This window comes from Engystomops pustulosus, chromosome 8 (assembly GCF_040894005.1).
Source record: "Engystomops pustulosus chromosome 8, aEngPut4.maternal, whole genome shotgun sequence".
Taxonomy (NCBI): domain Eukaryota; kingdom Metazoa; phylum Chordata; class Amphibia; order Anura; family Leptodactylidae; genus Engystomops; species Engystomops pustulosus.
In genome coordinates this window covers 76527295-77680727 of record NC_092418.1, presented here as the reverse complement: position 1 = coordinate 77680727, position 1153433 = coordinate 76527295, and the positions used below count along the sequence as shown (strand labels likewise).

The 1153433-nt window shown below is 40.7% G+C and overlaps 4 protein-coding genes and 4 long non-coding RNA genes across 17 annotated transcripts; 3 read left to right on the top strand and 5 right to left on the bottom strand.

The window, feature by feature from the left end:
* Window positions 1-64978: 64978 nt before the first annotated feature.
* IKZF2 (IKAROS family zinc finger 2) lies at window positions 64979-122888 on the top strand. 8 transcript variants are annotated; one of them, XM_072121357.1, is made up of 8 exons: window positions 64979-65317; window positions 71866-71914; window positions 76242-76346; window positions 100935-101201; window positions 110134-110301; window positions 113573-113710; window positions 115422-115565; window positions 117790-122888. In XM_072121357.1, the coding sequence occupies exons 2-8, from the start codon at window positions 71881-71883 to the stop codon at window positions 118512-118514; spliced, it is 1581 nt and encodes a 526-aa protein (XP_071977458.1). In that variant the 5' UTR covers window positions 64979-65317; window positions 71866-71880; the 3' UTR covers window positions 118515-122888. The 8 variants fall into 8 exon arrangements, with proteins under 8 accessions (XP_071977458.1, XP_071977460.1, XP_071977461.1 ...); XM_072121359.1 differs by lacking the exon at window positions 64979-65317 and adding an exon at window positions 68617-69130; XM_072121360.1 differs by lacking the exon at window positions 64979-65317 and adding an exon at window positions 70820-70976.
* A 149874-nt stretch (window positions 122889-272762) lies between these two features.
* ERBB4 (erb-b2 receptor tyrosine kinase 4) lies at window positions 272763-915195 on the top strand. Of its 3 annotated transcripts, none has more exons than XM_072121351.1 (28): window positions 272763-273099; window positions 576778-576929; window positions 647390-647576; window positions 727293-727418; window positions 739522-739587; window positions 742214-742332; window positions 745675-745816; window positions 747707-747820; window positions 748168-748294; window positions 757954-758027; window positions 758206-758296; window positions 762596-762795; window positions 764305-764437; window positions 766080-766173; window positions 766933-767087; window positions 780077-780121; window positions 788406-788538; window positions 798242-798364; window positions 802934-803032; window positions 830308-830493; window positions 857583-857738; window positions 860205-860280; window positions 860574-860720; window positions 867794-867891; window positions 874557-874727; window positions 889096-889143; window positions 904403-904700; window positions 905746-915195. In XM_072121351.1, exons 1-28 carry the CDS (start codon window positions 272994-272996, stop codon window positions 906189-906191), a joined length of 3912 nt encoding a protein of 1303 aa, XP_071977452.1. In that variant the 5' UTR covers window positions 272763-272993; the 3' UTR covers window positions 906192-915195. The 3 variants fall into 3 exon arrangements, with proteins under 3 accessions (XP_071977452.1, XP_071977453.1, XP_071977454.1); XM_072121353.1 differs by lacking the exon at window positions 272763-273099 and adding an exon at window positions 442310-442373; XM_072121352.1 differs by lacking the exon at window positions 889096-889143.
* Window positions 502561-533593, bottom strand: LOC140074652 (uncharacterized). The gene is made up of 2 exons (XR_011849235.1): window positions 532746-533593; window positions 502561-503569 (listed from the first exon to the last, which is right to left on the bottom strand). It is a non-coding gene; the product is annotated as an uncharacterized lncRNA (long non-coding RNA).
* LOC140074651 (uncharacterized) lies at window positions 533671-535574 on the bottom strand. The gene is made up of 3 exons (XR_011849234.1): window positions 535377-535574; window positions 534429-534574; window positions 533671-534138 (listed from the first exon to the last, which is right to left on the bottom strand). It is a non-coding gene; the product is annotated as an uncharacterized lncRNA (long non-coding RNA).
* Window positions 615235-616552, top strand: LOC140075440 (uncharacterized). Its single transcript, XR_011849421.1, has 2 exons — window positions 615235-615393; window positions 616333-616552. It is a non-coding gene; the product is annotated as an uncharacterized lncRNA (long non-coding RNA).
* Window positions 794624-798733, bottom strand: LOC140075438 (uncharacterized). Its single transcript, XR_011849420.1, has 3 exons — window positions 798692-798733; window positions 797169-797401; window positions 794624-794758 (listed from the first exon to the last, which is right to left on the bottom strand). It is a non-coding gene; the product is annotated as an uncharacterized lncRNA (long non-coding RNA).
* Window positions 915196-943568: 28373 nt separating the features above from the next.
* Window positions 943569-1071417, bottom strand: LOC140075436 (uncharacterized). The gene is made up of 15 exons (XM_072121350.1): window positions 1071314-1071417; window positions 1039589-1039666; window positions 1037219-1037240; window positions 1035370-1035438; window positions 1033482-1033612; window positions 1031464-1031566; window positions 980114-980229; window positions 976019-976097; window positions 974037-974183; window positions 966306-966348; window positions 963761-963825; window positions 951430-951540; window positions 950442-950529; window positions 948514-948595; window positions 943569-946432 (listed from the first exon to the last, which is right to left on the bottom strand). Exons 2-15 carry the CDS (start codon window positions 1039651-1039653, stop codon window positions 946276-946278), a joined length of 1278 nt encoding a protein of 425 aa, XP_071977451.1. The 5' UTR covers window positions 1039654-1039666; window positions 1071314-1071417; the 3' UTR covers window positions 943569-946275.
* Window positions 1071418-1095722: 24305 nt separating this feature from the next.
* On the bottom strand, window positions 1095723-1149984 carry CPS1 (carbamoyl-phosphate synthase 1). Its single transcript, XM_072121349.1, has 38 exons — window positions 1149780-1149984; window positions 1145573-1145682; window positions 1145157-1145301; window positions 1144824-1144913; window positions 1143490-1143546; window positions 1142692-1142784; window positions 1140151-1140240; window positions 1139520-1139648; window positions 1139334-1139440; window positions 1138999-1139140; window positions 1138842-1138919; window positions 1138408-1138506; window positions 1138064-1138159; window positions 1137651-1137840; window positions 1137111-1137268; window positions 1135380-1135508; window positions 1134521-1134665; window positions 1133525-1133735; window positions 1133239-1133437; window positions 1132597-1132773; window positions 1132386-1132504; window positions 1125736-1125877; window positions 1121001-1121066; window positions 1119513-1119576; window positions 1116036-1116217; window positions 1114291-1114485; window positions 1114115-1114182; window positions 1113956-1114031; window positions 1112117-1112194; window positions 1111386-1111493; window positions 1108194-1108283; window positions 1103526-1103696; window positions 1103373-1103447; window positions 1102401-1102499; window positions 1100919-1100978; window positions 1098987-1099096; window positions 1097950-1098079; window positions 1095723-1096194 (listed from the first exon to the last, which is right to left on the bottom strand). Exons 1-38 carry the CDS (start codon window positions 1149888-1149890, stop codon window positions 1096096-1096098), a joined length of 4488 nt encoding a protein of 1495 aa, XP_071977450.1. The 5' UTR covers window positions 1149891-1149984; the 3' UTR covers window positions 1095723-1096095.
* Window positions 1149985-1153433: the final 3449 nt, after the last annotated feature.

The window sequence follows — 1153433 nt, the reverse complement described above, 5'->3', positions numbered from 1 at the left end:
TTCCGTTCCTGACTATGCTCCTACGCTGCCTGCCTTGACCTATTGCTACGTCCCCGACTCTGATCCTGTGCTGCCTGTCTCTGACCACGAGTTTGGCTGACAATGTTTTACCTGTGGAACGACCTGGTGGTTATGATCAGTACAGAATGTCAGTACATACTGCTATGAGGAACCACAAACACTTCCCCTCATCATGGTCTGGGGGTTTTATGTTCTCTGTAGAGATCAACACTTTAATTTTTCTATGTTTATATGGCGATGGATTCATCAATTTGTATCATACTTTTTGTATACACAGGGTGCATGCCTCCTGATTTAAAGTGGTTGTCCAGTCACAACAAGTTAGCCCCTATGCACAGAATAGGGTCTAACTTGCTGATCAGTAAGGGTCTCAGTGATCGGACCCCCATGGGTCAGGAGACCAGGGGACCATTGTACCCCAAAAGAATGGAGTGGCCTGTCGCAACTGGTTTGCTCTTGCTCCATTCACTGTACATGGAACTGATTGAGATAGCTGATTGCAGCAAATCGAGCAGCTGGGCTCATGCATGACATCTTCTTTGTTCATCTTTTGTACAACCGACCCCTATTCTCATGATCCGGGGGGATCCCATCACTGAGGCCTCCACTGATCACCAAGTTATGCATCCCCACCTAAAAGACAATGCAAAATGTCCAGCTAAGTTCGATGCATCATGCCACGTAAACGGAAATACTTTGTCAAATGCATTCTCTCCAAATACAGCTATACAGAAAAGTACATCCTTTTCCTTAAATTCTATACTTTTTCCATGCTTGGCTGAGAGGGCATATCCTTTAATAAAAGTAATAATATCTAAGAATACATAAATATGTTTAGTGAAGCATTTAAAAAGTGTGTTGTTTTAGAATGGCTTTTAAACTTATTTTGCAGGAGAGTGCGGTGTCCATCAGTAAGAAAATTGCTGAATTTATTGTACTTTAGAAGTTATTTTTACTGCAGTAAAAATTGCAGTCACTACCCCATAAATAAAATTATATGTTTCCCACATGTGCTTTTTTTGTGGCTATTGTGCTGACGCATTAAAATGCTTCAGCAGTTTGGTCTTAACAATTGCTATGTGTCGCTCAACACTTTGCACCGTTTCAGATATACTTTTATTGGATTTTTAAGAGTTTTAAGAAAAAATAAAAGAAACTATACTTGTGGTACTTATGAAAATGACAATAGCACCATCTGCTGCTTTCTAATGAGACTGCAATCACAGTGGAAACTAAAGTATTTAAGCAGAGGGGGAAATTTATCAATTGATTTTTGGTGTGAATGCTGCATTGTTTTTCAGCAATATGGGTAATTTTGGGATTTGCTGGGGTTTTTTGTATACTTTTGATTCATGCTATAAAGTCAACAACCACACATTCGCTAGTCTAAGTTTAATTCATGTAGGTATTGGTTGGTGTAACATACGATAGATAGGATGTTACGATAGATGTATTGGATGTGATTATACAATTTTGAGCAAATATTTGCCCAAAGCCACTCCAGCCAGCAGGAATAAGTATTGCATGGTTGTCTTCTGCTCCAGGTGACTTTTTAAAGAAGAAAGTTCAGCGTGGTGCAGGGAGAAAAAGAGTGGTAAGAGTTGACTATTTTATTTATAAAACTTTTTGTCTGCTCTAAAGGCTCCATTATTACCTGCTACCAGGCTCCCATTATTATACTCTGCTCTGTAGGTCGCCATTATTATTGACTTATCTGGGTTCTTCATTATTATTATTCTCTGCTCTGAAGGCTCCATTATTGTCTGCTGCGGCTCCATTATTGTCTGCTGCGAAGCTTCTATTATTACAGTATCTTCTGCTCTGGGGGAGGGGGGTCTCCATTATTATTATTGTCTGCTTTTGGGGTCTACATTATTATTATTTGCCCTGTGGAGTTTACATTATTTTCTGATCTGGTGTCTTAATAATAGAGACCCTGAGGCAGACAATAATAATATTTAAGACCCCATTGAAAATGATAATGAAAACCTCACAGAGCAGATAATAATAATGGAGACCTAGACCTAAAGTAGACAAATAATAATAGAGACCCTAGAGCAGACAATAATAATATTTATTTGTCCACTCTAGGTTGAGGTCTGCATTACTATTATTATTTCCTCTGAGGTAATAGTTGTGGTTTCTATGGTGCTTGTCACTAGTGCGTCCCCCTGTAGTTGAGCGGTATGACAATGCCAATTGACATTGAAACCCAATAGTATGTAGCAATTTTATATGCTAACCAGGGGAATCTCAATGCACCTGCACTGTTCCCATTTTGTATAGAAGGGAACCATATATCACATACAGAGGCATAACAAAAGCAGTAGCAGCCATAGCAGCTACTATGGGGCCAGCAGTGTCAGGTAGCCCCGGCATCCAACTTGACACACTAAAGAGTGGATGATGTGCAGCATTATATACATATTGGGGCTTATTTACTAAGGGTCCTGTGGACGCATTTCCCTCAAATCGGACGGGCCTAGGACGATCCGACCTTCGGACAAACCGTGGGATTTAACTTCAAAATTGTGTCACAAGCCAAGCACTTACATGCACCAGGAAGAAGATGGTGTACTCCGGCGGATCTGAGCGGGGAAGCGACACATGCAGAAAATTGGGCGCACAATCTTAGTGAATCGCGACACCTGTGCATTCTAGTCTGGGAATGCACCTCGGGAAATGCACATGGATGGGTAAGTAAATGTGCCCCATTTTGCTGCACATTGTACAGCATAATATATATATATATATAACAGGAACTCAGATAGAACTAGGAATCTCTGATTTCAATCCTCCTGGGGTCTACTTCCCCGATGTGGTCTGCATTTTCTGGGAAAGGTATGTACCCTCAGCCTCCATGGGATAAAGATGACTCCCTGATGAAGGGGAAGGGGGTCCCATTCAGAAGTTTGCTATGGGGCTTCGCCTCTTCTAGTTACGCCCCTGGTCACATGTATCCAGCAAGCTACCTATATTAGCAGCTGCTGAATGGAGTAATGCAGTTTAGCTGAGAACTTCACAAAGAATGGAGCTGTTTCCTTTCTGTTCTATTCTCTACCTGTGGGGGTGATAAGTGTTATACCCCCCTTCCCCATTCTAATGTTAAGGACTTGAACCATGAATACATTATGAATATTTTAGTCCAATGATCCTGGACAACATTATATCCATTTTTCATTTTACAGAGATAAAATAGGTAAAATAAAAAATTTCACAAAAAATGTCTTGTTTTAAAATCTGCTAACACTCTGTGGGGGTAATTTATCATTGTAGTTGCAAAGGTTTTCTGGTGTTTTTGGCTGATTTTCACCCTGGTTGAGTCTATTGAGTCTCATAAATTCCATGGTGGAAAAGCAATATTATAATCTATTGACAAAATAACTTTTAGCAGGTGACTGCATTAATACCATGTGAGGGAACTCGCCACTGGGAGTTGCATTCCGGCTAAAAGTTTGCCCTATAATATTGAATATTTCAGACTCCAGTTCATACAGTAATGTGATCATCTAACCTTTGTGTGATTATAATAATTAGGATCATTGATACAAATTTCCATCTGATCATTTTCCTTGGGTCATGTATGTCATCTCAGTATGTGACATGGACCTGACAGCACTTTTTATGTATCTATCTCCTACTGAGGACACTTGAAGTTACATTCCAGACAGTAGTGCTGCCTTTGATCAGTTTCAAAGAGTATTTTGTTCTATCTTCTTTTCTGTTTTTAACTCTTTTATGGAGCTTCTCTCAGGTTGAGCCTTGTACTTAAGGCAAATATCTGTGCTGGAAGGAAAATGTTGTTCTTGTGTAGCCAGATGGACAAGAATTTCAGGAAGCCGGGGCTTTTGTGTGTGGTTAAATATAATGCACCTGTTGCGGGACATCTTGCAGATTAGCTGCCGGCAATGATAGCCCTTCCCTATACCGCACCACACAGGATTTAAGTACATGGCCCTTAACCCATTCACTGCAGAGCTAGCAATGACTTATGTGACAATTTTGTTTATAATGTTGAAAGTGTACACTATACTATGAAACTATCTGAATATAATCATTTCAATATCATACCAATATCAATAACTTAAAATGACTTCATAATATACAGTAGTATCTGTTACAAGTGACATCACTGGAACCCACTGAGGCCACTGATATTTTTAGCTCTACTGTTGGGGAACTGAGGATCTATGAGCCCTCTGTATCCAACTCAATGCCCCCCATTTACTAGGGTGCTTGCACCAGTTTTCTGTCTGACTTTGCACACTCTTTTCAGTGCAAACTAAGAACTGTCTGAGACACATTTCTGATGCTCCACATTTATCATGCAAAGTTCGACAGAAGTGTGTCGCAAACCCTTTTTTAAAGGGGTTTTCCCACGAACAGAAGTTAGGCCCTATCCACGGGTTAGGGCCTAACTTGCTGATCAGTGGGGGTCTCAGTGCTGTGAGCAAGAAAGATGTGTCATTACAACCATAAAGGTACAATAGATAAGCAAACTTTATTATTACAAATACATAAACAATTTTTGACAAAGACTAGACAATAATATTTAAAAACACTTAAAAAAGTGTAACAAAGTACACAACCAAAGACTCAATGAGATGAATGGAATAAATTAATCTCTAAACCACCCTGGCTGCAAAACGGTAAATACAGTGTTTGTTAGTTACACAAGAATAATAATACAAAAATGTAATATCCAAGGTTCATACCATCAAAGTAACACTAAAATACCCTGTACATGCCAGTACCAATCAAAACATCAAAGGGATGTGTAGAACCTATATAGAGATGGAATCATGATTGTTTACCAAAAACAAAACACCCAAGGCAGCCAGGGAGTTAATGTGCCCCACATGTTCCATCACTCACGGTGACTTCATCAGGGGTAGGGAGTAAATAGAGTCTGTGTGGCAACTTATATAGCAGCGATGAGGGTCCCCTCACCTGTATGAGTTTAGTCGGAGCTAGAAGTGAAAGCGAAGAAAACTGGTAATGCGCATGCACCAACACTTATGTTCAGATTCCAGGATTCCCTCCGAGAAAATATCTCCTCCACATCGCATGCATCGATGCCGTGATTACAGATACATCTCTGTGAGTATTCTATTTAGTCTTATGATGCGATGCTTACAAATTATAGTGAGTAGAAGAATAAAATATTTAATAAATGTTCTATTTAGTGACAGTCTTATGATACGACACTTACAAGATATAGGGAGTAGAAAACAATTTTATTTTATAATAACAAGATATCAAGGATGAATTCCTGAGAAGACATACCGTTCTACCCTAGATTATTAAGTTGATTACAACCTTACGATTCGGCGCAAATTCAAGAACAGAAAAAGTGCCAGGATATGGCACAGGTATGAAATATAAATATCTACATAAGGGTATAATTCAGTTGACTGTAATACTACACAGGAATAAAGTTAAATATTCCTATCTGCGACAGAGAAAGAATTTCTTCTATACGGCGCATGTCACAGATACAAGGTATAGTATTCCTATCTCAGGTAAAGAGAGGATTTCTACTATTCGGTGCATATACAAGTAATGTCTATTGCTATAACCAACAATCATACAATTTAATGTGGGTATAAAGTAATCACCTATCCAATCAGCAACTACAAGAAGATGTATGAACATGTATGTATCATATAATGAATTTGTCTTTATTCTTTATACGAAGATTCCATGGTTCCCAGATTTTGATTATAGTTATTGTATTTGTGGGCTGTTTTCCACCTTTGCCCCTTTAGTTTTTTTTATATTCTCATAGGTATAGACCTTATATTATCACAAAGTCCTCCTGGCAAAGGCCTCAAGCACATGACTATAGGTATCACAGCCCCCATAGAGGTCTATGGCACTATGCAAAGAGCACACAGTAGGGCACATTTACTAAGGGTCCACGAAGTCGGGTTTTCCCGAATATTTCCGTTTTGCGCCGGATTGCCCCGGGTTTTTGGCACACACACGATCGGATTGTGGCGCATCAGCGCCGGCTTGCATGAGACAGAAATCAGGGGGCGTGGCTGTAGGACAACCCGACGGATTCGGAAAAAACGCAGAATTTTAAAAAATGAAATGTGTCGCAAGATCAAGCACTTGCATGCACCAGGAAGAAGAAGTTGAACTCCGACGGACCTCGACGCGGAAGCGACACCTGCAGGAAATTGGACGCACGACCTTAGTGAATCCGAATCCTCGTCGGACAACGCACCGCGGGATCGCGATTGGACCTGGTAAGTAAATGTTCCCCAGTGTCTCACCACACCGAGACAGATGGCCTCCTTGCAACATATAGGACAAGTCCTACATTATGTCAAAATATGGTCGGAGCTGCTCGGCTTTCTATGGAGAGGGGAGGGGTGAAGAGCACTAAACCCTCCTCCCTCCCCCTCCTAGCTGTGTGCATGAGCTCTAACATTAACAGTTTCTTGACCACTTTGCATCTTGGCTTCCTCATTTTCTATCATGTAAGGTTCCAGTTTCCAGTATGGGAGGCTTTCACATCTGTACCCCCATGTCCTTTCTACCTCTCAGCTTCTATCACTAACTACCTCCTTAGGAATTTCACTACTTTCTGATTCTCCTTCTCACAAGGAGTGAAACATCCTCAACTTAGTCTTCTTCCAACTTTCTACAATATCTAATTTTACTAATTCCTCCTTACCATTTTCAGACCATAACATTCTCTTTTACTGTTAATAGTGTTTTTTTCATCTCAGAATATGCCCATCTAACACACATTCCAGAACCCACATGCCATCTCACCATATCACAGAAACCTTGAGGCCATAATTTTCCTACATCTTCATTCAGCTTTCTTAACATGGCTACTAACTATTATAATCAGGCTCTCAAATATACACTGGTGGATATGGCACTTCTCCCCATCTGAAGTTTTTAATACTAATGGTGGAAAACGATGTGCAGTGTCATCTTCATCCTGATGATATCTATTGATGTACTTCTTTATGAAACATCACTAGACATTTGGGCACATTTACTTACCCCACCCCTGGAGTTCACTGAAAGTGCATTGTCCAACTCCAATGCGCAGTGGCACGATTTACATAGATCTTGCGCCCAATACCCTGCATGTGTCGCTTCCCCGCTCATGTCTGATGGATTTCACCATCTTTTTAGTGGTGCATGTTAGTGCTAGGGCTTGCGACACAATTTGAAAGTTAAATCCGGTGCTCAGTCCAAAGCAGTCGAGTCATCCGATGTTGCGCTCCCTAAATTGTGCTACATGGCAGCCAGCGCAGCTGCGCCACAAAAGGGTCACGTTCACCACAATTCTTAAATACCTGTGCAAGCCGTGTAATCCACAAATAAGGCACACAGTCTAATGAAAATGAGCAGCGCGGCCCTTAATACATTAGCCCCATTGGCTGCTGTCTCTAACATCATTTCCTTCCTCTCCTTGAAGCTTAATTTTTAGTTATGCTTTATGAAGTGTACATTAAGAAGTTTAGGTTACATTCCGCTCAGAACTAATCTTGTTTTTACAGTCAAAAAATGACTTTTTTTAGTCAGAGCTCTGCCTTAACTGGCGAAGCAGAATATTAATACTAAGGTAATACAGATCTTATTTTTGTTTAGTTACTGATTGCTTTCCAATTTTTAGACATCTGGGTATATGAATGACAGACTGTAGCAACAAAATTAGTTAGATTAGTTAACAAATTCTTTGTTCTGGGCTCTCTAAACCAGGGCATGTGCTCTAAATGTGCTCTAGAGATGGGCCAATTTTTCAAAATTTGAGAGTACGCTGAATTTTCTGAAAAAAATAGATTCTACCCGAATCGAATCATGTCGAATCACATTAAAAAACAGGTATTTCCTGGCTGCAGAGAGCCTGTAGGGTATTGTAGAACGCTGTGCCATGCTCAAATATGCATAGGGAGCATGGTTTGGTCTTCAAACAATGTTGCGTTTTAGTATGACATGCACATCACAGCTGCCGCTCTTAGAATCGCTTCACTCTTCACTTCCATGTGCACTTCCATAGGCCAACTTCCCCAAATAAGCGAAGCGGGAACACAGCCTGACAAGATAACGTCTGTGCCAACTCGAAAGGACTGAGCTGAAGGCCAAGATCCCACTACAACATCAAAGAGTGCACTCTTTTTACACTGACATCAGATGATTCCATAGATTATTACAGAACCTGTTCTGTTAAATGCGGATACATGTACAAACCCCGCAAAAGAGTGGAGAGGGTGTCGGCAGTAATTTTGCATTAACTTTACTTTGCACTTCTTTTCATCCGTCAGTGTCCGCTTTCAACCGGTCAATAATCCATCAGTATTGCTAAAGCCAAAAACAAACAGGAGTTGATCCAAAACAGAGATGACCAGTAAATGGGATATTTGCATGTCCTCTGTGTTCTGTATTCACTCCTGCTTTTGGCTATCAATCCTGAGACTTTTCATTCCTTCTAACAGATGAAATGAAGGGGGAAAACACACATAGTGGCAACGTCATAGAGTGATGGAGGGTGAAAACAGCATTATGGAAATCACAGGGTGTTCCAGGGAGACAGCGGTCAGTTGGCAGCAGCAGCAGGTCAGAGAGTGACACAATGATAAATTCTGGAGGTGGCAGCAACAAGGTAGGCCACAGAGTGGCACAATGACAGAGTGTAGAAGTGCCGGCAGCAGCAGCACCAGGTCAAAAAGTGGCACAATGACAGAGTGTGTAGGCGTCAGCAGCAGGAGGTCAGAAAGTGGCACAATGACAGAGTGTGGAAGTGGGTGACAATTCCAGTCCCTGGTAAAGATGGGAGGCAGATTGAGCAACTGGCAGCAGATGTGTGGCTTCGAGAGGGTGGCAGCATCAGAATAGTGGCTGAGGCAGGTAGTTAGAATCCAGACTCATTTCTCAACATTTGGGGGAGGCGTCATGGCTGATCTTATCTGATGCATAAGGCATTGGTGTGTTGAAATCCTGGCCCATCCACGCCTGATTCATCATGACAAAGGTCAGTCTCTCCACATTACGTGGACAAATGGGTTCTCCTTGGGGTAACTATGGCCCCTGCTGCACTGAACACCCGCTCTGATGCCACACTACTGGCAGTGCAGGACAGCTTCTCTACTGCAAACTCCACAAGTTGCGGTAGTCCAGGGAATCCCCTACCTGGGGTGTCCAAGTAGGCCACCACCTGCTGGTGCAGGGTCTGTTCCATGTCCTGCTGCTGCTGCTGGTGGCAGCTAGCCTCCTCACTAGGTCGGTGAAGGAAGCTGCTCATTGAGGACTCCAGACTTGGGGAATTGAATCATTTAATCAGTTAATCATGTTGATTTCAGCACAGGAATTAAAAAAACTATGGGAAAACCAAAGACCCTTCATCTCACTGTAGCTAAAGGGGCTGTTTATTTTAATTTTAAGTTTGAAATTAATTTAAAGTTTGAAATTCACTGTAAACTTCAAATTCGTGAGGAATCAAAGTTTTCCTGAAATCGGAACGAATTCCGATTCGCTTGAATCGATTTGCCCATCTCTATATATAACCCTTTGTCACCTGAACACGACACAGTTACTCTTTTGGACCTGTGATATTTCCTTTTTACTAGAAATATTTGGTCCATATTGATAAATTCTTCTGTCACATGCTTAGGGATTCTGTATATATCACTGTGACGGTGCTCTCTGAAGGCTTTGTGTCAAAGAAACCTGATTTCTCATTGACAGCAGACGCCACCATAGGAGATTCATGTAGCTACCCATAATGCTGGAAACGTGTGGTCTTCAAAGACATCTGCAAGGAGAAGTAAACAATATAAAAGTCTATTATACAGGTCTGCACTTACATTCAGGTCATTGTTTCACTATGTATGAACACTTCTAGAAAAAAAATTCAATAATACATTATTGGGATATTTTCAAGGACAAAGGAACAAATGGATCCACTGAATACTTTGAAAAAGTATTTTATGTAATTGTTTATAATTTATTAGCATTTCTATACATTGTTACTGTAAAATGTGCACAGTAATGTGAAGAATTTACATTGTGTTTATCTTATTTGCCATTGTTTTAGATATTTGATCATTTCCTTTATAATAATAATTCCTTTATTTATACAGCACACACAGATTACGCACCGCTGCACAGAGCTTGCCAAATCGGTCCCTGTCCCCAATGGGGCTCATAATCTATTCAACCGATGTTTTGGAGTGTGGGAGGAAACCTTTGGGCCTGGAGGAAACCCACACAAACACGGAGAGAACATACAAACTCTTTGCAGATGTTGACCTGGATGGGAATTGAATCCAGGACCCCAGCGCACATTTAATATTTATGTTTTACTTTAGAACTATTTGTTTTTATACCTTCACAATATTCAATTAGCATCAATTTGTATACCTTGTATATTCTGTGTAATATTGGTTTGCTATAATTTATTCTAGCAATGACTTGCTTATAACGGTTGATACCTGGAAATCTTTAAAGTTCCCTTGACTTTTATTGGGTCTGTGAAAATGGATTACACTAGGACATGCTCAACAGAATTGGTTATGCTCAATGGTCTTGTGCTGTCTATTAAAAAAAAACAAAAAAAAAACTAAAGAACATGGCCACTAAGCACAAAACGTGTTGTACTTCAAAGTGTTGAATTGAAATATACATAATTTAAAGTAGATAAAAAGAAAGCATCATGAAGAAAGGTCAACTGTAAAAAAATGTTCTCAGAATATTGCAACAATTTGGCGTACTGGAATAATTTTTTATGGTCCATATAGATTATGTGCGGCTTGCTCAGACTCCAATAGCCTCTGCTTGTGCAAAGGGAGACGGACATCGGCCAGGGAAGTGGTGCTCCCCCATTGATGTCCACAGGCCGTTTTGCACACACGTTCATGTGCATGAGGTCTAAAGCTGTGTTATCATTAGTTTAGTTAGATTGTGTTTGCCTATAATTGTAAATTATAAACATTTATTAATGCAGATATTAACTGCTTCCCAACCGACTACTGTAGATTTATAACGGGTGGTCCAGATTCCTAAAGCCTGCACCATAGAATATTTACAGCTAGGTCCAGGACAGCTGGAACAGTGTCACTTGTTATTGTCTACCTTTTAACCTGTAACTCAGTTGTTGTGCAAAAAAGTAAAGAATAAAAAAAAAAATTTAAATATAAATCCCATAAGTCGATTCTGAGCTTTGAGGGATAGAAAGTAAAAATTAAATATAATTTAAAACTAAAGAAATCAAAAAGAAAAACGTTGTAAAAAGAATACCCCAAATAATGTCCAGTTAATAACCCAGTTAATAATGTCACCCTATACAACACCAAGTTACCCTAAAACCCACATATTATTTATTAAAATTTGTGGAATAAAAAGTCCAAACGATTAAAATGTCTGTTTTAGTGTATTGTTTTGTTAGAAAATAAAATGCAAAATAAAAACATTTATAATATTAATATTTTGTCATTTTTTGATTATAATTTTCTATCAAATTAAAGTTACAGACCAAAATAAATTATAAATAAGAATCGCATATTCTTGTTAAGTAGAGTCAAAAATGGCAAACTTCAGTATTCCCTTCTTCTGCAAGTTCTATCTATATACACAGGGTATATAAAGGTTGAGATGGTGGAAAATACACATCGGATTGAAAAACTGAAAATATATGTATCAAATATTTTTAAACATCTATTTAATGATACCAAACTCCCTGGGAGTGGGGCGGGAAGGGCAACTAAAGAATTCTTAAGGGGATATATAAGATCCAAAATCTGAAAATAGATGTATTTAATATTTTGCTAAAAGTTATCCAGTGTTATCAAATTTGAGTAAATGGGTTTTCCCATGATAGAAAATTCTCAAATTTCAATACCCTGGTAATGCTAACACAATAAAGGTAATTTTTAACCCATTTTTTACTGCACAGTTTTACTCAGTATTATTGCCGATTTAGCCCCGATCACTCCCTAGGCTGCTCAGTGTGAAATTCCAGGGTGGGGGTGGGGGGGGGGTTGGAATTTTTAAGCAGACACATTATTAGCCATCTAGTTCTGTGAGCTAAGTGTGGTCAGGGTACCGGTTTATATACACTTTCATCTGGCTTCTGAACATTGTACTAACATACTTAGAAAGAGAGATGAGATGATGAGATCCATGAGATGCCTATTACACACTATCAAACCTGCTACATCTTTGCTATTGCACAACATGCTAAATCTGCTGTGCTTTCCTGCTGTGCCTCCCCAGATAAACAACTTATCTTTCTGTAGCTTTTAGTTCCCCCCATGCTTCTGCTGCCTCAGGAACTGATTGTCTCTGTCTCAGTGTGCATCAGTGAGTGAGCTCCTAGACTGCAGGGGGGCGGGGCTAAAGTGCAGGGAGCAGGGAGAGAGAAACTCAGCAGCACAGAGAAATCCAAATCCAAAAGTGGATACGTCCAGTTCTGTTGAGCATCCATACACATATATCATATATATCACATCATATATATCAAACAGGGGAAACTCTCCTGTTTAATATGTCACCAGAATTTAGTTTCTAGGTGCAATGGTTTAGGAGATATAGGCGTTTGAAGTGTGCCCCCCTCCAGAAGGTCAGCAGAATATAGAAGAAGCTGCAGGAAACACTTTCACTTAACAGAATTGCAGAAGTACCTTCACCCTCTGCATCTGTAGCTGAACCTGGGAAAGGGTGATGGAACAATGCTGTTCATATTTATAACAGTTTGGTAAAAGTTAATACTTTTTAATAAACACTTTCATTGGAAAAATGACTAAAAATCTTATTTTTTCACATTTGTAGTCAATTATTGGCAAATGTTAAATATATAATTATTAAAACTATTATATCAAGATAAAGTCTCACATGTCTTGGAAAAACAAAGTTCAATTTGTTATGATATGTAAAGCTTTTCCAGAGATAATATCATTTAAAGAAGTGCATAGCAGAACGTCAAAAATGGACCTGGTCTTTCTGGCACCAATGACCATTGGTACTGAAGGGGTTAATGTAGAGCATTCAATATTTTAAAGTTGCCCCCTTCCCCCAACCTCCGGGAAATCGGGGTGGGGGACTGAGTTGGTATCATTGGAATGATTTTTAAAAAGTATTTAAATACATTTTTAGTTATTCAATCCATTGTGTATTTTGCAAGATATTCCACGATTCCAACACCCTGTAGATAAATACACATACGTTTTTAGTATTTCAGGTGATATTAAAATCCACGGTGCTTAAGTACATGAAAGCTTCAGACATGTTACATATACCGTATATAATCGCGTATAAGCTGACCCGAGTATAAGCCGAGACCCCTAATTTTAACACAAAAAACCTGGAAAACCTATTGACTCGAGTATAAGCCGAGGGTGGGAAATGCATTGGTCACAGCCTTCCCAGTATATAGCCAGCAAGCCCTCTGTACTATATAGCCAGCCTTCTCCCTGTAGTATATAGCCTGCCAGCCCCTCTAGTACATAGCCAGTAAGCCCCCTGTACTATATAGCCAGCCATCCCCCTGTAGTATATAGCCTGCCAGCCCCTTGTAGTATATATAGCCTGCCAGCCCTTGGAGTATATAGCTTGCCAGGCCCTGGAGTATACAGCCTGCCACCCCATGGAATATATAGCCTGCCAGCCCCTGCAGTATATAGCCTGCCAGCCCCTGGAGCATATAGCCTGCCACCCCATGGAATATATAGCCTGCCAGCCCCTGGAGTATAAAGCCTGCCAGCCCCTGTAGTATGTAGCCTGCAAAAAAACCCAAAAAACATCTCCCCCTTCCCCCCGGCCGGTCCTCTTCAATCGATCGATGCTCCGGTATATTCTCCGTGTTGTGGTGGAGACGTTAGCCGCTTGCCGACATCATACTGTGTGCCAATACCGGCACACATAGTAGAACGTCACGATCCCTGGGACAGATGGTGCGGGGACACAGAGAAGGTGAGTACACATTTTTTAAGCTGAAAAACTGGACTCATACTCAAGTATATACGGTAGATTTAATTTGATACTCCTACATTTATGTTATACAAAATATGCAATTTACTTGAACCATTTAAAGAATGTTACTTAGGCATTGGAAAAAAACGCAGAGCTTTACATTTCCCAACTCTAACAGGTTCCATTTGTTACTGCTTTATAATTGAAAAATAATCTGTTTCCTCTAGAAAATGGAAACATCTGTACATGATTACATTATAATTAGAAAATAACTACTGTGTGATTACATAGGTACAGTAGGCAGTCATTATTTTCATGTCGTTTCTGTATTCAAGTGTAATTGATTTTTGATATATAATTGAGTGAAAATAATTTTGCTGCTATGTGAGACTGGTATTCTAATTAACTGGCAGGGATAAGTATACACTTGTATTTATTAATTTGATTCATCAGGAGCATATCAAATATATGAAATATGTCCAAAATTTGGTACACAACGAGAAACGGTTCTCTAGGATTTAAATAACATGGCTGCTTTCATCCAAGAAATGCGTCTACTCCTATTCAAGTCAATTGAGGTGACTTTCAATATCGGGGTCAAAAAATAAAACTTCTCCTTACTGAGACTTTGCCAATTAGATCCGCCTTGAAGGCATGTGGAGATTTACAGACACTGATGCTGCTCTAGGGGTTTCTGGGAAAAATGCAAATATGTTTCCAGCATGGGATAAGAAAAACATTGCCAACCTTGTAAGGCAGGCCCTTAAAATAAGCATGACATTCAGGAAGTCTAATGACAAGATGTGGGATTAAAGCCAAACCACTATATCTATTCCAAAAGAAACAGATTCCCAGCTGTAGACAGCACAGTTTCTCTGTGGTTGCATCTCTTTAGTACAGTGTAGGGAACTGGTTAAGCTTATATAACTGATGCCTGGAGTCTTGTTTCCAGCACTATGGTCGGCACCTGAAATCCAGCCAGAACACATTGGGATAGATATTTTTACAAAATGGCATTGTTTGCACTAGTTTCATTTGCCCTTGAATCGACACATTGGCCAACATTTATTAATAGTGAGCAGAGTGCTTCAGATTAATGATGACCGGCTCACGGAGCTGCCAAAATAAATGTGGTGCATGGTGTGAATACGCACCGGAAAGCCGCTTTAGGTTCAGGGTTTTGTGTTATAGTACAGCCCCGACACAAAACTGGTTCAAACACTACGTAAATACATGTGCATATATTTATGTGCAATCTACGCCAGTATTCTGGCATATATATGTTGCAAAATTTTCACTTACGCCGAACTGAACTTAATTGGTCATTTTCTGAGACATTTTTTAACTCCGCTTTTCACTTATGCATGTTTACGCCAGATTTCTTAAGTGAATCCAGTGCAAGTCAGATTATGATGTAATACTTTTTAAAAAGCTGCCAACTTTAGCGCAAATCCACTTCAGTCCCTGTGGTGGTGTAGGAATTCGCTTAGAGCTATTTGTGCTAAAATCTGCCATACAAAAACACTGCACACATTAACAACTCATATGCCAAATTTATTAAGCACCCAGAGCTGCTATGAAAAATATGATGAGAAATATGATGACAGTATAAAAATGTCTGCCTAACAGATAATAATGACACTCTACGAGAATAGCTGGGTTGCAGGTAGGATGAATACTCCATTGTGATTCACTAACCTTTTACTTCCTCTATCCATTTCAGTGTGCACACAGACATGGGATACAGGTGATAGTTAGGCTACTTTAGGGCGACCCACACATGGGTCATAATGTGCATAGGAAGACACCACTTTAAACTTATTTCCTCCTACATATAAAGTCCAGTGGAAAGTCATCACCCTCATCCGTTATTCTAAAATAGAAGCCTGAGCCTCGTATCATGTAAACCCAACCCCATCACACAAAACACCCACTTAGACTGAGCTTCTGTGGTTTGATTGCCTGCAACCCACACAGCCCTGAAAAGATGTGTCTCCACCACTCTAAGCTTCTATCTTATTCTGATGATTTTTGGGGTAACATTTTTCCAGATGATTTTCAGATGGAAAGAATAGATGTATTTTATCTTTTGAAAGCATCTATCCCCAGTCTAATACAAAGCTCAATGATACATAAAAACTGTTAATATTTCTGTTCTGTTTCCAAAATTTGGTTTATAGAATTTTGAGTAAATTAAAAATTAATGTAAACATAAAAAATCTAACCGAAAAAAAGAGCATAATTTTTTTGTCATTCCTGTATTCCTCTATATTTGCTATAAAACTTTATGGCTATTTCCTTATCTTCCAGTCATACCAGTAAAAACAGTGGAAAGGGGCCACACATGTAAACAGGATTGATGAGCATTCTCTTAATTTGTCTACACGTCTAGATAATTAATTTCTCTGTAGCATTTTTTTCATCTCAAGACATTTTTAACCTTACACTTAATATTATGTATGTATGTATACTGTTAATTTCGACTACAGTTCATAGTAGAAGCAGTGGTCTTCCTCGCAGCATACAGATTTTATATTGATATGATTGTCAGCATTTTTGTTGTTATGATACTTTTCAGGTATAGTTCATGAGAAGTCCAATAAGTCAGGCACTGGAGGCATCTTAAAGGGAACCTGTCCCCAGGAGACCCAATTTTAGCACTCCCCCAGTCCCCATAGAGCATAGTACATACAATGCCAAAGAAAAAAAGATATGTTATATAGTACTTTTCAATGCCATCAACTCTGTGAAAGGGTATTTGTCATCTGGGAGTGGCTATAGAGGAGCAGTTTCCCCCCCCCCACCCTTTGAAAACCGCTCCTCCATGTATCCTTTTCAAATATATGAATAACTTCCATCACTCGTTATTGGCTATAGAGGAGCAAGGGGCGTTGCTAAGCCAAATGATGGGCGTTTTCATGTATTTGAAAAGGACATATGGCGTTGCGGTTTCCCAACAGTGGGGGGGGGGGTTGCTCCTCTATAGCCACAATGGTTTACTCCAGGCAGGGGTGTCCCCTTTCACCACTCCTGTTCGCAATTGCCACGGCGCCCCTAACCATCAGTATTCACCTTAATGTCGCTCTTCAGCGGGTACAAGTGGGGGCACGGGCAAACAGAATTAGCCTTCATGCCGATGATGTAGCGATGTATATGGCTAACCCTGTTGTCACCCTTCCCAGGGCCAACTTAATTATAAATAGGTTTTGGTGACTTCTCGGGCCTCCTCATTAATTGGGATAAGTCGTTTGTTATGCCACTACGTAGGGAGGGCTATGGTTGGGGCCCTGAGTTCTGTGGCCTTCAAATAGTGGAAGGATTTCAATACCTAGGTGTACATAGTGTATGGGACATCTCCCGCTCCTTTTCCCTTAATATGGCCCCTTTGGTGACTTATCTCAAAGATAAGGTAAATGCTTGGAAGCTCCTTCCTGTATTTTTCGCTAGACACATAAATTTACTTAAAATGATTGCACTGCATAAACTGTTATACACTTTAGAGCATGCAGATATCTCAGTGCCCAGGCGTTTTTTGCTCAGCTGGACTCTTTGCTCACCTCTTTCATCTGAAGGGGTGGGCTTGCAAAACTCCATCTGTCCACTTTGCGCCGTCCACTTTGCTGGATCCCTTCTTGTATTAGCTGGCGGGTCAGCTTTGCTATTTCTGTAGTTGGGTGTCACCTGGACAGATGCTGAATTCCACCATGCCCAGTTCCTTCGCCTTCCCTGTGGCCTGTATTGCAGCCTGTTGATTATAAGCCTAACCACCTTCTCCATTTGAATAGGCTGGCCAGACAGGTTTGGTCTCATGCTAAAAAGCTGTCAGATGCACCGGGAACCCTTGTTCATATTCTCCTCTGGTCCCACCCAGGGTTGCTTCATTTTACAGATTTTCAGGATGGTTCATACTGGACTGCCAAGGGCCTAGTGAACATTTCTCAACTTCTAGGGGAGAATGTAGAGGCTCTCTCTATGGAGGCAATTAGATCCACTTTTGATGTTCCAGATTGGGAAGTCTATTAGTGCCTACAGCTAAGACATGTTTTTTTGGCTCAGTTCCCTCCACCAGAGACTGGTTTCTCCTCATTCCCACTTATTGGAATTCTACGCTCACAGGGTCCTAGAGGTCTGGTGTCTGTTATCTATACCCACCTCCTTTTTGAGCTGTTGGAGGGTCCCCCTCTGCCAGTCAGAGCCCAATGGGAGGCTCACATTCCCTCACTATCGGATGAAGATTGGGGGGCGGCCCAGGAGTCTCCCATCTTGGTATCACCGGCAGCCAATAATAAATTAATTCAGTTGTTCATCATCCATCAATGCTATATAACACCAGTCAAATTGTTCCATATGCATAGATTGCCGAACTCTAGATTTCACAGATGTCAAGTGGACTGGGCAGATTTCATCCACCTAACATGGACTTGCGATTACATAGTGGTATTCTGGAGATAAATAGTTTCTCTGCTGTCTGATATTCTGAATAAACTGGTTCCTGCTTTGCCGACCCTATGTTTATTGGGAATTACCTGGGAGGATGATTGGTCCCATTATGAAACTATTTTTCTTAAGGAAGCACTGTATTTGGCCTGTAAGGCCAATGTTATATGCTGGATGGCTGATCTCTCTGCTACTGTCTCTTAGTGGAAGAAATTAGTTAATCTGACTTTACCTTTATCTTTACAAACACCGCGGCTGCACAGATAAGTTCCAAAGAGTGTGGGGCTTCCCCAGATACCCTTTTTAATGGTCGCAGCCTGAGAGTGTCTTGTGTCCCTTTAGAATGTGTCATCAAGGAGCAGCGATCGACAGGAGGGATTCCTTAATCTCCAGATGTAGGGTGGCAGGTTACCTCGTTGCCTAGCCATTGTTACTACTTTTTCTTTAACTTTATTGCTCTCTTGACACCACTCAACCAGGCTGGTTACTGTTCTTTGCATATGTTGGGGAGGGGTTTACTAGATCGCTGCTTTTCTGCAGAAGTTATTACACATGATGAATAATTGCATAAAGTTGTATGTTGTTATCTCGGATGTACCTAAGCTAATGCTCCTTGTTTTGTGATGCTGTACCATTTCATTTCTGTACCAATAAAGCGATTTAAAAACAAACAAACATGTAAATACATTTGAATTGCTCTCTTACTGCACTTTTTTCTTTGTCTAAATATTGTTGGGGCCAAAAACAAAGCAATAGAGACATCTGTATCTTTGGGTAATAAAAAACCTAGTATGCTATATCTGTGTACTATGTAATGTGGCATGTTTGAAATTTACTTTCAGAAAGAGTTTTTGCAACATTTGTTATATTTACACCATACAAAAATGATATCAAAAATTGATGGCCTAACAGCCAATTAGTCAAACCGACGCCCCTTGTTACTAGGCATGGCTATGATTGGAGGGGGCTGAACCTGAATGCAAATATTGGGTCCGTTCATCCCTAGTCACAACTTTTTTTTAGGCCTGCCAAAGTGGCCGTCAAAGAAAATATCTAAAATGTTTTTTTTTTTTCCTGACCTGTGTTTATTGCCAGTCACCTAGCCAAACTAGTTGCCTACACTGTGCTGATCAACATAATTGAAACATTGCTGACTATAGTTGGGAATATATTACCTTGGAAATTGTTTTATAAATATATGCTGTAGTGGTCATGCCATGTCCTAAAACTGGCCTCAGCCGAACACCACTTTTTAACAGATTTGTAACCGAGGGTCATTGATACCTGAGTGAATGTCTGGGTCATATTCTGCAGTTCTGTTCTGATCTTCTTTATATTACATTATCTTTGGAACCGCTTTATATATTATAACAATTTTTACTTTAACAATTTTTTCTCATGTGAAAATTTAATTTGATAGATTAATTTTAATAATAACTTTGCTAGAGAATTGCTGACAAATAACTAAAAATATTAATAAATATGCCTTTTTGTCATTTTTCCCATTATTATTTTTTAATAGGCGATAAAATTGTATAAACCTTTAAAATATTTTATAAATATGTAGTATCAATCGATCACCATTTTCCAGGTTCAATAACAGAGGCAGAGGGTGCATGTACTTTAACAAAGTCTCTTTTGCAGCACCTTCTGCTTTCTGCCTTCAGCTGAGCACTTGAAATGGTCATATCTCCTGAAACAGAATTCTGTTGATCTATTAAAGAAAAGAATATCTCATTTAACACTTGGGAATTGAGGTCTGTATTTAAAAATCAATTTTTTTACTAGGTGCCACAGTTCAGGAGATACAACTGGTTAAAGATGCATTCTGTCTTGATGTGTATATATGCGTGCTATATGTGGGAAACATGTGCAAACAATGTATATAACCATATGGCAGCCATGAAGGGGTTTTTATAGTTTTATTGAAGGTGTCACCAGAATATGTTGCATTCAAAATTAATCACCATTTAAAAAAAAATTGTGACTCATCTGTGCTGCTCACTCCACAGCTCTCAGCCCCCACCTTTGTGCTCCTGTACAACTCCTCCCTCCCCCACTGATATCAGCTCACCAGACTGTGACCTCTGTTCCTGTGTGAATGAAAAAGCAGGAGGGAGGAGTTGTACAGGAGCAGAGCCCTCTCCATAGCTGGTAAGTTTTTGCTGCATATTGTTAGCACAGATCACAAGTGTTATCCTGTCCATCACTGGCAAAGCTGCTAGCGGCTTCATGGGCGCTGCCATCTTGGTGAAGATCTTCGCTTCCCCTGTCATCGAGGAGCAGCGATCGGTTCCCTTACCAGCATTGGGTTATTGGAAGACCCTATTCATTATATGAGCGATTTGCACATTATAATAAATGAGGAGGAAAATCCCCATATACTGCCATAATGTAGTATGGTAGTTTATTGTAGGATCAATCAGACAACCTAGGGTTAAAGTACCCTAGGGGGGTCTAAAAAAATAGTAAAAATAAAAAAAAATAAAAAAGTTTAAAAAAAAACTGTATTAAAAAAACCCGAAAAATTTAAATCAACCCCCCCACTTTCCCTAGAAGTCATATTAATATAAATAAACAGTAAAAATCATAAACACATTCAGTATCACAGCATCCGAAAATTTTTCCCGTAGTAGCATCCGAAAATAGCGCCCGAAGTAGAAAATTGGCACTTTTTTGCCAGTGACCAGTAGATTGTACGGTCCTAAAATCAGAAGCATTGAAAACATCAAAAGTTGCAAAAAAATTACACCATCCATAGCTCTGTACACATAAGTATGAAAAAGTTATTAGCAGCAGAAGATGGCAAAATCAAAAAGAATTTTTTTGTAAAGGAGGTTTTAATTTCTGTAAATGTATGAAAACATTATAAAACTTGTACAAATTTGTTATCCCAAATAATAAAGTAGATATGTAATTTGGGGCGCACAGTGAAAGCTGTAAAAATCCAAGCCCACAAGAAAATGGCGCAAATAAGTTTTTTTCACCAATTTCACTGCATTTGGAATTTTTTTTCCCGCTTCCCAGTACACGGCATAAAATATTCAATACTGTCTCTATGAAGTGCAATTTGTTACACAGAAAACAAGCTTTCACAGAGCTCTTTACGTGTAAAAATAAAAAAGTTATGGATTTTTGATGATGGGGAGTGAAAAATGGAAATGAAAAAACAAAAAAGGGCTAGGTCGTTAAGGCTGAAGGCTATTTTTATTCAAGACATGGCAAATATAACGTTACATTTTGGCATAAACAGCCTTTGCCAAACATGTTTTTTCGGCACAGACAGCCTTTGCTATCCCAGGTGCTGCTCCACTCTTCCAATGCCAAACTACAGCTCTTCATCTATATTCCTCCCACAGCTCTGTTTGACGAAGGCTGTCTGTGCCGAAACATCACGTTAGTTTTGCAGTGCCCCTTGAATAAAAATAACCTTAAAGGAAATCTACCATCAGGATCATGGATTATAAACCAAATACACTAACATGTTTGTGTGTGCCCCCTTTATCAGGATGTGCTCTTTTTTTAACTTTTTATGCCCTCGATTTTTAAGAAAATATGCTTTAAAAGCTATGTCAATGAGCCTGAGGGGCTCCAGGTTCCATTAACTTCAACGGAGCCTGGAGCCTCATAGGCTCATTTTGAAGGCTTAAAAAGATAAAGAAGATCGGATCCTGACAAAGGGGGCACACACCAGCATGTAAGTGTAGTTGGTTTATAATCCATAATACAGATGGTAGATGTCCTTTAAGTATCTACTTAAAGGAGTGCTTCCATTTTTTTTTGTATTTCTCTATTATCAGGGTAGGATCCCTAATGGTGAGCAACCGCAACTGTCGGAGTGCGGCCGTATAACTACATGTTTTGTCTCTTATGAGGGACACATAAGGTGGAGGAAAGATTAAGGCTACATTCACACTGCCGTATGGAGGACGTATATACGGCCGACGTATATACGGCCGATATACGCCCTCCATAGACGGCAATGGGCGCACGGCGCCCAACGGGAGCGGCACGGTGCAGCACACATGCGGCACCGTACCGCTCCGTACCTGGAAAAAGATAGGACCTGTCCTATGTTTTATCGTAATTACTTCCTATGGAGAGGGGCGAGGGTGAGCTGCGCTCACCTCCTCCTCCTCTCCCCGTACACTGCCGTTGCCCGCTACGGTACGGGCGGGCAACGGCAGTGTGAATATAGCCTATGAGTTCCATTTTGTCCAGGAACAGGAAGAGAAGAATGAGGATATGGTCAATAGACACTCTGGAATTCTGGCTAGATGAGAACCTTGAGGGAAACTAACAGAGAGGGGGGTAGGGTGAAGAGGTTGTATGAGAGTCATAGACACTGAACATCTGGTTAGAGAGGTATGAGGAGATCCAGAAGAGGGCAATGACAGTCATGCCAAGAGCTACAATAGTGTCAAAGGCAAAGGACAAATCAAGAAGGAGGTCATTAGAAACTTTGCTTAGGGCAGTCATAGTGAAGTGGATAGAGTGAGTGGATTGGAAAGTAGTTTGACAAAGTGCAAGTTGAAGGTAAGGCAGGAGGATGGGGATGATCTACTAAAATGTAATAATTACTTATGACCCCTGTACAGGTAACTCAAAGAGTAAGGATATTGTTGAAAGTTTTGAAAATATCATAGTGGGCAAAATTGTATTTGAAGATCCCAAACTTCTCACTGTATGTCATGTAGAAATGGCACGGTTGTCTTATACGCTCAGCTCAGACCACGTCCACTTATTCTCAAGCTTGTGGCAATTTAAATCTTACAAACTACTAAGTTTCCAGCTATAAACTGCACTAATTCTTTGCAAGTACCAAATTGTAACTTAACACACAAGGTGCTCCAAACTCTGATACATTATATTACGTAGCACATACTATTGAAAATGTCAATTTAACCACTTCCTGGGTAACCTAATTTTATTTGGTCTGTTCTTTCTCACAACATATAGGGCTGTGTAAGGAAATAAGAAATCATACACTGTCCCGAGAAAAAGAAAGGGCAGCCCTTTAAAAATTATATGATTTTACCTAAAATGAGGACATAATTAAATAAAAAATGATCTGATCAATAGAAATAAATAACATTAGGTATATAGAACCTGATGGACAACACACAACATATGTTATTTATTTCCCAAAAATAAAATTAAAAATTACAAGTCATAAAAACACCCATGAATCAATAGCTTGTAACCCCCCTTTAGCATGATGCTGAAGGATAGATTGCTCTTATTTCATTTTTTTACTTTCTTTTAGATAGGTTCTGGAAACTTTTTCTTAAAGAGAACCTGACATGCAAATTAAATATTTCATTAAAAACTATGATTAAAACTATGATTAAAAAGCATTGCCCTTTTCCCTAAATGGTTCATCTCCATGGCTGCAATATTAAAAATCATCAATGTAAACTAATATGCAACTCACCTGATGTGAGTCCAATGACACTAAGTGAGTCCTGCATATTAAATTTAACTTGCATAGCCCCGCCTCCTTGTTCCTGATTGACAAGTATCTGCTAGAACAGTCTGCTATGTGGAACATTGAAAAAGAGCGCTGTTACATCATTGGGCACTTCATGCCATGTGACCGGGACCTGTTACATTTGAAACGTCTACCTCATGTAAATATCTGATCACATGAAATCACAGATACATACATTGAGTAGATGTTTTAAATTTAAAACCCTGGTCAAATCACATGCTGAGAAGAGGCATGGAACATGAGGAGGAGTAGATGGGAGGGATCATCTAAGCAGGACATGTCCGTTTTAATGTCAGGAAATGTAAGATAAAGCTGATTTTTGAGAATGTGAGGGAAACAATTTGTTGTTAAAAGAAGGGTGTCAGTTAATTAATAGGACTCTACGGGAACCTGTCACTAGCTGTTTTTGTGAAAATATGGTGACAGGTTCCCTTTAATTTGAATTTTAATGTAAGTTGGAACCGGTATTGGCATAACAGAGAAATGGGGTGCAGGCACTAAACTGTGATACAAAATTGATCTCTAAAATGACAGCACCCAGCTTTCTCAGGCAAAAGACTCTGCAAGGTAGTTGTTAATCAAGGATTTCAGCAAACAGCCCTGGATGTAGCTTAAATGCAGATTACTGCAGCAAGATTCAGAGAGTTCTGACAGGAATACTTTACCTCTGTGACAATTGGATTTTCCAAGTTTTGGGTTCTCATGGGAACAAAGATTAACAATAAAGCTTCTTTGCAGATACCTTATAACTGTTCATGGCAGCCTAGGGCTAATGTTAGTAAATTACTAGCATCCAGAGACCTTCACCACAGGTCACAGTGGCCAGAGAGGTCTGTTTGTAACTAGGAGTCATCTGTGTTCTGAAATTGGGGACAGTCCGCAGTGTTTCTTCTGGTAACGCTATCACATCCATGTTTCATCTTTTTTTAGTCTTCTAATTGTACTGTCATGAACTAGAAAATGTAACATGGTAATTGAGGACTAGAGTGTAAGCTGGGATGTCCATGCATTGAATCTACCACATGGATGCAGTGCGTCTAAACCAAGCACACATGCATACAGGCATGTGCCTTCTGAAACAGGATCTATTCATTGTTTTTTTTCCTATAATATGTTAGTTCATTCTTTAATGATGCAAATGAGCCCCAGGGATTCCTGGCTATGTCATAGAAGCCATGTCTCCATTTGTCTTTTCGACCCACCTGTCAGAGAGCTAAGGGAGATTTGAATAGTCTGCAGCTAAAATGACCACCAGATAAGTGATGGTAGACTGTCCTAATTAACATGTCTATTACCACTAGGGGATGCTGGCAGTGTTAGTGATAGGTCTTCCCAATTCCAAAGAAAATAACTCTATAAAAACATGTAAATGAGTCGGAGGCGCTCAGGCTGATGTCACCTAAGCATCTCATAGTTCCATCGAAGACTTATTATGCACACCCCAAGCAATCGCAGCCGGCTGCCTGCAAATCTCAGGCATGCGCAAGAACATCATTCCTTGCATAGCCGCACTGTATGCTGTAGGCAGTGCAAGAAATGATGTTCTTGTGCATGCGCGAGATTTGCAGACAGCTGGCTGATGTCATGTGCTGTCTGTAAAGAGCAGATGGGGCATGCATAATAAGTCAGCGGTGGAGCCATAAGGCACTCAGGTGATGTCAGCCTGAGCATTTCAGTCTCATTTACATATATATATATATATATATATATATATATATATTATACAAGGTTATTTTCTTCTAATAAAAAGAAACACTGCCAGCATCTCCTAGAGTTAATGGGCATGCTAATTAAGACAGTCTACCATTACTAATCTGTTGGTAGATGTCCTTAAAAGCCATTTTAGCCGCAGACAGAGACCATTTCCACATTAATCCCAATGGATTTGCAAGAGGATATTATAAAAGATCCTGTAGGCGCAATGTGTGAGTGTCCTAATATTTTTCTTAAATGTAGAGTTGGAGCAGATCCCCTGAAAAAGTATAGTCTATGGCAAGTCAGCTAGTTAATCAGTGTGCTTAATGTATTAAGTGTAAAGTTGAATTCATCAGACTTAAACATACATTTCTTAAATTGAATATTATTCAAAAAACTATACCAGTGTAAAGATAATTTTCCATAAATGTAGTTACCTGGTCCCTAAGAAACAAGATTATTGTCCTTGGAAACGACCACCACTGCTGCAGTAGTTGCACAAACAAATAATTTTTGCATCTGAAATGGTCTGAAATTGCTACTGCATGCCCCACAACTGTCCTGTGGTAATGAAAGCTGCATCCAGGTGGACAATGTAAAGAAAAAACTCACAGCTCACATTTGAGATGCCATCCACGAAACTTCAGTGAGAGTCAGATTCAGTAAGGTAAATTCATTTGTTTGAATTCCACTACGATTAAGATTTGTTTAGAATCTAAACGTGTCAGCTTTTCACTTCCCTCATGGTACCATTTACTAAGGGTCGTGGATTGCACTTTCGTCAGACTGTTCGCTGGTTTTGGGATTTGCGCAACTTTGACAGGTATTTAACAGCTGGCTTCCATGCAACAGATATCGGGGGCGGGCCATCGGACGATCTGATGGATTCGGACTGAGCCCGGTATTTAACTTTCAAATAATGTCACAAGACATGCACTTACATGCAGCAGGAAGAAGAAGGTGAACTCCGGCGGACCTGAGTGGGGAAGCGACACATGGAGGATATTGGGCACACGATCTTAGTGAATCATGGCAGAGTGCATGAACGTTGGACAATGCACTTTCGTGAACTCCGCGGGAGCTGGTAAGTAATTGTGCCCCAATTATGCAATTGAAGAAATGTTTATATAAGGCAGATAAATTAAATGGGAATGCCCAGATGTAAACGGACATTTTTAACCCTTGAATGCATAGTGCAGATATTACCCCTTTCGTTATGATTGCATTAAAGAAATTCAGTTGTGGGCACTTTGTGTCATGTCAGGCAAATGGAAATTGAAAAACTGGAGAAGAAAGGCACAGACTATTACAGAACTGTTTTTCCAAATGATCAAATACCACAACAGGAAGACTGATAGCACCATGAAATATCATATAAAGCAGCAGTGTGAGTTTCAGAATGTGTAATCTGTAAATATTTTGGCAGGACATATCTTTGATAGACGTGTTCTGCTTAACCAGCGTGTTTTGTTTTGGAACAAAATGTTCATTAAAATTTATATTTTTAATCTAGTTTTATTGAAGGTGTCACCAGTAAATGATGTAAAACAAGTTTTTATGTTAAATATATTTTAAGGAATTTTCTATGTGATGTAATGTGATGTAGCAGCAGTCACCTGATCTACAGTACATCATCCACAGGATTACAATAGAAGACAACTCCTTTAAAGAAAACACCAGTATGGCCTTAACCATTGATGAGATGCAGGCTGTGTGAGAAGAAAAGAGACACTGGGGCACATTTACTTACCCGTCCCGTTGACGGCGCCGATCAGGAATGTCCGACGAGGATTCGGAGCTGCCGTGATTCACGAAGATCGTGCGTCCAATTTCCTGCATGTGTCGCTTCCCCGCTGAGGTCCGCCAGAGATCACCTTCTTCTTCCCGGTGCATGTGAGTGCTGATCTTGCAACACTATTTGAATTTTAAATTCGTTGGTTTTAACTGCCACATCCCCTGATTTGTCACATGAAAGCCGGCGCCGATGCGCCACAATCCGTGTGTGCCAAGAACCCTGGGCAATTCAGTGCAAAATGAAAAATTCAGGAAACCTGACAGAAATGTGTCCGACAGACGCTTAGTAAGGTGGCCCACTGGGCGGAGGCCGGCATCAGATTTTCTAAACATAGAGGATCCCTGTTGACCATATAGGGGATCTTGGTTCCTTTTTCTTGCTGCCTATATAGATAATTCCTCCTTCCACTTTCTCAGAGGCACAAGGCACAATCCAGCAGGGGTCACAGGAAGTGGGACTATTTAATAGGTTAGTGCCTGGCCAGCGCCAATTAACGGCGCAATGGCCCTTTAAATTTTACAGAGAGGCAAATAAGGATGTGGCTGGCACGGAGCGGCATACAGAGGCACACGGTGCGACTGCGTCCCGAGACATAGGTCACAGGGGCACCCGTGACACACATGAATGGTTCTGGTGCTGTATGTATTGTACAAGCATTGTTCTGGTGATGTATTTAAGCTATTATTTATATTTTTGTATAGAGGGTCAGTTTTATAGTAAGGATATTGCTGTACATGGGACAAAATCATAGTAAATAGAGGAAAAGTCTAGTTAATAGAGTATTAACTATAGTATTATAGTAATTATAAACTTGTGCATACAAGTCAGTATTATAGTTATATTCCACTAACAGCTTGCTAACTTCTCCTACTTGGTAGGAAGGTTTGAAATCCACAAGCATCCGATTCTGAAGGAATTATGTTAATGTATCAGATCAGTGATTGACTACATCAGTCAAATAATGATGAACCTGAAGTCATCATCTCCGATGCAACAAGAATCCTAGATGACAGGGCACATTTTAGTTTATATTATTTCTTTATATTTAGTTTAATTATTAAATAAATAAATTGAAAAGCCCCTTTCATTTTCCTTCATTTTAGCACATAATGAAAAGATATTTAAAATCTAAAAAATTTAACTGTGTAAATTGTGGTGAGAGAAAAGTATGCAAGAAAACCTGCTATAGAGAATGAATGTCACAAAACCAGACATATAAAATTATGAGATTGACATTTTCATACTAGCGTGTGTTGACTAATCACTATAACCATCTATGTACATTTTCCGTTACACTGAGCAGAATATTTTATGTTTACTCTTAGGAAAAAGTGATAATATTCATCATATTGTGACAACATTGTACGTAATTCTACTTTATCAAGGAAAGTACAAATATACAAATGTATGGTAAAGTTATTGCACACGAGGGCAAAGTTGTGACATTCAATAAAGAAAGCATACAATGCTGCACTCCACACTGATAGATCATTCCTACTGCAAGTGAAGACGAAAAATGTAGACTCACAAATCCGATTCATAACCACCCTACATGACAAATGGGGGGAAATGAATTGGATTATGAATGGTCACTGGGGAATTCTGACACTGGATCCAGATTTGGCCCAAATTATAGGCAACAGAGTCTTGTGTGGTTATAGAAAGGGTTCCTCGATAGGGAACATGCTGGTACAGAGACATTTTTGCAAAAGGAAGAAAGACCGGTGCAAATATGCAGGCTTTCATCCATGCGGATTATGCATGGCATGCCAAGTCCTAGTCAGAATGGCATCCTTTACAGACAAGGATGGCCAGAAATATGATATCAAGGAACATATTGCTTGTTCTTCACCTGGAGTGATCTATGTTCTTCAATGTCCCTGCAAACTAACATATGTAGGAAGGACTATTCGTTAAATGAGAATCAGGATCAGTAAATATATTTATTCAATCAAGAATTATGATAAAATGCAGGCAGAAGCCTTGAAGCAAAATAAACCGTTTCAGCCCACACCGATCATTGCTGAGCATTTAAAAAATTTCACACCACTTTTGCCTGTTGGCACTGTATGCATGCATGACAGCAATGATTACATTTGGGATACGAGTACTATGAACACTATTGAGTTCAGAAGAAATACCTTCAAATTAATGTGACATTGGTGGGCAATAAACCCCACTAAATACAATGAATACAGTGACTATACAGTTACCATTTTCAAAAAGATTATAATATAGACAATTACATTTGGGCTCAATAATCATAATCATATTTTATACCAAAAAGAATAAAATTCCATATGTCTTCCAACTAAATTTATTATTTATTTACCTAAAAAAAGAAAGAACTATAGAATTTCATACTCCACACTGAAACATGATATGCTTTCCATGTTGCAGTAAGTAGAAAGTAGCATTATCATGTTTATCTGACTGGCCATATCGTTACATTTTAGAATGATGGAGGATAAGATTACGTTTTTATTACTAACACAATAACTATGTAATAATTTCAACTGTTAACCATAACAGATACACTCTTGGCATTGTGATGCACTGAAACCATAGTGAAATATTATTGGTGAATCAAAATGTCAATCTTACATTTGCCTATAAAGGGTGCCTGAACCAGGCGGCCCCCGTCCCTAGAAGAAGCCAGGGAGACCCGGCGAAACATGAGTCGGGACATACTCTCTATATCCATAGCCACAGTTCAGGGAAAGAATAAAAGAGGGACAGTATTCATACCTTAGTCTGAAGCAAGGTGTTACATAGTGTGAGATAATGCCGCTAGTCTATATCGCGTGGACGCACCAGTTCAGAGACATAAGTACGCGGCACGCATTCAATCTAGCCACAATCCTCGCTCTCAGTAACAGTAAACACAGCTACAGTGCCGTGCGGCAGGGCAAGGCAGCGACGCTGATCTCCTTTGCGATCAGCTAACTTAGAGATCGTTACATCACAAATCTGTCCCTCGGACTCCTACAGTAAATTATTAATGGGATTCCGTTATCCCAGGAGCGATATAAGGGGACCCCTACCTGTGTCCGTATCCCCAGTTGTTACTCCACAACTGATGTGGCTAGGATAAAGTATGGCAATATAAATTATGCCACACTAGTCTTTTTCACTTATCGGAGATCATACTCCGATTTTAATGATATATTAAATCTCACAACTTTTTTCTTTTCCCAATCTTCTCCCTTCCTTTGTAACAAATAAGTTTCTTTAGGTGGTGCGCACCGTGAGTGCGTTGTAAATTCAATGCACAATCTTCTCTAAAAATAACTAATACATGAACTGGCCCTAATTAATACTTCTCTTTCATGGTTTTGGATAAGATGGGTTTGACAACAATGGCATATTGCAGATAAACCAGGCCTTGAGGCCGTCTCTGACATACTGTATAGCAATAGTACTTTTTGTCTTTTGCCTGAATAAAAGACTGGATTAGTAACATGTGCATTTTTCCCACTTTTTTAAGTAAATTCATTTCCAGACAAGTTAAATAATAAATCACCTTGAACAATTGAGACTCCTGGTACGTATAGTTTAATGGTGAGCTTGTCTTCACAGCTATTAAATAATGAATTCCCTTTCTGATCTTGTGACTACATTGTCACTTCACAGAACTTCTCTCATTCCTCTGGAACTGTGTGAGCTCCTCTTATTTCTTTTCACTGGAATGTTGACCCAAACCTTTCTTCTGTATCTTCCTTTTGTTATAAAGAGATGATGGAAACATCTATAAAATCTTAAATTGCTCTGCAGTTATAATATGTCAGTATTATGTATAAGTATCTAGATGTTATTCACTCACTGGCATTGTCAACCTTTTTCTATGTGGTGCTGAAAATTCAACGTAAGGACAGGAACAACTTTAGTGTATAATTTATGCTCAACTCTCTGCTACATACTATTATGTGGCTGTGGCTTTAAGACAACCTGTCACTTCTTCTGACATGTCTGTCAATTCTGGAGTAGAACTCCATTCCTCTGTTATTCCTCCTAAAGATGCATTGATAGTTGAATTGTGCCCCTCCACAGACACATTCCCCATAGGTCACACAGTTGACAATTTATTCTATTACTATGAGAAATGCCCGAAACTACATGACATAAAGCTATAAAAAAAGATGATGACTCTCAATGTTGTTTAATTTTACCATATATACTGAATATGTATAAGCTGAGTTTTTCAGCACAGAAAATGTGTTTATAGTTATAGAGAATACCACTGGGAACAACCATTTCAATGTTTTGATAGATCGGGACTATTGTGATGCGATGATACTTAACATGATTATGATTTTTTTGTTTATTTTTTATATCAGTTCTAGCAAAAGGGGGGTGATTTGAAGTTTTACGTTTTTTTTTTAACTTTTCTTTTTACTGTCATTGCAGACCCCCTATAATACTTTTCTAATATATTCAAAAATCCAGCTGTATTTCAGTGTATTGTTTTTTGTTGATGATCTGTTACAATATGCCACTGACACATTGTCACAGATATTAACAAAAGACACAGTCTATCACTAGGCGCCTCCTTTGGACAGTTCTATGTCTGTCTTTGGAGCTTTGCTGCTCTTCAGATTCGTTAAAGTGGATTTGCCCCTTTAATAAATGTTCTCATGCTCTGCTTGTGTCTCAGATTTTTCTTTGCAAAAGGCGCAAATAATATGCTGCCGCTGATTTTGCTAGCAACATTTAACAGGTTAACACCAGCAATAGGTTTCTGCATAATGCATAACACCCGGTATGTTTTTTTTTTTTTTAAGTGCTCAGCCCGTGAGACTTATTCAAGCATCCTTAACGGCATTGTGATATACTAGTACATCATGAGTTGTTGAGGTGTTAAAATAAATCACTTAGGAGATACAACTCTCTTTTTACTTTAATGTTTAAAAAGTGGGATACTACAATGTTCATCATGATACATCATTTATAGAGAACACCATAAATCATACTTCATGTATTTGACTACAGCACCACCATGACACTGATTATTGACAAGTTTGCTTTGCCATAGATCTTGTTGCTAGTACGTGAACTCCATCTGTCATTTTATGTGTCAGTTGGGTTTTGCAGATATTGGAATCCTCTCCTAATAACATTTTGGCTAACTTTAAATAAAAAGTTTTACCAGAAAATCTTATTTGTTTTTGTAAAACATTAAAAATAAGATTCAATAGAAGAAAACGTTTCTATAGAAAACACCATTGCATCTATAACTACAATAAATGATGCCACAGGTTACCGACTCCCCCTCCCTGCACATTGACCTCTATATGTCACACTGCCAACCCATTACTGACAATAGATGATGCCACAGCTTATCTCCTCCCCCTCCCTTCACAATGACCTCTGTATACAGTAGATAACACTACTGACCCATCATTACATCACTACTGACAATAGATAATGTCACAGCTTATCCCCTCCCCCGCCCTGTACAATGGCCTCTATATAGATAACACTGACCCATCATTACATCACTACTGACAATAGATGATGTCACAGCTTATCTCCTCCCCTTCTCTGTACAATGGTCTCTATATAGATAACACTGACCCATCATTACATCACTACTGACAATAGAGGGTGTCACAGCTTATCTCCTCCCCCTCCCTGTACAATGGCCTCTATATAGATAACACTGACCCATCATTACATCACTACTGACAATAGATGATGTCACAGCTTATCTCCTACCCTTCTCTGTACAATGGCCTCTATATAGATAACACTGACCCATCAGTACATCACTACTAACAATAGATGATGTCACAGCTTATCTAACCCCCTCCATGACCTCTTTATAGATAGCACTGACTCCTCATTACATCACTACTGACAATAGATGATGTTATCACAGCTTATCTCCTCCCCCGCCCTGTACAATTATCTCTATATAGATAACACTGACCCATCTTTACATCACTACTGACAATAGATGATGTCACAGCTTATCCCCTCCCTCTCATGTACAATGTCCTCTATATAGATAACACTGACCCATCATTACATCACTACTGACAATAGATGATGTCACAGCTTATCTCCTCCTCCTCCCTGTAGAATGATCTCTATATAGATAACACTGACCCATCATTACATCACTACTGACAATAGATGATGTCACAGCTTATCCCCTCCCTGTCATGTACAATGTACTCTATATAGATAACACTGACCCATCCTTACATCACTACTGACAATAGATGATGTCACAGCTTAACGCCTCCTCCTCCCTATACAATGTACTCTATATAGATAACACTGACCCATCATTACATCACTACTGACAATAGATGATGTCACAGCTTATCCCCTCCCTGTCATGTACAATGTACTCTATATTGATAACACTGACCCATCCTTACATCACTACTGACAATAGATGATGTCACAGCTTAACGCCTCCTCCTCCCTATACAATGTACTCTATATAGATAACACTGACACATCATTACACCACTACTGACAATAGATGATGTCACAGCTTATCCCCTCCCTCTCCCTGTACAATGACCTCTATATTGATAACACTGACCCATCATTACATCACTACTGACAATAGATGATGTCACAGCTTATCTAACCCCCTCCATGACCTCTACATAGATAACACTGGCCCATTATTACAGCATTACTGACAACAGATTATAGAGATATGTAATATGATTTCAAAACTCCTTTATTATTTGCGCCTTTTGTACCCTATACACAAAAGTACACACTGTTTGGGGCACACAAAAGGACAGTTTTTTAATTTTATTCAGGTAATTCAGTACAAATATTTCCCATATCATGTCATTATGACTGTACTCCCCTCTCCACCTACTATAAATGTCTTGTCTTTCACCCATATTCCTTCACCCCAACTGCCCTTGCTGACACACACTAACCCCTTCATTGCTGAAATACTTTGATTTTAAACATGGCCTGGTATAGGGGTAAAGGCATGTACAGTTGGGGAGCATTATTAAACGGTTAGAAAAGGTACAAAAAAGTGCTTCATGCAGTTGAGCCATGTGCCTTGTTGGCTCTTTTGCATTAAAGGGAACCTGTCACCAGGGATATTATTTTCACTATAGACAGGTTACAGAAGCCCATTACAGCTGAATTTCAATTATGCCTTTCTGCCTTCTCTAAGCATTTGCATTGCAATATAATTGTTTGTTATAACTTACCTTGCAACCTGACAGAATCCTGTCCCAGGGGTTGGCTTTGGTTTGGATGTAGGTTGTTGTAACTGAGGCAAGCGCTTTTACTGGTGGCTATTCCAACTGGATGTAGGCACTGTGACTAGTGGCCACTATAACTGCGGGGGGGGGGGGGGGCAGGCGCTGAGACTGGTGGTTATTGTAACTGTGGACAGGCACTGTTTCTAAAGGCTACTGTAACTTGGGTCAGGCACGCTGATTGGTATGACAGGCACTGTGACTGGTGGTTACTCAAACTGAGGTCATGTGGTTACTAAACAAGTGGCAGGCAATGTGACTTGTGGCTACTATAATTGGGGACAGCTATGTGACTGGTGGTTACTGTAGCTGGGGCAGGCACTGTGACAAAGGGCTACTATAACTAGAGAAAGGCAATGTGACTAGTGCCTAATGAAACTGAGGGCCTGTACTGTGACTTTTGACTACAAGGGGGCACTATGAATATTGGCTACAAGGGGGCACTGTGACTTTTGGCTACAAGGGGGCACTGTGGCTATGTGACTTTTGACTACAAGGGGGCACTATGACTATTGGCTACAAGGGGGCACTATGACTATTGGCTACAAGGTGGCACTGTGACTTTTGGCTTCAAGGGGGCACTGTGGCTTTGTGGCTATTGACTAAAAGGGTAGCACTGACTAGTGGCTACTGTAACTGAGGACAAGCACTGTGACTTGTGGCAAAAAGGGGGGCACTGTCACTGGTGGCTACTGAGGACAGTCAATGTGACTAGGGGCTAAAAAGAGGGCACTGTGGATATTGATGTAAAGGGGGCACTGTAACAATTGGCTACTGTGGGGCACTGTGGCTATTGGTTACTGTGGGGCACTGTGACTCTAGGATACTGTGGGAGCACTGTGACTCTTGGCTTCTGCGGGGGCACTGTTTTTTATATTTATGGGGCGTTAAGTGGCAGCATATGGTATGTGAACAATTATTCATAGGTAGCCATTTTTTTTACTTTCAATTGTAGGCCAGAAGTAAAATGTAAATGAAACGGCCTTTAGATATGAGAAAATTAATTAATAATAATAATCTTTATTTATATAGCCCCATCAAATTACATAGTTATTTACAAATCAAGATATTATATTAATATAATATCTCAATTATATTACACTATTATATTAAAATTACTTATAAGGTGTATTTTAAATATTGCAATTCTTCATTAGAGTATATTTTTTCACATGACAGACTACATGACAGACTTCTCGCTCCCAAAGTAGGGAGCCTATTGTTAAAATTGAATCCCTTCCGTGCGTTTGATCGAAGTCACTGAGCATATATCTACAACATGCTGCCAGCAAATTATAACACTTGTTTGTGGTGGTAGACTTCCTTTAAAGACATTAATGTATTACTATTTTTAATGTTACTATGCTATACATGCATTGACAGCTACATGTGCAGATCAGCTAATTTTTACTTTTTTTAGGTGACCTAATTTTCATCTAGAAAATGCAACCACAGCATTTATCACTTGTCAAAAAAATAAAATATACATACTTAATAAAGTTAACCTCCAAAAAAAGTAATCCATAAAGCTAAAATGTTTTATACTGGTGAACTATGAACTATGGTGAGTTATGAATTCCAAGCCTCAATTAAAGGGATTTTTTTCAGAAACAACCCTACCCCAGCTTCTAATTGAACTCCCCTTGAACTCCCCTTGGACAGTGTGATGCTGTCTTTGTCTTTAATCTCATACATGTCTTTTAAATATTTGCCCCAAAGGACAAAGGTTCTCAAAGTTTAAGTGAGGGGAAAGGCCTGCAGTGTGGCCTTTACGGCTAAAATCCTTTAAATCTGTAAAGAAACTTTTCTAGTTTCTCTTATGATTGCATGTCAGCTGTGACCGTGCAATATGACATAGGTATAATACCATTGTACTACTAATTCCCCTTTCCAAGAAGAGCCAGGATCACTGTTGAAGTCATATCTGCTTAACCCTTTCAGGACTCAGCAATTTATTGTTTTTATGTTTCTGCTTTTTACTCCCCTCATTCAAAAAGCTATAACTTTTTTTATTTTTTTCATTTACAGAGATGTGTGAAGGCTTGTTATCTGTAGGACAAATTGTACTTTGTAATTGCGCCATGTAATGGAAAGCTGGAAATACGATTCCAAGTGCAGTGAAATTCCAGTGTGGACTATCACAATGCTACCAAATCTATGTAGCATATATATTTGAGTATAGGCCGACACAAGTATAAGCCAAGGCACCTAATCTTACCACGAAAAACTGGGAGGTCTCATTTCTTTGCAGTACTTGCTGGCATTTAATTTATATCACTTCAGGACCTATATGACCACTTGATCATTTTTTATTTCCGTCAAATGGAAAAAGGGCAAAAATGTGGCGATTCAGACATTTGGGGGCTATTTTTTGTTACGGTGTTCATAGCTGGGAATAACTTTTTTTATATTTTGATAGAATGAGCTCTCTCCATACACCCCCCGCAGCACCATAATGTTATAGTACACTGTGGTGTGCAAAGGGGTTAAAAGTTATGTATAGCTTTACAATCATATACTGGGGGCTGCTGGCTGTATACTAGGTACAGTTTGCTGCTGGCTGTATACTAGGGACAGTTTGCTGCTGGCTGTATACTGGGGACAGGGGGCTGCTGGCTGTATACAAGGGACAGGGGGCCTGCAGGCTGTATACGGGGGCAAGGGCTGCAGATTGTATATTCAGGGGGCAGCAGCTGCAGGCTGTATACTGGGGGGCATCCACTGGCTAGCTGTATACAGGGGGCAGGCTGGGACCAATGCATTTCCTACCCTTGACTTATACTTGAGTCAATAGTTTTTTTCAGTTTTTTGTGTTAAAATTAGGTACCTCGGTTTACACTCAGCTCGGCTTATACTCGAGTATATACAGTATTTTACTCATGGTAGGATATATTCACATAGGACTACGTAATGACCTTGACATTTAGGAAATTGTGTGTTGTTCTTTAATGTTACTCTCCAGTGTATGTACACTATAGTATCATACTCTAACATGCAACAAACTCTGTATTCGGATACTGTAGCCATACTTCTTGCTATAACTACAGATTTTACAGTAGGAGGAAGAAAGGAAGATAAGTAGTATGAAGACCAAAATATATTGCAGATTAAGTGTGAATGTCCAGATGGGACCCTATCGCTAAGGGACCATGTGGCTACATTTATAGGCAATTATCTTCATTCAGGTAAATTTTTTTAATACCATCCAAACCATGTACAGTATATATGGCAGAAATAAAAAAATTGTGAATGCCCAGGTGAGAATACAAGTTTAATATCCCAATTTGTAATACAAATAGCATATAACTCTTTAATAAAGTTTTCAGTCCTGGTACTGCCTTTGATAAAAATATTTTCCATACTTGCAATTTTTAAAAAGGGACCTCACTGAGAATTCAGTTCGTAGCCAGAACAGAAGCATTATATAGAAAGCATCATAAACCCAAGGGGGAGACAGGTACGGTATATGATGCTATTGCGATCAGACTTTTGTAGACAAAGGTGTAAGCCCCCAAAGCAGGTCGAAATGTAAATTAATAAAAGACGTGGGGAGACAGACGTAGGGTGGAATTTTGGGTGGTAATACGGGCCTTTTTGCTAAACTATAAATTATTTGAATAAATATTGGTTTTACAGAGTCTGCATTGTTTTTTTAATAAAATCCCACCATGGTGGAGTCATGGAGAAGAAACAAATGTGCGATTACTTGCTACGTCTAGAAAGCTATCCTACTTGTTGCTGTCTTCCAAGAAGCTTTCAATGATTGAAGAACTCCAGATACGATGGAATAAGGAGCTTTCATCTCCACGACACCTCTAACAACAATTGAAGGCACAGAGGAATAAGTTCATGAAAATGTATGAGCCTCTTAACCATCTCAATAGTAATTGAAACTCCTGCTCCTAATATTTATTACTTGCGTCCCATTTTTGTGATAAGTCATACATTTTTGTACAATGGTTTGAGTCCAGAGTCAAATTTAAACTGTCTTTTCTATTTTCCCATGTTTTTTATTTTCTTACTATAATTAAAGGTTGCAACACGTTTAGAGAGTCGTTTGTTTACATCGATGGCTGAAATATGCAAATTGAGGCTGGGTAATGATTTATGAGTCTGCTTATATATGGATTTACAGGTTTCTAGCAGTCACAATTGATTAATAATATACTGTGAAATATGTCGGAGTGTTACAACTCAGCAAGCATCCCAGAGGTGTGCAAATCAGAAACATGAAGTGTACAGAATACCAATATAACTTACCCTTATAATCTGTGTTTTTAAAAGTAAGTTATGTAAAAGAATAATATAGGATAATCTTTTTATCCTGGAGTGGTGTTTGCTGAAGGAAAAGGGAGGTTAAAATTGACTCTTATTATTCGTAAAACATGACAAGCCTCCTCAAGTTAAAGTGGTTTGCCCATGAAAGAAAGTTCTCAAATCTGAATCCCCCAGTGATGGTTACACAATAAAGATAATTTTTTAACCCACATACTTTACAATGTTACTCAGTTTAATTGCTATTTTAACTACAATTACTCAATGATGGTCAGTGCAAAATTCCAGAGTGTGGGCGGGAACTCTTTAAGCAGACACTTCATGATCCCTCTAGTGCGTTGAGATGCTGTGTGCTGACAATGTGTTTAGATTATCAGATGAGAGATAATGAGATCCATGAGATGGATATAAAACACAATGACACCCTCAGCTTTGCTAACTCACCTATAACACACACAGAGTCAGCACTGCTATATGTCAGCCTCCCGGATAAAGACCCTACCTGTCTGTAGCTTGTAGAGTAAGTCTCTGGGCACTGCTGCTTGATGGCAGGAAGTGCCTGTGTCTGAGCAGGTCTTGTAATGCGGGGAGGGGGGGGGCAAGAAGCAGAGAGCTCTGCAGACAAGAGAAGCTTTTTACTAGTCAGAAGATTTATAGTCAGAGCCAGGGGCAACCAAAATTGTAAACACAAGGACTGCTAGAGACAGGTTAGAATTATATCTGTGAAATGCTTTATAACAGTGAATTAGAGAATGTGTTATTTTGTTATGCTAAGTATATTTAAGAATCTTGGTGGAGATTTATCAGAAGTGTCTGAGGGCAGAACTGTTCTAGTTGCTCATGACAACCAATCAGAGCTCTGCTTTCATTTTCCCACAGTAGTTTATAAAATGAAAGCTGAACTCTGATTGGTTGCCATGGGCAACTAGACCAGTCCTGCTCTCCCACGCCTATGATAAATCTCACCCTTTGTCTTTATGGGAATACCTCTTTAACCCCTTAAGGACGCAGCCATTTTACAGCTTAAGGCTCAGCCCGATTTTTTGGATTCGGACTTGCTTCGCTTTATATGGTTATAACTTTTGAACACTGTTACTTATCAAAACGATTCTGAGATTGTTTTTTCCCCACATGTTGTACTTCATTTTAGTGGTAAATTTTGGCAGATAAGTTTTGCGTTTATTTACAAAAAAAAGAAAATATGATAAATTTTTTGAAAAATTTGCCATTTTCGAAATTCTAAATCATTGCGTTTTCAGGCAGATAGATTTACCAGCTAAATAAGTTGCTGAATAACATTTCCCATTTGTCTACTTTACATTTTCATAATTTCTGAAATATCTGGATAATTTATTTTGACGTCACGCGGCTTACAAATAGAATATCGCTTTTCCGGATTTTCAGAATTGACTATTTTGGGGATAAATACAGTTTTGAATGAAATTTTACATATTTAGCATCAAAACCCCCTATATAATCTACCCATTTTCAAATCTGCACCCCTCAAGCTATCAGAAACAGCTTTTACGAAGATTGTTAACCCCTTGAGATCTTCATAGTAATTGAATCAAAATGGAGGTGAAATTTAGAATGGTCATATTGTTCCCTTATACGTTCATTTAGCACCAAAATTTACACATTTCCAAAATATAAAAAGAGAAAACCCACCATACAATTTGTTCTGCAATTTCTCCTGAGTACAAAGACCCCCCACATGTGGCCGTTACTTGTTTTATGGGGGCACAGCGAGGCGCAGAAGGGAAGGAGGGCGCTGCAGCTGCCAGGATTTTAGTTTCCTCATTGGCCCCTTTTGAAGGCTATAAAATTTTCGCTTTTTCGTTATTGGGGCCATGTGACGGCATTTTTTTTGCGGGATGAGATGCTTTTTCCATTGTTACCATTTTGGGGTTGGTATCACCTATTGTTGAAAATTTAGGAACTTTTTTTGAGGGCAGGAGTAGAAAAGCATCAATTCTGTACTGGATTTTTGACTTTTTTTTTTTTGGTGTTCACCGTATAGACTAATAGTCATGTTATCTTTATTCTATGGGTTGATACGATTACGGGGATACCAGACATGAATATATTTTCTTACGTTTTACTAAATTTGTCAAACAAAACCCTAATGTGGGGAAAAATCTATAATTTTTGTATTGCCGTCTTCCAAGTGGCATAACTTTGTTACGTTTTTGGCTACGGAGCTGGTTGATGGCTTGTTTTTTGCGGGACATGTTGTACTTTGCACCAGTATCATGTCTGAGTACATATGGTTTTTTGGTCGCATTTTATATCATTTTTTGTGGGATTGAAAAGGTAAAAATCATAATTTTTGGAGGGTTTATAACAGTTTTTTTTTACGGCGTTTATCGTGGGGGTTCAATAATGATTTACTTTTATTCTACGGGTTGTTACGGACGCGGTGATACTATATATGTGGGGTTTGTGTTATGATTTAGACTTTTTTTTTGAGTTATATGTCTCTTTATATGTTTTGGGGGTTTGGGGCATTTTTAGTGATTTATGACTTTATTTTTTTATTGAATAACTTTTTTTTTTACTTTTTCACTTTTATACCATGGGACATGAAGAAGCAATCTTCTGATTGCTTCTTCATGATAATATTCTGCAATACTCATGTATTGCAGAGTATTATCAGTGTCAGCCTATGCACTTGCATAGGCTGGCACTGTGCCAGTAAGATGACGTCACAGACGCCATCTTACTGGCAATTCTTGCTAGTAACTCTGGGGTCCAGATCGGACCCCAGAGTTACTATAGCAACGATCGGCGCCCCCCGAAAACGGTTCGGGGGGGCCGATCGTGGGGGAAAGACCCCCCAGATACTTGTTAGATGCCGCGGTCGCGCTGACCGCGGCATCTAACGGGTTAAGCACCCGCGATCGGAGACAACTCCGATCGCGGGTGTTACACTGGGGTGCCGGCTATTAGTTACAGCCGGCACCCCGTGTTTCCCGATGCCGGTTCGGCTCTGATCCAGAGCCGAGCCGGCATAAGCGCCGTGGCGGATATATCCGCCACTGAGCGCTAAGTCACTGCGCTCCGTGGCGGATATATCCGCCGCGGAGCGTGAAGGGGTTAAGGGGGTGCCTGAAGATGAAAGGGTCCTATAAATGGTTTCACAGTTCTGACAATCTATTCTGAGATCACATGGCACAAATACACTCCTGAATTTTCATCATAGAAATCCAGAATCATGTTTTCCTAAAAGCCGGTGTATATATATATATATACTGTGAGAAAGTGAGAGGTGTTGTGTGGGAAAACCGCTATCTGTCTTACAGGCAGATGAAATGCAGGTGGTAAAAGCCCTGGGTTTGTCTGCAGTAACCCAAGGGTTAATGCAGACATATAGTAAGCAGGAATAGTCTGTTTTGTCTGTGTTGGCCTAACTAACACAGACACATTTGTAATGTCCGTACTGGGCCTGCTTATTATGGAGTAGGGGTAGGCTGGTAGTGGGACTCCTACTCCACCCGGGCTTCGGTCCTGGGCTTTTGTATAGCCCACAGGTGCGGGTCACAGGTCTCGTTAGGGCCTGGTTTTGTCTGCAGGCCAGAAGCAGTAGGAGAGCCCCTACCTGGAGAGCTGAAAGCGAGATTGCATTCTCACAGCAAAGGTAACTGAGGGTCTTGCTGCTGGCCAAGAGCGTGTGCCAGGCAGCCTGGTACCCGGATAGCTAGGGCCCATCAAATGTATTAGACAGCGCCTAGCCGGGCAGGAATTACTTTTGTAACTTTTTTGCATGTGCCTAAGCCAAGGCTGAATTTGTGTTCTGGTTTGCAAGTGTGAATAAAACCCTTAAGTTGGACTTTAAACCGGCATGTGTCCCTGCTTCCTGCACTGCTACCAGTCAACTACCAGAGCAATTCCCCACAATACATACATATATATATATATATATATATATATATATATATATATGCAACATCCCCCACCGGGGCCTAGCCCTTGAGGTGAGGCCTGGAGACAGCCGGGGCCCGCGGTACCGGAGTGGCTGGCGGTTGCGGCCTAAGCACGCTATTGTCACGGTGCTTGGTACGGGGGAACCGGAGGGCTGTCCTACAGCCTGGCAGGTCTCCAGCAGGGTGGTGTTGGCAAGAAAAGATGAGGGAGAGGCTGCTATAGCGGATCTCCCTGGGGCAACCCCTTAATGTCCCAAGTGTGAGTCTCTGGGTGATGGACAGGGTGCCGGTGATGAAGGCAGCCGTATTAGCAGGGACCAGACGGAGACAGAAGTTGAAGAAAACAACTTACAGTTCTTTATTTGAACCGCAGGAACCGCAGCAAACGTGCCTTTAACAGGTAGGTAGGATGCCGAGATGTGAGTTGGAGGGAGCCTCAGGAGATAGTTCACCAGCCTGGATGTAGAGGGCAGGCTGGGAGGCAGCTGTGTCCTGGTAGGAAGCTTCAGCTTGTCCTGTAGGGCTTCAGGTATCACCTTCAAAGGTAAGATGATACCCCTTTTCCTCACTACACTAACTCTAGTCTAATGCTCCACTCTTCAGAGGCAGGGGCTAGGCTCTTCCTGCTCTGGTATGGGCTAGACAGAGATTTCTCACTCACTCACTGATTCTCCTAGGATTCCACACTAGAATAATCATCTAATGTTCTGATCTGAGCTGAGCTCAGACTAAACTGTTCTCCAGAACATTCCTGGCCAGAGGTTTAATTACCTCCCCTTGGTCAGGTGGTGGCTGCTCCTCCAATCACATCTCAGCTTACAGAGCACAGGATGTAACACAGACATTGGCTGACAGCATCTGGCATTATACAAAATACTTAACCTCTGCCTTGCCAGGCAGGATTCACCACTGCAATACCGCTATGTCCTATAAGGACCATGTAGTGTAATGGGATTACATGCAAGTGGGACGTATTCGCAAACCCTACCTCACCATTGCATCGGCGAGGGTGTTGCATACCCCGGGGGCAATTGAAAGAGCCGCCCTCGGCTCGACTATAGATGGTTTGGGGCACAGAGGGGGCTAAGGGCACTTCTAGGAAGTGCAGGCTATGTGAGGTGTAGGGACAAACCGCCCATGGTCCTGGAGACAGGCACCTGGGTTGGTGTCGGACTAAGACAAAAATATGTAGCTGCATGACAGTTGGTCGCTGACGCCATTAAACCGAACTGTACAGTAGGAAAGGTGTGGTGTCATGTCCTGTAATCCACTCCTTGCACCAAGGCCTGTATATTTGTTTAATCAACGCTTCTTCCCTGGCGGCAATTATATAGTGTATATCTGCATTGCGTTAGCATATGCGACACAAGTACCTCCTGACTGGTATCCTTACCCATGTATGGGTGGCATCCAGGTGCTAACTCTGTAACACCCCCGGTCCCCTAAAGACCCGTAGTTTACGGACTACCCCCATGTGCAAACCTCAGTTTGAGGGATCAGGTAGCGGTCAGTGTTTTACATAGAAAGACGGTCCGACACAGCCACACTACAACCTGAAAAGCCTATGAAAGGGTTAATGCAGACTACTGGCATATCTTCTGACAGTGTGCAAACAGGTTAAGATCACATTGGCTTAGGAGCCCAATGGGTACACATCTTGAACGTTACAAACGTTACAGAGGTAGGTAGGCTACTCAGGGTAGCACGGTAGTAAATGTCTCTTTTCCTGCAAAGAAAAGGCATAAAAAGTGCAAGCAGAATGTCCATACCTAAAAGGAAGGCATTAAGTGCAAAATAATAATTTACATGGCAACTTTTCCTGGTAGTATCTGGCGAAAGTCTCTCAGAAGGTCTCTAGTGACAAAGTCCATCTTCTGGGTACAGCCCTTGATGTGGGGAAAAGTGCACTGAGAAGCAAAGGGTCTCCTCTTTGTGTAGAGGGACAGAGTCCTTTGAAGAAATTCTCTGCTGTGGCAGAGGAAGGATGCTATCATAGCACATGACAATAATCAGTTCAAGGTATGTCTCTTGACTGAGATAAATAAGGGTGAGAGTCTCAGGAAAGTCTCTGGCTCTTTGGGGTAAGGACAGAAATATACACCATATGTACATAGTACAGTACCTGAAGCGGGCTACAGCCCTTCAGGGGTTACTCTGCATCTTCCTCGGTGGTAAGTACTTCGGTGTCAGAAAAACGTACCTGCCTCCTGCTCCTGCGGGTCACCAGCTGGTACTCCTGCAGGTACGCAGGAGCTTTACCTTTTGTCTCCCTTTGAGACCTTCGAAGTTCCGGCCTGGAGAAGATAACAATCTCCTCATCGTCGTCCTCTGATTCAGGCGCTGGAGTCGGAGTCTCAGCTGGCTCTGATGTTTCAGGGGTTGCAGACAGTGGAGCCGGATCATCCTCCACAGGCAGCAGTATTGGAGACTGCGGTGGGGATGATGGTCTCTGCGAGGTACCTCTTACTGGAGTGGAAACAAAACAGAATTGAGGCACAGTCACAAGTTCCAAGAAACTGGGGGTAGGCGAACACAAGGAGGTCTGTAAATCGGGGGTCGAAGTGAGAGGTGTAGACATAGGGGCAAAAGGACGAAGACATCTCTTCAGCCGGTTCCTATGTACCCGGAGTGGTGGACGGTCTCCTCTTGAAATCTCGTAGACTTCAGGGGAGAGACTGTCCCTAACTAGGTATGGCTCACGCTCCCAACGCCCATCTAGCTTACTGGTAGGATGGTTGTTGCGCAGCCACACTCGATCTCCTGGGGCAAAAGGCTCAGCACAGGCATTACGATCAAAGTCCCTTTTTTGTTTCTCTCGGGCCTCTTCCAACCGCAGATCCACAACTTCTCTGGCATCCGCCAGGCGCCTCTGATGTTCGTGAACCCAGTCAGTCTGGGGGAGTAAAGACTGGGAATCAGGGGACTCCATGTCCCAGGTCATATCCGCAGGGAGATGTCCGTGTCTCCCGAACATCAGATAGTACGGGGTGTACCCTGTGGAGCAATGATTGGTATTGTTGTACAGGTACACCAATTCGGGCAACAGCTTTGGCCAGTCAGCCCTTTTTGCAGGGGTCAGAGTCCTCAGCATATTGATTAGAGTCTGGTTCATCTTTTCACACAGCCCGTTGCCTTGGGGATGATAGGCTGTGGTCCTCAGCTTCTTGCAGCCATATAGAGTGCACAGCTCCTGGAAGACTTGGGACTCAAATGCTGTTCCTTGGTCTGTAAGGATCTGGTCCGGACAGCCATAGGGGAGGATGAAGCTCTTCCACAGGGCCGCTGCGGTGGTCCTTGCAGACAGATCTCTGACAGGTACTGCAACCACAAATTTGGTATAGTGGTCGATGATCGTAAGGGCATAACTGTGACCGGATCTGCTGGGCTCCAACTTCACGTGGTCCAATGCCAGGATCTCCAAGGGCCGTTGGCTCACAATGGGACGGAGAGGGGCCCTTTGATTGTGTCGCTCTCCTCGAGCGATGGCGCAGGCTGGGCATTCTCGACACCAGGCTTCAATGTCGGACTTCATGTTGACCCAGAAGAATCGCCTTCGGAGGGTGGCTTCAGTCTTCTGAGCGCCAAAGTGTCCGGACTGGTCATGGTACATTTCCAGTACTATCTTGGCGTCCCTCCTGGGAATCACAATCTGGTATAGCCGGTCATAAGTGATAGGGTCCAGAAGTCTTCTCTTTAGCAGCCCCTGGTGCATGCTCAGAGTCTTTCTCTGGCGCCACAATTGAGACAGTTCTCCATCAGCTCTTCTGCGCCGGATTCTTTCAGGCACTCGCCCACTAGAGAGATAGTCCATTACTTCTCCTATGGCATGGCTATCAGCCTGAAGACTCATCCAGAGGTCCTTTTCCGCAGGGGGCTCTGACTCTTCTTGAGGAGTAGCTGGCGCTGCCTCTGTCGGTAGGGAGTAAACTCTCTGGGCATCTTGACGCACAAACCGGGCATAGAACGCTGGCATCTCGACATCTTCCCACTGAGCATACGTGGAGGGTCCCTCCCACTGGTCAGGGAGACGGGACAGAGCGTCGGCGTTGTCATTGGTCTTACCAGCCCGGTACTTGATGGTAAAGCTGAAATTGGCAAGTCTGGAGGCCCACCGTTGTTCCAGTGCTCCAAGACGTGCGGTGTTCAGATGCGCCAAAGGATTATTGTCTGTGAAGACAGTGAAAGATGATGCAGCTAGGTAGTCCTTGAACTTTTCGGTCACAGCCCAGACTAACGCCAGAAACTCCAACTTGAAGGAACTGTAGTTCTGGTCGTTTTGCTCCGGTTCTCGGAGGGAACGGCTGGCGTAGGCTATGACCCTTTCAGTTCCGTTTTGGAGCTGGGATAATACCGCCCCTAGACCTTGCTTGCTGGCATCAGTGTATAGGGTGAAAGGCAGACTATAGTCTGGATATCCCAACACCGGAGGTTCAGTCAGCCGTTGCTTGAGCATCTGGAAGGCAGCTTCTCGTTCGGCCGTCCACTCAATGGATACTCGGGAACGTTGGCTCTCTTTTGGCAGGCCCCTTAGGAGCTCTTGCAGGGGAGCCGCCAGCTGGGCAAACTTCGGGATGAAACGCCTGTAATAACTGGCAAATCCCAGGAAGCTTTTGATGTCCCGTACGGTTGATGGGGTAGGCCAGTCGTAGACAGCTGCAATCTTCTCTGGATCTGGCTCAATTCCATGAGCGCTCACCACATGTCCCAGGTACTTGACGCTAGGCTGTAGCAGGTGGCACTTGGATGGCTTGACCTTCAACCCATGTTGGGTCAGGATTTGGAAGACTTCAGCCAGATGGTGGAGGTGGTCTTCATAAGTCTTGGAGTAGATGATGATGTCGTCCAAATATAGCAGGACGGTCTCGAAGTTGCGATGACCCAAACATCTCTCCATCAGCCGTTGAAATGTGCCTGGGGCGTTGCAAAGCCCAAACGGCATGTTGTTGAACTCGAACAAGCCCATTGGGGTGGTGAAAGCCGTCTTCTCTCTGTCTTCCGGCGCCATGGCCACTTGCCAGTAGCCACTGGTCAGGTCCAGGGTAGAGAAGTAGGCAGCTGACCCTAGGGCTGCGAGGGATTCCTCGATTCGAGGCAGAGGATAGGCGTCCTTATGGGTGATATTGTTGATCTTCCTATAGTCAACACAGAATCGAAGGGTTCCATCCTTCTTCTTCACAAGGACCAGCGGGGCAGCCCATGGGCTGTGACTCTCCCGGATAACGTTGGCCGTCTTCATCTCTTGTACCAGCTTTTTCACCTCTTGGTAGCGGGCTGGAGGTATGGGCCGGTATCGTTCCTTGATAGGAGGATGAGAGCCAGTAGGGATGGTATGTTGGATCAGAGTAGTCTGCCCAAAATCCAGTGGGTGTTTGCTGAAGGCCTGGTGGTGCTTCATAACGACATCCAGGACACCTTGTACTTGGTCTGCAGGAGTAAAATCGTCGTCTCCAATATTGAGCTCAAGCCACCAGGATTGCTCGGCAGGCTCACCTTCAGCACTTGGCTTCACTTCCAACTGTTGGGAGGCAGACAGAGCGGTTTCCACCAAGTCTTCAGGATGGACACTGAAGAGAGTGGCTACGGCTTGGTACTTTCTCAGATCCACTGGGGAGTCTCCCACATTTAGTAATCGAATGGGTACTTGTCCTCGGGATACGGTGACTAGGCTCCTGGCGGCTAGAATGGGCAGGTCTTCATCAGCTGGTAGAGGTTCTACTATCGCCTGGTAGTCTTGACCTTGGACGCCCATGCAGGCTCGACACCATACTAACGTCTCAGTCCCAGGTTGAAGGCGGACAGGTTGGGGATCCTTGATCCGGGCTCTGCAGATTTCTCCATTAGGGCCAGCAAACTTCTGTTGCGCCGCTAGAACCTGCATAGTCTCCTGAATTACCTTCCGGGAACCGTTGGGCACTGTTGGCAGGGAGTCGTGGAGAGCCTTCAGCACTTCAGGGTAGCAATTGCGGAGGACATTGGTACCCAGTACCAGGGAGAAGTTACCGTTTTCGGGCACACGTGTCACCACTACGCCCTGTCTGGTTAACTCAGTGTCTCCAATGGTTAGCGTGGGCTCCCAGTAGCCGCGGATGGGTACGGGTTTTCCGTTCGTAGCAATAATGTTCAAGTAAGCCTTGGGAGGCTGGATTAAGGATGCTTTTCCTCGGCATTTCTCGAAGGCAGCACTCCGGAGGGTGGTCACTTGAGAGCCGGTATCAATTAAGGCCGGTAGGGTAACTCCATTGATGGTTACATGAACCATGGGGCGAATCCCCACGAACCTGGGCATCCAGTTAGCATCTCGGGGACTTACAAGTTCTTCCCTTGGAGGTCGTCCCTTAGCTCCAAGGGTTTGTCGTTTAACTGACGACAGTCATTCTCTTCATGCCCATATTTATGGCAGTAGCTGCACCGCTGACGGGGTTTCTTCTGACTCCAGGTGCTTAACGACTTCGCTTCTTTTGGGCGCTGTTTAGTCGGAGATTCACGAGGAGTAGCTGACCGTACCGGGTTCTCTGGAGGTTTCCTCCTCATAGCGGAGACAGTTACTTCCAATTGGGTCAACCGATCGAGAATTTGATGCAGGGTGTCCGCCAGATTAGGGACCGGTCCTGTTATGCCAGTAACTTCCATAGCCGCAGGAGTAGGTGATGCTGACTGCGTGGGATGGCAAGCGAGAGCAGATTCTTCCATTTCCATGGATTCAGGCTCTTTCTGCGGTCCAGTCGGTGGTCGGTCTCCTAATATGTCAATGGCAATTTCCTTAAACTCAAGGAAAGAGGCCTGGGCATGTTGAGAAGAGATGATCTTTAGTTGACACCTTTGATTTCTATCAACAAGTCCATTAATAAATTGTTCCCTTAAGGTTTGATCAGAGGTTTCAGCGTCTTTGGGTTCAAGGCAGGTGATGGCCTTCCATGTCTCCTGTAGGGAGAGGGCAAAGTCTCGGAGGGACTCTTGGGGCTTCTGTCTTTTCCCGAAGAATTTCTGCTTCAACTCGGAGACAGTACATTTGTCAAAGGTGTTACGTAGCCTATCAAGAATCTGGACCACATTCTGACACTGTTCTCGGGGCCAAGACTTGACTTCCCGGAGAGCGGGTCCTTTCAACTGCCCGATGAGGATGCCCACTTTCTGTTCCTCTGTGAATGGGAGCAAGGCGAAGGTGGCTAACAACTTGTCCCTGAATTCAGGGAGAGTATGTGATTCTCCCTCGTAGTAGGGTAACCAGGGGGCCCCCAGATAGTAGGGCATAGTCAGAGGCATCATGGTGGGAGTCCCAGGGACACTAGCTGTAGCAGGGCTGAAGGGACTCTCTGGAGGACTTAACATGCTCCGGTACCCTGAGGAGGGACCAGGGGACGGGACTTGCGCCAGTCCCGTATCTTCGTCCTGGGCGGACATGACTGGCCTAGCTGAGGGAAGCCTGTAGGGTTACACAATGTCCGTTGCTATGGGCGATGGCTAGAATGGGACGTGGGCACTTTAAGACACAGTCACTATTCCCTGGGAGGTGAGCCAATAACCTAGCATCGGAAACAATCTCTACCCCCCTTTAACTTCCCCAGCGGTACTCACTCAGGATCAGCCGCGGTGACAGGACAGCTCCGGTACACGAAGGTCTCCGTTCCCGATGTCCGGCAGGCAGCAGGGTTCAGTGATGCTCCGCGGTGTTCTCCAGTCGCAGGACACGTGCGCCGGAACTCCGGATGAGGCGCACACTGCTGGCAGGCTTCAGGCGCGGCCTGCGCCGAAATCCAAGATGGCCGATTAACCCTCTTCGTTGCTGGCCGCACACGCTCCAGCTCCTCCTCCACGGTGCTTCGCGCCACTCGCGCAGGGGGCGGGGCCTAATGACGCCTCTGGAGTTCCCGCCAGTGAAGATTTGGCGGGCTTGAAATACTTGCTGCGCCACACGCCTCTGAGGTAAATGCTTCAGGCGCAGCAGCGCCGGATGTAGCAGAGCTGACACAGTTCTTGCAGGAATTAACCTCTTGAGTGCTGGAGCGGCGCTCGACAGCACGTGGCAGCAGTATAAAGTTCAATGTAGAAACACACAAATACTTGGGCCTAAACCCGGATGGCAGCAGGGTTAGGCAGCACAGTCTTTTTCTTAATAAAGTACAGTCTTTAGTGCCAGGATAAGGCACAGAAGTAAATATCCTGTGATTCGTGACGCCACTTGCAACATCCCCCACCGGGGCCTAGCCCTTGAGGTGAGGCCTGGAGACAGCCGGGGCCCGCGGTACCGGAGTGGCTGGCGGTTGCGGCCTAAGCACGCTATTGTCACGGTGCTTGGTACGGGGGAACCGGAGGGCTGTCCTACAGCCTGGCAGGTCTCCAGCAGGGTGGTGTTGGCAAGAAAAGATGAGGGAGAGGCTGCTATAGCGGATCTCCCTGGGGCAACCCCTTAATGTCCCAAGTGTGAGTCTCTGGGTGATGGACAGGGTGCCGGTGATGAAGGCAGCCGTATTAGCAGGGACCAGACGGAGACAGAAGTTGAAGAAAACAACTTACAGTTCTTTATTTGAACCGCAGGAACCGCAGCAAACGTGCCTTTAACAGGTAGGTAGGATGCCGAGATGTGAGTTGGAGGGAGCCTCAGGAGATAGTTCACCAGCCTGGATGTAGAGGGCAGGCTGGGAGGCAGCTGTGTCCTGGTAGGAAGCTTCAGCTTGTCCTGTAGGGCTTCAGGTATCACCTTCAAAGGTAAGATGATACCCCTTTTCCTCACTACACTAACTCTAGTCTAATGCTCCACTCTTCAGAGGCAGGGGCTAGGCTCTTCCTGCTCTGGTATGGGCTAGACAGAGATTTCTCACTCACTCACTGATTCTCCTAGGATTCCACACTAGAATAATCATCTAATGTTCTGATCTGAGCTGAGCTCAGACTAAACTGTTCTCCAGAACATTCCTGGCCAGAGGTTTAATTACCTCCCCTTGGTCAGGTGGTGGCTGCTCCTCCAATCACATCTCAGCTTACAGAGCACAGGATGTAACACAGACATTGGCTGACAGCATCTGGCATTATACAAAATACTTAACCTCTGCCTTGCCAGGCAGGATTCACCACTGCAATACCGCTATGTCCTATAAGGACCATGTAGTGTAATGGGATTACATGCAAGTGGGACGTATTCGCAAACCCTACCTCGCCATTGCATCGGCAAGGGTGTTGCATATATATATATATTTTAGCTATATAATTAGATATATATATATATATATATATATATATATATATATATATAGCTAATTATATTGTAAGGGTTCCGCTCACTGGTGAGAGCAAAGAGAATTCACAGAGACACAGGGGCAGACTTGTAGATTCAAACTAGTGCGTCTTCCAGTCTTTATTAGAAGATTAATTAAAGAACCTGGTCCAGCTACAGGATAACAAGCTACACTAAGGCTGCCCCAGAATCTGGATTTATCATCAATGGCTAACCCATTGATGAACTTTCCAGCCACTGCCTTACATACCCCCCCCCCCAGGGCCACATCTGCCATGCTGGCAGCCCGTACTGCCACGATTAGTATCACTATCCTCCATGTCTGTAATACACAAAGGCAAGCGGTGCAGAGCTGAAGGAGGAGGGAGGGGCAGACTGGCAATGTTTTGTATGGGGAAGGTTCCTGATGGATTGAACAGACAACCTAGGGTCAAAGTACCCTAGGGAGTCTGAAAAACAGTAAAAATAAAAAAAAAGGATTAAAAAAATATATAATTAAAAAAAACCTAAAAACTCAAATCACCCCCCTTTCCCTAAAACTGATATAAATAAACAGTAAAAATCATAAACACATTAGGTATCGACACGTCCGAAAATGCCCAATCTATCAAAATATTTTTTGATGTTTTATCACTACGTTTAACCCCCTAACGGAAAATTGCACCCAAAGTAGAAAATGACACATTGTAAACGACATCAAAAGCCGCAAAAAACGACACCTCCCAAAGCTCCGTATACCAACGGATAAAGAAGTTATTAGCGCCAGAAGATGTCAAAATTCCCAAAAAGATTTTTGTACAGAGGGTTTTCATTTTTGTAAATATATGAAAACATTATAAAACCTATACAAATTTGGTATCCCTGTAATCATAATGACCTACAGAATAAAGTAGACATGTCATTTGGAGCAAACAGTGAAATCCATAAAATCCAAGCCCACAAGAATTGGCGCTAATGTGTTTTTTCACCATTTTCACTGCATTTGGAATTTTTTTCCTGCTTCCCAGTACAGGGCATGGAATATTCAATACCATGGGGTTCTCCAAATGCCTCCTGACACATTGAAAGGATTTTTGTAAAATCTAGCTTCTAAAAGGCCAACGCCCCTCTTTCCCTTCTGAGCCCTACTGTGTTACAGTGATACATGTTAGATTTAAAAAAAGGACAGTGTCAGGAAGTTGCAAAATGGCCAAGTTGTTAAGGGTTTAATTGTCATATCACACTGAATATTTTCCCAGAAATCTATAAATCATGCTCCCAACTGTAAAATGTTGCCTGTAGATCTCACAGTATTTCTATGGTCTATGGTGAATACCATAAAAGTCAACATTCTTAAGTGTTTGCATGGGTTTCCTCCGGGTCTTCCGGTTTCCTCCCACACTCCAAAAAACATATTTGTAGGTTGATTAGATTGTGAGCACCATTGGCGCCAGGGAGTGATTTGGCAAGCTCTGAGCAGCGCTGCGTAATCTGTAGGCGCTATATAAATAAAGGAATTATTATTATTATTTTACATGGCTCAACTATCTCTTTCATACCCAGAGACTGAATGGACGGACAGGGTTCATACGTGTCTACCCCTGGACTGTTCATTTTAAGCTTTTATTTTAGTATTACGTATGGTTCCAAGATGGTTGCATTCTTGTGTAGGTGAGGGATGTCTGTTAAAGTAACCATTTAAAAGGGAAAATCTATAGAAGGGGTAGTTTCCTTTACATTTGGGTTACTTAGAGCAGTACTATTTGTAACCTAATATGAAAGTAAACAAATAGCAATCTGTTACTGATGTATGTGAAATAATGTTTTCTGTAAAATGGTAGCATTTAAATATAGTAAAATTTAGAAGTTAGACAAAGTTATCTTTTGAAAATAAAATCTTAGTAAACTAAGTTATTTATTGAAGAAATGCCCCCCCCCCCCACCACAGTGTAACAGTTTTCACTTATATGACCCACAGTATCTAACAACTTGAAGCCGTTGGAAATGTGTAAGACGAGTCATATCTTTGTTAAATGAAATGTATTTGGAAACATCCAAAAAAATAAATCAGCAAGAAAGATCTTTTCTGTTCCTTTCCATTATTGACAATGCCCTACTTCTTTGTCAAGATCTCAACCGAGATACTCACATAGCCCCCAACATCCCTCATCAGGAAGTGGTTACATTTAGAATGTCACAAGAATTGTCAAATTATCAACTTATCACCCAACAGCAATTTCTGATCTTTCTCTCTTGATTTTCTAATAGTTTTATTTTTAATAGTGTAGTATAAGAACAATTTATGACCTTTTAGAACTGAATGGGATATCATATTTATGACTTAAAAGAGTTAGACAGTTTTACATCAATGAAGCCTCTAATACTCAAGAACTTTTGCACTTGTGTTTTTGTGTTCTTTTTACCTTCCAAAGGCCTTAACTTTTTATTTTTCCAGTTACGGATTCAGTTTTTTCCGTTTTAGTGTGAAGACCATGTGACGTCTTCATTGATACCATTCTGGGTACAGTATGACCTTTTGATGACTTTTAATTCAACCTTTTAAAGGTGGTGAACTGGTGAAAAAGTGGTGATTTGGACATTTTTCCATTTTGGGTTCACCACATATCTGTTTATTTTTTATTTGTGTTCTATGTAAATGGGTTGAATATTTTTCGTTATTATTTAAAAATCTCAGGATTTCTATAGGTTCTCTATGAGGCTTGAATCTAATTGCTCATACAATAAACTGTAATACAACTCTATTGCCAATGTAGTGGATCTACGACAGCTGTTGGGAGCTTTGGAGACTGTCATAGAAACAATGCCACCCATAAATGAGGTCATGGTTGAGTGGAGTGGGTGACAATCAATGCAACATGGTGGTGTGGAGTGGGTTAAGTCTGTGTGACCTTTCGATACAACCAAAACCATGCTTCAAAACTATTATGTAGGTTAAGGACTAAAGGGGATATCAGAGACTTTTATACTATATTCCTATAGTAGAATCAATATCAGATGAGTCGGTGTCTGACTCTTGACAACGCAGCCAGTCAGCAGAAAGAAAATGCAGAGCCATTCGGACCAGCTCTGTGGCCTCTTCTTAGGGTATGTGCATACAATGGATTTTGTAGCAGGAAAAAATATGTTTTTTTTCCCCCATCTACACAGAGTCTAAAACAAAGCCTGTAAAACTATAGAAACGGAATTGGCTGTAATTTTTTGTTAAAATTGAAGTATTTCTGCAACTGGGGAGAAACAGTATTTTCCTAAAGGAACTAAGTAAAAATTGTATAATGGGTCCTGTGGAGCTCTCTTTTTTATGCATGCACATATTCCGTTATAGTTCCCAACCTTAGCCTTCTACAGTAGAAAGAATATAAGGACATCCTAGGAGATGTCAGCAGTTGAACTACCACTTTACATCATTTTACATCCATCAAGTGGATAACAGATACAATGTAAAAGTTGGAAAGCCAATTTTCGGGGCATTTAAAGGAGTCTAGGAACTGTTGGAGAAGTCTCTATATGATCCTCTATAATAGCTCCATAATCTGTAGAAGCAAGTCTTGCACAAAGCTAAAAACACAAAATAATTTTGATACCCTTCTGCTGACATTGGATTCCATGCAGCAAGTGCAGACTGTGACGCTCATTATATTGACCCCTTAACGACTTGGCCATTTTGCACATTCCTGACACGGCCCTTTCTTTGAAATCTGACATGTTTCACTATAAGTGGTCATAACTTTGGAATGCTTTAACATATTCCGGTGATTTTGAGATACTTTTTTGTGACACAATGGGGCTCATTTACTAAGGGTCGCGATCAGACTTTTTGTTGGACTGTTGTCTTTTTCGGGGATTGCACGGCTGTGACAGATATTTAACAGGTGTCTGCGCTGGGATTGTGTCATACATTGGATTTTGGCGTTGTTGGCTTCCGTTTTTAAGGATGTTAAGAGGCTTATAACTTTGGGTGCGATTCTTCCGATTTTCATGAAAATCATTAATTATTTAGTTAGAAGTGACTTTATAAGGCCTATATGACAGAAAACCCCCACAATTGCTACCATTTTAGAAACTGCACCCCTCAAAATATTCAAAACAAACTTTGTAAAGCTTTTTGTAAAGTGTTTCATGAGGGTGAAAAATAATCTAAAAAAAATCTAACAATCTAAAAATTCATTCGTTGAACACTAAAACTTGCACCTCCACAATGGGTTAAAAAGGAAAATGCATTTTACAATGTTTAGTGCAATACCTATTGTGAAATTGTACACTGCTGTACGGACACAGAGGGGCACTTAGAAGGAAAAAGCGTTGTTTCGTTTTGGGAGTTTTAATATGGCTGAAAAAGTTTTCATGTGTCAGGATGCATTTAGAGTTGCCTAGTGGTACCAAAACAGAGGAAAGCCCAAACAATAGACATAATGTTGGAAAGTACACCCCATGCAGAATTTATTTGCCCCCCAGCTGTTAGGCCCCAAAAAACATACCTTGAGAATGATGCAGTGATGCAGAATCATAACTTGGTTAATCCCTGAGTTGAGTGGTTTTGCTGAAAAAACAATTATAACATTCAGGACCTTGGTAAAGCTGGGTCAGGCTGGCTGCCTACATAAACACATTACACGTAGAGCTTGTCATTACATGTGGATCTTAGTCATGAATTAGTCAAGACATGACTAATCAACCTGAGCTGGATCACTCATGCACAGGAGCTGGGGGATAGTGTAGCAATTGATTATTCTGCCTTCAGGCACAACCCAGTGATTACATCATCCTGTCGTGCAGTGAATAACTAATGTGCTAGGAGAAACTCTGAACCAGCCATAAAATGGAAACAGCTTCATTCTACCAATTTTATAATAACAATTTTACAATTTGTATAACAATTATAACAATTTTATAATTGTTTTATCAGCAAAACCACTCACCACACGGATTAACTAAGATATGATTCAGCATCAGTGTAGCTACAGCATTCTCAGGGTATGTTTGCTTCATAATGTATCAAATCAAATGGTATGTTCCTTTAATGTACATAAATCCATCACGTTGACAGAAAACCTTGTTAAAAGACCCTTTGCAGTTCAATAGTGATAGGCTGCAGTTAAATGTTGCGTTTGCATTGTTGGCAATGCAAACACAATGGGGGTCATTTACTAAGGGCCCGATTCGTGGTTTCCTGGCGTGTTACCCGAATATTTACGATTTGCGCCGATTTTCCCTGTATTGCCCCGGGTTTTTGGCGCACGCGATCGGATTGTGGTGCAACGGCGCCGGCATGTACGAACGATGGGGGCGTGGCCGAACGAAAACCCGACGGATTCGGAGAAACTGGCGCATTTAAAAATAAAAAAGTGTCGAGGGACACGCACTTGCCTTCACCAAGTATAGGATCGTGCACTCCGGCGGGCTCGGCGGACTTCAGCGCAGCAGCGACACCTGGTGGGGGCGTGGCCGAACGATAACCCAACGGATTCGGAGAAACCGCCGCATTTAAAAAAAAAAGTGTTGCGGGACACGCACTTACCTTCAACAAGTATAGGATCGTGCACTCCGGCGGGCCTTGGCGGACTTCAGCGCAGCAGTGACACCTGGTGGACGTCGGAGGAACTGCCTTAGTGAATCGCCGGAAGACCCTAATCCACCGCAGAGAACGCGCCGCTGGATCGCGAATGGGCCGGGTAAGTAAATCTGCCCCAATGTGTGAATTCGGCCATAATGTGTGGATCAGTTCTCAGTCACATAAAAGGAATCATAGCCCTCAAAGAAATTATCCATATTAGGTAATGGTGGGAGATATACAGTGCAGACCAAAAGTTTGGACACACCTTCTTATGTAAAGAGTTTTCTGTATTTTCATGATTATAAAAATTGCAGATTCACACTGAAGGCATCAAAACTATGAATTAACATATGTGGAATTATATGCTTAAAGGTAATTTGATTTCATGCATTATGAGCCAAACATACCGTTAGAATTCTGTAGCTACATTGATGCAGGCACATATCTTGTTTAATCCCTTAGCTGAGTAGTTTTGCTGAAAAAACAATTATAACATTCAAGAAAGGTGGATTGCTTCAGCCTGCCATTGATAAACATATAACACTGAGTTTTCTGAACTGTCCTGAGAGGACTAATCAACCTGTGCGAGATCACTCATACACAGGAGCTGGGTGATGGTGTAGCAATTGATTATTCCTGCCTGACAGGTGAAACACAGTGATCACATCATTCTCCGGAGCAGTGCATACTTAATGTGAGGGGAGAAGCACTGGAGCCAGTCACAAAAGTGACAGAGTTTCATTATCATAGTTTTATAATCGTTTTTTTTTTTTTTGCAAAACCATTCAGGACAAGGATTAAACAAGATATGTGCCTGCATCAGTGTAGCTACAGCATTCTCAAGGTATATTTGGTTCATAATGCATGAAATCAAATGGTAGGTTTCCTTTCCTTTGCTGGTGACACTGTTAGGGATTTTTTCAAAATTGAAGCTATACTGAACCAGCATAGTTACCACAGAATCTTGCAGCGGCTGCTATTCCATCCGGTTTTCTTTTAGTTGGACCATCATTTATTTTTCAACAGGGCAACGACCCCAAACACACCTCCAGGCTGTGCAAGGGCTATTTGACCATGAAGGAGAGTGATGGGGTGCAACTGCAGTCACCACAGTCACCAGACCTGAACCCAAACGAGATGGTTTGGGGTGGACCACAGAGTGAAGGCAAAAGGGCCAACAAGTGCTTAAGCATCTCTGGGAACTCCTTCAAGACTGTTGGAAGACCATTTCAGGTGACTACCTCTTGATGCCCATCAAGAGAATGCCAAGAGTGTGCAAAGCAGTAGTCAAAGCAAAAGGTGGCTATTTTGAAGAACCTAGAATATAAGACATATTTTCAGGTGTTTCACACTTTTTTGTTAAGTATAAAATTCCACATGTGTTAATTCATAGTTTTGGTGCCTTCAGTGTAAATATCCAATTTTTATAGTCAGGAAAATACAGAAAATTCTTTGAATGAGAAGGTGTGTGCAAACTTTTGGTCTGTACTGTATATATTTAATTTTTAAATACTTACTGAACAATCCATAAACTATGTAGGATAGAGCCATATGCATGTCTATAACATAATGGTCTTCACGGGTTATCTCCCTTTAAGCTTTATTGTGACTCTTGAAAATGCTACAATTTGAGAATGTGGCAGGTTTAGGGTGTACCTGAGTAAATAACCATAAAATGGAAGATGTTTTTCAATGAGCATCTATCTAATTATCATTTATCACAATAATAATAACAACTTATCATACTGTATGCTTTGGCCTCATGTTTGCATCTAGCTATATTGTAATATTGAGACTAGCACTGCTATGTTTACACCCATGAGGCTACATGCAAAGGGAATACAGATTGTGCTCCCAAGTGGAAGAAAAGCTGCTGGAATCCTAAACATTACATATCGCCAAACCTTGTTGTCATTACAAAAAGGTCTGACTTAGATATAAGGTAATTTAGATGCTACAAAGGAGGTTTGACCATACAAACCTGCAGACAGTGTTATGTATTATGTGTAACCATACCTTTGTGTGTGTTATTATTTAGAGCAGAATGATTCATATTCCAGGATAGTAGCTGGACTTTGTGCATTGGTGGAGTGTCCTCAAGCTGCTGTGATATCAGACCTTGAAGTCTGGAGAAGAAGGGGAAGACAGTGATGTGTTATTGCTAGGGGTTAAGCAACTTTTACTAATTTCATATTGGCCAAAGTTTTGCTGAATTCTGTTTGCAGAACCCAAAAGGATTGCATTCACTAATGTGAACTTCTATAGACCGTGAAGAACGAAGGGTAGTAAAGTGACAGAGAAGCAGAGGATAAAGCAACCCATACACATTAGAGAACAAATTGGCCACATTTGCTAATTTTAGTGTTGTTGGCCAACCATCTAGTATATGGAACTTCACAGTACTTCCCTTATCACAAAAATCAGGAAAGATAAGGACTGGGTAAGTTCAGCTGACCAATCTTTTTGTTCAGTGGAGATAAGCCAAACTGCAAAAGAGCTGCTTTTTCCATTCCTTGCACATTCACTTATGGCTGAGTTTATTTTAAAGCATCCTATTCATTCAATATTGGCAAAAGTCATGTGGGTCCAAGTAGAGAAACTTACAGTATGGCTGTTGCACCTAAAACATGAGAGGATGTGTTACTATCACAAACTGATGGAGAAAAGTAGAGCTACAAAAACATAATGGCATAATGAAAGACTGGTTCTGAGACTGGCAAATGGAGTCTAGAACATCTTATGTGACCAGAGAGCCCAATATGACTATAACACTACAAGAATTACAACAAGCGTATTAAAGACTGCACTGCATCATTTGCCGGGTGACAAGGTACCACCGGGATAAACAATGCTGCCTTGCACTGACGGTCGCATACAGACAGGTCAATTGCCTTCTTGTGAAATCGAGCCCGAATAAAGCTTTTTTGGCTTGACAAAAAACATCAGGGCTGATTTATGAAAAGTGTCGTGAGGTAGGACTAGACAGTCTTATTCTGCACCAGATTCATATAAGTGTCTGGTGCTCGATGATAAATCTAGTGCAGTATAAGACTGTCTGGTTGTACTCTGCACCTCCTATTAGTTGGCTTACTTTACCACCAAAAACTAGGACAAAATTCTGTCAATCAGCATTATTTTTGGTGCAAGGGCTTTTTTTAGTGTGAAGAGGCCACACATAGACCACACCTGTTTTCATAGACCACGCCCCTGTTGTCCAACTAATCATAGGAGTGCCAGAAAACTCTCTTAAACCCTTTATAAATGTAATGTAGACAGTTTTTTAGTCCAAATTACAACATAAATTTGTTGTAGACAGTTTAATCAATCTCCCGCATTGTGCATTTTTTGGGTGTTGTTTTTGTACACATATTTTCATTTCAACCCTACTTACAAATTATTTAATTGTTTTACTTTTAAAAATAGATACAATTAGGGCTGAACCTCACAACAAAGGTGAACATGTGTGCAAATCATTTATTAACATATTACATTGCCCTGCAGTAACCATTTCACTACTGCAAATGTACAACCTATCAAGAACATAAAAGATCAAAATAACATATCTATTTGTTGAAACCTCCTGGGTCATGGTTTCCCCAAAAAAGTGTCTTTGCTCTGCCCTGTAGCCTTCACCTGGTGATGCTAGATCATAGTAGCCCACTACAGGAAACCTCTTTCATTGTATATTTAGTCCCAGTATAGATTAGGAAAGGTTGTTAAGATTGACATATAGTTTAGCGGGAGAAGTTTTTTCGGTTAATCATTTTTGCCATGTCTTTTCAAGGCTATTTTTCAATTTACAGAAGTCAGAGATGCGAGAAAAAACCTACAGCTAGAGTAAGATGCGTTTTGGAAAAGAAAAAAGTAAAAATAATATTAGCTTTTTGCCTTCTAGCTAACACCTGGCTGCATTGTAGTAAATTAAAACATAGACAAAAAACACTAGGGAATGAGCTGCACAAAAAAAGTTAAAAAAAAACCCTTTACATCATAGAACTTTTTGCTTCATGTACAGAGACACAAGCACTAGAAATTGACACAAGTATAAGGTGACACAGAGATGCAAAATGAATGTGACAATGTGTGATTCTCCCGATTCTGCATTTCTGTCCCGGTACTGTAGCCACTAATAATATGCATACTGTATATGGGAAATCATATCTAATACCTCAAATTCACACAATACAGAAGTACTGCACACCACGCAGAATACAAATGCCTGAATGGTCAGTATTAATGTTCATTAGAGAGCTCATGTTCATGAGTTTGACACAAATTCCAGGGCTGCTAGCATATTGAATGCAGTATTAAATCTTTTCAATTTTTTTCCTTTTTTTTTTTTCAACAGGACTGTAAATTGGGGTAAAAAAAAGGTAGAGAGGACCAAAGAATGTGAAAGGGGGTATTGTCCCCTGTTGAGGTACATTACAGTGGATTTAATATTCACTTGTACTATTGATTTATGCAATTTTTGAAAAGTTATTGACTATTTAAAGGGGGTTTCAATGTGAATGAAAGCCTATTCCCAGTCCTCTACACACCACCAAATTAAGGAAGTGTTGGAGTTTGGGCTGCTGTCTATTATTACTAATTTTATTTGATTGCATTCACTTCATCCCCATCATAGCACAGAAAGTTGCAGTTTTCTCCAAGCCCTTAAAGGGAACCTGTCACCACACTAACCCTCCCCCCAAGCCCACAAACAGTACCCTCTTCTTTAATAGACTAAGTCAATAGGTCATTTTAGCATATTTCTAGTATGCAGAAATTAATTTGTATGATGCAGTCAGGTAACCCCTCCTCCTGCAGTCAGTTGGCTCTGCCCAATCCATGCAACTGGAGTCACAACATCTGGGACGTTATTCTCCGGCTATCTAGAAATTTCTTGCAACTCCCAGCATTTCATGCAAAGTCGTGCATGGGTGGTGTGCCTGTGAAGCCGTCACGGTACAAGCAGTGCTGGCTCTCAGATTACAGGGGCACTGCACATGGGAGTCCAGATATGCCAGAGAATGAAGTCACAATTAGGAGGCAAGGCTGGGACACCCGGTCCATTGAGTGGGCAGAGCAAAGCGGCTGCAGGAGGCGGGGGTTTCCTCACTGCTTCCTACAAAATAATAATAGATCATTTTTCATTCATGCTGCAAACTAACAATATGTTAGAAACACCTCCAGGGGATTTACATATTACAGAAGAGGGTACAGTTTGCTGACTTGGGGTTATTGTGGTGACAGGTTCCCTTTAAGGCTCCACGCACACAAATTTCGATGTGTACAAGCTACTGTTTCATCAGCTAGCACACGTTCCAATATTTCTCTATGGGCTCAAACATGTCGCTATAGTTTTTATAGCGTCAGGTGACTGATTAGGCTGCAAATTATGAGGCAGGTCCTATTCCTGCCATACTTAGTGGCTCGGCAAGTCTTTTTTTCAACTGCACGGGAGCAGAGCTCACCCACTGATGACACACGGACTACAAACCGCTGTTTGCGGCCAGTGAAAAGAATGCACTTGTATGTGGGTAGGCTTAGGATCCGGCCACACGCAGTGCTTGCAATGCATTTATATATATGATGCAAAGAATCCCGTCCCCAGCAGTTTGGTCACAGGACACAGATAAAGCACTGGGTAAAACAGCCCTGAGAGCTGATTCACACATCTATTTCTTTTCTCACAAATCTATAATTTTTTTTTCCGATGGATCCATAGTCCATTGAACATAAATTTAGAACCTGTCCTATTTTTTCATGGACGACTATACTGTAGAAGTCTATTGTCATGTATCTTTATTTTGACTTATTTTTTCTTTTCTTTTTATGACTTTTTGGGTGTGCATTTTTTGCACCTACACCAGGGTGTTAAGAAGTTCGTCTGTTTGTGTTTTCCTTATGTATATTTGCAAGACAGATGTTTTGTTTGGTTTGCGAAGTACCACTGACCCTTACTTACTTCCATACATGCACCTAAAACAATCTCAAAAAAATCACAAAACCCACAAATCAAAGACAAAAAAAGACAAGCATGGCAAATTATAAAATATAGATAGCACTGTTAAAGTATGCCAACTTTAGGCAACTGTAAAACGAGGCAAAAGAAAACAAATTATACATTCCCCCCCCCCTGTGTTCACAAAAATAAAATAATGCATAGTTTTTTTCACTGATGATGCTGGGGAACCAGGTGTTTTGCCTTCTAACTAATGTTAGGCTGCATTACACTCAACACACATATGGCACCGTACCGATCCATAAAATATCTTTCACCGTGTACACTGCTGTGTCTCTTTGGATCACCCATCCTCCTCTCCGGTGCGCTGGATGTGTGCCACCCGGCTTAGGGTGCAGTCACACGCGGTATGCATGTGACCCCTTCTCCCTCCAGAGAAAACAGTGGCACACAGCCACACACCAGGGAAAAGATAGACACGTGTGGCACTGTATCACCGCCGTGCCCCTATTGCCGTCTATGGGGACACATTGCCGACACATATGGGGGGGACACAAATTGTACATCCCCACAGACGACCGTGTGAATGAACCCTTAAACCGTAATTTTCATTTTTTGAGCATGCAACGGCTGCATACCGACATCAAAAAACCATATGTGGGTACAACTAGAAAGGAAATGGTAACAAAACAGATCAGGTTTTTGAGGGACGCACATGGTAGCTGGTTCTGCTGTCACATGACAAGTGGTTACAGTTGTGTCTAGTTGGAGCGACATTCTAGAAGCACAATCTAATGTATGTCAGTCTAGGGAGTTCAGTGCTTGGTCTGTGACCCCACATAATGCCAGAAATCAGGTTTCAAAGGCTCTCTCCCTTCTTTAGGTCTTTGCGCTGTGGATGGGAACACCTGCAAGGACACCCTGTCGCATTTTCGGAATGTTTCCAGCTAAAACCCGTTAGTAGGGGTCAGATTATGCTGCAGATTTCGTGGTTTTGTAGCCATTGCGGTGAATCCCCATGACTATGTCATATATGTATGCTCATTTCTATGGACTGTTCACACACACACCCCAGAAACCACCTCAGGTTTATTTTTAATGGATTCTAAGAAATTTGTCACGTGTGAACTTAATCTTATGGCACAGACCCTAGCATTGCAGCCTGGAGTTTGTCACCCAGCTTTACTGGAGTACTGAGTGGGAACCAGAGTGTCACCCAGCTTTTCCTCTATCCGATTTCTGTTAGAAATAGAACAGAATATTGTTCCAGGGAGAGGTTCTCAGTGTTATCAGTCTGGGAGGCAGTAAAGGGTTAAGCCCCGTCACAGCGGGTGTCATGTACTTTGTATGAGTGGGAATAGCCGGGCGGCAGCACCCACACAGCCCGGGCAGCGCGCACATCCCGGGGATACTGTGTCCTGGATCCACCCCTGGCGGCGGCTGAGATCACTGGAGACATCCAGAGCCGCGGATCAAGTGCACTGTCCTGTAATCGATTGCCGAGCGCCTGGAGCTGCCAGCCTGGATTTATTGGCCGTGTGTCTGGGGAGGCTGCTGCTGCTGCTGCTTGATCCGTTTCTCTGGGTTTGACCAGCTGTCCCGGGCTAACCCCTGCCTGGCTCTGTGCTCATCATGGAGGAAGTAGGAGCTGGATTACCCCCAGCCACAGCACAAGTGCACTAGTGTCCAGAGCAGCTGCAGAGCACAGGGAGGCAGCCACCTACCTGCCCGCCGGGGATGGAAGTGTGGCCCCGCGTGCCCTGCTAAGGTAATGGCAGCCGTGTGCCCTGTGCTGCAGGAGGAGGAGGGGGCACAAACTTGTTATTGTCTGCCACCTTGTCACTGCTGCCGACTTGTTGATAGCAGGAAGAGGGGAGGGAGCTGTCACCTGCCTGTCATGTCACCTACCTAGCCCCCGCCTCTCACCCACCTGGTCCTGTGCCTGCCTGTCACCCACCTGCTCCTGTGCCTGCCTGTCACCCACCTGCTCCTGTGCCTGCCTGTCACCCACCTGGTCCTGTGCCTGCCTGTCACCCACCTGCTCCTGTGCCTGCCTGTCACCCACCTGCTCCTGTGCCTGCCTGTCACCCACCTGCTCCTGTGCCTGCCTGTCACCCACCTGCTCCTGTGCCTGCCTGTCACCCACCTGCTCCTGTGCCTGCCTGTCACCCACCTGCTCCTGTGCCTGCCTGTCACCCACCTGCTCCTGTGCCTGCCTGTCACCCACCTGCTCCTGTGCCTGCCTGTCACCCACCTGCTCCTGTGCCTGCCTGCTGACTACCTGCATGTCACCCACCTGGTGATTTTTCTGCCTGTCACCCTACTATGTAGCTGCTTATCAACACCTGATCCTGTGTCTACCTGTCACCCTGTTGTCTTCCTGCCTCTCACCTGCATGGTCCCGTGTCTGCCTGTCACCTACCTGTACTTATGTCTGCCTGTCACTCTGATGCCTACCTGTCTGTCACCCACCTTATCTTATGTCTTCCTGTCACTCTGATGCCTACCTGCCTCTCACCCACCTGTTCTTATGTCTGCCTGTCACTCTGATGCCTACCTGCCTGTCACTCACCTGTTCTTATGTCTGCCTGTCACTCTGATGCCTACCTGTCTGTCACCCACCTTATCTTATGTCTTCCTGTCACTCTGATGCCTACCTGCCTCTCACCCACCTGTTCTTATGTCTGCCTGTCACTCTGATGCCTACCTGCCTGTCACCCACCTGTTCTTATGTCTGCCTGTCACTCTGATGCCTACCTGCCTGTCACTCACCTGTTCTTATGTCTGCCTGTCACTATGATGCCTACCTGCCTGTCACCCACCTGTTCGTATGTCTGCCTGTCACTCTGATGCCTACCTGCATGTCACCCACCTGATCTTATGTCTGCCCATCACTCTGCCTACCTGCATGTCACCCACCTGATCTTATGTCTGCCCATCACTCTGCCTACCTGCATGTCACCCACCTGATCTAATGTCTGCCCATCACTCTGTCTACCTGCATGTCACCCACCTGATCTAATGTCTGCCTGTCACTCTGATGCCTGCCTGGCCTTCTTTTCTTGCTTATTGTAGACCTACTTTTCAGTCTGTCACAGTCCCTGACTGCCATTTACTCCTGGCTACCTGTCACCTTTGCCTGCCAGTCTCTCCTGCATCACCCCTGTCTGGCTGTATTCTGTTACTTCTGCCTGCTTGTCACCCCACCCTGCCCTGTCTGCCTGTCACCTGTGTCTGGTATTCCTGCCTGCTTGTCAGCCTTGCTTACCACTTCTGCCTGTCTCCCCTTCCTCCTCTGCCTATCCTGTCTGCCTGGTACTCTGCCTACTTGTCACCCACTCCCCACACTGTCTGCCATTTCTGACACTGCTGTGTAAAATGTATCATTTTAGGCTTGTAAGTGTTAAAGTGTTTCAGTACAACATGGAGACCTAACAATGGGGGTGGTCACTGCTTGAAGTGTTGGGTGGTTTTGTAATTGCTCTTATAGTCTTTTGTAAACATTCAGTGTATTGTTACTTTTTTGTTTATTGCTTTGTATAACTCCAGGAGGCAGAGTGATGTAAACCTAGTGCAGCCTTATAGTGTGTGCCATGGCCTCTAAGTTCTATGGGTGAAGAACTGGAAATAATTGTAATTGAGGTCTCTGTATAATCTGCTATATAATACTGTCAGCAGGTTGATACTTTTCTATGGAATTTCATGTCACATATTGGGGGTGTAATCCTAGGCTAAAGGAGCACCGCAACTCCAGCCACTCTATACTGGTCATACGTTATGCCAATGCTGCACAATTCCCTGAATTCACACTGTACTAATAAATGTGATCTAGTGTGACCTTATTCATATCCTGCAGATTCTTTGTGCACCTGCTTTGTGATTTGATGGCATTTAAGGAATTGTGCAATTAAAATTGATTCCCTGGATTGTGTGGATGTGACAATGGGAAAGGTGACACAATCTTTATAATTGGAAGCTGTAACGCTGGAGGTGAAAGATGTGACTCAGGATGTTGTGATGGCCCTGGTGACCCTGATGTGTAACAATTGGACAACTCTTGTTGTAGAAGGATGCATTAAGGAAGAATGTGGGATCTATGGGAACCATTGTGGATTATAACCATAACAATGTGTTCTGGTAAACTGTGGATCCAGATAGTTACAGTCACTGCCAATGTGTCATGCTGGAAAATAATTTGACTATTTTATAGGTAATGTTGTTGTCAAGGTCCCTGGTGACACATGAAAGAAGCTATAAAGTCTAGAAATTTCCTTGTTTTAGATTTATCTACTCAACTTTCCCAGACTGTTTGGGTGTATTCACTGATAGTGTACATTCCGCCTAGGGAAAGTTTTGCAGCCTAAGCATTAGGGGTTCACGTAGGGTGGAATTGAGGCAGCATTTATTTACTCCAAAAATTCCCCTTATTCCCCTAATCTGCCTCTCATTTTCCATTGAAAGTGAAGGCTAAGAAAAGAAGTGTAATGACCTATGTCTTCACAGTTTCTGTAGCAGAATCACCGTGGAAGAACACCTAAAAATTGATTCTTCTTTTTAAGCAAAGTGGATAAGATTTATAAACATTGACCAGATATTCACAGCAGGTCTGTTTATTCTGCAGATGTTCACTTTTCAATGTGTAGAGGGAATATTCTGCTGTAAATCTGCATGTTGTAGATTTAAAGGAAAATTCACTATAGGAAATGTATATATTGTGTAAGTACCCTTGCACGGAAGCAATGTAGTATCCTGGCAGACCCTTTCCTGACAGACCGTAGGTGTTGCTTGGCGGACCCTTTCCTGTCGGGCAGTGGGTGTCAAATGAAATAGGGAACACAGAAATGTATACTTCTATAGAATATATGCAGCACAGCAATTCCCTGATGGGCCATAGGTGTCACCTGGAGGACTATTCTCTACAGGCCATACAATAGGTGTTACCTGGCTGAACATTTCTGGACAGGCCATAGGTGTCACCTTGCAGACCATTACATGGCAGGCCATAGGTGTCACCTGGCGGACCATTACATGATAGATGTAATTACAGGCCATAGATGTCAACTGGTGGTGTTATGATTGTAGTTGTCAGACAGCAGATGGCACCAGCTGAGGACCTTCTAAGGATCTCCTATTGATGTGAGGGCATTGATCCTGGTGCCTCATCCCACCCACCTTGTCCTGTCTCTGGAGCTGTTCTCCTGTCCCTGTTTCCTCCCTACTCTTCTCTTCTCACCCCTCTACCTCCTCCCCTTTCCTCCCCTTTTCTTCTCCTAGTTTCTTTCTCAGCTGCTTCAGAAATAACCGGTGGATCCAGTTTTGTTTCTTGTTAATCTCATTGCTGGTGCGATGACCTCCTTCTCCTTCTTGCTTTCCTGAAAGTACGTGACATTCCTAACTTTCTTCACTAGTCTACCCCTAGAGCTCTGCACCTCACCACACTTATCCTCCCTGAGCTGTCCTCTATACATCCCCGGACTCATCATCACTACCACAATCATCTCAGGATCTCCTCCGCACACCCGTCACCCAGGACTGCCCTGTACTCTTCACCTGAAATCAATGGGCCAGCCCCTCACATGAGGTAGTGACATCTTTACTGTCTCCTCTTATCTCCGACACATACATTCTTTGTGCATTGGGTTATTCTATTATATGTATAGATCAATCAAATAGGGTGCTGAGATATAGATGTAGCAGTGCTAATTTTGTTTTTACATTTTGATAACAAAACTAGAAGTGGCACCTGTGTCACTGACTGAAGTGTAGAGGAGTTTGTGTACAGGTTTGCTACAATCCTAACCCATCATGTCACAACCTCCTTTGCTGAATGACAAATCTGCATCTAATAAGTTTGACTTTGCTACATCTGTATATATTGTTTAATACATTGAAACAGACACCACTATTTCCGAAGTGACACATGTTGTCTACATGTTGTGCTGGCACTTCTGATGTGTCAGTCATTGCGGGATAAACGCAGCACAATAAGAATGGGCTGTGAATGAGATCCATGAAATATCTCATGAGAAGTTTTGTTGCATCCATCCTTCTCGGTTTTACAGGTTTAACTGTTTCACCTCTCCATAAAACACCTCTGTATATGTTTGTGCTATCAAGTAACGATTACACCTCTATTATAGCGCTTATGGCATTTTACAATCTAAACTATCCAGTTATTCCTATTCTTCCTTGGAAACCTGTTATGTGTTTGTCGTCTCTACTTTGGGACAGTCGGAGAGCTTGGTGACAGTGCCATGCCCCTCTCCTTATCTCCGTTGCCCCAATTCAGAGTCAGTTCCTGATTTTTATCACTGCCTGGGCTTCTGTGTGACAGGTGGGTCCTGATCTACTAAAAGCTCCAACTTGTTGAATTTCGTGAAGTGAGACTTACTCCAGACATTTGTCTCCTTTGTCCTGGTGGGTTTGTAGCATGTTGAAACAACCGTGTTATCTGCTTCTTGTGACAGCAATTTGATCTGTCTGACAAGGGAAAAGAGACCAGAAATCGGGGGGAGTGTTCCTGTAATAATACATGCAGCAGTTAGAGTTATAGACCTTTTTTTTTTTTTTTACTTTTTTGGGAAGTGATTTGGAGACAAGACTTGAAGCTGCCCACTTTCCAGTAAGTAATGCAGAAATTCCAGGAGCAGGAGCTAAATATACTTGGTGGATCAATACTGAAATGGCTGGTTGTGAATAATTTAACTGGCAGTGCTGGAACGATTTGGAAGCTAAGAGCAAACGGGGAAGAGGTGACAAGAAAATTCCTCTTCATTCCCTGTGATATGAGGTCTTACTGCCAGCTAGCTTGTTTGCTTGACTTATTTATTTTGATGTACTGTTTTAAAAATTGTATTTTGTTTATTGTTTTGTTATCAATATTATTTTACTGTTTGTCACTTTTGTGACGTTACTCGCCAGTTCTGCCTTTGATTTGGTTGTAGAAGTAGATTGACAGCTCTCGAGGACATCTATAGGTCTGTAATGATTAAAGTTCTCACTTCGGTGGGTAATTTATGCTTTGGTAGTGGACTTCCATTATGACTTTTAGGTTGTAGTAGACAGTTCCTCATCTTATTTGTTGAGAAGAAATACTTTCTGAAAGACTACAGATTTTTATTTCTTCTTTTATCGAGACATCTCATACTGACCTCTCATTAATCTTGTTTTTAAAAGTTAAGATGGCAAGTGCCGTCCCACAGACATCATGTTTAATGTAATGTTCCAGAGATCAGAACCAGCCCAGGAAGTAATCACAGACTGACCACATAGCCATTCTCTTCTATAGATTGTACACTGCTTTGTACCGTAGCCCATATATTATTTAATCCTCCACTGTGCCATGTCTATAGCATAGACTGTGGAGGAGACCGGCTGATATTCCATGTACTTGAGATACAATATAACATGTGCTTTTATGCGAGGAGGTAAGATCAATTCATTGCTAGAAGGTATGCGTCCTACAAGAAACGTAGACCTCACAAATCTACATTAGACGGCTTTTAATAGGCTTTAGTTTTATATCTTTGACTATTTATTGGCTTGTTTTGATATTGGAGTCTATGCCGAGGACCTGACAGCGATTCCAGTAAACTGACAAGGACTTGGCAAGAGCAGCGTACTGAAATGAAGAACTTTATTTTATTCATTAAGGCAAACGGACGCTTGGAGTTTTCCTTGAAATCAATGTATATTAAACGTTAAACCGACTCGTAATGACATGATGTCATTCGTCCTTTGATAACGTCGTAACCTATGGCGAGCCGCATGGAGTGCTAACTTTTTGCTGGCTTCAAAGGGGTTAAGTCACTTAACACAGGAAGATACTAGCGTGTGACAGCACCCGGCTGACGGAGTACATGGGTACATTTATACAGTGTCTTACAGGGGCTCTCACATTATTGTTTCTCTTTAGATTGTGATTGTGCTACTTTTTACAATATTTACAAAGTTAAAAATCAGTTACTTCCATTGGACTGGAAACCTGAGTTTTTTTCTGCTCTTTTTCTGAGCTTTTATATACTTCATATCGGAAAATGTTCTCCTATGTATGATACAAATAATAATAATAGTGCTGCAGTACATGGAGGACACCAGCAGGGCTTCTATGACTGAGGGGCAGTTTCCAAAAACCTTAAAGCAGGTAGACTACTTAGGAGTCACACATCACAAGAACATGAAGTACTGGATCTCTGCTGGTGGCCCTGGTCCATATACAGTCCGAAAGTCACATGTAATGAGTTTGTTGTGTATATAAAGTTTATTATTTGTAGAAAACGAATTTTGTTAAGATGTTCTATTTTTTTCATGTTTCAGCACTGCTCTTTGACTATGGAAACAGAGAGACCCGATGGATACGTAACTAGTAAGTGATCTTTTTATTATATGTGACCCTAGTCTGCTCTACTGTTCATACTACACATCTGTTTGCTATGGGACAGACCACGGTGTCATCTTTTATCGTATAGTATCTTGTGAAGTCTTTAGGCACAGAAACGCCAATGTGTGGTAGAAGTTTTAGGGTTAAAAGCGGTCTTCGTACAAGTCCTATACAAAGGTATCTATTCTATATACACCTGTTACTAGCTTGTTATCTTGATGTGTGATACCTTTAATGGGATAGATATGGTCTAAGGTTCTGCTACCCGAATCCTACAGCAGCTCTATCATTTCCTAAGTTTCCCAGAACTTTATTTTCTTGTAAAGTTTTTCTGTAAGACACTGACTATTTATCACTAGTGCATAGCGCTGCTTTATTTCTCTATGAAAGGGAAGAATATAAGAGCTGCAGGCTGTAAAAATTAAATAAGATTGCAATAATGACATCTTATTTAGTAGGACAAGTAAAACCCTGACATTTACAGGTGGTATTTTATCATCATTGCTGTTTTATTATTAAGCCGTTGTTTACAGATGGGAATCTTTGGCGCAGGAGAACAAAACAATGTAATGTTTGCTTCCCATCATGTATGTAGTGTATGTTACATGGTGACATTGATTACCTAGTACTTGGCACAGGGACATTACCTGGCAATGTGCCCTCAGACTTATGTTTGTTTCACCTCCATTGTTTTAGAAGATTTGACTTCACTGAAATTTCCAGATGATCTGTCGACGACTAGTTGTCATAACATGAAGTTACTACTAGTAGTAGTTGCCTGGAATTAAATATTGTGCCTAGGGCCTTATGTTTTATCTATAGTCTATTTTTTTTAAACAGGATTTTCATAAAATGTATATATGTTATAATGTATTTGTTCTTTTAGGGGATGTGTTGATCAAAACTACTGGTGATACGCAGTCCCAAGGAAGGGTCTAACTCAATCACGTTAAATTTTACTTTTTACATGGTCTCCAGAAAGATGTCCAGTGGTATATATGTTCCAGAACTTTGGGTGTTTAGTATTGGGTAAAGTTTATAATGTATTGGGTTATAGACAAACTTTTGGGTTGGACATCTGTTGTATCTATTAGGATCTTATAAATCATAAGGGTCATCAAAATAACTATAAGCTTTCAAGTAATAAATGGGCAGCACGGTGGCTCAGTGGTTAGCATTACAGCCTTGCAGCACTGGGGTCCTGGGTTCAAGTTCCATCCAGGTCAACATCTGCAAAGAGTTTGTATGTTCTCTCCGTGTTTGCTGGTCCTCCGGTTTCCTCCCACACTCCAAAACATACTGGTAGGTTGATTAGATTTTGAACCCCATGGGGACAGGGACTGATTTTTTTGGCAAGCTCAGTGTGTGCTATATAAATAAAGAAATTATTATTATTAAGGGCAAGCAGTCAGGCTCAGTTCACATTACTGGTAAACTGTCTCTTAAATCTCCAGCTGCTGGTGGCTGTTGTGCTTTTTGTAGCTTTTTAAATAGGACAAATTGCATATGTGATGTATAAAATGTATGAGTTATGTAATGGAAAGTGGAGCTTAGTCTCTCTTTATCATAAAGTGATGATGCTGTTCAAGATGACTGGTAACATCCACACTTTCCTTACAGACGTGAACGTCCTAATTCCTTTACCGTACTATATGTTCCGTAGACGGCAGTAGCCACCTACATGGCCACATAATTTCCAAAAGGAATCATCTTAGTAACTTGTGCCCACTGGTTACAACCTAGTTACAACCTAGACAGCTGTATGAGGCCCTCTTGCTATGAGACTACTTGTCATCCCTTCAAGGATTCTACACCTTCTATACTAACAACGTAGAACTGTACCGCTGAGCAAGACAAGTTAAGCTTGTGTTTAAGGTGTTTTAGTAACCCATCTTCTGTCTCATTTTTACCATATGTATCGGGGACGCTTCTGGAGCATACGTCAAACAGTCACAAGAACCATCTAATAGTAACAGAGGCCAACATTGTGTCCGTTCTTATACTGGATGTAACGGGACTCCTATCGTCGATTGCTACTCACACCACCATCTGCATGATATATTACAAAGAATTTTAGTTTTAGTCTTAAAATAAATTAATACAGGCGGTCCCCTACTTAAGGACACCCGACTTACAGACGACTCATAGTTAAAGACGGACCCCTCTGCCCACTGTGACCTCTGGGGAAGCTCTCTGGATGCTTTAGTATAGTCCCAGGCTGCAATAATCAGCTGTAACGTGTTTGTAATGAAGCTTTATTAATAATCCTTGGTCCAATTACAGCAAAAAATTTTGAAACTCCAATTGTCACTGGTGCAAAAAAATTTACAGTTTCAACTTACAAACAAATTCAACTTAAGTACAAACCTACGGACCCTATCTTGTATGTAACCCGGGAACTGCCTGTAATCACAAGCAGAAGTGTATTCTGGATGGATCCCCTGTCTTCTCCCTTCCTGGGTCAGCTTGACAGTTTTCTCCCCCTTTGTGAAGATGCCAACTGAAGCCAAATAGGAGCCACCCAGTAGACTTTTCTCTCTATGTTTTCACTGAAGTACTGCAGAACTAAACCACATATCTGATAAAATCATCAATTGCCGAACCTTAGAGTTGCTTTAACTTGCTGATATACTCTATGATATTGGGAGCTATAGGTACAGTACGGTTTGTTGATAAAGCCTTGTCTGTAGACCTTGTATATGTCTATATATAGTGACCTCTGTGATCCTTCCAGATTATGTTTTTGGTATTCCCTACCTTGTACTAGTCTGCTCATTGCTCTCTAGATCTCTAGTTATATATATTTTTTGCTATAATTTCTTTTTGGAAATCTTGTGAACTAACCACTGCACCAATAAATTTGTTACTGACGTCTACATTTTTTGATTTGTTTTTTTTCCGTCTAAAAACGTCGGGTCCAAACAAATAGTCCCATTACGGAATCGGCTTAGGTTTTAAGTATTTTGTTCAGATAATTTTGAGGTGTTTTTTACATTGCTTAAATAGATTATGAGTGAATCAGCATCAACATTAATGAGACACTGTTGTTACTTGAATATTTTTTTTTTTTTTTTAGTTTTTTTTATATATTTTCTTTTAAAGGTTCATACTGGTAATAATTCTTTACTTGTAAGTCATAAAATCCCTAAGCAATGGAATGCCCTTCTAGCTGGGAATTGCATCCACAGGAAAGAACATGTTAGGACTCTGGAAGAAAACATTCTGTATAGAAAAGGATCCTGTTGCAGATGTGATTCCCCAGGAGTTAGTTGTTTTTTTGGATGGACACTGGTTTCTGCACTTAGCAGATCTTGAGATTCAGATTCTGGTTTATCCTAGTATCCTAGTTTATACGGTTGAAAAAAGACACTTGTCCATCAAGTTCAACCAAGGAAGTGAAGGGATTTCATGAGGAAGGGTTTTGGGGGTTTATTGCAAAACACTTGTGAAATGTAATGGTAGATGATAACAGAATAACGAAATCCCTGATGTAGAACACAAAAAATAGCGGAAAACCTACAAATTAAATTTACCATTAGTAGCCTAACATTATAAATATAGTGTCCGCCTAGGAGTTAGAGGATCAAACCTAAATACAAAAATTGGTGTAAAAAGGTAAAATATATCATGTTTTAAAACCGTATAATTAAGGGAAATATAGAAATGGCATCTACTATTACTTTGAACAAGTTTGATGCTATGTAACAGAGAATCGAAAGGTGAATTTATCAAAACTAATGTAAAAATGTGCACCATGTTGCCACATAATAAAGGAAAGTAACAACCCTATGTATAAGGGACACCTTCCTTGATGTGTGTTTCATTGGGGGGACGGGGGTTGGCTGTGATGAAGTGACCAGCAGCTGTGTATAGTGCCTTGTAATGTCTGTACCAATTACTGACTTATTGCAATCTGCATTCTGGTGTATCACTGCGTACACCACTTAAATCGGACGTCAATTCACAGCTTGATCACATTAATGCTGTTAAACACTTTGCTCATCCCCATGTGGTCTCCGTGTGCCGGCTGCCCAATAGCTGCATAGATGTATCAGAGATGAATTTGTTGTTTCACCCTTTTGTCTAAAATGTCTTTATCGCACTATGATAATTTGTTGCGTATAATCGTAGCCACTCGCAATATCGCATCTAAAAAGTTTTATGGAATATCCCATTAACCCCGGAGTTCAGAGAGCGCAGGCAGCAGTCATTCTAGTCTCTTGGCTGTTACATTCCTGACGTTTGTCAGGCTCTTGCCCCACAGGCAGATTTCTAACAGGTCTTTCTATTTTTCTTCTTTTTCCTCAACCAGGTGATAATGAGCTTGTGCCCGAGAGGGACCACTCCAATATGGCTATAGATCTGACCTCCTGCACACCCAATGGACAACATTCCTCCCCCAACCACTTGGCAAGCAGTAAGTCAATTATATCTGCTGTAACAGCAAAAACTCTTTAAGAAATGTCAGAATTCCTCTGCTACTTTGTTGGATGACAGAACATTAGACACATCTAATAATCACTCTTGTTTTCTGAATATAGACTTCATTAGAAAACAAACTTTTAATTAATGTTATAAAGTTATCGCTTAAACTAAAATTTAACAGTTCATGAAATAAATTCCATTTAATCTTGGTTGCAGCAATTTTCTAATTTAATCCTTATTCCAGACTTCTGCATTAACATAGGTTTTCTATTTTGGGATATTCTTTAATAGGTCTATTAACGTCCTACAAGTTTTTGTTATACAATCTTTCACATGACAAAAATTCTCTGTATTGTTCGCATAATGCTGACTTGTGTTAGTGTATGTTCATAATCACTAAAAGTCCTTTCTTACACTGTCAACTGATGAAGGTTATTTCTGCAGCAATCTGAATGGACTTTTACAAACCTTCTAAGAATGAACATATCACTTTTCTGTGCTGTTCTTCTTAGGCACCCTAAAAATCTAAAAGTGGCCCAGAGCTGCGTATTTAAAGAGAAAAAAATTGCTCTGTTTTTTGTTGTTAGAGTTTGGAATCAATTTATACATCACTTTTCGTCAAGATCAAAAACTTCATTGAGCGGCTTGTGAAGGGAATGTCATGAATTCTACATATTTTTGAATTCCCCAATGGTTTGATGGTCCTGCAAGGCTTTGTCCTACACAGTTAGCATGCCCCTTGTGCATGTGACCAGAACAGCCAACCACTGGCCTTTCTGGTCTTACAATAAAGGCAAAACTATTGAGGCCAGTGATTGCATGCAGCAGTCACCAGTATATGTATAGCGCAGTATAACTGCAGGACCAATAGAAATATGATGGATGCACTAGAGTAATGGAGGTATTATTATTTTGAAAACCATACATTTTTAACTTGTGACCACCCCTTAAATTGTTCAGAACTTTTGTTTAAACCTGGTTGTAAACATAGAATTGTTCTATGAAACTACAGTGAAGTTATTGTATCCCCTGACACATATGTATCTGTATCCCCTTAATAATTTGATTACCATAATATCTGATTATTAGTAGTAATTTTCTATCACGTTAAGGGTGGTTTCTTATATACACTGTAGTGGGTTTATAGAAAATATTTCCTTTTTTTAGTGTTTTGGAAAAAGTTTAAGCTGATTTTAACTTTAAAGCTAAATATTAAAATATCACACACTACAAACAATGCTTTTTGATAATTTGGATCAGAGGCACTCTTCAATTTTTTTAATTAACAAACGAGAAAGTCACAAAGAAAAAGAAAAAAGGAAGTTTTATCTCCAGCGTATAGTGACAAACTATAGGACTTTCCAGTTTACTGTCCTGTTACTCATTGGACACTTCCCAGAAACCAGGTAACACATTCACTTAGCGACTTCTTCCTATTCCCTTAGTGTCTATGAACATTTTACGGACCATCAAAAAGTCCCAGTAATTGTCTCCCAGCCTGAACCCCTGCCTGTATAGAAGGCTGACATACAAAGAGATGTATGACATTATGCCTGCAGATTAATATATAAAGATATTGTGATGTATCTCCTGCAGTTACATTCTTGGATAGATTTAATCTTTTGTGTTTAAGTGTTTTTAGTTCTATTTTTTGCTGCATTTCTCCCAGTGACTTGAGCATATGTCCTAGCATTACATTAAATAATAATGAATTCAGATTTAGTGTAAAATATCATTTAAATATTCATCGCTCCATTAGGTTTTGGTCAAGTAATTATTTCCATGTGCCTTAAATGCTTAAATTGAAAGCGTGCTGCATAATTATTTTTACTGCGGCGAAACCGTTTCTATTGATAGCTCTTCTTTGCTGGAAGCATTAAGTTTTACAGTTTTACACTTTTTCATTTTCTGAAATTCTAATGAGGCCTCCAGAGCTTCAAATGTTCCAGGGCCGTCCGATAAAACCCACCACAGTCTTGAGTAACCGTCTAAGTGTGGTCAGTCTAATAGTCGAACGAGAAAGTGTGCTGTAATTTGCTATGGCACAGCTCATTTTCCTTCCTCTGTGGCCAATGTCTCAAGGACTTTGTCTGTTTTGGAAGGCCGTTCCACAGAAGCGTCACTTGAATACAGCCGGCGGTGCTTCTGCTATAGCAAACATGACCAATTATACGCCAGTCTCTAGAGAACTGAACACCTCATCTCCTGGAACAGCGGTGTTAGGTTCTCCTGGGATCCCAGCATTAGATAACACAAGCAGGTGATTCCTTCACAGGTGCTGCTCAGTGTCGCTTGTGTGCTGGTAGCTCTAGGTAGAAGACTTGTCTAATTCACACCTTATCCTCCTAATGAACATTTTGTTGAGGGCTTGCAGTTTACAAGCCATGTTGTAAACTTTTTCTTGTTGGAGTGGAACCCACACCACTCATTTTTCCAGGGATTACAGTAATGAAGGTTCATAACATTAGTGACTTATTTCATCAGCTTAAGCTCAGGTTTACATACAGACTTATGTGGCCGAGCAGCTGTATTAGCAGAAGTCACGAGACAGTTGCAGTCTATAGGGATACACATGATGGTATCTTTAATATGAGGTCGAGGCACAACTTTTTCTTTTCTTCTATATCAGATTTATTTGTCATTTAAACATTTTTTCCAGATTTTGCATTAGTTTTTTGTACATAAAATTTATGCAAATATTACATTTGGTAAATTATTAACAAAAGAACTGATTTTGGAGGAGTGAGTCAAATAGGGTATAGAAAAAGGTTACATCATTTAAATTGCGATGTCACTAGCTAAGAGTACTTCTGGAGTCTGTGGTCAAAGTGGGTCCTGGCTCCAAATTCGTGTTAGCTCCTTCAATTATTGCAGCAGAAAATATAATTTGGCATGTGAGATTATATTTGTTTTGCATTTGAAGTCTGTGTCAGACTGGCTCTTCATACTTCGAGAGTATCCTCCGGTGGGCCCAGGCTCTAACCTTATATGGACCCCATAAATACAGCAGAAAACAACGTATTTTGGAGGCTGTTAGGGTAAATGTCCAAGAATAAGTTTTTCTGCTGGTCCCAAGGAATCTCCGCTTTACACTGCTCAGACGAATAATATGTGTGAATGACTATGGTATGGACTAATAACAAGAGCTGAGTTTTCAACTGAAGCCAAAAAGTGTCTTACTCCAATGAGCTTCTATGTATGGCATAGATTATAGTATAAGCAGATAGTAAAATTATATGCTCCGTACAATGAGTGGTATAACCTCAATCATACCTCTGGACTGTACAAAACTCCCAGAGCCTTGGTACTTCTACGTTGTTTTCTTTGTATGCTCTATCTTGCCATTGTCGACAGTTTGAGCATTCATAGTACCCAAGGAGAGATGAGATCAAAGGAGGGTTGAAGTCTGTGCTAATCTATTACAAGCCCCAAGTTCCTTGTAAATTGCTGGAATTAAAGGGATACTATATTACCCTAATTCTTAAAGGGTTTCTACAATTATGTTTCTTTCCACAACTTCTGGCCAAGTACCATCTAAAGATTCAAATGGTCAGCTGGCATATATACCTCCTCCCCACACTTCTTTTTAGTCCACCTGATTCTTATATATGTTCGGGCAGAACTTGGAACCCTTGGGCGTCTTTCACGTGCAAGTTCTGCGCATGCTGTTGAGATTCCAAACTGGCAGTGCACTCTGTCCCATTGTTTTCAATAGGCTTGTTTCTAATTGCATTTTTCACACCCCATTCATGTCTATGGAGACGCATCAAAAACGCATTGCACTTGCTAGGATTGCAAGTGCAATACGAGTGCCATGCGTTTTAAATTAATGGGTTGCTAAGCGATGTGAAAAAAGGCAGGAAGTGGCATGTGGGTACCAATTAAAGAATTATGTGATCTGAAACATGTGCATGAATGCTAATGAATCCTAGCAAAAACTGACCAAAAACGTCAGTTTTTCACACATTGCACTCTCACCTGATCTGCAACGCAAGTGTGAAAGGAAACCTGCTCTTGGTTATATTACATTTTGTTATCAAGTTCTTAATATATCTACTTGGGGGGGAGCAGCGACAGCTCTGACTCTTGGGATACATGTTAGGAGGTGGTGGTGCTGCTGTCGTGTAGATTTCTTCAATGTTACCTGAGACAGCAATTCATAAAACATTCTGACCAGAGGTGACCTTGCTCCTTCCACTACATAAGACTCCTGGTAGTTTTGCCGGTTATTGTGGAGGAAGTCTGCCTTCAACTCCACGCTATCGGTGTCTGTTTGTGGTATCCAGGTCCTTTTTTTTTTCTTTCCTGTAGACATCATTCTTTGACAAATCCATACACAATAGGCAAGCAGACTGGATCCTGTCTATTCTATAGAAAGAACCCTACCTAGCTGGATTTTCTCAAAGTCATTGGGGACTTGAAAAACAAGTTGTTAAATAAGACAACTGAAAAGATGATGTAGCATTGCATATTTTATGTAAGACAAATACTGCATAAAAAGAGTTGTTTCCAACACAAACTAAGGCATCATGTACACGTCCGTTGTTTGGGGCCGAGTGCTAGCCTTTGTTTCAGAGGATGACACACATCCCCATTTACTTCCATGACCCTGTGCGTGAGCCGACTGCTAAGGCCACAAATTATACAGCTATTCTTGCCTGAGTTTGCTTCCAGGGTAGATTTCTATCTTCTTTGGCTTATGAGTGGTGGTCACATACTGGTGAGAGAGAGAGGAGCTGCTTTTGGAAGAAAGTCCAGAAAATATATGTTTAAGTGAGATCTAATTTGGTTGTATAAGGTCAAGCGGCCATCAAGGAATTTAGCACTGAAGTAAATTTCTCCCCATCTAAGAACGTCCCTTTCAACAGTAATTGACACCCTCACATCCAGGGACATCATTAACTGGGTTTCCAGAAGCTCTTAACTGGCTCTAGATGATTTTAATCACAGCAGAGGGGCTGTTCTGTGGTGGGGAGAGCTTGACTTCAGAACTCTCCTCCATTAGTTTGCAGTTACTGCCAATCAACATTTCACTTCAAATTAAATTTTCTCGATGTTGCCACCACATTGGGCTATTAACGCAAAATCATACTGGTAGTGGTTTATCAGGTCAATTTCCGACAAAAGGTTCCCTTTAAAGGAAATGTACCATCAAAATCAAGCATGCTTAACCAGGGATACTTACTCATAGATCCAGGCACTGTGACTGTGGTAATCTTCTTATTTGTTATCAGAATCCTCCTTCCTTCTAAAATCAACTTTTAGAATCATGTTAATGAGTAAAAAGACTCTTGGGGCATTACCATAGCCCCTTCTAAGCAGGGGCTCTAGTTTTGCCCCCAGAGCCCATTTGGCTTACACGCATAATTTTAAAATTGCCTTTCACATACACTTGTCTTGAGTGAAACAAAATCTGTATAAAGCTCAAAATTAAAAGTTTAGTGACTTTTTTTTTAAATCCATTTTTCTTACTTTGATATTTCAAATTTGATGTCTACAAAACAGATTGTATTGCAAATTCCTACAAGTGGATCTGTGATCTTTATCATTTGTACATTAAGTTTTATTGCTGACATTGAAAGTGGAGACTTTGTTTTCACTTGTCTAATATTTACAGGACCATACATGCATAGTCACAAACAGTAAATATGGACCCACCTTAAAGGGATTTTATGGGCACCTAATACTAATGATCTATCCAGCCTTGTTGCATCTTTATCAATCACTTTTGAATTACTTCTCTTATGGATAGGTCATAAGGGATCATATGCTCCACAATCGTATCAGTTGTGTATTTTCATCCTGTGATTTTTAGGAGTATAAACCAATATGAGTTTAAAGAACCTGCCACTTTTTGAAAAAATGTATGTTCAGCTTTCATTTAGGTCTGACTTAGAACCTTGTGACCCCCAATTATGACAATGAGGAGCCAATAGGAACTGGTGTGGAACCGACCACTGGTCCTCTCAGCAGATGCTTAGATAGGGGATTATGCGGATTAATACAGAGGCTGAAATAGGGTAAAAACTTTTCAGTAGCTTTTGTTTATTTAGATGTATGCAGCATCACAATTCTAAATTGTGTGTTTGGGGGGGGGCGTAAAATTTTCTGTAGCTTGGTGTTCCTGTTTTGGATCCTGCTCAACAGCTTGGGTCACAACATTCAGACCAACCATAAATGTTCGGAAACCTAGTGAATTATCATCTTTAGCACTGAATATCAAATCACTGGGGAATTCTGGAATAAGAAAAATGTAGAGGGAAAAAGTCACAGCAGACATTGTATATGTCACCTGAAGAAGTAAAGTAACTTGTAGGTATTCTCCGATAAGTGGCTAAACCCGTGATCCCCATTCTGCGCATACAGGGATCACTTTAACCCCTGTACTTTTTAATATTTGACAATTATTCTATAGACTTGTATAGAACAGAAACTGTAAAAGGCTTATATCTATGTTGGTTGAGACACATTTGATGGCAGCTCTTTGTAGTCAAAATGAAATTACCTTTCCGGATTGTAATGATCAATTGAGATCCTCCATATGATAGACAGATTTTTATGAACTTTTTCTATTACATCTGCAGCCTGTCTCATGTAATAGGTAAGAAACAATAATGTGCAATCCTTCATGTCTTCAGCTCCAGTAACATTGTGGAACTGGGCTTTGCCTGGAATATTGCACCCAACCATGTATTTTCATATACACGTGATCCCCTAGTTAAGAACACCGGCCTTACAAACGACCCCTAGTTTCAAACGGATCTCTGGATGTTGGTAATTTACTATACTTTACTATACTGTAGCCTTGGGCTACAATAAACTGCTATAATAGTCATCAAAGGTGACAAAAATTTTGGCTGGGGTTACAACTATAAAATAAGAAGTTCCAACTTGCATACAAATTAAACTTGAGAACAAACCTACAGAACCTGTGTTGTACGTAACCCAGGGACTGCCAGTACAACTCAGATACAGCATTGTTTATATATTAACTAGAGAACTGTATGATTTATCCACCTTAATCATTTCATGACTCTGCACTGGTCTCTACTCCAGTAACCTGAAATAACATACAAATATCCTCGGCCAAGTTATTTTCTCTGTTTGATTGTGTGTAGCCCTATTCTGTCATTTAAATGACATCCCTTCCAGCCTCCAGTATTGTCTTTTCTCCATGTTACAGTACAGGCAGTTGTCTTTTCCCTGGAGTACAAGCTAGATGAAGGGCAGTGAGGCTCACAATTGAGATGGTGCTGTGAACTGGTCACAGATGTAGTTTTTTTGGGATGGCAAAAAACAGGTTTTTGGATTTTGTGTCAAAATTAGGAAGCGGGTGTTTTTCTACTTCTATCAACTCTAACTCTTTGCCTGTCCTATAAGGTACCATTGCACTGATTCAAAACCAGTCAGAATTAATGGAACAATCCTTATTTAAGACTGAAAAGAGGTCTTAATACTCCTTAATAGTGCCTCCTCTATACAAATATAAGAAAATGTATGTGTTTCCAATGGGGAGAGAGTGAATGTAGCCACTTCCAGACTTTTGTTGTGGAAGCTTATTTGAAAGAAGTATGGAATAATAATAATAATAATAATAATAATAATAATAATAATAATAATAATAATTATTATATGGAATAAAAAGGTTCAACTTTTCCAAAGTTTTTTTTTTTCTTTTTTTTTGAGTCATGTGATCACTTTTCACATATTAGATAATAATCCTGCTTAAATCTGTGGGTTTAGATGACTAGAATATGTATGGAGGTCCTCCCATCATAAGGTACCCTTAATATTGCTTTGGTATTGTATTGGATCACTATGAGGCCAAATGTATCTTCCAAGCCTTGAGAGAGTAGTCCCTGTGTTATTTTCTAGATATTTTCCAGATCATACAATATTGGATTGTAGGAAATTCTTTAAAATACTTTCAAAGTACTACATGTACAATGAATGCATTGGCTTCTGAGAATGGGCATTTTAGCTGGTTACATGAAACTGTTTACTAGATTGGGAAAAGTTCTGGGTTTCAGAAAAGGAAAGCCAGAAGATCCAGTTCTGATTTATTGTCTACACAACCCTTGTCAAATTCCACCTTCTTAGAGATATTTTTCACTCTCCCTCAAGCAATGCAGTCATTATGGGTGAAGTTCAGAGTTCTGTTTTTCAATCATAAGTGCTCCCTGAAAACAATCTGTCTGTCTGGCCTTGTCCATATGTCTTTCTGTATAATTGACTATAGAAAAGTATGCACTTATGTCTTTGATGTAGAGCGTCATGAGCAGAAGAATGTTGAAAGACGTTGTAGGCGTCTTGACCGAAAAGTTATGGGAAAGTTTTAAATAATGTCCAATGTTTTCCGTGTCTTCACACCTTTGCAATCTGTTGCCTTCTCCTAACCTGCTGTAGTTGGCAGCATATTCTGGGTGTATAAGGACCTAGTGTCCACCTTTCACAAATATGTTTCACAGAAGTTTTAGATATGTTGTGTTGTTGCCAGAGATGCAATGCGATACAGCATGGACACCCCAACAACATAATTAGACTTGTCATCTTCTGCTGTAGTGTAAATATGGCCTTTATGGCTAGGGACATCTTTTGGAAAAAAAATATTTGTTAAAGGTATCTTGCATGTATTGTACTACATGGAAATCTGCAACATATTGTTCACAGTTAAATCCATCAGACCTGCTCCAGATGCTTAGTCTCCAGCTCCTCTTGAGTAATCCTCTAAGAAGGCCCCTGTACACGCTAGATAGCTGCCGGCAGCTGTCTTTCCCAAATTCCTTATGCATATGTATATGCATTATTGCCTCGGCAGGTGTAATAAATGTCGAAATCCCCAAGTCTTTTGGCAGCAGCTACTTATCTCCCCAAAACAAAAGAATCTGGAAATTATAGGGGTTGTCCACTTTCAGCAGATACTTGGCACGGTTTGTGTAAGGAAAAGTTATACAATTTTCCCATCTACTTTCTGCATCAATTCCTGACCGATTTCTAGATCTCTTCTTCCTGTCTATGTTTTCTTCCGGGGGATAGAAATCTGTCCACGGTCATGTGATGGACACACAGGTGCATGGCTCATTGTAACCCACAGCTCTGATTACTCTGTGTGATAACAGTTTGTGCACTTGTTTGTCCATCACATGAACATGTACAGATTTCTATCCACTGAAAGTAAACGGAGAAGTTGTACATGGCAGGGCAGCAAGCAGAGATCTAGAAAACCATGAGGAATTGATACAGAAAATATATTGGAAAATTGTATAACTTTTCATTACACAATCCATATAAATTATTTGCTTCGAGTAGACAACCCCGTTAAATTTCCAATTGGTCGATCTGTATCTGTCATCAGAACAGAGTCTTGACTCTCCATATACACTAGATTTGTCAGTCAAGCCTGATGATTTTTGTGTGGGTGGCCTTAAACTATAAAAGAATGCAGAAGGTGTAAAGGGCTAAATGGTCAAAGATCTTGTCTAATAGTGACATTCTGCAGCTTGCTATGTAGTGTAATAGAAGTAAACTGCAGAATCCAACTAATCTAATTTTTAGCCAGAACTGCATGCATTAAAACAAAAATGTGCTTTAAAGGTATATGAAGCCCTTAAATCTTTATTATATGTGAGCTATGTGTTATGCTGTTCTCCCATGCTTTTCAGAAGGGTAGAAGAGAACCGGGTAGAGATTCCATGCCCACGCTGCCATGTACCCTCAGGTAACTGAAGTGTCAACCCTATCAGATTTCTGACTTTACACTTCTTCTCTCCTGAATTGTGGTTAACCATCTCTCTAATTGACATTGGGTGGGGTAGGAGGGGTTGATCTAGGGTGGCCAAAGGGAGTAACAGAGCCTCTGAGGAGAAGAAAACTGACACTCTTGCTCGGAGTCTGGGAAATGTAATTTCTCCAACTCCCTTAAAGCATTCTACATATTGATGGACAGCTTAGCTGAGATCTGACTGAGATAAAGACTTTCACCTTAGAAAAAGGTACAGCAAGACTAGAGTTTGTAGGGACATTTTCTCCAGAACAAGTGCCTTTCTTTTTACTTCTCTGAACAGAAGTTAAATTGCTATGGAATGATCGCCCACTTTGTACAGTGTTGTACCCTGCTATTATGTTGCACTTCAGATATATATAATAATAGCATCTTAAATACTTGCAAAGCTATATTGTCATGGATCTTTTTTTTGGTTATGAAGTCCCACAAATTGAGGAACTAAGCGAAACGCTCATCGGAGATAGTGGAATCCGTAGCAGAAATTGGATTGAGTTTATTCTTGGATCTGCATGTAGGTTAACCTTATATGATAATCTAAGTCTCACAGTTTCTGAAGGATTTTGGGTACTAAAATCCATCTAGCGTCCACTTTTTATTACATGTGGCAAGATACTTCCATACTACCATAATCATCAGAATATAAATAAGCTTCTCATTCCTGGCATTGTCCTCCTTCCTGAACCAATTTCTAAAAAAAAGTTCGGGCTTCCACAGGGTATTGCACATCTTTTGTAAAGATCTGAATGGCAAAACTCACATGTACGCTGGGAGCAGAAGGTACATCACAGAATAAGGCAGATTTCGGCATTAGAAATGTGGGTGACTTTCTAAGGAATAGATTTGATCATTATCAATTTCCGCAGAACCAGAGTCATGGAAGGAATTTCACAATTATCCGGCCAAAAACATATGGGTGGATAAAGTTGTAGAACGTATTGTAAAGCTGTTAAAATTGCTTTAACATATGAAGTTGTTGTTGGCTTTTTACTCTGTAATAAGGCAAGGGTTAATAAAATTGCATGTGTTTGTGTAACAGTTGAAATTACATGACCCATCCCATCCACCCCATTCCTTAACAAACCTTTCGCCAGTCCCCTCCGCACCTTCCTAGATACTCCCGGTTATTCTGGCCTCTGGCCAAAACCTGTCAAATAAAAAGTTATTTTTTTTCTCTCACTTTTTTTTTTTACAGAAATTCCCTCCCACCTGTATTTTCTTCCAACAGAACAGGTTTCTGGTCTTTCCACATTTTCTCTTAAACAATTCCAAGGTTATATCCGGGTGGATTCAAGCACTGGGCTTTTTACTGTAGACAAAGGACTTGTTCTTATCAGCTTCAGTCTACTGTGGGTAAATAGAGCTGTGGAATATATGGCTTTCAATTATGTAAGATGTCATATTATTATGAACTAAACACCTTTGACTATGGATTTACAACCTTTTCTACTTCAAGGGTCACAATTTCAGACCTTACAATCTGGAGGGCCATAACAATTTAAAGTATCTACCATGAACACCTGACAGCTGCCAGTTCAACTTCTTCTGCTCCCACCCACTTTACTCCTGCTTTACAGAACTAAGGGGGAGGTTTAGTGTCTGAGGTAAAACTGTTCTAGTTGCCCATTGGAACCAATCAGAGCTCAGCTTAAATTTTAGAAATGCTGTGGGAAAAAATGTGAGCTCAGATTGGTTGCTATGAGAGATTAGAATACTTCTGATAAATCTCCCCCTAGGAGTCCATGCATGTATACAGCAGTTTTTAATGTAAATTATTATTATTACTAGTTATAACTACAAAGAAGATAGCTGGAGGTATGTATAGTCACTATGTGCCATTATTACTTTCCACAATGGAACAGTCAAGCACATCTCCCCATAGGAATGGAATCTCGGGCTACTAGTCGTGCACCCCTGTTTTAGATGGCGTTGGATTTTTTACTTCCTGTAAGGTCCCATTATTTAAAGATATTTCCATAAATTTGTGAAGTGGCCCTTAATGTAAAACACCTATATATTTGTTTGTGGCTTTAGTGATCTGACTATAAATGTTTTAGCTGGCCCTTTGACCCTGATCAGTCGTTCACTGGTGGCCAAAACCGTTTCAGACATTCACAACCAAGCACATGTGGGAAAAAACTAACACCGGATACTGTAGTTTAAGGAGTCAGTAGATCATCACTTACTGACCAGATTTGATTCAGTTTTATAATGTTTGAATCTATTCCAGCTTTTAGCTTCCAGTAAAGACCTTGCTTTTTTCTGATGACACAATACAGTAGATAAGTGGGTATTTATGTTTTGCATAGATATTTTGGTTTCCCTTCTCCGTTACTTCAAGATCTTCCTTGGAGTTTCATATCTCCCAAGGGTTACTATACCCTGAAGGACACGAGCAGAAGGGTGACATGTGTGCAATTGTTTACTGATCTGCAGCTGAGCATCGCTTAGACACATCACAACCAACTGAGCAACATCTTATTTAAAGTCTTGCGCTTCTTCCATACGCTACAAGGGTTTTTGGGGGATTTATATTCTTGTAACAGAAACTGTTGTGTACTCATAATGGTACAGGAGAAAATTTCTAGCTAATGTGTTACTTTCCTTACTATGTGTAAAGGCAGAAGGTGCTGCTTCTCAATGGAATCGGTACTGCCCAGCCCATGAACATTTAGGCAGAGGCTACCAAACGTAGAGCAATGGCCGGTTTTACAAAAAGTGAGCACATAACTAAAAGTGGTGCCCCAAAATAAGAGGTTCCTTTAGCCCTGCACAATAATAACACTATGTAGTTTGCCTTACCATACTATTGTTTGTAATCTGTATTATGGGGCTGTAGGAGAATTTTATTGGAGATAGACGGATGATAGGTAGATTGATGATGAAAGATAAATATGAAAAATTATAGGTTTATTTGTAGGTTATATACAGGTTTGGTAGAAGAGAGGAAAAAGGGATTGATAGATGGATAGCTGGATAATAGATAGGAGATAGATAGGTAAATGGTTAGACATATCTATAGATATGAAATGGGCCAATTATAGGAAATGGATAACTAGACATATAGATTATAGTTATATAGGTAGGAGATAGATGATGAGCATCTTCACTTGCGCAATCAACCAGAGCTTATTAAAGGAGCAATACATCCTCTGCCCATAAAAGTCCACATGCAGAGGGGCCCTGGGCAAATGCCTAGTTTGCCGCCCCCTGACACCGACCCTGCATAGAGGGCATTGATGGTGTTAAGAGCCTATAAGGTGTTAGTTTCCCAAATGGTAAGACCAGTTTTATAAATAAAACATTATGGGAAGCGGCATATGGATCCAGCAACCGAAGGTTACATGCCTGGGCACAGGCGTATATACTGAATCCTATGTGTTTGGGCTCTTAAAGGCGCCATTGAAATTATTAGTATTACTTGCAATTAACACCCTGTCACTTTATAAACACTGCTCCCTATCAGTAATTGGCTCCCTACAATTGCTTTGGGATAGCCTTATCTGGTGGGAACTCCAGCAGAGTTTGGGATGCCCAGTCCCATTTATGGGCCACATTGTAGGGTCATGCAATTTTGCATTAATTACATCCTTGCTATGGAACTTTTATTAATCTGTGTTCTATATAAAATAGTTGATAACTGGTGGACCCCTGGGTGGAGATTTTTCTACTCTGCTTAGACTCTCCTAAGTCTCCCTTCATCATGATCCTCCCATACATTACTGAATAGCTGTCAAGTATTGCACTACTTTTTCATATTATATAGTTTATCTTTTGTGTCAAAAACAGTCAATTTTATTAAAGATAGCAACTTATATTTGGATATAATACCCAAAAAGGGATCTGTAAACCATGACCACATTTTCCCTATGTAGTTCCTTATTGATTTAACTGCTTTATGACGAGAGGGTTTCCCCATTCAATTCTTTTTATAACCTTACTGACGCCGTGGGATTTTCGTTTACAATTTTTCCTGTAGGTGAATAGTTGTGAACAATTATTTCCATGAGAATTTCTTCGGCATGTTCACAATATGTGTCCCCCTATCTTACACTGTTGTAGCTCACAAATGTTGCAGTTCTCTTGCAGTTTCCATCAAAAGCTATAAAGTAAGAACTTCTGATACACCTTGAGACAAGTCCGTGGAAAAAGGACTTGCAGGAAACTCCTTTGTTGAGTAACACTTAGATAGGTCACCCACGGGGTGAATCTATTAAGTGCAGCTTCTTTCTAAGGAAAATGTTATGGAACCGGTTTCATGGCTGTGAGCTAGTATTGGTGCCGCCAGAGCATGTGTGGGATAGGGTGTGACCATGTAGGGATCCTATATACATATATTTTTATCCCACAATTTCATTCTATAATTATTTCCTCGAAAGGCCGGGTCTTCATAAACCTTATTATTACTTTATTCAGACATTTCCGGGATTATGGTTGTTATTTGCAGTACTAGAATATATGTAATATATGGACCATTGTATATTACAGAGGCTTGCGTATTAAAAAACTACTTTTACAGTGACAAGCATTACGTGAAGTGTGATTATTGTGATGCTAAAAAGGAGTCAGGGCTTTGCAAGATGCATGGAGTGGGCAGAGCAGGAGGCGGAGTTGCCTGACTGCATGGTACAAAAAAAAATAAAAGATACATTTTTATTCATGCTACAACCTAGAAATATGCTAAAAAGACCTCCCAGGGGATTTACATCTTACACTAGAAGATACTGTTTGTTAGCTTTGTTAGCTTGGGGGGGGGGGGGTTAGTGTGGTGACAGGTTTCATATTAAGCACTCTTATAACATACAAAATTATTAGAAATGTATGTCAATGAATGGCCTCATGGTCTCCTTTTGAAACCTGTGTATTTGTCAGCCTCTAACGTATCATATTGAAAAGTTCTCAAACTAAATAATGGTGCACATTTACTTACCCGTCCGTGGAGTTCACCGAAAGTGCATTGTCTGACTATAATGCACTGTGCCGCGATTCACTAAGATTGTAGGCCCGATATACTGCGTGTGTCGCTTCCCCACTCATGTCCGACGGAGTTCACCATCTTTAAGTGGTGCATGTAAGTGCATTGTCTTGCGACACAATTTGAAAGTTAAATCTCACGCTCAGTCGGATTGTCCGACGTCACGGCCCGCAATCTGTGTTGCATGTAAGCCAGCGCAGCTGTGCCAAAAACCGATTGTGTGTGACACAATGCCAGCACAGACCCCTGCTAAATACCTGTCACAGCCGTACAAATCCCTAAAATGGCGCACAGTCCGACGACTATAAGATGACCAATAACTACTTGGTAACTCGTATATAAGAGTGGTATAGGTGTATATTAGAAATGTTGTTATGGTAATATTTCTATAAACTTGGCAAGGGCTAAGATGGGAAAAGTCAGGTACTTGGAAAGTCATTAGAAGTCTTACTTATAGTCTAGAAATTGACCTAGCTACAGATTGCTGGCTGCGGATTCTGACGATATGTTGGGCTGAGAATCAGAAGGCAGAAGGACTTTGACCAGGTGTTTGTAATGCTGCCTCTTTATTGTCTTTTTTTCACCTTTTTATTATTAGGACAGTGTGCAAAAGCCATTCTTTCATTTCAAGGAATGGATAGAGAAGCTGGTACTAAGAAAATACTGGCCCATAAAAAATGTTCACTCACAGATTTAAACAGATTGGGTAGTTAAGGTATGAAAAAAGTCTATTTTTACTCACCAAATACATACATTGGGGCTTATTTACTAGGGGTCCACGGATTACACTTTTGTCAGATTTTCAGGATTTGCTCCGCTGTGACAGGTATTTAACTGTGGATTGTGTCGCGCGTGATCGGTTTGTGGTTTTTATTCCCAAGTTTGCAGTGGGGCTAATAATTCTTTTTGTGTTATAATAATAGACATATATATTTATTAGTAGTTTTGGTACAATTAGTAAGAAAGTGGCAGTGAATGGATAGTTTACTAATGTAATACAAATCCCTCTACTGTTAATATCAGAATGTTAAATAGGAAAAGTTTTTTGCATCAAATAAATTATTATAACAAGATTATTTTTTCATATTTTTATGTGTACCCTTTGGACTTACCAGACCTCCTAATTCCGTAAAATCTTTTGGCTGAGGGGACCTCTACAGTATATGAACATACATGTCCTGTTAATGCATGACAGTCTGGGACTAACCGGCCCATCTGAAATCTGCCCAGATGAATAAATTATTGCTTACAGTGGTATACACCTCTGCTCGGACAACCTGTGCTGACCTGGCACGCCCACCAGCCCTCTGTCCCAGCGCCTGACACAGTGCTGGGAGAGTGGATGAGTGGGCGTGCCAGGCAGGTGGAAGTTTTTGGGAGAAGAAAGGTACAGTTCTTTTTGTTATTTTCCTACCTTAAGAAACCCTCTAACAAGCAGATATTACACTCAGTTGGTTTTGTTTAGTTAATGATGTCCTAACGTGCCTCTAGTTCCTTATCTCATATGTGGCTTGTGTTCCAACTGATCCACTTGGCTTTTGTCCTGCTGTGAATATTTCTTGCCTTGAAACTCTGTAAGGCCCAGATTTCTTGTCTTCTGGGTATCAAATAAGTAATGAGACCTTGGGGACTTTCCTGATGTGACTGTTGGGATGAGATGGGAGACTGCGTTCTAGTTGTCAGTGAAGACTTCAACACAACTCTGCGACGCTGTTGGCAAAACAGGCCAATGATTAGTGACTTGTATCATATATTGTCGTTGTTTTGGAATATTGCAATTGGTATTTACAAAGAGAAGTGGTATGACATGCCCGTCAATAAGTGCCTGGCAGGTGGTAAGTACCTTTCTTATGTAAATACATATGTGGTGTTTTTTGTGCACCATGCTATAGATAAAGCTGATTATTCCTGTTTTTTTTTTTTTTTTGTTAAGGGCATCTATTGACTCCCAAGTCACATATAAACTAAACATGCAGTATGGCCTTGTGGGTGAAGTGTCTTTTGTCAGAATAATTCATCTCATGAGAAAATTGGGTCTGAATCCAGAGATGGATATATATCTATAAGTTTTTGGTGCCACATGGGTGCACATTCCTTTTTTGGTTTACATGACCTGCACTTTATTCGCTTCTTTGAGACTTCAATGTCTACTTGGCTCCCCTTTATATAGGCTTTTTTGTCTTTTATCTTGATGAAATGTATACAAAAATGAATCAACATCCAGAAACTCTTTAATGAAACTTTTTGTTTTTTTTCTTTAGTAAAAGTTTTTGTGCAGTTTTTGAGTTTGAACTCCCCAGGATAAATTTTGTATTTCACTTTTCATTTATTATAACTATTAGGCTACTACTGTCCTTAACTCGATTGCATGCAACTCTAATCATGTAATAGCAAATGGATCAACATATCTGCACTGCACTGTAGTGCTACGGGTCAAAACGATTTGTAAAACAAAAGTCTCTTGGTACCACTGGCCTTTGGCATACTCGATAGACCACTGTGCCCAGTATTAAATGTTTTGCAAACCAATAACATTTGTGCATAGGATCCACTAATATTATCATTAAACTAATTTGTTGTCACAAAATAATGCAGCAGTGAAGACTTTGACCTCTTAACAACTTGTCATGTATTAGCACATCACAAGTCTGTGAAGGGAATATGGAGAAGGCATATCGGAGGAAACACACGTGGTCAACGATGGCACTGATCGCAGGTGTCAACCCTTTGACTGCCTCTGGCGGCTTTCAGTACGGGCCCTCCCATTGTCAAAGATCGTCGCCCCCTGTGATGTCATTAGGGAGTGACGATCATTTGCCATGACAGCCTTGACTCTTTAGAAGACTCCAGAACCTGTCATGGCGCACTTTTACAGATCTATAGCAAATTCTCCATTTTATATACTGCAGTACAGTACAGTAAGAACAGTCAGACTCCCTAGGTTTAGAGTACACTAGGGGGTCTAAAAAATGGTAAGCAAAAATAATTGCTGCATTCCAAAAGTCCTATTTGTTAAAATATAAAAATTGTTATTCCTGGTGCTGAACTTCTTAACAGAAAATAGGGCCAGAGTGTTTGAAACTCCACTTTTCTGCACTTTAGTCCCATTTTGCAACACATACATTTTTTAAAAAAAAGTGATCAAAAGGGTTTGGAGTCTTCGCAATGAAAATATCAGCTCGTCTCCCAAAAAATAACAGCTACATACATACAGAAGATTTAAAAATGTTTAAATGTATTAAAACACTATAAACACTATATATTTGGTATTCATCACTGGTCCTTGGTTTCCAAGCATCTATTGCCTGCATTGCTGCAGTGTTTAGTGAGAAAAAACAAGTATCCCTCCTCATAGCTGTAGTATTCTCAAATGGCAGTAGCCTTTATCCGTAGGATAGTACTCCCTGCTACAATGCAAACAAATATTCAGGAATGGTTTGAGGAATTTTATGTACCGTACTTGGCTTTCAAATTTTTCCAGAGATATATATATATATATATTAATATATGTATTCATCAGTCATTGCGAGTCCGAACCAGCATTGGTCAGATGCAGATCTTTTCATGTTGTGTCATCTTCAGAGCTGGTTTTAGTGAGCTTTTTGCCTTTGCAGCTCAGAAATCTACAGTCTGCAATAGGTGGACCCAATATTATGACTTATCTGTATGGTTTTGTAGCACCTACAATCTTAATTCACATACTACATCTATAGGAGCTGCTGTATTTGGTAAAATAATTGGGCAAATGTATCATGCTTTTGTACACCAGTTTTGTTTTGTTTTTGTGTTTTGCCTTGCAAGCCACCATTTTAAAAAGAGTGGTCCAAGCACATGTGGGCTGGGCCAAATATACTATAACCTCAGCAGGAATACTGGCATAGGTTATAACTGAAATCCATGCAAGGTCTCACCCCAATGTGTACATGCAGGGTGCCCACCAGGGGAGGATTAGGATGCTCATGGGCCTTGGGCTATATGAAAATTCTGGGCCAAGTTGTTGTAATGGTTTGAAATTTACTTCCTTGGTATGGTACCAGAATCAAGGTACCGTATATGCCGGCGTATAAGACGACTGGGCGTATAAGACGACCCCCAACTTCTGCCCTAAAAATATAGAATTTGGTATATACTCACTGTATAAGACTACCCCTCTCCCAAATGAAAAAAAGTCTGCTTAAAACTTTGCAAAACAAACAAGAGAGCAAGTGCCTGGTGATCATAACTGTAAGCTGCGATATTAATGAAGATCCGACATGCTTCTGTAAGTGCCGCCTGTGACCCCCAGCTCTGTGACCCCGACCGGTGTGACAGGGTGGCTGCATTAGCATACAACGCGCCGCCCCGTCAGCGCGTACTAAGCCTCTTCTAATGACTGTGAGAGGCGGACTGCCGGGCATGTCCCAGGAAGCGGCTCTCTGCGCGCTGACGGGGAAAAAAAACACCTCACACAGTGCGGCCCCCGTATATCCGGCGTATAAGACGACCCCCCACTGTAGCCATTATTTAAAGGGGTTAAAAAGTAGTCTTATACGCCAGTATATACAGTATTTCATAGTTTTAGTTCTACAAGTTGGGAATACCTTCGGAGGAGAACAGGAACACATTTCTGAGGAAATGCCTGGAGCTCTTAATATATCTAATGGGCAGTATTAATTTTTTTTAATTACTTTAGATGGCTGTGATTTCCCCCCCCCCTCCCTCCCTCTCACAAGAAACCTACAGCTATGAGCTGCTGCCAAAGCTTCTCATATTGTAATCCTATCCTGGTGTTCACCTCCACTCTATGATAAGCCATACAAAGTATTGTGAGGCAAATCTACAGTATGGAAAATATCTAGTTTGTTTTGTTGTGGTAGTCTCAATTTTTCATCATTTTGCCCCATTTTAGCTTTTAAGGCGATTGGTTAAAAAATGGCCATGGACATTTTTAGTGGTACACAGGAATAAGCCAAAATAAGCCTGTATAATGTTCCTGGCATAATAAAATAGCTGAATTCAAAGAAAATTAGAACTCATACAGTTTTTTTTTTCTACATCTTATTTCTAAGATGTTTTCTTTTGATAATTTGAGATCATCCGCTACATGAGGCAACCTCTTTTTGTCATGTGAATGCAGGAAGAGGCAGTTACTGAGAATGTTGCTCAAACAGCACAAGGAAAGAAAGATAGTGGAGACTTTCATGACGATGAGATGGTTGTCACATTCCCTTATCAAAGGCTGAAAACAACAGGTTGTGAAACTAGAAATGACATTAAAGGTGTCTGCATGTTCCACTGATAAAAGTATACCGCAGGTCTGTTCGCAACTAATAATGTAGAGTACCACCCAAATACCTGAACAGGGTGCATATATTGGTGTGTGAATAGAATGCAAGAAATAGAGTGAAAACTGACACTACCAAGGACAAATTATCAAAAGAGGGAAACTCTGTAATTATAGATTGTATATGGTATGTTACAATGAGTGCTACATCAGACTCCGGATCTATGAAGGAGAGATAATGGACTTTCTTGTTTCTCTTAAAGTATTGCACCTAGCGACAGAAAAGGCTCGCAGGCAAAAGATAGGTCACCTGATCACAGGTTTTGAAGCACCCTCTAGTCAAATATTCACTAGGCAACAAAATCCCCAACACTTTGTCAAGAGGCACTAAATTAAATCCAAATCACAAAGTACAAAATATAGTTATTCGTATGTTAAGACATATTGCTGTAATCTTTCAGAGATCAGCATCAAGGTAGTATAATCTCTGATATCTGACTCGCAGCCTACAACATTCTCAGTTCCGTTTACTACCATCTTGTCTGAAGAATTTTCCCAGATGTAATATATTCCTTGTAACTTCCCCTGTTCCAGGACCACACTGCTCTTCGAGTTTGGCTTATAATTCTTGCAAGACCCTGTGACTTGAGAGTTCACCTCTTACAACAATCTCTCACCTCTCCTGAAGAAATGAAAAAGCTTGCTTCCCATGTAAAAGAGCATCTTTAAAGGGGTTTGCCCATGAAAGAAAGTTCTCAAATTTGAATCCCCTAGTGGTGTTTATACAATGAAAAAAATCAAAAATTTAGCATTGTGGGTGGGCACTAGCTGAGCAGACACTTCATGATTCCTCTGTGCTATGAATTGCTGTGTGCTGACAATGTGTTTAGGTTATCATGATACAGGGTTTAGCTACACTATTATATTTAGCTTCTGAACAGTCTACTAGTATCTGACTCTTAGATCAGCGTCATGAGATGGATATAATACACACAATGACACACAATCCAATAGACAGTCAGCACTGTATGCTCTCCTCCCCTCAGATCAAGAGATCATCTTGACTGTAGTGCTGCTGCTGTCTCCTCTGCTCACTGCTGCTGGATAGTGCCTCTCTAGTGCTCTCTGCATCCTGCCCCTCCCCCTGCAGTGCTAGAGGAATCTGCCTGACCATAGTCAGGAGTTTATGGTCATATCCAGGGACAACCAAATGTAAACATCAGGACTGATACAGACAGGTTGGAATTATATCTGTGAAATTATGTATTCTTGTTAATAGAATAGAATTTAATGTGTTAATTTATTATCCTGAGTATATTTAATAATTTTGTCTTTGTGTGAATACCCCATTAAAGAGAACCTGTTCTGAAAATTAACCCACCCAAAATAAAAGCTTCATTAAAAACTGTGATTAAAAAGCATTGCCATTATCCCTAAATGGTTTATTTCCATGTCTGCAATGTTACAAAAATCAGTTTGTAAACTTATTGAGTCATGTATATTAAAATTTACTCGCATTGTCCTCTCTCCTCGTTCCTGATTGACAAACTATGATCACATGAAGAGCTCTGTTACATCATTGGGCTCTTGAATTCATGGGACCAGGATGGCATCATCAGAAATCATGTTACATCTGCAGTGTCCAACCCATGTATGTTTCTGATCACATGAAATCACAGCATGACTCTATAGGGTAAGGGGAGAATAGCAGGCTGCTGTAATTTCATGTGGTCAGATGTATGCATGGTGTACAGTTTTCTAATGTTAGATTAGGAGGCTAAAGGACCTGTGCTGAGAAGAGACATAGGAGGAGTAGTTTGGGGGGGGGGAGTGGTGTGGCCAAGAAAAACAAGCCTTTTCTGATGTCAGGGAATATAATATAAAGTTGATTTATGTGGATGAGAGGGAAACCATTTTTAGCTAAAAGAAGGGTGTCAGTTAGGGCTCTATACCTGTCACTAGCTTACCTTTAATAACTATAAGTGCAGTTTCTTTGTTAATTCTGCCAAAAATATATGAATTGCAAACTGGGTATAGCCATTCCCCATGTTCAAGGGGTGTGTCCCTACAGTCATTGACAATGATTGGACAGTGTCGGAGAGTGCAGGGATATAGCCCCCCCCCCCCCCAAATGGTAACCCCTAGTTAATTAATTTTATAGATTTTGTGTAGGGATATCAGGAGAACAGTAAACAGTTGAATTAAAAATGCTCAAGAGTGATTACAGTATAGAAAAAGCTAATTCCAATATTTAGAACCTGTGAAGGCTATTTTGGGACACGGCCCTAGTGGAAAAGTTCTTTTGTGGCTATAATAATCACAAGAAACCTTTTATGTAGTGGCAACATATTCTGCAACGCTTTACAGATCATGTGGTACATGTACAGGTAAAATAAGATATGACAGATTAAGACCCTTTTATACTAGCGTTTTTCGCGTTCAAGTTCTGTGACTACTTTTGATGTGCAGAACTCGCATTGCACTCTGACCCATTGTATTTAATGGGTTTTGTCAGGCTTGCATTTTTTTTTCATGAACGCACACATTTTTTAATCAGTTGCCATGGAAAAGAAAGACCTGGCATAAGAGAAAAGGGGTGTCCTGCTCCGCCACCCCCTCCCAATGTCCCATGCCTCTTCCCAGCAGGGAACCAGGGTGATGTTATCTAAGGTCCTTTAACCAGTTACATTTGCAATAATAATAATTTGTATTTATATAGCGCCATCATACTCTGTAGCGCTATACAAATAAAATAATACATTACGGAGCACAAACAGTCATAAGGAACAATTGGAGTGAGGGTCCTGCTCTCAAGAGCTTACAATCTATAAGGTATCTGATCACATGGCATGATCACAGTATACCTCCATGGACTTGTTCCCCTCTGTCTCTGTCTCTATCTCTCTGTTCTGTAGCAGTGAAACCTGTAAGGATAAGGAGACGAGGCAGTGAAAGTAACCACTGAATATGCAGGCACTCACTTAGTGTGATGAACTTATGAGGTGAACTGCATATGAGGTTACAAACTATTAATTTGAACATTGCAGCCATAGAAAGGAACCATTTTGAAATAGTTTTAAATTACCATGGTAAGTATTTTATTTTGGTTGGATTCATTTCAATGGCATGTTCACTTTTAACCTGTATGGCCTTTTTAAGGACAGGCTCCTCCAAAGCTTAGAAAGTCTGTGAAATAAAAACAATGTGATATGTTGGGTCATTATTATCCCATATTTCTGTAGTTCTATTGATCTGCCAGACATGTGCTTGTCTTATTATTGTACAAGTACAGTAAATTCTGTATAGCAGTGAGGAGATCCCTCTTGCAGCATTTATCCTCTATGGAGACCTGCTCTTCGCCGTTCCATCCCAGTGGGAGAGGATACAGGCACACAACAAGCACTGACGGCAGGATCTATAAGTGGAAGGATGGAGATGTGCTAAGCAGGAGACTGGGGCTGCGTGAGGTCAGGCTCCTCTCCTGCCTGCACTGCCAGGGACCCTGCACCTTAACTTGTGGGCTCAGACAGGCACACCGCAAGGAGGGGGCAAACGGGCTGCAGCAAACACCTGGCAGATGTTCTGTCCTACTGGAGAGAAGCCAAAAAGCAGCAATATGAGAGCGCATGGTGAGAAATTGGGAGGTGGTAGCAGTTGCCTCTGTCAGCTCGAGTAATCTTGATGCTTCGTTTCTTGTTTTCTCTTCTGGTCTGATGTTACATCAGTGTATTTTATACGGGTCGTGGGTATCGCTTGTCATATTCATGATATTACTTTATTGTAATATCATTTATTTTTGTTTGATTACAAAGTAGTATAAGTCCATTTTTTATGTCTTGTATGCTCCTGCTGTTGAGGATTGTCTTTAAACCTACTCATCTAAGTACTTTACAGAAGTTCCTTGTCAAGGAGGTCCTTGTCTATCTTGATCCTATGTATCACTTAATGCAGCAGATTCCTTGCCCAAAACAAAAAAGACATTAAAAGTGATGTTAAGTAACAAACTTTCTGTACAAAGGAAATTTCCCAAGGAATAGAAGCTGTCAATTCTATATCCTTGTATATAATTATAGGGTCCATTGTTCTGTATGCAAATTGTTCGTTTGGACTAAGACTCTGTGTTACGTGTGTTGTACTTTAACACAATATTTGTATTGCTATGTTGTTGCATCTCTGAGATGGACTAATAAAGGTGTTAGAGTCAATCAGATCACAGTTATAACCACTGATTAGCAAGAAGACCTCCCTTAGTGCTGGATATTTTCTGGAAAACCCCCTTTTACTTGATATTTTATGATTTCCATACAAACTGTGATGCAGGGTTATTTTAAATACCAAAGCCAGATGATGCATTAAATGTCTATTAGATGGTGGAAATTTTTTCAACAAACTTTGCATTATTCAGTTTTACAAATGGGTACAAATCTTATCTTGGCAGAAAAGTTCTTCTTTTTCCTTTTTATATCGTCTTTTATTTCTTCTCTTCTCCCTAAATTGTCATACACAGAATTCTGTGACTTAAATGTTATATATATATATATATTTTTTTTTTCTGTTTCAGCAAATTCTGTAAAGCTGGAGATGAATAGCGATGAAGAAGGAGACCGAAAGACGCTACGTCGAGACACCCCTCTACAGTCACAGGACGATGAAAGCGGTCTTGAAGAGTCAGTGGCTGAGACCAATGGGATCTCTGACAGTCGCATGAGCCAGGATATGTCTCTGGATGGTGGAATACGGCTTCCGAATGGTAAACTGAAATGTGACGTCTGTGGCATGATTTGCATTGGCCCCAATGTGCTAATGGTCCATAAAAGGAGTCATACGGGTAAGCAGCTAGAAGCTAAACTGCCTGTAGAATCTGATATTAATATTACCTGATACTATTGCCTGTCATTGCTTATCTGAAAAGCATGTTCAACCCTTTGCTCCATACTCCATAATGTTAAAAAATATCAATGAGTGGAGGAGATCGTAGTAGTTTCTTCACTTGTTTGCCTGTTTATCGAGTTTTAACCACACATACAGTTCTTTTATTTTACCACCTACCCCACCAAAGAGATCAGACTGGATGGAATATTTATATCTTACAATGTAGCAAACTTTAACTTGACCATTTTTGGATTTCTGTAGTGTTTTAACTCAACGCTTTGCAACTTTGTATGAAAATAATTAAGATAAACTTTGTAGCGGTGACCATTTTTAGTGTTGGGCAAGTTTTAGGAGGATGTCAATGCAGGAGGCAATCATTGACTTCACCAGTGACCTCAGTACAAAGGGCATATCACTGATATACATCAGAGGTCATCACTGAGAGCACTGGTTGGTTCCTCAGTCACCTGCTCAGAGCGACACCACAGGGAAGCAGAAGAACAGGATATTCCATAACCGGTCTAGACCGCTGGTTCTGGAATGGAATAAGTAGGTGAGTTGTTTAAATTATTCCAATATGAAGCTGTGTTCAAGCAGCCGCCTATTTCTAACAAATCAAAAGACTTTGAAAACTTCAGTATGAAGTTTCTTTTAGCTGTTTAGTTGCTTTTCTGTGTCAAGTTAAAGTTTGCCACATTTGTAAGTTGTGTGTGTTTTGATTTTGCAGGAAAGTGCCTATTACGGTTCTCACAGCCTACTATATTCACCAAATTCATAATTTCCGCAGAGGTTAATAACATTCTGTATTTCGGGCTTTAAAGATGTAAATTGTCATTATGTAGTGTATACGTAGCCTCCTCATGGGAAATATTCGCCATAGTAAAGAGATACATACTGTTTTCATAAAGTGTAATCTCTCTAGAAATCCATCGTTTGTGGGGACCACCCCTTTTCGAAACCAAATCTCCGCAATCTTCCTCAACCAGAGCACTCATCCAGATGAACACTTTTTCTATGTAGTTTTAGGTAGTCATCTGAATGGAGTTTTTACGGTTTCTAAGGGCCCCCATACACCTACTACTGCTTTAGCAGACTGTGAAAATGTGCATGTATTCATATTCGGATCAGAGGAATAAGCTTCTGCCAGACATATGTTATGTTGACATGTTGTGGCTTATTTTTGTGAGCGTGAAGGATTGGGCATGCTGAAATTTAAGGTGCTGAATTCTTCAGTGATCAACATCATTCATGAAGCCAGAGAAATATACCTTAGTATCACTTCGTCGGCCTCAGGATGCTTTCTTGCATTGGCCTTGGGCACATATGCAGTGAAACTGAGGTGTACTGCCCTGCATTTAGTGTTTCTTCAGTGGCCTTGAAGGCTAGGCTTCTATGTTTTATTATAAGGCCCCATGCACACAACCATATACTCGAGCTGTACCTGGGCATTGCATACGGCTGGGTTTAGGGAGGGGTGAGCGCTCATCATCCCTCACCTCTCACCACACTGATTGGGTGTCAAATACCTCCATGGGAGCCGGTAATACAGCAGCACAATTTGTGCCTGTACCTCCGCCCCCACCCCCAAGCGGCCGTGTGAATGGGGCCTCTATTGAAGGCCCTTTAACACTCCGGTAACTACTGCATATCAACTCCCTAGGAACTTTAGTAGGTACACCTTTTCAAAAGTGTACAATTGGCATTTACTCCTTTTTGGTACCCTGCCCCAAAATATTTTCGCCCAAGGTAGCATGACGGTATATTCTCATTTCTCTAAATTTGTTAACTAATCTTCCATGTTGACCCTTTTTTGGGTTAGATCTGGTGACTTCATTGGAATACAAAAAATTTTGTTGGAATGTGCAGGCCTAAAGTAGATGCTGTGCGCAGCATAGCATGACTTTATATCCGATCAGGGGTAGCCTTCATAGAACTGGTAGACCTTCATTCTGGACCCACAACTAAAGGCAGGATAGATAGTTTGGTTTTGACAGGCCTGTGCCATCTGAAGACTTCCTTTCTTGTTTGTTATTGACAGTAGTGGAACCTGGTGTGGCCTTCTTCTGTTGTCGTCTTTTTGCCTCCAGGCGATATTGTACGCAGAGATGTTCTTGTGCATACCACTGTAATAACGCATAGATTTTTTATTTTTTTTATTTACTGTCGCCTGTCACTTTGAATTAATCTGGCAATTTTCTTCTGATCTCTCATTAACAGGGCGTCTTTTCTCATAGATTGATTTGTTTTGCCATTCTCTATATAGACTGTTAAGCTGCTGTTGGGTCTAAACAGACTGACGCTTCTGACCATGTTTGCTATTGTGCATTGTGGTGCTGCCAGGGGATTGGCTAATAAAATGCACTAGGAATAATCAGGTGTAGCTAATAAAGTGTCCACAGATTACGAAGTGGGGATTAAGACCCATGTTGCCCCTAGTGTATTTACTCCCTATATTTCAGGGTGTCTTTCCAGGTTTTCTGATGGAGAAATAGATCATAATGTTGTAGAAGATGGTCTTTTTTTCTTTCAATCAACTCCTGCTTTTGGCTTCATAAAGAGAGCCCAAAAATGCAAATCATCTACAGCAAACCTTAAAGGGGGTTTCCCACGAAAGAAAATGCTCATATTTCTATCCCCTAGTGATGTTAACACAATAAAGATCATTTTAACCCTTTACTTTACAATTTTACTCAGTTTTATTCCTGTTTTAGCTCCTATCTCTCCTCCGGATGCTCAGTGTAAGATTCCAGGGTGGGTGGGGCCTCTCTAAGCGGACACATTATCCATATAGTTTTGTGGAGTGACAATGTGGATAGATTATCAAGGTACAAGGTGTATATACACTTTCATCTGTCTTCTGAAAATTTACTAACACACTGAAACATAGAAAGAGAGATGAGACTGATCAGAGATACATGAGATGATTACACAGAGGCTGACAGACTTTTTACACTGTAACACTATCAGCTCTGCTACATCTCACAGATATGTGCAGCCCTTCCCAGGCTCACTTATCTCCTTGTAGCTTGTAGTTTGCAGCCTCTCTCTCTGCTCACATGTGCTGACAGGATGTGAATAAGTGAGTGTCTCTGAGCTTCGTGCAGGGGGCGTGGCTACAGGCACACAGCAGAGACGGACAGAAACTCAGAAGCACAAGCTCATCCAAGATGGCATCCGACCCCAAGTCAGAAGTTACTGGGTACTGTTTAGGGGCCACTCAAATTGTGTACAGCAGAGACAGACAGAAACTCAGAAGCACAATCTCATCCAAGATGGCGCCCGACCCTAATTTAGAAGCTACTGGATTGTGTCTAGGGCCAACTCAAATTGTGTACAGCAGTTTCTACAGTTTGGTGCAGGTGCTTCAACTTTTTCCTGGCATCACTGCCCAACAAAAATCCTTTGTCTTTTTTCATACGAACATATGAAAACGGCCGTATGCTACCCGTAGCAAACAGTTTTCAAATGGGTATCATATGGCTACATTAATTTAAATAGGCAATATGGCCATCAATTTAAATTGATATTTGTATTGTCCACTGTTCCGCAAGCGAGATGTAAAAAAATATAGAGCATGTCCTATTTTCTCCAGTATTTCTATTTCATATGCCCCATTGAAGTCCATGGGAACATTTAAGGTACGTGTTGCATACGGTTGTGCACCATGTGCTGTTGTATATACATGCAGTATCCAGGGAAACCACACCAGTGGGAGGTACATTCTGTCAGCCAGCAAATAGTCAGCCATTATTTGCCAGCCCACCTTATTTTTTGGGGATACAGTGATACATGTTTATATGGATGAAAAACATCACGTATATTCAGATCTAGGCTTCATTCCCCTTGGCGAGCACACATTGATGTGTTGGAGAGGAGAAGGGCAGAGCAGTGCTCATACCTCTCGATAAGAAATTGCACCGCACGGCTGTTCTTGTGGCCAAAAATAGAGCAAGCTCTATTTTTTTTTGTGGGCACAGCACGTTGCGTTTACCATACTGAGCCCATGCACCATAGCCGTCTATGGGGGCGTTTATCCAGCTGCAAATTTGCAGCCAGATAAAATGTGCAGCCAGGTGCCTCAGGCCTCTTTCACATGAATGTATGTATGAAAACGGACGTATGCTACCCCTACCGTTTTCATACGGGTGTCATACGGCCATGTTCATTTCAATGGGCAATACAGCCATCCATTTGAATTGCTGTATTTCCGTTCCATACGCCCCATAGAACTCTATGGGAATGTTTAAAATAAGTGTTGCGTACGTGCTCACTGCGCTGTGACCTGGAGCCATTGAAGTCTATGAAGGCCGTGTGAATGTACCCTTAAGCTGTGATTGACATGGGCTGTATTTGTGTCTGTCGGTAAATAGTCTGCCCCTGGTGCATTTGCATTCTGGTTATTTCTATATTCTGACTATTTAAAGTCTCCTATATTGCTGATTCTAGAAGGATGTTGCAGCTTGAAGTAAATAAAATACAATAATCTTGTTCCCATAAAAGTAAATTTCAATTTGCTCACCTTCTCACCACCTTCTCCACTATAAAACTCTTTATGGTGACTGGTTCCCTTTAAGCAGGCACTTGGTAATTTCATCAGAAGACTTCCACAGAAATGACCCCCTGTACATAAAGAAAGAAGAGGTAGTTATATGGGGAAGTCGTCGCTGAAAGCAAAGTTGGCAAATTCCAAATTAATGATAGACCTCTTTCTTAACATTTTCCTCTGCGTAGAAAAGTTGGGGTGAAACTCATTACACCTGCTGTTCTCATTACCAGAAGTAATTCGGCTCAGTCAGGAGTGCTATATGACATGTCGTAATGGCAGTTAACTTTTTGGTTATTTATTATGTAATTAGATTATTTGTCAGGTGAAAGAAATTACTTTTACACTGACAGAGCCCTTGAGAGATGCTCTAAAAAATAAGTATCATCCAGTGATGTGAACTACTGGCGGCACAGGCACTGCACTCCGGCTAGCTGAACATCATGGAAGACGTGGTGCACAGGGAGCTGGGGTGTGATTTGGTTATTACCTGTCATTTAAAGTCAAGTCTGGTAAAATTGTTATGCTAATCATGTGTATGCTTGCAATAGCTCAGGTAATATTACAATCTGATCCTTCAGGCATTCTTCAGTGGAGCAGCCAACCCAAAATCAATCCTCCAAAAACCTCCATCAAAGTAACTAACACCAGCTAAATCAACAGCCTCTCTTATCTTACAGACACTTCAAGGGCAAGAAAAGTTTACTTGATAATGAATTTTTATCATCCGACGCAATCCTCAGTATAACAAGATTTTTGTTCTAGGATGACTCCCTATGGATTACAGTCTGCATGCAGTCTCCTTCACATACATTAATGGCACTAAACACTGAAGCCACATTAGCAGGGGTATAACTTGAGGGGGTTCAGCAGCTGTCGGCTCTGTTTTGTTGTCAGAAGTAATTGTAAAAATTGCCTGTATGTTATTTAATCTTTGCCTTCACTCTGCTCCCATCTCCTACTCCTCAGACCACTATGGACAGTTAATAAATCTCACACAAATGCAGCAGAGTGCTCCAAGTCCAGCTAAAATTTTATAAAATTTTCACAACCTTGCTGCTACTAGCAACACACACAATGGGGCAGATTTACTTACCCGGTCCATTCGCGATCCAGCGGCGCGTTCTCTGCGCTGGATTCGGGTCTGGCCGGGATTTAATAAGGTAGTTCCACCAGGTGGCTGCTGCGCTGAAAAGCATCTGAACGCGCCGGAATTCACCGAGGCCGGCTGAGTGAAGGTAAGCGCGCCCCGAGCGACACATTTTCCGTTTTTAAATGTGGCGGTTTTTCCGAATACGTCGGGTTTTCGTTCGACCACGCCCCCCCCCAATTTCCGTCGCGCGCATGCCGGCGCCGATGCGCCACAATCCGATCGTGTGCGCCAAAATCCCGGGGCAATTCAGGTACAATCGGCGCAAATCGGAAATATTCGGGTAACACGTCGGGAAAACGCGAATTGGGCCCTTAGTAAATGACCCCCAATGGCGTGGCAAAACAGATCTGTAGGACTGCTACCCAACACTGTCTATAACTTTGTATGGTCAAAACTGCTGGTAGACTCTTTATAGAAAACTCCATTTGTACACTACATATAAACCAGTAATGTCCCATCCTGTACCTTATTATTCTCTTCTATACCTTTCCTCCCAGCTTATGCATTGTACACAGAGTTGGATCTTACTATATTCAGTTGTTCTCTGGGCCTCACAGATTATGTACTGATTATTATCTACAGCCCAGAGGAGCTCTGGTAAGGCCCCAGATCCCTTCTGGCATAATTTTAAAAGTTTAATTTAGAAGAAAGAAAGCCATGGATAACAAATGTAAGATAACCACAGTGTCACAGTGCCTGGATCTATGAGTAACGGTACCTGCATTATCATCATGGATTTTGATAGTAGATTTCCTTTAAAGGAAATCAACCAGTTCTTGGGGGAAAAAAACTACAAATCCTCACCTCTACTCCTCTTGATGTTGATACTGGGACTGCCCTCCACTAGTCTTGACATCCTGGGATCACGTAGAAAAGAAACATATAATTTCCAGCACAGAGTGTGGGGACCAGATGTCCAGTGCTCCAGGCACGCCCATGCCACCATGCATGAATTCCTTTCGCTCTCCCATTCTCCCAGCATGAGAGAGGATGGTGGCGAGGGTGTGCATAATTAGCAGCCCAAAGCTGGACATCTTGCTCCGTGCAGGTTATTATAACTTTCCTTTCTAGGTGATCCCGACGGAGGTGAGTATTTGTAGGATTTTTTGTTTTTTGATCTGGTTGATTTCCTTTAAGGTGACAATCTGCTTCTGTGAGCTTCCTCTGCGTTCCCCTAAAGGTGAAAAAAACTAAAGGTGAATCTACTTACCTTCCGGTGTCTTTCGGTGTCCCACTCTGCTGTCGCTCCGGTCCAGGCACCATGTAAACCAACATGGCCGCCACAGCAGCACTGGATTCAGCTTCCGGGCGGCCGTGGCCGGTCACGCCTATCCGTCCCTATTCACAGCATTGTGTATGGGGGCCGGAAGGTTGTCGGGTCCGGCCGGAAGCTGAATCCAGCACTGCTCTGGCGGCCATGTTTGTTTACGTGGTGCCCAGAGCGACAGCAGCGCGGGGCACCGGAAGGTAAGTAGATCTTTATTTTTTTAAGCAGCCCCTGGCGCAGGTTATAGTTCATACACCATGCCTGGAAGTCCCCACCTTGGTCCACACTGTGCGCTTCCCTGCCCACTTGGCATAAAGGTGACATACAACCCATGATAAATGCCCCACAATGTTTTTACCCAAGTCTAGAGCTACAGAGCAATGTGTCAAGTGATAGAAAATCTGACAGGTCCTACAACCTAAAAACAACTAAAGTTCACGCTGCTATTTTAGTGCTGTAGTTTTTACTGCCGTACCCAATTTATTTATGACAACCAGAATTACGTGGCAGTCTGTAGTCTGTGAATGACGTCACAATCTTTACCATGACTCTGCAGTGAGATATCTACTCTCATACAACAATAGCCATTGAAAGCGGTGAAACAAGGCTTTGCTACATCTGCACTGTAGATATAATAGCAGGCTCTTTCAGATATCTCAAAGGTGGAAGATTTTTTTTTAATGTTAAACTCAACAGTAAGAAAAACCTTTTGTGCAGGGTGTTCTGTAAAAGTCAGATTACTGGGCATCCTTCCCAATTTGGAAAGCATGGGTACCCCTACCAAATAAAATGTCATTAGTTTGGAAACCCCTTTAAAAGCTCTCTTAGGAACATGCCTGCTCAGGAGATTAATCTGATTGGTCCCAGGGCTCAGGTCTTATGATAACATTATTAGGTAACTGCTTTTAATTTCTTCTTACTGTATATCAGGAGCAGTGTGGCTTTGAGCTTCACCAAAAGATACAATCCATAAAAATACCTAGTTTAGAAGCTAAGGGGGCAGCACATACGTGACCATCCAAGGCATTAAGCTAAATTAACACTGATTGAAGAGTATTTTATAGTTTAGAAATAAAGTCTTGCATGCATTGAGGATAGTTGTGTAGATTACTGTCAAGGTAGTTGGTTGTGTGACTGTGACTTGTTATACTCCTAGAAGTGGACGGCCCCTTCTACCATGTATGGTGACAAAAAACGGTAAATATAACTATATTTATATCTATTCCATGTCTTCTAACTTTATACTTATTAATATATTGCACCAAGTATTAAAATATAGACTTACAGAATATTATGGGCCAGATGCGTGATTATTGGGTGCACCAAGTATAAATAGTGTTCCTTGGCTTATATTTAGTTTCCATGTACATATTAGGACAGTATTTTACTGTAAACTTATCAATCTCTAACTTCTTACAATCCAAGTCGTCATTCGCAAACTGGAAGGGGCCTAGCAGCGCCCTGTAGCACCCTCAAGGTGAAATCAAGCATTACATACAGATTTGAATGGGCAGTCAACAAATGTACATAGACCAGCCACTTTTCTAAAGCACACCTAAACATTCATTAGCTGGTGGTAGTCACTTTTTGGAGGAATAAATATATTTATGTGTGACTAGTATGTGGAGTTTTCCAATGCCAAACTGTTGTATGTCAAAATCTTTCCTGTTCACATTGTTAACTGAAGTCTGGTTCCTACCTGTATCCATTATATATTGTTGGAGCTTAGAGTGTATGAAAAAGTTTTGGATATCTGAAAAGTGCCATCTAATTTCTCCTACACTTTAATGAAGAGCTGGGTGGATTGGATTATACGTTATACATGTTATCATCCAGATATGTTGTTTAGGAGTAGCATTGTCTTGACCATCAGACATGGACCTCTTTTGGTATATTACAATAGCATTGATTTTGTCTCTGTCTAGGGGAGCGCCCATTTCACTGCAACCAATGTGGAGCATCATTTACTCAAAAGGGCAACCTATTGCGCCACATTAAGCTGCACTCTGGGGAAAAACCTTTTAAGTGTCCATTTTGCAGTTACGCCTGCAGACGGAGAGATGCACTCACGGGCCACCTTAGGACGCACTCGGGTAAGCTTTTGTTTCTGTTTCTAAAGGGCTACTTACCTATGTGACCTATTAATGTTTAAGCTGCTGCTATTTATTCCCCTTGAATGTTTAAAAAAAAATATGTATATATATTTTTTAAATAATTTGCAAAAGTTTGTGTAAAACAAGCGGTTTTGTTGTTTTTATTGTACTTCCAAGGCTACAACTGTAGTTTTGTTCTGAGACTCTTGCTGTGTCACACTCCCCACCTTTGCCACCACAATTTATTTTTCTGGAGGTCACACTTTGCTAGAAGGTGGGGGTGTGGTGCTGAAGCAAGTTATTTTGACTGGATTTTCCAGTGTACTGTGGTGTAACCACCTTCCATGCTTATTACTCATCAAGGAAGCTCGGGAGCAAAATTAAAGTCCTTCGTTAAAACGTGCTCATTTGAAGCTTTGTCATGAAAATGAGTGGATCAAATATTGTGTAAGACATTTGGATTAACCTGAGCGTCGGAGTTACAGGTAGAAAAAAAAATAAGTGGGAGTAGGATTTGGCAGTGCATACAGTATACTGTAAGTTCTATTACAACATGATACCTGATGTTCACCTTAGTTTTTACCTTGTTAATCGTGTATTTGCTGCATTTAAAGGGGTTGCCGATAGGTTTAAACGTATGGCTGTCTTCTGCCTTCTACCATTTTTGGAAGAAAGCCATGTTTTTCAACAACCCCTGGAGAACCCATTTAAAGAGGACCATTTTCCACTTCCTTCAACCGCTAACTAATTCCAGTGAAGTTGGAATTTTTCATTAACCACCATGTAATCCGTAATATAACTTTCAGCATCCAGTGTGCAAATTCTAATGTTAGGAGGGCAGCCTCAAGCGTTCTGCTACAGTCCAGGCCAACCCAAATGACAAGAGCATATCAGATGTTGAAGTCAACAACGTTTACTTCCCACTGTGTGGTGGGAAATTACATCAGGCAGAGGGAGAGGGAAGTGCTGAGGGAGCAGAGGGGGTAGATAGTGTAACAGCTCCCAAGAGCCCTTCAGGTTAATTAGCATAATTTTAGAGGAAGATTACCACAGTCAGTGTCTGGATCTTTTGAAAAAATGCCCCTGGTTTATAATGCTTTATTTTGAGGGAAGTTTTTATTTTAAGTCTCAGTTCATACACAATATTTAGGAATGTCAAAAAAGTGTATTTCTCAATCCATAAGAAAATGGCAGTGTAGCTCAGTTGTCTATTAGTCTGTTTATTTGTCCGGATACAGCCGGTCCTGTTGTGTAATTCTTGTATATACTGTAGATGTCACGCAGCAACCGATTTTTCGCTATTTAAACAATACATAAGACTCGAGGAGGGAAACCTTATAAAACACACTCATTTACATACTGACGTTGTACAGTCCTTTCACCCAGAGAAAAGAAGCAAAAAGCTGTATTTGAGCAACATCCCTGAGGGATTAAAACCCAACGGAGAGTAAAAAAAAATCCTGTTTGAGAGGGAGTGTTTGTCCAGCAGCATTCCTGGAGTGATCTGGGGATTCCACACCCTGCAATCTGACTACAGATTTCTCCACTGTTCTCTTGTAACCTGCCCCCTCATCCAGATCTGTAAGAAAACAATAAGGGGCCACGTATACCCCAAATTCTGACAGCAAGTTATTGTATCTGGACAAGTGTATACACCATATGAAGCTCACTGCTAATATGAAGTGCACTGTGAAGGCAGAAGTATGCTGCTAGTAGAGGGAAGTTCATTTAGCCCTTCCTAATAATAATTCTTTATTTATATAGCACGTACAGATTACACAGCGCTGCACAGAACTTGCCAAATCAGTCCCTGTCCCCACAGGGCTCACAATCTAATCAAGTTATCAGTATGTTTTGGAGTGTGGGAGGGAACTGGAGGACCCGGAGGAAACCCACGCAAACTTAGAGAAAACATAAAAAATCTTTGCAGATGTTGACCGTGGGACTCTAACCCAAGTTCCCAGCGCTGCAAGGCTGTAATGCTAAGCACTAAGCCACCGTGCTGCCCATATTAATTTCGCCATTCTGGCTCAAAATACTAATCCAACTTGGTGCTTTGTGACTTTTTGAAATATTTGACATTCTGATACTTAACTTTTTGAAAAGATACAAAAGAAACTTGTGTCCTTTTTAGTTTTGAAAGTTGATTTCTACTCCGGAGGTCTTAATTACTGTACGTCGTGGTGGTCAGTTTTTTCCTACATGCTGATGTACAGCGACTTCATGGTACAGGCACAGGCTCTTATCGCAGGAGAAGGAGTCTTTGCTATTAGGGAAAGTGCTGTCATCAGCCCCTGACTGCTGTGAGTAATGGGTGCCAAGGCATTGCTACCATTACATCCAGTGGGGCAGTGAAAGTTCGGAGGCATTCCATAGATAACCCATGGCTAACCGATATGTTACATTGGCGTGCAGGGCATTAGATTTGCAATTGTGTAATTGCAGCTTCTATTCCTATAAATCCCCCACTTTCTAATTGAGGAATTATATGTATTACGTTAGAAGAATAAATACCAAATATGTTATGGCTGGTAAATGATCCCCACATTCTTAATGAAAAAAAACACTCCACGAGGAAAAATTTCATATAAAGTTATCAAAAAGTCACACATACCCTAGAATGATACAAATGAAAATTACAGCTCATCCCACAAAATAGAAGCCCTAAAAAATATGATGATGGAGATGCAAAAAATGTATAGTCATACAATAAAACCAAATCATATCAAAACATAAAATTATATAAACATTTTTTATCACCAATAAATAATAGTAGCATGATGCAAAGTTATGGTTTTTAAAATAAGATATCAGAATTCATGGGGTTTTTCTTTGCGCCCCCCCCCCTGCCCCCGGAAATGGTTGATAACATTTTGTAAATGAGTTATAGGTACCCCAAATGGATACAATTAAAAAGAACATCTCATCCTCAACCATTGACGAAAATTTTGTTTAAAAAAAGTTACGGCTTTCAGGACTGAAGAATTTGCTGCATCCTGAAGCCCAAAGTTGACCCTGTAGGGGTGAAGAAAAAAAACCCACTTGATTTGCTGTTTTCTGTATTTGTTTGAAACTTAGAAAAATGGTCTTTCATCACAAAGCTTTTGAGAGAACACGGTGTAAGAATATTTTTATGTAACATTACTCAAAACTGACTTGCTATATGCTTTTATATCAAAATTATGTTTTATATCTTTTTGTTTCTGCAAAAAAAAAAAAATTCCTTTTGCTTAACCTGGAATTTATTAACCTTATTTCCCTCACTTTGCAGTAGGCAAACCACACAAGTGCAACTACTGTGGACGGAGCTATAAGCAGCGCAGCTCTTTGGAAGAACATAAAGAACGATGTCACAATTACCTACAAAATGTGGGGATGGAAAGAGGCCAAGGAACTGGCTCTCATGGGGGTAAGTAGCCAGACATCCACATGTGGTTATTTGTGGCTGGTATCTGTGCTCTACTGTGTATTGTAGGACCCAAAGTGATGGTTAGAAAGAAGGACCTGAAATAGCGTCACTCCTGTCCTTAGGCTGTGTCTGGTACTTCAGCTCGGTACCTTTTAGGTTGCAAAGTAATGAATTTTGCATTTCATCAATTCCATTTTTCCACTTTAACCCCCTCTAACAAGGTACTGATTTACCGTATTTGTATACTCATGTAAAACTATATGATTGCGTTATGATTGGTCCTGAAGCAGAGTCATTGGGTACTGTGACTGCTTCGAAAATGACCTTATGAATGTTAACAAAATCCACATAGTCAGGATTCCTTTTGCTTGTGGGTTATGGTGACATGTAATATACATTTCCATGAGTATATAATGAACAAACTACAGAAGTGTTTGCCATATAATAACCATTCATCTGGTGACTTGTTCTTTCCTAAAGCAACATGTCATCACAAAGACAAGAAGTGACCCTTTTTTGGAGAATAAGCTGTACATTTAAATGAGCTATCCAGTCTTTATGACGCTGCTTATTCTTGGTAAAGATCATTAGTATTTGTTCTAAATAGCCTTAGGAAAAGTATTGTGTTACATCGAAGCAGCCAACCTTCAACCTGATTTGAGCTCAGAATAAGCTTTTCATGTTCCATGGTCTCATCAAGTTGCCAATAGTTGGACCTCGACCTGGATCTAATATTTATGTCCTTCCCTAAGAATAAATCGCCAGTTCTAAAAGGCTTGATAACCCCTCTTAATTCTTGAGTAGTTTCCAGAAATAAGATTTTCAAAATATCCAAAATGGTTGATAGATCACCCATAAAACAACCATGTCTTATTTAATTTTCTTAATGTCTTATTGGCAACTATGATAGTCAGAGGTGTTCAAACCAACAACCTATATCCAACACCAAGAGTGATCACAAGAATCGGGATACTTGGGCTCCATGTTTAATGGGAGCGGTAGTTGTTGTCTACCAATCTACTCACTTCAATGACAAAGAAAGTGTCTGGTTAATGTCACAGTTGTGAATGGATTGGCAGACACACACACTTACTTTACACACACACACACACACACACACACACACTTCCTTTACACACACTTTACACAAAGGGGGGTTGAGTTTCCCTATCCTTGTGATCAGTGGTGACCCTCTATGGTGGTGCATGCACACTACTGCTGCATTCAGCCATGGGGCAATGGACCCCTGATTCAGTTAAAACTGTCTTGTGGATAGACAATAGATGTTAACAGAAGGTAAAACCTGCTAATGGTCCATATCCAGATCTGGTGGTATATTACAGCTTACTTACATTGTTGCTTGTTTGTATCATTGCAATACAAAAGAATTAAGTGAATGTTAAAGTATATTATGAAGTACATGCTTGATATTTTTCTTTTATAACTTTTTTTGTAGTTCTGTTTAGATAGTAAAACGTGAAAAAGTATTTTACTGCTATTTTGAAGGGTGTTGATAGTCCGGACTTGCACACTCCATCAGCTCCTATACGCAGAGTTCTAGTAGCCAGAAGGATTGGCCGGTCTATTGTATTTAATCGTTATGGAAGGTCTCTTTTTAAATAGATAGTAGCTTCCTTGAACATAAGTGGTGTCTTGCTTGGATGTGGCATGTTGGGTAGTGATTCTGATGTGACATTTTGGTTCCATGTAGCATCTCCTATGGAGGAGTGTAAGAATCCAGAGATCCTGATGGAAAGCAACATGTCTCTGATGTCCTTTGAAAGACCAGCTGTTATAGAGAGACTTGCCAGCAACATGGGGAAGCGTAAGAGCTCCACCCCACAGAAGTTTGTGGGTAAGCATCTGCTTTCTTTTACTTAGTCTGTAATGTGCATAGTATGTGCAGCTGCAACGTTCCTAGCTTTTTCCTATGTGACTTCAGGTCAGGTCACTTTTGCTGCTCATGACATCAACCAGTTGCATCATCCTTGCCATAAAAATTGTCATATTGCCATATTGGTTGTCACTTTTGAATTACCGCCTAAAACTAATTGTAAATGGTAAAGCCGTCTCTTTTTTTATGTTTTTTTGCTTCAGAAGTGACAACCAATTGCCCTCAACAATAAATTAAATTATTATTTCTAGGCATTTTGGGTGTTATGTCTCTTTAGATGGGTTTACACACACACACACACACTTTCCATGAATTTTGATAGATGGCTTAATCTCATAACACTGAACCCCACACCCATTTGACCATTGCATCAACACAGGGCATAGAGTCATAAGCAGGTTGACTGCTGTTTCCACCTTTTACAATTCACCTTTAGTGATTCCAGCCCTCGAGGGCCCAAGCATTGCAGAACATTTTTGGAAAGCTGTATATCTCATTCTGCATTACTTGTTACATAAGACCATCTTCCTAGAGTACATGCCTGCCATATGCCAAATTGCCTTCCCTTTTATAGACTTGTACAAGCTGTGTCAGTCAGCTTTATTCATTATAAATCATGCTTAATTGTAATTATTTTTAAGACTTAACGTGGTTGTTCTGAGGTTTAAAAAGATGGCTGCTTTCTTCTAAAAACAGTGCAACACCTGATCATGCTTTGTGCTCCGTTAATCTCTATGCAGCCGATTTGCATTACCAGCACAAACCATGGTCTGATCTGGTGCAGTTTTTGTCAACCTCTGGACAATGACTTTAACATTTTCTTTTTCCACTATTAAAGTTAAAAATAAAGTTTTTTTTTTTTGTGTCAGTATTGTTTCCCCCTAAAGAACTCTAGAATGAGAATGATCTGTGTTACTAAACCACTGTTTCCTATGAAAGGAAATGACATCCATTTTAAACATGTCCAAAACTTAAAAAATAGCGTGTTTCCTTTCATATGATGGGAAAGTCCCTATGTACAGAATTTACATGATTCCTTTGCATCTTAGTATTATGCAGATTAAATTTTGTTTTATGAAATCATTACACTTTTTTCCTCCGATCCATAGTTTTGTGTAATTTGTTATAAATTGAGAAGTGTCATTGTTAAGTGTATTTTCCAGGATTAGGAAAAAAAATACACCTTTATTTCAAGGAACAAAATTTCACCTGGCCAGTATTTCTGCAGTACCACATACCACATGATCTTGCACAAGTGTGATGCTGTTTGTGATGGAAATCTCCAATTTTTTTCTTAATCCTAGATGTCCGTCCTTAAGCCCTCATGCACATAGTTTGGGGATGTGTACTAGTTATGTCAACATGTCCCCATATATTTCAATGGGCTCATAGGCCCAGACCGCAATGCAGAGAGCAGTATTCTTGACATAGATTGCTGATTGGTCGATGTTGAAATTACTGGCTGCAAAACATGGACCATAGGTTGTGTTGAGGTCCCTGATATGGATACATTTGTATGCATGGGGCCGTTCATGAGGACACACATGGAGTTTGTGGCTCATTTCCTGGCTACATGGCTTTCCTTTTATCTATTTCACTAATAAAAACATGTTGGCACAGATTTATCAAAAGTTTTTCAGAGTTAGGCCTCTTACACACAAACGTGTTTCATGTGGACGGCAAACAATGGACCGTGTTCCATTGTTTTAGACCCAGTCAACTGTACCACTCGTCCTGCCCATGTCAACAGAAAGACATTATCCCCGCCCCACCACAGACCTGAATAGGACCTGCGCTATAATTTGTGATGCAGTCAGCGATTTGTCTTTAGCATACAGTAGGCTTAACGTTTATAAAGTTTAGAACTACCCTATACATTGTATATAAATACAGCTCTTCCTTATTGCCTCCAGAATACAGGAAGTTGTCCGTTTTTAGACCAGGGCATGCTGCTTGAACTCTGCGTGTGGGAGTATTAATTTTGACAGATGTTTAAGGCTTTGTTAGCCAAAGTTTCACTGGCAGTATGAATGCGGTCTATACTATCGCCCATCAAGACCTAAATAGCAGTAGAATCGTTTTGGCTGCTTTGGGTGTATATAACAGTTGTACTGTACTGTAAATCTTGAATTTGGTTGGATAACCTGTTTCCAGTATGATTCTAAATGCATGTTTTTGTTTGTAGGTGAAAAGCTCATGAGGTTTGGTTATCCAGATTTGCCCTTCGATATGAATATGGCATATGAGAAGGAAGCAGAATTAATGCAGTCCCAGATGATGGACCAGGCCATTAACAACGCCATTACCTACTTGGGTGCAGATGCACTGCGACCACTGATTCATCACTCAACTGGTACCATGGCTGAGGTAGCTCCTGTTATAAGCTCAGTTTACTCTCAGGTCTACCATCCAAGTAGGGTGGAGAGGCCTATTAGCAGGGAAACCACAGACAGCACTGATAATAATATGGACGGCCCAATCTCCCTTATAAGACCAAAGAGTCACCTTCAAGAGAGAGAAGCATCTCCTAACAACAGTTGCCTGGACACCACTGATTCTGAAAGTAGCCATGATGATCGACATTCATACCAAGGGAATCATGCCTTAAACTCGAAGAGAAAGCAGAGTCCAGTATATTCCAAGGAAGATGGCAAAGCTTTAGATGCCACCAAGGCAGGATTGGGCACTTCCAAAGATGTCTATAAAGTATATAATAGTGAAGGGGAACAAATCAAAGCCTTCAAATGTGAGCACTGTCGTGTGCTTTTTCTTGATCATGTCATGTATACGATCCACATGGGCTGTCATGGTTATCGGGACCCTCTTGAATGTAACATTTGTGGTCACAGGAGTCAGGACCGCTATGAATTCTCCTCACACATAGTACGTGGAGAGCACCCGTTCCAATAGCCCAAAACTGAAGAAGGTGCTTCTTTGAAGTAGAACTGCACATGAAGAATACTGCACTTACTCACCCACTTTCCTCCAGATTTTAGTTGGCTTCAAACAGTTTTAAGTTAGATGTATTTTTAAGCATATGTTATGTCATAGCCTTTCTCCGTAAAACGTTACTGTCCCCAAGTGAAATAATATAAGAAGTAACTACCAATGTATTGGTATTACCTATGGGACTTCTGAGGTTTATTGAAATAGATAATGTACTACTGAATACTCAAAACTGATTTCCTGGTTGAGGTCAGACATCTTAACACATATCAATAGATGAGATGTAGCTTATACACAGCTATCCTTTACACAATGGATGGTGGTTCATAGGTTGGAAAGGAACCATTGCTTTCTGTGCTCATTCGGAGAGGCATCAACTGGTATTTTAACATTATTTTATTTTATCTTCATCTGAATGAAGCAGTTGAGCCATCCTTGGACCAGTGTTTTAACATTTGATATGTTTGGATCATGTGACTACAGCGGCGACTTTTCATCTGATCTTGTACAGATATGTTGTCTGTAAAATTTATATATATACTTTTTTACATTAACTTCATTGTATACATTTCTCATCCACATTAGTAGCATTTGATAGGTCAATGTGTCCCATGAACTGAAAGAGCCCATACACATCAGCCTAAAGTTTTATGAAGATGAACGAGAGATCGTCCTAGTTGACCAATGGCAGGTGATCGTAAGCTGGTGATATCATTGTTGGCTTAGTTGTTCAACCATCAGTCTAAGTCTGTCTAATTTTAAAAATACTTTCGGAGCGTTGATAATTTGTATTGGTTATATATAATAATTTTATTTTTTAAAGAAATTTAAGTGATCAGCAGCTGAAGGTCTACAAATATAATGCAGTGTGATATTTCAGTTGACCTGTAAAACTAAATGTAAAATTCCTAAAATCTTTCATGTCTAATATGAAACTATTAGTAATGGGGGAGATTTATCATTGGTTTTGGTGGGCTTTTTTGCCGTATAAAAGTTGCAAAAAAGTCGCATCTAAGTTTTTAGCGACTTTTCATTGCTAAATAGTCACACAGGACTATTCCCACCACTTCACTATACTGGCGTAAACCTAGAACTACTGCTAGTGGAACGCCATGCAAAGCCAGATTCATTACTTGCGACTTTTTAAAGTGGCAAAATCACTCCAGCCCTCCTGCGGGTGTATGTGCTGTGACTTTGGGTGCATTTTGCTCCTTTTTGAAAGAAAATCCCAGACATATAGAGCATAAGAACATTTATTAAAGGGCCAAAGCCACTTTATTGAATCTGATGAGCAGCAGAGCTCCATAGACAGACATAGAACTGCCCCAAGGAGCCGCCTAATGATAAATCTCCCCCTATAAGTTGTTGACAAACAGCTTTGCCTCCATTTCTTAAACTGGCCATGATGTAAATGTTGAGCTATTTAAGGGGATATTGCCAATACAGGCGGTCCCCTACTTAAGAACACTCGACTTACATACGACCCCTAGTTACAAACGGACCTCTGGATATTGGTAATTTATTGTACTTTAGTCCTAGACTACAATAAACAACTGTAACAGTTATCAAAGGTTTCTGCAATGAAGCTTTATTGTTAATCTTGATTCTTATGACAACCCAACATTTTTAAAATCCAATTGTCACAGAGACCAAAAAAGTTCTGGCTGGGATTACAATGATAAAATATACAGTTCCGACTTACATACAAATTCAACTTAAGAACAAACCTACAGACCCTATCTTGTATGTAACCCATGGACTGCCTGTATTTCTTTCATATACACATTGAATACCATACATGTGTACCAGATGTGTCACTTTTGGATCCACACTTGTGTGGAGAGTGCGGGTCCTTTTATTTTTAGGTGAAATGGTCGCATATCAAGGTAGAAAGTTGGCTTTGCATGCGTTTAGTTCTCTGCTTTTAACGTTATGTGAGTTATGGGAAAATTGACATGCTGGCTTGGCTGATAAAAATACTGCACCTCTTTATAGGTAGTCTTCCATATTCACTTTATAGGATCCAAACTCCATTGAGGCATGTCATCGAATTTGCCAATAGATTGATTAGGTCGACTGTATTTTGCTAATTCTATATTGACTTCAAATTTATAAGAATTAATATTTTTTGTGAGCCTTCAGTTGTTGAACTTCTAGCAAATCCCTGTGAATTCCAGCTATTCCCATGTGGCATAGCATTTTTATTTCCTTTGAGCGATTATGTTTTAGTGTTTACATTTGGTGTTCTTGCCATTCAACAACATTTACAAGCATTGCAAACAGTTTTTTCTAGTTTTAACATGAGCCTAGTGTAGGTGGGGTATTGTAACCTTAAGGGGACTGTTCAAGAGTCACATTTCTTTTTCCTCTTAAAGTAGACAACCCACTTTCCTCTATTGAGACACTAGGAAGTGTGGCTCCGCCCTTTTCCAAGAAAATGTACATCATCATGGGATTTGTTACAGCTAAAGCAAGTAGACTCTCTTGGCTGATTTTACAGATGACTATCTGGGTTTTCCAGAGCTATGTGGCATTAGTGGTTGTAATATTATTTGTTTGATAGATGACTAAATCCAGAGTCTGTATGTTACAAACCCAGCATCTTGCCTTTAGGAGCCAGAATTAACTGTAAATATACAAATCATCTCAATATGCCGGCTGTTGCGGTAACCAGGCTTACCATGGGGGTAAGTTTATTCTATGGCCTGTGGGGCTTGACTGTGGGTGCACTTTAAATATAAAGCCTATAAGAAACAAATGTGGATACTATGTAGCTACTAGTCCTAACATTCTGTAAATACATCATGAACTAAGTTATATTAGATAAATATACATCTGTTCTTTATATATCCACTTCAATCCACTCACAATCTTCAGACATTTGGTACTAGTGCTTACTCACATTGCTTCGGGTCTAATAAAGATTCTATAGTCATATGACTGTTTATCAAACCTTTCCTTTAGGCTGGTCCTTTAGAGAAAGGGGTAAAGAACACAAGTCTCTTGACACTGGAGTTTTGATTTTGTTTAGCAACAAATCTTGAGGGACTCCATTGTGTTATTTTGGGTCCATTAGATTTGACCTCAACACTTCTTTTTCTTCCTGGTATGGTGGTGCAGAAGTCTACTGCCTGCCTAAAGAGCTTTTCCCATAATCTATATGTATCTCCTATTTACAGGTAATACATGTTTGTGAGGAAAATCCCTTTAAGCACTTAGCAGCAACTAGGAACACTTGATGGAACAAGTCTCCATTTTAAGTCTTGGTTTTGTCACAAAAAATGGTTTTCCCTGTTTTAAATTTATTTTAAACTTCTGTTCCCAGTAATGATTGGTTGTCAAATAACCTATAACAAATAATATTTAACAATATTTTGTCCCAAACCAATAATCAAAATGAAAATTCTATTTTGATCTTTGAAGTACTTCTCATGATCAAAAATTATTTGTGTTTGCTTAAAGAACCCTGCTCACAATATTTTTATCCTTCGGCCTATTTGTAGCTGCCAGGCAGGTAATCTTCTTATCTGTGCCTTTTATTTTTGGTTTCTCCACTCTGTTTCATTCATGTGCTGTACCATGTGACCGACCATTAACAGTGGACAGTAAGACCGTTTTTTCAACACAGCTCCAACCCCCTACCCCCCCATAGGAAGCCGAGTGGCCACTCTGCAGATTCAGAAATAAAGCCTGCTCTAATTTGTGGTTTGTATGCCCCTCTCTTTCGCCTTGTGGTGAAACTGTGGGCTTAAAGCACCAAGACTGGGGGCCATGATCTGGCCTAAATTTGTGCGGCTTGATCACTGCCGCCAATATGGTCTGTGCGAGTCTTTGAAGAATGAAAGACTACAGATGCTAACACATGAATAAAAGTTGTGAAACGGAAGAGAAGAATGGAGCAGAAAAGTCACAAATTAAATTACAGATAAGTTCACATCGGCATTCTTTAGGTTTCTTTCACCTTTCCATTATTAACTGAAGGCAACAGAAGCTCAATTGAAGTCTATGGGGATGGTCTTCTGTTCACCTTCTATTTTTAGTTTCCGTTCTGGTCTTCTAAAAAGTAGAATATATGGAAAGACCCAACACAGCCAGGTGAACGGGGCCTGAGATCGCCTGCACTACTATCTCTATCTCTCTTATATGCCAGGGGGTAAAAAAAATTCATGTAGTCCTTCTTTATGACAAAATTTTACATGTCATTGTGTTACATTGTGGATAAAACTCTTGGTCAACCACTAAAAAAAAAGTTTGCTATTAAAGGCAGAAACCTCCAGGATCACATTATTTGCTGCATGCTAAGTACGTTTAAAAAAAAAAAAAAAAATTGTAGGAGGGTGTGATCACAATACAATCTCTCTGGTACTTTTTATATATAGGTTTTTTTTTTTGTTATATTTAACAAGCGCTTTTACATGTTGCGAATAAATGGATTCTTCACATTTTTAAAGGAAATCTACCATCAGGATAATGGATAATAAACCAAGTACACTTACATGTTGATGAATGCCCTCTTTATCAGGATCTGCTCTTCTTTTAACTTCTTATGCCCTTGATGTTTAAGAAAATATGCTTTAAAATTATGCAAATGAGCCTGAGGGACTCCAGGCTCCATTATCTTCTATGGGGCTCGGAGCCTCTCGGGCTCATTGGTAAAATTGTTCATAAAGGATTTTTTTCGTAAAAACAAAGGCAAACAAAGCTAAGAGAAGAGTGGATCCTGACAGACTGGGCACATACCAGCATTTAAGTGTACTTGATTTATATTACCTGATTCTGAAGGTAGATTTCCTTTAAGCTCCATGGAATACATGGAATTGTGAACCATTGGTGTTAAACATCTCTGGTCGCCTCATTTATGTTGATGGAGGGTAATATTCTTGTCTCTTGTAACCTACCGTTTCCTCCTCCTTTGCATTATGTGATCTGTGATAGCTGCGGGGACAAACTTTTCGATTTTTTGTAATGCACTTTTTATGGAATTTTTGAATCCCCAAATATACCTCAAGTGACACTTAAGTGTCTGAAGAGGATACTTCACTTTGTCCCTTTTGCTATGCACTTAACCAGTGCCCGTAACACTGGCATCATACTCTGCACAACTCAACAAAGCATGGACTTTGTATCTTCTTATACTGTGATCAACAATAGAGCTCAAGGTCATCACTGCTGGGACTATGACAACTTTTGTAACTCCTGGTTCATGTACAAACATTTCTCGAGATGTACAGTATATTATTTGTTGTGTACCAGAACATAAGTGCTTTTTTTATTGCTTGTGTTATTTGAGCTACTTGTCCATGTTATGTGACCTTATATCTTTCGCCTGACCTACTTCAAGTGCATCGATTTAACATCCTCCAGCCTAAAAATGGTTTTCAACTGGGCAATTTTATTAATTGAGCTCATTTTTATTTTATTTTTTTTAAATAGCCTTATAGACAACATTGCTGATGTGTTCCCGTAGTTTCGTCCATGGGCAGATAAATCGGCAGTGACATAAAATCGGATTTATTTATTACAACGTCTTTCTTTTTAACCTATCATGCAAAACAAACATCCATTGCAAGGTGAAAGTCTTGGAGATCCTGTCTTCAAGGATGGAGAGTATTTACTAACTACTGCTTAAAACCGGGTTAGTAGATTTGTATTTGGGACATTTTCGTTATACACTCCTTTCATTCAAAAAGTCTACCCTCCCAACGATTGGGTTGTACGAAATGTTTGTAAAGGTCATTTATTACCATCACTGATTGGTCTTCATATTTTTCTGTTTGGGTCATTGCTTGTACAGTATGTTTACATATTTTTGTAATGAAATGTAGTTTTGTATTTAAAGCGAAGAAAAGGACCAGAAAAGAAAAAAAAATAACGTGTAGATGTTTTGCAAAGTAAATGTACGATACACTTTTTTTGTAATACTAGATAATCTGGTAATGATCTTATTGTACAACTCGTTTAATTGCCTTTCTGTTCTTTTTGTTTTGAATTCTAGTTGTAAATTTTATTTTGTTCTGTTCTTAAATGTATATCTGGAAACTTTTAATTCTTATGTTTAGGGAAAAAATGTAAAGTTGTTATATGGTATTTTTTCTTGGGAAATATGCTTTAAATATAAATACATATATAAATGGTCACATTCCAGCAGTTGATTGGAAATCTCTCAATGTATGTTTTATTACACAGTTATTTTGTTTGTTTTTTTTGTTATTTTTTAAATCAAATATTTGCCTCTTTAAGATGGGAACAAAAAATAAATATAACATTTCTTGATTTTCTTTTTCAGAATAGAAATTTTTGTTACTATTTTAAAGATTTAAAACTTTTTTAATTTATTGAAGCAGTTAACTTATTGTAGCGCTTAAAAATTGTGCAAACAATACATATTCTAAATCCATAGATGTTTTCGTGTTCACAAATAGAATTTTTAGCACAGCAAGCTGAGGCTTTAGAAGAGCTAAAGGTGTTTCCCAGAGAACAAAGAACTTCCCGAAGAACTCGTACAAAACAACATTAAAGACTTCTACCACCAGTATCAAGGATTGTAAACCAAACACACTGACATACTGATGTGTGCCCCCTCTGGCATGATTCACTCTTCTTTAAGCTTCTTATTCTCTTGTTTTAAAGAAAAAAATGCTTTAAAATATGTAAAAGAGCCTGGAGCTTGGAGCCCCTTAGGCACAAGCCTTGTTTTGTAAAAACCCAGGGCATAAGAAGCTAAAAGAAGAGGGGGCACATACCAGTATGTCAGTGTGCTTGGTTTACAACCCTTTATCCTGGTGGTAGATGTCCTTTAAGGCTAGATGGTCATAACCATGAAAATCGCCCATGTGTTATTAGAATGGACGGCTGTAATGAATCCAGTGCTTTTTTAAAGGATAGGTGCTGATGGTCCTTACTTGAACAGACTGTGCCCCTGATCCACTAAAGAGTAGAGCATGTCTTCGTCAGAACCATTTTCTCAGATCAGTTTATGTGGATCATGGCTAACAAACTGATGCAAAACCTTCTTTTATGGCTGCGTATCATGAAGGAAGCCTGAGATTTGTATGGTTGGTTACCTAAGAAAAGGCCATTTCTGCACATTGATATCATTTGCAAGGATGTACACCATTAATTGAAGCGGTGCTAAACTTATTTATTATTATTATTTAGCACTACCCTCTTATGAACATCTTACATATTGCCTCCAATTAATTGGAGCCACAAATGAGTTCTTTTACACTCAAAGTCTATATTTTATGTAATCAAGGTTTTTTTTATTTCTTGTTCCCAGCTAGGCAAATGTTGAGGTACACAGCCCTGCTTGCCCTCAATCCATGCACTTTTGGGGTACTGAACTGGAAAGTTGATACTGTAATGTGATTTTCTATGTGCATGTATACCACTGTAGGAAGGGCTGGTGCCCAGCCTCAGGTGGCAATGTTCATATTTTTATTATGCCCAGTTATTTTACAATTGCTGCCCTTCTGAGTGAATGTGCTTGTGTATGCATGGGGGAGATATTGAACCCTTTTGTTTTAATATTTGAAGTTATGGGATCTTTGTAACAAATTGAGAGTTGTAATAATTTGACTGCACAACTACTGGAATAAACTTTTCTAGGGAATCTCAGGAACAAATGTAATTGTTGTGTCTTTTTTTTATATTGATTATTTTGATTTTGGTTGTAACATTTAATTATCAGACTTTTAAAAATATTGTTGTTGGATCCAAATAGGTCATCACCATCAAGCCTGATGCCCAAGAATAAGTTTGTACTGAAATGTGAAATATACCTGAAAAAAAATCACTGAACTGAGTCCACATGTGCTTTCAGTTCCAGGTTCGGTGCAATAAATCCACCACAAATGGATAAGTGGTTTTGTTCAAATTCTCTCTGTGCATGTGGAGGATTTCTATCAGGCATTGGGCAACTCCCAATGTTTAGCTTAAAGGAGATGCAGCAGTTGGAAATATAGTGTATGGAGTCCGAAGCAAATTGCACAGGTGGCAAACTCTTTGTGCTGACTTTTAGTAACCCATCTCGATCCACTACAAATTTAAAGCATAACTAAACTTTTAACAAAAAGCATAATTAGAAAGAGCAAATGATCATTGTAAACTTTGTAACATAGAGGAGATATGTTCCTGTGTCTTTTTCCCCCTCTGCCCTTTACCCTTATTTAAACAGTTTGTGTCCTGTATCCACTGACAGATAAAGGAACCTGATAATGTTCCTAATTAATCTACTATTTAGATGGCCACTACATTGTCTAATCTCCTCAGAGAGCTAGGTCTTCAAGGGAAATATTCTCTAGGCATAGAAAGATCCTTTCGTTATCGAAGTGGAGCGACCTCATAAGCCTTTCAGATACACTGCTTTTCCCTGCTTCTTTCTCCTGCAGTGAGCAGTGAAGCTGCATTGATTAATAGTAAACTCTTCAATTCATTTCTGAAACAAGTAAAAATTGCTTCAAAGGTTTAGTTTTAGGTTTTACAGAATAGTAGCATGGGCTTTCTTCCTCATTTTGTCTACACTTTTACAGAATATTAATATGGGCTTCCCTCCTCATCTTGTCTGAAAATAATACTCTTGGTCCAAGTAGGTACAAAAATAATAAAGATCTTATACTAACGGCAGTTCTTGCCTCCGGTCCAGCATGGCACCTCCGGTCACTTATGACGTTTTTTGTTGTTTTTTTTTTTTTTTTTTTGTTATACAGTGAATCAGGATTGACCCTTCCGTGTGGCCTGTTTTAGGCTGTACCAGGTCCATGTTGTCCACATTATGTCATCATTGAGCCTCTGTATACTAACACAGGCTGAAGGAGACAGGAGGCATAGATGAGCAATGTTCTTATATTCTTTTTACACCCTCTGGTGCTGATGATAAAAAAAAAAAAAAAAAATGTTCTGGATAACTCCTTCTGAAAACACCCTTAAACTACTTCCAACCATTCCAACTCTTTGCATCCTTTGATAGGATTCTAGTTCAGTTATTTTTTTTTTCTTTAGCCCACTCTGTTCTTGGGAACTCTGTGCCTATATGCTAATTAGACTGTCTACTGTCAGATGAGCAGTCTCAAGTCATCCTCTGGAGAACATCCCATCTTAGAGTGCACAATTTTTTTTAAATTTAAACATATTTTATTACCGTTTTCAAAATATATAACATAGACATTGATACAACAAATCAAAAATATCAATTTCTTTAATAACATATTATTTTTTTCCTCATATTTCTTATATCAATCGCCTTAATAAATTCATACCCCCGCCCCTCCCCCTCGTCCGAGAATAAAAAAAAAAGGAAATCCTTAGCCATATTATTTTGTACCACTCCTCTTCCCCCTTTCCCCCTCCCATCTCCCTTTCCCCCCAGTTACAGCTTCTGAAACCGTATATGGCCTACCTCCCATGCTCTAGCCCACTTTCTCAATGTATTCTTTCTCACAGCCGAGATTCTTTCAAATCTTTTAACTCTACTCGCCAATTTAAGCCATTCTGAACATTTCGGCATCTCACTACTACAGGCAGTCCCCGAGTTACATGCAAGATAGGTTCTGTAGGTTTGTTCTTAAGTTGAATTTGTATGTAAGTCGGAACTGTATACTTTATCATTGGAACCCCAGCCAAATTCTTTTGGTGTCTGTAACAATTGGATTTTAAAAATGTTGGATTCTCATAAGAACCAAGATTAACAATAAAGCTTCATTGCAGACATCTTTGATAACTGTTATAGCTTTTTATTGTAAAGCAGAGTAAATTGGCAACATTCAGAGGTCCGTTTGTAACTAGGGGTTGTCTGTAAGTCAGGTGTTTTTAAGTAGGGGACCGCCTGTACCCCATTTCATAGCAATTTCAAGTCTTGCCAAAAATAATATATTTTTCTAATAGCGGCCTCTTACATACTTCCGCATCATTCAACCTAATCAGACCCAAAATGGGCACCTTAATATTCCTGTCCAGGATCACTGCCAGAGATTCTTCAATGAAAATAAAAATAGTCTCCCAATATTCTTTAATTCTGTCACATCCCCAGATGATGTGTATGAAGTCTGCATCTTCATTGAGGCATCTATTACACCTTGAATCTATCCTGAACTTCATTCTATGGAGTAATACCGAAGTGTAATATAGTTGGTAAATAATATTAAATTGAACCCTTCTGTGGTTCCAAGATATTGATGATGAACTGATTCCCTTGCAATATTTTTTCAATTTCTCCAGGTTCCAATCTTCCACCACTTCATTCCATTTCTGTGGAGCACTGGGTATTCCTTTTGACTCAATGCCTCGACCAAGTATTTATAAATTCTTTAAAATATTTTTATTAACAGTGCCCGAAAACCTAATAAATTCTTTACACTTTAGCACAAAACGCGTGATAAATCAGAAAAAATCTAAATACCCCGGACTCCGGAATCCTATATATCCTTCTTACCTCCTCAAATTCAATTAATTGGCCATTTCTACATATTTTACAGTACTTAACACCCCTATTCCCCCAATATTTATTATCGGGAATAGACCTGAAATCTTCAAAATTCTAATTATTCCAAATCGGTGTACAAGAAAAAATTCCCAAAATCTGTCTCAGTGATTGCCAGCAATTATTCAACAGTGTAGCTATCGGTAACGTGCAATACTTCCCTTTAATCAATTCCCTTCTTTCTAATAACTCACCCATAGTATCCCTCTCCCCTACACTAAATTTCAACAACCTAATAAAGGCACTACAGTTCCTCCGGGACGCTAAAAATGCTGCCTGGGATGCGACAAAATACCAAAACATCCAAGGAATATTTAAGCCCCCTTTTTCCAGCAGACAGTACCAGGGCCGGTTCATAGGTGGGGTGCACGGGGCGTGAGCCCCGGGGCCCCCACCACTTTGCTCTTAAAGGGGCCTCCACCAAATGTGGGCGATTCGAGCAGTCGCATTTGGGTTCAGGCTTACTACCGCACTACCGGGGCATACTAACGCTTAATGCTATGGCAGCGCCAGGGAACAATAAGTTCCCTGCTCTGCCATTTGATGATCCGTGTAAAACCAAGATGGCGGCGCCCTGTGTTCACGGCCCCGATGCCGTGTGTGACGTCACGGACCCGGCACCATGTGTGACGTCACTGCGCCAGCTGCTAGCAGGGTGCCGCCATCTTGGCACACCTCCGAAGGGGTATATAGTTATTATAGAGTGGTGTGTATAGTTATTATAAGGGGTATATAGTTATTATAGGGAGTAGATAGTTATTTTAGGAGGTATTGTGTATAAAGTTATAATAGGGGAACTGTATATAGTTAGTTATTATAGAGTGGTGTATATAGTTATTATAGGAGGTGTTGTGTATAGAGTTATTATAGGGGATATATAGTTAGTATAGGGTGGTGTATATAGTTATTATGGGGGTATATTGTTATAGGAGGTGTTTGTGTATATAGTTATAATAGAGGAACTGTATATAGTTAGTTATTATAGGGGGTGCATATAGTTATTATGGGGGGTATATAGTTATAATAGGGAACTGTATATAGTTATTATAGGAGGTGTTTATAGTTATTATAGGAGGTGTTTATAGTTATTATGGGGTCTGTATATAGTTGTTATAGGGGGTTGTATATAGTGATTGCTGGGGGAGCTGTATATAGTGATTGTTAGGGGGTTGTATATAGTGGTTGCTGAGGGAGCTGTATACAGTGATTGCCGGGAGATGTATATAGTGGTTGCTGGGGGAGCTGTATGCAGTGATTGCTGGGGGAGCGGTTTATAGTGGTTGCTAGGGGAGATGTATACAGTGATTGCTGGGGGAGCTGTATATAGTGATTACTGGGGGGCTGTATATAGTGATTACTGGGAGATATATATAGTAATAGGGGGCTGTATATAGTTATTGCGGGGGCCTTTGTATAGCGATTTCTGTTCCCTTTATGGACTACATTTAATGGGGGGCCCCCGCCAACCTTAATCCGGCCCTGGACAGTACAACCGTGTCACCCTGGCATTGTTTTTACCCCAGATCCAATCTCTCATCATGGCCTCTATTTTATCAAACCATTTCTTATGAATCCACACTGATGCAGACAAAACAAAAAGTAACTGGGGGAGGATGACCATTTTCAGTAAAGCAATTCTATCTGCCCTGGAAAAAGGCATCTTCAGCTAATTCTGTATTTTTGACCTGATTTTCTCTAACAGAGGAAGTAAGTTTAGGTCTAGTTTTGCCACGCGTCTGCTGATACCACAACTCCTAAATACCTAAATACCGCATTCTTTTCTAGGACCATAAGAGAGTTTATATTAATACTGCACTAATTACTTCCCAAGTGTGACAGAATCGAAGAAGTGCACCTATTTAAGGATGCAAAGAGTTGGGGGTTAGTGGAGCTAGTAAAAGGTCCAAACTACAGACATAGAGGGGAGATTTCTCATGGCTTTTACGCTAGTATTGCATTTTTTTCTACCCTCACTCTACCCTTGGGTGGCACACTGGCTATAACCTGAGCCTGTTTTGGCAAAGGTTATACCGCAATTCCAGCTGCCTGCTGGATACCTCGGCCTATGATAAATCCCCCCCCCCCCCCCCACTGTATCGATCATATGTTTTACAGTAAATCTTCCTATAAACCCCTTTTATTGTTCAAAGCAGCACATTCTGTCTGATAGGTTACTTGTAAGTTACAGCAGTTTGTCTTTGTGCAGAGCCCTGAGCTATAGAACAACTATTACATAAACTTTTCATAGCAGACTGCAGCAACAAACAAACATGAGTGATGACCTATTCCACGTTGCTCCTGCACTTTTGTACAGCATTAAAGTACACTTGTAACAAGAATAGAGAAAAGAGATGAATGCCTTCATAGCGGTGTTCGTAGAATGAAAAGCCGCATTGGATTACTACACTAATGAAAGCAAATGCATATAATGGATGAGATGAACATATATGAGAACGGGAACCGACAACCTGTAATACATTGAACCTCCTCGGTTTTACAATTTGTTGTATAGTTTGAGCAAGCGCTACACAGCACATACCACATTGTCCAGTGCAATGCCTTTTCATCATGCACTGTCCATTCTGATTATATCTCTGTGGAAACAAAAAACGGAATTTCTTATTTGAGATAATATATTGTCTAACTGCCTGGCTGCTTATCTGAGATGTTACACTTGTCTCCCAGGGTTTGCACACTTCTCATTTTTACAGTGCACCTTCATGTGACTTAATCTGCTTATTTGTCACTTGAAGCATTCTTTGCATAATAGAAGAATGTAAAACATAAATACACTGAGTGAATGGCTATGTATAAACTATAAAGCATGTAGCAGTAGTAAAAGGCTATGGGCACGGTATTGTAGAATCCTATAACAGTATAGCCTTTAATAATTATTCTAATGAGCCAAAAGGGCTCTGGTTGGTGTTTCCAGAGTAGCTGTAGCTTCACATAATTTTACAATGAGCAGAGCAGGTCTCCTCTCCCACTGCATTTCCTGCTGCTGCAAGATTACACATGCAGAGAGAGCGAGCAGGGGGATGGTGAGTCATGTTCATTGTAACAGCCTGTGAATCTGCAGCACAAAGGGTCTGTGGTAATGCCTCAGAGCCTTTCAGACTCATTAGCAAAATTTTAAAAGTTGTTTTTAGAAGAAAGGAGGCCATGGATAACAAATATAAGAAGATTATCATAGTCACCGTGCCTGAATCTATGAGTAAGTGTTCATGGTAGATGTATTTTTTAAGCTGATGTAGAACTTTGTCAACCAATTTAGCTGGAAAACATAATGGGGCAGATTTACTAACCCGGTCCATTCGCGATCCAGCGGCGCGTTCTCTGCGCCTGATTCAGATCCGGCCGGGATTTATTAAGGTAGTTCCTCCGCCAGGTGGCGCTGCTGAGCTGAAAAGCATCGGAACGCGCTGGAGTTCACCGAGCCGGGCTGAGTGAAGGTAAGTGCAAGCTCCGCGACAGATTTTTTGTTTTTTTTAAATGTGGCGGTTTTTCCGAATCCGTCGGGTTTTCGTTCGGCCACGACCCCCGATTTACGTTGCGTGCATGCCAGCGCTGATGCGCCACAATCCGATCGCGTGCGCTAAAATCCCGGGGCAATTCAGGGGAAATCGGCACAAATCCGAAATATTTGGGTAACACGTCGGGAAACCGCGAATCGGGCCCTTAGTAAATGACCCCCAATGATTCACAATAATTACGCCATTATAATTAGGTGTATGTGGAAGTTGCAGGGTATACTTGGAAGAAAATATAACATGCCCAGGCCTCTGTTATTGGCTAAAAGAGGATACTTTATGGTGGAAGCAAGGTAGAACTAAAACTCCAGGCATACTTTTACCCTATAGTAGATACAAAACTGAATTCTTTATCTCTACTCCATACCTCCTCACAGGTCCATTAGCCTTTAGTTCTTCGTTCCACCACCAAGATTTGCTTCGCATGCAAAGAAAAACCAGTATCTCAGTGCTGGGTGTGTATTGGCCAATAAGTTTGGAGTCGGAAGGTGCTCCGATGACACCCTCAAAGCACTTGTGTTTATCACTATACACCGTTTTAGAGAAAGGAAAATTAGGGAGGAATTTATCATGACTTGGCGCATCATGTGACTCTTGGTACATGGGGAACCCAATGAAATATATACATGAGGACCTCACATTGCATACCAAGAACTCTCAGAACTGTCTAAAACATTGTCAAATGTAAAATACATTTTAGACTTTCTTTGCCCCAAATTTTGCTTGTTAACTATTGCTACTTTGATATTTCTAACACTGTGGCTCACATTTACAAAGGGCTGTGCGCCAGTTTTCTGTCGCGTTCTTTTAGGTGCAAACTTCTTGCACATGTATTTAAGAAGTGTCTGCGCCACATTTGTGTCACACGTAACTGTTTTGTGACGCGGCTGCACTATTCTTCACACAACACAAATTTCTGTGCTGAAATTTGGGCCTTTGTTCATTTCAAAGAGCTACAAAGTAGAGGGACACAGTCCAGGACAACGCAGGTGGGACAAAGAATTGGCAGCAAATGCAGTTAACCTAAAAGTGCCTTTATGTGCAGAAATTTGCAAAAGCACTTGATATATTAGTGCTTTATAAAGTTATTTAAATTGTTCTTGGTTTAGTTTACTAGAAATGTTTGGTTAGCAACAGCTAAAAATGTGTAAATTTTGAAAAAAAAAAAAATCTTATTTGCAGTAGATTGCCTACTTACAATTGCAATTGTATATCCTATGGCAGTGATGGTAGTGCTGGTACCAGCAGTGGGCAAGTGCCAGGACCCAGAGCTGCTGGGGGGCCCACATAAGGCTGTACATAAGGAATTCTATGGGGTGAAGGGGGCTGTATCTAATGAATCCATTGGCGGTGAGGGGGGCTGTATATAAAATAGCCATGAGAAGGCTGTTTGAGATGGTAAACAAGGGAATATTTTAGTGAACAGGAGACAGTTTTTGTTTCTGAATTTTTAATGCTGCCACGTAATTTCACTGCAAATGGGCCCTTTTAAGCTTTGTCTCCCAGGGGCCTACTGCAACCTGGAGCCAACTTTGAGTGATGGAAAACCTATGGCACTGGTGCCACCTCTGTGGGCATATAGGCCATGCCGTCACCCCAGCACAGAATTCACCAGACAGGACACAAGTTCTCCACCTCCCCGGCCACCCAGGATATACCACGCTCAGTGCCATTTTAAAGCATCTCATCCTGAACTACCTGGGATTACAGGTGGTGTGAACAGAGCTGGATTATCATTGGAGATTATGCTCCAGACCCAGCAATTCTTTCTGTTCAGGGGACCCTGGAGGGAAGCTACAATGGTAATCTGAATTTATCATCCTTTCTACTGCATAAGGGTCCTCAGGACACCAATAGAATTTAAAACTGTGACAAGGCAGGTGGCAATTAATTACTACTTAAATTGCAATATTGGCAGTTTGTAATAAAGTGGATATTTTTGGCACTCTGTCTCCAAAAGGTTCACCATGAATAGTATTGATTAACCTGGTACAATGGCCGTCGCCAATTGGTAATATTCTATACAGAATTAATCACTTTATATGATGGAAACAGGAAAGTGCCCAAACATAATATATATATATAACTTTAGGATGGCTTCTCAGTCGGAACTTTATAAAAAATGTCCGGTCTGGTTGCATGTTTCCAGTATGCAGTGATATAAGAGGTAATCATAGATGTCAATATACATTTGCTGTGCCACTGTGCATTTTTGTTGTATCAACAGACTTTTAAGTCTCCATGATATCTTTACAAGATGTGCTTGTTTATGACACACATTCCCCCGTGTCTGATGCTCCAGATATAGTCTCCTCAGAACTGAAAGATATATGTTCCCGATAAGCTGGGAACCTCAGAGCCTTCTTTATTTTTATTTTTTTTGGGTTTTTCATACCCTAAATCGTGTTTTAGGAGGCAGTTCAGATGTTAAGTGATTGGGACAGTAGCCCACGAGGTGAGGAGGGCAAGGACTGATATTGTAACCTCATTCAGAGATAAGATCTGGAGTCTGTTCCTCTTTCAGTTGACTGATGGAACAGTTGTGTCTGTGGTTTCTGTTCTTTTCTCATTTGACATTTTAGGCAGAAATAGGGCAAGCACTTATCTAAGGAAAGACGCTGCAGTTTGTTATCATTGTGTTTGGAAGCATCAGCAAAGAAGAATAATCTCACTATGATAATGTGAACTTTTTTACTTCTACATAATTTGTAAACTTGTCCCTCTTGACAAATGGATGAACCATTTATGAAAAGAATCAATTCATGGACTCATTCTCATAGTAGTCCTGTATATCCCAAATAATGTAGCCCAAATTTACAAAAAAAATGTAATCAAAATCTATAGGAAAATATTATATAAACATTTTGAAGCCGATTTGCCATCGTGTTTGCTCCTAGAATATGGCATAGAATATGTCTGAAATATAAAAGAATGCCACATCTTGTTTGAATCCATTGTTCTTGTTTTAAGCCATTGACATATGAAAGAATGTCACATCTTGTTTAAAGCCACTGTTTTGGCTGCTTTTTAACATCCTCTAATAGTATACCATTCCAATATACCATAACACTTACATTGTAAAAGGGATTGTATGAAATCGGAAAAAAGTAGCACCCGCTACAGCCTAATACAGTTCCCATACTGAATAAATGTATGAACCTGGACAACCTCACTTCTTAGACACTATAGGGGGAATTCATTAAAACCATTGTTTTAATCACCAGTCTTAAAACTTCTCCCACTAGCGGTCCTGCGATTGTATTCACCAAGAGGCTGCATGGTTGCAAACTCCTCCAGCTCCGATTTGTAGACAAGATTTGAACTCGCTGAGTTTTTTGCTGTAGTCTCCTTGGTTTTCTGGTAGAGACTATATTAAATGTGGTGGGTCGGGTATATCTATGCCCCAGCCCACCTTCCGCCTGCTCTTCACCCAAAGTGGCATGCAGGTCAGAGAATGCCAAAAACTGGTGGGGACGGGGAGATTCATGTGTTTTTCCCTCAGAAAACAGAGAAGGCATAATGAATCCACCCCCTATCTATATGAACACTGGTTGAGATTCATTGTTGTACTGTTGATAAAGGGAATGCAGGAATGAGATGTGTCTCCAATAGTCTGGTCCTCAGGGAAGTTTTATAAAGAAAAATCTATTTCCATCTGTTCAATGTGTTCCCTACCTGTCTTGGATAAAGCTTTAACCCAAGAGAGAGAGAGAGAGAGAGAGAGAGAATATCCCCTGCTATATTGGTGCTAGGACCCCACAATGAGGTCATGGCATGGCAAACCCCTCACAATAAAATGCAGTAAATGGTGATGCAATGAAAGAACAACTGGTGCAGAATCAGCAAATTTCACAACTGCCCATGTACTGCGCTTTATCCGATGCTGAATAATGCCATCTAGATTCCCTATTTAAGCCTATTTGACTGGATCTGCAGTTTTGGATATAACACATATGTGAACGTAGTCTAAATTAGACCAAATTGCAGGGTGTTGTGTACAAACGTATATCTTCTTTGAGATCAGGGAAGGAAGCAAGTCGTTTTGTAAGGATTAGAGATGAGCGAACATACTCGTCCGAGCTTGATGCTCGTTCGAGCATTAGCGTACTCGAAACTGCTAGTTGCTCGGACGAATACTTCGCCCGCTCGAGAAAATGGCAGCTCCCGCCGTTTTGCTTTTTGGCGGCCAGAAACAGAGCCAATCACAAGCCAGGAGACTCTGCACTCCACCCAGCATGACGTGGTACCCTTACACGTAGATAGCAGTGGTTGGCTGGCCAGATCAGGTGACCCTGGGATAGACTAACCGCTGCCCGCGCTGCTCGGATCATTCTGTGTCTGGATGCCACTAGGGAGAGAGCTGCTGCTGGTCAGGGAAAGCGTTAGGGTGTTCTATTAGAATAGTGTTAGGCAGGAGTGATTCTACAAGAACCCAACAGCCCTTCTTAGGGCTACAATAACGTTATACTTTTTTTTTTTATTATTTGCAGCTAGTACCATATTGTGAGGAATTTGCAGGGGGACTTGCTACCGTTGTGTTTAGCTCTTAGTGACACACATATCCACCTCAAACACCAAAGTGGGAAAATTTATTAGGGGTTGGATTTCAATTAGGCACAGTCTGGCAGTTTCTTTTTATTTTACGTTTATTTTTTCATAACTCAGCGTCATCTCATCAGTATGCTTTCCTACTTGGCTAGAAAATAGCCAAAGGAGAATCCAAACGGCTTACTTACGCCTACAATAGCGTTATATATATTTTATTTCTGGTTGATCTGCTGGTGGCTGTCCTTGCTGCAGTGCATATACTAGCCAATTGTGAGGAATTTGGAGTGAGACTTGCGACCGCTGTGTTTAGCGCTTAGTGACGCACATATCCATCGCAAAGACCGAAGTGGGAAAATTTATTAGGGGTTGGATTTCAATTAGGCACAGTCTGCCATTTCCTTTTTATTTTACGTTTATTTTTTCATAACTCAGCGTCATCTCATCTGGCATAGCAGTGTGCTTTCATACTTGGCTAGCCATAGCAATAGGATAGCATCGTTTGGTTTTAAAAACTAAAAAACACAAAAAAAAACTAAAAAACACAAAAAAACACTAAAAAAAGTTAAAAAAAAATTAAAGTTATAACTTTCATTTTCAAAATGTTTAACCCGAGGGCTAGGGGTAGAGGACGAGGGCGGGGACGTGGGCGTCCAACTACTGCAGGGGTCAGAGGCCATGGTCCTGGGCGGGGTGAGACACCACCTGCTGATGAGGGAGCAGGGGAACGCCGCAGAGCTACACTCCCTAGGTTCATGTCTGAAGTTACTGGGACTCGTGGTAGAGCACTGTTGAGGCCAGAACAGTGCGAACAGGTGATGTCGTGGATTGCCGACAATGCTTCGAGCAATTTGTCCACCAGTCAGTCTTCCACGCAGTCCACCCATGTCACCGAAATCGGCACTCCTCCAGCTCCTGCACCTCAGCCTCCTCCCCCCCAGTTTGCCCCCTCCCATGAAAATTTGGCATTTGAACCGGCATACTCTGAGGAACTTTTTTCTGGACCCTTCCCACAGTCATAGTATCATAGTATCATAGTATATAAGGCTGGAAGGAGACGCAAGTCCATCAAGTCCAACCTTCAAGAATTAAATAAATGTTTTATCCCCATAACCTGTGATATTTTTTCTCTCCAGAAAGTCATCCAGGCCTCTCTTGAACATGTACATAGAGTCGGCCATAACAACCTCCTGCGGCAGAGAGTTCCATAGTCTCACTGCTCTTACAGTAAAGAACCTTTGTCTATGGTGATGGTAGAATCGCCTCTCCTCTAGGCGTAGAGGATGCCCCCTTGTCCTGGTCACAGGCCTAGGTATAAAAAGATCTTTGGAGAGATCCTTGTACTGTCCGTTCAGGTATTTGTACATTGTAATGAGGTCTCCCCTCAGTCGTCTTTTTTCTAAACTGAATAATCCCAAATTTTGTAATCTGTCAGTGTATTCTAGTCCCCCCATTCCCCTAATAATCCTGGTTGCTCTCCTCTGCACCCGTTCCAGCTCTACTATATCCTTTTTATATACTGGTGCCCAAAACTGTACACAATATTCCATGTGTGGTCTGACCAGGGATTTGTATAAGGGCAGAACTATGTCTTTATCATGAGAATCTATTCCTCTCTTGATACATCCCATTATTTTATTTGCTTTAGCAGCAGCCGCCTGTCTCTGGTCACTAAAATTAAGTTTACCATCCACCAATACCCCCAAGTCCTTTTCAGCTTCAGTTTTACTAAGTAATTGACCGTTTAGAACATAATTATACTTTTTGTTTCCATGGCCCAAGTGCATAACTTTACATTTATCTACATTAAACCTCATCAACCATTTCTCTGCCCATCCCTCAAGCTTCCACAAATCCCTCTGTAATGCTAAACTATCGACCTCAGTATTTATTACTTTACACAGCTTAGTATCATCTGCAAATATTGAAACTTGACTGTGTAAACCCACTACAAGGTCATTAATAAAAATATTAAAAAGAAGTGGCCCCAATACTGACCCCTGTGGCACTCCACTGGTAACATCAACCCAATCTGAGAATGTGCCATTAATGACCACCCTCTGTTTTCTATCACTAAGCCAATTACTTACCCAGATACACAGATTTTCTCCTATTCCCAGCAGTCTCATTTTATATACCAACCTTTCATGTGGCACGGTGTCAAATGCCTTTGAAAAGTCCAGATATACAACATCCACAGCATCCCCCAGATCCAGTCTTGAACTTACCTCCTCGTAGAAACCAATCAGATTAGTCTGACAGGACCGATCTCTCATAAACCCATGCTGACGCTGGGTTATAAGGTTGTGCACAGTGAGATACTCCAGGATAGCATCTCTAATAAACCCCTCAAATATTTTCCCCACCACAGCAGTTAGACTTACGGGTCTGTAGTTTCCAGGATCGCTATTTGATCCTTTTTTGTATATTGGTACCACATTTGCTATGCGCCATTCCTGTGGAACATAACCAGTCCTCAGTGAATCTTCAAATATTAAAAATAACGGTTTGTCTATCACCGCACATAATTCATGCAGAACCCGGGGGTGTATGCCATCTAGCCCAGGTGATTTATCTATCTTAGTGGTTGCGAGGCAGCGCCGTACCTCTTCCTGGGTTAAACTGTTGACATTATAAAAAGAATTAACATTATTCCTCATTGTGTCTTCCACCAGGGGATTTTCCTGGGTAAAGACAGTTGAGAAGACGACATTCAGTAGATTGGCCCTTTCCTCATCTCCTTCCACCATGACCCCCATGTTATTTCTAAGGGGACCCACGCTCTCTGTTTTTAGTTTCTTATCATTTATATACTTGAAAAATAATTTGGGATTATTTTTGCTCTCCCTGGCAATATTTCTTTCAGTCTCTATTTTTGCGGCCTTTATCTGTTTTTTACAGGATTTATTTTTCTCTCTATAATCCTGTAATGCCTCATCGCTACCTTCACGTTTTAGCACCTTAAACGCCTTATCTTTCTCCCTTATTGCTTTCCTTACAAGACTAGTTAGCCACATAGGCTTTTTCTTGTTCCTTTTATGCTTTTTCCCATAAGGTATGTGTTTCTCACAGGACTTTTTCAGAATATATGAGAAAAAGTCCCATTTTTGGGGGGGACTTTTGTCTTTGAGAGCATTATCCCAGTCTATGCCTTTAAGGTCTTCCCTTAGTTGATGAAAATTTGCCCTCCTGAAGTTTAGAGTGTTGGTTGCCCCTTCACTAACGTGCTTAGTAAAGCGTAATACAAAATCAATGATATTATGATCACTATTCCCCAGGTTCCCCCCAACCTGTAGTTTTGATACCCTATCAGGTCTGTAGGATAAGGTCCAGCAGTGCCCCCCCTCTTGTTGGCTCCAGGACTAGTTGCGACAGGTAATTGTCTTTTGTTGTTGACAAGAACCTGCTACCTTTGAAGGACCTGCAGGTTTCTGCCCCCCAGTCAATATCTGGGTAATTGAAGTCCCCCATGATAAGTACTTCACCATGCTTTGAAGCCGCATCCATTTCACTTATCAGCATTTCCTCTGCTGCCTCCATTATATTTGGAGCCTTATAACAAACCCCTAGTAATATTTTATTTTTATTTTTCCCTCCTCTTATCTCCACCCATAGGGACTCCACATTTGCGTTACTGATGTCATCTCGCAAGACGGGCTTGAGGCAAGAGTTCACATATAAACAAACCCCTCCCCCTTTTTTATTTATACGATCCTTTCTAAAAAGACTATAACCATCTATAGTAACAGCCCAGTCGTAGCTACTGTCCAGCCATGTCTCGCTGATACCCACTATATCATATTTCCGTTCCAACATCAAGAGTTCCAGTTCCTCCATTTTGTTTGTGAGGCTTCTGGCATTTGTGTACATACACTTTATATGGTTTTCCCTGTCCGTATTCCTTTTGTCCTTATTCCCCAATCTCATTCCAGCCCCCCTTCCTCCCCCATGGACTATGGCTCTTCCCAGCTCTCTATGTACACCGTCTATTTGCCCTGCACAAGTGTAGTTGCCCTCCCCCCAGGTCTCTAGTTTAAACACTCCTCCAACCTTCTGGCCATTTTTTCCCCTAAAACAGCAGCCCCCTCCCCATTGAGGTGAAGCCCATCCCTACTGTAGAGCCTGTAGCCCACAGAAAAGTCAGCCCAGTTCTCCATGAACCCAAACCCCTCCTTCCTACACCAACTTTTGAGCCACTTATTTACCTCCTTGATCTCCCGCTGCCTTTCTGGTGTGGCACGTGGTACAGGCAGTATTTCGGAGAAAATTACCTTTGAGGTCCTTGCCCTGAGCTTATGGCCTAAATCTCTGAAATCATTTTTAAGGACCTTCCACCTACCTGTTACTTTGTCATTAGTGCCAATGTGGACCATGACCGCTGGTTCCTCACCAACCCCTCCCAGTAATCCATCAACCCGATCCGCAACATGCCGAACCCGAGCACCCGGCAAACAACACACTGTTCGGTATGCACGGTCTTTGTGACAGATTGCCCTGTGTGTTCCCCTAATAATCGAATCTCCCACTACCAGCACCTGTCTGACATTGCCTGTGCTCCCATTACCCTTCTTACTGGAGCAGACATTCCCCTGGTTGCTAGCGGCCACATCTTTCTGCAGCATTGCTACCCCAGAGCTGATATCCCCCTCATCCGCCAGCCTGGCAAACTTATTGGGGTGCACCAGATCAGGACTAGACTCTCTACAACTCTTCCCTCTACCCCGCCTTCTACATGTTACCCAACTAGCTGCCCCCTCACTCTGCACCTCCATACTTCCCTCCCCACAACCATCTTCCCCAGAGAGTTTGTGCTCCAGGAGCAGCAAACTTCGTTCCATATTATCAATTGCCCGTAGCCTTGAAACCTGCTCATTTAGATCCAGAATCTGGGCTTCCAGATGAGCAATTTTCACACACCCCACACAGCAGTATTCCCCCTCGAACGGCTGTTCAAGGAAAGCATACATGGCACAGGATGTACACCGTGTAGCAATTCCACTTATGGAGTCCATTATTCACAAACCACTTGTCCGGTTGCTGCTGAGCAATTGCTGCTGAGCAATTTTCCGATGCCCAGGTTTTCCACCAGTCGCAGTCTGTGGGTGATGATGACCTTCTTGACGTAGTGGAAGAAGTGTGTAAAGAGGTGTCCGACGATGAGGAGACACGGTTGTCAGACAGTGGTGAAGTTGTTGTCAGGGCAGGAAGTCCGAGGGGGGAGCAGACTGAGGGATCGGAGGATGATGAGGTGACAGACCCAAGCTGGGTTGAGAGGCCGGGTGAACACAGTGCTTCTGAGACGGAGGAGAGTCCTCGACCAGAACAGGTTGGAAGAGGCAGTGGTGGGGCCAGACGGAGAGGCAGGGCCAGAGCAGGTGCATCAGCGCCAAATGTGTCACGTAGTGAAGCTCCCGTGGCGAGGGCTCCCGCGGCGAGGGCTAGATTTTCAGAAGTCTGGAGGTTCTTTAAAGAAACACCGGATGACCGACGGACTGTGGTGTGCAACCTTTGCCAAACCAGGATCAGCAGGGGTTCCACCACTACTAGCTTAACTACCACCAGTATGCGCAGGCATATGAATGCTAAACACCCCACTCAGTGGCACCAAGCCCGTTCACCTCCGGCCGTGCACACCACTGCTCCTTCCCCTGTGTCAGCTGATAGTCAGCCCCCTGCCCAGGACCCTGGCACAAAAACCCCATCGTCGCCTCCACGATCCTCCACAGCATCCACCAGCGTTCAGCTCTCCATACCCCAGACGCTGGAGCGGAAACGTAAATATAGTGCAACCCACCCGCACGCCCAAGCCCTTAATGTCCACATCTCCAGATTGCTTAGCCTGGAGATGCTGCCCTATAGGCTAGTAGAGACCGAGGCCTTTCGCAACCTCATGGCGGCGGCCGCCCCTCGGTATTCGGTCCCCAGCCGCCACTACTTTTCCCGATGTGCCGTCGCAGCCCTGCACCAGCACGTGTCAGACAACATCATCCGTGCCCTGACCAACGCCGTTTCTGACAAGGTCCACCTGACCACGGACACGTGGACGAGTGCTGCCGGGCAGGGCCACTATATATCGCTGACGGCACATTGGGTTAACTTGGTGGAGGCTGGGACCGAGTCTGACCCTGCGGCTGGTCATATACTGCCGACGCCGAGGATTGCGGGGCCTACCTCGGTCCAGGTCTCAAAGGCCTACTATGCCTCCTCCTCCTCCCACCCCTCCTCCACCTCCTCCTCTGAACTACCATCCGTGGGCATGGCGCCATCAGTCGGTAGCTCTAGGCACAGCAGCAGTGCCGTCGCTAAGCGACAGCAGGCGGTGCTCAAACTGCTGAGCCTAGGCGATAAAAGGCACACCGCCCAAGAGCTATTACAGGGCATCACGGCGCAGACTGATCTGTGGCTGGCACCGCTGAACCTGAAGCCAGGCATGGTTGTGTGTGACAACGGCCGTAACCTGGTGGCGGCTCTGCAACTCGGCAGACTGACACATGTGCCATGCCTGGCCCATGTGTTAAATCTGATAGTTCAGCGTTTCCACAAGACATACCCCAATCTGTCTGATTTGCTCACGAAGGTGCGCCGCATCTGTGCGCATTTCAGGAAGTCCAGCACAGATGCTGCCACTCTCAGGGCAGCGCAGCGCCGCCTCCAACTGCCCGCTCACCGACTGTTGTGCGACGTGCCCATGAGGTGGAATTCAACATTAACCATGTTATCCAGAGTTTACCAGCAGCGCAGAGCGATTGTAGACTGCCAGATGTCAACTTCCACCAGAACTGGTAGTCAGATCAGTCAGCTTCCTCAAGTCTACAATGAGGAGTGGACGTGGATGTCTGATATCTGTCAGGTGCTCAGTAACTTTGAGGAGTCAACACAGATGGTCAGTGGCGATGCCGCCATCATCAGCCTCACCATCCCGCTGCTTGGCCTGTTGAAAAACTCTCTGATCAGCATGAAGTCGGAAGCTTTGCGCTCGTCACAAGAGACGGGGGAAGAAGATTCCCTTGTTGATAGCCAAAGCACCCTTAGGTCTGTTTATCAGCGCATATCGGAGGAGGTGGAGGTGGAGGAGGATGAGGAGGAAGAGGAGGAGAATGTTGGCGAGACACAAGAGGGGACCATTGTTGAGTCCTTCACTGTTCAGCGTGTATGGGCAGAAGAAGAGGAGTTGGAGGAGGAGGAAATGGACAGTCAGGCCAGTGAGGGGAGTGAATTCTTACGCGTTGGTACTCTGGCGCATATGTCAGATTTCATGCTAGGCTGCCTATCCCGTGACCCTCGCGTTCAAAGAATTTATTCCAGCACCGATTACTGGGTATTCACTCTCCTGGACCCTCGGTACAAGCAAAATCTTTCCACTCTCATCCCTGGAGAGGAAAGGAGTGTGAGAATGCATGAATACCAGCAGGCCCTGGTGCACAAGCTGAAACACTATTTCCCTTCTGACAGCGCTAGCGGCAGAGTGCATAGTTCTGCGGGACAAGTAGCGAGGGAGAGTAGGCGAGCAGGCAGCTTGTCCAGCACTGGCAAGGGTACGCTTTACAAGGCTTTTGCCAGCTTTATGTCACCCCAGCAAGACACTGTCACCTGTCCCCAGTCTCGGCAGAGTAGGGCTGATCTTTACAGAAAGATGGTGAGGGAGTACGTAGCTGACCATACCATCGTCCTAAATGATCACACAGCTCCCTACAACTACTGGGTTTCAAAGCTGGACATGTGGCACGAAGTGGCGCTGTACGCCTTGGAGGTTCTTGCCTGCCCTGCCGCTAGCGTGTTGTCCGAGCGGGTTTTCAGTGCAGCTGGTGGCATCATCACCGATAAGCGTACACGCCTGTCGACTGACAGCACTGACAGGCTGACGCTTATTAAGATGAATAAAGCCTGGATTTCTCATAATTTCCAATCTCCACCAGGTGAAGGAAGCTCAACCTGAATAATTTATCCACTCCTCCTCCTCCTCATTTTCCTCCTTCTCCTCCTCTTTGTACACTAAAGCAGAGGAAACTGGCTATTTTTTGATAGGGCCCACTGGCTCTAGCTATAGTACTTTATGCATTAAATTTTTCTGGAGGGCCACCTACCCGGTCCTCTGTTTTAAACAATTTTTGGGAGTGCCACATACAGGCACTCAATCTATTTCATTTTTCTGGAGGGCCACCTACCTGCTCCTCTGGTTTGAAAACTTTTTTGGACTGCCACATACAGGCACTCAATCTATTTCATTTTTCTGGAGGGCCACCTACCTGCTCCTCTGGTTTGAAAACTTTTTTGGACTGCCACATACAGGCACTCAATCTATTTCATTTTTCTGGAGGGCCACCTACCTGCTCCTCTGGTTTGAAAACTTTTTTGGACTGCCACATACAGGCACTCAATCTATTTCATTTTTCTGGAGGGCCACCTACCTGCTCCTCTGGTTTGAAAACTTTTTTGGACTGCCACATACAGGCACTCAATCTATTTCATTTTTCTGGAGGGCCACCTACCTGCTCCTCTGGTTTGAAAACTTTTTTGGACTGCCACATACAGGCACTCAATCTATTTCATTTTTCTGGAGGGCCACCTACCTGCTCCTCTGGTTTGAAAACTTTTTTGGACTGCCACATACAGGCACTCAATCTATTTCATTTTTCTGGAGGGCCACATACCTGCTCCTCTGGTTTGAAAACTTTTTTGGACTGCCACATACAGGCACTATCCAAATTAAATGGTCTCCATAGCAGCCTCCACACGTTGTCTCCATTGCTACCTCCAAAAGTCGTCCATATAGCTGCCTCCATACATCGTCCCCTTATCAAACGAGGTGTGTCAGGCAGAAATTTGGGTTGTTTTCATGGATTCCACATCAAAGTTGTTAACTTTGTCGCCACCCTGCTGTGTTATCCACAAAATATACTGGCAAACTTTTACCATTTACGGATATTATTTCAGCGCTTCTTGCGCATCTGTTTACATTCCCCTCACCCGCCATATCCCAAACTTATAAGAACGCTACTACACTTAACTTGGTGCAGGCTGGGACCGAGTCTGACCCTGCGGCTGGTCATATACTGCCGACGCAGAGGATTGCGGGGCCTACCTCGGTCCAGGTCTCAAAGGCCTACTATACCTCCTCCTCCTCCCACCCCTCCTCCACCTCCTCCTCCTCCGAATTACCATCCGTGGCCATGGCTCCATCAGTCGCTAGCTCTAGGCACAGCAGCAGTGCCGTCGCTAAGCGACAGCAGGCGGTGCTCAAACTGCTGAGCCTAGGCGATAAAAGGCACACCGCCCAAGAGCTATTACAGGCCATTCCACATCAAACTTGTTAACTTTGTCGCCACCCTGCTGTGTAATCCACAAAATATACTGGCAAACTTTTATCATTTACCGATATTATTTCAGCGCTTCTTGCGCATCTGTTTACATTCCCCTCACCCGCCATATCCTAAACTTATAAGAATGCTACTACACTTGATCTTATACAAAAGGTTCTTAGAAGTGCTGTTTGGGGAGTAGCCTAGAGACAGGGGCTTGGATTGGCGAAAGCTCGCCTGGCAGCGGAGCGCCAGCTCCATGCCAAGATCCAACTAACATACTTTTAACTGCAGCACCTTTAATCTACTACTAGTTCACTGCCTCCATACATGTTGTCCCCTTATCAAACGAGCTGTGTCAGGCAGAATTTTGGGTTGTTTTCATGGCTTCCATGTTAACTTTGTCGCCACCCTGCTGTGTAATCCACAAAATATACTGGCAAACTTTTATCATGTACCGATATTATTTGAGCGCTTCTTGCTCACCTCCTTTGGTTCCTCTCTGCCACCCATTGGTTTGAAGCCTGAGTCCATTTAGGGTATGTCGCCATGCCACTCTCTAGCCTGCCGCTGCTGCCGCTGCCTCTGCATGCCGTCCCCTATAGTGTCAGGGTCAATTATTGGATGTTTTAGATGCTATCTAGCTTCATTCTGTCACTCTGTCATGGCCATGCTGTTGCCCATAATTTTGGCATAATGGTGCGATTAAGCAGCCTCCGAGGCATCCATGCATGCTGCCCCTGCTGTTTCCTGTCCATTTCCGTGGTGTTTCCATCCTTTTCTGAGGTTCCCAGGTGTTTGGCCAAGCTTCCCTGTGCACAGCCTTGGTCCCCTTGAAAAATGCTCGAGTCTCCCATTGACTTCAATGGGGCTAGTTATTCGAGACGAGCACTCGAGCATCGGGAAAAGTTCGTCTCGAATAACGAGTACCCGAGCATTTTAGTGCTCGCTCATCTCTAGTAAGGATCCTTCAGAAATAATGACTTTTTATTGTTGAAGGTTCATGTGCAGTTCATTAATATCCTCACATTGCCTTATTAAAACAACAAGAGGATAAGGGTAACATAAGCTAACCCCCTGCCTCATGCCCGCCTTAAAAGGGTTGCCCACTTTAAGCAAGTTAGGGCCTATTCTGTGGATAGGACCTAAATTGCTGATTGGTGAGGGTCTCAGTGTTGGTACTCCCACGAATGGGGTTTCCGATGACAAGATGACTGGAGCAGCCCCTTTCATCTCTATGGAGCTAACTGAGATAGCCGAGCGCCGTAATTTTATATGTGAAGGTTTCTTTAAAATAATATAAAATTTGCAGTTCTACATGGTCAGAAAAACTGCTGTCAACTATTAAAAGTAACACTATAATGCCACAAAAAAATTGCACAATTTTGGGTTACATATGTTTAACTGATGCATTTTATTAATCTTTCTGCACAGTATACTTAAAGAATACAAATATGACGTTTTTTATATGACGTTTTAATATAGTTTTTTAAAATTTATTGTGGAACCTAAATAAAAGAAAAAAGAATTCTCTGGTTCAATAGGTAAACAGCAATAACAAGATCCATCAAAGAATGCTCTCTTTGCTGCAATTACAGCATTGCAGACCTTACATTAGCATTCTAGCTGTTAATTTGCTGATGTAAATCCCCAAGTTGGATTTACTTTTTGCGTACCATACAGTCAAGCTGCTCCCGCAACAGCTCAATTGGGTTGAGATCTGGTGACTGGGCTGGCCACTCCATTACAGATAGACTATCTGCTTCTTTCCTAAATAGTTCATGCATAATTTGGAGGTGTGGTTTGGGTCATTGGGCAAAATTGGCTCCAATCAAGAGATGTCCCCTTGGAATGGTGTTGCAAAAAGGATCGATAGCCTTTCTTATTCGAAATCCCTTTGACCTTGTACAAATCTCCCACTTTACCAGCACCAAAGCAACCCCAGACCATCACATTACCTCCACCATACTTGACAGATAGTGTCATCACACTAGTGATTGGCGGGTACTATTTAATGCAGCTGCCAGTTGAGGGCCTGTGAGGCATCGGTTTCTCATACTTGTCTTATTGCTTAGTTGTGCAGCAGGGCCTCCCACTCTCCACTTTCAAAAATCCATAACTTTTTCATTTTTACGTGTACAGACCTGTATGAGGGCATATTTCGTATGTAACAAATTTTACTTTCCCATAATGTTATTTATTTTAACATGCCGTGTACTGCGAAGCTGAAAAAAAATTCCAAATGTGGAAAAATTGAAAAAAAACCCACACGTGGTCACGTTCTTGTGGGCTCAGTTTTTACGACTTTGACTGTGCACTCAAAATAACATCTCAGCTTTATTCTTTGGTTCAGTGCGATCGCGGTGATACCAAATTTATATATGTTTTATTGTGTTTTAATACATTTTCAAAAATTAAACGAATGTGTACAAAAAAGAAAAAGATTTTTTGCCATCTTCTGAAGCTAATAACTTTTTCATACTTTGGCGCACAGAGCTGTGTTAGGTGTCATTTTTTGTGAAATGAGCCGACGTTTGCTATGCTACCATTTTGAGGTCTGTGCGACATTTTGATAATTTTTTATTCCATTTTTTTATGTGATGTAAAAATGTGTAAAAGTTGCATTTCAGACATTTGGGCGCCATTTCCCGTCTCGGAGGTCACCGACGGCCGTAATCGTTTTTATATTTTGATAGATTGGGCATTTTGGGACACGGCGATACGTAATGTGTATGTGATTTTTACTGTTTATTATGTTTTATTTCAGTTTTAGGGAAAGGGGGGTGATTTGAATTTTTTATATTTTATTATTTATTTATTTTTTTTAAACTTTTTTAATTTTTTTATTTTTTCAATAATTCTTAGACCATCTAGGGTACATTAATGCTAGATGGTCAGATTGTTCCTACCATATATTGCAATACTTCTGTATTGCAATATATGGCATTTTTGCAGGTCATTCATTACAATGAGCCACTGGCTCATTGTAACGAATCTGCAGAAGCCTGATAGCCTCGGGTCAAACGAAGACCCGAGCCTACCATGGCAACCGATCGCCGCCCCCTGATGACGTTTGGGGGCGCAGCGATCGGAATAAAGATGGCTGCGTCCACGCGCCGCTGTCTTTTAAATGCCGCCAGCGACTTTGCCGGCGGCAATGAAAGGGTTAATAGCCACGATTGGTGCTGCAATATGCAACAACCCCCACCCTTGTATGAAGAGGACTCAGCCCGTGAGCCCTTAACCACTTAACAGGGGTTTGCACTGGGATTGTGTCACACAATCAGATTTTGGTGCAGCTGCACTGGCTTTAATGTGACAGAAATTGGGGGGCGTGCTGTCGGACAATGCAATTGATTCGGACTGAGCCTGGGATTTAACTTTAAAATGCACACATTGACAATGTAAAGAGTGTATTTATGTTTTATTTCATATTAACTTCATTTAAATAAAATGTATACATTAAGGACCTGGGGAAACCGAGAGACAATTCTGGCTCATGTATGTATTGTCAAGATTCACGGGTAGTGGACCCACTGAAACAATGCGGACGATTATGTAAGCCGACACCTGGGAGCGGAGGCCCAGTTTTCACCAGGGCCATCCGCAAAGGAGGTTGGATTTGCTGTGGAGAGGTGCAGAATCCTGAGGCAGAGACAGAGTCAGGGACAGGCAGGAGGTCAGTTCAGGCAGCACGGGATCAGAGTCATGGATGTAGCGGAAGGTCAGGACAGGCAGCACAGGAGCGAAATCAGGAATGGAATCAAGGTCACAACGGGAAATCACTATAAATGCACAGGACATATTGAACAAGCTTTTTCTAAGGCACAAGCCTTAAAGATCCGGCAGGGGACACCGGAAGGGGCTGGCAATTTATCATCTTACAGAACCAGCACGTGTGGACACTAGGAGGCGGGAAAGGGAAGGTAAATGTGGCTGCAGACACTATCCAGGGCCATAGGGAGGCACACGGGTTTCCCCGCGACCTGGGGGGAGTACCCGTGACAATACAGCCCCTTCGGCCTCCTCCTCTTCTCTGGTCTCTGCATGAGAGTACGGTCAAAGATGTTATCTCAGCCTCCGATGATCTCTCCTCAGGCCCGAACCCTTTCCAGGCAACAAGGAAGAACTGCTTCCCTCTAACCATCTTCATAACCAGGACCTCCTTAACCTCTAAGACATTAGTGGATTCAGCCACAGGAGCTGGAGGAAGCACTTGCCGGGAGAAGCAGTTCAGGATGACTGGGTTCATAAGAAAGTCATGGACACACCTGGAGGACAACCACACTTTATCACCTGGAGAGTAGATCAGAGAAGGACTGGGTTAGTTCGAGCAGACGCCTGTAGTACGGAGAGTAGAGTCTGTTCCTAGATAGACTTAAGATCTTGGACCAACTCTTCCTCGGCAGGAACATCCCAAGGCACAGAAAGAGGTAGAGAAGGGTATGGGTGCTATCCGTAGAAAATGAAGAGGGGAGCGGAGCCAGCAGTTTCAGAGTCCAAGGAATTATAGGAAATAACAGCCCAAAGTCTGGTTAACTCTTTCTACTTAACCATTGGACAGCGGATGGCACACAGAGGAGAAATCCAACTTTACTTGTAATTGACTACCATCATCCAACTTTACTTGGAGCTGATTTACCATCTGTCAAAACTCTGTAGATGTCCTTTAAATCACATTAAAACATATATGCAATAAAAATCATGCCATGATCCATGATAAGATCTGCCGTGCCGTACAGGTGCAACAACCCTGCCAATCTCCACATCCGAAGCTTTTAGGGAGGCTGATCACCTGTAGGAAGTTTCTAGAACTTGAAGTATTGTGTATTTGCAGCTGTAGCCTCTGCCTGGCAAGGCAACAGTTAATTAAAATGTGTAATTATCCAATGATGCTTCTGTTACACAGGCTGGAAGGTGATTTGAGAGGTGCTACCACCTGACCAGGGAAGTTTCCCAGTTTTAAGGTTTAAACCTAGTTTAGGCTTCTATAGGGGTTGTCCTTAGTTTATAATTTATCTCCTATCCACAAGTTATGGAATAAAGAGGTGATTGGTAAGGGTCTAACTGCTGATCTTGAAAACAGGCCCCATGCGGTCTGAAGATTGGTAGGCAGTGCATGCGTCTAACGGACATGGGCCCTGGATCTTTTGACCTAGTGGCGTCCTTGCTGTCACGGGTGACCCCGCGATCCATGTCTCGGATCACGGAGGCACCCGTGTCCTGCTGTGCCATACAGCCCCCTGCCTGGTTCTTGTCACGGGTGTCCCCGCGATCCATGTTGCAGATCGCGGGTGCACCCGTGCTCCGCTGTCCTGCCCTGCTCCCCCTCCTCTTCACTCACCTCTCCAGGCTCCTAGCACCGCTCTGGTCCCGGCGTGTGGTCCGTGCGCCTCCTTCCTTCCCGGCCGTGTGCTCCCTCTGCTAGGGCGCGCGCGAGAGCAACTCTTCAAGAATTTAAAGGGCCAGCGTCCTCCTTATTGGCGCTGGCATTCCCGGCTCGGCTATATAGCCTGGCTACTCCCAGCATCCCCTGCCAGATCTTCAGCTCATTCTTCTGAAAGCCTTCCTGAGTGTTTCCAGATGCCTCTGAGTTCCCGTGTTCCGTGGTGTTCCCGTGTTCCTGGTTTCCTGTGTTCCCTTGTTCCGTGGTATCCTATAGTGGTCCTGTTATCCTGTGGCGGTCCTGTTATCCTGTGGTGGTCCTCGTATCCTGTGGCGGTCCTGGTATCCTGTGGCGGTCCTGGTATCCTGTGGCGGTCCTGGTATCCTATGGCGCTCCGGTAATCCAGCAGCCATCCGAGGTCCTGCCAGCCATCCAAGGTCCTGCCAGCCATCCGAGGTCCTGCCAGCCATCCGTGGTCCTGCCAGCCATCCGTGGTCCTGCCAGCCTTCCGTGGTCCTACCTGCCTTCCGTGGTCCTGCCTGCCATCTGTGGTCCTGCCTGCCATCCATGGTCCTGCCTGCCATCTGTGGTCCCCATGTCCCTACCTTGGCCGCCTGCCACCGTGGGCCTAGTCGCACCCGCGGAGCGACCTGGTTACTCCCGCCGCAGCAAGACCATCCCGCTTTGCAGCGGGCTCTGGCGAAGACCAGGAGATCACTTAGTCTCTGCTCCCGGGTGCGGCTAAGGTTGTTATCTCCCGTGGTGGTCCAGGGAGTCCACTGTCTATTCCCCCAAGATCGTGACACTTGCCCTCACCGAACACCCTGTTATGCCACATCCGGTGGATGGAGGATAACTTATAAACTTGGGACAACTGTTTTATGCCTTTTCTCTGTGTACTCCGGTTTTGACTTACAAATACTGATGCAAAGTATTGATTACATCCTGATTCTGTGTAGATCCCCTAACTTTTCATTTTTCGGTGAATAAAGCCATACAATGTATATGATGTATTTAAGAAGTACTATTCCTGTCATTTTTGGGGAGAAGTAAAAACAAAGCAAAATATTACAATGCACTATTAGATTTGGGGAATTGTTTCACCATGTGATATATAAATATAAATGATTTTGCAGGTTCTTTTGACACATTTATATTGTTATTTCTCATCCATCATAGATACACGCAAGCAGAAAAATTCTGAGGAATCTACATAATACTGACTCTAATTCTTGGTGTTTTATTAATATACTCTGATTTCTTCATAATTTTACAATTTGTGTTCAATTCTTAGTATATGACACATCAGACCATCTCAGTGTTTTGTGAAGGGTCTGTAATCTACTTTCAATCAAATGTAATTATGTAGCTGAAGTCTTTCTGTGCCTTTATGATATGATATTGTATGATAGAAATTACTAATTGTGAAGCAAATATTAGTCAAAGGGAAAAAGAAAATTTGGGTTGATTTTTACTGTTCAGCTTATTAATACACAGCTGAATTCAGGGACTAAAAAAGCCCCAAATATAGGCCCACATTTATTAAAGCCCCTGCGCCAGTTTTATGTCTGACTTTTTACACATTGCTTTCAGTGCAAACTGCCTGCGCATGTATTTATAAAGTGTCAGCAGCGTTCCGGAGCACAGTCGCACCATGTGACCAATTTACCAAGCAGAATCCGACAGCATGAGCATGAATCGGGGCGCCCCCTGCACACTACACTGGCAAACTGCACACAGTGCAGTTTGCACTGTTTTTGAAAAATGTGGGCCAATGTGTAACAGTAAGGCTACTTTCACACTGCTGTATGGCGGATGTATATGCGACTGACATATATACGGCGTCTATACGTCCCCCATAGACGGCAATGAGCGCACGGCGCCGTAAGGAGCGGTATGGTGCAGCAAACGTGTGGCATGGTACTTTTCCGTGGCTGGGAGAAAGATAGGACATGTCCTATCATTCCCCGGAATAAGGCAGCGTGCCCCATTTTTCTCTATGGAGAGGGGCGGGGGTGAGCGGCACTTATCCCATCCTCCTCTCCCCGGCACCGACGTGTGCCCGCCATGCTACAGTACAGCGGGTACACGTTAGTATGAATTTAGCCAAATGCAGGGTTGTGGAATTTCAGAACTATTGCTCGATAAAGTATTGTAGATTGTCCTAGTGTACATTTATTACATAAGAGGGCCATTGTGAAGACACATGAGTCTGCATGGTATCAAGGAGCTAGGCCGTTTTATTTTTTTTACATCAAAAAAATGTGTGCAAATACTGTATTGTTTTATTTGTGATGCAAAGGGCCAACATACAAATAAACCTAAATATTGTAAAGGAAACTTGTCACCAGATATTACACCTCTAAGGTAACAGTAGTACAGTATCATTAGATAGGGTATGAAAAAATTAGAAAAGTCATATGCAAATGAGCTGAAAAAGAGGGACATTTTTTCTAGAGGTGAGTCATTTTGAGAGGTTTGTTCTGGTATTGTATTAAAGATGAGAGTCAGTCTTCTGTGCCACAGAACCAGAGATACCGGCACTTAAAGGGAACCTTTCAGCAGAACTTGATCCAATAAACTACTACTAGTATGTTTCAAGCAAATTAACAAGATCCAGATAATGTTTCTTTCATTGCCCAGTGTGGTGTCATAATCCCCAAATTTTACCTTGAAATGAGATGTAAATTGGTTTTATAAAGTCATGGAGGGGAAGAGTTTAGCACTTTAGTCAAGGTCTCTCCACCTCAGAAGATCCCCATTGTTATGAATGATTGTGCACCCGACATCAGGAGATGTCGTTACATTTATGTCTAGATACAATGCATCAAGTACAGTGAAGGGGATGTGGGGAGAACTTGACTTCCTCGGTAAACTCTCAGCCTCTTTGACAATATTAAAACATTTTACATCTCACTTTAAAGTTGATTATTACTTATTTATTGATTATTAGTATTGAAATCTATAAGATTGGTACTTCATAGACTATAGGCAGATTATCACAATGGTATAGAGGATGCAAATACAACACTTGCAGTTACAGTTTACAGCAAATTTTCCACTAAGCTTGTAAATAAAAATAAAATAAAATATTCAGGAAAAACCTGTTGTGCAACATCATAAATATGTTGGTAGCAAGGAATGAAACGGTTGCTTTAGCTAACGGGAAGAATGTTAAAATAACTTGACTCTTTCAATAGCCTTGTGAATCCTTCTACGGCACTGCCTTCTCCACGTTGACGTCAACGCACAGGATTTAAAGGTTGAGTTTGTGTATAAAGAGCAAATCACTCCTTAGCTGTCAATAGTACAATTGCCTCTGGACGTAACTTACACTGTATTGGTTCTGCCATGATATTACAATGTCTTAGGCATGCTCTTCATGAACACGTTAGGTCTACCACTAGGTACCTAGTGCCATATGTAACTCTCGCTCATAGCACATAGCTGCCTCTGTCTAAGTACAGGTGCAATGTAAATGGGTACTAGTACTTGGGCAATTTGTTGCCAATGTTAGAAGTGCCAGGAGTAGTACACTGTAACAAGGACATAAATGAGATGAGTTGTAATAGTGCTTTAAATATCACCACTATTTTCTATATATATGGTATTGAAGTGTATTCCCTCTTAAAGATGGCAGGATGACTCTAAAAAAGGCAAGAAGCTTGGCAGTTACAGAGCCCCCAAATAAGGCATCTGGCATGGAAGTTTCTCAACAGTTATGCAGGAAGTCACCATAGACTTTCCTGATAATTCAACACAGTGTTGGTACTGTATACGGCACTTCAGCACCACCTCAACCCATTCACTATTAAAGTGAGTTATGATTTATTATATTAACAGCTGCGGCTCTTTCTTATTCCCTCTGTCTGGATTGACTCCACTTGGTAGCAATAACCTAGCAAAAGCAAATCAGGACTCCCCCCCCCCCCACTTCTTCTCTATTCTGATTACTCTCAGGCTGTCTGTCATATATAATCTATTTCCCAATCATCTCTTCTGTGACAATCCTCTTCATACTGAGACATTTATTCCCAGACTCTCATGTTGCAATGCTCCTCTCAATCGATGGACTTATTTCTGCTGATGGCAGATTAGTCTCCACCGCCAAAGGCTTCTACGACTTCAGCTTGGGCATGAACTTTAGAGTTTCTCAGGACTGATAGGGCATTTTCAAACTGTATAAAGACCTAGCCATCCAGGTACACAAGAGTGAAACCTAGGGAGCAGGGGCGTAAGTACAGTAGTAGCAGCCATATGGGGCCCGCAGTGTCAAGGGGCCCCATCATCTGACTTGACACACTAAAGAGTGGAGGATGCGCACAATTATATACATACTGTACAGCATAATATGTATATAACATATATGTGATGTATAGATGCTGTATCTGTCATGTGTTATTTGCTGTATGTGTATATAGTATATGTGTGTGTATAGATGCTATATGTTTGTATATGGCACTGTATTTTTGTGTATATTCTCTATATGTGTGTGCTTGAGTGTTTAAAGTGTAATTGTAACTTTCAGGTGTTAGTATCCAAATATGTATATTTGTTAAGTGGGGCCCCATGGAGAAGCCTGCTGTGGGGCCTCGCTTTTCCTAGTTACGCCACTGCTAGGGAGGTGACTTAGACAACACATGTTGGAGAAACCAGCTTAGTGACAAAGTTACAAATGGGTAAAAAGATAATAAATGAGAATAATTACCAGTTTTTCCTTTAGAAATTAATAAAGCCGCCTGTGTGATTTCAGCTTAAGGCATGTGACCCCCTGACTGCATACTTTTTCTAAGAACTCAATTACTACACCTATTGTTACAATATTATTGCTGGATGTTATTAAAAAAATGTACCTGTGTGAAGATAATTTCCCATAAATGTAGCCATGTTGTCCCTTAGAAACATGACCTTGGGATACAACCCCCACTGTGCTCTGCCAGCAGTGGCCAGGCCTTCCCTATGGAGCCGTGTCTGATCATACCTGGATTCAGTGTTTGTTACCACAGGATGACTGTGAGACATGAAGTAACTCTCGCCCATTTCATGTAGAAAGATAATTTGTTTCTTTGTGTAATCACTTTAGAAGAGGTGGTTGTATCCAAGGACAGCTGTCCCAAGATTCTAAGGGACAACATTGCTTCATTTATGGGAAATTATCTTCACACAGGTACATTTTTTATATAACCAATATCCGATGGAAGAAATGTATATATATATGGCAGATGTATTAAATTAAATGTGAATGCCTGGATGGAAATACCCCTTAAAGTTTGCAATGAGCTGGATTTCAGCAAGAACATGTAAGAAAATAAAAATCATAATAACTGTAAAATCCTTTATTTTTCACACTTTTACAACACAAAATACAATCTTAAAAGCAAAAATATATTGCATCAACCAGTTTTCGTGGGAGATCAATCTGTCTACACAAGACTACTGGAGCAACTTGCACCTGAAATGTTGTGCATCACTTTTATGGAGGGGTTTAAACCATTTTTAGAAAGTTTTCAGATTTGTCAAAAAGAGCGAGTGGTCTTGGCATTAGGGACAAGACCATACCAGAAACACATGTTCCCCATTAGTTTTATGACAGTCCATATAGCCAAGTCTTATAGGCACATCAGTCTTATAGAATTTCATGTGGTGAAATCCATGATGTGACTTTAGAATATCTTATACTGGTATAACAGATTCTATATATGGCAGCATGACACAAATGACCATTGATAGAATGACTATTTCTTCTTTGTGGGTGCTTTTGATTTCCTATTACCTGCCAGGACACGTGTAGTATAAGGATAACTTTTATCAATAGAAAAAGACTTATTGTCAGGGGAGCTCCCGTTCCCCTCGGTGTTCGCTGGCATGGTGCTTCCTACCCGCCCCTGTTCCCAGTCCTCTGGCTGTGTCATTCGTCTCCGTCTTCTAGGGCATACGTGTGCCGGCTTCAGAAAATTGAATGGGCTAGCGCATTGTTAATTGGCGCTGGCCATTTCCCAGAATTCTATATAAACCTGCCTCTCCCTGCACAGCCTGCCGGATCTTCATGCCTTGTGCCTTAGAGAAAGCTTTGTTTCCATGCTCTGTGCTGTTTTTGTGATTTCCTGTTGTGACTCCGGTCCCATTCCTGACTTTGCTCCTCTGCTGCCTGCTTTGACCTATTGCTGCATCCCCAACTCTTATCCCTGTCTGTCCTGACCTCCTGCCTGTCCCCGACTACGATTCTGCTCAATGTCTGTGTACCTCATCTTGGCTGCCACCACGGACAAAGTCGCACTTGTGGAATAACCTGGTGGTACTACGACGTAGCAAGTCCAACTCGCTTTGTGGTGAGCTCTGGTTAAAACCGGGTGCCATTTAGATTTCGGTCCCAGGTGTCGGCTTACGTCATTGTCCACTGTGATCCAGTGGGTCCACTACCCCTGATGCCTGACATTTATCAAGTGAAAATTGATATCAAGACATCATTCTGTAGGAAATACATTCCTGCTGTCGCCCTTATCATTGTATGTGTCCTTCCTTATTTTCTCTCTTGTCTCATCATATCCCGAGATACGTAGCTTGAGATAAGCTTTTTAGAAAAATATGATTTTGTGATGAGCATGCTCTGTAAGGCCACCTAGCTTATGTGGCCTTAATTGCAGCCACCAGGCCTGATTTATTGAGAAATTGATAGGTTAATACAAGTTAACACAAGCAAAGTTTGGTTATCAGCAAACATTTTCTCCTCACCGGGCATTATGGTTGCCATGGATGTTACAGGATATATTTTTCCTTTAGTATTTGTTCATATAACTCCTTACAATTTTCACCCTGTCTTGTGAATTAGGTGACATTTGGATAATTACAGGGTAGGGTGACAGGTGAATGGGACGTTGGGATTACCATAGGTTTCAATAGGATTCAAATCCAATGACTGGCAAGGGTGATGATTCAGGTTTTGTTCTAATCTTTAGTTCTGGGAGGAATTGAGGTGAAGGGAAAGATTGTATGGAGCTTGGCTTATCCAAAATTACCATGGTGAGATGCAGAGCAACAGATAAACCTGCACAGCTACTTTAAGCTAATCCCCACCAGGCACACCTTAACTCCATAGCTTCAATGCACCTGTCCCACCCTCACACGGCTTCTTGTTCAATAGACTATTTCCTTGTTTGTCTCTCGAAATTGTGCTTTATTTACAGTCAAGTGCAATGAAGCCTTTCCTTGAAGCATTGCTGTATGGCAGGAATATCGCTGCTGGAGGAATTAACCCTATCCGCATGTTTTATGAAATATCAAGTTACGTGATAACAGGATCTCGACATTTAAAAAAAACATGAATGGTCATGTTATATATTTAATAAAAGTTCTTGGTGGATTTCTACTAAACTCATATATGGTAATCAGAAGGAAAATCTTTGCTGTGTTTTACGTGACACTGAGTCTGTTACCGTTCAGCACGGAAGGACATTGGAGGTTTAAGAGGAACTATCTAGTTGCCCTTGGGACCATTGAATTCTAAAAGTATTTCTGGACAGGATCACCAGCCTCCGGACACTTCTGTGGGTCTTTGAACAAGCCGGAGCACGCCTGTACAATGGCTGTGGGTGTCAGCGGTGACCCCTCTCCTTGTTTACTATAATTAAAACGGGAGCAGTAAATGTACACCTCCTCGGTGCCTGCGGTCACAGCAGAGAGAGAAGAAAATCCCTTTGTCCTACCTAGTAGCAACAATGAGGAAGCTGATTAACCATCTCAGAACCATAAAGATATACTTTCCAATTATTTCCTCTGTACATGAATGCTGGACCATTGAATGGTTTTTTCAAGCCCCTGATAAATATGAAGGTGCTTATAGGCTTTTCTGCACCTGCTCTCCTATCCCCATTGTACTCTATGTGCATTTTTTGGGGAACCTGCACATTCCTATTGTCAATAGGTAAAATGGCTGAAATAGTCGGCAGATACTGTAGCACAAAATGTAAGGACCCTTGTTAGTTTGTCATGTTTATATGCAATGTCATTAACATCAGTGGACACCATGGAAGGTACTAAATAATTTTTATAACAAGCATGGGGAATATTGTGTAGGCATAAGATGTAGATAATGGAGCACATTTACTTACCTGTCCCGTGCCTGACGAGGATTCGGAGCTGCCGCGATTCACTAAGATTGTGCGTCCAATTTCCTGCATCTGTCGCTTCCCCCGCTAAGGTCCGCCGGAGTTCACCTTCTTCTTCCCGGTGCATGTGTGTGCTGATCTTGCAACACTATTTGCTTTTTAAATTCTGCGGTTTGTCCGAATCAGTCGGGTTGTCTGATGTCCACGGCCCCCGATTTGTGTCGCTGGATCGCGTGTGCCAAAAACCTGGGGCAATTCAGGGCCAAACGGAAAAGAATCGCGAAACCAGACGAAAATGCAGCGTTCGGACCCTTAGTTAATGTGCCCCGATGTGATGTGTGTAATATAAGTCTGTATTTAGCATCTAGAGACTGGATAAAACCCATTCCTTCTAATGCAATTTGACACCTCCATATACAGAAAATAGTTTGCAGGTCCTTTTTCATTTGTCTAGAGAAAACATACATTATTTTATTATATGACTGCTATGTTCAATCAAGCTCAATGTGCAACAAACAAAACTGGTGTATGCCATGCATTATATTCACTGTATGTATGTAGACACTTATGAAATGGGATTTTGGCTTAGAAGAGGCTTAAAGGTGTTATGCGGCATTGGAGAATTTTTATTGTAAAGATAACAAACAACTTATACTCACCTTGGCGCTTACCTCTGGTCCAGTTGGTTTACAGAGATTGATGGCGACAGTACAGACCTGCAAGGGTAGCAGCCATAGCAGTTGCTGTGGGGCCCATAGTGTCAGGGGACCCCAGCAACTGGGGTATTTCATGTGAATATGCTGCATGTGTGTATTTTTGAGTAGTATGTGTAGTATATGCTGTAAACATATATGCATATATGATGTGTATATGCTGTATATCTGTGCATATGGTGTGTATACACTGTATGTATAATTTTTAAGGGGTAAGTGGGGCCCCATTCAGAAGTCCACTATGGGGCCCTGTCTCTCCAAGTTATGCCGCTATGTGGTCTGATACAGATTGCATAAGGTGTCCCCGTGGGGCCTCATGGATGGGAGGTGCCACACTGGACCAGAGATAAGGACCAAGGGAAGTATAAGTTCACTGTTGTTTTTACACATCTTGGGGCCCATAAAAAAATCACACCTAGACAACTTCTTTAAATGTGCCAAATTGTGCCAAAGTTTAGGTGTACAATATAAGTCCTATGTAAGAAAATCAAGGGTTGTAAAAGACAAAGAAACGGTCTAGCGAGTGGTCACTCTGTCACAACGTGAGTAGCTTTGCAGATTTTGGTGCACGTGGAGTAGTTTTATGCTGACTAAACTTCAAAGAATAATAAGAAATCTCCCCAGTTTTCTCTTTTGGTACAAAATAGACAATTTTTAATATGCATTGTTAATAAAAGATGTAAAGGGGTCATTACACAATGTGATCTTCTCAATGTGTCTTTCGCTCCCCTCCCCTACTGTTTTTACGGTTTTCTCCACCCTACGTGCCGTTGACTTTTCCCCTGTTTCAGTCCACACTTGAGCAGGTTTATAAGCCGGCCAGCCACTTACAGATTCCTGCAGTACACCTGTCATACAGGATTCCAGCTTTCCATGGTAACTCCCAGACCAAGCCCTCCTCCTACTCCACACAAACCAGCCTAATCCTCCCTCAGTTCCTCCTCACTCACCCTGACACAGCTCCGGCCTTGTTGTCTTAAAAACTCCTTCTTAAACAAATATGAGCCGGTTTCTGTTTTCTTACATGGGAGTGAGTACACAAAGGATCTGAGCTCCCTCTATTCCTGGTTTCAGGGGTGCTGAAGGACATGGTAAATCAGGGGTGAGAAACTCAAGTGTTATAGTCAGGGTGATACGAAGTCCACTTGACAGTGAGTCTTAGGTGACTTATTGCTCTGTAATATTGCCTGCCTTTTGTGTGTTACTGTATATACAGGTAATAAAAGGTGGAACGTAATTTTGTCTGATCATTAATGTGTAAAAGACACTTATCTTCATATAGAAATATATATCTATCCTATGGGCCCACACTTCGGCACATGTATTAAAATACACTGTTAAAGCTGTAAAACTTTACATTGAATTCAGAATTGTAAATTTCATATGTTATTCAAGGAGTCTGATCCATAAACATGGAAACTGTAATGTAAATCACGTTCATTACATACTTCTGCTACTAAGGCCCCTTCCACACTAGCGAGTGTGATGCGATGAACTCGCATCACACTCGCAACGCAAGCTGCCGGGAACGCATGGCCCGAACGCTGCACAGCGGGAGTGAACTGACATGCTGAGTTCACTCCCGCGGTGCAGCGTTCGGGCCGTGCGTTCCCGGCAGCTTGCGTTGCGAGTGTGATGCGAGTTCATCGCATCACACTCGCTAGTGTGGAAGGGGCCTAAGGCTCCTTGAAAGACGTGAAGCCAATGAGCTAGACTGCTGAGCAACATTATCCACCTGATGGTACCATCTGTGACTGGAACTGATACCAAAGAAGAATCAAGGGAATTGTGGTGGCATTTATACCAAAAATAGTTCACATGTCTTTGACGACATTTATTGTTTTAGACACTTAGGCTACATTCAGACGATGTACCGTAGTACAATGGGCATACATCGGCGCTGCGGAGAGGAGCAGGGGATGAGCGCAGCTCACCCCCGCCCCTCTCCATAGGACTATACAGCACACGGCGCCGTATGATGTAGAAAGATAGGACATGTCCTATCTTTCTACGGGCTATGGAGCGGTACGGTGCCACACATGTGCTGCACCGTACCGCTTACGTACGGTGCCGTGAGCCCATCGGCCGTATATACGTCGGCTGTACATACGTCCCCCATACATGTGTGTGAATGTAGCCTTAGTCTGATAAAGTACAGGTTTTAGTTAGGTAGGGGAGCTACTTAATATAGATTTCCGTGCTTAAAACTTTTCTTGTTTAAACTTTTTCTTAAAATTTCAATATAACTTTGTAAAAATGCTAAATGTACCCAATGTGCCTTCTGCACCATAATGGTATCATGGTATTATTATATTTGTTATCCATAGCTTGCTTCCTGCCATTATCAACTTTTAAAATTATGCTAATGAAACAGGGCTCTGGGGGCATGGCACAAGTCCCTCCATGCTCTAGCTTTAATGTTGTTACACTATGCAGGAACACTCCCTGCATAGTAGAAGGGGGAAGTGTTCCTGTACAGTGTAACAGCCTTTAAAGCTTCAGCAAAGAGGGGCTCTGGTAACGATCATAATGTTAAAAGTGGATTTTAGAAGGAAGAAGGCCATCAATAACAAATATAAGAAGATTAAGTCAAAGTGCCTTGATCTATGAGTAAGTGCCCCTTGTTTATCAAGCCTGATTTTCATGATAGATTGTCTTTAAGGATTTGTTCTTCCAATTTGGTTTGCACAAATCCCATCTTGCAATCACTAACAACCATAGCCCTGATCCTATATGCAGTGGAGCCCTAAAGCCACCATTGTCTATATTTATATTATAGGTAAATAATTATTAGATTATCCGCAATGGCCTGGGGCAGCAATGAAATTATAAAATACCTGTTAATAATACTGGTAACTACTATTGCTCACCAATACCCTCTTCACCCACTGTCCAACCAGTTCCTCCTCTCTCCAACATCCGCCAACTGCCTCTTGTGTCGGATGAGCCATTTTCAATAATTTCCGCCTGGTGTGTACCAGTTTACTTGACAATTAGGCTGCCCCCCCCAAAAAAATCTGTTCCTAAATTGTTGGTTTGAATCAAGTTGGGGCCTTTTCTGTTGTGACATCTAAAAGTCTGCTCCAGTGTGTTCATTTTTCTTTAGAATTTTCCAAGAGAAACCAAGTTACATTGTCACTCTGGCATCACGTTTTTGCTATCTAACAATGTTTCTTGTAGACTGCCTAATGCTATCTAAGTATTTTCATTGTTGTTCTTAGAAGGTTTATCCTTTTGCGTAGATTTGTTCCTATCTTTGTCTTTGTTCCTAGAAGGTTTATCCTTTTATGTATATTTATAGGAGACACAAAGCCGCCTCAAATTTTTCAGAATACAAAGATCAACATACAATGACATTACCAACAATAGTGAAATGACTCAATTACTAATCACAATTTTGCATCTCTGTCCCTATCTGACTTTATTTATCATTGTTAATATTAATTCCTTTACATATTCTATGGGGGTTATTTATCATACGTCGATGCTCGTACCCCGACGCTGCTTTGACGCAGCCCTGATAAATATTCCCCATGCACGAGATACATATAGGATTGCACATATTCAGATTGTCATTGCTAAGTTATTTTAAATAAAAGTCTAAGATACTGAAATGATGAAATTAGTCCAAAGGATATGGGCAGGTCAGTGGCAACCAGACTGGTGCCTTGTCTTGTTAACCCCCATTATTCTTCTCCATCTTCTTCTACAAAGTGTAAGGATGCTTTCATTGTTTCGTAGAATAAACATCATTGATATAATTTAATATATTAGTATAAAAGAATGTAAGCAGATCAATAGTAACATCAGAAGTTGTAGAGACACAAGACCTAGGAGGTTAGAAAAGAGGTCAAGGGCAGGACAGCAAAAGTTCAATCTGCACTTAGACGCAAAAAGGTAACAATGTTTCAAGCTTTTGACTTTCTGGCCCCATATCTCACCATACACTTCAGCTTTGAATGTGAGATTACCATATTTTTTAGATAATCATCTTGGCTATCTCTTACATAAATTGACTTGCGACTATATAGCATATGTTGCTCCTAAAAATCTAATATTTTTTTACATCCACCTTTGCTGTTCAAAGGTGCTTGTTTCCTCTAGATATGCTCTTGACCAAAGTCAAGTGTCTCTTAACTGAAATCGTGTCTCTTCCACACCTTTTCAATCTTTTCTTCTTTTGCAACTCTTTGTGGCGCATGTGCACTTTTGCACCTTTTTTTGCATCTAAGGCAACCTCCCTCCAAAGTTCCCCATGGTCAACTTTTTGCAGTGTTCCCTTAGTTGTCACCCAATTACAAATTACTTTAAAAAAAAAATCACATAATGTTCACAAATTTGATGCAGATCCAAACCTACTTTTGGCAGTTGTAAGAAACTGATCAGAGCTGATTGCAACATTTTAGGAACTTTTTTGCGACTTTTGTTCCAAAAACTTGCAACTTCACTAAAGACCTTAAGCAGAAGAAAAACCGTTTTGCGCAAAAGTCAAGCTTAACATACAAGTGCCCTTCTTATGATGGTATTGAAGTTGAAGCTTCTTCACCTTTTTTTGGACCACCACTATAGACATTTGTGATATGCATCTCACAGTGCTTGCGAAGCACATGAGTTACATCCACTGCTGCATTTGTGTCATCACAATTCATAGACCTTGTGATGAGGCAACTGGTTGATATTTTGCCTGGACTTCCAGAATTCCTGTGGCATTGATGGACATTATTTCAAATTCTTCCAACAGTAATGGAACTCACATGATGAAGATGACCAATTTTGTTTGCCAAGAGACCACTATAAATAAGCTGGATGTTAAGGTTTTTTTTTACTTTTCTTGGGAAATCCCCATGGCTGCACCTCAATTCAATTCAACCAGTGATATTTGGCTTTGGAATCAAGAATCAGCATAATGTAGCATAGATTGAATAGTTGCAAAGCAAATTTATTTACAAAACTCTTAAAGGGAACCTACCACCACGATTCTACCTATAAAGGTAGATCGGGTGGTAGGTGGATGTAAGGGACGTGAGGATAGCTCTTTTTAGAGCTAATCCTCACGTCCCCGCTAACTTTTGGTACACTTTATTGAACTAATATGTAAATTTCGTTATGCGGCTACTGGGGCGTGGAGTAGCCGGGCACAAGGCTACACAGCACGGCTACTCCACGCCCCAGTAGCCACATTACTCCTCCTACCCTGTTGCGTGCGGCGCGCAGCTCCTCGTAGCTGCGCGCCCTCGTCCGTCATGATGGCGTTCTGCGCATGCGCAGAACGCAGGCCGGCGGCTGAACAGCCCCAGCTCCGAGGCCGGAGCTACTGCGCATGCACAGTAGCCGGCTTGTCATTTGAGGGCGCCGCACGCAACAGGGTAGGAGGAGTAATGTGGCTACTGGGGCATGGAGTAGCCGCGCTGTGTAGCCTCGTGCCCGTCTACTCCACGCCCCAGTAGCCGCATAACGAAATTTACATATTAGTTCAATAAAGTGTACCAAAAGTTAGCGGGGACGTGAGGATTAGCTCTAAAAAGGGCTATCCTATCGTCCCTTACATCCACCTACCACCCGATCTACCTTTATAGGTAGAATCGTGGTGGTAGGTTCTCTTTAAGGTTGTCTATAAAATGAGGGTAGCATTAATGGTTAGTTCCTATCAGTCCCATAGAATTAAAAGGAGAGACAGAATGGAACATGCTTGACTACTACTCTGTTTGAACCTTATCTAATGTTCTTGTAGCTAGTGGCGAGGGGGGAGCAGGGACTACCAGTGGAAGTTACAGCATTTGAACTGTGGTCTATAAAGCTAACATTAATTGGTTTGTCACATAAAAATAAAACCTTGTACAGACGACTTTGACATTTTATGTACTGGTCCTCTAGGCCTAAACAAAAGTTACAGCAGATCCTGTTCTGGCAGACTTGGGGTGTTGTGTATAACAATATGGTAAATCCTGGCTACATGGCCGCCATATAATGCTCTAATTTCTCTGCAGTAGCCACCACATATGTAATGCCTGGGTAGCCACATCAACACTTGGTAAAATAAATGACTAAGGCTTGTGGAAGCTAGAACTATGAGGATGACTTGATCTCAACAATGGTTATAGACTGAATAGTAGACAGGTAGACTTGAGCACTAATATTTTGACTCAATAAAATAGTGAACATGTTCTTGTTAGACAATACAGTACACCTGCAATGTTTGTATTGCTCAGTTTTTCTGGAATGAGCTCGATTCCAGCTGTGGTGTCTACCAAAGTTGGCACCAAGGCTTTCTGAAGAAAACCACAGGGGATTTCAGTAAAGTAACACCTGTGTTCTCCTTTAAGATCAATAGCACCTGGCAACCCCTACTTGTGATATATAACATAAGCTGTAACTGTGGTACAATATGATTATATAGTTTCCTGTTGACTATGTGTCATATTTCAGGTTTATCTCTTTACTATGAAATCAACAGATATATTACTAGTATTTCAAATGACTTTTCGAAATAATGTTAAATATGTTAAAGGGGCTATCTAAGCATTTCTGGGCTATCTAAGGCAACCCAGGTCTGACCAATGAGAGTCCACCTCTCAATCATTCAATCAAAGAAAGAACAATTAAAGAACACGTGTCAGGCCAGTTTAGGACCTTATGGACTGGTGGTTTAGGGTCCCAAATCAACCATTTTGAAGTCTTTAGATGTTTAAAAATTAAAAAAATAAACTACTTACCTACATGTGAATCAGAGGATTCACATCTTCAGATCCCTCCTGACGCCTCCCCTCACAATGTGGGAAGTGAGGCCGTGATTACAGCGCTTGCATAGTGACGCCGGAGTGTAATACACCAGCTGAGGGAAGATGCGCTGAGGGAACAAGGAGACAAAGTGAGCATTAAACCCCTGTTAAATGCAGCGCAACACGGAAATCGTCCGGAAACCTGACGAAAATGCGGTCCACCCCCCCCTATTGTGAAAGGAAATAATAAATTATTATTTCATCACAGTTGTCTCTGTACCTCTTTATTTTATATATATTATATATTATCAACATAAACACCTCAAATTATCCATAAATGTTTCTCCAGTTTGGAAAAAAGAACTGTTTTTTTAGAAAAAAAAGTCAGATTTAGGGAATAAATCATGCAAATAGTACAGTAAATATCCAAGATACTGCATATTGTCCTACTATACATAAGTAAATACGATCTGTTGATACTGTAGTTGTTACCAATATTCCAAATTGTCATGGAGTTTATAGAGTCATAATTATTTCAGCATTATAGCCATATACTTCCTCAGGCAGAATCCAAATTACAGTTTCTCATCTAACAGGAATCTTGTTCCAGTGCATTGTTGGCCAAGGAGTGTCTGCAGAATCTTTGATAGCTATATGTATGTAGATATGTGTATTCATAGGTTCTGGTAATAGTTGCATGGAATTGGTAGCACCAAAAACATTTGGGCAGATTTATTCATAATGTTTAGAAGTAAAACAACATAAATAGAGATGAGCGAACATGCTCGTCCGAGCTTGATGCTCGTTCGAGCATTAAGGTACTCGAGACGGCTCGTTGCTCGGACGAGTATTTCCCCTGCTCGAGATCGAGCATTTAATTAAAAAAACACAGTGAAGAACAATGAAGAATAGAATTAAAACAGTGACCACAGTGAACACAGGATCATTTAAGTGAAAAACACAGTAAAGAACACAGTGCAGAATAGATTACAGATGTTCGGCACATCTGCTTACTTGTCGGAAGATACGCGCGGAACCGTGCGAACAAAATAGTATGTGAAGAACAATATATATGTGTGAAGAAGACATTGCAGAACACGGTGAGCAGGACAGAGACAACGAGGAGCAGCACAGAGACACCGGGGAGCAGCACAGAGACACCGGGGAGCAGCACGAAGACATGGGGCAGCGGCAGCACGGAGACATCAGGCAGCGGCACGGAGCAGCACGGAGACATCGGGGCACGGAGACATCGGGGCACGGAGACAGCGGGGCACAGAGACAGCGGGGCACAGAGACAGCGGGGCACGGAGACAGCGGGGCACGGAGACATCGGGGCACGGAGACAGCGGGGCACGGAGAGAGCGGGGCACGGAGAGAGCGGGGCACGGAAACAGCTGGGCACGGAGACAGCGGGGCACGGAGACAGCGGGGCACGGAGACAGCGGGGCACGGAGAGAGCGGGGCACGGAGAGAGCGGGGCACGGAGAGAGCGGGGCACGGAGAGAGCTGGGCACGGAAACAGCTGGGCACGGAGACAGCGGGGCACGGAAACAGCTGGGCACGGAGACAGCGGGGCACAGAGACCGCGGGGCACGGAGAGAGCGGGGCACGGAGACAGCGGGGCACGGAGACAGCGTATCTCCCGACAAGTAAGCAGATGTGCCGAACATCTGCAATCTATTCTTCACTGTGTTTTTCACTTAAATGATCCTGTGTTCACTGTTTTTATTCTATTCCTCACTGTTCTTCACATCTGCTAACTTGTCGGGAGATAATATACGCGCGGAACAGTGAAGAATAGATTGCAGATGTTTGCATACATCTGCTAACTTATCAGAAGACATTCTTTTTAAATTAATTAACACATTTTATTCCCGAACCATGGTCCCTTTGAAAAATGCTCGGGTCTCCCATTGACTTCAATGGGGCTCGTTACTCGAAACGAGCACTCGAACATCTGGAAATGTTCGGCTCGAGTAACGAGCACCCGAGCATTTTAGTGCTCGCTCATCTCTAAACATAAACTTCGGTTAGACCGTCTCAAAATTTACCAGAGCCCTTCTGGTTCATTATTGTAATTAAATAAGTTGATTTTAGAAGGAATGGGACCATTGATAACAAATATAAGAAGATTATTAGAGTAATAGTACCCGGATCTATGGGTAAGTTTCCATGGTTTATCATCCTTGAATTTGATGGTAGATTTCCTTTAAAGAAGTTTCCAGTAAAACAAGTAAACTATACTTACCCTACCACAGTTCTGATGGTGAGGACCCTCAGGCTCATTGTATACATCAGTTGATGGTGGTGTCAGCCACTGCCACACGTGTAGGCAAAATCCTTGCTGTGTCCACTAAGGCACCGAGTCAGCAGCCAAAAATGGAAACAGTGAACCTGAAATCTATGTTGTGGGAATCAGGAAACAGAGAAATGTCACAACATTTTTTTATTTGTTCACTCCACTTCTGCTACGGGCTCACAGGGCTTTAAGAAGAAAGATGGATACTTCTTGAACCCAGCTGTCTATTTTTAATAATAATATTAATAATTCCTTTATTTATATAGTGTACACAGACTACACAGAGTTTGCTAGATCAGTCCCTGTCCCCAATGGGGCTCACAATCTAATCAACCTACCAGTATGTTTTGTAGTATGGGAGGAAACCGAGGAAACTCGTGATGTTGACCCTAGGACTTGAACCCACGTCCCCAGCGCTGCAAGGTTGTAATGCTAACCTCTAAGTCATCATTAGTTACTTCAACTATATCTCAGTTTTGTTCAAAATTTGATTTAATTCTATTATCTTTTGTTTGTGTGTTTTAAAATGTATTCATCTATAATAATGATTCTACTAATGATGGAATAATCATAACTGTATTACTGACAGAGTAGGCTATATTGGATTTAGGATTAGTTTTTTGTTATAGATTTTACATCAATAGGGCATCAATATGTTTATCTTCAAATTTCAAGATTGATGTGGGTGCCTTAAGCCCCTTCTACACTGGGGTTTTTGACGCGCGAGTTCTGCGCGTGCATTTGACGCGCAGAACTTGCAGTGCACTCTGTCCCATTGTATTCAATGGGTCTTTCTTCATTAGCGTTGGTTTTCACGCGCGTGCTTGCGTTCGTTTGCACACGCGTCAAAATCGCAGCATGCTCTATTTTTGCGAGTCACGCGCGTTTTTCACGCCCCATTCAATCATTGCAAGTGCAATGCAAGTGCAATGCGTTTTAAACGTAAGGGTAGCTAGGTGACCAGAATAACAGTATTTCCCCTGCTCGCGAACGATCATTTAATTAAAAAAACACAATGAAGAACAGTGAAGAATAGAATAAAAACAGTGAACACAGTGAACACAGGATCATTTAAGATAAAAACACAGTGCAGAACACAGTGCAGAATAGATTACAGATGTTCGGCACATCTGCTTACTTGTCGGGAGATACGCGCGGAACGGTGCGAACAAAATAGCATGTGAAGAACAATATATATGTGTGAAGAACACATTGCAGATGTATTTAAACATCTGCAATGTGTTCTTCACACACATATATATTGTTCTTCACATGCTTTTTTGGGCGCACCGTTCCGCGCGTATCTCCCGACAAGTAAGCAGATGTGCCGAACATCTGTAATCTATTCTGCACTGTGTTCTGCACTGTGTTTTTCTCTTAAATGATCCTGTGTTCACTGTGTTCACTGTTTTTATTCTATTCTTCACTGTTCTTCACATCTGCTAACTTGTCGGGAGATAATATACACGGGGAACAGTGAAGAATAGATCGCAGATGTTTGCAACTTATCAGAAGACATTATTTTTCAATTAAATAACCCATTTTAATCCCAAACCATGGTCCCTTTGAAAAATGCTCAATTCTCCCATTGACGCGCGCATGAAAAATGCGCCGAAAACGCAAAAAAAAACGCTAACAACACGCGCGTGAAAAACGCAAAAACGCTAATTACTCCAAGGAAAAATGGAACAAAAACGCAGCCAAAAACGTCAGTTTTTCACGCATTGCACCCTGACGTGAAACGCAACGCTAGTGTGGAAGAGGCCTTAAGTTGGATCTAAACAATCTGATATTGACTACTTACACAGTATCAAGGCCATTATAATTTGAATTCCCTCATAAAGCTAGCCCACACAAATGTGATTGATGCGTTAAACACAGATTATGTGGTGGCAACATTTCACAGACAAAACACTGCCCCAAAGTTGGGAGTCCAAGCTTCATACATGTCTTTGATCAAGGGTTTCCTTGCAGCCCTGCCATACTGTGTTTTAGTAGGTTGTATCATCATATCCTTGTATCATATACAACTATGATGCATGGACACCCATTCCAAACAGTCTGTCCACCAACACGTTCTGTGTCTCGCGGAATAGTGCCTGGGAAAGATGTAGGTCATCTTCTAGTTATTCAAGATTTTCCAGGTGATAAAACCTGGCTTATTTATTGATATCTCTGATATACTCTTTGATTATCCACTGTTACTGGATCATAATTATACTGTTTCCATCTTCATCGCCTTATGCCCAGAAAAATACTTGGTCTACTGAAATATTAAAATATAAGTTGATGCTCACCTCAAATTGTAGTCATAATTGGAATGTGTCTAAATTTCAATGTATTTTATGGGAAAAAATTAGTATAATAACTATATAACTATATCATTTTACATAATTAATTATACAAGGTTGTCTTTGGGAACAAACATATCATTTAAAAAAAAAAAACGTAAACCACATATTCCATAAATCTCTCAATCTGCTCCTGGGTAGGACAAACATGAACTAGTTATACTTCATTCCAGGTCTTCATCCGGCTGGATCTCTCCTTTGTACCTCAGCGACATTGTGCGTCTTCACGAAGGGCCCCAGGTGACATTCTTATTGTTTATAGATATGAGTGGCTCCAGCCAGTCCCTACATAAAAGCCACAAGTAATGAAAGACAGGAAATAGAGGGTCATTGGCTTCTGTACAGTTAGCAGGCACGGCCCTAACCGGTGACCAAGCGGAAAAATACTGTTTTGTAACATTTATCATAAATAGTAATAAAGAAAATGAATTTGTAGTCCAGTCTACTATTCTTGCCTTTGCATAGCAGTTTGTTAGGATAAATTAAGAGGTGTGTATGTATCTGTTTGCATTGACTTATTCTCCATTGAAAGAATAAATTGTGACAGATTTTCAACTGTGGAGAGATGTCAGCCCATAAGGGTTGTCTGTATTCCATTTCCGTATAAGCTTAAAAACATACAGATCCTACAGAAGTCTGCTGGACTATATTGCACCCTAGTATGCCTCTCATTTGAATTGGGGGTCTATACTCTCCCCAAAATTACTGAATCATACTAAATTGAGTTCCATTGTTAAAGTCACACTTATTACATCTGCTTCTTATAATTATTTATTCCATTCATTATGCATTTCTAAAGACAAACATAAACAGTAAAATAGATCTTTCTTTAGAGCTGTGTGAGCTCAGTCACAAGGAGACTGTATTTCAAGCATCTGGTGTGTCTAGTTCCCATAACTTACTAAACGTTTTATGCAATGGGTTTCAATAGGATAAACAGCTGCCCCCAATGCCTAGCGTCTCATAGATAAATTTGAAAGTGAATATAATTGAAACTGATAGACATGTGCTAAAAGGTATATAATCATCTGGGTACTGGCATTTAATTTAATCTGCCATTTAATTTAATCTGCCATACATATACATATATTTTATCAATTGTAAGAAGATAATTTCCCATAAATGCTGTTCCTATGAAATGAGATTGGTGTCCTTGGATACGACCACCGCTGCAGAAGTTATTGCAGAAAAGCAAACAGATTGCAGTTGCATATGAAATGTGCAAGAGTTGCTGCATGTCCCACAGCCATCCTGTGGTAATGATCACTCGATCCAGGTGGTCAAGCAGGACTCAATAGCACAGATCTGGCCACCGCTGCCAGGGAGCTTGGGTGGATGTTTCAAAGAACAGCTAACTTGTTACTAAGGAACAACATAATGACATTTATGGGAAATTATCTTCACACTGGTACACAGGCTTTTTAAAGCATGTAATTGAAGAAATGTATATAATGTATTTGGTAGATAATTAAATATGAATGCTTAGATAGGAATACCCCTTTAAGACAGCTTCCATTGCTACTAAAATGTAATCTCTGCTGCCTAATCCAAATAGCTGTGGTTTGGCTAGGGTTACCACATTACCTGTTGTCTCCTGGTATGACCAGTATTTTTATGTGAACCCTAGTTTTGGCAATGCCTGTGACATGCATGCTGCTGTACACATGTTGTTTGCATTCTTTCCTATGACAGATGCCCATATGATTCCTACTAATGCACATACCGCTCCTTTATTCACATTGGACTTCTACCATTCTAATATTAGTGGCTTATGATAATCAGAAAACCCTTTTCATGCACATGGACAGATTCAATCCTGCATAAAATCTTTAACATCCTGGTTAAAATTTGGATAGAATTTTCATCTTATGCTGGGTGTGACAGAATGTACTGACTGTGAAGAGTAAGAAAACTTAAAGAAAATGTTTTATGCAGGGTCAAGGAACATACAAACAAAGACAATCCCTGAGACTAAACACCCTTCTAAGCTATCCCTTCCTACTTGCCCTACCTACCCTAAGCGGAAAAAAACTGATCAATGTAACCTTCAAGTGCCAAAGTTCAAACATGGAGACAAAGACAACACAATACAAACAGGGAGCCGCCAAATACTGGTCAGAACCAAAAGAACAGTGCAGTACAAAATCATTAGACAGATAGTCAGAAAATGAGGCAAAAAGGTCAAGGATAGGAGAATACAGAAGACAGCATGAACACTACCTTGCTCAGTACAAAAAATGTAGGGATTTGTATGGCACCACTATGATATCGGCTCAGATGCTGGCTCCAGTAATCTTGAAAACCAGTTTCTTTCTTTTGTTGTTATAAAAAAATGACAATCGGAAGATGTGTTTTGAACAGAAAAATAGATCTTCCACAAAATACACTCACCGGCCACTTTATTAGGTAGGTACACCTGTCCAACTGCTCGTTAACACTTAATTTCTAATCAGCCAATCACATGGCGGCAACTCAGTGCATTTAGGCATGTAGACATGGTCAAGACAATCTCATGCACTTCAAACCGAGCATCAGTATGGGGAAGAAAGGTGATTTGAGTGCCTTTGAACGTGGCATGGTTGTTGGTGCCAGAAGGGCTGGTCTGAGTATTTCAGAAACTGCTGATCTACTGGGATTTTCATGCACAACCATCTCTAGGGTTTACAGAGAATGGTCCGAAAAAAGAAAAAACATTCAGTGAGCGGCAGTTCTGTGGGCGGAAATGCCTTGTTGATGCCAGAGGTCAGAGGAGAATGGGCAGACTGGTTCAAGCTGATAGAAAGGCAACAGTGACTCAAATCGCCACCCATTACAACCAAGGTAGGCAGAAGAGCATCTCTGAACGCACAGTACGTCGAACTTTGAGGCAGATGGGCTACAGCAGCAGAAGACCACACCGGGTGCCACTCCTTTCAGCTAAGAACATGAAACTGAGGCTACGATTTGCACAAGCTCATTGAAATTGGACAGTAGAAGATTGGAAAAACGTTGCCTGGTCTGATGAGTCTCGATTTCTGCTGCGACATTCGGATGGTAGGGTCAGAATTTGGCGTCAACAACATGAAAGCATGGATCCATCCTGCCTTGTATCAACGGTTCAGGCTGGTGGTGGTGGTGTCATGGTGTGGGGAATATTTTCTTGGCACTCTTTGGGCCCCTTGGTACCAATTGAGCATCGTTGCAACGCCACAGCCTACCTGAGTATTGTTGCTGACCATGTCCATCCCTTTATGACCACAATGTACCCAATATCTGATGGCTACTTTCAGCAGGATAATGCGCCATGTCATAAAGCTGGAATCATCTCAGACTGGTTTCTTGAACATGACAATGAGTTCACTGTACTCAAATGGCCTCCACAGTCACCAGATCTCAATCCAATAGAGCATCTTTGGGATGTGGTGGAACAGGAGATTCGCATCATGGATGTGCAGCCGACAAATCTACGGCAACTGTGTGATGCCATCATGTCAATATGGACCAAAATCTCTGAGGAATGCTTTCAGCACCTTGTTGAATCTATGCCACGAAGAATTGAGGCAGTTCTGAGGCAAAAGGGGGTCCAACCCGTTACTAGCATGGTGTACCTAATAAAGTGGCCGGTGAGTGTATATTTTATTGCTATTGTTCTGATACTCTCTGGGTTCTCAAGCTTCCCTCCTTTTTTGATCCTTTTTCACAGTCAGCCAAGGATATCAATGAAAATCCAATAAGCAAAGACTGGCAGGAAACCTTTGGCTGGACACTGTACAATGGTGAAGTCAGTGGGTCATGTAATGACGACATCATCACAGGTCCATCACAGGTCATCATTACATGACCCACTGGCTTCTCCATTGAAAAGTGGCTAGCCAAAGATGTTCTGCCAGCCTTTACTTCTTTGTTTTTTCACAGATATCCTTGGCTGAGTGCTCAAATCCTGTGTGTCAAGTGGGACCAAAATTGCAAAATTCCTACATGCCAAACTCCTGTCCTACTCCAAGGAGATTATAGAGGAACCTCAGAACCATCAGTGGCTACCTAACACTAAAAATACAAATACTTTCTCATGTTGTGCTGAATTAGCATTGAAAGTAGATTTTAATACCGTAGTACCTAATATGTATATAACAGATTTACACATTGGCGCTCTATTTGTCTCTTTCTCACTTTCCTATCACCTGTAGAACAAATCTATAACAGGAAAAGAGCAAAAGTCCACAAAAACTTATATGAGATGCCAGAGCCCTAGTCAAGAAGTTGACTGGATCAAATTTCTGACATCAAGCATGAGAGTGGGTAGAGATTCTGTCAATCAAAGCAGGTTGACTATTAGTAAACCAGATCATAGTTCACAGGAGACAGATGGGTGTGGTGGACATAATTGAACAATGACACTTCTTGATGCTTCCTTAGCCATACTTTATGGACATGAAGATGCAAGCACTGATGTAACATATTCTCTAAAGTTAGTTAAGTTAGTAAATGCTTCGGGGAAAATTGAAGACCAATGACTCCTCATACATTACCAACAAACACTGGGGTAACCTTTATTCATATTTTCTATACACATTTCATTACATGGTTATATGGTTCAGTAACATTTTTCACATTTGTATATGAAATATTGATGTATTCAACGTAACTAGCAGCAACATGTTTAGTTTTTACAATAAGCGTCTCTGAGAGATCAATAACAAGAGCAAAGAAATGTAACAACAGAATTTTACATTTCTACCAAACACTACAATTTACCACCAGAGATACAATCGGGGCTGTCCCTAGTCAGCAAAGGTTGAAACTGCAAAGCTGAAATATAGGTAGAAGATATTCATCTATCGGTTTCATATGGGAGTTTTAATTTCAGAGTCAGATTTTTCTTTGTGATATCTTCTTCTTAGAGTAGTTTCAGTTAAGTCCAGTGATGTTTATCTTTGCCTTAAAGGGATTCTATAAGTGCCACCTTACTATTGTTCCCATTACATGGGCAAAACAAGATGATCAATGATTTAACGGTAGATACTGTACATACGACTGTGGTTGGTCCATGAATCATGGACCGTTCACTGTCCAACGATGGGAATCGTAGGGATGTTGTCCCACACGGGGGTGTGGGAGAGTCTCTTGAGGCTAAAGTCTGTGGACTCCCTGGACCACCCCGGGAGATGATGGTACTAGCCGCAACCCGGGACAGGAATCTAAGTGGCCTCTGGCCCTCGTGAGAGCCCGTCGGAAAGCGGGATGGTCTTGCTGCGACGGGAAGCCACCAGGTTGTCCCACGGGTGCGATTAGGCCTGTGGTGGAAGCCAAGGTAGGGACACAGGGAAGGCAGGACCTCGGGAAGGCAGGACCTCGGGATGGCTGGACCTCAGGATGACAGGCCCTCTGGATGGCCACCGGGATACAGGACCGCCACAGGAGTACAGGACAGCCACAGGAGTACAAGACCGCCACAGGAACACAGGACTGACACAGGAATACAGGACCACCACAGGAACACCAGAGGAATGCCACAGGAACGCCACAGGAACACAGAAAGCCACAGGAACACAGGAAACATGGAGGCGTCTGGAAACGCACAGGAAACACGGAGGCATCTGGAAACGCTCAGGGGGCTTTCACTTCAGTAGAATGACTTGAAGATCCGGCAGCGGATGCTGGGAGCCATCGGACTACGTAGCAGAGCCGGGAATGCCAGCGCCAATCAGGAGGATGCTGGAGAGTCGGCCTTGGCAAACAGGTTGTAGAAGCCCATTACAGCTGCATTGCAAATATACCTTTCTTCTTTCTCTAAGAATTGTCATTACAATATCATTGTGTGTTTTAACTTATCTGGCTTCCTAACAAAATTCTCTGTTTAGTCCCAGGAGTTGTCTTTGGTTTGGAGGCATTTCAAAAACAACATGTGACTTTTGTGTGCTGCTCACTCCTCAGCTCTCAGCCCCCACCTTTGTGCTCCTGTACAGCTCCTCCCTCCCCCACTGATGTTAGCATACCACGCTATGAGCTCTGTTCCTGTGAAGGAGCACAAAGGTGGGGGCTGAGAGCTGAGGAGTGAGCAGCACAGACAAGTCACGTGTTGTTTTTTTCCCTTTATTTGTTGATTTTCTAGTTTACAATGCGAATATGAATACAATATTGAGCATTCATGGTTTAACAGTTCAGCCATATATTACAAGAGTATTTTGCTCCAGAGGTTTAAGAGGGAAGGGATAACAGGATGTCGTTCATCAATATTTATTTAAGCACTTATTATATTTTCCAACTTTTTAGTGAAGAACAAAAGAACTAAAGAAGAGAAGAACAGTTTTGAAAACCAAAGTCAACCTCTCGGACTAGACAGATGATTCTGCCAGGGTGCAAGATAAGTTAAAGCACACAATTATATTGTAATTTGGATGCGTAGAGAAAGCAGAAAGGCATATTTGGAATCCAGCTGTGGGGTCCTGTAATCTGTCTCTAGTGAATATTTGGTCCCTGGTGACGGGTCCCCTTTAAAAATTATGTGTACATGTAAAATAAAAGTAAATAGAAAAACCAATGTAAGACAAAACCACAATAATACTGCCACCAAAAATGGCAATTCATATTTAACCTGCAGCAGGTGTGTCAGAGTCCTCTTCATACATCCTTTACCGTCCCTGATAGGGATAAAGTGATAGATTGTTGAGGGTGATCGATGGCTGGCACACATCAGTGAGTGGAGCTTCACTTACTTCTGTAGAGCTAACTTCTATGGGGCCACTGGACACACACAACTTGATTGGCATACTGGGATTTTGTGAATGGATCACTGGCATTTCCCTTACAGGGGAATATTTCGTCTGATTGCTGAGGGTCAGATCAGTTAGACCCCATTAATCTATAAGTTATCCCTTATCTTTTAGGACACTATGGCCTATGACATGACATACATGTAGATGGACCAATGTAAATGATGAGAAAGCCACAGAGTTGATCCCCCTACCCGATCTGTTATTGATTGCCATGGATAGAAATCCAGGTTCTATTCATTATGGTTTATAATCTCAGTGCTTTTACCGTTTTTTATAAATCTTTATATCTTTTTAAAGGTGACTCAGATCTCCCCCAGACGCCCACACTTTGTAGTTCAAGTCAGGTACTCTCTTGGTTTTTTATGACTAGTAGTAGAATTACTGGTTATGCTGAGATGAATAAGCAGTCATATATGAAACGCCATAACTCCATGATGACATTATTTACTGCTGAATCAGAATATTAATCAAAGTCATTCCAAAGCAGTGCTTCACTGTTATGGACCCATCACTTGACCAGTTACACTTTATGCTATTCCCAATGTGTTATCTACAGCCTTTTGCCACTCTCATCAAATGCTTGCTGGAACATCTGCCCCAGTAACTGGAACTGAAATCAGCATGTCAGTTCCGATCCGAATGCTGAGCGTTTGGGCTGGGCACCTCAGGAAGCACACAATACGAGTTTGATGCGAGTTGGACACATGAAACTTGCTCATGGGCAATAGGCAGGGGCATAACTACAGTGGTAGCATCCTAGCAGCTGCTATGGGGTCCGCTGTGTCAGGGGGCCCCGGCACCCACCCTGTCACACTGCAGAATGGAGGATGTGGACTATTATGTGCATCTTATGCAGCACATTGTACAGTATAATATGTATATAACAGTGCACATCCGGCAGCTCAGATAAGAAATGTTGGGGGAGACGGAAGGGGCAGCTGAACAAAAGGACATCTATATTTCCTGCCATTTACTTCTCTCACATCTTCAGCAGCTACTGGGACATATTTGTGTAAGTGTACAAATGTTTACAGTGTACAGTGCATAAATGTTTGCACATAAGTGTATAGTGTGAAAGAGTGTATAAAGGCATGAGTATACAAAAATGTATTTTTTCTGAGAGTGTAGGGGCCCCATTCCGAAGTCTTCTAAGGGGCTCTGTCTCTCCTAGTTACACCCCTGACAATAAGCCTTAGTGCTCCTGTCATAAGGACATATCGCTATCTCTTGGAGTAGTCCTGCTGTAGGTGGCATCAGGCTCAGGCGGGTCAGAGAATAGGTTTGTGAAGCACCAGGAGTCAGACAGACATAGGCAGAGCGAGTCCTGTCCTTCCTAATATTATATACGGTAGTTTCCATTCATACTGTCAAAATAACTTTGACCCATCACAGCATGGACTCCACAAAACCTCTGGAGGAGTCTCAAGGTATCTTATTCTTGATTGAATTAAGATCTTCATCTCCACTGTATACTGCCACGGTGCTTCTGGGTCATCTGCCTCATCTTCACCTCCTTCGGATGCTCCTGCTCATCCTCTCCTGTCACTTGAGTAGAAAACCAACTAATTTCACCAGACTCTGCTTGTGCTCCAATATCCTCCTCCAGTTCAGCCACCACCGGACACATGTGGCCACTTCTCCAGTGCCCTGACTAGACAGATTTTGCAGCATCAGTTCCAGGACATGAAGCAGTGGAATGACGTTATTCATCCCACAGTCCTGGCGACTGAAAAATAACGTAGCCTCTTCTAAGGGCCTGAGCAAACGGCAGGTGTCATGCATGAGCTGCCAGTGGCTGACATCAAAGTTACACAGGGGAGTACTCCTGTCCGCTTGCATTATCAAAAAATCATTAATGGCTTTTCTCTGTTCATACAGGCGGTCTAACGTAGGGGGGCAGATTTACTTACCCCGCTGCAACTCGAGGAGGATGTGCTTGGCTTTGTAAGAATGGCTGAAGTGCATGCACAGTTTCCTGGCCATTTTTAGAATGTCTTTCAGATGGGTGGAAGACTTCAGGAACCTGTTGACAACCAGATTAAACACATGCGCCATGCGGGGCTCATGGACCATCCCACCTCAGTGCAGCACAGACACCTTGGGGCAGATTTACTTACCCGGTCCGTTTGCGATCCAGCGGCGCGTTCTCTACGGTGGATTCGGGTCCGGCCGGGATTCATCAAGGCAGTTCCTCCGACGTCCACCAGGTGGCGCTGCTGCGCTGAAGTTCCCTGAAATGCACTGAAGTTCACGATCCTATCCTGGATGAAGGTGAGTGCAAGCTCAGCGACACAATTTCCTTTTTTAAATGCAGCGTTTTTTTCCGAATCCGTCGGGTTTTCGTTCGGCCACACCCCCCGATTTCCATTGTGTGCATGCCGGTGCCGATGCGCCACAATCCGATCGCGTGCGCCAAAATCCCGGGTAACACGTTGGGAAAACGCGAATCGGGCCCTTAGTAAATGACCCCCCCATGTTCCTCCCATTGCCTGTCACCATGGTTTCCGATTTGTCGCAGAGAAAGCCACAGATTGATTTCTTCTTGCATGACACGGAGAAGTTCCTCCCCTGAGTGACTTCGTTTACCCAGGCAAACCAGGTGTGAAACTGCGTGACACCGCTGTGCCCTGCACATGTGGTGTGATGGAGTAGCACTTAAACTTCTGGAGGCTGAGGTGGTGGTGGAGAAGGAGGAGGAGGCGTACATTAGCGCAGGAGCAGCTGTTTGACAACGTGGAGAAAAATGTGACATCTCCTGTTCAAATTGTTGGTGTGGCTGGGTGGAAAGCACATTCACCCAGTGTGCCATAAAGGACATGTACTGGCCCTGACCCTAGTTTCATCTCCACAGATTAGCACTGTCATGCACCTTGGAAGAAACCGATAAGCTCAAGGACTGGCCCGCCTTCTGTTCTACATATTTGTGAAGGGCTGGCACTGCCTTTTTGGAAAATAAATTTCGGCTTGGAACTCTCCACCTCGTTTCGGCACAAGCCATTAGTTCTCTGAAGGGTGCAGAGTCCACGACTTGGAAAGAGAGGGACTGCAGTACCAACAACCTGGACAGGAGCACGGACAGCTGCTGCACTTTACTATGGCTGGACGCTTACAGTTGTCTCTTTGTAATCGCCTCCTTCATCGACTGCTGGCGCCATGTGTAGCAATGGAGCAGGAGCATCTGGACAGGGAGATGATGACAAACAGCTCCCTTCGGCAGAGGTGATGGAGCCCCGACTGGCTGAAATGGCATGTGTGCCACTAGGTGCTGCTGCAGGATGGACCACGTTTCTCCCAGGCCATTGGGTAGTGATGCTGCATGTGTTGACGCAGGGCCATGGTGCCAATGCTAGCTCCCTGGCCACGCTTCACTTTCTGCCCACAGATTCTACATATGCACACGCTCGGCTCCTCTGGTGACTTAACGAAAAACTGCCACATTGCCGAGATGGTGATTTTACCGCCAACACTCTTCCTTGAGTGACTACTAACGCCACTGCCTCGCTGAGCCCATGTACCCCGCGGCTGTTTGGCTTCTGTCCTGGCACTGCTGCCACCCTGCCGACTCCCGGCCACAGTAGCGACTTGCTGTCTGATGCGCAAGCTGACACCCTCTTCTCCTGTCGATGATTTCCCTGTCAATGTGTTTCCCTGTCACTGCTATTCTCCTTAGCGGTCTCAGTATGCACAGCCTGACTACTTACAAGTTTAACATAACCTCCCTTGCCACTATCCACATCTCCACGCTACAGACAGCACATGCAGTATGCAATGACAAGATTGGAAATGACTGTTTTTATGGGGCTGTGTGACATCACATAAGCCTGACGGTCACTGATTGGCTTACAGGTCTGCACATGTCGTCGAAGGTGTTCCTTTCTTCTTCCCAGAGTTCTTTGCCTCAGGTAACACGTTGTGCTTGCGCCCATTTTGCTTATAAATGGGGAAAAAAACTTAATTTCCACGAATCACCGTAAACTTCAGATTTGCCACAAATCAACATTTTCCTGAAATTCGGAACATATTCCACTTTGTTCAAATCGATTCGCCCATCTCTAGTCCCTACACTATAGGGTATGGCGCTGCAACACAGCACCAGCAGGGACCAAGACCCAGCAATCCCCCAGCCCCCATACTGGCAGTCTTAGACCCCATGGCTGTGGGCTTCAGTACGAGCACCAGCACTCATCCCCATTTGATCTAGGTGTTTTAAATTTTCAGGAGACTGCATATAGTTGCTACCTACTTGCTTTCAGTTAGTTTCTGAGAACACATGGAATAGTGAGTATTCAAGACCTGTTCACATGGTGTCTGCTGTTTCTGTGGTGCTGGTGGGGACTCAGGGAACAGAGCCACGGAGGCTTGACCTGCCGGAATGGGTGCTGGGGGGATGCTGGGTTATGGACCCTGCTGTTGCTGTTTTTTACCAACTGTGGGCACCACTTGATGCCCCACTTAGTAGTGTGAAGTGGTTAGTGGCTTATGCAGTGAGCCTAGCGGTCACAGATCATTGTGTGATGTGTGTCGTTTTTATTGCTACCATTTTGGGGACTGTATATTCTTTTGATCACTTCTTATTCCAATTTTAATGAGTTGCAAATGTCAAAAAAGTGAGAATTATTTGAGACATTTGGGCTTTCCGTTCACTGCCAAGGATAATCAGTTTGATATTTTGATATATCGGCACTTTTGGAACCTATGATTTGTTTTGTATATTTTCATCTCAGTTCTAGGGAAAGTAGGGTTATTTTTTACACCTTCTAGCCCCCTAGTGTACTTGAACCATAGGGGGTCTAATCCCTTCTGCCATATACTGCAGTACTACTCCATAAATCCATCCCGATGCTGCACCGTAGTAGTATGGCGCATGTCGGGAAGTGGTTAATAATAACTCCTTCTTTATTCTGCATGTCTGATTTTGGGCTTCATAAACCTCATTATATACGAGCAGCCTCCTGTTTGATCGAAATGAATCCCAAAACAGATAACAGACGATCTAAGATCTCCAAATGGATGTTCTGTACAGTATATTACCTGCAATTCCATCAAACTAAGAATAAAAGCATTCCAGCTCCTAAAAGCAGAACATAGTCATAAATAAAATGCAGAGGATTCATATTTCTATAACCTGCTACAACGATAAATTGTACTTACCAAAAAAAACCCAAAATGTATATAACCACATTGACATCACCGAAGCAGATTTTGGAACGCTGCTGAAAATAACTTGGCATAATAGCCACTATGGGGCGCTGTGTAGACTGCATTGGTTAACAGCCTTGTAAAAGGCAGTTTATGTTTCACATATTACTTTATCACCGGTTATAGGATGTGAATGCAACGTTATATTTTTCTCTCATATCCTTTTGTATTTAAGATCTCTGTTGTTAGTGAATTTGAACATTGTTAGAGGCAAAAGAACACTAAACTGAACACTTGACAAATGTGTTATCTGAGACAAATCTGAGGCAAATGTGACAAATCTGAGACTTTCCTAAATTTTCTACATTTGTATCCAGATCTTTCCAGCTTTGATAAAATATAGCTGGCTAGATATATTGGGGCACATTTACTTACCCGTCCTGTCGCGATCCCCGCTGTGCGTTGTCCGACGAGGATTCGGGTCTGCCGTGAATCACTAAGATTGTGCGTCCAATTTCCTGCATGTGTTGCTGCCCCGCTGAGGTCCGCAGGAGCTCACCTTCTTCTTCCCCGTGCATATGAGTGCTCATCCTGCGACACAATTTGCTTTTTAAATTCTGTGGTTTGTCCGCCGGCCACGCCCCCCGATTTGTGTCACATGCAAGCCGGCGCTGATGTGCCTCAATCTGATCGCGTGTGCCAAAAACCTGGGGCTATTCAGCGCAAACCAGGAAAAAACCGCGAAACCCGACAAAAAAGCACTCAGTAAATGTGCCCCATTGTATTTGCTACAAACAGAAAAAAAAACAACAAATCCTATATAGCTGGAGGAGCTTGGGCAGACACCATTTCATAAGGGACATGTCTGCAGAAATCTGTCAGAAATCTTCAAATCTGTTGAATTAATTTAATGAAAATGGAAGTCTCAGAAACTTCTGCAACAAATCGGCCACATATGACTATACTGTAAGGATTTTTGCATTCATTGACAAAAACTATATTTCAAAACCGCCACAAACTTTTGCGTATTTTATTGATATACTATGTGATAGAATGTAACAAAGTGACAAGTATTTGCGCAGTGTGAAGTATATGAAGCATGAATTTCTGTCAATTAAACAGCTGAAAAGTGTAGCATGCATATGATATATAGCCCCCATGAGTTATTGTTTCAAGCTCAATTGTCTGGAGAACATTTATAAACAGCAATTTTCAAGTCAGGCCGCAGATTTGTAATGGGATCTAAGTCTGGACTTTGACTAGTGAGCTATTTTCACACATGAAAATTCTATATTTAACCCATAACTTTGGCAGTATGTTTAGGTTCATTGTCCAGTTGTGAACCTGTACCCCAGTCTCAAGTCTTCCTACAGGATTGCCCTGAGGCCCCTTCCACACTTGCGTTGCAGATCACGTCAGAGTTTGATCAGGGTGTGATCAGGGTTTGGTCAGTGAAAAACGCGCATTTTGCATCAGAGTGCAATCAGTTTTCAGTCAGAGTTTGTTCAGTGTCTCAGTTTTTCACGCGCGTTTTTGATGCAATATCAATGCAATTTCAATGCGTTTTTCACGCGCAGAAAATGCGCGTGAAATGGACTCAGGGCTGAGCTCTATCTTTTCTATGGCAATTGATGCGTGAAAAACGCATAGCACTTGCATTGCACTTATTTGCAAGTGTTTCAGAGTGCGATGCGTTTTTGATGCGTCTCCATAGTCTTGTATGGTGCGTTTTTCACGCGCATTACTTGCAAAAGTAGAGCATGTCGAGATTTAAACGCGCGTTAAAAAAAACGCGTGTGTGTGTGTGAAAAAAAATGCAAGTCTGAAAAGACCCATTGATTACAATGGGTCAGAGTGCAATGCAAGTTCTGCACGCCAAAGAAAACATGCATGAAAAACGCAAGTGTGGAAGGGGCCTGAGGGTGCATTCACACGTGGCGTTAATGCATCACAGCAGATGAGAAGAGATTTGCCTGATTACATAGCTGTTAACATTGCTTTTACAAAACGCATGCGTTTCCTGCCACATGTGAACGCATCCTGAATCTTGCTCAGTCCATCTTCCAATCAACGGAGGAGTTTCCAAGTCCCCGATGAAGCAAAGTATCTCCACAGTATGATGTCACCACCACCAAGCTTCACGGTGGGGATGGTGTGTCCAGAGTGATGTGCAGTGTTGGATTTTCTCCACACAAAGCATTTGGCATTGAGGCCAAAACAGTAAAATGTGGTCTCATATGACCAAAGCACCTTTTGCTTTATGTGTCATGTCATGGTAGGATAACAGCTGTGTCATACTTCTTCCATTAATAGTTGACAGATTGAAAAGTGCTCTGAGAGAGGTTCAGAGCTTTGGCTTTCTAAAAGCTTAACCCTGCAATACATTTTTCTAGAAAATTTCCCTGAGCTGTTTTAATGCATATCTCGGGTTTTCATGATGTTTGTTATTCACTAATGTTCTGTAACAAACCCCTGAGGCCTTCAGAAAACGGCTGTAGTTATACTGTTATTTATACAGAGTGTAACAAAAAGGTTGGGATGGTGGAATATCTTGCCGAATACACATTGGATCGAAAAACTACAAATATAAGTGTCAAATATTTTTCAAAAATGTATCCAATGATAACAAACTCGAACCCTAATCACCACCCCCCGGGGCCGGGGCGGGGGCAACTTTAAAATCTTAAATGGGAACCCCAAGGGTGGGGGTAGGGGTCTGAGTTGGTATAGTTGGATAGATTTTTAAAAAATATTTGTGTACATGTACATGTATATATTTGATCAAATTGGGGTGCAGTTTTTTAACCCAGACACTTTTCCTGCACTTCTAGTTACCATACACTTTTTTGGTGCATTTTTGGCACAAAATAAGACAAAACGCAAATGCAAGGCAAAATGCTACCAACCTATAACCCCTCAAATACATTAAGGTTGTGTGCCGCAGTATAGCGTCACATTGCAAATCACTGCAAAAATCTGGTACCAAAAAACAACAACTACTGCCCAAAATGATCAATGCCTCCCATTGGATTTTATTTTCGGTATCAGAGTACTGGGGGGGGGATGCATGAATCAGTTAATTTTTTAACTGTTAATTAGCAAAAATATTCAAGATCACATAACATTTTCTTCACACTTAACAAATACCTGATACTTTGTGTTGCTCAATCACATAAAATATTGGTAAAATACATTTAAGTTTGTGGCTGTAACCTTTTAAAATGAGGTTAAGTTCAAAGGGTATGAATACTTTTGCAACCCACTCTATAGGAAGGGGAGTAATTAACGTACCATGGCCCCCAGGCTGTTCAGAAACCTAGTGTTCTCTCTAACCATATCTATAACCAGCAACACTACTTTTTTTCCTTTTTTAACATTTAAAGAGCTCATTTACACAATTTAGTAAAATTGCAGTCTTTTGCCACTATTTTGACAAACTTTTGAAAAATGTATTTTTTATTGTTGCTACATTATGTCAAAGTTTGAGTTTTAGTTTCAAGGTGAGGACTGCAGTAAACCACAGCACATACAAATACAATTTCAAAATAAGGTTTAGAAGCTGGTCCACTAAGCTTTGCAATGTCTAGACAGACATGTTATACTCCTACATAGTTTTATTTGGTGTTTTATATGTAACTGTGCAATTGGCTACCAACACCATATTGAGCTCACAGGTGAGCCTCTCAACCATTTTAGCCACTACTTAAACTTACCACCAGGAATGAATATTTTCAGCTGGTGAGAGATTCAAATAACCTATGCTATGATGATTTTAAAGAGTAACCCTCATTTCAAAAAACTTTTGCAATGTTGTAGGGCAAGTAATTTTAAGCCCTTTTGCAATTGGATTAGTTACCTAAATCTTGCTCCTTCCTCTTGTATTCTGCAGACTTCCCCTTGATGTCAGTGATCTCTCATATGGCTATTGCTAGGCACATCCATTCTTTACTGAGGAGCTGACTACAGAGGGAGACACACTCTCTCTCTCTCCTTGCTCTCAGTTGATTCTCCTCGTGGTTCAGTGCCCCAGTACTCATGTGCTGCCAGGAGCTCTAACTAATGTAGTAACCAAACACCTACACACTTCTCTCCCTCAGCTTTCCCTACACTTGTATATAAACAAATAATTCCTACAGACACAAGATGCAGCTCTACCCTCCCCCATTCCCTCACACTCCACAGCAGGAAATGGCAGGAGAGACTCTCCAAATCTTCAAGCTGTCCCCTCATGTGCTGTGCTGGAGTTTTACTTAGATGGGTAGATAGAAAGATGGATAGATATGAGATTGATAGGATATACATAAATAGATAGATGATAGATATGATATAGATAGGGTATACTTAGAGAAAAAAGAGGCATTCAATTGTTTTCTGAGACCATATCTTTTGGACTTTTGCTTTGACTTCTTTACAGTCTACCAAGCACAGCACCTTACATTGCATAGTGGCATTGCTTTGTATTGCAGCAAAGAACCTTTTACTTGCAACGTACCAAATGATAAACAAGCCAAGTGACCAACTGATGTGACTTCCTTGCTTATCATTTGGATGTCAGATGTCCGATTCTGACATTGATGACTTATCCCAAGGATAGGTATTCACCAATACAAAGTCTTGGAATACCTATTCAGTGTTGTTCAATACTGTGTGGCCGGGCCTATAACTTCACATACAGCCATTGTTTCTAAACTAAGCAGCTTACAGAAACCAGAAAGTACAGTAGGACCTCTGCTTTGTAAGTATTCACCATCATTGATTATAGTTAGTATCTGGCGTCGCTCAAAGCTTGGAAGCTACATGCAATAAACTTGGGAGCCCAATTCAAACTTTTTACAGGACTTCCATACAATGGAAGTACAGAAGAGTCCTCACACAAACTGAGGATACCACTATTTCCAGTCTCGGACTGGGATGCCTAGGGCTCATCTGTAAAATTCATTATGTTGGCCCACTATTAAGTCGATAAATGGAAATATTACCAGATGCCCATTAAAGGAAATCTACCATTTGCTTTTATGCAAACATACCTTGAGAATGCTGTAGCTCCACCGATGCAGTCACATATCTTGTTTAATCCCTGAATTTAGGTTTTTTGCAGAAAAACTATTATAAAATCATGACTTCTGTGACTGGCTCAGGTGTTTCTCCACTTACCCTAATTATGCACGACTACAGAGAATGATGTAATCACTGTGTTGTCCGTGACAGGCAATAATCAATCGCTGCACCATCCCACCAGTTGTGTATAAGTCATCCAGCTCAGGTTGATTAGTCCTGTCTGGACAATTGAGGAAGCTCAGTGTAATGTGTGAAAGGATGCAACCCAGCTTTCCCAAGTTCCTGAATTTTATAATTTTGTTTTTTTTAGCAAAACCATTCGAATCAGGGATTAAAAAAAAGATATGTTGCACACAACAGTGTAGTTACAGCATTCTCAAGGTATGTTTGGTTCACAAAACATTAGAACAAATAGTAGATTTCCTTTAAAAAAAATTCTTAAAATGTTACCAACACTAATTCTTTCATTAGCAGTTTGCTTCCCAATCTTGCCTTGGACTGATCTCTGGAGGTTGACAGTATCTTGCTGACAATCCGTTGCCTTGAACTTATGCCTTTGAGAGACAGAAATACATGCCCATTCAGTACACCTAGCCCTGAGTACCAGCACTGGTACCTCGTGTTCACCTGTGGCCTATTAGTACTCTATATGATTGTATTTAGCTGCACCTGTAACCCTATGTAGGGTAATTAAATTATAGCACAGCTTAATGTTCTGGAATTCCCTATGTATGGCACCTTTGCCAAAAGGGCACTCCCCATTCCTTCAGGAGTGCAGAAAATCTTGTTTTGGGTGAGTCCTTTTTATTATGTGTATTGCGTTGGTGTAAGGTTTGCTAGACTTGTCTAGCCCTGGGGCAGGAGGATGTTCTACTTGTTATGTTAAGGCACAATAAGTCTAAATTACATGATGACTTTCATTTGAACTTTTTATGACACCTACTGTGTGTAATTCTTGTTTTCATCCAAGAATCACGATGTAGACACACAGTAGCTTCCATGCATGATGGGAACCAAAGAGGTGATAGAAATAAGAGAAATAAGTTGTCATGAAAGAGGATACAGAAATTGTACTTTTATAAGAATAGTTGAAAAACAAGTTACTTAGTACTTAAAGGCAACCTGTCATCATTTCCTGTGTGTGTGTGTGTGTGGGGGGGGGCAGTTTAAATGGCCCTAGTCCCCATCTGCTTGATGCCTAGTCCCCTCCTCCGCACTCACTGCCCTCCCCTTTCTATAGCTTGTGCTGTAAGTGGGGAGGGCAGGAGAGATACTGAGGGAGAGGGAGGAAGGGGGATGAGTGAGGAGGAAGAGATCTAGTGATGTCCCACATGGCGCTTCTGGCTTCTTTTCATAATTTAAAAGTTGATTTTAGAAGGATAATACATTTAACAAGGATAATAAATAAACAAGTGGTACAGTGGTTGTTCATGATGGTTTTTCATGATAGATTTCTAGTGTTGCTGCATAACCTTAAAGGGGTAAAAGGAGTTTTCACTCAGTTGGTTTCCACTAATGTTTTTTGTGCCTTTCAAAGACACCCAGGAATTGAGAAGGAACCTGGATTATCAATAAGGGGGTCCTGGTCTAGCAATATGTAAGGCTTACTGAGGACCATTGTTTGCAGCCTGTGTGTCATCAGTGGTTGTGCACAAAACCCATTGAAATGAATGGGGTCTTGTGTTAGCTGCAGTTAAAATGCACATTAAGGCACATTCCCATTTCCTAGTGACAAAAAGAAACATTATTATTTTACTGCCCCCTTCCCCCAAAACCTTTTGATTTCACTTGACAATCCCTTTAAAGATTCTTCCTGTTGATTGAACCCCATATGCTAAAGATTGCGGATCATCTTTAGTAACACTTTTTCACATAAGTTTTAAATTTAGGAACTTTCCATGTGACCGCATCAATATGTGAGACAGGTGTAAGGAATTTTATTTGGAGTCTAATCACGTCAGAAATGACACATTAACTGACACACCTTCTATTGTGTTTATTATTATTGGTAGTATCGTCTTTGTGTATTTCATAGCACACATCAATGTACCTTTGTGATTTAGACTGAAAGGATGAATAAGAATGGTAAACTAAATTCGGCAAACTTTCTGGATGGGATTCTGTAATTTCGGTCAAAATACCTACAGCTTTCAACCTTTTCTAAATACTAACTGCAGTAGTGGTGATATAGTAGATTATTATAGACTTACTATAAAACTTCTTAATGCTCTGGATCACAGATTTTAAATCAGATAAATCAGTTTTAGTAAATTATAGCAAAATGACCCTTCTCTGTTACGTCTAAGAGCAAAAAAACCCCACAACTGTTTTTTTTTTTTTCAGAAATAGTGCCGTGCTATTGAAGTAATGGAACTATAATCCACTTAGCACCACAAGTTCCAGCTCACTTACGGGGCTGGATTATAGGGAAGGCTCCACGGTTGCATGCCCCAGGGCCCCCACCACTTTATTCATAAGGGGGCCATCACCAGCAATGTCTGTGAGGTGACTGTCTCTGGGAGTGATGCGCGGTGGACACTGGCTCTGTCAGGGAGAGCTTGCCTGCCCAGTCCACTGTTACTCAGTCGCATTTTGCATGCAGCATGTTTTTGAGGACCTGCGCTGAGACAGCCAATTCCTAGCCAATCAGTGTTAAGTTTAATGCCTCACAGATCACCTGGCCCGATTTGTAAGCGGAGGAGAGGGAAGTCTCAGGGAAGCAGTGGTCAGTGGGACTGTTGTGCTGACTAGGACTAGTAGTCAGTACTAATGCCACTGCCACTAAGTATCAGAAACTTTAGAATATTAATGATAATTTAGAATAGTAACCTACATTCAATGGGGGCACCAAGCAGATTTTGCGGCCACCTCCACCTGCCTTAATCCAGGCCTGCTCACCCGTATAACCACATCTTGGATGACAACCATGGACCACACTCCCCAGCACAACTTCAATCCAAGTACAGAGAAATATAAGGATCCCGCTTTAGTGGCAAACCAGGAATGCTTCTTTATTGAATCCACAGAATTTACATGTGACACATCAATACAAGACAGGCAACACGTTTTCTGTGCATATAGCATGACTAAGTAAGGGTGAATAAGTGGGTTTGAATGTCTTGTTCTGATGTGTCACGTGTAAATTCTGTGATTCTAATAAAGAAGCAGTGCTGGATTAACACTAAAGCTGAATGCAAATTTTAATTGCATTGCCCACTCTCTTTGTTCATGATTGACAGTCTATGTTATTCTGCTGAATAGAGAGCTATGTTACCTCATTGGGCACTTAAAGTCATATGACGAGGAGGACATAATCGCAGGTAGTGAATCCGGCCGGGATTCACTAAGGCAGTTCCTCCGACGTCCACCAGGTGTCGCTGCTGTGCTGAAGACCATCAGAACGCACTGAAGTTCACCGTCCTATCGTGGGTGAAGGTAAGTGCGTGTCGAGCGACACTTTAAAAAATGCAGCGATTTTTCTGAATTCATAGTTTTTTTTTTTACGGCCATACCCTCCGATTTCCGTTGCGTGCATGCCGGCGCCGATGCGCCACAATCCGATCCCATGTGCCAAAATCCGAGGGCAATTCAGGAAAAATCAGCGTAACACAGAAATATTCTGGTAACACGTCGGGAAAACGCGAATCGGGCCCTTAGTAAATGACCCCCAATGGGTCACATTTTCTTACCCGGTCCTGTCGCGATCCCCGAACCAGACTGTCCAACAAAGATAAAGTCTGGTGCGATTCACCGAGATCGTGTGCCCAATATCCTGCATTTGTCACTTCCCCGCTGATGTCCGCCGGAGTTCACCTTCTTCTTCCCGGTGTATGTGAGTGCATGGCTTGCGACACAATTTGAATTTTAAATCCTGCGCTTAGTCCAGATCAGTCGGTTGTCAAATCCAATCACAGGAAACCCCTGTTAAATGCGGCGCAAATCGGAAATAGTCGGGAAACCTGATGGAAATGCGGTGTGTGGACCCTTTTAAACAATGTGCCACATTGAGTGCCAGAGCAGCTGACATAAACTGCCCACTTGTTGCTGGTGCCATCTTTAATGAAGCTTGTTGGGAGCACATCCCCTCACTTAAACAGTATGAGTGATCATTCCAATAACCATTTATTCCCATAGTGGCAAAGAAATCTGCCCCTTTCAAAAGTCCCTGACAGCTAATTCACAGGAGATGATGAATGGAGGAAGGAAGTATTTTTTGATTATTGCCTATATGTTGGTCACAATTACAAGAATGAGGAATATTTACAAATGTCTATAACTCATCGTCCTGTTTGCAATGTGTCATCTGCTCCCAACAAACAATTACCTTTAAGTTAACAATGTACTTTGTCACCACTGATACACAAAAAACTGTTAAAAATTAAGTTTAAAAAGTAAAATTGTATATAATCTAAAAATAAAAAAGATAGGCAGGTATTCTTTACTGCAAGAGCAATGAAGCTGTGGAACTCTTTGTAACTAGTTTCTGTTGATCTAGTGAGTTATTCCAACTGTCATAAAATGAGTTTGGGAATTCTTCTCTACTTTGGGCCAGTTGACATCAGCTTTGTGGAAAAAGGAAAAAAAGTTTTTTTCAGCTCAACCATTCCTTGTTGACTATGATTAAGAACAGCATTTAGTTCGAAACACGTCAGTTTTTCTGCTACTATGGTACCTTTGTAACCTATTTTTAAAGGATGAAATAAATTTAAGTTTTATACTTATGTTTTGCAATGTTTTCTGCCTGGTTGCTGGATTCACCTGTTTCTCCTTGTGATCAACACTGTATATTTTAACATTCATAGCTTGGACTTGATGGACCCATGTCTTTTAACAACCTTATCTACTATGATGGTATAAAAAAGGAAACCAACTATCTATTACGATTGCCATATTTATCGTAATGATTGTGGTCATGTTCCTCATCTGTTGTGCTTTGTCTCCGTTGTGTCTCTGTGTCCGCAAAAATAAAGTGAAGGTTTAACATTGCTTTGAAAACATCGCACCTGGTTTTTCAGCCTCATTAGTGAAAAAAACGGTATGTAGATAGAGGTGGATGTATTAATCAATTAATATTCTATTAATGACCTATCCTATAGTCATTAAGAAAACCAAGAAACACCCTTAATACTGTTATAAAGCCAGAGTCATTGTGCAGGCCAGGTCTAATGTATGGCACTTCAGCAATACCCACTCCTATACATAACGCCTTCACATTTGGTTGTGCCAATAACAACTTTACTGAGGGCATTTAAAGCTACAGAAGCCACAGGAGAAATCCCTACTTGTTACATCCAGTGACGTGTCCAGTAATGTCACCCACACATCCCCCCCAGTAATGTCCCTCACACGTTGTGGAGCCCCGGATCTTTTGACCTAGCGCTGCCCCTGCTCTGAGGCTACATTTACACTAATGTGTGCTATTAACAGGCCAAAAATAAGGGTCACATGGACTGTTTGTGGCCCATATGTCATTGGTGTGTGAGGTCCATAGGTAGGGTGAGGTGGTGTCTACAACCCTCAGAAATTGCCCTGGTAGTGCAGCTCATCCAGGATGGCACATCAATGTGAGCTGTGGCAAGCAGGTTAGCAGTGTCTGTCATCACAGGGTCCAGAGCATGAAGGAGATGGCAGGAGAAAGGGCATTACCTCAGGATTAGTGGAGGGGGGTGTAGGAGGGCAAAAACCCAGAAACCGGACTCCAAGGTGAAAAAGGAGTTACAGTGCCAGAGCTCTGCAAAACGACCTCCAGGAGGACACTGATACCGATGTGTCTGCTCATACTGTCTGAAACAAACTCCATTAAGGCGGTATGATGGCCTGACTTCCACAAGTTGGTTTTAAGCCCAACAACATGAGGACAATTGCAAGATAGGCAAAGATTGGTGGCCTGTGATCACAAACCAGGGTCACACTGAGGAAATGTGACAGACGCCCTGGAGAATGTTCTGCTGTCTAGCAGAATACAGCCACTACTCTTTAACCGGTTAAGGACCGGGCCCTTTCCTGTTTTTTCATGTCGATTTTTCACTCCCCACCTTCAAAAATCTATAACTTTTTATTTTTACACGTAAAGAGCTGTGTAACGGCTTGTTTTCTGCGTAACAAATTGCACTTCATAGTGATGGCATTAAATATTCCATGCCATGTACTTGGAAGCGGGAAAAAAATTACAAATGCAGAGAAAATGGTGAAAAAACACATTTGCGCCATTTTCTTGTGGGCTTGGATATTACGTCTTTCACTGAGCACCCCAAATGACATGTCTACTTTATTCTTTGGGTCGGTACGATTAAGGGGATACCAAATTTGTATAGGTTTTATAATGTTTTCATACATTTACAAAAATTAAAACCTCCTGTACAAAAATTATTTTTTTGATTTTGCCAACTTCTGGCGCTAATAACTTTTTTATACTTTGGTGTACGGAGCTGTGGGGGGTGTCGTTTTTTGTGAAATTTGATAATATTTTCAACGATATCATTTTTAGGACTGTATGACCTTTTGATCACTTTTTATAGATTTTTTTTATATTTTTCAAAATGTCAAAAAAGTGGCATTTTCGACTTTGGGCGCTATTTTCCGTTACAGGGTTAAACGCATTGAAAAACCGTTATCATATTTTGATAGATCGGGCATTTTCAGACGCGTTGATACCTGATGTGTTGATTTTTACTGTTTATTTATATTTATGTCAGTTCTAGGGAAACAGGGGTGATTTGAAATTTTATATTTTTTTATTATAATTTTTTTTAAACTTTTTTTATTTTTATTTTTACTATTTTTCAGACTCCCTAGGGTACTTTAACCCTAGGTTGTCTGATCGATCCTATCATATATGGGGATTTTCCTCCTCATTCATTACAAAGTGCTATCAGCACATTGTAATGAAGGGGTTAAAACGAAATAGCCTCGGGTCTTCGGAAGACCCGAGGCTACCGTGGAGCGGCGCCCATGCACCGCTATCTTTTTGAGGCTGCCTGCAGCTTTGCCGGCAGCCATCGCTGTGAAAACACCCGAAATTGGTGCTAGCACCGATCGCGGGTGTTACCGGTAAGCCTTTGCTGCAATATGCAACAAAGACTTACCAGCTATGGAGTCCTCTCCATGCAGCGCGACCCGACCGCCGCTGTAAATACACGGCGGGCGGTCGCGAACTGGTTAATAACATTTCCAGCAGCAGAGTCCCCAAGTCCAGCCAAGCCCACCTTTATGGTAGAATGTCCAGCTGAGCCACCCTTAATAATTAAATATCCAGCTGAGCCCCCTTATTAATAGAATGTCCCCCTTAGAATGGTAGAAAGTCGCCACTCAAAAATATTAACCTTAGTACTTCCCTCCCCACCTGATGAGAAGATGAGCCACATAGAGAAGAGAACGCCAGGGGTAAATACTGGAGGTAAGTACTACATTTTTCTTTTTTATACTTGAGTATTAGCTGAGTGAGGCTTTTCAATCACAATTGTGCTGCAAAAACTTGGCTTGTACTCGAGTATATATGGTACCAGAAAATGAACACAGTCATACAAATAAACATCTCGGATTACAGATTTAAGAGGATAATTTGGCCCCGTCCCATATAATTGATGCCATAATTGAGATGTACACACAGGCATGAACATGGCCAACAGAAGTCATACAAAGTTCAATTAGTAATAAACAATTAGTTGGTAATTATAATTACAAGCCTGTACAGTAACAGGTTCTATTAACCTCTGCTGCTCCAGGCAAGGGCCGCGGTGCCAGGATCACATAGGGCCACCCACCTACAAGTCTGATCTGCTGCCTACAATGTCTCAGAGCCGCCTAATGTATCATAATGAAAGAATCATGTCGGAACAGTAAGTGGAACATTGCTCCTATTTAATTTCTGGGTTTCTGCTTATGTTTTATAGATTGTGGATCTTTATAATGAGATTGCAGGAGAAATCTGTAGCGTGCGGTGTTGACAATGGAACTGCCTGAGGTGGTCATTATACTCAAGGACACCAATCATAAAATAGATTATAAGTCTGAAAATTTGTTTGGGAGTTTTTCACATTGAGGTCATTGCCATTGATATCCAAGAAGAATTGTTTATGGGTTTTACTACACAATTTCGATGTGTCAGCATTGAGGTTACGAAATATGTCGCTGCAAGGAGACAAAATATTTAACCCTTAACAACTGTGGAATTGTTGTGTAAAGGAAACCTACCATATTTAACCTGGTGTCTGATCTAGAGCAGCATGCCAAATAGCAGGAGGAACTGGGCATGTTCTGCATAGTGTTATACCTGCAGAAGAATGTTATAGAGCAGGAGGAGCTGAGCAGATTGTACATTGTGTCCTATCTGCGTGCAGCATGTTGTAGAGCAGGAGGAGATGAGCAGGATTGTACATAGTATCATATATGCAAGCAAAATAATATAGGGTAGCAGGATCTGAACCTAGTGTACATAGTGTCCTATCTGAATGCAGTGTGTTATAGAGCAGGAATAGAAGAGCAGATTGCACATGGTCTACTATCTGTAGCAATATGTTATAAATCAGAAGGAGCTGTGCTGATTGTACATAGCATCCTATCTGTCGTAAGCATCTTATAGAGCTGGAGGAGCTAAGCATATGGTACGCATTATATCTGTAGTAAGCATGTTATAGAGCAGGAGAAGCTAAGCAGATGTTACACATTATATCTGTAGGAAGCATATTATAGAGTAAGAGGAGCTAAGCAGATTATACATAGTATGTATGTAGGAAACATATTATAGAGCAGGAGGAGCTAGGCAGATTTTACATAGTATGTATGTAGGAAACATATTATAGAGCAGGAGGAGCTAGGAAGATTTTACATAGTATGTATGTAGGAAGCATGTTGTAGAGCATTAGATGGTTAACAGATTGTATACCATATCCTATACATAGTATCCTATATGTGGACATCTAGAACTAAAACTTATTCACCTAAAAAGAAGTTTCATGTTCTGGAAGTGGTATTCCCTTTTCAGCAAATTAATGTTTTTATTTTTTGCATTATATAATGTTATACAATTTTCCAATATAATTTCTGTATCAATTTCTCACTGTTTTCTGGATCTCTGCTTGCTGTCATTTTATAGAAAGCTTCTATGTTTACTACCAGTAGACACAATCTGACCATGGTCACACAGGTGCACGTCTCGTTATATCAAAGAGAGTAATCAGAGCTGTGAGTTATAACAAACCGTGCATCTGTGTGACCAAATTTATATCTACTGGGTGTAAACATAGAAGCTTTCGATAGATGAACAGCAAGCAGAGATCTAGAAAACCGTAAGGAATTGATACAGAAAGCATATTGGAAATTTATATAACTTTTTATAATACAAACAATTATATTAATTTGCCGAACTGGGAACACCCCTTTAAGTGTCATACGGACAGCAAGGTTTACCTTGATGGAATAACACATACTACAAATGGTACTTTTATTTACACATACAATGCATTCTAAAAATATTTTTTTCATGTTTTGATGCTATTATTAAATAGAATATTCTAAGTATTCAAATAACCAACATTCTACATGTAAAATCTTATGATGACAAAGTGAAAGCAGAAAAGGCTGCTGCCACGTGCACCATCTTATACATAATGGGGCACATTTACTTACCTGTCCCGTTGACGCCGCCGATCTGGAATGCCCGATGAGGATCGAAGCTGCCGCGATTCACTAAGATTGTGCGTCCATTTTCTTGCATGTATCGCTTCCCCCGCCGAGATCCGGCTGAGTTCACCTTCACAATTTGGTTTTTAAATTTTGCGGTTTGTCTGAATCAGTCGGGTTGTCAGACGTCCAGGCCCCCCCCCCCCGATTTGTTTCGCATGCAAGCCGTCGCCGATGCGCCACACTCCGATCACATGCGCCAAAAACGCGAGGCAATTCAGGGCAAATTGTAAATAATTGCAAAACCCGACGGAAATGCATCCGACGGACCCTTAGTAAACGTGCCCCATTGTGTTGTATTTGTGGCCACTGACACTCCCTGTAATATGAAGGCTGACTGACAGTGAGTATAAACACTTGAGTATATGTTATATATGGGTATGTGTGTATCTGCTGTATGTCTTTATGTAGTGTGAATATACTATATATTTGTATATGCTGTATATGTGTGTGTATATGTTGTATGTGCGTGCATGGTGTATATATACTGAATGTGTATATATGCTGTGTTTGTGTATCTGCTGTGTATATACTGTATGCGTTTATATATGTTGTATGTGTGTATGGTGTGTATATATATATATATATATATATATCATAAGTGTGTATATGCTGTTTTTATACTGTATATATGTGTATATTTGATGTGTATATATACTATATGTAAGTATTTGATGTATATATATACTATATATCATGATTTATATATACTGTATGAGTGTATAAATGTATATATGAGTGCATAATTGTGTGTATAACTGTAAAAGTGTATAGATGTGTGTGTGTGTATAAGTAAACGGTAAATGTGTATAGATGTGTGTGTGTATAAGTATATAAATGTATCTGCTGTGTATATACTGTATGCGTTTATATATGTTGTATGTGTGTATGGTGTGTATATATATATATATATCATAAGTGTGTATATGCTGTTTTTATACTGTATATATGTGTATATTTGCTGTGTATATATACTATATGTAAGTATTTGATGTATATATATACTATATATCATGATTTATATATACTGTATGAGTGTATAAATGTATATATGAGTGCATAATTGTGTGTATAACTGTAAAAGTGTATAGATGTGTGTGTGTGTGTATAAGTAAACGGTAAACGTGTATAGATGTGTGTGTGTATAAGTGTATAAATGTGTGTGTATATATGAGTGTATAATTGTGTGTGAATGTGTAAACATTCAAATTATGTATATATTTTTTAAGGGGAACGGGTGGGGAAAGCAGAATTCTGCTACGGGGCCCAGCATCTCTTAGTTATGCCCCTGGCACAAATATTAAAGAAGACCTATCACCAGAATTTTACTTCTCACACCAGTAATACCTGCTGGTAAAGGGTTAAAAGGTCTCCCCAAATCACCTAAAATTGTCTGCCGCTGAGGCACTGTACCTTAATTACAGTACATTACAAGTAAATGAGTATAGATGAGCCAGAGAAGAGTCATGTTTTCTCCAGACTGCCAGTAATCCATGCCTCCCTCTTTTTATTGACCCTATTTTGGGGGCCTGCGGCCATGAACGGAGCCAACATTGACATAGTCAGAAAAAGTTTGGGGAGCGATTTAACTGGTGGGTGGAGTCAGATTTATGCTGGGACACCTGTGCTGCACTTTTCAACAATGGTACTGTATGGGGCTTAGTAAGCTTTATTGTCTGTTCTTGATGACGAGTTACCTCTTAGACCTTTTACTATTATGATGCTTGTTAAGAAGCTATATGGCCTACCATTTCAGAACCATTCCATTGCTCAACATGTGAATATCATCTTTTCCTTGTTATTTTTTCCATATATGTACAATCTGATCAAGTCTGTTGCGTGTTGTTTCCGTTTTTCTTCTGGTTTTTGTCTGCATGTTTATTATAACGTTCGTTTTGCTTCCGTTGCTCCTTTTATTTTTATGTTGCTAAAAAAACTCTAAAAGTTTAACATTGGTTAGAAAACATAAGACCTGGTTCCCCAGCCTCATCAGGATAAAAAAGAGACCTATTATCAACTTTTTTGGGCACCCATAGACTTCTATTGCCTTTCATTAACTGCAAACGTGCAAAAGAATAGGACATGTTTTAAATGGATTAGTCAATAAAGAATGAGAAAATACCCAAAGAAATGAATGGTTCAGTAAAGTTTCTGTGGCAATCACTGCCTCATGCCTGAGAAGAACAAGGTTAATGTGAAAGAGCCCTAACATACTGCATGCACATCAGCTCCCCTGCACTATAACATGCTTTTTGCAGAAAGGACACTATGTACAATCTGCTTAGCTCCTCTTACAGAGCCTTCGTCAGGGCCGCCCCGACGCGTGTTTCAGCTCATATAGAGCCTTCGTCTGAGCCCCCAGACGAAGGGTTAATACAAGCCGAAACACACCTTAACTGCCTTAATAATAATCCCTGAATGCTCATCAATTGATTCATCATCTCTGATACTTACTTTGGTGCTGTTTGTAAACTCTCTGTGGATCTTTGTTTACATGTCTGCGCACTGATAAATAGGAGGGTCCTGCAGCAGGAGATTATGACTCTTCCTGCTGCCCCTCCCCTCCTGTTTGTCGGTGAGAAAAAAAAAAGATACAGTGGTGCTCGAAGTGAGAAACAGGAAGTTGTGTATATACGCAGAGGGCAGCATGGGGAGAACAGGGAAATTCTGATGTGCATATACATGCAGAGATATGTCTAATGGAAGAGATTTATTCAAAAGTTGGCAACCTCTTTAATATTTTTTTAAGAGTGTCGTTATGTAAAAACAAGAAAGTAGCTACACTAACCTCTCTCCAGCACTCCATTCCAGTGGTGTGCCTCATACCAGCGCCATTCTCTATATGTATACAGATGCCCAGCGGTGACTTCACTTCCCTAGCCGGCACCAGCTCCAGATTCTGCTCTTCCACATTGGCATTGGTTCTCAGCTTCAGTTGCGCATCTGTTGTGTTTTGTGTCCATTGTGTCTTTGTTTTTCTTCTGTTTTTTCTCCATGATGGATCAGTTTTGTTTCCGTGTCCACAAAAAAAAAAAAGAACGTTTAACATTGCTTTGAAAATATCATACCTGGTTTTTCAGCCTCATAAAATATATATATATATATATATATATATATATATATATATATATATATCTTATCGGTTTTCTTTGCAGTCCCCCAGACTTCTATTGCATACCTCCCAACTTTTGGGTGTGAAAAAGAGAGAAAAAAGCCCCTCCCCTTTTTTAAACCACACCCATTGCCCTACTTGCAAGCATAGTGTGATATCAACCTTAATGGTCCCCACACAGTAAAACACCACCTTACTGTGGTCAACCCCTTTAAGGACCCATATAATACCCCCTAAGCAACTCTGCAACATATAAACCCCTCTTTAATTTTGAAGCCATGAATAAGGTCTTGTACCGAAACACGTAGGCTTGTAGTCTTCATGTTCTTTTTCCATCCTATGTGCTGTGCTGTGCTTACCGTTTTTAAATGGATTAAATAAATTTCTTCTTGATTTCTGCTTCGTGTGCATGTGTGGCCGAGGTTGTCCGTGGAGCTATTGGAGCCGAGGGAACGAGGATTGTCTGGACTACATGGTGAGCTGATCTTATGAAAGTATTTTACTTCGTGCCTGTTGATTTCCTCTTTAATTTTATGCTTCCTTTATGCTCCCTCCTGTTCTCCTCCCTCCTCTTCCTGTGGCCCCCTATGGGTATTAAACAACAAAAACCCTCTGTTTCTTAACTTGTCCACCGCTTGTTCCACTGCTGCAGTCACTTCTTCTCTGGGCTCAGACTGACTCGGAGGAGGGGGTGGGGCCATCCTCAGGGCAGAGCTACCTCCTCACATGCAGTATGGTCAAGGAGAAACATGTGAGGAGGTATCAGGGGCCTCCTCTTCCCAATGCTTTAGCAGCTCTAATGTAGGGGACAAGGAGGAGGCGGAACAAACCGGGGAGATGGGGGACAGTGTGGGACATTCTCCCAATGGCTCAGCACGGCAGGACAGCCAAAAATGGTTGGGAGGTATGCTATTGCCTTCCGTAATACGCATCAATGAAATAAATAGGACATGTTTTATAATTTCTTCCATGGACAACGGATAAGTGAAAAATACAAGACAAAGTGAAAACGCCCAGAGAAATCAATGGCTTTGTGAGGCATCTGTGGAAATCATTGAACCATGGACGTGAAAAACAACGCCAATGTGAAAGAGCCCTTACCAATCAATGGTTGGAAGCAGGGTCGGATTAAGTCTACCATGGGCGCTGGGCTGTATGAATATTATAGCCCCTACAAGTCTGGAATTCACTTCCTACATATGGTACTAAAATCAACCTTCTTGGGGAATGGAGGATGTGTCTCTTCTGCCTGCATCAAACTGTGGTTTCAGGACCACTGGAGGACCTTCGACCTTCAAAATTACCAATAAGCATTAAAATTCCGCCTACATGTTGTGTGCAAACATTTCATGCTTTGCGACAGCTTATAACAGGTAGTTACAAGGTCATTTATTTTATTGTGAAGCTGCTCAGTCCCATTTTCCTCCAGTCTGAAGATTCCATAATCCGTAATTTTCAGTCATGCACACGCTGATCATCAAGGGATGTCAATCAATTTTAATTAATTTCAAATGGAGCGAAATTCCAAAACCTGCTGTCATCCCAATTAGATGCCATTAAGACATTATTGTGCAAGAACATTTCTCAGGGACCTCCCTGAGTAAATATTAAAGATTAAGCGAAAAAAAATCACACCTTTATCCACCTAAGAAGTTTCTGCTAAGACAGTTGGGATAAAATTAGCTTGGGAGCCAAACCAGTTAGGTTACCCTGCAGGAAAAGCAGGTGTTTGTCAGGCTCCAACCCTGCCCCAGAGTTGTTGGAATGTGAAAACCGTGAGGGGAAGGCGGGAGATGAGAATAGACGACACATATTTCGATATTCTGGAGAAGCCTCGCCCCACAATCCTCACTTTTCTGCTTTCATGCCTGAGGAGTGGTTTGAAGTAATTGCACTTTCTGCCCAGCCCCGAATATTTACAGAATCAGGAGACTGAAGGTGTAACTGCTGATGAGAAAATACTGAAGCTCAAGGCCATGTGTCATGACTGGTCACGGAATACAGATCAAGTGAAAAGTTCCTGGGGGCAGGAATTTAGTCCTTGTCATTTGTACTGTAGAGCTGGTCTATCAAACAGACTGCAAATACTATGTACAAATAAAGTGGAACCAAAAGCTTAAAAGTGTTGGTGTTGTGTTGAATTTGACCTTTAGAAGAATATTTTAGGGTAACTCCATGTAATTTGATGTTTTTCTATGATTAGTGGAGTTGCTGTCATCTGACAGCCACCTCGTCCTTCTGTTATAGTGAGGGTTAATGTTGAGTGTTCTAGATTATGGCGATTAAGGGTTACATGACAATGCACTCCCGCAGTATTTTAGACCTTGTTCATTGTTCAGCTTTGAAGATAATAACCTTTTTTTAAGAGTATGGCTTCAGGGATAAACATTGCCTTAAAGGGGTTTTCCAGGAATTCTGTAAAACTCTATGGGGGCTAGTCATGTGTAAAGAAAACAATAAAGTGGACTTACTCTGCTCTTTATCTTCATCATATCTGCCGTCTCTTCACCAATATTTCAGGCTGGTACTGAAGTGTTGGTAGTCACAGGACCAGCTGGGCCATTGCCCTCAATGGGGTCTGTTGATGAACTGGTGACATAAGCAACATTGCAGCTGGGAAATTGAGCAGGGAGAGTTCCTGTTTGACCCGGTGTTATTCATGGAATTTTATTACTTAAAGGGCTTCTACCATGGATTGTAAATCAAGCAACATATCTGCTCTTCTTGTAGCTTCTACTGCCCTGCTTGTTTAAAAAATCAGGCTTTTAAAATTATGCAGATGGGAGTGAGGGGTCCAAAGGTGTTAACAGAACCTGGAGCACCACAAGCTCATTTGCATAATGTTTGTAACTTTTTTTTTCATGTAAAGATGTAGAAAGACTTAAGAAGCTAAACGAAAAGCAGATTCTGACAGAGGGGGCACACACCAGCATGTAAGTGTACTTGGCTTACAATCCTCCATCCTGTAACCAGATTTTGCCCCTTTAATCTACTTGCACCTGAGATGACTTGAGTTTAGAGGCTGTAGGTTTAGAGCCCTGACACCACTCTCTTTGGCTATATAGTACCTAAAGACATGCATTTAGTGTCATAATAAAGATAAGAATCTCTTCTGTCAGATTGCACCAGCTTCTTGTGTGAGCTACAGAACCGGAGGATGAAAACAAAAGGAAAAAAGAATGTGGGAATTGGATTCTTAACTCCAGCTCACATTTTCAACAGTCAATATAATGGTGTAAATGTAAAAATATCTCTCTTTATATATAATATAAGGCATTAAAACACAGGATTAGGAACAGGACATTTTGCCCTCAGACTGAGCCTTATGTATCCATCTATCTACTCTGTATTACCACTAAATGCTTATATCACTTCAATATAAATGAATAATCATCTCATTGCAAACAGGAAGTTACAAATGTACTAAGTAACAAATATTTGTCATCCCTTTGAGATTTTTGTCACTAGATACTTTTGGACACTAGATGGCAGTGCTACATAGATTTTTCAAAAGTAAAACATTTTGTACAGTCCTTTTGTAAATTCCTTATGCTCTTAATATGTGAAATAAAGTAGCCATCTTAACCCTTTCAGGACCTGGCCCCTTTTTGTTTTTTCATTTTCATTTTTCACTCCCCATGATCAAAAATCCATAACTTTTTTATTTTTCCATGTACAGAGCTGTGTGACAACTTGTTTTCTGCGTAACAAATTACACTTCATAGAGATGGTATTTATTATTCCATGCCGTGTACTGGGAAGCGGGAAAAAAATTCCAAATGCAGTGAAATTGGTAAAAAAAAACGCATTTGTGCCGCATTCTTGTGGGCTTGGATCTTACGGATTTCACTGTGCACCACAAATGACATGTCTACTTTATTCTTTGGGTCGGTACGATTACAGGGATAACAAATTTATATGGGTTTTATAATGTTTTCATACATTTAAAAAAAATTAAAACCTCCTGTACAAACTTTTTTGGGGGATTTTTCCATCTTCTGGCGCTAATAACTTTTTTATACTTTGGTGTACAGAGCTGTGGGTGGTGTCTTTTTTGGCGGATTTTGATGAAGTTTACAATGTTATCAATTTTAGGACTGTGCGACCTTGTGATCACTTTTTATAGAATTTTTATATTTTTTTAAATGACAAAAAAGTGCCATTTTCGTATTTGAGTGCGATTTTCCGTTACGGGATTGGACGCAGTGAAAATTTTTTATCATATTTTGATAGATCAAGCATTTTCGGACGCGGTGATACCTAATGTGTTTATGATTTTTACTGTTTATTTATATTTATTTCAGTTCTAGGGAAAGTGGGGTGATTTGCGTTTTTAGGGTTTTTAATTATATTTTTTTTAAACTTTTTTTAATTTTTACTATTTTTAAGACTCCCTAGGGTACTTTAACCCTAGGTTGTCTGTATGATCCTATCATATACTGCCATACTACAGTATGGCAGTATATGGGGATTTTACTCCTCATACATTACAATGTGCTGATAGCACATTGTAATGCATGGGTTAACCCTAAGTAGCCTCGGGTCTTCCTGAGACCCGAGGCTACCATGGCGACGGATCGCCGCTCCCCGATGACATCACGATCCTTTTGAAGCCGCCGACAGCTTTGCCGGCGGCGATCAGCAGGAAGACACCGGCGATCGGTGCTGGCACCGATCGCGGGTGTTACTGGTAAGCCTTTGCTGCAATAAGACTTACCGGCTATGGAGAGGGCTCAGTGCGTGAGCCCTCTATATGCACCCGCGGCCGACCGTGACGTGCTATTACGTCAAGGGGTGGTGAAAGGGTTAAGACTATGATACCTATTAATGACTTACTTAAAAAAAACTGATTTGAAGAAAAATAAATAAAATCCAGTTCTTAACCTCTTAACGCTCAGCGTCCGATATATCGGACGCTGAGCTCAGTGACTAAGCGCTCAGCGTCCGATATATCGGACGCTGAGCCGATGCCGGTTCAGCTCAAGATTTGAGCCGAACCGGCATCGGGAAACACGGGGTGCTGGCTGTGACTGATAGCCGGCACCCCAGTGTAACACCCGCGATCGGAGTTGTCTCTGATCGCGGGTGATTAACCCGTTAAATGCCGCGGTCATCGCGACCGCGGCATCTAACATGCATCTGGGGTGTCTTTCCCCCACGATCGCCCCCCCCCCCGAATCATTTTCGGGGGGCACCGATCATTGCTACGGTATCACTGGGGTCCGATCTGGACCCCAGTGTTACCTGCAGGAACTGCCGGTAAGATGGCGTCTGTGAAAAAGTAAAAAAAAAAAATTATTCAATAAAAAAATAAAGTAATAAATCACCAAAAATGCCCAAAAGCCCCAAAACATATAAAGAGACATATAACTAAAAAAAAAGTCTAAATCATAACACAAACCCCACATATATAGTATCACCGCGTCCGTAACAACCCGTAGAATAAAAATAAATAATTATTGAACCCGCACGATGAACGCCGTAAAAGAAAACTGTGTAAACCCTCCAAAAATTATGATTTTTACCTATTCAATCCCACAAAAAATGCTATAAAAAGTGATCAAAAAACATATGTACTCTAGAATGATACTGGTGCAAAGTACAACGTGTCCCGCAAAAAACAAGCCATCAACCAGCTCCATAGCCAAAAACGTAACAAAGTTATGCCACTTGGAAGATGGCAATACAAAAATGATAGATTTTTCCCCACAATAGGGTTTTATTTTACAAATTTAGTAAAACGCAAGAAAATATCTTCGTGTCTGGTATCCCCGTTATCGTATCGACCCATAGAATGAAGATAATATGATTATTAGTCTATACGGTGAACACCACAAAAAAAAAAGTAAAAAAACCAGTAGAGAATTGATGCTTTTCTACTCCTGCTCTCAAAAAGAAGTTCCTAAATTTTCAACAATAGGTGATACCAACCCCAAAATGGTAACATTGGAAAAAGCATCTCATCCCGCAAAAAAAATGCCATCACATGGCCCTAATAGCGCAAAAGCGAAAATTTTACAGCCTTCAAAAGAGGCCAATGAGGGAAGTAAAATCCTGGCAGCTGCAGGGTGCTCCTTCCCTTCTGCGCCTCACTGTGTGCCCATAAAACAAGTCACGGCCACATGTGGGGGGTCTCTGCACTCGGGAGAAATTGTAGAACAAATTGTATGGTGGGTTTTGTATTTTTATCTTTTGGAAATGTGTAAATTTTAGGGCTAAATGAACGTATAACCGGCACAATTTGACTATTCTAAATTTCGCCTCCATTTTGATGTAATTACTATGAAGATCTCAAGGGGTTAACAATCTTCGTAAAATCTGTTTCTGATAGCTTGAGGGGTGCAGATTTGAAATTGGGTTGGTTATATGGGGGGTTTTGATGCTAAATATGTAAATTTTCATTCAAAACTGTATTTATCCCCAAAATAGTCAATTCTGAAAATCCGGAAAAGCGCTATTCGATTTGTAAGCCGCGTGACATCAAAATAAATTATCCAGACATTTCAAAAATGGTGAAAATGTAAAGGAGACATATGGGAAATGTTATTCAGCAATTTATTTAGGTGGTACATCTATCTGCCTGAAAACGCAATGATTTCAAATTTCAAAAATGGCAAATTTTTCAGAAAATTCATCATATTTTCTTTTTTTTGTAAATAAACACAAAGCTTATCAGCCACAATTTACCACTAAAATGAAGTACAACATGTGGGTAAAAAACAATCTCAGAATCGTTTTGATAAGTAACAGTGTTCAAAAGTTATAACCATATAAAGCGACGCAGGTCAGAATCCAAAAAATGGGACTGAGCCTTAAGCTGTAAAATGGCTGCGTCCTTAAGGGGTTAAAGAGCAATATACAGGTGAATGTATACATCTGCAAACAGTGGGCAAATTTAAAATATTCATCTTGATTTACACCTTTCCATTAATATCATACAGTAAATAAAATAAGGATGTATTTAATAAAGGGTATAAATAATTATCACTGACACAGTACAAAGCAACTTCAAATCAGAATTGAGTTTCTAGGTGGCGGGGTTCAGGAGACATGACCGTGTGAAGTGAGCCCCCTTTGCCCCTCAGCTGAAGGCATAAAGCAGAAGGAGCTGCAGAAGACACTCGGTGAATTCATGTACAAGCAGTTTGCTCCTTCTTTTCAGCACAAAGTCAGACAAAAAACTGAAACAAACATTTTAATAAATATGGGTTATTGACCCTCAGTCACAAATGGGTTTAATAAATTACTAGTACAAGTGAATTAAAAAAAAATGTTGTTTAGCATTAATGAACCTCCTTCTTTCATTTCTAATTTCTTTATCACTCTGTAATTTGTGCTGAATTCCATCTTGCTAGAAGCATGAACGGAAACTCACCTATTGTCAGATTATAAAGAAGTTTTATGCAGAGTGCAGGGAGAATCCTGAGTTAGATCTTCTCTCAGAGCAGAGACACTTGCAAATTACAGATATATTCTTTTTCCACAATTTTTTGTGGGTTCCATTTTTACGGCTTTCACTGTCCACCCTATGAGGATGTCACATTTAACCCCTAGGCGCACCAGGACGTTATACTATGTCTCTGTGGCTAGATGCTAAGCGCATCGGGACATAGTATAATGTCCAGCTTCTGGGACCGGCTAACGAACGGAGCCGGCACCAGAAGCAGCGGCTGTCAGCTGTCTATCACAGCTGACACCGTGCTGTAACACTCTGATCGCGGGTGTTAACTTCTTAAACGCCGTGGTCAAGCATGACCGCGGTGTGCAAGGGTGTTCCTGCTATGGATCGGATCCCCCGTGTCGCTTAACGGGGGATCTGATCTATTTCTGGGCAGCCCCGAAGACTGCCTAGTGCTCCGGGGCTGCCCGATGTCCCTAGCAGTCAGATCCCTCCCGGGTCTGCGTGCTCAGACCGTTTACACTGCTCTACAATAAAATAGTATTGTAGAGCAGTGTATTGAACTTGAAGCAGCGATCAGAGCATCACTGGCTCAAGTTCAAGTATGTATAAGTAAAAACACTAAAGTTAACACATTAGAATAAATAAAAAATAAATACATAAAAATATAAGCCCCTAAAATGACACTTTCCCATAAAAACACTTAATAAAGTATAAAAAACACAAACACACAAAAAAAGCCAGATATTGACGCGTCCGTAACAATCTGTATAATAAAACAGAATCGTCACTGGACCTGCACGGTAAACGCGGGGGGAAAAAAACGCAAAAAAACATTCTGAAAAAAGATAATTTTTAATTAATACCTTAAAAAATGCTCTAAAAAGTGATAAAAAAAGTTACACACTCTAAAATAAGAACACAAAAAAGAACAACGCTTCTCGCAAAAAATAAGCCCCTAACCAGATGTGTCAGTCGAAAAATAAAAAAGTTATGCATATGAAAAGATGGTGATGCTAAAATGAATAAAATAGTTTCCAAATTAGTTTTTATTCAGTAAAATTTAATAAAATACACAAAACCCCCACATATTTGGTATCGCTATGTCCGTGAAAATCTGCATAATAAAATAGAATCATTATTGGATCCGCAAAGTGAACCCCGTAACAAACAGCCTCAAAAATGCTCCGAAAAAAGGATAATTTTTAATTAATACCCTTTAAAAAAATGTTCTAAAAAGTGTTTTTAAAAAGTTCCGCACTCTAAAATAAGACCACTAAAAAGAACAATCCTTCTCGCAAAAAATAAGCCCCTGACCAGATTTGTAACAAAGAGTTCATAAAATCTCACCAATTAGCTATAGATGTCCCAAAATTACAGAAAAGTGCATCTCATGTGGCATAAAAATAAGCCCCTATAGGTCCACAATAAAAAAGCAAAAAAAAAATTATAGCCTGTATAATGTGACATAGCAAATCTAATCTGCATGGCGCCTCCTTCCCTTCTATGCCCGGCCGTGCACCCATACAGCAGGTTACCACCACATGTAGAGTATCCGTGTACTCGGGAGAAATTGGGTAACAAACTTTGTGGAGCCTTTTTTCATTTAATCCATTACAAATGTTTAATTTTCCACCCAAAATGAATGTATTGTCAAAAAATATTACAATTTGTAGACTGCACCTCCATTTTCTTTTAACCCCTATAAAACACCTAAAGGGTTAACAAACTTCTTAAAAGTGGTTTTTCATACATTGAGGGGTGTAGTTTCCATAATGGGGTCATTCACAATTCTAGCTATTATTTAGGCCTCTCACAGTCAATTAAAAGTTGAGCAGGTCCATCTAAATATTAGTTTTGGTGATTTTCCCCAAAATTTGAAAAATGGCACCCAAAAAGATATCATCCAAATTTCTTAACTAATTTGAAGTACAATGTGTCACGAGAAAACAATCTCAAAATCCCCTGGATATCTTATATCGTTCCAAAGCTATAAGCACTTATAGTGACACAGATTTGAAAAATGGGACCGCGTCCTAAAGGCCAAAAGAGTCCCGTAGGGGGTTAAATAATTATTATGTTTTAATAAACTTCATTAATATACTTTTTATTTATATAATTTATTGTTTTAATTTATTGGTACCATTTTAGGAACTTCATGATCTTTTGATCACTTTTTATTACATTTTTAATAGCAAAAAAGTGTTGATTCCGAGTTTCCAGAGCAATTTTACAAAGTCTTCGGGGTACACTGATGTGAATAATAATTTTTAGATTTTGATAGATGGGGATATTTTGGATGTGGCAATGTTTATGATTTTATCTGTTAATTTTTTATATCAGTTCTATGGAAAGGGTGGTGGTGAAACAGCTCCATGATATACTATTCTGTAACAGATCATTAAGGGGTTGAGAAAAGTTTTACAATGACCTTAAACAGTGTTCCACCCCATGTACACACCCTGGATACTGATTCCTGTAAGGTTAGTGTAGGTACACTTTTTAAACTGAAAAAAAGGCATAAACATGTTATAAAAAAATGTATAAAGCACGACCAAATGCATCAAATAGACACCGAAATGTAAAAGATCTGATGATTTATGCGTCATGATTAAATTCAGTTTTTCAATAGAAACATACTAAAAAAGACAAATTAAAGAAAAACTAAAATTCTATTCGTATAATTTATCAGCTATATTATGGGACAGTTCAATGACAGATTCAGCGGTGCTACATGTGTATCTACATTATGCAGCACAGTAACATCATATTGTATAATAAGCAACTTCAATGGCTTCAAGTGAATAGTCCAACACCTTCAAGCACTGAATTTCCATTTTCATCCATTGAATACAAGTAACATACTAGGACAGGATCATTGTGATCTCTGGTTTGTAAGCCTGCTTGTGGCGAATTATTCATTGTGACAGCATCAAGCAGCTCTTACAGAGAGAAAAGGGGAGAAGATTAGCTTCCTTGTAATCGCCAACAGGAGTGTGGAGTTTCTATAGACTAAATGCAGAATTAATTACAGAGCTGTATTCTTTCTAATGTCACTTAATGAACTCAATCATGACTGTGTTATGTACCAGTGAATGGGGAGGATGAGTGACCAGACTGTGGGAAGCAGGGACGCCCTCCCTTTATGAAGGAGCTTTTCAATTCTTGACCTTTATTGTGGTATTATTGTAATAGGAGCAATTGTGCGTCTGTGATATGTACATCTACATTAGATCTTATCTGGGCTATACTGATATCTGTACCATGATGCATGAGGCATGCAATGGGTTCATAATAAGACTATGTGGACACTTTTGGGTGCTCTATATGTGTGCTATATAATTAGACACATCATACTTTTATTTTATGTATATTGCTTAGGGAAATCTACTGTCAAAATCAAGTAGGATAAACCACAGGCACTTCCAAGGGCGTAAAAACAGGGGTAGCAGCCATAGCATAGGGGTATTGGGTGCGTATATGCTGTATATGTGTGTGAAGTTTATATACTGTATATGTGTATACATACTATGTTTGTATATGGTATTGTATGTTTGTTGGGTTTTTGGTATATCTGTGAATCTGATACGTGGGTGTATTTGGCACTGTATGTATGTGTGTATATGCTGTACGTATAAATGGTGTGTATATACTGTGTGTGATTTTAACTCATGTGTGTATACAAATATATATACTGTACATACATAAGGGGGAAGGAGGCCTCATTCAGTTTGCTATGGAGCCCTCCCTCTTATAGTTACGCCTTTTGGCCCTTACTCTCAGATTCAGTCACCGTGACTATAGTGATCTTCTTATATTTGTTTTCCTTCTATCTCAAATAAACTTTTCAAATGATGCTAATGAACTAATGGGACCTGGGTTGTGTTACCAGAGCCCCCCTTACTCTGGCTTTATAGGCTTACAATGTGCAGGAGCACTACCCCCTTCCACTGTGTGAGATTACAGAAAGCAGATACTGCAGATGAAGAAGTGAGATGTGAACCTCCACAGTGTAATAGCCTGTGAAGCTACAACACAGAAGGGCTCTGGTAATCCCCCGCAGATTCCATTTCACTCATTAGCATAATTTTAAAAGTTGGCTTTAGAAAGAAGGAGGCCGTGAGTAACAAATACAAGAAAATTACCACAGTCACAGTGCCTGGATCTATGTGTAAGTGTCTCTGGTTTACCAAGCTTGATTTTGATTGTAGATTTCCCTTAAATCAAAGTGGTTGTTTATAAATACTTGATTTTAAATAGCAACAAAACATGTTTTATTTATTTCAGAAATGTATAATTCAGGTAAAGATAATAATAATAATAATAATAATAATAATAATAATAAACTTTGTTAAACAATTCATCAAATTCTCCTTGACGTTTTTTTTTTTCTCTTTTCCCTCCTGCAGGGAGCAGGGTATCTAAAAGCCTTCAGTGGTCATTCATCCCAGTAAGATAAAAAGACTAATGATAAATACCTACAGACTATTTCATTGTTTATTCACTTTTAAGTGGGTTTCCTCCAGGTCCTCCGGTTTCCTCCCACACTCCAAAACATACTTGTAGGTTGATTAGATTGTGAGCCCCATTGGGGACAGGGACCCAGCTCTAGATTAGCGCTGCGTAATCTGTGTACGCTAAATAAATAAAGAAATCATTATTATTAAGTCTAGATTTAGTTAAAGATTCAAATCATCAGACACATTGTCAGGCTCCATTATCTCTCAGCTGTTAGTGGAGAACAGGACAGTAAGCTGATTTACACAAACTGCTTAAGGAGGACCTGTCAGCCTAAAAATTGGCACTAGGAGCTACTTACTAAAGTAAGCAGCTCCTAGTGCTACAACTGTCCCAGCAGTGTTACACTGCCCTGATGTACACTAGAAACGCTGGATTGCATTCAAGCGGTCCGGCGTATTCATGAGGGGGGGTGGTCTGAGGTGCTGCCTCTTCCCCAGACCTCCCCGCCCACTCCATTTGCCGGCGGTGAATGCCGAGCATCATGCAGCAGTCACCACCCATAATCCTGCCGCCACATGAATACGTTTCTAGTGTACATTGCGGCAGTGTCTGCTAGCGTTATCAGAGGTTTCCAATAACGCTAGCAGTGTAACACTGCTCTATCAATTGTAGCACTAGGAGCTGCTTACTTTTGTTAAGCAGCTCCTAGTGCCGTTTTTAAGGGTGACAGGTCCTCTTTAAATAATGAAGGGGAAAAAGGACACAGGAACATATTTCTTTAATAAAGTACATAAGTGAAAGTGCCTTATTATCATGTGCACTATTCATAGATAGAATGCTGCAAAAATGTTTTGTTACACTTTAAAGGTAATTTGGCTGCTTTATGGGCACCACTGCTTTATAGTGCCCATAGTGATTATACAGAAACTAGAAGTTTAACCCTTCAGATGCTAAAATCTTTCAGGCCAGTCATTGTAATGATGCTTTTACAAAGGAAAATATCAAAGTGCCAAATCATACATACACTGTAGTACCAGCAAACAAAATAGTGGAGCCGTGGTGTTTATTGATTGCAGCCTGACACTTCCCCAATGAAACTAGAGAAACAGATGCTTGAAGGAATGACTGAGGGGTAGGAGATGGGAAAGACTGATAATAATAATAAAGTGTTACTTATTGTTACATTTTCTTTACTTGCTCCCTACATTATTATACAAATTGGAAAATGTAATTATTTTTTTATTGTATAAATACTATGTATATGTGAACTACAGCATAATATAACAAAAAATAAAAAGCAAATGATATATTCTATATTTAATCCTTATAATTCTATAAGTAATGCAGTGTAGAAATGACTCTTATTGTACGTTTTCTATATTGGACTCTTTATAAAATGGCTTAGACAATGGAAAGACAGTTACAGAAGATAGACAGAGGAGCCTGGCTTGTGGTTGAAGAGGAAGAGGCGTTTTCAAGCCACAGACATATTAAGATAAATGACTCTTTCATGTCTCACAAATATAGAGATGAGGGGGTTCGTGGCATTAAAGATGATCGCCCACCACATGCCTTTGAAAAGTTTATTTATATAGCAGCGGATAGAGATACAGGAATAGCATAGAGAAGCGTCTAATATAAACTCATTCATATCCTTCACACTTATTTCCCAACTGTGGGGCTGAATGGGAGTGTGTAAAGTGTAATCATGTCATTTAATTAAGACAGCTTATTGTAATTAGCTAATATGTGGGAATATGGGGGAGGATCATTAGCTCATAATTGCTCATGTTTAGGTTTGGCAGTGACCCAGTTTTCTAAATGTAGAACATTTAATGTAAGACATAATCATGTGCTATCACAGAGGTCCTATCGCTACTGCATGTATAGAAATAAGAGAGCATGGAATAGATAAAGAAGACTCGCAAGGAGCTATAATAAGCCTTACATTCACATCCATGCAGTCCCTAAGGTTTCTACATATGTCTTAAATGGAGACATTCATTTACTTCTACAGGAGGTCCCCTACTTAAGGACACCCGACTTACAGACAAATACTAGTTACAGACGGTCCCTTCTGCCCACTGGTGACCTCTGGTGAAGCTCTTCGGATGCTTTACTATAGTCCCAGCCTGCAGTGATCGGCTGTAAGGTGTCTGTAATGAAGCTTTATTGATAATCCTTGGTCCCATTACAAAGAATTTTGAAACCACATTTGTCACTGGGGCGAAAAAAAATTCTTGTCTGGATCTACAATTATAAAATATACAGATTTGACTTAAATTCAACTTAAGAACAAACCCATGGAACCTATCTTGTATGTAACCCGGGGACTGCCTGTATACAAAATCCACAGAAAAAATTGTCATACTCTGTCTGATGCCATACAGTATGGATGGAGATACTACCTATACATGAAGGAGCCAACAAAAAACTGATGTTTCCTTCCCGATATCTCATGCCTGATTTGGCTCAGTTTGACATATTTTTTTCACTGCTCCTCCTAAACTTTATTCTATGGGGGTCATTGCATTGTGCCTCTTTACAGATGTTTGAGCTCACCCCTCCTCCACCCCGCCGTTTGCTTGCCCAGGTTCTTCTGCGTTTTTGGTGCGGCAGAAGTGCTTACTTGGCTTGGAGGAGAGTGTAAGAGGAAAAATAGTCCCATTTTTTGGCCATGTTTCATGAATTGCAACTGTATTAGGGCTTGTATGAATCAAAAATGATTTGTAAATGAATCAAAAATGGTGGTGGCTGTCAATGTGCATGTCACCTTGTCTGTGTCATGGGGGGCATATCAACCACACCAAGGCTTTAATGTTAATCGTACCCTAAGAATATATTCACGCTGGCCAGATTTGTTAGAGAAAATCTGCTGCATTTAATAGGTGATGACTTCCACAACTTCCTGATACTTAAAATAACATACGGTAATCTATACTATTATGTTCTACTGCCATCACCTGTCTCTGGGAGGAATCTCTTGTCTCCTCAGCTGTACAGTAAGACAACATTATGAACAAAGTAAATTGTCTAAGGGTGTGTTCACATGTTGCAATTAAAACTGATGTATTCATCTCTATGGAGCTAATGCAGTCGCAATCTGTGTCAGCTCCATAGAGATGAATAAAGCAGAACCTGTACGTTCGCCTGTTCCATTCATCTTGCCGAGCAACAAGGGATCCAACGTAGGTACCTGGAATCCCGTCAGACCTTTCTTTTGGCTAAAATTTGTTTCCCTTACATCCACATAAATCAACTTTATGTTATATTTCCTGGCATCAGAGGGGATGTATCCTGTCCTTCCATTTACTCCTCTCCATGTCCCATGCCTCTTCTAAATACTTTTTACATCTGCAAAGTACACCCTATGTATCTGATCACATGAAATCACAGAATGCCTCCATGGAGGCATGGGGAGGTGTAGAAGTCCATGGAAGCATGGGGAAGAATAGAAATCAATGGAGGCATGCAATGATTTAATGTGATCAGATACATACAAGGGGTAAACTATGCAGATAACAGGACCTCAACAGATGACATCATCATGGGCAGATGATTTAAGTGCCCAATTATGTAACAGCTCTCTCTCTCAATGTTTCTTACAGCAGCATATCATAGAACTGGACCTGTCAGGAACAAGGGCAATGCAACTAACCACTGTCATTGGACTCACATCAGTTACATAGAAGTTTACACATTTATTTTCTTACATTGCAACCATGGAAATGAACCATTTAGGGATAAGGGCAATGTATTTTAATTATAGCTTTTAATGGAGTATTTATTTTGGCTGGAGTTTCTTAATTTAACAGGTGAAAAACATTTATTGACCAGGTTTCCACTTTAAAATCAAATTCACTTGTGCTGTTGTCTTTTACTTGTTAGGGCTCACGTGTTGATGTTCAGCTTCAGTTCAAGTTTAACATTGCTTTGAAAACAACAGTGAAAAAAATAGGAAACATTTCTTAGTTTTTTTCCACAGACAATGGATCAATGAAAATATAAGCCAATGTGAAAATACCCATAGAATCAATGGATTTGTGAGGCATCTGTGGAAATCCGTGAAAACCAATGCCAATGTGAAAAAGCTCTTAAATTAAGAAACTCCTCCTATAAACACATCAAAACTGAGTAAGATCCAGTTTAGATGCGGTGTTAAGAAAACTGTGAATGCCGCCTGGCATTGTGTTGACACATGGCATTTGCATTGCATTTAGAAATGCAATGCAAAAACCTGGGGGCGGGGCTCAGCCCAATCATATCTGCATCTCCAATGAAATGCATGTGATCGGCAACAAGTACCCAGTGTCTGTGTTCTGGTTACCAATCACATCTGTTTCATTGGAAATGAAGATACGATTGTGATGAACCCTGACTCTGGGTGTTTGCAATGCGCTTGTTAATGGAATGGTCACATGCACCCTCAGGGACCTGGAAGACAAAATCAAAGGAAAAAAAGGGGTAGTTAAAACCAAATAATGCATTCCCCTCCTTCTGGTCCAGCTCTGCTCTTGTCTAATAATCTGCTGGGGGTAAATAGAGCTCTCTTGCTTGTCTTGAAATGTAGGTCAATGAACTGTGGTTACCCCACATGAGTTGTGTGACATAGGAGCCCAATATCTTATGGCTTCTGTGAAGGGCTACTACTAGTAAGGCCATGGGCTGTAAAGAGATTGTGTGACCTCCTCAAATGTCTTTTAAATGAAAGAAGTTTTTAAATGATCTGAAGTTTAGTGCATTAAGACAGTAATACAACAAAACCTGGTGCATAGAAACAAAACAAAACTAAATGTATTAAATGAGAACATAACCAACCCCTGTTGGCACTGTGACTTTTGGCTTCTGGGGGCGCTGTGACAATGAGCAACTATGGTGACCCTATAACTAAGGGCTACAGGGGGGCACTGTGACTGGGCTACTGTTGGTGCCCTGTGACTATAGGCTACATGGGGATAGTGTGACTACGAGCTGCTGTGGAGCACTGATCCTATAGGTTACTGTAGGGGGCAATGTGACTATTAGCTGCTGTTGGGACCCAGTGACTAATAGTTACCTGGTAGCACTATGACCATTGACTACTGTTGAGGTCCTTTGGGTATGGGCTACTATGGGCAGCACTGTGACTATTGGCTATTGCTGGAGCCCCTGACTATGAGCTACAAGTGAAGCATTGTCACTGGACTACTGTGTCTTAAAAATACACCAATATAATTGAAAAGGGGGGTATACTTTAAATCCAGGCCCCCTTTTTGCTAAGGCGCCAAATGCTCCCATATGGCCCCATATTTCTTTGTACAGGGATGCCTTTGCATTTTTAATGGTCATAGTTATACACTGCGCAGACATGACCCTAAGTTATTCATTTAGCCACATCTCTGGGCTCCTTTCAGAAATGAAAGGTCACCTGCAGTCTAAAGGTCACTCACAGTCATTGATTTAAAATGCATGTGACTGCGAGTAATTCTTCCAATTCAAATCAATGGTTGGGCAAATCTTACTTTCACAGCAATCCATCCAGCCATTCATTTAAATGGACTGAGAGCTAAGATGATTGACTGTGGGTGCAATGAACGTGTGAGAATACTGCACCAGGTATTCACATGAACATATATGACACACTAAAATTACCAGCTAAATCTTAGTAACGACTGATAACACCTACACTCAGCGCTGTCAGTTTGCAGGTGGAAGACAGATTTAGCATACTGACACCAATATGTCTTCACTTCCTTTCTGCACATGATTCACTATACGCCTAAAACTGCCACAGTCACTTGACAGCATTGTGTTCACTGGATATCTACAATGTCCCACACTGGCACAGGAAATATATACCCCTTACAGACAAGTAACTGCGCTGTGACCCTTGTATTTATCAAACAATATACTCTATCTCCTCAATACATCATAATGTGGGACTGGACAGAATAAAATTGGAGGCATTATAGGTATAAAATCATATTAAAGGGGTTCTCTATATTTTCATTAATTAGGGTGACACTGTATATAAATAATAATAATTGTTTATTTATATAGTGCACACAGATTATGTAGCGCTGCACAGATCTTACCAAATCAGTCCCTGTCCCCATGGGGCTCACAATCTAGTAAACCTATCAGTATGTTTTGGAGTGTGGGAGGAAACTGGAGTACTCGGAGGAAACCCACACAAACACAGAGAGAACATACAAACTCTTTGCAGATGTGGACCCTGGGACTTGAACCCAGATTCACAGCGCTGCAAGGCTATAATGGTAACCACTAAGCCACCAATAAGTTTGTAAATGAATAATAATGGGGTGGGGTATATAAATTAGAGGACACAATTTATTTATTTTACTATTGTGTCTGTATTTACGCAATGGGGCATATTTATCATACGCTGGCACTCATATAGCCCCGCCGCTGCATGTTTGCAGCGGGATACATCAAGAGGCTTCCGGGCCTGGTGTAGAAAAAAACGCAGCCGGCAACTTTTCACATATGAAAAGTCGCCGGCAGCAGCGAGTGCGCCAGCGCGGGGACAGTAACGCCCGGCACCGGCCCACTCCCAGCCAGCCGCGCTCTCCACTCGGCCGGCCGCGCACCCCCTTTCCACCCCACTGTCGTGAAGGTGGCGAATCGGGGCAAATAATCGCAAGTGCTAGCAATAAGCTAGCATTTGCGTTTATTTCAGGCGCAGAGGTCCTGATAAATATGCCCCACTGTCTTTTGCAAATGCATCAGAAAGAACGCATTGCCAAACATATATGCATTGGGAATGAGTTTCCTGATGCATTTGCAATGCATTTCAAAGCACAATGAAAACATATCCAAAGGGATCGTGTGAACGTGGCCTTAGGAGTTCCCTATTACGAATAATTAGGGGGGGCTGTATGTAATCAGTTTAGTGGAATGTGGTATACATAATAAATTGGCGGTGCTGTACATATTGTAATTTATTCCATGCGACTATAAATAGGAGAATGAACTTATGAAGCATTGTATAAATATAATTGTAGTGGGAGCACTATATAATTCAGGCAAGAGTGTGGTGTGAGGAGTTATTATCCTGGCTTCACTTCCCGCATTGCAAGAGGAGACACCAGCATGGGATTGGCAGATGTGAGTCTGAGACTGGATGTCTAGGGAAGTATTTAAGTGTTTTTAAGTTTTTACAGGTCGATTTAGAACCCTAAACTATGGTCCATATGGACCTGTAGTTGGTTTAGGAATCCAAATTAATCTGCCAGGTCCTCTTTATGGTGTCTAAGGCCACACATTATATACATATGGATAACAGAGCAGAGAAGTTCATTCAAGATGTCAGCCTCCATAATCATGAATAAAAAATCTACAGTAAGTAACATATTAGAATTAGTCTTGTTATTTGGTTTTAATAAGTAAAATAGTAAATTAGTGATTCCCTTAAAGCTTGCTGTATTCCTTTCTATGACTCCAACCCCATGTTCCTCGCAAGGTCGCAATGTAGTCAGTACAGTTCTCGAGTTCTTGAGTCTTCTGTAGCCCCAACTACGGAGAGCGTTACATCACACTGATTACAATTTACATCCTTTATTTTACTAACATTTGGGATTTCTGAGTGTAGGTTTTTTGAAACATATTTCTATGTATTTTGTGGTTCTCAGCAAGTTGATAATTTGCCTCTAGGAGCTGGAAATTGAGAGTCTTTAATAAACTACATATGAGGTATAAAATCTTTCACCATCTGCTTCTCCCTTGATACCAATTTCAGGATGACTGAAGTTTCCTTTAACTCTCTGCCTTTCCAGAGCTGTTAGTTTCCTATTGCTATTTACATGAATTACATACCACGAGAGATTCAATCTGCTGCGCTGGAGGTGTAACTTCGGCTTTCTACCACTCAGTGTCAGCACTAGACTTCAGAAGATCCAACACAACCTACACTGCATCCGTGTGCATCTCTGCGTATAGCAACCATGGCGTAGCAGTCTATTTCCTACATATGTATGTCCTGCTATGTATACATCTTCTATTTTCTTTAGGTTCTGTGTATTTGCCAGGAAAGATCCTAATCTTATTCATAGGGTTACATCAGTGTTAAGTCGACCAAAAGAATGTAAATTTGGCTTTTATATGTCAGTATAAGAGAAATAGTATAGCATAACATATTATACTGCATCATTCCATTCTACAATCCTTGTTCTATTGGTCCCAAGCTCTATATGTTTGCAGTAGTTTATACCTTCCAACTGATGGGACTCCAAAAGATGGACAAAAGATGAAAGTGTTCAGCTCACAAGTCTGGCCCCTAACCTTGCCCCCTACTGTATCTACAAAGTACATTACAAAGTATTCTTTTGTGTAGCCCTTCCTTATTATGACCCCTTTGTTTAGCCCCCATTTCTCTAGCTTCTTGAATTATTCTGTAGCTTTCCTTTGTATTGTATGTACAGCCTTATGTGGGCCCCCCAGAAGCTCCGGGCCCTGGCACTCGCCCTGGTATGCCCAGTGCTGGCGCCAGTCCTGTGGAAAGGATATAAAGTGTTTTCTTTATGCAGTATTTGTTTTGTTAATCTGTGTTGGTTAATATTATGAGACAGGAAATCATTTCCAAAATAGAAGTTGTCACAAAAATCTCATATTTTTCAACCCACAAAAAAGCAGTATGGTATGAATGTCTGCTAAAACTCTAAGTGCTGCAATTTTAAAATATTCTTTGTGTGTTCATTTCACTTTTTAAAAAGATCATTGCTTGTAGTCACTGAATGTGAACCCTTAAAGTTAGTACTTAGAGCATGAGAGTTTGTCCTGGTCAAGTGATCACTAGACAGGTGCTGGGCTGTAATAGCAATGAGCCGTGCCAATGTTTGATCGTCACATGCCCCAGACAGATTTTCAGCCTCAGAATATAGGGATGTTTCTATTCAGTGAGCACTCACTGATTATATATATGATTATGTATATTAGGAAGAACTTCTCATAATACAATGAACAAGCGCGCTGAGACCAGAAAACTGTCAATCAGTCTGACAGTTCTATGGCCGCCTCTGAAGACTGGGCCCTTTGGCTTTAAGCTTTGGAGATTGTTATTAGTCGTAAGAAATAATGGGACTTAGTTTTTTTTGTGTTGACTTAAAGACCATTTTTTCCCTATAAAATTTTATTATGCAGGAAGCAATGTATAGCTCAATAAGAACTCTGCAATTGTATAGGAAGTTGGAAAACATTTGGTAAAAGTTGCATTTTATTCATGTTTCATTTTTTCATTCTTTTTTGATAATTTTGGGCTTTGGTGTCTGAGCCTGGTCCTACTCAGTGATTGACAATGAGTAATCTATTTATTGAACATAACTTTTTTGTTCTCTAGCTCTGGGCCTTTTCGCTTTTATTTATAACGCAGATCATTATTATCATTATTTATTTATGAAAATTTGTATATAACCCCCTCTTAAACACAAGATTTTTATTTTTTTTTTAAAAAAGGTCCTATCTCATTTTGTTAATTTTCTACAACTTTTTTTTTTATCAAGGTCAGGGGAGGATTAAGACTTCCATGGGCTCTGGCTGCGTCCTAAACTGCCTATATTATAATCCACTACTAATATAGGTTAGCACTGAGGTTAGAGTTAAGTTAAGTTCCTCTCGTTCTAACCCTAATGCTAACTCTAATGCTAATCTGAAACCATAATAAAAAATAAAAATTAAAAAATGAATGAAACGAGGTAGGAGCTTTTTATACAAATCAGTGTTTTAAAGGACAGTGGGAGATGTATACCAATATTCATATTGGTAATGTTTTGCTTGGTCAAAACAAAACTGCCTGGAAACTTTGAGAAAGACCAGAGAACAAAACAGAGGCTGTTGGGCACTTGGTGAAGTAGAGAATGATAAAGAGAGCGATGATCATCCATGATGAGCTTTTGCTTTCTCCTCTGGTCCTTCACTAACTCTGTAATTTATTTAGGGGCTGTCACTGACCTCTGACTATTTGCCCTCCTCTTTCCTCATTATTATAGCCGATTTTTGGCTGCACTTTTAGGCCCCTTTCACACTATTTTTTTTACAGCCATGTGCTACCTATTTTAATACAACTAGCCACGTTCACTTCAATTGGCAATACTGTGGGGCTGTGCCAGAAAAGATAGGACATGTCCGACTGCCTACCTATGGCAAGGGGGGGTGGAGTGATACACCTGGTATGGCCAGGGTAAGCACACAACTGTACTCCCTACTCTCAGAGAATGGTGCTAGCAGCAGAGAAGTTCATTTTCTTGGCATTGTCTTTCTTGCTTACCCAAACCCCCTACCCAGTGTGATAAAATGGAGCAGATTTCGTGTAAAAGGTATAGAATACTCCTTCTGTAGTTAAACACAATGGAAACTATCCAATTACTACTGTGCATATTAAACATGTAATAATTAGCTTCCAGGATATCTGTAGAGTTTGTTTGCATGCCCTTGCGGCTTTCCTCTATGTCTCACTAAGGACATATGGGACACCCCAGCACATTGTGCAGCACTTTGTAATGCACTGTTGTTCCCGGTGGGAGCGAGGCGATGATGGAACAGGACAATTCTTGTTCTTGCTAATTCTCGCTGGCCCACACAGATCCTGTTTAGAAGCTGGCTGCGTTCAGCTCTAGGGACCTTACAGTTTGTGTTGCTCTTTTGATCTTCAGTGAACACAGGCTGCTACAGATCTACCCCCCACCTCCCACACTATACAGGAGGAAAGTATTAGCATTTCAAGTGCAAGTGACTGCGGAATATGAGGTGGGGAATAATAACTGTTCTGATGACAGCTGCAGTTTGTAGTGATGGCAAGGAGAATGGACGACAATGATGCCAGCGCATACAGGGAATATTGGGCACATTTGTTGGCATTACAGATAAAAATATATACTCAGGGACAGAATAATATGCTGTTGTTTTCAAATCTTAGGAATGATTCTCGAATATGGTTCTTCTTTCTGTTGCACATCTGACTGCTTTTCCTTCATTGACCATGGTTCTATTGGTTGCTGTGCATTTTGAAACCGAGCTCTGAGGAAACCCAGTGGCAGGATCCAGAACTTCTAAGGTTTAAAAGTAGTTAACAACATTTAGATTGATTAACCCTGGTGAACATCTATCAATCTGCCTGTGCTGTAGACTACATGGTCTGCAAAAAAATGTCTTAAAGAATAGTTGCTAACAACTCTGAAATCCTGGCACATATTCCTAAAAGAACTCAAGAAATCAATCTGGCGATGCACAGATAAGAAAACAGAAGCTAATGTGATCTCTTCTTCTTCTTTTTTTGTGTTGGTTCATCCAAATATTTATCGATGCCAAATAAAAGCTGGAAAAGAGTCAAGATAAGACCGCTCCAGAAAACAAGAGAAAATAAATCTTTTCTTTTGCATCCTATAAATGTGTCTGCTTTTAGCTTAAATTTGAAGAAGTCCAGTTTCCTAACAAAATCCTTGAAGGCTGCAATACACATTACAACCACTGGGTTATCACATATAGAAAGATGGAAAAGGGGAGTTTCTGCCGAGACACTCAAAATCCCATTACAGTCTGTGCCAGCAGCTTGTGTCATACTCTTGGCACAGAGTTTACCACAATTGTATGCTATACTATGCCAGACGCGGTGAGGACTTAATCTAGGCACATGATCGTAGCCTCCTAGTATACCAGACTCACTGCGCAACAGTGGGGGGGAGTAACACCTGCCATAGACATATTACTTTGCAGTATTGACAACATTTTTTTGAAAGTTATATCATCTCATGTCACACATTAATGGACATGTCCAGCTAATACTAAGCTACTAGGTAATATGACAGAAAACAGAATTTAGCACAGACTTCAGTGTGAAGAAGATTAGGAGGAAAGTAGAGTTAAGCAGAGTTATTTTAACATTTTGTGTGTTTACTTGTACTTTTGATTTATTTACCATTTCAACCCCTAGGATACGTGCCAAAATAATACAGCCTGTCGACTTTAAGCCCTTAGCGCATGACGAAGTTGGGGAAGTCATAGTGTGATTGTACCATGACGTTCCCTAATGTCATGGAGATCACACTGGCTCAGAAACAGAACCCATGCCATCAGTGCAGGAACCCAGCTGTATCTGGCAGATTGGATCACGATAGTCCCGATCCTAGCTATTTAACCCTTTGGGTGCTGTGGTAAAATATTACCTATACATCATCAGTCTATAGAGCTTTGTTGCCATTTCCTCCACGACCCCACCCCTTACATAAGTGTGGCAATGGCGGTCCCCTACTTAAGGACACCCGACTTACAGATAACCCATAGTTACAGACAGACCCCTCTTACCTCTGGTGAAGCTTTCTGAATGCTTTACTATAGTCCTAGATTACAATAATCATCTGTAAGGTGTCTGTAATGAAGCTTTGTTGATAATCCTTGGTCCCATTACAGCAAAAAATGTTTAAACTCCAATTGTCACTGGGGCCAAACATTTTTTTTTGTCTGGATCTACAATTCTAAAATATACAGTTTTGACTTGCATACAAATTCAACTTAAGAACAAACCTCTGGGCCCTATCTTGTATGTAACCCGGGGACTTCCTGTACGTAGTCAATTGTTCAAGTCCCATAGTGTGACAGCAAGAAACCAAAAAATGGAAAAAAATTGTGAACAAGTAAAAAGATAAAAAAATGCACTAATGCCCCATAAATTATAAGCTATCCATATAACTTTTAATGTAAAATTCACCACACAAACCTCACTTATTAGGTATCACTGCATCTGTATTACAAAATTAAATCATAACTAAACCCATACGGTGAACACTGCTTGTTGCGCATCCAACCAGACAAAAACACATCAAAAAGTCACATTTACCCCATTATGATACCAATAAAAATAAAATAAGAAATGGGACTTTCCTGTAATCGTACTGACCCATAGAACATAAGTAACATGATATCTATGCTATGCAGTGTACAAAACAAAAAAAGTTAAAAATCGTTTACAGAATAATTTTTTTTACATCCCCCTAATAAAGTACTTAGTTTAATAAACATTTTATCGTCAAAATTTGAGATGCTTTGGCTCAAAGGCTGTTTTGAATAGAGGGGTCCAGTTTTAAAAATGGGAGGATTTGTGGGGAGTTTCTAATTAAAAAAAAAATCTTTGAAAGCCTCTAGAAAAATGAATAGGCAATTTGGGAGGTAAGACTAACTATATGATGTTATTCCAAGTAAAGATAAAACATCACATTCATTGGTTCAAGAATTCTAAAGTTATAACTGCATATAGTTAAACACCCCCCAGCATCATGTCATTAGGCTTCTTGTTGGTCATGCTTGATATCAAGGAAGCTATCTTACTAGGTAACTAGAAGAGGCATGGTTTCCCTTATCCCATCCTGAAAAACTTTTTTAGGCATATTTTCCCAGAATCCCCTAGTAGAGTGTCCATGACTAAAAGTTTCCACACACCTAAACGAGAGCTTTAAATGTCAATCTCCATAAGGAGAACTCTTACTTCCAGACTATAGTGACACATGGTAGATTTAATAAAATTGGACTGTGTCCTTAAGATGAAAATGAGCTGTGTCCTCAAGGGGTTAAGGATTTATGGGGAGGGCTCATATTGCACAAGCACTCATTTTACACAATAGCTGACTGCAGTATAATGCAGCAGACACCCACTGCTAACACGATCACTGTTGGCACCAATCTCAGTTATTAACTCTAAGCACTGAGGGCAGAGGCATCACACAGAGGCATCACAGCTGGGAGTCAATACCAGGCTCCCAGGCTTGTCACAGAATTGTCTGAATGATATCCTACTGGCTGTAGTTGTATTGTATTGTTGTATATTGTAGCAGTTAACAGAATAACTGACACATAAAGTATTAATAAATACATTTAAGAAAAAATAGCCATAAAATTTAGAATTATACCCCTTCTGTAGAACTAAAATAAAATATATAAACAAATATAAACATGTATCTCTGTGTCCCAATAAGCCTTGACTATCAAAATAATTAACCACGGTGGTGCACCCTTTAACAGAAAAAACTTAATCACACCTCTTTGCTAAACAGAGAAATTTGAATAATGAGTTATTAAAACCATAACAAAAACTATAAATTTGGTATCTTTTTGATCGTAATGACCCAAGGAATAGAGGGGAGGTGTCATTTGGACCACACAGTAAAATCTGTAAATATGAAGCTTATAAGAAAAGGGTTCAACTGCAACAATAATGTCAAATGTATGGCATTTAGAATTTGTTTCCAGCTTCCCTCTACGTTATATGGAATATTAAATACTGTCATTACCATGAACAAATCCATTAAATAAAAGGTTTTTTGGTGGATGGGGAGTGAAAAACAGAAGCACAAAAACAGAAAAGGTCTGCAGCAGTGTCGGCTCCAGGTATCAGTAGGCCCCCTGGGTGACAGAGCCTTAGTAGGCCCCTTTGCAGTGAACTCATTAGGCGGTATTAAAAATTCAGAATCTAATTCAGAAACTATCCTGTTCCCTAGATTGTTCCCTAGATTATCATTCCAAACAGCTCCCTCATGATTATTTTATATACAGCCCCCTTCTGATTATTTTATATAAACCCCTATGTATTCATTAGATACAGGTACCCTGACCCCATGGATTCCTTATGTACACCTTATGTAGGCTCCCCCCTAGAGCCCTGGAACCCGGCACTTGCCCAGGTATGACTGTGCTGGTGCCAGCCCTGGTCTGCAGCATTAAGTATGAACAATGCAATTTATTTACTGTAGAATATACTATTCTTATTGAGTGTATCCAGTTACAGATACAGGGACATGTGCTGCCTTTATCTATCCTGAGTGTAATGTGTTATGCTGATGAGTCAGAGAAGTTCAGATCATCCAACTAACTATACGGAGACACTCAGCACAGATGTGGGCAGTCAGAATAACATAAATCACCAGACTCCTATAGTCGGCCTGCATATTGATTTATTCAGCTCGCTATAGTTCAGGCGACTGTGTCACATTCATAAAGATGTAATTAGTGCTTTGCTGTACTGATATTGTCACAGGACTGAGAGTTTTATTATTACACGCTCGACAAGAAAAGATGGAGAGTGCAGATAGTCGCTAATTTATATCTGTTCAATGTCATACTGAGAACTTAAAGGAAAACTCTTAATTGGAATTACCCTGCTCATATAATTCTGAAAACCGCGTTTACAAAAATTATACAGATAGGAAAAAGGTCATTTATTGTAGGATATTTCCATCTTTTGGTGATAACAGTACATAGAACTACTGAAATCCTAATAGGGGTGGAATTCATATGATCAAGGTACAATAAATAATTGCAATGTTCTCACTGTGTGTACGGACCATTGGATAATGTATCCGATTGATTGATAATGCATGAAAGGGGTTTTCATATCACAGTAATTTATGATTCATAAGGAGGAGATGTCATAAATACCTTATTAATGAAACATGCATCTACTATATGGAAACGTGGACGCAAGCCGTGGGAAGCCAAAAATAGGCAAACAGGAAGCTGTGACTCTTTTTGGTCCTCCAAAATAATTGAATGGAGATTTGCATGGTAACCTACCTCTCCATTCTGCCCGATATAAGACTTGCGCCAAAGAATCATTGTTCTCGGGATGTTGATCCTAGAGGTGGCACCTCCTTCTATCATGTATTTAGTGCTTTTTAATAAATTAGATTATGAGCAAAAAGTTACAGTTTTATTTTAGTAATTTAATTCAAAAAGTGAAACTCATATATCATGTAGAGTCATTACAAGCCGAATAAATACAAATGTATCTAGAACATTCCATGTGCCCAGCCCTTGCTGACCAATACAAAATCTAAATACTGACCCAATGTAAGCATTAAAATGGAACAGAACTCATATGAGTGTTATGGACCTTTGAACAGCTGTTTGTTGGAAGTGCTGAGAATAGGACCCTTATTGATCAATGAAAATTTTGTGAATGTCACAGATGCAACAAATAAGCTTAAAGTGGTTGGGGGTCCAATTGTTGGACCTTGAGCTTTGAGCTTCCTTTAGAGCTGAATTAAAATTAAAAAAATAAGCCAGACATCCATGTCTAATGTTTTTGCAGTGGCCGTCGCAGGAACTGCAACTAAGGACCTTGCACAATCAACTAACTGTATTTGGCCCTGAGGGTTGGGAACCTCTCCAGACAGATATTAAATAGGTAATCTACATAGCTATGGTCATAAATATCACACACCTGGAAAGCACCTTTATATGACTTAACATATGAATAGATTGCAAGCAGCGCAGAAATGTAGTATGCAGAGTATACTGTATCACTGCACCTGCACTTGGGTAAATCTCACCACCTAAAAAACCTCTCTCTATACAGTTTAGTGAAGAAATTCCCATTTAAAACAATTCAATCCCCTTGGAGACACTGTTCCAGCAGGGGATGTCTGGGAATATATAGTATGTGTGAAATTTACATAGTGAATATTTATATTACTTTTCTATATTAATTGTGACAATTTACATTAGAGGGATTGATCCCCTATAGTGAATACAGAAAAATATTTGACAATTTTACTATAAAGGGTTATAGGGAACCTGTTCTATGGATGATCATTTTTACAAGATGACAGGTTCCAATATACTCTGGTATGTTGATTTCAAATATGCCTTTTTTGTGCATATGAATAATTCCAGTGCTTTCTAATTGTTTCTTAACATTACCTGGCTCCCTGCAAGCAGTGTGTGCTGAGTCACAGGGGAAAAGGCAGAAGTTAAAATGGCACAAGTTGTTTTCTCCTCAATTTCTCCTCCCCTTTTACAATCTCATTGCCCTTCTCCTTCCTCAGCCTCTCCCCTGCTCCACCCCCTTCCTGCTCAAGCCAGCTTCTAGACGCATGGAGATCTCATTTAAACTGCCCCCCATCCCGGTACTCACCACACACTGCTGGCAGGAAACCGGATCATATAAAAGGAACAATTAAAAAGCACAGGAATAATTCATATGCACAACAGAGGCATTTTTTAAATTGGAACCTGTTACCTTTTAGAAATGACATTTCAGATGACAGGTTCCCTTTAAGCCAAGTGGAAATAAGGGAAATTTCCTTGTTTTACTTGACCATCTTTAAGATTTTCTGTTCTCTTTTGCTGCTAGGAAAAAAAAAACTTTGCATGTTTTTTTCTTGTGTGTGCCATAAAACAGCCAGAACTATAACATTAATAAAAGGAGTAGAAATGGAGGGGGCAATAAGATTTATAGCTGAGCTAAACTGGAATCGGCATGTAATCATTTTCCACAATCTGTCAGCGCTTTAAAAGAGCTCTTTTCACTGTGCAGGAGATTGAACTGTTTATTAAGAATTTGGGGTTTTATTAAAAAAAGGAAAAAAGGGAAAGGAAAGAATGGTGGCCCCCTTTTTGCGGAAAAATATTACTGCAATAAAAATTTAGATTATTCAGATTTATCATGTATATTTGAAAAGACAGCAAGTTATACTGTGCCCTCCGTTTTCTGATACTGTGAATATTTGATTCCACTTTCCAGACATAAACAATCAAGAATCTAAGAAAGGAAGGAGGGAGGGGGTGGGCGATGGGGGGGGGGGGGAGGGGGCGTAATTGTAAATCAGAATAAAAGATAATTTGTCAGAGGTTATGGAAAAGCAATGGCAGAAATTTAACAGGCAAATATACAAGAGGCTAATGCAATTTCCAGATCTTGTGCACACGATTTCTGCATTGAAGAATGAACTTTAAAAGATGCTGTGACAATGTACTTGTGTTTTACGGCCCCATTCCATAAATGTGTAAATTGTACATTTCGGCAATAACCGCAGCCGCAGCGAAAAGAGGTCATTATTTTTAGTGCACCGTTGTCACTGCAGTACAATTGTCTTATTTGTTACACGGATACTGTTGTAAACCTCGGACACAGAATCATTTACCAATTGTTGTGCAGTTATTGGGAACAGTCATTTGCAAAATAGTAAAGCAGAATTGATTTGTTTTATCTTTCTATGCTTTTACCTTTTGTGTCTTTAAAAATCACATAGTTTTTAAGAGCCGGAAGAAACAAATTTATTGGATAAAAATCTTTGGTCTGTTTTGAGGTTGTACTAGAACATTAGATCCTGCTTGTAACAACTGCTGTTATGAGGGGCATAAAATTGAGTAAAGGGGATGTGTGTAGGTAGAAACCAATACAAAGAATTTTGAATGAATTGGTAGGGACTTCTCATTCATGACCGCAAACTATAAAAGTTACATAGGCCGTGTCCAGGCCGGCTTGAGCAGTGCCAGCTCATACTGTAACTTTGCTATGCCCGCAGGGCGCATTTACCAGTTATTATTTGCACAGCTGATCCAGCTGCCAGGATCCTGCCCCCCATGTTCCCATCAGCATCCACAACAGTGACTTGCACAGCTATATCACTGTGCCACAGACTGTGGACAGGACTCCTGCACCTTCCCTAACCTGGGCACAGGCACATGAATGGGGCAACATGCAGACAGCAAAACGGTGGAAGACCGGTAAGAGTAAAGAGGAGAAAGGTACAGGTGAGGCCAAGAAATTATTTACTAGTGGTGATGGGCAGAATTTCCTAGTGGGGGGGGGGGTGGGGTGGAGAGATGAGTACAATGTCAATGGGGTTGGTAGAATTAGGATAATATTCCTGCTGCTGGTGAATGATGAGCATGTGGCCCTATGTGAACTCTTTTAATAGATGCCCTTTAATCTTGAAGGGTGCCTGTCACCAGGGACCTCATTTTCACTAAAGACAGGTCATAGAAGTCCATTACAGCTGCACTGAGAAAGATTTCTTTCTGCCTTTTCTGTGCATTTTCATTACAATATAATTGTGTATTTGAACTTACCTTACACCCTGACTTACATCATTTTCTGATTCCCAGGTGACTTGTCTGTGCTTCTAAATCAGAGTGTAGAGTGTTCAGCCCCTACTGTACCTTTGTGCTCCTGTACTACTACTCCCTACTGCTCCTTCACTCACACAAAGACAGAGCTCACATCCTGGTAACTGACATCAGTGGAGGGGGGAGGAGCTGTACAGGAGCACAAAGGTGGGGGCTAAGGAGTGAGCAGCACAGGCAGGTCAAATGTTTTTTTTTAATGCATCAAAACCAAAGCAAACCCTGGAACTCAAAACAGAATTTTGAATTCACATTCTACAGCGCAGGTGCCAGCATCTCGCTTTCCTATGCCGAGAAGTGAATATATACAAATGAATTGCTGCCAGACAAGTATGTCTAAAAACTAATTAACTAATTAATGAAATGTTGTGATTATGTAACACTGACCTCTCCTGATAGGTTGTCCTTGTTTAGACTCAACCTCGGACCTAGGTTTGGATCTGCTTATATACATGTCATTTGTCTTTATATCTGGACTGAAATGCGTTACTCTAGACAAAATTTTATGTTGCTCATTTATGTTCTGCATAATTGTATTAGTTGTACTTTTTATATTGTGGATAATTATTGTCCAATTTTACCTTTAAAATGACATTTCTGTTGATACTGTGGAGTAGAATCAGGTTTTGACACTCCCATTTGATTTGGTTATTAGCGCCCATGATAGCCTTCCACTTTCTTTCCGCTTTTACTTACTGTCCCACCGGTCCCTTGTGGTGCCGGGTCTTCTGGAGTTGTGGGAACTGCTGGAGTAACCATCCATCTACAACTGGTATTTATCTACCTAGCATCGAAGAACCATATACCCCTGAGTGGGCTTTATACTGCACCATAACAAGTGGTTATCCATTGAGCAGTTACTTTTACTCACCTGGCATCTCACTTTGCACCTGACTTTATTATACGAGGCGCCATCCTCTCTTCTTGTGTTTTTGTTTCTTTGTACTCTCTCCTGTATTGTTACCGATGGCTACTGGGAACATTATTGCTACTGAGCATTGCTTTTACTGACTACTGGGGACACTGTTAATATTAGCTACCATGGGCACTGTTAATAGCTACTGGGCTTCACTGTTAATAGTATAGTATGTGTTTTGAACACTATACTTCAGTTCTTACCCAAGGTAAGAATTATAAAGTTCAAAACGCATAGGTCCATAAGGTGATCATGATATCCTTTTTAACATAGATGGATTAAACTGGATGTTTTTATTACCAAGTACTGGATTCTCCCTTTTCTACGTTTGAAGCTGACGGTCCAACATGGCCGTTTTTTCCGTGGGACTAGTTCCACAGCTAATGGAGTAATCAGCCTCCTTGTATTACCATGAGTGAGCTGAATGCCTCATTTTTTCCGTTGCTCTGTTACTTTGGCTACTGTAGGAACTGTGAGTTTTGGCTACTTTGGGGCCACTGTTACTATATTGGCTACTGTGATGCCCCTGTCAATTTATGGGATACTGTGGAGGCATAGTGATCTCTATGGGATCCACAGAACAGTATTAAGTTTGTGATTCAAAGGTGTTGGGGATGATGATGAAGTTAAGAACTTAAAATATTTCTGTTGTACCCATAACCCCCTGTCCTGTTATTTATTTCTCCTATGAAGGGGAGCTGCAGTGAAAATTTTTCTAATTCATTTGTGTTAGTTCTGCTGCAGTATTCATAGTATCATAGTATATAAGGCTGGAAGGAGACTCAAGTCCATCAAGTCCAACCTTCAAGAATTAAATAAATGTTTTATCCCCATAGCCCGTGATATTTTTTCTCTCCAGAAAGTCATCCAGGCCTCTCTTGAACATGTTCATAGAGTCGGCCATAACAACCTCCTGCGGCAGAGAGTTCCATAGTCTCACTGCTCTTACAGTAAAGAACCTTTGTCTATGGTGATGGTAGAATCGCCTCTCCTCTATTGATGTGCAGAATTTGATTTTCGTGTTATATTTTTTGGCCGTATTGGTCTATAAATGTGAGCATTTAGGCCTCAGGCACACAACCGTATGGTCTTTTGTGCTCTGTATATAAGGGCTTATTCACAAATTTGCGGCCGCATGTACGTCCCCATAGACGGCAATAGTGGCATGGCGGGGATACGGTGCTAAACATGTGTGGCACCGATCCGGGCCGCACAACGCAAAAAGGTAGAGCATGCTCTATCTTTCGCCGTGTGTGCGCCCGTGTCCCGCTATTCTCTATGGAGGGAGGAGGGGTCACCTCTTCCTCCACTCCAGCACACGCGTGTGAATGTACCCTAAGGCAGTATTCTGGTTGTAAATACGGGATGCATTACAAAAGTATGGCATCGTATTGCATGTATCCATATAAAATACAGTGGGCTGGCTGTTGATGGATGTTCTGACTATTGGCTGGCTGACAGATTGCACTGGTCCCACTGGTTCTGGATCCTGCTTGTATATATGACAACATACAGTGAACAGCTGTATGCAGCACGTATTTAACCCATATTTTATACATTCCCATTAACTTCTATGGGCCGCATGAAAATACGGTGGAAATTTCTGACATGCTCTATATTTTTATACGGCTCGCTTACGGTAAAGTATGGTGGACAATACAGCCATGTACACGGATGGCCAATATTGCCAATTGGAATGCATGGGGCCATATATACGGCTGTTTTTATACGGTCGTGTGCATGGGGCCTGGGGACCTCTGGAGACGTATAACTAAATAGTCTGTACAGGTAGGTCTGTGAACAATTTATTCTTAGTTAGCTAAATGTGTGTTTTAAATTTTAGGCTCTAAAGTTACACACAAACTTATGAACGAACGACATAGAGGCTTATAGCTAATATTTTGTTATTACAGCATAGTGCCATCTCACATCAAATTTTAAACACCCAAGTATTTGGCTATAAAACACAATGCATATGCTATTGTACTTCCAAAAGGACGTAGAAATGTATAAAAAATATCATAAATCTTTATTAATGCAATACAAGTAATTTAAAAATTACATTTAAGTAAACACTTTATTGAGAAATACAAAACACAGGTGGTGGAACACAGACCAGAAAGTCATCCCAAAATGACACATGGAGGTAAAGATAAAAGGAGGCGAAGGAGGATGTACCACCTGACCCATAATGATAATATCATATCATCAGTGTGAATGGTTACACAAAACACTGGCACTGATGAGGTATCTACCACCCTATAAAAAGAGAAACCTTACCCATGTTAAATTTGTAATGGCTCCAGTGTCCAGAGACCACAGTCTCAAGGTCCTGATTTATATAGGACTTGACATAGCCAATTGATTATTGTGGGATTGGAGAACAAACTAATGGCCACATCTGGGATCAAGAATTTCTCCCACCCCGAGATATAGCCATTTTGGGGTTTCTTCACCTTTCTTTGAATCTATATTTCTAATGGCTGATAGACTGGTCCAAATGACTGCAGTGAGCTATATGATTATCACTGGGCCTAACCGAAGAGTCACTGTGACAAGTGTTTAGTTAGAACTAGACTAAGCTGTTAATCCAGCAAATGATATGGTGTCTCATCTCCCACACACATGGTGGCAGCTGCTGTGGGAACATGATTCTGAGGGGGCTCCACACAAAGAGCTTCCCGAGGCAAAGATTAAAATTCTGCTCCCCCCAGCAGCCCCTGATCATCTGTCTTATTCTATCCACTGTATTTGCAGACTAATATTTAAAAAAGCATTTACTAACAATTAAGAACATCCCCACCCAATGCCACTGGCTCAGAAGGCACAGATCACTGGTCTCACACAGATTAGCAGGTTAGTCACAGGCAATGGTGGCATCTAGGACCTTACAGGTGACACACTGCACCCATAAAAATACAACAGTCACTTACAGTATAATTTCACCTGTGCTCTGGAGTCATATACAACCCTCCTAATGTAGTATAATACCCCTCCTGCACAGTTATTGTATACACAGTACCCCCAACACAGATATAGTATATACAGCCTCCCCCTCCCCAGTCTTGGTATAGGCAGCCTCCCCCTCTCCTATCTTAGTATATGCAGCCTCCCCAATGACAGTCTTGGTATACACAGCCTCCCACTCCTGATCTTTTGAGCCTCCCACTGACAGTATTTTGAGTACACTGCTCAGGGAACATTCAAATAACACATCCTAGATCTGAATGAATAAAATATTCTCATTGAATAGTTTGTTCTGTACAAAGTTGACATGTGCTGACAACAAAATCACAAAAATGTCATCAATGGAAATCACATTTATTAACCAATGGAGACCTGGATTTGGAGTCTTAGTATATGCAGCCTCCCTCTCCCCCAGTATTAGTATGTACAGTCAACACTCCCTTATATTGTAATGGAGAGGCGGCTGCCTTAGGCCACACCGGCTTTATATCCATATGGACAAACATCCTTAAATGGTCCGCTTGCAGAAAATGTTTAACACAAGGAAATGTATGAATTAGATGTGATGCGAATGTGCTTGGATTAACAGATGTAACCTAGATATAATATTAGTATATTATTAGGATCTAGGGTATCACATATCAAACTTTACAAGGATAAGTAGCCCAGTGTTTAGATGAGTAACACGATTTCTGGTAATAGTGACCACCATTAGTAATAATAGTCACAACCTAGCTGCAACAACTCACTGCTCACTCATCCCTTATGTACAGAGTTTCTATGTAAGCTGTCACCTCAGTCTTGCTTATTACTCAGTAGACATTTCCAAGCAAAGCTTACTTATTTAGGTAGGAAGGGGGGGGGGAGAAAGTATGTGGAGAAATGAGCACTTTTCTCTGTTATGATAAATTACAAAGTTTCTTGTATTCACGTATTTGCGCATTTTGTGGGTGCTGTGGACTCCTATATTTTTGTTTTAATCAAGTCCACCAAATAGTTTCTACTGACTAAGTTTCTCAAACTTGACTGTCTAGAGATTACTATCTATGGTAATGGTCTGATGTAGATTACTATCCTACTCCATCCAGGTGACTTCCCCACCACACGTCACTCTCATGACCCAGGTGTCAGGTTCGCTAGGGAGATTGCTGGGACTTCTGGTTCTTCTGGTGGTGCCAGCAGCGTTCTCCGACCCCCGGCGCGTATCCGCGCAAACTCCACCTCTCGTCCCGGGCAGCGGCTGCTAAGATCTCGCGCTGTCTAGGAGGGGCTGGGACTTTGAACCTCTGCTTGGTGCCTGGTTATTCTGCACCGTGAGGGGTTAATTCCCAGGAACTGTCCAGCTCCTATCAGATTCTGGAGGTGGATTTCTGGCTGCATAAATTGCAGCTTCACAAGTCTCCAGTGCCAGTGTTTGAAAATCCCTTTCTCCACCTGGTTGCTGCTAGTTTGTATTGCTCTGTATCTGTATCTATATTGTTGCTACTCGGCTAGTTTTGGACTTTGACTCTTTGCTTACTGATTCTGCTTTTGACGTACCCTCTAGTTGTGACTCCGGCTTGTTTACGATTCTTTTATGTTTTATGTTTGTCAGTCTGTTTGTGTTCCCCTTCCCACACTTAACCAGAATATTTCGAGTCTTCAAGTAGTCGCCCCACGGTTTAGCGTGGGGGGGCTATAGGAAGGGACAGAGGTTGGGGCAAGCTCAGGGCACACTATCCCCTGTCTTTTGTGTACCCAATCCTAACAGAAACACTGGCCCTACATAGGTCTGCATCCTGTATCCGACCTGCTACATTCTCTCCTTCCATGGAGCCTTTGTCAGCTGTGGTCGCTCAGGTCCAGACCCTAACTCAGCTTGTTCAGGATCTAGCTTCCCGTCTCCAAATTCAGGAATCTATGCAGGTTCCACGGCAGACACCACCGCAGGATCCACTGCCACCCACGCCTGAACCTAAGGTTCCTCTCCCTGACGTGTTTTTTGGTGACCGTAAGAAATTTTTTTTCATTTCGGGAGGGCTGTAAACTTTACTTTTCTTTACGCCCTCGTTCATCGGGCACAGAGATTCAAAGGGTGGGCGTGGTAATTTCCCTGTTGCGTGGGGATCCGCAAAATTGGGCTTTTTCTCTCCCACCTGACTCTCCATCCCGTTCTTCTCTTGACGTTTTTTTTTCTGCTTTAGGCCAGATTTATGACGAACCTGACCGCCGAGCACTTGCAGTTTCCCACCTTAGATCTCTGTGTCAGGGAAAACGGACAGCAGAAGATTATTGTGCCCAGTTCAGACAGTATGTGACTGACTCGCAATGGAATGACTGCGCCCTAAAAGACCAATTTATGTCCGGACTGTCAGACCGAGTACAGGACTTAGTCTTAGCTTATGCCGAGCCTCAGACATTAGATGATGCTATGACTCTGGTCATCCGAGTTGATCGTCGCCTAAGATCCAGGCGATCACCTCGGGTGTCCTCGGACTGTCAGCCAGCGGCCAGTCCGTCTCCAGGTAGTCCAGAATTGGAATCCATGGAGCTGGATAGCATCTCTCCTGCACAGCGGAAGAAACATCGAATAAGACGCCATCTTTGTTTCTACTGTGGAAGTCCTGATCATCAGATCAACACCTGTTCCAAGAGGCAGCAGCAGGAAAACTTCCGCTCCTAAGCAGTAGTCGGGGGGACTGCTTAGGAGCTCAGGTACTCCCTATTGTGTCTAGAATGTATTTACCTTGTACGGTTAAGTTTCAGTCTGTTTCCTGCACTGGTCGCGCCTTTTTGGATTCAGGTGCTGCGACTAATTTAATCGATTATAATTTTGTCTCTCAGTTTTGCATGTCATTGATTCCATTGTCCACTCCTATCCAGATGTCGGGTGCGGATTTGACCCCTCTACAGGCAGGGTTGATCAAATTCCGAACCCCGCAGATAAAGCTTATGGTAGGAGCTATGCATGAAGAGTGGTGTTCTTTTCTAGTTATGGAAAACCTGTCTGAAAATGTCATTCTTGGTCTACCCTGGCTCCGGATCCATAATCCGGTAATTAATTGGGAAACTCTGGAGCTGGTTCATTGGGGTCCTCTCTGTAAGGAGCACCTGACCAGAGTTTCACTATGTACAGTAGTGACGGAAGATCAGAGTCTTCCAGGTTTTCTCTCTGACTACTCAGATGTGTTTTCTAAACCCTTGTCCCAAGTCCTTCCTCCTCACAGGGAGTTTGATTGTAAAATTGACCTTCTTCCTGATGCTAGATTGCCAAAGGGTCGTATATATAACTTGTCGGTACCAGAACGGGAGGCACTGAAGAGTTATATTGATGAGAGTTTGGCAATCGGACATATTCGTCCCTCTGAGTCGCCCACTGGGGCCGGGTTCTTTTTTGTTGAGAAAAAAGATGGTGGTTTACGGCCGTGTATTGATTATCGAGAATTAAATAAGATAACGGTAAAAAACTCAGGTCCCCTCCCCTTGATCCCGGATCTCTTAAATCAGGTTTCTGGGGCCCAAGTTTTCTCTAAATTAGATCTCAGAGGGGCTTATAACCTGATTCGGGTCCGAGAAGGGGATGAGTGGAAAACCGCATTTAATACACCTTTGGGGCACTTTGAATACCTGGTTATGCCCTTTGGTTTGAGTAATGCCCCAGCGGTTTTTCAAGGCTTTATGAACTCCATCTTTCATGATTACATCGGTGTGTTTATGGTGGTGTATCTAGACGATATTTTGATTTTTTCTCCTGATATGGTTTCTCACCAGCAACATCTCCGCCAAGTACTTACCAGGTTGCGCAAAAACCACCTCTTCGCTAAGCTGGAAAAGTGTGTTTTTTGCGTCCAGAAGGTTTCCTTCTTAGGTTATGTTGTGACTCCCTCTGATGTACAGATGGATCCGAGTAAGGTTCAGGCGCTCACGGACTGGGTTCGGCCTACCAATCTTAAGGCCCTACAACGATTTTTAGGTTTCGCTAACTATTATCGGAACTTTATAAAGAACTTTTCTGTGATCGCCAAACCCCTCACGGATCTAACCCGTAAGGGTGCTGATCCAAACAACTGGTCCCCTGCCGCTTGCTCAGCGTTTGAAACTTTAAAAGCGGCATTCTCGTCAGCCCCAGTTTTGGTTCAACCTGACCTCTCTCTACCGTTTGTTGTGGAGGTTGATGCCTCCGAGGTAGGAGTAGGTGCAGTGTTGTCTCAGGGGTCCTCCACTCTCACCAGACTGAGGCCCTGTGCATATTTCTCTAGAAAGTTTTCCTCTTGTGAGAAGAATTATGATATTGGTAATCGAGAGCTCCTTGCCATTAAGTGGGCATTTGAAGTCTGGCGACACTTTTTGGAAGGAGCTCTTCATCCGATAACTGTGCTCACAGATCATAAGAACTTAGTATATTTGGATACTGCTAAGCGTTTGAACTCACGTCAGGCTAGGTGGGCCTTGTTTTTCTCTCGCTTTAATTTTGTGGTCACCTACCGACCTGGGTCAAAAAATGTGAAGGCTGATGCCTTGTCCCGTAGCTTCGGGACTCCTGAGCTTCCAGCGACTACGGACAGTAATATTTTGTCTCCAGGTGTTGTGTTGGCAGCTGTCTCCTCCCACCTCTCCTCTCAAATTTTAGCAGGACAAAAATCTGCACCCAAAGACCTTCCGGAAGGCAAATTATTTGTTCCTCTTTCTTGTCGTTTGAGAGTGTTGGAGGAGACGCATTGCTCAGTATTGGCAGGTCATCCGGGAATGCGGAGTACCTTGGATCTCTTAAAGAGAAGTTACTGGTGGCCTCACATGACTAATGATGTGCACGCATTTGTCCAAGCCTGTCAGGTCTGTGCGCGAGGAAAGACTCCCAGGAGACGTCCTGAGGGGCCTCTTCTTCCGCTTCCAGTTCCCACCAGGCCATGGTCTAAAGTGTCAATGGATTTTGTCACTGATCTGCCAGCATCTCAAGGCTATACAGTGATTTGGGTGGTAGTGGACCGTTTCTCCAAGATGGGACACTTTGTTCCATTAGAAAAGTTACCTTCAGCTGAAGAATTGGCTGATTTGTTTATACAGAATATTGTACGCCTCCATGGTATACCAGATGATATTGTGTCTGATAGGGGCGTACAATTTGTTTCCAAATTTTGGCGAGCATTTTGTTCTAGACTGGAAGTTAATCTGTCGTTCTCCTCAGCGTTTCATCCTGAATCTAATGGTCAGTCCGAGAGAATGAATCAGGAGATGATTCAATATCTGCGACTCTTTGTCTCGGACAGTCAGGACCAGTGGGTGAAATTCCTTCCGTTGGCAGAATTTGCTATTAATAACCACTGTAGTTCGTCCACACAGGTATCTCCGTTTTTCTGCAATTATGGTTTTCATCCTCGTTTCTCTTTTTCATCTGTGCCTGTCTCTAATATTCCTCGAGCGGAAGCTATTGCATCCAAGTTGCGCTCGCTCTGGTCACAAGTTCGGGAGAGTATTCGGAGGGCACAAAATTCTATGGTCCAACAGACTGAAAGAAGGCTCACTAACTCTGATACGTTTGTGGTGGGGGATAAAGTGTGGTTATCCACGAAAAACCTTAAATTGAAGGTCCCCTCTTTGAAGTTTGCGCCCAGGTTTGTGGGTCCGTTTGTTGTTACTCATATGGTTAACCCGGTTTCCTTTAAGATTACACTTCCAGCAGGGTGGCGGGTCCATAACACCTTCCATAAGAGTCTTTTGAAGCGGTATGTTGAGCCTGTTTTGCCTCTTCCTGACCCTCCTTCTCCATCTATTGTGGAGGGGAATCTGGAATTTGAAGTGGAAAAAGTGGTGAATTCCAAATGGGTAGGTAACTCCCTGCAGTACCTGGTCCATTGGAAGGGTTTTGGTCCTGAGGATAGATCTTGGGTTCCGGTTAGAGATGTTCATGCTCCACGGTTACTCAGGTTGTTTCATCAGGCCAACCCTCAGAAGCCATCTTTAAGATCTAGGGGTCCGAAGGCCCCCCGTCAGGGGGGGGGTACTGTCAGGTTCGCTAGGGAGATTGCTGGGACTTCTGGTTCTTCTGGTGGTGCCAGCAGCGTTCTCCGACCCCCGGCGCGTATCCGCGCAAACTCCACCTCTCGTCCCGGGCAGCGGCTGCTAAGATCTCGCGCTGTCTAGGAGGGGCTGGGACTTTGAACCTCTGCTTGGTGCCTGGTTATTCTGAACCGTGAGGGGTTAATTCCCAGGAACTGTCCAGCTCCTATCAGATTCTGGAGGTGGAGTTCTGGCTGCATAAATTGCAGCTTCACAAGTCTCCAGTGCCAGTGTTTGAAAATCCCTTTCTCCACCTGGTTGCTGCTAGTTTGTATTGCTCTGTATCTGTATCTATATTGTTGCTACTCGGCTAGTTTTGGACTTTGACTCTTTGCTTACTGATTCTGCTTTTGACGTACCCTCTAGTTGTGACTCCGGCTTGTTTACGATTCTTTTATGTTTTATGTTTGTCAGTCTGTTTGTGTTCCCCTTCCCACACTTAACCAGAATATTTCGAGTCTTCAAGTAGTCGCCCCACGGTTTAGCGTGGGGGGGCTATAGGAAGGGACAGAGGTTGGGGCAAGCTCAGGGCACACTATCCCCTGTCTTTTGTGTACCCAATCCTAACACCAGGATATGCTGTCACTTGATTATGTCATCAGGAGCCCTGCCATAGGTGAGTAAATGTTTTTATTTTTTTAATGGGGGGGAGGGATTTCTGTATATAACATTTATGTAGCGTATATACTATGTCAATTGATATTGGGGGTTGGGGGGCATATACAGTATGTCATAATAATCCCCTATGATGTCATTGGGGAAACTTTGTTTGCTTACCATGGTCATATCAGATCTGTAATAGAACCTAAAATAATATTTAGAGATAATAAATAAATAAGAATATTTATTTATTTATTTTTAACATGTATTTTTCAAAATGCAGATTTATCAAATATAAAAATGATTATTCACTGCAGTGGATCCCATAACAGAAAAATTTTGTCCAAATGTCAGCACTTTTTTGCCATTGCCAAGGGGGTAGCAGCTGTTATACCAAATTTACACAATTTCATGTAATCAACTGTAAGGGGTGAGAAGACTGCATTCTATCTGCAAACACAGCGAACCTCATTTACAACGTGGAGAAACCAAACTAAAGCTGAATTTGCAACTCAGACAGGCTGTGTGCAGACTACCATAAATGTTCATAGCATGGTATTTATATTACTTTTGTAACAATCTGCTGTAACCATACAATAGTAATAATAGCTCATATAGCTGAGATTAGCACATACACCTCTGTGCTATTCTTACTATACATCCCATTACAATTTCTGTCTGGATTTCTAGAAGCAGAACTACAGAATTATACTTATGAAAAATCATTTAGTGGCTGCATGTGGCCTTTTGTAGGCTTTCATAGCTTTAGAGAAACTAGTGTCAGACTTTGTAAGGGCCATTGTCAGGAACCTGCAGCAATTATTCTCAAACACTTATTTTTTCTAAAAAAAAAATCAAGCTAATTAGAACAGAATTACTAATCGTGTTTAAAGTCAACGCTTTTATATAGAGACATATATATTAATTTATGATAGGACTAAATATCTGTGGCAATAAACAGGATGAGCACTGACTTCACTACACATCTGTAATGTGCTGCATTATGCAATTCACTCATATTTATACAGTTGCTGGATCAGAATTTAGAATGTTATTTAGAATCCCCTCATACCATTCTCTGGTCTATAGGTGGCAGTGTTGTACAACCCAGGTATTTACTTCAATCACCAACTAGAACAGTGATGGCGAACTTTATAGAGACTGAGCATGCTCAGTTATTTACAATGTACACTGCAATACAAGTGTATTGCAGTGTAAAGGCTTGAACAAGTGATCGGATGAACGCTTGTTCAAGCCAAACGGTGGAAAATGTAGAAAAGTAAAAAAAAAGATTAAATCATTTTATAATTATAATTAAATAAATAATTGAAATAAAAGTCCCATAATCACCCCAGTTACACATAAAATGCATATAAAGTATATAAAACACAAAAACACAAAAAAAATGTACATATTTGCTATCTAAATCAATATTGAACCCGCTCGGCGAACGACGTAAAAAAAAAAACGTGAAAAACTTCCCGTAATATACAATTTTTCATCAAACACCATCACAAAAATTGTTTTAAAAAGTGATCAAAAAAAGTTACATTCCCTAATATGATACCACCGAAAATAACAACTCTTTACGCAAAAAATAAGCCCTCAACCAGATCTGACAACAGAAAAATATAGAAGTTATGGCCCTGAAAATTTGTCAATAGTAAAAACAATGCAATTTCTCCCATTTTGGTTTTGCTGAGTAAAATTGAGCAAAGATAAGAAAACCTATATAAATGAGGTATCACCGTAATCGTAGTGAACTAGAGAATAAAGATAAAATTTTATTTTTATGTTACGGTGAGCGGGGGAAAAAAAGTGCTAAAAATCCAAAATAAGAATTGATGATTCTGTTTGTGTCCCCCTTTAAATAGTTAATAAAATCTCAAGACTAAGCTTAAGACCCCCAAAAATAATTACCTATACATTGTATCTCATTCCGCAAATAATAAGTCTCATATGTTCGCATTACCAAAAAAATGTAAATGTATAGCTTGTACAATGTGACGATACAAATCTGCTGTGAATAGCGCTGCTTTCATTCTATGCTCGGCCGTGCGCCCGTACAGCAGTTTACCACCACATATGGGTGGACTTGGGAGGAATTGGGCATCAAATGTTGCAGTGCGTTTCATCATTTAATTTATTCTGAAACTGTCAGTTTTGGCATAAAAGAATTTATTTTCCCCAAAAATTCAAAAGTTTCTAAATCGCAGGTCCATATTGTTTTAACCCATGTGAAACACTTAAAGGGTTAATAGACTCAATAGACATTGTTTTACATACGTTGAGGGGTGAATTTTCTATAGTGGGGTAATTTATGAGGTTTTTCTTTTATTTAGGCCTTTCAAAGTCACTTGGAAGCTGAGCTGTCTCTCAAAATGTGAGTTTTGACGATTTTTTTGGCGATTGAGTTCTGTGCCTCATAACATCCTAGAAAAATGAGAGGACGCATAAAATATCATCCCAACATAAAGCAGACATTCCATAAATGTTAATTATCAAGCTTTTTGGGTAGTTTTACTTCCTTTCTGGAAAGCAGAACACTTTAAACTTGGAAAATGAAGAATTTTTACTAACTTTTGCCAAATTTTATCACTTAAATTTTACAACTAACATGAAGTACAATTCGTCACGAGAAAACATTCTCAAAATCACCTGGATATGTTAAAGTGTTCCGAAGTTATAACCAATTATCGTGACAAAGGGCAGATTTGAAAAATCGAGTCTGGTCATTGAGCTGAAAACTAGTGTTGGTGATAAGGGGTTAATGGCCAGTCTGCCCCTGATATATATAGAGAAGTTTCTACACAAGTGGAGTTCATCCCATCATTTGTATTGATGAAAGTCACTGCTATCCTGTAGGTTGGCCATAGCACACTGAGAGATTACTATGATGCTTTGAGTCCCTGCAATTCTTTGAGTCTAGGAAATATATCCAACATACAACTGGAATTGTCCCTCTGTAACCAAAACTTATTGTGCCATATTCAAGTCAATTGCGTCCACCAGGATCCAGTAGTGTCCATCATCTAACAGATCCATAACCTCCAAATTTATATTTCTGTTCCTATGCTATGTAGAAGATCCTAGATCCCTGTGCAGCAGATAGTAAGCATAAATAGCTGTCTGGCTGCAGGCGGGGCACAGTACTGGGGTGTATTAGAGCCCCTGTGCTCAGCCAGTCATGTGGGCACAATTATTACCTGCCGCAGGTCTCCTCAGGACAGCTGCTGGAGCAGTATAGAGGCTACACTGACAGCCCTGCCCACACTTCCCGTATAGTGTCTCTTGGCTGACTGCACAGTATGAAAGCCTTCCCTCCCTCCATCCATCTTCCTGTATTATGGGCAGCTCTGGGGGTCTGCAGTATTATATATCTGCTCTGGGGGTCTCCAATATTATAGTCTGCTCTGGGGGTCTCCCATATGAGTGTCTTCTCTGGTGATCTCCAGTACTATAGTCTACTTTGGGGTCTTTGACCCATAAAAGTTTTGTACCCATGCTTTAAACCATTCCTACAAAGGACAAAACCTCAGTGTTGGAAAGTGCCAGGAATAACAACTTTAGTGAAAACAAGGAATCTACCTTTGCAAAGTGTAAATTATAGATAGCACTTGAACAGAAGTTTCACACTATAAACACAAAAATCGAATGCAGCCTTGTAACGGTGACAGTTAAATCTAGATCTAAATCTAGGTAAATCCAAAGCTACATTTATTCTGGGTTATCAGCACATATAAACCTCAGTGTTTGTTTAGTAACTTTAGCGTATCAGGTAGTCTCAGTCCTTTTTCTGTGCAGGATAGTAGGACATCTGAGCCTGATCGATTTCATCTGATGTCTAGTTTATAGAAATTTTGTTTTGTTTGTTTTCTAAATTATATAGATGTGCTGTGTGCAGTATCCAAAGGGAACCTGTCAAGAGACACTAAACCATCCATAGAACCTCATAGACATAGTTTAGTGTACCAATTGTACACTAAACTATGAGAACAAACCTTTATACTTATCTGTGTCTGGTACAACTGCCACTGAGAACCTGAGATGTAGTTCTCCAACTTCACTTGAACCAATCTGCAGTTGACCAATGCAACATAAATGGTTGTAGACAAGTGGTGACGAACAAATGGCATGGGTGACAGAGGTGGCACTCAGAGCCCACTCAGTGGGCACTCAAGCTCTAGTGACAACCCAAATTTCCTCTCCTTCTGACAAAGATATTGGTGGCCTCAGGCCCATTGAAAGTTGTGGTACACCACGGAGCAAAAAAATTGCAATAAGTTACTGCTTGAATTGCTGTTTTGGCACTTTACAAAAAATATATAGGTTTTGGGTTGCAGTTTGGGCACTCGACCTCTAAAAGGTTCGCCATCACTGTTCTAGGCTCATCAGACCCATCTATAAGAAAGTCTGGTTTGTGTTAATGCAGCCTCGAACAGTATGCATAAAGTGCGATTTAAGACACTAAACCAGTGGTCCATGACATTAAAAAGAAAATCCTACAAAACTATTCGCACATTCAAACCAAGAGAAATCTCCTCTGACTCCTGAGACCCTCGGCTAATATTCAGAAGATGTTGTATCCAGCTGCTCAAATGAATGATTATCCATGGATGGTTTAACTCTGGCTCTTTACTCTGGAATTCTTGGACTACCTAATATCCCAATATTAATTTTGGATTTTTGAGACACCACATACTCCAGTTCCTGAAGTGAACATGATTTCTGGATACAGGATACAGAAGAGGGTAAGGTTATAAAGGCTGTATACTGTACATGTTTATTCCCTTTGGGGTAACTTTCAATACATAGAAAATAAGGCATCAAGATGAAGTCAAATGGTGAAAATTTGATTTAATTGCCCATAGTATAGAGTGCTACAAAGGAAGCATTTGTAATATAGTGTCTGAATAAGATTTATAGCTGCTTCACTGACACAGCATGCAAGCTATCCTTGAGTTTTAGACAGGCTCAAATGTCACAAAAGGAAATTTGCACAGGCAATCCTGTCACGTCTCGCTGATTTTTAGAGTTTTAGATTTGGGATGACAGGTGCTCATCTCTTTTATTTTTAGAATCAATTATTTTCTTTACTTCTCTTTCCTTCTTTGATGCCCATTTGAGACTAAATAAATATGTTATGGTTTACTTTGGGCTATGTGGATGTATAATTTTGACTATATAAGTAGATATTAATATTCATAAGTATATGTATTGTTTTACTCAGCTTGATTGAATAGTTTATGGAAATAGGAATGTGTGTCATGATCAGGCTTTGGAACAGGAACATTCAAAACCCAATTTTAAGGTTGTCTTCTTCTGTGTCTCTGATCAGGGCCAGCACTGGGCATACCTGGGCAAGTGCCGGGGCCCAGGGGTGCTGGGGGGCCCACATAAAACTGTATATAAGAAATACATGTGGTTGTGCATCTAATGAATCCATGGGGGTGAGGGGAGCTTTATATAAAATAACCATAAGGGGGGTGATATGATGAACTAGGGAATATTTTTGGAAAAAGGGGATAGTTTTAGTTTCTGAATTTTTAATGCCGCCACATGAGTTCACTGCAATGGGGCCTAGTGAGGCTCTGCTGCCCAGGGGCCTACTGAAACCTGGAAGTTGACCCTGTCTCTGATACAGTATTGGTTAAAGAACTGTTCTCATGTGCTTTATTCACATTAAAGGGGTTTACACGTGAAAGAAAATTCTCAATCTGATGCTTACACAATAAAGATAATTTTTAACCCCTTACTTTACAATTTTACTTAGTTTTAGTGCTGTTTTAGCTCCTATCACTCCCTCGGTTGGTCAGTGTAAAATTCCAGAGTGTGGGCAAGGACTCTCTAAGCAGACAGATTATGATCCCTCTAGTTGAGTGGGGTGACAATGTATTAGATTACCAGGGTACAGGTTTATATACACTTTAATTTAGCATAGAAACAGAGATGAGACAAATCAGAGATGAGAGATGATGAGATCCACAATATGCATATGACACATGGCATTTTCAGCTCTGCTATCACAGCCATAACATACACTATGCCTTCATCACCCCTCCCTCTATAAAGACCTCATCTGTCTGTAGCTTGTAGCTTTACTCTACTTATCCCACTTGCAGGCAGTACATGTCTTTGTGTATGTGTGAGCTTGTCTTGGAATGCAAAGGTGGGGGCTGCTGCAAGGAGGAGCTCAGTGCAGCGTCAGGAGAACAATGACTTAGTAAACAACATTTACTAAGGGCTGTGCGCCAGTTTTTTGTCAGACTTTGTACATTATTTCTAGTGTAAACTAACTGCTTGCACAGGTATTTAAGGAGTGCCTGCACCTCAAATGTGCCACACGTGATGGTTTTGCGGCACAGCTGCAATAGGCACCATGTGACACAAATTAGGGGGTGTTCCAATGTTCAGTCAGACTGTGCACCAGATTTAACATGAAGTGTGTCGCACACCCCATGTTAAAGATAGACCAGAAAAAAAAAATGGTGCACTCTGTCAGGGCAGTGCAAGGGGCGTCGGATTCATGAAGAATGGGTGCCAGAAATCATGAATCTGACGCACACCCTGCATTATACACATTATACACAGGCAAGCCACAATTGCTGATATAGACAGGTTGGATTATATCTGAAAAATTCTGTATTTTTGTTAATAACAGTGAATTATGGAATGTGTTATTTTGTTATCCTGAGTATATTTAAGATTCTTGTCTTCATGGGAATACTCCTTTAATACAGAATTTAATATTGGACCTGGTTACACTTCTATAAGTAAAGAGTAAGAGTTACAGAGGAGTTAGGGAGAACAGATGCTCCTATACTTGCTGTGTGCAGTGTATGGGAGACATCATAGTAGCTAGCCTTTAAATGGGTGGTCTGGAAATAATAAGTATGTTAAATATGGCTGGAGGGCGTGGAGTAACCTTTCTGGGGAGTGTGAGCAAAGGCTACTCTGCGCCCCAGAAGCCTCTGCGATCCCTTCTATCTGCATTCCCAGGTCATGCCGCACCGCCGGCTTCCAGAACTCTGTACTATGGAATTTGATGGTGCTATATAAATAAAAATTATTATTATTAGTATTATTGCTGTGTCTTGATGCTGAAGCTACTGCACGTGCACAAAGCTCTGGGAGCTGGCGGCGTGACAGAAAATTTGACTTATGCGAGCAGATAGGAGGGATTGCAGGGGCTACTGGGGCGTAGAGTAGCCTTTGCTCCCATTCCCTGAAGAGGAAACTTCCCGCCCCAGTAGCCTCTCCAGATATTAATTAGCTAAAGAGTAGATTGGGTTAGAAAGTATTATAGGTTTAGGGAAGAATAGTTTAGGGATTAGAATATAAATTTGGAAAAGCCACAGCATTCAAGATAAAAGAAATGAAGAACTTGTCTTTTATTCACCAATGCGTAGCATCAGCAACGTTTCGATTCTCTATGAACCTTAAAAGTCAAGTTCTTCACTTCAGTTATCTTGGATGCTGTGGCTTTTTCCAGTTTATTTGCTGATGTTGGATTTGGACGCCAGTGTCCTCATCTGCAGGCATCAACTTTATAGATTTGGGAGTGCAGGCTGCTGTCTTCCCTTTTTGGTATTAGGGTTCAGGATGTTACTGGGAACCTACGATTAGATCTGCCTTCATAGATAGATTCCTACTGGTAGGTTTCCTTTAAGTGGAAACCTGGAAAAATAAATGCATTTTTTAAGCCCTAGAAAATAGGATGGAGCCTTTAAGGTAGCAGTTGTGCACTTATCTTTTTTGCCCACTACATGTATTATTGTATATCCATTTCCATAGAGAAGCAAGAATGTATATTCAGTTTATTCACACCAATGATCAGCTGAGCTGGCTCAGCTCAATAGGGAATATTTATGAATGCAATTGAGCTAGTAGTCAGTAATTGTGTTGTATTCAAGCTGCATTCAAATAACTTGATGCTGTGCCGCTGTGCAGTACTCTATTTTTAATAGAAATCTCCCAATGGGCGTCCAATATTGTCCCATCTGGGTTCAATACCTGCTCAATCAGAAATTTGAGGCGGGCTTAGAGGGCTCTTCTTTTGTCAGACCCTGTCACGGGACGGCATGCATGTGCTTTAGTTATTATGGTTTTTTTCATTATGATATAAGACATTCCAGGATAGATTGTATTATACAAAGTATGAGAACACTCCTCATAAAATGCGTATTTCTATCAACAGTATTTAAGCTGTTAACAAAGCTAGAAATAATAAAAACCACAAAGATTTCAGCAAGACAAAGACAATCTCCAATAATCAGCCATTCTTTCTTTTCGCGAGAAACAATGACAGATAAATAAGATTCACTTAATTAGACGTGTTACAGTTTTCAAGACCATTTCCAAAGTTTACCTTTATTTTCTCCGGCTTTCAACAGTTGCATAATAATTACGATTTGCATTTTTATTGCACCTCCTATTCAAACAGGATCACAGGCTGCTGCCGAAACTGAGGTATACAAATCACGTAAAGTGGCATTTTATGAGATTTTCGGTTTTAGGCCAGCTGGTAATGAGCATGATGTACTCAGAGTGATGGCAAGCAGCAGACAATCGTATTAATGCCACCCAGATAAAGGGCTTTATTAAGGTGTAATTTAGTGCTGTGACTGCAACCTTCCATCAAAGACTATGGCAGAGGTTTATCAATAGTGTTGTAGGATGCATCACATTATGAGATGGCAAATGTGGCAATAGAAATGTGCCACTACTGCTAGGCATGTTGGATGATTTTCTCTTGCTTATATCCCCTTATGACTATTGTACATTAACGCCAAAATGTCATCTTGTGGCCTCTCATCTCAAGCTCATACCTCTATACCTCCTAAAATTGTGGCCCCCTCATTTATTCTTCATATTGCGTGCGGCTTCTCATCTCTCCAGTCTTATTATGGCCCCCTGGTATCTCCCCCTCTTACTGTGAATCCCTCTATCTTGTTGGCCCCTGCACTTGTGGCCCTCTATTTATAGGCCCCCTGGTATCTCCCCCTCTTATTTTGGGCCCCTTTATATTGTGGGCTTACCTCTTTCCCCAGTTATTGCGGGCCCCCTGGCACCTCCCACTCTTACTGTGACCCCATATCTTGGTGGACTCCTCATCTTCCCCCTCATTTGTGACTCCCTGGCTTTCATGCGACACAAATTAGGGGGCAGTGCCGTCGGACGATCCAACTGACTGAGCGCAGGATTTAACTTTCATATTGTGTCGCAAGACAATGCACTTACATGCACCACGAAGAAAAACGTGAAATCTGTCGGCCTGAGCAGGGAAGCAACACATCTTAGCAACGATCTTAGTGAATCGCCGCATTCTCGTCTGACAATGCAATTTGGGTGAACTCCACAGACCAGGTAAGTAAATGTGCCCCCATATGTGCATATGCATGAGCTATAAGCAGGTAGAACAAAGAATTATTTCCCTATGTCTTCATCTAACTGAAATAATGTTAATTATTTAGCGTTTACACAAAAACCTTTAAGTAGTTGGTTTTGGTCCATCAGCTGTGCAAGATATTGGCAAGGGAAGAGTACATTCAGTAGGAGTCAGCATTATTAGTTTTGGCATGTTTCTATGAGGACTGTTGGATCGGTCCATGACCTGCACTGGTCTTAATTAAACTGCTGTAATCAATATGTTCACTGAAGCACAAAGGATGTGCTATACAGATGGGTTTAATCACTTCCATGATGTAGATAGCAAACTTCAGCCATGTGTGTATTACATATGGTATATGACAGCCATGGCCGAGGAAGCAGCACAACGCTGTTGCATCATATATACAGAAATGAACTGCTCTGCATTTAATTATTTGAGAATCTCTGCCAAACATTGACTTAAAGGGAACCTGTCAGTAAAGTTAACCCCACCCCTACCCCCCAAAAAAATAAACATACTTTTAAAAGTTGCTAATAGAAAGTGGTGCAACCATGCCTACATCTTCCCATTCCTAGGATATATTACACTATCCAGGGCAGGGGCATCCCTAAGCCCCAAATATCCCCTGCCAGCGGGACACTGACACTGGGGAATGTTTCCCCATTCTTATCCCTATTGTGTGTCTTCCAGATGCAAATAGTGATAAATACTTTAATGCAGCATGGAGCCGAAAGTTCTGTTCTGAACTAAAGAGACCACATTGCTGTATACAGCGCGGCTGTGAGTTCTGCAGCAAATGACGGTGCTATGTAGTCCTGCAGACAGAGAAGAAGAGGAAAATCAGGAGCAGAGAGGTAAGTATGTGTGTTTACTTTTGTAGTTATTAAGTGTGTGAGTGGGGTCTAGTGGCTATTTTTGTGTGTGGGAGAGGGGCCTATTGCAAAGTGTGGGGCAAAGGCTTAACTAGAAGAGGCAGGGCCCCACAGCGGACTTCTGAATGGGCCCCACCCCCCCAATCATGCATTTATGCACTGATATAAACATTTATACACTTATACAGATCTGTCTCCAGGACCCCCTAACACTGCAAGCCCCGTATCAGCTGCTATGGCTGTTACCGGTGTAGTTACGCCCCTGGTGTGGGGGGCTATTAGTGTGAGGGGGGCTATTTCTAAGTGTGTTGGGCAGGGGCCTATTATGAAGTATTGGAGGAGGGGCCTATTACTAACTGTAGGGGTGTTTTTACTGTGTGGGGGGCTATTACTAAGTGTGTGGGGCTATTACTGTGTGGGGCGGCTTTTACTGAGTGTGGGGTGGGCTATTACTGAGTGTGTGGTGGGCTATTACTGAGTGTGTGGAGGGCCATTACTGAGTGTATGGTAGGCTATTAATAAGAGTGTAGTGGGCTATTACTGAGTGTGGGACAGCTCTAACTAACTGTAGTGTGCTCTTCCTGAGTTTGTGGGGGCATTAATAATTGTTGAGCATAATAAGTAGGGTTTCCTCTCAGCAGACATTATTAGGGAGGGCAATAATCAGTATGTTCAACTAAGGGGCATTGAAGAGTATAAGAAAATAGGACATTAAGCGATGTCACAAGCAAGTGACTCATCACATGCTTTAGGTCATCCAATTTTAAACATGCTGTCCTGATTCATGTGAAAGTCCTTAGTCTTCTTGCAAAGGACCTTAAGTGATGTCATAAGCATGTGACTCATTGCATGCTTCAGATCAGTCAATAACATGCTATCCTGATTCCTATGACTGCCCTGATTGCTCTGGCTTCAGTGTCCTTAGCAGATGTCACAACCAGGAAGTACCACCACCATCTAAGGCTAGGAAGAAGCTGGCAGCATGATACAGATATCGTTGAAATTGTTGTCAAAGACTCTCTCCTGCTGGACTAAGATTATTTTTTGTCAGTAACTTTACAGTTACTCTTTAATGCAGGAAGAATGACTCACTAATGACTTTAAAGACAAATATTACAATTGCAATCTGCACTATAGATTTAGGCATGTTTTTTTTTAAGTTTAGTAACATTTTAAAGCTGTTTTTAAGGAGAATTTGTATATTGTGATATCTTGATATCAGAATTGCTCTAAAAATGTTTGTAAATTTAAAATGCACGGAAATAGCAGTGTATATTATACATGCTCTCCAGGTTGTCTTTATCTATTATGAATATGCTGTTGATGATCAGTATAAAAGCTAACATAAAGGTGCATGGAAAATGTGTAAAAGATCTCCTGGAATTTATAAATAAATAGAAAAATTTGACAGCGTCTGGGTGTTCTATAATTCACATGTATCCTGTCTAATCAACGGGCCCGTGGTTCTTAAGTGAAGAACGTATTCTGTTTGGATTTGCATCATTCATATGTACAATATAAATACACAGAATTTTATGGAGATAATATTGTATTTGCTATGTCAATAAATTATACTTATAGTAACAACGAGTTGTAACTTGGAGTTAACATCTGTGTTCTCCCTGATATATGAGGTATTGGATTTCAGTACTGAAATAATTTATATTTTGTAAAGTTGTGATTCTAGTTGTTGAGCTTTCGCTGTAAGAGGAGTAAACTGTTGCTCTAGTGCCACCTATAGGCTGACTCCATTTATTATAAACCTTGGGAATTCCTCCAAACATGAGTCACTTGTCAGGTTGGTTACTCGTGGGGGCCCCTGGGTGCAAAATCTGGTGGGGGCCCCCCACTGAATGTAGTCCAAACAGGTATCCAGACAGGTAACAGCAATTGCTACATACTGCTCCCCAGGAATCACTATATACAGCCTCCCCAGTTATCACTATATACAGCGCCCAGAAATCACTATAGTCAGTGCCCAATATTCACCATATACAGCCCCAAGTAATCACTATATACAGCTTCCCCAGCAATCACTATATACAGCCTCCCCAGCAATCACTATACCCAGCTACCCCAGCAATCACTATATACAGCCCCCAATACCTATATACAGCCCCAGCAATAACTATATACAGCCCCCAGTAATCACTATATGCATCCCCAGCATTAACTATATACAGCCCCTCCCCATCATTACCTATATACAGCCCCCAGTAATCACTATATGCATCCTCCAGCATTAACTATACACAGCCCCTCCGCATCATAAAATATATACAAAATACAGTCCTCTATAATACCTATATACAGCGCCATATAATAACTGTATACTGCCCCCTATAATAACTATATACAGACCCCTATGATAACCTTAAAGAGCCCCCTACAGTAACTATATGCAGCCTTCCTATAACTATATACAGCCCTTTTATAACTATATACAGCCCTTTTATAACTATATACAGCCCCCGATAATAACTATATACAGCCCCCTCTAGTAACTATATACAGCCTCCCTATAATAACTATATATCGTCTCCTATAATCACTATATACATCCCCCCTATAATAACTATATACACCCCCTATAATTATATACACCCCCTATAATCACTATATATAGCCCCCCTATAATAACTATATACAGCCCCCTATGATAACTATATACAGCACCCTATGATAACTATATACAGACCCCTATAATTATATACACCCCCTATAATCACTATATACAGCCTCCCTATAATAACTATAAACAGTCCCCTATAATAACTATATACAGCACCCTATAATAACTATATACAGACCCCTGTAATAACTATATACAGCCTCCCTATACTAACTATATACAGTCCCCAATGATTACTATATACAGCCCCCTATAATAACTATATACAGCCCCCTAAAATAACTATATATAGCCTCTCTATAACAATTATATACAGCACACCTATTATAACTATAAGCAACCCCCTGTAGCAACTATATACAGCCTCCTATAATAACTATATACAGCCTCCCTATAACTATATACAGCCCCCTATAATAACTATATACACCCCCGATAATAACTTTATACAGTCCTAGGGAAAATAATAAAAATATGCTCACTTTCCATCGTTCCCCGATACACACTGACCTCCTTCCCTTCCCTCACGGTGTCAGGATAGTGTGTATTGTAGGTGTACCAATATGGCAGCACCCTGCAGTGGCATCTGCTATGTCACGGAGCCACCTGCAGTGCGCTGCCATCTCTGCATACATCCCATCATCTATAGCAGAGTAGTGAAGTCGGGGCACATCTGCTGGATATGGCCCTGGGTGAAGTAAAAGTAGTGGAAACAATGGGGAAGTGAGTAATCATTGACCGTCTACTTGATGATGTCATCAGGTAATGCATAATGATGTCAAGCAATGTAAGCAAGCAATGTTCTTTAACCCTTTCATGACCCGTGATGTAATAGCACGAAAAAACAAAAAGGGCCAGGTCCTTAAGGATTAAACAAATAAAAGAAAATTAGTTTTTCCCTTCCAGGTGCTGTACTAGGTTTTGTGGATCATAACTCTGTTCCATAATCTGGAAGGAAAAGATGAACCAGACTTACCACTGGCAGAGGTAACATATTGGGGCACATTTACTAACGGTTGCCCAAATTTTTCCATTTTGCGACGAATTCTGCCAGGATTTTGGCGCATGCGATTGGATTTTGGCCCAATCGAGCTGGCTTTCACGTGACACAAATGGGGGGGCTCTGAAAACAGGAAGTACAAAATCAATGCGAAAATAATTTTTCTCCCCATTCCAGCCCGGACCCCTACTTTTAAGTGGAGCAAAGAAATTTTACTTATGTCCTTTTTTGTTGGGTGGATACTGGGTCCACTTTCTTTGCCTCCACACTGATAATCATAAACAGAGATCCCATTTCTTCATGTGTTTTTTTAAGACTGTTTATGGCTTTCATATTTCTTGCACTAAGGAGATGCTTCCGTCGGGCCCGACTGGTTGAGGGCTGCAGTGATAGTTGACTTTGTGGAACTTTCTCCCTTCTCCCTACTGCATCTATGGAGCTCAGCCACAATGATCTTGGAGCTCTTCTTAACTTCTCTCCCCAAGACTCTTGGCGATTGCTTAGTTTGGCTTGATAGACAATATTATATGTATACATAAATAATGAGCTACTTGGGCAGTTCCTTAGACCTCATCATTCTCACGTACTCTGACATGCACTGTGAGCTTCGAGGTGTTATATAGACAGGTGTGTGCCTTTTCTAATCAAGTCAAATCAGTTTAATTAAACACAGCTGGACTCCAATGAAGGCGTAGTACACTTTCAAAAATGTATTATGATTCTCATGGTAGATTATTATTATAAATATTTACACCTTTATCATCATTACTGCCTGTATCATTCTGGTGGATGATAACAATGATAACAAAAGATTGTAAAAGCAGAATATGATCACTATATAATCTTTGATATATCTTATGGATACATTGCTACAAGCAGCAATTCACAGTTAGAATCCTCATTAGTCAATGGCTTAAAACTCATCTCAAGGTGCTGCTAAAATTCAATTCCCACCTCAGGATGGAATTCATGTTTCTATCTGGAGGTCTGGAGGGACATCTTTACATGTTTGGGCACAACACTGATAAAGGAGGGTAGAAGGCTGAGCTAACTAATTCAGCTATGAGACACATTGGGGGTCATTTACTTACCCTGAACTGTCGCAATCCAGCGGTGCATTCTCCAACAAAGATTCGGGTCTTCCGGCAATTCACTAAGGTCGTGCGCCCGATGTCCACCAGGTGTCGTTGCTGGGCTGAAGTCCACCGAGGTCCGCTGGAGTTCACCAACCTATTCCCGGTGCATGTGAGTGATTGATTTTGCGACACAATTCGTTTTTTATATTCCACGGTTTTTCCGAATCCGTTGTTTTTTTTCCGACGGCCACGCCCCCGGATTTCTGTTGCGGGCAATTCGGCGCAAAATGGAAAAATTCCAGAAACCCGGCGGAAAAACGCGTTTCGGACAGTTAGTAAATGTGCCCCATTGTATACTTATGCCCAGAAATACAATCTCTTTTTTTCTTCAATACTAAGCCATGACCACAATGTGAAGTTATGTAAAAGATAGGACAGGGTCATGATCCAGACTAGTCATCATGGGGGAGAAGAAAAACCAAACAATTATTAATAATCGTACAGCGCCTTGCTAAACATGCCTACTACAAATACAAGTCGTGCTCAGAAGTTTACATACCACTGCAGAAATTTAGCTTTCTTTGCCTTTTTTCATACAATATGAATGATATCACTAATTAATGGTTAGTGGTTGGGTGAAGTCATTTGTTATCAAATTACTGTGTTTTATCCTTATAAATAATAATGACAACCAAAAGCATCTAAATGACCCTAATCAAAAGTTCACCTACCCTGGGGATTTTGGCCTGATAATATGTACAGGGGTTGACAAAAATGGCTTTGAATGGCTACTAAGGGTCAGTACCATCCTCACCTGTGACCTGTTTGCTTGTAATCACTGTGTGTGCATAAAAGCTGAGCGAGTTTCTGGGATCCAGACAGATTCCGGGATATTTCATCCAGCCAATGACGTTTCTGGATTGTGAGTTATGGGGAAAGCAAAAGAATTGTCAATGGATCTATGGAAAAGGATTTGAACTGTATGGCCTGCACTCCCCAGAATACAGAATGGTCACATGGCCTCTTTGGTTCCTTCATTTTGTTGTATGTTACTCATGATATGTTATTACATGTGCAACACCCTCGCCGATGCAAGGCAGAGCTGTGGTTGCGAATACGTCCCACCATGTAGCTTGCAGCCTGTGTAGGGTCTGACTAGCCCCACAGCATGTCACTACATAATACTAGATCACACAGATGAACACTGCATGTGTTGCACTCTGTCTCTGTGAGCTGAGATGTAATTGGAGGAGTAGCCACCACCTGACCAGTGGGAGTAACAAAAACCCTGGTCAGGAAACTTCTAGAAGGAGAAGAAGTCAGTCCTCTCTCAGAAGAGAGCAGTTAGCTGAGCAGTAGCTCAGAAGCAGACTGGAGTTAATCCAGTAGAGACTCAGAAGAGTCTGTGCAGCTAGCACACCAGACCAAGAGCAGGTGAGCCAGCTCCCTGCCTGAAGAGTGGAGCTAATAGCTAGTAGTGAGTAAAGGGGTATCATCCTACCTTTAAGGGTGATACCTGAAGCAATCCAGGATAAAGCTGAAGCATTCTTCTAGGACACAGCTACCTCCCAGCCTGCCCTTTGCATCCAGGCTGATGATCTACATCCTGTGGCTCCCTCCAACTACATCTCAGCAATCTACCATTCTGTTAAGGCACGTTGCTGCGGTTCCTGTCGGTTCCAATAAAGAACTGTAAGTTGTTTTCGTTCAACGTCTGCCTCCGTCTGGTCCCTGCTACTACGGCTGTCACCATCACAGGCACCCTATACACTACACTGGGATTCATACTCCGGACACCAAAGGGTTGCCCCAGGGAGAACCGCTATAGCAGCCTCTTCCTCATCATTTCTTGCCAACACCCCTGTGCTGGAGACCTGCCAGGCTGTAAGACAGCCCTCTGGTTCCCCCATACCAAGCACCGTGACACTAGCGTGCCTAGGCCGCAACCGCCAGCCACTCAGGTACTGCGGGCCCCGGCTGACTCCAGGCCCCGAGAAAAGGCTAGGCCCCGGTAGGGGGATGTTGCACATGCTCTTTTGTTGTGACAATCACATTAGTCCACTGTGTTAGACTGCTCTCGCATTTACAAGTGTACCGGCACCTTATGTCTTGATTGTCCCTTCTCTGTAGGTTATTGTTATGCACTTCAGCCTTGTCATCCTAAAGGTGTTGTATGATATATAATGTTTTAATAAGGAATTTTAAACATAAAAAAAAATCTCAATTAAAAAAAAAGTTTTATAATTTTGCTTTATATACAGGAAGAATTCTCATTTCAGAGAGATATTTATCATACGCCGATGGTCGTGCTCTGACATATAATGAAGGTCCTGCCCCTTTGTCACAACCTGATGGCTGGGCTGCACAGTGTAGAATTCACGGCTTGACGTATTACAATATTATCAAACTGAACAGTTGCTGACAGTAGAGAGTACACAGGCGTGGGGCAGGAGCACCCTGTACTGGCCATTCTGCCACCGGCAATGCCTCCTCTAACAACCCTCCTTGGAGGTGGCATAAAGGCCATAATGGCCACAACCTGGTGGTTTTCAAGGCACTGGGATTTTTTCTGCGCATGTAAACCAGAAAACTTGCGTACATGCCCTGATAAATCTCCCCCTGTTTTTCTATATTTTACACTAAATCTATCAAACATGTGATAAATGTGAGCAAACTTTACATTTAACTCTTCTCTCCTGATCTCTCTCTGGATCACTACCACCTGAGGGGAATGAAGGTTCAACTATTTTTACAACTTTTCAAAAAGTTGCATGTGGTAAATCTAGCATAAATCAGGTTGTCAAGCTAACTATATCCACAGAGCGAATACAGAAAATATATTTACACAAATAAACAGAAAAAAACATTATTTTGAGCCTTTTTTTAAGCTGGAAATAAGTAGATCAGGGTTTGATATATTTTATCCTGCATGATCAGCCTACCATTTGGCAGTAAAATGTAGGTTGTACTGTAGGTCTACAGCTACCATGAAATCACAACCCCCAACTTTGAGCGTATACTGGGGGTTGTAGTGGTACAAACATTGGAGAGGGATAGATTGTAGCTCACTGTTTTTTTCATAGGCCTCTGTTGTAAATGTGACCCTGGGAACTGTAAAGCCGCTCTGCTCTGAAGTACATGCTTCTTTCTTGGTATTGTAAGGTCCTGTTTTTACTGTGAATTCAATAACTTTCAGAGCTTGTTTATTTTATTTTTTCTTCCCTATTAATTCTTGCTTTGGCTGGGCTGCTGTTCTACCCTAGGCTGCAGGAAGAACAGGGGACTCCTGGGAGATTAACGCCAGGTCCCTCAGCCAATAGCACGGCTGCGTTTTCATTATACCAATCTCACACCGTTTATGATGTAAGTTGCAGTTAATAAATCATAGTAGAATAATGTTTTGCTCAGTGCGCTTACGCCAAGATGCCAATTTGGGTTAGTCCAAATATAAAACCCTGACCAAGGCATAAGAGAATGTCACACACACACATATAGCTTGTGTTCGTTCGTTGTTAGGTGTAAATCCATACAACTATGAAGTAGGCTACTCGTAGCCGGCTCCTCTAGTGAAACAAAGAGAATAACTAAAAAGCAGCTTCCTGGAGGATAATCAGAGGACATATTTCAGTCAGGTTCTCCGTCTTTTCAGTCAAGGTATTTATGTCCTTCCAGGTTTGGTGTGCACTCTTGTTCTGAGAACTTGTTAGAAATAAAACATGGCGAAATATACATTTTATGAGGTGTTGTATGCATAATGCAGGCACATACAACGTCTTACAAAGATGGCTACTGAAAATATTTGAAGAAGAAAAAACATGATTGAAAAAACAGACCATGCACCTCCATCATCAGTTTGAAGGAATGGTATTGTAGGGAATGCAGTTCTCCAGGTTTGCCTCTACAAAAAAATAACTCCATTTTTTCCATGTGTCTAGTTACTTCTCTCTTCTGTACTTCCAGGTTTAACTTTTTCCCTCACCATTTCTGAGCAACAGATATGTGAATAATATGATATGTAGTATGGCAGTATATGGTAGGATCAAGCAGGCAACCTAGGGTTAAAGTACCCTAGCCTAGGGTGTCTGAAAAATAGTAAAAATAAAAAAAAGTTTGAAAAAAAAAATATAATGGTTTTTCACCGTGTTTACCCCCGTAATAGAAAATTTTTGAAAAATAAAAAAAATTCAATAAAAAGTGATCAAAAGGTCGTACAGTACTAAAAATGGTCGCATTGAAAATGTCATCAAAAGTCACACAAAATGACACCCCCCATAGCTCTGTACACTGAATCATGAAAAAGTTATTAGCACCAGAAGATGGCAAAATCAAAAAAAAAATTTGTACAGGAGATTTTAATTTTTGTAAATCTATGAAAACATTATAAAACCTATACAAATTTGGTATCCCCTAGATCGCACCACCACATAGAATAAAGTAGACCTGTCATTTGGGGTGTACAGTGAAAGACGTAAAATCCGAGCTCACAAGCTCTACTGCTTCCCAGTATGCGGAATGGAATATTTAATACCACCAATTTGAAGTGCAATTTGTTATGCAGAAAACAAGCCATCACAGAGCTATTTATGTGTAAAAATAAAAAAAAAGTTACAGATTTTTGAAGGTGGGGAGTGAAAAATGGAAATTAAAGAACAAAAAAGGGCCAGGTCATTAAGATGTTAAATCCATTTAGTTTCCCAAATGTAAATCCATTGAACACTGCAGTGCACATACAGGGTGTATATGGTGAAAGCCTTGTAGATTCTATCCCATGGAGGAGCAGGGAACATATAATACGTGAAAGAAATCATTAGGAAACCAGTTACATGACGTCTACACAGAGCTGATACTGCCGATGACAAGGTGGGGGGAGGGAGCAGCATAAGGAGAGGAGAGACACAGAAAAAGTTTTGTAGAATCACAGACTGGGTTGGAGGAGATCTTGTACCTCACTATTCTGTGCAGGAGACATCTGCACTCACACATCCAGCTCTACTGCTTACACTGTCATATGTCCTCCTCCTCTGTGAGCAGGGAGCAGCAGCTCCTCAACTCCCATGAAGCCGACTCAGAAACAAAGTGTAAACAAAGTACAGACTCATAGGGCTTATCAGCACATGGAGAAGAAGCAGCTATTGCAGCTCTGAGGTAATCTGAGGAAGAAAGCAAAGAAACTGCTGGATCTAGGTAACAAAGATAATAGGCAAAGTTGTTTTGCATCCGAAGAGCATTGATTTGTGGAAAAAAAAACATTTACAGTTACTCTTTAAAGGGAGTTTTCCCACCTCCAACAATCATTATGATCTTTTAGCAGCAAATTTCCTTGTGATTGGAAAAACATTTTTATTATATTTGTCCATTAAGTATCATTTTAATCTGTATGCTGAGTGCTGCAGTTGGCGCACCCAGTTGGCGTCTTCAGCACCCAGAGCACTGTTATTGCTGCCTGGATCTTCTCCTTTCCATCAAATGAACAGGATTTCTCTTGTGAGAAGGCATTGAGCAACACTGGAAGGGGAAGTAGTTAATATGGAATAGCAGGGTTTTAGATTCCGAGAGCTCGAACTGGATGCATCAACTACCTAATTAGCATACAAACTAAAATGGAGATATCTCAGAAACAGCATAACAGTATGAAATAATAAAGCTATGTTGGAAATCACTGTGCATTTATCTACGAAAGATTATAATACTTAGTGGAGGCCGTAGACCCCTTAAAATCTGGAATTTCCTGATGGGGTGTTGAATTACATGGCCTTTCCTGTTAAGTAGCTCTTGAATCCTGTGTTAGTAAGAGTGTGGCTGCATGGTGCCCTCTTTAAGGTAACAGTTGTTAAAAACAGAAGTTATTTAAAGGAAAACTACCAGTACGTTTAACAAAAAACAAACTAGACCTATTCACCTACGCTCCTCATCCCGATCACGGCGGATCCCGATCGCCTGGAAAAAAAAGATTTGTAATTAGCAGGCCGGAGCATGGGGACAAGATGTTCGTGGGAGGTGTCGTCATGCAGGAGGCGTGTATAATTAGCAGCCCGAAGCACTGGACATCTTGTCCCTGCGCTCCGACCTGCTAATTATAAGTCATTTTTTCCAGGCAAGACCTTCCGATAAAGCAGACACTGTCACAAAGTACAATAGGAATGCTGGACCGCGCTCAAAGTGGGACTAGGACATCTAGTCATCTACATCTGAGAGAGAGTGCTAGGAGCGGCTTACTTTAGTAAGCATCTCCTAGTTTTCTTTTTATGGGTGACAGATCCTCTTTAAAGGGAACCTACCATCACAAATCTACCTATAAAGGTAGATTGGGTGGTAGGTGGATCAATGGGACGTGAGGATAGCCCTTTTAAGGGCTAATCCTCACGTCCCCACACTTTTTTGTTAACCTTTATTAGGCATATATTAAAATTTACTTATGCGGCTACTGGGGCGTGGAGTTGCCGCATCTGAGGTTACACGAGACGGCTACTCCACGCCCCGGTAGCCTCTTTTCCCCTCCTACTCACCCATCTTTGCGCGCCCTCGTCCGGCGATCCTGCCGTCTGCGCATGCGCAGAAGAGCAGGCCCGCGCCCGTTTCGGAGCAGTGACCGCGCAGGCTTAAAAAGGCTCTCCTCACGTCCCATTGATCCACCTACCACCCAATCTACCTTTATAGGTAGATTTGTGGTGGTAGGTTCCCTTTAATGTCGGTTGTTTTCAGTTAGACTTCTGGGGTTCAGCAGTGGGATAGGGTCAGGGCCAACTGGAGAATCCTCTGGTGGGCCAGTCTGACAATACATGATTAGCTCTGGTTTAGAGTCTTTCTCCTTACCTCTGCAGATTTCCTAGAGGTAGCACTGTTTTGGTGATATACCCACAAAGAGATTGTTATAATGCCACACAAACCAAGCTCTCTGTTCCTACATAGAAATACATTTCTAAGTTAGTTCCTTACACGTTGTGACACTCTTCAGGCCTGGTTTGGTTATATCCAGATGATAGCTGTGTAGTAGGGATCCCAGAAGCATGGTGAGCAACACACTACTCAATGGGGCTCATTTACTAAGGGTCACGGATTGCACTTTCATCGGACTGTGCGCTTTTTCAGGGATTGTGCGGCTTGGACAGGTATTCAACCGCTGTCTGCGCTGGGACAAACCAGGTACAAGTATATCCATACAGCTACAATAATACACCTAAATTTTACCTTCCATATGGACCCGTATTCAGAAATAAACAATGCAAGTCTTGCAAATGTGGAACATAATGTACATATGATCCAGGGCCTTGCCAAGTTAAAAAATCAATGGCCCGTGGTCTGAATCTTTTGTCCTTAGCACCAAATGTCCCACATCAGCAGGACACTTGTCCAGGCATCTCACCCCACTCTCCTCACTATCTGCATCCTCAGATAGGACGTAAATAGTGATAAGATCAGAGCTAGTGATGGAGAACAGAGCTGTCAGCTCATTGCGGTGGCTGTGGGGGACATTACTTACTGTGGGGTGTATGAGGACAGTACTTAGTGTACACGTTATTAGGTGCGGGGCTCCTTCGGTTGGGCATGATTAGGCAGGGCATTATTTAGTGCAAATGGAGGGCAAATTAGTGGAGGGCAAATTAGTGGGGTCCACAGTTATTAAGTGTAGATTGCGTTAGTTCAAATTTATTAGGAGGCTGGCACAATGAGGGGGTGTAATGTTTAGTATTTCTGTGTTAACGGTAGTCACTGGAATAGTAACAAGTAGGGATTTCTTCTAGGTTTTCTGTAGCTGTATATGCTAGGTACAGTTGCCACTGGCATAATCAAACGTGAGGGGGGTTGTGTACAGGAGTGGGCATCACTCAAAATTCGGTATATAGGCATTGGAGGCTGTGCCCTGGATCTTTAACAACCCTAGCAACGCCCCTGCGTATGAAATTGCTCTTTATGAATTAGTTGTTATGGAGGCTTATATCCTTAGAGTTGAGGCACTATGTAACCAGTAACTATCCTGTCACATTCATCCAATAAATGAACATTTCTACAGATTCCTTCCCCATGGAATGAAAGTAACACAGCATGGCATGGTGTAACGCAGCAAGTTATGCCGTGCACTGTGCTTGTCACACAAGATTTTCTCCTTGTCGGCTAGAATGCTTGCAAAATAGTTGTCCTTATACTTTACTGGAGGTGTTACTTATATGATGCCACCATGGAGTGTCCTGGGGGTTTGAAGTACAGTGCCAGTGTTGTCCTAAGATCAGGGCCACATTAAGGTTGATGGAACCCCCTGGGCGCAAAATCTGGTGGGCGACCCTACTAAATGTAGCCCAGAAAGTGGTAACTATTACACATTACTATTCTAAATTATCATTAATATTCTTAATTTTAAATTTGTCCTACTTACATGTGAGCCTGGCTGCTGGACTAGCTGGCACAGTGACAGTGGCAGTAGTACTGACTTCTAGTCCTAGTTGCCACGCCAGTCCCACGTGACACTGCTTCTATCCTCCTCTCACAGGGCAGAGTGATCTGTGAGGAAGTTAACCTAAAACTGATTGGCTAGGACTTGGCTGGCAACCAGTTCAAACAACCTGTGCAACCAGGTACTAAAGTGGGGGATCAAGTGTAAGTCTGCATGCAATGCAACTCCTGAAAAGCATGCTGCATGCGGAATGCGATTGAGTACTATGGGGTGGGTGGGGGTGGGAGCTCTCAACAGTTCTAGTTGCCCATGGCAACAAATCAGAGCTCAGCTTTAGTTTTGTAAAATGCTCTGCCAAAGTGAATCCTGAGCTCTGATTGCTTTCCATGGGCAACTAGAACAGTTCTGCTTTGATAAATCTCCCCCACAGTGAGTCACTATCACTCCTAGACACAATCACCTTACAGCTGACTGTTGGACATTGCTGCCTTATAAGTATAGTGGTGGGGGCCCTCTGGGCGCAACCATGGAGCCCTCGCTATAATCCACCCCTGCCTAAGATAGTACTGTATATGTTCTGGTATGCTTATAAACAATACCAGTGATGTTATCTAACAGTGTCCCAGTCATACTACTTATTTGACTTCATGTTGGTAAAGGTGGAGTCATAAATTGTTTTTTTTTAAATAATTTTGGTTTAAGATTTGTGAAAACCTCTGCAACCATTCTGTAATGGCCTATAAGGGAGCATGCGGTGGGAAGTCACGGGTCTGCTGCAGCAGTCACATGTCATATTCTTGTCATGCTGCTAGAGGGTTTTTCTTTCAGTTGTCCATGTCCTGCCCCAAGGACTTCTCCAGCCAAAGTGAAAATGGTTCATTATGGGCAGTTTTTCAAAGATTGATTTGAAAATTTTGGATAGTTTTAAAACGTTCATAGCATAATAACAGACTCCATATCACCTTCCCTTGTCTGTTTCACCCTGCTATAGGGGCCTGATCATGTAGTAAAAGAGTCCAGGTATATCTCCAATTGAAAGTACAGTCAACTTTATTGAAACATTGTGGTTACATTTAAAATAGCTAACAGACTTGCAGGTTAGTCTACGCGTTTCTGGCACTAAGTTTCCTTGCTCATGTCATGATAACCTGATAACAGATATCACATTCACACTGCTATAATTTAAAAGAATTCAACCACATAGATTTAGTGGCTTTAAATCAAGCATACGTACATATTGGCGTGTGCCCCCTGAAACAGGATCCGTTCTTCATTTAGCTGTTAATGGCTTATTTTTCTTGAAAATGGACTTCAGGAAATATCCAAATGAGCCTCAGGCGATAAAGTATAGGTTACAGAACCTCCTTTTTGGCTCTTCTGGGTACTAATTATTCACACCTTCTTTCGACACTAATGCTCCCGTTTCCTCCCTCCCTTGCTGGAGACAGCCATTAGAGCCAGAAGGGGATTCTGTGACGTACATAGGAGCTCCTGAGGCTCATTTACATATTTTAAAAGTCCTTTTTCAGGAAAAATAATTCATTAGCAACTAAATGAAGAATTCTGTTTCAGGGGATACACACTAGCGCATAAGTATTGGGTTAAAACCAGTAAATCCATGTGGTTGATTTCCTTTGAGGTAAAAAAAAAATCTGGAAAATATGTCCCAGTATTCAGTAAACCACATACTAATGGTATTACAAAGCCAATATTAGTTTATGCTGAGATCATAGATATTGGTCCATACTGCAATATACTGGAATTTTGCTGGGAGAACACATCCTGGAACATTTCCCATATCATCTAGTCAATCACTAGTTAACTTGCTGTGGTTGTATATTTTATTAATCACTTCCCTTGAGCAAAAATGCACATTCAAGTGCCACGTCCCCCTCCCCCAAATTAAGCCATCTTCTACGCTGCAGCCATTTCCTATTGTGCTTTGACAATGGAGCCCCTTTGTAAATTACCTGTGACATGAATAAGAGCAGTGATTGATGGCTAATACACTGAACAGCAATTTTCCTACTATATACAAACTCTACATAAAAAAACAAGTTAACCCATCCATGAGACAAAGGAAGCACAGTGAATAACAGAAGTGACAGTGGTCAGGTATAGCACCACACATATGGATTTATCATCATATTAAAACATACACAGAGAATCATATATGTGATCATGAATAGGTACTGTACTTGAGACAAAATGTAATGAAATGTAATGTTTCCTCATTATGGTAAAAAATAGTGTAATAACCTTATTCTGAAATGTAACTGTGTTTCCAAATTAAGTCAATTATAATTGAAGCACCGCACTAACATCTGGGAACCAGAAAGCTCAAACATGGACTCCAGTATGTATATGGGTTCAGAGGGATTGGGCGCATCATTGTTCAGTAACCCAGAACTGCAATTGTAGGGTGCTGAGGATGTTATTCTACAGCTGCAGGTGACCTATGACGAACCTATGGGCTACCTGTACCAAATTTATATTAGGCCAAGCCAGATGCCAGAAGCCTGACAGTTACTGAAAGCATAATGCGCTGCATTCCATAAATTGTGCAGTGTACTACGTGTTATTATTATTTTGACACCAGTTAAAAATTCCTTGTTGGTCACATACAAGCACAGCTTGTACTGCTCTGCTATATTTATTCACTCACACAGCTCACCTACATCTGTTCATTTACACACAGCTCTGCTACATCTATTCAGTCACCCACAGCTCTGTTACATCCCTACTCTAACACACAACTCTGCTACATTTATTCAGTCACCCACAGTTCTGTTACATCCCTACTCTCACAAAAAGCTCTGCTACATTTATTCAGTCACCCACAGCTCTGTTACATCCCTACTCTCACAAAAAGCTCTGCTACATTTATTCAGTCACCCACAGCTCTGTTACATCCCTACTCTCACAAAAAGCTCTGCTACATTTATTCAGTCACCCACAGCTCTGTTACATCCCTACTCTCACAAAAAGCTCTGCTACATTTATTCAGTCACCCACAGCTCTGTTACATCCCTACTATCACACACAGCTCTGGTACAACTACTCACTCTGGTCTGCTGCATACATTCACTCACACAAGCATAGTCAGCACTGCTACATCCATACACACATATACATAGCTCTTCTTCATACTCAGTTCATTTATAATCTTCATCCATCACACAAAAAATGATTTTAAACATGATCAAAAAGTTTTATGAACCTCAAGGTTGAACAATTAAAACTACAGGTATTTATGAAAAATGATAAGCCCTCACCCAGGTACAATGCATTGACAAAAATACATTATTTAGGTTCCACAATATATTAAATTCGTTATTAGAAAAAAAACTTACATTTGCATTTAATTTTTTTTTAAAATAGACTATACCGAAAGGATAATACAAATTGATCAGAAGAATAAATGGAAGCCAAAATTAATTACACACAAACTGCTAAGCAATTGTTGACATGTTAACAGTCAGCTAGTATGAATACATGAAAAAATACACATAAATTATGCCTTTAGGAGCAAGCAAGAACATTCAAAACCAGATTATGAGTAATCAGATATACTTTATAAAGATCTTCTTCTCTGGTCACATCTAGAGTTGCAGTCACTATTCTGCTTTTTCATCCGGTCTTAAAGGATCACTTTGGGCCAGTTTATGATATCTGACCACCATTGATCTCTGCAATTAGAGGGCCTGTTATACTGTAAATCACTAAAACACCCTTGGCAATGCTCATAGATTTCTATTATTGAAAATCGGAGACAATATTCTTAGCTACGATGCAGTCGGATCAATGTTCGGGCTCTTTGCTAAGAACACTGGGGCAAACTTTTAGAAATAGAACTTTCTGGGGTGTAACTTTTATAGATTATTTGATTCTGGTAGTCAATACATTTCACAGATTTCAGCAATTTGACAAGCAAGACATATATATATATAAGTAGAAAATCTTGTATTTGCTTTAGGAGGATGTTCTTATTTCTTATTTATAATTTACTTATAAAGCATAATGACACTATCAAGTTTTTGGAATTTTTTTTTAATGTAAATGCGTCTTGGCTACAGTGCTGTACAATACCTGGAATGCAGCGTGGCAGGAAATACTCATTTCTAGCTATTAGAGGTGGTGGACCAATGGAGTACTAGCAGTTGGACCCCGATGGTAAGTTTGTAGTGGCATAACTATAGGTGTTGAAGTTGTTACTTTGAACTGGTTGAACTGGGACCAGAGTAACATAAAATCACTGCTAGACCCAGGTTGTAAACCAATACTGGACTCCAGTGGTAAAGCAGAACATAACCCAATATTAAGGAAACTAGATTCTATTTTACTAGGGGTTGATGAAAGATGGTCCCCTAAAATGAATTAATCTAGTTCACCAAGGGAAACTGTGTCCAACACGGAGCCACATAGTCCATAAAGTTTATGAATTGGGGGAAGGTCTGAAGGAACTACTAGACATCACTGCACACAGAAAAGCCAATACGGGAAAGGTTGGGTGAATGGTGTGGAAGAGCTAACTGCCCCATAAAGAGCCCTGACCTTAGAGGGAATCTATTACCTGACTTACTGCTATGTTACATGTGTTACATGAGTCGCCAACATGTGCCACCCATGTCTTTATTATCCAGCTGCTCTTTCCCTGCTAAATGGTAACTCCAGTGTCCAGTGCCATGTGGAATTGTAGCCTTGAGGTTCTCAGCTTCACTCCCAAAGCAGTTCAACCTCATATGTATATTTCTAAAGTGAAGTTTTGGCATGGAAGGAGAAGTTGGACTATAAAAACACAGGTATGAGTGACATGTGTGGGCATAGTCCTATATAACACAGCAGGTAGTCTGGATAGGTAATCCAGATCACAGATCCCCTTTAAAGCCTTCCAACTGTTTTGGGCTGGACTGAAATACAGATCATGAGCCAGGCCTCCTCATTCAACATCATTGTCTCATTCCATTATACTGTTTTGGGTGAATGTGTAAAATGACAGAGACAGAAGATTGGAAGATGTTTAGATTGTGCAGGGGTGACCAGCACTACGCAAGGTTTCAACTTTTTTGGGTTCATTTATCAAGGGTCACGCTGCTCACTTTTGTCAGACTGTTTGCCTTTTTCGGGGATTGCAATCTTGGACAGGTATTTAACAGGTGTCTGCACTGGGATTTTGGCACACCTATCCTTTTTGGCACAGCTGCGCTGGCTTCCATGCAACATCGTACCTGAGCGGGGAAGTGACAGATGCAAGAATCAGGCACACAATTTTAGTGAATCGTGGCAGAGTGCATCATGGTTGGACAATGTACTTTCAGTGAACTCCAGCGGATGGGTCAGTAAATGTGCCCCTATGCCTTTCTCAAGCTCAATGAGACATAAATGCGAATGATGCTGGGCTGGTGAATAAAAGGGCCACCTTTTCATCTGAAATTGAAGTGCTGCTGCCTTCATTAATTACTTTGGTAGTTTGGGATCTGCGGAACTGGAATCAACAGGCTGTGTACACCTACATGAACTTCAAAATATGTCCTCTAATTCCAGTGCTGCTGAGTTTTGTCTTGAGTGTGTGTTTTGAGTTTGAGACATCAGAAAAGGATAATGTATTTCTCCATATAGTCACTAGAGGGAGCTAGCCTCTGAGAAATACTGAAAAATACAGGAGACTGTGCAGAACCCAGGAACTTCACTATCCCCCAGACACAATGCTGGACAGTACAGGTCATAACCTTCTGCTACATCTATAGATCATATAGGCTCCAGAAGCCTCAGGTACAGCATTCTCCTCTATAAGGGAAGTTTACTATTTCCCTGTATGCCTGTGTAATCCTGGACAATAATTCAATAATTCTGTCCTGAGTAGTGGCTATGATAGGGTGGGGCTGGCATGGGGTAATGGGGTGCCACTCTCCTGTGCCCAGGTGATTTACAAAAGATGCCTGGCATTAAAATGCATCTTTACTTCGAGATTTCTGTCCATTTGTTATTTGAAAAATACAATTGGTGCCCGCAGGGCATGTAGTGTCTGTCAGTTATGTTATTGTTATAAAACCAATAAAAATTCTCAAAAATAAAATGCATCTTTACCTGTTTAAGAGTTAACCCCTTCTATGCTGTCTGAGATGCAAAATATTCAATTTTTATCAAGAGTTCCTGTTTATTGTATGTTATGATAATCAATGTGTAACTGTTGTTGATATGACAATGCGCAGTGTGATGATATGAATGTGATACATTGGTGCTGCCCCCCTGCTCCGGGCATGTGCCGTCCTGGCTGTGGCAGGCGAGAGTGACAGGTGCAGGCTGCATGTGGATTTCAAGTTCAGGGGGAGTGCCGCAGCCAATCCGCTGCTGAGACTGCTGTGGGTAGGCGTGCATGTTGTCCGAGGTGGGGAGGTCCTGTGTGGCAGCTCTGCGCTTCCCATATGATTGTATGGAGCCAGGCAGCCTACACTGGAGCATAGCCACTACAAGGCTCTGACTACAGCAGGACCTGACACTAAGTCACCAGCTTAGAGGATACCCAGCTGCTTGGAAAGAACTTTCCTCTCACTGTCACAGGAGGCTACTGGCTGACACTTTACTCTGAGATTTGGGAGGGAAGGATATGCCCCTGGGACATGTAATTTTGGAAAGGATTTAAAATGACCTACATCACCAGGATGTGTGGAGCTAGGCATCACCAATACTTTGGATGGCTGGCCGTGTTGTGGGCACTTGGAGCACTTCAGGGGGCATGCAGCCAGGCGGGTAAGTGCTCAAACCTGGACTGGTAACTTGTCTAGTGTTGACCCCCTTTTCATGTCTCTTATGAGGTCTATGGCACTTCTCTAGTTTTTTTTTCTGCTCCACGCATATGTCATGTTCGCTCTGCGAAGAAGGGGTTAATCAGATGACTATAGACTTGTACACTTCATTGCCACATCCAGTCCAGAGCCCGCACACTGGGCTGTGTGTTACTTCTCTGTGAGATCATCAGACAATTTTGGGGTTGCCCTGGCATCCACAGCATTACATCTATTTATAGGGCAGTCCTGCCTGGGCTGTGCACATCATTGTTTACTAGTGACATGCCAGGTAGTGGTTACATGTCAGGGCGACATGATGTGACCTCTATGGGTGGCTGCACATATTTGATATTGTGATTCTATATTATTTCTTTCTTGTACCCCCCACTTCCCCTCTTACTGGTCTCATACATGTCATTTCTTCATTATAAGAGGTAACAGGTGGTTATCTGTACTGTACAGGTGTACGGCTTATCCTGGGATATCAGAGGGTGATGACAGGCTGCGCCGTGTGTGGACTACTCTTCATTCCACCTCCTTGTCTGTTTGTTGTGTATATTCTCACTTCTGGTCATGCCTGTTTGACAGGCTCCCAAGGCTTCTCACTTGTGACGACGTATGTTCTGGCAGCAGGTACAGCAGAGTGTTGGGACACATGCCGCCTTCCCTGATGGAATTCTGTTGTTTGCTAAAAAAAAAAAAGTTAAGTGATCATCAGGTGCAGGGATATATAGTATGGGGACCCCCTTTAAGTAGTGATGTAACTGAAAATCAGGTTTATTGTAACTTAGATCCATATATATGTGTATACTCTATCATATATCTATCCCAAAAATCCTGAGGCAGAACTCCAAGGTAAAAACAAGTAAAAAGGTGAAGGTTTATTCCATGACAAGAGACTTTTCTGCATTACTCCTATGTCAAGCACAGAATATCTATCTATCTATCTATCTATCTATCTATCTATCTATCTATCTATCTATCTATCTATCTATCCACCATATATTATTCAATATCAATCTATACAATATCTACCTATCTATGTACCTATCTATCTATTCCAAATCTAATCTGTTGCCTATCTATCTATCAATCTATCTATCTATCTATCAATCTATCTATCTATCTATCTATCTATCTATCTATCTATCTATCTATCTATCTATCTATCTATCTGTCCATCTAGCTACTGTATCTTTCTCTAGTAGAACACTGACTTTGCTTCCTCCTTACCATCCATTATTCTGGAGATTTGTTACTTTCTTTCCATTGCATGAAGAGTGTTGTAAATTTCCTCACTTGTTTAGTACAGCTCAGTTTGTGAGTGGAGCTTCAGGCCTGGGAATGAATTTACGTGTGCATTATTATAATAGTAAAATCTATAATGGCGATAATGGTGCAGTAAATAAGAACTGGGAGAAGTTGTATGGCCGCAGTACTGTACAGTATATCACTACATGCCCTGTTCTGCGGCTGGACGTCACATCATGCATATTAATAGTGTATCAGGGATCTAGTGCAGGTGGATTTGTAAGCAAGCTTGCTCCCTCCCTCACACAGCGGCCAAGTTCCACTTTTCATGCCAGGATCCCATATGTAACCGCCATTGGCCTCCTTCCCCGCTGCCTCCTGTGTTTATTTGCACAGGGGTGGGTGTGATAACTCTTACTAGTTTATTTTCTTTTAATGAGATGTGTAATGTGTACACACAGTATTCCACATGCCATGCACTTGCAGGCTTTTTGGTTTACAAATCACTGCATATAAATCTGCTACCTGGAGCTTTTTCTTCCCTTGGAGTTATATCATTCGGTAGCTTATCCCTTTCTTGTGACTTTTTTAGACGGCACAACCTGCTGGAGACGTCACTTGGCGGTGGCAGCATTTCCCTTGAAGGCATGTTTGGGGCCTTTGGATTGAGAGGGTTAAACGACACAGACTCACTAAAGAATGAGTCTGGCAAGACAACATTGTCAGATAAAGCCTAGCCTGCAGAATGCTCTTTTAACCCCTTCGTGTGGCTTTGTACATGCGGTGTCTTGGCTGTGACCTCGGAGGTCTATCATTGTGTGCTGCCTCTTGACACATGACCTCATAGTTTCTTCATTTGTAATCTCAAGAGCTCTTTTCACTCTAGGCCTCTTTTTGTCTTGTTAAGGCCATGGTGTAGAAATAAATTTAGCATCCCCCATTTACCCTCTATCTCTGCTAACTGAAATGATCCTCCTATTTATCAGGGCGGACTGGGAGTATAATGGGGAGCGCCATTCTTTGATGTGGATCTATTCATAGTTGCTTAAACAAATGAAATTATTCTGATTCTTAGAAGATAAATGTAGGTTTGTCACTTTTTGAAGCCATTGAATTGTTCATGTAGAAATATAGAAATGTTACACGGTGGGTGCTCTTACCCACTGATCACTCTTTGTTTTACTAATATTTTGATGGGTAGTGTAAGGCACAGATTCAAAGACACCCTCTGTGTCTTACTACTGTAATACTAGCCGTCATCAAACCCTGCAGCGGCTAAGGGGTTAAAGACAAAATTAAGCCACAAGGCAAATATATTCTTGTTGACTGTCTGAATCTTGAATCATGACATCCCCTGAGTGGATGATAGGAATATACATGAGGTCCATGTGGAGGAGATGTGTTTCATGCCTTTGCTCTTACAAGGAATCTGAGTTTTAGTTCTGTTCCTTACAGAGGATTTTCTTTTGAATGTAGGAAAGTTTGATTTATTGATTTGATTATGAAGCAATGTTATCCGGTATACAGCAGCCAATGCATATTCTACACAGGGGGATCAGTGAAATAAATGAAATGTTTGTATACATATAAGTATTAATTAATAAGTATTAATAGTACACATTCCACAGGACAAATCTACGTACGGTGTATCTATCTCCGGTTCTTTCTGTCTATCTATCCTTCGATGTTTCTATCATTATCTATCCTTTTCATATCTGTAAGCTATATATCTACCATTAATATTCTATCTATTCGTCCTTCTATGTATAGTCTATCTTTGATTTATCTATTAACAATGTATCTGTTTATCTGTCGTCTAGTTATCATTCCTTTCTTCCTCCCTTTTCCTTCCTTCTTTCAATCCTTCTACAATCTATAAGCTCTCTTTCTGTTTATCTATTATCTATGTATTATCCATTCCTTCTTTCATCCCTCCTTCTGACCTTCTTTCCTTCTGTTTAATTTATCTTTCATTTATCTGTTAGCTATCTGTTCATCTATCAGCGTTCTTTCCTTTCTTCCCTCAATTAATGTGTTATCTATGTTTTATGTATCTATTAGCTATCTATCTGTTTATCTATTATATATGTATCATTCCTCCTTCCTTCTTTCCATGTTTAATCTATATTTGATTTATCTATTCCATCACCTATATGTATTATTTCCATGTGTATCTTTCCTTGCACCTTTGTACATATCTACATGATCCTGAAACATCCCTGTGTCTTCACCCAGGATATACATCCATATGTAGGTACATAGTACTGATTGACAAACATTCACAGCCTATTGCATCAGTCTTATTTTCCTTTCTCCCTTTTTATGCTTCTTTATGATTCATAAACTTCATATAAAACTTATTTCTTATTTACCTGCCCATTGTGTGACAATGTATGTTGAACTGTAATTATATTTAGCTTTGCATTTTGCAAAGAAAACTGGAAAATGTCTTGCTAAAAATACCCAGAGATTTGACGTTGGCTCATTATTAGGCTGTGACAGATAACACCAGCAAATAATACACTTTTGTTATTGTACAAGACAAGGCTTTTGTGGCTGGTATTGAGCAGCAGCAGTGAATACACAATCCTTCACACTTCAGAAGTGTCTCTTTTCTGGAAACAAACAAGATTGAATATTGTAGAAATAGCATCCAAAATATTTAGAAGGGGAGAATTCACCTGAGAATAACCAAATGTGATGAAAGGCGGAGGATTTCCTTTTTACATGACACATGATGTGTTACTACAGGTGGAAATGGGAAATTCTATGTAAATACAATAAATCTGAGTTCCATGTATTATTATTTTATATCATAGAAATTGAATAAAATTTGGAATTGGTGTCGAAACTGAATAGTAATCTTTTAGCGTTCATTTTTTTTTTCTTTAGGAATTTAATTTTCTAGGATATCAGCATACATTTTCACCAGTCGGCCCACTCCTGTTAACACGTTATCAACTGGAGAGGAAGCAATTCATTGTCGTTGCCTTTGTTGTGGCATTACCCTGGCTCTCACAATGGCTGCCCCCTCCTTCCCAGTTAGCAGACTGCTATAAAGAGTTTGTTTTGGTCCAAATGAGAAATTAAGTGCAGATAAGCAAACCATGCTGCCAGAGGGCGACAAGATGTTGAGTGAATTGCTTTTAGATGAAACAAATTAAGGAACGAGAGAAGACAATCTGCTTCTTGCATTAATAGACACGTTCGGTTTTCAGAGGGGAAGTGACACATTTTTGAGATGCTAATTTTATTTAAAAAAAAAAAAGTGGACAAAGTGGACCCCTATCTATAGAGTTAGTAATGTGATGGAGGGAGAAACCCAAAAAACAAGCTCCATCAATAAAATACCTGTATCCATCTAGATTGTGACTTCAATAAGACTTCAGTATGTACAATTTTTAAATTCTTTTTTTTTTTAAAAGATTTTTGAATAATTTTGGAATGTTGGTTTTAAGAAAATAAAATAATAAAGAAATCTATAGCAGAATTCTTGGCCGACTCCCCAAGAATGTAAACCTTGATTTTCTATCCATTTCAATTGTCACCCATATCTAGACCTAAAAATCTACATTTGTATTCTCCAGACCTTACAATCTAGTTGGTGTAATGGAATATATTGAAGCAAGTGAGCGAGGACTAGTCCTAGGGGCGATTCTAAGGACAAGTGCACATTAGTGATCATTCATCGCTCCCGGGCTGGTGTCGAAGGAGGTGAATCTTCAGCTGCAAGTTGATTTAAGGGATTTTGCCTGGCAAATCTTCAGTGGGAAATCCTCGAATGCATCCACCATTGATGAGATTTAGTATGTAAGGAGAGGCTTGTTCAGATCCAGATTAAAGGGCGAGTTTTAAAAAAAAGCGGAAAAGAAGACATAAAAATTATATAGTATCTGGCAGGGATACTCATCAGGAGGCCTATTAGATGTGGGAATCATGGGTCCGTTACAGCTGAAATTGTATATCTTACCACTTTTTAGTGAATACATTCAGGAAATGGGATTTTATGTAAAGATAAAGTGTTGTCATTCTGCCAATGAGAAAGAAATCTGTATTTTAATTAAAAAGAAATTAAATAGGATTCTGAACACTTTTTTGCACAATTAATTTGTTTCAGTGCAAAATCTGAGTATACCGGATTTTTTTTTTATTCGCGTCCCATCCGTGTGTCCTGTATGTCCTGCACCAATGGACACAAAGGATACAAATAAGAAGATAGTTGTGTGTTTATAAACACTAGAATATGTTTTCCCATTAACCACTGGATCCAATAATGGGACAATACTTGGACAAAAAATTGTTTTTGTGAAAGAGCCATTAGACTGGGGTCACACCTGAAGGGGCAGACCGCTGAATGCCAGTAGTGTGTTTCATTGCCATTACATAAAATTGCCTGATTTTGAGGTTTTTGTATTATATAATTTGGTGTACGAGAGTTAAAAATCAAATCCACGTTGTAGGTCACTGTCCAATGTGGCTTTTAGTTGCAGCGAGTGTTTAAGAGTTTTAAAAAATGAAACTTTTTGAAATGATGCAGAATTTCTTCTTAGAAAAGGATTTAAAGTAGCAGGAAAAAAATCCATGGAATCCATGCGAAGACGGACCTGCTGTGTGGATTAAATCTGCAGCTTTACAATTACTTTTTAATTTAGATATTAATCTTAACAATGCAAATGGAGAAATCTGTAGCAAAGTCACTGTACATGGTTACTGGTTATGGAAAGTCAGTGGTTATGATAACTATTATTCATTATTTGTTTACTCTTGATTCATAATTCCACATCCAATAATCTTGTGCTACACATGAATCAAACTTCTTGGGCAACGGCACATATGTCTCTTCTGTCTGCTTTCAATCTGTGGTTTTGGGACCTTTGGAGGATCTTCAAAGGTCCTGAAATGGCTCTATTGTACATGTGTATTGAGAGCAGGAACAGAGGATTTCATAGGTGAAAGAACTTCTCAGTATAAAATTTGGTGGGCGTTTTGGGTGACCATGGGCCCCATAGAAGGCTTAGACCCTGGGCTACAGAACAAACCACCCATATTATAATCCACTACTGCACATGTGTCTAATTATTGGCTTAGTCTTTTCTTCTTTATTTGCTACTTTTATTGTCTCTAGTGCATCTAGAACAATGTTGTTGCAAAAAAGTAGCAAACGTATTCGCAATTCTATACCTTTCCAGGTGTAGGAAATAGCTTATAACTATTTGGAATCTTTTTGATTACTTTTTTTGTAACTTTTGTCTCAAATTCTCTTTCTGTCCCAAAATTGCTGAACCATTATACAAGCTCTTATACCTTTTGTGTCACCCCCTTTATCCTCATAGACTGTAAGCGAGCAGGGCCCTCACTCACTGTAAGCTCTTGCGAGCAGGGCCCTCACTCACTTATTGCACTGTAATGTCTTATTTTATTTGTATATGTTTCCCAGAATCTGTATATCGCTATGGAATTTGATGGTGCTACATAAATAATGATTATTATTATAAAGAACTTAACGCCTCAAAATACAGATGCATAAATAAGCCATATATAGCTATTGACAATATAGTTTTATACTACACAGAAAACTGTTAAATAAGATGGAACTATTGACCTGCGACATCCTCTTGATCATTAATTTCTGGTTGTATGGTGCTCTCTTGGTATCTGGTCCTCCTATGTGTCTTTTACCTGCTTCATAATTCAGTCTCTGAATGTGTATTCTTGAAAACAGAATAGGGAGGGTCAGAGAAGCCAACAAGAAGTCTGTAATATAATATGAACCAGGATATGACACAGCGGAAGAACAGAGGGTTGGTAACAGGTTGGGGATCAAGTGGGTGGTTGGAGCAGCAAGGAATCCGAAATGTTGGGTTTTCTCTGTTCAGTAAGTGGAAGGGTTCAACAACAGGAATGCAATACAAAAGAATAGCTTCCCTTTATGGAATGTCATTAGGATTCTTCCTTCCCTTTCTTTCCGTTAATCCATTCATTATATAATCCTTCTATACAAGTTTCCTTACTTTTTGTTTTTTTTTCTGTTCATGTCATTCTTTTCTACCTTATTTCTTCAATCTTTCATTTTCATCTACACACTTTACCATTTTTGATCTTCTCAACATGACATACTACACAACCTGTATGAGTCTTGTTGCATTAAGTGTGCACACATTTTTGTGCCTACTAAAAATTGCTCCGGCTCATTCACATGTTACTTATTCTGTGAATGTAATGTATCATTTATGATATTGTATTTGTTAGATTATTTTGTAAATATCAATATTCAAATAAACCATATTACACGATATCTTGATCTCAATATTGGACTTATTGATGTTTTATATATATATCTATTACAACCACTTCCCAGATTGTATGACAGGCATCCATGTGGTTAAACCATCCATACCCTCAGCATCCTATTTTTTCTTTTTTCACCTATAACTTAAGTCAAGTCATTCCACAAATAAGCCAAGATCCCCCCTCCTTTTCTGAATAGTTTTCTGCCTTCTTCATGGTTGACTGAGTGGGCAAATACCCATTCCTTAGATTTATTTCAAACTCTGAATAAAATGCATTGATCCAGAATAGGATCACTGTCTCCCAAGGCCAAATCTCTCTTTAGTAGAATCTGTAATACCCTTAGGTGAGATGCTCTGTTGCTTACTCTCTTCAGAGAAGAAAGAAATTTGATTTTTATGCTGCATTTTTTTTGTTTCTGCAGTGGGTACACAATTTTACTTAGCCATTGGATAAAGCACCTCAAAGGATTTGAAAACGTCTTAAGGTTGTTCATTGAAAGAACAACGTTAGGTGATTATGCAGGTGTGTTCTGGTGCCTAGGGTCCCTTGATAGCGCTAAATGCTTCCTTCATTAAGAGCGGAGCAGCTCGAGACTTTCTTCTGAAGATGTATCGGAGAACATATTGTAAATTATATGAGTGCAGATGTTTGCTAGCGCTCATTCAAAAGCAGGACTTGGAAAATAGTGTTTTTTTCTAGGCACTGTCAGTAACAAAGAAACGCTTGAATTACTTTGATGTAGAGGGTTAATTATCCTAGAGAAACAGGAAAGTAGAAGCTTATAGAAATCAGACAGTTAGTAAACTGAAGATTTCATCTTTGTGCACAAAACACAAGGGGGGGGGGGGTGTATTTATCTTGCCTTTCACACCAAAAACTGTCATAAGATGGTCTTACTGAAAACAAGGGGTGGAGTAGGACGATGGACAGATTTACTACAACTTGCTTCAAAATAGATTCAATCTGAGATCCACATCAGTTCCTGCATACATTACTTCTGGCCATAGTCCTTTAATAACTATTAATATATATTCATCCCAGTACATGCCAGTACATATATTAATATATATTCATCCCAGTAGTGCCAGACCCCAAAGTTGGTGTCATCATTTCTTAAAAGAGGTACTTTTATATTAATTTCATTTTTTTGAGACCATGAATGGTATGGAGGAACTATGAACTGATTGCCATCAGCCTTCTACAGGTTTTTTTTGCCTTCCTGTAGGGTTTATGATATGCACTTGATGGACCTCATTCACTCTTCTAATATAGGCAATTTCTTGCCTGCACCTTAGTCTAGTGAGGTGCTTAGACGGCTGGATAATACAGATACAAGGTAGTATATTTCCATTGACATACAAATTGATAATCCATGAAAGCTTTTCGTTACAGTAGCAGCAGGAAAGTGGAACAAATAGACTATAGCTGTGTCACATCATACTTGATTACAGTTAGTTATAGATGACTTTATTGGGTATATGATACAAAGACTGCATCAAAGCAAATCCTCCACAGGTGCCTTGAAGCTTATGCGTCTGATCTCATGTTATAGAGCAGAATAAGTTTAATGTATTGATTTACATTTCTGTCCATACTGAGCTTATGGGGTTCTGTATGTGATCTTATAAGTAATTGACAGCCCTTTCTGTGTATTTTTACCTATAGAAAAAGCTGTTAATCACTGGTAGGACCACCCACTGGACTCCTAAACCCAGAATGAACAGAAATATAAATGAATAAATTAGTACTTTCTCTATTTTTTCCTTTAATTTACGTATTTGCGTAAATACGTAACCATGTAACCATGGATTAACCATGTATTCATTACATGTGCTTTAACCTCAGAGGCGTGACTATAAGATAGCAACCATAGCTGTCGCTATGGGGCCTGCAGTGTCAGGGGATCCCAACATGCGCCTTGACACACTAAAGAGTGGAGGATGTGCATAAATTTTATACATTGTACAGCATAATATGTATATAGCATAAACTTTGATGTGTATATGCTGTATGTGTATATGGTATATGGTGTCTGCCTATACTGTATGTGAGTATATATATTGTATGTTTGTATATGACACTGTATGTGTGTGTATATGCTCCATATGTGTGCGCATTAGTGTTTAAATGTGTGATTGTAGCTTGCATGTCTGAGTATACAAATCTGTATATGATATGTATATTACGGTTATGCCTCTGTTTACCCTGTAGTTTTTAATGTATATCTCATCTTTCAAGGAAATGTGTAAGCTATTTATTGTTACAATATGATCATGAATTTGCACCAACCGGCCATGAGGGGGCCTACCTAGAACGGCTACATACAGTGACCGTGACATATACTTCTGTCTGCTGGATTACAGTGAATTGTATCGTGAAGTGAGAGTCACACATGTCCAAATATTAATATACGTAAGTCTAAGAGCGTAACTTTCCATTGCAGTGCTGCCTCGCAGCCATTGTGATGATGAATATAGTGATATAGTTTGGATGGCGCTTCTATGAAGTGTTGTTCTGTACTAAGCGTCCGACATATATTCTGTGTCTCTACCACAAACTGTTTCGCTTGCTGCCTAAATTAGCCTGAGGAGGCCGAGCGCACACTGAGACATGCAGCTAATTCTGTACTGCAAACTGGAAGCTTGATACCTGCTATTTCATGCTCTGCCTCATTGCTGATTCAGCAACTTTCCGTCTTGTACACAAATGGAAAAAAAAAAGTTTAATTTGTATAGAGGAGAAGATCATAACTATGCGTAACAGATGTCTGAAGAATATACAAGGAGGCGGCTACATGATATCTTGTTCCCTGCTTTGGCAGCAAATGGAGCATAAATGTGTCACATACTTCTTCTTTAGAAGATCCATATCAACCTTCTAGCTTCTACAGATTAAATATGTAAAGTATTTGCCTTTCTAAAACATAAGCTGACATCTCACTGTGCCAAGGGGTCTTACTAGTAATGACATTCACAGATGTGTCCTACTCTGGCTGATCGTGCCCAGATATGTGTGTGTGTCACTGGGGGAGAAGCTTTTTATAATAAGTCATCTCAAAGGGATATAGCAAGACAATATGATATGCTGGATGAAGCTAGGATCAAGGCGGGACATGGTTTAAGCTGACAGGTGAACTTTGGCCCAATATATGTGTATGTATATATATATATATATATATATATATATATATATATATATATATATATATTGGCGGTTCCCTACTTAAGGACACCCGACTTACAGACAACCCATAGTTACAGACAGACCCCTCTGATGTCTGGTGAAGCTCTCTGGATGCTTTACTATAGTCCCAGATTGCAATGATCAGCTGTAAGGTGTCTGCAATGAAGCTTTATTGATAATCCTTGGTCCCATTACAGCAAAAAATGTTTAAACTCCAATGGTCACTGAGGCCAAAAATTTCTTTGTCTGGATCTACAATTATAAAATATACAGTTTCGACTTACATACAATTTCAAATTAAGAACAAACCTCCGGACCCTATCTTGTACGAAACCCGGGGACTGCCTATATATATAAGAAACTGAGGTTTGTGGTCTCTAAATCACCATCATGCATATCGGGTTTGGGGTCTCAAATAGAGATGAGCGAACATGCTCGTCCGAGCTTGATGCTCGGTCGAGCATTAGGGTACTCGAAACTGCTCGTTACTCGGACGAATACTTCGCCCGCTCGAGAAAATGGCAGCTCCCGCCGTTTTGCTTTTTGGCGGCCAGAAACAGAGCCAATCACAAGCCAGGAGACTCTGCACTCCACCCAGCATGACGTGGTACCCTTACACGTCGATAGCAGTGGTTGGCTGGCCAGATCAGGTGACCCTGGGATAGACTAGCCGCTGGCCGCGCTGCTCGGATCATTCTGTCTCTGGATGCCGCTAGGGAGAGAGCTGCTGCTGCTCAGGGAAAGCGTTAGGGTGTTCTATTAGCTTACTGTTAGGCAGGAGTGATTCTCAAAGAACCCAACAGCCCTTCTTAGGGCTACAATAACGTTCTACTTTTTTTATTTTAATTTGCATCTTTTACCATTTTGTGAGGAATTAGCAGGGGGACTTGCTACCGTTGTGTTTAGCTCTTAGTGGCACACATATCCATAGCAAAGACCGAAGTGGGAAAATTCAGTAGGGGTTGGATTTCTATTAGGCAATAACTCAGTGTCATCTCATCTGGCATAGTACTGTGCTTCCTTTGATACTTGGCTAGAAAATAGCCATAGGAGAATACAAACAGCTTCTTGAAGCCTACAGTAGCGTTCTATATATTTGATTTCTGGTTGATCTGCTGGTGACTGTAGTTTCTGCAGTGCATGTACTTGCCAATTCTGAGCAATTTGTAGTGGGACTTGCGACCGCTGTGTTCTGCGCTTAGTGGCGCACATATCCATAGCAAAGGCTGAAGTGGCAAAATTCAGTAGGGGTTGGATTTCTATTAGGCAATAACTCAGTGTCATCTCATCTGGCATAGTACTGTGCTTCCTTTGATACTTGGCTAGAAAATAGCCATAGGAGAATACAAACAGCTTCTTGAAGCCTACAGTAGCGTTCTATATATTTGATTTCTGGTTGATCTGCTGGTGACTGTAGTTTCTGCAGTGCATGTACTTGCCAATTCTGAGCAATTTGTAGTGAGACTTGCGACCGCTGTGTTCTGCGCTTAGTGGCGCACATATCCATAGCAAAGGCTGAAGTGGCAAAATTCAGTAGGGGTTGGATTTCTATTAGGCAATAACTCAGTGTCATCTCATCTGGCATAGTACTGTGCTTCCTTTGATACTTGGCTAGAAAATAGCCATAGGAGAATACAAACAGCTTCTTGAAGCCTACAGTAGCGTTCTATATATTTGATTTCTGGTTGATCTGCTGGTGACTGTAGTTTCTGCAGTGCATGTACTTGCCAATTCTGAGCAATTTGTAGTGGGACTTGCGACCGCTGTGTTCTGCGCTTAGTGGCGCACATATCCATAGCAAAGGCTGAAGTGGCAAAATTCAGTAGGGGTTGGATTTCTATTAGGCAATAACTCAGTGTCATCTCATCTGGCATAGTACTGTGCTTCCTTTGATACTTGGCTAGAAAATAGCCATAGGAGAATACAAACAGCTTCTTGAAGCCTACAGTAGCGTTCTATATATTTGATTTCTGGTTGATCTGCTGGTGACTGTAGTTTCTGCAGTGCATGTACTTGCCAATTCTGAGCAATTTGTAGTGGGACTTGCGACCGCTGTGTTCTGCGCTTAGTGGCGCACATATCCATAGCAAAGGCTGAAGTGGCAAAATTCAGTAGGGGTTGGATTTCTATTAGGCAATAACTCAGTGTCATCTCATCTGGCATAGTACTGTGCTTCCTTTGATACTTGGCTAGAAAATAGCCATAGCAATAGGATAGCATTGTTTGGTTTTAAAAACTCAAAAAAAAAAAAAAACACAAAAAAAAAAAAAACACAAAAAAAAACAAAAAAAAGTAAAAAAAAAAATAAAGTTATAACTCTCATTTTAAAAATGTTTAACCCGAGGGCTAGGGGTAGAGGACGAGGGCGGGGACGTGGGCGTCCAACTACTGCAGGGGTCAGAGGCCGTGGTCCTGGGCGGGGTGAGACACCACCTGCTGATGAGGGAGCAGGGGAACGCCGCAGAGCTACACTCCCTAGGTTCATGTCTGAAGTTACTGGGACTCGTGGTAGAGCACTGTTGAGGCCAGAACAGTGCGAACAGGTGATGTCGTGGATTGCTGACAATGCTTCGAGCAATTTGTCCACCACCAGTCAGTCTTCCACGCAGTCCACCCATGTCACCGAAATCGCCACTCCTCCAGCTCCTGCACCTCAGCCTCCTCCCCCCCAGTCTGCCCCCTCCCAGGAAAATTTGGCATTTGAACCGGCATACTCTGAGGAACTGTTTTCTGGACCCTTCCCACAGTCACAAACCACTTGTCCGGTTGCTGCTGAGCAATTTTCCGATGCCCAGGTTTTCCACCAGTCACAGTCTGTGGGTGATGATGACCTTCTTGACGTAGTGGAAGTGTGTAAAGAGGTGTCCGACGATGAGGAGACACGGTTGTCAGACAGTGGGGAAGTTGTTGTCAGGGCAGGAAGTCCGAGGGGGGAGCAGACTGAGGGATCGGAGGATGATGAGGTGACAGACCCAAGCTGGGTTTAGAGGCCGGGTGAACACAGTGCTTCTGAGACGGAGGAGAGTCCTCGACCTGAACAGGTTGGAAGAGGCAGTGGTGGGGCCAGACGGAGAGGCAGGGCCAGAGCTGGTGCATCAGCGCCACTGTCAACTAGTGAAGCTCCCGTGGTGAGGGCTCTTGCGGCGAGGGCTAGATCTTCAGAAGTGTGGAGGTTCTTTAAGGAAACACCGGATGACCGACGGACTGTGGTGTGCAACATTTGCCAAACCAGGCTCAGCAGGGGTTCCACCACTACTAGCTTAACTACCACCAGTATGCGCAGGCATATGAATGCTAAGCACCCCACTCAGTGGCAACAAGCCCGTTCACCTCCGGCCGTGCACACCACTGCTCCTTCCCCTGTGTCAGCTGCTAGTCAGCCCCCTGCCCAGGACCCTGCCACAAAAACCCCATCGTCGCCTCCACGATCCTCCACAGCATCCACCAGCGTTCAGCTCTCCATACCCCAGACGCTGGAGCGGAAACGCAAATATAGTGCAACCCACCCGCACGCCCAAGCCCTTAATGTGCACATCTCCAGATTGCTTAGCCTGGAGATGCTGCCCTATAGGCTAGTAGAGACCGAGGCCTTTCGCAACCTCATGGCGGCGGCCGCCCCTCGGTATTCGGTCCCCAGCCGCCACTACTTTTCCCGATGTGCCGTCCCAGCCCTGCACCAGCACGTGTCAGACAACATCATCCGTGCCCTGACCAACGCCGTTTCTGACAAGGTCCACCTGACCACGGACACGTGGACGAGTGCTGCCGGGCAGGGCCACTATATATCGCTGACGGCACATTGGGTTAACTTGGTGGAGGCTGGGACCGAGTCTGACCCTGGGGCTGCTCATATACTGCCGACGCCGAGGATTGCGGGGCCTACCTCGGTCCAGGTGTTTCAGGCCTACTATGCCTCCTCCTCCTCCCACCCCTCCTCCACCTCCTCCTCCGAACTACCATCCGTGGGCACGGCGCCATCAGTCGGTAGCTCTAGGCACAGCAGCAGTGCCGTCGCTAAGCGACAGCAGGCGGTGCTCAAACTGCTGAGCCTAGGCGACAAAAGGCACACCGCCCAAGAGCTATTACAGGGCATCACGGCGCAGACTGATCTGTGGCTGGCACCGCTGAACCTCAAGCCGGGAATGGTTGTGTGTGACAACGGCCGTAACCTGGTGGCGGCTCTGCAACTCGGCAGACTGACACATGTGCCATGCCTGGCCCATGTGTTAAATCTGATAGTGCAGCGTTTCCTCAAGACATACCCCAATCTGTCTGATTTGCTCACGAAGGTGCGCCGCATCTGTGCGCATTTCAGGAAGTCCAGCCCAGATGCTGCCACTCTCAGGGCAGCGCAGCGCCGCCTCCAACTGCCCGCTCACCGACTGTTGTGCGACGTGCCCACGAGGTGGAATTCAACACTGACCATGTTATCCAGAGTTTACCAGCAGCGCAGAGCGATTGTAGACTGCCAGATGTCAACTTCCACCAGAACTGGTAGTCAGGTCAGTCAGCTTCCTCAAGTCTACAATGAGGAGTGGACGTGGATGTCTGATATCTGTCAGGTGCTGAGTAACTTTGAGGAGTCAACACAGATGGTCAGTGGCGATGCCGCCATCATCAGCCTCACCATCCCGCTGCTTGGCCTGTTGAAAAACTCTCTGGTCAGCATGAAGTCGGAAGCTTTGCGCTCGTCACAAGAGACGGGGGAAGAATATTCCCTTGTTGATAGCCAAAGCACCCTGAGGTCTGTTTCTCAGCGCATATCGGAGGAGGTGGAGGTGGAGGAGGATGAGGAGGAGAATGTTGGCGAGACACAAGAGGGGACCATTGTTGAGTCCTTCACTGTTCAGCGTGTATGGGCAGAAGAAGAGGAGTTGGAGGAGTTGGAGGAGGAGGAAATGGACAGTCAGGCCAGTGAGGGGAGTGAATTCTTACGCGTTGGTACTCTGGCGCATATGGCAGATTTCATGCTAGGCTGCCTATCCCGTGACCCTCGCGTTCAAAGAATTTATTCCAGCACCGATTACTGGGTGTTCACTCTCCTGGACCCACGGTACAAGCAAAATCTTCCCACTCTCATCCCTGGAGAGGAAAGGAGTGTGAGAATGCATGAATACCAGCAGGCCCTGGTGCACAAGCTGAAACAGTATTTCCCTTCTGACAGCGCTAGCGGCAGAGTGCGTAGTTCTGCGGGACAAGTAGCGAGGGAGAGTAGGCGAGCAGGCAGCTTGTCCAGCACTGGCAAGGGTACGCTTTACAAGGCTTTTGCCAGCTTTATGTCACCCCAGCAAGACACTGTCACCTGTCCCCAGTCTCGGCAGAGTAGGGCTGATCTTTACAGAAAGATGGTGAGGGAGTACGTAGCTGACCATACCATCGTCCTAAATGATCACACAGCTCCCTACAACTACTGGGTTTCAAAGCTGGACATGTGGCACGAACTGGCGCTGTACGCCTTGGAGGTTCTTGCCTGCCCTGCCGCTAGCGTCTTGTCCGAGCGGGTTTTCAGTGCAGCTGGTGGCATCATCACCGATAAGCGTACACGCCTGTCGACTGACAGCGCTGACAGGCTGACGCTTATTAAAATGAATAAAGGCTGGATTTCTCAGAATTTCCAATCTCCACCAGGTGAAGGAAGCTCAACCTGAATAATTGATCCACTCCTCCTCCTCCTCCTCATTTTCCTCCTTCTCCTCCTCTTTGTACAGTAAAGCAGAGGAAAATGGCTATTTTTTGACAGGGCCCACTGGCTCTTGCTATAGTACTTCATGCATTTAATTTTTCTGGAGGGCCACCTACCCGGTCCTCTGTTTGAAACAATTTTTGTGAGTGCCACATACAGGCACTCAATCTATTCCATTTTTCTGGAGGGCCACCTACCCGGTCCTCTGTTTTAAAAAATTTTTGGGACTGCCACATACAGGCACTCAATCTATTCCATTTTACTGCAGGGCCACCTACCTGCTCCTCTGGTTTGAACAATTTTTGGGACTGCCACATACAGGCACTCAATCTATTCCATTTTACTGGAGGGCCACCTACCTGCTCCTCTGGTTTGAAACATTTTTGGGACTGCCACATACAGGCACTCAATCTATTCCATTTTACTGCAGGGCCACCTACCTGCTCCTCTGGTTTGAAACATTTTTGGGACTGCCACATACAGGCACTCAATCTATTCCATTTTACTGGAGGGCCACCTACCTGCTCCTCTGGTTTGAAACATTTTTGGGACTGCCACATACAGGCACTCAATCTATTCCATTTTACTGCAGGGCCACCTACCTGCTCCTCTGGTTTGAACAATTTTTGGGACTGCCACATACAGGCACTCAATCTATTCCATTTTACTGCAGGGCCACCTACCTGCTCCTCTGGTTTGAACAATTTTTGGGACTGCCACATACAGGCACTCAATCTATTCCATTTTACTGGAGGGCCACCTACCTGCTCCTCTGGTTTGAAACATTTTTGGGACTGCCACATACAGGCACTCAATCTATTCCATTTTACTGCAGGGCCACCTACCTGCTCCTCTGGTTTGAAACATTTTTGGGACTGCCACATACAGGCACTCAATCTATTCCATTTTACTGGAGGGCCACCTACCTGCTCCTCTGGTTTGAAACATTTTTGGGACTGCCACATACAGGCACTCAATCTATTCCATTTTACTGCAGGGCCACCTACCTGCTCCTCTGGTTTGAACAATTTTTGGGACTGCCACATACAGGCACTCAATCTATTCCATTTTACTGCAGGGCCACCTACCTGCTCCTCTGGTTTGAACAATTTTTGGGACTGCCACATACAGGCACTCAATCTATTCCATTTTACTGGAGGGCCACCTACCTGCTCCTCTGGTTTGAAACATTTTTGGGACTGCCACATACAGGCACTCAATCTATCCCATTTTACTGGAGGGCCACCTACCTGCTCCTCTGGTTTGAAAAATGTTTGGGACTGCCACATACAGGCACTATCCAAATTAAATTGTCTCCATAGCAGCCTCCACACGTTGTCTCCATTGCTACCTCCAAAAGTCGTCCATATAGCTGCCTCCATACATCGTCCCTTTATCAAACGAGGTGTGTCAGGCAGAAATTTGGGTTGTTTTCATGGATTCCACATCAAAGTTGTTAACTTTGTCGCCACCCTGCTGTGTAATCCCCAAAATATACTGGCAAACTTTTACCATTTAGGGATATTATTTCAGCGCTTCTTGCGCATCTGTTTACATTCCCCTCACCCGGCATATCCTAAACTTATAAGAACGCTACTACACTTGATCTTATACAAAAGGTTCTTAGAAGTGCTGTTTGGGGAGTAGCCTAGAGACAGGGGCTTGGATTGGCGAAAGCTCGCCTGGCAGCGGAACGCCAGCTCCATGCGCATCATGCGCTTCTTGCGCATCTGTTTACATTCCCCTCACCCGCCATATCCCAAACTTATAAGAACGCTACTACACTTAACTTGGTGCAGGCTGGGACCGAGTCTGACCCTGGGGCTGGTCATATACTGCCGACGCAGAGAATTGCGGGGCCTACCTCGGTCCAGGTCTCAAAGGCCTACTATACCTCCTCCCACCCCTCCTCCTCCTCCGAATTACCATCCGTGGGCATGGCGCCATCAGTCGGTAGCTCTAGGCACAGCAGCAGTGCCATCGCTAAGCGACAGCAGGCGGTGCTGAAACTGCTGAGCCTAGGCGATAAAAGGCACACCGCCCAAGAGCTATTACAGGGCATTCCACATCAAAGTTGTTAACTTTGTCGCCACCCTGCTGTGTAATCCCCAAAATATACTTGCAAACTTTTACCATTTAGGGATATTATTTCAGCGCTTCTTGCGCATCTGTTTACATTCCCCTCACCCGGCATATCCTAAACTTATAAGAACGCTACTACACTTGATCTTATACAAAAGGTTCTTAGAAGTGCTGTTTGGGGAGTAGCCTAGAGACAGGGGCTTGGATTGGCGAAAGCTCGCCTGGCAGCGGAACGCCAGCTCCATGCGCATCATGCGCTTCTTGCGCATCTGTTTACATTCCCCTCACCCGCCATATCCCAAACTTATAAGAACGCTACTACACTTAACTTGGTGCAGGCTGGGACCGAGTCTGACCCTGGGGCTGGTCATATACTGCCGACGCAGAGAATTGCGGGGCCTACCTCGGTCCAGGTCTCAAAGGCCTACTATACCTCCTCCCACCCCTCCTCCTCCTCCGAATTACCATCCGTGGGCATGGCGCCATCAGTCGGTAGCTCTAGGCACAGCAGCAGTGCCATCGCTAAGCGACAGCAGGCGGTGCTGAAACTGCTGAGCCTAGGCGATAAAAGGCACACCGCCCAAGAGCTATTACAGGGCATTCCACATCAAAGTTGTTAACTTTGTCGCCACCCTGCTGTGTAATCCCCAAAATATACTTGCAAACTTTTACCATTTAGGGATATTATTTCAGCGCTTCTTGCGCATCTGTTTACATTCCCCTCACCCGGCATATCCTAAACTTATAAGAACGCTACTACACTTGATCTTATACAAAAGGTTCTTAGAAGTGCTGTTTGGGGAGTAGCCTAGAGACAGGGGCTTGGATTGGCGAAAGCTCGCCTGGCAGCGGAGCGCCAGCTCCATGCCAAGATCCAACTAACATAGTTTTAACTGCAGCACCTTTAATCTACTACTAGTTCACTGCCTCCATACATGGTCCCCTTATCAAACGAGCTGTGTCAGGCAGAATTTTGGGTTGTTTTCATGGCTTCCATGTTAACTTTGTCGCCACCCTGCTGTGTAATCCACAAAATATACTGGCAAACTTTTATCATGTACCGATATTATTTGAGCGCTTCTTGCTCACCTCCTTTGGTTCCTCTCTGCTACCCATTGGTTTGAAGCCTGAGTCCATTTAGGGTATGTTGCCATGCCTGCCGCTGCTGCCGCTGCCTCTGCATGCCGTCCCCTATAGTGTCAGGGTCAATTATTGGATGTTTTAGATGCTATCTAGCTTCATTCTGTCACTCTGTCATGGCCATGCTGTTGCCCATAATTTTGGCATAATGGTGCGATTATGCAGCCTCAGAGGCATCCATGCATGCTGCCCCTGCTGTTTCCTGTCCATTTCCGTGGTGTTTCCATCCTTTTCTGAGGTTCCCAGGTGTTTGGCCAAGCTTCCCTGTGCAGAGCCTTGGTCCCCTTGAAAAATGCTCGAGTCTCCCATTGACTTCAATGGGGTTCGTTATTCGAGACGAGCACTCGAGCATCGGGAAAAGTTCGTCTCGAATAACGAGTACCCGAGCATTTTAGTGTTCGCTCATCTCTAGTCTCAAACCTTTTGGCTTAAGAGGTATCAGTAGCGGCGTTCTAGATATTCAGGCAAGCAAAGCTGAAATTGTCCTCTGACTTGATTCTTCTTCAGAGCCCTGGTGCATGTGCACATTAAAACTGTGGTCTGTATACTTTGCTTAAAGGGGTTGTCCACTTTTTAAGTAAGGAGAAGTTATACAATTTTCCATTATACATTCTGTATCAATTCCTCATGGTTTTCTAGATCACTGCTTGCTGTCATTATATATAAAGCTTTTATGTTTACTTCTAGTGGATAGAAATCTGCCCATGCTCACATAGGTTCATGGCGCATACAGCTTTGATTACTCTGTGATACTAACAAGTTGTGCACCTGTGTGACATCACATGACCATGGACTGATTTCTATCCAGGGGAAGTAAACATAAAAACTCTCTATAGAATGACAGAAAGCAAAGATCTAGAAAACTGTGAGGAATTGATACAGAAGGTATATTGGAAAACTGTATATGGTATGCTTTCGTTACACAAACCATCTCAATTAGTTGCTGCAGGTGGACAACCCTGTTAAGGTCTCATACACAAAAACTTAAGGGGGGGATCACGGTTTCAATAGACAGTTCCCATAGACATAGTGAGTGACCACGCACATGTCCTATATTTTGCCGTATTGCGGAGAGTGGAGGGGGGAGAAGCGTTCACCCCTCCTCTCTCCTGCCGTCAGCTGGGTGCTCGTAGCTGGGCGAGCATCTGTTCTTGTGGGGCCTTACTGTGCAAGCTCTGAACATCAGGTGCCTGCCACCTTTACCAACCCCACACAGACACTGTCACGCAAGAAGGTTTGGGACCCTGTGAAGGCATGCTGGTGTTTGTGTTTACAGTGGTGGTTAGAATATATCTGCCCAATGTGCTATGTAAATGAAGGTGTATTGAGTGTTTCCTCTAGTGATGAGCAGGTTACTGACAATGGGGAAACTATATGAAGAACTATGTTTGAACTGCACAGACAAATAAGATGCAAATATCATTTAGAAAAACATGAATATCTGTTCAGCTGCAGTGTACGCAAGAAATCCTCCCTCACTTATTGTCTTCTGTAACCTAATGAAGAAACATTTCTAGAAGAAGAAGCGGCTGTGAATAAAGTATACTTTGTTATCACAATAGTTGTGAGATAGGGGGTAACTAAACACGGAGTTGAGGCAAGTGGGGTATGTACACTGGGGAACATTAGGGGGTTTCAGCCTACATAAAGTGATTCCCGCAATAGCATATTGTTATTGGTTCTGCTTGATACTCATTGTACTTGTGTCAGCTGTTTTATTCAGCTGTCAGTGGTATGGCAGGCAGGGGCAGTAGGGTGGCAGGCAGGGGCAGCAGACAGGGGCAGCAGGGTGGCAGGCAGGGGCAGCAGGCTGGCAGGCAGGGGCAGCAGGGTGGCAGGAAGTTGCAGCAGGGTGGGAGGCAGGCAGGGGCAGCTCTGCAAGCTCCAACATCCTGACTATGACGGGACCACACATGCCATGTACAGGGAGTGGATCCTCTGGGCTTCTATAGCCTCGTGCTGGTTCGCCGGACAACATTTGATGTATTTTTGATATACTGTAGATTGCAACTTTCTAAGGCTTTTTCACATGCAAAAGGCTGAAATAGGGATGCCTTTTCTTGTGATATCTGGTGGTCCCCCAGTCGTCGATCTTTTATATGTGGTGGAAGCTTAAAACAAATTAGCTGAAATCCTCTGGTATCTGAATTTTCTGCTATTTGTGTGCAGAGGTTACATTTTGCAGCAGGAACAGCAGGAAATAAGTCACTTGTTGTGGATCATAAATCTATTTTCACTGCTGATATCCCATACACTACACTAATCTGTGGATTTTCCACACAAAAATTCCACCTGCAAAATCTGTGTGTGATCCAGTATGTGTGCATTCGATCTTAGGCGCCAGTGCCGTCAACTATTACATCCCAAGACCCTAGATCACAGAGAAGAAGGACACATTTACATGTTTCTAATATAAAATATGACAAACGTGATTTTGAGGTTGCTTATTGCTCATTGTGCAGAGTGTTCGATGCTAAAGATCAGCTCTGGAGATGGAGCCGTGTGTACAAAGTGAGGTGTAACCTAGAAGGAAGTTTGTGGATAACCTGCTCTTTTACATAACCAGGATATATTATAGAAGCCTTGCATTTTCTAGGAATTGTTATTCTGCCCCTTGGCTTCGTAACCTTTTAAACAAAGCCCTTCCTGCAATGCTGAGGAGTGCTGGTTAAACAGAACTTCATTCTCGGTTGCAATTCTTCTTCATAGCTAAAGCTATCTTTGTAAAATAAACTTCATTTTGCACAGACCATTTTCACATTTGTACAATAAATGGTTAGCCAAAACCTTCCTATTTCACATTCATAGATTTCTGACCTTAGGAGTAAACTGTGTGACAGTGCAAAGGAGATTATCCCTGTTCCTATGTGGTGAATTCATTACAGTCCGACCAAGAGAGGATGAACGGGAGGAAAAGAGATTGTTCTGTATTCGGGCATCTCTGCGTTCCATAAAGACATAGAGAGATTAGGCTGCAGTGCGCAGGAAATTGATTTATCATCAATTTATTACTCGATTCTGGAGGCTAGAACAGCGTCACACAGGAGGTGCGGTCTATAAAACCTTGTCATGCGAAGCGTTGACATTAATTGGGATAGAGTATGGCAGAGCATAGAAAGGAGAAGACATGTCCACGGCATATAGTACACATCAGGGCAAAATAAAAGGAGAAATTATATCACAATATCTATAATACGCACATCTACAAAAATGACATCGCTCCTTACATTTCTGTTTTAATAATTATTTGGATTTCGCATCATTTAACAATTCTGGAGTATCTTCGCTCCTAACTCCATGTTGTGTTGGTCAATTGTTATACATCCCTTTTATAAGTAAATTGACAACTGGGTGTTATTTATTGGGGTATGTGCCACTGAGTGGACAAAATGTACATGTTGCAGATTTTTTTAGAACAGAAATTATCATGAAGATTTCACAATTTACTCCTAGGATTTTAAATGATCTCTAGAATCCACAAACAAATCCACATCCTAATTGTATGTTTTACCTAAGGCTACCTGCACAGGAACGATGCAAACATTATTCGAGGATAACAGATTATGGCCCAGATCTAGTAAACTGGCTTTAGCATCGCCGTGTATAGAACGGAGCTGCACTGTGTCGACTAGACAGAAAAAACGTGCACTTAAAGGGGTGTGTTAGTGCTCAGTTAGAGTTTGTGACACATTTGCGACTTGGCTGCATTGTGTTGCACGCTGCATGTTAAAGGTGCACCAAAAAAACTAGATAATTGCATTACTATTTAATAATCTGGCACACTCGACACACACATAGTGCAGTTTGCGCTGCCTTTGAAAAATCTGTGCCAATGTTGCCTCTTTTTTTCACAACTGATTTTCACGGGTCTGTATTATGCAACCTGAACATGCCCTGTCCATCAGATCCCATGTGTTCAGCACAGTGCAGTGGATGGGAGTCTTTACATCATAGTGATATATGATGCAAGGAGTCCCTGTTTGCCGGCTGGACAGCAATAACAGACACTGTAAAAACTCTGAAAAACTTTGCAATGTGCTCAGTCCATATTAGCAGTGGCATGACTACAGCGGTAGAAGCCACAGCAGCTGCTACGGGGCCCACAGTATCAGGGGCCCAACCTCTGGGGTTTGGCTTTGTATATACTGTACAGGCGGTCCCCTACTTAAAGACACCCGACTTACAGATGACCCCTAGTTAAAGATGGACCCCTCTGCCCACTGTGATCTCTGGTGAAGCTCTCTGGATGCTTTAATATAGTCCCAGACTGCAGTGATCAGCTGTAAGGTGTCTGTAATGAAGCTTTATTGATAATCCTTAGTCCTATTACAGCAAAACTCCAATTGTCACTGGGGCAAAAAAAAAAAATTGTCTAGATCTACTGTTATAAAATATACAGTTTCGACTTTCGACATACAAATTCAACTTAAGAACAAACCTACGGACCATATCATGTATGTAACCCGGGGACTGCCTGTATATGGTATTGTATGTATGTGCTGTATGTGTGCGTGTATGTCTGTGCATATGTGATGTGTATATGCTGTATTTCTGTGTATATAAAGCAATATTCTGTATGCATGTATATATGGTGTGTACATACTCTTTGATTGTTGTTTGATTGTAACTCACATCTTTGAGTAAACAAATATGCATATGTTTCCATGGACCAAGCACGTCATGTGCAGCCAGCCTAAACTTTAGTCTATGAGGATATGCTCTACTTTTAAATGGATCAGTCACATGGTCTGTTAAAATAACAGCCGTGGGCACTGATCCGGTCAAAAAACAGATGGTACACGGCCAATCTAGGTTTTTAGGCTCTAATCACGATGGTTGTGATTGTAAGATTCTTTTTTGGAAACATAGCATCAGAATTCATAGTGAGAAATTGACATGCTGTGCGTTCTACATTTTTTACGCATTTAAACAGCACGTGGATGAGATTTGGATAGTTTCCCATCCACTATGCTGCTACTGCATTGCACTTCAAATTTTCAGCACCAAAATCTGTGCAGAAAATCTGTGTGTAATATGCGCTGTGTGCAGACAGCCTTAGGTTCCTTTCACATGAACGTATGATTTCTCCATTCCCGCATTTCTGTGATGTTTTTCATCCGTATGTGCACATATGTCACTGTATCTGAACTGTATACCTATAAAATATGGTGGGTTGGCAAATAATGACTGACTGATGGAAGACTGACTATTGGCTGGCGGACAGAATGTACCTCTAACTGGTTCTGGTCTCCCTGGATACTGCACATATAAATTGTAGTATATGGTGTACAACTGTATACAGGACGGGTACAACATGTATTTAAAACGTCCTATTGACTATGGGGTGTATCGAACGTAAATAGGACATCCTTTAAATTTTTTATGCCTAGGTACGGTGGACAATGCAGCCATTTAAGTGGATGATTTTATTTCCCATTGAAATGAATGTGGCCATATGCTGTTTGTATGAAAATGGTACAGTACCGGTAACACACGGCCATTTTCATATGTTCGCGTGAAAGAGGCTTTATGGTGCATGTGCAAAAATCCCAAACATTAGGCATGTGGGTAACCATTTTAATATTACCACCTGGTGAGCCAAGACTGGGCTTGTGCATGCATAAAGCAGCCAGTCTGACTGTACCGAGCTGCAGTGTAAAGCACAACGGCCAGATAGCAGAACAGTCTGAGCATCTCTTAAGAAAGAAGATGTTTTAGACTACTTTAGACAACATTTGGAATTTAGGCTATTTTACAGCTAACCTAAATAATAAAAATAGAAAGTAAATCAAGTCTTATTATCATGCCTTTGCATAATGAAGTGAATGTCTAATAGTATTGTTTGATTGGTAATAATAGACTCTATGACAGCTGATGATAATTTAAAGGAATTCAACTAAGCAAAAAAACTAAAAATACTCACCTTTGCTCCTCTTCATCTTGATCCCAGTGCTGTCCATTGGTAGTCTTGACATGCCGGGATCACCTAGAAAACAAATGTATAATTAGCAGTAGGGTGGGTGGGGACAAGATGTCCGGTACTTTGGGCTCTTAATTATGTACACCCCCCTCCTTCCTATCCCATGCTGGGAGCATGGCAAAGTGAGGTGCTGTCACACAAGAGGCATGAATTCAGCTTGGGAGAGGTGGGTGCGGGGGCTTGCATAATTAGCAGCCCAGAGCATCGGACATCTTGTCCCTGCGCTCCATGCTGCTAATTATAAGTTTGTTTTCTAGGTGATCCTGACGTGTCAAACTTAGCGAAGGACAGTGCTAGGATCGAGACGAAGAGGAGCAGGGGTGAGTATTTGTTGTTTTTTTATGTTCTTTTGCATGGTTGATTTCCTTTAAAGCTCAGTGTTGTCCCGAGATGACATCCTATGACCTGGCCTGTGCGCTGGCTTCTAGTCTTTCTATGTTTACTTTGTTGACTCTGCGGACAAGCCCATTCCACTGAACAATCAGACTCTGTGAACTTTAGCACCACACAGCCAATTCTTTACAACTTCCCTCTGATGTTTGGTGTTAACCCTTAAGCAAAGATCCCATATTTTACTTCATCATATTAAGAGTTCTGGAATTTTATCTATCTGTGTGGTAGAAACTTGTTGTTTCATATCTGATGAAGGGAGAACATGACTGTGACTATTGTTCTATCCTGATGTAGAACTAATCCCGTACAGCAACAACGGGAGGGGTAACTGTGCACTTAACAGTGTAGGGTTAATTTATTTTTTATATTTTTCTTTGCAAATTTCACAAATATAAAAAGTGGAAATTATTCTAGAAGTTCTAAAGGTTTTTATTTACTAACAGCCAAATAGTAAACCATGTTCCTATTCTACCATATACCCTTACCATCACTACTACTATTATAATCGATGATATTTAAAAACGAAATTAACTTTCTCACTCGTTAATCTCAGTAATGTTCACTACTCCTGACCTGCCAGTCATTTTTTCCTTATTTCATCACATTCCGTCAATTTCCACAATTTTTAATGAGATATATAATCCATCAGATTCATAAAGTCCATGTTTTTCCCATGGGGGTAAAGAAAACACAATAAAAACGTTAAATTAATTCCTGTTGACTTTAAAATGGATGGAGTGGTTAACAGATCCTCTTTAAGTCAGCCATGTACATTAGATGGAAGGTAATGTAATGGGTATGGCAATGACATGACTTACCACAGAGGGGAGAGAAGGATCAGGTTATTGGTTTTCACCTGTTCTCAGGTGAGCCACGCTGGCAGGCATTTATCATTTTTGGCACAGGGTGGTGCAGGAAGTGTGCTATCATTTTCAGTAGGATGTAAGTTTGTGGCGCAAGGGTCTGGCGCACAAACAAAAAAGTTTAGAACTGTTTCTCCATTCATGAAGGTGAAATAGCTTTAAGCTAATAAAAGTATATGCCACAATGGGGCCACAAAACGAGTTGGAATATTAGATGCGCCGGAAAAGTACAAAAAAAGAACAATTTGTGAGTGTCAGTAAACCACCAATATTGTGGCTAAACTTCATATATAAGGCGCAACTGGCACAACAAGGGAAAAAAAATCTGCCAGTTTTCTGTCTGAAAGTTGAAAATAAATGCCCCCCCTCACCCCCTGCTGTCACCAGAGGTGTCTTCCCTCTCCGCAGTCATAACACATGCACACTCAGCGGAGCCAGGCATGCATTTGTATCAGAGAATTGGAGGATTTGATATCTGATTATTATATTTCCATACAGTGCCATCTATTGCATGATGAGTGCAAGACCATTCATAGTGATTACAGTGTTTTAATGCAGTTCATTAATAGTTTGAGAAGTATAGAGAACTGAAAGTGTTCCATGCATCCATTACTTACTCACAATTATACTCTACATAGCTGATAGTACATGTTCAGCATCTTCCTGAAAACCTCTCACATCTCCTGACATGGCTGTTATACCCCGTTTTTGTAATGAAAATTCATAAAATGATTTACAATGACACACAATTTTCTATATCTCTGCTTGCTGTCATTCTAAAGGAAGCTTCATTGTTAAACATCGGTCCATGGTCATGTTATGTCACACATGTGCACAGCATCACAGAGAGTAGTCAGAGCTGTGACATAACTAGCTGTGCACCTGTGTGACATCACATGACCACGGACCACTTTATATCTACAGGAAGTAAATGTTGAAGCTTCTTGATGAATGACAGCAAGTAGAGAAACGTGGAGAATAAGGATCATAATTTTTCATTATAGAGACAATAGCAATAATTTGCTGCAAGTGGCCAACCCCTTTAAATAAGCCTATAATGCTACTGTGACACAGCCACTTGTGGTGCCTTGTGGCATTGCTGTTGCACTGTTCTGCATGCATTGTATGGGCTCTTTCAAGGCACAACTATTAATGAGCTATACAGTATGTAGATTAGGTAATCAGGTAGGTAATAGGTAACACAAGGAGAAGCAGTCATCCAGGATTTCTCTTGTAGGCACAGAGAAACCGCATGAGAAAGATTGCAGAGGTGTTTTAATTACATATCATGTATTTATTGTGGATTTTATCATGAACTAGAGAGTCGCTTGAAATAGAACTCCAAAAGAAAATCTTTAGGAAATGTAATTTTATGTGTACTTTGTATTTTCCATTAATTTTTTTCTGGGCATTTGATGAAATGAAGATGTGCTCTAAAAACAGCGGGGGGTATATGAGTATCTGATACATTGCAGCACTTGAAGGCAGTTGTAAGACTTCACAAACCAGTAACATGATCATCAGTTCTGTGATTCATGCAGTTTCCATTGCTTCCAGCTGCTGCCTGGCACAACCCCGGTGTCTGGCAGTGCCTTCCAATAGACAGGAATATGACAATTGTATGCCATCACATGCACTTGGCACCAAGTGACTTATCACAGTTGGGAGGGGGGGTACTATTTTTAGAATACTTGTAGACTACAGTTTCTACTAATAGTGAGGTGAGAAGTATCTAGACGTTTCTTTCCATGATCTTTATATGTTCAGCACTCAGGTCTGATGATAGGTCTGCTCAGGCCGCTCAGCTCTCCCATCACGGATAGAAATCTGAGAAGGGCTCTACATTGCAGTGGGGACAAGCTCAGTATGGACTAGCAAAAACTTCACAAATTTGATTTAAGAGTGTTAAAGACATTTCCAAATTTATGGTCAAAGGAACTTATACTTGTTTCACTTCTCCCTTCTGATCCAGTGCCATGATCCAGAGATGACATCACTTGCCATAGATGTGATGTCACCGCCATCACAGGCAATGGCAGTGACGAGAGCCCCTGAGCTATACCAATCAAGAAAAGAGTGATAAATAGAAGTTTATGTATTGGGCCAGATTGACTAATAGCACGACAAACAGTCTGCCTCCCTATCCTGCAGAGTGATCCAGATTCTGGGGTGAGCTGGACTGCAAAGGGCCAATAAGTGCTAAGCATCTCTGGGAACTCCTTCAAGACTGTTGGGAGACCATTTCAGGTGACTACCTCTTGAAAGTCATCAAGAGAATGCCAAGAGTGTGCAAAGCAGTAATCAAAGCAAAAGGTAGCTACCTCGAAGAACCTAAAATATAAGACATATTTTGAGTTGTTTCAAACTTTTTTGTTAAGTATAATTCCACATGTGTCATTCCATAGTTTTGATACCTTCAGTGTGAATCAACAATTTTTATAGTCATGAAAATACAGAAAACTCTTTGAATGAGATGGTGTGTGCAAACTTTTGGTCTGTACTATAGGTAATAAAGAAATGGAAACCCAGACCTGTAATCTACAGCTCCTTCCAGGACCTTTGACGGTTCTCAAATTGCATAACTAAAAGCCGGCAGAAGAGACCCCCCTCCTTTTCCAAGAAAATATATTCTGGTTACGTATAGTAATGGACACCCACAAATTTTCATACAGTCCAGGGCCCATGGTGGAGTCAGTATACCCTGAGATATCCAAAGTAAACACAGACATTGGGGCAGATTTACTTACCCGGTCCATTCGCGATCCAGCGGCGCATTCTCTGCGCTGGATTCGGGTCAGGCCGGGATTTAATAAGGTAGTTCCTCCGCCGTCCACCAGGTGGCGCTGCTGCACTGAAAAGCATCTGAACGCACTGGTGTTCACCGGCGCGGGATGAGTGAAGGTAAGCGCGTCCTGAGCGACACATTTTCCGTTCTTAAATGCGGCGGTTTTTCCGAATCCGTCGGGTTTTCGTTCGGCCACGCCCCCCCCCATTTCCGTCGCGCGCATGCCGGCTCTGATGCGCCACAATCCAATCGCGTGCGCCAAAATCCCGGGGCAATTCAGGTACAATCAACGCAAATCGGAAATATTCGAGTAACATGTCGGGAAAACGCGAATCGGGCCCTTAGTAAATGACCAGGCAGCAGTCGCTGAGAGTGTGATGCAAGTTCAGCCTCAGGGGCCTAAGACATCAGTGTCGGCCACTAGCAAATATCCAATATTTTCCCAAATCATTACTCAATTTCCAAAAATGTATATTCCAGCGATGGGGACAATAATTGTCAGGCAAATAAGTATTCATATGTTGGGAGCATTCATCTGTCATTTTCATAATGCCAACATATTCTGTAGTACCTTCTGAAAGAGCAAATCTCTGATTAACCCTTAGATCACTAGGTGTCTGGAGCATATTTATTACCTATGTACCAGATGGCACTATATATGTCTCCCTGCTTTCATACTTCAGATTTCCTTCCTATCTTCTTAGATACAACAATGCAGACACATTTTTATAGTCTCTGCAGTGCTACTTAGCACCAGAACCTTTTAGTAGATTGTTCCTGAGAAAGAGAGGAAAATGAGGACTTCTCATCACCGCGTTCATTCCCTCTATTAGAAAGTAATGCCTTTCTTGCATAGTGTATTATAATAAAATATAAAATGCATTGAGCAAAGTCCTTTGATTTTATTTGCTGGCCAGTGACTAGAGCGCAGCGGGGAGAATAAAGGAATATCTCTTCTCCATTGATCTGGCTTTTAAATACTAGCAGCTTTTTTTTTTCCTTCAAAATTTGACAATTTTTAAAAACTTTATTATTGCAAACCTTGGATTGGCCTCCTCCCCACCATGGGAGGATTTATGAAACGTGTAGTAAAAATGTTTGATGCGATGTTCCATGGGTGAGCGCTTTGGCTACGTTATGACTGCAGTATACTTTTCTAAGTGGTCCTTCTGATTTAATGAAGAAAAGCACAGCCCCTGCCTTGAGACCAGAAATTCTGGAAGTGCTGTGACATTTAGAAAGACTGGAATTAACTTTTTTTTTTCTAAGGGAATTACCAAAGGGTTTTTATTTCTGCAGTAATGCCCGTCCGAGCAGAAAATACGGTCGCAGTGATGATTTCAAATTGGCTGCAGCATAAACTAATTGGTCAAGGTGCCTTTCAGCTCATAAGATGGAGAGAAATTTTATAGTCCTCCTGCCATGCTTAGTTGTACAGCAGACGTGTCACCTGTCACATAGCTACGCATTAGACTATATGTCACGCTTGTGTCATGATAATAATAATATATATGGTGAGCAGCGATTACAACAGACGCCTCCTGCCAACGGGAGATATAGATGATCCCAAGAAGTCGCTGTGATGTACATTGAACCTTGCAGTGAATGTAATTATATGTGATCAGTCTCTGACATTTGCCATGTCACTATTGGAAACCAAAGCAAATGTTCAGGATTGTCGTCAACACGAGTCACGTGGCGTCCTTCACGCAGAATTGCCTCCCTCTTCTCTGGTGGTCAGCTATTGATCAGTCATCCATGTATGATTAGAAGAATCTGGAGTAACTAAGGGGTAATGTCTTTGCTGGGAAGAAACAATTCTTTAGATGAAGTATATTCCCTCTTGTATATTTCATACTGGGTCAGTTTTTGAAGCCAACAACAGGACTGCATACAAAAGAGAACACGTAAGTTTTGTATTGTATGTACTTTATACTGTCTATTTTTATTGTGGCTTTAAAAACTGAACCAAGAAACCTGAACAAAAGTGGATTAAATCTGCCCAGGGAAAGCATCCTAAATGTCTGGACATGGGAATTAGGCAGGATGCTTAAGTATAGATTTATTAGATACTAGCTACTGCAGCAAGATCCCCCCTGCATCACTGTGGAGGGAATCTCTGTGGGGTACCTGCAGCTTTTAACCTTTGCAGCAATCAAACTTCTTCTGGACTAAATGTGGAGCACAAGTCACTTTATGCCGTATATATGAATTAGAGGGGACTAGAAAGACCTGGGCCTGGTTCACGCATTGGGGAAGATGTGCTAGAAGCAATCATGTGATTGCATTGTAATAAAGCACAGCATGAACATTTTGATTCCTTCTCTTAGAAACTATGACATTAGTGTTCAAAAGATCATGAAGCGAGAAGGGGTTTCACTACAATACCTCCAAACTTTTGGGCTAGAGAAAGAGGGACAAAAAAGCCTCCCTTTTTTCAGACACCACACCTATTGCCAAACCCAGTGTCCCACCCCCAAACTTAGTATAATACAGACCGTAATGACCCCTACATAGTATAATGCTCCCTTCCTGTTGCCAACCCATCTATTGACCCATATAATATCCCCTAATGTAACATATAATATCCCTCTTTGATTTTATCCTCCCTTTACTTTTGTGGCCTCCTCTCCTCCATCTTGCTCATATTGCGATCTCCTGTCCTCCATCTCCCCTCATATTGTGGCCTCCTGACCTCCGTATCCCCTTATATTGTGGCCTCTTGTCCTCCTCCATTCCTCTCATATAGTGAGCTCCTGTCCTCCATCCATCTCATATAATGACCTCTTGTCTTCCATGACTCTCATATAGTGGCCCCCTCATTTTGTGGCCCCCGTGCTCCATCTCCCTTCATATTGTGACCTCTTGACCTCCATCCCTCTCATATAGTGGCCTCCTGTCCTCCCCTCCTTTCATATAGTGGCCTCCTGTCCTTTATGTCTGCTCATATTGTGGCCTCTTGTCCTTCTCTTTCCCTCTCATATAGTGGCCTCCTGTCCTCCACCACTCTCATATTGTTCACTCATATTGCGACCCCTGTCCTCCATCTCCCCTCATATTGTGACCTTCTGTCCTTCATCTCCCTCATATTGTGGCCTCCTGTCCTCCATCTCCCCTTGTAATGTTACCTCCTGTCCTCCATTCCTCTCATTTAGCGGCTTCATGTTCTTTATCTCCCCTCATATTATGGCCTCTTCTTTTCCACCATTCCCCTCATATAGTGGCCTCCTTTTCTCCTTCCCTCTAATATAGTGGCCTTCTGTCCTCCATTCCCCTCATATAGTGGCCATTTACCCTCATATAGTTTCCTCCTGTCCTCCATTCCCCTTATATAGTGGCCTTCTGTCCTCCCATCCTCTCACACAGTGGCCCCCTTTCCCTCATATTGTAGCCCCCTTTCTTCCCTTGTTCCTGGGTATTAAACAGAAAAACGTTGTTACTTACCTTTCCTCATTCTTCAGTCCTAATTCCTTCTCTCCCAGGGCTCTGAGATGACGGAGGAGGCGGGGCCAGCCAGGAGAGGAACTTACTTTACACATCCCACTGTATAGCAAAGCAGAAATGTGTGGATGCAGCAGGAGCTGATTCCAGCTCCTCGTCTCTGCTCTGCACTCTATTTAGAGCGACCAGGGTTTGGGATAAAGCAGGACCGAGAGGGGCATTCTAAGACATTCTCCCAACCGCCCGTGATGGCGGGACAGCACCCAAAAACCATGAATTGGGGATGGTTGGGAGCTATGATTTAACTCCAAAATCACTACATTTATGTTGTTTTTGAGTTTTGATCATATGAGCATTCAATATACGAACACCCATTGTAACTGACCTTGTTATAAGAACTACAGCAGGAACAACCGGGCTTAGTTGTAGTTTTTCCATACAGTGCAATAGATGTTCTTTAAATTTAGAAGTACAGCACCTGCTATAGGGTAATCAGTCACTTTTAATCATTACTTGTAATTTTGCTTTTCGGTAGTTTGAATATAAAAAAATATCTACTGTTAGCAAGTGCTGCAATATTATGTTCTACCAGCAGAGGTCTTTCACTATGTTCAATATCCATATAATGCACTAGAAGGTAATTATAAATCTGTTTCGGCTCCTTTCTTACTTCCTCTTCTTTTTTTCTTTTAAAATTAAGAACAGTTTTTATTTATTTAATCTTTTTGACAACCAATAAAGATTTTCATACATTTGTTACTGTTTCTACACATTAAAACACATATACATGCTTCATATGGGCACAGCAGTAACCCATATACACACCACACATACCTTGCATAGACACAGTAGCATATACATGCACACATATTTTTGGTTGACCATTTTTCATATTATTATGTATGTATGTATTTTGGACATATCTATAGGAATAATTCATGGGGAAAAATCCAAAAACCATCATTATTGTTACCATCTCTGAATCTGAGTCATCCTACATTTTCAGTAATAATTGTAGCAAATGACTGTAAAGGCCCCAATTTGCGGCAGCAATCAGTTGGTATGTACTGTATGCACACTAAAAGATGTTGTGTTATAAATCTAACTGCAGTAAATTCAGTAATACAATAGAAGAACATACAAATGTCAAACCTGTAAAAATGTGAATGCTGTGCATTAATTAATTTTAAGAGGAATTTTCACCCTAAAAAAATGCTCTTGAAGCTGCTTACTTTACTTTACTTTAGCGCTACTCCATTATTAGCAGTCTTAAATTGCTAGCTTTACCTGAAGCTTCCAATAAAGCTAACAAACACTGCACTGCCATGCTGTCAGAACACCGAACCAAGCTTACAGTAGTATGGGATATTCATGAGGGGGCGGTACGAGGAGGCGGTGACTGCCACATGTAGCCGGCCTATGGAGCAGCACCTCGGACCCCCTCATGAATACGCAGGACTGCTGCCAGCTCGGTCCGGCGTTCTCAGGGTATGGCAGTGCAGTGTTCGCTAGCTTTATCGGAAGCTTCTGATAAAGCTAGCAGTTTAACACTACTAAAAATGGGATACCGCTAGGAGCTGCTTACTTTAGTTTTTTAGGTTTTTTTTTAGGGTGACAGGTGTTCTTTAAGTAATGTGAAACATACCCATAATCCTGTAGGCCTTTTGTACACCTGGGTTCATCAGGACCAGCCATGACTATACTCACTGTATGTTTTGTGCATATTTATAATACTATAAGTCCTGCTCATGGATTAGAGGGTGTTTCCGCATATGAGCCATGTGACATTGCAGCCGTAGTGTCAGATAATGCGCAATTGACAGCAGAAGGTTAAAAATGATTTAACATTGGGCTGTGATGTTATGTCCCCTTGGTGGAGGGGTCGGGGAACTTCATATGTGTGACACCAGATGACAGAAGGAAATGTAGCGTTGTGTAACTGTCACCTTATCTTTTGTGACTTCTAAAATGATGGAATATCACAAGCCCGGCTGCTGTTTGCTTCTTCTGGGGGTCCGCCACTGAGCCGTTCAAAGAGCTGCCATCTACAGCGCACTGGCACATTGCATAGCCTCTGATGTGTGCATTTAAAAGTCAGATATTTCTTCAAGGTCCCTATACCCTTTCTGGTTCCCATATGTATGTCTGTGACCGTACTATGTTAATATGCCTCTGGTGTACATCTATCACTATGATAGCAGAAATCACAGAGGAGTCCCCCGACATTGTAGAGTGCCAAAGCCACTACGACAAGATTCTGATTCTATGAATTTGCTTCTGTTCGGGAAATATTCCTCGGGTATGATTATTAGACAGCACATAGTTGGGTATAATTTATGTGTTATGTAAAGTACAATTGATAATACATACATAATTGATACATAATACAATTGTCTTTTTTTAACAGAATATTACCCACAGTAGAGCAGTGACCAAGGGCTCAGTGGTGAAAAAAAGTCTCAAATGTTTGAGCCATAAACTATATGAGGGCTGTCTTATACATGTCTAAGTGACACTTCCCTTTTTATCAGGGGAAATGGGCCAATCTAACTACTGGGACCAAGTGGTATATATTGGTTGCATAGCCTGGATGGAGTGCCGGGTATTTGCTTTTTTTTAAATATATATTGAAATTACTTTGATAACTTAGGTAAGTGCTTACATAATAAATTAAAATTTCTGTACCTGAGTTTTTTCTTTTTGTAGTGGAAAGATAATGTTGAAGTGTGGATGTATCACGTACATCTCTTCTATGGAGCTGCGGGCATCAATAGCAATGATTCCAGAAAAACATATTTGCTATCTGCCATAATATTCCTAGAAATATATAGGGTAATAATTCCTGCTTTTATAAAGGTGTGTCCACACCGGACAAGGCCTCATGTACACAACTGTTTTTGGGGACATGAGCTAGCCACAAAAATGGCAGCCAATTCACAGGGCTATTGAGGTCTACAGGCAGTCCTCTATTTAAGGACACCCGACTTAGAGATGACCCCTATTAACAGACGGACCTCTCTGCTCACTGTGACATCTGGTGAAGCTCTCTGGATGCTTTACTTTAGTCCCAGGCCGCAATGATCAGCTGTAAGGTGTCTGTAATGAAGTTTAATTGATAATATTTGGTCTCTTTTGTCACTGGAGCAAAACATTTTTTTGCCATTTTGCCTGGAGCTACAACTATAAAATATACAGTTCTGACTTACATACAAATTCAACTTAACAACAAACCCAAAGAACCTATCTTGTACGTAACCCGGGGACTGCCTTCACTGAGACATAAGTGAGCTGAGCATCCCCAAATTTTAGAGCAGGTCCTATAACTGCCCAGATTTGAGTCATGGCCTCTCATTTCCTGTGAAGATGGGTAGTGCTCACGCACCAATGTCCACCTGTCCAAAACGGGCAGCAAACAGGGGATTGATTTCCCCTGTTTGAGCTTGTAAAGCACACATGGCTATGGGCATGAGGCCCAACTCTGTAGCTTTCTAAAATTTTTTAAAAGCCACCACTGCAAGAACTTTGGAACAATGCAAAAAGAGATGACAGATCAGGGAATACATATGTGAAAATCCTTGTTTATCAGAGGTCTGACTGCTGGGTTACCCAGTGATAAACCATAATCTTTGGTGAAGCACACAAGTGTTTAATTCCCCCACAGCTCCCCATGACAGGAGTTTAAGCATGACCATTACACACTGAACACAATAGTCTGTCCCTGTATTGCATGATCATGTTTGGTCCATTATGATATGCAGTCAATTTTTTTAATAAGTTGTTGAGAGTTTTTATAGTATTTTTTTTAATTATAACATATCTCTATAAATGTGTATATACATTATACACACACACACACATGGAAAGTTTTAGAAAGTGTTAATGTTCATTCTGAACTATTTTGCCCTGGAGTAGAGAACTTTGCAAAATATTCTGTAATGGCAGCTGATTGGCTGAGCCCCGGAGCGTTACTTGGAAATGAAAATGGTTTGTTTTGGTGTATGAATAACTGACCTTATACACTGTGACTCAGGTTCAAGTTCACTCTTTCCCATCCCCCTGCAGCTAGTCACAACTACTTTCTACAATTTCTCTTATGCGATAAATGAAAAAAGAAGCCATTTTGTTACAACAATGTGCAGTCTCCTCTGTGAAATACTCTTTTAGACGGAGGGAACCGAGTGCACGGTTGCTTCATTTCACTTGGATTGTGAGCCTTCTAGCCAGCATGCTGTATGTATGAAATGTTCCAACAAATAATATGATGTAGTAGAAAATTATGGAGCATCTGTTGCTGTAAATCTTAAAATTCATCTCCATTGAGCATTTTATTACGACCATTATTAGACGGCAGTAATATGGGAAAGCCGGAGATTTAATACTGAAAAATACTGTAGGAAGAAGTTCTGGTTTGGTATACATCCACAGAGTCCAGTCCCGCATGGCGGAAGAAGTCACTATAACTAGTAATGCAAAAATTGTTATTAATAGTAGCTGATTCTAAATTTCTTTCTTACCCTTAGTGCTTTATTCACCCCAATAATGGTCTTTGATTTTCTAAAGTTCCCTATATCAGTGATGGAGAACCATTTAGAGGCAGAGTGCCAAGACTACAGCCAAACACCAACTTATTTATCATAAAGTGCCAGCACAGCAATTTAATGAGTAACTTATGGCTCCCCGCCATGCCACAGCTATCAGTCGTATTGGTGTCTTGAGGACACCAATATAATTCATAGAAATAGAGGAAATTGGCTGCCAGTGAGACACAATGGGGCAAATTTACTTACCGGGTCCTGTCGTGATCCCCGTTTCGGACGGTCCGACGAAGAGGAAGTCCGGCGTGATTCACGTAGCTCGTGCGCCCGAGTTCCTGCATGTGTCGCTTCCCCGCCGAGGTCCGCCGGAGTTCACCTTTTTCTTCCCTGTGCTTGTAAGTGCGTATCTTGTGACACAATTCGAAATGTTAAATCCCCCACGTAGTGAGAATCCGTCGGGTTGTCCGACGGCCTGCTCCCCGGGCACGTGTAAGCCAGCACCGTTGCGCCAAAATCCGACCGCGTGCGCCAAAATTCCCTGTTAAATACGGCGCAAAATGGAAATAGTCGTGAAACCCACTGAAAATGCACTCTGCGAACCCTTAGTAAATGAGTCCCTGTATCTTTATTAAAACCGGTTTCCTTATATGCAAATTAGCTTTCCTGGCTCCAGCTTTCCTGTCTAGGAAATATTGTGTCAATTTTTTTACACAGTGCCTTGTGTTCCATTCATGCCATGTGATCAGAGTGATGTCATTTCTGACGTGACGTGATGTCAGTCCTTTACATTTGCATAATCCACCCCAGGTATGTACGTGATCATATGAAATCACAACATGCCTCCATGGAGGATGGAGAGAAATAGAAGTCCATGGAGGCTGCTGTAATTTTATGTAATCAGATACAACATGGGGTACATTTTGCACATGTAAAGGGTAAAGGAGCTTAGATAACATTGCCTTGGTCACATGTCATAAAATGCTGAATAGTAAGGAGGCATGAGGCATGGAAGGACTAGATGGGAGTGCCGGGCCAAGCAGGACATGCCCCTCTGATATAATTGATGGGCATGTAAGGGAAACAATTTTTAGCTAAAAGAAAGTGTTAGGAGTTAGTTATTAGGGCTCTATCGGACCCAGTCACTAGCTGTATTTGTGAAAATATAGTGACAGGTTCCCTTTAATGTAACACAGCTTTTCCTACTTTCTGTGTGCAGTTTATGGGAGACATAAAAGCCGCTAGTCTCCATCCCCCAGCTCAGAGACAACTGAGAATTAGAGTCGGAGTCTGCAGAGGGAAAAACTACTTAGAAATGCAAAATATATATTGCCTGAAATAGTGTATTTTTTCTCAATTGCACTATTGATTTATTCAAAGTTTTGTCTAAAGGCTTTATAGCAATAGCACCAATGATTTTCCAACACTGAAACAACAGGACTTCATTATTAGCAGGAATCCTACATGACTTTATATTACATGAATATATTGTATTAAATGGATTCTACATAACATTGATCCAATTTTACGCGTTTCTACGGAACTTTACTTAATTTTATTCCAGAAGACAGTATGTCATTTTCCAATCAATATCTTTGCCTCCTTTTCTATTTCTCTGCAAAATTATGGAGCAGCCATTTTTGCGCTATGCGTGAATGCCCTCATGATATTGCCTTAACCATTTGCATTTATATAGGGTGCTTTCAACACACCATTCAATTGTTAGTTCCCTGCCTTCCCAAACCCCATTTCAACCGCCCTCCCCACCTGATTAATAGGTGACAGCGTCGGGAAGAGAAATGAAATTTGTTGGTGTGACCATGTCAGGAGTGGGGAATATTGGAGAAGAGACAGAAGAGGTCACAGCAGAGTGAGCCCTATAATAATCATCATTCTTCCTCAAATTCTACTGGCTGCAAAGGTCCTTGTCATGGTCATATAGACAAGGCTATAATAGAGCGCTGCAATTCCATACAGCGCACATGTTAATGAATCATCGCTAGGATTTACAGTTGGTGGCCATATGAATGGCCAATTTTATGTTCCACATTCAATAACAGGATCCATGTGATGTTGCTTTTTATACTTTTTATTGTTAATTATCTGTTTTGTATCTTTTCACTGTATATTGTAAATGACAAATTTAGCCTGATGCTGTGGAGCATTTTATAGCTGATGGTCACATCTGTACCCTGGCATTGCTATCCAGGGCAGGATGTTCTTTCCTAGCTTGGTGCACTCAATTAGTCAGCATCTGGGTGTTCGCTTTCATTCTCTAGGATCGCTAGGCATTATAGGAGCTGATCCATTCTTCTATTTCTTCATCCGAAACACAGATCTTTATGCGCAGCTTATGTCAAGAGGAAGAGCCCTATGAGTTAAAGCAACCTGTCACAGTGACTAAATGGACCACATGCTGCACCCTTACTGCAATCATGGATCAGATTATCTTTATTGAATGAGACATGGACCCATGGGAGTTCAAGCATCTAAGCTGCAGTAGATAATGTGTATTTGCAATGTGTGTGAACATACTTTATACCACCAAATAATGCTTGTAAAAGAAGTTGCAAAGAAGTCTTGAAATGTATGTAATTTTTAATAAGAATTAAACTTCTAGTCCCAAATATATTAAAGGGGGGCAAAAACTGCTCCCCTTTTGATTGTTTTCCAGAGGAGCTAGTACACAATAGATGAAGCCATAAACTAAAAAGTTACTATAGGTATCCCATTGACAAACATAGAGGGCTCTAAGTATTTCATTCATTTATTATGGTTGGAAAATTGCTTCAAAGAGAACTTGTCACCAGTGACCCCACGCCCCTTACAAACTACACATCATACCTATTAGATGTCTTTATACATGTTCCACTGATGCCTTTAACCCATGGGAATAGATCCACCATTCTTTTAAAAATGACTTTTATTGATGTCCTCTGTTCCAGTCATGTAGGCGAGCAGATGTAGTATAAAGTCAAGCTACCCTGCCCTCCTCCTTGACCCTGATACTGCTATTCTCCCTGCAGAGAATTCCTGAGGGTGGGGGAGCAGAGTAATCCATCTTACTCCTCACCCCACCCTCATTTGGGTTAACAGTGTCACTAAGAAGGGCAGGATATGTTGACTGTATACTGCAGCTCCCTGCCTCCATGACACACACAGGCATTTTTTTTTTAGAAGAATGGTGGCTCTAATCCCATGGATAAGTGAAACATGCATAAGGAAATCTAAAAGGTACTGTGTGTTATTTGGGAATAGGTTCTCTTACTGTTCCTAAGAGCTCAAAATGAATAATAATAATAATAATAATAACAGTGATAACAATTACTATTATAATGTACAATTTTGTATTCAGACAACTGATGTTTCTCATCTTTCTGTAAATTCCACAAACCACAATGAATAAGGGAAATCCGATGAAGCTCCAGGTGTTTTGCAGTGTGAAGAAATTCAGATTACACCTTTAGAGATTAATGAACCATCCAATATTTAATTAGTAAAAGCTTTGTCAAATTTTTCAAAAGATTTGGTTTGGGTCCCAATCAAATCAGTGGTTCTCCTGGATGTCATCAAAACACAGATATTTCATAAAAAGCTCCTATCTTGTATTGTAATTATTTTTTTGCTAATTATTTCCTTTTCCCTCACACATCCCCCTCCATTAGCTCTAGGATGAGTGACAGCTGCCATTCTCAAAGATTCATCTGAAGTGAACCAATAAAAAGTTGGATTTGCTTCTGTATCTGATAAATGCCAGATTTGTAACGAATCAGCAAACCATCAAATAGATTCACTCATTTCTAAAAATAATCAGAATTGGACTTGCACTAAGTATTTCACACACGGGCCAAGCTTCCTTCTTAAAAGTGTTGAAGAGACCACGTTGACTTGTATTGTATTGTCTATGTCTAATGTGTCAATCTTCAATGATTATAGAGGTGAAGCACATTTATGTGCTCAAGCTTTTCATTCTCCACATCTTGGTAACTGCTTATTATATGAAAAATGAAAAAACAAGGAGCCAAATTAATTCAGAATTGTTCTTGTAAATATGTTCTGATCAATTATTCAGCATATGGCTCTATAAATACACAATGCTGACTCCACGTATGGATCCCCACAAGGTGCAGCCCCGGCTGGAGCATAGGCACCTGCTTTCTAGTGGGTAATAGATGTCATTCTCTATTCTACAGCTGTGTCATCTTCAGTTTTCTCTCTGTCTTCATAGGAAGCAGTTAACACTTTGAAGCTCAGATATCAACATGACGGAGTTAATATGAGTGACACGGTGCGGGTGTCTGCTCAGCTATTGTTGTGACACTATAGAGGCTGTACATTGTGACAAATGTCATGTTACTGTGATTCCATTATTTCATACCAATCTGCTTCATTGCAGCTGTGGTGTGTATTAAACCTTCTGGAGCGTATCTTTATACATAGGGTTTCATACTTGGTTTATTGACTGTTTTGTTTCATTGGCTATTACATAGTAAATTACATTACAGTAATAAAACTGAGTCTAAAATAGCAAAACTTTTATTTTATTGTACAGTTGTAATGATGCTATGTCATCAAAACCTTATTTTGGGTTACTTCACATTGTCTTATTTTTTAACATTATGAGGGACATTCGTGGGGACATTCATTTTGGCGCAGCTTCTGTGTTTTCTGGCTCATGAATAGTGTGGTCATTTAGACTGGGATGTTGTGGCTCATGGGGGTAAATGAATTGGCGCATGACCGAAAATGGTGTGAACTCCAACTTCATGAAGGTGAAATAGAACTCTGTAGACCAGCTATTTGCAGCTGCAAGTGTGCACCAAAAAAGTGTAAAAAAACTGGAGGAGCAGGAAAAATGTTAGGATTTCAAAGCTGATGCCAAATTGTGCACAACAACCCCCCCCCCCCCCCCCCCCATGGCACTATTACATTACATGTGTCTGGTTAAAATTCTGACGCAAAGTCAATTTTTGGAACAAAACTTGAAAATTCCAATTTTTGGCCCTTTTGCACTACAGGGTGAACATGGCGGGACAGGACAGAAACACCTGGCCAGCAAAATTTACTAAAACCGGCACAAGGTTATGACTGAAATCTACGCCAACTCGGATCCTGCACAGATTTTAATCTTTAAGTGCCAGCACAAAGACTTGATGTGCCCCTTTGGGTTTAACCTGGTTAACTGAGAGGAGCGATTTAACCTGCCTAGTTAAGATGTGCCATTTAGAGGTGCCTTTTTTAATAATGTTGCCAAAATTCACTCAATACATGTCCCTTATGTAGGTGCCTAAGATGGGTTAAGGTTGTTCATTGGGTTATTCCTATGTCATAGCAATTGGTTGGCCCTTGTATATGTGGCTCCTAAAATCATTGTTTGTCTGGACATGTGGTGCCATCAAATGCACATGTAGTAGGAATGTGTATGATTTTCTCATGCCTGTACAGCAGAGATATGTGCAGCAGGACAGAAGATGGAGCTAAGGAGTGGGCAATTATCTGGAATAGATTTTTTAAAGGAATTTCTGTTCCTGTTAATTGACTTACTTGTTGCCCTTACTCACTGTAATCACTAATTTTAGGATGTCCCGTACAATACTGGCTGTCCTTTATGTATGCAATAGGCATCTCTGTTCAAATATATCCTAATACAAGTTCCATGTTCATAGATGGATATAATAATCCAAACAATATAGCAATATGACAAAAGTAAACCATACAATGATCATCTCATTACATGGCAATTGGAAAAGGCAGCATGGGACTACAGCGGTGTGTTTATTAACCATTCCTCTTGGCTGGACATGTCCTGATATTTGAGCCATGGGATGATTAGCTTTTCGAGACAATGATATGTTCTCTATGTGTCTGTGCTGTGAATTACAGTCTGTCCAGCATTCTGTCGCATTTTAGAGTGGAAATGATTTCATAAGAGACCAAATTCAATCTATATCACAGATTAAATCATCAAGGCATTTAATATAAACCCTAGGACCACCAGTAGTTGGTCAAGTTGTTTCCATATTCCATAGTCTTGTTACATTCACTCCTCAATTATTCCCTTCATGTATCAGCTTTCCTTCTCATAACATATATCCATCCTTCTCTCCACTGTTTTTCCGTCTCTTCCTGCCTCTCCGAGCACAGAGCCATTCCTCAATCACAGCTGGAGAGACAGACTGAGGGATGTGTCTCATTGAATTAGCCATTGAAAAGGTCGCTCTTCCGCAGGGACCTCCATATTAATGCGGTGTCATGAAGTCTTCCAGATCCATTGCCACTTTAGCGACGCTGGGAATGAAAGAGCATAATTAATCCTAATTGCTTCTGCTAAGGACATGTAATCGGAATAAAACACCTGGCCTTCTGGTGGCAGGAGCAAGTGGAAGTTGTATGAACGGAGGATGGCACAATGTAATATGGATGCCGGGCTGGCGTGGATTTGAGGAGATGTTATATGTTCTTTGGGAAACCTTTAGTAATCGAAGGGACACTGTAAATTTGATTTGCTGCTCATAGCTACCCCGGTGCTGAAGAACACCAGACCTAGCAGCATTTCATTTATTTGCAAATGTTTTATTACTCTGTGTTTCTAAGTGTGTTCATGTGTGTACGTGAATATAAAAAGGATCCAATTGAGTTCTTTCTTCTACACTTTTACAGAATTGCGTTAAACATAATGTGACATTTTGTAAAACAATGCTGCTTTTTTTCTATTCATTACGGTTTTTATAGATGCAGGAAGAAAGGTGAAATAGTTTATTTTTATAGTAATAAGTCATCTTGTTTTTGTCTTCATTGAGTAACCCTCAGCTAAAGCCTGACTGACGATACCAGATTCGGTTGTTTTATAACTTCTCATCAGATGAAATTATCTTTACTTGGTGTAATTCACTAGATAATATAGTCTATGATAGGTTTGGAAAAATAATTCCAGAGGGGATGATATGATAATATCAGTATATGATGAAGTAGAACTATACAAACAATATACAACACTAATGGGCCGTGGTGCAAGAGTTGTAACATGGAAGTTTCCATGTGCCAGTTATAAAACTGGTAGAGTGGCCTTTGGTCCTTCTCCAAGCAAGGTGTTCAACTTCTACTTTCTACTTCTACTTTCTTGCTACTCTCTTTGATGAGTCCCACCCATGCGCCATTGACAGTATAAAAAGGACTGCCTGAGCTTCAAACACTTGCAGAAATAAGAACTTCTGCAAAATTTGCATCTCGGGCAGTCAGCTCATACATGGGGTGGTGAATACCATGGCCATGTGTTTGAGCCCATAGAAATACATGGGAATGCATTCTAGCCATTGAGACAATGGATAGCACACGTCCAAAAACAATGTTCAGGTTTATGGCGCCTAAGTGATATGAAAACTGTAGTCACACAGTGGGTTTTTCTATATAGTTAAGGATTAACTATATTATAGTTATATAGTTAATAAATATGCCTTTGCATCTGGTGTCTGGAATATATATATATATATATATATATATATATATATATATATGTCTTTTCGTGGAATACAGTAGAACATCTCAATAATTGCTATTTTTCAGAGGATTTGATGTGTTCCAAGCACTGGGGGCAGTTTTGCTCACTGCGCACACCAATGTTATTCTGCTGCCTTTTCAAGTGCTTTTTGCTTTCCACGACTGAGTTTTAAAGGTTACTGTACATTCAATTATAACACAAATACCCTTTTGCTGTTGATGGCAACATATTTAACCATTCTTTTAGGCTTATTCACAGGGATTTATTTTAGTATTCACATTCAGAGTGCTGTAGAATCATTTTGTCTGAATATTCTGCTTTTTCACATTGGAGGAATCAAGTCTTTTTATTTACTGTCTCTGTGACAGTAGCAGGGAACATGCCTGACCTCCATTCTATTGAGAATACTCCTAGTCAAGGTGTTGGGGTTGAGAAAGAAGGGAACAGGGAATGCCTTATCTTGGAAATCAGTTGGAACAGGTAGATTCCCACAAACCTTGCCCACATCACCTATCCAATGGATAGACCTACATCTACCTTAAAGGACATCTAGCATTAGGTTTACTGATGGTAGTTGTCCAAACTTACATGCTCATACTTTAATCTAGTCGATGGTATCATCTTGGAAGCCTCTTTGCACCTGTCCGATTATTTAGGATTGCCCGCCACTCTTTACTTTGCTGCTTTGTCCCGCCCCTTAACTTACACAGACAGGGAACATCACGTTCAACATCTTTTACATTAATCTGGACGTCCCTGAAGATATCAAATCTGTCACCATCTCCTAGATTAAAGGACAAGCTTAATATCTATGTTTTTTTTTTTTTATCTTTTTAAGTTATTGATGATAATGTGTACATCGAGTTTTAGGAAGAAAATACAGGAAAATAAAGTTTTAGAAAAATATCTACAACTTACAAACATTTCTTTCTCTTTGTGTTGTTGTTTGCCTCATTTTTCTTCATAAAGTGAATGTGAGCTGAGCTGCAGGACCTTTGCATGGCCACTATACATTGGACAGAGACTCTGCTTCTTATTAGGTCTACTGTGTTTTCCTGGAACCAGAGGGCCAACCCTGCCTTATACTTCTGATTTCTGCATCATTTACTTCACTTTGTTTGCATAAACCATTGTTTTGTTTGATTACTTAATTATTTATGTATTTACTGAACAGCTTTGCAAAATATTTTACTGCGCTATCAATAAATGATGGGCTTGTAAATCATAAAGATCTGTTAAACTGCTACGGGTTAAATGGAACCGACAATAGACTTCCACAGGATAACTGGATTGTAGGGAAAGATTATTCATTTGTGTCTTTCAGACATATCATTTTTGACAACTTGTTTTTACTCTCTGAATTCTGAAATTTTATAATACATTTTCCTAATATCCTCTATCTATCTATCTATCTATCTATCTATCTATCTATCTATCTATGTATCATCTATCTATCTATCTATCTATCTATCTATCTATCTATCTATCATATCTATCTATCTATGTATCATCTATCTATCATATCTATCTATCTATCTATCTATCTATCTATCTATCTATCTATCTATCTATCTATCTATCTATCATATGTATCTATGTATGTATATCTCTGTATCTATCTGTATGTCTGTCAATCTGTATGTCTATCTTTCTATCTATCTTCTATCCATTTATCTGTCTCTCTACTACTTAGTCCATCCATGAACTGACATAAAGTGCATATTGATCAAAATATTTGATCATATATTTTCATACAAATAACATAAAAGTGTCTACTGGATGTTGGTTGCAGGTCACAATATTTTTGGGGACAACAAAAATAAATTCCATGAATGCCTAACCCAAGCAGTTAGGGTCAACCATAAATTAGATAATGACCAGTGAGAAGCCTCATATAATAAGATTTAATATGTGCCACGTTGCATGGTCAATATTGATTCTCTGCGATTACGTTGCTTTAGATTGATCACTTGCAGCAATCTGTGCTACTTCATAACTCTGTGTGTGATTTTACATAGTTTAATCCCCTGATAATAATATCTCAGCTATCTTTTTAATATTTAAGCAATTTCTCAGAAATTGCCAGAAACACTCATTTCCTGTCTGGAACTGCTTGAAAAAAAGTCATGTGAATAAGTAATAAATTACCTACTTGGTGGAAGCGATTGATCGCTCAAACTCTATATTAATCACAGTGATCGAGGATGGTTACCCTATAGAAACCTATAGAAATCTCTGTGATTGTACTGATCCAAAAAATAAAGGAAACTAGTACAATTTCTCCAGTAGAAATAAAAGCCATGAAACATCTATTTTAATGGAAAAATATAAAGTGGAGCAAACAACAAAATCATAAATGAAAAATGGCAAAAGGTTAATGGTAGTTCTTCAATATTAAACTCCCCTCTAACTCGACGATATCCTTTTAACACAATATAAATAGATATAGATGTTTATATTGTGTTAATAAATAGTTATATGTATTATTATTTCCATACATTAAATTTAACAAATGATTTCATTTTCCATAGAAATTGTATTTCTCCTCTATTTGGTATTTCTCTCAATCTCACTATGTAGTCCTTGAACTCAGCTATTTAGTTCATTATTATCTATATGGAAATTGCATTCAATTATTTCAGGTTGTAGAAATAAAGAGTTGAGGTTCATTGCTACGAGTTGGTCTAAGGTGGGATTGGTCCATTAATCCCAGTCACGCTGACTGCTCCAGACTGGGGTCCTGGTGATGTGTATAGAGGGAGCGCAGCAGGTTTCTGGCACAGCACAGCACAGCTGAATGACTGCAGCAGCACTTACCAAAGGCTCAATTCACAGGCTGAGCACGAAATCAGGACGCTTAGAAATGCCACCAATAATGTCACAACAGTTTCAATTAGTTTATTTACTTCGCTCCGTTGAAAACAAAAGCAGCCTGTTGTTTATTTATTTATTTTTTATATTCAATTTGCTGTTGGTGGCTCGCCTTCCCCCGAGCCGGAGCGACTCGGCCAATCTGCAATGCTTGGCTGGCGCCGCTGATCAGCCAAGGAGAAGGTGGAGAGGGCGTTTTGCAGGGTGAAAAACATAGATGTTTACTATAAAATGAAAGCGTCCAATCTGAATATGTAGCGACTGTTTCTGTAGAAGTATGAGGAAAGGTTAAGGAAAAACTGTTACTTAAACTGTTATTCTGTGTTGCTGTAAAGTGGGTGTCATGGCATTTTTTGACACCTACTTATTGCCCTGAAACGTTAATTATTGCATTTACACTACTAATGGGTGGAAAGGGGGAACTTAGGTGTCTGGGTGACATGTCTGCAGACTTAGCTTCAATTGCTACAACAGCTAAAGTTCAGTAAAAGCCAATCAATTTGTAGAGCTGGAATGTAGTATTTGGCTATGTAAAGACAAAACATATTGCCCTAAGTCCCTCCCTGTAGAGTACACATGTCAGAAAAAGGTCTACAGGCCAAATGCAGCCCACCAGCTTACTTTATGCGGCCTAGGAGGTCTGTAGCATGTAGAAATCTTATTCAGCTTTTAATTCAGTTCTACAACAACCACTGGTGCTTCTGCTCCAGATGATGGGCCTTTCCTTACATGTCAATGAGGCACCCCCACACACACACCCCAGATTTTACTACCAATGATAGGAAATGTTGGTTGGATCTAAGATTTTTAAAATTAAACCTGTAACCAGGGACACCCCCCACCAACCACACACATCTAACCATTGGATTAGAGCCACCATTCTTCTAAACTGACTTTTTATGACCTCTGTTCCAGTCATGGAAGGAGCTCCATTATACAGTCAAGCTACCCTGCCTCTTCAATGACACTTCAAAGCCCACCCTCTTCACTGAGGGGTGAGGAGAATGATTAATTTCTCTTCACATAGCCAGTGTCATTCTCAACACCCACCTTCCTGAGCGAATGGTTAATGATTTGGCAGGGCCAAGTAACACAAAGCCACTGTCTCACTCTAAACCACCTCCTCACCCCACCCTCAGAAATTCTTTTCAGCCTGTCAGTGTCAGCTTCAGTGAGGAGGGTGGGGTAACTTGACTGTAGACTGCAGTCCCCCGCCTCCATGAATGGAAAGTCTTCTATAGAAAAATGGTGGCTCTAATTCCATGGGGTATTCATAGAGACATCTAAAAGGCACTGTGTGTGGTTAGTGGGGGGAGGTCCCAGGTGACAAGATCTCTTTAATAAAAAAAAACTTACATTGGCCCTTTGAAGTTAAGTAGAAGGCTAATGTGACTAGCGGGAGGCTAAACCACATGTATTGTGTAGGAGATAAATAAACCCTATCCACATGCTGCATACAATTTCTTACAATAGGCAGCCTGGTGATTTATACTACAGATTTTCTTAAAAGCCATAGAAAAAAATCCCCCATCATACTGATGACAACACTATGATGCTTCCAAAGAACATGTATATAGGGATGAGTAAGGAAACACCCAGGTAATGCCATCCTTTGAACTATAGGAACCCTACAAATGCCTTAGACACGTTGCCCTGTATTGAACCCAGTGTTACTGAACTAAGCCACTACATCACCGTGGGTTAAAACCATTGTATGAATGTGTGCTACAAAACATTGCAGTCTGTATACTTTAATGTTCAGCATGTGTGGGAGCTATAGAAAATCACATATTCATAACAATAGATGATGTCTGCTGGACTTGTAGAGGCAAGATTTCATCTCCTCCTATTTTATATGCTCATGTTACTATAGGGACCAATTATAATTGACAGCCCATGAGGAAATAATAGAAGGTGTAGAATTCCAGAATGTTAGGAGAATGACAATGGAGGTGGATAGACAATGGAGTAAATCTATCAGTTGGAGCTGGGAGTCATTAGCAAAGGGCTACTTCTCTTGTAGTTGACAGGGGCCACGCATGTATTACATGATCGTCATTTACACAAATGACAGGCGTGTCCACTTTAGAGAAATGTATGGGCAGCATCTGGAGAAAATGAACATAAAGTAACAAAAAACAACCAAGAACTTTTTCTTGCCCCTTTTCTATAATTCTATTATGACTCAACTGAGAAATTTATAATAATGTTCCTCATCCTCCTTATCTCGGTTTTGTGCTTGGCTGTAAAACCACTGGCTGGAGCAGCAGCTTCCCCTTGTACCTTCTCTCCAGTTGGACAAAACAATACAAAGCAGTGCCTCTTTACTAAGGCTTATCCCTTTAACCCTGTGGAGGTTGGGGTGCTAATAAAGTATACTTACCCTTTCTTTGCTCCTGTTTCCCTTGCTTTCTGTCGATGCACGACCTCCATGAACAACTGACTTCCTCTTACATCACTAGAGGTGTCTCATGGACCAAGGAGGCTACTGATTGGCCAAACTCTCAGTGGTGAAGACAAGAAGCCCAAACAAATCATGGGAATTGGAACACTTTCCTTATTTTTAACATTGCTGCACCAGCCCCAAGTTTTCCAGGACTCCCAAAAACTCTACTAGGTTTTGCAATCACTCGACCCAAGGGTCAGCTCCAGATTTCAGTAGGCCTCTGGGCGACAGAGCCTTTGTAGGCCCTCTTGCAGTGAACTCATGTTCAGAAACTAAAATAATCTCCTGTTCCCTAAAATATTTCCTAGTTTAACGATCCCAAACATCCCCTAATGGTTATTTTATATAAAGTCCCCTCTTGGTTATTTTATATCCAGCCCCCCTATGGATTTATTATTATTTAGCATTCCTTATGTACAGCCTAATGTGGGCCCTCTTAGCAGCACTGGACCCGGCATACCCGTCCAGTGCTGGCGCCGGTCCAGCATTGACCAGCCTATGGACTGTTTGGTGCTACTCATAAAGCAAAATTAGCTACCATCTTTAGGCAGAGTTTCACGAGCTTAACACCCTTTTCAGCCCAAATTTTCAAGAGCTGAACGGTGGTCATGTAAGAGCTGCTAATCTACATCCAATATCCACAATCTGAATGACATTGCAGGCACTAGCAGGGCTCTACACATCTCTTCTCTCCCCTCTCTTACAGCTTTTCTTTTTTCTTAGCCTCCGAGCTTCTATTGTGCTGTAAGAAGACACAGAATTATAATTTCCACTACAAACAAAATATGAGCACAGAAAGTTTACAAATGACAAAAATAACAATTTAATAGCCAGAAAAGAAGAACATTGCAGAGATAATGTCTCTGGAATGACCAGTGAAAATGATACAACACTGACACATACACTTTTTATTTTCTCTGTTATTACCTGAATATGAACACACAGGGTCAGCGGCGTGCAGCGGCTTGATGGAGCGCTTTCCTTGGGGGAAGGATATATATCGGGAATGGACCTATACAAGTAGCGGGATGGGAGACAGTAACAAATGGATGCTTGACTTGTTGTATTTCAAAACAAATCCATCCAGAAAAATACCTTGAAGCAAAGCTTTGGATCCCAGCAGAGGGCTGGCTGGAAAGCAAGAATTACCGGTGTGTTCAAGAAGCCTTTTCAATTTGTCATTTTAATTCTCCGAGCTAAATAAAATAAACATTCGTAAAAGTTTATCTTGGATTTCAGTGACTCCATCCATTTATGCTTGTTGGCTAAAAAAAAAATATAGGTTTTTTAGTACTAATATTTGTCAATGGGCTTTTCTTACAATGGTTTGTTTAAAGGACATCTACCACTAGATTACTGGTAGTAGAGTGTCCTAATTAGGCTGCTCGTTCTGTCTAGGAGATGGGGGGGACCGTTTTTAGCATGTTTTTCGGACTTCTTTATTAATGGAAAGTTAACTTTGCTGACGGCGCCCGAGCACCTTTGGGCTTCCCCGACTTTTAATTTATGCATGCCCCCCCCCCCCTGCAAGCCTCCTCCTGCTCCCGGCCAGGGAACTAGAAGAGAGAACATACCCCCCCTGCTATGATGTCACCGGCCGGGAGCAGGAAGAGGCTTGCATTGGGGGCGTGCAGAAATGAAAAGTGAGAAGCCGAGTGATGTTTGAGGCCGTCAGCCTGAGCGCTTCCGGTTGTTTTACAAAGTTCATATTTCATTTTTAAAAATGCCCGAAAACATGTTAAAAACGGTCCTTCCATCCCCTAGACTGAAAGAGCAGCCAGTCAACTTGTGGTAGATGTCCTTTAATGTGTGTCCAACCAAGGTGTCAAAAATCCTAGAAACCTCTGTGTTGAATGGAGTATAAATACTAAACCAGACATGCCAGAGATCTTATTATATATCGTTTTATGTAGACATATCGGTAAGAGAGGATCTGTCATTGTAACCTCAACCACTTTCTAAGTGTAGACCATGTAGTGCTTTTATATTATTACCTATAAGTGTGTATAAACAGTAAATTATAATTAAATCTACCATAAAAAGCCATCATAATAAAACAGAGGCACATACTTTTGATGCAGGCACTGTGATTGTGGTAGTCTATTATGTTTTCATATTTGTTATTATTGGCCTCCTTGCTTCTAAAATCAACTTTTAAAATTATGGTAATGTACCTCCAGGGGCTTGTGGGGGGCATTACCAGAGCCCCTCCTTGTTGTAGCTTCACAGGCTGCTACACTGTCTCCCCCTCTGCTCCCTCAACAGTTCCTCTTCAACCTTCCTGCTTCAATCACATGCTGCAGAGGAAGTTTTGGCACACAGTGTTACACAGTGTAACAGCCAGTGAAGCTACAGCACAGAGGGGCTCAGGCAACACCTTTTAGAAGGAAGAAGGCCATGGATAACAAATATAACTAGATTACTACAGTCATGGTGCCTGGATCTATGAGTAGGTGGTTTATCATGTTTGATTTTGAGAGTAGATTTCCTTTAATATAGGGCTTTAAGGGGTTATCTAGTCACAACAAGTAATCCCTAGTGCTTCCTGATCAGGGAGGGTCCAAGTAGTGGGATGCCTACAGATCATGAGAACATGAGTCTGTTGTAAACAAATGACCGGTGCAGTAGGTTGGAAATGTCGATAGGGGATAACTTGTCATTACTAGCCAACCCCTTTAAGGTAGTGTCAGGCTGTTGTTCTATACAATTGTCATCCTCATCTGTCAAAGTTTCCTTTTTTTGCACTAGGACAAGTTTTCTGGCATTACATTCTGCTTTCTATGTGCCAAGCTCATTTAATACTTAATCTATCGATATGTTTACTGATTTCTCTGCCACCGTTTTAGTTTTGCGCAGCTATTACAAGCTCCGGGGTCAGGAGGCCAAACAACTTGAAATACCAAAGTAAAACTCACTGCAATTAATACAGCCAAGATTTGTAAGCCGTTCTTCACATTTCCAAGTTGCAGATATACAATCAATCATATATTGATGGAGCCATCTTGGTGCACGCTGGAATAAAATGATGCGTTTAACCAAAGTTCAGTACTTTTTTGTGTACATTTTGATATCCACTATCTCAGCTGAAAGCAGTGTGACATTGTGCAGTGTGACATGTCAGGGCGATACATGAGCCTTGTAGTGGTGGAATGTGCAGTGACATGTATTGTCGGCACTTTAGCCTATGTATGGATATAGATAAGGTGGGCATGGGAACATGGAAGAGGCTCCATTACAAGCAACCGAGTGACACAGGAAGACATGGAGCAAATGCAACTTACTTGTTGTAACTGATGTGTAACCGAGCTGACCACTCCAAGGAAAAAAAAATATTTTTAAAAGGGTGGTAATCTAATCAAATTAATCTTGTTCTTTGCGTGATGAAAAGTTATTCAATTTTCCAATATACTTTCTGGATGAACTCCTCATGGTTTTCTAGATCTCTGCTTGCTGTCATTATGTAGGAAATTTCTATGTTTACTTCCAGTGGATAGAACATCGGTGTGACACCACATGACCAGGGATATATAACAAGCTTTGCATCTGTGTGACATCCCATGACCAGGGATATAATGAGCCGTGCACCTGTGTGATGTCTCATGACCAGGGATATAATTAGGCATGCACCCGTGGGACATTATATGACAATATAACAAGAAGTGTACCTATGTGACATCATATTACCAGAAATATAAGGAGCTGTGCACCTGTGTGACCTTACATGACCAGGAATATAATGAGCCGTGCACCTATGTGACATCCTATTACCACAGTTATAATGAGCTGTGCACCTGTGTGACATCATATGACCAGGGATATAATGAGCTGTGCACCTGTGTGACATCACATGACCATGAACAGATTCTATCCACTACCTATGAAATGACATCAAGTCGAGATCTATAAAACAAAAAATTGTAGAACTTTTCGTTATAAAAACAATAACATTTATTTGCTGAACCAGGAACACCCCTAATATTGCATAGCTCGTGCAATATATAGAGACATCACCACAATTTTTAACTTTTCTGGGTGGTCAGTTCTTCTATCGTGGCAGTCAATGTCTGTGCCGCAATTGGTGATTATTCACTTGAAACAGAGAATAACATCCATAACAATTTCCTATAAGGTTTTTATGGTTTGAATAGCTCTCTGGAGAATTTTCTATAATACAGATACAAAGTTGGGGAGTATTTCTTGCCATTGTTTGAAAAATTATAGCAAAATAATCAAATGTATATAGATATGTTAAGAAAAGACAATGATGTTTTCCTGACTTTGTGTTGGGTTGTTAAAGTCTGCATTGTTTTAATAATTATAGTTGTTGGAAAGATTGGTGGAAAGTATCACGTTGTCAAATGATATCTGTGCTTATCCAAATAGGAGTATAATTTATCTATAAATGGTAACATGGGATTCAGTGGTGTCTTAGGTCATGTGTGTTAATGTCAGCAATGTCATTTTGTTGACATTGTTTTGGGTAAAATAAATGCCATAGGGATAGATAGGAGGGGGGAGGCTCTTGAGATTCATGAGTTGCATATTACACACAATGACGCTCTCCAGCTCAACTACACACACTGTTAGATCTGATGTAGATCTTATCTGCCCATAGCTTGTATCTCAGGATGTGATGTGTTGTTTGCTGGCCGGAAGTCAGTGATTGTTAGCTTGGCCTGCAATGCAGGGGGAAGGGAGGAAGAGAACAGAGAACATCTCAGCTCCACAGCGTCAGACAGAAAAGAAAGATGGCTACTGACCCTAAAGTCAGAAGATACAGAATCAGAAATCAAGGGCAACTGAAATTGTGTACATCAGGACTGATAGAGACAGGTTGGATTTATTTCTGTGAAATGCTGTGTTTTTTGTTAATAACAGTGAATTACAGAATGTGTTATTTTGTTATCCTGAGCGTTGGAATATCTCTTTAAGGAGAAATGTGTTCTAGAGCAGAACTTTACCAGTTTAGGTAGGTTCTGTGACCAGCCCGGGGTCTTTGGCCTCCTTAATCCTAAACTGCCTTTGACCTTTCTTCTGCCCACATTCTCTTTATAGTAAGTCAATGGTATACTTTTATCGGCAAGATTCATGGATATTTTTTCAGACGCCTGGTAATGAATTCCCTTCAAAGCGTTCATAATAATTTATAATTTCTTCTAGTTATAAATATTAATTTGAAGGCAGAAGCATATGCCTTGTTTTCACATACTACTGTGAGTTCGCGCCCCAGTACTTTGCAATCAAAAAATTTTGACAGGAAGCTGCAAACATTTGAGTTTATTGAATTAATATTATAGAACCTCGCATCATGATAGAGTCTGCTCTGCCCTCTACAGTTTCATTGCAGAAGCTTAGCTGATAATATAACTACAAAAAAAGAGAGCAGCAAGCTAGAAGCGTATTTAAAAGTTATCACACTCCTGTTTCCTTGCTAGGAATATCAATGTCACGACGGCTTCTACTGGATTTGTATAGCGGATGAAGCTGTAGCCATTCTGAAAAAGAATATATCAGCCAGCGCTTAAAGGGCATTGTTTTGTCCTTGTCGAAATTTATAAGCAGACAACGGAGCTGTGCTATTTACATGTCTTTATCCCCCAGGTTATGTCATTGTGGTGCTGTGAGTTTGTCGAACAAGGTACAGATTTTAGTTGCGTCCCTCGTTGCGGAGTTGTACTTGAAAGGGAAGCGTTTTAACCTGTTCCTATTCCGTTCTTTAATTCTCCCAGAAGTGTGAGCCTCTGGCAGAAAATTATTATTCTGAGTGTTTCCAGATGAGGAGGAAAAACAAATGCATGAGTGTATAATTACACTGTGCTCCCGTAGATTCACAGAGTGTCCTCGCCTGCTAATTGGAAAGGCTCGGCTACACGTAATGCAATATTTAACAATAGAAGAAAGACAAAGTCTCTAGATGCAACGAGTCTATAGCCATACTGACAGGCCTGTCGTAGCCTATTACTCTGGGGTTAGAAGGCTGGTCAGCAGGGGTAGGACTTGGGTTCATGATCTGAAAGTACTGCTCATTTTAATTCGGATCGCTGTATTTAACTATGCAAACTTCCCCAGATCACAGAAAATCCTAAGAGGAAATGACATATTGACCATTGGAAAGGCTTTCTTTTTAACTCATAGATGGAAAAGAGTGTTTCGGGATTCATTTTCTATTCATATTCACTGCTCCCAAATATTCCCATATAGCCCCTTATAGTAAAGCAGCTGAAAATCAGGGCAAGCTGTGCTGCCGTCTCATTACGAATAGCGGCCCATGCCAAATGACTGTTAATTATTATTACAGACACAACAGCTGGTTAATAATAAACTCCCAGAAGGAAAAGCCCAAAGAAATTACCGAATTCAGGTTAATGGCAGAGCGGCGGAATAAATATTTTGCACTAATTATGATTTTTTTTTTCTGCCTTTTTACGTCAAATGGAAGCAGTCGGCTGTTCGCTTATGTCCGCCATGCACTAGAAGCGCCTTGAGTGTGTGATTGACAAGCAATCTGGCCTATCCATAAGACCATATGGTTTTCCTCCCTTAATTAGCCAGTCCTTACTGTGCTGGTAGGAGAACAGATGCAGAAAGAAGTAAATTACCTTCATCTCCGTTGAAATAAAAATGGCACTCCACTTTATAATCGAGTTTGATCTCGGGCTGTTAAAAGAAATTGTTAACTGCTGCTGTGCTGGAGATTTGCTGACCGGTTTGTACATTTGTCAAATCTTCTTTAATTTTTCCTATGTGTGATGTGTAAGATGACTCCATGGTGAAGGATACATTCCATTTTAAATTCATGTAGGAGTCTCAGGAAAATAGCAATTTATTCTTGCTCCCATAGGAATACCTGATGAAAAATGGTGTAATACCGATCTGTAAGCATCTGGTTCCATCATCATGAAAAGTTCATTAACTACAGCACAATTTCTTTGGTCTGGCACCCCCGTGGTCTGGGAGACCTAGTCAGTTGTGATCTGCAAAGGTCATTTCAATCTTTAAGATCGGAATCCCGGAAGTTAAAGTGTTGGAGGAAAGTAGGAGAAGGTCTTGCAAATGGAGAATATAGCACATATATCTACAACTTCTTGTGATCAGGAAAGATTATTTAGCCAGCCATAAAAAAGCAAAAATGTTCTCATCATTAAAAAAACAGCTAAACTACCATTGCCCTAACTGTATAGATGCTGTGTTATCAGAACTTTGTTACTTTAGGGTCTATTTAATGCAGATTTTCTTGCCAATTAGTACAACCTACTATAAAATTCATTTTCTGTGAATTAATGACCACAGAAAACAACCTCTGCATAAATAAACCAAATAGTTAAAATGCAGAAGATTTTCCTTTCCTAGGCTACAACTTCTTCTAATGTTAAAATGCACTTTGCTTCCAATCCTTACCATGGGATCACCACTGGAACAGTGATGAGTAATGAACTTTGGTTCTGCAAAAAATAGGAATTAATTAGACCAAGGAGAGAATATTTTGGTTCTTTTTTGCATAAATATACATCAATAAAACAAATTGAAAAATATAATACGTCAATTGATAGAGTGAAATAAAACGGCACCCGTTCTCCATGAATTTGGTGCCCCTTACTTTGCCCTAACGAACTGCACCAACTTCTTTTTGGGGCATATTTAACATGGGGTGTGCAGCACACTTTTATCAGACTCTGCATGATAAATGTGGTGTCCTGTCCGACGTGGCACAGGAACGCCCCTTTGAGTTAATATTGCGTGAAGAATAGTGCAGCTGCAACACAAAAGGGTCGAATGTGACACATATGTGGCACGGACACTTCGTAATACATGTGCAAGAAGTTTTCACATAAAAGAACGTGCAAAGTCCTCCGGAAAACTGGTGCAAGGACATGTGCCCCTTAGTGTCAGCAGTACATGAAGTTCAGCAAAAATTACGAAGAGTACAAGATTCAAAAAATATTACTGTTTTTGTTTAAAATATCTACAAAAATCTGCATAAAAATTCAGCTGTGCCATCAATTTGATAAGATTTGACCATTCATAAGTTATAAACAGAATTATATGTTTTTCGACTAGAGACAAGCGAATTATCCAAGATTTGCTGCTCCGAAGCTTTGCCTAATTTTTTAAAGATTCAGTTTGTATATATTCTCTCACATAGTCCTCTAAAAAACAGCTTTTATGTTATTTAGAAAACTTTTTACATTTTTCTCATTTTACTTTTTTCCTTGTCCCTCCCTAAGCTTTGGTATAAATGATAGCAGTACATAGCAGCCATTAATACATTTCTTTATTTATATAGCGCACAGGTTACACAACGCTACACAGAGTTTGCCAAATCAGTCCCTGTCCCCAATGGGGCTCACAATCTAATCAACCTACCAGAATGTTTTGGAGTGTGGGAGGAAACCGGAGGACCCCAAGGAAACGCAGAGAGAACATACAAACTCCTTGCAGACCTTTATGGGACAATTTTAAAGATAAAATATTTTGGTGCCTGACAAATGACAGATTCCTATTGAATCTCTGAACTAACAAAGTGATTCACTTATCTCTATTTTCTATGAAGATCAATTCCAACTACTTTTATTATATACTGATTTAATCTTCCTTAAAGAGGTTTCTGATTCTAGAAGGAACGTGATTTGTCCCTTTTTTAAATAACTCCCTTCAGGGTTTTTTTTTTTTTTTACTGAGAATCAAAAAGTTGTCTTCTTGGCTCTAGATATCCTAATATTTTTTTTCTGGAATTCTGTTATGCATTATTTATGTTGTATTTAGGGCAATCTTAATATTTAATATGATTTTTCCCTATTTTCTGAATAGTTGTACCTGTATTATTGATCAGTGGCCATCATTTGATAAGCGGTAACTTCTTTTTTTATGCTTCCAGCACTTGACACTATGGTAATTCCCAGTGACTTATTTATTATGCACATGGCTGTAATGTCCACCAAAGGCTAAGATCCTGTGACGAAACCAAATCTCATTTCTAGCCTGCGACTCTCCTAATATCTCACAGCCTTTGATCCGTGTTCTGTTAATATTTTGCTTATAAATAAAAAATATTCATGCATAATTTTCAAGCAACAATAAAGCAAAAGTCTGTGAGAGGGATTTAGGGAACATTAAACAGCCAAGTGAAATAAGAAGAGTATTAGAATTAAAACATATTCCCTTAAGATCTAGAAAAGCATTTTGGATGAGCAGTGGTAAAATGTTAAAATTTCAAACAAGAATATTTAATTACTTTTCATTTTGGTTAAAGAAGAAAGTTTTAAAATAGTTTTAGACTTCAGCGAGTTGTATCTTTTGCATAATGAGTTTTCTAAATAACATCCATATTTATGTCAAGAATAATTTTGTGTTCTCTACTATTAATATTTTTATTATTTCTATTATTATGTTTTAAATCAAGCTTCTTTACATTGATGGATAAAAAAAACTAGATTTTTAGAATGATTTCTGGTTATAAAGTTGGACAAAGTGATCTACAACTTCTCCCTTCTTGTCACCCATGGGCCAGTTGCTTACTCCATTGGTTACTAACATTGCAGTTTCATAAAGGAATTTTGCCGCACTGTTTGAAACAAGTGTTTCAGGGGGCATCAGCATAACGTCTCCTGGCTCCAGGGCCCTGGAACTTACACCCCTCCCAAAGCATTTGTGAACATCCTTTGTGACCAATATTGTGTTGGTGGAACTGAGGAACTGTGAAACACACAGTTATTGGAATATATTTGAAATATTGCATAAAGGGTTCATATACATGCATGGGTGGATTTGATTCATAATGCAACCCATGCAATTACTTAAACTTGGAGATCAGGGGTGGGATACAGCTAATACCTCCAGACCAGATGATCAAAAAACAGCTAGCTTGGGGAACATGGGGAGAAACAGGATTCTGACCCTTGTAAGTATTGTTAGAGTATATAGTGCATCAATACATTTTAAAGCTATAGCAGAACAAGATGGAAGAGACTCCCTGCTCTGCTATTAGTAGCCGAGCTGTGTAGAACCCCTGAAATGTGTTCAGGGTCCCCAAAAGTTTGTATGTGTACATCATGCCAAAAATGTCACCAAACCCAAGCTGGATCTGAACTTTGAGCTGTTCATATTCACCAGAAAATGGTGCATTTCCGTATTTGTGCACATTTGAGGAAAAATGGTACAAGTGACGTTTTGCTGTGAAAAGTTTGCAATTATGGACATGAACCATTTTGTTGGGGCAGAAAACCCAGCTCAGAGTTAAGATAAATCCCCCATATAGTTTTAAAGAGAACTTGTCACCACACTAACACCCCCAAGCCCACAAGCCTTCTTCTGTAATATGTAAATCCCCTGGAGGTCTTTTTAGGATATTTTTAGGTTGCAGCACGATTGAAAAATAATATTTTATTCTTTTTTTTTTTGCAGTCTGGTAGTCAGGCAACCCTGCAGTCAGGAGACCCTGCCTTCTGCAGTCAGGTAACCCCACCTCCTTCAGTAAGATGACCCTGCCTCCTGTCTTCAAGTTGCTCTGCCCACTCCATGCATCGGGTGGAGAAGGATATTACAACTAGGAAGCAACTGGGACACCAGATGCATGGAGTGGGTAGAGCAGACTGACTGTAGTAGGAGAGGTACATATTACAGAAGAAGTTTTTGGGCTGGAAAGGTTAGTGTAGTCACAGGTTCCCTTTAGGTTGTTTGGTGCTTTAATCAAATAATAATTAAATCATCAAAAGAACAATATATTCTATTTAAAGAGAAATTAAAGAGAAAGCAGAAATTGACCTAAAAAACCAGTATGTTGTCAAGCAGCTTCCAGATCATGATTCGTTCAAGGCCCAGTGTGGTGGCCTCACACAGAGAATCAACTTTGATTTGAGATGTAAACTGTTTGTATAAAGTCACAGAGGTGGAGAGTTATCTCTGAATTCAAGCTCTCTCCATCTTAGGATACACCATCTGCTGTAATTTATTACCCTGTATCCAGGGACATCATAACCGGCTCCCCAGAGGTCTGGTGAATGATGTCAATAACATCAGAGGGGATGTTCCAAAAAAGGGAGAGCTTGACTTCAGTGTTAAACTTTACACCTCCCTAACTTTATACAATCAATTTACATCTCACAGCAAAACTGATTTTCTGCATACTGACACCTCTGGTCATAAAGAATCATGATAGGTGTTAGTCTGTTTTACAACATACTGAGAATTTTTTTTAGTTTAATTTCTGCTTACAGGTTTCCATTAATAAGTAAAAGCATAAGGTCCCTTTAAGAAGAGTTGGCAACTGCTGAAGGGCATGATTAAGTTAGCAGGATAATAAATATGGTAAATGTGTAGAAAAACAGTGGCAGTTCCACATGGCTGATAACTAGCCTGTCCCAGCGCTCTTTACGTTGCAGAAGTGTGAAAAGAGTTCAGGGAATTTTTGTTATTATATGAAATACTTTCTGCGTGAGCAATTAAAGAATCTCCGCAGCAGAGATGTGATACATAAGCAAGTAAAACCTCATTAGTGGATCTGACGTAGAACCGCGGCTCAGTGGCATGTGGGATAAGTGTGAGCCAATTTGGTTAAATAGCTAAAATCAAGCATTGCTTATGGTGCATCAGGGTGGAATAACTTTCCGTTAAACAGCAGCCGGTTCACAGAACTCTTTGGTTTTTTTCTCCCAACCCTATAATCTCTTGTTTTCCTCTAAATCAAGTTGTTCGTTCACCTGAATAATCAGGGCATAGTAATCTTTCTTTTCAAATGACCTGTTTCCTCCGGTGTTCTTTTGAAGCTCTTTTACAGTTGGGCTGCCTTGCGGCTCGCTCCCGGTTGAGTTGCCGCCAGACAACAAGGGGTTAAGTTGTTTGCGCGTATCGTGATTGTTCCCGAGATGCGGCAGACACCCTGCATGCTGCCAAATTCGTTAATCACTGAACTCTACAGTGGAGCGAGAGCTGCCATAATTTAAGAAGCTGTTTTACATGTAGTGCAACTTAAAACTGATAGATTTGTCGTGATCGGACTTGGAAAGAGTATTCACATTGTTAGATTCTACTTCTGCCCCTCACCGGGGCATATTTTTTCTTAATTTAAGTGCAATATAATGTTGACTAGCATCATTTCCAAGAGTGGGAACAACAGACATATGAAAATCTGAGAGTGTAAACCAGTTTAGTAAATTCTAAACATTTTTAATTTACTAGCCAAGATCTTTCCACCTCAGAATGCCTCCTACGCTGTGATTGATATCATGATCTGTGTAGTAATGTTTCTGGATGCAAGACAATCAATACAGTGTAGGGAATGTTCTGAGGCAGGGAGAGCTGGACTTCAGAGTTAAACTCTCCACCTTCTTGACTTTATACAGCCATTTCACATCTTACTTTTGATTTTCTGGATGATGCCACCACACCAGGTCATGAAAGAGATGTCATCTCAAAGGTGTGCAGCTGGTTGACAACCTACTAGTAGTGGTTTATTAGGTCACTTCCTGCTGACAGGTTCTCTTTAAGGTATTTTTCACACAAATATATTAAAATGGCCATAATATTTTCATGGTACATGGTCATGGCCACATTCACTACAATGAGCACTACGGTCATTCCTTTAAATGGCCGTACCACCCACCATACCATGTGTAATATCCATGGATTTGGAGTTGAGCAAGCTTATAATGTCCCTTACTAACCCACTGTATTTTGTTCGAGACGGTAACATACGTCCACATTAAATGTCATGTATATATCTGTATTTTAGAAATGTATGTGATCCTTATTTATTATGTTATTATGGTGATGTGGTAGTGGAGTGTGTTAGGTTATATATTTTATCTGTATCTACATGTAATATATGTTTATTATATGTTTGTTTTTATATTTTTGAACACATGCATTTCCTAATTGAGCACAATCAATGTATTTATTATATATGTCTGAACTACATGACTGACCATGGTTAACTGGCCATAGTTTGGATTATAAGATCAATTTCCGCACATATCACTTGTCCTGGTTTCTATTACTACCTATAGAAGAGTTTATCCCCGTGAGCTTGAGAAGGGTTTCTATTTGCGGTCACATTATGGCTACACCACTGTATCTCTCCGTGACTGCTCCATAGAGACTTCTCACCTTGTTGCTCTGATAAAGGGGGTGAAAAGGAGATAATGGAAGAGAGAAAGTAAATGTTCTGCTTTATGTGCCTGGAAGTGATAATTAAACAGAGCTGAGCGTTTCTTAGAAGAGGAGAATCCTTCTGCAGGAATGGAGAGGTTATTATTTAGAAATTTCCAGAGGTTAGTGCGCTTCATGCATAACTAATCCGCAGAGCATCTCTCCAGCTAGTTAAACCAAGGAGCGTTTTAATATTCCACCGCCTTGGGTGTCGAATGCTGATAGACAAGTATTTATGTGCATTGAACACCATTGGGTCATTTCAGATTGGGGAATTAATTGTTTTAGCGCCGATCGAGTTTGCATGTCAATTGCCCTTCTCCTAGTTTTTTCTGTAACATTTAGTCAAGGCAATGGAGTTTAGATCTCAGTCACCTGGAGCAGCACTCCCGCTCGGTAGAGGATGGGACCTACCAAAGCACCTTTTGAACTAAATCTCCCAGCTAATTGAGAGAAGCTTCTCCAGAAATGCACAGAATTAGATTGCATGTCAGCGATTGACAGGAACTGGCTGCTTCTAATTTTCTTCACTGAGTTTTTTTGCTTCGTGATGTAATGTGATGTGATGTAAATGGCAGCGAGCTGATTCGATTAATAAACTAATGACATTGCTTCTCCATTAACCCTCTCCTTTCCCAGAAGTATACTACTCTCATTGTAAAAAAAATAAATACATACTAAAAGACATTTGTATACTTTTATTTTAAAATAAATTTTCGGAGTTTACGGGGGACAGGAATGACAATGGCAATATTAATACAATAACAATTTTCTAAATGTAATATAATTATATTATGACATAATTATGTGAAAAAAAAATATATAGACTGTAATATAATGAAGTTACTTTTTTAAAATTTAAGTTTATGTTTATAAAACATTAATTCACTGAAATTTTATTCAGCAGAGGTCTTGCGTAAGGGGGGAAAATAGTTGCAAGACATGGCCATGCACCAGGAATTGCAACTTTATCAAGTTTTTTTTCGCCAGTAGAAGCCTTGATAAATCCCCCCATTAAAGGTATTTTCAGCATTTTTGGGGAGCTATTTTTAGTCCGATGCTATGATGTTAACACAACACTGCTGGGTAGGTCCTGTTGGTCATTGAAATTGTCCTACCATGAACATGTGCCATACATATACATGTGACTGCTGATGCCTATCACTCTAATTTTATCACACGCCTTGTTTTATTACACGCCTTTAAAAGGATTCAAATCTTTTTCCTCATCAATGGAGTCATGATTTTGCAGATTTTTTTAAATATACTTATACATATTTTTAAAGCTATTATACCATTGGTAGCAAGCTCAGATTTGTACTTCCCTTGGGTTAACTTGTAAGAAAATAGTGGTTGTTATGTGGAGTCTGGAGATTCTTTAATTATCCAAAATAGAAGTGACCAATAAAGTTAAAGTTGAATATGTAGGTGTCTAAGAAAACTGGTCCCTGTCTGGCATTTTTTGGAGAAAATGCAATAGAAGAACTAGTATCTAACTACATATTAAAACATCTCGAGCTATATGTATCCTATCTGCATCAATCGTAACAGCAATGTGCCTGAATATTGAAATTTTACATTTATGTTAGATAAGGCACTCTATGAAAGTCAGAAAAGTTCAGTAGAAAAACTAACGCTGTGATATAGCTCAGCACATCACCCGCTAATGTATCAGGAGCACAGGGAGTAAGCCTGGCTACGCACAAGCGGTGTCGGCAGCCTGCATCTACACAAGATTTATTTCCCTCTGTTTTGAGTCTTATTTTCGCACAGTGTGGTTCTCAGTAAATGTTTATTTGTATGAAATCTCAGCGGTGAGCCCAGGCCAGGAATCTCAGGATGCCGGGTATTCAATATAGATTGCCTACAGAATATTATTGTAGGCCCCGGTAACCTGTCGTTTCTCATCTGTAAATGAAGGGACTGAGTTTTTTGGGGTTTGTAGTCACATCACAAAATGTCAATCACAGTTTACATTCATAGAAATTCAACATATTACAATTCAACATATTACTAATTCGTTAATTGATTAATTAATGTTTGGTTATTTGCTGAAAATACACATTTTGGGGAGGATCCTCTAAGCCCTGAGTGCCAATTGGTTGAAAGGAAGACAAAATTAACCTTGGTAGAAGGTAATAATTATGATAATTAGAACATATTGTTTTATCTTAGATGCCTGTGGCCATCATGACACCCTGTGCCATCATCACTTCTATAAAGCAAACAGGTACTACATTTTTTCCTGCCCCCATAGTTTTTTATACAGGGACAGAAGCTAACCTCTTTGTTATATAGGTTTATATAATTTGGACAATATTTGTGAGTAAAAAGCAGAGACATTGGGGGACATTTATCAAGGTCTGTACACCAGAAAAGTGTACGCCACTTTTACCCCACATTCATGCCATGTAAAGGTAGAGGGGTCTCGGCCAACACACTTGCTATAGTCTGCTAGCTAATAGTGCACATCTAGTCAGGCAGGGCCTGACAAAGCTTCCATATGCTGGTGCAAACGCCCCAGCGGATATATTAGGAAACTTGAACCTGCTTATATACCTAGAGGTATCCAGGATTTCATATAACGCATAACGATAAATATCCACCATTGAGTCCTGAACATCCCATCCACACATAGTTTATGGACGGAGGAGCCTGTCAATCATTGTGAGTGGCTGGGACAATATGGACTCATGGTATCCTGAATACAATCTCCTCCATCCCAGTTACTATACAGTAGGAAATACCTGTTAGCACAGGATGGGAAAGGGATAGTGATCACTAATACTAAACTCCCCAAACTGTCCCTACCTACTTATTACAGCCCCCAACTGGGTGACATTGGTGGCACCTAACTGGATGAAATTTCCAACATGAGGTATAGAGCAAGTGTTACATATATGCCTATCTCATCCTCTGTGCGTACAGTGTATGGCGGAGGATGTGCCGATATGTCCGTCTGTTCATGCTGTTTTTTCAGTGTTTACACAAACCAAACTACAGCATGAAATGACAGATCAGCACATCCTCTGCTGTACCTAACAAACAGGATGACATAGGCCCAGATGTAACAGGGAGTTTTACAAGAGTCAGCAAGTCAAAGCAAGTACCAGGATTGTATGACAAGACCCAAATCACTAGCCAAGAGATAATAAAAATCCACAAAAAATGTCTCAACAAGAAGAATACATCAAAGTCCGATTCAGGGGTGCAAATAATAGTTAGAATAGCCCAAACCACATCAATCCAACAGGATACAGAATAACAGCTAGAAATATAACTGGTCAATAATCCGGTGAGAAGTTTTAACCCCTGCCTCATATTGCCAGCACAAGACATGACACTACCCATTTTTAAAAACTTAAAATTGTTTTTTTTATAAAATAATCAATTTCACAATTCTCACTTAACAATAGGTGAAAATACACAGGATTTATTATTAGGATTTTTGTACACTCCTTAAATTGATCCTGATCAATAAATCCCTGGATACCTGTAAGGTCTAAACTAAGTAAAGCCTTGCAAAAAAAAAATGTCTTAAAGGAAAATTACCATCAAAATCCCTCACAATAAACTAGGGACACTTACTTATAAATCCAGGAAATGTGACTCCGGAGATTTTCTTATATTTGTTATCCATCTCCTCCTTCCGCCAACTTTGATAATTATGCTAATCAGCTAGAAGGGCTCAGGTAACACTCCCCAGAACCCCTCTGTGCTGCAGCATTACAGGCTGTTAAACTGTCTACCTTGCTCCCCAGCACTTCCCCCTCCCTCTGCCTGATGTAATCTCACACAGTGGGAGTACTCCTGCTCTGTGTAACAGCCAGTGAAACTACTGCAGAGAGGGGCTCTGGTAACAGTCCAGGAGGCCATGCATAACAAAAGAAGATTTCCACAGTCACGGTCCCAGGATCTATGAGTAAGTGTCCCTGGTTTATCAGTATAGATTTTGATGGTATGTATCCTTTAAGGTCATCACAAGCCAGTGCATAAGATCACATTGTGACTGTACTTTCATGTTATGCTGAAGTAATGTAGCTGCTAGACCCAAGTGTCAGACTGCAGAACCTCATCCAGATAGTCACAAAGCATCCGAGTATGACAGTGATCCTTTACACCGCCCCTAGGCTAGTTTGTAATACAGGTCTTTGTCAAACCAATGCATTCAGAATCAGCCAAGTTAGCAGAAATGTTGCCAGATACAAGTGTATAAACAGAACTCTCCCATATACAATACATAAATGATAAATTAAGCATTGTGTAAGTAACGGATGCTGCCACTTGCATTAAACCCTCTTAAATCCAAGAATTGTTAACACAGGAGTGGGATTGGCCAGTTTTACATAACCTTTCTATACGCTACTTACAGGCCATTGTTGACTGCTGTGAGCCTGGCAGAACATATTTCTAGCAGAGGAGCTCAGATTTTCTGGCTAGAACAATACATTTTCCAACCATTAAATGGGTGTCGTTTAACATTTTTATTCACTCAGCAATAATCAATTTAATATATTCATCTCTTGCGGAGAATGGGTCTTGCTTTGGTGCACAGAATATATTTTCATTACAAAAAGAGGTCTTTTAACAATCTCATTTACTGTTGTGTATTAACTTTGGCGCATTGAAGGAAGCACATGTTTGACAATTGTGTGCTTCTTTTCCTTGTTTGTACAAGAAGATAGACAAGGAAAATTCCTATTTCATGAAAATTCTACTTTTACATTATGCCAAAATATGTATGTCTATCTATCAGGAAGTTTTTTTCTGCTTTGGTTTTTAACCTTTAACCTTTTTACCTCTTTGGATGCCCAAAGTGACCATCCTGGGGTTCTTCTTCTGGTGTGCTGATTGCAAATGTTGTTGGGAACATCCAGAGATGTCACTTGGTAGATGTGGAACAGACTTCCATTGTTAATTTGGATTAAATGTGGACTTCATTTGTTAAACTGTCTCTCTAAAATGTTTTATCTTCATGTGCTTTATGCATACATCTATAATGTGCGCTTTGTATTTACTGTAGAGTTTATTTTTAGTGAGATCCTTCTCAGACAGACAGTTTATGGGAACATATCTGAGATTCAATGTTACCGACATTGTGAGAAACCCGTATCCTTGGCATTGGCTGGACCTATACCCTGTATCCTTGGCATTGGCTGGACCTATACCCTATATCCTTGGCATTGGTTGGACCTATACCCTGTATCCTTGGCATTGGCTGGACCTATACCCTGTATCCTTGACATTGGCTAGACCTATACCCTGTATCATTGGCATTGGCTGGACCTATACCCTGTGTCCTTGGCATTGGCTGTACCTATACCCTGTATCCTTGGTATTGGCTGGACCTATACCCTGTATCCTTGGTATTGGCTGGACCTATACCCTGTATTCTTGGCATTGGCTGGACCTATACCCTGTATGCTTGACATTGGCTGGATCTATACCCTGTATCCTTGGCATTGGCTGGACCTATACACTGTATCCTTGGCATTGGCTGGACCTATACATTGTATCCTTGGCATTGGCTGGACCTATACACTGTATTCTTGGTATTGGCTGGACCTATACCCTGTATCCTTGGTATTGGCTGGACCTATACCCTGTGTCCTTGGCGTTGGCTGTACCTATACCCTGTATCCTTGGTATCGGCTGTACCTATACCCTGTATCCTTGGCATTGGCTGGACCTATACCCTGTATCCTTGGCATTGGCTGGACCTATACCCTGTATCCTTGGCATTGGATAGGCCTATACACTGTATCATTAGCATTGGATGGGCCTATACACTGTATCATTGGCATTGGCTGGGCCTATACACTGTATCATTTGCATTGGATGGGCCTATACACTGTATCATTAGCATTGGCTGGGCCTATACACTGTATCATTGGCATTGGCTGGGCCTATACACTGTATCATTGGTATTGGCTGGACCTATACTACTATAATCGGTCAGTACAGAACTGTGATAGTCTTAGTGCCTTTATTGATCAGTAACCTAAAGAACTATGTCTCTCAATAAGTTTGTAATAACTAAGTGGCTGTAGGCTATTTTTGGCCAGTAAAGACTGTATTGACTTTATGTTTGTGCCATCTTTATCATGCAACTCTACATGTGCCGCACTACATCCCTAACATAACCTCGGCACTTGCCTACATGAGTTTAGACTACTACTTCTCTCCATAATACTACTGTTAAATGGTAGTCTGAAAGTTATGGCATCCATCAACATGACTACTGCCAAGAATCTATCAATTCCCTGATGGAAATCTACCACCAGGATCAAGGATTGTAAACAAAACAAACTTATATGCTGGTGTGTGCCCCCTCTGGCAGGATCTGCCTTTTTTAGCTCATTATGCCTTTGTTTTTAAAAGAAAAGACCCTGAGGCTCATTTACATAATCATTAAAGCCCTTTTTTGCAAAAACAAGGGCATAAGAAGCTAAAAGAAGAGTGGATCCCAGAGGGGGCACACACTAGTATGTCAGTGTGCTTGGTTTACAATCCCTCATCCTGTTGGTAGATGTCCTTTAAGTGACTATCCCACTGCCATATCTCAAAAGTATCACAAAGCAGAATATACAACTTTAATTGAGTACAAGTGTATTATACTCTCTACCCAGACTTCATTTATATTAATATCATTGATAAAACGCATGTCCGTCTATTACTCATCCCATGCACATACCTTTTGTAGGCTTTTTAATGTGAGAAAAATACTGATTTTATTTCATTGGAAAGCACCTCAGTGACATTTGCTTGTCCTGAACTTTTGCTGACACTTCTGGTCCCAAAGACTGTAAAAATTATTCAGAGACACATTGTTCTCCAGTGCGGGCAGAGCAATAATAGGTGAAACTGTGAAATTCATCCGCTGTCTGCAAATGAGAACAATCAGGCAGCAGGTAATTGTGTATCAATTAATCAGCTCTGGCAGGAAGTAGAACGCCACCCTACCGGCATCCCAAAAATAATATAATGATGCTATCTTACAACTCCAGAATGGGAAAACAAATTTCCATAAATGCATTACAATGGAATCTAACTTTTCTTTTGTCTACTGTATGAGCAGAATCAGCAGAACAATGCTTAGTAGTCACATGGCAAAAAGTATATGGGATGACAATCTGATAGAGCAAGGTTTGCTTGCCTCCAATCATGAAAAAGGGACCCAACTGATCACGAGAATGGGAGTTCCGCTTTCACAAATGGATGCAGTGTTGGTTGGGTGTGTGTGCGCTGCTCCATTCAATTCTATGGCAGAGAATTTGGCAAGCACTTTACTCAGCAATCTCATCAAAAATGGAAGTGGCAGAAATACTCAAGTGCTGATTAATTTCTGATATTCAAAATATTGAATTGATCGACAGGGATAACTGTTCTTGAAGTCAGAGCCTCCACACTTGAGTTTTTCATGTGCTTGTTCTGTGTTGCACTGTGACCCATTGGGGGACATTTACTCACCCGTGTGGGCCTCTGCGCCACATTAAATGTTAGCTCATTGCTAGCACTTGCAATTATTTTGACCTCTCCGCCACAGGCGGAGGCATAACAGGCCACACGGACGGCCGAGAGTCCGTCTACTGTCATGTAGTCACTGCTGCAGTGAATTTTCATATGTGAGGCTGAAACCTCTTGATGTATCCCGCTGCAAAAATTTTTGCAGCGGTGGGGCAATCGTACTCTGTCATTTGTGCGATAAATATGCCCCAATGGGTTTTGTCAGACTTGCATTTCTTTTACGTACACATGCGGTTTTTTTTAGCGGGCATAAAATCTCAGCATGTTCTACTTTTGCAAGTCACGTGCATTTTCACACCCCTTACAACTGAATGGGGCACATTAAAAACGCATTAGCGAGCATTGCAAGGGCAATGCGTTTTTAACGGATTGGTTGCCGGGTTGCTGCATTTCCTCAAGAGTGGCCTCTATTGTGTACAGTAAAAGCACTTAAAGGACATCTACCACCAGGATCAATGATTGTAAATCAAGCACAATCATACTGACATATTTGTGTGTACCCCCTCTGATCTTCTCTAATCAGCCTATGCCCTTGTTGTTAAGAAAAAAAGGCTTAAAAAAATATGCTAATGTGCCTGAGGGGCTCCCGGTTCCATTAACTCCTATGGAACCCGAAGCCCCTCTCATTTGCATAATTTTAAATTCCTTAAAAAAGAAGAAGTCCTTTAACGGAAATCCATCTTGATAAACCAGGGACACTTACTCTGTGGCACTATGACTGTGGTAATCTTCATATATTTGTTATCCATAGCCTCTTTCTTCTAAAATCTATATTAAAAATTATGCTCATGAACCTAAAGGGCTCCTGGAGATGTTAACAATTTCCCTCTGTGTTGTAGTTTTAAGGTCTGTTACATTGTGCAGGAGCACTTCCCCCTCCCTCTATGTGCTGAAACTTCCTCTGCTGCAGTGAACTTACATCATGCAAGGTGTGAGACAGTGTGACAGCCTGTGAATCTGCAGCACCAGAGGAGCTCTGGTAATGCCCTCCTCAGACCTGAAGGCTCATAAGCATGATTTTAAAAGTTGTTAAGGTGGCCAGGAAGGTGGCCATGTATAGCAAATATAAGAAAATCACCACAGTCACAGTACCTGGATCTATGAGTAAGTGTTCCTGGTTGCTCATGCTTTATTTTGATGGTAGATTTCCTTTAAATGAATTTTGTCCTCCTCACGGTATATTGATTTTTATTCCCTACTAAACTGATTCAAGTGACTTGACACTTTATAGTAAAGTATAGTTTAAGATATCAACTTTTCCACTTATGCATAACCTTGGACTTATAAGTACAAAGTGTAGCCCCCTTTATTGCATAAACACACCATAAGGTTGGAGTTCAGCTTTGATTGCTTGACTGTCTTTAATACAAGGTGCGCCATTCTTTAGGGACATATTTGCTGTTCTGTAAGCTCTAAAAGCTTAATTTATATGGCTCCCAATAGACACAAATAAGAATTCTTTATAAGACAGCACCAGAATCCATTGATAATTGTTTTGTAAAGTGTTTACATAGACAAAATTTCAATTCAGCGAGCCAGCCTGACGTCTGGTGGGACCTCCCTCCCTCCCCGAGTCTAATGTATTCTCCTAATGCTGCCTTTTGTCAGCTCAACACTCAGAAGTGTTTGGAAGGATGCAGCCAGAAAGGGAAATTAGCACATTCCAGTGTGTGCCCCGGGCCGCCGAGAGATTTCACCATCCACTCGGATGTCACTTCAGCTGCCATCATCTTCACCTCCAGCTTCCATTTCTAATCGGAAGAGACAAATCTAATTTTTGTCATGCCAGTTAATAAAACGTGTGTTGACTCTAATTTATAGAGCAGTAATCTTGTTCTCTGTAATGCGGTTAAGTGCTCAGTTTGGGCCTGAGTTTATCATGGCAGTGGGGAGCATCAGCAACATATCTGCAGATATTTTTGATTGGTTGATCTTATGGTTTTTAAAACAAATTTGGCTGTCATCGCGTAGATCCCAACACTTAAATTATTGATTTCTACAAGCAGAAACGTGTTAAAACTGGAAATTTATCTATAGCCATCATGAGGTTCTCCACATTTTGGAAACTCTCAATATCTTCTGACAAGTCACTTATTTTAAGACCTATAAAAAAATTATAAAATGACTTTACATTAAGCCTCTGAAGATTCCTTTTTCCCTAAACATCTTCAACAGGGGAACGATGTCTCCATATACAAGTAAGTTGGTCGATCCCAACAAAATTGCTAGGCTCAACTACAATTATTGGGTATGAGGGTCTTGAGAAAAAGTAATTTACTCCATTGGATACCTAAATTAAAGGAGTTTTATTGAATTCCTAGTTCCTACATCACTCCGGGAGATTTGTGCTGATTTTATGGGAGAAAAAGAAAAGCTTTTGTTTTTACTGATTTCATACAAGCCCCCAAAATTCTTATGTAATATTTATAAAATATGGATGTGCCTGTATTTGAAAGTCCCTGTGGAAAACCATTTTACAAACATTTACAATCATTCAGATCAAATTTGATTGAATATGTAAATAGCCAAATTTAAGTTTAGAACAGACAATATTTTCCATGTTAATAAGTGACTGAGAAATCAAAAATTTCAACCACTTTATAGCACCAGGGCAACAACCCTTTTAATCAACTTATTTTTTGTACAGTGCACACAAGTTATTACATATTCGGTACCTTTCGAAAAATGAAAGTTGCCCGTCTTGTGCCAGAGGGCCAAGCCATGGTGTGCATATTATTCCAATATTGGAATTAAAATGGTTAATATTTAATGTTCTGACTCTCTAGGTCAAAAGCAAGAGTGCAATGAGCAGAAATGTGATATTGGTGTATATATTTTTTATTCCCAGTTTTAAGACTATGCAATTTGATTTTCAACAAATTCTGATCCAAGATGAACGTGTCACCAGTGGACTATTTTACACAAATGGCATGTTCCAAAAGCCCAATAACATGACAAAAGCACATATGTTTTTTTCATGTTATTAGCTTTTGGAACATGTTATTAGTCCTTTAAAGAGGACCTGTCACTTCGACTGACATCCTTTACTACAGCTCTAAATTGTGCAAATCCTTTAGTATTCTATTAGTGGTAAGGGTTTTTTAGCATGTGCCCAATATTTTCTCCCATCTTAGTAAATGCCTTCTTTTAAACCCCTTTCTTATTACTTGTCCTCTTTTTTGCAACCTTTAAGTGCCCTTTTTGCTACACTTTCTAAATATTTTTTGGCCCCTTCTCTTATTAAGTGCCCATTTTGTGGCCCCTTCTTTTATTAATGCCCCTTTTCCTGTCTCTTTTTTGTTATAAGATCCTCATTTAGGTTTCTTTCCCCATCCAAAGAAGAGGTGCAGGGAGTCAGAGAATGGGAAGATGGTATGAAGAACACACGGAGTAACGGTCCCAGCGTAAGCAACATGAAGCTGCTGGCATGGGGATGGTTACTTTCTGTCCCACGGGCTATGCTCAAAATACGAAAAGAATAGAAAGCATCATTTCCTGCTTTGTCTCGTTTTTCAGCTGTATCGGAGGACAGCACCAATGAAACTGGAAGCTGCAATACGGAGCCAATGCACAGATTTGAATCTATGACAGCAGCAGGCAGTTTGCATTGGTGGTTGGCATATTTGTGACAGGGGGGCCCGGGCTGCGGCTGTCATAGTTCAATATACTGCTGCACCTTAGGCTTCTTCTCTGGCAGGACAGGTCATGGTCATACCCCCTCCGATTGTGAACGTAATGCCCCCAATGATGTACAAGTCACAAAAGTTGGCATTTTTTGAAAACAGAGAAGCCAGGGAATACAACAGGTCCTCTTTTACAAAGTGATTTGCTTGTCGTCAGTCAGTGCCTATAGTCAGTTGCCCAGATCTCTCTTTAGTTGAACGACAGAGCACATGTTGAACTCCTTGCACAAATTGCGCTTTTATACACCCCTTTTTATGGGAAAAAGCACTCACATATTATCTAACAGATGGGAAGCCATCATTTGTACAGTAATTACCAACGCACTGATATAAAGGTATCTTTTTCCAAGGGCCCATGTTGAATGAGCTTGCCTCTGTAGTAGCAGAATCACAGGAAATCTTGTGCTGGCTTAGCACTTCCACCCACATTCAATATGTTTAAAAGATGATTATAAACGTAATCGCCTTCTTAACCCCAAATGAAACACTTAGGGGTGTAATAATACAACAGTGCAGTCAATGAATTGTAAATGGGATATACAGGGAAACCTGAACCTATGAAAGGCAAATAATAGTCATTAATAATAGTGACTACAAAATAATATAAAAAGAAATTAGTAATAGTAATAGTAGTTGAAAAATATAATACAATGGGGGAGATTTACTTACCCGGTCCATTCGCGATCCAGCGGCGCGTTCTTTGCGGTGGATTTGGGTCCATTCATTAAGGCAGTTCCTCTGACGTCCACTAGGGGGCGCTGCTGCGCTGAAGAGCATCGGAATGCACTCAAGTTCACCGGTCTATTCCTAGTGAAGGTAAGTGCAAGCTCCGCGACACATTTTTTTAAAAAAATGCGTCGGTTTCTCCGAATCCGTTGGTTTTTGTTCGGCCACCCCCCCGATTTCCGTCGCATGCATGCCAGCGCCGATGCGACACAATCCGATCGCGTGCGCCAAAATCCTGGGGCAATTCAGGGGAAATCGGCGCAAATCGGAAATATTCGGGTAACAAGTCGGGTAACACTATGATGCGCCACTGTCAGCATCCTTTGGTCACCAACACAGCTGAAACAAGGAGGGGAAATTCAATTAACATTGTAGCTTCCCTTCAAGACACCCCAACAGGAAAAACTGTGGGGCTCGGAGTAGGATCTCCATCTATAATCACGCCCTGTCCACATCTCCTCACTATTCCTGCGGTCCCTAGCAGCCCAGAATGTACTTTTCTGCTGGTCAGATGTATCTTAGCAGTTTTACCTTATTGATACATGTGACATTTAATTTTAATTGAAACAAAAGTCGCAAAAAAGTCTCCAAAAGTCGCAATCAGTTCCAAGGAATTTTTTTCACATACGGTTTCAGGTGGTAACTCAGGTGACACTGCAAAAAACTACACAATGGGGAACATTGAAAGGAGACTGTTTTAGGCACAACAGACAGGGGGGAGGAGTGTACTACAGGAATTATGAATTTTTCATGCCTTGTAAGCCAAAACACTACCACGCAAGACATCGGCCCCATTAACTTAAATAGGAGACTGCGATGGGTGTTCAGCTGGCACGTTTTTGTCTGTGCACTGTTTTCCTAATACCCTTACTAGTGAATATGAGTATGATCAGAGTTTCTGACCTAGCATTATAGTCTGTTCTTCAGTATATTTTTATACAAAACACTCTACAGCAGATTTAATTAGTCCCTCGGACATGGCGAAAATAGCTCCAGCGCGGCAACATTAGCCATTGCATTGAAAAGCTTCTAAGACTAGTTAGTTGGCCGGGTTGCTTTAGAAACAGTAAATTCCAGTGATTGTGTGATTTCCAGCCTCATTATGCTTCACCTAGGACACGGCACAGAATGTACACGCTTGTTCTGTATGTACAAACACCGTCTGCACCTTTTTATAAGACGCAGGGAGCCTGTGTAGTGTATGCCGCTACCCGTGCACACTCAGGGGACATGTATTTGCATATACGATCTTAAAGTACACAAGCGCACACTGTGCAAATACGCCTGTTAGCTGCTGACTCCTTTACTTATTTAGCTGGGTTGCAGTCTTGGGCAGCATTCACCCCTGAGCCACCCACGCCATTGATGCCTTGTTTCCTATAAAAAGACTTTAACCTACTTTCAATAAGCAGACCTTCAATAAGGTGCGGACTCACGTCGTCCTGTGTTGCTTGGGAGAGAAGGAAGTCTGGAAAAGGAATGTTAAAAAAAAAGATTCGGCAAAGATTTGAAAAGAAATAGATCTTTTGATGGAGTTTTCCTCTTTGATTGATCTGGTACATGAAAAAAAAATTGAAAAAAAAAATCCCCTGGTTCTACAGCGCAGAAGACTGGTGGATGCCTCTGTTCTGGGATTTGTTTACTGGGTTTGAAGTTCAAAAGCAGAAATCGTAGCAGTCTTCTGTATGTTTGTCGCGTCCACATGTAGCTAAGGGGTTAATTTGCAGCTGTCCCATTGAACATTATTCCAGACTACTTGAGACAGTAATCTTCATAGTTACACGTCTGCCTGCACCTGCCTCCTTATTCATCTAAGGACTTAACAATAGAAAACTAGGAGGTCCTATCACTTACCAAGGACTAGGGGACAGTCCCTGATGGCCGTTTATTATATTCATAACATATTTTTAGCATATCTTTTTTTGCACATAACACGAGAATAACCCCCAGAAAGAATCTGTAGGGGCAAGCATCCAATTTCCCTGCACACTAGTTTTGCCGTCCTTGTTTCAAGTAGTAAAGGGTCCGACAAAGCTGCAAATTCCAGAGGAGACCATCAATCAAGTCTATTCACTAGATCCAGGGACCCTTTGTGTTCTGATGTATGGGAAAGAGAGTCAATGAAAGGACTCAGTTTGTGACCCACGTTTCAGGGTGATGTGCATAGAAAAGGGGCGACCAAGCCAATGGGAGACTTATAGCTGTTAAAGAAAACTGGGATGTAGTGGCCTTGCCCTTAACCCTGTACATTACGAGAAGAATTTCAAAGCAATGACTCCCATATATTAATGCACAAAGTCACAGAGTGCTGCCATATTTTGGCAAGACCTTGTTTGGTGTCATACATTGACAAGAACTGATATATGTGTAAATTGCAAAAAATGTAATATGACATTAGAAGAAAAGCCGGTTGACTATCAATATGGCTGGCATCCAGCTATTCTAGATCCTGAATGCAAAACCAGCATAATAGTGCATTGATCTCTATGTATCTCTATTCCAGAAGGTTTCAGATATCGTTGACCCTTATCAGACTACAGAACACTGCCAAGGTAGTACATTTGGATGGTACATTAAATGTAGGCCTTATACTGATCATACACATATTTAGCTATGTTTTTAGCTAGAGATGAAAAAATCTATTTGTTGGTTTGTAGATAGGGTATGAATTATTCAGGTCAGAGTTAAATCTGTATCTTTTTTGCTTTGTTTCAGATTAATCTTATAAAATACTGAATCCGTCATCCAAACGCTTAGGAGAGGGGTGGGAGTGGAAAAATTAAAAACATTTGTAAAAAGTAACTAAATATGAAAATTTGTATGAATATTATGTTTTAGAGGAATAGATGGGGTTATGTTCAAATTCCAGGATAATTGGAACAACATCGCTTTGGACTAAATAGATTCAGACCTAAACCAAATCTTTTGAAACATTTGGAAAATCTTCAGCAAAGCAAATCATGAATTATTCGCTCATTTACTGTATAGCTGTAACAATACAAGGTAATGGAATACAATGGAAGCAACAAATGTGATACCCAAATATATTGGAATTTTTGCCTTATTTAACAGAAAAAAGTTTACCGTAGTTGCTTTTTATTCTTGATCTACCGTATGTTTTGTAGCTTCCATTATTCTTGCATAATATTCTATTATAAAATTCTTATTGTACTCAGAGCTGTAAAATAAAAGTATGTAGATATAAAACTAGGATAACATTAGCCATACATAGGCACAATAGATGCAGAGAAGTTATATAATGTATAATGTCTATTCTTTATTTATTCATTTTACTAAAGGGATAAAAGTGATGTGAATATAGCTGGGCAGATCGACCACGGGGAAGCTATATTCAGTAAAATTATCTAGAAATATACAGCTTATAGGTGTAAAACAATAGAGTTTGATAAGTAAACTGTAAAGAAAAAAACCAAAGACTAAAGAAATTATCTGACAGGACATGAAAACACGTTGCTGAATTACTTTGTATACCTGCGGCCCTGGAGAATTGCCATTGACTTTATACAGATTTATCACAGAGTTTATATCTACTGGTTTAAACTTGGATTTTGTGTGAACTGCTTAATATTATCTATAAAGTACTTCACACCTTTCTCCTGCGCTTTACAGTCTTGTCATTATATAATTGGGCAGAGTTGCATTTTTCATATGGCAGACTGCAAATATCTTCATATAATTGTACTCTTTATAATCTGCGCTTTTAGCAACACTGCTCAACACAGCAGATTGTTTGCAACTGTTCCACATGGTCTCATCTAACAAGAAAATTAAGCAGAGCTGGATACTTTCCCCATCTTGGATTTCTTGTTTTTCAGCCAAGTACTACGCTCACTTGCAGGGATTATCAGGGCCGGTCCTCTGATAAAACATAGGCTTCTGCATATCACACATGATGTGTTTGTACAGTATACAGCTTACAAACTGCTTAAGGCGGTTCAACAACAGTTGTCCATCATCTATTCCTCCCACCTCCATATACATCTATGTGCTCTAAATGTCAACTAGATGAAACATGTGGTGGAAAACCAAGGAATAAGATGGTATAAGTTGGTAATAGCAGTAGAGGTTGTGCGATGGAGAATTCTGCACACCAAGTAGTTAAAGGACTATTCCCATTTAATTTAATTTATTTGCCATATATATAGATACATTTCTTCAATTGGTTGTTCCCTATGTGAATATAATTTCCCATAAGTGTAGTAGCTCTGGCAGACTAAGGAACACCCGAGCTCAAGTGAGTCTCCTCTCACTTGAAAAAGGAATCCTTGGAGATTCCAAAATGCGTTGTGTAACCGAGACACCAATAAAAAGTCTTTTGTGAAGATTATCAGGATTTACTTTGACTACCAGTGTACGCCGCAGTGACAACCACCCTATCACCCAATGCACTTGATCCAGACCGGTGTGGCTTCTGTGTTATAATGATCCAATCAACAGGCAGCACCACATGGTACCCTTCTTAAGCTTCCTACGAGTGTTGTGCCTGGTATCAGCACAACTCTTTCTGGTGAGCCTTATTCTAACCACCTCACCAAAATCTGTATCTTTTTCTCCACAAAATACTACTCTATGAGTGCTTGTTGGTCTCTCTTGTCCACCTTTTCTATCCACTATGCTGGTAATGGACCACTCAGTGGGTTGGCTGACCCTTGTGGCCCCAAAATGTTTGTATTTTCCTTCCTGTTTTTTCCATCTTTAAACGGGTGGGCAGGCTTACAAACTATCATTTCAGATCTTCTATTAGACAATTGGTTACTAGATAGAAAGTGGAGAACGGTTATAAAGATGTCTGTCCAATAAATGGACAGCATATCAATTCAATGGGGCATTTGTTTCTATAAACTTTATAAGAAAAAAATGGCTGAGAAAAAGCGAGAGAAAAATGTAGGAAATCTTAGCCTTTTTAATATGCCCACAAAAAGTGCATGTAAAAGAATCAAAGCAGTAAAATATTAGGGAATAACAGTGAAAGCAAATTGCTAATAAATATATAATTGGAATCACTCCAGCTGGCAGAAAGGAAGATCTGAAAATAAAAGATGAGCAGTCTGGGGCAGGTTAATACCATCTGGTTTCTCTGTGATCCATAAGTAAAATATAGACCACCATCGTCTACATATGGAACACAGACCAAAGACATTTGGTAGCTGCTGACAGAGATCCTGACAGGTCATGTGGAGTGTACATTCTCCACAGCTTTAATGATTTGGTGGATGACACTGTACTAAGGAATTGGTATTTAGCAATACTTTCATGTTTAAACATAAGGACACATGTAGTAGAGACTCACAAGAGAACCACTCTGATGTGATGTCCAAATTTGCAAACTCATTGTAAAACAGCTTTTCCTTCTATGTGCACTTACCCCCTACCCAAACAGGATTGGTATGGACACCAAGCAGTCATAACAGTACAAGTGCCCTGGGTTCTCTTTATGGATAAAGCAGTGGTCTGTATGTGCTCTATTCACTTATATAGAAATTCTGTCCCCCCTGTCTGTACAAGTGTATAGAGCTAACACTTGGGGACGCTTGCATGCACATCTTAAGGCTCCCAGAAGTCACACCCCCAGCGTTCATTCACCTTTCCTATACCTTGTGCACAAGGGGTAACTTTATAGGATGTAAAACTCATTTAATGTGTATTTTTCAATTAAAAAATGTATGTTTACCTGTAATATTATGTGATTTAAGCTATGTTTAGGACTATTGATGAGCAAACCCAAACTGCATAGTCCATGCTGAAGATTTCAGACAGAGATTCGGGATCGGTGTTTGGACTCACCTGGAAAGGCTGGATGATGGGCTGCTTCCATTTTTTTACCTAGGATGGTCGCTCTCTGTTGACCATCATGACTTTGAAGGCTGGTAGTTAGTGTTTATTTTGACTAGGTCCGTTCATCCATATTCAGGACTTTGGATTTAGTTTTTGAAGCCAAAACTAGGAGTAGATAATATAGGTTCTACCCCTGATATCTAGTTCTAGTCCTGATTTTGAAAACATACCCTTATAAATTGCACAATATTCAGGTAAGCTGCGGTTCTACCCGCAAAGTGGCAGATATTAATAATAACTTAGCAGGTCGTGGTGACATTATGTTGAGCATACTTTCTGTACTCTGTGCAGCCAGCAGCTGCTACATTTGGCCTTACACTGCCAATGTTTAAGTAGAATTACCTAATAAAATGTATGTGATACCTCTAGGGAAGTAACCATAAATCCAGGCTGTGCTATTGCCTCTCCTTCCATGGCAGCCTATAGGGTTGATTCTTCTGACAGGTATAAACCGCAGATATTGTGTCTCGTACTCTCTTGGCATTTACAAATCCAAATGAAAATTTAAAACCTGATCTCCTCTATTGCACGTCAGGTAAGAAAAAGTATCCTGGGCTCCATTTTTCAATGCTGACAGTACATCGTTAATAAATCTATAGTTAGCATTTGGATTTATTAATTCTCATCATTTCCTGCAGTAGGTAAATGGCATTTTGAAACAATATTGGTGTAGGTTGTGGCTTGCCCTTTGCTGAGATAAATCCTTCCAGTCTTTCCCATCTGTTCAATATAAAAGTAATAACCAGAGGAGATGCAGTTGTTGGTTAGATAACTTCCCTATTCCCATGCAGCCGAGAGAACTGTTCAGTATGATGGTAATATAATTGCGTTTCATAAATGCTTGTTACATAGTTCTTGTCATTCTTCTATACATGGTCACGTGAATTCTTGGTATTTGACACAAATACCTGTAGTTTGCATACAGCTCTCTACACATCCATTGTCATTTGTACAAGGCTCAGCTGAAGTGTTCCCAGTATATGAAAGCAAATATCACATCCATTTTTCAGTTTCCATTAATTGCTTTGCTAATTGGTTTGAACATACATCACACTATCTCAATTCAGACAAGTGGATCTCTGTATATATGGGAATGATGATATACAGTACTGTATGTAAGCAGCACGGTGACTCAGTGGTTAGCACTACAGCCCTGCAGCACTGGGGACTTGGGTTCAAGACCCAGGGTCAACATCTGCAAAGAGTTTGTATGTTCTCTCCGCGTTTGCATGGGTTTCCTCCCACACTCCAAAAAACATACTGGTAGGTTGATTAGATTGTGAGCTGTATTGGGGAAAGGGACCGATTTGGCAAGCTTTGTGTAGCTCTGCGTAATCTGTGTGTGCTATATAAATAAAAGAATTATTATTAGAAAATTGGCCCTGATTATAGCTAGAGTAGATGAAACACAAACAATATACCACATTCGGAACGATGGGATCTGATTTACTTTTTAAAAACCTTTGATAAATCACATTTATATAGAGATGTCTGTCCCTTGTCTATCAATCAAGTCTGCTTGGTTATAGGAGGAAAGTTTGTAATGAGTATTTATTTACATCAATTTTAGTTAAACCCATTAGTGGGTTCTATCCTTGAAAGAGGTGCAAATGTTTGCTTGTTTTGTTGAGTTCTTCCTTGGTATGATTGTTGGGAAGTAAGAGTTCTCCTTATGTAAACTTTGCCTGTTAAGACCACCTTGCAGGTGGGTGAAACTTATAACCATTGATGCTCCACTAGGGGATTCTGGAAAATATGCAAATATATTCTCCAGGATGGAAGAACAATGCTTCTTTTAGCTACCTTGAAAGGCAGCCATGTTAACATTATGCATGACTTTCAGGAAGCCTAATCTCATTATTTGGGACTAAAGCCAAACTAGTATATCTATTTCAGAAGGATTAGATTCCCAACCATAGACAGTGCTGTTTCAACCTGGTTTAGCTGAGTGAGGGTCTTGGTTCAGGAATTAAGAGTTTTTCTTATGAAGACTTTGCCAATTAAGGCCACTCACTAAGCTAAACCAGTTCCCTACACCGTACAACCGCACAACCGAAACATTGAGGCTACAGTTGGGAATCTGTTATTTGTTCTGGAATAGATATAATGGTTTGGTTTAATCCCACCTCATGTCATTAGGCTTCCTGAAGGTCATGCTTGATGTTAAGTGCGCTGCTTTTTAATGTAGCAAAAAGAGGCATTGTTTTCCTTGTCCCAGCCTTGAAAACAAATATGCACATTTCTTGATATTATTGCTGCTCATTGGTCAAGTAATCAAGTGCTTTTGATGGACTCTAATTTCCTTATAATCAGCCATATTGCTACATCAATGTCTTTTGCTTTCCTCAGTAGCAAAACTATGGGATCGTTATGGTAGGTTGAACTTGTTGGAATTTTTTAAAACTTATCTACTATGATATTACATTCATGCCATATATTTCCCAAAACATTTAACCTAAAACTGAAGTTATACACATGAAAAATGTAGGTAAAAAGTGTATGTGTAAAGTTTAAAAAAAATTGTGGTCCATAAAAACTTACAGTCGAACATCAAAAAATATACTGTGTGATAAAGACAATTAAAATATACCTCTTCCTAGGAAGAGCTGTGAAATTGCTACCATCGAATTTTCTTCACCCATAGATTGGTGCTGGATGAAAATGAGATTCTTTCAGTTTCCCTTCTCCTGCCTCCCATTATCTTCCCTCTCTCTGCTCTGCTTACTTGTCCAGTCTGGCCTATTGGAAATGACTCCAGACGTTCCAATAATGCTTTCAATTGTAACAAATTATATCCACAGCAAGACACTGGAACACACTATTTTCGCCTCCCTCTGACTTGTGCAGGCTGATTTGCAAACACTCGCTCGTTAGCATATAAACACAAGTGGGGGCCTCTATATATGAATATTTAATTTTTCTGTAGATCCGAGCCAAAAACATGGACTTTAACTGCTTCACTGCTCAAAATAGATATTGGAAGACATTACCCTGCTGACACATAGCCAGGCCAGTATAATATCTTGGGTGATAGAATACGGAGAACAGTGTATATGGAGATCATGAGTAAATTGCAGAAGTGGAAGGAAAAACACATCCAGCTATGGATCTAGTAGCATTTAATAATAATAATAATAATAATTCTTTATTTATATAGCGCACACAGATTACGCAGCGCTGCACAGGCATGTCAAATAGGTCCCTGTCCCCATGGGGCTCACAATCTAAACAACCTAACAGTATGTTTTGAAGTGTGGGAGGAAACCGGAGTACCCGGAGGAAACCCACGCAAACACGGAGAGAACATACAAACTCTTTGCAGATGTTGACCTGGGTGGGATTTGAATCCAGGACCCCAGTGCTGCAAGGCAGATGTGCTACTCACTCAGCCACCGTGCCGCCCTATATATATATATATATATATATATATATATATATATATATATATATATATATATATATTAAAAGGCAAAAGAGCCCCCTGGATTTTGGGGGGAAATTACTCACCCAACATAACATTTTTACTCCATTTTTGATAAAGACTCATAGTGAGTATCAAAAGTATATGGAGATATTGTAAGGACTCTGGCCTGGCATAGAATTGTAATATAACCTGCAGGCACAAAGTATCCCCATCCTGCATCGGTCCATTCCAGGGTCCGGCATGGCCCACTCAGAGGCAGGTTAAGACCACCATAGGCCCTGGGCTGTATGAATAGTAAAGCCCCAAAAAGTCTGGAATTCACTTCCCACATATGGTACTAGAATCAAGCTTCTTGGGGAATCAGGGATGTGTCTCTTCTGCCTGTTTTCAGGCACCTTTGGAGGTTTCAGGACCTTTGGAGGACCTTCATAAGGTCTTGAAATGTCTCATGTGTACAAGTATATTGAGAGCAGGAACAGATGTATGAGGATTTCATGGGTGAAGGTCCTTCTCAGTTTAAAATTTGGTTGGTGGTTTGGGTGGCCATGGGCCATCTAGAAGGCTTGGGCCCCGGCTACCGCTCAAATCCCCTCCTCTCCCCAATCACTCAACATGGAGGTTCCATATGTGGGGATACGTTGCCAAAAAAGACAGGAATTGCAACATTTTCAAGGATTGGCAGTCTTTTAACCAGGTACTAACATGATATGCATCTAAGAAGTCCAGCAAAAGACTACCCAACCTGGAGGCTACTTGAATTTTTACTTCCTAGAGGCTAATAGAATTCAACAATATTGTTCCCCAAAATTATTTCAACTTCTTGTTGCTTTCCGGGCACAAGTCAAAGTATAGTTTATGTCTAAGCTTCTTTCCATGTCCTTAGGTCTGTTGTTCTTCTGTAAGTGTAAGTTATTGGTATTTCTGGTTCTAATTATGAACATTTAAGTTTTAAGAATAGTTTGAACTTTCTCTGAGCAAAACTTTTAGAACTTTGGCTAATTGGTGATGTATAATTGCAGACAAAGAAACCTGAATTTTGTAACCTTACCAATAGTTAAAGCATACTGAGTGGCAGAGATACAGACAATGGATTGTATATACTGAAGAACAACAGCTCGCAATAAATTATTTAATCAGTCATAGACAATAAACTAAGAAGAAACCTCTTAACTAGCATGAATCATTGGGGAAAAAAAAGATGTAAAAGGTATGTATAAAAGGTTATTTTCCTACACTTCGTCCTGCAGTTTTTTTTCCCCTGTGGACAGAATTAAACAGTGGGGCACATTTACTTACCTGTCCCTGCGCAATCCCCAAGGTGCGATCCCCGACGAGAAAGCACAGCTGCTGCGATTCACTTACAGCGTGCGACCGATATCCTGCATGTGTCGCTTCCCCGATCAGGTCCGCAGGAGTTCCCCATCTGCTTCCTGGTGCATGTAAGTGGATTATATGCGAAAACATTTTAACATTAAATCTCGTTGTTTGTCCGAATCCGTCAGGAGCGTCCGACGGCCCATGCCCCCCCCCCCCCCCCCGATTTGTGTTGCGTTAAAGCCAGCACGATTGTGACACAATCCGATTATGTGCGACAAAAACCTGTTAAATGCGGCACAAAAAGGAAACCGTTGAGAAACCCAATGGAAATGTGGTCCACAGACCCTTAGTAAATGTGCCCCAGTGACTTTTCTCTGCAGCTCTACCTATGTGACATGACTCCAGAGCCGTTCCTGCCATCATAAGGCATTTTTCCACTTCATGGTACTGAATGACTTTGTGGGTTTTAATTGCTTTTGTCACTTTTTCACAGCACAGATACTAGAACATAGATACTAGATACCAATATTGGGTAATTTCAGTACCTACTTCAGACTAGAGATCAAGTATTTAGTCACATGTTCAAACTTCCCACCTCTGATAGGTCAAAACCAGCTGAGGGAAAAAAATTGAAAAGCAACCACATTTGACCCAAGCCTAGTACAACCATTCCAATTCAAACAAAGAAGACCTGGTACTTGACAGAGGAAAAGAAGCTTAAAGGGGTTGGCCACTTTAAATCTTATTGACATATCTCGGCATTATATGTAGTTGTGTCTTTGTCTCCTTTGAGAGCTTTAGCCTTTTCCCTGTTCTCTCCATGCTGCCCTCTGGATTTTTTCACAACTTATTCTTGTTTCTCACTCCTTCAGTCTGTCCGAATGGTGCACTCCATTGTGTATTTTTGTATGTGTTGTGTATTATTCCATCTCACTGACAGACACAGGGGAGCAGCATGAGTCATAATCTTCTGCTGCTGGTCCCTCCTAATTACTAGTGCACAGATATGAAAACAAAGATCCACTTAAGCACTAAAGTAAGTATCAAGGATGATGAATCAATTGATGAACATACAGGGATTATTACTAAGTCAGCAAAGGTACATGGGCAATTTTAAACGGCAGAAACACTGATAAAACTCAACTAACCCCGAGTGTGAAAGTTTGTATTTGCATCCATTGACCTAAAATCATTGTGTCTTTTGTTGCATTGGATGCCAAAATATCATTCAGAATATATCCATAAATTGCAAGTTTTGGAATTGATGTTACCCTCAGAGCGCCTGTCACCTCTCCTGACATGTAAATATGTGTGGTCTCCATGATTAAACAGTTGGTTTATGGCAATTTAATGAACATGGCCAGTTTAAGACATATGTTTTCTCATTACGATTCCCAATTTTTTTGCATGTAAACCAGGCTACGTCCTGTACTAAACATAGTCTGCTGTCTTCCAATGTTCTTCCATTTTGCTCATAAATAAAAAAAATGTCTCTTTTAAGAAAGAAAGATGGCAGTGATTAGACGCTTCTCAAAGGTCAGAGAAACATGCGGTATTATCACAGGCAACATAAAATCTATATACACTTAAACAACCTCATGTCTTACAACTGAAGAACATACACTGTCATGTTCCCATTGTATTACACCTTTCACGAGTCAATATTCTCCTGAAAAGGGCATTTATTCCTAATGATAAACCACGCGGCAAACACAACAATGTTAACCCTGTGAGAGTCACTTCAAATTATGGGGGTAGAGGACTTCTTTTTATTTTTTGTATTAAAATCATGGCTATTTGGCATGGACAATTTTATATCTGTAGATATCTGTCACCGTTTATTGTTTCTGAAAATAAAGTGCTTGATGGACAATGTTAAAGGGAACCTGTCACCAGGAATGTCATTTTTAGCTGGTTTAGCGGTTCCAATAACCTATATTGTGCTAATTTTAAAAATGCCTTTGTCAGCATTCTGAATCATTTCAGTACTTTATATGAGTTAATTCATTGTGTAAGAGGTAAGTTTTATTGTCCTGAACTTCTCCCAACCACAGACCTAACCCCTACCCCAAATTCTCCTCATTGACATATCATGCACCATCCAACATCCTTAAAGGGGAAGTCAATCAAACCTTTTCTTGGTGCACCTTTAACATAGGCCATTCAACACAATTCTGTCAAACTTTGCATGGTAAATATGGCGCACATTCCGACTTTGAACCGGAATGCCCATTTCAGTGCAGAATTTGAGTCGCATGAAGAATAGTGCAGCCACGGCACACCAGAAAAGGGTTGCATGAGACACATATGTGTCGTGGACACTTCTTAACCCCTTCCCGACGTGCTCCATCATAGTATGGTGCGCATCGGCTGTGGGTGCTTGGAGAGGGCTCACAAGCTGAACCCTCTCCATAGCATATTGCAGAAAACACTTATCAGTAACACCAGCTGCCAGCATCGATTGAGGGTGTTAACCTGCCCGGCGCTGCTATCTTGGTGAAGTTTGTCACTCCCGCGATGTCAGTGGGGAACGGTGATCGGTTGGCATGACAGCCTCCGGTCTTCCGAAGACCTGAGGCTGTATCATTTTAACTTATTCATTACAATGTGCGATTCGCACATTGTAATGAATGAGGAGGAAAGTCCACATATACTGCCATATTTTAGGAATCACATCACCCCCTTTCCCTAGAAGTCATATAAATACAAAAAAACCCTCTAAAAATCATAAACACATTAGGTATTGCCACGACTGAAAATGCCCAATCTATCAAAATATAATAATGGTTTTTCACTGCATTTAACCCCCTAACGGAAAATAACGCTCAAATTACACATTTGCCATCTTGAAAAATATTTAAAAATTCTATTAAAAGTGATCAAAAGGCCGTACAGTCCTAAAAATAGAAGCATTGAAAATCTCATCAAACATCACAATGACACCCCCATTTTTGTAAATGTATGAAAACATTATAAAACCTATACAAATTTGTTATCCCCCTAATCAAAACCAACCCAAAGAATAAAGTAGACACGTCATTTGGGGTGCACAGTGAAAGTTAAATCCAAGTCCACAAGAAAATGGCGCAAATGAGTTTTTTCTACCAATTTCACTGCATTTGTAATTTTTTCACTGCTTTCCAGTACATGGCATGACATATTAAATACCGTCACTATGAAGTGCAATTTGTTACACAGAAAACCTTCCTTCCTTCTTTCCTTCCTTCTTTCCTTCCTTCCTTCTCCCCCCCAGGGGCTCATTTGCATAATTTTAAAAGCCCTTATTAAAAAAAAAAAAAACAAAAAACAGGACATAAGAATCTAAAAGAAGAGTAGATCCTGCCAAATGGGACAAACACCAGTATGTTCCTGGTGGTAAATGTCCTTTAAGATTCATTTTTGTTTTTACTATGTTCTAACTGTGTGTTCTATTCTATATATTGATGCAAATTGACATGTCTATGGAGTGTAGTTTGACTTTCTAGCTGTATCTATCCAGGGACTGGAACAACCTTTCCGCTCTTTCCGGCGTGATATTAAAGTATTTCTTGGATGCGAGACTTTATACGGCTTAGTTGCACCTGCTGCTTAATATCTACAGTTACTGCTGAAATCTGGAGTCAATACTTTTAGCCTCTCTAACATAACACCACACTTCTTGTAATGGCATTTGGCTTTGATTGACATTTTACGTGTGCAGTGAAAAACTACTCGCTGTATATAGTAATAAATGTAAATACTCTTTTTTATGGAAACATTGGAATGGCAGGATACTGTAAATCCTAAGATATTTCACTTTTGGGTTTATTTCAACATGTGTGGATTGTTATAATAGATTAATCATAGTGTGGAGGGTTGTTAGAAGAGTATTATGCCTGTTTTTAGGTGTAAAGTCATGTTATAAATTTGACTCAAAATATATAATAATAAAATACAAAATATAATATAAAATAAATTACCACATGATTGCAACGAGCTTGTATGTTCAGTAAAGGACATTAAAGGGCATCTGCCATCAGATATACTGATGGTAGACCCCTATAACTTAATGGGGCTCATTTACTAAGGGTCCCGACGCCGCATTTTCGTTGGGTTTCCCGGATATTTCCGATTTGTGCTGAATTGCCCCGGGACTTTGGCGCACGCAATCGGATTGTGTCGCATCGGCGCCGGCTTTCACGCGACAGAAATCGGGGGTGTGGCCGTCGGACAACCCAACGGATTCGGAAAAACTGTGGAATTTAAAAAAGAATTTGTGTGGCAAGATCAGCACTTACATGCAGTGGGAAGAAGAAGGTGAACTCTGGTGGACCGCGGGTGTTGGATATAGGGTGCACGGACCTTAGTGAATCCCAGCAGACCCGAATCAGTGCCGGACAACGGGCCACGGGATCGCGACTGCACCGGGTAAGTTAATGTGCCCCATTGTGTCTGCCGTCTTCTCAGCTATATAAAACATATTTATTACTTTATAGAGTATCGTTATTGATGAAATATAGATTAATATGCAATATGATAAGGAGCCGCAAGGCTGATCATTTATTTATGCCCCCTATATTTTAATTGTAGCTGGTTCCCTCCCGGCATCCTTCAGAATGTCGGTGACATAACCCAGCAGTTTTAAAGTCTCGTGTACACGTGCTAAAACTTCCTTGTGCAGCCAGCTTTATAGAATACTGTGTGGGGCCAGGCGTAAATTAAAATATAGGGGCATTAATACATTTATCAGCCCTCAGAACCAGGAGGTGCTCTGGTGATGTAAGCCTGAGCCCCTCAGACTCATTAACATATTGAAGTCTGTATTTCATCAATAACGATAATCTAGAAAAGAATTAAAAAAAATGATAAAGCTGAGAAGATGACAGACAGGTGAGTTATAGGAGTCTACCATCAGCATATCTCATGGTAGATGTTCTGTAATGTATCACTGTATCCTTTTATAAACATTTGTATCTGTGCTTTCCAAATAATAAATCTGCAAAGACATGGATACAACAGTATTAAACCTATTGTTCAACACCTTTCACAAATAACTCATAAGTGTCTATATAAGTCTTGGGCAACACAAATCTTGATCATAAAAGGTGTCTTCCCACAGCCAAGACTATTGTCTGATTTCTATTGTAGTCTGCAAAATGTTGCCCTCCCTATCAAGTAAACAAGTATTTAGACTCGGTTTAGTGAACTGATTTAAGCTTTCCAAATAAAAGACAGCCGAAGTATTACAAATAGATTGCCTCCTTCATCTAGATGCTTTGAAAATAAACTACAAATGCTCCAAAATCTTTTCATTATTTAAAAAAAGCACTTTATCACTAAATGTGTTTTGTGTACCTTTAACCAAGCTCTCTGATTTCCTTCCCTGCTTGCTCCATATCTGCTATTATCAGCCAGATTAAGCAGAACACCTGCTGAGTCAAAATGACAACATAGATAATCCCGCACTTATTGTTTATACACATTCAAATTAGTTTTCTGTTCTTCAACTCGCTCCGTCCAATTTGATTCTCAGACGAGGGGATTTTCCGAGAACCGAGCTGGAAACTGTCCCGATGTTCAGGTCAGAGTTGCTTGTGCAGGTCATTTTTTATGAGAGTGGAAGAAAGGGAGAACATCATTTTCTAGAAATTATTTTATAATTGAAATGATTCTTTACCTCCAGCTGTTAAAGCCTGATTGTATTTACCGGGAAGGAATGGAATTAGATTTTAATACTCCCTGTTTAGAAGATGCCCCAACTTCTTTTGTGTCTTTCATATGAAGTGGAGCTTCTTTGCTGGAAATGGAATCTTAAAAAAAAGGAAAGTACCTTTTATGAAAGACAAGGCACAGTCTGTCCCCATTCACCTTCAATACCTGTTAACTGAATGCTCATTTAAAATTCCTTTCCATCCCTTATCCAATGTTTGGTTTAAGTATGCATGTGGCAAAAGCAGTGTAAGCAGCTGCCAAACACTTTCTGTGGATTATCTCCCCGGAAAAAAAAACAGATTAGACATGGCAAAACTCTGCAATATTCAACGGAACTTGGATACTACAATACAAAATATATTGGTAAACAGTCATTCCAAAGTCAGTGGACACACATCTATAAGAGTCTTAATTGTTAGCGTTCAGCTGCTTATAGAGAAATAAAGACAAGGCTGCCAGGCAGGGCTGGCTCCTAGGATTTAGTGCGCCCCTGGGCGACAGAGCCTTTAATGAGCCCCTTACTGCAGCTTGTGAAATGGTAAAAGCAGAGAAGGGTCAGCGATTAGCTCCATGCTCTTCCTTCCACTATGGGCGAAATTCGGGCATTAGTGTAGATGCCATAACTATGATCCAAACATTACACCACAAAAAAATTCAGCATTCATTCATGAAAATGGATCACTTTCCCAACTAATTTGACTTCTTCAGCTATGCTTCTGAATACACATAACCCCTAACTGATCTTGAGACATTTGATGACCATAAAAAGCTGTTAACCTGATATTAGGGTCACAAAAGTGGCTCAGATGAAGGGCTATTTTTTAAGGAATTCTGGTGAGATTTAATAATTTCTATACCACCCTTTTCCATGACGGGAAGGAAGAATAGTCAATCCTAATGACACTCCAAACTGGAGGTGTGCCTATCTGTGTCTTCATATTGAATTGTCAGAATTAGATTCTAATTAAGTTACTATTCTTCCAGCTCATTAATTTACTCTAATTGCTGATATTGAAGCAGCTGACCCGTAGACAAGAAGCCATAATGCAAGCACCTGACTTTCAGTTGTTAGGGACAGATCAGGTGCGTGTGCCCTGCAGAAACATTGACCTGAATGTTCTTCTGGAATGTGGAACAAAGTGACCAGAAGAGAACTGGATCTGGGCTGCATCTGTGTCCTGGGGCTCAGTTTCTCAGTGCACTTTGGCAACACTCCAAAAATAGAAGATTTCAATTTAACTACTTGAAAGCAATGTGTTCAGATGCAAACTTGTGGTCATAATTTCTGTTTTTCATGTTCCCGCAAACTCGGTATCTGCATTAGTAGATAATAGGAATGATCTCAGTTCTCTGCCCTCTCTTTAGTTGCCCAGTGTCGAAACTGAACAGCAGTGTTGGACTGAAATACTTGGGCCCTCCACATATTCTAAGAGACCATCATCCATCAACCCAATGTAAATAGACCTTAGTAGTCCCAAAGAAACATTATTTTCTCCTAGTTGTCTGTGGACCAGTGCTGGATTAAATCCAGGGTCCACAGTGGGATCTTCTGGAGATCTGGAAGACCTCTGTCTCCATAGATTTCAAAATGTCAGTTTGTGAAAACTGAACAACATTGTCAGACTGAAATTCTTGGGCCCTCCAGAAATTTTGGGGGAACATCATCCATCAACCCAAAGTAAATAGACCTTAGTAGTCCCCAAATAAGCTTCTACTGGTTGTCCGGGGTCCAGTATTGGGTTCAATCCAGGGTCCACCTGCATTTGTTGTTTGTTTTCCATCCCACAGAGTTGTCCCCTGGTTAAATCTTGTAAGTTATGGATTACATACCAGACTCATGCCCTATCGGGGCTTTATACCTGCCATAGTAAATCAGCAGTATGTATTTTATGTGTTGGATAAAACCACAGTAGCTGGAGGAAACCAATGAAAGCAAGAGAACATGCAAACTCTAGTCATAGTTTTATATTGGTTATAGGTAATACTTATCCCAGATATGAAAATTAGATTGTGACCGTATTGGGAACAGGGACTGGAGGGTTGTCGAGCCCTGTACAGTGCTTTGTAAATTGCTATGTTAAGTGAGTATTCTTGTATATATAAGCAGATGTTAATAATGATAATACCAGAGGAGAAAAAAATTTGGAAAACTTAATAATAATGTAGAGGTCTAATCTTAGCGTGTTAAATGCTTTTCAGAACATTTCTCATGAATTCCATGTCTCCCGTCCCTTCTTTCTCTGCAGAGGTTAAATACATAGCACTTTTCATTCCCAAATGAGCCCGCTAGCGACCTAGCCTGAAATGTATGCCCCATTAACCACTCCCTCTCATTTGCATAATAATAAGAGTCACCCACAAGTGATTTACCCTCCTAACGTGCATAATAAATAACAGATCATTTGCGCAGATAATTACAGTAATTTCCATATCAATAATACATGCAAAGCTGTTCTAAAGAGAAAGCAAAATACCAGCACATCAAATAATAGGATTTTTCTGTTATGATTTATTCTTTATTTTCCCCGCAGATAGTTTTTTTTTTCTCTCTTTTTCTAATGTTATATTTCCCTCTCTGCATCTGAAGTACTCAATTGCAAATAAAATCAAGGCAACGTCCAATAAAGCGAAGGATGGTCAGAATTGTGTATTCAGTGAATCTGAACAAGAAAAGCATTATCACCTTTTTGTTGGAAAGAGAATGGAGCTCCTGTTTTCGGTTCACATTTGCCTTCAATGAAATACGCTGTGAAGAACAGACAGGCTGTTGATTATAATGGTAATTGTGGAAGATGATGTTCTCACAAAAAACACTTACGGACCAAATAACTTTACAGTATGGTTAGCTGCAAGCATAGCAAGGGTCAGCTGTTCTGTCTAGATTATTAGGTAGTGAAGATAGGGAATGAACGCATTACGTCTGCCTGAACACAGCGATGTGCATTGTTTGATTAGATAATATATCATCTTTTTACGCTTTTGAGATTTCCTATCATTTGATTTTTTTCTGCATCAGTCCTTCAAATGTAGAAAAAAAGTTTAGATAAGAGAAATTGTACTACTTTACTTTACATTTATTACTACTGTAATAATTACTGAATTAGTAGTGCATATACAGGCGGTCCCCTACATAAGAATACCTGACTTACAGGCGACCCCTAGTTACAAACGGAACTCTTTATGTTGGTAATTTACTGTACTTTAGTCCTAGGCTACAAAAAACAGCTATAAGTTATCAAAGGTGTCTGCAATGAAGCTTTATTGTTAATCCTGGTTCTGATGACAACCCAACATTTTTAAAATCCAATTGTCACAGAGACCAAAAAAATTTTGTCTGGGGTTACAATGATAAAATATACAGTTCCGACTTGCATACAAATTCAACTTAAGAACAAGTCTCTAACCTGGGGCCTGGTTGTATATGTGACATCCATCCACATCAAAGAGCACCTCTTTATATCTGGATTTAAGTGGGGACCAACTTGTGTCACTTGTTCTGGCTCCCAGTAGTTGAATAGCCTATGAGAAGCTTCATTCTTCAAGAAGTTATACCAAGTTTTAACAATCTGATCACTCGCCGTTCAACTGCCAGGACCACCAACCAATCATGAGATTGGACCCCACCAATCACGTGACACCAATTAATGGAGTAGCAGGTGGAGTATGCATTCTCCCCCGCCATTCAATACTGTGGGATTGTCAGAAATTGCTGAGCACAGCGATGAGCTATCTTTGATACTCCCATTCACCTTCTGAGAGTGCTAGACATAGCGCTGCTATTTCTGATACTTCCATCGTAATGAATAAAGCAGCAAAACACAATTAGTAACTCCCAGTTGTCAATTTATTTATATAAAAACATATGTAATTGTAAGAAAAGCTCTGGAATTGTTACCTTATTGAGAATTCCAGGATTACTATTATAGAGAAGTCTGGAGAGAGGACGGGTGATCACAAAATATAAATGCTTTTGTTTCTAGCACATTGTCATGACTATGCAATGGGGATGTTTTTTTGTATAATTATTACCATCCATTTAATCAAAGTAAGAGATGAAAATATAATGTGTGACTTTTCCTGCATGGCATATACATGTAGGAAGTAGAGGTGTTGGGGGCTTGCCAGACCATTCTATGTGAATGGGGGTGTTGGGTAAGGGTGAATGGATTATGTATCTCGGTACAGTATCTACAATGTTCAGACATAACCACATGCTGTGAACATACTAAATCATTCATATCCTGGACCATATATATATATACTATTGCCTGTATATATGTATACAGGAAGTAACCCAGTATAACATAGGTTCTTTAGGTTTGTTCTTAAGTTGAATTTGTATGTCGAACTGGTATATTTTATCGTTGTAGTCCCAGACTAAATTTTTTTTTTGTCCCAGTGACAATTGGATTTTCAAAATTTTGTGCTGTAATGGGACCAAGGATTATCAATAAAGCTTCATTACAGACACCTTACAGCTGATTATTGCAGTCTGGGACTATAGTAACGCATCCAGAGAGCTTCACCAGGGGTCACAGTGGGCAGAGGGGTCCGTCTTTAACTAGGGGTCCATCTTTAAGTCAGGTGTTTTAAAGTTGGGGACTATATATATATATATGATTATATATAATGTATATTCACACTGTATTTTCTTAATTGAACTCCCCGAATGGAGCATAGGACATGAATTCCTGATGAACTCTCTTCATAATGTTGAGAGGGAGCAGGAATTGTTCACTCATTAGAAGTGCGATGTCACCATAGACCCCTACACATGTATCTCATGTCCATTGACAAGATGTAAGTAAATAAATGCCCCCCCCCCCATCTGTACTGCTCATATCCTGGAGACCAGCGCACCACGGTCAAATCACTCAGTTAATTCAGCTGTATTGTGATGTCTTGGAGAAGGTCTTTAATGATATAAGAAGAGACAGGAAGAGATAAACAAAGGAAATATCCTCGCATGTCATATTATGATCGTAATCATTCTCATTTAGACAGAGAAAACACATATCTGACCTAAGCTGCCATTGAACCTCAAACATTTTCATGTTCCCTTCATATTACACAAGATTCCTTTAAAGTTAACCCCGTGGAGATTTAATATAACACCCATCTTGCCAGGTTTGTGTCCTATCTTGCATTAAGCTTACTCCTTACTCCTATTATCTGCACAGGATTACAAGTTGGCTAATTTTGCTCCCAGTACAAACAGCTTTATAATACCCCTATAGACGGTGTGTGCCGGCCATGGAGCAATCTGTGATTAAATCTTATCTCTTCTGTCCTGAGCATCTTTTGGGCAGAGAGAAAGTGAAACAAATCTAGCTTATCAACCCAGCTCAGGTTCAGCATGGCTGCAAATGCTAATGTGCCGATGTCTATCTGTTACTGCACACAGCTACGTGTACCATTGCGGCTTCACGCAGAGAACATACAGTAGAAAATAGAAATAATACTGGACATGGGAACAATGGCTGCTTCCTTGTACAAGACTTGGCCAAAGTGTGCAGGACAAAGGCCACTTGTCGTAGATTTATATGTATTGTGATATCTGGTCATCAAGGGTCTTATGGCCTATTGTTGAATGACACAAGATCGTACAGTATTTAATATAGAAGATTAATATTTAGATAAAAAATAATCCCTTTAAAAACCCTGGGGAATTATGGTGTTAGATATAAAGGCCTGAAAAGTAGTTGAAGGAGTTTAGAAGTTTAGAAGTTATCCCCTTTTCAAAGGATAGGGAAGAACAAGGTGATCTGTAAGGTGAATTGTAGAACCCCCATAATCACGAGAACAATATGGAGTGTGGACATCGCATTCTCTCTAATCGACCATTCACTGTCCATGTGAGTGCTAGACCGCTGTGCTTGGCTATCTCCTGCACTCCCATGGAATAGAATATAATGGAGTATGCTCGCCCTGCTACTCCACCCAGTAGTGAGAACGAGATACTGGGGATAGGGGATTACTTCTAAACTTGAGACAACCCCTTTTAATGCCCTTTCATCAGGGCTCTACTGCAAGGCCATGGACTTTTGTAGGATAACCTCAATCAAGCATTCTTGTTAGGGTACTAACCCTTGCACAAGTAGAAAGTCTCTGTCTGGAATATCTGGTAGTGGCTTATCTCCACTAGAGACAATTCTTATCCCTCCTGATATCGGTAGGGAGAAAGGTGAGAGACTTCCAAACAAATTGGTTATTGATTTTATGTGCTTGGCCAGACTTACTGGGGCACGTTCGCCAGTTTTCTGTCAGACTTTGCACATTCTTTCTAGTGTAAACTGCTTGAACATGTATTTAAGAAGTGCCTGCGCCACATTTGTGTCCCACGCGACCGTTTTGTGGCGATGCTGCACTATTCTTTACACAACACAAATTTCTGCACTGAAATGGGTGTTCGGGTGCGCAGTCGGACCTTGCGCCAAATTTAACATGCAAAGTCCGACAAAAATGTGTTGCACGGCCCATGTTAAAGGTGAACCAAAAAAAAAGTTCTGCAGAACATGCTCCAGAAATCCTGAGTCTGGCGCACTCTGCACTATTCACAGGCAAACTGCATATACTACAGACTGCACTGTTCTTAGTAAATGTTCCCCACTGTATATATATTATAACAGTTTTCTATACTTTAATAAATTTTTAATGATTTTTTTTCTGCTAATAGACAGCTTATTAGGTAGAGTTCGTCTTTTCAAGTGTACGGCCACACTTGGAATATTAAAGGGGTTGGTCCTTGTAACTTTTGGGGCTGGATTAGGGTCAGGATGATTGACATTTTTCAGAATTACCGAATTATAATTCTCCCTCGTTGTCCCAGCCCTCCTGTGCAGTCCTGCAGTCCATGGTTGGTCTTCTTCTTCTATGTCCTCCTGAACGTCCCCACCACATCACTTACTGGAGGAACATGTGATCTTCCTCCTGTCCTTTGTGTGCGCTCCAGCATTGCAGCCTGTCCACTATTCTTCCATCCTGACTTTGCAGGCACAATGAGGTCTTCGGGTGTGATGCGCACAGGTGCCCGCCCATTGATGGCACCCATTGATCCCTTCCAGTCAGGAACCCTGCTGCCTCCATATCAAGCCTCTGTATCAAGGGAGAAAAGACAAATATTTTATCACCTGGAACTGAGACAGGGCATTTACACTTCACTTTACGGATAACAGGGACATGGAAGGACACTTTAATATGAAGGTGGCCAACTCCTTCCAACAAAAGCTTGATAAAATCCATACATATATGGAAAGAATACAGAAACCCTCTGCAGGTACTTTCCTATGTTATTTATAGCAGAGGTACAGTATGGAAGGTAGTCCTTTCTTCATGTACAGAGGTGAAGAGAACAGGAGGCTATTACACTAGTGTGAACAAAGCTTAATATTGAAGAATTCTCTATATTGTATACTTAGACATGATGCTGTGATGTGCACACATGCATTACTTTCTTCTGAGCACCGGAAAAACATTACAATTATTTCAACTGATTAGAAAATAGATATACAGTATTTAATGTTTAAGGTGATGACTCATAACTCCCAAAAGAGAAGCAGGACATTACTGTACCGTAGCCTCCGGGACAGACAGGCAGGGGAGACAATTTCCAAATGCAAATAGCCATTATTTCCACTACAATATGACCTCATGAACTATACATAGTAATGGGCTAAAGTCCACCCACTCCTATAACACATTGTTGTATGTGACCGCACAGTGAAATGCTAGGAATGCTGTGTGCATTACAGACCGCCAGGACATATAATGTGCTCCCAATAGGACAGCTCCTGCTCTAGGCCTCTGATTGCCCTGCATGCTCGCAATTAGGGATCTATTAAAGTTTTTTCCCTGCTGGATAATGGTGGGCGATTTATTGAAGAATTTTCTGCTTACAATTGACAAGGGCAGAATATTTTGCCCTTTAGAAATCCCAAACGTCTAAGATAAGGGGAAACGTCGGTATAATCAGATTATATATTTGTATATATATATATATATATATATATATATATATATATATATATATATATATATATTTATCATTTAGCACAATTCATGATTGTAGAATTATGTGTAACCTATGATTTTATTTTGACAGCACCTCCTTGTCACATTTCACATGATATCTTTTTACTGTAGCTTTTCCTAGATCTTTAAAGGACACCTATAATTACAGATGGTAGATGTCCCAAACTTACTTGCTTGATGTTATATTGAACATATCTGATATATGAATAGTATTGTAAGGTCCTGGCAGAGCAATTGTTCATGGACTGCTAGAGATCACATGACCCTCCATCTGCGGCCATTTTATGGTCAGAAAGGTCTGGTCGATGAGGTAAAAGACAGGAGGCTTAAATTTACATGTCAATAAAGCTGTGCAGAACTTTTAATAGATGGATATTGGTAAAATATCTATTATATTCTAATTATAGCTAGGGGTTTGTTTTGTTCCAAATTCAATAGAGCTGAATAGGATTGTGTCTTGTGCAGCATTCTTTTTTTTAAGGGGGCGCAGAAGCGCAAGGAACAAGGTGCACCCATTCCAGATAAATTTACGAAAAAGTGGTCAGGCCTGGTGTAGACTTCAATTACAGGACTGTGCCTTAATTACTACAGGTTGAAACCCCTTATAAATTCTGGCAAGTTGTGAGGCAGATGCACCAATCTAATACATTGGGGTCATCTACTAAGGGCCTGATTCACGTTTTTGCGACAAGTTAACCAAATTTTTCCGTTTTGCGCTGATTTTCCCTGTATTGCCCGTAAAAAAACCCCAAGGGATTCGGAAAAACTGCCGCATTTTTTAAAAAAAAAGTCGCTCGACATGCGCTTCCTTCACCTACGATAGCTTGGTGAACTTCAGTGCATTCCGATGGTCTTCAGCGCAGCAGCGACACCTGGTGGACGTCGGAGGAACTGCCTTAGGGAATCCCGGCCGGACCCGAATCCACCGCAGAGAACTGGATTGGGAATGGACCGGGTAAGTAAATCTGCCCCATTGACTCGAATGTGTTACCATTTGCTCTGTTTTTTAGTTATACTATTTCTTTTCAGCTGTTTTCAGTAGACCAGTACATTGCATTTACGTGTCTGCAATTTCTTTGGGGCAGAGTTACACAGTGACATGTGTCACACCACAGCTAGGGGCAGATAGGCTGAGGAGCAAAAACCATTGACTTGTCTGCTGTTTTTGCAACTTGAGTCAAATTTCCATTGAAATTTAAAGGGTAGTGTCAGTTGTGATCAAAAATCCATTTTTATACAACTGCTGTGTTGTGGTTCTGCAAGATTTAGGTTGAAAGATTCAGGCAGCCATTTGATGTCACAATGAGATACCTCAATTTTCAAAACTTGCTATATAACGTAGCTCTAGCCATAACAAAGACGAGCAAAAGATCCCTAGAGTTTAGTAACGTCATTGGTAATGAGGAATAATTACCTGCACATTGCTCTTAATTTGACCAGTGCAAATTACAACTACAGTCTAATAAAAGTGGAAATGTGAACTTCAGGTTTCTACCTGGTCCTGACCAACCCCTGGCCGCTAAGTTCACGATTTTTTTTTTTATTCATGGAAAATCAAATCACAGTCCTCAACATTTTAATTGAATAGCATCCCTTCAGGACATCAGACTATAATGGAAGGGCAGGTGAGCACTCAATTCTCCTTGTGACGTGCAACAGAGCCCGAGAACAGCACCCGAGGCAACAAAACGTTATGTAGATGTTTTTAACTGGCTTGGCTCTTCTGGGATATAAGCCTAAATTGTGGCTTCCATAGGGAGTTTGCTGTAGCAAGAATAATTTTAGGTTGGCATTGTTCCATTGTGTAAAAATATATTGGTAATAGTCGCAGGCAGTTTTCTGGCTGATGTTTGCATTTTCAGAAAATTCTGACCTCACATTTTAACACCACTGCCATTTATGCTCATTGATCATCCTCAGCATAAAGCCTCTGGCAACAAAGAGTCAGGTGAAAACGCTAAAACAATTATTTAGTTCTAAAAACAGAAATCTCACCCACTTGGCCTCAAAATAGGTTTTATATTTTAAATATATGTTTTGCAAATCTCTCTGCAAATAATTTTTTATCAGCTGTTTAAGAACCTCGAGGATACTTCTTACATCATCGTGTAAACCGCTATGGTGCTTACCTAGTGTCTCCTTTTACCCTCCCATATAGATTGTGAGTAGCGATCACAATATTTGATGTTCAATGGTTCAAGAAGTTTGGGTTCCACGTTCAGGCTCAGAGGGTGCTGGCACGTATTTCAGATGTTAACACTCTAAATGCCGCAATGTAGGATCGTCGCTCCCTGATGGGTCGTCGCTCCCTGACAGGTTTTGACTCGGCCAAAACTGAGCGGGGTTGCTTATCCCTGAATGTGAACCTATAAGAGTCCTTCTTCCACTGTAGACTAGTGTCATTTTGTGTCATTTGTATTAATGTAATGTATGTAAACCCCTTATTAAATCAACATCAGTGGAATGGAATTAATATGAGTCACAATTTCTCACTCTTACGTTCGAGAATGTAACTGTCTTGCCCTAGCCCAGTATTAACCTTATCCAATGGTTCTTGCACCTCTTCCATGTTGGCAGCTAAGATACTATTGTACTATGGTCGTATGTCTTAAAAATAAGGCCAAACCCTGTGATCGGTGGTTAACACCAGGATACAGGCCATATCATATGGTAATATGTTTCTTGGGCCTTTTCTTTTATCTCCTTGTAATGTATATGAAGGTGGCTGGTAAACTATTGGGGACAATTGTGGGTGCATTCCAAGGCATTCCCAAGACCTGAGGTTAAATGGTCCAACATGATGGATTTAGAGAGTTTTTCATAGATATGTGTTCACTTCAGATATCCATGGATATTTCATACATTTCTTATACTGTAGGTGGGGTCAATATTTTGCAATCCCTCTATCAATGGCCATAATTCCAAAAACTTTTTACCTTTTTTACAAATCCTGTGAATATTTGTGCTGTAAAGTCTGTCTGATGATGAAGGCCCTCTTATATTTACCGATGCACGTAAAGTCTCTGATAATGATATTACTGTAAGTAGCCGTATAAGTAGAATCACATGAACTTCAGACTTCCTCTGATATTTTGGGCCCAGCAGGCAAAGGACTAAATAATTGGTGTTTTTATGACATTTGTTCTGATCAGGGTCTCCCTTCTCTAAATCATTTGAGTCTGAGGCAGTTTTGTAATTAAATCAGATTATACACAAGCAAAATGTTATCATGAGCAGCAAGCCAATGGCGTAGCCTACAGTGCCACTAGTGACTTACCGTAGCTCAGGCATGCAGTAAAATCTAATTAATATTTAAGGGAACATTTAGGTGTTCGATTTTATTGTGTCCAATAATCCCGGCTGCAGAGAACTCAGCAGATCCCCGAGCTGTGGGTTGTGTTCTGCGCTCTTAATGATAGTAGGAGATTGTTTATTGCTAGCGGCTGAGCCATGTTTTCTGCAGCTACATAGCTATCAATAAATTCAAATCAGTTTTTTTTATATATTATGTTTTTGATTATATATTTTTGAAAACAGTAAGTGTTTTCAGGGCTTTTTCTAGTAGGAAACAGGAAAGTAATATGCTACAAATATATTTAATGCTAGATTCTCACAGAGTAGAGTATAACTGAATAAAAGGCAGAGGAAATGTTTTCTAAAAATCTGTTAAAATGTACTATACATTATCTATGTACTTGGGTACAAATTTAATGGGGTATTCCTACAAAGACAAGATTCTTAAATATACTCAGGATAACAAAATAACACATTCTCTAATTCAATGTTATTATCAAAAATACTGCATTTCACAGATATATTTTTAACCTGTCTTTATCAGTCTTGGTGTAGACAATTTCGGTTGCCCCGGGATCCGACTATAAATGTTCTGATTATTATGGTCGGGCAGGGACTGCTTGATGCAGTGTGATCTCTGCCTTTCCCCCATGCAGAGGAGCTCACACTAAACTACTACAGACAAGATAACGTCTTGATCGGGGGATAGGCACTCTAGGGCATATTTATCAGGATTGACGTGGCGCAGAGGCCCTGAAATAATTCCGAATGCTAGCTTGAAGTGGGGCGTGAAGGGTGTAAGGGGGGAGGGCGCCAGCCAAGCGGAGGGCGTGGCCGGCTGGGAGTGGGCTGGCATGGGGCGTTACTGTCCCCGCACCGGTGCACTCGCTGCCACCGCCGACATAAAAGTCGCTGGCTGCATTTATTTCTACACCAGGCCCTGCCTGCCGTAGAATAAACACTGTGCAGCAGCCTGCTTCTGTGTGTGTTATAGCTCAGATGAAGCATAACTTACAGTGTTTTTTATAGCTCATATGTATATGAGCTGAAGTGAGCTGAAATTTGACAATATTTGTTGTTAGCGTCTTGGCAAAAAACCTGCCTATGACGTTTAATAAAACATACGCCATTACGTGTCTTAGATAAACTGATAGGTGATCTTTTAAAAAATGTGAGTCATAAATTACATATAGTGATAAGAAGATGAGGCTTATGTTCTTTAGTAATCAGGGAAGGTACGCTTCCCCTTCCACGCGTTAAATACAGCGCAGGACCGAAGCTTTTGAAGTCGTGAAAAGACTGCTGTTTATTTTTCACGCTGAAAGGTTTTTTTTTTTTTACTTTTCTGGCAGCTAAAGAGCTACGGTACATTGTATGTGTTTGTTGTTGTTGTAATTGGCAGAATAAAAGGCTGCCCTCGCTTGCCCCGCAACCTTAGTCATAACTTTTAGCAGGCTACAATACAGTCGTATGAATTGAGAACATTTTGGAGCAACATAATCTGTAAAATAGTTATTCACAACGTGACTTATTTAAAGTATAATTTGCTTCAAACCTCTAGTACGGTGCAGAAGTTCAATTTGAAGGGACTTACTAATAGTGGGGTACACGGTAATTCACAGTAGTAGTATGCATAGATTTTTACTATGCCCGGAAACTTGTCTTTATATCTTTATATAGGTTCTGTGCCTATGTGCCTTACATATGTTTTTTTTTTTTTACTAAATTGGGCTGCAGAATGCAGATGTAATGAGTGAGTAAAGTCAGGTGTGAACATGTCCTAAACCTGCAGTAATGTATAAAAAGAGCAACGAGTAATCATGGGGCCCCATAGTTAGTGTAAGAATGGGGTCCCCTGATAAAATCTGTTTGTCCGGCAGACAAATAGTTACATCTTCTTGGAACTGATAAAGCTTCTTAAGGCATAGTCTTTCCAGCAAGTACATTGGATTGGGCCCATCAGTCTGTTAGGAATTTGATAGTATCTAAATTCGGAGAGACAGCAGGTCTGAAATGCCACAGATTTAATTACCGGCCTATCAAAATTCCTTGCAGGAAGCAGCCGTCTCAAGTCAGGGCGGTTTGCCGCGCATTTAGATTTTAATTGTCTTCCCAGGTGCTAGAGGAGATCAGCTTCAAAATGAGCCTTCTCTCAATATCTGTGCCCATAAGGCAAGATAACTGACCATTAACCCATTGTATGAAGCTATGCAAATTCGCCCTGCACACGAGGAATTGTAACTCAGAACGCAGCGTCCCAAAGCGTAACGCCTGTCGCTGAATTCCTTATGGACTATGATAAGGTCGTTGAACAAGGTGACATGTTTCGTATGCAATCGTCAGTGCATGGCAGTGGCTACAATGTTCCTCAGTGCGAGGAAGTGAACAAGATCTAATTGGTGGCGCAGCGATGCCAAGTGCTTAGTCTGAAATATAAATAGACAAGCAGAAATAATGTATTACAGAGAGTGAATAAATATGCCCTTAGGAGACTCAATAGGCCTCATTTATCAAAACCTCATCTTACAGAAATACTAGTAACCAGTCACAGCGAGGCTTTTATTTCCATTATTGGTCTAGAAATATGAATACTGCACTGTGATTGGTTAGTTTAGGCAACAACATTTTATCCTGAGACCATTTTAGGCCCATTGTTCACATCCATTACTATACATGGTACAGTCCGATGACATCAAATCTATGTTATACAATGATGACATCATGATGATGACTTCACCAAAATAACCAATTATATAAACACTTTCCACAAGTATATCTTGAACCGTCAGATAACTGTACAGTTCTAAGAGGCTCGTTATATAAAATATAATGGATATATCCCATCAAGGGTAGGTCTGACATATTAACTTCATTGTCCCCAGGGAAAGGGCATTGCTTGTCATTGTGTTGCCTAAGGTGACAACTGAAATGGCACTGTTCACATTTTCTCATTTATCACATTCTATGCATTTTGATATCCATTTAGAGGAACTGATTACCATCTCCATGATTTAAAATATATACATGGCTACACTATATAATGCATACATCTGCCTACATTTTCCAGGAGCCGCACGCACTGTGATTTTGGGGAGGGAGATGGAAGAGAGCAGCAGCCTAAACCAATGATGGGTTAGGTTTGTGCTTCAGAACCAATCACAGAAGTGTTGATAGGTGTGAATAAGGACAATAAATTGGTGCTGGATCCTTTTTCCAATAAACCTGCGGGCCTTGTGTTGTAGAGCTCTTCTGTTATTAATTATAAGCAGATTTAAAAAAAATGTGCTTCAGACCCTCAATGTTCATCAGTTTTTTTATATTATATAAATGATGAGAAAGAGGTGTGTCTTGTGTGTCTCAGAACCAATGATGAGACAGATGTTTAGTTCAGAACCAATGGTAAGAAAGAGGTCAAAGGGGATGTGATTATTATTTTATTACAAAAGGAGGGGGGGGGGGGAGTACATAATGTGACATTACAGTCAACACAGAGGCCTTCTTTAGACACTGATTTCAAAGCCAAGAAGTTAAATGAGAGTAAAGTATGGCACATCTGATTAGCACATCATTTACTGTGGCTTTTACAATTACAAATAAAATAATCATGACATTGCATTGAGCCTGCATGCCGAATTGCTCATAAAATTGTATATCTGGATTGGTATCCTACTTGGTCACCTCTTAACCACTACGAGTGGCGTGTATTCTACATAAATTAAAACCAACAATGAGATGGATGTGTGTTTCAGCATTAATGATAAGACAGTGGTGTATCTCAGAGCTAATGATATACAGTGGGTGTGTCTCAGAACCAATAATGATAAAGGGGTGTGCATCTTAGAACCAATGATAAGACAGGCGAGTGTCTCAGAACCAATGATGGGAAATGGTTGTGTCATCAAAACAATGATGACAAAGGGGAATGTCTCAGAACCAATGATGAGACGAGAGGTGTTTCTTAGAAACAATGATGAGACGAGAGGTGTGTCTCAGAACCAATGATGAGATGAGAGACGTGTCTCAGAACCAATGATGAGATGAGAGGTGTGTCTCAGAAGCAATGATGAGATGAGAGGTGTGTCTCAGAACCAATGATGAGATGAGAGGCGTGTCTCAGAACCAATGATGAGATGAGAGGTGTGTCTCAGAACCAATGATGAGATGAGAGGCGTGTCTCAGAACCAATGATGAGATGAGAGGTGTGTCTCAGAACCAATGATGAGATGAAAGGTGTGTCTCAGAACCAATGATGAGATGAGAGGTGTGTCTCAGAACCAATGATGAGATGAGAGGCGTGTCTCAGAAACTCCCTACTTCCTGTGGGCACTTTGGCTTAGCTGCATAACAATACACAGTGCTGCCTTAATGGAGCTGAGCTAAGAACGATTTGAGGAAAATAGCAAATTAATCTACAGTAGACATATTGGCTTTTTACTCATCCCATTTGTGTTGTACCCACATTTTATCAATCCAGTTTACATTCAGATATTAAAAATAATGTACTTGGTGCTACATTTACATTTCTCTCTCCCTCTTTCTCTTTCTATTGATCTCAGTCTTTTGAAGGAGCTCAGAATGTTTTAACTACAAGGACACAGACTATTGTGCTTTTTTGCTTATTGTCAGGATTCTCATGTCGTACATAACACCATCCTATTATCCTGCAGATAGATTATGAGGATCTTGCTGAGTGCCTAATTCCAATCTGTAAAAAGAAATACAGCAGAAACAAATCAGTAGATCAAATAAACGTTATCATAAATTTGGGATAGAGTCCAAGGATAACATAGAGCATACTTGTGCTCCACAACAATTGCATACAACCATATGTGTTTGTGTATAGTGATTTTCAGACAGCAGATGGAGACACTTGTGTCACATGTTGCAGATTGTTGAATTTTGACAAAAGCCTAACCATGGCTTCAATACGCATACAATCTAGAATATTTTTAATATATAAAGGAGATATTGATAAATTGTTGGGGGTTTAACAGTATTACAGAAAGGACACAAGGGGACGGCTCCATTAATTTTCTTTTTTAAACTATCATAGCAACATTTCTAGAGTGATAATGCCTGAAAATATCCTTTTATTGTTTTGTATAATAAATGTGCCTCCTAAAATGATAACTTAAAAAGGGTTATTCCAAGTTGCATCCACAGGATAGGGGTATAGCAAGTTCATTGGTGAGAGTTCAAATACTGGGACCCCCCCATTGATGAGAACAGACACACAGCTTTTTGGAAATGGGGTTCTCACTATTCAGTGATGCGGGAAGTAAAACCTGCATCCTATCCCTCAGTAGTATGGGTGTCAATGAAATTGTCAATCACAGTGCTTGGTTATCTCCAGACAATTAAGTTAGGCCATTTCCAAAGCTGTGCTTAGTTCTCTAGTGTCACGGAAGACCAGACTAACATGTTCCAAGTGTACACATCTTTTTGGTTGGTATAGTTACAATATAACCCATGACAGGATAGGGAAATCTTACAGTCACAATACAAAAGAATAATATAAAATAATGTACTGCCACTAAGTTTGTATTTCCTGCTTCTCACTTGTACAGTCGCTGGATAAAAGGGAATACTGCTGCTGGACCAAATACCCAAGTCAATTTTGCAAGTTCATTAATAGTGCAAAGTGTTCGCATGGTCTTAAGTCGGGGACCCGGAGCTGCTTACAGGAGCTGCTGCTCTGGCTGCCTCTAGTCTGCTTCAGTCTGAATGTTAATCAGTAACACAGCAGTTTCCCAACGGGGTTGGAAGCAATATAGTTAAGTAAGAAAGCAATGGTTCGGATAAAAGGCCTTAAATCAGACTCCAGTAACGCAGCAAATGTCACTTGAAAGAGAAGGATCTGGAGGAAGGAGGGGGCATCCAAGAAAGCAATTTAAGGACAATTCAGAAATAAATGAGGACTCCTTTCCATAAGGCAGAGCAATCTTAACAAATGAGAGAATGTACCTGGCGATAGTTTGGTTTTGACTGCAGGGAAGGGCTTAGGGTTACAAGGGATTAGAACTTCAATTACAACTAAACCATACACGGATCTCTTATGTTCCATCATAAATGATGTAATCGCTTATTACAGCTCACATATTAAACTTTAAATACATACTTTAAGGATTTGTAGTGTTCCAGTGTGGAGACTGCAAAATTTTGGAATATTCCTATAATCACACACAATGCTGTATGATTCAGTGTTGTCATATTTAGATACGGGTACATCATCTGTGAAAAGTGCTGTATAGACAGAAAGGCCACCTAGGTCATAGCCTCAGGTGACAACATAGATGATTGGAAAAAGAAATGTCTGACAGGTAATTTTTAGAGTTGTCTTTAGGGTCTGTTCAGTCTGAGCTTCAATCATATGCTAGTCATATACCTAGGAAGAATGCCATAGTTATATGTGGCTGTATAATATGTCTGTGCCGTTGATTAAATCAATAGAATATCCACAGATATATAACTAATTAACGTCTAAACCCCCTATTTATTTATACTTTATACCCAATGTGACTTGTGCTCTGGTGCCGGCGTATGATAGCCCCTTGATGCAGGGTTGGCTCCAGGTTTCTGTAGGCCCCTGAGTGACAGATTCTTAGTGGGCCCCTTTCCAGTGAACTCACGTCACGGCATTAAAAATGCAGAAACTAAAACTGTCCCCGGTTCCCTAAAATATTCCTTAGTTTATCATACCAAACAGCCCCCTTATGGTTATTTTATAGAAAGCTCCCCTCACCCCCTATGGATTGATTACATACAGTTCCCCCTTACCCTCCATGGATTCCATATGGAAAGCCTTAGGTGGGCCTCCCAGCATATCTTGGAACGCACCACTCTTCACGCCCCCCTGATATGGAGGTGGCGGTGGGAAAGATAATCGCAAGTGCTAGCGATACTTTTGTGGTGTAGAAGTCTTGATAAATACCCCCCTTATGAAGAAGTCTTTTTAAACCCCCCCCCTTATGTTGCTACCTGGGTAGTGCATCTTGATACACTATGGTCCTTCCTAAGCGCTAAATACTTTGTGTTTCTTGACGCTGTATCGTACTATCTGGAGTCTGACACCAAGTTTGTATTCCTTTTATTAAAAGGATTTCTAGGTTAAAATATCCAGAGAAATAGGTCATCAATATTAAATCAACTGGGGTGTAACACTTAGCACACCGACAGAACAGTTTTTATCATGAGCTAATAAATGGAACTGCAAGTAAACAGCTCCTTTCTCAAATGAATGTAAGATGATGTGCAGTAACCAGATCTGACCACTCTCCATGGAATGGAGCTGTCTGCTTCCTGTACCATGTTCTGTTTATCGTCTATTGAGAACATCTATTTTATGGGGGTGCCAGATGTTGTACCCCAGCAATGTAATATTCAACTACCAGTCTATTAGTAGGTTATCTATATATTGAGACTTCACATAGATAGGTCATAGTAGTAGGTAGATGCAGTTTTATTGTTCACAGAGACCATGGATCTGTATATCCTCATTGATAGATAGTTATGATATATGTTAAGCCCTCGATGGTGAACACATTTCTAGCGCCAGCCTTGGTGCCCCTGGTGGCATCTCATTCTCCGCTGTTTACAGACTCCAAATAAATGTGCCGAGATCTCTCATCCTCAACAGTTGAGACCTGCTTGTGCTTTATCTGAAATCCATTCTGTGTGAAATAGAAAATCCCTCCACATATCTATGTATGTTTTTGTTTAATTATCTCCAGTATTACAGTCAGCATGCTGATGCTTCCTTTTTATGATGTGTACATTTTCTAGCAAATCATTTAAGCAGATCCATTATGCAATTTCAAGCCACATTAAGTTCTAGCAGATTTTGCAGCATACATCATTTTTACTGCCTCCTAGATCACCAATCAAAGGATGTTTAATTAATATGTGCAGAAATAATGCCCCTGCAGGATGGTACAGACTAGTGCTTTATGTTGGATTTCGAGAGGCAATGCCTCGGAGCAGATACAGAGCACAAATAAATACTAGACTTTCGATGGCAGATAAAGACCAATTGGCTCGTGGAGCTAGCCCATTTATCTTTCCTCCTCAAGGTTATTTCTGGTCTTCCATTCATTCTCTGGATAGGTCTCTTTATAGGAAACATTTTAAAATTTCTGTATTCTGTTTCCAACATATCTGCTGGAAATCTCTGCTGAGTAGACATTTACTCGGGTGATAGCCGGGGCAATGACCAGGATTGTATATCTTTTTTAAATTCCACTATTCTTGGGATATGCTTAGTATTCATGTATCTACACAGATATAGTAAGCACCAAACAAACGGACATGGAACGCTATGGCACCACTGTATTAGGCCTTTCTTACGCTTAAAGCCATCTTCCTCAAAGATAAACAAAAAGTCTCCTTTACAATTGTTCGGTTCGGAACACTTATTCCCTAGTGTTATGGAACTTTCACTTGTAACTTTCTTGGTTTTGAAGAGAAGAACAGAAATCAAATGCTGATGGTAAATTAAAGCCATTCGACTTACCATCCGGTCCCAAAGGCTTGAAAGCACAGAAATTCTCCTTCTGTCATGCTTCGGTTATTGTACCGGAAAAGTAATGCTGCAGTCCATTAATGTAACTGAAAAGGATTTTGCTATCTTCTGTATTTGTGACATATCAATATGACATAAATACATAAAAGGTGTGGGAAAAAGGCTTTTCTTGAGGTCAGGAGTATGCTTATCCCCTTCCTACAGCTACTCTTCATTCAGGTCTATGGTAGTACCAAAAACATTAAAGACATCACTCTCATAGACTTGAATGGAGAGTGTTGAGTGAAGTGTCAGACTGGCCTACCAAAGTAGTAGATGAACCCTCCACCGCCACCCCCACCTCCTAGACTTGTTAGATAGCTGGACTCTTCCTGTGATCCCTGCTGGATCTTCGTGCCTTAGAGAAAGCGTGTCGCCTGTCTCCCTGCACATTTATAGTGATTTCCCGTTGTGACCTTGATTCCTTTCCTGACTATGCTCTTCTGCTTTGTTCCTGACTCTGATCCCGTGTCTCCTGTCCTGACCTCCAGCCTGTCCATGACTCCATCTCAGCCTTACAGTTCTGTACCTCGCCTTGATCAAAGTCATGCCTGTGGAGCGAACCTGGTGGTATCCTGTCGCAGCAAGTCCAATCTGCTTTGCGGTGGGCTCTGGTGAAAACCAGGTGCCACTTAGACTCTGCTCCTAGGTGTCGGCTTAGGTCATCACTCGCGGTGGTACAGTGGGTCCACTACCCCTGATCCTGACAATTGAGCTTCAACCAAAAATATAAAGAAACATTAACTGACAGTAGGAGAATGATATGGGTATAAGAGCTCTTTTATGTATAACTGAAGTGAAGGACAAAGGAAAAGAAGAAAATATGGGAAAAAGTTGTAAGGGGCAGCCTGGAGGAGTTAAAGCCGGTGGGCGGACCAGCGACGCGGAATGATTTTCCAATATGTCAATGTAATAACAGTAATAACAGTCTTATGAAACAAATAGGAATGAGATAGAGATATAGATTTTGCCCCCATCTATGCTGTATATCGGTAGTCCCTGGGTTACGTAAAATAGGTTCTTCAGGTTTGTTCCTAAGTTCAATTTGTATGTAAGTCAGAACTGGTGTATTATATAAATGTAGCTCCAGACACAATTTTTTTTGTCCCAGTGAAAATTAGATTTCATCCCATGATGTCATGGGAACAAGGATTATCAATAAAAATTCATTACAGACACTTTACAGCGGATCATTGCCGCCTGGAAGTAAACCATCCAGGGAGCTTCACCAGGGGTCACAGAGGGTAGAGAGGTCCGTCTGTAACTAGGGGTTATCTGTAAGTTGGGTGTTCTGTACTGTGCAAAAAGCAGTATGGAAAGACATGGGAAGTTACATCTTTCCATCCTGCTGCCTCTTGCTGAGTAATGTGTACACTCATTAGATGCTATTTAAGTCTGCAGAGTTGCAGCAGTGCTGCATCCCCCCCCCTCCCAGTATCAGCTGAGCTTATACATCTAAGTAGGACCTCAGTAATGCCACTGTTTATAAAAGGACAGTGATATCACTGAGGAAACACCCCAAACATCAGCAGCAGCCAATGTTCACTCCACCCCCTGCATTCAGTGGGAAATAGGAGGCAGTAGGTGACTTATCCCCAGTGGCGTAACTACCGCTGTAGCAGTTGCTACGGTGTCCGTGAGCTTCAGGGGCTGGGTGCAATCACAATGTCAGAAGACTGCACTGCATTTCTGTCCCCAATCTGACCGCCGCCCGGGCCCTGCTATACGGGTATTTTATTAGTGAGGGGAGATCCTTTTAGGTGTTTGGTGCATCATTCCTTACCCCTTATTGTAATTACTTTTAAAGCAGTATAATTAAAATAAAAAAAACCCTTGTGTATGTTGAATGGGCAGGGCATGAGTGGCGGTGCTGTGGTCGGTTGGGAGTGGGGGGACCCAGTCAAAAGTTTGCTATGGGGTCCACTCATTCCTAGTTATGCCACTGCTTATCCCACTGTATAAGCATACAGCACAGTGGGATACGTCTGTACCATAGGTTGTAAGAACGCATCAGGAAGGAACTGGCTGCTTTTCTGAATGATTTCTTTGTGGAAAGGATCACCTTGGAGTAGTTGTAAGCGAGAAGAAGCATCTACAAAAGACAAACCATGTACAAACCACAGACAATAATAAAATAAAATGGACTCCAAAGGTGTACAGTGCCTTTAAAAATCACTAACTGGATGTTTGATTTTCATGAAATTTCCGTATGGAATATAAATACATGTTACATTTCCTGTATAGTTCCTTAGTAAGCAGTAAAATGATTGGTTCCTCTAAATGTACTGTAACTCTTTTGAAGGGACAATTTATATATTTCATCTAAATTCCTCTTTTTTTCCTGTATGAGAAATTCCTTTCTTAAAAATTCATCAATAGATTTGTATTGTACAATTTCTATTTGGCAAAAGCAGTAAATCCAGTTGATTGTTTTGTGAGAATATGAAAAGTAAAATCAATTGTAGAAAAAAGTATATTTTGGGCAATCTTAAATTTTAGTAACTAGAATCATTGATATTTTTATTATATTCCATTTTTTAATGGATTCTTAATATGCAGCTTTTTTGAGGCTGATAAGATGATATCTCCTCCTTGCTGGTTTATGTCTACAACGTAAAGCCACAGTCCTCAGATATTACATCTTCTTCTGGTCTACAATGAAAGGTGGAGATTTTTTTAAAGCAGGTATAATATTAATATAGCTGTAAGCCTTTGGGTGGTGAATATAATTCTTCAAATAGCAAAGGGATTGATATATTGTCGATAGGCCTCGCTGCTGGCGCTGTCTGCGTTGGAACATGTGTTTTCAAGATCACATTTATCAACGCCTTTAATGCCTACAAATGCAGTTCAGATTCCTGGAGAATGGGCCACTAGGCAGCACTAACCATCTATTTTCACCAGGCCTCACTGCCGGCAACAGATCGGGAGCGTTGCTTAAAAAAAATAGGAGCCATGACGGCAGTGTGGAAATAGATATTTTCATTATTAAAAACCGCTCAGAGCTTTCCAAGGGAAAATCAACGCAATATCCAGGGGACACATTCACTTTTAGAAACTGGCAGTTACACAAATACCACGAGTAAACACACAGACCTCTGTTATAAAGCCGACAAGACGTATGGGTGGGCAGCAAGTCTAGAGGAAGAGACAAATCTCCGAGCAGCTGTACACCTCCGACGCTGTGTCATATGAGCAAACAAAGGAAGACTCTCAACACTGAGTCTTATTGGAAAACAAAATTACTTTTATGTTTGTAGAAAATTAACAGTTTATCATGTTTGGTATGGCTGGGATACAGAATGGAAAAAACCTAAGAAACATACAAATATTCTAATGGCTTGTTTCAGAGTAAAACATTTAAGATTCTCTGATTTAGCTGCTCCATGTTGTCATTATATCTCAAATTCATTTATAGTGTTTAGCGTGCATATCTAGTTATTGCAGTTGCATGCACAATGCATTGCTTTGTACGTTATATAGCAACACACAATATGTCCCAATATCCATACCAATGTTCACACCATAAAGTATCACTAGAAGGGTAAATATTCTGCACTGGAGAACACTAGAATCCATAGAATACTTCTATGGAAAATACCTCTGGAATGTGGCATGTCACAAGGATTGAGTAGAAGACGAGGTAGCAGATTTACAATACTAAATTCACTTGATCACATAACAAAAAAACCTGGTGGGAGATTAGTATCCAATATCAGGTTAATATTATTTTGGTTATGCACATGGTTGGAAAGCATTTCTACTTTACTTCAAAAACAGTGCCACCCATCAGTAGTGATGAACGGAACCAGGAGGGTTTGGTTGAACCTGTAACAAAAGTTTGGTTCGCGTACCAAACCTGAACCAGAGCATCAAGCTGACATTCAGCACTGATCGCCAATGCCTGCAAAGACAATTAAAGGGATAAAGGGGTTGTCCGAGGGTATGAAAAAATCCTTAGGTGGCTGGGATGAGGTGCTTTAAAAAAAACAAACATGTATTTACCTCCTGGTGCTCCTCCCAGTATACAGCGCTATGTTCAGCTTCAGGCTGGCCGAGGTGGCCGGTCACGCCCACCCTTTCCGCAGGATACAACAGTAGGAATAGAGATGGATGGGTGTGGCCGGCCACCTCAGCCTGCCAGAGGCTGAGTGGATTGCGGCTTCTGTGCCCCTGTTTGTTTACATGGGGAACAAACTGGAGACATGGCAGCATTGGATGCCAGGGGGGACCGCAGAGGTAAGTACACCCATCCCCACCATCCAAGGGTTTTTTAAGACCCTCGGACAATTCCTTTAACACCTGTGATCATGAACTGGTTGATGGACACCGGGTGAGCCCAAACACTGAACCCAACCCTGAACTTTTGGCTTAAGACGGGCTTTGAAGACCTGAACTCGCAATACACAGACCAGAACATTGCTGATGGGTCTGCTCCTAACTAGTTGCGAATAATGTTACAGATCACGGCCACACACAAAGAGAGATACTACAGCGTCCTACAGGACATTCCATAGATTGCCTCTGGGTTTTTGGAAATGTGAAAATCATAACAATTATCCTCTAAGCAACACCAGATTCCCTGTGAATATGAAATTTCCACTAAACCTGTAGCAATTTGATATCCATGTATTTTTAATGTAAGACTACAGAATCATTCTTGTGTATACCTCCACTCAGATGCTGAGTGATGCAAATTTCACGTTGCTGGTCTATTATAAATTATGTTTTTGGAAAACTCTATTTATCATATGTAGGTGATATTGTCAGGGGAACTAACTAGAAGGCACTATTTCTTATTACATCGTCATTCTAATGAGTAACATGGGTCTGGTACTGTTTACCAGAATTTTTTTAACAAAACATTTATAACTAATTATTATTCTTATTATAGTATGTAGAGTTAAAAAAACTGGACATGTTGGATAGGTAACCAAAAACATACATGGCGAAGTGAAGTTAAACAGTATAGGGCAGTTTGATGCTGTGGCACTTCATTTTCTAAGGCAGGCAATGATATTTTAAACTGACAATGAATGACCTCTCTATAGGATTGGTCATGATTAGATGATCGGTGAGTTTACGACACCTGGCTCCTCCATTGATCAACTGAGAGACAGTTCCATTTAAAATGTAAGGGTCTTGTAGCCTGTGGTCTCATTGAAGGGAATAGGGGTTAATCGGCAGGGGAGGGCACCCCCATCAATCACCTATTAAAGCGACATCCCATGGCAAGAAACCCCCTTGAAATTTTATTAAAATGATAAATGATGTATCTCTTTACCTAAGATATAAGCTATTTGTAGGAACTTATTCATAGCATCTCTTTCTGCATTATTTTGATGTGTATTAAATCCATGTCCGAATATATAGATTGCTTTGCACAGCCATCCATTTCCAGTTTATCCAATAATTATCCAATAATAAAAGATGACATGTTTTGTACAAAGGCTTGATCTGTATTCGAGATAATGAAATCCATACTGGACAAACCTGACAGCACAAGGTCATTTCCTGGGCACCTGCTACAGATATAAATGGCCGGAGTACGAGAGGGAGTTTCTGCCTTGAGAAGCTGCCAGTGAACCATCCTTCAAGCACAAGAGTGACACAAGTCAAGATTCGGCTGTGGGTGGGATATCGGTGTTCAATAACACGTTATCATGTGTCACATGAAGAGTGTCTGAGGCGCAAGCCTTCCATATCACGTTTGATGAGCAGCCGAGCGTTGGTTCTTTTCCTGTGGATTTTATGGACATGCTACGACAGCTCTTGGCCATGGATGAACGGGTCTGATAGATAGCTCTGCCTCTGAGAATGTGAGACCACGACTGCTCCATGCCTCATCAGTGCCTGCATGAAATAAACCTGGGAGATTTTTTTCAGTAGCGGCACACAGGGTTCATTTAAGAGAAGAAAAACAAATAATTGCATCTGAAATGTGCACGGAGAAAATACACTGAACACTAGATTGGTACTTGTGGTAGAAATGACAAGTGTAGGGTCTGAAAGAAAAAGCATTCACTGTAAAGAAGAAAAATGGGTCCATCAAGGAGCACAGACACTTATTTTATTTATATATGTATCCCATCCATGTGACCTTTGGATTGACACAGGGTAACTAAATGAAACATAACACTATATAAAGTATTCAGAATTCAGTCCTCTTTTTTTAAACATAAGATGAGAATATTTGATAAGGGGCTTTCCATTGGTCGTAGAACCAACAATGTAGATAAACTATGGAAATGTAATATTTTTCTTTATTGATTCTCCAACGGAAATGACCTTACTCTATATTCTGTAATTGGCTATTTCAGTCTACCTAAATGGAGACCTTAAACCAATGCAAGGTACAGTTGTGCCCACCCTTGGCTAATAAGGAGATACTAAACATTGGGAAAATTGGAAATTCTAAAACTTTGACATGACATTGGTACAGAACCACAAGCACACTGACATATCAGAGATGTGATACTCTGATACTTCTCACAAGTTTATCCTGTTTATTTGATGGAGAGGGTATTGGTCCAAACAGGAATAGCAGGGCTCCGGGTGCTGAGGACACAACCTGGGTGCACCAACTGTCTCATTTAGAAACGGATTAAAATGGAAGTCTCTCAAAAACAATTAATGAAGGTATGTTGGAAATCACAGGATATTCTCCTACAACATACCGTACCTCCAGAAGATTATAACACTTGGGGCAGCTAAAATATTCCCTTTAACACCTAACCTTCTAAAATATAGCAGCGCTAACATTGAGAGCTTTGTGATCTCTATTATATAATTGTCCAACTTTGTAGGTATAAAGCAACAACAGGCGGCTAAAATGTAGAGCTCTTAATATTACTGGTATTGAGTGTAGTGGTATACAAGTATGTAAAATGAGTTTCAACTGTACAGTTATGTGCAGAAATTCTGTTACTTACATGGTAAAAAGAACCTATCATAAATATATATACAATGATCGTCTTTTAAACTTGACCAGAGATAAAGAATTATTGTGTAGGTCATATGAAATGAGAACCTTGAATTTTAATTTAAATCTAAAATGTTCTTAATATCACAACAAAACAATGATGAAGGTACGGAGAGAATACAGGTTTTTGTTCCAGTCACAATCACAAGAGAAACCTTTTTACCTACCAGCATGTTGTTTGACTGCAGGAGGGAACTTCCTGGACCCACATGAATGAGCAAGAACATCTTGAGGTCTAAAATCCCACAGCTGATGCTCATTCTAGACAACCGCGGTAACTGTGACTATTACTAGTTTTGTGGTCCATGCTGGTATTGTATATAATAAAAACGTTAGAGATGGAGGACACTGATGTAAACTCGCATAGTGAAGAAATGATCACTCTCCAGCTGCCGTGATTAATAAGCATTAAATTGTAAAGTGTAATTAATAACATCCAATGGAAGTTTTCTACACTTTTCTACATATTAAATACAGTGTTTGTTCTGTGCGCTAATATGCATGGCTCTTGCCCCTCAATTAAAACTAGAATTAAAGCATAATTAAAAGATAATACTTCATCCCAGATTTGCCTTCATGAATGTTAAACAGTATGACTAATGTCAATTTTGAGTGTAACCAAGCAAATATTGGTCTGTGATATCCCTGGTTGAGCATGTTTAATTATTGGCTTTTATTGATTTGCTATTTACTGTACTATTTATGCACATGGTATGTGGATGTCAGACAAGGATCAGTATGGCCTTGGTATGACATTTGAATGTCCCAAAATCCATGAGTTGATGGGAATGCTCCTTCTCACTGGTAACACCTGCAATCGCTGAGGCTTTACCCACAGCATTTTCCAGATGAAAATAAAAGTTCTAACATATTTAAAAATGTGTTTTGGAGGACTAGGGGGGGGGGGGGTAATATATATTGGAACAACATCGGTTCAGAAATAGATTCCAAACAGAGGCCCACATTTATCAGAAACAGTGCAGAGTGCACTGGGTGCATTTTGCCGGTGTAGTTTGCAGGGTGCGCTAGATTCAGGAATTATGGCGCACATTCTTCATGAATTTGGTGCCCCCATGGGCACCCCCATGAGCATCGGAACTCCCCTTTCAGTGCAGAATTTTGTGTTGCATCAGGTATAGTGCAGCCGTGACAAAATGTTTGCACTGAAAAGAACATGCAAAGCCAGACAAAAAAACTGGTGCATGGGCTTAAATAAATGCGGGACAGAATTTTTAAAGAATTTCTGCAAAGCTTTTAAGAAGCAAATCTAAGTTGCATATCTTGCATCATAATATTTCCTACACCAGCTGGTGTCTGCACTGTGAACTACATCAAAGACCTCTCCTCAAGCAAACTATTACCCTGCTTTGTATTGAACAGGTGGAAGAAACTCACAAAATGACTTTGGATAAAAATAAAAACAAACAAAAAAAAGCTACAACTAGATGTTTCTTGATATATTTGTCAAAAACCCCTAATCATGTATTAAGGCTTTTTAATGGGTTGAACATTGCCTTCAGTGTGGCACGGTAGTAAACTACAGTATAAGTAACAGAGATAGTTTCTTTCACCCTATAGTGTATTTGCAAAACGAAAATGACTATTGCATGACCCAGAAAATCTTTTAAGGATAATGGGGTAGATTTACTTACCTGGTCCTGTCGCGATCCAGTGGCGCGTTCTCAGTCGAGGATTCTGGTCTTCCGGCGATTCACTAAGGTTGTGCGCCCGATGTCCACCATTTGTTGCTGCTGCACTGAAGTCTGCCGGAGTTCTCAGGAGTTCACGATCCTATCCTGGGTGCAGGTAAGCGCGTGTCAAGCGACACATGTTTCTTTTAAAAATTCCGCGGTTATGCCGAATCCGTCGGGTTTTCCGACGGCCACGCCTCTGATTTCTGTGGCGTTAAAGCCAGCGCCGATGCACCACAATCCGATCGCGCACACCAGAATCCCGGGGCAATTCAGGGAAAAATGGTGCAAATCGGAAAAATATGGGAAACCTGACGAAAATGCGCGAATCGGACTCTTAGTAAATGACCCCAATTTGTCTACAAGTTTGTGTGTATGATGATACCATATATTAGGCTGCATTTCCACGAACCTATGACCTCCTGGCCGTAGCCAAGCGGGTATACATGAGCCGTGCTGGAGAGGAGGATGGGTGATCCCTCCGCTCTCCATTGAAAATAATTCAGCACGGCCGAAGATAGGGCTACGATATGCGTTACGGTGAGCACACGTTGTGCTCACCAGACCATTCTGTGTAGCTATTGCCGTCTATGGGGGATGTATGTACATATGGCTGTACGTATGTCCCACTTATGTTCGTGTTAATGCAGCCTTACACTGATAAATGACATAGGACATCATGATGAAACATTACCTCTCACATTCTTCATTATGTGTCTGTATGCCTTTAAGAGTCCCACTGAAACCACAATATATTATATATCCAGGAGGTCAGACTCTGAGATGTTCCCAGTTTTGCTGGAATCAGCAGAACGTTCATCCAGTTGTATTTACTGGTTTATGATTTAGGTCTATGAAGAGTAAAGGGGTTAAAGGGTAGATCAGGAAAAGATATATGTGAAAGGCGAGGTATTTGCAGATGTCAGATGTCCTCTTACTTCTTAGTGATCCAGGGCAGGTAAGTCTCTGATCTCAATTATCTTTACATCTGTGAGATATAACAGCAATTGATAAAGTCTCAGGGCACTTCAAAAAAATCAATCAGTTTTCTGGGAACCTGATCTGCAAACCAATGTGCAGCGCTCATGCAGGATGGTGGGGAAGAGTGCATGGGAGGGGGGAATGGAGAGATATTCATATACACCAGCAGCAGATAGGTCCATACTTGGTAAAAAAAATTTAAAAAAAGCTAAATCAAACTTTTTTTTTATATTTTATGAGAGATATGTAAGATGATGTAAGATATGTAAGATGATGGTAGGTAACATCTAATGGCAGCCATTACAGTGCTCACACACTTCCATAGACCCTGACAGTCAGGTACATTGCACTATTATGTAGCATCATCACAGCATCTGTATTTACTGCAGTTCTGAGCTTATATTTCGGAGCTTAGAAGATCACAGAAAACAGGACAAAAAACTGTGCATTGAATAGAGATAAATATTCAATACACTGTCCTGTTTTCTGTTATTCTATATATATATATATATATATATATATATATATATATATATATAAAATCTACCAATTTGCGATTAAGATTGTAATAGCACGTGTGATATTGAGTATTACAGTAGTCACTAAAGTTCCAATAATAATTGCTTCTGGGGAGATCATTGTGAAATGCTCATTTGATTATTGTGAAAAAGTAGCAATTGGTTCTAAAGTCTGAAAATTTCATTTGAAAATGAATAAATAACACAGTATACAATGTATCCATAACATATTGTAATATACATGTAAACATATATATGTCAGATAGAGTTGCTTTAAATTGTATATCACTTTGTGTGGTGAAGACAGGAATTTTTTTTCTAGGGTTCTATACAGAATGAAGCTAAAACGCAGTAGCAGCTCATCCTGGGACAGGTAGATGGCAGTACAGGACATGTTGTACATTACTATAGAGAGCAACTATTGGCATCCAATCTGTGAACACACTTTAGTAATACTGATGGTCCATAGGTGAAAAGCGTCTGCTGATTGGTTGCATCTTTTATTAGTATTGTCTGTGGCTCTGTATGTAGGTTATGCTTTTAAAGACTATTGTATGTTAAAAATATTTTATTTTGTAGGCCATAAGTTTATGGGCCCCTGCCTCACCATTGCAGTCAACTCTATCTGCATCACAGATCAGGTCAGATCATTCCTCCTATCATCCAGGACAATGGGAGAGACCTAAGAATCCAGGATTATCTTGCTAAATAGGGGATGGTTGGGAGCTATGTAGTTAGACTCAACAAGAGTATGGACAGACAAATGTAAACTACTGAAAAATGTTAAAGGGGTCTTCCATGATTGCATCACCATAGTGCCTGCACTGCAGCAGCATGAATCTCCTGATGTGGCGCATGCACTGTCGATGATGTCTCTACCGGCCTCGGTATACAAAAATATGATGGCAGTAATGCCTGAGAATGGGAGTGCGAATAGAGGTAAGTATAAGATGTTCATTGTTTTTCTATTAATATACATTTTTTAGTGATCCTGGACAATCCCCTTAACAAATGCATCTTAACAGTGACATGTAAAAGATGATAAAATGACTATTCTGCTCTCGAGATTATTTGTCCACTGACCTCCTAAAGTCAAAGGGTCAGATGGCCGTGACTGACAATGTTATGCTGGGTTCACATCACGTTTTATTAATACACTCAGAGTATACATCAGGAAGATACCAACAGATACACGGAGAGTATACATTGACATAAAGTGGCAGACGAAGGAATCGTTTTGTAGCATCCCCCCCCCCCCCCAGGCCTTACTGAGCGGATATGCTGCTCTGCAGGAGGGGGGACCCGTCGCTTGGAAGGACAGTGACATCACTGGGGAAACACCCAGTACATCGGCAGCAGCCAATCACTGGTGATTTATGTACACTCCTTCCCCGGAAATCAGGGGGCAGGAGGGGTCCCCAGGCAACATTTTCCACTATCAATGACATTTCCCAAAGAAAACACAATGTACAACTCTAGCTTATTCTAGCTTCGTCATCAGTTCTAAGTAAAGAACTTATATGGTAGTATGTGAACTTATATGTCATTTGCCATGTTTTAGCCTATATTTTAGCCTAATTTTACTATAAATAGTAATTTGAATTATCTTGGGGCTAGATGGAGCATTAAGGCAACACGTGTCACATGTGTCTCTTTCTGTACCCCATCATCTCCCCCAAAGGAAGGGGGGTTCTATCCTTCCTGTCTGTCTGTTTTTTATTTCTTACACCCACAGACATCACAGCATATGGCAAAAGACGCAATGTGAACCCAGCCATAATAATACAGATGCCAGGATACAGATTTGGGGCTAACAGCAGGAAACACGTAAAAATTTGATGAATGAATTATATTAATAAGTGAAATCATTTTACATTTTATACACAATGAAATAGATTTTTTTCCTGCTAGAAAACCTTAATAACATCCTATTAAATGCAATTTGGCTGTTCCTATTGTTCCAATGCCAGATGGTAATATTTTGTCTTACCATTCAAAAACATTGAACAAAGCAGTCAAAGATGAAATCTCCTTTACAGTATAGGCTATGGGTATAAAGCCCCAAATCAGACCAACCGAACCCATTAACATCCGTAATAAGGCATTAGCACTGACTACAGAGTATTATTATCAGCAAAAAGGTTTTCAATTCATCGCCCTCAGCAGTGAAGAAGTTAATGGAAGTCGGATAATAATTTGATAAAAGATGTGTGGAAAATCTGAACATTTCCCCTCTCTCCTACTCATTGTACCTCTGAGATATAACAAGCATTAGGATATTTATCCCCTAATAGCCATTTCTTCCCCTGGAGTCACCGAGCGGCTCATACTGAGTTTATTTCCAGGCTTTAAATAAGTAAATCAAGTAAGTGCCTTTGATCATTGAGAAGTGACAGTGAATGTTAGAAAAGCTTCAGCCCGTGAGGTTCTCTCAGATTAACCTATTCATTTGGAATTCTGAATAACAAATCCAGTCCAGGCAGTTGCTATAATAAAATATTTAAAAGCCGACTCTAAAATATTCCAGAAAGATGAGCAAATGGTGTAAAAAGCAAAGTACTGCACGAGCGGGTGTTGCAATGTTTAATAAGTCCATCTGTAACTACTACGCTTCTTCCATAGCTCTGGGCCATATTCCTTACAACCTTTCAAAAATGGATGAATCTTCCCCAAATATTGTAATTATTTGCTGCCTGGGAACTTGATTTCGTTTTTCAAGACATTTTACAAGGGTTTATGAAGTTTTCCATATCTATTTTTGTCCTTGAAAATTGTATCGGTCTTTTTTTCCATTAGGATCACCTTGAATGTATAATATAGATGTATAGAAATATAATCTATATCTACAGTGGCTCCATATTTCTTGTGGTTTTATCACTTACTCTACATTTATTTCATCAGCTGCACTCCAAAGCAAGAAAAGCAGAGCAGGCGATGGTGTCACTTTGTGTTGTATTTGGATTTTTGGTGTATAGGAAGTTCATTTATAGGTATTATTTTTATAGGAAACTGGTCACACTAGACAATGGGGAGATTTATTATATGCTGACGATTGTCAGCCGGCATATGACGAAATCCTTGATAGTCCGGCAAAGCCGGATATATCATAAGGCTTAGGCTATATTCAGATGAATGTGTGCCCGCCGTACCATAGCACAGCAGGCACACATCGGAGTCCGGGAAAGGAAGAGGGGGTGAACGCTGCTCACCACCCCTCTCCACAGCGATGTATGGCGCACTGCGCTGTATTCCTGGGAATGGTAGGACATGTCCTATCTTTCTCCCGGGTACGGAACGGTATGGTGCCACACGTGTGCGGCACCATACCATTTCATACGGCGCCGTATAAATGTCGGCCATATATACGTCCCCAATGCCATCTGAATGCAGCCTTAGGCCTCTTGATGTATCTGCCTGCCGGGCTGTGCAGAATATATCCGTATACCAGGTCCTACATGGACGCAGGGCAGCAAATCCCTCCACCAGCTAACTCTGTGGCGGCCATACCTTCCTTTGCATGGCATGGCAGTTTACATGCCATGCATGGAGCTTTCTGGCATAGGAGCCGTGATAAGTGTCTGCCATGGTGTACTATCTGCAGACAGTATGTTATAGAGGAGAAGATGCTGAGCAGATTGTACATAGTGTCCTTTCCGTAGGAGGCATGCTATAGAGCAGGAGGATATGAGCAGATTGTACATAGTGTCCTATCTGCAGGAAGCATGTTATAGAGCAGGAGGAGCTGAGCATATTGTACATAGTGTCCTATCTCTAGAAGGCATGTCATAGAGGAGGAGCTAAGCCAATTGTACCCAGTGTCCTATCTGATAGTGGTGTATTTTAGAGCAGGAGCCGAGCAGACTGTACATAGTGTCCTATTAGCAAGCAGTATGTCATAGAGCAGTAGGAGCATGGCAGACTGTACATAGTGTCCTATTTACAGGCAGCATGTTATAGAACAGGAGGAGCTTAGCAGATTGTACACATCACTGGCTTCTCTGGTGATGTGATGTTCCAGTGAAAGGCATTGTGCCAGAAAGTTTCATGCTTTCACACTTACGCACAGAGGACAATGTAAGTAAGAGCTATAAGCTCACCATGATATTAGTAGGTGAGATGGTTTCTCTGATAGCAAGGGGATAATCAATAAAACTCTTTTTTGAGACTATGAGCATTGGAAAACGGATGTTTCTCTATGTGCAATACAACAAGAATTCCAGTTATTTTATAAATAATGCTAATAGTCCTGATTCCAGCTTTAAAAACCAGAAGAAATACATAACCTTTTCTTGTATGTCCATCCAATACATACCTGTACAGGCTACATATAGCCTCTGCATGGACTGCATACACAGCAGGCTGTCATCAAGCCGCCAGTATGTAGTACTGACAGCTCTACATGACAGGGCGCAGGTAGGACAAGCTCTCTTTGTCAGGCTTCCCCATCCTTGTTCCCAATCAACATGATAGCTGTCAGATGAACATTCAGTCAGGAAACCATATTTCCCCTAGTAACATTCATGTTTGGCTGTGCTATGTGACATATAGTTTGCTGTGCTAAGAAATTTAAAGGCACAGTGTTTTTTTTTACCTTTTTAATCCATTCATTGTTCTCTTTCCCATGGTGCCCTAGGACTCGGACTACAAAGCCATCCCCATCCCTTAGTAAATAAACGACCCTAGGTACCATTTATTACATAGTGGCAAGACAATAGCAATAATGGCATTATTCTACATTGCCTAGAAATTAGATAAGACATAAGTCCCTACAGGGGACTGGGGCAGAGGTGGGAAAGAAAAGAGGAAGCATTGTGCTCCAGCTCCTGTATCCATCTTGTATTTACGGTTTTCGGCTCTGTGCTAACCTACTGTTCCAAAGGACCATGTGACCAATAAGTGGCCTTCTCTAATCTGAGGACAACAAAAGAAGTGACCTATCACAGTCAGCAGAAGGTATGTCCCATGGTCTGAGGAGGCCATACGTTGGTCAAAGCAGGTTCCATGACCTCCTTTCCCCTCCCTGGAACTCCCAAACAGGCGCAGTGCCAAAAAGTTGAAGTACCGGAACATTGCTAGAATTTTTCTTTTTCCCACCCTTCTCTACAGGGGTTTTATCACTATAGACATGACAGAGACTAACTCCCTGATTGCTGCGGGGAGCCTCACTGCTGAAAATGCCCCCCAGTGCAAATTATGATGGTGCATGCTTGATCATTCTCATTCTCTTTGCAGTTCTATAAATGTTGATACTTATAATAAGTCAGAAGAGACCTTTATTACAAAGTGTTGTTTAGTAGTATAATGGTTCCCTGTAGAGAAATATACACTTACCCCCTTTCAACTCCATTCATAACTTACATACATGTGAAAAGTAAGAGAATCCTTCCTTCTGATGTGAGAACTGCATTTAGCTCACTGACTTCCACTGGAGTCGTCCTTCCTTATAGAACAGCACATTCCCGTAGAGTCTAGTAAAGTCTTTTAGAAATATTGAGGTTATATAGCTCAGCGTGTTATCTTTAATGTTATCAAATCGCCACGAAATCTTAACCTTGCTTTGGTGTCTACAGACTCTACTTTGTACTGAGAAGTCGTGTTCTGCAGAGTGCCCTCTCCGCACATTAAATACACATGCTTGTCATCCGGGCTCTTTGATCAGGGTGTCCTTCTGATTTGGCTTCATATTAATTTGTATAGTGACCCAACAAAGCACTAATGCGATGCTACGTCTTCCATTAATCTGCATCCGTCAGTGTCAAAAGGAGACGCTTTCATACCGTATCACGCACAAAAGCAAATGTTCTATTCACCCTGCTGTGTTTTGCTCTGGAAATTGATTCAGTGTATAAAACAGTGTCAATTACAATTGGATCGGCCATGCGGTCACTGCACAGGGGTGTGTGCCGATGCAATGAAAATGAATGCTGTCTTTCTTTCTCCACGGACCGGCCCTGCCCAAGACTTATTGTTAAGTAACAGGGAAAAGTTGCACACAGATTTTTGCTTTCATGCCGCTTAAAAGTTTTGTAACACTTTGAGCGTTCTTTCTAGGTTTCTATGTATATAAATGTAGCAGGCATTATATATGTTAATTACATGTATGTGCTCAGACAAGTCATTTGGGCAGAATTATCTTTAGGTAGATATTAAACTTCAGTTTAGGAGCTCTATGGATGTCAGATGGATTTTGGCACATGAGTTGTTCATTTATGAAGTGGATTTGCCTCATTTGGACTGAAGAGTCATCAAAAAGTTGCAATAAAAGCTTTTCATGTGCCATAGAGGGACTGGAGCACCTGCAATTGCATAAATCACAAGTGGTTTCACATGATAAATGTGAAGTAGTTGTCTATAGTGATACATGGGAAGGCCACACACCGGCCTCGTCCCCCCAGCTCACGCACCTCCATGGCCCATTCTTGGGGAGCTGATGTAAGGTGGCAACTAGTCACAAGTGCTGGCGGATTGCCAGACATAAGCTATTATTTCAGGGCTTCAGATAAAAGCCCTGATAAATAACAGCCATTTCATGAAGGGTTGTAGAAGTTGGTAGCCATGCAGTTTGTTGCTGTAATTAGGTGCCAAAAATTGTCTCAAAACAACACGTCAAAAATAAGGTGCACATGTCGCAAACCACAAAAAAAACATGACCAACAAAAAATGGCCTAAAGCCAATAATGCCCACCCAACGTTACTGCAATGGTAACCCCCCCCCCTCTCCTATTGTGATCAGCTGCATTCGTATACATTTTCAGAAAGTCTCTCTAATGACATACAGGCGGTCTCCTACTTAAGAACACACGACTTACAGATGACCCCTAGTTACAGATTGACCCCTCTGCCCACTGTGACTTCTGGTGAAGCTCTCTGGATGCTTTACTATAGTCCCAGACTGCAATGATCAGCGGTAAGGTGTCTGTAATGAAGCTATATTAATCCTTGGTCCAATTAAAGGAAAAAAAATTAAAACTCCAATTTTCACTGAGGCAAAAAGAAATGTTGTATGGATCAACAATTCTAAAATATACAGTTTTGACTTACATACAAATTCAACTTAAGAACAAACCTATGGAACCTATCTTGTACGTAACCCGGGGACTACCTATACTCAGTTCTGCCTAATATGAATTGACATTTACAGTATGTCAAGCCATCGTAGCAGAGGTCTAGGGTGTATATATCAGCTCTCATTTCATTTGTAGAACTTCTTAATAGCAATAATATAAAGCTTAGTTTGTGAGCTCAAGGGTAGACTTTACTACAGAGTCAGCAATTTCTGCTTCCACCCACAATGTTCCATTATGTATAGAAAAAAATAATAAAGCAAGCAAATTAAATGCAGCATATTCTCTGTTTCTTATCCATAGGTAACTTTTATGTCTCTACAGTTCATTTGTGCCTTATCCATTAACAGAAATAAAGCCTGCGAAGCTCCATTATACTCTGCTTTATGGCGCTATTGTTTAGAGATGGACGTATTGGCATCTCCAGTCTCTGAGTCTGCACGTCTCACTTTTGTCACTGCTTTCTATAAAAAAGTTTTCACAACCAAATGGAAATTTATGCAAGTAACTATAAGCGTTTTATTTCAGTGAATAGATAGCTACATAGCCTTTACATAGCCACAGGCTTTTTATTCATCACTTTTATTATGAACCTGACACAAAAAAACCCTCAGCTATACTAATCCCAATTTCAATGTTAGATTTAAACCGGGGCGCTTTGGGAGGAGGATGTCAATCCCAGTCTTGTTTCCTTTAAGGACCTTGGTAGAGAGTAAAGAATTGTTAGAGAAAATGCATTTTTTATGTTATTACCGCTATTCTTCTGTGATTTAGTAGGCTAGTACTATTATCTTTAATGCAATCTTTGACTATCTTTGATTCACTCAGGCCAATTTTTTCAAAAGATGGGATTGGGTTAAAATCGATCAGTATGAACCAATGTTCATCCTCGAACTTCAGAATTCATTTGCTCATCAATGGTCGGAATGGTCCCCTGGCATTAGAATCTTGGAAAATATGCAAATGACCATTTCCCTAAAACATCCCTGTCTATTACATTAAGACATCCTTGTCTAGAAAACAAATTCATATGAGCTGAAGAAGGATGGCTTAACCATGACTAAGACTACAACTATAAAAGGGCAATGGGCAATGGAATCAGGGGAGGCAATGAACAGGAAAGGGGCCAATATAACTGTGGGGAAGGGGACGTTTCTTCAGACACTATAAGCTATACATTTTAGGCTAGACACCAGACCACCTACCAATGGCCACCGGTCCCTGGAAAAAAATTATGCTCGCTGCTGGTCCCTGGCCAAAAAAAGTTTTGGGACCACTGCTCTACAGGTCCGCTGCAGCTTTCTACTTTGCAAGTTGTGGGTACAACCTGCACAACCTGCAGTCACGTTTGGAGATTTGGATAGCTCTCTTTCACATTTTGCGGCACAGAACCAGCTACATTGGTTGATGAGTCTCTAGACTTATTATAGGAGAATTTAATTCCATGTTGAAGTGGGAAAAAACTATGCTAAAAGTGATTGAATTTTAAAATATTATTTTAAAATACTTTTGCTTATATTGATAAAGTCTGCATACAAAATGGTATTCAATTCCAGGTCGGGGCACATTATACAGTCACCGGGAGATAGAGAGGGGGAGAGAGAAAGAACTCACTTTGATCTGTAGGCTGCAGAACACAACATGACATTTGCTGAAGGAGAAGCTCAATAAAGGCAAAGTAAATTTCTGTTTATTTTGAATGATGACTAGGGAAGCCGACATGGTCTTTATCACAAGCGGTCACCGGCGGAGGAGTCAAGACCTCCAGCCATACTAACTCAAATGTTGCAACTACTTCCAATGTCATTACATCCAAAATATGAAGCATTTGGGGATTTGTTAACAAGATTTAACAATGCCATTCTCGAAGGCTCCCCTCCCTTCTATCCAGTGCAGTAGTTTTACCGCCTCACTCACTCACCTTCACCATTTAAATGGCTTCTAGAAATATAAAACAATAAAACTCTCCCCAGAAACGGGCACAATTAAGGCTACAATAGCAATTGTAGGAAGTCGATGACATTCTACAACCAATTGACCTTCTGTCTGGTGTTTTATGATGTCACCATATCTGCTAAATGGCATTTCCAGCCTTATTAACCATACCACCGGGTACACTTAGCGCCATTCATCATGATTGTGAGACTGCATTTGTATTTGGCTTAATGTCGATGTTCGACACCTCATTTTTATGTGTTGCTAAACAAACTATCTTTATTAATAATACTTATATTGAACTTTCATTATAACCTTCAAACAGTCCTATATAAACAGATGCATTTGCAGAAGTCTGGGATCAGCACACTTTGCTCTTAAGCACAAATATATATCTGGATTGTTGTTTTTTCACAACTTTTTATTGTGTTGTGAGATTTCTGGAAACATACAAGACTTTAAAGCATATTAAGAGGGTTATGATGCCATAGATAATGCTCCTTACCCTCTCAACACAGAAGCATACACTGTTCAGCCAAGTGGCCATGTCTTTACGATTGAGAGTAGTGCTGAGTGAACCCGAACCGCAAAGTATAGACTTATACATTAGAAGTTCATCTCAAACTTTTCCAAACTTTGCTGGTACTTTTTTACCTCTTTATATGCCACTGGCATGGTTACCAGCAGCATTCAAATCACTGTGGCCATGAACGTGAGCACTTAAATGTCGCTTGCACAAGTTGCTGCCATTTTGATAGAAATTGTCGCTCCCCGATGATGTTGTGTTTGGTACTCGGATCCAATCTTGGCCCACCTGAATTTTAACGGATCCACTCATTACCAATCATTTGTCCAAGCATCTACTATCAGGGAAGAGTCAGTTAATTGCCAAACAGCAGCACCACAAAAGGATCACATGCGCCACAATCACAGTGCACACACTTCTTAAATACCTGTGCATCATCTCAGGGTAATGAAGCCAAATCAGATGCATGTAATGAGTCACATGCTTGTGACATCACAGAAGGTCCTTTGCATCACACTAAGTACTTTCAAATGATGCAGGACAGCGTGTTTGTAATTGGCCAACCTGAAGCATGTGATGAGTCACATGCTTATAAAATCACTACAGGTCCTACAGCCCCATCCTGTTGTCTCTAGCTGTACTATACAGATTCCCATGGCAAATGGAGATTAGCCAGGGGGACAAGGTAAAACCTCTGCTAGCTGCTAAGCAGTTTCAGATAGCAAATTATAGTAAATTGGAGAATTGCTTATTTTTGCTAGTGCTAGTAAAGTTTTTATACTTTACAGTTGTACTTATATGTAGGTTAGTTAAATAAAAGGATCGTTGTCAACAGATCCGTCAGAAAATCTACCTAATGTATAGCTCTTACATATACTGCAAATGCTCTGATTAATGATAAGACCCCTATAAAAGTGTGATCTAAGGGATAATCATCTTTGAGAAATGTTTTTGAAAAAATGGTAGTTCTGAACTCCCCATCCGTATCCAGAACCGAGTGCCCAGTCTGCATGTCTCCTGTTAGTAAGGTCCATGCCTTGTGCTCTTTTTCTGCAGCCGCTCCTGGGGCTGTCTCTGTGTTGTGAACCAGTCATAATTACTCCATATCTTGTACATCTCCAACTGTTCGCTGTATTCTTCACATGTATTCATTCCAACAAATTATAAAAATGAGTTAAACTGGACTGTGCGTCAGCCTGAGGCGATCCGCCCTCTGCTGGAAATATCCATCTTTCTCTCGCTAAATTGTGTTTTCATGACTAGTAACTACAAGTGATTTTGCATTCATGTTTAGGATTTTGTTCAGTTCTTATGTATTTCTTTTAAAGTTTTGCATTCATCTACAAAATATGTTGACTGTTTTAAAGATTTTTTCGATGGTGATAAATCTGTGGAAAAAACTTTTCTACAATCACCACGTTCACTGCCATAACAAGATAATAACATCTAAATGCGATTTTTTTATAACATAAATGAGGGAACTTGCTTGGGGTAGCACTAATTCTTTACAGAGGAACTGATTTACATTTAAAGAGGCTGTCCCAGGGGTTAAAAAACAAGTCTGACCATGGGTAGTGCCTGGTATTGCAACTTTACCCCATTCATTTCTATACAGCGGAGCTGCAGTAATAAACAAACCATGGTTATGTGTAGCTCCATTTTTGGAAGAAAGCAAACTTTCAACACCTTGACAATTTTTTTTTTTAAGGTAGACTTTTGCTTTTGAACCAGTGTCATCAAACTCAGACAGCCCAGCACTTCCTTTACTCAAGGTACTGTGTACCTCCCATAACCCCTTAACATGCTGATGTAGGGTATCATCGCTGGAAACCTCTAGGAGTGAAGTATTTAATGGAAATCTACCATCAAAATCCAGCATGATAAACCAGGGACACATACTCATAGATCCAGGCACTGTAACTGTGGTAATTCCTTCTTATATTTATTATCCATGGCTCCTACCTTCTAAGAGCCACTTTTAAAATGATTCTAATAAGCCTGAAGGGCTCCTGGGGGTGTTACCAGATCCTCTCTGTGCTGCAGCTTCACAGGCTGATACACTGTCTCACCCTTCTCCCCGCTACCTCAACATTTCCCCCTGCTGCACCGTACCGCTCCTGTACAGGGCCATGAGCCCATAGAAGTGTATGGGGGACGTATATCGGCCGTATATACATCCCCCATACATGTGTGTGAATGTAGCCTAAGCATGTATCTGTATCTCTATGTAACTACCTCACATGTAACTTCATATCTTACCTCACACATAAGTGTCTTATATGCTTTGCCTACAGTAACCAATCAAAGTTCAGAGCTCATATTAATGACCTCTGGATAGAAGCTGAGCTTTTGAGCAGACAATGGTTCCTGAAAGTGTATTTTGGGAAGAGCGGGGTGAAAATTCAACTCTAGTCTATGATGTTGCACAGGGAGTGGCTGTGCAAAATTTGGTGATTGTAAACGTGACCGTCCAGATTCCTTCAGTGGACATACATCCACACATACATGCACACATACATACATACATACATACACACATACACACATACATACACACATACATGCACACATACATGCACACACGCACATAGTAGGACTGGGCAGTTGGTTTCCAGCATACCCAGTGGTCAGGGTACATACCATGCCCCAAGAGTTATCTGGAATTGGGTTATTTCCTTCTCCGTATCCAGAACACATTTGGGCAAGTTGAGTATACATGAAGAACTAAACAAGCAGAGGGGTGAGTCTGGCAGCATATAGTCAACTAATGCCACAAAAACTGCTGCATTCTGATACATTTCTGGCTATGAACAGAACACAAGATATGAATATCTGTACAAATTAAGTTCCCGAACATTCAGGAGTATCTGTGGTCACTGTGAAATTGTAGAATCCCGTATGTACATGACAAGAGTCCTGGTGAATGCACTGTATATCTATATTGCATATCCATTGCATTACTCTGTGGTATCTGAATGTTACCTGCATGGTTGTAATGATCTATGTTTTATGCTGTGATCAGACAAAAGTTTTGCCCCTCTGAAGCCTGGCAGAAGCTGCACCATCACCTCGCACTTATGATTAAGTGTTCTACCCCTAAGGTTTCCCCCTATAAAGCCTGCGCTCAGCACATTCCTTATCTGCTATCAGGGGACTGTTTACCGCAGCTAAAACTCTTAAGCGTCTTGTCTCAGAGACTGATGGGGGTAATTAAGGTCTTGTTTTGCGGCTCTTCTGTTGGGCGCATACAGGGGGCTGCTGTCGCCAGCACTAGAATTTCAGAAAGTCTCATTCAGCATTTTCATGGCTCGTTATTAGATGCTTTCGCTTTGTTTTGTTTGTCATCTTCGTGTTGCTATTTATTTTTGTGCCTTGATCCTGACATCATTGGTTCAAGTTCTCAGCTGTCTGCGGGGTGGTGGGGTGGGGGGGAGTCAGGGATCCAAAATAGCACTCAGTAGGATAGACGTCGTGCTAAGGAAACATTGTCCTTATAGCAAGATTTATAAAGATACAGTATAATTGAAATTACTATTCCAGGTTCTGTATGTAGAGATCGGAACGACGAGAACCATGTGAGCTATTCAGTAAATGATCTGAAATAATTCAGTATATTCAGGGGATTTGCCTTAAAGGGGTTGTCTGGGCTAGAGATGGTGATGACCTATCCTGAGGATAACTTATTGATATCATTCACAGGGAGTCTGACATCCAGCACCCCTACTTATAAATGTCTCTCAACAGCCAATGGGACAGGAAACAAACAGCCCTGTTCTCAGTGCAGTGGCCAAGCCCAGTTATTGCAGCTTATCTCTGATTAAAATGAATTGGAGCTGATCTGCAGTAACCAGGTCCAGCCAGAAAATGTTCCATTCTCTGTGTAGCAGCTGCTGGGTGTCGGACCCACAGAAATCTGATATTGGTGACATTTTGTAAGGTCCTGTCTTTAGCCAAGACAAACCCTTAAACGTGCGTCCCATAGAGGTTGTTTCATTTTGACATGTTTAAGAAAAGGTGAAAGAAAAGTCCAACTGCGGTAGGCCAACTTCTTTATAAAATCATAGAATTTTTGTAGAAATTTTTTAATATTTTGGATCTTCACTCTCAGGGACAAAAGGGTTCCAGATTATTAAATAAGAGATGTTATTTTACAATATTAATAGGTATATTTACCATGATTGTACCTTTGTGTATCCATGTTTTTGTAATTTTTATTTCTGTATTTGTTTTTTCACACTTGGTATCAGTTTTAATGTTCCATTATCCACCAAGATGACTTATTATTGGTAGCTATCTGTCATGTGATCTTGTAAGTGAGTTTAAAGTTTCGCATCTACTCACTAATGAAATAGAAATGAGTAAGAAAGTGTTTTTCCGAAACGCGTAGGCTGATGCATTATTGTCTATGTCGCACAAGTGTACCAATGGAATAGTGGATATTTTAAACATTTTTCTACAACAAATCTACGATTGTATAAAGAAGTTGGCCTCCTGGAGCTTTACTTTTCTTGTATCTTTCCTTATATTTGTACTTCAAGAACCAAAAGCATCCATGCCCAAAGTTTTTCTAACCATTCATTGTATACCAGACCTGGTGAGCTGATCTTTTCTCCTAGTCATTATACCCCTGGACCATGTTGGTACTTTATGGTATATGGAATGTATAAAGAAGGTCTGTCAAGGCAAAAGCCAGAGCATAGATTCAGGATGACCCTAGATTTTTACAGAGGAACCTGTGACCAATAAAATCTTCCTCTAATAATAAAAACATCCTATGGGCTTACTGAGGTTGGGTCCCTGGTTCCCCTCCATAATTAGACCCCTTCTAGATTCTTGTTCTATCACTGACCCAACAACTGTGGCAGGAGAGTCCTATAGCTTATGCTGGCTGGGCTTAGCCTATATTAGCCTATATTAGGTGTTCAGTTCCTATTTGTATCCCGTTGACATCTTAAAGGCTGGCAGGTCATTGGCTTCACTGTAGCTTACAGCACAATTACTTTTAAAGTACTGAGTGAAGCAACATTAATATGTTACCCAACGCTCCATTACTGACGGCAGCTTTCTGAATTAGTATTTCTGAACATTTTAAAAAGCATTTCCTTGGACCATTTCCCCGGCATCTTGTGCTTGCTCTGACACATTACAGACTATGCACGGCTCATGATAGATGCGGTTTGATGCAAGGCAGTATCCAAAATTCATGAGAGCCTTCAGTTACTCCGGATTCTGAGTGACCTTGTGACAGACAGTGCACTGTTAATGGAGTGATTTACTAACACACCATAAAAGTTATCTCCAGGCAGGCATATTGGACCGATAGTTATAAGTAATGAAAAGCATTACCCATATAGCAGCTTCATATATTGGGGTATCTTGAGGCATCAAGGGAGTAATAGTCAACCTTTTTTTTACTTCTTCATTGTTTTCTCTTCTTTAATTGTTTATGGGTACAAATGATTATGGGTAAAATATTCCATTTCAACTTTTGAGACTAGGTATTTTTATGTAGCAATGTAACAGGAAATGGGAAAAAACCCCAGAGAGACTGGTAAAAAAAGCCGCCCACGTCGGTTCCGGATTCCCATATTGTGCTGGTGTCTTTGTTTTTGGGCTCTGCGTCTGTTTAGTTCTGGAAGGTCATGGGACCCATTCATTAAATGAGCGGCCTCTTCGGAGTACAGGAAGTGAAGGCATCTTGAAAATGATTTATGGAATCAAGCGGGTCCTGGGAACCCCTGAAACTTCCATTGTGCCCAAAGGGGAAGGAACGATTCTGGAACAGAGATAAGCATGTGTTCTTTTTTTCATTACCTCGCCCCCTGGACATTTCCATAAATATAGAAAACCCTAAGGTCACTGCTTCTTACGGATAGAAGTAGTCATAATGTAAAGTTAGTCCATAACAATAATAACCAACCCTTTTTTTGTTTCGAAACATGATCCCAAAAAACTTTTGAAATAATGTCTTTTAGGTAATTATTTAAGAAACAATGCAGCACCTTACACATCACAAAATCATCGTTGTTCTCATGCATCACTGTCAAAATACTCAAACAAAACATAAACCTTGAGTGACAAAATCGGAGCTGTACAAGTAATTTGCCTGTCAATCACTTGGTGACTGTGAAGTAGTCAATGCTGAGGTCATTGTCATTTCCTAATAAACAGCAGACGGATGTTGACCTGTCTTCCAGTACAAACGCTCCTTTTTCTTCTTTGCTGATAGAGTGGCAGCACTTTTCTTTAGATGACAAGGAAGGAGAAGATGGATATTACACATTACTCATAGCTTGACATATCACTGATAAGCAGATAGCTTCACCTTCTACAGAAATACAGGTACTTTAAGGAGTTCACAGGCGCCTGTTTTATTGGGCCACATTGCATTGATTTATTGAATCATGAATAGTGAGCGATAAGAAGTGTAACTTTTTTCCTTGACTAGTGAAAAAAGAAGATTAAACATATTTCTATTTTGGGGCATATATTTCTCCACCTTTGTAACGTGTTTAAGGTCCACCTGGCTCATTGTTTAGATCTACTCCTAGTCCAACTTCAGGATATGAAGAATATTTGCATGATGCAGAAAAGTGATGTACATTTTGGAGAATCGATGGAGACTAATAAATATAAAGAGTTGCTCATCCCTACTTATAATGAATTTATGATCAGGTTGAAAAATGGAGATAAATGCATGAAAAGGCGAGTTCCAGATGGGAGAGAATGGGAAAAACGACAGTAGAAAGATGATTATCCCCATTTGACTATCATGATGTATGCTTCATTGATATATGTTAAGGCCAAGTCGGTATTTTACAGATAATCTACACCCAAAGCAAGAAATCTACTGTATAACAAAATAAATTGCTAAAGTGTGATCCATAAATCTATATAGTACTCAGATAGTCCACAACTCATAGAGAGATAAAAGTGAAAGTCTATAAAGGAGTGTATTCTAGTATTATGTGGTCAATTATCTGGACAATATTTGTCTTAAACACTTCTAAACATCACACAGAGAGAATGATGTTTGGGTGTACGACCCATGTACTAATGAAATAACATTTAGGAAAATTCCAACTGAAAACCAGGCTTTACTATTCCCCTGGGTAGAGAGACAAGGGTGAATTCTGAAAAACCCAGTTTGGGCCATGGCAGAGGTAGCAAGAAAACCTACTCACCTTGTTCTTGGGTTGTTAAAGGGGTTGTCCGAGGGTTCTGGAAAAAAACTAAAGGTGGCCGGGAGAGGGCTGCTTAAAAAAATAAAGTCCTACTTACCTTCCGGTGCCCTCCGGTATCCAACGCTGCTGTCACTCCGGTCCGGGCGCCATGTAAACAAACATGGCCACCAGAGCAGCGCAGGACTCAGCTTCCAGCCGGCCGTGGCCGTGCCCATCCCTATTCACAGCATTGTGTATGGGGGCCGGAAGGTTGTCAGGTCTGGCTGGAAGCTGAATCCAGCACTGCTCCGGCAGCCATATTTGTTTACATGGCGCCCGGACCGGAGCGACAGCAGCGCTGGAAGGTAAGTAGGACTTTATTTTTTAAGCAGCCCTCTCCTGGCCACCTTTAGTTTTTTTTCAGAACTCGGACAACCCCTTTAAGGTATTTATGGTTATTTGTCCTGTGCCCAACCAGAAGTTTTTGGGGTTAAAGTTTTTGGGGTTCTGCCAAGCCTGTGACTTCTAGCTAGACATTGGGGCCAAAACCAGAGCTATCAAAGCAATGCAGTTACTGTGAGCTGGAGTAGCATATATACAGCGTATATATAAAAGCCTGCATGGCTTTTCAGGATCCCAGATGTAGCCAAATTTAGGCCAAAAGGTATTAAGTGAAATAAAGTAATTTGTTCCTCATCAGTCTAGTGCAGGAATTTTTTTTAAGTGAGAGACCTTCAACATATTTAGGAGAGGAGCTATGTCTCATTGAGAAGGATCCCTTCACAAAGCAAGTAAGCCATCTCCTGACTACGTTGATGGCCTCTTATCTAGTTATTTCATAGTCCTAATTAAATAAATGGTCACTGACTTTGGAGGACCTGGCACACCAAGGACATTTCATAATACTAAGAAGATTGTAATACTTTACTTTATATTTTATCATTAAGAGATCCCTTTATAATGATGGATTGTTCAAATCATACAAACTAAGGCTGCAATCACACGACCGTATGAAAATGACCGTATGCTACTCGTACAGTTTTTTTTCACAGATTACATACGGCCGCATTCATTTCAATGGACAGCACGTCCATTGTTAACACCATAACATAGCATATACTAGCCATATAAAAATATAGAGCATGTCCTATTTTCTCCCGTATTACAGCTCTGTATGCCCTTAGGAGTCTATGGGGCCATATATTAATATGGCTTAAATACGTGCCACGGAACGGAAATAAGGGACTGAGGAAATCATACGTTCGTGTGAATGGAGCCTAAGGGGGCTTGACAAAAAAAAGGCTGTCAGACTCGAAACGATGGCAGATGGCCTACTGTTTGCAGCCTGCGTGCAGGTGTTCATGAGGCCGTAAAATAGTTTAAAGAGTAATACAGCATTCTTATACTTTGTATCATGTTTGGAGAAAAGACCACGTGGTTCACCAGTGAGATGGCACAATCCTGAAACCTCCTCACTAGCAGTCATTGCAAGAAGGTTTGACATTGGTTGCCCTGCATCCATTCCTCTATCTGATGTAAGTGCTGGCGCTGACAAGATCCCGAACAGCTGTTTGCTAAATCCCTGTCACTTCTTGAAATACAGAGGTGTAACATGAGATCATACCGAGCTTAGACGACTGATATCCTCCAGCATCTTACATGAAAATAAAAAAAAGATAAACTGATGGAGTTTTGATAGAACTGGCAAATATAGTCACTAATATGCAAATTTTTGCTAAACCATAAATGTATGGTATGCAACCCGGGTGTATAGAGCCATATAGCAGGTTGGAGTCGGGTGTATACAGCCATAAAGACGGTTGGAGAAGGGAGGGGTGAGTGCTTCTTACCCCTTCCCTCTCCATATAGAGCCGTGCAGTCAGGCCATACATTTGGAGAATGATAGGGTATGTTCTATCTTTATTCTGGTAACACTATGGTCAGTGACACACGTATGTGCCCACCATATCATGCACAATGCACTTATATAGCAGCAGGATGATAGCTGCCATTTGTATGGCTAGCATACGGCCACCATATACATTTGTGTGCATAGGGCCTTATTTTCTACTGTCATGTCATATAATATTACTAGCCATTATTATCACACATGTTACAGTATAGGCACTACATTGTGGAGATGCATTAAAACACTGATGGATGGATTTATTATTATTATTCATTCTTTGGAGACGGAAACTAGTTTGGGTTCTCATATGTGGGTTAACAGGGTAAGATTACTAATCCCGTATTATGAGAATCATCGGTGAGTTTAGCCAAACACCTCGTGTGTAGGGGGTCTACTGACTCTCTCTACCAACTTAGTTCTGATGTTGTGGGGGATAAGGATCACACGTGTTAGATTTCAATTGCCCATTCCTTTATGTTCTTAGAAAAAAGCTGCTGCCAATAAAGGCTGTCCACGGTTTTCCCCAAGTATGTAACGAGTCAGTAGCGATAGATGTTGTATGGAGAAGCTTATAGGTTAAATTTGATCGACCAACCTTATCAAATTTTATCTTTAATTGACTAGGGACAGACCTTAGAAGTAATACATACATATATATATATATATATATATATATATATATATATATATATATATATATTACTAGTAACTTCTTCATTGCTGTTTTTGCTTTTTGTAGTTTTACACAAACACTAGACAGTAATTCCTACCCCGTGTCTCAATGAAGGATGGGGAGCTCCTCATGATCACAGAATATAAACCTACTATACTATAGGCATTGATAAGGTAAAGAGATTTGTCTTTGTGCATTGTATATGGAATCATTCTACGTGTTCCACTGATAACACTGAGAAATCAAGTAAAGTAGATTGAGGTTATAAGAGCAACCAGCAAGGTTAAGAAAGAGGCCTCAGTCATTCTGTCTTGTAATGAATTATTTGCCCAAAGAGGGATTAAGATACTGCTCTCTATTCATGTTTATTCAGCCTTCCTGGATTCAGTATTTCCTGGAGATTAGTGTGCAGCTTGTAGCATAATTATTATTATTTTCTTATTTAATTACAGATGGTTTTTGTCATGGGATCTTATCGGCAGCATGAAATAAGAATGCATTGTTCACATTAACTGTTACAATTTCTCAAAACATTTCAGAAAATGAGGTGATCTGTACCTCAGTGGTAGAATTTCATAGTTTTATTTTATTCCAGGTTGTTATATTATTTTATCTACGTAGTTCCTGTTGTTTTTATATTGCCAACAGTAGATTTCTATTCATATTAATCCTGTCTTCAATTTCCTACAGCACAAAAACATGGATCATTTGCATAGGCAATTTCATAGTAATATCAACCTATAGTAGAGAATAATTGTTATATGTGTTACTTGTGCGGGTTGCATTGCTGGTTTCAGAGGTAGGCAAGGGTTGAAACATTGGGTGCTTTTTTTAACCTGGCTTTTGCCTGGATTATTAGTCAACTTTGAAACTATTCTTGGGGCTGGTTTTCCCTGTCATTGATTTGGTTTACACACTCTAGTGTGATTATTCTGCCTGACCTGGATTTGAGTTACCAACTGTCTGCTTTGCTTTCTTACTTTCCCTTGCCTCCTGATTATGTACTGTGTCACCATCTGGTTGCACCCTCGGGTTTGTACCTCTGACAATTCTTTGAGCTACAATTTGGCCTCTAACCTGCTCTCCTGATTTAACCTAGGCTTTGGTTTTCGCTCCCTGTGTCTCACATTGTTGAATGCAGAAAACATGGAAAAGGAAAGTGGGGAAGGGGTAGGTTGTGCAAAGAGATTTAATATGGAACAAAGATGGATAAAAAATACCAATTATTTACAGTTGCTACCCTTAGTTGTATTCAGACCCACAACCCCTTAAAATCCTGCTGTCTGATCTAACCAGTGGTTGGGTTACAGTTTTTTTCATTCTGTTAACTGTACCATAGATTGGATTGATAATTGGATAAAAGGATAATGAGTTCTGGATAAATGTGATGTGGAAGTTAAATCTGTGGAATATTGACCCAATATTGGTGCACTAATAATGTTTACCACTAAGTAGGGTCCAAAAAAATAGGAAATTTACAGTTCTAGTATAGCAATCCATTTTGACTAGAGTTATCAATGATTGAATGACCCTCATTTATCAAAACTAGTGCAGTCTGTGCTATAAACAGCTTGCCTGTGGAGTGTGCAGAGTGTGGCAGATTCATCAAAACTGGCGCATGTTCTTCATGAATCTGACACCCCCTGCACTGCTCTGGAAGTGTGCACCATTTTTTTTGGTGCACTATGTTCATATTGCATAAATGTGGTGCAAACTCAGACTAAGCAGTAACACGCTCATTAGGTAACACGCCCATTTTTCTGTCTTCTTGGACAAAGTGCAACAGCGACACAAAACTGGTGTAGACACTTTATAAATACATGTGCAAGCACATTCTTTTCAGTGCAAAGTCAGACAGAAAACTGGTGCTAACGCTTTAATAAATTTGGGCCATTGAATGCAATATAAATTACAGGTGAAAGGATTATTCCAGGATACATTTCTGTAATAACCTCTCCTTAAAATATGTTTACAGTATCAGAATCTAATCTCTTCAGGTGCCAGACACATGCTTGATATTATTTACCTACCTAAGATACGGTGATAAGTTAAGTTTCTGGACACATCTGATCCAGTTGTTGCTTCCAGTTCTATTTCATTAGATTGTGGAGTTAATAGATACATAAGTAAATTGTCAGCTCTGTGCTGTTCATTGTGCCGGTCAGTTTGCTCTATGTAACTATAATGTCACAGCAGAAATCTCTAAGAAAACCTGATTCCATTGCGATGTGGTTCTAATTAACATGAAGAGAACTTGACAGTAATAATGAACTTTTTCCATTTCAGTAATACAGCTATAAGCAACTGCCTGCATATCTTGAAAGCCATTTGTTTCAGAATTAGTTTAGTCAATCATCTTTTTATATCTGCTCATTTTAATTTGCTGCCCTCTCCTGCCCTTCCGGTGGCAGCCACAAAGATGAGATAGATGCAGCGATATGTGGATGAGACGCCACTCTGAGCACATAGACTCTTCTGCTGTATTCCTACAGATAGGACTGATATCAGCGGCCTTGTGAGTGTTGAATAGTGAGGATGCAGGCTTTCGCGTACAGGCTGAACAATTAAAGGGTAGACTCATTGAGCACGGCTATCCCAGACCCCTAATAGATAGGGCCCTACGAAAGGCGGAAGAGGTACCACAAGAGAGGTTGCTAAGGACGAAGAAGGGAGTACGTAAAAATAGAGAGGTAGAAGGGGACAGACGTTTTGTCTTTACCTTTGATTATGGCCCATGTGAAACAGCCATCAGGACGGCCATCAATAAACATTGGCACATCCTTAAGCAGGACCCCCAGCTGAGTAAACTCACTGCACAGAGACCCATGGTAGCCTTTAGGAGGTGCACTACATTACGTGACAGATTGGTCCGTAGTGGACATTCTTCCCCTCGGGGCACCTGACTTCTCAAGGGCGCTCCCAAGGGGAACTTCAGGTGTGGTTCTTGTCGCTATTGTGACTTTAATAGCCAGGCTAAATACATCACTTTCGGGGCTACCCAAATAGTGAACACCTTTATCACATGCAGGTCGACCTTTGTTGTTTATGTGGTGTTCTGCCCATGTCAAAAATATTGGGGCAGATTTATCAAGTGTCTGAAAGTCAGAATATTTCTAATTGCCCATGGCAACCAATCACAGCTCCCCTTTAAAATATTCATGAGCACTAGTAAAATGAAAGCTGAGCTGTGATTGGTTGCCATGGGCAACTGGAAATATTCTGACTTTCAGACTGCTTGATAAATCTGCCCCATTATATTGGTAAAACAATTAGGAGTCTTTTTACCCGTTTTAGGGAACACAAAAGGTCCATCACCACAGGAGTTGGTTGCTTATCGAGCACGTTAGACAACAACACAATGGGGACGCAGACGTCCTTAGGTTTGCAGGTATAGAGAGGGTCGATTGTAGCCCGGAGGGAGGGGATCGTTCATTAAATTTATTATGCCGGGAAAGTAGGTGCATTATGAAGTTTGAAGCTATGGGTGCCCTGGGTATTAATGACTGGAACGACATGAAGGTCTTCTTATAGCCCGTACAACTCTGTTTAGCCTATGGTCCAGCTTCCTACGATGTGGTTGTTTCCCCTCAAGTGTGATTTTATACTTTATACTGTATGTGTCGCTTATTGCGTCTTTTATCTTGCACTTACCAGTGCGTTCTGCCCACCTCCTTCCGTCGTTTTTTCTTTCTGGCCCTCTTCCTCCCCTCATACGGGAGTAGCACCTTTTTGCTACCCATATGCCGTTTTCAGCTATGGGCTGTTTTTGATAAAGAGGACCTTTTCTTTAACTACGGATGGGGGTGGTGCGGTCCGCACTGCTAGATTGTTATTGTTGTCACTATGACAGCGCGTGCGTGCTTCCGCCTTTCCCCCTATTTCCGGTGGGAGGCGCGCATGCGTCGTCACTGCCTGGAGAAAGCGCCGAGCGGCGCGAAATGGCGTGTCGGCTCAGTGGCACTACGTGCCTCCCTGTGTATGTTCTTGCACTAATAAAGAAGACTAATCACCATCGGTGAGTGCCATCTTGCCTTTTTGTTTTAATCTATTGGACTGTTGTTGCCTTTGGGATTGAGCACCGCCTCGGTGTAGTCATTTGCCCATATACCCCCTGTCCTCTCCATCACGCTGCCTTATCTCAAAACGGTTCCAGCTGTGCCCACAAACTCTTTGCCTTCTATTCTTGATATCAGCGGCCTATTTTCTATACAGTTTGTGGCTGTGGCCCGTTTATAAAATAGTTATTGGGCAGTTTAGGGCACATTTACTACAAACAGTGCAAACTGCACTATGTACAGTTTGCCTGTGTAGTGTGCAGGGGGCGCTAGATTCATGATTTCTGGTGCTCGTTCTGCATAAATCTGGCGCTCCCTGCACTGCTCCTACAGAGTGCACCAATTTTTTTGGTGCACCTTTAACATGGAGCATGCAACATACTTTTGCATATTAAATGTGGTGCACGGTCCAACTGTGCACCGGAACGCCCATTTCAATGACAACATTTGTGTTGCATAAAGAATAGTGCAGCTGATACACAAAAGGGTCAACACAAACATGCTTGTATATATCATAAAAGTGTGTTCTAGCCGAGGTTAGGAGTACTAGGAGTACTTTAGTTAACCGGGACCTGTTATAGAAACGTTTTTTTAACAAATCAGATTCTGCCTGTCACTTTCACAAAGCACCACATCATCAAACATGTGCCACTAGGCTTTCTGTAAATCCCTATCTTGTGACTTTCCCTGAATGTTGTGGCCATCACTCAAAATTTGAAAGCATGCCAATGTAAGAGAGGAAACTTTGGAGCTCTGAGGCAGAAACCACGAAGAAGATTAAATTATGTAACAAACTATGTAACAAAATTGACAAATTATAGGGTATAAATGAGCAATGTACGAGTGGAGGGGCACAACATAGCCACCCACTCGACACTGTGATCTAGAGAATGCACCGACACAGTGCAAAATGGCTGTCACTTGTGGCCCCCTGCTTCTGAATCCCTCCTTGTTACTTTAATGTATTAAATAAATGAAGAAATTTTATTGGTGTATGCCCCTCTTTTCTATTTCTAATTTGGATTGTTCAGGTCCGGTCACACGTTTAGTTTTTCAGATGCAGTTTTTGAAAATCATAATGGCTGAGAATATATCATTGAGAGGAGCTATTGCTCCTCTTTTTTTTTTTTTACTTCACTTCTGGTTTGGACGTCAAAAACTGCATCTGAAAAACTGAACACGAGACAGCACTGCGCATACCTGGGCAAGTGCCACGGCCCAGAGTTCCTGGAGGGACCCAAATGTACAATCTAATGAATCCATAGGGGGTGAGGGGACTTTATATAAAATAACCATGAGGGGGCTGTTTGGGTTGATAAACTAGGGAATAGTTTCGGGAACAGGAAACTGTTTTAGTTTCAGAATTTTAATGCCACCATGTGAATTCACTGCAAAGGGACCTACTGAGGCTCTGTCGCCTAAGGCCTACTGAAACCTGGAAACGACCCTGAGTGTTGGGTAATATCCTTGGAGATCTGTGTATCCATACTTTTGTGTGTGTTAATATGTTAACAGTAGATTGAGAAAATTAATTTATATTCGAGGGTTGTACAATGGGGATTTGCCCTCACACTTCCCTGCTTTTATCTTTCTGCATTGAGCTGCAGCACAGCCCCTCCCCTCTATATTGAGTGGCTGCTATAGTACCCAACCAGAAGCCTGATACAGGATTTACTCAGAACATAGAGAAGGGCTGGTTGAGAAGTTAATTGCAGATAAATTGGACAGCAGTAGTGCAAGGAGCGCAATCTATACTCCTGGAATATAAATCCATTTTCACAGCTGCTACTGACAACATACACATGCAAGGGATGGTTACACAGATAGGTAGTGAATTATATATTAATATATCCTTGCTAAAATTCTGTTGCTGTTCAGTGTATACAATAAAAATACAAAGTATAATTTGATTTAAAATCTTTATATCAACTATATTTACCCGTATTAATGATGATCTTATATTCCCCACATTCTTTCATATAACTCTTCATGTTTTCAGTCCCTTTTCCCCTTTCAGTCCATGTTTTCAGTTTCATATGCTCAATAAGGGTTTGACATGATAACACCCAGTTGGTAATTTATTTTAAACTTTTAATAGCTGAATGAAAAAAATCCACAAAATAATTGTCTTATGTCATTTAGTAAAAAATGCGATCTCTACTAAGTAGAAAGTAATGAAAGAGTTAAACATATGTTAGTAAAATAATTTATTCTCATGTAGTGTCCATACTTTTCCATGTTCCTTTTATAAACCAGCCTACAAAGAAATCCAATTATTATTTTTGGGGGCTCATAACGCTATGTCATTTCAAAAGACAGGCACTTGGCAGCGGCACAGATAGAGCACTCGTTAATTATTATGTAAACAGCTCTTGCGTTGTCTCTGAAGGTGCGCCTGTCTGGTAAGACGTGCCAGTGTGTACACTATGTCCAGCTCAGGACAACACAGTGTGCCTTTTATACTCCAAAATACATCCTTCCAACTGGGTTGTCCTTGGAGCGGTCCTGCTGAGCTGCTGAGTGATATAGTACAGAAGGGGAGATTTGCTTTGCGAAATCCTTGAGCATAAAGTAGAATGTAACATAAGACATCTAGTCATATGCTATCATTGCAGCACATCATTGATAAATAATCCTCTGTGAAAACAAGACCTCTTCATAATTACCATTCCATGTTTTGATGGATTGTAAAAAGAAACTTTGTTATCACAGCCTGCAATACATCCATTAATAAGCTCATCCCTTGTAGATTCTCTAATATAACCATAAAGTGTATATGGTGTTATCATTTGCATTAGAAGGAGGTGGAGGCAGAGCATGGCCACCAAGCCGCCGGAGTTGACATGCTACACAGGGCCTGTCACTATAAATTTGAAGGGAGAACTTCACCTCTCTGCACACTCCTCTGCCCCACCTAATCGTTTTACATTATACCAGTTCTGTGGACATAGTTTTATAGCTCGTCATGTCATAAAATATTGTCAGTAGTATAATATTATAATGTAGAACTTAAAGAGGTTTTATACAAATCTGGTAAAATCCTAGAGGGCTAGAACAGCTCCGACTCCTGGTACCAGCTGCTTCTTGTTTTCAGCAGTGTGGCTGATGGGAACTTTCTTAGACCTGCGTAAGCAAAGGAAGTGACTTTGCCATAAGCTCATTAGCCAAAGTGACCCACCAAAACTGAAGTATTAGTGCTACTCAGGAACCTGGAAGGGGAGCAGGTTAATTATTTTTCCCGACCCTTGCCCCATGCCCTTTTAAAGGGGAATGAAGGATTAGGAATATTCATCTTCATATACTGTACACTTCTTGTTTTCAACACTGTGCCTGATGGGAACTTCCTGAGACATGGGTAAGCACAGGAAGTGGCCTCTGATGGTCAATCTCGCGGTTGTGAAGAGGCCACTCATTAGTGGGTACAGTGACCCTCCAGAACTTCCAGCCAAAAAATGGAAGTACTAATGCTACTCAGGAACCTGGAAGGAGAGTAGGTTAATTCTTTTTCCTGACTCTTGCCCCATGCCCTTTTAAAGAGGAATGAAGGATAAGGAATATTCATTCTCATATACTGTACACTTTTAACAAATCTTTTGTTCTAGGCAGAGTGTCTCAAAGAGAATCTCTTGCTTGAAATATTTGCCATATAAATTCACATATTACAGAGTTAGTACAATGATTTTGGAATCTATGTAGTCCCCCGTATATATTCAGCAAGGATAGTGAACCCCTTATGATGATTTTGCAGTTTAAAGCACAGGGCACTAGCAGACACCTTGTGAAGAACTCATGAATGAAGAATCCTTGACAAGGTATTTCTTGAGAAAATACCCTTAATGCGAAACTGTCACCAGAATTGAAATGTTTAACCCCTGTTGTGCTGATTTAAAAAATGCCTTTGTCAGCAATCTAAATCATTTTACTACTTTATATAAGTTTCATTCAGATTACCTAACTCCCTGCCAGCAGCATGTGGCGAGTCCCAGGGGACGGGCAGATGCAGCCTGTATGTGCCTGTGTCTCATCATGAATTATTCCTCTCCTCCACACCATCCCCCTCCCTCCACTGCCTTCTCAATGCACAGGAAAGTAAGTGGGGAGTGAGCTGCATGAGTGTGGAAGAGAGAAGACTGACACAGGCTGCAGCTGCCCCTCCCTGGGACTCACCACATGATGCTGGCAGTGAGCCACAGCATTTAAACTTATAAAAACTACTGAAATTCAGAATGCCAACAAAGGCATTTTTAAATCAGCATAGCAGAGGCTATTGGAACCTGTCACCAGCTAAAAATGACATTCCTTGTGACAGGTTTGCTTTAAATATTATCCAGCTCACTCATAGAAAAATCAATAGCTAGTGTTTTCTCTATGGGCCATTCATGTTTCTATAGATACATTTTCTTACTATGGCTTCTCCATCTCCTCAGAAGTTAAAGCTTTCCAACCCAAACAGACATGGAGGATTTTATACAGAGAAAGATTTCTCAGTATTACCTTTCATACGTTTATTGTATATTTTGGCCAAAGCACATCCCCAGAACCCAACAAGGACTGGAATATTTGCATAAATGAGATTTCATTGCAGCCTTCGATGAATCCTCCAGCAGCTGTGACACTGAGCCAGTGTGGCAGGCGAGCAGAAAGACGTACACAGCAGCACTCCCTGTGCAAATATTCATGGCTTTACTTTGGCAGAAGGTATAGCTTGCACTCATAAATACATGATGTCACATTAGTCTTTGCAAGGGTTGCCATCTGGCTCCGTATGCAGTTCATACGAGGCTGTAACCTCAGTTGGAAGTGGAAAAAGGATTAAAGAAGACCAACAGGTGAAGTGTATTCATATAGTCACGCGTTACATACCAAGAAGGAAAACATTGCTATACTATAACCTTTTGGGGGCTACAAGTAAGTGTAGATGTGAGTGTCAAGGTGTCACTTAGCTACTGTTTACCCACTCCTGAAATTATTGATGGCCATCCTCTGCAATTTCAAAACTCAACATTATCTGTTCAAGTCACGTAAACCCTTGAAACATCAAGTCAAATGAAAGGTCTCTTTTATCAGGGGAGGTTTTTTTTGTACTTTCTTGCAGTTGTGTTACACTTGAAAAAGCTGTTACTAGAGATGAGCGAACATGCTCGTCCGAGCTTGATGCTCGGTCGAGCATTAGGGTACTCGAAACTGCTCGTTGCTCGGACGAATACTTCGCCCGCTCGAGAAAATGGCAGCTCCCGCCGTTTTGCTTTTTGGCGGCCAGAAACAGAGCCAATCACAAGCCAGGAGACTCTGCACTCCACCCAGCATGACGTGGTACCCTTACACGTCGATAGCAGTGGTTGGCTGGCCAGATCAGGTGACCCTGGGATAGACTAGCCGCTGCCCGCGCTGCTCGGATCATTCTGTGTCTGGATGCCGCTAGGGAGAGAGCTGCTGCTGCTCAGGGAAAGCGTTAGGGTGTTCTATTAGCTTACTTTTAGGCAGGAGTGATTCTCAAAGAACCCAACAGCCCTTCTTAGGGCTACAATAACGTTCTACTTTTTTTATTTTAATTTGCATCTAGTACCATTTTGTGAGGAATTAGCAGGGGGACTTGCTACCGTTGTGTTTAGCTCTTAGTGGCACACATATCCATAGCAAAGACCGAAGTGGGAAAATTTAGTAGGGGTTGGATTTCAATTAGGCACTAACTCAGTGTCATCTCATCTGGCATAGTAGTGTGCTTTGATACTTGGCTAGAAAATAGCCATAGGAGAATACAAAGAGCTTACTTACGCATACAGTAGCGTTCTATATATTTGATTTCTGGTTGATCTGCTGGTGGCTGTACTTTCTGCAGTGCATGTACTAGCCAATTCTGAGCAATTTGTAGTGAGACTTGCGACCGCTGTGTTCTGCGCTTAGTGACGCACATATCCATAGCAAAGACCGAAGTGGGAAAATTTAGTAGGGGTTGGATTTCAATTAGGCACTAACTCAGTGTCATCTCATCTGGCATAGTAGTGTGCTTTGATACTTGGCTAGAAAATAGCCATAGGAGAATACAAAGAGCTTACTTACGCATACAGTAGCGTTCTATATATTTGATTTCTGGTTGATCTGCTGGTGGCTGTACTTTCTGCAGTGCATGTACTAGCCAATTCTGAGCAATTTGTAGTGAGACTTGCGACCGCTGTGTTCTGCGCTTAGTGACGCACATATCCATAGCAGAGACCGAAGTGGGAAAATTTAGTAGGGGTTGGATTTCAATTAGGCACTAACTCAGTGTCATCTCATCTGGCATAGTAGTGTGCTTTGATACTTGGCTAGAAAATAGCCATAGGAGAATACAAAGAGCTTACTTACGCATACAGTAGCGTTCTATATATTTGATTTCTGGTTGATCTGCTGGTGGCTGTACTTTCTGCAGTGCATGTACTAGCCAATTCTGAGCAATTTGTAGTGAGACTTGCGACCGCTGTGTTCTGCGCTTAGTGACGCACATATCCATAGCAAAGACCGAAGTGGGAAAATTTAGTAGGGGTTGGATTTCAATTAGGCACTAACTCAGTGTCATCTCATCTGGCATAGTAGTGTGCTTTGATACTTGGCTAGAAAATAGCCATAGGAGAATACAAAGAGCTTACTTACGCATACAGTAGCGTTCTATATATTTGATTTCTGGTTGATCTGCTGGTGGCTGTACTTTCTGCAGTGCATGTACTAGCCAATTCTGAGCAATTTGTAGTGAGACTTGCGACCGCTGTGTTCTGCGCTTAGTGACGCACATATCCATAGCAAAGACCGAAGTGGGAAAATTTAGTAGGGGTTGGATTTCAATTAGGCACTAACTCAGTGTCATCTCATCTGGCATAGTAGTGTGCTTTGATACTTGGCTAGAAAATAGCCATAGGAGAATACAAAGAGCTTACTTACGCATACAGTAGCGTTCTATATATTTGATTTCTGGTTGATCTGCTGGTGGCTGTACTTTCTGCAGTGCATGTACTAGCCAATTCTGAGCAATTTGTAGTGAGACTTGCGACCGCTGTGTTCTGCGCTTAGTGACGCACATATCCATAGCAAAGACCGAAGTGGGAAAATTTAGTAGGGGTTGGATTTCAATTAGGCACTAACTCAGTGTCATCTCATCTGGCATAGTAGTGTGCTTTGATACTTGGCTAGAAAATAGCCATAGGAGAATACAAAGAGCTTACTTACGCATACAGTAGCGTTCTATATATTTGATTTCTGGTTGATCTGCTGGTGGCTGTACTTTCTGCAGTGCATGTACTAGCCAATTCTGAGCAATTTGTAGTGAGACTTGCGACCGCTGTGTTCTGCGCTTAGTGACGCACATATCCATAGCAAAGACCGAAGTGGGAAAATTTAGTAGGGGTTGGATTTCAATTAGGCACTAACTCAGTGTCATCTCATCTGGCATAGTAGTGTGCTTTGATACTTGGCTAGAAAATAGCCATAGCAATAGGATAGCATTGTTTGGTTTTAAAAGCTCAAAAAAAAACAAAAAACACAAAAAAAAAAAAAAACACAAAAAAAAACAAAAAAAAGTAAAAAAAAAAATAAAGTTATAACTCTCATTTTAAAAATGTTTAACCCGAGGGCTAGGGGTAGAGGACGAGGGCGGGGACGTGGGCGTCCAACTACTGCAGGGGTCAGAGGCCGTGGTCCTGGGCGGGGTGAGACACCACCTGCTGATGAGGGAGCAGGGGAACGCCGCAGAGCTACACTCCCTAGGTTCATGTCTGAAGTTACTGGGACTCGTGGTAGAGCACTGTTGAGGCCAGAACAGTGCGAACAGGTGATGTCGTGGATTGCTGACAATGCTTCGAGCAATTTGTCCACCACCAGTCAGTCTTCCACGCAGTCCACCCATGTCACCGAAATCGCCACTCCTCCAGCTCCTGCACCTCAGCCTCCTCCCCCCCAGTCTGCCCCCTCCCAGGAAAATTTGGCATTTGAACCGGCATACTCTGAGGAACTGTTTTCTGGACCCTTCCCACAGTCACAAACCACTTGTCCGGTTGCTGCTGAGCAATTTTCCGATGCCCAGGTTTTCCAACAGTCACAGTCTGTGGGTGATGATGACCTTCTTGACGTAGTGGAAGTGTGTAAAGAGGTGTCCGACGATGAGGAGACACGGTTGTCAGACAGTGGGGAAGTTGTTGTCAGGGCAGGAAGTCCGAGGGGGGAGCAGACTGAGGGATCGGAGGATGATGAGGTGACAGACCCAAGCTGGGTTGAGAGGCCGGGTGAACACAGTGCTTCTGAGACGGAGGAGAGTCCTCGACCAGAACAGGTTGGAAGAGGCAGTGGTGGGGCCAGACGGAGAGGCAGGGCCAGAGCTGGTGCATCAGCGCCAAATGTGTCAACTAGTGAAGCTCCCGTGGCGAGGGCTCCTGCGGCGAGGGCTAGATCTTCAGAAGTCTGGAGGTTCTTTAAGGAAACACCGGATGACCGACGGACTGTGGTGTGCAACATTTGCCAAACCAGGCTCAGCAGGGGTTCCACCACTACTAGCTTAACTACCACCAGTATGCGCAGGCATATGAATGCTAAACACCCCACTCAGTGGCAACAAGCCCGTTCACCTCCGGCCGTGCACACCACTGCTCCTTCCCCTGTGTCAGCTGCTAGTCAGCCCCCTGCCCAGGACCCTGCCACAAAAACCCCATCGTCGCCTCCACGATCCTCCACAGCATCCACCAGCGTTCAGCTCTCCATACCCCAGACGCTGGAGCGGAAACGCAAATATAGTGCAACCCACCCGCACGCCCAAGCCCTTAATGTGCACATCTCCAGATTGCTTAGCCTGGAGATGCTGCCCTATAGGCTAGTAGAGACCGAGGCCTTTCGCAACCTCATGGCGGCGGCCGCCCCTCGGTATTCGGTCCCCAGCCGCCACTACTTTTCCCGATGTGCCGTCCCAGCCCTGCACCAGCACGTGTCAGACAACATCATCCGTGCCCTGACCAACGCCGTTTCTGACAAGGTCCACCTGACCACGGACACGTGGACGAGTGCTGCCGGGCAGGGCCACTATATATCGCTGACGGCACATTGGGTTAACTTGGTGGAGGCTGGGACCGAGTCTGACACTGGGGCTGCTCATATACTGCCGACGCCGAGGATTGCGCGGCCTACCTCGGTCCAGGTGTTTCAGGCCTACTATGCCTCCTCCTCCTCCCACCCCTCCTCCACCTCCTCCTCCGAACTACCATCCGTGGGCACGGCGCCATCAGTCGGTAGCTCTAGGCACAGCAGCAGTGCCGTCGCTAAGCGACAGCAGGCGGTGCTCAAACTGCTGAGCCTAGGCGACAAAAGGCACACCGCCCAAGAGCTATTACAGGGCATCACGGCGCAGACTGATCTGTGGCTGGCACCGCTGAACCTCAAGCCGGGAATGGTTGTGTGTGACAACGGCTGTAACCTGGTGGCGGCTCTGCAACTCGGCAGACTGACACATGTGCCATGCCTGGCCCATGTGTTAAATCTGATAGTTCAGCGTTTCCTCAAGACATACCCCAATCTGTCTGATTTGCTCACGAAGGTGCGCCGCATCTGTGCGCATTTCAGGAAGTCCAGCCCAGATGCTGCCACTCTCAGGGCAGCGCAGCGCCGCCTCCAACTGCCCGCTCACCGACTGTTGTGCGACGTGCCCACGAGGTGGAATTCAACACTGACCATGTTATCCAGAGTTTACCAGCAGCGCAGAGCGATTGTAGACTGCCAGATGTCAACTTCCACCAGAACTGGTAGTCAGGTCAGTCAGCTTCCTCAAGTCTACAATGAGGAGTGGACGTGGATGTCTGATATCTGTCAGGTGCTGAGTAACTTTGAGGAGTCAACACAGATGGTCAGTGGCGATGCCGCCATCATCAGCCTCACCATTCCGCTGCTTGGCCTGTTGAAAAACTCTCTGGTCAGCATGAAGTCGGAAGCTTTGCGCTCGTCACAAGAGACAGGGGAAGAATATTCCCTTGTTGATAGCCAAAGCACCCTCAGGTCTGTTTCTCAGCGCATATCGGAGGAGGTGGAGGTGGAGGAGGATGAGGAGGAAGAGGAGGAGAATGTTGGTGAGACACAAGAGGGGACCATTGTTGAGTCCTTTACTGTTCAGCGTGTATGGGCAGAAGAAGAGGAGTTGGAGGAGGAGGAAATGGACAGTCAGGCCAGTGAGGGGAGTGAATTCTTACGCGTTGGTACTCTGGCGCATATGGCAGATTTCATGCTAGGCTGCCTATCCCGTGACCCTCGCGTTCAAAGAATTTATTCCAGCACCGATTACTGGGTGTTCACTCTCCTGGACCCACGGTACAAGCAAAATCTTTCCACTCTCATCCCTGCAGAGGAAAGGAGTGTGAGAATGCATGAATACCAGCAGGCCCTGGTGCACAAGCTGAAACAGTATTTCCCTTCTGACAGCGCTAGCGGCAGAGTGCGTAGTTCTGCGGGACAAGTAGCGAGGGAGAGTAGGCGAGCAGGCAGCTTGTCCAGCACTGGCAAGGGTACGCTTTACAAGGCTTTTGCCAGCTTTATGTCACCCCAGCAAGACACTGTCACCTGTCCCCAGTCTCGGCAGAGTAGGGCTGATCTTTACAGAAAGATGGTGAGGGAGTACGTAGCTGACCATACCATCGTCCTAAATGATCACACAGCTCCCTACAACTACTGGGTTTCAAAGCTGGACATGTGGCACGAACTGGCGCTGTACGCCTTGGAGGTTCTTGCCTGCCCTGCCGCTAGCGTCTTGTCCGAGTGGGTTTTCAGTGCAGCTGGTGGCATCATCACCGATAAGCGTACACGCCTGTCGACTGACAGCGCTGACAGGCTGACGCTTATTAAAATGAATAAAGGCTGGATTTCTCAGAATTTCCAATCTCCACCAGGTGAAGGAAGCTCAACCTGAATAATTGATCCACTCCTCCTCCTCCTCATTTTCCTCCTTCTCCTCCTCTTTGTACAGTAAAGCAGAGGAAAATGGCTATTTTTTGACAGGGCCCACTGGCTCTTGCTATAGTACTTCATGCATTTAATTTTTCTGGAGGGCCACCTACCCGGTCCTCTGTTTGAAACAATTTTTGTGAGTGCCACATACAGGCACTCAATCTATTCCATTTTACTGGAGGGCCACCTACCTGCTCCTCTGGTTTGAAAAATTTTTGGGACTGCCACATACAGGCACTCAATCTATTCCATTTTACTGCAGGGCCACCTACCTGCTCCTCTGGTTTGAAACATTTTTGGGACTGCCACATACAGGCACTCAATCTATTCCATTTTACTGGAGGGCCACCTACCTGCTCCTCTGGTTTGAAAAATGTTTGGGACTGCCACATACAGGCACTATCCAAATTAAATTGTCTCCATAGCAGCCTCCACACGTTGTCTCCATTGCTACCTCCAAAAGTCGTCCATATAGCTGCCTCCATACATCGTCCCTTTATCAAACGAGGTGTGTCAGGCAGAAATTTGGGTTGTTTTCATGGATTCCACATCAAAGTTGTTAACTTTGTCGCCACCCTGCTGTGTTATCCACAAAATATACTGGCAAACTTTTACCATTTAGGGATATTATTTCAGCGCTTCTTGCGCATCTGTTTACATTCCCCTCACCCGGCATATCCTAAACTTATAAGAACGCTACTACACTTGATCTTATACAAAAGGTTCTTAGAAGTGCTGTTTGGGGAGTAGCCTAGAGACAGGGGCTTGAATTGGCGAAAGCTCGCCTGGCAGCGGAGCGCCAGCTCCATGCGCATCATGCGCTTCTTGCGCATCTGTTTACATTCCCCTCACCCGGCATATCCTAAACTTATAAGAACGCTACTACACTTGATCTTATACAAAAGGTTCTTAGAAGTGCTGTTTGGGGAGTAGCCTAGAGACAGGGGCTTGAATTGGCGAAAGCTCGCCTGGCAGCGGAGCGCCAGCTCCATGCGCATCATGCGCTTCTTGCGCATCTGTTTACATTCCCCTCACCCGGCATATCCTAAACTTATAAGAACGCTACTACACTTGATCTTATACAAAAGGTTCTTAGAAGTGCTGTTTGGGGAGTAGCCTAGAGACAGGGGCTTGAATTGGCGAAAGCTCGCCTGGCAGCGGAGCGCCAGCTCCATGCGCATCATGCGCTTCTTGCGCATCTGTTTACATTCCCCTCACCCGGCATATCCTAAACTTATAAGAACGCTACTACACTTGATCTTATACAAAAGGTTCTTAGAAGTGCTGTTTGGGGAGTAGCCTAGAGACAGGGGCTTGAATTGGCGAAAGCTCGCCTGGCAGCGGAGCGCCAGCTCCATGCGCATCATGCGCTTCTTGCGCATCTGTTTACATTCCCCTCACCCGCCATATCCCAAACTTATAAGAACGCTACTACACTTAACTTGGTGCAGGCTGGGACCGAGTCTGACCCTGGGGCTGGTCATATACTGCCGACGCAGAGAATTGCGGGGCCTACCTCGGTCCAGGTCTCAAAGGCCTACTATACCTCCTCCCACCCCTCCTCCACCTCCTCCTCCTCCGAATTACCATCCGTGGGCATGGCGCCATCAGTCGGTAGCTCTAGGCACAGCAGCAGTGCCGTCGCTAAGCGACAGCAGGCGGTGCTGAAACTGCTGAGCCTAGGCGATAAAAGGCACACCGCCCAAGAGCTATTACAGGGCATTCCACATCAAAGTTGTTAACTTTGTCGCCACCCTGCTGTGTAATCCACAAAATATACTTGCAAACTTTTACCATTTAGGGATATTATTTCAGCGCTTCTTGCGCATCTGTTTACATTCCCCTCACCCGCCATATCCTAAACTTATAAGAACGCTACTACACTTGATCTTATACAAAAGGTTCTTAGAAGTGCTGTTTGGGGAGTAGCCTAGAGACAGGGGCTTGGATTGGCAAAAGCTCGCCTGGCTGCAGAGCGCCAGCTCCATCCCAAGATCCAACTAACATAGTTGCAGCACCTTTAATCTACTACTAGTTCACTGCCTCCATAATAATAATAATAATAATCTTTATTTATATAGCGCCATCATATTCCGTAGCGCTTTACAAATCATAGGAAGCAAATACAAATGTATTGTAACAGAGCACAACATTTGTATGGAACAACAGGAGTGAGGTCCCTGCTCGCCAGAGCTTACGGTTTATGAAGATGATGGGGTAACACGAGGTAAAAGAATATTTAACGGTCAAGCCATTCTTCTTAGGGAATAGAACAAAATATAATAAATGGAATTGCTGTCGCTTGAACCACTCAGCCGTCATCTTATATACCAGGTCCAGGGTGAATGGGACTGCAGAGAAGTCTGGTGCCTGTTGGTTGCTGGATAACAGATGGGAGGACGACACAGGACGGGTTAGTAGAAGAGTTAAAACTTCATGCAGTTAATGAGTGTTATAGGCTTGCCTAAAGAAATGGGTTTTAAGAGCACGTTTGAAACTTTGGAGGTTAGGTATTAGTCTGATAGTCCAGGGCAGAGCATTCCATAGAATTGGTGCAGCTCTAGAGAAGTCTTGGAGACGCGAGTGGGAGGTCCGCACTAGGGTAGAGGTTAATCTAAGATCACTGGCGGATCTAAGAGCACGGGTTGGGCGATAGACTGAGATAAGAGAGGAGAGGTAGGGGGGTGCAGCATTATACAGAGCTTTATGGATGAGGGTTATTATTATTTTAAACTGTATTCGAAAGGAGACTGGCAGCCAGTGCAGCGACTGGCATGAACTGTAAGCATACATGGTCCCCTTATCAAACGAGCTGTGTCAGGCAGAATTTTGGGTTGTTTTCATGGCTTCCATGTTAACTTTGTCGCCACCCTGCTGTGTAATCCACAAAATATACTGGCAAACTTTTATCATGTACCGATATTATTTGAGCGCTTCTTGCTCACCTCCTTTGGTTCCTCTCTGACACCCATTGGTTTGAAGCCTGAGTCCAATTAGGGTATGTCGCCATGCCACTCTCTAGCCTGCTGCCGCTGCCTCTGCCTCTGCATGCCGTCCCCTATAGTGTCAGGGTCAATTATTGGATGTTTTACATGCTATCTAGCTTCATTCTGTCACTCTGTCATGGCCATGCTGTTGCCCATAATTTCGGCATAATGGTGCGATTAAGCAGCCTCAGAGGCATCCATGCATGCTGCCCCTGCTGTTTCCTGTCCATTTCCGTGGTGTTTCCATCCTTTTCTGAGGTTCCCAGGTGTTTGGCCAAGCTTCCCTGTGCAGAGCCTTGGTCCCCTTGAAAAATGCTCGAGTCTCCCATTGACTTCAATGGGGTTCGTTATTCGAGACGAGCACTCGAGCATCGGGAAAAGTTCGTCTCGAATAACGAGTACCCGAGCATTTTAGTGTTCGCTCATCTCTAGCTGTTACCAAGTTACCAGAACCTTAGATCTTTTGATACAATGAAACAAGCAAATAACTCATTGATACCAGTGAGTGGTGCAAAGTACTGAGCCGGTTCTAAATAATCTGAATAAGAAAGTAGTCATGTGACTGTGACTACAAATCATCAACTTGTCTGCCTAATTCATTTATAGGCCCCAGAATAAACATGTAGGGACTGAAGGAGATTTCAACTATAAGTTATGTCAATTATATAAAATTTGCCATGTCAACGTTTTAAGAAAAAAGATCGAAAAGCCAGGGACAAACAGGTCAGAATTATTGGGAGAATTATTGTCTGCCATGAGACATTTATAGAAATACTGCATTACATTTATACAAATACTCAATGGGGCATATTTATGCTATTATGATAGCCCTGCCCTTGCATGTTCTCATCGGAATACATCAAGAGGCGGAAGCCTCTTGACGTATCGGGGCAGTCGGCTGCGCAGCGCTTATCTTACGGCGCCCCATGCCGGCCCTCTCCCGGCCGGCCACGCCCTCCGCTTGGCCGCCCGCGCCCTCCCTTCACGCCCCTTCACGCCCCACTGGTGTGAAAGTGGCGGATTGGGGCAAATCATCGCAAGTGCTAGCAATAAGCGTGGTGCAGAGGTCCTAATAAATATGCCCCAATAATTAGCATTCAGTTGACCTCAGTGTATTTGGATAACAGGGACGGTATTGCATTAAGGTTTGAAAAGTGGTGCTAGTAAACCATTGTTTTTTGGTTATTGGTGACAGTGTAACATTGTGGCTTGGATAGTAGTGGCAGGAAAGCATTGAGGCTTGGACAGTGTAGCATTGTGATATAGCTGGCTGTAAATTTAAAGAGTTGTTGATGATGTAGCATGATAGCAGTGGTGGTAAAACGGGTCTGGATAGCAGTGACAGTGTAGTGTTATGGTATAGAGAGCTGTGATGTTGCCGATTTGTGATTTGGATAGTTGTGACGGTAAATCAATGAGGCTTATATAGCCGTGATGGTGTAACATTCTTGTTTGGTTAGTGGTTTGGTTGTTTGGTTAGCGGGTATGATATAGCATTGGATAGCAGTGTAGGTGTAGTACTGTGGCTTTAATCATGGGGAATGTGTAACGTCATGGTTTTGATGTTGGTGAAGGTTTAGTATTATGGTTTGGATAGCAGTTATGGTATAGCATTGTGACTTTGATAGTGGTGATGGTGTAGGGTTATGGCTTGGATAGCAGTTATGCTCTAGCATTATGGCTTTGATAGTGGTGATGGTGTAGGGTTATGGCTTGGATATCGGTTATGGTGTAGCATTGTTGATAGAGGCAACAGTGTGTCATTATGGCTTGGATAGACGTGAGGTTGTAGTCTTATAGCTTGGATAGCGGTTATGGTGTATCATTATGGCTTGGATAGCAGTTAAGGTATAGCATTGTTGATGCTGATGACGGTGTAGTGTTATGGCTTGGATAGCAGTTATGGAGTAACATTGTGGGTTGCATAGAGGTTACTGCATATCATTATGGCTTGGATAGTGGTGATGGTATAGTGTTATGGCTTGGATAGTGGTGATGGTATAGTGTTATGGCTTGGATAGTGGTGATGGTATAGTGTTATGGCTTGGATAGTGGTTATGGTGTAGTTTTATGGGTTGGATAGCAGACAATGTAGACAATGTATCATTGCATTCAGTGTTTCATATAGAAAGAATCACAGGTATCTAAATTAGATTTCATAATACATGAATTCTTGTACAAAGCTGTCACATGACAGGGAATTTTGAAAGGGTGTAAAGTGAAAATTTACATAAAGATTCTTCTGTCAGTCGCACAGGGAAAGCTGGCTTCACGTGTCTCATAAAGCAAGCCAGAAGCATGTCTACATGCCAGACATTTAAGTCAGATGAAAAGTGATAAAATCCTCCAGTGTACAAAGTATGGCGAGGATAAAGAACACTTATGAGTACTACTGCGTTTGAAATTGCAGAGACAGAATCCTGCTTTGACTACAGAAAATCCCAGGATGCTGTGTTTCTACAGCAACCAGGAATGCTGGGTGAAGATATGCAAATGAGTGCAAGAGCAGATTAAGAAACTTTGATGGACAAGTTGACTTTAATATATATAAAAAAGTTCTTCTTGCCTAAAAACATTATTTGTGTGTATTATACCCTATTTTACACAGAAAAGAGTACATCTGTTTCCTACAAAAATAAATATTAGCAAACTTTTTATGGGAGACATTTATAAGGGCTAGCGAAGCACTAGGAATTTTGCTTATTTTCCCCTTTACTCCACCTCCAGTCCAAGCGGTCATTGAGGGATGTGAAGGGGGGGTTGCCGAGCAGCAAAGTGGTGCCTGTGTACCCGCTATAGCCTGTGCCCGTTCAAGTCTCAATGGACAAAGGTTATAATAATAATTCCTTTATGTAGTGCTACACAGAGCTTGTCAAATCAGACCCTGTCCCCATGGGGCTCACAATGTAATCAACCTACCAGTATGTTTTGGAGTGTGGGAGAAAACCAGAGGACCCAGAGGAAACCCATAGAAACACAGAGAGAACATACAAATTCTTTGCAGATGTGTACCTGGATGGGATTCAAACCCAGGACCCCAGCGCTGCAAGGCTTTAGTGCTAACCACTGAGCCATCATGCCGCTCATATCTTGCAATTCTAATTGTACATCAGCGCAGCCTCCCCTGGGAAATATCAAGAAGATGAAGCCTCCTGATATTTTAGAAAAGTGGTGAAATTTCATCATATGCCAGCACACGGTTCACTAGCATATGATAAATTTCCATCTATATGTGTGCTTTTATGTTTTTTTTCTCTGGTCTTAATTTCTATATGGTTTGATTAGTAGGTAATGTCTCCCTATAAATCACAAAGGCCACTCCAAAATACACTGATCCCTGTAATGCTTCCCAATCTGAAAGGGTCATCAATGCATGGCCTTTCCTTAGCAAAGTTCTGGAAAATCCTCAAAATGCTTCTCATCCAAACTTGGGTATCGCTCCTGGTACTGCTAAGGAACTGTTAATGTGTATGGAGGGCCAGGGTTACAAAGTAGTAAGGAAACTCGTACAAAACCCCCTTTGCCCCCTGATCTTTCAGAATGTTAACAAAAACTGGAGCTGCTAACCTAAGCCAAAGTGGACCTTGGGCTAGGGTTCCCCTCATTGAGACAGTGACCTGATTTACATATGCAAACAAATTATAGCTCTTTGAACTAATATCTCAATCTGTCAAGACAGACATCCTTTAATTATTACAAAAGGGGCTATGGCATTATTCAAAACCGGGAATTCTTCAACTTCTCATAACATTTGTTCGTTATGTAGATGAAATAATTAAGTTTGCGAAATACCAAGCTTGATCAAATACCATGTAACTATCACATTATTAATAAGGTTTCCTTTTGTTATGGCATATTTTTCTATTTTATGTACGTGTGTTCTATTTTACTTCCAAAAATATTCAATTTCTTTTAAGATTGACATTCACCTGAGTGAATAATTATGTGAAGTTACCTTCATTTAATAAGAAAACCCTTACAAAATCCGATTTGTATTGTGTCTTCTGGGTTTTAGATTATCTTTCATCCAATCTGAGCTGTGGAAAATTTTAATTAAATCCCATTTTTTTTATTAAAGTGCAGGAGAGCAGGGAGCATGGGGACTCCCAGTTCTTTGTCTTTGAAGGACTATGAGTGACTTGTTCCTTGGTTAATTACTTCCAATTAGGAAGTAAAAAGTGGATAGAGAACTGAAGACATTGGGGGGGAATTTATTAAAGTGGTTGTCTACTGATAAAGATTGCCTTTACACAACTACTTTTTTAGATACAATATTACATTTCTAATTAAGAATAACCAATCTTCTCTTTATACTAGAGTTATCTTTTATCCCAAAAGTACCTGTGTTTAATGATTGATTTTGAGGGAAACAACCATTGTGCGCTGTCCTCGCCTCAATCACACATGTGCAGTCCTCACTGCCTCTTTCCAGTAGTCTTTTGCGACTGCTCGTACCTCTGTGTGCTGTGAATGAGCCTGAATGCTACTTTGAGCATGCACCATCTCTCAGTGGGGTAAGTTGTTTCCCTCGGCTCAGAGGAGAGATTGCACATGTGTCAGCCCTCTTTGCACTCTTTCTTGTCAACAGCTCTTTACTACAGGCTTCATATGAGAAAGAGTACACCACTGGTAAGACAGCGGAAAGGAACCATGGGATTTGTAGTACAAGCGGATAGAGGCGTGGCCATCTTGGAAATGTGGTAGACAAGAACAATTAATAATGATTGTAATAAGAATAAGATTTTGTGGTATGGTTGCCTTTTATGACAAACCAGAAAAGGGTAAAAAGTCTCACATATAACATATAGTCATATATTTGTAGAGAACGTGATGGCAGTAAGCTTCTGTGTTGTCAGCTAAACAGTCTGTGTGTTATCTTTCAGGAGGGGAATACTAGTAGAAGAATGGTGTTAGTCTTTATATACACAGTATATGGAATCTAAGTCCACGGTCCTCGGGCTGAAGCCACAAAACAAGTTCTTCTCCCCATTGAAAGTAATTTATTGACTGTATTACAGGAGCTGATAGTTAATTTTCACTGAGGGACTGTGCAAGGGACATAAACAAGGAAAATGAAAAAGTCTGACTCTTATAACGGGCAGAAGCTTTATAGATTTTACCAAACATAAAGCATGGGATGAAATTGGAGCCATATGCTCTTTATTTTCATTGCTTTTTGAAAGTCATTCATGGGCAACCTAAGTGTTTGATGTGGAATCCCGAGATTGTTATGGAGATCTCCTGACACTGTAACTAATGGGAGTTTTTTTAAAAAAAAATTGAAAAATATAACCAAGATAAATATATCAATCTGTGAAATATCAAAACAAATCTTTCGATTGCCAAACTTATTTACCTGTTTGAAAAGTATAAGTTAGAGATAATTAGGTGTAGTTGAAATCTATTTTTTTTTCTTCCACCTTGTTAGATGGTGGTCTCCATCTAGTGTTGCCCATTTTAATGGGGTTTCCTGGAAAGATTGTCTTCCGTTAGGATAGGCCATCAGTTTAAATGCATGGGGGGCCTGGCAGTCTGAAGATGTTGCATTGTTCTTTGGAGTGTACTAACTTTTTATGGTTACTTTAGGCACCGTACTGAAATTTGAGGGATATTCTCATCTCAGAATAATCAATGTCTTTGAGATAATCCCACCTATACAATATCAATAGAGAAGTAGCCATCCATGCGCAGTACTCTCTAATCATTCTTCATGAGTAAGTTTTAGTTTTTTCTATTCTGGTGATGAGAAAACCTAAGTTGTGTGTATGAAGTCCCCTTTGCGCATGAGATAGAGTTACCCAACCACAATACTGAATGCAGGGTGATCAGCATTTATACCTTTTTTTAGGCTATAGTCTTTGCTAGTGCTCAAAATATCTGAGATGAGAAAGAATTGTTCCAAACCTAACACTAGGATTCTGGAAGGTTCATGTGAACAAAACTGAAACAATTATTTTAAAAAAGGAATATGTCTTTCAATAGAGTTTGCATTTTAATCCTTAAAGGAAATCTACCATTTGTTTTTATGCATTGTGATCCAAACATACCTTGAGAATGCTGTGGTTACACTGATGCAGAAACATATCTTGTTTAATCTCTGTTTTGCTGAAAAAACAATTAAAAAATTCAGGAACTTGGGAAAGCTGGATGCCTACATAAACACATTACACATGTCTGAACTGTGCACATGTCTGAACCTGAGCTAGATCACTCATACACAGCAGCTGTGGGATGGTTCAGCGATTAATTACCTCTGCCTCTCAGGGATAACAGAGTGATTACATCATCCTCTGGTGCAGTGCATAACTAATGTGAGAGGAAAGGCACCGAGCAAGGCAAAGGAGCAAAGGGCTTCATTATCATCATTATACAATTGTTTTTTTTTCAGCAAAACCACTTAGCACAGGAATTAAATAAGATATATGCCTGCATCAATGTAGCTACAGCATTCTCAAGGTATGTTTGGTTCATAGTCCATCAAATTAAATGGTAGGTTTCCTTTAAATGGAAACTATAAGTTAAACTAACTGACACTAACTATACATATCTTTGAAAACTGCTATTATACAGCAGTACAACTATCCCTGTGTTGTCTTTCCACATGTCTGAAAAGTTTCACTGTCCATTTGTAAAGTTGACTCACCATCTATGCATAGTCATGTTCTTCTTGCTCGGTCATGCCTCCAGCTTCCTGCTTGACAAGAGGCCTGGTTTCTCTTCAGCTCAGTGAGCTCAGCTCTGCTACATCATTTGCATGCTGACTGTGTTGCTCGCTGAAGAGAATTCCTGAAGGAGGGGTAATGAGGAAGGACATGAATATGCTGGACACAGCTCAGAGGAAATTCACTGATCACACTCACATGGGATCATTTGCATAGATGCTGAGTCAACTTTACAAACAGACTGGCAATTTTCAGGTTATCAATCATATCAATATAGCAATAGTTGCTGCTGTATAATAGCAGTTTTCAAATATATGTTTAATTACTATGGGTTAGTTTAATTGACAGGTAACCTTTAATTTGGACCTTAACATGTTGCACTATAATTCCATTGAAACATAGCCTTAAAAGTAATGGCCAGGCCCCCGCTTATCAGTGACTTATTTCAGTTCATCTTCAGTGCCTTTTACATTTGAAAAACTATTGTGTAGAACACTCTTTGTTACACAGTAGTTATTAGTTACCAAGGGCGTAACTACAGCGGTAGCAGCCATAGCAGCTGCTTTGGGGCCCACCCTGTCAGGGGGCCCTGGTGTCCCACCTGACACACTAAAGAAAGGAGGATGTGCACCTTTATATACATATTATACTGCACATTGTACTGCATAATATGTATATAACAGTGCACATCTGCCACAGTACACACCATGAATCAGCAACTAAGATAAAAAATGTCAGAGGAGGGGAAGCGGAAAGCAGAAGGACAGGACTAGGGATCTCTATTTCCTTCCCTGTAGTTCCCCATGTGTTCAGCTACAGGGACAGATCTGTGAAAGTGTACAAATGTATATATCAGTGCATAAATGTGCATAAATGTGTGTAAGAGTGTATAAATGTGTTAGTATGCAAATATGTATATTTCTGAGGGGATATGGGTCTCTGCCTCTCCTAGTTATGTCGCTGTCAGTCAGGATTTACTTTTACTACCAAATCATATAAAACTCAGCCTCTCTCCTTCTGTGGGAAAAAATGCAAAGGAACTGGTGTGGTTGAGTGGGAGGCTTGTGACTAGGGTCGGGAAGTAAGAGTTTTCCTTATGGAGACTGCCAATTAAGGCCACCATGTAGACGTGTGGAGTCATATAACCTTGGATGCTCCACTAGGGTTATTCTTGTAAAATATGCAAATTTTGGGTTGGGAAGTAAGAGTTCTCCTTTCAGTCTACAGTTGGGAGACTGTTCCTGCTGGAATAGATTTAGATATTGCATATTTTCCCAGAATCCCCTAGTGGAGCATCCATTGCTCCACACGGCTAAATGGCAGCCTTATTTTGCAGTCTCCATATGGAGAACTCTTACTTCCCTAACTCTCACATATATTGTTCAAAGATATGGCACCAGAAATTACCTGACAGGTTCACTTTACTTTACAGTTTGTTTTTTGTAACTTTTATTGTATTTTTATAGGATATTAAATAGTTTTAATGTAAAAGTCCAGTGTAGAAGTTGCAGATATTTTAACACACTTAGAGTCAAATTCAATTATAGGAACACAAGTGATGATTAGCTTGAGATATGGCTATCAAGCTCTTCTACACGGCCATGTACACTCATGTGCGAAGCCGCCTTGTCTTGAGTCCAGTGTAATGGCAGTTTGATAATTGTAGGGAAATCTTTTACAACAGACTTATTTTCATCTAATAAAACCTTGGCCTGTGGTTATGCTGCGTGCCAGGAATGTGATATGAGATTTGTAATGTACGTGCTAAGATGTGTGACGAGACGGATAAGGCTTAACTGTTCCAAGATCCTTTTAAAGACAAGTAGTTATCATTGTAATCAGTTTTTAATCACATTCCTTTTCATTTTTTTTGTTATCTAATGAGTTTTCAAAGTTGAGAGGTTAGAAATAGAAATACAAGTGAGATGAAATCAGGGGCTGATTGACAGATTTATGACTGGGAGGAGATAATATTTACATGAATGTAATACAAGTCATTGATAGCTTTTACTTAGAATGTCTGCTGTATTGTAGAAATGTGAAGACTTGAAAAGATATTTTTTTCCATTAGAAATTGGTCTGTCAAGGTTGTAGCAATATTTTTAGACTTTTACTGATCCTTTTTGGTCAGAGACAAGTTGTATTGTATTTCAAAGGCAGGCCACACTGTTCTCTTGTAAATCCATTTACATCATACAACATATATACATCAATTGTCCACTTGTGATTTTAAGGCTTCATCTGTTCCGTCATAGCAACTTCCAAATGACGGATGTAAATGGCACCCAACTAGTAAAATTTGATGATAGCGGAAGGTTTTATAAGTTGCTCAATGTAAAATATGCTAAAAGCTGCAGCCATACAGTATCTGTATGAGAGTAGGACCTTATAGAGTATGCCATAAGCTTGTTAGAGGCTGAGTGTCCAAAATACAGCAAATTAATCAGCAACTTACTGCTCCCTGTTATCCTACTGCTTTCAATTGTACTGGCATCTTGAGGACACCAATACTGCTGAAATAATGAGGGAAATTTTGGATCATTGAAGCTTCCCTTCAGGGTCCCCCAAAACAAGAAGAATCATGATGGTAGTCCAGTCCTGTCCACACCCTCTTGCTCCTCCTACAATCCCAGGAAGCCCAGGAAATGTTACTTTAAAATATAGTTGAACAAAGCATATCCTGCGATACCCACGACTGCAGGATAATGCTGCTAGTTACTCAACCTGTGTATGGTTATGGCCTGGATGCCCACAGAGATAGCTCTGAGAGCCACCGCTGGCACCCATGCTGTAGGTTTGCCACCACAGATATACAGTATAGTATACAGTATATTACTTCACTTGATAGAAGCATCATTGTTAGAACCTGTCATAATACTAACCTACCCCCCACCCCAAGCCCAGAAACAGTACCTTCTTCTGTAATATGTATGTCCCTTGGATGTCTTTTTGGAATATTTCAAGTATAAATGAAAATTCATTTGAATTGCCCCACAACAGACAGTATTCCGTATCCATAGTATGGCGAATATGTTTCAGTTCACTTGGGGTCTGAATGCTGAGACAAATGTCAGACCCATACAATATGACAATCTTTTAAGTAAATGGTGACCTCCCTGTGGAATACACTGGTGTAATGTAAGCAGTAGGTAATAAATACAAATATAAGCCCATCTCAGTAGTCATCCGACTTCCATGACCAGTGCCGTACCAGTATGAAACCCTGCACTGTACATGTAGACCAGGTCTCATGTGACATACGTACTTGTCTAAACAAACTGTCAAGACTGGAAAAGAGCAATGAATTATGACAATAATTTAGCATATTGGGTACACTGCACCCTCTTTTACCTCTCAGGCATGCTTGTGTTTCATTATCTAGGGCAGCGGTGATTAGAAGAAGTGATTAAATGTTAGCCGTGACCTTGTGTTTACCTGTCTGCATCTTCTCAAGGGTAAGTTAATCAGAAAGCAATCAGTACAAAATACACAAGACTGACAATAATATACTCAGAATCCAGGCGATGGATAAATAGCTGAGAAAACATTTCTTCCAGGTTTTTGTTCTTAGTGTCTGAGCTTTACTGTAGGAGAGGACAATTATACTGTATTCTTACCCTGATGATCGAATGGTAGAACGGAAACACGATCCAGGGAAATTTTAAGATTCATGTAACTGATCATGTGCCTTATAGGTAACAGTATTATGAGCAATTATATGCAACTTAATGTAATCCATACAGTTATATGGCAAATATATGTTACTATTTACTGTCCTACACAATCATTCTTCCATAAATGGTGCATATATACTATATAATGCAACTGTGTGTTATTATTTCTTTATTGTAATCTGCTAAATCACTACTGTATCCAGGATCCATATTACAAAGAACCCAAGAATACACAAATTCTACTTACCCCTCATCCCCAGAATAATTCACCAAATATCAAGTGATTTGAGTTATGAAATTAAATAAAATGATATCTAGTGTTCTTCATGGTAGAACATCTGGTCTTACATTTTTCTTTTTAGGGAATGGCCTAAGATTCGATATGAATCCCTCTTAAGATGATAACAAATAACATTCTGCTCATGGAGGTCTGACCACTGGAAACCCATCAATTATATGATACAGTCCACAGAATAAATGGAGAAGGTGCTTTACAGGGGTGTACCTTGAGGTGGTGCAGAGGGTGTAGTTGCAACTGGGCCGAGGCTTAGGGGGCCTATAAGGTGTCACTTTCCCATATGAGAAGACTATTACTATAAACCATAGATTATAGTCGGGGGCCTGGCACAGACTTGGCACTGGGGCCCATCAGTTTCAAGTTACGCCACTAGTGGTCAATGGTCCCCAGTAAAGAAAACTGGATAAAGGTCCGGCGCATACCTGGGAAAGTGCCAGGGCCTAGAGCTGCTGGGGTGGGGGGCACATAAGGTTGTACATAAGGAATCCATGGAGGTTAGGGGGCTGTATCTAATGAATCCATAGGGGTTGAGGGGGATTATAAAAAATAACCATAAAAGGGCTGTTAAACTAGGGAATATTTTAGGGAACAGTTTTTGTTTTAGTTTTTGAATTTTTCATGCTGCCATGTGAGTTCACTGCAAAGGTGTCCACTGAGGCTGTGTCGCCCAGGGGTCTACTGAAACCTCGTGCCGACCATGACTGGATATGATCTCACTTCTAGATGCAGAAATGTGTTGTGTGAAAGGTAGGAAGGACCTTCAACCTAGGGGTAGTAGCATACAGATGTAATGACTTGATGGTGGAGACATTTTGAATCCCCTGCCTTGGGCATCAACAAAGCTTGTGTTACTTCACAAAAAAATCAGAGACGATCTCATAGTTTAGTTCAACTATTTGTCATTTACAATTCTTAAGGATGATGACAAAACTTCTAAACGGAGACATTTACAAACCCTCTTTCAAGGCAGGATGTTATTGCTAAGTCCTGTTACCTACATGACCAGCCATAAGGTGACTAAGTCTTGCTGTACATGTTCTTGTGGAAATGGTACCGTATTATGTGCAATTCCTACATATTCCTAATATTTTGCCCAAGATAAGATCTAGAAGGTATTTTAATGTTTAGACATTGGGGAAGATTTGTAAATAAAACTGTCGTTAATAAAAAGTTTCTTCTTGTGGCATCACAGTTTGTTATATCTTGTAAAACACTTTCTCCATTTACTGTCCATGATATAATCGGTGCCTCAAATGCCATTAGCAGCAGCCAGTTAAATGATATACAGTTTATAATTAGAGATGAGCGAACATGCTCGTCCGAGCTTGATGCTCGGTCGAGCATTAGGGTACTCGAAACTGCTCGTTGCTCGGACGAATACTTCGCCCGCTCGAGAAAATGGCAGCTCCCGCCGTTTTGCTTTTTGGCGGCCAGAAACAGAGCCAATCACAAGCCAGGAGACTCTGCACTCCACCCAGCATGACGTGGTACCCTTACACGTCGATAGCAGTGGTTGGCTGGCCAGATCAGGTGACCCTGGGATAGACTAGCCGCTGCCCGCGCTGCTCGGATCATTCTGTGTCTGGATGCCGCTAGGGAGAGAGCTGCTGCTGGTCAGGGAAAGCGTTAGGGTGTTCTATTAGCTTACTGTTAGGCAGGAGTGATTCTCAAAGAACCCAACAGCCCTTCTTAGGGCTACAATAACGTTCTACTTTTTTTATTTTAATTTGCATCTAGTACCATTTTGTGAGGAATTAGCAGGGGGACTTGCTACCGTTGTGTTTAGCTCTTAGTGGCACACATATCCATAGCAAAGACCGAAGTGGGAAAATTTAGTAGGGGTTGGATTTCAATTAGGCACTAACTCAGTGTCATCTCATCTGGCATAGTAGTGTGCTTTGATACTTGGCTAGAAAATAGCCATAGGAGAATACAAAGAGCTTACTTACGCATACAGTAGCGTTCTATATATTTGATTTCTGGTTGATCTGCTGGTGGCTGTACTTTCTGCAGTGCATGTACTAGCCAATTCTGAGCAATTTGTAGTGAGACTTGCGACCGCTGTGTTCTGCGCTTAGTGACGCACATATCCATAGCAAAGACCGAAGTGGGAAAATTTAGTAGGGGTTGGATTTCAATTAGGCACTAACTCAGTGTCATCTCATCTGGCATAGTAGTGTGCTTTGATACTTGGCTAGAAAATAGCCATAGGAGAATACAAAGAGCTTACTTACGCATACAGTAGCGTTCTATATATTTGATTTCTGGTTGATCTGCTGGTGGCTGTACTTTCTGCAGTGCATGTACTAGCCAATTCTGAGCAATTTGTAGTGAGACTTGCGACCGCTGTGTTCTGCGCTTAGTGACGCACATATCCATAGCAAAGACCGAAGTGGGAAAATTTAGTAGGGGTTGGATTTCAATTAGGCACTAACTCAGTGTCATCTCATCTGGCATAGTAGTGTGCTTTGATACTTGGCTAGAAAATAGCCATAGGAGAATACAAAGAGCTTACTTACGCATACAGTAGCGTTCTATATATTTGATTTCTGGTTGATCTGCTGGTGGCTGTACTTTCTGCAGTGCATGTACTAGCCAATTCTGAGCAATTTGTAGTGAGACTTGCGACCGCTGTGTTCTGCGCTTAGTGACGCACATATCCATAGCAAAGACCGAAGTGGGAAAATTTAGTAGGGGTTGGATTTCAATTAGGCACTAACTCAGTGTCATCTCATCTGGCATAGTAGTGTGCTTTGATACTTGGCTAGAAAATAGCCATAGGAGAATACAAAGAGCTTACTTACGCATACAGTAGCGTTCTATATATTTGATTTCTGGTTGATCTGCTGGTGGCTGTACTTTCTGCAGTGCATGTACTAGCCAATTCTGAGCAATTTGTAGTGAGACTTGCGACCGCTGTGTTCTGCGCTTAGTGACGCACATATCCATAGCAAAGACCGAAGTGGGAAAATTTAGTAGGGGTTGGATTTCAATTAGGCACTAACTCAGTGTCATCTCATCTGGCATAGTAGTGTGCTTTGATACTTGGCTAGAAAATAGCCATAGGAGAATACAAAGAGCTTACTTACGCATACAGTAGCGTTCTATATATTTGATTTCTGGTTGATCTGCTGGTGGCTGTACTTTCTGCAGTGCATGTACTAGCCAATTCTGAGCAATTTGTAGTGAGACTTGCGACCGCTGTGTTCTGCGCTTAGTGACGCACATATCCATAGCAAAGACCGAAGTGGGAAAATTTAGTAGGGGTTGGATTTCAATTAGGCACTAACTCAGTGTCATCTCATCTGGCATAGTAGTGTGCTTTGATACTTGGCTAGAAAATAGCCATAGGAGAATACAAAGAGCTTACTTACGCATACAGTAGCGTTCTATATATTTGATTTCTGGTTGATCTGCTGGTGGCTGTACTTTCTGCAGTGCATGTACTAGCCAATTCTGAGCAATTTGTAGTGAGACTTGCGACCGCTGTGTTCTGCGCTTAGTGACGCACATATCCATAGCAAAGACCGAAGTGGGAAAATTTAGTAGGGGTTGGATTTCAATTAGGCACTAACTCAGTGTCATCTCATCTGGCATAGTAGTGTGCTTTGATACTTGGCTAGAAAATAGCCATAGGAGAATACAAAGAGCTTACTTACGCATACAGTAGCGTTCTATATATTTGATTTCTGGTTGATCTGCTGGTGGCTGTACTTTCTGCAGTGCATGTACTAGCCAATTCTGAGCAATTTGTAGTGAGACTTGCGACCGCTGTGTTCTGCGCTTAGTGACGCACATATCCATAGCAAAGACCGAAGTGGGAAAATTTAGTAGGGGTTGGATTTCAATTAGGCACTAACTCAGTGTCATCTCATCTGGCATAGTAGTGTGCTTTGATACTTGGCTAGAAAATAGCCATAGGAGAATACAAAGAGCTTACTTACGCATACAGTAGCGTTCTATATATTTGATTTCTGGTTGATCTGCTGGTGGCTGTACTTTCTGCAGTGCATGTACTAGCCAATTCTGAGCAATTTGTAGTGAGACTTGCGACCGCTGTGTTCTGCGCTTAGTGACGCACATATCCATAGCAAAGACCGAAGTGGGAAAATTTAGTAGGGGTTGGATTTCAATTAGGCACTAACTCAGTGTCATCTCATCTGGCATAGTAGTGTGCTTTGATACTTGGCTAGAAAATAGCCATAGGAGAATACAAAGAGCTTACTTACGCATACAGTAGCGTTCTATATATTTGATTTCTGGTTGATCTGCTGGTGGCTGTACTTTCTGCAGTGCATGTACTAGCCAATTCTGAGCAATTTGTAGTGAGACTTGCGACCGCTGTGTTCTGCGCTTAGTGACGCACATATCCATAGCAAAGACCGAAGTGGGAAAATTTAGTAGGGGTTGGATTTCAATTAGGCACTAACTCAGTGTCATCTCATCTGGCATAGTAGTGTGCTTTGATACTTGGCTAGAAAATAGCCATAGGAGAATACAAAGAGCTTACTTACGCATACAGTAGCGTTCTATATATTTGATTTCTGGTTGATCTGCTGGTGGCTGTACTTTCTGCAGTGCATGTACTAGCCAATTCTGAGCAATTTGTAGTGAGACTTGCGACCGCTGTGTTCTGCGCTTAGTGACGCACATATCCATAGCAAAGACCGAAGTGGGAAAATTTAGTAGGGGTTGGATTTCAATTAGGCACTAACTCAGTGTCATCTCATCTGGCATAGTAGTGTGCTTTGATACTTGGCTAGAAAATAGCCATAGCAATAGGATAGCATTGTTTGGTTTTAAAAACTCAAAAAAAAACAAAAAACACAAAAAAAAAAAAAAACACAAAAAAAAACAAAAAAAAAGTAAAAAAAAAAATAAAGTTATAACTCTCATTTTAAAAATGTTTAACCCGAGGGCTAGGGGTAGAGGACGAGGGCGGGGACGTGGGCGTCCAACTACTGCAGGGGTCAGAGGCCGTGGTCCTGGGCGGGGTGAGACACCACCTGCTGATGAGGGAGCAGGGGAACGCCGCAGAGCTACACTCCCTAGGTTCATGTCTGAAGTTACTGGGACTCGTGGTAGAGCACTGTTGAGGCCAGAACAGTGCGAACAGGTGATGTCGTGGATTGCTGACAATGCTTCGAGCAATTTGTCCACCACCAGTCAGTCTTCCACGCAGTCCACCCATGTCACCGAAATCGCCACTCCTCCAGCTCCTGCACCTCAGCCTCCTCCCCCCCAGTCTGCCCCCTCCCAGGAAAATTTGGCATTTGAACCGGCATACTCTGAGGAACTGTTTTCTGGACCCTTCCCACAGTCACAAACCACTTGTCCGGTTGCTGCTGAGCAATTTTCCGATGCCCAGGTTTTCCAACAGTCACAGTCTGTGGGTGATGATGACCTTCTTGACGTAGTGGAAGTGTGTAAAGAGGTGTCCGACGATGAGGAGACACGGTTGTCAGACAGTGGGGAAGTTGTTGTCAGGGCAGGAAGTCCGAGGGGGGAGCAGACTGAGGGATCGGAGGATGATGAGGTGACAGACCCAAGCTGGGTTGAGAGGCCGGGTGAACACAGTGCTTCTGAGACGGAGGAGAGTCCTCGACCAGAACAGGTTGGAAGAGGCAGTGGTGGGGCCAGACGGAGAGGCAGGGCCAGAGCTGGTGCATCAGCGCCAAATGTGTCAACTAGTGAAGCTCCCGTGGCGAGGGCTCCTGCGGCGAGGGCTAGATCTTCAGAAGTCTGGAGGTTCTTTAAGGAAACACCGGATGACCGACGGACTGTGGTGTGCAACATTTGCCAAACCAGGCTCAGCAGGGGTTCCACCACTACTAGCTTAACTACCACCAGTATGCGCAGGCATATGAATGCTAAACACCCCACTCAGTGGCAACAAGCCCGTTCACCTCCGGCCGTGCACACCACTGCTCCTTCCCCTGTGTCAGCTGCTAGTCAGCCCCCTGCCCAGGACCCTGCCACAAAAACCCCATCGTCGCCTCCACGATCCTCCACAGCATCCACCAGCGTTCAGCTCTCCATACCCCAGACGCTGGAGCGGAAACGCAAATATAGTGCAACCCACCCGCACGCCCAAGCCCTTAATGTGCACATCTCCAGATTGCTAAGCCTGGAGATGCTGCCCTATAGGCTAGTAGAGACCGAGGCCTTTCGCAACCTCATGGCGGCGGCCGCCCCTCGGTATTCAGTCCCCAGCCGCCACTACTTTTCCCGATGTGCCGTCCCAGCCCTGCACCAGCACGTGTCAGACAACATCATCCGTGCCCTGACCAACGCCGTTTCTGACAAGGTCCACCTGACCACGGACACGTGGACGAGTGCTGCCGGGCAGGGCCACTATATATCGCTGACGGCACATTGGGTTAACTTGGTGGAGGCTGGGACCGAGTCTGACACTGGGGCTGCTCATATACTGCCGACGCCGAGGATTGCGGGGCCTACCTCGGTCCAGGTGTTTCAGGCCTACTATGCCTCCTCCTCCTCCCACCCCTCCTCCACCTCCTCCTCCGAACTACCATCCGTGGGCACGGCGCCATCAGTCGGTAGCTCTAGGCACAGCAGCAGTGCCGTCGCTAAGCGACAGCAGGCGGTGCTCAAACTGCTGAGCCTAGGCGACAAAAGGCACACCGCCCAAGAGCTATTACAGGGCATCACGGCGCAGACTGATCTGTGGCTGGCACCGCTGAACCTCAAGCCGGGAATGGTTGTGTGTGACAACGGCCGTAACCTGGTGGCGGCTCTGCAACTCGGCAGACTGACACATGTGCCATGCCTGGCCCATGTGTTAAATCTGATAGTTCAGCGTTTCCTCAAGACATACCCCAATCTGTCTGATTTGCTCACGAAGGTGCGCCGCATCTGTGCGCATTTCAGGAAGTCCAGCCCAGATGCTGCCACTCTCAGGGCAGCGCAGCGCCGCCTCCAACTGCCCGCTCACCGACTGTTGTGCGACGTGCCCACGAGGTGGAATTCAACACTGACCATGTTATCCAGAGTTTACCAGCAGCGCAGAGCGATTGTAGACTGCCAGATGTCAACTTCCACCAGAACTGGTAGTCAGGTCAGTCAGCTTCCTCAAGTCTACAATGAGGAGTGGACGTGGATGTCTGATATCTGTCAGGTGCTGAGTAACTTTGAGGAGTCAACACAGATGGTCAGTGGCGATGCCGCCATCATCAGCCTCACCATCCCGCTGCTTGGCCTGTTGAAAAACTCTCTGGTCAGCATGAAGTCGGAAGCTTTGCGCTCGTCACAAGAGACAGGGGAAGAATATTCCCTTGTTGATAGCCAAAGCACCCTCAGGTCTGTTTCTCAGCGCATATCGGAGGAGGTGGAGGTGGAGGAGGATGAGGAGGAAGAGGAGGAGAATGTTGGTGAGACACAAGAGGGGACCATTGTTGAGTCCTTTACTGTTCAGCGTGTATGGGCAGAAGAAGAGGAGTTGGAGGAGTTGGAGGAGGAGGAAATGGACAGTCAGGCCAGTGAGGGGAGTGAATTCTTACGCGTTGGTACTCTGGCGCATATGGCAGATTTCATGCTAGGCTGCCTATCCCGTGACCCTCGCGTTCAAAGAATTTATTCCAGCACCGATTACTGGGTGTTCACTCTCCTGGACCCACGGTACAAGCAAAATCTTTCCACTCTCATCCCTGCAGAGGAAAGGAGTGTGAGAATGCATGAATACCAGCAGGCCCTGGTGCACAAGCTGAAACAGTATTTCCCTTCTGACAGCGCTAGCGGCAGAGTGCGTAGTTCTGCGGGACAAGTAGCGAGGGAGAGTAGGCGAGCAGGCAGCTTGTCCAGCACTGGCAAGGGTACGCTTTACAAGGCTTTTGCCAGCTTTATGTCACCCCAGCAAGACACTGTCACCTGTCCCCAGTCTCGGCAGAGTAGGGCTGATCTTTACAGAAAGATGGTGAGGGAGTACGTAGCTGACCATACCATCGTCCTAAATGATCACACAGCTCCCTACAACTACTGGGTTTCAAAGCTGGACATGTGGCACGAACTGGCGCTGTACGCCTTGGAGGTTCTTGCCTGCCCTGCCGCTAGCGTCTTGTCCGAGCGGGTTTTCAGTGCAGCTGGTGGCATCATCACCGATAAGCATACACGCCTGTCGACTGACAGCGCTGACAGGCTGATGCTTATTAAAATGAATAAAGGCTGGATTTCTCAGAATTTCCAATCTCCACCAGGTGAAGGAAGCTCAACCTGAATAATTGATCCACTCCTCCTCCTCCTCATTTTCCTCCTTCTCCTCCTCTTTGTACAGTAAAGCAGAGGAAAATGGCTATTTTTTGACAGGGCCCACTGGCTCTTGCTATAGTACTTCATGCATTTAATTTTTCTGGAGGGCCACCTACCCGGTCCTCTGTTTGAAACAATTTTTGTGAGTGCCACATACAGGCACTCAATCTATTCCATTTTACTGCAGGGCCACCTACCTGCTCCTCTGGTTTGAAACATTTTTGGGACTGCCACATACAGGCACTCAATCTATTCCATTTTACTGGAGGGCCACCTACCTGCTCCTCTGGTTTGAAAAATTTTTGGGACTGCCACATACAGGCACTCAATCTATTCCATTTTACTGCAGGGCCACCTACCTGCTCCTCTGGTTTGAAACATTTTTGGGACTGCCACATACAGGCACTATCCAAATTAAATTGTCTCCATAGCAGCCTCCACACGTTGTCTCCATTGCTACCTCCAAAAGTCGTCCATATAGCTGCCTCCATACATCGTCCCTTTATCAAACGAGGTGTGTCAGGCAGAAATTTGGGTTGTTTTCATGGATTCCACATCAAAGTTGTTAACTTTGTCGCCACCCTGCTGTGTTATCCACAAAATATACTGGCAAACTTTTACCATTTAGGGATATTATTTCAGCGCTTCTTGCGCATCTGTTTACATTCCCCTCACCCGGCATATCCTAAACTTATAAGAACGCTACTACACTTGATCTTATACAAAAGGTTCTTAGAAGTGCTGTTTGGGGAGTAGCCTAGAGACAGGGGCTTGAATTGGCGAAAGCTCGCCTGGCAGCGGAGCGCCAGCTCCATGCGCATCATGCGCTTCTTGCGCATCTGTTTACATTCCCCTCACCCGCCATATCCCAAACTTATAAGAACGCTACTACACTTAACTTGGTGCAGGCTGGGACCGAGTCTGACCCTGGGGCTGGTCATATACTGCCGACGCAGAGAATTGCGGGGCCTACCTCGGTCCAGGTCTCAAAGGCCTACTATACCTCCTCCCACCCCTCCTCCACCTCCTCCTCCTCCGAATTACCATCCGTGGGCATGGCGCCATCAGTCGGTAGCTCTAGGCACAGCAGCAGTGCCGTCGCTAAGCGACAGCAGGCGGTGCTGAAACTGCTGAGCCTAGGCGATAAAAGGCACACCGCCCAAGAGCTATTACAGGGCATTCCACATCAAAGTTGTTAACTTTGTCGCCACCCTGCTGTGTAATCCACAAAATATACTTGCAAACTTTTACCATTTAGGGATATTATTTCAGCGCTTCTTGCGCATCTGTTTACATTCCCCTCACCCGCCATATCCTAAACTTATAAGAACGCTACTACACTTGATCTTATACAAAAGGTTCTTAGAAGTGCTGTTTGGGGAGTAGCCTAGAGACAGGGGCTTGGATTGGCAAAAGCTCGCCTGGCTGCAGAGCGCCAGCTCCATCCCAAGATCCAACTAACATAGTTGCAGCACCTTTAATCTACTACTAGTTCACTGCCTCCATAATAATAATAATAATAATCTTTATTTATATAGCGTCATCATATTCTGTAGCGCTTTACAAATCATAGGAAACAAATACAAATGTAATGTAACAGAGCACAACATTTGTATGGAACAACAGGAGTGAGGTCCCTGCTCGCCGGAGCTTACGGTTTATGAAGATGATGGGGTAACACGAGGTAAAAGAATATTTAATGGTCAAGCCATTCTTCTTAGGGAATAGAAAAAAATATAATAAATGGAATTGCTGTCGCTTGAACCACTCAGCCATCATCTTATATACCAGGTCCAGGGTGAATGGGACTGCAGAGAAGTCTGGTGCCTGTTGGTTGCTGGATAACAGATGGGAGGACGACACAGGACGGGTTAGTAGAAGAGTTAAAACTTCATGCAGTTAATGAGTGTTATAGGCTTGCCTAAAGAAATGGGTTTTAAGAGCACGTTTGAAACTTTGGAGGTTAGGTATTAGTCTGATAGTCCAGGGCAGAGCATTCCATAGAATTGGTGCAGCTCTAGAGAAGTCTTGGAGACGCGAGTGGGAGGTCCGCACTAGGGTAGAGGTTAATCTAAGATCACTGGCGGATCTAAGAGCACGGGTTGGGCGATAGACTGAGATAAGAGAGGAGAGGTAGGGGGGTGCAGCATTATACAGAGCTTTATGGATGAGGCTTATTATTATTTTAAACTGTATTCGAAAGGAGACTGGCAGCCAGTGCAGCGACTGGCATGAACTGTAAGCATACATGGTCCCCTTATCAAACGAGCTGTGTCAGGCAGAATTTTGGGTTGTTTTCATGGCTTCCATGTTAACTTTGTCGCCACCCTGCTGTGTAATCCACAAAATATACTGGCAAACTTTTATCATGTACCGATATTATTTGAGCGCTTCTTGCTCACCTCCTTTGGTTCCTCTCTGACACCCATTGGTTTGAAGCCTGAGTCCAATTAGGGTATGTCGCCATGCCACTCTCTAGCCTGCTGCCGCTGCCTCTGCCTCTGCATGCCGTCCCCTATAGTGTCAGGGTCAATTATTGGATGTTTTACATGCTATCTAGCTTCATTCTGTCACTCTGTCATGGCCATGCTGTTGCCCATAATTTCGGCATAATGGTGCGATTAAGCAGCCTCAGAGGCATCCATGCATGCTGCCCCTGCTGTTTCCTGTCCATTTCCGTGGTGTTTCCATCCTTTTCTGAGGTTCCCAGGTGTTTGGCCAAGCTTCCCTGTGCAGAGCCTTGGTCCCCTTGAAAAATGCTCGAGTCTCCCATTGACTTCAATGGGGTTCGTTATTCGAGACGAGCACTCGAGCATCGGGAAAAGTTCGTCTCGAATAACGAGTACCCGAGCATTTTAGTGTTCGCTCATCTCTATTTATAATCTCTATACCCAAGGCCTACCAACACGTGAAACGACATCGGTCAATGTCAATAAAACAAATAGGATCAGATAGGGAAGTATGAATATTACGGCAATATCTCTAAAGGCTCAGTTCACTCAAGACTTTTTGTTGCACTTTCCAGCTTTGTTCAATTACATTTTTGGAACAGATTTATCAGACTTTTATTCCAAAAATCTTGAGCTCAAAAAGTCCCAAAATAGGTCATTTTTGCAAACTCTTTATTTATGGAAAGCCCTCCAGTTTTGGAAAGTCGGAATGGTTAGCCAAAATGATCAACTGAGACATTTCACTTCAGTAAAAGAGCGGTGCAAAAAATGGACCAACGTTTTAGGAAAGACCCAAGGCTGTCTCAGATATTTCAGTTTATCCTTCAGTTAATCTCCAGCAAAGCTGAATCAAAGATTAATAAATTCACCTATTATGAAAAAATAGGCCTTGGTCTGCATGAATATTATAAACCCTAAAAGTCTGGAATTCATTTCCTACATATGGTAATAGAATTAATCTTTCTGGGGAATGGAGGATGTTTCCCTTCTGCTTGCTTTCAAACTGCGGTTTCAGGACCTTTAGAGGACCTTCATGGTCCTGAAATGACTGTTGTGTACGTGTGTATTGAGAGCAGGAATGGATATACAAGGATTTAATGAGTGAAGTCCTTTTCAGTATAAAATTTGGTAGGTGGTAGGGGTGATCGTGTGCCCACTAGAAGGCTTAGGCACCAGGCTACCGCCCAAACCGCTTATATAATAACTCACTTCTGGTTATATACATGATTCAAGGAGTCCCTGCATCCCTGTGGGACAACTTTCTGATACATTCATGATGCAGAACCTCTTTGCGTCCTATAAAACTAGTCTTTGTGCAATTTTTGGTCCATAATATGTAGCCACCAGACAAAATTTATGTGAAACAAAAGTCCAGCCTAAGCATATCAAAATAAAAAAGTAAATAAAAAGTAAATGCATTTTTTCTGCAATCTATCTAGAAGACTTATTGAATAGTAAAGGAGCAACGCAACCAATTATTATTCAACATATTACAAAACTATTGATAAGATCTAGGATTGATCGAGTCATAATAGAGATTAATGCACCTATGATCCAATTCTTACCCAGTTCTACTCCCACATAAGTGATTTTCTCTGGTTCTCACTTCTTATATACTGTACAACCTTGAAATACAGTTTATCACATCTTAGAGGGACATTTAAAGGACTAATCAGAAATGGCTACCCACCAGTGCCGGGCGCCGGCTCTGCATGGTGTCATCTCATGTAGAAATAATGAGCTGATTGTTTTAGTAATTAGCGGATATTTGCAGCTTCTGCTGATTGCCCTGGCGTTCACTAGTAGCAGTAATCAGAAAGGACACACACATCCAGATGTAGCAGAGCCGAGTCTGTCTTCTATCTATTAGGGCTGAATTGTTTGTATCGTGTGTTAATTCACTGAGTTATAGATTTATTTCATTTGCAAACGCATTTCTGTGTCTAATAATAAAATACATTATTTCCAGTGATTTCCATCACTACATCGCTATGGGACTGACCTCTGTCTTTACACAGGCTCCAAAGACAGGATTGTGCAAATTTTTAGATTTTGCAGAGGTAGGAATCCATAAATATGGGAACCTTTCATAAAGGAAAATAACAATCTGAACTCTGCAGCACCCATGGACATGAAAGTAAATCCACCATCAAAATCAAGCAAAAAAACTGCATAATTATGCCCCTGAAGGGCTCTGGGGGGCATAACCAGCCCCTCTGTGCTGCAGATTCACTGGCTGTTACACTGATTACCCCCTTCCCTCTGCTCCCTCTGCCTGATGTAATCTTACTGCAGCACAGGAATTTTCAGCACACAGTGGAAGGGGATAAAGTGCTCCTGCACAGTGTAACAGCCCTTAAATCTACAGCACGGGAAAGGGGGGCTCTGGTGGCATAATTTTAAAAGTGGATGCCATGGATAACACATATAAGTAGATTACCACAGTCACAGTGCCCAGATCTATGAATAAGTGTCCCTGGTTTATCCATGCTTGATTTTGATGGTAGAATTTCTTTAAATGGCTTTGTGACCACATGAAAAAGAATCTATACATGATCCCACTTCTCTCGATCCATGGGGTCCCAGTGGTCAGATGGCCAGTGAACCTATCAATAGGTGATAAATGTAGGTCAACCCCTTTGATACATTCTTGTTTTAGAGACCAAACTGTTTATACATCTTCTCAACAAAGGAGAAAGTGGTGGATCTTTCACATTTACCATCGGTTTTCCATCAAATTAATCAAATATCTTTTACCAGCACTGTTACTCTAGTAACACCCTTACAGGGGCGAGGCTACTACAGTTGCAAGTTTTGTCAGATGGTCATTGATTTAGGCAGCAGTTTATTGTGACTTTAGTGGGTGCATATATATAAGGTATATTTTCCCCAAATGACGTGACTAGTATAATAATTATATACAGTAGTTGGGGGCCTTGGACTTCCATCAGTTCAAGTCCAAATTTTGGTTACAGGGCCTGGTAGAATGTAGAATGAGACATTGGGGCTAATTTACTAAGGGACCAAACGCCGCACTTTTGTCGGGTCTCCCGAATATTTCTGTTTTGCGATGAATTAGCCCGGGATTTTGGCGCACGTGATCGGCTTGTGGCGCATCGGCGCCAGACAACCCGACGGATTCGGACAAACCGAGGTATTTAAAAAATTGTGTCGTAAGATCAAGCACTTACATGCACCAGGAAGAATTAGGTGAACTCCGGCGGACCTCGGCGCAGCAGCGACACCTGCTGGACATCGGGCGCATGACCTTAGTGAATCCCGGCAGACCCAAATCCTCGGCGGAAGTAAATGAGCCCCATTGTTGTGGATTTCAGACGTGAAATCTTACAAAAATTTCAACAAAGCTTCAGTAAAGCAAATCTTGGATTTTTCATACATCTCTAGTTGAAGTTAGTGTCTATAGAAAACTGGTTTGTAAAGTCCTCATGATGATTTACTATAGATTTGCCATTATTTGGGGACATTGACAACATAACAATTTAAAGGTAAATATGTAAATTTGTGCTGGCGTCATTTGCATTCTATATTTGTGTATTCTCTTTCTTTGTGAAAACATTTCTATGCTTGTTACTTGAAATATTTCTGTAGACCAACAATTTCCAATCATTGTGTCAGGACACATTCATGTGTACCCATAACAGTCTAGATGTCACATGCCACAAGAATTTAGATGTTGCCGGAGACGTGTCTTAAAATATCCTGAAATTATGCAGTGAGGATAATATATGAGCTGTATTTCCATTTACTAAAATTTGCTTTTCTCATGGATTTTTTTATTGATTAGAACAATTTTTTCTCACGTTGTATGTAAAAAAGTCACGATGCAATGGTGTCATCGCTATTAGCAAATATCAAGGTGGAATGGCCTGCGAGAAGTTGCTGATGTAAAATTCTACATGTTTTATTTTAGTAGAATTTTTTAAAGTTTGATCATATTCCAAATTTGCTGTGGTGAGTTTCACCTACTTGGAAATATAGGGGAAATGTATAAAAAATGGTGCACTGTGTGCTAACCTAAATACTCCCCGATAATCCACAACACGTGTCCCTGCCCCATCCTGCACTGTGCTCTGTCACACACACTTCATACACAGTGGTGTGATGGTGGCTAGAGGAGAACAAATCTCATTTTTTTACCATACGCCAGGAATTGAGGGGGAAAGGGGATTTAACACAACTAGTGATAAGGTGACCAATTCAGATTTTGGGTTTGCTGAGTTCTGAAAAGCTATGAGTTTGGGAACACAAACGTGGGGTCTGCTTAATGGCATTTAAAGGGTTAACGCCTGAGATCAATGCCCGCACTGACCGCATGTTACTGGTGGGTATTTTCTGTATAATGCAGCAAACACCCGGTATGTTTAAAGAGGAAACGGCCTGTGAGACCTCTTCAAATACCTTAACAGCACCATGACGTACCATTATGTCATGTGGCACAGATCAACCACCAGGATAAAGGACTGTAAACCAAGCACACTGACATACTGGTGTGTGTCCCCTCTGACAGGATCTGCTCTTCTTTTAGCTTCTTAAGTTATTCAAATGAGCCTGAGAGGCTCCAGGCTCAATAGATCTCAATAGGGCCTGGAGCCCTGTAGGCTAATTTGCATACTTTTTAAAACGTTTTTTTTTTAAAAAAACAGGTTCGCTAAAATTCTAATCACAGCTCTGCGCCGAGTTTTTTCACCCAAAAAAACCAGAATGTCTGTAGCTGTGCCAATTTTTGTCTGCCAAAAAGCTCGCATCTAAAGCCATTTGGTTACCATTTCTGCGTAATTACGCACATGCAACTTTTTGATCAAAAATTCCCCCTGAGACGTTTTCATGCCTTGGAGGTCAGAAAATTGGCATATAGGGAATGAAACTTTTTCACCTTTACACAGGTACCCACTGCATTCAAGCACACACATCACTAAATGTGTCACGTCACTACACAGAGGTCTAGAAAAGCAGGGAGACTCCATCTGAGAGCGCTTGGCAGGCACCAGGCTACCCCTGAGTACAGTGGAGTTTCCCTGCAATTCTGACAGAATTTGTTACTCTCATCCAAAATGATGAGCACTTTACAAAGTAAAGATTCCCTTCTGTTTCCTCCCCCCAGACCCTTCCTCAGTTAATAATTGATGTCTTATCTACACATGGCAATTGCTGATGAATATGCATACAGGCAATTAATGTTCATGCAGTTATAACCAGCTCTGGGGCTTGGCAAAGTTTTGCAATCTTTTCATAGGATTTCGGCAGCCCCTCTTAAGTTAAGTTCTTGGGTTTGTAGTAAATCCCGTGTGTATTATAATCTGTATGGCAACGACATCATTAGAAATATGAGTTATTAAACGCAATGGAAATTGTATAATAATTGCCCATACATGTTTGATGTGACACAAAGTTAAAGGCTGTATACTGTAATGAGGTCCAGCCAGGAGTATAGTCTTATTATAGCGATATTATGCCTAGATATTGCCTAGATAAAGTTTGGTGAAATATCTCTTTATGAGGTCGCTTATTTTGAGACTGAGTGTATGGACCTTATTGCAGTATAATAGATATAATAGGTGAAGGGGTCCATTTCCTCACAGGGGTTAGATGTAGAGGGGCTGTTTTAATTCTTGCATAAACCTGCAGACCTGTTTTATGAACAAGAATAAAAATCCTTTAGAGCCTGTAGAGTGGTTTAACCCTTTCTTGCAAAAAAATCTCTGATCTCCAAACGGGCTAAAGCTGTGGACTACTCCTTTCCCGTAACTCCAAATCCACTGTGAGCTGCACTTCCTACCGCAAAAAAGATACTACCTATATGCCTGTTATCTCAATCATAAAGCTGACCATTCTACTATTCCTTTACCAAATCGCTTGTACCTACTCCTGCACTTGAGTCTTTTGGCGCTGGTCTTTTCCTCCTTATACCCTCTAGTCCAAACGCCTATCATCTTACCATGGTGGTATTGTCGTGGTCTGGAAAGCATCAGGGATGGGTCTCCTTCTATAAGGAGGCAGTTTTTACAATTCTATTCTCTAAGCCTGGCAGGCAATCATTGAGCTCTGCTATTACTTGCCACTAAAGATCGCATTCTACTATTATATATTACAATATTTTTTGTATAAATGTATTCATTTATATAATGCACATATCTCCATACAGATCCTGCTGTATTCAGGGATTAGTGCCATAAATGAATAAAAGTTCATAGGCATCAAACATCAGAAAGGAGATGTTCCACATCAATGGTATTTTCCCATGGAATCAATCTAGCTTTCATCCGATTCATTTATCTTGCATTTTGAAGATTCATTTATTTTCTACTTCTACAGAAACTAGTGACATCATTGTAGTGATCCTTCAATTCACCGACTTAACTCCGACGCTTCGTGTATTTTCAAATTTCAATTCAAAAATCCATTCATTCCCTGACTTCATAAAATGATATGCCGGATAATTGACTTCCTGCGAATGTGCCATTTACCCACAGAATCCATTGTAGTTTTCTATTGATTCTCTACAATCATCATTTTGTTCATTGACTTTAACCCATTATTCTCTTTATTCACAGTGTCACACGCTCACTCATTCCAGCCCAGTAAGTGTTCAGTGACATCTCTCCAGTATCCTGTCCTTTTAATAGATTCATTGCAATGATCCAACGAGTCACTGGTTTCCACCAATTTACCCATCAGCTTCCTGTCAATGATCATCATTTCACAAATGATCAATGAAATCACCAAGTTTTCATGGATCTGTCCCTTCACAGACATCATTACAAGGACCATTCATTATCACCACCCATGTAATCTTTCCTTTCACTGACTTAATACGTGTAATCCATTCATTATGGTGTTTGCTCCATTGCTCTGTCCAGACATTGATTTTATTCTCTGATCCATCCATTGACTTCATTAGTATGTACATATTCCATATATAACATATATCTCCAGCCCGGTCTTGACATTTCTTAAAATATTTATCACATAATATGCAAATATCTCACTAATATTTGAAAAGAAATCTTATATTGTACATGTATTTTAATAAGACGTATTCACTGTATTCATTTAATGCAATATTTAGTCTCATGACTGATGTGTTTGTTCAAATCTTATTACAATATTTTGCCATCTTAAAGGGGCTGTGACAAAATAGATATTTATCCTCATTTCATCAGATACATAATTCATGTTTGGCGGCTTTAGGTCCAATAGTTAGAACTTTCATTGATCAAGAAAACGGGCCAAAATCAATTTACCTGACCTATAGGATGTTCTGTGTTCTATTCACTTGTATGGGACTTCCAGTATGTCGGTCCTGAAATTCCCATTTGCTATCCAGGTATAGACTTTCAGTTCTCTTCCCCCAATCCATGGAGACCCAAACATTTAGTTTTGGACTATACAAGTAATTGCTTTTATGATAAAAAAAACATAAATCTATTACAATACAACCCTTATATCTAGACATAAATGATAAAAATTAAAATCAAATAAACAAGAAATTTGGTTGCCAATGTAGAAAGTATGTGATCCCAGCAATCTTTCAAACTTGTTGAACATTTTAGGCGTGTGACTATGGCTAAGCACCCTTGTGCATTCCAAATGCATAAGGCAGCAGATTGTCGCATGGATATGTATTTTTAAATTTGTACCAATAAAGATGTTTTAAAGAGTGCCAGGATCACCTATTTTCTGCAATGGGAATATACTTGGAGCGTCCCCACTTCAGCTTTAGGATATTATAGTCCGGATTGTTTGACTCACATGGGGGGGGGGAGCTATATCAAACCTAATTTTTATTTGGTTATTTTATTTTTCATGACTTACCAGTCTGCAGTTTGACTCACAGTCCTGTAGAAATACTACAAAGGGCTTCATTTCCCGCAGAGCTGCTTCATCTTGGCCATCAAAACAGTAAACAACTTACAATTCTGTGCCCTACTGTCCATAAACTCCTGCTTCAGCCAGTTGTCTTACAGTCAGACAGATCACAGTGAGGATGATTTATTTAAAGGGGTTTCTGGGTTTAGTAAATCCATTGAATGCCCTAAGAGAGAGAAGATTCATAGGTGACACAGGGCTCCAGGTAGCAAGGCTTAACAATACTGTACATAAGCTCCTGCTTCAGCCAGTTGTTTTAAGGTCAACAAAAGCACAGTGACCATGAAGAGGAGGGCATATCTAGGTTCCTGAAACATCAAGAAGATTTTTATATATATTTCTTAGCTTTTTTTGTGCTATTTCTGTGTTTAGTATTTCTTTAAAGGAGATATTATATATATTTAATTATATATAAATGTATGTGTGTGTATGTGTGTATATATATATATATATATATACATATATATATATATATACAGTATACATATAATATAACATATATATATATATATATATATATATATGTATAAATATATATTATATATATATATATATATATATATATATATATATATATATATATGGTCAAGGCATTTTGATTGCTTTAAGAACTTTGCTCTATCTATGTATCTAAAGCATCTTCCTCAACAAAGATGTTCTGGGTTTTCTAATGGACAGTACAGACTTTCTTCCTGCACTCATCCTTATGTCAGTCCCACTAATGAGAACGTACCTCCAGCTGGCATGATGGGATGATTAGCTCCTAGCAGAGATGGCAGCGTTGATTGCTCGGATTGGACAGGTGTTGTTTAATCAGTGTATCCAGCACCCTGGCCAAATGTTCCCTCCTTGGCATATCTCAGCTCCCCACAGACTCAGGGCATTGGATCCTCACTCATCTCTCTAATGACAGAGTATTGAGGCTGAAAGAGAATTGGTGGGTTCTGAGCTTTCAGATGCCTTCGAAAACTAGAAGGAATTGTTAACCTGTTTCCTGCCATAGGAATTGGAGGAGTCTTCTTTCATCTATACTGTTGCTTACAGAGTCTACAGCAAAGATGCAAACAGGATTTTTACTATCAAACATAAAAGCAACCTCTTTCACATGCTCACACTCAAAAATTGAGAAGTTTCTTTAAAGGGGTTTCTGGATTTGGTAAATCTAGTCACTGCTTTAACAGATGTTTCTTAGGTAAAGCAGAGGTTGTCCCTAAAGCAGAACCTAAAGCGGACTCCAACAGCAAAGTTATTGATTCATACTTAACTCTGACAGTTTGGGTCTTCTAGATCTGACCCCAAACTTCTGGTTTTGGCTCCACCTCCTCTGATCATTTAAATTGCTGTAGCTTTGCACGCCAATATCAGCAAGCCGGAGGCGCAGGGTGCCACTATTTTGGAAAAGGTCTTTGTTTTCAGATGATGTCCTCAGGAGCAATGACCCTAACCAAAATGGTGGCAACAATTGCTGTCGGCATTCTACCCCTGGAGTGCATGCTGTACTCATTAAAACACCGCTGACAACTTTACCATTGCGTTTAAACAGTTAACGCCTGTGATTGGTGCCTGCACCGATTGTTGGTGTTACTGGTGGAGGTTCCAAACAGATCCAAACCAAAATGGACCAAAACACATTTTTTAAGTTTGTGTTTTGCAGAACATGACTGGATCCAAATTTTAACAGAACTCCTCATCACTACTTGGTATCGTTCAAAATCCTTGGACATAATCGACACCTTTAAGTGTAAAGCAATGACTATATTATTCATATACATTTCTTAAAGTTTTTATAGTAAATATTCAGCCAATCCTCTATGTACTATTTGGGAATTGTACCCAAGTCTTCTGAAATAAGATCGGGTCACAGTAGGTCTATGTCTAGAAAGGCAATTCTTCGTGCCAACAAACTACAGAAATAATACAGAATACAGAATAATAAGAAATTGGGGCCTGGACTATGTGACCTACATTGCTCTTGCTATTAGAGTGGAGTTAAAGGAGCCTTACTGAGAATCCTTTGGTTAAATGTATATGATTTTACATGGGTATTTCATTCCTTCTGAGACTTAAAGGGGTTGCCTGGGATTAAAATGTAAAGTACTGAAGGCAGAACAAACAGGCAACCATGAGATGTACCTGGTGGGATCACCACAAAGGCCACAGAGAAAGGACACTAAACACATACAGTCAATTTATAAAAATATATTTGTTGAAATTTATTTTCTATCTGTTAAAGATTATTTCATTACTATCATGCTTTATCTGGGGTTAGTACAACATCACACACAATCGTGTGTGACGATATCCCTCTTTTGTATTTGGCTGATATGTGTGTCAAGTGCTGATCAGCTTTTCAATATTGTTTATAATATTGTGTTGCATAGTCATATCCTATATGTCAGTTGTACAGGTTCCAGGCAGTCGGTTCCCATTCTGTCGGGACCAAGGCCAGCACCCCAGCACTTAATTCCACAGAGAAGACTCGTGGCCTCCTCCTGTAGTACAAGGAAGCCCAAGCGACTTATCCTTGGCTGCCTGGGACTACAGGAGGACAGTGATGGATATCTTTGGCTCACTGGGACCACTAGAGAAGGAAGAAGTTGTGGACAGAGGTGGCTTCTCCATTGGAGCCAGGTCCCCATGACTTTTTGTGTTCTGAAATCTAAGATACAATGATAATCGGAATTTCCTCTCCTTTTTTCTACTGTGTTGCTGCCCGCAGGATGCCAAAATTATTGAAAACTGTAAGATAGCAAGGCTCAATACACGTAAATTTCCATAATGGCACGTTGTGATATATAAGGGCACGTTGCAATAAATAAGTGGGTTTTAGTTGGAGTTTGGGCACTCAGTTTTCTTAATGCTTTGCCATCAGTGCTATATGTTTTCATGTGCTTCCATCCATCATGCAAACCTGGGCTTACAGATATGTTCTACATTGCTCTAAAATACATATGCATGCATATTTCAATGCATCTTTATACTGCCGAAATGCTGCGGCATAACTCGTAACATATCAAGCAGTTAATTGATATCGCTAACATTGTAGAAGTCTTGCTTGCACCTTAGGAATCCAGCGTATTATTGAAAATTTTCCAGATCCAAATGATAGAAATTTAACAATGACCCACCACCCCATCCAGCTATTGAGAGCCGGATACACCTCGCCGGCGGCTTCCCTGCTCCTGTGTTGATCAGTGATGGTAATTAGGAATCTGCTACTCCTTTGTTCTAATCCTTTATTGCTCCAACAAGCACAGATTCATTTGTGAACATCGGTGGAGCCAGAAGGTCATGCTGTGGTCATTTTAGCATAATGACCAAGCCAGCCGTTTCCAAGACACATTTGTTTTACGCGCTAATCCAAGCAGCGCCATTAACAGAGATATTGCCAGTCAGCATCTGTGACAGTATTGGCTGGTAATTATCTTTCTTCTTAACCCATGATCTGACAGAGTCATTGATGTACAGTCTACTCTGTATTACTAGTCACGGATTCAAAGACCCTTTATTTATGACATTGAAATATTATTTAATAGCCTTATCATTCCTCCACTAAAATTGCTCATTACAAGTCATTATATGTCTAGGTGAAGTTACTTTATACTAATGGGGAAAGGTGAGAAATGGTAACAGACTGGTGTTTTCAAATTCAAGGAGGCACAACTTTTTACATCCGTTTACAGTGTATATGACTTTTTTATATTATTAATAATATTCCTTAGTTATATGTTGGCAAAACTAACTTAGTTTGTGGTCCAAAACATTATGGCACAATAGGTGTTACAAGGAAAGCTAGCATTAAAAATCAATGAGATAAATAAGTTTTGGACTCCACAAATGCAATCCACAGGTGAGGTAAGGAGAACAGGGGATAGTTTGAGTGAAAGCATCAGGTTCTGAGGAATAATCTAGAGGTTTTGTTGCATCCATGGCATGAAAAAGATGGAATTTCTGATGCACACCTCGGGTGCACACCATTGTAGGAACACCTGACCAGCCAGATTCACTATTGACTGTGCAGAAAACTGGATATAGATAATATCTACACAAGCTCTTATTACAGGTGATGAACCAAAAGAGCTTCTAACCTCTTCATTATTCTGGTGGGTCTGGTGCTGGTGGAGCTGAAAATTCAGATTAGCGCAAAAAGCACTTGTCTTAACCAATCAACCCCTATGTGTTTTATGGGATTTTTCTTCACTGTAAAAGTTTGAGTTCTAGGATATTGCATTCCAGAGAACTTGTACAGCATGAGAAAAGTACTTAACAGATCATGGAGTATGATAATCTTAGATCATTAGCGGAATGTACAGTACAGGTTGTGTGGATATGTGCATAGTTCTTGATTGTCATTTACAACATATTAACTATTTCCTTCACTGTGTGAAAGTGTTCTCATTAAGAAATATTAGAAGAAATCACTTGTGCACTATACCACAAGACTTGGTACATTTGATGAGTCTCTTGTGACTTGATCGTTTATAGTGTACATGTTATGTGAATAGTCTTTACTTAAGAAAGTGACTGTAAAACACCTTAAGGTCAATTCACTGGAGTACAAGTAATCTATTTCAGTTGTCGGGGCAATACTAACATTTAACTAAAGACGGGATTAGGTTACTACTTTCCTGGTGCTTCACTTTACAGGCTGAAGAAAAGTGGTTATAATAGGACTGGTAGGGGTGATGGCCAGGAAGGAGACACAAGGTCATATAGGGGTAAATGTGTAGTTTGAAACTGGTTAGTATTATTATTTCAAATGAAAATGATGTGAGTTCGCCTTCAATATAATTCTTATAAATATCTGCCCTCATATCAAGCCCTTTTGGGAGAAAATCTTTCACACTATTAACCATATCACTTCAATGGATATAAAACTCACACCTGAATCAGTCTTACTCTGGCTAACAAATAACTCCTTGACCAAAACCAAAAAAAAAAGATTCTTATACATATAATAAGCAACTTTGAAAAAATGTACGACCACATTCACAAATCTGCAAACTGCTGAACCCAATTCCACCACTATCCCTGTATATATATATATATATATATATATATATATATATATATATATGTATTCTAGGAGACCACAAAGGTGACCACTTGCAGGTAAACATCTCAGATAATTTGTTATGCCCAATTTTAGAACAGGATAAATGAATAAATGAACATTGTGATATACGAGTTCATGTGATTTGGAGTTTTGGATAATATGTAGAGTAAATCGTTGGAGGACTCCTCTGTAAGGAGTCCAGATTATTCCTCCCATACACAATGATTGTCAGCTTTCTGAGTAGACCCATAAAATGAGAGCTGCCAATCACTGTGTGGGCAGGATAAGCAGGGCTCCTGTTGTCTCTTCCAAACCCGTGTGATCATCAGCGTGAGAGGTCCATCAACACATTGGTGATAGTACAAATAATTGCCCAAGCCGCAAATTACGGCAGCAATAGGACCTTCTCCAATTTGTGGCCCGTGCAGTTGACTATATGCAGGGCAGTGAAAACCACGGCCGTGTGTATGAGCCCATATAGATTAATTTGTCCGTATACTATCAGATGAATCAACAGATAGCACACAGGCAAATTCTATGTTACTGTCCATGGAGCCTAATTTTTCTAGAAGATTTTACTGTAGTGCACACCTCCCTCTCTACTCATGGCAGGAAAGGGCATCTCTGAGAAGCAACAGATTGAACATGCTGTCAAGCTTAGTTCTGCAGAAGTTTCCGGAGTCTAAATGATGAAAATGTCAATAAATTCCAGCACTGTGGTTGAAACAGTGTATTTTAATAGTTCCTTTTGCATTGCTGAAATGCACTGATATTTTGGATATTGAATTTTACAAGTGAATAAACAAATAGGGGAAGCGAGCGGAGCAGGCGGCTGGCGGAGTGTGAGTGCTCCTCGGGGCTGTGTATCTGTACTCTCTGACACAGACAGATCTGCGGGGGAAGCCTCCAGCCACCTATAACCTTCTTTTCATTTTACGTTGCTCATTACAAATTAGCTCATATTTCCAGCAGACTCCGTCCGGTTAATTAATTCAGCACCAGTCTGTATGATGCCGCGCTGGAGAAATCCACTGTCCAAAGGCATTCCAGCCGCATCTGTTCACAAACAAAGGGGAACATATTTAACAATGATACAGCTGAATTCTGCTCGGCTTCCAAGAGGGGAGACAGGAGAGCCAGGGGCTAGCGCTGACACTGCAACATCATCATTCCGTCTTATGATAATGTAATGCTATTATGCAAGCTTCTGGAAACTTTTCAGTCCCAACTTGTATTGAGCGGGGAGTCAGCAGATGTGCTTTCTGCAGGGGCCTGGTTCAATCCGCAGAGTTTGCTCCTCTTAAATTAGATTATTCAGATACCGCAAGTAGTTTGCATTGCCCTGTTGTCTCTTTTGTTATTGTTCTGTAAATTACATTGCTTCTGCTTATCATAGGGGGATTACATAACCTTTCTGCTGTTGCTTTCTATAGTTGCAATATTATTGCGCCTGGCAGTTGAGGGGTTAACTTCTACCCTTTGCATATTATGCAGTATAGAAGGCAGATGGTCAGCCCATCAGGGGAGCGGACTGCAGTTTTGGATGTTAAGGGTATTAATACTGACATACTTCTAATGTCTTTTCAATTTGCATTTCATTTTTTGGATTTTGGCATCCCGCTGAATGCTAATCGTGTAGGATGGAATAAAAAGTGAGCTGAGTCCTCTTCACGTCTGATATTCATGCTTTCTGACTTCAACAACCTGCTACAAGTATTAAGCCCGGAGCCAAAGTGCAACTCCCTTAGGAAATGTTTACACGTATCATATTTTCTGTGCGTTTCAGTCTGGACTAAGATCTTCAATCCAGTGTTCAAGGGATATACATGATGTCACTGCAATCCTGGTCACATGCATTACAATTTTGTGTGGATTTTTGTGACACCATGAGAAGAAAGATAAAGGATGTAACTAGCTTTTCCCTACTGTAATCTACGGACTTCGGATTCAGGGATAAATCTAAACTCTCTGTTGTCTTAGGTGAGCAATAGCATGAGGCCCCCTCTGCACCAACCTGTAGTAATATATCAGGTTATTTGTATAGTAAGTGGGTTCTCCATGCAGTGTCTTGCACCAATGCTGGCATCAGTGTCATGAGATGCTATTTTTAGGTGTCATGTCCTGCTTTACAGCAAGTGATTGCGCTCCTGATACTGCCCCCATCCGGTGGTGGTGCCGCCTGAGGCAAAGGGCACAATTCGTCTCTTGGATGGCTCACCCTTGCACAGATCCATTTTTTGCGCCCTGTGATATGCACAAAGTCATGCACAGGTAGGCTTATTCTGATGTTTAAACCTAGTACTGTGGTTTATTTTATGTTCTGAATGTATTCTAATAGCACGTGGCATCTACCATAAGGGCCAATATAGCAGTGCCTATAAAGGTGGTGCATGTGCAGAAATTTTCATTTGATAATCGCTGAGATATTATATGAGACAAAATAGAAAAGTTGTCTGAGGATTTAGGATTGGAGAATGTGCAGTCATAACCTCATCCACGGGCTGAACTTGCTTCTTGCTGCAGGCTGAGATTATAGAATAAGGCCTGGGCCAGATCAGGACCGGCACCTGCACTGGGCACACTCGGGCAAGTGCCGGGTCTCAGAGCTACTGGGGGGGCCCACATAAGGCTTTACATAAGAAATCTATGGGGTTGAGGGGGGATGTATCTAATGAATCCATAGGGGGTGAGGGGAGCTTTATATAAAATAACCATGAGGGGCTGTTTGGTATGATAATCAAGGGAATATTTTAGAACAGGAGACTGTTTTAGTCTCTGAATTTTTAATGCCGCCATGTGAGCTTCCTGCAAAGGGACCTACTGAGGCTCTGCGCCCAGGGGCCTACTGCAACCTGGAGTTGACCCTGGGCCAGATTTTCAATTACTACAACATTCACTGCAGCTTTGTAATGTCCCTTCTTTGACTAGAGACTCATATATGGGTGAAGGACTGTAGCATATAAGTTATTATTAGCACGGCTAGCACTGATAATTCATGTATTAAAGCTTCCCTCCTGATGGAATTTGCATTGTTCTCTAAAGCTAAAGTGGAGGTTTTGTTGTATATGTCCCTGTTGTTGTGCTTGTGACCAGCAGGTGGTGCAGATGAAAGCCTGTGATTCACAGTATTCATTTTTAACAGTTGGGTCCATGAATTCCTTCCTCTGAACCTGGTATTTGCTGCCATTTTCTGCACATTAATGTAAGTAAGTAATATATATATATATATTCAGTGGAAGTTTTAGGATAATAAATCTACTGAAACAAAAAATAAATTCCCGCACTAATGCAAAATTATTATTATTTTATAATTATTTTAAGATATTCTATCATATGTGTTTTTACCAACTCATAGATTTTGGCAGGACTAAGTGACCACCTAATGTGAATGGGGTTATTTTATATTTTGCAAAGACTAGTTTCTTTTCTGTTCATTGAACACGCATGCATGTCTATCTTAGGGAAGAGTATCCTAAGGAATAGCAACTACTTGTCAAATCCACGTTGATAAAAATTGGAAAAAATGTAATTTTGAGAACTGTCCCGATTATCCCTGCCATGGGTGGGGTTCCACTAACCCCACCTCTTTTTATGAGTTTGCATCGTTAAAAAGTCGTGATCAGCATAGTAATTTTTGGTTTGGACTGTCACTAAGAAATAGAATTTAGAATAATATTTTTTGCTGTCTGTGACTCATTTACATACTTGTAAGATATCTCCTCCTGATTTGGGAAGAATTGACAATCATAACTTTATTTCTGAAATTATAAAAACAATAATAACAATTTTAGTAACGTTTTTGTTTCCCATCAAGATTGTCTCATTTTTCTCTTTTCACTTTTACTGATTCATTTTCCACCCAGCAAGGGACAGAGAGCATTTTGTGAGAGTTGGAGATGCGGATTGAATTGAATGAATTTTACAATGTCTGTATTATTATTATTATTGACTCTATGGAAAGCTCGGAGGATTACACCCTAGGTAGAAAGAAATCTTCTGATTAATGCTGTAGCTTGTTCTACACAGTGGTCTACATTACATATTACATACCCAGCAGAAGATTTGGGGTCTTGCGGGGGAGGGTTGGCAAGTAACAATTATCACCCAGGCTTTACTTTATGATGATATAAAACCAGAACTTGGACCATTTATGGGCCACTGGATTGGCATTAAAAAGTAATTAATTTAAGATGAGGGATGGCCCATGTCATGATCATTAAAGGGGTTGTGTTGCTGTTAATATTTATTCCTTATCCACAGATAGGAGATAAATATATGATCATGGTGGGGGTCTCGGCTGTTGTACATCCCAAAATCAGCTGAATGGGGTATCACAAGTCCAATTAATCTGTTTCATAGCACAGGGACTTCTGGGTTTTAGGGATGATCTAGAAGTCCCACACATGTCAGGAAAGACAGACATCACATTATAAACAACTAAGCGAGCCTCTTGACAGATTGGGGCACATTTACTTACTTGGTCCCTTGGAGTTCAGGAAAGTGCATTCCCCGTCCGGAATGCAGTCTGCCGCGATTCAATTAGATCATGCGCACGATTTCCTGCATGTGTCGCTTTCCCACTCAGGTCCGCCGGAATTCACGGTCTTCTTCCCGGTGCATGTAAGTACTTGGCTTGCGACACAATTATGAAGTTAAATTCCGCGGTTTGCCCAAATCCGTCGGATCGTCCGATGATTTGTGTTGCATGAAAGCCGGCGTGATTGCGCCAAAATCCGATTGTGTGCGGCAAAAAACCCTTTTAAATCCCTGTCCCAGCGGCGCAAATTGGAAATTGCTGGGATGACCAACGACAGTGCAGTCCGCGGGGCCCTTAGTAAATGAGCCCCATTATCTTTAAAGGGATTTTTCTACAAAAGACTTCCTGTGGATAGGAGATTGATGTTTGATTCTACTGGAAGTCCAACCTCTTGGACCACCAAAGATCAGAAGAACAGAAGTCTACAACGGCCCTTGTTGTGAGAAGTATTGATCACAGTTTTATCCATTACTATGGAACTCCCAGAGAATTTATAAATCAATGCCCCACCATTATATCCATTCACATTCCTGTGATCACCGGAGTCAGAATCCCCGGCAATCAGAAACATATCCACTATCGTATGAACAGGGAATTATTGCTATTGGTGGGAAGTTTTACCACAAATTTACATATTTCCCCATAAAAGAATGGCAATGGGGGTCATTTATCTTATCTCTGTGTGTTTTGGCTAGTTTTTGCCTGTCTTTTTTTCTGTCTGCTACTTTGGTAATTTATCAATTCCACTTTGTCCTTGTGTTAAATGTTTTTTTCAGATCTCTTTTTGAGACATTTGTTACATAAAATGTTGCACAAATATCTCAAGTCATTTCTTTACATTTTCCATAGTATGGTTTCATTTGGAGTTTTTTGCACCAAAAAAGTCACAAATTTTAGACAATTTGAAATGAGAAATGTCATTTGTGACATATAGCACATCTGAATAGAAGATAAATGTGTTTTATTTATGAAAAAAAAATGCCAGACGGACATTTCAAAAGGCCCCCAAAAAGGCGTAAAAGGTGCCAAAAAAAAAGTCTTAGACAGAAAAAAATGGAAGAAAAATAAAGATAAATGACCCCCAATGACTCTTGTACATCATTACCTAGTTTTTTAAGAGCTGATAATAATAGATGAGTAAAAAAAGTGCAATTCAGTCTCATGGAAATGGTCTAATGCACATTATTAAAATAAGACAGCTTTTTCTATTACATAGCTCATTTATCATAGCGATTAAGTTTGTAATTAGTTGAATTAAGTCAGCAGATCTTCAGCCTGTTTGCAGTTATATACCTTTCGATATAAAATGTTGCGCCAGAGGTTTTCTCTTGAGATCACTTTAAATTTTCCAAAAATGAGCAAAGGTGTTGGATGAATAACACGGCATATACTGTATGTAACAAGTAACAAACATTATTAAGTGCATCTTATGTAAATGTAGTAAAGTAAAATAATCAATTATCATTCAAGAATTCTTCCATATGCTTCCATGAGCATTTCCAGCAATACATTATTGGTCTCTTCAGATAAATCCCTGTTCTGAAACTATTTTTTTTTATTTTGTTGCCTCGGTTTGAAACAGAACGTTTTTAGCATCCAGGAAGTCCAGAGTCTGAATGACGCAGCTCACTTGACCCACTTGTCATAGCAGCTTTACAGAAACTTTGTTAGGGTGTGTACTATATGGATGACCCTATTAGGTGATTGTACTTACCCTGGAAATTATTATTAACTTTAGAGGTTTCAAGACATATGAAATAATTAAAGCAAACAATTGTTATGTGCAAAACAATTTCTAAAATGCAATAATGAGGAAGTATATAAGAATAGAAATGAAAAGTGGTTGATGATCTGAACTGTGAGTCTATCATTTCTATCAAACGTAATAATCTGCTAGCAGCATGTAGTAAAGAAATTCACTTACCTTTCTTTATTTCTGTCCATTAGGTGATTTACAAGAAATTCCAACCTTACACTATGCAGGCTATTGGTGCACCTAGGTTGTGTCTGAAGCACCTTGAGCACTACTTTTCCTGCCTAAAACATTTACACCCCCCCCCCCCCCAATGTTTCCTTGCATTTCCCACAAGACAAATTTCCTGCTTACGTAATGTGAGAGTAGTGGTCCAGGCAGGAATAGCAGTGTTCTGGATGGTGACACACCCTGGGCGCAACAACTGCCTCATTAATATACCGATTCAACTTCAAATTGAAATTACATGCATTTCTCTACAACTTGCTCCCAACCGATATTACAGCTTGATGGAGGTGGTAGACCCCCTTTGCCGGTCAGTTTTCTGGTAAAAAATGGTGCTTATTTGCATGTCTGTTGCATTTGCACCTCTAATTGTGCCTTGTACCATGTCAGCAATGCTATATCTCACTGTGTTAGATAACACATATTTAAGTGATAACTGAGCAAGCACTGGTAGTCAAAGGGTTAACTGTGTGAGCCTCAGCTCAATAGATTGTGCCAGAATCAGTATATTCTACACAAAGCCACAGGGCGAATCGTAACTTGATGCATCTGGAATCCTCCTCACATCCAGACAGCGTCAATCGGGAAATAAACTGCATCATATTAAATCTGGTTAGAAAAACAAGTGTTATCCCATTTCATTCAATTTGCTGATTCTCACAAAGCACAAACGCAACTTCATAAAATGGATGTGAGCAGAGGTGATGGAGCAGGCTGGCAGCTTGAAAATGAATTCAGGAGGCGCCGCTTGTCTCTTCAGCATGCAAAACCGCGGAGAAGGCTAATAAATATTGGATAAAATAAGGAGGTGATGCAAGGTTTATGCAGTTTGGGGGCAATTAGAGCAATTTATTTCACGAGGAGACTGACAATGTTTTGATGGGCTACAATGGTGGATATGAATACAAGGCATTTGCTTACCTGAGGATGTTAGGTTCATTACTATACTCCAAACCAGAGAATGTTCTAACAGTAAATGAAGAGGTTTTTTGTAACCTGTCACTAGAGGTTTTGGCAAAATTTGTCTACCGTAGAAAGGTGGCAACTAATAAGTAAAATTGTCCACACGCTTATGACTGTTGGCTCGTTTGGCAGGAAGCTATCTTATGCACATGCACACTCTGCTGAGTGGTGTGTATGCACTGGAAAAGAAAGGAGGAAAAAGCTGTAAGAATACACCTATATCTCTCCAGCAACAATGGATTGGGTCAATAGGCATAGAGAAATCCAATTGCACCATACTTACCCCCCCCCCATATCTGCTCACAGGGGTAGATTTTAATCCTCAAAAGGAGAAGTACAGTACCCTTATAGGTTCCTGGCTGGGACCCCAAGGAGGCAAAAAACCAAAAAAACACAGGTAGCACTTGAAAAGGGTGACTACACTGAAACGTTGCCTTCAGTTGCCTAAAGTTCACCTTACTGGGAATTTTGAACCACTGGAGTGCTTCCAGCTTTTTTGATCACATGGCTAAGTACGGAGGCTCCCAAAAACATTTTATCGTTTGTCAAATCTGTCAGGTTTGACTAATACACATTGAATATGTTTCGCCAGATATACAATGGCTACAGTAACTATTTTTGGTGATGAAGAAACTTGCGTTCTTCCATTCTTTTCTCGTGATGTGCCATTTTATATTATGGCATTGCAGAGTGTGTGGAGCCAAGGTTCAAGTACAGCAGAAGCCTCTGATTCTTCTATAGTAACCATGTAGGGGTACCCTCACCATATGAGCATTAGAGCAATATTCAGAAGGGTCAATAACCAGAAGAGTACCACATAGGGCACTGTCATATAGTGGTTTCCAAATAGTTCCCTCTTTTGGACAAATTCTTTAGATGCCTCTCTTTGGGGTACCTATGGGGTTAAACATACAGTTACAGAAATGATTCTCGTACCAATGGTTAAAGCAGGAACTCAGCTGCCAATTATCATCAGGCTCTGAGGTCCTCTGATGTCTGACCCACATGTCATGGAGTTTTGCTGCAAAGGAATCCAAGGGGTTAACTATAAAGAAGAAACTTCTAAAGTAAGAAGAACCTTGAAGAGAAATTATTAATATGTAGCATAATTTTTTTCAAGAGCATTTTCTAATTAACATTTTGGAGAGCCTATGGTTTTGCACCACCACATACTGTTTGACACTCCAGACAAAGTACCCAGTTCATTCAAGGTCAGAAAATTTGTCATTTAACCTATAGAAGTTAATTTTCGAGGAGATAACACATCCCGATTCATCTGGAACAATCAATGCATCAGCCACTAAATTGACAATGCTCAGGACTTGCTCATGATTTATGGTCCGATTATCTGCTTCGCTGATCATGCTTGGCCAATCCAATTGGCAGCAATAGTATGGGCACAGATGGTGTAATATCCTTAGACAGCTGGTTCCCTCCGCACAATCCTATCATTGGGCCATCCAGCTAATTCAGTACATCGGGTCAAAGATAAAGGTTCTCTTGAACCACTTTGGCTGGATCTCAAGGCACAAGGAGATTGAAGTAGGACCATTATATACACTCTTGTCTGTTAAGTAGCTAGTACTGTTTTATCTGCCTCTGACCTTGTTTTTCAGAACCATATTTATCTCAGTCTCACAATACTTGATGATTTATTCCACATTACAAAATATTCAAACCATAGAGCAGGGGGCATCTGGCAAGTACAAAATAATTGTGGCAAAATGAGTAAGTATCTAGGACTCGTCATGTCAGAAGTCCATCAAAAAGAAGAGGACAACTAGACTTTGAGTAATGGCTTTGGTTTTTGGTTTATTAATATGTACCTTATTTTTTTCCTTCCTGTATATGGAATACTGAATAGGTAACCCGATTTATTATATATCACTTTAAAGCAAACCTGTCACCAGCAATGACATTTCAGCTTGTGACAGGTTCCAACAGCCTATGTTATGATGTTTTTAAAAATGTCTTTGTCAGCATTCTGAATTTCTGAATCGTATTCAGTACTTTGTAATAGTTTATTTCACATTACCTGCTTCCTGCTAGCAGCATGTGTTGAGTCCAGGGAAGGAGACAGCTGCAGCCTGTGTTTGCCTGTGTCTCTTCATGCATTCTTCCTCTCCTCCACACCACCCCCCTCCCTCCGCTGCCTGCTCAATGCATATGACTGGATGTGGGGAGAGATGACGGAGCTGCATGAGTGTGGAGGAGAGGAGACTGACACAGACACACAACTTCCCCACCCTACCCATGAGACTAACCGCATGCTGCTGGTAGGGAACCAGGTAATGTAAAATAAACTATTACTAACTACTGAAAGAATTCAGAATGCTGACAAAGGGATTTTTTAAATCAGAATAAAATGGGCTATTGGTACCTGACACCAGCCAAAAATGACATTCCTTTTGACAGGTGCGCATTTAGAATACTGCTATTCAAGTCTAACGCTACAGATGTAATTGGGTAAAAGAAGGATCATGCATGTTAATTCAATGCCCAAGTCTAGTGGTTATCTGAGGAAGAATCTGGAAGCATTTATGGAAATAATGATAACTTGGTGCTATCTTGCACGCTATGACATCATTCAATAAGACCTTACAGTGTCAGACTGCATAGAGGCACATACAATAGATCACAACTAGGAATGAGTGGACCAGTTAACTCCTTACCGGCGATGGGCGCCGCCATCTTTCTGAGGATCGCCGCTCCCTGTGACGTCATCGGGGAGCGGCGATCCATCGCCATGCTAGCCTTGGGTCTTCCGAAGACCCAAGGCTACTTTGTGTTAACCCATGCATTACAATGTGCTATCATCACATTGTAATGTATAAGGAGTAAAATCCCCATATACTGCCATACTGTAGTATGGCAGTATATGATAGGATCCTACAGATAACCTAGGGTTAAAGTACCCTAGGGAGGCTGAAAAATAGTAAAAATAAAAATAAAAAAAAGTTTAAAAAAACCTAAAAACTCAAATCATCCCCCTTTCCCTAGAACTGATATAAATATATATAAACAGTAAAAATCATAAACACATTAAGTATCGCTGCATCCAAAAATGCCTGATCACGGTTTTTCACTGCGTTTAACGGAAAATCGCGCCCAAAGTCGAAAATGGCACTTTTTTGCCATTTAAAAAAAATTAAAAATTCTAGAAAAGTTATCAAAAGGTCGCACAGTCCTAAAAATGATAACACTGTAAATGTTATCAAAATCCGCAAAAAAACAACACCTCATAAAGCTCCATACACCAAAGTATGAAAAAGTTATTAGCGCCAGAGGACGGCAAAAACCCCCAAAAATTTTTGTACAGGAGGTTTTAATTTTTTTAAATGTATGAAAACATTATAAAACCTATACAAATTTGGTATCCCCGTAATCGTACCGACCAAAAGAATAAAGTAGACATGTCATTTGGGGCGTACAGTGAAATCCGTAAAATCCAAGCCCACAAGAACGCTGCACAAATGCGTTTTTTTACCAATTTCACTGCATTCAGAATTTTTTGCCTGCTTCCCAGTACACGGCATGGAATATTAAATACCACCATTTTGAAGTGTAATTTGTTACGCAGCAAATAAGCCGTCACACAGCTCTGTACATGGAAAAATTTATAAGTTATAGATTTTTGAAGGTGAGGAGTGAAAAATGAAAAGCAAAAACGAAAAAGGGCTGCGGCGTTAAGGGGTTAATGTTCGGGTCTAGCTGAGTTTGGCATAATTTAAACGTTGGCAGCCCATTCATGCTTCCATTTTCCTGAGAATCGTTGCTCCCCAATGATGTCACGGGGAGGGATGATCCTCAGGAAAATAGCAGTGTCATTCAAGTAGCGGCATGCCATTGCCACCTGCATTTAAATTCTAAATACAGATGGCATTTAAAGTGTTAACACCCGCTATTGGCGTCAGCATTGATCGCAGATGTTATTGGCGGGAGGTGGGGGTTGAGACTATTGCCAAACCAGAATGCTGTATCTGAACCCTGGGATCCAAACCAATGCCTGTAAAGCACCACCTTAAATACAGAAGATAACACTATGTATGGTGGATGCATATAAATTGGCAGCCCAGTTCTACTTGTGATAGACACCTCTAAAATTGTGTAGATATCAGCTGTATATGGAGAGAAGTCATTATATTCCAGTTATTTCCAGGGACATCTTTTTTAATGTATTGAGATGGAGTAAAAGGAGAAGACTGTAACCCTTGCAGCTGCATATTTTTCTATAGCTTCATATACTTAACTATATACTTACCTAATACGACCACTAATATTAAAAGATAAAAAAAAATTTGTAGTTGAAAATGTTCATCTGCTTGTCGGGGTTGGCTACCAATTTGCACTATTGTCTATCTTAGTAGATCATCCATGTCAATCCTACTGCTACAGAAGATGATTATAAATATCAATCTGTTCTGCAGCTCAGCACTTGCACTTTGCTGTATTGTTTATGGACATTGGGAAACATTTAATAAGGGCCATGCACCAGTTTTCTGTTGGATGTTTTTTCTAGTGCAAAATGCTTGCAAATGTATTTAAGAAGTGCCACATTTGTGTTGCACACCCCTTGTTAAAGGTGCACCAACAAAAAGTTGTGCACTCTGTCGGAGCTGTGCAGAGAGCGCTAGATTCATGCACCAGAAATATTGAATCTGGCGCCCTCTGCACACTACACAGGCAAACTGCATATAGTGCTTATAGTAAATGTGCCCCATTGGGTTTTAGATTATGCTGTCCTAGAAAATATCACCCGCTAAATGTCCAGGTTATGAAAATATGGAACACCTTGTATATACTTTACATTTATTACAGCAAACATTCTCATTATACAAAGCTGCCAGCATCAGAGCGTTGCAATTTTTGGTGATTTGGGAGGAAACCATTATTGATAATACTCCCAAAATCTCCTTTTATTTGGCCCTTATGTTCGCTATTGTATCTAAGACAGCTTGGAGATTGTGCTCCACAGTCTGATAGGTACACACTGACTGCTTAATGGGATTTACATTCACTCAAATCAAATTAGACTTGTAAAAGACAATTCAACATGCAATAGCGTAAATGCGGATGACGGAGGAATTTAATGTTTGTAAAAACAGGGGCAGCTGATCTATCAACAGCTAATTAGACAAAGACTTCCGTGACAGGCCGGGACGTAAACAAGAAGAACAAAGAGTAGAATGAAAGGAGGAGGAGGCGGAGGGGCCGAGACGAGCGCTATGTTCTCGTAGAGCCGCCACTAAGCAATATTCCTTAATTGGCTGGATAGGCATGGATGCTCTTTACCGGTGGAGTAGCGTCTCCGGATGGACCGGTAGCCAGTGCACTTTTAGGGGAAAACTAAAAGCTTATCATCTCAGTTTTTTTTTCTCCCTGTCTCATCTTGCTGGCTGTTTCAACATTCTAGTCCTGACACCGGGAAGCATGTAATCATGAGAGAAGGCTTCCTGCTGCTCCGGTATGATACACACAAATTGATTTAGCAGTTTTCTTCTAAAAATAGTTAACACGAAAAGACAAGTCAAGGCGGAGCATTAACTACAACGAAAGAGTTTATTAACTTCCTTATCTCTCAAGTTTGTTACGTTTTGCTATTATTTCTTATCTATTGCTCCATTATTTGCCATTTATTTGCCATCTATTATACCATGCTTGTGGTTAAAAATTATGTAAATCTAACCTAGTCCTTGCTTTGTTTACTTGCGCAAAAACATTTATTCAAATAGACATTTCCAACTGCCCTCACCACTTTAAATGTTTGTGCCCTTTAAGTTTACAAAAATGAGACCCACACACAAACATCTTCTTAGGCAAAGTTCTGCTGCGGTATGCAGTCAGTATATGCGCTGCTAATGTTAAAAGTTGATTCAAGGGATTGTGCTTCCTTCTGCCCCTGAAAGTAAAAGTAAAGGGTGTTGTATATGTTGGTATATGTTGTAGACTTGCAGACAGTACCTATGTACTACTTCCATAAGGCAACATGTTCTGTAGCAGTGACACCTGTCAATCAGGAAAAAGGAGGCAGGAAAGTTCACTGCATATGCCGAACTCCATTAGAGTCATTGGACTCACATCAGGGGAATTGCATGTAAGTTTACAAACTGATTCTTTTCCTTGCAGCCATGGAAAGGAACCATTTAGGGATAACGGCAATGCTTTTTATTTATAGCATTTAAGTAAGTATTCATTTTGGGTGGGTTAATTTGCATGGCAGGTTTTCTTTAAAGGGGTATTCTCGTCTGGGCATTCACATTCAGTTTGATAAATTTGCCATATATAAACATTTCTTCAATTAGATGTTATTAAAAAAAAATGTTCCTGTGTGAAGATAATTTCTCATAAATGTAGTCATATGGTCCCTTAGAAACGAGATGGCTTCCTCGGATACGGCCACCTCTACTGGAGAGATTGCACAAATAAACAAAAAGGTTTTGTATATGAAATGTCCGGGAGTTACTGCCGGTCCTACAGCCGTCCTCTGGTAATGATTGCTGAAGCCAGGAGATCAGACAGGACTCTATAGCGCAAGTCTGGCCACCGCTGCCAGATTGTGAGGTGGTCGTATCCGAGGAAGCTATCTCGTTTCTAAGGGACAACGTGGCTACATTTATAGGAAATTATCTTCACACAGGAACATTTTTTTTAATAACATCCAATTGAAGAAATGTTTATATATGGAAGATTAGTGAAACTGAATGTGAGTTCCCAGACGAGAATACCCCTTTAAGCATTAAAAAGCAACAATGTTACTAGTATAGTTAAAGGTGTGTTCCCATTTTGGCAAATTAATGTTATTGTTTGAATAATGAAAAGTTATACACTTTTCCAATATACTTTCTGTATCAATTCTTCACGGTTTTCTACATCTCTGCTTACTGTCATTCTATAGGAAGCTTCTATGTTTACTTCCGGTGGACATAAATCTGACCATGGTTACACAGGTGCACAGCCCGTTAGTATCACAGAGAGTAATCAGAGCTGTGTGTTATTACGAGCCGTGCACCTGTGTGACCATGGTCAGTTTTCTGTCCACTGGAAGTACTGTAAATATAGAAGCTTTCTATACAGCAATCTAGAAAACCTTGAAGAATTGATACAGAAAGTACATTGGAAAATTTTATAACTTGGCATTATACAAACCATGAGATTTATTTTTTCAAGTGGGAATACCCCTTTAACTTTAGCTAGTATACCTCATTGGCCCTCAGGGTAAAAATGAGACACATGTTAGGTGCTACAGCAGGACAAATGCCATTAATAACATGAATTATTAGCAGGAATTTGCAATTTACGTTGTAGACAACTTGGATACATCATCATATATAAACTGCCTCTGTATAACACAGGAGAATCTAGGGCAGTGTGAAGGAGCAAGAAGGATTTTAGCTCCATATTTGAATTTTATTTCCATTTATTTATTCAATTTAATTCAAAATCTTTAATAGGCCCATTTATTATACCAGGAACCTTTTGGACTCCCCTCATATAGCAGGACCTGATAGTATCGTCAGTACCCTCTTTTGTCTCCTCATGTTTTATGCCATATCCATTGCCATCATAATATAGCGACCCATTGAAAAATTGACCAAAAGAGGATGCTTATTTTTATTCTACAGTATGTTGTGTAAAGTGTACTTTTATTTGGTATTTTGATAATTTGATATTTATTCCCAGTAAATTATTCAGTTATTCAGTGAGAAGTAATGTCATAATGCTACCCTTGTTTTTTTTTTTAAATATCACTATTGAAATTTTTCACAAAATAATCAATAATGTAATTTGCAGGAAATTTTAAAGTCTTTTTTTGTTCTTTGTTTTATTGATATAATCAAGAACATTGCTTGACAAAAATGTCAAATTTTCTAGGCAACACAAACATAACCCATTATTATAAAGATTATTATAAAGAGGGCATGCATCATATAAAGGTCAAAATGGTAGGGGTCAAAATGTTTGTAGTACACCTTTCATTGTGTAAAGTGGTCTGAACCTGATCTTTTCAGCACTTCTTTTGGCTGAAAATGTCTACAGTTTTTTCCCCCCAAATAAGACAGTTTTTTATATTAGTTTCTGCTCCTAAAGAGCAACTAGGTCTTATTTTCAGAGGATTTCTTATTTTTCAATGAACAAGAATTCACATTTATTGTAAAATACTCTGAATTTCATGCTGAATTTCTTATGACTTCATTTCCATTGGAATCATTGGCATATTTAGCAACATAACTATTCTCAATGAGCCATTCTTGTCCAGGTTGCCTGTTTATAGCACATTTGCAATGCAACAGTCACTGATTTTAACCCATGAATTTTTCACAAGTCACAACCTCTTGTGGTATCCAAAAGATCTACTAATGCTAACATATGGAGTGAGGGGAGCTGTAGCAACATCTGCCAGTAGGTCTTATTTTCAGGAGAGGCCTTATATTTCTAAGCTTGAACAAATTGGAACTTATTTTCAGGGATGTCTTATTTTAGGGGAAACAGGGTATGTACAATGGAGTTAAATAGGTTGTTCATAGGATAGCACATCAACATCAGATTAGTTTGGGGGTCCAAGACTCAAATCCCCCATCGATCAACTGTTTCCGGCAGCCTCCTGATGCTGGAATAATAGAAAATGTAGCAAGAAGTCTAGCTTCTATAAAACAAGAGATTGCCAGTATCTTCTAATAGGTAGGGATTATGTTGATCCTATTCTATGGATAGGTCATTAATGTATTTTACTGGAAAACTCACTTAGAGGTTCATGGACATTGGTCCAATAGAAATGAATTTTTGCCCACCATGTCCTATCAACATGTTAAAGTTCTAAGGGAGAAAAAGAAGATGGAAAAATTTCAATCCATACAATTCAGATTCAAAGAACTAAGCCAGGTCAATTCTCGGTAACCCCCAGATTCACTGTGTTGAGTCTGCTTTTACGGAGTAACAAGCAGAGAGCTACGTGTATCACGGCTTGGCTTCCAGCATGCTCTGTACAATAAACCTCTAGAATCTGTCTGGACTGGAAGCGCAAATCCCAGTCGCTTGTTATTGTTTCCTGTCTTCCTTGTTAAAGTCAAAAACGAGTGCATAGAGGATTTGCTATTAAAGCCTTCAAAACGGAACGTCACTGTGAAGATCATAGTATGCTACATTTAACCATCATGCCTCTGCTCCGATGCCCTTTCCTCCGGTAAGGTTACACTGTAGAACAGAAGTCTATTCATGGACTTCACTATGGAATTTTCCAGAAAAGAAAAACTCTCGGGGGCCTTGTTACTTCTTGTGGGCTGATAATGGAGCCAAAAACAAACTATAAATATTTTTTGGCTTCTATGCTCGTGCCTGGAATGTCCATGCAATATTTAGCCTACAAATACACTGTGGTAATGGGCCAATTACAGAGAGCATATGTATGTTCCTTTTATTAAATATAAAAAAATATACATGGTCACTTGGCTAAAGCAAAAGTTTCATTCCAAGTATTTTTCCATACAGGATGGATCTCCAATATACCAACGTCTTTGTAAAGTTGAATAGAGATTTTAATGTTTCTACTATATACCTGCACAAACCTTATCTAACCAATAGTTGTGACTACATTATGCAGACTAGGCATCTTGTTTGAAACGATCATTCTCCTAGAAGTTCACTTTTCAATGCAAAATGTACACAATGTTGTCTTATTTATCAGGAATTAGATGGATTGGGACAGTGGGTAAAAGGGCGGGACATAAATCTTAGGCTAAGAACACATGACCATAAGTTGTGAACCACAAACTGTGTGATGGCCAGGGTTGATGGAACGAAACCTGTGCCATGGATAGGACTCCAAACAAAAGTAAAATATGGCATAAAGAGCCATAACAAAACCTTCAGAAAACAACGCTGAAGTATAATAATGATTAAAATTCTAAGCAGTTTTTCCGAGGGGAAGTATGGAGACCTTGCATCAACTATCTATATGATAGTACATTCCTGTTAAAGTGTTTGGTCCATGAAATCTGCCCTTCACATTTTCTGTGATTCAAACACAGAGCATGGTCATGTTTTTGGGCCCTTATGCTCACACTCCATCAGTACATGCCCCCACAATATTCTTATTTCCTCATGTGAATTTCAAAGGCATACAAATAGAGATGATAGCCCTCTTGAGACAACCCCTGTTATTGTTAACTGAACTTTGTACCGTTAAGCTACCTATTTTTTAGGATAAAGTATTTAATGCTTTGTTAGTCTCAATGTTGAGAAATTCCCATTTCTGCATTGTTCCTAATAAATAAAGTTACATTTGTGATGTTCTTCCAGTAATCTTTTCCTCATCATATGTTCAGCACGGTTGAGCCGTTTGCAGTATAATCACTTTATACTGATATCATAGTTCATTCTACTCTCTGTCAGCACCAAATACAAACACAATAATTGCATTAATGTTTCTAATAATGATGCCCTCTCGCCTTTACGACTCTCCTCCGACCCCACCGCCGCTGACTCACGTGATAAATAACGCTGTCTTATCAAGGTCAGTCAGAAAGACCCTTTTACATATCTCATAAATTTCACCCAGGTGCCAGTGATGTGAGATTAATGTAATGGCAGAGCAGCAAGCACTCAGCCTTGTCTTAATTATGCTTAGGTTGCCGGTTCACCGTTCCCCTTCATCTGTCTCCTGCTTTAGGGAACACTAAACACTATGTCATTAGATTGTCTGTTCCACAACATTGGACTATTTGGATTTACAAAGTCATCAGATAGCTAGGGGACCGCAATTCTTTGTATTTTCCAAGAAATCTAAATGTATTTTAGGAGGTGGCAAAAAGGGAACACACCTATACAAAATTCATTCATTGGGTGCAGTGATCCTGGTTTCCTCAACGTAATTATTTTGAATGTTTAGTAATTTTGGCAACATAATGCCATGTATATAATCCTAATTATAGATTATTTTACTCCCATAGGTCATATTTTTGGCCTTCTCTCTTTTCTGGGCACTGTGTATTTGAGCATACCCTTTCCTTTTTGTGATTTATGTGTCCATTATTATGTTTGCTATATGCCAAATCATTCAGGATACTGTATGTAAAGTAACAAGGTTATGGGCTGTCTTCTTTTTATAGGCTGTGACATAAATCTAGACAGCTGGATTGTTTTACCTTTATAAAGTAAAGGTGCTGTATGCTAAACAGTGCTTTCTTGTTTGTGTTGACTTTTTAAGTTCAGGTCCAGGGTTCGAGTGTGTCCCAATTGAAGTGCACATATTGCCAGATTTGTTCCTACCTACTTGCCATGGCTGTGATTGGTTAGGAGTGTCAACATCTTAGGCATTGACAAGGGCATGCTTTGCTTGATTCATTTTAGTTGACTCATATTAGAGGATAAGGACATTCTACAGTGTCTTTTATGTGGTTCACAATGAAGGGTGGTGAGTTGTAGTAATGTTTATTCAAAGAAGGAGGAATAATAATAGCTCTTAATATTAGTAAAATATATTTTCCAGTTTATTCTAGCATTTACCTGGGGGATAAAATTATTTATCAAATACACATGCTGGTTGTTCTTTCTGGTTATTTCAGTTGTTGCTGTACTTTATGGTCTGCACAGCCCCTAAAATATGACCACATTGGTCATCATAATGAATGAACAAAAACATTTTTACTTTTTGCAACAAAATAAGCAGCCCATATGCTCGAATGTCCAGATCATGTGCTAGTCTCTACCCTTTCAAAACACCAGCCTCTTCTACTGTGATTTAATTGGTACAAAGAACATATGGAAACCTAAGTTCAATTTCCAGGTGTAGTTTATTAGTGAGATGTTAGGGAGTACTATAACGAATATACCCACCTATTTCCACAGAAAGATGTGTCTCTTTCTATGACCACTGGACCAAAATTCCAATCAATGACAAGCTTATATTGCAATTTCTGCACAGGTACTTGCCAGTCAGTGGTTTGTGGATTTTTTCTGCAGGTCTGTGGTTGCATGATATGCCATTGTAGAGTCCAGGATGTCAGGATATGCCATTGTACCTAACATAGATATACAATCTCAGGATCTCATGATATCCCATTGTACCTTGAGTAGAGCCCAGGATCTCATCATGTGCCATTGTACCTAACTGAAAGTGCATTGATGAGAATGCACTCGGCCGCGATACACTAAGATCATACGCCTGATATCCTGCATGTATCGCTTCCCCATTCAGGTCCGCCGGAGTTCACCATCTTTTTCCTGGTGCATGTAAGTGCATTGTCTTGCCACATAATTTGAAAGCCAGCACAGCTGCACCAAAACCCTGTCGTGTGCGTCACAATCCCAGCGCAAACGCTTGTTAAATACCTGTCAAAGCTGTGCAAATTCTGAAACCAGCAAACAGTCCGATGAAAGTGAGCAGCGCGACCCTTAGTAAATAACCCCTATGGAGTACACAATCTCAGGATCGTATGATATGATCATGTAACTAGAATACAGTTCAGGATCTCATTATATGCCATTGTACATGGTGGGCCTTCCCCAGGATCTCAGGATCTTATGATAAGCCATTGTATCTAGATTAGAATCCGGGATCTCAGGATCTCATAATATGCCATTGTACCTACAGTAGAGTCCCGGATCTCAGGATCTTATGATATGCCATTGTATCTAGATTAGAATCCGGGATCTCAGCATCTTTTAATAAGCCATTGTATCTAGAGTAGACTCCAGGATACTTGACATGATAGATGCTACTTCCAATATACGTCCTGGTTGATGTAAGAAAAAGCAGCTGTTTCTATTTGTCCTTGTGAAAACACTTTTCCATTGCACAATATTAAGACTTCCATAGATTTCTATGCAACTTCAATGTTAATGAACAGCGTGTTCTTTGAATTACATGACCTCTACAAACATGCAGTTATGGAAATGTATATTATGATATACAATATAGAAATTTAAATGAGACGTCTCACAAACAGCATTCTTCTTTCATTGGTGTAACTGTTACACATTTATAAAGCTCTGGTACAATATGCATTGTGGGAGATTACGGTGCTGTCTGAATAGCTTTAGAACATTTACACCACTAGATAGGCTATTTTACATGCACAAGGTCACTTTATATAGCTAATGCCATTCTTGGGCTTTAGAAAAATTAACACTACGGAACATTACAGAAAATTAAGTATGACTTTTTACAATGGCTTTCCTCTTTCGCTGAAAAAAAATTTGCATATTCTTTAGAAGACAACTAGGAGTGAAGTCCATATTCTGGAGAATACATCTGCTAATAACAGGGGAAGACCCAATTTTTTGTAGAATCTAAACAGACATTTTTATTACCCTAATGTCCCCCACACATAAAAATTGTCTACCAACTCGGCCAATTTCAGCAGGACCAGCTGATGTGTATGCAGCTCTCCAGATTCTTATCTCCTTCAAGAGTTAAGCCCCCACCAAAGGAATATTGGGCCATGTTATCCATTTCTCCCATTATAACGCATGCATGGTTAAATGTTGAGTGTACTTGTATATGAAGGAGCTAGGATGAACCATCATCTATTATCCTTTGGCTACTGAGCATTGCATCTGAAATCAGTTCTAAAGGCTGTACAAAACAGGCAAATAAGGAGAGGAGGCTAAACATTAACTCCTTATAGATATGTAGATTTTCTTGATTATTCAGCTCTCTAAGGAGATGAAATGTTAAAAACTTCTCTTGTCTGTGTGAGTAAAGGAGGGAAAGCTTATTTTGAGAAACATTTTTCCGTAATAAAATATTTTTCAAAGTTTACTATTATGACCTGCTCTGTTCATTTATGTTATCACTCTTTAAGCTTCAGTAAATCTCTTTAAGGCTTGTCTTTACAATATTACTATAAATTGTGGTGGTGTTCACAAAATCACTATAAAATATAGCAAGTGTTAGCATTTTTACTGTGTTTTTATGAGCAAAAATTAGGATACAGAAGCAACACATTTAAGCATCCTTACTGCCTTAACAAATGTGCTACGTCCACATTCCTAATATTCCGTTCCGTTCATATTCCTAACTTTAACACGTTTAATAACAGACAGATTTAGTCAATCTTTATGGTAATAAAATGTTTTCTTCAAGTTTTATTATGCAATGTCTCCTAAAAGCAATATTTGCAATTTGTACTTTCGTCCACATGTGAGGGCTTTCTGTTCATTATGCCTAGTCCCACTTTCCTGCTGTAGGTTTTTTTTCCGTACGCTGGTGGCCATGTTTATTATAAACGGCTGCTCTTCATCTTCCATCAAAGAGGAAAGGTGGTGGATGCCCTGTGTTCTTCTCAATGCTTGGTCATCTCAGGAACAGAGATGAAGCCTTTGTTCCAGGGACAGAAGGTTTCCTATGTGAACTGCTTATCAGTCTGGAAGCACCAAGTGGTTTGTGATAAAATTCAGCCATTGCTTGTGTCCTCATTGAAATGTAGAAATGCTGTGAATGGTCAGGGATGAGGTGCATTTAACAGCTTGGTGGTAGAATTCAGATTCAGTATGGACAATGGAAACCAGTAAAAGGCAAATGTGAAATAGGAAATGAAAAATGCAGATGCCTTTAATCTTGCACCGTCTGAAAACCTGACTAAACAACAAGATATTTAAGTTTCTTGAATTTATAAATAACGGATTTGCCTACACATGGGGCCAAGTTAGTTTCTGTCCATAGAAACGTACAACTTTTTGCTATTACTGTTAGTCCTGCTAGATAAGAGAAGCGTAATGCACGCAGATTTAAAATGCTTGTCTAATCTTCGTATAAAATAATCTGGTAAAATTTGATGTATGATAAAGTTGCATTTTCAGAGCCATGTTTGGTACACCCTGCGTAACTCCCTTTTCCACAATTCCACATTACTTTTGTGGAGTAATACGCAAAGCATATCGAAGGCTCCTTTTGCACGATGTGTGCTCGCCCAGCTGTAGCACCGGCAAGCACATGGCAGCGCGCTGGAAAAGAGGGCAACACATCCATCAAAATTAATGGACATATTGCCCATTGAAAGGATGGGAATATATGCAACCTGTACCGTAACAGTATGGTACAAGTTGCATATGGTTGTTAACACATTCATGTAAAACACAGACACACAAAGAGGGCCCTGAAACTAAAAACCCTTCCCAACTGTCCCTGCCTACTTGCCTGTAATACCTTAAGTGGTAGCCTTTACCTACATGTGTCAAAGTGTAAAAAAACAATACATAGAGGGATAGTCACCAAATTTGGGTAATAACCAAAAGGACAATGCAGTACAAAATCACTAGGCAAAATGGATAGTCAAGATTACAGGCAAAGGGTAACGTATACCAGAATACAAGAACAACACAGCTAGCCAAGAAGCCAAGATTAAAGCAAGCAAAGAGTACTGATCCACAAGCTTTTATATGAGAATCCAGAGCCCCAGGCCTGAATGGATCAGTACTCTGACATCAGAAAAATGGCAATGAAAATGGTGAGAGATTCTGTTAATCACAGCAGGTTAACTATTAGGGAATTTTAGGGAGACAGGTGGGTGTGTTGCAAATCAATTAAAGTTTCTGGGAGAATGAATACACCAGTGTAAAGACAGGAAAAGCCAGAATGAAACAAAATGACACTACCATCTTCTGACTCAATGGAGAGAGGATGATGTAGGCATAGATGTAACAAAGACATAGATATCAATCTTTACCTGAGCTTGAATTTGGCTAAAGATTCCAAAATGTATGACCCACATCTCACTCCAAAAACAAATATAGTTGGAATTTATCATACCCTGGTGTCATGCGCAGGCGCATGATAAGAGCCATGATTCCCCCATCAAAACGCATAAGTCTGACCTAGCATAAATTTGCAGGTTTTTAAATCGTATGCAGACACAGGGCAGGAACACTGGCCCAATTCCCCTCCAAACACTCTCCCCTCCATACCCACATGGCGTGTAGGTGCAGAGATAATTGCAATTTCATGCAGTGCGGAAGAAATTGAAATTATTTCAATGCTTCTACGCCAGATACTGGTGTGGAAGCACTGATAAATCCCCCCTATATGTATAATGGGGGAGCATCTACACCACGATTTGAAAATCAACTTATAAAATGTTCCACTCCATTGACTTCCATTTTCCCTAATAATACATATGGATCAACTTTATAGGAGCTTGACATATCCAGCTCTCCATCCTGTTTTTCATTGTAAATGAAGCCTCTAGACTGATGTGAACAAAGACTAAATGGTGCAGATACGTACTGTTCCGTACAAGGGGAATTATCCACCCAATATTGTTCTTTTGCACATTAAATAAGGGTTTAATTATGCTGAATACTTCTACTGAATCTTATTGAGCAATATATAGGCACAGGTATATCTTCACACATAAAACACTGGCCCTCTGGCTCAAGCTTTACACCAGCATCAATCCTCTGCAAAGGGGGTTATTTGTCACAATGTACAGACCTGTTTATTACATCTCAATGGCCCGAGTCATTCATAGAGTACTATAGGTTGAAAAAGTGTCTGATGAAAAAGATAATTACTTGAAATCTGGAATTTGATAGATTCAGAGTAAAAATTTAAGATATAGGGGCACATTTACTTACCTCTCCCGTCGCAATCTCGAGGTCCATTGTCTGACGAGGACTTGGAGCTGCCGCGATTCACGATCGTGTGTCCAATTCCTGTATGTGTTGCTTCCCTGCTGAGGTCCGCTGGAGTTCACCATCTTCTTCCCGGTGCATGTGAGTGCATGGCTTGCGACACAATTTTGAATGTTAAATCCTTCGCTTAGTCCGAATCAGTCGGGTTGTCCGATGGCCACGCCCCCGATTTGTGTCGGATGAAAGTCGCTGCGATTGCGCCAAAATCCGATTGCGTGCACCAAAACCCCAGTTAAATGCAGCGCAAAACGGAAAAAGTCAGAAAAACCCAACGAAAATGCTGTCCGCGGACCCTTAGTAAATGTGCCTCATAGTGTTGATATTGATGAATACATAGAAGGCTATTTGTAAAATAAATATTTTGAAAATATTTAATATTTGCATGCTCTGCTCCTCAGGGGAGGTGCCGTAATGTAATTCCTATGAGGTTCTGCAGCAGCAATGAACATGGCCTTTAAGGAAAGGCAAGCGTGTGACTTTACCACAGCAGGAATGTAGTAACAGCAGAGCTCTTTAGTGAATCCTGGGCTGAGACAAATGCAGTGTGACTGTGTCAAAAGCAGGCTGTCCCAGAGAGGCTTGTAACACTGTCTGCCTTCCTTCACGACATCAGCACTGATCTAATATCTCTTATTGTTACAGACTTCTGAGATGTTACTACAAAAAAGCAATTTCTTGATATGCAGTGCAAAGAGCTGCATTGTGACAGTCTAGAAATGTAACCGAGGTTTCCAGCAATGAGCTGGCTTCAGAAGGCGCAGTTGTGTCTTCTACCAGTATAACTGTATGCACTACACATAAGACATCCGGTAAAATATCTACTAAGAGGCACTGGCCTTTTTTAAATACGGAAAAGTCTTTGCCAGGTTGGACCTGCTTAGATCAAGTCTGATCTGGTGGAGTTTTCTGCTATAGTCAGCACAGTTTTCCACGCCTCCTGCACGCCTACTGCCCGCCATACTCCCAAAGGGGCATATGGGTCGGAGAAGCCAGAAAATTGGTGGGGAAGGGGAAATTTATGTGCCTTCACCACCAGAAAACTGGTGGAGAAGGCATAATGGGGCACATTTACTTTTAACGACTTTTTACCATTTTGCCCTGAATTGCCTAGGGTTTTTGGCGCACACGATCAGATTGTGGCGCATCGGCGCCGGCTTGCAAGCGACACAAATCGGGGGGCGTGGAGGTCGGACAACCCAACTGATTCGGACAAACCGCGGAATTTAAAAATGAAACTGTGTCGCAGGATCAGCACTCACATACACCGGGAAGAAGAAGGTGAACTCCGGTGGACCTCAGCGGGGGAAGTGACACATGCAGAAAATTGGACGCACAATCTTAGTGAATCGCGGCAGAGCCGAATCCTCATCGGACAACTCACAGCGGGCATTGCGACGGGACGGGTAAGTAAATGTGCCCCAATGAATCTACCCAAGTGTTAAAAATAACAGTACCCCTAAAATTAACAGAGTTGTCTGGGAATGATTTATTTATTATTTATATAAATAAAGGAAGATCTTAAAATTACCTCTTTCCATATTTCCCATCCGATGTGGGTCCTTCGGTTCACACTATCTACAGCCTGCTACTGTATTAAGCTATAGGTGTTTAAAGAGATGTCGCACTAGTGGTGCACCTCATGGGTGTCAGTTGTGCACAACCCCTTTTACTGTGTATGGACACCTCTTGGCTCTTTTCTGACAGCAGATGTTGGGGCCGCCTGGACAAGATGTCTGAATCCTACATTCTGAAGTGGCAATCTACCTCACTCTTCAGCTCCTCCTAGTGGTAGCATATTGTTATTATTTAAAGGGGTATTCTCAAAATTTATGGCAGAATTGGTGCCTATTTGGAATATCGTAGAAATGCTAAAAATAGTCAAAATGGGGATGCCTGTTTAACTCTATGGTAGCAGGAAGGGAAACCGGGAGCGTCATATAATTTACAGTATCAAATAAGCAGCATTTTGACTCCCTACTAAGATATAATGCATTATTAAATTAAGGGATTTAGGTTTAATAATGGAGAAAATCTGTGTTTACTAGTCCAAACAACATTTTTTTAAATATTCCAATTGAATTTGAAGACCCTGGTAAATTGCTGGTAGGTGACCTGTGATATGCATTGTACATGCCTTTACATATGATCATTACCATAATAGCAGCTGCTCCCGTGACGCGCAGCACCACTGCTTTTCTCCAGCAGCTGTTTCATGGCTGAGTGATGCTTAATGAGGGAGCACATTTAATTTGCCTCTTATATTAGAGGATATTAGATTAAACGGGGACATCACGTGAGAAACAGTGAGTGTGATATTAGCAGGGTGTCAGCAATAACACTATCACTATGTGGCGGTGTCACTTAAAATCAGCTCACACAGCATGTGAGATTGTGGACCCTCTTCTCCTGTGAATTGCATCTAGTTACCTGCCGTAGTCTAGCGGGAGTCTGGCAGGCAATGCTGAAAAGGCAGAATGTCAGGAAGAATATGCAATTTGATTACCTTGGTACAAACTGCATAACAACATGAGCGAGACAAATCTCCAGTAATGTGCTTCATACCGCATTGTATTATATTGCTTATTATGCAAGTAAAATGAAATGAGTAAGAAAAAAAAAGCATTTATTCTGGAAAAAAACAATGGCTCCATCCCTATTGTGAATTTAGACGCTGTCGCTGTTTTGTGGAGCGCAATCCAATCACCGCATTAAGTTCGCCGCAGTGTTAATATGCTAATGGTATTTACAAATGTGTCTCTAATTTAATGCTAGAATAGGCAATATTCCTGTGTCATTTCCTCTGCCACCTCACATACTGTAGCATGAACAAATAACATCAGCTGTATGAGAGTGCCACACACTCATCCGTCATCTTATCTCCAATAAAACGTTAGAAAAAAAAATCTGTCACTACTTCTATTGAAATTAATGTTTTCTCAAAAAAATTAATTGTGCTACTTCTCTATAATTCTTTTTAAAAAATAAAGTGTAACTAAACTTTCAACAAAATTGCATAAATGAATAGTGCAGATAAGAATAGTGAACTTTGTAATATACTTCATTAAGTAAATATGTCCCTGGTTTTCTTCCTTATTTATGCAGTTCATGTAAATCAGCTTTCTGTTCTGTATTCACTGACAGCTGAGAGATGAAGCATCCTAATAAAGTATCTAATACTTAATTCTTTAAAGTCAGTCCCTGGATAGCCTAATCTCCTCAAAGAGCTGAATAATCAGTATTATTCAAATATTCAATAGGGATGGAAAGAGTTAATCATTAGCCTCCTTATCTGTCTGAAGTAGATTTACCTCCTAGGGCAGTGATGGCAAACCTTTTAGAGACCGAGTGCCCAAACTACAACAAAGACCAACTTATTTATCGCAAAGTGCCAACACAAAAATTTAATTTGTGATTTATACTCCTTGCTCTGTCACAGTTTTCATTGATACCAGCTCCCTGAGGACACCAATAAAGCAGAAAATAGTCCCAGGTACAGCTGTCACTTTAATATAGATCTGTGAACAGCAAGTCCTGGGCTGTCTGGGACTGCAGGAAGATACCTGGAGTCATCTCTGGTGATGGCCTGAGTGCCCACAGAAAGGGCTCCGAGTGCCACCTCTGGCACCAGTGCCATAGGTTAGCCATCACTGTCCTAGGGCATTCAGACATTCTGCTCACAGTAGGAGAAAGAAGTTTAAGAAAAGACACAGAGAATATTCTTTTCTTAATGAAGTATATTAAAAAACATAATGTTATTACATTCTCTATTGATTTCTTAAATAAAAAGAATAGCTTCAAAGGCTTAGTTACTTTTTAATATTACTGAGTCAAAGGGTTGTGTGCTACATTTTATCACTGTCAGTACTAGCTAGATAATCAGGGACGCAACCTATACTTGTAACTCCATTTGTCAATTTATTCATACATTTTTAGTATAACAGAGGAACGCAAACACACAGAGTTTGGCTACATTCACACAACCATAGGAGGACGCGTATATGGCTACGAGCTTGTGGCTGTATATATACTTCCCTCGTAGGCCGGCAATGGGTATATGGAGCGATACGGTGCCACGCACGTGCCACACCTACCACTTCCGCCATGCGAAATGCATCACAATGGAAAGAGGAGGGGTCAACAATCCTCCTCTCCATTGCGTCGAACGTTAGTGTGAATGTAACCTTATGAAAGAAAAAACTGAATTAAAATGCCTCAGTTAGTGGGAGCCATGTATGGGGCACTACTAATACCCATGGGGTTGCCCTGACATTAGTTAGATATGACACATGTCTCGGGGTTATTGTGTACCAGTTTTCAATGCAGTTTGATAATATGGCGAATAATTCATGGCATACAGATGGGTAAAAAGAAACAGCAGGGACGGGGTTAACTGTTCCCGATCTGATGCTGAGTCCAGGAAAAAATAGAAAGAGGATCTTTGTAAATGAAATTATACTTCAACAGGGACATTTTAATTATTAATGATATTAACTAGATTAGCAAAACTCAGGCAGCCGCTTTCACCACACAGGGTGCTCTGGGGTCAAGTAAACTGGAATAACTCAGTCACTCCTCGGCACAAATGGGAATTCTTCTGAACATTACAATATTGGGATGACAGTTACTGGATGGAGTCCAATAACTCAGGCCTTTTGTGCCGCCCCTGTCATAGGAAATGCATCAATATCATAAACTCTTCTAGATCTGCGACACCATGAATATAACAGGGAATGCACACATTTATTTGGAATTACATTGAATCAGCTTTTCTACATATTAGATGTACTGCTGGTAACATGGATCACCTCTGTATACAGTTTTGTATTATGTAACAGACTGTACTTCTAGCATATATCATATACATACACATATGATTCTTAAAAATCTTACAGTAAGAAACCAAACTACAGGCTCAGGGAAAAGAAACTACATGTAAGCACCTATGGACTATGTAAGCATGCAACAGTGCCAGACACAATGGGGGAGATGTATCAATTTATCAACCAGAATTCTACAGAAATTATAAGGGTTTTTCATCATTTTCAGGCAGATTCCCAACTTGTCAGACAAGGGGGTGTGGCCTTGGGAAAAGGAGGCGTCTCCTGGTCTGTTGGCCAGGATATTCACAGTGTGTGTGCCAGAAAATTAAGTCAGAAACTAGACCAACTAATAGCTGGTCTCAGAAAGACTCCACAGTCTTAACCTACTCCAGATAAATCATCAGCATGATTTATCTAGTGCAGAATACGACTGTGTAGTCTAACATAAAAAATTATTACTGCGTTACCTTTTATAAAAGAGAAAAAAAAAAAAAAAAAATATATATATATATATATATATATATATATATATATATGAGCCAGTTTTAAAAAAAAATATTAGCTGTCTCCATTCGCACATTTTTATACAAATGGAAAATCCCTTTAAGTTTAAAGTTTACTTTATACTTAAAGGGCATCTACCACCACAAGCTTGTACAACAAGCTCAACCCCATTTGGCAGGAATTACTCTTCTTTTAGCTTCTTATGCCCTGGTTTTTACAAAAAAAACGATTATAAAATCATGCAAATAAGCCTGAGAGGCTCTGCACTCCCCTCAGGCTCATTTGCATAATTTTAAAATCCCCTTTTTTCTAAAAACCAGGGCATGAGTAGCTAAAAGAAGAGCAGATCCTGTCCTGGTGGTAGATGGCCTTTAAGCGTTTATTAATGTGCTTTTATTTCACATCAACATTATCTGTTTCCACCATAAGGAACAATCCATAATCTGCATCTACAAAGTCACACTCAAGTAGAGCAACTTCTTACCTGTTACATGTACGGTTGACATTGCAATTAATACTCAGTAAAACCAGTCTGCACTGCTCAGGTTTTCTCGCTCACCTTCCCACGGGCAAAGCGAGCTAGATAGTTGAAAGATTATAAAAAGACCAGTGGCTTCCCTTAAGCCCTTCCTGTGAAGACATGACCTGCTTGGCTGTCTCTATCTGCAATCCAAGCAAGAAAGCAAACCGGTCATGAAGGAAGCAGGAGGGAGACCGGGATTGTATCTGGCAGGTACAGAAAAACCTTGTAGAACACATCAGATCATAGGACATAGCGTTGTGCCATAGCATCGCTAATCCCTATGCTACACATAGCTCCAAGGACAAGGCCCATCCCATCATCTAGTGCTATAGAGCTGCCTGCCACCATACCGTATGTCCTTCTTACTGAAAACACTAATCTGGAATTAGTCACATTACTGCTCCGTCTAATACTAGGCGTAATGAATATAAATACGTTAATGCTTGGAGTAATTACCATTCTAAACAATCTATCCTTCACATGGCAACAGTTATTCTTTAGATCCTCTCTCTGTGGGCACCAGCTGGCACCATCCGAGGCTTTCCATTCTTCAAAGTGTCAGTACCACCTAAGAAGAGACAGTGCTGCAAGCGCAAGAAGAGGAAGGAACATTGTTCCTCTAAGATTTCGTTTGCAGATAATGGTGACTCTGGAGAACGCCGCAGCCTTGGCAAATGAAGAGACATTCAGCATAGATGAGGTTTCAGGGTATTTGAGATGTTCAGTTTCTTTCCAGATAACTAACCTTCTTTCAATTGATGAGCAAAAATTCGGAATAACTTTAATAACATATTACGATATTAATCCCTAAGAAATAATACGAGTCACATAGGTGTTTTTTTTACACCTACTATACTGTACTTTTCTACCATGAAAGTGTTACCATGGAAGTTGGATGGCAAGTGATTTGCTTGCTATTACATCTCCTGTTCTGGGGATCCAGATCCCGAATATCTGTCCAAGTAGCTCACATTATATGGATGCAGAATTACCACTGGACATATTGGGGGGGGGGGGATTTATCAAGAACTAGCACATTGATTGGGTGAGACTTATAATGGCTGGTGGAGAAACATGAATCTCCCCATCTCTGCCATACTGCGACCTGCACGCCATTATGGGTGTGTCTGTGCAGGGACCGTGTGGTAAGCGGGCTGAAGGGTGGGGATGCCAGTTGCTGACATCCTCCGACCCCTACACCTATATGGGTGCGTCAGGGCAGAGACCAGATGAGTAGCAAGGTGTACGGAGGGTGGTCTGGGGCGTGAACGCCCGGCCCATCACATTTACTATAGTTTACAATGTGGTATACAGGTCTAACAGGTCTTAGCCATATTTACGAAACCCCTTAAAGGGGCCCACAAACACCCAGCGGAGGTTATGTTAAGACTGACGGAAATTCCTCCAGTTGTGTGCCAGCTCTTGATGTTGTCCCCTAAGAGGTTCCAGCCTCCTAGTATATGTGGCACATGACCATGAAGCTGGATGAATTGCGGGCCATCCCTTAATCTGCCCAAAAAAATATAATCCCCCTCTATGTGGCCCCAAAATTGTATAATGCCCCCCTTCTTTCAGCAAATGTTATTGTTTCTATTAATTTTCTAAAAAAAATACTTTCTGTATCACTTTATGCCAGTTTTTTAGATCTCCGTTTGGAACATTGTTCCTCTAAGAGTCATTCATTGTTTACTTTCAGTGGATAGAAATCGATCACTGGTTATGTGATGTCACACGGGTACAACGCTGATTATAATGACAGCAAACAGTGATCTAGGAAATCGGAACTAGCAGTAGAAAGAATATTTAAAAAATGTAAACATGCAAAGAACAGCATAGTAACATCAATAACTACATTAACAAGAAAAAAAATAATAAATGTGTCACACACATATATACAAGGCTACAATCACACATCCTCCGATACGGTTCCACCCCCATATGGGAGGAGGAATCAACATCAATTATGAATTTCTGCTACCAATGGTCACCGTGTCTCCATATTAAAAGCGTTGGAGAACACTCATTATGTATGTTCAGCAGATGCCAGGGATGGATGCTATACAGTGGCATCCATCCTCCGTAGCTTCTAATGGTATCAACTGAATGTATACTTTTATTTACTGCAGAGCAACATGCTCTGCAGGAAGCCGCTGTGTCGTGTGTATGGTAGGGGGGTTGTAGTGAACTCACTTATGAGTGCTCTAGACAAGCTGAGCGTGCAGCAGATAATACTTGTAGGTAAGTGGCTGGCTACATGCAGGGTATGCTGGGTCTTTGCTAATCCCCAGTACCAGGGCCTGCATGCCGCCTGACAGTGACGTATACTTATTATCTGCCACACACTCTGAGCCTCTTCCCTAATGCTCCAACACAGATATAGTTGGCAGTACCCAGTACCCCCCAGCTAGCTATTCTAGGTTACGGTTGGACTATGAATAACTTTTTGACTTTTTGGCTCCACTGCATTATGTTGGATCCAGGAACAGACAGATCTGTTTGTACTCTATGGACCATCAGGCACTCCAGTGAAATGAATGTATGCTTTGCTGAGCAGCCGATACTCTATGAATGGATCTGATCAACTGGTATCACACCAATCAATAAGTTAGAAAATCCATTTAAGGTTTCAAAATAGTACTTCTACTTTTACTTTGTTGATAAGACTACAGTATTCGAACCTGATACTGTCAAACCAGATGAATGTTTAATGACACTGGTCCTAACGGGTTAAATAAATTGAAGTAATTGTGTTCATTGCTTGATGAATTGTGTCTAACCTGTCATCACAACGCTGTACATAAATCTATTATAAGCTGCTATATTTAGTAAATAATAAGTGTAAAATAAATGCAATCTGCAGCAAATTGTATCTTATGCAAATATAGTCAGGCCCTAAGCATATGCTACAGGCACAATCAGCACTGGGACACTATAGTTTAATAATGTTTATGGTCCCAGAGGTAAACTTACTGGAAAACATACATCCTATAATTGCAGAAGGCTCCGGAAGCACTGTGCGCTTATAATTGTTATTAATGTATACAGGCTTCACCACAAAATACACCGTTTTAATGAGCATACATATACACATACATGTAGCAGAGCTGATAGAGATGTCAGTGTCTTACACTAGGTAGACTAGGCCTAGCAAGGGTTTATTTTCTGGGAGTGCATCATCAATACAGAACATAAACATGACCCATATCACTGCTTCCTATAATCCACTATATACTATATGTACACAAGACTCCATTGAATGAATGTTATTATTCAATTTTAATAAATTAGTTGTGAAGCAACTGCATAAACATAGTCCTTAGCAGCGAGAAAGTATGGACACATGTGAGGGTCTGTTACAGGCAGTAGTAATCTGTATTCTTACATAATATTGAGATTGGTTTATCTCCTTGTAGATCTGTAAGTTAATGTTTTTTTTTTTATTCTACAGCTGATTTCCTGCTCCCTACATGAAGTAATGATGAATGGACTGTAACTATAGACGCCGGGCCATGTTTATCAAAATTAGTGCAGTCTGTACTATGTGCAGTTTGCTTGGGGAGTGTGTAGAGTGCGCCAGATTCATCAGAAGTGGTGCACGGGCTTCATAAATCTGGCGCCCCCTGCACTGCTCTGTCAACGTTTCTTTTGGTGCATCTTTAACATAAGATGTTGCGACACAATTTTGTCGGGTTGCAGTAATAAATGCGGTGCATGGTCCAACTCTGCATCGAAAACAGAATTTTGTGCAGACACAGTGCATCCGTAACACACTGGGAGGGATGTAACAAGGTGTCTCAGGTTCCGCCAGTCTCTAGCTGGAAAACACTTGTTTTTTGCTGCTCCAGATTTATCACTGTGATGATGAATTCTAGTGCAGTATAAGACTGGTGGTTCCTACTTTAGACCTATTTTTAGTTGGTCTAAAGTGTGCATCAGAATTCTGGGCAAGCGGGCAATTTCCCACAAGTCACGCCCCTTTCCCACGAGATCACGCCCATCTCCAGAAGGCCTCGCCCCTTAATCGGACAAGTCGGGAAAGTGCCAAAAAAAAAGGATAATAGCCTTGATAACTGTGGTGCACGGAATTTTAGACAGTGTTTTTGGTGCAAAAACACCTGAATTGTGGCGCAATTGCATCTATAAATCCCCCCCAATGCTGCCGCAGAATCTTTATAAATACATGTGTAAGCAGTTCATCTTAGTGAATAGTCAGAAAACTGGTGCAAGCACTTTAATAAATGAGGGCCACTGTCTGTAGATCACTGTCTATGGTGCTGAACTTCACTGATCCATATCATATCCAAGATTTTTCTTTAAATGCAGGATGGGAAACTCCTTACATATGCTCTAAGAGTTCATAGGAAGATTGCGGATTTTTATATTGACAATTCATACGTGGCGGCTAATATACCATAGCAATATTATGCCAATACTTATTGGGAACTTATTGGGTTTCTGCCGGTCCATACTTCTTAGGTCCCACTTAAATTTGTGACGGATGTGATTAGGCAGGACCTTACTCCAGTTTTAAGAGTCTCTTAGGAGATCCTTAGATGACTTTTGCATATCTGACTTTGTAAAATGGCTTTAACAGCTTAAAACATGTGGTACACAAGTGGTTAATGTCTGGGGTTTTTTTTGGTTGTGTACTAGCCATAGTTTCAGTGGAAAGCTAGCACAAATCCCCATTTACTCCTATAGGCTCAGACACATTGCCACACTTTCCAATTTCCGTGTGCATGAGGCCTTAGATTGTGCAGTCTACCTTATGACTCCTGTTCGTTGGCTTTTCTTCTTGGTTTACACCTGAAAACCACTTCCCCACTGCTATAACCTATCGGCCTGTCAGGTGTTTCCTCAGATTAATAAGGTGAGGATTTTCATTTATAGAATAACATTGTATAATATTTACACATGGATAAAATGACTGCAAAGTCAGTTTGCTCAGAAACTGTTTGATAATTCTTTTACTATTTAGACAGAATATTAAAATTTAGATAGAAAATTCCTCATACATATCCTGTGGGAGAAGAGTTTCATAAAGGGTAAAGCCTCTATGACTTTAATTCTGCATAACCTGAATGAGTGCCGTGTCATATGTGTTTATTTTGTGATTTCTTAGCCCCTAAAATTGTAAGTTATACAAATTCCCTTTGTATTCTTTAAAGTGTTTTTTTCCATGAACTAAAGTTAGGCCCTATTCACAGTATAGGGCGTTACTTGCTGATCATTGGGGGTCTCAGTGCTGAGACCCCCACAGATCGCCAGAACGAGGGGTCCTCATCGCTCTGTCTGACTAATGGAGAAGACAGGCGCGCATGACCGTTCTGCTCTATTAATCTCTATGGAGCTGACGGAAATTTCTCAGCGCTGCACTGACACCCCCACTTATCAGCAAGTTAGGCCCCATGCCTAAAGTTAGGGCCTAACTTTAATTCATGGAAAAACTCCCAGACATAACACAATAGTCAAAAGTTATCAAATCTAGCCTTGTTGTCTATAGCAACCAATTACAGCAAAGCTTATTGTACCAGAGAAAGTAAAGGAAATTTACCACATGGATGCAGTCTTTATAAACCAAGCACACTTACATGTTGGTGTGTACCTCCTGAAACAGAATACATTCTTTCTGCTGTGTTTAATAGGTTAAATTTTTGATAAAAGCAAAGTTATGCAAACGAGCCCCCGTTGCTTGTCAAACCTCCATTTGGCGTTTCCATTCAGAGGAAGGAGGCAGGCAGAAATGGTGAAGAAAGGCGTGAATAGTTAACAGATGTGATGTAGACAGGAGCCCTTGTGGCTCATTTGCATAATTTAAAAATATTTTTTCTCCCAACCGCTTAGCTATTAGAATAATTATAAAAGAACTGATCCTGCTTAAGGTGGCTTCGCCAGCATGTACAGTGTTAGTGTACTTGGTCTAGAAGCACTGCGCACATGTCGTAGATTTCCTTTAAAGAAATAAAACCTGTTTAGTTGTCATAAATAACAAAGGTAGTTGTTCCATAATTTTCACTGGGTCTCATTCATTTAAAAAAAATACATATAAATATCAGGATTGTATTTGTTGCCAAGTTTAATTTGTCCAGAGCAGTTTAGGACATGAAATCTGTGCTCTGAGTGGCTGCTATGTTGCCTAATGATTTTATTTAGTATACACTGTGGTACATGGACTGTGCCTCACCGCAGCGGGAACATGCCGACTGCTCACACCACAGAAGATGGGGTACGTCCATTCCTGCCTGTCCCTGGTGCTGGTACAGTCGCCTCCTATAGATATCAGTGGGTTGAGTGGCACTCGGCCGCATCAATATCATAAAGGATGAGGATCTATGTAGATTTCTTCAAATTCCGCATCACTACATTGCTAGATAAAAAATCAGCAGCACCATACAAGCAATATTATATAGGGTGCATGACCCCATGGTCCTGACACATCAGATTAATAGTTTCAAAAAGTGAACTACATTGCTAGGAAGATTTGCTGCTATAAATTGTAAAAAAAAAATAGAATGTACAGCATTTAATAATGGCAGCCAGACTGGCTCTTTTTTGGTGATTTTTAGCTTGACTTGTTCTTCAATATTTTTTTTTCTGTCTATACCTTTGCTATATTGTAGCTAGCCCTATAGCGGTACTGTTGAAGCAGCCATTTTGCAGACAAATCCCTGCTGAACCCTTCATATCTCCATCTGTGGTGAATTCTTGTACAGTAAATATTGGCGCCTTCAGCGGATGACTATATCCTTTCATTCATATAGAATAGCCCCACACGGTTAATAGTAGGGTGGTTTGACTCAACCTAAAGATTGTGCTTAGTAAAGTATTAGTAGTCTATTATTATTATGGACTGCATGGATTGCCATGACTTTCCATATTAATATGTTGAGACACATTGTAACAAATAATTCCCCCGGTGGGTCAGTAGGTTATTCTTTTCCCAGCGATGATCTTCCTGCTGGCTGCCACTGAACGCCGACACAGCTGAGGTTTAATATCTGCGGCCCGTTTGACATCTTTTGTCACCTTGCTCAATATTCTCAGTACATGAGGAATTCATGAAAGGCCTGGAAGTGAGAAGGCTCAGGTTAGGCTCAGAATATTGCTGCCTGGAAGGGTTTACTTCAAATTGTAGTAAATCCCCAGCTGGGAGGGAAGAAGAAAAGGATACAAAGAGAAGAGGCGGCAGAATAGGAGATGAGGAAAGATACAGAGTAAAAAAAATCAAAAAGGAATGGAGAGTGTGTATCGCTGGAATAATAGAGAGAAGGTGAGATGTTACGGAGAAGGGGTAGCAAGCAGAAACATGAGATGTCCATGCAAAGGGTTTTAGGAAAACTGGTAAAGTCAGCCTGATATCATACATGAGACGTTATCTAAACTCCACCCCATGCTCATGATACATGATGTCAGGATATTTTACCTCCATTTTATACATGTATCCCCTCACATTTACTCTTACATTGGTGATCGAGGATGACCCAAGATCATTTATTTTTAGAGTACAATAGAAGATCCGATTTTACAAATTTACTAACAACCATATTAACAGTTTTTTATAATCATAGGGGGTCAGTGTCTTCAAAATATGTAACTGTGCAATATTTCTTACATTACCCCCACTGGCTGCTTGGATGTACATCAACAGTCTATAAAAATATGCAAATTAGATTGAATTGCTGAGCACTTCAGGGTTTGGGCTTCACTTCTTAGAAGTGACCTTAAAGGGAACCTGTCACCAGGAGACCCATTTTTAGCACTCCCCTAGTCCCCACATAGCATAGTACATACACTGCCAAAGTGTTTTTGTATAAAAAAATTGGTTTTACAGAAAAAAAGTTATGTTATATTGTACCTTCCAGTGCCATAGACACTGTGACTAAGGACATATCCCCTGTGAGGGGCTGTAGAGGAGCAGTACCCCCCACCTTTGGGAAACTGCTCCTCCGTGTGTCCTTTTCAAATATATGAATAACTCCAAGGGGGTGTCACCAGGCCGAGTGATGGGCATTTTCATATATTTTAAAAGGACACATGGAGCAGCGTTTCCTAATAGTGGTGGGGGAAACTGCTCCTCTTTAGCCACTCCCAGGAGACAAGTGCCTTGTCATAGAGCACATGACATTGAAAGGTACTATATAACATATTGTTTTTTTTTGTAAAACCAATTTTTTATACAAAAACTCTTTGGCAGTGTATGTACTACGCTGTGTGGAGATTGGGGGAGTGATAAAAATGGGTCTCCTGGTGACAGGTTCCCTTTAAATGTGCTCTAATCTAGCCTAATTTGCATATATATAAAGTTAACTTTTTTGTATTTTTGGAGCAGCTAGACAATAAAAACAAACGTATGGATGGTATATGTGGGAATAACCCTACGTAACATAGTAGTTATTCCAGGTAGGAAAATCCTGGTGACAGATTCCCTTCAAATGTTACATTAATATCTATTAAAAAAACAATACTGCTCTCTACTTCCTAATTAGGAGGTAGGGAAATGCCTGGAATGATTGATCAGCCAATCACTAGCAAGGTGGGTAATTGCTACTGATTAGTTGAGCAGCATTTTTAAAGCTAACCTTGGTGGAAATGTCCTGGTTACCTCCATAATATTTAACCCCTAAAAAGCTTCAGCAGCACTTTGTAGAGGATAAAATGTAGTCACAACTTGGTATATTACGAATCCATAATAAAGTACAAGAATTTTAATACTCCTGGATGTGGCACGCTGGATCTCATCTCTTGTTTGAAAGGGTAATACCACAACCTGAAGGAGTATTCCCTAGAGCACTTCAAGGGCATGAGCATAAAGATAAAAGTCATTTTTAATAACTGACGGGCCGGCTAATATACCTAATAAAGGTTTTTTGGCATTCAGTATTTTCACCTCTGTAAAGCCCTGGTGCTGCTTTGTAGAGGTTAAATCTACTACTAGATGTTCTTTAAACACTCGGTCATCAAGAGATTAGAGGTGACTTGTATTATTTGATATAAACCTGTCAATACATTGAAAATTCATATACTGGGAAGTGGTAAAAAACATTTTTGGTTAAAAAAAAGGAGAACTACCCATTACTATAGGATTAGACATAATTTTGGAGGAAATATTCCTGATTATCAAACAAATCCGGTATAGGAAGGGCCATGAATCACATGGGGTCCTGGTGTGCTGGTTCTGTGATTTAATATCTCTGGCACAGTTTGGATGTTACCCTTCAGCACTTTCATATCAAATGAAGTAACTCCAGCAATTAGAAAAGCAGTTTTATCTAGCTTTCACGCAGACAGGGGGCCATTTAAATCATTTGCTTCCTCTATGTATTTCTCCTCAGAAATGGAGATTCTTAATCCTTTTCAATTTTGGTTTCTTGTTTCTGTAGGTCAAAAAATTGTGTTAATTGAGACTGAAATTTAAGGTTGGCTCAGCACAGGAGGACACAACTTCTGACTTTCTGTCAGGAAAATCAGCAGTGGAGCTATCTGAATGCCTCCACAAGCTCAGTATGGGGTGACTTTTTGCTAATGTGTTACCTTTGTAATCGCAGTCGGTATCCTGGTACTTTTACCCCTGCAAAGTTTAAAACTGTAATGGAAACTTACACTATAAATTACTCGGCAAGTTTCTAGCACATGATGTGGATGAGATTCTGGTACAGAACAATGCAGTAGATTAGTTGCTGACGAGTCCAGTTGCTAATCTTCTGCCACTGCCTCCAAGGAGGACCCAGCCATGGTCGGTATATCAAAAAATGTCACATTCTGATCAAAGATTGGTACATGCACTCCAGAAAACTGGAAGAAAAGCTGTTCCCATAATTTTAGTCTTATCTGTAATGCTGGACTCCTTCCCAAACTGGATGAAAATCTGTTGCATGCATTTTGGTTGTCTATACCAGTCCTTAGGAAATCTTCCTCTGTACCTGCGCTAAAACACTGGGTCATCGTTGAGGACATTCAAAACATAGATGACTTTTTTTGTATTTGTAGAAATTTATGACTCCTTTATTTTCATCTGGACGCCTTTAAAACCTCTTTTACAGCCCTTCATAGAGCAACCTTGCCTTGTGTGGTGTGGTCTACCTCTTGTTTTTGCCCTCTCATTTTTATTGTCATCTCAGCCTCCATCCACTTTTCCTTTTAGCCCAACCTCCTCCTGCTCTTCTAGTTTTCCTGTTTAGTATTATTAATGTTCACTTAGTCCTCAGCTAAGGAATATTTCTTTCCCAAGCATAATTTATGCCACCCCAGGTTGATATACCGCTTGATATAACACTTCCTCTCAACTAGAGATTCTGTTGCCCATTATTTCTTGTAATCCCGTGTTATGACATGCATACTGTGCCAGTTTTCTGAAGAATACGGAAATACTAGGGGAGACAAGGGGTGCTTCTATGGTGCATTACCCTTCATGAATACAATAATTTAGTGGAGGGGTTGTGCATGTAGGGCACAACTCCTTATGTTGCTTTACAAAAGACCTTTTCCTGCTGCTGCGTTCATGGAGCTGTTTCTTCCCCAAGGCTGATACAGTTCCCGATAGCAAGTCGATATCCCATACAGGGTCTTTCTGCTCTGAACGCAAAAATTGGGCTGGAAGGTCGTAGCTTTGTTTAAAATAATTTATTTTTTCAAAAGTAAAATATCCACCAGCACGCTGAAAAAATTTAAAGTATAAGAGCAATATCCGGTTCATGATGAACCAGATGAAGTGCTTGGTCCAATCGCGAAATGCGTTGTTCTTATACCTTTACTTTTTTCATCGTCCTGACGGATATTTTACTTTTGAAAGAATAAATTATTTTAAACAAAGCTACAACCTCACAGCGCCATTTTAGCCTTCAGAGCAGAAACACCCTGTATGGGATATTGAGTTTTCTGAAGAAGGCATGAAAATCTACCCATCCTCACCAGTTATAGGGATTCTCCGACACTCTCGCTATTTGTCTAAACAGATCTGACAAGGCGGAGTTCCCGTCCTCATCTCCCAAGAGGTCAAAAGCTCTTAGTAGATCTTTGACATCAAGGGGAATTTTTAAGACTAGTGTTTAAAATGTCAGTCTTAATAAATCCCCCCCCCCATATTTTTTTTACTTGTATAAAGCACAATAAATAAACTGAATGCAAAAACAAAAACTGTGGCATGGAGCATTTCTATGTCCAAGTATTACAAGATGCCTCGCTTAGAGTTTAAGAGTACCTATTGATACAGGCCAGATAGGTAAGTGTTAAAACAATCACATGTAAACATACAGTTATGGAATAGCCATGTAGCCGCAATGTAATACCAAGGATTATGTGACTTTTCTTCCATGGCATTTTTCTTCCTCTTCGCCTCTGATGTATGTGATAAGTCTTCGTGTTCACACTGCTAAGATTGTTCTCTTTGTGTGATAGTCACTCCAGGGCAGCAAACATAAAATTGACAGACTGCAAAACTCTGTTGTGTGTCCAGATCTGTCATGGCAGAGGGCCCTCGGGACTGTAGGGGACCTGGTGTTACAAGAACAGCACAGGCCTTGGGGTTCAACAGCTGAAGTCGCAAGTAATGTCTGAGCTTGTGTCAGCCTTAGTGATAAATGAAGCTTGGTATTTATCTAGTGCTTTTGTATTGCACATATTGCTTTATGTTTTGTATATTTTGGAGGATCCATTATCTGCTCATGTTGTTACTTTTACTTTTATGTTGCATCAGTCACAACAACCAGTGATTCTGATGTGTATAACATCCCCAGAGCCCATGTATGAGCCCAGGTATTTATTGTGTTCCCCAGTTGATAGGAAGCTGTCAGACTTTTGTGTGATGCCACTCCAGCATGGGCATATTAATGAACAATGAACACAACACGGAAACTCCTAATGCATATTTCTAATAGTGATGTCAGTTTCCATGGACCCAGGAGAAAACTCTGCCGAAAACTTAACGCCTCACAATTTTTCATTTGTAAGACATTCATGCAAATTTACTTAAAAGTATATATGATTTGTAAAATTGGAGGGTGACAGCAATCATATTTGCAATTTACGTGTCTGGGAGCTATCAAACTGTAGCTTTTAGTCTGCACTTTACCAAATAATGTCTAACTATTGATCTTTGTGTTCCACAACAATGAAATCAGATTTTTTTTTTTTTTTAATTCCCATTCCAAGCAACAGTTTTTAAGGAATTAATCATGATACTGTGGTTCTTTGTTACAGAATGCGACCCTTTAGTCAAGAACCTAAAAACTATATTTATGGTAAGCCAGTACCTACAAGGGGTGCTTGCTGTATATTATGCTCAGTTCTTTTTACTCTTAAGCCCAGCTCCATTAGGACAGGCTATGATCTGTGACTACAGTTAAGCTACAGTGCCTACAGGTAGCTTGGAATAATCCTGCTCCACGTCTTTAGGCTTTCTGAAAAAGTCATGCTTGATGTGGAGAGGTCTGCCTAACAAGGTAGTGAAAAGGCAATATTTTTCCTAGCCCTTCCTGGAAAACAAATTTGCATATTTCCCAAAAATCCCCCAGTGGAGCATCAATGGCTGTAAGTCTCCACATGCCTGCAGAGTCTCCCTAAGGAGTCTTCTTACTTCCCAAACCTAGTCACCAGCTTCTCACTCAGCTACCCAAGCTATGCCTTTAGTCTTTTTTAGTCTTGCTTGATGTTAGGAGGTTGCCTTACAAGATATACCTTTGCAACACTTTAGCTTCTTTCCAGTGTCCCTCTGTACTCAGAGATTCGTGGGGCCAGCAGAAGATCCTCCAAAGATAATTCGGTTCTGTCTACTCATTCTCCCTCTGCATCTCTGTACTCAGAGATTTGTGGTGCCAGCAGAAGATCTTCCAAAGATAATTCGGTTCTGTCTACTCATTCTCCCTCTTCCTACATTCCCAAGTAGCAAAGTAAGTATCACTTTAATATATGACTAAAAGCAGCATCTTTTAAGTTGCTTGGAACTGCAGGAAGATTCTTTGAGTCCTGTCTGGTGTGCTGGGGCGATGGCCCAGGTGCCCACTAAAAGGGGCTCTCAGTGCCGCCTCGGGCATCCATGCCATAGGTTCGCCACCACTGTGTTAAATGATACAATATTCAGTTCATTATGTGGCCTGTCTCTGTTTAGAAGATCACTTTAGTTTCTTTTCTACTCCTTCAACTTATTATATTAATATAATAACTGAATATTGGGCCAGCAGGCCTCTAAAACATAGACATAGAAGCAAATCATTGTTCTAACACACAGGACCAGGCCTTGCCGTGATGATGTCTTCTGGTTTTCTATGACCATTTAATCACATAATTTTCTTCTTGGCACATTCGCCGACATTCATTTTGTGCCTTCTTACATAGTCTCACGTTGCAGTCTGTCTCCGTTAGTTACTTGCTGCAATGCTAATTAATTGGAATCTAATGGCTGCTTTGTTTGCCGCCAAGACAAAGAGCTCGGCTGTCTCATTTCATGGAGAAGATTGTTCTTTATGTAAAGAAAAACTATAAGTGTGTTTTTTTCCAAAGCAATGCCAGCAAAATAAGGTTACCATACCTACTCCTGACAATGCAGAAGGAAAGGAGGGGAAAGCACAATGTGGAGGTAGAGATAAACTACAGCAAAACGGTGCAATCAGGAGCGCATTGCCATAATGCAACCCATGCAATTGCATGTGGCCCTGGAGAACGGGGGGCACATAAAAGTGGGATATAGCCCAGCATGCAATGTAAGCAATTCAGACAATAGGCTGATCCACATGCTTCTAAGTGTATCAGCATCCAAAGGACATTGATACGGAAAAAATGCTTCTGTATGGTCGATCAGAGAATAGAACCCCTATTTAGTGTAAAGCACCACACAAACACAGTTTTGTGCCACATTTGTTACTGAGTTGAGGCACAATTATGTCACAACAGCATGAAGCAAAGTGCACCAAGAAAAAGAGGTGCACCCTTAAATAGACCAGACCAGAGCATGCGCCAACATGAGATTATCTGGCACAAACTGCATATTAGTGAGGCGAACTGCACTAAGGCAGATTGCACCAGTTTTCATATATTTGGGCCTTATTTGACAAAGTACAGCTGTAGCAATGAATTTGACACTCAGGAGTTTAAAGAGAACCTGTCAGCAGAAATTCACATAATTAACCACTACCAGTATGTCGTAAAGCAGATTAACACCTTCAAGGTCATGTTTCTATAATGGACCAGCGAGGTGGCATAATCTAGAAAAGAACTATGTAGTGAGACATAAATTGGTTGTATATAGTCAAGGGGGCGCTGAAATCAAGCTAGTCCACACCTATGTATGCCCCCTGTTGTTTTATCCCCCTAAGTCAAAGCACCTCAGTGACCTCCTCTTGGGGAATCTGCTGAATGATGTCATAATGTTGTTCTGATGCAGGGAGAGCTTGACTTCCACCTCCATGACTTTAGACAACCAAGTTCTGCAGCTGCGCCACAAAAGGATCGTGTGCGCTGCAATCCCAGCGCACACACTTATTAAATACCTGTGCAAGCCATTTTAGCCCCAAAAACGGTTCACAGTCTGACAGAAGTACGCGTGTGACCCTTAGTATATGAGCCCCATTGGGCTTAGCAGATGCACATGCTAGGAATATATCTGTATGCAAATTAGCATTCAGTAGTCAGCTTACCAATATGTATCCTCATCCTATGGATAGAACATCAATATTACCATCTAACAAAATATCTAGAAGCCATCAGTATATCATTAAGTCATCAATATTTAGTGTAAGGACATTTTCAGTGCATTCTGATCTGTTATATTTCTGTATTGGAACATTCACAATCTATAAGTTCTTTCTTAACTGAGATAGATACAGAGGTGTAAAATGTGCATTTGTAAACTGTAATATTGTCATAATGAGCAGCCATAGAGCAGATGAGGGTGGACGTTGTCTGGTGAAGGAACCTGGAATCTGTAGAGCGACAGAGGGTGGGGAGGGGCCGATAGAAGAGGTGGCGTATGGGTGAGTGCTTGTCAGCTGGCTGATAGGGGATCTGACACTTTGATATGTTTTCGATGCCACCTCCCGCTTCTTAATATTTATTCTTGTGGCTGTGCTCCGTCTCATACAATCAGACCTTATCCGAGGAGCTGCCACATCCTCTCACATCTGTTGCCGTCCTGCAGCGATGTGATCTTCTACCCGATCGGTTAATGGCAGAGTTAACCCTTGTGCTACACTGTGGACAGTTTTGTTCTGTTGTGATAAAGTAAGTTTATCGGTGACCTCTCTGGCACGTTGTGTCATCCAAACAAGATTTTACAATTGTCCTGAGAGGCGTAGAGCGCAAACTGATGAGTTCTTACCTGCAATAGCATTAAAGATTTGCTGTCTTTCTAGTCTCTATATTCCCTTATAGAATATTAGCCCTTCCTCAGGGTATATTACACTGCTGTTGTTATTAGGTTATGTGCATTATATACATCACGCTGTCCGAAATTGTATGTTAGGGTTAAACGGTTAACTGCTAAGGGCTGAATGTGGCCACAAAGGCTCTGCAGTCATAACATGTCCAGAATAGACCGGAATCTTTACTGCTAAGTAGAGATGAGCGAGTATACTCGTCCGAGCTTGATGCTCGTTCGAGTATTAAGGTACTCGAAACGGCTCGTTGCTCGGACGAGTATTTCCCCTGCTCGAGATCGAGCATTTAATTAAACAATCACAGTGAAGAACAATGAAGAATAGAATAAAAACAGTGAACACAGTGACCACAGGATCATTTAAGTGAAAAACACAGTGAAGAACACAGTGAAGAATAGATTACAGATGTTCGGCACATCTGCTTACTTGTCGGAAGATACACGTGGAACGGGGGAGACATCGCGGGAAGCACAGGGGAGACATCGCTGGCAGCACGGGGGAGACATCGCTGGCAGCACGGGGGAGACATCGCTGGCAGCACGGGGGAGACATCGCTGGCAGCACGGGGGAGACATCGCTGGCAGCACGGGGGAGACAACGCGGGCAGCACGGGGGAGACAACGCGGGCAGCACGGGGGAGACAACGCGGGCAGCACGGGGGAGACAACGCGGGCAGCACGGGGGAGACATCGCGGGCAGCACGGGGGAGACATCGCTGGCAGCACGGGGGAGACCGCTGGCAGCACGGGGGAGACCGCTGGCAGCACGGGGGAGACATCGCTGGCAGCACGGGGGAGACATCGCTGGCAGCACGGGGGAGACATCGCTGGCAGCACGGGGGAGACATCGCGGGCAGCACGGGGGAGACATCGCGGGCAGCACGGGGGAGACTTCAGTGGAAGAAGAGGAGCGGATCCCGGGACAGCGTATCTCCTCTCCCGACAAGTAAGCAGATGTGCCGAACATCTGTAATCTATTCTTCACTGTGTTTTTCACTGCGTTTTTCACTTAAATGATCCTGTGTTCACTGTTTTTATTCTATTCTTCACTGTTCTTCACATCTGCTAACTTGTCGGGAGATAATATACGCGCGGAACAGTGAAGAATAGATTGCAGATGTTTGCATACATCTGCTAACTTATCAGAAGACATTCTTTTTCAATTAAATAACACATTTTATTCCCGAACCATGGTCCCTTTGAAAAATGCTCGGGTCTCCCATTGACTTCAATGGGGCTCGTTATTCGAGACGAGCACTCGAGCATCTGGAAAAGTTCGTCTCGAATAACGAGCACCCGAGCATTTTAGTGCTCGCTCATCTCTACTGCTAAGTAATATATATATATATATATATATATATATATATATATATATATATATATATATATATATATATATGTATGCAAATTTTCTCTTATTTTGCTCTTTTCATTCCTTTACAATATTAAATCAAAGCAAAAAAAAAAAAAATCTAAAAAGGAAATCAATGATTTTATCAATGTAGTTTATAAGTCAAATAGAAATGACACATCAATGGATTTGTAGGGCGCATGCATGACCCCCCTCTCCATTTACTTCAATAGGTCTGAGAGACCACCACATTCTGCCATGTCCATCATTGCGATGGAAGTGAATTCAGGATACAGGATGTGTGAATGGATTCTTTCTCGTAGGCAATGGGAAAAGCATTAGAAGAAAGCTAGTCAAGTGCATTGACCATGAGGCAACTCAATTTTGAGGATGAGTTGATTCACTTTACAAGCATTCACCCAGATAAATGGGCCCTGCCTGTTGCCATCTTTTACAAATGATCACATTGTTGCTTATTATGACTTGCTGGGAGTGTGAACCTTTGTAAATGGGGATACAAAAACTTGGTGCATAAATTGTATCCCCAGCTGGGTGGGTTATTCTGAGGATAGAGGTTAAATATTATTAAAGGCACAGCTCCTTTAATATCCCTAAATATTACTATTCAATTCAATAATATTTCCGACATGATAATTACAAGATGTTAACGACAGATAATCAATAAGTTGTTACAAATATGTCTCTAACAGGTCCCCCTTTCCCACAGACCACTAAGGGACTACCGGGAGTATAATTGTATACATAATATATAACTCAAGCAGTGCTTGCTTTTCAATGGTTAAAAATGGTTAAAATTTATTACACAATCCAAAAATCCCACCACTTTACAAATTGTATATATACTGACCAATAACGTATATCAAGATGTTTTAAAGCCTGGAAACCAACCAATGCCTAATAAAAATACATGCTATTGTAAATAAGTATAGGTTTATCTTACCATTTTTAAAAAAAGACTATTTGCAAAGTTGCCTAATTTTTCATTCTGCATGCTCGGAAAATGTTACAGAGTCCTCAGGATAGAGAAGCTTTTACATCTTGACAGCTAAAGGCGACTAAATCCAATACTTGTCATCTGTGTAGGATAGAAATTAAACTTATACAGTTTCATAGCTATGAAGAGTTAACACCCCTTGATGTGTGGGTATGATCACCCTTATGTAGCTTCACATCATGCAAAACCTCCCCTATTATCTCAGTGGATACACTTACTGATGCAGATAGATGGGCTGCATGCAGATACAATGTAATTACAAGCACGCAGCGCACAGTTTCCCGCCCAGGGTAAGTGTTGTCGCTAGTTTGTTGCCGTTCCAGCCAGCTGAGACCTAAGTGCCTCTGTCACAGCAAGTCATAATATCAGCCTGGCATAGACACTCACATCTCCCAACTTGCTCCGGTCTAGAAACTGAACTGCTTATCCAGCCAAGCAAGCTATACGCAAGAGCTACAATACTGGAAGATACTAATTAATTCTCTAGTACAGGGATTTACTGACACACTGAGAGGCAATTAGAAAAAAAGTTTCAAAATGAGGTTTTACCATGAATTATGCAGGGGTTCTATGGACTTCATAATTGTAGTGGGAATTTTTTTTTATTATAATTGAACAGTATATGCTAGTTCAAAGATCTAATGATTTAAGCGGAACTGTGCTCATTATTGGACTCTTCATTAGACATGGTCATTCAAACTCTAAGAATGGCTGTGCATATTCTAGAGCCTTGTTATTCCATAATCATAACCAATTGTACACAGCATCAGATATATCTTCTACTTTTCTGATTAATCCCTTCAAATCGTCTGTATGCAGACCAATGTTGTCCTGGCTACAGTATCAGGCTGGGATGCCTAATTGCCACCAGTAAAATCTGTTCTCGGCACCCACCACTATATAGCTATACAAGTGGCGTAACTAGAAGCTGATGGGCCCAAGTGCAAAGTCTGTGCCATGCCCCTCTGACTATTATGTATGGTTCATAGTACTAGTCTTCTCATATGGGAAAGTGAGACCTTATGGGCCCCCAAAGCCTCTTGCGCCCGGTTGCAACCGCATCCTCTGCACCCCCTCAAGTTACGCCCCTGGCTATACATCCGTTCCATCAAACTCTGAAAATATAGCTAAAGTATTCTGTTTCGTAGCCCTCAGCTTGATCTATTATGGCGCCTTTCGGAAACTAGCTAACTGGCTCTTGCTTTCATCTTCACATGCTTAGTAAAAATTGAGAATGAGACCCAAGGAAACAGCCGTGGAGTTTATCTCATGGTAATTTTCTTCTTCTTCTTATGATCTGTTGGGGGTCATACAACTAATTTATATGGAACCTATCAGGGCAATTTGGGACAATAAACTACCTACAGCTCCTTATGGACTGGTGGTTTAGTGTCCCAGATCACCCTGTATGATTTTTAATCATTCTGGTTGAAACAAATTAGGTACAGTGGATGTGCATTTCAGCCATGATACGGTCCTGGCTTGACCTCCCTCATCGTGAGATGAGGCGCTGGTTGTGGGATCTCATCGCGTCATTGGACTCCCATCTTGGTAAATATTTAAGTTTATTTGTTAATTTCTTTTTGTTTAAAAACTTCAAAAAGGTTGATTTGGGACCCTAAACAACAGGTCCATAAGGACCTGTAGTTGGTTTAGGGTCCTAAATCGACCTGACAGTTCTTAGTTTAGTTCATAATCTTGTTCCAAGATGGTAAACATGATTATGGGGTACTGATAAAAGCACCAGTGTAATTTACTAGTTTTTGAAGACCATTATAGTAGATCTTAGGTCATATATGCCAACTATTTGGTCATAAACATACAGCACAAAGATTTTTATCTGTGGTTTATATGAACAAATGAAGATTGGTTCCATCTGTATGTGTCAGAGCTAATAAGGGTTTACTAGAGTTTTTAGAAATTATCTAATATTATTAGGAAAAGTTGTGCAGGGTCTAAGAATCAACAATGATTTTGAAAGAGATTTGCCATAATGTGTCATTTGGAAAAGTCTTAGCAGGTTTTTGGTAAACGTGTAGTGAATAACCTGTGCTCTTTAGCATCTGTAACCATGGAAATGTTCATTGTTCCTCATAGTTGATAGCTAGATATGCTACTGTGGAGCCTTAGAAATTAACAACATCTATACCAACTGACCATGAGAGTCTGCCAAAAGCAAGTTTTTAGCAAGTGTGCTTTTTTAAGATGTTTTTTTCCCATAATAATGAATTTAATTGGAAGCATTTTTATCAGTTTTTACGCTTTTTAATGGTCTCTTGTTTGCTTTGCATCCCATAAAGTTTATAACACGGTGTAAAACAGTGTTTGTTGCTAGCGGCTAAGTATTTGTTTTCGATTTGCTAATGCTACAAAAGTATCAAGATTTGCTATATTTATTTATACTAATGTCATAAAAAAAATTAGCAAAATCATTTCACACAAGTAAAGTGGGCTGCAAAAGTATTCACACCCCTCATTTTTAAACATTACAGCCAAAAATGTAAAATGCATTTCATGTGGTAGAACAACACAAGGTATCAAGTATTTTTGAAGTCTAAAGAAGATGATGTTGTTTTTGCAAATCTTTACTAGGTAAAAAAAAAGTGTGGTATGAATATGTATTCGATACTTTGTAGGACCACCTAGATAGTGTAACGAACACAAGTCTGTTGGGGTAAATCTCTATCAGCTTTAGGCTCCTTTCACACGAACGGATGCTATGCTCGATCCAGGAACTGGGTGTAGCATACATTTGGCTGGAGAAGTGGAGCGTTCTTCACCCCTCCCCTCTTCATAGGGAGGTCGAATGGGGGGCTGCATGTACAGCAAAAGATAGAGTATGGTAAGTACTGTACCATGCCATGCACAATGCACTCCTTTATCTCGCATGTGTCCACCATATACTTTCTTGTGCTTTCTTGGGCCTTATATATTCAGTTTTTGATTTGCGAAGTTTTACTTAAAACTATGTACTGCTCCATCTCTTACACTATCAATAAAATTCAAATAAGTTTGTGGCTGTTACATTTCCAAATTAGGTTAAGTTCATGGGGTGTGATACCCATGTACAACCCATGATAGGCCTCCAAATTTAGTCAGCATCTCTTGGATAGAAAAGCTCTTGAGGCATGTTGAAATTTACAAAAAATTCATACCCCATGAACTTTTCCAGCAGATCTATTATATCCTGGTGAAAGCACTTATCTTGCTCCTCAACTATGTTCTCCTGTTCTGTTTAAATTATTTTTGCAATGTTGGGATACCATTATGGAAATATGGAGTTTGAGTGGGATCCTGACATCCATTTTACAATTGTCATTCTACGAAGTCTCCATCAGTTCCACTTAGTTACAAACCTTGTAGCTGCACAGGAAGCCCCAAAACACTATCACAATGCTGCCTTAAGCCTTCATCTCCTAGTTTTGAGGTATAAGCAATTAGGAAATACCACTCATTAGCCAGGAGCAAAAAATGCTACACAGTATTATCTCTAATAGTAACGTTGTACACAATAGAACATAATTCTTGCCTGTCTGGCATCCATGGGAAAAAGTCCCAAAGTGCAATTTATTTAGAATGACTCAATAGACTGAAATCTCGAATTAGCGGAGGTAGAAAGCCAAGTGAATGGTATTGGCAGAAATGGAGAAGGAAATCACATTAGTAGTGCTGAGAGGCGGAAGGAACACGAAATAAGGTTAAAATTAAAAGGATGAAAATGGACCTGATTAGGATGGAGGAAGTTATAGACTGTTTTTTTTGGTGACTGAGTTTTTGTTTGTTTGATAATCTGAGTATCTGGCAAGATATAATTTCAATGCACTGTAATAAGGGATTTATTTGTGCAATATAGTTCATTGGTTAGTGCAGATCATTCATGGTCACTCTAAAATACTGCATTATATTGTACATTTGTGGGAATGATTGTGAATACATGGCATGTTTCCTTAGATTACAATATGTGATGCACTGTCCCCGGGTACCCAACGAAAGCAGCGGCCGCAGGCATGGCATGGATCACTTTCTGTCACTGTCAGCGACCGAATTCTTCATGTCACAGCCCTAGGTTTTAAAATTCACAATTGCAGACCTGTCACATCTCACTATATGATATCAAGAGAGTATTTATCTGGGCAGATCTGCAGTTAAACTGAGTCGGAAAGACAAATTCCCAGAGGTGTCTCCAAACATCAGCCTACCAGGGAATTGATGTGGGCTATAGAGTAGTGGCTACAGTAGGAAGTCATTTATTTAGTCCACAATGTGTAAGAACATTTATGTATCATCCTCATATATTACAAGCTGGAAGGGATTTCCTTATCAATGGGATATGCTATTAAAATCTTATGGAAGAAATTCAACTAACGGTAACCCTAGTAATCCAAACATCTGAGATGTATTTTCAGGATTGGGAGGATCCAGCTGTCAGACTGATCTAACATTGATAGGTGCTCTTTCACATCATATCCCCAAAGTGACTGGCATTACCAAACTTTTTTTGCAATGTTTTTAAAATTGTAATTTTCAATAGCAACATTTTGGGATAAATGTAACTTAGTATTTAATTTCTATTTACTGTTACTGGGAAGAAGTGAAAATAACTAGCATCAACTTCTTACATTTTAACGAGTAACCATCATTTCAGATGATTTTTGATACTGTGTGTGTTGGGGGTGTTCTGAAGTTTTTTATCATATACTTTTTTATAAGTCACTCTGCTTAGTTTATAAAGAAACAGACTGAAAAGTGCCCTTTAGTTACAATGTTACTTCTTCATTTCTATGGCAAATCTGTCTACAGGATTGAAGACCGGTCTCTCTTTCCTCTCCTGTTTGTTACACGGCTGTGAGTGTTAATCCGTCCTGCTCTCTCCCTAGCTGTAGTATGCTATGAACTGTATTTTCAAAGATCAAACTGAAAGTGAAGGGGTTAGTCCTCCCATCTCAGGCTTTTTTTTGGTTTAACAAAATATTTTTTTGAATGTTGCATAGTAATATGTTGCATTGTATATCTTGCAATGTTCATGTATAAATTTTTACCAGGTATTATATTAGTATGTGCTTTTATATAAACAATACACATTTAGGTAGATAACTGAGATAATCAATTAACAGAGCAATGGCCTAAACTGCCAATAATGAACAGAAAGCATAAGGGGCAGCTACAAATCACAATACAAGATCCAAGAAGGATGTGGGGTCTAGGGAGAAAAAGGGAAACGAGCATAAGGTATGGAAGAGGAGGGGAGGTGGTGGTGGATATGACCCTTATTAGGCACCGACACACCCAACCCAGGTAATCTCAGAGCTGTTTAACCAAACACAGGAAGATTATGCAGCCAGCATAGACACACACTATACAGGTTGGAATACAGTTCAATATGTGAGGGAAGCTTGATTGTTTTTACATACTAAGCAGAATGTGTTAAGTACAAGCACAAAGTATATAGGAAAAATGTTGACCACATCCCTCTCTCTCACAAACAATGTAAAAAATTATCTGAAATGATGGTTATGCTTTAAATTTGTATATAATCTTGCTTTCGAAGTGCTGTTTATTTCACTTTTTGGGAAGTGGATGAAGATTATCAGAGTTTTCTTTGACATAGCAATACCTTTTTTTCTTTTTGACAAACATTTGACAGTATTTAGCGTAATTTGTGCATTTTGATGCTTTTTTTAAATAACATTTTTAGCCCCAATATGGGACATATAAGGTCTGTTGATTCATTATACAATCAACTGAAATACTGTACTAGCAGACAGCATATTAGAGCCTTCATCTTGTTGGGTCTTATATGTAACATGCTGTTGACAGACTTGAGGGCCTTCGTTAAACCCAATGTGCTCTGTAGTTAACATGGCACCCGGTATTTATCATGTGGGGTTTAGCCAGATAGTATTGGTTGCCGTAAATCCTATGACTGAATCATTACTAGGCTTTTGTTTGGCAATATTCCAGACATATGCATCACATTTTGACCCATTAGATCTTTATCAAACACTTGATGAAACACTAATGCTAATTAGGAAAATAATGAGAGATTTCACTGACTCTGGAGATGAGTGAAATTTCCTTGAGCATGGCACAAGTACAGCTGAATCTTCTGATTTTTGGGAGCTGGCTTGCCATGTAATGTGTATGAGATGTTCCACCAATGTTTCTTTGGCCTATCAATAATTTTATTGATCTTATCACTTGGATAAGATTGAATAAGTAATAAATCCAAATAACTATTGAAATTATTGTGACATGTTTTACTTACAAAAATTAGTTATATTTCATAATTTTACACAATCAGTTTAAAATAAGATCATCTCTATATGGGGAGAGACTCTAGAGCAGTGGTGGCGAACCTATGGCACGGGTGCCAGAGGTGGCACTTTGAGCCCTTTCTGTGGGCACTCAGGCCATTGAGCCCAAGACAGAGTTTACCAAATAGGACCAAATTCACCAAATCTTCCTGCAGACCCAATCAATTTAAGAGATGCAGCAATCAGCGCTGTTTTGAAACGACACTTCATTTGGAACTGCGGTAAAAAGTGAGAAAGTGTTGATAGAACTGCATTATCTTTGTAGGTCCTTCTACTGGACCCTACATTCTTCCTGTACAGAGAGACCCTGGTGAGAAGCTACAATGATAGTCTGAATGTGCCCCCCTTCTTTCAACTGTATAAGTGGCCTTAAGGGGCCGATACAATTGATAGATGTTGAAGAGCAGGTAGCAATAAGTTGCTGCTTAAAATGCAATGTTGGCACTTTGTGGTAAATAAGTGGATTTTGGTTATAGTTTGGGCACTCGGTCTCTAAAAGGTTCGCCATCACTGCTCTAGAAGAAAAGGATGTGTACATCCCACTGCTTTTTGTGTCAAGGTCATAAGTTGTATCTACACTTGTACATTAGCTGATAAATAGGACGTAACGATCCATTACCATTCATTGTTAAGAGATTACACATTATACAACACTGTGCATTCAGGGAATAACAAGACAGATATGAATGACATGCTAATAAATATCACCAGACAAGATGGTGAGGGGCCCCTGGAGTTATTTTATTAGAACGACACCATCAAATACTGTGGGTGATGTATCATGCCATGGGCCAAGTATGAAAAAAGTCAGAATAGTTTTTTTTTGCTTTTCAAATTTTAGAACTATCAAAGAACATCCATCTAACTTAGACAAGGTCAAACAACCTATCTTGTTGTCCATCGTAGGGGCTTTCAGAGAAGTATCGGATGATTAGTTATTTATTTTGGGTGCTTTCATTTCACTTGGAAATCTGATTGTAATGATGAAATTTACTATTACAATAATTCCTCTAAATAATTCTGCCATTAACTAGCTGAAGTTTTTATTGTCGACTAAACCAAACCACAAAGCCTCCTGCTCTGCTTTTGGTCAATGTCTTCAGCTCTAAATGTCCTACACTAAAGGCAATGGCCTAGCAGCTCAAGAAGTCAATTTGTTGATCACGTGACTTGTGCAGACTAAAGTTTTGATAAATGTTTATTGCTAAGTTCCTGGATTCATGCCCCACGTTCAACGTCTGCAAAGTGTTTGTATGTTTTCTCCGTGTTTGAGTGGGTTTCCTCCGGGTCCTCCGGTTTCCTCCCACACTCCAAAACATACTGGTAGGTTGATTAGATTGTGAGCCCCATGAGGACAGGGACTGATGTGACAAGGTCTGTGCAGCACTACGTAATCTGTGTGTAATATATAAAAAAAGGAATTATTATTATTATTATTATTATTATTATTAATAATATTCAGATATGGATAATAAATTAAGTCCCTGCCGTTAGTGCCACATGTTGCTGCTCTTCCTGCTTTCTCATTTTTCACTCCTAAATGTTTGTGACATCCAGAGGTTGAGCAGAAAACATTTTTTTTCTCTCTTTTGTGCAGAATATTTACAGCATGTTTCTACTATTAAAGGGGTTGTCAGGTCACAACACGTTAGCCCCTATCCCCAGGAGTGCTACTTAAGTACAAGCATTGGAGGTAATAGAATAGTTCAAGTCACTGTCAGCATGATGGGTGTCACTCTCTGACTTTGCCATATAGCCCCATTCATATGTTGATGGTGAGACACCTACTTTAAATTTTAGGCTGAGCTCCTGACTTCTTTCCTAATGGAGGACATAAGTCTAGTACATTGTGTCTATCCAGATCCTATTTAGCAGCTTTTGATTTCATCTTTGAATTGCTCTTCTGACTAGTATGTACAATATATAGAAAAAGTCATGAATAAAAATCTCTGTTTAGCATAATGTTAGAATATCTAGCGGCAAATAAAAGCCTACTAGTTATCTTTGATAGTGAAGAACCTAAATGCAGCCCTCATGTCGGTGTTATCAGGCACTCTATATTATTTTATTCTTGTGAACGATGTTTGTACCTCTGCAGAGTATTTCTTTCATCTGTATTTCCATGATCATGCATAGATGTTAATAATCACCTTCTGAGCATCTTAAGAGGACCTGTCAGCGCTCCTGAGGTGCTGCGGCAAATGCTTGTACTCAACGCAATTTCCATAAGGAGAATGAACTCCTGACTTACCGCCATAGCCTTTAACCTACTTGAACCCACTCCTGTACAACCCCCCTGCTACAGATACAGCATTTTAAGTAGTCACAACTTGGTCTGTGGGGAAATCTTGACCCTCTCATGTTGGTTAAAAACTAGGACATGTCCCCTCAGAGGGTGGGCCTGGCATGTCAGGTGGTAGATCCTAGGAAAGGGTCAGGGTTCCCCATAGGTTATGTTAATTTGTGTAAATAAAAGTGTGGCCGATCTCACCAAATTTTTCACCCACAAAAGTATTGTTGTCTCTTTTCCGACTGAGAAGGGAAGGGATGGTGTAAAATATTTCAGCCATTATCACTGCCAGTCCGATACTAAACCTACAACATAACATCAAAGTCATGTCACTAGGCTTCTTGAAAGTCAGATATTAATGTAGAAGCTAATGCCCTATTTAGGGTAACGCTGGAGACAAAGTGGGGCATTTATTATTGACTTTCCAACGTTTTTAGCAGATTTTTTTTCATGCTGCGGCTTGTGCTCCGTATTTATTGCTGCTTTCCTGACCCTTTTTTTTTCTGTCTTGACCATTATCTCCAGCCATCTCACTAGGCTTATTCAATTCAGAAATTGATATAGAGGCAACTGCCTTATTTGAGGCAACACTAGAGGCATAGTTTGACATCCTGAAAACTGTACATTTGCATATTCCTTACCCAGGATCCACACGAGAGCAGGCATGGACTTTGAAAGGCAATCTGCAGAAGGACAATGAATTCCTTCCTGACCTAAGCAGAGCTAAAACTAATAACAACATAACACATCAAAAATGTAACCTAACGCAAAAAAAAAAAACTATTGACCCAAAGAAGCTCACATTAAAGAACAGGAAATGCAAATGCACGTTGTCTGTAGTAGCTACAAGCATAAACTGCGTTGTGGGGCTGCTTACCTAAGCACCCATACAGGAAGGCATAGAGATGGTAGAAAGACTCTCATTAATGGATTTGCATGGCCGGGAGCTTGGCGATCCATCACTGCCATCTTTCATTATGTGTTCTAAATCTGCCGCCTGCCACGGTCACTGCTCCTCTCCCCACTCACTCTCGTCATTTAATTGTCCCTTTAGAGTCATTTACCAGGGACCCGGCATGGACAGCAGAGATTTAATGCTTCTTATTTTTATTCCACCTCTTTTCTTCCCTCTGCCTCTTCCCTTTTTTATTTGTAACAGTTTGATGCGCTGATCTCTCCTTCCTTGTCTCTTTCTGCTGAGCTGGCAATGGAAGATAATTGAGTTTCATTTTTATTTATACTTACAACCTTGGGTTTATTATCGTCCGCAGTTAAAAGGCCTGCCAGTGCAGCTGGAGGAAGAATTGCCTGGCCATTGAAGTGGGTATTGCTGGTCTCAACCTGATACCCACTGAACTCAGCCTCAGTGTGATTTGAGCTTTAGACTAGATTGTACGCTCCCGAGGGCACACGTTTATTTGTCTGTGTGCTTACAATACCGTGTAAAATCTACATTTTTCATGGTAAGCTCTTTGTGTTAAAAGTTTAGCTGTTGCCTGTCACTTAATACTTGTTATTCCACTGCCTTTTGATATACTGCCATGTGTTGATTATTTAACATAACACAGTGGAATATATCAAGATATTAAATATCCATTGATCTTCCCTTCTGTTTTGTTCTCAAAGGGAACCTGCCCAATATCATTTCTGTCAAGGTTTGTAATTAAAAAAGAAACTTTTATACTTACCTTGGTCCGGAGCTTGTTCAGTCATTCAGTGAAGTTGGCATAGTTCATCCTGGCTGCGCATGTGTATACTATGCCTTCATGTAAATCTACCATCAGGATGAAGGATTGTAAACAAAGCACACTTACATGCTGGTGTGTGTCCATTTTGGCAGGTTCCATTCTTCTGTGAGCTTCTTATGCCCTTGTTTTTACAAAAAGGCATTAAAATTATGCAAATAAACCTCATTTAACAGCTAAGGAGCCAGAAATCCCTCAGGCTAATTTGCATAATTTCAAAAGCCCTTTAATTTTGTAAAAAAAGGGCATGAGAATTGGAAAGAAGAGAAGATCCTGCAAAAGGGGGGCACACATAAGTATGTCAATGTGCTTGGTTTACAATCCTTCATCCTGTTGGTAGATTTACTTTAAATGAAGGCATAGTATACACAGGGCTTAGGAGCATAAATGAGTCCAGTTCACCCTACTGTGGACTCCATTATTTTATTGCTGAAAAAGTACTTTGTGCAGAAGTCTTCTAGAAAAAATCTACTAGCAGTTCTTACCTAACTTGTTCAAACAACTGCAAACTACATATACAGACTGCACAAGTCATAAAAAAATAAAAGTGCCCAATTTTTGTGTAGTCATCATACAAGACAGGTCATGAAATGGGAAATGGGCTTCTACAATTATGGGCCATTTTGGGAGCATTCCAAGGTGAGGTGTAGACAATTGGCTTTTCAAGGAACCTGGAAAACCCTCTATTGGGCAACTGCTGCAGTAAACAAAATGGCTCCAGTTTCACGTATCACTCCGATACTTTCGATTTCCCTTCACCCAACCATATGTTCTAGGGGATCATGGGACCAACTTTGGCCAATGAGTAGCCTTGTCAAACAAAGAAAGTGACTTCCCATGTCCAACTAAAGTGATTTCTCCTAGACCACTCATTGGCAAACTGGGTCCTGTGACCCCCCAAAAAAGTACCAGATTGACATGAAAACATCATGGGCAGGGTAAGCGTACTTTTCTCATTTTTCCTGCCCCAGTCCCCTAAGTGGGAAAACCCCTGTAAAAGGAGTATATACATTTTGGGAGGTTGATGGCATCCGTGGCTCACACAATACTTTGTGGATGAATAGGTAGGTCTCTGTAGTTTGTAAAATATTGTACATTTTTTGGAATGAATACGATGCACTCACCAGTTAACATTTCTAGGCTTCTTTTACTATACTATAACCTCGGTTTATTAACAGAAATGGGCTTAAAACACATTTCTATACATGTACCATGTTTACTAGTTACAAACCCATTCAGTATATAAGACACTGACACAGAAATACACAGGCACAAAGCAACAGCGATACCAGATGCCAGAGCAAATCTTTTTTATTAACTGACTTGAACTTTAAAATTATGTTATGACCAAAAATCAATAAAGAGAAACTGATTTAAGCTCATCCGAGTGTGAAAGGGTTTATTACCGGCGTGCATCATTGTAATGATGTGCTCTTAAAAATTTGTTTTCATGATATATTACATCTATTATCACTAAAAGGATAAAACCGCAAAGCAACACAGGGGATTAATAAATCTATTTAAAGGAAATGACACAATGGTCAACAGCCATGGATTGGTAACTGCATATTTGGGGGGATTTGGGACATTTTTGTATCGTTTTATTTGTCATTGGGAAAGATAAATGCATAAATAGATGCACTTGTTTTTTTTTTGCTAGACAAGACCATTCATATCCAATTCTAAAGTTATGTTCTACTACAATATCTACTTCTATAGCATCAATCTTACTACTAGTATCTGATGCTAAACCAGTTGGACCATTTTTCCCGATTTGTAACCAATTTGTAGGATCTTCTGAATTGACTCCGACTTATAAATTCAGAGCTTGTGAGTCACACCCAGGGCTGCCATGCTGGTAGCTGATTGACAGCTGCCTGCAGGATCTGATGTCTGGAAAGTTGGGGGGGTTTCATTCTGGAGCTTTGTTGACTGGAGACTCGGCTATGGTTGATGATGCAAGGGGTGGCCAGTCAGTGGCTGGGGGTGGCTCCATGGACTGGATAAATTACAGTGGACCTCAGTCTGATCTGTTACTGCTGTCGCCTGTGGTCCTGCCTGTGACCTGTGCCTGACTCTGAACCCCTGTATTCTGAACTGGAATTCTGTTTACTGACTGATCCATAACCCTTGTAGCCTGATCTGGAGCCCTGTACCTTGATCTGGAACCCTGTATCCTGACCTGATCTGAAACCCCTGTATCCTAAACTGGAATCATGTATCCTGACCTGACTTTGAATCCTGTATCCCGACTTGATCCAAAACCCTTGTATCTTGACCTGATCCAGAAACCCCTGTATCCTCATATAACCTGGAATCCTGTATCCAGACCTGATCCGATATCCCTCATACCACACAAGACCTGTGGTCTGTATCTATCCCTGTGTACCCCCAGCCTAAGCCAAATACCTGTGTATCCTGAAACCCTGAACCTGCCCCAACCATGTGTAACCTGAACCTTTCTGAAACCAAGTGTAACCTTAACCTGTCTAAAGCCATGTGTAACCTGAGCCTGTCTGGAGCCATGTGTAACCTGAGCCTGTCAGGAGCCATGTGTAACCTGAACCTGTCTGGAGTCATGTGTAACCTGAACCTGTCTGGTGCCATGTGTACACTGAACCTGTCTGGAACCATGTGTAACCTGAACCTGTCTGGTGCCATGTGTAACCTGAACCTGTCTGGTGCCATGTGTAACTTGAACCTGTCTGGAGCCATTTGTAACCTGAACCTGTCTGGAGCCATTTGTAACCTGAACCTGTCTGGTGCCATGTGTAATGTGAACCTGTCTGGAACCATGTGTAACCTGAACCTGCCTGGTGCCATGTGTAACCTGAGCCTGTCTGGAGCCATGTGTAACCTGAACCTGTCTGGTGCCATGTGTAATGTGAACCTGTCTGGAGTCATGTGTAACCTGAACCTGTCTGGTGCCATGTGTACACTGAACCTGTCTGGAACCATGTGTAACCTGAACCTGTCTGGTGCCATGTGTAACCTGAACCTGTCTGGTGCCATGTGTAACTTGAACCTGTCTGGAGCCATTTGTAACCTGAACCTGTCTGGAGCCATTTGTAACCTGAACCTGTCTGGTGCCATGTGTAATGTGAACCTGTCTGGAACCATGTGTAACCTGAACCTGCCTGGTGCCATGTGTAACCTGAACCTGTCTGGAGCCATGTGTAACCTGAACCTATCTGAAACCATGTGTAACCTGAACCTGCCTGGTGCCATGTGTAACCTGAACCTGTCTGGAGCCATGTGTAACCTGAACCTGTCTGGAGCCATGTGTAACCTGAACCTATCTGAACCCATGTGTAACCTGAGCTTGTCTGGTGCCATGTGTAACCTGAACCTGTCTGGAGCCATGTGTACCCTGAACCTTTCTGGAACCATGTGTAACCTGAGCCTGTCTGGTGCCATGTGTAACCTGAACCTATCTGGTGCCATGTGTACACTGAACCTGTCTGGAACCATGTGTAACCTGAACCTGTCTGGTGCAATGTGTAACCTGAACCTGTCTGGTGCCATGTGTAACTTGAACCTGTCTGGAGCCATTTGTAACCTGAACCTGTCTGGAGCCATTTGTAACCTGAACCTGTCTGGTGCCATGTGTAATGTGAACCTGTCTGGAACCATGTGTAACCTGAACCTGCCTGGTGCCATGTGTAACCTGAACCTGTCTGGAGCCATGTGTAACCTGAACCTATCTGAAACCATGTGTAACCTGAACCTGCCTGGTGCCATGTGTAACCTGAACCTGTCTGGAGCCATGTGTAACCTGAACCTATCTGAAACCATGTGTAACCTGAGCTTGTCTGGTGCCATGTGTAACCTGAACCTGTCTGGAGCCATGTGTACCCTGAACCTTTCTGGAACCATGTGTAACCTGAGCCTGTCTGGTGCCATGTGTAACCTGAACCTTTCTGGAACCATGGGTAACCTGAACTTGACTGGAACCATGGGTAACCTGAACTTGACTGGAACCATGGGTAACCTGAACCTGTCTGGTGCCATGTGTAAGCTGAACCTGTCTGGAGCCATGTGTAACCTGGACCTGTCTGGTGCCATGTGTAAGCTGAACCTGTCTGGAACCATGTGTAACCTGGACCTGTCTGGCACCAAGTGTAACATGAACCTGTCTGGAGCCATGTGTAACCTGAACCTGTCTGGAGCAATGTGTAACTGGAACCTGTCTGGAACCATGTGTACCCTGTACCACAAACCTTGTTTATCTGACCTGTTTACACTGTCTGTGTTTAGGCTTACCTGATTTGACAGGATAAATATTTCTCTGAAACCCTGACACAATTACAATTTACTTTAGCATGTGTCATTTTTAAAATGTGATTTTTTTTATGTGTTCAGTTAGTAAAATACAGCTTGCCTCTTTTTTATTACTATATAGGGGTTTATTTATACAGTATTTAAATTTTATTTAAGTATGTGTGTTTTCTCTCTCAAAGTCAATAATATCCAACACATGTGTATGAAGGAGTCAAGGGAGATTGTCCCCCACATGGTAGTTCATTGGAGGACAGTTACCTATGAGAGGATATGGAGAATATTGCACACCATTAAAAGGGTTGCTCATTTGAAAAACATGGTCGTTGTCTTCCAAAAACAGAGCCATGCCTGACCATGATTTACAGCTCAGCTGTATAGAGATGAATAGAGCTTAGTTGTAATACCAGGAACTAACTGTGGGCAGGAGAGGAGATGTTTCTGGAAGAAAGCGACCATGCTTTTCAACCTATGGACAAATCTTTTACAATGTACTGCTACCCCCGATGGCTTATATTTGAGTGTAGCTGTGCCTAGTGTTGAAACTTGGTCCTAACCATCACACTGCCCTGATAGATGTTTGTTTTAGGCACACACATGAAGGCAATTCATCTGTCTATATCCAATTAAGCTAAAGTTCTTACTACTTATACAAAGTCCCTTAATGTATTCTTTAAGGCAGAAGCCAACTCAAGACTCCAGTACCATTTTGAACCAGGTAAAAAAAAGCAGAACTTATAAAATTTGGAATTAATAATAATATATTGCTTGACAAGCCACATGATATATTACACACTAAATAAAACCTTAGTGGTGAATTCTAATGCCTAGAGCAATAGACCCAGACCTTTCACCGTCCTGTCCCAGTAGTACAAATAGGACCATGAAAAGTAGTAAGTGACCTTGGAGTGAGGGGATTTATTCCAATGAACTTGAAAGATGTTCTCGCTGCTTATTGAAAATAGCTTAGAGGCTTGAGTATTAGCTTTTCTATATTTATTATTACTCTTGAGGTTTACTGAAAGTCTAAACTCAAATGTAGTCAACTCCAGAGAGGATATTAAAGAATCATGAGTGTTCCAATAAGGAATTGGACATGAATAAGAAATTTAGGCTTGATGAGTGAAAACCGCAGCAGAGACTGGAATTATTTTAGTAAACATACACTTGTTAGTTCATGTGTGTTTGAGCTCAGTTTGCGTGTTGATTGTATGGTATATGGTAAAGTGCATTGCTGTTTTAAGCAGCCAAATACTGGACCTGCTATTGAAAAAGTATATTAAAGTTCTTTCTTCTTTGTTTGATCCACTTTTTATAAGGGAGTAGGTCATAGCATCAGAATGTCTGTGCCATGTTCATGTATATAAATTCTAGGTGGTCTGTAGATGAGAGGACAACAATATGTAGACGTTCACCATTTCCAAACTTCTTCTGGCTGGAGAAGTGCTGTCCTACTCAGGGGCGTAACTTGAGGGGGTGCAGAGGTTGCGGTCGCACCCGGGCCCAAGAGGTTTAGGGGGCCCTTATGGTGTCACTTTCCTATATGAGAAGACTATTACTATAAACCATATATTATAGACGGGGGCCTGGCACAGACTTTGCACTGGGGCCCATCAGCTTCTAGTTACGCCACTGGGCCTACTGTACCCAGTTATCATAGTATCATAGTATAGTATCATAGTATGTAAGGCTGGAAAAAGACGCAAGTCCATTAAGTCCAACCTTTAACCCCTTCACGCTCTGTGGCGGATATATCCGCCACGGAGCGCAGTGACTTAGCGCTCAGTGGCGGATATATCCGCCACGGCGCTTATGCCGGCTCGGCTCTGGATCAGAGCCGAACCGGCATCGGGAGACACGGGGTGCCGGAGTTGTCTCCGATCGCGGGTGCTTAACCCGTTAAATGCCGCGGTCAGCGCGACCGCGGCATCTAACATGCATCTGGGGGGTCTTTCCCCCACGATCGGCTCCCCCGAACCGTTTTCGGGGGGCGCCGATCATTGCTATTGCAACTCTGGGGTCCGATCTGGACCCCAGAGTTACTTGCAAGAATTGCCAGTAAGATGGCGTCTGTGACGTCATCTTACTGGCACAGTGCCAGCCTATGCAAGTGTATAGGCTGACACTGATAATACTCTGCAATACATCAGTATTGCAGAATATTATCATGAAGAAGCAATCAGAAGATTGCTTGTTCATGTCCCATGGTATAAAAGTGAAAAAGTAAAAAAAAAAAAGTTATTCAATAAAAAAATAAAGTCATAAATCACTAAAAATGCCCCAAACTCCCAAAACATATAAAGAGACATATAACTCAAAAAAAGTCTAAATCATAACACAAACCCCACATATTTAGAATCACCGCGTCCGTAACAACCCGTAGAATAAAAGTAAATCATTATTGAACCCCCACGATAAACGCCGTAAAAAAAAATGTTATAAACCCTCCAAAAATTATGATTTTTACCTTTTCAATCCCACAAAAAATGCTATAAAATGCGATCAAAAAACCATATGTACTCAGACATGATACTGGTGCAAATTACAACATGTCCCGCAAAAAACAAGCCATCAACCAGCTCTGATGCCAAAAAAGTAACAATGTTATGCCACTTGGAAGACGGCAATACATAAATGATAGATTTTTCCCCACATTAGGGTTTTGTTTGACAAATTTAGTAAAACGTAAGAAAATCTATTCATGTCTGATATCCCCGTAATCGTATCAACCCATAGAATAAAGATAACATGATTATTAGTCTATACGGTGAACACCAAAAAAAAAAAAAAGTAAAAAATCCAGTACAGAATTGATGCTTTTCTACTCCTGCCCTCAAAAAAAGTTCCTAAATTTTCAACAATAGGTGATACCAACCCCAAAATGGTAACAATGAAAAAAGCATCTCATCCCGCAAAAAAAATGCCGTCACATGGCCCCAATAACGAAAAAGCGTAAATTTTATAGCCTTCAAAAGGGGCCAATGAGGAAACTAAAATCCTGGCAGCTGCAGCGCCCTCCTTCCCTTCTGCACCTCGCTGTGCCCCCATAAAACAAGTAACGGCCACATGTGGGGGGTCTTTGTACTCAGGAGAAATTGCTGAACAAATTGTATGGTGGGATTTCTCTTTTTATATTTTGGAAATGTGTAAATTTTAGTGCTAAATGAACGTATAAGGGAACAGTATGACCATTCTAAATTTCACCCCCATTTTGATTCAATTACTATGAAGATCTCAAGGGGTTAACAATCTTCGTAAAAGCTGTTTCTGATAGCTTGAGGGGTGCAGATTTGAAAATGGGTTGGTTATATAGGGGGTTTTGATGCTAAATATGTAAAATTTCAATCAAAACTGTATTTATCCCCAAAATAGTCAATTCTGAAAATCCGGAAAAGCGATATTCTATTTGTAAGCCGCGTGACATCAAAATAAATTATCCAGACATTTCAGAAATTATGAAAATGTAAAGTAGACAAATGGGAAATGTTATTCTGCAAGTTATTTAGGTGAAAAAAACAAAAGGTACCCCTTTGAGGAGGGACAGGGAAAGAGGGGTAAAAGGAAGCACTATGAAAGACCAAATTGAGTCTGAATAATTGCAGTAAAAAATACTTTATTAATGACCATTTAAGACATAATGATAAAAGCAGGATGAGAATCCTCAGACAATGCTGAGGGGGAATGACAGTGCAAGGCGGCGACAACAAATGAGAAAGTCGTCACCCCGGGCAGACATAGGAGGAATTACACATGGACAAAGCATGCACATGTAATAGGTAAGGACAGAAGGTACATATAATGAAGGCAACAGGTGTAAAGTGGCACACAGCTGCTAACATGCATAAACATAGGTAATGTGCACAAACAGGTAGAGATAATGCCTTACCAATGAACAAAAGGATAGATGAAGTGGACCTCCACTGTCCGGGATGGCGATATCCCCCGACGCGCGTTTCGGCTCGTAACAGAGCCTTCGTCTGGGGGTAGCGTCATTCCAGTGAGGGGAGTGTTAAAAAGGAACAGTCAACCAATGGGAGCGCAAAGCCCCTGTCATGTGTGGGGGCGGAGCTGAATGGGTCACGTGACCGCTGTTGTGTGTGGGGCGAAGCCAAATGGGTCACGTGGTCGCTGTCATGTGTGGGGGCGGAGCCAAATGGGTCACGTGATCGTTGTCATGAGTGGGGGCAGAGCCAAATGGGTCACGTGATCGCAGTCATGTGTGGGGCGGAGCCAAATGGGTCACGTGATCGCTGTCATGTGTGGGGGCGGAGCCAAATGGGTCACGTGATCGTTGTCATGTGTGGGGGCGGAGCCAAATGGGTCACGTGATCGCTGTCATGTGTGGGGGCGGAGCCAAGTGGTAGTATGAAGCGTCACATGGTAACCAGTCACGTGATCAGTGATCACGTGTATCTGGCGTAGCGGTATTGCGCAACAGCGTGTAAATGCAGGGAAGCAGAGTATGTATTGTGACAAGCAATGGGTAAATTGAACACCATTTAGTGCAAATACATGTGTTACAAGAGATTTGCAAAGATGCATGCGTAGATGTATAAAAACTTGATTCAATTACATTAGTATTACAATAATAGCGTTAAAGCCTGCATACAAAAAACTTTAAAAAGGGGGTTCAAAACATTATCCCAACATGTATTTATGGCTAAGGTGCCAATTAATACGCATAAAACATACCATACAGGGGATACCTATATAAAAATGGATGGTAACGTATACAATGTAAGGTTCCTAAGAATGAAATGAAAACCATGTAATAATAATGAGATCGCAATTTTGCAGTGATACATATTATGAATCATGACGGCGGTGAATTATGACTACCAGCATGGTAGAGTATATGTGCAACAACATCAAAAAATTTGTGATAATACAAGGTAGTGAGGTATTGGGCACAAGTGAGGACAGGAGGGCGTGAAGGTGAGGAAAGCACATGAAGGGAACACAAAATGGGAAGGTGATATAAGAATAAAACATAATAGTGTAATCTGTTGGTGAAGATTTAAAACGGAACCTAAGCACTGGAAATAAAAATTGTGTATATAATGCCCAGAAAAAATGCAAATGATTAACATGTTTATAAGATCGAACTCTAGTATATAGTGCTGTACATCCTTATTTGTATATGCACCAGTTGACCCTTGCGAAGCCATATTATGCAGGACCAATAGAAGAACCGCATTTTTCCCACCATGCTGTTTAGGACAATTAGAGATTGGAGACATTGCGTATATTATCCATAGCGCCAAAACCATAGGTTGACCCTGAAATAAGGAAATCAAAATAACAAAAAATTAATTAAAACATATAAAATAGATAAAAATACTATTGTATTTAGACGCCGATGCGTTGAATGCAGAGCGCGACCCTAGAGACCGGGGGTTGAAGGGCAGAAGTGGATCTACTGGAGAAACGGGGCAAAACTCAAGGTTTCGTTTAGGCCCCTGGGTTGAATAGTGTTGAGGGTCCAAATCCATCTTGTTTCGCACTGTGATAGTCTCTTGTGGATTGGGCCCCCTCTAATCCCTAGATCTATTTTATCAATACCACGTACCTTAAGTAGGGTCGGATCGGAGTTATGTCGCTCTTTGAAGTGTTGAGCCACCGGTTTTCCATCAGTGTCAGATTCATTATTCAGTGTAGACTTGATGTCACGCATATGCTCTCGGATGCGTACTTTCATCGGGCGAGTGGTTAGACCTATGTAGATTAAATTACATGGACAGGTTGCGTAGTAAACCACTGCTTTGGTATTGCAGGAGATATTGGGGGTCATTTACTAAGGGCCCGATTCGCGTTTTCCCGACGTGTTACCCGAATATTTCCGATTTGCGCCGCTTGTACATGAATTGCCCCGGGTTTTTGGCGCACGCGATCGGATTGTGGCGCATCGGGGCCGGCATGCGCGCGACAGAAATCGGGGGGGCGTGGCCGAACGAAAACCCGACGTATTCGGAAAAACCGCCGCATTTAAAAACCGAAAATGTGTCGCTTGGGGAGCGCTCACCTTCACCTTCTATGGGATGGTGCATTCCGGGGCGTTAAGATTATTTTCGGCGCTGCAGCGCCACCTGGTGGACGGCGGAGGAACTACCATCTTAAATCCCAGCCGGACCCGAATCCTGTGCAGAGAACGCGCCGCTGGATCGCGAATGGGCCGGGTAAGTAAATGTGCCCCATTGTGTGTGATGTTGTACATCTTGGTGCCCGATGAATCCGTAAATGTGTCGGCTTTTTCTACATTGGGGCATGCTACACACCTCCCACATGGTTTGCACCCCCAAGGTGGGCGACCAGCATCGAATATGGTGTTAGATTTGCCAGATGTATAATGGCTCCTTACGAGGATGTCTCGCAAATTTTTAGCCCTTCTCGCTGTCACTGAGGGATGTGGAGTAATATATTTTTCGATGATCGGGTCGCTTTGTAGAATTGGCCAAAATCTTTCAAAGGTCTGACGCATCAAGTGCCACTGAGAGTGATAATTCGTAATGAATCTCACCTGGTCTGGTATTGCTGGTTTTTCCTTAGGTGATAAAAGAGTCTGGCGTGGTGTTCTTTTTGCACGCCAGTAGGCCAATTTTAGGGATCTGTTACTGTAGCCTCGTTGTCGAAACCTATTTTTGAGGTCATCAGCCTGAATCTCGAAGTCATCATCCGAGGAACATATCCGCCTAATCCGGAGGAACTGACCAGTAGGTATGGCTTTCACGGTCTGGATGGGGTGAGAAGAGGTAGCATGCAATAAAGAATTAACAGAGGTCTCTTTTCTGTATACGTTTGTTTGTAAAAAACCATCTGTGTCCTTGGTAATGGTTACATCAAGGAAGGCCACCGTGGTTTTGTCTGCATGGTATGTGAGCCTGATGTTATAGGGATTATTGTTCAGAGTTGAAAAGAAGCTTTGTAGCTCCACCAAGTCTCCCCTCCAAATGATCAGGATGTCATCTATGTACCGGGCCCAAAACAGGACCCGGTCCATAGCGACATCCCGATCACTGTCCAGGAGGTCCCTCTCCCACAGCCCCAGGAACAAGTTAGCATACGAGGGCGCACAAGACGCCCCCATAGCTGTGCCCTGGAGCTGCAGGTAGAAGGATCCCCCAAACACGAAAAAGTTATGGAAGAGGACAAACTCCAATAGTTGCAGGATAAATGAGGAAAACTCCTGTGTCACATTTTCCATAGACAGGAAATATCTTATTTGTAAGCCGCGTGACATCAAAATAAATTATCCAGACATTTCAGAATTTATGAAAATGTAAAGTAGACAAATGGGAAATGTTATTCTGCAAGTTATTTAGGTGGTAAATCTATCTGTCTGAAAACGCAATGATTTAGAATTTCGAAAATGGCAAATTTTTCAAAAAATTTATCATATTTTCTTTTTTTTTGTAAATAAACGCAAAACTTATCTGCCAAAATTTACCACTAAAATGAAGTACAACATGTGGGGAAAAAACAATCTCAGAATCGTTTTGATAAGTAACAGTGTTCAAAAGTTATAACCATATAAAGCGAAGCAAGTCCGAATCCAAAAAATCGGGCTGAGCCTTAAGCTACAAAATGGCTGCGTCCTTAAGGGGTTAAGAATTAAACAAATCTTTTTTCCCCATAACCAGTGATATTTTTGCTCTCCAGAAAGGTATCCAGGCCTCTCTTGAACATGTCCATAGAGTCCGCCATAACAATCTCCTACGACAGAGAGTTCCACAGTCTCACTGCTCTTACAGTAAAGAACCTTTGTCTATGGTGATACCTTAGTAACCTTGGAACAAAGACATCAGTGATGATATGTGTGTGTAAATCCAACCTTATAGCATATTAGTCAGTCAGGACATTTTGAACATGAAAAGAGGGGAGCGTGGTTGACGTGACGTTCGCTCATGTGCTGATTGTCACACTTGAGGAGGGAAAGTGTGTAAAAGTCTCTTGGAAGAGTCTGTGGACCCTCTGGACCACCGCGGGAGGTGGTATGAGACTCGCGGTGGCAGCCAAGGTAGTACAGCAGGAAACAGTCCAAACCTGAGATGACAGCAGGAAACACGGAGGAATACTGGTAACGCTGGCACACAGAGGAACACTGGTGATGTTGGCACCGACAGTAGATTCCACTGGACTGGAACCCAGGAAAGCACAGCAGGACAGGAACCCTGGAAGGCACAGCAGGTCACAGCAATGGTAGCAACACAGAGGATCGCTGGTAACGCTGGAACACAGTGGAACACAGGAAACTCAGGAGGGCTTTCACTTAGCAGGAATGAAGCTGAAGATCCGGCAGTGAGTGAAGGGAGGTGCCGGATTATAAGGGCGAGCCAGATTAGCATGAGCCAATCAGGAGGACGCTGGCCCTTTAAGTCTTAAAGAGCCGGCGCGCGCGCGCCCTAGCAGTGGGAGCGCGCGGCCAAGCAGGAGTACAGCCAGGAGCGTGGAGAGGTGAGTCCAGGCCGAAGAGTGGGACAGCGGCAGCGGGGACCGCGACACATAGAGGGTCACGGGTGTGCCCGCGATCCACAGAAAGGATCGCGGGTGCATCTGTGACAGTACCCCCCCCTTTAAGGCCCCTCTTCTTCTTTGACCTCCTCTTCTTCTTCTTATCAGTCCCAGGACATCTCTGAAGGGAACTAAGAAGCTGTAATTTTGTCAGGCCAGGAGGTGGTGAAGCCAAGCAGCGAGAATGACAGTCTGGTCCCCAACTCAGGATCTCACCAGTCTTCCAGTTGAGGACCGGAGCATGGAGTTGTAGCCATGGAAGACCTAGAAGAAGAGATGATGTGGATCGTGGCAGAACATAGAAAACCAGAGTCTCTTTGTGATGAGCTCCAACCTGGAGAGAAATTGGCTCAGTGCGGTACCGGACCGGTTCGGACAGGACTTGACCATCCACGGAAGACAGGGATAGCGGATTCTTGAGTGGAACCACCGGAATGTGATGCCGGGAGATCAGGGTGGCATCCACAAAATTCCCCATAGAACCAGAGTCCAGGAATGCTGGGATTCGCACAGGAGAGCGAGCACCGACATCTAGGAGCACAGGAACCGACAGACGTGGAGACACAGCATTGACACCTAGGGAAGTACCTCCCAGAAGTTCAGGGTGTTGGGGTTTGCTGGACGTGGGAGAACGGACAGGACAAGCCCCAATAGGGTGTTTGGGGCTAGCGCAGTACAGGCAAAGTTTCTCCCGGAGACGCCTGGAACGTTCCTGGATGGTGAGACGAACTCTGTCAACTTGCATTGGCTCCTGTTCAGACTGTGTGACTGGAGGTTGAGGCGGTTCTTGGAAAACCGGAGCCAAGCGTGACTGACATGGAAGCCGGACTTGAGGGTGCTCGTGACCCAATTCTCCATCACGTTCTGCGAAGCGCACGTCTATCCGGGTGGCCAGGGTGATAAGACCACTCAGAGTAACCGGCAGGTCACGGGCAGCCAGTGCGTCTTTCACCTGGGGGGACAGTCCTTGCTTGAAGGTGGCTGACAAGGCTGCATCATTCCAGGAGAGCTCGGAGGCTAGGGTGCGGAACTTGACAGCGTACTCGCCCACAGAAGAATGTCCTTGGCGCAGGTTCAGCAGGGCCGTTTCAGCTGAGGAGGCACGAGCGGGTTCTTCAAATACAGAGCGAAATTCAGCCAGAAATGTAACATGGGAGGCCGTAACTGGGTCATTTCTGTCCCAAAGAGGAGTAGCCCAGGCCAGGGCCTTCCCGGAGAGGAGGCTCAGGATGAATGCCACCTTAGAGCGTTCGGTGACAAACTGAGTTGGCATAAGTTCAAAGTGCAATGAGCACTGGGTGATGAAGCCCCTGCAGAGTTTGGGGTCACCATCAAATTTTTCAGGCATAGAAAGTCTCAGTCTTGGCTCTGCTGCCGGTGGAAAAGCCGGGGTGGATGGAGGGGAAGCAGGAGTGGATTCAGAAGCCTGATGCTGGGAGTCGATCAGTTGTTGAAGAGTGGAGGCAACTTTGCCTAGTAGTTCTCCATGATAAGCAATTTGCTGGGACTGACGGTCAACAACACTGGAGAGCTCAGCCAGAAGGCGACGTGGTTCCTTGGCGAGGTCTGACTCCTTGGCGGGATCCATGGCCGGATCTTACTGTCACACTTGAGGAGGGAAAGTGTGTAAAAGTCTCTTGGAAGAGTCTGTGGACCCTCTGGACCACCGCGGGAGGTGGTATGAGACTCGCGGTGGCAGCCAAGGTAGTACAGCAGGAAACAGTCCAAACCTGAGATGACAGCAGGAAACACGGAGGAATACTGGTAACGCTGGCACACAGAGGAACACTGGTGATGTTGGCACCGACAGTAGATTCCACTGGACTGGAACCCAGGAAAGCACAGCAGGACAGGAACCCTGGAAGGCACAGCAGGTCACAGCAATGGTAGCAACACAGAGGATCGCTGGTAACGCTGGAACACAGTGGAACACAGGAAACTCAGGAGGGCTTTCACTTAGCAGGAATGAAGCTGAAGATCCGGCAGTGAGTGAAGGGAGGTGCCGGATTATAAGGGCGAGCCAGATTAGCATGAGCCAATCAGGAGGACGCTGGCCCTTTAAGTCTTAAAGAGCCGGCGCGCGCGCGCCCTAGCAGTGGGAGCGCGCGGCCAAGCAGGAGTACAGCCAGGAGCGTGGAGAGGTGAGTCCAGGCCGAAGAGTGGGACAGCGGCAGCGGGGACCGCGACACATAGAGGGTCACGGGTGTGCCCGCGATCCACAGAAAGGATCGCGGGTGCATCTGTGACACTGATGAAAGTCAACTCTCACAGGGCTCTAGCTGTTAAATCAATGGCTATCACATGTCAAAAAAGCGTGTTCATGTGCATGGAGCCCTAAATGTACTGCTTAATCCTCTTCATGATATCTTTGATCTTTCTATGATTTCTTTTATCTTTTAATGCTGTGACTTATAAAAATCCACGTCCCAGGAGTTGTGATCATAAGATTTGTACCACTTTGTTTCTACAAGACCAAGCTTAACACCATAATAAATTACAGGCAGTGCTAGGTATAGGCCCTGGAGAGCTGTGTAACCATACCTTTGTTTGTGTTGTAAGTAGCAGAAAGGCTATGAAAATAGCATTTTTAATCCAGGTTTGCAGCTCCTGCAAGTACTCTAGATTGGTCTTTCACCCTCCAGAGCTTTATGTTCTTTGCAATGACCTGTTCAACAGCCCCACCACTCTGCTCTGGGTAACTTCTGTAAGTATCCACCCAAAATCCTGATACAGCTCCCACTCTTAGCAGAGGGGAGGGGTTGTGAAGCAGAAAGCTCTTCAGGCTAAGACCTGCCCAGAGCCACTGCAAGAGCTGTAGAGCTGGTTATAACTTCACTTTTCACAGCCCTGTCACTACTAACAACATACACAATCTACACAGCTCTCCAGAGCCAATTCATAATGCTGTGAGCAGATTTGTATGGTCAAAATAGCAAACGTCACCAGAGGTTTCTATGATAAGCTTGGTTCAACTCAGGAGATCATTCCTGTGATACGAAAATGTAAATGCCTTGGACTAATTTCCCTTTCACTATCATCCTAATAGGAAGAATTTTACCAAAATTTGCAGCCCTTATAATACCATACTTTTGTGACTAAACTTTATTTAAAAAAATTGTTATCTAAGCCAGTGTCTCGGGAGTAAATCGTATTGTCCCACCTACTCGTATCTAGCAGGTTCATTTTGCATGTGGTTTATTTATAGATTTGTGCTCTCCTTTAAGAAGAGAATAGAAAAATGAATAATATGGGACAGTGGGAAACATTGTGGGGTCCTAATTTGTGTTTGAGGTGGGGAGTCTTTTTTTATTAGTAATTATTTCATTGGAGTGATGATTACAGGGTTTGTTGTGCTGTATTGAATGGAATAGTTAAGTGGCTGGAATAATGGAAATTTCAAGTACTTTTTACAATTAGCTGGAGAGCTATAAACTCTACTTGAATATGTCATGGCCAAGATGGAGGTGGCAATAAAATCTGCAATATATGCCATAGAACGATCGAAAGATGATTATTATAAAAACTGAGGTAGGACCAAGGATTGTAGAAGAAATCACATTTCAAAAAACAGAGAGATTACAACAGTGAATATTGCATGGGATCCACTTAAAGGGATCTTTTTTGCCATGATATGCAAATGCCTTAGATTTTATACGGACGCTATGTTAAACATTTTTTTCTGGACCTAATGTATTCTAACTAATCCCTTGAATAAATGATTTTTATTTTTTTTTATTGCGTTCCAATAGCCACTCATTTTCTTTCCATTTCATTCCAGTGATATCTAACTAATATTTTTTTAATTTCTAGGTCCATTTTAGAGTATACACAGTATACATAATATTCACTTTGAAATACAAATAACACTTTGGGGCACATGAACCTTTTATGTGGCTTGTTTTGTTATTCTTTTGAATCTTTTTGGTGCATGTCAAAATGTGTGCCTTTTTTTGCATCAAAGACAACATCCCTTAAGAGTTCTACTTAGTTGAGATTTCTGCAGTTCTTCAGCCAAGTTGTCATCCTATCTCAGATGTGCTCCCACCAGGCATAGAAATAGCAATAGACCCAAATTCACAAAATACCTTATTTCCTTATACTCCAAATATCTAAATTTGTACAAATCATTGATGAACATCTACCACCAGGATATAGGATTGTAAACCAAGCACACTGACATACTGGTGTGTGCCCCCTCTGGCAGGATATGCTCTTGTTTTAGCTTTTTTTTCCCTTTAAAATTATACAAATGAGCCTGGGGGGCTCTATAGGTTTTATGGAGCCTGGAGCCCCTTAGGCTCATTTGAATAATTCTTGAAAGCATTTTATTCTAAAATACAAGGGTATAAAAGCTTAAAGATAACCTGGATCTTGCTAGAGGGGTACACACCAGTATATCAGTGGGCTTGGATTGCAATCCTTCATCCTGGTGGTAAGTTTCCTTTAAGATACCATAAAACAAACTAAAGATGCATGTGTAATATCTGCGATCTCTATGAACATATGGAGAATGGTATCTATCTACACTTCCATTAGAACATTCCAGCTTGTCTCAATTCGATGTGGTCATCTCCAGCCCCTCTCCCCATCCCTCTGTGTCCACATTGCTGCACTATCCGCAATTCTGTGCATGTCACAGGAAGCCTAGTTATTAAATTCCATCGCTGTCCCTGTATCCTAAGGGAGAGCGTCAGACCAGAAGAGACCTGAAAGGTCTGTGATCGTTCAAGCATTTAGGCACGAATCACTGTTACCTTGGCAACTTTTTCCGTCTGCCCTCCCAGGAAATCCTGTGCCTACAATGTTCCACCTGAAAAGAGAACATGCAGCACGGATACGGGTCCACATGCTGCCTGGAGTGAAGAGTTTAGGAACTGGAAAAATAATAAAAATGTCGATGTGTTCTTTGGAATACAAAATTTCCAGGAACATTTGCTTAATGTTTGGTTTATGGAAACAGTAAAGAGCTTTACAATAGACGCCGTGTTCCAAGAAAACATTTAAGTGGCGCAACATATTCATATCACATCTTCATGACTCTCCTTTCAAATCAGGTGTTATCTGGGGTGTTTTAGCCTTAATTTTACAAAACTAACATTAACTGCTTAAAGGGAACCTGTCACCAGGAGACCCATTTTTAGCACTCCCCCAGTACCCACAGAGCATAGTAAATACAATGCCACAGGTTTTTTTTGTATAAAAAATAGGTTTTACAGAAAAAAAAGATTTGTTATATTGTACCTTTCATTAGCATCTGCTGTGTGACTAGCCACTCGTCCCCTGGGAGTTGCTGGAAAGGAGCAGTTTCCCACCACCCTTGGGAAACTGCTCCTCCTTGTGTCCTTTTCAAATATATGAAAACGCCCATCACTTGGCTTAGCGACGCCCTCTGCTCCTCTACAGCCAATCCCGAGTGAGGGGAGTTATTCATATATTTGAAAATGACACATGGAGGAGATGTTTCCCAAGGGGGGGGGGGGCTGCTCCTTTCCAGCCACTCCCAGGGGACGAGTGCCTAGTCACACAGCAGATGCTAATGAAAGGTAGAATATAACATATCTTTTTTTCTGTAAAACCTACTTTTTGTACAAAAACACTTTGGCAGTGTATGTACTATGCTCTGTGGGGACTGGGGGAGTGCTAAAAAGGGGTATCCTGGTGACAGGTTCCCTTTAAGTAATTGATCCTAATATGATATGAAAAATCTGGCTTTTACAGCTAAAATTTGTATTTCTCACTTTTGGTCCTATTGGAAATATCGAACAACATTGATTCTCCACCTGCCTGCTCCTGGATCATTGAATTTATATGTGTGAAAAAGTAATTTTGGAATGTAACCAACATTGGTAAAAAGTGCCCCCCCTGTGCTGTTTTACTGTCTCCCCGTCTTCTCTGCTCCCTTAGAACTCTTTCTGGTTCATTAGCATAATTCTAAAAGTTGATTTTAGAAGAAGCTGTAGGTACTATAGAGCTAAAGATAGGGGGTCTGAAGTGACTCTCCCCCTGCAGCCTAATAAGTTGACAAATCTCAGGCAAAATATGACTCTTCTCTGTTCACTGACATGACTTAGGAGTTGTATTTATTAGGTGACCGATTTGGCAAGCTCTGTGCAGTGCCGCAGAATCTGTGTGCGCCATATAAATATTATTATTAGGTAAATACACAAGATTTCACATAAGAGAGGGAATTTTAGAAAGGACATTTCATACCTCACCTGAGGGGGCTTACAGTTTAATGGGGTAAAATCAGGTGACACCTTTAAGCTTTCCTAAAATGGAGAGTGGCTTTAAAGTTCAATTAAAGGGGTTGGCCAATCACAAAGATTAGCCGGTCCTATACATTATCTCCTCATACCTATCTGTAAGGCCCGTTCCACACTTGCGATGAACTCGCATCACACTCGCAACACATGCTGCACGGATCGCACCACCCGAACGCTGCAAACCGGAACTGAACTCAGCATGTCAGTTCTGTTCCGATTTGCAGCGTTCGGGCTGTGGGACCCGGGCAGCATGCGTTGCGAGTGTGATGCGAGTTCATCGCATCACACTCGTAATTGTGGAACGGGCCAAAAACTTCCCTTATTTATTTTTAGTAAATGTTCTGGGCTTGCTTTGTTTACCCCCTAATTCCACTTGTAGTGATCTGTATGCTCGCCCAGTTCCCCTGTCACGCATGCGCCAAACCTCCTCTCTATTCCCTTTTGTGGCCGTTCAATATACATTTAGTATTTGTTTTTAGTAGATAGGGTAAAGGCAGAAACAAGCTTACAAAAAAAAACCCAAAGGACACTGAAAACCCAACTCCAAATGAAACCCCTTTTCCATGTTCCCAGAAAGTCTGTCCTTGTGTTGCCCCCCTCCCCCAGCAAAGCCTGAGAAGAGCGGGGTCCAGCATTCCTGCCCATGATTCAATTTATTCTGAGATGTGTGTGAGCTGTCTCTAAGGACGCCATTTTAATTTCCTACCTTCATGTAGCAATTAGATTTATGCAATTACAGCCCAAACAAAGAGCCCATTATTGCGCTGTGAATAGGTTGGCAGGATTAAGTAACAGGCAGCGAATTGTACAACGCTAATCAACAAGCGCACTCACAATTGTCAAGATGCTTTAACATCAAGTGGGTTGTTGTCAGGTGAGAAAAAAATGAGATGGTGTTTATGGTTAACCCCTGTCATGCTGGCCAGCAATAGGGCTTTTTAAGGGATCGCTCATTTAACTGGCAAATCCTTGAACACCCTCATACAATCTTACTGAGTGTTCTAGATTTTTCTCCGATACCTGTCAGCATATGGATATGACTGATAATGTTAGACAGAAATTTTGATTGCCCTGGTTTAATATTCACACAATATTAGAGTCATGCCACTATATATTACACATGGGGATATCAATGACAACGCTCTACCCCGCATGCTGTGCACCATTTAATGTGTATGAGAAAAAAAACATGTTGAAAATTAAGGCGCAGCTATTTCTTATGATGCCTCAAGCGTGGCCCCTTTAAGACATTTCCCTTAAGTTTCTGTGACAGATATGCTCCTGAGGCAATCAGATACAAAAATAATCATCTATTACAGTGTTTGCATATGTTGCCTTTTTATTCACCTTATATTTTATGAAACAAATGTATACCTTTCAATTTGTCCAGAAAACTTTTATACAACTTGTCAGTTTTAACACTGGGAACAATTTATTAAGCACCCACTATTTTGATGTAACAGGTGCCATGGCTTACATGCTCTGTACCACATTTCTTAAAGAGAACCTACCACCACGAATCTACCTATAATGGTAGATCGGGTGCTAGGTGGATGTAAGGGACGCGAGGAGAGCTCTTTTTAGAGCTAATCCTCACGTCCCCGCTAACTTTTGGTACACTTTATTGACCTAATATGTAAATTTCGTTATGCGGCTACTGGGGCGTGGAGTAGCCGGCACGAGGCTACACAGTGCGGCTACTCCACGCCCCAGTAGCCACATTACTCCTCCTACCCTGTTGTTTGCGGCGCGCAGCTCCTTGTAGCTGTGCGCCCTCGTCCGTCAAGCCGGCTACTGCGCATGCGCAGTAGCTCCGGCCTCGGAGCTGGGACTGCTCAGCCGTCGGCCTGCGTTGTCATGACGGACGAGGGCGCGCAGCTACGAGGAGCTGCGCGCCGCACACAACAGGGTAGGAGGAGTAATGTGGCTACTGGGGCGTGGAGTAGCCGCGCTGTGTAGCCTCGTTCCGGCTACTCCACGCCCCAGTAGCCGCATAACGAAATTTACATATTAGGTCAATAAAGTGTACCAAAAGTTAGCGGGGACGTGAGGATTAGCTCTAAAAAGAGCTATCCTCACGTCCCTTACATCCACCTACCACCCGATCTACCTTTATAGGTAGATTTGTGGTGGTAGGTTCCCTTTAAAGGAAATCTACCATTTGTTTTTATGTATGTCAACCAAACATACCTTGAGAATGCTGTAGCTACACTTATGAAGAAACATATCTTGTTTAATCAAAAAACTATTATAAAATTCAGGACCTCAGGAGAGCTGGATGCATACTGACTGTTGTGTTTCATGAAGCTTTCTGAGTTGTCCAAACAGGACTAATCAACCTGAGCTGGATGACTTATACACAGCAGCAGGAGGATGGTGCAGTGATTGATTACTTCTGGCTGTCAGGGAATACATAGTTCAGGGAAGCAGTGCATAATTAGGGTAAAAGGAGAAGCAAAATCACTCATTTCAGGGTTTAAACAAGATATATTTCTGCATCAGAGTAATTACAGCATTCTCTAGGTACGTTTGGTCATAATGCATGAAATCAAATCATTATACTTTAAGTATTTTATTGAAAAAAGGTGTGTTTTGCCCCACATACACTAAACTTTATATGAAGCTATTAATGTCCTGCTGCCCTCTGATGGATCCCCCTCAATCCCCTGGAAGCCAGCAGGACACAGGATTCCACAGGAATTTCCGAGTCCTGTTGCTCAAGGGTCAATTCGCCTGTGGCTCCTTGCATCATATATTACTATGATGCTCAAAGTCCTGTCTACTGCACTGTGGTTGGTAAGTCAAAAGTGGTCAGCCTACAGTCTGTGATTTACAGACAGACTGCAACAATTTCCTTCTGGACTTCTCTGCACAGGACAACTAGAAGAAATAGTATATTATAATATCGTCACAGTATAGTATAATAGTGCCACAACTTAGCTTGTTGAATGACACATTTATATGATGGATGATAGATATATGATGAATTTACTGCCTGACAAAGGTCCTGGTCCAGGACCCGAAACACGCTGCACCTTTGAATAAACAAGTCCGTTGTTGGAACTTTCAACTCTGGTCCGAGTGAGTACCTTGAGCGCTGGGTATACACATACTCCCTATGTGTCAGCTGGAATCTACATTTATATGATGCCAGGAGTCATGCCTACCCTGCCCACACACTACCATTGACATTCCTATATGACTGTGTGTACATTATCACTAGCATTACACTATGATTGAATTCAGGACTATTTCTCCAAAGAGTCCTGTCTGGAGTCAATCTGATTATTAGTAAGAAATCCTACTGCAGATCCTATAAACCTATTTATCACTCTCAGAATCTACTTCTATTATACCATTACAGGGCAGAAGAATTATTGGTTTCCTTTAATTATGTGAAGGTACTGTCACTCAATGCTGTATGTTAAACAGTTTGTAGTAAAATGCTTTGCTTTATAGGTTCTAATGATTTGCACATAAAGCAGCAGGCGCCCTTTAATAGACTAGACTATAAAATAAAGTGGGTGCTATACGGATGGACCAGTTATGTCTTTGTTCTAGCGGATAGGGCGTCTTCCATAGAATTCACTTGCTCATGCTGTATCTATTGAAAGGTCCCTGTGTAGACATATACAGAAGATGAGTTGGCTTTATTTGCAAAATAACTTTTCCCTTTGTTCCTTTTTTACTATGTAACAACTTTACAATACATACAATTGTCCCTAAAGCCCTTTCTTCTTTTATTACTCACTCAGGTCCTATAAAGTTTTAATAGTTGCTTTTTAATTTTAGTGGTGTTTATGCTGCGGGAAAGTAGAGGGCACCGCCAGGTAAAATGTACTCTTTGTTCTTCAACGCTATTGTTCCAGTATAAATCATATGACTTAGAATCCATGGGTTTTTCCAGAATCAGAATCACTGTGTAGGAGTTTAGTTTTCCACTTTAATGAAAAATAATCAACATTTCAATATTCTGCCTCCTACATATTTAGAGAACGTACAACAGGCTTAAAGCCGTTAATGGAAATCAAATTTTTAACATTTCTTTCAGCCTTTTAACTAGATATTTAGCAATGATGACATGTAAAATGTAAGATTATGAGCAAAAAAATGTAAGAATATGAGCAAAAAAATGTAAGAATATGAGCAAAAAAATGTACTTACAGTGTGATACAAATGGTAGTCAGAGTAAATAGTTATTCATATGCTATTTAATACACCTCTGGGGCTACATAAAAGGATATGTCAAAGGGAACTGTTGCAAAACACTTCCATATCCTGCATTGATTATTTGGAATTACCCCTTCTAACATTAACCATATTGTAACTTAATGCTGACTGCCCACTGACTTAAGCCGGTGCGGGGCTTGAGTCGTCTACAGCAACTTTTTTCTGCATTATTGCAGTTTCTCCTGCTCCTGCACTGATTGTGAGAGCTGGATGGGTCTCCAGCTGTCTGTGACCCTAGGGAGAAGGTAAAAAGGTAAAAATGGTTTATTTCTAATTCTGCCAACCCCTTTCTCTACTGAAGTACCACCATTGAGAGAGTAGAGGAGCTTCCAGTGCTGCCAGCGCCATAGAGCAGGTGATCACATGATCACAGAGTCTGCAAGGTTAAGCAGAAATACTGGGTCTATTCAGACCGACTACAGCTCTGATCAGACATCAGGGAGTCATTTTCCCCTGTAACAAGAATATATAGATTATACTATATATCAAAACTACTGCTCCACACTAGGGAATTAATTCATAATGGTTATTTTCAGTTAATTTAATTTTTTACAAAGCAATTTTTGTAACTTTAACCCCCCCCCTAAAAAAAAAAAAAATTTGTAACCTTTAGCTCGATGTGCCACCTAAAAACAGCAAACATTTTTAAGGTAGCACACAAAAAAAGAAGATATGACCCCTTAAATCTCTACACACAAAAATTCTCTCAAAATGCGAGCTATTAAAGCCTCTTCAGGCCACGTCATTAAGGGGTTAACACTGCAGTAGGTTACTGACTCTGCACTTGTGGTCCCATCAGGAGCCGTCCTTATATAATTCATTTACTCTATGAAAGGATTTACCGGTATGACTCTGGCTCTGAAAGGTCATAGGTGTCTAAGACATTTATTATTGGGACTGTTGATACACACAAGGTACTGTAAAAGTTTGATGACCATTGCTGAAAAAATAAAACTTTTATTGGGCAAAGGTTTGACCAGTCAAGTTGGAAAACTTTGGCAGTGATCAGACAAAACCCAGTGTGGACCGACTTATTATTTGCCTCTTTGTTCAAGGACCAGGGAATCGCTTTTTATTGACTTTTTAGTATAACCTGTTATGTTGGAATGCTCATACAAAACATCCCACTAACCATGACTATCCCTCCTAATACTTAATATAAATGTATACAGACTAATCACTGTGCTGTGTTACACTGCTTAAAAGTCACTTACTGTAGCAGCAGAAACCTTCATCCTGTAAATATAAAGAAGTTAGACTTTAAAGAGGATCCATCACCTTTATTCATGAGTATTGCAAACAGTCCCCGGGTTATGTACACAACAGATTCTGTTGGTTTGTTCTTAATTTGTATGTAAGTCGGAACTGTATATTTTATAATTGTAACCCCAGCCAAAAACTTTTTGGTCTCTGTGACAATTGGATTTTAAAAAATGTTGGATTCTCATAAGAACCAGGTTTAACAATAAATTTTCATTGTAGATACCTTTAATAACTATTACAGCTGGTTTTTGTAGTCTGGGACTAAAGTACAATAGATTACTAATTACTAGATGTCCGTTTGTAACTAGGGGTCGTCTGTAAGTCAGGTGTTCTTAAGTAGGGGACCGCCTGTATTGTGAATATTGAATCATATGAGATATAAGTACTTAAACAAGTTTTGTTTTTGTATGGCTTCTGAATTTTTGTAGAATAATTGTTGAACTTTCAAGATAAATTGACAACTGGGTGTTACCAGTGTAGGTGCTTCTCTACATAGTTGACATTGTCCATTAAGTGCTGACAGTATCAGACTGGATAGCGAGACGCTCCTTTAACAAGAGGGATACAATCTGAAAGTTTTTAATTTATTCCTATTTTTCTAATAAGAAGAATATCTGCGTTTACTAAAACACTCCATGGTAAAAGAACATTTGGTATAACAAAGCTAGGTAAAAGACTAGAATAAAGATAAAAAAAATATAGTTTTTTTGTCGTGAGAGTCGAAATGATAGACTGGACTGATCCAATACAGAGAGAGAGAATATGTGTGTGCATTATAGTCAGCTTCCATACAATACAAATACCATGGCTTTTATAATGAAGAAAAATCGATATTTGAGATTAACCCTTCCTTTGGAAATGCTGACCTGACGCTTTATTAAAAATCCCAAGCAGTTTAGTGATGTTGACTTTGTGTGGCCCACAATGAATAAATTTAGCATGCTTGATTAAATTTATGGAAAACCAACAGTTCCCTGACCCATCCAAAACAAGTGAAATTGTGGGACTTCCCGTAGGCTTATTTTCCATTGATTTTTGGATCGGTTTGTGATTGGGCGATTCACAATGTCGATATTGCTCCAGCAGTTTAGAATATCATTTACAGAACTGTTCAGACTTAAGGAGAATGATTTGTAGACAACACTAGAAGTTAACCCAAAATAGTTTCAGTACATTAGTACATTTTTGCAAGGGAAATTAGATTATTTAAGAACATTAATAGATTGTTGGGTTCTGCCTTTATCCTGTGTTTATCAACAGCGGTTCTGAAGGGTTTCTGGGTGGTGTAATCCAGCCATCTGATATTCTGTAGATACACTCTCGATATGCACTTACTCATAGATCCAGGCACTGTGACTGTAGCAATCTTTTTTTATTTCTTCTAAAATCAACTTTTATAATTATGCTAAGCAGCCAGAAGTGCTTCCCTTGAACCCCTCTGCGCTCTGTCTTTACAAGCTGTTACATTCTCTCACTTTCACCCCTGCTCCCTCTGTACTTCCCCTCCCTCCACCTGCTGTAATCTCTGGGCAGCAACTGAGGAAGTTTTAACAAACAGAGGGAGCAGGGGGGAGGGCGAGGCTGTGTAACAGCTTGTAAAGACAGAGCACAGTGGGGCTCACGGGGAGCTATTCAGACTCATGGAGGCCACGGACCACATGAAAATTACCACAGTCACGATGCCTGGATCTATGAGTTAGTGTCATGGTTTATCCCTGCTTGATTTTGATGGTAGATTCTCTTTATGCCAATATAAAGGAAATATGTAGAATATGGGAAATAAGTATAAAATAGAAGAAATTGAAAGTATTCATCTAATTTGTAATTTTCATGCATGTGTTATTCACTTGGATCTGTGTGCTTTACGCAGCAATGTAATCTTAATATATTTCCGGTGGCAAAGTTGCTCGAAGTTGCTGAGCAGAAGTCTATTCACTTTGGATGATACCCTAGGCCTAGTCTATGGATGTTTAGAGGGGCAACCTGCCATTATAGTTGTCAGCTAAGGGTCTGTTCACATACATCAGTTGCCTTCAGTTTTTTACACTCAAAACGGCACTTTAGCAACAGTTTTACCATACGTTGTGCTGACATGAGATTACAAAACTGATGACAACTGACATATGTGAACGGACACCAAGCGGGCATCTTTAACACCAGGTTGGCCTATCTACCAGTGGTGGCGAACCTATGGCACAAGTGCCAGAGGTGGCACTCAAAGCCCTCTTTTTGGGCACCCAAGCCATCAATATAGCACTCAACATAGAACTCAAAGAATCATCCTGCAGTCCCAGGCGGCTCAAGAAATGCTGCTCTCAGTGCTATTTTAAAGCAACACATTCTTGATTGCTTGGGAGTGGAGAAAGAGGTAGAACATGTACAAAGGGGAGGATTATCTTCAGAGTTCCTTTTGGCCCTACGTTTCTTCCTGTACAGGTGGACCATAGCGAGATGTTACAACACTAGTCCAAATTTGCCCTTTTTCTTTCAACTGTTTTGTTGTCCTCTAAAATAAATAAGTGCAATAAAGAAGTGTGTTTTGGTTGTAGTTTGGGCACCCGGTCTCTAAAAGGTTCACCATCACTGGACTAGAGTATGATCCTTTTCTCTGAAGTAAAGGAGGAACCAAGAAGGAAGTAATATGTTAATTACTCTCTCAACGAAATGTGACTTTGAAAAATTGTGACAGAATTACACATTAAAACTACTGTGTCTAATGCCGCTCACCAACAGCACCATTAATTCATACAGACAAAATAAACAACATATTTTTATTAAAACCATGCCTGATGAATTCCTTCCTCTTTCACTGGCTTTTAGACAGAAGATCTATCACTAACTTATGGGGTTTTAAATGAAAGCAAGTAGATTTATTCCAAAATTCACTTTAATATGAGAATTGCATGTGATTTGTACTTCAATTTCATCATTTTCGAGGGTGCATCTCAATTTAGTTATAATAAATATGGTTCACCCTAATAATGTTGTTTTTTAATAAAAGTAAAAAATAACGGATGAATTATTGGAACCTTACATTTTCATATTTAACCCCTTGCCCCACCAGGACATACAGGAACATCATGGTTCTCCCTGGGGTGTATGAAGAGGGCTCACAGGCTCATGTGTCTTTTCGTTAATTTCACCCCCACATCAGCTCTCTTTCCTGTCCATAAAATTGCCAAAAATGGGGGGTCATGTGATCTCTTACTGTCCATCACCAATCTATCTTTCAGGACCTGGTGGTTAGATTTGTCATGGACAGTTTGGACATATCACATTTTGTGGACGGTAATGACAGCAAAAAGACATTTTTGGACCAAGAGCTTTACGTAACATGTCCTGAAAGGGGTACAGAACTTTTAAAAAAATGTATATTGGTAAATTACCTAATACCTACCTAATTACCTAATTGGCCAACCTCTTCTCTTAACTATGCAGTGCATGCGCCATGCAATTCCAGGAAACACCAGGATTTCCTATTTAATACTATGTCCTTGTAGAGCTTTATCCTTAAATGACAAAATTGATAGATTCTCGAAATAATACAATACACTGCCTATACATATTTGGGAAATTACGGTGCTAATAAACCCTATGAGGAGCACAAAGGTGGTGGGAAGACATCAGGCCTATTGTTCAATGGTAAGAAAGTTACAAACACTTTGAGCAAAGCAGACTGTCACACCTGAAGTGATACATGGGGTCTACAATTTGGAGTGTGGGGCATAAAAAACATACAGGGCCACATTTATGAAAACCAGGGCAGTCTGTACTGTGTGCAGTGAAAATCAGACTGGCGCAAACACTTTTATAAATGTGGGCCACAGACTTACTGGATAGATGGTGATAATGAATGATGCAGCGAAGTAATGGTGTCCCATTAATAATTAGGCGATATAGCCAACCATAATTTAGTATCCGGGCTGTGGATGAAAGTTGAATATGGGCCCCAGCTGCCATTATTTATCCAGTGTAAGTTCTGGGAAACTTGTGAAGTAGTTAATATATCACAGGCGAGGAGGAAACAGAGTGGCTGTATAAACACACCTTAGGGCTGCCGCCGTTCCCTGTAACTGCCTGTCTCAGGAAGAAAGGCTGGAGGTTGAGAGTCTGACACAGCGCTGATTTATCCTGTATGTTCCAGAAAGGAGACAATGCCATGCCGCATCGGACCATCTGGAATTTAGCAAAGAGATACTAGTAATAAGTCTATTTTCTGAGATACTGGAAGATAAGGAAGTGATAGACTGACACTAGCTAATAGTCTGAATAATATGTCTCATGCACCTCGGGATGTGGTCAAAACAGATCTTGGCCCACAGGAAATATATATATATGTATCTCAATAAACATCCGACTAATAATTAATAATTTATAGACAAAGTAAAAGTGAAGAATAACTAGTTAAAAGGGTATTCCCCCAAAGACAAGATTCTTAAACATACTCAGGATAACAAAATAACACATGGCCGACATTTCTCGAAACTAGTGGAAGTGTGTACCATTTTTCGGTACACTTTGTTCATGTTGCAGAACTGTGGTGCGTGTCAGTTATAAATGTGGTGCAAACTCTGATTAAACGCTAACACACCCCTTCCGGTGCCCTTTTTTTGTCTTGTCCGCACAGTGTAGCCACATTTAAAAAATGGCTAAAACGCTTTAATAAATGTGGGCCATTCTCTAATTAACTGTTATGACATTTCAAAGACATAATTCCAACCTGTCTCTATCAGTCTTGGTGTACACAATTTTAGTTGTCCCTGGATACGACTGTAAATCTTCTGACTATGATCAGATTCTTCTCAAGAATAGCTTCTCTTGTCTGCACTGCTGCAGTGCTCTCTGCCTCCTGCCCTTCCCACCTGCATTACAAGACCAGCTCAGACACAGGTACTTCCTTCTGGCAAGCAGCAGCGTGCAGAGTCTTTCTCTACAAGCTAAAGATAGATAAGGTCTATATCCGGGAAGATAAGAGGGAGGCATATAGCAGGGCTGACTCTGCGTGTGTTTTATTGATTAGGTGAGTTAGTAGTGCTCAGAGTGTCATTGTGTTTTATATCCATCCCGTGGATCTCATCATCTCTGATCTGTCACATCTTTCCTTTTCTATGTGCTAGATGCAAGTAGAATGTTCAGATGCTAAATAATAGTGTACATAAACCCTGTACCCTGATAATATAAGCACATTGTCAGCACACAGCATCTCCTAGCACAGAGGAATTATGAAGTGTCTCCACTCTGTGTCCACACTCATTTTACAATGACCATTACATAGTTATAGGACCTAAGCAGCAATAAAATGATCTTTTTTGTGTAAACATCCCAAGGGGATTAAAATTTGAGAACTTTATTTTATGGGCCAATCCCTTTAAGGTGCTGTAAGGCTCCATTCTTACTATCCCTTCCTTATTCATAACTACCAAAATAAATCAATGGAGCTGCAAAAATAATCCTATTGAGTTACAATGTGAACCTGTTTGATTTCTGTTTGTTTTTAAGGCAAGTACATCTATACAATGTACAGAGGAAGACTAATATTCCCTATACAGACACACTAAACAGGTGTAGATTTAGGAAGAGTAAATTTCCTTGTCTTGTATTTTGTTGTGTAGCTTCTTGAGTAGGGATGAGCGCACCTGTTCAGGTTCGTCATATTCTGCTGAATCCAATCTGAAAAAACGCTCATCCCCTCCAGCAAAACCCCGAATGGTGCTAGCAACTATTATGTGTGTTACCCTTTGAATGCCATTAGTGGCATTTGATTGATGACTCCAATCTTTTCCTTATGATCATCGCTCCCAGTGAGGGCTTTGCCAATGGTGGGGGGAAGAGAGGTGAGCCCAAACACCAAATTGAACCTTGACTTGCAGTTTTGGTCCGCAGGGGCATAACTACAGTGGCACCAGCCATAGCAGCTGCTATGGGGCCCACAGTATTCCCAGGATATGGGGTATTTCATGTGAATGTTCTGTATGTGTGTATTTGTGATGTTTATATGGTCTAAATGTATATTCATATGTGATGTGTATATACTGCATGTCTGTGTATATGGTGTATATACACTGTATGCATATTTTTTTAGGGGTAAGTGGGGCCCCGTTCAGAATTTCTCTATGGGGCCCTGCCTCTCTTAGTTACGCCACTGTTTTTAATATTTCAAGTACTAAAATTTTCTGCATAAAGTATAATCTTTCTATGTGTTAGCACACACACATATTTGTAGGGAGGGTGAGTAAAGCTTCCCACATAACGGACCCCTCCAGCTTTCATATCAAAACTTTTTCCTCTAATCAGATATGTTTTCTGACTGACAATTATCTCATAATGAAAAACAAGTCACAATTAATAAGCTTCAAACCTCATACCTGCTACATCTAGTTAATGATTTAATGAAGTGAGGGAGGGCCTCATAGAAGGACGTGTAAACACACGCACTCGATTTCCAATTAGAATTTACATCCGTCTGGCGCCCTGCGGCCCCATATGATGCAATAGTCTACCGTTCTAGAGCGGTTTTCCTTAACCCTTTCCTGAATTCACTTTCTGGTGCCGTAAACAATGAGGAACCAATGGTCATTACTATGTAGTTCTGCCAGAAGGTGGATGCTATCTGAAAAGCAACATGCAAAAGAGCAAAGCCGTGGTAAGTCGGAAAGAGTTAATGATGCTCTTATACTAGAGGTCACATCAAGCTCAGTCCCCACAGATCCTGCCATCTTGTCTATAAACTCATGTTCATTACAGAGCCAGTAAATAGCAGTTGTACCAATAAAGTACATCGTCCACTACAATTACTCCGTTACCAATAAACTCGGAATTTCTATTAGCCTTTGTGCCCCTTGAACATCTCCAATACACGCAGACAATTGCTCTCTTGTCTTAAATTGTTCTGTTATACCAGGCAAATCTAACTGATAGAAATGTAATAACATTTTGGGGAAGTATCATTTCTGGTTTTTGATCGGTCAATGGGGATTCTTATTCCTCGAGACTAAGACTCTTTAATTCTGCCCGATAGAGTTGTAAATACAAAACTGTATATCAACAGATAGATTTGATGGAGTTAATGGAGTAATGGGAATATGGCCTTACAAAACATACTTTTTTATTGTTGGATCCGTTTATGGGGCATTATGGTTTATTATGGTGAGTTCAGAATTTCCTTTGGGAATTTGTTATAAACAGAAGCATATAAAGTACAAAAGAGGCCCAATAGCAAAACTAAGATAAGACTTAGAGTTTATGTCAATACCCTCACATCTGGATGAAGAATTTAGCTTTGTTGAATTTATTTTATCTGACTCTGTGGGGGAGAGGTATTACTGTGCCAGTCTTTACACTAGTGTAGAATAGATTTAGAAACTTATTGATTGGTCTAGTATCCAATTTCCTGGTGCACAGACTTGTCGGGCACATTGGTTATCTTCTGATGGGGCTACACCCCCTTTTACTGAGTATCCGCCCCTCTTTCAGAGTAGTAAGAAAACTGCTTAAAAATGGTCTAAAACCTTCAGTAAATGTGTTTCAGGTGCAAAGCTCCACCAGAAAAGACTAGGCTACAGTGTGGTAGAATGCCTTACAGTACTGCCATTTACAATCCCTAAGCTAACTGTGTTACTGAATGGCACTGTATCTACACCATTTATAACTGAGACTTACTTGCCACACTACTTACTGTAAGTTTCCGATAGTCCTTATCCTATGTACAAAGAAGCCCTAGGAGGCACACACAGAAATTCGGAAATCCTTTAGCACAGTCTCATAATAGGAGCCAGACTACAGCCGATTTTGGCTTCTGTGCTAATGTTGTAGCACCAAATATTAAGGTTTTTCAGTTTGCACCATCATATTAGGCATTAGCTAAATGAGCATACTGCTACTAAAGCATTCGCATTATGAAGGGATTGGGCTTTATGTGTAAATGGAATAGTTATCATGCCCCTGCAATGTAGTCATAATGTCTGCATCATTATTCCTGGCCCTGGTTGAGACACGATGCACTCCCCTGGGGAATAGTAAAAAGGTTAATTTTCTATTTCATGCAGTTAAGCAGTGATATTAAGTATTAAGAACTGCTTTTATAACAATATATGGAACCTTGAATCTTATAATGTGCAGTTTGTCTATAAAGAAAGGCCATAATACATAATGCAGTTTCCAGCAGCAAAGGTCAAATAAGGTGAAGACTGTGCATTATCTCCACTAGTGCAAACTGCATTATGTGCAATTTGCCTGTAGAGGGTGCAGTGTGCGACATATGTATGAAATGTGTCACACATTGGGGCACATTTACTAAGAACAGTGCAAACTGCATTATGTGCAGTTTGATAGTGTAGTGTGCAGGGGGCGCCAGATTCAGGATTTCTGGCGCACTTTCTGCATGAATCTCGTGCAATCTGCACTGCTCCGACAGATTGCACCCCTTTTAATTGGTGCACCTTTAACATAGGCGATACATGCGATACATTTCTGTTGAACTTTGCATTTTAAATTTGGTGCACGGTCCGAGTGAGCACCAGAACACCAGAGTGCAGAAATTTGTGTCACAGGAATCATAGTACAGCTGCTCCACAAAACGGTCACGTGCGACACAAATATGGCGCGGACATTTCTTAAATACCTGTGCAAGTAGTTTGCACCTAAAAGAAAGCGCAAAGTCCAACAGAAAACTGGCGCTCAACCCTTAGTAAATGTGTCCCATTTTTCATGAATCTGGTGCCTCCTGCACTTCTCCAGCAGAATTCATTGATTCCGGATGTGCTAAAATGGGGCAGATTTACTTACCCGGTCCATTCGCAATCCAGCGGTGCGTTCTCTGCGCTGGATTCGGGTCCGGCCGGGATTTATTAAGGCAGTTCCTCCGACGTCCACCAGGTGGCACTGCTGCGCTTAAGTTCCCCGGAACGCACTCAAATACACCGAGCCGGGCTGAGTGAAGGTAAGTGCAAGCTCTGCGACACATTTTTTAAAAAAATGCGGCGGTTTTTCCGAATCCGTCGGGTTTTCGTTCGGCCACGCCCCCGATTTCCGTTGCGTGCATGCCAGCGCCGATGCGCCACAATCCGATCGTGTGCGCCAAAATCCCTGGGCAATTCAGGGGAAATCAGCGCAAATCGGAAATATTCGTGTAACACGTCGGGAAAGCGCGAATTGGGCCCTTAGTATATGACCCGCAATGTGCACATTGCACTGTAGTGAGGCAAGAATGGGGCCCACTGAGTACTTAATTTTGAGGACACTTTTATGCTTATGAAATGAGAGATTTTCATCCATATTGAGCCTATGTATAAGATAAGTCTAAGATATGTATGGTTGGTGGAGTTGGTGGCAACTGCTTAAAACTCCCTATTATTATTAAAATAGGGATTCGATAATAACTTACAATGTACCCAGTTCTACAAAGTTCTAAAATTATATATCAAGCAATTGCTAAGGAAACAATTATATTAGTCTAACAGGCTGATGCAGATTTTCAGTTATGCGCATAAATATTATTTTTTTTAACTGCATTTTTTGAGTTTTTCCAATTTTATAGGAAAATAAGACCCCAACATAGGGTCAACAATACAAACATTGGGTCTGCAACCCACAGGAGAAAGGAGAAGGGAAAGGAAGGGATATGGGGAAATAAAGGAAGGCAGAAGTTCTATCAGGTCACTATGTTCCATTGAATTCAGAATGGCAATTCCAGTTCTCTTTAGCCCTTAGCGTGATCCTTTTCCAGCTTAAAGGTCGAAATCCATAAGGTATTGGCTCGTAGAATGATGGCCTTGCAGGGTAGTTTCATATAGTTCTGGGAGAAAGGACAAGAGGGAGAGGAGGGGGACACACACAATATAATTAACACAAAACAAAACCAAAGAATCACAGCACTTGCTCATCATCTCATCCCTGGAGGTTACGCCACCCCCACCCCAGCCCAAGCATGGTGTATTATAAAATGCTATCACATTCATATATTAGAGCATAAATATTATTGTGTTTAATGTAGTAATAATGCATTTCCTTGGAATCCAGCAACTGAAGTGTTACCGTTCATTTGATTAGAAGATTTATTAAAAAATATGGCAGACTACTTAAGGATTGATACTCCCCCGGAAGCAGAATTTGACGGCTTAAATGAACGGCGAATGCAACAGTTACACAGGGAAAGTGGAGATAAAGATTTGATTTATTCAATGTAATTGGAGAAGAGATCATTTTTCACTGGTATCTGACAGCAAGAGATGGATTTGAGCTATAACCAAGATTATTTCCATGTTAACATCTTCACCACCAGACTGTGCTGGGTCTCCACATGACACCACCAATAAACGTAATTTATAAATCGATTGCTGCATGGAGTGTCTTTTAGCACAAGCATATGGATATATCCCACAGCGACATCCCTAAGGCCAGGATGCCATGTTGGCCGTGTCATATAGATGACTGAACTCTGCATGTTTTTTTTATAGTATTAAGAGTAGAGATACGTAAATAATTCAAGATTTGATTAAGCAAAGCTTTGCCTGAATTTCTAAATCGATTCAGGACCGAATTAAATCATCTTGAACCTATGTTGTTCCAATCATTCTGATGTATATGACCTACTATAGTCTCCTAAAACACAGACTTACTATCTTTCTAGGTTGCTATCTAGAATTTTTCTTAATTAGGGTTAAGTGCAACACTATCCATGATCCTAATGAAAAGATTTATAGAATTTGAAGGAAGGAAGAAAGAACCTTTTCATATGACACCCTATTAGAGGAATATGATTGTATCCCAAATAAAAGGAACAACAACAGTTTGTCCAAATCCAATCAGAAACCATTCAGAATGACTTTAGTAGTTAAAAAATGGTCCCTGATCTGAGAATCAATCTCTAGTTAACAACTGAATGAGTTAATGTCAAAATCTAAGCCAAACATAAACAAAGCCCATATGCCTCTACACATACAGAACCTTGTATAAGGTATTGGTCTATATAGATCATATAGTCCATAAAGGCAGACCATATGGCTACTATGGTGTCCTTGGAGAGATAATGTCCTGCCCTGGTTTTTTCCCATTCACGTTGCTACTAATAACATGTGTTACGGTTTGCCTCTTAAGTCATCTAGCCCAACAATTATGGAAAGACTGTGAATGGGAAAAAACATCAAGGCTAGTGATGAACGTATCTGTAAGAATTTGCCCAAAACCGAATTTAGAAAATCTGTTCAGGTCGGGGTTCTGTTATCCAACCGGTAACCAACGCGATCAGTGTAATCATGGGTGTTAGCTGCTTGAATGTCACTGGCCAGCATTAAAATGTGTGCGGGCGTGTGCGACACCATTTTGGGGAGGATCATCCAGCAACAATACAAACCAAAATGGCAGAGCTTGTTAAAGAGTTAACACCCATGACTGGTGCCAGCATTGCAAATGTTAACAGACTCAAAATTCTAATGAAGCTCGGTGTCTGGGGAGCACCAACCCACAAATCTCAGTACGGACCCAAACTTTGCAGTTCAGTTCCGCTCTACACTAATCAAGACTCTTGGAAGCAAGTCCAACACCAAAATATGAACCTTATTTATGGGGCTACATCATCAGCACTTCAGTAATAATAGTTTAGCTGGAAGGCACATGGAAGGGACTGAAGCTTGAATCCATAAGCAAGCTTATATGTTACCTACAAAGTGATTATACTCTGTATAAAGTACATTTGTATTATAGCTATGAGGAGAAATATATTTGCTTGCTTGAGAAGTGGAAGCAGAACTAGTATCTTCTTCTGGGGATTTGTGAAAGATGGCTGGATAATGCTTTGAATAGAAATCACTGTACTATATAACATGATATTACCGCACCATGAGAGCAAATGGGTTAAATGGAAGGAGTGTATTTGTTCTCCAGGCAGCACCCACCGTTCTGCAGCACAGTTTCCAGGGTGTTTAACCAAACGTTATTAAAAGGCAGCCAGGGCTCATAATCATAAAAACACATCCCAGTGACATTGAAATCATGGCGGTAATTTTACAGAACATTTAAATCCTAGCGTTAGCCAGCCGCAGCGTTCCCATTAGCCGCGTGCCCATTCCGGAGTCTTCTGCCAGGCCGCAGTCTGAGATTCCCCTTCATGCTACAGTTCCTAGCACAGATAAAATAAATCTCTAGCACCAGGCTGAGACACCAGACATGCCTGTGACATTCTGCGAGAATCACTGACCTGGGCCTCAGCGGTGCCATTATCTGTCATCTCCGCAGTCATAGATTTACAAGACCGTGCATCCATCAGCCTTCAATTAACCCCATTAATGCCAAAGAAGTTAACAAAGACTAATATGCCTGGTACAATGCCAGCTTTCTGCAGTTCAGATTATAACACTGCCTTCCATGCTGTAGATATAGTCTCTCTCTTATAAATATCAGATCCTATGAATCTGATTTATACACTTATATACAATGCAACTCGATCTTCCTGATGCGTCAATGATCTAATTCACTTTTATAATTCATTAATTATTCTTTATTAAAGTTTGCCATTTTCTTTTGTTTTTAGCATGTGCATGGTAGCATTTCCAGGATCACATTGCAGATTTGTTATGTAACCCTCTCATGGCTAGATATGTTTGAATCCTTAAAGAAGACCTGTAACCAGAATTTTACCACCCTGACTAACAATATGGTCCTCCCCATATCACCTAAAATTAGCTGCCAGTGAGAGACACCATACCTTAGTTACAGATGTTTTTCTGATATGCAAATAAGCTTTTCTGATTCATTTCTGCTGGATTTGACTCTTCTCATTTCCAGGCAGTGAACCATGCCCCATTATTTTGTTGTCTCTTCAAATCACTGCTCTGAGTCATTGTACTTAGGGAGGGACTGTCTTCTAACATTCAACTACAGACATATAAAGCTCTATATACTTTTTTACACAGTGCCATGTGTTACATTCATGTCATGTGACCAGAGTGACATCATCACAGGTCCTTTAGCCCCCTAACAATAGCAAACTCTACCCCATGTATGTATCTGACCACATGAAGTCACAGCAGCGTCCATGGACTTCTACTGCTGTGACTACATGGGGTCAGATACATACATGGGGTAGAGTTTGCTATTGTTAGGAGGCTAAAGGACTTGAGACAATGTCATCCTGGTCAAATGACATGAATAGCTGGATTGTAAGGAGACACAAGGCATGGGAGGAGAAGATGGGAGGGGTCGGCTGAGCTGGACATGCCCCCTCTGATACCAGATAATATAAGATAAAAGTTGATTTATGTGGATGTAACGCAAACATTTTTTTAGCTAAAAGAAGGGTGTTAGTTGGTTAATAAAGCTTTATGTGAATCTGTCACTGGCTGTATATGTGGAAATGTCCCAGTCCCAGGAACAAGAGTCAAGGCAGTCATGACACATCCTCTTGTGCCTGGGACTACAGGAGGAGGCCTTGAGACAATCAACCTTCTTTGCAAACTTATTGCTGGGGTGAAAGTGCATGTGCTCCCCTGCCATAGGTTCCCCACCACTGTTCCGACCTAGGAGGTACTGGTGTCTCCTTATTAAATAAAAAACATGTAACACATGTACCAACAACTATCTAGGAAAAATATGTTTAAAATAAAGTGAATTTAAATAGTCTTAGACATGTTATCAGAAGAAGTGCTATGTGACACAGCTCATGGTGCACCTCCCATGAAATAAAGACCATTGATGGACCCATCTTATGTTTCTTGGCATAAGGTGTTTATTGGCTGACATTTAAGGGGTGGACTGATATGCATGACGTATGGACCAGTCCCTGCTGGGTTTTGTCCACTGTCTCTGTGTCACATTTTTCACCGTCTGTTGTGTTGGAAGCGGCACAAGGCTCAGGGGAGGGTCTGTCTAATATTCTCGCGCACTCATTATTGTCAAATTACATGTGTTGACCTTCCCTGTCATCCTGCAGCAAGAAGCTGGTAGATTCAAGGACGCCATGTGTCAGGATAGGTACTCACTACCTACAATCTGTGCTGATAACCCCTTCATTGGCGGTGGAAATTTGAATTCATAATCATACCACTTTGGGAATATGGACAGCTCAACTGTTCTATTTCCATGAAGTGACAAGGCTTACAGAGGGTATTACTTGGCTTCATACATCCTAATATTAAACTATAATTACATTTTTTTTACTAAAACTTATTCAAGAAAAAATATATTTAGTACTCAAGACTTTTATATTAAAAGCTGTTGTTAAAAATAATAACATATGGGTCTTTTAAATATTTTTCCTTGACAGTGAGGTGATGCCTGTGATAATGGACCTGGAAATTAAAACAAAACCTGAAGCAAAATATGAGATCTGAAAGGTTTGCTTAAACAATCTTTTTCTGAAGATTTTTTAAAAGGAGTCTGTTACATCACTGGGAGGAGATCATAAGAAGTAGGCGGGGTTACAGAGAGCTAAAGGATCATGGGACTTGTAGTTTCCAGTGGCGGCCATCTTGGTGATAACTCTGTCTACTTAAGAAAGCCCATAACATTTTGTGAATCATAAAATCAAACTTTTTAAGCTCCATTTGTTACTAATGCCATAGAGTTTTGTTATATTCATTTATTTATAGCATTATGGGTTTTTCAGACCTTCATATTCCTTGATTACCCCTTTAAGTACAATACTCGGCTACTTTTACCAATTCCATAGGTGCAGAGTAGAATAGCAGTCCCAGTTCTGTCCTCCATTAATATTCCAAGAAACCTGCAGCCTTAACTTGTCATCCTTAAACAATTAAACCAAAAAACATTTACCAAAACTTCTATCCCCGTCAAATACAGTAATTGAAGTTCGAGGGCTCTCTATTCAAATTAGGTGGATAGTCTGTGATGAAATTGCCTGGTTTTAGCACCATTTATCAAATGTGCTTGAGCATTTTTACACTTAGACAAATATTGGCATGTGATTTAAAAACATCACCCTATAACCAAGGTTTACACAGTTAGATTGATGTCATAGGAACTAGAGATGAAAGAATAATTCAGGATTCGATCTGCTAAAGCTTTGCCAAATTTTTGACAATTTTTGGTTCGGGTCAGTATTGTTCTGATTTTACGTGATTACCGATTTCCAAATTTTTGTCCTCTAAAACACATATTTTATTTTATAAAAAGGACTTTTTTCATTTTATACCAATTAAGTAGGGTTCGCATAAGGGTAAAGGCTAGCATTAGGGTTAGAATTAAAGTTAGGGTTAACACAAAGACAAACGCTTTCCCTATTGCTAATGAAAATATTCATAGAAAATTATCAAAACATAATTTTTTTATACAGGAAAACAGGACACTTAGGGCAACAAGGTTCATCTGAAGCAATTAAGAAAAAAACTGGTTCTTTTCAGTCCGGTAAAATAAGCAGATCCATACTGACTCCACAAATCGACAAGTAGATGCTCTCACCTAACAACTCAACTAAGGCTGCATGTACACAAACGTGTGCCCACACGACTATGGAGTCGGGCACGCTGGAGAAGAGGAGATTCGAGTTATGCTCACCCCTCCCCTCTCTATAGAGAATAGTGCTGGATGCAGATTCTTTTTGCTGCCACGGCATGGTACGGTCAACACACGTTGTGCCCACTGTACTGAGCCCGGGAACCATTGACAACTATGGGGGGAGTATTTGCGGCCGTGAATTTGAGGCCATATATACGTTCCCCATACGTTTGTGTGAATGCAGCCTAATCCTGTAACTTCTAATCTGCAATATGAATGAACTATCATGTATGGTGAATGTAGACCAGCAAAGAATCAATCCCAACAATTATTTATGCATCCACATAAAAGATACAAACATGATTATCTTGCTTGTTGGCTGCATGTTGCCACATTCTGGCAATGCCAAGGATTGAATATTTCTATGAACTTTCACTTAGTTGATCATTGTCCCATGTAAAAGGTAAAGAAGACAGTTACCTTAAAAAAGAATTAAGCTAAGCATAGGATAAAAGGGTAGAGGAGGAGGTGCAGTACAAGCGGCGGACTAGCGGAAGATGCTGAATGCATATATTATCAGGAGGTGAGATTTGTTCTTTACTCTGGCAGAAGAATAGACAGACACCGAGGGAGCGAGGAGAGATACACGGCGCTGATATTGTGCTTTGTTTCAGACAGAAGCACATAGAGATAGATAACTGTGAGCGATTAGATGTGTGTTTTATGCTGACCCAGGGAGAATGAAACTCAACAATAAGTTGGACTGGGCAAAAGAACAAGAGAGGCCAGTCAGCCTTAGGAGCCGGGGAGAGATTAAGAGTTCTTTTTCACACGCAACCAATAAGCGTTCGGCAATGATAAGTGTAATGAGTTTTACCAAGGCCTGGGATCGAGAAGCAGTAAATTTAAATACTATTTCAGTAAACTTGTCCTGGAAATAAATGTTATAAATCAAGTCCCTGTAAGTTCCCTTATCTATTACACATTTTCCTGTCTTAATATATGGTCTCCCTCTTAGCTGTTATATTAGGCCACCAACAATATCAGCCTGCGGGTTCTATCCAATTGAATCAGTCATTCACGTGAAAGCGCTTAACATATTGTTGGTTTATGGATGCTGTTAATGTTTTCTTGTATACTTGAGGACTGAGGGATCGGTATTGCTCCACTCTGCCCATAAGTCACAATAGTCTATCAGAGATGTAATTATGCATTTTAAAAGATAAGAAGATATTTAGTTTAGCATTTGTCTTTCTTAGTATCAATAACAGTATAGTATTTTTTTGTAATTAAAGCAGTACAATTAAGATAAGAGTAACTGACGTTGTATCCATTGTTGCAGGTATTCCATGGCTTGTGCCTGCTAACCTTCAGTAACTACAGATTAATTCATTTCAACAAGCCACCCATACATTCAGGTTCATGTCATGTCATGTCACTGCTGCTTAAGTTAGCACAACAGCCTTACAGCACTGGGGTCCTGGGTTCAAGTCCCGCCCAGGTCAACATCTGCAAATAGTTTATTTGTTCTCTTTGTGTTTGTGTGGGTTTCCTCCAGGTCCTCTGGTTTCCTCCCACACTCCAAAACATACTGGTAGGTTTATTAGATTGTGAGCCCCATCTGGACAGGGACAGATTTGGCAAGCTCTATGTAGGCATAATCGGCATAATCTGTAGGCACTATATAAATAAAGAATTATTATTATAGAATTATTATTGAGTTCCTTTGCCTGAGCCCCACAACTGGGTGTATGCTCTGTGGAAGGCTGGGGGACTGACAGTCAGGAGACTTTCTCACCTGGGAGCGTGTGTGCATACAGTCCTAAGAGAGGGCTGGAGCCCTGCCGCAATCATCAGCTCGGGCGGCATCCAGAAACACCATTTAAACTCACCTGTGAATTCACAGAAGCTTGTCTTCAGTCTTAGGGATTCTTTGTATACTACTGTTCTTTGATGTTATACTGACATTTGATGTCCCTTGACTTACTAATTTGTACATCGCCAACATCTTGGTTTGACCTGATTCTGGTTTTGACTTCACTTTGTTGTCTGTCTTGTGTCTCTTTGTTTATCTGTGTTCTGTTCTGTGCACTTAACCAGGGTAGGGACCACTGGCCGGTTGTCACTTGTGATTTATCGCAGGGTCAACAGGTAGGCAGGGACAGAGGTTGTCGGAAATGTCGGGTTTTCATGTCTTCTCTGTCTTGACAGATAAACTGTTGATAACAGGTCATGATCTAGAAAGTTGATCTGCATTGTTTGCACAATCGTTTGATTCATCATTTATTCATTTCCAGAACAAGCACAGTTAGCAGCAGGAACGTTTTTCCAATAAACAAAAGATTTATCATACTGTCAGAGATATTAGAAGAGTTTATAAAATACATTAATCCAATTAGTCCAACCTTTAAATCCTACAGTGTTGATCCAGAGGAATGCAAAAAGGTCCAATAGGGCTGATGCCACTTGGCCCAAAGTAGGTTGAAATTACCAAATGTGGCAGTAGCAATAACTCCCTGGATCAACATCAACTATGAATGAAATGATCATTTTTATTTGGTCTCTAGACATATTATATAAGATAATGTAAGGAGCAAACTTTTATACTAGTCAAGTGTTCAGGTAATTATTTCTCCATGTAAAAGGTCCTGAAAAGACAGGGTTGTTGCCATTTTTGCTTATTGCACTTTATAATCTTCAGTTAAATAGTATAATAGATAACAAACATTACTACCACTTCTATAAGTTTGATATCGATTACACATCAGATGAGCCAATGGCCATACATCTTATGTGTACTAGATGGTGGGCAAATGTTTTTGGGGAAATATCTGGGGGGAAAAAAATAGAAAATACAGCATGTTGAATTTTAACTTGTCAAATCCTTTTTGACTTGCCATAAAGGAAACCTACCATCAGCATTCTACCTAGTAGATCTGATGGTAGGTTCCTTGTAACTTTTTAAAACTTAAGCTCTATTTACTTAATCCAATGTTAGTTTCTAAGATAAACAACACTTTATACTTTAATACACTTTAATATGCTAATTTTCGCCGGGGAGAGAAAGCAATGGCTCCTTCATGTCCCAGTAGCCTTTGCAATCCCTCGCTACCTGTGTGTCCTTTCCTACTACTGTTGAAACCCTGGCCCTGCCGCTATGCCCATCAGCACAGAATGTAGAGCTACTGCTCATGTGCAGATCTCCATCCTGGAGAGGCTACTCCAGTAACCCAAGCCTCTGGCAAAAATTTGCATATTGGCTAGATAAAGTGTAGCTTAGATAAGTAACTATCATAGGATATGATAAAGAAAGATCAAGATTTAGAAGGTTACAAGGAACCTAAAATCAGATCTATCTTAACAGGTATACTTCTAATGGTAAGTTTCCTTTAAATAAGAGATGTTTAGCAGTGACTAATATCCTGTAGAATGCTACAGTATATGAAAAATCCACTTCACTTGCAGTTTAATTTTTATACAACGGCACACATTCTAGGTTGAAGTTGTGGTACAGTTTGGGAACATCAAGAATATAATAAATTGCAACTGTTGGAATTGTGCATGAAATAGATTGGTGGTGTGGGTATGGGCATGTATGCCTCCTATACATTTTTAGAAGCAATAGGTAAAAGAATAAGACCTTATTTTCTTTGCGTTTGAGCAATGGTAGACATAATGCATGAATAACATATAGGCTGTAAAAGAACAAAAATATAAGATATAGATTACAAAGGTTACATGAATATCCAACGACTCTATCTTTTCATCATGTCATGCCAATACTGCTCATGTTCTGCTTTATAGAGGTAATAGAGTTAGTACGCCGTCATTACACCAGGGTGACCCCAATATTTCCGTATAGATCTTTGAGCTGAGTTTACACTCTTTCCTGCCCTGCATGCTAGAATCTGCGCCTCTGCCAGGATAGTTTACTTATGCCATTGTGCTCTCGGTGTCTCTGTGAGGGAAAGGGTTGATTTTCCATGCACAGACATCCTGCAGAATTTATGATTCTGTCGTCATGTATAGAGTGCCTCCATAAATCAGGGATATAAATGAGCAGATAAATGGAAGGAGATAGAAAAGGCAGGACTGTGCAGGCGGTTGTAAGACGTATGGGCAGAGGAAACTAGTCTTTGGAGAGAGCACAAAACAAGGGTTGTGTGTCACTTTTACTTTAGTGTTTGATATTTTGCTTACTGCTAGAAGCCAGAATGAGAAATTCTCAAGTAATAATTTTTCAAGTACTATCTATTGGCGTGAATGTACTGCTGTGCTGTGATGGTCAATAACACTATTTAATACCACACTGGAAACAAACTGCAGCTTGTATGAGCCCGAAATTTTTATTTGACCTTGACAAATATCAGAGTTTTGGAATAATCCTAAATGTCTAAATTTAACTGGAAATGTATAATCTTTTAACTATAATATAACTACCAGTTCTATTCAAAAAGTTGAGAGGACGTGAGTATTTTATTTTACTAAAAAACATGTGAAAAAGAAAAGTCACTTTGTGATGTTTCATAGGACGACGATCTGTATGTAAATTATTAGTATCATAATAGATACGGTTAGAAAAAGAAGAACCCTTAAGAATTAAACAAATGTTTTCCCCATAACTTGTGATACTTTTGCATTGTGGTCTCACTTGAACATGTACATAACCTCCTGCAGCAAAGAGCTCTACAGTCACACTGCTCTTACGGTAAAGAATCTCCATCTATGGTGATGGTAGAATCGCCTCTCCTCTAGGCGTAGAGGATGCCCCCTTGTCCTGGTCACAGGCCTAGGTATAACAAGATCTTTGGAGAGATCCTTGTACTGTCCGTTCAGGTATTTGTACATTGTAATGAGGTATCCCCTGAGCTGTCTTTTTTCTAAACTGAATAATCCCAAATTTTGTAATCTGTCAGTGTATTCTAATCCCCCCATTCCCCTAATAATCCTGGTTGCTCTCCTCTGCACCCGTTCCAGCTCTACTATATCCTTTTTATACACTGGTGCCCAAAACTGTACACAACATTCCATGTGTGGTCTGACCAGGGATTTGTATAAAGGCAAAACTATGTCTTTATCATGAGAATCTATTCCTCCTTTAATACATCCCATAATTGTATTTGCTTTAGCAGTAGCCACCTGGCTCTGGTCACTAAAATTAAGTTTACCGTCCACCAATACCCCCAAGTCCTTTTCAGCTCCAGTTTTACCAAGTAATTTACTGTTTGGGAACATAATTATACTTTTTGTTTTCATGACCCAAGTGAGTTCCATAGAGATAAGAGTTGTATGGTATTGTGCTTCCTTCTGGTTGCCCAAAAATGTAAATGTAAATAGCTTGCGGCTTTTTAACTCTTTAATTTCCAGAGCACTAAGGGGAAACACTAGTAGGCACCATTGGCAGATTAAGACTGCTTATAATCTGCTCTTGGTTACTGTTCATTGGGAATATCCAGTTGGTGTATAGATTATAACAGGCAATGCAATGTGAGAACACTTATGTAAATGAGCTCCCCTCTACACTGAAGAAAACTGTTTGTTTTTTGCTAGCATGTAGATCTTGTTACCTATTGGTAGACCTCCAACAACAAAATGTTAATGTTTAAGACATTGACAAGGTAGCTACCAGAAAAACAGTTTTCTTCCTTTTGGAAGAGATCAAATTTGCAAAGTTAAAATTCTGCAGTATTCTGGGTTTGCACACATTTTATATCTGTATGTGTATGTGGAATTTTCAGTGAGCACTAAGGCTCTTAAAGCTCCTTCACTTTGCATCAGTTAAAGGTTGGTACATTTTCTAGTTCAAACTATTTCCAAGCAAAGTTGTTAGTTGCAGCAACCAATATGCTAATTAGGTTTTCCACCGTCCGATGAGCCGTCCACCCCAATCTCCAAGACAGCAGAGCTTCCACACTGCTCTCCTCTCCTTGCCACCCCAACAAGTGATTCTACAGTTCCCTAAGTAATGTAAGAAACATGTGACTGATCATATGCTTCCTGCATCACAACACGGTCTCTCACGCTGCCAGCTCAGATTAGGTAGGAAGAAGTTTGTGGGGGTCACCCCAGTAACGGCTGGCTACTCTCTGTGGAGGTGCACCCCTGTGATAGCCGGCCACTTGCTTGGGATCCCTGTGCTACCACTTTGGAGAGAACCCCTGTAACGGCTGGCTTCTCTGTAGTGGGGCCACCCCTGTTATGGCTGGCTACTCACTGAGGGTGACCCGGTAATGGATGGCTACTTTATTGGGACGCCTGTAACGGCTGACTACTCTCTTGGGGGGGGGACACACACCTATGAATACTGGTTACTTGGGGATCACTGTGACGTTTACAATTCATAACAGCAGCAAAATTACAGTTATGAAGTAGCAACCAATTTAATTTAATGTTTGGAAGTCACCAAAACATGATAAAGGGTCACAGTGTTAGGAAGATTGAGAAGCACTGGTCTAGACAAATATTTTTCCAATTTTATGGAATTCTAAATCAGATTTTTACCGTTCTATCAAAATGTATCTATAATAACGAATAGTATTTAATTTAATAAGATCTATACTGATGGTCTGCAGCCAGTGTTTCTTTTATCAGGAGCTGATCCTGTGTAGCTGTGTAATCCCTGGGATTACCCTATCTGCAGTCAGCTCTGCTGTCTAACAGCTTCCCAGTAATTAGACTCATTCATTATTTAGGATAGTTTAATCTGATGATATAATAAGTGAAACACTCTGAACATGCAGCAATAATAAATGGGCCTTACACAGCTGAAAGCACTAAACAAAAAACGCTTTTAACGAGGGAATTAATGAAACAGAAATCTCCCTTCATCGTCTTAGATTTAATAAAGGGAAATGAGAAATTGTCAAACAGTTCTCACTTGGCACATACAGCAGAATATTTTACATTGCCTATAGAGAATTTTTAACCTGTTTATTGCAAGAAAGTATAGCTTTAGAATACTGTAGACCAAATGCAATGAGGAAAGTCGGAGTTGGAGGAATGGTGTACTATATAAACATAACCATAAATATCAGAAATTAATTATATCAACCATAGTAATTTATTGGTCTAAATGGATTAACGACTGCCGTATTAGGTTTTTACGGAAGGTTGTTCTGATGCATCTCCTTTAGCCCCACATCAGAACAAGATTTCAGGACATCAGGTCCGGTCTCTGCTGTGGCTGGATTCCGTTATCACAGCCTAGCCCTGACACTAACAACTGGGATCCAAAAATCTCAGATCCTGGGTGTTTAACCCCTTAGACACAAAGATCAAACATGGACCGCAGTGTCCAATGGGGTGCCGGTGATGTAACAGGCAGCCCAATGATTCTATGAGGGACCCTATGGCTTTCTGTAGTAGCTTCCTATTGGAACGTGCCAGAGGTATAGCCTGATAGAATGCCTGTCAATAGTGCAGTACATTATAAAATATATCCACATGTCAGTGTCCCCTTGTTGGGCAAAGTAATAAAAAAATATTATGTAAATTTATATAAAAAGTTTGTTCCAAAAATGAATAAGAAAAAAACACCAACAAACAAAAATAGAACGACCTTTAAAAATAAAAATGCAAAATCACACATATTTTATTACTTCCACACCTGTGCCAACCCAGGCACAAATCTATAATTATATTAATCACATGCAACAAAAAAACAAATTGACGTTCTTTATTCATCCATCACACAAAAATTATATTAAATGCCATATGCAATGCAAATGAATAGAAACTACAGTTCTTAACACAAAAAATAAGCCCCTTTATAACCACATTTGAAAAAAGTTATGGCACTTGAAAACTAATAATGAAAAAGGCTTTTTTCCCCAAAAGATTTTCATAATACAAATTAAACTGAAGAGAGTTGTTAAGATCAACAGAAAGATCAGCCATGTTGAAAACCATCAGCCCAATCTGCAAATGGTTGGAAAGTGAGACACCCACTTGCCCATTAGATGGTTGGCAATTCCTGAATGGCTTCCAGCTGGTGATATTAGAGCAAAGACTCTTCCTCTCTTCATTAAATAACATAAAGCTATTAACCGGTAGCGGCCCATTCTGAAGACTAACACTTTCTATTTTCTGATTCTATATGCACAAGAAAGAGTCATCGTATCATATATCCTAAATCAAATCTAATATTGGGTTATATTTATTTGTTGCCCGTCATCTTGCATCCAGTAAATGACTATAGATTTTTTTCTGCTCGTTCCTGGCCGGCTTCAGGTGTTGGCCGTGTGTACCCTGGCTGCGCAGAGCAGAGTTCAGTCCATGTAATGCCACATTTCCCATGCTGCATAACAGAAGGCTACCAGCTTCTGAGAGGGCTCGAGGCAACGTCAAAAATAATATAGGCAATTAGTGTGTGGGCTAATTAACTTGTGACAGCTCTATTCAACTTGCATTCTGGAACGGAATCTGACTCTTTGCCCATTGTCTGGATAACTTTATTTAGAGAACGTAGAAGAAAACATAGAATGGTATAATTGTAACACAGAAGATAACAAATTCTGAAATGACCATCCACCTACAACCACTAAACTTGACTCATCTGATGTAACATGTGAGTCCTGTTAGAAAGGACATTTAATACCCTACATTAGGGGGCTAGTAGTTTAATAAGTTAAATAAGTTTAATAAGTTAAACAGGTTGCCAAGTTGTACTTCATTCTTATTCATAAATATACTTCCAGTCTTCCATGTTAAATTATATATTTTTTAAGAACATTAAAAACCGGTCATTTTGGCAAAATGAGTAATTAGAAAGGCTGGACATTTCAAGGAAAATATTAACAACGTTCTCATGTCCAAAGAATGAATAACTATAGTAACTTTGAAATTCCCAAATTATTTTTATCTCAGTAATCCTACACTTCAATTTTTTATGTACGATTTTCCAGGAGTGTAACTTTGGTGGAGCCTGTATGGTGGATCTCAGGGCCCAGAGCCTTTTGGGGGGCCCATAAGTTGCCTTTTTTCCAATACAAAGAGACAAAGAAACAATAAACAGAGTCAGGGAGATCTAGTCAAGTAATGCCTCTGCTAATTTCCAATTGATGTAAATACTTATAAATTTTATGACTAAACCAATTACTAGTAAGCCGAGAAAGAAGGTTAATCTTTATGTTTTCATTGTTTTTAGGAATAGTAAAAGGCAAATAAAGGTTAAAAATTCAACCTTGCTTACTGTGCAACTGATAACAGTCTATGACTTCTATATAGGGCAGGTCATTGGGAGACAAATGATCCTGTTAAGAGTTCAATGCAGCAAGGGTAAGTGATGAGGAAGATGGCTGCAATCATTATACGCCTTTGGGATTAGTGTAGAGAGGGCTGTGCACGTGCTGCTAATGTGCTATGTCTGTGCTCATGGCATGTCACCTGCTGGAGGGTTCCCCCCTTTACAAACACAAGTTCAGTTGCATGGGGAGACCTCAAGGAAGAACAGCTGATGCTACAGATGGCAGATCACTAATTTGGCACAATGTGAAGTGTGCAAATCAATTCCTTTAATTACATGTCAGGTCCGGTTCTAATAGGAGAGTTAAGGATCCTGAAAAAGGGAGTCAAAACTAAGGAAAAAGAAGAGCTTAATAAATATGGACTCTTGTATAAATTTATACTACTATTTATAGTAGTATAAATATGGACTACTATGCAACACATGCACTTAGGGACAGAATAAACTCTTTTTATGAATGGAAGTTATTTGCACACCTTCAGAAAGCAAAGGTTGAAGCTTTTACGGGGGAGAGTAAGAACTTGGACAAGAAATGTTCTTTACCATAAGTGCTATAGAGAATAGATGTCTGGCATACAAGATGTGCCACAGGTCCAAACATCATCCGTGCTTTTTCATATGATGACCAATACTTCTTCCACTGCAGGATATGACACTATGCCCTGTGTACAGTATATCAGCTACATGGATGTTTACTATACATTAGTCACCTGCTTCTCATAGAACTCACTGAAGAAATGGATACAAAAGTTTCCAGAAAAAATTATGCACAGTAAAAGTTTAATGTGTTCCAAAAGGTATTGGAAAGATGAAAAGTTATGGTTGTTCCTAATATACATATCTAGTGAGTTTCCTGAAAACATGCACTTGTTGTAATGTACCAATAGGGTTAAAAAGAAACTGCTCATAGAAGTAAGCTATGTTATATAAGAGCAAAAGATAGGTCATTGACATTCAACATGGCTGATCCTTCTTTCCCCACCATTAGCTGTTGTAGGGTAGAAAGCCCTTATGCAAATGATTTAGTCAAAGAGAGTATACTCTCTTTTTGTCATGATTTCTGGTAACCATTGGAAACCTTACAGGATGAATGGAGAAGAGAGGAGGCTTGTTGGGAGGGGTGGAAGTAGAGAAGTGCACGAAATTAGGACCCTGAGTGATGTCACAAGCATGTGACTCATCACATGCTTCAGATCATTCAATTACAAACATGCAGTTCTGACTCATGTGAAGGCCCTTGGTGCTCTGGCCTCAGTGTCCTTAGCTGATGTCACAACCAGGAGGTGCAACCCACTTCAGGAATAGTATAATATGATTTTATAAGAAGGGATGATAGATATATGAGGCTATATCTAAGGCTCGGAAGAAGCCAGCAGCATGAGGTATTGTTGGAATTGTTGCAATAAGCTCTCTCCAGCTGTGCTAAAACTTTTTTTGTCAGTAACTTTACAGCTATGCTTTAATGCTTCTCAGTGAAGTTGTCTTTAGATGTAGTTGTCTCATAGATGTATAGGAGCTTTCCGAGAACATCTTCAATCAATCAGTGACTTCTAACCGCAACTGTGGCCTATAAACATGACCCATGCTGCCAAAATGCACAGAAATAGAAAAAAAACAAAAACAATCTGATACATATTGAATTTTGCTTGACAAATATTTATAAGTCATAATATAAAAATGTAATGAAGAGGAAACACATGACTTCCTGACCTTGGTTCTTGGCATTGCATCATGTTGTGGTTGAGTAGACTAAAATGTGGTTGCCTTTATTCTTCTTCCCCATCCTACATGACACCTTGATGATCTCTGCAGCACTATAAAGGTTAATCTCTATGACCCAGGGCACAGTTGTTACCAGGAATAAGACGTATGGCAGGAATGTTTGAAGTTCCCCCTGGGGAGTGGATAAGGAATAACATTAGCCAGTCTGCTGGGCTTGGCAGCATGTGTCTGGGTCAATGGAATATTTCCTTTACTCACCAGTAGTGCAGGATTAACAAAGCCATGTTATCGCTGCAGATAGAGATAAATCGGTCCTGACACTGATGGAAAATAACAGATGATGCAATTGAGTAAAGAGCAGACTTTGGCTACTGTAACATCTTGATAGATTCGAGCGCTGGACTAGACTTTCTTTGTAAACTAAGCACCAGATACAGTTTGAGTATATGACACTAAAATAATTGATTTGTTCTTTATGTATTCCCCAAAGTATGTATATATAGGTCTCTACATACTCCCATCCATATAGCGGTATACAGCCATTAGCGTGTCACCAAACAGTACTCCTCCTGTTACTTTAGTACCTAAAAGAATCAGATTTCAATAAAGATTCTTTGTAATGTTAGATTATGGCTTATTTTCCTTTCTAATTTTACCTAATCAATAAGAGAGAATGGTTTAAAGAGAACCTGTCATTAGGTTTTATTTCACTAAACTACTAGCCCGATGAGGTAGGGTATGAAACGTCCTCTCTAGAATTCCCTCTTTTATCTGATACCTTACATAGGTAGAAATGCAAGTTGCAGATAAAGACCCAGTTACCATCTATTTCTAACTTTCTGTATATCCAGTTCTGTAGCTTACAGAACCATAAGTCTGATGTGAGCTGAAAGATGAGAGTCTTTAATATGACATCTTTAATATGACACAAAAGCTTGCTTCCTGATACTACCCTTGCAGCAAATAAACTTGACTCATCTCACGTGAAACTGGGACGAATCATATTTGTCTGACTTTGGGGGACATTTTTTTATAGGTAAATGTGTGAGTTTTCACATAACACTGGGAATTTAGAAAGGACATTTTATACCATACTTGAGGGGACTAGTCATTTAGTGGGGTAAAACCTGGTGACAGGTTCCCTTTATGTTATCTGACATATACCCTACAGTATGTGAGACCTGATAGCTGTCACCTATTTCAGGGGGTTTATTCTTACACCTTGCCTTTTTCTCTTGCAGTTTGTGCGGGAACAGAGAACAAGCTGAGCTCTCTATCTGATCTGGACCAACAGTACAAGTCCCTCCGCAAGTACTATGAGAATTGTGAAGTGGTAATGGGGAATCTGGAGATCACCAGCATCGAGCATGGGCGCAATCTCAGTTTCCTGCGGGTAAGCTTAAGATTTTTCTTTTCTAGTTCTAAGAATTTCATTAAATTTGTTTTGTTAATTAGATCAATTCTCTATACTAAACATGTACACATAGGGGCTCACCTACTGCTGATTAAGGTGCATATACTTCATTTGGATTTCATGGGCACAGAGCTGGGTCTGTCAGGGTCTGTTTCAATGGCAATAACTTAGATTCAGACCATTTAACCCTTAGATTTCATTTTCAGTATAGACCACAGTATCTGAGGGGTCTTAAGGGCAAGCTGATACCCTCTAACTCCTATTGCCAGTAGACTTCTATGGCATCCAGGGGCCTTCTTCATAAAACTGTAGGAACAGGGACTAATAGGATGTCTGTCTGTTTTTGTTGACAGGCATAACTGCAATACATTAGCTCTACCAAATCGATGACAACCCAAAATATTAAATTATCACAATATACTATGATATGAATATTTAACCTGCACATTCAAGCAAATCTATCTACTATCAAAATCCATATTGATAAACCAGAGACAACTACTTATAGATACGGGCACTGTGATAATCTTGTTTTATTTGTTATCCATGACCTCCTTCCATCTAAAATCAACCGTTAAAATTATGCCAATGAGCCAGAAGGGGTCTGGGCATTACCAGAGCCCCTCCAACCTGCAGGTTCACTACCTGTTACACTTAGCAGGGGCAAGTCTCCCCATGCATCCTACTCCCTCTGCACTTCCCCCTCCCTCTGCCTGCTGTAATGTAACTCATTGGTAGGGGGGGTTCTCCTGCACAGCGTAGCAGCCTGTGAAGCTACAGTACAGTGGGGCTTTTTTAGGTTTTATAAGGAAGGAGGCCATGGATAGCAAATATAAGAAGATTACCAAAGCCACAGTGCCTGGAGCGATGAGTAAATGCCCCTGATTTATCATGATTCAATTTTGATGGTAGATTTCCCTTAAATAGTGTAAAAGGTGATAGTAATAGACTCGATTTGCTGGTTGGGTTCATCTTGATTTTATTGCTAGTACTTTTCTGCTAATTTGCTTTCTCTCTGCCAAAGAACACCAACATTGATAAGAACTGTAATTTTATGCTTGTTGGAATGGAAAATTAAAAAGAAAACGGATGGGTGCTTAAAGGGGATTCCAGGCTAAAATTATTTGTTAGTGATTGTCAGGAGGGTGTAACACCTGGTACTACCACCGATCAGATGTACCACCACCCGTCAATGCATAGAGAAAGCAGGAAGCAGACAGCTCCATTCTCAGTGTGGAGGCCAGACAGGGGTATTGCAGATCAACACTCATTTACTTGAAGGAAAGCCGAGCTCTATTTAAATATTTCAGGCCTAGACAAACCTTTTAAGGCTGAAAGAGATTTTGCAGAACTAACATCTTCCTCTATTACATGCTCTGCCATTTATTCACAATATATCAGTCTACAGATTTCATTGACTTTTCTCACTGTTTTACATCCTACCCTTTCAAGATAATCAAGTACAATCAAAAATGTTTGTAGTATACGCAGATGGTTCTGTGAAGTATGACGGAAGAGCCGCTTTCCATAACTTCCCTTAGGCTGATGTTTTGGCAGCTGATAACAACAACTGAGCTGAGGTGGAAGAGGGATAGATACAAGGAGAAGCTGTCACCCTCTGACATGAGCCATGTGCCCGCAGCTCCTGACCCTGGGGAGAGAGGCGACTGGGGGAGATACTGTCAGTCTGCATGACATGTGAAATACACTTCATCCACACGACAATCAGCCTCCTCCTAAAAACAATCCCACACTTAACCCATCGAGTGATCAGACAGAAGTTCCCCACGTGCCATGAGTGAGACAGACCTAGGATCTCCATAAGCATTAAATGTTGTACAACAGCCATTTTCATTGGGATCTCGGTCTAATTATGGATGAAATGAAACTACAGAACTCATTACACATATCATTTAAGCTGAGTCTAAATCACAGCAGCCTTCCCAGAGGTAAGAGGTAGCAGCTCACACATACACACGCTGCTCCAACCTAATAAATCCATTTTTCATTTAAATGCCTTGGCCGCTAGAGACGGCGCTTCTATTCTCCGCTGCTCAGCAGTCCCTGGCTTCCGACGCTGTAATGCATGGCTGCATTGTAATCAGCAAACAACATAATGATCTCCAGAATGAAATGTGTTAACAAAAATAACAAGCAGTAGCTTTATATTGACTACTGTGTGGACAGCAAGTGAAACATAAGTGCCATGAGGTGTGTAATACAGCTGGATTGCTTCTATCCACCCATTATAGGCAAGTTTCCTATTGGCAAACTTTTAAATGGGTCCTTTTACCACCTACACAAAGTCTTTGCTTACACTAAGTCAGGGCAGGGCATAACCAGGAGAGGCTGGTCCCCATAACTTTTCTGAATTGGGATCCCCTTCCCCCTTAAAAAAATATACGTTTTACACACTTGTATAAACATTAATATACACATTAATATACTTATATATGCAGTATATAGACATATAGCATAAACATACATACAGTATACACACACCACATATACATACAACATATACACACATATATTCAATACCATATTCACCCACGCAGCATATATACATCACATATACACACACATACAGCAAATACACCCATATATACAATATCATATACAGCATATGCACACACATAAAGCATACAACCAATACTGACCCAATACCCCTGATTCTGGGGTCCCTTCACACTGTGGGCCCCGTAGCGGCTGCTATATTAATAATTATAATAATTCCTTTATTTATATAGCGCACACAGACTGTAACTGTAGTTACGCCCTTAATTTAGGGAAATTTCTAGTCTCCATTGGAGCCCCCATGTTGGAGAGGGAGGTGAGATCACGCAGAGTGCATGCATAATTAGCAGTCGGGAGCGCCGGACATCGCATCCCAGCACTCCGGGCTGCTAATTAAGAGAGTATTTGTAGTTTAATATGTATATCAGCTTGTGGTAGATTTCCGTTAACTCTTTAGATGCTTCATATGAAAAAATTCAGAAGCATATACATAAGCAGGTGATCAGATGACTTCATATTCAGATCCTTTCAGGAGACTAAATAAAATGTGTTTAATAAAACTTTAAAATAAAAGCTTAAAAATAGAGTGATCACAAGAATCTGCAGATCATCAAGTAGTGTTATTTCTCACATACACACAGGACTATTGATTGATGCTAAGCTTCTCAATTGGGTATAGTTATAAAAAAAGTTTTTATTTTTTTATAATATTTAATACATGCAGCTGTTTAATCATACTTTTTTTGCATGTTGTGAGTAGAAGAAGGACCGTAAAAAGTGAACTTTTAATCCATAGTGGCAGCTCATGCAGGTGCTTTGGGCACGTTTTAGCCTAAAGAGCTTTTTGGCATTGAAATGTTCTACCAAAATTCAAGCCATGAGGATGTTGCGTCTAATGAGAATCCACTTTATTGAACTATTCCTTTTTATGTATTATGTGTATTGCAATGTTAATAAATATGTTGACTTCAAACCAATCCCTGTGCTTACACTACATTAGGGACGACTTCATAAGTCCATGCTTTAAATATGCTATACAGTATAAGGTGATTTCTGGGTAAAATAGGTCACACTGGAAAATTTGCATACTGTATGTCGTATTACTTTAAATATGCTATGTTTGATTAAAGGGTTAACAAGAACGCACGTTGCACCATCTGAAAGGAAATGCAGTGATTCTTACAAAGATGAATGGAGAGAGAGAAGTCACCTTGCTATATTTCTGTGTTTGCAGTAGTTGTTCTTATCACGTCAGGAATAAATTATGGAATGGGATTAGAATCGGGAATGTTGTCTCCTTTTTCATGTAAATAACACAGAACAGCGAAGCTCTTGTTTTCTCGCTGCAGAATACATTTACTGAACGCCTGCACAGATCTATAATCATAGGCCGGCACTTCAGCACCTAATGTCAGAAATTAGTTACAAATAATGAAAAACATGCAAACACCATTATTACTTTTTCTGCTTTTCTTGTTTTTTTACGTTCTGGTCTTTGGGGGGATGCAGGGTTACAGCGTGATGTGCGTTTCAACCTCCTAAACTGCTGACACTGATTACAGATATGAAAATGCTGCAAATGTAAAGAGTTTTGTGGCCACGGTGGGATGGTAAGACCTTGGGGAAGAATTGTTAAAACGCTGCCTGTAGCATAAAATACATGGAATTAGAATGGAAATCACTAGTAATATCCAACTCAATTTCCAGCAAACAAGCTCATTATCTCTACTTGATATTTTCCCCAATACCAAGAAGAAATTTCCTGATTTACACATTCACAGATGTAGATAAGAAACAAACATGTAATTTTTGTTATAGTTTTTTGAACCAAAATCAGGGGTGTAACTACAGCGGTAGCAGACATAGCAGCCGCCATGGGGCCCACAGTGTCAGGGGGCCCCGGCATATGATCTGACACATTAAAGAATGGATGATGTGCACCATTATATACATATTATGCTGCACAGTGTACAAGTGCGTATAAATGTTTAAGTATACAAATGTGTATATTTTTTATAAGGGTGTACGGGGCCCCATTCAAACATCTTCTATAGGGCCCTGCCTCTCCTAGCTATGACCCTGACCAGAACCATCAATTCCTTTAAATGGAACAAAAAAAGGAAGGACTTCTGTTCCTTTTCCTTTCCTTCTGCTGTGGCGCCCCAATACAGGCAGTCCCTGACTTACAGACGACCTCTAGTTAGAGCCGGACCTCTCTGCCCACTGTGACATCGAGTTAAGCTATTTGGAAGCTTAACCTTAGTCCCAGGGTGCAATGATCAGCTGTTTGATGTCTGTAATAAAGTGTTAATGATAGTTCTTGTTCCAAATCAGCACAAAATTTTGAAAATCCAATTGTAATAGGGACATAACAACTTTATTCTGGAGTTACAATTATAAAATTACCTGTTCCGCTCTATATGCAAATTAAACTCAAGTACAAACTTAAAGAACCTATCTTGTACATAACCTGTGGACTGCCTGTATATTATAATAATATAAAAAAGACATATTCCTAAAATGATCCACCTAAAAGTACTGTAAATTAGTACAGATGTATCTTCATGCTGATTTTTATCATCCTTAACCCCTTACCGCATTTGGACGTTACTGTACGTCCAGTAGTGGAGGGGGGAATTTGAAAGGGGCTCACGGACTGAGCCCTCTTCATGCTCAGTGGATGCACTGGAGCAAACATCCGTCGCTAACACCCAATTGCGGGTTTTAACCCTTTGATCACTGCTGGCAAAGCTGTGATGGCATTAACAAACTGGCGGCGCATGGGCGCATGTTTGCTCGGATCGTCGCTCCCCATGATGTCATCGAGGAGCAGGTGATCTGTTGTTATGACAGCCTCGCGTCACACAAAGACCCGAGGCTGTCATGTTTTAGGCTATCTATTGCAACCTGTGATTTGCACATTGTTATAGATGATGTGCAAAATCCAGTAGTATGACAGTATATGGTAGGATCAATCGCACAACCTAGGGTTAAAATATCCTAGGGGGGCTGAAAAATAGTAAAAAAATTAAAATAAAAGAAGTTAAAAAAAAAAAAAAACCCTAAAAATTCAAATAATATAGATATAAATAAACAGTAAATATCATAAACATGTTATCATAGATCATAGACATCCCAAAATTTCTGATCTATCAAGATATAATAACGTTCTTTCCCTGCGTTTAACCCCGTAATGGAAAGTAGCATCCAAAGTCAAAAATGTCACTTTTTTGCCATTTTGCTAAATATAAGAAATTCAATAAAACATGATCAAACGGCTATACATTCTTTAAAACGGTTTGAAATCATCATCAAAATTAGCAAAAATTGATACCACCCACAGCTCCGTGCACTAAAGTAGGAAAAAGTTATTAGAACCAGAAGATGGCAAAATGAAGAATTTTTTTTGTACAGGAGGTTTAAATTTTTGTAAGTGTATGAAAACATGATAAAACCTATACAAATCTGGTATATCTCCATAATTGTACCGACCAAAAGAATAAAGTATGGCGCAAATGTGTTTTTTTTTTCATCATTTTTACTGCATTTAGAATATTTTTCCCGCTTCCTAGTACACGGCATGGAATATTAAATACCATCACTATGAATTGCAATTTGTTATGCAGAAAACAACCCCATACACAGCTCTTTATATGGAAAAATAAAAAGTCATAGATTTTTGAAGGTGGGTAATGAAAAATGAAGGGCCTAGACATTAAGGGGTTAAAGGAAGTCTATCACTTTACTTTACCTCTACAAAGCTGCACCACTGCTTTGTAGATGTTAGCAACCTTAGTGCAGTCGTGCCTTAATTATTAAAATTAAAAACCTAATTTTATATTTATGTAGATGAGGCAGAAGTACTTTGGGGGACGTTACCAGAGCCTTTCCAATTCTTTAAATTTACACACAAAATAATTCAATACAATATTGTGCAATGTAATAAAAATACTATAAAAGGGTGGCAGCTCTTGTCGGCTTCACATAAAAGGATAAATAAGATATTAGTTTATGACACAATGCTGTGAAACTGACTAGTGATACACATATCTGGATATGTTACGTTACGGAAAAATACAGAAAGATACAGAAATGTCACCATTTTCTTTAAGTGAGATTAGTTAAGCTAGTTACATAGCCCTATCTGTATTGTGGAGATACCCGTTCCTCAGAGGAGGAGTCGACAAACCCCACCCCTCTGCTGTAGTTTCTAACTAGAAGCCTGTTACTGCTATTACTCAAAGCAAAGGGGAGGAGCTGTGCTGAAAAATCTCACGCACCAGTGCACCAAGTTAAGCTACAATTCTGGAATACAAAAGTAATTTTAACAGTCCTGAAGGAAGAGTGAAAATCAATAAGAGAAATATATTTGTTTGATTTTATATTACAACCACCTGATAGCAAAACTCTGCATATATAGGAAATAAACTGAAAAAAAGGATAAAATATTCAGGTTCTGGAGATTTTTTTTTAATGATAGCAGCCCCTCCTCAATCATATTTAAGGTACTTTCTATCTTCAGCAGTGCAACAATTTCATTGTATGTTAGATGGAGAAATTATTTTGTCCTGTGACTTAATCTTTTATTTGTCTCTCAGAACCATAAATTGTTCTGGTATTCTCAACGCTCCACACATAGCAACCTAACCTTTGCATAGAAGTTAGAGCAAAACGTTTTGAGCAGAGGCTAAAATGGACAACCTTTGGTCCATTGTTCCTGTCTGTAGAAATTAACAGCACTTAATACTATGTTCCACTCTTTCTGCGGAGATTTTGGCTTCCTGCAGCCATACGCTTGATGTAGCGAGTAACGTGCAAGCAGTTTGAAGCCCATTGTTCTGATTGTTTCTTAGCCTGAGTTTTCTCTAAAAGCTTTTTTACTTTAGAGTGAAAGGAGAAGAGCAGAATCTCTATGTGTCTATCTAGATCATAGTAATACTCCTAGTTAATAGCAAACCCATTATGATTCATGGTGCACTTTTCCTGATGACTCCAAGTAACTTCTTAAGAAGTTATAGGTATGAACACTTGTGAGTGTGACGATACATGTCCCAGCGTTGTCTTAGTCAAGGCACCTATTATTGCCAAAAACCACTTTGATCAGAGATGACACTTTGTGTTGTATCTATGGCTGTGAAGTCTTAGTTTTGCTCGTATGATCATATGCCGCCTCTGGCAAACATGCCTAACCGTGTTCCCCAGACCTTAGAGTCTCTGCTCAGTCATCCAGCATGAAATAAAACAGTTAAATCGGTAAAAGGAATACTTCCCTATGCCTTGGGTTCACTTAATAAAATGCAATTATTACAGGTATCGGTAGGTCAAAAGGCAAGATGGGCAAAGGATAATGTCAACTTAAAGGGGTTATCCGGGTGTTAAAAATTACTGAGGGCAGTGCTGGGGTGGGCTAGTTAAACATAATAAACATGTACTTACCTCGTCTGGCGCTGCTGATGTCCCACGGTCTGTCTCCTCTGTGCGCCAGTTTGTATACAGGGGCGCACAGGGAGCTTCTGGCCGGCCGGAAGCTCCCATCCGACACCATCTCCCAGTGCCTACAACGCTTCATCCCGGACCGGAAGCTCCCTGTGCACGGCTTCTGTGCCCCTTTAAACAAACAGAGGCATGGATCAAATGGACCGCGGCACGGGACCTCAGCGGCACGGGAGGAGATAAGTACATGTTTATTATGTTTAACTAGCCTACCCCAGCCAGGCCCTCAGTAATTTTTAACACCCGGATAACCCCTTTAAGAATAGGAAGCATTTGGTTAAGGAAGGAAGGATAAAGGAACAAATGAAGCCATTACTTTGACGAGATGGAACCTGATTACAGTTCACTTAATAACCATGTCAATTACGCTAGAGATGATAGTCCCTGTAGATACGGTCTTCTCTCTCTGGAGTAGAAGAGGTTGAGTCCTTCAGGATGCGTATGACGAGACCATCCTTTTGTACACACAGGTGGTTCTCTGCTCTGATGGATGAGCTGAATTTAAAGTGATTACAGTCTTACAAGCGAAGCAAACTTGGAACAAAGGTACCAGTCAGAGGCAGTCAGTGGGACCAGTGATTAATTGGCCTATTGTGTTCTGCATTCCCATGCTGCCCTTGCATCTCAGAGATTAGGGTGAGTGGCTGGAGCAGAATAGGCTACAAGGGCTGGTGTGTTCATGTTCAGTGGTCAAAGAGAATTTACTGGGGTCTGTATTCCTGACTGTGTTATAGACTCCTTGTGCTATACAGATGAAAAAGAAGCAAAAGTGAATTGATGCCATGAATGAACAGGCTATGGTAGAAATATAAGAATTAGCTTACAATACTGAGACCATAAAACCTTATATACAAAATGGATTTAGTTATCACCCCCTTGCAGAAGACTGACCTGATCCACTGACCTGACTGCCCTGTTAAATATCATACTGGAGCTGATATGGTCAGTAAATATAAAAATGATTAATTAAATCAAAAGTACAAGTAAAAAAAAGAATAAACTTTTCAACATATCAGTCCATGAAATGTTTTTTTTCAATCAGATAAATTTATATTTGATTTTCTAAACAGAAATAAGCAAGTGGTCATGCCTTACAGCTTGATCAATGGAGTACACTACAAGTATTACACAGTATATTCTTACATCAATCAGTTACAATAGAACAGCATAGGAAATATTTTGCAGTATTGGACGTATGTTTTAATCAAACTGCAATTACCAACAGCTTGTACGGCAGTCCTGGTACATCCATCCATTTCCCCCAGATTTTTTTCGAATTTAGCTATAGAATTTCTTTTCACACACGCTCCATATTCAAGTCTAATAGTGTTGTTTACACTATCTATATATTCTCTTACAGACGGAGGCCTTGGCTTAATCCAATGAGCAGAAATTAGCTTTCTAACCTGACATAGGGACTGTTGAATCCCTATAATGTTAGAGGTCGACACATTGTTTATATCTAGGATACCTAACAAGCATGTGAGGGGTGTTGCTGGTATGGTAACTGAGACCACTCTACCCAGAAGTTCTAACACTTCCTTCCATAGCCCTTCTAGTTCCCCACACTCCCACATCATGTGCAGAATACCCGCCTCTTCAATCCCGCACCAGGGACAGGATGAGTCTACACGGGCCCTAGTTCTAAATAATAGTTGTGGTGACCTGTATGCCCTATGTAGCATGGGAAGATGTGACATCCGGTAGGACTCACTTGGAGCAGAATTGGTACAGCCTCCAGACATTTAACTGGAACATTTTCCAATGCTTTATTTAATAATACTTTGTTGTAAAGGAAAGCAACTAGAGATGAGCGAGTATACTCGTCCCAGTATACTGCTCGGTCGAGTATTAGCATACTCGGACCGGCTCGTTACTCGGACGAGTATCTCGCCGGCTCGAGATCGAGCATTAAATTAAGTGAAGAACAGTATTTTTATTACATAATAAAATAACCCAGATGTTTGCAGATGTTTTGCTTGTAAGAACACATTGAAATAACACTATTCTTCACTTTCCAGGTGTTCGCGTGTGTCTCCCGCTAAGTTAGGAGATGTTCCGAACATCTGGAATGTGAAGAATAGTGTTCTTTCAATGTGTCCTGCACTTAAATGTTCGTGTTTTCACTGTTTTTAATGTTTTAATTCTATTCTTCACTTTGCAGCTGTGCGCGCGTATCTCCGAACCTATCGGGAGACACGCGCGCACACCTGCAATGTGAAGAATAGAATTAAAACATTAAAAACAGTGAAAACACGAACATTTAAGTGCAGAACACATTAAAATAACACTATTCTTCACATTGCTGATGTGCGCGCACATCTCCGACATTATCGGAAGACACGCGCTAACATCTGCAAAGTGAAGAATAGAATTAAAACATTAAAAACTGTGAATACAGGACCATTTAAGTGCAGAACACATTGAAAGAACACTATTCTTCACATTCCAGATGTTCTGAACATCTCCTAACTTAGCGGGAGACACGCGCGAACACCTGGAAAGTGAAGAATAGTGTTATTTCAATTTTTTCTTACAAGTAAAACATCAGTAAACATCTGGGATATTTTATTATGCACTGTTCTTTTAATGTTCTCTTTTACTAAAAAAATGCTCGGGTCTCCCATTGACTTTAATGGGGTTCGTTATTCGATACGAGCACCCGAGCATCGGGAAAAGCTCGTATCGAATAACGAGCACCCGAGCATTTTAGTGCTCGCTCATCTCTAAAAGCAACCCTTTAGTTGTCCATAAACTAGTTTCTTTAGCCATATGCATTTACGATCAGTCAAATAATGCTGGTAAAAGCCCTAGGTCACGATCGGTCATGTAATGCTGGTAGAAGCCCTAGGTCCTTGAGTCTGGTAAAAGTTGATTGTAGGTGGGGGATATCTTATCTCTCCATGAGAGAATGAAGGTAACCAAGCAGCTCTCCATTGTGAAGTCATATAAAATTACCATACTAGCACATCATTTTTCCTATCTCTGTGGTCTACCATAATGGTCCATAACCTCTTTTGAACAGGGAACAGGCTGTAATACCCACCTGTAGTAGCCCTAACCCTATGCGATGAACCCCCTTATAATACCCCCTTTAATGCAGCCTCTCCTACAGAAGCCCCCATAATCTCCTTTCCTTTTTACTCTGGAAAACAAATAATATTCCAATATTCACCTCTCCCTGTCCCCCCATGGCAGCCCCTTTCTCTTCTTTGCAGTAGTTGTACTCAGCTATGAAGCCTGTATGGTCGATCTAGTGACATCATTGAGACTCTTGGCTTCAGAGCTGAGTACAGCCGCAGGAGAGGAGTGAAGAGAAGAGGACTGTTTCAGGGGATTAAAGGAAGGTAAATATATTTTTTAATTAGCAATATTTTTCCACGAACCGGTCTTGGGGTGTTACCTGAAGGTCAGGTACCACTGGTCTACCAAAGCTGCTGTTTTATTGTTGTCCCACAACAAAGGTTTTTTGGCAGATGTAGAATATTTTAAAAACACAATTTCATAGATCCAACAGTGCAGAAGGGATGTGATTAGAGCAACATCCACATCACAACATATTTATTAAGTTTAGTGAAATATTACTCAAACATCCATCATGCTGTTGATACATAGATAATGCTTGCTTTGTCTGGAACCATTCCGAGTCTTGAAGTAATTACACGTTAATCAAACTGCAATTAATTGATATCATTTCCATATAATATCAGTACAACATTTATGATAACTAAAAATATGCAGCAGAATAAAATTACTCTGTGGCCATATACATTAGACTATAGTTGATTAGGTCCACCTATGTTTATAGGATTGGGCAAAGGTCTAATGTACATTTGATGTTCAACCAATATTCAAACTAAGGCAGGAAAAAAGAATCAGCCATATTCAAATGAAACATATTCTTCCAATTTAAAAAGTGAGTGTCCAAGTGTATGTTGAGGTCAAGAATTGTGATGACTTAACTTGGACATATTCAGCCAATGGAATAGGTAATGACAGAAATTAAACAGAAAAAGGTAGGGTGGACACTGCTTACTGTGGGTTATTCATATATTCATAATGGTTAAGTTAACCGGATGAAGCGTTGAGAGTGTGAAACCATGTGATGTCCTCGTTTCCTTTTTTCGTACTCTGTATGCTATATGTGAGTATTTCCAATACATGGATCATGGATTCCATGCGGTGAGTGCCATTCTACATTTTTCTAATGTTCATACCAATAGAATGGCATGGACCATCTTCTAATTCTGATGAACTGGGATTCCTCATAACTATACATGGCTATCATTTATAGCACATCATTTTTATGTTAAAAATGTCAACAAATCAAACTTTTTAGTATTTCTATGTTAAAGAGAACCCGTCATGCAAAATAACCCCCCTAAACTAAATATATTTTCATAAACTGCCATTAGAGAGCATTGCCTCTATCCCTTCATTGTCCCTCTACATGCCTGTAAACCTAAGCAATGAGGTCCTAAAGCTGTATGCAAATGACCTGTGAAATGTCCAATGAAGCATTAGCATATTCAAGCTGTCCACTCTATTCATGAGTGGGAGGCACAGCCACACCCCCAGTGCATGACTGACAGCCTGTATAATGATGTGAGGCTGTGTAATGATGTGCTTCCTGGTGCTGGTGGCCACGCCCCCTGCAGCCTGTGTGTGCATGTGTGTGTGAATAGGAGAGATACAGCAGCTCCAGGCAGCCATGTTACAGCAGAACATGTCAGATTCATGTGTAGCTGATGTCTGTGTCTCTCACCTGTATATTAGGAGGATGCAGCATGTCAGCAGATGCAGCACACACACTAGCCATGCTTTACTATACATTACACACAGACATGAGCAGGGGGAGGAGAGGGGAGGGGTAACAGGGGTGACATCACTGCCTCTGACCATGTGACCAGCCTCATTTACATAATAAAGAATAGATGATTTTACAATGAATAATGTATGAAATAACTAGATAAAGGCTGGGATGGATCCTTGTGAGCTGCTCCAACAGGTAGAGGTGACAGGACTAGTGACACAGACCTGATGACAGGTGTCCTTTAAGTAATATGCTAACATTACCTTAGTATAGAACTATAAGATGTATGGATCGGAAAAGGAGTCATCACCACCAACACAGACATTGGTGCTCATTTACTAAGGGTTTGCGTCGAACTGCCCCGGGATTTTGGCGCACCAGATTGGATTGTGTTGCATCGGCGCCAGCTTTCACGCAACAGAAACCGGGGGGGCCTAGCCGTCGGACAACCCGACAGATTCGGAAAAAAAACCCGGGAATTAAAAAAGAATTTGTGTCGCAAAATCAACACTTACATGCACAAGGACGAAGAAGGTGAACTCCGGCAAACCTCAGTGAATCCCGCGGGATCGCGTCTGGACCGGATAAGTAAATGTGCCCCATTATTTTTAAAACCTGTCAAATATAAGATTTATATTCTGAATTTTAACTAACATACATACTAAAAATTGAGGCCACACATTAGCATGAAATAAAATTGTGACATGAAAAATGTTGAATATTTTGGTTGTGGTGCGGAAGCTACAATTTGAAGACACAGCCGCCATTTGAAACAAGGTCTTACAAACTTATGGCAGTGAATAAAGCCAATTTTTTCTTTCATTAAAGTAGAAAAGACCTTATATGATGGGTATAATCTTCTACAAGCATCTAACAAATACTTAGAAGACAAAGATTGTTGCATTTTGTATCTTACTTTATGGGCACTCAGAGAGCAGTTAAAGAAGAGATAGGACGTCCCTAGGCTTTTTGCTTACATGAACATACCACCTCGTAAAGACTGAACACTCACAGCGGGTTTGCTATTTGTAATTACGGTTTGCTTTTAATGTAACTCAGAGGTAATTACCCTAAGAAGATTGCAGCCAATTGTGAAGCATTGATAGGATAGAGGCAGCGTTTCCATCACTTAGATAACATGGAAACTAGTTTTTCTGATCTCCCAGCACGTCTAAGGTAATGAACAGAGGGAGAGCTTGTCAGCAATATAGAATCTTGCTCAATTTATTTGCCAACACTGTTGGCCATCCGTCTCAAGTGCAGAAAAGTGAGACCAGACACCCATTAACTGTTTCCTACGATGTCTACCAGCTCAAATTATTATAGAAGGCTATTTTATGTAACAACAGCATGTTGTGAACCCACTGCTCAATCCAACTGGGTACCTTTAGCCACTATTATACGTGTTTTCCCTGGACCTCTGCGTATCACTTACATATATACAGAGGTCTGGTCTAAGATGGACAGAGACTGCAGGGCCGCTATGTCCTAATGGTCATGGTGTGGATAGCAGTTGGCACAGAAACACCAAGGGATCAGGCAAAAGAGTGTCATGACACAGTATGAAGTCAGGGCAGACAGTAGGAAAACAAAGTGTGTAAATAAGCAGAGGTTCAGGGTGGACAGCACAATATCAGGAACAAGCAGGGAACAAGCTGAGAAATCTGGTGTTCATACCCTATGGGTGTTAGAGGAGCAGGAGCCTGACTTCAGACACAAAGGATTGGAAGTGAGTACATGCAAATATGTTTTCCAACATATAGACAAACAAAACAATGCCTCTTTTGCAACCTTGTAATGCTGCCACGCTAAAATCAAGCATGACATTCAGGAAGCCTAGTGTTATAATGCAGGAATATGTTATTTTTGAAATATGTATAAAGTTTTGCCTTTAATCCCACATAATGTCATTAGGCTTCCTGAAAGTCATGCTTGATGTTAAGGGGGCTGCCATAAAAGGTAACTAAAGAGGCATTGTTTTCCTTATCCCATCCTAGAAAACTAATTTGTATATTTCCCAGAATCCCTTAGTGGAGCATCAATAGCTATAAGTCTCCACATACCTCCTTAATAGGCAAAGTCTCCATAAGGACAGTTCTTACTTCCTAACAGAAGTGCATACTTGCCAGGGAGGCAAGGAAGCTGTAAGTAACATAGTGGCATCCAAGAGAAGAACCTGTAGCTGGAGTCACATTATAATGATAAACCTCAGACATATCAGAGATGAGAGATGATGAGATCCACGTGATTGATATAAAACACAATGGCACTCACAGCCTTGCTAACAAAGAGTCAGCTCTGCTATAAAGACTGCCTATTTTGCCTGTAGCTAGCATAGTAAGTCTCTACACACTGCTGCTTGCCGGAAGGAAGTGTCTGTGTCTGAGCTGGTCTTGTAATGCAGGGGAAGGATCAGGAGGCAGAGAGCACTGCAGTGTGAAGGCAGGAGAAGCTATTCATGAGGAAAATCTGACCATAGTCAGAAGATTTTTGATTGTATCCAGGAACAACCAAATTTGTAAACACCAGGACTGACAGAGACGGGTGTGACTTATATCTGTGAAATGCTGTATTTTTGTTTATAACTGTGAATTAGAGAATGTGTTATTTTGTCATCCTGAGTATATTTAAGAATCTTGTCTTTACCCCTTTAAGATTTCATGACATAATAAGTAGAATAATGGACAATATACCCATTTCATTCTCAAGAGCATACCTATACTCAAGAAATCACTAATTGACTTATAGATGTGCAACATCCCCCACCGGGGCCAGCCTTTTTCTCTTGGGGCCTGGAGACAGCCGGGGCTGAGTGGCTGGCGGTTGCGGCCTAGGAATGCTAGTGTCAGGGTGCTTGGTATGGGGACCAGAGGGCTGTCCTACAGCCTGGCAGGTCTCCAGCAGGTGGTGTTGGCAAGAAATGATGAGGGAGAGCCTGTTCTTCCTGGGACAACCCTTTGGGGTCTGGAGTATGAGTCTCTGTGTAGTGGATAGGGTGCCCGTGATGGTGACAGCCGTTGTAGCAGGGATCAGACGGAGGCAGACTTTGTCTAAAAGCAACTTATAGTTCTTTATTGGAACCAACAGGAACAGTGGATAACGTGTCCAACAAATCTTAACAATGGTAACAGGCTGGGGATGCACTTGAAGAGGGAACCACAGGGATTGATCACCTGCCTGGATGCAAGGGCAGGCTGGGAGATAGCTGTGTCCTAGTAGGGTGCTTCAGCTTGTCTTGGGTTACTTCAGATATAACCCTTGAAGGTAGGATGATACCCCCTTTCTCTCACTAACTCCTCAGAGCTCTACTGTCTCACTGCTAGGTCTGACTGACTGCGCTCTCTGTCTCTCCTCACTACACTGACTGAACTGACTTACAATACAATATTATAATAGGCGTGATTGGCTGATGGAATGACATCACATTAAACAATTAACTCCTACCTTAGGCAGGATCTACCGCTGCAGTGTTCCTTGTGTTGTGTAGTGACCTGCTGTGGGGTTGATCAGACTCCACACAGGTTGCAAGCTACATATTGGGACGTATTCGCAACAACCCCTCTGCCTTGTATCGGCAGGGGTGTTGCAGATGTCTCCATCTTTGTCTTGACTGGGCATCTTTATATGTGGATGTTTGCCATTAGATGATTAGCTATTCAAAATGATATTTTACAATATGATTCTGATATCCTCCATGTTTCTATGGTGGCTATCCAGTGATTATTTTGTAAATTGCAACTTAAAAGTTCTGTAGATATGCTGTTATATTGTACAGGTTAGATTCACGAGGTCTTTACTAAATTTGAGATAAATTAGAAAGGAAACATCTGGAGCTGACATATTATTTTATTGTACTTATCAGTTTTAACTGACTAGTCATGGCCGTTTGGTTGTCCATATTAGTGAATAGTAGACAACATTTTAAAGTTATGACTTCCAAAATACCATTTGATCATAAATCACACAGATGAGTGTATTCAGAGGGCTTACGGTATTTGATTCCGCATGACTCCTCTTACCATATAATGCAAGCTTGGGGCAGCCAAATGTGCTACGAAATTCCTGAGGATGAAAGGAAACAGTTATACAATTTAAAATGCCAATGCAATATTCCAGAGAATTAATTAAGACACCCTCATATACATAACTTATGGGCCCATTGAAATTGTTGGGTTTGTCTGTCCTAATTAATGTACAGGCGGTCCCCTACTTAAGGATTACCCGACTTACAGACAACCCATAGTTACAGACAGACCCCTCTGACCTCTGGTGAAGCTCTCTGGGTGTTACTATAGTCCCAGACTGCAATGATTAACTGTAAGGTGTCTGTAATGAAGCTTTATTGATAATCCTTGGTCCAATTACAGTAAAAAATGTTTAAACTCCAATTGCCACTGGGGCCAAACATTTTTTTGTCTGGATCTACAATTATAAAGTATACAGTTTCGACTTACATACAAATTCAACTTAAGAACAAACCTCCGACCCTATCTTGTACGTAACCCGGGGACTGCCTGTATATGGGCATCTTTAAATCAGCAGATATAACCCCACAATAGACTCTTATCCTTACTATAACAGCCTCTATGCCTGCTAACTTAAATTCACATTTTCATAAAATATAAATACTTTTTAATTTTTAAGGTTTAAGAAGAAATTACTTTAGATCATGAGCTTGTGCAGTCTAGAGCTTGACCAACATAGAAATACACTACAGTACTCTCCAGTAGCCTAAGGGAGCACGCTCGCATGTTTCTTTTTGTCCTGCATTTTCATTTTGTTTGAAACGCATTACAACAGCTGAGGAGAGGTGATTTCCATAATTACATTACTGTTTACATTTGTTAACACACTGTTAACACATGCGGTAACAAAACACAGATGTTAATGGATTGTTACTACATGTGTTAACATTGTGTTTACAATGTCTTTTGTAGACACAAATGTTAACATTAATGTACTAAGGTAAATCACCTCTTCTCAGCAGTTGTAATGTGTTTCAAAATGCTATGAAAACGCAACCAAAATGCAACGTGTGGATGCTGCCTTGACCACTGAAAGTCTAGGCCACAGAAATAAGATAATAAAGTCTTTGATGGCAACAGATTTGCCCAGTGGCAAGACCCACTGTCCATATTTGGATCAACATAAGAGTCCTTACTATTACAGTATGTTCAGGCTTTATTTAATATCATTACTAGAGATTGTGATTATCTCTTTTGACAAGACCACTTAGCAATTACACTTTTGGGCAATTTCTGCACACGGTAGAGCACTCAAGGTGATAACAGCTGTTTTACTTTCATTGAAAGGATCTCATTAAATATGTCCAGCTGTTGGACCACATGCAGGGTCCAGCATAGAACAATATTATTTGTGACCCACTTAACTTTCATGATGGACTATATTAATGATAACATCATTTAAGATGTGTAGCAATATAGAATGTGTAGAATGCAGGTACCAGTGCCAGATACATAGGGGCACATTTACTTACCCGTCCTCTGCAGGACGGACAATGCAGAAAGTGCATTGTCCATGTATAATGCACTATGCCACCATTCATTAAGATCGTGCACCCGATTTCCTGCATGTGTAGCTTCCCTGCTCAGGTCCGCCGGAGTTCACCATCTTCTTCCTGGTGCATGTAAGTGCTTGCGTCAAAATTTGAAAGTTAAATCCTGTGCTCAGTCTAAATCAGACAGATTGTTCGACTGCAAGCCCCCCCGATTGTGTCACATGGAAGCCAGCGCTGCTGAACCAAAATCCGATCACGTGCAACACAATCCCAACGCAGACACTAGTTAAATACCTGTCACAGCCATACAAAACCCAAAAACGGCACAAAGTCCGATGAAAGTGCGATCCGCGACCCTTAGTAAATAAGCCCCAATGTACTTTACCATGTTCCCTTTCTGCTCTTTTGCCATTCTCATTTGATATAGGGTGGGTGGTTTAACCCCTTAATGACACCGCCCTTTTTTGTTTTTACATTTCTAATTTTGCACTCCCTTTCAAAAATCCATCACTTTTTTTGTTTGTTTTTTGGTGCACAGAGCTTTATAAGGGCTTGTTTTCTGTATAACAAATTGTACTTCCTAGTAATGGTATTTAATATCCCATGTACTGTACTTGGAAATTTTGGACCTTGTGGTTTTGGCTTTCATTGCATGCTCCAAATGACACCTCTCCTTTTTTTTTGGATCGGTACGATCATGGAGATACTTAATATATAAATCGTCCTGTTTTGCACAATGTGATGACATTTTAATTACTACTGATTTGGGGACTGTACAAACTATTAATCACTTTTTTTTAATTTGAATAATGATGTGTTAGAATGGCAAAAAAACTGGTGTTTCAGACATTACTGTTTTTATATTTTGATAGATCAGGAAGTTTGGGACATGATGATGTCTAACATGTTTATAATTTCATTTATTATTTTTTTCCATCAGTTCAAAGGGATGGGGGTGATTTAAACTTTTAGGTTTTTAATTTAAAAAAATGACACTGAAATTGACACTGTGGGGCAGATTTATCAAGCAGTCTGAAAGTCAGAATATTTCCTATTGCCCATGGCAACCAATCACAGCTCCCCTTTAAAATATTCATGAGCACTGGTGAAATGAAATGAACTGTGATTGGTTGCCATGGGCAACTGGAAATATTCTGACTTTCAGACTGCTTGATAAATCTGCCCCTGTATTTTTATACCACCTAGGGCACGTGAACCCTAGGGGGTCTGATTTATACTAACATTCTGCAATAATACTGTATAGCAGTATATGGGGAATTTCTTATTGATCTACAGGGACACTATTGTAGATTGTGCTGAATGACAAGCTTGGGAGTCTCAAGTAGACCTCCAGTTGTCACAGCAATAACAATGATATCATGGGGGACGATGATCCGGACTAAGATGGCGGTGCCCTTGCACTGGCAGCATATAAACGCTCCAGCGGCTTTGCTGGGGGCATTTAATTGGTTATCACCCATGATTGCTGCTGTTAACGAAGGTTGCTTGATGCAATATGCATAAAACGACCAGGGTGAATGAAAAGACTTAATCCATGGGCCCTCTTCAAACACATGACATTGTGGCCACTAGGGAGGCAGCACTATAGCAAAGGAAAAATAGTTATTTTTAAATTATTTATTTTACATTATAGTATTTTCTTCCCTTTAATGAAAAATAACAAATTTTATTCCAAGGAATTAGGTTAACAGTTGTTTCTTGCATTTTTTTTACCTTGTAGCCAAATATTTATTGTGGTCCTTAACAAACAACAAGAACATAGTTATAAAAAGATAGAATCCAGACAATACAAAGATGATGTGCTTTTAAGTATATATCATTTTCAAGTGGACATGGCATAGTCCATAACTATAGGTATGTGCGACTAGTCTGAGTCTCTCTTTAAGTGGTTGTCCACTTTCAGCCAATAATGGGGCACATTTACTTGCGCGTTCCCCGATCCGGAGTGCCTGTCTAAAATGCACCTCTGCCGCAATTCACTTACATAGTGTGCCCGATATCCTGCATCTGTCGATTCCCCGCTCAGGTCCGCCAGAGTTCACCTTCTTGTTCCCGATGCATGTAAGTGCTTGGCTTGCGACACAATTTTGAAGTTAAATCCTGCGGTTTGTCCGAATCCGCCGGATCGTCCAACAGGCCGCCCACCGATTTGTGTCGCATGAAAGCCGGCACGATTGCGATCCCCAAAAAGTCGGAAAACCGGACGAAAGTGCGGGACCCCTAGTAAATAAGGCCCAATGGGTTTTGTATGTGTAATGAAAAGTTATAGTTTTACAATATACTTCATGTAGCAATTCTTTACTGTTTCCTAGATCTCTGCTTGCTGGCATTAAGCAGGGAGCTTCATTAGATAAAAACCCTTCCATGGCCATGTGTAATGAGGTGCACGGCTTGTTATAACACACACTTCTAATTAATGTGTGAAACTACCTAGCCATGTACCTGTGTGACATCACATGATAATAAAATGTTTTTTGTCCACAGGAAGTAAACAATTAAACTTCCTGTTAAATGACAACAAGCAGAGATCTAGTAAACTGTCAGGAATTGATTTAGAAAGTTTATTGGAAAATTGTATAACTTTTCATTAAACAAACAATGTGAATTATTTGCTGAAAGTAGACAACACCTTTAATCCCACTCTCCACTGACATGTGATCACTCCCATTCATTAAAAAAAAAACATCAAGATTTCTAGAATGTTTTTAGCTATAAATATGCAGTTTGCAATGTACTTTAATATGCATCCATTGTAACAAGAGCGCATAGTTCATTTCCCATCCCAGTTACACCGGCGAGGGGCTCTGTAAATTTTTGAAGCCTACAAGGTTAAAATCAGTTTGACAAAAAGGCACCAGATAAGCGCCAAGTACTAGAGCGCACGTGCGCCGCTCCATGATCAAAGCGCTTTTAAGTCAGCTCTAAGAACCACCAAATAAATAAGCGGAAAACACTTAAACACATTGCAGTTGATTTACAAAGAAAAGATGAAATGAGGCTTCCGGCTTTAAAGGGAGGGAAATATTCTTAAAAAGGGAATCAGAGGAGAGAAGGAGATAACAGAGCCTGGAAGCTTCTACTAGGGGAAGAGAAGCAAGAGTGGTGGAATAATTTAATTGCTCATCAGTTAATTATACAGTATTATAATGTTAATGTGTCTTCACGGTGACAGTATAATAGGTATAGATTGGAGCATATGAGAAAGAAAGTGTTGGTGCAGTAATTATAAGCAAGAGCAAAGCCGTTAGAGTAATTATAACGCTTCACCGGGTAATTAACGTATTGTTCGACTCAAGATGGGAGAACAAAGAGAAGTGAAGTTAAATATTGAAGGACATGGATCTGACAGTGAGAACTGCCCTGGCGCTGTTATCAGACATTGTAAATCAGACGGGGACTGGCAGCCAATCACAATGCAGTCAGACACCTGCACGTATAGTGATGAGAGGGAATTCATGCAACTGCAGCATTCATTGGCTTCCACTGTTGTCATGGCAATGAGTTGTCTCTATTCACGCATCTGCGGAATGTGATTTTGGATGTTTCAAAGCGGGATTTATAGGGGGTTGTTCCAGATCACATTTATATTTGAAAAAGCACAACACACTTTTATCTCTGGGATTGGCGGTCATTCAATTGGGAGAATAAATGGGAAACATTGCTTCTCTATCAAACAGTGTCGGTAGTTGTGATGTTTCACAAGCCTATTCTAAATTTGGATCATTAAACCAATTGGTTTATGACAGTTGTGAAAATAATTTGGATGTATCATTTATTTCCAGATTTATGAAGTTACAAATGTGCTAGCTTCCAAGATAAAAAAAAATTATCTCAGACTACTAACAGGTGGCTACTTTATAAAATAATGGACAACCTATAAAATCACCTTGAAACCGTGTTCAATTTCTGCTCAAAATTAATTTACAAACCTTTAGTACAAAAATATAAGCTGACCCGTGTATAAGCTGAGATCCCTAATTTTACCACAAAAAACTGTGAAAACCTATGACTCTAGTATAAGCCGAGGGTGTTGTATACAGCCAGCCCCCATGTAGTATACAGCCAGCCAGCCCCATTTTGTAGTATACAGCCAGCCAGCCCCCTGTATGCCAAGCACATAAAAAAAAATAAACTTAATACTCACCCTTTGGCGATACTCACCCCTGATGCTCGGTGCGGCTCCCAATCGTCGGCACGGCTCCTCTTCTTTCTTCTCTTTGCTGTAATAGCCAGCATTGCGATCTGCCGGCCAGCGCACACTATGATGTAGTGGTGTCACTGCCCCATCATAGTGTGCGCCGGCCGGCAGATCGCATGGAGTATTAAGTTTAATTTTTTGTACTGACTCGTGTATAGGCTGAGGTGAGGTTTTTAGCACATTTTTTGTACTTATAGGCGAGTATATACGGTACTTTTGTTAACAGGGGGGGGGGGGCAAAAGTGCTCCTGCAAAGTGTAACCTGTGAAGCCAGTGCTTCTAGTAACACTACCCAGAGCCCTTCTGGCTAATTAGTATATTTAAAACACTTCAATTTATAACAAATATAGTCACAGTGCCTGGATCTATGAGTAAGTGTCCCTGGTTTATCATGCTTGTCGTAAATAGATTTAATGGCTATATTGGCCTACATGGAAGAAAATAAATATGGTTCAGAGGCAAAATTTCACACCACAAGATCTTTTGTTCACTTTTATGTCTAAAGCTAAGTTCACACATCGACAAGTTCAACATCTTCCCTGATCAAATAGTGGAAAAAATAGCGTGCCAACATAGATACGTTTTTCTGCTATTTATATTCGGAAGTGTAATGCTAGTTAACTTTCTCTACATTGAATTCAATCGGGAATGGAAGATAAACCAAAGAGTCATGGGAACCCCAAATGCAGAAGTGAACTGGGCTTAAGATGTATGGCCACCTTTTTTTCTAATCTTTCTCATATGGGGAAATAACAGCAATAGTAAAATTCTCTATCCATTGCCTTAACTATTTCCAGAAAACCATGGATTATATATGTGCTGTGACCCTTTGGTTGGTGTCACTTGGTTTTGTGAATTATGAGAATACTGGAAGCCATTAAATAGTGCATACATCGTGTGGATGTACACAGATGTGTCTGAGAGCCCATGGAAACCAATCAATGCTCAGCATGATTTTCCCAAAGCTGTTTACAGATGAAAGCTGAGGTCTGATTGGCTGCCATGATTAACTAGAACAGTTCTGCTCTCAGACACTTCCCTTGGAATAAGTAATACTTCTATAGTAAATGCCCCTTTCCAAAGGAAGGTCCTCCATGAGTAATGTACCGGAGATGTTTTCTCTCATGGATGTAAACACAAGCTTGTTTTCAAACACTAGGATACAATTTCTTGCAGACAGCCTATTATGCTAAATGTTTTCAGCTCCCTGAGTACATATCCAAAGCACTCACCCACTCAGCGTCTTCTGACTCACAGCATCATGCCAGACAGGGCTCACGAAGGAGTTTGTTTACCCTACAAGAACATTTTCTACAAAACATAGCAGGGGAAGCCACTTCACAAGCGACAGCTGATGGGCCTAAAAAGAAAACAGTGATATTGGCTTATGAGATCCCTCTACGGGGACTGTCATGTACCTGTAATTATCACCTAGAGCTAAATTAGGATCAGTGATGATCTCCAACTGGGAGCCAAGCAAGTGTTACATCCTACTAAGCAGCTGTTCTATTACACACAAAAACTTACCTGCAAAAGGATGTTGGCTAAAAACATATCCAATCACCTCTGATGGAAATACATACATTGAAATTAAAAATTCTTAACACATCAATATTATTTATCCTTTATCCAGAAATAGTGAATGTAGGTCTGGAAATGTCATTTTTGGGGCCCCTTTATGCTCCAAAAGACAGAACAGAGGATCTTCCATCTCTGAACCAAATTTTTTAAGAACTGGTCTGAATGCACTATCCCCTCCCTCAAAATTTGTGAGGTCCCAAACAATTGGTTTACAGGACATCTAACATCAGCTTACTTGATGGTAGATGATTATTACTCACCTCCTCGTCCCATCCCTGTGTGTATTCAGCTTAATTTCTTATAACTTTGCATGGGCGCATTTCAGTGAAAAAGACATTTATTACATATGCAAAATAGCCTGAGGTGCTCTGCAGAGCACCTCCAGACTCTACCGTAATATAATTTATTCAGTGCGACTGGTACCACCCTGAGAGCATTCTGAGAGCCAACGGCATCTCTGGCTCTTTATTGAAATCCCGCACTGCGCAGAAAACTTGCAGATCAGGTAATGTTATCCGCACGCATGCGCAAGATTTTCAGATTCCCTGCGTTTCCGGCTTGCTTCCCAGCACAAGAATTGAAAAGATCAGTCTCCCTCAGCTATGAATAAATTATATTACAGTGGAGCCTGATGGTGCTCTGCAGAGAAACACAAGCTAATTAACATATGTAATAAACTCCTTTGTCACCAAACCTCACCCATGCGAAGTTATAAGAAGTAAAGCTTACTACACATGGGGACAGGGAGGTAAGTAATAATCATCTACTGTCAAGTAATCTGATGGTATATGTCCTTTTAGTTTGAATCCAAATCAGCATGGTTGCCATAATTGGAAACTTTTTGGAAAACTTTCATTTCCTGTTTAGTCACTATTAGAGATGAGCGAACATGCTCGTCCGAGCTTGATGCTCGGTCGAGCATTAGGGTACTCGAAACTGCTCGTTACTCGGACGAATACTTCGCCCGCTCGAGAAAATGGCAGCTCCCGCCGTTTTGCTTTTTGGCGGCCAGAAACAGAGCCAATCACAAGCCAGGAGACTCTGCACTCCACCCAGCATGACGTGGTACCCTTACACGTCGATAGCAGTGGTTGGCTGGCCAGATCAGGTGACCCTGGGATAGACTAGCCGCTGGCCGCGCTGCTCGGATCATTCTGTCTCTGGATGCCGCTAGGGAGAGAGCTGCTGCTGGTCAGGGAAAGCGTTAGGGTGTTCTATTAGCTTACTGTTAGGCAGGAGTGATTCTCAAAGAACCCAACAGCCCTTCTTAGGGCTACAATAACGTTCTACTTTTTTTATTTTAATTTGCATCTTTTACCATTTTGTGAGGAATTAGCAGGGGGACTTGCTACCGTTGTGTTTAGCTCTTAGTGGCACACATATCCATAGCAAAGACCGAAGTGGCAAAATTCAGTAGGGGTTGGATTTCTATTAGGCAATAACTCAGTGTCATCTCATCTGGCATAGTAGTGTGCTTCCTTTGATACTTGGCTAGAAAATAGCCATAGGAGAATACAAACAGCTTCTTGAAGCCTACAGTAGCGTTCTATATATTTGATTTCTGGTTGATCTGCTGGTGGCTGTAGTTTCTGCAGTGCATGTACTTGCCAATTCTGAGCAATTTGTAGTGAGACTTGCGACCGCTGTGTTCTGCGCTTAGTGGCGCACATATCCATAGCAAAGGCCGAAGTGGCAAAATTCAGTAGGGGTTGGATTTCTATTAGGCAATAACTCAGTGTCATCTCATCTGGCATAGTAGTGTGCTTCCTTTGATACTTGGCTAGAAAATAGCCATAGGAGAATACAAACAGCTTCTTGAAGCCTACAGTAGCGTTCTATATATTTGATTTCTGGTTGATCTGCTGGTGGCTGTAGTTTCTGCAGTGCATGTACTTGCCAATTCTGAGCAATTTGTAGTGAGACTTGCGACCGCTGTGTTCTGCACTTAGTGGCGCACATATCCATAGCAAAGGCCGAAGTGGCAAAATTCAGTAGGGGTTGGATTTCTATTAGGCAATAACTCAGTGTCATCTCATCTGGCATAGTAGTGTGCTTCCTTTGATACTTGGCTAGAAAATAGCCATAGGAGAATACAAACAGCTTCTTGAAGCCTACAGTAGCGTTCTATATATTTGATTTCTGGTTGATCTGCTGGTGGCTGTAGTTTCTGCAGTGCATGTACTTGCCAATTCTGAGCAATTTGTAGTGAGACTTGCGACCGCTGTGTTCTGCGCTTAGTGGCGCACATATCCATAGCAAAGGCCGAAGTGGCAAAATTCAGTAGGGGTTGGATTTCTATTAGGCAATAACTCAGTGTCATCTCATCTGGCATAGTAGTGTGCTTCCTTTGATACTTGGCTAGAAAATAGCCATAGGAGAATACAAACAGCTTCTTGAAGCCTACAGTAGCGTTCTATATATTTGATTTCTGGTTGATCTGCTGGTGGCTGTAGTTTCTGCAGTGCATGTACTTGCCAATTCTGAGCAATTTGTAGTGAGACTTGCGACCGCTGTGTTCTGCGCTTAGTGGCGCACATATCCATAGCAAAGGCCGAAGTGGCAAAATTCAGTAGGGGTTGGATTTCTATTAGGCAATAACTCAGTGTCATCTCATCTGGCATAGTAGTGTGCTTCCTTTGATACTTGGCTAGAAAATAGCCATAGGAGAATACAAACAGCTTCTTGAAGCCTACAGTAGCGTTCTATATATTTGATTTCTGGTTGATCTGCTGGTGGCTGTAGTTTCTGCAGTGCATGTACTTGCCAATTCTGAGCAATTTGTAGTGAGACTTGCGACCGCTGTGTTCTGCACTTAGTGGCGCACATATCCATAGCAAAGGCCGAAGTGGCAAAATTCAGTAGGGGTTGGATTTCTATTAGGCAATAACTCAGTGTCATCTCATCTGGCATAGTAGTGTGCTTCCTTTGATACTTGGCTAGAAAATAGCCATAGGAGAATACAAACAGCTTCTTGAAGCCTACAGTAGCGTTCTATATATTTGATTTCTGGTTGATCTGCTGGTGGCTGTAGTTTCTGCAGTGCATGAACTTGCCAATTCTGAGCAATTTGTAGTGAGACTTGCGACCGCTGTGTTCTGCGCTTAGTGGCGCACATATCCATAGCAAAGGCCGAAGTGGCAAAATTCAGTAGGGGTTGGATTTCTATTAGGCAATAACTCAGTGTCATCTCATCTGGCATAGTAGTGTGCTTCCTTTGATACTTGGCTAGAAAATAGCCATAGGAGAATACAAACAGCTTCTTGAAGCCTACAGTAGCGTTCTATATATTTGATTTCTGGTTGATCTGCTGGTGGCTGTAGTTTCTGCAGTGCATGTACTTGCCAATTCTGAGCAATTTGTAGTGAGACTTGCGACCGCTGTGTTCTGCACTTAGTGGCGCACATATCCATAGCAAAGGCCGAAGTGGCAAAATTCAGTAGGGGTTGGATTTCTATTAGGCAATAACTCAGTGTCATCTCATCTGGCATAGTAGTGTGCTTCCTTTGATACTTGGCTAGAAAATAGCCATAGGAGAATACAAACAGCTTCTTGAAGCCTACAGTAGCGTTCTATATATTTGATTTCTGGTTGATCTGCTGGTGGCTGTAGTTTCTGCAGTGCATGTACTTGCCAATTCTGAGCAATTTGTAGTGAGACTTGCGACCGCTGTGTTCTGCGCTTAGTGGCGCACATATCCATAGCAAAGGCCGAAGTGGCAAAATTCAGTAGGGGTTGGATTTCTATTAGGCAATAACTCAGTGTCATCTCATCTGGCATAGTAGTGTGCTTCCTTTGATACTTGGCTAGAAAATAGCCATAGGAGAATACAAACAGCTTCTTGAAGCCTACAGTAGCGTTCTATATATTTGATTTCTGGTTGATCTGCTGGTGGCTGTAGTTTCTGCAGTGCATGTACTTGCCAATTCTGAGCAATTTGTAGTGAGACTTGCGACCGCTGTGTTCTGCGCTTAGTGGCGCACATATCCATAGCAAAGGCCGAAGTGGCAAAATTCAGTAGGGGTTGGATTTCTATTAGGCAATAACTCAGTGTCATCTCATCTGGCATAGTAGTGTGCTTCCTTTGATACTTGGCTAGAAAATAGCCATAGGAGAATACAAACAGCTTCTTGAAGCCTACAGTAGCGTTCTATATATTTGATTTCTGGTTGATCTGCTGGTGGCTGTAGTTTCTGCAGTGCATGTACTTGCCAATTCTGAGCAATTTGTAGTGAGACTTGCGACCGCTGTGTTCTGCGCTTAGTGGCGCACATATCCATAGCAAAGGCCGAAGTGGCAAAATTCAGTAGGGGTTGGATTTCTATTAGGCAATAACTCAGTGTCATCTCATCTGGCATAGTAGTGTGCTTCCTTTGATACTTGGCTAGAAAATAGCCATAGCAATAGGATAGGATTGTTTGGTTTTAAAAACTCAAAAAAAAACAAAAAACACAAAAAAAAAAAAAAAACACAAAAAAACACCAAAAAAAACAAAAAGAAGTAAAAAAAAAAAAAAAGTTATAACTCTCATTTTAAAAATGTTTAACCCGAGGGCTAGGGGTAGAGGACGAGGGCGGGGACGTGGGCGTCCAACTACTGCAGGGGTCAGAGGCCGTGGTCCTGGGCGTGGTGAGACACCACCTGCTGATGAGGGAGCAGGGGAACGCCGCAGAGCTACACTCCCTAGGTTCATGTCTGAAGTTACTGGGACTCGTGGTAGAGCACTGTTGAGGCCAGAACAGTGCGAACAGGTGATGTCGTGGATTGCTGACAATGCTTCGAGCAATTTGTCCACCACCAGTCAGTCTTCCACGCAGTCCACCCATGTCACCGAAATCCCCACTCCTCCAGCTCCTGCACCTCAGCCTCCTCCCCCCCAGTCTGCCCCCTCCCAGGAAAATTTGGCATTTGAACCGGCATACTCTGAGGAACTGTTTTCTGGACCCTTCCCACAGTCACAAACCACTTGTCCGGTTGCTGCTGAGCAATTTTCCGATGCCCAGGTTTTCCACCAGTCACAGTCTGTGGGTGATGATGACCTTCTTGACGTAGTGGAAGTGTGTAAAGAGGTGTCCGACGATGAGGAGACACGGTTGTCAGACAGTGGGGAAGTTGTTGTCAGGGCAGGAAGTCCGAGGGGGGAGCAGACTGAGGGATCGGAGGATGATGAGGTGACAGACCCAAGCTGGGTTGAGAGGCCGGGTGAACACAGTGCTTCTGAGACGGAGGAGAGTCCTCGACCTGAACAGGTTGGAAGAGGCAGTGGTGGGGCCAGACGGAGAGGCAGGGCCAGAGCTGGTGCATCAGCGCCACTGTCAACTAGTGAAGCTCCCGTGGTGAGGGCTCTTGCGGCGAGGGCTAGATCTTCAGAAGTGTGGAGGTTCTTTAAGGAAACACCGGATGACCGACGGACTGTGGTGTGCAACATTTGCCAAACCAGGCTCAGCAGGGGTTCCACCACTACTAGCTTAACTACCACCAGTATGCGCAGGCATATGAATGCTAAGCACCCCACTCAGTGGCAACAAGCCCGTTCACCTCCGGCCGTGCACACCACTGCTCCTTCCCCTGTGTCAGCTGCTAGTCAGCCCCCTGCCCAGGACCCTGGCACAAAAACCCCATCGTCGCCTCCACGATCCTCCACAGCATCCACCAGCGTTCAGCTCTCCATACCCCAGACGCTGGAGCGGAAACGCAAATATAGTGCAACCCACCCGCACGCCCAAGCCCTTAATGTGCACATCTCCAGATTGCTTAGCCTGGAGATGCTGCCCTATAGGCTAGTAGAGACCGAGGCCTTTCGCAACCTCATGGCGGCGGCCGCCCCTCGGTATTCGGTCCCCAGCCGCCACTACTTTTCCCGATGTGCCGTCCCAGCCCTGCACCAGCACGTGTCAGACAACATCATCCGTGCCCTGACCAACGCCGTTTCTGACAAGGTCCACCTGACCATGGACACGTGGACGAGTGCTGCCGGGCAGGGCCACTATATATCGCTGACGGCACATTGGGTTAACTTGGTGGAGGCTGGGACCGAGTCTGACCCTGGGGCTGCTCATATACTGCCGACGCCGAGGATTGCGGGGCCTACCTCGGTCCAGGTGTTTCAGGCCTACTATGCCTCCTCCTCCTCCCACCCCTCCTCCACCTCCTCCTCCGAACTACCATCCGTGGGCACGGCGCCATCAGTCGGTAGCTCTAGGCACAGCAGCAGTGCCGTCGCTAAGCGACAGCAGGCGGTGCTCAAACTGCTGAGCCTAGGCGACAAAAGGCACACCGCCCAAGAGCTATTACAGGGCATCACGGCGCAGACTGATCTGTGGCTGGCACCGCTGAACCTCAAGCCGGGAATGGTTGTGTGTGACAACGGCCGTAACCTGGTGGCGGCTCTGCAACTCGGCAGACTGACACATGTGCCATGCCTGGCCCATGTGTTAAATCTGATAGTGCAGCGTTTCCTCAAGACATACCCCAATCTGTCTGATTTGCTCACGAAGGTGCGCCGCATCTGTGCGCATTTCAGGAAGTCCAGCCCAGATGCTGCCACTCTCAGGGCAGCGCAGCGCCGCCTCCAACTGCCCGCTCACCGACTGTTGTGCGACGTGCCCACGAGGTGGAATTCAACACTGACCATGTTATCCAGAGTTTACCAGCAGCGCAGAGCGATTGTAGACTGCCAGATGTCAACTTCCACCAGAACTGGTAGTCAGGTCAGTCAGCTTCCTCAAGTCTACAATGAGGAGTGGACGTGGATGTCTGATATCTGTCAGGTGCTGAGTAACTTTGAGGAGTCAACACAGATGGTCAGTGGCGATGCCGCCATCATCAGCCTCACCATCCCGCTGCTTGGCCTGTTGAAAAACTCTCTGGTCAGCATGAAGTCGGAAGCTTTGCGCTCGTCACAAGAGACGGGGGAAGAATATTCCCTTGTTGATAGCCAAAGCACCCTGAGGTCTGTTTCTCAGCGCATATCGGAGGAGGTGGAGGTGGAGGAGGATGAGGAGGAAGAGGAGGAGAATGTTGGCGAGACACAAGAGGGGACCATTGTTGAGTCCTTCACTGTTCAGCGTGTATGGGCAGAAGAAGAGGAGTTGGAGGAGTTGGAGGAGGAGGAAATGGACAGTCAGGCCAGTGAGGGGAGTGAATTCTTACGCGTTGGTACTCTGGCGCATATGGCAGATTTCATGCTAGGCTGCCTATCCCGTGACCCTCGCGTTCAAAGAATTTATTCCAGCACCGATTACTGGGTGTTCACTCTCCTGGACCCACGGTACAAGCAAAATCTTCCCACTCTCATCCCTGGAGAGGAAAGGAGTGTGAGAATGCATGAATACCAGCAGGCCCTGGTGCACAAGCTGAAACAGTATTTCCCTTCTGACAGCGCTAGCGGCAGAGTGCGTAGTTCTGCGGGACAAGTAGCGAGGGAGAGTAGGCGAGCAGGCAGCTTGTCCAGCACTGGCAAGGGTACGCTTTACAAGGCTTTTGCCAGCTTTATGTCACCCCAGCAAGACACTGTCACCTGTCCCCAGTCTCGGCAGAGTAGGGCTGATCTTTACAGAAAGATGGTGAGGGAGTACGTAGCTGACCATACCATCGTCCTAAATGATCACACAGCTCCCTACAACTACTGGGTTTCAAAGCTGGACATGTGGCACGAACTGGCGCTCTACGCCTTGGAGGTTCTTGCCTGCCCTGCCGCTAGCGTCTTGTCCGAGCGGGTTTTCAGTGCAGCTGGTGGCATCATCACCGATAAGCGTACACGCCTGTCGACTGACAGCGCTGACAGGCTGACGCTTATTAAAATGAATAAAGGCTGGATTTCTCAGAATTTCCAATCTCCACCAGGTGAAGGAAGCTCAACCTGAATAATTGATCCACTCCTCCTCCTCCTCCTCATTTTCCTCCTTCTCCTCCTCTTTGTACAGTAAAGCAGAGGAAACTGGCTATTTTTTGACAGGGCCCACTGGCTCTTGCTATAGTACTTCATGCATTTAATTTTTCTGGAGGGCCACCTACCCGGTCCTCTGTTTGAAACAATTTTTGTGAGTGCCACATACAGGCACTCAATCTATTCCATTTTACTGCAGGGCCACCTACCTGCTCCTCTGGTTTGAACAATTTTTGGGACTGCCACATACAGGCACTCAATCTATTCCATTTTACTGCAGGGCCACCTACCTGCTCCTCTGGTTTGAACAATTTTTGGGACTGCCACATACAGGCACTCAATCTATTCCATTTTACTGCAGGGCCACCTACCTGCTCCTCTGGTTTGAACAATTTTTGGGACTGCCACATACAGGCACTCAATCTATTCCATTTTACTGCAGGGCCACCTACCTGCTCCTCTGGTTTGAAACATTTTTGGGACTGCCACATACAGGCACTCAATCTATTCCATTTTACTGCAGGGCCACCTACCTGCTCCTCTGGTTTGAAACATTTTTGGGACTGCCACATACAGGCACTCAATCTATTCCATTTTACTGCAGGGCCACCTACCTGCTCCTCTGGTTTGAACAATTTTTGGGACTGCCACATACAGGCACTCAATCTATTCCATTTTACTGCAGGGCCACCTACCTGCTCCTCTGGTTTGAACAATTTTTGGGACTGCCACATACAGGCACTCAATCTATTCCATTTTACTGCAGGGCCACCTACCTGCTCCTCTGGTTTGAAACATTTTTGGGACTGCCACATACAGGCACTCAATCTATTCCATTTTACTGCAGGGCCACCTACCTGCTCCTCTGGTTTGAAACATTTTTGGGACTGCCACATACAGGCACTCAATCTATCCCATTTTACTGGAGGGCCACCTACCTGCTCCTCTGGTTTGAAAAATGTTTGGGACTGCCACATACAGGCACTATCCAAATTAAATTGTCTCCATAGCAGCCTCCACACGTTGTCTCCATTGCTACCTCCAAAAGTCGTCCATATAGCTGCCTCCATACATCGTTCCTTTATCAAACGAGGTGTGTCAGGCAGAAATTTGGGTTGTTTTCATGGATTCCACATCAAAGTTGTTAACTTTGTCGCCACCCTGCTGTGTTATCCACAAAATATACTGGCAAACTTTTACCATTTAGGGATATTATTTCAGCGCTTCTTGCGCATCTGTTTACATTCCCCTCACCCGGCATATCCTAAACTTATAAGAACGCTACTACACTTGATCTTATACAAAAGGTTCTTAGAAGTGCTGTTTGGGGAGTAGCCTAGAGACAGGGGCTTGGATTGGCGAAAGCTCGCCTGGCAGCGGAACGCCAGCTCCATGCGCATCATGCGCTTCTTGCGCATCTGTTTACATTCCCCTCACCCGCCATATCCCAAACTTATGAGAACGCAACTACACTTAACTTGGTGCAGGCTGGGACCGAGTCTGACCCTGGGGCTGGTCATATACTGCCGACGCAGAGAATTGCGGGGCCTACCTCGGTCCAGGTCTCAAAGGCCTACTATACCTCCTCCCACCCCTCCTCCACCTCCTCCTCCTCCGAATTACCATCCGTGGGCATGGCGCCATCAGTCGGTAGCTCTAGGCACAGCAGCAGTGCCGTCGCTAAGCGACAGCAGGCGGTGCTGAAACTGCTGAGCCTAGGCGATAAAAGGCACACCGCCCAAGAGCTATTACAGGGCATTCCACATCAAAGTTGTTAACTTTGTCGCCACCCTGCTGTGTAATCCCCAAAATATACTTGCAAACTTTTACCATTTAGGGATATTATTTCAGCGCTTCTTGCGCATCTGTTTACATTCCCCTCACCCGCCATATCCTAAACTTATAAGAACGCTACTACACTTGATCTTATACAAAAGGTTCTTAGAAGTGCTGTTTGGGGAGTAGCCTATAGACAGGGGCTTGGATTGGCGAAAGCTCGCCTGGCAGCGGAGCGCCAGCTCCATGCCAAGATCCAACTAACATAGTTTTAACTGCAGCACCTTTAATCTACTACTAGTTCACTGCCTCCATACATCGTCCCCTTATCAAACGAGCTGTGTCAGGCAGAATTTTGGGTTGTTTTCATGGCTTCCATGTTAACTTTGTCGCCACCCTGCTGTGTAATCCACAAAATATACTGGCAAACTTTTATCATGTACCGATATTATTTGAGCGCTTCTTGCTCACCTCCTTTGGTTCCTCTCTGCCACCCATTGGTTTGAAGCCTGAGTCCATTTAGGGTATGTCGCCATGACACTCTCTAGCCTGCTGCCGCTGCCTCTGCATGCCGTCCCCTATAGTGTCAGGGTCAATTATTGGATGTTTTAGATGCTATCTAGCTTCATTCTGTCACTCTGTCATGGCCATGCTGTTGCCCATAATTTTGGCATAATGGTGCGATTATGCAGCCTCAGAGGCATCCATGCATGCTGCCCCTGCTGTTTCCTGTCCATTTCCGTGGTGTTTCCATCCTTTTCTGAGGTTCCCAGGTGTTTGGCCAAGCTTCCCTGTGCAGAGCCTTGGTCCCCTTGAAAAATGCTCGAGTCTCCCATTGACTTCAATGGGGTTCGTTATTCGAGACGAGCACTCGAGCATCGGGAAAAGTTCGTCTCGAATAACGAGTACCCGAGCATTTTAGTGTTCGCTCATCTCTAGTCACTATCATTTATATGTTTGTAGAAAGTAATACGTGAATAATCTATATGAGGCTTGGGTTATATATTGAATCATTTTACTGACGCACAAATATGTTATAGTCTATGAACACTTCGGATAACATCAATTTACAGAGACCTTTCTCTTTGAGAAGACCGCCTTCTTATTCTCAACAGGTTTCCTTTGATTAAGCACAGTAACTATTTTCTTTTAAAAAATCAACCTCACAGAAGACCATTTTACATTGTAATTTTAATTGGTTGTTTAAGAGAGGTTTTATTGTAATTTTCAGTTATTAGTCTGAATGAGCTAAAAAAAAATGTAATAAAAATTACTACACTTTAATAATTCTCAGCTACCATTCCAACCTCAGGCTAAGTGCACATGGCATGTGTACAAAAAAAATGGGATGCAAACAAGGGAAGCTTTGCAGCTAGGTCGAGATGGTAACGGTGAGTGCTGCTCATCTCCATAGGAGACGGTTGGGTAAGAAAAGGACCTGCGCTATTATTTGCGGCATGCCTGTCCAGATTGATCACAGTCCGGTGAGACATGGTGTGCTGTGTGCTCACCGTACTATTACATGCACAATTGACCTTGATGGGGGCTGTGAACTAGTTGCACTTTGTACAGGTATCTCCACTTTCTGGAATCATAACATAGCAAACATAGGAACAACTACTTGCCACTTACTGGCTGAGGTTAGTCACTGCTGCGGCAAATTACTGGTTGAGCATTGATAGTCTGGAGGAAGCAGTGAAGATTTTGTTTCTGGAGGAGTTGGATCAGCAGGGACATTGTAGTAGCAGAGTTATTAGTGCTTTATGAAGTTTTTTTTACCCTATTCTTTATTCCTTCTAAAAAAATATATTACAGTATCAAACTGGATAAAAGCTCCTTATCGGAAACATGACCTTCCCGTGCACCATTATAGTAAATTAATTAATAGATCAGAGATACATTATTGATCATTCAAAATTACGCTACAATAAAAGTTTTAGCAGCATTTAAAAAAATGTTATTTTCAGCCAAAAGTTTAAGAAAGTAGAAACTTATTCTAATGTGCCCAAATTGTAGCTTTTATAATGCTACATAAAGTTTGTTTGCCTTTCATCTGCTATAACGATTGTACGGATTGTTCTAAATTCAGCTTATTTTCCTGTGAGCATTGTTACAGTGGATGATTGTTGTGAAGTGAGAACTGTGTGAGCTCGAACATTTTAGCCAATTTGTAGGGCAATGTGCATTTGTATGATAATTTGTGTGTATTATGCATTATCCTTGGTACAAGAAGTCACCCACCCCACACACACCTCAGCAGGAGAGCAACCAGCAGCAGGCCCTTTGGACTCCATGTAATTTATAACAATTTAGAGGTCCAAGACATTAGAGGTCAAAGCCCTCGTAATCACAACACCACTTATATTTCCCTTACTCTGTGCAATTTCATGCATGGCTTGTGCAACTATCGGATTATAGGGTTGAAAAGAAAGTAAGCAGCATGTAAGGTCAGGAGGTCAGGGTCATTACTGATCTCATATTGCTAAATGTGGTAGGTTAAATTAAGATTAGCAAGCTGCGCTCATGGATAAATGGATAATATCATATTTGTAGTGGAGATAGAGGAAATAAAGATAAACTCTATGGGGATGATCACCAAATTGTCTGGTTTTATTTATATATTTTTTTCTTTTAAATACGTTTTATTAAAGTACAACTTTAAAGTATAAAAACTTTTGCCTAACTCTGCACTAAGCAAAAATAAGCAATTCTCTAATTTACAACAATTATCTATCTTCAGCTAGCAGAAGCTTCACCATGTCCACAGGCTAATCCTCATTTGCCATGCTTCCTGGTGACCATGGGAAACCATATAGAACAGCTAGAGACGGGATGAGGCTTGTTAGGAGTGGCTGTAGGACCTGTCCTATTACACACATGCTGCCCTGATTCATGTCAAAGGCTTAATTTATAAAACCTTGAGTGCTGATGTTACAACCAGGAAGTCCCGCCCACTTCAGGAAAAGCTGAGTGGATCTTTTAACATATATCTATTAACCCTTATATCTCAGGCTAGGAAGTAGCCAGCAGGATACATGAATTGTTGGCATTGTCGTCAAATTCTTTCTCCAGTTGTGCTAAAACGATTTTTGGTCAGTAACTTTACGGTTATGCTTAAAGTCATGAATCAAGTTATACTTTTTGAGACTTAATTGAGGAAAAAAAGTCTCATCTGGTACACATAACTAGAACAAATGAGACTCAAAAAGTAGTAAAAGAAAGCAGACAATGTAATGATAGTGTTCCTCTATGAGTTGGATCATCACTGGTCTAGGCCAGAGTATACCCCAGTGTATATAGTTGCCTAGGCAAGAGTATACCTTCCTAGGCCAGAACATACCCTTGTAATATGAAGCCTGGGTATAGACTAGCACCGGCCACAGTATACCTAGGGGAAAAACTCTATAATGACTCCCTATGAAGGTGAGGATGGGCGAGAAGTGTTCACCCGTTTCCATCTCTTCCCCTAATTTGCTTTCCCTTCTGCCAATATACCGGGACTGGTGGGATTTTTATTTTTCAAAGTGAAGGAAGAGGAACATTTTACACAGGAGGGGGAGGGACTCGGGACACAGCTGGCAGAAACCCAGGTAAAGTTAATGTAAGTTATCTGTCACGTCCATGCCAAAATGCTGCACTGTCTGTAGGTGTACGTTAATATGTGTGTGAACTGTGCCTTAATGTTTGTGTTTATGTTATGTGTTTATAAGTGCCCAGTTTAGCCTTTAGTTCTTGCTGGTTAATTTTTTCTGTCTCCTCTAGTTTCAGTCCCCTTTGATATCCAGTTCAGTCTTAACTGTTTATCTAGTGGTGTTGGTTGGGCAGTTGCTGGGCAGGTGCTGACATTATCATTTGATCCACTGACAGGCTCCCTTTAATTTATCAGACCTGAATCCCCTAGAAAAAAAATAGTAATTCTTGTGTATATTACACTGTTACTGATAACTGTCCTAGACCACTTTAACTCCAGGTATAGCCCTTGCTGGGGGCATTCTCTGGCCTGCTACACCTGTTTATTGTGCTTAATTTGGATGGTAGAGTTTCTTTAAATCCTTTATGAATCCAAATACATTTCTGATTTTAATTAGTTTCATGATAAAAACAATTTAGATAGGTGTAAACCTAAAAAAATATCAAAAAGGTAAATACAAGCCAAGCTATACAAATTTTAAAAAGTGTGAATGATATATGACATGGCAGTATATTAGAAAGAGTCAGTGACCATTTTAAATAGCCCTTATATATCACAATTACATATGTCTAGATTGGCCAGTTACATACATCTAAGAATCCGAATGACTTCCCATCCTAAATGTACAGCAGATAAAGATATATATTTTATCTTTTATCACCCCCTATAATTCTCAATCCAACTGCTGCTTGCTAGAAGTCTGTGTCATTGACCTGACAAAGGGCAGACATCTCTCATACTAATAGAGTGATAACATAGAACATTCTTATCCCAGCTAATATAAGGTCTCCCTGACAGCAGGATCTAGTCATTTGTATATGACTGAATGTTGGCCTTTAGATAAGTGCCATGTAGCAATCATCTGTTCTAAATCAGCGAGCAGCCATCCATGTGTATGAACCTGGGAACTAGAATGCTTCTTAGTAAACCATTGCTTTCTGTAATGTAAAGTATGTAGTTAGTTTTCATTTATCTATGTCACCTATGTAAGATTCTGTACTCTTGTGACTTACATTACTCAACGTAAACCATGGCCTTATAATTAGGTATGTCTCTATTATAAAGACAATTCATGAAAAAAATCAATTTGTGAGTTTTTGTCATGGCTGTTCTGACAGAATAACCCACCAGCAACAAACTCTGGTATGCAGTGTAATGTCAGGATTGTCTGTATGGACTCTGAGGCTTCCGAGCTTGTGAGACACACCCACAGGGTATGTTCCCGTGTTCAGTTTTTCATGTGCAGTTTTTGATATCCTTACCAGGAACATAGTTTAAAAAAGAAGTAGCACCTTTAAATAATATATTCTTACCCATTTTGATCCACGTCGAGCTACCCATTATGATCTGCTTTCGGCTTCAAAAACTGTATCTGAAAAACTGAATACGGCAATGCAGCCTCGGCTGCCTTTCAGTACCCCTGGAAAGCTTGTGGTTAATTATGGACCTCTGTGCTGGATCAGCTGTGGGTTAAAAAATACAGCATCTGAGCATCCAGCTGCTGGGGGCAGCATCCAAGAGCTTCATATATGGCTGCTGTGACTCAAGATGGATTATACTACCTTACTGTCTCGGGACATTTTTCCTGCCTTATCAGGTAATCATGTAACCCGGTGTAACCCAGACTGTTTCCTATATTTCATCCTGCATAATCCCAGACAGAGACCCGTGTACCCCTAGCCTGGACGGGAAACTGTTTACCTCAAACTCTGTATATCTGACTCATTTATCCTGTCTTTGTTCCTGGTTATCTGCCTTGATTAAATAAATATAATTTTTTTGATATGAATTTAATTTAAATTTTAAATAAAGTGTATTTTTTATTAGGACAGACTTTTTACATATGTACTATCAGGACGTATGAATATCTCGAGGTGTTATTCTTTTAGGAACCGCAACTGTGGACCAGTGGAAAGGGAGACCTGGTCCATGGATTCATTGGATCTTTCCAATGCAACGCTACAGCAGCCATTGATTAGAAATCAGGCCCATGGTGATCAGAAGTTTAGAGATCCCATTTTGAAATACTTCAAGAACTTCCTAAATGACCCCTCATCCCTAATGAGACATTACATTACAAATAAACACTGTAAAGATTTGTTCTTAGTTGTTCAAGTGAGCAGAACCTGATGACTTTTTCCTTATATTACTGCTAATGGTTTCTGACAAAAGATATTGTCCAGAGCAATTAACTATTTCTATGTTTTACTATCATTGTTTAGTGTTAAGCCTTTGTTACATGATTTCCCACACATCTTAAAATTATTTCTATGTGCAAAACTAGCACAAAATCGGATTTTTCCTTTGGTTGGAGCTATTTTTTTTATCCCTTCATCGAAAAAGAAAGAAGCAAATGATGTTTTCATGTGGTCCACCTCTAAATAATCTGCAGAGAATGGGTGTTGTATGTTAGCTAAGTGTTGTAGTGCATGAGCTCAGTGTAGCTTAAGGAACACCAACTCCCAGAAGACCATATGTGGTTGCCCAATTTATGCAGAGATGTCCTGCTTCTTCAGACAGCTGGGAATAGATGCTCTTTATTCCCACCACAGTTGCCTTGTTTGACTTATATTTTTTTCTTAAAAATATAAACGTTTAATATTTTACATGTGGCATTGTGGCGGCCGCTCTCCTGAGGGTCTCTTACATCTTCTTGTTTGTAGCACTTCAATCCATTAAATTCTGCATTGTCCTGCCATCAGGGGTCCTCAGGAGGAATCTACTGACCTGAAAAAGTCCCTTACAGAAACAAAGTTCTTTTCCAGCCATCGAGAGACTTAACTGTGGAGACAAAAGAAAAACACTAATGTGTTATTCTATGCATGCACAGTTTTATTACAATTTAAACATTTTGATTGGCAAGTGTAAAAGCCAGTTGTCAATGGAGGAATGACCTTAATCTCACCCTGATGGCATTCAACTAACATTAAATCAGAAAACTGTGCAGTCAATTGCATAGAAATAGGTACTATTCATAATCCTGTCCACCTCCGTTTTAAATAGCATGACCAGAGGGTACCGTTCACCCCCTAGAGTGGGCATGAACTTTTTGGAGTTATATTAATTGTTAGCATTTTCATTTTACACATTATTGTTTTTTTTTTTAACTGGATCATTTAATGGACTTAATGGACACTGATCACCAAGTCCTACTTTGATGCTGCACCAACCTTGTCCTTCTTTTTTACTCAATTAATACAGTACATGTAAAGATAAAGTATTGTATGTGCACAAAATTGTACATGTGTATGTATGAGAAGAAAATCTTTTGAGAAATATACATGCAACACCAAACAACATGATAGAATGCATTGTTATACACGATACATCATTCTGTTGCTAAGACAGCTGGGGGTATCTCCCAGGCTTGTTATATAGTAATATGAATTAGACCCCGGTAAAATAAAAAAATAAATAAACATTATGATAAACATGTAAGGTATTGCTGCATCCCAAAAAACCTGATCTATCTGAACATAAAAATGATTATTCCCACGTGTTGAACCCTATAATGGGGGGAAAAATCACTTAAATGTCCAAATCAGCACTTTTTTAGCATTTCGCCAGGCAAAATTTTTAATAAAAGAATTTTTCTAAAGAGAGGAGTAAAAATAGGAGGTGCAAAAACAAAATAGGTCATCAGCAGCAAGAAGATATAATATAATCTTTATTAAGAAGCAAATAACTCAACAAGCTTCTATTGAAACCACAACCACCGGCCGGCCACATTTAGTATGGAAACCTTCCAGTTAAGTACCATAAATCCAAGGTTTTGATCATCTTAATGCCCTCAACTCAGGATACTTTAAGAAAAGATTTTAGGTAAAATAGGAAATTACGAGTGACCCCTTTATAACCATAAAAGTGTGGTCAATGCTGTTTCAATAAACTTGGTAAGGTCAACGAAAGATATATTAGTGCTCTACTCCTTAAAGGGGTTTTCCCATGAAGGGAAAGTTAGGCCCTATCCATGGGCCATGCTGATGAGTGATGTCTCAGTGCTGAGACCCCCGGAGATCCCTAAAACGGAGAGCTTGGCAATTTACTTCAGCTCCATACAGATTAATGGAATGGTCATGCACGGCCGTCTGCTCCATTAATCTGATGGAGCAACGAGGGGTCCGACAGAGCAAGTTAGATAGGGCCTAACTTTCCTTTGTGGGAAACCCCCTTTAAAGAAGCCATTAGATGTTGAATAAAATAGGTATAGATCTGAAGAATGGTGTTTCTCACCAGCCTGCTACTGTCAGGAGTAGAGGAAATTCCCAGGTCCCTCCTGCTTCAGAAATCCACGGGAGATACCAATCAACTCCCACGCCTGATGGTTCCTATTTGAGTTTGGGTACACATATTGCACATGTCACCAATGTATGGGGTTAAGAAATTTATTATTGAACTACTCACAAACATAACTTAAAATGTATGTTGAATAAAATACAATGTTAATGTAAAACGGCAAGCACCTCGCACCCAAGCACATCTTTTGCTTTCCTCTGGGCCAATATGATCATAATAGCTATCATGCAATAGTCATGTGCAACTGTATGTAGTTAAAATATTCCAGCACATTGCTACCTATGATTTGTATACAGATGATCCTGGCATTTCAAGGCTGCAGTAAAATTTCTGTTTAATTCTCCATTCAGTATAACTTACTTCTGGCTCACCTGAGCCTTTGTCAGCCGTCGGTTACCTAAGATTTATGGACAGCAAATAAAGTTAATTGATAAAAAAATTATTTTCACCATAAAATTGAAATAACTTTGAAATGACTCCTATTTATAAGGTTTTAGCACCTGGAACCACACGTATTCCCACAACAGTCGTCTTCAGGAGCTAAAGGGGAAATCATTATTTCCAATAGATTTGCTTATTCCAGCTCGATATTAATTATTTTATGACAAAATCAATAGATATTAGAGTCTTTGGATCACTTTCATCCAGCCAGCGAAATAATATTGAACCTCATGAACTTCAATAACTAGGTCAATGAGCACAAGAACAACTCTGAAGTCCAAGTCCATGTATATATTATTAATAAGGTGTGCTTTGTACGATGCCAGTGTTAGTTTTTACATTTTATACTGTTTCATAAATTACAATAATTCAGTTTTTATACATTTGAAACTTAGTTTTTTTGTCCTGAAAGTGATACATTCATTCCATGTAATTAGTGGTCAGTTAAGGCAAAGGTGATGCAAGTTTTTCGGTAATGATTTGTTACTGAAGTTAAAAAGAAGTTACTCTTATCTGAATGTAAATCAAGTCACTAGAATACCAAAACAGAACACAATGTCCCATGCCGATCCAGCGACTCCCACAGTCCCAAGTATTCTCAGTTTCTCAGTATGATCATGTGCCATCTTCAAACACTAGTCAGTTGTCACTGACTAGGAAGGAAGAGCAGTGCCCACGTTGGAATTCAGAACACATACCCGATCTGTTTCCAAACTCCCACCTCAGTAAGTACAAGTTGCAACTTAATCATTGTGCAAGTATAATGTGCACAACACATAGTCTACAGACCTGAGGTTTAAAATAGTTAAACTGGAAACCTGCCAGTTCCAATGCCTCTTGCTATTTATTCAGTACTTATTTGCCCTTTTCCCGGAAAAAAAAAAAACTTAGAAATTCATATTTGTCACACTAAATGGTTTATAATTTTAAAATAAAAAAAAAATTACACTCAACAAAAGGACCATAATTAAAAATTGTCCCATAGTTTCAGATATTTAAAGGAATATTGTCACTGAAAAAATTCTTCAGTGTTTCTGCTTAGACACAAGGCCATTGTTTGTATACGGAGGCCAGCAACGATGTGGCATCAACAGTCATGTGCCTGCTATAGTAGCAGTTGCAGGCCATAGTGGGTACATAATTGTCAATATGACCTCACTTCTGGCCCCTGTATACAGATAGGTGAGTATTAGCTTTTTATACTTTCTAACCCACCAAAATCATACTGTATATAAAAAGTTTTTTTTTTAAATCCCAGACAACCCCTTTAACAGAGGTATGGTAATACACCTAATATTATGGACATGTAATAAGGTTTGTATTTCTGTGAAAAATGTAAAATTTCTATACTCAATGGGGATCTTTTATTATGGCCTTTCAAACAGAAAACTGGCAGTGTTTTTTTTCCTTTCTTGCGCCTTAATTTATGAAGCGTCTGCGCCATAGTATTGGTGTTTTTGGACATCGACATTGACTTGTTCTATTTCTGGGATCAAAATTGTGGCGCCCAAAAGCAATCATATAAATAATTAAAAATAAAGGGTAAATAGTCTAAAATGGCAATTAACTAAAAGTGTTGCAAGATAGAAACAAAAATATTTTAGATCTTCACTTTAATGGGGGGGGGGGGGGAATACCCTTTGGACATGTGACGTCACTTCCATTTTCTAAAAGACTTCACTTGTCCGCCAACAGCAACTTATTGGTTGAAACCGTACCAAGGCACACCAGAACTTTCAGCTGAGTTCAGTGGCAAAAACTGCAAGTACTGAAGTGACCTGTGAACCAGGAGCTGGAATGGGCTAAGATTGGGGTTTTTTTATTCCCAACAAAGCCCCTTGGAGGTTCCTCATATTCCTGAAAACCAGAGACACCTTACATTCGGCCATATCTGCCAGCAATTAAAGTTCAGCCACTTACCTGCAACCAGAGAGGTCACAGTGGGCAAAAAGGTCCGTTTGTAACTAGAAGTTGTCTGTAATAGATTTAATTTATGAAACAATAAGTTTATTTACACATATTTTCGAGGCCTTCAGAATGGAGTTTAAAAATGGGACAAATAGATTTCATTGCCAGAAATATGATCATTCAGAACATAAAAAGCAGGTTCACTCCATAAATGTGTATAAAACTGTGCAGGAACTAGAGTTCCCTCTGGATCTGACTGGGGCGGAACTGTACATCTGGTCTGATACTCGAAGGTCAATTGTAAAGATTGTTCAATTAAACTTCTCAGTGTAAAGTGGAAAAAATATCAGCATGGCCTTCACCCGGCTTCAGATCACAGATTCACCAATTTATTCTAAGCATGTTAAATTGTAACAGAGTATTGCTAGCACACTGAAATCCAGTCCCCTGTGCATAGGAAATCTGACAGTTATGGGCACCTATAGGATTTATCATATCCATAGAGTATGTATGTTCTAAAATAAACATAAAAAACATACCAAGAAGTAAGTGCCACCAATTTCTATTACTTCATGGTTACTTTTGCTATTATTTGTGCACCATAAGTACTTGTTCTAACAGAGAAACTACAAACTTGCATGAAATGGCTGCATGGACAATGTCAGCTGAAAGCTTTGTGCTCTATAGTTCAAATCCAAGGATAGGACGGCACTCGCTGATACGATCCACAAACTTTATTTAGCGTACAGGCAAGCAGACATGTGAGGACGCCGAGGTCCACAAGGTAACAGGCTGTTTCGCGCTACTAGCGCTTTGTGCTCTATTTATGGAGTATATTGAAACTTTGTAATCATTAGAAACACAAATATAGGGTTTTGACTTAAATATGGAGGGGTAGGGCTTGTCTAGACCTGTCCAAATTAATGTGTCAAAACATGGCTAGCTTTCCAATAAAACATTGTTTTGCAATACTGTGTCTTAACCCCTTAGTGACGTACGGCGTAATAGTACGTCACACATCGGCTGCATATTGCAGCAAACAGCGATTGGTGCCCGCGGCTTCAAAAAGATGGAGATTCTCTCTCCATGATGTCATTGGGGTGGCGTTCAGTTGCCATGACAGCCTCGGGTCTTACGAAGACCCGAGGCTGTCTCGTTTTAACCCATTCATTACAATGTGCGATTTGCATACCGTAGTATGGCAGTATACAAAAGGATCAATCAGACAACCTAGGGTTAAAGTACCCTAGGGGGTCTGAAAAATAATAAAAAGTAAAATTTAAAAAATGTAAAAAAATTATATGAAAAAACTTAAAATTCAAATCACCCCCCTTCCCCTAGAACTGATATAAATATCAATATACAGTAAATTTCATAAACATATTAGGTATTGCCACGTCCCAAAATGCCTGATCAAAATATAATAACGTTTTTTCACTGCCTTTAACCCCGTAACAGAAAATAGCATCGAAGTCGAAAATGGCACTTTTTTGCCATTTTGAAAAATATAAAAAATTCAATAAAAAGTAATTAAAAGGTCGTAGAATCCTAAAAATAGTAGCATTGAAAAAATCAACAAATGTCACAAAAATTTACACCAACCACAGCTCTGAAGTATAAAAAACTTATTGGAAGATGGCAAAATAAAAAACAGGAGGTTTTAATTCTTGTAAATGTATAAAAAAATTATGAAACCTATACAAATATGGTATCCTCGTGATCACACCGACCCAAAGAATAAAGTAGATATGTCATTTGTGGTGCACAGTGAAATCCGTAAAGTCAAACTTACAAGAAAATGTTGCAAATGTGTTTTTTCACTAATTTCACTGCATTTGGAATTTAATTACCGCTTCCCAGTACACGGCATGGAATATTAACCCCTTAAGGACGCAGGGTTTTTTGGCTGATTTCTAGCTCTCCAACTTCAAAAATCCATAACTTTTCCATTTTTATGTGTACAGACCTGTGTGAGGGCTTATTTTGTGCGTAACAAATTTTACTTTCCTGTAATGTTGATTATTTTAACATGCCGTGTACTGCGAAGCTGAAAAAAAATTCCAAATGTGGAAAAATTGAAAAAAAAACGCACGTGCGTCACGTTCTTGTGGGCTCAGTTTTTACGACTTTCACTCTTCGCTCCAAATAACATGCCTACTTTATTCTTTGGTTCGGTACGATCGCGGTGATACCAAATCTATACAGGTTTTATTGTGTTTTAATACATTTTCAAAAATTAAACGAATGTGTACAAAAAAGAAAAACTATTTTTGGCCATCTTCTGACGCTAATAACTTTTTCATACTTTGGCGCACGGAGATGTGTGAGAGGTCATTTTTTGCGAAATGAGGCTACGTTTTCATTGCTACCATTTTGAGGTCTGTGCGACATTTTGATCATTTTTTATTTCATTTTTTATGTTATGTAAAAAGGTGTAAAAGTCGTATTTCGGACATTTGGGCGCCGTTTCCCGCCTTGGAGGTCACCGCCGGCCGTAATCGTTTTTATATTTTGATAGATCGGGCATTTTGGGACGCGGCGATACCTAATATGTCTGTGATTTTTACTGTTTGTTATGTTTTATATCCGTTCTAGGGAAAGGGGGGTGATTTGAACTTTTAATATTTTATTAATTTTTTTTATTTTTGAAACTTTTTTTTTTCTTTTTTTTTTTCACTATTTCTTAGACCATCTAGGGTACATTAACCCTAGATGGTCAGATCGCTCCTACCATATACTGCAATACTACAGTATTGCAATATATGGCATTTTTGCAGGTCCTACATTACAATGAGCCACTGGCTCATTTTAACGAACCTGCATAAGCCATGTAGCCTCGTGTCAAAAGAAGACCCGAGGCTACCATGGTAACCGAGGCGTGGCGATCGGAAAAAAGATGGCGGCGCCCACGCGCCGCCGTCTTTTAAACGCCGCCGGCGACTTTGCCGGCGGCGTTTAGAGGGTTAATAGCCGCGATCGGTGCGAGCACCGACCACGGTTATTAGCGGTGGGGGTTTTGTGCAAAATGCAAAAACCCCCACCTCTGTATGAAGAGGACTCAGCCCGTGAGCCCTCTTCATGCATCCCTTATACCTCTGCGCCGTAGAACTACGGCACAGAGCGTTAAGGGGTTAAATAACATTACTGGGAAGTGCAATTTGTTACGCCGAAAACACAGCTCTTTATATGGAAGAATAAAAAGTTATAGATTTTTGAAGGTGGGGAGTGAAAATTGAAAACACAAAAATGAAAAAGAGCCTTGGCAGTAAGGGGTTAAAGTTGTATATTAGGTGTTTCTAAGTACTTTTGAACTATACTTTTTAAGGAATTTGTTAGCATGGAATATTTTTTTTTGGAATTTCAATTTTCTGTAATTGTAAACAGAAGTTTGGTAATAAAACATACAGGGATTACACATCCCGATATAAGAGAATATTATGTATAAATACATAATTATAACTATTGTGTACAGGAGTACAATTAGACACGCATCAGTACGGAGATAATAATTCCATAAACAGATGGAATATTACAGCGGAAATTAACAGCTGGCAAATTCAATTAATTATTAAAATAAAAATCGATATTCAAAAGTTTTAGAACAAAAAATGAGTTGGTTACACATGCTCTATATAATATTATACCCCAGTAGTTTAGTACCTTCATATTTGGGAAGCATTTCAAGAATATGTTATTCTATAGAGCATATTATAAAAAAAACATCACACTACTAAATGTGCATCAATAAAAGGAGCAAGCCGGAGAACATTTACCGCAGGTTAAGGAATAGTAAGATACCGTAATGTCAGGAATAATGTTATCAGTTATATCATATTCCCAGAAGATTCATTAAAATTTTTGAATTCATTTTCTGTACACAGATATCACATCCAATCCAAACACAGTTTAATAAAAATTTGGAATATTTAACATCATACGCTTATACATGTAAAAGCAAAGTCAGCCTAACCCCCTATTTGCATTGGGACTAGCTCACATATTATGTATACGAGGGTGTGCTGGTTCCTTTCACGAAACTCATTTGTGAAGTTCTCCTACGACTTTGATGTAGAAGTTGTGTAACTAGCTCACTGAAATAAATGTAAGGCTGTCAGACTGTGGCTTGTGAACTGCAACTATTCTACTATGTGAAGTTTAGACTCATTAAAGGAAATGTATTGCCAAAAATAACCTATTTCTTAAGCCACGTTTTTACTGTATGTCATTTTTTTTTTTAGAAATGTTTCTGTTAAAAGAAAAATATCATATTCTCCAATTTTCTCTCTGTCCATGAAAGCGGTTGTCCAATTGTTTATAAAATTCTGGAGGCAGCTGGAAAAGGATTCTTTAAAAAACATGGTGGTGATGTATGTTGCAAGTTCTCGAAATGATTTTTGATGTTGGGTTGGCACTAGAGATGAGCGAACATACTCGTCCGAGCTTGATGCTCGTTCGAGCATTAGCGTACTCGAAACTGCTCGTTGCTCGGACGAGTATTTCGCCTGCTCGAGAAAATGGCAGCTCCCGCCGTTTTGCTTTTTGGCGGCCAGAAACAGAGCCAATCACAAGCCAGGAGACTCTGCACTCCACCCAGCATGACGTGGTACCCTCACATGTCGATAGCAGTGGTTGGCTGGCCAGATCAGGTGACCCTGGGATAGACTAGCCGCTGCCCGCGCTGCTCGGATCATTCTCTGTCTGGATGCCGCTAGGGAGAGAGCTGCTGCTGGTCAGGGAAAGCGTTAGGGTGTTCTATTAGCTTACTGTTAGGCAGGAGTGATTCTACAACAACCCAACAGCCCTTCTTAGGGCTACAATAACGTTATCCTTTTTTTTTTATTTGCTTGTGGCTGGGCTTGCTGGCACTAGTAGTGCAGCTAGTACCATATTGTGAGGAATTAGCAGGGGGACTTGCTACCGTTGTGTTTAGCTCTTAGTGACACACATATCCACCTCAAACACCAAAGTGGGAAAATTTATTAGGGGTTTGATTTCAATTAGGCACAGTCTGGCAGTTTCTTTTTATTTTACATTTATTTTTTCATAACTCAGCGTCATCTCATCTGGCATAGTAGTGTGCTTTCATACTTGGCTAGAAAATAGCCATAGGAGAATCCAAAAGGCTTACTTACGTCTACAATAGCGTTATATATATTTGATTTCTGGTTGATCTGCTGGTGGCTGTAGTTGTTGCAGTGCATCTACTAGCAAATTGTGAGCAATTTGGAGTGAGACTTGCGACCACTGTGTTTTGCGCTTAGTGACGCACATATCCATCGCAAAGACCGAAGTGGGAAAATTTATTAGGGCCCGGGGTTGTATTTCAATTAGGCACAGTCTGCCATTTCCTTTTTTATTTTACGTTTATTTTTTTCATAACTCAGCGTCATCTCATCTGGCATAGTAGTGTGCTTTCATACTTGGCTAGAAAATAGCCATAGGAGAATCCAAAAGGCTTACTTACGTCTACAATAGCGTTACATATATTTGATTTCTGGTTGATCTGCTGGTGGCTGTAGTTGTTGCAGTGCATCTACTAGCAAATTGTGAGCAATTTGGAGTGAGACTTGCGACCACTGTGTTTTGCGCTTAGTGACGCACATATCCATCGCAAAGACCGAAGTGGGAAAATTTATTAGGGCCCGGGGTTGTATTTCAATTAGGCACAGTCTGCCATTTCCTTTTTTATTTTACGTTTATTTTTTTCATAACTCAGCGTCATCTCATCTGGCATAGTAGTGTGCTTTCATACTTGGCTAGAAAATAGCCATAGGAGAATCCAAAAGGCTTACTTACGTCTACAATAGCGTTACATATATTTGATTTCTGGTTGATCTGCTGGTGGCTGTAGTTGTTGCAGTGCATCTACTAGCAAAATTGTGAGCAATTTGGAGTGAGACTTGCGACCACTGTGTTTTGCGCTTAGTGACGCACATATCCATCGCAAAGACCGAAGTGGGAAAATTTATTAGGGCCCGGGGTTGTATTTCAATTAGGCACAGTCTGCCATTTCCTTTTTTATTTTACGTTTATTTTTTTCATAACTCAGCGTCATCTCATCTGGCATAGTAGTGTGCTTTCATACTTGGCTAGAAAATAGCCATAGGAGAATCCAAAAGGCTTACTTACGTCTACAATAGCGTTACATATATTTGATTTCTGGTTGATCTGCTGGTGGCTGTAGTTGTTGCAGTGCATCTACTAGCAAATTGTGAGCAATTTGGAGTGAGACTTGCGACCACTGTGTTTTGCGCTTAGTGACGCACATATCCATCGCAAAGACCGAAGTGGGAAAATTTATTAGGGCCCGGGGTTGGATTTCAATTAGGCACAGTCTGCCATTTCCTTTTTTATTTTACGTTTATTTTTTTCATAACTCAGCGTCATCTCATCTGGCATAGTAGTGTGCTTTCATACTTGGCTAGAAAATAGCCATAGGAGAATCCAAAAGGCTTACTTACGTCTACAATAGCGTTACATATATTTGATTTCTGGTTGATCTGCTGGTGGCTGTAGTTGTTGCAGTGCATCTACTAGCAAATTGTGAGCAATTTGGAGTGAGACTTGCGACCACTGTGTTTTGCGCTTAGTGACGCACATATCCATCGCAAAGACCGAAGTGGGAAAATTTATTAGGGCCCGGGGTTGGATTTCAATTAGGCACAGTCTGCCATTTCCTTTTTTATTTTACGTTTATTTTTTTCATAACTCAGCGTCATCTCATCTGGCATAGTAGTGTGCTTTCATACTTGGCTAGAAAATAGCCATAGGAGAATCCAAAAGGCTTACTTACGTCTACAATAGCGTTACATATATTTGATTTCTGGTTGATCTGCTGGTGGCTGTAGTTGTTGCAGTGCATCTACTAGCAAATTGTGAGCAATTTGGAGTGAGACTTGCGACCACTGTGTTTTGCGCTTAGTGACGCACATATCCATCGCAAAGACCGAAGTGGGAAAATTTATTAGGGCCCGGGGTTGGATTTCAATTAGGCACAGTCTGCCATTTCCTTTTTTATTTTACGTTTATTTTTTTCATAACTCAGCGTCATCTCATCTGGCATAGCAGTGTGCTTTTATACTTGGCTAGAAAATAGCCATAGCAATAGGATAGCATCGTTTGGTTTTAAAAACTAAAAAACACACAAATAAAAAAAAACAAAAACAAAAAAACGTTAAAAAAAAAATTAAAGTTATAACTCTCATTTTCAAAATGTTTAACCCGAGGGCTAGGGGTAGAGGACGAGGGCGGGGACGTGGGCGTCCAACTACTGCAGGGGTCAGAGGCCGTGGTCCTGGGCGGGGTGAGACACCACCTGCTGATGATGAAGGAGCAGGGGAACGCCGCAGAGCTACACTCCCTAGGTTCATGTCTGAAGTTACTGGGACTCGTGGTAGAGCACTGTTGAGGCCAGAACAGTGCGAACAGGTGATGTCGTGGATTGCCGACAATGCTTCGAGCAATTTGTCCACCAGTCAGTCTTCCACGCAGTCCACCCATGTCACCGAAATCGGCACTCCTCCAGCTCCTGCACCTCAGCCTCCTCCCCCCCAGTCTGCCCCCTCCCAGCAAAATTTGCCATTTGAACCGGCATACTCTGAGGAACTGTTTTCTGGACCCTTCCCACAGTCACAAACCACTTGTCCTGCTGCTGCTGAGCAATTTTCCGATGCCCAGGTTTTCCACCAGTCGCAGTCTGTGGGTGATGATGACCTTCTTGACGTAGTGGAAGAAGTGTGTAAAGAGGTGTCCGACGATGATGAGACACGGTTGTCAGACAGTGGGGAAGTTGTTGTCAGGGCAGGAAGTCCGAGGGGGGAACAGACTGAGGGATCGGAGGATGATGAGGTGACAGACCCAAGCTGGGTTGAGAGGCCGGGTGAACACAGTGCTTCTGAGACGGAGGAGAGTCCTCGACCAGAACAGGTTGGAAGAGGCAGTGGTGGGGCCAGACGGAGAGGCAGGGCCAGAGCTGGTGCATCAGCGCCAAATGTGTCAACTAGTGAAGCTCCCGTGGCGAGGGCTCCTGCGGCGAGGGCTAGATTTTCAGAAGTCTGGAGGTTCTTTAAGGAAACACCGGATGACCGACGGACTGTGGTGTGCCAAATTTGCCAAACCAGGATCAGCAGGGGTTCCACCACTAATAGCTTAACTACCACCAGTATGCGCAGGCATATGAATGCTAAACACCCCACTCAGTGGCAACAAGCGCGTTCACCTCCGGCCGTGCACACCACTGCTCCTTCCCCTGTGTCAGCTGATAGTCAGCCCCCTGCCCAGGACCCTGCCACAAAAACCCCATCGTCGCCTCCACGATCCTCCACAGCATCCACCAGCGTTCAGCTCTCCATACCCCAGACGCTGGAGCGGAAACGCAAATATAGTGCAACCCACCCGCACGCCCAAGCCCTTAATGTGCACATCTCAAGATTGCTAAGCCTGGAGATGCTGCCCTATAGGCTAGTAGAGACCGAGGCCTTTCGCAGCCTCATGGCGGCGGCCGCCCCTCGGTATTCGGTCCCCAGCCGCCACTACTTTTCCCGATGTGCCGTCCCAGCCCTGCACCAGCACGTGTCAGACAACATAATCCGTGCCCTGACCAACGCCGTTTCTGACAAGGTCCACCTGACCACGGACACGTGGACGAGTGCTGCCGGGCAGGGCCACTATATATCGCTGACGGCACATTGGGTTAACTTGGTGGAGGCTGGGACCGAGTCTGACCCTGCGGCTGGTCATATACTGCCGACGCCGAGGATTGCGGGGCCTACCTCGGTCCAGGTGTTTCAGGCCTACTATGCCTCCTCCTCCTCCCACCCCTCCTCCACCTCCTCCTCCGAACGACCATCCGTGGGCATGGCGCCATCAGTCGCTAGCTCTAGGCACAGCAGCAGTGCCGTCGCTAAGCGACAGCAGGCGGTGCTGAAACTGCTGAGCCTAGGCGATAAAAGGCACACCGCCCAAGAACTATTACAGGGCATCACGGCGCAGACTGATCTGTGGCTGGCACCGCTGAACCTGAAGCCAGGCATGGTTGTGTGTGACAACGGCCGTAACCTGGTGGCGGCTCTGCAACTCGGCAGACTGACACATGTGCCATGCCTGGCCCATGTGTTAAATCTGATAGTTCAGCGTTTCCTCAAGACATACCCCAATCTGTCTGATTTGCTCACGAAGGTGCGCCGCATCTGTGCGCATTTCAGGAAGTCCAGCACAGATGCTGCCACTCTCAGGGCAGCGCAGCGCCGCCTCCAACTGCCCGCTCACCGACTGTTGTGCGACGTGCCCACGAGGTGGAATTCAACACTGACCATGTTATCCAGAGTTTACCAGCAGCGCCGAGCGATTGTAGACTGCCAGATGTCAACTTCCACCAGAACTGGTAGTCAGGTCAGTCAGCTTCCTCAAGTCTACAATGAGGAGTGGACGTGGATGTCTGATATCTGTCAGGTGCTGAGTAACTTTGAGGAGTCAACACAGATGGTCAGTGGCGATGCCGCCATCATCAGCCTCACCATCCCGCTGCTTGGCCTGTTGAAAAACTCTCTGGTCAGCATGAAGTCGGAAGCTTTGCGCTCGTCACAAGAGACGGGGGAAGAAGATTCCCTTGTTGATAGCCAAAGCACCCTTAGGTCTGTTTCTCAGCGCATATCGGAGGAGGTGGAGGAGGATGAGGAGGAAGAGGAGGAGAATGTTGGCGAGACACAAGAGGGGACCATTGCTCAGACCTTCACTGTTCAGCGTGTATGGGCAGAAGAAGAGGAGTTGGAGGAGTTGGAGGAGGAGGAGATGGACAGTCAGGCCAGTGAGGGGAGTGAATTCTTGAGAGTTGGGACTCTGGCGCATATGGCAGATTTCATGCTAGGCTGCCTATCCCGTGACCCTCGCGTTCAAAGAATTTATTCCAGCACCGATTACTGGGTGTTCACTCTCCTGGACCCACGGTACAAGCAAAATCTTTCCACTCTCATCCCTGGAGAGGAAAGGAGTGTGAGAATGCATGAATACCAGCAGGCCCTGGTGCACAAGCTGAAACAGTATTTCCCTTCTGACAGCGCTAGCGGCAGAGTGCGTAGTTCTGCGGGACAAGTAGCGAGGGAGAGTAGGCGAGCAGGCAGCTTGTCCAGCACTGGCAAGGGTACGCTTTACAAGGCTTTTGCCAGCTTTATGTCACCCCAGCAAGACACTGTCACCTGTCCCCAGTCTCGGCAGAGTAGGGCTGATCTTTACAGAAAGATGGTGAGGGAGTACGTAGCTGACCATACCATCGTCCTAAATGATCACACAGCTCCCTACAACTACTGGGTTTCAAAGCTGGACATGTGGCACGAACTGGCGCTGTACGCCTTGGAGGTTCTTGCCTGCCCTGCCGCTAGCGTCTTGTCCGAGCGGGTTTTCAGTGCAGCTGGTGGCATCATCACCGATAAGCGTACACGCCTGTCGACTGACAGCGCTGACAGGCTGACGCTTATCAAAATGAATAAAGCCTGGATTTCTCATAATTTCCAATCTCCACCAGGTGAAGGAAGCTCAACCTGAATAATTTATCCACTCCTCCTCCTCCTCATTTTCCTCCTTCTCCTCCTCTTTGTACAGTAAAGCAGAGGAAACTGGCTATTTTTTGACAGGGCCCACTGGCTCTAGCTATAGTACTTTATGCATGTAATTTTTCTGGAGGGCCACCGACCCGGTCCTCTGTTTTCAACAATTTTTGGGAGTGCCACATACAGGCACTCAATCTATTCAATTTTTCTGGAGGACCACCTACCTGCTCCTCTGGTTTGAAAACTTTTTTGGACTGCCACATACAGGCACTCAATCTATTCCATTTTTCTGGAGGGCCACCTACCTGCTCCTCTGGTTTGAAAACTTTTTTGGACTGCCACATACAGGCACTCAATCTATTCCATTTTTCTGGAGGGCCACCTACCTGCTCCTCTGGTTTGAAAACTTTTTTGGACTGCCACATACAGGCACTCAATCTATTCCATTTTTCTGGAGGGCCACCTACCTGCTCCTCTGGTTTGAAAACTTTTTTGGACTGCCACATACAGGCACTCAATCTATTCCATTTTTCTGGAGGGCCACCTACCTGCTCCTCTGGTTTGAAAACTTTTTTGGACTGCCACATACAGGCACTATCCAAATTGAATTGTCTCCATAGCAGCCTCCACACGTTGTCTCCATTGCTACCTCCAAAAGTCGTTTATATAGCTGCCTCCATACATCGTCCCTTTATCAAACGAGGTGTGTCAGGCCGAAATTTGGGTTGTTTTCATGGATTCCACATCAAAGTTGTTAACCTTGTCGCCACCCTGCTGTGTTATCCACAAAATACACTGGCAAACTTTTACCATTTACGGATATTATTTCAGCGCTTCTTGCGCATCTGTTTACATTCCCCTCACCCGCCATATCCTAAACTTATAAGAACGCTACTACACTTGATCTTATACAAAAGGTTCTTAGAAGTGCTGTTTGGGGAGTAGCCTAGAGACAGGGGCTTGGATTGGCGAAAGCTCGCCTGGCAGCGGAGCGCCAGCTCCATGCGCATCATGCGCTTCTTGCGCATCTGTTTACATTCCCCTCACCCGCCATATCCCAAACTTATAAGAACGCTACTACACTTGATCTTATACAAAAGGTTCTTAGGAGTGCTGTTTGGGGAGTAGCCTAGAGACAGGGGCTTGGATTGGCGAAAGCTCGCCTGGCAGCGGAGCGCCAGCTCCATGCGCATCATGCGCTTCTTGCGCATCTGTTTACATTCCCCTCACCCGCCATATCCCAAACTTATAAGAACGCTACTACACTTGATCTTATACAAAAGGTTCTTAGGAGTGCTGTTTGGGGAGTAGCCTAGAGACAGGGGCTTGGATTGGCGAAAGCTCGCCTGGCAGCGGAGCGCCAGCTCCATGCGCATCATGCGCTTCTTGCGCATCTGTTTACATTCCCCTCACCGCCATATCCCAAACTTATAAGAACGCTACTACACTTGATCTTATACAAAAGGTTCTTAGAAGTGCTGTTTGGGGAGTAGCCTAGAGACAGGGGCTTGGATTGGCGAAAGCTCGCCTGGCAGCGGAGCGCCAGCTCCATGCGCATCATGCGCTTCTTGCGCATCTGTTTACATTCCCTTCACCCGCCATATCCCAAACTTATAAGAACGCTACTACACTTAACTTGGTGCAGGCTGGGACCGAGTCTGACCCTGGGGCTGGTCATATACTGCCGACGCAGAGGATTGCGGGGCCTACCTCGGTCCAGGTCTAAAAAAGGCCTACTATACCTCTTCCTCCTCCCACCCCTCCTCCACCTCCTCCTCCTCCTCCGAATTACCATCCGTGGGCATGGCGCCATCAGTCGGTAGCTCTAGGCACAGCAGCAGTGCCGTCGCTAAGCGACAGCAGGCGGTGCTCAAACTGCTGAGCCTAGGCGATAAAAGGCACACCGCCCAAGAGCTATTACAGGGCATTCCACATCAAACTTGTTAACTTTGTCGCCACCCTGCTGTGTAATCCACAAAATATACTGGCAAACTTTTATCATTTACGGATATTATTTCAGCGCTTCTTGCGCATCTGTTTACATTCCCCTCACCCGCCATATCCCAAACTTATAAGAACGCTACTACACTTGATCTTATACAAAAGGTTCTTAGAAGTGCTGTTTGGGGAGTAGCCTAGAGACAGGGGCTTGGATTGGCGAAAGCTTGCCTGGCAGCGGAGCGCCAGCTCCATGCCAAGGTCCAACTAACATAGTTTTAACTGCAGCACCTTTAATCTACTACTAGTTCACTGCCTCCATACATGGTCCCCTTATCAAACGAGCTGTGTCAGGCAGAATTTTGGATTGTTTTCATGGCTTCCATGTTAACTTTGTCGCCACCCTGCTGTGTAATCCACAAAATATACTGGCAAACTTTTATCATGTACCGATATTATTTGAGCGCTTCTTGCTCACCTCCTTTGGTTCCTTTGGTTCCCATTGGTTTGAAGCCTGAGTCCATTTAGGGTATGTTGCCATGACACTCTCTAGCCTGCCGCTGCTGCCGCTGCCGCTGCCTCTGCATGCCATCCCCTATAGTGTCAGGGTCAATTATTGGATGTTTTAGATGCTATCTAGCCTCATTCGGTCACTCTGTCATGGCCATGCTGTTGCCCATAATTTTGGCATAATGGTGCGATTAAGCAGCCTCAGAGGCATCCATGCATGCTGCCCCTGCTGTTTCCTGTCCATTTCCGTGGTGTTTCCATCCTTTTCTGAGGTTCCCAGGAGTTTGGCCAAGCTTCCCTGTGCAGAGCCTTGGTCCCCTTGAAAAATGCTCGAGTCTCCCATTGACTTCAATGGGGCTCGTTACTCGAAACGAGCACTCGAGCATCGGGAAAAGTTTGTCTCGAATAACGAGTACCCGAGCATTTTAGTGCTCGCTCATCTCTAGTTGGCACATTAATGTCTGGAAATGACTTGCCACTGGATTGATTGGGCTGTGAAGTGGTATGTGGTTGTTGCTCACAGGAAGCCACCATAGACACAGGATTATGGTTGCTGTTATTTGTACCGTGGGTTTGCAGAATTATGGCTGGCTGTTGCCGACTTGTTGTTGCCATGGCCATGAATGGTAGGGTTGCGGGGGCTGCAGGTTATAGTATCAGGTTGGAGACAGCGCGGCTGCGGCTCGTAGAGTTGGAGGGGCTGCAGGTTGTAGTACCAGGTTGAAGACAGGGCAGCTGCGGCCTGTAGGGTTCGAGGGGCTGCAGATGTTAAACATATGTGCAACTGGTGCAGTCTATTTGCACACGGCACACACAGCTGATACTCGCATCGTAAGGCATTTAACACTCCACATACACAGGACAATAAATCAGACTGCTGGAAATCCACCAGTCTAACACCTAAACGTCCACACAAACCACTGCCTATAGAGAAATCTCCCCCATAGTTTCCATTACTGACCATAAATGTTGTCACAGAATAATAACACCTCCTGCATAAAGTAAATAAAAAAAACCTCTCCCATAGACTTCCACAGGGTCCTCTCCAGACCATTGCTGTAAACGTGTCACTAGATGAAAAAACATATAAATAATAAAAAATGGTGATCGCTTACCTTGGATTCCCTTCTGAAGTGGGTCAAACCCAAAGACCAGTTTATCACAGGTCAGAAGGCCACATAAAAATGAAAGAAATTTCAGCATCCTCTTCTTAGATAAAAAAATAAGTTTGATTAAAAAATCATTAAAAATAGCAAAATAGCTAAGGAAAGGAGTAGTGCGTTCTGCGACAAGTTTCAAGCTCAAATCGTGAGTTTGCCGAGCAGGTTAACGCATTGTGAGTGTTATCGCAGTAACTTAGCCTGCTTGACAAAGAATTCGAGCTTGAAATAGTGCTACTACTTGTGTTAGTTTTTCCTTTTCATGTACACTATTTCAAAGATTTTTGAATAAAAATTATTTTTCATCTAAGAAGAGGACTGTAGTTTCTTTCATTTTTATATCACTAGATCCTCTTACTAGATGTCATATATACAAGACAAAAAAGCCTACTGTAAAAGACACAGTGGAATCAATGGCGATACATTCCCTAAAAGGCTATATTCAGGTGTGATGCTAAAGTTTTTTTATATTTTTGTAAAAATCTCGAAAAAAAATTGAGCAAAATGTAGTTTTGCGTTACCAAGAAATCATTTCAAACCCTCTGCTATGTTATAGTATCTTTCTGTGTGCGGTGTAGGAGCTACATCATGTTCCAGAAAGAAACCTCTGATGGGTGAATCAGTAGCCGATAGTCCTCTAAAGTGAGAGGTCAATGCAGTCAATATAAGTGGTTTATGCGATGCCACTGACAGGCTGTAAATTCCCTGAGTATTGATATTCATTAATGAAGTTGTACCCTAGCGTTATCAGGTTATACAAGAATAAAAAGTCCTGTGGCATAGATGATTTAGCAATGACTGATATATCACACTATTGAGTGGGTGGATGGATGTAATGATGATGTTCCTCTGTGTATGAGGTGCGCAGTATCTGTCCTGTCAGTGCAGTACATAGTCTGATACAGACATTCATCCTCTATAGCAGGACATTATCAGCTTTGTGCATCCCCGGCTGTGCAGTCACTGAGAGAGCAATATTTTACCTTGAAAGACATGGACAGATATCCACTCAGAGCTGACTACAGGCCACGTACTCCATCATAAGCCACCCTCTACACAGGGAATAAATTGATTAAACGAAATAATTTGTCTTGTCTTAATGTTTTATTATTCTGTTCCGGTCACATAAATATCACATTTCCTTCTCGCACTCTCTCCTTTCCCTCCTTGTTCTAAAGCTTATTTTTCTACATCTGCTCATGTATACCTGGACGATTGGATGCTGGAGGTGTTTTTTTCCTGAAGGTCCTTTGACCTACACTTTGACCTAATTGGTCTACACTTCTTTTTATTTTTCTAACTGAGTGGCCTTATGCCCCGTCTGCCCATATTCTTGAACCTACTGTAATCTGCAATATGTTTTCAAGGACCAAGAAGTGGAAGATAGTGATAGAAAATGCTATTTCCTAGCATTTCCCCAATTATATAATGTTTTTGGAAACTCCTTAGAGGTAATCTACCATCGAAATAAAGAATGAAAATTACACTTACAGTCAATCCCCATTACTTTGGTAATCTTCTTATATTTGTTATGCATGCCCTCCTCCCTTCTAAAATCAACTTTGAAAATTATTCTAAGGATTAAAAAGGGTTCTGTTGGGGCATGTGTATCTTCACAGGCTGCTACACTGTCTCCCCTCCCTCTCTGCTTCCCCATCAAATCCCTGCCCGTCTGCTGTAATATCATTGTAATTCAGTATAGTGGCGACTATTAAAGGAGGTAAAAAGTTGTTGAAAGGTCCTCTTTAAAGATGTACCTGTTAAAGACCAACCTTTTTCTTAGGTCTAATGAATATCTGCTAATTTTATAATAATTTGGAATTTAAAATGCTTGTGGAATTAAACAGTGGGGGTATTTATCATATGCCAGTGCTCATGCTGATTGCACTACCACAGCTTTTTCACCAGTTTTGGGTCACTGCTGTACTGTGTCTGCTGCCACACAAACATCTGTACCTAAAGGGGAGTTTCCGTGCATCGGGTGTCACATTTATATTGAAAGTCCGACATAGTTGTGGTGCACACCCGTTACACTGAGTTTACAAAAAAATGTTTGCACTCAGTTTAAGCATGATTGGTGCATGTAGGGTGTTCTTCAATAATCTGGCACACTCTGCACATTACGTGCTGTTTGCCTCACTATTAATAAATGTTCGCCTCTTATCCCCTTCAGAATCTACTATATTTTGCAGAATAAAAGGCAGTTTGCAGAGCTCTCTACATGGGTTCTTTCTGCAGTGTTCTGAGCCTGTGTACTATACCCAGGTCAGCCCTGCTGAAGGCTGTATTAAACCACTTTTTCTATACAGTATTTTCCTTTGACTGAGCTGGGGGTATATTCTGTGGATAGCTGGATGACTTCATCTGGAGCTGGAAACCTACTCCTCACTTCAGTCAAGTGCTCGGTATTCTGGTTGCTTGACTTATTTTGTTCTATATTCTCTACCCTTGCTATATTTTATACTACTCTTTGCCTCATGATTCTGTACCTCGCCGGCCATGTTGGTTTTGACATGATTATTGTATTACTCAGAGTAGGAACTGTACTCCAGTTGGGGCAGAGACAGGGTTTGTGAGTTGGTTAAGGGCCTGTATCTTTCTCTCTGTTTTTAGAGTGGGAATATACATTAACAAGCAAAAATATCATCTGTTTTATAGGAAAACAAATGGAGCTGAATAAATTAATACTGCCTTATCTTGAGCATACAAAAAACGTCTAATGGGTTTCTTTAGTTTCTCTCAGCCTTTTTATCCATTAATTGCCCTTTTCCCTGTTTTTGCAGTTTTACTTCCCCCACCAGACTATTTACCCGGATTTACCTTGTCCCCCGCCTGCTTGGCGGTCTGTTTTGCCTCTCTCTGTTTGCTAATAAATAGCACTGATGAAGATCCACATCAGCCTCCCGATCCCTGTTCACAAATGCCGCTGATTAGCTTTTTGTCATGCTTTCAAATCCCATCTGAGTTGGAGATTTTTGGACATCGTTTTTAGGCTGTATCACCCGCTGCTTTTCTAAGCTGCTTCTGTCATACACGAAGCCTGGCTCAAATGCTTTATTTACTTCTCCTGAACCGCCTGATAAAAATAGCTGAAGAATTTATTATCACAAAAAAGCTTTTTATGTTTTATACTTATATATTCTTGTTTGTAATCACCTGTTTAAACATGTCCCATCAGGTTCACAAAAGGCTCGTCTTAATTTGATTAGCTTTAGCTGAAGCCCTAAGTGAATTCAATAAAATCTGAGTCCATGTTCACATGGCATAGCTGTGTGCTTAGCTCTTGGAAGAAAACACATGTAGTTTTTGTACTGCTGAACTCTAGACATTCCATGTGCCAGGGTTTTTATAGGACCTAAAGTGCTAAAGGATATCCAACCAACTAAAAATACCTTGTAATATGAGAAATATGACAATTAATGGAAAACATCATAGTTTCACTATATAAAGACCTGTGTCAGTCATTAGAGGCATTCTTAATGATTGTGGCATCTCGCAAGTGCCTCACTTGAAATGTATGCATTTCCGGTATTGAAAAGAAAGCTTTCAACTAAACTTGCACCAATTTTTTTGCCTTGGTTTATGGTAAATTTATTGAACAGAGTGTTTTGGTTTACCTTGATTCGTGCCCTAGTCCGCTCACTTTTATGAGAAATTGGTAAGTGGGGCATAAAAGGTTGCAAAGGTACAACAAGAATTGGGACCTTTTGCACTTCGCGTATGCGCAAAACATGATAAATTACCTACCATAGCTTGAGTCTACTTTCCTATTATATGAAGATAAACTACCACTTTGGAAAAGTAAAAAACACCTACACATACTCGCCTACTCTCCTCTTCATCTTGATCCCTGAGCTTGTCTTCACTAATCTTGATACGCTGGGATTGCCTAGGAAAAAAGCAGCTCAGAGTGTGGTGACGAGATGTCCAGCGCTCCAGGATGCTGATTATTCACTCCCCCTGTGTGACATCACACTGCCTCTCCAAAATGGAAGAGGGAGGCATCTATCAAGCAGGAGATATGCTTCATACCTCTCATGCAGGGAGAGGAAGGTTTGAGGGGCGTGAATAATTAGTAGCCTGGAGCTCTGGACATAGCTCCTCAAATTCCAGGCTGCTTTTTGTAACTACAGCTAAGGCAGATACTTACTGCAGAGGCCACAGGCAGTGATTGCCTGTGCAGGTGTTTCCTGGTATATTCAATGTAGACAGGATACTATTGTGGAAATTAATGGGGGCCCAGGTAGTATCTAAGTGTCTGAGGACTGGAGAGGGGAGCACTACTCTTTTGTCTTCACCCATTTTGCTACGATTTGTTAGACATTTCCATGTCCCTTTAAATGCTGTATAAAAATTCAACTGGATAAATTGTTGCTAAAAAACTCACAATCATGCATATGTTCTGAAAATAAAATGGATTAATATTTTTTTGTTTAGTGTCGCAGTGTCATCTGAAGAAGTTAGATGAAGATCTAGAGGTTTTAGGAGGCTTTATTATTCTCTGTGTGTTTCCTGGAGAATTGAATAAAAACATCCATTGAAACAAATTTGTTACATTATTACCAATGTCAAAACACATTTCTCCCTCGCTCCGAACTGCATTGCAAATAAATGTGCGCTGTTATGAGGGGAAGTAAGATATCCTGCAGTGGGAGGAGCTACATAGGTGCCGTGTTATTTATAATGGGATGTGTGCATGGAACGTGAATCATGAAGGTAGATTTGCATACAACGGCTGAGCAAGGTTATCTATTATCCGATGCCAGGTGGAACAAAATTGGAAAGAAGAAAAATATTGAAAGGAACAGGATATTAATTTTAATTATTTTAATTTTGTGCTAATCTCATTTATGACCTTGTAAACAACAACCATGAAATAATTTCACTGCTATTTACACTGCAAACATTGTGTTTTCTGCTAGAGGATTATACCAGCTCTTTGAGAAGGATTGGTTTGTACATTGTTGTGGTGACACATTGAAGAGAAATTGGCACTGGGCCCTTCTAGAAAATGTAAATATTTTCCCATAGGAATTTAATGGTTAAGTGTTAGAGAAAGTACATCCTTCACATCCATTACATGAACATTAAAGATGATTTGTTCCAGTTGTAATTGTAGCTGTTCTGTACTGATTTTGTTAGCTGTTTACTGTTCATACCCTCAAGCCACAAAGTCATATATGGCAGAATTAATATTATAGGGTATACAAAACATATTTTACAGGTGTTAAACTCTTTTACCATAGTATATTAAGTCTCAAGATATTGCCAAAATTATAGGAAAAAGAACTGAAGCAGATATTAATTTGGGCAATTTGGATGGTTGTGCTAGACCCATGACCATCCAGGGCCCATGATACTTATGTATCCAGTGGAAAGACAGTGGGGGTCATTTACTAAGGGCCCGATTCGCGTTTTCCCGACGTGTTACCCGAATATTTCCGATTTGCGCCGATTGTACCTGAATTGCCCAGGGATTGTGGCGCACGCGATCGGATTGTGGCGCATCGGCGCCGGCATGCGCGCGACGGAAATCGGGGGGCGTGGCCGAACAAAAACCCGACGTATTCGGAAAAACCGCCGCATTTAAAAACTGAAAAAGTGTCGCTTGGGGAGCGCTTACCTTCACCTGGTCCGAGGTGGTGCATTCCGGCGCGATGAGATGACTTTCAGCGCAGCAGCGCCACCTGGTGGATGGCAGAAGAACTACATTCATAAATCCCGGCCGGACCCGAATCCAGAGCAGAGAACGCGCCGCTGGATCGCGAACGGACCGGGTAAGTAAATCTGCCCCAGTAACTTACATTAACTAAAAACAGTGCAATCTTCACTTTGTGCATTTTGTCTGTGTAGCGTGCAGGGGTCGCCAGATTCAGGATTTTTGGTGCACGTTCTTCATGAATATGGTTCCCCCTGTACTACCCCATAAGAGTCAACCACTTTTTTTTTTGGTGCACCTTTAACATTGGGTGTGCAGCACATTTATGTTATGTTGTGGCGCATGATCCGACTGACCACAGGAAAGCCTGTTTCAGTGCAAAATTTAGTGTTGCATTAAGAAAAGTGCAGCTGCGCAACAAAACGCATGCGTGTGACACAAATGAGGTGCAGACAATTCTTTAACTGTGCAAGCAGTTTGCATCTAAAAGAATGTGCAAAATCTGCCAGAAAACTGGCACACTGCCCTTAGTAAATGTGCCCCAATGTTGGTGAACTAAAGACGGGTGTGGTGTAAGATTGGTAAAGTAGATGTAATTTCCTCCGCTATTTTATACCACTGTAACATTTTTGAACAACATTTTTTAGGTAATTGATAATCTCTTTTAATAAATTATTAGCCTTTTATGGCTGGGCATCTTTATTGTATAATATAAGCTCTGCACCGATGTTCCCTATAGAGCAGTGGTGGCGAACCTATGGCACGGGTGCCAGAGGCGGCACTCAGAGCCCTTTCTGAGGGCACCCGGGCCATCGCCTCAGCACACCAGACAGAACTCAAAGAATCTTCCTGCAGTTCCAAGTAACTTAAAAGATGCTACTTTCAGTCATATTTTCATACTTACTTCGCTACTTGGGACTGTAGAAAGAGGGAGAATGAATAGACAGGGCCGAATTACCCTTGGAGGACCTCCTGCATTCTCTGTGTACAGAGGGACACTGAAAAGAAGCTAAAATGATGAAAATTTTCCATCTTTCTACTGTGTTGGTGTCCTCAGGAGGCCAATATGATTGAAAGTTATTGAAGAACAGGGAGCAATAAGTTACTGCTTTAATTTTTGGTTAGCACCTTGCAATAAATAAGGGGATTTATCAGTGCTATAGAGGATGGGTAGCATTGTCTGATATAAAGGGTAGGCAACAAGGCGCCAGTATGTTTGTGTTACACTATTGAGCTATTTTTTGGGCTATAAACACAAGGCCAGCCCTACGCAGCTGGTGATTATACGTTCAGACTGTGGGACCTGATGTTTATTTACATCTATCAATGAAGCCCCGTCGTGATGCTCTCAGTATGCGTCTATATCAAGTACCACCAGCATGAAATAGAAATGTAACATAAATGTGATCAATATAAAGGACCCGTTCCCCAAAGCCTGGATCATCTGTGAGAGATTGATTGAGAAAACAGCGTCAAACAGCATCTCCGATCTTTCACCACAGAGCCAGATGTTGCTCTTCCTCAGACGGCGGTGCTGCCTGCATCAACCTCTCATCCCTGCAGGCATAATGGATCCAACAAGAATTCACATTTCTCTCAAGCGTGTCCCATGAAACAGCTTAGCCCGCCACGTGCATGTGATCTACGGCACCTCTTGAGATGTAACATTCAGAAAACACTTTGAAGAACAGGAGCATGATGAAGTGGCTCCTCTTGTGAGCAGATTGTTTTAAACCACTGTTTATACTAGATGTAGCTTTACATCCTGAGAAAAGAGTTTAAGCTTTGTGACCTTTTTGTTATGTTCTGCATGGAGTATTCAAAGTATTCTATAAATGAACAACAGTTTGAATTTATATGTATCTTACATTCAGCTACTTAGCAGAGTGACCATAAGTGACTACAATCGATAACTTTTCATAAGAGCAGTCAAAAGTTTTATTTTTTAGTTTTTGCATTATCTTTATGCTTCAAGGGCCATATTTAGTAAGGACCTTGCGTCTTGTGCCACTTATGTGTCACAAGCATGCGAATTCCATCAGAAGTGTGTCGCACGCCCCATTTTAAAGGTACAACAAAAAAAGTTGGTGCACTCTGCACACTACACAGGCAGACACAACATAGTTGTGCAGTTTGCATAGTTTTTAGAAAATGTGCCCCAATATGTAGAAGTGAGCTGAAATCTGTAAAGGTGTTGTGGTCCTTGGGCAGATTTTGATGCTGGTAATAGGTCATTAGATTGGAACCAGGTGGTCGTACACCTTGACCCCACACCAAACTATTAGATGCCTCCTTTGACAAAACCTTTACAAGGTATGGAAGTTAATATCCATCCCATGTATGGCAACAGTGACCCAAATCTGAATCTCTGCTGCTTATTATTGCTTCTATGCAGTGGACAGATTCATAATTTTTTGCCTAATTCACTGTATAATCCCCTGATTTTTCTCTGCCAGAACAATTAATGTGTTTGGGTCCCATTTCCCTAGGCAAACAAACATCTTATCTGAAGAAAGAAGATAAATCTGGATAGCTCAGATGCACAGATTCACCATTAGTTAAAGACCATTTATAACATCATAAAATCTTATAATGCAAGGGGTAATTAGTTCACCTTCTAAGGTATTTGCATACCACAAAATGAGATCTAACAATCAGAAAATTAAAGGGAAGCTGTCACCAAATTTTAACTAATAAACTTAATGACAGTTTCCCATAGTACTAAACTAACTATTGCCCACACTGTTTATTGAAAAAATAAAGGCTTGTTTCCTATCCCTCGAAAATTAACTTTGTTAATCTACCTTTCCCCTCACTTCGGCAGTGCTGTGCAGAGGATGACATCAGTTGAAGGGCAGGGGGATTAGGGACTTGCGCGAGACATGGACTGAGTCTCACACTGCCTCTTGAATAACACATGACACTTGTGACTCACTGCTACTTCTGCCAGGGTGCCCGGTAGGATAACAAAGTTTGCTTTCTGGGGATAGGAAGCATGCATTTTTTAAAGCACAAGAGTTAGTAGAAAACAGTAAGATAGGGCAGGATGACATATTAGTGTTATGAGAGTTCAATGCTGTGTGAACTATAGTGCATATTACCCAGGGGAAACAAAGGGAGGCAGATGCAACAAAAGATTTCTGTATCTCCCACTAAAATGAGCGGAAGCGTTGCAAAAATTTCTGCACACGATAAGTACATGGACTTGGAACTGGGAGTGGACATTGCAAGGTGCTAGTTATACAGGTTATACAAGGTGCTTCATTATCCCTTAGGAAAGTCCCAAAAAGGCCAAGAGCGCATGATCCTGTAAATCCCATGTACATAATCAAACCCATAATTCTATTCTCTGGTCTCTGATTTTAGCAAAGGAGGGTACAGGAGCGTTATTCTCATGTAGAGACACAATGGATCTGCACCCATCTGACTTTTAGTCAGTGGTCTTATAGTTCCTTGCTTCTAGAATTTTACTTAACTTCAGTGCACGTGATGACAGGTGGAAACTCATAACTCACATAACTTTTTAATCACTTTAGATCTCAAATCCTTGAAAAATGATTGATGCTTTCTTGTGTCATCAACTTATTTTTTGACAATGCCCATCATTTACACATTTGCATGTCTAAGCAGAGCACAAGCAAAATCAATCTCTTTCGTACGCCCTTGGTGCATGCATGGCAAATTTGTTTACAAAAAAAATTAAAACAAAAACTGCCAGATAATACTGAATTTTTGATAGTGAGAATAGCATTGTCTTGGATAAAAATTAAACTGAAACAGTAGTTAGATTTGTGTGTGGCAATGCCTTGTAATGAACTGACAGCTAAATCTATACTTACAAGCTGGAACATTACAAAATGTCATCTTAGTCTCATCCCCATTCAGATGTCATTCTGAAGCCCAAAATACTTCACAACTGAACTAAACCATCTGTACTAGACTTGAGGATTGTAGTATAATTGGGTTATGTTCACACATGGCAGATTCTATGCAAAGATTTCTGTGACAGAATAATCTATTCCATACATCTGAACTGAGATATTTCTATAGCATATGCTTGGATTCAGAGAGATCCAAAAAGATGAATGGACAGTGTCAGAAACCTCTGCAATAAATGTGCCACTTATTCGGCCACACTCAATTTGCAATCAGTTTCAGATCAATGGGGGTCAGACAGCTGTAAATCGCATTAATAATCTATTATGGCACCCTATGGGCACCGGGAACTATATAGATGAGTCCTGTCCACTGCAATTTTAATGTAAAATGTCTGCCAAGCTCATATTCACTTTTATAGAAGCTGGGCTGTAGGTCGCAGTCCTACTTGCTCTGTTATCTTCTAGGGTTTTGTCCTGAGTCTGTGGTGACCCAGAACAGCTGAATGGTGTAGGGTAGGATAATGTACCCCTATCCATATGATACTGACTGTCCTGCAAAAAAAAAAATAATATAGGGCCAAAGAACCCCTTAAGATTGACCCCATGCCCCAACTGTTATAGAAAGGTTCCAAGCTCTGTCATCTTCTAGGATTTGGCCCTGGGAGCATACCAGAAGAGCTTGGAGTGGAGTCAGGGTATTATACTTCCTATTATACTATTGACCTACTTGAAGAAAAATGGATATGGGGCTAGGCAAACCCTTTGAATAACCATCTCTCCACCCTCCGGCTCTGACGTCACCGTCCGGGAGCAGGAGTAGGCTTACAGCAAGGATGGCGGAATAAATTAAAAACCGGGGATGCCAAAAGGCATGATAAATTGAGGCCCTTTCTCCCATTCTCCTTGGCAAATATGTGTGATGTAATCATAAAACCGAAATAATGCATTGGGTAATAAGGTTTTTCCCCATGAAGCAATCCAGAAAAACATCACTATTGACCATTGGGACCTCAGGGTATCATGAAAATTGGAGTCTCTAAGTCACATAAAGTAAGTAACTGTGGATGTGGATGCATAGATTCCAATCACTGCTATAGGATCTATAAAGTACATCCCTGAACTGCTCTCCATCAGTCCCAAAGATAAGACATAAATAGTGATCACACAACCACAGGGGACTCCAGGCCCACCGTTCATGTGACTATGAAGGAACCTAGTGATTGGTCCGTCAGTAATCACACACTTATTACTTATCCTGTTAGTAGGCTTGGAAACAAAACCAATACCTGTCTGGGACTTTGTCCTTGTGTTTTTATAGTGTAATTCGTTTACAGTGGCCAAAAATATCACATGTGCAGCTCAATAAAAGGAATAACATGGTATCTGACCTATAGATGCTGAAAATAAATGAAAGAAACTTGAGGTGACTGAGTAATCTGTAATTCTCATGAGAACACACTGATTTCGCTTTTTCATAATATCTGTAATGGAAGATTAATTGCCACCATGATCCTACAGTTGACAAGTGAAAGAGGTTGTGTGCTTTGTCCCTGACAAAGAAAAAATTAACTGCCCCTAAAGACAAAAAGAATAAACTACACAAACTGGAGCAGAAACACTATTACTGACATGTACACATATAACTCGCCCTGACATATCGTCCTGTAGACTTCAGAGAGGGTAGAATTCTATTACATGTTTATACATTTCAGTTGTAGTATGACACATATTAGTTTAAAATAGCTACATGTTATGAAGGAGGTGTCCTATAATGTTGGTTCCATTAAATGGGTTATCTCTCTTTTTAAATGGAAGTTTATTCTGTGGTCAACTGATTGATACACGTCTAGCTTCAGAAGGCCAAACAATGATATATTATCAATGGAGGAATGTGTTTTCAAACAGTTTTTTATTATGGTCAAATATATAAAACATTAAAGACAACACAATTGTAATGGGACAATCTATTGGAGCTGACAACATCAACATCACAAGAAAGAATATGTGAATATGTGCTTAGTGTACCGGTAGTAAATTTATAGAATCTTCGATTGTTACAGTTGGATAGGATAAGATAAGAGCATAGTGTAGGTTGTTCAACAATTACAAACTGGAGAGAAAAACAGAAAAAAACTGATGTAAAGAAGAGGATAAGAAATAGAAGAGGAAAGAATGTGGGGGGAGGGGTATGACCACTGTACAAGGCATTGGTTCAGCCTCACCTGGAATAGTTCAGTTCTGGGCAGAAGTCCATAATAAATAATAATAATTCCTTTGTTTCTATAACGCACACAGATTAGCAGCGCTGCACAAAGCTGGCCAAATCGGTCCCTCAAAAGGATGCCCTGGAGCTGGAAAAGGGTACAAACAAAAGCCACAAAAATGATAAGGCGAATGGAGGGTCTCAGTTATGAAGAAAGATTAAATAAATTAGATTTATTAAGTCTCTAAAAGAGACGACGAAGGTTGGGACATATTTAATTTGTATAAATATTTGACTGGTCTGTACAAATGTATGCTGGGGAGTTTTTCCAGATAAAATGACGTCAAGAGTATAAGCAAAATTCTGGAATAGTTTATATATTCTAAGGTTTTATTTTATTCTCTTTTAGTCAATACGTGAGGTGACCGGATATGTCCTCGTGGCTCTTAATCAGTTCGACTACCTTCCACTTGAGAATCTGCGTATCATTCGTGGAAACAAACTTTATGAAGATCGCTATGCGTTAGCCATTTTCCTCAACTACCTGAAGGATGGAAAACATGGGCTTCGGGAGCTTGGATTAAGAAATCTTACCGGTGAGTCCAATGAACTATAAGTTCTTTCATTTTAGGTGCTGCTAACAAGATGTCCTTATAGCTTTTTTATCTCTTTGGCTCGATGTCATTATGCTAGGCCAAGAAACATTAGGTTAAATATGAAAGCGTGCCCTGCAGGCACAATGTCTGACTGCATAAATCTACAGACACAGTGCCAACATTTCTCATATAATTTCGGGAGACTTCAAATTACACAATGAATAAAACGTCTTTGGCAGCTGAATGTACGGCAATCCACTCCACTTATATATATATTACACAATTATTTTACATTGTCAACAAAACATGCTGTAGGAAAGTGCATATTACCTAAAGAATATTTAGGAAAAAAAAGGATTTTGAGAATGCGTAATTATTAGCCTCAGCATTAGGTTACAACTAATTCTCTCCCTAAATTGTAATTGCTCCTTAGAAGTAATAGATGTGCCGTATATCAGATCAGAGTGCTACTTCTTGTTTACTTTTGTCCCTGGACTTTTCAAGACTTTGTCTATTACTGGTGTGATTCCGGTGCTGTGTTCAGCACTCTAAACATTAAAATTGACCCATTTGGCACAGAAGTCCCAAAAAGTGTCAATCTCTATGACATACATCAGAAATTGAGACTTCTTCATGCCTTTCACACCAGGAAACTGGTGTCGACCACCCAGTGTTTTGGGGGATATTTCTAAACAATATAAACTTCTTGGGACTGGTTTGAAAGGTGATTTTAATTGGAACTTTGAAGGATTAATCTAATGCATGATAATATTATCAGCATTATGATCAAAGGGGCCTAACAAACTGGTTGTTACTAAGTAATTCATTAAACAAAGTTAAAGTGTTTTTGTTGTCTATCATAGTTAGTACTTGGGTAATGTTGACTTTGTAGGCAAGCACAATGCTGTGGTGGCTGTCCAATAGTTAATTGGGTTTCTAAAATCAGATATTTTAAGTTAATAGGGCTTTAAGAATGAAAATAAAAACAAGGCCGAATTCTTCCAAAAGAATACCGCCCTTGTCCAAATTTTCTTTAAAATATTACAGCTCAGTTTCATTCTCCTGCTGATCTGCAATTCCTGATGTGCAATAACCCATGGTCCATTGTTTTTGGAAAAAATCTTGTTGACTGTGTGAAATTAAGGTGTCATTCAGTGATAAAGGTAATTAGCAACCATCAATCTAATACATTTCATCCAACACATCTTTATCACCAATTCTTCATATTTAGAAGCTGAAAACATTCAATGAGCGGTAACAATTGTCTTTTGATCCCGGCATTGACTGCTATTTGGTTGAAATGGACTCCAAATTGAGATTTGATATTCTGAACTGACTGTTACAAAAGGTTTTTCATTTAGTGAGGTTCAGTAGGCCTTACAGAAGCATTTTGCAGTCAGTATCTGATAAAGAGTAAATTTACTATTAATACCTTGTGTTCTAAAAGAACAAACAAACTGCTTACACATGTATTTATAAAGTGCCAGTTTTGTGCAACAACTGCATTGTGTCCGACAAGACTGAAAAACTGTGCACCACAAGGGGCGTTTCGATGCATAGTTGGATCTTGGGCCACGATTCTGTCTGCGCCACAATTCTAAAGCATAAAGAAAGTGCACCAGAAAAAAAGGTGCATTCTGCTGGAGAAGTGCATATATTTCATGAATCTGGTGCACACTGCACCCTCTACACCCTGAACTAGTTTTGATAAATGTGAGCCAATTTGGGCACATTTACTTACAGTGGTGAAAATTGCACAAAATGAGGTTTGCCTTTGTAAAGTGCAGCGTGCGCCAGATTCATGAAGAAAGGGCGCCAGAAATCATGAATCTGTTGCTTCCCTACACTGGCCCGACAGAGTTCACCAACTTTTTTTGATGCACCTTTTACATAGGGCGTGCAACAGAGTTTACATGATAAATCTGGCACACGATCCGACTGAGCACCAGAACGCCCCCTAATTTGTGTTGCATGTTGTACGTTGCATGATGTCAGCTGCGCCGCAAAAGGGTCGCGAGTGACACATTTGTGGTGCAGACACTTCTTAAATACCATTGCAAGCAGTTTGCACCTAAAAAAATGCACAGTATCCACCAGAAAACTGGTGCACGGCCCTTAGTAAATGTGCCCAGTTAATTTCTAAGCTTTTGGATGTATCTAAGCTTTGGTTCACCAATACCGAAGTTAAAAAGTAGTACCTTCTCCAACATGCAAATTCAGAAGTAGGAAATATTAATCGAATGTATGGGTAGAAGTCACACTCTGGTCCTATTGCTTGAGTGGGACCTAAGGTTGGTGGCTCCTGGAAGTTAGATTCTGACCTGTGGTCACCTTTACGCTGATTGTCAGGGATCTCAGAAGGCTTATCCGACAGTCTTATTCTGCACCAAAATTCATCATCACAGTGATAAATCTGGCACAGCAAAAGTCTAGTGCTTTCCAGCTAGAGACTGGTGGAACCTGAGACACAGTGTAAAATCCCCCCATTATGCTTTAAAGAAAATCTACCATAAAAATCAAGCTTAAGGTGGTGTATCTGGAAGCCCACAGTGCTGCAGTGTCACATGTGAGACCTGCTCTTCTTATTGTAACGACAAAAAATACATCACTGAGGGGCTCTGGAAACCACAGTTACGGTGCCTGGTTCTATAAGTAAGCGTCCCTGATTTATCATGATGGATTTCAATGGTAGATTTCCTTTAAATATTTTGTTTCCCAAAATTATTATTAAAATTTAAATCAGATTCTGCTTCTGGGTACGTTAAATCTGCCATAACCCTAATCTGTCACAAGACAATGGATGGAGCTGCCTGCTCCTGCTCTGTCCTGTGCGTAGTAATGCCAAAGGCACACAGGTGAATAGTTTTGGCTCTAAAAAAACCCTTTAAAGAAATCCTAGTTAAAGGAACATAAACTAGGAGGAGTCATCAGATGCATCAAATCAATAATGTTAATGACTAATCAGAATGTAGCCCCCAAGGCTCCTATCAGCCCTTGCAAGCAGCTGATTGTGGGTAGACCATGGCCAGTCATGTGTTGTGAACACACTGGGTGCTGCAGATAAAATGAAGTATTACATGGCTCCATTTAGTGTTAAGTCTTTTTTCCCTTCTCTTTCCTTCTCTTTCCATATCTGTCTTTCTCTATATGTTGTGGACAGGATTAGATATAATGATAGATGTGTAAGGTCTTTGTGTGGTTGAAGGGATTATGTTGGGGATTCATGTTATGTTTCTGTGTATGAAATCCCCTATGAAGTAAATCAGTGGGTGTGAAGTTTTTGCCAATTATAGGGTTGCCTTGAAGTTTTCTTATGGATAATCTACAAACCTAGATGACCACAGGGGTTCATCTCCGCGCTTGTCACCGGCAGAGGAATGGGAACCCTAAGCCTACATTTCTCTGGTGACATTAATGAAGATCTTAGGATCAATGTCCGTTTGTTTACAGCACATTACAGGTCATCGAGGGACACAGGAACAAGACCGGAATTCTAAATAGCATCCAGAACGTTTGTTGTAGCCCCAAATCATGAACACACAACATTATCGCCGCTCTTGTGGGATATCATTGATCTATTTCATGTACTAACATACTACACAGCATTGATAGTCAGCTTCAGCACGGCAATTATTTTTGGTTGACAAACTAATTTTACAGAAAAACCTATTGTCAGTGAAATGGTCTTTTCATAGTAATAAATCACCGCATTGTTTTGACTCTTTATTGCTGAATAAGTTTGAAGTTTTTGAAAAACATAAATTAAACCTGGATAATAAATACAAAATATAATTCCCCCGATCCTTATATTCTGCAAATAGATACCTGGGGAAATGCCGTGTTGTGCAATCCAGGGAACTTTTATGTGATATTGGATCGAAGCATATTTACTTTGTAAAAATATTTGTGAAAATAACAAACCCTAAAACGAGATTCGCAGAGTTCAGAAATGTCACTTTTTCTGCACACCCCTACGCAGAGAGCAGAATTCATAATTTTGGTGCAGTGAACATGTTGTTCTGATTAGGTGCAGGAAAATGGACATTTTGGGGCACATTTACTTACACGTCCTGACGCGCTCCCTGAAATTGCATTGTCCAACCAGAATGCGATTCACTACTATGGTGTGCCCAATATCCTGCATGTGTCGCTTCCCCACTCAGGTCCGACAGAGTTCACCTTCTTCTTCCTGGTGTATGTAAGTTCATTGTCTTGTGAAAGTTTAAAAGTTAAATCCAGCACTCAGTCCAAATCAGTCGGATTGTCCGATGGCACGGCCCCCGATTTCGCATGAAAGCCAGTGTAGCTGCGTCAAAATCCAATCGCGTGCGACACAATCCCCAGTTAAATACCTGTCACAGCGGCGCAATTCCTGAAAGCATCATAAAACCCGACAAAAGTGCGTCCACGGACCCTTAGTAAATAAGCCCCTTTTTTCTGATCAGGGGCAGGAAAATGGACTCCTCTGTGGTTCCATATAAATTCCCCCTGACTGCAATCATACTAAGAAGTCATATAAAGCAAGAAGGTGAAAGAAGGGAAGACTAAGCGCTATCATGTGCAGGTTATTTACAACAGAGATCTCTGTAAGACAACTCTTACCTTTTTTTCGGTTTTGCAGTTTGGCAAAATTCATGTGGTATTCCGCTGCTGTTTTGGGAAAGACGAGTCATCTCCAATATCTGGGCCGGTCTATGAAACATGTAGTATCCCAGAATCCTTCTGGAGAGGTGTGGTTCCCTTGATCTCATCCCATGACTCAGTGGAAGCATTATAGTAGATTTTTTGTAGAAAATAGTCAAACAGACCTTAGTAGATTTATCATGCTGAGAAGAGGAGTCCAATCCATCAAAGCAGATACCTCCAAACACTGTGTTGCGGCCCTTTCCCATTCATTTATATGAATGAGCTATCAGCTCCAATGGTACAATATGATTATAGCTGTCTACCTGATTAGATAATCAGGTAGACAACTATTTGCGCTGCCATTTGCATTGTCATTTGCTTGTAAAAGGGAATTGTCCCCCATGAGTATTCCACTATACCACAGTACCTTCTGGTAGGGTATGAAATGTCCTTTCTAGAATTCCCTCTTTTATGTGAAATCTCGCCCATATATAACGATAAAAAAAATTTCAAGTGAAAATGAGCAAAAAAGAGTCATCTTTTGCCACAAATGAATCAATGCGGAAGTTTTGTGTTGAGGCTGCTTTGTGTAGGACAGGACAGTCAAAATGTGCACCTATAGGAGCTTGTCAGTGCTTAAATGAACTTTGCGTCACATTGATTACAGATGTGTTCCATAATTCTGCAGCATGAACAAAGTGCACCAAAAAAAAGGCACATACTTCCAGAGCAGCACAAGGGGCACCAGATTCATGAAGATCGTGCACCACAATTCATGAACCTGGCGCCCCCTGTTTGTACTGTTTTTGATCATTTCTGCCAATGCAGTTTGCCTGTGAAGCGTGCAGGGTGCACCAGATTCATGAATTGTGGTGCACGTTCTTTGTGAATATGGTCCTCCTGCACTGTTCGGGAAGTGTGCATCATTTTTTGGTGCACTTTGTTCAAGCTGCAGAATTGAGGCGCATGTTGGACACTAAGCAGTGGTTCGACACTAAGCAGTAACATGCCCTTTGAGGTGCACATTTTTTCTGTCTTGTCAGACACAGTGCAACCGCGACACAAAACTGGTGCAAACTCTTTAATAAATATGGGCAATCGAGTTTCTAGGCGCTAGGGTTTCAGGAGATATGAGGATTAAAATTTGAGAATTAAGTTTAATGGGCCAACCCCTTTAAAGATTGACCCACATCAAGAACAATGCAGTTGGCCTGTGTAGTATGCAGAGGGCGCCAGATTTATGAACTGTGTCGCACTTTCTTCATTAATCAGTTACCTCCAGCACTGCTCCGAGTACAGCAACTTTTATTGGTGCACTTTTAACATAGGGGGCAAATGGATCTGCCCCAAAAGTATTGGGTAATGTCTGTTTTTGTGGCACGTAATGTAGTATGCGGCTCATTTACAATGGGTTTTGTGGCAAAAAGAATGGTTTCTACCGACAATCCTGACTCGTCTGTCTTTTTTTGGCGCAAGTAGGCATGGCCTATCTTTTCCACATCATCCGCCACATTTATGTGGAGTTTGTCGGCTTTTTTGGTGCAAAACAGACCAGGAAAATATTATCTGATAAAAAGGCGCAGTCCATGTAAGATTTTGGGCGCACATCTCATTTGTGAAAATATTATCTGATAAAAAGGCGCAGTCCATGTAAGATTTTGGGCGCACATCTCATTTGTGTCGCCCGACTTATGTTGCCCGACTAGTTCCGTTTGCGCATTAATTACTTACAGCCGTGCGCTACTTTAATACATCGTTCTATGCTTTCCGTAATCTGATCTCGGATGCCGACTGTCGTGGTTGCGACAGTATTAGTAAATCCCCCCCAGGGTGTGTGACTCTGCATGATAAATGTGACGCATGGCCCATTTGTGCACCGTAACGTCACTTTCAGTGCAGAATCTTGTGTCGCATTGGGTACACAAATGTGTCTAGGACAGTTTATAAATAAAGCAAATGTTCAAGCAGTTTGCACTGAAAAGAATGTGTAAGGTCAGACAAAAAACTGGCGCAGGTGCCTTTATCTGCATCTCTAGTTTTGTAGCTCAAAGCCTGTTAAAAGATTAAATTGTCTTCTTAAAAACGATACCAGAACCATGGTTCTAGCTGCTGTACCCCAACCCAAGATATAGTAATTTATGATCTTTGTCTAATGATAAACAAGCCTTTATTTGAAACTCTCTAATATTGCTTTTAACAATTTGCAAGTAGCAAATAGCAAGTAGCAATTCCTACCCTTCCTTGGTTGAACTTGATGGACAAGTGTCTTTTTTCAACCATATAAACTATGAAACTATGAATACAGACTCCTTTGTAAAGTGCAAAACATATTTTTATAGCACAATTCTTATCAAACATATTGGGGAGATGTTTCCTTATAGCGTAGTCACCTGTGGCGGTGGCAGCCTTATAATAAAACAAGCAGCAGACAGCGAGACCACTGGGATTGTCGTGTAACTGCTCAGTCTGAACTCCAGGAGATCTGCTAATGTAGGACTTTAATATTACTGCCGGATTTGATGTAGTCAATAGAGAAATGTAGCAAAATATGGATAAACAGAATTTCTTCTTGTAACAGTGTGCCTATTGTTCTCCGCAGTGAATATTATTGTGTGCGACCAACAAATGACTGAGGATTTAGGAGGGTCACTGAAAGAGCAAAGGCACAGTCATGGTGGGAAAGGGCAGCCAAAGAGATAGCGGGAGCAGGGACTGAAACCGGCATAAACAGCCTAAAATCTGAATCTTATTGACAGATGGCCGCGGTAAAAGTCAGGGCAGGTGGAAGCGAGGGAATCTGCTAGGAATAAAAAAGATGGACAATGGGATTGTGAAGGAGAAAACAGGTTGTAGGTGATTATAGGATAATGAAGGGAAATGCTGTATGTCTATGCACGGGGGGGGGGCATTTTTTCACACATTTGTATTTAGAAGGACGAAGGGCAGCAGAAATGATGCGCAGTTGTAAATTTGCTGAACATATGGCAGAACTATGCTTACAAGGGCTGCTTAGAGGTATTCAGTAGTGAAAGTAGTGGTACCCACAAGTTCTTAAACAACTGTGGGTGCTATATCAACAGTTATATGGTAGTGTGTATGCACCCTTTAACCCTTTCTGCTCAGCACTAAACTGTTATGTTGCACTGAGCAGGTAGGTGACACTTATAGCTGCATCAATGGCAGAAGCCCACAGATACCAGATGGTCACATATTAAGATGTTTTTTAGACATTTACTGTAAGTAATGCCCAGGTTTTGTGGTGTTTGGAGCCCAGGCAGCGAATTCCTTTAAATAATCCTAGACTTACAAAATTAGAATGGGTAGTCATTAGAGATAATCTATTTATTTAATCTGTAGATTTGGTACAGGAGCTTTACTGTCAGACAATCAAACCCATATCATTTTTTATTTGGAACTTAGGATAGTAATGGAAGTCTATTACATTCATTAAATTGTCCAATGAATTCAATGGACTTTTTTGGCCCACATACAGAAAAATCCAGTTTTACTATAAAAACTCTTTGGCAATGTGTACACTATTATCTATGGGGACATGGGGAGCCATAAAAAAGGTCTACTGATGACAGGTTCCCTTTAATTAAGTGTTATACAGTTAAACACTTTGATCAACAGCTAACATATTCTTTGATTTTATGAGAAATTCACACAAAGTCCAGGTGTATCCGAAGGAGTCTACCGCCAATGTGCCAAAATAATGGCTTCACACTTATCTCTGCTCCTTATCCTGTCCTCCTAACTCAGTTTGTTTGTAGGTGGGAGGATTATTTTTCTTTGGAGATATTTTTTGGACTTTCTCATCTTCCCAGGAGTAATTCGCCAAAAGTCAGTAATTGGCAGAACTTTGTCTGATAATGTAACAGGAGAATCATTGGACTTCAGTTTATCTGGGGCATGAACGTTTTGGTAAATATCCGGTGATAGCCAACTGAAGTTATAATGAATGGAAAACTTGTTGATATCTAACTTATGAGAGCAAATGCTAGAAATTTCCAGTTTTATTAGAATTGCAATTTATTAGTTTTGTGCATATATTAATTATCCATAACATCCATAAGATTTTAATATTCCTGCAGAGTCACCGTGACCAGTTGCTTTACCGGTTGTCTACTGGAAGTGTATATAGCAGTTGTCAACTATGTACTGAGGCTTTATATCGTCTACAATTTTCTATTGAATCTTTTTCTGCTGTATTTCCCAGAGCTTAGGACTGGAAGAAAAGAAAGCAGACACATAACACAAGTTTTACTTTATTAGTATCTGAGTCTTTTGATACAGTGCCCAATTCTCAGCAAATCCTACAGAATATTGTCCAAGAAAATAAAGAGCTGTCTGGATCCCGAGCAGCGATGTGTGGTGCAGAGGAAACATTTTCTTACAATCATCCAGTGTTTGGACTGGTAACAGCTTGACTTAATTGGGTAGGAGATATCGAGTGAGTTGAGATGTGCTGTGAAGCTTTTGTGTGTTGGGGAATCGATGGACGAGGGAAGTATCTGAATTTCATTAGTGTGTGTGAAAACATCATTTCTCAATTAGCTGAATCTCCAGGACATGTACTCTGGTGTCGGGCACTTTAATTGCAGTTTAAATCCTTATCACCTGGAATTTGACAAGATGTGGCATGGGAGGGAGTAGTGCTATCGGAACAAGATTACTCTGCAAGCACCAACATAGCCTGTAGAAGAGTTTAACTGCAGCCCCTTAACAGGAATGAATGAAGCAAAATCTTTACAAAGTGTTTTAAAGAGTAGCATCTCCAGCAAAGGCACGACTGCCCTCCAGACTTACTAGTCTACAGAGAATTACACACTGGAGAATAAAGTGTTCTGCTGTTAAGAGAAGTGGTGGAGAAATCCATGTACAGTTTGAACTTTCTAGCGGGAGATGAGCAGAGAGAATGGGTAGCCCATCACAACCTTACCAAGCTGAAGTTCTCTCCTACCAGGAGCAGATGGCTACTGTGTAATAGATGTGCAGCAATGTGCTAAAGAAAACAAAAGCAGTAATAAGTTTACAAGTTATCAAGTCGATTGGTAAAAATCCCCACCAATCATGAGCAATCTGGAAAATGAGGGTCCTGTTCTCCCAAATAGGTGGGACTGCAGGAGTATGTGTCCTACTGCTCTCTACAAAAGTATTTGAGTATCGGAAACTACCAAGTACCATGCTCGGCTGATTCCGACACTTCAAAACAGCAACACAACTTTTAAAGGAATTTGGTAGGAAGGTTGTCCAACCGACTTTGGGACCTAAGCACATATATTTTGTAAATGTAGGCTTGTAATGAGATCAGGGCTTTAAGGGAACCTACCACCACAATTCTACCTATAAAGGTGGAACGGGTGGTAGGTGCATGTATGGGACATGAGGATAGCCCTTTTTAGAGCTAATCCTCACGTCCCAGCTATCATTCAGAAAACTTTATTAGGCTAATATGTAAATTTTGTTAAGCGGCTAATGGGGCATGGAGTAGTTGGTCATGAGGCTACACGTCGCGGCTACTCCACGCCCCAGTAGCCTCTTTTCTCCTCCTACCCTTACATTTTCGGCACACAGCGTTTCGTAGCTGCACGCCCTCATCCGAGAAGCCGGAGTTCTGTGCATGCACAGTAACTCCGGCCTCTGAGCTGTGTCCTTGCAGCCGCAGGCCTGCATTCTGCGCAGTTCTGAGGGCGTGCAGCTACAAGGAGCTCTGCGCCAAAGATGTAATTTTTCCCATTTAGATTTGATTTTATACACCAGCTAAAAATTTTGAACAGTACTGTGTGTATGGCTTTTGCGTTAAGAGAAAAACTGCTTCAACACCAAATTTGGCAATTATAACAAATTCTTGTATCAACAACCCATGTCGTAACTAGCAATCTAGTAACTAGAATGTGTAATATTATCACAGCCAAAAAAGTCATTTGGCTCTAGTGTAGAAAACTTTTTACCTCTATATTTTGAAGATGCCTGCATGGTACATCCACATCTCTAGGTTTATTCTATATTGAATTTATATACTTGGACATTATTAGGTGGCCCCTGAGCCAGTTTTTCTCATTTTATTTTTCTCATATTTTGAAAAAATCCTCCTGGACACTCACTGCAGTCCACAGTACAACAGGTAAGCTTTGAGAATTTTTTTTTTTTTTATTTAAAGGTTGTGTAAAGTACCACATATCCATCTAAAGGACTTATCTGGCTTACAGCAGTAAAAGTTGTTGAAAATTTGTTGGCCCTAGGGGTTAAATGCACTTATGTCATTCTTCAAGCAGTGAAATACTGTAACCCGGTAGTGGTGACTGTAGCAATTGGAAATGAATAGATGAGTTTAACTTATTTGCCATATATACTCTACTGTAAGCCAACACAAGTATAAGCCGAGGTACCAAATTTTAACAAAAAAAAAGGGAAAACCTATTGACTCGAGTATAAGCCTAGGGTGGGAAATGCATTGGTCACAGCTTCCACACAGTATATAGCCAACAAGCCCCCTGCCTCCCAGAATATAGCCAGCCAGCCCATGACCCGGTATATAGCCAGAAAGCCCATGCCCCGGTATATAGCCAGTAAGCCCATGCCCACAGAATACAGCTAGCCAGCCTATGTCCCAGTTTATATCCTGCCAGCCCCCTGTCCCCCAGTATGTAGCCAGCCAGCACATGACCTCCAGTATATAGACAGCCCCCTGCCCCCAGTATATAGCCAGATCATATCCACCAGTATATAGCCAGACAGATCTTGCCATCCAGTATATAGTCAGATCCCTGCCCCCAATATATTGCCAGCAGATGTCTCAAGTACAGACACCAGCCTCTTGCCCCCAGTATATAGCTAGCCCACACCCCAGTATATAGCCAGGCCCTAGTATGCCTAGCATATAAAAGAAATAAATGTAATACTCATCTTTCCGTTGCCCCCCACAGGTCCTCTTCTTCATTGCTGTCATCTGCGCACTAGGCGCACTGGCCGCACATACTCTATGACGTCAGCTGCCTGCTGATATCATAGTGTGTGTGCCATCACCACAGAGGGACCTGTCATTGCTGACACCCAAACTATGATGTTAGGACCTGCCGATGGCATTTTGGTGCTGAAAAGCTTGGCTTATACTTGATTATATATAGTACATTTATTTTATAATTAATTTTTTTTACTTTTTTTTTTACTGTTAACCAATTTATTAAATGCAAAACAGGCTCTTGACTAGTGTTACTGAACTGTTTTTGAACCAGGGACAGGCTGCATGCAAGACAATTCTTCCAAATATCAGCCAGATATAACATCCCCCTTTACTGGCCCTTAAGCTATGGGATACCCCCCATAATATAATTCCACCTTCCTTTGACATCTACCTTGTATAATGCCGCCTTTTTGTAATCCCCTGATTGATGAACCTTTTGTAGGTGCAATGGCAGAGGTTCATGGGTGGCCAATGGTTCCCAGCTTCACCATTGTACTCCGCACATATGATTGCAGCCTGGAACCATGTTTTGCGACAATTCTGAGCCAAAGAATAGCTATACAAACCTACAAAAGGATGGGAGTATTCACCTACAAAAAATTTAAAATAATAAAATTAATAAACAAAATAATAAAATTATAGCACACGATACAAGATTTTTTTCCAATGCAGAAATTGATGTGTGTCAATTTTCTGCTGCAGATTTGCTTCAGATTTCTATTAAATGCATTTGATTAATAAACTCCCAATCCAGGACTTCATCTATGTGTTACATAATGACCAAAGGTAGAAAAGTTAGGCAGAAAACCAAATAAAACCCCCCAGAGCTCTACATTATGGATTGTCTAGAATAAAACATACATATAAAGCATGTAGACATGGTCAAGACAATCTCCTGCAGTTCAAACCGAGCATCAGTATGGGGAAGAAAGGTGATTTGAGGCCTTTGAACGTGGCATGGTTGTTGGTGCCAGAAGGGCTGGTCTGAGTATTTCAGAAACTGCTGATCTACTGGGATTTTCACGCACAACCATCTCTAGGGTTTACAGAGAATGGTCTGAAAAAGAAAAAACATCCAGTGAGCGGCAGTTCTGTGGGCGGAAATGCCTTGTTTATGCCAGAGGTCAGAGGAGAAGGGCAGACTGGTTCGAGCTGATAGAAAGGCAACAGTGACTCAAATCGCCACCCGTTACAACCAAGGTAGGCAGAAGAGCATCTCTGAATGCACAGTACATCAAACTTTGAGGCAGATGGGCTACAACAGCAGAAGACCACACCGGGTGCCACTCCTTTCAGCTAAGAACAGGAAACTGAGACTACAATTTTCACAAGCTCATCGAAATTGGACAGTAGAAGATTGGAAAAACGTAGTCTGGTCTAATGACTCTCAATTTCTGCTGCGACTTTCGGATGGCAGGGTCAGAATTTGGCGTCAACAACATGAAAGCATGGATCCATCCTGCCTTGTATCAACGGTTCAGGCTGGTGGTGGTGGTGTCATGGTGTGGGGAATATTTTCTTCGCACTCTTTGGGCCCCTTGGTACCAATTGAGCTTCGTTGCAACGCCACAGCCTACCTGAGTATTGCTGCTGACCATGTCCATCCCTTTATGACCACAATGTACCCAACATCTGATGGCTGCTTTCAGCAGGATAATGCGCCATGTCATAAAGCTGGAATCATCTCAGACTGGTTTCTTGAACATGACAATGAGTTCACTGTACTCAAATGGCCTCCACAGTCACCAGATCTCAATCCAATAGAGCATCTTTGGGATGTGGTGGAACGGGAGATTCGCATCATGGATGTGCAGCCGACAAATCTGCGGCAACTGTGTGATGCCATCATGTCAATATGGACCAAAATCTCTGAGGAGCTTCCAGCACCTTGTTGTATCTATGCCACGAAGAATTGAGGCAGTTCTGAAGGCAAAAGGGGGTCCAACCCGTTACTAGCATGGTGTACCTAATAAAGTGGCCAGTGAGTGTACTTTTAGGAGGCCTCTAAGTCTACGTATGTTTAAACTTACTGTAAGTCAGAGAATTTTAAAAAGTCCATTACCCTGGTGTATTTCATGCAGACATCTCTTTCCTATTTTCCAAACTTCTAAAAAACATAATCTCAATGTGTGGGCGCAGATTTATGTATGCAGACAACACCTACATGTTTTCTAGCTATGCCATGGCCTATTATTAACTGGAGTCCCCCTGCAATTTATTTGTTGATCTGTCACTAAGTCTTCATGGAAAGAAGTAATCAAACATACAAATATGAGATATGAGCCAAAGATACAGAAATGACTGGTGGTGCATTATGTAACTGCACAATATCCCAGCTGGTTTACATAGAAACAATGAAATGATGTATGCTCTGAGTTACAGCAAAATATTTTCCTGCAGGGTCACTCCATATTGGCTTCTCATAGAAGAAAACTAGTTATTTTTAAAACCATCAGAGTTATGAACGATAAATAAAGAGAGCAAGTATGTGATTATTGGACAAGATAAAAATATTATGAGATTGAAACATACAAATAGAATAATAATATGTAAATGATTGGCACATATTGGGGGTTATTTATCATTAGACCAGCTCCTTGGGACAGTTCTATGTCTGTCTTTGAAGTTTCACTGCCCATCAGGGGCTCTGGCCCTTTAATAAATGTTCTTATGGTCGATTTTCTGTCTGGGATTTTTTTTCAAAAAGTCCCCAAAAAGTCTCAAAATGCATAAAAAGTCTCAGCACATAGACCAGCACAGGTCATGAATCTGACTAGAAGTAGCTCTATGTTTAAGCCAGATTAATGAAGAGGTGTATATAGTCCTGTGAGAATTTTTAGCAATGAAAAGTCTCAAAAACCCTCAATGTGATTACTTTCATCCTTTTTATGCCAAAAAAGCCCAGGAAAACCAATGATAAATAACCCCCATAGTGTGCATTTGGTAGTATACATACTAGCTGTTGAATAGATGCCTCTATCAATATACAACATTTCAAACTGTCAAGTAGTTTTGAAAAAGGGGAGGCTCACTCCGGAATAACTTGGCAGAACCTAGCAAAACTTTTGACACCACTACTAAAGGAAGAATTGCTACTATATTATAATCCATAATAGCAGAGTATGTAATATGTTCCTGTGCCCCTCCTAGTGGTGGCTGTTGGCAGTCAAATGTTTAAGCTTATGTATGTAGGGGAATTAGTACCAAGGGACCTCAGTATCAGGAAAACAAGTATTGACTGCTATAAGGAGTATTAACAATTTAAGCCTTAAAGAAACCTACCATTTAGAATGGTAGGGGTAAGCTGTAAGTACCGAGCACCAGGTCAGGGTGAGCTGGTGCCGGTACTTACTTTCGTTAGTGTTATAAACCGCGGTATCGCTGTTTTAACACTTTTTAAACTCTAGACCAGAACAGGCTTAGGCGCTGCGTGCGCGCCTACATAGGAAATAGCGGAGATGTTGCGCGTGCACGGTCGCGCGCAGCGCCAAAGCCTCTCCTGCTCTAAAGTTTAAAAAGTGTTAAAACCGCGATACCGCGGTTTATAACACTAACGAAAGTAAGTACCGGCACCAGCTCACCCTGAGCTGGTGCTCGGTAATTACAGCTTACCCCTGCCATTCTAAGTGGTAGGTTTCCTTTAAAAATGTTGCTCTTTTATGGAAAGAAGCTTTTTTCTAATACGCAATGAATTGTTGTTTTTTTTTGCAACACCCATATATTTAGATGTATGCAAGATTGGGAATTTTGATGTATGATGTCCAGGTAGAGGGTGACGGGTAGATTTATTTGAGTTAATGTAAGTGTGTATAGGAGCTTGTATACCAGTTCTGATCCACATTACCACCGAGGTCACAGATTTGTTTTTGTATGATTGCTTATTTCTCCTAAATAGAACAAGATTGGCCATGTGGAAATGCTTCATTACAAACTTAATCTGCCCCGTACCAAGTAGATGGTCAGTCTGTCTGGTACAAGTAATGTGTAAATCCATCCTATGACTAAGGGGTTAACCTGAGAGAAGTTCAGTTTACACTGATAAGAAGTCCTTCCTCCCTTTATCCTTCAGAGTTTAGCCCTGCACACAGGATTACACACTAATTAAAATCTTGGCTACTTCGTGCTTTGTTTAAATCATTTTACAATCTTTTTAATCCTGGAGCTTTGCAAAGAGTAATATTTGGAGAGTCCGGTATTATAAACAGTTTCAGGAATACCCTATGGTCCAGGTAACCCCTTCTAAGCCAAAAAACTTGCATTAGATGCATCCTGGCCCATGCAAATGATAAAATCTGGTATAAATCAAGCATTTCAATCCTTCCATTGAATATGTACCTGTAAGAGTCAGTGACCTTCAACCTAGACTCGATTTACAGCCTTTACCCATCATAATTAGGGCCAAAGCAATAGGCAGGGCCGGCTCCAGCACTGGGCATACCTGGGCAAGTGCCAGGGCCCACAGCTGCTGGGGGGGCCCACATAAGACTGTACATAAGGAATCCGTGGGGGTGAGTGGTGGCTGTATATAATGAATCCATAGGATGTCAGGGGGACTTATATAAAATAACCATGGGTGGGATGTATATAAAATAACTATGAGGAGGTTGTTTGATATGATAAACTAGGGAACAGAAGCCTGTTTTAGGTTTAGAATTTTTAATACCGCCATGTGAGTTCACTCCAAAGGGGCCCACTGTGGCTCTGTCACCCAGGGGCTTACTGAAACCTGGAGCCAACCCTTGCAAAAGGCCTAAAGTGCAAAAACACAACAGGACACCAAATGCTTATCATGAAAATTAAACACAGTGTAAAATGTGTCTTGCTTTATTTTCAAATGTATATATGTCCTAGGTGCACACTTTTCAGGTGGTGTTACCACCCTTATTCATGACTATATTCATTTCACTGATTCCCTGCCTCTCCTGTACCACTGTACCATATGCTGCTGAATATTAAAGAAAAATAACAAGCTAACAGGTACTATCGATCCCTATACCTCCGTGTCGGAAAGGTTACAATACGGCACATCTTCAGTGCTAGTTTTTCCTGCTATATAGTTTGAACACTAACATGTGACTACTGAAGCCAATCACTGGCCATAGTGGTGACCTTTCTGTCATCAGAAATGCATTATATGCAATATAAAGCATATTTTTTAATTAATTTTTGGTGACTTTTACATATTGTTAAGTGTTCATTTCACCATCAATATTTAATAAAGAATACTACTTCCTGCAATCTTCACCTTACCATCTGTAATTATATATGTGTTTTCTGTGCAGCTGTCACCTCACTTACAGCACAGACAGGATTACAATGGAAGACAACATCTCTAGTGCCTCCACTACTGATCATTGAGCTTATATGCACCTCCTAATTGCACAGAGCAACCCTAAAAACTATATTAGATCCATCAATCTTCCCTCACTTTGTGTCTCTCCAGCTCCCTGTCACATTGTGGCCCCAATTTTTCTCCTCACATTCTAGCCCCCTGATATTGTGATCCCCCCCAGCTTCCCCTCATATTGTGCCCCCCCCAAAGCTCACCCCTTATTTTTCTCCCTTAACAGCCCTCCTTCACTATGTAGCCTCCTGATATAGTGCCCCCCTAAATTTAAACCCCATCCCTTATTGTGCCCCTTCAGTAACTTCTCCTCTTATTCTCCCTCAGCAGCTTCCCCTATTATTGTGCCCCCCTGCAACTCCGCCTCTTAATTTACCCCCCAGCAGCTTCCTCTCATATTATGCCCCCTATCAATAGCTTCCCCTAATTTTATATCCCCCCCAACTACTCCCCCTGAAATTGTGACGATTTTCTTCCTTCCTTGTTGGAGTTTGATGAAAAAAAAAAAAGAACACAGTTACTTACTTTTCCCCATTCCCCTGCAGTAGCTCCTCTCTCCTCTCTTTCTCCTGTGTGGATGACATCATCACATTGCACCTGCTGGCCTATGCTACACACAGCAATATCAGCGGCGGCACAGAGATAACGCACAGAGCTGATGGCTTCCTTCTAGGCATGACACCGGGGCAGAGCCCATAAACTGGGTCTGTCCCACAGGATCGGGGTCAGTTTAAAGGTATGCCCATAGTCAAGGATGGAAAATAAAAAATAAAATTTTAAAATCAGAGTCACATTGAAATTTGGTGACACATTCCCTTAAGGGGTTTTGAAAGTGATTGAGTGTTATAATCCAGCTTTTATAGGTATTATTTCCTTTATTATTGTACACCATGCTAAGCATTTTAACTATCTTTTTGTTGGTGCTGGACAACCTGTTACATATGACTATTATACTATGGTGTCTACATCATAGTGTACAGCAGATTTGTTTTAAGATTAATATCTGTTAGTTGTATTGTCCAAACTCACAGAACTAAAGCAAGAAACTCCGAACTTGACAGTATATACAGCTGAAAAAGTAGTTTGAAAAACTATCATTAATATTATTATTATTACTATTATGATTATACACCATAAATGATATTACTCCCTCATGTCCTCATAATTACAGCCATACAAAAACTCAGTAGCGCATCAGCATTTTAATGACCTTCCGCAGTGGAGTGTCTTCTCCTTCCTTCCCGCTCCCTTATACATGTCTAGGATGATTTGGTAGGTCTATGAGATGTCAGCTTCATTACTTCCTCTGGAAACTTATTGTTTGTCATTTGACAGGTGGAAACTCCCGGTTACTTTCCCCCTTGTTGTCTGCCTGCAACTCCAGCAATCAATAAAGCGCTTCCAGTCATTTTCGATTGAGTTTTTTGCCGTTCTTTTGTGAGTCCTTTATTAAAAACCTACAGAAATCATTTCAGAATAATATGTGGGAACCTTTGTGTGGGTGAGAGTATACTTATTGATCCCAACATCATTCCACTCGCAGATATGGGCAATGATCGCTGAGACTTTTCCTGCTCATACATTCTGCCTGTATGCAGAGACCTCATTTACAAAAAGCCAAAATCCATCCCTATTCTGCAAGCGGTAAATAAGGAAAGCCGGGAATGCTTCTTTATTCAGTCAATATGGGAATTATTGAGTACGGGAAGAATCTTTTGTGTGACTGAAAAGTATACAGGGTCATTTGGGACTCACCTTTGCCATTGCCTATTGCCTTAGATTGACACATTTTTGTAGTCTGTGTTTTCCCTGCAGTTATATGAGACACAAACAAAAAAGTCAGATCATATTCATCATGTACAATACACTAATGCATGTTAAAAGAGGTTTTTAGATGGTGGTTAGTGGATATTACCAGTTGCTTTCTATAAAATGTGACACATGGGAACCTGCCTGCTTAAAGGGATCTCTTCTAGCACCAATCTACAGATAAGAGATCCCCAACCCTTGTCTCATGGTAAGCAGAACAGTTTTCTCTCGTGCACAACTCTCTACATTCACCTGTATGGGGATTTCTGAGAATACCCAAGTCCTCTTGCTCAGTCAGAATTCTCATGGTGAATGAAGTGACCCGTTCCTATGTAGACACCTCTTTAATAGAGATGAGCGAACATACTCGTCCGAGCTTGATGCTCGTTCGAGCATTAGCGTACTCGAAACTGCTCGTTGCTCGGACGAATACTTTGCCCGCTCGAGAAAATGGCAGCTCCCGCCGTTTTGCTTTTTGGCGGCCAGAAACAGAGCCAATCACAAGCCAGGAGACTCTGCACTCCACCCAGCATGACGTGGTACCCTTACACGTCGATAGCAGTGGTTGGCTGGCCAGATCAGGTGACCCTGGGATAGACTAGCCGCTGCCCGCGCTGCTCGGATCATTCTGTGTCTGGATGCTGCTAGGGAGAGAGCTGCTGCTGGTCAGGGAAAGCGTTAGGGTGTTCTATTAGAATAGTGTTAGGCAGGAGTGATTCTACAACAACCCAACAGCCCTTCTTAGGGCTACAATAACGTTATACTTTTTTTTTTTTTTTATTTGCAGCTAGTACCATATTGTGAGGAATTTGCAGGGGGACTTGCTACCGTTGTGTTTAGCTCTTAGTGACACACATATCCACCTCAAACACCAAAGTGGGAAAATTTATTAGGGGTTTGATTTCAATTAGGCACAGTCTGGCAGTTTCTTTTTATTTTACGTTTATTTTTTCATAACTCAGCGTCATCTCATCAGTGTGCTTTCCTACTTGGCTAGAAAATAGCCAAAGGAGAATCCAAACGGCTTACTTACGCCTACAATAGCGTTATATATATTTTATTTCTGGTTGATCTGCTGGTGGCGGTCCTTGCTGCAGTGCATATACTAGCCAATTGTCAGGAATTTGGAGTGAGACTTGCGACCGCTGTGTTTAGCGCTTAGTGACGCACATATCCATCGCAAAGACCGAAGTGGGAAAATTTATTAGGGGTTGGATTTCAATTAGGCACAGTCTGGCAGTTTCTTTTTATTTTACGTTTATTTTATCATAACTCAGCGTCATCTCATCAGTGTGCTTTCCTACTTGGCTAGAAAATAGCCAAAGGAGAATCCAAACGGCTTACTTACGCCTACAATAGCGTTATATATATTTTATTTCTGGTTGATCTGCTGGTGGCTGTCCTTGCTGCAGTGCATATACTAGCCAATTGTCAGGAATTTGGAGTGAGACTTGCGACCGCTGTGTTTAGCGCTTAGTGACGCACATATCCATCGCAAAGACCGAAGTGGGAAAATTTATTAGGGGTTGGATTTCAATTAGGCACAGTCTGGCAGTTTCTTTTTATTTTACGTTTATTTTATCATAACTCAGCGTCATCTCATCAGTGTGCTTTCCTACTTGGCTAGAAAATAGCCAAAGGAGAATCCAAACGGCTTACTTACGCCTACAATAGCGTTATATATATTTTATTTCTGGTTGATCTGCTGGTGGCTGTCCTTGCTGCAATGCATATACTAGCCAATTGTCAGGAATTTGGAGTGAGACTTGCGACCGCTGTGTTTAGCGTTTAGTGACGCACATATCCATCGCAAAGACCGAAGTGGGAAAATTTATTAGGGGTTGGATTTCAATTAGGCACAGTCTGGCAGTTTCTTTTTATTTTACGTTTATTTTTTCATAACTCAGCGTCATCTCATCAGTGTGCTTTCATACTTGGCTAGAAAATAGCCAAAGGAGAATCCAAACGGCTTACTTACGCCTACAATAGCGTTATATATATTTTATTTCTGGTTGATCTGCTGGTGGCTGTCCTTGCTGCAGTGCATATACTAGCCAATTGTCAGGAATTTGGAGTGAGACTTGCGACCGCTGTGTTTAGCGCTTAGTGACGCACATATCCATCGCAAAGACCGAAGTGGGAAAATTTATTAGGGGTTGGATTTCAATTAGGCACAGTCTGCCATTTCCTTTTTATTTTACGTTTATTTTTTCATAACTCAGCGTCATCTCATCTGGCATAGCAGTGTGCTTTCATACTTGGCTAGAAAATAGCCATAGCAATAGGATAGCATTGTTTGGCTTTAAAAACTAAAAAACACAAAAAAAAACAAAAAAAACTAAAAAACACAAAAAAAAGTTAAAAAAAAATTAAAGTTATAACTTTCATTTTCAAAATGTTTAACCCGAGGGCTAGGGGTAGAGGACGAGGGCGGGGACGTGGGCGTCCAACTACTGCAGGGGTCAGAGGCCGTGGTCCTGGGCGGGGTGAGACACCACCTGCTTATGAGGGAGCAGGGGAACGCCGCAGAGCTACACTCCCTAGGTTCATGTCTGAAGTTACTGGGACTCGTGGTAGAGCACTGTTGAGGCCAGAACAGTGCGAACAGGTGATGTCGTGGATTGCCGACAATGCTTCGAGCAATTTGTCCACCAGTCAGTCTTCCACGCAGTCCACCCATGTCACCGAAATCGGCACTCCTCCAGCTCCTGCACCTCAGCCTCCTCCCCCCCAGTCTGCCCCCTCCCAGGAAAATTTGGCATTTGAACCGACATACTCTGAGGAACTGTTTTCTGGACCCTTCCCACAGTCACAAACCACTTGTCCGGTTGCTGCTGAGCAATTTTCCGATGCCCAGGTTTTCCACCAGTCGCAGTCTGTGGGTGATGATGACCTTCTTGACGTAGTGGAAGAAGTGTGTAAAGAGGTGTCCGACGATGAGGAGACACGGTTGTCAGACAGTGGTGAAGTTGTTGTCAGGGCAGGAAGTCCGAGGGGGGAGCAGACTGAGGGATCGGAGGATGATGAGGTGACAGACCCAAGCTGGGTTTAGAGGCCGGGTGAACACAGTGCTTCTGAGACGGAGGAGAGTCCTCGACCAGAACAGGTTGGAAGAGGCAGTGGTGGGGCCAGACGGAGAGGCAGGGCCAGAGCAGGTGCATCAGCGCCAAATGTGTCACGTAGTGAAGCTCCCGTGGCGAGGGCTCCCGCGGCGAGGGCTAGATTTTCAGAAGTCTGGAGGTTCTTTAAGGAAACACCGGATGACCGACGGACTGTGGTGTGCAACCTTTGCCAAACCAGGATCAGCAGGGGTTCCACCACTACTAGCTTAACTACCACCAGTATGCGCAGGCATATGAATGCTAAACACCCCACTCAGTGGCACCAAGCCCGTTCACCTCCGGCCGTGCACACCACTGCTCCTTCCCCTGTTTCAGCTGATAGTCAGCCCCCTGCCCAGGACCCTGGCACAAAAACCCCATCGTCGCCTCCACGATCCTCCACAGCATCCACCAGCGTTCAGCTCTCCATACCCCAGACGCTGGAACGGAAACGCAAATATAGTGCAACCCACCCGCACGCCCAAGCCCTTAATGTCCACATCTCCAGATTGCTTAGCCTGGAGATGCTGCCCTATAGGCTAGTAGAGACCGAGGCCTTTCGCAACCTCATGGCGGCGGCCGCCCCTCGGTATTCGGTCCCCAGCCGCCACTACTTTTCCCGATGTGCCGTCCCAGCCCTGCACCAGCACGTGTCAGACAACATCATCCGTGCCCTGACCAACGCCGTTTCTGACAAGGTCCACCTGACCACAGACACGTGGACGAGTGCTGCCGGGCAGGGCCACTATATATCGCTGACGGCACATTGGGTTAACTTGGTGGAGGCTGGGACCGAGTCTGACCCTGCGGCTGGTCATATACTGCCGACGCTGAGGATTGCGGGGCCTACCTCGGTCCAGGTCTTTCAGGCCTACTATGCCTCCTCCTCCTCCCACCCCTCCTCCACCTCCTCCTCCGAACTACCATCCGTGGGCATGCCGCCATCAGTCGGCAGCTCTAGGCACAGCAGCAGTGCCGTCGCTAAGCGACAGCAGGCGGTGCTGAAACTGCTGAGCCTAGGCGATAAAAGGCACACCGCCTGGCCCATGTGTTAAATCTCATAGTTCAGCGTTTCCTCAAGACATACCCCAATCTGTCTGATTTGCTCACGAAGGTGCGCCGCATCTGTGCGCATTTCAGGAAGTCCAGCACAGATGCTGCCACTCTCAGGGCAGCGCAGCGCCGCCTCCAACTGCCCGCTCACCGACTGTTGTGCGACGTGCCCACGAGGTGGAATTCAACATTAACCATGTTATCCAGAGTTTACCAGCAGCGCAGAGCAATTGTAGACTGCCAGATGTCAACTTCCACCAGAACTGGTAGTCAGGTCAGTCAGCTTCCTCAAGTCTACAATGAGGAGTGGACGTGGATGTCTGATATCTGTCAGGTGCTGAGTAACTTCGAGGAGTCAACACAGATGGTCAGTGGTGATGCCGCCATCATCAGCCTCACCATCCCGCTGCTTGGCCTGTTGAAAAACTCTCTGGTCAGCAAGAAGTCGGAAGCTTTGCGCTCGTCACAAGAGACGGGGGAAGAAGATTCCCTTGTTGATAGCCAAAGCACCCTTAGGTCTGTTTCTCAGCGCATATCGGAGGAGGTGGAGGTGGAGGTGGAGGAAGAGGAGGAGAATGTTGGCGAGACACAAGAGGGGACCATTGTTCAGTCCTTCACTGTTCAGCGTGTATGGGCAGAAGAAGAGGAGTTGGAGGAGGAGGAAATGGACAGTCAGGCCAGTGAGGGGAGTGAATTCTTACGCATTGGTACTCTGGCGCATATGGCAGATTTCATGCTAGGCTGCCTATCCCGTGACCTTCGCGTTCAAAGAATTTATTCCAGCACCGATTACTGGGTATTCACTCTCCTGGACCCACGGTACAAGCAAAATCTTTCCACTCTCATCCCTGGAGAGGAAAGGAGTGTGAGAATGCATGAATACCAGCAGGCCCTGGTGCACAAGCTGAAACAGTATTTCCCTTCTGAGTGCGTAGTTCTGCGGGACAAGTAGCGAGGGAGAGTAGGCGAGCAGGCAGCTTGTCCAGCACTGGCAAGGGTGCGCTTTACAAGGCTTTTGCCAGCTTTATGTCACCCCAGCAAGACACTGTCACCTGTCCCCAGTCTCGGCAGAGTAGGGCTGATCTTTACAGAAAGATGGTGAGGGAGTACGTAGCTGACCATACCATCGTCCTAAATGATCACACAGCTCCCTACAACTACTGGGTTTCAAAGCTGGACATGTGGCACGAACTGGCGCTGTACGCCTTGGAGGTTCTTGCCTGCCCTGCCGCTAGCGTCTTGTCCGAGCGGGTTTTCAGTGCAGCTGGTGGCATCATCACCGATAAGCGTACACGCCTGTCGACTGACAGCGCTGACAGGCTGACGCTTATTAAGATGAATAAAGCCTGGATTTCTCATAATTTCCAATCTCCACCAGGTGAAGGAAGCTCAACCTGAATAATTTATCCACTCCTCCTCCTCCTCATTTTCCTCCTTCTCCTCCTCTTTGTACACTAAAGCAGAGGAAACTGGCTATTTTTTGACAGGGCCCACTGGCTCTAGCTATAGTACTTTATGCATTTAATTTTTCTGGAGGGCCACCTACCTGCTCCTCTGGTTTGAAAACTTTTTTGGACTGCCACATACAGGCACTCAATCTATTTCATTTTTCTGGAGGGCCACCTACCTGCTCCTCTGGTTTGAAAACTTTTTTGGACTGCCACATACAGGCACTCAATCTATTTCATTTTTCTGGAGGGCCACCTACCTGCTCCTCTGGTTTGAAAACTTTTTTGGACTGCCACATACAGGCACTCAATCTATTTCATTTTTCTGGAGGGCCACCTACCTGCTCCTCTGGTTTGAAAACTTTTTTGGACTGCCACATACAGGCACTCAATCTATTTCATTTTTCTGGAGGGCCACCTACCTGCTCCTCTGGTTTGAAGACTTTTTTGGACTGCCACATACAGGCACTCAATCTATTTCATTTTTCTGGAGGGCCACCTACCTGCTCCTCTGGTTTGAAAACTTTTTTGGACTGCCACATACAGACACTATCCAAATTAAATTGTCTCCATAGCAGCCTCCACACGTTGTCTCCATTGCTACCTCCAAAAGTCGTCCATATAGCTGCCTCCATACATCGTCCCCTTATCAAACGAGGTGTGTCAGGCAGAAATTTGGGTTGTTTTCATGGATTCCACATCAAAGTTGTTAACTTTGTCGCCACCCTGCTGTGTTATCCACAAAATATACTGGCAAACTTTTATCATTTACCAATATTATTTCAGCGCTTCTTGCGCATCTGTTTACATTCCCCTCACCCGCCATATCCTAAACTTATAAGAACGCTACTACACTTGATCTTATACAAAAGGTTCTCTTAGAAGTGCTGTTTGGGGAGTAGCCTAGAGACAGGGGCTTGGACTGGCGAAAGCTCGCCTGGCAGCGGAGCGCCAGCTCCATGCGCATCATGCGCTTCTTGCACATCTGTTTACATTCCCCTCACCCGCCATATCCCAAACTTATAAGAACGCTACTACACTTGATCTTATACAAAAGGTTCTTAGAAGTGCTGTTTGGGGAGTGCTCGCTCATCTCTATTTGCCAGTATATTTTGTGGATTACACAGCAGGATGGCGACAAAGTTAACAAGTTTGATGTGGAATGCCCTGCAATAGCTCTTGGGCGGTGTGCCTTTTATCACCTAGGCTCAGCAGTTTGAGCACCGCCTGCTGTCGCTTAGCAACGGCACTGCTGCTGTGCCTAGAGCTACCGACTGATGGCGCCATGCCCACGGATGGTAATTCGGAGGAGGAGGAGGTGGAGGAGGGGTGGGAGGATTTGGAGGTATAGTAGGCCTTTGAGACCTGGACCGAGGTAGGCCCCGCAATCCTCTGCGTCGGCAGTATATGACCAGCCCCAGGGTCAGACTCGGTCCCAGCCTGCACCAAGTTAAGTGTAGTAGCGTTCTTATAAGTTTGGGATATGGCGGGTGAGGGGAATGTAAACAGATGCGCAAGAAGCGCATGATGCGCATGGAGCTGGCGCTCCGCTGCCAGGCGAGCTTTCGCCAATCCAAGCCCCTGTCTCTAGGCTACTCCCCAAACAGCACTTCTAAGAACCTTTTGTATAAGATCAAGTGTAGTAGCGTTCTTATAAGTTTAGGATATGGCGGGTGAGGGGAATGTAAACAGATGCGCAAGAAGCGCTGAAATAATATCCGTAAATGGTAAAAGTTTGCCAGTGTATTTTGTGGATAACACAGCAGGGTGGCGACAAAGTTAACAACTTTGATGTGGAATCCATGAAAACAACCCAAATTTCGGCCTGACAAACCTCGTTTGATAAAGGGACGATGTATGGAGGCAGCTATATGGACGACTTTTGGAGGTAGCAATGGAGACAACGTGTGGAGGCTGCTATGGAGACAATTCAATTTGGATAGTGCCTGTATGTGGCAGTCCAAAAAATTTTTCAAACCAGAGGAGCAGGTAGGTGGCCCTCCAGAAAAATGGAATAGATTGAGTGCCTGTATGTGGCAGTCCAAAAAAGTTTTTAAACCAGAGGAGCAGGTAGGTGGCCCTCCAGAAAAATGGAATAGATTGAGTGCCTGTATGTGGCAGTCCCAAAAAATTGTTTAAAACAGAGGACCGGAAAGGTGGCCCTCCAGAAAAATTGAATAGATTGAGTGCCTGTATGTGGCACTCCCAAAAATTGTTTAAAACAGAGGACCGTGTCGGTGGCCCTCCAGAAAAATTAAATGCATAAAGTACTATACCTAGAGCCAGTGGGCCCTGTCAAAAAACAGCCAGTTTCCTCTGCTTTACTGTAGAAAGAGGAGGAGAAGGAGGAAAATGAGGAGGAGGAGGAGTGGATAAATTATTCAGGTTGAGCTTCCTTCACCTGCTGGAGATTTGAAATTAGGAGAAATCCATGCTTTATTCATCTTGATAAGCGTCAGCCTGTCAGCGCTGTCAGTCGACAGGCGTGTACGCTTATCGGTGATGATGCCACCAGCTGCACTGAAAACCCGCTCTGACAAGACGCTAGCGGCAGGGCAGGCAAGAACCTCCAAGGCGTAGAGCGCCAGTTCGTGCCACATGTCCAGCTTTGAAACCCAGTAGTTGTAGGGAGCTGTGTGATCATTTAGGACGATGGTATGGTCAGCTACGTACTCCCTCACCATCTTTCTGTAAAGATCAGCCCTACTCTGCCGAGACTGGGGACAGGTGACAGTGTCTTGCTGGGGTGACATAAAGCTGGCAAAAGCCTTGTAAAGCGTACCCTTGCCAGTGCTGGACAAGCTGCCTGCTCGCCTACTCTCCCTCGCTACTTGTCCCGCAGAACTACGCACTCTGCCGCTAGCGCTGTCAGAAGGGAAATACTGTTTCAGCTTGTGCACCAGGGCCTGCTGGTATTCATGCATTCTCACACTCCTTTCCTCTCCAGGGATGAGAGTGGAAAGATTTTGCTTGTACCGTGGGTCCAGGAGAGTGAACACCCAGTAATCGGTGCTGGAATAAATTCTTTGAACGCGAGGGTCACGGGATAGGCAGCCTAGCATGAAATCTGCCATATGCGCCAGAGTACCAACGCGTAAGAATTCACTCCCCTCACTGGCCTGACTGTCCATTTCCTCCTCCTCCAACTCCTCCAACTCCTCTTCTTCTGCCCATACACGCTCAACAGTGTAGGACTCAACAATGGTCCCCTCTTGTGTCTCGCCAACATTCTCCTCCTCTTCCTCCTCATCCTCCTCCACCTCCACCTCCTCTGATATGCGCTGAGAAACAGACCTAAGGGTGCTTTGGCTATCAACAAGGGAATCTTCTTCCCCTGTCTCTTGTGAGGAGCGCAAAGCTTCCGACTTCATGCTGACCAGAGAGTTTTTCAACAGGCCAAGCAGCGGGATGGTGAGGCTGATGATGGCGGCATCGCCACTGACCATCTGTGTTGACTCCTCAAAGTTACTCAGCACCTGACAGATATCAGACATCCACTTCCACTCCTCATTGTAGACTTGAGGAAGCTGACTGACCTGACTACCAGTTCTGGTGGAAGTTGACATCTGGCAGTCTACAATCGCTCGGCGCTGCTGGTAAACTCTGGATAACATGGTCAGTGTTGAATTCCACCTCGTGGGCACGTCGCACAACAGTCGGTGAGCGGGCAGTTGGAGGCGGCGCTGCGCTGCCCTGAGAGTGGCAGCATCTGTGCTGGACTTCCTGAAATGCGCACAGATGCGGCGCACCTTCGTGAGCAAATCAGACAGATTGGGGTATGTCTTGAGGAAACGCTGAACTATCAGATTTAACACATGGGCCAGGCATGGCACATGTGTCAGTCTGCCGAGTTGCAGAGCCGCCACCAGGTTACGGCCGTTGTCACACACAACCATGCCTGGCTTCAGGTTCAGCGGTGCCAGCCACAGATCAGTCTGCGCCGTGATGCCCTGTAATAGTTCTTGGGCGGTGTGCCTTTTATCGCCTAGGCTCAGCAGTTTGAGCACCGCCTGCTGTCGCTTAGCGACGGCACTGCTGCTGTGCCTAGAGCTACCGACTGATGGCGCCATGCCCACGGATGGTCGTTCGGAGGAGAAGGTGGAGGAGGGGTGGGAGGAGGAGGAGGCATAGTAGGCCTCAAACACCTGGACCGAGGTAGGCCCCGCAATCCTCGGCGTCGGCAGTATATGACCAGCCGCAGGGTCACACTCGGTCCCAGCCTCCACCAAGTTAACCCAATGTGCCGTCAGAGATATATAGTGGCCCTGCCCGGCAGCACTCGTCCACGTGTCCGTGGTCAGGTGGACCTTGTCAGAAACGGCGTTGGTCAGGGCACGGATTATGTTGTCTGACACGTGCTGGTGCAGGGCTGGGACGGCACATCGGGAAAAGTAGTGGCGGCTGGGGACCGAATACCGAGGGGCGGCCGCCGCCATGAGGCTGCGAAAGGCCTCGGTCTCTACTAGCCTATAGGGCAGCATCTCCAGGCTTAGCAATCTGGAAATGTGCACATTAAGGGCTTGGGCGTGCGGGTGGGTTGCACTATATTTGCGTTTCCGCTCCAGCGTCTGGGGTATGGAGAGCTGAACGCTGGTGGATGCTGTGGAGGATCGTGGAGGTGACGATGGGGTTTTTGTGGCAGGGTCCTGGACAGGGGGCTGACTATCAGCTGACACAGGGGAAGGAGCAGTGGTGTGCACGGCCGGAGGTGAACGCGCTTGTTGCCACTGAGTGGGGTGTTTAGCATTCATATGCCTGCGCATACTGGTGGTAGTTAAGCTAGTAGTGGTGGAACCCCTGCTGATCCTGGTTTGGCAAATGTGGCACACCACAGTCCGTCGGTCATCCGGTGTTTCCTTAAAGAACCTCCAGACTTCTGAAAATCTAGCCCTCGCCGCAGGAGCCCTCGCCACGGGAGCTTCACTAGTTGACACATTTGGCGCTGATGCACCAGCTCTGGCCCTGCCTCTCCGTCTAGCCCCACCACTGCCTCTTCCAACCTGTTCTGGTCGAGGACTCTCCTCCGTCTCAGAAGCACTGTGTTCACCCGGCCTCTCAACCCAGCTTGGGTCTGTCACCTCATCATCCTCCGATCCCTCAGTCTGCTCCCCCCTCGGACTTCCTGCCCTGACAACAACTTCCCCACTGTCTGACAACCGTGTCTCCTCATCGTCGGACACCTCTTTACACACTTCTTCCACTACGTCAACAAGGTCATCATCACCCACAGACTGCGACTGGTGGAAAACCTGGGCATCGGAAAATTGCTCATCAGCAACCGGACAAGTGGTTTGTGACTGTGGGAAGGGTCCAGAAAACAGTTCCTCAGAGTATGCCGGTTCAAATGGCAAATTTTGCTGGGAGGGGGCAGACTGGGGGGGAGGAGGCTGAGGTGCAGGAGCTGGAGGAGTGCCGATTTCGGTGACATGGGTGGACTGCGTGGAAGACTGACTGGTGGACAAATTGCTCGAAGCATTGTCGGCAATCCACGACATCACCTGTTCGCACTGTTCTGGCCTCAACAGTGCTCTACCACGAGTCCCAGTAACTTCAGACATGAACCTAGGGAGTGTAGCTCTGCGGCGTTCCCCTGCTCCCTCATAAGCAGGTGGTGTCTCACCCTGCCCAGGACCACGGCCTCTGACCCCTGCAGTAGTTGGACGCCCACGTCCCCGCCCTCGTCCTCTACCCCTAGCCCTCGGGTTAAACATTTTGAAAATGAGAGTTATAACTTGTATTTTTTTTTTAACTTTTTTTTTTTTTTGTGTTTTTTAGTTTTTAAAACCAAACGATGCTATCCTATTGCTATGGCTATTTTCTAGCCAAGTATTACAGCACACTACTATGCCAGATGAGATGACGCTGAGTTATGAAAAAAATAAACGTAAAATAAAAAAGGAAATGGCAGACTGTGCCTAGTTGAAATACAACCCCGGGCCCTAATAAATTTTCCCACTTCGGTCTTTGCGATGGATATGTGCGTCACTAAAACACAGTGGTCGCAAGTCTGACTCCAAATTGCTCCCAATTTGATAGTAGATGCACTGCAGCAAGTACAGCCACCAGCAGATCAACCAGAAATCAAATATATATAACGCTACTGTAGGCGTAATTAAGACGTTTGTATTCTCCTATGGCTATTTTCTAGCCAAGTATAACAGCACACTACTATGCCAGATGAGATGACGCTGAGTTATGAAAAAAATAAACGTAAAATAAAAAGAAACTGGCAGACTGTGCCTAATTGAAATACAACCCCGGGCCCTAATAAATTTTCCCACTTCGGTCTTTGCGATGGATATGTGCGTCACTAAAACACAGTGGTCGCAAGTCTGACTCCAAATTGCTCCCAATTTGATAGTAGATGCACTGCAGCAAGTACAGCCACCAGCAGATCAACCAGAAATCAAATATATATAACGCTACTGTAGGCGTAATTAAGACGTTTGTATTCTCCTATGGCTATTTTCTAGCCAAGTATTACAGCACACTACTATGCCAGATGAGATGACGCTGAGTTATGAAAAAAATAAACGTAAAATAAAAAGAAACTGGCAGACTGTGCCTAATTGAAATACAACCCCGGGCCCTAATAAATTTTCCCACTTCGGTCTTTGCGATGGATATGTGCGTCACTAAAACACAGTGGTCGCAAGTCTGACTCCAAATTGCTCCCAATTTGATAGTAGATGCACTGCAGCAAGTACAGCCACCAGCAGATCAACCAGAAATCAAATATATATAACGCTACTGTAGGCGTAATTAAGACGTTTGTATTCTCCTATGGCTATTTTCTAGCCAAGTATAACAGCACACTACTATGCCAGATGAGATGACGCTGAGTTATGAAAAAAATAAACGTAAAATAAAAAGAAACTGGCAGACTGTGCCTAATTGAAATACAACCCCGGGCCCTAATAAATTTTCCCACTTCGGTCTTTGCGATGGATATGTGCGTCACTAAAACACAGTGGTCGCAAGTCTGACTCCAAATTGCTCCCAATTTGATAGTAGATGCACTGCAGCAAGTACAGCCACCAGCAGATCAACCAGAAATCAAATATATATAACGCTACTGCAGGCGTAATTAAGACGTTTGTATTCTCCTATGGCTATTTTCTAGCCAAGTATTACAGCACACTACTATGCCAGATGAGATGACGCTGAGTTATGAAAAAAATAAACGTAAAATAAAAAGAAACTGGCAGACTGTGCCTAATTCTACTCAAACCCCTAATAAATTTTCCCACTTTGGTGTTTGAGGTGGATATGTGTGTCACTAAGAGCTAAACACAACGGTAGCAAGTCCCCCTGCTAATTCCTCACAATATGGTACTAGCTGCAAATAAAAAAAAAAATAATTATAACGTTATTGTAGCCCTAAGAAGGGCTGTTGGGTTCTTTAAGAATCACTCCTGCCTAACAGTAAGCTAATAGAACACCCTAACGCTTTCCCTGAGCAGCAGCAGCTCTCTCCCTAGCGGCATCCAGACAGAGAATGATCCGAGCAGCGCGGGCAGCGGCTAGTCTATCCCAGGGTCACCTGATCTGGCCAGCCAACCACTGCTATCTACGTGTAAGGGTACCACGTCATGCTGGGTGGAGTGCAGAGTCTCCTGGCTTGTGATTGGCTCTGTTTCTGGCCGCCAAAAAGCAAAACGGCGGGAGCTGCCATTTTCTCGAGCGGGCGAAATACTCGTCCGAGCAACGAGCAGTTACGAGTACGCTAATGCTCGATCGAGCATCAAGCTCGGACGAGTATGTTCGCTCATCTCTACTGGCAAACTTTTATCATTTACCAATATTATTTCAGCGCTTCTTGCGCATCTGTTTACATTCCCCTCACCCGCCATATCCCAAACTTATAAGAACGCTACTACACTTGATCTTATACAAAAGGTTCTTAGAAGTGCTGTTTGGGGAGTAGCCTAGAGACGGGGGCTTGGATTGGCGAAAGCTCGCCTGGCAGCGGAGCGCCAGCTCCATGCCAAGATCCAACTAACATAGTTTTAACTGCAGCACCTTTAATCTACTACTAGTTCACTGCCTCCATACATGGTCCCCTTATCAAACGAGCTGTGTCAGGCAGAATTTTGGGTTGTTTTCATGGCTTCCATGTTAACTTTGTCGCCACCCTGCTGTGTAATCCACAAAATATACTGGCAAACTTTTATCATGTACCGATATTATTTGAGCGCTTCTTGCTCACCTCCTTTGGTTCCTCTCTGCCACCCATTGGTTTGAAGCCTGAGTCCATTTAGGGTATGTCGCCATGCCACTCTCTAGCCTGCAGCTGCTGCCGCTGCCTCTGCATGCCGTCCCCTATAGTGTCAGGGTCAATTATTGGATGTTTTAGATGCTATCTTGCTTCATTCGGTCACTCTGTCATGGCCATGCTGTTGCCCATAATTTTTGCATAATGATACGATTAAGCAGCCTCAGAGGCATCCATGCATGCTGCCCCTGCTGTTTCCTGTCCATTTCCGTGGTGTTTCCATCCTTTTCTGAGGTTCCCAGGTGTTTGGCCAAGCTTCCCTGTGCAGAGCCTTGGTCCCCTTGAAAAATGCTCGAGTCTCCCATTGACTTCAATGGGGCTCGTTATTCGAGACGAGCACTCGAGCATCGGGAAAAGTTCGTCTCGAATAACGAGTACCCGAGCATTTTAGTGCTCGCTCATTTCTACTCTTTAACCTTTATCCTTAATGTAAAAGTCCTTTAAAAAATACCGATGACGTACATAAACACATGCAGAGTCAGTTCTACGTGATACTGTTGCCTTCAGAACTTAACCCTTTGATATCCTTAAAGGGATTGCCCACTTTAAACACATTACAGCAAATAATTAATATTGTTTGTGTGATGAAAAGTTATTCAATTTTTCTAATATCATTTGTGTATCAATTCTTCACGGTTTTCTAGATCTCTGCTCGCTTTAATGCAACAGGAAGCTTCATTGTTGAATTTGCCTTAGATAAACCCTGGTCCACGGACATGTGATGTCACCCCGTTGCACCTGTGTGACATCACATGACCATGAATAAGTGGTTATGTACAGGAAGTAAATGATGAATCTGCCTTTTGCAGGACAGCAAGAAAATAGCAAGCAGATATATAGAAAACCGTGAAGAAATGATACAGAACGTATATTGAAAAATTATCTAACTTTTCATTATACAAACTATGTCAATTATTTGCTGGAATGTGCTTAAAGTGGACAAACCCTTCAACCCTCCGCTGTGATCGGTTGATGTACAGGGTTCAACTTGCACAACTTGCACAATATAAATCAATGGCGGCCGGCAGCCATGTCCATAGGAGCCCTAACAGCAAAACCTCAGTCTCCCAGTGTTAAATAGCCTTCCAGCAATAACACCAGTTACTTACAGATATTGGGGCATATTTATCAGGGCCTCTGCACCACGTCAGTTCATTGCTAGCTTATTGTCAGCTTATTGCTAGCACTTGCGATTATTTAGCCCAATCCATCACCTTCACGTCAGTGGTGTGTGATTGGGGGGACACGGACGGTCAAACGGAGGGCACGGATGGCCCGGAGTGGGCCGAAGTGTAGGGTTACTGTCCTCACGCTTGTGCACTTGCTGCAGCCAGCGACTTTTCACTTGTGCGACGGCGGGGATATCATATGCCTGCGTACAAGTGCCGGCATACGATAAATGTGCCCTAATAAGTCATCTGTATGTACTCTGTCCATGGTTCTGAAGCTTAGGAAGGTAGAAAATGAGGATATGTGATCAACTGCACGTATGACCAGTGTGGAGTGGCTATGCTTGGTATTGCAGCCTATCGCATGATTGAAGTAATCCCAGCTGATAAGTGGGGGTGTCAGGTGGTGACCTATACTGAGAATGAGTGATGAAATAGTTATAGGGAATCCATCACCACAATTAACTTACCAGAACTAATCACTGTTAGGTAGAGCTATGGCCACACCTTTGTATGTAGCTGTGGATCTGGAGCCCCTGAAGCAATTCAGCCTGTTTTGCATCTATCTTATGTGACATTTTGGAACAGAAAGAGCAATTGGAATATAAAAACAAAGATATAAGTAGTAAAGTAGATTTAGTAAAGTAGATTTAGTTTAGGTAGGTACATTGTGGTGATGGAAAAACTTTAAAGGCGTATTAAAACGAAGACAAGATTGTTAAGTATACTCAGCAAAATAAAATAATTCACTCTAATTCACTGTTATTGTTACTGTGAGTGACAGGAGCTAAACATCAATAAAACTGAGTAAAATTGTAAAGTGAGGGGTTAAAAATTATCTTTATTGTGTAACCAAAATTTGGGAGCCAAAGGGTTCACTCTAGGGAGTGAACACTTAAACTCATTAAATCTTATAAGACCCACAGTCCAAGAGCCCCGGCCCTTACAAGGACAGTACAACAATCTGTGCCCTAATCTAAACACCCTGCATCCCCCCACCCTGACACATTTCCTCCTTCACGGGATTCATCAGAGTGACAATGGAAAAATGCTAGAAGAAAATAATGGGGGTCACTACTGTTTAGAGAAAGCCCAAGGCGGTGTAAATATAGGTGAGCCCAGGTAACAGGTCACCTGCCAGGTATCCCATCGGGGAGTTCAGCTAACGATCCCATTGTGGTCCTATATACGTACCTTATCTCTATAGGACCACATAGGGATCCTAAGCTTGGCTCCCCGATGGGGAGCATTTCACCGTTGGGAACTTTCTTTAATGGGAAAAACCCTTTAAGTTAACAACTTTCCCACTATAAACACGTATGCACCAGCGATCACTCTGTGCCTACCGGCTACTGCTGTATATGAAGCCCACCTGCTTACCTGTATACAGCATCATTTACAATTCTAATAGGACGCCATAAATAATACAACAGATGAGCGATAGAGACAGCAGAGTTTAGTCTGTCTCCTGTATATATTATTCTTAGAATAGAGACACCTTTTGCAGCCCACTCAGCAACTTGCAGAAGAGTCGCTCTTGTAAGATTAGGCGCACAGGTTCAGCAACCTTCTCGAATAAATTCCCACAATCCATTAAAATCACAGAAAAAGCAACAAAAAAAAACAAAAGCTTGCGGAAACGATTGTTCCAAGTAATTAAAGTGAATCAGAGAACAGAGAAATCTAGAACACTAAACCTCCTCATCTTCAAAGTTTTCAATTATCCGTTTGTAGGATTCTAATGCATCGCACAGCCGGTTATTAGAATAGAAGTCTAATCATTAAAGCGTGTTTTGGTTTGGTCGCTGCAGCCACAGTCCTGCTGATTTCAGTGCTATTGCATTAATAAGTTCCCTCGGGAACGCCTTTAGGAATGGAAAAAAAAGGAATTCTGGCTTAACCCATTGCATGCCACTGGATAGTAGTCTTTTCAGCGCTGCCCCAATTTCTTTCAATTAGACCCCATTTCGTCAGTCTTCACGTTTTCCAGCTTATTTATGTTGTTCATTGCCACTATTTCACATTAAAAATTAATGTTTAATACAAATGTACAAATACATATTAAAAATAAATAAAATAAAAATATCTTTAAAAAAGTACACTTTTGCTCTTTCATTTGTACATTCTGGTTTTTGCAATGAAGTGTTGTCTAAAGGTTGAAAAACATTTTTGCAGTTCTTCAGATCAGTTGTATCGAAATGAATGGCGCTAACCTGCAATATCATACTTTACCCATGGTCATGGGAGGAGATGTTTTTTTCATCCTCTTTAAGTGATTAGGTGGGATTTGTGCTATAGATCTGTCCTTCAAGATCTGTAGATCTATAGATCTGTCCTCCCAAAGTATAAGAAGGCTACAAAATAGTGAAGAGTGAAGGTTTGACAGCATTACTGTGTACAGGCGGTCCCCTACTTAAGAACACCCGACTTACATACAACGCCTAGTTACAAACGGACCTCTGGATATTGGCAATTTATTGTTCTTTAGTCCTAGGCTACAATAAACAACTGTAACAGTTATCAGAGGTGTCTGTAATGAAGTTTTAGTGTTATTCCTGGTTCTTATGACAACCCAACATTTTTAAAATCCAATTGTCACAGAGACCAAAAAAGTTCTGGCTGGGATTACAATGATAAAATATACAGTTCCGACTTACATACAAATTCAACTTAAGAACAAACCTATAGACCGTATCTTGTATGTAACCAGGGGACTGCCTGTATACTGATATAGTGCTGTCAGAGCTATGCAGAATCTACATAGTTTCATTTCTGCATTCAGCATGTCATAGAGGAGGTGCATAGATTGTACATTGTGTCCTATCTGCAGGCAGGGTGTTACACTATACAGGAGGTGGATCTAAGCAGATTATACATAGTGCCCGCATTTATCAAAAATAGTACAAATTCTACTATGTGCAGTTTGCCTGTGGAGGCTGCAGAGGGCGCCAGATTCATGAAATGTGTTGCACGTTCATCATGAATCTGGCGTCCCCTGTACTGCTCCGACAAAGTGCACCACTTTTTTTTCTGCACCTTTAACAGGACATGCAACACATTTCTGTTAAACACTGCTTAATAAATGTGTCACATGGTCCAACTGTGCACAGGAACGCCTTTTCAGTGCAGAATAGTGCATGTTGTAGAGCTGGAGCAGCTAGGCTGATTCTATACAGTGTCGTATCTGCAGGTAGCATGTTATAGAGCAGGAGTAGCTGAGCAGATTGTACATAGTGTCCTATCTGCAGGAAGCATGTTGTAGAGCAGGAATAGCTGAGCAGATTTACATAGTCCTACCTGGAGGCAGCATGTTACCTATAAGGAGGAGCTGAGTAGATTGTACATTGTTTCCTACCTGCAGGTAGCATGTTATAGAGCAGAAGTAGCTAAGCAGATCGTCATGGGTGCTCCCGCGATCCCTTTCTCGGGCATGGGCACACCTGTGTGCCTTTGTGTGACCCCGGAGCCCAGCGGAACTCACCTCTCCTGGACCCAGCGACGATCTCTGCTGCTCCCGCGGTTCGGCTTGCCTCCCCGTCTCCTAGGGCACGTCCGCGCCGGCTCACAAAGATTTAAAGGGCCAGTATAACTCTATATAACCACAAAGGTAAAAAATCACCTATAAAAAGCCTACCACCAACCTATTCCTCGTCATCTTCTATTACTTATGGTAATTTGTTAATTAGTTTTCAAAACTAAAGTGTCATCGGAAGGCTGTTTGCAACATGAATGTCCCAAGTGAAACATCTGACATTCTGCAACCTGTTCCGCCTTTTCTAGGAACTATGTGTACACGGCCGAGGCTCCTACACGTGCTGCTGAGCCATACGCCTTCTTCCCTCTGCAACTACTGAAGTGTAAATTCTATTACAAATGAGCTGTTTGCTAATTACTCCGAGTTCACATCACATGTCTGCAGCCCGGCACTAATGAGGTGGAAGTTTTTTTTTTCTTTTAGTTGTTTTCATTTTTTAATTATCGTTATTATTTTTTTTCTTTGCATTGTGCGAGCAGCATTTCATGATATTTTTAGGAGAGAGCCGTCTGCTAATTAATAATTCATAAACCAGTATCCCAAAGAGACACTGATTAAAATGTATGTCTGTCTTCAAAAGGAATAATGTGTGAAAATGATTAAGATTTATAATTACATCTATTGGGTAAAATCTGCTTGTCCCACATATCCACCATGCATCTAGTGCTCAGCCATCCTCAGCCTCACCAGCCTTAGATAAGCTGGAAGCCCTGACAGACATTGTGACCCTTCAGGTGCAAGAAAATCAAAGTAATTCTCTTCAAAAGGTAACATTTTACATTGTTACAGTGGTGTGTGCAGCAAATGTTCCTCACTACTGACCTCTACAAATCAGTTTTTTTTTCTCATTACCGTATATACTCGAAAATAAGCCAAGCTATCTTATTTTATCACAATAAACTGGGAAAACGTATTGACTCAAGGATAAGCCTGGGAAATGCATTGGTCACAGCTTCCACCGAGTATGTAGTCTGCCAGCCCACGCGACCCCAATATATAGCTAGCCAGCACCCTCCCAGAAGTCTACCAGGCCACACCACACAGGGTTCCACTGTGTACCAGGCCACCCCTCCCAGAACCCTGGTATGCTCCAGACCACACCTCCCAGTGCTCTGATGTGATCCAGGCCACTCCTCCCAGAGCTCTACTTTGTACCAGGTCACATCTACCCGAGCTCTGCTGTGCACCAGGCCACACCCCGAGAGCTCTACTGTGCACCAGGCCAAAACCCAGAGCTCTACTGTGCACCAGGTTACTTCTCCCAGAGCTCTACTGTGCACCAGGTCACTCCTCCCAGAGCTCTATTGTGCACCAGGCCACACCCCCGGAGCTCTACTGTGCACCAGGTAACTCCTCCCAGAGCTCTACCCTGTACCAGGTCACATCTACCAGAGATCTACTGTGCACCAGACCACACCTCGAGAGCTCCACTGTGCACCATGCCACAACCCAGTGCTCTACTGTGCAGGTCACTCCTCCCAGAGCTCTACTGTGCACCAGGCCACACCCCCTAAGCGCTACTGTGCACCAGGCCACACCCCCTGAGCGCTACTGTGCACCAGGCCACACCCCCTGAGCTCTACTGTGCACCAGGTAACTCCTCCCAGAGCTCTACTTTGTACCAGGGCACACCTTCCAGAGCTCTGTTGTCATAGTCATAGTTCCCAGAGCTCTGTTGTACTCCAGGCCACTCCTCCTAGAACTCTACTGTGCTATCAGACCATTCTATTCTTAGCTGCACTCTTTTTGATTGCCTAACAAAAAAGCATTTTGTTGCAAAATTTTATTATAGTGCACTATTGTGTAAGTGGCATTGTGAGTTAAATGATCCAGTCTTACCATTATTTTTGTTTTTATTGTATGCCTTAATTTTATTACAGTTGAGTGTCCAGGTTGATTACTAAGAGAACCAAAAAATGCACTAAAAGCCATTTAACATTTCATGCAGAGCTATTGGTTGTGCCGAGCTGTCAGACTCTACCGTTTATATACTGATGCAGTCTCCTCATTATGTCACAGCGCTGTACAGCCAGCAGTGTCCCCATCCGCGAGCACAACATACTGCCTGTGTATAATGCAGGGGCCACCAGGATTCATGAATCCTTCATGAATCGGACGCACCCTGCACAGTTCCTACAGAGAGCACCACTTTTTTTGGTGCACCTTTAACATGGGGCATGCAACGCACTTCTGTTGGACTTTGCATTTTAAATCTGTCGCTGGGTCCGACTGTTCAACAGAACACCCCCTAATTTGTGTTGCATGAAGACTAGTGCAGACTTGGTGCAGACACTTCTTCAATACCTGTGCAAGCAGTTTGCACAAAAAGAATGTTCAAAGTCAGACAGAAAACGGGCCCCATTTTTCTAAGATATAATTCTTATACTTTCGACAAAGGGTTGTCAGGCTGAGGTGAATCAGTAGGGGAAGATCCTCTCCGGATCCTTGTTGCGGCTCCTGGCCGCTCTTCTTTCTTTTCTGTGCTGTAATTAGCCAGCAGAGTCGCGTCCACGTGATTTGTCGGCACACACTATGATGTGGCGGTGTCGTCGCTGATGACGTCATAGTGTGCGCCAGCTGGCAGATCACGTGGACACATCTCTGCCGGCTGTTTTCAAAGAGAAGAAAGAAGAGGAGCCACAGGGACCGGAACATCAGGGCATCGGGACCGGTGAGTATGTAAGTTTGTTTTTTATGTACATGGGGCTGACTGTATAGTACATGGGGCGGGTGGCTGTATACTCCATGGGGCTGGCTGTATACTCCATGGGGCTGGCTGTACAAAAAAATAAACTTGTATTTAACTTTTCCTGAGCTCCCAGTGCCCCCTGTTGCCATCTGTTGATGCAGCCGGAGGTACATGACCGGTGGGGTACGGAAGCACCGGAGAAGGTAAGTATATGTTTTTTTTGTACAGCCCCCTTCAGGCCAGCTCTAAAATTTTTATAATCTTGGACAACCCATTAAATTAGAGCTGAAGGAATGATATGGTGTAATTTAGCATTCACCATATAGTTAAAAGGGTTGTATCAAGTTTGCTAAGAATCTGATTAGTGAGGATTTGACTTCTGGGCCCCCACTGATCATTTGAATTGACTTCTGGTGATCTGGAGAATAGGGGTCCGATAGTTGGAGCATCAGGTTGAGCATGAGTTCTTCCAGTATTCCCTTCAGTTGAACTGTAGTGTCAGAAATTGGCCAGAACGGTGCTATCTCCGAAACTCACAAACCCACTGATTGGAAGAGGTGGAGATAGCTGACAATGTGCTCCTCAATTTCCAACACTCCCAAGTGGCAAGTCACACGATCATGCTGGTGCTCCAACAATTTGTGAGAACGGGAACCTTGTCGCCAGATTGTTGGGGGACAGTTGTTGGTGTTTGGCCCACGTGTTGGTGTCACCGTTTTTATAAGATATATATATATATGAGAATGATTAAAACTGCATAGCAGATAGTCTAATCTTTAGTCGATAGCAAACTGGAGGTTGCATCTTCTTGTTACCCTGTTGCTCTGTCTAGCGAAGATGATCGCTGAATGCACATCTCCATTGCAAAGAGCCCTTAACACTAATTTTAGTAGAACAAGCTGTTATTTACTGCTTTCTTTGTAATTACTCCTGATGGAGAATCACAACATCTGCGTACAGTGGTATTTGTTTAGTATCATTTGCATACACAGATAAAAGAGCAGTCACATCAAGTCTGCTCTCCTTGATATATGGAACACGGCATCTCTTATGAGGAATGTCTATATTGTGACATCTCCTTTAGTAAGCAGGTTTATATACTAATTAAAAACTCAGCATATTGTCATGTTTTATTAGCATACATAAGAGAAGCCATATATATATAAAAGCTACTGTAATTACTTTCTTCATAAATTGTGCCCCGTGATGTAATTGATTCATTAAATCGTTACATTATACATCACCATACGAGAAATATGTTCAATTGCAGTGAGTAGCGTAAAATTACTTGGCTTCAAGGCTTGTTCTTTTAATGTCCATGACGAATGACGTGATGACATGGACACTGGGAAACCTTTGCCTCTTCACCTGCTGGATAGAGAAGGTCTGAGATTCAACGTTAGTGAATTAAGGAAATAATAGGCAAATTTATTGTGATATTTGAATGGGGTCCCATGGAAATATCCCTTGTCAAATGTTCAATATATTCAGTAGTACATTTGTAATTGATTTATACTTTGTAAATTTTGGTTCTATGGTGGTATATCCCCAATTGGTAGTGAGAATTATAGGATCAGGATACAAAACTCCTCATCATTCAATGCAATGACAGGTATTGGGACATTGACTGCTATTCCCCAGGTTTGACATGTACAGGTTCATCTTCAAATATCTGTAATTAGCCAAGGAATAGAGTGGACATTCCATTGTGGAATTTTTTAGCTGTTGTCACTATAGAAAGAAATGCTTCTTTTTCCATGTTTAGCTATAGATATATCTAGTGTGGTACAAGGTCTATTAAGGATTATAGGATTTGTGGTTACTGCTTGGGTCCATCCACCCTCTTTCTGTTATTATGTTCATACCTATGATCAGACCTGCTGGTTATCTGCTCATCTTCCTCATGTACCAATCGTCTGATAAAACCCTCCTGCCAGCTTCATTCCTTAACAATATATCTTGTGTTCTCCTTCTGTTCCTCCATAAAAACTGTGTTTGAGTTTGATCGCTGTCACTCACCCAGAGATGTTAGTCGTGTGCAACGCTTGTTCCTGGTGCTGATATATACTGATGTAAGTGATAATACATGTTGTAATGTTCTGAGAAGTGTGGATTAATATGACACCAGTCAAATTGATTTAATCTAATATTAAACCAGCTCCAGCGACAAGTCCCACAATGTAGACTTGACCTTATCTGACCTGATGTTGAACAAATTGCCTTTGGTCCCAACATTAGCCATGAACTTGCTGGATTCTTCTGTATCTCTTCTTCTCAAGCCACTGGAGGTCTTAGGTTAGAGAACTGATATTTGGCCTTGTACTTTATTTAAAAGGAATTAGCTGGCAATTTCTGGACTGCAGATAAGTTTTACCTGTCTCTCATTCTTGACTTCTCTTTAACAATGAACCATGGCCTTTTTCCAGGTGTTCCTGACACAACTTCAGAATTGTTGACCTGGAACCTGGGTGACATCATCACATGTCCTTTAGCCCCGTTAACATTAGCAAACTGTACACTATGCATATATCTGATCACAAGAACATACTGTTAGGTTGTTTAGATTGTGAGCCCCATGGGGACAGGGACCAATTTGACATGCTTTGTGCAGCGCTGCGTAATCTGTGTGCGCTATATAAATAAAGAATTATTATATATTATTACATGAAATCACAGCAGCCTGCAGAGACTTCTACTCCTCCCTATCATCCATGGAATTCTACTTCTCCCCATCCTCCATGCAGGCATGCTGTGATTTCATGTGATAAGATACAAACATGGGGTAGATGCTGTAGATGTAACAGGACCTTATATGATGTCATCCTGGTCAAATAACTTTAATTTCCCAATGATGTAACAGAGCTCTCCATACACCGGAATATGATAGCCTGTTAATCGGGAGCACAGAGGCACAGATTTTTGTAGCATTCTTTAATTTAGGTGGGTTTCTCTTTAAAGTTGCTTCTCTGACAATGAAATCCCCTGCTATGGTGAAAGTCCATGCTGTGGTATCCTCATCATTGGTCTAGACCCAGTTGATCTAAACACAGCACATATCTTGTCCCTGCCACCCTACTTTCTTAGAATCCTGCATGTCTCAGTTACAGTCTCGATCAGAGAATATTCATTATCTTTCAGTGACATGCAAATAGTCTATGGTTCAGTTATTCTTCAATTTCTTGAATTGTCTTTGATTTTCAGTTCACTTTGAATTAAAGCAGCGGAATTGTTTATGGGGCTTATTATCTTCACATGTGGATCCGTCTTAGACATTTTTATCTCCATTTTCTCCTAATGGCCCTTTAAGTGAGACAGAGTTTGCTTCTAGCAGTGATGCCAGCTTCAGACAATGCCATTTCTTCCACAAAAATACCAAGTGCCAAGCAACTCAAGCTGTCCTCTAGGCTGTGCCAACACTTTGCAGAATGGAGCTGCCTCAGAATTGTAGATTTAACCATTACTCAGCCTCTGGAATAAGATAAAATTCTCTAGTAGCCAAAATAGATTGTAAAAATGATAGACACAGGGCAAGTAGGTGAAGCTGAAGGAACTTAAATATGATAAACTTAGACTACCTAAATTATTGGCAATTAATTTTTTTTACCTGCCTATGATCCAACCCCAATTGGCACAACTTTTATTATACAACAGCTAAGAGCCTTTTATTAGCAGCCAACTCCTTCAATAACTGGCCACGTTATCTAATACTAAATCAGGGCTTATCCTACAAGATCATTAACTATTAATAGCCGCAATTGAGATTTTGATATAAGAGTCTCTTGAATCCTAATGCGAGAAGTTGAGGAGTTTAATAATTGCTATCAAAATGACGGCACTCGTATCATGTTAATAACTCTTATCAGGGGTGTACTGTTCTGTCTCATAACCATCTTCTGTTCAGATCCAAAATACAGCAAAGAGACTCTGTATTATTTACTATGGTGGATCCATAAAACTAATAAAGCACATTGTTAGACATCATTTAACAATTTGACTACTCAGGACAGACAATCTTTTATGTAGAGAAACATCTTCTCTGGGAATGGTATTATAAAAGCAAATAATCAGCTACCAAAACCTTTGCATGGTGGAAATGCAACTCTTTCACTAGAAATGTCATTTGGATGAGAAGAGATGTATTTGTTACTTATAAGTGAAGTTTTTCAACCTGTAACAGGAAAAGTTCAAAAACTTTTCAGCAGGAACAGCAGGAGATTTTCCCAGAAGGTCGATATTCACAGAATAAGTAGTCTCCTATCTGCAGGCAGCGTGTTATAGGGCATGGGAAGATGAGCAGAATTACCTATCAGCAGGGAACATGTTATAGAGCAGGAGGTGCTTAGTGCATTGTACATAGTGTCCCATCTCAGACAACTTGGTATAGAGCAGGAAGAGCTAAGTGCAATGTACATAGCGTCCTGTCTGCAGGCAGCATGTTGTAGAGCAGGAGGAGCTGAGTAGATTCCACATACTGTAATATCTGCAGGGAACATGTTATAGAGCAGAAGGAGCTGAGCAGATTGTACATAGTGTTCTATCTGCAGGCAGCATGTTATAGAGCAGGAGGAGCTGAGTAGATTGCACATACTGTAATATCTGCAGGGAACATGTTATAGAGCAGGAGGAGCTGAGCAGATTGTACATAGTGTTCTATCTGCAGGCAGCATGTTGTAGAGCAGGAGGAGCTGAGTAGATTGCACATACTGTAATATCTGCCGGGAACATGTTATAGAGCAGGAGGAGCTGAGCAGATTGTACATAGTGTTCTATCTGCAGGCAGCATGTTATAGAGCAGGAGGAGCTGAGTAGATAGCACATACTGTAATATCTGCAGGGAACATGTTATAGAGCAGGAGGAGCTGAGCAGATGGTACATAGTGTTCTATCTGCAGGCAGCATGTTATAGAGCAGGAGGAGCTGAGTAGATTGCACATACTGTAATATCTGCAGGGAACATGTTATAGAGCAGGAGGAGCTGAGCAGATTGTACATAGTGTTCTATCTGCAGGCAGCATATTGTAGAGCAGGAGGAGCTGAGTAGATTGTACATAGTGTACTATCGGGAGGCAGTATGTTATTGAGCAGGAGGATCTGAGCAGACCAAAATATAATTTGTGGTAAACAAATGAATTTAACTCATCACTCCCTGCGGGGATTTAGCTCATTGGTAGATACGTTTCAGCACAGACACAGTTGTAGGTGCAAAAGTAAAAATGAGATTTATTGTCTCTTTAAGCAAAATAAACACGCTTTCTTCAGCTTATAAACATAAACTTAAACAGTCCTTTCTTCAGGTATTACAAACACAAATGGAACAATCTCACCAGGGCAGCAGTATAGCATCCCAGGAACCCTGAGGCAGCTTTCCTCCCACAGCACACAGAGGACACCAGCTTCTTCTCACACATACACAGCTCCTCCAGCCCCTGCTGCCTTTTGTTAAGTGGCAAAACCTGGGCTGGAGTATGGGAGCGACCTCCCCACCCAGACTCTTTGGTCGCTCCATAAAAACCCAGACCCGAACTACAGCAGGAAAAACTTCTCAGTAACATAACATTACTGGCAACAGCTACTGGGTTTTTACATCACCAAGGCCAGATACCTTGGTGACACATACCTGTCGTCAACAATTTCACCTCTTGTCCTCTTACACTCCCCCAGAACTCTTTAGAAAGTGGAGAAAGTGTTCACATTGAGGTTTGTGGACATTAGTTTATCCAATACTTTCTTCAGGTCTTGTCACATAATTGCGCTGGGGTGTAGACATTGGGGCACATTTACTTACCCGGTCCTGTCGCTATGAAGTCCGGCGCAATTCACCAACATCGTGCGCCCGAGATCCTGCATCTGTCGCTTCCCCGCTGAGGTCCCCCGGAGTTCACCTTCTTCTTTGCGGTGTATGTGAGTGCATGTCTTGTGACACAATTTGCAATGTTAAATCCCGTGCGTTGTTCGAATCCGTCGGATCGTCCGACGGCCCACCCCCCGATTTGTGTTGCAAAAAAACCCTGTTAAATGACAAAAGTGCGGTCTGGGACCCTTAGTAAATGTGCCCCATTTACTCTGCCATTGAAACTGTAAGATTTTTACCCAGGACTTGTTCACTTTAAAAATGATATACGCGCCATTTGGTTCCTGACAGTATAATTTTACTTCTTTGTATAACACTGGTTGGTTCTTTTACTGTTTTATATAAAAAGGGTAATTATTTCTAAAAGTAGGTCTTTTATTATATCCAACTACAGTAACCCACTTCCCCTTTTTAAGACAATTACAAGTGTCCTTCTTTGCAAAACTCAACTTCCATACATTCCCCAGAAGCTAACCCCCTGCAGCTTCCTACCCAGATCCCTTTGTTCTAACAGAAACATTGCTGCCAAAATCCTCATGGGGACGTCGTCTATGGGGGAAGATGAGAAAATCCTTCTAGTTTACTCTGAATAGAAGTCATAACAATGACTGTATAGGAACAATAACTGCAATGTTAACATCTCGGTGACAACGTGTGCTTGGTGTTTACAGCGGCAGGCCTGAGATGGATACAGCGTTACCATAAGTGAAGTGAAACAAATTGAATGTAATATGCTGAAAAACAATAGCACAGCTAGACAAGATGTCAGCACGGCAGGTTGATCTCGCTTTCCTGAGCCTGTGCTGACCCAGCAGTGATTTGATAATAAGCAGAATGTAAAGAAGAGAAGTGAGGATTGTGGATCTTCCTGATATGTTATGTGCTTTGCAGACACAAGGCTGTCTCTGAGCATCTATGGAGGTGCCAGAGCAGATGTCAAACTTGTGATATGCTCTCTACCTCTGGGTGAGGGGAAGGAGGGGGACAACAGGTCTTTTTCAGGCTTCATTGTCCTACAGTGTCATTTGCCTATCAACTAACTTTGCATAAATGAGTAGTATAATGTGTACATATAAGGAGCACCACCATCTGATTACTATATGACTAGTTATCTTTAGTTTCCAGCAGCTTTTCTCTTTGGAGTTTGTGTCTGTAAATATGCAATCCTCTATGTGCTGGTGGAGGGGGTCGGGTGGTTGGTAGTTCTAACTGTCACGACCCAATCTGTCGCCCTTATCGATAGGTCTAATATGTAGTCGGACATCTTGGTGAGCTTCCTGCCATGTTGTAAGTGCAGAGTCTAACAATATGTGGGGGCAGATATTATTCCTAGGAGATGAGCAACAGTAGTTCTCTCGTAGTCTTTGAGAGAGGAGGCCGCATGGTGGTAAGGTTCTCCATGGGGCACTTGCCAGTGTATATGGTAAAGCTCACAGTTCAGCAGTATAGATAAGTGCAACCTTCCACCTGTTGTGGCATGTAGACTGACCCGACTAGATAGCAGTAATCTATTGTAGCAATGGATGGAACAGCAGCACTAACAGCCAAAAATATACTCTTCTCATGGAGGAGAAGACAACTGACCAAAGACAAGATCTACTCAAGACAGGACCCTGAGAGGACAAAGGCCCAACTTTATTACCTCAGTGTCTGGAATTTTCCAGGGGACCAGCCAATCAGGAACAGCCTGTATCTCACATGGTATCTGCACAAGATACATAAATAGACACAAGAACATACTCCCTGGAGAGAAGATGTCAATGATAGCTAACTGGGCACATACATTAGTAACATTAGTAAATCATTAGGCTAATGCCCTGGATTTCAGCAAACATTTTATGGAAAAGCATATAAGGTAGGAAAGAAGAGAAGGAAGCACCTTTGATTGTTAAAATATGACATAAATTAATAGTGATTTATGCAAAGTTTATTGAATAATTAGTGACCACTGCAGCTCCTTATACAGATTATATAGATTTCATGGCAGCTATTTCTCTTGCCTCCACCAAACATGTATGTGCTCTACTCAAGACAGCTATTCCACAAAACCTAACCGTGCACATGTATGCTCTACCTGGCATATCATGTATGTTTTTTTCATAGGGGAAGAAGGCCCCTGTACATTTTATATAGTCGTCTCATCTGTTAACAGTTCTCATAAATGGAAGCATGGCTCAGGTGTATATGCAGGTATCCTATATAGAAAAATGGATGATAGCTGGTACCAGCTAGAAGACCCCCACTGTTTAAATGAATAGGGATTTCACTCTTACTAATTAATGGAGCAGCAGGTTTAACATGTGTCCTGCCCCACCTTTCAATACTATAAGAGTGTCTGAAATTGATAAAAACAGGTCTCAGCTGTCTACAGAACTCTCATAGTCAGTGAAAGGGAGTACCAGATACTTGAGCCCTGTGCTCAGCATTATCCCTTAGTATTGAATCGAGCGGCATGACACATCCTGCATCTACATCAGTTAGTAAATAGGAGGCCCCTATTTTTCGGATCAGTGGGGGTCCTAGCTGCCAGTCATCCACCAATTAGATAGTCATAATCATTGGGATAGTAGATAACAATAAAGCTCGGTACACATCCTTTAATATAATGTGCATGACTAGATTGGTCCTCAAATATCCCTTTCCTTTCTCTTGAGAATTAAAGGATTAGGCATGATGTCCCCATCTGGGATCCCAGAGACAGGGTTTAGGTTCACGCTTGCCACCTCAGATAAAGTACTTGGCAATCACACAGACGCATCAGTGCAAACTAGAAAGGAAAAAGTTACTGCAACCTTAAAGCCAAAATTAGCTGAATTATTAAAGGGGTCAATCATTTTTATTTTAAACCACAAATCCGAAAAACTCGTTTTTGGTGTCAAGGGAGCAGTTTACAATTTTTATGTATGTAATAGGAACTTTATGGTTTTTCAGTAACGATGTTTAGTATTTGGCAAAGGAATTGTATGGCCAGGAGTATCTGGGGGGAAGATGGAAAACTTCTTTATAAACTGCTGCAGCTTGTCAGGCTTACTTTAATAACGTGGTCAGACACTGCCACAGTCTGCCCTGTGCTCATCCTCTGCTGCTGGACCGACGCTGGAAGGAATAACCTGGACATCTCACTATCACATACAAATGTGGTCAGTTTGGTGGATATATTTGTGTTGATTTGTGCTTTTCATCTTATAACGCTTAGTAAAGATCAACTAAACACTATAATTTGTAGAAGAGCTCACTTTTCACATAAATTCTGGTTAAATAATGTCTATTACTGCACATGTAACCTGCCATTATCAACAATCTAAGATTTTTACCGCTAGTCAGATCATTATTCTTAATACTACGATCTAGAATGTTATTTCTAGGTTTGCTTTATATTTGTATGACTTTGAGAAACCAATAAGATCGACCCAATTCTCATTTTTTCATTGTGACTTGCATCTCCCCTATATCGCAACTTGATTCGTCTTGCTGGGGACAGGTTTATATGAGTTATCATATTAATTTTATTTTATAAATATTGGGTTGCATAAGAATTACAGACGACCCCTAGTTAAAAACGTTAAAACGGACCCCTCTGCCCACTGTGACCTCTGGTTAAGCTCTCTGGATGCTTTTCTTTACCTGGCTGCAATGATGAGCTGTGAGGTGTCTGTAATGAAGCTTTATTGATAATCCTTGGTCCCATTGCAGCAAAATATTTTGAAATTCCAATTGTCACTAGGTCAAAAAAATTTTGGCTGGATCTACAACAAAATTCGACTTACATACAAATTCAACTTAAGAACAAACCTATGGACCCTATCTTGTACATAACCCTGTTCACATAATAGGAAATTTCAATCTTATTAGTGCCTGGTACCCCACAAAATACAAAGATGAGTTTCCTAAAAAACCCAAATGCACAGAGCTGTAGCATGAATGTATACGAGTCTGCTCCATGCAATTCTATGAGACTAGTAGAGAAAAGTTAAATGCAGTTCTCCGCTAGTACTTTTAGTCTTTGAAATATTACTGTAGCACTGGCCTATTCAAACATTGGGGTCATGTTCATGGGATTGGGAGATTTCAACAAGGTAGGGGACTTTTACTGGACAGGATTATCAGTCATGTGCTGCTTATTGGCTGCAGAAGTCACCTGACATACACATGGGTTATCACTTCAGATATCAACCAGAATCTGTAGAGAAGTCTAGAAAAGGGAGCAAGCATCTTTTGTTTTTCCATGTTTGCAATAATTTGTAATCTTTTAAAAAGGACTTGATCGCCCCCTTTTATGATTTGAGGTTGTTGTATAGAGTTTAATAGCCAGTACAAAATTATTATATTTTGTATTATAAGTACTTCTCGTCTCACCTACTTTAGCTCTCATGGTCCTACATCCTTCCTTCCTTCCATGTCTTCTTTTCATTATAGAATCCTTGCTGAATTCTTTCTTGCTGACAAGATGGACAGAATCTCACTAAGGGGTCTAAACAGAGGGGAGGAAGCAGTGTGCCACAGTCTAGAGGATTTCAGAAAAAGAGCAAATTTGCAGACAGAGATTGTTAAAGTTAATTTACCTCATCTCCTCTCAGAAAACTACTGATCTATGTGGCTTGTTACATGGGGGCGGGGACACTTTAAAGATTGGAAAGTGTTTAATTTTTTTTTTTTTGCTAAAGACACGAACAGTTATCATTATGAAATGCCATGCATCTACTTATGAATAGAAAGAGCTGATTTCATCTTAAATTTCACCCGTGTGACATTAGATTGGCGCTGCGTCATTTGCAGCCTTCCATTTAAACATTATCACGATCTTAAGATCTCAGCAGCCTCTGTTCAGTTCTACCAAAATATGTCACTATAATATTCCTTAAGCAATCACAACTTTTCCTCTGTAATTATACCAGTTGTGCGTTCCCATTCACTCATCATGATGTGATTGCGGTTACAGTTCTGGAGCTGAGAGGCTTTGTGAATGATTAACCTGATACTTCCAAGTCGGAAATGCATGTTTACAGATTACACCTCATTTCTCACTTTTATTCCCAATTCTTCTACTTTATTTCATCTTTCTTATATATGTCAGAGGATTTACTCTCACACTTCCCCAGAAACATTTCTGTGCGACCGTCTACTCAAACTGGCACCTACTCCTTGACAGCTCAAAGGCCTCCAACCAGCAAGGTACTTATGAAGGATGGAAACCCCAAAACCGCTGCCTACAGATGGCCATTGAACATTTAGCACCAGGCCTCAGGAGGAGGATGAGGAAGGAGTGTGGTGTGGAGGTGCCTGGGCACAGCTCCTCTGCCTCTCACACGTTACACTGCAAAATCTGATTGAGTTGGATGTGTGAGGAGCAACAGTGACCATGCACCTCCACGCCATCATCCTTCTCTGTTTCAGAAGCTCCTGTGCCTGTAGCCACTACTTGCTCATCCTTCTGTGTTACAGTAGCTCATGTAACTGGCCCAACACCTCCTTGAAAAATGCACCAAAACAATGCCCCCTCCCCCTGGTCCATAGGAAATATAACATATACTCTACCAGTCAACGCAAAACAGTGTGACTTAGTTGGGAAAGGTGCAAAGTCCAACCAAAAGTTGTCAACACCGTGAGTCATTTTAAAGAACTAGGTGGTCATTTAGATGCCAGGATTAGTAAATGAGCCTCGGTTTTCTTACTTCTGGTGTAGAACTCATTTACATAGATTTGTCCTTTACTTAGACTAGTAATTTGGTGATGGCAGACATGTTTTACTTCCAACCAATTAGGGATTCTACAAGTTATACAATGTTCTCTCCAAATATGTACTTTGTGCTATATGGGGAACAGTAAACCCCCTGCAAATCTAAAATCACAGGTTAAAATACTTTTTCCTATGCAATATGTCAGGCATTGGAGTGGCCGTCCCCTTCCCCATCTACTTTTTTTCATTACTGCATCTTTTTATTTTAATATTTGTAGGGGGTGGCATTAGCCTAGGGATCAGATGCTTTACAGAGTGGAAAAATATTGCTTTATAATAAAAGGAGGATATTGAATAAAGCCAACTTTAATACCCTGCCTAACAGAACACCCCGATGAATGTAATTGCATTTTAAGCATCCTGATTAAATTTTTTGATCCTGTATTGCATTTGTTTTGCCTGTGAATCTTTTATGAATATATATATATATATAAATATACGTGTAAAAGAGGGAGAAGAATGTCTGGAGATTAAAGGATTAGTCAGTTCCTAAGAAGGGGCGGCAGCTGCTAAAGTATCCAAATTTCTGCTTCAGTTTGGATAAAAACCTCCGGGATAGTGAATGTGGTGTGGAAAAGCAGTTTACCATGGCGTAATGCAAACTCTTCATGTATATGACTCATATGAATTTATATAGTTTGTTCTATTTGATATGATGGGCAGAGGGGGAAAGAGAGGGATGAAGGAGTAAATAAAGTGGGAGGAAGGACAAAAGTTCCATTTTTACATTATTGTTAGTATTTTAAATATTTTTTGTGTTTTTTTATTTATTCTTATGTACCATATTTTTCGGACTATAAGGCACACAGGACTATAAAGCGCACCATCAATAAATGTCTTCAAAAACATCTAGGTTCTTATATAAGGCACACTGGATTATAAGGCGCACCTGATCATAAGGATGAATGACCAGCAGGTGGCAGACCTGTGTACAGCTCAAGGCAGCTATTGTCTGTAAGTATGGTTCATATATAAGGCGCACTGGACTATAAGGCGCACCTTTGATTTCTGAAAAATATCAAAGGATTTTTTGTGCGCCTTATAGTCCAAAAAATACGGAATATGTAAATATTACTGTTAATGTAATGTCTTTTAACACAAATAAAGTTCCATGTTTATTGTGGTTATAATAATAATAGTAATAACAATCTTACTCATTTTCTGTTATTATAAAAGCAGAACACTTAAAGAGGTTTCCCACAAAGAAAAGTTAGGCCATATCTACAGGATGGGGCCTAACTTGCTGATCAGTGGGAGTCTCAGTGCTGAGACCACTCATCACTCAATCTATGGAGCTGATGGAGATCAGTGAAGGCAGCGCTCGGCAGCTTCCATCAGCTCCATAGAGATAAATGGAGCAGAACAGTCATGCATGGCCAACTGCTCCATTAGTCTAACGGAGCGACGAGGGGTCCGATGGAGGTACGTGGGACCTCTCGTTTTTGTGATCTTTGGGGTTCTCAACACTGAGACCCCCACTGATCAGCAAGTTAGGCCCTATCCCGCAGATAGGGTCTAACTTTTCTTAATGGGAAAACTCCTTTAAAAGGGGTTGTCTTGTAAATAACGCATTTGCAAAGGTAAGAATAAGTTTTACCAACTATCAATTATTCCTAGGAGTTGCTTAATGACCGCTTTATAGCTCAATCTTTTTAGATGCAGAGCTTTGCGACTGCAGTGCAACCTCGGTAACTACAGAGCGTCTACGGTAGTCTGAGACACACCCCTGTTTCATCATTTTCACTTTACTGCTCACTGTTAGCACCTGTGGCTGGGACAGAAGTTTCATTGGTTTATGATGGGTACAAAAGGGGTTGTCTTCATGCCTTCTATATCAATGTGGCAGAGCCGAGAGAATTAGAATTGTATAACAGAGATGATTTTGCCCAAAAGTAGCCTGTCCATGAAAAAATATACAGAATTGTAGTAAATAGCAGCTTTCTTTTTATCCATTGAAAGCCTTAAAAGCTTGTAGGAAATAATCTTCAAAGTGGAAGTGAGAGTAAATATTACAGTTTCACGATATTAAGGATATTTCTCAGTAGTGAACTTTGGCAGAGCCTACTGCTTTATGGGTTTAATACACAGCTTGGTTTTAAGAGATATGAAAACTGCAGGACATTAGTGTTCTGTTGATCACGTTAACTTTTGATCTGCGGACTTTGTTTTAGCTGTTTTGGGCTATTTACAAAATATACAGATGTAATTCTCTTCAACCATCTTCAGTAATCCATGGTAAATGCCCTTGTTTTTAAGGTTCAGTTTTCACTATAGTATTACAAAAGAGAGGTGAAGCTTTAAAGGGAACCTGACAGCTAGTTTGGGAACATTAAACTGCTTGTATGCCTTTAATGGGCTGGGCTTTGGGAGTCATGAACCTGTATTACTCATGCCCAAAGATGACAATGACATTACAATGCATAGGAAAGGTCTAGAGAGTCCAGTGACTGGAGTCTACATTGCCCCCCCTTTCCCCTTGGTGCATGCACATTGATGATTTCTGCCCCCATATTATTTATTTCCATTGTCTCATCAATCCAGTGACCAGCAGGTGTATATATACCCTAAACCTCAGATGGCAGGGGGGGGGGGGGGTGAAGCTACTTACCCTGTTCCGATTCCCTGCTCCTGTGGCACATTCTCCATACATTTTGTTTTCCACCGCCCCTGTCCTAACACAAAAGGGGATTGCCTGGGAGAACTGCTTTAAACTATGCATAATCCATTCCTTTATAATGATTTTTGTTATTGTAAAGCAGAGAGCAAGTACAAGCTACATTTATCAGTCATTAAAGTTATTACTTACTTTGGACATTTAGAAACCTTTATCCATCTGATTAACAAAGAATTTTGGCTTAATTTGCCTCAAAGAGTGTGTCAAAAATATTGCATTTTGGTGCTGTACTGGCTTAAACAAACCAAATTTCTAGGAGGTGCAAAGTCTTTAAATTCAAGAGATTTATCATCCCGGATCTGACATGGTTTGAAATCCGGCACAGCATTAGACTGTCTAGTCTTAGGCCTCATGCAATGGTGTCCCTAATCTCACCGCAAAATTTGTAAAGGTCTATGGCCCCTGGTCACTGTGAGATGAGCACACACAACCTGGCCAGGCAGCTGTTGTGCAATCTATTTAGAGGGGAGGGGTGAGGAGCCGTCATCCCTCCTCTCTCCTACACCCGGCCGTTTTTTAAAACTACATATTAAACAAACAGCATTAACAGTTTTTTTGCCAGAGCCTAAATATTGTATAACCAAAACTAACACGTGTTTGGAGAGTGATAGGAGAACAATAAACCCCCAAGCTTGTAGCTTGATCACTTAAACAAATTTTTCTATTACATTTTCTCTAATCTCTGCAAACATTTCCGTGATTAAACATTATCATTTCACGCACTATTCTGCCATGTACCCAGTACTACTTTGTAGCTTGACTGCTCTCATGAAACCTCAAAGCATACAGTTAACAAGGTACATACTAAAAGTCATCACTGACTGGGAAACGCGCTGTGTTCCTGTTTCTGCTTAGATGATTCTGCCGGCTCGTCCTGTATGTAGAAAGCACAACGTGTACTGTAGATATTTCCTATTACTTGTAGAGCTGAACACCGTACTCACTGTGTGTTATCCATCAGCAGAACAAGTCATTGATTTTTGCCTGCAGATAGATTTATTGTGTATTAGAATCACATCAATCTATTATGATTCGTTTGTTACAGAATGATATCAGCCAAAACTAACAGAGATAATAGGGGACCCTATAGCACGTATAGAAATAAGAAAGATAAGAAAGTCCTTTACTTTAAACTTCAGGCAAATTTCTTTAATTTCAGTTACTTTGATTTTAATGTTTTATTGTCGCGGCTTAATTTAAAGCACTTGCCTTGCATCACTGATGTTTTTAAAAATATATGGACACTTTTTTAGGATATGTGATCAATTTATACGGATTTATTCATCGGGTGGCCAAGTTACAGCACAGCAATACCGAGCACAGCTAATGTACAGGCTACACTTATTGGTAGGAAGTGGAAAGACCACCGCACATGTCTCTTTAAAGGGATTGACTTTATACTTTTCCTGTTAAAGTTTGCTTTCACATGTCCCTCCAACCATTGATATGGGATTAGTAACGCCCGAAGTTTATTGGCTGACCCTATTAGATTCTTACAATTTTGCTGTTTGCTAAAAGTGCCCAACCCTTTTAAAGCTTTATGTGTACAAATGTAGAATTTGCCTGTGTGGTATGGACACCTACAAGTGCTTTTCTCAAATATGCAGCTTTGCTGGCCATGTGTGAGCCGAATGTCAGGGCAGTACCTAGGAGAGGCAGGGCCCCATAGCATGAAAGGGCCTTCTGAATGGGGCCCCCCTTAGAAAATTTACATATTTGTACACTCACATTTTTATATATTCATGCACATACATTTTGCACTGATATATACATTTATACACTGATCACATGGGGAAAGTAGACCACAGGAAATGCAGATGAGAGATCTCTAGTTCTGCCATCTTGCTGTCCCCTCCCTCTCCCCCAGCATTTCTTATCTGAGCTGCTGATTCATTCTGTATACTGTGGAAGATGTATACATAATTATGGTGTTCAATGTGCAGCAGAATATGTATATAATGGTGCACATCCTCTACTCTTTAGTGTGTCAGGTCGGATGTCGGGGCCCCCTGACATGGTCAAGGGTGCACAAGTTGTGCATAAGTGTGCAGGTATGCTACACCTGTCCAACTAAGGATGGGCATGTATGGGTACTCTTATTATATCCTTGTCTCCAGAAAAATATGGATAGGTAAAGGCCTCCTATAACATTGATTCATTTGTTTGTCTCAGACTGGGAAAATAGATGTGAATGATAATCTCTGTACCATGCTGTAGAGTATATTGTCAGTGTATAAGCAACAAAAAAAAATAAATGATGGTAGAGAAGTATTTACAGTAATCGCAATCTGCTACAATGTAACATGCTACAGGAAAATCACACATTCATCTGGGAATTATAAGGCACATTTTGTCCTAACTCCCACACACAATAAGAGCAGCAGTGGAACAATGCTATTCATAAGTTTTACTGCACAGTTTAGGGCAGGGGCGTAACTAGGAGAATTAAGACCCCATAGCAGACTTCTGAATGGGGCCCCCTACTCCTTCAGAAAATATACATATACTCACACATTTATACATTGATTTATTCATACATTTATACACTTACACAGATCTGCCCCAGTAGCTGCTGACCACATAGGAGAACTACATGGCAGGAAATATAGATGAAAGATCTCTAGTCCTGTCATTTTGCTGTCATTTCTCAACTAAGCTGCTGATTCTTGCTGTGTACTGAAGATTCGCTCTGTTATATACATATCATGTTATGCAATGTATAATATATATATAATATATATATAATATAATATAATATATATTGGTGAACATCCTCCATTATTTAGTGTGTCAGGTGGGATGCAGGGGCCCCCTGACACTGCAGGCCCCATAGCAGCTGCTGCTGCCACTTTAGTTATGCTCCTGGTTTAGAGACTGTGCCTGTCCAGTGAATCTTGACCTCCTATAGAAGAATGCTTTATACAAATCTTGTAATTCGACAATTTTCTAATTGTCACATGCATTTAAAATAAAAGTGTTGATTTCTTCTTTCATTTTTCTTTTATATATTGAAAATAACACCGTCAAAATTTTTCGATTCTGCACCATCCCATATGTTGGTTGAGTTTGACCTTTTCCCCTCATGTTTCAGCAGCAGTCTGGAAATCAGCAGTGGAATTGCTCTTTGATCTGAGTGATTTGGACAACCATTAGAGGTCACTTGTCTATCCTAAATACCAGTCCATGAGAGCCTGTGGGTTTTGCTCAGATGATTAGAAAGTGAGTTGTCAGTCACTGTTTTGCTTCATGAAGCACAGTCATGGCTGGCAATCATATTTCCAAGGATGAATTCTATTTGGTTTACCAATTGCAGATATTATACCATCTGGTCGGCCTTTATTGGTTTCTGAGCACATTTTGTCGGCATTCAAATAAAGTGATTTACCCAGATGATAACACAGCCCAACTTTCTCTTAAGATTTGATTCAGTCGGAACTGTTACATGTTGTCCTGAAACTAGTTAAATGACCCCCTTCTAGTCCTCCAAAACATACTTTTTATAACAAAGGTTTTGTCTTGTTTTCTTTTTAAAATTTTTGAATTCTCAGTTTTCCTTAACGCAATAGTAACGGAAGCTGTCAGGCACAAATTGTCAGATACATGTCCAACAAACACCGCAACCACAACCAGACTTGGCAACTTACCTCACCTGGCAGCTGCTTGTTGGTGTAGTGGACAGGTAACAAAAAGTCCCACGAGGACACAGAGAAACAACAGATACAGACAAAGAAGCGGAATCGGACAGAACTGGATCAAAACCAAGAATACATGGAATACATGTCATTCCTTTTGTCATTTTGGTTTGTTTCAAACCTAAGTAGTCGGATACGCATAATAGCAAGAAAACAACACACAGAAATTGGGAAAGGGTATAAGGAGAATAGCAGGACCAGCCAGGCATAATAACACGGTGCAGATATATAAAGGAGTTCCTGAACACCGCCTCCAGCAGCTGACTGGAGCTGCCCATCACTCTAGTAACTCTTGAAATTATAATCAATGGACATTTTTACAAATCTACTAGACTTCTGTTATATCCTTATAACAAAATTCTCCTGAATTCAATCAGCAAGTATTCAGATGCGATTTCCTGCCTGAATATTATACCAAATGAACTATTCTACAACTAGATTTGCTTATCTCTGGTCCCTACCAATATTCTAATGTAGCAATATAAACAAAGGAATCATGAATCTTACAGAAACTTATCTCCCATTATCTTCAATGTGCCCAAAATAGCCAAGCTTCTATGTTTTTAAAGTAGGACAAAAAACAGTCCTTTAACACTGATTAACTGTCCACCCAAATACAACATCACTTCGATGACATCATACAGTTATATATCACCGTTTCAGATTGCAGAGGACCAATGTAAAAGCAGCTGACTGGTAACTACTACAGTAACTTTACTTCCTTTCCTAAGCCAACTTAATTTTCCTAGCCCCATTGAGTGTAAAGACCTTGATATGATTTATGGAGGCAATTTAATACTTACAATCCCCACATCTGAAGAATGAACACTCTAAGTTTCGATCCCTAATGACCTGTAACCTCCTCCATATAAAGGGATGAAGTGAGTCTCAGAGCAAAGCAGTAGACACTGTTATATATTATTTACACTCATAGCTGAGTCTTCAGAGCTGGTGTCCCATACGGTTAATTCCTTCACTCTTCAGAGACCAATAAAGAGACATCAAGTGTCTTCCAGTTCGGCAACGGAGACTTGTCACCAGGAGGACATTAATAAATTACACATAACGCAAAAGAAATGTTACTTTGTAGCACAAATATAAAATGCATCAACTTGCGGTCAGCTGAGCATGCCTAAGGGGGAGAAATGGAGCCTATGTTAATGTTATGAAATGTAGAGACTTACGTTGGAAGCTTTACACTGTGTGCATTTGGTTTTGTTACTGACTTTACTAAAAATCTCATTACAATGCCTTTAATTTAGGAACAGAAGCTACTTATATGTGTTTTGGTTCATGAGGCTGTCAGGATCATAGGTAGTGGATCCTCTGTACCCCCACGGATAATGACGTAAGCCGACACCTGGGAACGCAGTCTAAGTGGCAACCGGTTTTCACCAGAGCCTGCCGAAAAGCAGGTTGGACTTGTTGTGGCGTGTTGCGCCAGGTCGTTCCACAGGCGCAACTTTGTCAGCGGTGGCAGCCAAGGCATAGTGCAGAACTTGTGGTCAGGAACAGGCAGGAGGTCAAGACAGGCAGCACGGGATCAGAGTCAAGAACAGAATCGAGGTCACAACGGGAAATCAGGATAATCGCAGAGGGCTTGGAATATTGCATTCTCTTAGGCATGGAAGCACAAAGATCTGGGAGGGGACACAGGAAGAGGTAGGAGCCGGGGAGGCGAGCACTGAAGCAAGGAGACCTTTGCCTGAGCGCGGGAAGGTGAGCGAGCCTGCCGGCGCTGGGGAGAGGGGGCTCACGGAGGCACACGGGTGTGCCTGCGACCAGCCACATGGGTTGCTGGAGCACCCGTGAAAGAGGCTCATTTATCATTTCTGCTTTATTATAGACAGTAATAATCACCTGCCTTTCTTTTCATGTATATAAGTGATTTGACACATTTCACATTAGTTTGGTTGTTTCCTATGTTTTGCTTGTTTTAATTAGCTGCCTAACAGTTGTGTGCTTGGTTAGTTTAGCAAATTTTCAATAATTATTGACATTTATGGCTTGACTCCATGTTTGTTAATAAGTCATATACTATACTACATGGGGGAATTTATCATTGGGTTTTTTGTCTACGTTTGACGTTGTTTTGGGGCAGTTGTGGTACAAATACTCATTTGCAACTTTCCATTGTGCCAATTGAACATAGGACAGTGCAAAGTCACTTTGACATAGACTCTGATAGCGCCAAATTCATTACTTGCATAAAATATCTTTCACAAAACTGAACTGAATTCATGATTTGCGATTTGGTGCAAAGTTTTGGCATAGAAATAGGAGAAAAAACTCTACCAAATTCACCAAGACATCAAGGTACATGTGCGCCAAAAAAAGAACATTTCGTCAAACGCAAAAAAAAAAAAAAACAATTTATGAGACAAACCAAAAAAGCAAAAAGCAAAAGCAACAACAAATATAGACTTACTTGATGAATTCAGATAAAACAAAAAATGGAATTGAACAATGACAACCAAGTCAAAGACAAATTGTATTGATGAATTCCCCCCTTCTATTTCTATATAAAGAAGGCCTACCAGGGGTCAACGACCTGATCATTGGGATTCTGACCACTGGGGGTTGCATTCTAACAAATGAACAGAGTGGTGGGTAGAGGATGCATCCTACATTCAGTCACAGAATTTGTTGAAAACAGTGTTTGGATATCCCCGGCACTCATAGACGGTGAATAAGACTTTTAGAGATGTCTGAGCTAGACAATTTGCAGGACTCCCATAGCATTGATTGAAATGGCAGGACTCAAGCTCGATCTGCTGCTAAATTTATTACCGAGAACAAGACCTTCTTTTATTAAGACTGTTTGGAGGTCCTGACGGTCGCTAATTAAATTTTCAGGATAATTGGAGCAACATTAGTTCTAACCTGGACTGAATCTTTCGAGAAATTCAGCAAAGCTTCCGTGAAGTGAATCTTGGGGCAGCACGGAGTTTGTATGTTCTCTCTCGGTATTTGTGTGGGTTTCCTCCCGGTCCTCTGGTTTCCTCCAAACTCCAAAAGATACTGGTAGGTTGATTAGATTGTGAGCCCCATTGGGGACAGGGGTGGATTTGGCTATCTCTGTGTGCACTATGTACATTAAGGGATTATTATTATTATTACTATTGGATGTTTCACTCATCTCTCTTCATGACCCAGAAGTTAAAAGATCTTCCCCATCTATCTCTTTGTCCATTGATCTGCAACCCCTCTAAATCCAGTTCTCCATTCATGACATTTGGACATGGACACTGGTAGGCACTGGCACAATTTGGACAGTAATTTTGAGGGGCTGGAAAATCCCTTTAACCTATTAGTATAACCATATAATCTTCATACATGTGCTGAACTGGTCAACTATTATAGTGGTAGATAGAATTTCTAGTCCCTTTTTTCAATGCCATAATGCCACCATAGTATCATACTGTACCAAGTCCTTATTGGCATGAACATTAGTTACCATATATCTATTATCTTAGATATCTGACATTAGTCAGATATTCCCGACTTCACACATTGGAAATCAAATATTATGGAGGTTATTATAAAAGTAAAGATGTGGCAGATCATTTTAGCTTCTGAGATTAATCTAAGCAGAATATCCCCCAGGTCTTCCACCTGCTACATTCGGCACAGTGCAGTCTACCATTCACAGATTACAATGCACAACCCTTTCCTTAGTCATTGTATCTGCTACCTCTTGCTTCACTTCTACCTAATACAGTAGCCGAGGCTCCGGGGAAATTCTAGTTTTTAAAGTTTTGTGAATATAGAAATGCATCACTGCTCTAGATTTTGTACTTACACCATCAGAATGTGAATATCAGCACAAATAAAATTTTAGGGCCGGAATTGGCTGAATCTTTTACGTTTGCTATTTTGTCTCATCAGTAGGGAGAGATTATTTGTGTGTGCGGCAAAAAGGTTAAACTTTTTGAGAGGTTCATTAAACGTCATGCAAAGATAACCATGTAAGCAGTGTAGGGGGCTAATGGCTCCTGTTTATTTTTTGACAGCCCTACTTGCGCTTGGGGAAATGGCAGAATCCATTGTGACAGTGGTTGCCCTGGTAACAAATTTGACTGTCACTTACACTGAATTGTAACAATGGACCTGTGCAAATATATTTCAATTGCATGTGGTGGAATGAGATTTTTTTCCTCCTCTTGCAGTTAATGGCTTTTCTTGTATTTGTTTACAGATTCTTAGCTTTATGAATGTGGACAGGCAAGAGTGAGCTATTTAGTTCAAAGGAGGGACAGAAAGTGCTGGAATACACAGATAAAAAAGAGTTTTGTCTCCGAGTGCTGAGTACTGCTCAAGCTTCAGAACAAAAAATCTATCAACCCATTTGTTTCACTGCCCAAAGATGAGCTTCCCATAAACAATAGGAAACAATAGATACTGGGGGACATGTATCTTTATTTCTGCTAGTTAAATTGCCTTATTTTAGCGACTTTTGTAGTTTTGTGACTTTTCACTGCGACTTTTGCTGTTGTTTTTCATGTACTCCTTGGTCTGCACCTTGTGCATTCTGGCTTGTGCATTTTTATTTTCTAGATGTTCCGTGAAACTTTTCACTTATGTATCACAAGGGCTATATACTGGGATCTGGGTGGCTATGTTCTGGGGCAGAGGATGGCTATATACTGGGGGCTGGCAAACTATATACTGGGGGAGCAGGGGGCTGGTTGGCTGTATACTGAGGGGAGGGGGGCTGGTTTGCTATACACTTGGGGCAGAGGTCTGGCAGGCTTTAAACTGGGAGGCAGGGGGCTGGCAGGGTATATACTTGGGGCAGGGGACTGGCCGGCTATGTAATGCGGGCAGTGGGCTGGCTATTTACTGGAGGCAGGGGACTGGAAGCCTATATATTGGAGGCAGGGGGATGGTTAGCTATATACTGGGGGGTAGGGGGCTGACTAGTTGTATAATGGGGGCATGAGCGGGCTGGTTATATACTGGAGGTAGGGGGCTGGCTGGATATATTCTAGAGGCAGGGGGATGGTTGGCTATATACTTGAGGCAGGATGCTGGCTAGCTATATACTGGGGGTAGGAGGCTGGCTATATATTGGGGACAGGGGGTTGGGTGGCTATATAGTGGTGGCAGGTGGCTGGCTAGCTATATACTGAGGGCATGGGCTGGCTAGCTGTATACTGGGGAGTCTGCAACCAATTCTATTGCTACAGTAAGAAAAGATCCAAGCAGCACTATCAAAACAGAAAATGAGTAAAAAATAAATAAAAAACGGGTGCACGCCTAAGAGGGCCGGGCATCAGGTCCTTCAATTATATAGACAATGGAAAAAAAAGGCAGCACACCAGATTGTAGTGAAAAAAAAATACCTTAGTGAATTTATTCCATGTGAAAGAGCAACGTTTCGGCTCCAAACAGCGAGCTTTTCTCAGCTTGAACAATTCTATTGCTAGCTATTCAGTAGGCACCCCCATTACACCAAATATCCGTGTACCATATTTGTCTCAACAGATCCAATACAATTCTAAGTCTATGTTCTGTTCACATTGTGTTGTGAGTGTTTTATTTTATAATATTACTTTTAAAACCATCCAAAACCATTCTGTGTGATACACAGTATATGAAATAACTGGAGACATTGTAAAGGGTGCACATCCTTTTTTTATTAATGAGACTACAAATAAAGAATGTGGTAAAATCATAAGAAACAACTTTCTTCTTTACTTAATATCTAATAATGTCTGTCAGCACATTTTGTAGAGAACGATCCGCTTGGACTGTTTAATTTTACAGTCAATAAAATTGCATCTATATTATATTTCAATGTTTACCAATTTTATATATTTGTGTCGCAGGATCATTTCTAGCTGTAAAAAGACATCCTGTCAGGAAAACTTTACAGCTAATTTTGTTGTGTGCTTGATTTGAATACATAAGGAAAAGCATATGTAGCAGCAGCCAATTACTCAGACCTGATGTACAGTAAACTACGAGCAGTAAAGTATAACCATATGGAGAATTTGTCTTTGTCTTCCTATTAAAATGTGTGCGGAAAGAAAACTCAGATGTTGAACTGTTCTCTTATGTATTTCTATCATGTTTATATTGTTACATACACTACCAATTATTAATCTTCCAGTGTTCCAGAATAAGGCTGAAAGAGAACCTATCACTATACTTTCACAATTAAAGTTAGTGACAGGTTCCTCTAGAGCCCTATTAACTAACTGACAACCTTCTTGTAGTTAAAAATTGATTCCCTTACATTCCCATAAATCATCTTTATCTTATATTACCAGGCATCAGAGGGGGCGGAGTCCTGCTCAGCTGCCCCTCCCATCTACTCCTCCTCATGTCCCATGTCTCTTCTAAGCATATCATGTGACCACGGTGATGTCATCTAAGGTCCTTTACTTAGTAAAATTTGCAACGTCGACCGCATGTATTTACTCTTCCTTATCCTCCATGGAGGCTGCTGTGATTTCAAGAGATCAGATATATACATGGGGTAAACTGTGCAAATGTTACATTGCATGAAGCCATAATGTTACTGAACCTCTCTCAATGCTCCACATAGAAGCATGTTCTGTAGCAGCTAGACCTTTCAATCAAGAACGAAGAGGCAGGGTAATGCAGTAACCTGCCTCTTTGGAGGATGTAGTGTGTGTGATGGACGCACATCAGATGATTTGAATATAAGTTTACAAACAGATTCTTTTGACATTGCAGCAGTTTTTCTGCTAATCCTCTGCTTTCATCCTATCTCAGCCCTTCTCCCTGCATTCTGGTTGCTAAGAACAATGTGAAACACCCCTGCCAAAGTATAGGCAAGGGAGTGCTTGTGAATAAGGCCCTCTAACTGTAGGATCCCTCTAGAGGAGTCTGATCAACTCACTTTTAGGGTAATGCAGTCATTGTAAGGTAACTCACAGCTGTAGATACTGCCTGTGCAGGCAATGGTTAAGCTTTCTAAAGTTATTGTTCAATTGTATTCCTTCATGTGAACTGGAGTGTGATTGGAAAGTGAGCACCACCTGACCAGGGTTAAACAAAAGAGAGATACACCTTTTTCCTGCAAGCTTTCTTACAAGAGAGGCCTTAAAGTACATGCTCTTAAGACAGGCCTCTTAGGCCTCAGCTCTCACTATAGAGCACAGATTGTAAGTGATGAGAGAGATAGTGTGACGCACACCTTCAGTACTACACACAGAACACCCAGGACAAAGCTGCAGCTTCCATATCTGGACACAGCTACCTCCCAGCATTACCCCCGTCTGTTCCCTTGACACGGCTGTAACACCAAGGGCGCTCCATCCATTACCCAGGGACACATACTACAGACATTCAAGGGGTTGCCCCAGGGAGAATCAGTACATCAGCCTCTCCCTCTACATTTCTTGCATACTTCACCTGCTGGAGACCTGCCAGGTTGTAGGACAGCCTTTGGTCCCCATAGCAAGCACCTTGACCCCAGCGTGCCTAGGCCGCAACTGCCAGCCACTCCGGCCTCCAGGCCCCAAGAAAAGGCTAGGCCCCGGTGAGGGATGTTGCAAATGCAAGAGGCAGGCTACAGACTACAGGGTCGGTAAAGGGTGAGGGGGTGAGGGGCTGGGGCTAAGCTGTCTGCTCATCTGTCTCTGCTTAGTACAGTCGCTGAGCAGAGTAGCTGACACATCCGTCTTAGTAGGTAATGTGCATGGTAGTCATAAGGCTGTATTCAATTTTATGCCTACCTGTGTAAAAGTACAGAGGTGTATCTGTGTGAGTGTATGTAGTAATATGTGTGTGTATAGGTTACTGTTAGTATGTATGTCATTGACATTGAATTTATCTGTCAGGTTAGTGTCACGTCTGTGTTGTACAGCAGAACTTAAGAGATAATTCTGCCTGAGGTTCTTTGTCCTGTTTAGCTGGGTACTATTCCTGGTAAAGTGGAAAGCTCAGCATTGTGGGAAGTAAGAGAAGCTACTCTGGCATTAGTGCCATACCTGATGTCACAACGAGGAAATGCCCACCTACTTCAGGATGGTAGGTAGGGCTGACAGATATATGAGATCAGATGTCAGGATAGGAGGAAGCCAGCAGCATGATATAGTTATCGCTTTGAAATGTTCAATCTAAATAGTAGAGGCAGTGTACCATCAAAACGGTACTTCTACATCCCACATGAGCCTCCTCCCCATTTACCAGAGCCGCTGTGTATCATCCTGCCATCGATTTCCATGTCTTCACCTCAACCTGCTACTCTATCTCTTAGCCCAGTCCTAGTGGTAGGACCAACATCAATTTCACTAGAAATGGGAGTAAATTGGCAACTTTGGGTTGTCATAGTTGTTGCACCGTGTCTTCACACATACTGTATGTTCTCTCTACATAGCTAGCATTTCAAAAATGATTGACACATCCTTTTTCTTACCTGTTCTATGGTAACTGGGCTTTTTTAGGCTGCTTCATGTTTATTGCATAACTACTTTAGTAATTTTGACCACAACATATATATATGTTATTGTGAACTCAACTGTTGAAGCAGTATGTCCATGCCGCTGCATGGTTGAAGACTGAAATGTCCTTTTAAAGTAGGTTCAGCAGCTAATAATGCCATGTCTCTGGGAAGTTAGCATAGTGAAATTGATTCTGTGGATGAATAAACAGTTGGAAGGGGGCCATTTGGAAGGCTGACATGAAAGGGGGATTAAGGTCTATGCATCGGATCATTTCTGAAATGGTATTTCTGTTTACAGTGTTCACTGGGCAAATACAAAAAAAAGCAACAGGTGAAATAGCACATCGACATGAGAAGCAGATACATATATATTTCCTTAATTCCAGATCTGTATTCTGAGTAAGAGCCATATATCGAATGTATGAGTAAACCTGATATTTGGAAAAATAAGGAATTTTATACTTGCTTTAACATGGGCTATGCTCGTTCAGAAACATTTACAACCATTGTGGCAGGTAATGGCATTATTTATCCTGTAACATTTATTCCTTAAAAAACTAATAATGATTAATATTTTTAATTTCATGGGACAGTTACTGAAATTGCTGTAACTGGTCAGTACAAAAAAGAAATCAATATCAATATTTAGTGGCAAATGTATAAGGACTTTTTGTTCCCATATTCAGTTCTTGAGAAAAAAAACTCTCCCAATGTGTAGGTCGGCAACTCTACACCACCAAACTGGGAGATGTTGAGCGAAGGATCAGATGATCTGGATATCAACATGTCCAATCATGTGTTATCCCAAGATATATCTTGCATTGGCCAAGAACATTTCAATGTGTACCGCTTGATTTAGAATAGGAGTGATAGTAATAACCTTTTATGTGAGGCAACTGTGGAGAATGTTTTTGAAAAAAAATTCAAAAATTGATTATAAAATTATGAGCCAATAAGGTTCGAATTCTGGTTTCTCCAGAATATTGAATATTGAATATAGGAATCAATGAATATTCCTATAATTAAATTGTGTTCAGTTTTACCACAACAATTAATGTTTTGTCAAACACCCACATTCACTAAAAGCTTACACCTTAAACTTGGAGTCTAGTAACAATAGCAATAACCTTCTTCACTGGGATTACAATATGGCAAGGAAACCGGGTTAATATGTTGGGCAAATAACAAGCTCCTGGCTTAGAGGAACGGTGGACTCTTTTTGGATATGTAAATGCAGGTTATGTAGATAAATGATACAGATAATCTCTGCAGATAAAAGATTAAGATATACACAGCCGCTTAAGAGAGCATTTTAATTTTTGCTCACCCTTAAGACATCGCTAATACAGTGTTTATTCTCTTCTGCCGAAAACCATTTCCAGACTCTAAAAGGATAATTATCCCTGTAGGTGAATCTCTTCCACCCGAGGAGAGGAGAATAAACAGAATGTGTAATGAAGCAGACTGTTTTATCATTAGAGCAAGTCCTTCTGTGAATGTATGCACCCAGCGCTGCCTCTGAAGCCTGTTCTAGAGAACTGGCATCCAGTCTGTGGCCAGAATATATCACGCTAAAGTCCCCATCTGTTTGTCAAGCAGCCACCTCCAAGGTGCAATCCTGGCTGCAATCATTCAAGTCATGGATATGTGTGTTTTTTTATTATTTATTTTCCTTTTCCAGAGATTATTTTTGGATTTCATTTATACTCTCTGGTTGATAGCAAAAAATATTTAGCCAATATATTTAGTAAGGAAGAATTTAGCATCCGTTCTGTAGTAGAATAGAGTAATCTTATACATTGAATACCTACCCTAATATACCCATGGTCTGTTCAAAAGAGTTCATGCATGGATAGACGGTTGTCAGTATAAAAAGAGTACTTCAAGAAAATCTGTGTCACTGGCAGCCATTTATTAAAACTAGCGCAAACTGCATTATGTGCAGTTTGCCTGTAGAGGGTGCAGTGTGCAACAGATTCATAAAATGTGCCACGCATTCTTTATGAATGTGGTGCCCCTTGCACTTCTCCAGCAGAATGCCCCATTTTTTTGGTGCACTTTGTGCATGCTGCACAACTGTGGTGCAGACACAATTGTGGCACACGGTGGCCAGCATTTTTTTTCACGATCCATCTGTGCATTGGAACGCCCTTTTGGTGCACATTTTTTCTCTCTTCTCAGACACAGTGCAGCCGCAGTACAAAACTGGTGGAAACACTTCTTAAATATGCGTGCAAGCAGTTTTCATGCTTTTTCTAGTGCAATGTTATACAGAAAACTGGTGCAGTGTGTTTTACGTACTGCAGGTCCTGAGGGGAGGAGTAATAGATTTTATGCTCCCTGAATCTTTAATTCGTGCTCCACCTTTTAGGCTCTGTAGTAGGCATAATAAAACATAAGGGATTTGTCGGGAGCCAGTGTTGGACTTGGGTTTCTTGGGCCACCAGATACAATTCACTACCTCCTAGAAGAAAAAACCTGCTCCAAATTGGGTTTTCTTGCTGCTTGACCACTGGGAGCCATAATTGTGTTAGAGCCTGGGCCCACTGGAGAATCCCCTGGATTTCTCCCACAAGAGAAAATATCTTGGAGTAAGACCTTAGCAGCAGATTTTTTTATTCCTGAAAGTTGATGTGGGATCCCCATGAATCAAACCAGTTTTCCAATCATCCTACAGAGTGCCCCCCCCCTATGGTTCATAATTATAACAAATGTAACTCACCTTATATCCCAGCAGACAATCCAATGAGAATGAGAAGCTCCCATGCTTTTCCAGGTCTCCGCAATGAGTCAGGAGTCTAGCTGTAAACAAGCCACGGGGGGCCAAATATGTAGGAGACAAAATATTACCACCATAAATAAACTACTGTAGGTCTAATAATATATGTTGCAAACTAAAACAAGACTAACAAATCAACTACCCTATATACTTGAGTATAAGCCGACCCGAGTATAAGCCGAAACCCCTAATTTTAACACAAAAACTGGGAAAACCTATTGACTTGAGTATAAGCCGAGGGTGGGAAATCCATTGGTCACAGCCTCCCAGTATATAGTCTAGCAGCCCCCTGTACTATATAGTCTGCCAGCACCTGTAACATATATCCTGCCCAGCCCCTGTATTATACAGCCTGCCCAGCCCCTGTAGTAGGAAGAAAAAATAACACTGTACTCACCTTTCCGACGTCCCCCATAGGTCCTCTTCTGTCTCTGATGCTCTGGTGCCACCTCGGGTCCTTCGGTCCCCTTCGGATTCTTCCGCTCATCTTTGGCTTCTCTTTGGGTCTCCGTGCTCGGCCGGCACACAGAATGACATCAGCCGTTTGCCGACGTCATTGTTTGTGAGCCACTAGCATCGCGAGGGGACCCGAAGAGGAGCGGAACTTCCCGAAGAGGAGCCGAATAGGAGCAGGGGAACCCGAAGAGGATCCGAAGGACCCGAGTTGGCACCGGAGCATCAGAGACAGAAGAGGACCTACAGCTGACGTCAGAAAGGTGAATTTTTACTTTATTTTTTTTGTTGTCTCGAGTATAAGCCGAATTAGGTTTTTTGAGCACAAATTTTGTGCTGAAAAACTAGGCTTATACTCGAGTATATATGGTAATTATAAAATACAACAACAATTTTAGCATAAACTATTTTCTTTACTGAAGTATATGGGATGGATGTCCATCGTATTTATGTGGGTTGAAGCTTGGCAGCAATGTAGGGGTTATATTTAGTTTCTATGGATCCTATAGATAAACAGAGGATTAGATGAAACTGAAAGTAATGCAATACTCTGGAGGGTCAAAATTAGACATTGTAAAACCATTAACATTTTGCAGCTGAAATCCAGTTATGGGTTCAGTAATCTGCATTAAGCCCAAATGACAAATGAGTCCAAATTTCCTTGTGTAATAAATGTAAATCAAACCTGTCCGTAATTAAATCCCGCTTACCCCTAGATAAAGGTTTCTCATAGTGATACCAAACAAGAGCTGACATTTCACCCAGGCCTATGTAGATTTACACAGAATCTTCTGAAATTGTGCTGAAAAACAGTAAGCAACGAGAGGCGGCAAATCGCTGAGATGGGGCTTCAAGCATTGAGCTCAGTACTCAGTGTCCCAACATTGAGAGATGACGCAGTATTTCTTCTTGCCTCGGGCAAGCAATAGATAGTAAGCTCTTGCATGCTTGCATTACTTTTGAGCTGGTTGAATGGATTGTACCTGCCACATAGCAGCTGTTCCAAAGGCCAGAATGTGCTAAGAATTCACGTTCCCCTGCCCCAGCAACTATCAGCCACAATTTCCGGTGTACCGTTTCAAGCCTTGGGAAGTATAAGCCCAGATGGTAAAAACATAGACGGATTGTGTCTATCCGTGTCCCATTGACACACTCAGTGGAGCTCTGCTGTAGATCTACCCTGCGGGGCTACTGAACAAGTATTGGCAGATGGTACAGGTGACAGGACCAACTTCATAATAATGGGACAATGCCTCAGTGGCACAATGCTTCCTAATGATTGTCATTTATCTTCATATTGTACTACTGTGTATACACTGGGCTGTTTATAGGTGGCACCAGGGGATTTTGCAACCTATAGATTTATGAACTCGTTCTTATTGTTCTGGATGTTAGAATGTGTTTTATTTTACAACTTACAGAAAGTATTCGTAAGCGTTCTAGTTGTAGAAAATTCTTTTTTATTTTTAGTTATCAGATGCTAAACATCTTCTTGTATTGAGATGGAAAGACTTACTGTAGAGTACAGATGTACTCCACTCTCTACTGATGTAGATGAAGCTGAGGCAAGTGCATATGCTCTGAAGGTGGCCTCCAATGACATACCTGGTAGGGACCTAACTTGAGGGGGCGATGATGGGCTGTGTCAAAGGCCCTGGAGCCCTATGGGGCCCATAATGTGTCTCTTCACCTCCGTGACTCTCTACAGGCACCAGAAATCAGCATTTAACATTCTTATTTTTCTACTAAGGTCGAACATAAGAAATAGTAACAGGACATCACATTCCCCATGGCTGGTTTTCATTAAAATATAAAATTTTTGATTAATATTACCATGCCATAACATATTACATAAATATATTTACTGAAGCTTAATTCATGGCACACATTTTGTTCATTTTTTTTTCTAGCAAAATGTTATCTACGTTAATTCTAAGTGATATCAGAGTTTAAATACGATATATAGGACTATATAGAGTCACCCTCAGCCTTGTGAAGGTCACATGAATCCTGATCTATCTGAAATGAAGGGACTATGCCCTGACTTCTCCAGCCACTCTCCTTCTCTGTCTATATTAATGGAATTCCCTATTAATATTAGGTTGACACTTGGTCTGTTGCAGTTCATTATTCTCTGTTCCTTCTCATCCTTGGCAAGAAAGATTATGAAAGCAGCATTTCCATCTTCTCGGCAGGAATTAAGACACTGCTGTTTACCTCAATGTATTTCTTCTCCCTCCTGGCAGGAGAACAATTCAAAGTCAGACTTTTGTTATCGGTGCCTTTGTCATATGGGTCTGCTCAGGGACATTGTGACATAGTGATCCTGCCTGTCACGTTTTGGTTTGTACCATATTTACTCTATATTCTAGTTTCCAGCTATTGCATGTTTCTAAACCATTGCTGTGTATTCATACATTTACCAACTTTCCTGTGTTTTCTGGGATTACAGTTTTTTGTGTTATGTTAACAAAGAAATATACATTTTAGTGAACTTTGTTATATTCGGCTTGTTCCAGATATTAAATGGGTATCATTTGTTTATCCCCCATTTTATAGTTGGCATTACTGGAGGCTTGTTGGTTTTTTACTTAATTCCTCTTTTAACAATATTACAAACTAAAATATTGTAACAATTGTTACCGCCAGAAATCAATCAGAGCTCGTGGTTAAATACATGAACTTCTCGGCACAAATCGGCACAAAGCTTTTTTAATACAGCCAGCGGAGGCTAGAGCTAAGGCACCAGCTCCGGGCATTCCAGCCCAGAGCACTCTGTGGCCACTTGACACGCAGGTTGCATAAGGGGGCAAAAAGTTGCAATTCCTGTCCATGCCCCAGGTATTGCAACTTCATCAAAGCTTCCCTGCTATACCAAGACTTGATGAATCATCCCCAAAACCTTTTACAAATTTATGATAAGCAAAGCTTCCTGTTATGGAAATGGGAAGACTAAAGCTAAGCTGAAACATGTCATAGTTACTGGAACATGCATAGTGTAGAATGAGGACAGAAATTACACCAAATTCTAGATATGATCAGGATTTTCAGATACAGCCAATGTAGAAATGCTGCACATTCTCAAAATGGATTTCATTCCTTTGCATTCAGTAACTGAATTTCCAAAATGTACACCAAAATACAAAATAAACTGGGTTGACAACAGCATTCCACAGAAACGAGTTACCCATGGTAGGGGATTTATCAAGGCTTGTTGGCGTGGACAGCAATTGTGACTATTTCCCCACTTATACAACTCCAAGTGGGTGTAAAGGGGTCTATAACGAGCCATACCGGTCCGGAGAGCGAAGCCTCTTTATATATAGCATATGAGAATATGGCCAGAGTCAACATCAAGTGCTAGTGTTTGATAATCTTCTCCTTTCCCTCTGGTATCAACCCAGCCTTAAACTTCCAGTTTTGGGAGCAACTTCCAAGGTCAGACAAAGATTTATAAAGGTCATAGAACCCTTCAAGAATCATAAAGTTTGAAAATAGCCTGAATGGGTAAAACATTACAACGCTCCCCTCAGTGTAAAGGGTGGTAGGGGTAAAAGATTACAACGCTCCCCTCAGTGTAAAGGGTGGTAGGGATAAAACATTACAAGGCTCCCCTCAGTGTAAAGGATGGTAGGGGTAAAACATTACAAGGCTCCCCTCAGTGTAAAGGATGGTAGGGGTAAAACATTACAAGGCTCCCCTAAGTGTAAAGGGTGGTAGGGGTAAAAGATTACAATGCTCCCCTCAGTGTAAAGGGTAGTAGGGGTAAAACATTACAATGCACCCCTCAGTGTAAAGGGTGGTAGGGGTAAAACATTACAAGGCTCCTCTCAGTGTAAAGAGTTGTAGGGGTAAAACATTACAAGACTCTTCTCGGTGTAAAGGGTGGTAGGAGACCACCAAATCCTTTGGCTTTTACATCCCACTGTGGGTACAATTATCTTGTTCTTGACTGAATTTTCATCCTATAAACTACATACTATAAAGATTGCTTTCTCTTTTTAACATTCTCATTTCTCATAAGGAGAAGGTGTACTGTAAGCATTTGTGAGCAGGATATTGAACTGATAAGATGAATATTGTTATTATCAGCCCACTGACTCTCGAATAGCCAGGAAATCGCATACACAAGTATTGACACATGAACACTTTCTGTGCCTCGATCATGGTGAGATTGTGAAAGTAAATAGGAAACCTATGACTTGTAGTAAAAACTGTATCTGTAAATGATTTGCTAGATCTGGATGCTGATGTGTAAATATCACTAAACCCGTATGTTGTCAGAAATATTCCACCTATTATGACTGCCTTCCAGCTAATGGCACTCATAATTCCAGCTTCACATTGTCAGTGAGGATTCCGGCTTCTTATACCTTGAAATGCGGCTTCTGCTTCCATGCGCTTTGCAGTGTGGTCACTGAGCTGAAATATAGAAGGTTAAATCCCTCATTTTGATTATTACAGCACGCTGCCCTCCCTGTCCTCCCCTAATACAAACCTGACATTTTAGATCTGCACAGCCCAGCTCCTCGGAAATCAACTGTGCAGAGCAATGAGGAAGGTTTCAAAGGCTGACTGATCATGAATAGCCCACTGTATCTCAGCAGGATGATGTGCAAGGGGTCCCAGGGTTACAGCTGGTTAACCAGTGTCCTGCAATCCTCGATTTTTAGAAAATGGGAATGAGAAGGATGATGCATTACTACCAGTGGATGTCTTATCTACTGTGCATAAGCTTATGAATGTAAAGTGTGAGGCTTTGTCTTACATTTGCTCTTGTAAACACATTTTACGAAAGAAGGTCACACAGCCGCGGAGGTCCTGAAACAATAAAAATGGGGTTATTTTTCAAATGATATTCAAGGACAATGCTCCAGCTATGCGAGATGTGCCTAATCACGTCTTATGTCATTTTGAGTACAAAAGCAATAAAAAATATGTGGAATATACCACCGTGCCTCCTTGTTGAGCAACCATTTCTAACCACCTCTATAGGAAGCTACAGTTAGCTAATTTTTAAATTCTGACTTACTGCAAACTTTTTGAGAGGGACCCAACCTACATTGGGCCTATTTAGCCAGAATGTGTTATAGGCACAAAGGTTGGAATCATAGACCTGAAGGTGGACAGTATCCTCCGCATCACTAATAGCTACAGTAACTTCATATAGATGACAATCGATAGAGAAAATATAATATGTAATATACGTCTAGTTATGTAAGATTCTATAAGTAATTTTCCTATTAAAAATGTAAATGAAAGTCAACTTCATACCTCCACGCCTAATGCCGTCACACAATTGCATAGTGAATCCGCTGCTAAAAGTTTAACAGGAACAAAAGAATCATAACTCTGCAAAAGAGTGCAACTTATGTGCATGATGTTTGTGTAGGAGAAGAATACCTTCCATGGAGATTTTGGCAATCAATGACAGTCAACCCCATAAAAAGCCAAGCTACCATACTGGAATACAGTCCAGAGTCTTGCAGATTGCACACATTGGCATTCTCCTATATTGATCCTCCTGACATGAGGTGTACAATTCTACATTGAAATAATAATATATGGAACAGGGGACAATTGATTTCCGAATTGATGCAAATACTCTCAGCTTCTTACCGCGTAGGTCCGTCAGATGGTGGAGAGCACGGAAATCGCCTCGCCTTGGCGTGGTGGCTATACGGTGCAAATTGTTTTCTCCAGCTCGAATCCACTAATATTCAGACGGTGATGTAGTAAAATAAGTTTTTTATTTAGATCATATTAAAAGCAGGCAAATACATCGAATAAATCCAACGCGTTTCAGACAATTTTGCTGTTAAATTCTTTTGACCTGGTTTTTCTGATGACCACTTTTCTCCCAGAGGTTTCACATTGCATCAGATTCATTCTTACCTTCTTATTTTACTTGGGTAAGCCATTGGAACCGCTGCCACACATTCTCTTAGCGTTTCCTTGGAAGCATAGTGGTCATCTGATCAGTCTAGCCCTGCCTTCCTGTCACATGACTTTGTTGTCATGGAGTTGCTGACGCCGGCTTGACTAGATCAAATTAGACACTCCCCTCATTGACCGGAACAGGTTGCAATCTCGCTAACCATTGGTGCCAGCTGATATAAATTAATGTTCTTTTAAACACTTTTTGTTATCCATGACTAAGGACGCAACAAGCGTCTCAAACGCGTTGGATTTATTCGATGTATTTGCCTGCTTTTAATATGATCTAAATAAAAAACTTATTTTACTACATCACCGTCTGAATATTAGTGGATTCGAGCTGGAGAAAACAATTTGCACCGTACAATTGATTTCCGCTATGCACTGGCTCATCCACCACTACCCACTAAGTCCATTTTTATCAGAGGCCAATTATCTATTCAATATATTTTTGGAATGTTGGAGGATTCCACGGAACACTTCATTATTTTATCAATAAGTCAGTTGACAACTATTTTGAGAAAAATTTTAAAAATGAATTTCTTATTGGTTTTAACGAAAATATGATAATCTCTCACAATGTATATTGATGATGACTAGGGGTGGCCAGCAAAGGTCACTTGTTAAACTAAGTAATTGATTTTATTGTTTATTTTTGCATGAAATCCCTTTACACGAGGGCTTAGCTTCCAATATACCATAAGCTCTCTCTGAGGTATTTCTGTATAATGTCCTGTTGTAGTTTTCCCAGGTGATAAAGAACGCATGGGTCAGCCGAAGGGTAAAAGCTAATTTGAGAGATCTTCTTTATAGAGATCTATAAGGTTATTGGACACCATTAATATTAATGGTATTAGTAATATACTATGTAGTGGTCATCATTTACCACTTTTTATTGTGAGATATGTAATATATTTAGGCAGTAGAATCCAACTGAAAGGGGTTCTACCACCACCAACACCTAATCTTTATCAACACAATACAGGATAAGTTTTAAATTGTAGTGATCAAACAATGGGGACCCAGAGTTCAGATGAATTAAACTTTATGGGGGAGGGAAATATGCTGAATCCAATGTTAGGTCTTCTCGAGCAGTCCCATAAAGTTGAATGGACCAGCAACAGTAGGGAGACATGAGATTCCCATTCCTGTGGTGGGTACTACTGCTAGTTTTAGTCAAAATATGAAAATCACAATAAAATTTCTTGTTTTATTCTAATGTATATGATGTAGGTGCACTGTTAGATCTGGCTGGGTGTACTGTAGTGTAAGAAGTCGGTTCACTCTGTGACTCTCCAAATAAAGTGCAGACAATAAAAGCACTTTACTTGGATCTGTTGACCCTAATATTATAACAGGGTCCCTAACTTCTAATAAAGTTTGGGTCTGCTCATCAACAAAAACTACCCTTGTGACTTCTTTTTGCCCAAATATCTCAACTATCTTTTTATAAACTACTACTACTATTAACACTAGGGAGCAGCACAAACCTCTTGCAAAAGTAAAAGGTGCCCCCTTCGACACAGATTAAAACGGAAGCTGCTAATCTTTCCTATACTCAGTACCAGCTTACGTATCCAATAACCCTCAGTTATTTATTCCACCCTAAGCTTCTTTACAATGGCAGCGTATCAGACTTCCCAATCATATGTTTCCTAGAAATGATGCGAATCTCTGATTAAATTAATATATAATAAGACAGCAAAACTGCTTATGCATGATCTGGTAGGTAATAAAATATAACCCGACTTTTTATTAATAATAGGAAGCTACAGCAGCTTTAATTTACCTTATGTAGAAAGTAATATGGCTTTGAAGCAATTGGAATATTAATGCGCTTGATTAAATATAAAATTGTTTATTGGAGCGGAGAGGGGTTTAACCACTTGTTTTTTTTTCCCTTCCTTCCATAATACTGGAGATGAGAGAGGATTTTAGTAGACAAATTGATTCAGAGTTGACATATTAAATATTAACTACAATTTGCCATTATTGTCATGTTTAGAGAAGCATTCGGAACGTGTTTGAAGTCATTCTGTGTTCATTGTCACTGCTTTATCATTTATGAGCCTCTTCTGGGGTATAAAGTCTGTATAGGTTAATAAAATGTTTACAGTACTTTGTGCAAATCTTATCCCGGCTGCTTACCCATTGATGTTCAGGGAAAGGATATGTTATGTATAAACTCTTTTAGGGACTTGTTTTTTCTTATGTTGTAATAAGTGAAAACTAAGTATAAGTTATATATCAAGCTGAATTCTTCTGTTAGTGATCTAAAGCCCAGTTTCCCATTTTGGAAGATAGGAGATATCGTAGGAGATATCAGATAGGAGATATGAAGGGTAAACAGAAGTTTTTCCATTCAGTCTCTGATCCCCATAGAGTTCAATGTATATTATGGGCTGTTTTGATAATAAAGGGGATAAATATGTGTCCACTATAAATAATGAAAGGGCAAAATGGAATCTACCGCATACAATATTCTATGACCTAGATTATGGTATATGCCTGTCCCCTCCTGCTTTATTATTTTGGAGATGAGGTTTAGCTCAAGAGGTAGCAATTACTCTGGGTTCCATAAGCTTTCCAGAAATACAATTCCTGCTTGTGAGTGATCTCTTATTTTTGAGAAAAATAATTTTTTATCTTTATGCAAATTAGCTTCCTGGTGCACCCGAGGCATGGCAGTGCACCCTTCTTTCTAGGTTTTACAGCACAAACCAGAGCCACCCATTTATACAATGACTGACATTCCAAAGGTATACAAAGAAGTAAACAAATTCACCAGCTGTGATGTAGGAAAGCTTCCCCAATATTCCACTTCAACCCTGGATAAAAGGCCACATTTACTAAAGCCCCTGTGGCATGTTATTGTAGTCCTTTTATGTGAAAACTGCTTGCACATGTATTTAAGAAGGGTCCGCGCCACATATGTGTCACATAATACTTGTTTGTATTGCAGCTGCACTATACCCAACGCAACAAAAATTTCTGCACGATATGGTGTACGCCCCAGTTTAAAGAGGAAAATTTTCTCTAAAGTGACAGCTGATTGGTGAATTTAACAAAGGAAAGGATGTCTGGAAATCTTATTAAGTGGCTGTATTGCTGCTGTTAGGGAACAAACAAAAAGAAGTAAACGTAAAAGGTAGGACTGTCACAGACAGTGAGCCTTAGAGCTAGACCCACCCAACTGTTTCTTCCTACTTGCCTATAATACCCTAAACAGTAGATGACAACTGGTCAAATGCCAATTCTGTGGGAAGACGCAGACAAAAGCAAAACACAACAAACACAGAAATATAGTCATATAAATTCATGTCTAAACTAGGAGGACAATGCATTACAGAATCAAGTGACAATCAGATGGTCAGAAGAAAAGTCCAGAAAACGCTAGCGACCTCCAAGGAAGACCTTATAGCAAGTGCTGTGAGATGTGTTCTAATAAAGTAACTTTACTTTAAACTCACTAAGGTTCTGCATTGGGAAGGGTTAAATTCATCCCTTAATTAAAACCTCTTTTGGTAGAGATGAACCTCAGATCTCAAAAAATGTTGTTTGATGTCAATGGCACAAGATAAACAAAAGACTACGCAGAAAACAACCACTATTTTCTTTCCTTTTCATTAATTTCTTTCTTTTGAAAAGCATTCCTGGCACAACAACCCTACCTCATCCACCAATACACATTTAATTTTTTTGTTTAAGTCTTAATTAACAATTTTCAATGAAGCCACGAGCAAAGCACAACAAAGATTGCGAGACGTGTGCCAACACAATTCCCGGTACAAGCAATCCTCTGGCTTCTTTGTCCTGCCTTGGCAGAAAGCTGCATTTTGGACTTTCTCTATTACGCTTAATGTTCCACTTCCCACCTCTCATTTTGTAAGAATTTTCTTTATTGAAGAGCACATCAGTAGGACAGACTCTACTATGTTGTGCATGGAAGTGAATAAAGTGTGATTATGAGATGACACTGCCAAACTCCAACACATAGCTAGAGGTTAATAGACCTGACACCAAATTTATTGTTCACCTTTCTTTTTGTGTATAATGTGAATCGCACACAATGGAGGTCAATAAAACTGTACAATGGATACTTAAGACGCTACATCTATTGTCTTTTCATATTCTGTTTTTTTTGTTTATCTCTTTTAGAGATTCTAAATGGAGGAGTGTATCTGGATCGGAACGACTTCCTGTGTTATGCGGATACCATAACCTGGCAGGATATTGTCCGCAATCCCAATGCTACAGTGATCTCTATGAACAGAAACCCAAATTGTAAGTGTGCATCATATTACTTTTTATCATGCAACAAATTTTGATATGCTAGGTGTGCATTCCTTGTGGCCAAGGATAATTTTCTAAAAAAAAAAACATCATATTGTAACTTTTTTTTATATACCTTAACTTTTAACAAATACTGTATACATCTATACTCCAGGGTGCAAATGAGAAGCACAACTATTCCCAGCCATTGGGGCAGATTTATCAAGCTGTTTGAAAGTCAGAATATTTCTAGTTGCCCATGGCAACTCCCCTTTAAAATATTCATGAGCACTGGTAAAATGAAAGCTAAGCTGTGATTGGTTGCCATGGGCAACTAGAAATATTCTGACTTTCAGACAGCTTGATAAATCTGCCCCATTATGTCTCTGCAGTCTCTATGTAAAATGTGCAGTCCACTTTGTGCTGGTAGAGGTAGACCTAGATGTTTTTCCCTTCTCTCCTATCGGAAAAGACCTTCTGTGTAATCTACCACCTTAGGGAGTTCCTTCCTGCCTTGTTATAAAGACTGAATTCAGCTGAAATTTTGATGGAAACTAATTTATTAGGAAGGGAAAACCTTCAGAGAAATAATTTAAGGCTGCCCATGATGGGCATTTTAGCATGGCTCTGGGTGGCATTATGGTTCATGACCAGAACCAGTTGTGCCCCCCAATTCACTTCATGCCTCATTTGCCTTCTAACAAATATTCATCTTAGAAGTGAAAATGTTTGCATCCAGGGGAATGAAATATATGTCAGAAAAGTATGAAGGGCCCAATATAAAAAAGTGATTATTTTAGGGGGTCAAATCCTCATAGCTTTCAAAATCAGTTATTAATATTAAATTTGTAAATATGTACAAGTCGTTCTGCCAAAACCAACATAAAAACTATGTGTATTGTGAATAGATCAATGTGGTGTTTAACTGAGCAGGGCACTACCACCGTCGGGTGCACATTTTGCATCATAGACCAAGTAAAGGGTGCAGTAAACTTTTCTCCTAGTTACCCTCATAACCCCCAGGAATATTATTTCAGATTTTAAAGCAAGCCTTAGAAACACATAATGGTGTGTGGCAATGTTCATTAGCATAGGAGACATCTCGAATATACTTCTTACATACGACGGATGAATAAAATACAGTACATTACTTCTAAGGGTTGCAATCATGTGTTACGATGAGCCGGGTCTCTGTTCCCCGCCTACAGTGACAGAGATAATTAGAAAACATTTCCCCACTGGACAAGTTTGTCCCAGTACAGATTGTTTAATTATTTCATTATATGACCCCGTAAGGATTGGGTATAATTTCTTTATTACAGTGTAAGATCTCTCAGCTCATCCTGCAGAGTTGTTATTGTTACTATTCGTTGACAACGACCCTCATAGGTTGCTGTTGTTATTGCTAATAACTTGGTGTAATGACTCTTAAGCTGGTTAATAGTGCTTTGAGTGGCATCTTTCTCAAAGTGTCCGCAGAACATTTCTGTAATAAGAGTGTCAAGGTGAATTGAGCAAAGCAGTAGAGCATTGTAGAGATCTGCTCTACCAGAAACATATTGTACAAAAGCTCCAAGCGTCTTCATAATGCTCCATCTAACAGCTTTGCAATTGCTATTACTGCACCCAGAGTAAGCACAACGATATAGGGCCATGTTCGGATGAGGCAAAGTAATTAGAATAACTGCAGTGACACATGAAAGGCTTAATCATGCTGTAGTTATAAGATCTTGTATGTGAAGTCCACAAGTGGTTTATATGTTGTTATTGTGGTGGGCACTTGGGTGATCAGTGGAGAGACTCTGCTCATAGATTGGGTGAAATGCTTTGTTAGCGCTTCACCAGATCTCCTGGACAGCAGTCCTACTACAAGGGCTGTTTCACATTGGCATTGTTTTTCACATCCTTGGTTAAGGGCTTTCCATGGATGCTTCACAAAGCCATTGGGGCACATTTACTTACCTGGTCAAGTCACGATCCAGTGGCGCGTCCTCCAGCGCTGATTGGGGTTCTGCTGGGATTCACTAAGGTCGTGCGCCCGATGTCCAGGAGGTGTCGCTGCTGCACTGAAGTCCGACGAAATTCACCTCCTTCGTCTCGTATGTGAGTGTTATTTTTGTGACACAATTTTTTTTAAAAATACCACCGTTTTTCCGAATCCGTCAGGTTTTCTGCCGGCCACATCCCCCCAATTCAGTCGCGTGAAAGCAGGCGTCAATGCGCCACAATCCGATCGCGTGCGCCAAAATCCCGGGGCAATTTGGTGCAAATCGGAAAAATTTTGGGAAACAGGGCAGAAAAACTAACCCTTAGTAAATGTGCCCCATTGTTTTCAATGGGTTTTTTCCCATTTGCTTATTTTTTCACTAATCTGTTGTCCATGCAAAAAAAGTAATGAAACATGCTCAAATTTTGTCACGGATGTGGATCACGGATAAAACATGATGAAATGTCAGCTTTATTTCACTGCTGAGGCTGAGAAACCAGGTGTTATGTTTTCAAAGCAATATTAAACCTCCAGCATTTTTTGTAGATAAGGAGACAACACAGAAGAATCACAGAAACAAAACAGAAGCAAAATATAGAAAAGGCAATGGATGCACTACAGAAGTGCAGCACCAATGCCAATGTGAAACTACTCAAAGTCACAGATATTTTTTAGCAAGATTTTAGGGCACATTTACTTACATTCCGGCTGTAGTTCACCGAAAGTGCATTGTCCGTCGATAATGCACTGTTCCGTGATTCACTAAGATCGTGCGCCCGATATCCTGCATGTGTCGCTTCCCCGCTTAGGTCCGACAGAGTTTACCATCTTTTTAGTGGTGCATCTAAGTGGTTGGGCTTGCAACACAATTTGAAAGTTAGATCCCGTGCTCAGTCCGAATCAGTCGGATTGTGCGATAGCACGCCCCTAATTCATGTCTCATGGAAGACAGCGCAACTACACCAAAAATGGTTCGTGTGTGCCAAAATCCCAGATACTTGCTAACAAGTGTGTCTTATAGTCCAATAAATTTGCTCTATTGGTGATTTTTAATTCAACAGAAACCATACAACCATACAAAAAAAAGCATGTATCATTATTACAACAGATGGTATACCAAGATACCCCCTTGTAGCTTATTGGGTTGCTGATGAAATATTGGGTTAACCAACCTTGGAAGATAAATATTTGTTAATGGTGTAGACCGTAAATATTTTATTACATGAAAAAAATTTGATTTGCAGGATTTTTAGTTACGGTACCTACAAACCCTTATTTAATGCTCCTTTTTAGTAGTTTTAGTGGTACCCCGGGCAATGACCTTCTAGAATTTCTATGTGTTCATGCTGCATATAACAGCCTCAAAAAAAGCTATTTACAGATTCCCACAACTTACATTTCTGGAAAGATCAGCCGGTGCTGAGGGAGGCGTGTGATTATATGTTAGAAGATGCAGATGGCAAACATACTGCACAAAGAAGAGTAAAACATGATATAAAGACTAATTTATTATCTGCAAATGCATGTCATATTATAGCAGGAACATTCTCAGCAAACTGTTCACTTGTCAAATGGCTGTTTGCAGTTGAGCCCACAGCTTTTCAGATCCAATTAGTCACAGAAAAAGCAATCACAGGCAGGGAACAGAATCTTCACATTTGTCTTGTCTTAGGAAGGCTGATGATGTTGTACGGGGGGGATAATAGGTGATTCACAGCTAGAAAATGTCCACTGATGTGTCTGACACAAGGGTCTAATAATGTGAGAGGTCCCCTGTCTTCTCTAACAACCTCCACCTCCATGTTTTATGTTCTCTCCATCCTTATACCTTCCACTGTTTTTAGAATTCCCTGGCTACTATTCCGTGCCCCGAACACCAACTTTTCATTTATAACACTACAATATACAACATGACAGTTGATGGAATCTACAGGGCCACTTCATGCGACCATTTCCGTCTGGTTGGCTATTCCCAGTCTTTATTTGACCTCTAGCCCTAATATTTTCCAAGTTACAGCAGCACTGTGACAGTATATGTATAAAGTGTCAGTCCATGTTATATCACTGAGGGCAGTTCAGAGTAATGTGTAACCTTATCAGTTTATTTCCAGAGAAGGGCATTGCTGAAAGTAAAACACAACAGTACACGGTGATGCCGATTTGGCGTACAGCACATTTCTATATAACCATGTTACAAACCAAAGGCAATGATTGACCAGTAAAAATAGAATAGTTGTTGAATGAAATCCGTATTGTGTTAAAGTGATGGATTACCCCTAAAGCAATGGGAAAAATAACTGAATAAACTAAAGACTGGATAACTAACCAGTACAGTGCTAAACCATCAATGGTAAACTACAGTACTGAGCAATGGTAATGAGCATCTATCTATCTATCTGCATAAGCCCCAGAACAGATTTTTTTCGTTGGGACTATTTATTTACACAGCCATGGAGGGGCTCCGGGAGTGGCTCTGGAAACTACCTCGTCATTAGCATAATTTTAAAAGTTGATCTCAGAAGGAAAGAGACCATGGATAACAAATATAAGAAAATTACTATAGTCATTGTACCTTGAGTAAGTGTCCCTGGTTTATTAACTTTGATTTTGTTGGTAGATTTCCTTATCATAACAGGCATAGATTTGTACTCCAGTTGGCTTCAGTTGTGGTGTAAGTAATAGTATATCTGTCTGATAGATGAAAAATATGCCCCATCATATGCATCCCAGGGTACTGCTCTATTTCTACTCTTCCTACCTCTTTATAAATACTTTTTTCCTAAAGTTTTTGATAGTTTGAGTTTGATAAAAGGGTTGGGCTTTTCAGAAAAGCTGATGAGAAAAAAATGGCCAGAAAATAAATGATAGAAACGCTTAAAATCTTGGTATAGTAAAATGTCCCCAGAAGACTCCCTCCCTTAAAGAAAATCTACCACCAAAATACAACATGATAAACCAGGAGCACTCATAGATCCAGGCACTGTGACTGTGGAAATCTTCGTATATTTGTTATCCATGGCCTTCTTCCTTCTCATTGTTTAAAATTATGCGTATTAGCCAGAAGGGCTCTTACATGGACTGCATGGTGGTGCATCTTTAACATAGGGCGTGCAAAACAATTTTGTCAGAGTTTACATGATAAATCTGGCGCATTGTCCGACTGAGCACCGGAACGCCCCCTAATTTGTGTTGGAGGATGCCTAGTGCCGCCGCGCCACAAAATGGTCACGTGTAAAGCAAATGTGGTGCATACACTTCTTAAATACCTGTGAATCAGTTTGCACTAAAAAGAACATGCAAAGTCCAACAGAAAACTGGTGCAAGCACCTTAGTGAATTTCGCCCTATGATTTTTGTTCTTCTTCGATGTCTAAGAAAATTGCACAAAAAGTTGTAATTTTGCTGAAAAGTAAGCAAACAACAACTATAACCTTGGAAAAGAAAAAAATAACCTGTCAGATTTAACATCCAGCTACTGTGTACATTATTTGACAGGAAAATAAAATTTACACAATTGCATAAATTGCAGTTGACTCGAACCACAGAAATATTAAAGAGAACCTGTCAACCAAATTTTCGGCACTAGGAGCTGCTTACCTTAGTAAGCAGCTCCTAGTGCCGAAAATTTGGGTGACAGGTCCTCTTTAATCTTTCATAGTTTTACAAAATGCACTGCCTTAAAGGGGTTATCCAGGTTTAAAATTTTTTTTATGGCCGGGCTGGGGAGGTATAGTTAAACATAATAAACATGGACTTACCTCCTCCGGCGCCGCCGATGTCCCGCGCCGCGGTCACTTTGATCCGTGCCCCTCTAAACAAACAGGGGCACGGAAGCCGCGCACAGGGAGCTTCCGGTCCGCGTTGTGGACGGCTCCTCCCATCCATCCCTATCTCTCAGCGTTGTAAGCGCTGGGAGATGGTGCGCATGGGAGCTTCCGGCCGGCCGGAAGCTCCCTGTGCGCCCTTGTTCTGAAACCGGCGCACGGAGAAGACGGGCCGCGGCGCGGGACATCGGCAGCACCGGAGGAGGTAAGTACATGTTTATTATGTTTAAATAGCCCTCCCCAGCCCAGCCATAAAAAATTTTTTAAACCCGGATAACCCCTTTAAAGTAACATTATTTATCTACTTATGGTCTTTACATGAGAATAATAAATAATGCAATGTTATCACATTCTGCAACATACCATACTTACCGCATACACACACCTCTGATACATTCACTCACACACAGCTCTACTACATGAAGCATGTAGGTTAACTCCCTTCATGCTGCCATTAATAGTCACATCTGTATGGGCAGGGAGAGTGCAGGGCATCGGGAGGGAGAGGGAAAGAGTCACCTTATCTCCAGGAAAGTGTCAGAAGGCTGTCATGGGTCCTCCTGGCTTTAGCAAGACTTTTTTTTTTTGCTATAAAGTGCTTTTTATAGTCTGAAAATCTCAATAAATAGTCAGAAACCTTATTTTTATAAATCAAAAGTAGAAGAAAATAAAAGTAAGTTTCTTTCTCTTATGATTTTTCCCCACCCCCTAGCACCCAACATATTTTTGAGGAGTCTCAGGCCTACGGATAAATCCTGGCAAGCAATTGCAATGTGCCAACAGGGTACTTTTATTTCATGTCCGCTGAATGGGAGAAGGCCATAGGCAGTGTACAGGTGCAGGGCAGGACAGGTGTGTAGAAATAGGCGCCATTCCTAGCTGTGTACAAGGAGCCTATTTCTGCCTTGTACACCCGTTTTTAAACGTAAAGGGCCCGATAGATGTGCCCCATTGAGTCAAAGCAGCTAATTCTAAGACAGGAGATTACAGATAGATCCTGCTGAGATAGTTGTTGGAAAATGGAGAATACAAGTCATATGATGGCCAGAGGCAGTTTTACTGTTCATGTACAGATTCTGTAATTTGTAAAAAGTTTTTTTTTTAAAAGTGAGCTTCACCTTCAGATACCATGGGGGATGCAATTCTCATATAATCAAACTTTTATAATAAATTTTAAAAAAAGAGAGAAAGGCAGATGGAGCCCTTTATTCGCTTTAAATCATGTTTATATTGTACAACTTAAGAGAAGGTACTATGTTGCTTCATAAAACCTCGGTAGTGAGGCAGGAGCCATTACACATAGCTAATAGCAGAAAGTGATGTGTGAGATTAAACCCCATGAATGACTAAACTATCAGGAGAAAGCTTATTTTGAAGCAGTACAAACTCCAACCGCTTGCAAAATTGCAAAGTAACAGCAATAATGCTTACACGCCTGTCACAGCTGGCGAGCCCATTAAATCAAGGCTGAATTGTCGGTCAGTCTGGACCTGGTACTACTTAATTATGTCCTTTAAAGGTAATGTACTTTGCTGTGCATGAGTGTGTGAGAGTTAGCGACGGTGGATTTTACTGCGTTGCCCCATGCCTTTGCAGAGGCGTGAGGTGCGCCGAAATTGTCTGAATCTTGGTCAAATTAAATTTGGTGTTCTCGTGAATGGCAGCAGTGGTCAAACGAGAGAGGCAGGGAACGAATCATAACAAAGGGAAAGGAATTGAAATCAGGATTTGTTCAGCTGTCGGAGCTTGTATTGAAGGCAGCAGAGCTGAGTCAGTCGAATGAGCTATTACCGCCAGTTGGAACATTGAAGAGATGCAGCAGTATAGTGTCTGGAATCAGAGAAGAAGAGCTAAATTACTGCTGTCAGCACATACCACTTTACAAACTGCCTTTATACTTCTGTCTTATGCCCACACAGTATGTTAATCAATTTTTTTAACGTAATTCCAAAAATAGTTTCAAAGAGGGATTATGACTAAGTATTTTCTATGAATGGGCAGATTCTTATTCATTAGGAGGGCTGTATAGAATAGTGGCTGAGCAGTGTTGTCTGGATGATGGTTAAAATAATTACCGTCTCATAATAAACTCAAGGCCTACAGGAAGTCGAACCTACAAACGACATCTCAGCCTGCTTAAATCGAGGAGTATTTCTACATTAGATCAATATCAGGTAAGTGAGGGAACGACAGTCACCACAATTGTTGATCAGCTGTTTGGGGTGGCCACAACACTCCATTGAAAAACCATTTCCACTACATGGCCTGTTTACCAGGCAGCTCCATTCAAGTAAACTGTAATACCCAAGATTGATGCTAAGCTCACCTGGCATATGACTGATCCAACCAATTTTTGGACATACTTAAAAGGGTTGTCCAACTTAAAATAAAATGTAGCAGGTGGGCCGGGGAGGCCTTTTGGGCAATTGCCATCTATAGGGATGTATATGCGGCCGCAAATTTGGAGATGCATATAAATCCCCCCCAGAGGGCCATGTGAATGTACCCTAAGTCAGATTTAATTTTCCAGTAAACACTAACAAAACAAGTGTTTCTCAACTGCCTTAGCCTAAGTGTCTCCAAATGGGTCAGTATTACTTAGGATTTTCATATCTCACAGGTAATAAAGTCATTGTCAGGTCATCAGTAACTGAAGCAGTGGTTATTTTTGTGGGATCCATAAGTCAAGCCATGGAAGAAACTAAGCTTCTTATGGGGATGTTGCCTTTGCAAGAACTCCATAAGAAGTTAAGTTTCATTCCTGATCTATGCCAAAAACCTCTCACCACACCACTTTCCTACACTGTGCTGAAGAGATGCAAACATATAGTCGCAGCTCTGTCAACAGTTAGAAGTCTGTTACTTTAGAAATAAATATACTGATGTGGTATTATCCCAAATCAGGTTCCCAGGTCATGCATTAATGTGTTTAGAGATGTCTAACAAGGTAGAACTAAGGAAAGGACTTTCCACCCTGGAAAACTTATTTGTATATTTCCTTCACAGAATCCCCAACAGAGCATACTTGGCATTTTAGTATTAATCCATCTGCAAAAGAAAAATCTTCGTAAGAAGTTTAGTTTCTTACATGACCAACAATTATGTTTGCTGTAATTTAAAGGAGTTGGTTCTGTACTGTATGTGTAACTATTAAAATTATTAAAAGTTCTGTCATTGATATGTAATATGTGTCATTGATATGTAATATGTGTCATTGATATGTAATATGTGTCATTTCTCCCAATAAAATGTCTGTAGGGTCATGTCATACTAACTGTCCATAACCAACCTACCTTCCAGGACCTTATGCTTGTATGCATGAATACTATCATAAGGTCCTGGAAGGAAGATTGGTCTAGGACAGTTAGACATCACATGACTCTCTTTGTGCGGCCATTTTATGGACAGTAATGGCAGCTAATAAGTTAAAAGATATTGGATTTGCTTTACATTTCAAGAAAGCTTCACAGGACATACAGTAGTAATCAATGACAATTTAATTGTGTAGCCCATTTATATTATTATTATATACATTTCAAATGGTTACACTAAAAGTAAAGTGTTAATCAATTTTTTTATGGGACATATAATATTATTATTTATGCCATTAGCACAACATTTTTCCATACGTAACTTAACTTTAATGACATGTAAAAAATTTGCATAAGTTCATTTGAACTTTGAGGTAAGATTCACTTACTAATGATTTCCATTGCCGTTTCTGCGTCTATGAACGCCATGACATTATTGGTAGTCAATGCACGAAACTTTTTTTGTGCTTTTTGTCTGGCTTCATTCAAATAGAAAAATATCTATTCTATGACACAGGAAGAACCCATATCTTGGCTGATTTTCCACATCAGTGTTGCATGGCTGAGTGCGCTCTCTTGATAGAAGCGCATTGTGTGATGCCTCATGAGGTAACATAGCCAGAAAAGCTGAAGTGAGTTCCACAGTTTGATAATTAACCTTCGAACAGCGCAAGAGATCAGAAGATAAGTGCAGAGGAGGGAAAGATAGCGAATAATTTCTTTATTTTCTCTCAGCACAAAAGAGGAAGCAATGAATCCATAGAATTATAATAGGGAACGTAATACAAGGACGGGTAGAGCATCGCCTGCAGGCCCAGATGTAGCAGCTTCCACATACAATGCTATCTCTCAGCCTGGTATTACTAAGCTGCTATTCTATCACTAAAATGATATTTTTATAGTGCCGCCCTGTATCTCCTTTTAAAATTCAGCTCATTGTTCTTCCAAACTGAATCTATTTCTTTTTTTTTAAGAAAAAAAATGTGTATTCAGTCTTTAAAACATTAACCAAACCTATATTAGAGACTTTCATATTGGTATCCTATCTTTAGGATAGACCATGAATCAGTTGGGGGGGGGAGGGCTGACCCTGTATAACCCCTTGATTGTCAGACCAAAGGAATTGGCTGGCCAAAGTGTTAAAATATGAATGTGTTATTATTCATTCGGTTCTATTGTCACAACGCATGGAACAGAGCCACAAGTAATGGTCCATTCTCTGTGTAGCAGTTGGTGCTTGGAACTTCAGCTGAGCTCTTATTGAAGTGTATGGAAGCTGTGCCATAAGCAGTTCCTAGAGGTGATCACTGCTAAAATCAGGTGCCAAACAAGAACATCTAGTAATGAATACCGCTGCCCATAGTGTCTACTGTTTAGCTGATGAATGAGTCTTCTCATCATGACCTTCTATACCAGGTATACTCTCCCTGAACACCTTTGCAGTTCTTTACCCAAAACAATGTGACTGCCCTTCTGTAGAGATATGACTGAACCTGATGTTTTCCTAGGCAGTCATTCTTAATCCCCTTTGTTATAAATCAATTTAGACTCATTAAGTTTGTGCAATGAGCTCCAGTAGCTTCCTAATAATAATTATCGTTATTACTGATTAAAGTTGCATTATTTGTGCCAGATGGAGACTCCCCCGCACCTCTACACCGCACCCCCCCTTTGACGCTGTCCTGTTAGACAGAAATGATTCTGCATTATGTTGCCATAATGAGTTTATGATAGAAGTAAACAGATGGTTCAGTGACAGGGAATTGTAAACTGTGAGATCACTTCGAAAAGATACTCGAAAGGTACATGTTGGCAGCCTCATGTAATAGATAGGCGGTGTACTGTACTTCATCTGCAACACAATAGTTACGGGTTTATTGTACTGACACTTAGAAAGAACTCTAATAATTCAACTGAGAATCAACAAAATAATATATCACCTTATGTTAAAGCTATGATATACTTGTGGCTGTTTCCATATGTGCGGTAGGTGTTTTGCATAATCATCATTGTTGTCAAAAAGTCAGTGCCCACCCACATCACCCACAGTCTAACAGCACAACAATATAATAAAACATAGATCAAAAAGGTCCATATTTAGAAGAATGGGATGGCCAGAAAGTACACCTTTTCTTCCAAAAAGAAGCCGCATACCAGTTTCAAGTTTGGATGATAAAAATTACAGCTAGAACACAAGAATAAAAAATATAATTAGCCTTTAGGCAAAAAATCAATACATTGCTATGCAGAATCAAGATTAAAGGGGTTGTCCGAGAGTTTCCTATATATGTAGGTGGCCTGGGCGCTATAAAAATATACACTTATATCCCTGACCCTCCTGTCTTGTGTTGTCGCCATTCGGTGCTATGCCCCTGTTTGTTTACAGATTAAGGCACCATCCACTACAAAAACTTCCGTCCACCTGTTCCCTGCTGCTGCGCCTAATTCACATTGAAACTAATGAGCGTGCCTGCCTCTGTAAACCGGTATAACAGGAGAACCGGATGAGGTAAGTATACGTTTGTTTTGTTTTTTTGTAAAGACCCCCCAGGCTGGCTTTATATCTTTTTAAACACTCAAACAACCCCTTTATTTTTTAGATAAGGGAATAACTCTTTCCCAGTGGTAATTTGCATCAAAGCCTCAATCATTGACCTTTGGACAGTGCAGTTTTCATCTTTTATTTTCTCATATGTGTCCTGTAACTGGATATAAAACTTTTTGTCAAGACAGTTCTCGACTTAAGGATATCCAACTTACAGACAGATCTTAGTTACAGTTGGGCCTCTCTGGTCTCTGGGCCTCAGATTGCAACTATAATAGTGTCTGAAATAAAATCCAATTGTCAAAAAAAAATTTTACATTTACCAAATTTTTTGGTAACCCAGGGACTTCCTGTAATGCATATAATTTATATATATATAAGTTTTATTGTGCATAGTATCACTGTTTACATATTTTTACTAATTATATTATTTCCTTTAATACTTTCAGGTGGGAAATGTCCAAAATCTTGTCCTGACCACTGTTGGGGTCCATCTGAAAATCAATGTCAGAGATGTAAGTTACATTATTCCTGTTATATTACTCTCTTTAGTTATCCTGTTCTTTAAGGGAAATCAATGAGATTTTCTTTCGTCACATATAACAGCTTTATCAAGCAAGTGTGGAAGTAAAACCAAAAAGTTCAATTAGTAGAAACCGTGTATCTTCTATTTAGCAATACAATTCGTTAAGTTCTCTAGCAGATTTGATTACCAGGTTGACTACAACTCGGCTACTCTTTGTGGAATCTGAAGTAAAAAGAAATGTATTATAAATGGGCAACTTTTAAATCAATAAATTAAGTTTTTACTAGTTTATAGAAATCATTATCACCATGATAAATAGAATATAATAATAAATAATATAATAATGAAATATAACTTTTGCCTATAGATAACAAAGAAATCCCCATTAAGAATTGAATTATGGTTACAGATCATCTCCTGGCCCTACCTGCTTGATGACCTTTGCACAGGTCACATCGAGTCTATATCACTCTCCTATAGAACAGCCGTAGTTTTTGCTGCATTGACTGCAAAATTCTAAAAAATATGTTAAAAACATGACCTTCATCTCAATCTGAAGAAAAGTTCTAAAATTTGGGTAAAACCTTGATTGAGGAAAATGGGTGAAAAGTTTATTTTCATACTATTTGTACTTTTTCAAGAGGAATGTTCTGAATTGTAAATTTATGATTTGCGAAAAACATTTTCTAATAATGTCTCCAACTATTGTTATCATTAGAAATACCCTTTGTTCTTTGATCTGAACTCTGTGCAGCCATACAACAGTGTGAGGAAAATAATACAATATGAAATTAAGATTCCAGAGACTTACGGTAGATTCTAGAATCTTGAGAAAGAGGCACCTGTTACATTTCTGATGAGCAGAGCTTGGAGAATTCAAGCTGTATCCTTAATATCCAATTAAATAAGGGAACATCTAGCAAGACTTTGGTGCAAACAGCAAGAAAATAGCTGAAACAGCATCCCAAATCAATCAGAATCGCCCAGGCACTTTCACGGCACACAACATCTTTAATTAAAATCTGTGTATTGTGCTAATAACTTTGCATGTTCATAAGTCTTCCATATTGATTTAATTTGTCCACCAGCCCTGTGTTTGTAAGATCGGTGTAGCGTCTGGACACCATGTAAAATTAACAGAAACATTTCGCTGAAAATGGGGCCGATTCCCCCAGGCTCATCAGTGCAGAATTGGGATTTTCATTCTAGTGTGATCGCCGGCATTCTTCATGGCGCAGTGGGGCATCTCAAGGCTAATTATTATTCTGAATGAGTTGCATAGCCTATATTTGCCATTCTTGTTTGAGTTCTATTAACATTAGGAAGCTAGATTTCTGGTCTTGGAACGTTACATAGATGAATGCTTCATGCTGCTCAGTGAGATGAAAAAATGAGAGGAAAAAAACTACTATTGTTCTTAAACAAGCCAGTTAACAAGATGTGCAAGATATGCAATGTCCACCCATTAGAGTCCTCATTGATCTGGTATTGCCAAGGGGAGATTTAGTTGGCCTTTAAGGGAACCTTTCAGGTAAACTATCCCACAGTAACTAAACATATCTTTAAAAAAAGACCATTATACAGCAGTGTAACTATACCTATATTGTTCCTCCTCGTGCCTATAAAGTTCCACAGTCTGTTTATAAAGACTCACCATCTTAACATATTCATGTCCTTCCAGCTTAGCAGCGCCTACGCTTCCTGATTGGCAAGGGGTGTGCCTTTACTTTAGCTGAGTAAACTCAGCTCTGCTACCTCATTCATTCTTCCCTCAGGAATGAGAGAGATGCTGGCTGTGTGTGACTCATCAAAGGACATCTACCACCAGGATCAAGAATTGTTGACCAAGCACACTAACATACAGGTGTGTGCCCCCTCTAGTGGAATTCACTCTTCTTTAAGCTTTTTTTGTCCTTTTTTTAAGAAAAAGAGGGCTTTAAAAATTATGCAAATGGGCCTGAGGGGCTCACTGGCTCATTTGCATAATTTTAAAAAGCTTTAAAAAAACAGGTTATAAAAGCTAAAAGAATAACTGATTTTGCCAGAGGTCTCACACATCAGCATTAGTGTGCTTGGTTTACAATCCTTGATCCTGGTGGTGGATGTTCTTTAAAATATGCCTTATAAGTATCTCATGTAATTTGGCATTTACAAGTCTGCTCTTCTTTCTTAGTAACCCCTACTGGCATATTGACTTTGTATTGACCAAAAGCTCATAGCTGTCTAAAATAGCAAGAAATCATCATCTCATTGTTTGGTGCTCTTGTGCTACCAATAATTGGGTGCCTTATCCAGGAATGACTAAACCATGACTGCTCAGGCTTATCATGTCATCATTAGCGCAAGGATACAGAGACAACAGTAGCTAGCAATCTGTACTGTTGAAGACCATACTATGATTTTTTCAACAATTTCAAGAAGTTACACAAACTTTAAGTTTTTATAGTACTAAATATGTTCTAAGTATGTGCTTTTACGAAAAAGGGCTCACATTTTTGGACCAAATAATGCATTTTGGTACATAATGCATAAGAAAATAATTACTATATACAAAGTATATTGTCTCTTGTAGTTTATTGATGGTGTCCTCAAATACATCTTTCTCCCCCCTCCAGTGACGAAGATTGTGTGTGCTGAGCAGTGTGATGGCCGCTGCTATGGACCGTATGTCAGTAATTGCTGTCACCGTGAATGTGCCGGAGGTTGCTCAGGACCTAAAGACACCGACTGCTTTGTATGTTATCCATCATTTTCTTTCCACAAACCACAACCCTTTTTTTAGTTTTGATTTAATATTCTGACATCCAGTGATTCTCCCTTCTCATCCATTTGCCCCCTGAAATGTAGCTGTTCATTTAGCCCTTTCATATATTTCTCCCATTCTGTGTCATATTAACCATCAGGATACATTAGCCCTGGCAGATTTTATACATTTTGCAAATAAGAAGTTGAACGTATTTATGTAGTAATGCATGCGATTTCTGGCTTCTAGAGGAACACTTGAAGATTTCAAAATTACCATTTTGTGCTGGTTCCAAATCCCCTCCACATGCTTCATTTACGTTTCGTGAAATTCACAAGAAATAATGTTTATGATTAAGTAAAACACTGATTTCTAAATGTCATCATTTATCCTGTATTTATTCAACCCAGCAGTGATGTATAGAGAATCATTCACATGCTTTCCTTGTCTCAAGGGTGGTGCAAAATGCATCCAAACTTGCAAATGTAAAACAGCGCATATGGCACAGAAACATTTAGCGCTGGCGTACAAGCCTTGAAAAAGTCCAATTTCTTGGTGCACAGCCAGGAATTACATCTGTTTATCCCACTTATACCACATCCAAGGGTATTTGCGTGGAGTGGGCCACAAAGTCGGACGCCAAGTGGCACAATAGGTATAGACTGCACCTGTTCCTGATGAAGGTTATAGGACAGTTCTACTCCAGGTAGCACCTTATATATACCATATATACTCAAGTATAAGCTTAGTTTTTCAGCACAAAAAAATGTGCTGAAAACCCAAACTCGTCTTATACTCGAGTAAAAAAAATATCAAAACTCACCTTTCTGGCTTCCTCCGCTGCTGGCTATATACTGGGGCAGGGGGCTGGCTATGTACTAGGGGATATGGGCTGGCAGGCTATATACTGGGGGACAGGTGCTGGCTATATACTGTGGGGCAGGGTCCGGCAGGCTACATACTGGGGAGGTTGTGACCAATGCATTTCCCACCCTCGGCTTATACTCGAGTCAATAGGTTTTCCTGGGGTTTGTGGTAAAATTAGGGGCCTCGGCTTATACTTGGGTCAGCTTATACTAGAATATATACAGTAATTGTCCTGCAACATGGCTGGTTGCCAGATATTCAGTATCAAGCCTCTTGGTATACCTGGCAGAACCAAAGGGGTGACGATAACATCATGCACTGGTGCTACGATGCGTGCACCGATAAATCCCCACCATCATATAGGTTGTGCAAAAATGAACATTAAATGGAAATTAAAGACTTTGATCAGCTCCACCAACTCAGCGATTATTTTTGTTGGCTTAAGCACCCAATATGCTCCAAGTAAGGGCCTACTCTCAGGTGGGTGGTATTAAACAGTTTGTTCCAGCCCAGGAGCACCCACCTGACAGTAAAGTACTGTAAAGTAACCAGCATAATTAGCAAATGAACAAATTAAACAGTTGGTTGAAACAGATGGTTGCGCAGGAACAGTGAAGGCTAGAGAGAACAATCCAACTTTGCCGGAATAAGTGGAGTGAAACTAAGGGTGGCCCTGAGATGATGGAGACAGAGAGAGGTCCACTTTTATGCCTCTTTTAAAAACTTTGTAATAGGTCTTAAAAAATTCCTTTGTTTTCATTTCTACATCACTCATCCAGACAATACATCTCCATGGTAACAGACAACAATTACACTCTGTATGGACTAAAATAAATATTTCATAAAATGTGTCCCTTACTTTACCATGATATATGTTTGGTAGAATAGCAGGAAGTATGGGACAGATTGAAGGAACTCTACCCAAGAGATGAGGCTCCACACTCACATGATCAGGCTGTAAGGAAATGGTTTGCCATCTATTTCCATTGACATACATGCTCCTAGATCTAGAAACTATTTTAATGGCAACCTATTGCAATGTTGTTTTATTAAACAGCAGTATTGCAAAGGTAGACGAAGGTCTACTCACATACAGCACATTGGCATACATCAGGCTAATGAACATTTTTGGTTGGGGGTTGTTTCATCTATTGTACTGTCTATGCCATTTGTGCACCACAACAACTGTATACAAAGTTTCAAGGAAAGCCCCATCACAAATATACTTTATTTATAATATTTTATATTAATAAGACAAAGGGCAAAGCAGAATTAAGACCAGGAGCAAAATGGAACCAAGGCCAAAGTCAAGCCAAAGTCAAGCTACTTTTAGACTCAGGAGACCACATCCTAGGTTTAAATAGTAAGTCATGGGTCAAAGTGTTGTACATGGCTCTACCAGTGATGGTAAGAGGAACAATGGTGGGACAATATACTTCATAGAGCTATTTTCTGTATTGGTCTTTGGAAGTACATTACATTCCAAGATAGAACTTCAATCATGCAAGAAGCTAAGTATTCAAGCAAGATCGATGTACTGTGGTTATTTTGCATATTGAAGGTCAGAGATGTTCTAAATGTGTTCTCAGACAGGCAGTCACAGGGAACAAAATTGAATTTGCTGTGTTAGCCAGTTGATAATGTCCGACCAGACCGTAAGCGAATCCCAGACAGAACATTATTGCTTCTCCCTATAAACATATTAAAATGACACACCTGATATTTACAACCTACTGTATATTCTTGCGTCACTGCAATCCCCAGCTTATATGAACTACACTAAATCTATGAGAAAAAAGAACTTTGCGGAGACTCTTTGATGAAGGGGCTGTGTATAAGCTAGAGGGTGAGAGAGCATGGTCTCCCGGGAGATATCAGATCTAAGTTTCTCTCTTGTAAAGATATAACCTCCCTCTGTTCAGATTCAATAGAAATGAATGACAGCCCCGTTTCCTAATTGTTAGTTTCGATCCACAGCTGGAATTTACATGGGTGGCGTAGGAGAGCAGCAGGCCAGCCCTCCCAAGTACAGATCATTAGTGTGTTCAGTAGGAATATAGGCAACATCCGCTATTAAGTGCTGTCACGGGCTTTACTCCTCAGCCTGCTCCTGTCAAGCACTGTCAACAAAATATTTATTTTTGCCTGTTGCTTTTTGTATAAGAAAAACAGAACTTTTTAGAACATTCCCATGCAGAGGACACTTGGCAGGATTGTACCCTCCCTTCTCATTTTAATGCAAAGACTCTCTGTTCCTTCTGTCAAGCGAGCTCAGAGGTGGCTGGGCTGAAAATTTTGAGTCAAAAGCATAAGTGTTCAGGCAGGCTATATATATATGGTACAGGAAGAATTAACTAGTAATATTCATGCCATACAAGTCCTGTGCACAAATAAAGAAAAATGTTCTTTGTAACTTGGTGACAGAATGAGTTGCTCCAGTTCTTAACTTTTTGTCTTTTTTCGCAGGCCTGCCTGAAATTCAATGACAGTGGTTCCTGTGTCACACAGTGTCCCCAACCCAATATATATAATCCAACTGCTTTCCAACTGGAACAAAACCCCAAGGCCAAGTACACTTATGGAGCCTTCTGTGTGAACAAATGCCCACGTAAGTGTTTTTATTACTGTGTCTTTGAGAATGGCTAATGTTACATCTCCTAGAGATCTTCTAAAGGACAACACATAAGGGCACATTTACTAAGGGTCCGCGGACCGCATTTCCGCCGGGTTTCCCAACTATTTCCGTTTTGCGGCACATTTAACAGGAGTTTTTAGCGCACGCGATCGATTTTGGCACAATTGCGCCGACTTTAAAGCGACACAAATCGGGGGGCGTGGCCGTCAGACAACACAACTGATTCAGACTAAGTGCAGGAATTAAAATTCAAATTGTGTCACAAGACATGCGCTCACATACACCGGGAAGAAGATGGTGAACTCCGGCGGACCTGAGCGGGGAAGCGACACCTGCAGGATCTCGGGCGCACGATGTTGTTGAATCGTGGCAGACTTCATCTTCATCGGACACTGCACCTCGGGGATCGCGCAGGGACCGGGTAAGTAAATGTGCCTTATTAATTTTACTAGTGATGAGTGGACCACAACGTCTTGGTAAAGTCCGTGTTCAGGGACCCAAACCCGCAATGTTCGGCACAGACCTGAGCATTGTGGTTCAGGTCCCATTCAACCTTAAATATGAATACTATAATATTATCAGAAAAACAAAGGTTGCAAGCCAAAGGGAAACATAAAGGAGGTCTTGCTCTTGCGATTTGCAAAATACTGTGGCTACTCATTGCAAGTGCATAAGGAATCAAGAAGGTGCCAGTCATATAGTTACATGTACTTTATTATGTTGGGTTGTATCCATGCTCATTCTATGAGTAGAACTTCCTACACCAAACATAGTCATACTTTGGATTAACAAGTCCATTGAAAAGGGTTACTAATTCCAATTTGCATAAAGATAGTTAATGCAATGATTTTTAGCAGACTGCACATTACATGAAGACTAATATATTATTACTCATGCAAAATAACAATGTGGATGCATTCACATAATGTTTTTTGCCAATGCTGCAGGGAGATGTCCTCACAAACCCTAAAAAAAGATTGGCAAGACATATCCCACTGTAAGCACATATAGGGGTTCATTTACTAAGGGCCCGATTCGCGTTTTCCCGATGTGTTACCCAAATATTTCCGATTTGGCTGCTTTCCCCTGAATTGCCTCGGGATTTTGGCGCACGCGATCGGATTATGGTGCATCCGCGCCGGCATGCACACGACGGAAATCGGGGGCGTGGCCAAACGAAAACCCGACGGATTCAGAAAAACCGCCGCATTTTTTAAAAAAAATCTGTCGCAGAGCTTGCGCTTACCTTCACTCAGCCCGGCCCGGTGAACTCCAGCGCGTTCCGATGCTTTTCAGCGCAGCAGCGCCACCTGGTGGACGGCAGAGAAACTACCTTAATAAATCCCGGCCGGACCCGAATCCAGCGCAGAGAAAACGCCGCTGGATCGCAAATGGACCGGGTAAGTAAATCTGCCCCATAGTTAGATAAGTCATTCTGCTCCCCTCCCTCCCCGGAGGGAGGAACAACCATTGGCAGCATCTCCTGTTGATGTTTAGGGTGTTACCCCCAGTGATGTCACTGTCCTTACATGGACTGTGACATCTCTGGGGACCTCCTTGAGCGTATGCTCAGCAGAGGGCAGGAGGGAGGGGGTTGTAATACATTGAAATAATCCCCCATTACCTCCAAGGACCTCCACTGAATGTCTACATTGCTTAGCACTTGGGAGCAAGATGGAAAAATTAGGTTTGCTACATCTTTCCATCCTGTGTTTTTCACAGTAAAGGTGTATAATGCAGATGGAGACAGGCAGGATACCTCTGTCTGCCAGTATACGTCTATGGATATTGTCAAGCTGTAACAACCTGGCATGTGTCACTGTACAAATGCAGTAAATATGTTTCTTTTCTTTCTGTCTGTAGACAATTTTGTTGTTGATGACAGTTCTTGTGTACGTGCCTGTCCTAGTAACAAGATGGAGGTAGAGGAAAACGGCATCAAGATGTGCAAGCCCTGTGCTGGAATATGCCCCAAAGGTTTGTCATAGTATTTCAGAATGGTATGGAAATTTGGTAAAGGGTAGATGTATCATGTTTGATAAGATTTTTGATCCAAAGCAACAATGTAGCAAATTACATTTTAAAAAGACCTTTTTTCAGTATGACACAGGTCTAGCCTCATGTGTAACATGAATTTATGTTAAAAATTTTATGTTAAAAATGTATGTTCTAAGTGAAAAATTATTCATTCAGTGGTAAATGTAACCTGTCTGCTCGCTTCTCACTAGAATGATATCACCAATGTAGAACTACAACTTGTTCATTGATTCTTATTGACTGTGTTGGGACTACAGCAATGTGTGTCATGACTCTGTTCTCTCTAGTGTGTGACGGCATTGGGACTGGGTCCCTGAAGACATCTCAGAATGTGGATTCGAACAACATTGACAAGTTTATAAACTGCACCAAAATCAATGGGAATCTCCTGTTCCTGGTTACTGGTATTGATGGGTAAGTTTGTGTCCTTGAAGCGACTGAATGACAAATCTCTGATGACTTACTAGTTCTTTATAGCTATTTAGTTACATGATGATTTCACTTCTAGGATAAGAATTTCCAGGATTCATTTAATAAATGCCAATTAATTTACAATTATTATTTACATATTATTTACATTGAAGGAAATCTACCAGGAAGAATCAACCATTAGAAGATGTAATGGTACATTCCTCCTGCCTGCCTCTGCCCTAATCTTTAATTTAATAATCCTGGTACCTAACCTAACTTGTTAAAAAACTTTATTTCAGTAATATTTGAATTAACTGTAAAGGCTACAGGGGTGTGTACTAGCCATAACTCCCAGTGCTGGGCCAGGCTAATGCACGCCCCAGTAGCCCCTGCAGTAAATTTACATATTACTGAAATTAAGTTTTTCACAAGTTGGGTTGGGTTCCAGGATTATTATATTACAGACTAGGGCAGAGGCAGGGAGGAGGAATCTAGTAGATTTCTCATGGTAGGTTTCCTTAAAATCAAGTAGAACAATATAATTTTCAACTCATAGGATCAAAGTTAAAAACAGGATCTTGTTGGTTTTTTATTACAGGGAGACAATACATTGGCCCACATTTATTAAAGTGTTTGCACCAGTTTTCTGTCTGACTTTGCACTAACAAGAACGTGCAAGCCACTTGCAAAGTGATTATTAAGTGTTAGCACAATTCTGCGTTTTAGTGAAGAGTTGGACTGTGCATCACATTTACTACTGTGACTCAACACATAATCAACAATAATCTGGTGTATTTGCACATTAGTGAGGCAAACAGCACATACTTTTGATAAATGTGGGCCAACGTGTACAGGCATAAAGTTAGAGCAAATCAAAGAAGGACTAATAAGTGGATGAAACATTGAACATACCTATTAATGTAAACTGATCCTTACCATTTTGGTGGGACAAGCTGACAATATAATACATATGTCCTAGATGGTAACAGTTTGAGAAAAGAAGGACTGAACTGTGTTTTAGGGAAGTTAAGCTGTAACTGAAGATCAATGTGTATATAGTATTGCAATAAGCTTTGTGCAAATTCTCTGTGCCTGTTTCTGCTGTTCTTTGTCCTGTAGTGAGTACTGTATCTCAAGTCCTGTACACCATGGAGAAATAAAGACAATAGACTAACTATTAACTCTTCAATACCTACAGACTATTCTCCACAAGGTGTCATCTCTCAGAAGATTAGACTTTCCAGGGACTGTATGTAAAGAGATGTCATTAGACACTTTATCAGGTTCCTTTATATCTCAGCTATCAGTGGAAACAGGACAAAAAGATGATTCTACAAACTGCTTAGATAAGGAAGAAAGATAGGGGAAAAAGAAGGACACAGAAACAGATTTATTTGATAAAATATATAGCAAAGTTCACTATTATCATCTATCATCTATTACAATTTATTAAATTGTATTAAAAGTTTAGTTATGTTTTCAAGATTTTAAAAATATCTAAATAGCAATATACATGTATAATCAGATATATGGCTCTGTACCCAAACACAATTTGTGCTACAGTATACCAGCTATTCACAAGAACAGTTTGGAGGTTTTTGGTGAATGTCCTTAAAACAGTTTCAAGATCATAAAATGTCCTGCCCTTTTTATATGTGAAACATATGGACTAGTTAAATACTTTTTTAACCTATAAAAAGCCATATATACCTAGGCACTATATCTATGATAACTCCATCACAAGGGCCTATATTTAAGCAGGTCAATCAAAACTTATTACTGATCCACAGGAACTGGTACATGTGGCTGATCAGTGAGAATACAACTACTGGGACCACCACTGATCACAAGAATTTGATTTCTTTGCTTCTCTTTCAATCATACCCGGAATATCTTCAGAACTCCAAAGTACTGCCCAAAGGTAGCCATATAGTGACCATTATTGAGAAGCCCCTTTTAACCCTTTTGTCAGTGTTAATTAGTATTATCTTTCCAGCATTAGGTAATTTTTTCTTTTTGTGGCTTAGTCAGAACTACTGACGGCTTCCTGTTCTTCTGATTGGAGGACTGACTGATACAACTAGAAGATTTTGCAGTTGTTTTCAACAATTAAATAAAAGTTGAGACCTCCTTCTGTTTGTTTTCAGTTTATAAAACGGCACAACGATGGGGAAGATGTATTAAAGAGTCTGTGTTTTTACAAGTGCAGACTTCACTGATGCACCAGATTAATCCCTGTGATGGTGGATGATTAATCTGGTGCACTATAATACTGGTGATTCGTACTTTGCACCTCCTATTAGTTAGACTAGTTTGATGCACCAGCATCTAGAATTATCTAGCGCATGGACTGAATTTTCTGGTGCACGGGCTATTTTTTGTGAGGTCACGCCCCCTTTAGGCGAGGACATGAGCTTTTTCGGAAAATACAAAAAAAATTGCATTAAATGGTCATGCCACATGACTTTTCAGGGACAAATTACTCCAGTACTTGTAGAGAGATTAATACATCTCCTCTGATGTGTTTGTGTCCGTCAGTCTAAAAAAATGTAATACTGGTTGACCAGACCGATGGAGTCTAAATGTAATTTTCTTTAGATCCTATGAAATCAATAGGTTAATATAGAAGTAACATTTTTTTACGCTTGCCAGGAAATAATAATGGAATAACATTATTTTTACATGACCTATCTATGTTATACTTATAACTCTGTTGGTAAAAATAGAAACTACCCCTGTTACCAAAGTTATCCCCCTGGGGAAGAACAGTCATTCAGCCGGTTCCCTGTCACACCTCTTCATACCGTTTACCCGCGAGGATATCACAAGGACGGATGTCATTAGCACGCCTCTGCTGGGAGGTGCTTTTGATCTACAATTAAGTAACGAGGTGTGACAAGTGGAGCTAGTATGAGGGAGCAGACAGATCCTGCAGGGAATATTGGGACCCCAGGCACAGGAGCTGTGAGCCTCTAACTCACTGGAGAAGCGACAAAATCCACATTTAAAACAAATCGAATCCCTGGCAGGTGGCGGACTTGATTTAGCCGTGAGACGTAGAGAAAGAATATTCATTGCAATATACGTTATGACCTTGAAAGCTGCAATGTCATTAAAAGTCCATTTTCTCAGGAGTCCCGGGAGCACCAAAGCAGAACAGGAACTGAGTGATGCCTTATTATGTCCAAAAATGTACATGCTTCCTTTCTTTATCAATTTGTGTGGAGGTGAATCTCTATGAAGTTCTAGAAATTGCCCAAGTGTCCAATTTAAAGATAGATTTTATTTGTAATATGAAGAAATACACAAACCACAGTTATACAGCTATAGTAACTATTTATTTTAGGTTTAACTCTAAGTCTTAGGTCCATGTTTATTAAAAAAAATCATAGGAGTCATTGTGACCTTTCGGCTTCTACATTTTTAGCTTTACATAAAAACAGTGAATCATAAAGAAAGTTGCCAACATAAACTGAACCCCAAATGGCTTTTGTGATTAGATGTCACTATAAAAGTAATAATGTTGACTAGTGATGAACGGAACCCAAACATTGCGAGTTTGGGTCTCCAGAACATAAACCCAGGCTTCAGTCCGAAGTCAGGGTTTGGTTCACTCCCCTTGCTAACACCCATGACTGGTGCTGGCAATTGCTGTGGTGGCACGTCGCCATTTTCACTAGGATTTTCAACAAAATTTTGTCCGAAATGGTGTTACCGGTGGGTGAGTATACAGATTTTAAGGTTCAACACAAGTTTTGGCCAAATCCGCTGGATCTGAATACGGATGGGTCCTCTCCTTACTAATGATGTCACCCCATGGGGGAAAGGCTATAGCAGAACAGTGGAAAATCCATGTTCTCTCAGTCTAATCTGGTTGTTACATAATATGTCTGTTTTGCAATTTCTGTGAATATTTATATTGTTATCAATAGCAACATTTGCCTTTTATTATTAATTATCAGTTAGCAAATAGTTCTATATGACCAATTACATTTAGATTTTAAGGTCAGCTCCAGCCTTTCCTGGAAGCTGGAGCTTCCAGGTGTAGGCACCATGGGGACATTAATCAGTTTTCTGCTTTACTAATAATATCAAATAATATTGAGTCCTGGCACATGGGCAGGCATTGTGATCATTCCCCTGCTTACTCTACATCTACGCCAAGTGGGCATAAAGTGGAGAGAAGAGTGCCGTGGTGGAGTGGGCCATTGCCCATTGCCTGAGCACGACCTATAGCCTGTGTCTGTTAATGCGCAGGTCACAGCACAATGGCAGAGCTTAGCATAGATTTGTGGACCAGCGCAGCCTTCCACTGAATGTAAAAAAATGGAGAACTACCATTCTTATATAAGCTAGAAGAAAAACATAAGAAAACAAGGATAAAATTACATTTTTGGTGAAGGGCTGTAGTCTTACTCTTTGGTCAGCGTGACTAATAGAAATGTTCTGTTATGATCACAGCACACACCGGCCACAATGTTCCAAATATTCCTTATATAAAATATGTATGCAAATTATATTATTATTATTCTCCCAAACCATGAAACAGATCTATGAATTTCAACTTAATTCAGAGAGACCCATCTTTAGACAGCAGCTTAGGTTTTCTAATCAGGGCAAAGCTTTGTTCGGATTGTTTGAGTGACTTGTGGAGATCCAATGTCGACAAAGCTGCATCAAAGGCATCTCACCTATCCTGTACTGATGAGGAGCAAGAATCCCTAAAATAGCTGTCAATCAATGAATGATTGATTTGGGTGAAGCCTTGTTTATTTTTAACCATTGAGTATTACCAGTAAGTCTCTATACAGCAGCTGGATCACTGCAATTAGAAGAGATATAAGCTATTAGCCCTTAACAAATGAAGGATTAAAATATTATTCATGACATTTACATACAAAATTTTGGATTTCGTCGGACTGTTCAACTTTTTCGGGAAATACATGGCTTGGACAGGTAATTAACAAGTGTCTGCACTCGTATTGTGTCGCAAGCAATCGGTTTTTGGCGCAGCTGCGCTGGCTTCCATGCCACACAAATTGGGGGGCGTCCCGTCAGACGATCCAACTGATTCAGACTGAGTGCAGGATTTATCTTTCAAATTGTGTCGTGAGACAATGCACTTACATGCACTAGTAAAAAGATGGTGAAATCTGTTGGACTTGAGCGAGGAAGCAACGCAGGCATGATATTGGCCCCACCATCTTACTGTAGTGAATCACGGCACAGTGCATTATCATCAGGCAATGCACTTTCGGTGAACTCCAGAGGCCGGGTTAGTTATAGAGCCCCATAGTATTCAAAGGGGATGTCTGACAACCACTGGTGAAAACAGTGGCTCACACCCATCAGATGACGGTACTGTGTTCGTTCACTGACCTTTTGTGTATTTTTTGGGTCAGGGCTGTGATTGGCTGGTGAACTGCCCCTGGATGGCAAATATGACAAAAGTCAAAGCACAGTTGTAGGAGCAAACTATTGCAGCTACTTATGTAAACCCAAAGTTGCATCGTAGGAGCTTTCTAAATAAGTCAGACAACAATGTTTGATGTTTACCAAGACAGAATTTTACTTTTATTATCTAACTTCCTTTTTATAATTTAATTAACCAGTGATAGAAAACTTAAAATGGAAACCAACACTGCATTCTGTTACTTTCTGCATTGGGGAATGCATAAGTTTTCTTGCACATTCCATTTACAACCTACATCACAGTATAAACCAAATGTCTTCTAACTTGCTCACTCGTCGTTGCAAGTCTAAGCTACTTCCAAAGGGATAGAGACATTTGTGAGTTAATTTGGCATATCTCTAATAGCCATTCCCTGTAGCAACATAAGATGCAAAATAATGAACCCGATGACAATGGACCATTGCGGTTTCTTGAAATGCACACATAATAATGGTGGAGAAAAGCATCTTTCCTGCTGGCATTTACACCAAAAGATTATACAATTTAGTTCTAGCAGAGAAATAAAAAAGTCAAACTTTAGGGATTTGTAAACTCATTGCCAGCTGGGTCCCCGCTTGAGATGGAATTTCATTTTGCAGGAGTGATTTTTAACAAATAGAAAAAAAGGCTTGGTTCCTGAAATGAATCATGTTAATGAATGTGTGTGTGAGTGATCGCCTGCACTTGTAAATAACCTTGAGATAAAATATATATTCTCTTGTACCAGGCTCCCGTTTTAGATTAAGGAGTAAGGACACCAAAATGATGAGGTCTTTTTAGGACGCCATGACTGAGGAATATAAAGGTAGTGAGGTCCTGACGTGTCACTGTCACTGTGTGACTCTCACATAATAATAAGGTGGATTGTTCCGGACTACTAAATCTTTTCAGTTGCTTTAGAACTGTTAAAGCCGATCCAGCATCCTCTCAGGGCAATAGTTCATCCAGGCTGGGAGGGATCGGGGATGCTAATAGGGACTAGACTGGAAATCATAACACAGCACTGAATGTCATTATAGTCATTGTAACCGGTAACCAGACAGGATGATATGCACTGCCCCAGTGACCTCCCGCTGCTCTATGAAATCTATTAGAGAATTTTATTGGCTCATACTTGAATATATTTATATATACATACATACAAATGAGAAATAGAACTAACAATTATTTGTAAACAAAATGAGTGATTGTTTTTTTGAAATCATGATTTATGTTAACAATGAGTAGTTAATTAAAGGGATGGTCCAGAATCAGCAAAACATGGCTGCTTTCCTCTTAAAAACAGTGCCTCATTTGCCTACCTGTCACTTCAAAGGAGCTGAGCTGCAGTACCAGACACAGTTCCTGGGAGGATTCAGCCATGCTTTTGAAATTTTAGAATATGATAACCGGTTGTAAGATGGCCGCTTACTTTGGGGTTTCACATTCTAAGATTTTGACACAATCTGTATGCTAAAGTATGGTCTCAAAAATTGAGAGTACATGACGTTCTGGGCTTATTTGGCAAACCTTTTGTGTTGTTACCTTCAAAACAGGATGTAAGACCAGAATGAATAAAAAGAGTAACATCCAAATATATAATGGGGCACATTTACTAAGGGTCCGAAAGTCTCACTTTCGTCGGGCTTTGCGATTATTTTCTTTTGCGGCAAATTGCCTCGGGTTTTTGGCACACGCGATCGGATTGTGCTGCATCGGCACCAGATTGCATGCGTCAGAAATCAGGGGGCATGGCCGTTCGACAACCTGACGGTTTCGGACAAACCGTGGAATTTAAAAACATAATTGCGTCCCAAGATCAAGCACTCACATGCACCAGGAAGAAGAAGATGAACTCCGTCGGACCTCGGCACAGAAGCAAAGGATGTAGGAACTTGGGCGCACGATCTTAGTGAATTGCTGCAGACCCGAATCCTCATCGGACAACGCACCACTGGATCGCGACAGGACCTGGTAAGTAAATGTGCCCTAATATGTCATGAAGCAGCCATAGTGAGCAGGAGGACCAGAGGTGCCCAACCCTGACTATGCAGAGAGAAGCTCAGTCACTGAGCTAATGCTTGTTTCTCTACTCACTAACCACCTCCCTCAGCAGACTCCTGTATTACTAATGATTATGGAAGCTCTGCACACGAATCCTTGGGGCTTATTTACTTAGGGTTCGCAGACGCACTTTCGACTGATTTTCCGCCGTTTTCGGGATATGCGCCGCTGTGACAGGTATTTAACTGGGCAATTTGGTGCAGCTGCCCTGGCTTTCATCCGACAGAAATCGGGAGGCGGGCCGCCGAACGATACGACTGATTCAGACTAAGCGTCATTTAACTTTCAAATTGTGTCGCAAGACAATGCACTTGCATGCACCAGGAAGAAGAAGGTGAACTCCAGCGGAGCTAAACAGGGAAGCGACACATGCAGGAAATTGGGCGCACGGTCGTAGTGAATCGCGGCAGAGTGCATTCCTGTCGGACAATGAACTTCCGGGGAACGCGTCAGGACGGGTAAGTAAATGTGCCCCCTTGTGCAACTTCCTCTGTGTGGCACAGACAGCAGGATGATGTCATCTTACTCACTGGGGATCAATTATCTTTTTTTTCAGTCTTTTTTGAGAAATTTTTTGGAGCATTGCAATTTTTGCACCTTTTTGTGGACATTTTGAAATGTCCACCAGACATTTGTTTTTCGTCAGTAAGGCACATTTATCTTCTATTCCCAATGTGCTAAATGTTGCAAATGACATTTATCATTTCAAATTACCTAAAGTTTGCAACATTTTTTGGTGCAAAAACTCCAGATGAAACCATACTCATGGAAAACTCAAGTGACTTGAGAAATTTGCGTGACATTTTTGAAACTTTTTGAACAAATGTCTCAAAAAGTGATCTGCAAAAAACCACACAAAGAAAAAGTGAGAATGATAACTCGCCAAATATGCAACGGAAAACACTTGCCAAAACAAACAGAGATAAGATAAATGACCCCCCCCACAGTGTCCACAGTCGAAGGACACCGATAATTATGGTAGTTTTAACATCTTAGAGAGGGGTTTTATACAGTGTCTATGAGCAGCGGCCTCTTACACACTGCTGGGGTGCTGCAGGTCAAGGAGCTGTAGTACTGAAGTCCAGGAACAGTCCGTTTCTGAAGAAAAAGACTTTTGAAATCCTTGGCCATTGCAGCCCTGGAGCGCCCGAGGGAGGGGAAGAGCAGCTTGGGGCACTCCCTAAATGCATAATTATGCCCGAGCCATCTCTCCTATCTGGGAATGGGGGGGAAGCAGGAGGGAAGGCGCCCCTCGAGCTGCGAGAGGCGTGCATAATTATACATATATAAGGAGTGCCCAAGCGGCTCTCTAATACCCTCGGCCACTCCAGAGCTGCGATGTTCAAGGATTTAAAAAGTAGTTACCACCATGTAACCATCATGTGACTCATATGATGAACGTGCAGGTAACATAAGCATGTCTTTCTGGAGAAAGTCCTGGAGATGCTGAGCAATGAAACTGTGCAAGAGAAGGTGCCCACACCCATAATGCGCTAAAATGTTAGCTGCATATGCATTATAGGCGGTCCCCGAGTTACAGGTGACCTCTCTGCCCACAAAGCTTTACTTTATTCCCAGGCTGAAATGATCAGCTGTAAGGTGTCTGTAATAAAGTTTAATAATTATTTTGTCCGGAACTTCAATTATAAAATATAACTGTTCCGTCTTGCATACAAATTCAACTTAAGAACAAACCTAAAGAACCTATCTTATATCTATCCCGGAGACTGCCTATACAGTACATATAAATGGATGATAACCATAACACGGCTTTGAGTATGAGACTTTATGATTTAGAGCTCCATTGACTATGATTTATTTTCTGTGCTGTTACATAGGACTGCAGGTAAACCTTCCGTTATGACAATGCATGTGATAATGCAGGCCTATGGATATTAGTTATTCTGCTACAAGAATTATTTAAGGAAAATAAATGTAGAAATTGGTTTAAATCTGTGATTCTTTCTCATCCAATCTGTATATACAAAGGAGTGTCAGCAGCTCTTAGTGTTTTATTATCAACAGGTTGTAAATGTTTGTGTCCTGGAGAATATTCAGACTTTTGTTTGCGCCCTCTAGTGTGTGATGCAGTGTACTGCAGCTTACAATTCTATCTCAGATGGCACTTGAAGATTTACAATTTTCTGTCTTTTTTTAATTTCTCCAGTGACGCCTACCACAATATAGCCCCGCTGAATCCAGAGAAGCTGAATATCTTCCGCACTGTCCGCGAGATCACAGGTTAGAGTCTCTTAAGTCATATACCGTCATCGTTAATTAAAATTCTCAGCTACTGTATTATCTGCTTTATGAAACATGTATTGTTTGAGGATATGATAATTCTTTACCTAAAGTCCTAGAATAATTATTAACATTGTAATTATATTATCATTGTAATAATGTTCTATAATCTTCCCAGGTTATCTTAATATCCAGTCCTGGCCAAAGAACATGACCGACCTCAGTGTCTTTTCTAACTTGGTCAGCATTGGGGGTAGAGATTTGTACAGGTAAGATATAACATATATACACTGCTAATAAAAATATCCTTGATAGAATTTGGCTTGTCCTGCGCTGAAAGGGGGTGAAGCTTCCAATAACTCTAGGATCAGGTTGTGGATATTCAAAGGGCAGAGATTAAGTACCCAAATTTAACTTACCCATATTTTGGCAAGTGTCATCTGGAGATCAAGCCATTTAGAATATTCTTTAGAATATTCTTATTATTTCTTATGTGTGTCATAAGTTCTGCAAATGTTCAGCATGATCATACATTTTTCTGCACTTTGAACTAAAGCCGGACATGGAATGGAAAATATAAGGAAAAAACCTCTATGAGACAGATTGACATGTCAAAGTACAACAGGCATTTAAGTGCAAATTATGCAAATGTATAAGGTAAATAAAACTCATGATTTCCTTCAAGAAGATACCCATCAATAAGGAGTTTGATGAAAGACCCATTTATGAAATAGTAGAAAAAAAAGAGTTGTAAAAATCAAGGGGCTTTAAATTTTTTCCATATTATTGTTACCTTAAAATCCCTAATCATCTTATAGAGCAGTCCAAAGAAGCTCACCTTTTTAAGTTTCTGCATATGAGGTCCCTGCTAGCATTGACATGGTTGATTTGAGAAGTTTTTTGACATCTCAGTGAGAAATTCTACCACTTTCCACAATGACTTCCTTCTCTATAACAAATTGCTGCACAGTCCTAGAGATAGATAATAACAACAACACTTAAAGGTTTTTGAGGTCAAACATCCATGCAAAATTGTTTTCAATTTTTGTCTGGAGATTTGTATCCAGTCACGCAGGTAAACTCATATGAAGTGGATACTGTATCTTATAGTAGCATTTGTCCACTTTTCCACCCTTTTGATTTGGTCAGTAGCACTGAGCCATGAAAAACTAGAAAATGAATTTCAGAGCTTTCCAATAATGGGTACAAGTGACCACTCTGCCATCAAAAGATAGAAAAGATGATAGAAAAATCAATTTTTAAAGGTTGAGTTGGTAACCAATAGCATGGAAAGAGTATGATGGATAGACAATAGACAGCAAGACATTCCCAAGTACATGGTGTGAACCTGGTATAAAGAAATGGACCATCAGACTGAAGACCAACCCAATAAAAGAGTTGATCATACGGATCCTTATCCTACCAAGCATGCACTTTTAAAGTGGTCTTCTGAGAACCTCCACTTCCCTAGAGACATCTCTTTTGGTGTACATTAACCTGGCCCCCAATTTACATTTCAGCCATTCACTGGCAACCATTGTGTGGCTGACATGTAGGGCACACAACCACTTAGCAGGTGGGATCGAAAAAAGCCATGGGATGTAATTTCCAGAATCAGGGGCTCCAATGTATTGCATCTCAGGTGTTGTGTTACAATATTAAGTACGCCAGAATATTACATATTAAATACGCCAGAGTATTAAATACACCAGAATTACATAGAAGTTCCGACCTCTTACTACTTCCGATGCAGCCCTCCTTCCAACCTGGTGTAGATTTCAGCTATAACTTGCACCATTTATTGCCATGGGATCCCGTCCAGGCCCACTCTATACCCTGCCCCACCATGTCCACAAAAAGGGCAATAAGTTGTAAAATATGTGGCATACACCAGGAATTGCAATTTTTTGATACCTTATATGTTAGAAAACTAGTGCACAAGGCATTATATATTTGGGACCTTGTATCACAGTCAATTACCTGGATCAGTCCAGTCACCTAATGATCCCAGGTCTCCCAAATTTTGCTTTCATTTATAGTTAATGGGAAATCCCTAGCTGTATAAAATGTCAATTTTCCCAGCTCAGCAATTTAGCATCAACTCCTGTTTCAGCGACACGTTGCAATTACTTAAAGAGAGTGCCATGGCAGACAGAAGAAAGCAGGTGCCCACACACAGGTTACAGAATACTGTATACCAGCGCTGAGAATAATTATTTGTCTCTGCAGGGCTAAGGCTGAGAAGGATGGGCAGGGGGCACATTTAATGATGGCTTCGGCTGAGAAGTTACAAAACATCACGTCCTCGGTAGCCAACGAGCCAGCAGCCTCTCGCATACAATCCACCTCCTGTCTGGAAGTGGTGACGGCAAAAGTATTTTTTTATTTAAAGCACCTGTAGGGCAGCACTCTCTGAAATAGCAGGTGTCCCCTTTAGTAGTTTCAGCTTTACAGGGTAATGGAAGGAAGCAAATAGATCTTAACTGAACCCAGGCTGTGAGCATTGACCTACCCTATTAAATAAACTGCAGTGCGGGTAGTATATCCGACACTTGCTGGACGCTTCTTATTATCACTAGCTGCACCTCATATTATTTGTGTGTCAGATAGAAACTCTAGGTGAAGTGCTCACGAAACTTTTCCTTTAATCACAGCTATCAGCTAGCTCTTCTATGTCCTTTCAGATTTCCTACATGAAAATCTGTTTCACATGTATTATTATGAAGTCATGTTTTCTGAACAGATAATTCTTCCAGCTTCAGGACCTATGAAGTCTTCTTTTCTTCTCTGAACCTGTAGAAATACTGGTATATTCTCCTTCCCGAACACCAATAATCTTATAAACCCTCTCGTGTTAGGTTATTGCTTTGCTCAGTCAACTGAAAACCAAGTTACTTAAACACCTGATGAATTTCAGCTTCTTAAGTCTCAGGGCCATTACACTCTTATCATTCTCCTTGACCTTTTGGAAGCTTTTGAGACTGTAGACTTCCCTTGGATTATGATATTTGACCACGTCTTCTATTCATTTTCTTTTTTGACTTGATCTTTTTTACTTATCTGTTTAAGTGCTTGGTAATCTTCGAGGATCCATTTCAGGAAACCGTATTATATAATATTTTTTGATGCATGGATTCATTGTAGAATGATATCTTTCTATAGCTTTATTACATATATTTGTAACACATTTTATGCAAGGAACGAAATTTGTCAGCTAATCTAACCCACACTAGCAAAACATATTTTTAAAAACTGCTATTTTACAGGAATTCTAATTCTTTTATAGAACTTCTTCTATCTGTTATATGTATCATAAAGTTGACTCACCATCTATGCGTGTTTATGTTCTTCAACCTCACCCGTGCCTTCCGGATTAATAAGGGGCCTGCTTTCTCTTCAGCCATGCCAGCTACCTCATTCCTTCTTCAAGAATGAGAGAGATGCTGGTAGTGTGTAACTCCTGAAGAGAAATAAGCTTCTCCTTCACCCTTCCCTCAGGAATTCTCTTCAGAGTGCTGTCTCAACACCCTCATTCACCCCTCTCTCAGGAATTCTCTACAGAGAGTCACACAGCCAGTGTCTCTCTCATTCCTGACACAGTGGAGATGATCCTGAGGCACAGCTGAGGTAGAAGGACATGAATGTGCTAGACTCAGCTCAAAATAAAGACAATGATTGGACTCATAGGAGATCATTTGGATTAATGGTAAGTCAACTGTATGAGTGAACTGTGAGACTTTACAGTCATGGGAAGGAACAATATGGGGATAGTTTAAATCTGTTTAATAGCTGTTTTTAAAATTATGATCATTTAGGGTGAGTTAGATAACAAAGTTGGAAATGGATAAAGATCAAATTCCCACCTTATTTTACTGTCTGTATCTCTGGCTCTTTGGCTTCCAGAACAATATACAGGATGTCATCTGAAAGATGAGTTTCATATCTTTAATATGACACATGAAAGCAATTTTGTAGATATTAGTAAATTGAAGATAGGGTCGTCTGAAATCCAAGAAGTATCTGCAGCCCTTAAACCTGTATGGATACTTGCTTTTTATAAGTAAACAGGTGAGATTTCATAATAAAGGGGAATTGATATTTCCTGGGGGTGCTTATAGTTTAATGGGGATAAATTTGCTCGCCTTAGGGGAATACATTAAATGCATATGCAGATGATAAAGAACACACAAGATAAGGGTTAACCTTGAACTTAAAATTATGAGGAAATACTGTTAGTCCAATTTTGCCAACAGAATTGCCAGTGTAGATTATAATCTGAATGTTATACACAGATTATTGTGTATATCTATAAAAAAGTGCTGTTGCTCCCATGATTATGAATGCTAGGGGTCTCAGTCGTCGAACAACCACAGTTCATAAGATTTCTATAAGATCCAAATTTGCTCTATAACACCCCCTATTTAAGTCTGTTCTATAAATAAAATTTCACTTGAAGGAAACCTGAAAGTCCAGAACTTGAGTGTCCATATAAACAGGAATGATATCAACATGTACAATGCTTTATGATATGATTGCCAATGTTATGTCCTTCTTTTCCTTGCATGTAGCGGGATCTCACTGCTCATCCTCAAGCAGCAGAGCCTTTCAGCCCTTAAACTCCAGTCCCTGAAAGAAATCAGCGCTGGGAACGTCTACATCACTGATAATCACAATCTTTGCTTCTATAATACCATCAACTGGACCTCGCTGTTCAGGACATCCAGCCAGAAATCCACCATTAGGGACAATAGGAAAGCAGAGAACTGCAGTAAGTATCTAATATTCAGCTCCCATAAAACTTAGATTACTTGAAAACTATCCGACACTCCCTTGTCCCTCTGCTTTGCTGTGGATGATGTAACAAAAAGATGTTGCCCCACCACGGGGTGAGTTGTGTGCTGTTTGAGCTGTCAGTGTGTCCTATAGGGGTTCAGCTCAAATGTGAGGGTCGGCAATGACAAAGCTCTCATGGACAGCAGGATTAAAGAGGAAACTGTGCATTTATTCCAGCAAAAACAGTAGTAACAAACAAAACATCAAATAAAATCCTTGCCTGTCCGGCTCTAACTAAACACTTGGCGGCCCTCACTAGCCACTGGAGGGCTTCTCCCTGCCAGCATGAAACATACGTTCAGTAACTCCGTGTCACTTACGTGTGTGGCTCTCACACAGTCCAGCCTCTGTGTCTCCAGGTAGAGAGCGACTTCTGAATGCTCCACACCCTTCTTTAAGGGATTGCACACCTGGTGCATTGTTAGACTCATTAGAAACTGGAAGCTTTGGTCTGGAGCAGTGATCACATTTGTCTCCACTCCTGCAATTAGAGTCCTGTACCAGGTCTTCCAAGAGACCAACACATGGAAAACAGCTTCCAGTTTGACCCCATTCACACTGTGGTCGCTGTAATACACATAAACCTTCATTTTCTCGCCAATTCAATAGTGACTTTGTCACAGTCCATATCAGTTACTAGCTATATCCAGGTCTTTACTTTCCTGCTCTAAATTATTCTGGTCTCTACTCCTAGAAAATTAACTTTACAAGTCACATAATAACCAGAACCATGTTCTTCTTAATGTAATAAACTACTGAGCTATTCAAATTTTGTTGAAGGGTTAGGTAAACTTTATCTGTTTATTGAACACACAGATAAAGTATTGTTAGCCTTAATAGCAAAAAGATGAAGTATAAGGATATAAGCGTCATTTTCTGCCATGTCTACAGAAGCAGTAATTGGAACCTCTTGAATCATCGACTGAGGTCTGAATGATGATACTTTTTAATGTTGAGGATCTATGGAGTAGACAAGACACGTAATTCCTAATATCAGTACTAAGTGAGGTTTTTATTCTCGCCTGAATACTAGATGTAATGCATCTTATAGTTTTATCAGATAAAGATCCAAAAAAAAAGTAAAAAAAAAGAATGTATAAGACTAAAGCCTTGGGCGGCAAGAAATATTAACGGGTTTGCAATGCTCACACCTCTAATGTTCCAATGCCACAACCAGTGTCATACATAGGCCATGCCCTATTTTTTCCGGTATGGGAAATCAGCGCATTCACGGCACAGTGATTCTACCGTCAGCATGCTCAATAGAAATCAATGGGTTCATAAGTTAGACACTGTTTATATGTATAGCTCACAGCCAAAGCACACGTTCATGTGAATGAGGCCTTAGTACCGGATTGTCTGGAGAAGCCAAATATTTTAGTTATGATTTATAATTGATTTATTTTATGTTCATGCTTTGATGGCCCTTCTTGTTATGTTTCAGCTGCGGAGGGAATGGTGTGCCATCCTCTTTGCTCCAGTGCTGGTTGTTGGGGACCTGGACCTGATCAATGCCTGTCTTGTAAATTCTTCAGCCGAGGAAATACCTGTGTGAGAAACTGTAACATTAAATCAGGGTAAGAATTGAATATTAACACTGCTTTGTTTTCCCTTCCTTGGGCTAGCGGGATGGGCTTTAGGGAATGAAAAGTGAAAAATAGCTAGTAAGTTTGTACATTGTATATTGTATTTTAAGCATGATTGTATAATAATGAAAACGTGAAACTTTCTGCTTTTATTGAATTAGTGTTATTAATAAAGATTTATTAACAAAATAGCCTGAGCCTGATGCTACAGTATGCAATAGAAACGTTGTATGGGACCGAGTGGAGATCTAGGTCATTCCATACCTCCCTATCCTCCATTGGTTTCCATCAGTCTGACTTGATCCTATGTGACATCATTTGAACATGGCAATATTACTCTATGTATAAACCAGGGCTGTAGGTAGGGGCAGTACGGTATGTCCCCTATACATCGTTGCTAGGAAGGTGCCAACAAATGAGCAAGAGTACAAAATTCAAGATTTTCCCTGAAAACCCTGGTGTATACATAACTATGCATTGCATTACTGAATACTTGCACCAGTGCATTTTGCTGGGAACTGAAAATTTATGAAGATAAATTTATCAAAAAATGCTGCCACTTACAGTTAACCCATTTATTGTAGGAAATCGTTATGTGGACATTATATTTGCAGATAGATCCTTTTATTATTCATTTTCTTCCCGGCCTAAAGCGTAATGAACTTTAAAGAAAACACCATCAATTTCTTCTCATTCCTCCCACAACATAATAATAAACAGTCTTTCGCAGTAATGAAATTTTCGTTCCTAAGAGATCATCCATTTTAATTACAGCAAATCACAGGCTCTCCTCCTCTCTCTACCATCAGACTTGTCACCTTATCTCTTTTCCCATGTTGTCCCCACTGATTCTGCTCCATGCCTCCTGCCTCTGCTCTCCGCGTCATTCTTTTTTCATCTTCTCTCTGCACCTCTCTTATTGTAATGCAGATGGGCTCCATATATACCGTTCTCCTGACAAAATCATGATATCATCTTTATTTACTGCAAAGCTTGATGAATTGCTATGGATTATCCAGATGTCTGCAAAATTGAAAATGTTTCTTATGCCATACAAATAAGTTATCATTTTTGTTGTCCTACTCAACTGACTTTTGTCAACCAACGTACAATGGGTTTTATGCCTTGAGACCCTTCTCTCTGCAGGAATAGGAAGTTACTAAGGTCAAAAGTACACAATATAAGCGGTCACCAAGTAGGTTTGGTATTATAGCTGTTCTGATACAACTCCCAGAATTCAACTACCAAAGATGTCTCTAAAACAAGCTGTGAGTTGTAGATCAATTTGCTCCTGGAAGATCCAGTTGCTTATCCCATTGTAGAAATAAATTAATTACACCATTTTCTAAAAATGGTTATTACATTGGAGGCCTTACAAAAATCCAATGCATCTCCAGATTATCCTCCAGGCTCTGTTATTTTCAGATATTTTTTCAGTTCAGTTAGAGCATATTGTAGTGACTTGTAGAGGAGTTCATGTAAATGTTGTATACATCTAAAGTGTATAAATGAAAACAGAACACAAGCCACTGCGTCAAATGCCACCCTGTCCCCATCATACAGTATGTCATTTATATTCTGCTATGCAATTCCTCTTCAGTTTGTTATATTTTTTCGCTCTTCTTGTTTGCAGAGAAACACGAGAGTTTGCCAATGGTACCATGTGTCTTAAGTGTGACAGTCAATGTGAGAAGATGGAGGGTGGCATAGCCACTTGTTATGGACCGGTAAGTAAGTTATAACTAAACCATATTTCAAACCATTTAACCCTCTTTACAACTACATATAGCTGCATTCATTTTAGATTTTAGATCCATTTAAGTCTTTGGAAATTTCCAAGACTTCTTATAAATGAATAACTATTTGTGGCTTTTCCCCTGGTCAGCACACAAACAGTTGTTTTATACCCCCACTGGTCCCTACTAGCAGTTTCAAGGCATCACCACGGGTCAGATTCCCCCAAAGGTGCAGATTAAGACCGCCATGGTCTCTAGTTTTCATGAAAATTACAACCTGCGTAATTTTTTTGTGTTTTAAAATTTACTGCCTAGCCTTCATTTGGTAGTAGAACTAAGCTTGTTGGGTATGGAGGGGGGTTTCGTAAGGGAGAGATTTGTGTAGGGAACATTCTAGTGAATTATGGTCACACAGAAAGTTTCTGGAAGATTCTTCCCAAATGCCTGGAAAGTTGTGCAGTTTAAGAACTTTTGGTGGATGTGGACCGTGAAAGCTATTGTAGGTATGTATGTCAAATATGTCAAATATGCATGAGGTTTTTGGGGCTAGAGATTCTTCTGTTAATTCCTTATACTGAATGGGAATCCTGTTATGGGCCTGTAATAAAACTTCTTTTTTATAGCACATCTTCCAGGCTCCATTACAACTGAGCAGAATATTATGATATCTGTAGATTTAGAATGTCTACTCCTGGTTCAGCAAAAAACATATGTAACTTGTGATATGGTTTGTTCTCATTATATTTTCAGGGTCCTGACAGCTGTGCGAAATGTTCCAACTTTAAGGATGGCCCTAACTGTGTAGAGAAATGTCCTGAAGGTCTACAGGGGGCACACAGCTTCATTTTCAAGTACGCGGATGAAGATAGGGAATGCCGCCCCTGCCATCAAAACTGCACTGATGGGTAAGAGTGCAGGGCAATTCTTCATTAAATTGTGTGGAGACTTGGATTTGTACACACAACTATATATTTAAGCTAAATCATAAAGATTTCTTGCAAGGCCAAGTATGCTGTCCTTGCTAGTGAAGGCTTTATAATATGCTGCTCTTGTCTTGTTTTAATATTGCTCCGATAATCCTTTCCTTCCAGCAGGAGCTGCATGATAGAACTGTGTGGTGCATAGACAATATGTCTTGCAAGAGGATCTCTTCTCCCCCTGCTCTCATTTAGTGCCCCAGGACTATCTCTAGGAATGTTAGATCAGGTCCCGCAGGGGCTGAGCAATTTAAATTGGAATGTGCACCCACAGCAAAACACGGACATAATGTTCAGCAATTACCGCAACACTAATAAAAACATTGTTTAGCTGAGTTCTTACCTTATTGTTACAACTAGAGATTAAATCGAGGTCTCCTAGGCCAATCCCTGCCTCACTTTACATGATCTCAGCATTTTGTACAGTGGAGCCTTGAAATGAGTAGGGAAATCTACAGATATATCCACATTGTCCCCTTGGTGCTGACAGTTGTGTTTAGGAAGTCATCCAGGTGCCAAAGCTACCAGCCTGATTATTAGCGGCCATGATGTATGTGTCATACATATGAGAACAAAGTCAAGAGGAGCTAAATCCTTTATTAATGGAAAGCAAGGGAGTGAGCTAGAAACCAGAGACAGAAGCAAAAGCAATTAAACCAAATTGTGCTGCGCTTCTGGTCCTTCAGATTTCAGAGATCTGGAACACCCCTTGCAGTGATAATACAAGTTATCATGGAAATGTAATGTGCACGTAGAGTTCTGAGTAGCTGAGCACTTTCATGGGTTTGCAATGAAGCACAGTATTTCCCATTTTGCTTAGAATACTTGCAGTAATAATATATAGACAATGGTCATTTGGCAGCTATTTTTTATTTCGGTATTTATACTGTTTATACTTAATGTTGTATGTCAAAAATTACTCTCAACACATGTGCATGGAGTTCTCCAAGTCCCATGCTGCTGGATTGGATGATCATGGCGTGAATATGAACTTGTCATTTCTCCTGTTTTCAGTGCTACTTTGAAAGGTAGGTTAGGGTTAAAACCATGATTGGTTTGCTCTGCTGCCTTTCAGTCATCTTATTAGCTAGCTTTAAGTTTCATTGAGTCGGGATTTCTCTTCCTGTGATTTTTTTACCTACCTATGTGTTTATATTACCTGACTAAAATTTTAGTTGTCTATATTTTTCTTTGTTTCCTGACCTTCCCTTACCTTCTGAGTGTGTTGCCATTTAGTTTTGACATTGGTTTGTACATAAGACCACCGTAACATTTAGGACTTTGATTCTGACGCACTCTCCTGGTTTGATTCCACTTGTTTACCATGATTTAGCGTTTTCCTTCTTCATATGCCTCACATTACTCATTTAGTAACTTTCCCAAGTTGCCAGCTTTCATCTAGGTCATATATTAGACATGAGCTTCTCTCTCCCTCTTCCTAACCTAACAAGCCTATGGCCAAACACCACCATTGCAGAAGCTTAATGCACATACAGTGTTAGGGTAAGATTTAAGATAGTGTGCGTTGGCTGTGTTTCTAATTATATTGCATGTGTGCACAGTCGCAAGTAAATGAATCAGACCACCGCTGATACAAGACAAACTCATGCTATCACCCTGGGTAAAACTCAGCACTGCGCAGGTTTATTTAGTTTCACAAATCTATATAGAAAAACAAGAGACAAGAAGAAAAGGAGGAGCATTTAAATCAAAACAAATCATGGTTCCCAGCTTATGTAGTCTCTTGATTGGAGAGCTTCCCTCCTGTTGCACATTCACGTCAGGTTAATGCATTTCTGAAATTCTTTAGCCTTGATTTTTTTGGTTATGGTCCACGATGCCGGCGCCATCTTAAAATCTATTATCTGTTACAATGCTTTTAGGAAAATAAATAGAAATGACAGGATTTGATCTATCAGTTAGGTTTACCTTAACAACAGAACTATAGGTTTATTAGCAAGAGGTAGTTGAACGTGTGAACTATAATACATATACTATATTATATTTTCTTTTATGGTAACTCTTAGCTAGTAATCTCAATTTCCTTTTGGGGTGACCACCATTGGTCTCCACAGTTAAAGCACAATTGTATTAGAATATATTGCTTCTAACCATCTTAAAATGTAAACCTGAGATAAGTTATAAGATATAGCAAATATTTCTAAGTTTCCAATTCACGTACATGTCGGGTTACCCAAAGGGACTCCGGATGTGAAGCATTATATGGAACTATTATATTTATAGACTCTATGTCATCATATTGTTTATATTATATGCTAGTAAAACTAGTAAAACCCTTCTCTTGCTTTTCCAAAGAATATTTAATTAGATCTCTGTTTTCTCTTGGAAATACAAGAGAAAACATCAACAATATCTCCAGCCAAAAAACAACTAAAAAACTTTAGCCAGTGATGGACAAGATAAGGAAATATACTTGTAACATTAGTTCTTCAGCTTCAGACCAGAGAATAATAACAATGCTTTGTTTTCACGTGAGCCACAAGAGAGTGGACGAAAGTCTTCACAAATGAAGAGGATGTTGTAAGAGCCACGCGAGCCAGACAACATTGGCTGCTCTAGTTCCAAGTAAAATGAATGCAGTAAATTATTCAGTATAACACGTTGATGTCAACAGCTGTTGCCATTCACAATGAGACCTTTTACCGTTTTCACAAATCTAATTACAACAGAGCCATGAGGGATAGAAGCATGAGACAGCAGCAAGGCGATCTCGTGTCTGTGCCGCTCATCAGCTACCCTGGGCTGAAGGATTTTTAATAAATGCTCAGGAATTTTATGTTCAAGGCTGCAGATCATAGTCTGGTGTTAAAATATTGTTATTCCTATTTTTCTCCTGATTAACTGCAAATAAGAAGCGTGCAGCGAAACCAACACCAAAATGTTCATCCACAATGTATCAAGGCATTGTTTTTCATTAATTCCCAATAAATCGATCTAATATAAATGTAACTAGATGCAATGTGTGCAGAACATTGTGGGCTTGGGTCCCTGAACTTCAGCCAGAAGTTTTAGTTTAGGTTCACGTCCATCAGTAACACCCAACAATCAGCCCGTACCAGAATTCGTGCCTCCATTTTCTCTCATCATTCCCCAATGATATCATGGGTAATCTTTATAGATTACAATGATAAAAAAAATAATTTTGTTGCCTAAAATTTTGTAATTCAACAACAATAATCAAGTTTACAATTTGTCTCTCAAAGTCAGAATTAGCTAATATATTAAAATCGCTCAAATTGTCTGTGGGTAAAGAATTCAAATTGTTTATTAATGGGTTTTTGTTTAAAAGTTTTATTTTTTTCCTATTGAAGGCCTCAAAAACAGTTCTTGAATGTAGGATCAGAGAACATATCAAGAAATCTGTGAAACATATGATATGATCCATCTAAAAATAGAAAGCCCTGGTTATATATGGAGAATCATTAGTATAAAATCCATCCTGTAAAGGCCAGAGATAGGAAGTCCCTGTCAACAAGAGGATACAATAAAGGACACACAGAGATCCCCTAGACAGATATATGGCAGTAGATGTTGTGAGCTGAATCCATACAAACACATTGTTCTCCAAACGTCAATTAAAACTCAGCTGGCTCTGAATGACAAGCTCATATCTTAGGGGTCATTAACCCAACTGAGACGTTTCTCTGTCGCTTGTCACAATATTCTGCGCTGCCAAGAAACTGTTCCCGAGAAGAGAATTAGCCTTGCCTAAAATAGGCCACATTATCTGTACATAGCAACAATATGGATTGTAAATATATAAAATATTCTAAGTAAAAACATCTGTAAATGGACAGACTCTTGGAATGAGTCCAAATCTTTAAGTTGTATTTCACTTTCATTGACTATTATTCACGTGATTCCTTAGGTTTAATGTTAAATGCTTGTTGCCATTGTAAAGCATTCATTAAACGGAAATTTTAATGTGTTGTCCAAAGTGCTGGATAAATGCCTCAGCTTTGCGGCTAATTTTAATAAATCTACATTTATCATATCCCAAGTCTAAAATATTTATAAATTTTGTATAATGGAAGATTAGACATTAATATTTGAAGCTACTACTGTACAGGCGGTCCCCTACTTAAGGACACCCGACTTACAGACAACCCATAGTTACAGACAGACCCCTCTGACCTCTGGTGAAGCTCTCTGGATGCTTTACTATAGTCCCAGGCTGCAATGATCAGCTGTAAGGAGTCTGTAATGAAGCTTTATTGATAATCCTTGGTCCCATTACAGCAAAAAATGTTTAAACTCCAATTGTCACTGGGGCCAAAGATTTTTTTGTCTGGATCTACAATTATAAAATATACAGTTTCGACTTACATACAAATTCAACTTAAGAACAAACCTCCGGACCCTATCTTGTACGTAACCCGGGGACTGCCTGTATATTTATATATATTCAGTTCTCGGGTTACGTACAAGACAAGTTGTTTAGGTTTGTTGTTAATTTGAATTTGTATGTAAGTTGGAACAGGCATATTTTAGGATTGTAGTTCCAGAGGAAAAAAAAAAAATTGTCCAGGTGACAAATGGATTTTTAAAATTTTTTGTAGTCTTGGGAACAATGATTATCAATAAAACTCATAACAGACACCTTTCAGATGATCATAGCAGCCTGGGACTAAGTAAAGCATCCAAAGAATTTCACCAGAGGCTACAGTGGGCAGAGAGGTCTGTCTGTAACTTGGGGTCGTCTGTAAGTTTGGTGTCCTGCCTGTACTGCCTGTATATATACATTTTGAATTAAGTAAATGGATGAACACTTTATAGAAATCTAGATCCTCCTGTTTCTATGGCTGATTGTTCTTATGTTAAAAGGAATGACCCAAAAATTTAGATATCTAGTTGAATGGTGTCAGTCCAACTTCTGGGACCCCTACTAATCACAAGTACAGAACCCATGTACTGTGGGGCTGAAAATTTTCTGATTCTCTTCCTCATTTTTTATGCATCATTCCTATTAGCGTCTTGCAGACAGCAATTTCTGTGTTGAGGGTAGATGTGGATTAATGGCAGTAATTGTGAAAGTAAGATAGCTACGTTATTTAGAAACAAGAATTTACAAGTCTATGCAAATCAACAGTCAGCCTGATATAAATAAGCAAATAGTTAGGCCTTGTCTACACAAGCCGTATTTACTTAATATTTAACTGCAGAATACATCCCTCCAAAAAGCAGCAGTTAATTAAACACATTTGCTTACCTGATTTCCAGGCAGAAACAACTAAATGAATATATTTTTAATGACTTTATACAAGATTGATGATGATTTAGAAATTTTCCATACATTGATTTTAGAGATGGGTGAATCGATTCCAACAAGTGGAATTCATTCCGAATTTCAGGAAAACTTCGGTTAGGAACGGATGTGAAGTTTACTGTGATTCGTGGGAACTTATTTTTTCCCCCTTTATTAGCAAAATGGCCACAAGCACAAAGTGTTACATGGGGCACAGAACTCTGGGAAGAAGAAAGGAACACCCTTGATCACATGTGCAGACATGTAAGCCAATCAGCTACCGGCAGACTTATGTGATGTCACAGCCCTATAAAAACAGTCAGCCATTTTGCCATTGGTATGTGATGTCACAGCCCTATAAAAACAGTCAGCCATTTTGCCATTGGTATGTGATGTCACAGCCCTATAAAAACAGTCAGCCATTTGCAATCCCGTCATTTCACACTGCATATGCTGTCTCTAGCATCTAACTGCTTGTACTCAATGGCTGATGGAGTGATTTTTGCTCAAATATACCCCAAATTTCAATTCTTTTTTGTTGCCAAAGTAGATATCAAGAAATCTGTGTCAAATCAACATAGTTGATCAACCAATATGTCAGACAGAGAGGTGCTACTGCGCTGCTGCTACTGCTGCCGGCACCTTCACACTCTGTCATTGTGCCACACTATGGCCTACCATGTTGCTGCCACCACCAGAATTTGTCATTGTGCAACTTTCTGGCCTCACGCTGCTGCTACTGCCACCTACACACACTGTGATTGTGCCACTCTCTGACCCCTGCTGCTGCCGCCACCTCCACAATTTTTACCATGTTGCTGCCACCTACATAATTTGTCATTGTGCCACTCTCCGACCTCATGCTGCTGCTGTCACCCCAACACACTGTCATTGTGCCACACTGTGGCCTATGATGTTGCTGCCACCTCCATAATTTGTCATTGTGCCACTCTACGGTCTACTCATGCTGCTGCCAACTGACTTCTATCTCCGTGGAACACCCTGTGATTTCCATAATGCTGTTTTCACCCTCCACCACTCTATGACGTTGCCACAATGTTGTGTTTTCCCTTCATTTCATCTGTCAGAAGGAATGAAAAGCTTCAGGATTGATAGCCCAAAGCAGGAGTGGATACAGAACACAGAGGACATGCAAATATCCCATTTACTGGTCATCTCTCTATTGGATCAACTCCTGTTTGTTTTTGGCTTTAGCAATACTGATTATTGACCGATTGAAAGTGGACACTGAAGGATGAATAGAAGGGAAAAATGATCAGTGATGTCAATGCAAAATTACTGCTGACACCCTCTCCACTCTTTTGGGGGGTTTCTACATGTCTCAGCGTTTAACAGGACAGGTTCTATCGTAATCTATGGAATCATCTGATGTCAGTGTAAAAGAGTGCACACTTTGATGTTGTAGTGGGATCTTGGCCCTCAGCTCAGTCTTTTCGAGCTGGCACAGACGCTACCTTGTCAGGCTGTGTTCCCGCTTCACTTATTTGGTGAAGCTAGCCTATGTAAGTGCACATGGAAGTGAAGAGTGAAGAAATTCTGAGAGCAGCGGCTGTCATGTGCGTGTCATACTAAAACACAGCATTGTTTGAAGACCAAACCATGCTCCCTATGCATTTGGGTTAAATCGAATTTTGTTGTAAAATTTGTTGAACTCGGCAAATCGAATTTTTGAAAAATTTGCCCATCTCTATTTGATTTATATGTGGCCATTGGTCCTTTCAAATATGTATTGTGATTAATTATAAATATGCTGTACTAGCATAAGCTCAGGTGGTAAATGGAAGCTAAAGCAGTCACACTCCTTCAATTCCCCCTGAAAGGCCATACATGAAAGGCCATGAACACTCAGCTCAGGTAAGTATGCATGAATTCTTAAATTGCATGAAATTGTAAGCATGAACCTGTCAGCAGAAATTGACCTAATAAACCACTACCAGTACGTCATCAAGCAGCTGAACACTTTCTAGATTATTTCCATTTCATAGCCCAGTGTGGTGGCATTGTACAGAAAATCAACTTTGAAGTGACATGTAATTTGGTTGTACAATGACAAAGAGGCAGAGAGTTTAACACTAAAGTAAAACTTTCCTCACTTCAGAATGTCCTCTTCACTATAATTGATGGTCCTGCATCATGACACATAACTAACCAGATCTCCTTCATTCTGAGGTGAGGAGAGCTTGACATCAATCTTGAGCATTCCTAATCCATGACTTCATACAACCAGTTTACATCTCACTTTAAAGTAGATTTTCTGGATGATGCCACAGCACTGGGCCATGAAAGAAATATAATCTGGAATGTGTTAATCTGCTTCACAACATACTGCTAGTGGTTGATTTGGTCAATTTCTAATGACATGTTCCCTTTAAGCATATAGATGGCAATTATCTCCCATAAGAACAAGTTGTCACATTACCAGTTTTCAGTGCTGGTCTCAGAGGTAGACAATGGATTAATCCCTCAGTGGTTTGCTGAGTTTACTACCAGTCATCTATTTAGTCATCTATAAAGCTATCGTTGGGGCTGAATTTCTTTGCCAGTGATTGCTGTTTACCCATAATAGCTATCTTTTACTGCCTGACCTAATTCCTAGTCAGCTAAGTCACTTTACTTATAAAAGATGAGAAGTAATACTTTTTCTGTATTCTGTGTTTGTTATGTATTCATTCATCATCCATCACCTTCAATGTCATCCGAGAGGTTCAACCTATGGGGGAGATTTATGAGAAATGTCTGAGGTGAAACTGTTCTAGTTGCCCATAGAAACCAATCAGAGCTCAGCTTTAAATGTATAAACAGCTGTGGGAAATTGAAAGCCGAGCTCTGATTTGTTAGCATGGGCCTCTAGATCAGTTCTGCTTGTGGTCACTTCTGATAAATCTCCCCTGTTATGTGTCTTGCTAGCAAGATGGAATTACACAGAGATTTCAGAAAGAAAGTTGTTTTATAAGATAGAAAGGCAATAAGAAGTATCTAAAGTTACAAATATTAATTTGTAATACTGAAAAATTAATAATGCAGACAGATAGTGGGAAAAGCTAGGCTTGATGGATATCTATTTGTCTCTCATCCTTGCTGTGAATATAGTACAAGGCTAGCCTGAACATCTGAGGCACTAAAACTTAATGGTCGATTCCATAGTTTTACTTATTTGCATCAAGTCTCAAAATCATAAATGCAATTACACCATACTGTTGTTATGATCACAAATAGTAAAATAGACAGGGTGTAAAGGGACAGCTGGTGAAACCTGAGACAACTCAACTGGTTCTAGATTTGGAATCTGCAGGGGGTCTAAAATTCTCTGATGTTTCTTTGTCAATATTTACCAAAATGTTGAGCTTGAGAAAAGTATAAATGGCTAATATTTCTGTAAAAGTATAGTTTTGGCCAACAAGGATAACAAAAATCCAAACTAACAGATTAGACAGACAGTATCCTGGCGTCAGCCATCAAGAAACTTTATGTCCTGATAAGTTTTACTTACATTTACTTACATTCCCACTGTAGTTCACCTAAAGTATGTTGTCACTAAGATCGTGCGCCCCCTAAATTGTGTAGCAGGGAAGCTAGCGCAGCTGCGCCAAAAGCCGATTGCATGCGACACAATCCCAGTGCAGACACCTGTTAAGTACCTGTGCAAGTCGTGCAATCCCCGAAAAAGGTGCACAGTCCGACGACAGTGAGCAGCGCGACCCTTAGTAAATAAGCCCCACAGAGTTCCTGGAATGCTCCGTTAACCCCTTAGGTATAAGGAATGTATGAAGAGGGCTCACGGGCTGAGACCTCTTCATACAAAGGTGGGGGTTTTTGCATTTTGCAGAAAACCCCCACCGCTAATAACCCTGTCTTTGCAAAGGCGCCAGCGGCGTTGGTTGCCGTGGTAGCCTCGGGTCTTCTTTTGACACGAGGCTACATGGCTTCTGGAGATTTGTTACAATGAGCCAGTGGCTCATTGTAATGAATGACCTGCAAAAATGCCATGTATTGCAATACAGAAGTATTGCAGCGTATGGTAGGAACGATCTGACCATCTAGGGTTAATGTACCCTAGATGGTCTAAGAAATAGTGGAAAAAAAAGAAAAAAAAAATTTAAAAAATAAAAAAAATTCAAATCACCCCCATTTCCCTAGAACTGATATAAAATATAATAAACAGTAAAAATCACAAACATATTAGGTATCGCCGCGTCCCAAAATGCCCGATCTATCAAAATATAAAAACAGTTACGGCCGGCGGTGACCTCCGAGGCGGGAAATGGCGCCCAAATGTCCGAAATGCGACTTTTACACCTTTTTACATCTTATAAAAAATGAAATAAAAATTATCAAAATTTCGCACAGACCTCAAAATGGTAGCAATGAAAACGTCGCCTCATTTTGCAAAAAATGACACTTCACACATCTCCGTGCACCAAAGTATGAAAAAGTTATTAGCGTCAGAAGATGGCAAAATTTTTTTTTTCTTTTTTGTAGACATTCGTTTAATTTTTGAAAATGCATTAAAACACAATAAAACTTATATAAATTTGGTATCACCGCGATCGCACCGAACCAAAGAATAAAGCTGAGATGTTATTTTGAGTGCACAGTCAAAGTTGAAAAAACTGAGCCCACAAGAACGTGACGGTTTTTTTTTTCAATTTTTCCACATTTGGATTTTTTTTTCAGCTTTGCAGTACACGGCATGTTAAAATAAATAACATTACGGGAAAGTAAAATTTGTTCCGCACAAAATAAGCCCTCATACAGGTCTGTACACGTAAAAATGAAAAAGTTATGGATTTTTGAAGTTGGAGAGCGAGAAATGAGCGGAAAAACCCTGCGTCCTTAAGGGGTTAAAGGAAATCTACCATCAAAATCAAACATGATAAACCAAGGGCACTTACTTATAGATCCAGGCACTAGGACTTGTGGCACCACGTGGTAATCTTCTTATATTTATTATTCATGGCAAGGAGTGTAAAACTGCAGCACTGACGGCCTGTGGGTAATTCCTCCTATAGCCCTTTTGGGTCATTAGTATAATTTTAAACATTGATTTTAGATGGAAGGAGCCGATGCATAACAAAAATAAGTAGATCAATAAAGTCATGGTGCCTGGATTTAAGAGTATGTGCCCTGGTTTATCATGTTTTGTTGGAGGACTTCCTTTAAGAGTATGGCTACAAAAGTTATCAAATTTGAAGAAAAGTTTTGAAAGTAAAGTAATAAGTTTGGTCCTTGCGCGACACCAATACTGAATACTTTTTAACATTGGCCTTTTGTGTATGATTCCTTTATATTTAAGCCATGCTTATTTGTGTCTTGTGGAAGTCTTTCTTTTAAACTAAGGAACACAGACATTTGCCAAGGAACATCGAAGACTTAGTTCTTGCCCATGAGAAATGAATGGTGAACAAATGAGTGCTCAAAAATTCTTCAGAGAATCCCACTGGCGGTGTGCTGTATGTGTATAATTAGTATATAAAGAGGAACACCACTAGAATAATGATCACTTTATCATATGAGGATGACAAAGAACAAATAAGAAAATACTTACACTGAACCAGGGAGTAGAGCTCCATAAATGTTGTCAATTTATATAATGAAATTTTTTAACTGCATCTCTAGTAATTTAAGTTAATCTTCAGATACATTTATGCTACTGGTGGAAGATCAGTGACTAAGGCTGAGCCATTGAGATGAAAAATGTGATGTATAATATATTTAAAGGATTCAAGTCCCATGTAGCTGGGAATGGGAATTGTAGTCATAATAACTGTTGTGTGGACAATTGTTAGACTGTAAAATTGTGAAATTACAGTAGTTATGGTGGGAGATGATGAGGCCATGCACTAGTTTCTATATAATTGTAGGTAAAATGTGGATCTTCTCTGGTAAAGCCTTCAATGTTCGGTCATTGAGTTCGGTTTGAGTATGCCTGTTGTTCCTCGAGTACACAATACATAAAATGTCACGTTGATGAAAGCCTATAAGTTGGAGATCGTTCAGTTGTTATTGTTTTCATGAGGGAGATTTTTTTTTCTAAGAGAAGAAATTCAGGATAAGTAAAACACTATTATAGAATACCGACATCAACACAAGTCATCAAGAGAGTGAACTGGAATATAACATGATAGGGAAGATTTGGAGCGACGAAGTTCAAGCTCCCCACAAGTAGTTTAAAGTTTTCTCTCTACAGTTGTGACAGGACAGACAGAAAGATATTTTTATGGAAATCCTTTATTAATGTCAATATTTGTAATGAGTTGGAAAGCAAAATCCAGGTGTTTGTCTATCCAGACTCTGTACCCAATCGGGTTGTTTGCCTTTTGGAAATTCCAATCCTCCCTTTAAAGCCTTTTCATTTCTATTGAGCGCACTGGTCTACATCAGTTTGTCCTTCAGTTGCCAATTCCAATTTCAAGCTCTGGGGGTTTATACAGAACAGAACAGAAAATAATTGTACGTTGGCCATTTAACTGCCATTTGAATGTAGATAAGCTGTGATCTGCGCTGCTTTTTGTGGGTAGTAATCATGGGCTCAGTGTTGTGTAAGCCAGAAAACCAGAGAGGGGCAGAAAAACAAGACCTTGGCATTGGAAGGTCTCCTGCGGGCACAGGTGAAGCTTACTTGGTACTGCTAATGCTTATTTAGAGGGAGGTTGCCACCTTTATTCCCTGTTTTCTTTGTTTACTGCTGTTTGAAAACCAATCATTGTAATTATTTCTGTCACTGGTGACAGCTGAGACAAAGGACTTTAAAGTTAACCCTCTCCTTCGATGGCAGTCTGATTCGTATCATAAAAGATGTTGTGCATGACAACCTCCGTTTGAAATGCTGAAAATCAGAATGTTATGTTCTGTGCCTGTTTGCAGCTGGCTTTTGGTTTGTGTTATGTGATGGGCTTTTAATCATGATTTCTGTTTTTGGATGTGTATTTTGGGAACCCTAAGTTTATATAGAAGTCTAGTAGAAAGCTAGTGTTGGGCCATACAGATTACATAATGGAGAAAATAATCACAAAGTTTACAGCATTGACACCATTTAAAGAGGACTTGTCAGGGCCATTTATCTCACTAAACCACCCACAAGTCCTTATGGACCAGTGATTTAGTGTCCCAAATTGCCCTGCTTGAGGTCTCTCTGTGGGAACTATCAAAAAAATAATTTTGACTGAGACGCACCTTGCAGTAATTCAATTCAATTCGGAGCAGTACATCCCAGGTTATTTATCCAAGCAACATTCCCATTGCACATGCACAGTGAAGTCGGGGTGTAGTACGCCAACTAATTGTCTGCCTGCGCAGGCACAGAGGCAAAAACTAAAGGATGATTTGGGACACTAAACCACTGGTCTATAAGGACCAGTGGATTGTTGTCTCCTAAACCCCCCTCCCCTAACAGGTCCTTCTTTAGACTTTTAGATTGAGAGGTAATCATAATTTTGGTTCATTTTGCTCTGCAAAAAAACTTTTGTAAAATCACAAGCTCTACTTGTTGCTAGTTTTTATAATTTAAAATAATAATAATAATAATAATAATAATAATAATAACAATAATAATATGAGTTTATTACTTTTTTATAGTTTTTTTTTTTTGTCTATTATTGAATCTAAATTTTCCTTGTTTGTTCCATTACAGATGTCGAGGGCCACGCATCAAAGACTGTATTGGAATCATAGACAGGTACTCACTTTATTTGATTTTATTGTTTTTATGTATTTTTGAGTATATTTTGGGTATGGTCAATACCTTTTATATTGTTCTTTAAGAGCTCCAGGTACTGCATCAAGTTTTCCTGTGGCGTTTAATGGAGACCCAAAAAATAAGTGCATGAGGATCAAGTGTCCAATTTTACTTTGGCCACACTTTGAAAGCGGCCAACAACAAAAAGAAATCAAATATCCAGACAAATTGCCCAGACATAGCAACGGTCTATACATATCAAACAATGTGGTATATTAGTCTTAATTTGTCATGTGAAATGAGGTAGTTCTAGATGATAAGTCTACTTTTGATACTTTCTTGCTGTGACCAACAAGTTGTAAGGAAATATATTGAAACACATTGTAAGGCAGTGGCTGGAAAGGTCATCAATGGCATCTATATTCCAGCTAGGTTTTTCACCTATGCTTGGTAAATGGATGGCCGTTGATGATTAATCCAGGTTCTGGGGCTTTGTTAATGGAGCTCGTTAGCCCACACCTAGACCAGGGCTTTAGTAACCCGAGCTGCATCATGAGAGGTCTCTCTGACCAGAGCTAGAGGTGATGCTGTGAGTGAAACAAGCCAGGAGGTAAAGACTGCCATTGCGTTTGTTTTGTATCCTTAGCTAGAGACAGAAAAAGCTATTGTATTAGCTAGCGCCCAGACGGGCAGGTCATTTTGGTTTATATTTTATTTCTGTTAGTTATGAGCCTGTACAAGTTGGACTTGTGACCACAACTGACAATAAAGACTGAAAGTCGAACTAGTGTTTGGAACTAAAAGTCAGCATCTCTGTGAACTGTCTTGGCTCTCAACAGTGAGCTAAACCCCTACAACATGTACACTCACCGGCCACTTTATTAGGTACACCATGCTAGTAACGGGTTGGACCCCCTTTTGCCTTCAGAACTGCCTCAATTCTTCGTGGCATAGATTAAACAAGGTGCTGGAAGCATTCCTCAGAGATTTTGGTCCATATTGACATGATGGCATCACACAGTTGCCGCAGATTTGTCGGCTGCACATCCATGATGCGAATCTCCCATTCCACCACATCCCAAAGATGCTCTATTGGATTGAGATCTGGTGACTGTGGAGGCCATTTGAGTACAGTGAACTCATTGTCATGTTCAAGAAACCAGTCTGAGATGATTCCAGCTTTATGACATGGCGCCATCAGATGTTGGGTACATTGTGGTCATAAAGGGATGGACATGGTCAGCAACAATACTCAGGTAGGCTGTGGCTTTGCAACGATGCTCAATTGGTACCAAGGGGCCCAAAGAGTGCCAAGAAAATATTCCCCACACCATGACACCACCACCACCAGCCTGAACCGTTGATACAAGGCAGGATGAATCCATGCTTTCATGTTGTTGATGCCATATTCTGATCCTACCATCCGAATGTCGCAGCAGAAATCGAGACTCATCAGACCAGCAACGTTTTTCCAATCTTCTACTGTACAATTTCGAAGAGCTTGTGCAAATTGTAGCCTCAGTTTCCTGTTCTTAGCTGAAAGGAGTGGCACCCGGTGTGGTCTTCTGCTGCTGTAGCCCATCTGCCTCAAAGTTCGACGTACTGTGCATTCAGAGATGCTCTTCTGCCTACCTTGGTTGTAACGGTTGGCGATTTTAGTCACTGTTGCCTTTCTATCAGCTCGAACCAGTCTGCCCATTCTCCTCTGACCTCTGGCATCAACAAGGCATTTCCGCCCACAGAACTGCCGCTCACTGGATGTTCTTTCTTTTTCTGACCATTCTCTGTAAGCCCTGGAGATGGTTGTGCGTGAAAATCCCAGTAGATCAGCAGTTTCTGAAATACTCAGACCAGCCCTTCTGGCACCAACAACCATGCCACGTTCAAAGGCACTCAAATCACCTTTCCTCCCCATACTGAGGCTCGGTTTGAACTGCAGGAGATTGTCTTGACCATGTCTACACGCCTAAATGCACTGAGTTGCCGCCATGTGATTGGCTGATTAGAAATGAAGTGTTAACGAGCAGTTGGAAAGGTGTACCTAATAAAGTGGCCGGTGAGTGTATATTATAAGGGTAGGAAATGGACCCCATTATTATTATTTATTTATAGAGCACCATTATTCTGTGGTGCTGTACAATCAGTAAGGGGTCACATATATTACATTAAGACCAAAACAAATGCAAGTACAAATACAAAACTACAGTGATTAGGAGACAAACGGAAGGAGGACCCTGCCCATGAGGGCTCATAGTCAATATGGGAGGGAAAATGGAGACATTCTTATGGTAAATGATTCTGAACAGGTGGATTTGCAGGTTACGTTTGAAGGTGTGGAAGGTGGGGGACAGTCTGACACATTTTGATAGAGAGTTCCAGAATGTGGGGGATGCACAGGGGAAGTTCTTGATATGGTTGTGGGAAGAGCGGATAGTAATAGAGTGAAGCTGAAGGTCCTTTTAGAAACGGAGATTATGTGTAGGTATTTGCTGATTAGTTCAGGGATATATGGAAGGGACAGGTTGTGGATGGCTTTGTATGTCATGGTTAATATTTTATACTGAATTCATTGTACAATGGGTAACGAGTGGAGAGAAGATAAGAGAACTAAAGTAGAAGTGAGGAGACTAGTCGGGCAGTAGAGTTAAGGAAAGATTAGAGGAGCATTAGGTTGTTAGCTGGGAGACCACAGATAAGAATATTGTAGTAGTCCAAATGGGAGATGATGGATTAGAAGTTTTGTGAACTGAATTGAGGCATGGTTGGATATGAGAGATGCTCTTGAGATGAAGGCAGCAGGTTGTAGTAAGGGACTTGGATGTAAGGCTTAAAGGATAAGGCAGAATTAAAGAGGACTCCAGACCCCATTCCTAATTATCTCAATAAAAATTGTACCTGTTTGTATCAATGTAACTTCAAGCCAGCCAATCTAAATTACAGAGATGCAAAATGCAGCCTTATCCTGGGCTAGTCACCCCAGCTTTACTCCATTAAATATATTGCCTAACATGCAATTTTTTTGTCTCAAGTATTGGACGGTTATGGGGACACAGTTGTTGGTGTGCAGTATGGGTTAAGCCTATATATTATAGGATAGTGAAGAGATAACTACTGTCTGAATAGGAGCTCCAACCACCCATGAGGAGCAGTAGTGGAATATAATACACAGGAGCCATTTCAGGACCTATGAAGATCCTCCAAATGTCCTGAAACCACAGATTGAAAGCAGGCAGAAGGGATGCATCCTCCATATGTAAGAAATGAATTGTGGAGCAGTAGGGGCGATAATATTCATACAGCCCAGGGCCCATGGCAGTATTATCCGCCCCTGATCAGGAGAATGAATAGTACATTGATAAGTCGTTACATGTGTGTGTCATCCTAAGGGTGATCTTTTGATTTACTTGCAAAAGGAGGGAGAGCTTCAAGAATCGATTTATTGCTTTGCCAAGATCAATGATAAAGTAGCTCAACACTTAAGGCAACTATTTGATAATCATTGGGGATCCAGGGAATGCTTGCTAGTCAGACAGGGGCCTGTCTATGTGTCACTGGTATGTATGTGACTCATGCGTTTTACCACTAAATACCAAAATGATGAGTTGTCTTAACTCAGTCATGAATTGTAGTGCATCTTGGTAAGTAATTAGCCACATACCAATGCTGTAATTGTAGGGGAGAATAAGTTCTTATGTTCCATTGGTTCTGCTGAAATGGAAGTATATATTTTTTATTTCTGTTTCTATCTTAGTTGGCTGTCTGTAAGATCTTAAAAACGTGGACTAATAAGGTTTACTTACTTTCCCACTCTATTGGGTCAGAGAATGTGGCTGAACATGTGTACCAGAAAAGGAGCATATAATTAGTCTCCCCTAGCAAAATGATGCACACACAATGAATTAGGCTCCTCATTACCCAGACCTCATTTAACTCATGGAGCTTTAATTAACTGAGAGTCTTCCTCATCCCCCACTGTGAGCAGTATACTTTCACTGCCGCGTAAACATCAACTGAAATTATGGATCCCTTAGAAGACATTCTGGGTAAATGAGCAAGTTTCCTTTATCACATGTTTATTGGACCCCAAAGACAAAATACATTAACACAATATAGCCTGCTCAATTGCCTACTAATCCTACACACTGGACTTCCATATTTGGCACCTGAATAAACTATTTTACATGTAGTAATTTGTTATCATATAGTTGATTTTGTCCTCCATACCAACAGCTCATGAAAACCTATAAATAGTGATATCACAAATATGTCAAAAGTTAAAAAGTAACTGTAAAACAAGCAAAATAGAAAACAAAGAAAGATAAATAAACACCACTGCCCCCCAATGCACAGCTCTGCTTTGTATGGCAGTTCAAGGAGTTTATTTCTCCTTATCTACTCTATCTTACTCATCCCAGTGTCATCCCACTTTTCAGCTTCTCAAACTGGTTGTGTTATTGTGGCCCCCAAGAAATTGCAGAAGTTGCATTACAGGTAAATGCATGGATGTGTGAGATAAGAAAAGATTAGATTGTGAGCCCCATCAAGCATCAGAGAATGTATAGATAGAAACATATAGGATATCACTTTGTGACAAAATGTAGTCAATTTCAGAGTCTACACCTAATTATCATAAATCACTGGACATGTCCTCACATGGTAAAATGTGAGCAGGGAAATATGAACATGGCCAGGTTACAGTCATACTGTATCAACCACTCCCATTCATACAGTATCAACCACACCTATTTGAGTTTTCAACCACACCATTCACCCATTCATACTGTGGAAACCACACCCATTTGCACAGTGTCAACTATAGAGATTCATATTATAACAACCACTCCCATCCATACTGTATCAACCACACCTATTTGAGTTGTCAACCACACCCATTCACTCAATGTCAACCATACCGATTCATACTGTGACAACTACACCCATTTGACATGTCAATCACACCCATTCATATTGTGACACCACACCCATTCACACTGTAAAAACCACACCCATTTGAGCTGTCAATCACCCCCGTTTATACTGTGTCAACCAAACATAATGTGGTTTTGGTCAACTTTATCCAATCTTACAGTGTCAACCACACCCATTTGTACTGTGTCAACCACACCCATTAATACTGTGTCAACCACACCCCGTTACTCTGTGTCAACACTGCACCAAACACTGGTAACTTTCAGACATGTATTTCATAGAAAGCCAATATGTTCTGATTTTTGGTTACTTTATTGCAACCACTGCACATATGGGCAATTTTATTAGAAATAAAAATTATAAATCAATGTTATATGATTTAATGTTACAGAAACAAACTAGGATTTCATATTGGAATGTTTTGGGTAATATATTGTGTTCTGTTCTTTTGTCCTTGTCATGCAAATTAAATAATTGGCACTTCTAATGATGGTCCTATATTTCATTCAAAACACAAAGCCATAAAAACAGAAATATACCTCAGTTAAGCCAATTAACAAATTTGGAACTGTAGTAACTAAAAGGTTAATACCTGCTAATTTGTGGCTAATTTCTGCACACATTTGCCACCTGTTCCAGGGAGATAAATGTACTTTGTGCCTTTTCAACAAATTGTTGTTCTAAATTTGCGCTTTGGCAATTATCAGAAATTACTGCATTAAGAGGAATTTCGACAGTGGTTGCAGCTTCCAGGCTTAGCAAATCACCCATCTTGCTAAATGGCTTCCCTTTGATGAGATCGTTGCTAAGATGCAAAGCGTTATCCAAATTGCCAGCTTGTTGTAGCTTTATGTTTAACGTGTTTGTGTATTTCTGCTCATGAACTGTTCACCTTTGCTCTGTATGATCGCCCAAAGGCTTCCATCATTAGGCTAAGATATGCTCCATAAGTTCACCACATGAAGATAACATTCAAAGGAGACTTCCTGGACCATTGGATATGGTCTTTGAAGTCCTACTGGTACATAATACAGTATAAATGATATAGACATGAGGTGTTTCCCTCTTTAATCTCTAATTATTTGGTTTTGAAGCTAAAATGGATTATTACATACAATTTTTGATCAGGAACATGACAGCTAATTGTACTTGCACACAATATCATACAATACTTAAGTAAAAAATATGCTTTTTAGATGCCCCTAAATAACTTAGGGTAAAAGTTAGATTGTAATAGCTCACTTTTTGCAGTACTGGGGCCATGAGTCCCTTTGAAGTAAAAATTTTTGTGAGTTTTTGCCAAGGTTTTCCTGGGTTTCATCTCAGTATTTTGGTATGACTCACATTAGAAAAACAAATTAGTTATAGATTGATTGGATTGCTATAAAATTCACCCAAAATGTACATTTTTAAGATTCTCCAACTAAAGGAAGTCTTTTTGGTACAGAGACTATGTATAGGGGATATTTATCATACCAGTGGGCGGCACGGTGGCTGATGAGTAGTACTTCTGCCTTGCACCACTGGGGTCCTGGGTTCAAGTCCCAGTCAGATCAACATCTGCAAAGAGTCTGTATGTTTCCTCCCACACTCCAAAACATACTGTTAGGTTGTTTAGATTGTGAGCCCCATAGGGACAGGGACCAATTTGGCAGGTTCTGTGTAGCACTGTGTAATCTGTGTGCGCTATATAATTAAAGAATTATTATTATTATATCATAGCAGCGTGATGTACCCCCCACCTCTCCATTGTGCAGAATATATCTGAAGGCTCCAGGCTCCTCATGTATCCGGTGGCCGGCTACACCCATTGTACAATTCAGGCCAAGCTATAGGACACTTTGAAATGTAAATTTGTAGGGCAGGGAGCATTGGGGTGTTGGCTATTCTGTAGGCACTTTTAATCTTCTTCAGCTATTGCATTACTGATTATGTGTGATATCTATGGCCAACTTTGCATTAATTCTCTGGACACAATTCACACGTGATTTTTTCAAATTTTTGGCCAAAACAAAGTACCTCGGTTGGAGCAAAACAAACAGTGCAAATTCTTGTTTTATGACTGATGTGATGTGGGTGAAATGACTGAGGCCTGCTACTAATCATACCATACATTACATTACCTTAAGCATCAGTTTTTTTAATTTGACAGGGTGACCATGTAATAATCATTACACGCCCTGTAATGATTTATATATTGTAGATGGAAGTTTGGCATATCATTTTTTCATTTGGGCCTAATGAACCACAGTCGAACACTGACTCTGTCTTAATTTTGCCATGCAACCCTCTCACTTCTTTGCACCCTATCAAAATGGGGTCATTGGGTAATGTGGAAAAAACTTTTCAGAGCTGCAATAGAAGTCTGAAGAAACTGCGTGTATTGTAAATGAGGAAATAATGGAGACAGGGCCTGGCACCCTTCCATAATTACTGCTTAGACCATCTTCATTCCACCTAAACAATGTCCACAATGGAAATGCTTTATCGGAGCTGTTGAGGAACACTTGCTCAGTTTGTATTCTCCTATAGAATAGTCAGCTAATGAATGTTCTTGAGTGAGTTTCCATGTGATGCAGGAGCACTGCTTCAAGCTGGGGGAATATTAGTGTTATCGGGACTAATTCTTCACCTTGCTGCATTGTATCTTGGCTGGATTAGCACACCATTCTTACTAATGCTGCATCTAGTAATGAGATAAGACCACATCATTGAGGTTCTTAAGGCTTTGTAATCCTAAGAAACCTCGTACGTCTTGTATGGCACCACTAATGCACAGGCATGGTCTTTGTAATCAGAGCATCACTTCATTAAAGAGATAATTGACTGCCTATCTCTATGTATAGAAAGCCACCTCTCTATTAGCTGTGTGGTGCTGCACACTTTCCATGGGCTTCTTTATCAGGGATGAAAGTGCTGATGTCGGTAGCTTTTGCTGCAGACTTGCCTATTGTTGAGTCACAGGCTAGACGTGGAGGTACTTAAAAATCCTCATTCTCTGTTAGGCGCACATTGGTTTTGCAATAAACCGTAACTGCTTAACTACTTAACAACATCCATGACATCTAATTAAAATCATAAGGATAATGGGTTAATTAAAATACTCCTAAATAGCAACAACTTATGTGGCTGAGAATTTCTAAGGATCAGTTTGGAATTGAATCAAATGATAAGATGTTTGGGCATGTTGGGGTATAGAGGTAGCGGAAGTGGGAATGATATAGAAGTCAATGATACAAATCACAAGAGAGAACATTCATCAATTCATCAATGGATAGAAAGATTTGTGTTGTTTTTCTTTTTGTATTTGTGACAACCATACAAATAATTGATTGTTTTTTGTTTTTAATGGCAGAACGCCCCTGATCGCAGCAAGTGTTATTGGAGGCTTATTTATTATAGTCATCATGGGACTCACCTTTGCAGTCTACATTCGTAGAAAAAGCATAAAAAAGAAGAGAGCCTTGCGCAGGTTCCTAGAGACAGAGGTAAGAGCCGCCACCAAGGAACATTCAAAGATTGCTGGTTCATGTCACCCTGCTATTTTATGGCCATTGTTATTGTATAAAGGAGTTTTCTTTAGACTTGATGTTTCATTATAGGCTGTTTTATTCACTGTTAGGTTTGTTCTCTGTCTACAGAAATATCTCATGGTCAATGGTTTTGACCCGTTCTGGCAGGCAAAGGAAATGTCCAAGCTTTATTATTACATTTATATAAGTATTCAGTTAATAATAAGATTACTTTCCATAATTTTATTCTGCTTCTACTTCTTTTAACCCCTTCACAACCAAGTGTGTGTCTGAAGGAGACCGGATGTTTTAATATAAAAACAATGTATTTCCATAGGCATATAAGGGCCTACATTTTTGTAAAAGAAATTATATATATATGTAGATTTTTTTTTTGTTGTAGGTGTTTATTTTACATGTTAAATTTATGCAACATCCACCATCGGGCCTGACCAAAGGGCTTGGGGCAGCAGGATTCCTCTGGTACTTGAGTGCTTGGATTTAGCATGGCCTAGCACTGACTTGGGAGAAGCAGCGGTGTAGTGGTAGTCAGGGGCGTTGCTAGGGTGGTAGAAGATCTGGGGCACGGGCCCCAATGCATCTGTATCGCACTTTAGGTAATGCCCCCTCCTGTACGTAGCCCTCTCACATTTGGTTGTGCCAGTAACAACTTTACTGAGGGTATATAAAGCTACAGGTGAAAGCTCTACTTGTTACATCCAGCACCTGTAGGTGACGCGTCCTCCATCTTCTCCCTTAGGCATCACTGTATCTTATGTTCCTCATTGTTCCTAGATCTTTGTTCCCTGACAGCGTTATACTGCTGCTGACCCTAACAATCTCCCCCAAATACTGTAAGACTGCGTTCACATGTGCCTTGCATTTAAACAAAACCAGGTGCTCATTACCAATCACATGTGTTTCACTGGAAAATATGTGAGATCAAACTGAGCCTGTCCTGATGCCACATGTGAACACGCCCCAAGAAATGTGCCCCACACAGTTACCCCCAATAATGTTCCCCACACATTTACCCCCTGTAATGTGCCTTAAGCAGCCCCCTGGTAATGTCCCCTACACAGCTACCCTCAGTAATGTTCCCCACACAGCTTCCCCCAGTAATGTCCCATACACAGAAACCCGCAGTAATGTCCCCCATACAGCCCCCTGTAATGTGCCCCACAGCAACCCAGTAATGTCCCCCACATAGCCCCCCAGTAATGTCCCCCACACTGCTCCCCAGTAACGTCTCCTACACTGTCCCCCAGTAACGTCTCCTACACTGCCCCCCAGTAATGTCCCCCACACTGCCTCCCAGTAATGTTCCCACACAGCGCCCCCAGGAATTAACCCCACACAGCCCCCAGTAATGTGCCCACACAGTTACCCTCATGAACTCCCCTTTCCCTTAGCTGCTAGTATGTTTCCTCCTCACCTCACTCGTGCAGCTCTGTGCATTACTTCCCCTGCCAGTCATGTGATCATGACATCATCACAGGTCCTGTAGTCTCTGGGAGTAATGCACATGTTCCTGAGGACACAGATTGTGATGAGTGAGGGAAAGAACGCCCGGTCAGCAGGGCAGATCTCCTGCTGACGCGCGGAAAACTGGGGCTCCGGCCAAAAGATCTAGATCTTTTGACCTTGTGACGCCCCAGGTGGTACTAGTTCTTCCCGGGGCACTCCCGGTATAAGCGTGTGTTGCGGATCCCCAAGTAAATGGTAGAGAGAAAGTCCGGGAATTTATGCGGCAGCCAGGGATAACATGTAGACAAAATGATGAACATTAACTCACAGTTCCTTTATTCCATGAACACAGCAAAGGCAACAGGACGGGGTAAAAGTCCGATCATTCCAGGTCCAAGGTACCTGGCTGGATAAAGTCTGGCAAAGGGTGCTCACAGCCTAGTTTAGGGAACCTTAGACTGGAAAGGTTAGGCGCTGTTTTGCAATCCTATGGAGGCTCTGTTAGGGATCAGAGCTGGAGGAGGCCTGATATCTGCAGGCCGTGTGTCTGGACAGCATTCACAGACAAACCTCTGAACCACCACACACTATTCCTTCTGATATCTGGAATTTATCTGCTTTCTCCCTGGAACTTTTCAGTCACATATAAATTTTACCTGGGGTGGAGAGTCCAGGATCCAACCAGGAACCTTGTGACTGACAGGATTGGATTGACATAATCAAACATCCCATATCATTGTGGAAAATTATACAGCTTTATTACCAGTTATAGACAGTACATGCTGCACAGAGGTGATCGGGCTTTATGAGACACACTCAATCTAATAGGAGCAATATTTTGCAATGGCTGACTTGGCAAGGCCATTACATTTATTAAACAGAATTTTTTAGTTATGGTGATACCACAAATATTTTTCAAAAAATTAGGACATTGAAGACCCTTTTCCCCCAAAATATTAGTCACCATATACCTTACATGCTGTTAGGAAGGATTTTTAAAAAACTTTTCTAAATCTGACTTTTTAGAAACTTATTTACTCTTGTTATCAAACTTCATAATTTTATTGAAGTCAGGAAGTGAGAATTCTCCTAACCGAGACTTTGCCAATTAAAGCCACCCTGCAGGCGTGTAGAGACTTATAGCCATTGATGCTCCAAAATGGGATTCTGGGAAACATGCTAATTTATTTTCCAGGATGGAACAATACCTGTTTTTGCTACCTTGAAAAGGAAGACCCCTTAACATCAAATAAGACTTTCAAAAAGCCGAATGACATTATGTGAGATTAAAGCCAAACCAACTATAGACAAAAGCCATTCCAGTTCGCTATGCTGTACTGAAGAGATGCAGACAGCGTCAAAACAGCGCTGCCTACAGAGGAAAATCTGATCCTTCTGCAATAGATATACAGGTTTGACTTTAATGCAACACCATGCCATTAGGCTTCTTGAAAGTCATGCTTTGAGTTAAGAGGGCTGCATTTCAAGGTAGCAAAAAGAGGCATTGTTTTCCTTGTCCCATCGCATGGAAATGCATTTGCACATTTCCTAAGTCTACTTGAAACATTTCAATACATTGATTCCAGTGTGTCATACATGTCAGCGTAACTCTGATAGGCAGTCTATGTCATTGCCTGTTAGGACTCTGCAAGTATAAAAAAAAATCCATTATTTGCCAGCCCATAGCAGGCACAGATCACCTCTATGTATTGGCTTTTATCGGACACTTGCAAGAACCCATGAGCAACCCATTGTTTTTTTTAGTGTATTGTCCATTGCTATGGTGATGAAACAATACAGTCCGTTTTTTTTTTTATTGTGGTTGCTAGTCCCTTGTACCACATTTATTAGTTGCATTCATGGTTCCTTTAAAATATGATCCATTTAAATCATAGAGTTAAAATCATATCACACTTGGCATACAGTATGTATTTTCATTCTGTGTCTAGATACAGAATAGACCCTTGGAGACTTCAGCTGCATTCCTGTGGCTCATTATTGAGTTACAATCTGGGACGGTTCCTCTGATGCCCTTGTGGGCCAGTCTGACATTGATTTCACTTGCTACTTGTTACCAGTCAATGGAGGGAGATCCACTTCCTGAAAGAAATCTGGAAGAGATTCAAGGACAGTAGTATCTACTATAACAGAATACAAAAAAGGGAAGTGTTCTCATCTAATAAAATGGCATCGCAGGTTATACATAATTTAACAATGAATAATGTATAATTGATGTGAGAAAGGTTGAACTTGATGGACATGTGTCTTTTATTTCAGCCTAAGTAACTACAAGTATGTAAGTATGCAGAAGTTCACCTTTTTACTGAACTTTTACATTGCATACAAAAATCTGAAACATTTTCAGCTTGAAGAGCAGGCCAGTTTCAAGATTTTTTTTAGCATAAGTAATAACAATCTATGGCACATTTAGGCACCTTGCATGCAAACCTGTGCTCGCCAGGGCCATAACCCGGGCAAGCACACATCCAGGGGAAGGAGAAAGGGGGAGTTAGCGTTCCTCACCCACCCATCTCCATAGAAAGCCGGGAAGCTGCCACTGTAAAACGGCAAAATATAAGACTTATTTTGGACGGCGGCTGCCCTGTGCGGTCGCAGTGCAGTGTTCTATCTGCATCATGACCAGGGGCCATAGACCTCTATGGGGATCGTGATCTGGCCGCATAAAATATAGGTTTATTGTCTTTTATGTTGCCAACACCCTATGTGCATATTGCAGCCTAGCCTAATCATTTGATAACAGAAATTTAGATAAAGGTGTCTGAAGATTTGTAAAATATTTCAAAGTGGATTTTTCTCCAAATTATGGTAGAACATTTTCAGTCATATTCTTTGTCGTCTTAGCCAGGCTAATCGGTCTACTAAGGTAAAAACATGTGGTGCAAAGCATATACAATACTTTTGAGTCCCAAATAGTAAAACTTTCCCATTATAATTACTGTATTTTTCGGACTCCAGGGTGCACCATCAATAAATGTCTTCTAAAACGTCTAGGTTCATATATAAGGCGCACAGGATTATAAGGCGCACCTGATTATAAGGGTGAATGACCAGCAGGTGGCAGACCTGTGCACAGTTCAAGGCAGCTGTTGTCTGTAAGTACGGTTCATATATAAGGTGCAATGGACTATAAGGCGCACCTTTGATTTCTGAGAAAATCAAAGGATTTTTTGTGCGCCTTATAGTCCAAACAATATGGTATTATGTTTATTCTGAGCACACACTGACTTAAGACATCAGGCTGTGCAGGTTTTAAGTCTGAAGTAATGTCTCTCAGGGTTGGTATAGTTTCTCCTGCTCCTGGAGAATCGGTGTATTATCACTTCTGATTTTTCCATTCTTCACTACAGGTTGATGAACTAGCACTGGAGGTCTGAAACCATTTAGCAAAGCTGCTGGGTCTGAACAGATCCACCACAGCTCTGGTCAGATATCTGACAACTTAGGTGGTAGTTTATAGATGCCCGAGTAACAGTGGAAAACTTGTAAAAAGGAAAGATTGTGAAAATGTTCCCCAGGTGTCTTTTATGACTCCATGGGGGACATATAAAGTATTAAAGGAAATCTACCGCAAAAATAAACTAAAATGAAACTACACATACTTACCTATTGTCCTCTTCTCCAGGATCCCAGAGCATATCTTCTTTCATCTTGACACTCCAGGATCGCTGAAAAAAGAAAAAGTGTTGGAACACAATGTCTTGGTGCTGTGGGCTATTAAATATTCAGACCTTGTGTGTAACGTTACCTCCCTCACCCATGCTGGAGAGGGAGGTGATGTCACGCCTCCTGCATGATAGATACCTCCTTCTTCCATGTTGCAGAGGGAGGTGTTCATTTATTTTGGTCATTTAAAGTAAATGTTCCTAAACTTTTTTTGTTCCAACTGAAACTAAACTACTGAATCCAGTAGCATTTGCTAATTTTATACCAGAGCTATAGGTCACAAAAATATTGTGATTTTAGTGCTAAATAAGCAGTAAATAAATTAAAGTTAAGTTCACAAGTTCTCTAAAAATGCTGGGTCGTTAGTGTCTAATAAGGTCTTGTCATTAAGGGGTTCAAAATATATTATAATTCTGTTTCCAAAACTTTTGCAACATTTCTTAAAAAACTAATTTTAGTATTCCATCTAAACCAATCTCACTTATAATAATAAGGGCAAAAGTAAGAAAGATATTGAAAGAGAGAAGCAGAGATACATGGAAAACTCAACAGCTTAAAATCCGACAAAACAATATGTCACTTACAGGTCCCGAGAAGGGCGTTCTCTTACCATGTTATCGTTACAAACACATTACAAAATTAAATCATATCAATAAATAGATTTATAAATAAAAGAATCGATAATAAAACTTAATTATATAAGACAGTGACAGTACAGCAATAAAATCAGAGCTGGTACCAGACTATATTATATGGTGTTTTATGTATGACACGGGGAGGACGGGGTTCACATATTTTTCAGATGCAGACTACGGATCAGATGAGCCTGTTGATGCTAGCCTTGTGGAGACAAGGTGAAATACTGCATTGCTATTAAATCTTAAGAACTTGAAGAGTCCTTTATAATTACCCTCCACATCAACCTGGGAGACGGATTATTTGTCATAAACATTTCAATATTTTTAGCACTTTTCTAGAGGAGGAATAAGGGTGGAGGTAGACGAAGGATATCACTTGTCCAGGAACTTCAGTGTAACTAATGTAACTAAAAAATATGATAAAAGAAAGAAAATATCAAGTCTCAGGACTTCTTAATAATACCCATACATATATGGTACTTCTATATTATGTCATAGTAGTACAGAGATAATACACACAATGATGTCACGGTACAGGGATAATACACACAATGACGTCACGGTACAGGAATAATACACACAATGACGTCACGCTACAGGGATAATACACACAATGACGTCACAGTACAGGGGGTAATACACACAGTGATGTCACAGTACAGCGATAATACACACAGTGATGTCACAGTACAGGGATAATACACACAGTGGTGTCACAGTACAGAGATTATACACACAGTGGTGTCACAGTACAGGGATAATACACACAGTGATGTCACAGTACAGCGATAATACACACAGTGATGTCACAGTACAGGGATAATGCACACAGTGGTGTCACAGTACAGGGATAATACACATAGTGATGTCACAGTACAGGGATAATACACACAGTGATGTCACAGTACAGGGATAATACACATAGTGATGTCACAGTACAGTGATAATACACACAATGACCTCACAGTACAGGGATAACAGACACAGTGATGTCACAGTACAGTGATAATACACACAATGACCTCACAGTACAGGGATAATAGACACAGTGATGTCATAGTACAGAGATAATACACACAGTGATGTCACAGTACAGGGATAATGCACACAATGACGTCACAGTACAGGAATAAATGCACAGTGAAGTTCCAATACAGGGATAATACACAGTGATGTCCCAGTACAGAGATAATACACACAGTGATGTCACAGTACAGGGATAATACACACAGTAGTGTCACAGTACAGTGATAATACACACAATGACCTCACAGTACAGGGATAATACACACAGTGGTGTCACAGTACAGGGATAATACACACAGTGGTGTCACAGTACAGTGATAATACACACAGTGATGTCACAGTACAGGGATAATACACACAGTGATGTCACAGTACAGGGATAATACACAGAGTGATGTCACAGAGCAGGGATAATGCACACAATGACATCACAGTACAGGGATAAATGCACAGTGATGTTCCAACACAGGGATAATACACAGTGATTTCCCAGTACAGAGATAATACTCAGTGATGTCCCAGTACAAAGATAATACACACAGTGATGTCACAGTACATAGATAATACACACAGTGATGTCACAGTACAGGAATAATACAGACAGTGATGTCACAGTACTGGGATAATCCACAGTGATGTCACAGTACTGGGATAATACTCAGTGATGTCACAGTACTGGGATAATACACAGTTATGTCACAGTACAGGGATAATACACACAGTGATAAATAGTACAGATATAATACGCAGTGATGTCACAGTACATGAACAATACACAGTGATGTCACAGTACAGGGATAATACACACAGTGATGTCACAGTACATGAACAATACACAGTGATGTCACAGTATAGAGATAATACACACAGTGATGTCACAGTACAGGAATAATATACACAGTGATGTCACAGTATAGAGATAATACACACAGTGATGTCACAGTACAGGTATAACATAAAAAGTTCCTCTAGGGCACTATGTATAATCCCCTCAGTTCCTCTGCTTTAAAACATGCTGCCTGTTAATAGAACACAATGTACAAACTGCTCAGCTCCTCCTGCTCTATAACATGCTTCCTACAGATAGGATTCTATGTACAATCAGCTCAGCTCATTCTGCTCTATTACATGCTTCCTAGAGATAGGATTCTATCCGAAATCTGTTTAGTTTCTCCTGTTCTATAACACACTGGGGGTCATTTACTAAGGGCCCGATTCACGTTTTCCCAACGTGTTACCCAAATATTTCCAATTTGCGCCGATTTTCCCTGTATTGCCCCGGGATTTTGGCGCACGCGATCGGATTGTGGCGCATCGGCGCTGGCATGCACGCGACGGAAATCGGGGGGCGTGGCCGAACAAAAAACCCGACCGATTCGGAAAAACCGCTGCATTTAAAAAAAGAAAAAGTGTTGCGGGACTCGTGCTTACCTTCACCAGGTATAGGCTCGTGCATTCCGGCGGACCTCGGGGAACTTCAGCGCAGCAGTGACATCTGGTGGACGGCAGAGGAACTACCTTAGTGAATCGCCGGAAGACCCGAATCCACCGCATAGAACGCGCCGCTGGATCGCGACAGGACCAGGTAAGTAAATCTGCCCCACTATGTGCACACGGGACTCTGTGTAATTTGCTCAGCTTCTCCTGCTGTATAACATGCTGCCTGCAGATAGGACACTATGTACAATATCCACAGTTTCTCCTGCACTATGACATACTACTTGCAGTTGGCAATTGTTAATGATGGTACATGTAAAACGCTCCAAAGAAATGTAGACCTGCAGAACTTACCGAGTGACTCCCAAACACTACAGCAGTAAACTAATGATACACTTCCAATGCCTGGGACCAAGGCTGCCTGGACCGCAGTCTTAGAACCCCATGTAGAAATTGAAAGCAGATCCCAGCACCGTAGATACAATTTCTTTGTTTTCTTAATGCTGGGAATGTGATGGCTCTGTCCATTCATTTGCTTGATGTTTCATGTGTAGAGATGTGCCCCCATTGCTAAAATTTTCACCTAACTGAAATAAATGTGAAGATTTGCTTAAAACTTAAAGATCAGAGTATTTATCAAGACATATATATATGTATATATATATATAGTATGTGGGGGGATTTACTTCTAAACACAGAAGAATTATAACTTAAAGGGGTTCTCAGGAGGTGGAAAAACATGGCTTCAGTCTTCCAAAAACAGCACCACACCTGACCATGGTTACTGCCAGTACTGCAGCTTAGCTGTATAGAAATGAATAGAGCTTAGTTGCAATACCACACACTGCCCATGGTAATTATGAGGTGCTGTTTTTGGAAGACTGCAGCCATGTTTTTCCACCTCCAGACAACCCCTTTAAAGGGGTTTTGCAGTATAAATGTGTTGATGACCTATTAATATCAGAAGGTGATGTTTATACAATTTAAAGGGATTGCACTTACCCGGCCTTGATAATAAACTATTTGCAGTGCCACCTGCTTAGCTAAACACTGAAGCAGGTGAAAAGACTTTTCTGTCCTGATCATAAGCCAATCAATAGTAGCTTAGATGCAGTACCTCAGAAAGGCCACTATACAGTGGATGGAGCTGCCTGCTGTCAGCAGTTTATTGATATGTTTTAGTTAGAAAACTCATTGGTTTGGCATGAAATGACTAGGGGCATGTCTTAGGGTGCAGCTGAGTTATCCTCCAGTACAACCATTATGATAATCTTGCATATTGTAATGTCTGGTTATATAACTGGGAGATCTAGGATATTTAATAAATCTTTCCATTGTACTTTTCAGGCAGGAAACCTCTCAATATATCTCTAAAGAGTTTGTACCACCTTCCAAGCACAAATATAATACTGATTTTCCTTTTATAGTTGGTGGAACCATTGACACCAAGCGGCACAGCACCAAACCAAGCTCAACTGCGGATATTAAAGGAAACGGAGCTAAAGAGGGTCAAAATCCTGGGTTCTGGGGCTTTTGGCACTGTATACAAGGTAAGTGCTTTTGGGTTACAGCTACGATCAGTTATAATATGGTCCTGCTTCTCCCGTAAATTATCACAGAGAGAATCAGGACTTTTTTAATACGGATCTCGTTCAAATTCTGATATTGTTTTGCAACATGTTCTATCCATTGTTTTTTATACTATTGAATGCCATAAAAATATGTATGTAAAGAAATGTAACTTTTAAATGCATTTTTCTAAAATGGTTTCCCCTAGCACTAGATCGGGATGCTAAAAACACCTCAAAGGGGTTGACCATTTCATCAAATATTTGATATTATTTGTGTAATGAAACATTACAAATTCTCCAATATACTTCCTGTATCAATTCCTTCGCAGTTTTGTAGATCTCTGCTTGCTGTGATTCAACAGGAAGCTGCATTGTTTAGTTCCTGTAGATAAACACCAGTCTGTGATCATGTGATATCATGCAGGTGCATGGCTCGTTATATCCCTGGTCATGTGATGTCACACAGATGCATGGCTTATAAGTATCACTCAGAGCTCTATGTTATAATGAGCCGTGCACCTGTATGACATCACATGACCATGGACCGGTTCTTATCCGCAGGTAGGTTGCTGTTGAATGACATAAAGCAGAGATCAAGAAAACACTGAGGAATTGATAGAGAAAGTAGGAAACTCATTAAAAGGGGTCCACCATTGACCATGACTGCATTCAGATATGCACATTTAATTAGTACAATAATAAAATGGACAATGGAAACTTGTGCTAAGCGCTTCTTCTAGTTATACCATCAGTTAATTAGGCCAGTTCCACACTTGCGAGTTCATCGCATCACACTCGCAACGCATGCTGCCTGGGTCTCCCGGCCCCAACGCTGCAAACAGGAACTGAACTGACATGCTCAGTCCCGGTTTGCAGCATTCGGGCCGGGAGACCAGGGCAGCATGCGTTGCGAGTGTGATGCGAGTTCATCGCATCACACTCGCAACTGTGGAACCGGCCTTAGTCTAAAATTTCTGTGGATTTAAATAATTTTTGAAGTGCTGCCTTTTACTGACACAGAAGTGTCTAAAAATTGCCTACATTTTTTTATAAATGTTGCACAAAGCAGAAAATTGTGTCACAAACAGTTTTATAAATCCGCCCCAGTATTTCTCATGTTTTCATATCATATCATGTTTTCATATCATATACTTCAGTTATACAATTTTCCAATATACCTTCTGTTTTCAATTCTTCATTTTTTACTAGATCTCTGCTTGCTGTCCTTCTATAGAAAGCTTCATTGTTTACATCCAGTGAATAGAGATCTGATCATGGTCACACAGGTGCACGGCTTGTTAGGGTGTTGCAATGAGCCGTGCACCTGTGTGACCATGCTCAGATTTCTGTCCACTAGAAATAAAAAATGAACCTTTTCTATAGAATGGCAGCAAGCAGAGATTTAGAAAAACATGATGAATTGATACAGAAAATGTATTGGAAAATCGCATAACACTTCATTACATTATGTTGACATTTATTTTCCTGAAATGGGAAAACCCCTTTAAGGATCATGACTTTTTGGCAACTACCCCCCCATCGGAGACGAGTAAGGATATTGTGATATGCTGTTAACGTACAGACCGTGGCATGTTATCCGGATTATGCACAGAAGGTTTTCATTTGACATTTAGTGAACTGAGGGGGTCCAACACATGGTGGCTGAATGGAACGAGATCCGTAATATCATTTCAGACACAGCCATATCAGCTAAGCCCAGCATGCAGAGAAGCAGCAGTCAACTCCCCAGCCTGTCTTCCTGGCCTACAATCTAGTTACGTGACAAAGCGACTTCTTTATCCAGGGATGTTCTGGCCTGAAGCTGTTTGCATTTTGCTCATATGCCTTCTGCAAACACCGGCCATTGAAATTCATCTGGCAGGCGTCTCACAGTGTCCCCAGGGCTAGCCATATTCTCCTCCGCGTGCTTCTTTCAGTAGGGCACGGATTCTCTAAGACTAACACAGAACATTTCCACTCTAATTAACAAGTTACATGCCAAAATAGGTTATTCCAAATTGATAGCAGACATACATATTCATTGTGAAGATAAATATGGCGCTAGATTCTAGCAGAGATCATTCCTTATCTCCGAATAATGATTAGTTCCTGCTGACTTATGGGAAGTTTAGACGCTTCAACAGTTGAGATGTCCACGTGATGTTCAGTTGGATGAATAACGCCAGAAGCCTAGCTATAGGGAATACAGAGGTGGCGATTGCACGCAACTCTAGTGCCTGAAGGAGCCCAATGACCTCCCTTCCATATAAGGAGACTCTAGCATTATAAGCAGCATCTTGTAGGTGGGGGACCTGTCATAGACATTTTATTGGGGTCCAGGAGCTGTATTAACCCTGCAGCCTATGTGTAGACTCAATCCATCATTATAATCACAGGTTTTACAGGTGCCTAAAATCCTATATAATTCTGCACAACATAGATTAAAAAATTGGCAGCAGCGCCGCCATCACTCCAGATATACTCTGAGTGCTGTACTTATTTAGCAAGTATTATGCAAATGACATCAGTGTTTCTTGGGTTAAGCCAAATGCAATCACGATTTAATAAGGATCCCAAGTTTTTCCTGCCAGTTTTAAATATATATATATAAATATATATGCACCGCTGCTTCTAAAGCGACTATAACCTACAGCAGTGATTTTCAACCTTTTTTGAGCCGCGGCACACTTTTTATACTTCTGGGGCACACCACCAACCAAAACAGCACAAAATGACACTAAACAGTCATATTATACATGTAGTTAATAATATAGATTCTAAATTTATTTTACTCACTCAGTGTGAAACCTGGGCCTGTTTCGATAAACACAAAAGGGATATCCTGGCAGGAATGGTGGAAAGACACACACGAAGCTCTTCCTCAACACTTCTCAGTTTCTCCCTGTTTTTAGTATATGGTGCTGATTATTATGTGGCTCATATACTGCAATATAAAGGGGTACAATGAGAAGTACTATGGCCATGAGCCAGAGTACAAGTGCCGGCTCATATACTCAGCATATGAGCTGGTACTTGTAGTACTCCAGCCTCATGACTATAGTATTTCTCATTGTTATATGCAGTATACTGCTGGAGTACTAAAAGTACCAGCTCATATGCTGAGTATTCTTCCAACAGTTCATATACTCAGGCAAAAGCTCATATAGTCAGCATTATTGGTGGGCATTACCTTGGCGGTGGGCAAATGCAAGAGTCTCTCCGCTCTCAGGATGATGCGCCGGCCTCGGTGGCGTAATTTTGTTGCGCGAGGTTCAAAGCTTGCGCATGTGTTATTGTACACGTCTCCTACATTGTAAGAAGCCGTGACTGCGCATCGCTGCGCATTGCCAGGAAACAAAACACAGGGGGCACCATAGTTTGGGGAACTTTTCCCGCGGCACACCCGACCATGTGTCGCGGCACACTAGTGTGCCACGGCACACTGGTTGAAAATCACTGACCTACAGGATGTACTGCATAAGTGATAACTGCTAGATCAGCAGTGGTCCCCCCACCAGTCATGAGAACAAGGCACCTATGGTTCACACCTATCGATTTAACTACCAGATTTTATATGGTACTGCTTAAGGGGATTCAACATTTATGTACAGTAGGTGAAAATGATGTCATTATCCTGGCAACTTTGTGCATTGCCCTATGCCCCATTGTGCAAAGAAAATATTAATTTTGTTGCTGATTTTTTATTTCCTAAATGTAATAATTTTCTGTAATGCTTTCAGTGTAGAAAAATTGCATTTCTCCTGTAGCCATATTAATCTGAATTGGAACTGGTCCCTTCTTTCTCCAGTCTCAGGTTACAGTTTAGTAAGTGGAAGTGGCAGTAAATGCCTTCGGAATAATGTACAGTAGTGAGATTCATTGATATTCAGTCTGATGCCTTAGGGACAGACTAGAGGTTGGACAGTTCAGGTTGGCTTAGGGCACTATGGCAGAACATCAAACCTCAGACCTGGTTGTGTCTGACTATGCCCTCAGTTATTTTAGGTCTTAAGAGTTAGCGGTTCATGCACCAGAGTGCAGATGTTATCTCCCAAGAGTCTTAGAGTTAAAGCAGAATAAAAACTCTTTTAAAGACACTAACCTTCTACATTTTGTATCAGAGGAGGTGTCAGAGCACCTTCTACCTTACCAGATTCAGTATACAAGAATTATAGTTCTACATCACCATAACGCCAAAAAATCTATCTTTACTGTATGTATTAAACACATGAATCTCATAGATCAAACATTTGTGATGCAACAAGAGCACAAAAATATTACCTAATATAGTAGAGAAGGTTTCATTCCACCAATTTTGTTGTTGTGTTTGTCCTTCATGGTGAAAAACATAAACTTTAAACTTGATGAAGCATTTCAACGTAAAGGGCACTAGAACAGCAGCATTGAATTGGAAGTGACAGAGGATTGGTCTAGTGAAGACTTCAGTTTTAGCCCATTGGACAACCCCTTGACCCGTTACATGTTATTGTATATTATAGAGCTGAATTGTGTACTGAGAGTTTGATGTCCATCTTTAATCCTATTTAGGGCATCTGGGTCCCTGAAGGAGAGACTGTGAAGATTCCTGTGGCCATCAAGATCCTGAATGAGACAACAGGACCTAAAGCTAATGCTGAATTTATGGATGTAAGTAACAATTTGTCATATTAATGATGCCTGAACCCTGAGTTGGTGAGTATAGTGTCAACATCTTGAATATCCATACAGTTGGAGGTTTTTTGTTCAAAAACACAATGGAGGTGTAAAGTACCATCTCATATGAGATTGTCCATCACAAATATATTGGATCCCTCGCCACAAAAATATATGTATGTAAATGTATGTAAATCTTTATTGGTTGTTAAAAAAAAAACCTGTTCTTAAAAAGAAAACACAATGGGGGAATTCCATATGGTATACCAACTCGATTCTGATGTACACAACGACAATCTGGAACTTCTGCCTCATTTGTTATTATCGCTGTGCGCCAAAAATAATAATTTTATTTTTTTTGGTACCTGTAAAGTACTGCCGTGCACCAAATATATTACATCTGTGCCCCATATTAATCTGTTACAGAGCAGAAGCCGGCAGCTAGTGGGAAAGATAAATTCCCTCCAGTATCTATTTTAAGGAAATGATACTGTAGTTGGTGGCTGCATAAGTTTATATCTAATGTAAGGGTCAAATTGTTTAACCTGCAATTAAGCAAGAAGAAGACACAAGGACAACTAAGTAAGTATAGTATAGTGAACAGCTGACAATAGCTAATTATTTTCTTCCGCTAGTGATTTAGGGAGGTTAAATGATTTCTCTATGCAGCCATTTACTTAACAGTCCAACCTCTCACATAAAAGTTACCACTTGAATCTATCATGTTCCCAATGCAGAAACAAAAGAAAAATATTTTATTTTTTATTAGATTAAAGTTTGCACCATTTACTCAATGGAAGGAGGACCGAATAGGGAGTTAACACTGGAAGACCTGGGGGACTCTCCAAGCCATAGCGATGAATTTGTGCTTCATGTCCATAGTGAAATGTGGGGGGGGGGGGGGGTGTTATCAGGTGTCACATTCACTAGTAGAAATCCCTTAGTTAACAAAGTCTATACAGTAGTAACATTTAAGGTGTTATATGGCCATGCTTAGTGTTATGCTGGGAGCTTTGCTGCTGTCCTGCTACAATCACTTTAGCTGTTTTTGTTCACCATCACATATGTAAATAGCAGAAACATTAAAGGACATCTACCATAAGGATGAAGTATTGTAAACTAAGCACACTGGCATACTGGTATGTGCCGCCTCTGGCAGGATCCACTCTTCTTTTAGCTTTTTCTGCCCTTGTTTTTTTTTACAAAAAAAGGCTTTACAAATTATGCAAATGCAAAATTTTTTTTTTTAAAAACAAGGGCATAACAAGCAAAAAGAGGAGGAGATCTTGCCAGATGGAGCACACACCAGCAGGTAAGTGTACTGGGTTTACCATCCTTCATTCTGCTGGTAGATTTATTTTAAATGTATTACTAATTTATACACTATGTTGAAACTCAAAACAGCTTGCTTCCTCACCATTAACATCTCCAGTGTATGAATGATCCACCCCTCCTTCTGCCTTGTGGGTAATTAAGAATATATCCTGATAAATTCAGTGGCTAGACGAGATGCCAGGCAATTGGTAGAGCACAAGCAAGAACGCCATAAGTCGCCCTACTCCACTGCCCGGCATCACCCCCACTCACCTCTCTGGGCACACTTGGTTATGGACAGGAATGTCTGGCTGATGAGGTGAAATAAAGGAGGCTTCACTAGAAAGCAGTGCAGAACTATTAATAGCTGTATACAGTATTTTAGCTAATATCCTGCCCCCACACTTACTCACACAATACAAAAAACAAGAGAAAAAGTGGCCAACCCCTTTAAGTATCCAATCCTATATAATGACTTAATAAAATTTGAAATGATGCATTTTTTTCTTGTCTTCATGAAGATATACTACAAAGATCTTTCAATCATTTGAGCCTTAATAGAAGGCGATCTTTAAACGTCAGCCGTACAAGAAGAGAAGAGCCTGGGCTTCTGAATTTCAGAAACCTGTCAAACACTAAACCAGAAATGTTTCCTTTTCTTTTATACATAATGCATTCACCTTTATTTTTCCATATTCAGGAAATAATGAAATAATAATTTCATGTCAGGGTGGTCTTTAATTCAGTGCAAATCAATACATTGTAGGCATTGAAGTGTTTAATCTGACAAGTGAGTCCAACATAATCATCCCTTTTTGTACACACAATGAACCAGCATCAATCACTTCAGAAAATGCGGAACCTATAATGATGAGTGTGCCATCAGCAAGTCTTTTACATTAATGAGGAATCACACTGTTCACACCGTAGAAGACTAGCAGCAACGCCTTTAGCTTAATAAAATCGCTAACAATCACACATATTGGGGCACATTTACTAACAACAGTGCAAATTGCACTAAAGGCAGTTTGCCTGTGTAGTGTGTAGAGGGCGCAAGATTCAGGATCTGTGGAGCATGTTCTGCATGAATCTGGCGCCCCCTGCACTGCCCTGCCAGAGTGCACCAATTTTTTTTGTGCACCTATAACATGGGGTGTGCAATACAATTCTGTTGGACTTTGCATGTTAAATCTGGTGCACGGTCTGGCTGAGCACAGGACACACCCTAATTTGTGTCACATGATGCCTAGTGCAGAAGGGTCGCGTTCAATTCAATTGTGGTACACACACTTCTTAAATAGCTGTACAAGCAAAGTCCTCTAGAAAACTGGTGCACGGCCCTTCTTCTGTGCCCCATTCTTCTGGAAACTGAGGTAACTGTTCAGATGTCATGAATGGTTCCCTAACTTTACAACTTTTAGTTGGGGTAGCACTGCTGGGGGCATTTCATTTAGGGGGAGTTCTGCTGTGGACATTTCATTAATGGAGGGAGACTACTGGACATTTTATTAAAGAGTAGTGGTTGCATTTCTCACCCTAAGCTTATACTATATGTGTGATAGCCACTGAACAACCAAAATTCATATATAGATATACATGCACACACACATATATATCAGATGACCTGGGCAGTGTCATGGTTTATTAATCACACTGTCATCACACTGCCCAAGTCATCAAATTAAGGACCTGTTGTGAATAAGATCTGTGTCCCTTCAGAAAGCCAGTTATACTATGCCTGATTAAGGGACCATAGCTGTCCTAATAGCTTGTAATGTCTTATATTTCAGTTAGCCATTAAAAGGTATCACAATCTCAAGAAGGTGACTTTATTTGACCTATCAAAAGCAACAGGAGTTTGTTTTACAAAACACAAGCAGACAAACAATCTCCTTCCTCCCTGACTTTTGTCCATGGCTTCTCATGTAGCCAAACTAGTTCCCTATACTATATTGACTACACTTTGGTTTCATTGGGGTACAATGATACATGATTAGATATTACCCACCCAGCAAAATTTGCCATAACCAAGTTTTCCAGATGTAGATGTTTAAAAAAAATTGTTGTTTGTATGCAGTGGCTGAAAAAGTCGCTAATTTTTCCACTAAAAAACCCTACTCCACTGCTGTTGTAGGAAAAAGATTGCAAGAGGTTGGTCAAAAATCTGTGACTTTGTGTGACACAAAAACGAACAGACTCAGATAAATCTAACAAGCCAATGCCACCCCCCCCAAAAACATTTCAGACTAAAAATAAATGACCCACAGTTTCATAGTAGATAAGGTTGATAGAATTAATTGGACTATCAAGTCCATGTTATAAAACCACTTCTGTAAAAACAAAGATACCTGCGCTGGCTACAAAATTAAGACTAATAGGTTCAAAAAAACGCCATACCACTAATAGATCTACAATGATTCAAACATCAGTGTGCACGATGTACCAACCTGCACGTGGCTTCCCTCCCGTGTGGGAAGTTCGACTCCCTCCGGGGAGATCAGGAATTCAACTCTGAGGAAGAGAGCCGGAGCTCTCGACAACGCGTCGGTGGAAAATTCTCTTTGTCCCACTAGACGGACTGTACCTAGGGTGACGTCACCGGTACCTCTGTTAGTCAGATCCAGCGAAGCTACCGGCCGGGGCTCGCGTGTTGATCTGCATCTTGTGGATTACTACTTGGCTGGAAAGCGCTATCCGAAGTGAAATACACTTCACGAAAAGACTATTGTTCTACATAAGATTCACGGGACCTACGGGACAAAACCTCACTAACGGAGGGAGTCGAACTTCCCACACGGGAGGGGAGCCACGTGCAGGTTGGTACATCGTGCACACTGATGTTTGAATCATTGTAGATCTATTAGTGGTATGGCGTTTTTTTGAACCTATTAGTCTTAATTTTGTAGCCAGCGCAGGTATCTTTGTTTTTACAGAAGTCGTTTATTTTTAACAGTGGAGAGGCACACTGTCCTTACCAGCGAAGGTTTCACTCTTGCTTATTTAAGCACTCTGTCCAACCCATCTACAGCTTTGCGCCAGTGTATATCAAAAATACTCTCATGTTATAAAACCATTGCTGTCTTTTCCTTTTGAAATTTAGAATTTTTTTTGCCTAGTGCTTATTTAAAGTAGCTGTAAAGCAGGGAGCAGACACAGGAACACAAAAGACACTGAGCCACCAAAGGGCCCACCTGCTAGCCTTATGTACCCTCAGTGGTATGGGAGAACTAGAAGCAAGTCCCTCCCTAAACCTAAGCACAAAACATGGACGCAAGGATGAAACAATACAGATGAGGAGTTGACAGTGCCAGGTCACAACAGATAGGGCAGGGCAGTACAAAATCACTAGACAAGAAAGAGGTTAGAAAAACAAAGCCAGGAAATCAACAAGGAAACAGGTCACAAGAAAGATGGAGCTGATAAGAAAACATCTTTAACCAGCAGTAAGTGAAGGGTCAGTGGGAAATAAATGTAATATCAATAGTGACCACATGCTCACCACATGCTACTGATGGGGAATGCGAATAAAACTTCTATAAACTATTAAAATGATTCTGAATGCTGACAAATGCTTTTTTAAAATCAGCAAAGCATATGATATTGGAACCACCAGCTACCACCAGCTAAAAATGGCATTCCGGGGGACAGATTCGCTTTAACTACTGCTGGGCCAAGCAAGGCTGCAGGAAATTAACAGCTGTGGTGCTAAATCATTGAAAACAGTACAGCAAGTAAGACCATGTTCACACTACAGATTATAAGCAAGACACAGAAAAATAATCAGTTCCTCCTCAGTCGCACACCATGGACCAAGGTTTAAGCTGACAGATTTTACAATAGCACTGGTGCATAGTTTTCCTTTTCCCACCCTGGAAAATGTTTTTGCATATTCCTTATTCATGTAATGTATGGATAATATCTGTAAAAATGTATTATTATTATTAATAATAATCATGATAATAATATTTTATTTAATATACATGCATATGCAACTTTTTTTAAAAAAATTACAACTTAAAATTTCCATTTATTTATGATCTACTCACAAATTGCTGAACACATGAGCATACCAGATGGAGTTATTGGCAGTGGTTTGTGCGGTGCCTGTGAGACAAGTGATTCTCCGAAAGCAGAGAGCAGCCATTTTGTTATATAAACAATGGCTAGACATCCTCCCATCTGATTATTATTTATGCTCAGTGTTCATTGTAGAAACATATGTTGTAGTTTGTAATTTTAAGTGGCCAGACAGTGTAATCTTCTTGCATTCCAAGGATGAGTAAGAAATCACAGCATATTTAATAAGAGTTATCGGATGCAGCCAATTTGCTGGAAATTATAATGTAATGGTCAAGTAGTGACCAGCATCTACATACAGATTTCATTACAACCGCATCACAAAAATGTCAGTTTTTACCATGTAGTACAGCTTGAAGAATAAAATACATAAAATTATTGAAGTACTCCATATTGAAGCAGTCTTGTTGTATTTCTCGTTTAGTTATATCTATAGTGATATAGAACAGCTTGTTATGAACTTGCCTTACCAATAAGATGTGGGCCAGCTACATACCATGAATTTGGTGGGACTCTCCCTTGATGGCAGACAAGAATTCTACCTGACCAATCTTATTGTCCTCAGGGATCCAAACTACTGCCAGAGCTGGTTGGTGGTGTCTTTGGTCAACCGTACTTCTGTAGGTCTGCCACCAAATCTGTGCATACAAAACTATCTACACGTGATTGTTGAGGACGTGTTTGGAACAGCTGACATACAGTACTATTATTTTGTAACTTTGCATATCTTTCAAAGAGAAAAAAAATTATATTTTTGAATCTTAGTCTAGGAAAAGGCTACCCACTGTGAGTTGGTGAACCAATAGCATAAGGTTGACACAGTGCTATCAATATCAAGGGCATTAGTCTTGGATCCATGGAGGGGGTATATGCATGGTTCGCACACTCCAGGTGTCGGAATACACTAAGACCTTTGTCATGGGCAGTTTGCATCCTCCATGAGTCAGAATATACTAAGTCCCTTGTCATGCACTAACTCTGCGCATGTGCACATTCTTTTGTCTGCCCGGCCATGTCATTGACTAGCGGACATACGGATATGCCATAGCACACAAACAGAGTGGGTATGCCCCACTGACGTCCATGTCCCCACCTGATAGAAGTGATATAGACCAATAGGATTAGTTGTGATACAATGTAGCAGTGACCTCATTGAGTTTTCTGTTCTCTGATTGGCTACATAATCGAGCACCTTGTTCTCTGATTGGCTAATATGATTGAGGCTCCTGTAAATGTAATAGTGGGAACTGATAAAGAGCTCCTTCTCTCCAGTGCCAACTCTTCTGATCTCATGATAAACAGTACACAAAAACATATGTCAATTAGCAAAAATAGAAATCTTTATTGAAAATACATGTATATACACCAAAAAAAAAACTTAAAAAAAAATTAAAATAGGTAATGTACCCAAAAAACTTAAGTGGGACTGAGACACATGATAATGTCCTCAGAAAGTCCCCTTAAAACCCACATCCATCCCACTATAACAAAATATGTGCCTAGATAAAAAAGATAACAGGAAACATACGATGATATGATATAAATACCAGTGCAAGTAAGATGGCCAACGTATAACACGGATAAATGATCCTGGTCTATAGGGAACTCCTATATGAGTGAAACAAGCGGCACATAACAATCATGCCAGCCAATGGGGTATACCAGTTGCCCAGAACAGCCAGTTGTAGCGGGAGGAGAGGTAGGAGAAAATGCCCCACGCGGATCGCCGCTTCCTCAGGGGTCAACTCTTCCGATCTCTTCTCACTAAGACCTCTTCTGTCTGTTTTGGTAACTGTTTGTAATAGCCGGAAACTGATATTTCATGACTATCTTTACTAATTGCTCTTCATTTTGTTGATTTTCTATTATATTTGAACAAATTGACATTTTCCTTATTTAAGGGTATGTGTCATGGTATCATCAGGTCCAACCTATTAAACATACACAATACACAGTTGTTCCACAGCAAGGCAAAAAAAAACTTGCAAGGCTGATGGCAGTGAGCATTGTAGGGAAAAATTCCTTCCTGAACCCAATGTGACAGTCCGTATAACTCTCTGGATCAACATCAACTATAGCCTGTGATATTTTGTTCGCTAGATAGTCATCCAGGCCCCTGATGAAAATGAACAAATTATCAGCCATCACAATATCCTGCAGTCCCACAGACTCCCGTCTCTCACAGCTAAGAATCCCCGCCTATGGCAATAGTAGAACTGCCTTACGTTCTTCTTGTCTTGGCCACAGGCCTAGATATAAAAAGATCTTTGGAAAGACCCCTGTACTGTCCATTCAGATATGTGTACGTTGTAATGTGGTCTCCCCTGAGCTGTCTTTTTTCTGGGGTGAATAATCCCAAATTTAGTAATCTGGTAACCTTGCACTGATTTTGATCAGATAGTATAGAAACCCCCACAACTGATTTCTAGGAGGAATAATACATGAATGGCACTATGTAGAGTACTAAGAGTGGTATTTCATAGGTGATACAAATTGTTCTGTACACTACAGCAGGAACACCAGGAGATGACAGGTCCTTTTTTAATATTTCTGTATTTGAATAATTCTTAAATAAAGTTTGCCTACTAATATACAGGCGGTCCCCTACTTAAGAACACTCGACTTACATACGACCCCTAGTTACAAACAGACCTCTGGATATTGGTAATTTATTGTACGTTAGTCCTAGGCTGCAATAATCAGCTATAACAGTTATCACTGGTGTCTATAATGAAGCTTTATTGTCAATCCTGATTCTTATGACAGCCCAACATTTTTAAAATCCAATTGACACAGACACCAAAAAAGTTCTGGCTGGGATTACAATGATAAAATATACAGTTCAGACTTACATACAAATTCAACTTAAGAACAAACCTACAGACCCTATCTTGTATGTAACCCGGGGACTGCCTGTATTGGCTTCTACGACGACTGATTGAATTTCTTGAACTTTAAGTAAATCTGTTGATGCTAAAAATGGAGCTGCTTTTAATGTCACTTAGCACAGCGAGAAAATAAAACTTTTTCAAAGCACTGCTTTTCTAAAGGCTATTTTCAAAATGTTTCTGCTTGCAAGCATTTCTCAAAAGCCTTCGTCTCCACACGTGTGGTAGGTGAAGCCACTCCACTCTTGTTTGTTAGATATTTGATGTCTCCGCTTCTTTAGAAAAAAAAAAGGCCTATCCTCAGTTCACCTTCGAAGAAAGTGCAATTTCTTAAAAGCACATGAAAATTCAGATAGTGAAGCAGGTTTAATATCTACTGTCAAGCAACCATTAAACACGAACTGTTCATTCACTGGCTTTCTTTCTATTAGCTGCTCCAGCAGTTTATATAAATCTGTCTTTATGGTCCATAATTATCTTTCATCTGCCCTTTCATTATCTGCTCTGCAAGCGGCAAAGACAATCAGGCTGCCTATCATACAGCCATGATCTGAACATCAGGCCGTACGGCTTGTGATCTGGGGTCACTGAAGAGGTTCCAGTGACAGGTTGACTTGTAGAGCTCTCTGTGACGGCAGGTTCATCAGATTGTGCGTAGGGTGTAAAAAAAATCTACCTTTTCACCTTGAACTAAAAATATCTAAGTATATCTATCCAAATATCTGACACTTGACATAATATTAATACACGGTTCTATATCCTGGTGGTTAACTGGGCAGGAACTAGTTGACCCGTTGTCATGCAGTCTAGTTATTTTCCAAAAAAATGTCATTTCTTACATGATACAAAAATGTAAAAAATGACACAAATGTGTTTTATATGGCAAATACAGGTAATCACTGACTTAAGGACACTGTACTTACAGATAACCCCTAGTTACAGACGGACCTCTCTGCCCACTGTGACCTCTGGTGACGCTCTGTAGATGCGTTACTTTAGTCTAGGCTGCAATGATCAGCTGTAAGGTGTCTGTAATGAAGTTTAATTGATAATCCTTGTTCCCAGTACAACACTAAATTTAAAAAATCCAGTTGTCACTGGGACAATTTTCTCTTTTCTCTGGAGCTACAAATATAAAATAACCTCTTCCGATCGGCATGCAAATACAATTTAAGAACAAACCTAAAGAACCTATCATTTATGTAACCTGGGGACTGCCTGTACATGACTTTTACAACATTGGATGCCCCACATAGAAAAATGAATATGTAGTAGAAAATACAGGTTGCAGAGGAGCTGCATCAGTGATATGATTTGCAAGACATAACTTTATTGGATTGCAGATAGCAGATATGTTTTGGAATTGTGTCATTGAGATAGCGTGTCCTCTAATCGTGGCCACAAAATAATACAGATCACAGAAGCTGCTGCAGCCTCCACTTAAGGGGAATGGGTCAACAGATTTTGCACTAATAAACCTAATGACAAGTTCCCGTAGCACTATACTAACTCTCACCCACACTGTTTTTAGTTAAAAAAGGCATAGTTCCTATCCCCGGGAACTTTGTGAGCTTACCTGGCACCCTGCCAGAAGGATCAGTGAGTCACAAGGGGCATCTGTGACTCAGTCCATTTCTCTGGCATCTACCCCTCTTTTCAGCTGACTTCCACTGCCAAATGGATAGTGGAATGTGGGAGATGCTGTAAACATGGGCTGAGTCACAAAGTGACTTGCATGAATAACGCACACCCCTTGTAACTCACTCATTGTTATGGCAGGGTGCCAGGTAAGATTACAAAGTTTATTTTATGGGGACAGGAACTATGCATTTTTTAAGCTAAAATCTGTGTGGGTAAAAGTAAGCATGGTGTTATGGGAACCTGTCATCAGCTTTATTAGTGAAAAACAGATTTCTTTTAAGCTAAAATTAGAATTGTGCTTATATCAACTCAACTAAAAAAAGTATATTTTACTCAGCACCATTGACTATCTGATTTGACCATGCTTCTCTATGGAATATTGTGTGTCCTTCTCTCTAGGGACAGTAAATTGTAATAGTTGAAGTAGTTAACATACTTTATCCAAGGATTGAGAGACATGAGTGCATTTGAAGTTATTTTAAACGTTATATGTATCTCTAATGTTATAAACTCAAATGCTATCAGTCTACAAGATATCTACAAAATCACTTGCAAAAACGGAATAAGAAAGCTGAAGATGGATGTGATCCTGCTGCAAAGAATAGGTTAATGGAGTGATAAATTGTGCGCCAAGGAAAATGCAAAGGGAAAGTAATTTGGCAATGGGGCAGTCATTTTTTGCGCCCCTTACCTCCTACTAATGGATCCCTAATGACTGTAATGGCATAATGTGTGTTAGTAAATAGATTGCTTGATATCCTATTCAGGAGAGAGATGAACGGAACAGCATTAAGGGAAAAAAAAAGTCTTTACAAACCTTCGGGGTCCACAATACAAGCAATTTACACAAAAACTACTGGACTAATTTGAGCAGGAATTTTCCATTCTGTTCTTCACAATGAGGCTGTTTCTAAGGTAACACGTCTGGCTAGGTGACATAATCACATAATGAGATTCATTACCCCTTCTTTCCATGAAGCTGGTAACGGTCTTCGTATGACTCCCACGATTGGTATCACTAACATTACATGGCTGCCATCTTACTGTGGAAAACACTGCATTATGATGATGTCTTGTAGTAGCCTAAATCTCTCTCTCTGCTATTTTCTTAGGGATGTTTCTAGAATGATTGCTGAGGGAATACTTTAGGTGAGAAAGCCTACGACTTCAGTTTAGGAGTGGTGATGCACATGTCACAAAAAAACTTATAGGACATGGGACATACCTGGTGACTTGAAGACCAGGGCTACAACTATTTTCCTCAAGGAGAAGTCAAAATAAGTCTTTTTCACTTTGCTTTTAACTATTTTCTTCCAAACTCTTCACCACATTCACACCTTGCTTCCTTATATATACTACCTGGCCAGTTACCAGCCAACCAGTCAATTATTCCTCCCATGACCACTCCTTATCATTAATTACAAAATTAATTACAACATTTCATCAAACCTTTCTTATGTACATGACGAATAACACTTCTTCTTCACAGAAATTGTGAATCCTCCAATAGAGGTGAACTGGTCACCGGATTTGGCACTAATAAACCTAATGACCGGTTACCTCAACCACACTCTTAACAGATAAAAATGCATATTTCCTATCCCCAGAAAATTAACTTTGTAAGCTTATTAGTGAAAATCTGGTGGCAGATTTCCATTAAGTTTTTACTTTACCATTAAATGAAATACTGGCGTGTTGTGACACGTCTGAACGAGGGCATGGAGAGAGGCGAATATAAATGGTTAATATTTTTACAGCCCCCCCCCCCCCAGGTTTTTATAAAAAGTTTTTTTTTTACTTCTGGTTCACCTGAAAAGGTCTTTTTAAGCAGAAATGAAGGTAACCATCACATCACTACTTTCATTTCTTAATGTGCTTTGGTAAACCAGGGACACTTAGTCATAGATCCAGGAACCGTTGCCATGTTAATTTTCTTATAATGGTTATCCATGGTCTACTTCCTTCTGAAATCAACTTTTAGAATTATGCTAATCAGCCTGAATGACTCCTGGGGATGTTACCAAAGTCCTTCTGTGCTATTACTTTACAAGTTGTTACACTCTGCAGGGGCACTTCCCCTTCCACTGTGTGTTGAATCCTCCTCTGCTGCCATGAGATAACAGCAGGTAGAGGGAGGGGGGAATTACTGGTGCAGCAGGGTGCCCCTTGTTTATCATTCCTGATTTTAGTGGTAGATTTCTTTTAAATATTAAATTTGTTCAATGGTTGGATACTCTGGGCAACACAGACAGATTTTCTTTTTAACTCTTTCATAAATCTGACCCAGAGTCACCTTTTATTACATATGGTCAGCATTTTATGGTACCATCTTTAACAGGGCACCAATGGACCCGAGTTCAGTTGTGAGTACCCTTCCTAGCTTGCAATAACCACAGTTGTAAATGTTTGTTGTTGTAAATACACATAAGACAAAACCCACACTAATGAGAGCACCATTTTTAGGGAGAAGTATAGAAAAAAGTTTGGTCGGTAATATTAGGTCTGTTGGAACCATACAGTCAGACCCCCTTCTGTCAGCTGATTCAGGTACACAGTGAATGGAGATGGAAGAACAGCTCTTTATACATGTAGTGGTGAAGACTGGGAACTGCGGCTAAGCAGCCATAAACTTAAATAGGCATTCAGCTTCAATTCGAGGTTCCATTGATAACCAGAAAATGGGTCAGGGCTTCTGGCTTTGTTCCCTGTTGATATTTTGAGCTAATTGAGAAGAGTCCCTAGTGTCGGACCCACACTGATCACATAGTGATTACCCCTCTTATGTATTAGGGCTCTTATACATTGGCGCTGTTGTACAGCTTCAGTTGCACATCTGTTGCGGTTTTCTCTTTTTTACTTCCGTTTTGTCTCTGATGCATCTGTTTTGTCTCTGTGTCCTCCAAAAAAATTGAAGGTTTAACATTGCTTTGAAAACATCACACCTGGTTTTTCAGCCTCATGAAAAAAATGCATGTTTCATCAGTTTTTTTCTTTGCGCACCCATAGACTTCTCTTGCCTTCCGTGATCCGCATTAGTGAAAAAAATAGGACGCTTCATAATTTTTCCACGGACAATGGATCAGTGAGACTACAAGCCAATGTGAAAACACCCATAAGAATGGTTTTGTGAGGCACTGGTGGAAATCACTGAACCACGGACGTAAAAACCAACGCCAATGAGAAAGAGCCATAAGGCATGAATAGCATTATCTATAAAAGCCCTTTAGGTATTGATTCTTATAAACATAGAAAGCAAGAGACTCCACTATTCTGGAACAAAAAGAAAACCTAGTATTAGATTGTAATTCTTAGAATTAAAAACATTGGCAGAGTTTCTAAAGCTATAATATTATAATGGCCACTTGAATTGGCATTTGATGTGATATATAAGGAAGATAACTGCTAAGGGACAAAATGATGACCTGTTTATGGAAACTATAAACCGCTTTCTTAGACAATTATGTTGAATAAATAGGAGATGATAAGTATTTGGCTAATTAAGTGATCTCTTAACATTTTTTTGCTCCTGCTCTCTATTTTCTTTACTCAGCCCACATATATTGTAAAACAAGGAAGAGGTCATCGTACATAATAAACATTCTAGCTTGTAAGTGTGTTTTGCTGTTGGCTAATTCTTCCTCCATGATTAATATGCCACTTTATGTAACCTTTTGAACCTGTTCCATTAGAAATTGAGAATAATTATGTTCTACAAGTAGAAGGCTTACATATGATGATTATCCTGTGGCCTTCTTATCTTCAGTGCTGTGACTTCATGACTCTTGTTATGTACATCAAATTCTAGGCTGGAACAATATACTATAGTTGAAATATTTATTTTATATAATCAAAAGGTGGATTGATATATATAGAAAATACTTCAAATGTCTTTCATCAGAATTAAAGTTGAAGGCCTAGCAATGCGTTTCAAAAGTCACAGGTAATTGTATCCTTGGGAGTAGGCCTTATATATTTTGATTAAATATATGCATGGATTGCAAAATGTAGTGAAGATGCAGCCATTATGGAGCATCCATATTAAAAGAAACTTCTCCTAAACTTGTCTTAAAGTAGATTGACTTCTATGGCACATTCAAAAGATGTTGAGAGGTAAAGGTTCCACCTCTAAGATCAAGATCTTGAGAATGGGGATCCTCATATCCTTTGTCTTTAGAACGGGCATCCTCAGTTCTCATGTTTCTAAAATGGGGATCCTCATATCCTATGTTTCTTGAATGGGGATCTTCAGTTCCTATTTTTCTAGAATGGGAATACTTAGTTCACATGTCTCTAGAATGGAGATACTCATATTATATGTCTCTAGAATGGGGATCCTCTGTTCCTATGTCTCTAGAATGGGGATCCTCTGTTCCTATGTCTCTAGAATAGGGGCCCTCATTTCCTATGTCTCTTGAATGAGGATCTTCAGTGCCTATGTTTCTAGAATGGTGATCCTTAGTTCACATGTCTCTAGAATGGAGATACTCATATCATATGTCTCTAGAATGGGGATCCTCTGTTCCTATGTCTCTTGAATGGGGATCTTCATTTCCTATGTTTATAGAATGGGAATCCTTAGTTCATATGTCTATGGAATGTAGAAATTCATATCATATGTCTCTAGAATCAGGATCCTCAGTTTCTATGTCGCTAGAATAGGGATCCTCAGTTCCTAGTCTTATGGAGAGGTAGAAAAAACTATATGATGTGACTTGCCAGATGTCACCTGCTCAACCACTCCATACTTAGATATGGTGGCTGACAGGGCTGGGGTCTGTGGAGGAGAGTCCCACTTCTATCATTTATGACATTCATAAATTATGGGACAAGGGTGTCTTGCACGGACACAGACTAATCAAATACATAATGCAATACCAATATACTAAATCCAGGCTAGTATTAAAATAAAATAAATTGTAAAAATATAAAAAGAACAAATTAACCCGTTGTTAGATCTCTACAAGTCTCTACAAGATTAAAGGGATTGTCCAATATATATTAGAAAGGCCATCAATATCTAAACAGTGTAGAACCAACAACTGGCCCCTGAACTGCCAAGATTTGTATGCATAGAAAATAGAAAGAAAAACTTCAGAATCAGAAATTACTAAAAAATTAATAAAAATAAGAAAAAAAGAACTTTCAATACCTGGTTTTAAATAGTTAAAATAAATTAATGAAGGTGATCACTTTAAGAGTTACTAACAAAATACAATCAAAATATTTGCCAATGATGCCCCATAGATAATTACATTACATTATCAGTCTCCCTTTAAAGTTTAAAACAAACTAGAAAATAATTACGAACCGACAGATATAATACTGTGCAAAAATTATAGGAAGGTGCTGAATAAATAATATCATTGAGGGAGATGTATGGGGTCTTGTACACTAGTGTTTCCCCTCCTTTATGTCACCTCCATGGCAATTGAGCATGGAAGGACTTGAAGGGGGGCATGGCAGATGACAGAGGGGGCTGGAGCCTCCTGATATATTCATTCCAGTGGAGGGGTGGGGCTTATATAACATGCCGATGCACAAAGGACCAGCATATGATAAATGTCCGCCCCTGACTTTATGTTAAGGGTTCAATGTCCTTCTATTAACACTTCTTTTGAAAGCATGTTTTCAACACCTGCCAACAATTTTTGCACACAATATATATGGCGCAGAAGTTGTTAAAGTATTTTTTAAGATGACTTTATGCATAAATTACAAAATACATGGTGACCATGACATTTAGATTGTATATATGGGCTTAGCTATGGATTACTTGTCTGCCAAGGTTTGCTTTTAAACCCGAAAAGAAAAAATATTGATATTTTGTTACTTGATTGAACTATATGAAATTAAATGCATTCTCGACGTCTGATCAGATCTTGGGGGATGTAATAACATTCTAGCTCCCAATGGGCTTCTGCATTGCTTCCCAAACCCTCTAGCTACGTTGTGACTGAAAGATATTGTAAAGTAAAAAAATTCATTTCATTGTAATCTAAAGTTCATCAGGACCTGGCATGTGATCTATTCTTTTTTACATTGCCGATTGGATCATAGCAAAGACATTTAGAGGGTTTGCCCGAGGCAGGTGACTTGACCAGCTGAGAAGTGGTAGCTGGCATAAATTTATACGCTAAAATCCAAAAATGCGGCCAAGTATGTAGTGGAACCCTGTCCATAGGGGAATCTTTGGCAAATAAGATATTCTCTTTTTATGTTTCTTAAGGAAGAATACATTACTGCCTGTGCTTATACGGATAGAAGCTAGTTTGTTGATGTCCCTCATTAGCAGTATGTCAAGCTTCCATAACCAAGAGAATTTTTATCCCCTTGCCACAATGTAAAAGTGAATTATTTAAAGTATAACATGAATATCACAGAGATCGGAGCATATTGCTTCCTAGGCATATCCTGTGAACTGTGTGGCTGTCCTTAGAATACTGGACTCAACGGACTCTTCAATGATATTACACAAGAGGTTTTTGCACATGAAGATATTGTTAAAGGGTCACACTTTCCATCCTTTATCTGATCGATAAATGTCCAGATTTACACTAATTAATACAATATTCTACTGTAATATGATTCCTAGTTAGGCTTCTTGATACAGAGATCCATTGTGCTGCCAGCAAGCATTAACCCCCCAATGCCACAACCTCAAATCACTATGAATAGTTTATATAATCTGGGTTCTACCACAAACTACCAGAACTGGTGGTATTAACCCCCCAATGCCACAACCCTAAATCACTATGAATAGTTTATATAATCTGGATTCTACCACAAACTACCAGAACTGGTGGTATACAGGGAGGCAGATATTAAGTGTTATACTTCCATAGACCACCAGAAACTCATGGAATCTCCACTAGTCTAAACTATTGAGGAAGCCATCACCCATTGGTCATGAAAAGTGTTTTCTGTTGCATTTTTAGACTGTCTTGTTTTTTTATAGCCTACTACAGGTGGTCCCCTACTTAAGAACACCCGACTTACAGACTACCCCTAGTTGCAAATGGACCTATGGATGAGGCTAATTTACTGTACTTTAGCCCCAGGCTACAATAAACAGCTATAATAGTTAACACATTTGTCTGCAATAAAGCTTTATTGTTAATCGTGGTTCTTAAGAAAACAATCTGTTACAATTATAAAATATACAGTTCTGACTTACATACAAATTCAACTTAAGTCCAAACCCAAGGAACCTATCTTGTACGTAACCCAGGAAATGCCTGTATAAGGTGTTTTACCATTGGAGTGGTGGAGGGCAATGGGGGTTACTTATCAAACGCTGGTGCAGCAAACTGGCTTCTCCTGCTCCTGATAAGTCCTGATAAATATCCCCCAATGAGTGTGATTGTTGAGTTTCCCAATGTTTTAGTAGGTATACCAGGCACTCCAATTAAGGAAAATAATAGGATACCAATCCATTTTATAAACATAAGAAAGGCACTTGGCAATTCTCAGTAATGCAAAATAAAGCATATTTTTATTTTAGATAAGAATCAGAAAAATGTTTCCAGTGCAACATTTTGGTGTAGTACAGACCTTCCTCAGGCAGAGATTGCAGAATGCAATACAAGCCTAGCTCTCTGCCTCTCTTCACAGATAGTGCAGTCCATGCCTGATGAGAGTTTGTACCAGACCTGTTGCACTGGATTGCTTTACTCTTTATCTAAAACAAAAAGAAGCCTTATTTTGCATCGCTATAAAGTACCAAGTATCTCTTTGGGTTTCCCAATAGACACATAATGGACTGTGTTAGGTTTGAAACATGACCAAGTTTGAGGAATGGCCGATAACTTAGGGCATGCAACACACTTCTGCCTGACTTTGCATGTTAAATGTGCCACACGGTCCGACTGATTACCGGAGCTCCCACTTCAGTGCAGAGATTTGTGTCGTATGAAGAATAGAGTGACACATATGTGTCTCAGACTCTTTATAAATACCTGTACAAGCAGTTTGTACTAGAAAGAACGTGCAAAGTCCAACAAAAAATTGGTGCGCAACCCTAAGTAAATGTGCCCCTGTACGTCCCTCCAAAATTGGAGACTTCTCCAGTGAAGAAATAGTGAAGAAAAACATTGACATTGAGTTCTATCCTCTCAAGGTTTTGCCACGTACATATTGCCATATTGTATTACTTTTATTCCAAATTGGAGTCCATTACCAAATTCAAACTAAGTTAAAAGATGACTCATCTAGCTCATTGTTGTATGTTCCTGTTGCCAGTATGGTGAGTATTGTTGATAGCTTTGAAATTTCTGATCACATCTTAGTTCAACCTTTTGACTTTATGCTTCCTTGTCCCTTCTCAGCTAGTATCAGATCTTACTGTGTGCTGGCATCCAAGCATCACTGAGACGCCTTTTTGTAAAGCTTGCATTCTGCCATGTCTCTTGAGGTTGATTGCTTGGATATGCTCGGAGGGCACTACCGGCTTCCCTCCTCCTTTGCCTATTTTCTCTGCAAATATTTGTTCGTCTGATACTCACTCCTTTTGCCTGGTTTCATTTTACATAAGACAGGCTCGTTTTCTTTTTACACTTTTATATTCTAGACCTGTCTCATACTTTATAATAAAATACTTATAGCATACAGTAAGCACTGTATGCAGTACATACAAAATATGTTTGTTTTTTTTAATCAAAGTGAGACCAGATGCAACCTGGTGCATTTTTAGCATTGATCCTTTTTATATTTTCTATAGGATGATTTGTTTCTAAAAAGGCTGAGTGGATACAGATAGCACTTACATTGTGTTTTTACTATAGAGAGTCTGCCCTTTCCCATTTATAGAGACAATTTCTGACACTATAATATACTCAGCAATGTAACAAGTTCTTGTTGACCTCCCAGGAGAACCATTTCCAGAAAAGACCATTTCCAGACCATAAGAATTCGAAAAATAAGGATGGGTATGAAGCAAATAACCACCCAAGATGGACCAGCGTGGAGTGGTAGACCACTTAGTGTACCATTGAATTCTGTAGCAATCTTCATGAGGTTCTTATATCATGCCTCTTGTTTGGATTTGAGAGTTGAAAATCCAAACATAAAACATAAAACATAACAAATTAAAATGTGTATAAACATCTAAGTAAAAAATTATCTATCACATAATTTTAGAGTATGAATGTCGGAAATTGGGGGTCTATCTGCTGTGACCATTAGCACAACTTGGGGCTGTGTTGAATTGCACTTCCCGGATTGGCTATTCTATAAGCTGCCTCAGAAGTCCCATTGAAATTGATCCATTCCTTTAAAGGGACCTAGAGGATAAATTACAGGACACTCAATCCCAGAAATCCACACGGTAACTCAGGGGGTCTTTTGGCCACTCATTCTGCCAAACACCAGGAGTCACTTCAGTCAAATCTTTATCCTGCATAAGTGTCTATATGATAAATGATTATGATTAATGATAAAACTCTCTTTAAAGGGGTTGGCCACTTCACCTCATGTTTTTGTAATGTAATGTGTGTGAGTGTGGGGGGCAGAATATCAGGTAATTTACCATCATACATCTATTAATAGTTTTGCACCACTTTCTTGACAAAGTGAATCCTTCAGTTTTATCTCATCAGGCAATTTTTCCTGTCCATAAAATGTCTGCAGATGGAGGGTCATGCAAGCTGATATAATTAATAGATGTATATTGGTAAATTACCTAATATCCTGCCCCCCCCCCCCCACACACACACACAGATTACAAAAAAACATTAAGTAAATTGTCCAATCCCTTTAAGCCTTTTGTTTATCCGCCATTTAAATCACTATGGATTTGGATGGTGCCATAACGTAGACTTATCGCCCAGCACATCCTTTATGCCGCTGCCAACATCCTAACACTCAAAAAAGACATCATCCTCCCATTAAATTCCGGAGAGAAACTCTTCCTTTCCGTGTGTTCGCTTTGCCAATTCTGAACTGGCTTCCTCTCAAAGAGGCCTCAGCGCATTTCTGTTCCCTGCATGTAATTAGCATGTTATTCAATTTACACATACAAAGCGGATCCTAAAGGATTGGGGAGCCTGCAGATTACATATATTCTGAATAAATGTGGATTTGGGAAGATTTATAGTGTTATACAGGCCAATTAATTCAGATTCCTTTGTAGTCTTTAATCACAAAGAACAGATTGAAGGGAATTCTACCAGTTTCTATTTTTGAAACAAGATAGAAAAACATTTATTTTAACCTGAAATTTTATAATAATAACATTTTATGATATGTTTTACTACAGCCTCATGGACATAGCCAGCAATGTTCTGGGGCAGAGCTTTCTAGTCAGGGAGGGGAATAGATAAGCTGTGATATTATCTATAATCACTGGGGATCCAGTGATGGAGTTTCCTGGTGTTGTGATGTAAGTGAGGTGGATCATTCTCTATGGAATTAGCAGGATTCAGACTATTATTTGCTAAAAAGTTGCCCAGAAATATTTCCGCCACTTCAATATTACGACGTAAACATAGAACTATTGTGAGTGCAACATGTGCATAGCCAAATTCATGATGCAACTTTTTTTTTAAAAAAGTGGCATAGTCACTCAAGTGCCCAACTTTCTATGAATTTTTCGACTATTATGCAACTTAAAAAAAAGAAATCACAAGTGGAGCAGAAGCACATTTTAACGAATCTAACGGGCAGCTGAACTCTAAAGACAGACCTAGAACTGTCCCAAAGAGCTGGCCTAATGGTAAATAACCCCCATTGTAGCATATTTTTGGTGAATGCTAGAACATGTAGTAGATATGGGAATGTTATTTATGCACTATGCAGTCATATTATTTAGACACCGCTTGTTACTGGACATTACACAAGCTCTATTGGCAAGGGAAAGGGAGTCCACTATATATACCTGTGGATGAGCTGCAGCAGAAACCAACTGATTTTCCATGTTTTTTTTAGGATGTCCACTTGCTGGAGGCTATAGGAAATCCCTTAAAGGGGTGTTCCCATGAAAGTAAAATTCTCCCTTACTTTACAATTTTACTCAGTTTTATTGCTGATTTAGTTCCTATCACTCCCTAGGCTGGTCAGTGTAAAATTCCAGGGAGTGGGTGGGGACTCTCTAAACAGACACATTATTATCCATCTAGTTCTGTGGGGTGACAGTGTGGTTAGATTATCAGGGTACAAGGTTAATATACAGTTTCATCTGCCTTCTGACATTTTACTAACACACTGAAACATAGAAAGAGAGATGAGACTGATCAGAGATGCATGAGATGCATGAGATACCTATTACACAGAGGCTGACAGACTTTTACACTGTCTTCTCTGCTACATATCTGTTCTGTACATTTCCTGCCTCCCCTTTCCACTGGATCCCTTATCTGCTTGTAGTTTCTAGTTTGCCGCTTCTTTCTGCTTACAATGTGTTGGCAGGAAGTGAGTGTCTGTGAGCTACGTGCAGGGGGCGTGGCTACAGGCTCAGAGAAGAAAGAGACAAAAATCTCAGCTCCACGGCTGTCACAAAGGAATCCAAGATGGCGTCCAACCCTAAGTCAGAAGTCACAGTTGTCTAGGGACAACTGAAGTTGTGTACACTAGGACTAATAGAGACAGGTTGGACTTATATCTGTGAAATAGTGCATTTTTGTTCATAACAGAGAATTAGAGAATGTGTTATTTTGTTATCCTCAGTATATATACGAAACATGTCTTTGTGGGAATACCCCTTTAAGACAAGAGTGTTCTTGGTCTTGCAGAAATACTTGCTTCACAAAGAACATTTAAATCAAAGTTTATTTGGGTAAAATAAGATCCAGGTACAATATCTATATCTTACACGTATACCCTAGAAGTTATTCATCTCCTTCTAGTGATGCCGACTTCCAAAACTACAGGAGACACAATACATGCTAGAAAAAAATTAATCTGTAGAACCTTGAAGACAACAAATTAATATTCAGTTAAATGTAAATTTACTTCACTGAACAGAAATGAACCTGACTCGCTTATTTTGTGGTGCCTGTTAAAGTAATAATAAGAAAGGAGCGTATAACACATGAGACAATTATCGCACGACTCCTGTTACATTCATCACAATGAGAGACAAAGGCCTGTAACTGTAAGTACGCTACGGCTTTCTGAGTCAACCAATTAGTGCCAGGATTGTACAATAAGAAATTGAAAGCCTGTACTTAAGAACTTCATATTATTTAGGATTGTTCTTTGCATATCTTTGCCTCCTAATAAACCTTCAAGCATGTGCCCTGGCTCCAATATGTGGTGGAGTGTTTATGACACACTGTTCTTAGAGGCTCCGGTTTAATGGGTTTTTAAATGCAATCTGGGTTTGGTGTCCATCTAATCTGAGTAATATTCTTTATTACTATAGGTTTCTAATAACTTTCATAAAGGTCAATGACAGAAAAATATTTTTAAGGAGTTCATAGTATAATATAGTAAATAAGGTTAGAGAAGACATCAGTCCATCAAGCCCAACTTATTAAATTATACCATGTTGATCCAGAAGAAGGAAAAGTCCCTGCAAGGCTAATGCCAATTGGCCCAAAGCAGGAAAAAGTTCATCTCAACCCTTTTAAACCAACTTCTTAATACAAAATAATTTTAAAAAAATACACCGATAGGACGGAAACACTGGGGTTTGCTGATACTGACTCAATGCAGCCTTGGGTGGCAGGGAGCTACGTCCTCCTCCTCGGGAGCTGAAAAGTGGCCAATAACACAATGAATGGACTAGTTATCAGGCTCACTCAATTGTCTAAATTGGCCCCACTAACCCTCAAGAACACATCAAGCCAAAGAAGAGGGGATGGCTTGTTTCTTTATTGGCGGGCAACCTCTTGGTCAATCCAGAGACACCGGCATTATCACTCTGACCACACTTCAAGACTAGGTTCACATTAGTGTTGGATGAGAAAGCTCTACATGCAACATATTTCTCATCAGACAAAATAAGGGACACACAATCAAAATCTTATGCACTCCAATTTATGGATGTTTTGGGTCCACTGGTGTCCACTCTTTTTACATTTTACACACTTTTTTCATTGTTTTACTCCTGTAAATGAAGATATTAGAGAAGAGAATAAAGAACTAAAAGTGTGAACCTATCATTAGATTTTTGTTGGTTTTAGTTTTACTTATTTTAGCTACAATAGTTGTCAAAAAGTATATTTTTATTAAACTTCTTCAGCTTGGTATATCTTAAAGGGGGTCTACTAGCAGTTCTAAATCCACAAAGCTGCCGCTGGTAAATGGTAATGCCCGTGGTGATCTATGTACCCATACCTTTGTGTGTGTTGGACTGTGATACAGGCGGTCCCCTACTTAAGAACATACATACATACTTACATACAACCCCTAGTTACAAACGGACCCCTGGATATTGGTAATTTACTGTACTTTAGTCCTAAGCTACAATAATCAGCTGTAATAGTTATCAAAGGTGTCTGTAATGAAACTTTAGTTTTAATCCTGGTTCTTATGACAACCCAACATTTTTAAAATCCAATTGTCACATGCACCAAAAAAAGTTCTGGGTGGGATTACAATGATAAAATATACAGTTCCGACTTACATACAAACTCAACTTAAGAACAAACCTACAGTCCCTATCTTGTATGTAACCCGGGGACTGCATATATATATATATATATATATATATATATATATATATATATATATATATATATATTCCAAGATTGCTGCTGGACTTGTGTGAGATTTACTTACTAGACTGTTGCCAGGCTTCTGAGTAGATATTACAGCAGTGTGAGGAAAAAAAAGTCCACCAAGTCTAGCTACAATACTGAAACAAGAATGCATTTTCTGATGTTACTAATAACACATACATAGGTACACATCTCTCTAACACTGTCCGCAGCTTTGTGTGATGGAATTGTTGGTAGACACCCCGTAGGAACACTCTGAATCAAAACTGATACAGTGCAATAGGCTTAGTGAACATTACATAAGAATGTAACAATTATCCCCCAAATGAGTCTGCAAATTGCATCATGTTCTGTATCCATACTAAATTGGCAAGACATCAGTAAGAATGCAGAATATATATGATTACCTATAGTTAAGTGTAATCCTAGAGTAATTATCTGTACAATGTTATAATATTTCACTTGATCCTTGGATGTGACAGAGCTATGCTTTATGATAAGTAATGCTCTTTGTCTGCCCAGCCCTAACAGCATTGACAAATTAAGACACAATCTACTTTCTTATAAAATAAATATGAAATACAACACATTGCAAGGTAAACATTAGACACAAGCAACTCAATGTTTCCAAAGAAATGTAATTTTTTGTTGTTTGTTCCATTACTAAGTCATCCCCATCCTCTGCAAATTAGATTGTGTATCAAGCACCTCTTCATTTGGCGTTGCCCGTTAAGATCCAGCTGTTCGATGAGTTAAGGTGTGACTATCTGTGAGGAGAAGGTGGTAATGGAAATCTTGGAAGATAAACATAAACTTGAAGCTGTAAGGAGTCCCCCAGGTGTTGGCTAATGATTCTGTATTGTGTGCCCACAAAGCGTGGTGTATAGAGAGATCCCACATGGGGTGTCCGCTTAATCGCTTCTCTGTGTTTGGTCATTGTGATTCTGTTTTCTCACTTCTTCAAGGAGCTGCTGGAAAATGAACTCTGATAGCAATCATTTCTACCCCCTGATACTCTACAACAAAGACTATACCCCTCTGGTTAAAAAAGTAGATATGGCATCTTTAAACAAAAAAAAAAAATCCTTGGGATGATAGAGAGCTCCAATGTATTGCCTTGTGCTAAGCTGTTATATTACTAGTCATATGCATCTTTTACAGACATGTCTTTGTAGAATTATGTGCTGGATATCATTTTAGCTATTTCTTAAAGGAAATCTACCACCAGGATGAAGGATTGTAAACCAAGCACACTGACATACTGGTGTGTGCTTCCTATGACAGGATCCACTCTTCTTTTATGCCCTTATTTTTTGTGAAAAAAAGGCTTAAATAATTATGTAAATGACCCTGAGGGCTCTGGGCTCAATATGCAGTTATGAGGCCCCTCAAGCTCATTTGCATAATTTTAAAGCATTGAGAAGCAAAAGAAGCTAAAAGAAGAGTGGATCCTGCCAGAGGGGGCACAGTAATGTGAATGTGCTTAGTTTACAGTCCTTCTTCCTGGTGGTAGATGCCTTTTAAGCTTTAGATGTAAAGCAGGGACTGAGTAACTAAAAGGCCTGCTCAATCTATCTATCTGTAGTATATATTTGTGCCTACATCAACATCCCTGTACTTTGCTTCAATGGGATTTCTAAATGAGGCAACAAATTCTGTTCACACAAGCCAGTGAGCGCAACCTCAACCCCTAACTGGACTACCTGACCCCTCAATGGACTTGGCAGTGGACTTAATTAGATAAATGCTCAATGCTCCATCTTTATGCTTTTAGGTGTACCTAATCTACAACTCCCTACCAAGTTACATTAAATCAAACATAATACAACAAGCCTTCAACCAGGTCATATCAAAGTTGTGTATTGATGCCGTATCTCTACATATAAGATATATAAGGCTCAGGGCTTACCCATGTGCTTCGTCCTTGAAACATGGACCATGTGGAGGCTTCATTTCAAACACCACCCTCGGGAGACAGGAGTTCAAGAATCATAGCGATATATAATACAAAGAGTTCCCACCATAATGTGCGGAAAACATGACTACAATACAGGGTCGATGGCCGATAGTTATGCAGGGACTCTTTTACCAAATATAACTAGGATGCCTGGATTCCCATCTCCAGAGCCATGAACAGACTGTGAGTTTCACTTTCCTGTGAGTAGGCTCTAAATATTAGGAGCATTTCCCCCTAAAAGCACTCATGGTCCTTACATATGATTGGAGATGACTACATGATCAATGGAGGTCCACCCCCTGTAATTCCCAATAATGAAAAGATTAAGAGGTAACCTGTATGTGCATGGATTACCAGCATGGAAACAATTCTGTTCTGTAGGTTGACAGTGCACTAAGTTGTTGGATCTTTATCACTACAATTGAATGGAGTAATGGTCAAGCACGCCCCCTACCTCTCCATTTATCACATGGGTCTCTTTTTCTTGTAATTTTAAGGGCTGTGGCAGTTGGGTCCCTATAAATAATCTGGTTATCCCCTGTTCCTAATTTTAGAATCATCATACAGGGCAAATGAAACTTTTTCTATGAATCATTGTCAATAAGTGAACCTGTCCTCCTGCAGTAGAATATATTCTTACAATGCTGTACACGTCCTCTGGCTCAGTGCATCCCCAACAACTGTTCAAGTGTTTGGATGTCTCTCTACTAATTCATTTCTACCAGTTTTTCTAAAATATGTTTTCTTCCATTTCCATTATGACAGGGGAATGCAAAACCAAGACATCTGCTCTTCCTTTGTAGAGAAAGAAGAGTATAATTTCATCTTTATTCCTACAAAACTAAAATGTGCTTTGGGCTGTGAACATCACTTTGTTTTAGGGCCACACTATATAATTATTAATTATTAATTGTATACATAGTGAATATTTTTCTGATGCAGAGCTCTATTTTACCTGATAAAGGGATTTGCCCATAAAAGATAATTCTCAAATTTCAATCCCCCAGTGAAGTTTACACAATAAAAATTTACGATTTTGCCAGGTTGTATTGCTGTTTTAGCTCCCATCACTCCATAGGCTGGTCAGTGTAAGATTCCAGAGTGTGGGCTCATGATTCCTGACACTTCATGATCCCTGTAGTGCTGTGAGATGCTGTGAGCTGACAATGTGGTTAGTTTCAGAGTCCAGGTTTATATACACTTTCATTTAGCTTTTGAACATTGTACTAGTATCAGAAGATTAACAGTCAGATCCTGGGGCAACCAAAATTGTGTACACCATGACTGATAGACACATGCTGGAATTATATCTGTGAAAAACTGGAAATACCCCTTTAACCAAGCCATACAGCTAGATGATAGATTAGATGGGGGGGTGGGGGGGTGGGGGGCGTTATTTACTTCTTACATACAGAGTTGTGATTTGTAAGCGTTTGTTCTATCTGGAAGACCATTCTTTTAACAAGGTCCCACTGGGGACCCAGCAGATGAATCCCCTAGTAATTGCAGTGATTTGTAATGTACATAGGATTGGCAGTATTTTGCAATTCTTTTGTATGTGATAACCCCCTCCCACACACCTCTAAGGATCAGGGAAGTAGTAATAAAAATAAAGTGACTTGCTGAGGGCAATCTACTCTGATAAAATCTATTGTCATTTTTATGAAAAGGTTTATTTTCCAAGTTTTTCCAGTAAGAACCATTAGGAATAATTGGATCCTATGCTTTTAATTTTAGGAAGCTCTGATTATGGCCAGCATGGATCATCCTCACTTGGTCCGATTACTTGGAGTGTCCCTGAGTCCTACTATTCAACTGGTCACCCAGCTGATGCCACATGGATGCCTTCTGGACTATGTACATGAACATAAGGATAACATTGGATCTCAGCTTCTCCTTAACTGGTGTGTGCAGATAGCAAAGGTAAGGAGTAACTCTTTCAATATTCTTTAAAAGTTAAGAAAATATTTAAGAAAAAAAGCCAAAATGCTAAAGTGTATTCCTAAGACAATAGAACTGTCAAGAAACTGGATTGAGGACTGGTGGCCATCATCTGGAAACTGAATAGATATTGTTAAGAGCATTACCAATAACGTGAATGGTAATGTTATACGATAGAATTCTTTCCCTTATCCAATCCCTTCCCCTCTTTGGTTGAAGTTTATGTAGTGCACAGTAGTGGATTATAATATAGGCGGTTTGTAGTGCCGCTCCCAGGCTTTCTAGGGGACCTATGGCCACCCTAACCACCAGCACCAAGTTTATACTGTGAAGGACCTTCACCCATGAATTCCTCATATATGTCCCTGCTCTCAATACACTTGTACACAAGAGACATTTCAGGAACTTTCAAGGTCCTGAAACAGCAGATTGAAAGTAGACAGAAAGGACACATCCTTCATTCCCCAAGAAGCTGATTCTAGTTCCCAGACTTGTAGGGTCTATAATAGTCATACATTCAGGGCATATGGCAGACTTAATCTGCCCCTGATAGTGCACTCTTCCAGCATTATGTTATAGAACAGGAGGAGCAGAGCACATTGATATTTAATTTTGCAGAAAAAGATTACATTTAATAAAGTGTATAAAATCCCCTAGGGTAAGGAGCACAGTAGGTTGTTCTCTTTCAGTTATTGAAAGCTTTCTCAGTATTTCTGTATGCATAGACATATGGCAAGAGATATCAGTCAAATATTAGGACCACCCACTAGACTCCTATGCACAGAGTGAAATATTATTAAGTCATAAGTTATACTACAACTTTTACTCACTGTTTAGGACTGTACTCCTAAAGCACGGAAACAAATTTTATTATTTGAACTCATTCTTCTCTATATCATATATATTATTGCAGGTTGGACTTTGGATTTTTTGGATCTATGTCATGTTTATAAATATAGATTATGTCATTCCTATGCAGCTTTATTTGCACATGGACAGTATGTAATGACTGTAGGCTCTGCGAATACTCATGACCTTTCAAATGGATAACTGGCAATTTTTTTTTCCTTGCTGCGCCTTTTGCCTCTAATTTATGAAGTGTTGGTGCACAAATTTGGTGGTTTTTCCAACACTAATGACTCGTTCTGTTTTTGGGTGCAAAATTGTGATGCCTTCATGATGTGGAGACAGCTCTAAATCTTTTTGTCTATGCGCCAAATCATAAATCCCTTTCTCCACAAACTTAATTGACACTGAAATATATAGCACGCTACCAGTGTCACCCTGTGCCCGAATTGAAAAATGCCTCACATAGATCCAACGGTAAGTATGATTCAGTATTGGGGCCAGATTCAGGGAGCATTCCCTCCTTCATCATATTATTTCTCCATTTCTATAACTTTGGGCATTGTGTTATACAGTAGAGAGACATCTACCCTGCCCTCATGTAGATGATTTTATCATATTCACTAAGTTGATCATGTATAAAGGCTAACATGTAACAGATCCATGGAGAGTCCAAAAATAACTCTCAAATGAATCGACCCACTTCCAAAACAGTTTAGCATCTGTTTATACTTAAGAATCATTAAAATCTGTATATTAATGTTTGCATACTCCTTCCAGGCACAATGGGATGAGTAAGTTTAAATTCAGATGGCCCCATTATTGTAGTACTGGAATTAGGCCCCTTGTGAGATTAGAAAGATTATTTTTGCAAGATATTAAAATAAAGATTATGATATAGTTGCCGTCTTAATTACATTGTAATAAATGGGAGATAAAGACCCATCTGTTTCCAGACAAGAGAGCACTTATAGCTTGACAGCTGTGCTAGCTCTGTAGAGAGTGTGAGGTTTACAATAGGCAAGTTAAGGAGCCTTGAGGTGGGAGATTGTCTAAAATTTCCTTTTCTCATTACGTTACAATAAATCCTACAAGCTGGGACTTGTTTACAAGTTCAGATCAAATGCAAACAGTGTGACATCTCTGTCTTCTCCGGGATCGGGGAGTCCAGCCCCCACGGTGAAATCCCGGAGTGTTAGAGCCTGTTTCCAGAGAAACCAAAGCTGTGTCTTGGGAAGGCAGCGGGGAAAATACTCTGCGATTCTCAGCGGCGCTTGTAATAAAACAGTATGTGAGCTAATTAAATATTGATTTTCGAAAGCTACTTATCCAACAACTGCAGTATACACACAATAAATCTAATTCCGCTGTGCTTAACACTACATATTTAGACTCTTGTTTTGTGCTAAATTAACCACGTTAACCATTCACATTCTAGAAGGATTTAATAAATATCACAAAACGGATTTGTTTTAGTAAATTAGATAAAAAGGATGTTTGACTAAATAACATGGGATAGTTATACTACCTAGCCAAAAAAAAGTACAATGCTGACCTTTTAAAAGAGTTAACCCACCAGCAAATAATGTTTTTATTCTTTTTTTCTTATATTCTTTGCTTTCTATATTATTCATTGAACTATTTTATATTTACTAACATATTGCCATCTGGGGTACAAAGTGTCTATCAAAAAAGCATGACCACCTAGTGAGTTAGGTGCTGGTGGATACACATGCTCCAACTCTCTCCCTTCTTCCATATACTTGTACTCAGGGCCGGATTATAAGAAGGACTCTAAGAGCATGTGCCCCAGAGCCCCCACCAGCAATGTCCAGAAGTCAGCCGAATGTCTCTGGAAGTGATGCACAGCAGTAGTGCCACCGCACCATACATGCATCTGCCTTCAAGCTGTGACATAGACTCATTTTCTCTGTTAGTGAGAGTGTTCCCATCCAGCTCTACACAATCAAGTTCTGCATGCAGCATACTTTTTTAGGAGTTGAGCTGCATGCATAGCGACACCTAGCTGTCTGAGTTTGTTGCCATCCAAGTCCCAGTGTTAGGTTTACCTTCTCACTGACCACTCTGCCCAATCTGTGAGGGGAAGACAGAGAACTCTCAGGGGAGCAGTGGCGTGTGGAACTGGCATGTTGACTAGGACTAGTGCTCTGTACTACTGCCACTGCCACTGTGCCAGCAGCTAGGCTAACGTGTAAGTAGGAGAAAGTTTAGAATTTTAATGATAATTTAGAATAGTACTATGTACCATTGACCTATATGCTGTATGGCCCATACCAGATTTTGCACCCTGGGGCTTCCACCTACTTTAATCCGGCTCTGCTTATACTCATGGTAGTTATCCTTTGCTCGGTAAACAGCAGCATATACCCGTCTGGTCAGGGAACAACTAGAGTCAATGCAATAGCCTGGCAGTATGCCGTAGAGGTGACTTTGTATTATGTATTTTGTATTTTGCAATACATATTTTTAGACTTTGTAGTAGGATTATTACAAGGAAATTACTACTGTCCCCTGAGGGAGATTAAATATGGATCTCAAAACTATATATGAATATGAATATCTACGAAAGGGGAAGGAGATCGACTGGGGAAGTTACTTAGGACTAAATTTACAGATGAGGAAGTAGTCTGACTTGGAAACTCAATATGGACTAAATTTACTGAAAAAGTAATGGGTTTATGTGTAGCATAGAGGGAATGCATGAGGTTTAGGACGTTTTAGGCTGATAAGAGACTATGCACCACTACTGAAGGGGACACAGAGTCATAGATTGAAAGCAAGCAGGGCCCATATTCTTATGTGATCATAACCAGCTTCTTTAAAGCTAAACATAATGTCATTCTATTAAGTGCAATTGCATTCCCACCAGATTTAGATTGGGTTAGCTGGAGGAAAGAGTTAACTTTACCTTTTGCAAATGTAAGATGAGTGACAAATGATTTTGAGTATGACAATTGAGTTATAACTACTGGGTGTCAACAAGAGGGTGGAGAGGAGGCAGAAGGAGTCAGGAAACCTACAGAAAACAGCAGGGAATTAGTTATAACTGCATATACACCAATACACAAGAAAGTTGCAGCTACAAGACTATTGCTTGAGATGGCTGGGACCTACTGTAAACTTTTTGGGACCTGCTGTATCTTTTAATGCACCAAATTTTGTTCGATGATTATCTATGGAGAATACAGTATTAATATACTGAAGCATGTGATAGGGCAGATCACAACACTTCTACAGAAATCAGTAAATTCACATCACTTCAGATGCCATATTGCTACCCCTCACATGCTAAGTAGAATTTGGCAGCATACAGAGAGTTAATTCCATCTTGCCTATATGGTACAGTAATTGCATAAGATAAAAGTATGGTAATAGTAATAAATAACTATAATAACAGAATTAAACTATAATTAGGTTTGAAATTAGTTCACAAGTGAACTTAGTTGTGTCTGCGGAAAACCATAGATAACGCCCCCCCTGCTGTCATCATCCCTGCTACACCTGCTACACATGCTCTATAATGGCCTGATTCTTGGATCAGGCTACACACATTGGGTACAGTACGGCCAGCGTCGCAGCTAAGCATTGCCAAATCTTGCTGGAGTCTACCTGAATCATGGGTGACTGTTTTCTAAGTTATGCTAATCACTGCACAAAAAAATTAGCTATTCACCATATGCCGGCACGGCACAGTCCATTCTGAATATCTGAATATATCTGCTCAGTGCATTGTAGGAATCTATTACAGTAACTTCTATAGGGAGGTTATTGCTAACAGATGAAAGTATCATTGTTTTACATTTGTAGCAGTTACTTCTGCATACACTTAGTAACAGCAGCTCCCCGTTGAAGTGCTATGAAGTTTTGTTTGTTTTGTCTTTTACATGGCATGATGATTATTGCTTACGTCCTCCTGCCTCAGATGTAGCTGCCAGACGCATTAATTGCAGCCTACAGTAAGTACAGCTACTAACTAGAGAGGATCCAGATGTGGCTTGGGGAGGAGCACTTCCCCGTTGTGTGCGGGATGAAGCTGTCAAACTGCAGTCCATCTATCCAAAGATGTAATTATAGAAGATAAACTGCAGCGAGGCCAAAGGGTCTCCTCTTATGTCCCCTCAGCTGCTGCCCCCACCTGTAATGCAGGGTTAATTAGTACTGTCCGCATAAACATGGATGGCATTTTTCTTCCTGTCTTTGTCCTTCAGATACTTTATGAAGTTATAATTCATGTTCTACAACTGATATTCTGAGTTCACAGGAACTAACTTCGTTGAAGAAGAACTTAGTTTAAATCTTTAGAAAAGGATTTGAAAAATATATCTAGATTAGTTTTTTCCCTCAAACTGTGTATGATTGATACCATAGTATATGAGGTTGGAAAAAAACACAGGTTCATCATGTCCAACCTCCAAGAAGTAAACAGACGTTTTTCCCCCTTAACCCCTGATATTCTTGATAATGTATAATTTGATGTATGGTCAAGTTCTTTGAATTGTTTATAGGGATTTCACTAAAATTCTATTTTATTTATAATCCAATTACAAACATAGGTCATTGGATCCAACTTTTTCTTTCTTTATCCATCTATCATCTCATTCAAGTGGATGGGATCTAAGCTGCAGTGACACAGCTTTGCCACCACATGGAGAGCTGAGCTGTGCTTCAAGTACCATTCACTCTCCTGACTCCCGTGCACAGGTAGGGGATCTATGGGGGTCCGTAGTGTTAGACCCTTTACAATATGGGGGGTTCAGTAACTTAACATATTAATCAAAATATTTTACATAGGATAACCTGTATGTATGACTTATACATTTATGACCTATCTTTAATTATAGATATATGTTTAACACACTGGGGCTCATTTACTTAGGGTCACGCTGCTCACTTTCGTCGAACTCTGCACCTTTTTCAGGGATTGCACAACTTTAACAGGTGCTTGCACTGGGATTTTGCTGCATGCAATACTTTTTTGGCACAGCTTCCATGCAACACAAATTGGGGGCGTGTCATTGGACAATCCAACTGATTCGGACAGAGTGCTGGATTTAACTTTCAATTTATGTTGCAAGACAATGCACTAACATGCACCAGGTAGAAGAAGGTGAAGTTCATTGGACCTGAGCGGGGAAGCGACACATACAGGATATCGGGTGCACGATCTTAGTGAATCGCGGCACAGTGCATTATTGTCGGAAAATGCACTTTTGGTGAACTCCAGCGGCCGGGTAAGCAAATGTGCCCCATAGTGCTATGGATTACAAACAGTGATGAGCTCAGTTTTTACATTTAAAGAAAATTTACCTTGATAAACCAGGGATAAACAAGGGACATCCAGGCTACTGTTCCAAGGCTACTGCATGCTCTAACTTCACAGGCGGTTTTGCTGTCCAGGACTCTGCTAAAACTTCCTCTGTTGCCTGAGATGACATCATGCTTGATTTTGTTGGTAGTTTTCCTTTAACATCTAGGTTATACACATTTATACCATGGAGCTTACAGTCTTGTTTCTAATAGCAGAAGTCATCCGGCTTTGATCATGAGTCACTGCTCCTGGGTCTCAAACCATATTTTCTGACTCGGATGACAATAGATTAATGACTGGGTTTGTCCCAACGCTCTACAGTGTGCGGCTCGGAGACTGTCACTGTTATATAACAATGAGTAATTGCTATTTTAACACAGATGCTGGCAACAAGTGAAATGTTTAAACACATGGAGCCGAGTCCTCGCTGCGGGGGGTGTGAAAATGATTCCTTCTGGTCCAGCGGATCACTAGTGTTTATAGAAAAAGTGCTAGACTCTTTGTTGCAGAGCTGTCCTTACACATTAAGAATTGATGACTCAATTGTGTCTGCTTGCAGCAGAATTCCAAGGAAATTATATCACTTATCCTACACGGAGACCGTGGGCAACTGATGTAGGGGAATCCCTTTGCATTTGCAGAATGGACAAAATGCTGTTCATTACAAAAGTTAACAGTGACTAATATTGTATCTATACATAGATTGTATTATTATAATTATAATAACTACCATAGTCTGTCAATATACACAAAAACCTATACAGATATTTATACAGGTATTTAATAAATGATTAAAATGTGCAAAATATGGAGAAGTGGAAGAGACCAGCACATAACAGGGCTGGTGCATTAAGGCCCATTCCACACTTGCGAGTGCGATGTGATTGTTGAGGGGTGAATGGTGAACTGTTTGTCTTCTCTGTGTGTTTGTACCTTTTCTTCTTTTTCTCCTCCTGCTGGCCAGCAAACCTTTGTCTCTGTCCACTATTGTTTCACGAGAGAAACCAGTTCAGCAGTCACCACTCAGCATTACCTGATCTTACCTGTGTGTGTGCAAAACCTGAGCAGAGGGTGAGCTGGGGTTATATAGCTGCACCTGATTACTGCCAGGTGATGCAGAGCTGAAGCCATGTGGTTTATGTTTGCATTTCTAACTTTGCTTACTTTGTGTATATTGTAAACTCCCCTTTATTTTTATATTGTGTATTGTGGCATTATGTATATTAAGTAAGAAATATATCTTTTGTGTGATGTTTGTTGTTAAAGGTGCAACCCAGGGGTGTATCCCTTTAAAACTCAAGGGAAATAGTTGGGTATTTAATGACACCTGTGTGTACATGGATTGTCTCTAGGTCAGAGTGTCTGATCTGACCACAGGAGAGCTGCTTGTTCCAAGGTAGCTGCAATCTATCCCCTGAATTATCTGCATTTTTGTTCTGTACATTTTATTTTTGTGCAAATAAATGTAAGCCTTTTCTTTGGACCTGAAGCCTGGGTAAAGTTTTCTTTTTTTTAACGGCCAGAAGACCCCACATCTCAACAGCGATGAACACGCATCACACTCGCAACGTGTGCTGCTTGCATCTCCCGGCCCGAGTGCTGCAAACTGGAACTGAACTGACATGCTGAGTTCAGTTCTGGTTTGCACTGTTCAGGCCTGGAGATGCAGGCAGCATGCTCGCATCACACTCGCAAGTGTGGAACGGGCCTAAGACCGGCGCTATGTGTTCCAATTTTAATTATCGACAGCACATGACACATTAGGATTAAGTTCAGACCTCTTGATAATTCTCAGTAGCGGGGCAGCTGAGTCTACTTCAGCTATAGCCTGTGCCCAAGGACGGCTACCATGGACCCTGGGCTGTATGAATATTATAGCCCCCAGAAGTCCAGAAGTTGATCCTACATATAGTACTAGAATCACGGGTTATGGGGATAAAACATTTATTTAATTCTTGAAGGTTGGACTTGATGGACTTGCGTCTCCTTCCAGCCTTATATACTATGATACTATGATACTATGAATCAACCTTGTGTATTGGAGGATGCGTCTCTTCTGCCTTCTTCAATTTTGTGGTTTTGGGACCTTTGGAGAACCTTTTAAAGGTCCTGAAATGAATGTAATGTACATGTGTGTTGAGAGAATGAACAAATGAATGAGGAATTCATCGATGAATGTCCTTCCCAGTATATTCACAGGCATATTCCACTACTACCTGTGCCAGTGTGCTGGAGTAGGTCATTCATGCCATACACGCCAAAAAAATGGTGTTCATAGTAAGATATATCGGCCGCAATGTCTGTACACATGCATTATATAGGCTATTTTACTTTCCGAAATAATATAAGAGTATAAAAAAGTGCATGTACCCTGCTGGCAAAAGATGTTCTGTATAGTTATAATAGCAGCTACTAACTTGACGTAAAAAGATTGCTGAATAATTTACATTTACCGTATATACTCGAGTATAAGCTGACCCGAGTATAAGCCGAGACCCCTAATTTTGCCACAAAACCTGGTAAAACCTATATTTTTTTACTCAAGTATAAGCCAAATTTGGGTTTTCTGTGCTAAAAAACTAGGCTTATACTCGAGTATATACTCGAACATATACTTATGTTTTTAAAAGTTTGCATTTGCCACGACGCCCCATTTTAGTAAACAGATGTCCTACTAAAGTGACTGATTATTATGCCTGAAAAAATGTTACACATAGTATTAATGGAAAGGAACTTGGCTCCTAATGTAGCCCCTGGTTCTGCTAAACATCCTGGCCAAACTACAGGTTTACTGACCCTAACTCACAGGATCATAGGAATCCTCACCCGAAGTAGGTATGAGTTCCAAATGCCTACAAGGTAAGGAAGCAGGGCAAAGTAGACATATTATTGGCAGTAATAATTCTGAAGGATTCTTGGTTAGCTGGATAGGGGTTAATTCACCAGTGTGCCTTTGTGAGGCTATGAATAAAATGTGTCACCAGGGCTCATTAGTGAACTCCATCCTTTATTAGGACCGCCAGGGCTCCAAGCGATATGCTATGTCCCACTAATGAGGAAGATGGCTCCGGTTTATTTCTGTGGGATTACTGCTTAATTATAAAACACAGGTTGGAAAAAACAATTATGTTGTTGGTTAAATGAGCCCCATGGGAGTCTAAAGGACGGAGGGTGGTCTGGGTCATTATTATAAATGGTTTGTTTGGAAACACTCGGGATGACAGGTCACATGATGATGTGAGTTTAATGCCTGATCAGAGCGGTGTAGAGAGCGCTTCTATTACATCGCTAACATAGCTTTCATAGCCATGGTCTCTGTCAGAATACAGTTGATAAGTGAGAGTTAATTGTATTTAATTACCTTCAGTTATTGATCTCTTTATTGTACTAAGATGCATCTATTTCATGTGTATTGGAAAAAAAAATCACAATAAATGGATTAACATTTTATTGGACACTATATATAGATCACATGGGGATAATTGATTGGTGCTTTAATCCTTTGACCATGGGGCATTGGGTTTAAATTTAACTGGAGAAACATATGGACTTGCTAGGTTTGTCTCACAATGGAAGTCGAAACCTATCATATAGGGGTTTGGCCACTTTAACCCCTTTCCGCCGCAGCCCCTTTTCATTTTTGCATTTTCATTTTGCACTCCCCACCTTCGAAAATCTATACCTTTTTTAGTTTTCCATGTACAGAACTATATTATGGCTTATTTTCTGCGTAACAAATTACACTTCAAAATGGTGGTATTTAATATTCCATGCCATGTACTGGGAAGCAGGAAAAAAATTCCAAATGCAGTGAAATTGGTAAAAAAAAACACATTTGTGTTGTATTCTTGTGGGTTTGGATTTTATGGATTTCACTGTATGCCCTAAATGACATGTCTACTTTATTCTTCGGGTCGGTACATTTTCAAAAATTAAAACCTCCTGTACAAAAATATTTTTAATAGTAACTTTTTTATACTTTGGTATACGGAGATTTGGGAGGTCAAATTTTTATCTTTTTAAAAATGGCAAAAAAGTGCCATTTTCGACTTTGGACGCGATTTTCCATTACAGGGTTAAACACAGTGAATAAACGTTATTATATTTTGATAGATCGGGCATTTTCAGACGCGTCTATACCTAATGTGTTTATGATTTTTACTGTTTATTTATATTTATATCAGTTCTAGGGAAAGGGTGGTGATTTGAGTTTTTAGGTTTTTTTATTATATATTTTTTAAACTTTTTTTATTTTTACTATTTTTCAAACTCCCTAGGGTACTTTAACCCTAGGTTGTCTGTACAATCCTATCATATACTGCCATACTACAGTATGGCAGTATATGGGGATTTTACTCCTCATACATTAGAATGTGCCGATGGATTGCCATGTCACGGGGAGCGATGGTCCTACAATATGCAGCAAAGACTTACCAGCTATGGAGAGGGCTCAGCCCGTGAGCCCTCTCCATGCACCTGCACCCGGCATGTGATGTAGTATTGTCTTGTGACACAATTTGAAAGTTTAATGCCACACTCAGTCCGAATAACTCGGATTGTCCGACGTCACGCCTCCCAATTTGTGGTGCATGAAAACCGATCGCGTGCGACACAATCCCAGCGCAGACCCTTGTTAAATACCTGTCCAAGCCGTGCAAATTCTGAAAAGAGGAGAGAAGGTTTCAAGGTCACCATAGACAAGGATTATTTACTGTAAGAGCAGTGAGACTATTAAACTTCCTGACACAGAAGGTTTTTGATGGTTGTGGGCTGGACATGTTGAATTGGAGCCTGGATGCTCAAAAAGAGAGATATCACCTTATGGAAGCTAGATTCTCAACACATACCATTCTCAACACAGTTATTCTTATATAATGCAGTTGGGGAGGAATTTAGTTTTTTTATACCGTTTCATAATTATGCATTTTGTTTTAGCTAAATTACAATCTAGTTATGTTTTTTTCGTTGAAAGATTCCACACATATCTATAAGAAATCACTCATTGCAGTATCATAAGACCCCTATAATGCTAATTTTAGCACTTGCCTTGCAGTTCATAACCACATGTATTCAGCTGAGACAAGCAGAACATATCCTTCTCCCAAGAGCCACCTTCAGGGGAAAATGTGTTGCGAGACAGACTGGTTACTTGATTTTCTGCTGTACAGGAGACCTGAGCAGGTGTATAAGGAGTGGATGGATTTACCTTGCAGCTCTGTTCAGTCTCATTAGATCCAGGCTCAAGCTGCTAGTGTTCCACATCTTGGCACAGCATGCCCTGGAGCCCATTTGGTTGCCACTTGACGATAGATAGTTGGGAGTTCTAACCACACTCTGACCTACAGACTTCGATAGGGGTAACTTTCCAAACATACTGTATCATAGGAACTTGGAGAATTTGGAGATTTTACTACATCACCAACAAATAGCTATATAGGACATATATGTGGCCCCATCTCATATGAAGTGAACAAGGACTTTATAGTCATTATGTTTCACTATATTATTTGTTTATAAAAAACATATGTAAAGATTGTTTTTCCACCTTACAAAGATCCTGCAGCATTCCTATGCAAATTTGTTTTACCACATTGGTGGCCCCATTGCGTACACTGGAAAGTTGGGCCCCCATTACCGGCACCAAAATTTCTGCCTACCTTATATACAGCACCAGAATCACCACTATGATTCTTTTTTGATGGAATCAAAAGCTATTGTGGAGCAGTAGTAGAACCCATGCCCGTGTATGCAGTATAAGAGTAGTAATAAGGTACAGTGGTCATATATGCTGGGTTACAGTAGAAGATTGTGCCAATATAGCCAGATAGCGGTAGTATGCATAATCTATGCAGGAGAGAAGTTGTGAGTCCCTCTCCTCTAGATGCACAAGGCAAAAAATTGAGTTTTGTTTGGGACTTTTCAATGCTAAAAAGTCTTATATACCTCTACATTCATCTGTCGTAAACCTAAAACTACTGCATAGTTACTCCAGTCTCCTCCTGTTGCATTTTGAGACTTGATTGGGGCTTTTTGAAAATAGACCATAAGAACATTTATCAAAGGGCCAATACCTCTTATTGAATCTGATACACAGCAGAGCTGCAAAAATAGACATGGAACAGTCCAAAGGAGACACCTAGTGATAAATAGCCCCCAATAAATCCTCTTGAATGTACCCATTTATGCCAATTACAAGTTTTCTTAAACACTTTGATCTAGGCTGACCTATTGTAGTACTTAGTACAACAAGCTTCTGACCCACCAATCCCATGTGGCATGTCACAAGATGGGTAGTGTGTCTATTTCAAGTGTTAGGTTTGTAGTAAAAAATTGGGGTATTGGACTCATTTATAAAATCTGCACCATGGTTTCCTTTATTTGTAGTGAAGGTATCAGTTGGACATCTAGGGATTGCTTACCTGTGTACCAAGGCATATAACGGCCAATCATAATACTTTAGCTATATTTCCTGGAACAAAGATTTAGCTGAGTCTTGTTTCATCATTTTCTATTCATTATACTGTCACCTCTGGATTGACAAGGCTCTCACCACAGCTGTGAAAGGCTCAATTTTACAATCCTACAAAATATTGTAGCGATACTCCACAGTAAAATGGCTGTAGGAAAACATTTCTATCCAGGTCATTTTGTCATTTGTCACTGCTAATAGAAAGAAATGGTTTGACAAGGATATCCTCAAACATGACCGGTTTGCCATTGACAAAGCTAACAGAATCCACTGCAGAAATATTAGACCGACCCTAAAATTTCTTCCATGGTTCTACAAAAGAATAAACCCCAATCCAAGGAGCCAATACAAATGGGAATACAATACAAATCTATTTTCTGTATTGGATTTCTTACAGAATTATACAAATTTTATGAACATGCATAGAAGGTTAATTGTCCTTAGATTTGATACTGACTTTGCCAGAGAATCTGTAGTAAAATGCATTCCAAGGCTGTAAAATAGTAAAGCCTTCTGAAAATATTTTACTATAAATACTGAATGGTAATGATTACTAATTCTAGTAATGTATTAGATACTTTTAAGGATTGCTTTGGACTATAGGATTTATATATGACAGATTTTAGATATTTATTGTAAATACCAGACAACCCACGGACAGTAGACCGCATAGAGGGGTGGGGGGCAAAACCCTCCTGAGTGGGCCCCCCAACCTTGGCATACCAATATTACCACCATACACTGACCATAGATAGATTCATAGATAGAGTTGAAAGCTTGTCAGTGGGCCCCTCAAAGTCCAGGGCCCGGAGTGCCCACCCCTTTTGCTCCATTGGTAGCTATGCATCTGACAGTAAAGGATATGAGAAAAAAACAGAACTTTTTTAAGCCTGTTCTTCTTTCATCTCAAAGAATTTACGCAATGTAAGACCTAGATAACTATAGAGGATATTTTTTTAGGTTTTTAAATAAAGATCTCCAATGAAATAAAAATAAATAAAATAATGCGGGGAAGACTGCCCAAATAAGTCTATTGAGGAGAGAGGAATAGGAGAGAGCAGATGTATTAAGAGAAGGAGGTCCTACTGCCCATATTTCTGATGTATCTGTGGGTTACATCGCCATAGTAAAGCAGGAGTTGCCCTTCTCTGTGTGCTGTGTATTGGAGACAATATACTATAAGGGATGGTCTCCGCACTGGAATTTAGTCAAATGAAAACTGACAATAAGGATTGAAGTCTTCATTATTGAAAACTATTGGATCTAGGTCATATTATAGGAATAGACTGTGTTTTTCTCATGTGCACACAGCAGTTTACCACCACCCAGTGCCTTCCAAGAGTTTAACTTTAACTCAGTTCACACCTGCATTCAGGAGGTTTTGTTCCCTCATATCATGGCAGCCAAGTTTTTATTTCTCTACTGTAATGGTAGAGTAATGGAAGGCAAGCATTCATATTTTGAAGACAAAATATACTCTTATACTTTTGATGCAGCCTAACATGTTGCCATCCTGGTGACATTGATGATATACTGTAGATACCCTAAAACATGTGTGGTTAGAATTTTGGGCTATTAAATAATTGTATATACTATGTATACACACAGCGTATACACATGTATCCTCTACATACATGGGAATGCATGGTTCCCTTTAATACATTTACATAATAATTAGATACCATTACATATGACCCTCCCAATCTTCTGCATTAGCTATGCATTAGAATTGATTACTCTTACCCGCTCTGCATATTCTTGTATATCCATTCGTATTATCCTGGAGTAATCCACCTAACTTGTAGCAGTGTAAAGCAATCCCTTCTTGTGTCTCTTAATCCCATGGATTGGCTATTAATAGGCAGCACACCTCATTGATTTTTAATTAATTTTTCGAGAGACACGGGGAGCGCTGCCTCAGTCCACTGACGTCTCACTAGTTATTCAGAACCACATCCGTATTGATCGCCTGCCTAAGGAGCAGAAGTAATCCATTTTAAATACACTTCTTTGAAAGAGTGCGGGAGCTTGACAATGCAGACATGTCCTTTGTAATTACAAGGCGTTGGGAAGAGGTGATGGCAAATGAAGAGGAGACTGTAAGAGAATACTAGTAGTGCAGATAAGACATATGCATAAAAATTCATAGCAACTTACTGAACTTTGTTATAACTTTGTACCCTCTACAACATTAGCAAAAAGTCAACATGGGTTATAGATGGAAGATACAGAGGAGCATTGGACTGGATAGTGTAGAATTTCATAGACTCCTACCAATATGAGTTCTTTTGCTCGGAACACTGTTTTTGATGGATCCTGTTTCTTAGCATAATACTATTGACTGTCGCATATAATAACATATCATATCATGCCTGAAATGTGGTAGGGAGTTCTGTCCTGCCTTCACAAAGTGGAGGGTTCAGGACTGACATGGCTGATGGCAGGGGTTCGGAGCCAACCCCTCCAACACTTATCATGCAGATTATAAATGGTTATAATTTACATAAAACCTGCACATACATTATATTACTTGAGTTATGACAAACTGGTCCTCAGCAGTTAAACGGTTGCAGTTTACTACTTAACTTTCATTACTTTAGCCAATCACTCATGAAAAAAAAATAATAGCCCTTTTATAGTTAAAGGGGTTGATCACTTTACTAGAGTAAGTGCAAGAACTTAATAGGGTCAGCCCTATATAGGGGGCCATGCATCACTCAAATTTCTAGATACTGTCCTGAAGTGGACAAATAATAGTGTAAATTTTACCTAGATTTTTTTTTTTACCGGGGTCTTACCAGCCAGAAAATAAATAGATGCATAGATGTTTTTCCAAAACATTTCTCATGTAAAATAAAGTAAAAGTAATACACATATATTTAACACTTTCCTAGGGCTATGTTTTATCTAAGGATTTTGTTTTATGGGTCAACCATGTTTTTTGGTAGGACCATAAGCGATGATGTAGTGATCTGTGCAACAGCTGGAACGCCACTGTAATGATTTCAAAACTTTATGGTACGTTAGTGGCCCTGGTTATAATGGAGTGCAGTTCATCATAGTGAGTTTGATACATCTGTTTGTGGTCAATCCTATAAATAAGGCCAGAACATGGACAGTATTTCTCAAATGGAACAGGACTATCTGAGACTTGTAATATTCAGTGGCTTGTAGGGTTAGATGAGAACTACTTAGTATGAGAAGATTTAGTACAAATCATTAGATATGCTTAATTGGTACAGTGGATGCAAAATTCTAGAAGACCTCCTGAAATATAACTCATTAGGGGTCATTTACTAAGGGCCCGAATCACATTTTCCCCACGTGTTACCCGAATATTTCCGATTTGCGCCGTTTTTTCCTAAATTGTCCCGGGATTTTGGCGCACACGATCGAATTGTGGCGCGTCAGTGCCGGCATTCACGTGACGGAAATCGGGGGGGGGCGTGGCCGTAAAAAAAACCAACGGATTCGGAAAAACTGCAGCTTGGTGTACTCCAGTGCATTCCGATGGTCTTCAGCGCAGCAGCGACACCTGGTGGACGTCGGAGGAACTGCCTTAGTGAATCCCGGCCGGACCCGAATCCACCGCAGAGAACGCGCCACTGGGTCGCAAATGGACCGGGTAAGTAAATCTGCCCCATTATGTGTAAGTGATGATACTCATATAAAAATTTCTCAACCAAATTTTTCATGACAAAATCAAGATAGTGGCCCACATGTATCAAAACTACTGTAGAATCTAGTCTGTACTATGAACAGGTTGCCTGTGGAATGTGCAGTGTCCGCCAGATAAATCAAAACTGGTGCACGTTCTTCATGAATATGGTGCCCCCTGCACTGCTTGGGAAGTGTGCACCATTTTTTTGGTGCACTTTGTTCATAATAAATGTGGCAAAAACTAAGCACTTTAGGTGCTAATGCTCAACTTTTTTTGGCTCAGCTTTAACATAGAGCATGCAACACAATTCTGTTGTGTTGCAGTAATAAATGTGGTGCATGGTCTAACTCTGCACTGGAATGCCCTTTTATGTGCAGAAATTTGTGGCGCAGCAGGCACAAATGTGTTGCAGTCACTTCTTAAATACAAATACTGAGTGTATTCCCATGAATCAAGAAAGCATGTTTGTAATTGGACGACGTGAAGCATGTGATGAGTCACATGCCTGTGACCTCATTCCAGGTCCTATTTTCTTGCACTCCTCTCCTACAGCTCCTCCCAACAAGCCTCCTCTCTTCCACAGCCCCTCTTTTCTCCAACCATCCTATAAGGTTTCCCATGGTCACCATAAAGCATGACAAAAAGAGGGTAGCCTCGGGGGACAAGGTAAAACCCCTGCTATCAGCTAAACACCTGCAGATCGCTTATTAGAGTAAATAAGATAATTGCTTTTTTGACTTAGTGCAGAGTCAGACAAAATACTTTATATTTTTCAGTTGTTCTTTAAGAAATATCTGACTATGGCATCTGAAAACAATAAAGTAAAAAAAAACACAAACACAAGCAATTGGAACTAACCCCCAACTAACTCCCAATCCAATAAGTATTTTATAGCCCATCTATCCTTCTGATTTCAGTTTCTAGAAGTCCCCTTGGGGCTTTTCACTGACTTATGTGAGATTGATTTAGATACTTGCACAAAGAGCCCATAAACCGAAAGAAATTAAATAAAGATTTCATAGTAAATCACAGAAGCTCGTTTTCCTCATTAATAGTCACATTACATCACATAATAAGCCAGGATAGGCCATTACCAGCGAATATCCAGGAGAGCTTTTAAGTCAACTGCTCTGGATGTTTTAGCTGAAAGGAATCCTGTGATTTATACATTTCAGTTTATTACACGGTTAAAGACATCAGACCTCAATGTGAGCATCTTTAAATAATTTTATAATAATCGGACATGAAAGTGTTCAGTCGCAGTTTGAATGTGGAGTATTATATGTGGAGTATTATAGAACGGACCGGGTAGAGGCACTGAGGCTTATTCAAGGGATCAATATGTAAATATAACTATAAGTGGAAGAATGTGTGTAGAGCTTGGTGTCATTATTATGTGCAGGGTGGAAAAAATTCTAATATTTAGTTTATAATTAAAAAGATAAATAAAATTAATGTACAATATATGTAATACCTTAGTATATCTACACGGTTAACAGTCACTGTAGCTTAAAGGGACATTCTATCTGCAGTAAAGTGTTACATCCCCAGCAAACTAATAGTGATGAGCTTCCCCTTTATTCTGAGCACACATATGTAGTTATACTATGCACATTCACTGTAAGAATTCCTAAATCTGCAAGGAGCAGCTGTTCCCATCCTATGAGCCACAAAAAGTGTTATCCTGCCAACTACTACCTTGTTCTGTACTGATAGAGCAGTTCCTACAGGTGGCCGTCTCTTCATTTGGAATTTGTACAGAAGATTCTGGTTAAAAACAGTTTTTCAAGGCTTTTATTAGGATGCATAGTGACTTATAGGGTGGTAGATTACATTGGTAGAGAGAGTTTTCTTACTCTAGAAGTAACTTGCATACTTTTTCCTAAGAACAATTGCCAATAAAACTTTCTATCTCAAATGGCATCTACTCAAGAAGAAACATTACCCGTGGTGGAACATTGAAAATGATTATTTGTTTAATTGCAAACATCAGATCTGCCTACATTTCATCCGTATGAGGTAAAAAGCAGATCAATAGAATTGAATTGACTTGAGTATACTTCAGAAACAAAGTCTAACATGGCTGAATACATACTGTGACATAATATAGTAACTATTTCATCTCAGCACCACAAAAAGGTTATCCAAGGGAGCTACCTTCCGTATGCAAGAAACAGAAAACTGCGGACCGGCACTCACGGAAAAGTCCCACGAGGAAGCTCAGCTTGAATAATAGAACTCCTTTATTTAGGACCTTCCGTATGGTCTCAAAATTGGACCAAATAAGTGTGGGAAACTGAAAAAAAAACTTTTTTGGGTTTGGGCTGTTTCTTCCCTCCAAGTAAAACCTGGTTGATGTTTGATGTAGAGAGTGTTCTCAATCACAATAACTCAAGGTACCAAAATGTCCCAATATCTACCCATAAAACCATCACGACACATCCAGGAGGCTTGAATTAGCTGCTGCACCAGAACCCATGAACCTTTACTTACATCTCTACAATAAGTGACTCCTAAAGCCATGTCAGTATTTAAGACTTCATACTATCTGGATCAGAATCAAACTCGTTTTATGAGCAAGCTGGGAAGTCGGGACGTTTATCCATCATCCAAACCTTACATGAAAGTCCATTGTGAGATAAAACACTTGGATTACTATTGAGTAATCCATAAACAGACACAGACACAAACATAAAATGAATGGAGAAAGACATTTCCAGAGGTCACGGAGACTTTTGTCTATAAAACCTAACAAAGGACCGGGGGCTCATCAGGATTTGTATTTTTTTGTAACACATTGAGGTGCTATAAAATACAAAATTCTCCTCAATATAAGGAGACGCGCCACATATTTTAGGTTTCATGCTGAGAATATGCACTGGCAATAAAAAATAACTATTTTTATCCATTAACTTCAAACACTGGAGAGATAGCAGTTTCTAGTGTAAACTTATTTGGTATTCATTGGTATAAAGAATCTCTTATGTAACATATGCTTTGATCTCTACACACTTTTAGGCTCAATTAATACGAGATTGAATTACAGTATTGTGACCCACTTATAATTGCTCTCTAATTACTTCTTTGGATTAAAGTCTTATGGAACCTGCAGGTTTTATTGTGCTGATTTCTTGCATATGTATTTGTGGTCATGATACTTCACCTGTCATATCCCTCCTCTGATGATTTAGTGCGGCTCCTTTATTCAAGACAGGACACCGGGAAAACTTTGAGCCTGAGCACAACAAGCACGCTGACTTCTCTCGCCTTTTATGCTTTTGAAATACTAATGCATTTTTCCCAAACTGATTAAATTGCATAGTCATGGCAGTAGGATATGCTTTACAGGGACAATTTTCTATGTATTTTATCTGTCATTGTTCTTTTATGGCTATTTTAACAAATTGACCTCAGGCTATGTTCATGCTGCCTGTTAGGCAAACATATTAAGTAAGCATGAAATTAAAAGTCTACTTCATCAGGAAAGGTAGTGGTCCTATGCACCAGACTCAATTATTTAGTTTACCTAAAACTAGGACAGAAAACAAGGATTTTTTAAAGAAATATATACAAACAGTCCCTGGATTATGTACAGGATAGGTTCTTTAGGTTTGTTCTTAAGTTAAATTTGTATGTAAGTCAGAACTGGTGTTTTATAATTGTAACTTCAGACAATTTTGGCCATTTTCTGTGATAACAAAATGATTTAACTCACTTTCGAAACTTTGAATTATTTATGCGGTTGCAAAGTGGAACCCCCATGGATCAGTCTTGCATAAGACATTGCATAAATGGTCAATCAGATCAAAATGTGGGGCTTCCTGAAGCCACTTAATACCATTAACTCTTTGTCATGTTTCACAATAATCCTGAAAAGTTTAGCAGTATAGAAGGCAGGGCTAAATTATCATTCACACTCATGAAGCTCCAGCATTGTGTCATGCGATTTAAGTGGTTTTGGGGCAGCTGAAATGGATCTCAGAGCTCCAAAGATTATCCAGGTCTAACTAGATGTGTGTCTTTAAGATTTACATGCAGATAATTCTAAGCATTACACAGGCACTGAAGAAGAGAACACTCTGCCTTGCACCCTCTCTAAGATGTAGGATGAAGATGAAGATGTAAATACCCAGCCACTAGTTGGGTGGTAGAAGGCCCAATGTCCTGATAAAAGATACTAATGTCAATAGGAATAGGACTGTTATATAGAGGCCATTGGGTCATCCAAGAACCTCTTATAGGAGGTTTTAACACCATTCAGGGACCTATATTATTGGTCAGCTTACATTCAACAAAAGTCAGTATCAAAGAAACATAAATAAACACAAGGTTAAAGAGATTTGCTCTCCAACACAACTTATGACCTATCCAAAGGAACTGCATGCCTCTCTTTCAAATAGAAACATGTTCCAAACAGTGTATATATTATATATCACCATTCCTAGATATTTAATACTAGATTTTAACATAGAATACACTACATTACACCTAAGAAAGCAGCTACCAGACAGACAACATTAAGTTGGGCAGCTGTTTTGGTTGATGGATGAATCTGCAGGTCAAGCTATTCATTGCCTAATAGCTAAATCGATGTGTGGCATGTTGTATTGAGAGCATATGCTCCAATGGGTCTCTTGGGAGACTGTCTGCTCAGCATAACAGCAGTGTTCACCACAGAATAAGACTAGTCTCAGGAATAATGTCTTTTATCGCAAGGCGCAGCCATATTGTGTACGACATCAGTCAGATACAATTTTTCCGGGCAATTCTGACAGCATTCTTCTGCTCAACCAATAGACTTGCTATGTGGTTTTAGGATGAAGTTGCTTCCAGTGCTGACCTTGAGAAATCATCATGAGTAGAAGACAGAATGAAAGATTTTACAGAACGCTATCGATGATTCTATACTGAGGCTAAGTTTTTTTAAAGAGCCATCATAGATATAGCAAAGCTTAACATGACCCAAAACTAATTGATATCTCAACCCTTTCTGTTATCTTCTGACAATAGCAGAAAGTTATCACAATGTAGAATGTCATATTAATAAGTGTTTCAGCCATATATTCTCAGTCGTGAGAAAGGTTCCACAAGTTAGGGCTAAAACATTGCGCAGTGGAGGTAAACTTATTTATTTGTAGACTTTAACTGTTGCTTCTGTTTTAAATTTACTTGAATGCTAAGATCAGCAAGGAGTCTTGTACCCAACTATTTAGCTTTTTTCTTTGATTTATATTTTCTATACGGATCTTCCCTTCCTTTAACTTTTTTTTGGCTGGACATGGAAGTATGCCATGAGCAAGGGTGGGTTTGGTTTTGTCTGGTGGCCCTCTAATGCATAGCTTTATTGCTCCCGTCTCTGCCATAACTCTACACGGTATTGGTGTCCTGATGATGGTATCAGTGTTAGATAAGCCTTTCAGAAAATATTGTTATTGCTATTGTCACAATGTCATATACCTTATGTGGGTATGTATGGCCACCACTGGTTGTGTGATAACTTGTTGCTCAGTTGTGATGGACACATTTCTGTATGTTTTATTTCAACCATCACTTAAAGTAAATCCAATCTTGGATAAGGCTATATTCACCAATAATGCTACTGGGTAGCTCCCACCAGGGTGAATACAGCTGTTTACTTCTCATGTGATTTGGTCCTATACTTTTATTAAAAAAATAACATATTTATTTAAATCATGGAACAAGTGCTTTGGTGCATTTCCCCCTCACCTCCTTTCTCCCTCTGCATTCTCCCCGCACACTGTATGCCACTGGGGCTAACAAGCAGTGTTAATGCTGAATACCCTATGAAAAAGAAGAGATGCCATCACAGCTTACCGCTCTCCATCGATGCTGCATTCCATGTGCTAGTGGGAGACAGCACGTCACAGTGCAGGGATAAAATTCTGGCTGGATTCCAGAGGATTCAGGAGTAGATCCAAAAAGGACAAAAATGATCCAGTACTGTATTAACAAGTTTTCAAGCTTTATTCTTCCAAAAAAGTAACACATAGCATGCAAGACTGACGAGTTTCTAGCCCTTAAATGGCCCTTAGTCGTAGCCTAATACAGCCTTATATCAGTGGTAGATTTCCTTGAACTTCTTAAGTATGTAACATCAGATGTCAGGTGGTGAATTCTTCCCACAACTTTTATCACAGATAAATTACATCCGGGTCGCATAGTTATTTGTGACCGGGACATCTAAGGGTTCATTTAGAGAGGGATGACTCCCTCTAATAGTTGAATACGCCCACAATAATCTTTCAGAATCTGACATACAAATTGTATGGCTAAAGTAAAGTTTTACTAAGCCCTACATAGAGCAAGGCTTTATGAGAACACAGCAGATATACAATACAGGAGAAAACAGGTTTGTCAGGAGGTTGAAAAACATGCTTTGCTTCTTCCAAAAAAAAGCCACACTTGACCATGACTCTAGTTCAGCTTTATAGAGAAACGATGGACCTTCTTTTCAATACAATGTACTACCCATAGTCAGTCTAAGAGCTTTTTTTTTTTTTAAAAAAAGAAGCTATATTTTTACCCTTTGCACAACCCCTTCAGGTTTTGTTGTAATTTAGATTCGAAATCAAACAGAAGACAAGTAAAAATAAATCATGTGCAAAAAAATCTCAACATTAAAAATTTAAAATGTGTTAAAAAATGTTTAAAAAAAGTGTTAAAATTTATAGCTTAGCTTCCAAAATTTGTGGAAATGAAAAGTAAAGCCAAATCTGCACAGTGTTCTCCTGGTCTTACACAACTGTATGGAAGGAAATATAAAAAGGTTATGGCAATACCAAAAATGTTGTACAGTGTTAACAAAGTATTAACAAAAACTAAATACATTTTGTACCATTGTTGTAGCAGTGACCCGTTTGTTATTTATGCATTGTACAATGAATTCTGAAAAACCATAGTGATGTTGTAATTTTGCACAATTTAACACCATAAATACCTATTATTCCAGAGTCCCAGAATTAAATATTACTAGTAGTCCTACAAAAAAGAGTCTGCATTTTGGTAAGGGAACAGCAAAATAAAAATGATATGTCTTTTGGAAGTAAAAATTTAAAATGCAAACTGTTCATCCATGTATATTCTATTTAATAATGAAGTCTTTACAATTTATAGCTCCCATCTTCAGCATACATAAATGCAGTGCCACTCACCTGCTCGCTCCCTCTTCCCATACATAATAACTCCTAACCATTCATTAACCTCTCACCTTCACTGCAGTAACAAAGTGCTAATTGGTATTTTGAGTCATGAACCATTTTTCATTTTTGGGGTGACCTTTCCGATGGGGATGCCCATAGCACTGTGTAAATTACAGTTTTGTGACTAATTGTGAATCCTGTAATTCCATTAGCTGCTTCATGTACAATATAATGCCTGGCTGAGGCACTAGAGCTGTGACACTTACTAGCAATTAGCTGTGAATTGGGGTGTATTACCTTGCAGACTTCAATAAACCTTATTGTAATTATAGTTATGATACTCTTTGTACTTTTTTATAATTCCTGGATCCTAGAGAAAAAAAAAACATTGTTGGATTAATTGCTTTAAAATATATTCACATCCTCCTTTTGACATTTAAAGTAATATTTAATAGCCGCACTTCAGAAAGAGGCCGCAGGGTACATTTTTATTGACTGCGGAACATGTGAGGTAATGTCTCTGAAAATGTATATTCGGAGGAACTGAAGTAGTAATAATTAATGGCATGGATATGACAGGCAGTTACCTTTCCTCTATAGCTTCACCTGAACGACCGGGGGCTATGCAGGATGAGTATTTTTTATACTGATACCACTGGAAGACATCACTTTTCCCTTCTTAAGTATTGGATGGCGAAAATTAATTATATTCATCTAAAAAAATCATCATTAGGAATATCTGTTTTTATTGTTACATTACTCAGTCTAATAATTTCTTACAGAAATTAATTGACTGCTGGGAGAAGTTTCTTTTAGTAACCACAGATAATTCCTCATGAATTGGGATGCTGAACATTGGGAGTTCGGATCCCTAAAACTTCAGGTGCGATGTTTGAGCTCCATCCTACTGGCAATACCCAAGGTCAGAGTGGCAACGATCACAAGTATTGATTCCTGTGCAAAGGCATTTAAATGCATTTAAAGGGTTAACACCCATAAGCAGTGACGGCACCGATCTCAGGTGTTAAGGGTTGGCTGGTGTTCGGATTTTGGTTTAGGTACCCAGGCCAAACCTTTTCTCAAAGTTTGTTGGAAAAGTTTGGCTCATCCCTATTCATAAAATACAGAAATTAATTTATATTTGGGACATGCTGTATTTCTTAAAAACAAAAAACGGAGTTTTGATTCATGAAAAAGTATTGCATTTAGCATTGCAACCATGTGCATTTAAAACACTAGGTACCAGTCCATGCCGAGACTTGGTAATAAAAATACACAACAAACATTCGTTACTGATACTTGGCATATAAAAGTCACTAAACGCTTTTTAATATTTCCCTAAATTAGTCTGATATTTGGTAAGAAAATAAAATATGTATGGAGAAGCAGTGGTCCCAACCTCAACATTGAGACAATGGACTCCTCCTGCTGGATGTATTCAGATAAATGCAGCAGAACACGATTGTAAGAGTTCTGACTGAGCGATGAAAGTCAGAAACAAAGTGTTATGTTATTGTAACTAGATAGCGTGTACATTTCAGACTCTGTGATAGCACTAGTCTGGGATCTGCCGAGCTGAGAAATGCTTTGGGGAGAACACGAGACATGCATTGAGGTATTGTTGGCTTATCTGTCAAGACACCTGGATGGTTCATTAATAGCAAACAGCTCACAACAAAATGAATGTGCTCAGGATACCGACACAGAGCATGGATCTTGTCTAACAGTCTTAACATCCGAGTGTACAATATTAATAGGGAGAAGAGAAGAATTGGAGGATTGCCATGGGAGACGGTGCCATTAATTTACTCTGTGCATTGAGGCTGTTTATGCTAAATGAACACTCACTGCAAGGAAGGGGACAATTATTTACTTACTGGAGTTTGCAGCTGCGTACGTTCCTGCGTAGCAATGGACAAATAAAGGGGCACTTGAGGTTAATTTACATATTACAATGAATACCTGCATATAGAGAGAATCTAAAAATGTATAAACATTGTTGTATTTTAGAGATTATCAGATGTCTGTACCACTGATAACATACAGTAAGCATAAATTATGAAATGTAATGATGTAGCATGCACTGATGTGCCAATAGGTCTACTATAGGTGGCCCATGTGACTAAGTGTCAGTGCAGAGGGTAGAGATGTGATCATATGTTAGGTAGATTACACAGATGTGAACAAGCCATCTCCCTGTATGAAGGAGCAGAAATGCAGAAGAGATGTGTTTGCTATTACACTGAATTATGATGATACTGGCGGCCGCCCATGCTTGCCGCCGTCTTACTTGCTGTTGCCACTATGCTGTTTCTGCTTTGTGCCATTCTCCTCTGCGTTCTATGTCTCTCACACACCTTCCTGCTCCTGACCATTGCATCAGTTCCTGATATTTAAAGGGTTAGTGTACACACTTTTGCACATCTTTGGTCTAAAAAGTCACCCTTCTCTGCTGGGCGATGGCTAAGCAATTCATTTCTTGCATTTTTCTGGCTCAATTTCCTGACTCTGATTCTGCTCCGCATCTCTGTTTGTGGCAGCATTAATGACCCTAACCTCTCCTGACTGCACAACCTGTGGCTTGTACCCTGGTGTGTGTTTCCCATGTTCCCCAGACTTGTTGCTTCTTACTTGGATTCTGCTTGCTTTGCACCAGTGTCCTGTGACCCACCTGGGCCTGAAGCTCTGAACACTGAGACCACCACAAGAAGTAGCAACTTGGGTCCATGTTCAGGGTGAAAACGTAAGGGACTAACAGTCTTAGTGGTAGCACTTGTTATATCTATAATCAGGGATTTATACTGTAAGTGAGGGAGTTTGTGTCACAATTAGGTCACTATCATGAATCCCATATTTGCGGGTCCAGTTACAAATTTCACATTGCCCCCCCCCCCCTCCGAGTTTCAGGTTATTCCTCTACCTACAATATGACACTTTTTGTATCTTGTATACTGTACAATATCATTGGCATTTCACATTATATCCCATCTGTCTCACTTGTACTGTATGCTCTCTGTTACTTAGCTCTTACTGGCTAAGTGAAATCTTGCACATGCGCTATTGTCTGGTGCATGCGCAATACAATTTCTCTTTTCTGTACAATACTATCTCCTTGTACTGGGAGGGCACAGCTAGAAAAAGGTGCCTAATTTGCATATTTCATAAAACTATACATTTTTGAGAATCATGTAATACATTAAATTACATTTTATATTTACTTTTATAGGCTAATTTTATTTTATTATAATATACAGAATCGTGCCATAACATCAGTGGGAGATTTGTAGGAGAAGACATACTTTACATTATGGTTTACAAATAAATGTTCAATAATGGAATGTAATATACAATCACCATTATAGCATTTGTACATTATGTAATCTTTTCTAAATGACTATAATACTTTATAGATATGGACCTGTGTAATGAGTTAGCATTTTCTGGATGCTTGGTGCTCTAATCCTTGGATATGCTTTTCAAACATAAAAACAAGAATTGTTTCTATCTGAGTTTAGCAGCATTGCTCTGCAGATATCTGTAATATATAACTATTGAAGAGATATAGCCAATATTTCCTGAATAACATTGTGTTTTTTTGTATGACAGGGAATGATGTACCTGGAGGAACGTCGCTTGGTTCACAGAGATCTTGCAGCCAGGAATGTATTGGTGAAATCTCCCAATCATGTGAAGATCACAGACTTTGGGTTAGCCCGTCTACTAGAAGGAGATGAGAAGGAATACAATGCTGATGGGGGCAAAGTAAGCATTATTCAATGCATCTCGCCAATGTCAGTCAGTCTTAGTGGGTAGTTAGATCTTAGAAATTAAGAATTGTTAGTTGGATAGAAAGCAAAGGGTAGTTGTAAATGGTACATAGTCAAGATGGGCCAAAGTCAACGGTAGGGTACCACAGGGCCCAGCCTCTCTAATCAATTTATAAATTACCCCTTTGAATATAATGTAGAGCTAAGTGTCTTTCTCAGATTATGTTCGATAAAAAAAACTTGTAGAGTACTTAAAAATAAGCTTGATTGTAAAATATCACAGGACACTTGGTAAGCTAGCTACATGGGCAAGTATATGGAAGTACTGTATATGGATGAGGTTTAATGTGAAAATTATACATTGAGGCCACATAAATTGTATGGCTGCATATATACATAATGCTGTAGATCTATGAACTATAAAACAAGAAAAAGGCTAAGGTATTCTGGGTATACGCAACAATACCCAAAGTCAGGCTGACGCTGAGCAAGCAAGTAAAATGTTAGTCTGTTACCCCTAGTTAGTCCCTGAGTACCTTTAGTATGGGAATCAGGTCTGGAATCTACATACCGAAAAGAAAAGATGGGAGTTGAATAGAGATCAGAGACAAGGAACCTGGTTAAGTGGTGCAAGGAGTTTTTTTTATATAAAATAAAAGGCTAGAGAAATTGGGTTAATTTAGCTAAGAAAAGCAACATCTGATGATCTGATCAACAAGTACAAAAATGTGGGTGGCCTGCTCAAAGATCTAGCACATCATTTATTCTTTATGTTTATAGGACCACAGGGCATAAATTCCAGATTTTGAAAAGAAGCTTTAGTCATTTACATAGGAAAAGCTCCTTCATAGTTGGAGTAGTTTAAAGTAGGGAATGTCCTAGCCTAGTAATGACAGAAAATATGGCAGTGTTAAACAAATGGCTAGATGTTGTTGTTGTTTAATGAAAAATAGCATTGTTGGTCACAATTAATCCACAAATAAATGTTGGTCTGGTGGGCCTCTTTATAACAATCTATGAGAGTTGGACTTCTGGAGAGGAATCATTGATCCAAGGATTAGCTGCTCTTGAGTTTTCAAGGAACATATGAACCTTCCATGGCTACTGGAGAAGGACAAAGCAGTTAGTCCTGATCAAACAGAAGTCCAGAAGCTAACAAGCTAGTTTTCTGGGGTCCTGGATGTATTCTTATGCCCTTGAAGCCTTAGAGCCACTCATGTGATACAGTGTGGTGCTACTCAGGAACAAACTCTAGAGCCGAGGAGGCCAACTACCTTCTTACCCCCAGTAGAGAAGTTGAGGTGAAACTTGTTATTGTTCTGGATTCCAGACTGATAGTTTTATTTGCCTAAATGCCAGTGCAGCCTGTTTTCTTCAGTCATGGCTTAAAGAGAATGTTAGCCTAGATCAGCGATGGCGAACCTTTTAGAGATCGAGTGCCCAAACTAGAAATAAACCCACTTATTTAAATGCAAAGTGCCAAAACAGCAATTTAAGTGGTAACATGTTTTGTCAAGGCTTTTAATTGTATCAGCGTCCTGATGACACCAAAACAGTTGCAAGAAAGAGGACAAATTCAGATTATCATTGTAGCTTTCTTCCAGGGTCCCCTGAACAGGATGAATTGCATGGCCTAGAGCAGGACCTACAATAATAACGCAGCCTTGTCCGCACCTCCTTGCTTCTCTTGTTGTCCCAGGCTGCTTTATAATGTGTAGCTTTAAAATAGCCCTGACCACAGCATGTCCTGGGTGGCCAGGGACTGCAGGAGGAGGTTTTGAGTCCTGTCTGGGGTGATTGCCTGGGTGCCCACAGAGAGTGCACCGAGTGCCACCTCTGGCACCAGTGCCATAGGTTCGCCACCACTGGCCTAGAGGGTGTTTCCAAACAAACTCTCCCACCTTTCCCCCTGGGTATCCCCCTAGAGCCTTCTTGGCTAACATTTTTGCTCCAGAGACCTAGGCTATATTTTGACATTTTTCCCTCATTATTCTCAAGTGAAGCAGTGAAGCAAATTTAAGGAAGTGAAGAAACGTTTAAACTAAAGTGAATAAAAGCAGAAATTATTTTTTTTTTACTGTACTTAGCCAGGTTAAGGGTTGTTTATGAAGATCAGACTAATGTTTTTTGATAATCCAGACCCAGATGGGAGATTTAATGAAAATTGCTGACATAGCTTAGAAGGCATAATATGGCTACATTTATGGGAAAAGATCTAAACCCACAAACATTTTTTAATAACATCCAATTGAAGAAATGTATATATACTGTATAGCAGGTGAATTAAATTAAACAATTAAAATCAATGCTCTGACGAGAATACCTCTTTAAGTAACATAGCACATGTTTACTTAAGGCATTATATACCATAGAAATGACTGTCGCTTTATACATTTTCCTTGTAAACTGGTTAACATTAAGTTAGACTAGCAATGGGCTTACTATTATTTTCTGTATACAGATGCCTGTGAAGTGGATGGCCCTGGAATGTATTCATTACAGGAAGTTCACCCATCAGAGCGATGTCTGGAGTTATGGCAAGTATTGACTTCTTTATATAGTAGTATCCTTTGTAGTATTCTTCAGGTGTTACAGTAATTCTACATGTGTTACACTTTGTTATTGCTGATCCCCATAAGCTTGAAAAGTTATTTATATGTTGGAACAGTTTGGTCATTGCTATATGTTAGTAGACAAACCTTACAGGCTTTTAGACTTTCTTCCTCATTTTTATATCAATTTGCATAGTTCTATGGATAGAAGAACTAGAAAAGTCATGTCATAAAAAATCATCACGTGTGGCTAATTGCCTTCAATGTATGTCTTCTAGGTGTCACTATATGGGAGCTGATGACATTTGGTGGCAAGCCTTATGATGGAATTCCAACAAGGGAAATCCCTGATCTTCTGGAGAAAGGAGAAAGACTTTCCCAGCCGCCTGTGTGCACTATTGATGTGTATATGGTTATGGTGAAGTGTAAGTAGATAGTGTGTCCGCAGTAGATAGTGTGTTTGTGCAGTTGTAGCCAAAGATTCTCAAAAACAAGACAAATATAGAAAGTGTTCCTCTCAGAAATGTAGTGGCATACATATACACCCTTTTGTCACAGGGTATAATTGGTTGCTTAATGTTATTAAGTTATACTGTGAAACTTCTTGAAAAGGCCAACAAAATTGATATATGGTTTTGTATGAGGATGTGTCATGCATATACATAATATATGGTGCAACTGAAAATTGGTCGGAACGAGGGCTTAGTTTTCTCATCCAGGTGGTCTTTTGAGAGGTTTCACTGTGTATATTTATTGCTTTATGTTACTGCTACTAGGAGATGCTAGCAACATTTGGAAGTAATTTACTGATGTGACAGGTCAAGTAATCAAGTCAGATGAAAAAGAGTCATTTTGCAGTGACAATATCATGCCAGGGGGGGGGGGGAGTGTAAGCCATGCAATTTCTGCAACCTTTGTCCCTGCCTACTTGCCAGCAATTTGATAAACCAGAGGCCACAACTAGGAAGAGGTCCCTACCCTGGGTGCTCACAACAACAATACAGACCATCAAGAGAGACAGACAAAGATTGAGGTCAAGCAAACAGAGCCAAATCCAAGATGGCAGCAGAGTGGAAACTGAAGCCAGAGGAATACAACTGATCTAGGAAATTGGATAAACAGACAGGGGAGTTTAAATGGAGTGACTGGGTGACATCCCTGCTGTAGATTAGTTTGGCTGTCCATCAGTAAAAATAACACCTGTGACAGAACCTCAACTCATAGACTAGATTTCAATCCGCCCCAAGACTGAACGTTGCTGGGAAAGATATAGGTTACTGAAAAACTTGAGGACAAACCGAATAATTTTCAAGCGTAGATTTAGAGTATGAACATCTATACAGTACTCCTATCTGAGTCCAAAATCACAGCAGCTAACTCCCAAGTAAAGTGAAAACTGAATCATTTTTACCTTAAAAACTTTTATTATATGGAAAGGATGCCTGTTCGTTTTATGTAGTAAGGCTATATTCACATGGCTGTATGGGGGACGAATATGCAGCTGACGTTTATGCACTGTATATACGTCCCCATAGACGGTAATGGGCTCATGGCGCCGTATGGGAGCGGTAGGACTGTACCGTTCCGTAGCCGGGAGAAAGATAAAACATGTCCTATGTGCTATATATCACTATGAAGAGGGATGGGGTGAGCCGGCATGTGCCTGCAGTGCTACGGTACGGCAGGCACACATCGTGTAAATGTCGCTTAAAATCGGGTGACTTATTTCTTATCATTATTGACTTTTATCATCCTTCTGTGAAGCGAAACTTCACAAACTTGATTTCTGGATAAAAGATCTTGCAACAGTCTTCTCAACAAGTTGTTGAGAGGAAGCACATGCTCGCTCTCGCTGTTTTTTTTATTAATGTGTAATTTTGTACACTAGCAGCTGTTTTATTAGTTCTCAGTCTCCGATTTAATTTTGCGTGGGAAATATAGAGGTGTTAACAAACCTCACTTCCTACATCCCCATCTGATTATTTGACAGAGAGGAAAGACATCCCATTATACCATGGTAGGAAATATGTCAGTGTGTTACTGATGCATGATGGAAAAATATTGTGAAATGTTCATAATATATACAGTACATTCTGTGGAAGGCAGATTAGGGGTAAGTTTTGTAGCATACTTTAAGGAAGAAGACCAGCTGAATATCTGTTACAGAGAATATCATGTAAACACCCTTACAGGACAGTTGAAATGGGTGTTTCAATATATATATATATATATATATATATATATATATATATATATATATCAATGATTAATGACTTGGTCTTCATATTAGACTGAAGGTGGTCACGTGCATGGACTTCCCGCTAACCAAATGATTCTTGGTGCAACACAGAGAGCCATGCCAGAAGAACATCTCTTTTCTCTTTGTAGTTGCCAAACTATGTTACTGAAGCTTAGCTCCCTCTCTATAGTATCTGTGCTGAAATTCTAGCCTTTTTTAGCTGAAATCATCTGATAGGTGGATGTCCTGAGAATTAGAATCCCACTTGTTTGATATTGATGGTGAACTCCGGTAATTAAACATCAACAAGCAGTGCAAGATAGCTTATGCCAAGGCACATACGATCAAGAGATGCATTAGAGCACGCATGTCAAACACAAGACAGGTGGACTAAAACCAGCCCGCAACCTTTTGTTATCTTTCCTGGCTCCCTGCCCCTTTGCTGCACTAGTCAGGAGAGCAGTATAGAGGCTAGTGTAATCTCATACTCACCTTTGCTATTCCCCCAAATATACAGCAATCTTCTTCTCTTTACCTGTGTGTTGTGGCTGTATGCGGTGGCTCTGAAGAGCTAGAGTGCTGATACAGTGCTGGGATGGGTGGGCATGCCAGGCACCTTAAGGTTGTCGGAGTGGAGCTTCCATGCCCTGTAAACAACTGGGAACAGCTCCAACAAATTGCAGCGTGTGACACTGGGAGTGATGGAAGTTGTGGGTAAAGCTTAATTTTTTTTAAAGCATTCCCCAGTCCATCTTCTACATTTTCCTGATAGTTGACAACTCCTTTAAGCTTAAAGGATGTAGGTACAGGCGGTCCCTGACTTAAGGACACCCATCTCAATGACCCCTAGTTACAGACGGACCTCTCTGCCCCTGTTACCTCTGTTGAAGCTCTCTAGATGCTGTACTTTAGTCCCAGGCTCAAATGACCAACTGTAAGGTCTCTGTAATACAGCTTTAGTGATAATCCTTGTTCCGATAACAACGCTAAATTTTGAAAATCCAATTGTTACAGGGACAAAAAAATGTTTTGTCTGCAGCAACAATTCTAGAATATACCAGTTCCGACTTAAGGGCAAATTCAACTTAAGAACAAACCATAAGAACCTATCTTGTATGTAACCCGCGGACTGCATGTACATGTATACATATTCATACCCCAAGGTCTTGCAGAAGGATGTTCAACTGTGTGATCACATCAGTGCTGGAGGTTTACCAGGAAACTTAGTGCAGGCGTATTGACTTTCAGCAGTATACAAAATTACAGCAATCCAACCAAGACATATATTTTGGGGATGATACTTATGTCTTCCACAATGTAATTAGAGAAGAGCGAGTCTCTTGTCTCTTGAAGTGTGTCTCTCCAGTCTTTTCAATCTCATTATAAGTAAAATCTCGCCGGAGCTTCTGGCTTCATTTAAGTGCGATTAACGCCTCCCTCCCTTAGCGATGTCCCTTGTCCTTATCTGGTTTATCCCGAAAGGCCACAGCCTAGCAGTACCAGGAGTCTATGATGAAGGAGCCTGTTATTAACAGGAGACTTTGGGCCTGTCGTGTGTTCCTGACAAGAATTCAGAGTCTTGCAATGCCCCCTGCTGACTTAAGCAGATCCTGGGGAGCTTCATATTTAGTTATCGCCACAACAAACTGTTCAAGTCTATGGGAAAAAAAGCCTGTGCTCTATCAGTTCAGCTCTATCACAGGAAACCTAGTCTTATTACTCTATATTCTAAAATACAGTAATGCAATGTAAATAGCCTTAGTGTTACATGGGAATTCAATGTATACAATCTCAATAAAATTTTGATAAATCGGGCTCTCATGATTCAGGTTTAAGGCATTAAAAATAAATAGAGTTCCAGATGGCTGTAATGTTAGTGTCTATACTGTGGTCACAATACCTAGATATCAAGTGATAAAACTGAATATGAAATCAGGTAGACCTCCTGTCATAAGAAGACTCATGACTTGTGTTGACTAATGTTGAGCTTCATTAGAAGTTAGGGTCGGGTTTGGCTCAACCTTCTCCTCTCATTGTAAAGTCTTTGGTTGGTGCTGGCCAGAGGCAGAGAAATCAATGTTAGCAGGGTCCACACCCGGACCCAAGCAGGAATTTCAAATTTCACATTTTCACCGGTGTGCTCATTACTAAACATGCACTTTTGGGTCAATACATGTAACAAGGTCTCTAATCATTTACACAAAAGACCCTTGACAAAAGGGTCTTTGGTCAAAAATTAACTCTGAACGAAAAAAATAGGATGGCTTTTGGGGGTAAGAAAAATAAAACCCCAAAATCTAACATTGGCCAAATCCTTTAAGGGGTTGTCTTAGTTCATAAACTTATCCTCATATGAGTAAGAAAAAAACGGATGTATTATAAATACAACACATTGCGATACTTTAAGAGGAAATTAACCCATGTTTTTATCACTCAGTGTATTTAGCTTTGATAAGATATGTACTATAACATAGTATCTTGTCTCAGTGTATTTGTATTTTTTCTAAAAATTCAATAAAAATTGTTACTAAAAAAAAAAAGAAATATAAGTACTGGTGGGAAAAATGAAAATAGCAAACACTTTATAGTGAACGCTCAACTATTAATGGCCCAAGCCCCCACCACCCTCTGTTTGTACAGTGAAGCTCAGCAGTCCATAGTTATGCAGCCCCTACAGCTGCACTATAAGCTGTAGCGGATGGGCACCTGAAAGTGACAACATTGCTTAGCATCTGTATACAGAGACCGGTGATGATGGATGCCATTGCTCTAAACCAGAGCGCTGAAGAGAGGTGAATACAAAGTATTTGTAATGTTGTATATCAAATATTGTGTTTTTAGGTGTTTATCAGTTTACTCAACACGATAAAATTAGAAATAATATAGATAATTGTATGAAATATTCTGATCAGTTGCAAAAATACAAAGTAATTGGATAAAACCAGGCAGAACTCTTTACCTTATAGATCATAAAAGCCACAAAATAGGACAACTGCGCCAATTTAATCAATAGACAAGGAAAAAGTTGCTTTTCACTTAATGCAGATGATATTTATTGTTATTATTATTATTGTTATTGTTGTTTTCAACCCGTGGACAAGATGAGCGGCTATAAAAAGACAGACTGTGTGCAAAAGAGTTAAATCCCTGTGAGCTGCACTGCAAATACTCTGAAATGCTTTGTACTTTATCTTTTCAGTGTAAGCACAGAAAGGACATGCACCAGTAAACAGGGGGCTCGGAGAAGGAGGGAGCGGGAGGCAGGGACATGATATATATGGTTTTCTGTAATGCTCTGTTCTGGAGAGAGACACGTATTTCACCTTGGCACAAATAACTAACTTCTCCCCTGCCAGAGGGCCCAGCAAACCATAGCAGAATGATTCTACCCCTGTCCTATCATAGAGCGCCACAACACATTTCTGTAGAGGGGTAATATGTCTCCTTACTGATCTAACATGTGTACAACATGCCATCAAATGGGTTTAGATTTTCATAGTTTTGTGTTTCTTCTTTTTTAATATCCATATGCAGCTACATGGATGCGGCCCAAGTGTATAGTGTAGTTTATGTATATTATTTATCTAGGATATAAAGGTGGAACAAAACTTGATAATAATAATAACTAATATGCCACACTCACTTACAGTATAATGTCACCTGGATAACAGTGCTCCTAAATGTAATTTTTAGCTGGTGACAGGTTTCAAAAGCCTATCCTGTGCTGATTTTAAAATGTCTTTCTGAATTATTTCAGCAGTTTAGATAAGTTTAATTTAATTTTACCTGTTCCCAGCTAGCAGTGTGTAGTAGGTTGTGGGGGAAGGGGGGAATAGAGTTTCAACCTGTGTGTGCCTGAGTCAATCTCCTTGCTGCCACACTCACCCAGCTCCCTCCCCCCTCCCCATTTCCGGTCATGTGTATTGAGCTGGCAGGTGAGGGAGGGGGATGGTGTGGAGGAGAGGGAGAATGCAAGAGGCACACACAGGCTGCAGCTGTCCCTCCAGGCAGGGAGCCAAGGAATGTAAGAAATACTGAATACTGTAAGACTACTGAAATGCTTCTGAATGCTGACAATGGCATTTTTTAAATCAGAATAGCATAGGAACCTGTCACCAGCTAATAATTACATTCCTGGTAACAGGTGTGCTTTAAAACATACCCCCATATACTGTACATACACTCTGTAGCCCATCTACAATATTTTAATGTATAGTATATTAAATCTAAATAAATTATGAGTGTCCACCCCCTAAATTGATATATACAGAGCCCCCCCCCCAATTTACAAAATTAGTATACAGCCCCCTAATTTATAAATAGTGCCGTTCTAATAAATGAATATAACACTACCCCAATGAATTTATATGCATTATTTCAATTAAATTATGTGCAGCTTCCGTGTATAGCACCCCCAGTTTACTTATATACAGTACCCCATCAGTTTCATACCCTGATCCACCCTCCCATTTTAATTATAAACAACTACTTCCATCCCAGTTTAGTTACATAGATTAGTTGATAACAGCCATACCTACATTTTAATCCTAGGAACCATTTTAAGCCCCGTTCTTCCTGTGTTTAGTTATATACAGAACCCCATAAATTATACTCACATTTCCCTCTCCTGTTTTATTATATAAAAACTCCCTTTTAAAAATGTATTGATAAGAATGTAGCTATTTTAAAGATAAAAAACAGCTACTCAGCTTTGCCCACACTGTTTTCTTCTCCTTCTTCTCCTGGCTCTTCTGCAAGATCACGATTCTATGCAGGTACCCAAGCCAAGCGAAGTGAAGTCATCAGATGTCACCTGTGCCCCCTAGATTAACAGAGCAATGCAGACAAATGGGTCTTCACTGTCCTTCTCTACCACTTACATCTGGGTCTTAAAGACACAGATGCAATTGATATTACTTGGACAGTACAGACTTGTCAGCTGCAGTGCTGTACTTCTGGTGTGTGATTTGGGTAGCTTCCCGAGTCCCCCACTTTACCTGCAGCTCTTCTGCTGCCCCCTTCTGACCTCTGCTATATGTATCAAAATAAGATTGTCTTGTGAAACTGGTCATCTTGTGACACACATGTCTGGAGATATCTAGCCACAAGGAAAATTAATGAAGTTTGCATCCTTATGTGGACATATAAGGGAATTGTTATGAATACCCAGAATTCCAAATTTTTAATAAATGTTGCATGTTACATGTCACTATGTAAAAAAATAATATGTAATATTTGTTTTTTTTTTTCTCTCCAAAGGCTGGATGATTGACGCTGATAGTCGTCCCAAATTCAAGGAGTTGGCTGCAGAGTTTTCCAGGATGGCACGAGACCCTCAGAGATACCTTGTCATACAGGTAACGTATAAGCTTATGGGAAAAATTAAAGGCAATTTCACAATATCAACTACTGCATATGTCAACGACGTTCCTTAAACCAGAATATAATATAACATATTTATACAATGTTTCTGGTTAATTTAATTTTAACTTTGTTTTGCTCCCAAAACTGTAAACCACAAGGTATATGCAGTGGTTCAAGTGGTTTAGACAAACTTTAAAGTGTTTGACCAAAGCACATAAAAGCTGCTGCAGTTTGCCTTACAAATGTGCAGTTTGCGCCAGAGGAAAAACCAGGGAAAACCATCTCCTTCCTGTCCTTACTATGCCATCAACTAAACTGCTCAGAAAAAGTGATAATAAAAAAAATATTCAGCTTCTTCGTTCTTGCAATGTGCATCAGGTTCATCATCACTGGCACATGTAGTTGTGATTGAGGTAATTCTTAAGAGATTTTACTGTAATATAACAGTTTGTTTGTGTTAGTTGGATGCATTTATGTTCTTATTTTTGTGACACATAGGTTTTTGTGCATTTATTAGCAGTTTTTTTTTTTTTCATGTGCCCGCAGTTGCCACCATATTTATCTTTGTGTTTTGTCTGCTTCCAGATGCTATTTTTTGATTTTCTTCTGGGTTATGCCAAAAAAGTCTAAAACAATTCTCAAAAAACTCCAGTCTCCCTGGAGTATAAGTTGCCCAAAAATGTGCCACTTTTTTCATAACTCAAAATTTAAACAATCATTAGGAGAGAATTATGAGCGGTTTCTCAGAGTAGAACTGTTCTAGTTGGCCATGGCAACCAATCAGAACTCAGCTTTTTATTTTCCCACAGCTGTTTTTAAAATTAGAGCTGGACTCTGATTGGTTGCCATGGGCAACTAGAACAGTTAAGCTCTCAGTTAAATCTCCCCCATTGTGCTTATGACCTCATATGCAATATTTATCTAAATGGCAAATCCACTGATGAGTGGCAGAAATGTTTAAAAAACTGGCACACTTTTGCTTCCTCATGATAAATGACCAAGCTATTATTTACAATACTCTTCACGCTCAGCGACAGATATGTCTGTCACTAAGCTGATTCCGGTTTAGATCGTCATTGGAGCTAGACTGGCATCAGTATACAAGGGGTGTCAGCTGTAACACTAGCGGTCATTGTCAGCTCCGATTGCCGTTGTTTATTCCGTTAAATTCGGTGGTCAGCATGGCTTTGGCATTTAAATTGCCTCCTGGGGATCTCTCCCTCACAATGGCCTCCCTTTGCCCCCCTTCATCTTTGAAGGGCACTGATGGTTGCACTGGGAGCCCTGAGGTCCAATCAAGACCCCGGGGATGCCTACAGGCAGTGCTGAACTAATACCCTGCAATACATGTGGAACATGAGAAAAAAAAAATTGAATGTTCTTAAATAAAAAAAATAATTTAATGAAAATGCCTATAAGCCCATTAACAATAAAATAATGTGAAAACCCACCACAAATAAAAAGTGATCAAAAAAGTGATCTACTCCAGAATGATAAATTATGCACAGTTCAACATGTCCCGGAAAAAACAAGCCATCAAACAGCTCCATTGACAAAAAATAAAAGTGTTGGAAGACTTGATCCAAAAACAATAGATTTCTCCCTACATTGGGTTTTATTTTTCCAAATTTAGTAATGCGTAAAACAAAATATATAAGTATAAGTCTGTATTTGTACTGATCCATGGAATAAAGATAAGGGGGCATATTTATCATACGCTGGTGCTTCTGCCTCTTGATGTATCGGGGCAGCCGGCTGTGCAGCGTTTATCCTACGCCACATAGGCCGGCCGGCCCTCTCCCAGCTGACCGCGCACTCTGCTCAGCCGGCTGCGCCCCACCCCCTCTCCGTCCCGCCCCTTCGCAGCCCACTGGAGTGAAGGTGTCGGATCGGGGCAAATAATCGCAAGTGCTAGCAAAAAGCTAGCATTTGTGATTATTTAAGGTCATCTGTGCCACGCCAGTGGTGCTGAGGTCATGATAAATATGCCCCAAGATGCTTATTAGGCTCTAGTGTAAACACCAAAAATAAAAATAAAAAATCAATTATAGGAGTTAAGGCCTTTCTACTGCTCCGCCCCCCAAACAGTTTATACATTTTCAACAAAATCCTCTAAGTTCTGTAGGGCAAAACTGTCAGTTGCATGGCACTCCTATTCTTCTACTCGGGAGAAATTGCGTAAAAAATGTTAACATGTGTTGTCTCCTTTTATCTGTTGGGAATGTGTAAATTTTAGGGCAAAATGAATGTATTACCAACAAAATTACACCATTCTAAATTTCCCTTCCATTTTGTTTTGTAATACTATGCAGCCCTCAAAGGGTCAAAACGCTTCCTAAAAGCAGTTTTTAATAGTTTGAGTGTACTTTTAAAAATGGGGTTGGGATTATAGGGGGATTCTAATAATTTATTTTTCAAACATATTAAAAAATATATCCCAAAAATTTCAATTTAGAAATTTCCAAAAAAAACTGAAAATCTCTGTTTGATTGTAAGCTATCTAATGCCATATTAGAATAAAAGGACTTTTAAAAATGATGAAAACATAAAGTTGGAATATAGGAAAAATTTGTAAGAAACTGGTTTGAGTGGTAAAATTACTAGTGTCAAAAGCAGATTATTTTGAAATTTGAAACTCTCAAAAAAACCTGGCAAATTTAAATACATTTTTATAAAATTTTTATAAAATGTTATTTTTATATAAATAAACACAAAACATATCAACCAAAATTTACCACTAACTTGAAGTAGAACGTATCATAAAAAAAAACATCTAAAAATCATTTTGGCAAGTTAAAGTGTTCAAAAGTTATAACTATATAAAGCGCCACATGCCAGATTACAGAAAAAGGGTCTGTGCCTTATGTACAAACTACCTATGTCCTGAAGGGATTAAAACCCACTGCTTCTTTCAATACCATTGTATAAAATATTTTTTATAAAATATTGTAGGTATGTGCATCTATAAAGATTCATTTATTGTTGTTTTTTTTCATGTAAAAGAGTAGCTGTCATTTCAGATAATTTTCAGTATTAAGGGGGAGTGTGGAGAATATTTTTTTAATATACTACTTATATACTACTTGACACATTTTGCATAGTTTGTAAAGACACAGTCTGCAAAGTCTGCATTGTGTTTGTTTACACAACTCTGAGTAGTGAATGTTAACCCTTTCTACTCTCTCCCCGACTGTAGTATGGTATGGGCATTATTTTCAAACATCAAGCTGAAAGTGAAGGAGTTTATTCTTACTGATCACAAGCACAGGGAGATTATATGTAAGTTCATAGTCAGCCAACATACATGGACACTCTACAGGCTGGAATAGGTATCTCTACAAACCTGTTTCTTTACAAACTAAGCCGAATTTCTTAATACAGTATAGTAGAAAAATCTGCACAACACTCCCCTCACATTCCATTAAAATGATCTTGGTTATGCTTTAAAATAGAGTTTCATTAAAATTTAAGGTACATTATACAGTGAAGTGTCAGGTCAAACCCCCAGCATATAATTCCCTACCTCACGGTACTAATAGCTCACTGAAAGTAATCATTACAGTTCTATATTTTACACATCCAAAAATACACAAACCACCCCTCATGAATCTCATGAATGTGCAGATTATTCCTTATCCCTTTCACACTTTCACACCATTTTCTTCTCATGTTGCTATAATCCAGGTTCATTGTATGTATTCTATAACACATTTGTATCTGTCCTCCTATTGTCGTCCCCATGCTGTTACCAGGAGCTAGAATATGTCTATTGTCCCCAGTGATGCTGAGTTACCGCCATTGTGCTCTCGGGAAGATAATATAATACCAGGATATCACACGGGATTGTAGTGTCACACTCTTTTAGAACGTAATTGCAGTAACATCACCAGCCTTCCGCAGGTGGCCTTCTGCTTAAAGCAGCACAGAGGACAAGTCTTTAAGTAGATCCTGCCAATTTAATTGACTTCCATAAAGAAACATAATTATAGGATTCATTTCTGCGTCTTTCAAGATTATGGAAATTTGCTCACTTTGAGTGTTCAGAAGTAAAAAGTAGAAATGGTGGTTTCTTGTTAGACTTAGGATAAACCAATAATACCATCTATTTCTCATGTATGAATGGCTATTGAGTATAATATAAAGGGATACATGATTATAACTCGTATTATGCCTAAAATTATTCCAAATTCTAACCCACCTAAGACCGTTATCTTGAGATGCACCTACTTTAAGGGGACATAGCTGTGCTACCAAAATTGCTTGTGCATAAGGCCATATATAAATATTGAGGGAGCTATGTTCCCGTCATACCTCTGACATAGGCAACCTGGAGGACTCATTTGCATGAAAAAATATAATTGTTATATCTGCAATCTATACGATTAAAATTTTCTAAGAAATTCTCTAAGTCCATTTCTCATACTGTGAATGACAGCTGAAAATAAGTGCTCATTGCTCGGCGCTATGATTGACAGCCATCATCTGAAAATGAAAAAAACTCTCCTCATGGAAGGGAAGTTCACTTTATAACATTTTTTCAAGGGGCAGTTGTGAGACTGTCTAGAGCTGATTTCAAAAGGACATAACTTTGGTGTGCAGAATTCCTATGCAGTATACTATAGAATAATAATACCGCAGTTAGACAGAAGAAAATGAACGATATTTTGGGGAAAAAGGTGAAACAAATTCATACACTTAGAATACAAATAAAATTAAAAATATTGCGGAAAGAATTAAAAAGGAGTTGCCGCAAATATAAATCACTGTGAAAGAATTCTACGGCTGAACCCCCTGGTCTTTGACACAGTTTATTATGTTGTGTGTTAGTTACATTTAATGATGCTAATCATTTTGAGGCTACCTGTGACTATTTTGTCTGTCACTGCAAGTGCAATTTCTTCAGCAGAAAACAAATCCTCATACAGGTCTTTACATGGAAAAATAAAAGTTATAGATTTTTGAATATGGGGAGTGAACAAACATCAAAAGCATTCTTAATACTACAGAACTGAAGATAGGGGCATCCAAGGTGATACTTCCACAATAGTGTCTGAACTTGACTTTTCATACGGTACCTGAAGGAGCTTGTAATTTAAAAAACATCTATCATAAATTTTACAGATGGTCGATGTGTCCTACTAACCGGTTCCGACTCCCACTAACAGGAACTGTTCTTCTGTAAACTTCTTTTATTATAACTCTATATGCAGCAATTTTGGCAATATAAAGATACAACAACTATGTTAATCAGTCAGGGGCTCTCCGGCTACGTCACCGGAGCTCTTCAGAACGCCTTGTCTTATTATTTATTCACTCCCTTTTTCCGCTTCCAGTCCTGCCTAGTCCCTGTTGTCACCAGCTCTATGCACTGTGAACGAGCAGAACCAAACAGGACTGGTGAGTGACTAGGGAGTGAATAAATGAATGAATAGCATACTTGTTATAACTCTATATTGCTGAGTTATATTAAAAGAAGTCCATAGGAGGACACGTCTACCATCAGTAAAACTGATTATAGATGGGATGAAATCTGGTGACAGGTTCCCTTTAAAGGTGGACACATCAATATATAACTGATAACTCTATTGAGTCTAGAAATGACAGCAAATGCCTCGTAGGAGCGGTAATGGTTGCCATAATTCTACTTTACTAGAAACATGCATAACTAATAATATAACATTAAGCGATTGCATACAAGAGGCCTCAAGGACTACCATTTACAGGTGTTTTATTCCTGAGACAGACGTGTTTTAGTGTGTAGCGTTATTTTAATGCGTCCGAGTCCATTTGCTCTTAACACACAGTGCACTTTCATGGATAAGCAATTAGATGAATGAATTGATGCAGTCTGAGAAATACAGACTAGAAAAACTACAACTGTTTATATTAAGATAACAAGAATCTACTTTTACCAAGAACTCACTGAAAAGACCTGATATAGGCTAAATATGGCAGATCTAGAAATAATACGTTCCAAAATTCCCTCTTTACCCGAAACATCCCATGGAGTCTGGGAAAAAGAAACTACTAATGAGCTTCTAAAAACCCATCCTCCAAGCTGGATGGGTGCAAAGTGTGAAGGTGGATGTGCTGAGCGGATTCCTTCTTTACCATGTCAAACCGTAACAGTCCAAAAAACTCACACAAGGAATCAGCAGACCCTGTCAAACGCTGTCCAGAAATTGATTCTGTTAGAGGGGTAGACAGGGAGAAAAGCAGAGATAAAGCAAAAGAGAAGCGGTAATGTGGATAGTCTCATTTGATGCGTAGCTTTTCTGATTCAGTCAATATGTCCCTGGAATAAATCAAATTATGCAGTGTTGGAGGGACTGTCTTGGGATGTGTTCCTGGAGCTACTCACCTTCTTGTGCTCTGCGGTGCATCCTAATAGCATATCTCATCCTATAATAATGTAACCTCTACGTTTTACGCTCTGTATTTTATACCATAGATAGAATAAATGCTTGATATATAGTAAGATAAGAGATAGTTAATAGCTATATCTGATAGATAGATAGATAATAGATAGATACATAAATAGAATATAGATACAGCAGATGTGAGAGTTACATAGATACATTGATGAATAGATTAATAAAAACTAGATAGATACATAAAGAGAAAGATTAGTCATTTCTTTTTTTTCGTGTTTCTCTAGGGGGATGACCGTATGAAGCTTCCCAGTCCTAATCACAGCAAGTTCTTCCAAAACCTTCTGGATGATGAAGATTTAGAAGACATGATAGACGCTGAGGAATATCTCGTCCCTCAAGCCTTTAATATTCCACCTCCAATCTATACCTCTAGGACACGGATTGACTCCAACCGAGTAAGTGGTCTGCAATTGTGCATATTGGTAGTCATTTATCAAAGCACATGAATACACCCTACATATATGTCACTAACACAGCTACCCAATGAGTGAATACAAAAAGTCTAATGTACCCGGACACTTAAAGGAAACCTACCATTTAGAATGGCAGGGGTAAGCTGTAAGTACCGAGCACCAGCTCAGGGTGAGCTGGTGCCGGTACTTACTTTCGTTAGTGTTATAAACCGCGGTATCGCGGTTTTAACACTTTTTAAACTTTAGGGCAGGAGAGGCTTCGGCGCTGCGTGCGCACGATCGTGCGCGCGCCTACATAGGAAATAGCGGAGATGTTGCGCGCGCACGGTCACGCGCAGCGCCGAAGCCTCTCCTGCTCTAAAGTTTAAAAAGTGTTAAAACCGCGATACCGCAGTTTATAACACTAACAAAAGTAAGTACCGGCACCAGCGCACCCTGAGCTGGTGCTCGGTACTTACAGCTTACCCCTGCCATTCTAAGTGGTAGGTTTCCTTTAAGATCCCGGACACTTAACAACCCCCGTTCTTCCCTCACAAGTGATACAGAGAGAAGGGCTAGAGCTCACGTCCTACAGTAGCTTAGAGTGAGTGTTTTGTTGTCTCAAAGTTTTTAGATTCACATTTATTCTGGTCAATACTTTTCTATAATGCCATATATACTGCTAAAGCTGGGGAACAGACTGTTATGTAAGGGAGACATCATAGCAGCTAGTCTCCACCATGTTATTTGGTTTCCATTTTTTGCTCCCCACCCTCGAAAATCCATAACACTTTTATTTTTCCGTATACAGAGCTGTAAAAGGGCTTGTTTTCTACGCAACAAATTTTCCTTCTCATTGATGGCATTTAATATTCCACACCATGCACTGGAAATCTGAGTGATACCAAATTTATATGGGTTTATTGTGTTTTAACAGATTTTAAAAAAGTAAAACGTTTAGTATGAAAAAAACATCTTGATTTTGCCCAATTCTGACCCTAATCACTTTTTCATGCTTGAACGGAGCTGTCGTTTTAGGGACTGTATGACCTTTTGATAACTTTTTATTCAAAATTTAATATAAAATGGCAAAAAAAATGCTGATTCTAACATTTGGGCGCTATTTTCTGTTATAGAGTTCACCACCAGAAATAACTTTTTTTTTAATTTTGATAGGCATTTTGGGACATGGCAAAACCTAACATGTTTATGATTTTACTTTTTCATTTATTTTTATATTAGTTCTAGGGAAACGGGGTTATTTGAAATTTTTGCTTTTTTGGTTATTTTCTTTTTTTTTAATTTAAACTTTTTTTAACTGTATCTTTAGACCCCCTAAGGTACTTGAACCCTAGGGTGTCTGATCACTCTGACCGTATACTGCAATACCACTGTATTGCAGTATATGGGGATTTTGCACTGCATCTGTATTGGTTTGTTACTCACAGACCGTTACAGATGCTGCCTTATGACAGGCCTAGGAGTTTGACGTAAACTTCTGTATGTCTTGGATTGTTGGTCCCTGATGACATTATGGGGTGCACCGATCAGATCCAAGATTGTGGTGCCCATGCGCCGCCAACATTTAAATGCCCTGGGACATTAGCCAGCTACCTTTAAATGGTTGACACCCATGATCGGTCACGGGTGTTACCGAAGGGTGTTTGCTGCATTATTAGGAACGTCCAAATGCAGGAAGGTTCACAAACTCCACGGCAGAGTTGCTGACCAAGGTGCTGAAAATGTGTTCCCTCCACAAGATAGAAGAACGTGTTAAAGATGATAAAATATATACAAAGGTGTAATACAAAAAATGTTAGACCAAAAGTTATATTTATCATATTATATACCATTGACTGGCAATGACAGTCAGTCAATTACCAGACACTAATATTGTACTATGTGGCAGAGGTTTTTTGGCTGCTGATACTGCACGAGAAGCAAAACCTCCTGCAAATTGAAGAATAACTTAATTTAAATGTTATTTTAAAATGTTTAAAATACTTTGTGTTACTGAACTTGTATGAAAACATTATTTTATACTTAATATATATATAGCTCATTTTTAAAATCCAGTGATATGACTGGATGATAGGACAGGTAATTCCCTTCTAATAGTTAGATTTGAATCCACTTGTCCTTTAATTATAATGAATTATAATGAAGAATTATAATGTGGATTGTAGTCTCTTTGGCATGGTTATTATATGCATTGGTTCTGCACTTAATATGTGTGAATTAAGGGATTGTTCATTTGCAATGGATAGGAGATAAAAAAATGTCAGGCAAGCAATGCTACTGAGGGATGTCTAAATTCCACAATTAAATTGGTAGAAGCCAGCATTGGCTGTCTTGGGCTACACGTTTGGTGTTTCAACACAATTTGGTGTCCCGTTCCCATATTATTGACTTTCCGACACAATAAGCTGCAGCTGACAATCTATTCTGTACACCAATTATCCTGACATTCTTACATTAATTTACCAATTTATACACTTATGCACACACATGTATGCACTTACATATACAATCGTACATGCAATATATACACATCTTAAACAAACATCAAGTAGATAAACACATACATACAGTATATACACACCATACACCATATACACACGCATACAGCACATACACACCATGCTCCATTTACAGCATATACAAACCATACACTATATACAGCATATATACATCACATATACACACATGCATACAGTACCATAACCAGATAAACAGCATATATACACAAACCATTTATACACAACTAGAGCATATACACATCACATACACACATGTATACACTCATGCTTACATATCCATATACTCACTGTCAGTCTTCTTTTCCTGGGGCCCTGTAGCTGCTGCACATATGGGGGAAGTAGATGTCAGGAAGTAGAGATGAGAGATTCCTAGCCCTGCTGTCCCCTCTCCCATCATTTGTTATCTGAGTTGCTGGCTCAGCTGTGTACTGTGGAAGATGTACACTGTGAAATACATATTATGCCATGCAATGTGCGGCATGATATGTATGTAATGGTGCACATCCTCCTTTCTTCACAGTGTCAGGTCAAGTGCCAGGCCCCCTGACACTGAGGGCCCCATAGCAGCTGCTATGGCTGCTACCACTAGTTACACTCTAATGTATGTATGTGTCCAAATCTAAAAGCCCAAGTTGTATGACCATTTAATATGACTGATAGATTTATTATCACCTATTATGTGTGTATCTAGTACATGATATTTTGCTTGGCATGTGTGTTATCTCAGCACAGCTGGGCATGGGTGTGGGGGTGAACACTTGTGAGGTTTCCTGCATAGTCAGACCCGCTCTACATTGCCGTTCCTCATCAACTCCATTCAGAACTCAAAAAAGACCAGACAAGAAGCTCAATTACAGATGGCAGCACCATGGAGCAGGAAAGAGAAAGAAATTATCATCAACTTGCTATTCAGCACTAAAAAAGTGAAAGAATTTCTTGTTTTCAGTGTCTTGCATTCACGGCATGAACTAGAAGGAACCCCTTCTTTTACCCTCAATGATCCTCTTTGGGAAACATAGAATGTGCCTTGATTGCCGCTTTGTACCAGAAGATGAAGAGCTGATATGTCTACCCGTCCTCTTCTACTCCATCCTTTTCTCACTACCCCAGACTGTTTATTTGCTTCCTTCTGCATTTGTGACACTTTTCCAATGTGTTCGTAAGGTCAGATTTTGTGACAGGAGATTGCACAGCTGCCAAATTGGATGTACTTCAGTCCGTAACTGATCTTCCTTTCATTGTACAGTGAGCTGGAACATGATTCATATACAAAAAATGAGGGGAAAAAAACACCAGTCAGTGATTTAGGGGAGGAGAGGGTCACCTTGGGCTCCTTACTGAATGATGCATAGTCCAAATCAATTATGGGAACTTATGTAAGTGATAAAGTGAAGCTGGAATATGTAATTAACTTTAAGACTTTGCATAAAAACATTGTATAAGTTTAACTTATACTGGTACTATCCAAGGCATGTAGGATGTAGTGGACATTAACCCCTTCCTGCATCCTCAAGTGACTCTACATCATAAGCCCAAGGTGCCCATAAGGTGTCTTTGCGATCACCGCAGGATCCCGGCAGAATGTTAGAGGAATGCTTTTAGTGGGCCAGACTAATATACTTAATTCAGTTCTACCCAATATCTATATACTGTATTGAATATATATAAAACCTATCGCTACATAAAAATATTAAATAAAACATTTCAATGGTTGAATGAAAATATGGAGGAGCTAAATGTATAATTGTTTAATGATAGGGAGAGGAACTCAAATTTTTCAACAATCTCACACGGGATAATTGCAGGGCCGGATGTTGCCCTTGGCTGTACAATGCGCAGGTCTGATCTAGATAATACAATAATAATTGATGGACATGTATTCTAGGCAAGAAGGATCCAGGTTCTTATTTTCAGAACATCTCACAAATGTATGTACTTTTAGTTTCTTATAAGCACCTCCGGCTCAAATTACACACAAAGGAATCATCATGCATGTTGCAAACAACAGCTACTATAATTATCCCTGCAAAATCGATGAATTGACCCAAAGAGGTGTTTCTAGTGCTCCTTAAATCTTGGCTTTCCTGCCTTTTAAAGATATGTTTGAAGTGAACAACTCAAAATGTTCCTCCAGTGATTTGGCCAAGCAAACAAGTCCGAATCCCAACCTCCCCGAGCAAACACAGCTCCATTTCAAAGGCACTGGCTGCTATTTGCAACTGATCAGAGACGAGATCAAAACCAGATTGGAAAGAGCAGCCCCAGAGACGGGCCCTTGTTTGTTGTCAGAGAATGCTGTCATCAGACTGCAAAGATCAGCGCTGTGTTCAATAACTCGGGTCATACCTAGCCAGCTGTGCACACCTAAAATGAACCCCTGGCACACACAGTCCCAAATCTAATTGTGCCCTGCTTAGGGGGAAGGATGTGAGCGGCCGGGAGGATTGTGTTACATCCTTAGTAATATGTCTTGCTAAATCCTGGTGTAAGGACTTTTCTTTTACAAATCAGTTGTCTGGTTGGCTTGGAAGGGATTCCATTTAGCATAAATCCATACCTCCCAACCTTCAAGTTGTAGAAGGAAGGATCCAGGATGATTTTCATGTATTCATTCTGGCTTCTAGCCACCTTCTAACCTATACCCTAGTGTTCTCCCAACCTATACAATGCCACAGTTTGTGGACACAAAAATGAATAATCCCCCTTCCAGTGATTCAACACTGCAAATATCTTCTTTCTGTGGCCTTAACTCATCATTTCACCCACATGGTAAGAATTCCACCCTTTTAACCCACTTATAATATCCTCCTATTTTGAAAGTCCATAGTTACATTTATCCTCTTTTTGGAGGCCCCATTTATGAAGACCAACCCCTTTTGTGGCCCATCACTTATATTGTCCCATTGTATGTAGCCCCTTCACTTATATTTACTGGCCCCTGCCTGAGATCAGCAGCAGAATGGTGAAGCATTAAGCCAAGCCACCAAGGAAATTTAGATAAACCAGGTAATACAGGAGCGTCCTGCTGGTGAAGTTGGGACATATGATTTACTTTCTATTGCTAATTTGCTACTGGTATAACAATATTCTTTAAAGTTTCTCAGTTATCCCTTCTAGAAAATTCTAAATAAATTGACAAATTAACTCATCGTGGGTTTCCCCATCACAGGAACATGAATATAGACCCCAGTCACAGGATTACACAACATAATTACACGGCAGTATAAAGATACTGCTTCTTAGTCCTCCAGATTAATAACATCACTAGCAATAACTACGGTACACAGGAGCGATTTTATATGCTTTGGATAGCTGCAGTAAGTCTAGGCAACTGTATAATATATTTCTCCAATAAGATGGATGTACTGCAAATGGGAAGAAGTTAAATGTTTCTAGTGAAGGCAAAGCCTCATGGAGACCGTGGATAGGAGCTATGTTGTTGTCACTGGAGAAACCATTTAGGGTTTTAAAAATAAAACTAACAATAAGCTGAGCATCACTTCTGTTTCTCAAGCCAGTGACATCACTTACAATTGTCACATGGCCTGGTTTCAGTTCACTCCTATTTTTAAGAATTGGAACGCACAAGAATAACTAAGAAGTTGGAACCTCTTAGTAATGCAGACATGTTGTTTATCGAGTACGCCAATCATTAAAGGGGTTGATTATAAATGATAATCATCCCCTATCCACAGGATACATTGCGGATAAATATATGATCACAGGGAACAGCTGCACTTTATGCAGATCTGGAAGTCAGACGGAGCTTTTATCCTTTGCTTCATTGACTTCGAGGGACCTCTGGTCGGTCAACAGGATAGACCAAACATGGACGCCCAGAGCAGATATGAGGAACTTGTGTTCTCCATTCTGCTGATTGCAAGGGATCCCCCCAAAAATCACATATTTAATTACATTAATCATGACAATTTTTTTTCTTCTACAAAATGTCACCATGTTTTCACAAAATAATATTAAACCATAATTTTTGTCCCACTAATGGCAATAGAAGTAAATGACATTTGTGTATTACAGGCAGTGACAAGAATATACTTCTATCGTGGTGTTTTATATATTTGAGAACATGTAGCCGAGCACATAAACACATCTTATTTTCTACATGTTGCTCTATGCCCCCGGTATAATTTTATCCAATGCTGCAGCCAGAGCCCTGGCAGGAAGTTTATACAATCAAATACACGCTGTACAAGTCTCATGTTCTGACAAGAGAAGTGCGAAAACCATTATTAAGTTCACAAGGACATCCCGTTCTTCTCTATACAACATCACACATTGCTATACAGGACAAGGAATGCAGTGTAATCCATCCTTCAGAGAGCCAGGGAAACAAAATCTGTGGATGACTGAAATACAACACACAAGTGATGGAAAAAGGTGTCAACATCCATTCAAAAGTAGATCAATTTTTCCATCTATCTGTGGTATAATTTTCTCTGTAATTGACACTATTTCTGTATTTAAAACTGTTAAAGAGTTAAACAGGTTACATGAGTTTTCCAGGATTATGATACTGGTGACGTATCTATAGAATCAGTCATGGATATCAGCTAATTGGGAATATCGGAAATCCCAACGATTAGCATGAGTGGTACATGCAGAGTATGCAGCATCTTATCTGTCCTGTGTTTACAGAGATTACTTAAAGATGAATACCAGTCAGCAAGTTACTGCATGGCTTCCAGGATTTTACAGTCCAAGGCAAAGGCCACTACAAAAAGAAATTTGTGCCAGCCAGTTACAATTGCAACCTCTAACCCATGTATGTATTTGATCACATGAAATCCCACAATTCCTCCATGGAAGCATGGCGTGAAGAAGAAGTCCATTGAGGCATGCTGTGATTTCATGTGATTGGATACATTCATGTTGTAGACATTGCAGTTGTAGCTGGCTGGCACAAATGTTGCAAATGTAATGGGGTAAAGGACCTTAGATGACATCACACTGGTCACATGACATTAAGTGCTGAATGCTGAGCAGAGGCATGGAACATGGGGAGGAATAGATGAAAGGCCTAGCAGGACACACTCCCTATAAGGCCAGTAAATATAACATTAAGTTGATTTATGGAGATAAAACATTTTTTTGTGTAAAAGAAAGGTGTCAATTACGGTAGTTAATTTTGTCCTATGGGAACCTGTCACTAGCAGCATTTGTGGAAATGTGGTGATAGGTTAATTTTAAGAATAGATTTATTTATTTGTGGGCCCTAGGCAGTCCAGTCTAACAATGATCAAAACCCATGTATCACCAGCTAGACCAGTTATACTAAAGATACTAGTAAAGCTGGTGACATTTGGCAACATATGGTCTACATGGTTCCTTAGCTTATATAATGTATAACTCCACTGTTGTCAAATATTTTTAATAGTATTCTCGAGTGTTCTCAAATATTCTCTACTCCAATGCACTCAGATCCCATGTTCTCTGGAAGAAATCAATTTGAGTACCGTATGTCAGTTCAGAATGGAAAATATATGATCCAGAATGCATAGTAACAGCTATTTACGAAAGATTAAGAAACTGCACAATAAACTTGCTGAATTGTTAATCAAACAATGCACATGGAATTCTGGCTGAACACGATAATTGGTAACCACATAAACTAATTTCTGTTCACGCAAACAATGGAAGAAATGGATGATCACATGACCTGCCCAGGAAGGTGTATAACATGTGACAAGCGGGCATCTTCTCTTCTGTGTCTCCTCCAAAGTCACAGGATAATTAAATATGAATTATGCTTATTTCTGCATATGCTCCAGTTTAATAAACAGCCACACATCCCAAAATGATATTTATTTACATCTGCTGTCATCTTGGTCACTTCTCTCCCATGGTATCTAAAGTCATGAGGCTACTCAACCATGCGCCTGAAACTCAAAGCAACACCAAATATAGGAACTTAAAGGTCAAAAATAAAAATCACATTGCTGTAAAAAAAAATCTAGCAATATCTTTAGCCAATAAGGCTGTGCTATTTACTTCAATATTGTGGAGGTACATTGCTCTTGGGGTGTCGGGGAAGAAGCTTTACTGATATTTCATTGACATTCACTGTTATCAAATATATGTGGTGAGGGAAATGAGAAACATTTCAGCCTGAGCAAACAACAGTTCTGTTTGGAAAATAATTTGATGAGCAAAGACACACTTGAAAGGGTTTTCTGCTTGAGGTCTACTTTTTTGACTCTGTACTGCTTTATTAGCTATGTAATGCAGTGATATAACACAGTATAGAGAATATCTTATATCTCACCCCATCATAGAAAACCAAATAGTACAGATGGCTGTCTTAGATTTACTGTAAGTGGAGGTATTAGCTTTTATTTCTCAAAAATTATTACAGACAATAAAATGTTTCTATGATTGCTGTTTGTTGTTGCCCTACGTGGATGCATCCACATGTTACTGTAAATTTATATCACTGTAATTGTTGTATAGTGCTACTGCAACATATAAACAATACCTCCACTTACAGTGAATCTAGGATGCATCAAGGACATATTAACGTATTAACTCACCACAAATAAAATCAGTGAAAGTACAGATAGCTGATTAACCTCCAACAACGACTTCAGAATACTCTGATACTACGGCATATAACAGTGGTGGCGAACCTATGGCACTGGTGCCAGAGGTGGCACTCGGAGCCCTTTCTGTGGGCACCCAGGCCATCACCAGAGAGGACTCCATGTATCTTTCTGCAGTCCCAGACAGCCCAGGACTTGCTGTGCACAGAGCTATATTAAAGTGACAGCGCTATCTGGAGGAGTGGAAAGGTGTGGACAGATCTGGATTATCATTGTAGCTCCTGCTCCGACCCTGACAATTCTTCATGTTTATGGGACCCTGGAGGGAAGCTACAATGATCATCCAAATTTCTTCTATTTTCTGCTTTATTGGTGTCCTCAGGGTGCTGATATGAATGAAAGCTGTGACAGAACAGGGAGTGTAAATCGCTAATTAGATTTCTTTGTTGGCACCTTGCGATAAATAAGTGGGACTTGGTTGTAGTTTGGGCACTCGGTCTCTAAAAGGTTCGCCATCGCTGGCATATAACATTGTCTATGCTATATTTTAGACGGTCTAAGCTGACTATGTTCTGTATATAAGTAAAGTTATTTATGAGGTTAGAATAATAATTCACCCAAAAATTAAAAAATGCATCGAAAGAACACATCTGTATGGAACTTGTATGTTTCTCTATGTTTGAACAGGTTCCTTTCTGGTATATGAGTTTCCTTCCACACTTCAAATACTGATTGAGTTAGTGCCGTTGCCTTGAAGCACTGGGGTCGTGGGTTCAATTCTCACCAAAGGAAATATCTGTTTAGAGTTTGTATCACCCAGCTCTGTTTACTTGGATTTCCTTAGGGATTTCATGCTTCCTCTCAAATACAAGGTGTACAGTCTTGAGAAAACTCTCTTTGAATCTTATGCTTTAAGGTATTAGGACATAATTTTTTTAAAAAAAATCTATTTTTAAGAAGGTATTAAAATTAGTAAAATAAAATCTCAGAAAATCAACACACAACCGATTACCTTCATTATTTTAAAAAATCTAGGCCATAGAATAAGACTATAAGAAGGGAATGGTTATGGTTAGTATCAGCCAGCTGCCTATAATAAAATGCCACTTCTAACAAGATGATTATCTAGTGGGTCCACCAGTTTCCCGGTCTGGCACATTTAGGTGTGTGTTGACACAATGCTACGAAGAAAAGACATCAGTAATTATCTTAGAGGCACAACTGCAGCTATTCATCATGTCATTGCCAAACAATTTAATAATTGAGAAAAATTGTTTATGTAGAAAACCAGGAGAACGCTTCTCTTTTGTAAAAAGATCATGGCTGCACCAGAGAAGTCTACACATTACCATCTACGCAATCCTGTAAAAGTACAACACTTCCAGAACAATGCCCATTGGGTAGACAAGACCAAAGGAGGAGATGTTTAATGGGCAACACCATTTTGGACAAATTCAACCATATGGAGGGTCATTTGATCTCTAACTGTCCATGACCGATCTGCCTTCATGGACCTTAGGATAATATTCATGAATGGAATATTAAGGTCTTGGAAGGTAGATTGGTTATGAACAGTTAGGTTCACATTATTCTTCATCTCCTGTCATTTTAGTCCCATTACAGTGTCTCCTGCCAACACTTGCCTGTTGTTAAACAGCGGTTCAGTGGTAATGTCAAATGGACAGCTCACACCCGCTACATTCTAATAAATGCGGTAGATTGTAGCCAGTGCACACTGTCAAGGTGACATCAATACTGAGCCACTGTATACCAACAGACTGGCAAGTGTTGCACTGGAACAAAGAAGAGAAGAAAGGTATCTTTTGTTACACCACCCAAGACCCCTGATATAAAGTTTATCTCAGACAACCCCTTTAAAAGATCTGTGCAGAAGCAGATGACCACACACATCAATTAAAGAAAGCAACACAAAGAAGAAAGGGGCAATAATCCTCCAGAAAGATGTGAGAGACTGATAAAGTTTTATAGAAAACAATTACTCCAAGTTATTTTTGCTAAATGTGATTCAACAACCTATGGATTCCTGGAGGCTACAAAGGTTTTCATACACAGCCTTAACATTTTGGCTTTATTTAATGTAAACAGACATTGTCATGGTGGAATCTCTTGTGAATTGTGCATCTGAGTTTGTATTTTATTTTATTATTTTCAAACCTTCTAAGGGTCTGACATGTAACACCACAGAATCTAAAAGGGATGTACCGTATATACTCGAGTATAAGCCGAGTTTTTCAGCACAAAAAATGTGCTGAAAAACACTAACTCGGCTTATACTCGAGTCAAAAAGCTAAAAAAAAAGACTAAAAAAAAAAAAATCTAAACTCACCTTTTCAGCGGCCGCGCGAGTCTTCTATGCGATCCCTCTGGCTGCGGCACCAGGTCCGAGTCACTGACTTCAGCCGCCGCCGCGATCATATTGTGTGTGCCGGCAGCCGCTGCGCTGACGTCAGAGCTGCGCGCCGCACGGACCTGGCGCCGCAGCCAGAGGGATCGCATAGAAGACTCGCGCGGCCGCCAAAAAGGTGAGTTTAGATTTTTAATTTTTTTAAATTAACTGTCCGGCTCCATAACGGGCCGGGGACCCGGCTCCATAACGGGCCGGGGACCCGGCTCCATAACGGGCCGGGGACCTGGCTCCATAACGGGCCGGGGATCCCGCTCTTTAAGAGGGCACAGGGGCTGGTGGCTACAAATTGGGGCAGGGGGTTAAAGGCTACAAATTGGGGCAGGGGGTTAAAGGCTACAAATTGGGGCAGGGGGTTAAAGGCTACAAATTGGGGCTGGGGGTTAAAGGCTACAAATTGGGGCAGGGGGTTAAAGGCTACAAATTGGGGCAGGGGGTTAAAGGCTACAAATTGGGGCAGGGGCTGACAGGCTACATATTGGGGCAGGGGCTGACAGATTACATATAGGGGGCAGGGGCTGACAGGTTACATATAGGGGGCAGGGGCTGACAGGTTACATATAGGGGGCAGGGGCTGACAGGCTATATATTGGGGCAGGGGCTGGCATACTATACTGGGGCAGCGGCTGGCAGGCTATGTACTACTGGGGGCTGGCTGGCAGCTATATACTACAGGGGGCTGCTGTCTATATACTACTGGGGGCTTGGTGGCTATATACTTGGGGGGGCTGTGACCAATGCATTTCCCACCCTCGGCTTATACTCGAGTCAATAGGTTTTCCCAGTTTTTTGTGGTAAAATTAGGGGCCTCGGCTTATACTCGGGTCGGCTTATACTCGAGTATATACGGTACTTCCTTTTCTCATGACTGAATATACTGATCCCCCATTTGTGTGCTCGAGGTAGGACAATTAAATTGTGATGCCCTATTGGGTAGAGGAGTAAAGTAAATGGAGGCGATCTCTGTGTACCTTTCTATTCTGTCTACCATTGAGCATTTAATTTTTAATTTCAAGAGTGGTCTTTCCTGCATATTGATTTGTCAACTACAGGAATGGGAGGCTTGTGTTTTGACATGAAAGCATTAAAAGGAATGCAAAACATCAAGCTAAGATAGCAATAAATTAGATTTGAATGGAGCTGTACTTAGTATTCCAAGATCTTAATGTCAAGCCAAGGGAAATGTCTATTACTGTCATGTTTGTTGTCGGATGAGTTGATACAGGTTCTATAGGTTACTGCCTTCAAGCCTTGTCAGCACAGGCAATCTGGAGATGGCTGGAATCAACCCCCATGTCACATTTATAGAATTTAGCAGGAAAATGTAAAACAATAGAACCCATGTTTGGATATATTTTACAAATACTACTAGTGTTACTGTGAATTAAAATACCTTGATATTATAATATGATGACAGTGGTGTCTGGAGGGTTCCCAATATTTGCATGATGTTAGGCATACTATAGTAGCTCTATGACCTATAGACTTAGTAATCTTGTGCCTGATAGCAGCCCTGGGGTGAGGTCATAAGCTGAAGAAGAAATTGAAAAGCATTGAAAAGTGTTCATTTATTAGTAAAGACACAAAGACAGATTCTTATTCTGAAATGTGTTGTTGTAAAATATGCCCAATTTTTAGAAATGTATTAAAATTTGCCGTATATCTTGCCTGCTCAGGTGTCAAAAACAAAAACCATATTTAGTGCAATTGCCGGAAAAATGATAGTAAATCACAGCCTGGCACTGACCCAATGATGACCACTTTTCTAGCCATGGGTGATTAATAGTATTCAGAGAAATAGAAAAATAAATAAATATGACGTGCCAAATTTGCAACCTTTTACATGCAAGAAAACTGATGTATAACATTTTGAGAATTCCTCTATATTTTATTTTATACTGTATGTTAGTTATTTGAGGGGAAATCTAAGGAAGGCAGTAGAAGGACCGAAGTTCTGCTTTATTTTGGTAGAGTAGAAGGACATAATGAGACAGATTTATCAATCTGTTTAAACTGTCTAAGAAACGCTAACAGGGGGTTTTAGACACTTTTATGACTAGAACAACAAAATGATCATGGTCTACCAAAAGGGACATTGCACAGGGGCGTTGAGGTCTGAACATGCTCCTGAACTGTGAATCCAGTTGTAGCCATGCTATGTATTAGCTTTAATGGGAGCCTACTATGACATACAACATATTGTATGTACCTGCTCCTCCTAAATAATAGTCATCACATCCAACCGCTTAGGAAGTAACTTCAGGTTGTATTCTTTTTCCAGAAAATCCAAATTTCAGATCAGAAAAAAGTCATCATGTAGACATTTCAAATCTTGCAGGAATCTTAATAACCTGTATGTGGGTTGAACCCTTTCCCCTTTTCACTAGTATGTCTCAATATCTTTTTTCCTCTATGGATGCCATTACATACCTCTATCATACCATCTATTCTTGGTGAAATCTAAAGATATCTGTCCATGCTTTTATTGAGATTACGTGAAATTGAACCTATTTTGATTTCATTGCCTGGTTGGTAACATGTAAATTTTACTTTTCTTGGTATAATTTACATGACAAGAGCAGTATTTTCCATGGCTTTATAGCAATGATTTACAACTTTTCTACCGTGGGGATGCCTTACCGGTACTTAAGAAATGTTAACATCCTCAAAGTTCATGATTCTTTTGCCGGTCTCCATGTCAAGCATCTTTGTTTCAAAGACTGTTCTAAAGCCTCTATATGATAACATACATGCCCCCAAACATAGGCTGCATGTGTTTTTCTTACTACTCTCATACCGCTCATGAATTCTTTGCATTCTTATTTCCATCATCCCATTTTCTTTCCTATCAGAGTGAAATTGGACACAGCCCTCCTCCTGCCTACACCCCTATGTCAGGAGTAAGTATTTCACATTGGCCTTTATTCTCTAAATGTCTTAACTGACTTATCCTCTGGTTGTTCTCTTTTTTCTTGTAGGGGTGTGTTGGGCTAGTCTTAAATATGATGTCAATGCAACACATTATTAGTTGCCTTATTACTGGCACATATGGCTCCTTCCCTGGGTTCCTTCCCTGCTCCAATATTACGTCAAGTCATACATCACTTCCCATTTCACTTATGTCTCACCTCCTTCCTTAGATTTCCTTTCTTACTTTCATAGCTTGAGAGGGCTGGCAGAAAATCTAGAAAACTAATTGGTATAGCTAAACATCAAATGTAACACAACAAGTCATATCAAGTTCTTGCCAGCAGTCTAAAGCTTGCCAGCCTTCCCCTGCTACATTACGTACTAACCCTTTTCATTGTCAAATATTTATCATTAGCTTTGGTATTTATCAGCTTTTCCTGTCTTTTGTTCTTATTTGGAAACCTGTATTATATAAAGTCTTACTTCAAGTAGACCCTACAGCACCTCCCCCTGATTTACTTACTAGGTCTCACTCCACTGATTCCGTTGTTCTGGATTGGTTTTCTATAGCCCCATATACGAGTAATTAGTGTCCTCTATTGTCAGATGGGCAGTACCAGGCTGACTACTGTAGCCTAGGACCACCCCATTGATACTAAAGAGTGTAATAAGCAGAAACAGTCGTGCTAAAGAGAAAAATCAAATTGTGCTGTTACTACAACAGAAGTTAGCCTCCCTGAGGCTCTCATAGCTTTCAGAGAATTATCTGTAATAGACCCTGCTAGATGGTGAATAAAAAGTTATCAAAAGATCACACATTTCCCAATCCGGTAGCAATGCAAACGGTAGCTGGTTTGGTAAAAGTGAAACTATTCCCAGCTCCATTTACCAGTATGACATTTTTTTTTCATAATGTATTTATAATAATTGAAAGTTATTGAAACATAGTATAAACAGTATAAATTTGGTATCTCTGTGATCATAAAGATGGAATATGCAAATTACATTTCATTTTTCATCAATATCACCTCATGTGGATTTTATTTCAGCTACTCAGTACATTACATGGAATATAAAATGGTGCCGGTGAGAAGAACAATTTGTCCTGCAGAGAAAAAGCCCTCAAATATTTCTCTAAATTGAAAAATAAATGTAACAAATAAGAAGTCATAAATAAGGCTGGGGATTTAGAAAGCAGAGAGTAACAGTTGGTAAAATGGGTCAAAGGTCCTCTTTAAAGTGCAATTTTTTTCATTGTATCATATTCTATTTCCAAGAAATGCTGGAGGCACCATATGGTTATGGCTATCACGAAGCAGGCAACTAGTGTCTAAAAATAACTATTTTCAGATATGTCCATATAAGACCAAAAATGACTTAGGTCTCTCTTGCATTGCATAGTTTTGAAATATTTTTCATGAATACTTAAAGGGTTATTCCAGGAACATGAACGTCTGATACAAAAAATGTTATAAATAAATGAATATAACAAAACTCAATGTCATTAGTCACAAAATGGAGCTTAAATAGTTAGTTTTATGGGCTTTCCTCATACCACTTATGTTCTGCTCCCAGTGCTGCAACCACCCAACTATAGCCTACCAGTTGGTGATCACAGGCCGGTGCAGGACATGTGATGTGGACATGTGACCAGCAGCCATCGTCTGCCCTGTGTCTATTCCGGGTGGAGAAAATCAATCTGATTAAAGGGCCAGTAGAATTTCATTCTTCATTACAGTGTATGTCACCAGCATTTTCTGCTAAGGGGAGCAAAATAACAGCTAATTACATATTAGCTTATATATTAAGGACCCATTTGTATATCAATTATGCTTATTCTGGAATACCCCTTTAAGTATAAAAATGTAATGGAGAAGTCAATCGGAAGATTAGAAGCTTTCGGGAGTTGTTATATATATTAATTAGTGAATAATTCCACGTAATGGGCAGAACACCTTGACACTTATATGTCTTCATAAACAGAGCTAAGAGACTGTACACATCAAACAGTTTATTATGAGAAAAGACTTAGAAGGGACAGTCTGGAGCATCATTAATAGAGACTGTCCAGCACCATCACAGAAGGGATGGTGACTGGGAAGACAGCACGGTAATTGAATCAATCAGTCATTTGCTTTCTGATGCTGGGCCCAGGCTGGAGGTCAGCAAGTCATGAAAAGCTGTGGCAAATCCACTAATTACTACTCTACAGGACAAAGCTGTTAACTCCTAGCAGTCTCTGAAGTGATGGGAAAAGCTTCACTCCTTCTAGAATTTAACATCTTTGACCTCCATGCTGCTCTACTAAACAAATATGATATAGAAAAAAATAATAAAATATACCATATTTATAATTATAATTGTATAAATATCTGATCATGTGGGGTATGACTGCTGGGACTTTGAGCAATCAGTATAATAGGGGACCAGAAGTCATCCAGAACTGCTCCATACAAAATAAGAGTTCTGGGATTAGTCACCCTATACGTAAGGGTTCCCCAACCACCAAGCTTGGATCATTTAGTCCTAGAACACATGAGGAGGATTGGGTGGAAACAGCAGCTGACTAAAGAAGTGGAGGTGTCTGGACACTGCATCTGTGAGACCTACATCTCCCAATGCCCAAGCCACATGTACAGCTGTTCTGGTACCATGGCTATCGGATATGTGAGGAGTAGAAGCCCCATGCAAAACTTCCTTCACCAAGCCAAGAACTGCTTCTACCTCACCCTCCTCCAGTGATTGAGGATATTAATATCTACTCTACCGGTCCCTGGGCAAAAAAGATTTGGGAGCACCATGTCATGGGATGATTATGTCATATGTGATATGCTGTGAATTGCAGCCTTTAAAGGACACATCTTCATAAATATGACAAAGTGAGAAAATAATACTTGTTGAAGCCGTTTTTCAGGATTCGTTCATTGATCATCCAACCTTACCTATTGGTGATCAGTTCAATTGGCATGAAATATATGTGACATGGAATTTTGTTATATGGAGTTTTTGCACCTAAACTTGATACTGTTGCTGTAATTACTTTCTGAATGACACTTTTCCACAATGTGAGCATGTCAGCCAGGGAAATGTGGCCTCCAACAACATTACAGATTTAATATAACCTATACCAGGGAGTAAGTAGAAATGGCTTTTGGTACTCAGTAATATGTATAGAGGTAGAAGATTCAAACAGGTCTTCTTTATTAGATGATAAAACTATCCATACAGCTGGTAAAATACAGTGAAAGGATCAATGTGTTTCTATGCAAAGCGCCTTAGTCATCAGATTAGATCATATGAGATCACTTCTAAAATGGTGTGCGTTGATACTCGTTGAACCTTTCCACTGTATTTTCCTGCTTTATGGATAGTTTTGTCACCTAATAAAGAAGTACTGTTTACATCACCTACCTCCCTACATGTTACATGTTTGGGTAGCCCTTTAACCCCATAGCGCAATAAGACGTACCCTTACGTCTTACTGCGCATGGGGGAGTATGAAGAGGGCTCACAGGCTGAGCCCTCTTCATACTCACCGGGCATTTGCTTCATAATGAAGCAAACGCCCGTCGCTAACACCCGCGATCGGTGCTTGCACCGATCGCGGGTGTTAACCCTTTGATTGCCGCCGGCAAAGCTGCCGGCGGCATTAAAGAGCCGGCGGCGCGTGGGCGCCGCCATCTTGGCTCCGATCGTCACTCCCCGTGACGTCACCGGGGAGCGGCGATCCGTTGCCATGACAGCCTGGGATCACACAAAGATCCCAGGCTGTCATGATCGAGGCTATCTATTATAATGTGCGATCTGCACATTATAATAGATGGTATGCAAAATCCCCATATACTGCCATACTGTAGTATGGCAGTATATGGTAGGATCAATCAGACAACCTAGGGTTAAAGTACCCTAGGGAGTCTGTAAAATAGTAAAAAAAATAAATAAAAAAAAGTAAAAAAAAAAAAATTATATTAAAAAAACATAAAAATTCAAATCACCCCCCTTTCCCTAGAACTGATATAAATATAAATAAACAGTAAAAATCATAAACACAATAGGTATCGCCGTGTCCGAAAATGCCCGATCTATCAAAATATAATAACCGTTTTTCACTGCGTTAAACCCCGTAGCGGAAAATAGCGCCCGAAGTCGCAAATGGAATTTTTTTCCCATTTTGAAAAATAGAAAAAATTCTATAAAAAGTGATCAAAATGTCGAACAGTCCTAAATATAGAAGCATTGAAAACGTCATCAGAAGTCGCAAAAAATGACACCACCCACAGCTCCATACACCAAAGTATGAAAAAGTTATTAGCGCAAGAACACGGCAAAATGAAGAATTTTTTTTCTGTACAGGAGGTTTTAATTTTTGTAAATGTATGAAAACATTATAAAACCTATACAAATTTGGTATCCCCGTGATCGTATTGACCCAATGAATGAAATAGACATGTCATTTAGGGTGCACAGTGAAAGCTGTAAAAACCAAGCCCACAAGAAATGGCGCAAATGTGTTTTTTCATCATTTTCACTGCATTTAGAATTTTTTTCCCGCTTCCCAGTACACGGCATGGAATATTTAATACCATCACTACGAAGTGAAATTTGTTACGCAGAAAATAAGCCATCACACAGCTCTGTACATGGAAAAATAAAAAAGTTATAGATTTTTGAAGGTGGGGAGTGAAAAATAAAAACGCAAAAACGAAAAAGGGCCTGGTCCTTAAGGGGTTAAACTTTCTCCAGGGTTTTCTGATGGCTGAGGATTACGGCTGCATGCAGTGTCAGACTGCGTTTCCCTAGGCCCACCAGAGAAAATCTATTTGGTGGCCCACTCTTCATTATTCCCCAGGAAATATACTCTAGCAGTCTCCAAATGGTTGTGTTTTCTGATGGACCTCTGGGGTTCAGTATTTGGTTGAGCCAGGGCCCACCGGAGGATCCTCTGGTACTCTGGTGGGCCAGTCCGACACTGGCTGCATGCACCATCCTAAACAAAGGAGGTGCAAAGGATCTGTGAGTTTTGGTGAGCTGAGTGCTTTCTGTTTCTGGTGTACCAGAGAGTGGAATATATTATAGATATAATGTACACTAGATAATGTTGTGCATGTTGTATGAAAGACTTGGCTGGTAGTTTATCACACGTTCATACAAGTACAAGAGACCTTTAGATTTTTTAATGATAATAATAATTCCTTTCCTTATATAGTGCATACAGATTATGCAGCGCTACACAGAGCTTGCCAAATCAGTCAATGCCCAATCATATTCTATATTAGAGTGAATAGAGGTATCCTCGTAGTTCACCATTGCTTTCCCAATGCTGGTGGAAAGGATTTTTGCAACTTGAAATAATAAAAAGGAGTTACAATTTATTACATGACTGAATACTGACAAAACTAGGACTTTATCACAAATCCAAATCCAATGGAGGGCTTGGATGAAAACATGTATTACATGGTCATCTAATTCAGTCTGTGGTATGCTATGTAATGCTATTGTATGCTATGTAGAGATGAGCGAACATGCTCGTCCGAGCTTGATGCTCGGTCGAGCATTAGGGTACTCGAAACTGCTCGTTGCTCGGACGAATACTTTGCCCGCTCGAGAAAATGGCAGCTCCCGCCGTTTTGCTTTTTGGCGGCCAGAAACAGAGCCAATCACAAGCCAGGAGACTCTGCACTCCACCCAGCATGACGTGGTACCCTTACACGTCGATAGCAGTGGTTGGCTGGCCAGATCAGGTGACCCTGGGATAGACTAGCCGCTGGCCGCGCTGCTCGGATCATTCTGTCTCTGGATGCCGCTAGGGAGAGAGCTGCTGCTGGTCAGGGAAAGCGTTAGGGTGTTCTATTAGCTTACTGTTAGGCAGGAGTGATTCTCAAAGAACCCAACAGCCCTTCTTAGGGCTACAATAACGTTCTACTTTTTTTATTTTAATTTGCATCTTTTACCATTTTGTGAGGAATTAGCAGGGGGACTTGCTACCGTTGTGTTTAGCTCTTAGTGGCACACATATCCATAGCAAAGACCGAAGTGGGAAAATTCAGTAGGGGTTGGATTTCTATTAGGCAATAACTCAGTGTCATCTCATCTGGCATAGTAGTGTGCTTCCTTTGATACTTGGCTAGAAAATAGCCATAGGAGAATACAAATAGCTTCTTGAAGCCTACAGTAGCGTTCTATATATTTGATTTCTGGTTGATCTGCTGGTGGCTGTAGTTTCTGCAGTGCATGTACTTGCCAATTCTGAGCAATTTGTAGTGAGACTTGCGACCGCTGTGTTCTGCGCTTAGTGGCGCACATATCCATAGCAAAGGCTGAAGTGGGAAAATTCAGTAGGGGTTGGATTTCTATTAGGCAATAACTCAGTGTCATCTCATCTGGCATAGTAGTGTGCTTCCTTTGATACTTGGCTAGAAAATAGCCATAGGAGAATACAAATAGCTTCTTGAAGCCTACAGTAGCATTCTATATATTTGATTTCTGGTTGATCTGCTGGTGGCTGTAGTTTCTGCAGTGCATGTACTTGCCAATTCTGAGCAATTTGTAGTGAGACTTGCGACCGCTGTGTTCTGCGCTTAGTGGCGCACATATCCATAGCAAAGGCTGAAGTGGGAAAATTCAGTAGGGGTTGGATTTCTATTAGGCAATAACTCAGTGTCATCTCATCTGGCATAGTAGTGTGCTTCCTTTGATACTTGGCTAGAAAATAGCCATAGGAGAATACAAATAGCTTCTTGAAGCCTACAGTAGCGTTCTATATATTTGATTTCTGGTTGATCTGCTGGTGGCTGTAGTTTCTGCAGTGCATGTACTTGCCAATTCTGAGCAATTTGTAGTGAGACTTGCGACCGCTGTGTTCTGCGCTTAGTGGCGCACATATCCATAGCAAAGGCTGAAGTGGGAAAATTCAGTAGGGGTTGGATTTCTATTAGGCAATAACTCAGTGTCATCTCATCTGGCATAGTAGTGTGCTTCCTTTGATACTTGGCTAGAAAATAGCCATAGGAGAATACAAATAGCTTCTTGAAGCCTACAGTAGCGTTCTATATATTTGATTTCTGGTTGATCTGCTGGTGGCTGTAGTTTCTGCAGTGCATGTACTTGCCAATTCTGAGCAATTTGTAGTGAGACTTGCGACCGCTGTGTTCTGCGCTTAGTGGCGCACATATCCATAGCAAAGGCTGAAGTGGGAAAATTCAGTAGGGGTTGGATTTCTATTAGGCAATAACTCAGTGTCATCTCATCTGGCATAGTAGTGTGCTTCCTTTGATACTTGGCTAGAAAATAGCCATAGGAGAATACAAATAGCTTCTTGAAGCCTACAGTAGCGTTCTATATATTTGATTTCTGGTTGATCTGCTGGTGGCTGTAGTTTCTGCAGTGCATGTACTTGCCAATTCTGAGCAATTTGTAGTGAGACTTGCGACCGCTGTGTTCTGCGCTTAGTGGCGCACATATCCATAGCAAAGGCTGAAGTGGGAAAATTCAGTAGGGGTTGGATTTCTATTAGGCAATAACTCAGTGTCATCTCATCTGGCATAGTAGTGTGCTTCCTTTGATACTTGGCTAGAAAATAGCCATAGGAGAATACAAATAGCTTCTTGAAGCCTACAGTAGCGTTCTATATATTTGATTTCTGGTTGATCTGCTGGTGGCTGTAGTTTCTGCAGTGCATGTACTTGCCAATTCTGAGCAATTTGTAGTGAGACTTGCGACCGCTGTGTTCTGCGCTTAGTGGCGCACATATCCATAGCAAAGGCTGAAGTGGGAAAATTCAGTAGGGGTTGGATTTCTATTAGGCAATAACTCAGTGTCATCTCATCTGGCATAGTAGTGTGCTTCCTTTGATACTTGGCTAGAAAATAGCCATAGGAGAATACAAATAGCTTCTTGAAGCCTACAGTAGCGTTCTATATATTTGATTTCTGGTTGATCTGCTGGTGGCTGTAGTTTCTGCAGTGCATGTACTTGCCAATTCTGAGCAATTTGTAGTGAGACTTGCGACCGCTGTGTTCTGCGCTTAGTGGCGCACATATCCATAGCAAAGGCTGAAGTGGGAAAATTCAGTAGGGGTTGGATTTCTATTAGGCAATAACTCAGTGTCATCTCATCTGGCATAGTAGTGTGCTTCCTTTGATACTTGGCTAGAAAATAGCCATAGCAATAGGATAGGATTGTTTGGTTCTAAAAACTCAAAAAAAAACAAAAAACACAAAAAAAAACAAAAAACACAAAAAAAACACACAAAAAAAAAAAAAAAAAGTAAAAAAAAAAAAAAAGTTATAACTCTCATTTTAAAAATGTTTAACCCCAGGGCTAGGGGTAGAGGACGAGGGCGGGGACGTGGGCGTCCAACTACTGCAGGGGTCAGAGGCCGTGGTCCTGGGCGGGGTGAGACACCACCTGCTGATGAGGGAGCAGGGGAACGCCGCAGAGCTACACTCCCTAGGTTCATGTCTGAAGTTACTGGGACTCGTGGTAGAGCACTGTTGAGGCCAGAACAGTGCGAACAGGTGATGTCGTGGATTGCTGACAATGCTTCGAGCAATTTGTCCACCACCAGTCAGTCTTCCACGCAGTCCACCCATGTCACCGAAATCCCCACTCCTCCAGCTCCTGCACCTCAGCCTCCTCCCCCCCAGTCTGCCCCCTCCCAGGAAAATTTGCCATTTGAACCGGCATACTCTGAGGAACTGTTTTCTGGACCCTTCCCACAGTCACAAACCACTTGTCCGGTTGCTGCTGAGCAATTTTCCGATGCCCAGGTTTTCCACCAGTCACAGTCTGTGGGTGATGATGACCTTCTTGACGTAGTGGAAGTGTGTAAAGAGGTGTCCGACGATGAGGAGACACGGTTGTCAGACAGTGGGGAAGTTGTTGTCAGGGCAGGAAGTCCGAGGGGGGAGCAGACTGAGGGATCGGAGGATGATGAGGTGACAGACCCAAGCTGGGTTGAGAGGCCGGGTGAACACAGTGCTTCTGAGACGGAGGAGAGTCCTCGACCTGAACAGGTTGGAAGAGGCAGTGGTGGGGCCAGACGGAGAGGCAGGGCCAGAGCTGGTGCATCAGCGCCACTGTCAACTAGTGAAGCTCCCGTGGTGAGGGCTCTTGCGGCGAGGGCTAGATCTTCAGAAGTGTGGAGGTTCTTTAAGGAAACACCGGATGACCGACGGACTGTGGTGTGCAACATTTGCCAAACCAGGCTCAGCAGGGGTTCCACCACTACTAGCTTAACTACCACCAGTATGCGCAGGCATATGAATGCTAAGCACCCCACTCAGTGGCAACAAGCCCGTTCACCTCCGGCCGTGCACACCACTGCTCCTTCCCCTGTGTCAGCTGCTAGTCAGCCCCCTGCCCAGGACCCTGGCCCAAAAACCCCATCGTCGCCTCCACGATCCTCCACAGCATCCACCAGCGTTCAGCTCTCCATACCCCAGACGCTGGAGCGGAAACGCAAATATAGTGCAACCCACCCGCACGCCCAAGCCCTTAATGTGCACATCTCCAGATTGCTTAGCCTGGAGATGCTGCCCTATAGGCTAGTAGAGACCGAGGCCTTTCGCAACCTCATGGCGGCGGCCGCCCCTCGGTATTCGGTCCCCAGCCGCCACTACTTTTCCCGATGTGCCGTCCCAGCCCTGCACCAGCACGTGTCAGACAACATCATCCGTGCCCTGACCAACGCCGTTTCTGACAAGGTCCACCTGACCACGGACACGTGGACGAGTGCTGCCGGGCAGGGCCACTATATATCGCTGACGGCACATTGGGTTAACTTGGTGGAGGCTGGGACCGAGACTGACCCTGGGGCTGCTCATATACTGCCGACGCCGAGGATTGCGGGGCCTACCTCGGTCCAGGTGTTTCAGGCCTACTATGCCTCCTCCTCCTCCCACCCCTCCTCCACCTCCTCCTCCGAACTACCATCCGTGGGCACGGCGCCATCAGTCGGTAGCTCTAGGCACAGCAGCAGTGCCGTCGCTAAGCGACAGCAGGCGGTGCTCAAACTGCTGAGCCTAGGCGACAAAAGGCACACCGCCCAAGAGCTATTACAGGGCATCACGGCGCAGACTGATCTGTGGCTGGCACCGCTGAACCTCAAGCCGGGAATGGTTGTGTGTGACAACGGCCGTAACCTGGTGGCGGCTCTGCAACTCGGCAGACTGACACATGTGCCATGCCTGGCCCATGTGTTAAATCTGATAGTGCAGCGTTTCCTCAAGACATACCCCAATCTGTCTGATTTGCTCACGAAGGTGCGCCGCATCTGTGCGCATTTCAGGAAGTCCAGCCCAGATGCTGCCACTCTCAGGGCAGCGCAGCGCCGCCTCCAACTGCCCGCTCACCGACTGTTGTGCGACGTGCCCACGAGGTGGAATTCAACACTGACCATGTTATCCAGAGTTTACCAGCAGCGCAGAGCGATTGTAGACTGCCAGATGTCAACTTCCACCAGAACTGGTAGTCAGGTCAGTCAGCTTCCTCAAGTCTACAATGAGGAGTGGACGTGGATGTCTGATATCTGTCAGGTGCTGAGTAACTTTGAGGAGTCAACACAGATGGTCAGTGGCGATGCCGCCATCATCAGCCTCACCATCCCGCTGCTTGGCCTGTTGAAAAACTCTCTGGTCAGCATGAAGTCGGAAGCTTTGCGCTCGTCACAAGAGACGGGGGAAGAATATTCCCTTGTTGATAGCCAAAGCACCCTGAGGTCTGTTTCTCAGCGCATATCGGAGGAGGTGGAGGTGGAGGAGGATGAGGAGGAAGAGGAGGAGAATGTTGGCGAGACACAAGAGGGGACCATTGTTGAGTCCTTCACTGTTCAGCGTGTATGGGCAGAAGAAGAGGAGTTGGAGGAGTTGGAGGAGGAGGAAATGGACAGTCAGGCCAGTGAGGGGAGTGAATTCTTACGCGTTGGTACTCTGGCGCATATGGCAGATTTCATGCTAGGCTGCCTATCCCGTGACCCTCGCGTTCAAAGAATTTATTCCAGCACCGATTACTGGGTGTTCACTCTCCTGGACCCACGGTACAAGCAAAATCTTGCCACTCTCATCCCTGCAGAGGAAAGGAGTGTGAGAATGCATGAATACCAGCAGGCCCTGGTGCACAAGCTGAAACAGTATTTCCCTTCTGACAGCGCTAGCGGCAGAGTGCGTAGTTCTGCGGGACAAGTAGCGAGGGAGAGTAGGCGAGCAGGCAGCTTGTCCAGCACTGGCAAGGGTACGCTTTACAAGGCTTTTGCCAGCTTTATGTCACCCCAGCAAGACACTGTCACCTGTCCCCAGTCTCGGCAGAGTAGGGCTGATCTTTACAGAAAGATGGTGAGGGAGTACGTAGCTGACCATACCATCGTCCTAAATGATCACACAGCTCCCTACAACTACTGGGTTTCAAAGCTGGACATGTGGCACGAACTGGCGCTGTACGCCTTGGAGGTTCTTGCCTGCCCTGCCGCTAGCGTCTTGTCCGAGCGGGTTTTCAGTGCAGCTGGTGGCATCATCACCGATAAGCGTACACGCCTGTCGACTGACAGCGCTGACAGGCTGACGCTTATTAAAATGAATAAAGGCTGGATTTCTCAGAATTTCCAATCTCCACCAGGTGAAGGAAGCTCAACCTGAATAATTGATCCACTCCTCCTCCTCCTCCTCATTTTCCTCCTTCTCCTCCTCTTTGTACAGTAAAGCAGAGGAAAATGGCTATTTTTTGACAGGGCCCACTGGCTCTTGCTATACTTCATGCATTTAATTTTTCTGGAGGGCCACCTACCCGGTCCTCTGTTTGAAACAATTTTTGTGAGTGCCACATACAGGCACTCAATCTATTCCATTTTTCTGGAGGGCCACCTACCCGGTCCTCTGGTTTGAACAATTTTTGGGACTGCCACATACAGGCACTCAATCTATTCCATTTTACTGGAGGGCCACCTACCTGCTCCTCTGGTTTGAAGAATTTTTGGGACTGCCACATACAGGCACTCAATCTATTCCATTTTACTGGAGGGCCACCTACCTGCTCCTCTGGTTTGAACAATTTTTGGGACTGCCACATACAGGCACTCAATCTATTCCATTTTACTGGAGGGCCACCTACCTGCTCCTCTGGTTTGAAACATTTTTGGGACTGCCACATACAGGCACTCAATCTATCCCATTTTACTGGAGGGCCACCTACCTGCTCCTCTGGTTTGAACAATTTTTGGGACTGCCACATACAGGCACTCAATCTATTCCATTTTACTGGAGGGCCACCTACCTGCTCCTCTGGTTTGAAACATTTTTGGGACTGCCACATACAGGCACTCAATCTATCCCATTTTACTGGAGGGCCACCTACCTGCTCCTCTGGTTTGAAACATTTTTGGGACTGCCACATACAGGCACTCAATCTATCCCATTTTACTGGAGGGCCACCTACCTGCTCCTCTGGTTTGAACAATTTTTGGGACTGCCACATACAGGCACTCAATCTATTCCATTTTACTGGAGGGCCACCTACCTGCTCCTCTGGTTTGAAACATTTTTGGGACTGCCACATACAGGCACTCAATCTATCCCATTTTACTGGAGGGCCACCTACCTGCTCCTCTGGTTTGAAACATTTTTGGGACTGCCACATACAGGCACTCAATCTATCCCATTTTACTGGAGGGCCACCTACCTGCTCCTCTGGTTTGAAACATTTTTGGGACTGCCACATACAGGCACTCAATCTATTCCATTTTACTGCAGGGCCACCTACCTGCTCCTCTGGTTTGAACAATTTTTGGGACTGCCACATACAGGCACTCAATCTATTCCATTTTACTGGAGGGCCACCTACCTGCTCCTCTGGTTTGAACAATTTTTGGGACTGCCACATACAGGCACTCAATCTATCCCATTTTACTGGAGGGCCACCTACCTGCTCCTCTGGTTTGAAAAATGTTTGGGACTGCCACATACAGGCACTATCCAAATTAAATTGTCTCCATAGCAGCCTCCACACGTTGTCTCCATTCCTACCTCCAAAAGTCGTCCATATAGCTGCCTCCATACATCGTCCCTTTATCAAACGAGGTGTGTCAGGCAGAAATTTGGGTTGTTTTCATGGATTCCACATCAAAGTTGTTAACTTTGTCGCCACCCTGCTGTGTAATCCACAAAATATACTTGCAAACTTTTACCATTTAGGGATATTATTTCAGCGCTTCTTGCGCATCTGTTTACATTCCCCTCACCCGCCATATCCTAAACTTATAAGAACGCTACTACACTTGATCTTATACAAAAGGTTCTTAGAAGTGCTGTTTGGGGAGTAGCCTAGAGACAGGGGCTTGGATTGGCGAAAGCTCGCCTGGCAGCGGAGCGCCAGCTCCATGCCAAGATCCAACTAACATAGTTTTAACTGCAGCACCTTTAATCTACTACTAGTTCACTGCCTCCATACATGGTCCCCTTATCAAACGAGCTGTGTCAGGCAGAATTTTGGGTTGTTTTCATGGCTTCCATGTTAACTTTGTCGCCACCCTGCTGTGTAATCCACAAAATATACTGGCAAACTTTTATCATGTACCGATATTATTTGAGCACTTCTTGCTCACCTCCTTTGGTTCCTCTCTGCCACCCATTGGTTTGAAGCCTGAGTCCATTTAGGGTATGTCGCCATGACACTCTCTAGCCTGCTGCCGCTGCCTCTGCATGCCGTCCCCTATAGTGTCAGGGTCAATTATTGCATGTTTTAGATGCTATCTAGCTTCATTCTGTCACTCTGTCATGGCCATGCTGTTGCCCATAATTTTGGCATAATGGTGCGTTTAAGCAGCCTCAGAGGCATCCATGCATGCTGCCCCTGCTGTTTCCTGTCCATTTCCGTGGTGTTTCCATCCTTTTCTGAGGTTCCCAGGTGTTTGGCCAAGCTTCCCTGTGCAGAGCCTTGGTCCCCTTGAAAAATGCTCGAGTCTCCCATTGACTTCAATGGGGTTCGTTATTCGAGACGAGCACTCGAGCATCGGGAAAAGTTCGTCTCGAATAACGAGTACCCGAGCATTTTAGTGTTCGCTCATCTCTAATGCTATGTAATAATATGGTCTGTTATGTACAATAGTATTTGACATATTATTATACATAAATTATACAATTGTACATAATTTTTGCTATACCTAGCATTTCATTTCATGATTACATATACATGAGTACGGTATCAAATGCTGTATAAAGTATACTACTTACCTCTTTGTAGAAGCTAATGATAATAATCTTTTCAGGACCAATTCCTCATACATCCATGCTGCTGCTGTGTTATAAAGTTATTATCATTGAGATTCTCCAGCAATATTGTACATTTTACCATTAGTTTTACTAATGTTCCTAGCTAAAAAAAAATGTAAAGTTGCAGAACATCCCTTTGCTTTCAGGTATGAGAACCATATCTGTGTCCCAGGGGTATTTTAGAAAATCATGTTCCAAAGAAGTGAAATTTTTAGAGGACGTAGCTTTCGGAAGTGTTCCTGTTATGACAGCACAACTTTGTTTGCTTTTACGACCAATTCTAACTACAGTGACCTCAGAAACCAATATTTTTGGCAATGGAAAAGCCACATACAGTAACTGTGGATATGTAATAAATAGTTTATCTTTTGTGTAAATGGCTTCCTTTTGCCTTAATGGAGTCATATGTACAGTGGATGACATGTGTTCCTGCTGACCTCAATATGTTTACCCCACCAGGGTCAAACTCATCCACCATATGATCTTGAGGCCTAGTTTCATAACTGTTGATCTCAAAATTCCAACAGAAGACAACTCCAGCAAGAGCCTATTTTGCAACCAAGCGATTATTGTGTGGCTCAATTTCTTATAGATAACTTGAGTATAAGCCTAGTTTTTCAGTACAAAAAAAAGTGCTGAAAACCCAAACTCGGCTTATACTCGAGTAAATAAAATATAGGTTTTACCAGGTTTTTGTGGTAAAATTAGGGGCCTCGGCTTATACTTGGGTCAGCTTATACTCGAGTATATATGGTAATTTACACAAACCATTTATTTTAGCACAGCAATAACAAGAAATAAAATAATTTGTGCATATACCCTGTTCATATGGGAGAAGACCCAGTATAATTTTCATAGATTGGTCCAAGGAGCCCCAATCTGACACAGAGTACTTCCATTTTCTTTACATAACAATTAACCTCAGTTTGAGAATGTTGCCTGGAAAGTTAAAGGAAAAAAGGTTTCACTATCTTTTTTTTTATATTTACAGAATCAGTTTGTGTATCGAGATGGAGGATACACCACACAAGATTCAGTAACTCTGCCATACAGACCACCTGCTTGTCCCATACCAGAAGTTCCTGCAGTCCAAGGTGCAACTTCTGAGGTCTTTGAAGAAACGTGCTGCAATGGAACTCTCCGCAAGCAGAATACAGAGCGAGCTCCAGAAGACAGTAGTCTTCAAAGATACAGTGCTGACCCCACTGCATTTGTAAGGGAGCGTACATCACGAGGAATCGTAGGGGAAGATGGTTACATGACACCCATGAAGGAAAAGCCTAAGACAGGTTAGTTGAGAGTATTAGCATTATTCAATTAATGTGCTCTGCTTACACCTCTTTGTATCCACCTCTGTAAATGCCTGAATATGTTAAACCATTCCTAGACTACATTCATCTCTTGCATTTCCTACATTTCAAAGATATGTCAGGAGAATCCCTGACGTATCACTACAATGGTGGGCAGCAGTGTATCCTCCTGTAGGTGCGAGGAGGAGAGAACATTGACACCAGGCTTTGAATTGCTACTGACTATGTTCTGAGTGTCTCCCGAGTTATGTTACTGTCCATATGTTGACAATTGCATCACTGGGGAAACACCCGCAGGGTATGGTCAACATAGGCCGGGGATAGACACCATGCATACCCAGACTGCTGTGCTTTTTCATTCAGTGTTTCCTGCGGGATGCAACATATATTGGGCAAACAAGGCATGAAGGATGCTTTTGCATGCATAAATCTATGGAAATGGTTAGCACATATGCTGGGAGCATTCCTGATGTACATGCTGAACATGTCCAAAAAACCTGATGTGAATTCATACTTACTGTTGAGTGTCAGTCAGTGGGCATTTCTTGACCAATGGCAGGCGATCAATGTGGTGAGTGCTGAAAAAAAATATCAGAAATGTTTCAGTCTAAGGGCTTGTTCAAATCTCAGTGATTTCATCAGATTCTTGCATTAGTTATTAAAAGTCAAGATCAGGTGTTAAGACTACAAAGAAATAAGGAATTATAAGGTTATGGCTAACAATAACCTGATGTAAATAAAAAAAATGATGAAATAACTGACATGTGAATTCATTTCCCTGATCTAAACTTTTTATTATTCTAGACTTTGGAGCCAAGCAGAAGGAGTAGAGCTTCATATGGGACCCTTAAACCAAATGGGCGGAAATTTAGATAATTTTCCCCTCATATGCTATTTCCCTGCTACTTTATAACATAATCCCTGTACCCTGAACTATACTAACCTTTACTAAAATTAAAATCTTTTACATCAATCGATGTTTAGGTAATATCAGAATTAGCAATAACTCTATGTTTTGTCCTAGACTACTTAAGCCCCGTGGAAGAGAATCCTTTTGTCTCAAGAAGAAAAAATGGCGATCTCCAAGCTCTGGATAACCCTGAATACCACAATGGACCCAATGGGCAACCAAAATCAGAGGATGAATATGTCAATGAGCACCTTTACTTTAACTCTTATGCCAAGCCCAAGGAAAATGCTGAATTCATGAAAAACAATGGACTTACTGTGCCAGAAAAAGCCAAGAAGGCATTTGACAACCCAGAGTACTGGAATCATAGCTTGCCTCCAAGGAGCACCATTCAGCACCCAGATTATCTGCATGAGTACAGCACAAAATACTTTTATAAGCAAAATGGACGGATCAGGCCCGTAGTTGCAGAAAATCCTGAGTACCTGACCGAGTTCACTCTGAAGCCAGGCACTGTCCTTCCCCCTCCACCCTACAGGCACCGGAACACTGTTGTGTAGAACTTTCAGTATTATTGATATTGGGAGAAACCCATGAAATCCCATAGAGTCCTTGAGCCCTTCTACTCTAATAGCCACCTTATTTCCTCAGGTGTGCTTCCTCTCAATGCCAGATCTCTCCCATCAGAAGGTAAAAGAATGTGCTAGGTTATTTTATTATAATTTATTAAAGAGAGCACTTGATGATGTTCGTTCAGATCGGCAGCTCATTCATTACTGACAAATTGTCATCTGATGACCAGGCACTGGTAAAACACCACTGGACAACCAATGAAGCTGTAGCAATTGATCAACGTATCTTTTATGTTTCCATGTTGCAGACATTGCAGTATTCATATCAACACAATACAGTATTTCAAGAAGAACCAAATGAAAACCAATTAATTATTTTTATGGTAATCCACATGATAAACATTTGCATTACAAGGAAAACTAAGCAGTTTGAACATGTCCTCCTCTGCAGAAGGCTTGATTGACTGTCTAGAAACCAGAATAGAATTTTTTTGAGCCGAGGAGACATGATTCACTTTGCTAGCCTACGTCTAAATAAATTTTGGTTTTGTTTTTAAAGTTAGATTTTCATACGACAGAGTTTGTATTTTTGTTAAAATGTGAGAATGATTGACTTGTTAAGGTATGCTAAAATATATTAGTGCAGAGTATTTAAGTCAACATGTATATGGTGATTGTACCATCTGTTACAAGGTGACATCTTCGACTGGTCCAACGAAATGGATAAAATCTGGCCTGGTTTGATGATCAATTTCACAACATTTTCCAACCAAGATATTATCACTGGCATCAGAATAAGTCCTCTAACATGAGTCTGTACATGGCAAAATAACATTTTTTGGATGGGCAAAGAGTCAAAAAGTCCAACCTATGACAGACCTATAGAACATGCTGCATTTGGTTGAAGAGGAGTAAAACCAGTGGATTTTAAAACATATTTATCAGTCCCTTTAAATCATGGCCTTGGAACTAAGAAGTTTCATAATTGTCACTTTGTCCAAATCGACACTACAATGCAATTCATCTCAAAAATCTGCTTCAACAAAAACATTTCATCGATTATTGAGAAGAACATGGGAGTAAATTCCTCACCTTTCCATGTGGTGACTTGCTTAAAGGCGATGTTACCAGTGTTTGGAGCCATATATTTTATTTCAGGACTTGAAGCAACTGAGGTACAGTAGACTGGTCAACGACATAACAAGCCTGGACTGTAAGGAAATTTAATGCCGCAGGGAATCGCAGACTTTAGTCTAGAAAGTCAGTTTTGCACTTACAATGTTCTCTTTGTCCTTTATAGATTGTTGTATTTTTTGTTTTTACTTTTTCCTTTTGGATTTCGAATGAAGCAATATGAAGGCAACCAGCAGAAACAAAAGATGTTCACAAATAACTCTGACGAAACAGATTCATATTATTATTGTATCGAGGAAAGTAACTAGACATTCTTATGATCATAAGCTATAGAATTATATATAATGTAACGGGTTAGACAGAATACTAGTGAAAGTGATTAAGGGGGTCAGGGTCAAGTTTTGGGTTCAGGAATTCAATAGATTCATCACCCAATTAGTATATCTCAGAAGTTCAATTCATTTTATTGATCATTTTTTTGGGGGGGTTAGGGTGTGACTATATCATATCATATTCTTTCCTGTTTATGGATGGAAGATATTCGACATAAAAGCACTTTAAGGTCTTCCTGTAGCTTGGGTTTTCATATTTGAGAGATGAACATCTCCAGTATATGTTACATGTCAGTGCTTGTCTTCAAATCTTATTTCAACACCATGTTTTCTTGTCTAATAACTAATATGTGGGATATAGAGATCTGTGGTGTTTGGTAGACTGATCTTGGGTGTTGTGCTGCTTCCAGGTTGATCTCATCCCTTACAGATTCTATGGATACTCTGAAAACATGAACAAAGCTACCATGAAGGATTCTTATGATTTATTTTGTATAGTTTATTGTATGTTGTCTTTAAATTACGAAGGGAATTTTATTAGAATAAGATATATATTATTGTTTTTATGTATATTTCTAACTTTTTTTTTGCTACCTTTTGTTTGCTGCGTATAAGATCTAGGTAGTCGTTCCGTAAAAGCCAGCACAAATCCTTGGAATAGTTCAAAGCACCGCAGTATTATAGATGAAGCAATGAAATGACAAATATATAAGCTGATCAATGTGAATATCAAATTTGAGGGGTCTTCAACACTTCCATGTAGTGTCTGATTGCCCCATATTGCATCCCAATGGTGGGTATTACAGAGGAGGATGGATTACCGGCATTGTGGACACTTTGTTACCCAAAAACTGGATATAAATACATTTACGATGACAGAAGTACAACTGAATGAAACTGTAAATGGACTCGATATTTAGCTCCTAAGCTAGATAAGACATCTCCCTCTACAGAATGGTCGCTATGTGGACTTGTGTGTTTATGATGGAATTGTACATCCCATGGTTAAACCAAACGGAGCATGTTGTTTGAGAATCTGGACTCTCTCAGTTTGATGACAAGATACAAGATGATCTAGTGCCAAACCATAATATCCACCTTTGGGGCATGAAATATTCATCATAAACACTGCCAACTGTGTACTATTATTGCTGATGAAGGTCTGTATCACGGCTAGAAATTACTTGGGGTATTTCAAATAGGTTGGACTGAATCTCGGAGTTTATCATGGCCATCAAGTAACCCCCCTAACATGTGAATGGAGTATAAGAAGTAGGTGCACTGTATCCAGCAGAAATGATGGGCAGTGAAGTCCACCTAGTGAACATACGTTGAACCACAGAAGATTCTATTGTAGTGCGGGTTTCCTCTGCACTGCTGGTGTCATGATTTATGTAGCATTAAGTAGTTCTCTGTTCCATTGGGTCGATTACTTTATTCCACAAATAAGAGAAGATTCTGCAGTGCTACACTGTTGCTAAATCTTTTCTGTGGGATTTTAATAGAGGAACTTTAATGTAATGGCAGCTGGATAAGAAAGCATGTGATACAGTATGTCTTAAAGGGAACCTGTCACCAGGGACCTCATTTTCACTAAAAAAACAGGAAGATGTCTTTCTGCCTTTTCTTTGCATTTGTATTACAATATGATTGTGTAGTTAACTGAACTTGCACCCATCCAAATCCTCTGTGTAGTCCCAGGGGTTGGGCTTTGGTTTTGATGCATTTAAAAAAAGACATGTGACTTGTCTGTGCTGCTCACTCCTCTGATCTCAGCCACCACCTTTGGGCTCCTGTAAAACTCCTCCCTCCCCGAATGTTGTTAGGTCACCACAAGGTGAGCTCAGTCCTTGTGTGAGTGAAGGAGCTGGAGGGAGGAGTGGGTGCTCTAGGAGCACAAAGGTGGAGGTTAAGCGATGAAGAATGACAGCACAGACAAGTTACATGTTTTTTTTTAATTGCATCCATACCAAAACAAACCTGGGACTCAGAACAGGATTCTGTCAGGGTGTAAGGTAAGTTAAAACACACAATTATATTGTACTGCAAATACACAGAAAGTCAGAAAGACATCTTTCTCAGTGCATCTGTAATGGGCTTCTGCAACCTGTCTTTAGTGAAAATAAGATCCCTGGCGATAGGTTCCCTTTAAGCATTATAATGGTAGCACCCATATGTCGTAAGACCTTTCTAATTTGGGGACACTTACATCCATTATGAAGTCCTGTGGTTGCATGTTCCTTTCTTGTTACAATATCCTGTATTGTTATATGACATTCGGTATTTACCAATCACATAGGAAAATATACAAACAACTTCTAGGTCTCTGCTGAACTTATACTAGGAAACACTGATGGATATTCCAGTGAACTTGCGGTACGAGGAGCAATGTTTCTTTATACATTTCTCCAAGGTCTGATTAATTATCATATCCATTCCTTTAGTCAATAAATGAAGTACTGATACATACGGCTGTGTCCTGAGAAAGTAATGGATTATACACAGATTTAACATTAACGCCAATATATTGCAGAGGAGAAGCTGTTGTACACAAAATTGCCAGAACTCTTCCTTCTGTAAGGAATTAATACATAACATCCGACACATCGCTTCTCCATTTGATTGCTGTTTTAAGAGGCGCATAATGAGATTTTGGGTTTTAATCATCTTAATTTAAACGCTTCATTGTTTTATATTTTCCCTTGTTCCAATTTCCTAACAATTCAATATCAGAATCATGTCCGTACTTGCAAGTTTTATTTTCTCTAACCAATCTTTAATAAGATTTATCATTTTAATATCTCAGTTATATGGGTATTACCATTTACTTAAGGCAATATATGCTTTAACCTTCCTATGCCTGGACTCTTGTCTGAAAGTATCTGACAGCTATCTGTAAGGTTAATTGTTGGCTGAGTGTAGTGACTGTCCCTTATTACAATATCTGTTTTTCAGTGTTCCTTTTGTGCCTCTAAAAACAATAAATAATAAAATGTATTTGATCCATTCATTTCAGATTTCCTACACAAGTGAGGTACATCTAGCTGCAGCCTGTAATTGACTTAAAATACTACAGTAGGCTTGGCACTCATACTTACATCTTAAAAGTTCACTGGAGTATTAAAGGGTTGATCACTCCTTTAGATAAGTTGTCCATCTGCCTTGTAGAAAATCCCTGAATGTTCATCAAGTGATTAAGCAGTCCTGCTACTTACTTTTGCCGACCTTCTACGCAATTTTCTTTACATCGCTGATCTCACAGAATAGGTGGAGCTGCTGCAGCACAGTATGGCTCATCCTGCTATCCTCTCCCTCTCTCTGCCAATGTGGACGGACTGTGAGTAGAAAGGGTGACGTCACAGCAGCTGTGTATGTATGCAGAGGGAAGCATGGTGAGAACAGGGAAATGCTTCAACTTTTAAAGGAGGCAAGTACACAGGTACATATATAGGCAGAGACAAATCTTATAGAAGAAATGTATTGAAAATTTGCCAACCCCTTTAAGGAATTATATACTGCAGCATTAAAATATACTGAGTAAGGATCTGCAGTACTGGGCAGACTATATTTTTGAGCTCAAGTTACTAAAGGGGACAAAGGAATAAGGATTGAAGAAAAAGTAGGTGGTGGTGCCTCCCACCTTCATGGGCATCCTCCCGTTGCACAGACGTGCCAATCTTTATCTTTCCCCAACATCTCATGATGCAAATTCTATACATGCTTAGTCACATTGATCACTTTACAACCGGAAACAACTACTGACAAGTTTTCCAAGATCATGTTTTCTATTTCAATGGTAGTCATCTCACAACACTCATTGTTGGACATATATATCCAAGAGTAAAGATAAAAGGAGGAGACATCTATATGGGGGTTTCCATGTTTGTTTGTAAAACAAAACATAAATCTATTGTTGTTACCTACAGGGGCAAGATGCTGGAAACATTGAGTACTTAGGGCCCCTTGTTAGAACCGCATTTGTGTGTAGTTGCAATATTGGAGCAATACATCCCTTTGTAAAATCACCGTCCTCATTTGAACTAGTATTGGTCTCCTCTTTGAATACAAAGTATCTTCTGCTTTCATATTCAGCTGCCTTAAACTATTTAAAAAAGACAAAAAAAATATTACGTTACTAAGAAAATGTGAATAGTATTTTTCTAGCTTGTCAGAGATACAGCCAGTTGACTTTGTACATAAGGGTGGGCACTTTCTCCATTCACCAGACATCTTCCTATGGAACCTAGCTGCTCTCTTTTGAGTTGATCTGTATATATGTATGTACAGCTGGTGGTTACAAATCCTGTATAGTCATTTTTATTCTTATTTTTTATTTTATTTTTTTGCTCATACCCTGTATCATTTGACATTACTTGTGATTCTGTTGCCGTGGCTTGCTTAATTCCTGCACTTGCTTTGATTATTCTTCACATGCGTGAGCCCTGCTGTTCTTTTTCTCAGAAATCCCCTTTGGTTTGTGTATTATACAATGAAGGACTGTTCCCTGCCCCCGCACGTAAGCCTCTTTCCTGTCAAGGGCCAATGCATTTACTTTGAGCATCCTCTTGACAGATGAAGAGCCATGAAGGTTTTGTTTAACTTTTTAATATAGTATTATTTCTTCAATTTTTATTCTTTATGTTGTAGTTTTATGTGAGGGAGTTTTGATTAATGTTGTACTCGTTGTGATTTTGATCCATTGCTAATGTATTGTATGAGTGCAGTTTAAGGCGGCCATAAGTACCGCACTCTGATTATCTACTTTTTATTTTACATGTGATGGGGGTCCTTGGGAATTAATATACACAATCCACCAATATAAAGGCATCCTGCAGATCTCATGATCACATAGTCCTATACCTGCCAATAATGAAGGCTGGAGCTACACAGCAATTTGGGTTGCAACAGCATTCAACGTGGCCAAAGATCGTAGTATCACCCTGCTATACTCAAAGTGATGAAGTGAAAGAGGGAGTAAAAAAATGTAAACATGGTCAACATGGCAATCCACGGTCACAAAGCGGTAGCCAAAATTGTGTAGCCCCAGTCCTATAGACAATATAATTCTCATTGGCAGTGGTGGGTGCTCCGTCTTATTAGAACACCCTAAAACCAGTTAAATCAAGAAGAACCATTACATGGGGATTTCTGCTTCAGCTCTTTAACCTTAGTGCTCCTTTACCTATTTACTCCACAGTGCATTGCTCTTACTTTATTCCTAAATAAAAAGAAAAAAAATTATTTAGCTAACATCACATTTGTAGAATTCTTTTTATTGTTGGAAAATCTATTCTTCTTATCTATGTAAGTAATTTAACTTAAAATAAATTCGTTTTAATGGAAAATAAAGTCAAAATGATCCTCTGACACATAACTCTAAGCACACGTCCACTGATGTCATAGCCTATTGCTTATATTAATGGTTTGTCACTTTTCTATATATCTCATACAGCAGGGGGTACAATATGTGGTTCCTTAAAGCTTTTACATGCTGGGAATCAGTGGTAGACCAATAGATTCCATTGTGGTCTTTTAACATATCAGATGATGATTTTGACTATATTTTCCCTTTAACATCTCCAAGGGTGGTGCAAAGAGAAAATGAGATTTGTATAAAGTTCTGAGTCAGGTTCTATGTATTGGGTCATCTTAAATGGTATAAATGATTCCAGAGTGTTACCTGTCAGGTGATAATCTCTGCCGTATCTGTGTGCAGGATATGATGGAGGGAGAAACACAGTGGTACAAGCACAAACTGCCAGACGAGAAGATGAAATAAAATGGGCTACATTATTGATGATTTTAATGTTTTTTAAAGGTCCACTTACGTATTTATGATACGATTGTATCGGAGCAATGCATTGTTGGAGTGATATACTGTAGCACAAGGTGTAAAGGTTGTATATTTTTAAGTAATTGACTTAGTCCCAGAAGTTCTGTTTCAAGTTACAGGACCACTGGAAAGTTGCTGTCCAAACAAAGCTAAATATTTAAAGAATGTCAATGTTCTTAAAATATTCATTAAGATGTAAAATTTTCATTAGGAAACATTTATAAATTAAAAGTGGAAAGCCATTTTGTCGTATAAAGAAGACTTGTTATCTCTCCGAAATAACTGTATTCCCCAAAAATCTCTATGTTTAGTCATTCCACTTCTGCTCCTCCAAGAATTATTATATTCTACAAATAAATTAACAACTGGTCGTTACCAGTTTGGGGCATATTTCTTCACAATCAGATCTTATCCGATCAGTGCTGAGAATGCCCTTTCATAGGTGGAATGGTAACAGCATTGTCACTATCTCTATAGTAAATGGTCAGTCCATAAAATAATCTGCCTCTTACTTAAGGGGTTGGTCACTTATACCAAATTATAACAGGGTAAGTATAAGACCATAATAGGGATACTGATATTATACTTAATAACTGTTAAGGTTTGGCATTTGTGGTTTGGAGCCTTCAGTCATGTGACCCAGGGCATCAGGCAGGGGCGTAACTAGGAGAGGTAGACCCCCATAGTAGACTCCTGAATAGAGCCCCCCTTCCGCCTTAAAAAAAAAGTCTACATATTTGTTTACTCACATATGTGAGCTACAATCACGCACAGTCATGCACTCATATATACACATATTTATATGCATAAAGTATACACACACCATATATACATACAGTACCATATACACCCATGCAGCATACACACACATATAGCATATCCATACACATAGAGTATATACATACCACATACACACAGCATATACACACCCAATACCCCAGATACTGGGGCCCTGTTACACTGTGGGCCCCACAGCAGCTACTACCGCTATAGTTCCACCCCTGGCATCAAGCCTTCTGTGATGTCCCATGTACAGACGATTTTCAGAGGATGGAGATGGCCATGCAGTCAGTACTGTCTGCAGGCCCCTCAATCATAACCATTCACGTATCAGTGGGTAAAAGCCGACTGGTATTGGAATGTCACTGGAATGCCCCAAGTCCTGCTTTAAGGGGGTCATTTGACCTTCAGTTCCTACTGGTGAATGCCACACTTTAACAGAGTAAGCATAATATGGGTGACCCTATTAGGGTCATATACTTCCTCTATTAAAGTTAGGTATAAGAAGCCAACCCCTTTAATATACCAACCTTATAATAACCTGTTTATTTTATGCAAAAAGCTGAATTTTAAAATGTGACAAACTCCTTCACTATTCCCCTTTTACTATAGATGTACAAAAGCTGGCTAAAATAATGTAAGTACCAGAGTGTGTAAAGAATGACACTTGGATAAATTTATATTTCATCTGTGGTTTGAGACAGGACTGAAGAGTTATTACAATGCACAAAACCATATGCACAGTCCTAAAGGGTTAAATGAATGTACATCTGTACGTTGCTTTTAGACTCCTATCATTTACAAAGTCTCACTTTTTACAAAATGGCTGTTCCCAATGGGGGGGGGGTAACAGATTGGCCTTGTGATTGCCTCAAGTGCAATGTTAAAGGTGATTTGCAGACAAAAAATTAAATAAGAAGCAGTTTAGGTGAAGACATTAGGTCATGGATTTGTGTAGAATCATGGGATACAATTCCTGGATGAACTGCAGCTATTAAATATCATAATGTCTAAACTGTAGTAGAGCGGCCTGTGACCCTGTAACTTCAAACAGACTCTTCCCCATCTGTGAAAGAGCAGAGATGCTGTGAACATATTGGGTATCCGAATACGATGCATCCGTACATTGCCCTGTTCTCATACATTAGGCTATCGTCTTTCTCCGGACAGTAGTCCAGCATCATTTTGTTTTATTGTCATGCCACCATTACCATCCCGGCTGAACAATTTGAAACCTGTTCTGCATTTTTGTTAACTGAATCTGTCAGAAATATATTTTTAATTTAATATAAATGAAATTCAATAAAATATGGTAAAAATTTTCTTGTGTCTGGATGTTGTTTTTTTTCAATTACCCTTAGTTAATTTTCAGGCATAAATCTGAATCTAAAATACTTTTCCCACAGACCTAGAATATTAGATGTAAATGATGAAGCTCTTAGTGACCTGGTGGGTCAAGATTTCCATGAGTTACACAAATGAGGGCTAACAAGATTGAAACAGGTCCACTTGAGATTGCATGGATGATTCTAAGTTCCATTTTTACAATTATAGATGACCAATTCTATTTATTAGTTTGTAGATTCCGTACAGAAGTCTGCTGTGGGGCCCTGCCTCTCCTAGTCGTGACTCTGATCTAGAAAAGCCCCCAGACAGGACGGTGTGGTCCATTTAAACAACAGAAACTCAATATTTGTAATCTGTGAGAATATAGATTTATTATAATAAATATATAAATTTAGATAATATAATAATCATTATGCAATAATTATATACAGGCAGTCCCCAGGTTACGTACAAGATAGGTTCCATAGGTTTGTTCTTAAGTTGAATTTGTATGTAAGTCGGAACTGTATGTTTTTTAATTGTAACCCCAGCCATAATTTTTTCTGGTCTCTGTGACATTTGTTTTTAAATATGTTGGGTTGTCATAAGAACCAGAATTAACAATAAAACTTATTTCAGACACGTTTTATAACTCCTACAGCTGATCATTGTACAATTTACAAGAACAGTAAATTATCAACATCCAGAGGTCTGTTTGTAACTAGGGGTCGTCTATATGTCGGTTGTTCATAAGTAGGGGACCGCCTGTAGTATAGAATTATACAATTATTTTTATAGTACGAAGGGAGACAGTACAGTGTAAATGGCAGACACCATTAAATATGAGTGGGTTAGAGAAAAAACATATTTCAGTGATTGGGTCATTCTTCCCACAATCTTTAAATTAAAATGTTTTATGCTCTGTACAAGAGCTAATTCACAGGGTCCATACGAAGGGATTTAAGCATAATTCATACTAATTTACCAAATTGTCATATGTTATTCCATCTTGAAAAACAAACTGAAAGGTTCCCATATTGTGTTGCTCATCCTTTTCTGTCCAGCGTTACAGCATTTTCTGTTCTCACGCTACATATCAAAATTCCCCCTCAGGGGGCAGTGTCTAGCCTCTTCCTATATCTGACCTGAAGTTGAGTCACATTTAGGATGCCCACAGTTCCCATGAAATCCATTTTATACTGCATATTTCATCATACAAGATCTACATAATGACCAGAGGAAGGTGGATCAAGCAAGGCTGCATCTGCCATGAGGGAAATGAAAAAAACAGCCTTAGGCAGCAAAAAGCAGTCAAAAGTGAGTCAGTCACTGTACCCACAACTATTCTGCCATGTCCTTTAGGGCTCTGAATCTGTATAAGAGCAGATGCAGTCCTGGTCAAGGAGGGGCTGGAAAGGTGCAGAGAGAGATGGTGAAAGTTCAACAGATTCACAAATTGGGATGGAGGGTCTGATATTGAACTGGGAAGATCTTGTTCCTCACTATTCTGTGCAGGAGACTTCTGTGTCCACAAAGAAGCACCCATAAGGCTTTCCTGCAAGCTACACATAGGTCACAATCACATGACCTCCCCCTCTTCCCATCCTGAGTGGGTAGGGCGCAGCAGCCCCTTCCCTTGTTGAAACAGTCCTGTATACATACTCTTAGGGATAACCAGCCATATTAGGACACAGCTTCAGCAGGTTTAGGCTGCACTGAGGAGGATAGCAAAGAAAAAGGTAATTAAGATAATAGGCAAATTTGTTTTACCTTCCAAAAGCTATTGATTTATGAGAAAAAAAACTAATATTAGAGCTGCCATTTAAGTGGTTGCAGGTGCCACAAGGGTCCAGGCATCACGTTAGAATATTGCAGTATTCTAAACATTGTAGGTATAAAATAACTTGTTTTTAGAAGTCTTTTAGGTGAATGGGGTTAATATTGTGTGTAAGTTGAAATATTCTACTGTCAGATGAATATTATTATACAACCTTTTCCACCCTTCACAACTGGGCGCCGACATCAAGTGAGACATGTCCAAAGCTAAATTATAGTTATATGACATACAGTTTTCTGCTGCCCTGCTCATCTTTTTACAGCCACATCATAGAGAATTTCCAGATCAGGTCCTATAAATTGTGAAGAGCCCTGATGGATAACACTAAACTCCCAGTCATGAAAATCCAAAGATTATTTTGTGTGCATACATAATGTAAAAAAGCCATATACAACATGACTAATTTTATGATGGGCCTGTATTTTTCTTCATTATTCTGAGCACACCGCTGCGCCTCACACTGCTGTGTGTGCACATATAACAAGGCTCATAAACATCACATCTATCATGAGCAGAATTTCCCAATTATTTTACAGAGCGGAAAGAAATGTGCAGCTTTTTCATTCTGCAACAAAAGCGAAGTTGCAGATGTATCCGTTTTAGGATTAGTGAAATGTTGCACATTACACACATTTATCCTGCCGTTCCACTGCCGTGATCTGCAGAGTTATCAGCTGTGCCGGGACCTGGATTCACTAGAAACAGAAGGTCGAATAGCGGCTGTGATGAACCTGCACATTCTTAAGTGATAAGAAAGAGATTTACTTATGAAATTCCTGGAAATGAAATCTCTTCTTCACATTCGTTTCTGGGAATGCTCCAAATAAAATCCCCTCTTATCATATAATAAAAGGGTGACATGCAATTTTTCCCAAAAATATAGCAGAGACGCATGAAGGCGACAAAAACAATAACGATTTCATTTGTTTCCTGTCAAATTCTGAGAACCATTCTGCATCGTCTTAGCATGAAATATCATTTATTACCCAAATGCACTTAAGGATATGCATCTGACTTACACAGACAATTTTCTCCTGAAAATCGGCTGATTTGATTTTTATATGGCCCTCAAAACAGGGAATATTGTGGCAATATTTGTTTACGAAGGACAGCAACATTTTTGAATTACAAGCATAAGACACATTTGGGAACAATCATAAATTTTCTCATTATTTGGGTTACTTATCTTTAGAGCTTCGATGGATGAACCACCTTAAATTTCTGTCAACAGCCTTAGTCCTAGACTTATATGGACTAAAAAACAATTGCAAAGCAGTAACCTGTGTATTCATTTCTGTAGAGACTTGCCATTTATCTGTTAATCCTTCTGGAAACATTTAAAACAATTAACAATATTTTTTTTGAGGTTATTATGTGTTTTCAAGTCTCATTATTACTGGTCATGTTGGTATCCTGCTGAGGGGTACTTGCTTTTGTAAAATTGTGTGATGCTATTTGGGTATATATCCTATAACCGCAGGTGCAATGGGGTTTTAAGGGTCCCATACAGGCAAATTTACAATCACTCCAAGCCATGAGCTGTCACTACAGATTTCACAATCCATATATTGTTGGATTTTCTCAGTCTGCACTGTGCTCTAGAAAATACCGTAGACAAGTACAGTATATTGTCTCCAGATAACAACTATGTCCCACACTATGCTCCTAAATAATACCTACCACTTAAAACACTGTGGGGCAGATTTACTTACCCTGTCCATTCGCGATCCAGCGGCGCATTCTCTGCGGTGGATTCGGGTCTTCCGGCGATTCACTAAGGCAGTTCCTCTGACGTCCACCAGGTGTCGCTGCTGCGCTGAAGTCCAGCGAGGTCCGCTGGAGTTCACGATCCATTGCTGGGTGCAGGTAAGCGCGTGTCCAGTGACACTTTTTTTCTTAAAATGCGGTGGTTTCTGCGAATCTGTCGGGTTTTCGTTCGGCCACGCCCCCAATTTCCGTCGCATGCACGTCTGTGCCGATGCGCCACAATCCAATCACGTGCACCAAAAACTCGGGGCAATTCAGGTAAAATCGGTGCAAATCGGAAATATTCGGGTAACCCGCCGTAAAAACGCGATTCGGGCCCTTAGTAAATGACCACCTGTGACTCTCACACAGTATAAGGTAGACTATTTCCTTGATTATAAAAGTTAGACTGTGACCCCCCTATTAATAATTATAGCTACAGTTGATACAATATAAAACATAATTACAACTCCACAAAATTCCTGAATTAATAACATTATTCAGGAATAATTTTTGTCTATATGGCACAGAATCCAGCAGGGTGACCACCCATTAATTGTCACTGGTCACTGTTAGAAAAACCTTGCTCTTCCTCTTGATATCAAAAAAGAGGTAATAGGGAAAACCTGACCATTCCAGGGAAATTGCCCTACAAAAAAAATGAGCTGTGTAGTTTATTGTTTTTGCAAATGGTTTTAGTTTTTGTAAACAAGGTTTTTCCAAATAGTTTATTCTTCTTCATAGTTTTGGTTTTCTAAAAAAAGGAAATATGTTCTAAAGTTTTTGAAAAAAGTTTTTTTTTACATTTTTAAAAAAAAAAGTTTCAGTTGATTCATGGAGTTACTCTAGGGGTTGAAGGGAATTTTTCCCTACGATTCTTGCCTCATGTCCAGCCACAACTACATTAACCTTTTGGGCAGATGAAGAGATGTAACGTCCCTTCCAATGCTTACTTGTTAGCATATCAACTGTAATGTGAAACCAGTGATTAATGGCATTGCACCGTGCAAACCATTTCCCTATCACTTCCCTGGGATTGTGTGGACAGGCTTGGTGATGGCGATATCCCATTCTCTTTGCAGGGAGACTGTGGTAGAGGCTGATTCAACCAAAACAGTAGAGGAATCCTCAGGTGTTTCCATGTTTTTTTTATTGGTGTGTCATCTAACTGCAGCTCATGTTTTATTTGCCGGGGCTTGGTCATACACGTGGTGCTCAGACTGTTGCAAGCTTTAGGGACTGGTGGCACAGCAGTCAAATGACACATGTTTTCTGCACATTGCTTGAAAATATGCACCCCCAGGTGGATGGTAGCATGTCTTTGGGCTGTCCAATGTGCCTTTATAACCTTATACATATTCTGCTGGCTACCTATAGCTTTGTGACCACCTCCTCTTCCTCTAAACTATCATTGCCTTTGAGTTATGTTGGGTCTAGGACATCATCATCACTCCTTAGATCTTCTTTCACCAAGCCCTCCTTGTTAGTCTCCACATTGCTTAATGACCTGTGGTTAGGATGTCCTTGCTGTATTAAATGGGGTGAGGTGGAGAGCGTTGCACAAAAGAGCTGAAATGGGTTGAATACAATTCAAAGGAACTTGAGACAACTTGAGACTTTTTGCAAAGTAATTGACCAGCTGCTCCATCCTGGGATTGCACACACTGCCTTGAAAAATGATTTAATATTTCTAACTGCCCCCACTGTCATTGTAGCTGCCTCCTCTCCCACAAACAGTGCTCATCTCTTATTTTTACTGTGCTATGTGGTTACGCAAGTCACTTGCTCTGGCTGCATCAAGGACTACCACTAAGTTACAGCACTAAAGAAAGTCGACCTGGCTGGACAACATCTCCTAGAATGGTGACCAGGCTCCGTCATGGCAGTGTCCCACCCCCCAAATAACCGATGGCTCAGCAAAAAAAATTTCTATTATTATGGCAGCACAGGCATTAACGGTGGCCTTGTCACAGCACCATTCGGGTGCAAAATAATTAAGGAAAAAAATTAATGTCCCCCTTTTGCCTTCAGAACTGCCTCAATTCTTCATGGCATAGATTCAACAAGGTGCTGGAAGCATTCCTCAGAGATTTTAGTCCATATTGACATGATGGCATCACACAGTTGCCGCAGATTTGTCGGCTGCACATCCATGATGCGAATCTCCCGTTCCACCACATCCCAAAGATGCTGTATTGGATTGAGATCTGGTGACTGTGGAGGCCATTTGAGTACAGTGAACTCATTGTCATGTTCAAGAAACCAGTCTGAGATGATTCCAGCTTTATGACATGGCGCATTATCCTGCTGAAAGTAGCCATCAGATGTTGGGTATATTGTGGTCATAAAGGGATGGACATGGTCAGCAACAATAATCAGGTAGGCTGTGGCGTTGCAACGATGCTCAATTGGTACCAAGGGGCCCAAAGAGTGCCAAGAAAATATTCCCCACACCATGACACAACCACCACCAGCCTGAACCGTTGATACAAGGCAGGATGGATCCATGCTTTCATGTTGTTAGCTAAATTCTGACCCTACCATCCGAATGTCGCAGCAGAAATCGAGACTCATCAGACCAGGCAACATTTTTCCAATCTTCTACTGTCCAATTTCGATGAGCTTGTGCAAATTGTAGCCTCAGTTTCCTGTTCTTAGCTGAAAGGAGTGGCACCCGGTGTGGTCTTCTGCTGCTGTAGCCCATCTGCCTCAAAGTTCGACGTACTGTGCATTCAGAACTGCTCTTTTGCCTACCTTGGTTGTAACGGGTGGCGATTTGAGTCACTGTTGCCTTTCTATCAGCTCGAACCAGTCTGCCCATTCTCCTCTGACCTCTGGCATCAACAAGGCATTTCTGCCCACAGAACTGCCGCTCACTGGATGTTTTTTCTTTTTCGGACCATTCTCTGTAAACCCTAGAGATGGTTGTGCGTGAAAATCCCAATATACGTTCAAAGGCAGTCAAATCACCTTTCTTCCCCATACTGATGCTCGGTTTGAACTGCAGGAGATTGTCTTGACCATGTCTACATGCCTAAATGCACTGAGTTGCCGCCATGTGTTTGGCTGATTAGAAATTAAGTGTTAACGAACAGTTGGACAGGTGTACCTAATAAAGTGTCCGGTGAGTGTATTATGTAGTGAAAAAAAATTATTTTTCACAAAACTAAACATAATTTCGCATAGTTATTACAGAACAAAATGCCAATATTGTTAGGTAATTGGTATATTGTATTAGAAATTGGCATTCTGTGACACATAATAGTATCTTGTGTCACGTAAGGTTGCTCACAATGTCTGAAGGATGTGGCTGTCATTACTAAGATGAAAATAAAACATGATTTTTCACTAAAACATGTAAAATTCTACCTGCTATAAAATCTACCCAAATACCATTTTATTCCATGAATTATTTTGAGTTATTATGAAAGTATGTTCCCATAAATTTAATTTATCTTTATTACTAAAGGAGGATTGTCATATTGTTATAGAATCTCCACTGGCTACAAAACATTACAGCAAAACCTCTCTTTAAAGGTAAGCCACCAGGGCTGCCAACAATGCTTTCCTGGTCCCACTGTTCCACATTAAAGGAAACCTATCAGTTCAAATGCACCGAAGCAGCTACAGCTATAAACTTTAAAGATTCATTTGAACTGGTAGGTTTCCTTTAATAAAGAAAGACCATAAATGACACTTTATCATATCCAAGCAAAAGTGACATCTAGGAACTTAGAGGTGATGTCAGTGCTCCATTAAGTACAGATATTTATTATGATTTTTGGCCACAACTTGTTGCTACAGATTTTGTGCCTCAGATGCATTAGGCTTTTGCACAATTGTCCACATTGTGCCCATGATAATATTAACTTCTTCAACACACTGTACCACAGTAAGTACCTATTTCCCTTAAAGTATTAGAGAACAACTATGTCCCACACTATGCTACTAAATATTATATATGCCTATTTAAAGCATGTGGTGTCCCTAGTATGAAAGTAGGCTCTTTTCTTGAACATAAAAGACACTCTATGATCCTTCCTAATACATAAAATAGATACATACCCCCTGACTTAGTTAAAATATATACAGGACCCCCTATTTTAATTATATTATATACAGTACTCCAAATAAATTATTAAATACCGTAGTTACTCTCCCACTTGATTATCAAGAAGTACACCCCAACAATTATCCAGAGGTTCAGTGAGGATCTCTGAATGAACCAATGTTGTCCTAAATGACTGACGATGATACAGTAAATATAATGAACCAGTGTGTGGATTCACGTGCAGGTAAATAAACCTGATCTGTGATAGTCTCCCAAACGTGTTTTTGTCACGTTTTTAAACACGTCCAAAACCAAGTGGGGGGGGGGGGGGGTTGGGCAAAACACATATATGTGTTTCCAATTAAACCATGCATTTTATGGGAAACAGATTTGCATTTTGGCCAAATCCCCTCATTTAAAAACGCAACAAAAAAAGCCACTTGGGAATCTGCCTTGAGGGTTCTGTTTAACAGGTTCATGGGCTGAGCCCTCTCCATTGCCAGTAAGTCTTTGCTGCATATTGCAGCAAAGGCTTACCGGTAACACCTGCGATCGGTGCCAGCACATGGGCGCCGCCATCTTTCTGAGGATCATCGTTCCCCCAACGTCATCGGGGAGCAGCGATCTGTCACCATGGTAGCCTCAGGTGTTCCAAAGACCCAAACCTACTTCTTTTTAAACCCATTCATTACAATGTGCTATGAGCACATTGTAATGAATGGGGTTAAAAATCCCCATATACTGCCATACATGCCGTCCCTCTAAACTTTTGTCTCAAACAAGTATAAAACTGATCAGAGATACATGCAAGAGGCCCCTGATGGCTTTAGGTGAGAGTCTGGTCCACAGGACAACAATCGGCCGTACACTGAGGGGTTTATTAGAGATGCTATCCTGGAGTATCTCACTGTGCACAACCTTATAACCCAGCGTCAGCATGGGTTTATGAGAGATCGGTCCTGTCAGACTAATCTGATTGGTTTCTACGAGGAGGTAAGTTCAAGACTGGATCTGGGGGACGCTGTGGATGTTGTATATCTGGACTTCTCAAAGGCATTTGACACCGTGCCACATAAAAGGTTGGTATATAAAATGAGACTGCTGGGAATAGGAGAAAATCTGTGTATCTGGGTAAGTAATTGGCTTAGTGATAGAAAACAGAGGGTGGTCATTAATGGCACATTCTCAGATTGGGTTGATGTTACCAGTGGAGTGCCACAGGGGTCAGTATTGGGGCCACTTCTTTTTAATATTTTTATTAATGACCTTGTAGTGGGTTTACACAGTCAAGTTTCAATATTTGCAGATGATACTAAGCTGTGTAAAGTAATAAATACTGAGGTCGATAGTTTAGCATTACAGAGGGATTTGTGGAAGCTTGAGGGATGGGCAGAGAAATGGTTGATGAGGTTTAATGTAGATAAATGTAAAGTTATGCACTTGGGCCATGGAAACAAAAAGTATAATTATGTTCTAAACGGTCAATTACTTAGTAAAACTGAAGCTGAAAAGGACTTGGGCGTATTGGTGGATGGTAAACTTAATTTTAGTGACCAGAGCCAGGCGGCTGCTGCTAAAGCAAATAAAATAATGGGATGTATCAAGAGAGGAATAGATTCTCATGATAAAGACATAGTTTTGCCCTTATACAAATCCCTGGTCAGACCACACATGGAATGTTGTGTACAGTTTTGGGCACCAGTGTATAAAAAGGATATAATAGAGCTGGAACGGGTGCAGAGGAGAGCAACCAGGATTATTAGGGGAATGGGGGGATTAGAATACACTGACAGATTACAAAATTTGGGATTATTCAGTTTAGAAAAAAGACGACTGAGGGGAGACCTCATTACAATGTACAAATACCTGAACGGACAGTACAAGGATCTCTCCAAAGATCTTTTTATACCTCGGCCTGTGACCAGGACAAGGGGGCATCCTCTACGCCTAGAGGAGAGGCGATTCTACCATCACCATAGACAAAGGTTCTTTACTGTAAGAGCAGTGAGACTGTGGAACTCTCTGCCGCAGGAGTTTGTTATGGCCGACTCTATGTACATGTTCAAGAGAGCCCTGGATGACTTTCTGGAGAGAAAAAATATCACGGGTTATGGGGATAAAACATTTATTTAATTCTTGAAGGTTGGACTTGATGGACTTGCGTCTCCTTCCAGCCTTATATACTATGATACTATGATACTGCACAAATCTGCCCTTTATGGAAGAGTGGCAAGAAGAAAGCCATTTTTCAAAGATATTCATAAAAAGTATTGTTTAAAGTTTGCCACAAGCCGCCTGAGAGACACCAAACATGTGGAAGAAGGTCACATGCCAAACAATATGTTTGGTGTAAAAGCAACACAGCCCATCACCATGAAACACATCGTTCACACATGGTGGTGTTATCATCATGGTTTGGGCTTTTCTTCAGGAGGGACAGTGAAGATGGTTAAAATTGATGGGAAGATGGATGGAGCCAAAGACAGGAATCTGCGGTGGATTCGGGTCTTCCGGCGATTCACTAAGGCAGTTCCTCCAGCGTCCACCAGGTGTCGCTGCTGCGCTGAAGTCCGCCGAGGCCCGCCGGAGTGCACGATCCTATACTTGGTGAAGGTAAGTGCGTGTCCCGCGAATTTTTTTTTTTTTTAAATGCTGCGGTTTCTTCGAATCCGCCGGGTTTTCATAAGGCCACGCCCCCCGATTTCCGTCACGTGTATGTCGGCGGCGATGCGCCACAATCCGATTCCGTGCTCCAAAAACCCTGGTCAATACAAGGAAAATCGGCGCAAATCGGAAATATTCGGAGTAAGACGTCGGGAAAACGCGAATCGGGCCCTTAGTAAATGACCCCCATTGGGACACATTTACTAACAACAGTGCAAACTGCACTAAATGCAGTTTGCCTATGTATAGTGCAGAGGGCGCCAGATTCAGAATTTCTGTCGCATGGTCTGCATTAATTTGGCGCCCCCTGCACTGCCCCGACAGCAGTGCCAATATATTCATAGCCTCTATAATGAAACATACAGTAGTAGATTAAGACTGCCTTGGTCTCTGGACTATATAAATATAATAGCGCTTACAAATCGGAAATTCCCATCCTATAAACGGTACTAGATTCTAGCTTCTTTGAGAATGGAGGATTCTTCTTCTGTCTGAATTTTAATCTGCGGTTTCAGGACCTTTGGAGAACCTTCACTTGTGTTTGTGTTCATTGAGAGCAGGAACAGATGCTTGAGGGTTTCATGGGTGAAGGTCCTTCTGAGTATAAAATTTGTGGGTGCCCGCCAGGCTTCTGGGGTAGTGAACCGCCTGGACCACCGCAATTGATGACACAAGCTGACACCTGGGACCGGAATCTAAGCAGCACCCGGTTTTCGCCAGAGCCCGCCGCAAAGCGGCATGGTACCACCAGGTCATTCCACAGGTGCGACTTATCCGCGGTGGCAGCCAAGGTGGAGGTACAGCAGCCAATCTCGTGGTTGGGGACAGGCAGACATATTGGGAGACAATATGTTTAGATGGCAAAGGTTCAGGGTCAGAGACGGAGCAGGAGTTCAGGGCCTGCAGCGGAGCAGTGTAATCAGGAACCGGCCTAGGGTCACAAAGGGAGGTCAATATGTGGGAATAACTCACTGGAAACCGCTTTCTCTTAGGCATTGAGCACATAGATCCATCAGGGTGTGCAGGAAGAGGCAGGTTTAAATAGATTTCTGGGAAATGGCCAGCGCCAATTAACAGTGTGCGGGCCCTTTCCTTTCCTGAAGCCGTCGCATTCACGCCCTAGATGTGGCCGCACACGGAATCAGAGCGGGGAGAGGTGAGAAGCGCGGCCCCATGCCAGTGAGCAGGGAGGGTCATAGGTGAGCCTGTGACCCGCAATATGGGTTGTAGGAGCACCTGTGACAGTGCTTTGGGTGCCCATTGGCCCCCTAGAAGACTTGGGTCCTGGTTTACCGCCCAAACCTCCAATATTATACTTCACTAGTGGAAACATATGAACAAGAAGTAATATAGAGCACTGTCTGTTTTATCCAAATTCCCCTCAATGCAGAGACATCACAGCGGAGGGCTGCTAGGAAGGACGATTCATTTATTTACTGATCCACTCCCCCCGCCCTCACCTAAAATATGTGCACATTCCGGCAGTCAGGGAGGTAATTATATCTATTGACATTATAAATCACATTCTCTTATTACTGCAGTACTATGTGATTTCAGCAGTTCAGTAAGCTGCATGCAACATGATATTTCATGAACCTATTCCCCAGTATAATACTCTCACAATGGCTCTATAATTGCTTGCGTTCAGTCAGCACACCAGATGACCCCGCTTCTGTTTTCTAGAAGATAACCAAACCAGAGGAGAGAGATGGGAAGGGTGAGATAAACAGCCTCACAGAAGAGAGGAAGAAGTGTAAAATAGGTAGACGTAGCTTGATGGGAGATGTGCTACTAAAACAGTCTCACAAAATAGAGAAGTCACAATGAAGGAAAAAAGATAAAAGGACAAAATAAAGGGTAATATGCTGATATGGTTTTGGTGGGGGGGGCTAAGAAAAGATTATCAGGACTATGCACGAATCCAATACTCAAATCTGAAAAAAAAAATCTTATAAGAGTAAGGGAACATGATTCATGCCGATGTTCTGTACCTTGAAAATGTGAATCTGAATTGTACTTTTCATTTAGTTCAGGCTTTGCAGAGGGTAAAGTTTTCCTTTAATGGGGTTATCCAAGGGTATAAAAACCCATTGGTAGCCAGGATGGGGTGTGGTAAAAACACTAAATATGATCACAGCGCTGGATGCTGGGAGGGCACCGGGAGGTAAGTACATGTTATTTTTTTAACCCATCCCATCCTGGCCACCCATGGGTTATTTTATAACCCCTTTAAGACTGAACAGTGGGTGCATAAAGGAATCATAGGTGTAATATAACACATAAATCATAGGTTTAACATAACATAACATAACAGTAATTTCTAATTGTGAAGTAATGATTATTCAAAGTACATCAGATACATGGGGGATGTATTAATATTTTGCGCTAGGTCTTAGACTAAGATTTTACATTGTGGCATTAATGTATACGGCCTTATTGTATTTGGTGCACCCTAAGAAAAACAAATGAATATCAGAAATGCCAAACCACAAAAAAATGTGAATGGAACCTAAACCTAAAGTTCAAGCCTCAGTGCTAAGGGTAAGTGATAAGCTTCGGTTCCCTTAAGAACAGTGCTTTTTAGAGGAACGAATCTCAGAGCCTATTAGCATTATTTTGGGAAATTAGCCTAGGGGGAGTTTCTGGGATGTGTTCAAAGTATATTCAAGCTAACCTATAGTAGCATTTTAGTATTCTATCACCTGTTACACCTTATGCAAAGTATTTCTGTTTTGAATGTACACGGCTGTGTGCTTTGAATACAGTGTGATTGAGTACAGCTACGACCTTGAACGGAGTATCTACTGGTTTACTCTGTCATCCCAGTACTGGCAGCCATTTTTGCCCTGGATAAAATCTCTAATACAGACCACCAAGGCAAAGCTCACAGATAAAGAGGAAAACTAAGAAAGTGAACTGAATTCACTGTAAGGTAGTAGTTAGTCAATGAACCCCATTTATCATGAGTTCATCCTTTTGATCTTGTTCATTCAACCTATTTCATTTATTGAAAGTCTGATACATAGAAATTCACACAGGATAACATGGCCATGAATAAGGAAAGCATTTTTTGGACTTTCATTATTTTAAAATGTTCTAATAAACCTTGAAGTTTTATCTCCTTGTGGATCTCATTTGGCGCTGTAAATGATTCTTCTTTTTTTGAACGTTGTGCTTGCAGCATATATTTTCGGTTGCTCACGGTTACACGTAGAACTACATGTTCCACCGTTCAGGTGAGCTGACATTGAACTTTTTTTCTATACAGAAGTTATATACAGTCAGTCCCCAGGTTACAGACAAGATAGGTTCTCTAGGTTTGTTCTTAAGTTGAGTTTGTATGTAAGTCGGAAATGTATATTTTATCATTGTAATCCCAGCCAGAACTTTTTTGGTCTCTGTGACAATTGGATTTTAAAAATGTTTGGTTGTCATAAGAATCAATATTAACACTAAAGCTTCATTACAGACACATTTGATAGCTGTTACAGCTGATCATTGTAGTCTAGGACTAAAGTACAATAAATTACCAATATCCAGAAGTCGGTTTGTAACTTGGGGACGTATGTAAGTCGAGTGTTCTTAAGTAGGGGGCCGCCTGTATTTTAAGAAACTCAATAATAACATTCCTATATACATGTTCAGAAACAAAAAAAATATCTGTGTTTTGTATTCTGAAGAATACCTCACCATATTTTGTTGTTTTTTTGGTGTGTGCAAGCAGTAGCTTTAATTCAAGAAGACAAGAAGAATGAGTGAAGATCAGAGAGAAATAGACAATGGAGAAAGAGATGAGCAGAGAGGAGATAACTGTGTAAGAATAAATTGGAGAAAGAGGGAGAGACAAATGAACAGAGAATGACACAGAGGGAGAGCAAAGAATTAGTGAGAGAGAAGAGAAAGCAAAGGAAGAATGAAGAGCGAGTGACAGAACAAGGAGAAAAAGAGACAGAGAGTGAAAGGAATAGAAGCAAACGGCCGACGTCTCTGAGCTTTAATGCTTTCATTTCCAGAAGTGTCATCGCCCCAGTAAGGTGTGGAAAATAAATTTGCAGGCCGATAATATACATTTTTTTTATGGGCTAATACATAGCTGGTGTGAGCAGAAGGATTGTATCGTAAAAATATATTGACCTTCTATTTATCCGGGAGCATTCAAGGGGAGGGGTGACAGCAGACGGCATATTTTTTCTCTCAGCACAGAGAATTCACTGAAGAGGAGAGGAATAACCCAATAAACAAGTGAGAGAATAGAAGTCATTTTACAGAGCCTGCAATTTAAGGACGTAATAACGTGTGAATTATTTCTCATGACTCTCCGCTGCTGCCAGTGCGTGCAGTGCTGTGCAGTGACAATCCTTCCAGCTCCACAAAGACCCAATTTATGTATCAAGGCCAAAATCATACCTCCCAAGAGGGATGCATCACAGTCTTATGACGACTTTTATGTCCCATCTCGACTGTTCGTAGTATAAAGAAGATGCAGTCTTAAATACAGTAACACTCTTATGTATACTTAAAGTTTTATTTCTAAATGAAAACACTTATTCGACACAACCGCGTGTGAAATATATTCCTCTGTGTGTTTCATCAAGACACAATGACAATTTATCATGAATTGAGCTTCAGAAAATCCACAGTCCTAGTGCTTGTCAAGTTGAATTGGTGACCTGAGGTTACAGGAGGAGACACATTGATGTTATGATTATGTGGCACTGTGATTACGCCTATCCATACATTTTTGTGCTTAGGTGTAGCTAAGAGCATAACTGTAAAGTTTTTGCTATACATTAATAGCTGAAACTAACATTTATCTAATATAGAATCATTACATTATTGCAGCTGTTTCTCTTCTAATGCTCTGCTATCATCCTGTCTCTTCCTCTCTGCCATGAGCTATGAATTCTGGTTGCTAAGAAGGATCCATAGAGTGAAAATTGGAGGGAACAGGAGATGCAGTCTACAGAATGAGAGGTAACAGAAAAAGTGAGAAGGTGGGGTTATGGAGTTTTGGTCTCTGCTCAGTAGTTACAGGAAGCAGCAGCAACTCAATTATGTCTGCTCTGTCTACACTCTTCTCTCTTCTTCCCCCATACAATCCACCTCCTCCCCTTGCAGCTGCTCAGTTTAATAAAAATTATCATCCATAAGACTTCTCTTCATACCATCAACTTTTCTATAGGCTTTAACAAGGCTATAGTCGGGTCAGTAAAGAAAAGGTGTAGAATCAACACAGCAGTTTGAAACATAACATGAAAGCTACTTATTTCTTTGTGTGCTATGTCTCCACCGTTCTCTGTACTCCCTATCCCACACTTGGGAAGAGGGGAGTGTGATAGCATCTTCTGAACAGCCTGGCTGATACATCCATCATAGCAGGTATTGTATATAGTAGCCATAAGGCTGTATTAGTTTAAAGATCTATCTATGTAACAGTGCATATGTGTATATGTGTGTAATAATCTGTGTGCTAGAACTGCTAGTGCTAGAGAAGAGACATTAGCATTATGTGAAGTGAGGGAAGCTACTCTGGCCTGAGCACCGTTAACTGACATCACAACTAGGAAGTGCCTGTCCACTTCAAGAGAAGCTGAAGATGATTTTATGAAAAGGGCTGATAGCCTGAGCCCAGTATATCTAATAAGCCAGCAGCATGATACAGACAGCATTAGAATTGTTATCAAAGGCTTTCTCCAGCTGTGCTAAAGCAATTTTTGGCTAGGTTTGCAAGTTTTCTTGCAGGGTCAAATTCATAGTATAATGCCATCAGGCAGGAAGGAGGTCTTAGAAGTAGGTTGTTATGCCCCTGCATAGGAGATCTCAGTGAGACGATATTCAGCTGGAGAAACGCATCCACATATGTTCTTATTAATATTAACTTAATAATATGTTAAGATATATTATTAAATTCTCATTATCTTGATAATATTACTGCTGTGGCCATTTTATCCAGGTTATGCTGCACCAGCCATTATTTGAGGAAGACAATGTATATGGAGGGTAGTCAGTAGTCAGCCATTACTATGTTGTGGCCATTGTATGTTGTTATTGTTACATTTTTATTTTTAATTAAAATCTAAATTACAAAGGACAAAAAAAGTACTCTTTATACAAAGTTCAGGCTTGCTGGACACAGCAGACTCAGTTGTTCCACCAACCTAGAGGGAACTTCAAGAGCACAACTCAGGCTTGTCAAGGGATAATGACAAAATTTGTTTGCAAAACTTTCCTGTAACAGTCTTTTTCTTTTTTTAATCATGACATTCATTCAAACAAATGGGTGACTACATAACACTATGGGGCTTATTTACTAAGGGTCCGCGGCCGCACTTCCGTTGGTTTTTCTGCCGTTTACGGCACCGCTGTGACAGGCATTTAACTGGGGATCGTGTCGCATGAGATCGGGTTTTGGTTCTGGGCCATTGGACGACTGAGTCCAACTGAGCACGGGATTAAACTTTAAATTGTGTTGCAAGCCTAAGCACATACATACACCAGGAAGAAGAAGGTGAACTCCTGAGCGGGGAAGCGACACATGCAGGATATGGGGCGCACAATGTTAGTGAATCACGACACTGCATCGGACAATGCACTTTCGGGGAACGCGTCAGGACAGGTAAGTAAATGTATGCCTATATCTTACATGTATGTGCCTAGTATTCCAAATAGTGTGCTATGCTGGCTAATGGACCCTGGTGAGATGCCCTCTGTGAGACAATGTACTACACAGAAAACTTTCGAGACATTCTGTATAAAACTATTCTTCAGCGTTAGTATTTTTTCGATGTGATTTTCTAACAATAACAGTGGGTCAGTAAGAAGTGAACACTGACTTGCTCCATGATAATCACTATGGAAAGGATCAAATGTAATTAATACAATGCTTGTAATTAGACGCGCTATCGCTGTGTATTGTGTATCAATGAACTTTTATGGCGCCTGTAAATCCTCTATTGAATGCCGTTAATGAGCGAGGACCGTGCAGCAGAGCAGATATAAAGCTAAATCCCTTTTATGTGTTACAATTTATGAGAGAACTTAGAGACACATAGCACAAAGGGATTTCTACAAGCAAAAGAAGAATGCACAAAAATGGCTTGATATATTTCAAAAGAGGCAAAAAACATACATAAATATAAATTACGGCATATGTCTGAAAAATACCACACTAAACTTAAGACACTAAGGCGAATTCTTTCAGGAGGCTGTGAGGTGTGATTATCCCTGGAGGTGCCAATGACTGGTTTCTGGGATAATAAGGGACTGGCGGTGTAGTTAAATCATAGGAAGGACGAACCGGGGATGGCAGCATGGCTGGAAAGTAACAGCTAAGGATAGTTATCCTCGTATGATTCCTGACCGGATTATTTGGTGTGAAAACTGAGTTAATTATTAATGTCTGGATGTAAAGCTGCAATTTAGCAACAACTAACAACTCGCAAATACCTAGAGATGTGTTATTTTCTTAGAAAGCACTTCCCGCTATTGGGTATTTCTACGTTATATATTTTTAGTTTTATTCTTTTAAATGTCGGTATAATGTGAAAGTATTTTTCAAAAAAAAAAAAAAAAAATAGAGACCAATTACATTTTATACCCTGCAGAAATATATACTTTAAAGGAAATCAACCACATGGATTTAACTCAAGCATACTTACATACTGGCATGTGCCCCATGAAACCGAGCCTGTTTTTTTATTTATCTGTGAATGGCTTATCTTTAGAAATATGCAAATAAGCCTCAGGGGCTCCTTATTACATTACAGAAGCCCATGCTGGCTCAATTGCCAGCTAATTATTCATATCTGCTCTGGGGAAGGGAGAAGACGGGCATGAGCGCTGAAGGAAGGGATGAATAATTTGCTGCCAATGGAGCCTGAGAGGTCTTCTCCGATGATCACAGGAGCCCATGAGTTTTATTTGTATATTTTTTAAAGACCTTTTTTACAATTAAATAAGCCAATAACAATGAAATGAAGAATGGATCCTCTTTAGGGGGCACACACCAGCATGTAAATATGCTTGTATTAATACCATTAAATCCATTTGTTTGACTTCCTTTAAAGGGGTTGTGTCACCATAACAAATGGCTGTAATTGGGTCCAATGCATTGTGACAAGTACTTTCACCATTTACACTTATTACAAAATATGCAGGCTTACTGAGATAACTCCTTTTGTCCTGGTTGCTGGCGCCCTCTAGTGGTAGCTGTGTCCTGTCCTGAGCTACAGCTGATCTGGCCGAGTCTGCGCACAAACATTCCACCAGCTGCTCTGCACTACAGATCACTCCACACTGAGAGATCACCTGACACACTGCAGCCAATAGGAAGTGAGACATGGGGGCAGAGAGCTCAGCCGTCTACACCAGTGAATGAGGTGATTTCCACTGCTCCACAGGAGCTTCCAGCAGCAGATACAAGGTAACTGCAGATATACATGGCATCTGCTGCCCAGAGGAGTCCTCCCCTAACATGGATCATAGCAATGCAGCAGCCCTCTCCTCCCTCCACCATTAGTCAGGTCACACAGGAGGCTGCAGAGATAACACAAGTAACAGGCTGAGCTCTGACCTCTCCTGATGCATCTCCTGTACTCTCCACCATTCACTGTCCCTCCATGTTACACTGCTGTCCTGTCCCTGACTAGCAGGGAAGTAGCTAAAGATCAGTAACATGTGAGAAGCTGTCACCTATTTATCTATGCATCCATGCATGTCAGCCTGACCGACCATGAAGCTGTGAGAATACATAGTACATGTGTACTATGTGCAGTGTCCTGTGTAATGTGCAGGGGGCGCCAGATTCAGGATTTCTGGTGCACGTTCTTCATGAATCTGGTGCCCCCTGCACTGCTTTGACAGACTGCACCAACTTTTTTTTGGTGCACTTTTAACATGGGGCGTATGACACATTTCAATTGGACTTCTATTGGATCAGTAATGCAGGGACTATTTGAGCACAGCAGGTGGAAGGAGACTCTGAAGGCTGAGCGCTCTGTAGCGCTGAGGTGAGGCCAGTGAGTTGCCTCTGTCAGTGCTGTGCATGTGCCTGGCTAGGCCCCTCCCACATCTGCTTCTGTGTGGAGCAGAATACAGGCTGAACAAGCAGCATAATAACAAATAGAAAGGTACTTTTACCTCCAGGTAACCTTTGCAAATAGATTTTTGAAATATTTTAACCTCTTTAACAGCTTTTTGCAGTCAATTGTTTCGTGGCATAACCCCTTTAAGTCATGTTTCTGTACAGAAAGGGAAAAATAGCATTCACTGTGACTAAACTTATGGATAAGTACTACCCACTACTAATAAAAACAGTGACTGTTTATTAACAGTGGGGCCCAGTCCAAACTTAGAAACCGGGCCCAACATATACCTAAATCCTTGCTGATCCCATACCACATGTTATTCTTCAGAATACACATATACCATTATATACTTACAGACATAAGCACGCATACACTACATATGAATAATACACATATACAAACACTGCACCACATAAACTCTACACACGCTATATACAACTCATACAAATATAAACACACCCAGGGGCAGACTGGGAATTTAAAGTGGCCCTGGAAAAAAATGTAAAAGTAGCTCCATTATGTGGGCGGGAAAAAAACAAGTAGGCGTGGTGATGCGGGGTGCAATTACTAAACTCCACACAAACTGTTTATAGATGGTCTAAATCAACAAGTACAGCACAGAAAAAGAGACTCATAGTGCCAGGAATAATGCTTCTTAACATAACTTAATTCTGACTTATATATAAAAAAATAAACCTACTTCAATAGCTTCTCCGACAACTACTAGTAATTCTCTGACAACTACTACAATACTGCCCCCTGTGTACAAGAATATAACTACTACAATACTTCCCCCTATGTACAAGAATATAACTACTATAATACTGCCCCTTATGTACAAGAATATAACTACTATAATACTGCCCCTTATGTACAAGAATATAACTACTATAATACTGCCCCCTATGTACAAGAATATAACTACTATAATACTGCTCCCTATGTACAAGAATATAACTACTATAATACTGCCCCCTATGTACACGACTATAACTACTATAATACTGCCCCCTATGTACAAGACTATAACTACTATAATACTGTCCCCTATGTACAAGAATATAACTACTATAATACTGCCCTCTATGTACACGACTATAACTACTATAATACTGCCCCCTATGTACAAGACTATAACTACTATAATACTGTCCCCTATGTACAAGAATATAACTACTATAATACTGCCCCCTATGTACAAGACTATAACTACTATAATACTGTCCCCTATGTACAAGAATATAACTACTATAATACTGCTCCCTATGTACAAGAATATAACTACTACAGTACTGCCCCTTATGTACAAGAATATAACTACTATAATACTGCTCCCTATGTACAAGAATATAACTACTATAATACTGCCCCCTATGTACAAGAATATAACTACTATAATACTGCCCCCTATGTACAAGAATATAACTACTATAATACTGCCCCCTATGTACAAGAATATAACTACTATAATACTGCTCCCTATGTACAAGAATATAACTACTATAATACTGCCCCCTATGTACAAGAATATAACTACTATAATACTGCCCCCTATGTATAAGAATAAAACTATATAATACTGCCCACTAGGTATGTTAATATAACTACTATGCCATGTAACACCACCAGCCACTCCCCCCCAGTATACATCCAGCCCCTCTCTATAGAGCCAGCCAGTCCACCAGTATACAGACAGCCCCCTAGTATATAGGCAGCCAGCCCCTCCCCAGTATATAATGAGCATGACCCCCCAGTATATAGCCAGCCAGCCCCTCCCCAGTATATAGCCAGCCATCCAATAAAGACAAAAAATGTAACTGCTGCTGGCAGCATTTAAAAGGTACAGAGCCAAACCAAAACTCCTGGCCGACGTCTGGGTTCAGGGACCTGACATTGTGGTTCTGGTCTGCTATCAATATTTGGGACCTTAAAACCTAACTGTGTGAAGGCAAGCTCATGGTTTAGGGCCCTTAAGGATACTGCCCTTCAAAGAAAGATTACAAAATGTTACCTTTCTCAACATCCTCTTTCTAACATGTTGCTTTGATTCCATTCTCCCTCTCTCCCTTATTTTGCAGGGTCCTGTGCAGCTCTCCCACTTTACCATCATTTTCTCCTAAAGATTCTGCACAGCTCAGAAAAACAAAGTAATTAGCCTTGCATTCCACATTAAAAAAACATAAAATGAAATCTTCCGAATTGCGATAGAAAGAAACCTAACAATTATTCAAACATTCATTAATGAAATTATAGCAATTAAATGCAAATGCCTCCATTCTTCTTCATTATTGTGACCGCGCTGCAGCTCCTCTCACAAGTGACATCATAACGCTGGGCATACAAGTCATGTTCAGCTACGCCTCATCGGTGCGGGAAACAGTCTTTACTCTCATCATGTTAAGAGACACATGAGGAATTACACTTTTAAGGCTTCATAATGGGAATTATATTGTAGGCTATGAGCAGAAATCCTTAGTAAAATCTTTAGCGGTTGCTTGGAGCGTCTGCTTGCCTTATCTTGTAAATGTAAAATGTATCAATAACGGATCCATTGTGTTACGGTCAGGTGTAATAAGAAGGATGCAAACACTTGTGCAAATAGTGCCGTATATTGAAAAACATAACAGCTTAAGAATTGGGAGCTCCGGCTAGAGTGAATAATTTCTTTTCTCTATTCTTGGACCTATAGTAAGACGTTGTGGTCCAGTCTTGTACTGTGAGTAGCTCCATGTGGGCGAATTGTGCACCACCCATAATTGAAATAGCATTTTCATATACTGATATTTCATAGACTGGAAAATGCTGTCATGAAGGTAAAAGAGGGCAATCAGCAGTGAGCGAATAATAATTGATATACACTTAGAGAGATGTGGTACAGGCTCTGCCAGTGCAAGAACAGACAACACGTTTTTTTCTGCGCCACATTTATCACTAGGATGGTAAATTCTGGTGCAGTTTTAAACTGTTGTGTTCTACTTTACACCTTCATAGAATTGTTCTAAACTGTACGTCACAATGCGGTTTCCACACGACCACGGCCCTTTCCAGGAGACCAGGCCAATATTACTGGACATGCCCCCTTAGTGGGACAAGTCTGAAAAGTGTTGGGAACCGGCCTAAAAGGCTTGAACCAGAAGTTCGAAAAAATTGGCATAAAAGATCTCTCCCACTGTATGAGCAGGATTTTTTTTCACATTCTGATTATTTTTATTGTAGTGGTTTATATTGGATGATGATAACACGATAGATAGATAGATAGATAGTATAAAGAAAGCGGGCAGCACTCCGTTGTAGATAAAAGTAAAAAAGTGTCTTTATTCCATAGTGAGCAACTGTGACAGCTAGATAGATAGATAGATAGATAGATAGACAGATAGATAGATAGATAGATAGATAGATAGATAGATAGATAGATAGATAGACAGATCGATTCTTTCTCTAGACATTCATAAATACTAGAGATGTTCACATACCACTTGTTTCTGTTGCAGTAATAATTCCTCTGTGCTGTTATCAGTTGTTTTTATTTTGTTTGGTCAATATATTAAGATATACGGGAGTAACATATGACTGCGACAGTTCTATGTCTGTATTTGGAGTTCCACTGCAGTCAGATTCATTAAAGTGGCTTTGGCCCTTGATAATTCTGCTGGCAGTTTCTTTGCTATGTCAGGTCTTTGTGAAAGTCCCCTGAAAAGTCACATAAAACTGGTGTACATCTGATTGCGCTTAAACGGAAATTTGTGCCAAATCGCAAATCATGAATTCGTATTGGTAAAACTAGTCTATGCAAATAATGAATATGTTACATGCAGGGTCTATGTGAAAGTGACCTTGCGCTGTCCTTCTGGGGCAATGGAAAGTTGCAAAACAACATTTGTATCACAACAACACCAAAACAAAGTCAAACATAGACAAAAAGCCCAATAATAAATTACACCCGATATGTCTTACGCAATTTTTGTGATTTTAACACACTTACAGCTTACTGATTCATTGGGGGTTTCCGTTTTAGAAGAGTAATGAAAACTAAAAATAGGAGGAGTAATGCCCAACAGGTAGATTAAATTATATAACGGCTGATAACAAAGACACTGACATCGTTTTCTGTGTCTAAGGAGATCCAAAAGACCTCACCCAAATATCTTTATTTTATAGGTTCAGAAAAATAGGTTGGAACTTGGTTGATACAGGGAGAAGTAATGGGTGTTAATGGCTGGTACAAGTAATAGAATAACATGTGGAAGATGACACATGATAACATAATGTCAATATCTTGTGTGCCAGAACTAAGTAAAAGCTCAGTTGTCTAAAGTTGGACTTAAAACAAAGAAATTTGGCGCCTCAACCAGCATTTGTAAATGTAAGGTCTTTTGTTGACTTTCCGTTGACTTTAATGCATCTTTATTTCATTTCGTACATTCGCTGTTTATAGTGGAATAATAGATTTTGTTTGCTATACTATTTTTTCTGCTTTTGAAAATGGAAAGAAAAACTGAAACTGCCAAAGTATAAATTTTGCCTTAAAGGACATGGAGGCAGAAAGTCCCATAAAAAAATAAATGGACACATTTACTAAAAACAGTTAAAACTGTACTATATGCAGTTAGGCTTTGTAGTGTGCAGGGTGCGCCACATTCATGATTTGTGGCACACATTCTTCATGAATCTGCTGCTCCCTACACTGCCGTGACACGTTTTTTTTGTTGCACCTTTAACATGGTTTGTGCAACACACTTCTCTTCATGGTAAATGTAGTGCATGGTCTGAATGAGCACTGAAACGCCCCTTTCAGTGACAAAATTTGTGTCACATGAAGAATAGTGTATAACTAAGGACATCATTAGGTGTGAAACGTGTCAGATGGCACCGTACATTCTCATGGCTGTACATTATTAGAGTGCTTTTTATCCTGGATCAATAAAGAAAATTCCACTTTTTTACTTAACCCCTAGGCGCACCACGACGTTATACTACGTCCCCGGGGCTAGATGCTTAGCGCACCGGGACGTAGTATAACGTCTAGCTTCTGGGACCGGCTCACGAACGGAGCCGGTACCAGAAGCAGCGGCTGTCAGCTGTCTATCACAGCTGACACCGCGCTGTAACACCCGCGATCGGAGCCGGCTCCGATCGCGGGTGTTAACCCCTTACACGGCGCGGTCAAGCATGACCGCGGCGTGTAAGGGTGTTCCTGCTGTGGATCGGATCCCCCGTGCCGCTTACCGGGGGATCCGATCCTCTTCCGGGCAGCTCCGAGGACTGGCATGTGCCCCGGAGCTGCCCGGTCTCCATGGCAGCCAGACCCCTTCCGGGTCTGACTGCAAACTGTCTGAGCATGCGCAAGCTTGCTCAGACAGTTTACACTGCTCTACAATAAAATGGTATTGTAGAGCAGTGTATTGAACTTAAACCAGTGATCAGAGCATCACTGGTTTAAGTTCAAGTATGTATAAGTAAAAAAAAATGCAAAAACAGTTAACACTACACATTATAATAAATAAAAAATAAATACATAAAATATAAGCCCCTAAAATGTCACTTTCCCATAAAAAACTTAATAAAGTATAAAAAACATAAAAACACAAAAAAAACCTGCATATTTGGTATTGCCGCGTCCGTAACAATCTGCATAATAAAACAGAATTGTTACTGGACCCGCACGGTAAACGCCGGAGGAAAAAAACGCAAAAAACGTTCCGAAAAAAGATAATTTTTAATTAATACCCTATAAAAAATGCTCTAAAAAGTGATTTTAAAAATTTTATGCACTCTAAAATAAGCCCACTAAAAAGAACAACTGTTCTCGCAAAAAATAATCCCCTAACTAGATTTGTCAGCCAAAAAATAAAAAAGTTATGCATATGAAAAGATGGTGATGCTTAAATGAATAAGATTTTCTCCAAATTAGTTTTTATTCAGTACAATTGAATAAAATACACAAAACCCCCACATATTTGGTATCCCTGCGTCCGTAACAATCTGTATAATAAAACAGAATTGTTATTAGATCCGCAAAGTGAACCCCGTAAAAAACAACCTAAAAAAACTCTCTCTGAAAAAGATGATTTTTTATTAATGCCCTTTAAAAATGCTCTAAAAAAAGTGATTTTAAAAAGTTACGCAATCTAAAATAAGACCACTAAAAAGAGCTATCATTCTTGCAAAAAATAAGCCCTTAAACAGATTTGTGAGGTGAAAAATAAAAAAGTTATACATATGAAAGACGGTGATGCTAAAATTAACAACAATTTTGCCAAATTACTTTTTATTCAGTAAAAATGGTAAAAAATAAAAAATATATATAAATGAAGTATTTTCATAATCGTGGCGACCCATAGAATAAAAATAATATACTATTTTTATGGTATGGTTAACGGCCAAATAAAAAACACATAAAAATTTTCCTAAAAATTGATGATTTTCATTTCCTCCACCAACAAAGAGTTAATAAAATCTCACCAATTAGCTGTAGATGCCCCAAAATTAAATACCAGAAAAGTGTATCTCATGTGGCAAAAGAAATAAGCCCCTATAGGTCCTCATTAAAAAAAAGAAAAAAATTATAGCCTGTACAATGTGACATAGCAAATCTGATTTGGATGGCGCCTCCTTCCCTTCTATGCCCGGCCGTGCGCCCATACAGAAGTTACCACCACATATAGAGTATCCGTGTACTCGGGAGAAATTGGGTATCAAACTTTGTGGAGCCTTTTTTAATTTAATCCATTTTAAATGTTTAATTTTCCACCCAAAATGAGTGTATTGTGAAAAAATATTACAATTTGCAGACTGCACCTCCATTTTGTTTTAACCCCTATAAAACACGTAAAGGGTTAACAAACTTCTTAAAAGTAGTTTTTCATACGTTGAGGGGTGTAGTTTCCACAATGGGGTAATTTACGAGTCTTGCTATTATTTAGGCCTCTCAGTGTCAATTAGAAGTTGATCAGGTCCATCTAAGTACGGGTTTTGGCGATTTTACAAAAAATGTGAAAAATGTAACTAAATTCTGAGCCTCATAACATTCTAGTAAAATATGTGGAATCTTAAAAAACCATGCCAACATAAAGCAGACATTTGGGAAATGTAAGTTATGAATTTATTTGGGTGCTATGACTGTCTGCATCAAAAGTAGAGAATTTAGAACGTTGAAAATAAAGAATTTTTCAAAATTTTTGCCAAATTTTGTTTTTTTTCATAACTAAACGCAAAAGATTTCATCCAAATTTTTAAACTAATTTGAAGTACAATGTGTCACGAGAAAACAATCTCAAAATCCCCTGGATATCTCATAGCGTTCCAAAGCTATAACCACTTATAGTGACACAGGTCAGATTTGAAAAATGGGACCGCGTCCTTAAGGCCAAAATAGGCTGTGTCCCCTAGGGGTTAAACAGTGAGTGGTGACCCAATTGTTTTTTGTTGACTGGAGTCATCTGCCATTTCTGGAAGGTCTCCGCTGGTGGCAGTAGTGACCTTCCCTGAAAGGACATTACTGCTCACACTACAGAGAGGCTGATACTGTAGGTATGGAATTTATTGTCTAAATTAAGCCAGTGCCTAGAAGGTAAAAAAAGAAACACCATGGGGGGGGGGGGGGCATTTATCTTATTTCTGTTTGTTTTGGCTAGTTTTTGTATCTGCTTCTTTGGTCGTTTATCAATCTCACTTTTTCTTTGTGTTAAATGTTTTTTTTTCAGATTGCTTTACGATACATTACAAATGCCGAAAAATGTCGCACAAATGTCTCAAGTAATTTTTTTCCATTTTGTAAGTTTTCCTTAAGTATCATTTCATTTGGAGTTTTTTGCACAAAAAATTTTAGACAATTTGAAATGATGAATTTCGTTTGCAACTTTTAGCACATCTGGAATCGAAGATAAATGTGTCTTACTGATAATAAAACAAATGTCCAGTGGACATTTCAAAATGTCCCCAAAAAGGTGCAAAAATTGCAATGTGCCTAAAAATGTCTCAAAAGAAGAAAAATAAAGATAAAAGACCCCCCATAAATGGGATGAAGATGAATTGAAGTTACAAAATATTAAGAAGGAACCACATATTTTCATCATGAAGGTGTCTTACCGTATTTTCCACACTATTACAGAAGACTTCCAACTCTCCAAGGTTGCCTACTCCGATCTCCATGATTAATAGGACAGCAGACCGGATCCTAATTATCTGACTGATATTATGACAGAATGAATTACAATGATTTCACTAATGACCTTATGACAGAATGAATCATCATTATATCACTGACAATGTGGCAGCATCACACAGATATTTCATTTATTCCTTCATTTATTTCTTCATAAAACATAACAAATAAGGTAAATGGAGCATATGGAATAGTAAAATGTTTCCATGAGACTTCCATTATGGATCAGTAAATAGAAGGTGGGATACATTGACAATATGAAACTTGCATGATATATATATAATATACAGGCAGCCCGCGGGTTACATACAAGATAGGGTCTGTAGGTTTGTTCTTAAGTTGAATTTGTATGTAACCCGGAACTGTATATTTTATCATTGTAATCCCAGCCAGAACTTTTTTGGTCTCTGTGACAATTGGATTTTAAAAATGTTGGGTTGTCATAAGAATCAATATTAACACTAAAGCTTCATTACAGACACCTGTGATAACTGTTACAGCTGTTTATTGTAGCCTAGGACTAAAGTACAGTAAATTACCAATATCCAGTGGTCCGTTTGTAACTAGGGGTCGTATGTAAGTCGAGTGTTCTTAAGTAGGGGACCGCCTGTATATACAGTATGTGGTAGCTTTTAGTGTGGTAGATGTAGGTATTTAAACCAAACATGAAGATACATTCAGCCCAGTTAAGAACACCTTATACAATCAAGGTTTTCCTGGTGGCAGGGTGCTGATGATCATTCATTTTAGGTGGTCTATGGTACTCCTCCAACCACAACGTGATATTATTAAACCAATCTCCAGCAATCATGACACTAAGGCCCAGTTCACATCTAAATTGGGAGATCTGTTTTTTTTTTCTGATGATGTCACAACGTGAACGTTCTAGTCTGCTACGTCCCCTCTATTCTATAGTGGGAGTGCAATAAAAATGTAAACCACAATAAATTATATTAAAATGACACCTTTTAACATAATTAGTTTCTACAATTCTGCTGACAGATTTCCTTTAAATACACCATCATGTCTCAATGTAAGATTAAGTATAGTACAGTATGTGGTGGGAATTCCTTGGGCCCGACTAAAGTTACTACTCTGATATGTATTTTTCCATCCATACAGAGTGTAATAGCATCAAAACATTTATTGTTTTCTTGCAGACCAACTTAAACTTGATGGACTATTTTTCAACCTCAGCTTTGACATTGCTATATCTTTTACTGGTGGGCTGGGGGGTGGCTATGAAAAAAATTAAACCTAAACGCTCTATCCATCACTGCTGTGCCTGCTCTGACAACTTGCGGCAGCCTGGGACGCCTCCTATCTCCTACCCCAGCGCCTACTACAGCGAACAACACATTTAAATATGATTCTCAGAAAGGTTTAATCAGTAGGAAACATAAAACCCAAAATTGTGATATTAAAGACAACATTATAACTACTGAAAAATGCAAGACCCAATACAACTATTGACAGAAAAAAAAAAGTTGTAGCTTATAGAAGGCATTGATAGAAAAAGATGAAAAATGGCCTGGGCATTACTGTGGCAAACAGGTATGACGATAAGGAATATCTAGTTTATCCAGGAATAACTACTGATGCCCTATTCTCGGGATAAATCGTTGGCTAGGATAAAGTGGGGGACAACTGACCCATGTAAGAACCAGCTTCTAAATAAAGTGAGCCGTAGGCAGTTGACTCCCATTAAGAGCCTGTAGTGATGATTTCTGGCTACTATAGGGGCCAACTGCTTGCAGATCTGTGTTATTTGTCATGGCACAGGTCCATCAAGAAACTATTAATGACCTATTCTGAGAGCAGGCCATAAGTACCAGATATACTCAGGTATAAGCCGAGGTTTTCAGCACAATTTTTTGGGCTGGGACAGCCCTATTCGGCTTATACTCGTATATATAAAAATAATAATCTTCTATACTTACCCTCTGGCGCTTGCTGCAGTTCCTCTTCTCATGGTTGCTCCTGGCAGTGCCGGCAGAGAAACGCCTATGTAATTTGCGAGTACACATTATGACGTGGCAGTGTCACCACCTGCTGACATCATAATGCGTGCACGGGCAGAGTGCATAGACGTGTCTCTGCCCACACTGCCGGGAAGAACCAGGAGGAGCCGGGATGAGAAAAGGACTACCAGTGGATAAGTATATACGTTTATTACTTTTAAAGAGGCAGCTACTGGGTATTTGATTAATGAGTGGGGGTCGTACTTGGCATTTAATGAATGAGTGGGGGGAGCCATACTGGGCATTTAATTAATGAGTGGCGGCCATGCTGGTCATTTAATTAATAAGTGGGGGCATACTAGGCATTAAATTATTGAGTAGGGGCCACGCTGGGCATTTAATTCATGAGGGGGGCCATTCTGGGCATTTCAGTAATGAGTGGGGGGCCATAGTGGCCATATAATGGATAAGTCGGGGCCATGCTGGGCATTTCAGTAATGACTGGGGGCTATGCTGGGCACGATTGAATTAGTGAATGGAGGCTGCTGCTGGACATTTTATTGATGAGGGGAGGCTGCTGGACATTTTATTAATGGCTGTTCATTTTATTTAAGAGTAGTTAGCAGCTGCATTTCCCACCCTAGGCTTATGTTCGAGTCAATAAGTTTTCCCAGTTTTTTTGTGGTAAAATAAGGTACTGGTGTTGGCTTATATTAGAGTATTTACGGTACTTAATTCTCAGAACCTCTTATAAATGCATTAAATGCACTACCTTTTATATAAATACATACATATCATCTGACAAGTCACGCATCATCACACATTATACAGTATCTGGTGGTTACAAAAGGAGCAACAAAAGATTTCACCAAATTTCCTTTGGCAATATCCAGATTTTCTGTGTAAATTTCCTGTTGCAAATTCAGTAAGTGTGAAAATACTTTTTCATAGCTGAAAAATAAGCATGAATGCCAAGGCAGCCTGTAGACAACACAGACCAAGAGGACCAAGAAATTATTTGTTTCCCAAATGTTATCGTTCCATCAATAGAAAGCAATAACGAAATACAATAAATATCAAGATTGTATCACATCAAAGTCTCTTTACTCCACATTTCTATAGGTGGTTACAGTACTTCCTCTGTACAGATACAAGTGTTTACATCTTGGCTGGTGCTGTAGTTGACAAGCTTATGGCCATTTGAGATTTTCTACTTCCATGGATTGTAGAGTGTTTTACTCTTTCTCTCTGGAACTTGTCTGCGATTCCCATCTTGAAAGCATCACAAGCTGTGGCATGACAAGGAGATGGTATCCTACACCACACAACATACAAAAGGTTAATGCAGTTTACAACGCATGGGCAAAGACAAGCATGCAGAGTAAATCAATACAATTTTCATTGTGTTTTGATCCTTTACATGTTGGTTTAATAAAATCCCCATTTGCATGTCATACATGATAAGGAAACATGACAAGAGTGTAATAAGGAACTTGTATAGATCATGCTGCAGCCTAATAAACCTTGTACCATTACCAAACTGAATATCTATGCACAGTATAAAAGTGATGAGAACAGCATTATTATGGCTTGCACAGCTTGTTTATCTGACAATTAGAGACAAAGCCAATTAGCATTTTATCATTTAGGGAACTTACAGCCATATGCATGCATGTGGCCAGAATTCTGGCTAATGGTAACTGTATTTGAATTACATTTTTAAGTTATAAATGAGGTCATCTGAGAAACAGGACTATGAAACCGAATATCAAAATTACGTTTTTTTGGCAGTTGTGTCCATCATTACCATTGGTTACAGGGGTTGCAGGGGTTGATCAAATCTCTCATAAAATATAAGTCAGCCCTTGAAAGCTGGAAAATATAGAATATATATATATATATATATATATGTATATATATATATATATATATATATATATACATATACCAGTGCTCATGAATATTTTAAAGGGGAGCTGTGATTGGTTGCCATGACAGCTTGATAAATCAGCCCCAATGTGTCACCTGGCACATTACCATGGAGGCTAATTGGTCACTTGCTGTTACTATACAAGTTCTGGCTTGTGACTGCAATGGTCCTGTCCAAGTGGCAGAAGATTACAACATTTGGACTCTTATCCTTCATTTACCTTGGACTGTCTTTTATGGATGTAGGGGGGGAGTAAGCCTTTAAGAACTCAAATTTTTTTTTCTGAATAAAGAACATTATGACATAGTGTACTAGGTGGTGCCAAGCCACAAAGTTTAGCAGAACCACTTAGTAAGCGCACATATATTACACACACATTACATCTGCACACATATGTATGGTATGCATCCTGTAAAGGAATATTACAATAATTTTGTTGTTCTGAAAAGCTGGCCATCTCATGAAACATCTTATAAAGATAAGAAAAACCCCAAAACATAAAAACGAGAACTATTGTGCAGGATAAAACCAAGAGAGATGCAGCAATAATCCAACGCTACCCCCTCTGCCCCTTTCATTATTGATGTCTCTACTGAACATCTAAAACATCTCAAAATGGCAATAGAAGAAGTTTCAGCACACAGTGGGAGAGGGGAAGTGTTCCTGCACAGTGTAACATCCTGCGAAGATGCAGCACAGAGGGGTTCTGCTAACTCCCTCAGAGCCCTTCTGCCTCATTAGCATCATTTTAAGGAGACCATGGATAACAAACCCATGGATACACTGCCTGTAACTATGAGTAAGTGTCCCTGGTTTATCAAGATGTATTTTGATGGTAGATTTCCTTCAAGGTAAGCAGTCTGAGGCTATATACAAAAAGGGAAGGAAACAAAACTGTGGATACAGGGCACAAAGCTGATATACACGAATACTTTAATAAAGTATATTACAAAGATTAAGATTAAAATTGTTATCTGCATTGTTCATTTATGTCACTAGGGTAAGGCCCCTTCTACACTAGCGAGTGTGATGCGATGAACTCGCATCACACTCGCAACGCAAGCTGCCGGGAACGCACGGCCCGAACGCTGCACCGCGGGAGTGAACTCAGCATGTCAGTTCACTCCCGCGGTGCAGGGTTCAGGCCGTGCGTTCCCGGCAGCTTGTGTTGCGAGTGTGATGCGAGTTCATCGCATCACACTCGCTAGTGTAGAAGGGGCCTAAAAGTTTAGATAAGCTTTAAAGGAATCAGTCAAAGTTGCCCTTCATTTTAGGAATTGCTAATGGGACCCAGCTACATATTGGGTTTTTTAGTTCATACTTAGCTCTCACTGTAAAGATACTTTTTATATATTTCATACTTTGTGACTTCATGCTTAATTTTATATAAATTCATTGCACATAAAAATGAGGGTTATTACAGGACCCTGAAACCTGTGAACCAATGTCCCTTGGACTGCTCTTACCTCTTTCTAGGAGCTGACAGCCTTTTGAAAACATCATCTTTACTGCTTTTCTTTTTGATCGGAGTTGAAGGTTGTGGATCAACTAGAATGAGTGAACAGATATTTAGAGTTTTTGTAGAAATGATTCAGAGTATATTTTCTGATGTACATGTAACTGCTTAAATCATAAGTGTAACTTCAACCACAAGCTGTTGGAATTCAGGTGAATGCTAGAATGGTATTGTTAGTGGCTTAGATATCTTCTCCATTTTTCTATCCAAAGGTAAAATTTACCATGAATAAATAAATGTGTTTTCTCTTTAACTTTCTCTTGCCTCAGAAGTGACATCCTTTGGTCCACTAAGGCGAGGTGCTTACATCTTACATTTTGAGATAAGTGAGGGCTGTAGAAATGCCTATTCATATGTAGGGCAACAATGGTCCAGTTCCCCCTTACAGAGAGCTGCCAGGTAAATTGATTCATACTGAGGCACCATGAGAAAACAATCTATTTGACTTCCACCAAAGCTTTGTCTATAATGTATACAAAAGATTGGACTTGCATGAATCCACCAAACTTCTCTCCCCAATATTTGCCATGGTTTGAGAGTCTACCGATTGTGAGAAGAGATTGCAGTGTCAGTGTCTTGGTCTGTTTACTGCGAACCAATAACAGTTGCATAACTTGTATACTGGCTATGCTAGGTCCTACAACTCAGATCTAGTCTCTCAAATGGGACTCAGCTAAAATTAGCTCAAGTGACCAATAAATCTGATGCCAGAGACCTGTGACTTGCTGATCCATAAAATACTAATACGTTATGCTTCTCCTCCGACTCACAAGTGGAGCTGGTGACACCTTCCTGTAACACCCACAACAGAGATAAGTCCAATACTGTGTGAATGCAGGCACCTCTGGATCGCACCTCCCCAAGCCACTTACCTGGGGAATCTGATCCTTTTCTGGCAGCCCCAAGGTCCTATATGTACCCTGAGGCTGCCCGATGCTCAAAGACGTCATGCTGAGGGATGTGGCTTTAACTAACTAAACATGCATCAGCATGCTCAGTTACATTACACTGCGCTGTAATACAGTGTCCCGTGGATAGGGCCTAACTTTTTTGATGGGAAAACCCCTTTAAAGGGCTAAGAAACTTCTTAAAAGTAGTTTTATGTGTGTTGAGAGTTTTAGTTTGTATTATGGGGTTATTTATGGGATTTTACTATTATTTATGCCTCTCAAAATCACTTGAAACCTGAACTGGAGTCTTGGTGATTTCTATGAAAATGTGAAAAATTGCACCTAAAGTTCCTAAAACCTCCTAACATCCTATAAAAATTAGAGAAGGAATAAAAAAAACATCAAAACATAAAGTAGACATTTGGTAAATGGTAGTTACCAAGTTATTTTGGAGGTAGACTATGGGGTGCATTTGCTAAGGGCTTTGCACCAGTTTTCTGTTTTTTCTAGTGGAAACTGCTTGAACAGGTAATTAAGAAGTGTCTGCACCACAAATGTGTTACACGCAACACCATGGGACAAAAATTAGGGGGGGGTTCCAATGCTCAGTCAGACCGTCTGCCAGATTTAACATGCAAAGTCTGGTGCAGACTTATTCTATAATTCTGACATTTCCCTTTACCCTTCTTAACCTTTTGCGTCACTGTTTCTGGTTTTGACCTGGTTTGTTGAAATTTGTCTTGTTGTCTGTATTGCTTTGCTTGCTTATATCATCTACAGTATATTGTGGGCTTGTCTACGGATTCGGCAAGAAGGTAGGAGCAGAGGTTGTGGTAAGCTTTCCCTGTGTTGACACATTTAGTACCCGATACCAGTGTTTAACACTTTTTTACAGAAAAAGTGTCAATCCAACCTCTCAGTAGGATAAGCTCTCCATGTATTTGATCAGAAAATCTCAGAGAAATAAATGCTCATGAAGAGCACCTACCTGGTATGCATCTAGTAACAGCACGTTCCCTGTAACCTGGCAAATAGTAATCAAGTTTCCAGTTTAGATCCCAGCGACTCCTCTCACCCTGACATAGAGTAGATACAGGAATATGTTACACAGGATAGATGGTAGATGGTGGATGTAATATAAATATTCAGATTATAGGAAATTAATAGAAATGATGGACATAGGATGAGAAACATGTCTATGAAAATTTGCAATCCATACAGAAATATGATTTATTGCATTCAAACCTATTCAAATATTTTTTCATGTTTACTAGACATTAGCGGATCCAAACTTTCTGTTCAGGCAACCCCCGTGATCAGGACATATTAAAATGAATGCCCCTAACAACTAGCCATGGCTATGCTTGGCCAAGGGAAATCAAAGCCATGGCTAGTAGCAAGGGGAAACAATTTGCCAGGTAGGTTGTTTGGCAGGCAATAAAGCAATGTACAGTAGTACTTAAAGGAAATCTACCACTTGTAGTGGCAGGTTTCTGATGGAAATACCGGGCACCAGCTCAGGCTGAGCTGGTGCCGGAGCTTATTTTCGTTAGTGTTTTAAACCGCGGTATCACGGTTTAAAACACTTTTTAAACTTTATAGCCGGCGCAGGGAGGTACGCGCTCGGCGCTTACCATGCGCGCGGCTCTCATTCACTTCCTATGTAGCCGCGTTACCGCGGTTTAAAACACTAACGAAAATAAGCTCCGGCACCAGCTCACCCTGAGCTGGTGCCCGGTATTTCCATCAGAAACCTGCCACTACAAGTGGTAGGTTTCCTTTAAAAGTCTTTCTACAAGTTTCCAAGTTTTTGTAAGTATTTATATACTGGTTCTATACTCAGCTGAATCCCCAGTGCAATTTTTTCTTAATTAATTATTTTTTTTTAAATCGGTGCCATTATTTTTTGCTACCAATGCAAATAACACTGATATATTTGAATGAAGTAAGTGGAGTGGCATCATATGCAGCCTTACCAAAGTTTCCATTTCATACATAATTTCTTCTATATTGTTCCTTGTTTTCTGAACATCTTGCTTGGTCAGTATGGGCTTTTCTCTTCTGGGTGTGTAGCAGTGACATCGAAGCTGGACAGAATGAAAATAGCATAAAGTGCTAAACTAATTGGGATTATAGTAAATGAATGTGTTTAATATAAAATAGAAAGTAATGTAAGTACATCACCTCTTAGGGACCAGGCCATTTTAATGTTTTGCAATTTTTTATTTTTCACTCCCCGTATTTAAAATCTTTTTGATTTTACCATATACAGATTTGTATGCGGGCTTGTTTCATGCCCAAGAAATTATACTTCCTAGTAACAGTAACGGTTTCCTGTAATCGGAAACTGGAAAAAAAATTCAAAATGTAATTGATTGCACCATTATTTTGTGTGTTTTTATGCCTTTCACTGTGTGCCAAAGGAATACATGGGAGGTATTATTTGGAGCACAATCACAGGAATACTTAATTTATATAGGTTGTTATCATGTTTTAATAGATTAAAAAAAAATAAAACCTTTTGCAAAAAACAATGGGGCACATTTACTAAGGGTCCGCATGGCGTATTTTCGTTGCGTTTCCTGACTATTTCCGCCGCATTTAAGTGGGGCTTTTGGCACACACAATCAGATTTTCGCACAATCGAGCCAACTTCCATTCAACACAAATCGGGGGCATGGCTGACGGACAACCCCACTGACTAAGTGCGGGATTTTCAAACCAGACAATGTACTCACATACACCAGGAAGAAGAAGGTGAACTTCAGGGACCTCAGCCGGGAAGCAATAGATGCAGGAAAATGGACGCACAATCTTGAAGAATCACGCCAGACTTCAACCTCGTCGGAGAACGCACCTCAGGGATCGCGACAGGACCAGGCAAGTAAATTTGCCCCAATGGGGCTCATTTACTAAAAGTCCAAACGCCGCACTTTCGTCGAGTTTCCCAAATATTTCTGTTGTGTGCCAAATTGCCCTGGGATTTTGGCGCATTGGTGCCGGCTTGCATGCAACAGAAATTCTTGTGTCGCAAGATCAAGCACTTACATGCACCAGGAAGAAACAGGTGAACTCCAATGGACCTTGGCACAGCAGCGACACAGAAAGGAACTCGGACGCACGATCTTAGTGAATCGCGCCAGACCTGAATGCACGTCTGGTTCTTATGACAAACCAACATTTTAAAAATCTAATTGTCAAATTGACCAATTGTCAATTGTCCATTTGTGACCAAAAAAAAATTGGGTGGGGTTACAATTATAAAGGGTATGGTTCCGACTTTCATACTTATTCCACTTAAGAACAAACCTACGGAACCCATCTTGTACGTATCCCAGGGACTGCCTGTACTTACTATTATTTTTTGAGAAAATCTTGTCACCAGTTTATTTCTCTAACATCTTTCAATGATGATAGGGATAAGAACATTATGGCTCTTAGCTCACTGGTGTGGAATTGCAAAAGAGCAGACACAGAAGCACTTGGGTTTGATTCTTCATGTCTACTTGGGTCTTCTTGTCCTAATTCTTAACATAGTTATCTTGAAAAGCTTTAAGTGTGCAGTGAAAATCTCATTTAAAGGTGAGCAGGAGAGCAGAGAGAGGCCATAAAGTCAACCACCATGCATGTGTGATGGATAGAACTGTGAATGACACCCTGCAGGTAGCTACTATATGAGATGCATAGACATTGCAAAACTGGTAAAAATTAAATTAAAAATTTATGTTAAAAAAGGTTTTTAGTAAACAATGATACCCCAAAGGGTGTCTATACAGCCTAGATTTCTGAATGCCTGACAAAAGAGCAGCATCAATACCTAGTTAAAGTAAACCTCATAGCCATGACAAATAGTTAGATTTTTACTCCCTAATAATAATAGTGGACCCATTCTGGTCTGCTATCTGTGCTGACATGGAGTACGGGTGTTAACTATTGACCCTTTAATCGCCACAACTATTGCCATGTTGGCTTGGATTGTCAGCTCCCCCCCCCCCCCGTGATGTCATTGGGAAGCGGCGATCTGTTGCCATGACAGCCTCAGGTCACAAAAGACCCAAGGCAGTCTTATTTCACACAGTGTATTGAAATGTGTGATTTGCATATTGTAATAGATGGGGGCACATGTATTATCGCATCTGCATTGCATTTTAATGTTTTTTTGGCGCAGAACATTTATAATGAGTTTGCGCCAGAAAGAACAGATGTTTCTGACTATCCCGACTCCTCCGTCTTTTTTTTTGGCGCAAGTGGGCCTAACGTTTCCTCATTATCCTCCACATTTATGTGTATTTTATCTGCATTTTTAGGCGCAATTTTTGGCACAGGATAGACCAGGTAAAAATTGGTCTGAGAGCAAAATTAAGGCGCAGTCCATGAAAGATTTTGGCGCACACTTGATTACTGTCGGAATTTTTCTGACGCATGACTGATTAATTCTGTCTACCCAGTAATCACTAACAGCCGTGTACCACTTTAATACATCGGGCTCTGCTTTACGGAGACTCATCTCCGATGCCGACAGTCGTCCTTGCGGCACAATTAGTAAATCCCCCCCAAGGTGTGGAAAATCCTAAAATACTGCCATACTGTAGCATGGCAGCATATGGTAGGATCAATCAGACAACTTAGGGTTAAAAGTACCCTAAGGGGGGGGTCTAAAAAATAGTAAAAAAAATTAAATAAATAAAAAAAGTCTATAAAAAATGTAAAAAAAAAATTCTAATCACCTCTTTTCCCTAGAACTAATATAAATATAAATAAACAGTAAAAATCATAAACATGTTAGGTATTGCCGTGTCCCAAATTGTCTGATCTATCAAAATATAATAACGGTTATTCCCGGATTTTAACCCTGTAATAGAAAATAGCACCCAAATTGGAAAATGACACTTTTTTGACATTTTGCAAAATATAAAAAATTCAATTAAAAGTTATCAAAAGGCCACATAGTCCTCAAAATGGTAGCATTGAAAATGTCATCAAAAGTCACAAAAATTGACACCACACACAGAACCGTACACTAAAGTATGATCATACTGACCCAAAGAATAAAGAAGACATGTCACATGTCACAGTGAAAGCCGTAAAATACAAATCCACAAGAAAATAAGGCAAATGCATTTTTTCACCAATTTCAATGCATTTGGAATTTTTTTTCCTGCTTCCCAGTACACAGCATGGAATATTAAATACCATCACTATGAAGTGCAATTTGTTTTGCAGTAAATAAGTCCTCATACAACTCTATTATGGCTTCTAGAAGGGGGGGGGGGAATGAAAACGCAAAAACAAAAAAGGGCCTGGTCGCTGTAAAGCGTGCACCTGGGAAATCACTTATCAATGCTCTACACAAATTCAACTTTCAACAGAAATAGTCTTATTCCTTATGTTACACATTCTTTATTTGTGATTTTTGTAAGGTTTGTTGAACCTGTTGGTCCTGACAAATGGCAAAAGAACCACTTGTGGTTCAAAATATTTAGTTCAGAATCACAATATACATAGATTTTTAACATGTAGAAATAAAGAAGAATCTTAACTATATCAAGACAAGTGTTGGATCTTCCATTATTTGTTACTACTGGGGGTTTATGGAGAAGGAGTAATGTCTAAGCAGGGTTGCACCAGCCATGAGGTGAGTTGAGCCTCCTGCCTCAGGCAGCGTCAGCTGCTGCAAGATGAGGGGGCAGCATCAGGGACACGGTTATCTTATACAAAGCACTTCAAGATAGTCTCTTCACACCAGCCAGAATGGGTTTGAGACACTGCATGGAGAACCCACTTACTAAAAAAATGACTTGGATGCAGAAGCTACCATTCTATAGCTACATATATAAGCATTAAATAAAATACATAACCTAACACAGTATCACAAGTAAAATGTACTAGCCTGTGGGCAGGACTAAATGGGGCATAATTTAAAAAATGTATGGTATAAATCTTATTTCCATAGAAAGTTCCTGAGCTTTCAATAAAATGTTTACATCTATAATACAGTGTGTACAATTAAAGAGGTCTTCACACAAACACAAGTTAGGCTCTATCCACGGGATAGAGCCTAACTTGCTGATCAGTGGCGGTCTCAGTGCTAAGAGCCTCACAGATGGCGAAAACGAGGGGTCCATCAGACTAATGGAGCAGACGGCCACAAATGACCGTTCTGCTCCATTAATATCTTTGAAGCTGATGTAAATTGCCAAGCGCTCATTTTCGCGATCTGTGGGGGTCTCAGCACTGACTGATCAGTCCCACACACACTGATCAGCAAGGTAGGCCCTATCCCGTGGATAGGGCCTATCTTGCGTTAGTGGGAAAACTCCCTTTAAGAAATCATTGTATACTTATTTTCTGAATCTTTAGCAGTCTCTTTCTGGAGGAAGGAGACTAGCTACTCACTCCTCCCCCTTCCCTTCTTCATAGACTTTCATGTAGTCTCTGTGACCTGCAGTCTACAATAATTCTCAGCAATTGGTAAAAGGAAATGACCACAGATCACAACAAAAGTCATGTTTACTAACTTTTTAACAGAGTTTGCATAAATCAATAGTAAATTGAATCTTAAGTGGATTACATGGACGTGAACTGGTTGTTTTTTTGGCTTTTGAACTGTTTACAACTTCTTCACAAATTTTGGAATCATGAACAAATTAAAGACTCATTTATTTTACTCAGTTTGAGACTCCCAATTAGCTCTCCTTCGCGTTACTTAAGGGCGGAAGTGAAGATTTGGCCCTGGAATTCACGAACAAGCAGCCACGCTGTAATTCATCCAGACTGCTTAAAGGAAAAAAAGCTGAACTAAATAAGAAGCGTGCAATGTTGAGACGGTGGTTGTGCACAGGAAATTTTCAGTAAAATGAAAACAAATTGCTGGTAGTAAGGCATTTGTCACAGTCTGATTACTTGGCAGTCACTGTGGGAGCTCCAATTTGTCAAGATACATCAGGAGAATAGGAGACGGTTAAGGCCGGACAATGTTATTTGCATGTTCGTTTATAATAATCAATAAATGTAGGAGTTTCCAAATGATGTTCATTTGAAATAATTTGCCAGAGCATGGTGATCCTCAAAACCGGAAAAAAAAACATTTTTTCCCATCACTTACAATAGTTGGCCATGCTATTAGATATGGATGTCACGATGACATATGTTTTCGGATACAAGCTTGGCAGATCTTTTATTTCTCTGTAAAAGCACAATTGTTTTCATGTTGGATTATCTTCAGTCTTAGTTCTGCACTTGTCTGAATTGCACAATGTGAACCATTAAAGGGTTATTTCCATTGTAGGGGTTCAGCTCAAATGTGGGGGTCGGCAATGACAAAGCGCTCTTGGACAGCAGGATTAAAGTTGAAACTGTGCATTTATTCCAGCAAAAACAGCAGTAACAAACAAAACATCAAATAAAATCCTTGCCTGTCCGGCTCTAACTAAACACTTGGCGGCCCTCACTAGCCACTGGAGGGCTTCTCCCTGCCAGCATGAAACATACGTTCAGTTACCCTGTGTCTCTCACACAGCCCAGCTTCTGTGTCTCCAGGTCGAGAGCGACTTCTGACTGCTCCACACCCTTCTTTAAAGGATTGCACACCTGGTGCATTGTTAGACCCATTGTAGTGTGGAAGATTTGGTCTGGAGCGGTGATCACACTTGTCTCCACTCCTGCAATTAGAGTCCTCTACCAGGTCTTCCAAGAGACCAACACATGGAAAACACCTTCCAGTTTGACCCAATTCACATTCTGGTTGCTGTAATACACATAAACCTTCAATTTCTCTCCAATCCAATAGTGACTTTGTCACACCATGTATAGGGTAGTAGCATATTGGGGCAGATTTACTTACCCAGTCCATTCGCGATCCAGTGGCGCTTTCTGTGTGGAGGATTCGGGTCTTCCGGCGATTCACTAAGGCAGTTCCTCCGACATCCACCGGGTGTCGCTGCTGCGCTAAAGTTCATCGGAATGCACTGAACTTCACCAAGCCGGGCCGGGTGCAGGTAAGCACGTGTCCAGCGGCACTTTTTTTGTTTAAATGCGGAGGTTTCTCCGAATCCGTCGGGTTTTCATTCGGCCAGTCCCCCTGATTTCCGTCACGTGCACACAGGTGCCGATGCACCACAATCCGATCGCATGCACCAAAAACCCAGGTTAATTAAGGGAAAATCGGAGCAAAACGGAAAAATTCGGGTAACCCGCCGTAAAAACGCAATTCAGGCCCTTAGTAAATGACCCCCACTGTGTCCAGAAAATGTGCTCCGCTCAGCAGTGCCCTGCAGTGTGGTAGCCAGGGCCACCTCTGTGCAAGAGATAATAGTGTAGCAATGCTGCAGCCCCTTCCTTTCTAAGTATCAGGAGGGTTCCCTGTACTGATCATTAAGTGATGACTTGTCCAAGCAATTTACCATCACTTTAAAATAAGATTGGGACAAACATGGACTAATGGACAAAAGAAAAACTGGAAAAAAATAGTTGTGATGAGGACACCCATGGCCATAACTAAAAATCCATGAATCCAAAGGTTACAGTTTAATTTGGGACCTCACACAACTTTTGATCATACCAGCCAGTACCTTTCATTAGCTCACATGACCATTGATGAAGCTTTAGCAGCCATGTTTCATTGCCAGGGTCTCAAAAGAGTAGGGGTACAGTAGAGAAAGCAGTCAGAAATGGCTGATCATCATCATCATCCGCGAAACCCCTCACAGCTGTCCCTGAACAGTGATCGCTGTGATTCGTCAGTAAAATCTGACTGACAACTCATAGCTAAAAAGTTAAAAGAAAGTATCTTGCCTCAGCAGCTCTGATCTCTTCATTCCTTCCAGGAGATCGGAGAGGAGAGCTGTCTGAAGTGATTTGTTCCCATCACGGTTAAAACTCAGCAAACACACACACCTCCCTACATACTTGTTAACCTTTTATGTTTCCCAGGGGGTCACAGCCCCACTGAGTATAGCTAGCCAGCCCACCCATGCCCCAAGTATAAAGCCATCCAGCCCTTGCCCTCTAGTATAAAGAAAGCCAGCCCCTCGTCCTCCAGTATATAGCCTGGCCCCTGACCCCTAGTATATAGCCAGCCCATATTCCCAAGTATATATCCATCCAGCCCATGCCCTCTAGTATATAGCTAGCCAGACCCTGTCCCCCAGTATATAAAGTTTATCCTAACCCCCAGTATATAGCCAGCCAGCCCATATCCCCCAGTATCCGGCCAGCTCCTGACCCCAGTATATAGCCTGCAGCCCCTGACCCCAGTATATAGTTTGCTGCCCCTGCCACCAGTATATAGCCTGCACTTCAACTTTCTGAAGCCCCTTAGCAGGTTGGCTCCCCATCCCTTGTGCTGTGCAGTTGCACGCACCATGACATTAGCCGCTTGCTGATATTATAGTATGTGTGCTGCCATCGGTAAGTGGTTGACATTATGCTGCGTGCCAAGGTACCGCACCAGGGACCCAGAGCAGAAGCCGGAGCATCGAAGGAAGGAAGAAGACCTGTTTGGGGGCATCGGAAAGGTGAGTACAGATTTTTTGATTTTTAACTTGGCTTATACTCAAGTATATATACGGTAAGCCTTTGAAACTTTATATGCAAATGTTCCTGAAAATGTCTTAATATATTACTAAATTTGTTGATCTTCTAACATCCTCAAATAATAAAAGGATGTTTTATAATCAAAATTATACCAACATAAAGGGCACATATGGTAAATGTTATTTAGTAATTAATTTGGATGCTTTGACTATTTCTCTGCAAGGCAGAATATTTCAAATAAAAAAAAAAATTGGTAAATTTCACATTTTTTCATAAATAATCAAATTGCATATCAATCAAATTTTACAACTATAATAAAGTAAAATATGAAACGAAAAAATCTCAAATTCACTTGGATATGTTGAAGCATTCAAAAGTTATTACCACATAAAGTGATGCAGCTCAGATTTGGAAAATGTGTTAACCCCTTTCCGCACCTTGACGTGATTCTACGTTATAGGATGCGGGTCGTTCCCGCACCTTGACGTAGAATCACGTCATGGCAATCGCCCGGGCTCAGAAGCTAAGCCCTTGCGATCGCGGCGGGATCCCAGCAGTACGCGGTAGCTGGGATCCCGCAGTAACAGCCGGGATCGCGATAGTCGATAGTAGACTGTTTAACCCTATAGGCGCCGTGGTCATAGTGACCGCGGCGTCTATGGTGCATCGGCGCGACTATCGGCACCCTCCGTGCAGGGCACAGAGGTGCCGATCGTTACCATGGCAACCCTGAGTTCTGATCAGGACCCCAGGGCCTATAGTAGCAGCCTGCTAGGATTGTGCACTATGCACGATCTAACAGTGCACCTGCCAGCCTATGCAGAATGCCGCATAATCTGACCGCATAAAAAGTGATCAAAAAGTAAAATGTACCCCAACATGATACCAAGAAAAAGTACAGCATGTCCCGCAAAAAATAAGCTCTAAACCAGTTCTGTAAACAAAAAAATATAAATGTTCTGCCCATTGACATGGCGATACAAAAACAAGCATATTTCTCACAAAATGATTTCTATATTCTGCAATACAAGTTAACCATAAAAAAGCCATATAAATGGGGTATCGCCGTAATCGTGATGACCCATAGAATAAAAGTAACACATTATTTTTATGGTACGGTGAACGTCTGAGGAATGCTAAATGCTAAAAACCATAAACAAGAATTAATGATTTTTTTAACCACCACCAACAAAGAGTTAATAAAATCTGATTATTAGCTATTGAGCCCCCCTGTATTATGTACCTGAAAAGTGGACCTCATCCACAAAAAAATAATCCCCCATATGTCTAAATTACAAAAAAATAAACATTTTATAGCCTGTAAGATATGACATTGCAGATCTGCTCTGAATGGCGCCCCCTTCCCTTCTATGCCCGGCCGTGTGCCCATGCAGCAGTCACCACAACAAATGGGGCATCCTCTGACTCGGGAGACATTGGGTATCAAACTTTGTGGAGTTTTTTGTCTTTAATACTTTGTGACTGTTTAATTTTTGGCCAAAATTAATATATTGTCTAAAAAAAATTACAGCTTGTAAATTAGACCTCCATTTTGTTTTAACCCCTTTGAAGCATCTAAAGGGTTAACACACTTCTTAAAGTTGATTTTTTACACATTGAGGGGTGTAGTTTCTAAAATGGCATGATATATGGGGTTTTACTGCTGTTTAGGCCTCTCAAAGTCAGCTAAAGCTGAGGAGGTGCCTCTAAATAAGGGTTTTGGTGGTTTTTTTATAAAAATGAGAAAAATTGCTCTCAAAATTCTGAACCTCCTAACAACCTAGAAAAGAGAGAGGTTGCATAAAACCCTATGACGATATAAAGCAGACATTCCGGAAATGTTAGTTATAAAGTTACTTGGGTGCTATGACTATCTTCCTGAAAAGCAGAAAATTTTGAACTATGAACATTTTTAGAAATTTTTGCCACATTTCAATTTTTTTCATAACTAAAGATATCATCAAAATTTTTCTATTACTTTGAAGTGAATGTGTGACGGTAAAGCAATCTCAAAATCCCCTGGATATGATAAAGCGTCAAAAAGTTATAACCTCCTATAATGACACAGCAAATTTTATAAATCAGGCCTGGTCCTAAAGGTTTAAAATGGCTTGGACACGAAGGGGTTAAACAGGAAGCTTCATTGTTTACTTCCTGATAATAACAACTGGTCTGCGGTCATGTGATGTCACACAGGTGCAGAGCTCATCATAACAGCAATGAGCCTTGTACCTGAATTGTTCCAGAAATCCTCAAAATGTCTACCAAAAATAGCTAAAATATTTAAGAAAAATACATATAAAAATTTGGGTATTCTTCTGTACATTCCATTCTTATCGATCCATTGTATTTTGAAAATGTTATAGTGTATTTTTAACCCCTTAAGGAGGTTTTTTTTCACTCATTTCTCGCTCTCCACCTTCAACTTTTTCATTTTTCCATGTACAGAGCTGTGTGAGGGCTTATTTTGTTATTTATTATTCCATGCAGTGTACTGGGAAGCAGGAAAAAAATTCCAAATGTGGACTCAGTTTTTACGACTTTCAGTCGGTGCTCCGAATAACACCTCTACTTTATTCTTTGGTTCGGTGTGATCACGGTGTTACCAAATCTATACAGGTTTGATTGCGTTTTAATACATTTAATACAAAATTAAACAGATGTGTACAAAGAAGAAAAAACATTTTTTGCCATCTTCTGACGCTAATAACTTTTTCATACTTATGTACACAGAGCTGTGTAAGGTGTCATTTTTTGTGAAATGAGCAGAAGTTTTCATTGCTACCATTTTGAGGAAGGTGCAACATTTTGATTACTTTTTATTACATTTTCATGTCATGTAAAAAGGTGTAAAAGTAGAATTTCGGACATTTGGGCGCCATTTGCCGTTTTGGAGGTCACTGTCGGCAATAACAGTTTTTATATTTTGATAGATCGGGCATTTTGGGAGCGGCGATACCTAATGTGTTTGTGATTTTTACAGTTTATTATGTTTTATATCAGTTCTAGGGAAAGGGGGGATTTTAATTTTTAATATTTTATTAATTCTTTTTACATTTTTAAACTTTTTTTTCTTTTTTTCCAACTATTTATTAGACCCTCTAGGGTATATTAACCCTAGATGGTCAGATTGTTCCTACCATACGCCGTAATACAACGGTATTGCAGTATATGCCATTTTTGCATAGGATTCATTACAATGAGCCCATTACAATGAGCTCATTGTAACGAATCTCCTGAAATCATGCAGCCTCAGGTCTGACAAAGACTCGAGGCTGTCATGGCAACCGAACGCCACCCCCGATGACGCCCATGCACCACCATGTTTTAAGTGCTGCTGGCGACTTTGTCTGTGGCAGAGAAGAGGTTAACACCTGCGATCGGCTGTGGGTGATAGCGATGGGTCTTTGCTGCAATATGCAGCAAAGCCCATCTCTCTATGAAGAAGGCCTCAGCCCGTGAGCCCTCTTCATTCACCCTTCATAGCTTCATAGCGTGAAGGGGTTAAGGAGAATTAGTACGACATGATTTGTAAAGCACTGCTGAATATGATGTTGTTATATAAATAATGATGATTATTATAATCATATATTAGGAAACTACTTCTTCCATTCCTTAGCATTTCTTAAGACTTTATTGCAGAATCTCTAAAAATTCTATCATAATCTGTAGAAATTCTACAGAAACACTAGCTCGCTCTCCTAGCTATTATTCATTTTTTTTATAGAGGCATGCAAAGAAAGATCTATGAAACAAAATGGGGCACATTTACTAGGAATGTGGGAAACTGCACTAAAAGTGCTCTGCCCGTGTATAATGATCGGTGCGACAGATCTATTAAGAACGTGCACCAGAATTCATGAATCTGTTGCTTCCGCTGCATTGGCCCAACAGAGTTCACCAACTTTTATGTGGTGCATCTTTAACATAGGGTGTGCGACAGGTTATGCATTAAATGTGGTGCACGGTCCGACTGAGCACCGGAACGCCCCCTAATTTGTGTTGCATGATGCCTAGTGCAAGTGCGCCACAAAATAGTCGTGTGTGACATAATTGTGTTGCAGACACTTCTTAAGTACTTAAGCAGTTTATACCTAAAAGAACATGCAAAGTCTGACAGAAAACTGGCGCAAAGCCCTAAGTAAATGTGCCTCAATGTGTACTTAAACTATGAATTCAGGAACAATTTGGGAATAATTCCCTGAGTGTAAGACATGATTTTGGAACAGAAAGGTGACAGAGACAGTGGGCTTTTTCCAACTGTCACTGCCTAATTGCCTCGTCTACCATAAACGATAGTGGTCATCTAGTAGACATGTAATGCCTGTATCAAAGTGCAGACATGGAGACAAAAACAGGACAAAACGAAGAGATAAGTATGGTTGCCTAATCCAAGTAAAACCAAGAGGAAGTCTATACAAAATCACTTAGAAAAATGGATGGTCAAGAAAACAGACAAGACTCAGAATAATTGTGATATAAAATGACAGCATTCCACATGCTTGTAGACTATAGTATGCAAAGATTACAGGTCAGTAAGGGTTTATATGCAAACCCATAGTCCCGGTCTAGAAGGTGATAGGAGAGTGATCCTGTCAATAATAGAGAACCAGAGCAGGGTATGCAAGAGGTAGACAGGTGTAGTTTGTATCCTCAGGCATACAGAAGATGACATTGTAGACACAGATGTAACACAGAGTTTAATCTTTATTTGATATTGTCTTAAAGGGACTATAAGTCTAATGAATTTCCTCTTAATTTTTTTCTTCTTACCTGGGGTACAGGAGTTACAATGGTCCAGGATTCATCTGTTGCTTCTTTTTCATAGAACTCAGTTCCTGTTATTGAAAAAAGCATTGAAGGTATTTAAAAAAAATAAAAATTAAACACACACAAAAAAGTACCCGGATATGTGAAAATGTTTGTTAAGTTTCATGGATTTTTAAATGGTTCATTTTTTAAAATTCCCTTTCTTTTACTTTCTATTATATGTTAATAGAAACAAATGTAAATGTAGGTTTCAGTTACCTTGACTTGTTCTCGACCCCCCCCCCCCCACGAAGAAAGCCGTCAACCGGTGCGGAGCCCGAGTCAAAAGACGTCACTGCATTTTTCTTCTGCTTCTGCTCTTATCTCCACTCCTCACAGAATGCGCTGAAGTAGTGGGATGCACAGAGGAGGAGACCCAGCATTGCCGACAGCAGTACAGAACCAGCGGTCAAGTGACTGTAGATCATTTTCCCCTGTAACTGGGGCTCTTACAGATGTCCCAGTTACAGGTAAAAACCAAAAATTTAAAAATTTAAAAAAAAAAGAAAAGAAAGGAAAAGAAAAGAATGTGAAAATGTCCCCAAGAGGTCTTTTACAACCTCGTAGGGGACATATAAAGTTAAAATATACATACACATACAGGCAGGGTTACGTACAAGACAGGCCCTGGAGGTTTGTTCTTAAGTTGAATTTGTATGTAAGTCGAAACTGTATATTTAATAATTGTAGATCCAAAAAAAAAAAAATTTGGCCTCAGTGACAACTGGAGTTTAAACATGTTTTGCTGCAATGGGACCAGGGATTATCATATATTACAAAAATAAATACATTTCTCTCCTTTTTTCTCTTTTTTTTGTAACTTTAACCAACCTAAAAAACTGAAATTGAAAAAAAGGTCCCTTAATTTTTTTTTATTTTTATCTACCCCTATGTCATGAAAAAAAAGGAGCAAAAATGCTTGCAGTATTGCACAAAAAAAAGAAGTTATGGCCATTATACCAATAAGTCTGAACATTTGTTGGAAATTCTCCGGTCAGTAAAGCCTTTTAAGGCCTGGTCAGAAAGGGGTTAACGGATAACACTTAAAAGTTTATTACATTAGTTGAAATTAATGGGTTGGAATTAAAAACATGCACCATTGTTCTACACATTTTCTATGCAATTATAATGCAACATTACTTTAATTCAGTGGGTCTTTCCATGTGCAACAATTCTGTTTTGTTATGTTTTAAAATATATATAACTTTAAAAAGAAATTGGATCGCTCTACTCTGACTTTTATCCTTTTTATTTGTTCGATTTAAAAGAGCCTGTGACTTTTATCGTTTTTATTTTTTCGATTTAAGGACCTCATTTTTTGGAGCACAATCTGTATTTTATATTGAAACCACTTTGAGATAAATATGATTTTTAGATTCAGTTTTATTATTCAAAAAAAAAAAGATAATTCTGTATTTCTGATTTTGTTTCCTGCTAAACAGTATAAGTAGTTTTATATTGACTACTTCAAGCAACCCTTTCACTAGGGGTGTCATTTATAGCTCTTGACAGGTTCCAATATCCTATGTGATGCCGATTTTATAAATGCCTTTGTCATTATTCTGAGTCATTTCCTCAGTTCATAATAGTTTATTTTACATTACCTAGCTCCCTGCCAGCAGAGTGTGGTGAGTATCCAGGGAGGGGCAGCTGTAACTTGTGTGTGCCTGTGTCTCCACATGCAGTCTTACTCTCCTCCACACCACCCCCTTTCCCTGCCTGCTCAGTGCACATGAGCGGAAGAGGGAGGGGTGAGGCAGCTACATGAGTTTGAGAAGGAAAGAATACTGACACAGACAGGCTGCAGCCACCCTCTCTCTGGAGACTCACCACATGATGCTGGCAGGGAGCCAGGTAATGTGAATCAAACTTATATAAAACATTGAAATGATTCAGAATGCTAATAAAAGCATTTATAAAATCAGCGTAGCATAGGCTATTGGAACAACAGATAAAAGACAGAAAGATTCCCTTGAATAAATTTTAGGATGCTCCGAATACAACTATAGTTAATTTTTTTTGTTTACCTTTAAAATGTTGTTATTTTCTGTTTTGTATGAATATTTTTAAACTTTTGTTTTACTTCTATATTTAAAACATTTGTTTTCATTTGATTTACAATATAGTGTAACAATTCAAATAAGGGATATGTATGTAAATTTATAAAATTCAGTTTCAGCTTCCATTGTTCTAAATGGAAATATCTCAATCTCTGATTCCTTTTCAAAATACATATTCTTTTTCCGTGATGTAACATTGCTTCACTTATTGTAGTTTAAGCACAAAAAAACACAGTTAGGATTCACACATTTTCCAGAAAACAAGCTGTTTTTATATAAAAATGAAAACCCTCTTGCTGAAAATTCACCATTTTTTTGGACTATCGGCTTTTTAATGCCGTCATCATTGAATTATGCTCCACAGCAAGGAGAGAGGAAAATTTCCAGGTAGTGAGCATATATGAGTGGAAAGTAGACGAAAATGGTCCAAAAGAAATAATGTTACTCACGGCTTTGCAGAGGCTGTGGCCTAATTCCATTAAGGTTTTCAGACTGAAAAAGAAGGAAACAGTTCACACAGCGTGGATAGCGCATTATGTGGGAATCTGAGTGAAGTAACACACAGAGTTATCTACTTGGACGCATTTGACAGGCTGTTAGAGAACAATGCACTAACTATTTACAGTCATCCTGACATAAGACGGTCTATAATCCAAGATTTGTACATAGGAAAGGAAACGGTTTTGCAAATGTCATTGTTATGTTATTGAGACCTGAGTACATGTTCATGGCAGACCTCAAGTCACTTGAATCTTGGGAAGGAGTCTTTTTAACTACTAAGCAGCTGGATGTCTGCTTTGGCGACAAATTGAATGTACATACAAAGGAAATACTTATTCTTTGGCATATTATTAAGACTTCCATAGGCCCTGGGCTGTATGAATATTATAGTCCTTACAAGTCTGGGAAACACTTCCTACATATGGTCCTAGATTCAAGTCTCTTGGGGAATGCATGATGTGTATCTTATGTCTGCTTTAAATCTGTTGAAGCAGGACCTTTGGAGGACCTTTGAAGGTCCTGAAATGGCTCTTTTGTACATGTTTATGTAGAGTAGGAACAGATGTATGAGGATTCCATGGGTAAAGCTCCTTCTCAAGGTTTGGGCCCCGGGCTACCACCCAAACTGCCTATGTTATTATGCACTACTGGACGTCATCCACCTGAGCGCAGTTTTTGTCAACTGGTGAACCATTTATTCAACATATAGCACAGGGACATTTGTGAGAGGAGGGTCTGAACAGATGCAGCCATCAAAAAAGCCACATCTGGCTCCCGAGCCATAGGTTCCCTACCCCTAATATAGGCTGTTTGGGTGGCAGCCTAAGAAACAATGATTCTAACTGAGCCCATGACTACCTGAACCAATTGACAAGTTTGATACTGCGTTGTGGACATAATAAAGAGTAGGGCATCCAGCCATGACACTTTCATGATTTCAACACATACTTATACAAGGGTCGTGTTGGAAGGAAGGTACTGCTGTTTCCTGCTCACTCTGGAGGGAGAGGTCATGTGATGCAGCTTTGTGTAGTTAGCAGGAGAGCTTATGTCTGCAGCTGTGTAACTGCAGAAGAAGTCTGCAGTCTGCAAAGAAGTCTCCTGTTCCATGCTCCACGCTCCTCCATGTGATGAAAGCTGCCAGGCTATTTTCTATATAGACCGTGCACATAAACAATATAAAGTGCTCAGTGGATTTACTTGTTTGAATCTCACTGGATTAGCTGCTAGCTTACTTCCTGAGAGAACAAAGGGTATCAGAGGAACAATGTGTAGAATGTAATTGACTGCACTCAAGGAAAATACAGGAAGAGGTTAAACTCTGCCCCTTTACTGCTGCGGAGAAAGATTTTCTGACAAATAGCTTAAGAACAGCATAATTCTATACATCTGGAAAGAAAAGGATAAGCCACATAATTTGGCAATATCACATTTAGTTTAGAAAGGGGGAATCAAATGTGAAAAGTTGGTAAACATTTATTTTGAAATCAGAACATTTTATTTTTGCATTAGTGGAACTGTTATAATACAACGCAAAATTATCAAAAAATCTTTATTCTCAGACTGTGATAAAAAGTAAAAGGACTTCCAAAATAAAAAAATTAATTTTACTAAAAAATGTTCCACTTTTAAAAGTGAATTAGGGAAATTTGTTACTCCTCAATCTTCTGAAATTCTATATTATATTATAGTCAGATGCTGGACTGAAAGGAATTTTGTTGTACTGTAATGTAATATAATGCATACAGAGTGACTTTCAATCTTATTTAGTTTTATGTATAAATGGCAATTTCTTAAACGGCTGTTCTCATATTTAAATGGTACAGAGTGTACAGTAGGGAGAAAAATGTAACTTGTAGTTCTGAACTATTAATTCTTACACTTTGGGATCGCACGATTTTCAATAAGAGCAATTACCTTAGAAAAGGTTTTATTTCTCTTTATAATATTTTGAAAATCTAAAACATGGATGCAAGAAATATTTCTACTAAAACAGAGATCTTGTCAATATTAATAATTGAAAACTTTGCCCTGACTGTACAAAGTTGTGCAACTCCAATTACCTGCCAATTTTAACGACAGTTCAATCTATACAACATGTATGAGGAAAAAGAACTTACTCTGCTTCCATCTTTATAACAAGTTCCTCTTAATAAGAATGTCTGGAAAATTAAAAGCTAAACAATCAAATACCTTCCAATCACCCTGGATTGAGTGGGTCAGTAACAGATTTTGTGTGCATATTAAAAAAAAGTTATATATCAGAATTCAGAAATTGGGTGTTTGTGTGGGTTTCCTACGGTTTCCTCCCACACTCCAAAACAATTTGGCAACCTCTGTGCAGCACTGTGTAATCTGTGTGCGCTATATAAAGGAATTATTATTATTATGGGGGCATGAAAATGGGGGATAGAGAAAATGGGGTATTATGGTGCTCCAGAAAAAAGGGGCATCGTACAATGAGTCGTGTCCTGGAAGGGAATATTGCACAGGCTAAGGATGTCATAGAAAGCAACCGTTACCTTTACTATAGGGGCATTATATGGTGTGGGGTGGGGGGGGCATTATACTCTTGAAGTTACACTAGGTGCACACTACAGTGCCACAATAATAACACTCATGGCTATCCTTCTTACTAGACTAGACGATAGAGATTGACTGATGAGTAGAGATGAGAAGACCTGCTTGCGGACCAGGGCATATTGCCGGTTGGCTGCCAAACAGCCAATGCGTCATATAAACACCCAGAGCAACTACCATGGCTCTGATTTACCAGAGGTGTGCCCTTAGATAATCACGACCATGGCTGGTAGCTGAGAGCGTTAATTTGCCAGATTGGCTTTTCACCAACCAATAGGGCAGTATGTCCAGGTTGCATGGGGCACCCCTGAATCCGTATGTAAAGTTTGGGTCCACCTATCTATACAACACAGTTTTATGTCTGTCTCTGCCCCTGCCTTCCTTGCCTTTTCCTCCCCTCTCAGTAGATTTCATTGTCATTTGTCTGTGATTAGAAAGAAATGTGGATTAAAAATGAGAATTTAACAGTATTTCATAAATGAGCAGAGCAGGCTTTTGTATACTTCATTAAGAATTGCAGCTTCTCTGTGCCCTTTTCTGCTTCTCTCTCCTGCAGTGAGCATTGTATCCGAAAGCCCCGTAATCCTACCTCCTGCTCACGGCCAAGGAGCTAGGGAGAGCACATGCCCCACTTTATCCACGCTCATCACAGCCGTAATCACAGCCGGCTCCTAGCTCCACGCCCAGGAGCAGAAGGTAGGATTACGGTGGGGGGAGGGTGTACATGCATTTAATATTTTGCAGCATTAGGCTTTTGAATGTCCCCTACAGTCTCCTTCGCTCCAGGTTTATGAAATCTTGGCACCCCCTATCCTTGCCTTACGGTATGTAACCTGTGCTCATATATAATTCCAGTCAAGTGCACAGCTGAATGCTCTTCTATAATGTGTTGCATGGTATCTAATAGAAGTAGTATGTAATAGTGATATACAGAAAAGAATTAAAATTTAAATGATATTAAAGCATGATTAATAATAATCAGTATGGGAGTGCTACTTATTCATGGAATCAAAATAAGAACAGCATGGTAAGCAAGGCAATCTCAAAAACATTGGCAAAGAGACGCATGCATTGACTATTTAGTTGGGACTTTACCCCATGCATTTGTATAGGGTAATGAAATTTATTACATAATCACATCACATTTTGGTGTTTGAGCTTTATTAAATAATTCGTCTCTAGAGATCTGTCACTTCATGCATCTGACCTTTCTGTTTAATAAAAAAACAAGAATGTGGAAATTAGCACCCGTGTGGGGTGCATGCCCTGGTATTTAAAACATGGAAACCAAAGGAGGGAGTTGTAGAGAACACAAGCTTAATTGGAAATGTTGGCTGTCACATTTAACTCCTTCTATTCCAGGATTCTGCACAATGCAATACAAGTATCTGATTAAATGAAAAATAAATGTGATTTTATGTTATATTGATTATATTCTAAGTATTTTATAAGTCAATTTTCATAGAGGAGTGAACATACAGTGTATCAATATTTTCTCACAGGTTCCTGCTATGATTCTTAGTTTCATATGTCTAAGTGGGAAATACTTCCATCAAGCACATAAAACGGGAGTCCCAAAATACCCCCACGACTATCTTTTACTTTCCCCACAATATTTTTGGATCAGTCTAGGGACTAATTTACAGTTTTTGCACATTGGTAAGCAGTGTATAATTTCCACGGATAGCATACCGAGCCTTTACTGTCTATGTGCTGTTTCAGATGTCAGTTTTTTCCCACAGACCTGCAGTTCATTGGGGTCTATTGAGGTGTTAGAGAATTATAGAGAGAAACATAACTTCTGTAAATAGATATGTATATAATATAAGTAGATAAAGGCGGCATAAGGCGCACCTGATTATAGGGCGCACCAACAATAAATGCCTGCTAAAACGTCTAGGTTCATATATAAAGCACACCTGATTATAATGATGAATGACCAGCAGGTGACAGACCTGTGTACAGCTCAAGGCAGCTTTTGTCTGTAAGTAAGGTTCATATATAAGGCGCACTGGACTATAAGGCGCACCTTTGATTTCTGAGAAAATCAAAGGATTTTTTGTGCGCTTATAATCCGAAAAATACGGTATTTAACAAGAAACTAAAATGGAGAATACTATGTCCCCAGTACTATGGCATGGTGATAAACGTAAAAGATCCTGTTATGAGACCACAAATGAGCGATTACTTGGTTGTCAGTGGTTTGTATTAACTTATACTTCTCAAACATCTACATAATAGGGATTGTACTACAGACATTGAGGCAGAACAGTTTCTTTTATCTTTGGTACTCATTTAGGGTAAGCATCTTCATGTGTTCTTTTTTTACATGTGGCGTCACTCTAGAACCTGTCATGTTACACAGAGGTACTGAGAGATATTAATCCATTAGAAAAACCAAGACATATAGCCCTGTTTCTACATGTGATCCACCCTTTTTAATGCAATCACATTAAAGCACTAGTATAATTGAATTGATATATGAGCTCGGTCGAGTCTGCCATTCTCAGAATTATATTAGTCTGTTGATTTGCTTTTAAATATTTTATGTCCTATACTGTAGAGAACTGTGGGATAACTGATTATAAGCACACAAATGCTCTGGCTTTATTGAAAGATGTAAGGGATATAAAAACGGTAAAGGAATTTAGATGAAGAGTTATCGTTGGACAATGCACTTTGGGTGAACTCCATCGGACAAGTAAATGTGCCCCATTGTGTCTACCAAATGAACCAACATTGTGCTTCCAAAATTAATATTGCCCCAAATCTGCCATTATTGGTAATGTTACAGTGCTACACTCCATGCATATGAACTTTGTTTTTTTCAACTGTGTTCTACCTTTTATTTAAATGGCAAGAAAACAGCCCTATATATTTCAATGGGTTGTGTCCTACTACAGGAGGTTGCTCATTCCCCACGAAGATCGAGAGAAGGATTGCAGATGAACCTGCAGGCATACACTAGGAGCAGACTGTGCCATCACAAGGAAACTTTAGGATTTAATACTAAAGATAGCAGTAAGGGTAACAAAGTAGGGCACATGAGGCCATTTTCCAGTACAATCACCAATACCAATCAAACACCAATTGCTGCCAGAAAGGGTTAACCATGCCTCACAAATAAAACTGAAAATTATCTTTTTACAATTATTCCCTATATCTCCTCATCATTTGTAACCAGGTGAGGAAGACTTTCAAGGCTTTATTTCCTGAGGCACAGAATGATCCAAAGGCAGAAGAACGCTGAGAAAGTGATTAATCACATGTAGTCAGATGCACAGCTGGGAAATCACAGCAAAGTGTCCCCAGAATCGTCACTAAACCTGCACAGAGGGACTTATCCAAGCACAAAGTATTATATACACAGTCCATACAGATTCCCAAACTCTATCCAACATAAATCATTCCCAATAACCATTTTATAAGAAAGAAAAGTCTAACCAAGTATTTGAGCCATAACTTACTTTTTGTCATTAAAGCTGCAAAATAGTTACAATAGTCCAATATTCAGGTTTTGTTAGACACTCAGCTGCTGTAACCCATCTGCAACCATTGAATGTACTGTAAGGTGTTGATAGTAACTATTAAATCCAGCATCTAATAGGAAAGACTGCCAGGACCAGTTTTGTGGCCATCAACAATGATCAATGTCCATAAGATCAGTGTGATTCAATTCAGGGCAGCCATCACTAACAATATGCCTAGCAGCATGCATGTAATTTATAAAGTACTGAAAGATGCACAGTGCTATTGCTAGGATCAAATGTGCATCACTTCACTCCAATAAAGGGGCTGGCCACTACTTTACATAAGATGTCCATTTGCCTTTAGTGCCTTGTAGAAAATTCCTGAAAGTTCATCAAGTGATTAAGTACTGCTACTTGTGTGCAGACCCTCCGTGCTTCTTTCTTTACATCTCTGAACTCTGCTGAATAGATTGAGCCTGTAGCAGGTGAGTAAGAGTCATCCTGCTACCCCCCCTCTCTCTCCCAGACTCTGTCAGTGAGGTGATAGAGAGAGAGAGAACAACAGTGACATCACATGTACGATCTGGTGCAGGGAGATGGCAGATGTGTGTATGCATGATGGGAACAGGCAAATGCTGCAGTTTTCACTGGTACACAGTTACATAAACAGACGTGTAATAGAATAGATTTATGGAAAAGTGGCCAATCCCTTTAAATGAGCGGTCTCAGATTCAATTGCTCATCAGTTCTGCACCTCTTAGTGGTCTAACCCTATAAAATGCAGGCATTTCCATCTGTTATGAGTTTCACATAATAATTCATAGTGCAACTTTGTTCACCCCAACAGTAATTGGAGTTGATGTATCATTTCTTGAATGGCAGGTTTTTTTCATGTACAAGGCATAAAAGAGTCAAAATTTCTGTCATATCCCATTGAAATTACAAATTTTCTGCCCTTTTTCGACACATGTGCCACTTTTAATAAGGCAAATTGACTATAAACTGGCCAGAAAGTCTATACCAGTCCCAAACTGGCATAGATTTCAATTTGGGCATCTGTGTGGCACAGATGACCCGAATTATTTTGACCAGAATTCTGGATTGTCACACTCTGTCACCACCAATTAATAAGACTGGCACACAGAGCATCGGTCATGGGGAGGAGCTAAAGGTGACTGTTAGTTGGGTAGTTGCCCACGTATACAAATACTCTTATGGGGCTGTTAAAAATAAACCGGATACTGCTCAACAACAAAATAACTGTCAGATGGTAACCTTAATGACATGGTACTTAAAGTGGGTGTAAGTAAGTTTTGTGGCTACTTACAACTAAGGGCCTTTTTATATCTCCGTTAGATCTTTAGTTATTTCCTTCAGTTATTTTGAGACAAAACAAGGAGCTGTCCAACACAGAGACCAGATGTAAGTCTTTCCATTATATCTCATTTCTGATTAGTTCCTGGAAAAACACACGTTCTGTATGCACAACCACACCTGGTTTTGGCTGAAAATAAGTGACTGAATTAATTGAAAATTGAGATGTGAACTGTCCCTAACATGAAAAATGATCATTTGACCAGATACAACCTTCATTTACTCTCATATTCATAAGACAAGTAATCATCTTACTTGTGGGCTTTTTCTGGAGGAAAGCAGTTGTGATGTTGCCATAGTCTCTTGGGGTAACAGCCAGCTGTCTTCATGCTGGAACCTCCAGTTTAGATGACGTGCCAGCTTCTCATCAGGGGTCATCATGAAGCTTCTCATGTCATCCATCTAAGGCCACATGAGAAACATAAAGGAATGACTACACATATTGTCATATTGAGAAAAAACAACACAGAATTCTTCAGATTAAATCAAGTGTAAATTTACCGGTCAAAGCCGCTGCGGACATGGTTTGGATGCAGTAAAGAAAGTACCTGCTCTGTACAAGATAATGTTACACTAAGGTATTAAACTAAAGGACAAAGTGACAACGCTATAAAATTTTGTGTCCAGATCAATTGACAGTGAAATGCTGGACTGTGTAATATTTCCAAGAGGGACCATCAGGCATAAATCTGACGCTAATAATGATATATCAAACATCATTTTGAGAATGTCACTTACATCCAGCTAATCCCACCGACATCACTTAAATACATTTGGGATTCGAGAATTTATGATGTATACCTGTATCTTACTATAAAGTGGCGCTTTAGTTGGAGTTACAAAAAATTTCATATAATGGAACTGTATCAATAACAGCTCTAGGACACTAAAAACAATAATTTGGTTTTCTGAAGTGAAAGTACTGGAGGCACAACGAAGCTCATGTCAGCGCATCAGTCTTTACTAACATCTAGCTGCCATTCATTTAGAATTTGCTGGAACACAAAGAATTTAAAGCTGTAAAGTTATGGGCCCAGATATATTATTGTGTCTGCACCAGTTTTCACATATCTGGGCCATTGTGTTTTGTCAAAAAAATAAAAAGGGCCCTCACTTCTGTCCTTCTGTGTCTATTCTTTATTTCATTTTCATGACACCAGCATAGCAAAATGTAGTGAATCACGCAAGTATCTGACACATCACACAACAGAAGGAAGGAATTACAGATCACATTATTTATTTACACAACCAAGGTGAGCTAATTGGAAGGCTTCATTCATACATCATTTTTCTAATTTATTTAACAATTCCTGACATTCCCTTAAAACTGAGGGATAAGACATATCACACAGAATGCAGATATGTCATCCTGCTACTCTTACTCCCTGCTGAAAATGGGTGGAGCGATCAACAGTGATGGTATAGTCCATCACTGGGTACTTCCCTGAGCCTATGCTCAGTGGAGGCCGGGGGATAGATGCAATTTTTGAATTTTTGGCACTGTCTCCCATTTCCTCCAATGTCCTTTGCTGACCGTTTACGTCACTCAGCAGAAGGCACCATCCTGTGTTTCCTGCAGTACAGGCGGTCCCCCGACTGAAAGATACCCGACTTACAGACGACCTAGTTAAAGAAGGACCCCTCTGGCCCATGTGACCTCTGGTGAAGCTCTCTGGATGCTTTCATTTAGTCCCAGACTGCACCTGTAAGGTGTCTCTAATGAAGTTTTATTGATAATGCTTTGTCCAATTACAGCAAAAAAAAATTGAAAATCAAGTTCTCACTGGGGCAAAAAAAAAATTGTATCAACAATTATATAGAGCCTAAATGTTGTTTAGAGCTGTGAAGAAACTAGAAAAGTAGTAGAAAGAAATTAAAGGAAACCTACCTAAAAGTGATAGTTCTAACTCACATATACATGGCACCAGCTCAGGATGAGCATATTTTCATTAATGCAGGAAAACCCTTTTTTATACCTTATATTAAAAGCCGTTTCCTTTGTTTCATTGGCCTATGTTTATTCAATCTAATTGGATCCATTTGTAAAAAAAATTTTTTAAATAAACTGAAAAATTTTATACATTTGTAAAGTAAATAAACTGCACCCTTTTTTGCATTTTCCTTACCTGTATCTTTTGTTAAAACTTGCATAACGCTGTGGCCGTTAGATGGATTATAAACTAGAAAAATATGTCTCACAGAAAAGTCTGCCATTACTGAAAATTGTCTCGTCGTACCTGGTATAAACCTCTTCTTGTTTTTTCTGTACTTGCTACTCTCTTGTCTAGAATTGAAAACTTCTTTAATGGTTCACAGCTGAAATAAAAAAAAAGTTTGAGAAATATCACACAGTTTGTAAAGTCTATCCATATTGTACAGTATATCCATTATTCTGGGCTCCAGCTGTGTCCAGGTCCCAAGAAAAGACTAGGCCCCAGTGAAGGATGTTGCAGATAACTAATTCAATACATAAAGTTTCCCTATGCCTTACATGACAATAGTTTATAAAGCTATCCAGGAGTGTAACCACTATATATATACAGGCAGTCCCTGGGTTACGTAGAGGATAGGTTCTGTAGGTTTGTTCTTAAGTTGAATTTGTATGCAAGTCGGAATTGTATATTTTATAATTGTAACCCCAGGCAAATTTTTTTTGGTTTCTGTAACAATTGGATTTTAAAAATGTTGAATTGTCATAAGAACCAGGATTAACAATAAAGCTTAATTGCAGACACCTTTGGTAAGTGTTACAGCTGTTTATTGAAGCCTAAGGCTAATGTACAATAAATTACCAATTACCAGAGGTCCGTTTATAACTATGGGTCGTCTGTAAGTCAGGTGTTCTTAAGTAGGGGACAGCCTGTATATATACTTGATTCAGATGCTCTAGTGTTGAAACGGGTTTGTTAACTCCTCATGTTGGTTGAAGCTGTTTTTATTGGGATAAAGGATGATTCATTAAGAACTTTCCATGGAGCGTTCTCTTGAGTGCCAGTTCTGTACATATTGCATTAGTATAGACTTACGCACCTATATTTATTGTCAAAGGTGCTCCCGCGACCCATATGACTGGTCACCCGTGCCCCTCATGCCCCGCCAGCACAGCACCGGCGACACTCACATGAGCCCGTTCCAGTTCCTGCTCCGGCTGTGCACAGGTCCTAGACTCGTAGGGTGCGCATACACGCTGGCTAGTGAAGATTTTAAGGAGCAGCCCACTGCTGATTGGTGCTGGCCATTTCCAGGAAATTGTTAAAAACCGGCCTCTCCCAGCATTCCTATGATCCTGCTTTACGTCTGTGTAATTCGCCTTGGCTGCCACTATGGACAAAGTCACACCTGTGGTACGACCTGGTGGCACCACGCCTCATCAAGTGCGACCCGGAGGCTCTGGTGAAAAACAGATGCCACTTAGATTCCAGTCCCAGGTATTGGCTTACGCCCGGGTCTGCGGGGTTAACAAGGTGGCCCCTGGAGCCTGACATTTATGCACAGATATACATTTTTACATGCCATGACCCCCTGACAATATAGCAGCTGCCCCGGCTGCTACCACTGTAGTTACGCCCCTGAAGCTATCCTACCATACTGTATGTAGGGAGTGGGGGTAGGTATCCTATAAGTTAATTTCAGGCCCTCTAGTAGCAAATTATGTTATTTTTCAAATTATAAAATGAGTTTCGTGTGAATCTCCCCTTTAAATTAATTCTATCATATTTTATCACATTAGCACTTTTCCTCCAGCTCTGTATAGCACCTTGTAAATTATAATATTTGCTGCTCAGTGAAGTTCAGCTTCGAGTCCATTCATACATTCTCATTATAAATCTTCTTCCCTATCTACCATTGCTAATCACTTCATTAGCTGGACCCAACTCTGTACCCCAAGCCTCACCTCCACCATTGATTGTGAGAGAGAGGGCAAGGTGCACATAACAGAGTACAGATCAAAAGAGAGGTGGAAGCATAGTGATGAATCATAGAGATCGAATGAAGGATACTCCAGAAAAGATAAGCAGATTAGACAGCGCCGGCTGACCATTTCAGAGCTGTTCATTCTCCCATGGGTTCTGTGAGTGCATATAATAATAAAAATAATAATAATTGTGCCCATCAACCCCCCCCCCCCCCCCCTTTATATGTCATGCTCACTGTATGGGTTTCTTTTTATATATGGCACTTATTGACTGTAATACATCAAAATTTAGTCCAGCATACTTTCTCTTAGTATGACCTGTAGTTCCCAAGTACCAAATAAATTAAGCATTGGGTCTCATGTCAGTTCCATCTAATATGATTGCTACTTTTCTCCAATGGATGAGCCTGAAGATAATGCACGAATCATACTATTTCACACACTATTATAGGGAAACTGCTCTACATGTGATTTCCCATATAACTTCATTATTTCTCTACTTAATGCCATTCAGGAAAATTTCTATTTTTAATCTGTATTCTAATTTTGCAGTTGGTACACAAGAGGGATGTTCTAAGCACCTGGGGCGGCACCTGGGGCGCTATGATTCCTCCCTGAACCACTGAGTCACTGTATCCGTTCTGTATAAAATATGGTCGGTTGGCAAATGATGTTACTAGAAGGGACGTAACTACAGCGGTAGCAGCCGCTATGGGGCCAAAAGTGGCAGGGGGCCCCGTCAACCGACCTGACACAATAAAGAATGGAGGATGTGCACCATTGTATCTATATTGTACTGCCCATTGTCCAGCATAATATGTATATAACATATACTGTGATGTATATATGCAGTATCTGTGATGTGTATATGGTGTTTGTATACAATGTATGTGAGTATGTTGCACATGGCACTGTATGTGTGTGTATATGCTGTGTGTGCACATGCGTGTACTTATATGTGATTGTAACTCGCATGTGTGAAGGGTGGGAAGGGGGGCCCCATGCAGTAGCCTGCTAGGGGGCCCTGTCTCTCCTAGTTACGCCACTGGTTACTTGCTTGCTAAACTCCAAAATCCCTGGATACTACACATATATACAGCAACATACAGTAACCAACCATATGCACATATTTTACATGTATTTAAAATTATTTTATTCCGGTCCCTTATAAAAAAAAAAGGGCAGAACCATTAAACAAGCTCTTGGGTCCCTCCTTCCTCCTCATAGACTGTAAACTCTTGAGAGCAGGGTCTTCACTCCTTTTGTTCCATATGATTATATTATTACATTGTAATGTCTTATTTTATTTGTATATGTGTTATTTGTATTTGTAAAGTGCTACAGAATATGATGGCACTACATAAATAAAAATGATTGTTATCATAGGCTTCTATGTTACTGCGGTACGGAATGGGTAGCACACGGCCATATTAATACATTAGTGTGAAAGGGGCCTAAGTAGAAGATTTGTCTTGTGAGAAGCATATAGCCACACTGGAAGAAGGAGAGTGCAGTGATTAGGCAGAAAAAGCTGTTCTCCATGTGCTGAGGACACTCTGGTAAACTAATTGCCTCATTAGCATAAAAAGTAGACTGAATATCTAGGAAATGACATAATCACACAAATAATTAAGGTGCATATATCTTCAACATGCTGCCAGTAGCTTGAAGGGAACCTGTCCCCACACTATTCACAAATACAGTGGCAGTGTTCCCATAGAGCCTTATTTACTAACTGACACCCTTCTTTTAGCTAAACATTGTACCCCTCTGATTCCCATACATCCAACTTTATAATTTGACCTGCTCAATCCAGCAGCTCCCCCCCTTGTTATCTGTGCATGCAGCAGAAATGTAATGTGACCAAGGTAACATCATCGCAGGTCCTTCAGCCTTCTAACATAAGCAAACTGTACAGCAAGCATATATCACATGAAATCACAGCAGCAGCATGGAGAGGAGGAGAAAGCCCTGTAGGCTGCTGTTATTTTTATGCCGTAAGGTATGTGCATGGGGTACAGTTTGTTAATGTTAAAAGGCTAAAGGACTTGTGATTATGTCACTCTGGTCACATGACATTAGGCCATGCCCCTCAACTCTCTCTAAAGATGCATAGATACCAGGAAAGTTACTAGGGCTCCATAGGAACCAGGCACTAGCTACATTTGTAAAAATGTGGTGTCAGGTTCCCTTTAATACTTGGTGCAGCAGACGCTCTCCCTTTAAATGAGGCTCCATGCTAACCTTAGGATTGCGCTACAGCTTTACAGACCTTTACCAACTATTTCCTTGGTTATAACATGGTTAAAATAATTCACTGCTTATTTATATAAATACGTAGATGACAGTTCTTAATTTCATGTTTATGACTAACCCTGCTCTGCTTTATCTCATGTGTACAAAGCTAGGAACTTACGTTGCAAGTAAATCCAGGAATTCATAGAGCTGAACTCTTCCATGCTCCACAAAACTTGGTCGTTTCTGCCTCATATACATAGATAATTTCTGTGGGGAGACCACTGATCCACACATCTACAAAAACAAGTCATACAATTAACCATTTGACCGAGAAGATGTTTATGCCATAGCCTCTTATTTATACTACCCATCCTTAGGGTCCTCTGGGGGGGGCATTTAAAGGATACACATAAATAACACTTGCTAACTGCATGATATGTCAACTCTCATTCCTAATCCATCCTATGTCCTCCTCCTGTCTGTTATCCGGCAAACACCAGCTATATACCAAGCTCCAGGCTTCTCTGCAGTCACATTCACCTTGGACCTTGTATATAAGATGGCGGCTGATGGCTAGTTCAAGCAGCATTATTTTTATTTATTAAATTATTGTTATTCTGTTCCCTTATAAACAATGGCTGGACCATTATACAAACTCTTATACCTCTTGTGCCCCCCCCCCCTCATCCTCATAGACTGTAAGCTCTTGAGGGCAGGGCCCTCACTCCTATTGTTCCATATGTTTGTACTCTGTAATGTCATATTATATTTGTATATGTCCCCTATGATTTGTAAAGCGCTACAGAATTTGATGGCTCTATATAAATAAGGATTATTATTAAATAAAATGGGAATGGATTATTATGACAACATTTCCTGTTTGTGGCACAATAGTTTATGGAATAATAGTTTATTTTTTCCAATGAGGAGGTCATGTAACACTTATTGAGAATTTCATAACAAAAACAATGGTGTGCTTTGTTTTAACGTAACTTTATTCCTTCATGAGTTATTTCCCTCTTCTCATACTCTTAATACATTGATAGTAACATGGCAGAAGAAATGGTATCACAGACTTCCAGTATCCATTGTTTCAGATGCTGCACATCTAGTATCTTCACAGCATGGACCATTGCCTTCGAGATGTGCAGCATCTGAAACAATGAATACCGGAAGCCTGTGTGCTAGCACAATACAATACAATGGAATACATTTTATATGCGGTCATAAACTTAAAAATAACTCATGAAAGTTATTTATGAGAGTAAAGTTATGTTAAAACCATTGTTTTTCTTGTGAAACTCTCGATTTGTTTAATGTGTTACATGACCCCTCTACTCATTGGAAAAAATAAAGTTGCATCCAAAATGGCCGACTTCAAAATGGTCAACACTCATCTTGAAAAGTTGCCCCCCTCCTGTCTACTAATGTGTCATAAACAGAACGTTGATGTTACCAACCATTCCCATTTTATTTAGGTGTATCCATATAAATGGCCCATCATGTATATTGCTGCTATACTTTTTTAGGATTTAAAAAAAAAAAGAAAAAAATTTAAACCAAACCATATTTTTATATTGAAAAAATGAGTTAGATTAGATTTACTAAGACTATATCAAACTCAAGCAGCTATTAGCCTACATAGTAACTTGGTTGAAGGTTGAAACACAGCATACAGTAAGGCTGTTATACAATGTCAATTCACAGAAGGTGTATCTATGGGTCTAATATACATACAAATGTTAGTCTGGAAAAAAATGTCAGGTAGTTTTAAGACTAGCATTTATTTAGCTTTGTCTTCTCAATGGGAAGAGAGGACATCTTTGCATCTCTGACAGTAGGATCTGTTATCTTGAAGTTCAATATACATGACCCTTTTTTGATCATTCATCAAGTGAGATTGGGACACTCATATATATTGGAAGGTTGGCCAGTAATGTGGTTATCAATGGGTTTGTTCAACATTAAAGGGGTTAAAAAAACATTTCTGCTTTCTTCCAAAAACAGCGCCACACCTGACCATGGTGTGTGTTTGCATTGCAGCTCAGCTGTATAGAGATGAATGGAGCTTAGTTTTAATACCACACACTAGCCATGATCAGAGGAGGAGCGTTTGGAACAAAAGTAGCCATGGTTTTTAACCTCCCGACAACACCTTTAGTGTAATGTATATTACAACCTTAGTAGGAAGAGGAAAAATATACAATGGGCCCTCTTCTGCCATGCAACACTTTACAAAGATTCCTCAGGACTTCTTTCAAGGTTCTGAATATGATGTATAATATTTATCAAGGGCAGAAGGCAAATGGTCAGATTCTACTATGTAGAATCATTTAGATAAATAAAACTCTAAATTTATACTAACCTATGCTATGTTTATATTAACAATGCCTTGGCTAGCATTCTGAATAATTTCAGTGGTGTATGCAAGTTAAATTCACATTACCTAGCTCCCTGCCAGCAGGATGTGGTGAGTCCAGGGGAAGGGGCAGTGTGGAGGAGGAGAAGAAGAATCCATGAGGAGACACAGGCACACGAAGGCTGCAGCTGCACCACATGCTGCTGGCAGGGAGCCAGGTAATGTAAAATAAACTATTATAAACAACTGAATTGATACAGAATGCTGACAAAGGGATTTTTAAATCAGCATAGCAGAGGCTATTGGAACCTGCCACCAGCTAAAAAATACATTCCTGGTGACAGGTTTGTTTTAAATTATTCTTCCCTCAACTAAAGCAGTAATCTGTCCTGCATTTCCTTACAGCTATGAGCCATTTGTCCTGTTTACACTTACGCCCCCTCCTTAGAACAATATTATTCCCCAAATTCTTCCATTATTCAATACTAGAACCTGTAAATAAAGAAAATCAATGTCTCTGTTAAATGCTGTGCCAGCTCCTTCTGCAAAGGAGTGACAAGGGATTTTATAAGCAATAGTTATTGTATCCAATAGATGCTGGGGATATTCACACTAATTCCTAACAGGTCACATGGAAAGGGGGTATCACAGTCACATTACGAGCTACTTTTATTAATATAAATGTTTATTTTTCCAGTGTGTCTTCCAAAGGAGTCATAAAGTTGAGTAATACTCTTAAACAAAGTGCCATGTTTCATTGCCTTAAACACCATATAATTCTCATTATTTGTTTTATTCCCTATAAAAACATGTTTATGTAATTCCAGGGTTAAGTGACAAAAGCCTATACAGCGCCGGCATGAATTACACATAAAGCACAGCCGTCTGCATTGTGTGGTAACGCTCTGCATAATTGTACAGGGAAGACAATGTTTGTACAATGTAATTGGTAGAAGCCTGCGGTGTACAGGAGTCAATAAGGAGATCCGTGGCTGCGACATGAGATTGGAGGGAAATCTGTTCTGAGAGCTAAATCTCACATAATTGTAGAGAACCTCGCTGGAAATGCGGATATTAATCAGGAGGACTAAGATGTAGGCGCCAAATTATTTCACTCGTCTTTGAAATTGTATCTTAGCACAAAAAAAGTCCAGAGAAAGTCTCAAATTCAGAAGCCGGGAGTCTATTTCCATTTAGACAATGATTATGAAGTCTAAGTGACATTGACTAAATGGGATTGTTTAAAGAACCAATGTAATATAAATGGATGGATCAATCTCATATATAGACTGAGCTGATACTGTGACTTTCTTATATGAGTGTCCCCAGGTTATTCACAGCTTCTCTATAGCTTACCATGAGGAAAGCTGTTACACCATGATCAGTGGCTAGCGGCACACAATAATATTGGTCACATAATTATTCCTTGTCAAGAAAGCAGGTCCAGTTAGATGATTCATTTCAGCTTATCAAGCTTTACCTACATATACTTACTTACAGCCCCCAATTATGTGTGTACATATAGTGAAGGAGCCCTGCAGACCACATTGGGGCACATTTACTTAGAAAGACTCTTCCCGTGTATAATGCTGGGTGCAACACATTCACTAAGATCGTGCGCTAGAAATCATGAATCTGTCGCTTCCCTGCACTGGCCCTACAGAGTTCGCCAACTTAATGCTTTTGTGGTGCACCTTTAACATACTGCGCTTAGTCCAACTGAGCACCACCACACCAGTTAATTTGTGTAGCATGGAGGCCATCGCAGCTGCACGACAAAAGGGTCATGTGCGACACATTTGTAGACACTTCTTAAAAACCTGTGCAAGCCTAAAAGAATGTATAAATTCCGACAGAAGTGCGGCGCAAAGCCCTTGGTAAATGTGGCCCATTATGTCAATGGTTGTCTACATTCAGTGTATGCCCTGTAACAGATCCAACTGTTCTGTCTTATTTACGATTTTTTCCCCTTCCTCATTGGGGGCACCCATAAGCGAAGAGGCTTTGTGTTTCAATAAACAGTGTTCATTTTACTAATATTTGTTTCTAAGTGGAGCTGATTAGATTGTACACAGTGTCCTATCTGCAGGCAGCATGTTATAGAGCACAAGATTCTGAGCAAATGGTATCTGAGCATTAATCAATTGTGGCCCAGCATTTGTGATTTTTGGCACAAGAATTGTGCTATAATTTACACAGGGATGTTCGATCGTGTTGCAAGGGGTTTGTGAATCGCCGCAGCACCAAAAAAGGTTTAGAACGTTCTCCTCATTCATGAAGGTGAAATAGAACTCTATAGACCAGCTTTTTACACCTGTGTGTAAAGCCAACAATTGCACCAAAAAAGTGTAGGGAAATTGGAAGCACAGGAAAAGTGTCTGGAGTTCCCAAACTATGCGCCAAAGAAAAGGGCGTGTCAAAAAGGACAAATATTGTGGCGCTGACACTCCATAAATAAGGCGCAACAGGTGCAGCAAGACAAAAAAAAAAAAAAACACTAACAAAAAAACTTTCCGAAACAGAAAGTCAACGAAACTGCCCTTAGTAAATGAGCCCCAGTGTCTTAACTGCATCCAATATTGTACATAGTATTCTATCTAGAAGCAGGCTGTTATAGCTGGGGGAGCTGATTAGATTCTACATAGTGTCCTTTGTACAGGTAGAATCCTATGGAGAGGCTGAGCAGATTGTACATAAAGGGGCAACATCCCCCATCCGGGCCTAGCCTTTTCTTTAGGCCTCTACCCAGCCGGGGCCCAGAATACGGAAGTGTCTGGCGACTGCAGCCTAGGGCACGCTGATGTCACGGTGCCTGGTATGGGGACCGGAGGGCTGTCCTAAAGCCTGGTAAGTTTCCAGCAGGCGGTGTGTACAAGAAATAAGGAGGTAGAGGCTGATGTACTGGTTCTCCCTGGGGCAACCCCTCAGGTGTCTGTAGGATGAGTCCTTGGTAATGGATGGGGGAGCCTGTGGTGGTAAGTAGCCATATCCAGGGATCAGACAGACACAATGTTGTGCAAATCAACTTACAGTTCTTTATTGAGCTTCAAACAGTATTCCTCAGTATGGTGGGCTCAGAGCCTGGCAAGGTGGCTCCAGGCTGGAGGATGGTGGGCTGCTACAGCAGCAAGGTTGCGGCAGATATCTGGTGATGGAGGTCTGCAAGCTCTCCCTGTAGAGACCTCAGAGGAAAGAGACCAGAACCTTCCACACCCAAGGTTTATATAACCTTGGGGTGTGTCCAAGCATTTCATTGGCCAACAACATTTACATGGTTAACTGTTGCCTTGCCAGGCAATATCTACAGTTGCAACTTCATAGAGGGTTTGCGACTCCCCCTAACAGCTCCTGACCTGGAGAGCGGGCTATTCGCAACTACCAGCCTGCCTATGTATTGGCAGGGGTGTTGCACAGGCAGCATGTTATGGAGCAGGGGAGCCTGATTCTTGCTTATTGCAGTTTCCTATAACTATCTTGATACTGGGTTTCCTTCTGTATAGAGGGTTTTAGCTGTCCAAATATGTTTCTTGCCTCTAAAGCATTCTGTACCACAGAAAAGGTTAACATTCAAACTTCCTGAAGCGGGAATGGACTGTAATATTTCTATTAATTTGCCTTGTATTTTCAGACATGAGCCATTGATAAGCCCTGCACTGAGGCCAGGATATAAGCACGAGGTGTCTCCATTCATTTCCATTGTTGTCATGCATGCAATAAATGTATCTCAGCTTTCTTGAGAAAGTGAATTTTGCAAACGCTGTACATGCTTGCGGGGTAATTTTCAACAGATTTTAGTGACCGGCTTTAATTAGGGAAGTGGAAAAACGCTGTCTAAGCATATCTGGGTGTTACTTAGCCTGATTAATTATCCTCTCTATAGACAGTTCCTCCCTAAGAGCTCACATTGTTTGCCATTGTGTAGATCACTTTATTGATTTGTATGTTTTTCAGTCTTACAACTTCTTTAAGGAAATTGGTGAGCGCAAGATAATAGATATCAAACCACATTTTTACTATACACAATAATAACTGATATTACTCAAGGAGGACTCTGATATTGTAGGTAAACCAGCAGCTGACAGCACAACCTCCGAAAAATAACTTCTCGAGCAAAAGGAAATCTACCATCAAAATCCAGCATGATAAACCAGGGACACTTAATCATAGACCCAGGCACAGTGACTGGGGTTTTCTTATATTTGTTATCCTTGGCCTCCTTCCTTTTAAAATCAACTATTAAAATTATTTTCTAGCTGATCAAATATATAATGTATAGGAATTTTACATCTGCTATATCTCTGAAATGTTGAGGGGGAATTATACAGAGTGTGTGGGGGGGGGGGGGAGATGATGCTATGTGGGGGAATTTATGGGACAGTCTGGTACTACCCCATATGAAATGGTTAGTTCAACTTAGGCTACATGCACACATGGCGCCATGGAGAGGAGGAGGAGTGACCCCTCACCATAGTGATGCATGGCGTATGGCACCGTAACATGGGGAAAGAAAGGACATGTCCTATCTTTTCACCATGAACGGAGCGGTACGGTGCCGTTCCATGCAGCCATTGCCGTCTATGGGGGATGTATGTTTGGCTGCAAGCTTGCGGTCGTACATAATTCCCCTGGTGGTCGTGTGCATGGGGCCTTAAAGGGGTATTCCCATTACAGTAAATTAATGTTACTGTTTGTATTATAAAAAAGTTATACAACTTTCCAGTATACTTTCTTAATAAATTCATTGTGGTTTTCTCGATCTTTGCTTACTGGCCTTCTATAGAAAGCTTCTACATCCAGTGGTCACACAGCTCTGATTACTCTCTGTGATATAACAAGCTGTGCACTTGTGTGACCATGGTCAAATTTCTGTCCACTGGATGTAGACGTAGAAGCTTTCTAAAGAAGGACAGCAAGCAGAGATCTAGAAAACCAGAAGTAATTGATGCAGAAAATATATTGGAAAATGGTATAACGTTTTATCATAACAACAATAACATCAGTTTGCGGATTTGGGAATACCCTTTTAAGGTCTGTATATTTTATCAAAAGGCCGTTTTGGCAATCTAAAACTATTGTAGATTTGGTTCTCCCAACTTTTCAAGGTTGGGAATATCAGGCTGATCAGTGGGGATCCCAGCTGTTGATCAACAGTATAAGAGATTGTTGAGCACATCCATCAGTTATCTCCAGCACTTTTATTCACTGTCTCTGAGTTCCGGAAATACCTAAATGTTACGCTCAGAAACTTCTGACAATCCCATCTATTGAAATAGTGGCAGGACATTCTCACCCATTAGTGAGAACTGGACCCCTTTTCTTTGTTCTCATGATCTGTGGGGGTCCCAGCAGTGGGGCCTTCACCAATAAGCTTGGTATCCCCTATCATGTGAATAGAGGATAACTTAAAAAGTTAGGTCAACCCGTTTAAGAGTGTGTTGTACATATTGCTGTATATTTTGTTGTACATCTGCGGCTTCTATGTTTGTTGATCTTCCCATATAACATGTGAGCAGCCCTTCTTCTGAGACTAGACTGCCCCTTGAGCTCTTAGTGAGAAATCTTTCATCGCCTTTTCTTTGATGTTGTGTTTGCCTAATGATTGTAATTAATTTAATCTAGCTGGAAAAGATAATGGCTTATGTCAAATTCCTTCCTATTTTATTTTGGTGATTTTACTCCTGAGATTTATTATATTATCACTGAGCACAGAAAACATGACACAGGTTGAATTACAACATGGCCCTTGGAATAAAACCGTATCAAATCCTTGTACTCATAATAGGGTGTTAATGTTAATTGTGTGTCTCATTTATAAAGTGGGTTAATCTGTGATTTGGTTGTACATCACACACACACATTGGTCTTGTCAGAGTTCCAAATTCCATCAGTCATGGTCAACGATAATTTGGTTGTCATTGCAAAGAAACAATCCATGTTTTCCTAAGCACGGACACCTATATACCTTCCAAATTGTTAACCCCCTATCATTATCAACGTATTAACCCCCTATCATTATCAACGTATTAATCAATGTAACCAGTGATCCAGCTTGTTTTTACAAAGTAACAGATCCACAAATCATTATGGTCTAAAACCCAGAGAATATTAACAAGTTAATGTTAGTATCTAACTAATCCGACATTTATATTACTGTATATAAGTTCATTCTGAATTTGTGTGGTTTGTCTAGCATTGTTCTCGTTGCTTATGCTACACTGTATAAGATGGGTCTCATGAGTACTAACATGAGTTAAAGAGATTTGCTACTAAAGAGGATTGTTCAAGGATATACATACTACAGAGGTTAGTAATGAAGAAGGAACGGCTATCACTATCTGTGGTAGAATAAAAACAATATTTTTTATTGTATAACCTATGCATTTCAGGTTGACTGACTCTTAGTCATGGGACCACTCTTTTCAAATTACCTACCAGGTAGGTGCTGGACACTACTTCTTCATTACTATACTTACCTTCTGGATGCCAGTGGGTAGTTCTTTTGCATTGTCCTGAAGAGCTTCCATTTAAACCCAGCATGACTGTACCTACTGAGAGGTTTGTAGAATTTGTTTTCTATATATACCTTAGAGGTTTTCTATACAGCAGTTGTGGAGCTCAGGTTGACACATGTTAGAGAAAGATTCTCTCCAAAGGAAAAAAGTCAAGTTGAGAAATATGGAAAAGTGACTAGCTGCAAAGACCAAAAACATTTTGGATTTCATAGACACATGGAATTAGAATGGAGAGACATGATACAGTCTTGATTGCCACTTCATTCAAACCAAGGTACGGTAGTGAGGAGGAAGGGAAAACTTAAGATCTCCTCCTAGATCAGTAGTGGCGCCAAAGTTCATACATTTAAAGCCCATCCAGTAGATAGTTAATAACTATGTTGTGGTGTCAAGCAATGACAGAAGGGGGCTCCATCATGTTAGTTGATGTTTTTTGCACTGTTAAAGATTCTATCCAGAAATGATCCCCAAGGAGACTTGGAGGAATAAAAACCCTTATGCCTAGTATTAAGCTTTTCCGGTTTTATTGTACTATAAGATTCTTGCCTGCAGACCATACTTCACTTCATGGACAGGTTAATGAAATATAATAAACATTGAGACAAAGTTGGAGGACATTTCTTATAACCAAAAAGGACAAAGTTTTCCTATTAGTTTCAAATTGTCTGCTACCAGCATGTAATTGGCACATAATAAATGAGCTATTAGCGGTTAATTCATTAGACGCTAGCTGTTACTAGAATGCAAACTAATATTTATTGCAATTTAATTAGCTTTCCCTACCTAACATTAAATGCCTCTGGTTGCCATATAATTGGAATTGATGAAGTTGGTTAGGTCAATTAGATGGTGACAATTTTACTTGATTGCTAAATAACATGGTCTTTTTTCAGTCTAACTTGTACTGCCCATAGTTTTGGTCTTTGACTATTTGGGGAATGATAAATGAAAATGATTTTGTGTCCGATTAACTCTTTTGCTACCGGGGGATGACATGGAAACTATAGTAAAGGCCGAATAGACAGGTTTTACCCTGTGCTGTGCACACCTAGAATACATGCATCAATCTCAATATCTTGATTACAAGCAGGCCAAAGAGCTATGGGAAGAAATGTTAATTTATCTTCTTACTTCCTGCAGCTGCCAGCTACAGATTGAAGGTTAAGTTAGCTCAACGTCATTGCGTTAACAAAACTGTCCCACTAATCAGAATGGGAAGCGCATCCCTGAAATGTATTACCTGACAAGTGGAGAATGACTTTGAACAAAAGAAAATTTACAGGGCTCAAGTAAGGAATGGAAAAGCCTAGAAAAATCGAGAACACGAGGCTAACTAGTAACCAATATTCATCTAGTGCAACCACCAATTGTTGAATTCTTCAATGGGTTGTTTCCGTGGACAAGATTGCCCATGGAAGACCATTCTTGAGTCCTTAGCAAGTTCTTTTATGATGGAAATAAGGATCATCAACACCATTTTTTAAAATCATATGTGAACAACATTACGAACATTTTGGACAGCATAATCTGTTGATAATTACCCCTTAAACATGATCTCAGGCCTTTACTACACAGTTTTTGGAATTAACGACATACAAAAACTTTTACCCGTTTCCCCACATTTTTTCATTTATTTTACATAAAGCTAAGATATAAATACTTAATTATCTACAGAAAGTAAGTGATGCTTGATACCAGGGGTATTCAGGAGAACCATCAACTTTCTTTATTAGATATTTCCAGCTATCGGGTAATGTTATTTTCTGAGAAAAATACTGTGAATAACAGTATTGTTTAAAGTGATGGCCTCAAATGTATGTAGGAATCGATCTTTCCAATTGTGCTTTGGGCCCTTTTTGTAATTTTATCAACTTTGGTTTTCCATTTATGCTAACAATGGTTATCTAGTAGGACATCTTCAGGAACTTGCTGCAAACGTAGAAGGAATTGAACTTCCTGAGGAAGTACATACATGACCATGCATTATTGTACACCACATCACTGTTTAAAAAGCATCCAGTCAAGGGAATTTGGGACGCATCTGTCATGAGGCAGGATGAAGTTCCTGTCTCAGGCGGCAGATTGCGGACCCTTGTGGGGGGCGACGGGTCACAGCCAGTAGTACGGCCTTGCCAAATGCTGGCAAGTCCGCGCTACCTGAAAAATCAATTACATTGGCGCCTTTAAAGGGAACGTGTAATCAGAAATTGGCCTAATAAACCACTACCAGTATGTCTCCAAGCAGCTGGACAGCTTCTAGATCATGTTTCTTTTATGGACCAGTGTGGTAGCATCATCCAGAAAATCAATACACAGAGAGTTTAACACTGAAGTCAAGCTTTCCCTGCATCTGAATGCCCCATTCACTGTAAGTGATGGTCCTGCATTCAGAGACATCATTGACCAGATCTTCTGAAGTTGTGGGGCACTGGGCGACGTTGTGTATATACTGAAAGAGGCTGTACATATACTGGGTGGAGGCTGTGTATACTGGGGAGGCTGTGTATACTGTGGGTCACTGGGGGACAGTCACTATATACTGTATGTAGGGATCGGTATATAGGGGATGGATTTTAATTAAACCGAGTGGCCTTTATGGTGTACTGTATATAATGTAATTTGGGAGTATGTATATGGGGGCTTCTATAAATAAATTAGGCGAACTGTATATAAATAAATCGGGTGTGTATATAAATTATCAGGGTGTTGTAGGTTAGGGGGTCTGGAGTATATAATAAATTGTGGGTGCTGTACATTTTCAATTCTTGCCATAGTCAGCAAAAGGTCTACAATGGGCCCTGCCTAGAATGCATAGAAAAATAAAAAAGCCAAAATAATCACAAACATGTTAGGCATCCCAAAATCTCTGGTCTATCAAAATATAATAGAGATTATTCCCCTCCATGAATGCTGTAAGTGTCCCAAAAGTGTCCAAATGTCCAAATTTATACTTTTTGACAAATTGACACTTTTCTTCATTTTGCCTCAAAAGCTTGTAAAGGTTGTACAGCTGTACATAGGATATCAATGAAAATGTCATCCCATTCTGCAAACAATGACCCCTTATCCAACTGTGTATATCAAAGTATGATATAGCATTGTTTAATGCAAGAAAGATATGACATTTTCTACAGGCATTAAGACACCAAAACTATGTACATTTGAAATTTCTGTGATTGTACTGAGCCAACGAATAATGGGGAAGTGCCATCTGGACCACACAGTAACACGGTAACAATTTTACCACATTTGGAATTGTTTTCTAGTGCAAGGCATAGCATATTAAATGGTGTAACTAAAAAGTGCAATTTGTCTGAATACAGCTTTGTATATGGAAATATAAAATATATGGTTTGGGAAGTGGGGAATTAAAAATTAAAAAAAAATAAAAGTTAAAAAACAAAACACAAAAACCTCAAAAACCCCAAGCTTCAATGGGTTGAAAAAATTGAATATTTATCAAGTGTGATTTACTTATATAGTATAACTTATCTTTGGTTCTCCCAGCACCTAAATATTTTCTAAAAAATACAATGATCTCATACCCAGTGGCACCAAGGTTTACTGCTCAGGTTTTTAAATACATTCAATAATTAAAGGTGTTGTCCACTTTCAGCAAATAATTGATATTGTTTGTATAAAGAAAAGTTATCCGATTTGCTAATATACTTTCTGTATAAATTCCTCCTGGTTTTCTAGATCTCTGCTTGTTGTCATTCTAGAGAAAGCTTCAATGTTTACTCCAGGGTTTACTTGTGCACCTCCCTGGTGTCCATGCACATGGACAGATTTAGATCCACTGGTGTAAACATATTGGGGCACATTTACTAAGGGCCGTGCGTGCACATTTGTTGGACTCTGCACTTCGGGGCTTAAATGACCTGCACAGGTATTTAAGCAGTGTGTGCGCTGCGATTGTGGAGCACATGACCCTTTTTGTGGCACAGCTGCACTGCTTCCATGCAACACAAATTAGGCGGCGTGCCGTCAGACGGTCCGACTGATTTGGACTGAACGCAGGATTTAACTTTCAAATTGTTTCGCAAGCCCAAGCACAATGATGCACCACATAAAAGATAGTGACTCTGTTGGACCTGAGCGGGGAAGGGACACACTCATGATATCGGGTGCATGATCTTAGTGAATCGCGGCACGCTGCATTATAGATGGGCAGAACGCTTTATGTGAACTCCGGTGACCGGGTAAGTAAATGTGCCCCAGAATCTTTCTGTAGAATGGCAGCAAGAAGAGTTGTAGAAAACCATAGATATAGACAGTATATTGGAAAATTATAGAACTTTTCATTACACAACCAATATCAAATATTTGCTGAAAGTGGACAACCTCTTTAATGTTTTGTTAAACTTTTTTAAATATAAATAGTTCTGAATGGACAGGTGAATATTTATTTTTGGAAAAAAGTTGGTGGATGTCCATGAATAGACACAAGTGATCCTACTCTTAGAACTTTTCTGTACTCCACCTTGTTGGCTTCTTTTACAAAAAAAAAGTATTTTGTTCTGCAAATACGGGGTTCTGCAAGAACTGACCCACTGCTAATGAACTTCATAGGCAGATCATGAACTGCAAGGTATAAATCCATCACATCCATCTTCTTGTCAAGGTAGTTAGTCAACAGTCACTACCTAATGCAAAATCAACAGTTCTCTATTCTGCCAATAAACAGTCACTGCCCATAAAGGGTTTCATCCTTATGTAAGGTGGCACTGGTCACCGGATACTATAATACAGTGACATGGATCCTGTGTCCCTCCTTCTTATATGTGGCATTACATCCCAAGGACACCTTGAGACCCGCTGATTTCTTGCTTTGCTAATTGAAAGAGACAGTTAATTGATCACAGAAATGCAGTAAGAATGCAAATGGACCATCGTGTCACTGCAGGACAGCTGCATCCTACCTCTAAAGAGGGTACTAACATTTTAAAGAAAACATTGCAAAAGTTATAGTTGTTGAATGGTAGGGGGACTATATGTTCTTAAACCAATGTTACGGTATTATTGTGGTTTATGCATCAGTTTTAATTTTTATCTTTATAGTATTATTATCCTGTGTCAATATCAGGACAAAACATGTTTACAAAGTTACATATTTGGTGATTGATGGAGGGACTAAGAGTGCCTCTATTTTGTAGGCACATTTATTGGGTAGCCACCTAAATATAAAGTTGGTCTTATAAAGAATGTACACCATTTGAATTTTTATTTACTGTCCCCAAGAAAAATAAATGCAAGTTTGCAAACAGTCTTATTTATAAATAAAATGTTGTGTTGACATTTTCTATGCGGACCCATCCAGTCCCATGGTAACAGACTACAAACAAACTTCCTGTAGTCACATCTTGCAGTCCTGCAGCTTTGTCAGTTTCACACTTTTTACTAACTCTAGTAAAAAGTTGTATATAAAAGTTCTTATTCAGAACATATGCAAAATCACCTTGATGTAATAGATCATTAGTGTACACATAAGAATCATTGCCCTTCCTAATAGGGTTTGGGAGTAGTTATCATAGAGGGAACATGCAGACAGTAGGAAAGGTAGTCCTCTGTCCTGCTGACAGCAGGTCACGTGACCCAACATTCCCGTTGACTACAGACAGACTTAAAAATAATGCTTTATGGCAGTGGTGGCGAACCTATGGCACGGGTGCCAGAGGTGGCACTCAGAGCCATTTCTGTGGGCACTCAGAACATCGCCCCAGGACAGAATTCACCAAATAGGACCAAATCCACCAAAACTTCCTGCAGTCCCAGGAACTTAAGAGATGCTGCTCTCAGCACTATTTTAAAGCGACACTTCATTGGCTGTTTGGAACTGCAGGAAAAGTGAGAAGGTGCTGACAGAACTGCAATTTCTTTGGAGGTTCTCATTTTGGACCCACCATTCTTCCTCTACAGAGAGACCCTGGAGAGAAGTCTGAATGTGCCCTCCTTCTTTCAACTGTATTGGTTGCTTTAGGGGGCCCATACGATTGCAAGATGCAGAAGAACAGGTAGCAATAAGTTACTGCTTCAAATGCCATGTTGACACTTCACGGCAAATAAATGGATTTTGGTTGTAGTTTGGGCACTCTGTCTCCAAAAGGTTCGCCATCACTGCTTTATGGGATTAGAGTTTTGTAAATACCCTGGTAAGTGTGTGTGTGGCCAACCCCTGCCTTGAACTGTGCACAGGTCTGCCACCTGCTGGACATTCATCCTTATAATCAGGTGCGCCTCATATATGAACCTAGACATTTTAGCAGGTATTTATTGATGGTGCACCTTATAATCCGGTGCGCCTTATAGTCCAAAAAATACTGTACCAGTGACTGTCCATTCATAAAATGAATAGGGTGTATGCATACATTTTTGCAAGGCAATTGTTTTCTCTTGCCCCATCTGTCATTCCTCATATTTAAGAGGCAATTAGCTACATACAGTATTTAGGTCTCTATGTTTCTTCTATAATATTTTTTTATTTCAAATGTGTTATACATGTAACAAAAACTAATATAATGTTAATAGTACCTATAGCTGGACCTCTTAATGATTTAAATTAAGTAGTTTTCCAGCTACTGACCTAGGCTCCTCAGTATTTATCATGCACCAGGCATTATGACACAATATTTCTGTATTTTTTGTTCTCTTGATCGTTTTGAAGGCTCTCTGTGGTGATCTGTATGCAGAGGTCACATCTCAGAGCGCTAGCAGAAATCTGTCAATATAAAAAAGGCTAAAAGGACACAGAGCTCATTGAGTTTGGACCCCCCCTCCTCTCCACCCTCACCTCATAATAAAGTTATAGTGAGACATTAGAGACTGTGAGATCTATTCATTCTGTCCCCCTATAGTACCCTGCCATTGACAAAGCATGATAGCTATCTAATGCACAATAATGAACTTGTACAACTTACAACGTTGACATAATAAGTGAGAATTCTGCAGGTAAAAGAGCAATAACATGACTCAAGTTCAAATTTTTGGTTCTTGAATCTTGATTGTTGATAATATCATTTATGCACCATTTTTTTTTTGTAAAGTGGACCTGTCGGGCAGGGCCCCTGAGCCCCAACAAATGTATAATGATGTATGTGTGAACCATTTGTGCTGGGGCCCAGACCTGCTGGGGGGACCCACAAACGGCTGTACATAAGGAATCCATGAGGTTAAGGGGGGCTGTATCTAAAGAATCCACAGAGGGTGTGGGGGGCTGTATATAAAATAACCATGACAGGGCTGTTATGGTAGGATAAGGAATATTTTAGTCGAAAGCGACAGGAAACTGTTTTAGTATTTGGTTTTTTAATGCTGCCACGTGATTTGACTGCAAAGGGGCTTGACTGTTAACCTGGACCCGAACCTGCCTCTGGGCCCCGGGGCAATATTTCTCACACGGCCCCCCATCGTTTACAATAGATTTGCATATATGAAACACTACCTTTTGTCATGCTCATGCTATAATAATAAAATAATGCTGCAGTCTGTTATTTTTTACATTATACTAGTGAAAGAATGACAGACGGGAACCCTCAATGCATGGATGTCTATCATAAATGATGGTGAATGTAAGTGCTTCCACTTAACACTTGACAATAATGAAGACCAAATGTGGTGATGTGTATAGAGTCTGGATGCTGCTAATCAGTCCTACCCCCGACTCCATCACAACGCACAATAGAAATTACTTCAATGCACTATATGACACACCAATGCATATAAGAAGGTTACTCAGTGACTAAAGTATAGGTAAGACACAGGTAAGAGTGGAAACTAGTAACTTACAGGTGATAACCTTCTCCTTCGGGTACAGTTGGTACATGATGATTACTCTCGGCTATGACTGAAAAACTTAAACTCCTCCTGTCTCCTCCTAAAATACTCCTTTGGTTATCATACCAAACAGACCCCTCACACCACACTGTCACTTACAGTATGATGTCATCTGTATAACTGTACTACACCCCTAAATAATGCTTCCCCCACAACTTACCATGCTGTGCACACCCCAATCAATTATAATATATTTTGGACCAAATAACTTTTATTTAATGCAGTGCCCCTAATAATTATATAATATTATAAATTACAATAATAATTCCTCAGTAATGTGCACTTTGTGCCAGATAATCCAATACTGTTCACCGCTCTTAGTAAATCTGGTCAGTTTTCAGGATGTGACACAGCTGTAACATTTTTTTTCTTGGTACTTTGCTTCATGCTGTTGTGACACAATTTTGGAGAAGCGCGTAATAAATGTCACACAAACTCCGACTAAGCCCGCACCGCACCGCACACGTTTAGTTACACCGATTTTTTCAGACACAGCGCAACCGCCACACAAAGCTGCCACAAACACCTCATAATTACATTTCAGAGATCCACAGACACTTTCATTCATTCAAACTTAGACATTAAAATGGCGCAGACACAGAAATATATTTGGGCCAATGTGTTCACTGAATAAAAGAAATACAGAGCATAATAAATTGTAATTTTAATAACTTATTTAAAATCAGGTATACTATACAGGCAGTCCCCGGGATACATACAAGATAGGGTCCGGAGGTTTGTTCTTAAGTTGAATTTGTATGTAAGTCGAAACTGTATATTTTATAATTGTAGGTCCAGACAAAAAAAATTTTGGCCTCAGTGACAATTGGAGTTTAAACATTTTTTGCTATAATTGGACCAAGGATTATCAACAAAGCTTCATTACAGACACCTTACAGCTGATTATTGTAGTCTGGGACCATAGTAAAACATTCAGAAAGCTTCACCAGAGGTCAGAGGGGTCTGTCTGTAAATGTGGGTTGTCTGTAAGTCGGGTGTCCTTAAAGGGAACCTGTCACCAGAAGACCCATTTTTAGCACTCCCCCAGTCCCCACAGAGCATAGTACATACACTGCCAAAGTGTATTTGTATAAAAAATTGGTTTTACAGAAAAAAAGATATGTTATATTGTACCTTTCATTAGCATCTGCTGTGTGACTAGGCAGTTGCCTTTTGGGAGGGGCTGGAAAGGAGCAGCCCCCCCCCCACCCATGGGAAACATGTGACATTTTCAAATATATGAATAACTCCCCTCACTCAGGATTGGCTGTGGAGGAGCAGAGGGCATCGCTAAACCTAGTGATGGGTGTGGTTTCATATATTTGAAAAGGTCACATAGAGAAGCTGTTCCCCAAGGGTGGGGGGAAAACTGCTTCTTTCCAGACCCTCCCATTTGGCAACTGCCTAGTCACACAGCAGATGCTAATGAAAGGTACAACATAACATATCTTTTTTTCTGCAAAACAATTTTTAATACAAAAATACTTTGGCAGTCTATGTACTATGCTCTGTGGGGACTGGGGGAGTGCTAAAAATGGGTCTCCTGGTGACAGGTTCCGTTTAAGTAGGGGACCGCCTGTATATAATATGATAACTTCACCCTCATACAGAATCCTGGCTCTTCATTAGGAGGAAATTATCATATTATAGATAGTATCCCCTCATTTTAAATATGATATTTTATTATCACCCCTTTTTCCTTGGATATTAGCAAATAAAAATGGATATTGTGCCCCCAAAATAAATAAATTCTCCCCAATGTAAGTTATAAAATTATACTTCTAAATAGCTCTATGTATATAATCAGTATTTTATGCAGCATCATTTTGTTTTTTACAGGGAGCTAAATTAGTGTGGGGGCAATTACTACTATTGCATACCAATATATACTATAGTACATAGAGGACTGAAATGACTGGTCACAGCGCTTAGGAGAGGGGCCCAGGTCAGGCCTCCTTTATTTAGCTATGCAACCAGGGTCTGCACAGCACGGTGAGCGGGGCCCATCTCTGTCTACAGCCCCAGATGCTTCCCCTGCCATTGTGAATGTTATGCCCCTGGCTTATACCAATGGAAGCACCAAGTTTTATGAATTGAGGTTCAGGAGCAGATTACTGACATTAAATTAATAATGTGCATATCATCTTCAGCACAGGAGAGATCAGCTGTGATAAAATAGAAATCATAAATTACTAGAACTGAGCTGTGACCATATATACAGGATAGGAGTAGTAGTACTGTCCAGTGACCATAGATGCAGGAGCGGAGTAGTAGTACTGTGCCATGCCTGTAGAAACAGGAGAGGAGTAGTAGTACTGTGCCATGCCCATATATACTAGATAGGAGTAGTAGTACTGTAATGTGCCCATATATACAGGAGAGGTGTAGTAGTACTGTGCCATGCCCATATATACTAGATAGGAGTAGTAGTCCTGTAATGTGCCCATATATACAGGAAAGGTGTAGTAATAGTACTGTGATGTGCCCCTTTATACAGGAGAGGAGTAGTAGTACTGTGATGTGCCCCTGTATACAGGAGAGGAGTAGTAGTACTGTAATGTGTCCATATATACAGGAGAGGTGTAGTAGTACTATGCCATGCCCATATATACTAGATAGGAGTAGTAGTCCTGTAATGTGCCCATATATACAGGAAAGGTGTAGTAATAGTACTGTATACAGGAGAGGAGTAGTAGTACTGTGATGTGCCTCTGTATACAGGAGAGGAGTAGTAGTACTGTGCCATGCCCATATATACTAGATAGGAGTAGTAGTACTGTAATGTGCCCATATATACAGGAGAGCAGTAGTAGTACTGTGCCATGCCCATATATACTAGATAGGAGTAGTAATACTGTGATGTGCCCATATACACAGGAGAGGATTAGTAGTACTGTGATGTGCCCCTTTATACAGGAGAGGAGTAGTAGTACAGTGCCATGCCCATATATACTCGAAAGGAGTAGTAGTACTGTGATGTGCTGATATATACAGGAGAGGAATAGTAGTACTGTGCCATGCCCATATATACTTATTTTTATGCCCTGGTTTTTTACAAAAAAGGCTTTTTATAATTATGCAAATGAGCCTTGGGGGTTTCAAGTTCCCCAGATGGAGCATACACCAGTATGTCGGTGTGCTTGGTTTACATTCCTTCATCCTGGTGGTAAATGTACTTTAAATCTATCTATTACAAATTTAATTATTCTAAGGATATACAATACTAATAAATACCTCAACTTAGAATGTCAATGGTGATAAATGCAATTTTTCTACCATATTTTATAATGCATGTGACTTTAGTATATACATATAATATAGCACATACAAATAATATAACATACATATATAGTATAACTGTGCACACTTGATGGATGTGTAGTACTGCTTTTTCTCTGGCACCATATACTATATAATAATAGTTTGTATCGGTGTGCTCCCATGTGTAAGTCACTTGTGGATAATCCTATTCCTGCAGCTCCAAAAAATATCTTTCAGTATCTTTCAGATTCTGTCCACTACATGTCTCATATCCTTAAAAAATCACTCTTGTAAAAAAAACTAAAAAAAACCTGTTGTATATGGGCATATTATTCATATGTTCAATATAATGCTAACCATGTATCTCATTATAGTAAGGTTGTAACAGGTCCAAGGAATGTCACTGTGGAAGTATCCAGCAGTTCATTGCATGCTCATACATCCCAGAGTAACATCATTTCCTTGCAATCAGCCAATCAATCATGGCAGGATTACAGGCAGGGAGAGCCTAGAAGGACACATCAGCTATTCCTTAAAGACAATGCCTGACAGATAAATGGCAGAAGAGATTACTAAGCACTGACATATCCCCGCATCTCCATAATAATGCATTGTATAGGGGGAGGAATATGGACACTCCTAACCACCATTAGATTAAGGTGATTCTTATAGACATAACATAAGTTATTTCAAGCAAGACCTTACTAAAAGGGAATCAACCATCACAATTAAGCACGATAAACCAGGGGCACTTATAGATCCAAGCAACGTAACTGTGGTAATCTTATACTTGTTATTAATGCCTCCTTCCTTCTAAAATCGCCTTTTGAAATTATGCTAATGAGTCAGAAGAGTTGTTACCTGAGCCCCGCCTCTTACACTGCCTCCCCCTGCTCCTCAGAACTTCCCCTCTGCCTTTGCCTGATGTAATCTAAATGCAGCAGAGGAACTTTCATCACACAGTGGAAGGGGGAAGTGCTCCTTGCACACAGTAACAATATGTGACGCTGCTTCAAGGAGGGGCTCTGTTAATGTCAACAGGAGCCTTTTAGGTTAATTAGCATAATTTAATTAATTTGATAATTCTAGAAGGAAAGAGTGCATTAATAATAAATATTAAAGATTAGCACAGTCACAGTGCCTGGACCTATGATTAAGTGTTGCTGGATTATAGTGTTTGATTTTGATGGTAGATTTCCTTTAATAGTAACTACAGATCAAATAAATTGCTGTTTTAATACATCTGTCTATGTGATATATTTTTATAATCTCTAATGGTGTGATTTTCTGATTGTCAAAAGTTAGGTTATTAGGAAACAGTCTAACATTGAAACATTATTAAAGCATATATTGATGTAATATATACATCATAAACCAGTACAATTCTTGGTATACATCCAAGAATTGCCACTTTCCCCCCTTTGAACACCTCCAGGCCCTGCCTGGCCCCATGGTCCTTTGTGTTTCTACTTAGGGGTTCCCATCGGGTTTTGGAGATTTCCGAAGTTCCAATGTGATCACTGTAGCCAAATCTTTGTGGAACGTTTCTAGCTTCTCTTTTGTTCGAGATGCACAGACAGAAATGTTTCTCAGTGTTCATCAACTTTTTCAACAGGTCAATACAGATACAGTACAAATAAATAGAATGTATATAACCAAACACTATAGATTAATGCAAGTTAACTAGAGATGAGCGAACATACTCGTCCGAGCTTGATGCTCGTTCGAGCATTAGCGTACTAGAAACTGCTCGTTGCTCGGACGAATACTTTGCCCGCTCGAGAAAATGGCATCTCCCGCCGTTTTGCTTTTTGGCGGCCAGAAACAGAGCCAATCACAAGCCAAGAGACTCTGCACTCCACCCAGCATGACGTGGTACCCTTACACGTCGATAGCAGTGGTTGGCTGGCCAGATCAGGTGACCCTGGAATAGACTAGCCCCTGCCCGCGCTGCTCGGATCATTCTCTGTCTGGATGCCGCTAGGGAGAGAGCTGCTGCTGGTCAGGGAAAGCGTTAGGGTGTTCTATTAGAATACTGTTAGGCAGGAGTGATTCTACAAGAACCCAACAGCCCTTCTTAGGGCTACAATAACGTTATACTTTTTTTTTTTTTATTTGCTTGTGGCTGGGCTTGCTGGCACTAGTAGTGCAGCTAGTACCATATTGTGAGGAATTTGCAGGGGGACTTGCTACCGTTGTGTTTAGCTCTTAGTGACACACATATCCACCTCAAACACCGAAGTGGGACAATTTATTAGGGGTTTGAGTAGAATTAGGCAGAGTCTGCTGATTTTTTTTTTTTTAGCTGTATTTCATTTTATAGCTCAAACTCATCTTGCAAAGCAGTGTGCTCTCATTGTAGGCTACAAAATAGCCATAGGAGAACCCCAACGGCTTACTTAGGCCTACAATAGCGTTATATTTTCCTTTTTTTTGTTTGCTTGTGGCTGGGCTTGCTGGCACTAGTAGTGCAGATAGTACCATACTGTGAGGAATTTGCTGGGAGACCTGCGACCGTTGTGTTTAGCTCTTAGTGACACACATATCCACCTCAAACACCAAAGTGGGACAATTTATTAGGGGTTTGAGTAGAATTAGGCAGAGTCTGCTGATTTTTTTTTTTTTAGCTGTATTTCATTTTATAGCTCAAACTCATCTTGCAAAGCAGTGTGCTTTCAGTGTCGGCTACAAAATAGCCATAGGAGAACCCCAACGGCTTACTTAGGCCTACAATAGCGTTATATTTTCCTTTTTTTTGTTTGCTTGTGGCTGGGCTTGCTGGCACTAGTAGTGCAGATAGTACCATACTGTGAGGAATTTGCTGGGAGACCTGCGACCGTTGTGTTTAGCTCTTAGTGACACGCATATCCACCTCAAACACCGAAGTGGGACAATTTATTAGGGGTTTGAGTAGAATTAGGCAGAGTCTGCTGATTTTTTTTTTTTTTTTAGCTGTATTTCATTTTATAGCTCAAACTCATCTTGCAAAGCACAAAATCCAGTTGTGTGCTGTCAGTGTAGGTTAGAAACTAGCCATAGCAATAGGATAGCATCGTTTTGTTAAAAAAAATAAAAAACTAAAAAAAAATTTTTTTTTTTTTTCAAGTTTACACTTTAATTTGGAAAATGTTTAACCCGAGGGCTAGGGGTAGAGGACAAGGGCGTGGACGTGGGCGTCCAACTACTGCAGGGGTCAGAGGCCGTGGTCCTGGGCGGGGTGAGACACCACCTGCTGATGGGGGAGCAGGGGAACGCCGCAGAGGTACCCTCCCTAGGTTCATCATGTCTCAAGTTACTGGGACTCGTGGTAGAGCACTGTTGAGGCCAGAACAGTGCGAAGAGGTGATGTCGTGGATTGCGGACAATGCTTCTAGCCATTTGTCCACCAGTCAGTCTTCCACGCAGTCCACCCATGTCACCGAAATCGGCACTCCTCCAGCTCCTCCACCTCAGCCTCCTTCCCCCCAGTCTGCCCCCTCCCACCAATATTTGGCATTTGAACCAGCATACTCTGAGCAACTGTTTTCTGGACCCTTCCCACAGTCACAAACCACTTGTCCTGCTGCTGCTGAGCTATTTTCCAATGCCCAGGTTTTCCACCAGTCGCAGTCTGTGGGTGATGATGACATTATTCACGTAGTGGAAGAAGTGTGTAAAGAGGTGTCGGACGATGAGGAGACACGGTTGTCAGACAGTGGTGAAGTTGTTGTCAGGGCAGGAAGTCCGAGGGGGGAGCAGACTGAGGGATCGGAGGATGATGAGGTGACAGACCCAAGCTGGGTTGATAGGCCGAGTGAACACAGTGCTTCTGAGACGGAGGCGAGTCCTATAGCAGAACAGGTTGGAAGAGGCAGTGGTGGGGACAGACGGAGAGGCAGGGCCAGAGCTGGTGCATCAGCGCCAAATGTTGCCCGTAGTCAAGCTCCGGTGCCGAGGGCTAGATTTTCAGAAGTCTGGAGGTTCTTTAAAGAAACACCGGATGACCGACGGACTGTGGTGTGCAACCTTTTCCAAACCAGGATCAGCAGGGGTTCCACCACTACTAGCTTAACTACCACCAGTATGCGCAGGCATCTGAATGCTAAACACCCCACTCAATGGCACCAAGCCCGTTCACCTCCGGCCGGGCACACCACTGCTCCTTCCCCTGTGTCATCTGCTAGTCAGCCCCCTGCCCAGGACCCCGGCCCAAACACCTCTCGTGCGAAAACCCCATCTTCGCCTCCACGATCCTCCACAGCATCCACCAGCGTTCAGCTCTCCATACCCCAGACGCTGGAGCGCAAAAGGAGGTATAGCGCAACCCACCCACACGCCCAAGCCCTCAACGTCCACATCTCCAAGTTGCTTAGCCTGGAGATGCTGCCCTATAGGCTGGTAGAGACCGAGGCCCTTAGAAACCTCATGGCGGCGGCCGCCCCTCGGTATTCGGTCCCCAGCCGCCACTACTTTTCCCGATGTGCCGTCCCAGCCCTGCACAAGCACGTGTCAGAGAACATCCTCCGTGCCCTGACCAACGCCGTTTCTGACAAGGTCCACCTGACCACGGACACGTGGACGAGTGCTGCCGGGCAGGGCCACTATATATTGCTGACGGCACATTGGGTTAACTTGGTGGAGGCTGGGACCGAGTCTGACCCTGGGGCTGGTCATATACTGCCGAAGCCAAGGATTGCGGGGCCTACCTCGGTCCAGGTCTCAAAGGCCTACTATGCCTCCTCCTCCTCCCACACCTCCTCCACCTCCTCCTCTGAATTACCATCCGTGGGCATGGCGCCATCAGTCGGTAGCTCTAGGCACAGCAGCAGTGCCATCGCTTAGCGACAGCAGGCGGTGCTCAAACTGCTGAGTCTAGGCGATAAAAGGCACACCGCCCAAGAGTTATTACAGGGCATCACAGCGCAGACTGATCTGTGGCTGGCGCCGCTGAACCTGAAGCCAGGCATGGTTGTGTGTGACAACGGCCGTAACCTGGTGGCGGCTCTGCAACTCGGCAGACTGACACATGTGCCATGCCTGGCCCATGTGTTAAATCTCATAGCGTTTCCTCAAGACATACCCCAATCTGTCTGATTTGCTCACGAAGGTGCGCCGCATCTGTGCGCATTTCAGGAAGTCCAGCACAGATGCTGCCACTCTCAGGGCAGCGAAGCGCCGCCTCCAACTGCCCGCTCACCGACTGTTGTGCGACGTGCCCACGAGGTGGAATTCAACACTAACCATGTTATCCAGAGTTTACCAGCAGCGCAGAGCGATTGTAGACTGCCAGATGTCAACTTCCACCAGAACTGGTAGTCAGGTCAGTCAGCTTCCTCAAGTCTACAATGAGGAGTGGACGTGGATGTCTGATATCTGTCAGGTGCTGAGTAACTTTGAGGAGTCAACACAGATGGTCAGTGGTGATGCCGCCATCATCAGCCTCACCATCCCGCTGCTTGGCCTGTTGAAAAACTCTCTGATCAGCATGAAGTCGGAAGCTTTGCGCTCGTCACAAGAGACGGGGGAAGAAGATTCCCTTGTTGATAGCCAAAGCACCCTTAGGTCTGTTTCTCAGCGCATATCGGAGGAGGTGGAGCTGGAGGAGGATGAGGAGGAAGAGGATGAGAATAATGGCGAGACAGAAGAGGGGACCATTGTTCAGTCCTTCACTGTTTAACGTGTATGGGCAGAAGAAGAGTAGTTGGAGGAGTTGGAGGAGGAGGAAATGGACAGTCAGGCCAGTGAGGGGAGTGAATTCTTGCGCGTTGGGACTCTGGCGCATATGGCAGATTTCATGCTAAGCTGCCTATCCCGTGACCCTCGCGTTCAAAGAATTTATTCCAGCACCGATTACTGGGTATTCACTCTCCTGGACCCACGGTACAAGCAAAATCTTTCCACTCTCATCCCTGGAGAGGAAAGGAGTGTGAGAATGCATGAATACCAGCAGGCCCTGGTGCACAAGCTGAAACAGTATTTCCCTTCTGACAGCGCTAGAGGCAGAGGGCGTACTTCTGCGGGACAAGTAGCGAGGGAGAGTAGGCGAGCAGGCAGCTTGTCCAGCACTGGCAGGGGTACGCTTTACAAGGCCTTTGCCAGTTTTATGTCACCCCAGCAAGACACTGTCACCTGTCCCCAGTCTCGGCAGAGTAGGGCTGATCTTTACAGAAAGATGGTGAGGGAGTACGTAGCTGACCATACCATCGTCCTAAATGATCACACAGCTCCCTACAACTACTGGGTTTCAAAGCTGGACATGTGGCACGAACTGGCGCTGTACGCCTTGGAGGTTCTTGCCTGCCCTGCCGCTAGCGTGTTGTCCGAGCGGGTTTTCAGTGCAGCTGGTGGCATCATCACCGATAAGCGTACACGCCTGTCGACTGACAGCGCTGACAGGCTGATGCTTATCAAGATGAATAAAGCCTGGATTTATCCATATTTTCATTCACCACCAGGTGAAAGAAGCTGAACCTGAATAATGTATGCACTCCTCCTCCTCATTGTCCTCCTTCTCCTCCTCTTTGTACACTAAAGCAGAGGAAACTGGCTATTTTTTGCCAGGGCCAACTGTCTCTGGCTATAGTACTCTATGTATTTAATTTTTCTGGAGGGCCAACTACCCTGTCCTCTGTTTTAAACAATTTTTGGGAGTGCCACATACAGGCACTCAATCTATGTAATTTTTCTGGAGGACCAGCTACCTGCTCCTCTGGTTTGAAAACTTTTTTGGACTGCCACATATAGGCACTCAATCTATGTAATTTTTCTGGAGCACCAGCTACCTGCTCCTCTGGTTTGAAAACTTTTTTGGACTGCCACATACAGGCACTATCCAAATTAAATTGTCTCCATCGCAGCCTCCACACGTCGTCTTTTTAGCTGCCTTCACACGTTGTCTCCATTGCTACCTCCACACGTCATCGCCATAGCTGCCTCCAAAAGTAGTCCATATAGCTGCCTCCATACATGGTCCCCTTATCAAACGAGCTGTGTCAGGCAGAATTTTGCATTGTTTTCATGGCTTCCATGTTAACTTTGTCGCCACCCTGCTGTGTAATCCACAAAATATACTGGCAAACTTTTATCATTTACCAATATTATTTCAGCGCTTCTTGCGCATCTGTTTACATTCCCCTCACCCGCCAGAACCCAAACTTATAAGAACGCTACTACACTTGATCTTATACAAAAGGTTCTTAGAAGTGCTGTTTGGGGAGTAGCCTAGAGACAGGGGCTTGGATTGGCGAAAGCTCGCCTGGCAGCGGAGCGCCAGCTCCATCCCAAGATCCAACTAACATAGTTTTAACTGCAGCACCTTTAATCTACTACTAGTTCACTGCCTCCATACATGGTCCCCTTATCAAACGAGCTGTGTCAGGCAGAATTTTGGGTTGTTTTCATGGCTTTCTCATCAAACTTGTTAACTTTGTCGCCACCCTGCTGTGTAATCCACAAAATATACTGGCAAACTTTTATCATTTACCGATATTATTTGAGCGCTTCTTGCTCACCTCCTTTGGTTCCTCTCTGCCACCCATTGGTTTTAAGCCTGAGTCCATTTGGGGTATGTTGCCAAGACACTCTCTAGCCTGCCGCTGCTGCCGCTGCCTCTGCATAGTCCCCTATAGTGTCAGGGTCAATTATTGGATGTTTTAGATGCTATCTAGCCTCATTCTGTCACTCTGTCATGGCCATGCTGTTGCCCATAGTTTTGGCATAATGGTGCGATTAAGCAGCCTCAGAGACATCCATGCATGCTGCCCTTGCTGTTTCCTGTCCATTTCCGTGGTGTTTCCATCCTTTTCTGATGTTCCCAGGTGCTTGGCCAAGCTTCCCTGTGCAGATCCTTGGTCCCCTTGAAAAATGCTCGAGTCTCCCATTGACTTCAATGGGGCTCGTTATTCGAGACGAGCACTCGAGCATCGGGAAAAGTTCGTCTCGAATAACGAGTACCCGAGCATTTTAGTGCTCGCTCATCTCTAAAGTTAACCCTTGATGTAAAGTAAAGTATGAAGTTCTGACTTCATATAGGGTAAATAGCGATTGATTACTTCTGTGTGGCAGGAACAACACAGTGATGACATATTCTTGGCTTATGCTGGATTGGACAAGGCTGGAGCAGTGCATAAATAGAGTGAGGAGAAGCTCTGAGCCAGCGAAAGGAGCGACAGAGCCTCATTATCATATTTTTTACATTATTTTATCAGCAAAACCCACCAGTTCAGGAATTAAACAAGATGTTTCTGCATCAGTGTAGCTACAGCATTCTCAAGATATGATTGCTTCATAATGCTAATAATGGTAGATTTTTATTTAAACTATACTGGTATCCATTGGATCCATATACAGGTTTATACACATTGGGAGGATGAAGAACTGCATCCCATCTCTTTCTGATTCCTACTTCTGGAGAATTGGCTGCAAAGCCTGGAATGTCCATAGTGGAGATTTTGCAGCAGTTCACAGCAACCACTTGATAAATCCACCCCAATATAAAAAAAAATATAGAAGTCAATTTCTATGGACCGGCCTTTTGGTTGCACCAGTCCAACATCCTAAAGGTGTCAAAAGACCTCAGAACATCTGTGCAAATTCTTTTAATGTCTCTACTTTCAAGGGAAAAACCTTCCCAGCCTTTTAGTGTCACTTGGATGATAACAAAATTCCCTCTAGTTTAGCTGTCTTTATAATAAAGCCACCTCTGTCAGATATGATCCAATAGGTTCCTCCTTCTCCGGATGTCAGAGAAAAGTAAAAGAAAAAGCGAAAACTCTGAACAAAAGAAACCCAAACTGCAGTGTAAAAATGGAAATCATTGTCTCCTCTTGACAATCATAGATAAGCTTTGCATAAAAAAGCCCACGGCAGAGAGAAGAACATTCATATCATTTACAATAAAAGAATATTTTAATTACAAAGAAAATAATTATGCCTTCTATTGGGGCGAATATTTTTTTCCATGCAATTATGCTGACAAAGCCTTTTGCCAAGTGGTAATTTTGTACAAATACTAAATGACAGTGTGCGACATTACACGAAATGGCCTTTATACATTAAGCTTTACACAGAGAGCACATTCCACCTGCTAAGATCTTTGAGGTCTTGATATAGCGGCTGTTACATCTAGCTGGGTATTTAAGTTTGATAAATTAATTTGTGCAGAGATAAAATGAAGATGCAGAGTTCTATATAATACATTATGTGAGTTAGGCGGATCCGGATTTAACCTATTCATTTGCTATTTCCCAGACTTGTGTGAATAGAGAGCAAAAATAACTTGCCTGAATAGGTGGAAGGAGACAGCAACCAGATTTATACAGAAAGTAGGGGAAAGAGTAAAAGATGTCAATGGCAAAATCAAATTTAAATTATGTAAGTTATTTTCCAAAGGAACTGTAAGAATCCAAATGCTATTAATTCATTGTTTGGAGCCTTGAAGAACAAATTTCTGTAACAAAAAGGAACTACTGCTAAAGTAACAAAAAAAGAAAAAATAGATGGCAGCACATATGGATGGAGTGATGGAGTGCAGCAGTATACACCAGAGGTCTCCATACCCGGCTACAATTGATACCTGTAACCACTAGTTTATTATAATATAGGCAGTTTGGGTGGTTCCCCGGGGCCCAAGCTTTCGAGGGGGCCCTGAGCCATCAAAACCACAAAACAAATTTTATACTCAGAAGGACCTTTACCCATGAATCCTTATACATCTGTTGCTGTTCTCAATACAAATATTCACTAAAATACAGATTGAAAGCAAGCAGAAGGGACACAACCCTACATTCCCCAAGAGGTTTGATTGTAGTACCATATGTAGTAAGTGAATTGCAGATTTGTATGGGCTATAATATTCAGACAGCCTTGGGCCTTAATCCTCCCCTGCCGGTAAAATTTGTGTCATGTCATCCTTGGTCCGTGGTGTCTGTATTTCATTTTACTTGCTTGTGTGAACACAGGCTTAGGCTGCTGGCTATTTAGGAGATGCTTGCACTGCCCTCTTATCTGCTTACAGCCTGCTCTGGTCCACCAACAGTTAACAGTTGTGACTTACGCAGCATTGCTCCAATAATTTATGGACAGCGTCTCTGGTTTTCAACAAGTATTTTGATCACATTCTGCATTTATGGTATTTTATAGTAACTTCCATAGCTATAATTTTGTGCTTCCTTGGCATCTCTCTTGTGACCCTGCTTGTTGACCAGTCTTCCCTGTTTGTGTTGTTTTTACTGTTACATGTTTGCACTTTGGCATAGGGAGGATCCACCTTATAGTCATCCTTAATCATTTTGGGTATGTGAGGTAAGGAGGCAGAGCCCTTTGGAGTCCTTAAGTTTAGGTATCACTGTCCTGTTTGTGTTTTTGAACCTGGTCCCTGTATGGATATCATATCACTGCAGGTTTTTATGGAAAAGTAGTGAGGTTGTGCTTAAATATCCTAGATAGAAACAATGTAAGTTCTTCTTAAAACATAAAAGTCAATAGGGCCAATGTATAAAGACTCAAAGGGAATCTACCATCACAATCAAGCATGGAGAAACCAGGGGCACTTACTCAAAGATCCAGGCATTGTAACTGTAACAATCTTCCTATATTTGTTATATGTTGCCTTCTTACTAATAAAAGCAAATTTTACAATTATGCTAATAAGCCTGAGAGGTTATCCTAGCCTCTCTGTGATCTTAAAAGTCTGTTACCCTGTCTCCCCCTCCCCCTGCTTCCACAGCATTTATGCAGTGAGGACTTTCTGCTATATTCTCAATACTCTGGGAGCAGTGGAAAGGGTGAGGCAGTGTAAGAACTGGTGAAGCCAGATGACAAGGGGGTGAGGGTAGCCCCTCAGGCACATTAGCATAATTTTAAAAGTTGATTTGAGAAGGAAGAAGGCCAAGGATAACAAATATTAGAAGATTACCAGAGTCACAGTGCCTGGATCTATAAGTAAGTGTCCCTGGTTTATCCTGCTTGATTATGATGGTAAATTTCCTTTAAAGACTTGACTTGCTTCTGCCTCAGACAATCCTTGATGGGCCATATGTATTGGCAATGACATGACCCAATGAGGCCAATTAAGGGACATCAGTGAGCCTCTGTTATGTTACCTATTTTATCCAGCAGGAGGTTTCGGTAACCACAGAGGCAAAGATGGAACTGGGAGAGGGAGTAAAGTAGAGTAAATAGACTTTACCTTTTTTCCATATGCCTTCCAGGCCCCTATGGGATACTTCAGAATTCCTAAAAAATCCTTATATATGGTCTACGATGGTTTTATTTTCACAGGTTTTGTTCCAGTTTAAAAGACAAATGTTGTAACAAAAACCTCTTTGACATGAATGAATTATTAAGTGCTTAGTAGCGAATTTCCTGTATCTCTAGATCTTAAGCAGAAACACCAATGTATACACCAAGGGATAAGACACCTAATACAACAGATCTTAAGTCTCATTTTTCCAGTGACTGAAATCCGTAAAGGCAAAAAGAAAATGAAGTTGCCCCTAACAGACAATCCAATTCACTTGTGAATCCTCTGTAAATGTTTAGAGGATGGGGCTGACTGAATTAACCCACCGCAGTAGCGCTTGTAATTTGGCCTGGATATTGTAGATTTCTCTGGGGCTAAGGCGGAAGCTGCCTTCACCAGTCGTGACCTTTTGAAATTGCATTTGTTAGGAAATCAACTGTTTCTCGAAAGTGATCTGGATATAAATTGGCAAAAAAATGTTTGATGTAAAAGAACATAAGCCATTTGACCAGCATCCACTGCAATACTCTACAGTAATACTTCTTCTGTGATATCATACATGAAGTTATCAAGGATCAATCATAGCCATGACTGAAACTAAAAACCGCTTCACTAATTTACCTTTAAGTAAAGTCTAATGTGAGGTGACTAGAGGCACCAGCTACCATATCACCACTCAAGAAAAAACACCACTGCGTAACCGGCTTTTAAACGACAAACCCTGTGTCTACATGAGACAGGGACAAGTCAGTGAGTATGGTTGTGGTGAACCACAATGCCCAGCCATCCTGTTTTTCATGCCAGAAATTTAAATAGAAGCATGCTGGGGTGTGGAAGAGAGTGAGAGGGATAGAAGAAAGGATGATGCTGTTGGTAGTAGCAAAGTCTGTAGGTGTTTAGTCTTCTCTCCAATGTGTGTTAGGCGCTGAGCTCTGGGATGAGGCGATACAGTGAGCTGCAGGGTGAGAGTGGTGCAATTACCTGCAGGATGGCTGGGGCTTGTGGTGCACCGGAGCCTTATTCACTAACTTGTCACAATCAGAAGACAGTCAGGTAGGTATTGACTACTGACTACTCACTGGTGCATCCCTTCAATCGCTCTCACTTCTGGGTGCACCCATGTTTGTGGTGGTCAGTGGTGTGGACCGGTAGTTCTTCCGAGGCCAATCCGGCAAGATTGCCCTTGATGATGGTGAGGTTCAGATGGACCAGACAACAGAAAGACAAGGAGGGAGGTGAAGTAACAATAACTTTTTTACTGATTACTTACAGGCACTTGTGCCGTCCCGTTACATATCATTCCTAATACTGGCAGCCTTGGACTTCACCTAAAGAAATCCCAATGACACAGAACAGCACCGGACTTCTATTTTAGGAATGTATTAACAAGAAAAGTTTGAAAATGCTGTAGCACAGTAGCTTCTTTAAATAAAATGTACTCTTTACTTCATCATCAGAAGCCAAAAATGCAGCTATATTACATGTTAACACATTTCAAACTATAGATAGCTCTTAATTATAACATAATGAATGAAGGTCACCGAGGCACATATCATCTATATGATACCAACCAAATAGTGAACTTTGCCTATTTGCCTATAGCAATCTTTTATCTTATTTCTAGTAACAATATGTGCAGGCTGGGCAGCCATTAGGAATTTTGGGGCCCATGACAAATTTTGTGGTCCCCAACCCCCCCCCATAGAATGATAATCTGGCTCTGTGAGCACAGTGAGTTTCCTGCACCTGGAAAGGGAGAAGAGTTTTCTGTGTCTTGGGGTCCCTTCTCTTCCTTTGGGCCCCCTGAATACAGTTACACTATACCCCCCAACGACAGCCCAGTGTTCAGTAGAATAAGGATAAGCTCTATTCTTCTGATAAGGTGAACTTGACATATGTCTGACTGTATATCAAGTAGAATATTGGCGGAAGTAAAGCTTATACCTGAAGTCTGGTTTCCACTGGTGGTAAAACATTACTATTGGAATTGTATTTGTATGCCGCTGCTATTTATTTGTCTCAGTTTGTTCCTGTTTTGGTAATTAGTCTTTCCCGCTGCTTTTACATTGCAGTAACCATTTACTGCAGTCACGAGTGGCAATTTATTCCAACCCCATTGTTATAACACAAAACAGATCTATATAATCTCCAATGACCACATTGCGCATGGTACTGTGCTAGCTTTTCTCACAAAATCCCCAATAAAAGTTAATAGCAAAAATATATCCAAAAAAGGTGTTGATTTATACAATGTATCCTGAAATATTCACAACATTAAGATTTGTTTTACATTTAAGGTAAAGCATCACCTTTAGAGTAGCTTTAAAGATTACTATAAAGTATAAGCAATGGATATTATATAACATATAAAACTCACAATCCTAAAAATAACATTACATACAATAGATGAAAGTAAAGTGATATAAAATAGCTAACAGCATTATTGTATATCGTATACCATATTTTGGCCACAGTTTCATGTGGTCCCCAACAACTGTAAACTCTTTACTAACATGTGGAGAATTTTGTCAATCCTAAACAATGACTTTTGCGGGGATATAACCAGGACTTTCTGCATGGTAACATGAAGCCATATGTGGAGATTAAGGTTGGTAATTCAATATGTTGGTGTTAAATTCCAATAAACTCACTGAGACCAGAGACCGTCCCGTTTAGATCCTTTTGTTTTCTCCGGTGTCCCAGAGGTTGAGCAGTCAATGCTCTGAAGTGACATGTGTCTATTATGATGCATCACTGGTTTTAGGTGATCCGATAGGGGATGTACTGTGCACTAAAATTTAACAATCATTCCCACATAAAATATTCAACATATTTTTGGCATCAGGATGTTAATCAGGGGCGTTTACTCACAATAAGTAAAGTCCCTACAGTCCTCACACTACGTAATCTCCAAACAGTCCTCATACTGAGTAATGAACTCCCTAATAATGTACCCCACAGCCCCCAGTAATGTGCCTCACAGACAGCAGTAATGTCATTACAGCCCCCAGTAATTTCCTCACACAGCCCCCCAGTAATGTCCTCAACAGCCCCAAGAAACGTCCTCCACTGCCCCCACAGTCCCCCAGTAATGTACTCCAAGTGCCCCCAGTAATGTCCCCAAAACCCCCAGAAAATGGCCCCACTCAGCCCCCCAGTAATTTCCTCCACAGCACCCACAGATCCCCAGTAATGTCCTCACAACCCCCCACAGTCTCCCAATTATGTTCTCACAGCTGCTCACAGCCTTCCAGTTATGTCCTCACTGCCCCCGAGTTATATCCTCACAGCCCCCTACAGTTCACCAGTTATGTCCTCACAGGTCCCCCAGTTAAGTCCCCCATTCCAGTCGTCCAGTAATGTCCTCACAGACTCCTTAATGTGCTTCCCCTTCACAATGTATAATAAAAAAAAATAAACAGTAATACTCACTTTTCTGCCTCTCTCATTCCCTCTTCTTCTTTGAGTCGAGGATGAGCGTGGTGACGTTATCATATCGCGCCTCCTGCTCCTGGTACTAAAGTCATCTGCTGGGAGCAGGAGGCATCGCCATCTGTAATGATATCACCATGTCTCCTGCTCTCAGTAGTGGAGCAAGGAGCTTGCAGCTCAATGCTTAACTTCAGTGCTCACCTCTATCTGTGTTCGGAGGGATGCTTGTAAGGGATGCTTGGACAGCAGGACAAGTGTCCTGCTGAGCCAGAGACATCCAGGGCACAGGTCAAAAGATCTGGGGCATGAGCTTCTAATGTAAGATGTTGATGGTAAATAAGCCTCAGGCTGTCCCGATATGTGCGTCAACTATTAGAAGGTTCGATGTCAGAGTAGACAGTCTTAAACTAGACACAATTTTCCTCTAGCATGAGACACTATGACAGTAAAAGACTGTCTCCTATACCTATGTGCTGACTAGCAGGTTATTTCCCTGATGATTTTGCAAACACGTTGTCATGAGATATCTTGGCCACTCAGTGATCGCTTTGTGAATTGCAGCCTTCCAAGGGTTTTGCTAAAATCTTGAAATATTGTAGAAAATTTGAGGGTTGACATATTTCCTATTTCATGTTCAATGGGTTGCAGAATATGAAGATATCACGCTGGTTTTCATGCCACAGAAATCGGGGGGGGGGGGGGCTGGCCGTCTGACGATCCGATGGATTCGGACAACCCGCGGGATTTAACACTTAAAATTGTGTTGAGAGCCATGCACTTACATACACCAGGAAGAAGAAGGTGAACTCCGGCAGACCTAAACGGGGAAGCAACACATGCATGATATCGGGCGCATGCTTGTAGTGAATTGCGGCAGACATCATCCTCGTCCGACATTCGAGATCGGGGATTGCGCAGGGACCGGGTAAGTAAATGTGCCCCATCATGTTTCACCATGAAATCTAAGCCATAGACAACACATGTGAATGAGACTTTAGGATGGAGATTTTGATGCACCTTACTTTTAGGAAAGGTAAAAGAAGGACTGATTTTGCAAGCTCTGTGCAGCGCTGCGAAATCTGTTGGCGCTATATAAATAAAGAATTATTATTATTAAGTACATGTAAATCTCACTCTTTTCTTAGCATGGTCTCCGTTATTTCAGCCTTACATGGCAATTTCAGTTCTGCCACCTCTGCTTAATTTACTACTAAGAAGGCGATTGATGCAGAAATATAGTAGTAAATGCGACGTACGGCTATTAGTTACAGAAGACAATTATTAAGCGTCTAGTTTCAATGACAGTGTTGAAATAATCTTCTAATAACCCTTAATCACCTCTCACGTGTCATATGTCTTCAGTCCATTAATCACCTACTACATGGGAGAACAATGCTAAGAGCTGCGCATTGATCAGAGGCACCATATACACACAGACAAGTCTTCATTCCAGATCCATAGTGAACACACCCATTCAATACTGGTTATGACGTGGCGGGGATCTGTCGTTATATGGATTGAGGATTTGCTTTGTGCTCCCACTGGGAGTATAAACAAGAGCGATAAATAAACACGGTCTGCGCCGTTAAATCCACCACCAACACCGGCGCCTTAATAAAGAGTGAAGGCAGCGGATAAAAGTGTACATCTTGCTTTTGATCTGGGAACAAGAGAGGCTGTTTTTCTTATTCCCCACGGATCAATACTAATCATGCAATATAACCAGAGCAGAGAGCTGTTAACAGCCAGGGAGTGTTGCTATATTCAATTCTATTTCTCCTTGATTATATTCTGTGTCAATAAGCTTTGCTGGCACTAAGCAGTTCGCCGTGGCTGATTAAGTTTGTACACAGTTCCTATAACATATTAGTCTTGTTACTGATCCAGCCTTGTTTTCACCAGGAACCTTAAATCTGTAAATTCGAAAGGGATTGTCTTACAACAAACCTCGTGAACGTCTTCTAATATGTCTAATAGGTGCCCGCTGTTCTATTGCTTTCCCACCCTTTGCTTCTTTCCATTTCTTGCAATGGGATTCTTAAATCCAAGTATTGCTTATTTAGGGATGGAGGAAGTCAATAGCTGTTGTGAATTAGATATAGGCATTAGCCAAATAGAAGCACAGATGTAATAGTTGGGAAGGATATTGGACTTTCAGTCAGCATTAAAGGGTTGATTTATAATGGATTCCTGCTGCAGCTTGGAATTAGGGCACAATAGGGAATCTAGATTTGATGAAGGAAGTGACATGTTATTTTTCGAGAAATAGTTCCTTTGTAATTTGTAAACAGAGATGTCTATTTTCTGGTTGGGGGGGGGGGTTAAAGTTTGGATCTTGATCATAGACAAATTATCTATGAAGGTGAAAAGGATGGTGAGGAAGTAATGATAATTGTGATAATACGGTCAAAAAAGAGTGAAGATTGTGACACTATAGTCATAAATGTTGGAGATTGTTATAGTATTGTCATTAAATAATGAAAATATTTTTATACTGTAGCTATACATGATTATTTTGGAGATCAGTGGACACACAAGGAACATTTCTAGGGTCTGGGACCCTGAAAAAATCTCAGGTACTTTGTTGGCCAGATCATTTTAAGACATACCACAGAAGCAACTATTTTAAAGCCTAACTGTAAAGTTACTGACAAAATTAGTTTTAGCACAGCTAGGGAGAGCCTTTGACAACAATTCCAATGATACCTGTATTACGCTTCTGGTTTATTCCTTTCCTAATATACAGCCTGGAATATGTATTATTCCTTCTTATAAATCAAATTCAGCTATTACTGAAGTTGATTGGCACTTCCTGGTTGTGACATCAGCCAAGGGCACTGACGCCAGAGCATCAAGGGCTCACACATGAATCAGAACCACATGTTTGTAATTGGCCAACCTGACATCACTCAAGGTCCTCTTTTCTTACACTACTACTGTTCCTCCTAACAAGCCTTCTCTTGTTTTACATGGTTTATTATGGTTACCAGGAAGCAAATGGAGAGCCAGGGGGGCAAGATCAGCTAGCAGCAAAACACCTGTAATTAGATTAGAGGATTGCTTTTTTTTTAGCATAGAGTTAGGCAAAAAAAGGTATGCATTTAAAAAAATCAACACATGACTTGTCTGTGCTGTTCACTCCTCAGCTCTCAGCCCCCACCTTTGTCCTTGTGTACAGCCCTCCCTCCCCCACTGATGTCAGTTTACCACACTGTGAGCTCCTGTGAAGGAGCACAAAGGTTGGCGCTGAGAGCTGAGGAGTGAGCAACACAGACAAGTCACATGTTGTTTTTTGAAATGCATCCAAACCAAAGCCAATCTCTGGGATTACACAGGGGATTCTGTTAGGAGGCCATGTAAATTAAAACACACAATTAAATTGTGATGCAAATGCTTAAAGAAAGCAGCAAGGCATGTATTCAATGCGGGTGTAATGGGCTTCTGCAACCTGTCTTTAGTGAAAATGAGGTCCGTAGTGACAGGTTCCATATAAGGGGCAAATACTACTGCTCATGTATTGGACATGTTCTGCTTGTAGCAAGACAACAAATTTTGTACTACAATTTATAAAAGACTGTGGCCCACATTTATCAATAACAGTGCAAACTGTGCAGGGGGCGCCAGATTCATGAAATGTTGTGCCCGTTCTTCATGAATCTGGCACCCCCTGCACTGCTTAGGAAATGTGAACCATTTTTTTTGGGTGCATTTTGATCATTATATAAATACATGTGCAAGCAGTTCGCACATTCTTTATATTGCAAAATCAGACAAAAAACTGGAGCAGACACTTAAATAAATGTGGGCCTGTATCATGTAGACCTGATCATTATGCACACAGGTAAATGCTTTAGTATGCTGCATAGATTGTATATTTGTTGCCTTCACATTTATAAAAGCGGGAGGAGAGAAAATGTTGCCAATAGTGGGGGGCGCTGTGGGCTACAAGTGTTTAAACTATCTATTTATTCAAAGATGAAACAAAGAATAGTGTAAATCCTTGAACAGTGTAAAATAACATCAATCATGGGGAAAATAATTTTTTCAAAGAAAAAAATCCTGTGATTGACCTGCCCAACCGAAGTACTGGAGTGATTCTCTTATACTAAAACCAGTTCTATTAACTTTATTGGGAACTCCAGAGCATTCAATCATTGGTATATGACACACTGTGAAGGAGAAACAAAGCAGTTAAACAATGATAATAATTTAACTCCGCTAGGACCCTCAATAAAGTTTTCTGACAAAAAGGAAACAAAATCATATGTCATCAAAACCAAATCTGTCATTCATGCACTGCTGGTTTACGGCAGCGCTGGTCAATAATAATGAAGGGTGGTGACATTATTCACATGGAGAAGGCAGAAAAAAGTTACTTCAACTACTTTACAGCACTCTCATGCTATAAAGAACTAAAGAAAACTTTGGGAAGTCAACAAAAATGACTGTGTAGTTGTAGAAAGTTTATCAGACCAGACACTATGACAGGACTCTATCAAACCGCTGTCTATGTTTAACATAAAACAATTTTCAGATTGTCTGCAGATGGTCCTGTACCCTACAAAAATTTTGTAGAATGACCTAAAATGTGTATTTGTATCGAAGTTGTGGCAAATATATAAATATTTAAAACTGAAAAAAGTGGGTAATTTGTCTTAGGCTGCATTCACACTGGCATGTGCCACTGTATGGTAGCACGGCGGGCACACAACAGCACCCGGGAGAGGAGGAGGGAGCGCCCCCGCCCCGCTCCATAGAAATACACAGCGCATGGCACCATATTCCACTGAAAGATAGGACGTGTGCTGCACTGTACCGCACCCGTACGGCACTGTGCACCCATTGCGGTGCATGGGGGACCTATATACACCATATATACGTCGGCCATACATACGTCCCCCATACGTTCGTGTGAATGCAGCCATAGGCTTTTCTCTTTTTTTTCTTTTATATTGGTGACTTTTTTGGCGCATTTTCATATTTGCTCCAAATTTTGTACTTGCACTTGCCAAGTAAAAGTTAGACACGTAAGAATTTTTCACGGTATATATATCAAGGAATATATATCTGATATATCTTTAAAATTCAGATGTGAACATATAGATCCCCATGTTGGCACAAAATCGAAGTAAAAAGGCACAATTTTAGCATAAATAAACTTCAGTCCCGAGCAGGTGTAGGAAAAAGTTTAGAAGGGGGTTGCAGAAGGATTTGCTACTTTTGTGGGACTTAAAAAAAGAGGCGCAAACAAAAACAACAGACACATGTGTGATATACAAACCTCTAAGATACATGAAACAAGTTCAAAACCCAGAAAACACGAAAAAAAGACAAGCACAAATGTCCTGACTAAGGATAAGAAACCTGCAAAGACCTTAAGAAATATGTCTTAATTTATAACTCTTCCTTGCCACATCCATTTTTTGGCGGACAGTTCAATAGATAAGGTACAAACAGTTTATTATCAAAAATACAGATTTGGCATAAGTAATTTGCTGCAATTTATTAATTGACATTAAAACAAAGTCCAAATAAAAATGATGGATTGCAGTAAAACCCACCACGCAGTTATGTCTCAGATATGTAAATGCTTACAGTGTGGTCTAACTAGACCCCACTGTCCTATAGAAAAGTATCTTAGAGGCTACTTTGCAGTAGTACATCAGCAGTGTTCCAGACTTTGAGACACATCAGGGGACAAAAAAACACGGTGATTGTTATGACAAATCTAGCTGTTAGGAAGAGTTGGGATCAGCAGTTAGGAGGGGGCATGCACAGACTGTAAACTGGTTCTAGATGGCCCAGAAAGGCTACTATAAAGGGAAGACTTTTTGACTCACTGACAAGCACAGCAAGCTCCATTCAACTCAACTAAGTTTTTCACCTGTCATTACATCCATGTCCCTAGCCAGTTCAGAAGTTTAAAGGAAATCAATCATTAGAAAAAACAAACAAAAAAAAGCTACAAATACTTAACTCCACTTCTCTTCATCTTGATCCCGGCATTGTCCTCCACTAGTCTTGACAAACTGGGATCACCTAAAAAATATCTTCGCACCTTCCTCTCAGCATGGGAGGTCACACCTCTCGCGTGACATCACCTACCTCTCCCATGCTTCCAGTGGGGGCGTGCAAAATTAGCAGCCTGTAGCACCAGACATCTTGTCCCTACTCTTTTTGCTGCTAATTATAGGGGTTTTTTTAGGTCATCTTCGCGTGTCAAGACTGGTGGAGGACAGCACTTGGATCAAGATGAAGAGAAGTGGAGGTGAGTATTTCAAGGTTTTGTTTTTTCTAATGGTTGATAGGAACTTAGCTGTCATCATGCCAATTACATCTGCCATTAACAGGCAGACACCACCTCCTTAATAGCAGTAGTGTCATAAAGAAGGAACTTCTCCACAATGTAATTGTATTAACTTGAGCAAGGAATACAATTTCAGTTTAAGATCCAAAGATGATATTTATTTACCCATAGAAGTGATTTCTGTCTATGAGCAGATGGAACGTCACTTTTGTTACCCATAGTTTGGTATATCACCTGCTGCAGATATCAGATCATCATGCTATATATATATATATATATATATATATATATATATATATATATATATATATATATATATATAATATATATACCATATATATAACTTTCTATTATTGTCATAGTTTTAAGCAATAACTGCATCAATGTAGCAAACAGTTACACATTTGCTGTTAACCCCATTCAGATTTTGGTGTATTTTATGAGGCAAAATATTAAAAGCTCCCACTTTCATTTGACTGTGTTGTAAACATTGTTGGAGTTTATCAGACAGTCACAAAACATTAGTTCACTGCTATCATATAATTTTTCCAGAGTAAAGCATATTTGCTGCACCAAAGTAGCACTCCAACAGACACTGACACTGAGATTTTTATAAAGAACCAGCTTACACACAGAGGTGCCAAAATATCTGGTAAAAAGGGCAAGGAGCGAGGAAGTTTTACAGGAAACTGTAACAGTTGTCGTTTTTAAACTTCCTTATATTGGTGAGAACTGCCATGTTAACTTTAAAGGACTAAAAAATTCAAGCTACACCTGTTATCATCTAAGATAGATGTTCTATGGAAGTGTTATTTAGTGTCTTCATATAGTGCCTTAAAGGAAACCTCCCATTTGTTTTTATGCATTGTGAACCAAACATACCTTGAGAATGCTGTAGCTACACTGATGCAGGATCATATCTTGTTTAATCTCTCATCTGAGTGGTTTTGCCCAAAAAGCAATTAGAAAATTCATGACCTTGGGTAGCTGGATTGCATGCAGGCTGACTATATAAACACATTGCGCTTCCTTACTGTCCAGACAGGACTAATCAATCTAAGCTAGATGACAGCAGTTGGATGATGGTGCAGCAATTGATTACTTCTGCCTGTCTCAGTATAACAGACACTTAGGGGGGAATCTTAACAGAGGCGTTTCATGGCAACCAATGAGAGCTCAGCTCTGATTGGTTATTATCAGGGGCATAACTAGATGCAGTGAAATAATCACAAATTCTTGCACAGTGCAAGAATTTGCAATTACAGTAGCGCCACCTCCATGATATTGGGGTGTAGAGGGGGAATTGAGGGGCTGGTGGAGTGGGTGGGCATAGTGTGTTCCTGCCCAGCGCCTGCGTTCTTATAAAAATCCAAAAACTTTTGTTCACTGATTTTCATGCAAAACTACGCCAGGTTGGCCTAAGCCTCCGGATGTATCCGGCAAGACAATGGTGGTGTGGCCTCAATCATATGTATGATAAATCTCCCCCAAAGTATATATACACCATATAAAAATTCATAAAAAATATACACACATACATAAAGCACCATATACTCCCAGCTTATACACAGACTTACAGCATATTCACATCACATATACACACATATAGAGAATATACATATCACATATGCACACACATACAGAATTTACACATCACATATACACACATACAGCATTTACAAATCACATATACACACACACATACAGCATTTACACATCACATATATACATACAATACCATGTACAGACATATCCAGACATACAGCCTACACACATAAACATACATGACATTGCGTCCCCCATAGCTGCTATGGCTGCTACCCCTGTAGTAATGCCCCTGTCTATTATAAAAATAACAGGACTTTTATCACTAAAAATATTTTTCCTGCTGATCGCCAGGTTAGAACTGGATAGAAGCAGAAAAGCTATGTTATTTATTTTCTATATACTAGGTGCAAGATCAGGACCCTCTGATGTCAGATCAGAACATAAGCCGTAGTTTGGAGCAGGACTGTTCTGATATAAACCAACGATTTAGCTTTTATCCTATAAAAAGAATGAAAGCTTTAATACATTCAAATCTTCATGAACTGTCAATGGGTTTGCAAATAAGGCAAGTGAAATCCAGGCTAGACCGGGTGTTTGTGCTGGAAATTGGAGGGTCTCCCCTGAGAACTACCAACGTCTTTGAAGTCTCATTTTGAAATGAGTGAACAGTGTGAGTATATTTCCTCTGCTAGGGCTTGGAGACACAGTCGGCTAATATGTCAGTTAATGTTTAGTGAAGATTTATTTTTCCTGTAAATTCGCTGAATATTGTTTGTGGGACAGTAAGGAAACAATGCAACACCAAATAATAGTACAAATACAAAAATAAGGAACAATACAGGAGAATCATTTACTGGTAAGAGATTCACAGGGTTTAAATATTATAGAAAGACAAGTATTCTTTGAGAAACAAAGGCGGGAATTAAACATGCCTTGTTCGTTAGATTTTTTGGCACATTGACTATAGGCTAACCACGCCTCTTTGCCTGAGATCCAAATACGCCAGAAATCTGGCACAGGAGCAATAATGAATCCCCTCCAATGTAAACTCTTACTGCTATTTGAACACAGTCTGAAGCATTCTCACAATGGGGCTCATTTACTAAGGATCCACGAAGCACATTTTCGTCGGGTTTCCTGACGATTTCTGTTTTGCGCCGCATCATGCCGGGGACAAATCAGGGACAACCCGACGAATTTGGACTACGCGCGGGATTTAACAGTTAGAATTGTGTCGCAAGACAAGCACTTACAAGCACCGGGAAGAAGAAGGTGAACTCCGGTGGAAGCAAAGGATGCAAGAACTCGGGCGCACGAGCTTCGTGAATCTCGCCAAACTTCATCTTCGTTGGACCGTCTGAATCGGGAACATCCCAATAACATTAATGTAAACACACTTTACATAAACATAATTTAAGCAGAAAGAACACAGCGTTTATGTAAATGCAATGTTTAGATTGAGTTTATATAAGCACTATGTTAACGCTACATTAGGCTGCATTTACACATTTGGGGAATTCATGAAGCCACTTTAGCCAGACTTCTGCCATAATTTGCGGTCAAAACCGCCTTCCAACACATTTTTGACGGCTTTTAGACCATAATCTTTCTGTCATGGTGGACATGGTCTTCTGAAATGGGGGTGTGGTCTTTGGAAAAGGGGGGCATGTTCTGGTGGTAAATGAGCGAAAGGTAAATGCGCAAAAATGAGATTTTGCCACATGTTGTAACCAGCCAAATGTTGGTTTGAAAGTAGAAGTTGATTCTATGTGAACACAATGTTAGACGGCGCACACACAGTGCATTGACATTGCCCTGACACCGTACTGATAAAACCGTGTTTACGCAAACATATTGGGGGGGATTTACTAATTGTGCCGCAAGAACAACTGTCGGCATCGGAGATCAGTCTCCGGAAAGCACAGCCAAGATAGTCAGAAACATCTGTTCTTTCTGGCGCAAACTCATTATAAATGATCCGCAACATTAAAATCCCAGCATTTTTTTGGCGCAGATGCGATAATACATGTGCCCCATTTTGTATGTGATTTTTGAACCACATGTAAGCAAAATATGAATGCGATGTTAGGTTGTGTTCACACGTTGCGTTTATATCATGCTAACATTGCATTGATTTAAATTGTGTTTACGTAAATGGAATGCAAACACAATGGGGCACATTTACTTAGAAAATTGGAAACTAAAAGTGGTCTTCCTGTCTATAATGCTGGGTGCGACCCATTGACTAAGAACGTGCAACAGAAATCATGAAGTCGCTTCCTTTCATCGGCCCAACAGAGTTCACCAACTTTTTTTTGGTGCACCTTTAACATAAGGAATGCGACACAAATTACCTGTTAAATACAGAGCTTGGCCTGTATAAGTCAGACCGACCGACAGCGCGACCCCTAATTTGTGTATAATAGAGGATAGCGCAGCTGCGCCACAATAGCAGTGCAGACACTTCTTAAATTCCTGTGCAAGCCATTTAAGCCTAGAAGAACGTGCAAAGTCCAACAAAAATGCAACTTGCAACCCTTAGTAAATGTGCCCCAATATTTACACCAGCTATGACTACAGCTGACATCTCCCCTAGATCTTATCTTGTCTAACCTGATAGAAATCACATTCTGGGGGATATTTATCAGGACCTCTGCCAAGCGGAGGACGCGGCCGGCCGGGAGTGGGCCGGCGCGGGGCGTTACTGTCCCCGTGCCTGCGCACTCGCTGCTGCCGGCGACTTTTCATACATAGGATAGGCTACGTAGGATACGTAGGATAAACGCTGCGCTGCTGGCAGCCCAATACATCAAGAGGCAGAAGCCTCTTGATGTATCGGGCTGCGAATTTGCAGCGGCGGGGCTATCATACGCTATCCCCCTCTGTCTGGAAGCTCACCTCCGCATATACTAAGAAGCTGGAGGCTCTTAGTATATTTGACATCTACTTTGCCAGTAGGGGGAGTATTAAGACTGGGGTTTAATAAATTTCCCCTATAGTGTGGTCTCGGGGAAAAGTGAAATTCTTCTCTATCTTTCGGCGAGTGTGCAGCCGTGTGCTGCTGTTTTCTATGGAGGGAGGAGGGACCACCTCCTCCTCCTCTCCAGCATGGCGGGCATACCGCGTGTGAATGAGCCCTAAATGTAAACACCAAAATAATATATAGAGGGTATTAGATTTTATTTTGTTCCCTAATGCCCTCTCCAAAAAGGGAATCTAGTCTGTATCGGTATATAAATGGAAATGCAGAAGATCTTTTAATATTTTATCGAACCTGTGTACAAAATGCAAACAGAGAGGTTTGGTACAAGAAATTCCCAGAGAAAATACATTTTTTATGGAAAGGTGATCTTTGTGAGTCCTAGAAGCAGGAAACTGCAGCTTTAAAGAATGTGGACAAGCAAAAGCCTATTACTTTTCAAAGCAGCAGCAAGCAAAATCTACATGAGAAACTTCAAGGCTCCCTGCTCTGGGGGTGCCCTTGATGTCTCACAAATGAATATTTTATTTCTCCAAAGAAAGCTGTGAAAAAAGCTGCAGGCCTGCTGTGATCGGAGTGCTGCCTTCTGCCAGAGAAAGACAACAAATGGAGAAACTCTGTAATTGTTCTGTGGTTTGTTTGACATGTTAGAAAGAGACCATGGATCGCTGTTAAACTTAGTGACAGGCATTTCAGACAGTATCAAGAATACAACCAGACAGCCAGAGTAGGAAGTGAGACTGGAAAATCAATGAGTATTAACCCTACGCCGGCTGCTGTGACAACTTCTTGTTTCAAAAGATTATGGAATTTACTGCTTTGCCAAAACTCAATAAAACACTGCAAGTCAAGGATCTAGTTGTAGGAGGTGCAGGGGGAGTCATCACACAAAGGGAGTCTACGACCTCCCAACTCACCCACAAGTAAACCAGCATTGTATAATTGACTTTATAAGATTTTACCAGTGATCTGTTATTTTAGAGAAAATGTGGTATTTATATTTATGCTAATGAGTTTCTCGGTGCACCAGGGAAGTGACCTTTGCTGCTGGCGCACCCTTTTTCGTCTTTCTCCACCTTCTTTCCACAAGATGCAAAAGTCATTGTATGAAGGAGGGGTGCTGCTTGGTGCTAGGAAGCATATAAAGAAGAAAACAGAAGAACCAATAGGTATGGTCCTCTCGCTGATGGATCAAGAAGCTCATTTGCTTTCGGATAAAAATGGGGCTATCTCTAAAATAATTGATCTCTTGGAAACAGGGAAAGTATGTCTGTAAATACTGATAAGGGAATCTATTCCTGGTTTGTAGATTCGGCACAATTCTGCCATTTTTGAGCTGAATCTTTTCAGCTTTGCTTCATATTAATCTAGTAAAATGGTGGCTAACCATTGCAGCCCTCCATTCCAGAGTTTAGGGAGGGGGCAAGGTAAAATGCAAAAAAATGCAATAAAGTGCAACAAAAATAACTAGGAGCCTTCAAAAAATTCCAAAGCCGTAAAACTGACCAAACAAAAACAACGTATGGAAAAATATTAAAGGGGTATTCCAGAAGGAGTACAATTCATATTCAGACAGCGCTGTTTTGACCTGGTTGGGTCTCTTCAGTACAGCGTAAGGAACTGGTTTGGCTGACTGGCATAAACTATAATAATGAATTAAAATGCTACTGGACCTTAAATCAGTCCATTGATTTTGCCCCACAGAGAAGACACAGGACTAAAGAGTGCCACTAGTCACACGTCCACATCACATGTCCTGCACCTGCTTGGGCAGGTCATGTGATCATCACTATGTTTGGCTGTAGGCGTTTTCTTGCAGTGCATCTGGTATGGCCGGTGTTGTGGTGAGACGTCATCTCAGTGAGGTAATGTTCAGTGATGGCAGTTATACATCATTACTATGGTAACAGAGCAAGACAGTCTGTTAGATCATCACTGGGAGCAGAGCATAAGAGGGAGGACCTGTTACTATTGGAGCTGAACTGCAGGATCATGGGAATTGTAGTATCCTGTGATGGCCATCTTGGAGATCACTCTGTCTACTTTAGCAAGCACTAACCTTTTGGGAATCATAAAAGCAAAATATTTAAGCTCCGTTTTGTGATGAATGATATTGAGTTTTATTGTTTTTATTTATTTATATTTTTATGGGTTTTTGTAGCAGACGTTCATATTCCCAGAATACCCCTTTAACACCAGAAATCTTTTTAACCTTGTTTTATAGAACTGTGTACGGTCTAATATTTTTACAGGAGCTAGCTGACATTTTCATTTTGGGAACTCTATGCTACTTTTAGCACTTTTTATTACATTTTTTCTAAATGGCAAAATAGCTAAAATGTGGCAACTCAGACATTCTGAGTATGTTCTGTTAACACCTTTCACAGGATTGGATTGTAGTTTATTTAAAAAGTTCAAATGTTTTAAAAGGTTTTTGCAGCCTGCGTGTTATGAGCCCTCTCTGAGTTGCGTTGACAGTTACCTCACACAGGGTTGTTGAAACAATTGTGATGTGTGTGAGAACATATAAAAATAAAGGAATTTATGCTAGCTGTGGAAACAATGGCTATCACACGTCTAGTGCAAATGTTAATGTACAGAAGGATTTAGGCCGGGTGCACACGAACGTTTTCAGCCTATGGAAAAAGAACTGTATGTTGATGCAATCTCACATTAGATGGGATGGGAGTTGTAGCATCAGACAGTAATATGATGCAAGGACTCCAAGACTGTCGGCAGAACTGCAGCACCAGCAGCTTTTGGCTCCTGGCAGACAAGGAGTCCTTGCATCATATTTTTGTATGATGAAAGGACTCCCATACGGTACAATGTTTGCAGTCCATTGGATTGGCCGAACATATGGGTCCATTTTCATGAACCTTTTCATGTGTGCAGCTGGCCTAAATCAACTTATAATAGGGTGGTCATGGGAGTGTTTTTTATGCTTTGGGCTTTATCAAAATCTTTTAAAAAGGGAATTGTTAGCTCTTGGATTATATATAAACTATAAGGTTTCCTGTATCATAAACATGCCTTTTTTGTAAATGAGCTTTTTGGTTCCCAATAACTATGGGCACCAAATGTGCTGTATACCCTTGATGGTCCAGGGTGTAGGGTTAACTGTCAATCAGTCGGAGGCCATGGATGAGGAAACCGGGCATAGAGGTACCTTGGACCTGACAATCACACATCTGATGCATCCAAATGCTTATTTGCATATAAACTAAAATAAATTCTCTGCATTAAAAAAAAAAAAGATTTTCTTAATGAATGCATTCTCATGACACAGAACACTACCCCAACAAATGCTTTGTGTGTTTGGTTTTTGCATGACCCTGGAGCTGCCAGGTTCCCTTTGATAGTCTGTGATTTGTATTTGCACCTACTTGAGATAAACACATTGCTATAGAGAAGTGTGGGCCTGTTTTTTTATAAACAATAAAGCAATTTTAATTTTATAACTACAGATATTCCCTTTCGAAAAAAGAGAGCTGCCCAATAATATGAAGATGTCAAACCATTAGGAAGCTATGCTTGGCATCCATGGAGTTGCTTAATTACTTTTATGGCTCCGTCTTTTGTTGTTTTTGTTTTTTAGCTTTAATCACTCTTGTGTGGCCAAGGTATTCATCTTCTCTTTAACCTGTTGCCATGGCAGTAAACAAGCTCGTATGGTTTTGGCGGGAGAAGCATTCCATTCAAGCACTCTTGTGTGATAGAGAGAGACACAAAAACTGAGATAGACTTGTTTTTCACAAAGAATCAACAAACTAAATTTTTTTTTGTATAAAAAAACATGGTTTGTACCCAAGAGAATGCACATTTTCTACAAAAAGCTATGTATGTTGTTGTGCCAACCTTATCTTGTATATAGGATGTCACATATGTCAATGCCCTACATGCTGAGGGGTAAGTGAATCCATTCATCACAAGGTATGAGCTTTACTCATGTCTTACACTACCAGTCTAGTCTGACAACCTTAACTACCAGTAAGGCCGGATTCACATTGTCAATGATCTGGCCTTACTGCCGGACAGCCCACACTGCTGGGGGCAGAACTCCATGCATCATATTGATATGTGACACACTGAGTTTCCGCTTACCTGATATGTAGCAGAGCCGAAACTGTAATGATTACTATGTCGGCTCTGCTGCTGAATCATATATTTATATGATGCATGGAGTTCTGTCCCCAGCAGTGAGGGAGTCTGTGACATGTCATTTTTCACGATCCTTGATCACAGACTGATCACTGACAGTGACATTATAATCCCAATTACCATGTCTACTTTAGTTGTTTTTTTTTGTCTTCTTTCCATTACAATAAAAGTACATTTTATTCCAGCCCATACTCAGTATGCAAATTAATATCCTTTAAACTGCAAAAGTATAAAAACTTTTGCCTTATTGTACACAAATGAAAAGGTACCGTAAGCAATTCTCTAAGTTACTCTTATTAGCTATCTACAGGTGTTTAGCTGTTAGCAGAGGCTTTATCTTGTCCCTTCTGGCTAATCTCCATTTGCCATGCTTTCTGGTAACCATGGGAAACTGTAAAGGACAGCTAGAGATGACAGGAAGTTTGTTGGCAGTGGCTGTAGTATTGGGGTGCAAGAAAATAGGACCTTAAGTGATGTCACAAGCATGTGACACATCATATGCTTCAGATCTGCCAATTACAAACATGCTGTCCTGATTCATTGAAATGCCCTCAGCGCTCTGGCTTCAGTGCCCCAAGCCGATGTCACATCCAGGAAGAGCCACCCACTTCAGGAATAGCTGAGTATGATTTTATAAGAAGGGATAATAGATATGCCAGCCTGTATCTTCAGCTAGGAAGAAGTAAACAGCGTGATACAGGTATTGTTGGAATTGCTGTAAAAGGTGTTTTCCACCTGACCTAAAACTATTTGTTGTCAGTAACTTTACAGTTACTCTATAAATAAAGTTTTATATTGAATTCATTTTAATAAATATTTGATGTTTTTTGACATTTTTTTGTATTTAAAAAAATATAGATTTCCTGTTCAGTAGAGATCACTTCTTAACAGTAACATGAAAGAGTTTTTTCCCAGATACTAGGTCATGTCCTCTCCTGTAGAAGTCATTGGAGGGGTTTTCAATTTTCAGCAGAAAAAGTTGTTTGTGTCATCTAAATTTGTCCAATTTTCCAATATACTTTCTGTAATCATTTCTCACTATTTTCTAGATCTCTAACGGCTCATTAGTATTACAGAGAGTAATCATAGCCGTTTGTTACAAAGAGCCATGCACATGAGCGTTATTTTATCCACTGGAAGTAAACAATTAAGTTTCCTGTTGATTGACAGCAAGCAGAGATCTTGATAACTGTGAGTAATTTATAAAGAAAGTATATAAAAATATTGTAAAACTTTTCATCATACAAACAATAACATGTATTTGCAGACAACCCCTTTAAGTCATTCCAGACTTTAGGTTCATACATAGCAGCTTAAAAATGTAATATCTAATTGTTGTTACCAGCATCTTCTACAAAATGACCATCCTATGACCCTGGACAGATAGATTTGAATAGTCTATAATAAGAAAATAAGATTGGAACAAAGCAATATGTTTTACCATCTGATTTTAATTTAGAAAAAATATAGATGCTGCTTTTAAAGGGGTTTTCCATAGGAGCCATTTATAATGTATCCACTGTTCTTTGCTGATTGCTTAACACCTGATACTGTCTGTATCTGAAGTAAGCAGCGATGGGAAGTGTTTCTGAGGGGTTCAATGCGAGGGTCTTAGGTTAGGGATGGCAAATCCTATGGAAAAATCCCTTTAAGGCTACATCTTATAAATAAACATAGTCAGAAATGATCTAATTAAAAAGCTTCTTTAACAGTAAACGCCATTGAGAAAAACATACACAAAAATGTTGGCTCTTTTTGGTTTTTCCATTCCTCTTACTATTTATAGCTTTGAGCAGTATATCGTCCTCCTACCTTTATAGCTTTGAGCAGTATATAGTCCTCCTACCTTTATAGCTTTGAGCAGTATATCGTCCTCCTACCTTTATAGCTTTGAGCAGTATATAGTCCTCCTACCTTTATAGCTTTGAGCAGTATATCGTTCTCCGCCTTTACCCCCTTTTGGTCAAGATGCTCATAAGCAGTAAAAGCAACTCTTGCTTCTTGAATGCCAGCAAAACTGTTTGAGAAAACGAACATCAAAGGTCATGAAGGTGTGAACATTTTTAGTAGTCCATAGCAATCCCTTTTTTGCACAAAATCTGTACTAAAAGTCCAAAAATGAAATATCCCAGCCACACTCTTAAGGAAGATGTCTTTGCCCTTTAGCTAAGCCCCAGCATGTGAGCCTGTGCTTTCCTTTGCGTCTCACACAGTGAACTGCTAAAACATCCTTTCAAGTGGGAGTGATGTGACACTCAAGTTCTTGCAGACCTTTAGCCAATTGTACTTTAACTATTCCGTACCAGCCAAATTACCATTGAAAGCAACTACTTTTTTTATGACATTTACAAAAGCCAAAGAGAAGGCGTTGAAAGATCATGTCACAGCTTGGTGTAGAAGATTCTGATGTTAGTCCCTAGGTGTCCTGTAGACACATTTGTAGACTAACACTTGAATGTGTCTTATACATTGTAGGATGTAAGGCTCAGATTATTGACTGGTTTGACATTATATTTTTGTATACAACTCTGAACTTTAAAGCAACAACGTTAATACCTGCAGTTGTTATGAGACTCTTGGAGAAAGGGACCTAGCCATGGCAGGCTCCGTTTTTTGCTTTTGGTTAAGAAAACTTTTGAAGGAATTCCCTCTCCACAATTGTTAGCAAGCAATTGGGTAGGGGATATGCCAAGGGTCATAAAAAGGGATGGTTGAGAAATGTCAAACATTAGGGATCACTTAGAGTGGGTTTTTAACTTCAAGTTATATATTGTTATATACAGTAGTTCGGCTAAATACAGAAAGTATAAGAACTCATGAACATGTATGTGCCTAACGGGCCTCAAACAGGCACCACAAAGGGTCACCAATCTCCCATCCGATGCCTATAATGAGTGGTCACTCCTCAATACAGACAGTAATAGGACCTGCACAACAATTGGCGGTGCTCATGGCCTCCAAATACCAACATGTGCAAGTGGACTCAAACAATGGGGCACATTTACTTACCCGGATACCGCGATCCAGCGGCGTGTTCTCCGACGAGGATTCGGGTCTTCCTGTGATTCACTAAGGTCCGTGCGCCCAATGTCCACCAGGTGTCGCTGCTGCGCTGAGGTCCCCTGGAGTTCACCTGCTACGTTCCGGTGCATTTGAGTGATATTTTTTTTTAAATCCAGTGGTTTTTCCGAATCTGTCGGGCTTTCTGACGGCCACGCCCCCCGATTTCTGTCACATGAAAGCCGTCGCCGATGTGCCACAATTCGATCGTGTGCGACAAAATCCCGGGGCAATTCAGTGCAAATCGGAAAAATTCGGGATATATTGGAATACAGCTGTTCAGCTCTTATACAATTGAATGGGCACTAAACTTTTGGTTCTGTACACTCTACAGGTCCTGTCCCAGAGGCAGCCAAGCACAGCATATTGGTAAGTGTTCTAGATGTCAGACCCATATTGACTAAGTACAGCCCATTATTATTAACTTTCTACCAACACATTGCCAGATGCCCCCATACACATGGAAAGTGTTTATCCAAAATAAGTTGAGTGGAGAAACACTTTTTGAAATCCATCAATAATGTCAAGGAACCTCACATTCTTGTGAGATGATCTACTGGACCCAATAGTATTTTGACCAGATTTAGACGCCTCCATCTACTCAATCAAGAGCAGACATCAATTATAGACAAAACACTGTGGCTCCCACACTAAAAAGTCCCGGCCCCAGTGAAAAGTCTCAGCCTTTTAACACAGCAGAGAATTCTGAAAAGTTCAATCATTTACCAGACCTGACCTTTTCCCAAAAAACAATGCCTCTGACAGGAACCGACATTAGACGCATAGATGTTAATATATCAAATGCATAATTGATCTGTTGTATAACAAGACCCTAGGAGTTGAGAAAGTCTTCAGCCTCAAGGATAACATACCTGAGAGCGTTTCTATCCAGCAGATCAAGGCACTTTAAGATCAGCTTGACATTGTACAAGCCGCTTTTCATGTTGAAGGTGAAATGCAAAGCAGACGTAAAATAACCAAGATTCAATAGTCTGTGTAGTTCCTGTTGGGAGATACAGGTTAAATTTAGATAAAAGACCTTGGCTCAGTCTTCCAGCCAGGTTTTTAAACAAAAGTTTATTATATTTTTCACAAGTTAATGTACTGTATATGCAATATTTGTGGCTTACTACAAGCTCAGGATTGTATGCAAAACATTTTACAAACACAGTGGACTGTAATGGGTGCAGATGAGAGCTACTAAGCTTATTAAGGGGTGGGTGGACTAGAAAACAATGACAAAATACTAAACTTGGGGTTATTAAATTAGGAAATAAAGTCGGCTTACGGGTGTCTCCACTGCAATGTACAAGTATCGGAATGGGCTGCCGAAATGGCCTGTTATCGAAATAAAGGGACAACTGAGGAGAGGCGATTCTACCATCACCATAGACAGGGATTCTTTACTGTAAGAGCAATGAGACTATGGACCTCTCTTCCACAAGATCTAGGACCATGAGTAAGGTTTTTTGAAGCCGAAACATGTAGGTCAGGAGACCCTAGGAGGCATTTCAAACGGAAAACTGGAAGATTTTTTTTTTCTTCTCTGCGCCTTGTGCACCTGAATCTGGCCCGTGCCACAATATTGGTGTTTTCCGACTTCTTCTATTTTTAGACGCAACATATTGGCGCCACATGTGAATCCACTAATTTTCTTCTATTTTTCGGAAACATTTTTTGCCGCTTTTTCTGGAATAAAAGTTGGTCTAGCGAGTTTAAGACCTTTCAGTGCATGCGCCAATTCATTAATCCCTTGCGCCACAAACTTAAATCCCACTGAAAAATATAGCGTGGTTCTAGCACCACTGCACTACCTGTTTTAAGGAATTGCAATAAAGGACATTCATATTTTCAATTCTGGACCTCTGTGTGTTGGAGCACTTTCTTCTTTGCTCTGCCACAAGATGTTGTAAGGGCTGATACAAGTTCATGTCCACTTACTGGGTGCCTTTCTTTAGAGCAAAATATTAAAAAGGGTTGTCCAAGTATATAATAGTGCTATACATGTCTGGGGAGCAGTGCCCTGGCTGAACTGGAGTGTGGAGAGAGGTAAGTATATGCCTTTTATTATTTTTGGAGCCAGTCATATTTAAAAACTGTATATACCTAGACACCCCTTAAATTTTATGGAAAACAAAAATACTGACATTGATTTAGGTAGTTATTCAGACATGTTTGGGGTCGGGAAGTAATTTTTCCCTTCTATGGACCATTTGGCATGAGCCTTAAGGTTTTTTTTTTGCCTTCCTTTGGATCTGCAAGATAGGATTACAAGTTGGACTTGATGGTCCTATGTCTTTTTTCAAAATTATTAATGATAATGCTATGTATTAGGAGATATGGCATAGATTTTTGATTAGCACCAACCAGCTCAAAAGTATATCCTCATGTATAGTATTTATGATATATCCACCATCTCAAGGACGAGGTTTCCACTGACCCCTTCCTGTGGGCTGAGCCAAATATAGAGTTGTCTGCTGATTCTGCTTATTTTGGTGCTCATAGCTCATGTAAACTTAAACAGAGAGTGGACTCCAAAAGGTGCTTATCCTAGAATTTGGAGCGGCATCTCTCCTGTATGTATGAGATATCCTGTGGATAAGTCATAAATGCTATACATGAGATTCCGCCGTTTAGTTATACCGCTTTGTAGTAGTATTTGCCTTATTCAACTAAACAGATTTGGCATTATGGAAATGTAATAACCCAAGTAACAGATTTCCAAGGAATATTGCACAAAATAACAATGATAAAAGTTACCTTGGTGGTGATAGTTCCATTGTGCAGTGATCCAGATGGTAGACAACACTCCAATGAATTACTTGGAAACTAAATGCAAAAATTGCCTTATCATTAGTTATGTGGATTATAAAAACAGATTCACAGTTTAGAAACACAATTCTGGTTATATCAGTAATACATTTACTACTTAGTAATAAGAGAAAATGGCAACCAAATTAAAAAGGGATTTAGAAAAGCAATCAGTAATTCTGTATATCCCAGTAGAAGCTGTTAATTTATTACCATCATTTCCTGAAGAGTGCATGTGACAGACCATAATTATTTTTACTTTATTAATTGGAGGCAATCTTAAAATAAGATATAAGAAAATACTACAAGATTTTTAGGATCTTCCGAAATGCTTCACATGCAGCAACGTAGAATTCTACAATAGAGTCCACATTTAATCGTATATGATCATTAAATCACAGAAAATTACTGGTTTGTCAAGACTAAATGATGTTATTTGCCTTGAGAATGCATGAAACAATTGTAGACTGTGTACAGGTATCTGGATTACTATAATTTGGACTGAATGAATCAATAACTGTTTTTACAATGATGAGTGAGTTTTGTGAAATCTTTTATTTATTAAAATGTTGCTGCTTCCTCTACTAACCACTCATACTACCTTCATAATGTTCAGTCAAAAGGACTTACGCTTAAAGGGGTTGTCCAGCAACTCACATGAAAGGTGATAACTTGTTGATCGGTAAGGTCCCAGTCACAAATGGGGGTTTGTTGTCCCCCAGATGAACAGAGCAGTGGGTTGCACATGCGCCTGCTGCTCTATGCATCTGTATGGCGCTGTTGGAGACAGCAAAGCGAAATACTCAGTTTGATAGACAATGAATGGAGCGGAAGCGTGCATATCCGATCTGTCGCTCCATTCTTTTGTGGTACAATGGGCCCCTGTTCACGTGCTACTATTTATGTGAAGCAGTGATTGTGATTGTATGGAAGTAGTTCTAATTAGGAATAGAAATGGAAGACGACGTAGTGGCCACATGTATGATCACTGAGCATTTATTTAACCTTAGTGAGAATCACATGAACAAGTGTCCTGAGAAACCATTTGTAGGTTTTATGTGAATCACAGCCAAGAAGTCCATCTAATGGGAAACCAAATGATTGGGGAAGGCTTGATAAATGTATGCTATGTTTCCTCAAGGGTTAATTAATAATGGATTCAGGTAAGTGTCCTGATTACAGTTAACTTTAGCAGTATTTTTTCTTCATAGAAACAATGGGGGCATTCATCAATTGTAGCGCAGGGTCCATATTTTTGGCACACAAATTGTGCAGTCATTTACACTGGGATGTTAGATTTCGGCGCCAGCGCTTAATGAATTGGCGCACAACCTATAGGGTCCTGAATTATCGCCACATTCATGAAAGTGAAATAGAACTTGGCAGAGCTCGTCTATTTGTGTGCCAAACATTTTTTAAAAAGTTTGTATACCTAGAGGCGCACCAAAAGTGTTGGGATTACTGAGCAGTGCCCAAACTGAGGAATCAAAAAAGTTGTGCGTTTTGGAAAAGGACCAGTATTGGGTTTGAAGCTGGAACCTCACATTTGCCATGTGACAAGGTCCCAGTATGTGCCTATTTGACACCAAAGTGGGTAGGTTTTATTCAGGGGGAAAAACTCCCTAATTTCTTAAAATAAGTTGAATAGAAGTGCCCTTTTTTTGCAGTCTGCTGATTTAAGGACCCAGTTCTGCTGCCACATAGCAGTATTTCTGTCTCAGGACCCTTCCGCATTACTGTCTCTAGCCCCTCCATATCCATGTCTAGACACATAATTGTACTAAAACCGTATACTCACTCCAAGGGCAGCTGCCAGTATCCTAAAAAACAAGAGAAAAACAAACAATTTTTAAAAAAATGTTGAATCATGGATTGGACTATGTTTTATATTCCCTGATTATTTACCTGGTCCATTTATAAACCTTCTTCCCTTATGTGATTTTGATTGCAAAAAAAGAACTACGGTCCAAGTTTGGGTTCACATGTCAGTACTTTGATCAGTATTATCTATCGGTACTTGTAGTCCAAAGCCATTCATGGATCAACAGAGGAAAAGTATTATGTGTCGATTTGTACATCTTCAATGTGTAGGATCCATCTTTGTTTTATTTCGCTTCCAGATACTGATGTAAATACTGACCATGTGAAAGCGATGTTAGCAGCTCTAGCATATTGCCATAACTGATAAACAGGAACACATTCATTTTACTAAAGGGAATTTTTACTTTACTGCAATGTCAGAGATTGTCTATATTTTATAATAACCATTTGAAACCGAAAGCGACAAGGCATTTTTCATCCTCAATGAGATATCTGTTTCCTGTAGTTCCATGAAGCAGATGAAGACCTGTAAACTTGCAACTTATACCTATCCTAATTCTACAACTTTATAAACAATGGATTTTCCCTGGCACATTATTGTATCGTCTTTTTAAAATATTTTTAACTGTTATCTCAGAGGCAACACTGAAGACAAAAAGTGTTGTTATCAGAACCATCAGCCCACTAAGATGACGGAAATATGAGAATAATTTGTCATGTTCACCCATTTTTATCACCTGCCCCAAGCTATGTTTAGTAATATACCACATGGATGTAATATATTACGTTTCATGTGTAATCAATGTATATATATAAGCATTTTGTATTAGGGGAGAAATGTATTTTGAGCTGTTAGCAGAATTTCTAGGACAGAAGTGACAGTTTCCAAAGTGCAAGTTAGCCGTGATACTGGATCATTAAATCCCATGTGTTTGTACTTTGTTATTGCGTGTAAGTGCTGCAGAATGTACATGTGATTATATCAGAAATATGGCACAGAAAATAAAGTTTAGAGGCTAATTAGGTTTTTCTTTTTTTAAATGTTCTTTTCCAGTTTTTTCTTCCTTTTTTGCTTCATTCAGTGGAACTTATGATCAAAGGTCTCAGCATGGTTAGTAAAGGCCTTCTACTGATATTTTACATCAAAATCCATACTAATCCTCAATACCTAATTTCTTTTTATGAACTTATCAATATCAATTCTGGTAAAATCAGATATGTCATCCATTCATTCTGGAAATGGTAAAACACAGAGACACTTTTATATACTGTATATTTATAGATTTGTGACGCTTTTGTGCATGTCTCTGGCACCATCTGAAAATGACCTACAAGAAAACTGAAACCAGGCGTGAAGATAATTAGGGAGTCACTAAACTCCCTATTTTTCCTATTTAATTAGCTTATTTCCTAAGCATATACTGTATTTTCCTAGGATGGACTAATATACTAGTAGGTGGTAGACAGACCAAAGGTTACATCTCAAAGAGTACACTTGCTTTTAGAGATCTCGTCACTGTAAATGAATCAAACTGTAATTATTTGGTGGCATTTTACCATTTTATAAAAGTGACATTTGTACCAGTAAGGTTTTGAAAGTGAACTCATTTGTTATAATGTTATTCTTTTTATAGCAACAATAATAATAATAATAATAAAGCTTTATATTCCGCAGCGCTGTACAGATCATGGGGTGCATATACAAATGAAACAAAACATTACACAGTAATAATATAATCATATGAAACAGTTGGAGTAAAGGTCCTGCTCCAGTCAGCCAACAAAAAAACGACCCCCCCCCCCATTTACATTGAAACCTAAATGGGTAAAATGGGGCACATTTACTAAGGGCCATGTGCCAATTTTCTATCAGACTTTACAAATTGTTTTAGTGCTTGCACAGGTATTGTAGTCACAAGCAACCTTTTTGTAGCGCAGTTGCACTAGGGGGCAATCTAGGGGGCGTTCTGGTGCTCAGTCGGACTGCAGGCCAGATTAACATGCAAAGTCTTGTGTTGCACGCCCCATGTAAAAGGTGCACCGAAAAAAAAGTTGGTGAACTCTTTCGGGGCAGTGCAGGGGGCACCAGATTCATGAAAAACGTGCACCAGAAATCCTGAAGCTGGTGCCCTCTGCACACTACACAGGCAAACTACATTTACTGTAGTTTGCCCTGTTCTTAGTAAATGTGCCCCGTTGTATCATACCTTGCACACAATAATAAGATTACTTGCAGCAAATATTGATTGCTACAAGGGACTAACATAAGACATTTTTTAAAGAAATAAAGGACAAGACAAGGAAAACCATACAGCCGCTGATCTTTGTATACATGTAGGACTCTCACCTGAGATCGGTTACATTGTAATGCCCAGTTTGCTGTGGAAAATCATCTTCAACATTGCATCCCATAGTTTTGAAGAACCTGCAAATATGAACAAGGAAACATTCAGCTGAGTTGACTATGTAGGCTGGACAGAGCTAGTGTTTAGCTGATGTCTCCTAGGAGCTGTGGGTAGGGTTACTGCAGCTAATAGAATTGTATGTTTTACTCCTCTGATCCTGGGAAACTCACTGCACAACTCACATGCACTTACATTTTCCTATGATAATTATATATCTATACCTATTATATATATATATATATATATATATATATATATATATATATATATATATTATATATATATAATGGTAAAATGATATACAGGCGGTCCCCTACTTAAGTACACCCGACTTACAGACGACCCATACGGATGGGCCCCTCTGCCCCCTGTGACCTCTGGTGTAGGTCTCTGGATGCTTTACTATAGTCCCAGACTGCAATGATCAGCTGTAAGGTGTCTGTAATGAAGTTTTATTGATAATCCTTGGTCCCATTACAGCAAAAAAATTTGAAGTTCCAATTGTCTCTGGGGCAAAAAAAAATTGGCTGGAACTACAATGATAAAATATACAGTTTCGACTTACATACAAATTCAACTTAAGAACAAATCCATGGACCCTATCTTGTGGGTAACCCGGGGACTGCCTGTATATATTAGGAAAACACTTAAGATCTCTATTGATTGATGGACCCAACTTTTTACATCAGTCAAGGCCAACAAAGTTTGATGTCCATTGTGTGGCATTATTATATCTTTCTTAGCTTTCTACATTTTTAAAGAAAGATTGCCCATGGAAATCTACTGACAAGATTAAAAGTGTTTATTAAATTAACAAGCCTTGTATATTTCATCATAGTCTGGTCCTTGGCTGTAAGGTTTGCGGCACACTGCTGCATACAGTATTGTGTGATGAATTATGCAGGAATATTACACAGTGATAGATTCCTGAGCCATATTATTAATGATACTTACCTTGTATAATTGAATTCTTATGATACCTTGGCAATATTGAGTCTGTATTGAGATCATAACAGTGGGGGTTATTTATCTTTGTATTTTTCTTCTGTTATATTTGTTTTGGGGGTGCATTGGTAGAGTTTTTCTGCCAATGCCTGATTTATCTTTGGAATCCAGATGTTGACAGTTAAAAAAGTTGCTTAATTTTGCGCAACAGTCAGAAAAAGTTGCTAATGTTTGCAAAATAGACCCCACTCCCCCACAGGCATAGGTAAAAATCAGATTGGGATTCTCAAAAATTTGTTTCTCAGGATGGGACAAGGAAAACATTGCCTTTTTACTACCTTTTAAGGCAACCCCCTGAACATTTTCCATTTCCAATCCTGGAAAACTTATTTGCATATTTCCCAGAATCCCTGTCTTAAATGGTCTCCATAATCCGTCATCTTATATCCTAATAACAACTAAACTGGTTTGCTCAATTATCCACCAAATATATCTATGTGAGAAAACATGTAGATTTCTATACATGATTGTGGTATACATTGCAGAATTTACTACAAAAAAATTGTCAGTGGAGAAATGCAATATTTCATTTTGTATTTAATTTTATCATTTTTTAACTATCCTTTCTACAATTTTTTTTCTTAGTGTATTTACCTATCCCCCAGAAAGATGTAATGGTAACCTCCTGCATCTTTTGGGTATTATAAAATACTGCCCTAGAACCTTTCATTAGAAGATAAGCCAAATATAAAGGAACCCATCTTTCCCAGGAATATGAAACAATACTTTATGTCTTTCAAAATACAACCACAACTATTGCTTCCATCATACATGTACATGTACAACTGTAGAAGAAGAGAAAAAAAACTGTAGAAGAAGAGAAAAAAGCACAGGCGCTTCCTGGTGCAGATAAAACTTGAGGAGATAGTTCTTTAGAATACAGTAATGCGCTCACCTTGATGGGTTGTGCATGCAGGCACAACGCTGTGTCGGAGTGTAAAGGGTGCTGCCTAGTCCTCACCGGCAGTGGGGGTCTCCGGTACTCTGAAAAATGTAGAAGATCCAAGGTAAAGAGGATTGGATTCCGCTCTCTCCAGACCGTTGGATGCAGAAAAAAGAAAAAGGGACTTTCTTCTGGCGCAACCCAATTGTGGTTTAAAGCATCTGTGATGCCGTTTATTGGACAAAAGGTTGATGTTTAAAACATAACAATAAAAAGGTATAATAAGACAACGCGTTTCGCGTCCTAACTGGACGCTTCTTCAGGTCTAAATGGTGTTGTAGAGGTTAAGGGTTCTTATAAGTATGTCTTAAAGGAAGTGATGTCATAGGAACTTAATGACATATCCAATCAATTGATGCGTCTCTCATCAATAGAACGCATCAATAGGTACATATTTAAAAACAACAATTCATCGTAAAATACAAATAAATAAATAAATAACACATTACATGCATATAACCATCATATTATGTATCTTAAATGTATCAAAACTATGGGTGTATCGAATAGTGACAGAGATATAGATGGATCCGGAAGTGCAGGATCATGATAGGAGAAGATAGATGGAACGCAAGATACCGGAAGAGAATGGGCACAGTGATGCGCAAGATAGCGATCATTGATTTGTGTAATCCTGACAGATCTGATGGCCGTAATGGAGTAAGAAGGTTCTGTTTAGATGGAGTGTCATGTGGATAGTGGAGGACCTCATTGTAAGATGATCATCTTGAAGGGAGGCTGTTTTTATATAACCGCCTCATTAATTTCATTGAGGCCATCCGGACTTAAGGTATGCATTTTGTATATCCAATAAATTTCTCTTCTACAGAGAGTCTGGTATCGATTATGGATATTGTCTGGAACAAAGTCAATTGGACTTACATAAAAAGTATTTTGATAGGCCATGTTTAAGGAAACCTTTTTTAATATTACCTCGATGCCCAGTTATACGATCATGAAGTTTTTGTACTGTCCTGCCTATGTATTGTAAACCACAAGGGCATTCAATCATATAGATTACATAACTTGTTTGGCATGTCATTTCTGTTTTAATCTCAAACCTCTCTTGGGTGGTATTAGATGTAAAATAGGTGGCATCATGATTGATATTTGGGCAGCACAGACATAGTTTGTGGCCGCATCTTTTTATCATCGGTACAGTACTTGCGGTATTTGTTATCTTCATGTTCTTGTGTTGTTTGATCTGGCTGGGGGCCAGAACATTTTTTAAAGTGGAGGCTCGTCGATATGTCATTATGGGTTGGGTGGGAATAATGGTTTTGAGAATTTGATCTTTTTGTAGGATATGCCAGTGTTTCTTCAGTATATTAGATATTTCTCTGAAATTGTCATTGTATCTGGTTATGAAATTTAGTGAGTATTCTTTTTTCTTAGTGTCCTTTTTGGCACTGAGAGTAGGAACTGTCGCAGCTGAAGGATTTTTTGATAAGCATTCCTGCTGGGTTAAAACACTTGTTTTCTGATAAGCTTGTTTTAAAATTCTTAGTGGGTAGCCTTTCTCTAAAAATCTTTTTTTCAAGACAGCGGCTTGCTCTCTAAAGACGTCAGGGTCTGTGCAGTTTTTTCTAATTCTTTTGTACTGACTATAGGGAATATTGTTTTTCCACTTTTCGTAGTGGGCGCTTTCATAGTTCAGATAGCTGTTAGTGTCTACCTTTTTAAAGAATGTGGAGGTGGAGATCGAATTATTCTTGTTATACAGTGTGAGGTCCAAAAAGGTAATCGAGGTTTCCTGGTGTTCTGCGGAGAAGGATATTCCCCAACTGTTAGAATTAAGATAGTCAGTAAATAATTTTACATCGTCTGGAGTGCCTGTCCAAATTATAAACAGATCGTCGATGTAACGCCGGTAGTAGTAAATATACTGTTTGAAGGGGTGATCTGATAGAAGGTATTGGGTTTCGAACTCACCCATAAACAAATTAGCATATGCCGGTGCTAGTTTAGTCCCCATAGCAGTTCCGCATTTCTGATGGTACAGGGTGGTGTTATACATAAAGTAATTATTTTCTAGCACTAAAGATAGCAGTACAATAAGAAAGTTTCTAAAATCCTCTGGAAGAGATTTGTCGTTATTTAAAAATTGTTTTACACTATGGATCCCTTTCTTGTGTTGAATGTTGGAATATAATGAAGTCACATCTAATGTGACAAAAGAGAAATTATTTGGCAGATGTAGTTTGCTTATCTCGTTGATGAGCTGATCGGAATCTTTAAGGAAGCTCGGAAGTTGGGTTACATACGGCTGGAGATAGAGGTCAACAAAGTGGGAGATATTACTGGTGATAGACCCAATCCCCGATATAATCGGGCGTCCGGGAGGTTTTTTCTCATTTTTGTGGATCTTGGGGAGAAAATAAAAATGGGACATGGATGGAAATGGTATGAAAAGAAAATTTGCTTCATTTTTAGAAATAGTATTGGATTTTTCAGCTTGGTCTAATATCGCTTTTATATTTTTCTTAAGTAGGGGGATTGGATCGTCTCTTACTATTGCATAATAGTCCTGGTCTGATAGGATATGGAGAGATTCTTCCTCATAATAGGAATATGAGAGAATTACAAGGCCACCCCCTTTGTCCGCAGGGCGGAATACTAGGTCCCTATTAGATGAAAGGTTTTTGAGAGCCTGAGTCTCTTTTAATGTAAGATTTCCCCGTGGTCTACAGGTTACCTTTGTAATATGTTTTTTACTATTATCTTTTATAAGAGATAGGCACTCTTCCTGGATTAAGTCATGGAACATTCTTATGTAGTGCCCCTGGTTGTGTAATGGGTAGAACCTGGATTTGTTCTGCACTTTAACTTCCCGTTTATTTCTCTCGGGGAGATCATGATTTACAGAGTCCGGACTCACAGGCTTGGTAGGGTTTCGATCAGATAGTTTATCTGTAAGCGCAAAATGTCGCTTAATGGTCAATTTTCTTATAAAGGCATTTATGTCTAAAAATAACTCAAAATCGTTTGGTGTTTGATTCGGACAAAAAGATAAACCTTTCGATAGTAAAGACATCTCATCAGGATTAAGTATATAATTTGTTAAGTTAAAAATTTTTACTGTAGTTTTCTCGTAGACTGTTGGTTCTTTCTTTCTACATTTCTTTCGTCCTCCTCGTGTCCCCCGTTTGGTTTTTTTCTTTTTCTTTGTGGATGAAGGGGCTGAAAAAAAGACTCAATGTTCTTTGTTTTTATTGGTACGGGCAGGGTGGACTTCAAAATACTTTGTATATTTGTGACAGGACTGGGTTCTCCACATTGTGTGTCTATAGAGTTGGAATATGGTGGACTTGATGTGCAGGGATGAACACTAATATTCAAATCTAAAATTTCTTCTTGTGTAATCGCGGGTTGGATGTTATATGGGGGGGGTTTGTTTTTTACTAGACGCCCTAGGGTGTTAAGGTTGTCTCTGATCTTACTTGGGGTATTACTTGGGGATCTTGGGTCTGAGAGACTACTGATATCAAGTTTTAACTGGCGTACTGTGTCTGTAAATAATAAATCTCTTTCCTTTCTGGTAAGTGGAGATGGGTCAATTGTTGGTAGGGTATCGGATTTTTCTAACAACTGTTTATCTGAGGATGTTGGAACCGTTGTATCTTTTCCGGGAGTATTAGGTTCTGATAATGCATATCTATTCGGATGTAGGATATGGTCTTTAGGGTCTTGTGTCGGTACTGATGCGATATGTGTATCTTTTTGGGGTCTAGATCGTGTGTTGTCTCGCTTCTCCATGGTATTGGGAGGATTTCTACGTATTCTCTGAGTTTTTGGTACATCTTTTGTTTTTATGGGTGATCTATTTCTGTCAAATTTCCAGGGTTGAGAGGAGGTGTTTTTTGTTAGTGGGTTTGGAACCGGGTCGTTCCGTGTGGTTTTGTGCCAGGTTCTATAGCTAGAGTTGAGCCTATCATTTCTGTCTCGATTTAATTTACTGGCTTTCCTATAAATTAATTCATTTTCCATTTTGTGCAATCTTTCGCTTATGTTCCTATTAATTTTGATGTAGTCTCTATGTGTTTTGAAGTCCTCTAGGTTTGCAGAGATGGCATGTATTTTCTTTAGTGAATCGTGACATAATGCGCTTCTTTTGTCTTTAATTAAACAAATAATGTTCTCGGAGAATTTGTTAAGTAAAGACTCCCAACAACGGGAGAAATCGGGATCATCTGGGAAAGTGGATAGAAAAGTTGGTCTTAAACCCCGTGGGGCTAGACCTTCCTGCATATACATCTCTAAAAACATAACATCAATAGAATGCTGAAGTTCATTTTTTAGATTGTCCTCTAGTTTATGAAACAATCCCAACATCAAACCTGTGTCTTCATCTGTATAGGGCTCAGACTCGACATCGGAGTCAGGATTTCCCGACTTATTTCTTGTTGATAATTGTTGTATCAAATTCAGCCTATTCGATAGGCGGTCTTGAAAATAATTCATTTTTATAAAGATTTGAAAGTTCCCAGGTGCAGCTCTGAATCAGTGTTACTTACAGATGATAAGGTCACTGATAGACGAAACACTCTAAACAAGGTCGTCAGATGCAAAACTGTAGAAGAAGAGAAAAAAGCACAGGCGCTTCCTGGTGCAGATAAAACTTGAGGAGATAGTTCTTTAGAATACAGTAATGCGCTCACCTTGATGGGTTGTGCATGCAGGCACAACGCTGTGTCGGAGTGTAAAGGGTGCTGCCTAGTCCTCACCGGCAGTGGGGGTCTCCGGTACTCTGAAAAATGTAGAAGATCCAAGGTAAAGAGGATTGGATTCCGCTCTCTCCAGACCGTTGGATGCAGAAAAAAGAAAAAGGGACTTTCTTCTGGCGCAACCCAATTGTGGTTTAAAGCATCTGTGATGCCGTTTATTGGACAAAAGGTTAATGTTTAAAACATAACAATAAAAAGGTATAATAAGACAACGCGTTTCGCGTCCTAACTGGACGCTTCTTCAGGTCTAAATGGTGTTGTAGAGGTTAAGGGTTCTTATAAGTATGTCTTAAAGGAAGTGATGTCATAGGAACTTAATGACATATCCAATCAATTGATGCGTCTCTATACCCTTAACCTCTACAACACCATTCGGATCTTATACATGTACATGATTATGGCTTCAGCTTTTGAAGTACCAGGACCTCTAACTGCAATGCATTGTACATAGCACTGCTCTCTATTTAAGAATTTAAAGGGAACTTATCACCAGGAATGGCATTTTTAGGTGGTGACAGATTTTTAATAGCCTATACAATGCTGATTAAAAAAATCCTTTGTCAGCATTCTGAATTATTTCAGTAGTTAATGTAAATTTAATTCACATTACCTGCTCCCTGCCAGCAGCATGTGGTGAGTCCAAGGGGAGGAAACAGCTGCAGCCTTTGTGTGCCTGAGTCAGTCTCCTCTCCTCCACACTCATGCAGCTCCCTCCCCCCTCCCCATTTCGTGTCATGTGCAATGAGCAGGCAGGGGAGGGAGAGGGATGGTGTGGAGCAGAGGAAGATTGTATAAGGAGACACCGACTGCAGCTGCCCCTCTCCAGGACTCACCACACATTGATGGAAGGGAGCATGTAATATAAATCAATCTATTGTAAATACTAATAGGATTTGGAATGTTGACAGACATTTTTAAAACCAGCAAAGCATAGTTTATTGGAACCTGTTACAAGCAAAAAAATGACATTCCTCATGACAGGTTTGCCTTATCGGCTGTCTAAGGCTTCTTGGCCATATTGCGACCACACCCTTTTGCACCTCCTCAAGTTATGCCATGTCAGGCACCAGGGGGAGTGGACCCACTGGGCCACAGTGGACGAAAGCCAATACCTGGGAGCGGAGTCTAAGTGGCACCCGGTTTTCACCAGAGTGGGTTGGACTTGCTGCAGCGTGGTACCAGCAAGTCGCTCCACAGGCGCGACTTTGTCCCCGGTGGCTGGCAAGGCATAGTACAAAGTCATAAGGCAAGATCGTGGTCAGGGACAGGCAGGAGGTTGAGACAGGGAGCACAGGATCAGAGTCGGGGACATAGCGGAAGGTCAGGATGGGCAGCATGGGATCGAAGTCAATAACAGAACCGGGGTTACAACGGAAATTCTGAATTCTAGCACAGGGCATCAGACAAACTGACAAACTTTCTCTCAGGCACAAAGATCCAGCAGGGGACACAAGAAGGGGCCGGACATTTAACAGAAAAGGCAGCTGGCCACTGCAAATTATTTGCGCACTGGCCATTTAAATCTCCAGAAGCCGAGGCATGCACACCCCAGCATGCACACCCCTCGTGACGAGCCAGTGGAGCCAGCGCAGGAATGCGGCATGGTAAGGAAGAAGGCGGGGGCCACGGGCAGTGGAGAGAGGCAGGGGTGTGTCTGTGACCTGAGACGTGGGTCGCAGGAGCACCTGTGACATGCCACTGACACCGCTTACACTAAGACTAGAGATGTAAGAATTTACAAAGACCAGTAACTTGCCATATACTCTACTATGCATTAGCTTCAATGTAACAAATGTAAACCTCTGTGTCTTCTTGGCACCAGTAATTTGTGCCCAGTTATAATGTTACATGCACAATCCATCTTGAATTGTACCCAGCATTTTGCATTTGGCTGAGTATTGGAGATAGAATAAAGGCTTTGAGGTTGTTGATTAGAAAGGTGCTCATAGTGAAATAATATCTGTGCCAGATGTTCGGGAAGAAGTTCTCTTTCATTTGCTTCACATGGTTAGTCAGAAATGCTCAATGCAAGACGATATAAAATGAAAAAAAAAACAAATGGAATTTCGATGCAGATTTTTGTTGGCTTATTATAATATGCAAAGTGATACTCGAAGATATACTTTTACCACCCACTCCCAATCATCATACATTGATAAACATGGAAATGGATAGACAATAGCATGTGGTGACTCACTGGCGCCTTCACTACTAAAAGGATTTACAACTACAAGCCTATGATATACTGCAACCATCTAATGACACTCTTACAAAGAAGATGTGGTGGCCCTCACACACCATGATTAGGGGGAGCAAGAACCTGCTTTAGCGATCACAGAAAGAAATCCTCAAAAATCACGAGAGAACTTAAGAAAAACAGCTCTAGGTAAAACGAAGATACCATTTTTAGCATTGTGCATTGATATCTTGTTATAGATTAAAAAGTGCACAGATGCATGAATATGTAATAGGAACACAGTGTTGCCATAGTGTGGCTCTCATCTTTTGAATATAAGGAAATATATGTTTTAAAACAATGACAGACCGTATGTATATTGACATCTTAACAATTGTTCCAAAACCGAAGAATAACTGGATCCAAATGTCAGTAACCCTTTTCTTGTCTCTTCTACTTCCCCTCCATTTACTTATCCCTCTTTGACTCTGTCTGTCATTCGTTGTAAATGTTGATGTCCAAGATGAATTCCATGCTGGCAGTCTCCCTCCGTTTTATGTTTTTGTAAGTTTTCTAAAATTTCCAATAAAAAATTAGTAAAAAAAGAACAACTGGGTCTAGTAATACATCAACATAGAAAATAAATTCCATTGGAAAAACATGAAAGGGAACAGATAGGTATATATTAGGTTAATAATAGTTGCATGTAAGCAACAGCTACTGTACATACTCCAAGTATAAGCCGAGTTTTTTAGCACAAATTTTGTGCTGAAAAAGCCGCAATTGACATATACTCGAGTATATTTAAAAAATAAAGTTTGTATGTACCTCTTGGCACTTACGGCACACAGATGTGCCCGCACTGCCGGGAACCAGAAGAGGAGCTGTAGGGGAGAAGAGGAAGGCGGTAGTAAGCGCTGGAGGGTAAGTACCGTATATACCGGCGTATAAGACGAATTTTGAAGACAGAAAAATCTTCTGTCTTCTCTGGGGTCGTCTTATACGCCGGTAATCGCCTTATACGCCGGGTCCCGGTGCATGGAGAGGGCTCACGGGCTGAGCCCTCTCCATAGCCGGTAAGTCTTTGCTGCATATAGCAGCAAAAGCTTACCGGTGTTTGCAGAGCGATGGCTGCCGGCAGCCTCAAAAAGCTGCCGGCAGCCTCAAAAAGACATCGGGTGCATACTCACCCTCCGTTGGCCCCGATGTCCGCGCGGATCGTCTTCCACGCAGTCTTCTCTCTTCTGCTGGGCGCCGCCATGCTTTTCCCCGGGGCGGCGCCTAGTATGGCGTCATACTAGGCGCCGTCCAGGGGAGTACATTGGCGGCGCCCGGCACGAAGTTAGTGAAGACGGGCGCCGAAGGCAGAAGAGGACCCACGCGGACATCGGGGGAGCAGCGCTGCAGGTCGGGGCCACCGGAGGGTGAGTATATAAGTTTATTATTTTCTATTAATGCTGGGCTGACTGGATATTACTGGGGGCAGTGCTGTATACTACTGGGGGCAGTGCTGTATACTACTGGGGGCTGTGCTGTATACTACTGGGGGCTGTGCTGTATACTACTGGGGGCTGTGCTGTATACTACTGGGGGCAGTGCTGTATACTACTGGGGGCAGTGCTGTATACTACTGGGGGCAGTGCTGTATACTACTGGGGGCTGTGCTGTATACTACTGGGGGCTGTGCTGTATTCTACTGGGGGCTGTGCTGTATACTACTGGGGGCTGTGCTGTATACTACTGGGGGCTTGCTGTATACTACTGGGGGCAGTGCTGTATACTACTGGGGGGCTGTGCTGTATACTACTGGGGGGCTGTGCTGTATACTACTGGGGGCAGTGCTGTATACTACTGGGAGTAGTGCTGTATACTACTGGGGGCAGTGCTGTATACTACTGGGGGCTGTGCTGTATACTACTGGGGGCTGTGCTGTATACTACTGGGGGCTGTGCTGTATACTACTGGGGGCTTGCTGTATACTACTGGGGGCAGTGCTGTATACTACTGGGGGGCTGTGCTGTATACTACTGGGGGCAGTGCTGTATACTACTGGGGGCTGTGCTGTATACTACCGGGGGCTGTGCTGTATACTACTGGGGGCTTGCTGTATACTACTGGGGGCAGTGCTGTATACTACTGGGGGGCTGTGCTGTATACTACTGGGGGCAGTGCTGTATACTACTGGGGGCAGTGCTGTTTACTACTGGGGGCTGTGCTGTATGCTACTGGGGGCTTGCTGTGTTTTTAATAATTTTTTTAATTGCACTTTGTTTTAACTTTTTTATTACTGTTTTATTTTGTCCCAGGGTGGGACATGAACAAGTGATCATGAACAAATGATTGGTGTTCAATGGACACACATATTCTAGTGGATATAGTCTTAAAGACAATCCTATATGAAATCAGGTCATCATTTGGGATTCCTAAATTCCTAATACCTTAATACCGTAACACAGCTAAACCTGTGTTTGAAATACAATTCTTGAATCTTAACAAAAGCAGGAAAGGGATTTCCCTGATATATAAAGCAAATGAGGATTCTAAGTGCACAAAATATCTATTGTGCTTGCAAGTTGCAACACTGGGAGGAAGACCTGACTTCTGGTGTTCAAAGCTCCAAGTATACTCTCAAAATGTGCACTGCACTTAGAACCATGGCACAGATTGCTATATAGATGGTATTATACTCCCAGCCAACCCTCGTTAATTTACCCCTCTACACCCAGTAGAAGTTTTACACTTCAAGCACACTTATTGCGTCACTCTGGAAATCCACAAAGATCCCATCTTTTACTGAACTCACTAAGAGAGTAAATAATACATGTATTTCGGAAAGATCCCCAGCTTATACTGAGGGACTTTGGCTTGACTCTGTTTTCTAAAATGTCCAGTGGCCCTCCTCATCAACGACATGTCCAGCAAACCCCCCTTAATAAAGAAATGTCCAGGAGAGACACCTCAATAATGATATGTCCACAGCAGCCTCCCTTGTTAATGATTTGTCTAGGAGAGCCCCACTTATTAATAAAATGTCCAAAAGAGCACCCCTCATTAATGATATATCCAGGAGAGCCCCATTAAAAAATTAAAATTAGTACCGTATATTCCGGCGTATAAGACGACCTGGTGTATAAGACGACCCCCCTACTTTCCTGTTTAAAATATAGAGTTTAAGATATATTTGCTGTATAAGACTACCCCTTTTCCAACGCATACAAAACACCGGTAAAAATTTAAAAAAAAACAGATTTGAATTTAACATGGTCCTTTTTTTAATGTAAATTCTTATGACATGCAGGTATATAGCAGGAAAACTGTCGCTCATAAACATAAGGCATACAACAACAACATTACCATTACAGCACAGCCCCCAGTAGTATACAGCCTGCCCCCAGTAGTATACAGCACAGCCCCCAGTAGTATACAGCACAGCCCCCAGTAGTATACAGCACAGCCCCCAGTAGTATACAGCACTGCCCCCAGTAGTATACAGCACAGCCCCCCAGTAGTATACAGCACTGCCCCCAGTAGTATACAGCAAGCCCCCAGTAGCATACAGCACAGCCCCCAGTAGTATACAGCACTGCCCCCAGTAGTATACAGCACTGCCCCCAGTAGTATACAGCACAGCCCCCCAGTAGTATACAGCACTGCCCCCAGTAGTATACAGCAAGCCCCCAGTAGTATACAGCACAGCCCCCGGTAGTATACAGCACAGCCCCCAGTAGTATACAGCACTGCCCCCAGTAGTATACAGCACAGCCCCCCAGTAGTATACAGCACTGCCCCCAGTAGTATACAGCAAGCCCCCAGTAGTATACAGCACAGCCCCCAGTAGTATACAGCACAGCCCCCAGTAGTATACAGCACAGCCCCCAGTAGTATACAGCACAGCCCCCAGTAGTATACAGCACTGCCCCCAGTAGTATACAGCACTGCCCCCAGTAGTATACAGCACTGCCCCCAGTAGTATACAGCACAGCCCCCAGTAGTATACAGCACAGCCCCCAGTAGTATACAGCACTGCCCCCAGTAGTATACAGCACTGCCCCCAGTAATATCCAGTCAGCCCAGCATTGATAGAAAATAATAAACTTATATACTCACCCTCTGGTGGCCCCGACCTGCAGCGCTGCTCCCCCGATGTCCGCGTGGGTCCTCTTCTGCCTTCGGCGCCCGTCTTCACTAACTTCGTGCCGGGCGCCGCCATTGTACTCCCCTGGACGGCGCCTAGTATGACGCCATACTAGGCGCCGCCCCGGGGAAAAGCATGGCGGCGCCCAGCAGAAGAGAGAAGACTGCGTGGAAGACGATCCGCGCGGACATCGGGGCCAACGGAGGGTGAGTATGCACCCGATGTCTTTTTGAGGCTGCCGGCAGCTTTTTGAGGCTGCCGGCAGCCATCGCTCTGCAAACACCGGTAAGCTTTTGCTGCTATATGCAGCAAAGACTTACCGGCTATGGAGAGGGCTCAGCCCGTGAGCCCTCTCCATGCACCGGGACCCGGCGTATAAGGCGATTACCGGCGTATAAGACGACCCCAGAGAAGACAGAAGATTTTTCTGTCTTCAAAATTCGTCTCATACGCCGGTATATACGGTACTTACCCTCCAGCGCTTACTACCGCCTTCCTCTTCTCCCCTACAGCTCCTCTTCTGGTTCCCGGCAGTGCGGGCACATTTGTGTGCCGTAAGTGCCAAGAGGTACATACAAAGTTTATTTTTTAAATATACTCGAGTATATGTCAATTGCGGCTTTTTCAGCACAAAATTTGTGCTAAAAAACTCGGCTTATACTTGGAGTATGTACAGTAGCTGTTGCTTACATGCAACTATTATTAACCTAATATATACCTATCTGTTCCCTTTCATGTTTTTCCAATGGAATTTATTTTCTATGTTGATGTATTACTAGACCCAGTTGTTCTTTTTTTACTAATTTTTTATTGGAAATTTTAGAAAACTTACAAAAACATAAAACGGAGGGAGACTGCCAGCATGGAATTCATCTTGGACATCAACATTTACAACGAATGACAGACAGAGTCAAAGAGGGATAAGTAAATGGAGGGGAAGTAGAAGAGACAAGAAAAGGGTTACTGACATTTGGATCCAGTTATTCTTCGGTTTTGGAACAATTGTTAAGATGTCAATATACATACGGTCTGTCATTGTTTTAAAACATATATTTCCTTATATTCAAAAGATGAGAGCCACACTATGGCAACACTGTGTTCCTATTACATATTCATGCATCTGTGCACTTTTTAATCTATAACAAGATATCAATGCACAATGCTAAAAATGGTATCTTCGTTTTACCTAGAGCTGTTTTTCTTAAGTTCTCTCGTGATTTTTGAGGATTTCTTTCTGTGATCGCTAAAGCAGGTTCTTGCTCCCCCTAATCATGGTGTGTGAGGGCCACCACATCTTCTTTGTAAGAGTGTCATTAGATGGTTGCAGTATATCATAGGCTTGTAGTTGTAAATCCTTTTAGTAGTGAAGGCGCCAGTGAGTCACCACATGCTATTGTCTATCCATTTCCATGTTTATCAATGTATGATGATTGGGAGTGGGTGGTAAAAGTATATCTTCGAGTATCACTTTGCATATTATAATAAGCCAACAAAAATCTGCATCGAAATTCCATTTGTTTTTTTTTTCATTTTATATCGTCTTGCATTGAGCATTTCTGACTAACCAAAACTATATTTTAAACAGGAAAGTAGGGGGGTCGTCTTATACACCAGGTCGTCTTATACGCCGGAATATACGGTACTAATTTTAATTTTTTAATGGGGCTCTCCTGGATATATCATTAATGAGGGGTGCTCTTTTGGACATTTTATTAATAAGTGGGGCTCTCCTAGACAAATCATTAACAAGGGAGGCTGCTGTGGACATATCATTATTGAGGTGTCTCTCCTGGACATTTCTTTATTAAGGGGGGTTTGTTGGACATGTCGTTGATGAGGAGGGCCACTGGACATTTTAGAAAACAGAGTCAAGCCAAAGTCCCTCAGTATAAGCTGGGGATCTTTCCGAAATACATGTATTATTTACTCTCTTAGTGAGTTCAGTAAAAGATGGGATCTTTGTGGATTTCCAGAGTGACGCAATAAGTGTGCTTGAAGTGTAAAACTTCTACTGGGTGTAGAGGGGTAAATTAACGAGGGTTGGCTGGGAGTATAATACCATCTATATAGCAATCTGTGCCATGGTTCTAAGTGCAGTGCACATTTTGAGAGTATACTTGGAGCTTCGAACACCAGAAGTCAGGTCTTCCTCCCAGTGTTGCAACTTGCAAGCACAATAGATATTTTGTGCACTTAGAATCCTCATTTGCTTTATATATCAGGGAAATCCCTTTCCTGCTTTTGTTAAGATTCAAGAATTGTATTTCAAACACAGGTTTAGCTGTGTTACGGTATTAAGGTATTAGGAATTTAGGAATCCCAAATGATGACCTGATTTCATATAGGATTGTCTTTAAGACTATATCCACTAGAATATGTGTGCCCATTGAACACCAATCATTTGTTCATGATCACTTGTTCATGTCCCACCCTGGGACAAAATAAAACAGTAATAAAAAAGTTAAAACAAAGTGCAATTAAAAAAATTATTAAAAACACAAAAAGGGAATTAGTGAATTGGGCATCCAAACAAATCTCCTGGGTAGGAAGAGTCAACTGCATTAAAATGACGCTATTACCAAGACTCCTATATCTCTTCCAGACTATCCCATTAGCACTACCTAAACTATTCTTCCAGAAACTGTCCAAACTCATCAATTAATTCATCTGGTCTGACTCTCCACCCAGATTAGCAAGATCAACACTAATTCGGAGAAAAATACAGGGGGGCCTGGGTCTTCCTGATTACAATAGCTATTACCTGGCTGCCACATACACGAGGATACTAGACTGGTTTCATAACAAAAAAGACAAACTTTGGGTGCAGCTAGAGGACAATCTCTCCCCGGTACCACTAACCACCTTACCTTGGTCTCACTCCTATTCCTACTTCACTCATCGCCAAAATACTCTTCCCTTCATCGCTCTACAGGTACTAAAAACACTAAAAAAAATTGATCCCCCCACACGCCTGTTTAACCCAGACGGTCCCATGACTTCTATCACAGACAATCCAGAATTTCCACCGGGGACACACCACGAGTTCCTAAGCCTTATTAGAACTTGCGCACCACTTAGGTTTAATGACCTAATAGAAAACGCCTCCCTTCGCCCCTTCAATAACATACATGTTACTAGCTCAGACTCCTCCCGTATGCAATGGGACTATACCCAATTGCTCCAATTCTACAACGCTTACAAGGGACAACTTAACCTTCACCGAAATCTACAGCCCTTCGAACACCTGTGTCTCTCCCACTCAGCTATCCCACACTCAATATCAGTCATATATGGCCTATTCCAAGACAGGTGGGCAAAGGTTATCCCCCCCTATGTGAAAGCATGGGAGAACGAGTTAGGGACAACCTTCACACCAGAGGACTGGCAAAAAGCTTATGAATTATGCCATAAAGTCTCTATCTCAGGCAAAGCACAGGAAACAAATTTTAAAATTTTGTCCAGATGGTACTGCACCCCAGCTAAGCTTAGCACTATTTATCCCACCTCTTCCTCAGAATGTTGGAGATGCCGACAAAGTGTAGGTAACATGCTCCACATTTGGTGGGAATGCCCTGCCTTACAATCTTTTTGGACACGTGTAGTCGACATAACAAACAAAGTGACTGGACTACCATTAAGTAACGACCCTTCCCAACTACTATTATCCATACTACCAATGTCCATATCAAAAGCTAAAAGATCCATAGTTGGATTCCTCCTAATAGCAGCCCGTTCCCTGATCCCAAGACTGTGGAAATCCACAAAAATACCTTCTATGTCTGACTGGTTTGCAGAGATTTTACATTTACAGAGGATGGAGGAACTCACCGCAGACCTCCACCACACTGCGGATAACCATGCTATGAAGTGGTCCTCCTGGTCAGACTTCGTGAACTCCCCAGAGTTCGGGACACTGACAGATTAGATTCCTACCCACATACACTTTCCCTCCCCCTTTGTCCTCCCCCCTCGTCCCTAATATATCCCGTAATTTGTAGAGTTCAATACTACTTGTTTAAAGTAAATATGGTTCAAGAATAAATTAATTTTACAATAGATGATAGTTAAACTGGATGACTATTTGGCTTATGTAAACGTTTTTGATATGTGCATCTAAATACACAGTTTATCCTAGCTTGTTAATATTATAACCGAATGCTACTACTGTATACATGTCTCTCATTTGACTTACAATAAAGGAATTTGAAAAAAAAAAAAAAAAATTATTAAAAAAGAATAAAAGTCCCTTGAAGTCCCATCTCATACAATAATCCAATAAAACAAAAAGTAAAAAACAGCACAACATATTGGGCATCACAATGTCCGTAACAACCCGTACAATAAAATAAAATTGTCACTGAACCCGTCCGGTGAACGCCGTAAAAAAAAAAAACACCAAAAAAACTTGCAAAGACTATGAAATTTTCACATCTGACCTCATGATACCAAGAAAAAGTACAGCTTGTCCCGCAAAAAAATAAGCTCTAAAACAGTTCTGTAAACAAAAAATAGAAATGTTCTGCCCATTGTTACATGGCGATACAAAAACAAGCAAATTTCTCACAAAATGAGTTCTATATTCTGCAAAACCAAAAAAAAGCCATATAAATGGGGTATCGCCGTAATCGTGATGACCCATAGAATAAAGATAACACATTATTTTTATGGTACGGTGAATGTCCGGCAAAAAAAATGCTAAAAACCATAAACAAGAATTAATGATTTTTTTAACCACCACCAAGAAAGATGTAATAAAATCTGATTATTAGCTATTGACCCCCCCGTAAATGATGTACCTGAAAAGTGGATCTCATCCACAAAAAATAATCTCCCATCTGTCCAAATTACAAAAAATAAACATTTTAAAGCCTGTAAAATGTGACATTGCAGATCTGCTCTGAATGGTGCAGCTTCCCTTCTATGCCCGGCCGTGTGCCCATATAGCAGTCACCACCACATATTGGGCATCCTCATACTCAGGAGAAATTTGGTATCACACTTTGTGGAGTTTTTTTGTCATTTAATACTTTGTAACAGTTTAATTGTTGGCCAAAATTAATATATTGTCTAAAAAAAATTACAGTTTGTAAATTACACCTCCATTTTGTTTTAACCCCTGTGAAGCATCTAAAGGATTAACACACTTCTTAAAGTTGATTTTTTTTACACATTGAGGGGGTAGTTTCTAAAATGGCATGATATATGGGGTTTTACTGCTGTTTAGGCCTCTCAAAGTCAGTTAAAACTGAGGAGGTGCCACTAAATAAGGGTTTTGGCGATTTTCATAAAAATGAGAAAAATTGCACCTAAAATTCCTAGAAAAGAGAGAGGATGCATAAAACCCTATGCCGATATAAAGCAGACATTTTGGAAATGTTAGTTATAAAGTTACTTTGGTGCTATGACTATCTGCCTGAAGAGCAGAACATTTTGAAGTTTGAAAATGAATAATTTTAAGAAATATTTGCCAAATTTCATTTTTTTTCATAACTAAACACAAAAGATATCATCAAAATGTTTCTATTAGTTTGAAGTACAATGTGTGACGGTAGAACAATCTCAAAATCCCCTGGTTATGTTAAAGTGTCACTCAGTTATAACCTCCTATAATGACACAGGGCAAATTTTAAAAATCAGACCTGGTCCTAAAGGTCTAAAATGGCTTAGACACAAAAGGGTTAAAGAATGTGGGCTACCATACCAGGTCTGCTATTTAACCATACATATTGATTTTGGAGTCTATACAATTTTTGTGTGTACGCTTTGGTCAGATGAATGGGAACGTTTCAAAAACATTAATTTTCTTAGGCAAGATCATCATTTTTATGGTAGCTACTCTTCCCACACAATTTAATGTTTGGAATAAGAAGGTATTTCTAACTCTAGTTGATACAGAAGAGTTGCACAGTTAAAGTAGAATAATTGAAAAAAAGGGATGAGTTAGCTGAACCCATACTTAAGGAAAATGTCCTTCTGACCAGACAAATGGATATGTTTAATGGAGTAATTAATGGAAACAGGTAAAGTTATACCTGAAATCAGGGATTTACCTGCGTTCAATTTATAGTATGAGATTTTTCCAAATGGATTTAGCAGGAGTTATATAGCTTCTAGTGATACAAATTGAAAAGCAAGAAGAGGGGGAGGCCGCAATGTAGTAGAGAGTTCCACCTGAAGCACTCCGGGTGTACATGAAGTGCAGGAACCCCGGACAAGTGCAGACATCCCGGAAATAATTGCAAATGCTATCTTGTTGCTAGCACTTGCGATTATTTCCCCTTTTGCACCATGTCCACGCCAGAGAGGAGAGGAGGGTCGTGAAGGGGGACGTGGCTGATGGGGATTGGCATACATCAAGAGGCGCATCGGTGGGGCTATCATACGCCAGCACACGAGCACCAGCATATGATAAATAACCACTACTCTCTAAATTCAGTAAAAAAATCCAGGAAGAAGTTCCTTCCTGAAGGTATCCAAGAGGCAGCGGTTGGGTAGATCTGTAGTCTGAGGGAACATCCCTGTAGCTAGAGGCTTGATAGTAGCTTAGGTTGCTTGGGCAGCAATATGGTCAGGGCCGGCGCCAGCACATAGCTTATTCGGGCAAGCGGCAGGGTCCCAGAGCTCCCAAAGGGCCCACCATAATCAGAAAAAACAATTACATCGGCCACTGCATCCTTGTGTGTCGCCAATGTAATTGAAAGACAGCGTCCTACAGCATACTCAGATGACAGGGGGCACCACTGCAAGCAGATCGTAGGATACAATAATTTAATCGGCGGCGTCTCTCCCTGTGTAGTACACGTGCTAGCCCGGCTTGATGATTGCAGAAGATGGCAGAAGAGGGGAGCGAGACAGAGTCCTGGACCTGCGTTCTTGAGGTAAGTTAGCGTTTATTATTTTTTTACTGGCCACAAGATGCTTTATGTGTATTTTAATTCACAGTGTCTTATGAGGGACAGTGTTGCTATGGAGGGACAGTGTGGCCATCGGGGGCACAGTGTGGGTTTCGGGGCAACAGTGTGGCTACAGGGGAGGGAAAGTGTGGCTTCGGGGGGGGGGCAGTGTGCCTCATGCAGGGGTGGGGTGAGGCATTGTTTGCCGGGATGTGAGTTTTCTGAAAAGGGGCCAACTAAGGCTCTGTCATCCAGGGGCCTACATAAACCTGGAGCCAGCCCTGAATATGGTACAGGCACTGTGGAGTGTAGGAGCTGCAGGTCTGGCAGAGGGGACACTGCACGCTCTTCTAAAAGACAGAACTCCAGAAAGAAGATCAGAGGAAAGACTGGACAGAATGACCCCGAAATCTAGCCAGAGGAAACGAGGAACGAATGACTGGACTCAGGCTACAGAGAAGAATATAATAATAATAACACAGGAAAGTGCAACAATTAATTGCAAACAATTGGCCATAGATTAAATAACCTTCCTTGGCTTAACAGGGTTGTCCAGACTCCATTAGCTCACCAGGATGCCAATTGGTGCAATTTGGTGCTTAATGCTCCATCCTGCAGATCAGTACAACAGCACTGATTCTTATTTTTATTTATTTGGTTCTTTATGATTATGCGACACACTCTTGTGTGATTGGTACTGAGGATACCAGACTCACCTACCTGTGAGTCCTTCTTTGGATGTTTAAAGGCTAATAGACATCAATGGAAAGAAAAAGATGTCCGCACAGCCATCTCTGAGTTCCTGTCAGAGAAAGTTCTTGCTGACACCCTTTGGCAACTGTACACCAAAATCTCTGGTCCCCGTTCTCCAGACAAAGTAAGGGTCCCTGTGGGTACTTGTCTATTAAGAATTGATCATAGGTGAAATGTTCGGAACACATTTTTCTTGGTACTGTGTCCTCCCCTCAGGAGTTTGAGGAAAAAGAGGTTTCCTCTATGAATAATACAAGAAATGGAATCCCAGGGAATGTTTTTTAAAAAATGTGCAATGCAGAGTGTTTATGTAAAATACAATTACAGGTTACTTATAAGAGTGAGTCTAATATCATGTAGAATGGAAAAAATGTCTCACCTTGTACTTCACCTGGCAGGGATTAATATTTCCTCAAGCCTTCTCAGTTATTAAGTCACCTATGTGGGCAGTAAGAGAACATATGATCTTGAAAAATCCATGCTGTACACAATCTTTTCAGGGTATTAATACATCCAAGGCCACGATGAATTCTTTAGCTGTTCAGAACCTAATAGAATATGAAAGGTTAGAAAGGGTTTATGTCAAACTTTTATTTGACTTCTGTTAGATTTGCTCCTTTTTTAATAAGTTCAATATTTCCTTTCCAGCTGTGAGATGAAAGGATATGGATATGTTCTGAAGGTACATAGTAAATAGCTGGCTGGCAATAAGCGCTGAGCAATCATTTATGTTCATAATAATTTTCCTAGTGAAATTAATTTCTATATTATACAAACTACAATTGCAACATCCCCCACCAGGATCTAGCCTTTTCTTGGGGCCTGGAGGTAGCCGGGCCCAGAATACCGGAGTGGCTGGCGGTTGCGGTGTTACAGTGCTTGGTATGGGGAACGGAGGGGAACGCAGGTGGTGTGTGCAAGAAATATGGAGGGAGAGGCTGATGTACTGGGTCTTCCTGGGGCAACCCCTTAGTGTCTGTAGTATATGTCCCTGGGTAATGGATGGGGAGCCCTTGGTGGTGATACAGCCGTATCCAGGGATCCGGGAACATTGTGCAAAATAACTCACGGTTCTTTATTGGAACAAATGCAGGCAATGAGCCGAAACAATCTCAGAACAGTTGCCGGATTGTTGGAGATTCAGGATTACTGGAGTGGTCATGAAGAGTCATGAAGAGTAGATTAACCAGCCAGGTAGTAGGTGCAGGCTGGGATGGGGCTGTGTCCAGAAGTGGATGCTGCAGCCCTTGTCCTGGGTTTAGCTGTGTGTCTGTGATAGAGGTACACAGACACTCTCTCTTTCTCTTAGTGTGTGTTCTGGAAGATGTGCTCTCTAGGAAAGCTGGGGCTTAAGAGCTGCTCCTCCCTAGCCCCTCGCTGTCCAGAGGTTTTGTTTAACCCTGGTCAGGTGGTGGTTCACTTCCTAATCACACTCCAGTGTACGTTAAGGAATACAATTGGACAATAACTCTCAGATACTTAACCCTTGCCTGTCCAGGCAGTATCTACTGCTGCTAATTACTAAAGTCCTATGGAATTCCTTCTCCAATTTACATGTTAAAATAGGGTCCATGAAAAAAATCCTTCCTTTGCACCTGCCCTGGACCAGGTGCAGGTTTGCACCTAAAAAGTCTCAAAAATAAGCAAAAAAGTTGATACATTAGTGAAAAGTTGCACGTAACATCGGGAAAACAAAGATACATAAGGCACATTGCACAAGGTGCAGCCAAGGTATACTTGAGAAACGACAAAGTAAAAAGTCACAAAAACTACAAAAGCCGCAAAAATTAGACAATTTGACGAGCAGAAATAATGATACATGTCTGAAAATTCAAGCAAAATCTGCTGTGTTTTAAGACTGTCTAGTCAATTTTTTGTACCTATTATCTGGCTTAGATTACAGTGGAAAAGTGCACCAAAACCCTTGTATGATTGCATCCTTTTTGGTTCCTGTCCCTTTTCCTGCAAAGCCACAGGTACATTTTCTAATGCCATGCCCCTTCTGTAGCCCTGGTGCTTCGGTTGTGTAGCTGCACACCATCTGAAGACAGGTTACTGCTGGACCAATCGAAAGCTTCAACTTTGACCTCCACACATGGCAGGACACCAAACCAACAATACCCGAGCTATAGTGGGTGTTAGGCCTCATGCACACAACCATTTATTTTAAACGTAAAAGCGAGCCACCTCAAGCACCTAAAAATAGAGTGTTATCCACCGTAAATGGCCCATTTTTGCAGTGTGTTCCTCCAGAGACCAGGTCCCATGGGTGCCAGATCACCATATTATTTACAGATATGGCCAGTTAACGGTGGCATATGGGTTACATACAAGTTCAACACAACCCATTTTTGCAGCCAGAAAACAGCCGTCATGCGCATGGGGCCTTATTGGAAGACCTATAAGAGGACATACAATTAATTTGATTTTATTTTAGGCAGCAATTTGTTTTGGACAACCCCTTTAAGTTATTGCAAATTTAAAAAAGTATATTATCATCTTTCTGCCTTGGTCAAAAAAAGCCCAACTATTTTTATCATTCAAAAATATTGCAAAAAGTTTGTGATGGGAGAAGATGTATGGTGTGACACATGGTGGTTAGTCAAGGGGAATGAGTCATGAGAGACAAGCTATGAGAGATGTGAAATAAGGACTTTGTAATTCCCACATCTTAAGAGAATGGGCACATCTTAAGAGAATGATCATTTCATTTTATGACTCTCTCTGCAATTCAATACCCTTTCTCAGAGCCAGTGAAGGCATGGGGTGTAAATCACTACTGCGATGTGGAGTCGTGAGTAAGAAAATGATGATGGATATTTGATATTATTTGCTTTATCACTGACGAACTATTCCAGTTATGGAGCAGCCTTGTCTATTTAGGTCCTGTCTGGCAGTATAACGCGATCCATGATAACTTACATTATATACATACTAAATACAATAATAGATGCCGGGGACATACAAGTACACAGTGTTGAACAGCATTGTAATGTACAGGTAAATAGTGAGTGCCACAACGAATCTGTTCCTTGTGAAGTCAAAGTAATTACTTTCCATTGTGAAGGTCTGCAGAGCCCTGTTGGCTCCTAATAGATTACTAAGGGCTCATCTGAATAGATTCTGACAGAAGTGATTAGGCAATTGCCTTTACTCCATATTAATACACTGAAGGAGCATTTTTCCCATCTGTACCTTGTTATAATATCACCTTTTCAATTTACAGGAAGAGCTGAATAAATGGAAATCTTGATAAGGTGGAGTTCTTAGGGACTTTTAACCCATTTCTTGAATTCAACGAAGGGACACTTTGATAGTTAGATAATTTTTTTCTGCCCATTCAAACAATAATGTTACCCTGACAGTTAATTATATTTACTGCCAAAGTTTTGCTTTGTATCAACAGCCCCCTATGCTATCCTATGTGTCTCCATGCATGAGTACTACCAACAAACCCTTTGTAGTCTGATCCTCATTCCATGATTTAAGCTGTTGTTTGGGGCACACCAGGTTTAGGTGGCCCTGCACACTAGCTATGGCCTGCACCAAGAACTAGCCGGAGCCTGTAGAAATATCCGGCATGGTGATACAGGATGGGCTTACATCAAGCACTGGTGCACCACGCACCAGCACATGAAAAATCCCCCCATAGTGTTCATAGCCAGAAGTAGGTGGCTCCACAAACTCTGTAAGAATAAAAAAAATTTCATGAGCGCAATTACTGTGATACTAACCCAGGGGGCACTCCCCTTGTATCATTCTAGATAAATAGTCTCTGTGATGAACGGTGAAGATGAGAATGTTGTAGAAATACACTGCACTCCTTTTTACTATTACAGGGGTTGCCCTCATCCCGGTGGTAGATTTCCTTTAAGAAAATAATCTACACTGTTATTTGTAATAAAAGTTCTACAATTTTCCAATATACTTTCTGTATCAATTCATTGTGGTTTTCTAGATCTCTGCTTGCTGTTATTCTACAGGAAGCTTCATTGTTTACTTCCTGTGGAGAAAAAAACGGACACAGGTGCAAAGCTCATTAAAGCACACAGCTGTGATTACAGGCAGACCCCGGGTTACATACAAGATAGGTTCCGTAGGTTTATTCTTAAGTTGAATTTGTATGTAAGTTGAAACTGTATATTTTATAATGGTATATCCAGACAAAAAAAATTCTTGCCACAGTGACAATTGGAGTTTCAAAATTTTTAGCTGTAATGGGACCAAGGATTATCAATAAAGCTTCATTACAGACACCTTACAGCTGATCATTGCAGCCTGGAACTATACTAAAGCATCCAGAGAGCTTCACCAGAGGGGTCTGTCTTTAACTATGGGTCGTCTGTAAGTCGGGTGTCCTTAAGTAGGGGACCATCTGTATTCTCTGTGATACTAAATAAAAAGTGAAAAGTTTATGTTGATTGACCACCAAGCTAAGGCTACCTATAGGAAGAGATTAGACCAGTGCAGAGTAGAACTAGACAGTGTTGCAATTTAATAATTTAGCACATGGCGAAAAGTGTCTTAAATGACTCTCCACATTCTAGAAGGTGTTATAGAACGTGGTAGACAAGACAAATTGCACCAGAAAAAGGTGTCAGTAAACTAGACATAAAGGAAAAGTGTTGCATGGGAAAAACTGGAAATTTGTGGCACCACAGGAGGCGCACCCGGGGCATCACATGGCACTAACAGAATATTAAATGTGCCCCATTGTTTTTGATCATAGTCTAAGGCCCCTTTCACACTTGCGTTGCAGATCACGTCAGAGTTTGATCAGGGTGCGATCAGGGTTTGGTCAGTGAAAAGCGCACATTTTGCATCAGAGTGCAATCAGTTTTCATTCAGAGTTTGTTCAGTGTCTCAGTTTTTCATGCGCATTTTCAATGCAATTTCAATGCGTTTTTCACGCGCAGGTAATGACTCAGGACTGAACTCTATCTTTTCTATGGCAATTGATGCGTGAAAAACGCATTGCACTTGCATTGGACTTGCATGTGTCACAGAGTGCAATGCATTTTTGATGCATCTCCATAGACTTGTATGGTGCGTTTTTCACGCGCGTGACTTGCAAAAGTAGAGCGCGTGTGTGCGTGAAAAAAATGCAAGTCTGAAAAGACCCATTGATTACAATGGGTCAGAGTGCAATGCAAGTTCTGTGCGTCAAAAGCGCATGAAAAACGCAAGTGTGAAAGGGGCCTTAGAGGTTTTGTGTTGGAATTTATTTGAGTAGGATGTTCTTAGCTTAGATACATTGAGAAAGCGGGAGTTAAATAAATGGTGCAACACTGGCGCACCACTTCAGCCACTCTGTTTATATCCATCTCATATATGGCCAGGACTATAGCGCGTTACAACACCATCTTTATCTGGAAAGTTTTTTATCGTGTTTATTTCTACTTAGGCTTAGGATACATTTATTCATTGTTAATAGTCATTTCTTTTTTTGCCATTCACTTTGTATTTCTCGGTATTGTAGTTATTCAATTGGTGCAGCATTACAGTCATTATTTGCTGTCGACCATGATTTTGCAGAAAATCTCTCACTTAAATTGAACATGTTTAGTGAATTACATTTTAATATCATGGAGGAGAAGGTTAAAGATGTTTTCTCTGTACAAAGCAATGTAGGCTCTGTTACAATCTTATATAACAGCAATATAATTTTTGGCTCCAAAGGAAAAATTATAAAGCTTTTTAGCTTTTGTTATATTGTAAGTGCACCACAACTTGTATGGATTGAACAGACCATGTAATTGCATTTGGATGCATAGAGTAATAAAGACTGCACAGGGTGGTATGTGTTTATATAATGTGACCATATATTATTGTCAAGTAGTTATAACATTCTTCTTTTTCTCTAAACCTGTCCCTGGACAAGGTATTCAAGACTAACCCAACTTGTGTTCTTGGATGGTATTTCATATTTGTTGTATTTGTCCTATTTACAGGGCTGGGAAAAGAGGTAGGCCAAGGCCATATCACATTTTTGCTACAGATTTGAAACAGCAATGTAATGACTAGTGATGGGAAGTCCAGCTCTTTTCAGTGAGCTGAATCATTAGACTCTGCCCACTGAAAAAAGTTGTCTCTTATGCCAAACATGTCTAAAATACAGATACTTGATGGCTTAAATACCATATGTAAATAAGTTGTCATGGATGCCCTTGCGACTTATGTTCCAGGTTGCAGGTGCACCCGTGTGCCTTTCTGTACCCCTGGAGTTCTGCAGATTCACTAACCTCGCCGCGCTCCAGCGATGGTCTCCTCGCTCCGGCCCTCGCTTCCCTGCCTCCTAGGGTGTGGGCGCACTGGCCGTCTAAGATTTGAAAGGGCCAGCGCACCAATGATTGGATTGGTGCTGGCCGATAACCTTCCCAGATAAATACCTGGTCTTTTCCTGCGCCCCTGCCGGATCTTTGTGCCTTGTGCCTCAGAGAAAGCTTGCCCCTGATGTGCCTCACGTTTATGGCGATTTCCTGTTGTGACCTCGGCTCCGTTCCTGACTTGCTCATTTGCTACCAGCCCTGACCTTCTACCTGACCACAACTCCGACGTCTACCTTGCTTTCACCACCAACAGAGACAAAGTCACGTCTGTGGAGCGACCTAGTGGTACCACGCTGCAGCAAGTCCAAACAACTTTGCGGCGGCCTCAGGTGAAAGCCGGGTGCCACTTAGACTCCCCTCCCAGGTGTTGGCTTACGTCATCGTCCGTGGTGGTCCAGTGGGTTCCTGACATAAGTCATGGTATCTAAGAGGTTATAGCCTCTATAAAAAGCAATACAAACAAAATACAGGAAATGATGGAAAATATAGAGGGATGATATATAAAAAAAATCTTTAAAATTCTCAGCTCTCAATGATTTAGGAACAGATTTTTTTTACTTAATCCCAATGATAGACAATGATTATTTTAAAGGGGTTATCTGTAAAATCAACAGTCTATTCTTGGCACGGGCAATCAATATCAGTTGATGGTGCATCTCTTAGTATATTAAAAAAGTACATGTTAAAGGTTATAAAATAAAAAGATTATAGAGAACCAGTCACCACTGGCAGAGATAGGAATCACCGAATATTTATGTGATGTCCCTCTGTTATTCATCCTAGAAATGTAGGAATTAATTCCTATCACTATTGTCAATGGGAGGCAGATTGAAGAATCCATTCAAGCTGACAACGGTACAGAAAACTATGTGTGAACATACTCAAACAAAGGAATGGCAGATAAATATAGAAGATATAGATATTCCAGAATTGTAACTTTGTGAAGAAGACAATTCTTCACATGTCTGGAGAGGTGACTCTGGGGTTCAGTTAATAAAGCAATAATTACAATTATTTTTGGTTTATTTTTTATAGATTATAAAAACTTCTCACATGCTATGAGATATAAGAAAAAAGGGAACTATAGCAGAAGGAGAACAAAGGGAATTGGTTGAGGTGGAAATGCAAGGAAATCAATCTCCGAGAAAACCAGATGTAAGTATAATTAGCTCCGATTATCTAACATCTGGTCTAACACATACAACAGCCAGAAGAGGGGGGAGGGACAGTTTATCAAGCGCAAAACAAATTTACAGATAAAAGTTGTGTTTAAAGAAAAACCAATCAATATAATATGTATATCATTGTATCAGTGTTTCAAAGGATTGTAATGTGTTTTTACTGAAAAATAGTTCACAATTATATAGTAACTCCATTCACACAAAAACTTGAGGACCAAGTTCTTGATATGTATATATTGGGAAATTAGCTATCAATCCCCTGATATCTAATCACCCCAATGCTTGGATTCTGCTTCATAGACCAGCAATGTCATGTCGTCATCTGATAAAAAGACATTTACTGGAGCTATTTGATGGTTTTTCTGGGGGGATTTTGGCGTTAAAAAGTCTCAAAGTAGTTCCATTGAGGTTTTTTGAGACTTTTCACTGCTAAAAAGTCTCACAGGACTAATCACCGTTTCATTAATCTGGAGAAAACATAAAACTACTGCTAGTGCAACACCTGCAAAGCCAGATTCATGATTTAAAAAAGTCTCATAGTTACTCCAGTCCCCTACTGGTGTATGTGCTAAGACTTTTTATGCATTTTGAGACTTTTTTGGGGACTTTTTGAAAAAAAAAAATCCCAGACAAAAAATTGATGATAAAAACATTTATTAAAGGAACAAGCCATTTTAATGAATCTGATGGACAGCGGAGCTCCAAATGTAGACTTAGAACAGTCCCAAGGAGCCGGTCTAATGATAAATAACCCCAATTGAGCAGGGTCCCACACTCACTCAAGAAAATCATCGCTAACAAAATACTGGAGAATTTTTTGGTGCACCTTTAACATGGAACATATGACACACATTATTGGACTTTGCATGTTAAATGTGGTGCAGTCCAACTGTGCACCGGAGCACCCATTTCAATGACGAAATTTGTGTTGCGTGAAGAATAGTGCAGGAGCGACACAAAACACTTGTGTCACGGACACTGCTTAAATAGCTGTGCAAGCAGTTTGCACGTAAGAGAACGTGCAAGCACCTTAGTAAATGTGCCCCTATGTAGCTGATCCATTGTAAGGGGATTTAGTTGGATCCAGGTAACATCAGGTCATTAATTCTTATCTTCCAGGAGATCACTAAGGCCCCTTTCACACTTGCGTTTTTCACGCGCGTTTTCTGCTCGTGCTTTTGACGCGCAAAACTTGCATTGCACTCTGACCCATGTAACCAATGGGTCTTTTCAGACTTGCATTTTTTTTCACGCACAAACACGCCTTTTTTTAATGCGCGTTTAAATCTCGACATGCTCTACTTTTGCAAGTCACGTGCGTGAAAAACGCACCATACAAGTCTATGGAAACGCATCAAAAACGCATTGCACTCTGAGACACTTGCAAGTGCAATGCAAGTGCAATGTGTTTTTCACGCATCAATTGCCATAGAAAAGATAGAGCTCAGTCCTGAGTCCATTTCCCGCGCATTTTCTGCGCGTGAAAAACGCATTGAAATTGCATTGAAATTGCATCAAAAACGCGCGTGAAAAACTGAGACACTGAACAAACTCTGACTGAAAACTGATTGCACTCTGATGCAAAATGTGCATTTTTCACTGACCAAACCCTGATCGCACCCTGATCAAACTCTGACGTGATCTGATACGCAAGTGTGGAAGGGGCCTAAGGCCCCTTCCACACTAGCGTTGCATTTCACGTCAGGGTGCAATGCGTGAAAAACTGACGTTTTTGGCTGCGTTTTTGTTCCATTTTTCCTTGGAGTAATTAGCGTTTTTGCGTTTTTCACGCGCGTGTTGTTAGCGTTTTTTTTGCGTTTTCGGCGCATTTTTCACGCGCGAGTCAATGGGAGACTCGAGCATTTTTCAAAGGGACCATGGTTTGGGATTAAAATGTGTTATTTAATTGAAAAATAATGTCTTCTGATAAGTTGCAAACATCTGCGATCTATTCTTCACTGTTCCCCGTGTATATTATCTCCCGACAAGTTAGCAGATGTGAAGAACAGTGAAGAATAGAATAAAAACATTGTACACAGTGAACACAGTGACCACAGGATCATTTAAGATAAAAACACAGTGCAGAACACAGTGCAGAATAGATTACAGATGTTCGGCACATCTGCTCACATGTCGGGAGATACGCGCGGAACGGCGCGAACAAAATAGCATGTGAAGAACAATATATATGTGTGTAAAGAACACATTGCAGATGTTTAAATACATCTGCAATGTGTTCTTCACACATATATATTGTTCTTCACATGCTATTTTGGGCGCACCGTTCCGCGCGTATCTCCCGACAAGTATGCAGATGTGCCGAACATCTGTAATCTATTCTGCACTGTGTTCTGCACTGTGTTTTTCTCTTAAATGATCCTGTGTTCACTGTGTTCACTGTGTTCACTGTTTTTATTCTATTCTTCACTGTTCTTCATTGTGTTTTTTTAATTAAATGATCGTTCTCGAGCAGGGGAAATACTGTTATTCTGGTCACCTAGCAACCCTTTTTAAACACGTTTAAAACGCATTGCACTCGCATTGCACTTGCAATGATTGCGAGTGCAATGCGTTCTTGATGCATCTCCATAGACTTGAATGGGGCGTGATAAACGCGCGTGACTCGCAAAAGTAGAGCATGCTGCGATTTTGACGCGCGTGAAAACGAACGCAAGCACGCGCGTGAAAACCAACGCTAATGAAGAAAGACCCATTGAATACAATGGGACAGAGTGCAATGCAAGTTCTGCGCGTCAAATGCACGCGCAGAACTCGCGCGTGAAAAACGCCAGTGTGGAAGGGGCTTAACAGTTCTGAGCCTTTTCCACGCGCACAAAAGTTTGGGGGTGTCATGGAGCAGTGCGGGTGGGGACAGAAAGGAGTGTGAACATCCCAACCTGCTACATTTACTATATTTGGAGGAGCGGTGGAGAATATAGCGGAAATCTCAGCAGGGACAGACCTGGTCTAAACAGGTTCAACCTGGTGGATATTAAGTCTGGATCTACTAAGACCAGCGTTTAAAACAGCAGTCCGAATAATTCACCCCCATTATGTCAAAGGTTTCTAAAATTTCAAAAATTTTGAAAGGACTAATTTTGTCAAAGCCTTTAGCTTTTCATTGACCTTATAAAGGTTCAAACTTCTATGGATCTAAGATCTTATGGAAATACATAGAGGGTTTAGTAAGGCTTGTAATATCGTACAAGCTTTGATAAAGTCACAATCCGTTGCACATGGCCAGGAATTGTGACTATATCCTTCCTCATGACACCTCCATGGCAAGTACTCACAAAGGGATGTGTAGCCCATTTTTGGCACAGGTTACAGTGCAATTCTACACCAAGCAGGACTTGACTTGAAATTGTCAAGCCAAATGGTCAGGTGGCAGATATATCAAGGGGTTGCAGCCATTCCTCTTATAATCTGTATATAGAAGTCTTACCTTTACATATAGCTGATGTTATTAAGATAGGACAATTCTATGATGTGAGGTATAAAACAGAGCCCCTATTCCCTAGTACGTACGTGGCAGTATTACACAGAGCCTCCTGTGATTCTCCTGCAGGCCTTGGACAGACGTAGTTACTGTTGCCTTGGCAGAAGGCACACGGCCAGCAGGAGGGTTTGTATTAGATGGATGAACTCTGCGAAACAAGAAAATTGTCCCACTTACAGAAGATAATGAACAGAAAAGTGATACGGCGGAAGCAATTAATCCTAATCACTTAGAAGACAATGCAATTCAATTACCGTTTCTTTGAGGAGTTAAAATCCTCCAATTAATGTTAATAGGATTTTTTTTCTCTCGTGATGGTAGATAGCGCAGCACACTTCCAGTCTTCTTGTGCAGATAAGAAGAAACACAGGCAGCAACGCCTCTCCTCTATCTCACCGCCTCCTTCCTACAGCCTTTCTCTCCAATAACTTGTTTTTCAGAGTAATTACCTCTGGTTTGGACTTGACAGATGAAGCACAATCAGATTTACCAATGCAGAATTAAAAAGGTGAGACTGAAAAATGTTGTATGATTGAAAATTGAGATTCTTTTTACTATTAAAAAACAGACATACAGAGGACTTTATCTAGCAGAGCACTCCTGAATTCTGCCACTAAGTCACAAAATTAGTTTTGAACTATGTTGTGTGCATTACCTTCTTCTCTTTGGGAATGTGTAAAACATATATATGTCAGCATACTGTATAGACAGCAGAAAACTATTCAAATGCCACAGGGCCCCAATGACACTACCACCCATGGTGATGTCCTTGACTGGTGTCCCTGCAAGGCTTTACAAGGATCATTACCCAGTAAGTGATATATTTAAAGGGTCCCACTTAAGGACGGAGGCAGCAGATTTGTTTATTAAAGTAAAATGCAGCTATTATGTTTGCTACAAGAGGCAACTAGTTTGGTGTCTATCAAGTGACAACTTGCTTAGGGTTTACCAAGAACCACCATGTCAGGGGACAGTACTTTACCAGACCAGTTTCGGAGCAGAACACCATTCCTTTGTAAAATTAAGTAAAACCTTAACTAATAATTGTTATCCAATGGCTGTCTGTCTACATCCTCTCTTATGCACAGGAAGGGTGTCTGCTCACAAGCAATACACAAGCTAAGGACCTGCAGCTCAAACTGGGTCTGGATAGAACAATAGCAGCTGCAGGCTGGATCCTCTCTCTCTCACATTAGGCTCTCTATTCCTCTCCGCTACACCACACCACAGGACTCTCTCATCTACATCACTCCTGTACTCAGGACCAGACCCAGGAGGGAAAAAAACAAAAAACAAAACAAGGCTCTTTTCATACTAAACTTTTTTTTGTAAAAACAAGGCGGTAAGAAGCTAAAAGAAGAGCAGATCCTGCTAGAGGCGGCGCACACCAGTATTTGAGTGTGATTGGTTTACACTCTCTTATTCTGGTGGTAGATTTCCTTTAATGTCTGCACCAAATATGAAAAAAATCACAAATTTTTACAATTCTTACGCTCGGATGGGACTGGAGTGAATTTCTGCCTACATTTGCAACTTTCTAAAAAGTCTCACTTCATAAATCTATCACATCTGGATTCACTTGATAAATCTGTCGGAAATAGGCTAAAATGGAAAGTCTAGTAGATTGATGTGACTACAATGATAAGATTTCTGCCTTTTAGTTCTCCCATCTAGAGGGTTCTGTATAAACAGCCAATAGGAAAGCCTTAATGCTACCAGGTGACATGAATTCATTATTGCAACAACCAAACTTATTAATACCAACAATGGCCATAAAGTGGAGGTAGAAACTCATCTTGTTCATCAATCGAAGGGATGAGTGCATAAAGACATCCCTGTTATGAGGAGAGAAAGAGGAGTGATCAGGCCCTATTACCTAACATCACAGTGGTTACCCAAACTATTAGTAGGAACCTTTATCTGGCCGCAGCAGTTACATAGATAGCAAGTTAATTCACTGCAAGAAATAAAATATAGCCTTGCAGGGGCCACTAGAGTAAGGGTTATTCAGGTGAGGACCATGTACTGTCCATATGTCAAAAAGACTGCTCATGGGTAGCCCAGCAGACTTATTATAGTTATCTCAACCATACCCACTTCCATTATTTGTGGGGACCAGTAATATATGTTTTTTCTTTGTTTTTTAAATGAATCTTGGCTGTTTTCATTTTTGCACCATACAATGACCCATTCAAGGCAGACTGAAAAACAACAGACAATATAAGTAAGGCAGAAAGATGGAACATAGGAATGCTGCACACGAGAACACACAGGAGCAGAAACACACAGGAGCAGGAATGCAGGATACATGGGAACACACAGGAACGCTGGAGACACAGGAACACAGGAGACAGAGGAATGCAGGAATATTGTTGGGGAGCTTTCTCTAAGGTATAGGCAGAAAGATCCGGCAGGGTTTGCAGGAAGAGGCAGGCTTAAAGAGAACCCGTCAGGCAAATTAACCCCCTAAACTAAATATATTTTAGAAATTGCCATTAGAAAGCATTGTCCCTATCCCTTCATTGTCCCTCTACATGCCTGTAAACTTAAGCAATGAGGTCCTAAAGCTGTATGCAAATGACCTGGTAAATGTCCAATGACTCATTAGCATATTCAAGCTGTCCGCCTTATTCATGAGTGGGACTTACAGCCACACCCCCAGTGCTCGACTGACAGCCTGTATAATGGTGTGAGGTATAATGGTGTAAAGGCTCCTCCATGTGCTTCCTGGTGCTGACAGCCCCTGCAGCTTATGTGTGTATAGGAGAGATACAACAGCTCCAGGCAGCCATGTTATAGCAGAAAATGTCAGGTACTTGTGTAGCTGTGTATTAGGAGGGAGAGCATGTCAGCAGATGAAGCCCAGACACTAGCAATTCTTTACTATACATACACACAGACATGAGCAGGGGGAGGAGAGGGGAGGGGTAACAGGGGTGACATCACTGCCTCTGACCATGTGACCAGCCTCATTTACATAACAAAGAAAAGATGATTTTACAATGATAGATGTATGTGACAGAAATAGTGACAGAGACCTGATGACAGGTGTCCTTAACCCCTTAGGGACGTGGCCCTTTTTCGTTTTTGCATTTTAATTTTTCACTCCCCACCTTCAAAAATCTGCAACTTTTTTATTTCTCCATGTAAAGAGCTCTGTTTGGGCTTGTTTTCTGCGTAACAAATTTCACTTCATAGTGATGGTATTTATTATTCCATGCCGTGTACTAGGAAGCGGGAAAAAATTCAGAACGCAGTGAAAATGATGAAAAAACGCATTTGCGCCGTTTTCTTGTGGGCTTGGATTTTACAGCTTTCACTGAGCGCACCAAATCACATGTCTATTTTATTCTTTGGTTCGGTACGATCATGAGGATACCAAATTTGTACAGGTTTTATAATGTTTTCATACATTAAAAAAAATTAAAACCTTCTGTACAAAAAAAAAATTCTTCATTTTGCCATGTTCTGGCACTAATAACTTTTTCATACTTCAGTGCATGGAGCTGTGGGTGGTGTCATTTTTTGTGACTTTCGATGACGTTTTTAAGGACATTTTGAGGACTGTAAGGGCTTTTGATCACTTTTTATAGAATTTTTTATATTTTTCAAAATGGCAAAAAAGTTAAATTTTCGACTTTGGGCGCCAATTTCCGTTACGGGGTTAAACGCCGGAAAAATTCACTAATATATTTTGATAGATTGGACATTTAGGGATGCGATGATACCTAAAGTGTTTATGATTGTTACTGTTTATTTATATTTATATCAGTTCTAGGGAAAGGGGGGTGATTTAAACTTTTACTTTTTTTACAATTTTTTGCTAATACTATATACTGCAATACTACTGTATTGCAGCATATAGCAATTTTACAATGATTTTTAATAGCCTGCCCTCTGCTGGCTATTATAAATCATTGCACATGGCAAGCCTACGAGTCTCAATGAGACTCTAGGCTGCCATAGCAACCGATCGCCGCCCTCCGATGACATTCCAGGGGGCGGCGATCGTCCATCCAAGATGGCGGCACCCATATAACGGTATGTTATGTGCTGCGGTCGGGTTCGACCGCAGCGCTTAACAGGTTAACTGCCGCGATCGGTGCCAGCAACAACCGCAGCAGTGACAGGCGGGTGCTGGCTGTTTTATACAGCCATTACCCGCTGTGTATGGAGAGAGCTCAGCTCGTGATCTCTCTCCATACACCCCTTGCCGTGCGAGGACGATATAGTTCATCCTCGGTTGGCAAGGTGTTAAAGTAGAATTCTTGAAAATGGCCAGCGCCAATTAGTGGTGCGCTGGCCCTTTAAATCCTCTGAAGCTGGCGTGCATGCGTCCTAGGTGTCGGGAACGCACGCACGGCCAAGGAAGATGTAGCAGGAGCCGCGACATGTGAGCAGTGCGGGCGCCATGGGGGCATAGAAGCATGGGTGAGCCACCGATATGGATCACAGGACCACCCGTGACACTTAAGGGCTCAAACAAAACCCTTCTGCAGCTGTTACTAGAAGTGCTTTTACTGCAATGGCTACTATGTCTTTCTTTGGTGAGGGGGGGCACTATTAATATTGTTCTACTGTTGGGGCAATAATGTCCTTTAGAGGAGCCAGAGAACAGTATTCAGTTTGTGGAGAAGACAAAAGATGAAGTGGTGAACCTTAGATTTCTGTGTTGTGGTTAGAAAAAACAGATACCTATACAATGACTTGCGAAAGTATTCGGTCCCCTTGAACTTTTCTACCTTTTGCCACATTTCAGGCTTCAAACACAAATATATATAAAAAGATACAAAATTTTTGGTGAAGAATCAACAACAAGTGGGAGATAATTGTGAAGTGGAATGAAATTTATTGAATAGTTTAAAAAGTTGGATGTGTAATATTGTTTGGCATCTTTACTTTCAGTGCAGCAAACTTACTGCAGACATTCAGTGAGGATCTCTGAATGATCCAATATTGTCCCGAATGACTGATGAAGATAAATATAATCCACCTCTGTGTAATAGTGTCTCCGAATAGATACACCTGCTATGTCACAGCGTCAGGGTTCTGCATCATGAAGACCAAGGGGAAACTGCAGGCATGCCCATTATACTGGTGTGGAGAAGTTTAAAGCCAGATTTGGATAAAAAAAGATTTTTTAAAACGATTTTTTAAACATCCCAAGGAACCTGTGCTAACGTCATATTGAAATGGAAGGAGAGTCAGACCTCTGAAAATCTACCAAGACCCAGCCGCCCCTCTGAGCTTTCATCTCAAACAAAGAGAAGACTGATCAGAGATGCAACCAAGAGGCCCATGATCCCTCTGGATAACGGCAGAGATCTACAGCTGAGGTGGGAGCGTCTGTGCATAGGACAACAATCAGTTGTACACTGCACAAATCTGCCCTTTATGGAAGAGTGGCAAGAAGAAAACCATTTCTGGAAGATATTCATAAAAAGTCTTGTTTAAATTTTTTTTTTAATTTCCTGAGGGTGGCGGAAACCACTTCTTAATGGCCACTCTCATGCAGACTGCACATAAATACATGTACACACATTTGTATACAATACAAATGCAGAAGCATTTTTACTATAAGTGCCCCCCATATCAATCGTACATTTAACTTGTCTATATGATTACTAGTTCCAGTTCACTACCAAACTGATGGGCCATGAGATTACCTTTTTTTCCCAGTCCTTCCCTCTCTTTAATGATTACTTTCACACATCTCCGTATATATGTCCGGGCGTGACTGCTTCTTGTCTGTGTTTTACCACTTCAGAACGGCATCTGTTTGTCATTTGTTAAGTATATTATGTGTATATGTATGTGTAATTATGGTAATTAAGATTGTTATATATTTTAATTATTCTTTCTATGTGTATCTCCACTCTCTTCACTAGACATTTCTTTAACTAATCTATTTATGTGAATTGACCCTATGAAAGTTATACAGTCACAACAGTATAAAATGTTATAACAATTATTAAGTCTTAAAGCTCAATATTACTAGAACTGGATGTGTGCCCCAAGTATCCAACACGTTTGTAGTCCAAGTAACTACTACAAAGATGTTATAAAACTACACATGACAACCTAGAAAATGTGCTGCTCACAATGACATGGACGCCTGCTCATCGGTAATGGAGACCTCTAGTGGTAGATGAGTAGAAATACATCCGTTCAGATTTGGAATCCGATTATTTTTATTTCTCAACATTCTTTTTTACGGCCAGAGTTGAAAGGAAATTTTACTTATTATTTAACTTCTAAAAAGCACCACTAGTGCTTTGTAGAGATTAAACAGTCTGACCCTGCTATACCTTTGTTATAAATAATCAGTGGCTGCTTCTTTGTAAAAAAGACTTTAACCCATTAATGACATATGACGTATCTGTACATCACACTTCGCCTGCATGTGTAAAGAGAGGGCTCATGGGCTGACTAGCCAGGAAGTGATGATCTGTCACCATGGCAGCCTTGGATCTTTATAACACCCGAGGCTGTATATTGGCTGAAGAAATGTTACAATGTGCCAATGGCGCATTGTAAGGGATCATGTGTAAAATCCCAATATACTGCCATGCTGTAGTATGGAGGTCTATGGTAGGATCAATCAGACAACCTAGGGTTAAAGTACCCTAGGGGGTCTGAAAAAAATTATTAATAAAAAAATTCAAATTGCCCCCCTTTCCCTAGAATGAATATACAAATAAACAGTAAAAATCATAAACATGTTTGGTATCATCACATCCCAAATGTCCAATCTATCAAAACATAACAACAGTTATTACCCGCGTCCAAAACTACAATTTCTCAAAATTTTGCAACAAATAAAAATGTGAACAATGTTCAACCCAACCCAACTTCACAACTCTAAATCTGCCTTCTGGAGTCCACACATTGGGTGGAATTCATTAGCATTTAAAACGCAAGTTTTAAGATCCCCCCCACCGGCGCTCCAGTACCCATATCTTCTATGACGCTCTGGCCTCTTAGTATATCGGGCACAAACTCTGCTGATTTGGAGGAGTCATCTGCCATAGGCTCCACTGGCAGAGACTATAGTAAATCTGGTGGCCAGGCATTCACGCCCCAGCTCGCCCACCGCCAGACTAGCCCCCACCCACTCACCACCTTGATACACCCAAAGTGGTGTTCGGGTCGAAGAATCCATGAAACTGGCAGGGAGGGGGAAATTTATGTGTCTTCTCTGCCAGATAAATTGTAAAGAAGGCAAGTTGTGTATAGCCTTGATGTAAGATGCATTACCAAATAACATGAATGTGATCTCCCTTCATCTTTCAGACCTACACACTTTTCAGCACATTTAATCATACAAGTTTCACCTCTGCTAAATTTTCTCCTAGATATCACTTCCATCTTGTAATATTATTACCTACTTCATGATTTAGTGAGCTGCCCAATATCTCGTATCCTCCGGATATAGTGTAGTTATCTTTACTGAGCAGATCATTAAACAATGTGGGATTCACTATTAAATTCTAGCATTCATCTGATGTTTTGAGGAAAGATAAAATTTGCTTAAATGTTAAGAAATAAGAGTTAGTGGCATCATCAGGAGTATGAAATACTAGAAAGTATCATAGTATATAAGGCTGGAAAAAGACGCAATTCCATCAAATCCAACTTAAATTAAACAATAGTTTTTCCCCATAACCCGTGATATTTTTGCTCCTCAAAAAGTCATCCAGGCCTCTCTTGAACATGTACATAGAGTCCGCCATAACAACCTCCTACGGCAGAGAGTTCCATAGCCTCACTGCTTTTACAGTAAAGAATCCCTGTCGAGGTGTAGACAGGGCTGCACCTGCCATGAGGCGACATGAAAATCTCGCCTCAGGCGGCAGAAGTCCAAGCCCTGATGGAAGCGGCATCCTGGGTGAATAAAATGAGGGTGATTCGGGCTGCCCAAATCACCCATCATGAAATTAATTGTGTCTGTTTCTTTCAGAACACAGACGCAATTAATATACAGAGTGGCACAGGCCCGTTTGGCTGTTTAGGCCGCTCTGTTGTCCCGGTACAGATCATTTGGGGGAAGCGGCTGCGTGCAGTCTCAGTCTCCGTGCTGTCCCTGGAAGAGTCAGATAATGATCCCCTCCAGACTTGCAGGGAGCGGCGGACGAGGCTCAGATCATCCACCTTGTAGCACAGTAGCTGCCCGGGGCCGTGGATGTTGATGCGGTCTGTGTCCTGTAAGTCAGCCCTGAACTCCCACAGCTGCTGCTCCTCCTGCTCAGGATACGGGCCCCATCGGATCCCCACAATGCTCATACGCAGCAGCCCTAGCCGCACAGCCATCATGAGGACACAATAGATGATCGGCTGATCAGTCAGGAGGCATTGATGTATGTATATTTTGGGGCAGAATTACTTACGCGGTCCCTTCGCGATCCAGCTGCATGTTCTCTGCGCTGGATTCGGGTCCGGCTGGGATTTATTAAGGCAGTTCCTCCGCCGTCCACCAGGTGGCGCTGCTGCGCTGAAGAGCATCGGAACACACTAGAATACACCGAGCCGGGCCGAGTGAAGGTAAGTGCAATTTTTGCGACACATTTTTTTTTTAAATGCGGCGGTTTTTCTGAATATGTCGGATTTTCGTTCGGCCACGCCCCCCCCCGATTTCCGTCACGTGCATTGCGTGGCAATTCAGGGGAAATTGGCGCAAATCGGAAATATTCGGGTAACACGTCGGGAAAACGCAAATCGGGCCCTTAGTAAATGACCCCCAATGTGTCTATATATTTGTGTGTGAGTGTGTATGATGTGTGCATGATGTACATAAACTATGGGGGTCATTTACTAAGGGCCCGAATCCCGTTTTTCCGACGTGTTTCCTGAATATTACCATTTTTCCCTGAATTGGCCCAGGTTTTTGGCGCACGGGATCGGATTGTGGCGCATCGGCGCCGGCATGCACGCGACGGAAATGGGGGGGGGTGGCCATCGGAAAACCCAACGGATTCGGAAAAATTTCCTTATTTTTTTTTTAAAAAGTGCACTTACCTGCACCCAGCCTAGCCTTAGTGAATCGCCGGAAGAAACGAATCAGTGTCGGAGAACCCGCCGCTGGATCGGGAATGGATCGGGTAAGTAAATCTGCCCCTATGTGTGTGTATATGATATATGGTATGGATACACTGTATGTATGATGTCTATATACTGTATCTATGTGCATATAATACAGTATGTACAAGTATATGCAGTATGTGCTGCATCATGGGAACCGGGACAGGTGAGTTTTAGATTCTGCCTCTATGCTGCACTCCCGACCAGCGCAGCATAGAGGCAGAAAAGTGATCGATCCGGATGGTGATCAATTGTACCAGTGTCTTATAGCGGCACTGGTACAATTGATCCGGGGGCCCGAGTGGGCCCCTCCAGTACCCCGGGGCCCCGGCACTTGCCCGGGTTGGCCGGGTGCTGTGGCTGGGCCTAGCCATGGGCGTAGAGGATGCCCCCTTATCCTGGTCACAGGCCTAGGTACAAAAAGATCTTTGGAGAGATCCTTGTACTGTCCGTTCAGGTATTTGTACATTGTAATGAGGTTTCCATTGAGCCATCTTTTTTCTAAACTGAATAACCCCAAATTTTGTAATCTGTCCTTGTATTGTAATCCCCCATTCCCCCTTGGTTGCGCTCCTCTGCACCCGTTCCAGCTCTACTATGTCCTTTTTATACACTGGTGCCCAAAACTGTACACAATATTCCATGTGTGGTCTGACCAGGGATTTGTATAAGGGCAAAACTGTGTCTTTATCGTGAGAATCTATTCCTCCCTTAATACATCCCATAATTTTATTTGCTTTAGCAGCAGCTGACTGACTCTAGTCACTAAAATTAAGTTTACCGTCCACCAATACCCCCAAGTTTTTTTCAGCTTCACTTGTACCAAGTAATTAACTGCTTAGAACATAATTGTACTTTTTGTTTCCATCACCCAAGTGTATAACTTTACATGTATCTGCATTAAAACTCAACCATTTCTCTGCCCACTCCTCAAGCTTCCACAAATCCATCTGTAATGCTATACTGTCGGCCTCAGTATTAATTACTTTACACAGCGTACTATCATCTGAATATATTGGAACTTGACTTGGTAAACCAAATCTGAGAATGTGCCAATCAAAGACAACCCTCTGTTTTTTAATACTAAGCCAATTGCTCACCCAAATACACAGTTTTTCCCCTTGTTCCAGCTGTCTCACAACTTTACCTTATCCCATGTCCATGTTAACACTACTGTAGTTGTTGGACATATCTGGCAGCTTTTGTCATAAATCCCAGAGCACGGCATGAGGTTGAAGGTTTTACAAAGCATAAATTCACATCAAAGTAGATTAAACTGTTATCCTTCGGCTTGGGGTTTAGTTACACCATAGCCATAGTGCTGATTTATGAAGTATTACAATGCAATTGGCTGGGCCACGCTAGTGTTATTCAAATACAGTACATGCCACATGTGGATTACCACAAGCTAGTTTACACCTATAATAGATGGCTAGTCTATATTAAATCTGTATAAGGGCAGCAAATTACATATATGGATCCTTAGAAGCAATTCTGCATTATGCAGCATGTTTAGTAAACTTTTATTCATGTATGCTGATCCACGTTTCGTGGCTAGTCCACACTTATGTTATATAAGTGCAGCATATGATATATGTAGACTAACCTGTATCATATAGCACTAATAGAGCACCTAAAACGTACTGACATATATCTCATGGTGGATTTGGATTTGATCAATATATTTGTAGCATATGAGAACTGGCTAAGCCAATTTATTTTTTAGTCGAACTGTATATTTTATAATTGTAATCCCAGGAAATTTTTTTTTGGTCTCTGTGACAATTGGTTTTGAAAATGTTTGGTTGTCAACAGAAACAGGATTAACAATAAAGCTTCATTGCAGAAACCTTTGATAACTGTTACAGATGATTATTGTAGCCTAGGGCTAAAGTACAGTAAATTACCAACATCCAGGGGTCAGTTTGTAACTAGGGGTCATCTGTAAGTCAGTTGTTCTGACAACCCTTCTGCTAATTATTCACACCTCCATTCAGCTCTGTGGCTGGGGAGGGAGGAGGCTGGCAGAATCACTGAATTAAGGTGTGAGTAATTAGAAGATGGCGCAGCGAGCAGGAGCTCCTGTGAAGTAGCCAGGAGCCCCTGAGGCTCACTTGCATCATTTGAAAATACTTTTAAAAAACTAAGCTATTTGAAGAAAGATGAGGAGGCTGGCTAGAAGCACTGAATCCATTATGTAGATTCTAGAAGCACTGAATCCATGTTGTAGATTTCCTTTAAGGGAATGGTTGGACTAGAATACAAGGACAGATTATAAGATTTGTGATGATTCATTTTAGAAAAAAGGATGGGGAGACCTCATTACTATGTATAACTATCTGAACAGGCAATATATTTGGGCATGTTCAGCCACGGGCCAAGTAAGGACATACCAGTACTATTAAAAATAAGGGTAAATATGGATCGCACTGGAATTCCTATTACTCCAGCCCGTATCTTTACCAACGCTGTTTTGTATGACAGGCACATTGCCACCCTCTGTACCAACATCCTCACCTTTCTCATTTCATTCATTAGAACTGCAGCGCTCTGTTAGATTCCAACATAAACTTCAGTTCCACCCTGCCCTATTGTTACCCTTATTCCAAAATCCTGACTTTCCTCCGGGACTAGAACAAGGGGAACTTCAGGTGGTGGGCAGCAAAGGGCATTGTCCATGTGGGGCACCTGATGTCCGGAGCAAATTTCTATCTAGAAATTAAATTAGTGCAAAATATGAGGTCCCTACCTTCGAAGTCTTTATGCTTAAATTAAACTTCACATTTTGTACATTCTATACATCGAGGTACACCGTCAGACTCCCATACAATCTTTGTATGAGTGATCCATACAGCTTTGGAAAATCTTTGTATGTGATCCTCTTATATTCTATCTTTATTGCTCCTCCCCCGGACGTCAAGTCACGCTTCATGGAACAGCGGGAGGCCGACCTGGGCTGCCAGTTCTCTTTGTCGAGATGAAGACACTGCTGCACAACCCTAGCTAAAAGTAGCCAACAGGTTTTGCTAGCGGAAACCTGCCTCGGATTTCTACTATGCCTACTAAGTACCTGCCCGACTTACTAATATGTTCCCCCATCTGCCCAACACTTGTTTCAGGGGCTGTAGTGCCCTGCGCAATTTGGCCCATATCTGGTGGCATTGCCCTATAGTCACCTCTCTCTGGGACAGTGCCAAAACCCTCATCTGATCCCTATTAGGTACTGCAACACCAGGGACGCCAGCAGTTCTTTTACTGGGAGGTAAGCCAGCGATGGTCAAAAAAAGAGTCCTTGAATAATTCAATTCATAGCACTGGCAAACAGAACATACATGTAAAATCGCCTGATCTGTCTTTTACAGCAGTCAAAAATAGAATTAACCTACTAATGTTTTTGGAGCAAATTGGGGTGATCAAGACTGACACCTTCCAGCTGTCTGGAGGGATATGGAACCTTTGAATTTCTTTGCAGGGTGCCCCCGACCAGGGCCGCTGCTAGACAAAGTGGGGCCCTGGGCAAAACTAAAACTGGGGCCCCAAAATAAAACTATTTTATGACCAGTCACAGTCAGCAAGAGGCTCTCTTTAGTATGGTAATAAAAATGTAATATTGGAGAATTTTATAGGAGACCGATGATAGGGAGATTGATGGGCAGCACGGTGGCTCAGTGGGTAGAGCCTTGCAGCGCTGGTCAACATCTGCAAAGAGTTTGTATGTTCTCTCTGTGTTTGCGTGGGTTTCCTCCGGGTCCTCCGGTTTCCTCCCACACTCCAAAAAAATCACGTTTAGGTTGATTAGATTGTGAGCCTCATTGGACACAGGGACCGAATTGGCAAGCACAGTGCAGCGCTGCATAATCTGTGTGCGCTATATAAATAAAGTAATTATTATTATGATAGAAGATAAATATGAAAGATGATAGAGATTTCTAGATGCAGAATATAAAGTAGATGATATATACAGTAGAAGAGAAATTGATTGATTAATAGATGAGATTGATTGATATATAGATAGAGAAAAAGCGAGTTATAAAAATGGTCAGATTATAGGAGATAGATAACTAGACAGATAGATTTATAGACAGGAGATAGATGATAAGCATCTTCACCCGGGAATTCATTAACCCTTTCACCAACCGGCATCCCTGGATATTTTGTTATTGACCAGAGCAATCTTACAATTTTGACGTTTAAAAATCAAATCAAAATGAAAGCAAAAAGAATTCAAGTAAACCCAACAAACCACATATGTTTTGAAAGCAGACACTTGCCTGATTTTCAAAATTGCATTAAAGAGTTTATAGACATAAAAAACCAAAAAAACTTATAGAATTTTGAAAGCAGACAACCAGGCGATGCATTTGGCAATTTATATTCAAAATTTCTAGATACTTATCTAAAGAAAACATACTTTCCTAAAACAGTAAGATGTGAGGAGATCATACAGACCCCACATGTGTATATGCACCAAAATATGCAGCAAAGGGAACGTTAAATCCACAGGGGACACCAAACAAATTGCACGGAGCATCACACAGATCTATCATTGTTTGTTCCCTTACACCAGTGATGGCACCAAGTGCCCAAACTACATCCAAAACCCACATATTTTTCACAAAGTGCTGATGCGACAATTTAAGCAGTAATTTATTACTTTCACAAGACACTAATACAGTAGAAAGGAGAAAAAGCTTTGGTTATCATTGTAGCTTCCTTCTAGGGTCCTGGGCTGCCTGGGACTGCAAGAGGCCTTGAGTCCTGTCTGGCGAACTCTGCTGTAGGGTGATGGTGCGGGTGCCCATAGAGAGGGCTCTGAGTGCCACCTCTGGCACCTGTGCCATAGGTTCGCCACCACTAATGACATAACATAAGTCACTTTTAGATGTGTGCCATTGTATTAGCCGCACAATAACAGAACTCTCCACGCTTCATAAGAATTCGAGTGAGAACGTCATAACACAGGTGTAAGTAATGGAGGATGGAGTGACATAAAAACTTTATTCCGGAACATGTGTGTGTTTTTGGTGTTACATATAACTTAATGGACATGTTCTGGGTCGCAGTGTTAATATGCAGCGACATTAGGCAAAGAGGATCGAATGTTCATCGAATCAGTCAATTTTCGCAAAAGAAAAAAAACGATCGCGAAATAAAAGGCAAAAGAGAGAAAGTGTGCTCTTAGTACTGGATAAGAGAGGGTTAAAAACATAAATATTAGCTGATATTATTCATTATTAAAATGTAGCAACATATAAAGTCAATATTTCCGTTATCTGTGAGGTGCAGCAGCTTCTGTGTGCAGCAAATTCTCCCTGTATCCTGATGGCTAAGAATCTGTAGGGGGACACAATTCAGGGGGCTGTATCTCTGGCTCTGTGACACATAGAACCTCGATTCTTTTTTCATAGGAAAGAAGATTGTCTCCTCTTTTATATGATTCTAAATTCATATTTATAGAGATATTAACTGTTAAACTGCCATCGGGAGTGATTTTTATATATAAAAATGGCACCTGATATTCTCACTTTAAACCTAAATATCTTTGGATTCGTGGCACCTAGAAACAAAATTCAAGATTCATTTGAAAGAAGAGATTCTCCCCATTCAGGGGGCCCTTGTCAATTGCCCACTTTGCCTACCCATAGCGCCGGCCCTGCCCCCGACCTTGAGTGAGCATTGATACTATTACCCTAAAGATTTATCAGTAACTCCATGGCTCATCCATGAGTACTCCATCATGGCAAACTTTCTCACTTACTACACTTACACCAATCTCTCTTTTTCCCCGTGTGCTCCTTCCCCACCCCTCCCCCTTATACTTTATTGCTCAATTGATACAGTAGCTGGCTATGTATCTGATGAGACTGTGTTATACTTCCCCCTGCGAGGGGCATTTGTTTTGGCGGTTCTATTGTAAGGCGTCTTTATACTTCTTGATCAATAAAGTTATTTTGAAGCTAAAAATAAGGGTAAATACGGACAGATCCTCCTCTGAGCCTATAAATCTTGTAATAGGCGTGAAATACAAATAAGCCAGTACAATTCTTCTTGGAATAGAGTTGAGCTTTTGATTTAATAATTGTCACTTACTCTAATATGGATGAGCGTTAGTCATGTTATTAATCAGTTGTTGTAGAAGTAGGATTTTAGGAGGGAAAGCTGATAATGACAGTTTGTTTTAGCCAGAAAACTTTGATAAGAGCAGAACATCTACTCTTACACAACTTAAAATTTAGTTCCTTGCAGCAGGGAACAACAGAAGTGTGCATTTTGCTGTTTGCCGTAAAAATAAACCATGAAAACAAATCGATAGGCACTTGCTTTAATTTAGTGGTTCTCAGACCTACTCAAAGAACATCTAACAGGCAGGAGGCCAAGGAAGCTAGAGAGCTGTTCCATGGCGAAAGAGTTTTGTGTACTATCTAAATAAAGAATCACTTTAACTCGTCCTATGCTACTGACCTTTCCTCCAACTGCTCGAACCTCTCCAATTTATTTGTTCCAAAAAAATTCAGTACATTTCATCAATTTAACATCTTTGTCAACTCACATATTACATATATGTTGTTAAAGGGAACCTGTCATCACAAAGGGCATTTTTCATTGATGGCAGGTTCCAAAAAGGCATTTTATTCTAAGTAGTAAGTTTGCATACCTCCTCACTGCCTAACAAGTGGACAAAATGACACCTGCACACTGAGAATGGAGACAGGGCGATCCTTCTTCACTTCTCTGTGCGTATGACCGAGGAAGAGAGCTCACTCTGCAAGTGTGAGAATTGTTTGCTGAGGTGAGCCGACATAAGCCGGAGGAGGAGATGGTTTGGAGAGGAGCTATGCTGAAGGGAGGTAGAGAGATGCGATTGAGCAGACAACTGTTTGCCCTACACCCCTACCACCATGAATCAGGCAGGGAGGCAGTTAAGATAAACTAAAAGATTCTACAGGATCTTTTTTTTAAAGTAATCAAAAGATGATTTGTATTGAGCATTAAATGTCTTTTTAGAACCTGTCATCACTACAAAAATGCCCTTCATTATGACAGGTTCCCTTTAAGATTTAAAGGGGTATTCTCGTCTGGACATTCACATTCAGTTTCATTAATCTGCCATATATATACATTTCTTCAATTAGATGTTATTAAAAATATTTTACTTGTGTGAAGATAATTTCCCATAAATGTTGTGATATGGTCCCTTAGAAACAAGACTGTGTCCTTGGATACAACCACCTCTGCTGGAGTGATTGCACAAAGAAACAAAAGGTTTTTGTATATAAAATGTATGGAAGTTACTGTATGTCCCACAGCCGTCCTGTGGTAATGTTCACTGAATCCAGGTGATCAGGCAGGACTCAATAGCGCATGTCTGGCCTCTGCTGCCAAAATGTGAGGTGGTTGTATCCAAGGATGCCATCTTGTTTCTAAGGGACCACACATTTATGGGAAATTCTCTTGACACAGGAACATTTTTTAAATAACATTCAATTGAAGAAATGTTTACATATGGAAAACGAAATTAAATGTCAATGCCCACATGGGAATACCCCTTTAAGGCTGTATGTAGGGATCACAAGGGTTAAGCTTATTCCATAGAGGGCAGGTGTACCGTATTGTAAAGCAGACACCTGTCGTTAACTAGCAATCATGACTTTACCACGGCACCTAAACATGGACATGTGATATTACTGCAAACCCTCCCCCTGAAGATGTCACCAAACGCTCATAGGTTGCACAGACAGCCAGGAGCCTCAGAGAGATCATTTAATATTTTCTATTACAGCCTGCCAGAAGCAAAGCAGTGTAATGCGCTGTGCAATACACTCAATACATTATCACCTTTCTCTGTTGATAACTTGTCATAGCCCCCCTTACCCATCATTTAGGGGGTATTTTACCTTTACCATTATCTGATATTCTCATTTAACCACCGTCACAAGGTAAGAGACCAATTCACCGATTCTGGTGTGCCTTTGCACCTTGCGTTTATAATTACACTTGAATTCGAATTTTTCACTGCACCATTCTCTCCGTTCTTTCTGTGGTTAACCCATTGGTTCCCAAGGGATTGCCATTTTTTCCCCGTGATTACCCAGTAAATCATATTGCATTGTGGAAAAACTGCTCAACATATCACAACATGTTGAGCCAAAAGAACAGGTAAGGAAGGACTCACCTGTGGGTGGACGTTGCCCATATATGAAATGGCATTGCATCTTTCCATCCCTATGACATTGCTGCCTGCATGTGATGGTCACCTTTGTTAATCCTATTTTTATTACTAAAATACGGTAAAATCAGTCAATTTATTCCACAGTAAATTTTGGAATGAATTGATAAAACATTCAAAGCGCTCTCCTCTTCACAGGTTAATAAAGCCGGCGAATCTTTCAGGGGTGAACTGATTCCAGGTGGCCTACGCTTGTCTGTCTTCGGTTGCATTTCATGCCCTGCTAGGTTTGCAGAACAAAGTCTCTTTGTGTAAGAGAGCAGGATACAGGCTGGCGATGCACATAGGCAAGTAGCATATAGCCAAGAAACAAAGCAGGGAAACACAGAACAAGTGATCTGAGTCAATGGCGTCCCATTAGCAGCCACGTAATGTCGGGTGTAATTAGGAAGCTTTATCTGGCTGATTGTGTTAGAGCCTGGCACCTGCAGCTGTGGGTATCTGGCACAGTCTGCCGAGCGATAGCACTTTGGGGTGTAATTAGAGAACATTAGCTTTATTCAGAGCTTGGATTGTCCTTGGTATAATATCAGCTTCCATTATCAGAGAGGACTACTGCGCGGTTCAAGGGCCGACAGCAGCTGCTTGGAGCTCGGAACAAGGATCTCATCCTCTCTCATTTGGTGTTCAGAAAGAGTCTCATAACATGTTTTAGGAGGCTCATTATTTCTGCAACACTATTTTTTCTCCCTCGTAGGGGGCCTTGCTGATATTTCTTGCTATGAATACCCACTACAGAAATATCTGATTGTATACAATGAACATGTGGTAATATGTACAGCATAGAATAGGAGACAGTCTGCAAGGATGGAAGAAATTTGAAATGTTATGATTAGTCATTAATTCACTTGCTGTGGAAAAGTTTGGACAGAGTTGTTTTTGGGAGAATCATTAATAAGAGGCCTTAGAGGTTAATTCTAGAGGCTGTGCATTGGATATTAACCCCTTAACGCTGAAGCCACTTTTCACCCATTTTTTCAAATCTGCCCTGTGTCACTATAAATGGTTATAACTTTGGAACACTTTAACATATCCAGTTGATTTTGAAATTGTTTTTTTGTGACACATTGCACTTCATGTTGGTTGAGAAATTTAATCAATATGTTTAGTATTTATTTATGAAATAAATGGAAATTTGGCAAAAATTTTGAAAAAAACTATGTTTTCCAAATTCAAAATTTTCTACTTTTTGGAAAGTTGGTCATATCAATAAAATAACTTGATAACTTACATTTTCCACATGTCTGCTTTAACTTGGCATCATTTTTCAAACATCTTTTCCTTTTTTTAGGATGTTAAGAGGCTTATAACTTTAGGTGCAATTTTTCAGATTTTCCCGAAAATCATCAAAACCTACTTTTGGAGGGTCAATTTAGTTAGAAGTGACTTTATAAGGCCCACACGACAGGAAACCCCCACAAATGACACCATTTTAGAAACTACACCCCTCAAAATATTCAAAACAACCTTTGGGAATTTTGTTAACCCTATGAGCTTTTCATGAGCGTGAAAGATAAATGAAAGTGAAATTACAGAAATGTAATTTTATCTTACTATAGATTCATTGAACACTAAAATTTGCACCTTCACAATGGGTTAAAAAGGAAAATGCATTTTACAATGTTGAGGGCAATTCCTCCTGAGTATGCGAATACCCATTTTGTCACTGTACCCTGCTGTACGGGCACAGGGGGGCACTTGGAATGGAAAGAGCGTTGTTTCGTTTTTGGAGGGCAAATATGGCTGAAAAAGTTTTCATGTGACAGGATGCATTTGTAGAGCCATAATGGTACCAAAACAGAGGAAAGCCCCAACAAGAGACACCATTTTGGAAAGTACACCCCTTGGAGAGTTTAGCAAGGTGTAATGTGTGTATTTGCCCCAACAGGTGTTTGATTCAATTAGACCCCAAAAAGGAAAAAGGTGAAAATTTTCTCAAAAAAGTCACTTTTACCCCAAATTTTTGTAAGCCACAAGGGATAAAAGATGAAACACCCCCCATAAATGTGTAAAACTATTTCTCCTAAGCACAGAACTGCACCACTTTTGCATATAAAATGTTGTATGGGTACGCAGTGAAGCTCAGAAGGGAAAGAGGGGCTTTGGCCTTTTAGAAGCCAGATTTGACAATCATCCTTTACATGTGTCAGGATGCATTTGGAGAGCCCTAGTGGTACCAAAACAGAGGGGAACCCCAACAAGTGTCACCATTTTGGAAAGTGCACCCTTTGGAGAATTTAGCAAGGTGTAATATGTGTATTTTCCCCTACAGGTATTTGCTTCAAATAGGTCCCTAAAAGGAAAAAGATGAACATTTTCCCAAAAAGTCACTTTTACGGCTAATTTTTGTATCCCATAAGGCATTAAAGATGAAACAACCCCAAAAAAATGTGTACTAGCATTTCTCCCAAGTATAAAATTGCCCCACACATGCAAATAAAATGTTGTATGGGTACGCAGTGAAGCTCAGAAGGGAAAGAGGGGCGTTGGACTTTTAGAAGCCAAATTTGACAGACATCCTTTACATATGTCAGTGGTACCAAAACAGAGCGGAACCCCAACAAGTATCACCATTTTGGAAAGCACACCCCTTAGAGAATTTAGCAAGGTGTAATATGTGTATTTGTCCATAAAGGTGTTTGATTTAATTAGGACTTAAATAGGAAAAAGTTAAAAATTTTCCTATAAAGGTCATTTTACTCCTAATTTTTTATAGCCACAAGGGATAAAAAAAATGTAATAAACCCCCAAAATGTGTAAAGCTATTTCTCTCAAGTGTAGAAGTACCCCACATGTGTATATAAAATGTTGTATGGGCGCACAGTAAAAGGAAAGGGGGATGTTTGCCTTTTAGAAGCCAAATTTGACAGAAATGTTTGACACGCATTTGGAGAACCCTAGTGGTATAAAACAGATAAGAATCCGAAAAGTGACCCTAATTTTTGAATGCACACCCCTTAGAGAATTTCGCAATGTGTAATATATGTATTTGCCCCTACAGGTGAATGATCCAATTAGGCCCTAAACATTAAAAAGGTGAAAATTTTCCTATAAATGTCACTTTACCCCTAATTTTTGTAAGCCACAAGGGATAATATATTAAATAACCCCAAAAAAGGTGTGAAACTATTTCTCCCGAGTGTAGAAGTACCCCACATGTGCATATAAAATGCTTTATGGGCGCACAGTAGAGGGAAAGAGGGATGTTTGTCTTTTAGAGGCCAAATTTGACAGAAATCCTTCATATGTGTCAGGATACATTTGGAGAGCCGTAGTGCTACCAAAACAGAGGAAAACCCGAAAAGTGACCCTAATTGTTGAATGTACACCCCTTGGGGAATATAGCAAGGTGTAATATGTGGTGTAGTGTAATACACGTGGTGAAATGAGCATTTGAACATATAGGTGGTTTCCAAATATGATATGCAATGGAGTCCAAGATGGAAATTGCAATTATTTCTGGAAAGTTCAGCGCCCGTTATGTGGCGCCCCTTATGAAATAATGGAGGGGTATAGGGAGCATCGTAACCTAACAGTTGTTACAATTATTCATTTTACCGAAATTAATTCACAACAGGTTGGGCGTGAATTGTGAATGTGTTGCGTATAAGGAGGTGGAATATACCAAGGGACCAACTAAACTTTTGTCACTCTGGAGTTGTCGCAGGTCTCGTCGTAGTATGTAGTGTCCATCCTAACTTCTCTTTTGGAACAGACTCTTTATTGAGTCCTACCATTAGAAGCAACAGAATTCACCGGGAAAATGCTGTCCTGGCAAAACACAGGAACATCTAAACCAGAGGTACTGGGGCCCCGTCCTTCTTGTCCCAATATTAGTTTCCTAATATCTTCCTCTTGAAAATGGAGAAATGATACGGCAGGACCTGCACATTGGAACAGCTCGTAAGAGTTGTACAGCGTAATCTGTACAATGTACACGGCCGGCGCTTTTGTACCAAATCTTGTTTTTTCGTAGGGAAATTTTCGCCAAGTGTTGCTCTTATTCACCCTAGCGATGCCCATTGTGACGAATATCTCCTGCCTGTCTGGAGTTGAATGGCAGTCATCAGCTGAATCTGCAGAACTTTGTTGACAATGAAGCTGTCATCAGTGAGGGATGTGACGAGTGGATGTATGATTCTGTGCCTTTGTGATTCTTGCTGCTTCACTGTGTCTCTGAAGCAACTTCCCAATGATGCTCTAAGCTCAGTGGTCACTTCCATTTAAGAGCATCCTGCTTGAAGATTTGCTACGGCCTGGTCATGGTCTCATTGGGGGTCATTTACTAAGGACCTGATTCGCGTTTTCCCGACGTGTTACCCGAATATTTCTGATTTGCTTCAATTTGTATTGCCCCGGGATTTTGGCGCACACGATCTGATTGTGGCGCATCGGCGCTGGCATGCACGCGACGGAAATCGGAAAAATTGTCGCGGGACTCACGCTTACCTTCACCAGGTATAGGCTCTTGCATTCCGATGGACCACGGGGAACTTCAGAGCAGCAGCGACATCTGGTGGACGGCGGAGGAACTACCTTAGTGAATCGCCGGAAGACCCAAATCCTCCGCAGAGAACGCGCTGCTGGATCGCGAATGGGCCGGGTGAGTAAATCTGCCCCATTATGTCAAAATGTGAACAGCATGATGACGAAGACTGTTTAAACGCTAATTCTAATTTAACTAGAAAATTTTGGTGATTCATGTATCAAACACCTTTTGTGACTTTTGCTGTTAAGCTTCTTGTTCGAGAACAGCAAGTTGTGCAAAGCGCAATGAAACAGTTGGACGTGTGCATCAAATATTTATAGATGGTCACTTTTAGGTCACTTATAAATGTTAGAGTGCATTTTAGATTCATCCGGAAATTTCACCCACAAGCCAAACATCTTTAGCTTTTTGTGGGTATTATATATGCATTAAGGCAGTGAGAGGAAGGGGCATGTTTTGCATTGCACCTATATCACTAGCTTTCTTCCTTTGCATCGTTTATGGTGGTGAGAGGAAATCCCAGGTTTTTCTAATAGCCACCAGTGTTGATTACTGCTGGATCTGTGTTATAACCATCTCCATACAAGGTGGCTGTTTGCTGTACAGATCCAATCATGAGTGTTAACCCTTTTATTGGCTCCTGCAAAACTGCTGGTGGCCGTAAAAAGCGGCCATTTTGGCTTAGAACGTCCCTATGTTGCCATAACAGTCTTTGTATGGCCCAAGGCTGTAAGTTTTATACCCAGTTATTAGCACATTGCAATGAATGATCAGTAAAATCCCCACATACTGCCTAGGGTTTAAAGTACCCGAGGGGATCTGAAAAATAAAGAAAAAATCAACATAAAAAAGTTAATATCTGTTCTTTGCTCTATTACAACAATTTATTTTGTGAATCCATAAATTCTGTCTCTAAAGATTAGTGATACCAACCCTGAGTTGCAGTTTCCTTCTATGTAAGCTACTTGAAGAGCAGTATAACCTTGCCATCTAAATTAACCCATTCGAAGGAAATTCTTGATATAGGCTTCTAAGGGCTCTTTCACACATTGGGGCCCATTTACTAAGGGTTCGCGGACCGCGATTATGTCGGGTTTCCCGAATATTTCTGTTTTGCGACAGATTGCCCCAGGTTTTTGGCGGACTCGATCGGATTGTGGCGCGTTGGCGCCGGCTTCCATGCAACAGAAATCGGGGGCGTGCTGCCCCATTGTTTTTCACATCCATGCTTCTGTCATTTTCAGTAAGGAAGCCTTACTGAACAGTTCTTTTCACATTTCAACCAATCTGTTGTTCATAAAACCTTTTTTGTTTTTTTTTGTTTTTTGCAGATCATGGAAATTAATAGAAGCCTATGGGTCCGCAAAAAAAACCCATCATAACAGTTCTATTTTTTTTACTCATGATGCTGGGGAACCATTTGTTGTGTCTTCAAACCAATGTTAAATTGTATTATTATTATTATTATTTTTTAAATAGATGTAAACAAAAAAAAAAGAAACAAACATACTAAGATGTCAATGGATACACTAGTGTGAATCTTATTCCCTTACTAGGGGCACTCTAGCCATCCAGCATTTAGTGTGCAATATACCTTAATAGTTGCCTTCTTTTACATGGAGTCGCCAGGTAGCCTTTCGTAGAAACTTTTTTGTGCTGAGGAAATTGTATAGAATTGGGTATATATTCCCATTTACACAGAGAACCTGTTGGTAGTTAGATGAATGCCAGCTATGTGAATGCTCACTGATCTGATGATGTTTTAAGGGTAGACCGCACTGGAAAAATAGGTAACATCTGGGGATTTGCTAATGATCTCTCCAGGATCACCACATCATATCATTAGGTAAGGTTTTACCAATCCAATAGATAGATATGCAACATCCCGGCCAATGTATAGGCAAGGGGGTAGTTACAAATAGGACCCTCTACCTGTCAGGATCCATCTGGTGAGCCTGCGCAACTCACCCAATGGATAATGCAGGGAGATCTCAGGTAATCTGCGGCTGTAGCCTCTGCCTACAAAGGCAATAGTTAAATGGGTGTAGGATCTTATCCATTTATGTGGCTGTATTGTAAACTGGAGTGTGATTGGACAGGTGCTACCACCAGGGGGGAGTATAAAACACCTGTGCAGGGGGAGCACATGGTCTTAGTCTGCAGAGTCAGAGTGAAGAGAGAGTCAGTGTACAGTACACTTTTAGTGCTTTCACAAAAACCAATCCCAGGACCAGACTGCTACCTGTTGTTCAATAAAGAACCGTGAGTTGATTTGCACAACATTGCCTCCATCTGATCCCTGGGTGCGGCTGTCACCACCACGAGTTCTCCATCCATTACCCAGGGACATATTTTACAGACACTCAGGGGTTGCCCCAGGGAGAACCGGTACCACAGCCTCTCCCTCATCTAATTTCTTGCACACACCACCCGCTGTAGGTCAGCCCTCCGGTCCCCATACCAACCACCGTGACATCAGCGCGCCTTAGGCCGCAACCGCCAGCCACTCCGGTATTCTGGGCCCCGGCTGCCTCCAGGCCCCAAGAAAAGGCTAGGCCCCGGTGGGGGATGTTGCAGATAGATAATAGATCGATAGATAGACAGACACATATTCTTATGTTAAAAAGTAACATGTAACATCATGTTAAAAAGAATAAAGTGGCTTTATTTTTTCATGTTCAATTATTAGAATCCTCCAACATTAAACATTTGTTTCCTTGTTCAAAATGTTTGACTCCATCTGAAATGGTTTACTATCACAGCGGATATCTCTAGGTATAGTATCATCCAGAGTTTAACCCCTGAAGAAAAGCAGTCACTGTGATTTAATACAAGTAATCATGTCGTAATTTTTAACAAACATGAAATAATTTTTTTTTACCAATTCACATTCCACATGTTTCACAGATTTTATATGCAAAATACAATTGAAAGTAAACAAATGATCAATAACAAGGCTTCATTTGGTCAGATGGGCCTATCACTTGGGAAAGCTTCTACAGAATAGTTAAGGCTTCTTATGTAGACTTAGCTCCTCCAAATTGTCTGTAGTGGAAAAGACTCTTAGCATCCAGGTCTCCGGAATATTTCATAGCTTCAGCGAACATTTTGACCACCTAGAAAATATAAGTAAAGCTCATGTCAACAAATTACCAGGACCGAAAAAAAAATCATAATTTATAGTTATGTAGTCTTGACAGGATTCTGAATGTGCCGACCTGACCCCATTAATACGCTGGATCTGAATTGTTAGCTGCGCTGTAAGTTATATTGATTAAATGTTCATCTGCTGGACTATAAGAGAGAACATTTTACACAGTCTCTATAATGCGAGAAATAAATGGTTGATGTAGCAAAGTCTAGGGAAGCAAGTGCTCAAATTGGATGTGAACGAGGAGTGGGTGAAATGTACAGGAGAATTTCATCTTTTTAAAGATGTCCATGTACACACTAAAAGTACAGCATTGGGATGGCTGATAAAAACTCTTAGACCCCGAATTAAATTTATGGCTCAAGACAAGCTTCTTTGAAAGCCTGACATACAACGCACATTTATCCATAGGCTTAAAAGGTACAGAGTGATGTACAAGGAGTGTATGAGAATATGATTCTTGGCAGTTCTTGTACTAAATAACTGCCCACCACAAACCTCCCCCGACCTGCTGAACCAGGAGTCACTACAAGGGTGAGGGGTGAATGGTCTCCCCAACTCAAAGCATAGGGAAAAATCATTGTGGTCCTGGCTTCCACTACTTGGTGTGTCAACATTTGTGAAAAAAAACAACCTATAAAAATCCATAATTTTGTGATCTTGTAGCTGTAATAATAAAAAGTTTCCTTCCCCCAGTATTGCTGCCATTCGTACAGCGCTCTCAGCAGGAGAGTTGCTCCACCTCCAGATGTAGACACTGTCATGTATTGAAGCTAGAGCAGCAACTGGACAGTGGGGGAGATTAATAATTGTGCAAAACTGTGCTAGGTCCAACCTGGCATAGTTTTTCAAAAGAACGGAGGCATGGGGCGGTAACGTCCAGTGCCTGCACTCTCCTCAGGCCGCCATGGCCCTCTATCTCCCCTCCGTGCCCACATGGCTTGGAGGTGGTGTAGTTGCAGTGATAAATTACCCCAAATGTCTGTTTAGGTGTCTCATCTCTGACATGCATGTCATAGGTTAGCCATCACTGCCCTAGTATCTACCAAGCAACCTGGAGAAATAGTAAAGGTTGCATCTTTCGCCATAGATGGAAGCCTTTGTTGCACGGGGTAAGACCACTCACATCTACACCTATGTATATCTCGGGAGGGCAGGCACCCTGCATAGTCATTGTAACAAACTATTTATGTGAATATATAGTGAGACACCAAAAAAATCTAAAAATATGGGCATGGGTGATGTATCATAAAATCCGGTCTGACTAATTGTCCTAGCCAAAAACCTGAACAAAACAGAGTTCAGGTTTCCAGATGTTCAGGCCCTTCAGGGTCACCACCAATTCACACATCTGTATTTTGGCCTTGATCTGGTGGTGATAAAAGAAAAAAGGATATATTGCAGGCACCTGACACACATATATATATATATATTTCTCATCTCCCACATGATCCAGTTTAGCACACAATGGTCTCTTCATAATAACAGATACTAAACCCAATAATTGCCGTATTATAATTTTTGTTGTGATGTTTTATGTTGTAAGGGGAATTGCTGCACTACTCACTACACACATGTTTTCTACAGTTTTACAAAAACGAGGATATGCCAGATACAGGACTGGTTCCCTATAGAGACAGGCTGATGAAAACTGAGGCTACATATTATTATTACAAGTATGTGCAGTAATGTCTTGTATATATAGAAAACTGAAACTGACCTGGAAGTTGGTAAGTAAAGCGACTCCGCTGTCCACTGCAGTCCTCCTGATGATGAAGTTGTCACGCACATACTTAGTGTTGCTGTTTGGCAAGTTAATTACCATATCAATGTTGCCTTCTTTGATCAACCTGAAGAAAGAACAACATGATGAGCTGCAACAGAAAATTACCTTGTCTCTGGTGGACAAATTGTCCAGAGCGTTAGCAAAAAATTGCATAGAGGTACATATTTTATCCAAAATTAATGTTGTCTTTCAACAGTAAAAGAACATTACAATACATTTTAGAAATAGTTTTGTAAGTCATCAATTTATTAAAACATTAAACATTTAACATGTAAAAGAGTCCATGTGAAAGTTTGAATAAGGTTGTCAAAGATGGTAAGGAATTCTTCGGGAATCTACTCTATGAATCCCCCACTCAATATTACATAACAGGGATGGCAGGACAACGGCTTTACAGGTGCAACTATAATGTATCCGTCCCATTCAGACAACCGTAGAAGTTTACGAGCTGGTACCCTGAATACTTGTGTAAACTACCTTTACAGCCAACCCAAGTTTGAACCTCAAGACAATCCTGTTTTCATACCCAGTATTGCTAAATGTGCGCTGGGCCCCCAATTATAATGTCTATTTTATTGTACTAGTCTTTTTAAGGAAAGGTACACCATATGGGCCCCTTAGGCCTTTTGCACCCAGTTGCGACTGCATCCTCTGCATCCCCTCAAGTTAAACCCCTGTTCATATATCTTTCATAATATTTTTCTTATCCCAGCTTGTCAGAACTAACCAATGAGTCCCACAGACAATCACAACACTACTGTACATCCCCCACCACACAAAAGTACAGTTACAAATGTACCATCCAGAGAACTGCACATTGTGGCCAACCTGAAGTACTGTAGTTCTGTTGCACATTGGGTTTGAGAGTGGTCATTCATATATAATTTAATATACTAATACATTTCAGTACATAATGTACAGTACACATGGTGTGTGAAGTCACATACAAAAACTTTCAGTCTAGAACTTACTTGGAGATTGAAGGAGAGCCGGACTGTCCCTCCTGGGAAGGCCAAGCAACAGCTGTAGCAGGAACATCATTTGCATTCAGCCAATCAGCAGTGGCCTCAGTGGCATACAACTTTGTTATAGGAGAAAATGAATCAAATGTTAACATATTAGTATTTATGTATTATATGTATATCAACTATCTTCTTTTTGTTCTATTTTTTTTATCTTTTACCTATATTCAATCTGCCCCATAAATTTGTGAATTCGGTCTCTTTTCTATATTTTCAGATGTTTGAATATTGAAGTATTATTATTATTTATTTATTATGCACCCCTTTTTACATGGTGCTGTACATTCAGTAAGGGGTTTATATACATTACAATGAGTGTAAATGCAAGTACAAAATTCTACAGAGATCTGGTACACATGGAAGTAGGACCATACCAGAGCCATGTATGGTGCCAACAGAGAGGTGGTGAGGTGTAGAAGACGTATGAAAGCAATAGACATTAGAGTCCAGTTGGAGAGGTGTGAAGAAAAAGGGCCAAATCAGTGATACCAAAGGAACATGGTGATCAATAGTGTCAGAGGTCAGGTCAAACAGATGTAGAGTATTGGGGTTTTGCCTTGGCAGTCAGTAGGTTGTAAGAGGCTTTGGTTAAGGAAGTCTCAGTGGAATGATTGTGTTGGAAACCAGATTGTAGTTTGTCAATGAAGGATTTAAAGGAAAAAAAGGAGGATAGTTCTAGATGCAGATATTGGGGCACATTTACTTACCCGGTCCAGTCGCGATCCAGCGGCGCGTTCTCTGCACTGGATTCGGGTCCGGCCGGGATTTAATAAGGTAGTTCCTCCGCCGTCCACCAGGTGGCGCTGCTGCGCTGAAAAGCATTTTAACGCGCCGGAATTCACCGAGGCCGTCTGAGTGAAGGTAAGCGGGTCCCGAGCGACACATTTTCGGTTCTTAAATGCGGCGGTTTTTCCGAATACGTCGGGTTTTCGTTCGGCCACGCCCCCCGATTTCCGTCGCGCGCATGCCGGCGCCGATGCGCCACAATCCGATCGCGTGCGCCAAAATCCCGGGGCAATTCAGGTACAATCGGCGCAAATCGGAAATATTCGGGTAACACGTCGGGAAAACGCGAATCGGGCCCTTAGTAAATGACCCCCATTGTTCCAGGAGTGGAAGTAGTGAGCAGAGTAGTAGTAGTTCAGCAGAGAGATTAGTCCAGACATGACGTCTTTAGGATAGGTGTGACATTTACATGTTTAAAAGAAAGATGGAAGAACAGTAGATAGTGAAAGGTTAAAGTGGAGAGTTACAGTTGGGATGAGCACAGTGGTGAGGTTGGGGATAGGATGTGATGGAATTGGGTCAAGCACACAAGTAGTGAGGTGAGTATAAAAAACCAGAAATGTGAACATGATGGGGCAGATTTACTTACCCAGTCCATTCGCGATCCAGCGGTGCGTTCTCTGCAGTGGATTCGGGTCCGGCCGGGATTCACTAAGGTAGTTCCTCCGACGTCCACCAGGTGGCGCTGCTGCGCTGAAGTCCGCCTAAATGCACTCAAGTTCAGTAGCCTATTCATAGTGAAGGTAAGTGCAAGTTTTGCAACACTTTTTTTTTTAAAATGTGGCAGTTTTTCCGAATCCGTAGGGTTTTCGTTCGGCTACGCTCCCGATTTCCGTCGCGTGCATGCCAGTGCCGATGCGCCACAATCCGATCGCGTGCGCCAAAATCCCAGAGCAATTCAGGGGAAATCAGCGCAAATCAGAAATATTCGGGTAACACGTCGGGAAAACGGGAATCGGGCCCTTAGTAAATGACCCCCGATGTGTTTAATCATTGCACAAATAGTAAAACATAGCCCTGCGGGAAGTATAGGGAGTCAATTTTAAACAGATACAGAGATTTTTTTATAGATACAGAAGGAACACATTTTCTTACCTTGAATCCCTCGTCTTTAAGTTGTTGGGCAGTGCCAAGGAATTGGGGACGGAAAGAATGCTACAGGAAATAATAAAGATAAAGATGCATTACACATTTCCATGTTTCTCTTCTGTTAGAAAAAAAGAGGATATTGGGAATATAACAGATCTGTTAAACTTTTCATTTTATTATGACTTCTATTATTTTTCTGGAACTTATAATACAGGATGCTGAGCTGTTCTTTCCCTCAAAGCTAAGCTGAACCTTGATGAAGGTTATATCCTTTGTGTTCTTAATGTGGTGGACTAGTTTCATGTATTGTATGCTGCTTTGTTCTGTTTTTATAAAAATTCTGTCAGGCTCTATGTACATTATGAATATGTTAACATGAACCAAAGAAGAATTTTTACCAGGCCTCATTGTTTATAGTACTGGTCTTTTCTTGCGGGGAAGAACCTCCTTATTGGCTGCTGGGCCAGTTTGCATCAGCACTAGAGATGAGCGAGCACTAAAATGCTCGGGTGCTCGTTATTCGGTACGAACTTTTCCCGATGCTCGAGTGCTCGTACCGAATAACGAGCCCCATTAAAGTCAATGGGAGACCCGAGCATTTTTTCACTAACACAACACATTAAAAGAACAGTAAATAATAACACATTCCACATGTTTCCAGATGTTTTAATTGTAAGAATACATTAAAAAAACACTATTCTTCACTTTATAGGTGTTCGCGCGTGTCTCCCGCTAAGTTAGGAGATGTGCGCCGAACATCTGGATGTGAAGAATAGTGTTCTTTCAATGTGTTCTGTAATTAAATGGTCCTGTGTTCACTGTTTTCACTGTTTTAACTGTTTTTATTCTATTCTTCACTTTGCAGATGTTAGCACAAGTCTTCCGATAATGTCGGAGATGTGCGCGCACATCAACAATGTGAAGAATAGTGTTATTTGAATGTGTTCTGCACTTAAATGCTCTTGTTTTCACAGTTTGCACTATTTTTATTCTATTCTTCACTTTGCAGATGTTCGCGCATGTCTCCCGCTAAGTTTGGAGATACGCGCTAACATCAGCAATGTGAAGAATAGAATAAAAACAGTGAAAACACGAGCATTTAAGTGCACATTGCAGAACACATTCAAATAACACTATTCTTTACATTGCTGATGTTCGGCGCACATCTCCGAACTTAGCGGGAGACACGCGCGAACACCTGTAAAGTGAAGAATAGTGTTTTATTAATGTATTCTTACAATTACATCTGGAAACATGTGTTATGTGTTGAAGAACAGTGTAAACACTGTTCTTCTGTGTCTTTTATTAATTTAATGCTCGAACTCGAGCCGGCGAGATACTCGTCCGAGTAACGAGCCGGTCCGAGTATGCTAATACTCGACCGAGCAGTATACTCGGACGAGTATACTCGCTCATCTCTAATCAGCACCTTCTGCACCCTCTCAAGTTACCCCTGTCAACAATACCATAATGTTATATTATACTGACCTGGATTCCAATTAGGATTCCTTTTTGGGGTAGTTTGAAACCAGTAGAGATCATGGCCTTCAGGAAGGCAGAGTAGATATTTTGCCCAAAGCATGCAACCTGAATAGAGCACAGTAGAACCATTTATATAAGCAAACGATTACTACATCGGCGTATTAACAGATACACTCTATACTATACACTCTATGAATAGCCGTGGACACATTGCAAAGTAAAACATATGTTTGTTAATTATATAAGACCTACATAAAACTAATACTTATATGCAATTTATGACTCAAGAATGTAATTTACTCTTTTACCAAACCAAAGATGACCAAATTTGCTGGATGGCTTTGCGGTACAAATTATGTCAATGCCCCAAAATTATGCCACATTTTTTTATACCATTAACTTGAATATTCACCATTTAACTTAGTACTTAGTACATACAGTAGGGGGCTAGAGGGACTAGAGTCACTTGTACCGAGCTTTCACGTCAGAAAAATGGCTTGAGACATGGTCTCTTTTCATGATTTTGTTGGGACATTTATATAAAATAGCACTGTTGTTAGTTTTCTTTTTTATTCTTCATCCTCTTCTTTAATCACCCAAATTAAACTTCCCTTTTTCACCGTTTAAGACTGTGAGACTCCTACACCCGTCATTGGGATCATTCTTCCCTCGGTTACACTATCCTTTCATATACACTGCGCTCTTTATCTGACTTTAAAGTTATTTTCTAGGATTATATATGATAGAACTGTAGTGCTTTACTGTTCTTTGCTGTTCATTCTCAATACTTATTCCTTCAAGCTAATTTAGTTCTTGAACTTTTACATGTCTGAATTTCCCCAATGCAGTAGAATAAGTCCATAAAAACCCTCAGATATAAGTCATGCATACTGTACCTCTGGGGTTTAAATTGGTTCATAATGCAGTAATGGCCCCCAAAACATAAATTGTGAAAATTGTTTATGAAGTTAAATTTACCTCACCGGTGGATGCCATCTCACAGCGGAGAACTGGATCAGCTCCCCTCAAGCGTGGCCAGGAGAACATTGGTGCCTGTTTAAAGATAATGATTATTCCCATGACAATAGAACATTATCACTGACTAAATGTTTATACTTCCTAGATGTTCACCTTGATGCCAACATAATCTGCAGGGATTATAGGACTCTCTAATGTTGGGAGAGGGCCCTCATCAATCTTCTCACCAATCATGACTTTGGTGGCCACATCGATGAAGTCAACTCCCAAAGTCTTGGACACAAATGGGAAGGAGCGGGAGGCTCTGAGGTTACATTCAATGACCTATAAGGACAGAAACCAGGTAAATTAAATAAGAAGGAGACTCTGATGTTACATTTAATGACCTATAAGTAAGGAAACAAGGTAAATTATATTTCTTCTTATAGACATTTAGCAAGGTACTTGTAAGGTTTTGTATGAGTAATGTCCAATCTGAGAAATCTGTCAGACCTATGACCTTTAGATGCTCTTGCTGGTAGGTCAAAATGTCCACAGTACAACAATTTTATGATATATTAAGAAAATTATCCATACACAACAACCTTTATGATTGTGATCCACAGTCTCCAGCCAATTGATACTTGTATAAATTGATACTTGTTTCATAGAAGCCACCATGGCCATTTGAGTCCGTAATTTGAGTGCTAACACTTCTCTGTGTAGAAAATGTATTTCCTAAAATAAAATCCATCCCTTTCTTCTGTCTCAGTAGGAATTAAAGCAATTTTCTACCCAATCCAGACCACTAATGGAACCTACTAACAATTTCCAAATTGAACTTTCTTTAAGATGTTATAGTGACTTTTGGAAACACAAGCCTTGCTGATATCAAATTCTTCAGACTGATATGTTATTTTTACCAGATCAGACCAGTCCAGAACATTTTCTGTAAGTTAACATCAGGCTGAAACACACGGGTATAGTGTGGTATGAAATCGAAGGGCTTTACAATATTTTTAACCAAAAGGGCAGAATGGTCTACAATATCAAACTTCACAGTTCACTGTTTCCCAGCCTCCTCCTTGATGTTTTGAGACAGCCATGAGGTCTCTATGTGGTCACTAAATGTATACTATCCTCTTTTCTCTGTGGACTGCATATTAAAGGGCACCTACCACCACGAATCTACCTATAAAGGTAGATCGGGTGGTAGGTGGATGTATGGGACGTGAGGATAGCCCTTTTTAGAGCTAATCCTCACGTCCCCGCTAGCCTAGCATAAACTTTATTGCCCTAATATGTTAATTTAATTAAGCGGCTACCGGGGCGTGGAGTAGCCGGACACGAGGATACACGGCGCGGCTACTCCACGCCCCAGTAGCTGCTTTCCCCCGCCTACCCTGTGATCTTCGGCGCGCAGCTCCTGGCAGCTGCGCGCCCTCGTCCGAGAAGCCGGAGTTCTGCGCATGCGCAGTAACTCCGGCCTCGTTCCCGAGATCGCGCATCTTGGCCGGAGTTACTGCGCATGCGCAGAACTCCGGCTTCTCGGACGAGGGCGCGCAGCTGCCAGGAGCTGCGCGCCGAAGATCACAGGGTAGGCGGGGGAAAGCAGCTACTGGGGCGTGGAGTAGCCGCGCCGTGTAGCCTCGTGTCCGGCTACTCCACGCCCCGGTAGCCGCTTAATTAAATTAACATATTAGGGCAATAAAGGTTATGCTAGGCTAGCGGGGACGTGAGGATTAGCTCTAAAAAGGGCTATCCTCACGTCCCATACATCCATCTACCACCCGATCTACCTTTATAGGTAGATTCGTGGTGGTAGGTTCCCTTTAATACTATAGTTTACTGTTATACTGTGACAGCAATTACTTTAGAGCCTAGACTTTGACCCTCTTCAAATTTTAAATTAATACATCACTGGCCAATTAACATTGAATGATGTATACATTGTTATATATTATTCTCCACCTCTCCAAAGGTTAATATGTCATATTGGGGCAGATTTACTTACCTGGCCCATTCGCGATCCAGCGGCGCGTTCTCTACGGTGGATACGGGTCCAGCCGGGATTCATTAAGGTAGTTCCTCCGGCGTCCACCAGGTGGCGCAGCTGCGCTGAGGAGCATTGGAACGCACTGGAGTACACCGAGCCGGGCTGAGTGAAGGTAAGCGCGTGCCGAGCGACAAATTTTTTTTTTAAATGCGGTGGTTTTTCCGAACCCGTCGGGTTTTCGCTCAGCCACGCCCCCCGGTTTCCGTCACATGCATGCCAGCGCCGATGCACCACAATCCGATCGCGTGTGCCAAAAACCCGGGGTAATTCAGGGGAAATCGGCGCAAATCGGAAATATTCAGGTAACACGTCAGTAAACCGCGAATCGGGCCCTTAGTAAATGACCCCCATTATGTTTACTACCCATTGTTATAATCTATTTTAAAAATCAAACGAAAACTATTTGACCTCAGTCACCTGGACTTGGGAGTATTGCTACAAATGCGTACCTATTGTTTGGTCCCATGACCACTAGAACAAGGGTCCTGACCGCTGAGCTTTCTGGTCAATGGTTGATGACAATGATAAGAAGACTTAAATTAATGATGGTCATGCATGTTTCGACTATTAAATACCTATGGGTCTACATAAAATAGCAGAGTTACACTCAGCAACATAGACATTGAATGACAATGAACTGCTCCATACAAACTCCATCTCACTCCAGCAGTGAGGATCCATCTCTGGTGCTCCTGGCACCTGCTTATTACATCAATGAAGGTGGCAAAGAAGCCCCTGACTTCATGGGCATTTGTCATAGGTCCATTGCATGCACAGTTAAGCCAGCGTGCACTTCTCCAGCTTCCCTGAATGACTGTATAGGTGTCAGGAGCTTTAGACCAAGTCTAAGGGTTTGTTTTTTATCTTTGTCCTGGAGAGAGATAAGTCCGTAAGTGGTCCTTGGGTGGTTTAGTGTTCCAAATTTCCTTAAAAGATTCAGTTTAAGCCATCATTTTTACAGTATTTAAGTACATTAGTTTGCTTTGCTCCATATTGAAAGGTATGCAGTGTATCACACAATAGCAGACTTGTTTTATTGTGTTATTGTTTAGATGAAACTCCTGTATTTATATACTACTTATCCAAAAAGGCTTTTCAGTGGATCAGTAGAGCTGCACTGCTGAGGGTTCATTACCCTTTAGTGCTAACCCAGGGAAAATAAGTAGTGCAGCTCATCCAATAAACACTCATCTGTGGGGTTCCCAGTAGTTAGACCCTAATGATAATCCTGTAAATATGTAATTTATGTACAAATATGTTTTTAATACTCTGCCTCTTTAAACTGAACCTATCACAGAAAACAAACAAGCGCCTATGGGATTCCGATCTGTATCTAACACCAACGCAGCTAGTGACAGGTGACACGTTCCCTTTGTGACAGCACCCTGGTATTACTGTATTATACAGTCTGATAGGGGCTCTTTTCTTATCAATGCCTTGTCAAGTTCCTCGCAGAATGGTGATTGACAGATCAATAGTGTAGTGACGGAGCGCAGAGGAGCTGGTATTATGCAGGCAGCCCACATACAGCTGTCTGCAGACACAGGAGGAGGAAGCAACATGGAACTAGATTGCTTTGTAAATTGAGATAATCCCCAAAAGACTCCCAGAACTCTGGTGAATGTTCTAAAACCTGAATATTACTTGGCTATCTAACCTTATTAAATGAGGGTGGCAATTGAAAAATGTGTATTGTAATCATTTCTTATAATTGATGTCTGATTAAGAGAGAAGATTGGTCCAGGAACTACAGAATAGATCTACAAATTCATTGAATCCTCCCAGAAGGCGATGAAGTAAACACACATCATTTGATTTCTACTAAGAAATTTTTACATGCCAGCGGCAGAATCCAAAGACTATAGATTTTGAAATAAGAAACACTTTAAAAAAAACATTTTAACTTAAACTTTGTGAGCAGATCTGAATCATTTTAGTAGTTTATATAAGTTTAATATACATTATCTGGCTCCCTGCCAGCAGCGTGTGGGGAGTCCAGGGGGAGGAAGCAGCTGCACCCTGTGTTGGCCTGTGTCAGTCTCCTCTCTTCCACACTTGCAGCTCCCTCCCCACTTCCTGTCATCTGCAGAGAGTGGAGGGAGGGGTGGTGTACAGTAGAGGAAGAATGCATGATGAGACACATAGACTGCTGGAGCTGTCCCAACCCCTGGACTCACCACACGCTGCTGACATGGAGCCAGGTAATGTGAATTAAACTTCTCTACTAAAATTATGTAGATTGCTAACAAATGCATTTTTTAAATCTCTGACTGTCACTTTGTCTATGGGAAGATTTATCAGAAGTGTCTGAGAGCAGAACTGCTCTTGTTGCCCATAGCAAACAATCAGAGCTCAAGTTTCATTTTCCTACAGCTGTTTATAAAATTACAGCTGATCTCTGAATGGTTTCCATGGGCAACTGAAGCAGTTTAACCTCAGACACTTCTTATAAATCTCCTCTTATCTCTGTATCCCTATCCATCTTACCTCACACATGAGCTGTCTTCTACTCATTGCTTATAGTAACCAATCACAACTCAGAGCTCATATTAATGACCTGAGGCAGAACAGCAACCAATCACAACTCAGCTTCCAACTACCACAGCAGCAGCACATAATGGCTACTGTATATGGTGGTTAAAACCTGGTCTATGATGTTCCCTGAGTCAAAGAGAGCGACTATGCAAAGTTTGGTGTTTGTTAACGCGGCGGTACAGATTCCTTTAGTCAACAGACATACATACACACACATACATACATAGTTGGATATGAATTTATGTACTCACCAGAACATCATTTCCCCTCACAAGGAATTGTACATTGAAGGGTCCAGAAATAGCAAAAGCATTTGCAATTTTCTTGGTTGCAATTTTCACCTACAAATGACAGAAAAGAGATCAGTTTGATGTTTCAGTAGTGCATTGAGAGACCATTTGGATGTATCTGCATCTATACCCTATAGCTTATTTACAGTCCATGAGCTATAGGGTCCATTTGGAAATAATAAAGATGAGTTTTGTACATAACCATAATTAGGATCCCATAGAGATGGACCATACTGATCCCCTTGGAGGCTCCTCTTAGGTAATGTGTGTTCTTTTGGATGGTACATGTATGGGAATGTTCTTCTAGAAAAGAATAGCTTTGTACATACAGCACTCAACTCATAGGAGCCTCTGTCTATTACCATATAATATTCTTCTCATAACTCTGTAATCATTTCACATATTAAAGTGCACCTGTCACCAGGAATGTAACTTTTAGCTGGTGACAGGTTTTTAAATACCTTTGTCAGCATTGTGAATCATTTCAGTACTTTATGATAGGTTGATTAATATTATCTGGCTCAATGCCAGCAGCATGTGGGGAGTCCTGGTGGAAAGAGTAAGGGGGGGGGGGGCGTGCAGTTGACTCCTCCTCCACACTCATACATCTCCCTGACCCCTCCCCACTTTTCGTCATGTGCATTGAGCAGGCAGTGGAGGGAGGGGGGTGGTGTGATGCAGAGGAAGAATGCATGAGGAGACATAGGCTGCAGCTGCCACACTTTCCCCTCAGGAGTCACCACATTTTGCTGACAGGGAGTCAGCTAATGTGAAATAGAATTTTGTAAAGTACTGAAATGATTTAAAATGCTGACAAATAGCAGAGGCTATTAGAACATGTCACCTGCTAAAAATTACATTCTGGTTTGTTTCAATGTCAAATAATACATTTTGTCTTCCACTGTACATCCCAAAACTACAGTAAGATTTTTGATAGTTAGTAAAAACACCACAACAAGTTCTCTACAGACACTGAACAAGCAGGATTGTACATTGCAGGAGCCAAGCTGTGTCAGTGTGGTTTTCCTCTGTGTACTAAAGTTTCATCTAACAATCCAGAATTAATACAAAAAGGGGCAAATTGGTTTATTATAACATTGGCTTTTGGAGTATGTCTGAGATAGTCAAATGAGACTTTGGGGACAGAGGCTACAGTAAGGTATGGCAATTTCTGTACAGAACTTCAAAGAAATGTGAATTTCTGAAATTGACTTTAATTGATGTATTTTGGAATGTAATCTCTGATTGTAGTTTAGATTATCATATTTCTGATGGTAGCTATAATTTATATTGGCAGGATTGTAGACATTTTACATTTTTGGAGAGGTTGCTCTACTAGTGCCAAGTATCTGTATCATGGGTAAAGTCCAGAACATCTGTTAAAGTCAGCATACATCTGTTGGCTCCCCCTGTATATCATTTAAATGTCATTATTTCTGCCATTACTCCATGTGGCGGGGGAGGGGGGAGTTACATAAACTGTGGTTGTTAAATGAAGAGTAGAGGAATAGTGTTTGTCTTCTGCTGACCATGATGCGGGGTAGATGACAGCGTGAAAAAGAAACAATCAATGTGATGAAGTAATTGAGATATGGAGCGTTAGATTAAATGCAATAACATAGGAAAAGAAAGACTCCGAGACTAACATTATATGGAATTTAGTCAATTATTGTAATTCCTTATAATGTATTATAAATGTATATTCTTTTAGATGCACCTTAAAGAGAACCTATCAGAAAGTTTTACTCCACTATAATACCATCCACCTGTTTTAGGTGAAATCTCATCCGTTTACTTGTTTAAAAAAAATACCCTAAAGACAGGTGAATATGACTCTTTTCATCCCAGTTTTACCTGAGATGAGTCCAGTTTATTGGTTGCAGGGGGTGTCATTTCAGAAGGACCACCTCCAGGATATGTTAGCAATATCAAATCAGTGTTGTCACAAACCCCAGTCCCCTCACAGCACTTTGATAAGTAAATCAGTTTATGTCATGTGAACTTAAAATTATGCATATTATATTTGTAGCGTTTCTGAAAATCAATAATGAATGATGAGTTGCACAACTGCTATTCAATGAATGGTTCTGTGCCTGATATGTGGCACCCTCAATCAGCTGATTGGTCAGGTTGGCATGTCTTCCTTTGTGACAACGTTATGTAAATATTTGATACTTGTAATGATGTGCTTGGGTTCAGGCAAACAAAGAAAAAGATTCAAAACGGCCGCCTTTCTGGATACTTCTAAAGATTTGATGTTTTTTTACCCTATACTCCTTTCGGTCTTTTTGAAGAGAAAATGGTTGTATGATTATGACTGCAATTACTAACTCTTTTTCCAATTGCTAAAGTATATGTGGTGGGATCTCCATCATTGGAGCTGGGTTTAAATATGTCTACAATGGCTCTGAAGATGGCCGACGCAATGAGATGACATCATGCCTGCCATTTTCCGAGCCGCTGACAGACGCCACACAGAGGAAAAGCATAGAACTACCTGCTGCTTTAGAGAAAGGGGGAAAGATATGTTTGTTATTTTCTCCCACTGCTTAAATAAGGAGAGAGGAGAATTAGGGGGTATAGACCGGACCCATTAAAAGTGAGGAGACTAATGCATCTTTTTCTATAGCCAACTTCTTATAATGTCCCCATTTCTTTGGCCTGTAATTATTAGGATGAAGCTAAAGAAAAAAGGACATAATAAGGATTGAGATTCACAAAAAAACTGTGAGATTACTGGCTACTGTGGGGTAGACACAGCATTTGTTGGCTACTGTGGGGGCAGCATGAAGACTGTTGGCTATGGTAGGGTTACATATTGGCTGGTGTCTCAGGCTATAAGACAATATGTTCATCTTTGTGGTTACCCTCCAAGGGCTAATTGTTATGGCAATACTGTACAAATGTAACAACTAAACACCTCACTAAGTGTAGTAGATATGTATGCAGTGATAGCATTACATTTGGCTCCATTAAGCCAACCACAAGGCCAATGTGGCCCCAGTGAAAATGAATTTGACACCCCTGCCCAAGGTGAACGTTCCACATATGAACTACATCTACCATCTGGCCACCATTAGATGGACACCTGAAATTCTAAGAATCTAAATATTATGCTTTCTCTTTACTGTAAAGCAATAAATATAACCTTACCTTTTCAAGTGCTCCTTGGCTGATGGTCTGTGTTGGAATCATGAGGGTAGCATCTCCTGAGTGAACTCCAGCATCTTCCACATGTTCTGAAATAGCATGACAAATGACCTGCACAAATAAAAATTATGTACATTAAAAATAATTCCTCTGGTTTATTATACAGCACGGATGTCCAACTGGCGATCCAATAACCACGTTTTGGCTCTCTGTCTACAATGACTAATGAGGCTCTCAAACATGTAAGAAGCCATGTAATTACAATCCTGAAAATGTAATCGTTCCTGGATCAGGACACAATGCCCAGGTACTGAGATACAATGACAAAGGCTCCTGTCTACAGGAACAGTTAAGGAGGTCCGGGCATATACTGCAACCAACAGCATGTTCAAACTTCCAAAATTAGCTAAGGGTAAAAACTATAGCTATGATGAATAACGGATATAACAGAAACCATTATAAATTATTGTTGGCCAAATGATGATCTGATTATAACCAGCGAGATCTGCCATGGTGTCTGTCATTTTGAAAGTGACAAAACTGAGGTTTTAACCTTATCACTACATCACTGATAAGGGCGGATTTGGTACTTCCGGGACCCGTATGTGAAAAGTTTTGCTTTTTAGCAATATTATCCTATTCCTAATTTCTCACATGACTGATGATGATAGAAAAATAAGAAATGGGAAATAAATAATAATAATTCCAATGACTATCCCCAGATAACGACTTACACGGCCTTCTTTTGCTACAGCATCCATCTCGACCTCTCTTGCTCCTTGGACGAACTTTGTGATGACCACTGGATGCTCCTGCAAAAATAATATTTAAATACATTTTACTCTTCAGCTGGAAGCAGAAAATATACACAGTCCAAATACAAAATCCACTCTATTTACAGCCCATATGGAGGCACAATAGTGTACCCAGACATTCCTTGGGAAAGATGCCATCTCCTTTCTTCTGATAGTTGATCTTGTCAATCTCCTGTAGCTGAGAGCTTGCATTGCTCACTATAAGTCTTTCTCAGATCAAACCTGCTTCCACGTAAATACCTCTCTTCCTTCTAACCACCTTGAGAGTGTTTAAAGACACTTTCATCTTCTGAGTTAAAACTTCACAGGATGATCTTTAAATACATAAAACCTCTACTCATGCCAAAAAGAGGTCTAATATGAAGACAAGGAACATTACCCTAAGAGCTGGCGAGATGTGAACATTTTGCTGCCAGACGATTATGAATTATATATAACAGTGTTAGTTGAAGATAGAGCAGTTCAAACCATTCCCACGATCTAGGTACTTTATGTAACTATTTCCTATATATAATAAATAACATAATAAAAACATTCTAATGTTTCTCAATCTAAACTTATTTAACACCATGTACAGTAAAATAAAACATTATTACAGATAGATAGATAGATAGATAGATATGAGATAAATAGATAGATAGATAGATAGATAGATAGATAGATAGATATTAGATAGATAGATAGATAGATAGATAGATAGATAGATAGATACTGTGGATAGATAAGGGATATGTACTGTAGATAGATAGATCTACATTAGTGGCAGCACTCCAAAAATAAAATAAAAAATTTGTGAAATTTATTCCATGGCTGGATGTATTGCTGGATGCAAGATATAACACCAAAATATGCATTCCAGCCATGAACTAAACTTCAACAATTTTTCACTTGGAGTTTTGCCTTTTCTGTGGACTTAGATACTAATGGACCAGCAACCAGCTTAGCGCTTTCACCCCAAACTTGAACCTGAAACACAAACAGCAGTGCCTGTTCAACTTCGGGGTTGTTGTGCCAAATCCGCCAAATACGTTAAGGACCCGAATTTGGCATTTCAAACCTGCCCATCACTAGTAGCAACATTTCGATTTACAACTTTGTCATGTAGACATATCTTCATGTCTTCTTTGAGATATGTATGATAGATAGATAGAAAGATAGATAGATAGATGATAGATATGAGATAGATAGATAGATAGATAGATAGATAGATAGATAGATAGATAGATAGATACTACAAGAAAGTTCAAAACAGCACACTCATATCTTGAGAAAAGAGTAATTCGGGTGCACGCTCAATGAGACCGGGCTTCAGATCCTCCAAATAAGTGAAAGAAAATAAGCAGCACTCCAAGACTTGGTTTGTCAAAGTGGAAAAGGACCAACACCTTTTCCACTTTGACAAACCAAGTCTTGGAGTGCTGCTTATTTTCTTTCACTTAGATAGATAGATAGATAGATAGATAGATAGATAGATAAATAGATAATGTAATATTATATTTGACTTTTAGATTGTGTTTGTCCTTTACCTCCACTACCATAATAGTCTTAATGAGGATAGTAAAAATGCTGGTTATCCAAAATGACCGCCATTAGATCACTTTATCTCATGACAAGGAGCTGTATTTTCAGTATAGCTACAGATGCACAGTGAAGTACCCACAGACCTGTACTGGCATTGTATTATGGCTCTGTACAGCTCACTGCTAGAGAAAGATAATACATAAAGTTCATGATCCTGCTATAAAAAATGTTTTTTACCTGTGACACGCGGGTGGCTTCAGCTAAGAAGCTCTTAAGTTCCTCATCTCCATGCACCACATTCATTGCTGAACCACTAGAAATATAGGAGAAATATGAATGAAATTCTGTGTATTACTATAGCAGATGCTATGCGGTCTTGGATTATTTCATGGTTACCTGAGCACATAGGAAGGACGTAGTAAACATGGGTAACCAACAGTCTTTGTGAACTGCAAAGCATCATCCTATTGATACAAAACAACGAGATCAATTATCAATAATACAGCAGTAAATTCACTCTTAATACATAAGAATCATATATGACATTTGTGTAAGTGAAAACTGATTGTTACCAGAGAGTTCACTGCTTTCCATGGTGCTTGGGCAATCTGAAGCTCATCCAGGATTGCTGAGAATATGGACCGGTCTTCAGCCCGATCGATCTGCAGGGGGCTGGTGCCCATGATCTTCACTCCGTTCTTGTGTAGAGGCACTGCCAGATTGTTGGGGATCTGCCCTCCTACTGAGATGATGCAGCCATCACATTGCTAGAGATAAGGACAATAAACATGTCATGTATCTTGTAATGTGCATTATTAATTACTTCCATGATTCCCATCTTCTCTAGTGTTACATTACATTTATGTTACATTTAAGAGACTTCATTTATTTAGAGATTCTTTCCTTTATTCACCTGTTCAAAAGTCCCAATGAGTAAAGAACAAGTTTATTGTAGAACTATGGTAGTCGTCTGTAACATTACTGTCCTCTCTTCAATCACCTAATATTGGTTTGGGCAACACGTTCCTACATTTGTATTTTAGCTCCTATTGTTGCTTTCCTATTCCTCATCAAAATCCTAGAAATGTAAGGGGGTCATGGAAGCATTTTAATATAAATCCTTAAAGGACATCCACTACCAGTATGAAGGATTGTAAACCAAGCACACTGACATACTGGTGTGTGCCCCCTATGGCAGGATCTGCTTTGAAATTATGCAAATGAGCCTGAGGGGCTTTGGGTACCATAGGTGTAAATGGAGCCTGGAGCCACTCAGGCTTATTTTCATAATTTTTAAACCCTTTTTTTCTTAAAAACAAGGGCATAAGAAGCAAATAGAAGAGTGGATCTTGCCAGAGAGGGCGCACACCAGCATGTAAGTTTTCCTGGTTTACGATCCTTAATTCTGGTGGTAGCTTTCCTTTAAGTATGAAAGTGTTGGTACAACAGAGACTCCACATACAGATGTGATCACTAGGCTTCAAGGGCAGTCTGTTATTATTACCCATATTATGGGCTTAAAATAATTCCCCTAATTAGTTATGAAAAATCAGCCTGCTTTCTCTCCTGTAGATGTTTCTTCTCACATTCACTCCTTTCCTTTCCCTTGTGCAGAGAAATCTGTAAGAGTAGCCATCTATAGATATGTCACCTCTGCAAGCCACATCTGTTTCAAAGATAAAATACTCCAATAGACTTGAATAGAGATCTGTGCACATGAAAGAAATAAAATAGGGTAAACCTGAAACTATAGATCATTTATCCTAAGGATATATGGATATATCATACATATCTGATATAGGAATACTCAATTTAAGCCAGTTTGCACAATAGCGATATGTTGTATTTTGAATTCATAATGATAACTAAGGATTTTACATCTTACAATTTTTTGTTCACAATGTGTTCACTGTATTCTTATAATTATGGTTTCTGAATCTCCTAATTACACCTTCCTGTCTCACAATGTTGAATGTATCATAATTCTGAATCTGAAAGTTATAAATATTATAATTAAAGAATATATATATATACCCTTTATATTAATTATAAGCCTTATATTTGTGAAAGAGATAAAAAGATAACAGACAGATGAGAGATAGATGATAGATGAAATATAGATACATACAATAGATGATAGATAAATATCGATCTGACTAGACTTACATAGTTCTTTATACATTATTTATCTGTTTGCATTGTTATGTACTTTATTTTTCACACTCAGCTCTTATATTATTAACATTATGTTTCCATTTTTACTATTCGTTAACAGCATTCGAAGAGTCAATTTTCAACATTGGAAACTCTTACTTACTTCATGCTGGAATACATCCAAAATTCTTTCCTGTGACAGCTCCTCAAAGTAAAGTTTGTCACATTCATCAAAATCTGTGCTGACAGTCTCAGGATTGCAGTTGACCACCACAGTCTTCTTGCCTAGCTGGCGGAGGGTACGGATGCTGGAAACTGCACACCAGTCAAACTCAACACTGCTTCCTGTACAACGAAGAATATGGGCATAAATGGAAATTTCCAGAAATAAACAAACACAAAAAGTGCAAAAGTGGAAGTGCAAAGCAACTTAAAAGTGTTGTTGAGGTTCCAATTGCATTTGGTCTCCTATATCTATGCCACTCATAGGCTCTCTAAAAGTAGTGGGCTTTACTGGTCAGGTGTGGTGCTGTTTTTGGAGGAAAGCATTCATGCTTATTAAAAAACATGACTGACTAAAGTCACTATGATTGATTGTTGGCGCAGAGCTCCCTCTCCTTATGTCTTCAACAACCCTACCATATAGATTGTGAGCCCTCTTGGTCCTCACTTGTCTTAATGTAATGTATGTGCATCCCTTATTGATTTTGCAGCATAATCAAATTTTGCTCTAAAAATTATGGTAAAATAGTAATAGTAATAATAATAATAATGATGATAGATGTGTCCACCTTTAGCTCTCATTTGTTTAGAAGATCCAATTTCTTATTGGACCCATTTAGCACAATGCTGGTTACCAAAACCATTAAAAAAACCAACCTTGTATAAAACATCTATATCATGCTATTACTTCAATAGAATCACTAAATTCTTGTAGTTCTTTAACAACATTTCTGGTATATAAGGGTTGTCTGGCTGGTAGATTTTTATTTGAAAGTGTTAAAATGGCTTAATAATACTTGATGCCCCTCCTTCTTCCATGCTAATCCTCTTGACTGAAAAAAAATTACAATTCAGCTATTGATTGGTCAAAGCATTGACCCCCCTCAGCCAATGAACAGCCATTTCCTGTTTGTCAAGAAGGACCAGGAAGTATAGATTGGTGAGAAGATGGGGAAGAAATAGAACTGGGGTAGCAAAATTTAAAGAAAAAAATTAAAAAAACTTTATCCAATTCTGACCATTTTTTTTAACAAATATTATTAGCCGGACAGCACGTTTAACTGATGATGTTGTGATTTGCACTGGGTCAAAAAAACCTTTGTTTTATACCATTGACTCATCAACAAAATTATTAACACTTTAAATATACTATGTTTTTGAAAAAATTCAGAAGGGGTTAACCTGCACAAATGCTTCCACCACCTGTGCACGCAGAGATGGTGTGTTTAGCCAGATGTCTATTCATAACTGTATCTCACCAGCACCGAAAATGTGTCTCATTAAAGGTGGAGGAGCCCTAGACAATTACCAGAATAAATGGGAAATAGAACCCAAGGAGCGAAGCTGTTCATGAATCAGTAAGGTTAAAACTCTTTTGTCAGCAAGCAGAGATTAGTCTGGTATGAGAGCTATCTCACTTATTAAAAGTTAATGACATTTTTTTTTTTTTTTGCCTGGAAACTTCTAATCTCTTACATTATAATGTATTTCTTTTTAACCTACATCGAGGGCAGCAGATATTTTATTATGTAAAATAGTATTCATTAGAATTTAGTTTATTAATTTGCTAGTTACCACTGACATGCTGCAGACCTCAGGGCTCAAGTATGTCATCTTTTTTCCGTTACACTGATTTCCTACACATTCATAGCTGAGAGCACAAGGCCATTCATGTTGTATTAATGCTGGAAGATACCCCCGCTATAGGGAAAAATAGCCAAGTCTCTAATACATATGGGAATGTCCTGATTTTTACACAATTGCAAATGTACAAGCACGGAAGGATTGGGTTGGTAGATTTGAACATGCCCAATCTTTTTTATAAGCCTCCAAGAGGGGTGTCTTGAAGTTTCTTTCTCTTTTCCCTATTTGGATTATATGTAAACCTATGCATAGGGGATGAACCAGTGTGTCAGCCTTAGCAGGATTGTCTTTTTCATGCGACTGGAAATTTATATAGTAGTTCTTTACGTTTTTATGTTTTTGTAATATACAAAAATAGAAAAGAAAACACTCATCCCTAACCCATCTCATATTTAAGAAGGGTTCCCTTCATTCGGCAAACCATCCCAATTTGTTGGCCCGGGTAGATTTATAGAAAACAAGAGAGTTGAGAGTGTAGTATCGCATTGTTGATATCGACATTTTCAGGAATAGATTTTGTATTTACTTAAAAGGGTAGTAAGAGGGGGTGTATAGGTGGAACTTAAATACCCTGATTTGACAACTAGCATTTAGGCCCCAAGCATACGATGTGCTAAGGCACAGCCCCTCTGCCTTTCCTTGGGCACATTTACAGTGCAGTGAGAGCCTGATGCCTACCATCTGTCTGCAATGCCATCCTATTCCTGCCTGTCTTTGTGGCACCAGCAGTCTCGATACATGGACAGCGTTGGTGTCAGATGGGCCACAAGCAATGCAGCAATGCACACACGAGCGTGAGCACAAGGCCTAAGTTACTATATTATATTCGGGAACAATATTTTTTTTGCAGGGGAATTTCTGATTTACATCATCTACATGAAACTCAAAATAAATCAGAATTTTTTGGAGCTATTCAAGGCTAAAAATCTGGATTAAGGGAAATCTACAATCAAAATCCATCATGATAAACCAGGGACACTAACTCATAGATCTAGGCACTGTGGTAATCTTATTTGTTATCCATGACCTCCAACCTTCAGGCTAATAAGTCATAAGGGCTACGGGGGTGCATTACCAAAGCCCTTCCATGCTGCATATTCAAAGTCTTTTACAGTGTGCAGGAGCACTTCCCCCCTGTGTACTTAAACTTCCTCTACTACAGTGAGATTAGCAGGCAGAGGGAGGAAGTGCTGAGGGAGCAGAGGTGGACGGAAGACGATATAACAGTCTGTGAAGCAAAAACATAACCTCCAGAGCCCTTCTGACTCATAATTTTAAAAGTTGATTTTATAAGGAAGGAGCCCATGGGTAACAAATATAAGAAGATTGCCACAGTCAGAGGGTCTGGATCTATGAGTAATTGCCCCTGGTTTATCATACTTAATTTTGATGGTAGATTTCCTGTAAGGATTAGCATTATAAGAAGCAGTAATACAGAACCTGTGGTGTAACATTGCATGTTAAATTTAGTTTTTTTAAATATTTCAAGCTACATTTCTGGTAATAACGATCAATAATGCAACAAGTCAAGTCATGATAGCAGGAGGACTCTACATAATGAATAAGCAGTAAAAGAACGTCTTCAAATGTAAAAGCCAAACAGGAAGCAATGCAATAATGGCTGAGGAACTTGTAATACTAAGTGTGGAATCCATATGTTAGTTGTTAGTGATATTAATACTTTACTTACAAAACAGATTGCTTTAGCCACATTTACCTACTTGCGTTATTTATTAACTGTTTATTACAGATATAAGCGGATAACAGATAGTACCTATATGATACGGGCCACAGCCTAGAACCATCATCCCATGGTCATCAAACTTTATGTCATGCTCCTGCGAAAGAGAGGAGAAGAGGCATTAACCATAGCACAGAAATATGGATCATAAAAAGCAGTATTGAAAGGTATGTGGTAACTCTAGCAAGAAATGTCAAACTTCTAATTGTATTTCTTATAAATAGTCAACCCAGAAGTCTAATGTGTCCTCAAAAATGTGCTAATTATTAATGCACGTTTTTAACAAAAGGTTGTAGAGATCTACAAGTTTTCAACCTATTTGTTACGGCAATTCACATATATATATATATATATATATATATACAATAATAGATATAATAAATACATGTAAATTGGTTGTTTTAAAGAGGACCTGTCATCCTCAAAAACGGCACTAGTGCTACAAGAGTCCCAGCAGTGTTACACTGCTAGCATTATAAGAAACCTTACAACGCTTACAAACACTGCTGCGTTGTACTCTGGAACGGGGTGGGATTAGGGGTGGTGACTGCTGCATGACGTGTGGAAGTCATCGCTGACCTATGGAGGCGCTGCCTCTTTCCTGGACCGCCCCCTCATGAATATGCTGGACCCCTTTGAGAGCGGTCCGGCGTTTCCAGTTTACAGCGCAGCAGTGTTTGTTAGCGTTATCAGAGGTTTCTGATAACGCTAGAATTGTAAAACTGCAGAGACTGGTGTAGCACTAGGAGCTGCTTACTTTAGTAAGCCGCTCCTTGTGCCTTTTTTGAGGGTGACAGGTCCTCTTTAAGGTAATGCACAAAAAAGAACATTTTGGGTCAATAATACTTTGTTGTCATGGTCTAGTCTTCCCTTCAGTGGACTCATATGGATTACCAGTAGTTTTATTTTTGTAGTAGAATTCTGTAGCAGATTATAACACAACTTAAAGGAGTATTGTCGTCTGGGCATTCACATTCTGTTTCATTAATCTGCCATATATATACATTTCTTCAATTAGATGTTATTAAAAAAAATGCACCTGGGTGAAGAGAATTTCTCAAAAATGTAGTGATATGGTCCCTTAGAAACCAGACTGACTCCTTGGATACGGCCACCTCTGCTGGAGGGATTGCACAAAGATACAAAGGGTTTTTGTATAGGAAATGTCCGGGAGTTACTGCATGTCCTACAGCCGTCCTGTGGTAATGATTGCTGAATTCAGGAGGTCAGGCAGGGCCCAATAGTGCATGTCTGGCCACCGCTGCCAAAGTGTGAGGTGGTCGTATCTGAGGAAGCCATCTCGTTTCTAAGGGACAACATGACTACATTTATGAGAAATTATCTTCACACAGGAACATTTTTTTAATGAAATCCAATTGAAGAAATGATTACATATGGCAAATGAGTGAAATGAAATGTAAATGCCCAGATGGGAATACCCATTTAATAGCACAACATGAATTGATATGAAATATTTAGAAAAATCAAGTTAAAGTCAAAGTATTAAACCCCTCATCGTACCTGTCCATTGTAGGTGAGATAGAGGTAGTTTGTTATAGCAGGATATTCAGCAGCCAAAGTATCAATCTGTAGAATGAAAAAAGATACAATTTCATTACTATGGAAATAAATACTGTAATATTATAGTAATTTATTTGTTCACATAGATTCTCCGACCTGTTGAACCCCAAAAATGTATTAAATGATTTCTCCATGAATTTTGATTATTAGTCTATACTCAGCGTAGGCCTTCAATTGCTGACATCCACACCTCACGATGATACTACTACAGCTGTTACTACCTGGGAAATTACAATGCACGCAGCTGCAAGGATACAACTCCATGCTCTGTTTAGTGGTTGGAAGCCGTAACTGCAGGTCCCCAGTAAAAATCAATGGGACTTACAGAAACAGCTAAACAACATAAATATCACATGTCATTTTCATTTTTAGCTAAAAAAATTAAAGCTGCACAAATGACCACATTTTTATTACATTTAAATAGTTTTTTTTTTAAATTAAAACCTTTTTTTTAAAAAACTCATTTCCTTGCTTTGCCATATTCTAAAGGCAAATACCCTTTTCATAGGTCAGTGGACTGAGTTGTGTATGATGTCTTTTTTTGCAAGACAAGCGGAGTTTTCATTGCGGCCACAATGACTTTGGAGACTGTACAATGTTTTGATCAAATGTAATTTTTTATGTGTTCCTAAATGGCAAAAAGTGAAATTCCAACATTTTGGTGCTATTAATCATTTTTATATTTCAATATATATACCTACTATAGTTTATGATTTTCTTTATTTTTACACCAGTTCTAGATAAAAGGGGGGATTATTAAAAAATTCCCCAGGCTCAATTAACACCTATGGAGCCCGGAACCCATCAGGCTCATTTGCATAATTTTAAAGCCTTTTTTTCTTAAAAACAAGGATATAGAAAGCTTAAAAAAGATCCTGCCAGAGGGGGCAACACCAGTATGTCAGTGTGCTGGGTTTACAATCCTTGCTCCTCGTGGTTGATGTTATTTAATGCCCCCAAAATGAACTATTCCATCACGAGTCATTAACATGAGCGGTTAAGCTCTAGGGTTCCATTGCAATATTTATAACAGGGCCCCAGCCTAACTTGTGTCAGATAAGAAACTGATATCTTCTTACATGGCAGACCAGCCTGTGAACCACCTTAGAAATCAAGGCTGATAGCAGATGCTACCTCAGCACCCTCTATACATATACCCCTGACTTTCACCCTACTTAGTGCAATACAGCTACAATGCTTTATATGACATTAATATAAAACTTCCCTCGGTGCCATTTTTACCTTCTACAAACATTTGAACACAAACTTCTATTTTATTGAGCCCATTTAAATAGAAATACTGAAGCAATGAACAGGACAACACAAAACGCATTTACAACATCCATATACTGTATTGTAGACACGGTACTATTCAGGATGATTTTAATAGAATTCTTTGGAGTTTATGTAACAATATGAGGCTGTTATTTATACGTTCATGGCCTCCAGGGTCACTACTGAAAAGACCATGACTATGGAACGTGTTACTACTATTATTAATGCTGAAGATAATAAAATTATCCCTTTTATAAAGTAAATTACTTGTTAAGGAACTGCATGTAATCGAATTCTGTAATATGAGCACTTCTAGGGAGTGACAGACTTTATCACATGATCTTCGACTAAACATCCAGCAGTTAAAGGGTGCAGCATTAATTAGCTCCAACCAGGATTCTATTACCTCATAGCAAATGACGGGATCAAGTGTACAAATGCATCCGTGTTACGACGGTGCATACCAAGTAACTTCATTAAAATAGAGGAGCCGGCCGTGAATGCAGAATGACTTTGGTAATGATGGGGCACTTAAAGTAAAGTATTAGCCCATAAAACAATGTTAGCACCTCGGGAGATGGCTGCGAGGCTAGTTTTTTCGAGCCAGATGCTGCACGTTTAAACCAGGTCAGCTCCTGATGTTTCGTGATTACAGGTTTTTATATACTGTTTAATTGCCACTTCAGCGGAACGCCACCGTTTCAATGGGAGCTCTCAAAGAGCCGCGTGGAAATTGCTTTGTGGGTGAAATAAGGAATGATGAAAATGGAAAATGAAATTGCCTGACATAAAGAAGGTTAATCTGTCAGATGATATAAAAATATCAAGATTGGAATAGTAATATCATCCAAGCCAATGGGGAGACTCGGCTTTTGGGCTTTTGTTCAATTGAGATCCAATTGGTTTAAACTATTAGAGAATTGGAACCATAGAAATCTCGAGTTCTGAAATTTAATCAATGTCATGATCAAACAGGAAAAAATTGGCTGGTTGAGTGGACATGGAGACCACTATAACTGCGTCTAGTTCAGGGGAATGAATTTTCAGAAATTGTCATATTGTTTAAAGGAAACCTACCACTTGAAGTGGCAGGTTTCCGATGGCAATACCGAGCACCAGCTCAGGGTGAGCTGGTGCCAGAGCTTATTTTAGTTAGTGTTTTAAACCGCGGTATCGCGGTTTAAAACACTTTTTAAACTTTATAGCCGGCGCATGGAGGTACGCGCTCGGCGCTTATCATGCGCGCGGCTCTCATTCACTTCCTATGTAGCCGCGCGCACGGTAAGCGCCCAGCGCGTTCCTGCCTGCACCGGCTATAAAGTTTAAAAAGTGTTTTAAACCGCGATACCGCGGTTTAAAACACTAACTAAAATAAGCTCCGGCACCAGCTCACCCTGAGCTGGTGCCCGGTATTGCCATCGGAAACCTGCCACTTCAAGTGGTAGGTTTCCTTTAATACCTAAAGGCCTGATTTTTCATGCTACTATATACAGGAAGAGTGAAAAGTCCCAGGACATCCTTTTATTTCAGAGAAGAAAGGGAAAATTATATCTGAATACCCCAGCAAGTTATGGACGAGGGGCCGTTCTTTAAAGGGTATTCTCCATTCCTTTGGTAAAATTTGGTCGGAAACTTAACCTTTCATATCTCTAAATCTGAATGACAGATAACAAAATCACTAAATACTTGAGAACTGCACTAAATATTCCTGATGTATATGCTTGTGTCATTATTATAAAGTTTTAAGATCAGAATATCATAAACCTTATCACAATTTGTTCTATAATCAAATACTTAAAAGCTTCATTGCTTCGTTTTCAGTTTTTGCAAAAAAATATAAAAATGATTGTGTTTTTGGGTAAAAGAGTCTATTTCACTATTCCATGGGTTAAGGAATCATCATTGATAGCTGTCTGATCCCATAGAATCCATGTCTTGTACATATCTCAGGAAGGCTAATGTCTACAAAATAAAGGACATGGTTGTTCCTTCTGATTAATTGCTGAGTTTCTGAAGCCTCGTGTTTTACGGCTGTCATGAAGCTGTATTGACAGTTTTCGAGATATTAAAAAATAATATATAAAAAAATCTTTGTTTCTTTTCTTGATGTGACAAGCACTAGCTTCAAAGTATGACCGTGGTGCCATGCTTCTTGTAATATGATGAAATCTGCTTCTCTTGCATTTTAATATATGCTTGAAGATCATTGAAATTCTTGGCCGCATCTAATTTTTTCCTATTCAATTCCAGTGTGTAAATATTGTGTTAATGTAATCTGTCTTCATAGGGGTGAAAATGTAAGGCATTTATTTTTGTTTTTAGTGATGTCCTTCAGGGCAATTGTAGCTTAGCTTGTCATTAGATAAATGGCGACCTAGTGGGGGTCATTTACTAAGGGCCCAATTCGCATTTTCCCGACGTGTTACCCGAATATTTCCGATTAGCGCCGATTTCCCCTGAATTGCCCCGGGATTTTGGCGCACGCGAACGGATTGTGGCGCATCAGCGCTGGCATGCACGACGGAAATGGGGGGGCGTGGCCGAACCTAAACCCGACGGATTAGGAAAAACCACCGCATTTTTTTAAAAAATGTGTTGCGAAAATTGCACTTACCTTCACTCGGCCCGGCTCGGTGTATTCCAGTGCGTTCCGATGCTCTTCAGAGCAGCAGCGACATCTGGTGGACAGCGGAGGAACTGCCTTAATAAATCCCGTCCGGACCCGAATCCAGCACAGAGAACACGCTGCTGGATCGCGAATGGACCGGGTAAGTAAATTTGCCCCAATGTGTATGGAGTGTTACAATGTTCCAAAAATTTTTTCTGATAGTTGGGCCTCAATGTACCAAATTATTTGTCCTGACAGAAAATAAACCCCTGTCCTTTGCTATTGTCTTCTAGATATATAGTAATATATATGCAATGTGGGGACACCAGATGGATAACTTTCAGCCCTTATATCCATAAAATTGGGCACATTTACTAAGTGCGTTCCTCATGTTCACGTTCTTCATGGCTAAAACGGCTTGCACAGGTATTTAAGAAGTCTGTGTGCTGTGATTGTGCCACACGTGACCCTTTTTGTGGCGCAGCTGCGCTGGCTTCCAGTCTGACTGATTCTGACTGAGCGCCATATTTAACTTTCAAATTGTGTTGCACGCCCTATGTTAGAGAGGCACCACAAAATAGATGGTGAACTCTATCGAACCTGTGAGGGGAAGCGACACATTCATGATTTCAGGCGCACAATCTTAGTGAATCGCCGCACGCTGCATAATACATGGAAATAGCACTTTTAGTGAACTTAAGTGACCTGATAATTAAATGTGTCCCTCTGTGTATACCATGGTGTTTGTTCCTCTGCACATGTGGCTACCAAGTCTCTAGAAAAGAGACTTACCTGCTTGACCCATGGCTTGACATTCTTGTTTTGTCTCAGCTCTCTGGTTTGAGCTTCAGTCAGTCCCAGACACTTTCCAATATACCGGTCGGAGAACCCAATTTGTTTGGCACGACGTAAGGTCTCTTCTGGCACAGATTCACTAAAGCCAAACATAAATCAATCCTTCAGATGACATTCCATACCATCAATCTATAGATGAATTCAAATCTAAGTATGAACTAGTATATATTGAATATTCTAGATTTTATATAAAAGGGTAATTTCACTATTTTTACAGCAAGGAAGCTTCTTCTATGCATTTATTTCAAGAATGCTTGATGTTTGCGCAAAAATTTCATCCTTTGAAAGTTCCTGCACTCCTTACATGCCGTGTTCAATAATACATGATAAAAGGAGGATGAATAAAATTCCTCTTAATGAGTAAGTTTTCACCTGTCAGAAGGAGCAGAGGGAACGAAAGGGAGGCACTGGACGTATGCGTGACGCATCCCAATCACCCAGACACAATTCAGTGTCCCTTACGCCTCCTTGTCCTTTTCATCGCCTGGATTTGTGACATGGCTAATCATCCAAAAAGGGTACACAGGCCATGATACAACGTACGTCTGGCAACATCCAACTGAGACTTCCTTCAGCTTTAAACAAACATCACTAAAGACATGTTATGCCCAGCCTTAAATACTCAGAAATGAATCAATTATACATCTTATGCTGAGACATCTCTGCATGCTACAAGAAACAATCTTTGATATTGTGGAACGTGTGTAGACTGAGTTTAGTCTACACAATTATGGCTCAATTAAGGCTTGTAAATGGCTAGGCTGTGGATGGAAATCATCAGATCAAAGGTATAGAGGAGCCGATTTATTTAATTTGGCTACAGATCCATGTAAAAATGAATCAGTCCATACAAGGAGAGATAGCAGACACATTCCATGTGTGCAGGAGTGTAACTAGGAGAGACAGGACCCCATTCAGAAGTCTGCCCTTCCACCTTAAAAAATATACATATGTATGTACTCACACATGTAAGTTACAATTACACACATTTATATACTTATATACATACCCAGCGTATGAACACCACATATACATATATCATATAAACATATAGACTATAAACACACATGCATACAATACCATATAGAGAAACACAGCATATACTCTCGAAATACCCCAGATGCTGGGGCCCCTGACAATGTGGGCCCCATAGCAGATCTACCCCTGTAGTTATGCCCCTGCACATGTGTTTGCTGATTTGGGCCATCTATATAATGTGTAGGGAGTCCTCCTGACTCCCTCCTTGACATCTGTATTTCAATGGCTCACTCATTTTGTGAGTGTGTATTTAGATATCTTTCATGCAAGTCAAGTATATGCCAGTAGATACCTTGCATACAAGGCCAACAAGAGTCACCATGTCAGTGAAAGAAGCCTAGGGTCGTTGGATTTCAACATGTCCAATCCTCCTGTTCTCAGATAAGATGTCTGGCAATTGCTCCCTTTACCCCAAACCTGCAGTGTGCATATGTATAAGAGGGGTCAGGAGAACTGAAGTATATGGAAAGTATAATGTAGCAGGTGCTGTGTTCTCAGGAACGGTAGTCTGAGATTTACTGTCTGCTTATAATCTGCTAAACGAGCAATAACTCAATGGCTAATGATGGTGTTACATCTTATTTTCAAGGCTGTAGCTGGTATATAGTATATTTTTTATGTCACACTTCATGGCACTGCTGATATTAAGTAGTGGAAGAAGTGGGGATTCTAGGTGCGTACTGCCTTGAAGGAAGTTTATGATACATTTCTACAAAAAAAAAATCACCATCTATTTGGAACAGATTGGGGCCAATTTAACCATAGTGGAAATATTGTAGCTCTACTGGGCCCTATGGCAGCTGGGGGCCGATTGTTAGACCCAACTTCAACACTATCTGCATTCTCAGGACTAAAGATAGAGATGAATGCCATGGCAATAAATTTATATTTCCTTGCACGTAGATTTTGGAGAGAGCCCTCCAGCCCAGTACTCCTTTTTCATGTTTTCTTCCCCCATAGTGAAGTGTAGTCAACAAGTGACCATCTACACCCTTAGTGACAGACCCTCAGGTCTTCCAGCTTACTGCGATTTGTATGTAAGAGATTTATTGATGGTGTTTTTGAATACTATGAAATAAAATAGTTGGAAAATGGCAATAAAATAATGCTGGAAGTACAGTATAGAAAATCCTCGCTACTGTACATTATCTATTGTCATGTCTATTCTACAAAGAGGAATATACAGAAGAAAGACATATTTAAAATAATTGGATTAACCAGGTAATTGATTACAATTAATAAAATAAAGGTCCCATTTCAATTTTTCTCTTTCCAAATCCAAATGTTGGAGTGTATATTGTTATCTGAGTCTGTACTGCCCCCTTGTGGACTGATAAAGACTGTAACAATCCATCAAGAACTCATGATACCAGCAAAAGCAACAAGGGAAGCTCAGCAAAACCTCATAAACTGAGAAAGGTCAAAGGGAGTCAGCAAACCGCTAAGGATAATATACAGCCAGGGGAACAGATTTACTGCTATCTATTCCTCTGCTTTTTATATGGACAGTAAAAGACACCCTCAGATTTACGAACAAATTATCATCACCTTAAATGGAGGAAGAAGGGGAAAATGCAGAGCTGGAGGGATATAAAGGGAGAACAATGTACAAGCTCTCATATTGTTTTTTTCGGACTTATATAATAAAAGACAATGTACTCCAGACTAGGTGGTTAAGGGTATAACCCTGAATTCTACTCCGCAATGTTATTAACCTTCGCACGGCTGTGAAGTTTGCAGTTTGGGTTATTATAAACCACAATTTTGGGACTATAAAAAAGAATCTTATTTTTTAACTGCATAGACTACAATGACACAATCTGCTATACTGTACTGCAAGATTTCAGGGGGGGGGGGGTGATTTGCATCTGTTTGTTGTAGACTGAGTTGTTCAGATATCAGCAGTACCAGATTTTGGATGCCTACAGGGTGCCTAAAGGCTCCACTGGCACCAGGGGAGGATTTTTGAAATTTACTACCTATATAGTGTTAGATCCAAACTTCTTGGGAATGGAGAGGAATTTTCTTCTGCTGGCTTTCAGCTGAAGGACCTTTGAAGGTCCTAGAATAGCTCTTGTATTTGTGTCAATAGCATTTATGCCATTGCTCCTGGGCTGTATAAATATTATAGCACCTACAAGTCTGGATTCACTTCCTTCATATGGTACTAGAATTAAGCTTCTTGGGGAATGGAGGATGCATTCATTCTGCCTCCTAGAAAGTTCCTGAAATGGCTCCTTTGTGCATATGTATTAAGAGCAGGCACAGATGTACGAGGATTTCATGGCTGAAAGTCCTTCTCAGTATAAAATTTGGTAGGTAGTCATGAGCCCCCTAGAAGGCTTGGGTCTCGGGCTACCGCCCAATCTGCCTATATTATAATCCACTACTGATTTCAGGGCTAAGTGACCCTCTCTTTATCATCCCTATGGAGCAGTACCAACCTGGTGGCCATGGGCTGCCTTGCAGCCTTGAGCTGCCACACAAAACGGCACATGTTATGACCAGCTACTGACTGCTATAGAATTTACAGGCAGTCCCCGGGTTACATACAAGATAGGGTTTGTAGGTTTGTTCTTAAGTTGAATTTGTATGTAAGACGGAACTGTATATTTTATCATTGTAATCCCAGCCAGAACTTTTTTGGTCTCTGTGACTTTGTGGGATTTTAAAAATGTTGGGTTGTCATTAGAACCAGGATTAACAATAAAGCTTCATTACAGACACCTGTGATATCTGTTACAGCTGTTTATTGTAGCCTAGGACAAAAGTACAGCAAATTACCAATATCCAGAGGTCCGTTTGTACCTAGGGGTCGTATGTAAGTCAGGTGTTCTTAAGTAGGGGACCGCCTGTACTAGTATTTAAAGAGCATAATTCATTAATAGTTGAGTCACTGTCTTGGCTGCTGGGACAGAATCAATTACTTAACCCCCCTCCCCATTAACTGGACCCATGGTAGCAACACAGGAGGAACAAAGATTTTAGGTGACCCTTGATGCAACTATAAATTAAACTCTGGACACATACTGTATGCCTTGGTCCAAATAATGGCCGTTTATGATGATCCCATTTATAGATCCATGAAGCCAACTTGGGAGCTTCCTTATACAGTTACTTTTTATGGTATCAGTGCAATTCAGATTGTGTCCCAATATTATTTATAACATGCATTCATGATAAGTTGTCTCACTTCGGGTTATTTACAATAATTTTCTCTTGCCCCATCCATTGGCATATTGTAACATATACAGGCGGTCCCCTAGTTAAGAACACCTGACTTACAAAGGACCCCTAGTTACAAACGGACCTCTGGATTTTGGTAATTTACTGTGCTTTAGTCCTAGGCTACAATAATCAGCTATAACAGTTATCAATGGTGCCTGTAATCAAGATTTATTATTAATCCTGGTTCTTATGACAATTTAACATTTTTAAAATCCAATTGTCACAGAGACAAAAAAAATTTTGTCTGGGGTTACAATAATAAAGTATACGGTTCCGACTTACATACAAACTCAATTTAAGAACAAACCTACAGAACCTATCTTGCATGTAACCTGGGGACTGTTTGTATTGTTTTCTTGAGTTACATAAGCAATAACCACTAAAAAAATCGCATGCCACAACATCATTCGCTCTAGACACATTATAGCATTGGTCTTGAGTAGGTGGGATTTATCATATCTGATTTCTGGAATGAGAGCAATAACTGTGGATGCTTTTTTATGTAAATGCATTTAAATGTTACCTGGAATACTGGGCACTCCACTACTTGTGCAGCTTTGTGGCGGCGCTGCCTGCTTATCTCATTTTTATCATACTGGCCAGTATTAATCTTCCGCTCTGCCAAGCACTGATGAGGTTAAGTGAATTATTTGTGCTTTTGCAGTAAATCAGTGGAGGCGGTTTTGTCTACTAGCACCAATTCTAAAGAGCGTGCCACCTGTTCCTGCATCTGCTTATTGTACCCAATACAAGAAAAACATATTTTAACAGCATTAGAATTTTGGAGGTGTGCCTTACTTCTAACATATTCTAGCCTTGTTTTCAGTCGAACAGTCTAGTCCTCTCTCATCTGTTGTATGAACAATTTTGTGGGCTTAAAACACAATTTCTTACTTGGCGTCACATTAAGCTAATTATGGCTAGCTTTGAGAGAATTGTCTATACACAGCTGGTTTGGCCGTCACTAAATAATAACACTTGTGGATTTGTCTACATAAAATATTTAAAGCTTCCAGAACATATTAGATGTGAATTGGCCAAACCCCTAAAGTCGTGGTTGACAATCCGATGTGTATGATCCCCATTAGAAAAGACAAGATTCCAGATATCCTATCCTTTTGTTCTCAGATTAAAGAACAACTTAAATTTTTTTTCCCACAAATCAATTGCTCTTGGTATGTAGAACAACTTCGCCTATTACCTTTGTTACCTACATTCAGTAGTTTCTTTGCTATCCCCCTCAGATTATCTGAAGAAGCTACTTCCTCTGCCTATGCTGACAAGCCCTGTCAATCCGTCTGATAAGCAAATCTACGGTCTCACAAGAGGGGAGGGGCTGCTGCTCCCTGCTCACAGAGGAGGAGGTCATTTGACAGTGCTCTCTCTGTGTATGTAGCAGGGCTGAGTGTGTACAGGACTGTGGATACAGGTGTCTCCTCAACAGAATAGTGAGGTACAAGATCTCCCCTGTTCCCTATCAGTCCCTCTATTCTAGTCTGTGAATCTACAGAACTTTTTCTGTCTCTCTTTGCACCTCATGCTGCTCCCCCCCCCCCCACCTTGCCATCAGCGGTATAATCTTTATGCAGAGAAGCTATTAACCCTTAGTGCTCACACAGCACAGGCTATAGACTTAATGTACTTATGATTTCTACCACTTGTTACATGTTCCCTTCTCCTCCATGTGATGGAAGCTGCCAGGCTAGTCACCATATACATCCTGTATGTGCTCTGTACATGTCCCCTGCTCCTCCATGTGATGGAAGCTGTCAGGAAAGTCACCATATACATTGTGTAGGTGCACTGTGCAGTTTTTAGTGGATTTACTTGTGGGAAACATTATTCACAGTTCTGCTTTATGTCACTGGCAGCGTTTTTTTTCCCTCTCCCATTCATTGCACATACAGCACTCATACGAGACAAGAAGACACCTGTATAGAAGAAGTTTGCTTTTGTCTGCAGCTGTCTGCAATGTGTGGTTGAGGTTTGACTACTATCTTTTTGAAAGGCAATCATATATAAGTGATATATTTAAACAGACTACATTCTGTATTTACTGTATTGTGCCTTATGCTCCAAAGGATTACCCATTCTTAGCTCAGGGGCTAATTTTTCTACAAAAAGAGCATTTGCATTAATTCATTCTGGTGAAATGGTAATGGTTTCATTTATCCCCGCTTGAAAGGCATTGGACAATGTGAATGGTAAATTTCTCTTCTGCCTTGTTTAGGATGATACAATTCCAGATAAAACAGAAGTGGGAACTTTTTTTTATATAGACTGTATGATTAACATGCCATAAAACAATGAAGTCATCCTACCTCTTGCTGTTTCTAAGGGCTTTCTCCATGTTCAGAATTCCCTGCATCTTGTACAGGAACCACTTGTCAATGGCTGTTAGATTGTGGATTTCATCGATAGGAATTCCTGACTCCAGAGCCTAACATACATCATATCATGTTTCAATATCCATGTTCATAACATACACATTTTCAATTAATAGTGCTCTTAATTATATCCCTCTTGTATTACCTTGGCCATGCTGTAGACGCGAGTGCTAGTGGGCTCCGCCATCTCTTTCCTCAGGTTGACGTCGGCTGCCCATGATTTGTTCATTGGAAGATGTGAGGTGAAGCCATCGACTGAGGGATGACACATTCGTAGTGCTTTCTGGAAACTTTCTTCAAATGTGCGGCCAATAGCCATGACCTACAATGAAACATGCAGTCCAGTGTATGTTCCTATCAATATGTTCAAATGAATTCAACATATTTGACATGGAAATTTTAGCATGTGCCAAGAACTTAAAGTTAATCCCTACATCAAAGCTTCAGAGAATTTGTACATCACTGCAGCAGCCAAGCTCTAGACTTTTTGATGATGTACTATACACACTACTGTATATCCTGAGGACAGGGACAGAGTGCTGCGGTCATGTGTGTATGTGCAGCCGCCAGTGGTCATAGAAATAGTGGTGCAGTAGAAATGGGCAATTCAAATGGTGAGTGTAGTTGTTTTTCATCCCATACAACGCCGTTTTTACAAAGCCCTTACATGCCATATACAATATTAATGGAATTGGTTTATTATTAATCCTATCCTTTCAAAGGATGTATTATATAATGTAGAAAATATCAATTTATAATATAAACTTACTTCTTATCCTAGACCTACCTCTCCCACACTTTTCATGGAGCTGCCAATTAATCCGGAGGCACCATGGAAACGGTCCAAATCCCAGCGGGGGATCTTAGTCACCATATAGTCCAGACTGGGCTCAAAACAAGCGGTGGTTTTACCAGAGACAACATTCCTAATTTGTGGTAAAGGTATACCCAAGGCAATTTTGGCAGCAATAAAGGCTAGTGGGTACCTATAATAGGTGGATTTATAACATAGTGTAAGAAAAAATTGGCATTATTATATGTAGTTATATAATTATTTTCAAATGGACTCTTACCCAGTGGCTTTAGAAGCTAAGGCAGAGCTACGGGAGAGTCGAGCATTGACTTCAATGATGACGTACTCCAGTGATGTAGGATGCAATGCAAATTGGATATTACATTCACCAACAATGCCCAAGTGTCGTACAACTTTGATAGACACGGCCCTCAACATCTGACACTCTTCATTAGACAGAGTCTGAACAGGAGCTACAACAATTGAGTCCCCTGTTGTGGAAAAAAGAAGTCTCAGTTATTGAGGATTTAGCAAAGTAAGAAATTTCTGAAAACCTTCAATTACATTATTCCTAAGTGTGGGATCTACATATAGCAGGAGAAATGGTACTTCACTTTGAATTGAAGATGCTATCCAACATAATAAGGCCAGTGTACCCATAAACATCCGTGAACAGAGATGATATAAATCATGTGTACATGTGAATAAAATTATGTAGGACTGTCCTTTAAGGGCATGGAGCTCTGGTTAAAGAATTTCAATGTAGATTATTTAAAGGGATCCTGCTAGATTATACAGTGTCTTGAGGACGCTTCTTCTTGGTCTATATTGTAAACCTTAGGCAGTGTCACTGTATTTTGGGTAAATATTGATCCCGACCTGAAGCATGTGCATCCAATTTCAATGCAGCATATGGTAAGGGTGCCTAAGGTGGGCTTTATTCGAGGTCAAAGAAGAAGCATGGTGGAGAGTTTACCAGCAAGGCCGGGAACACTCGGCATGCTCTAGTTACATAATAATCATATTGGTCTTCTTTTCCTCTGCTGTCAGAACACTATAAAAGAAATGTGTATTCCCACCTATTTATAGGTGCTCTACTAAGCACTGGAAATAATTTTGTATATTTCATCACATTAGATGAATGGTAGAGCCTTGCGATTAGACCTTCACCAAATTGATGGCATATCCTAGCAATGCATCATCACTTTTTACTTGTAATACCCCTTATTTTAGGGGTATTCATATATTTTAGGCCATTCTTTGAGTACAATATTACCTGTGTGCACTCCCATAGCATCCACATTCTCCATATTGCAGACGGTGACACAGTTATCTGCCGCATCTCTTACCACCTCATACTCAATCTCCTTCCAGCCCACAACTGAACGTTCTACCAAAATTTGGTTTGTCATTGCCAAGGCCTTAAAAGAAAAACAAGTAAAAACTGTAAGAATACAACAGTTTTCTGCCATGTTCCCTTAGTTATCACCCAATTCCAGATTTGAAAGTTGAATTTTTTTTCACATATTTTGGCAAATCTCCATGTGCCCCCCTACCAGATTTAGCTTTTTTTAAAAAGCGTCAAATTCTCTAAATACCACATTAATTAAAAAGGAGAAACGACTAGTATACATATGAGCAGCCCCAATGAATCAGTATAATAAAAAACCCACATTATTAATGCTGAAAGAGTTTTCTTAACCTTCTAATAGATCAATAGAGTTGAAAATATTAGCAAAAAGCATGTTATTCATTATTTGTGCTCCTACCAGCAATTACATTTGGTGCAATCTAAAGCCCAATTATGAAAGCGTTCTGTGAATGGAAGGCACATCATCAGGAGTTATAGATCAACCTTCAAAATTCATACAATAAATTCATTTTTTTTTGTATTGCGAAACTTCTTTTTACTTGAACGTGTTTTTCAGAGAGTTCGATTGTATCATCCTAAAAATGCTTTATCCTATTCTATTTCATTCTTCTCTTTCAACAATGGTTTGACTTTGAACATCTGCAGTCCGCTGCAGTACATAGGTCCATTAAGTCAGTACAGTGAGTACTCAATATATTCTGTAGCTTTGAATGGAACACTTGTCAGCTAATTTCCCCCTGCCCTGAGGAGTCTACTCTCTTACCTTTGTTGCTAGGTCTGTAAGTGTTTCCTTATCAGGACAAAGACCTGACCCCAGACCGCCTAAAGCATAAGCAGATCGAATCATAACAGGGTAGCCAATTTTGTCAGCTGAATCCAAAGCATCATTCACCTGAAAGCACAAATTTTATTTTGTTAATTTTTATGATGTTACTAAAATATAGTACATACATACACTTTTGAAGAGTTATGGAATTATAAAATAAATTTTACATAACGCCATAAGTTTACATAGAGGTATTTCTTCTTCCGTGGGGAAGGAGTCAGATAATAATTGGTCATATTGCTCTCCATGACACCATGTATTGGGCATCAAATGCGCCAGCGCCATACTAAAAATTGCTTTCCTTAAAGGTAAATTACTTTTGTGGCCAATTGGTCTCAAAAGTATCACTTCATTAGGTAGTGGCAAAATAGCAACTTTATTTTTTCAAATATCCAAAGCATGTTTTGGTGTTTAGCCCATAAAAACCATCTAGTGCTGATAATGGGTTTAACCACTTATTTCTATTGAAAAAAGTTTATTTTCTTTAAAAATACATTAAATAAAATTTCACTATAACAAAATCAGGGATCATAATCAATCCATAAAAAACTTCATTGTTTCATGTGTCTCTATTTTTTAGTTTGTTTTTTTCTTATTAATTTGGGTCTTGGGCATATTACTCTCCTATGGCCACACTTGAGAATGGAGTCTAAATTAATTTAATTTGCAATCTCCAAATATATACATAAAAATAATAAGTTTTAAAAAGATGTCACTCAGAGTTCATAAGAAGTAGAGATGAGAAGGAATGCTTTTTAAGTTCGAGTATGTCCCGCTCAAACCAGACATATTACTGGATTGGCGGCCATGCAGCTTATCTGGCAAATTGCCGACCCTACCCAATAGCCATGGCTGAGATTGGCCAGGGGACACACACCTGAACCTAAAGTTGGAGTCCACTTATCTCTAATAAAAATCCTACATAAAAAAACTCTCAGGACCAAAAGGAAAAATCCAACAATTCATTCCTTGATAATCCACTTTATGGCGACTAAGCATAAAAACAGGAAACGCACCCTTACAGCGATCAACGTGGCTCGGCCAAGGGTCTTAATCTTGATCCAGGAACCTCAAGAGTGAGATCCTGAATACTTCTTGTATACTTTTTGTTCCTGTGAATTTTCCTGCCTTGAACTTTCTGTGGACTTATTGAAGATCCACAGTGAATGATCGGCGAGCTGGTGCTTGGGTTTTTTTTTTTGATATACAAGATTCTGTGGCATTTAATGGAAACAGTAATGCTGCAAATAGGGCCAAACGATGAGCACTACAAGGTAACCTGACGGATTTGTTATTAAACAGTATATTATAAAAAGATTGATGCAGACATGAACAGAGCCTTTCTAACCTGTACCTTATAGACATTCTTCTGAAAATTAGAAATACTTTAAGTGGTTGGCCACCCATGAAAAACTTTAGTTAACCACCACTTTGGTTTATTCTACTACTTCTTAAGATTTTTTTGTCTCAACTCTCAACATAAGAGTCTCAGCTGAGACAAAGAAGTTTCACCACAGACTAATATGTCTCAACTGAGATGAAAAAGTCTCAAAAAGTAGTAGAAGAAACCAAAAAAGTGATAAATCCCCCCCACCCCCCACCCACCCCCCTGACGAGCTGCTATTAGCTCAGAGATTTTACTGATATTAAAGACTGACACCATCTTACCGATTCTACAGCAAAGCTTGGGGCGATTGGTTCATTAATCTCATTGAGTTTGTCAGAGAAAAGCTGCCTGTCTTCTGTAAACATGATGGATTCCACTGAAGTTCCCAAAACACGTACTCCATACTCCTTAAGCACTCCACGTTTGAAGAGCTCCACGCCTGGTAAGAGAGAAATAATAAATTTGTGTTCCTATCTATGTACTGTCATAGGTCATTATCTCTCCCACAAGTAAGTCTGGGTCAAGCATGCTCTGTTTTGGGACTTATTAGGTGCAAGAATGGGACAATTTCAGAGCCCAAAAGTCTCACAAGTTGAACAAACATCTGGGCTACAAAAATAAATTCAGTTTACAAAAAGTTGCACAAAAAAAGAAAAAGAAAAAGAAAGCAACAGGAGTGATACATGTCCCCCTGTGACTGGCAGGGACTACCTGACCTCTACCACTGAAGGTAGTTACATGTCTCAAGATAGCATTACAACATGATCAATAGAAAAATAAACCAAAATCAAGAGTACTAAATCTTAAGCAGGCATACTCACCGCAGTTCAGGGCAGTTTGCCCACCCATACCCAGGATGATACCATCTGGACGTTCTGTCTTAATAACTTCAGTGACAAATTGTGGTGTGATAGGTAAGAAGTAGACTGTGTCTGCCTGCTTGATGCCAACCTCATTAGTCTGGACAGAGGCGATGTTGGGGTTCATGAGGACTGTTTTTACATTTTCTTCCTGTAGATCATATGAGATAATATTAAGGGTAATGTGGAATATTACAATTACAGCACATATAGAAAACTACATTTTATGGATTAATTCAGTACTTGGATAAACATGACAGAGTTGCTACAAAACAACTAAATTATGGGAAACATTTGTTTACGAAAACAGACATGTCAGCAGGACTACCCTACCCTCTTTGATGTAAAAATAAGCAAAATTACAGATTCCTTACTTTCATAGCTTTGACAGCCTGGGAGCCAGAATAATCAAATTCTCCAGCTTGTCCAATGGAGAGACCTCCGGAACCCAAGATAAGAACTTTAGATACCTACAAATCAGAAAATGCAAAAAAAAAAAAACAGCATGACATTAAAATGTGCTTTCCTGCTCACACTGAGACACTGCAGTTAATTAAGAAGTCTTTCATTTAGAATAGATTGAAATGTGATTTCTAGTAATGGCGCCCCGGTCACAATTCATAAAAGTTTAAATGAAAATTGAAGATAATTCAGGCATGTAATGATTTTACTAATACTTATTATTTCTGACTGATATATTCAGAAGTGTTTTTCTTACCTCAATCCTCTTGGACTCAAGAGCAGGTTTGGGCATCACCGATGCCAGGGTTGTGCCTTTACCCTTCTTTATCATTGACAGGAAGACATCAAACAGGAACTGAAAATATCAGTAAAAACATGATGAGTAGGAATCTTTAAAGTACCGTATATATACTGGAGTATAAGCCGACCAAAGTATAAGCCGAAGCCCCTAATTTTACCACAAAAACCTGGTAAAACCTATATATTTTTTAACTCAAGTATAAGCCGAGTTTGGGTTTTCAGCACATTTTTTTGTACTGAAAAACTAGGCTTATACTCGAGTATATATGGTAACTAATAAACAAGTTCTATTTTAAAAGTATTCATCTTCCAGTAGATGATATATAGAAAACATACTATTATCTGAAACTTGTTTAAACTGTGCTATAATACCATTAACATTTAATATACCTCCGTGTCAACAGGTCCAGGATTGGCTTCTGGGTGGAACTGGGCAGTGAAAATGGGCTTGGTCTCATGCATGATGCCCTGTAACACAATAGATGACTTGAAAAATCCAGTATAGAGTCTTACAGAAAAACATTATAGACTTTTATTACTTACGAACCTCATTACTCTGATCATTTATGTTCACAAAGAGTGGTTTCCAGCCAGCTGGTAGAGATTTGCTGTCTACACCATATGCATGATTCTGTGCAGTGATGAAGGCCTGTCCATTCATTGTGTTCATGACAGGTTGGTTTTGGCCTCTGAAAAATAGAAATAAATTCCATATACAGTTATTAAATTTGGCATATGTTCTACAGGCAAACCTCCGTATCCTCCCTGCTTCTCTCCTCTTCCCATCCCCACCACCTTGACTTCCATGGTCACACGTAAAACACGGAAAACCAAGATGGCCTCTTACGAATCAAGCAAGGACAATTCAACATCTTTACATACCTATTAGCCATAGGCAACCTGTATGTTTTTGCACCAGCTGCAAGAGCTGCAATCTCATTCCCCATACAGATGCCAAACACAGGTTCAGTTCGGTCACTATTGAAGACCTGGTCAAGAAGAAGGCAATCAGCTATCTATGACATATAGATTATAGAATAAGTTGGTTTAAAGAGGATCATTACTAACCTTCCTTAGGTTTTGTATTAGAGGCTGGGCCAATTCTGGGTTTCCAGGTCCACTTGTTATTAAAAGACCATCATATTCCATTTTGGCAAAGTCATGATTCCAGGGAACCAGATGTACCTCTGCTCCTCTCTGATTTAAGAAAATGATATTCACATCAAAATGTACAATTAATCTTTTTTTGCTCACTTAAAGCTGATATTTGCTATAGCTGAGAATACCTAACATTTTGGATCAAACTTATCTCTTGGGGAAACAAGTTTTAATTTAGAAAATACAGTTGGTGAAAAATAATAAAGCAATTTATACACAAAAAATAAAAACCATCCAAAACCAACAATTTTGGATGGATCAGCTGACTCTCTCAAAGTGTGTCTGGCTTCATTCTTAAATCTACTTCAACAGCAGTTAGTAAGGTAGATATGGATTGGTTAAGTGAAAATTCAATGGCCTTACCCTTTCACACATATGAGGTTCTGATATTTTAGCATTTATCAATATCTGAAGCATTTTAGACATTCAAATTATTAAAAGTATATTTAGTGCTTGCCAGGACTAGGACCACTTCTCTTGTCTACCTCTATGGTATAGATACTGGATGTTATAGAGTATAGCGTACAAACTAAGGGTTTACCTTCACCAGCTGACGGATGATATTGTGTTTCACTCCACAGTCAACGGCCACAATTCTAACAGGGTTTCCTTTGCCGTATACTTTTACCTCCTGAAATGAAATATAAAAATAATTGTTTTGTCTATTGCTGATTTCCCTCTCCAGATTACTGTATTCACATCTTCACATTGAGAAGGTAAAACAAAGCTTCCAGGTGCTTCTACTTTGCATGAACACTGCAATTAGTTCTGTCTTGTTTACTGCAGCCTTTATATTATCTTAAATGTCTAAGGTTAACAAGTAGGCATGAGTTTCCCTTCCATGTCTGTAAAGTAATCATCTGGAGCTTGGAGGACAGAAAAAACATCTTTCTAATTATTTTATACTCTTTTGAAAGTGTACATTTACTAACCCTCCTCTACAGGAGAAAGCACGCTATAAACAATGATACCAGAATGTATTCCTTATTTCCCACTTTTCTGAGGAGTTTACTAGAAGCCCCATATAGTAGCCATATAGTAACGGCTCCCTGTTTATGGCCTTTTTCACTGTGAAGCCCATAAGTCCATGGCCCCAGGACTGTACGGGGGCCCATGATCCTCCTCACAATTTGCAGCTACATCACAGACCTTATGGAGGTCTATTGTACCCAATCACAGTGCGGTGAGTACACAGTCTCACTGCACCATGACCAAACCAGCTTTCAATGTAGATGGGAGTGGTAAGGTGCGCTCACTCCTCCTCCCTTCTCTACCTTGCTACACCCGGGATCCGGTTTGGGTGATCACATGGCCACGTGTATAAGGCCTAACTCTGATAATGTGAATGTATAATCTATGGTAGCTGTATTTTTGTGAACCACGACAGCGCAACATTTTCATAGTTACATAGAAGACAAGTCTGATAAAAAGAAACAGATACATCAAATCCAGCCTATAAATCGCATAGCTTTGATCAAGTGCAGGGAAGGAACCCTATGAGGCTTCAAGTCTGGATGGCTGGAGTTAGGCTCAAAAATACTTTCCCAACCCCAATATGGAAGTCAGAATAACTCCTTGGATCAACATAAAATGAACAAAATATTTTGTGATATCATTTGCATGATATTTTTGCTCTCTAAAAGCACATCCAGGGGACTTGTGAACATGTACAAAGTATCAACGATCAAAACATCTTGTGGCAGAGAATCCCTAAATTACAGGAGGTAACCACTGAGTCTCTGAGCTATGTTGCTGCACCCGGTGCTATACAAACAGGATTTCTGCTGTGTCGTGATTTTCAGTCAGATTTGGTCCTGAGTACTCAACTACTTTGTCAGGAACAACAGAGATATGTTTTCAGAGAGAACAATGTTTTCAATTGCAGACCAGTGGTCATTAGTTGATTATCTTAGGCCCCAGAGAGGGAACCCCCAGGGGAATCTCCGAGTTACACAATAGACTGCGCCTGTTCGAAGTAATGTCTATTATCTAACAAACTCTTAGATGGAGGTTTTTCTCTCTTCAATAACTAATTTCTCAACATCCCTTATTATATATGAATGTGGTTTTCAGTTTGGGGGCCTCTAATAGGCTCCTACTGCCGCACAAAAACATTCAGAGACTATTTTATTGGTGTGAACAGTGCGTTAATGAGAGAGGTAGAAGCAGATGTTGAGAAATCAATTTTTGGCTCTTGCTGAAAAGAAACGTACCTCACGCTGCTTCCTATTAAGCGGCTGTTTATCACCGGAGCCGACAGATTACTGTGTTCACTAATTATTGCCAATGGTAAATTTCATTATTGTCAACTTTATTTTACGAGATGGCTTTTAAAGCCTTCAAATTAGAGTTATGAAATATTCCTCCTGTTGTGTCCCAGATCATCTGGAATTGTGTCAGGTTTGTAACTTATTCTGACAGCTGAACTCCCTAATAGACCATTAAATTACATGACAGGGAGCACAGAGCTAATTGGATGGATAGCCTTCAAGAAAATCCCTACACAAGAAAATACAAGCATTAGCAAGATCATTTGGGAACTTATTAGAAAATCAGACGTTTAAGAAAACATTCAGTTTTTTTTCATGATGACATCAGGAGTTAACTATGAATTGTGTGACCTGTAACATGGTCAGTTAAAGGGGACATGTCATGAAACATAAAAAGCTGCATGGTAGACCATATAGACTGGTGCTGTGCCTCTGATCAATTTGGTTCTTATCTATTTAGCATCTGTCTACCCATTTGACAAATATGGATACACATACGCTTATATGTGAATCACCTTATAGTAACCAAGGTGGTGGTAATTAATTTTCATTAATTAGTACATACCCCCAGAGAGAATGAAAGGTTACCTCCCCCTTGACTATTAGTTGGCAATGCACATGTGAGAAAATACTACTGCTGGGTTTGTCAATGTGTAAAGGAGAATCTGACTTTTGGCAAATTGTGGATATTACAATGCACAACAGCCATTTAAATGGATATATCCAGTTATGTATTTTTGAGAATGATAATGAATGTTAGACATGTGTGCACCCAAAAGGATTCAGGAAGAAGTAAAGTTGTATTTGCTCACCTTAGTTGATACTTCTGCAACGAGGTTCCTCTTGTTGGGGTCAGTAAATTCCACTGGCTTTCCCTCAAATTCTATTTTACCCAGTACAGTCCCCTGGATAGAGAAGAAATGAATTCTGTTACATTTCTGATATCCTTCCGTCCTCTAATGTAGCAAGAACACATTTCATATCCTGTGTATATGTGTCTATTGTCACTGCCACAAAGGTATTAGTAATGTAACTTAAACATATTAGAAAATTTGTGACCCCAATGAAGAGTCTTGTAGATACTATTAGTTATCATTTACTGTCCATTGTTGTATAGGGAAAACTAGGCTAAAACTGCCCCACATTTATCAGTGATGGTAACGCAGGATGATAAGGAGATGCAACTTTATCTTGTCTGGTCGGAGAATATCTCACCTATTATTTGGCACAATACTAGTGCGTATTTTAGAATTTTAGACGTCCATCCTTTACTCAGAAAATTCTACCCGTTTTGAATGAGGGGAAAAAGCATCTGAAACTAATTATAAAAGTGTTGTACAGCTTTCAGGATGGTTTGGGGAACACGTTTAGACATATTTCTTCCACATTTAGCTTTAATCACAACAGGTTTGCCTTACTTAGGAGAACCAGTCTGTTGTATTACAAAGGCAGTCCCTTCCTTTCATCCTTTCAATTAGTATCCTGTAATGTTCCATTTTTCTTTTGCTAACTGGGGCTATAGGAAACCACAACTGAGGGTCGCAGTTGGAAACAAACTATCCTTCAAGGACACCTTAAAAAAACAAATGGTTACAACCCTGTCAAATTACCTTGTCCCGAATCTTTTTCGCCAACATTCTGGTATCAATTCCACAAAGTGCAGGAACCTAATAAATAGATGAAATAATTCATTATATAATATGATAATCACTCTATGTAACATTTTTCTGCAAAATCCTATCTATAAAAATATTACTTTTAACCCATCCTAATCTACTACAATAAATACATATCTTTCTATTTTAGATAGATGTATATTTTAGGGAAAATATATAATGGGATATTTGTTTTGATTTAATTCCAAATCCTACCTACTTTTATTACTATGCCTAAATCTCTCTTTAAAAATTTTCTTCTCTAACTTTGGCTTCAATATCTTACACTTTAAATCAGTTGTTTACTAGAATGTATAACTTATAATAGACCAAGCTGCACTAGTGAATACTGTCCACTAGATGGTGACATTGTACAAGCAGATGACTTTTAGCATCTATTATAAGGTCATTTGTGCTTAAACAAACTTATTTTTCTCCAGAAGAAAAGTTTTGCTTATGAGTTTCCAGACTGATCTTTGCAACTTTGGTTTTGATATTTTAAAGATTATAATAATTTACTCAGTTTAGTGTTTTTTGTTTGTGCAACTGGCCTAAGGTTACTTGTATGCAGCATGGATTTACTGTACAAGTGCTGAGGGAGCAGGGACAAAGGCCAGACAGTGTACAGCCTGAAAAGCCAGATTACAGAGGATAATTTTAAAAGTTGATTTTAGAAGGAAGATGGTCATGGATAACAAATAGATTGCCACAGTCACAGTGCAGTGACCCGGTCATGGGTCTATGAGTAAGTGGCTCCTGATTAATCATGGTGGATATTCTATTGTCTATTATTGTCTTTTCTATTGTCTATTATGGGCTACAGGGTTTTTTTTTACAGCAAAACCATATAAAAACTCTGCAGTAAACTTGCATTTTTCAACATAGTTTACCGATTCCCACTAATATTTTTTAGAAATAGCTGCATGAATTCTAAGGTTCACAGATTTTTTAACCTATCCACTACCATTGTACTGTCATTTTTCATGTGCTGAGTTCAAACTGTAATAATCTGCAAAAAAAAGAATTCTTATTTCCTTATCTGCCTTATACTACTGTGTATGGCTCAGGATTGACTCTATATACCACAGTGATATTTCACCTAAGCGCTTTATATGTACATAGATATCTTCAACTGCTTTACCTGCACAGTTTTAGTATATTAACATTGTTAGCACTCATAAAATCTGCAGTAAATTGATATTGTGTATAGTGTATGCTTATATTTCATGGAACATTTAGTGGTTTACCATTGGAGAACCTCATGTAAACAATTTGGATCTACTACAAACCTTCTCCTCTTGAAGCCACTCTGAAAGGGACTTGACTGCCCCCCAGTGATTATATTCATTACTGTAGTCCAAAACCAGCAAACCAGACACCTACGAGACACAGACATGATTGATTATTCTGCATATGGTATGTTGATGTTATAGGACATGTCCATGTGAGCAGGAGACATGCAGAAGATGAGTGGTCATCAGGCGAGCTATGGACTCATACACTGCAGACCAGGTCATAGTGTTAGTCTAGGCACAGAGCCAATAGACTAATATACAAAACAGGTTCATAGGGGTGAACTCAAAATGGGAGAAAGGTAAAGCAAAGATAATAACTGCACTCACTTGAATATTCTCTGATTCAATGTATTTCATGAGACCATAGGAATCCAGGGCTTTGGTGTCAGGTGCTCCGCCATTTCCTATGATCGGGTTAGTAAGAGTGAGAATTTGTCCATGGTAGCTGGGATCTGTCAAAGCTTCCACATATCTGAAGGTACAAGATGAAATAGTATAAGAAGTACATATATTTAAAGGAATGTGATGGCTGTTACAAGTATAGCAGAGCTGGATACGTCCTGTAAATGTTGCAGAAAACTTCAACTTGTCAAGCAAAGGGTTAACATAATAACAGCAGTTCTAATGGGAAACATGATCATTCTCATTCTCCACAATTTAATATGACATTATCAGTAGTTTTGTTTATAAAGCTCTACCGTAAATCTTAACAGAATTAAAATCTATTTCTTTTTTTAACTCACCCGCCCAGTCCAGTGTTAAAGATGACTTCACCGGCTACTGACGCTGGGTGCCCGAAGGAGTATCCTTTGATCTTGGTCCCATCTTCCAGCACTAAATTTGCAGTTTGTGCCTGAATGAGAGAGGTTATATCCCTCTATTATATAATGGCACGGCTATTGTATTTTTATGACATTGATTTGAGAAGAAACATATTTGTAAGATAATTATACCTATAATAACGTGATACTTTTTACAAATGATCCATGGGTTGTGTACACCTTAATATACCTTATATTACTACATCATTTATCAGGGCTTTTATACCAGAAAACTTGCATAAAATCTGTAAAATAATCTCAGTTATATGAGAAACACAAGTATTTGCGTGTTTTCCACTTCCCGCTATTTCCACGCCAATACTGCACGGAGGAGGTGTGGTCGGTAGCAGGGCTGGTGTTAGGGAGCGGCAAACTGGGCATTTGCCCAGAGCCCCCTGTTTTAAAGGGGCCCCGTGCATGTGTATTTTTGTGGGCAGATGATATATTGTTTTTTTTTCCAGGTGAAGATGCTTATCACTCGTCTCCTATCTATCATCTGTCACTTGTCTATATATTTATCATCAATCTCCTGTCTATAAATCCATCTGTCTAGTTATCTATCTCCTATCATTTGTCTATTTCCTATCTACATATCTGTATATCTAACCATTTTTCTATGTAGCTTTTTGTGTATATATATATATATATATAAATATTTATGTGTGTGTGTGTGTGTGTCTGCTATCTACTATCTATCCACCTATTAATCGATCTTCTCTTCTACTGTATCCATCTCTCATGTCTATCATCTATCTAGCTATATATAATCTACTTTATATTTATGCATCTATAAATCTACCATCTATCTATAAATCTACATCATCTTTCATATTTATCTTCATCAATCTACCTTTCATCTTTCTATCTCCTATTAAATTCTCCTATACTGTAGTCCCATATTACAGATTGTAAACTACAAAGTGTTAGTATTGTGCAGCGCTAAAGGAGCCGCTTATTGAATGTGACTCTTCATAAAATAGTTTTGGGGCCCTACTTTTAGTTTTGGCCAGGGCCTCACTTTGTCTAGAACCGGCCCTGGTCGGTGGCAGAGCGGGCCTGTGCAATACTGCGTTCACCTTGAGCGCTCACATGCTTGTTGTGCAAAAATACCAGATCTAGGAGCTGGCATAGTTTTGCCGGCTGTAGGGGCATTGTTTCCATCATACCCCATAATACAACCCTCCATAATACATGTGTATACATAGTCAAAAATATCTCAAAAATATAACTCACACATGATGTGCCATACAGAAAATAAAACCTTCCATCATAAATAAAAACATAAAATATCCTTATATTTATACAGAATATACAGAATATACAGAATAGGTTCTATAGGTTTGTTCTTAAACTGAATTTGTATGTAATTTGGAACTGGAATATTTTATATTTTCAAAATTTCAAGCTGTCATGGGCCAAGGATTATCAATAAAGCTTCATTGTAGACACCTTACAGCTGATCATTGCAGCCTGCAACTAAAATAAAGCATCCACCGAGCTTCAGAGAGGTCCGTCTGTAACTAGAGGTCGTCTGTAAGTCAGGGGGACCGCCTCTAATTATAGTTAAGAAATGCATAGATACCTATGCGGGCACAATATATTTTACATCTGCATGTAATTCTGTGTTTAATAGTTGATTAAAGAAAGAACACCATACAAAACATAACTAAATAAATGACAAACACAACTTAAAAAAATGTTTTAAAAATCATAAATTGTCTATTATTACTGGGAGGAATATTTTACTGGGAAGTCTACTTAGTTCTGGGAGGAATATATTTCATATATAGTCAGCACAATGGAAAATTTGGAGCTGTATAATCCACCTTTTCCCTACTTGGATCACTATTTTCTACCCTAAATTGGCCTTGACCTCTACTCCTGCGGAAATGCTGTGCCAAGCAAATTTATTAAAAGCCACCAGATCTCAGCTTGACTTTAGGAAGAGGAGGAACATGACAATTTCTAATTTCTTTCTAATTTGTCAGTATCACCTATAATATATGATGGCAGCCACAAAAATAAACATGCTGGGTAGTATATCCCTGAGTACTGATATATTTGTATAATATAGTGACCTATAGACTTTATATATACTTTACTTATATAAGTGCAGATTTTGCCATTGCTTTGTTTGTAAAAATCAAAAAACAGCAATTAAATAATGTTCAGGATGTAGGTCAATATATAAAATTACATTCGTAGAAGATACGGCCTTATTTATCAAAATTGAGAGCAGAACTGCTCTGGTCCAATCAGAGCTCAGTTAAATTTTATATACTGCTGGGTAAAATAAAAGCTGAGCTGTAATTTGTTACCATGAGCAACTACAGCAGTTCTGCTTTAAGAAAGTTTTACAAAATCTGCCCCGTGTTGCATCTGCTTCTTCGGGATCCACCTGCACGTATGAGAGTTGCTCCCCCTCTAGAGCACTAGTGAGATGACACTTGAAAATACTGTTTCTTGCAACAGTAACAAAGTTAGGCTACATTCACACGATCGTATGGGGGGCGTATATATACGGCCGACGTATATACAGCGTATATACATCCCCCCATACAATTCAATGGCCTCGCGGCGCCATACAGGACCCGTACATAAGTGGACATGTCCTATCTTTCTACGGAATACGCCGCTGGTGCCTGTGTATTCCTATGGAGAAGGGCGGGGGTGAGCGGCGCTCTCCCCCTCCTCCTATCCCGGGCCCCGATGTATGCCCGCCGTACTACGGTATGGCGGGCATACATCGTGTGAATGTAGCCTTAATGCTAAGTTGTACGATGGTACAAGAAGGACATTTGTAGCCTAAAGGTCATAACCAGGGTAAGCTAGATTCCTTTTTTACCTAGAGCTATATATTCCAACCCTCCATACACAAGCATGCTTAGTCTGGCTGATGGTCCAAGTATTTGTAATAGTGAGAAAGGATGAAGCAAACGGTTAACATGCCTGATGCTTTTATTCCTTTACTATCACCTGTTGGGATGGGATTTGCTTATACACATAAGATAATTGTTACCGTAAATCTTCCTAATGTTTGCAGGTTTAAACCTTTTATCCAAGTACAGGCAGTCCCCGGGTTACGTACTTGATAGGTTCTGCAGGTTTGTTCTTAAGTTGAATTTGTATGTAAGTTGAAACTTTATACTTTATTATTGTAACCCGAGTCAAAATTTTTTTGCTCTCTGTGACAATTAGATTTTAAAAATGTTGGGTTGTCATAAGAACCAGATGAATTACCAACATCCAGAGGTCCGTTTGCAACTAGGGGTCGCCTGTAAGTCGGGTGTTCTTAAGTAGGGGACTGCCTGTACTGTTATCAAGAAACGATTATTTTGTTCTATTTGAATGTATGTATTTGAGCAGATGTAACAGGAACACAACATTATATTTATAAGAAATTATTTTTATCAACCATGTTGATAGAACCCTTATCAAAAAAGTAAAGAAGTAACAGAAACTTGAAACTTTAACTGGGAAGAACTGAACACTCTGGTTAAAGGGATGTTTCCATGTTGGCAAATTAGTTATTGTTTGAACAATGAAAAGTTATACAATTTTCCAATATACTTTATGTATCAATTCTTACGTGTTCTCTTTGTTTATTTCCAGTGGACAGAAATCTGACCATGGTCACACAGGTGCACGGCTCGTTAGTATCACAGAGAGTAATCAGATCTGTGTGATATAATGAGCCGCGCACCTGTGTGACCATGGTCAGATTTCTGTCCACTGAAAGTAAACATAAAAGCTTCCTATAGAATAACAGCAAGCAGAGATCTAGAACACTGTAAGGAAATTATATAGAAAGTATATTGGAAACTTGAATAACAAATACAAATTACAACATTTATATCCTGAAATGGGAACACCCATTTAAGGCCACATGCCCAAAATATGGACGCCATCAGAAGTTTATTTTCAGAGAATTCTACCAATACAAAATTACATCATTACACAGCATGAAAATCCTCTACTTTGCTGTAGTTGAATACTGGTGTAATCTCTAGGATATTAAACATACCTAAATAATAACATCTAACATAATTCACATACGTTTCAATTCACAATATTGCTAAAAAAAAAAATTTAAACAGATGAAAAATCAAGCAACATAAAATATTGATACCTTCACACTCATAAACCGGAGACCGGGTTTGGCAAAGCCGGAGTGATTGAGGGCAGAGGCATTGAGAAGCCCTGCCCTGGCAGCCTTAAAAACAGACAAGATCCGAGTCATGTTTAGGGCCTTGTAGAGCAGTTCAGCCCTCCTGGAGCAAGCAGGGGTAGATGTTAAGGATGCAGAGTGGCTTGTAGGAAAGAGGCTGTAGGCAGGGTCACATTTGCTGATATTAGCTCTGATGTGGGCATTTAATAAATTGGAGCCAAGCCGCGCCTCCTGCTGACCCCCTCCCTCTTCTGCACCGAGGATATACCTTGATATTTGGATGTCTGTGTGACAACGTTGCAACACTGATTAAACATTATCTCTTGGAGAGATGTTCAAACACACATTACTTTATAAGACCTTAGCTTTCCTTTCATCAGCAATACTTTACTCTGCCTGTACTGGAAATCAATGGAAAACACAAAAACAGCTAGTGCTCTGTCCTAAAGCAGCCTAAAAGTCAAATAAACTAAAGCTAACAGTGTATGATGTTCACGGTGGCCTCATGTTCTGCACATACAATGTATATGAGTCACAAGACTTGGTTGACCTCTTTCAGATTATGTAGCTGATCATCATTGATCTATATAATATCTATTACAATAATATATACTAGAGAAACAGGCTTATTTGTCAGGAAACTTCACTAATACCTATAGTTTGTACAGCTTTTTAAAACTCTATGTGGCTTATATGTGGATAATTATGTGCTATGCACACACAAATGTGCATTGCTCTTCACTGTTTTTATAATATAAATGATATATTATGAAGAAAATGTTAAATTGTGTGGCCTGGACATATGCACCATACCTGCTGGAGGAAGCTGCACAAATTACATGTAGTATTACGTGGTGTTTACGCAAATGAATGGGAGACCATCCAACAATGTGTCCTCCACAGCGGGGTTGCTCTTTGCTCTGTCTATAGTAAAACCTTAATGTGAAAAACCCCTAACCTCAGAGTTCTGAAAGAACTGACTTGTGATATTTTGTATTTTTTGTAGGGGGTAAACCGTGTGTTTTACAAAATTACTAATGTATATCCACAAATTACCTTAATTTTGCAAAACATGATAAACATAATTAGAGAAAAGCAAGGACAGTAGCACAGAGAAAGATTATAATTACATTTTCTGAAGGTTACACCAGTCATCCATTAGTAGAAAGTGGACAGGCAGTCAATCAGTGTGAATGACTTCAACACATCTGCGACCACAGGACATCACTAGTCTCTCACACTGCTCTGGTGGGATTTTAGGACTCCACTCTTCTTCCAGTCACTTCCACAGTTTTGTGGCCATTTCATTGTTTCAATGAACAATGAAACTCTTCAGGAAACTACTTTACCCATTTTGCTGTGTGACAGGGAGCATTGTCCTACATGAAAATTGCTGGCGTGATTGATGAACGCAAGTAAGAAAACACATAATGTTGTCTAATGTTCTAAAATACACTTGCATTCACTCATGTACAACATCGGACTGGCCCACCAGAGTACCGGAGAGACCTTCGGTGGGCCCTAACACCAAGGGGCCCTTTTACTGTGACTGCCGGGTCACTGGATACTCAGGGCTGAGGCCTAGCCCCTGCCCGAGTTGCGAAAACTGAGTTCAGGCGCAAGCAGCATCACTGATGACACCGAGTCTATCCGCCTGCCTGCGCAAACACCAAGTTACATAGGCCTAGACAGGCCTATGGTCTGTGCCAGTGCAGATGCGATGAAGCGATCACGTCTGTCCACATCCTCGATGACGTCATTGCCCACACTGGAACATATGCATGGCCATGAACAGCATCAGGGGCATTAAAACGAACTGCCAGAGATATCAGCATTACCCTCTAATTTTTGTTTACCTTGGGGACCCTTTACTATATTGACTACCAACAGGGCAGATTCTAGCATATTTGCTGCCTGAGGCGAATATTAAAATGCTACCCCCCCCCTACTCCTGTTCCATTGCCCGCTCCCTGTTCAGAAAATGATAACTTTACTAACAATTAACATCTCCACAGGCAGACGCACTTACACTGTGAGACTGTCTACAGGTTCGAGAGGTACGAGAGTCATTAGTGGCATCTAGTACCTTATAGATGACTATCTCTTCCATCAAGAGGACTTTATTCTGGGTTCTCCAATCCATGACATATCAATGCCGAATTCACGGCCAGATATCTTCAGCTACATGCAGCACATCTCCACCCAGCGACCCTAAAAATACCACAGTCACTTACAGTATAAAGTCTCCTGGATAACAACACTGTGCTCCTAAATAATATATACTATATATATATAAACCAATTAAATTATATACAGCTCCCATATACATATCCCCTCCAGCTGAAATAAAATCTTACCCCAGATATACAGTGCTCCCAGCTTAGAAATATAATGTATCCCATATACAGCCCCCCAGCTTAGTAATATACTCTACCCCCATATACAGCCCCTCAGCTTAGTAATATACTGTATCCCATATACAGCTCCCCAGCTTAGTAATATACTGTATCCAATATACAGCCTTCCCAGCTTAGTAATATACTTTACCCCATATACAGCCCTCCCAGTTTAGTAATATACTCTACCCCCATATACAGCCCCTCAGCTTAGTAATATACTGTATCCCATATAGTGCTCCCAGCTTAGTAATATACTGTACCCCATATACAGCCCCCCAGCTTAGTAATATACTGTATCCCACATACACCCCCACAGCTTAGTAATATACTGTACCCCTATATACAGCCCCCCAGCATAGTAATATATTGTATCACTTATACAGCCCTAACAGCGTAGTAATATACTGTATCACATATACAGCCCTCCCAGCTTAGTAATATACTGTATCCTATATACAGCCCTACCAGCTTAGTAATATATGGTATCCTATATACAGCACCCCAGCTTAGTAATATACTGTATCCTATATTCAGCCCTCCCAGCTTAGTAATATACTGTATCACATATACAGCCCTCCCAGCTTAGTAATATACTGTATCCCATATACAGCCTCCCAGCTTAGTAATATACTGTATCCTATATACAGCCCTACCAGCTTAGTAATATATGGTATCCTATATACAGCACCCCAGCTTAGTAATATACTGTATCCTATATTCAGCCCTCCCAGCTTAGTAATATACTGTATCCCATATACAGACCTCCCAGCTTAGGAATATACTGTATCCTATATACAGCCCTACCAGTTTAGTATGGTATATGGTATTCTGTATACAGCACCCCAGCTTAGTAATATACTGTATCCTATATACAGCCCCCCCAGCTTACTGATATACTGTATCCCATATACAGCCTCCCAGCTTAGTAATATACTGTATCCCATATACAGCCCTCCCAGCTTAGTAATATACTGTATCCCATATACAACCCACAGCTTAGTAATATACTGTACCCCATATACAGCCTCCCAGCTTAGTAATATACTAAATCCCATATATAGCCCCCCAGCTTAGTAATATACTGTATCCCATATACAGCCCTCCCAGCTTAGTAATATACTGTATCCCATATACAACCCACAGCTTAGTAATATACTTTACCCCATATACAGCCTCCCAGCTTAGTAATATACTGTAACCCATATACAGCCTCCCA

Excerpts from the sequence above, each read along its gene's own strand:
- CPS1 (XM_072121349.1), bottom strand. The coding sequence starts at position 1,149,890 with ATGACTCGGATCTTGTCTGTTTTTAAGGCTGCCAGGGCAGGGCTTCTC. Across the intron at positions 1,143,547-1,144,823 it reads AGTGGCTTCAAGAGGAGAAG|GTTCCTGCACTTTGTGGAAT; the intron begins GTTTGTAGTAGA and ends TCTATTTATTAG. Across the intron at positions 1,138,920-1,138,998 it reads TAAATGATCAGAGTAATGAG|GGCATCATGCATGAGACCAA; the intron begins GTTCGTAAGTAA and ends ATTGTGTTACAG.
- ERBB4 (XM_072121351.1), top strand. The coding sequence starts at position 272,994 with ATGACCTACATCACCAGGATGTGTGGAGCTAGGCATCACCAATACTTT. Across the intron at positions 647,577-727,292 it reads TGGATTAAGAAATCTTACCG|AGATTCTAAATGGAGGAGTG; the intron begins GTGAGTCCAATG and ends TATCTCTTTTAG. Across the intron at positions 745,817-747,706 it reads CTGTGTGAACAAATGCCCAC|ACAATTTTGTTGTTGATGAC; the intron begins GTAAGTGTTTTT and ends TTCTGTCTGTAG.
- IKZF2 (XM_072121354.1), top strand. The coding sequence starts at position 71,657 with ATGACTGAGGGGCAGTTTCCAAAAACCTTAAAGCAGGTAGACTACTTA. Across the intron at positions 110,302-113,572 it reads CCACCTTAGGACGCACTCGG|TAGGCAAACCACACAAGTGC; the intron begins GTAAGCTTTTGT and ends CTCACTTTGCAG. Across the intron at positions 115,566-117,789 it reads CACCCCACAGAAGTTTGTGG|GTGAAAAGCTCATGAGGTTT; the intron begins GTAAGCATCTGC and ends TTTTGTTTGTAG.
- LOC140075436 (XM_072121350.1), bottom strand. The coding sequence starts at position 1,039,653 with ATGGGATGCAATGTTGAAGATGATTTTCCACAGCAAACTGGGCATTAC. Across the intron at positions 976,098-980,113 it reads TTCCTGGATTTACTTGCAAC|CTGTGAACCATTAAAGAAGT; the intron begins GTAAGTTCCTAG and ends TTTTTATTTCAG. Across the intron at positions 948,596-950,441 it reads TGTTACTAGATGCATACCAG|TTGATCCACAACCTTCAACT; the intron begins GTAGGTGCTCTT and ends CACTCATTCTAG.